Source organism: Bombus fervidus, chromosome 17 (assembly GCF_041682495.2).
Source record: "Bombus fervidus isolate BK054 chromosome 17, iyBomFerv1, whole genome shotgun sequence".
Taxonomy (NCBI): Eukaryota; Metazoa; Arthropoda; class Insecta; order Hymenoptera; family Apidae; genus Bombus; species Bombus fervidus.
Genome location: NC_091533.1, coordinates 5,671,266 through 6,631,994, shown reverse-complemented (window position 1 = coordinate 6,631,994; position 960,729 = coordinate 5,671,266). Strand labels below are relative to the sequence as shown.

Sequence of the window (960,729 nt, the reverse complement as noted above, 5' to 3'; positions counted from 1 at the left end):
AGATTCTCCGCAAAAATCGTACGCACACGTGTTTCTTCGATAACGATAATTTATGGATAAATATTTTCCGGGACCATGAGCACGCTTATCCGACCAATAAAAGCGGTGATGTTGCTCATTACCAGGAATGACGATTGTCGAACGCGCTCACGCGTTTCTACTTTGGACGAGCAGGTGAAGCAGCAGATAGATAATGGGTGAAACAAATACAGGATGATTATAACATACGGGCTGATTATCTCTTCTTCGGACTTTCCACATCGGCTTTTACCGCTCGCGTTTCCTGTGACTTGCACGACCTATCGACGCCACTCCACCGTCGAATTCTGCCATTGAACAATAATGGCGGAGCGGCGCGCGCGCTTGATACGTGATTGCAATTTTAGCCTGACGTTTAACCCATTAAACCGCCGTGTCTCTACTCGAGGACACGCGAATGAAGGTTTCTGTCATTTCGAAGACAAAACATTCTAAAACCCGTGCTTTGGGGAGGATTAACACTTTACCAATGTAACAATAATGACGAAGAATGTAGAGCGGACGACTTGGAAAAAATTGCGTTATGTGGAAAATTCGTAGCAAAATTGAGATGAAACTAAAGGTGGATGGACCTTTATTGTTAATAAAAATAAACTTAATAAATCGTTTGAAAAGCGACTAAAAGAGTCGAGACCGATCGCAAGACCGAACAAAGTGATTCCTCGAGCGAAGGGGTTGCAAGCAAATATGAGTGGAATTCATAGCCGCTTTCCGCGGCGATTTTTCGAGAACGGAAGAGAAGTAAGGTACACCGTGAAAGCTATGAATCGCGTATTTGCCTATGAAAAGGATCGAAGACGCCGAGGTGCCACACACGGCGACGGTAACCCAAAACCCCCAACCCCGGACTCGCAGCATCGCGACAGACATGTCTTGGCACAAAGGATCTCTCGAAGAGAGGAGGCCCTTTTCAGGCCGCGGCCTGAGATCATCTTTCTATTGATGCGCTGTTCCGTGCCGCGCGTAAAATTGCGACGATAATGAAGTGCGTCACGCGAAAATCTCCTCCGTAATTCCGATCGCGCATTATTCCTAAGCGCGGGCCATGTTACCTCGAATAGAAATAACCCTTAACATCGGCGATGCATTGATAAATAGTCATTATAATGATCATTAAATCATATGTATTGGCTCTTTAGGCTTGCCTTATGTTATTAATATTCCGATACCCTATAGTTTCCATTTTGTTCTTGTACCTTGTATCTATTAATATAGTTTTAAGCGCATGTAATTTGCTTGCACGGAGCAGCATCTCCATATTACACAAAATTATTTGACGTATTTTGTACAAAATACTAATGGATTAAGACATTGTAACATGAAAATTTAGGTTAAATGCCTTCCCAGACGTTTGTAGCAAATTCTAAAACTAAAGTGGCGTACAAATGTGTTAACAAATCTTCAGGGAGATGGATGCTCGTGAAAACCGGTTAGCGTACATCGAACCGTGACCAACGACGTGAAAAACAGGGATATTGTCGAAAATGGTTGGATGAATCAGGAATTTCCATACGTAATTGCAGCGATTATAGCGTTGCGCAACTGGTGTCGTCGCAGCCTGGGCCGATGGTGGTTCTACCCTTAACGCGGCGCGATCAGAAAACTACCGGCTACACATGCTAAAATTTTTTTCCTACACCGATCAAGCGATCAGGGTGTCGAGCGTTTAAAACAGCATAAATTATAGAGGTATTTTGCGACAGATGCGGGGGTGGCACGTGTCAGAGCAATATGGTCGTCAAATTTCGCCCTCGTGTCAGATCTGATCGCGAAACTCTGTCGAACTATGTCTTTATCGGTGCAATGCAACTCTTTCAACATAATTCTAACATTTTTTAAACATATTTTTTACTTAAGTATTCGATAGTAAATACGAGTTTATTATTTATTTATTAGTAACACGATACTGAAATAGTAAAAACGCATTAGATAAAATAAAATAGTTAGTACAAAATGCAATAGATATATAGGATATGTAATAAATGTCTTTAGTTTCCGAAACACTAAAGATACCAGTGTTTCACTTGGTTATATTAAGCAGATATATCTCTTTTATACTTGAAAAAAACATCACTAGTAGAATTGAAGATAATTTATTATAATTTTAAAAAGCATGCTTATATTTCTTTGAAGTGCAAACGTTGCAAATAATTCTATTTATTCATATTATTTACTGATTTTTGTCAATGTTTTTTAAATAGATCACAATATTAACATCTAACTTGATTGTGTGCTAAATTACATCTCTAATAACAATTGCATCATGAAAGCAAACCTCGAGATAACCCGTGGCTTCTTCTTCGTAGCAATCCCGACCACTTTGTCGAGCGTCATCCGCGAGACGCATTAGCGACGGCAGCGTAATTGAATTCCCGAAAACGAGGCGCGGGAAGCGATTCCCGTGGCGGTGGCGTGAAAACGTTTCACGCGAGGTAAAAAAAGGCTGCAATTATACAGTCATTACTTCCACAAATTACGTCGCGAGGCGAACCTATCGCACGGAATCTACCCTTCCTGGTACTCCCCGCCACCCTCGGCGCCCATTGATCGTCAGTGCAATTATTGCAGGACTTAGGAGAGGGAGGTGAGCGAGGGAGAGGACTGAGAGAACGTGGTCCCCGTTCCTGTTAACCTATGATTCACCTCTTAATGCGGCTCCTCTTGCTCGATTATTACGACCACGAATTAAATGAATATGTACACGAAACTCCGGCTAACTCGATTTATACTCGTTTACGATGCTGTTTCGAGTATTTTTGTCTACCGACGGCTCGCAGACGCTCTACAGACGTGTAACGTTTGTAAGTAAAAAGGTAACTCGATGTAGAGACGAACGTGTCCTATCGATGATTCACGAGAACCTTTTTTGTTACAAAATGATTTAATCTTTTAATCCTATTGATATTGATAGAAGGAAACGATCCAAGGTAATTTAAGAAAAGACATTGGGTTGCTGTAATTGTTTCTGTCGACATTGAGATCTATTAAGACTTGATTCCATTGAAGATGAAATTACCGACAAAAATCCGACGTACATCTTATAGAAAGACGATTTTAGTTTCAGTGATACACATGCGAAGCAAGAATAAAACATTTTTAGTTTTCATAGCATAAAATATTTTGTCGGCATTGGTCGTATATTCCATTTTGAAAATTACGATTTTTATTCAACGGGCGATGATTCCAAATTTTTTGCCTTCTTTTTTTTTAAAGTGGTACAAATACAGAGAAAGAAGAAACTTTGAAAAATTCGTAGTAGAACATTGTAATACTGAAGAGGTATACGTTCGGAAGTTACAAATTGCGTTCATCTAAAAGAGTATGCTTCGCTAGAATAGCTTAATTAAGACCGGCTGCATCGTGGCCGAGAGAAAGAGAGGCGAGCGTTCTTCGAAATTTTCGAGTGCACTCGAGACGACACCGTTAGAAAAGGGCAAGACAAAGGCTTGGTGCCAAGCATTCACCAACATTGTTTGCGGTACTCGTGCAATCCTGAAGACGGGGCAGGAAGTGGTCTTCGCGTGGCGTGAAATAATGGGCAAGACGAAGGAGAAGATTTCGATAGACCGTACCTTAAAATGGCACACGAAAGAGCGCCCGGTCATAGTGGTTAGGCAAATTAGCAAGCAGAGAACATAAATTCTTCACGGTGGTCGAGGACCGTGCCGCTTCACAGGGGGTAGATTCATCGACATATGGCGGCCGAAATTCCAAAGCTGTCGTTCTCCTTTTTTTTGCGCTGGTGCAAACCGTATTTGCGTAAATATTTATCAAACGTGTGTGTAGTAACGAATAAAATATGAGGGGTTAAGAACCATAATAGCGTGAGTCAGTTCATTATTAGTTTTCAAAAGATAAAGAACTGCGAACTTTTATAATAAACTCTTTCGTTTATTAATATAGAATTAAAGAGATGGAACCTAATTAGTGATTTACGACACTCATAAACAATAACGTAACATACAAACGTATCTAACGAACAAAAAAGTGAAATTCCAAAGGTAGAGTAACGTAATTGATATTCAAAAAACTAGGATTAGAACTTCCAACACGATTTATTGGATTCGCTATTCTGTCTTATGAGTTCTTTATCCAGGAAACTTCTCAACGATATCACAGAGAATAAGTAGCAACGAATTCACGTATGGAGGGAAGACCAAGTGAAATCAAACGTTCATAAAGCATAAAACCAACGACACAATCGACATAACATCGAGTGAGCCAGGAAGAATTCCGATTCCCGCGCGTCGGCGCTTCTAACAAGAGTAATAAACGAATTAAAGGAGGGTGTCCGCCACGCCACTTTACGGGCCTTGCTCCTGTTATACGGTAGTCCTTTTTAACTGGTTCAATTAGACGCCGTCCATCGCTAGGTGGGGATCTTAGGTGGATTCATGAGCGCGTATCAAATGCCACGAGAATGTTCACGAGCGTGTAGAGAAATGCTCGCTTTGTCCTGCAAGCCGCAAGATAAACATCTTGAGGCTTCCTGCGTTGCTCTCTCCCTCGAGCAACTAGCGACTTCGTGCAATTTCTGGCTGCAATCGTGTCAGTGATCCAAATGCATGCAAGCTCGTACACCAACACCAAGCCTGGACACGCTTTGTGGCTTTACGTCGGACCACCGAAGACAATGGAAGGAACAACGATTCTACCTAGTCGACGAAGGCGTGTTGATGACACTCGCCAGATAAGCGGACAACCCCTCGATTATTTTGTCCTGAATGAATCCTTGATGATACGTTCGAGAATGAAAGTTGCTTGGAATTTTGGATGAATTCATTTTAAAAAGACATTTGAGAAATTAAAATGACAAATGCTACATATTACAACTAAGTATGATACCTACTCATCAACTATCATCAACGTTACAATTAAATACACGATTCAGCAAAATGTTAACCAATTTGAAATACTATTGCTAAGATCAATCATGAGAACGTTCATTTGCGAAAACTTTCTCTACCTTATTCATATTCATCTGTTTACCACATCAACTTCTCGTTTACAGATAAGAACTTAACTTTCGCTGAAATTAGGGTCGTTTCACAAAATAGTATGTTTGTTCAGGATTAAATTTTAAATATTAGGACTTGTTAACATCCGAATTAGACGAAGTGTATAGATGAAAATGCTCAGTGAAATTCGTGTATATCAGTAAGGTATCTTTTTCCTAGAATCGATAAGTAGGTGTTACGTCAAGAAATTCCCTAGCAGAAGCAGTCACAAACAGAGCTTAACTGCTGGTGAATCTTCCCACACCAATCAAAGAGCACCCCTCGAACGCTTCCTCTTTCGCTGTTTCTCCTCTCACCCCCTCGTAATTCTCTCGGGAGTTATCTACCCCTGATGTGTGCTGGTCGCCTCTGCCTGTGTATATACGCTTCTAAAAGCCCCTTAATTCCGTTCATTTGTACCACTGGCATCCGTATCGAAGAGCAGAGGGTTTGAACTGTCGTCGTTGTACCAGTCGATGTGTTTCCTCGTGTACGTACAAACCAATCGATCACTATACTCCTTCCACATTCTTATACTTCCATTTGAATGTTACTGACAACGTTTCACTCGAGACATCTCATTCTTTCGAACATATTTTTCTAAACTAAACTCTCCTTTCAAGGCTTCTAAGAAAACAATGTTACAAAGTTTCAACGTTCATTATTGGTAAGCTTTTGCTTAGGATATCTGATTCTTTGAAAATGAAAGCCTTTCTTGCCAGAGTGCAATTGAAATGTTTACTTCCGAAGCTTTCAAAGGAACAATGCTACAAAATTTCAACTTTTCGTTGATGATAAACCAATTTTATTTGGAAGTGCAACAAAAGAGGAAAAGATATTTCCTTCTGAAGCTTTCAAAGAAACAATGCTGTAAAGTTTCAACTTCTCGAAATGTTGGAAATTGGCTAATGAGATTGTCGTTTCTCAATCGATATCAGAAAAAAGAAACTTCTGTATAGCTGGAGGCTGGTTCAACGTCCGAAAAATTAAAATTTCAATAAGGCAGGCTTTCAACGCAGGAACGCGCTGACTGTTAACAGTCTGTTAAAGCAGTAACGATTCGATTCGCGAGATACTCGAGAATCGTATTCACACGAGCGCACTCAAAGTCCGAGTAACGCGAACACGGGATGTTTATGGGGCCGTATTCGGACTGGTAGCGTATTGCTGCGCTCAGCATGGGGCATGTACGAGGAGCACCCGTACCCCCATGCTGTCAGTGAAGTGCTCCCTCGTCCAACGAATCGCTTATGTATATCCATGGGAAAAATATTGGTTTATTTGGACGCTACAAGACGCATTCGGTTAGAATATTAGACGTTTTGCGGTAAGTCAACTCTACGATCCCAATTACGTAGAAAATTTCAGAGGGAACGCCAATTAAAGTTATTTCGCACCGAATTATATTCTTCGTACTTGTCAGAAAATGTTTTTAATTTCGAAGGGAATCAGAAAGAATTGTTATTTACCCATTTAAATTTTAAGCTAATGATTTGTTTAATATAGTGAAAGTCCTTTTGGCAATTGAAACGAAATCAAAATAGAAATGTAAAGAACTCGAGGATTACAGTGAAAATTATTATCAATTATTGTCTGATAACATCCTATGGGTAATGATAATAGTTACGGAAAAAGAGGGACGAGTGATACTATGAGTGATACTTGGACGTAAATATGCGAAAGTCACGAGTACCGTTTTCCGAGGGAATGTGCCATGGTGGACACGTGACCACCACGTTCGACACGTGGTTTCAAACGCCAGGTGGTCCTCCTAGCGTCACGCATAGCGTCGTTAAACGGCGATACCGTGATAAGAGGACACGTGGGGCTTAATGCACCCCGCGAAGAGTCGTTTTTCCGCAACCGTCTTATCACGCTCATCTATAGACCCTTCTGACCTGCTCGAACTTTTTTGACAAATGGAAAGTGTGTGATGGAAAATATGGAAGCCGGTCCATTTCTCTTCTGACTGAAATGAAACCGCATGATGCAACTGATTTTTAGAAAATTCGATAAACTTTTAAATTTATTATTGACAGGTTCAATAAGTTGATAATATTTTGTAAATAGCTCTTAAAATATTTCAAGTGGCTACGTACTAAATACAGCCATATTGCAGCAAGAGTATACATGTTGTATTGAAAATATATCTACTTTTCCAAACACAGTTTTATAAACAACCTTAAACTCGATACAAACTTATCAAACGATCCAAAGATAAGTAGACCCTTCGGTTAAGTATATTCTTAAGTATACAATTCCGCGAGATTTTTATTGAGAAATGTATCGAAAAGAATTGCATAATTCAGCGTGGAGCCGGACATTCAAGCGAAATCGTGGGAGGCACGAAAGAGTCAATCGCACACGGAAATGAATACCTTAATTGTATACTCGATGTGGGCGATCTGACTTGACAGTAAGCCGTGACATTACCGATCAGTTTACTTCTCTTTCTCTCTTCAAGAGCATTATTTCCCGGTGTCGAGATTTTCGCTATCTTCCTATCTTTCCCGACGAGTTCACACGAGTCATGGCTACGTAACAAGAAGGGGGATGACGTTACATAATGGAGGATGATTGCCGTTTGACAAGCATTCATTTTCTCCTTAATTCTCCTCCACAAACGATAGGGTTTTCTCGTTTCCTCATTTCTTCGTATTAACGATCAACACTAAGCTTTGCATTATAAACGAATTTCCTTTTGAATAAATTATTCATAAAGTACGCTCTAATACAGATGTTGTCTTCTTACTCTAACATATTTTCATTAGTCCTATCTTGTATTTAAAAAAATTATTTATAGCCTTTTTACAAAATCCAAAATGAAAAATATGATTTTTAGTATCTTAAGAACTTAACAACGAATCTCTTAACAAACTTCTCTGATATTTTACATACAGTTTATACTCCCGACTATTGATCAGAAGAATGCATCAAGAAGAATTTATCCAGATTCCTTTTAAATCATCCAGGATCACTCGGACGAGCAATAGAGAATCAGGATCGAATCTCAACGTCTGAGTCCTATTATGAACTTATTAGGATGTCTAGGTAACCACCCCATATGTTGTCCCAGAACCCGTACAGGCTCCCATATAGAATTACCAGAGAGCATCGTCTCCCTCTTCACTGTCGAATTCTCAGTCTGTCAGTGCGCCGGATAATCATTTTACTTTAATAGACTCTGATCGGTCATTGAACAGCAGAGGCGCTCTGTTTGCGTGTAGGGGCGCGTGCCAAGCAACAATCGAAAGAAAGCTCCCCCGAGAGTAGTTTCCCGTGACTTCGCGAAAATCCTCGGACCATTCGCCGCGTTTTTCATCCTCGATGATGTACGAGTCGCCTCTCTAAACATTCGATTCTCCGTGACTATGGTTTCATACAAAGTGACCGCTTTCGCGCGATAGAGAATTCGAGATGGTTGACGCGTGGGTGAAACGCGTCGCTTCCGGATCGATCTTGACCGATGTCAAGAGGATTTCAAGCGTTTCGCAGAATCTTTGTGATGCCTTTTGTGGAATACAGACACGCGTGCGGATAACAGAAAGAAGAATCGCTGATCCATCATAGGAAAGCTTGTTAGGGGCTATTGTCGTCAATGCGGAAGCTGTGCTTCATTTTTTTCCGACGTTTCCGTATCTTCCTCTTCTTTTTGCGGTGAATATTTAAATTCCATGGAAAATCTTATTAAATTATAAATTGTTATTAAATCAGAATAACCAAACTGTTCCTTCGTATTTGATACTAATTAAAATCTGCGATATTTTACATGTTTTAATCAAGGTAGAAAGTGTGTGCGAACTCAACGATTTCAGAAATTTCCAAAGATGTTAAAAAGTTGTACGAATTTCCTGATTGATCGTCAGTAAATTGGCAATTTTAAAGCGTAACGCGTAAAGCGATTTTAAAGTTTATTATACTTGAAAACATCATGCACCTAGTGATTAGTAGAGAATAATTCGGTCATTTAAAGAGAATTTGCTATTTACGACCATTTTTCAGAAGTGGAATCTTATACTGTGAATTAAGAAGTCATTTCCGTAGCCATTGTCAACGGTCATATACGCATCAAAAGGATCCCTTGTGCCGAAAGGATTACAGGGTTGATTATTGATACAAAGGGTAAGTCTGGTCTTAGGCTGGGCCCCTTTCTACGTCTGGTGACACCCTATATGTTTGAACACATTTGTTGATAACCCCTTCACAATATCTGGCGTATTGAGTTACAGGGATTTATGGAGTACAAATAAAAGATGCGACGAAACATTTAGGACCCGACATTGATTCCCATACCGCAAGATCTCATTGGAAACCTTTATTCGCTTTAATTCGAGGAAAATTTCGGGAAATCATCATTTCACATTAAGATAAAGCGCTATCTCTAAACGCTAGCATTTCTAAACGATGGTCGATGACTAATTAAAATTCGTATTTGCATGTGTTTAGATTGATCCAGTCTCCAGCGTCCGAGGGTCAACGTACGTCGAAAATAAACGAATATATTAGTGGAGAGGGTCAGTTTTTAAAAACTGCAAAATTTATATCGTGCACGCGTGCCAACCATCGAAGTCAGAGGATCTTCACGACGGGATGTCGAGCGGTCTAAATGGCCAGCAAATTTAATTTATGCAGACGCCGGCGGATCATATCCTAAACGGCTACGAGCCCCTACTCGCTGCCGGTCAAAAAAGCGGTCGCGTGTGTTCGAACAAAACAACGGAAGCAACGAAACTTTAATGAGAGAGAATAAATGAACGAATGTCCTTTTGTCCTGCGATGACAATATTTCTAACCGATGGCCCCCGATGGTAAAGTTTCAAAAAAATATGAGTATTGCGTACAGAGAAAGGGTTAATTAATTACATGATCCTTCGGTAAATTCTATGGATATGTAATAACATATAATAATCGATATGTAATAAATAATAATCGAAATTGTACTTCCGTCGTAAATTTCTTCCGATAAATTCAATTTTTAATTGTCGAGTTGATAGAAAAGATATCAAACATTTTCTCGAGTCCAAAGAGTTAAGGAATCTCTAAAGTCTCTTGAAATAATCTTAACAAGTATACAACGCCCTACGTAAACCGTTAAATTGAGACAAATTCATGCTAACCTAAACTATACCGTGTATAGAAAACGATTAAGTGGAAACCTCAAAAACTGTTATTTCCAAGAATTCAACAGGAGAATACAAATTCTTTCTACATGGTCGAATCCCCGACGATTGGACACTTCCTCCATAGAAACTAATAAGCCAACAAGAAATCGTTCGATCACGTTGTCCGTAAGGTGACATCCAGAAACGTCCCGATCTACAGACAGGACAAACGAACCGAAAACGGGGATAAAAGGCACAACATATAAAAAGTATGGTGGATAGATGAAAAAGAGAAAAAAAAAGGATTCAGCTGAAAATGTCGATCTCGGACCGCGATAAGTCATAAATGGACGTATAGGTGCAACAACTTGTACACGCCTATCTGGTGAATTCGCAGCTGAGAGCATACGGGTGCCCTAATGGGACGCCACGAAATTCATCGAAAAAATTTATAATAGTGACACGCGGAGGAGAGAAGCGAAGTCAGGTAAGAAGAGTATAAATGCTCCCGTATCGTGGAAAGATTCCACACAGCGATAGAAAGAACATATTTTTCCCCTCTCTCTTTTCGTCCATCTACTGCGGCCAAGCCAATTTAAATCAATTTAGCTGCCACCCCCCGCTTAAACGAGCTTCAATTGGCGCACAATGAAAGTTTCGGGGGTCCTTCGAGGAGGGAGGCACCCAAAGAAAGACGTGAACCACTTAAATCTTCGTGGTTGGAGCAAGGATGTTTGGTCTTAAGGGACACTCGAATCGAAAACTAGGATATAATCAGGAGTTTAATACACTGAATTGTCCCTATGTTGATTATTGTCGCATGTATGATTAATCTTATACTATAATATTATGGTGAAATACTGCGTGGTCTAATCACATTGCTTTATTTATTTCTAGAGGCAAGCATTCACTGACGAATAAATGTGTTTCACATAAATGTGTTTCACATAAATGTGTTTCAAAATCTTAAAAGATATTGTGTGAGATGAATGGATTTTAGAAGTTCATGGATTTATAGGAAATTTAAAGATTATACGTAGTGTTGAAAAATATATAAAATATTGAAAACATAATAAGTGAATGAAACGTATTTTCGTTCAGATTCTGTTTGTTATATATCCTTTATGTAAATTATTATAAAATTTCTTTCGCAATTTCGCTTTTCTTTTCGTCTCAGATTCAAATCAGTCACACGCATATTCTAAAAATACATGTCATACGTAATGAACGTGTTAAGATTTGTGATAGGTGAAACATAAAGAATACAAATATTCTCGAGTTAAGGGTGTGATGGGGATGAGAAGGAAAAATTGAAGCATTTAATTCGACAGACATAGTAGATGGGTGGAAACCCCACGAAAATGATTCGACACGTGATCAGGCAGACGATATTAATCAACTACCATCGATTGTTCCCCCCGTTTTCCTACCTCGTTACAAAGTTGCCTGAACGCTCTTGATGGGATGCGAGAGTCGAGTTGCTGTCGATAACAGATAAGATGCAGACTGGCAGTTTAATGAATGTGAGAGAATCGGAAAGAGCAACGCAGGTACAAACCGTGTGAACCGAAGAAAATTATCCGATTTTATTACGTGGCGATCGTAATTACGCGATTAAACCAAACTATCGCTACTGAAAATATCTTTGATAACATAAATGAAGATCCTCATTCAGCGATTAATGTGAGAATCGCCAATGCATTCTTTTTATATTACGTTCTGAGGTGTCTTAACTTATTGTTGGTGAAATTTTACAAGTTGAAAATTACCATTTTACTTGGATATAATAGTTTCTCTATTTATATTTATATCTAACTCTGTTTAGTTTAGAAATTACTGGTTAATGGATAATCCTGGATTGATTGATTATACAGTATAAATAAATGATATCTGTTAGAATTTAATCTAGAAGTTAAGGCTAATAACCTTTGGAAGACACCATGTTTATGTTGAAATAATATTCAGTGATGTTTATTAAACAGAACTACAGAACCTGATGTACACAAGAATTGTTGATTGTTGGCTAAATACTTTCAGACTAGACTTAAGTAGTAATCCATAATCCCTTAAATACTTTTGAACCCTACTCTCTATACAGTAATGAGTATGACCTGTGTGTCCTGTTCAAATACCTGTATGGGCTGTGTAAGGGTACTTATGCGTGAAATATCGTTGTATTCCAACATTATCATTTTTCTCTAACTTCCTATTTGATTCTTTTTTTTCGATAGGCTATTGCACTCCACGCAGAAAATCCCATCGTCATAAGTTGCCTGGAAGCATATGTCACAACACCCCAGGGATATATCTCGAAGGGTGGTTTTTTCTGCGAGCGAACCCTTCATTTAGAGGGCGTGTTTTCTGGGGTAAATTCGGTTAAACGCGAAGCACAATGGCTTCCACTCGCAAGAAAACAACCTGATCGATATGATCGTCAAAGGATTGACAAATGATTAACAAATTAATATTAAATAAAAATATCTAATTTCAAAGAAGCGATGTTACTTTCAAAATAAATAAAGATTGATAAAAGAATTTTCAAGAATTAGCATACAAAGCATACGACAAAGATTCCAGCAGAATACAATACTCAAATGCGATGCAGTTTTTTTTTTTTTTTTTTTAAAGATTGCGGTTAATGATCGTATTTCGGGAAACATCGGTGGATTATTCGAGATGTTACGATACGGGAACAAAGCGAATCTTTTGTACGTGTTTTCGTCCCTCGATAATCTGTAAGGATGACGCGACTCGCGCTGAGTGAATTACAAAGTTCACATCAGATCGAATCTCCGTTCCAGAAGGCAGAACCGCTTTGAAAAACCGGAAGCAGCCGGCACGAGCCTAGAGATGCGAGTGGGTTACCAATGTTCCAACACGCTCTTGCCTCATCTGCCTTCTATCCAGGTAAGGGTTTTCCCGATACGAAAGCTGTGTTACCGTAGATAGATATCGTATTTGCCGTTTTCATCCCGCGAAATTAAAGAACAGTTTATTCGTTTGTTGGAATTCGTTGAAAATTCGTTAAAATGAATGCATATTATGGTAAAACTTCGTTTATTTAAACTCAGTCTTTTTCGAAGACAAATAGCTTATACAATCAATCGCAAAAGTCTTCGTACTTTCATTCGTTTTATTTATTTATTCGTTATATTCATCTATTGACATGTCCGGATAAATCGAATTCCTATAATAAGAATTCACTGAAATACAATACAATTCAAGGAAGTATAATTCTTTAGTCGCGTAATAGTAATTCACGTTCGGATAATCGAATTCGGTCAGTGGACGATTCGCTTAATCAGACGCTAACTAAAATTTCTAATAAACGCAGTCCGAGCGATAACGCCTTCCTAATTCATAACAAGCTCTAAAAGCGTCTTGCCATATTCATGAACACAGAAAGTTAACTGCAGCATGAATGAACACCTAAGAGCAGTTCCATCGTATTCGAGGCTGCGCACGTGGGTGACAGGTGATGGAATATTTAAGCATGATGAGCCACCACAAGCATGCTACTGTTAAAGCCACGCGACGTGCATTCTATGCAAATGTCCCTGGCAGATGCGCAGATAATACAGAAAATTTCTACTCGAATGGTACAATTCCGCGTCTTGTGAACATGGCTAGCGAAACAAATGAATTACTTCATACGTATACGTTGAAACGTAGCCTGAAAACGATCGTTCTCGCAGATTAATCCCGTACGCGGTGTTTTATCAAGTACGGATATCAGGAACAGGGTGTAAAAAATATAATCGCGAGGCAAACGGGGGATCTGGCCATAAAAATCGCGACAAAACTCGCTCATCGGGAAGTCATAAAAATACGGAACACCTCGGCCGAGACAATAGGGAACGATGAAGGGAGAAAGACTCAGAAAAAATGGGAAAAAATCGGGAGAATGAGGGTAGGCGTAATTTTTTCGCGATATTTCCACAATAATTGTCGCTTAACGCGCGGTATCGAAGTTCGCCAGTTTGGAAACGGAATGGCGACCAGCAAAGAGATAGTGTCACAGACAGAAGCGTACTTCCAACCGTGCCCTGCTACCTGTGTGCAAGTACCGAGCCTGTACCGACATGGGAACAAGTACAATAGGCCAGTGTCGAGGACAATAGCCGTGGCCAACAATCAAATCAGAGCGCTATCAGCCAACCACCCATCCCATTCGCGTTTATCCTTTGATCCGCTCGCTTGCTCGCTTACTCGCTCGCTCGTGTCCCGGCAAACACTCCTGATTGCACACCCTCTGTGTTTAAACAGACCCGAACTCTGTCTTCACTACCCCACCCCAACTATTCGTCCTTTTCTGCTGCGCTCTGTCTTTCTTCAACTGACTGTTTCTCTTTCAGTTTCTCTCTTTTTCCGATTCTTCCTTTTATCTCCCTTGATACGAATTCTTTTCCGCTGGTCATAAGCAACTGCCATTTCTCAACTGCGATAATCCCGAGGAAATCGTTGTTTTGTGAATCGTGATATATACTACGTTTTATCGAATTTCTTCGAGACACGTTCAGAAATATAATATCTGCGTTAGTAGTATTACATACTTGGAATTAGAATCAGAAGTAAGATAAAGGGAATAGACGAAGAGTATAGGTCAGCTAATGTGTTAAACATAATCGGTTATGAGATGTTACTTTTCATGTTTTTCCTTTTACAGCAGTCTATCTACAGTTGTATGTTTTTATGTTCGATCTGTTTCTGTTCGACCCTTTGACACCATCTATCCCTCTCTATAGCGGTATTTAAAGTTCTTCTGAAGAAGGGAAGGGGTGAGAGAGCCATCAGCCGGTACAGCGAAGTCTCTACCCTTTGACCGACTGTTTCTTTGCCTTCTTTCGGAACTCTATTTCTCAGAAGCGTATTGATTCGACCGAGGAAGTTACCGTAGATGGAAGCGTCTCCGTGTCTAATTAAAGACCGTGTTAGGTACACCTGTGAACACGTGGTAGGAAGTGAAGTTATCGCGTACACACGTGCCGACGAATCGCACGTGCGGTTACGCTGCTGATACGCGTCGTTACACAGAGGCGACAAGAATGTTCTTTGAATTAAAGAACGGACACTTTTGTAGATACTATTAAAATTAACGGACTAATGATCGGACTAATAGTAACTGACACCAGTTACAATAATATTTGCAATTTCGAAGATTATAAATCATATGTTCATATTATTCTACTCCATGAAAAGAATCCTATGTCGAGTTAAACATACAAAAACAATTACGAGCCATATACTTCTTTATATTTTACAATGGATTCTAATACCGAGCCATAAATCAACAAGTCCGTACATTGAAATTACTTCATTCCTTTAACGATCCACTGACAATTTCATCAGTTTACTAGAAGCTACAAATATTGAACCAAACCTCATTTTCTTTCCAAATGAGTTGCAACGATACCTAATTGCAATTGGGTCGCGAAACGAGCTAAGAATTATTAAGCGATCCAACAGCGTCCTTCTGTACTTAAGTGGGAATCGCGGTAACTCTTCAATTCCGAGGACGCGCTCACCTCGGCAGATATGTTTGCGTCGTGGGTTCAGGTTCGATCGAAGCGTAACGGGCCGTTGTCTTGGATGCGGGTACCTGGGGTTGGAGGCAAAGGGATGGAGAAGGTAGGAAGTAGGAGGATTCTACGAGGGACACCCCCTTAAAGCGCCGCGGAACCAGCTGATTGCGAGCTCGTTGCGACCTATGATCCCGTGCAATCACATTGTAAGCCCAGTGTCTCATCTTCTCTAGCTTGATAATTCTAGTTGTCGCATTTTACTCACAGACACTTTGTCTACATTCGTTTGCAATTGGACTCCGTTTATCTGAACATATTCAGAGAATCATACTTATATAATATATATATGTTACACTTATGTAATAAATAAGTTCACCGACGCTTGTCGTTATCTATTATTTCTCGTTGATATAACAGAACTCTACGTTTAAACAAGTGGATTTAATCAACACGAATTTGTTTAATGGAATAGTAAATAAAATTTCGTTGCAGTAAATAACACCTGGGTAAACAAAATTACAATAATGTCTACAATTGCGAAGATTATAAATCATATGTTCATATAATTTTACTGCACGAAAAGAATCCTATGTCGAGTAAAAAATATAAAAGGAATTTCCAAGTCATATACCTCTTTATATTTTACAATGCATTCTAAGACCGGGTCATAAATCAACAAGTCCGTACATTGAAATTACTTAGTTCCATTAACCATCCACTGACAATTTCTTCAGTTTACCAAAAGTTAGAAATATTGACTGTAACAATAATATTTGGATAAATGATAGAACAGACTACAGAATACAGAACAGAAAAGTATGTAAAACAGTACATAACAGTATGTAAAAATGAGCTATCTTTAGACTGTCCCTATCGAAGATTAAAATATCAAATATTTTCAAATTTATTTTACTATCATTATATCATTATCAAATACTTTTCTTCTCCACTCTTTCGCGAGCCACTCGGAAGTCGAACGGATCAATTCCATTCTTTGAAAATTCCTTAATATTAATACTAAAAAATATCAAAGAATTATTATAGATTTTATCAGTTTGCGATTAGCGTGTCAGGCAACCAAATCTGAGAAAAATTCCTTAAATGGAGCAGAAAATCGCAAGGGACTTCGTCTCAAGCCGCGCTCAGCAATTCGTTCCGATAAAATCCCGATGAAGCGGTCGACGACAAACGCGGTGGCAACCTCAAATAAAACGGCTATCAAACGATCTGTGGCCGCTTGTTCTATCGGCATCGGATACCAGAAAAGCTTCACAGTCCGCGTCGCGTCGAAACCATCGAGTAAAACATCAATAGCCCGAAATTGAGGGGTCCCAATTCCGAAGCACGAGCAATAAAGCCTATGTTAGGGGCGAGAGAGTGGTGGTTGCAGTGGTCGATCCTTCGGCAGGTAGAGAGGGGTTGCTGTCTATAAAGGTACCCTGGCGCACGGTTAAACCAGCAGAGCTGATTGGTCGAGAATGGCCACTCCTCTAGGCGTTTCCTGATGCCGATCAGAACTAACCACGATGTGCACACCATCCACCAGTGGCAACGTGCTGACTGCAGCTAGTACGCACCCGAGTAGGGGCGCCTCAGTTCACGTAGTGACACCGAGTCGTACGCATCGACACGTACAATCTTACGCGTATCAACAAAAATCGCCTACGCCTACTCCAAATTCGTGTGTAATCGTTCGACTGTTATTTATATATGATTTCTCTCGCTGGAAAAATTCGCGGCTAAGGGTTGCTATTGTTGAAGTATCAGTGAATCTGTTCCGGTGCTCTGTGTATTTATCTGGATTTAGACGATGACGAAGGGACAAAGTTAGTTTCCAGTGATAAGTTGATTAAGTTGAAGAAACCTTGGTTAAAAAAAGTGAAGTGTCCTACATAAACGAAGATTGGGGATTGTTGTGAATATAGAAGTTCTGCCACCGGTGCGACGCCATATAAGAAGCAATTACGACTATGGTGGTACAGTAGGTATTTCAAGTTCTTTCTTTTTCTTTTAGTGTAAAGGGTAGTACTAATGATAGTACTAGGTAAATAGAGGGACAGGTTATTGAATTTTGATGCCAGGCTTTCGATAGTAATGATAGAGAAAAATAGGGATGATAGAGGGTTCGTGTTATCGATATTGTATTCCGAAGGATCTATCATTTTCATCGCTCAACAACAGCCTGATATTCGATATTCCTGAAGCATAGAAGGTCTCTAAAATTGTTTCCCGTTGCAAATTGAAAGAATCTAGCGTCTAGCCGAAATTTAGGACTAGCGAAAGTCAGGCTAAGCTTGTAGGGATAATTCAAAAGCGCGGAGCAGGTGGCGACCATTTCAGCATCGATTTCTCTTCCTGGACGAGCAGTGAGATTTCCCTAGTATCTAATCAATGGGCGTTCTGCGGGTTTCTCATTGGTGTGTGGGCGTTATCACGAGTTCCGATTGGCCGATGGGTATATATATCTAGAGTTCTCTGGCGCATTACATGCGCACTTCGTAATGCCGTAAATCGAGTCCTGAAATCATGCAAACCTAATAACGGTTACCATTTGCCAATAGCTATTTTGCAGTTTCATAAATATACCGTTTTAAATTTGCAACTTTCAATTTTTCACCATTCTACGGACTTATTCTTTCGACGTTTCTATCGCTTAAAATAATATTCAATCGGAAAATACGCTCCAATATTTTGTACTATAATATTTAATATCCAACAGTTACGTTAAGCTAAGCACGTTCTTCATACAAAATTATTTAAGTAAAACGATTACGCGATCAAATATAAAGTTATTCAATCTTTGAAAGGGATGATCGAATATTCGGACGTGTATCTTCTATTTGTGAAAGCCCGATTACAGATGCAGCTGTGGCTCGCTATTGATCACGGCCCAACACCTCGAAGACAGATTAAACGAATGTCCGCGAGTAAAACGATCTGCCTTTATCTCGAATCTGAAGAACGTCCTCTCCCTGTCCGCCGCGGTGAAGAACTCTTTGAACCCACTCCCTGTCTCCACTCTCTTCTCTCATCCACGCTCAGCCAGCATCCTTTTATTCGGTGGCGACCGAATGGAAGCTGACAGTTTACCAGGTATTAATTATGCTCGCCTGTCGAGGGTAACACTCTCTCTCGGGACCCCTTTCCACTTAACTCGAATTTTAAATCTAAATCACTTTTTGACTATTTTCCGCTCGGTAGCCTCGATAAGAGACTTAATTTCGATGACAAAACTTAGAAACTAGCTTTAAAAATTCAACTTTAAAATTTATAGTCATTTATATATACATATAGCTTTTGTAAACAAACATTTTCAAAACAAAGAGCGTCGATATAATGTAGTACGAGCAAGAAACGTGAGTTAGTAACTCAACAAGAATTACACACACGTAGGTCGAGGCTTTCGATTTTATTATATCGGAAGTATTATAGAAAGGCAAACTACGCTGTCATAATGACGAATACAAATTGCTTAGTGATTCGTGACAACTGCATCATCGTGATTTATTTTTTGTTCCATTTTTCTTTTTCTTTTTTCACTTTTATTTCTTTCGCGGACAACCGCGAAGCGTCTGTCACGACGACGGGGCGCGAGAAATCGGGAAGAATGAAATAGCGGCCGGGGGGAGGGGGGGAGGACGAAGAAAAGGAAGGTGGCTCGATAAAACTCGATGAACCTCAATGAAACGCGATAGAACCAAACAAAACCGGTCCAGCTGGATTTTTGTAAGTCAGGTTTTTTGCCGATTCCCCCGTGCTCTCTTCCAGAGTAAATCGAGAGGAAGAAGATACGAAATAAAAGAAGGAAAAGGTAGAGACGAAACGACGCGAGGGAATTCGAGCGTTTAGATGCTCCTAAAGAGAAACGCGTGGGGGGCTGGCATTGTGCTCCTGAAAAACTATTCCATGCCAATTACCTGACGCGTGATTAATCTTCCTTTATTTATCAATCAGTTTGCCGCCGCTTCGAATTCGGTATTCTTTTGAGAATCTTATAAAACCTTTGTTTCACGCTTTAACCGCGCTACGATGAGTCAATTAGGATAAATGAAATGTCCAGAAGAAAAGTAATAGCGTAATCAGAAGCGAGATGCTACACATTTTGAAAACTTTACACTCCGCTTGAGCTTCGTAAGAAAATATCTTTTCAGATAGATACGATTAGTAGAACACCTTGCGCGATTGTTTCTATCGAAAAGAATTAAAATTTCAATATATAGGTACCATCCTTTAAAGATTAGAATTACAAGCGTATTTTTCAAGGAGAACACCGAAGGTGTACCATTATTTATCTCGTTGTTGGAAAAAATACGCTTGTGCCACTTCTCCATTGAGATCCTCCATTTCATCTACATTTTAACTTCATTCGTTGATTCTCTATTTACTCGAACTGAAACGTAGGCAAATTCTGACATAGAAGATGTAAAGAAAGGAAATTTATGAGCATACGAATTTCAAGCGTGCGGTGCAGGAGTTAAACTTTTCCCGTTAGTAACGGAATACGCGCGTGGTATGTACTTCTCTACTATGTAATAATCTGAGTAAATATTCTACGCTCTACCTACGCGATGTCTTCGCAAATGTAACTGCGCGAACTGAAGGAAAGATCGAAGCTTCTTAGGTCGTTGCCTATCGTATCGTCTATTTTCAAACTTACAAGCAATCAGAGTTCAAAGTCCTCATAAGCTATACACATAGCGCAACGATTCGTTCGAATGAATATATCTATAACATACCTAATACGCATTTGATATCTTTAAATAAATGCATACCTAACGTCAGGAAACTTTTTTAAGAAATTCGCACTCTATAATCTATCCACTTTTCTCGTAAACCACCCTACGCGTCTCGTAAACCTAAAACCACAACGAAGAAAGAAACTTCACAGTTCGCTACACGGGTTTGCGGCAAGGCCGGAATCGAAGTCGGCGAAGAAGCCGCGAGAGAATTAACTCGTTTAGACGTAATCTCGGGGGACGATCCCCAGCGAGGCGCGAGACTAGTCTCGCGGTCCATCGAGGGAAAGAGAAATCTCGGCTTTCGTCGCGGCGAGACTCGCGTGATATTTTAGTGGACTCGCGGTATCAGTCTTAATATCTGAAATTCTGAAGGCGCCCATACCGACCGGAACGAGGATATAGTCTCTTCTCTTTCTCTTCTTTCTTTTTTTTTCTTTTCTTTTCTTTTATTTTCTTGTCTCCTGTGGGAGAAAGAAAGAAAGGGTGAGGAGAGAAGGACCCGCGGCGGCCGCGAGTGTGTGCGTCGCTGACACCAGCTCGAGGCCTCTTCGAACCGCGGGACAATCTCCTCGCAGCATCGTCCGCCGATGTATCATCTTACGCCGGTGCTAAAGGCGATGACTTTATCACCGATCCGGGCAATCATTCACCTAAGCCGGCTCACTCTTCGTTTCTCCCTCGAGCGTTCTCCTTCTCCTCTGCCTCTTGTCTCGTGTCCCTTCTCGCTTTTCTCACAGGACACGAGGCGCGTCCACGTAACGTACTGGCGAACGCTTTGCGTGCCGGGCCTGCCTTCCTCGACTTCTCTTTGCCCAAGCATGGATAACGGATCGGCCGGTCAGGCGAAATACTCGCGTGAAATTATCGCCTCGAATTCGCGCCCGTTCGAATCCGACGGTGCAACGAGGTAGCCGTTTGCTCCGCGAATTAAACTCTCCATTGCCGTACACATTCTTCGCTGTTGCCTTCGATCTTTCTTGTTTTGGCGAGGAGGATCTCGCGATCGGTCGCGGTTTTACGCTTCGATGTTGTGGTCTGCCTGGTGCCTCCGTGACCACTGCGGGGTGGTTTTTGTCAGGACAAAGCAGCATTATTTGGCGAACATATCGAGGATAGAGAGACTTTGTTGCTAGCGATGGAGTGGAATTATTATGTCTGTGGTAGACCTTTGATTCGAGAAGACGATATTGGTTCTTTTACGCCAATAGTGCGGACGTGCGAGTCGGTACATTGCAGAAATTGAACGTAAAGCAAGTACATGATTGCAGAAGTATCGTGTCAAGATTTTAGTATAGCCACTATACAGCGGATCTTTGTGAATTATTGAGGAATTTAAACGTGTAAAAATATCCAGAATGTATATAATATGCGAAACTCATACAAATTACATTATAGGTAACATAATGCTTGGAACAATTAGCTTTTTAAATTTCAATTTTTATTTTTCTAAAGCTTTCTAATGGTAAGGTGAAGGATTGAAAATACTACGAAATTGTCGACGAGATGATTTTACAGCAGAATGATTACTAAAATCGATCAGAGAATATGTGCATCCTAACGACGCGTTTGCTGCAGTCTAAAATTGAAATTTGATCGAGATCCGTCGTAGAGCTTTCACGATGTTTTGAAGCGTAGACCCACGTGAGGCGCGAGCAAACTTCGTCGAGAGTAGGTGTTCGAAGATCGTAAACGTCCGCGTACGAACTCGACTCGATAAAACCCACGGAAACTGTATGCACGCAGCTAACGCGTAACCTGTACGCTGTACAAATATCGTAGGAGGCGTGCGAGGACCTTCTCGAGTGGCCCCTTGAACTCGATCATACGAGATCGAGAGTCGAGGAATATAGATTTTCATTACTCCATATACCTTCGAGAACTCTATAATTCAGCGAGCTTTCCAGATTCCAATTGATAATTATAAGATTTACAATTACAAGCCGCGACATATACATATATATGTAGTATGCGTATAATGTCCATGTGAACGATTCAGATTTTTCACATTTATCGTAGCAGCAAGTATATCATTTGGCTGCAACATATAATTTCTATGAAAGGGTAAAGATTCTTCGTTGGATATTTTTCAGTATTCTTCGACCAAAGAGCTGAAATCGAGCGTGAAAATTTGATACACGTATTGTCTTCATCGACTTATAACTTTCACAAGCTTGTAAATTTAATGAATTTTCCTAACTTTCGCTGAACTGGCTCTTAGTCAATGTGAGAGACACGTTGAAGTCACATCTCAATAAAGCGAGGCGCACCGGCTTGTTCACAGTTCCGTTTGTAACTTTAGATAGCAGGTTATCCTGGTAGAACGTAGGCGAGCAAAGCGTCTTCTATGGTTGTCTTCATGGTCAATGACACCTGACCGCCGATATTTATAACATTGTTGTACGAGCGACGCCTATTTCGCGTCAAATCGAAACCTTCTGCTTTCCCTCGAAACGCGCGATAATTTACGCTCGAGCATCCCCGAACCAACCTGCGCGGATATACCGCGCGATAAACCGATCGGGTCCAATAAGCGTTACCTGCGACATTCTTCGTCTTGGCACAAGTACGAAGACGAAGGGACACGAACGAATACTGAAAAGAAATTCCTGAATTCCTTCGTAAATTGAATAAAAATCATCCAAAAGACGTGTAAAGTATTTAATTGGTATCGTTTAATCGTAGAAAAGCAAATCTGCTCAAATTACGTGATTTCTAATTTCATAAATATTGTGAATATTATAAGTGATACAAGTTTCCAGACACTGTGGAAATGTTAGAAATCGCTCGAGCGTAGAGAAACGTTTGAAGTATCCTTCGTAAAGAATTGATACTTTATATAACTAACTCGAAGCCAGAAAAGAGAACACGAGGAACATAAGCTTATCGCGTGACCTATCGTGACAAGTGACGGCTTGCAGATCGTTTTCGTGCAGCTTAATGTCGACGCAGATCATAACCGTGCACTTTAATGTCAACGAGAGAAAGGCAGAAGCTGTTGTTGCGTGACGCGACACCAGCTAATACTTATGCGAAAATTTATGCAGAAACGTTAATCGCTTTCTTCGCTAGTTAGGTTTCTACGCTAACGATTACGGAGAACGTTCCGATAGCTCTTTAATTTCGTAACAGTACGTCGTATCGCGAATCTAGAGGAACAATCGTTATTCGCTGGGAAAAGTATAAAAAATGTGAAACATTATCAATTTACAGAAGATCCTTAACCTGTCTCCTATTCGACGTAAATCACTTTTCAATTTCATTCACGATCGATCGTGATTATTCGACACAACTAATGGCTAAACATCTTAGCACTCAGCGATTTATCACAATTTATATAATTTTCAAAAATATGAACAAAGTATGTAAAAAAGACGGACACGATCGTGAACGTCTGTTTAAGCGAGATTCATTGATCATAAAGATGAGAGGGTCGAAGAAAATGGCTAGTTAAAGGAACGCAGAATTCGTACGTACGCGCAATGCGACGAGGATCGATCTTTTTCTTCGCGATCGAGAATCGCTCGCGACGAATATAAGGATTCCGGAAAGCCAGTGAACGTGCTCCTTGTCAGGCCACCCACGGGCTCCCATAAGTATGGCGCGAGCTACGGCCAGCTACGTGCCATAAATCGGGATTTTATCTCGAAGCTGCCGGTCTCTTGCTACGCCGGCGATTGCGTAATCCTAAATTGGACCTCGAATTCGATGCAACAAAATTCGGGTTCCAAAGGACCTCAAGGTCGACCTCGTTTCTACGAAGGAAGATCATTTTCTTGTGCTCGAGACATCGATTCTTCCAATAGTACTATGCCAGTATCATAACTACGATACTCTATACTAATCTATACAATATAGAATTGCATTTTTTGCGTAGGAGTCGCGTTGGATCGCCGACGATGTCAGCGACTGTTGCCGGTAACCAGCAGCAACAACATCCTCATCAAGAGTGGGACATCAATGATTCAAATGTACCAAAGGTAATTATTTTGTATTTTTAATCAACAAAACTCTTTATCCTGTTAAGGATATTTAAACGTTTTACCGCGTGCAATACATTATTCATTCGGGTAATTCCCATGCAGTATCTTGGGAATGTCCAAAGACTTGGGAATTTCGATGATCATATCTCTCAATTTCCTCAATTTCGTAAGAAATACCGCCACTAAACGTTAGATGATATATCTGGTATATAGTACGATATGGCATACAGTAGGATTCAGTCTTCCCGAAAATCGATGCAAAACAAATGAATAATTAAAACTATAAGAATTTCAAATTATGGAACGAATGAATTATACGTATTTATATTAGGTTGTCCGAAAAGTATCTTTCGTTTTATAAGAAAATAATAGACGCACAATGTTTTTTGTTTTATATTAATTTATTGAATTATGCACGAACGTAATAATAGAAATATAACGAAATGGATCATACCTAATCCAATAAAATATTATCTATTATCACTTTATGAAACGAAAGAAATTTTTCGGACGACCTAATATCTTTAGCCCGTTGAAATAATATTTCGATATGTTTCGAATTAATTGTAGGTAGTAGAATACGATTCCTGGTGCGAATGGGCTGATGGTCACGTAAGAAGGGTGTACGGACCTGACTGTGAAGAAGCGAGAAGACACGCATCAGGATGGGCTATGCGCAATACGAACAATCACAATGTGAGCATCTTGAAAAAATCCTGTCTTGGTGTTTTGATCTGCTCGCAAGAATGCATACTACCTGGTGGTGGAAGGGTTCACCTTCGACCGGCGATTTGTGACAAGGTAAGGAAACCGAAATCATTGGAAGGCAATCTTTGGAAGAGAAATGTTCTTCTTCTAATGATTCACGATGTATATTTCTTTCTCTTTTATTAATCGCCTAACCTGCCTAATTACTAAACCGTTAAGGAATAATTAAAAAATATTTAATATATATTAATTAATAAAATATTCAGTATGAAATTCAAGATAATTTATGCTCTTTTTCCACATATATTCTAGGATACACAATTACAAAGTATTTAATATTATCAAGTTTTGGTTAATTTATATTCATACAATATTTGATAATAAATGACTAAAATGGCAAAGATCAGTGAGAATATTTACATATTACAAAATCCTAAAGTAACCAAGATATTTAATATCTTTGTCCAATTTTAAACTAATTTAGATTCATTTGATATTAGGGGGTGAATGTTTTCCTATATGCAAAAAGAAAAATACATTTTTAGGCGAGAAAAAAGCAACAAGGAAAGCCATGCCCGAACAGACAATGCACGGGTCGGTTAGAGATACTTTCGTGTCGTGGCCATTGCGGTTATCCAGTGACGCATTTCTGGCGGCATACCGAGCACGCGATATTTTTTCAAGCCAAAGGACAACACGACCATCCACGACCGGAAGCGAAATCCACGTCCGAAGCGAGGCGAAGCGTAGGTGCTGGCAGAAGGGTGCGCGGATTGGCGGTTCTTCTGGCGAACGAGGCTGCGTTAGGAACTAAAGTATGTTTACGAATAATTTATTTACCGATTTTATTTACGAATATTACTTTATCGAAAGAAATTACGATTTACAAATACCATTTTATTATGAATACATTTTATTTATCAAAATTTCTTGATATTTCAAATACCGAGGCTAATCGTGACACAAATGAAATATTAAGTGGTACAAATAAATAGTAGAATCATTATATGTTTGAAGAAGTATAATGCTCCAATTCATGGAAACGATACTTGTCATTCCAAAAAACTTGAATTGCAAATTTGATTCGGGTCAGGGAAAACCTTTCCTTCGAATGCGCATCGACCATTGCGCAAATTTTATCGGAACAATTCACGTTGTGCAATGTACGACATAATAATAGAAAATATTCTGTGAGAATTTCTAGTAATCGAAACTCGGAAGACTTCTTGATGTTTCTAACGGATATGTAGAAAATATATAAAAGCGGTATAATGTTTCTTAAGAGTATCTCTAATCCACGTCTTAAGTTTTCCCAGTCGTAATTTCTCTAATTTCCGGGACCATTGATCTTTCAATTACAATATCGGATAATACCCAGACTTTGACCGGAAGGAGTTAATATTTCACAATATTCCGATCTCTATCGCATTCAAATCGACGCCATTTTTATCAACGAACGACAATCTGTACGTTAGTATACACATATACGTACATATATATATATATATATATATATCATTGCACTAATGCAATACATTAAAATCGATGTTTCCCGCGATTCCTTACTGAATTTCATATTTTCACATAAATAAGTAACACTTCTCTCAAATATCGTGACCATAGTAAACTCTACTCGGAACATGGAATATAGAGATACCAATATATATCGATAAAAATACGTTCGGAATATTCGAACGAATGAATGGTTAGTTATATATAACAGACTTACCGAGACAGATAACTGGGACGAATAACAGATTAGAATAATGTAAAGACAGGCTGATCCTCTCCTTCTTTGACTTCTTTGATGCGAATAACGTATAAATTCTTGTGTTTCTTCAGCTAATGTCACTACGGGGTACGAAAAGACCACACTCGGAAACTATGGAACAAAAGCTGGCACAGCCTCCGCCACTGATACCGGATAAAGGTTAGCAACCGTATTATTTCAAAATACTATTATCACATTCGTTCCGCGTTACGTTAGACACTTCGTTAATGGATTTGCGTAACTGTTTCGAGGAGATCCGATGAAAAAATTCACCTTTGAAACCAATTTAGTGAAGTAGCGTGGAACGTTTGCCTCGATCGCTTTCGCGCCAATAGTAGCTGCTTTTTCCGCTAGGCGGCGCCACGTCCCATAATATTGCGCTCGTAAATTTAAATTGCAAATTCGGAGGCTATTCTTTAAACATCAGGATACGCTTGTTCTTTTTAGAACAAGAGAAACATTTTGGATACTTTTCATTTATGAGCAGATACAATTATAATATCAATATTATTGTCCGAGGAGAGAAAGATTCATAAGACGAGCATTCTGTGTATAAATATGCTAATTATATATTTATGAAACCAGAATTAATTATTTTTCCACTGTTTCTCTTTTTCTCAATGAGAACAATGTATCTCTTTCTAGAAAAAACATTGTTTTTCGATACGATTTCAAATATGTTGTACTTAACAAATAAGAATTAAAAAGTTTTGGATAATTTTATAGTTATAAATCGCAGCGTAAATTTACCATAGACCTATAAACCCTTTTTTTTAATTTTAACATCTACATTTTTATTCCTGCGAAATAATAATATTCTCTTCTCTTTTAGGATATTCCTGTTCTTGTCCTCCATTTGAATGCATGTGTGGTCTACAAACCAACGCCTCGGCTTATCAACAGTCTCATCATCATCAGACAACTATGTATCCTCAACAAACAGCCTCGAACGATACCCCCTACTGGCTCCAAAACACTGTGCCAACCCAAGAGAACGCTCTCGGGTACAATCTTCCCAATCAGATACCCCAAGAAGCCAGTTACTCTGACTTCACCCCGTTTGGCGGAGAACTGCTTCAACCGGAAGAGATCTTCCATTTGGATCGGCCCCTAAGACCAGAATTCAACATGAATTCTCAAGAAGTAGCCAGATCACCACCCACTTTACTAGATCTTGGAAGTGGTATCATTAAATACGAGTTGAAACAGCATCAGGATCAACCTTATTGGAATCAGTTTCTCAGCGAAGATTCCAGCAGTAGTCATTTGAGCATGCCTCAAGACGACAGACTTCAATTTCCTGGTTTTGAGACGGATAAAGACTCCAATGGTTTCTGCGCCAAGAGACCCGTAAACCATTTCATCTCTAACAAGGAAATGAATCAGAATCATCATGTGAATAATCCACCAAACTTCCAAGAATATCAACGACTACATAATCACAAGAATTTCGTGGATGGGACGGTGAAGAACGATCAAGAGAGCAATTATTGGACTCAAAATCAACAGGAAAACCGCCTCGATTATCCTGGCTTCGATCCTCAAAAAGAAGAGGATTTGTTACCTTCTAGAAGAAACCTCAACTGTTTCCCCAAAGAAAATTGTCAACCAGTACTAATGGACAGGGGGAATTATAACGTTTACCCAAAAAAGGAAAATGGGATGGTTGATCCCGTTCGTCCTGATCACAGCCCCATGCAAAATAAGTATTATAATATTTATAATCATATGTTCGAGCAATCAGATGCAAAAACTTTATTAACAAATCAAAGTATAAGTCGAATAAATCAAAACGCGAATAGAATGGTACTCGATGAAAGATTGCAAGACAACTACGTTCGTGAGACGAATCCAGATTCGACTGAAAGATTGTTCCCGGATTCCAATGGTATTGAGGCAACTATGCCAACGCAAAACAGTCCAGAACCGTTTTTTTATGCCAGTAATGATCGATGCCCTTACACTTGCGAAATAGTTGACACGCGGCTACCTCAAATGACCATGAATCCCACAGTTACGCAATCGAGTATAAATAACTATGGTGATGTTAGTGAATTAGATTTGCCTCCCTTCGTCGATTACACGCTCGTAGGAATGTTGTGCCCTACGGAGGAAGACACGTCGAACTTACTACCTGGCTGCCCCCAGAACTCACAGAGCTACGTTCCCCATCATTAGATTCTTCCGACCACCATCTTCATTTGTATTATAAATATGAAGTATATGATAGTTGCCGCTTGAAGATGCGAGTGTCGTTTAGTTGTGTTTTCTATACCTCGTCGAGTTCTTCATCCTGTCGATGTTATAAAGTTTATTTCGCGATTCTGAGAGATCAGACTCGACAAAAAACATTCTAATTTTAATGAGACGAAGATCTTCTTACGTTGAACTAAAATTTCGAATTGTTATTTAACTGAAGGAAATAAAAAAATTTTTGTTAACAGCAGACTCTTGGTTTAGAAAAGGACACACCTTGCCGTCCCCTTTTCGATTCATTTTCTCACGTAAAGTTGTCCCATTCCCGATTCTACCGTGTCTGTTGGGACACCATGTATAATTACTAATTCTACTGTCGTTTTAATTGATTTTGAAAGGTTGTAGGGTTCAAAGCACTCGAGTCGAAGTAGCTTGGAAAAAAGTCACGTGATTTATTCGTAATTTATTTTATTCGTAACAGTTACTCTCACGATCACAATTGTATGTATATTATATAATATTATCATATACCTATTTTGCGTTACACTTTCTCGATTACATGCGCGATATTCGTTTTTCTTTTTGCTATCCACCTTTATTTTTTTTTTTTTTCATCCCTTTTGAAACAAATGCTGATACCATCTCCTCGATGTTCGAATCGTCTAATGTGTTTATTTCCTATTTCGCATTGTTTTTCCACAAGCGGCGAGCACAAGGGAGACGAGAAACGAAACGGGTGCGAATCCGGTCACGTGTATCGTCGAACGATCAACGTCTGTCTTTCGTCTATTTCCCATTTCTTGTTCGTTTCACTCTCGTCGAACTTAACTATCGAAGAAAAGAGTGTTGCAGCGATTAATCTAAACGGATCGCTCACGTTCATGTTTGCAAAGCGTACTATCGTGGCTCAGCATTGACGAAAATTTGAGAAGAAAACGCAGATAACAAACAGGAAGGCTCGTTTGATCGTTCGATCGCGAAATTCACGCTCGCGGATCTCGTTGATTGGTTTATCTGATATAGTGGTTCGGTGATCGCGCGAATTATGCCACAACTCAGATCTAAGTGGTTAAACGCTACGGATGATGTGCTATTATCTCCCGGAAAAATCGCTAAATCTCGCAGGAAAGTATATTGAATCGACAAGATGTAATTTACTTTTACAAAGAACATCGACCAATGGTTTACGTATCGTTCTCGCGCAAATGAAACATTTCTTTGTATACTCTAAAAAAAAAAAAAAAAAAAAAGAAAAGAAAAGAAAAAAGACAGAAGAAAGGATATCGACGCTGCCGTCGAAAGAAGCAAAACCTACAACAAATCACGTCACACGACATAGTCTAAAGCTCGTCCTTCTTCGTCGTCTCTACGTGTTTCGTAATTTTATTTTTTATTTTTTTGTCCTTTCTCTTTTTTCGTATTTTTTTTTCATCTTTTTTTTCTCGTAATCATTCCTTTTTGTACGTGAATTACGATTATCTCTCACACAAAGTGTAAAAACGTTTCTAAGCGTATAAATTTTGGTCAGTAAAAAAAAGAATATTCTATAATATCGAATTACATTTTTTCCTATACACATCACACGTAAAACAAACTCTATCGATACTACGTTTACATAATTTTTCTTATTAATTTTTTTTTTTTTGTCGTTCTTTTTTTACTTTTTTCTCTCGCTCACACAGACACGCTCACTCACTCTTCTTTTTTAGGCGTCTAGGTAAAAAAAGGGAGAGGGGAGGAGGGTTTTTGTCGTCAAACAACGTTCGTTTCGCACGTCAGAGAATCGCTAGAAAAATAAAAACGCGACTCTATCCTTCATGAGTAATCCTTTCTCTCTCCTCTCCAAATATCTGTCGACATTTTTTTCTGCTTCCGATCTATCCTCTCTCCACCCCAGTTCGACCTCGTTCTCATCGATTTAATTTTAAATCTCGCATCATTACAAAATTCTTCTGAGATGTGGCTCCAACAAGTTCTTCGCACCCATCGTGGAACGCGGTTTTGCACGCACGGGGTTCTTTAGAAAATACTTTCACGCGTTCGTTTCATCTCTTCTCGCGTCTGGATCCTCGTGCGTCCGCTCGCGAGAGACCAGATCCAGTTCCTCAGGTTTTCTCCGCCGATCTCGTCAAAATGGACAATAAAAAAAGAAAGCAAAGAGCTCCCTCAAACACGAAAAACGTGAAAATTCTTGCTCTGTTCGATACTGTGTTCGTTCGTATAATATACATTCGTAAATTTTCGATTTTTCCGCTATCGTAGAAAAACCATTTAACGAACAACACAGGTAGAACGTTGCAGGCACGTCGATTTGGTATTCGTGTAAGTGTACGTCATCCTGGATGAACGATCATTTTGGAAAATTCGATTTATATACGAAGCTTCGATCGTGATTAGTTTTCTTCGGTTGACGAGATCTTTGAAAACCACGCGTCGAAACAACAATTAATGATCTCTTTAACTACTAAAAGCTGTCGCTTACGAGGTAATTACGTTCTCGAATCGTAGAGAAGCATCTGAAATTGTTCCTTGTCGTTTAATGAAAACGAAAACGAAAACTAACCGTGTCATTCGTATTTAGAATGTTCGGTTTTGATTTTTATTTGCATCTAATCGCGCAGACCAACTCTCAACGCACAAGCTGCCCGATCACCACGTGGATTCAAGCGTTTCCAAAGCAAGGAAGGGAAAGAAACACCGCTTGCCGGAATTCCAAAGTAAATCAGGGTAAAGGTTTATCCGAGCAGAATGGGATTTACGTTGTTTGATAATGTGATCCCGCAAAGAGTCTCTTATCACGATTGCTTCGTAATTTTTTAGCGTGCTTTCAGATATATGTACTAAACGACTCGAGACAAAATTCTATTCTTTTGTCTCTCGGTGATATAGAAGAAAACTTTGCGATCGTCGAATAGATAAAAAAATTAAAAATAGAAACTGAACGATTGCAAAGTTTTCTATAATCGTTAGAGACGCCATTAATTAAGAATTTTATAAAAAATGCAATTCTTTCTTACTTCCTTAAGTATATAAATCGAAGCGTTCTTCGTTTCACATCTTTTTTTTTGGTCAATAAACCAAACATCGACATCTTAAAATTAACCTTCGAGATCTGTATAAGCGCTTCATAAATACCAGTCAATTTCTAAATTCTTAATCCTCTTCCATTGTAAGTCGAGTCGCTTAATAATGCAAAATGTAGAAGCAAATCGTGAATACAATCGTCGCGTTATTCTACGATAAAAACTAGCTCAAAGTATTATGTCGGAGCATAAGCTGGCGCGTCGCGTGACCGTCTCACAACGTTACAGCTAAATGCTCGCGTCTAACACCGCTCGAGCTTTCAGAGTGCAGCGTGCAAGCAAACGTTACGTTTAAAGTCGATCGATTATGTGTGCTCTTTACGAGACGGTGCTTTCTCGTCGTCTTAACGTGAGTTTACCTTCGCGGAGGTGTAACGGAAACAGGGACTGTGCGGAGAGCGTGCTGTACGTGTGCTTTTTGACTTCTCTTCGAGGCTCTTCGATCGAGAAGAGAACCGGACGAATAGAAACCGTGGACACGTAAACTTTCGTGCTGCACGAGGAAAAAGAATTTCATGGTTCTTACGAATATTTTTAGAAGTCTCGAATATCGTTCACTTCACAACGTATCAACTCCAATAATCTACCGTTCGCTAAAATTATTGGATCTAATTAGATAAAATTATTGAATTATTCTATCGAAGCGTTTCTCTACTACGATCTAAGCATTTACACAGAACCTCCGTTTAATCTATATATCTAGTGATCTACATTTTGATTCGAAGATTCGAAGAAATCTTGGTAACAAATTAGGAACACACGTCCCAGAATAGAAGAACGACAAGGAGACTTAATATCGTTTCTAGGCACAGAGCGCTGGTTATGAGAACTAGAAACCCGAGATCGCGCCAGAAATTCAAATTTTCTCGTGCACGATGTGTCTGCTCGCGAATTGATACGACAATGGAATGTCGATCGCCATGGAAGCAGGACGATCGCGCGGTTTCCGCAGAGAAAGTGTACCTACGGATAACAAAGGGAATGAAAAGAACCGGCGAGGCCAAGTTCCGTGTTGAATTCGTGCTAAATCTGTGCATGCGTGCGCGCGCGCATGTGTATGTGAATTCCTCTTCCCGTGTTTCTTTTATTCTTCTCTTTTCATTTTTGTTCTACGTTTTCCTTGATTTTCGATAGACGAGAAGAAAGAGGAATCGTTCGAAACGAGCTACATCAGCTACGCGTCAGAAGCGGGGTGCGTGGTTCTCTCGACAAGCTCGAGCTACACAACTTAACGAACGAATTTTTGTTCTACCTCGTCTTCGTTTATCTTACTTATCAGCATCGTGTGTGTTGGCGGGCCACCTCGTACGCCGGTGGCTTCGCTCGAACACGAAAAAATTAAGGCCGACGAGCGAACAAGCACGTCGTTGAATTCCGCCTGACGAATCAGGTACGCTGTGTGCATGTGTGCCTACGTATACGGTTTCTCAGTTCGTGATTTCGGCAGAGGAAAAATATACAGAAAGAGAGAGAGAGGAAGAGAGAAATGAAAATAAAAATAGATACGGAGAAACAAAACAGAGGCGTAAAAAAGTGTACTTATATGGACCGTCTCTTTTTGTTTTTTTGGAAGTGGACGACGTCGTTCGAATTTATCGTTACCGTCCGCCCCGAGGGATTTTAGGATTTCATTATCGACTATAAGTAGAAGTGTAAACGTCGAGCTTAACGATCACAGCTATTGTACGATACTATGAGTGTCTAGAAATTGTCGCGGAGGAAAAAACGATAGTATTAATAATAATAATCAATAATGATAATAATAGTAGAAGTTAGATAAACGATACACAATAGATAATTAAAGGATCCTACGAGCAATTTGTCACAAGGAAGCTAAATGTCGGTTTCTCTCGTAGTACGCCGTTTTTCTCTCCATCGTAATTCGATTGAACCTCGAACTTTTGCACATTGAACAATAGAAAAAAATATATATATATACTATATATGTTTCGTGTATGTATATGTGTAACGTGTATGTACGTGTTTATGCGATTCACGTATGCATATATATGCACATATATATACACATATATATGTATATATATATGCGTTTAGATATATATATATATTTATATAATCTATAAAATTCATCCTACGAAGAGTTTTGCCTCGCACCGGTTTCATCGACGGAGCTAGAAAAAATCTAATCCTCTTTCATCGGTAAACTTCCGTCGTTACCTTCAAAGTAAAGATACATATATATCTGTGAGTATCATATGGTTTCCACTCCTATGCTTCACACAGCGAATTTTCTGCCGCCGGTGGGAGCATTTAAACTGGTGATTCGAAGAAAGATAAATCGACCACGAGGCACCTAAAACGAAATTCATTTCAGAAAGAAACGCTGTGGTCGACGAGAGGGGAGAGCCTCGCCTACAGCGTCTGCTCCACCTCTCTCTATAATATACTTTGTTCTAAATTAAACAGACTTTCTAATATGTTAAAGACGTGTCTCGATAATTGAGCGACACACGGTTATTTCACTTTACAAAATGTTAGACTTCAGCTTAGGACCAACGCGCGCGCGCGCGTGTGTGTATGTGTATGTGTATGTGTATGTGTGTATGTGTATTTTATGCGAGTGCGTTATACTTTTCATAGACGAATATTGCACGCTTCGGTACACGATAAACCGTGTACACGCGTTTATGTATATTATATATTATATATCATATATATAATATATAGTAGTTTGCATATACAAAGCATTCGTAATTTTTCGTTACTTCCTTTTCTCTTGCCTTTATCTTAATTATATATTTTTTTTTTTCTTTGTTTTCGCTTGTTTCTTTGCAAAACTTATTCTACTACGACTTTTTTTTGTTCACCTCCTCGTCATTTTGCTGTCACTCAGTGCAAAGATAAGAATAGTAGTAGTAGTAGCAGTAGTAGTAATAGTAGTAAGTAGTAGTAATAGTAATAGTAGTAGTGATAGTAATAATAGTTTAAATTGTTTGAATCGCAAAACGAAGAAATTTCGCTTCTACATCGAAAATTAAGAAGAAAAAAATACAAGAAATTCTCTCTTCTGCACTTGCGCACATGTAACTTTTAACAGTCACACTTATCGAATTACAAGTAAAAGATCATTTGATAGTGTTTAGTTATTCGTAATAATAATTATATATCTGCGTTTGCTCGTGATTTTCTCTTACGTTCTCTCTCTCTCTCTCTCTCTCTCATACACACATACACTCTCTTCTCTCACTTCATTCTCACGCCAGGTCTCATGTGAAAAAAAAAAAAGAAACGAGAGAGGAATACAATCATTACATTTCACAGCTAACCACAGCATTCGACAATTTTTTTCACTCGTTTAAAAATTACTTGTATCACAATGAAACGCCAGCGCATCCTTTTGTCTCTGATCCCTATTTGTAAGTGATACCCAATTCTAGGTATCCATACCCCTCTTTCGATCATCCAAACCTTTCTCCCAGCTAGTGAACTTTCAAGGATGAGTGTCGTAAAGTTCTGGCAGGTTTTGGCCTTGATCCGAGGATTTCCGGATGGTTGCGAACGTGTATACTAAGGATCCGCGTGTCGGATGAACTGCACGTGCAAGGCCACAAGTGTTCATCCCCGCGACACGGATCCGCGGTCACAGGGCTTATCAAATTGGCGGAGAATCGATGGATTCCTCTCAACTCGTCGCTAGATTACTCTTCTTGAACGCTCGCTAACATAGCTGCAATATCACCCACAGGCTTCACAGCTCTTACTCGATAGAATTTGGTGCCACGTGGAACGCGATACCGGTTATCGATCTGAAACATCGACAGCATTAATCCTGGGTACACATCACCAATTACGAAATATCTTATATTTAAACGACGAACAAGAAAAATAATCTCACCTTTATAGCATGACAGTACTCCTTGGAGGCAACTTCGACGATGCTCTGAGTATTTTTCAACGACTCGTCAGGATTCCAGACTAAATCCAAGGCAGCGGTGGATTTCGGGTCGAGGAAATGAAGCGTCGTCGATTCCTGGTAAAACGTATACGTTCTGTGCGTCTCGTCCCAGAACACCAATACGTTATCCCCTGGATCGCAGCTGGTCACGGTGATATGGCCTAGTTCTGCCAGCTTCGCGGCGGTTGTGTCTATTTTCTTTTTAATGTGCGTGAAGCACGTGATGCAGCCACACGAACGTTGTGGTTTCGGACTGGTTGTCGCGTCCTGAGACGAACTCGAATCGGAAACGACCGCTACAGAATCGTTCATGTCTTTCTCGCGACTTCCTGACGAAGGCAACGTATCTGGGGCAGTGAAGCTTCTAGATCGTTCCTTTACCAACTCGATCTCCAGCCGAACCTTATCCGCTTCCAAGGTCTCGACTTTCGTCTCGGCCGTCTCTTTGCTCTCGCGAAGCGTTTGCAGCTCTGCGTTCATTCTCTTGTTCTCGTTTTCGAGGATCTCGAGTCTTCTGGATAAACAACTTGGATCGTCGCTCGCTTCCAATCGTACCTTCTTCGATTCTGATACTTCCACCTCGTCTTTCTCCGTTTCCAAGCTCTTGGTTTCCTCCTCTAGACTACTCTGGCTCATTTCCAGTTGTTCCTCGCTATGTTCTTTATGTAAGCCAGCCTCGACGAGAACGTTCTTGAAGCTCTCCGAATCTTTCAAACGCCTAATTGTGCTCTTGTAACGCTTGCACTCCTCCGTTAATGCAATTTCTCGTCTCCTATACATCTCCATTGTTCTATCTTTCTCCTCTATCGCTTGCGTGGCCAATCGTAGATCGTGAACCAGCTTCACCATCCGCTCATCCTCGATACTTCGTATCGACGCAGAATTCTCTGGCTTCATGTCTTTCGTCGATTGAGCTAACGCGTGACTAGTGAGCTCGATGAAATCTGGTCTCTGAAAAGAAAGTAACAAAATATTGCAGACTTTTTGGAATTTATGGAAAAATTTGAAATTGAATTTAAAAGTACAAAAATGCACATAACGCGTATAATCCACAATCATACCTCGATCTTCTCGAGGCTGCTATCACTTGGACTGCTTTCCATGGTTGACGTAGTCATCAGCTTGAAGCGGCTTCTGATGGATTGTAGTTCGTTCTTGTATTCCATTTGCAGCTTTTCGGTTGTTTCTTTTACCATCCTTTGCTGTTCGCTGCGCGCGTGTTTCAAACTTTCCTCCAGCTCTTGGATTCGTTTCTGGCTTTGCGTCACCGAATTCGTCAAGGACGCTATTTCTATAAACCTTTCATCGTTCGCCTTCTTAACGGCCGCCTCTTTGTCGGCGCGAGCCTGCTCCAGGGTTTCTTCGAGCTGTTGATGCAGATGCGTTTGCAGATTTCTCATTTCCGTTTGTTCGTTCTCCAGTTTCTGACGCATAGTTGATATTAGACGCTCGTGTTCAGCCAACTCGGTTTCTTTTTCCACGAGATTTCGTTTTAACGTGCATATCTCTTCCTCCCGATTCTGCATTAGCTTCTTCACGTCCGCCATCTCGAGCTCGTGGTCTACGGTGAGCTCTTGCTCGCGTTCTCGAAGACGACGATCACACTCGCGCGAGTACAACGATAAAGCCTCGCGAACTTGCTCGGTCATCTTCGAGAAACCAGCTTGCTCCTCGTTGGTTCGATCCCTGAGAACAGCCAGCTCCTGGCGGACAGCCCTCAATGCCTCGTACACCACCGCCTTCATCGTCTTCAAGATCGAACTAAGCCTTTCCACTTCCTCGCGCGTGTTGCCAAGATTCTCCTGAAATGTCGATCGTCAGACACATATCGGTAAGTATCAGCGAAGGATCGTTTCCTTCCGTGCTAAACTCGACTAAAGACGTCGAAAACAACTATTCATGACCAAATCGTAAAATCGCAGGCGTGATAATAGAATTAATGTTGTTAGCAGAGGAAAAAACAGAAGGAAAAAAGTAGTTTGACAAATAATAAATCCCAAAGGTGTCGAGTATGTAACGATGATGAGAGCAACAGTAGCATGGGTATAGTCGGTCCGGTCGAAACGATCTCGAACGAAGTCGTCGGGGTGTATTCTGAAAAGCGAACTCATGACTTGAGTAATATCTCAAGGAACGTACTTCGAGGGTCATAGGATCGGGAGAATCGAGTGCGACGGCAGCTAATCCTGTAAAAAAATTAAAACACACGCACTCACACGATAACGACACGCGGCTTGCTAATAAGTACGGAAAAAGTAACACGAACACGCAAGCACTTTGAAAAGAGCAGATCGTACGACTTGTCAGAAAATGACGACAAGCAAAAAAACACATACCTACACGATTTCGAAAATTACTTTGCATTATAGTCAGCGCTAATAGCTTACTGGGCAGCGAATATAAAGACAATGACAACGAAAGTACCTAGAAATCACAGAAAGGGAAAGTAAGTGGATATAAAAATTTAGATAAGCGACCAACGTCGAGTAGAGGGTTCTCAAATGTACGAAAAGAGGTGTTGCAGATACGAGGAGATGGCGTAGAAAATGATACACATAGACACAGAGAACCAATAAAACAAGAAACACACGAACCAGAATAGAGATACTAAATGTCGTGTATGTATATAAGCAAACAAGTATACCATATATATATATATATTCATAAACTGTGGAAGAGGAAGAGGATTTGGAACGGGAAAGATACGTATTAGCGGTAATGGAACGTTTACGGCTACGACTACAAGGTCCGTTAGCGAGCTGTAAGTCGTCCAGTACCTGGAGAAGGGAAACGATAGCCTGATGCTGGCCGTCGATGGGATGCTCGCTGAGACTGCTCGGCAGAGATTCGTCCATGTAAAATTCAGTACCCATGAAGTCAGTAGCGCATACTCCAATGGAGGGGCTGCTACCACCACTACCGGATAGCTGCTGGCATTGCTGCTGCTGACCGTCGCACATCACGGACCGTGACAAGGAAGAAGGAGGATTTGGACTGAGGGAGTTCGGCTCCTCGGCCATCGTCGTCGATGGCGTTTCGTGATATTTAGGAAGACCGTTCGCAGTAGCGCAATGAAGCAGACAGCTGCTCGATTCGCCGTTCTCGGCACACTCGGTTAACGGACTCAGCTGAGCTGGACGCTCGCTGACGGACAGACTGGGAAAATGGAAGGATCCAGGCTCGCTCGAGGAGGATGACCGGTTCGTCAGGTCCGCGACTTTCGAATTAAGCGGGGATACGTTAGTTGAGGTCGAGGAAGCGGGGGACACGCTTCGCGAGGCACCAACCTCCAATTGCTTCTGACGCATTTGTTTCGCGCCATCGTACGACTCCGGCTTAGAGTCCGTGGCACCCTGCCCGATCTTCTCGAACTCCTCCGTGTCCGTCTCCGATTCGAAACCACCCCTAAAATCGTATGAATACACGGTTACTCTAACTGATGTTTTAAAAATTATCTACTTTTGATAGGAACGATGATTACCTGTCGAACAACATCGGTGCTCTCGTTCGTTCCTGTTCCTTGGTAGCTACATCGACACGCATGGAGCTGCTATCTTTTTCTTTGTTCCCATCGGTGCTTGCTTCGGTGAGACTCTTCGACAGGAAGAACTGCGTGATGCTATTCAGATCTGGCGACGAGATAGTGAGTGCCAGTTCGGGTAGCTGCGATCTAAGAGATTCCATATCCTCTGCTGTCAACTGCAACGCGTACAATCGTGTTAGAACTGTTTGCCTTTGCTCAATATTAAACACGAGGATTAGATATCCTAAATAAATACCTTGGGCAGTCCGTTATCAAAAACAGACGGAGCTTGCGTGGCGAAAGGTGGCGGCGTATCCTCAAGGCCAGGGAATAGGGTATTCAAGAAGTGACCATCGAATTTGCTTTGGAATTCTCTTCTACGAGCCAGTTCCTCGCTATGAACAGTCAACAACTGGCACGCCAGGTTACTAGCCCAAACAAGGAAAGCTTGCGAGAAGGTTCGTCTTCGAACTACTTCGGCCACAGCGTTCATGTACATGTGTGGCGCTAGATGGATTTGCTGAAGCACCTCCAGATGCCTTCTCAAACGTTTCAGGCTTTCGTGGTACATTACTAACTTGCCATCCACCTCCATCATCTTATTCTCCACGTACATGATCCACTTGAGCCGATGATAGATGTTCACCGACAGTTCTTCCTTCGCTTTGGTGCACCTACGCCTAATGTCGCGCAATTTGTTGTGATTTTGCAGCATCACAAGCAGTTGGCGCCTGTGCGAAGTGCAGAGATCAGGAAGTACACTGGCATCGCCCAAGTTGTTCGCTCGGCTCTGATTTTGAAGAAAACCCTGAGCAAGTTCTCCCTGCTCGTGGACCAGTTTCTTGGTTTGCGCCATCAGCTGTTCCAACGCAAACAGTCTTTCGCCAAGACCCTTGATCTCCTTCATATCCTGCTTGTTCGCGCTGTCAATAGCCGCATTTACTTCAGCCTTCAACGCCTCCATTACTCTCTCGTCGAACTGTTCCAAACCCCTCGAACACTGTTCCGCCACCTGCTCCAAACTACTTTGATTGTCTTTCGCCGAGATCCATCTAAGCAAGCTGAGAACCTCATCCCTGCCATCAGAGTCCTTCTCCGATTGATTTGGTTGATCGTCCGGACTCAACAGACCTTCGGCCTGAGCTCTTAACGCTGGTAGGATCGGAATCTGCGCCAGTGTGCCCAGGTCAGCGTTGAAGCTGCAAGAAAGAGATTTAAGTTTACCGAGATGAATTTATGAAGTTTAGAGAATGGAAACGTTCAATGACAGCAAATAACTAGAATTATCGATATAAGGTATTAAAAAATATTATGCCGCGAAATTCACTTTCCTCCCTATCTGTAACAACGCGATGTTACGAGCCTAAAATCATGTATCAGTCACTGCTTTTCTTAGCTCTATTCGCCTTCTTTTACACGCAAGTTAAGTCTCTTTAAAGACTGAACGACTTTCGAATATGTAATAAATATAATAATGGCCCCTTGGTCGTTTAAAGACAGTTCCAACGTGTAACGAAATAAAAGAGGTCTTTAAACTTCTAACAAATTTATGTTTTTAGCCACTTTTGTGATAATTTCTTCGAAATATGATCTTCTCATGATCAAGATATACGACACTGATGTTCTGATTTCGTACTAGTCCAATAATCAGATTGTTATATTTGTCTTATAACTCGATATAACATGGTATATAATACGTGATTTGCAACAAGTTTCTCCATCTTTAATATGATTTGATAGTTGACGATGGGACAACTTTAATGGCTAGTAATTATCTATTAAATTCGAAGTTCGATATGTACCCATCTAATACATAGTATGCAGACAGCAAATACGAATGACCGATTTAACAATTACTTAATTGCTAGTGTTTATAGTATTGCTAGGACTGTTACGTTTCGTTGATCACGTTCACTGTTATTTTACTACCAGTATCCCAATTACGTTCGTTTCCTTGAAACTCGCGTCTTCCTTAATGTCACGCGACACTACACGCTCTCCACATACGATTCCTTGGAACGTAACAATGTATCAAGCGTGTGATTAACGTCATTATAAAAAAAAAAAAAAGAAAACTAACCAACTATCACGTTTGCGATTCGAACGTGAACCATAAATATACACGTATGTGTGTATGTATATATATACATATTTTACGGGAAGCGAAGCGAACCCGGGACCTCGACAACTTATGTCACGACGTGATTACAGTCACGACGTGATTATGCAAATTGGATGATATCGTTAACTCTAATTGAACGTTGCGCTTGATCTTAATTATTTATTGTCCCCAAAACTTAAATGCTATGCACACGAAACTTCAACTTATCCATCTTTTAATAAAAAAAATACTTAAATATGTATCACTTCCAAATCTTGTTGTAAATTAAATTCTAATACCGTATAATCAGACACCTGCGTACTTCTTACAAGATGTAATTTAATTACACAATTACAGATAAAAGAAATTGCAATAATTTTATTCTCATATTGTATAGAAATATATATATATAATTTATATATATTTATATTCATATATTATATATTTATTATATATATATACACACAATATACAATATGTATATTGTATATTATATTGTACAATATATTATACTATATATTATATTATATTATATTATATTGTATTATATTATATTATATTATATTATATTATATTATATATATTATGTATATATTATTATATTATATACATATATTATGTTATATTATATGTACAATATATTTCTATACAATATGAGAATAAAATTATTGCAGTTCCTTTTGTCTGTAATTATGTATATAAAAGTCTACGAAGTATAAAAAGCATTTATGGCCGGTAATATTCATATAACCAAAACCCTCATAAAAAGAAGACTAAGGAGAAAACACCCCACTGACCACACTGAAGAAATAAAATAGACCAACTCGAAGATGGTATCCCGCTGGGGGTAGCCATCCACATGTTAATTAGTAATAAAGTTAGACAAATTTCCGAGTGACCAGCTGGACAAACTATGAAATACAAATTAAATAAAAAAAAATATATATATACATATATGGATGGGAATGTTCGTTTTCTGTATTACTCACTTTTGAAGTAGTTCCATGTGTTGTTGCCTCTCCGACAGATAGACGGCGAAACTCTGTTGTAGAACATCGGCCCGTGACTGGAACATTTGCGTGATGTCCTCGAGATTCGCGACCACGGCAGCCCAGCCCTGTTGCTGAAGGTGTTGATCGTGGACCAGCCTCTCGCAGATCCTGGTTTGCTCCCGCGCCAATCCACAGCATTGCTGAGCCAATTGGGCACGGGCAATGAGGGTCTGATAAGTGGCAGGCATCGCCAACGACGCATCGATTTGGTTCTGAAGATCGACATCTGTAATGCAAAGGGCGATAGATCGTATCGAGCTCTTAATCACGGAATATTCGTCCGAATGAACTGTCCCGCTTTTATTGATCGAAATACCGATCGTCGAACTCTAAACGATTAAACGGAAAAGGCGAGTTAATCCTTTCGAAAAAACTATTTTTTTTTTCTTTTATCAATGGGAGAAATAGCTATTAAAGAAACAATCGGTAAATTAAGAAACATACTGTAATAATTAATAAAACATATGTATTTTGCTTGAAGTATATTCTAGCCGTGCTTTTATATTTACGTATGAAGTCAGAATTCTGAATATCACTGCACTAATCTATGCTGCTACTTGATGCTTTTGTTTAGAACTTAGCTATATATATCGTGAAGGCTATTATACCTTCAATGGCGAGGGATTGAACGAGCGACCAACCGACACAGTGTCCACAAGTCGCTTGTATAATTGATCAAGCTTCACCGATGTAATCTTGGTGCTTTGGCACGCGACGAAAGCTCAAGGTCGCGTAACGGCTCGGATCATCTCAATACCTTGCGTCATACCCTGGATTCGTAGTGATACTTTGTACCTAGTTCTCGAGGTTTCGTTCGAACCGATGGTTCGAAACAATTCTGCTAAGGAATTACGTTTTTCTACTTCCATTCTGATTTGATGATAGATACGATAGAGATTCGGTGCTTAACTAATTAACGAACTAATTAACTAATTATCCCTTCCGTGTCATCGTTTAAAATCGTTTAAAATTCAGATCCAAGATGTATTTATGAAAAATACAATTTTTTTTTTACACCGATTTATTTTTCATGAAAATTACCGTAAGGAAACGCGGAGCTTCGAACACTCGGAGCGGCTGCCTGGGTTTCGTCATTCCTGATTCGAGGGAGAGATAACAAAGTCACTCGGGAGTGCAGTAAGTTGTAAATTATGTCCTCTCCCTTGCTGTGTCACGGGGCTAGCGGTCCTCAACGGTCTGGCGACTGCGTGTCGAATAATCTTCGTAGGATGATCATCACGGACGAACGAAACGAACTATCCACACGCGTATTCTGCGATCCCGAGCAAACGTGGGGTTTCGAACAAATAGGGACGCGTTTATATTAATAACGGATTATCCCTTTGTATTTTGCTTGACATCCATTCGAGGTCCAACCGATATTAAACGAATAAAATTCTCTTCTGAACCTACCCAACCCTTTTCTAACTTAAAAATTCTTCTAGATGTGTAACAAAATCGCGACTTATCTATTTTTACATCACAAAAAAAATATCATGTTCTAGCAAACTACGTCCCCTCGCGATGATACGAGACGACGAGTATCTCCTTACGAGTCTTGTTCAACGTTACGTGGTCAGTTTCGAGGCGAGTGTCCAATGTAGTGGTTCGAAGTTGATGGAAGGGAACTGCGTACATACTGCGATGCGTTCTGACAGCAGGGAAAATCGCTGGCCGGAGTTAATTTTATTTAAAGTTTAGAGACTGCTTCCACCGATTACCTCGCGAATAAACAGCACGTTAGGCTCTCTCGTAAATGCTCAGTAAGATTACGTCAAGCACACTTTGAAACTCGAGGAATTTTGTCACGATGATCGTACACTTTATTACTAGCAATGTGTGTTCATAGGTTTGAGCGAGAGAGTAGAAACTGATTGATGAACGTTGCCTAATATCATTCAACGTGCTATTTTTCCTCGGCAAATATTGACCGTAACGTAGATGGTAGTCATCGAGGAAGAAATCTATCAAGACCTTTCGATCGATGAAATAACCATCCTACGAACTTCATTCTTCCGTAAGTTTCATCTGTATAAATCGATTCGTTCTTCCGTACAATAAATAATACTTCTCGTAAATGAAAGTTTCGTCAGTCGAACAAATTACGAAAATTTGAAAATTAAAAGTCGATAGGAAATAATTTCCATAGGTTCGAGTATACCTTTGTCTTCTGTTAGCTTTTCCGACGAATAGAAAAATAAGACGCGATACGATTAAGCGAATCTGTGGTTCTTCGAATTGCAAATAATTGTTAGCCGATTGATCGAAATTCACATGGCAAAAAGAGCTGCCGCATTGAAAAAGAAAGCGAAGTCCGGTAAAGATGAACCAGAAGAGTAAATCGAAGCTAAATATGTATATGTTGCACAACTGTTGGATATTGGATCGATTTTATAGCGCGCTGCTACATGGGACGCTGTCTTTTTTCTCGCTGCCCCGTGTTCCGGTGTTTCGTTTTAGAAAAAAGAAAGGACGATCAGAGGGAAAATTCGTTAAAGCGTAAAAATGTCAGAAGGTGGAAATCGAACGATGAATTCATGAGGTCATAAAAATCGAAGAGCGAGGACAAAAGAACCGTGGAACGTGACTTTTCCCTTTCTCACTCTTAATTTCAATCATTAATTCAGTTATGACCGATTTCCATTCGCAACAATAGACTGCGTTGTAGACGAAGAAGAATACGAAATAAATCAGAGATCGAGACCGAGTGACCCCGACGATTTGCAAATCCAAAACCGATTTGATCGTCGTCATCCGCGGATTGAACGTAGAATGCCGTCTAAGGGGAAAATAACTGCGATGATTCGCGATGCGTGATCTCACCTGGAACTGCGACGCAGAACATGGACAATCGGTAATTAGCATTTGCGATAAAACTTCCAGCGCGAATGCTTATGGTCAACTTGCGTTTTGATTCGTGTTTCGAATAACTCGATCGTTGTTTAGAGTTTAAAGTGTGGATAGAAAAAACGCACACGTTGTTACCGACGCGCGCGTTACGTCGCCTTAATTTACTTAAAACGTATAATTAGTTGCTAGAGCTTTTCCGATAACTAGTAGCCTGCGAATTTCTAGGCATTTATGAGAATTGTAAAAAAGGACAAATGCACAAAAATACATAATGCGCAAAGATAAACAAAATATCCAAAAGGGAATTATTGAATAGATAAGTTTTTATCTATTTAATAGGTCAATTCGCCACTAAATAGGTGAAAGTAATTTCTACTTTGAGGTTCTACTTCTTGTATAGTGAAATTCTAGGAAAAACATAGTTATGCACCTATATACAGTAAAACATCTATCGTCTATCGAACCATTCAGGTTACACAACGATAACGTAGAGGCAAAGCGGGCAAAAACGTTGAAGATTTGCTCGCGTTTCGTCTACCGCATATAACGACGGTAACCTCATTTTAATCATGTAATTGCGTAAGCTTCCGACGCAGGTTGAACCTGGCAAACAGGGGCCAAGAATTTCACGGCACGACACTGAATTCCCAGAATATCTTAACTTGGACTAATGCTCTCCTTTTCTAATTATACATACTACGCACCGCAAACACACGCCTACGCGTTCGAGAATGCACCCCTCGTTGCCAGAACAATCGCAGTACGTACGTTTATTAACCAAAAAAGAAAAAAAAAAAAACGTATTTTCTTCAATTTCCATATTCAACCAAATCTACAAAAAATTACTCAAATCGGCATCGATCAGACTCGACAGTTAATCCCCGTCTTCTGTATTTCTACCAATCACGCTATCAACCAACTATCCGGATAATTGGATATTGGGTTATTCGTCGGAAGCGGTTAAGCAAGCCGCCACGATGAATGTCGTGCAATCTATCGTAACTTATTAAAGGGTTAATAGGTCGCGGGCCACGCTTCGCGGAGCGCCGTGCCAGACATTTGCGAACGCTGTTTCATTCGGATCAGTACTCGTACGGTTGATAGTCCAGCGGCCTGCATTAAAGCCGCTGCCAAGCATCCCGATGGGACTGCGTGGACGCATGAATGAAGAACCATAGCGGCTCGATGGGCCGCGATCTTATCTGCGGTGAAAACTCGGTCAGCCGTAGGCTATCTGGGGAAAAAGGGGGAAAGAAATCGCTGGTTTAGCGGTCGATTTATTGGTCGATCGCCAGAAACCGATTGCTGAACGAAAACGCATTCCTCGTTGGTAAATATCACTCGATTTCTCTCTCCTTTGTTCGAATTTGATTCTTTCCTCTCTGTTTTTTTTTTCTTTCTTTCTTTTCTTTTCATTTTCACTTGTACATCGTTCGCGTTAGTCCATCGATGGCCGCGTAAACGTGGGACGTGACTATCGAGACTCTTCTTTTCCCCTTTTATCTGGACACGATTCACTTCGCACGAACACCAGATAACATCTTCGCGTCGCGAATTAAGAATTCACGGAAAAGTCTGATTACTGATTTTTCAAAGAGAAAGGAGAGTCAGGTTTAAGGTCTGTGTTTTTACGTCGTTTAACGCTGCAGCGAATCGCATCGATTTACTTTCATTGCCATGAAAGTCACGCGACTTTCGGTGGAAATATGAAGTAACAACGAACGTACTTATGCATTCAGGAGTGAAAAGAGTCGATTTGAGACTGTAAGCCGGGAATTAACGAATAGGCAACGTAGCTTTGCCTCGTTCCTCTCGTTTTTCTTTTGATATAACGGCGAGACTCAGGTACGCAGATCGTTAAAGCGGTACAAATTAACCATTTTCTCTGGTTACCAGTGAAACTCGGTACTTTTACCACAAATGCGAAACATGTGTTTTCTCAATTAGAACAAATTTCTTGCAGACATGGCTCGTAATCGTTGAAATCCTGCCGTTTTGCTTCAAACAAACTGCAAAACATTCCCACGCCAGCATAAATCTGTTTTTCTTTTTTTTTTTTTTTTTTTTTGCTATGTAAAACGATGTTACATTACCATTTTTCTAACAGTAATAGAAAAGAAAGGATAAAACAATTTGATATTAGCAAACTTGTATACTGTAATTAGTTTCTTTCATTAATTACGGAGTATGATTTTCTATCTACTGCTCTAGTAATTATATCAAAGTGGGAGAAACGTTTAGATAGAGAAACAGTTGGAAATAGCAATTTCGAGCAGACAACGAATCAAGTTTCCACGCAATCCTCAAAAGTGCACAACCCACCGCGGTTCTCGCCACCTGACACGCACTTCTTCGACGTATCCTATAGCTTTCTCTCGCTATGTACAAAGCCTCTACTATCGACAACGAAGCGCAAAACCAATAAAATACAAGATTTCGATATGAGGTAACCTGCGTGCGCTCGGATATATTTGCACGTTCGTTCATAAATATTAAGTCATATGCTAGTCTCGTGCAAAATCTGATAATTAATCTAGAATTTTTTTTTTTTTTTTTTTATTTGGAAGAATTTTACAATCAATTCTCATTGAGAATTATAAGTAATATATTCTAGCGTGGTACTATAACTTGAATAATAAGTGTTTATCGTATGTTTGATTCTAGTTGAATTTAATGCTTAAATCTAATTAATCTAAATTTGTAAAGGAATAGAAAATTGGTTAGAGTTTTGTATTCTTACAAGATCAAGATTCAAGATACTTCAGAGAAAAGAGTCAATTATATTTTTCTGTATAATTATACAGTTGTACTATTATTGATTATACAATTTAATTCTTCTACGTAATTATCTCAGGTTGTCCAAAGGTTTCTTTTGTTTATATCAGGAAGTAAATTTTTTGTTTTTTATTATTTTATCGAATTACGTATAATGACGTTCCATTGGAGCAAAATTGATCATACATAATTCAATAAAGTAATATAAAACAAAAAATGTTGCGCACCTATTATTTCCTTGTATGATGATGACAATGATGATGTTCTATTGGAACTGTAGACGCACTCGACAGCAAACCTTTTTTTTTTATTTCGAAGGATTTTACAATCAATTCTCATTGAGAATTATAAATAAATTATTCTGGCGTGGTACTTTAACTTGAATAATATGTTTTAATAATTTAATAAAACTTGAATTATAATATCGTACGTTTGATTCTAGGCGCAGCATTATCGTGACGGAAAGTCAGTTGGTAGTTGACTAGAGTTCCTTGACGCATCTTGAACAATCATCGTCCGAACTCAATAAAATAATATAAAACAAACAATGTCGTGCATCTATTATTCCCTTATAAAACGAAAGAAACTTTCGGGACAACTCAATACAATTGTGCTATTCTATTCTTTATCCAATTTATCTTGTCTCTTTAAAAATATCCTAACGCTTATGAACGAAAGTGGAGGTGAAATTCCTGACGAAAGATAAGGGTCGGAACGAAGACGACGTGAAAAGATCAGCCACGCGGAATGAAGGGATCGGATAAGCAGAACGTAGACGTGTGTATACGCGAATGACAAGCTTCATAAATCTATCTCCGCCCTTTGGGAGCCTCCACATCGTTCTAGCATTATGCAAGACAAATGCAGTGATTGCAACGCGCGAGATCTGAAAAGGAAAGCCTCGCGTTACTAGAATAAACCCTCAAGGCTGGGATCTGGTCCAAGTATCTGATATATCGCGCCTATACATCACGCACTGTGTATACAATGTATCCACGGACCGCTGTCAATAAATGATCATCGTAATTTACGATGCAGCTCCTGGTTCACGCGCACGAAAATCCCTCCAGCGCTTTCCACCGTCTATTTTTCACAAATTTCAAATTAGGTGGGTGTCGAACGAACAAAGATTTGTGTTCGTGGCACAATTCTCGTGGTTACAAATTGAAAAACCGAGAAACATTGTACATTAATCTTCGCCGTAACTTATTATCTGCAGGAAATTTGTAAACGTTATAATAAATCTGTATCGTATTATGCTATACGTAGCGTATACGTATATTATGTAGCTGTGTGCACATATGGGACATTATCTCGAGCGTTATAAAATAAGTGCAAAGAAAAGTGTATCGACAGCGATAAATTCGCGTGCAGTTAATTGGCTCGATAAAAGCTTGCCCCCAGTCAAATCTTAACCCGATCGAAGATAACCCTAAGCGCCCCTTGTTCTTCTCCAACTTCCGCTCAATGTTCTATTTCTCTGATCGTTGTTTTTCCTTTCTATTTTTCTTCCTTGTTTGTTCTCGTTAATTTACTTGATAGATAAATCCCGAAGAAATTAGAAAGCATATTTTCCTTCGCGATATATTTCTTATATTCCAATGTTGGAGGAAATTATAAATAAACTGCCAACACTTACGTAAGTTCGTATTTTTGTAAATATATTTTTAACAAATTTAACCTAGGTAGAAAATTATTTTGCCTAAATATTGTAACGAGCACTGTACTTGGAATATTTCATATATTTTCCGATATTAACTCGGTATAATTTCTAACTGGAGAATCTTAGTATTTATTTTGAGCTAAAAATCATGTGTTTCTGCGTAGCGAAAATGTGACGTGGTGTAATTTATTTTCATTTACTTGAAACTGTAGTAGTAACTAATGCGTGGGTATTCAGTACCCATGAGCTTGATCCAATCGTAATCATCCAAAATCAGATACGTGTCTGACCAATGTAAGTATGAGCATGCAAGATGTTCGGGAGTAAAAATACGAAATTGTAGAAACAAACATACTGGACATTCTATGGACGTTTCAGTTTTTAAGTTTGCTATATGCGATCGCACCGTTTCGCGAAAGCGTCATGTGCTGTCAGCTTTAGGGTGGAAAACGAAAAGAGAACGACAGCGCGATAATCGCCACAGGACAGATTACTCCTTCGTAACAATGAGCATCGTTGTGTGAGGAAAAGCGAGGAGAAATGGTATCGGGGTCTAAATAAAACCCAGCCGATTGGTTATCGACAGCTAAATAAAGAATATCGGCCCGGCTCGATGCCGAGTGCCAACGTGGAGGCTTTTGTTACGTGTTCCTCATTGGCTTCCCTCGCTCTTTCACACCTACCCGATCGACACCCTCTGATTTCCTTTCGTTTTCGACTCGACTTGTTCATTCAACGAACTCGCTTTCGTCGATGCGTTTACTCCGCCACCGATTTGTCTCGCCGGTGTTCATTGATACTCGTTCGTCAAAGACGAAAACGAAGCGAGATTTCAATTTCGTCAAAGGTGCAGAATAAGGTAACCAGTCTCTTGCTATGGAAATAGGAGCATTCAAATTTTCTTTTTTTTTTTTTTCTATTATCTAATTTTCACTTTGCAATGTGTCCAGCTGGACATTTGGTAAATTTGTCTAACTTACTTGCCAAATAACACGTGGATGGCTATCCCCAGCGGGATACCATCTTTGAGTTTGGCTATTTTATTTCTTTAGTGAGGTCAGTGGGATGTTTTCTTTTTAGTCTTCTTTCTATGAGAGTTTTGCTCGCTTCAGCAGCCAGCTGGTTTAAATGTGTTGCCATTCTTTTCTTGTATTTTTCTGCGTACCTGCAGATTTCTTCTTTGACCGTTGGTATTTTTAAGTCTCTGCGTATATCCCTATTACTGACATACCATGGGGCGTTGACTATTGTTCTCAGTGTCTTCAATTGTAGCGACTCTAGCTTATTTATGGGGCTCGTTGCTACTGTTCCCCATAATTGTATTCTGTACCTTCAACTTGGTTTTCTTATCGTTTTGTACATTTTTAGTTCATTTTCTATGGCGAGTTTAGTTTTTCAACCAGTTAACCAGTAAAATGTCTTCTCTTTATCTGTGTTTTGTTTACAATTGATTTAGTACGCTGTTTCCATGTAAATTGTGTCTAAGTGCAGTCCTAGGTATTTAACTTGCCTTGTTTGTGTTATGCGCATGCCATTCAATTGGATATTAGATAGTTTCCCTTTTCTTATTGTAATATGGTTGGATTTACTGGGGTTTACTTTTATTTGTTTATCTTGTAACCATTTTTCTATGACATTCAAATTCACGCCTTCTTTTATTTTTTTCTTTGTAAAGTTAAATTTGTAAAATTTGCGAAAATGTAAAAATTAAATTAAATTTGTAAAGAGATAATTAATCATATAATATGCTATATTATAATATATATATATACATAATAGAACTGTGTATTTTATAACGATCCTAAATACATGATGAGAAATGATAAAAACTACGAGTAAGATTTTTAGAGGATATTAATAAATTAATAATTATACATTGGAGCGTATAAAATTCTCTACGCTATTAAATAACGATATATAAAATACGACAAAATGGGTATCTAATATAAATATGAAAAATCATAAATATTTTTTTCTTTTTTTTTTATTTGGAAGAATTTCGCAATCAATTATCATTGAGAATTATAAGTAAATTATTCTGACGTGGTATTATATCATGTATAATAGGTGATTATCGTATGTTTGGTTCTAACTGAATCTAATGTTTAAAGAGGGTAATGTCTAGAGGGTAATTTCTTTTTCAGTCTATGGGTCTGACCAAGTCGTGTCAGGTAATCGAGTAACCGGTGGTTGTTAATTCTTATGTTATATTTATTACTGAATTTGAATATTTCTTCTTTAACTGTAGGTATCTTAAGGTCGCAATTTATTGTTTCGTTGGTAACATACCAAGATACGTCTATTAAGGATCTTAGAGTTTTTGATTGGAATCGTTGAAGAATTTATATGTTGGAATTACTCGCTGTTCCCCATAGTTGGATCCCATAGGTCCAAACAGGTTTTAATATGGCTTTATATAGCATTATTTTACTCTGCATGCTTAAGTTGGAACGTCTGCCAATGAGCCAGTAGAATTTTTTAAATTTTGACCCATAAATATGAAAATTGACTAAAATACTGGTCGAAAAGCATAATAAACAAAAACCAGCGCTGTTTGAAGTTAAAGAAAAGTACCGATTTCGAGTCTTCGGACTGAGGGTCTAAGAGGCCTATATTTATCCTTCATTCGACGAAGAGAGAAGATACTGTTAATGTGAGTGAGAAGCGTAGTTTCGGTACGTTTGATGAAAAGAACGGACACATCGGTAGACCTCCCTCTTTTCTTTCGAGAAAACGAATGGTAGGTAGGAAGGTTTTTTTCTTGGAAAACTAATCCCGAGCAGGTTCGTTAAATCGACGTTGAGGAAAAAGGGATGGTTCAGGTATTCTTGTCCTGCGAGAAACCAGTCCCTTTTGTGAAACGAGTCAACGAAGACAGGCATAGAAAAAAAAAAACCGGAAGGTCAAATTCATGGGTCTCGGGAAATGTGGAAAATGTCCAGAAATATGAAGATGCAGGCCAATGGTACAAACGTTCTCAGTCGTCCATAACAAAACAGAAAAGCAAAAAGCGACCTTTAATGTTGACTTCAAAGCTTTGAGATTCATTTACATTTTTCAAGGATTTCAATCACGCAATAGAGAAAGAACGATTGAAATGAAAAGTATAGGGTTTGAAAATTAGATTAGCAGTTATTTTTTATTGTCATTCTTGAATAAACTGGCGTTGATCGAAAGATTCGACGAAACAAATAGTAAAAGTAGTAAAAAATTGATTTCAAATTTTAGTTATTTATCAATTGTCCAGCTGGACAAATTGTAAGGTACAAATTAAATAATAATAAAAAAAAAATTTTTAGTTGATTTCAAACTTTACCAAGATTTCGGTCATCCAATCGGAAAACGACAGGCACAAAAGAAACGACCTAAAAGTCGGGTAGCAGATGTTTTCCATTTTCTAAATGACCCGAGTCACTCTCGATCTCCCGGATCCAGTGAAACGCTCCCTAGCTCGAAATTAATATTCTTTCTTCGCAGCAGCGCGGACACACCTTTTCTCTTTCTCTTTTTCTCGCGGAGCATGCTTTTTTGCCGAGCATATCAGTGCCGTGAAAGTTCGCGTTTAAAGTGGATCGCGGACTCGAGATTCAGAGGTCGTGGAAAATGGCTGGCGGCCGTTCTGAACGCTGAACATCTCCCGCGGGTGTGAACGTCATCGGTGATTCGTTTTCGACCTCGTTTGCCAATGGGAAAAGGAATCGTGATTCGCCATCAAGAAATAAAAAACGAGAACAAAACGATATGTCCATTGACAGAAACTACATTGACAGAAAAGGTTCATATACATTGGATTATTTAGCGAACCGCACGTTATCACGTCGAAACTTTGGCCAGCGTTCGAACGTCCTTTGCTGGCTCCTGCAACTCCGAATTCTGTCGAAGCGCCAGGTTACTTTTTCATCAAGCATTTTCGATCAAATTTTTTGACCAACGAATAGGAAGATTTAGGTTAATGTTCGAGTTTTTACGTTATGCTTGCTATTCAGTAGCGACATTTGAATACACAAATAGGGAAAGTAAAGATAAAGTAATCTTGCTACGTTCTTTGAAAGTCATCTTTGGTCCAGTCATGTTCTTGTAATGTCAAGAAATCGCGAACAACATGTTATGTTCTTCATATTCCGCAGGTAAACGACAGTCGCGGTTTTCCTTGTCTTCTCTAATCTCGATTCTCACTCGATCGCGCGATGAGGTTAAGCAATAAACGGTAACGGCGCCGCACATTCCCACGTACATACACACTGCACTTTCCTTTCTGTTTTCCCAAGCAACGTCCTGCTAGTTGTTACATAAAAGGACTTAACAGGCTGATGGATTGAATACAGCCGTCTATCGATATCCATTTGGATCTGGTCGAGATGTTGTGAAAGAAGTACGCTTTCAACGAAATACTCAGTGTGTTTTTCGTTTCAATTTTCACGCGTTCCAGCTCCCGACGAAGATGCGGGAAAAAATACCGCGGATCAGTCGAATCGCTGACATTTCATATTGCAATTGCGATTCAATGATTTCAAAGATTCTAAGTGGAATTAGTAAGAGCTTTCATCTTAAATTTTGGAAAAACGTTGAAAATTGAGCAAAGTTTGGAAAGGATATTCCTATGAAACCTATTTACTACTAGCTTGCGGATATTTATGCAAATTCATATGTTTATAAATATAGTACAAAAATGGAATCTAGATTTCAGATGGTTTTATCCATTAAACATTATAATAGCAGCCAGTAGTACACTTTGTATATTTTATGCGGGGTGCTTCAAGCTTTTCCCACCGTATATTTTTCCATATTATGCGCATTCTGCGTATTGTTTGTGTCTTTAAATTTTCCATAAATGCATAACAATCAACCGTTCGTTTATTATAGGATTATTATAGGAGAAAAGTATAGAACGATAAGTGTAAATCGATAAAATTTAAGAAATGTTTTCGAATGAAAGTTTGAAGAATTAGACGTTAGCTGTAAGCGTTACAATGGAGCGATATAGTTTTCTAGAATTCCTGTAGAATGGATTCTAGAAATTGGTCGCAACTTGCGAATACAGAACGTTCCCTCGCACATTATCGACACTTAACGCTGCCTGGAACGCAAATAATTATTCAGAATTGTTCGAAGATGCTTTAGGAACGCTATTTAAGCGCGTTACTGCTCGTACGTAGCTCCGACAATATGTATTCGTCGATTAGACCCGTTCGCTTATTTTATTCGCGTATATATTTTTGCATTGCATAATACAACTAACAATATTATATAGCAACTCGTGTGTCAGAGTTTATTTATGCGCTGTTCAAGTTCATTCTGGCATATCCAGATGCTGTGTAACATTGTGTCGTAAAGTGCAATCATACAATCCGTGACGAATTTCCTGCTCTCAAAACGTGTTTATATTTAATCTCTTGAGAGATGATAATATATACGTATAGCATATATTAATTTAGATTTATATTATATTATTATGACAACTTAGACACGTATATAAATCCTTTATGAATGTATTATGTCTGTTATGCAAAACATTTTGTACTATTTTTCAGAAAAATAAAAACTAATAATTAAAAACTAATAATTTCTCTGGTCTTAATAAATTATGATGAGCTGATAAGAGGATTTATCCAAACCAAAAGTCCTATTAGTATGAGTATAATAAACCGTCGATTACGCTAACACCAAACTACACTACACTAATTTCCTGCCTGTCCAGTCAACGAAGTAAAGAAGCATCGTGTCTGCAGGTGACACGGAACTCTTTGGCGTTCACAAACGCTGAAACAAAACTGCAGACATGATTCGACCTCGTTCACACGACAAGTATAACGCACGAAATAATTGCGCGGTGGGAGTGATACATGGAAAATCGCCGCCTCGCGTCGCGTTTCGAGCTGAATAAAAAAGCCAGCTCCGTGGAGAACAATATCGCTGGCGTGTGCTCGCACTTACATCACCTTCACCAAGGCAATTACCATCCTGTACGTGCTGCTCTACATGTATGCGTTCGTGGCTAAATACGGTATCGTTACTGCGTTTGTTGTAACGTGTCATTCATGATCTGGAACGTTGCTTCCGCGAAATATTGCTTATTACCATTATTACAGTAGACATTGTAACGGAATTCGAATAAAATGTGCATATATATTGTAATAATTTCAACTTGCATTAACATCATTGTTAATTTATCTACAAAAAGGTAGTTTCATAAATATGTATTTACCGAGGAAAATTTATGGGCGACACTACTTTCTTTGCTTATGAATGAAGATACTGTTAGCTTGTAGCTCGCAGCTTGTAACTTCCTGCTGACGCTGAAACTAGAGCATCCTGTCACTCCGTGACAATACTCCGCTCTTACTAAATTATTGTATTGATTACACTCTTGACGTTTGTCCTCTATACCATTTTCCATATTACCAGAGCGATTTTTCCCCCCGAGAAAAATTGCTTTCTCCATAGAAAATATCTCTTCGACGTTGCGACCAACGAAATACGTAGGTCGATTCGTCTCGTTTCGAGCGACCAACGAAATGGTTCTTTTGAAAAAAAAAAAAAAGAAAACATTTCTTTTGCCCGTCGATCAAACGAAACAAACGTTTCGTATGTCGCAATTAAATACATACGATGTAATCGTAGCAATTTCCATCGTGTAAAATCGTTTAATGAGCGTGGCTCGCCTTTGATTTCGATTAATGTAATTCGCATCAATTACGAGCCATTACCACGTCAACTTTCTAATCGGCACATGTAATTCGTTTCATCCTTTCTACGAGTTCTCGATCGTTCAAAGACAGGAGAAATAATATATGAACCACTGTGTTTGCGAGTTCGGACCAATTTTCTTTATTGACGCGTATATCCAAGATGGTGAAGGAGAAAAAAAACGCGTGCAAAAAAGAAAATGAATATGATTTAGCTAGAAGGTAAGTAGCTACGTTTATTAAAGCGTTGCACATCGACCACCTTTGTACATGTGTACGCAGGTGTATATATATACGGAGGAAAGATCATGAAACGAGCCTCGACGATGCTAAGAAAATCGCATGACCGCGTTGCCATGTTCTGTTGCAACAGTCAGAAAATAAAAGCCGCCGGGGGAACGGAAGAATATGGACACGTGTACGTGCCGTTCCCACACATCGAAACCGCGCAAATAACACGATGAATAACGAAGCATATTGCTTATTCATTGCGGTAATGCGGAATTTTCACCGTGCCGGCAATTTCTTTTCATCATCAAAACGGTGTACTGTAGTATTTAACCTAAAAAGCTGGCCAAAAATGAAATAAAAGTTCACTTAAAAATAAAAAGTACTTTTTAATTTTAACTGCCTTCTTCAACCAAGTTACTTCATTGTGCGTTCTACGTATTTCGAATGTAAAATATTTTTCTTCCTCTTTCCTATATATCCGTTTGACGTCTCGTCGCAACATTTAACGACGTCTTTTGCCAAGCGACATGATTTTAACACGGATGGATGCGGAAACAGCTACTTCCACGATAAAATCGCTCTTCGAAAGTGGAAATTCGAAGAAAATTGCTTCGCGAGTAGCACGGCTTTTTTCGAGATTGAAAGCTGCAAACGAGTTTCGAACTTGGATTGAAACTACCTACTTTTGGAATTGTCGATAGAAAGTCGTAGAGGAAATATCGTGTTTGAAAACGTGTTAACCGTTGAATAAAAATGTATGTAACGTTGTATACAGCATTGTTTATCCATTATCTAACAGTCTTGAATGATGCGGTTAAGTATTAGTAGCGTGCGAATCGGAGAAAAACAGTAGAAGTCATTCAGGTCCAAGGATATCCAACGCATCTGTAGATGAACGAGAAAATCGAGTAAAAAATCACGAAGATCATAAAGCAATAAATCGAATGAGCTCACCAAGAAAGTGGTCTCGGTGGATTTCCTAAATACGAAATAAATATTTACAGCATGATACGAAATTACGTAAATGATACGCAAAATCTATATTTATTTAGACCGTTGTAAATACACGCAATAATGTATATTGTTAATTTTTGTCATTTATCTTCAAAAAAATTTGTGAAATTGAAAAATATATATAAATATATTTACGAAATAAGGAGACAAAAATTATATAGTCCTTTATATATATAAAAGAAAAAAAAAAAAAACAAAATTTATCATATTAGAACGCTTTCTGAAGTTTTAGAATGTCATTTTACCTCAAGTTTTTTTAGGCGGAAAAGTTCATCACTTAATACCATTTTCCATTAAGTTGCTCGATTATAAATGCGTCTCAATTTCTATTCTATCAGCTGATCTGGTTGTTATCGAACGATAACGTAATTGATGTAGTTATTATTTCCGCGAACTATACGGAGCAGGAAAATCTCAGCACGACAATTCGTATTTAACGACGCGGACGTCTCTCGTTCTAATGATGTCGTTAGATATTAAAAACCATTAATATCTCTGGAATTCGTTAGAAGATTCAGCAGCGCGGTACTCCTTGACACAGTCTGGCTATGTCTTAAATTATTAATCGCGAACTACAACGTCGAAAGAGGAGCGCGAGACAGATCGAAATGTACCGGGTGGCCTGTTTCGATCAAGCAATGAAAACGTCATGACTCACTACCAGGAATAGAACGAATAAGGAATTAGAGGTGGATTTATGAGACTCAACGTAGAGCGATCGATAGATGTCAAGGTCACTTTGAGGTTGTTGTATTTCTCTCTCTTGCTTTCTCCCTCGTTCTCTTTCTCTCTCTCTCTCTCTCTCTAAATACTACTCATTTAGTTAGCGTCTTATCATTATAGAACCAGCTAAAAGATTTTTATATGTCTAGTTTATTTTTCTAGAAAAACAATGTTTGTCGGTATAATTTTAGACACAACGTACTTCGTTCCTTATCATATTAATTACGACGTATAAAAATTAACGTTTTTTTAAGCTGGTTCTACGACGATAAGACGTTAGCCAAGCAAATAGTATTGAGATTATATTAACTGCAAGAAAAAGAAGCGATAAAAAATAGTTTATTCTTGGTTCGTTTCAGCTAAGATATACAATCTGATTAGATAAAAATAACGCAAATTCAGAAAAACAAATTAAGTCTGTCTGAGACAAAGTTGAAGAATACACGATATACTAGATAAATAAAATGAAGCAGGTGAAGTAAATCTCCAAGTCAAATTCCTTTAGTCTTATTTATAAAAATCAGAGTCTGCATAAATATCCGCGGTCCACCGACGACAAAGTTCTAATGAAAAAAAAGGAATAATTTTAGCGTTTTCTCCATCGATATCTCGCCTACCTCTACTATTGCTAATTCAATATACACCTGCGGGAACATATCCGTTCATTGATTGACGAGATATACCCATCGCACCATTTACGTCATTTCTGCTCAACGAAGTTTCGCGTCACGCAGAACGCACGTTATACCATCGAGGAAACTTATAATCCGGTGAAAGGGCACGACAGATAAGGTGAAATCGCGGACTTTCCTACTGTCTTTTGATTTTTCCAGGCCAAACGGAATAATAGCGTACGTGCACGTGTAACCTGCAAAAGTGTCCGTGCGACACGTGCACTACCGGATAGTGAACGGTTACGCGGCCGACTCACGCGCGGTGCCAGCTTGTCTGCTTTAAATTAAAGTCGCGTCATTCGTCGTCACACGTCGAACCACGCGTATACGTATTCCGGTCGCGCGTGCAAACGTGGTAAACATCGACGGGAGAAAGAGGATAGCTTGTGGAAAATGGCCGCGACGAAATCCACGCGTACGTGATTATCGATCGGTTGTTATTCGTCTGAGAAAGTGATTTTGGGGTGAAAGTTAAGTATCTGAAAATGTTTCTCAAATATTTTCATATTTCTCATATTTTCAGCATCTCTGGTATTTTTAATATGCGTTTCTGATAGTTTCCGAGTAAAATTTATAGCATCTCTGACGTTTTTTCGAATAAAGCTTCGTCGTGTTCTTTTACTTTGAACTTGAATCGAGAGAAAAAATTCATCTTCAAACAAAATTTTAATACATCTATATATATTTGCTACTTTTTTAAAATAAACTCTTCGTCTCGTCACGGATATCATAAAAATTTCCTAATTTGACTTTTAAATGACAAGGATAAGGATTAATTTTTAAATAAAACTTCGTGCAGTCAATCGAGGAAATTTGCATACTATACGAATGGAATATCAGGTAGAAACAGCGTGGGTCAATTGTGAAGAAAACCATATCAGAAGATTGCTGCGCTTCGCGTTGCTACAATAACGCGAACAGATTTACAGAATGGAACGATCTCGACGAGTTCAAGGGTTGAAAGTCTCAAAGGTCTACGAAGAATCGTGTTAACACGGTGAAAATAATACTCGAACGTATGCGTGCGAATTGTAAATTGCATCGAATACTTTCCGAAGTAATATTCCTCGTAGCTATTACATTTTATTGCAACTAAGCCATTATTTCAAGTAATCGTTCTAATTATTCGCTCGACTTTCGTCATTCTTGACGTATCGTCAAAATATACAATTTACATAATTATTTTGATAATTATGATAATGATTGGCGTAAAAAATTGAATTTATCAGTCAGTTTATCACGAATATTTAAAATTGCTGAAAATAGTAAAACTTGAAACTTTTATCGACAAAAAAAAAAGGAGGAAATTAGTCTACTGACAAAAATTACGACCAAACAAAGTTGACTGTTATGTTTGTTTTCAACCTGCTTTTTTCAAAAAAATTTCGTTATAAATGTTATTTTTATCTAGGATATAACACGAATTCTGAAAATGCTGCAGGTTTTCATTACAGGGTTCGGAACAAACACAATTCCAAGCTAAAAATCAACAGTTTATGTACTTATAAACGATACGCAAACTTTTACTCAAAAAATTCGTCAACTTTTAATTACAAAAAAGGATTTATATAACATTCTGTGAAATATTTAGTTACATAACGAGCAAATACATACTTGTCGATAAAAAGTAAAACTTCAAATATCTTCAAACAGAGAACATAATCATTTAGACCAATTTCATAATCACCGTTATAGCAATCTATATTTATAGTAGCGAGTATAAATTCATCTCGATCGTTAATCGGATTTGACGTGATAGAAAATCACGTGAAACGATCCTAAAACGATATTCCGTATCGCATGGGATACTTCATAGCCGAAAATAGCGTACGCAGCGAACCGCGTGCTAAAAGGAAACATGGTTTGCTTACAGCTGGTTTGCGTACGAAGAATTTACGAAGCACGATAAGTAGACTGTGCAAATAGTCACGGCAGCGTGGACGTAATATGTAATTGCAATTGACTTTGCTTCAGCCCAAGGACTGTAAAACAAAAACTAACACACAAGCCTGAACACGGAAACGATTTTTCGTTACGTGAATGTAACACAACAGTTGCAACAGAAAAAAAGACAACGAATAAAAGAATCTAACGAACCGATGTTCTTTTTCAAACGAATTCTCCTTGTGCTAAATTTGCAAATGAGATTTTTTCGCTTTCTGACGGACAAAATTTTTAACTTCAAATCGAGATGCCCTTTGTACGTGCATCGACAACCGATCGTTTCTCCAAGGAAGCTCTAACTACATGGCTCGACGAGTAATGATTTTTTATTTTTTTTATTCCAACAATCGAAGAGAGAAGACGTTCATATAAAAGGGTTGAACCTGCTTCACATACGACATATAAAAGGTGTTTCCAATACTTTGTCCAACATCTGTGTACGAACAACAGACATCTTCTCGCTTCGATTGTTAAAATAAAGTAAACCGAAAGCTACCATTTATTAGGACATGTAGTCGTAGTTTCCTTGAAAGGACGATTAGTTACCATATACATATATGATATATAAAAACTGTTTTCATAATTTTGTACATACAATTTTCCAATTCCTGTACATACGCCATTGTATGTTAAATAAATACAAGGAAGATTGAAAAATATTTATCAACAATATTTTACAAAAGGTATTAATTAATTAAATCACAGAATTAAATATACGATGTATAGATATACAGGAGATAAATAAAAATAGTAGAATCACTATCGTATTTTTATTACGTAAATCTACAGAACTTCTATACCTTTAAATAATACTTTATCTATATGCTTCCTTCGTATTACAACTTTCATATCGAATCAAAAGAATATTTAAGTACACGCTTATCGCTGTCATATATGTAGATATATGTATGTTCGGTTGATTTGCCACTGGGATCAATTCCGAGTAATACATGATTTCATTTAACACAGGAAAACATTTCTACGAATACATTCGTATGTAAGTAAGGACCTACTTCGAATCGTAATACGTTCTCTCTTTCTCTCTTCTCATCGTACTTACGCAAGCTTCAACGAAAAGAACATAAATTCCGACGATAAAACACCGGAGTCGTTGAACGAAGAGATTTATTAAAACACCACACGAACAATCTTTTTTTATCCAAGCTTTTACGAGCAGATATCAGCTTCCTATCGTGAAGCTCGTTCCGCGAAACACGCAGATACGAAAGAAATAACACGTCGAATAATATCTGTTTCGTGCGAATGTCCACGTACCGCTGTTTACGAACATGTATTCACGGATTACCATATTTACACGAAGACGAGATCCATCTGTACCCTTAGATTACTGTGCGTATACAGGCACGTAAGATCCATCGAAACTTCGAGTTGCATTTAAGAAAAACGATCGAATCGATCAAACGACCAACGGAGGATATACACTGCCAGCCATAAATCCAATCTCTGGCAATTAGGACCACCTACTTACAAAAATTTCACTTTTCTATTAGGTCGATACATGCGAAATATCGTGTCTTCAAGGTTTTAATTTGGTGGCTCGATATTACCCACTCAATTTTATCGCATCGTTAACCAACCATATTAAATTGTATTGCGTCTGTGCTTAATTTATTCGTAGATTATACTCGTCAACGTGGAATATTGCCGCGCAACGACGCATTGTTTTCGATGAAAATAGAAAGAAATTAAAATAAAATTGTATCGATATTTTCATTCGGTTCGCACAATCGTTCACGGTCAAGAGGAAAATAGCTGAATAGTAGCACCGATATGCAAATCAAGTCGGATTAAGGCGTCGTCGTCGGCGCTCTCGAGGAATTTCGCGATTGCCACGCGATCGAAGAGACGGGAAAGGAGTCATGGGATAATGGATTCGCATCAGTTTGAATAATGCGATCCGCGTGGACCAAACTGGGGAGAAAGAATGCACGAGTTCGTTTAGAAAAGCGAACGGTATCGAGGAAATATCGCGTGTACTTGACCGGAGTAACTGGAATACCGCAATTTCTATGGCCTTACCATACAATGTTCCATCTCTTCTTTGTTTCAAACGAATTGCGGACACAAAGGTAGCTTCAAGGGTGCAGTTTAGGAATTAAAGTGCCATTAGAAGTAATCCTTCAAAGTAAATCAAATAACTTGACATCTTTTTTCGTCGAGTGAAGTGTACGGTCGCGTTTATCGATTATTATTTCTTCGACTTCACAGCTATGTATACCGAATAATAGTATTCCTTTGTGTGTTGCGGACGATAGAAGTTATTTGAAGAGATTGTAGAAGTTTCTTTGCTAACGTTCGAGAATAGTTAATAGTGCGTTTGTTATCTGTTTGTATACTGCCCGTGCACGTGTCCGTGAAACATACACTATATGATTCATTTAAATGCTAAATTGACCAATTTCACATTTGAAGACTACAGGAGAAGAAAGAATGTAATATACGACTTTAAATCTACAAATTTGTAGACTTTGTCTACAAGGCGAAGACACAATCAATAACCCCCCTCCCCACTCCGAGATTTCTAATTTACGAAACTACTGTATCTTTGGCTATATACTACATCATAAAAATAGAAACACTGAAATGACGCAAAAAATCTTACTTCCAACAATATCTGCTCTTTCGTTTTATTCCACTCAAAAACCCTTCGCATCAAATATTCGTCTGAAACCTATCTGACTTCTCCAAAAATTTTTTCTTCTTAATCATCTCTACCTCCTCGAAGGACTCCGAAAATGTCAAGTTCCACATAGTATTTACGCGGAACGTTCAGGTCAATGACTCAGTCACGGACCTGTCCGAACAAGTATTGTTGGTATAAATTAATTCAAGGCCAGCCAGAAGAAAAAGACCAGGGGGCCGTAAATAAGGAGCGAAAACGGCCTGACTGGCTGGCTAGCTGGTTATATTCTCCCGAGCGTTATCGAGATCGAGCTAAAAACAGAGGTCAAAGGTGGCCGGTCGTCATTTCAGCCGAGACGAAATCCAATTTCGCACGCACCTCGAGGCGAACGAGAATCAGCTGACGGACACCGGTCAAGCCAATTGAATTCAGTGGTTGGGAAAAGATATCGGCCATGGTGGACACAAAATCTGTCGACTGGTTGCCAGAGGAAAATCCTTGTAATGCTTTCTGCTCCACAGGAAAACGAACCTTTTTCCTTTGATTCGTTCGCTTCGTGAAAAATAGCCAGCGGACGAAGCGAATTGAGCCTTCGGCATCGACGTTTATTTATATATCCCATGATGGGTCTTCAGGTTGAAAATTCATGGAATAAATTATGACACTGTAGAAATTTCCGTCGCTTTTTGCAAAAGGATCGATGTTCGATAGTTGGATAATTTTTATAAATATCGCGTAACGATAGTTAGTCGTTAGGAATGTGCATTGAATCGTATTCCGAAGAAATTATATATGGTTTGATTTCTATTTGAAAGAACATTTCATATGCAACCTAACACCCATGTATATTTTACAAGATGTATACTTGTTGAATCATCGTCGAATCTTTAAACGAAGAGGATTTGTTCCTATTTGTACAGTCGACGTCGAGAGGAGGCCAATGACTCTTTCCACTATCCTCAAACAGTTGCTACCATTAAAATTTGTATTTACATAGGAATCTCTGGGGCGCGGAGCGGCTGTTGGAAACTTAGGTATCGAATTCGAGCATCTGTTAAAATAGTAACAGGAATGATAAGGCAGGATTATAATATGTAAACTGGTAACTTTAATCTCCAATACGATATTTTGTATTTGCATTGAGATCCGGTTAGGTTTATTAAAAGACCCGATTGTCAAATATAGATACGAATACAGGATCTCCTAGATACGCTAATTCCTCGTTTTTCGATTATTAAAAATCCAGTCGATAAACAGTCTTCGACTTATATTAACGTATACCATATGTTATACAGCGTTCGCAGAAACAGGATTCCTATTGTTAAATTCCATATTCTGCTTCAATTCGCACGTCCTCGCAACTCGATTCAATCATCGCAGTTGTTCCATCTGCCGCCTACGGTCTACGAAACCGTGTTTCCGCGAACGCAATCGTAATTTTTGCCAGTCCAGTAGAAAAGATTCGAATGGCTTGTGGTATTGATACAGCGTGAGACAAGTCGTTCGTACATTTAAACACATGTAGATTATACATACACGTACTGTGTGTTATACAGACACATAACGTAGCTGTTTCTTTTCTTAGACTTCGTTCAAGACGAATTTCCTGCGTGATCTAACGCACGATGTCGATTGTCCACTGACAACGTGTATCTTTATAAATCGTAAAATTGCTTCCCGATAGAAAATTCGACTTATCGTGTTCTCCCCCTTCACTTGCGTGTGCGACGCATTTAAGCGCACTAGTTGCGTGACATGTTACGTTATTTTCCGATTACAAGAGAAATAATCACTGAAAATAATTCTGAGTAATCGAGTGGAACAAATTCATTATACATGTATGTATATATACATATATATTCGACGTAATTAACTTTTTATTCGTTCGTCATTCTTCATGCTATTAAGTTTTAATTGGCAGAATGATTGCTAAACTCGCGTCATACATAGTTGAACCAAGTATTCCACCTGTTCGTTTGTTCCGAGTATAGATTGATCTTCATGGGTTATGTAATGCACGTGCCGCGGCCTCTCCATTGAGAGTCAAACGTGAAACATTAAAAAGCACTTGTTTCAACAATTCTAGGAAGCTCTTCCGGCTAATAAGACTAAATTGCTACATAATAATGATCGCGAAAAACATTAATACGCTATTATATTATTACATTGTCACACTGTCGTCTATAAATATTTCAACTTCCAGAGCAATTTGATCCGAAGATTTATATTTTTATTATATTTCAGTTGATTGTGGTATGGTTGCTTAGAAGACAAGATCGTTAAAATTAATAGAGAGCATTGTTCGAGAATTTTACAAGTACCTTTTATATATTTGTAATAATGTGGAAATGTGCAAATACTTGTTAACAATAGCGAATAAAGATACGCAGGTAGAAATCGCGAGTAACAAAATGAGAAATTCGGCCCCGACTATTTGTTATCAGCTGTGTTACTCTTCTCATAACTGTTATGTCATTGCCGCTGATATTGTTATCATTCTGTTTATAATAAGCCGAGAACAATAAAAAATTCGAAGCAAAAGCACGTATCTTTCCGCGATTTATCACGTTCATCCGACATAGTATTATTTTGTAAATAATCGCTCGTTCGAATTCATCATGGCAACGGAGCGGATACCAACGTTGCACAGCACCACCGAAATCGTTCGCGTGACTCTAGTGCATTTCATTTGACTCTCGTGTTTATCCTCCGTATGCTTATCGTTCTCCAACATTCTGCAATTGCCATACTTTCTCGCGAACTTCACGCGAAAAATTCGCTTAAGCTTATAATATACGTTAAACGTATTATAATACATATGTTGAATTATTTAAAATATGAAAAATATCGAATGAAAGATTATGTTCAAGGACAACTACGGCTATCTTTCGAAATATCCGCTTTAGGTTCGGAACAGTGACGTTGGAACAAAGAAAAGAAATATGGCACGCGGTCATGTCTGGTTATAGCGAACAACGAAAAACCCACGAGTTCGGGGATATCGAAGGCGAGTCGACTTTTTCCCCTGCTGACTCATCGACCATATTGCGATTGACCCCTTAATGGCACCATTCCTAGGCCATCGAAACGGCGAATGCGTATTAAAGTTTTTTCCCTGATCCGAATGAAAGGTAAATTTGTTCCGCGTTAACGAACACAACCGCGAATAAAAACAAGGTAACAAAGAGAGAAAATTAAGTTCTTATCTCGTACTATTCTAAGATACGAAAGCGGGGATGATGTTTTTGACAGTTTGAAAAAGTAATGCAATGTTAACTCGTTTTCTCTTATACGTACTTTTAATGCCGTTGTTAAAGCTTCTAGAACAATACCAACTTTTATCTATTCTCGAGTATGACACATTAAGAATGGATTCTTATTGTGATTCAATGGATCGATTTTGTCTAGGAATCGGCTGTCACCGTTTCGAGGAAGACATTTAAAAACCATTAGCGAGCTAACTCTGTTCTTCGTTGATACCTTTAATTCCCACCCTTTTCGAAAAATTCGTGCAGCTGTTAACGGATAGCCACAACCGCAACTAACGAACAGTTCTATGCATTAAACCGTCCCAATTGTATCTTATCTTTATCCCAAATCTTGCGAGTGATGGTAGATTGAGAATCTATGCTTTTATAAAATACAAAAAGATTCTTTTAAAATTCTAAACTAAATTATCCTTTCAAATTGATTTAACATCATCTTCCAGCTAGCAACGTTGAAATTTAATTAATTGGCCAACTGGTACTGTAGTTTTGTAACCATTGGAGTTTAGACTTCAAACTAATAGCATCGGTACGTGCAATTGAAAAAACTACCGACACATTTCGATATTTACTTCATGTCATATTAATCAACGTAATCGTTATTCACATATTGTACATATATGAAAGCAGCTCTACACAGAAGATACCATACCAAGCCGACCCACTTCCTTCGACTAAAAATCGACACTTTACTATCGACTTGTAAGTATCCTAATGATTAGCTATTTCGAAACTTCCTATTGCAACCGACAAAATACATATTACGTAACGCCGTAATACTCGATCGCGTTTGTTCAACGGGATGTTAAAAACTGGTCCTCTATCCGCTTACTTTCACTTCAATCCGACAATGATAAGATGAAATGCGGTAAAATATTAAATAAGGAAGAAATTCACCAATCTTGACTTACACCGTTATGATTTTCAATCCGCCGCTTATGCGTCAGTGATATGTATTTACATTTGCGGTTACAGAGTAGAGAGACAAAATACGATTACAAGAAATCATTTAAATATTTACGTTGCAACAAAAAGTGAGTAAATACCGAAAAACCTAATTATCGGGAAACGTTCTTAATTTGCAACCGGTATAACACGGATTTATATAACACAAAACCGCGTGTTATATAGAATATGTAAAACGAGGGTCTACCGAACACGAAAGCAGAATCTCAGTTTGCCATTTGCTCGCTTTCTCTACTCTAGCTGTTGCTCTTTCGGCCGTGTTTCTGCCAGTAGCCTCCAGCTTCACGACGATTAACTAATTTTCCTCAGAAAACGATGCTCGAACGCCGACCCAGTTTCGGTTTCGATTCGTCAACACCAAGACACCAATTCCGTGCTCGGTGCACGTTTGCAATGAGAGCCAACGGCGGATCGTTATCCGTTGCATAAAAGAATCAGGTCAAAGTTGCTCGCGAGGCTCATTGACACGGGTCAAAGTCTTGTTGCGTCTACAAACGAGCCATATATATATTCGTTGTAAGCTAGCCAAGCCTCCCTTCTTCAGAAACAGGAAGCAAAAGGGAAGACTCGATGAGAAAAACGGGACATTACAGGATTAGCTGTAGCCTCTTTCTGGCGATCCGCTAAATTGCCGCTGGAAAAAGGGGTCTGTCTCCTCGCGGTTCATGACGCTTTACGGCCCTGTTAACACAACCACGGATACGATAAAACGATCTCCAAGACTACCGGCAAGAAAGGCTATAAGCTTGTTCACGACTGCTGTTTAATCGCCCATCGTTGGTATAAATATTCGTACAGACGTAGATTAATTTCATCGCGTCGATAAGCGATTCTCCCAGTTTTCTTTGAGATGCTTCAAGAAGTTACTTGGAAATTGGCTATTTAGAAATTAATGGAAGAATAAATCTTATGGCAGTTTTGACTAAAGTTACTGGAGGTTTATAATCGCAGAAATCTTTCTTCTGCTGTATTGAGATTTTAGAAGTTTGCTATGAAATACTCATCGAGTTTTTTTTTTTTTTTGTAGAAAATAATGTAAATTCCGTACGACGAGTAAATTTATAGTCGTAGTTCCCATATAATTTAATCTATTCTAGCTTGTGCCGCTATATTGTAATAAAATAATTTATAGCTATACTAAACATGTAATATACACGAATAAACGAATTGAAATAATTTAAAAATAATTAAACTTAACCAAGTATGTGCTATTTATTCCAGTTTTAAGTTTGCACAGATGCTAAACGTTAAAAATCCGTTAAGTCAAACACATTTTTTGCCTCTAGTGAATGTGTTTCATTTATATACGTTATTTTACATATAAACCTATAAATTAGTTATATTCTCATTAAATAACGACCCGAGACATTCAAGAACTACTGAATAAATGTCAAAGCATCCCACGGAGGGAAGGAAAAAACCGACGAATCGAATGGCGCTGGGAGGCGCATTACCGATGCGTTTCGTTGCGAAAATCGAAAGTGCGACCGATAAGAGTGAACTTGATCGTTACTTCATCAGCGACTAGTGGAAATGGTCAATGCGAGGTGCATCGGAAACGGGTACGAGTGGTTTGCGGTCGCATTACCGGTACGCGCCTCGAGGAACGTGAATTACCGCATGAAACCCGAGGCTAGCTGTATAAGACGGACAAATAGGAAAGAAGCTCTGCTGCGAAGGAATCGATTTCACAGCGCCTGAAAGAGGCCGAGATGTTAATGGACGAAATATAACCTTCCTAACCAGCTATTCTTTAACTTACGCCTACGCAATATCATTTTCTTCATTCAATATTCTTCATCTTCAATTGTTGGCTAATCTTAAAATGTCTAAAAGTTTGCTCACATCAAATTATCTTCTCTTTCAATGAATTACGGTCATTGTTTCATTAAGCAGAAAAATTCTTACTTTATAATCACGATTATGAAGACTTAGGAATATTTGAGGATCAAAAATTTGAGGTCAACGCAATTCGAGCTTCGCATACAGTGACTATCGTCTCTACATTTTTGTTTAATATATTTCGTGTCATAAATTTTGCGTGATTTATTGTGTGCATTGGACTTGTATAATGTGGTTTATTACGTTTGTAGAAACTTAAAGATTCCTTTTCTTTTTTTTTTTAAAGATGTAGTTCGTCGATTCTTCGATGCACATCGTTGATGTTCCCCTGGATCGTGCGCGTCGATATTCTCACTAGTCGACCGTCTAGACGCGCGACGTTCTCGGAATCGGACCACCGTTGTTTTTCTCCAGCTGGATCTCGCGTCTGGACGCCTGTGTTCCGCGTTTTCAACGCGTCGCGTCGCATTGACGCGCGTTTCAACGTCCGTTCGTTCACCAGCTAAGCGACGTGTAAGCGCTAACCGTGCAATCTCCGTACCGTTACGTCGTTAAACTCGTATCGTGCATTCGCTTCATTATTACGCCTCTGGATCGTATGTTTCGTCAATCACGAGGTCAAACTATGATTCTATTATATCCGAGTTCCCATCAAACGGATATAGCGCAAAATACATTTTCTCAAAACCGACGTTCGAACGTCACGCAATCCTCTGTCTGCTTTTGCTACAACTCTTGGAATTGTTCCACTCTCTGATAGTGTCTTTCTCCGCTAACTTTTCATGGAAAGACTTTCAGCGTTCGACCTTTCCGATTTGAGTATCGACTATAAAGTGTATCCTATCGGAACAGTGTTCTTCCAAAGATACCTTAAGATAGTCGAAAGTTTGTTAAGAAAGTTATTTTCTCTTTCAACTAATCTCATTGAGTTCTTTTAACCCATTAAGAATCAACATCGTATCGACCGCAACATTTCATTTTCAAATTTTTGAATCCTCGTTTCACTTATTTCAATCGTTATTCGTTATTATAACGATATGGTAAAGCTTCACACCATCGGATCCCGGTTAAACATTACCGTTCATCAGATGAGGTAGCCCTGATCAACATCCACGTTTCAATCACGCTCCGCTGCATTCGGTAAACGCTCACCATCAACGGACCGTAGTCATATCGTGGTCGTGATTAGACCGGGACTACAAGTCGAATGCATTGCTGCTGCGATGTATCAAAATACGTCCATAAAGTACAACTGTACTTACATGTAAGTACAGTTGATAGAAAAGATATAGCGAGACCAAGAATCGAAGCACTTAAATGATACCGAGTGATCTAGCGACATCTAATTGAAAGATCATATGCGACCTGGATCTTAGATCGCACGAAGATATTCGAACGCGCAACGAAGGTGATGAAAAATAGTCAAACGAGTTACTGACGTTCTCCATTGTGTTTCTATACGGTACTACAAGGCTGGCTCGTACAAAGAATCGAGGTTGCCTGGGTGTCGCGCGAGTATCGCTATCTTCACGCTGATATCATCTGACTCATTTTTTCTCTCTATACTCGCGAACGCTCGCCGATAAGGATCATTTATTAGCCGCGTCCTTCCGGCACGATTCTCGTTTAACGAAGCCAGCCCACTCTCTTTTTTGCCACGTCTTCTTCGTGAGACATTTCTCTTCGGTCACGCGAGTAACATTAACTTTTAGCTACGTATCAAATATTCTTAGAAGTTGAATTTTTCTCGAATTAAACGCGACAATAGTTTGTTGAAAAGTCTCTGATCATTTTGTGATGGTAATAAAATTATGAAGGTAAAGGCAAGAAAAATCTTTATCTTGCAACGGGTTTGTAAAGTAAGTTTTTTATCAAACGGACGGACAATGTTAGACAGGAAATGAAAAAAGCTGAGCGGAGAGCGGTAAGTTAAGGAAATTCACAGGTGAAGAAGCTCGTCACTCACCGGAACCGTAGTCTATGCTTGGCGTGGGTGGATGGTGGCTCTCAATAGCGGCCTTGCTGAACAAATAGATCGGATTCGTGTCGGTTCCGGCCGAGTAGGAACACACACGCGCGTTTGGTTCCAGGCTTTCGCCTCCACTCATCAGGAGCACCTGGTGCGCAGAGACCACGCCGCATTCTCTCTCGATCGCTTCCTTCAGCTGGGCGACACTGCGCAAAAAACAGCAGAAAAGTCATATTAAATAATTATGGTGATTATAGGCCTAGAAATTATAGTCTCATTCGGGAAAGTGTAGAAAAAGAATAAATAGAGTTGCTGAATTCATAGCAAAATGAGATCCGGCAATTCTAGCAGAGCAAATATTCAAAAAATTTTAATGGCGGAAACTTCTTACTTTAAAAATGCGAAAATTAAATAATTCAACGATTTCAATCAAAAAATTTTGAAATATCTAAGTTTTGAATATTTTCATTTTTCCAAGTTTGAAATATACAATTTTTGAAATCTTAAAAGCTTGTGAAATTTCAATTTTAAAAAAATTGAAGTCTCAAACCTCTGGAAATGTTTAAAGTTTGAAAACATTTAATTTTCCTGACAGTTGAAATTTTTAAAAAGTCAATATTCGGAGGAACCTAAAAATTCTTAATAAAAATCATCGAACCCCAGAAATATCGAAAGCTGAGAAGTTCGATAGCACAGAAATCCAAACGTTTTAATATTTAAACGATGCGTTTATAACGATATGATCAAGCATAATTCTGAGAATGCTTAAACATTTAACATCTAAAAGGCGATCTCGGTACACGATAAGTTTTATGATAAACCGGAGCAGTTGTACAGCTTCAGCGTCGTCGATGCCGTGATTAAGGTCAAGATTATCTTGTACCCGTATCAGGGAGGCGAGCTACTCTTGGGAGAGCTAACAAAAGTCAGTGTAATTGGGGAAACTTGGAAGACTTCTGCGTAACCGAACTGATATCTAGCACGAGATCACGCCTTCGGTCTAGGAAACGTTGAAAGACACTATTAGCCTCCTGTCGGCTCTTGCTCGACCTGGTTCTCGCAATGCGTTCACACAGTGTGGTAGTAATTGCCGGATGATGCGTTTCTGTAATTCACGTGGAAACCGACTAAAGTAAGGAGCTTGATGGAAGAAGAAACAGAAACGAGCTCTTATGGACAGTTAATCGAGCCCCTACTTTCGATCTCAAAGATAACCGCTCTCTTTGCTATCAGTTTTTATTCGAACGCGAACAACGACGAACAAACGATTAACTTGCGATGTTCAAGACGAAAGGCTCGTGCGTAATCCGATTGGCCTAAAGAGGATAAAAGTGCAAGCTACGACCGTGGCAATTATGTCAAGGCAATATTCATCGAGACAACCGATAAAATATCCAGTAGATTTTCAAACATAGAAGAAAAGGAACCAGGATCGAAATTAGAGCCACTTTATCATTTTTCACGCGTGGTCATTAATTGTAAATAGCGGAGGATGAGTTCAAAAATAAAAATTTCGCGAGTCTTTCGATGCAAATTCTGTATCATTTAAATACTACACGAGACCGGCTAAGTTTTCTTTTATAATTAATATGACGCGATGCGCCTCACGTCGTCCTCGCCTTGGACAAAGAGTTCTCCTTATCCGTTATTTAACCTTGCCAAGGGTGTTAATGACGACTCGCCTGTGCTCACGACCACCGTTCCAATTCCTTTTACGCGCAATTTATGGCCACCGCGTGTTGTTCGAGACGAGTCAGTCGCTCGAGAATCTTTCAAGAATAGTCTGATAAAATACGCGCCGTCTACCACGACAACGTGCCTCTACCGCGACAACGATGCAATTTCAAACCAGATAAAACGGACCTTGAACCGCGCAAACAACACAAACACGCGGGCATTACAAAGGTTACATCGAATTTCGTAATCGTCGAATTATCGAATGCTACGTATTCCACAACCTGTCACGATCCGGAGATTCTGGATTGAACAAATGCAGCGAAGATGTAAAAATCCTTGTCAAAAATAATGTCTTTATAATGTTTTGTAGAAAATTTATAAAGATTCAGACTTGTCAACAACGTCTCGGTTCACCCATCGGGGATGAAATTAACTATAAATGAAGTTGGTCGCGACACGAAAATTGACCGATAAACGTCTGGGCGACCGCGAATAAAACTAATTAAAAAGACTCGATTATCCGTCGACGAGACACAGTTGATAAATTTGTTTGCACATTCCCGGCAATCGCGGTGGCCCTAGACGCGCGATATTTATCATGGTTTCGGAGGACGGATTTTTGCCGAACCGTTTAACGATCCATCGTCTAAACCGGGAATAAATCGCAATTACGTCGCACCGTATTTACTCTTTGGCGCTTTAGCGGTATACTTTGTAATTACGCGCGGGCGAGAATAAAAGTTGCAGAGCAAAGGCGCCACGCTGAATCGACACACAACGTTAATTGCCTCGACGAATGAGGTCGCTGACCGCCGCAACCACGTTATCTTATGCACAAATATTAGAGGTACTTATTTGCGAGGCGGGCACCTTTTCGCGCGTTCACTCGTTAAAGCTATTCCATTCTGTATAACGCTAGAAGAGAGCTAAGCTGACAGTGAGTTGGTCGTACGAAAGCATATTACATATACACACATAGAACGCTATAAATGTTTCAACTTCTATTTTAAAGCGATTCGAAGGTATTTTAATTCCAATTATTTCGAACGTGATTCGACGATTTTCGTATTTACATCCTACTTACTGTGCTTACTATCGTACTAGGTACAATAAATAATATTTCATAAAAGAAAGGAATTCATTCGATTCTTGCGCATTTTGCTATCAGATGTATCGCTATGTTACTATCTACTTTCAGAAGTAACTGTATATTCGAAACGATTAAAATGTTTCATAACGCATCACTACACATACGGCACATGTATGTATCTAGACGTATATTTGTGTGCGTCGATCTGTGCGTGCACTAATTGCGAAGGGAGATCTGAAAAAGTGGTTCGAGAGCTTCGGGGAACGCACGAGTTGCGGAAGTGGGCGAGAAAGGGTTGATGGGACCGCGTATAAGCGCTGACAGAGGGTCACGATTCTGCCTGGCTCACGATGTACTTAATTCCACGATATGTATTTACTATTTACTCTGATTGAAAACCAAATAATTGCAAGCAAAATATATACAGAAGTTTAAATGAATTCAACGATTTGCTCGATTTCTAAAAATCGATTGCTAGCGTTAAGCAATAGGTAAATAAAGAATCGCGTGCAAGCTTGGAAGAGATCGGACTGAATAGTCATCTTAAGACCTGAATTCGTCGGACTTTCTTTTTACCATGGATGGATAAAATACGCTTAGCTTACTCATCCGAGGGTACGTGAAGCGTAACGCGGTTTAATCGGAATAATGGATGTTGTACAGGCCGTGTGTAGCATTGCAAAACTGCATGTTCCTCATCGATGATAGGCCTGAGCGCACGCTTACCAGTTTTATTTTCCTAATTCACGTTAACCTCGTTCCGCCACCAACTTTTCCTCGATGTTCGTGCTGTTAACACTGTTTCCGTTCTAGGGAACAAACCTCGCGTTAAATCAAGTCGAAACGAAAGTTCTGCTCATTTGCTTGTTAATGTTCAGCGGGACGGATTTGCGTAAAGGAAAAGCAAGCGATCAACGGTTGTAACCTCCCTGTTTACGCTTCATCTCTTTCCACTCTCCCATTTCGAACTACCTCTCTGTTTATATTGTTCTCTGGTTCGTATTTTTAACTCTTTGGAACTGGATTTTTCTTCATATATACAAAGAAGCAGATGTTATTGGTTGGTGTTTTTCACTTGGATAAAAAGAGTAAGGAGTAGTAACTGGAATGTGATTTCAAAATTTATAAAATAGTTCTTGTAACATATACACTACAGACATATAGGTTATATAACTTCCGAATCACATGATAGTATAGAGAGTTAATTGATACCAAGATCTAGCAGATTTCTACAAAAAATAGCGATTAATTAAGCGAACAAGGAACAATTAAATACTTAGATAATACATTAGATTACATTTCATACGCATTCCGCTCACAACAACAGTCTTGAATCAGTATCGCTCTTGATAAAATTACGAGTAACGCTACTCTAACAGTTCAGAACGGCCAATGATAGTATCCTACTTTTTTATCAAAAAAGGCGAGGTTCGACTCGAAACGCTTTACGGCCTAACCCAACTGTATAACGCTCGTCGATAATCCTTTGCACCGTTCGGCAAATGTTTACGAGACGTTCTCGGGGAAACTCGTAATAAAATACAGATACGACGTTGCAACCGAACATTGCAATTCACGTTGAAACGCGCATTACATTCACCGTTCTGCCGATCGAACGGCCAATCGAATCAATGGGATTAACTCCCTTTGCACTTTGTGACTGCCATATTTCAACTAGCTCTAACTTCCTGTAACCCTTATTTTCCATATTAAAGGAATAAAAAAACAAATAACTTCGATATAACAAAAAAAGAAAGGAGATAATAGGTTTGCGTTCTCGATCTTGTTACAGCCTTCTAATTTGTATATTTCAATTCTTTCTCGTGTCAAAATAAAAGACCAACTTGCTTCTCAAACAAAATATCAAATAACAGAGAAAAGCAAACTTTATTCTCGACACAGTGATTTATAACTGTCGAAAATTCATAAAAGAAGCTCTCGTAACTGCTCAATAGAGATTCAGAAAAGCTAGTAGCCGACACGAAGCGCAAACAACGACTGGCAAATGTTCCAAACTAAGTTTCGCAAGACTCACAGTCGTAGCGTGGACCGCAAAAGTAGACCGAGCCTCGAGAAGCGTTTGAAGCTGATTCGTTCCAAGAGATGCACCAAGCGTTCGCATTAAAGACTTGGCCGAGTTTACCCGTGGGTCAGACTCGTGTGTGACACGAGCCAATGGTCGCCCACGTTCGACACGCCGATTTCATTACTATTTTCGTAGCCACCTGCACTTGTCCGCGCATCGCAGATCTCACACGTTCCTGCTCGCTCAAGTCAGAGAAAAGCCTTTCGAGCACGGCCTCTATGTGCCCACGTTTGTCCGCGATAGACGAACGGTTTTGCAATTTGTTCACCTTCGAGAGATCCTTGACACTTCTCCATAGCGTGGCGTGGCGTGTTGTTCGCGATACTCGCGCTTGCTACGAGTTGCTAAACGACAAACGACGAGCAATCGCGTGGACGACCATCGATAAACAAAAGGCTTGTGTTGAAACCTTTTGTTGCTGACTCTTCACGTTATTCGCTTTTTCTCTTTTTATTCGGCTCTTTTTTCAGGCGTAGACATTATTTAGATAAATGTCGCGGTATATTAATGAAGCAAAGATATCGATCTATAACTGGCTTCGAAAAAAAGAGTAGATGCATTAAATAAATAATAATAATTATTATAAACTGATACGAAAGTCTGATTGATTCATTCGGATAAAATAAAATCACAATGAACCTGAATAATGAATTTAATCTATAAAAAGATATGAGTCTATCTCCTGAGTCCATAGATCTATTATCGGAAATGCTAAACATCTTGAAATATAGTATTAACATATTGATTGTTCAGCTATTCTTGTTTTATGACGTAACAACCACTTTAAATCCATTATTATTGCGTTAATATCTCGCATTTTTGTTAGAAATTCTTAAAATATGATCTGTAGTAATTTAATAAAATATTCCGACGAAGTTTAACTGGAAACGTCCTTGAACACTTTATATAATTTGCGTGTAGCGGCTTTCGATAGGCAACTAAAGTTGAAGTGGAAATTAAACTTTGTTAAAAATACGATACGACGTTTGTGATGGAAGGAAATACATAGAAGGAAAGAGGCTCAAAGTGAAGAAGACGAAGAGGCGAAAACGGAACGCTTCAACGCGTCAATGTGTATTTATTTGATATAGGAGGTAGTCGAGGAGGCAGATCCGTTTAGAAGGCAACCGTTTATTGCAAAAACCGAATCATGCGAACCGGCCACGAAAGGATGTGGATATACAAAAGACTTTTGCGCGCGAAGAAATGAGTTTCCGCAGCATTCAAGTCAAGTCGGACCAGGCTCAATCCGATAACCATCGCCGAGAGTTTAACAACAGAGTTAAACTGAGAATAATATCGAACGTTCCTTTATGATACCATAAGTGATACGAATAGACACCATTCGAGAAGTGAAAGGGAAATTGAGAAACGTGAATTTGATTATTTATGGAAGCAAGGAAAAAAAAAAACAAGGAAGGCTAAAACTTTTTTTGCTCGAAAAATTCGATCAGATAAAACTTTCGAAACTCACAGATGTATATCTTCCCCTTGAGATTCGATTGTATAAACATGAAAACGTGTTTCAGCTCACGGTGATTTCCTTCCGTGAAAAATAACGACAATATCTTGACCGAGTCTTTAATTTAAATAACGCACGCACGTAACGCACAGTGTGGCCACGTTACTTGGCCTATATTCGATGAAACTTGAAAAATAAACTCGTTAATGATTTATCGGAGCAAGTTTTAATGGTTCATCGTTTTTGTTCGGCAGGAACAACCGGCTAGCAAGAACTGCTGCTATTCTTTTATACGAAAAACGAATCTACCGAACAATTATCCGCTTTGCGTTCGATTAAGTGAAAACAATACGAGTGGATGAAGCACTATGAAAGTACAATAGAGAAATAAATGATGGAACGGTGGAATGTTTATCTCAATCTATCTTACGAAATAAATATGATATTAAAAGATAATAGATGACTAAAATTTAAGAATCAAAGAGATAGTTACACACAAAATTGTAATAGGAAAATCAAGCATAAGCACAAAGGAATATGTCTTTTTAATGGGTCTCTTATTGTTGAATTAATTTTTAATATGTTATTTCTTCATAATAACGTTGACATTGAAGAAATTACAATTAACAATCTTATTTCCAATTGCTATTTAACAAAATTTCTAGTTAATCCCATAGATGATATATTTCTAATAGCTATTTATACGTAGGAAAGAAAATATACATCGTGATTCTTGAACGATATTACCTTGATACATTACGGGCTAAAAATCTTTAAAATTGAATTTCTAGAGATCAATGACCGTATTCCTCAAATAGAACCTCTTATACTCTACCGCGTTCCAGTGTCACGCGCTACACGCATGAATAACACGTACATATAAATTGATCGATAAATTAGCACGTTTATCTAAGTACTACAGAACGTAGTAAATCGCATACCGAAATCGATTAAAACTCTTCCAAATTAAATTTCTTTTACAAATTTATCGATGAACTAGCACATATAACCATGTATGTAACCAAGTACTTTAAGTACGCGTGACGTGACTGGTAAACAAATAAGGTAGGAATCTATCGGATCCACGAAAGGCGCATGACGCAAGATTCTAACCTATTGCAAAAGTAAATAGCAACAGGGACTAAACAAACGGAAACTTTAAGGGGACAAATGAATACTTACGTCTGCAACGCCAACTTGATATCGAAGGTGATAGTAGTGCCGGTGTCCACATGGAATATGTAGAGCATTTTCGGGCCGGTCAAGCTTCTTCCAGTCGGACGATAAGAGGGAAACGGCCACTAGCCCGCCTGAAAAACTCCACTGGCATTCGGTGGTGCTTGGCGTCCGATAATCGCGACGCCCGACCGACAGAAGATATGTCACCTCAGGCTGACTCCTGCAGTCAGCTCGATCGGGGCCGTACCCCTCGTTTCACAGCGCTCGCGAGTACGGCCCCCTCGGGTTTATGCCGCATCGATCACCAATCCGTTCGTCATCGTCGATTCACGCAAACTCGGAGTAGGGTTCGACCAGCTCACCGTATTTCGTTCTCGATTATTTCGCGCGTATATTGTTTCTTTGTTATTATTCTCCGTCGTGATCGGTAGGTATCGGTATCGAAGTTGAGTCGCGTTGAATGGCGCGCAAACCGACGAAAATACGAGCAACACCGAAAAAGCTCGAGAAACTCGACGATATATACCTTGCTATAGGTATATGACGCGTATGTATGTATAAATATAACGTGTGTGTATATACGTAGATTGGTTCGAAGGAAAGCAGCGATGCTGTATACCTAGGTCTGACTGCTTTCGAGTACTCCTTCGCGAGATTCGTTGAAACACTTGGAATATAATAAAAGCAAGAGTAAAGAGAAATATATCACGAGATAATCGGTAACTAAGAAAAAAAGTCCCGCACAGCCTTTAGAAGGGAAGCTATTGTTACAGTCTGTTAAATGGTCCAGATGCAGCAAGTAAACGGCAGGCGGACCGAATTAGGTACTATTCGGTTTGTAATCCACGATCGTTATTTACAGAACGGTTCTGAATGAATTTCGTTTCGACCGAGGTTCGGCGACAAAAACAAACGAAAACGTAGAGTTCCTTGGAAACCGGGAGCTTAACCAACACACGTAAAAGGTCTTAAATAGTCGACCACTTTTCAACCGTAGAATAATCACATAATAACAATTCTTGATCTTATCGTTCGTCCGCCTGTCATCGATGAAAACTGTGTCTCGTATAGGTTGTGTAGGTACTGTTGCTCCTCGAAGTATCGGTCGATCGCGTCCTCCGGTTTTTGTGATGTAACGGAGCACTGTTAGTACGAGCCGACGATCCCTTTAAACACAAGTTCACGACCCGTACGATAATTTCGTATACGTAGATGGAAAACAAGTTAAAAATCGGTGAAAAAGAATCACCGTTGCAGCGATGGAGGACTAATCGACGCGATTAACGAGTAGCCCCGGATCAGCTGCTCGTCAAAACAAAGCACTCGCGCGTACACGAAGGGCCAGCGATTCTTACTTTGATTTGCTGTAACGCTGTCCAAGCTCAAGACTCGGCACAATACGAGCAAATGCGTATTCTATGGTTGTACGTGGATGAAAAGACTCGAAGCGAGATCAAGCAGGACGCTAGGACCTCGTCTTATATCGTGATAGGCCCGTGTACACGCCGAGAGTGACGTACCGACCACACAAACAATGCTGCGCCACTCGCACGGGAACGTATGCGCAGAGATCGAAGCACGAAACAAAGAAACTCCACTTTCGCCACGGATTTTCTCGTTTATGCTTTTATTCCCCGTATTCTCTGTTCAGGTACTGATTAGTGACACTTGTGTGCTTCACGTCGCTGTCGAATTTTCACCGCGAATGCGCCGAACGCTTGCCCGAGAACGACCAGTTTTATGAAGCTCTTGCACCGTGCCAGAGAGAGAGATGGTAGGGGGGCAACTAGCTTGGCGCAGTCCCGTTCGACATTTTGCTCTGACGCATCGCGTCGCCAGCTGTTTACTGCCGAGTCCAGGTCTGGTCGAGCACGGAGGACAGAACGTCTGATTGCTGTGTGCTCAGCTTACGCAGATATTCCACTCGCCACTCAGCTGTTTGTTCGCGATTAACGCGCCATCTTCGCTTTGCCAAGATGGCGTGATTGACGCGTGCGGTAGTTTGAACGATCTGATATTGAAACTTTAAAAATTACAAATTAAACGTTTCCTTCTAATCGTTCTGTATCTTCGATAATATTATTGAGGCGTGTGCGAGTACCTCTTGATAAATTCGATAAAGTACCCTGCGGTTTGTGTGTATCGTGCGTGAATGTTGATGCCTTGCTCTTGAGTGTCCATATCGTTTGAATCACGTCATGCGCAGCAATTCATCATCGACGAGATGGAAACCACTGTTATTTTTTCTTGGTTGATATATACAGCACTTGAAGCAAACTAGTTTTTCAGGAGGCTGATACGTGAGTGACGAATAACTTTCTTTCAATATAATTTAGAAAATGAGAAAACAAACTTGGACTTCATACCGCATGAAGTTACAGACATATGTATCATAAACATCAGCTAATATAGATATTAAAGTGATAGAAATTTGTTTCTCTGAACATCAATAATTTTTTAAATGATCGAATATACTTGTATCGTATTAATTCCGTGGAAACGTAAGTCATAAAAGTATATTTGTGTAAATAGTGGTTTTAAAAGAAGTTGCAAAAGTAGTAGCGCTGTCATCGACCGAGAGCATGAACGCGCATGCGCAGAGCTATAAATGACCCACCGCCATTATCGCTTCCGTGTGGAGACTCTTTATGCTAAATCGACTGTGAAAGGGGAAAACGATGCAGATTTCGTACTGGCAGAGCGTAGGGTTGTAACTGCACGTGTCGTATTGTTTATATACCGTAGCCAGGGAACTGTTAGAAATTCAGGCTAAAGTTTCGTTGTTTTGTAAACGCTTCATGAATACGTGCCTTAATTTTCGAAAAAAGTAATAAACTCACAGAAATAACACAGTTGACCAAATATAACTATTGCCATTTGCAAAGCTATAAAAATTATTGCGCAGTTTACAGATAGCTGCGCATTTCCGCTTAATGCGTAGTTAGTTTATGAAATGAATATTGAATATTCTCTAGACATTAGTCTTATTATATATGCATGATCTACAATGTCGCAGAATAATATAATAAATAATCATGTAATTGCGTCACCGAGTGGAAACTCAAACTCGGATCGATTCTCCGCGAAAACGTGGTAATAATAATATTTACTTCGACAGAGAATCGTTCACCTTTCGCTCGAGGCCATGAGAGCCATAAATGCGAATCGTTCCCGCCTATATTGTAGGCATTGTCTCACGCGTAATTCCAAATCGATACACGACGAAATCGCAACACAGTTAGGATAGCAACATGCTACGCGGCTTCTCGGTGAATTTTAATTCAGTCGCGGTTCGTCCAACAGCGGCACGGTGTCAACGAATGGCCAGAAACTTAACTACGTCGTGACTTCTGCATTACCTCACTCGAGACCGATGTAGTAGAAACAATCTTGGTATGTGTGCGGCTATATAGGTGCGTCGGCACGTGGCATACGATAAAGTCATAGACACACGCTGTGCGTTCAGTATCGCGAATTAAAGGACTTGTGAAGGAGAGAAGGAAACAGATACGATGACAAAAATGTAGCTTCGAGGGGGACGAAATATCGTTGTATCGTTGTGATAAATGAGTTTTAGCTTAGCTTTTTCACAATACTATCGCGCGTGAACACGTGCTGTAGTATTATCTTACACGTTTTCTGTGTTTTGCGCAAGGGAGGAAATTTCATTTTCACGCGCGTGTATTCTTATTGAATACAATCGCTATTCTATGGCAACCGGTGATAATAATTTCCTCGATTAGTCATATGCCGTGCATTTGCCGCAACGCATGCCCTGATGCAATAAAAGATCTATTGCATTTACTAGAAATACGTCGGTTTCTTTTATTTATACGGCTAATCTACGTGTGTTGTTATTTCAGTAAACGTCATCATATTTATGAAAGATACATTGATAAACAAACTTGTAGATTATAAGATATGTGAAAATGATTAATATACACATAATACCATTTCGTGTGCACATGCGGGATGATATCATCTCCCCTTCTGAAAGAAACCAATTGCTTTACGTAGATCGAAGTTTATTTGAAAGCAACAGAAATATGATAAATACTTTCACTTGTCAAAATATTGATAAAGGAACTAATATTGATAAGGATATCTAGAGAGATTAGATGAAGAAATTGCTACTCCCCAGGGAGGTACCGTTTTAACCAATTCATAACCGGTAGTTCTACGCGGTTAGGGACCATTAACGATCATTTTCCCCTCGTGAAAACGCGAACCTTGACGTTGTCTCGTGGTAAGTAGCTAGTCGATGCCTGATTTCTCGATTTTGCCATTGCGAAATGTTGCGCGAGTATAATGTAATCGCTGTTCGTTGGAAAGTCGAAGGCGAAACGCAATAGAACGCGCACGACTCCCTTCTCTAACTCCTTTTCTTTTCTTTTCTTTTTTTGTCACAATTCGCTTAACTTGGACGGGGTCGATCAATTATCTTTCCAACGTCGCATTAATATACAGCTACTTGCGTAAATCAAGTTTTTGTTCCACATGTTTCCACATGTAAGTCAGCTGAAATGTAACAAACCGTCAATAATCATACAAATGCTTCATAGCAATGGTTGTAATTTGGTAGGTGCGTTGATAACACGTTAGAGAGAAGGTGAAACGTAAACGTTACTTCAATGATAACAAACTATAATTCCTTCCGTTCAAAGACGAAAAAAGAAGCTGCTGGCAAACACCGGCAAGAATAAATTTCTCAATTGTACAGGTTTACAGATCTACTTTCCCCAATACACGCTCCGGCTTTTCAGTGAGTACGTTCTTAGTTTTCAATTACTGGTACTGCAAATGCAAGGTTCTAGCTTGCTTCAAATTATATATGATACGAGGAAGTAAAGTTAGGTATGTAATCTCAGTTTTTGAAAAATTATCGGAGCTTTGGTTACCTTCTCAACACTTTTGTAGTTCGATCTCGCTACGTTTTTTTGGGCTATTTCCTACACAATTATGTTTTATTATTTCATAAAAGTTTCTCAAATGTGAAGGAAATACGAAGGAATCGTTGTTGATATGCAAGATTTCTCGCTTCAATCGTATGCTAAAGTTCCTCTCTAAATGTTCGAAGTTTCGAAAGTTAAAAGTATAAAAGTTAATGTTTATAATTTTAATTATAACTCGTGTAGCATTTCTGAAATTTAATAAAAATCCTGTAATATTTTTCTCTTCACTTCGAAAGATATCGTATAACATTCAAAAATTCTCTGTTCCATCGCAAAAAGTAAACAAACAAACGGAACCTCGCATGGACGAATAAACATCCGGTCCAGTAATCTGATCAACCTATATTCCATTCCCTAGAAACCTAGAAGAGAGATGTAGTATTTCATGCGCATGATCGTGCAACAGTTTCCCGTCATAACGAATAATAATGCAATTACTGAAAGACGAGGAGTAGGAGGAGGGTGGGCTGGAGAGAGGGGATGAAAAGTGGGAAAGGAACTATTTTATAAACACGAAAAAGACGCTTAGCCGTAACACGTGAATCACTCGAAGGCGTCGAACGGACGAGCGGATCGACGGGAGAAAGGATCGAGAGTATTACTTGCGATGACCGATGGAACGAAGGAGAAGTAGAAGTAGAAGTAGAAGGGGAAAGATGATTTTCTACATCAGCTAAAGAGAAGAGGAACGAGGCGCGCGACGAACTCGCAGATCTTTATACGTGTACGCGACACACGCGCGGTTTTCACGTCTCTCTCGTACGAAGGTCTCTCGTTAGACTCCGTAGCACGCGAATCGCTGGAGAGCCATGCGGGAGGTGCGTGGCCAGAGCGAGGTCAGCTCACGCACGTGCACGTCGTGCGTACTTCGTATTATATGTTACATGCTACGGACGTCCCGTTCCACTAGCAAAGGCGTAACCGGTGAAGAGGGCGCAGCCCCAACCTCGTTATTAGGCTGTTGCATAATGAATATCGAATTTTTTTTATCGTTCACATCTTTGTTCAACCCTTGGCAACAGTCAACGGACTAGGAAACGTTGAACTTTCTAGATTGTCTCAGAGTAATTTTTTAACAAAAGCCATACTAATCAATGGAAATGATAAGATGTAGTACAAGTGGTACGGTTTTTAAAAACATCGGTTTTAAATTATGTTTTTTTTTTTTAATTTATGGTGGTATTTATGATTGCCCACATTATGCGATAGATAAACGTGTGAAAGTAATATTCGTTTTCTTCAAAAGTTCAATATACAAGCACTTGAGTAACAGAGTTGAGAAAATAGAAAGTTGATCAATTCGTCTTTCGGGATATTCGTAGGTGTAATATTTTATATGTATGATGTCCGAGGTAACGTGTCGAGGACGAAAACATTGTAGAAAAGATACGACCAGGAAGTCTATAGAACAACATAAAATGAAGTCAGCGAATCAATTGAATTGCTGAATCAGGATCCTCGTTCGACTGATTAGTTCGTTGTGAGATTGGTTTCGTCAATCGAGTCGCCCTAATCGAAATTTTCTCTCTTGACCTAAAATTCGAATATGATTTCTGTTTTTACGATCTTTACATTCTACGCGTTACTTTTTATTACGTTCATTAGCATTCGTAACCTAGAATCATGGAAAAGTTGAGATCACGCGAACGTTATTAAAGTTACCCAATATTTCTGATAGTTATAACAAATTGAATAGAGACGTACGTGAATTTTTTGACCTATTTGCAATTGATTTGCACATTATCAATAGAGAAGGATTATATGAATATGTTAGTTCGTCAGGTTTGACAAATGTCTGTAATCAAAGACCAGCATGCGGTAGGTTCATGTTATCGCTCGTAGATGATTATATAAGTTCATATTACGCGAACAAGAAATTAATATTCGCAGTCATGAGACGTATACTTTGCTAAAGAGGAGCTACGATCGAAGGATACGGTAGACGAAACAAAAATATTTAACTCAGCGTTTATCTTTAGATCTCTGATGCAACGTAACGAATGTATCGTTTTGAAATTTAAATATAAATAAATTCAAATATAAATATAAATTTTTACCAACTTCCTTGATATTCTCAAGAAAGTAGACTTTGTTAAAGTAAATGATACGAATTAGCATTTCAAGGATCTGAGGAACGTTTCCCGGATATTCATGCTGGTTTCTACGCCGCTGAGTGACGGTAGTAAGAACCGACGTTCTATTCCTCTGCTCTGGGTTATCGGCCGTTTCTTTTATCGTTTTTCGCTTCAGTGTCGACGACATCGACGCGGACATTTCCACGGTAGCAAACATAACGAGGAAAGCGAAGATAAGAGATAAGAAGCGTGTCAAAACCGATACTGTCACGAAAAAAAAAATAAAAGAAACCAGCTGGTAACTAGTTATCCGTATGCTCGTACATTTGCAACGAGTAACTTCTTTTCTACCGATCGATGTAGCGAACAGCAGAAAAGAATCCAATAGTAAACGAAAAAAAATTAAATACATATATAAAATTATATATAATAATAATAATAATAATAAAGAAAGGTATACTTATACCAATACAAGAAGGTAAAAAAATATATTCGTTAAGAAAACGAAGCATAAGGTAGATCGTGATTCTGATAAGAATGAAAATATTTACTTTCTCAAATATCCCGCCACTGTAACCGATAAAATAAAACGATGATTAAGACGCCGATAACGAACGTGCCGTATTCGTACTCTCGTATAATAATGCGCAATAGACTTTATCTAACGCCGTCATGAGCTACGGAGAACAAGGATATACATATAGCATTCTATATTTGGGCATTCAAAATATTTTAGGCGACTTGCGCGCATGTGCATGCGACAGCGCGTGCTTGATACTTCGAGGTACACGGAACCGAGGAACCTTCGTGACAAGAAAGAACATCAGGAAGGAAAGCTTATCGATGGTGGACAATCGGTCGATATGTCACAATCACGTCAATGACGAATTAACCACCTGTCCGTTGAACGCGGGATTATTCATCGTTTAAAATTAGTACTTTTTTTCCTCGATCGGCCGTGATTGTCTTATCGAGCGTGTAATTCAACGTGAATCGGTCATCGAGATAAAGTATGGATGGCCAGTCTCCTTACACACGTGCTCCTATCTGAATGCACAGACAAATCGACGCAATCCATACATCGCTGATCTGTCGCGTATTCAATCGGAGTAATGTTTGTTATTTCCGTGTACGAGACCGAGAGACCTTCGGGACGAAACACAAAAATATTTCGAATTCATTTCCGAAGGTTAATCGTTTGTTCATTACGTAGAAAGAATTGCTTCTTTAGAAGGATCTGGATTGCCGAAACCTATGTGATCGTCGCTATGAAACAACGAGGTTCCGCCAGTATCATATTCGGTCACGTTTTGTCTAACACTTGCATGCTCGTCAGCTAGAATGACATCGATAGCGGACGATACATCATGGTGTGAGGTCAGGCGAAACACGTGACTAGACTGACGTGATGCACGCAAAAGGTTGCCCGAGAGATCGCTCATTACTGTTATCTTTTTATCTCGGCGAGATGCTAGACACGATAAACGAGGCAAAAATTTCATACGGAAGCGGCTCGTTTGCGTTCTCTCGGTATCTCGCGATCGTAATCTTTGAGTTTTTGAAGTAAATCGAGCAGAGAATGCATTCTGACAGAGTATCGAGAAAAGAAAAGGAACAATAACCACGTATATCTCGAGAGAACCATAAATCTACTCGAGGAACGTTAGGCTGTTTGAACTTTACCGAAACGTGTTTCTGTAGTCCCGACACACGTTCGGTACCTATCTAACGTGCGACGTGTTCAAAGGTTTTTCCAATGTGTGCCGCGTTTTAATTGCGACTTAATTATTCACGAGTCTCGCGTTACTTTGTAGCCGGAAAGCGACCACGAATGCAAGGCTAAGGAGAGGGGAGCTATGTGATTACAAGCGAGGCAGGGAACCGTAAAACATGTTTCTTATTCGCGGTTTCGATGCCGCGTTCTAATTAATGCTCTATCGAGTTTTGTCATTGAACGTATAGTATACGAAAATATTAGTCTGTTGGTACGTTATGATACAAGTTTATTGAATCACTGCTTTCTCGCAAATGGACAATGACAGTGGGCCCTTGAGTTGCTTTTTTCATTTTTTTTTTTTTCTCCTTTTGAATCGCGTATGTGGTAAGGTACCAAAATTCCTTTCACGCCCGTGGCTCGTCTTCACATTTTCAATGTAGCCATTGACAAAATGGTAATCATGATGACAATAATAGTAATAATAATTAATGACAATAATTAATAATAGCGATAATAATAATAATGATAGTAATAATAATAATATACAATAATAACGAGATATGCTAACTGTCGATATATCAAGAGATAACAAGTAAAATATACATATGGTCGTTTCTTCGTAGATTTCTTCTCGATATAGCAATCAAATGACGAAAACAATTTTCATATTTTCTCGCGTTTCGTCTCGAACGATATACATCTAATTCTTAAGAAATTTTGCATTTGATTTGCGATATGGCTGCTGTGATGCAAATGATTAATGATTAACGCGCATAGGTTAGGTTCTTCTCCTACAAATATCCATTTCTTTCTCTGACAAATTTTCTCGATCATTTTCCGCTTTCGCTCTCTTTTTCTTTTACATATTCTCTTTCATACTCGTACATACATTCTCTCTTTCTCTCTCACTCTCTCACTCTCTCGCTCCCAGATTCGTTTATCAAATTTTAGAGCTGCTCTCTGCGGTACTAATTATCGAGTCATATATATGTATATAGTCGCAATATATATATATACAATACATGTTTCGTGACAGCGAACAGGCCGTCGCAACACAATAGTTTAAATTACTTATACGAACGATCTTCATAACAAAAAACATCTTCGATCTGTTCATAGTTCATAAAAATTGTATTATTTCGTTTCTAAGATGCCCGTCGACCTAGCTTCCTTTAATCGTTTCGACCTCGTTTCGAATCGATGTCTCTCCATAGATTTGGTCGAGAGGAGAAACAAGGTGGCACGGGCATCGTGTACCTTACGATTTGCACAAAATTCATCACGCGCATGAGCGTTTTTTCTATTTTCATACTAACATTTGCCGTCGATTTAAGTATTCGAGATGGTACGTAAAAGTGCTAGCGTGTAGGTACAAAGAGGAAAATATATATGTATATTAATTAGCGTAGGATGAAAATAGCGAGTCTTTTCTTTTTTGGAAAAATAGCTTCGAAATGGTTTGTTAGTCGCCCGTCTAGCTTCGAACGTACAACGCGTCGAAGGGGCGCGAGCCAAGAGGATCTTAGACGATTAACTGTGACGATCGCAATCTATAATGCTCTTCTCTTTTATTTACAAATTCATCTAGATATACAAGCTATGCCTGAGGCTAGAAAAAATGCGATCACTCGAGCGCAGGGAGATTGATTCTCGACATGAATTCGAGATTTTTAACTCGATCTCCGTGCCACCGCGTGAAAAAAGTCGACGTACGTTTACATTGCACAAAGACAATTTTTTCGTCGTATCGTTTATTCATTTATTTTGTTCTATTAAAGAGGATTCCAGAGGGAAACGGCTCAAAAACGTATACAAGTAATTTTCCTTGTAAAAACTCCGTTAATCTATCGAACGTTGCGAATCACCAAAACGACGTCACGTTCGTTTTATCGATGAATTTATGCATATATCAATTGCATTATATTCATTGCAAAATTGTGCACGCTCTTAAATATTCATCGGACAAATACAGATGATGCCCGGGTTGACTTTTGAACCGTACGCACCTAAGAAAAAATTGATTATCGAAATGTTTCTCGATCATAAATAACTTTTATCTGATTCTCAACCGACTGGTGATAACAAGAGTAACGTTTATTAATCTTTCTAAATAGATTTTTCTATCCATCTAACACATCACATTATCGAATTACTTCTTTTTCCTTTTTTTTTTTTTTTGTCTTGTAAACACAATTATACCGCATCCAAGGATAAACAACATATCATCGTGACTTCTGTTGCCATGATTCGAAGTCCATATTTTTATTCCTTTCCTTGTACAATTTTCGATCGAGAAAAGAGATTCCGACCATGTATAGACAACACGTGACTCGATTCTAACGCGTATATAAAAATCGGACAAAAGTGTTTTATATACAATTTCCACGTGAAAGGCAAGACTACACGTAAAGACTCCGCAAACGAAGTGATCTCCCGTAGGATTTTGCACGATTACAATTATATCGATATCCACATAACACTCATATAATTACATGGACACATCGATAACACATGAATACATCGTAACGTTAACCGTACAACAACGTACAACTCCGTTCGTCTATCAAATTCGTAGAAATTGTAACAATTGTATAGAAATTCTAACTCCTTCATTGCTTTTTAGTCCTCTCGCGCTCTTTTCCCTACCACCGCGAATCTACATTGTGAAACTTCCAAAGTGTCCCCACGATCGATTGGCATAACGTTTTGAAAAATATGTTCGATCGCCTGCGGTCGAGTTTCTCTTTTTCGAGAATCTCTACAGGACAAAATTGTTTCACGCTACTCTAGCTGCTCTATAGCTTCTTTGTATAAAAGTCGTTCCGGTGTCCGCGCTCGAGTCGATCGTCGAGAAAGAACAGGAAAAGTGTAGAGAGATTCGTGTGTGCGCATCGTGTTTAGAGCGTGGTCGGTTGCACCATCGGGACACGACCAGCTCGTACAAATATTAATATTATTATTATTAAAATATTCGGTGTAAAAATATGTATGATACAGACGCCAGGGTACCTCGGCGACTTTGGTACCCTGTCTAAGAAACAACGAGCGGCTCTTCTCTCTTTCATCATCCGTCGATAATCCTAGTTTCCCATGAATCCTCGCCGGAAATCCTTCCGCAAAATTGAATCGAGTCGAGAGTGATTCTGACACTACCCCAAATGCTATAGTTTCGACAGCGATTCGTCAATTTCTCTCTTCAGTCTCCTCGCAAGAACGCGTTGAGATACTTGAAAAAATTCTCATCTTGCAAGTTCCTTCTTCTCGTTACTGTTCCACGCGAATCCTCGAGGTCCAACGTTCCCTTTGTCCGACCTTACCACCGTGGGACCGAGTTGGATCGCTCGAAAGCCGTTTTCAGCGGTTTTTTTCGTGATTTTGTCTCGAGAGCACTGGATCGCGCCCTCTTCTTCATCGTTTTAATCCTGGTAATCGGTGACGACTCGGGGCGTCGTGACACGCCCGGGTCTCAGGTCACGTCCACCACGAGCCCGTGAACCCAATCATCGGCTGGCTGCTACGTCAGCAGCTTGAAGAACATCAGGGCTAAGGATATGTTGATGAACAGCACCAGCATCACCAGCTGTTGCCGGGAGAACCAGTCCTGTAAATTTTTATTCGAATAAAAGACCAGTTTCGTTTACGGATCTCTGAATTATTTACTAGTGATTTGTTCTTTTACAGAATTACCGTTAATAGGGTTCCTAATATAAATTAAGGAATGGAATTAATGAAGCTTTATATGTTCATTCGACAGAGATAATAGGAACCACTAGTAAATAAAAATTGATGTCGAATAAGTTACAGGACATGCAGCACAATTCTAGTCTTTCGCAAGAAAATCTTCAGGAAAGAATTGATAGAAAATTCGTAATAAACAGCAACGTTGCATTCGAATGTAAATGATGCAAAAAGTGAATCCGAAATTTATGACTGAAACATGCAAATGTATGTAAGCAAGAGCAGTTTCGTTTCGTAAGCTGTTAGAATATATTATAAGTTGCGTGACGCTTGTGATTAACAGATACAAACAAACATTTTATGAGCGAAAAGAGAATGATTTATCAAAGCAGATTGCTTTCATTATAACCGATCAAAGTATATTCATTTCAATTTATTTGGTATAAAATAGATCTAGTCGAGAAATGAATTTATCGTAAAAAGATTAATATATAAGATTAAAGGGTGATTGATTGATCGTTCGTCGCACGTATGAAACTTCGTGAGACAATTACAATTCAAAGGATGTTGTAGAGAGAGCGGATATTCAAAATGATTTGATTAAACATTCATATTTGCGCATTAATACTCGTGCGACCTACTCTTGGAAATACCCGATAAGAAGCGAACGTTTTTGCGTCGTCAATTCGAGCGTGAGGTTGTCTCCCCTCTTTAATTTTTTTTCAAGGTCGTGTCACCCGTTGTATTACGAGTACATAATTTTACATTCTACGCGGTTCTATGCATCGTCTACGCAATCTTGTAATCGCGAGTTATCGAGAGTGTCATTTATTTCGTCGCACTTAAATATTTTAATAAGTTCGCTTTCGTTGAAGAAGACGAGAAATGTTACGTATCATGTTCCCCACCTGCAATCTTCATTTTTATCTATAACAAAAGTTTGATTGCCGATCCGATCGATTCATTCATGAAATTTTAAAAAGCCGCGAAGGTGTAGATAAATTTGGCACAAGCGGATGAAGACAGCACGACAATGGGTTAATTAAGGCTTCGACGTTCATATTAAATTTATTATAATGTTAATCAGTTAAGACAATATTATCAAACGATGCTTCGACGTAATGCGTTTACATAAGTAATTGGTTTCCCATGTAATTATATATTACAATGTAAAACTGCGCGTGAGATTATTATTGAATTGTATTTTTATGTCTCCTATGGAAAAAAAAGTATTGCCGTTTTATATGCTGCAGTTTACCAGAAACTTGAAAATTTATAGCCTTCATTTGAATTTGAAATTGAAAATTAAAAATTAAAAATAGAAGACTAAAATTACGCTTTAAAAGTAACAAAATTGAAAATTACAAATAAGAATTAAAAATTCAAATTTGCATTCAAATGTGGTAACATTTGAATTGTCGGAAAGAACAATAGGGATACTCACTTTAACCTGAGGACTGACCAAGTATAGTAAGGGATTGGCCCTGAGTCTTTCACTCTCGTCGATCTGCCTGCGGATCTCCTCTCTCCTCATGCTGCTCAGAACACTGACTTCCTCCCTGGATAGCGGTGCCGTTGCTGTCAACTGAATAGGTTGAGCCACATCCGGCAGTGATTTCTTTCGTTGAAGGGATACTGCCGCCGCCGCCGCGGGCATCGCCTGCACGAAGAAAGGAAACGAGAAACAAAGAGAGAGAGGTGGCTCTTGAACACGATCGATCATGTAAAGATGTAATGTAAACTTTCATTTCTATGGATATACGTATAGCGTGAACACGCATCACACTGATAAAAGGGCTATTAAATAAACTACCTTAAAAATTTGTCTGATCAGGAATTCGGCAATTGAAATCTCTGTGGAAATTCAACTATTGTTCACGATCAGGTTTGTCGATACTACGCGAAAATTATATGAGAAATTATATTTTTGTTGTTAAAGATATCATAAATCTGTGATCTACAATCGCAAATCATCGCGATTATCGTTATACTCGAAGTTCTTATCTAATGTTGAGAAACGACGAAGGAATAATCTATTCTCGCGTCTGAACTGATAATAATGGTTAAGGTTAAGGTTCGTTGGTTATAACGGTTGTAAGGTCGTAGCGACCCGTTTCAGGAATGGCTTCAATTTGTTTGGCGCGTCGTCGAGCATCGGGGACATTTACGTGTTCATTAGTTACACATTTTGAAGAAGCAGAGGATACAGGACGGCAAAGGGAGAAAGACAAAGAATTCTTGGACCAGTTCCAAAACGTGCAATGTTGCTCGTAATCGTACGTAATAACGGTGTAAAGGCCAGGAATTCTAATCCCAGTGAACGTGATGCGTTGACCTTCGGCACCGAATTTTATCTCATTTACATAAGAAAAAAAAAAGAAAGACTGATAACAATATAATCTATTTAGTCAAAATTATCTATTTAATTATGCTACATAGCCTTATTTTTTTATCAATATGTTACATAAATATTTACTTCTAAGTAATTACTGTGATATTCATATCCATTTAACGTAACCCACCATAAAGAAGTGAAAAAACTGAGTTACTATTTAAATTAAAAATCCAAATCCCTTTTTTTTCTCAAGTTGAATTTGGAATTTAAATTAATGACCAAACGTTGTTTTATAACGGTCGTAATGTTACGATAATCGCACTCTTGTATCTCGCGAGTCCAAGTTTTCCGCGTTTTAGCAAGCGTAAAATTAGACCGGCGCCCCTGCTTCCTTCGGCGATAATTTTCTTCGATATCGTTAATTAGCCTCAATCAGAATAATTCGTCTTATTTCGTAGTCGTATCTGTCGCTACGGTTCATCGAGATTCTGTTCCGAGGGTTTGAAACTGTTTCTCGAGCGTACTATAAATTGCAACGATAGTGTCGCGTGATATCTGAGAAGAAAAGCCCGGCTTTCATTCTCGATGCACTCTCGGTTGCGACTCGTCTTTGCTATCTTTCATCCCCCAGTCCCACTATTCGCGATATCAAGTCCGGCTTATCGAACGATTTGCACCGTAACAATCTCTATGGACAATCATTTCTTATCTATTAACACGATTCGTGCTGAATTTAAAGTGTTTGATATCTTTCAAACACGAAAGACCGTATTAATCGTAAATTCTGCATCGAATTCAAATTTAAATGCAAATAGTTGTAATTAAGATTATCAATGTGTAAAGCTATTTATTCATAAGTACTTTTTCTAATATCGTACTACCTTGAAAGAATATTATTCATTTTTATGTATCGATAGTTTTACGTATTAACGATTAATTACATAATTAGATAGATTAAAACAGCGCACATTTTCATTGAAAAAGATGGCATTCTTTGATTGTTGTTATGATGATTTTTGTTAATGTTTTAATTTTAATGTCACTTAACCGCAATTAGTAAATATCTGAAGAACCAAAGGTGTAAGCTTTCTAAGAATAATTGAGCGAAATTTTGTAAACAACCACAAAATATATATAATGTTATGACAATCGATAGAATTAGCCGTTAAATCGTTTATCATGTTTTTCGCTTTTGGTCTTCGATCGTAATTGCAACAATTTGAATTGAAGTTGGCCGTCGATGAATTCAATTGAAAGAGGTCAAGTTCAACTTCGATTTTGTCCTCCTAAGATAACACTAGCTTATGAGAGGGGTTCATCGTCACTGAAGATAAATTGACAGAATTTGGGACGCTTTTTTTTTTGCCTCTGTTCATACCTCCACTGGAGGCGCGACGATCCATGACTCGGAGGCCCTCCTGGCCATCAGAGCGGGGCTGCATAATAGCGCCTCTTCCTCCTCGTCGGGCTCCGACCACAACATCTTTGCCTCGAACTTCCTTTCTTTCCAAAGTCTCTAAAGTTCACGGTCGAGAGCAGACAGCTCGAACTTGTACGAAGCACCGGTCAATACCGTTGTTCTACCTTCCACCGGCTCTATCTGAACATTTCCATCTAGTTTCTCACAGCAAGGGATCTCGAACAAGCTTCTTTTACAGCGATCTACCCGGACCTCGTGGCGCTTTTCTCTTTCCAGATGTTCTTGATAAGCGTTTCTTTTAGCTCACAACGATGAAAATGGAAAATTCAGACCTGCAGCCTCCTGGTGAGGAAGCCAGGCCGCAGACTGAACGGCCCTGGCTTGTTCGACCGAAATAGAGAGACGCCCCACTATTTTCACGTCGAAATAGCATCGACGAACAGTACGTCGCGACGCTCACGGCTGTGAATCGACAACGGATGCCAGAGCCTTGTCGATCCGCTGCTCGTTGATTTATGACAGCCTGTCGTCGAACGGTCCTCCCCGTTAACTTTATTTTGGAGTCACACTCGGAATCGTCGCTTTTTCGCATCGTACATCGTATCGAGCGATAGTTATTGATCGGTATTTTTAGTCGAGCTCCGTTCTGGGCCGGATGTTGATCTATTCGACGACGAAGCCAGAGGGCCGCTTCTTCGCTCCTGACTATGCAAGGAACTGTTTGCTTTTGTTTCAACATTGAACTTGGATTCTTACAATTCACAGAATATATCATTTATTTTCGTCGAATCGATTTTTATTTGTTTTGAAAAAACTTGCGGGTGACATTGTGAAGGTTATGTTCACCTAGATGTACTTATTACTCTCGCAGAGAAATAATCGTAGTTTCGTTTTGTTATTTCTGATAGTACATTCACGTTTAGTTTCGTTCTTTTCAGACCCTGAACGATTGCATATTCATTTTTGTAGAAAACGAGGAATCGATAATAGGAAAGTTTTTCAATTTAGATTTTAAATAGAGAGAAACTGAAATTTGTTGGAAGACGTCGTTTGCGAAGCTTTCGCGAGTCAACTAATCACTAAATTTTTTGAGAATTTTGGAGGAAATATAGCTTTGAGCAATAAATACGGCATTTAAAAAATATATCATTGGTCAGGTCAGGAATAAACGCTTATCATGAAACAAGAAAAATGAGAAAAAGGAGGAGGTGTAACGCAGGGACGAAGAAAATTGCGTAGGGTTGTTCACGGGCAAAACACGACCGGAAATATTGTTACGCAAATAAAGTCGAACTCGCAATTCGCTGTCTGATTCACGTAGCTGGCATGCGAATAAATTCGTTGAAGGCGAAATTTTCGAGAATTCTACGCTTCTCACGCCAAGATGGGGCTCGGCCCACTTTATTTGCTTTCTTGTTTCCTTATTGCGTCTCGTTGTAGTCGTTTATATCATTTTATGAAACATCGAAATATGTATATTTTCTATTTGTCAAGCAAACAGAATAACAGCAATGCTGTCTAGTACACATTATTTGTCAACAATAGTTTACATAAATTAATATATTATTCTTTTTTCCTTGGAATAGTTATCATGTTTTTCTTCCAAACAGGATGTTATCTTTTTATTTCGTTCAGAAAAATATACAATATTTTCTGAATTCAATATCATCAAGTGTTAGACCACTTGTTTTTTTTCAGTTAATTTATTATTGAATTTTAATCCTGGTTGCCATGGTGCAACAATAATTAGCTTTGTTAATTGAGACGATATCGCGTATTGCAAATGCATTTCATTGCCGTGGTCTTCTGATCAATGACGTATCAGCGTACAAGGTAATCATTGTAGCAATTCTATATTTTTCTTATTTTAAAACAGTTTCTCCTTATGGCAAACATAGTACGCAGAATTTTTTGCTTCTCCGCTTTTTTCTAGCATGCGAAAATACAACGTTTGACGAGCAACGAATACCCTGTGGCTCGTATTCGTGTCCTGATAAACAGTACGTAGATACTCTATGTAATTAACAAACAATTAATCTATCGGGATCATTGACTCGACGATTCGATAACATAGACACAATTCAATTGAGAGGAAACTGATCGCAAAAGTGCAAACACCTAGTTTTCTAGAGGCTTTGCGGCCACGAGTTTCTGCATTGCAAATTTCTCGTTCGCGTCGTGTAATTCAGGTCGAAACACATGTTGATACCTTATAAATATTTCAGGAAGCTCGTTTTACAGTTATTCTGCAACGATTTAATCCTGTATTAATCGCGTTCGATGGCAAATTTAATCGATCTTTCGAGTTAATTAAGAAAATCTTTATTTCCAGTTTTGCAAACCAGTTTCGTCTTATAGAATGATGACTCATATAGAACAGAATACAGCCTACACGGTAGATATAACGAGGCTCTGAAGATAACTTTCAGAAATCGGTTATTTGTCTACTGCTCCTCCGAACATAGTTACGAAAATATCATCCGTTGTTTCCACGCCAATACATATTGTCTCGACGAGTGCGGACATCTTGTTGCGTGTATTCGATGTACGCGTTTCTTGGCACGACTCTAAAGTCCAATTAAACCAGCATATTTCGTTACGCAAAATACACGAGATTTTTCTTTCGCCGAATTCCTGAACAATTTGGACTAGCGGTACCGTGAAGCAAGATATTTCAAGGCTTTGTCATTTCGATTTAATTTCAAGGTTACTGTTTACCACGATGACGAAACGATATCGAATTTTTCCGCTCATTCTACTCGTAAATATAACGAAATTGGTATAGAGAAATCAGTACTTTTTGCAAAACAATAAGAAACGACGATGTGCATCCGAGTTCATCGGGATATCTGTAATTCACGCAGGCAAAAGGTCAAGGAACGTTGGAGGTTTTTCAAAATTTTAAATACTAGATATCCTCCTAATCGACATGTTTTAATCTGTCGGCCAATAACAGCTTTTACATCATATACATAAATACATTCAATACATCGAACCAACATTTGTAATATCGTTGTGTAATTAGCAAGGTTTCGTCCCAATATATCTCTATATCGGTAAACTCGTTCCTCGAAATGTAACCTGGAAGTACATCGTTGCGTGTGTGCATTGGCTATTCTCGCTTATCGATCTGCTTTCCTCTAAGGACTCTCCTACTACGTTGTTCTCCTCTAATACAACACTATGAATTGTCTTTATATTAAAATATGTGAAATCCCGGTTATATGCCACGGTCAGTGTCTTTCGAAATCGTATCTACCGTTTTGCAGAGTAAATCACAAACGCAATTTGAACATCTTAGAATTCTTCGTGCAAATATATCAAAAAATATTTTTTAAATACTTCGTATTGTTTCTTTCTGTTAAGAAATATTTACATAAATCAATTATTTATTAAAGAAGAATATTATTATTTACCAAAGAAATAGATAATTCTTAAATAGTTGAACGTGTAACACGTCGTAATACTTTGTTACGCGTACGAGAGCTTACTAAGTACGAGATAACGATCAAATTTCAACGTTTGTGCTGTACCCAATAGGATTACGTTGCATCTCAGATTCTCGTGAAAAGACACTTTCGAATAACTTGGCACTTGAACAACCCCGACGTTAGCTTCACGATACACCCACGATGGTGCTCGATATTTCGCATAAAAAATAGTGTTTGAAAGGTCAAGGAACTTGGGGAGGTTCAATTCCAACCGAGCTTCGTCGTCTAGATTATTCTCGTTTCGCGCTAAGGTTCCAGGTTTCATTCGATTGTATCTCAGGTCATAATCATCTTTTCCTCTTTTTCCCTTTTCTCTTTTACGTTGGTTTATTTAGTTCTCGTTTCTTTAGGCACGACCATTGTTGAGGTACAATTGCAACCACGTTGAATGGAGAAATTCTCGTAAAAAAGTTCCGTTCGAAATAAGCCTTTAACGAGTTTCCATCTTTTTCCATGTAAAAAACTTGCCGTTGATCTCGTTCGCGTATAGAAAGGGTTAGAAATTTTCGTAGAAATTCTTAATTACTTCGAGTGTGTACAACCTTGAGCAACGTGACGCATTTAAAATTCAATGTTTGTTATCGGTGGTTATATTTTATCGAAATAAGTAAGCTTTAAACGTCATCAAAAAGTATCGTTTTATTTTTTCGTTCGTCGTAGGCTGGCGTCGTACTTTTAAGGAATTCAACGTGGCGCACAAAAAGCGTTTCGTAATTGTACTGTGAAAAACCGTGAATAAAATAGAGAATCCTGATATATTTATTACGCGTGTGTTTGTGTTCGTGTGCGTGTATACATATACGCGTTAATGTTTTTAGGGTCGTACCTAATGCACAAAATTATACTTCCTTGCGTCGTTCTACTTCGACGAGAGGAATAGTATGTGTGTTCAGAGGTACGTCGAGAATTAAATTTACGTATTCATAATGCACATTTGGTACCGACATTTGTGCCTGTTGAGTAACAAAGATCAACCCGTTCGAGATATTTTAGAATAGTAACTTAGAAAGTTACTTATTAGTAGTAACTTAGAAAGTAACTTAAAAGGAACAAATATATGATCAATGTAAATATTAATCCTTTTACAATTTAACAGGAGAAAGACTTTGGTATCAAATATAGCAAGTGATATAAATTTCATTCATTAAGTAATTATCGATATTGATTAATAGTTATTTATATTTAGTTAATTATCAATATTTATTTCCGAGGAAAAGTTGAAGTTACGTTTTTGTTTGTATTTAATACCAAGAATGCAAGAAATCTTCACGATAAAGAAATAATTTTTTTCTAAACCGTTCATTCTGAATTCTTTGTCATTTTATAATATTATACTGTCAAAGAGTTAAATCTTCAAAATATCTATCTTTCTCAGAGTCTCCCATTATATCACCAAACTTGATTTTCTTTAGATACATGTTCCATTTTACGTCTTAAAGAGGAAATTTAAGAACAGCTATTACACAATTTCCACTAAAATATCTCTCCTTTCGTCCGTTGGTAATCCTACGATCTCGAAAGGGTTATCATCGTCTTCCATTCGTACAGTATTTATTACCTAAATAATTATCTCACACTACATATTTTCTCTTACTTATATCTACGAAATATATATGTATATATAACATGTGTGTATATGTGTATGTATATATATATATATGTGTATATATATCCCATCTTGTAGAACTAGTACAATATATCATAAACTTTACAGAGTGACGCTACGTCATAGAAGCATGCGTTAGAAAAATAATGTTTCTGATCAAAAAATAGGAGAAAACAAGCGGCGTGGAGGTGGAGGGTAAAACAAGATTTTTTTCTGGTAATCGTCGCCAAGTAAACGTGAAACGTGGAACAAGGGGGACTGTAACTTTCGTCGGTCGTAAGGGTCGGGGAATGCATTCGAGACAGTACAATTAACATCCGACAATGACGGATGAGAGACAGATCGTAGAATTCGAGGTAGGAAGTACATAGGGTCTTGTTGAGACAGAGAGGAATCGAGAAAGAGGTACGAAGCTTGTTAAAAGGAAAAGAAACGCACGGTCAAGTAGAATGAAAGAATTGTAAAAAAACCGGTCCCCGCCTCCACACCGCGCGAACCTTACCTTTCGAATTCCTTGAATTGCTTAATTAATGGACGTAACATCATACACGTTACTTTGCTTATTTAATGGACGTAACACCATGTTGAATGAGTTGAAATCATTTGCGTGCGTGTGTAAGTGCATGCTCGGTTTTCGATCGTTCGACATTCAATCGCGATCAATCGATCATTCAGTGGAAAAGTATTCGATGTTTGGATTTAATGAGAAAAAACAAAAAGCAAAGACGATTGAAATAGATTGAAAGAAAAAAAAAAAAAAGGAAGAGAATTAATTAAACGGTTGTGTTTTGAATTATCGGTCGAGTAGTTTGACTTTCGTTCGATCACTCGAACGAAAGTGTGTAGAATTAAAACGAATCTTTTTCCTGTTTTCCTTTTTGGAAACGTTAACGGCGTAAATATCTTTGCTTCCGGGTCTGTACTTCTGTACCATTGTTCGATATTGCGTTTTTCTTTTCTCTTTTTTTTTTCTTTCGCCAGAATTTCCACGTCGGAACGAACAATCTACTAAGCACCTCGATTTTCGACAAATTTTCGTCATCTTGTTGCTCTCCCGTACAAGCTATGTAGTCGAACGAATCGCAATATCGACAAATCGAGCACAGGTCGTCTGCATCAGCTGACAGAACTCTCGCAAATATTCGTTCATCCATTCTACTACATCTATTGTGCTTCTCATAGAAAAATAACTCTGTCTCTGACGAGAAGGCGGAAAGAACGTTGTCCGCATCGTTCAATGCCCAAATTCGATTTAACCCTTTCAGCCTCGATAATACTATTTTACACCGAATCCAAGAAGGAACCTTTTTATCTGTGCGTTCAGCTTTTGAGCTTCTTTTCACCTCTCACAAATCTTACATCCTTTAACCGAAACCATAAAAAAACGAAAGTAAAGGAATTGTTATGTACCAGAGGTTGAAAGGGTTAAGTGGCTGTCAATCACGGATGCGAATTACCTACATAATAGCTAGTAACAATCTACGACCAGGTACGAGTTCTTTGCTAATTCACACCTTGAGAATTTCAAGATTTGCCAGTGTTAGGGTAAGGCTACGAAGAGCGACCATATAGCACGGTGATGACTAATGCTCGAAAGAAGTCATACAAATAGAATTTTTCTACAGTAAACACCTTTCAATTCGCACCAAGGTCTTTTATGACAAAGAAATACGTTCAACCCATGGCGTAGTCACCAGTGACTTACGACAACTTTGTTTTCATGATAGATTGTTTACTTCGAGTTATTCGGTAGAACAAATCGACGGTGGATTATTTTTATGTTTGTAATTTCTTACATCAACGTTTTTCTGTGTCGACCTTTTTTATGTTTCATAACGATCCTCGTTGCATAAGGATACTTCCCGATTATATGTTATCCCCTAACAGTATTTTATCGTTCAAAGGAGAACATCCAGAATCGTTCTTGCTATAACCTTACCCTAATGCCCCTGTCTGGCACACACGCGATCGTTGAGACTAAATGGTCGGTCTGAAAATATTTTCTTTTTCGACGCATACCAAACAACGGTTCCGGTCTCTGTTCCCGTTAACACGTCGCTCAGGATGCCCGTGTAAACTGTAAGATACCCGTTCGCTAAACCATGTACAATACCACGTGCACCAAACGAGTCGAGTCCGTTCAAACATCCAGCGAATGTGTTTGATCGATCAAAACGTTGGCGATACGACTGAGCGAAAGCCTTAGAGTTTAGAGAAGCGGCTAGGCCATTCTCCTCTAGACCGCGTTAACAAAATTCAACGATTATTCGTCCAACAACGAGCAATCGCGTGAAATACGCATTTTGGAACGTATGATACTTTGGAATGTACTTGGGTAGTAATAATTATTGGTCGATGGAGGTTGGAATGTATTTAAACCTTGTTGCATTGTTGAAGCTCGAGAAACTGTTGGTTGCGCGCGGTTCTTGTCGTGAATAGACCCTAGATTCTTAAGCAAAGATTCTGCAAAGTTCTTTGCCCTTGATATTAGCTTCGTTTTTCCGCGAAGAAGCATGCATTTTAGTCACACTAGCTGTTGTTATGTGGCCATATGATAAGTTAGAACATAACGTGTTATACGCCCTACGGATAACATTACATTCTATAACGAACACTAAACACAGTATCACACTGAACAACATACAGGCTACGAATTATTCGTGGACCGTGTAAGGGTAATCGTAAAAACGATCCATCGGTATGTCTTGATCTTAACCCTTAAATTAATTCTTCGTTACATAATCAGTTGTCGCAGGCCACACTTTCTCTCCGATAGAATCGGAGGAGGTAGACCCACCTCCCTTTTCTGCCCTCGAGCAGCCCCTTCTCGCTCGTTCTCGTCAGGAATTCAGGGTCTAGTCACGAACGCCGCCCCTCTTTAAACTGGTCTCGACTCATTCGTTATAAAACGCGACGCGGCTCGCGCTTGGTTCTATCGCAGTGTGTGTGTGTATGTGTGTGTGTGTGTGTACATATTTTATTTATAATACTTATACTCATAGGGTTGCGCGGCCCTTCGACGTTGCGGCGAAGGCGGGGACCGTCCGGCCTGCGTCCTGGGATGGCATGCACAGAACACAGCACAAAATGCCACACAGTTACACAGACAAACAAATCGACAGAGAAGAAAAGGTACAGATAAAGAGACCCGTCACCTGGGCGAGGATGGACAAATCCATGGGTGTGTTATTCGGGGTTAAGGTCGTGATTAATAATCGTGAATTAATGTACTCTGGCTCGAGGGAGGAGATAATCTTTAGGTGAATTATACAAAGGTGAATTATACAAAGGCGAATTAAAAAGCGTTAAGGTCGAAGAGTAAAAGCTATCGATGAACGTTAATGCTTGACGTTCGTATAAAAATGGTGACCGTTGCTTCGAACCATTTTCTCCAACTATATGTATAAAAATCGTTGTTCGGTTGGTGGTAGAGAAAGTTAATTAACGAGACGAACGAGTAGTTTGATCGTGGAGAGAAGTAAAAAAATTCGGAGTGTTTACTTCAATTACGTTCGCTAACTAATGGCTATATGTAAACTATAGAGCGGGAATTGAGATGCGAGAAAAGAAAGAAGGATACGATCATTACGGTCTCTAGAGATTGAGCAGAGAAAGATCGTACGATGCGGCTAATGAGCAGGCAAAGTGAATATATTATAATGGTATATATAAAATTGAAAAGTAAGAATCGAAAGTGCAATGGCGTTATAGAAGAGAAGTAATAAACTTTAATAAATCGGAGAACTCGGTATGAAATCGTGCTACGAGGCTAGCGAAATTCTACTCTGGTTCCTTTTACTTGTTCTCGTTCTAGAGGCTCATCTAAACGATTACGTCGTCCCGAAGGTATTTCCTTTCATGAGAAAACTCTCTCTCTCTCTCTCTCTCTTTCTCTCTCGTTGCGAGATAGTTAGCTATAAATTCTTAATGTTCTCGCGGGAAGCGTGAATGAACGAGTAACAGCGAACGATTGTTATCTTGTTTAACATCCGGTGGTATTTTTGAACGACACTCTTGGAAAAGCGTCTCGTTGCGTTTCGTCGAAAAATCATTGCGGTCGAACGTACTTTTAAAACGAAATCGATTTTAATAAGTTGAAACTATTTCCCGATCTTTTTACAAATTTTCCTTTTTTTCCGCGTCGCGGCTTTCCCGAAAGGAACTTCCTCGAACGTTTGTCGAAGAAACATAATCCCCGGGGAATTTCGGTGGATAGACTCGTGACAAAGGCCTAAATAATACACTAAAGGGAAAGCCTATGAAAAAAGGAGTAGCGAATCTATATGGATCTTCCTTGATTTAACATTCATGATACTCGGAAGGATGCGGGCAACACGTGAAACGTATTCCGGATCATTGAATTATATATAACGAGACACCACATCCGAGAAGATATGTAAAAGGATTACTTCATATATCTTAATTTGAACAACCACAAACGAAGAAGATAGTGTAATTCATATATTTAGATCAAAAATGATACAATAAAGCTAAATTAATTTAAATTCTTTTTTTATCACGTATTCCAAATTTCAATTCGAATAACGGATTAAACAGGATATGTTACACAGATGTAAAGAAACAAAGGACTAAATTAGCGTGTGAAGTTCAGATCCAAAAAGCTCGCAGCTCCTTTTCGAGGTCTCGTGACGCAAGTGCAAGGACATCGATGTCGCGTGACAAGTAAAGAGACATAAGAATATGCGAATGTAATATCTATGTGGTGGATAGTAAGTACGAAAGAAGGAAGACTCACCTTCGACATGCCGCCTCCGCCACCGCCTCCGCCACCGGATGCGGTCGAACCGCGTCCGGGAGCGACGTAAAGGCTTTCTGTACGCTTAGGCTGTCCTGGACTCGGCAGAATATCTTGTCCAAGGTTACGATTCTTCAGAAGGGCGCCCTCGAATTGACCGGAAGTCGAAGCAGCGTACGTCGGCGTTGCGGCACCGCTTCCCACCACGGATCCGTTTAATGGTGTACCCGATCGAATCGCGCTCGGTGCTCTCATAGATCTAAATTTGCAGATCGAAGCGTTAAAATTTCTTCGTTGATACTTTTATTATTACTAGTCCACTTTTGATTGTGAATGAATAATCTACGATTTAATTCATAATTACAATGGTACATTAAAATTTGTTACATTTTTTAATTAATATCGTAAAAATTGAAATATCGAATAAGCAGATGAGCGACGTGAAAGATTGACGAATGAAAATGGGATTTAATATTTCGGGAATGTTAGTTTCCATTATTATTGATCAGTGTTTAATTGTAAACGTAATGGATAACAAATTGTTAAATTGTTTACTTCATTTTACTTCATTTGACGTAGAATGAAGGTAATAAATATATATATAAATAAATGAAGGGAATAAGATTTGAGAATATTGTAACTAAGAAACAGACAAATTGCAAGGCACCTGTCGAGCATGTCTAGGGATGGATTCGTGACGGATTTATCGACGGACGGCTGTCTCGATCCAGTCAATCGGGAATGCGCTCTAGCGTATCGATCTACGGAACTATCACGACTGGGCGGCCTCTTATAATGATCTAGCCTGTAAAATGATAGATCAGAACCGATATAATTAAGAAAATATCCTTTGAAATAAGAAGAATATACAACAGATCCTTAACGCTAGAATTACCAATAATGTGTACTATCTAATTATTATTGAAGTGGCATGATTATAGTAAATAGTTATATACAGGGTGGTTCTAACAATCGTACTATTCGTGTATTTAAAAAATATTAACTCCGTCAATGTGACGAGTTTGATACTTCTAGCGTTAATCGAATTTGTTGTATTAATTTATTCGTGTAAACAATGAGCCAAGAGACCTGTCGTTCAGCGTTTGCCCGATGGTATTGGGTCGATCCTGGGGAGATAAAACCCTGCTGTTTCTTCGTATACTCGATGAACTCGGTGGTCGTTTTGCGTCGCCATCAGGCTCGTATTGTTGTGGAATTTGGGTTTGTGATTGGGGTGGTAATTGTTGCTGTTGCGATTCCCCATATATTTGCTGGGAGTTGTATTGATTCATTTGACTTAGCCCATATTGATTCGGTAACGTCTAAAAAGAAATTGAACAGGATTGATATATATGCACAAAATTATATAACCTACACAGTTTAATCGAAAAGAAGATCTAGTAATCTACTTAATGTGTTATTACCTGCTGACTAGGATAACCTTGCATATTCTGATACCCGTGTGGTCCAACTTGCTGCTGTTGTTGTTGGTACAAATACTGATCGCCCTGAGGTGGATTCATAGGTTGATATTGAGGCTGATTATAGGGACTACCTTGAACAGGGTACTGATTCTGCGGAGCGTATTGCCCTCCTTGAAACTGACTCACTGGCTGATACTGATTCGGTATACTGTTAGGATACTGTTGAATAGGATTCTGAGCCATCGACTGAGGGTACTGCGTTTGATAAAGATTTTGACCGCTCAAGGTAGTCTGGTTCAATTGATTCAGAGGTAGCTGGTTCACCAGTTGAGCTGGGGTCACCTGATTCGCTAGCTCGCTCTGCGATAGCTGATTCTGCGGTAACTGATTCTGCGGTAGCTGATTTTGTGGCAATTGATTGCTCAACAGTTGATTTTGCGACAATTGGCTCTGCGGCTTCATGCTGGCTCTCCTGATCGACTGCATCACGTTACTTGCCGTGGTTGTCGCTGACGTAGTTGTTCCCGACGTTGTTTCCGAAGTCGGGTTCTTCATAGGCGTAGAACTAGGTTGATCCACGCTGCCCCCCTTGTGAAGAATACTCTTCGCTGGAATACTGTCCTGAGGTGGTGGCACGTACTTCGGTATCTCCCTGTTACGTAATCTCTCGAGTCCAGGTTGTCGGAAGTCCGGCGCAAATTGCTTCGCCGTCTGCTGAGCCAGTTCCGAATCTTCTCTCGCTTGCTCGGCAGCTGTATCCGCCAACTCGGCTCTTCCTCGCGCAGTGGCTGTTCTCGAGATCGCTATATCCGCCTTCTGAAGAGCGATCTTGCTCGCCCTTTGAGCCGCATTCACCGCAGCCTCTATCCTCTCACGGAACTTGGCCGATCTGATAAGGAACAGATGCTTCTTCTTCTGGCTGGTGATCAACACGTTGTTCTTGTACTTGCCCTCTTCCTTGGTGCCATCGCGGAACGTTGTCACACCGTATCCGTACTTTCGATTATTGAACCATTCTCCCTCGTATCGCAGGCCATCGCTACGCTCCGATATACCGAAGCCTGTCCTCTTGTCGTTCTTCCACTCGCCGAGGTACGTCTCGGTTACCGAGGCGTCCATTTGTTCGTCCTGAAAATGAAATATTGTTCTTATTCAAGGAAAATTGTATCAGGAAAACTATTCAGCCGTTTTAACCTCTTTCGTACTACTGTTCGCCAAAATATCACAACGAATCTCACCTCGATGACGAAGGACGCATTGCTGTCAGTATGAACGGATGCCGAAGCCTGACTCTGCGAGCTTTCTGTCGACATCCACGATGCCGAGCTAGCATTACTCCTAATACTGCCTCCAGTACCATGTTTCTCTAGATCACCTGTACTTCTTTGCTTTCGAATCTTCAGTCCCTGAAATTGCAATTATCTTCTAAACCAACCTGTCTCAAACCTCACTATCTTCCTCGAATTTTGAAAGGATTAAAATTACACTTTACCGAAAGAATGCCCTTCTTCAGGGATTTCTCCGTGAGACTCTTTCTCCTTGCCGGTGGATTGTCGCTCCTAGCTTTTAACACGAAACCACCCCTACTGTCACCAACACGACGATCCCTTCTGTCGGTCGGTTCTGGTGTCGGTGCCACTGCCCCGCCATCGTCCGCGCTCCTCAGAGACGTCAAGGAAGCCCTGACGTGCTTTGACGGTTTGTAATGACTCGCCAAACCAAACGGAGCACTCGCTCTCACGCCATAGCCGTGCCTCATGCCGTGGTACCACTGACCTTGATACGTGCCTATGAAAAATTAGCCTATCGTTAATCACTTGGTTTTCTTGATCGCTGTCTATTGAAAGTTCCATTTATATCGCGTTCTCTTATCGATTACATTATACAACAAATCATTCGATTAAGCTTGCGATAAGCTCTCGTTTTTAATTTAATTTGTAACCACATATAGCGGAGTGAATAATAAAATTGCTTACGCTAGATTATTTATTATTTGATTTGACCTATAAACGAGCTACTCGTATTCGCTTCTGTTTCTTACGTTTGGTTGATAAAAAGTCTCAGTAGACTATTATAAGGGTTTCACTTACATTTTAAATATCAACGCGAGCGTAAAACCATAGGAAGGACTGAAATCTTTTCTCGCGAGCAAATTTTTCTGTTTACCATCCTTTGATAAATATACATATGCTTACATTTGCAAATTCGTTTAAAACGTATCCCGTTTCCTTTTCCTGGAATATACCAAGTCCAATCAACTACCGACAGCCGCTTTTGCCGCGGAATTTACATATTCCCACCGTAAAGACGAAACTTTGTGGTTCACCGGTTCATGTTAGAAACAGGGTCCTGGAAATCACGTTCCAGGAACGATGCTACATACGGGCGGATGTGACGAATTCCCGGGAACGCTTGCACTTGGTAATAAGGTGCATTGTTTTTGCCAAAACGTGACCGCGTTTCAAAATGTCTCGCATGAGTCACGTAGTGGCGCGCGACTGGCGAGAACAAACGTGTTACGTGTTCGACTCAGGGATGGAATTATTCCGGATAACGTGTGGGTGCATTCCTCATTCGAAGAAAATCTAAATTCCACGCCGATGAGATACCGTAGACCGTCTGCAGACCGCTGATCTAGCACCGGCTGAATGATCATCGCACGAAGGCTATCATTAACGACCACGCGATCTTTCGTCGAAGAATTTTCAATCTTTGTCGAATTTTCCTATTCGACGCCTCTTATACGCTTTCTTTTTCTTCTTTGTGTGGCGTTATAAGCGTTACGCGGATTTAACTTATTATTATAAGCGTATAACGATTTAACTTTTTCACGAATTTACATTACGGTCTATTTTATCTTTCGTGGCCACAGTGTTAGCACGCGAATTCCGCGCGATTCACTGAAAAAGTATTTCGCTAGGAAAGGAAACAAAGAACGACGACAATGAACACTTTTCAGTAGGCCGCAATGATCAACAAAGTAGCAGCGAGCTACTCGAAAGCGTTTCCATTCTGCACCGTTCCTCGCACAGTCCTGCATTATTCGACCAACAATAATCATCAAAGTCTTCCGTCCGTATTCGTCGGGCATTAACAAAGTACCGCGATTGCAACGGGAACGATGCATGTCGTTTGTCGTTCCACGATGCACGCTAGTGATGCTTCTCTCCCTTTATGCCAGTCGTGATTACAAAGCAACCTCCCGCGGATTCGATTCGTACAGTCAGCAACAATGCGTTTCTCCGATAGTACGTATGTGTTTTTAGATTCTCAGTTATTGGACATCGACTTTTGGAAACTATTTTTTCAAGCACAGACATCTTCAATTAAATTTCCTGTCCTTTGAGTTTGTTTCGATCGAATTGTCTTTGTAGATCGTATAGTTACAGAGTTCAATATTTTTCATCTGCGAGAAAAATTCTTTTTTATCGATTATTAATAGCGGAAATATTTTTCGGCTGCCTTTACAAAGAACAATGGTCGAAAACATTAGAAGGTTTTTCTAATGATCAAATTAAGGATTCAGATTGAAACATAGAAATTCATGGACGAAGGGTTTAATGGTGAATAAACCAAGGATAGAACTAGCTAGTCAATGATCATCATTCAAATGGTATTTCTTACCGTTAGTTCTCAAGTTTACCGAGGGTATGAAAGAATCGTTATTTATACGCGTCATTTTTTATCGTAATTTTATCTCAATAATTCCTTGGCGTTCTTTGACTTATTTTTCTCTCTTTCACTTTAATTTTCATCAAGTCGTATTTTTTCTTTTTGGACGTTTAAGAATTTTTTAAGAAATATAGCGTGGATTTTTATTTCAATGGTATTTTAATAATCTTTTTAGAACACGGAAAGTAAGAGATTCTAGATTAGAACGAAAGCGAAATTGACACAAAAAAAAAACTCGCTTGAATGTATGAATCTACTGAGAGGTTCTACCGTAGAATCTGATCATTAAGGCACTAGATGTCACTAGTCTCATAGGAAAGTTTCTCCTGTAATTATCTCGTTTTTTAAAAAAAATCTGCATTTGCCTATACGGAGATCTTCGGTTAATTATAACACGAAAAAATGTAATTTTTTATAAATTCTTTGTAAATTAATTTACCTAGAGGAAACATTTTGTTCTAATATAGGGCAGCCCTCTAATTGCAACAATCAACCAGAATAGTCCTAAATACAAGAAAATAATAATCAACGTTAATAATTAAACACCTCGGCTCATTTTCAGTAGTAAGGCCGCAAATTCGTTGATCGTGCGGTGTAATCATCGTCCGTGACGATCCTCGCGATCGCCAGCAGGCTAAAGACTATTAAAAAATTAACGGCGCAATTTATCGCGCGATCTATCTATTTACTAAGGTCATTAAGAGGAGAGGAGCTGCTCGTCTGCTGATCGATTGCAGAGCGGCAGCCAGCCTCGTTTCAGAAAAGTACCAGGGTCAGGAGAGAGGACTCGGAAAATGGAGTCTGCGGACGGCATTATTGCAGCCGACTGTACATATGGAAACGACTCTCCCTTCCCAAGCGGAATATTATTTCGCCAGCGTTTAAGCAAGTGGGTCATGCCGTGCTTCTCGACACGCTTCGGCTGCCGATGCGAGCCCGGTCCACGAAATTGCACCACCGTAAATCGCGGCTAACCGTGCCTCCTTCTTTTCTCCTTTAATTAATTTCGCCCACGATTCGACCACTTGCCGTTTCTTTCTGTTCCGTCAGTGAACGAAATCCCACCTCTCCACGGTTCAAATTCTTCTCGTGCCTCTTCGAGCCTCGTTTTTCCGTTTCTTTCTTCGTTCCATGAAACAGCGAATTTTTCAGTGAGCATCTTGAAAAATAATTAGGAGCGGAAGAATTCCTTCAAATAATCAGAGACGCGCGAATGTTTGGCTATAGGTTTGATGAAAACGTGATACGGCTACGTAAAGTATATTTTTGAGAAATCGATTTAAAATGGACAGTTCGATGAAGTTTATGAATATGGAGATTATACATTTCTATGAATTATACGATTAAGGAAATGTAATCTATATAAAGGTTTGCATGTATTTGAACATTCGTATTTGTATTTCTATTTGTGAGGATAGACAGTCTGAAATAGGAACCTATTAATAGATGTTGTGGACGTTTATACAAATTTATATTTCTATTAATATCCTTGAAATGCACAAAGATGCTGAATCTGCTTATTAACAATTTGATTATTTAACGATGGGAAAATCTCTGACGTTTTAAAATTTAGGCAGTAATTCTTAAGTTTTGATAGTTTCTAATAAATTATTGTTTATGTACATATATATTTCTTAGTATTAAAAGAAGGTTGGAACAATTTTCGGCGTATGCGATTCTTTTCGTTAAATATTACTAGCATTAATAATATTCCCATTTTAGAAAGTAGTTTATTTTTAGAATTAATCTGCGCGTTCTAAGTCGTTCTGTTGATGCGTAAGATGACTTAGAGTTCTAGAGATTTAGAGTACTTCCTATCGTAACGAAGAATAGCAAAAATATATCCTGTACAGAGTACAAATGTATAGATAAGGTTATCTATAACTGATTACTTCGTTTACACGTTTATAATTATTTTAGATACAGTGGGTAAAAATATTTGAAGTTCCATTTGTACATATAATGAGTTTCAAGTTTTTCTTTAACTTTCATATCTAATTCGTTTAACATTTTTTCAATAAGGCCAGGGAATTGTGAAGGTTAAACATGTGATTGTTAGTCCATTATTGTGCCTTTTATAGTATCAATCTCTGTAGCATTATCAGTTACAAAGGATTTTCGAAAAGTTGTAAATCATTATCTCATATAAACACAAGATTCTCACTTATTATTGATCATTCCCTTGAGCCAATTTCTTATCTTATATAAAATCAAAGAAGCGTTCTAATATTTGTATATAAATATTTTAACACTGGTAGGAGCATATCTGCGACAATTTGTCATAAATCAATCTCGAAACTGCATGCAACAATTCATGTAATCTTATCGGAATACCGTCGCAACTGCGCTATTCGAATTGCAACTCCGCAGACTTTCAGAGACCGTTAAGCAACCCTAATCAAATTTCATTTATACTTCTCCGGTAAACGTACTTCGTCTCCAGCTAGTTACCCTTTATCCTAGTTGGAAATCCAAAGAAGGTTTACTTTATCCCGAGGAACATCGTGACCATTCGTCATTTCGAATTCTAACACAATTATGGAAATTAGCTTGCCTTCTTCCGTGATGTTCCTATCCTAAGTACAGGTCCTACGAAATCCCAACGGGACCGAGATTAAAATCGCTCGTAGCAACGAGAGACGTTTCGTGGACCGTTTCAGCTATTCGGGTCAACTCTTGTTCGTCTGTTGGAAACGCCTCGGGACAAAAAGTCCCGTCAACGTGCTCTTCTGACGATTTTTACGCGAATATTGCAATATTCACGATGCAGAAGAATTCGTCGTGGAAAAGTGATATTTTTACGGCTGAACGAGTGGAAAAAATATTATTTATCGTAGTAGTAAGGTAAATATCACGAATTTCTTTTAATTGAATTTCATTGAGCTAGTGGATCACCTACGATCTTAGAAATGTTTGAACATACAAAACTTTCATGTACATATATATTCTGTGCGCTGTATAAAACATTTTGAAATTTCACCGACGCTGTTAAGAGACACGACTTTCATGATTTACATGGTGAGAAGCTTTGATCGTTAAACTAAAATATTATACAAATACACAAGTAAGCAGTAAAAATACGAAATTGTAAAGAAAAATACGAAGTACTAATTATTGAAGATTCTATTTAATCGATTGGTGATTTTTAAACGACGACGTATATTAATTATTGTCGAGGTTTTAATTTCACAATGTTTCATCTACTAGCCGTCTGTATCTTTCGCAGGTGAGACAGAAAGAGAAAAAAAGATTGTTCGTTCGTTCTCTCCGTTACGGAAACTTTTACTGGTTATTGAATTTCCGTCGAGTCTGCTTTTCCCTTGCCTCTCTACGCGACACGCTTGCTCCACTTCGTGGAACTCGAGCAGCGTCGAATTTCGTGCTTTTCCGTTATTCCACTTTGTCGTTTCGACTCGAGCTTCTCTCGTTTAAGGCATTATCCGTGTCGTTTTCTTCGATTAGGCTAAGTTTGTTTCGCTCTCGCGTGGTCTTCAAGGATAAGGTCGTTTCTTCGTCCATAGTTCGACCTTGGTACAAGGTTTACGAATAAATATAATGTAAAAATTACAATGTTAAAAAACAGCTTTATTTATATTCTTCGTAAAAGAATCATTCAAATTACCAAAAGCATGGCATTGTAAATCTACAAAATTTTTATCAAAAATCACGAATTCAGAAGCTTTATGAAAAAAAGAGTCTCTAGGATATATAGGCAAATAAATACTTGAATTATTATTAAATCTTTCTTTATTTTATTAATGTAAGAAGATCGAAATTTCGTAAGAACCATTATAATTATCAATTCAAACGTAGCTAATATTACAAAACTAGAACTAAAACTTTCCACGCAATTTATTCAATTTACCATTCTACCTTATGTGTCCATTGCCCAAGAAGATGGTCAATTGGTCTGGTAGTTCTAACACGAAGAAACTTCAACGTTTATATTTTACAAAATTCGTTCGCGATAAATACAACTTCATACACGCGATTAAAGAACTTCTGATTTTATCCTTTTGGCGGTGGAATGTTATTTCTGTTACGCAAACATTACCCCATATTTCGCGATATCTATGGAAGGCAAACTTCCTGCGATTTAATTGGCGCTGAAAAGCACGTGACCGCGTAGGCGCGTGTAACGTTAAAACACGCGTCGGTGTTCGCCGGTTGATTGTCCCTAAAAACGTTTACTACGGGGTCGTTCCTCTATTTATCAAACGACTTCCAACAGTTCCAACTACGAGCGTGTTCTCTATTTACTCGGTTTCCTCATGCGAACAGGAGAGTTCCAACCTGTTCCGTATAGATTACGAGGGTGAAGACCCTTTCTGGCTTATATCCGTCGTGCATGAAGTATCGCGGCCATCGAGCCACGCAAACTTTCATTCGACACAGGCATGATAGGGAACGGCCGGGTATCTCGCGCTAAAATAATCATCGGTGAATTTCGCCGCTGAAAAATTGATCGCCAGTGGTCTGCCTTTTTTCCATTCTCGAACCTCGCTCTCTTTATTTTCAACCTCAAAATTGTTAAAAATTAATGCCAGTTCGTCCAAAAGGCGAACATTATATTCGATCATGTTTCTATAGCGATTTACACGATCGTGATGGATATTACGATAAAAATGAGATTCTTCGAAGAGATTTCGTTGTCGACGGGTAAACAAAAGTCGGTGTACGATCCTGTTTCGCTACATGGCACTGCCTCGCCCGCCTGAAATAGCGCGGCCACCATCTAAGATGGTGGTTGGTTGCACGTGCAATGAAAATCGCGTCTGTGCTAGTAAGAATTGGCCATGCGAGTGTATTTCGGTCCGCAGCCTCCACCAGATCGTCACTAACCACCCCACAAGCCTGTCGTTCTCATCTGTTTGTTTCTTTCGAACGATACCTGAACGTACAACGCTATAGCGTACCTAGCTCCGATTGTCAGATCGGATTTTGTACCTGACCTCGCTTCTTCATACGTACGTACGTTCTCGCGGTCGTGTTTCAAGCTTTCATGGAATTCTAACGAGTCTTGACTTTCGTATCTTCGATTGCTCTTTTAGTTTTACTTGCTATCAGAAATATCAAATTGTACAATTACTCTGACCTGATGTGATTGAATGATATTTTCTATAAATAAGGTGGAAATAGCTCGTTATTAATTGTTTCTTATATCTCAATTATTTGATATTTTCGTAACGTTTATGGTTGATTCATTTTTCCTCAAATAGCTGCCATTTCTATATAATCGTTAAAATTTTTCAAAAATCCTACGCTACGTTTCGCACGATGTATTAGTGGAAATAGTCCCATATGGTCTGCTTACTCGATCGGCGCTAAATCATTCATTCGACTCGCGTACGGCCGTATTTATTCGAAACTATTCACCGTTGGCGGTTCGTGGCCGTTAGACGATCGAGAAGCGGCCAAATAAAAGCAAAATTAGACCATCGAATCTCGGTTATTTCCATCTACCGACGTTATCGCGGTTAATCGTGTATCGGAAGGAAGGTCAGTCTATTTGAAACCTATTAATTAAGTACGACGACAGAGCGCGTGTGTAGTCGTGTGAGCTATTATGCGAGGGAGGCGGAGGCGTAAAGCGGCGGAGGAAAAAAAAAAAAAAATAGAAGATTGTTCGCATAAAAAGGAGCCGTGTCTAAAACTGTAACGGACATACTCTCCTCGGGTGGACGATTACTTTCGCACGGGCACGCAACAAACCGTGACGCATGGCGTTCGAAAAACGGAAATGACGACAGTTTACAAAGTAGGTGACGCCTGTTTTATCAGCGACAGGCAATCCGCCGTTATGATGTTAAACGGGAGAGGCTTTGCACGCCGTGCGAGCATCGAAGGGTTGCGGCACGCTCACTAGAGAAAAACTACACAGAACAAAGGAAGAAAAAGCGGATACGAGCTTTCGTTATCCACGCGTGAATCGTTCCCTTCTTTGTGAACCGGGACGAGGCAGCCGAACTGTCCTCGATGAATGGCTCGACTTCGTCGCGCAAACGAGCTCCTCCTGCGACGATGGCTAATTGCATCGTGAGTCGACTAAGTCCTCCGGGGGGTTATAACTGACGGGCGGATCCGTTGTTCTTCTGTCATCGTTTCCTCTTCGATGGATCTCGAGGGTCGTTTGGCGAGCATTGAGCTTTGCCTAACAAGGGACTATTTCTAGGTATACATTGTCGTTAGAAAGTATCGGTATACTCGTTTTTTACAGAATATAGTTTAATTACAATATTACCCGAGTCCACTTTTGATTGCTAAAACTATCAATCCCTAATGTATTGCGGTAAATCTACTCCATATTGATGGTGATTTATTTAACGGATAATTTAAATGTATACTGTGTTAATTCCAGTGGTACGTTACAATGGAAAATAGAATGACTTGTAAAAACTAGAATTTACCTAGACAAATTGAACCATCGCTGTTACAAAATCCCGCTGAAAACTCGAATATCGCAGAACGAAACTCGAATTTCAAGAGTCAAATTCGTTATGCGAACGCGATTAACGAGCGCGACACGGAACAATCGATTCGCAACAAGTGTTTACACCGATCGGTCGTTCGCCATTTGTCGCTGCAACATTAACGCTTCCACGAGTATAATCGACTCTGACCGACAAATTAGCCAATTTCCTATTTAAAATGTTAAAGATTTCTTTTGTCAAATATAGAACCATTTTCATATATAATCCCTAAACACCGTGCGGGGACCCCTCGTAATTTCTCCGCGCTGTTCCTCGACGACGCTCGAGCACGGGACGTTCATGACATTCTACGAATATTCGACCTGCCTTAAAGTTTTCTTGGGAGTACGTTTGAAGTTGCGACAGAAGGTCAAAGCTTGGTGAAAGTCGCGCGTGATATATTGACGGGGCGTGGTAGGTTCAAGAACTCTATTAGCAACGTGAGCGTTCGTGAATTGATAGCGAGTCAACCCGGTCTTCTTCTTCTTATACGACAAAGATCGAGCATCTTGAGCTTACGCATAATCTTCACGCACACACACAAATACACACGTTGTTCTAGTCCAGTTATACAAACGCGTACAATCACGGACAGCTGTGTGCGGTAGCATTGGTATTTATAAATAAATGCGTCGGCCACGTGCCACGAGAGAAATGGAATGGCGTTTGGAGAGTGCCTTAACTCGATCAAGAAGCTTAAAACGGTCAGGTCTGGGGGTAGAAGTGACCGCTGGTGGGGAGATCAAGGTAGAAGGAATATGCCAAACGCACGATCTAGCTGCTTCGCGCCGAGTCGGCTAATCGTATTTTGTTTGATTTTCTTTGAAACAGCCGGAATTTTGATGGATCTCCCAGAGTTCGAAGTCTTAAACTTCGTCAGCGTTTCTTTGACCGCGAAGAACGGACGATGGGAAACGAGAATGGTGTAAAGGAAGATATAAAAGACAAGGGAAGCTTCTGTTTAGAATTCTGTTGGCAAGCGTTGAACGACGTTTGCTGGTTATTGCTTGAGAGAATTGTTATTTCGAGCTCTCGTTTCTTCGTGAGATAGGGAATTTTGTAATAAGAGGTTACCACGGAAGCTCGGTTCGCTGGCAAACATGAGAGAGACTTGTATATAACGTTAAACTATACCGTACGTTATATGCGTAGAGGAGAGTCTATAAAATCAGCCACGCGTACATGGCCATGTATTCTGTCACTGTAAACGTTCTATAAACGTTAGAAAATAAAACGAACGAAAATATCTCTGGTTGGCTACCATTAAGGCTTCTTCGAAACGATAAGATTTTTAAATACTTTGCGCCCGACGGCCGATCGACAGCCATGAAATACATTGTTTCTAATTTTAGCGATGGCTCCGGCGCGCGTTCATTGACGAAAGTTTGTGTTGAAAATAAAAATGAACGCTGGCTGGCAGCTTCCGATCGTTTCTCGCCGTTTCTAGTCATGATTTGCAACCGGTATGGGATTCTTTAATGGGGGAATCCAGGTAAACCGTTATTAGAACGTATCGATATTATTATTAGACCGTTATACACGTCCCAATAGTCTAAGGAACGCGTAAATATTTATGTAATCCTCGTGACGTAAATTTATAACATTGTTGTACGAGTACCGCGGTATCACTCGTGTTGCCAAATGACGTGCGCGTTGCGATCAGAATAACGTAGCCGGTAACTAATGCTCAACGAGGAATCCGACAGAGCCGTAGTGGATTTTTCATTCTCGTTTAAAATCTGCCTTGCTACACGAATAAAAAAGTGTATTATTAACGCTCACAAAAAATGAACGATGTATTAATTTACGACACGGTGTCCTGATCTTCTCACAGCTATTTATTATCCATTTTACTTTTTCTAGCCTTAATCACCGTGCTACTTTACAAATTATTGCGAATGCGAATATAAATACCGTTGCAGTACCGTTAATGAATCTTTTACGAGCCGCGAATCATACGCTGAAATGTCGCAACGTGTAAAACGTATATTTCTTTTAATATAATTGTATTTGCTATACAATTTGGAACGAACACTATCGAATTGTTTCAAGCCCAATGACATTAATGATACGAAGAGAAGGAAAAAATCTACAAAAAGGATAATTAGAAACGTTTTCAAAACGATGAAGAATGATAAAATAAATTTCACTCGGGCGACCGGGTGTCCCATAGTGTCGTTTCATCTTCCGTGAATTCCTCGCGTTAATTAAGGATGGTAATTAAACACCAGCAGGCCACTGATACATTCTGGCGACGATAAATCTCCGCGACGCAATTCCTCGTGTTTCAAGGCGTCCTGATGACGCTTATCGGCCCCACAGTGGGTACGTTTATCCCGCACGACAAGCATTTTTCACGTCGACTTTTGGATCCGCCCAATTGACATAGCTATGCTAATTTGAGACTAAATACGCCACGAACGAAGTCGGTCGCAAAGGGAACGCAAACACGATGTGCGAACACTATCGTAAATGATTTTATGTTTGCTATATATGTTTTTGCCAACATAATCACGATAATTATGTTTCGTTACGGTACTAATGAAATTTCTCTCAAAAAGTTTTCTATAATACACACAATATACCTATGAAAGTATTTAAATACTTTTTGTGAGTTAGTCTATATCGTTCGAGATTCGATATGAAAATAGAAAACACTCGATAAATATTCCACGGCGGGCGCTGTTACTCGTCCAGACATCGAATAAATTAAACTTAAAAGTATCTTACTCTCGTCCGATATATATCCAGTTGTTGCTCCTCGTACTTTCCTCTTTCCTGTTCTGTTTATATCCAACAATACGAAACCGGTTTCAAAACGATCCTTCAGATCACATTTATTCGTAAAGATTTCGCTGAGCGCCAGTGGAACAAGACGTCAATGATCAGACACGATTGAACGCGTAGCTTAAAGGTATCGAAAGCCTGGAAGTTAATTGTCCGAAAGAAGCATCCAGATCAATCTTTATTTTACAAAATAATTAATGAAATATCGTAATTGTAACTGTGATTATTATATATAACTTATATATAATTATACTGTAATTATTGTAATTATATATATAAACTATTATCTCTATTAAATATCAACATTAATGAATTAACAAGTTACAAGTTATAGGTTTCTTTAATCTATATAATATAATCTTACAATTTTTCGTCAAATAAGCTCGCTTGAAAAATATTACTAACAATATTATTTCAATCGTATAACAGTTCTGAAAATATTAAAAGATACTTTTGATCGAGGGACGATAAGTAAGCAGAAAAAGAATCCCAGGTCGAACGACCCGAAATAATTTCTCGATAGGTAGATCGATTAGAACCAGACGCCGGCCTTAATTCGTTAGACGCAGGAATTCGCATTCATCACGCGAACATCACGGAAACCGAACTCTCTTACAAGAGAGACACTCGTTTCTTCGTATCTTTGACTTTCCCTCTTTCGTAACGTCGGGCAAGCATCCATTATTTAAACGAACGACGTTCTTGTTCGAGGGTGTGCAGCAGCAGTCGTTCAATATTTATGAACTACGGGAAACGAGGGAATGCTTACGAGATATTCGGCCAGGCTGTGATCGTGATCCTCGCGTAATGAATCGTGTCCCTGAAGTACACGAACTTTAATTAATCGAACCTTTCCCCCCCCCTTATTCTTAACTAAAAGATTGTGTTTCGCGTTGTTTCGTGTGTTGGAAATCTTACTATACAGGGTGTGCAAATAATGAAGGTACGATCAAGACGAGGATGGTTCTAGAGAATGAAAGTAAAAAAATAAACGGAAAATAAAGAATAAAATATTCTTGCACGAGGATTTATTTTCGAAAAGGTCGAATGTTAAGAATATTCTTTAAATGTACCTGTACTTAATTACGTCGTAGACGAATACAGATTTCGATACAGGCCACACCCTGTCTACAAGTAACGTTAATATCATACCTAATATTGATTTCTTATCAGTTTCTGTACTATCTAAGTACATATCAGCGGTAGATATTAATTTTATGCCTCTTTAGATAAAATTTCCGTTTATTTACTGGTTTTGCTTACATTTCAATTTGTGAAACGAGTTCCTGGTATGACAGAATTTCACGATTACCGAAGCATCCTGTATACTGGACCTATTTCCTCTTTAATATTTAACGTCGTAACTCTGCTCTCAGATAAATTTCCGAATAGATTATTATCAATCTGGAGAAGCTAGAATTCCGTCCCGCACGAAGATTGTGTCTCCCTTATACTAATCCTCGCCCGTTAGATATTACGAGCGTAATGAAAGGGAGGAAAGTTTTAAACGCCATCGTAAAATTCCTTTGTTCTGGGCTCGTTTCAGGGATACAAGCTCGATATTTTAACATCGGTACATGCCGGTTAACCAAGTTATATCGCTGCTCAAAGATAGAAGCTCGGATGTTTATCGAATCACCGATATGTATCGTTTCGCATTCCCGGTTCTGGCCGTGGAAACGTCTTGTGTTTCTCTGTGCCCGACTAAGATCCTATTCTACTTCCTTCGTTTCTGCTCAACTTGCTACTTTACCGGAGAAACTCCGATGGATCTCGTTTGACCAAAGAAAGAATCACCAGCGAAAAAACTCTATTTAGTTTCCTTTAATCTTGAAAAGACAAGACGTTTCTTGTTCGCTGTGAATCGTCTGTTCCTGAAAATAAGAAACAACGAGCGCACACGAATGGCCGCGGTAGTTCATTCAAAATCGCTTTTCCAGCAGCGTGAAATCAAGCCGTGCTCGCATCACCGTGTTTTCTTTACTGAAAGACTCGTAGGATCGTTCCTCTCGCCATTCTCCACTTCTAACTTTGCTGATTGCGGGATAATCTCTGTGAGAGCTCTCACGATTTCAACGAGAGGCGATAAGAATCGTATATAAAAAACAGGAAAGGTATCTCGGTAATCGGTGCGTGAAAAAATGCTCTTCTACAGTGCGCTAAAAAAAGCAGGTAACATTTATGTGTTGTGATTTTAGACATCGAGACAATTCTAGATATCCATTATCGTTCTATACGGCTGTATCGATGTATTTCTAGCGTAAAATTATTAGATTGGTGGATATTAAATGTCATTTATTTCTACATAAATTTTCTTCGTTGCTTTGATATTCAAATTCACACCACATGAATATCGCTTATCTTTTTTAACACTCTGTATATGTCTGATTTTTCTGCTCTTTCTTTCTTTCGTTTCCATTACATATGCTTTTTTCTCCTTTTCGCTTATGAAATCCTGGTTATATCGTAATCGCTTGTAAACGTTGCTCTTTGATTAATTTCCACCGTTATCGCACAGATGGGAGAGAGAGAAAGAGTGAGGCAGGGAGAGAGAGAGAGAGAGAGAGAGAGAGGGTAAAACAAATCACTGGCGTTTTATCTCGGCGAGAAATCACCTTTTAACGCGAACCGCGCTTCTTCCGTTCGTACGGTTTCCACGACTGCTGGTCCCACGTGTAAAGAGACAACAGAACCTCCTCGAATTAATTCCCTGCGCAAATTGTTATGTAAATTGAACACCCTCTAGACTTCTCCGTCTATTGAATTTTTATTCAGTGATCTTCCTTTAGTTTCGTTTTCCTTTTCTTCCATTAGAAAAGAAGAAAGAAATATTGTTGGGATCCGGTCGAGAAACGTGAAAGACCTCGTTCATTTGCTCGATCTTTTTCCCCTTCACGTTCTCTTTTAACGTCGTAATATCGTGCAATTATTCAATACTCGAGAAAATGATCGATAGCATTGACCAACGATCAAAAGGTTCAAACAGGAGGGTGAATCAACGCGATCTGCATGGATTGTTTTAAAGGTGGAGCGCGTCTAACTGATGCTATGGTAAGTATAATCATGATATTTGCACGATCTTGTCCTTCTCCACGCGGTTTGCGCACACATGCGCTTCCACATTTCACACTCGATGCACGCGCCTTTACACAGCTGGTGCCTGGATACACTTCGACGTGGAATTATTTTCTTCATTCTACTTATTCTGCTTCGTAGCTTTGTAATCAACGACCTTGAAAGCATGAATTTCAAGAAATACTAATATTTAAATCGAGGATTTTTACGCATTTCCGACAAATTTGAAGGTATGCGCAGAATATTAAAAAGTATATGAAACATTCTGAGTATAGTATTTTCCTTATAATATTAAATACATAGATGAAACAAAACTCTATTCATATTCTTTACTTTTTTAGTTGTTTTCACATAATTATAAATTTCTATCAACGACAAACATTCACGGTAATTCGTACTAATAATTATTTTAATAATTCTTTATTTATTTATAATAAAATTATTTCCTACTTCGTCAGAATATTTGCGATCTTCCGTAAACCTGCTGTATCTCGTTTAATCGGATGAAGCTACGTATAAACTTCGAAAAGGTTTGATCCGGTGCATTGTGGAAGAAAGATCCAAAAGTAGAAACAACTGCTTCTATTGTTATCGGCCGTATCAGCACGCAGAATAGAAACTTTCTGCGTATCTTCCTCTGGTAATTCAGCACCTTTCCCGAGGCCAAACTTGGCTGAGATTTTTGTGTTACACGCGCACGTGTATTTGGAATATAACGTGACGTATTTTCTCGGTGTTTGCGCGTGTTTTTGTGGAACATTGCACAGCTGCATCGCAGATTTCCATCGATCTTTTAATGATCTTTTAAGTCAGCAATCCTCGGGCGTGTAATCAATCATTCGAACGGTTCGCGGATCTAAACGTTCGAATGGTTACGAAAAGAGATGGATAGAGAAAGAGACACAGTTATTCAACCGTTAATTTGGTTATGCGCACGAACGAGGACCAAAGCGTAGGAAAATAGCAAGCTTGTAACAGGTATGGACCTATGGGATGGATGGCCGGTTAATTGTCTTTGGTTCGGTCGAGTAAAATTTACTCTAAATTTTCCTTGTCCAATTTTAACCTGCCTTTCTTCAATTTTCTATATTTTTCAAACGGTTCAATCGTCAGAAGCTGTAGATATGTCAATCAGCTGAATCGTCTAAAAAATTCTAGACAGAATCATTCATATTCAAATTTGATATAAATCTCGAAGATTCGCTAAAAATTGTTCCGCTGTTCTCGATTTGAAAATAACATTTCAATGCACTGAAACTAATAATAAATTTTATAATTGTAATTATATTATATATAATTAAAATTAATAATAAAATGTAATAAATTTTCCCATACGCAAGAATAATCGTTGACTCAGTCGATTGTCAAAAACTATGGGCCAACCATAATGGAATTACCTAAAAATTCTAAAATTAAAGAATTATTCACACCAGATTCCTCTATTTAAAAGGGAAGCTGTGTACCACTGTAACGAAGGGAAGTCGTCACAAAGCTCCACCTACGTATCCACGATTCCTAATTGCCAAAAGCGGCACGCCGATAGTCAATTTCGAGAATTTCGCCTACAAACCATCGTATTCGCGACGCGACTCGAATAAGAAGCGGCCTGGCACAGTCACGTCATCTCGGACGTGCGTACAGTACACGCGAAAATAGCACGATCATTCGGCCGGAATTGGTCGCACGATGAGTTTTCTCGGCTCGTTGATTCCGTGAGACGTCACGAGACATTGGTGCACGTGCTAATTAAACGTGTTCCGATGGAATTTAAAAGGTTCACCGGGCATTTCGTATTCCGTGCAACGATGCAGCAGTTCAGTTTCCTTGGTTTACGAGCTACGTTAGCTTCAATGGCATCGTAAACGAGACAACAAAGTGAACACGTCCTTTTAAATCTTCCAGCTACGTTTACGTTCTTATCGTAACGACAATCGGTAATGATCTCTAGATTATTGGTTCTACCTGCATTATCCTTGGCTCATTCTCTGTTACTGTGAATTTTTCTGTCTCCTTCTTGCTCTTATTTCAATAAACGAAAAGACTTGCAATGTTTCAAGAAAACTTTTGTGGATTGTGAAACTGGTCTTCTTTTAGCGCACTATATCCTCTTCGTAAAACCATAAAAAGATATGTTTCGTTATTATTAATTAATGAAAAGTCATTTTTTCACAGACTAAACGATATTCGGTGCCGTAAGGTATAAACGAAGAAAGATTAAAATAGTTTCTACTGATCTTTACAATGTTAGGAACATTAGCTTCCTGCTTTAAAATCTTACGGTTACAAAAGCATTTTTCCCGACGTTTAGACGTGTTCGCCAGTCATGCTGGAAAGATAAGTCATCAAAACTGATGGTCTTAAACTTGTTACTAGTAACTTTGCTCCAGAAGCTGTTCCACGAAAGTCCCTTTAATCACTCGAAATACCGCGTGGCGTGTAACCGTAATGAAAATAAACAGGACAAGAAAAAAGAAAATCCAAAAGATTCGAACGGCGCGTACAACATCGTTTAATGTTTCTTTGACGAGCCCGGAAAACGCAGAAACGTTTTTTTTAGATCAGGCTGCTTGCGTAATATAATTTTCAAAAACGTGTCACCCTTTGCACGCCCCTTGTCGTGCATGGCTAAGAAACTTTCTCGAATGTACGACAGGCAGAAGAAACATCCACGAGAAGAGAAACGTCCAGAACATGAAACGCAATCACCACGTTTCTCGCGTGAACTCTCATAAGAATTAGGACATTGGTTGCTCGGGTAATTCTTAATTCATTAAGCAGACGAAACAGCGTCCTTTTTTGCCTAATTTTAACAGGAATATAGTGGCAATTTTCAACATTTATAGAACATTCTAGTGTATTATTCACAAATATTATTCATAGAAAATTTGCATGAATGTATTATGTGTGTGTTTTTATGTTTATTAATGTTAAATTTTCATTAATACTAGAATGATACACGACTATCATCGATACAACGATAGAATTTGAAACCAATCTGAAAATGTAATAATAGTTACAAGCCGTTTATTGCAAACGTACACTTAGCAAAAAGTAAAGATACATTATGAGTAAGTTAAAGGCTTAAATATGTATAGGTATTCCTTACTGAGATTGCATTTACACAACTTACGCGCGTTATTTCACTGTTCGGCGGCTAATGGGTTAAGTAATGATTTTACAGGGTGAGCATACATCATCGTCCGCGTTTCTTCCTTGACAGGAGGGCGCCGTGAGATCAGAAAACGCGGGCAGCTGGCTCGTTTGGCTCTAAATAAAGCGCTCAAGTGCGGCAGGCGAAATGAAACGCAATAAAACTTATCCGCACCACTGGCGCGTTCCTTTCTCTCCCTCCAACTTCAGTCTCAGTTCTCTCGCCTCTTTTCTAAATCCTCATATTTTCTCGTTTCCCTTCTTTTCACATTTTCACCCTTTCACGACTCTCGTCGTGCCTTCTTCTCTACTTTTCCTTCACGCTCCGATATTTCATCTTTTCCTCCCAAATTGCTTCTTTCCATCGTTCCTTCCTCTAGTTCTTGTTTTTCTTTCGAACTCGGTCTTATTGTTCTTTCCTTGCCTCGATTGTTTCCATTCTTCCGTTCTTCCGCTCATGTTCGAAGTGAAATTAATATCGAGGCGAAGTACAGGGTGATTAAAAAGTGGAGCAACCGACTATTCTTTTTTACGATTTTCTTTACTGATAGCTACAGAAAAGTCGCGCAAGTATCGCCGATTATTCTTGTCGTTGACTTTAAACGACCAGAAAGATGACAGATCTGGCGAATTCTTAATATTTCAAGATATCTTGAAAATTGTCAAATGTTAAACAGAGCATTTCAACTAAAAAGAGCAACTGTTCTAGCTCGATCGTGTAATAAGGTTCAACAGTCTGAGTAAGCAGAAGATATGTTTTATGGTTGAAGGTTTTTGTTATCTAAGGACTTCTGTAATTTGTCTGTCATATATTTCGTTATGTGTTTCTTAACGAATACGATTCTTCCTTCGAGATTGCAATTATATCTGGCAAAAGTTGATCCAAGATCTCACGATCGTTTTCCCGTGTAATTTTGTAGTTCGTTATCTACGAGTATCATTATTTTCAGGAGTAATCCTGAACAGTATGTCGATGCTTTGTATCAGTATCGATCGATTCCGGAATATTAAGCCCAACAATGTAATACTCTCTAAGTAGCACAACAATTTCCTTCCAACATTCGGTTATCCGTTTTAGCAACGTTTCATCAAATCCTATCGAACAATATGAAATTAATATTTTGTCACTGAGCGAGCAATATTCACAAATAAAAGGAAAAACATCGTAGAATCTGTTAAATATTCATTTCTAATTAACTTGGTCTTGGCTTTCAAACAATACGCAAAAACTATGCGTTTACCAAAGTTCTCTTGTACAATTGAATTAATATTGTTAGTAAAACCTTTTTCTTTTTTTTTTTTTTTTGAAACTAGTTTTTCTCAGTGTCTCGATGCTTTAAATGAAAATATCCCATAAAATATTTTCGAATTTTTTGTACCACGCCCTATATAATATTTTCTATGTTTCTTTCCTCTTTCTTGATATAGACGAATATTTTGTTCTCCATCACCGTGAAAATAGTTTCTATAGATGGATAGGGGTTGATCGAAGGATGGGACGAAAAAACAGATGTGCCGACATATTGGAACAGAAGATTCGATCAATCGCAATTTACTCGTTTATTTCCCGCTGGCGATCCTTCTCTTGCGACGAGGGCCGAAGGTCAGACAGTGGTACAAGAGGGTGATGGATTTTGTTGATCGAATAAAATAAAAATAACGAAGCTATCTCCGTGGAGCGATTAAAAGGAAGAGAATGATCATCGAACATTGTTTTCGTCGTTTCCAAGTCTGGAGATTCTGAAACGATGGAATCATTGGCACGGAGAGTTGCTTGGTGGTATCGATTTGTCCAAATCCTTTCTATAGTAGCTTTCATTCGTTCCGAACACAAGGTCGACCAAAATAATACTTAACATGGTTCTATTCTATTTCGATTGAAGTATGGATATATTATGCGTGGTTCCTATCGATTATTTAGAACAAGTATTAAATACTTTTCTACGAAGTGTTATTTTATCGAGTAAAAGTTTAATATTAAAAACAGTTTTATATAAAATTGACAAAAGTATTTCATACGTGTCTATTTAATGTCTTCAAAGTGTATAAAAATAAGTTAGAGTGTCGAATTCAACGTTTTTCAAGGATAAATTTTCATCGATGTTGGGTGAATATGATTCACCGTGACTTATAATTAGACTACGGATGTTTATGTATTTATTGGAAATTTTTGGCCGCAAGAATGTACAGAAAGTACATGATACACAAAAATACACAAAATATCGATTTACAGGGTGAAACTTTTTTTTTTTTTTTTATCGAAGTTACTCATAAAGCTACGAACTTGCATAAACATCTAGAGTCTATTTGTCGTTTCATTTTTTAAATTTTCTACTTCCTTCAGTTACTTTATAATTTCCTTTGAACCTCTATTTTCTATTAACACAGGCAACCTAACCCGAAACTTTGTAACAACACTTCCTTATACGATACGTTATACGACCAAACGACGACTTGACATTTTATCGATACAAGGTAAAAAAACGCACTATCGGCTCTCCTAGCGAGCCATATATTATACTCGAGAGGTGAACGTCCAAATTTCACGTTTCACTAACATAGGTTACATAAAATCGATGACACGCTATCCCTCTGACACTTTTTCCTTCCCATTCGCTAGCTCATATCCGTAGTTGTCGACGACGCTCGTCTTTCCTACAGCTATAGATCGCCTGGATTTATTTCTTTTTCTTTTCTAAAGTCACGACAGTGTTTCCCGTACGTGTGCGTATGCGAATCGGGGTCGATCCGTGGACTCGGTCGAAATGCTACAACGGCCAGGGAAAATAGTTGGAGCGTGAGTCAGAGGATTTTATCGCGGCCAATCTAAAAGTTGCTTTACGAGCCGTTGTGGACCACCGACCGTCACTTTGCATTTCCATGGATCGCAGAAATGCTACACGATGGATATTAAATAAACCCGTCGGAAACGCGGAATAGGAACTCTGATTTTTATTTCAACTGTGACTTCCCACCGTTTTCACGTTGCTTTCGTGTCTTTTCTCACGCATCATCCCGTGCTGTTTGCTGTTTTCTCACCCTGGTCTAGGAATAAGGTTAAAATTGCCTCGGGGACACCGGAGAAATTTCGATTGACAAGTCGGGCGAATGGAAATCCCGATTTCCCCTCGAGGGATCAGAGTCGCATTGAAATTACGATTCTTTTGCGAGAAGATACTCGTATCACGGGATTAATCGGCGCAATGACGTATGAAAGAAAGCATAGAGATGCGATATAAGGCTTAATCTGTTCGAAGTCAGTGACGCATTACCGATGAAAACCAGCCAATAACATAGGTCTATAAAAAAAGAAATTTTTATTATCAGCTAGCATTAAAAAAATATTTTAAAAAAGCTATCTGGGGAAATACGTTACTGAAACGAAGTAATAAACGCTGTTACGTAAAGATTAAAGCAAAGTTTTATGCGTATGATGCATATAGTGTGCCATCATAGATTAGTTTAGGAATCAATGACTAATGAATATTCTTTCATTCTGCGGGTACGACGGAAATCATTTAAAATCTAAAACATGTATTTTTCACCTCTGAAACCTTCTCACTTATTTCGTTTCTCTACATAAACGGAACAAATTCGACTTCGAATAAGTTAAGTCCTGAGAATGGGGTAGTTCGGATTAATTGTAGGTCAGGTGTTTGTTGAATTAGTGGAGGTTTATGTCCGATTTCGTTAGCACGTGACCTTAAAACATCGACTCACTACACGACGCCCACGAAGGGAAATACCTTCAAACGTTAGAATTATAGAATTCCAGATATATAGCTGGTAACGCGACACGCACTGTCATCGCACGCAACTTGTCGACACGCGACGTTAATTAGTGCGAACGTTTACTTATTTATTTCTATCCCATGGAATTACTGTCTTTCTTCAAGCATGCACAACTTCATTAAGAACTTGAATCGTTATAATAATCTTAATATCGTTGTGATTTATTTCGCATTATCATCTTTTGATAAAAGAGTGACGTAATTAAGGAAAACTCCTTATTAATTAAGAAATATATAAGATTCTTGTGTAGTGTGAGTTACATATATATAATAAATGCTATAATATTTTATTATATAATTATAACATTGCTATCCTAATACACAGTTAGATTTTTCGATATATAGAAACAACTTCTGTAAATAACTTCAAAGCTGACAATTTTTTAGATAAATCACTCATCTAGCAAAAGAACGGTATAAAATATCCATAGGAAATTTGTCTTCGATCTCAAAGATTTTCTTCGCCTAATTTAGATTAATAAATGAAATATTAAATTATTTGATACGAAATCGAACGCATATCTATGTTTATTGATTATTAAAGCAATGGAAAAGCTAGTCATAAAGATGGTCGTGTTGGCCATACCGCCAAATTGGCAGTGTTCCAAATTTCGTGCGAAAAAGAGACTACGTCTCTAGCAGACAGATTAGTAATTAAAGCACTTATTAATAACTACAGGATTAAACGCAAAAAATTCGAATGGCGGTTCGCATCGGTTAAGTGGGATCAAAGTTCGTCGAGGAATCGACAGCTTCGAGCCGATTAATCCGCGTCGAGATCAGTCCCGGACACGTGGCCTGTCACTCGGAGTTGACACAGATTTCCACGAGTTGCTTCGACACCCAGGATACGCCGTATCCTTTGATCTGTTTCTGACAGCTTTATTTCGTTCGTATTACGCGTCAATCTTCCCTACCGCGTTCTCAAATGGTTCGTATTATTTTGCATTTCGCCTAAACTTCGTTCAAGCGGCAGGAGATTCTGTTCGTATCGAGTCAGACAACGAATAATTCGCTGCCTCCTTCTCGCTCGAAAAATGTACAACTTCGTATAGAAATTGTAATTAATTTTCTAGACTTCCATTTTTTAAAAATTATAATTTTCAAATTTTCCACTAGCGATGTAATGCTACTTCATTCGTTCTTCGTTCCATTATTAATAATCCCATTAAAATAACGAGTCCCTCTTACATTAATCGTTTATCTCTCATTAATATTTATCAAGCCTTCTCTAAATTGTTTTTAAAATGGCATGCTTCACGGCATAAAGCATCACAGAAAAATTACTATAAGGAACGATCTATATAAACAACGCATCCCATTCAACCGTTTTACCACACTCGATATCTCCGCCCACGTACGTTGCACAAAATGTACGTAAAAGGAGCGAGAAACCAGCGTTCTTTCAATATAAAAGCACGATTAAAGTAGAACTCACCGCTGTCCGCGTAGGTCTCTGAACCGTATCCATCCTGAAGTCCACTCGCCCACGTGCCTTCGTACCTCGCCGTGGACGTGGTCGATTGTCTGACACCGTATCGACCCTTGAATCCTTGAGACCATTCGCCGCGATAAATCCACCGTCCACGGGTCTCCATGCCCAGACCGTGGCGTTTCCCATTCTGCCACTGGCCTTCGTAAACCGATCCACTGAAATTCGATATTGTTGACGAGTGATAATATGATATAAGATGTTCTCAGGAAATCATTCGCTTGCGTTTCGCCCCTTAGCCTCGATGCACCAGAGTAATCAAAGACACTTTCCGGACTTGTTGCTCTTCGTGATTCAAACTGTTTTGCTAATTGGGTTTGTCTCGTGTTTCTTACTGCTTTCTATTGAAAGGGAAGTTTCCTTCGGAGAGATAAGGCTCGTCGAAGGGTGAACAAGATCTCTTTAATAGAATTTTGTGTCATGGAGGTCGCTATTTAGAGAATTTAAAATATATGAAAATTGTTAATTTTATTGACACTAAAATTATGAGAGCGATGAGAATGAAAAATTCCTAATATTTTATCGAAGTTTTATAGGTTTAGAACGAATGATTTCTCAAGATTTAAAAATTGCTAACTTTTTTTAAATTATACACGTTTGCTAATATATATGCTTTTTTAACGATTTGAACGTATGGATAAAACTTTCTTTGTTTACATGGCATATTTTTCTGATAGCTTTTATCTCGATTACTTTGACGCGTGTTCTATCCTCCTTTTTTAATGATTGATACAAAATCACTTATTTGAAATATGTGAATGCATGAACTGTTGTGTTTTTTTATAGATTATAGACTGTTAGTTTGCGCATCTTTTATAAATCTGATCAATAAAAGTAACAGGAATTATATGAAACAAATCAGATTTTGCTAGTCAGCTTCCAGCATACAATCGATACGAAAGGAACTCGTTATCGAAATGCTCTTTGGTCTTTTCAGCAGCTTTTATCGCGTTCAAATTCGAATACCCGTGCGCTTTTCCACACAACAAATACTCGGTGCTCAAAGACGAATATGTTTCGCTCGAGTGAATCCTCCTCGACGTCCGAAGGGAAAAAGAAACGGATCCTTCGAGCGATTTTCTTTTTCGCGTTTCATTCGAAGTTGCAATGAAGAATCTTTCTCTTCCTCGATATTGCGCCACGCGAAGAAAGACCAAATTCCTTGTTGGTTTTGTCGCAAACACATATACATTTTTGTATGTACAAAAAATACGTTGCAACAAATGTACTTTGTTCTTTTCACGGAAAAGATATACGTTTTTTCATAAATATTTATATGACACAGATAGCTTTTCATATAAAAAGAATGAAGAAGAAAGAAGTTTCTGTTATCTTTGGTTCCTTCTCCTTGATACTACGGTTGTTTATGTAAATTCATATTCTTATAAATAAAAGTCGAATAAAACCTAAACTAAGATTTATTTTATTATCTTATTATTCTAATATATTTGTTAGGTAACTTATATATGTTTGTAATTTATATATCTTCTTGTTTAGGTTTATTAACCGTTCTTTTCTTTCTTCTACAATGTGGTTTTTGGCGACATTGCTTGCCAGAGATTATTCGATATTCACGCACCAGTGTCGCTTGCACACAGCTGCAGAGCTCATTTTAATTAACAAGGGACGAAGATTGAAAATCGCGTTGATATCGAACATCGAAGACATACGAACGAAGTTGCAACATTTTCCTGCGAATAATTTGAATTTTTTATTTCCAAACAACTAGAACTAAAACCTCCGACGTTATTTACTCGACCTATCATTTTATCTTATGGGACCCTTTTTCAGAAATTTTGTTGAATATAGAAATATCGCGCGAGTCTAACATAAACTTAATACAGTCATCCTCCTTATCAACGAAACGATATTTCTTCTTAATTTCAAGAGTTATCCGATGACTCACAAGGATGCTATCTATTTCCACCAAAAATATAAACGAATAAAGTTTCCCACTTTATTATGACCAATGACAGAGATAATTGCCGAAAAATGGTTCCACGTCATTCGTGGTCGCGAGTTCGTCATCAACGAAAGGCAGCATCGTAATTTATCGGGCATCCCTAGGAAAACGTGACTTGACGAAGACCTTGCTCCAGTTTAGACGGAAACGAAACGACGGAATCTCTCGGCCCAGATACGTAGTCGCGAGAAACATAAGTTCCCCATCTTTGTCCCTTCTCCTTTTTTCCTCTTTCTATTTTCTTTCCACAGTATTTCCACCCTTTCAGCGTCGCCAGCGACGCGTTTTCATCGAGCGAAACCAACACCGAAACGTGGCGAGAGTATTGAAAGAAGAAACGACTACAGTCGCAATGGAAGATACCCTCTAATTGCTCATTACGATTATAGAATGAGCTTGTTTGAACTGTTAAGCACATACACGATAGTCATCCGATAAGGTTTAGTCAGTGTAATCAACGATTAAAGTGGAACGATCATTTTCTATTTTAATTATTCTATGACCCTCGTTATTGCAAATTGAATCTTGGAATTGATACTCTATGTATACATCCGTCACGATATTAATTTATGTAATTGGAAATTTTGAAGCGACTCTCCTTTCTGTTTTATATTGTTTCAATGATCTTGCGAGATAATTTGATAATTTCAAATAAACGGAAAAACGAAGACAAAATCGATCAAGGGACGAAAACGTGTTGTTATTTCTCAATTCGAAACTTGTTCGATGTGCGTGACTTTGATTCGCGATACGATCAAACCCAGACCTTTCGAATGACATTTTTCTGTTACGTGAGGTCACGGAATCCACAACGTGTTCTCGTAATTGTAACATGACTGGTTAACGTGGTTGATTAATCGATACGCATAAAACGCACGAAAACGTCGTGCTTATCTACCACCTTTAAGGAGGTCACGAATTCTTCGATGGGTACTCCAACTTCGTTAATATCGGAGCCAAAATTCAAAGAATGATAAGTTATCGCTGTCAAAAGTGTAGATAGAAAATTTTCATTATCAGTAAACTGCGAATATGTAACTAAAGTAAATGGAACTGACCTAATTTAAAACCGCTAGTAGGAAACCTTCGTTTCTCTCGAGGCGAAGGAAAATTTGCAACAGAATCTGTAACATGGAATTTGAATACACAGAGACGATCAGACAGTTTTGGTATCTGGATGTTTGGGATGGTTCGGATGTCCCAATAACTGACATTCGATAATATTGGTATATTCTTGGACAATCCGAAGTTTCGATGCATCAACGTGACCTATTATCCGAATAGTCGAACTCTGGCTACCGAATGCTTCAAGGATCTACGAATTATTTATGATTTTTGACAAGGCTGACGAATTCAGGATTGTTCCAAGTCCCGCGAAACACTCTAAATATAGTAATTTCGAATTGACGGTGATTCTTTTCGTTTCGGCCTAATCCCGAGCGTTCCCATTGATGAACACCGTCGTACTAAAAATACATAAAAATGTGGGTCAATTCCCCTATACGTTGAAACGTACGTGTGTCAGCCGATGTTAATAACACTTATATTTACGAGCTCTCGTTGCACTGGACTATTTAAAGCTGCGTGACAAAATTTCTTCCGGAACGATCGACGGCTCAAATATAGTCGCGCAACTTACAACGTTACGCGGTCCCGTGGAAAAGAATCACCGAGAGAAATGTTTCCACAACTTTTATCACAGAAGCTTATTACACCGTCTTTTATTTATTTATGAACGAGGCAAAAAGGAAAAATGGCTTTGATATACAAACAGGAGAAATGTATTCAGTGATTATATTTCATTTCATCAAATTTTTGCCTTGTCAAAAATCAGATCTTCTCTGGAAGAATATTAGACTGTGAAAGTGGTACATATGGTAGCATAGTTTGTTATTTGAACAAACTATAGATAAAGTTAACCGCTTTACTGACCGCAAAGATAATTATTTTTTATTTTTCTTCTCTAGACCAAACTAGACAGAGATTTATTTTATCTTCGAAATACCAGGACGAATATATTATAGTTTTACATATCACGCGCGGCTTATATATTTTGGCATTTTTATTACCACAGATGTAATCTTGATATTGCTATACGTCGTCGCAAAAATCCTTTCGATAAATACGAACGTTATATATTGTTATATTCTATATACGTTGATCTCATTTGAAGAAGAAATGCACTTGTGCCATTGAACACAATCGAAAAATCTCTCAAGAGACGATTGAACAGGAATACCGTTGAAAAACGAAAGAAAATAAGTTTCTATGATGAACCGAGGATTATTTCCCCCCTGTCAGAGCCGTTGGCTGAAAGTCCTGGAAATTTGGCGAAACGATTGTTTGCCGCGTCCGTGAACTAGGTCCTAACCGCTTGGATCCCACTGACCCGGACTCGTTGTCCTTGCACTCGATGACCTACTTTCAGGATCGGGAGATTCCCGCCCGGCCCCAGGTATATACCGAGATACGTGTCAAGGTCTCCCGTTTATCTCGAATTCACGCCGTTAGAGACGGTTCCCAAAGATAGAGTAAAATCAACTAAATTCCGTACGGCCAGGCTAAATGCACAAATTTATCATCTCTCTATTCGATGACGTCTGCCAGTCGAAATCGGTTCACGCTTTCTTTCCACAAAAATGCATCGATAGTGCGACTGATAAATGGAAACATCGTTATTGTGACATTTATGGTTACTATTAGGTGATTATTGTATTGTGAATACGTCATAATATTCAGAGTTGCTTTCCCACATAACGACACCAAATCATCATCACTCGTATATCAACTCTGGTCATTTCAACTATAAAGTTTCAGCGTGCTCGTTAAAGAGCTCCACGTTTCCTCTTTGAGCGAAAACCTTCATCCGTTTCGTGGTCGTTTATCTGGATCTGTGTCGTCTTTAGGATTCGGAAGATGAGGTTTACGGGTTCTTTCTGCTTCTAGCGATGTATGTAACCCGTGAAAGCTCTGCTTTTGCTTTTGACAGAGAAGCTTCCACTACCTGATCCTATATTACGGGCTGTCTATATTTAAGAAAACGATAGTTATATCATTCACGTACGACGAAATGGTAGATGAGTTGGAAGAAGTTTGATCGAATAGAATCGATCGTTTCAAGTTTGGACCGTGTTTGTTCTATCGAGAGTAATTATTTTAGTGCTCTTGCGAATCGAGGAGATTTAGCTTTCGAGACAAGAGAGCCGAGTTTGAAAGCATTCGACCGCGATCGAGATATCGATGCTGTGCCGGTGTATCCCCGAAATACTCGGGCATGCACGCTCCAGCAAGAACTAACGAGCCTGAACCAGTTTCATTTACACGGATGCCTGTTTCAAGTGTTTATTATTCACCGAGAATCTTCAAAATAGAAAGACGAGTGACAGCAAGCAAATCTAATGTCTGTTTTTGTAGTTAATGGAAAGACAATTAGAACACGAGGTAAAGATTGTTCTAGATAAATTGAAAATGAATAGAAGTCAATAACGTTCTTATTAATTAAATTCACGATTCCTTTGATTTGACATCGTTCCGCTAATTGAGGACGGTTTACGATCTGGATAGTAACAATGTACACGGAGATTGGCTTAACCAAGAAGATCAATTTTAATCCCTAACGAACAGAGAGGGCATTTGTGGTTTTAAATCGTTCAAGGCTAGAATTCCAAGAGTTGCGATGTCTTTGTAGTATCTTAGACGAAGTTTGCAAAAGACTCGTTTTATCGGAATTTTAATTTAATCCACATTATTAATGTTTAACTATAAACCACTAAGAAATGATTTTCATATATAAGTTGCATTTAATGATCGTCCTTACGTTTATTTTATATCGACGCATTTTGATAAAAAAAGAAAAAAAAAAAGAAAAAGTACAGAAAGAGCCTGTATGTCAACATCCTAATGGAATAATTCAGGATTCTCGTCAAAAAGTAAGAAACCCGATCAAAATTTGCCGGAGAGAGTCGAGAAAAGCGGCGCTAGTAAGCGAGGCAAGGAGCGAACAGAGCAAATTGAAATCATGCCAAAAATTAATAAGAATCCGAAGGTCTGGTCTCACCTAGGCCAGGTGTAGACACCGGAGACCTCGAAACCAAAGTGCCAGCTACCAGAGTATGCACCTTGGCCCTTGGGTCCTGTACATACGCCGTGTCCATGAGCTTTTCCATCTTCCCAACCACCGCAGTAGGTGCCGCCATCGTCGAAATCGAATCTGCCACCGTTAACCTGGGCACGATTAGACGCCGCCGTGGCGGTACCTGTCGCTCCAGGTTGGGCAGTGCTTATGCCACCTGTTTGAGGCAATTCGGCACCACCTGCCACCCCGTTCGGCGCTGGCTGTTGCTGCATCTCTTAACACCACTTTCTAGTCTTCCACCACCTCCTCCTCCTCCTCCTCCTCCACCACCAACTTGTTTCCCCACCACCCACGTCGTAATCTTTGCCTTTTTCTTTTTCTTCCTCGTCGTGATTGTGGTCGTAGTCGTAGTCGTTGTGGTTGTCGTGTTCCTTATCGTCGTCTTCGTCTTCGTCGTCTTCGTTAGTGTCGTCGCGCTGACCCGTTACCAAAAATCGCACGCGCCTCGTCTCCCTGCTGAACGTTGCTCCGTCATCCTTCCTTCCTTCCACCTCCACGATTCTTCTCGTTTTACGCGTACCACCAACGGACCTCTGCAAGATCACACGAACAACCCTTTGTTGATCACTCCAAGTCGTCGACGAGGAACACTGATCGCGTCAACTATTTTACTTAGCCACGTGAAAACTCGCGTACGCGATTATGTCCGATGTCTTCGCACGGGAGCGCGGGGTCGTCTTAAAGAACGATTCGAAGAATCGACGAGACTCGAGCGCTATTATGCTCTAACGAAGAGATTAGGGTAAATTTCACTGAACCAGCATGGTCACGCGTTATCGATCAATGATCGACCGGTCGGTTATTTGGATGTCAAGGATACGGTTTTTCTCTTCTTTGTGTACGATCTATAAATACGAAATTCAGCCCGAAGCGAGGCTAGACGAGAACGCGCTAGGATTCGACACGGGTTAATTTTAGTTGCCGTTGGTCGGACAGCAACGGACCTGAAAGGAACATCATCGCCGGAAAATCTCGAGTCTCGGCAATACGAACTACGATCACAGTTCACTAAGACGATCTCGTGACTCCCCTGCGAAACGGCTTCGACCGGCTTTCCGTGGCCTTGAAACACTCGAGGACACAAGGATAATCGATACACCCGTACGATCTCCTCTGTAGCACCGTACGTCGTTTTACACGTTCGATACTTTCGTCGATTTCTTATTCTTTGCACTTTCTTCTTCTCCTCATCCCTACGTTTCTCACCACTATCGATCGACAGGGTTCTGGCGGTTCTGCTAATCGATCGCCGATTATCCTTCGAGCCTAACACGCGCTCGACTCGCACGCACACGCAGCCATTCGCACGCACTCGCCACCGTAAGCAGCCAGTTTAAACGCGGCTCAGATTCCCTATCGATTCAGCTGATTCATTGGTAACGAATCAGCAGCTGATTTCGCGCCACGCGACACGAATCCGCGATAATCGATAAAAGGAGAGAGAGGGAGAGAGCGTTTTCTCTTCTGCTAATTCGCCCCAAAATCGCCGATTCCGATCAACGTTCCATCTAGATCCGATCACCTGTGGTCAGTCGGCACTACGCGAACGGCACAATCGACGATACACTTTCGAGTTTTCCCGAATATCAACGTAGTAGTATCCGTCTCCAGGCATTCGTTGGACAGTCTTAATACCAGGAGAGGATGCAGCAGGTTTTTCGTCGAACTTGTCGAAACTCGACGGCTGAACAGCAGCCGCGGTTTCGCCGTCCGTCTGACGCCGTTACGCAACGCTTCTATAAGCATCCGTGATCCGCTCGGAATGTGACCCTCTCTCACTCGCTCTCCCTCTGCTACACAGTCTATCTCCGTTCCACTCTTTCTCTCGTTGCTCTCCTTCCCTCTGTCTCTATCTCTCTTGTTCCACCTCAGCTTTAGCTCGCTTCTATCCTATGTTCTGTGTTCGTATGTCGCTCGGTCAGTTGTTAAAACGAAGGCGCGAAAGCTCGTCCGATTAGAGGAACAGTCGGAGCTTGGTTCCTCTCTAGATTAGTTGCTGGTCGCGTTAGTCTACGTGCACGTAGTAGATGAAGAGAAGAAGAAGAAGAAGAAGAACAGCGGCATTCTGTACCGCCTGGTCTCCCTGGTCCTCCTACGTGCGAACACGATGGCCAGTGAATCAGCCCGCGCCGCCTCTTCCTACATGCGGCCTCTTGTCGGTCTTAAAATATTCACTAGACTTCACGACGAGCAGAGTTTCGCGAGGAGCAGTGCCGTTCGGCCAGGGAATATAGAGCGATTCCTCGTTGGGCTCGACGGCCGATTCACCTCTATCCTTTCGTTTTGTGGACCCACCGAACGAAACTACGTACGCGGTACACTATAGCGAAAAACGATAGAACGCAGAGGAACGAGCGATTAGCCGGTAGAAGCACGCACTCGCACCTTCTTCTCTCTCTCTCTCTCTCTCTCTCTCTCTCTATCTCTTCTCTATTTCTCTTTCTCTTTTTTTACGACGTACAGGACAAGCTTCGAAGGATCGAAGTGATCATCGGTAACGTCACCGTGTTTTCGCGTCCGATCGCGATTTACTTCGTGTTGTTAAGTCTTGGTAGGAGCGATAGTCGTTTGTGCGATGGTAATCGCGATGGTACGCGTCAGCATGATCAACGGGGGCCCGGAAACCCGGTGTCGTCGCGACGTCGACGTTTAACCGTTCGCGACCGCTGGCTAGACACGATTCACCGCACCCGCCCAACGTCCGTCCGCTCTAGCAACACGCTAGAGCGGTGCTCGTGCTCGAGCTCTAGCCTCGAGCTTCTCGGCTAGCTGGCTAGGAGCTTCTATTTTTATCATGGGGTGGCGAATTGTTCCCCACACCGGCGGCGGTCCACGAGGCGGCAGCTCGAGCGGACCAGAGGTTCGCCAATGCGACCGGGTTCAAACCATTTATAAATAGTAGGAGTTTCTCGCGCCGCTCGCGGAAAATCGGCGACGATTTGCCGGAATACGGATTCGGGTCTGACTCGATGCTTTCGAGGACGTACAGTACTGATTCCTGGATTAACCTGTTAACCGGGTCATCCCTTAACCCTTTCACGGTCCAATACCTTTTTAGCCTCCAAGGAAAATTATTTTTTTAGCGATTGTTAATAATAAAAACAAATTTTCTCGAATGACCTAAGAGATGTCAAATAAGGACATTCTATTGATCGAGAACGTACTAAAGTACCGATAACGTTAAGTACACGTAATATATATCGAGAATGAAAGGGTTAACCCTAGTTCGTGAATATCAAAGAATAGCTACAGAATCTGTTAATTGAATTCGCAAGAGGAATTTACGATAGGTTTGGTTCAAGATGAATTTATATCTTTGATGTCTGGGTGGTTTAATTCGTCGATGAGTGCGAGGCAGTCGAGTTGTTCGTATTTCCGATTAACCAGCCGTCTTGTCGAACACGTGTACCGGAGCGTGGTGTAGATAAAAATTAATGATATTTAGAAATAGCATTGGCAAACGCAATTGATACGGTACGGACTGTGAATCCCAGCGAGATTCACGCGCACCAAACGAATACGCTATATTGCTAATTAACATTTGTTGATGTATCGTGTATACTTGTATACGTAGGAGCTTGAACGAGTGATTCGAAAGAAAATTTTGGTGAGCCAGTCAATAGAGGCTGTAAACGGCGGTAAATTATCATGGCATGAGTGTTCATTCAGATTTGTATGATTACTAATTCATGGGAGAATTTACGTGTTTGATATATTTAGATGATCCAACTTTGAATGAACGCGTAACGAGAAATATCAACAATTATATCTAGCACACGTGTTTCCTATTCGTAGAACATCCTTGCATAGAATGAAATTCGAGGAAATTTACGAGAAACTTGGAATGTTTCGTTCACTCGCCTTCTCAATGAAATTCGGAGAATGTAACTTAACGAAAAACTTAGAAAACTCGGTGATAGATTTGTTGATTCTACCAAAAGTAGAAACATTAACGGTCACATTCGGCGCGCAATCATGTTCTCTCTTAAATGGAATGTTCTTCTTCAGAATGAATTCAAAGAAACTTACGAGCAACTACACTCAACGACCTGTCTTTCGTTTCGATACCAGAAGAATCTTGACAACAAGTAAACGTAATAACTTGCACGACGTCGAGTTGAAGTCGTGGTAAAAGTTACGAAATGGAGGGTACTTTGCTTGCTACGGAAACGTGCAATAAGATCTAAACGACTGGGTGAACAAAGATTTCGATCGATCGATGAAACAGCATGGACGCGTCTATAGCCGGTGCATAGGACTGCATTTTTGATGCTGCACTCATCGATGTCGGTCAGTCGCTTTCCTTCCCCTCTTACAGAAACTAGGCTTCCTTGAATTTATTAGAATACATTCCCCCGTGTCAACGATCCTACGAGACTTCGACTGCAACGTTGTCTATTTTTTTATTTTCTTCTTTGTGCGTCGAAGAATGAACGAAGAGAGCTGATCGAATGCTACGGAGTCTATGTAGAACGCGGACCGTCCAATCCTCGCTCGTGTCCTCCCGCTTTTTTATATAACAGAAATCAATTAATCGATCCCCCTTCGGTGTGCCTATTGTTGCACGCAACAACGAGAAATAATTACGCGTTCCCCGATGATGCTCTCACGCTCGCCGGCGCGGTCACGAGAAAAAGAAAAGAGAGGCCACAAAGCGCCGGTATACCCTCATTATTAAAATAACTCCTCCTAGAGGATCGTTTTTCCCTCGAAACGCTCGTTCGAGTGCCAACTTTGAGACGATCGACCGCCTTCTTCGCCCAAAAATCCATCGACTTCCAGCCAGTTAATTCTTCCATTTCGGTTCGATGCGACCGCCTCGATTGGCGTTTAGTCGGCGAAAAATATTACAGGCCAAATCTAAGCGAACGTGCGACGCCCTCGTTTCACGCATGCCTCTTGCACCTGCGGACGCGTCCGACCGCACCGTGGCTGCAAATCGCATCGTCGTCGTCGTGCGTATCCGTGATCTTTGTCTCGTGTCATTCGCTGATGATTATACCGATGTTCTATGTATGTATATAGTGTCATAGCTATCACGCGGTCGTTACGCGGGAACAGAGGCACCTGAGGAATCGTCGGTAACGTCCACGAGGCTCGAGGATTCCTTAGAATCTTGCGAACTTACGTTACGCGCTCTGACATTGCAAGTTTTGTTGCAGTAGTAAATAATACACGAGCAATAAATGTCCGTGGAAAGGAATAATTTGCAGGTAATCGCGCGCATCCAGAATGTTCTTCGGTAAAAACACAAAATCATCGAAAGGAGAAGCACGCTAAAATTAATCACCGAACATTTTATAATACGCTTAATGAACGATGGATAACGAGAAATCGATAAACTCGATCTATATCGAGGTAAGAAGAGATATAGATATTTCGAAGTTGAGATTATCACGCAGCGGAATTGGTAGTCCTCGAAATATCGCGTCACCGGTGACCAAATCGAGGAAGATCCTTACATCTAGCGATATCCTGCGAACGGACGAGTCGGGATCGATCCGTGAAAGAAGAAAACCGACGCACTCGCGACCCAAAAATACTTGGGAAAAATCATATTCGAAGCGCAGCTGCAAGCATCACTAAAGAAAACACACGGAAATAGAGCGGGCACGGCTAGAGCACACGGCTCGCGCGCGCGAGAACGAGGCGCTCGTGTCACCGTGACCCATCGGGAGAAGAAAGAAGCTAAACTAGAGTCCTTTCAACGTATTCTTCTCACTAACTATCCTCATATTTTTTCGCTATAATTCACGTTGCACACGCTCCACCCAGAACACACCACCAATTTTAAAGCTCTCTCGGGTTCGCACTTCCGATCGATCGATCCGCGCGAGCGGCACGTGCAGTTTTCCGCGGACGATTCCGGCCGTGTCGTCTATCGCGCACTACGCACTGCTCCGTGGAAAAACACGTTGTGCGTTTTTCCGCACACGTGCGCCCCGGCCCGCACACAGCACTTGTCAAGCGCACTTTCGCAGCTGCGCCACACCGCATTCACGCATGCAACCCTCTGCAGCAGCACAGGCACACGCATTCAACCAGACGCACGTTTCATCGATACTATATCGCGGTATACTTGTGCACGATACTCATAGTTTAACCGTTAATACGATGCGACCGAATTAGAGAAGATCGGAAACGACGATATACCGTGCCGTGATGTGGCGTCTCGACGCTCCGGCATCGATGGGCCACCGTGGACGCGTCGATCGTTGCTTCCTCTGTTACTCTCCACCGTTGCGCACCGGTCTCTGGCTCTACTCGACCCTGGTCCTTCTTCCTTTTCGATCGTTCACTGCCTATCCTCGTCGTGGTCGTTGTACGCTGGTCGTCGCTATAAAGTTGTCTCTTCTCTTGGTCTCGACTCTCCTACGCTTCTTGTCACTTCCGGTTCTCGCGTGTCGTTCCGCAATAAAACAGGTATACTATGCCCCGCGAGATTCGTTTTATTGCGGAGGCTCCGGCTTGGTTTTCCACCTCTGCGTCGTCGACGTACACGCACCGTGGATACGGGAACGTGCGTCAGGGTGGTGGCATGATTGCGACTATCCACTTCAACCGTACATCGCCGTCGGCGCTGCCCTCGACGCCGTGCGACGCCGGCGTCGTGGCGCCTCGAGTCGGCCGCTCGAGTAGCACACATGCGCTGCTCGATACCGATGGCCGCGATTCGTCGTTCGCGCCGTCTGTCTTCAGCGGGATATCCTACGGTGAACGAGTTCTTTCGATGAATTTTCATTGTATCAATCGAATCTTGTTTTTGGTTATTTTTCCTAGATGAAGCTGCCACTTAGCGTTTCTGTGGTTTGATTAATTGACCTGTGATATCAATGAATTGTTTTTAAAAGAAGTGAAAGATTTCGTTGGATTATTTGGAAGCAGATAGAACGCGGTTTCGTTTCGTTGCGTTTAAATTTGAAATTAAAATAGTTCCAGAAGTTTACATGTAGTTAAATATGAGCTTCAGGCAATCCGACAGTCTTCCAATCTAAATTTCTAATCTAAACTCCTGCCATTTGTTTCGGCTTATCTTACGAAATAGCACAACGTGGAGAGTGTCGTTCTATTTAAGCTCAAATATCATTCCCGAAATCGAGAAAATATTCTTGCCCGAATGGTCGTGGCAAACTTTTGCAATCGAACTTTCAACGAAGTTTCACGCGACAGAGCTTCGGAGTTACGGAAAGCAAATTATTTCGAAGCATTTTAAATTAGAAAGAAACGCGAACAGCACCTTCGAACATTGCAGGTTTCCACGAGCTACGGAGAGGGATGTTACGATAATTCGAACGTGATCGAACTAAATTTCAGGCTCGAGCGAACTCACTTCTATCAGGTCCTGCACTCGAAAGTACGTATAAACAAGAAGATGGAATAAGAAGGGATGGTAGAACATGTCGAACATGTCGAGCCAACTATGCGGTACATATTTCGAATGTAAGATAGAATATGTGACCACTGGATGGAAAATCGAAGCGTGGCAGCGTTTACTGGAAAATCGAAGGCAATTACTTCTGTAATACGCTTCGTAAAATTCAATAGATTCGACTATCGACGAGAGAAATGGTTCATTCGTCACATTGTCGTATCTTTCGTATAAATGTACGAATATATCTTCTTCGTGATCGAGCAATTTAAATATTAGACAAATTCTTGGTCACGTGAGCTCGTTGCCCGTAGCTTATCGTTTTATTTTACGATAAAATTACATTCTCTACGAAAAGTACGAAACACTCTTGTTTCTTAAATTATAAATTTGAATTTATCAATGACAATGGATTTTTTATCCTTAAGCGAGTACTACGATTCTGTTTTCTTATTTATAGCGTACAGGATTCTTCAGGTACAATATCGTTTATTAATCGTTGTTAAACAAATTTTGCCGTCTGCTGGCAAGATGTCAGCACAGGGCGACTGGTAACATCGTCTGTATCGACGGACAGTTAAATATCGACATTAAATCCAAGCTCGAATAGATGTCCACCGTTGTGTTGGTATGCACTGCATGTCGTCTGTGATAGACGATCATGTTCTTGGGAATATCGAATTTTACCATTGGAAAGTTACCCTTAGTTAAATGCACACATCAGATACATAATAAATATTATCATACTATAAATTTTCTTACGCGAACTGAAATACCGACTGTATTCCTCTCTTACTCTGTCCTTACTTATTATCATGTTTCTTCTCGTTTCTCGTCTCTTTTACACCCTCTGACCGTTTGTTCTTCTAAGATGCATAGATAACATTGCAAACTACATTAATACGATACAGAAATATATTTAATATTTTAAACATTGGTTGGTCTTTATTGTTGAAAAACGCTTTCATCGCGTTTGTTACGATAATTAAGTAATTCGATCGTTGCCCAATTAATATATATATATATATTTAGTACGAATCGGTGTAAATTTTTATTTCGAATATTATTCCTTACGGAAACAGCTAAAAATTTGGAGTTTATCTCGTCGTTGCTATATATGCTAAATTACAACAGAAAATATCGTTCGAAATAACTAAAACCCACGACATTGATTATGTTTGACATTATCATAAATCGTACTGTCGCTATCGATTTGTTTTATTACGAAGTGAATCGTTCTTCTTTTAGAAGGGATAACCTTTTACACCTATTTATCACTATTATTGTTTATTTATCACAGTGCTATATTCTTATAATAATCATGCTGATGAAACATGAGAATTAGCATTTTGTCGTCTCATGAGCGAATAAAAATCAGATTACAGAAAATTAATGGAGCTGAGAAGCTAATCACATATGTGTTTATAATATAGTTAATTAGTTGCTAATAAGCATAAGAATAAAACGTTCAATTCTTAAACTATTATTCATCGATATATCTACTCTTTAACAAACTGTATCGTAATTTATGATGTTTCTATTTCTGCCATAACCGCTAACTTGTCAAATTACACGCTATCATTGACGTAGCTAAATGTGAATCAGATTTATTTCACGAGCAATAAGTCAGTAGCAACATATGATCATTTTAGTAAGAAATTTTTGCATTCGATAAAAACGTATAAAAAAAAAAATATAATACATTTCCTGAGAATTGCATAATTTCACGTGTTTCTCTAAGAAATGTGAGAAATCTTGCTGTTAAAGATACTTTGATGTACTTTCTCCTGCAAAGTTGAATGAAACGGTTGGCACCAACAGGAAGCAAGAATTCAAGAATAAATTTACGTTTACGTTATAAAATGTTACTTAAAAATATTACTAAAAAATTACTTTTCCAATTGTATCCATATCGAGATTTGTTTTAATTTTATTACCAATTAAAATTCTTATCGAATAATATTACAATTATCGATAGTAATTTCCTTTATTTCGATTAATTTCAAACGAAATAGTTCTTTAAGAAGAAAAGAAAAACCTAGACCGATTATTTTTTAAAATAACAAAGTAAGCGCTATCGAGCACTTTATCTTCTTTCGATAAATTTCTAACGAAATAATTTTCTAAAGTAGCAGAACTCGAGGCAGATGTTTCTTTGAAACGCTACATCTATCAATAGTCATCTCCTTTCTTTTCGTAAATCTTTCCTGAAGCTATTTCTTAATATTACTACATTTTTAGGTGACTTTTTTTTAAAATTCTTAATTTCTACGGAACTTTTGACCGATAATCCATGTTTCAAAATATTCGTAAAAATACGAGAATGGATCAAAAATGATCTTAATTAGATCAGATGGTTTGATTAAATAATTATATTCATAATTTATCACGAACACAGAATCGCTACGCCATTGGATAGCCAAGGCAAAGTCTAGTCAGGGAACAACTAACTTGTATGCATCGGATTTCAACCGGTAATAGAATTATTTTCCCTTGCCCCCGAGAATTGATTTCTAGGCAGTGTCCAGTACCGCGTGCAGTGTCTCATAGGTGAGAACTCGTGTAAATAGTCAAAGGGAATGGAGGAAAATCGGGAGTATGAACGAAAGTAATCGCCATTGTTGATTTTTCGATTAATAAAATTTAATTTATTTTATTTTTATTAAGTAAATTTAATAAAAATCGATTTTCGACAATAAATCTGATAACAGTTAAATAGCAAGTCTAAGTGTATTCATTTTGTAGTCATAGCCATAAAAAAATAAATTTGAAAAATGATATTCTTCACTGCATGTACGATATGAAATATCAAATGAAAATTTCATCAAGTGAGAAAGTATCGAACGTTGAATTTACTATTTTTTAAGTGGCAAGATTTATCTTCGTTTTAAAACAATTAAACAAATTCACGAGATTATCGAGAAACGTTCTATCAGACACAATGAGTCTTCCATTTACTTCTTTCATTTTCTTCGTCATAACTTTATTTTATCGATCGTAGATAGAATCTCTTCTTCTTTAGGGGATTTAATTTTTCCAAGTTGCATCGAATTCGCATAATTTCAAGTTAATAATTATTTCAAATTATATATTTCAATAGCGGAAAAATATTTGTGAATCTGTTGCGAGATTTTGCTGAATTCATCAAAAAGCAAGCTCGATAACCTCTAACCCTACCGAAATTTATTAATGTTTATCAGTTATATACAATTAGTGTCTAGTCTACCTCTGGATTCTGCCAAGGGAACACGTACGATTAATCGCGTGTAAGATTAAACGCGGTGTATTTTTTTCAAAACCGAGCCGCGTTTCAACAGAAATCTGTATTTCTTCTTATTCAAACTCTAATTTATTATTTATTCGACTAAGAAATAGATGGTGATTAGAGACAAATTAATTAAACAATCCGGAATTTACTCTTTGAATTCTTTGTCGTCATCGCGAGTTCGATTGCAATTCCAGTGTAATTAATCTGTATCCTTACGAGACCGCTTATTTTGTGTCTTATTTGCCACCATGTAAACTTTCCTGTTATTGTTATTTCACAAAACTTCGCATCTGAAATACATCAAATCTCTTCAGCTATCTAACCTTCATTTCTATTGCGACGTTGCATCAGCCAATGATCGCGAGTTAACATTCTTTTCTCTCATATAACGAAGTGGTGCGAGCCATCGATCGTGTTTCTTTTCAGACGTAGGAACGCAGCGACCAAAAGCATGGATCTGCTCGGTTTAACCTTCCAGTCCCTGGATTTCAGGGACAGTAAATCTCAAGAAGATGATTTCCATGACTTGGAGAACCAAGAATGCGAGGAGTCTTCCAAACAGTCTAAGAAGAAACCATGGGAAAAATCTGAGGAAGACTCGACATCGTGTACCAAGACCGAAAACCAACATCTAAACAAACAACTGAGGATAATTAGCTTGAACGAAGTGGCGTGGCATGACACTGCTAACAATTGCTGGGTCGTGATTCACGATTTTGTTTACGACTGCACGGAGTTGTTGAAGAACCATCCTGGTGGATCGGACGTGATTCTTGAATACGCTGGCAGAGACGCGACTTTGCCGTTCATTGGCACTGGACACTCTTCTATGGCGAGGCAGAGCTTAGAGAGATACCTCATTGGTGAACTTCCGCTCGAAGAAAGAATCTTTCGTGTATCCAACGGGGTCAAAGTCGCTGGATTTTAATGTATAATTACGTTTGATATTCTATTTGTTGGATAATTTTTGTTCAAAGACACGTTATAAGTATATATCGTGTTTTGTGTGTGTGTGTGTGAAGATTTCGAAATTGTGAAATTTGACCTAACATTAATCTTATAGAATATGAAGGTTCTGGAATTAAAAACCGCGATAATTATGCGATTAGACGTAAAGATCAAAGACCAAGGCTAATTTCAGTTTCCTTGATGTTTTTAGTCTTACGACGAATCTTTTGCGTACGCTGCCGTCCTTTTATGCATCACGATTAAATATCTGTATTAAGTGTATCAAGTTCCTACGTTCTTTTTACAGTGATAGAATAAAGATATTTTATGAGGTCGTTCCTTGAATCGAAAGAAACGTATCTTTAATGTTAATGCTTTATCATCTTTTACTTAACTTGCGAATATAAGCACAAGCACATCGCTATATTTGTGAAATGTTATAAATTCTACGAATTTCTATTCTTTCTGTTTATAATGTAAGATTTGAAAATACATTTATTATAGTTGGAAGCACTTTAAATGTAGAATGACTTTCAACTTGTTATTTCAGGCATTAAACTGAATGCAGTTGAATTTAGTATAAAATCCCTATATTTATATGACGATAATATAAAAATATTACCTACGTTCGATCAAAAGGAAATTCAAATATAAGTTGTAAAATATAACTTATAAATAGAATATAAATTATAAAATATTGAATAAACTATAGAATATAACGTATGAAAATATAAATATCCTTTGCTTAGCAATAAATCAACAATCTCATTACTATTCTATGTTGAAAGCAATACTACGAATCACTCATTAATACCTGAAAACCAAGCACACGAGATTCTAATTCATGCACTGTTTCACACGTTTGTTCTCGTTCGAAGTGGAATTCAAATAACGATGACGAATTAACTATCAGCGTGTATTATAATTTCACCGCGGCATCGCGCATCGGTTCACCGCGTTGCTAATACAGGACGATCGTGCCAAGTACAATTAATCGATGCAATAAGCAGCGAGTCATGTGAAAACGCGCAATTCATGCTTAATTATCCCCGGTGACGATCTTTATTTGTAATGTCGATATGCAGAGACGATAACGAGGCTTTAATTGTTTCTTCTCATCGGGCTGTTGCATCGGTTCGCATCATTTGACACGCGATCTCTCGTTCGTTTGATCGACAACCGGCATATTAACGACGTGGAATAATCCGATCTCGTGTCGGAAAGTAACGTTAAATGTATTAATAAAGCTCGTGTAACATCGGTTTCGGAGCGGTTAACAGAGAAAAAACGCGTGTCTACAGCTCGTCCAAACTGATACAGAAAATTCTACACGCATGTAAAAGTTTGTAGTTCGGTGGAAATTTGTATCGTGTTGTGCGATAATTAGTAGACGGCGGATATTTATCAATTTGAAATATGTCGACGTATACAGATACATACAAAATATACGAATAACATACTAATGAAATTTCGACACATTTTGTAACCGTGTGTATATGTATCTCGCGCAATATTTTTATTTTTTCAAAAATTAAATACGCATCTATTAATATACGTATAGACTACATAGACTGTAAAGCTTAGCTTTCATCGGGCACGATGTATTTCTCGTGTCTTCGAATCTACTATCGAATTATTCCGTGAGCCTGTGTATGTGTATCTCGCGCAATATTTTTATTTTTTCAAAAATTATATAGAGACTACATAGACTGTAAAGCTTAGCTTTCATCGGGCACGATGTATTTCTCGTGTCTTCGAATCTACTATCGAATAATTTCGTGAGCCTGTGTATGTGTATCTCGCGCAATATTTTTATTTTTTCAAAAATTATATAGAGACTACATAGACTGTAAAGCTTAGCTTTCATCGGGCACGATGTATTTCTCGTGTCTTCGAATCTACTATCGAATTATTCCGTGAGCCTGTGTATGTGTATCTCGCGCAATATTTTTATTTTTTCAAAAATTATATAGAGACTACATAGACTGTAAAGCTTAGCTTTCATCGGGCACGATGTATTTCTCGTGTCTTCGAATCTACTATCGAATAATTTCGTGAGCCTGTGTATGTGTATCTCGCGCAATATTTTTATTTTTTCAAAAATTATATATGCATCCATTAATATACGTATAGACCACATAGACTGTAAAGCTTAGCTTTCATCGGGCGCGATGTATTTCTCGAGTTAAAAGCAAAGGAAGCGCGTGCAAGGTCGATAAATCAGCTTTTCGGAGCATCGTCCCAATTGAGTCGGCGTATACTCACGGGAACCGTCTGGGTTATTGCAAGAGGTGTTTCATTCTTTAATTAGACACCGTGAAATTAGATACGTTCGGTGTGTCTGCGGTCGCGGGTTAAGGTATTTAAGTCACGCCTTCCTGATCATCTTACATCGTTCCATCTAGTACTCGTTTCTTCGTGTCCATTTCGCGACTACACCTTTTGCTTTCTCCTATATGTACAAGTCAAAAACACGTTACGCTTACCACGACGATATCGCTCAACGTTATACTGCAAACGTATATCTCAGTATTAGGAATTTACACTTGTGCGAACAATGAAAAATTTCAAAAATTTCATTCAGATTTTCTTAAAAACTCGCGAATTATTATATTTCGTTTGAATTCTTTGGGATATAAAGAGGAATAAAAGGGGAATAAATGGTACGCTTTACATCGGTACATTATATTTCTTGGTCCTCTAAACATTCATAATATACACAACATACAATATGACATAGCGGTTCAGCTTTGTTTAGTTTCTCGTTCGAACGCGGTACCGATAGAACGTTGTTATTAAGTTTCTCGTTACTTGCGAACGTTGCTTTTTCCTCCGCCACTATTTCCTTCTCCAAGTATCTATCGTGTGCGATTGTACACAAGGGCAGGAGATAGATCAACATTCACGGAAATTAGTTGGAGATATACACAATGATGAGAAAAATATTTCTATATCGGAGTAATGCGTCTACTAAATACCATCGTAGAATTTGCTCTCTTTTTTTTCATTTTGTCTTCTTCTTATTCAGTTTACAACGCTACGTCTCTTATCTCGTACTCTGTATGGAAACACTTGACCATTTTTCACTTTCGCTCATATTCTCGTCGAACGATTTCTCTCGTTTCGTCTTCGCTTGCGGTTTCGCATTAAAGTAGAGAATTTCGTCCAGTCAAATTCATATTTCGGAGAAACGATACGTCACGCACATCAATCCAATGATCAGAATCGTCTGGTTGTTTGCATCGTGCATGCTTTATTCGCAAGACAATATTCGGACGATGCGATTTCCGCGCTATTTTACGAGAATCGTAAACAATGCAATCGAGAAAGAAGGAAACTTTTAATTTCGCAACTCGTTTGACGCATGATTCACGTTCAAGTTGAATAAACAAGATAATTAAAGATAAACGATTACTTATAAGCGTAAGGTGTTTATAAATGCCGACAAGCGAAGAGTTTCACAATTCAAACACCGAAAAATATTCAATTTCGTAGGCTCGACGAAACGATTCCATACACACGATACAATGCGAGCTTTCTCGTTTAAACGACGGTTGAAACACGCAAATTGACACGAATTAATCTCGTGCGGGAGAACCTATGCATTTTAGAAGTTTCGCGCTCTTTGGCAGTCCTGGGTTCCATTCCCCCTGCGGTTAATTACGCTGGAAGTCAAGATGCTCCGAGAAATAAATCCCCTTCGACGCATCATTGTTACACCTTCTTTTACATTTATTATCTCTTTATCGCGTGAACGATAAACTGTGTGCGCTTAGACGTACATGTATCATCCGAAGAGACGATTTTCCTGTCGCTGTCGTTATTATAAACGCGAAGAATAACTTTAGCCCTGCTACGATCTTTCAATTTTTACTTTATAATTTCACGTTTCAATTATAAAGATCTTAAGAAACAAATGTATATATATATATATATAATCAAACAAAGTAGTAGTACCAGATTAATTTTTATGCGACTCGGTTACCATAATTTTTATAATAGAAATAATGCAAGCGATTCAATTAATTAATCTACAAGATTATTATATATAATACATGTAATAATAATAAATAATATTATTATATAAGTATTTATGGCAAGAATAAAGGAGGCTCTTAAAGACGAAGAAACACGATTCACTCGAGAGTGATGGAAAGAACGTAGCAGGATTAATTATATATTAATTATATACCACCGAAAGCAATTCTTCTCGTTCACCTCGTAACGAGTGCTTCGTCAGTTCCGCGTTTCTGTTTAATCTTGGAAGTCAAGACTCTTGCACAGTTCGAGCTCTCAAGCCTCGTGGAAGCAACTCGAAAGGAGATTAAACTGTTTTCATGGTCGAAGAATGCTCGACAGCGCATAGGAGAATCACACGCTTGAAACTCGACGAGGTTAATGTTAGCTAACGTTAGATCGTTTGAACAGGAGAAGCACCACGAAGTACTAAATCTACGCGACTGCATTATTTTATTTTCCCCGCTTTTTTATTCTTTGTAACGCTACACACCGTCTCGAGTTCGTTCGAACACGAATTCGTTCGATTTTCTAGTAAACCGAACTCCATTCGTCGACTCTATGCGTTGAACGTTTATTTTTTACGTCCGTCAACACGGCGGAGAATCGACGACACGCTGGTTTCGTTATCCTTTCGCCGTATTAATTTTACAGCGCAATTATTTGCAATTTTCGGGATTTCATATTAAGTTATTAATCCCTCGAGTGCCGATGATGTTTCATTTGCGTATGCTGCGTTGCTCGAGATTACAGCGATCGATCGGATAAACACTGTGGATCACTGAGGGATTCGTGGATTATTCGTAGCGGTATCCACATCGATCCGTGCGAAAAGTCAGAGTTCACCGTGCGCCCGTAACGTGTTGTAACACCGACTATACGTATCGTGAATTATTTATCAACTGAAATATTGATTTTCTAACGAGATGATATAACGATTGGCGAAGAAGCTGTAAAATATTCTTTGGAAGCAATTCGTCGTTCGAGTAGAAAAAGGATTGACAGGTATTCGTAGCAAATGGTGATTCACAGACATTATTTTAATTCCTTATCGCGTAATTCTTTCTTTTCTTTTAGTTTATCAACGATAAGATTGTTTAGTAATAAAAACAACTATCGAAAATGATACATTAAGTGATGAGTGATTATTTCATTATAACAAGACAGAAATGACACATACAAATCACAAAAAGAAACGTGATCGGAGACATTTCCGAACTCGAATCATCGTCTACGACGCTAACTTTCAAGTACCTTTTGATCATTCGCTTTTTTTTTTTTCAACGTAAAATACGGATTCCGAATCGTCGAATCGCTTCGTTACTCGAGTGTACGTTAGATGCTCACGAGAGTATGGCAATAATACACTAACGAGTCACGTTTTACGTGTTCTTAGCGACTATCGTACATCCACCTCGTCCCACTAGACCTACTTACGATCCGCGGAACGTCATCGTTAAATTCTTAATAACATCTGCTTTATAATCCTCTCGTAATATTTTTGCATCTTCTTTTCCCACGAATGCATAAAAATCCACGGTCGATTATAATAATATTAGTCCAATTATGCAAGAAGATACCGATAGTTACCTATATACATAGTAAACTTCCAAATGAAAATATGGCGAGTTATTATTCCAAAGAGACGACGTAAAAAACAACTTTTCTAAATCTAAAAAGAGCGTGCCAATGGATGCACGACCTTCGTCAAATATTTACAATTATTCTTAGATTCCCAAGGCGGGACGCTTCGTTAAGGATAGCAGAATGCACGCATTCTGTGGCAATGGGAACTCCTAAACTCTATAAATCAACAGACAAGACTATTCGCTCTTCTAAATTACATCGAATATGTCGGAACGTTGTTCTAAATACGATAAACGTGCCGACGTGAAACAACGTTAATACGTTGCAACATCGGCACGTCTCCTCTCTCGTTTTTTTTTTTTTTTTTTTTCTTCCTTTTTACAACACACCGACTTTAATTTACACGCTACTTTCTGCTTTGTATGTCGTTAGAACAGCCTAGGTTCGTAGGTTCGAGCGCCTAGAGCGCCGTAGTTTACTTAATTACAGAGTCTTCCTATGATCTAACGTGGTACGTCGAGTGGCTCGATAACTTTACACGATTAATTATTGTAATTATCCACGGGAATTGCGATTACGGCTAACGAAGACGATTAGTCGCGCCCAGAGCAGTACGACGATTTTTCATTTCTCGTCCAATTAAGTTACCTCTTCTCTTTGCTGATATAGAGATCGAGGGTGGGAGGCTGGAAGCGATTCGCGTAGAAAAATCCATGTCTTGGGTCTTTAACTGAATCGTTTAATCGATACTGCGATATTATGTATTTTCAATACAATTGATCGATGGATCTTACGAGCGCAGAGGAACGCCATTTATCTGGATATTGTCGATAGCTATCCAGAAAAGTTAGAATATGTGAGATTATGTATAAGCGCGTGTATGGGAACAGTCTAGATTTATGATAGGTCAAGATAGGTGAACAGGAAATTCAAGAAGCATCGAATATGTCGAAGTGCGTGTCAAGATATTATTGTATATAGCCTCTTTTTCGAATAATAAGCAATGAACGTGCAGTGACAGAGTTATTAATACGCGTAACATATGTATTAATTACGAATAAAGTTTCGTTTGGTAATACAATGTCTGGATAATTGATGTTCCGTGAACATTCGTTAAAATTTCGTCAACGCATACTTCTGAACCTTACAGTGTATTTGCTGTGACGAAACACTTGAGTATGTTACAGAATCATGTGAAACGAAATGTTTCCGATAAATTCGTATCGTTCACGCATTTAGCCTACAACGGGATTGCGTCCCCAAACGAAATTCAAGGACATTATGTTTTATAATAATATATTAACTCTTTACGTTTTACGATTAGATATACGGATATATACAACATGACAGTAAAGATCGACACGTTTTTCTATTTCCTATAGAAATTTCTAATGTCCTTTGGTTTCTTTCGCTCGTTAAACACCCATAGTGCCTTTAAATCGATACGATAATTGTAACGAACTAGGATAATTCGCGGATATTGAACGTTCCATTCAGAAAAAGAAGGAAAACTTTGAATGAAAATCTATCAGATTGTGTAATAAGTGGACTGTGGATATTTATACATTTGCTGAAAACTGAAATGTATAGACATATACAGAATATAAATTGATATAATTTGTATGTATAAAAATGTATGAAATATCTGAGGTCGAATATTTGTTATAATATTCAGAGAGTGAAACAAACTTGCAATGATATTTCCATAGACGTCAATAGTTTTCAGAAATATTTCTAACTATATTTCATATGTGATCGATAATGAATGGACATAAAGCCGAGAAGCAACAGGGACATATTGTTTAGTTTGTATAATTTGATGATAAGATCAGAACGAAAATCAGGACTGTCTTTATTAAACAAACTATTTATAATTGAAATCACCGCAGCTTCGTTAATTCTCGTAATACATGAAATATGTGTTAAGTTTCAATGTACAGAGATTTTGTTGAACGAGTAATGGTTAAAATTAAAAAATAAAATATTTTAGACAATTTTTTAAAGATATACAACAGTTCAAACTTATTACACAACCTAATATAATACCCGTCCCATTTTCGATCGTTGGAAACAAATCACCTGGTTGTTTCCTCGATAATTTTGACGAATGGAAGGAAGGACGTTTACCAAGAAACATGAAAAATGAACTTAATGCGCCGATGGTCGATGTATTTGTAGTGAACACAGTGTTTGCTTGGATAAATTCGTTTATCGATGAAACAGGATCAACAGTGAACACGAATTTGAATTTCATTTTGAAACGACCATCGAGGACCTGTTAAATTCTTTTTCCAGGTTTCATTCATCGAATCAACCGACGATTGAATCAACTTCCTCGCGATCGAGGCTCGAGTCCATTGAATGCAGACTTTGTAAAATATGCTGCTTCCGTTGGTCTTCAACGTAAAATGGGTAAAATTATCGAGACTATAAATGATACAATTCCCACACTGAATGCAGCGTTGATCTTTTCGTTCGTCAAAAAATCCATAGCATCCATATACAGCGACGTCTAAATGCCTAATGCAAAATTATAAGTCCATTTACATAAACGATTGGATGTAACCATGCATTACCCTATTCGCTCATCGATGATGTGGTGACACGTTGCACTTGTAATACAAATATTAGATAATCCAACAGCAGAATGACTAGTACCGTTCAAATTACGTGCAACGTTTGTATAAATCTATGTGTACGTACTCGTAATCGCGATAGGAATCAGAACATGCACGCGTAAAAGCCGTAGAAAAAATAGAACTCTCTAACGAGATCAGCGTATTAAAACAAAGAACAAACGATCTATAACGCCTGTAAAATTAGGCCTACGCGAACATTGTGCTTCCTCGATTCATTCCGAAGTCGTTGCATCTCCCTTCGTTTGATTTCTAATTAAAAATCTACGCTTTCGTTTCTAGTAACGAGTTCTACGTATTTATGAAAATTATAGAAAAATGAAAGTCAGTATGGCCAAGGCTCTCTTACATGATAATCTAGCAATTAATATTATTAGTAAATTAATAAGTTACAAATTGTAGATAGGTTCTCTTTTGCAATTTAAAGTTTTACGTCTCGAACGAGTTCTAATTTGGAAAATTTATTCTCGGAACTTCGCTCGTTTAATTCGATTAAACTTTTTATCGTTATACGAGAGAATTTATACGATATATTCGCGCTAAACGTAAGAAGCTTGCATCGAAGAAATAAAAATGAAAGCTACGTGGAAGAATGCATACTTGTAATGCAAAGAGGAAAGCGAACTTTTATATTTTATAAAAAGATATTAATATCCCAAAATGGTTGTAAATCCTTAAAATTTGAAAAATTATGACCCCGTCGTTCTCATCACTTTCGTAGCACCAGCGTTAATAATATGACATTGCTAATTGTTCAAATTAGATATTAATTTAGTACTTGGAATTTGCAATTTGTGACTTGTAAAATTTCACTAACAATACTAGTTCGATTGTGTAAGAGTACCCAGGTTTTAATTGCTATAAGAAGACACGGAACGAAAGGTATTCTTCCTTTTCTCCCGTTTCGTTAGGCGCGCATAAGGCCTGGACTAGCCAGAAAGGACAAAGGCAATGGCGAAATATTTCGTTTTCGGTTCACAGAACGATCGATCGATTACCGAAGATGAGACGTCAAGTACTGCGAGTAAGAGCTTCGTTCTAAATTATTCGTCGATTGCTTGCTCGTAGCTGAATTATCTACAAACGTTCCGTCGCACTTGTGATCCGTGAATAGCGAATGCAATTGTCATTCGTACGTACTGTGAGCTCTGGAATTTTCGATTCGTACCATCCTTTGGAATAGAATCAAGTAATACGATGTATATCGATTTGGTCGTTTCATAAGTTCAGCTCTCTGTTTATTATCAATTGTCAATGCAGTATTCTTTTCTACTTATCAAATTATATATTTTGTTAGATAATTATTTTTGATTTTCCTAATTAGTATCCATTCTTTAACACGTACGTTGCTACTGCCGTATAAATTGTATCGATTCAATTATTTAGAAATAGTAACAGGAAGATCACATCGAGTAATCGAATTAAAAAGATGATTTTCTAGGTTTCAGAGGGGAAATTTTTATCAAAAGTTTCTACATACTATTTTTATCAAACAGGTGTGGTAGCTTAGGTACAGAAAAATTAAAAGTTTTCGGCTAACGAAAGACGATGAAAGACAGCGGCGGTACTTCATATCAAATTTCTAATAAATAGAACAGCACAACTTATGAACCAACCTGTTACATACACTACGTTATTTGCTGGGAGAAAGATTAGTGCGAAGAACACAGAATCTCATCACTTAGGATGACTACAGACGAGTCGACCGAATAAGTCGAATGGCAAGTAAGGAGTCGCTTTGCGTAAGTGAAAATTTAGGCTAGCTCAGTCGAAAGTCGATTAAGGATCGAGTGATGGGTAAAGTTTTCGTATACAAACACAAAAATTTAGATACGCAGGTGAATAAAACCTACTTTTTTAGATCTCGACTATGGTTTTCTACCTGGCACTCGTTGCCATCGATCGAGCCACTAAATTTGCATTTACACAAAGCGACTTACTAAAATTTCTCACTGATCGACCACCTAGTCGAGCCGGCTGAAGCCATCCTTAGCGAAGAGTCTTCCCCGTTAAAGACACCAACGGGAGTTCTATGAACGTCCAGAATTTCGACGGAGAAGCGTTAGACGATGTCGTGGAGAGCAAACTCGAAAGTTTCGAGCATTCTCGGGATTTTTTGCGTGGATAACGTTGACAGTTTCCTCGAGATCCTCGCGGTTTCTCGGAAGTTTCTCCATTGCCGTTCCTCTAACAGATTAAGTCCAGCATGGTTGGAAAAACTTGAAGGATCTCCGGCGACTTCCGGCCGTCTGGGAAGTTTCCAACTAGCCTTAAAAAATTCCGAGCGCTCGCCGAACTTTCGAAATCCCCTTCGTGCTCGTGGACGTCCATCGATTTCGTTTCTCCTCTGGATAAAGTCGAGCGAAAAAGTTACACTTAATTATCGGTCATTTCACGGTAGTCGTGCTAGTTCGAAACTTTTCACGTTTCTAATTCTACCCGGACACGATGAAAGGAATAGCAAGTTAAAAGGAGGAAAAAAGAAAAAGGGATCGAGGGGCGTGATCGATTATACCAAAGTCGATCGAGGGATTTGTCGCCGGAACCTTGACGGGCTTCGTTGCATCCACGATGAAATTCTTCTCTTCTAACGGTCGCGAATAGAGACGCCTCGATTTTTCGAATCGGTGCGATTCTCTGGCTATGTTCCGTCCCGGATCGCTACGCGGATCTTCGCTGTGGCTTACATCAAGCTGCACAGGGCTATCCCGTTCTCGAATGCTGATTGCAACGCGGTCGTTTCCATGCAGAACGCGCCATCCTCGTACATCGTCGCGATTCTTTGCTGCTGCACACGGCTCTCGCTTTGGGATCTGAAATCGTGCGTGAGATTAATCTTCTTGGGAATGTCGTGTCGCTCGAAAAATTGTACAATCGTGTAATCGTCTTCGAGGGGAGGAATTTTCAGACTTCTTAACCCGTCCAATAGCAACGTGAAAAATAGTTCATGGAAGAAAATAATATGGAATATCGCAGAGAATTGTGACGAATTAAAAAGAGATGTTGATTCTTGGAGGAAAAAATGAGGAGGAATGAATAGTTCAGAAGCAGAATCATCGGAATTTCAAATTGATTTCGAATACAAAAGTATTTGCTCCTTAGACACGAAGGTATCAACGAAACTTAAAAAATCACGTGTTAAACGTAAATCTCCTCGCGTGAACAATTCGATTCGTGTTAAATCAGAAAAGCAATTCGTACTCGTATCACATCCACCCATTACGATACCCCAGGGAGTTGTAAGGCACGTTGCCGTTCGGTACGAGCGTCTGAATTATTTCGTGACTTCCTTCCTCACCAATGAAACGTATGCCCTTTTCGCGCGTCTTTGAAAACTCACCTGGGAGGCATAGCTCGTGGACGTTGTTGCGTTCTCACTTGCTCCCTCGAGACTTGCTGGTTCGAGAGGTAGCTGCTATCTCGCAGAACGGTTCCCTGATGGTGGTGGTGATGGCCAATGGATCTCTCGTTGTTCTGAGAAAGCGACAACTGCGCCAAATATTCTCTGAGTTCGGGCTGACTGGCCAACAGTTCGCGACGCGTCTGAACGTTCGGTGCCGTAGGTGTCGTCGTCGCTGTCGTAGAATCTGACCATGGAGGAGGTGGTGTATGGGATCGCGATATCATGGCGTATTTGTGACACAGGTATTCCTCGTAGGTGGGTGGCAATCCGGTCTGAAAAATCCAAGATTTTTTTACATGTTCCTTTTACCGACATTCTTCGTGGTTTTCGTCTTTTCGAACATTTTGGACATTCTACACATTATGACGCAAATAAAAATATTTTCTATCGTTCAGGGTTTGTATAGTAGAAATACTGAGTTGTAAAAAAATGATACGTAGATAGATAAGGTAATGATATATCGTTTAAATTATTATTTTTCAATATTGGCCAAGCTTGTTAATTTAAAAATTCTAGATTTATCTTCACGTTGAACGAATTATAAAAATATCAGAATTATCAAGCTTTATGGAGTTTTTCTAGGTTTCAAGCATTACCCTCGGACTTTAGAAGTTTTTCAAATATTAGAATATCATGGAGTTTTGAGCACTGCTGTACGTGGAATATTTAATTCGAGAATTTCGAATTTTATAACAAACTACCATTGCTATTGTTGTTAAATATATATCCAGTAATTGGAATTAAATTTTTAACTTATAAATAACTGGCTTCGCGAACAGAACTGTAGCAGCTTCAACATACTGCAAATTTATCGTGATTTCGATTTCAGAGTCTGTTTTGTTGTAATTTTGGGCTGATTGTCGAAGAAGAATTATATTCGTTAATGACGCAGTCCAGAGAGTTTGGCATTTAATTACTTGTATTGTTCGTGTGTAATCGACTAAATATCTATCGTAAAGAGTTAAAGCCGAGATGATGGAATTGCATTAAAATACAGTTGAAATGTAATACAACCACCAACAATGGTAACACATAAATTTTGTAATTTGAAGAATAAGCGGGCGATGCGTTTCTGTGAAAGGACTGTTGCAGCAAGTTCGACGGAGAATTATTATTTTGTTTCACTCCTCGCTTTACAGAAATGCTCTTCTGGTTTCTACTTCGTTAACTTTGGAGAACTTCAAAGAGCTACCAGGAAACTCGTAGCGAGTTGTATCTGGATTTCTACACCCGAAATTAGGGAATTAAGTCACAACTTATTTGTAAATGTTAATTCCTACGTCAATTTGTCGTTTTGAAGAATACATTAACTCTTGAAATTTATTTGAAGAAAGAAAATCGAAGAAAGATTTCCTGAGATGATCGGGAATCGAACAAAGTGCAGTTACTTGAAAAGCAGAAATGCTGCTCGCATCTATTCAACCAATCTACCGTCAACTTCTTTCTTCGAATAAACTCTTTAAGTTATTTCCATGAAATATTTTCCTATGACACGATACTTTGTAATTTTGTACATATGCTGCTTTCTTTTCTACTTCTTCAATTCGGTAAACAAACAGCAACAGTCATAATTAAAGTCAAACAAAGACAAATTACAAGTTAATTACAGTTTGTAGCGTTAAAATTATAAAATCCACATGCAACACGTACAATTATTATAATAATCTTTCTGTACTCGGAATATCTACTTCGATGTAAACTCTTTATTGTAAACCGCTCGTAAGAATTTTCGTTCCAATTTCCATATCGGATTAATTCGCAAGTTATGAAACAGAAAAAGAGGAACGAACTGTAATCGAACGAATCGAATCGAAGGCGAGCCGCGACGGTCGATAAATCGGTAGCAAGAATGAAGCAGTACAAACTCGGCAGAACTCGAGGTGTTCTGGCATCGTTACTGGCAGTTTCAAGTGGGTCGCCATCGGGGGTGGCAGTGTTTTTCGCAAAGGGTAACCGCGACGTGGCACGAAAATTTATGTGTCGCCCGGCGCCGAGAAACTACGCGGTCGAAATGGCTGGCCACAACCTGAATGGTTCTTCAGTTAAGGAGCAACTCGAAGAATTTGCCTCTTGTTCTCCTGTTTCAACCCCTACCCATCCATTTCCTTCTTTTTCTCTCTCTCTTTCTCTCTCTCCGATACTGTGCAAAACGTAACCGTGAGCGATCCACGATCGTTACAAGAATTTCTTTGCTCTTTTTCGACCAACTACCTCGCCCATGAAACTACGTTAGGTCTGGCCTCGTTCGGATCTGGATAGAAGGGAGCTGCAGAGAGTTGATTATTCGAATAATCGAATATTCAGCAAACAAGACTCGAGTTAGCAGAGTGGATCGAGCGTTTTGAATATTCAAGCATTAATTTTACTGTCATCGGATTACACGCACACCGACGTATACCTTATCACGAGATTAAAATTCGAGCTTTTTTAATTCATTCGTCAAGCTCATTCTCAACAGCCTCGTTCTATCGCGAATCGAAAACGTTCAAATGGTAAACTCACCTCTCGCTCCACCTTCGAATTTTTTTCCTATACGTAGATGAATGGTCACGAAGGGCAAACGAATCGCGAGATTATTTAGAAATATATATATATATATATTCTACTGCAATCATCGAGGAATTAGGGCGGCTTCGAGATAGCCAGAGCATCGATTTTATGGATTGCACCGGTTCTGCGGTCGTTTTAATTTCGTACACCGAACTCAGTCCATCAAAAACGATGGCCTGGTTTCCTTGAATTTGGTTAATCGTCGATTAAACGGGAAAGAATTCGTTTTGTTCCATGGCAAAATGAAATTTCCTTTATCTAGTTTCCTTGTGCTTAATTAGTAGCTTGAACATGTAATTAGTGAAACGTCAATTCGTTTACACGAGGTCTACGAATTCACTGGTCGATTACGATCAGCTATCTAACAAGTCTGGCCACGAGTGTGCTCTGTTACTGCGGTCGTCCAAGAGAGAGTGCGATTCTATCTAGCGTCTGACTAGGACAGGTCATTACTATTCAATAGTTAAATCCTCATCGTCACGTTTGAGAACGGTGAATGGCTTCTAATTTCATCGTATGCCGTCGATACATCCATTCGCTTGGCAATTTCGTGACACACGTAACTAGCAACAAATCGTATTCGTTCTGTTCTTTTACGGCATCTACGAACACGTGTTTGTGGAGATAGAAATATTTGTCGCTGCAATGTTAACGAATGTCTAACTTTTGATCAAAGAGATTTTTATACGAGGAAAATACCTAGATGTGTCTTTCGTAAAGCATTGGAAAGTTATATGTGATAGTTCGCAAACCCGAATTTTGCCAAAATGAGTACGCGAATAAATAAATCAAATATTACTTTATGTTTGTCGTTTGATTATCAACGAAGGCTTTTACTTATGCGCCCATTATATAAGATATACAAGAAAATTAAAAGAATCGCATGGAAAGTGTCGAAGAGTTGCAAGCCATGCGACAAAGTTTGAGAAAATTGAGTCGTATTGACTGAGAGTCTATCCAAGTGGAGTATGGAAATTCTATCATTTCTACTATTTTATGACACAAATTAATTATACAAATTTCAATGACGATATATGCGAATAACTGGGAATAACAGGAGAAGGGGGAGTTTCGTTTAATTAACGCGTTTATATAAAAGAGAAGCAAGTGTTAATTATAAGGAACTTCGTTAGAAAGACTAATTACGTCGACCGTGTTCTCCATTTGAAAATCTATTTCTAACTGGGGGTTAATGATAATCACTTACCTGCCACGTTTTCGAGATCGCCACGTCATAGGTGGGCGGCGGCGATACCATAGAAGGAATGGCGTAAACGGGTTGCGATCTACTTTGCGCATTTAATTGACTATTTCCGGTTTCGTTGGCGCTCGCGTTCGGCGTGTCTGGAATGGTGGCATACAGCGCCTCCGCTATAGCGTTTTCCCGAATCCCGCCGCCGAGTATGCTCGAGCCAGAATCTACAACGAAACGTCAAATAATCTGAAAAATGTTCGACATGAGCTTGGAAAGAAATTTCAGGTTTAAAAAGTATCGTGTTGCTCCTAAATTGCTGGCTTTTGTGACGTGGAAAACATTTTTTTTTTCTTTTTTTTTTTTTAAGAAATGAATCTTCATGAATTTATCTGAGAAAATCGTAATTAGAAACGAATAAAATCGATTAAGTATAGAATCTGTTTTTTTAAAAATGCATATATCGAATCTTAAAATTTCGTAATTATTATATATATATATATTCGGAATTCTTACGAGCTATCTATCAAAATTTACGTACAATGCTCTGAAAGTTGAATAAATTATCAAGATATTACGGTAAACGTTAGATATTCTACGATTTATACTCAAGTAAGTAGTTGGAAAACTTGGCAATTAATATTAGATCGTCCGAAAAGTTTCTTTCGTTTTATAAGGAAATAATGGATGCACATGTATTTTCCGTTTTATATTATTTTATCGAATTACGCATGATTCATTTTGTTCTATCAAAATAAAGATCACAACGTTCGACAGATTAGGTTTCATGTTTGTATAAAGATGCGTTGTTGTAAAATACGTGTCTGTAAAAGAAAGACACTTTTCGGACAATCTAATACGATAAATTATTCAAACGCAAGATCTGAAGTCGATATTGGTTTCCATAAATCGAACAATTAAAATTCTCCATGACACCGACCTATATAAGTATAGTGCGACTCCGCTCTGTCTGCGCTTCGGGTTCTCCTCGAGTGATTCAACCGCTTCTCGTGTTTGCTACTTTTCGTAACTGGTCTAGCCTGTTCTGTCACCGAGCTGCAGCTTCCTGTTTCAGAACTTCTGCTCTTCCCACGAGCGTCGTCTTGTTGTTTCTTGGCAGCCCGCCCGTCCGACTTGCTACCCTTCGACTTCGATATTCTGATCGTAAGCTTCCTCGAGGACAGGGCGCCACTTCGTGATTTTGGCAGATCGACCACAACTCCGCACCCGCACACTGGCGCGTTTTCATTAGGCATTCTGCAAGAACAGGATCTTCTTAGAATACAAGTCATGAATATTCTCGATTATTATTCTCAAGAATTATAACTAAACTACAAGTGTTAATGGAAATTCATCGCTGTTGAAGTGGTCGCCACTTCTAAGAAAACTCTACATCTGGTCTTTAGTTTTCTCAGGCACTGAAGCCGTCGACAGCGCATAGACAAAAGACTGCGTCAAAGGCAAACCATAAACGGTACACATGCAACGTTAGCTTCAGGGTTTTTCAGTCAGAGCAGTCACACTGCTAGCGTGCGGATCTGGATCAGCTCGATTATCTTCCGAACTTTGTACTTACACTTTAATATTCAAAATATAAATATATATATATTTTCTATCTTACAATTTATCCACGCGTTCCTTTGTATTCACATACGTGCAATAACCTTAACAATAGCTTTACGAGCGTAAAGTGTCTCACGACTGTTCTTTATTTCTGATTGCTATATCAGCTGGTTTGAGGACAAAAATTGGAAATATTTATCAAAGCAATGAGAATACTAGAGTATACTGAAGAGAGCATGAGCTGTAACGAAGGCAAAGTAGTTAACGTCACTCTGTATAAGATATTAGTAATTAATAAACTTTGCTATTAAAATTTTATCGCGTCTCTCAATTTTACTAAAAAGTCGAAAATCATCGAATTAGCCTAGAAACTGTAGAAGCTTAAATCGGTTGGCCAGTAACGTCATAAATCTCTGAACATAGGTCCAGCTACGAACGCCCTACAATTCCCTTAAAAGCTTAACAGATACCTGCGTACGCTCACTCGCAGAGCTTCGATCCATTTATCGGAAAAATTTGCTAGTGTTAATCATGGAAAATAGCACGACCAACCCGCCTAAGCGTCCAAAATCCCCTTTTAAAGAGATTACCACCGGAATTAATCGAAACCACGAGTGGCAGTGAGTCGGATCTCGAATTGGCCGAACTAAACGCCATTTCTCTGGAAACGATATCATTCAACGAATACTCTGACATTGATAATCCAGGTTGGTTAATGCCGTTCGATAATAATCAGCCGGAACAACACTACGTGTTTCGCGAGATCGCGTTATCCAGCACACGGGCGCATTGCCATTAATAACAAGCACATAATGGTCCCTGATAGAAGTCATTGCGCAACGTTTGGCCCTTCACGCTGGGTATACAATGTTCGATCGTCCGTGAACCCGATTAGGTGAACTCGTAGGTGGAAGGACGATTCCTTTGTGAAAAACTGCGGTTATTCCCTGAACCAGCCAAGACTCGACTATTTTGAATTATGTAGTATGTAGAAGAAGAGAGGAGTCTGTACAAAGAAAAGCGGGGGTGGAATTTATGGTAAATGATTTTGGAGTGACTTCTTTAGAATACTTCTCAAATGGCAATCAATAATGTTTTTAACGATATTGTGGGAATCACTGGAGACACTCGATGAAATTATCGAAAGAAAAATATTTTCTAACTATTCCATTTGTAGAAATACTTTCTCTCTTGGAAATCTTGTATAGTTCACAAGCAGACTGCGAACGAAGCGTATCTTCGATTTTAGTTTATCCTACATTATCAAGGGACGGAAAACCGAATATAAAATCATATAACGAAATTTCAAGTTTTGCGACGATTGGAACGTTCATATACAACCACAAAATAGAATCTTAACCTCGGTTAAAACTTCGTCGAATTGCATAACGTCAGACTATCCTTTACTCGAGGAAAGCAGCCTCTTGCCATAAATTCGACGTTATTCGACGTTCTCGACGATAATCGTCTTCGAAGCCGTCCAAGTTCTCGACGAGGCAGCGTCGCAGACGATATAACGAATCGATAATCGTCCCTGTGGAGAAGTTTGTGAACGTCTGTCCTGTTCGGTTAATTATTCGATTCCCGTGAAAACTCTGCTTCTCCCTTTCTCGGCCGTGAAGGAGAAACATCGATGTTCGCCGAAGAGTCGCTGCTTTGATTCAGAGAGATTTAAAAGCGTGATTTACTGGAATCCGGAAAGGAGTCGCTTTCTTTCTTTCTTCTCGCCTTTGTCCGTGCTCCCTCGCCGGAACAATGGATTCGATCCTTTTACAATGCTCCGGGCCTCCTCCCTTTTTCGTTAATTTGTCTTTGAACGGAGGATTCGTCGCCGCGTCGAAGCGTTATCGCGCGTTTTCCAGGCCTCTGTGCAACGATTCTCATCGAAAATATTCTCGCGTTCAACAGCGACGGCGGGACGAGCCAGCCAGAAATTTCGCGTCGACTACCTTCTGCCGTTTCTACAGTTTTAACGAGTTCATTTTTATGTGTGTCATACGTAACACGCGTGATACTTTCTGCATTATATTTATTCCTTCTTTCCACGAAACAAAACAAAATTCTATTTCCATCGTCGCTTGTGAAAATTGTAACAGAAAGTTGCGACCATATGATTCAGCGCTTTGTTGAAAATTGTGAATCTTAATCACCGAAATAAATGTATAGGAATACTTAGATTGCGCTTAGAATTGATATTAAAATAGTTCCAGATTTATTTGATATGTGATTTACAAGATATTCGCCGATACACATTTGCACGCGTCTCAGCACTCTCACCACCTTCTTTACCACACTACCGATGGTACAGTTGCGTTTTTCTGTTTTACGAGACGCTGTGTACGCATATACTCCCACACATTCATACTCATATGTGTGTGTGTTACTACTACGCGGCTAATCTAGTGTAGCACACGAAATTACACGTATCTCAATACACTTAAAGAGTTATATTTAACAGTGTCTTAATCGAAGACCCTAACTTACTTCTATGATATATTAAATAAATGCTTATAAACGTAATATAAAAGTTAACGTAGGAAACCACGTTATCATTTAATGCCTACAGCACGTATAATCGTAATCGTCGGGAACATCGTTAGATATCCTTTAAAAGTTAGGCAAGTTCGCTCCTTTCTCTTTTTCTCGCGTAAATTTCATTTCTCTCTCGCCTCTGGTTTACACGAGTTTCTAGCAGGCTTTCTTGTCGGTGAGAGAAACGAGCACGTTCTTCGCTAGTGACACAATCCAATTTTCGTATCGCCGTCGATTCGAAAGGATACACCTTTCTCCTGCCCCTTGTATCACATACCTTTTTTCAGCCTTGTCTCCAGAGATTAGAAGAGAGTTACACAGGCTACTCGCCCCTTGGCGTCTCCAGCCCTCGTTTCTTAGCCCATTTCCGCACAAAACTGGATTTCAAACTCATCCAACGAACACTTTTGGCTTTGAACGTGTTATACATCTTTTGAAATATTCGACGTGTTTTGTTCTTGCCTATGTATCCCCTTCTTTTTGTCTCTCGGAGAATTTTCGTAATTTCTACCGAGACACAAACGCAATAATAAATTGAACTTCCAATTCGGTTCTATTTACGATAATTAAAAAATTTTCCCTATATTTAATTACTGTCCTTTTTAATCTTTCTATAATTAATAGCCTATATTTCATTTAATTCATTAGATGAATTATTTTTGTATTTTGTTAAACTAGTTGATAATTTTTAAAAGCATCTAATTAACAAAGTTTAAGCGTGTCACAATTCAGCATTATGCACGCGAGTTCGGAAATGAACTGTAATTACTTTGTGTTGTCAATCAATCGCTTTATGTTTCGTGGCTCCTAAATACTGAGAAATTAGAATTATAATCGACGTTACACTCTATGTTACAAGAATTATCCGAAACAATAGCCATTAGCTAACTGTATTTAGGCCAAATGTTCCTGGCTATAAAGCACGAACGACTGAAATAAACTCGAGTGCGCAACATTCAAACCTAAAACTCGAATCGATCACCAAATTAAAAACTAGAAGGAGACAGCTTTGATATGGAACTGCTTAAAAACACATCGAATTTTAAAACTGCTTCTCTATAAAAGATAGGAACTGTGTTCTTCGTGCGTACGTGGATCCAAATATATCGACTACGGATTGCGAACGTACAATCCAGAAGAATTCTAAAACGTTCATACCATCAAACGGAGGCAGCTTTCATAGGGAATCGACGAAATTAATTTCTTAGTTCGTATAAAGGAACGACGATATAATATCAGCGATTGAAGTTGCCTACTCCGTTTCATGAACACTCGTACTGTCACGAGATGCATCCAGAGGGCGAGAAGAAATCGTTGCGCGAAAATTAAATTTAAATCTTAACCAGCTTCCGATCGCACGGATTCCTTCCGTCGTCTCGCAATCCTACAGCGAGTTCTCTCGAATTTACGTATATATTTCTGGTTTTCGAGCAAACATATATGTATATGCATATAGAAGACATCGTTGAAGTGCCGAAGAGAATAAGTTAAATTGCTGCGCTACTTTGTTCGAGAGAATTTTCAGACTGAAGAAATTCTTCAGAGAAGAAATTTCTTAGAGCAGGTTTTAACGTTTAATAGTTGCAGGTTTCTTCTTTAGCCGGATCCTTTGTTTTTGCGCAGATTAAGAATTCAAACGGCACGAGACGTGGATGCTCGTTCCTACTCGAAGCTAAATCCGCTTCTTTCGTGTTGCTGAAAACGAGCTGCTATATATCTAAATTTTTTCGACCGACATTAACGATCTACAATTTTCTACGGTTAATCCAAAGCATGTATCACCTTTGCAGCATTTTGTTTCATAAAACGTAGCTTGTAAAATCCAGCCATGTAACTTAAGTTTCTTCTCTCAAGTAGCTTCTAATTGTATCATGTTATTATACGCGAAGATGCTAATTAGGATCAGGTAATTAGTTTTGATGCATTTAATAGATTTTAGTATGTTTCCTAGCAACTTATTGAATATTATACACAAAATGAATACTAAATTCCAATCTCTCGCTGCAATTAATAGTTGTTCGTTAAAACTGACTCGAGAGCTTACTATTTTAGAACAAACAGCAATATTTCCTGTTGATTACAGTATCCGCTTTAACTAAAGTTTTCAACAGTCATTTAATTACCATGTGTGGTTGTAACTTTACTAAGGAACGTTCCCTATTAAACCAAAGAGGAGCAAAAGTTATAAACAACAGATTATCGTGCCGCGATTCGAGTAGCTCCGGAAATTGTTACGTGCGAAGGATTAACTAGTCATATCGAAGTTAATGATAGAATTCTGTTGTCGATGTTTCCACGAAATAATCGTTCGAAGGAATGGTAAACAACGCCGCTGACAAGATCACGAGGAGCAATTTATTAATGGGATAAATTGTATTTCCGTCGATCCTTTCGACATCGAAGAAACATGAAAACGCTTCCGGTGGATCGACGCGCTCCAAGCATCGAAACTCCGGGTAATTACGCGGCTAATTAACAGTCGAATTTAATTAGGAAGCGCTCGAGGCGCGTTCGTTATCATCTCGATGAATCAACGCGCTGGTTCTAAGCTTGAAGCTGTTCTTTTTTCATCCCCGCCCCTCCCTATCTCGCTCGCTCGCTCTGTGTAATTCATGAAGCACAGCGGAGCTTTATTAAACGCGAAATACCATGATTGCTCGATCCGAAAATCGACAGAGTCGTTATTCGGCCGGCTGAGATTTTGCATAAGTTAATTGCCAACGGGATTATACCTACCGCGATATCGAATATACGAAAGGAAAGTGGAGAAGTTCACTAGAGTATTAACTATGACGATAGGGCTTTTTAAACATGAAAGTAAATGTAGATTTAAACGAAGAATCGTTTACGAGAGGTGCGATTTGGATTTGGAAATCGTTTACGAATTATGTGATTTTGCAAATAAATTGCAATCATCGTAAAAGCGGACAAAGTTTACATTGAAATATTTCAGGTTTGAAAGAACAGTACGTCGCACGATTAGAAAAATGCAAATTGCGTAATTTATAGGAACGTAGCTAATCTTCTTTGAAATTTCATAATATTTTAGTTTCAATGTTACAGAAATAATTTATTATATTAATAAAATTTAGCAGTATCCCTTTGTGAGATGGTATAATGTAAAGCTAATTCAAATGTAATAATCGCCTCGTTCCTAACACAATCAAACAGTTTTCTCATTACTTAATTACAAGTGCGACTAAATGAAATTGCTTTTCTCTGTCTCTTGAAAAATAACCGTTTCACCATTGTGTCGCTGTTCTTTCGTACGATATTTTGAGGAAAAATTCGTAATAATAACAGTACTCCATTTCTCGGTGTGTCTTCCTCTGAAATTAAATAAAACTTCTTCCTCAAGTTCCTTTCTCTCTAAGGGCGTTCCCATTTGTAGCAGCTACGGCAGATAGATAAATTAGTTAGGAAAGTTAGATAGCCGCCGCGAAATCACTACAGTAGAATTGTTCAGTACGGGACTCGGTAGAATTCAGTAAAGGATGATTAGGCAAGTCAAATAGACAATCATGCTGCTAGGAAGTAACCGTGCATGGTCAGACAAATAGTTACGGGTCAACGTAGAACTCGGAAAGCTAACTAGTACTATTGGAATTTTCAGCTGTACGCTTATACATACATATATATATAGGGAAAATCTTAAATCACTTAAATTTTCTAGGTCAGTCTTTCTTTCTCTTCTGGGTCATCTACTCTTCCCTTTTTATACCTCGAAATTAAACCCCTTCATTTTTTCCCATCGATCAAGACAAATACCTCCTATTAATCAAACGCTATGTATTAACCGAATTGGGGACGCTTTATGTTTATATAAAAACAATTAATTTCCTATAGCACGTGCGGTACGTAAGTAAATAAGATCGGAGATTAAATTTAGATTAAGAAGTTTCGCTTGAGAAATATATTTTATATAATGTGCAATAATTTTTAAATATTCAAATACCTATGGAAGGTAATATGGTGAATAAGGATCTTAATTTTAATTTCTCTCGACAAAGAAAAAAAGAAAGAAACGAACGATATGGACGGGTAGAGAAAATATTTTTTATTGCTAACTTAAATGCAACTACCGTTCCGCGATATAGTTCCCTTCGGCAAGCAGAAGGGGTCTTAGAGCGTGCAGCTGATGTTCCTCGTTTCCCTAAACCTCTCCTTCGAAAAATCATCCAACCACGAACGTGGCTGCGTTATGCATGCTTCGGCAGTCTTGTTATTAGTATATGGAAATCCGCGTATAAAAGTGGGGCATCGGTCTTGTCGATGTATTCGCGTTTCCCACGCTTTGTTACCTGCTTTTCATTATGGATCTGGCTTCCGACCTGAGGAATAATGCGCGGCCTTTCTGCATCGCGATACGCCGCCGTCGCCACTGGCTGGATCACGTGTAATTGGTAAACCGCGATCGGCGTTCGAAAAATTGGGTCAACTAGTTTAGCATAGACAAACAGGGGATACCACTATTTAAATTTTCAAATATTTTAATATCCAAGTATTCAGATTTTCAAGCATTCAAATATTCAAATTTTTTAATGTTTACATTTTCAAATATACGTATGTAGCTATATAACATCCCAAATGTTAGATACGAGGATAACGAAAGAGTTCATGTACAAACATGTTGGTTTGGTCTTATTTTTCGAGTTATAAATAATTTAATTGCGCGCTGAAACTGCCTGAACGCAGGCAACCCACCTTGCTCCGCTGTATGCATTTTATTACGAAAAATAGAATACACGTAGCGTGGGATGTAGCATGTAAATTTATAGTCTGACACATTTCGACATAAATATGGCTAAAGTTATTTTAATTTTATATCGCATAAATGTCATTTATAGCCGATGATTAATAAATATGTAACGATATTCAAATAAAATCGCGGAAGAAGCGGTTAAACGTAATCGAGGTGCCTTCAATCTTGTGTTTCACGGATAGGAAGCAATATCGGTGTTCGTGCCGGCAAAATAAAAAGTTATTACAGCTCGCCGTGGTATTACACTTTACGAGCAGAGCGATATGCATCTCGATTACGTTGCCGTCCTTGCGATAAAACTCGAATTAAGTAGATTCTAAAGGAAAGCCGAGACCTCTCTCTTCTATAATCAGCGACAATTTCTTTTTTCATCGCTTTAATTCGCAGCTCCTTTGAAAATTTCGTTCAATTTCAATTTCAGAAATATTTCTCATCCGAAATCCGTTTACATTTCCAGCCACGGCTGATATTAGATAAGATTAATAAAAATATATCTCTTGAAATTAATTTAGTTCGCGACGTCAACAACGCGGAACATTTACTGTGCTCGCGAGCAATGTGCAGCGAAGGATTAAAGAAGCAAATCATGTTACACGGACCAACCAATTGGAATCGAGGAAGAGGAAGAATACCTACGACTTTACCGGAAGATCAAGATTTATTTCTCGAAAATCCAAGACGTGCTCCGAGGATTTTCTTTGGCAAATCCAGCGGCGCATGACTGGATTAATTATAGCGAGCTGAGATGCGCCGTAATGTTGGAGCTGTGGATGTCGACTATTGATTAAGTCGTCGATAATGTTGCTGACACGCTGACAATTCGAATTAATCGAGAGAAATAAGATTAGTAAAGGACCATTTGTTCCTCTTCTGCAATCCTGATCACGCGATACTTCGTTAAGAGAAAGATATTAAAGACGCGAAAGAAGCAGAAAATATTCGTTTGTGTTCGTTTATTTAGTTGCTTTTTAACATATCCTATTCGTTGTAATGAAAAAAAGTAATTATCTCGAACGATAATTTTTGATTTCTACGAAGCTAAAATTCCCGTGATTCCTGTGAATTCTCTCGTTATTCCTGTAATATTTGTCGAATTCCCGCTTTTGTAAACCATTCGGTATAATTCGAATCGAATTACTTTAACGCGAGAAAGAAAAGAACTTCAAAATGAATTACACGAATTTCGTGAAAAAACGCGCATATTAGATTTCATCTTCGTCAAGATTCCAGTCACTTTAGTTATAATTCACATTTCCTAACGAACAGATGTTCGCTGAAATCACAACGCCAGACTTCGCGGAAACTTCGCTCGATTATAGATTCCATCAGGTCGCTATCAATTAATTAATCTCTTCTCCGGTATCTAGCAATTAAGCTTCACCGTTTGATGTTTCATTTTTAGTCAGTTTTTTTACTGATACGTGCATACCCACGTAATGCCGCTACGTTAAACTATCAGAACAAAACAATTCATTGATGATTTCTCCATTTTTTCCTACTAATTCTCTAGTCCTTTAGAATAATTAGAAAAGTTCCTTCTTGTTGGCTTTCTGATTTACTTGGAAACTCGGCGAAGCTATTGTAATCCTATGTGCATCACTGACGATGTCACTTTATCGATTGTTATTTGTTTTTGTTTTTTTTACCTTATGGAAAATAAGAAAAGTACCGTGTAATAAGAATAACAAGAAACACATTTTTCTTTCTTTTTTTTTTTTTTTTCTTTGACAGGATATTAAACTTTAAAATTATTCCCCTGTGAAAGACAAAGACACAACTTCTTCATGTCGAAATGGTAACTTGTTTATATTTTTCTTAGACAAGAAATTAATCGCGACTAGTTTCACTTCGCGCGACATCGATTTACCTGTGCTTACAAATTTCTCGCAGAAGCAGACCACTGAAAGCCCGCAACGCTACATCGCGTCCTACATCGATTGAGCTTCCTCTTACGTTCTCATATTTTCGAGCCCGACTTTGGTCATTTATTCATAGGAGTTCCAAACTCCGTTTGTCCGCTATACGTGGTTAATGCGATTAAATCGTACGAGCTAACAAAACTTTGGTCTCTTTCCTTAACTATCGCCTAACGATTGTGATAACTCAACCATAATATCAGTCGTTAATACCGATTATCGATTGCGAATAAATCACGATTGGTTCTTCAACGTAGTAAAATCACGAACCACTTTAAAGAGCTTCCATTGTTTCGCACAAATCGATGAGATCTCGCCTTGTTTTATTACTGTATTCATAACGAAGAAGATTTATCCATGAGAATCGACATTGTGTCTCGGTATAATTAATCCTTCAGGAAAATTCCAGAGGCTGTTCTAGAATTATTGCGCGGTGATATAACGAGTAACTTGAAGTACGAGTAATTTATTGTTCACCGATTCACCTTTGAATCTTAAACGACTGTTATCATTGAATAGTAATTCTTAAACTTCCATGCTGTGATAGAATCCACCTCCGAAAAGGATTTCTCGTATTTGAAAGTAACAGCTAGACAATAAGAAAATGTATTTACCTAATGACTTGTTTTTAGTCCGCAAAATTAAAACTCATCAATCATCAATCTCACGCCATTGGGAACTCGAAGACAATCGCTTTGATTCTTAAAAATGTAATCTAGGGAAGCTTTTATGGACAGAATCTCGTTACTTCTGAAACAGACCACGTAGCTCGCAATGCCTTTAAAGAAAATTCTGCAAAAACAAAATAAATGGACTAAAGAAAAAATTGCGGTAACTCGATTATCTCCGTGCTGCAATAATTTTCGATGAAAAAGCTCGCTCGCAATTACCAACCATTCGTGAACGTGACACCTGACGAAACGAGACCCGACGTACGTATTCTTTCACCGGTCAAGCTCAGGTCAAGGTAGAACAGCGTGTACCTACCCAACGTTTATTCTTCCAGTTAATGGGAAACTGTGTGGCCGCGAGCTTGTCCCCACCGATCGTAATAACAGCAAACAGCCGTAAGAAATTCAATTGCAAAAGCACGAGGTACCCTCGTGTCGCCTACGGCTGTATATTTGTCGACTGTTTGCCCAGGAAACGTAGCGGTGTTGACCGAGCAATTACCACGAGAACTCCAGATCGTCGACCGGAGAATTCTCCCAGTTGCGATACACTCCAGGCAATTTCGATTCCCGATCCCTTTACCTTCAACTCTTGGCGAAACTAGCGCGAAATCTTTGGAATTTTGCAGATTCATGTCGAAATTTTCCTCTATCCTCGAGATCGCGTTGGAACGTTTTATTGGTTTAATGGGAAAGTAATATCAAATATTGACCGTGCCATGGTGCATAGCGAGTCACATGACCCGCACGTTGCTATTTATGATAAACTTAGATTACCATCTTGTTTCGGTTTTTACAAAATTATTCGAGCGAGAAGGATACAGACATGTTAGAGCGAAAGTAGGTTAACCCTTTAATATATCTCGGAAGCAATCCAATTTTTAAAAATACAGAAAATCTACGACGGAACGAATGAAAGAATAAAAATTCTAGAAAGCCTAGAATCCCAAGAAATCGAACAGACCTTTGAAGTAACCCATAAATCGCATGAAACTTAATGCTTGTCAGACCCTTCTCCGACAAACCTTACATTCGTCTATTTTCTTTCCTTTAACCTCAAGTAACGTCGTGAGAATCTCTAAAACGCGAAACACGCAGCAACGATATCCTTTCGCCGCGATACGCTGTATTACCGTGGTTATTAGGTTATCAGATCCATCTCGTACGTGGATACATAACTCGATGATCAGGGAAGGAAGGAAGCAAGGGAAAAGCGATAGAAGGAGAAAGAGGAAGGACGAGGGGAGAAAGGGGTTGTTAAAGGACGAGAAAAGGGAGAGAAACGCAAGGTAGGAGAGGGTGCAGAGCAGGTAAATCCGGGTCATGCCGGGCCAGGAAGCAGTGACACCAAACTCAACCCGGCCACCCTTCTCGAACTGGGTCACCTTTCACCCTTATTCTCTTCCTTTGGCCGCGATTCCCCCGTTTCCGATCGTCTCCACACAGAGGAGCACAGGGTTTCTCGCGTTGCTCCTTCTATCCGGAAAAGATCGTAGCGATTCGCTGAGAAAACGATCAAATCGTCAAGATACCCGAGATATGGTACTGCGATGAAAATTCTATTAAAAGGGCGGATCCTGTTCCGAACAAGATCTTCTGTTTAATTACAATTGACCCGAACCTCGTATTTATTCGCGTGGTATAATTCAACCTCGCCCATACCTACAAATTTTTTAATCTACTCTGTATTTATTATTGATTGGGAAAATTATTGATGTAATAGAAATATATGAAGAGAACGAATGTTTGCTCTGTACTCATAATCGGTGGTGAACGTGATTTTTGGTAGGACTATTGTTTTTACGTTATAACTTTTTCATTTTATTTCGGCTTTATTTGTTTCTGGTTGAGAAACTCGATCGTGAACGCAATTCGTGCGAAGAAATTATTTATTGTATAAACGTATTATTATAGAGGAGAGGGGATTGGAGAAAGAGGTGGTTTTGTAAGCATCGGCAGATCGAATAAATGCATCGAAACACGCACGTGCATTTTCTACCACGCAAAGTATTTTATTATTTCATGGTGAAATTACGCAAGCGTCGGTTTCCATCAGTTTGAATGGAAATCTACCGCGGCCGTATTTTCCATGCAAATGAAATTTATGGTAGGAACCAAGTATTACTGTAATTAAACGTTCTACTACGTTGCAATCGTTATTCGAACGTTTGTTTGCTTTTTCTCTTTCTTGAAATTCAAGGAGATACTTGTACTGGACACTTTATTTATTTTTTACCACGTGTATTTTTTATCACGAACCGAAATCACAGATATCGCTGTTGAAAGTTAATAATAAATTAAACATTTGTTACGGACAAATGAGAGCCTGAAATTGATATTTCTATATATCAACGATAATAACTTTTGTAGTAAACATTTTTGCTATGTTGCTTGTTATATATTCCAAAGTATATGTATATTATGTCTATTCCTTGCTTTCATAAATTATAATTTCGTTTTATAAAATTACCTGGCTTTTTAGTACCGCTGACCTTTTAAACTTTCCTCTGTCCGCCACTGTAATTTCATCAAACATCTTATCTCTGGGCCTACAGGGTGGTAAAAGAAGGGTTCGGAACTTTAAAAGTAGATAGAACTCGTGGAGGAAAAAAAAAAAAACAACGAAAGAGCAAAGTTCTACTTTTTTTTTTTTCTCTAAATTTCTCCGATAAGATACACGATCATAATTATTGAACGATTAATATAATCCTCTATGAAAATAACAGGAAGAATTCAAAGTAAACATTGATTTTGTTACTGCGGAGAGAACAAAAATTGGCCTACAAATACAACATTTAATCAAAACAATTCGCCGCAAATAAACTGTTGAAAAAGTTTAACGAGACACCCTGTAGGTAGCCGCGGAAACCAACACGACCCGGTTGGTAACAATACCGAAGCGATTGATCGAACTGGAGTTTGCTTTGCAATATCACGAAATGGGACCACTTTGAATCTAATAAGAACCACTAGGTAAGCAATTCCACCTCTTCGACGAACCTTCGATACTCAAACTAATCGAAAATTTGAAATCTAGACTGCCGTACTCGTAGTTCACGTTCAACAGAAGCTACCAGATGGCAAAAATTTCATTGTCATGCGTCAGTAATGAACATAAAAATATAACAGACCATCCTTAGCGTAATTGCGTGACTTCGTGCGAATAGCTTTGTTCTTTTCGCTTAACCGTTTGTCCATTTTCACTGAGATCTTTTCGACGTTATTTAAAAATCAAATGCGAACGTAACATGTTAACGTAACTCTTCGAATAGTTTATGCGATGAAACAACACTTTGGAATCCAGACACAATAGAGTATCAACAAGCCTCTGCATACCTAACAACCACTAGATCTCTCGAGTTCATTCACGAGTATGAGCATCAGACAAGCCAGCTTACGAGTCAATTGACAAACACTATACACATTCCTATACAAACGTCAGACGTGCGGCGAACATGACCATGATGTAGGAATATTGGATTACAGACATGTTTATGCTCGTTGGTATATCCACTGCAATTTATACATACGTTACGATAATTATTTAATATCTTAGCATTTCTTGCTCGGAAACTTCCACAATTATCGGATTAAAAAATGATAAAGGAAAATTAATTTCATTTGGCTGCAGTTTTACGAAACATACACAATACGATCTACCTTTAACAGAAGTGATACGACGTAGTATAATATATAATGTAATGTAATAATATAGTAATAAATTGTTATATTTAGTAAATAATGCGCAGCTTCGTGACTGGAGCATCATAGTTTTTGTGTATCTCGATAGAAGGACTTAGAAACATCACGGTCTTCTCTGTAAGTTTAAACTGTGTCTCTATTAGCTAAAATAAATGTTATGATAGTATATAAAAGAACAATCCATGCACTAACGATGATATAAAAAAGATATATATATATATATAAGAATATAATCCCTGAAGAATATAATATATAAGACTAATAATCCCTGAAACACTGGCAGATTATATTATTATTGTTAACAAGAATCACTACACATTTCCGAAAACTATTTACCGCTGGAAGAGTTACAGATTTCACACGACGCATATTCCTGTCACGCACGTTAAAATTCCATGTGGCACCATGCATCCAATTCGCGAATAAACACCAGCTCGATTATCGATCACTCGTTAATTCGCACAAATCCTTACGCTCTTACGTAACAGTAGAAAAACGTCATATAAAGGGGCGTGAGTACGTTAATTGCTGGAGCCAGCCGCGAATCCGAATTTCTTTGTGCATTATCCCAATGGAGTTTGACCGAAACAGGCCGCAAAGCGCCAACATACGACTGAAAAAGCTCCCCAGAGGGTATGGGAGACCGAGGTTGGGACGTCATTAAAACTTACCGGCGAGTCGTTCACCGAGTACGCGCGGAATTCCAGCTGGTCGCGTCTCGGCCAGCTAGCTGACTGCATGTTACTCGAAAATGCCAATCCACGGTCGTTTCCCGCGAAACTTTTTACCACTAGCGGAGCTAGTTTATCTCGCAGCCGGAATTTCAAGCGCACGAAATGTTTGAGATGAACTAATTTCGTACAGCAGGCAAGGATATCTCTTCTTCGATACTTTTTTCTTCGACGTCCCCCAGGTTGTTGCCGTAACATTTGCTCTTTACTCTTTCGCATCTGTGGACGAGATATCTAGCGAAGCGGAGACGTAGAAACGAGAGGAAAACGAGGGAAGAGTAATTTGTTATGGAAAACGTAACATGGTCTATTTTCAGCATCGTTAACCCCTTTACAACGTCATTCACGCGATGTTATAAAAAGAAAGATAAAAAGTATGTGTCTTTAAAAATGTAACGTGCTATACGTTCTAACATTATTATCATTTTTGCATACGTCTAAATATTTTCTGCGAAATATATACTTAAATTTCATATTTTATTGCTTCTACGTACGTACATTTTCAGATTTCCTTCAAATTTTACCAACATAATCACGATAATCTGTTTTCATTACAATGCCAGTGAAATTTCAAATTGCTTCGTATAATACGTACATTCGTAGAAACTTTCTACTAGCGTTCCAATACTTTCACCAGCCCGTCTATGTATGAACTTTTTAACTACGTTGAAAAAATTGGAAAAAATGAGAAAACTTTGGCGAAAATATAAATATATATGAAAGTTAAGAGAGTATGATCGGGGCTTTTCTGTGCTATACACGTCTTTACATCCATCACTCGCGAATCTCCCCTTACTCGTTCATACTCGAGAATTTATTCGTCCGACGTTACTGTTCAACTCAGTCGTATGCTTCTCAGTCTCTAACTTCGCAAACCTCGCAGCCACCCTTATCGCGAGAGCCCTCTTACATGCACGATACTTACGGACAACCTTTTCTCCCTGGAACGTTCCAACTTTTCAAGTTCCACTCTTTCGTGTCCAAGCGAACAGCATATAAATAACATCGTATTTGCAAGCAATGCAAGCAACGAAGAAGACACAGTTCACCCATCTTCGAAACATCTTTCAAGCTAATCACGATCCACGAATAGAACGTATGTTTGCAATAAACATCTTATAACCTTTCTATACATTTTCGGCTTAAAATTTTCTTTCAAATTTACCAATGCGATCATGATAATCGTATCACGTCATACGTCACGTAAAACATATATGCAACACATATAGTATATTTAAAATAAGTTGGTACAAGCGTTGAAATACTTTGGTGGGCCAATTTTATCGAGTAGCAAGTGCACTTAACACTCGATCTATCAGATCAATCGTAGTATTAAAGCTTGGTTGGGTAGACTGTCTCGCTTGATCTCGCGCAATCGCTCCGAGAAATCTCACGGTACAGAGGGGATTTCGACCGCACAAGCTTTCATCGGCCATCTACGACGCGAAAAGGATAAAGATCGGGAGGAGGCCTCGCGCGAGAGTTCGTGGGAACTGGAGTGCAATCGACAAAGGAAAGGAGAGTGCACCGGATGAAACCTGTATCCGAGGAAAAAGCAGCCAATGATATAGCAAACTGATGGTGACCACCACTTTAATATATTGACGAGATTTACTTGTGGAAGCGACGCGCCACGAGTAAAGAGTTTCAGATACTCGAATATTTATTGGGAATAGAACACGAAGTTTAAGGGGAATTAAAAGATCAGTAAATTTACGTTAAATTAAAATAGAATTTAAATAACACGCAGAACTGTAAACTGATTACAATTAAATTCCGGGTGTCTAAGCAAATTCAAATTTTAGCATGAAACCCAAGTACTGTGCAAAACAGTGGAGAGATTAAGGACAGGGAAGCAAACCTGTCAGCGGTTGGAACAATGGTTTTTTGTAATTTACATCGCGTCACGCGACGGATAGGGTTTAATAACGCACCCGGAGGAATTTGTAATTTCTGCGCTTACTTAATGCGGAACAGAAGCGTCGGCGAATCCTATCAAAGTTAAATACACGTCAAAGTTACCTCATGCTTGAGGAAAGTTAATCCAGCGCTAGCTGGTGAGTTCCTCTTTTCGCGTCTTTGGTCTCACGCTCGCTTTATTCTCTCTCTCTCTCTTTCGCCGGCCGTCGGGCTTGCACTTTTGTTCTTGTTCCGTTCAGCGCGTCGTTTTTCGCGACCCGTGAATTCTTTATGCTCCGCGGCGAGACGTGACGCGAGGACATGCACGTTTCCAAGAGAAAACACAGCGTGATGAATTCAAAGCTGGCAACTCCACACGAGGAACGAATTGTTCGCGCTAGAATATTTAAGAACCCGGAAATTGTTTTCCTGCGATTCACTGTCATAATATATCCGCGTGCCAGTGGCGACATGTTTATGAGGGTCGTCGAAAGCAATCGGGTCGACGCCATTTCGCTATACCATATACGATGATTCACCGGTTCAGCAATGATTATAGCTGCGAGGGTCAGAATTTATACGCGAGTGGTCGAAATTTAGTTTCCATTCCTTGATCCTTCATTTCCATCGTCATGCGACGCTACATAAAATCCGATCTTTATACGTCCGTACGTATTTTATACATATAAATGAATGTATGTGACGATTTTAACGAAACTTCGTATGCTCTGTTTTTATGATCGTCTAAAAGAATGTAAAGCTACCAATCCAAACAATATATCTGAGATTCGTACTCTGTCTTGTAACGAAGAATGCATTGCAATATATTGCGGAATAGTCTTTCAGTCGTAGAAGCCTGTTGGTTCAATCGAGTAGGAAAACAGACTTCATCCTCCTGACCGCAAAAGGAGAAATTTTGCTCTCCAGCTACTTTTATTTATTATCGATGTTGGCACATTTCCAGCATTGGTCAACTAGATTATCTTCCAGAGGAAACGATCAATCAGGCTTGTTTGTTAAAAATCAGGTAAACAGGATGACTGATGTTAGGGAACTTCTACGCGTCCCTACCGATGAAAATAATCCAAAAGTATGAATATTGTCGTCGGTGTCGCTCGAATTCAATTTCATTCGCTTATTTCAAAATCTCGAAATTCGATGTACGTTGACGTATCTGAGTGATCTCGTTATTTCTTATCAAGAAAAGATTTTTCTCCTCTTCTATAATTTCTAACGTAGACGACATTTTATGGAAGATATTAACTAAGGCGTACAGAATGAGAGAAGCTCAGATACTACTAGAAGCTTCTTGTCTGATTCCACATGGTCACGTTTCACTTGTTAGATAAGCTATTGTCCCATTCCGTCGACCTAATCACCTATCATTTGGGACTGTTTGTTTGCCTTCCTAGCGACCTATTCTACTGTTGCTCCTTCCTAAATTGTGAGGAACAGATTCCCCTTCCGCTTGTCTGTACGTTCCTCTTATTGTTAGTCTCTTAATCTGACCACGTGCGGTTTTATTCTACTTAGTCGGTTACAGCGATGCCTGGCTACACACGGTCCTATTCTACTTAGGTCGAGCTGCCATCAATTCAGTTCGTTGCTCGAACGTCCGACTCAATGTCGTTTTCGTACAGGATAAAGAAGGGATCTTGACGCGAAATAAATTGCCAATTTATCGAGCCATTAAGGAGAAGATTTGTGTGTCTTTCAATTATTAAAATCCAATTGCTTTCAACCAAGCAAAAATTGTGCCAACGTCGTTTTCAGAGAAAAATTCGCTCATGAATCCTCTTAGATAAAGAATTTATAATTTCGTTGCAAATATTTCTTCAGCTTTGAAATTGAATACTTAAGCTACCTGGTATTGTTCGGATATACGAATATAAGAAACAGCTTGAAATAGGTATACGTGGCTAATTACTCGTGACATTTCAATTCTAATTAATTTTGTCGGCACGATAATTCGTCGGAACGCGTATTCACTGTAACCGTAGCCTTAGACATTTCGAGGGCACGAAACAGTCGACCGTGGAGTGGAATTCAGAGAGGAAAAGCGACTAATCGAAGGGGATTGGCTTGGATTAAGAATATCCCGTCGACGAAGAGGGGAAAAAGGGAGAAGAGCAACCACGAAAAGATGCAGACGCTCCACATCGACGGATCGGGGTCACGTTCTTTCACCTGAAAGAACGAATTACAAGAGAGTAGTGTACAATGAAACTCGATGCGAAAAATGAAATTTTACTAGGGGGTGTGTGCGTGTAAGGGAGGTATAGGAAGAAGAAGAGAACAGAGAACAGGAGAATGTGCTCGTTATTCAGTGACAATCGCAGGAAATTTCAAACGATAACTGAGATTGAATGACAAATCACAACCCATCGTCGAATAAAAAAGTGTTCATGATTAATGCAAATGAGCGATCCTGCAAGAGAAGCTTTCGTAAAAATATCAGAAATGGACCACGTCCCTTTTCATTCGATCATTCGACACTCTGGTATTAGCTATAAAAAAAACCTTGTAAACTCGTTCTCGGAAAACTCATCGCTCTGAGAATTTACCTCTCTACGTGTCACGAAAGTCCGACAAAATTGAGAAGAAAAAATTTAGCAATATATTTAATGGACATTTTCATTTCTTTGACGAAGAATTCAACACCGTAGATTAGTATCTTAAGTCGTAAACGAAATCTAGATTAAGGCAAAGAAAATTAAGCGGGAATCGTCGCCGCGATAGAAATTGCCAAACGTATCGACAGATACCGGGCGTGCTGCGCTCCGCGCATTTTCCGCTCGGCCAGTCCGACCGAATAAAGCAAACAGTCTTGAATTTCATTCACGGTTACGCCGTTGCTGTGTCGTCGAATTCAATACCAGACTTATTGTACGATTGTACAATGCGTCGAGGTTTCGTGCACTCCGTCTGCAGCGTAACGAACGCTCGAAGCTCTAGACAGAGAAAAAAAAATGGAGAAACGACGCAAGAAACGAGCAGACGAGAGGAAAAGGAAAAAGAAGATGGAAAAAGAAAAGAGAAAAGAGAGAACTTGGGACGAAAATAGCCGAAATAGCTGGTTTAGCGACCAATTGACAAATCGGTTAACTTGTCGAGTCACCACGTCGATCGAGAATTATTTAACTGGCACGCGTTGCCTCGTTACAGTGGAATTGCGGCGAAACGAAATTGCGGTTCTCCGTTGTTCCGGGGAATACGCTCGATACGCTCGCGTTCCGTGGCGTGCATCGCTCCATAGGGCGAACTTTCAGTGGAAAACAGCGATAATGGTCGGACGAGTGATTTATCGCGCTCCCGGAATATTCGTGCCTACCGGAAGCTTTCTTCGCGGTAGGAAAATCATCCACGTTGTGACTCCGATGTTTTTCCGATACATTTTAACGATATACATTTACATGTAGGAATAAACGACAAATACATATGTATTATCATTTACAATCGTGTTAGAAGAAGGATGAAAGATCGATCATATCGTATTTTAACTTTTAAATATGTAGTATTGCTCTTTGATATCACGTCTATTTTTTCCAACGTAGCAGTCGTATAACATACACCATTCATTGTATTATCAGGGATCCTTTGTGTAATTTAGCGACCAATTATATTAGTTTAACTGTTCAAGATACGTACGTTTTCATATTTGTTGTAAAGTTTGTCAATATAATGAAATTTCAAAATATTTCTTTCGTAACATAAATAATACATAATGATATATTCATAAGAAGATTGTACAAGTGTTCGATTATTTTTGCGTTTTCTTGTATGTCGAAAGATATCAAAATTATGGCTGTAAGTAGAAATTTATCGCTTTGATATTTTCCTCTGATTTCTGGAAAATGAAGGATATTGTCTCTCAATAATCCTTCGTTCCTTCGTCTAGAGATTTGTCAAATTTCTTTGTAAATTCCATTCCAGATCTACTAGAGACCTTCGGAAGCTTCTCCAGATGTTATCCATTAGTCGTACTGAATGTTTCACGCGTAACTCATAATTTTCACTGGACCCGATGATGAAATCTTTGGATACGTTCCGTGTTTTCACGAAACACGCGTCGCGAAATTTGAAACACACGTGCAATTATCGTGTTCTCCCACTTCCACGAAAAGTATTTTTCTGGTTTATATTACGCCGCGGGATCTCAGCCTTTCCCGCGACGAAAAACGTTTCACACCTCTAGGGTCATTAGTTTTAAACGGCCGCCCCGCGTTGTAAAAATTTTCCTCGTAAACGCTTTCATCGCGATCCAGACGGGCGTGAAATGCGCGAGAAGCACGATGTAATTAGCAACCGCTCGAACACGTCAACGAGTAATAGCTTAATGTAAAAAGCACGGGAGAAAATTCACTGACAACCGTCACACCCTACCTTTTGGATAAAAATAATTAATTCGTTAAACGTTGTCGCCACGAATCTTCAGAAACATTCCTCCAAAGCGACAAGATCCAATTTCACAAACGTTTCGGGGCTCGAGGCTTCCACTTGCCATATCATCGTTCAAATTGTGTCGCGTAAGCTCGCGACACTTAAACGTGTCCTACCCACCCACTCGTAAAAATACAAGCATTATCAATTCGTTAAAAACCATTCCTATGAATCTTGGAAAACGTTTGAAAGCGACGAGATCCAATTTCAGAGAGATTTCGAGGCTCAAAGCTGTAACCGAGCCACTCCATGCAAGTTTGTGAGGTTTACAGCGAAAACCATAACTAAACTTTTGAGATTACGCGTGTTTTCGTATACCTGAATATTAATGGGAACAAAATATAATTTACACAAAATCTGGAATTCTAGATTCAGTTATGCTCTTCGCTGGAAATGCATCCTATTCACTCGCGTTAAAAATACAACCGCTCTCTTCATTCCTTAATTTCGGGCATTTCATAACGAGCGAACGGAAACTCGCTTCTTTACCTTTCATTTGGAGCCGCTCGGGGCGTTCGCTGGCACAAGGGAATAAGCCTGGGGAAAAAAAAGGCGGAAAGAACGAAAAGATATATCCATGAAAGTATGTACACACACTTATGGGCACGTACAGCAGCAACAAAATCAACAGAACGTTAGCAGACACCCACGCGCTGGTTTCGTTTCACGAAGAACGACAGAATTAACTCCCGCTGGATTAGCAGCTTCGATATCACGCGATCATTAAGGATTACGATCGCCTACGCTTTAATACCGGACACCGATATCCGCCTAGTCGAACTTCCTCGGAGGAGAAGTCGAGGAAATGAAGCTCGCGCCCTCATCTCGCAGGGAAATCGATTTACAATTTTTCGACGCGCAGGAAACGCGAAACAGTATCGTAAATTGAGCCGAGTGGGTGTCCAATGTATCGACGAATACGAAAACGGATTTTATATAGCGTAGGAATGGGAATTTTTGGCGATTATTTGTTGTTTATGATTGGGGTTTGAATATTGCAGGTACGTGGATGGACTAAGGATGCGTAAAGTTTGGGTAAATGAGGAGATCGAGCGTGTCAAGGTTCAGAATGAAGATAATGTGAATAAAGTTAATGAATAGATTGCGCACTTTTATGCTTTTGTGTCAAATTTGTAAGACAGATGTAAGAATGGATAAAACGCGTACAATGTACAAAAATATATAACGTATCCAAAGTAAAGTATCATTATAATCTTTGATAAGTAAAACGAATCTTCGTTTAAGTTATATTTCTTTAGTCGTGCTCGCAAAAATATAAATTTGTAATAAGTAAAAATTTTATAAAAATTTGCAGTCTAACAAGGAAGAATATCTGAAGAGTTTGAACGTAAATGTTTAAATATATTGTGTGAAAAGAACGTATCAGAGTTCTTTAATATTAAAGAAATATAAAAAGTGCGTAGTTTCTATTGTCTGGAAAATTACACAGTTATATTGGCTCAATAGATATATTACAAAAGAAAAGAATATTAAATGTTTAAATATATCGTGTGGAAGAAACGTAACAGAGTTCTTCGATATTAAGGAAATATAAAAAGTGCATAATTTCTATTGTCTGGAAAATTACACAGTTATATTGGCTCAATAGATATATTACAAAAGAAAAGAATATTAAATGTTTAAATATATCGTGTGGAAGAAACGTAACAGAGTTCTTCGATATTAAGGAAATATAAAAAGTGCATAGTTTCTATTGTCTGGAAAATTACACAGTTGTATTGGCTCAATAGATATATTACAAAAGAAAAGAATATTAAATGTTTAAATATATCGTGTGGAAGAAACGTAACAGAGTTCTTCGATATTAAGGAAATATAAAAAGTGCATAGTTTCTATTGTCTGGAAAATTACACAGTTATATTGGCCCAATAGATATATTACAAAAGAAAAGGATATTAAATGTTTAAATATATCGTGTGGAAGAAACGTAACAGAGTTCTTCGATATTAAGGAAATATAAAAAGTGCATAGTTTCTATTGTCTGGAAAATTACACAGTTATATTGGCTCAATAGATATATTACAAAAGAAAAGAATATTAAATGTTTAAATATATCGTGTGGAAGAAACGTAACAGAGTTCTTCGATATTAAGGAAATATAAAAAGTGCATAATTTCTATTATCTGGAAAATTACACAGTTATATTGGCTCAATAGATATATTACAAAAGAAAAGAATATTAAATGTTTAAATATATTGTGTGGAAGAAACGTAACAGAGTTCTTTAATATTAAAGAAATATAAAAAGTGCGTAGTTTCTATTGTCTGGAAAATTACACAGTTATATTGGCTCAATAGATATATTACAAAAGAAAAGAATATTAAATGTTTAAATATATCGTGTGGAAGAAACGTAACAGAATTCTTCGATATTAAGGAAATATAAAAAGTGCATAATTTCTATTATCTGGAAAATTACACAGTTATATTGGCTCAATAGATATATTACAAAAGAAAAGAATATTAAATGTTTAAATATATCGTGTGGAAGAAACGTAACAGAATTCTTCGATATTAAGGAAATATAAAAAGTGCATAGTTTCTATTATCTGGAAAATTACACAGTTATATTGGCTCAATAGATATATTACAAAAGAAAAGAATATTAAATATTTAAATATATCGTGTGGAAGAAACGTAACAGAATTCTTCGATATTAAGGAAATATAAAAAGTGCATAGTTTCTATTGTCTGGAAAATTACACAGTTATATTGGCTCAATAGATATATTACAAAAGAAAAGAATATTAAATGTTTAAATATATCGTGTGGAAGAAACGTAACAGAGTTCTTCGATATTAAGGAAATATAAAAAGTGCATAGTTTCTATTATCTGGAAAATTACACAGTTATATTGGCTCAATAGATATATTACAAAAGAAAAGAATATTAAATATTTAAATATATCGTGTGGAAGAAACGTAACAGAATTCTTCGATATTAAGGAAATATAAAAAGTGCATAGTTTCTATTGTCTGGAAAATTACACAGTTATATTGGCTCAATAGATATATTACAAAAGAAAAGAATATTAAAAGTAGAATTTCGCTTACCTAGTGCAAGAGGGCTTTGATAATTTATTGGACAGGAAAAACGATCATGTAGATAATCGTGGAAAGGATAAATGAATTAGCATTGGGTTGTACGAAGGAACAAGTTGTCGGTGGAAATAAATGAAGTAAAAGTGTAGTGAAACGTGTATATTGGCAAACGTTCCATGAATTTGCATGAGTTGGCAAATTTCTGTATCCGAAAACTCTTTTTTCAGAGAGTACGTACGGCAGGGAAACTTTGGAAGGATGAAGTGGAGTGTTTTGATTGAGTTTGAAAATCGAGTTGATCTGGGGAGAAATGGAGGGTCTTTCTTATTTTGTCGTCATGAAATACCTTTCTGGTGAAGATCACTTAGAACTCGGAGCTTTGGAACAGCCCCTAAAAATTTTCCATGCGAAACATTTCTATTTATCTGTATCAAAACTGCACAAAATCATGCCATATTTATTTTGGTAGGCAATAAAAAAAAGTCCGGCGGCAATTTTTTAATTACTTTTATTTATCAAATTCCATTCTATTTTATTTTCGTTATGAAAATATTCAGTAAATTTCATTTTTACGTAATATGTTTCATAAATTAAAAAATTATGTCTTTTTATCTAAAAGCTTAAGTATACAATTTTATATGTATTTCTCCTACTTTCACAGTATGGTTGAGAATTATTGTGACTTTAGGTAGACATTCTCTGTTTTCTATGATCGGAATATCACATTTTTAAACGCATCGAGTATCGACAAGCCTTTGAAAACGATTGTCTCGGGCAACACAAAGGGACCGGTTCAATAGCAGTTGCGTCGATCAAGCCTTATCGATGAAAATATGCCTTTTAATTGTAAAATCAAAGAATCGGCGGATTCCATCGTGGAAGAAGATCTTCAAGGACAATTGGTTATGCAAGCACCAGTCAATTACATCGAGCGTGGAAGCTCAAAGTATACAAGATTTGTGGATTCCAGCTTTCTTTAGCCTATTCGATTACAAGATCAATACCTAAAGGATATTTAATATTCATTCTCAAGTTTTCAAGGAGGAATCGTTTGAAAACGTCGTCGAAACAGGACGTGGATCAATTACGTCGAAAGAACGCGAAAGAATCTATCGATTGGTTATACGAGTCGATTACAAAAGAATAAGAAATAAAGTTGAATTTCCCTGAAGGTTAACAAAATTTATTACAGAATTAACCAACGTACATCTATTCTTTCAACGACAAAGGCAGTGAAACATCGTCTCCAATACTCTTTCCTTATCTCTCCGTTTTTTACCCGACACGTGAAGAGATGTACATTTTCTTTCGTAAATATTAGATGGTGTGAATGTACGAAGCGTAATAATTAATCCAGGTTAATAAATGTTAAGGTTTTATAGAGAGAGGAAATGCGTGGATAATGGAAAATATATTTAAGCAAATTTAAGTATAAGTACAATGTGTATGCTGGTCCAGATCCACACGCTGACAACGTTACTTTACGAAAGAGCTTCGAAACCATGGATCTATGGGTATTTACACAATTACGGAAAACTGGCCTGTCTGTACCCCGCTGCATCATCTGTGCAAGGCATGTTCCTAGAAAACTATGAGGCTGAGAGGTCCTTCAAATTGATTTAGTGCTAAACAATAATCAATGGCTTCGAGGACTAAGAAAACGAAACATTAGAAAAGATGTAGAGTTTTCCTTGAAATGGGATCCACTTCAACGATAAATCTGAAGTAACGATTGGGCAGGATTAATATAATAATTCTTAAAGATCTTGATAATGTTGCAATCACTCTTGATAAGTGTCTTTGTATTTATGAACGGTTGTATACGTAACGGAATAAAGTCGAAAAAGTCGGAAGAAACTTCAGTGGCAATGACATCCTTCTTATTAACTTCTTAATACAGAGAGGAGGGACAGAGGGACGCGCGAATCGACCTGGAATGGCACGTATATCCCTTCCCTTTTACCGGACGAAGCTCCAAGAGAATCAGATTCTTGTATTTTCTCTGCCGTTGTCAGAAGAAAACTGCCAGCCATTTATCGTTTCTCCCGAAGATTACACCCACACTCGTGGCCGTCTCAGAACCGCGTGCAAGACGTCACGGAAAATTTAATCTTGAGCCAGAGATTACTTTTCCGCTGTGATGCGGATTATCAATCAGAAAATTATATCTGCCGGAAAAGGATCTTCCGCGAAATCGTGCGCGAAATCGGCTCGACGATGGATATTTTCGAGTTCGGCGAATTAGCTTCTGCGTCGTTTTTATTTTGAGAAAATTGTTATTAATTATACGCATAACAACAAACCATATCATTATTATTGAAGACTAAATCAAACCAATCTCTAATGTATATTTAAACATTGTATGTATATTATACAAATAATCATAATTAAACTGGTAGAATGAAAATGAAATTCATTAATTTTCAACCGCACCAAGTTAAACCTAAAACTTTCTATCATTTTCGAGCGCTGTGCCCAACAGCTGTCACTGATAAAGCGGCCGATTCTGTCGCCATTGTTTCACAGCCATTTTCTCTCGGCGTAAAAAAAAAATCTGGCGGCCGCACTTTTCACGTTTCAATCGCGGGTTTCGATAGCAGGCTGTCGATATGTCGCGTCGGCTAGTCGAGCCGACAACGAAACATACTTTTCGGTCGGTGCGGATAAACCATGGGGAGTAAAATCACAGGGGAAAGAGGGAATAGCTGGCCTAAATTCGCCGTGACCTTAACGAAAGCGTAACGAGGAAAGGAGAAAAATGAAGGCGCAAAGTCGGAAGCACGCTCGCGATTTGACGTGTCTCGATTTCGAGATTGTTTTCCTTTTAGCTTCGAATAAACCGGAAAATATCGACAAACGGCTTTGCCTCCTGGCCACTACGCTGGCTGTCGTTATCTCGCTTCGATCCATGGAATGGAGAGTTTATATCGGGGATATCAGGTGTGACCGTGTACAATTATACAGCAATACGTACCAGTGTGTACTATCGGACTGCAATATTCGGTAAGATTAATACGAAACGTTCGCTTCGTCTAGCATAAACTCCCGCGATGTTCGTAGTAATAGTCACGATGTGGAAAATTGTTGAGGTTTCTATCAAGCTGGTTGTAGATGAAGCTTTCGCGCGATCGAAGATTAGAAAAAAGTGGGAAGGGGGTCGGAAAGTCGAATGCTTTTTGCTCGTTCCATCGACAAATGGCCAGGCTCGAGATAACGCTCGAGGTTTTATCTTCTCTATCTTTTGTCGGTCACCGTGAGAAAGAAGTCGCCGGGTTGAAGGTTTTATCGCGAGCTGTTACAGGTCGGCGAAAAAACGTTAACGAATGACCAAAAAAGAAAAAAAAAAAAAAAACAGTACACGTGGCTATGAAACGTTTGTCGTCGTTACGTAATTTATTTCAAGCTTGCGTTTTCGAGAAAGAAAACACGGTATTATTATTGGTAATGGCGACGCTTAATTCCATTTCTACCGACGTAATTCGCCGATAGTCTGGAGAATTCCAACTCGTGGACGACACTCGACCGATCAACTCCATAGTTTCGTACGCGAATTTGCTATTTAAACGACGTTCATCGTTACAGAAACGTTGGCGAATTCCACTTCGAGTGGCCATTGTGCAGCAATACGAACAAAAATATCGGTGTCTGTTTCGAGGTACGATCGATCGTCTGAAACTATTTTAATTAAATCATCGCGAAGCAGCTCTCGGATCTGGCAGACGCCAGCTCGCAAATCACACAATAATATCTTTGGCTCCAGACCTAACCAACTTTCGCGTTCGAGCTTTCAAATCGCCAAAGAAACTAGCTATTATATTAAGTCGGTAGCTTGAGAGTCGAACGGGTAATCTCGATAACGGAAAACACTCGTAAAAATACTCTTGACTCCGTTTCTCTGTCTAAGAAATTGCGAGATCGAAGTGTACGGTTCACTCGTGAATAGTCTTATCGCACTCTGATTATATACGAGCAGATTCTGTTTGTCAGATTGTCACAGATTTGTTCCAATATTCAACGCTTACAGATACACTCTATTTAGCGTTTCATATATTATGCTACCGTTCCACTACTTCAGAAATATATCATCCCATTCGATTCAGTCGACTGACGTGTAATTCTATTCTATCTGCTTGGTCACGTACGATCCCGTTTTGCTCGTTTACAAATATGAATTTCTGGCGTATCCACTGGCGTACACTGGGGATTCCTGCGCTATCTAATGGACACGCAGTTACTTTGCCTGGCTTATTCTCTACGGCATTACTTCGACTGACTGATGACACGCGGATATATTCTACTTGCGTAGCCATTGTCATCTACAATTCTAAATATTGTTCGAAACACGATCTTAATGTCCAATATCATACTACCTTAAGAGCTTTAAATACTGGAAGAATTTATTTAGAACGAATCATGGAATTCTCTACATTCTTTGTCTTCTTATTTCTTTCTCTAACACGCATGAGCTAGCATATCCGAAGCATTTCGTTCCCACAAATTCCTCCATTGCTTGATATACCTTCAAAATTTTCGTCTCCGATAGATAACGTAGCTTTAACGATTCTCAAAGAATTCGTTTATCGACGATATCTAAAAAAAAAAAAAAAAATTCGAGGAATTCAAAAACCACAGAGAACTATAATAAGAAAACCGCAACTACCGTGGAAATAGCGTGCACGGTTAGGAAGGAGAACGCAGAACGGTACCGATATCGACGCCAATAACAATACATAATAATAGCGTAAAGCCAATAACCCTCGTTCTTTCCGAATGACCTATATCCCGCTCAATTTCTCGACGTCGATACAACGTAAAATTTGAACGAGCTCCTTGGCCAAGGAGCCGAACGGTTCGCTGCGTTTTTCGAATGCTTTTCAGCGTACTACGTTATCCAACTTCCTCGTCGAGCAGCAACTTTCCGTCGAAACGAGCCCTCCATCCCGCTTTTCAGTCGTTTACAATGTGACATAGCCGTGGCTGGTTTCATTCACCATCGAATCGAATGTTCCGCTCGCTTTTGTTTCGGAGGACTGTGTCGAATTTCGTTTTCGTCCGATGCACGTCCACATGATAGCACAAAACGTCGCGCAAATACCATTTTCGTCGCTTAATCGCACCATTCTGCCTAGCTTTTTGCTACAAATTATCGTTGGCCCATTAAACAGTGGCTTTTATTTTCCATGCTTCTCTCAGTCAAATAGCACGTACCTTTATGGAGGAAAAATGAGAAAAGGGACGAAAAGTAAATAAGGAATTCCTTCTTTGCTGGAACGATTATCGGACGTCTACTTCTTGGAGAGTAAATTTTGTCGTGTAAACGCGAGAATACGAGCGGTGTTCAATGTCGATCGCTTCTTTGCAGAAGAGAAGAGAGAAAGAATTGACCGATTGGATTATCGTGGAATTGGAATTCGTATCCGGATCTTCCGCTTTGCGGATCGATTTCTTCGCTAATTAAGCCTTCTGTAGATTAAAGGAACTTTCTCTTTTTGATTTTTGTTCTTTGTGCCTTCGCAAGTAATACCGTAGATTTCCTGGAGTTAATAGCCGAAAAAATCATCCCAATTAGTCTTTAATGTGTTTTAGAGGGTAACAAAGGAAAGGAAAATCTCGTGTAAAATATCTCATGTGTAGTTATTAATAAATTATTTCACTGGCAGGACTTATACTTCCATGCCGATCCTTTCGCAAGCCGCCATCCTCGCGCTCGTTAAATACTTTTTATGCTGGAAGGAGAATGAGAAAAGTTCGATGATATTCTCCGGTCCTTTCACGGACATCTTTTTTTCCTCTTTTAGAGTATAACACGCCTCTACTTTGCGCATAATACTTATACATAATACGCAAATCACGTACAGCGCTCTCCCCGGTCTTTTCAGCTCTCAATTCCACCAGGATTTCATAGAAACTTCTTTGAAGATGCGCGAATTATACCGACACCGACTTAGACAAAACATTTTTCTTCCTAGTCCTCGGTAAAATATCTAAATGTACTAAATCGTATCTTTATGTAATATAATAATATAGTATTAACATAATAATAATGTGTACATATGTACGTTTGTCGATTCATTAATATTTATCGAGTCTCCATTAATCTATAATTCTTCAGTAAGAATTGCTAGCTACTGATGCGTACAGTAAGTTACATCAGCTATCATCTGATATTAAAAATCAAAAATGCAGAGCAACTTATGGAACGACCTGATATTACAGACGTCTGGTATCCGCAATTTGATCGTCGCAAGAATCAAGATACGTTACCGAGGACGAACATGTAAGACTCTTATACACTCGTCTTAATTACGAGCCGAATGTCGAGGAATCTTTGCCGAAGCATCTCCAATTAAAAACCACACCTACTTCCCTCTAACGACCTTCATCAGAAAAGCACTACTTATACTCTCGAACACTCGTTAACGACAACTTATCGTCTCGCAATCCCGCCTCTCCACCTTCTATCGAAAAGCAAGGAAACCTTTTACGAGTCGTCTCTCCTTACACCTACAAACTCCTAATGATCTCATCTACTCCACTCCATCTTCTCCACTTTAATCTGGAAAAAAAGAAAGAAAGATCTTCGCTATGTAACCCTTATGTCAGTACTAAATCTACGTAAATCCGTAGATATACGATATAGAAATGGATACGAATCGCTTCAGAGTTTCGCAATAGAAGGAACGAACAGAAAAAGTACAGAAGGAATCGAACGTCTGAAGCAACAATAACAGGCGATGTCGCATCAGTAGCTAGCAAAGAGGCCGACGAGGCGATATACTTAGCGAAGGAAATGACGAGAGGCGGAAACCAGAAATTCGGTTCGCTGGCAGCGAACTGGGTGCAGGTGGGTGGCGGAAGGTCGATCCGGGGGTTCGAAAACCAGGTCACAGCCAGGTCACTGAGCCACCCTTCCAGTGCGCCGCCTCGACGACAAATAAAACGAACAGTCCTCGGTCCGATCGCTCACAAATTAATTAGAAATATCGCCGGTCCGCTGATAGAAAGCGCAACCAACATTCTGGCTACGATTCAGGTCGAAGAAGAGAGAAATTTTGCAAAACAAAAAAAGGTATAAGTTCTTATACGTATAGTAACGCATGAAAATATTCCACAGCTTGTCGTTAAAAATGTTACCTATATGTGTATTTTATACTAAACATTTTGAAATTTCATGTCGTGAGCACGATCGGTAAAATCTGAAATTAGTTTGAAATTCTGTTCAGATTAAATCACGAGAAACAGAATACTTAAATATGTAACAGTTACGTTATTTCGTGGAGCATAAATAATAGCGAGAGGAATAGTTTCTCAATTTCAAGATCAACAGCATTTTTTTTATATAATGCAATAATATATTCGTGAAAAGTGTGTAAAAGTGCTAGGGAATATTTTTATGAGCTGTTGCAAGAGAAATTTATCAGAAGAATATTTCGGGTGTTATTTGGCTTGAGATGTCGATAACGCGCGTAGTTGGCTGGTTTTTTGAGAACAAGAGAGGAAAATGGGAAAATATCGAGCTTAAAAGGGCTGATAAGAGGTACGACATATCGCGATGTTGGACGGAAGGGGAAGATTGAAATTTTGCAAACTGTACACGTACACAGTGCGTGTTTTCTATAAATTGATTTCTCTGATTGCCAGTTGCGTGTTTCGTTGGTGCGGACAGGCCAATCTTTTAGCTGCATTTATGGGGATTTCCGCTACGCCATCGAGTTTGATAAAATATTAAATCTCAGCATGGGACGTTCGGAAAGAGCCTATTTGCATAAAATTTCGGAACATAGGGTACGCTCATTTCTCATTCTAACCTTTGTCACCTCGTTGTGTTTGTTCAGGACAATAAAAACGGCGTTACTACGTGGATTGAAACGGCGAAAGAAAAGGTTGAAACGAAAATATCGAGACTAAATTATGATTAACTAGAACGTCATTCTCATGGACATAACGAAATTAATTATTTGTCAAATGTTAAGAATGATTAAAAAAAAGAAAAAAAAGAGGAAAATATGTATAAAATAAAATGGCATGATCGTAAATCCTTTGTCCGTCGCTGTTACCTGTCACATCGTGCGTGTTGACATTTTATCGCGATTTTTTATACTACGTATTCGATCCCTTTCTTATATGATGCCTCGTTTCATTGTAAGCTATAACCCCGTCTATATATAACACCGTTATATAAAAAATAACAACGCCAGTATTTGCACGAGGATTCTTCAGAAGGATCTCGTCCTTTTTCTCACCTCGAGCGACGTTCAACCGCGGTTAATTAGCCGTTTAAGCACAATCAAGTGCACGTTGAGATGAAATTTTCCAGCAGCCAATGTAGACGATTTTAATCGTGTAGAACAACAGCTGAACCCCTGCTCCGGTCAGCGTTTGTCAACGCCCCGTCGCTCACGCCGGCCCGTTTCCCATAAAATTTTCACCACTTCTCGCCAACATACATCATTTTTCTTATCGCGTTTACTCAGAGGACTTTATAAACTGTATGTAACCGTGTGGATCAAGTTGGCTAACCCGTAGGACGTTGGTTATAATAAAACGATAAAAGTGAAAAGAGCAAAAGTAAACTTTGCTTAACTTGGAAAAAAAGAAGTGCGTCCTGTAGAACAAAAAATATTGACTTGGATAACTGAGAAATTTGAACTTATATAAAAAGTATTAGAAACTGAAAACAAATATTTTTAGATAAATAATTCACAGATAAAAAGGAAGTTGTTAGATTTAATTTCTTAGATGTCCATGCTGTTTCTCTCAAGTACCTATTATACATTACGATCTCAATCCTTTACTGTTCTCTCATGTCGAGTGGGATTCGATTAGGTTAGTACCAAAGGAATACCGTATACTCTATACGTACAAGCATCTTTAATTCATTTTTAATTTAAGCATAATTTCACAAAAAGATACAACGAACATTATTGTGAGAGAATGTTCCTTCGAAGTATAATTGATAGACAATGGCTACATATGTATGCGTAATTACGTCTTTCGGAAAAATTTTAGGGAATAATGTTTTTCCAACTTTCATAAATTCGTTTCTGAGGAGATTAAGATATAAAACGTATTCTTTTACGTTATACATCAGTATAGTTTCTCCTTCCAAATAACAAAATTTTAGAATCACTTTTCTATCATCCTCCTGACCCATAAGTTACCAATTTCAAAATCTCTTAATATATTTGAAAAAATCATATATTTAGGGGTTAAATTTTATTATCAATTTTCCTTAGCCTAGTCCAACACTACTGGACAAGTAATTTTACGTCGTACGACAATTCCATAGTTACTCCATCCATGGAGCATCCACATGACCTTGTTAAAACGATTTCGCTACAAGTTCGCTGGATGCAGGCTCCGGAGCGATGGTCGACGAATTAGGAAGCGAGCTGGCCGCTGACCTGGCTTCCCCGCTGGCCCGTTTTTGAATAATTCGCGTGACCCGGCCAGCGTGGGTGCGATTGCACCCGTCAAAAACTAGTTCCGCCGAATTCGCCGAGTCTTCGTCGCAAGTAGTCACATTCTGTCACGCACAGACGACGAAAAGTGGCCTCATACGCTCGTCTACGCCACGAATTAATTATAAATCGCACACGAATGTACTCGCCGGATATACTAGGGGATAAACGATTTTCCTGGCGCAAGCACATCTTCGAGTTTCGAAATTAATTTTGCTTCCCAGATCGACTTCTGGTATTGGTACTGAACGACATGTTTCGAAGAGAAGGGAATTCATCGAAATAATTTCGTAGATTAATTTTCTTCCCATTCAACTCTGGAATTACCAAATCAATGAAACTCACTGGTATCAGATTTTTTCTTATTAAAAACGCGCAAATGTCTCTGGTAATGATAAAATTATTAATTGTAATGATAACGATATTGTTTTTCGTTTTCGCTATATTGCAATAATTTTAATTAATTACGAGTAACATATATCGCTTAACGAAAGACATCAAATGATTAATATCAATGGTTGTTACGTTTTTATTTATTTGCTCGAACGCTTCTCCTAATAACGAGAATCACGACAATGGGTTCGTGAAAGAAATGACGGCAAATGGTGATAATACAAATGAGCGGATGTATCGAAACGAACAGCCGGATGTTATAACGTCAATAACAGTTTTACGTTTCTTTCACTGAATAAAACGGCAATGGAAAGTGGCCGAGAGCTGCGAGTAAAATGTAGGAAAAAGCAACGCGATTTTATTAAAATATAACACGGGCCGGGGAGGAGGATAATTAAAAAGGCTTTCAGGAACTTACCGAGCAGCAGTTCGCGTTGTTTTCTACCGCGAGTTTATGGATCGACCAGATCGAAGATTCGAATCTGTCGAAACGTAAATATCGACGACAACGAATTACCGAATAAAAGCCGAATAATTAATTGTATCTTTCTTTTTTTTTTTTTTCATGTCCAGTGAGACGTAAAATAATTAAAAAAGGGTGACAAGATATAGGAGCAATTACAAGTAAAGTGCAGAACGCGAGAGTAAATAACTTCGTTGGAGCGAAACACGGCCTCAAATCATAATTGAAACGCTTTCAACGAAACTGCCTCAACGAAATAACATTTACTTAGTAAATTTTGTTAAAAAAGATTTCATTTAAAAAAGAAAGCGATTATAGTTGCTAGTAGACGCGGTGCGCGGGTATCGAAAATTTGTTCACAAGCAAGGAAAATTTGTTTAGTTCCAGCTAAGAGCTGTTTCCTGGTTGTAGTTAAATCCATTATCGTTCTTCTTTTCCACGATCCTCTCTAATTTCGTTTAAACACGAGCACGGAAGCATATGTTCCGTGCTCGTTTGGCCTTTTTTCGAACGTTCCGTAAACACATTGACTGTTCGCGATAAAGAGAAATTGTAAAAGTTGTCCGGTGTCGATGATTATCGTTGATCTTTATTGTCGTTTTATAGACATCTGTCGCGAAGCTTTGAAATTTTATCGTCGCTCTTTTATTTGTCGATGCTTGAAAAGTTCAGTATTGGAATATCGGTTATCATCTGTGTGGAATTTGTCTCGTGAAACTGTTACCCTACACTAACACGTACAATACACTGCAGCTCACGAATCGACGCTTTGTTCGATTTACATTAACAATACATAGTATCAACTAATGACAAAATGATGATTAAAAGTATAGTTTGCAAAGAATTCATTTACCTTTTTACGATTCTCTTTCTTCTCAATTTAAATCGTTTGTATGTGCTTTCTATAACATTTAACTTTAAAACATTTATGAAGTAGGAAAAATTACGAACGAGACACCATTAACGAAATATCGTTATTTATCATTAACGAGGTTCGCTATTGCCGATAGCACAAGACTTTTACGCGCTACAACACAGCGCAAACATCTGTACGATAACCACGCGCGAGTTCTACGCCAAACAAACTTACAAACTGTCGTGTAACAAAGGAATGACAAAGTTTGCAATAAAGGAACTCCCGATTCAATCACTGCACACCAAACATTAATCCCGACATCTAAGACCCGAGTTCGCCGTCTGCGAAAAAAAAGCAATCAACGGAACCTCGTTATTTTTCTCGTCGGAAGTACCATTCTCAGCATTTTCGCGGTCTCGTAGCAATTAAAAGTGCCGTAGAAACAGAAAAACAAGCGAGCCAAGGAAAAGGGGAATGTTGGCCGTTTGTGATTTAATCGAGACGAGATAACAAGCGTGCTTCGAGAATTGCAAATCGGCCAAGGGTGGTCGATTAGGAGCAGTATTAACGGCGATTATGGGGGCTGGAGGTCCTCAGGAGGACTCTATTATCATTTCGTTCCTCTGATTTCTTGGCTCGAGAACGTTTTCTCTACTTCTCTCGCGATAACTTATTTCCAAGCTCGTGACTGTTCAGAGTTTTCTCGAGGAGCTGTACCTCTAACGAGCTCGAGAACTTTGGCCCAGCGAGTTTTTGGCCAAGCGAAAGAACAAAATCCGCGAGGACGTGATTAGCCAGGGCAACTCGTTCGAACCCACTCGAAGAGACTTCTCCAGCTCGTTCCTCGCATTAATCTCCTTCCTGCCAGTCGTCGTGATAATCAGCTGCTTCTCCTCTTTTGTCATCGTTCCTTCTTCCGTTCGCGTCTTCGTCTCGATCTTGTCACTCGCGTAAGAAGAAGTTCCCGGTAAATTTTACGCAAATATCTTTTCCGATAGCCCGCGCGACGATACCAATCATCCAGAAGATGATAGTTTTCGTAGAATATAATTGTAATTCGGATAACGTGAATATTAGACGAATAAAATGGATTTTGATACGGAAAGTGAAAATAATATTGACGGTGTCAGAGGATGTCTCGTTGTCTCCATGGAAGAATGGATCGAAAACGATATTTCATAAAAATTAAAAAGTGCCAGACATAGGCGTTAGTTATTGCATAAACTCCAACAATCTGTTAATTTTCAATGAAGTTAGAAAACAGAAAACGACGATTTTGAAAATGCCTTGAAATACCACGGTGTAACGTAGTTTCGCCGAGCCTGATACGTGCGAAATGAATGTGTTGTGTTTGCTGCTAACACGTTCCTGATGTTACTCCTTTTGAACGTGTCTTGCAAGCATATCCTCGCTAATGCACGTTCCTGTTTGCAGATACGCGTTTAGAAAGCGCGGTTCAGGGATAAAAGGCAGAAAATTATCACACGTACCAAGGCTGAAATTAGTCGAGTAATTTGAATTCAGGATTACGTTCATACAAGCCGAATATTTTGTGGTATTTGGTCCAATTCTCAACTTCAATTAGTTTCAATGAATTTATATTACTTGGTCTTGAAATAAGTGAAATTTTCTAAATCCCCGATTTCTATAATTGCATTAGCAAAAAAAGAAAAAAACATTTAATTTACCCAAACATCCACAGTATATTAATAACCTTGCTGCTAGCGCGACGTCAATCTCCAAGTAAAGAGAAAAATCTCTATTTCATAGAATCTTGCAGAGGTATAACGATGAGTGGTAACATCAAGATCTTTACCTTCTAACGATCTCCGACAGAAAATTGGCAGAAGAAACAGTTTCCTTTCGGAAGTTTTTCTGCGCCGTTTCCATATTTAACGGGTCGTAAAATCACAACGTTTTACAACCTTAACCGTGGCAAACGCGCACCCGTTTTATGCACACGTAACCGCGTTCTTCAACGGATATCTGACACACTTCGAGTCCCCTGGATGTTAGCAACCCACCCAGACGTCGCGTCCGCGTATTGTCTTTATTGTGCGCGGACAATAGTCGTGATTTCCCATGTGCCGTTATCTTCGTAACCGAACTGGATACGCGCACAGTTTCTCTATTTTCTGGTTGTTCTCTGTTCTCGGGGAAAAAGAAATTTGCGAATGGATGGAAGGGATGAAGAGCGATAGGAACTGCAACGCTTTCTGCAACATTTCATCCGAGCACCGTCTCTTTGTTTGGTGAATTTGATGGAACGTCCGTTAAGCGACGATACCTTACGCTAGTAAATGCGAGTCTCGGGTTTCCAATATTTCCTCGATATACAACTTTCGTAAAACGAGATCTTCATAGCTTGGGACGCTAGACGTTGCAACGTTTTAGCCTTCAGTCAGCCACCTCAAAGCATAAAGCTTTTAAGAAACATTTCTTTCAGCATCTTGAAACTATTTCGACGAAATTTTTTATATTTCCCCCGGCTTTCGAAGTTAGTCATTTCTTAATCTAAAAACACAGATCTTGCGACTTGAGTTTTGAGTCTTCAATTTTCGAAACGTCGAATTTATTTTTTCGTGGAAAAGGAAGTTTCGGGTTTAGATCGAGCTTTCAACTTGTCACGTAGTTTTACTACACGAAACGAAAAAGGTACCTTCGCGGTTTAATCTTCGGCTTCCCCGGAAACAAATCTTGTTAACCTGTCCGGAGAAAAGACCTTTGATTCGATCCTGAATCTCCGATGTTAAATATTTTAAACTTGTCGCGGGAACAGTGCTTTCAATTTGATCTTTCAAGGTTACATATTTATCTAAGCTTCTTACGAACACCGAGCTTTCGGTTTGAATTTAAGCTTTCAGGATCAAATACTTTTTCAGTCTGTCTACGAAAACGAAGCTTTCAGTTCAATTTTGAGCTCTCAAAGTTACATTTACACCCAAGCTGTTAATTTATTCTTGAATTTGCAAGAACTTATAAATTTTAATCTTGCAAGGAACCAAACCCGAGACTAACCACTTATTTTCATAAAGACTTGGTATATTCACTCTCAATTACGTATTCTTGATACAATTGAGATATAAAAATTCGAGGGTCATAGAAATTTATAGATAAACAGAAGATAGAAAATAGACTCAAATTAATTTCCTCAAAGCGGAGTTAAGTGCTTAAGCCGAGTATTCCGTGAATTATCGTTTGAGTCTCAATATCGATCGTACGAAAAGAAATTTCAATCGTGTACAGCTGAAAATCGGCGAAGCAATACAAATGCTACTCGCAACTTTCGTAGCAGCGAACTCAATCCTCGAATTTTGAGCACACGCTTCCGTTTCTCACGGTCGTTCTCTTTTCCCTTCACATTTTTGGCCGATATTTCAAAGTGCATTTCGCGGCACCAAGTGAATTCAACCTCGCGCAAATAACTCGACGACGAGAGATAGCCACGGCCTTGGTAGCGAACCGGTGCACAGTTTTGGACAAAAGGACCTAAAGAGAAAGAGAGAGGGAGAGAGAGAGAGAGAGAGCTACGAGTTGCGAGCGTTTCTTTTATGGCCGAAGAATGGTTAGGTAGATGGCCGCGTAGAAAGAACCGATATCTCCGAACGTTCCCACCAAGTTTTTAATTATAAGATAGTCCCAACTGTATGAAATTATTATCAGAGTTGTTGGCGCGAGTAGACGGTTTATAAATTGCGGCTATTAAAACTTTATGAACGTGGATAGCGTATCGTTTCACTTTATTAATCGCCTCGTGTTACCTTTCTCCGTATTTCTCGGCCTTTCTCTCGCGTTTCGTCTTCTTAATTCGTTCTAAGCTGAGACATAACTACGCTTAAATGAGGCAGGTTTACTACCACTATATGTAAAATATGCGCTAGGTATAATTCAATTCTATAGTACGTAGTATAAAACGATTCACGAAGGATAAATTTCCTCGGAGCAACAAATTCTTCTAAATCTCCAAACATTTTCATCATTGACGATCCAGAATCGAACAGAATCGACCGAAAACGATCGTCGATTCGTTCTAGCCATTACTTATCAAGAATAATTGCCGATCAAGCAAGAAATTCACCGTATCCCATCTTTCAGAAAATACGAAACCTGAAAAGTTAAATGGAACGTGGAATCCGGCTTTAAAACAGATAAACATAGAGAGACGGTTTCTGGTAGACAGAAACGATCGAACGGTTCGTTTGGTTTAATCAGCCACCTGTCCTGCGGATTTTCATGCTGCGTCTTTCGCGCTATATTCCTGGGATTTATTCAGAAGCACGACGCTCTCTCTCCCTTATTTCCCTCGCATTCCAGCTTCCTCTCTCGGTCTCCGTGAATACACGAAGCGTGGGGTAATTAGTAGCTACCACCGAGCCACTTCCACGACCTACTTTATACTCCCCGAAAAGATAAATAAATAAGAGCTTCCTGTCTTCTTTATTTTCGTGCTTCTTTCTCTTTTAATAACTGGGACGGTAATTAACGTATCAACGGGACAGAATGCTGAATTGAGCGGTATCAATTCAAGGTGCAATGATTTTTGCATCTTGAATACAGGAGATGTGGAAGATAAACTGATCGTCGAATTTTCGGCTGTGAACGTTCCTGTCGATTAAACGGTGGAACATTCGTTTCAAGGATGAAAGCTTCCTTTGTCTCGTTCGAAAACTTTCAGCACAAAGATTTATCATTCACGTAGGGATTTTTATTGTATCATCTCCAAAATGGGAGAAAACGATCAGTGTCGAATAAATCTATATTTGAATGTGTTGTAAAATATAAACTTTTAGATAGATTGTCATCAAAACAGAGATGAAATATGATAAATAGCGAGCGAAAGATACGTACAATCGTTGCGTATAAGAATTTTTCACTCTCGATCAATACGAAAATTCATTGTCCTTTATTAATGTCGTGCTATACCCGACATACAGTATACGATACCTTTCATTCGTTTCAATCTATCAATTACAATCGACGCTTCTCCATCCATTTCCACCATTCATCGACGCGTCCAAACATTCTTGAACATTACCATATACAACCCTCAAAATGGACAAAAGCGAACGTTATTCAAATCTTAAATTTCAACTTGACAAAAGGGGAAATTTTAACAACAAGCGAACAAAACGAACGACATAAACAGAAGTATCGGTTTTATTCAAGCGCGGCGAAAGATTCAGTAGAAAAGTAAAGGAACTTTGCAAAAAAGAGAGACAGAAGCGGCAAAGGTTTGAATAAATAATTAAGCGAGCCAGAGTTCCCTTAATACCTCGAATAGAATGGTAGAGACGCGGAAGCAAGGGCGAAGGCTTCCCTAAGATATCATTCGCGTAGATGCATTAATTAAAATTCCACCCCGACACCTACGAGCCACCCCCCTACGTCGGGCGAACGATACAGAGTTCGAGCCGCTCCAGCAGATCGAATCCAATTCGCTTAAAAGGACCACCCTCTGCTTTATGAGCCTTCATTCTGTCTTTTTTATACGTCCGTCCATGCCCTTTTATCTTACGTACGCGTCGCTCTGTTTGCTTCGAAAATATTTATGCATATTATTCGTTCCAAGTCGAACGTGTTTTCTTGTTCCACTTTAATCTGATACGTGTTGTTTAGCTAATTTATCGGACTTTTGACAATTTCCCAATGGGATTATGTTCGAGAATAACTTTTACAATAGATATTTTATTGTATCAGATCATCCTGAAAGTTCTGACAATGATAAGCTTTCTATCTTGGAACAACGTATAACCATATTGAAGGTATTGAAAATAAGCGATTGAGAAAATGATTATTTCTTTGTTAGCAAGTTTTTTTTATCAGACACAGGAAATATATGCTTTCAAGTTTTTATAGAAAATTTCATTTAAAATGATGACATTTAAAATTATCAGGCAAAAGGCAAAGATCGTGGAAATTTCAAGGTAAATAATCCTGTTTTATAAAAATTAATTATCCAACGAGCTTTGATCCATATGAAACGCAAACTAGATTCCATAGGATTTTCCGCGATATCAAAGATATTCTCTATTGTGATATTCGCTGGATATAGAGTTATTTAATCACAAACTAGCCGAAGATCATTCCACATTCGAGGTATAAAAGCGTCCAAAATTTCCAAAAGCACAGTTTATTCCATCCCGCGTTGCTTTTTATCTAATTCCACTGTTCCCCTCCCTCCTCTTTTGTTCTGCGCGCTGTTCCTAATTTCCTTTCACGCACGCCCGGCAATTTGCTACTTAATCAAACGCCTGGCTAAAAAGGCCGCCTAATTAGACAGGCAGTCGAAAGGGCCGCGTTTACTTTGACACGTGTATCGAACTAGGCCAGCCAGAAGGTAGACGACGTCGGTGAAAACTTTCGAATGTAACTTTACTGCCCGCTCGGCTTTCTGATAATTAAATTCCGAACGACTTACGTGACTACGACGTGCGATGAAATTTTCAAGAATCCAACAGTCTCCCGCAGCTCGACCAATCCGGTTTCCCTCAATTTCCAATGATTTCGTCTCCTCCCAATCATCGTTTTGTTCTAACGTTTCGATTTATTACGCCCTATTTATGTGCATCGTCATTTTATAAGTCAAAATCTTGGAAATTTTATTAGCCTTTCGATATTTCGTTTTAATATCAGAATCAACGATCATCGAAATATGAAACTTGTGGCCGAAGAAACGAAAGTAAAATGTATAGGAAAAAGTATATAATGCAAGGGAAAATAACAAAGCTTTTATGTGTATAGTTTGCGAGTGCTGCGATATGAATACGATAATGATTGAATCTCTGAAAACGTCGCGTCGACGCGAGGAATCATTGAATAGTGAATTGAATGCGTTTTCCTGCTTTATTTATATGTGATAACATAATACTAACACAACGTGCACATACATTACCGTTCAATTGTTACTATCCGAACAATTGCTTATTTTTAGCAAATATATTTATCTATGCATATCTTTAATCAGACAATTACGGTTAAATCAAATTTCAATGACTTTATTCTTCAGAACTTAGAAGCAAAATATCGGCTTTTTTCAAATAAATTGAAGTTCTTGAATAAATGTTGCTAAGGATAAAGAGAGCGTAAATCCGGAGAAATCAAACCAAAATTCGACGGATCGATCGTTGTCCAAACGTTCCTTGTAAGCTGTCCCTTTGCTTTACACAACGGCAAACACGTGGCATCGACGTGACGTAAACACGGAGATGTGAATGCAACGTGACTATTAAGCTTCATTTCCACTGACAGAATCGTGTCGAGCCCGTGCATCATACGTTGTCACAGAACAAGAGTGTATTAATTTCTATTTAGACATCGTTTACACGTCAATTTTAATATCCCCGATATCGCTAACAGTTTCATAGTCTCAAAACTTCCTTTAGCTTGAATCATGTGAAAATTGAGATCAAAGCAAATCCGATATCAAAGGCGAATCGAGTAAGCAAATCGAAACTATATTTGATTTTCCAAAGAAACACCGACAAAGACAAATCGACATAACAATGGCAACAATATGTGCATTTTATTTTCTTCATTTACCTTTAAGAAAAAATGTAAAATGCTTGCAAAAATGTAAAGATCGACAGAGTTCAATTATACTTGTAAGATGACTATATCTACAAAGAACTTCGTAAGGCGTCTGTCCGATAGGAATCAAAGAAGAAGAAGAAAAAGTAAGAGCTTTTCTTTGGATAAACTTCAGTGTTGTGAGAGACATCTTATGTTCGTCTCGAGTGTTGTTAAAGATGTCTGGAAATTGTTGTCCTTCTTCTTGGCAGTTTTCTTCATCGCGAATTGCTTCTACGTTGGGCTAAATTATTACAAATATTCATATCCTACTCTGTTAAATCGTAACATACGTATGAAATACCTGCTTTTTAACCATTCATACCTCGGTGAATCTTAAAAAAATATCTGCTTATATACGTCGAGATTAAAAAACCTAAAACGAATATAGGAAGAATTTTCAATTATTCATTTGGTTTCAGAACTCTCAATTCAAGAATAAAAAAGAAACGGAGAGCGAGATTTCAATCGAATCTGATCACAGCTCGTGATAACTCGACCAACGCTATTCAATCGCGATTCAGAATTCCGTGCCAATGTCAATTTTCCAGAAGAAACGAAACATCTTACGTTTGATGCGCACGAACGTGAAGCATAGAACGATAAGTGAATTTCGTTCAAGATTCTTCGCGATATACTTAAAATTTTCCCGTTGCATTCCGCGAATATCGTCGTTTAAGCTACTTCCTTCTTCGTCGCTCGTTTGTTTACGCTTTAAAGATATTTCAAACGGAACGAAATTGATTTTTTTTTATGTTGAAAATAAAGTGGATTGGGAATATTTGCAATTTTCCAAATCGATTCTATTTCCTACGAGAGTATTAATTTTCCATTTTTCAAACTACGATTGCTTTAAATTTAATAAATTTCTCTTCAACAGCCACCTCGTTTTATAATAGTCAAATAACTTTGCGATCTCCTTTTCCTTCGTATAAAGAAAAATCTTTGATAAGGTGAAGAAAATACTTGAAAAATATGTATTACAGAATAAAGAAAAATAAAGGCAACAAGCCTTAAAAAAATACTTAACGACCCTCATAGAGGTCGCGATTCCACAGATTATAAACCAGAGCTTCAGACTGATTAAATTCATATCTACGCGAATGCCACTTAATTAAACATCTTAATTAAACATCTTAATTGTTATATTTTCATAAAATTACTTTAAACGAAGTGCAATTTATCCACCACGTCCAAGATAACTAAGTTCATATTTATACGAACACTACTTAATCGAAATTAAACATGAAAATTTTTATACTTTCACAAAGCCACTCTAGATCATATCTAGTTTAGCTATGTACGTGCTACAAAGCTTAGCATCTACTTTAAATTATACCGGTAAATATCATTATATTAAATCTCGTTTCATTCTTTTTATTTTCAATTTAAAGTAGGTGAAATCCGAGTTAGACTACGTTAGACCCAAAATAGAGTAAATCGCGCGCACGAAAGCAGATATTCCTTTTCATTACGCGTCTCTCCAGCATCAGCCTATCCAGTTCCCATCGTATTTCATTGGACAAGCCGCGCTTAATGCATTCGAAAGTTTACCTCGCGGAAAAATATAACCGGCACGAAAGAATCCCCAAGAGAGTAAAATTAAGCCGAGGAAAACACACTATGCCGTGAAAATATTTCATATATTTCACGATCCATGGAAATTCCGATGCGTGAATTTCCAGGTCACTGGTTGCGGAAAATCGAAGATCCAGGGCAACCCGGAGATCGTCGATCGATATTGACCAATTTACGTATTCCGGGAAAGTGCCGTACAATTCAAAGAACTCCAATGCATCGGTGTACTTTATTCCATCTGGAATTTATTAGGTGTAAAAATGAGTTTAGCCTTTTGAAAGCTAAACTAATCGACACCGCCTTCTGTTGATTTTTTATTTCTGTACCAAATTTTCTTACCATTGGATTTCTACGCCCTCTCCATAATTTTAAAACTATCATTTATCGTAACTTTGAAAAAGATATCAAAAGGTTGCTTGCTCTAGCAAAGTACATTATTGCCATTTCTTTAGAGTAGTAAATAATTTAGATTAATAGTCTGGTGATTCTAGTCATTAATTCACCATTAATGGTGTATAGTGTTGTTATAAATCGACCGAAGCATCCGTATACTTATAAATGGTAATATAAATGTCAATATGTAGATGAAATTACAATTTTATATTTTTGTCTCGATGTATCGAAAGTGAATAATTTTTTGACGAAACACAGACAATAAGGCAACTTCGATAAAACGTATCAATACACGTACATCCCTTTCAGATTATAACTGGGTGTCATCCGTGAAGCACTTTATGATAAAAGCCATTAAAAATACGTAGTAATGTAAATAATAATGATATAGAAGAAATCACAATTTTTTCTTCTTTTCGCTCGTCTCTTGAAACTCTTGATTTTATCGCTGTACAGCGATTAACCCCGTTCGATTTCATTTCTTTTCCCTTTCGACCATTCGTTGAAATCTGCCATTTTTTCGGCGTATTATGAACGCATAATGCGTCCGATTTCAATCAAATGTAAATCCCTTTCGTGACGAATCTCGACACCGCTCGCGAAATAACAATTAAAAGTATAAAAAATTTCACTGGCAAACAATTTCTGCAATTCGCAACATATCCCCGACAATACACGTCGCTAGTTTTTAACCGACGCAACAAAAGAAGAAACAAACGAGTTTCTGTAAACTTCACCCGCCCCGGGGACCCGTCGATGCTCGCTCGTCAATCTGTCCACGTAAACCCCGCAACAAAGGTAGAAACTAATAACCAGAAATCGGTTTCCAAAACAGAACGAAGGGAAATAAATCCATCACCAGCGCGACGTAGAACAAGGCTTTCTATCGTTTAAAAGAAGCGCCGAGTGCGGTTCAGCGTTCTCGTCGACTGAAACAGCTACCACGAAAAAGTTATGGGATACTGTTCAAGTATTAACATCGTCTGGCGCTTAACCATTCCAGTTATTATATTTACTTTTTCACGTAGAATCCCTTTCTTACGAGACATTGCGCATAGTTCATAGATATGGTATAATAAAGTCACTGGAACAGTTAAATAACAAATGATACTAATGCGCAGAGTACCCACTTCGAGATTAAACTACAAAGAAGGTTACTTTTTATAGAAACCGGAAGCATAAATCTTAAAATCATCGTTAAAACGGCAAATTAAACGCGTTAAAAATTGACCATTCCTGAGTGCACGTACCCGAAACTGTCGTCAAATTTTTTAAATCCTCTCAATGCAAAATTCAAATATGCGCCTTCCTCTACAAAATCTGCAAGACGTATACTGATATCCTAATTACGGATCTTTGGAAATTTCGAGATTTAAAAAAGAGAATTCGATAATAGAACACGACCAAAATTACAGTTTTTCCCCGAACAGACAGCCGCTTTCGAACACTGCGCGATGCAGTTGGTGATCGTCGCGGGCTTCCGGACGAAATTGAAATTGTTGCCGATGAAGCCCGGGGGAGCGGGATCGGGGCGGACTAGAATCGAGCCTAACTAACTTGTGCAACGAAAACGCGGAACAGACGACGCGCGAGTGCACGAAGAAACGAAATGAAACAGCTGAGAGGGTGAACGCACGCTAGAAATTGCTCTCTTCCACTGATCATCCCCCAGAGGCAACACGCGCATCCTGTTCCACCCTGTTTTTCCAACCTATCCAGCATGTCTCGAGCCGGCTCCAAGCGACGTGATTAATTACGATATCGCTTTTTAGCCGCAGTTCCGTGGCCCCGTCCGTTCGATTGCCACTTCGCTTTTTTCTATCCGTTTCAAAATCCGCGGCCCGCGTTCGACACACGTTCTCGGCTACAATTTTTCTTTTTTTTTTTATTATTTCTTCTTTTTTCATTAATCAGTCCCGACGAATTAATCCGACTCGTATCCGCGTGGCTGAACCACGCCCCGCGTTTGCGACCCTCGACAAGGTGCTTCGGATGTCTCGTGTTGTGTTAGACGCGAATTGAATTCGCTGCGGTGACTCTTTATCAGTGCGTAGACGCGGATAATTTTCGGTTTTAGCAGGGCGAATTAGTTTAGAATTTTCGTGTAAGCGTGGACTCTTAAATGTTTCAGTTTTGATGTGAATAGAATATGAAACGCTTGTCATAAAAGTATAAAACGGTTTAAGTTTGAAAGTAAAAATATAGCGAACTAGTATAAATCATAAGATAATAAATCGCGAAGTAGTTAGAAAGTAATGAGTTAGTTCAATAAATCATTCAACCATCTTTGGCGAATTTTTATTATTCTTTGGAATCTTCTTTACGAACGTAATTCCAGTATGTAAGCTGTAAAACAATCTGTCATAAACCATATATTTAAAATTTCTAAAAGTTTAGTAAACTAATTATTATTAGCGTATTTTCATCGCCGTATGCTTCTTCGCGCACTTCACTTGTTTATTCTATAAATTTCACACACAATTCAATCTTCTATCGCTATTTTTATCCTCTTTTCTCTATTTCCCCTTCGTTCGGCCAATCGGTAGAAGATAAAATACACGAAGGCTTGCCGAAAGAGATTCGGGAGTCTCAAAAGTTAAAAGCCCAAGACTCCTGAACTTTCCCAAGAATTTTTGCATCTCGTGATATCGTAAAGCTTCCCGATCTGCCCAAAACTATTCGTATACGAATTCCTCGATCTTCTTGTCATCTGGTTCACGGAAAACCAATAATTAAATAATCTAAAGGCAAGGCGTAGTCGAAGAATGAGTCGAAGCACTTGAAAACATTGTCGAACAGTTATGGTTTTCAGTAGAAACGGCGGCTGACTGGTTTCAAATGACGCGGAGCGCAAATTAAGGAAGCCTCAAAAGCGAGAAGTTATGTCGTCTGGTCTGGCGGGGAAAGTTTCTTCCACTTGGACGGCAGCTTGTCGTTCGCGAAATTTGCTCTCTCTCTCTCTCTCTCTCTCTCTTCCTCCCTCTCTCTCTCTCTCTCCCTCTCTTTCGTCTTGTGGTCGTGCATCGAGTCGCACGATATTAATTCAAGTTTCCCCGTATCCTCTCAAGGATTAATTAGACTTATACAAAATGGCGGGAATCGTGGTAACACGTACCCTCTGGCACTCAGCTTGCGAAACGAGGCCAAGAGGAAATTCAACATTCTAAATTATGAATATTTAAATCTATTTCCGCGAGATACAAAGCACTCGTGTGGAAAAACACAATTTGCGCTTATGAAAGATACAAAAAAGAACGCTCGTCGGACGTGGGGGGATTTGAAAGAAAAATTGCCTGAAGCGTGGATGAAATATTAACAAGATTCGAGCGATCTATGATAATTATACACTAAAAGTTAATTAAAATACCTCAAACGTTTCAAATAAAATAAATGAAATATTTGAAAATACGGAAAATCAAGTAGAAGCTCCCCTTTCATTTCCGGCGAATTATCGGACTGACAACCTTCAATGGGAATTTTGCAAATCTAATATCGTTCCAGATATCGGCAAACGGCTTTTCGATCGATTTGTTCCCAATAGAAAAATTCCTCATGGATCGCGACATCAGCTGGCAAAACGTCGATTCAAATCGACGTGGAATCAACAAAATTTACGGGTCAATTAGCAACCGTGCCGGCCGCCTCGTATAAATGATTTTTAATTGATTCCACGAAAGGAGGTAGGGAGAGAGGAAAGAACGGTCGTCGGTGATTCGAAACGCGATTCATTCGCGCGGGTCGGAAATCAATTTCCCTCCAAAACTACGACAGATCGCAATCTACGCTCTTTCATCGAGCCCGTATGAATCTAATTAAATTGGTCCCTAGCAAACGGGTCCCTCGTCGACTCACTGGTAACACAAATTTAAAAAGCAGACTAATTAAAATCAATCCAATTGCTCGATAACCGAATTTCTATTACAAAAGCACCAAGAACCGGTCGCGTGTCAAACAGGAACCGAACGTGATCATAAAATAAAAAAAAGTTTTTATGAAAACGGATCAGACACATCGCACTAGTACGAGCACGCGGAACCTGCCGTCAAAACAAACCATCTAACGAGCTTACGATCTAAGGATCTACCTTGCGATCGTGGCAGGCCTCTCCGAGCGGGAACATCGAACGCGTGCGATCCACTTGCCTCACTTCCTTTCTTTCTCGTTCTCCGTTTCCCTTCCCTCTTTTGGTATGTTTTTCCGCTCTTATGGACGACGAAACGACAGACGTATTGCAAGCTTGCGATGGCACGTGAACACCACGGCCGAATGGCGCGACTGAACTCGCCTGAACCGTGCCGGAGCTTGACTCAACCGAGGCTTTCGGGCCGGCGCTCTCGTTCATTTGGTGGGGGTGGCGGCGTACAGGGGTTGAGGATGTACAGCGAGGAAGGGTTAGAAGAAGGGAGAAGGGAATGTGGGAAGCGTTGGATAGACGGCGGAGGATGGAAGGGCGAGAATGAAACCGCGATCGACGGGTAGAGGGGTTAGGAATAGTGGATTGTGCGATAAAGCAAAGAAGTCCCGCTAGAGAAAGATGGTATAAGGTGGTACAAGGTGTTGCGCAGGATTGATGTACGTGTGTATGCGTGTAGGCGAAGAAATGAATGAAATGGAAGAATGTGGAGGAGGATTTGAGGGAGAAGAGGAAGAAAGTGAAACGAGCAACTGGAAGGACGGGATATTGTTTTGCGAATACGATTCGGTGGAGGAAGATAGATAGAACGGCAAAGACAGGTCGAAGGACTAGAAAGGATAAATTTGAAGCGAAATAAGGAAAAATGTTGCGATAAAAGTTGAGAAGGAGGAAAATAATGTAAAAGAATGGACACTGAAGGGGGATGTTTTTTCAAGTGGTTGCAGGGAATGCAAAATGACAGAGTACAGGGAACGTAGAAAGGAAGGTAGCAAAGTGGATAGCGAAATGTAAAGGAAACAAAAAGAAAATTGGGAAAAAACGGCACGATCGGTGGATTAGAGAAGAGAAAAGAGATGGATGAGCGAAGAATAAACAGAGACGCGAGCTGCGTGTGTACATCGATTTACCAACTATGGCACACACTGCGATTCTATCGCAACGAAGCTTGCAACGTCGGCTTATGAAGTTCGCCGATATGTCACGATGTATTCTGTGAACACGATCGTAATTACGGGAACACCTGTGCCAGTTACGAATCCATATGCTACTGTGTCGCAGCCTAGTTTTTTAACGCAGCTTTTATAAATAACGCGCGACTTCTAATTTTTCCAGCTTATATTTGTCATTTCAAATTAACGATAAAAATTACGAAAAAGAATGTCGTTATTTCCGTTTCATAGGATAAAGTAAAAGTAATTTTATGCAACTGCGATATAACATTTATACGGAGCTTCCAGCGTTAGAACTCAGTTGCATTAGAATCGCGGCATTAGAAACCCCTTTCAGTCCTAACAAAGAACATTTGTATTACAATTGAGTGATTATTTTTTCTGTACATACGTTCTATAGATAGATACTACGTGTAATAAGACAGGAAGCACCTATTCTTTACACCTATCGGAAAAATTAGCTGAAACTTGCGGTTTTCGCAATTCACGCGAATAAACTGATAACAACGAATCTCGGACCATCTAATTCATTCTGAAGTTTCATCTTAATAAACCAGCCAATATTTTGATACTAATTGAGTTAAACATAGATAAGTCCCGTCGTTCCACTAACGTCAAATTTCAAAAATAGAACCTAAAAGTTTCCATGCATAATGTTTGACGAGTACCTTATGTACACATTACACGTTCGTCACTCCGAGCTACTAAAATAACATACGAAAGAGACTGTACGAAAATGTAATAAATAATCAAGGTTGAACGAGACCCTTCAATTACCTAATTTCATTAGGTAAATTAAAGAGGAATATCCTGATTGATCAGGAACTCGTAAAAGTTTCGTTAGCCTCTAATAAAGAAGCCAGATTTTAACTGCCAAACATCGTGATATCAATCACGAGACATGATATTTTTCGTCTAATCAAAAAGCACGCGCCTTCAATTCGTTATATTACTCTCTACATATATTTTTCGTTCACTTGGTTGTATTAAAATGTTAAAATGTTAGAAAATGTTAGAGCACGTGATACCAGTTGCACGATGAAAGTCAAATAAAACGATTATTCTGATGTCGTAAGATTAATTAACGATATGACTGAACTAAACTTTTAAACTGTTACAACCTAATACAAACTTTAAATTAGAATCCTTAACGTCAAACTTCAGACACGGTGCAACAGTTAGAATACCGCAAGAGAAGTGTGCTAAAATCACCATCGGATCTAAATAAGCGCAGTATCCGATGGAAGCATCATCGCAGTTTCATCCTGGTCGAAAATCCCAAAAACCGATTCCACTGCGATAAAAGCTGCAGAGAAGCTTAAGAATGACAGACTCCGGCTTCTCTGAGACTAAGAAGAAAGGGATCGCAACGCTTAAGCGGCCGATTGATTAAAGCCCCGCGAACACTCCGCCCGTGTGAATTTTTAATGAGAGAAGCGGAGTCTGAACGAGCTCTGGTCGACTTGCGAGTAGCGCGATCGGCTTTCAAGATGATACTTTCAACCCTCTACACGGGGCTAGAGGCCCGGAAGAAGTGAGAGAAGAACGCGAAGGGTGCTCAAGTGCCTTTGTTCGCGATGAATGCTCGCCCCTCGAACAGGTAGCTCGCGACCCCGTGAATCTTCCTTCGATTAGGGAGCTTCGCCATACGAACCTACTCCTCTAAAACTTGCTCTCGTCGCGTGCGTTCTTGACCCGCGAATGGGAATTTTTGAACTTAGCAATGGCTGACACGGTTAAGAGCTCTGACAAATGGTCGTAGCTCGTTATTAAAGGAAAGGGTACAGGCGTTGTTCGCTGCGTTTAGAGTCGCATAGTTCGTTGAAGGGTAGACGCAAGACGGTGATTTTATTAGACTTGATAGGGCGAATTTACGAGCAGGAAAATTCATGGCTGAGAGGAATTTATATAGAAACCATAAATCTCTGACGAAATCGATGAGCGAGAGGTGATTTTCGAAGTTGTATGACTGACAAATTGTAACGAGTATCGAGTATCCATTTTTTACTTTCTTTACGGAGAGAGAAAAAATTGTAGCCTGTCGTCAAAGAGAGCGTACGTTACAGATTCGATTTTTTAGCGAGAGCTAATGTTATTGCCAATCATGTCGTCGACGAGCACAAAAGGCAATCGACAAACGCGAAGATTAAACAATCGCGTGGCCGATGCAGCACCTGTCCATTATGACAGCACTGCACGGCGGAAAAAACATTTTCACGTAGACAACGATTATTCGAATGATTCATCGGCCCTAGAACTCATGCACGCGGTAGACAACGTGTTTAGAAATGAATAAGCTGCTACTGAGAGAGAGAGAGAGGGGGGGAGAAAGAGAGACGCGCGAACTAACGTCGATAATTTAGCACAATCGTGATAATTCAGCGAAATGCAATTCTCCGCCGACAATCCAGCTCTCGTCACGATATAAATTTCCGTTTTCTGCCGATATTACCGGCCTCCGTTAAAAATCCACAGCTAATATACGATGCCCTGTCAAAAGTCCGATCCAAACTTCTTCACGCCCCCCGATAAATTCAGGAAAATTCCCAACCTGTCGAAAACAAGCAACCGTTAATCACGAAACATCGTAGAATTTTTCAAAATTGCCTTGCACCGATCACCCTTCCGTTTGTCGAACAAACAAAACAGAGTTTATGCATTCTTTACAATTTTTTATTACTTGCTGAAATATACTTTGTTTTTGTCATGTAAGGTATAACGCACGATGCGTGATTTCAATTGTATTTTTCAATAAATATGTAATGAGTTTGTTTGTATCAACCAAGTACAGTTCATCGTGCAACATTAATCAAAACCTAATAATCGATGACTTCCTGGAATATATGACTCGGGAAACTTTCCGTTCATATAATCGGAGTTTACGTTCGGATAAGTGAAATCAATAGCCAAAGGCTCGTTTAATCGTGCACTAACGAGAATTTCGTTCCTCTAAATAAAGTACGGATAAATGGAGTTTTACTGTATCTCCATTTATCAACTCACTCAAGCTTTAACAAGCTCGCGCGTTAACACGAGACAAGTAGTCGGAAAAAGGAAACAAAAAGTAGCAGGGAAGAACCGAACGTAACTGTCGAAACTCGACCCTGTACATTTCGCATCGTGCGTACATTCTTCTACTTTTACGCCGTCAAATTTTCCATAAGTCCATAAAAATCCGCGATCCATTAACCATTATCTGATCCATTAACCAATATCCTCGAACATCGATCTATCATTATCTCCATCTATCAACATCCTCCAACTCCAACGAACTCGCATTAACACGAAACAAGTAGACAGAGAGAAGAAACAAAAAACAAAAGGAAGAACCGAACACAGTTTCGATCGCTCTCGAAACTCCACTCGCCGCGTTTCGCGAGCCACCTGCTCGATTACCCTCGGAATTAATGTATGAATTGGGTACACACGGGATTGTTCCATGTCCGCGCCTCACCCCTTTCCGCGTTGCCCTATATTCCCAGCCTCTCGAACATCGGCCCATTGACCTTTTCGCGGCAGGCTAGGCAACGTAGAGGGGATTGCATCGAGGTAAATTCGCGGACCTCGCGAAACGACGAAAGAAAGTGGCTGCAGCGCGACACGATAAAGCTTGCGAGTCCGAAATCGATGAGATCGTATTAATTATAACAGGCCTGAAGAACACTCGGGACCTTCCGACCACTTCACCGTATATCATCTCTTTCTTTTTCTCTTTCCGTGTGTACGCCGCGAAATGAAATTCGCCACGACGGCAGAAAAAATCTTGCACAGGGTGGAAGTACTCGTCGTTCGAGCACACACGTCCAAGTGTCTTTCACCAGGCACACACTCTTTCGCGTGTTCATGCGTTTGCGTGTATAGGTTGAAAAAGAGTTGACAAGCTTTCACTGTCTGTGGTCGTAGACGACGCGATTCGATCAACGACGTAATTATAAGCGAAATCGAGTCACACGATCTTTATTTTCGCGTGGGAACTTCCGGTGTGTTGCAATTCCGAGCTTAGGGACTGTGGAGTTTGTCTTTATTATGTGACGTTGACTGATTGTTTGTTAGACACGTGAGCCGGAAAATCGGTTCGTTCGTTCCTCCTTTCAGGTAGAATTGAATAGGCCTTTCAGAATTTTCACAATTTCGTATAAGGTCGCCAGCTGTTCTAATATTTATGAGCAGGGGTGTACGTATTTTATTCTAAGAATGCTGTGTTAATTTACCATTCAAAAGATACGCAGAAGAAGGTAACTAAACGAATTTTATTTTATTCTTCCAGGTTTGTTTATTCCGTTACATGGTTTATAATAAAATTTCAAATTGATTCGAATAAACTACGTAACAGCGAAATTAGAAGAGTATTCGGTACTTCGACTTTCAATAAGATTATTTTATACAATCTCGTGGAAGGCAGTGAAATTTTCCAATAAAGTTACCATCGATCGAATTTAAGATTGCTCGCATCGAAGTAAAAGGTTGGCGAAAGTTGTATCGCGCTCGAGGTCATTCATGAATACTGAAAGACGTCGTGGCACGGAACAGGCTCGTGTCCGGCTATTAATTCACTGTCTGAATAAGCAACGGGGAGATTTTTTTAATTAAAACGTGCGGTCTTTCTAATTAAAAAGCGGGCATTCATCGATTCGCGGCGCCTCGTCTTAAGATTTCACTCGCAGCCAAAGGAATATTCTGAATGGGGAAAAAATGAAGGTAGGAGAACAGAAAAGAGACAAGAAAGTAGACGCGCTCCCTTTCAAAATACATAATTCAAACGTTTCTGAATATTCCGAAAATTTCAGCGCGAGCCGCGGTCACGAGTCAAACACGCGATGCAAATTCACGTTTAAGTTTTAGCTTAAGTCAGTCAACTCGAAAAAGTCTTTAACGATCTAATTCCCTTGTATAATGCACGTTACGAAGTATTATCTAAGCTTCTTTAACACCGAGACACGATATAACACTATCGCCTAAAGACACATTGAAGAAAATAATAGTTCCAATAGAAACCAATCTTATAAAAATAACTTTAATCGTTTGCAAGTAACCTAAATCAATATATCGTCAGCCCTGTAACGATAGTTGCATGATATATGAAATTTGAGATCGTATTAAAGGAAAGAAACAACAGAAAAATCTCAATCTCCAACCGATAACAACGATCATCAACGATCAGCAGTAAATTGAATCAAGAATGTTACGAATACAATTTTTTACGGAAGAATTAAAAAGAAAATAGAGAGACAAGCTAGCTATAGAATTATAGAGCACGGTATAATTAAATTTAATATGCTAGCTGCGCGTGAAAATGAAACCTTCAACACAGTCCTCTAATATATCTCCCGTCTACTTTAAATTACCAGCACAAATCATTTAAATTAGCAAGACAGAAGATCCACGTGCCATCTTAGCACTTTTTATCCTAAACAAAAAGGCAACTTGCTAGTGAACTTGGTCGTACTCTTAAGCGCGCGAGAACGGAACGCAAAAGGCACAAAAAAGGGTGGAATTGAGGGGGTGAGTTTCCTCCACGAGGGAAGGGATCGTGACTTCGTCGAGCGTCGGCTAGAGGGCGGTGAATTTCCAACAACATGGCCGTCTAACACCGACACCCCGTGCAAGTCTCCACGAAGTTGACCAGTTTCAAGAAACCAGTGAATTTCATCGTTGCGCCTGAGGACAGTCCAAGCTTGTAAGTAACGACGCATTGTTCGTAATTATTTTTTTTTATCGGTATTTCGGTTAATTTTTCCAAAACAACGCAAACAGTCTCGACTCGAACTGCGTGCTTTGTCCGGCAAAGAAAACGCACCCCTCTCGCGTGTATCTCGCCACCCCGTGCAATGGTGTGCGTTGACATTGGCGATCAATAGAGCCAATGGTTAACGATAGACTCGATCGTCTAGAATTGTCGATCGATCGAGCGCTCGTCTTTTGACATTTCTTGATATTTAATATAGTAAGGAATTCTATAAAAGAAGAAATTGATTTCATCGAATTCTTTTATTATTGCGCTTTGGTGATGTTTGTGTTGGATAAAATCTCTCCAGGAAGTTGTAATTTATATTTAAAATGATAAAGTATAGTAAAGTAGAAATTATTGGAAAATAATTTGAATGAAAGATAGTTCATCCTTTCTTTTTTTTTTCCTTTTCTCTCTTCTTCCTTTCATTCTGTTATTTGTTTTCGAATGCATACTTCGAGTTGTACGACTGCGTTTCATGAATGAATAGCAAGAAGGAAAGAGAAGCAAAGCAAACACCGCATGTTCGCATACTATTTATACGCGTTCATATCGTTTTATCCGGACTTTTAATCCATTCCATATTTGTAACTTAAACTAACTTTTCCCGCGTATTGAAACCAAAAGCCGCCCCTGTAAATTTTCTCTCGTATCACTGCAAACGTTGATCTTTTAACCCCACTCTTTAAACCAACTCTTCCGTAACCTATGCCGCCAAACCAGCAGAGAGATCAAGTTTATTGGCAATTAACAATTTCCCTCGTTTTTTCATCCACAGTCGATGAGCAAAGGAAAATGTACGTTCGATAACAATTTATCGATTCATCACCGTTAATACCAGACCTTCTGTCTGCACGACACGTGTGAGTGTTTCTGTCTGTCAACGAGACCCTCGTTTCGGTCGAACAACGCCCTGTTCGGCCGTCCGCCCCCTCCGGATTCCAGTAAATGCCATTTCTACGCTGTTCACTTTTCTTTTCTCGCTGACTCAAGAAGACAGAAGAATTGTTCGTTGATAATTTCTGCGTCATTCACGACGTCTTCGTATTTTTTTTTTTTTTTGTCACGTTTTGTTAACGTCGCGATCCTCCATCGAAACCTGTAAGAACCTTTCGTTCTAAATCCCTGTCTTTCTTTCCAACGATATATTTTTCACGGTCTCCATAAAATAACACACAGATGCTGTAATTATTCGAACGATACCATTTTTTATACTTTATTTTGCATTTTATACAAAAGCTAAGCAAGGATTGTCCCCTGCTATTGTCAACGCAGACGATTCTTTATTACATTTAACAAACGTCATTCAACAGACCATCCAGTCCCCGCGCAATTACACACGCGATTTGTATTGCAAATATTTTTAACCCCATTATATAAAATCGAACCTGTATCGATGATGCATTCACATAGTATTAATCTTGTTGTTAATTAGATGGTACTGTTCGTTCAATTAGCAGCGTTAACCAAATTCCTCCTAATGATCCGTTTCGTTGCTCCGCCATGGGACAAAGGTTATTTTCGCGAATTAAATAGTAATTGTAGCTGCTCGCACCGCGTTGAATTTTATCAGCCAGAAATTTTCACCGAAGCGACGCGGTATCGTCGATGCCATCGATCGACAACAACCTTGCCTCTGTCGATGATCCTTGCTTACTACGTATATCGACGTACATCACGAACGTACATCACGAACGTGCATCACGAACGTACATCACGAACACTCGTCGAGCAATTTATTTACGATATGAGCGTAAAACGCGTACCGGTCGTTTCGAAATAAGAATTCGAATGAAAATTCAACGACGACAAACGCTGTCGATTCGCGCAAGTAGTCGAGTCAACGTTGCACCAGACACGGCGGCTGACTGCAAGATATTCGTTTCACGTGCTCGTGTTTGACATTTCATGAGATCGTTCGAAAAGCGAAACGCTCTTTGACAAGAAACGGATCGCTTTAATTCACCGCCTCTTGCATATATCAACAGGTGCATAAAATTGCACACGGCTCAATAAACGCCTACTCAAAGTTACAACTATAATCTTTTGACACCTGGACGCATATCATTTCGACGATTCGACTGATTATTCAATTGATTTTGTAACGCTCTTAGAAAATTGGCTATCTAAATAACTAATGAAATTTAATAATAAATTTACGTATTATTAAACTCTTTTATTTAATCGAGAAATGAAAAGATAAGAAAAGGAGAAGGATTCTAGTAATCTTTAAAAACTTAAGAAGTATCGATTACAGGTCAAGATCTCACAAATTTATTATTAAGATTATTAGACCGTTCTTAGGAAAAATACCAATATTAGTAATATAACTGAGTAAGCTGAACACGCCAACAAAAAAGGGAGTGGCTAACATTCGATGCCAGTTGGAAGTTTGTTTGGTGGTTTAGGATTACTCATCGACGCGAATTCGAGCCGAATAAAAGGAGAGAGTGAGATTGATGTCGAAGGCTTTCGAAAGCTGTTCCTTCGAAAAGGACCGATCTTACGTCCCAGAGTCTTCACTGGCTGTGAAATTCGGCTGTCTGGGCTTCTCCGTCCCATTTTCACCCTCATCGAAATATCGAATATCAACGATAAACGTATCTTGGTTGGGACGTAATACCGATAGCAAGCAAGCACAAATTTTCCCTGGCAACGTTAGGCTACGCCTCACACGTGAAACAAGACCGCATGACCTAAATCGCTTCTCGAGTAATTTGTTCCCGGAACACTCTGTTCCGCTGCTTAGAGATTGCTTTTCCAATGATAGCGCAATTTATTTTAGGATAAAAGAATACTATAAAACGAGTCAAAGGGGCGTTCAATTAACGTATCGTGGACAATAAAAAAAAGAACATTAGAAACGTTGAATGTAACAAGCACAAATTTAATGAAAGAAAATTATTTCTAGCGAGAAGAGAATTTCTTTCACACTCTTTGTCGTTAGTTGATAATATCTTGAAAACCGATAAAAATGACAGCGCTCGTTTTCTTCGGTCAGACAGATATTCCCTAGGTGAAGATTTGATACCTACTGCCGTACATAAAAGTCTGCTTTACGGTTTCTTCGAAACACTCGATCGCCTTTATCGCTCGTTCACCGTCGCTCGTATTTATTACGACTTCCTATATCTTCGGCTTCGTGTTTCTCGCGCGAAAATCGTGGCCATTTCTCAGCAATTTCTCATCTATTACGAGTCGTTTTTTGTGCCCAGCCTGCAGCGTTTGCGCATTGGCCATCCTCGGTAGAAGGTAAAACACCTTTACTTGGAACGATTACATTCTTCCGAGCTCGTAATGATACGTTAAAAGAAGACGTTAAATAAGAAAGGAGCAGTAATTGAAAAATAAATAAAAATAGTAAGTGTTCGAATACTCTCTTGTACCTGTGTACATCCTCTGCCAGGGATATCATTTATTCACTCCCACAGATCGGTTTCACACGGAGATACATGTATCGCGATACATATGTGTATCACGAGCTGCGTAGCGTATGAATGTCGCCATTTGTTTTAATGTTTCATCCGCTGCCTTCGTAGAAAAAATATCGTTGCCGAGATAGACGAAATGAGTATCACATCTCACGAGAATCGTGATGTTAAGGTTTCTATTGGTGTACATGTATATTCAGTACCTATCATATGCATATCACGGTACGCGTAGCTTCGTACGAAACCGGTCATACTATTTAACGAACTTCATCGAACAAAGGATTTTTAAATCGGGTACGAAATTTGAAAAGCAAATAAAAAGTAGAAAAATGCATGCAACCAATATTGATACGAAACAAACGACCGGCGTGTATATTTAAAACGGGGAAAAACAATGCTCCGTCAATGTTCCAGAAAATGTTCCGGGGTGGGACGAAACGGGATGGAAATCGCTTTAAAAATTCTACTCCCTCGAACGAATACGATGTAAACTCGACGAGTCTCATTGTTCACCGTCTGAATACGAGTTGGCGCATCGGATGCAACGCGGCCCTATTTCGCAAAAAAAAAAAAGCTTAAAATGGATTGCTTAAAAATTTCAGCTGTCTCTGTTATAATATTTAATACAGCCGAGTAAAATATCCTGTGAATAGGGAAAAATATCATCGTACACACGATAGCAACGTGTAATTTCGCAAACACGTCACACGAACTGAAACAATAAGAACTGCTCGTTAATTTTGTTATGATCAATCTGCTGAAGGATAAATTATTATGTCGATAGAATTATATATTAAAATTGTATATTAAAAGAAATCGAAATTCGAAACCGACGTAACAATTGTATATGTTCTACACGTACATTATGACGAGTTAATAACAACGGTACGATATCATTCTTCCAAACAAATAATGGTAGATATGAATAATTGAACGGAAAATGAAAACCGCCAACCCACCTGCGGTTTTGATGTGATTTTAACGTGCTTGTTAATCGCTTTTTCCCGGATAATTCGTTGATTTTCGTTTGTTCGAATTATTTTGCATTTCGCAACGACCCGTTGGAATTAGGCTTTATGCCGTACTTCTATTCAAAGCTTCGCATTTATAAAATTCCGCGTGAAAGGAATAAACAATTGGTCTCCTTAGATATGGAAATAGAGAATGGACGATAAACTTCAGGTAAAACGTTTCCAATTATTTCACGGATTTTGTCGCCGTAAGACGTTAAGAGTGAAAGAAAACGGGGAGATTTAACAATAATCACAGGGGCAACAGTTCGCGAATAAAATGAAATAATAAAAGGCAGTGGATCGTTGGAACCTCCAACGGAATCGTCTGTGAAATTGTCTCCCTCCATCGTGCTCAACGGAGATCTCTGGTTGATGTTTGGACGGGGTAAACTTTTGCCGCGAAGACACCGAGATTACCACGTCACCCTGGGGGTTTAGCATCATCGCAGACGCGACCACCTTGTTCTCCAAACTTCCACGAAAAGGCACCACAATAGCGGTCGAAGTTCTTGCACGAAAGGACACGAAGCCGAGGGTGTTTGTTGTCTCCGAGACAATGCGCCTTCTTGGTCTGACTATGAAACTTCTCGAAGGGGAGAATACTCAGAAACGAAAGAAAAACGACAAGTGTCAAAGATGGATGAGGAAAATAAGAAGATAAAACGAGAAAGAAAATACATAGCTCGTGGTATTCTCGTGATACAAAGTGAATTGTTTCCTTAAAAGGAATGACTCAGGTATTATTCATAGGAGAGATACGTGGGTACGTTAACGAGGCTGAAAGTGTTCGCTCGAGAACTATAAAAACTATTGGCATTTAGTCTACTAATTAAGGTTTCTCGAGCTAATTAGCTGGAAAATGAAACAGCCTGTGAAGACGCTTTTCTTCGCCCGAGCGTTTCCGAGGAAACTCGTAAAAAATCTATATCATAAAACTTTCAGAGAAAGCATTAAACGCGATTTATTTCCACGTCGAAGAACATTTGAGCGTCCACAACCTCTCTCAAGACGAGAACACATCCAAATTTCCATTTTTCATGTTGCACCTATCAACGAGCATCCGTCTACCTATCCCCGTGAAAAGATATGTTCAACGCTAGAACGAAAAATCGCTCGCTTCAGCTTCGTTCGCCGTTCTGCAACTCTAAACTTCAGACAGCTGCGAGTAGAGACAGTCGTGCGTGGTCGGACACGGGCCAGATCGAAGGGAGACGAGGTGAAACGAGGATATCTGGATGCATAGACGATGGAAGAAAAGAAGTATGAGAGTGAGACGCGAAGATCTATCAGGGTAGTCGCTGAGAAAGAGAAAGACGAAAGAAGAGTTAGGCAGGGAGCGTAGGGGAAGGGATGAAGCGGAACGAAAGGATGGCAGAAACGGGGGTAAGAACGGAGAAACTAGGACGAAAGGTGCGAGCCCAGGATGACGGTGCACTAGCTGGGGCCACTGACATGAGACCGTCCACTTCTATCGAGGGGTGTACGGCCATTGAATCCACTGGATTTTCACCCCTCCCCGGTGCAACCTACTTTACCAGCTACTTCGTTCGTTTGCCTCGCGCGAACCCGTCGAGTAGTCGTCTTATTTCGACGACCTGTATCCGATGCGAGTGCCGGCATTCCGGCAAGCGAGCAGTGATTTCAAATCGTAGCGAATCCTCGCTGCTCCCTCGGCACTTTTCTCCAGAGCGAGCTCCCAACGCGAGGAAACGAGCAAACGAGCGGTCCGGATTTGCACCAGACCGCGAACATTGCCCGTATTAGGCAAATTGCCTCGAGTGTCTTATTATCAAAGTTCGTTCGACGCTGCACGAGTTCCATCGAAACGATAGAATTAATTAGATCGACGTATATTAACGAATCTATGAAGATAATTTTTTAATTGATAGTTTTGTACGGTGGAATTTACTCTAGAATGATCTCAGAGGAAGGAGAAGATCGATATTTAGGAATGTGAGCCTGTATTATGCATGTTTGGGATGAAAATATAGAAACACAAGGATTTCTAGTAATCCAGCTCCGTAATTGTAACCTCTTCTATTTTTGTTCAGTAGATCCTGAACAAAAGGCAAATGCCAAAGGCAACGATATCAGTAGTACAAGGAAACTGAAATTTTGGTTCAGGAACAGGAAGCAAAATACAACCGTGGCGGTCGTATCGTACACGAAGTGTGAGTGACACAATATCCGTGGTGCAATCGCTGCCAGTTCCTCTCTTTTATCTTTCTCTCTTTCTCCCTCGTTTTCTTTCTACCTCTCTTTTTTCGCTTCTGCCTGCTTCTCTGAAGACATTCAGATGTTCGTGCGGCCGTCCTTGCTCTAATTCAAGAGCGATGAAACTTCCTCAGATTGTAAACTTTCCGACTATTCTGTCGCGGGATTAACGTGTACGATTGCTCGCTGCTGTTACGATTGTTTGTTTCTTGAATTTCTGAACGAGCTCATAGTTGCAAGAAATTTTAATAAGAATTAAAACTCGTAAATTCTTGAATAGAAATACTAACAACACTTACGCGGTCCTATTTGCGAAAATTCTTCGACGTTTTGGGATTATTGATATCTCGAAATACAAATTGTTAATACTTTTCCCAACGCCTGAATCTCGGGCTATGCTGTTCTACTCAGTTTACGTAGATGATCCTCTTGCTATGTCGTGAGATTAGTCAGACACTATTCTACTTGAAGCTACAGACATTAACGTACCAATATCACTCTTGGTAGAATGTACAATTCTGCATGTCTGCACACGACGATCACGTTCTATTTACTCGACGACGCGTGACTTCCTTCTTACTCATTTGCCCACTGCCGACAACCTTCCACTCGTCTGAACACGAGTAGTCGAATCTACTTGTTGTTACACAGTATTTACCCGACTGTGAATCAATGTCATTCTATTTCTCCGATTATAACCAATAGGAAATACCACTACTTAATTTATCCACAAATCAAGCTAATTTTACGATCCAAATTTCGCTACATACAGTATCGTTCTACCTATTGTTTCCACATCTACTTATCACATCGAATAATTACCGAATTTAGTAAACGCTACGCTAACGAACCTGAATATTCCAGAATATTTCCAAATACACATTTCAAGTGAAAGCAGATGAATGTCTGGTTAATGGTATCTACATAAGACCGTAACCGCAAGGAAAGAAATTCTCACGAGAAGGAGAAATAGATACTCGTTGCTTCTAGCAAAGGCTGCCGTGTAGATCAGTACACGAACAATCTCGTCTTCCCACGCAATTCGTGCACCGAGCCAAAACGTTCCACCTACGCCAAGTAATTCTATCTAATTGCACATGTCCGTCGATCGCGCGAACTAAGCGCGTCCCACGTTTCAGCTCTCTTTTTCGACGATTCGAGTTAAAAGCATGACAGGCACCGCATTGTCACGGACTCGCTTCCAAGGTGATACATTTTTAACGTTCCAGCCGAGCATTTCGAACGACACGTCGAATTAAAGCTGCCACGCTCGCAGCAACCGTTTGACTGACGGCTTCCGGTATAAACGTTTCTACTGTCACCTAACCGAACACCTACGAGAGGATAGACCGAAAGAATTTCCCATTTGGCAAGGCGATAGTGCACTTTAAGGAACAGGGTTCGCGCTTTATGCGGAATGATCCTTCGTGCGTTTAAAGGAAAGCAGGAAATTGGATCTTTCCGCGCACCTTTCGCATAATAATATTGATCTCCCAACTCAGAAGCTTTAGGAGCTAAGTACGTTCTTAATTACGTTCTATATAATACTATTACGTAGTTATTACAGAATTCATATTCTTATGATTGTAATTTAAATTGTCCGATAAAATTATACTAGTATTTAACAAGAAGAATATCGCAACTTCGTTAAAGTATTTGGGACACGAAGAATATTATTTAAATTATAAAAATGGAAAACTCTACCATCTGAATTCTTAAATATTACAGATTCGAAACGTTCAAACTCTACTATGTCCCTCTCACAAACTTTAATACCATCGGTTATGTATTTAAACGATGTAATACTCTGCCACCTACTCAAAGTTCCGTACAATTTTGTAAGGGAGACCTGACTAATTGATCACCCCAATGTTTCCAAAACCCACACACTCGACCAAGTCTGATACTCCGCAATCTACACAGCCTCGATTTTACATTCCATATGTCCAGAAGGTATCGAACCAATAAAGCCAGAGTTTGTTCGTACCGGAAACAATCAAGACGTCGGACGAATCGCGAGATAGGTCACGTAGCGGCTGGATCGTTCCGATATCGATCACCAGTCAGCGAATTATCCCCGTTACGTTAATTCCCGCTGGAAATCGTCGAATTCGGCAAGAATCGCGCGTGGCACAGATCGTTGCTTCGTCCGCGGAAGCTTAACTGTGCTGGTCCCTTTTTAATAGCATGTTATCGGGCAAACAATATTAAATTGCGATACGATATCACAGTAACATTGGCATGGTATTAGCATATGTGTGTCGTAAATTTCGAAATAGATGCGAGCTACATTATTAGACAAATGTTTGGCATTTTAATAGTGTTCCATAAAATTTCATTTCGAGGTGATAGAAATTAAATTCAATTCAAATTATTTATAATACTCGCCATTCTATATGGAATATAGATAAAATAAATAAAACAATATAATAATGAATATCAACGAACCAGTTCCCTCATCTTTCATCGTGCATCACATAGAAAATAGCTAGAGGATATTTTATCAGTAAATGTAGTAACTACTTTATTGCACCATTGCAAGCAGCTCACGATCAATATACATATGGTCGTTGTCTGATCGACAAAACATTCGTTCGTGATGTTACCGACATGACATAGAGATGTTTCGATGCTGTATTGTTATGGATAAGTGGATTCGTTTATATACTAAACTCCATATAATACCGTGAACACGTCTGATGATGTTTATACGCTGTATAGTTAGGTGGGCGACGGCCTTAAATATCCGAAGGAGTCGACGGCTTTAAAGTCAGTCGCAACTGCGCCAGGTCGACCGATAAACGGGAAACTCGGCCACTGGGTCAACGACAGATGCAGCTGGTGCACTCGCACCGAGACACACCCCAACCCCACGCCCCTTCATCCCCCGCTCTCTCCAGCACGCTTGTTTTTCCTATGTTTTTCTTACTTTCTTTTGGGTTCTCTGTCTGTCTCTCTCTCTCTTTCTCGGTTTTACTTTTTCCGTTGCTCTCCTTTTTTTCGTCATTCTCTATCGCTATTTTTCAAGTTGGTTTTCTCTCTGCTACTGTGCCTACTGGCTCGTGCTCGATGAATCCGTGTCGCGTAGCATGAACGAGAATCACTCGAGGATTCTGCGAGCTGTGGAGATAAGGAAGTGTGGGTAAGTGGCGATGATGGAAACAGAGTGAGGAGCTATAGTTGCCAAGAAGCTTTTTTAAGTGCGGTTTGAAAGCAGAAGAGAAAAATTACACTGCACCTATGCTGAAGTCAATAGTTCTTGCATTGCGTACGACACGATTGTGAATGTAGGAATAGAGGAATATCGATCAGAAGTTCGCACGCGTTTCGGCATTGAAATCTGCGTTGCTATTGAGAGGGAAAAAGTTCACCGACAACTTTTCTATCTTACACGTAAAAGCTTGAATCCATTAAGGCCGACAACGCAATATTTCGTTTGCAATTTTGTTTCAATCAATCTACGTTATCGAATTCCTTGAAATTACGAATACAACATTTTCGTTTATTTCTTCTACCGCACTGATTCTATGATTTTACGAAGTTTGAAGAAATTAAAGATTTATAGCGCAATAATAAATTGTTTTCCTGCAAACTAAAAGGCAGTGTACTTTTAAAAAATAGATTTTTCTCAACAACATCTACAGTTCCACAGGCATCTACGTAATTCCACAATATTTTGCTATTCATTTCTTAATGAATTAATATAGTTCCTCGGATATTTCGATTAATTCCTCTTCTCCCAGTAGCCGATTGTTCGCCGCTAACGAGCAGATTTTTCATTGCAGGCGACCAGAGGAAGAAGAAATAGTCAAACTGGCACCGTTCAAGTTTCCCTTCTCAAAAATGTCCAAGTCGCGCAGCAGCGACGAAAAGGACCGTGAGAAGGACAAGGACAAAGAATTGGAATGCAAAGTGGAGAAAGACAAACATTACGAGAAAGAAGCGGACAAAGGCAGCGACACGGAACACGAGGACGAAGAAAACGCGCAAGAGGACGAGGAGGATAACGCAAATGGACGAAACGTTCAACTTCCAATGAGTCAACTGCAATTGACCACCGAAACTGAATCCAATTTAAACTCGGCGATATTCGATTCCAATAGCCTGATGGTGAGGAACGAACAAGCCATACCGAGCTCCCCTCCTCCTTCTTACGAGCACGTTATCGAACAGGTGAAGATCTGAGTTGACCTAATCGAATAAAAGAGCTAACTCGCTCCGTTCCATTCGAGCACCAAAACCTTTAAGATGGAAATACTTGATTCTCAATTTTTCTACGCGTACAGTAAGATCAAAGTTTCTTTTGAGAATATTCCATTGAATATTTCGTCGTTGAATGTTGGAAGTTTTTTAATTTAACTTCTTTTTTCTTTTTCTTTTTTTTTTAAGTAATTTTCGGAAGATGAGAGACTTCTCATTTATTATTTTAGGTGTTAGGCGAGAGCTTAAGCTTCGTGGTATGATACAGATTTTTATTGAAATTTTCTACTATACTCTGATGTAATTTTAGACGCGGTTGGAGCACGCAGCCGAGGTTCAGAAGTACGAGGGTGGAAAGAACCTCGGGAACGACGCGTCTGGCGAAGATAATAGAACAAAAGCACCCAAGATCCTTCACAAGTCGAGTAAAGAGTTATACAGAGCAGTGGCGAAACAGTGGGGCATCACTTGCAAGATGAGCGACCACTGCAGATGCTTGGACTGTCAGGTAACTTGCCCTTGTACAGCACGAATATCGAATAATCCACATTTTCAAATATTCTACGAATACTTTGTAACTTTTTCAAGACGATATATGCGTAGTAAAATCGAGAGTACATACACAGTAGAATTATTAAAATATTTTCATTTGCTTTGCATTGAACATGAAAACTCATAAATTTCCTTCGCAGAGCTGTTATTTCGACTGCGAGTACGACAAGAATGAGAACCAGAAGACTGACGGTGGACTAGGCGCCGGCACGCCGATGTTCATTTCCGAAGTGATGCAAGGTTCCGGTTGCGTGCTGTTCTAAGACAGCGGAAACGAACCTCCATGGCGACGACACGGTCTTCACCGTGTGCTTCCATAAGGAGCAAAAGTTCACGTGATTGCGCACAAATCAGGTTGACTGTTTCCTAATGGACCGACGAACCACGAATCAGTTAGTTATTGACCGTCATCCTATGACGATTTGGGATGAAATTGCTAATAACATAAACAGCCAGCCAATATTTAAAACTTTATAATCAAAAGAATATATGTAAATGGATCTTCGTGAATTTTCATTTGGAAGCCCTTGGTTCAGGAAAATTGATCGGCATTACAACTAAAATCTTTATGTGGGAAATATCGAACACTATGCAATGCCCTACAATTTCGAAGGTTTTTAAGAAATAATGATCATCGAGCGATATTGTTAAAAATAAAAAATTCGAATTTGAAGGAAAGATGTTGAGATAAAAAGATCGCAAGTCGCGTGTATATGTCCCAAATTTAATTCACGAAGAAGTTCATTCAAAGGAAAACAAATTTTCGTTTTTGAGCATCACAGATGTTGATGAAATTTTTCGAGATGGTATCTCACGAGAATTACCCTTTTCATTGAAAAGTATTTTCGATAATGTCAAGAAAACTGCAGTGTGCTTTAACAAAGAAGTTACTAGAGGAAGTATCGAAGTCAAAGAGAAAGATTTCAACTTGTCAATTGTATACATATTACTCGTTGCATTTTCACTCGGTGGTAGACGATTGGTAAACGCTCGACCAATTTGTACAATAGGCGTAGAGTTAACGTTTAAACGACGTCGCTGTTGAGATTGTTTAAAAATTCATTGTCCATGTCCGATCGAAATGATACCTACTCGATTCTCAAGAATGTTAATATCGATATCTGAACCGTGTTGCTCATAGATGATGTACACTTAATCTCCCCGGGTCCTATGGATTGAACTTGATTAGCTTGATTAAAACTGGACCAATTTGCGATCGTGAATTTCAATTCGAATTCTTCTATTACAAGAGAATGTGAAATTTTATCGATAGAAGGATTTCATCTGGGGAAATTACAGGAAAAATAAACATTAGCGTAAATGTTAGGCCATGTTATAAACGCGGTATATAAATAATCGGCGTATTGTCTCGAAAACTCAATACTATTGTAAATGATCACTTTTATGCTTTGTTACATCGATTTGCTGCGTATTTTCTCTAGCTCGAGGAATGAGACGAATCAATTACAATTCGAAAAAAGTTACGTACATCGTTAATAAGTACATAGATCGCGGATTTTTATACGTTTATGAAAAAATTTAAAGATGCAAAAATGTATAAAACGCAAATTGTATGTAAAAATATGTAAAACATCTAAAATACTCATAAAAATGAGTTTCATAAATATCCGCAGTCTGTTAATAAGGAATTCTATAAAATTCAGATAAAACGAAAGTTTCTCTGTCTTTCATAGGCTAAACACGTCTTTTTACCAACTACTTTTACTATTATACACACAATTTACATTTTTCGACAACGATAAACAGGCCTATCGTTTAACCATTTCGTGTGTTGCCATCCATATACACAAAATAGCATTTTTAACGAACAAACACCATTCAAAGTTTTTCTATCGTCTTCTCGACTCGATGAGTCTACTCCAATGGAACATTAAAGAACATACAAATAATAAAACATATAAAACTAATTTAGGAAAACACTATCTATATAATTTACTATTATTATTACAACTACCATCGATCAATAACTTTTAAGCAAATCTTCGAACAACTAGAAAAATGTTTATTGGATTAACATTGATTTTTCACACAACACGAAAAACCACTTACTCTGTTGAAAGCAAATATTGAATGAAATAGTACCGGCCACTTCCGGTACCGCTTTCTTTCTCAATCTCCGCGGAACGAACGGCGTTAAGCTAGCTTTTACACTAGAAAATTAGAAAGCATTCCCAAAGGAGCAACGGCCGCGATCTCATTCCTCGAGAAAGAAATCGAAAGCTGTCGATTCAATGGCCCCTGTCGATTCTTCCTTGCGGCAAAACGCGCGTAGCTAGATGTGTAATTAACGATTGTAATTTACACTGATTTCCCGCAATACGCGTCCGAGGAAATCGAAACTCGAAACACATGAAAGTATTATAGATCGAGCGTCGAATACGTGTATTCAATGGTGTCTCGTTTGCATCTTTGTTCGCCGTACGAACGATTCTGATTCTTTTATATTTTTAACACGTTAAGTGTCACGTTGGTCATCGATGACCGATAGGAAACTTTTCGTGCAGGCTTGAAATTCTCTTCAAATAATTACAATATGTAAGATATTATTTGAAAAATAATATTGCCTAAAAATAATATGCACAGCATATCAATTTATACGTTGAATTTGTATTTTATTAGAACTTAATTAGTATACACTTCTTTATACAATCTGGTAATTGTATCGAAGATCTTTTTGAAAAAAAGAGTCTATAGATTTACGATAAATGGAAATTTTTTAAGTCATCGCGGCACTCAACGCGTTAAACCTCTCTCTCGCAGATTATATCGCCTACGACTTTCTTGGATAAACGATAGTCAAATTATCGGAAAAATATAGTATGAAGACATTCTTACGACTCGGTAGATTTCGTTCATTTACTTAAACCTGGTTCGACTTTTCATTTTTTACTTCCATTGTTTTAATTCGATTAATTCCGACCTATTGCGCTAACGTAGTTTACCTAGGGATACAACGATATCGATTCTTTGCTGCAACGCGAAAATTCGATTTTACTGCTGTAAAGGCAAGCCTCGGGTCTTCGAGATGAACGCGAGCATCGCAGCTATATATCGTTTTTCCGAGGACTCTATTATAAATGTTGTACTCGTTGCAACTCATCGAGCGATTCAGCAGCGAGAAGATAAATAAAACTGAGGTAAAAATCTCAAACGACACGATCGTCCAATGGTGTACGTCGATCGGGTCAATCTGAAACATAATACAGTACCTGCCTATACACTTATCTTTTCAAGATACTGTTGTTCAAGATACGAGAGTTCTTTTGTATTTCGCGCCGAAGAAAACACGAACAATATTTCACGTGCGTGAACAGTCGATCCCTCCCGCCATTGTTAAACCTGCTTTTCTATCGGTGAGAAGCATCTTTTTGTACGAATAACGCGCGATCCTTTTACCTACGTGCGCTAAAGTGGTAATTTACGTATCGAAAAAACCTTTGCTCCATTTGGAGAAAATTTAAATTTTATTTGACAAGTATAGTAGAACTATTGCTGCCTTTTATAACAATAAAAGTGATCAAAGGATATAACTTTTTTTTTCCTCAAAAGGTATAGGAAGAAGGAAAGATATCTAATTCTTGTTTGAAGAAGATAAAAAATTTATATCGTGTTAAAGGGTTCAAAAAATGATAGAAATATTTTTATATACGTTGAACGAAATTAATCGTTTTCTGACAGATAACCGAATCCATAATTTTCAATTTAACCTTTAATATTAAAGTTACGTAACGAAAAGGAGCAGGGTATCTCGACGTGAACGACCAGTCGCACAAATTACATAATTTCACTATAGTCACTGGATCATTTTCACCTGAACACCTGACATACTCTGCACACATTTCATTTACAATTAATCGATTCCTTGCGGAGCTTGTGTATGTGTGTGCGTGGAAAGGGGCGAGATAGAAATCGAAAAAAAAGAAAAAGAGAAAAGTGAGATACGTATGTATAGTATTTTTCTGGGCCGCGAATGTTTCATTAAAATGTCATTGCATTGAATGACAAAACTTGTAACGATTATTATAATCTCTACTATATAATATATTCATGATATGAGACGGTATAATTATGATAACGATTACAACATTTAACAAAGTACTATTGTAAAACGGCCGCGAGACATGATTATCATATATTTAAGACAAAAATGGAATGTATATTACTGTTGGAAATTTTTAAGATATTAATCGAAACAAATGGAACTATCTGACGATGAAATTCTACAGGAATCCAGCCGTATTTTAAGACTTCTCAAAAAAAAAAAAAAAAAAAAAAAAACAACTAGTAAACTGTAACATTTAAAATATTATAATTAGACTGTAGATTTGTATGCATTTGTGGAGATTTTAAATGTGTAAAATATATGAAACGATATAACATATACAAAATGTAAAGATAATACTCAAAAGTATAAAAGATATCCAAAGTAAAGTACTCGTCCTAATATCTAAAATCTAGAGAATGAAACTAATCTCTATCTCTATCTAGTATCTAGATACTATTTCTTTAGTTACGTACATAAAAATTTGAATCTACATGAAAATCCGCAGTCTAATTATGATGAGACAGGTAAAGAGTTTTTTTAAACACAAAGCTGTTGTAAAATGTCAATTCCCTCGCATCAAAATCTACTATCGTATAATCCAAATACATATTCTACAATTAGTGTATAAGTCGCAGGTTCGAAGAACAGAATTTTTATATCTCAAAATAATCTATGCATTTGTCAAGTGTCGAGTTTTGTTTCAACACGAAGAGGAAGAAACTATAATTTTGTTCCTTTGTGAGGGGCGAATTTGAACAAGCATGAAACTGTACCATCTCGTAGCCTAACAAGCACACACGCTAACCGTATATGTGTGTGCTCGCGCGTGTATACATGTCGTTTATTCTGTGTATGTACGTTACATAGAGAGTAAAGTGAACGATTGCCTGGTGAATCGTCGTTCCATAGAGAATATTGACTGTAAAACTCGATGTATTCTGGTAAGTTCGCACCAATAAAAAGTGGCCTAAAGTAGTAAAGTTCTCCGTTCTGTCTCACCATTTCGTCTCGTCATTTTGTCTGATGACCTATTTTTTCAGAGAGCTGATCACAACCACTGATCGCTGGGCTTTCATCTATCATTGTTTATTAGGGTATTTTTGGCATTAATTATATAAAAAAAGTGTTTCACGCGTTTCACGTAATCACGTTTCATCAAAGATCTTTTATTCGAACATGTAGAGATACAACTTGTCGCAATGGAGAACATGTTTGGCATTAGCTGCCTATATACAGGCGTTGTAGAAGTGACTTTGTATAGATATTAATTTAAATATATACATATTAAACTTGATTTAAAAGAACATCTTTTAAATAAATCTGCTCTCATAATTCAAACATAATTACCAATTAAATATCATTTAAGATATGTAGTGATTAATGTCACAGTATCTTACGTAAAGACAATGATTTAAAACGCAACACGGTGCAATTTGTTCATTAAAAAAGCAGTCAAAAAATTACATTCTGTCCAAGAAATACAATCATTGGTCATTAATTTTCAAGGATAAATTACAATCGTCGATCCCAGTCGCTTACTTGTTAATTGAAATACAGTTTGAAAGGTCTCGAAGTTCATACGTTTCGAGCAGCTGTATCAAATTTCTGACGACCAAAAATAAGTTTATTAAGTATATTCTTGTTTTACAACACGCGTAAAAACGCTCGGTCAGTGGGAACGCTGAATGATCGCGCAATTATAGCAGCAACCTTGCTTCTTTCCAGCAATTTGTACCGTTGTGTCTGACGTAAGCTCCCAGCAATAATTCTCGGAGCGCTCTTTATACTACGCGCTCGAATCGATTCTCTGATAGAAACCTCGACCTCCTCGGAAAATCTATGAAAAGAGTGAACTGTATAAAAACCTACGTCTGCATCTCATACTCTATACTTGCATGATGTATAGTATTTTTTACGAGCTAACAGCTTCTTATGTTTCTCTTTGTATAAATGTTTTTTCATTGGAATAATATTAATATCGACCAACATTAAAACTCGTACAAATGAAATAAATTGTAGAAAACTCTGCGTTTATTTCCTACACTTTACATTTTCACGGTCTAATCTATTTCTGATGAATTCGCTTTACTCGACGACACATAGTAAAACACGAATGTCAGCTTTCTCATTTTTTTAAAGGTCATCCGGATTCGATCGCTCGTTTCTCTTATTTTTCGTATTGTTCAAACGTATAAACAAGTCTCATAAAAATCGTTAACGAAGTTCCTTTCCTAGAAATTCGTCACAAATAATAAAAAGTTCCTTCCATTAGATTTATTGTAAAAATTAACGATATAATATGTAATGGCAAATATTTACGACATCGCTGATGATAACGATGGAACCAAAGTCCTGAAGGGAGAGCAGAGTCTAACAGTCTTAGTCGTAACGATTTCACGCAGCTAATTCATAATTTTCGCGCGTGTCCTTGCTGTAACTTGCGCTGGACACGATGCATTCCGGTTTTTTCCCGATCGTAAATAACCAAGTAACGTCCGTCGGCTGGAACGAGTCCGGGATCTCGATGACGACACGGTTGTTTAACCGCGTGTGCGGAACACTTGTCGGTTGCGCGTGTTTTTCCTACTATTTTTTCCATAAACTACTCTTTCAAAACCATGTTCTCTTCTTTTATACGATCGTTTCTTTTTTACTATTTCTTACGAATCAATCTAACATCAACTATATAACACGGAAATAATAATTCTCTATATCAAGTTACGTTGTACTTTTCCAAACAATTTCCTGTGATTTTAAATTTAATTGCAATTTATTCCTAAAAGAAACGTTCTATTCAAAACGAAATTATTCCGTAAAATGAGAAAATCGTGTCAATTACGTTTTCAGTTTATAGTCGCTACGACTATACGAAACGAGAGTGGATTTTTTTCGCGTAAATGCGATAAAAGAACAAACGTACATTTCATCGTGGTACATATTTTTTAAATGTACAGAACAGTATATCGCTCACGGTAACGAATTCCTTTCTCTGTTTACACTTTTATCGATATCGCTTATTAAACAGCCGGCAGTGTCGCTGCATAATCTGTGCGTTCCTCTTTGTCCTGCTTCCTTCTCAATTTTGTCTCCGTCTCTATTGCCAACCGTGCCATTGGCGTGCCATATGTATACAATTGCAGGCTTGTTTCTCTCCTACTCTCTCTCTTTCTCTCTCTCTCTCCGTCCCTCTCTCTCTCTCTTCCAACATTACATTCCTCTCTGTTTTCCTCGCAGACTATTCTTTCACGTGTGATAAACTGCCATATATTTTTTTGAACACGTAAATGGATATATGCACTCGAATATCTGGGATTTTGTAACTACAGTTTTATTTACAAAGGTTTAGTTTCTGTATAAAGCAGTTGCTCATATTTCAACAGAATCGTTGTACAGCTTTTTGCTATCTTCGTTGATCACTCAATTCAATCTCGTTTGTCTCTCCAGTCATAGTTAATTATTTCGCGTTAAAACGATTCGTAGTATTCAGTTTATTAAGTTCCCTAGAGTTACAACTTCTTATTCCACGGAAAAAATATGTAGTTCAAGATTTTATTTTCTATTTTTACGTGTGATTTCATTTTTATTGCAAAACAGATTATATTATATATTTATACATATATACACATACCTTCAAGGACTGGAATCTAACTAAAATTCATTTGTCTCTATTATTGATATTTAATTTCATAACTATAGAAGTTTCTATTTAAAGAAACTATCCAGTTAACAGGTTAATATAAGCCTTGTCTAATTATAGTGAACTACATTGTTCAGAAAATAGGCCAACAGAAAAGGAAACTCCTACACTTGCCGATCATCTAACACTTCCTTGATCATTTCTACTCTAATTTCCTTCTCCACTCCATTTCCAATCTAATTACCATTCAACCCGCATAACTCAACCCCTTCAAAGTCTCTCGAAACGCCTGTTCCCCGTTTCCGCTCATCAAAAATCCTCATCTTTGCTTTTCAAGTCTCCATCAAACAAACCAAAGTAAAATAGCTATACTGGCTACTGGGAAGATAATTCAAACTGAACACGAGAAACAAATTGTTCGTGTACAAAATCATCCTAAAACCCATATAGACATATGGCATATAATCACAACTAACTGGGTCTATTCTAACATAAAAATATTACGAAGATTTCAAGATTCGGAAGCTTGACAAAATATATGCAACGCGCCATAGTATAACGCTAATATATAACATAATACTTATAGTTAAGCTATGCCTACAGTTAAATTAGGTAGAAAGTCTCTTAAAAGAACTGATCGTAAATATACAGATCTCCCTGAGAAGATAAACTGCTTCGCCTTCCATCCAAGCCCTTCCATCGATTACCCAATCTGTCTACGATAGTCTAGTCGCGTTTATTAATCAGTCAGAATAAAACCGACTCGTGTGCTCATCCTATCTCATTAAACGACTCTGCTCCCCTCTCTTCCTCTACGTTCTCTTGTTACTCTGTCTCGTTTTGTCAAACGTTTGCTCGTTCAAACGAACGAGGAACTCCATCCTCTTCCAGGCTAGGCCTGCGCTCCCTCTCTCCACGAGCTGACATTCTCTTGGCGGCGGCGCTCGTTGGCTGTGTGTCGACCGACGACGATCGGAGCCAACTTCTGTGACCATCGAGGTTTCGTCCCCTCGTGTTCCGTTTCGTGGCCGGTCAGTCAGTCAGCTCGGTATCGCATTATGCTACGGTCGCAACAACGGTCGCATCCTAACCGTGGCCGAAGCCTCTACACGACGATACCAGGAATCGGTGCAACGTGAGATCCGATGGTATGCGTCCACCCGGAAAATGGGGAAAACCGCCAGCAAACTAAAGTCCCGCAGAAGCCAGAGTCAGTGTCACATTCTACATTTTCTAATCTTTTTCCTTCTGTTCCGTTGATTTCATTTTTGCAGCAATTTTTGTATTCGAAGCAGTGCTTTGTTCTTCGGCATTGAAATTTCTTTCTTCAAATCACGTGCACGTTAGTCGTGCTATACGATGTGTAAAGTCATTCGTGTTTAGTCAATTTACCGTCCTGTTTGTTTCATTTCTGAAACGATTTCCCTCGTTTCTCTGCGTCGATGAGTTTTTGAAATCAAAATGTGGACATTGTTTATACAATACAAAGTTCATGCAGGTAAAGGTACCATTTGCAAGTTATAGTGGAAGATTTTCAACGTGTTTTGAACGTGGATGAACAAATTTTTGAGTTATTAAGCAACTGTATTAGTTGTTATTCAAGTGTGTGCTTTTTTCTCTTTTTTTTTTTTTTTTTTTTGAAGGATTTGAAGGAGATTGATGATAGTGTTTTATGCGTATGCGGGAGTGGTTTGTTCGATCGAACAGTGAAAGGAGAGTGATGAGTCGCCGCGATTCAGGGAGCACGTGCTCAATGATGGACGGTCGAGGTTGATATCGGTGAGAGATCTCGTGGTCAAGCGTAAAACGACCACGTGAAGTTACGTTTGTACATATTTAACAACGTTTGTACCACTGAATTTTTAATTCTTCTTTTAACTTATAATTTAGTCGAACTTATTAATTTTATTAAAAAATCAAGGACCTAAGGTTTGAATAATAGTCTAATTAACGTAATGATTAAAAGATCCTCTGATCTATAGAATACAATAAGCAATTAGTTAACTTTCTCCACAGAATATTATCCTCAGAATATGTGTACAGACTAATTCCTTTTCAATTTCTCACAAGAGTCTTCGTACACCCTGTAAAAACGCTATTTGTAGCGCAAAAATGTGTAAAAATAATATATATCTAACTTTTCTACATTATAGAAAGTAGGTATAATTCTTATACGAATATGTAGACAGAATAGGGAGACAAAAATATTTGTACATCTTAGTATTTTGAACTACAGGTTATGCTAATACTTTGTCAGAAGTGTTTTTGTCCTTAATACGAGTCTCAATCTTTTTAACATAAATATGCTAACTTTGACAGCAAATTTTGATGTCATTTTATCGACATAAAAATCTCCTTTTTGCGTATACAGAAACTTACATGAAAGACTATGTGTATTAAAAAATATCCTTTAATCCTGTCTAGAAGAAATGAGCACCGTGTTGCGTGATTACACCAACATTATTAGTAAAATTTTCCAAGTCGTAAGTTAACGGTATTGATCAAATTTCTTGCAAATGTCAGTTCATTAATATAACTGTGATTAATAAATTATCGTACAAGGGAATCCAGGACGCTTTTGCTTCGAACATTAATTCAGTTATGCAACAGCTGGGACGAAAAATCGTTGGCCAAACAAACGAAACGAAACATCGCGATAAGTCACCTGGCATATCAGCGGTTTATCGCGGAGCTTCGCCTACGCAACGATCGCTTCGCGGGCTGTCGCGTTGTAAGTAAATACACGTGTAGAGAATCACGTTGGAGTTTTATTTGAAAATCGAAACTGGTACGAAGTATGCTAAACGTGGGATGTAGGTCGCACGGTAGTTCCTTCTTGCGCGGGCTGCGGCTGATAAACGCAACTTGCACCGACCAAACGTCGAGATAAACGCGTGTCTTTAAGGACATTTAAGCGCGCGAAACGTGTAAACGGAGCACACGGGGGCAATCAGACGTTAAATAGTGGACTTGCTCGACATTTTTCGAGAACTCGACCAATCAGATCGACTCGACCAACGCACTAAATTTTAAATTATATACTTTCGGAAACTTTCTTCTACATTTTTTGGAGTATGTTGCATCGAAGTTGTGGATTGGAATGTAATTTAAAATTTTGAAACCTCGCGATTTTTCTACGCGACGATCGAAACTCTCGGCGACTCATTCGTCCCTGTCAGCTGTGTATAAACTGAGTCCGATTGTAATTCCCGTCGCGAGGTAAACGCGCATATAATTACGTAGCTACGAAGGAAACGGGGGAATCTCCACGCACGTTTTACGCACGTGAATAAAACTTGTTTTTTACAGTACGCGCAAAGAATCAGCCGTATCGAACACTCGGTTTTCGATGACAAAGAAAAGCGCGCGTGTTCTTTCAACCGAGCTGATATAACTAGCGTATAACGGAATTTCTTTTAACAAAGTTCTCCAAAATTTGTCTGTATTTAAATTCAAAGACCCGTTTAAATGCACAGACGAAAAATCGAAATATTCATGAAAGTATGAGCGACAAGCTTTAAACGATTTCGCGAGTAACTGGCTGTAAAAATGTATCACGTATGAAAAGAGAAATATTCTTGTTGATATCGTATACGGTACATTTGACAGTACGCAGATTTTGCAAATTTCGAACTCTCGTCGCCAATGAAACATTTATGAAGCTGCAGCAACAGGTGAATCAGTGTCATTCAGTCAATTTACTGATCAAGTTAAATATGATATATGTATATTAAACTTCCATGAAACACTTAATATTATTCATTTCTATAATATTCTCTCTTTTCACAGGTGTAAATCCAATAAGAATAAAAAGTGACAAGTTTATCGAAATTTATTCAATCAATTGAATTGTAATTATCCGATTAATTATTGTAAATATCACTCAAATGTAGAAACAAAGAGTAATGAGTTTATTCAAATTAAATCAAATCTGAAATATCCAGAAAAAGATTACCTCGATGTTCGACACATCGGCAAAAATCCAAGCAAAAAATAAATCTATTTAAATCAAGCATCAAGCATAAAATCGGCAAAAATATTCCCGTAGTTTGTTCATTTCGTTCGTGCTCGGTAAGGCTACCTAAACGCGGCTTTTTCGGTCGATAATGGTTCTCCAAACGTTGCATAGTTATCTCGATAAGCGGTTGGCTTATCAGTGTCGCCAGGTATGATGTCGGCGAGCAAACGAGCGAGCGAATAAGCGGGCGGCGCAAAACACACCTGCATTCCAGCGGCTGTGTTTTTCGAACACGGTCAACCTCGATCTTCTCTTTTTTCCTCGACTGTCCAGGCTCTTTTTTTTCCTCGAATGTCCTAGGCTCTCCTGGCGGCTCGAGAACTCCCATCACGGTTACCCTCCGTTTTTCTTCCTCAAGTACACCGTGAAATTTTCAGGGAGACTTAAAACTTCACTGGTGGCCAGAGAAAATGTGTAGAATAGGGTAGAGAGTTTGTGCCAGTCGAGAGAATAGTGAAAGCGTAAATGTAATGTTTAGAATAGCTTTTATGGTCTTCCACGAAAGTCTTCGTTCTGTAAAATCCTATGGAAAGGCTATTTTCATGCTAAGTCGTATGCTCGTGTAATATTACGCGTCGTATCTTCGTGTTCGTTTATTAACACATGAAGCAACAATAATTGTTTTATAGCAAAACGCACTACTTTATGAGAATATTCGAAAGAAGAAAAAGATTATGTTTGTGCAGTCTTGTTATTTCTTAGAGAGATATATAGCTCGTGACAATATTTTATGAGAATTTATACCTTTAAAGCGAAGCTGTTAATTGGCATAAAACACGCAAACTTTGCTGCGAAAGATGTGCAATTTTATTTAATAAAGATAATCTTATAAAGGGTACGAATACTTTTGCAGTTTTCTTTACGATATTTAAGTTAGGAAATATAGTTAAAAGAAAAGGATCGAAGAGAAAAAAAGATGAAGTTTGATCTCTTTTATAGCTGAAAAAGACACGAATAGTTTGTCAATAAGAGTAAAAAAAATGGCGCGTTGAAAGATTCTCCTCTTCTTTTGTGATTGATTTTTTTACGAATTATGGATAAGAGTACATTAAGGTTGATTATGCAGATCTACCGATTGAAAGGAAACGATAAACGTGCATATTCTTGCAATGAATGGACCATTGTCCCCGTCGGCGTTGATCTATCGCTGACATTTCGAGCCCGAAGAATTTTTAGTCACGTCTCCTCTTATCACGATCGAATGATGCATGTCTGTTACTATGAAATTTAACGATTCGTCAATTTATTTTATTACGCGAAATCCTACTATTTCGTATACAAACATTGGAATTTTTATATTAAACGTCGGATAGTCGTTTCAACAGCTCATGCATACATAAATGAATGAATATTTACGATGAAATCATCTGTGTTGCAAATCAGCAAAAAATGACAGAGATAAAAATATTTAAAAATGCTTAGGAAATGTATTTCTTCATCCTCGTTTCAAAACTCTTCGCAATAGTTTCGAATGTGTATACGGTTAAACGTTTTAACGCAAAACTTCCATCTCATCAAAATTAAAGATAACATTCGTAGTCGATGGTAGGCAGTAAAAATATTTTTCAAATATGTCAAGTTGATGCGTATGAAAATATTGTTTCTGTGACCTTTGAATTTGATGAACCAATATTACTCATCAAAATTTTATTCTGCTTCAACAAATATGCACCAGTTTAATAACGAAAGAAGAAACTGGTCGCAAAATCTTCTATATGTATCTCAGTCTACTGGTCCTTCCCACGAGCGAAGGAAACTTTGTTACGTGCAGCTGGTGCTCGAACCGTGTTCCTGAAAATAGAGCGGAACGGTTGTTTGGAAATGCTCTGAAACAGGTACACTTTCGTGGCGAAGAACGCATTCCGAGTCACGCAAATGCCGTACAATTCGCTACTCAGCACTCTTTCTCTTTTTCTTTTAAATCGTCCAATGTAACGGAAAACGAAAAAACGAAGACGGGGAGAAGCATCTTTGCTTGTCTAGAAATACCCGGCGAAAAATCGCGAAGTTTAACGGGGGAACATGGTCTCGTATCCGCGACTGGAAAGGCTCGAGAACAGGTTTATATCCGCGCGTGTGAAGGCGAGCGAAGATAAACGAATCGAAGCGAAAGTGAGCCGAACACTTCAGTTTCTGACCAACTGTTCTAAGGATCCACGTATGATCCGCTTGTCAGATGTGGGTATCAGTGAATAAAAACGTAATATCTCGCGTGTATCGTGTATAAAACGATTTGCAAATCCGAATCATTAAATCGATGATGAACAATCGAGGAAGATTCCACGACTTCGATAACGAGCGCGGTTGTTCCGTGGCTGCACCTGCGATCGTGTTCTCCGTGAACACGATGCAGTGATCCGGTCAGAATTCCAGAGAAGGACGAGCCCAGTTGTGCTGAGCAACATTTTTCGAAAGTGATACTGATCCTAACATACGTTTCATTTATGATTGAAACGAAACGAGACATTTTTTGACTTTTGGGGTTAATGAACGACAGGTGGATCGATCATAGTGTAAAATGTAAAGTGAATGGTTTGATTTGAAGTGGGATTGAGATTAGAGGAGGGGTAGTATAGTGAAAAGTGCATATGCAGTGGAGGATGTAGTCTATGCAAGGGAGAGATGAGACTTTGATTTCAATCATATAAAGATAGAAGGAATGGTAATACCAATCGCGAGAGCAGGTGCAAGAAGCTCCTATCTCGACAAATAAAACCGAGATCAGAGTCAGGAAACTCATTAAAACATCTCAAAAGCATCTTTCGCAACAGGACTCGTTAAAGTGCTCATATTCATACATACTTTCCTATATCTTTTTTTCTGTATCAATTACAATAAAAAATTCAATTCCACGAAGATTTAAGAAAATAGCAGTTACCTAATAAAGAAATGCCTAGATAACATTCCGTGATAGGACGACTGCGGTCATAGCCTGCCTTGTTGAGAGGCGAAAGAGAAGCCCCGATAAAGACATTAACTGCACCGATCGTTTGTATACGAAACCCGATGAAACCATTTGACGTAATCGCGATGGAGGGGCGTTGGCATCTCTGTTCGCGATAGCAAATCGCGAGCGAGTGGTTTTAAACGCTTTCATTCGCCCAAGTGATTTGCACACTGACCACACGGCCAATGTTATTGATTACAAATAAATAACAAACAAAAGTGAGTGACATAAACGTGAGCTGAAAAGATTCGTCCACGAGTAAGTGGCACGGACAGCGATGATCGTAAGCGACAAGGATCGCGCGCGGAAAAGTACCGGCATGCGTGAGTATTAGAGACGAAGGATTTGAACTTCGGATTAACAAGTTTTTCTTATGATTACCTATGTATCGGCAAATGCATGAGCAATTTGTCGTTCGTACGATCGATGAGTTAGAAATTTCTTTGCATAGAGATCTTTACGAGTTCTCGATGAAAAACAAAGCGATTCGATTTGCTCTCTATAAGGAACGAGCTAATTTGTATTCTTGATGGAATGATAGATTATAATGAGACTAGGTACAGCGAGCAAATGAGAACGTTATGAAATATGAATCACTAAGGAATGTGTAATAAATGTTAGCGCGAGTTGAAAGTGATGTTTCTTTCGTCGAGGTTGATTGTTCTTTTTTTCGAGTCACTAAGCTTTGTAAGGGAAAGTATAGCAAATGACTTGGCTCGATAATTTGACAGAATTGGTTTTCTAATAGTAATAGGTTTACTGAAATGCAAGACAAGATTCGGCGAAATAGCTTGTTCTTCATATCGAAGCTATAAAGTTCTTCTATAAAGATGTATAGTTCTATAATCTTCTTTCTTCTTGATATTGATATGTGATATATGATAATTTAATTAAAACGTGTATACATTAATAACATTTTATCCAGAATCACTTTGAAATGAATTTAAAGATTCCAATTTTTTCGGATGATTCTCGATGAAAGTTAAGAGTTTGTTTATTTCTGAAAACTCAATTGCATGTAATAACACACTTTTCGATAACCTTCAGGCATAGCATGGAGCTTCCGGTTTCCATCTATGGGCACCTTACAAAACCTAGGCGCCAGTGGCCGTCGTCGAAAGAGAAACGGCATATCATCTTCAACCTCTTGTAAGGAACTCCATCAGAAGCGACACACGATCCACCTACAGCCGGAAGCAATTATTCATAAGGAGCCATCATTCATTGTGACACCACCGTCGCCGGAAGATCCGACCGAGGAGAACAGAAGGTAACTCGAGTGGTGTGTTAACTAACCATAAACTAAACACTGTTCGATAAAACGACTACTTGAAATCAATGTTATGTACATACACGCTCATGTATGGCTTAATTTAAATTAAAATTCCAGGTTATTTCGTAAATTGTTCAATTTAGTTGAATTTTATGGATACGTTTATATTAATTACCCAATTCTAAATCTTTAATAATCCATAATTTCGAAGAGTAATATCTTCAAGTTTATCAATCTACGTCTCATAGATCTTTAGATTCCTTCTAATTCATAACATTATACCGATTTATGCGTGTTTAACACGTTAAATGCCACGCCAGTTTTACAATGTTTGGCCATGGCGCCACGATGAATTTTTTTATTATGCGATACATATAATGTTGAAATATTACCTACAAGAGATACGTTACGGTGTGTAATCATCATTAATGAATTTATCTCACTGAGGTCACCGGTGACCCCCATGGCGCTGTAGTGCAATTTCGCTCGATTTACTTGTCTTTCACGATTATCAATTATCTCATATTGTTTCTTCGGATTGCTAAATAATTGTTCTATGTTGTTACGTCCCGGGTCATACTTATTCGGACCTGCGATAATCCTAAGGAACCGTCACAAGATTTAGCATTTTTTACTTTACCGTCAAGGCCCTTAAATGACATCAAACATCTTTCAAGTCGAAACATTCCTTAGGCTTATTATTCATCAAGGTAAAACATGGAAAAAGCGGGCTTTTCCCATGTTCAACAGCCATTGATGGGGGGGCACACATAATAGATCTATATTTCATGTACAAATAAAACTATTTTTATATGTTTTATATTGCATTAATTTCGTCACATTATTGTAGTAACGATGGTAATAATAACAAATTTATGACGATTGACATTTGTTCAAATTATATATTTCTAATAATCTTGGTGCGCCGGTCACCGGTGACCCCCATGGTATTCAACGTGTTAACGATAACCAACATTGAAAATGTGTACTTTCAACGCAACTAATCTCCTAAGTTTCAAGTTTCACATATATTCATAGGTTAAAATAACATGGGTTCGAAGAACCCTAGAAAGACCCTCGAAGGACTTTTCAAAGGGATTCGAGTCGAAATTCTCGTGTTATAAGTTATGAATTAGCCTGTTGGAGGTACACCGAGGATACCGGTACGGGAGCATAATAGAGCCGGCAGGTCCTGAACCGGTTTTCCTCGATCTTTGCCTCTCAAAGTGATGTCCTCCCTCGGCCGGTTGGACACGGGAATCCCATAGCGGAAAGACAGCACAATGGGGGAAACTATAAACGTTCCAGCGATACTTGTAGCTGTTTCGTAATCCCTTCGGACATCTGTGCGACAGCACATCGACCGATTCTTGTCCCGTTCATGTCGAGATTTATCTGAATATTGCATCGTTGAAAACTATAAGAACTGGCATTTCGATCGTTAATGACTTCATAGCTTGACCGATATGAATTTCAATAAGTTAAACGCAGCGTTAAATCGAGCGTGGTTAACGGAGTGTAAAGTGACGTTGGAAATTGATTCATTTTACGCTATGTTGAGCAGGGATTGAGTATGATGATGCTAATGATCGGTATAATTAAGGTACGGTAGCGCCTTCATGTTGCAGGGAAGTCGTAAAATCGGTCAAGCGACGAAGTTATGATAGAGCATGCCGATGAACGAATTGACCGAAACTTGAGTAAATTGCAAAATCTCGTCATAAATCATTATTTCGTCGCGTTAAATTTAGTTCAAATAAACGTACGTAAGTTCATAGGTATCATCCTGTGCTCTTTACACTGACCTTTTTTCATTACTGAAAACCTCTTTTGCGGTAACTTTGCGTTACTTGCTACTTCTTTTTTAATCCTTTTTCTTCCCTACTTTGCTTTTCTTATTTCTTTCTTTTTTAAATTCTTTACGCCGCTTTGTTTATTACCACGATAGAACGTTCAGACGTCAGAGCTTATACATTTTCACATAATCATTCTTCCATAAGACACAAAGATTTTTATCCGAATAATTCCTACAGATTCACAGAAAATAATTCGCTCGAACTAAGAAGTTCATCTAGTCGACTAACTTACGAAAATTACTGGTGGTTTCAATGAACGAGTACTTTCATAGATCTTCTGCAAGTTTCTATGAGCATGATGGGGAGGATTACGGATAAAACTAGGAGCAATGTTATACAAAACGATGCGCATGCGTGCACTTTCGCGCGAATCGCTGATAACACGGGTAAAATTCTGTCGCGTTGACATTACAGCTAGGGACGATAAGAAACGCTGCATACTTCTGCGAAACGTATCCCTCTCGTCTACGTATAATTCCAGTTGAAAATTGTTTTCGTCACGCAATCAGTTGCAGTTCGAAACGGTAGACTGTTAGACTCAAAATGTAACAACTAACGCGTACGAAACAGTAGAAAAGAAATAAAATTCTATAAGTTACCCGAGATAAATTTTTATATATGATTCTTAATCTTCGTATTTTGACTATAATTTTTGATAAAAAATTAGATATAATATCGATAAGCTGTTATCTTAAAATTTAATGCCCGATAATAGTAAAATTCTATAAAGAATTTAGAAAGATAAGAAAAAAAAACTGGCAAAAATCATCCTTGAGTGATCGATTGATCGATTGACCTTGATGTTATGTATTTATGATAAAAAAGACAAGATTTTTAAATAAACGCGTGTGTGCTATGTTTCGCGCATGCTACGTTTATAAGTTTATACAGATGCTTCAGTCCTTATCGCGAAAAGAATAAGAAGAAAAAAGAATACTATCAAGCAGTACGCTATACGCAATTTTTTCAATCGCACAATACAATCACGCGTCGGATGATATCAAACGCGTATAAAGCAAATCGCGATAATTTAATTCGAGAAAAAAAAGATGTTAAAAAAACCATAGCTCGATATCTATGTAGAATATTCAATAGAAATAGATCTAACAGATATAATATTTGTATCCATACAAAAGGCGGTGTCCACATGTTGCACCGCGTGTAACCAAATAATCTCGTATATTTAGAAGATATTGGGGCGCTGGGTTAAATTTGTTTTTTTATTCGTAAGCAGGGTGACGTAGAAAAATATGCATCGCTGTCGCTACAAGTGGAATCATCGTTTGTTACTGTTTACCAAGAAATATTCTCCTACTCTTAAATCAGACAGATCTATAACCCCATAAATATTACTGGCGTAATCATTTTAATTTACTAACAATTCTTATTCTTAATTTCATTAATTAATAGTCACACTGACTATTATCAAACGGATCTGATACTGTCGTAGACCTGAGACAGTACTCTCGCGGCCTTACATCGATCACCGAACGATGCACCGCCTTTCCAAGCTCGGTACGAACGAAACAAATGCACAGATGCGTTTTATTACACTTATCGAGCGCCCCTATTTCACGCAGGCGCGCCAGACCCCCATATGCAACACCCTCTTCCTGAACAGATCAATAACTTTCGCGTGTATCAACCAGGCCTAACGTGGTATCTCGATAACATTGAATTTCTCAATTGAAATCAACGAAACCCTGGAAAATCGGGCGAATATCTCGCGCTCGAGTTCATCGATCGAACGACCGGTGTCAACTCGAATGTTGAAAGGCACTCGAGAACGGAGAAAACGCAGGCGTGGGTGAGAATGCGATGAGACACCATGGGTACGCAGTAACGTACTTAGCATATTAAAAATGCAATAAAACGCATCATCTTAATAAATCATTCGATCGTCGTATACCATAATCGAATACCATTTTTGCTTTGGCTATTTCTAAGAGATAACTGTCCATTATTTAGAACCGTTGACAGTTTTCTAATCTGAAGAAGTCAAGATTAATTTACAGTAAATTTGAATAGATATATCTAAGTAGATCCGAGTTTATTTGAAGTGATTGTTAAGTTAATTATAAAATTTTATTGCTCGGCCATGTAAATGCTGTCTTTACTCATTTTCATAGCTGAAATATAACGTATGTAACGTGCAATTAACGAAATTCTATGTATACAGGAAAATAATGAATTCTAATTTGAATAAAACAAGTTTCCAACGAATTTAATTAACGAATAATAAAAGCACAATAATAGTACGTTAATCCACAAGGTTTCAAAGATCGCAGAAGAAAACAAGAAAAGGATGAATTTTAATGGGTTTCCAGTCAAACGAGATCGCAGCATCTATAGAGAAGGAAGAGAAATATTTTCCTTGGCTAGAACGACGGCCGAGTCGAATTCGTCTCCACGTCGTTCTAATAATATCTCACGGGGCGCCCCTCTGATCCTCCAAAAATACGGCCCTGCTCCCGTCGTGGCTTTCCACGCACATAGTTCAGTGGGGTGCGCGCGCTCGGCCCGAGAGCCGTGTGGCCAAACCCTATCTGTCTTTACGATTTCTCGCGGCTTCAAAAGAAAATTCTTTGCGCGCGATCACATTCGTAGAACGCACCGTGTGTTCTTTCACCTTCGACGAGCGGGAAGGTTAAAAGAAACAAGTTGAAAGGAAAAAGGGTTGGCGAGATGCACCCAGGCGAAATGTGAACGATCCACGGTGTAAAGTTGCTTTTTCGACGCAGGTCGTCGGAGGTAAAGGTCGAGGAGGCGGAGGAGGAGGTGGCGAACAGAAGGGAGGACTGCGACGCGTGCGAATCCACTGCGAAAAGGGTTGACAACAGTAACGACTATTCCAATCTACCAATGGTAAGTGTGTCATTTCTTATAGGAAACGTTTCAGATTCGAAGAATTCGGTGGGAAAAGCGTGGAATCTGTGATAATGGGCGTTAATAGACGGAAAAGTTGTTGATACGCGAGACTGTTCGTTCGTTCAGTGACACCACTCCCCAGCGAGATATAGATTTGTGAAAATTTTTAATAATTCTTCGATACCGATGACGAGTTTTATGCCTAATTTATATTTTTATACGCCAGTCGTGTTTACATAAAAGTAGTAAGTTTGTAGTATTGAACAAAATAATCACGTAGTGGATATGTTATGTTGAACAGAGATTTGTTTAGAATATTTTTAGAAATGATCAAATTGACGAAGCTCGATCTTGTTCGAGGTATGATAATGGAAAGCGATAGACTCATCGAAGAAATTTGATGATCGATTCGTTGACGCTTCTGACTAGATGATTCAACTTTCACGCGTGACACTCTACTCCAAACCGTTGATAAGTTGTACGCATGAACGCTAACTTCGTTGATCCCTTTATGGAGCGCGTACTCAAGGCTATTCTTGTTAAGCCAATCTTACGGGCTCGTACTGTCCAGACATTTCTTCGTTGATCGTGGCTATATGTAGCTTATCTTATGCGAAAAGTCGTTTGATACAATGGTAAAAATGCTCGTATGCCCACGCTGTACCAAATTAAAATACTAGTATAAGGTAAAGAAATTACTCGTTTAAAAATTATGAAAAAAGTAAGAAGCAAATGCTTAGGATCATTTATACAAACGTTAAACTATATAAAAAATAAAATCTTCAGGTCGTTAATATTGAAAAATGCTAATTCCACGGGTCTTCTTGAATTTCTAATGCTTCAAAAATGCTGTAGTGTCCCAAACTATGTTCGAGAACTTCTCATTTAAAATTCACATTCTCGCTTATCCGATTTAGGATCCACCCGAGGAGTCGACTCGAAAACTTCTGGAGCGAGAACTTCGACTTCTGGATCCCAGAGATTTAAGATCGCACGCTTGGTATCATGGTAGTACTCTTCGAGGTGGTCGAAAGGGCGCTGAAGCGGAAGTACCGAACGACGGTGACTTCCTGGTCCGGGATTGTGCCTCCCAGCCCGGAAACTACGTCCTTACGGTCCGATGGAAAGGCCAACCCCTTCATTTCGTCATCAACAGGGTGAGTTTTTCTTAAGACTATCGCATTCTTTATGTAATCTTTCCTTCCAAACAGTAAAAGCAAAAACTTTTGGATAAAAATGTAACAAATCCTTTAAATTTCAATTTTTGTTTTGCAAACTTCTTCAAGCAAGCCTTCTGTAATTTCTTATTAATTAACGTTCCGACATAATCGGCCGTTTCTTTAATCAATATTCTGATAATCAAGTTTCTACTGTATTTAAAACCAAAGATTTCTAAATTCGAAAAGGGAAGCCCATAGATGTTTATAGACTTACAGATTTATTTATTTACACATTAGCTTTATTCACTTTTCCGTCCTTTATCTGTGAATATAATAAGAGAACTTCACGTTTTGATAATAGAATTTTTACTGTACTTTTCTCATCACTATCAATAGACTAATCGTATCAAGAAATTAAATGATCACTATCGATAAACTAAACGCCTCTATACTAACAGGTAGTAATTCAGCCAGAGACAGTCTACGAAAGGGCCCAATACCAGTTCGAGGACGAAGCGTTTGACACGGTAGCCGATCTGATAACTTTCTACGTGGGCAGCGGCCGTCCGATAAGTCAAGCGAGTGGCGCTCGCATAATCACCCCAAAACCAAGATGCGTTCCTCTAACCTGCGTAGCAGGACCAACGAACAGCCAACACTGTTCTAGCCCTTCCTCCTCGTCCCTATCGACCGGATCTCCGCCTCGCCTACCTCGAAAACAACAACGAAGTCACTCTCTAACCGCTCAACATCATCCATCTGATCAACACGATAATCGTCAAACGTCGAATCAACAAGCAGCACCCCATGGACCGGTCCAATCGAGCACTCTACCGCGAGTTCCACCTATTCAGAACCAACCACCATCGTGTTCCTTATCTCTGGGTCGTCAAAAGATCACCAGGGTGATTTCCGACCCGGCTCTCCAACAACAGCAACAGCCAACTCTTCAACCATCAAGTTTGAATCATCAAAATTCACACGGTACCGCTCCGCCAAAGCCACCAAGGCTGCCATACGCCCCTAATCACCAGCATCACGCTCATCACCATCATCATCATCACCATCACCATCATCAAGGCTACCAAGCGTCAGGAAGCGACAGCGGAAACGGATCTGGAGACAGTGAGTTCGAAACGAACAATTCAGGCGGCGCTAGTAATCCGTCTTCCTCCGCTCCTATCAAAGGAGTCGTGATTAGAAGTCATTATAATACCAGTAACGATGGTACCAATGGGAATAATGGCAACGAGTATGAATTATCCGCAGAAGAGCAGCTAGTTGTGGCTGCACCATCTTTAGAAATCACGACAGCTTTGGATATAGAAGGATTTACGACTCTGTTATTGCCAGCTGGCGAGCATAGACCTCTAGATCCTACAGCTTTAAGAGGAGTGTCTGGAATGTTGCACGACTCGGCACCAAGAGTCTTGGCGTCTCATCTAACGAAGATCGACCTTGAATTGGCTCTTCAACCTGGCTCTGGGAATAGAAATGGGCTGAGTGGTATCGAATTAGCCACTCTGCCGCATGGTCGACAAGCCAGGATGGATTTGATCGAAAGATCCGAGTGTCTGAAGCTTGTGGTGGCAGTGACCGTGCTGGCTGGAGCCACCGCCATCGAAAGAGCAGCTACGATCAGCAAGTGGATCAAAGTCGCCATAGATACGAAGACAGCTCTGGGGAATTTGTATGGATTCTGTGGCGTGATGCTTGGTCTGTGTTTGCCTCAGATACAGAGGTTGGCGAACACGTGGCATTTGTTGAGACAGAAACATACCGACGAAGCTTTTAGTTTTGAAGCGAAGCTCAGGCCTACGCTTCGTGCTATGAACGAGTGCACGAACCCACAGGCACCGAATACTACGCTTCCACATCTGTTGCCCATCGCTTTACTCGGTGAACGAGGTCCTGAAGATATTCTTGGTGCGTTGAGTAAAGTTTCTCTTGCTTTAGTGATAGATCTTCGATTCAAATTTAACTTGACACTGAATCCTCGAAAATTTCGTTTATAAAAATTAATTTTTATTAGTTTGAATTTTATTATAGGAAGAATATATTTTTGCTAGTATTGGTCATCTAAACTAAAATTTAACATCGGATGCGTAATAAAATTTGAATCGTATCCTTTTTTTAGGGACCGTAGCTCCATCAGGTTTAGCAGCGGCAATTCTATCGCCTTGGGAGAATTCAGCCCCAGACTGTGGCCTTTCCATCGTTTGGTCTCACTTGGAATCAGCTCGAAAAATGGCAGAGAATCTCCCATTATTCCGTAGAAACGCGGAGATCGTTCTCGAGGGCTCGAGAAGCGACGAATTACTATCCGACGCGTTTCGAACGGAATTTCATATAAAATTCCTGTGGGGAAGCCGAGGAGCCACCGTAGCACCGGAAGAGAGGCATTTAAAATTCACGCAAGTGTTGGACGCGATGTTCGACAAGTGTTCATCGACGGAAGTGGCGGCCTAAACGCGATCAAAGAAGAATATTATAAATAGAAGTTCGATTTATCTTGACGTTACTCGACGTTTTTAAATGAACTTTTTTCTCGCGAGAACGAGACAAGCATAAGAAACAAGGGACCCGAACATATTTGCGTTCGACTTGCGTTCTAGGTGTAAATTATGATTCTGTAATTATGTAATTAAGTGATTGTAATTAATTGTACTTTCGTAGGGTTTAGTATTTTATTTGAAAAGATCCACGATTGTGTGGTCGAATGTGCTGTTAGTCGACTATGCCTTAGAACTTTTTGAAACGTATGATAAGGTAGGATTATTTGAATCGGTAGAATATTTCGATGAAATTAAACGATTCATCTTATAACTTATTAAATTCAGTTGTGAACAATTTTTCCGCGATCGACATTTTAAGATAGACCGCTTGATTCGTTGTTAGTAGCCTAATGAACAACGAAATTATATGATATACATTGACGCTTGATCATAGTCTTCGAGAAGGAATAAGTTTTACTCATCAAAAGGTGAGAAGTTTGTTTAATTAACGTAAATATTACTTAATTGTAATCGTCATAGTAATTCAGTAGCGCATATATAATACTTTATTTTTGTAAATAATTTTATTATTCGTTTTATTAGTTCTTGTATAATATCTTCTCGCTGATTCAAATAATCATAGCTTATCCTGCCATATCCGTTATCGAGCCGTTTCCTCGCGATTCTCGCAATTTTTTTCAATTGTTTCTTCAAACGAGAAGCGCAAATCGTAATTGTAACTCGTGGAACATGATTTTTCCATCGCGGCGAATGACATTTTTTTGTAAGAGAAGAAATAAGAAACAACGAAATAATAAGTGTTTTGCGATAATAATTCGCCGCGATGGTGGAATTGTATCTCTAAGGAACAAAAAAATCAAAAGCACATAGCATTAACGTGACTTGGACGTATAGTATATCGCAGATGTAATGATAAAACGTGTCGTATTTAGCGCAATAACGATTCCCGAGAATGTTTAACGATCCTTTTATTATTAACAGGAAAACCGTATTTAACGTCGAAAGAAATATGAGCGACGAGAGATATGATAATCAAATCGAGTTGAACTTGTGTACTTAACGCTCTAACCGATCCTATTATTACTCGACCGATTATACGTTGTAAATGTTGTTCACGTTTGTTCACATTTAATAATATATACGGAGAATGAAAATCAATTTCGCCTTTCAATTCACCCCCTTTCCCCTCCCGTCGACTTTTGATATATCTTCTACTAAGATATTATAATATTCATATGTGAAGTGTGAAACTGAAATTAAAACTTTCTCTTTATTTTGCACAAAATACGAGAAGAAGATTATTTTTACCTAAGCATAGAGATTCAAATACACATCACGCTTCATAAATATTCAAAAATGTTTGTAAAATATAAAAAATCTGTAAGTAAATATGTCCGAGGAACAGTATTTTAACATGGCACTTCGTAAAAGCCGTCTAGTGTCATCTAGCCTTGAACTGAGATACGTCTGAACGTATCTGCTAGTGTAACTCCAGCGCGAAAAGATAAAACAATTTGTTGACTAAAATTCAATGACGATTTACTACAAAAAGTTCACGATTAAAATGTAATGAAATGTAAAGTTTTATTCCAGTTTTATGTTTAAATATAATAAAATTTGGTACGTCTGCGTTAAATTCAACGGTTTACTAAGAATTTATTAAAGATAAATTAATCAAGATTTTATTCTTTAATATGGATTAAAACAAAAAAAATGTTTAACATGGCCAAATTAAGAAGTGGTTTCTTTAACTTTTTTAATTTTATCTTACAATTACTATTATTTAAAAATCAAATACATACCAAATCTGCATACAAAATCTTCGAATTGACGACTAGTTACCATGACGTCCATAAATTCCTATTCCTTGAAAGTGATTTGTATAATCAACAAATGATTTGCATAAAAAGATTTAAAATAATTGTATAAAACTAGAGGTAATTGCATTAAAGAAAGCAATAATCAAACTCAAATTCTGTCTCGAAAGTTTGTAATATAAACCACGATCATATAGACAGATTTCGACACTCATATTGAAAATATAGAAAAAACCGTCCGGAATTTTGAATCACGAAAAATCAACATAGAAGACACAAAGCTTCATATTCTACGCATGTGACATGCTATGAATATTTCAAATAAAGGCAGAGACACTCTACTCCTTCCTCTCTATCTGGTAAGAACGACAACTTTGTTGTTTTCCATATTGATTTTTCACGACTCAATTTTCGGACGATTTCCCTAACGAATGTCGAGACTTATTTATATGATCGCGATATAAATTACCAGAATCTTTAACAGTTACTTGACCAACAAAAAAAAGAAAAACTACTAAGGCTAGTTCAAAACTACTTAATTCCGATACAATAAGACATTATTCCATAACTATACATTAGTTAAATGAAGCTAATAGTAACCTGTAAATAAAGTAGAAATACGACGCAGTTGAAATTACACACGTCAAACAGGGTGGTACGTCCCGACACCACGATTTTCGACACTAGAATGACGTTATACGCAGCAGATTCCCTCGCAAATTCCTGATTGGCTGAAGCGTAGCATTTCGCCGTCCAATCAATGCCGCGCACAAAATTAAGATATTATATGACAAAATCTTCTCGTAAAGTCATTATTTTTTCATTTTTGCTCTTATAATATTAATCATATTCAATCAATAATTAAATGCAGTGAATATAATGTTTCTTTCTTATTAAGTGAAGGAAAACAAATTTTAGTTAGAAAAAAAGAAACAGAATTAATATTGGGTAGCAATCGTGTCTATAAAGTGTAACAAATACTGAATATGATTCAATGAATAGTACTACAACAATATTGAATAATTAATACACATAAATTGATGTTATGAATATATTATTTAGTTTTATTTTTAATATTTACATAGGTAATTCACAGTTTAATGCTTGGTTGAGTTTGTTGAAATGAGGATGTTACTAAATAGATATTTGATATGTATTATATTATCTTTATATCATATTATAGAATTGCTATATATTTCAATTTATTGAAATTACAGAAAAATGTTATTTAGGTATTATCCTAGACAAGTTTTCTATTCTGCTCAATACATGTTATGAAACTATCAATCACTTATGTTATGATTTTTATACCTTTTATTCGATAAATATATGAATAATATGATATATTGTTAAATAAAGCTAGTATCTAATGGTCTGGTACTTTTATTTATCTTGTGGATTCTCTTTTAATACACGTTTTAAAATACCCGCTCCATGAGAACACCTTTTAGAGAAGTTCCTAAGAATAACATTTCTTTCCATAAAAATTCCATAGGAACAATGAATAACAGCTTATTTCGACTCCTATTAAATATATATATGTTTACATATAATGTAACACAGAAGTTTCTAGCACATTACAGATAATCATCAAATGCTAATAATCCTAATTCTTATTCTGTCGCAATATTTCTGAAGGTAACAGTTATCAAAAAATAGTTGAAATGCAATACGAATATATAAATATTTGACTGGGTATAGAATCTATTCCAAGGTAAAGGTATCGAAATAATTCTAAGAAGTAGATATGAAGTATATATATAATTCAATGTAAATATCTTAATTTGTATTATTTTATTTTTTAACTAAATTTTCAATTGAACATACTTATATTGATTTAAAATAAAATATTTTCCTCTACTTTTTATATGATGTGATGAAAAAAAAGATAATATACTGAGCATTGTGGTAAATTAATTAAAAGTTATGTTTTCCGAGTGAAATATAAAATTTACACTGCGTTTTAATCAATGCTCTTCATCTAATATTTTTTTGCAAAATGTTGTATGTAACTATGTACTCTAAGTACTACAGAATCTATGACACTTATAAAGCAATAAAATAAAATAAGCGACAAAATTCATGCCTAATACTTTGCGCTATCTACTGTACTAAAGAAAATATTCCTCCCTTCTAGTTGTACAAAGTAATGAGTATGACATGACAATATATTTTCAAAGTAAACACGTAAGTACTTTGACAAGTCATGAGATGGCTGATAATAATATATAAATTTATCTTTATCTGGCAACAGTCATCGTTTGAGAAGTACAGAAAACGAACCAATGTACGTATAGCTTAAACACGATTTAATTTATTTTTAACAATATTCGAGTTAGTTTCATTTCCTCTCTGGTTTTACTGACAAAATATGAAACTTTTAACTGATTTACCATTAGTATCAAGATTATCTTCGAGAGTCATACGAATTTTGGGATGTAACAAAGGAATTATGACATTACAAGGTACAAACACATATCTTGTTGGTACAGGTACTAGGTAATAAATGTCAAATTTATTGGTTAAAGAGGTTGGTGGTATATGATATCTAATACAAATTAATATTTATCTTTTACAGACGCATATTAATAGATGCAGGTGAAGAAAAATCTTCCAATGAGTATACAAAATTATTACGTGAAGTCTTAGAAAAGGAGAAAGCAACTATTCAACATTTATTAATTACACATTATCACCCTGACCATTTAGGGGGAGTAAATAATGTTTTAAATATATTAAAAGCAATTGATACCACAGGATGTAACAGTATAGTATGGAAATTACCAAGAGCTTCTAATGACAAAAAATTCACTAAACTTGAAATGCAAGTTCAATGGGAAAATTTAAAAGATAAGCAGGTAGTGGAAGTAGAAGGAGCTAAACTTCGTGTTGAATATACTCCAGGACATACATCCGATCATGCTTGCTTTATGCTCGAAGACGAAAAAATACTGTTTAGTGGAGATTGTGTTCTTGGTGAAAGTACTGCCATTTTTGAGGATTTAGAAGCTTACCTGGCTTCTCTGAGAAAAATGTTGGGAATGCAGGCAAAAGTGATATATCCAGGTCATGGACCTGTAATAGAAGATCCAGAAACTGCAATTAATTATTATATTGAGCATAGGTTAAAACGAGAGAATGACATTTTAAGTTTCCTGCGGCAAAATGCAAAAGATAATGCATTATCTGAAGTAGATATTGCAAAACATTTAAACATGGTAATAATCATTATTTGATTATTGACACATATCTAAACATGTGATACATAATATAAAAGTTAATATTTCTAGAATGTTTCAAAACATTTCGTGGAAGTAGTAACCTACAGCATAGAGCGTCATCTTGATAAATTACTAAAAGAAGGTAAAGTGAAAGGCGAGAAAGGAAAGTGGCAAAGTATGTAACTAAAATGATTTTAGCAGATTATTTAATTTAAAATTGTAAATTGTTAAATTATCTATAGTATTTATAAAATGTTTTGTAAATATTGTACAAAAGGAAAAAATACAATGTTCTATTATTTCATGATTTATTTATAATCTAATACTATGTCTATACCCATGTCAGTTGAGAAAATCATCGAGAAGGCGATGCTGTGAAACATTTATTCGACTTACAGGAACAAAACGATAATACATTATTTACGAATTTCGTTTTTCAATATTTAGGCTGACAATGCTAAAAATGTGCGTACAGTGTACAATAATTGTTACAAAGATTTTCACGAAGTATATGCCACATAGTATAATAATCTGCTTAGTTGATTAATGCATTCATAGTCTTCTTATTTATTTTACGGGCTCATTAAAACACGTGACACGTGAATAGATGCTCGATATAAAATATATACTTTGCTACAAAGACATATCACGACAATAAACGTTTCAATATCTTCATTATAAAATCTGTTTTCTATTAGATAATATTGGCGAGTATTCATACACGCGGTATATAGCACCCCTTATTTTGAACAAAGGGGAAAACCCCGACGTAACATGATGTTACAATATAAATCTATATATACACATATATATAGATTTCGTTTATATCTTTAATAAGCTCACTTCATCTGATCATCTGTTTCTCTCTTTGGGTAAACGTAAAAAATATATATATATATATTTATATGCACTCTATATATATATAAATCTCAATGATATATATTTCTATGGTATTAATTATTCTTCATATGGACATATAATATAATCTCTCTGTTGTTTTGTATTTGTCTAGTAATTATCGATAACATCATCAACGCAATCACATAATATTCTATTAATTGATATTAATCGTTAACAAAAAATTGTATTTATTAAACAACATACGAAATATATTATACTTAAAAACATATAATATAATAGAAATGACATCAAACAACAAGATGATTCATTTGTTAGAATGAAATCAAGTCAAAGAAGAAAAGATGCTTTAATGTATTAATGAACTCTTGTAGGATTCTAATTCAAGGTACTGTGAAAAAACATAACTTTTGCTACATTCAATTCCGATGGCTCCACTTAAAGTTGAGTGGGGTCAGTACATTGTTGATTATTACAACACATATACACACGTATCGTACTTACAATGTTCCTTTTCCGCAATGAGAAAGACCAATCGCAGATACTTTACAATAGAGAAAAGGCACCTGGATGCGCAAGAGATATTTGATGGAGATAAATAAAATGAATTATCACATTCGACAACTCGTAGAAAAAGGAAGATAAAGAAAACTCTAATTGTCGCGCTCTTGTGCGCCCGTCTTACTTAAAACATTAAAAGTTTTCAATTGTTACAAAGGTGGTGCTAACTTCGTCCATTTTCATCGTATAAAAACGGATTTCATATCTATCACATACAAAGTCTGAAACGACAATGTGGCACAAATATATAACTCGTACCGAGCCAAGGCTATATCTCTCATACTCAACTGATTGGAATTAATTACTTTCATTCGTTCATTCGTTCTCTCTCTCTCTCTCTCTCTCTCTCTCTCTCTCTCTCGCTCGCTCGCTCGCTCGCTCACACACTTTCTTCCCCTCGCGCCTTCTCTCTGTATCCTAAGATACATCGAATACACAATTATATTTTAATGACAAGAATACGGCAGTACTACATAAGAAAACCGTTTTGAGGATCGAAGCAGCTCGGATTTATGTAGCTTAACAGATCATGCTCTGACATCGAGGTAAGCTCTTGAGGCAACATACCATCTTCCTGCTTTCTAACAGTTGTACTGTTTGCACTATTGGCCGCATTTGCTATAGGTGGGTTTACGTTTTGACTATTGGGTGTTTTATTCGCCACTTGTTCAACGATATTATTCTGGCCGGAAGGTGATTTAGGCAAAATACCCTCCATAGCACTGTTCATTAATTGCGCGCTTTGAGTGGCCACACTGTTTAATATGTTCTTCGTTGCGATAATGGCGTGCGCGGTTGTCGTAGTAATGGGTCGATTGTTAATAATATCTTGAGTAGCGTTAGTAATTACATTATTAATCGCTTGCTCGGCATAATTAGTTAGCCTTTGTTGAGATGGTTCCTGGGCCGCTCCACTCGCTAGAGCAGAACTAGCTTCAGCAACGAAACCTGCCGGCTGGTTCAACATGGAACCGATATCTTGTTGCACCGCCTGTTGCATCGCTTGAGCCGCTTGCGCTTGCTGAACCGCTTGCTGAACAGCTTGAACTTGTTGTACAACTTCCTGCGTAGCTTGCTGCACCGCTTGTTGAACTACTTCCTGTGTTGCTTGCTGGACAGCTTGCTGAACAGCCGGTACTTGAACTTGTTGTACCGCTTGCACCTGTTGTACAGCTTGCTGGACAACTTGCGCATGCTGCACCACATGTTGAACAACTTGCTGCTGCGCCTGTTGCACAGCTTGGACCGCTTGCTGCTGTGCCTGGGCGACAACCTGCTCGACTTGTTGTTGCGCTTGTGCGACAACCTGTTCCACTTGATGCGCTTGTTGAATCGCTACAACATCTTGTTGTATAAGACCCGGAATCTGCGGAATGTGCTCCGCCGCTGTCGACATACTCTCGTTCGTAACTTGTAACGGATTATGAGATGGTACACTAACGTTAGAATTCGACGTACCGGTCGCAGCCACAGACGGCTCCTGCATCGACGGTAATAGAGCAGCGTTGATAGTAGTGAGCAAACTATCGCCATTAGTCTGCTCCGAGACCACTGATGCGGGCGATGGAACGGACGTTGCAGCATTCCCTGGCAAAGGTGTCACGGTTTGACCCGGCAGAAAAGCTTCGAGAATCGTCTTGACGTTATTTGGTGGACTACTTCTATTTTGTTGGGGGCTCGAGATCGTTTCGTGATCAGTAACTGCGGAAACATGACTCATTATGGTATTACTATTGGGATTCACGGTACGCAGAGGGGACACCAATTGATGAGATTCAGCGCCAGAGTTAACGAGAGTATCTAACTTGACGCCTTGAGGGGAAGAAGCTAAAATATTGGAAGCTTGTCCTTGCTGAGGCTGGCGTCCTGTAGTAATAATGGAAGCTCGTTGTTGTATGGTACCTACGAATCCATTTTCTTGACCCTCAGCCTCTTTGACGTTCGATTCGATATGGTTGAGATATTTTTCTACGCTATGGGCACTCTGTGCAGCTAGCTGTCCGTTTGATGTAGCAGTAAAATTTGGTAGTGTACCGAACTCCGACTGATGATGCTTCATGCGAAGATCAACAACACCGCCGCCCTGAAGACTTCCATTAGGACTGCCTTCTGCCGGCAACATCGGATTAGTTTCTTTGTTGATATGATGAGGACTTAGAACTTTGACTTGAGACGTTTCGTGCATACCTCCGAAGGTGTTCTGGTGTGTCGACACCAACGACAATGGATGTGGATTTCGCATTAGATCTACCACGCCAAGGAGATTGACCGCCTCTTGCACAGGTGAACCGTTCGCCGCTACAGGAACCGACCTAATCATATTAGCCTGAGGTGCTTCTCTCGAGTTCTCGCTGACGAGCTGTTGCAACGGGCTGGTACCATTCGAACTGTTCGCAGTCGGCGTCGGTATGCTCTGCATACTGTTCTCGCTAATCATACTGTTTTCGCTATTCTCGTCTAGTACCTCGGTCTTCAAATTATCTGGCAGAATTAATTGAAGATTCGAAGATGATCTGCGATTTAAAAGCGGATTCGCTACCAAAGCTGGTGGCGGCATCATCACGTCAGGCGGTGAATTTTGACAATTTGAACTTTGTGCAGCCCACATCATAACGGGTGTTACCTGAGAGGATGCCGTCACCGGTGGTGGACTCGGATCGCTCTTAAGAGCTTCCGGTGTTTGAGATGTTGGCTGTTGTGGCTGTATAGTCGTTAAGAAATTCGCTGTTCCTGCGGCTGCTTGTGTAATCAGAGCTGAAACATCATCACTTTGTATATATACGTCTAACATCTACAAATCATTTATAACGATACTTCATTTGATTACTTCCCTTTTTGTTTGTTTAATTGTCATAATCATCTAATTCTTTTAAGAGAGGACAAGAGAATTTTATTACATACAAAGATGAAAGATTCACTTACTGTTCGATGTTACACCTGTAGTTAGAGACACTGCTGCAGGAGATGTTGCTAGAGTAGTATCACCGTTAGTAGTGGATAGAGGCGAAGTTATAGACTCGACTTTGCCCACAGATGGTTCGGGTGGCGTAGATGCAGCGGTATAAAGGAAAGTATGAGGTTCGCTCGTCTTTCCAGACGATACCGCGTACAATTTTACGCTAACCGTTTCCGAGGGTGCCAGATCTTGCCGCCTGTATGCAGGTACCACACAAACCAGGTGCGTTTGTTGCAAAAACTCCTTGTCAGGTAGAACCGCGCACTCCCAATGAGGCTCCAAACTACTCGATAGATCATCGTTGTCTAGTTGAAATACTACGCGAGTATCTTTCAGAAAATTCTTTCCAAGTATAAATAATTCTAATCCTCCGGTACATGGACACGATGTGAGTGATTTCTTACAGATCTCCGGTATTCCCGGTGGTTGAGCTAAAACGATCAATTATATCAATGGAATATAATTATCACGCTTTTCTTTTAGCAAAAAGATTTCTTATGTTTTAAGGAACACTTAAACAAAAATATTTTTATCAAAAATAACTTTTCCCACCTTTTTCAATCTTAAAAAAATTTGCTATGGATAAAGAAATCTATCGAATTAAAAGAACCGCGGCCAAGTTAAATTGAAATATAATTTGATAATTCTTATTGCGATACGTACTGCAGACTATAGGTTGAGAACAAACTTGCAAAGTTTCCGAACTACCATCGGGATGAGTGATTCTAGTGCGAAAAACCATGCGGCAACGAGTCGATTTCTTCTTGCTACGTCCTTGAAACACTCCGGCTTCCTGAGGGAATCTGTGCTCCACGTCGACGTTCCGTTCTTTCAAAATACCGACGCAGTCGCACGTCACCATCATGTCTTTCGCTGGATCCATGTCCACCTCGATCACGATGGTACCGTCGATTTTCCGTTCGATGCACGGCGTTGAATTTTTACCGCTTACACGGCAAGCTTGGTAAAACATATGGGGAGCGACACGACCAAGATCCGTGCCGATGAAAACTTGAAGGGTAGTTGGTTTATCGTAACCAACGAGACGAACAATTGGGAATCCATTTCCGGTTCGATCCTTCACTGCTCCTCTCGAACCTTCTGTCTGATAACGAGCTCTGTGCTGCTGCTCGGGTTGACAGATAATTTGCAATTGCACTTTTCCATCCGTAGAAGCAGTACCTGCAAGTTGTACCAAAATATCATATTAAAATATGTTCGGTCGAACCGAAGATTCGAAAATTCTTGTCTTCGAAGCTTAAGCTTCGTACGTTAAAAAACTTTTCGTTATCCTCCTCTGATTTAATTATCAGGATATAGAAACGATACCGAGAAAAATATGTATCGATAAATAGAATTGCCGGTCGTAAAAATATGCTGATTTCTCTGGCTCTAACTTGAGAAATAGAATTGTGTAACAGGCTTCGTTCGCAGATATCGTTCTTATAATTCTATCCTTTCCGAACGAAGAGACGAGGAGTCGACGAGGGAAAAGAGTTTTAAGTTCTCATTTTAATACGAGGAGAGGAAACAACGTGCGAAAGTTATATAATTTCGTTTGACCTATATTCGATAATGCGTTTTCATATCGATGAAACAATATCGACGATTTATTTTAACTGGATATTGAACGGTTCCTAAACAACGAAGATAACTTATCGTTACGGTAAAAAGTCTGACGGGAGGTGAAATATTTCGCCAGATGTGAACGTATCGAACTAACGACTGGCCGAAAACCAGCGACAATATGGTCGAAAAAGAAAAGAAAAAAAAAATCATGGTAGCCGAAGGTTATCGGTTCGTATTATTCTCTAAGACAAGTCACAAAAGTTTGTCGTCTGTGATCTTTTTCGTTCTCCCTTTCCTTTTTTCTTTCGCCCTCCTTTCTGTTCATCATCATCCAGATACAAACAAGAGTCTTCACGCGTAAAGTTTATTTAACATATTTATCTAACGAACTCGTGCCTTCACTAAAAATGAACAATTAACACGCGCCCGACAATATAAACAGTACGCGGCGCGTACTGATCGCTTTGACAACGGCGCTGTCCTCTCAAAATTCCCATTGTAAATTATCCTCTCGAGAAATTCAAGAACATCTCTATAAGACGACGCGGCGACAGGAGTAGCATCGTTATCTCTGCCTCGTGACCTCGCGCAGACCTCGCGACTGGTATCTCCACCAAAAAACCGCAATATCAACGGCAATAAATTTTCAAAGCCGTCTGTCGAGAGAGCAGTTTGCTCTCTTAACAAGATCGATAAACTCAACGGCATCGTTTCGCATGTTCGATAAAATGAAAAGGGTTAGCGACAGATCCGAACACGACACTCGTCGAACCTCCAATGACAGAAGAGAAAGGATAAAGATGAAAAAGAAAAAGAACGAGCGCGAGTAACCACTGTAGTCGATGCTGAAATATGCGAAGAACATGCGAGAAAAACATGACAAGCCCAACTGTATCGATTTTTTTCATTTTCCATATATTTGCATAAACGTTCGCAAACTAATTGCGAAAGGACAATTTTCATAATTTGATATAATATCGATCATCGGATTTTTGGATTCCTTATCATGTTCTTTTCTTATGGTCATCCCACATTAAAAAAAAAAAAGAAGAAAAGAAAAAGAAAGAAAGAAGATAAACGAGAACAAACGTGTGTCCTGCACGTACACAGTTGAGAGGTGAGGGTGACAGGACCCTGCTGAGTCCTCTTAGCAAGGACACCCAAGCCTGGACGAGATCTCGAGACTTCGACCACTCTCCCCGTGGCTCCGTTTCCTGTCCTATTTCCTGAGATCGTAGCTAATCCACCTATTCCATTGGACGAGCCTCTGTTGGCCGTCTTGCTGTCAGGATTGGTCGTGTGTGTAACCTCCGGGAAGGAGAAGTTCGCGTCCTCGGACTCCAGCTTAATGTCCATCTTTCTCCTCTTTGAATCCTCCTCGCCGGCGCCGTTCCAAGCCTGTTAAGACCAACAGAATGGATTGATATAGAGAGGCGTGAGTATGCGTGCGTGCGATGTAGCTGCTTTGGTCAATTTAACGAATCAAACCGCTGATCGACCGGGTTCAACTACCGTTAGAGACCGGTCAGTGTCGCCGTCGAATCAACGAGGATCCCATGGCGGCTACGAGTGATCGCATTAGATTTCGCTTACGTACGCGATAGAGAGTGGCGTAACTTTCGAAGGAGAAGCTTCACGGGCTTTGACTAAACATATCAAGCGGAGATGCTCTCTTGGGGAACGTTCTCGGGGTTGGTAGGAATAGGATGTTACAAAGAACGAGGATCAAATCTTCTATTCAAATTGAAATTTTCTATTGTTAGCTTTGGAACGAGAAAGATATCTCGTTGATTTGGAAAGTATGATTTTGGAACTATGTGAGAAAGGCAGTCTAACGTACGCTATAGTAGATAAGGCCTAGATGACAGATAATGAAATAAGTAGATAAGGAAATAATGAAAGACCTTTTGTTATAGAACGACGCGTTAATGGTGAAAGTATCTTTCTTACTCTGCTTCTTTTATCTGATGAGATTTTGCTTCGCAAGTCTTTAACGATCGAAAGTGGCTACCGTAAGCGTTTCACTATGGTATCTGAAATCGGCCGCGATACTTTGGGCAATATCAAGCGTTTAACCAGCCTGTAATATTTACTCAATTATCACGGACTGTATCGCGGTCGCGTTGTAAGCAACGCATTATTAGAACGTATGATCTGCGTGAGCCTCGTCCGCGTATAACACGAACGTGGCCGAGCTTCGCGGCATTATCCATATATCGCGTTGTTACGCAACACGCAGACCGGGAATAAGTTTATCACTGCATGTATCGATATCAATCAAAGCTCGGCGTTGGTCGCGGGATACGCATGTTTGTGCAACACGATAAAAGTCAGGAGGAGTGAAAAGAAAAAGCGAAGAATAAAGAAAGAAAGAAAAAAAAAAAAAAGAAACTGGCGATTTCTTTCGAGTATCTTCGCAGATACCGCTGCACGTTTCTGATAGTTTCACAATATTTCTTTTAACAGGACGTTGACTGGATCGCTGTGTGTTGCATACGTACGGGATAAAAATAATTTCGAGACAACAGACTCGCCGGTTCGAGATCTTTCACTTCCGCCACTTCCTTTGCGTGTTACGACACCGGATGAAACACGAAGATATATTTTTTTCTTCTTCTCTCGATTTTCTTACGAAGCCCGTAACAGTTAGAAAAATTCATCGGATAATGCAACAATATATTATTCGATAACAGTGCAAATGTAACGCTATTTTCATGACGATAATAGTCGATAATTCCGTGCTTGTTGCTTCTGCCAGTCGCTTTTGTCACGTTCACGATAACCCGCCGCGATATACGTATAAACAAAATGCTAGTAACATCGAAGTTAACATGCGATAAGTGAACATGTTTCTAACGTTTGAACTGTTTTAAATGACTAACGAGATCCGCTTTGACGTAGATATATACGTAATTATCCGATTCGTACAGTATCGATGAGTTTGAACAATTTGAAATAATTCCCAACACTCGAACGATGATCCTCTATCGATGATTCCGAATTATTTCGATTGAACAACTTTCTAATATTAAGTAACTATTATATAAACTCTGTGTTATCGATCGTAAGCTCGAGACCATCCCTTTGTAAAATTTCGTTACGATTTTTAACCAGATTGAAAATCAAAGAAATAATCGTAACACGAATCTTCCATTTTTCGATATTATCCACGTATTCTTTGATTTTGAAAATACACGTTTACAATATTGATTTCGAGATCAATTTAACAGAAAATCGTGAACGATACAATCGCTACGCTATTTACGATAATTCTACTCTCGCTTCGCACTTCGAAGCTCAACAACATACGAGAAATCTTATATACAAAATGACAAGTGAAAGGATGTTAATTCGTCTTAAATCCCCTCCCGTATCAATCAATGATTAAATCTTATTCGAATCGACAATACTATCGATCTCATTTCTGTTCTTTTATCGATAAAAATTTCACTAATTTATATAAGATCGGAGTTCGATATCGGCATTAAACGTTTATCAGAGTATCTTCTTACAACATCGACAATGAATACTTTTTAATAAATTACATAACGCAATGGAACTTCGTTTATACGAACAAGCGAATATTAATGCTCAGTTTCAGATATGTGAATTCATAATTAAGCCTCTACTTTCCAAAATATCGAAAGTAATGTTAATTATACGAACATGTACTCTTATAGTGAACAGAATGCAATCGTTCGAAGGATTCATAACAAAAAGCATCTTTAATATCTGTTCGATATATTTCAAATTTTATAAGCCAGATATTCATTACACAATTCCTACGAGTCTGTCTACGAGTTAAGAAGAGCCGAAGAGGATAGCCAGTGAACTTCTATCATCGAAACTATTCAAACTATTCGAATTACTTTAACAATGATTTTCGTATAAACGAGAGTTTACTGTACAGCGAAGTGGTTGGTCTCGAATTAATCGAACGATAGTGTACACGTGCAGTTGACTAACGTTTGCGTTCGTAAGGTGTTGTTGACGGTCCTCGAAGCCGAGGCCGGAATCGTTGGAGCTATCGCAACTGTCCTGTGCCGAGCCGGTTCTCGATCCGTGCTCATCCGAATTTCGTAAAGATCCTAAGGATATCTTAGGTTGTTGCTGTTGCTGCGATTGTGATTGCTGTTGCTGGCGTTGCTGGTGGCTGATCCTTCTTGAAGCGGAATGCGCGCGGCTACTCGACGTGACGGTGCTTCTATGAACCGATCCTGTCACCGCTGATGATCGACCAACTGCATTGTTACCTGAAATCACAGAATGCATGTTAATAAATAGTCAAAATTTGGATACAACGATCTTATAATTTAATCCTCTAAGAAGAATTCAGAATGAATATTTTTCAAGGTATCACCGAGAAAGATAACGATAGTGGTGAAGTATGCGAAGTACGTGTGAAAGTTCGGAACGAAAGTTCGCGATAGAAGCATAAAGCACATAGGAAAGTTTAACTTTGTTCTTCGAAACGTTTCAATTATAATCGTACGAGAATTAAATCAACGAAACACAGGTACCTACCTCTAAAGAACTTTACTATAAAACGATCGTGACTGGACAATTTTTAACAAGCCGAAACCTTGGAACATCGAGTAATTTCCCGTTACCTCACCCTACGTAACGTACAAACGACGAGAAGGAGCTTAATAAAACAGCTCGGGTCAATCGACGATCAAAAACTCGCCTTCCCATCAGTTAAACTCGACGAACTCGTCCGCGACAGAAATGAAATCGAGTCGTTCGACAATAAACCGACACCTCGCCGCGCGACAGCGAATCGGAGGGAAGCAAATAATTCAATTCGGACAATGACACGTTCCAAGTCGGAGTTCAAGACTGTCAGACAGGAGTGCAACGATACACGCGTCACCGACCAGGCACGACATTACGATTCTTCGACCATGTCGATCTTCCTTGTAGGCGACGAAGAGTGTTACGTAATTTTTGATCCGAAGTATATTTTTGAAAAAAGGACGAGCGAGTAACTATGAGAATCGACAATGAGCTGTGTCGAGAGCATAGAAAGATTCTCGAGTCGAGTATTAGTTTTCGTCGAAGACGAGCAACGTAGTGTCGCAATCGTTGCAGCGCAGATACTGTACGATTTGACTTTTATCGAGAGATAAGATTTATATTTATGAGATTCGCGCTTATGAGATTTGAATTTCTGACGATACAGAAGGCTCCTGACGCTTCTATTAGTCATCACAGAAAAATCGCAACGAAGTCGCGTCGTTCCTCTGAGAGGCGTTATCGCGCGATTTTTAACGCGAACGCGACTCTGTTCGACGGCGGGAAAAGAAAATCCGTGGTTATATTTAAATAACCGCGTTCTGTCTGACGAACAGGCGAGAAGCGACGGTTCGACGAGCAGCTTTTAGCCTCGATGCAGCCGCGGCCGGTCGTGATTTTCATTTTTCCACTATGGCCGATACAAGCGGCACAGACATCGAGCCGTACAAAGTCCGACGGAGATCGATGATTGTGTGTTGGCGCACTCGTCTCTTCGTAGTCAGAGTAAAAAGACGGGTTTATCTCACGACGATTAACCAGCCGGCGATCGACAAATGGAACGGACAATACGCCGCGTATCACGGATTGATTTTGATATTTTTTGTACGTCTCTCTCTTCCTTAACCTTTTTTAATTATTTGCTTTTATATTTCCTTTTTTCTCTTATCCTTCTTTAATTTCTTCTTTTAATTTCTCTGTATTCATAGAGATTCTGAACGACGTGAATATGTTGTAGGTAGCCACTTGTTGCAACTATCCAACGATTTATTTGCAATCATAGAGGAAGAAATGCGATAGTTTTTATATAAAAGACAAAGAGTACGGTTGGTAGGTTTTAAACAGAAGTTAAGGAATTAAGAATCGAAGATTATGTTATTTTAGAATTTTATTTAAAAATTTATAGGAGGAAGTATAGGAAGATTTGCTAGGAATGTACGGTAAATTGGTTATATTTAGAGATGAAGTTGCAGACTTAAAAATTATTTTAGGACAGATTGTTTAAATTGTAATTCTTATTAAAGATTCTACTTTTACTATTATTAGAGAATGATAAAACTGCTCCACATACAATAATGTGGCGTAGTTAACTTATCATAATATAACTACATATTCTGTATTTCGTCACAGGCCCCACTGAATCTATTTTCGCTGATAACGTCCCACGATAAAATTCTGCGCGTTTCTCCGGTCTTTGCGAGTTTCAGATCTCGTAATAATTCGACCATAAATCCGCCGTTCGACGTTTACGCCCTTGTAAACCGTCATCCCCAAATTCCTTCCACCCATTCTCAATTGCATCTCAAATATCGGACCTCGTCGTTGCTGCGAAACTTTGAATTACGATGTGCATTGCGCGATGCTTCGCATATTCGATCCTTCCCCTTTGCAATAACAATTTCTGTAATTGTTTAATCATTATGGAATATAATTCGTCACGACTTGACTGACACATCATCAAACCGCGAATGTTCATACCAATTGATACTTTTACGAAGAGAACTAAAGGACGAGGGGTGCTCGGAGATTTGTTTCAACCGCTAAAGCTCAGTACCACGTGTGCAATATTTTTCCGTATTATGTTCATCCCGCGTATCTTTGCACCCTTTAAATTGCCAACAAATGCGATCTACGAACCATACAAATGTAACATTTTGACACGTATTAACAAATACAGTAACACAGAACCTTCACGATAAGCAAATTCCAAGGAGCAATTCCAAGTAAACGCGCGAGCGCAACAATTATCCTCGCAAATAAAACGTAAGTACAGCCGCGATACGTGTGCAAAAGAGTCAACCTCGAGCTCGCAGATAAACAGGGAAAAATGCGTCCGAACGGATTGAAGAGAGAAGCGTCGAGCGAAGAAATGAGAAAAGAAACGAGGAATATCAAGAAACTGGCAGAAGGAGAACGAAAAACACGATGTGAAAAGAGAGAGAGAGAGAGAGAGAGAGAAAGTAATATCGGTCTATCTATAGAAGCTCGACTACTGGATGGGATAATTGCGTGGGGGTGAAGTTGCAATCGCACATGCAACTGGTGGTGAGGGGATCACCCCTCTCTGCCTTGCCGCCAACAGGGGGTAGACAGGCCGACGTAATGGGCACGTGCACACACGTGTAAGGTGCATCTATGTGATCGTCGAGGAAAATCACGGGACGATGTCAACGACCTACGTTCGCGACGATCTTCGTCGTTTTCAACCTCGATGCTCGGCGTCGTGCGTCGTCGTTTCGTGGCGACACTCGCTACACACCTCGTTATTTCGCTTTTACCTCGCCGGATAAATCGCGACCTGTACGCGGAATTTAATTACGACTGCGAGTAATTACGCCCGCGACGTAGACGCGAACGTCTGACGGGATAAGGGTACGCGTTTGTTCCTATCGGCGACGTTTATTTTCCAACCAATTTTCTACTTATTTCGAGTGAAATTCGATTAACTGATATACGAAACACGTAGATTTGTTTACACATAGTCTGGTTATATTTAATGGTTATATTTAATGGTTATACTTAAGAGTGATGCAATCAAAGAATTAAAGCTATTAGATATGTATCATCCGGTAACGAGGTACTACACTAACGTGGTTCTAAATTTGTCGAATTCTGCATAAGGTTGACGCGGTGACTCCACTTCGTTTGTTACGTTCCTCGCTTCCTTTTCGAAAACCGAACGTGCCACTTAGGATAATTGAAAGAGCAGCCATTCCGCCGGCCTTGCAATACATTAAAAGCTTGCCAGAGTTGCGTAAATCATACATACAGGTGGATATATTTCCCGTTTACCGCGCAACGCGTTCCTGTGCGCCGAAAAACACGAACTCTAACCCTGCTTGAAAATCCTACGTAATTCGAGTCAACAAACAAGGACTTTAGATCTCAAGAGGAAGCTTAAAACCGCTTAACGATCGCGAAATATCTTATCGCAACCCTTCAACGATACCAGGCTGATATCAGCAAAGTTGTTGATCGTTGTTTTTTTTTTTTTGTCCACGATAGGGGCTTGTTACGGTTGTAAAAAACAACCCCGAGGAGATCAGCATGGGCGACGTACCAAAACCACGAAAGAAAATCCAATGATCATCACCGATTACGAAGCTAACGAAGAGAATAATGATCGCGTTGGAAGAAGACGAACAGCAATTATACAACCTGTGTCAAATAAATTTCGTAGAATTCGTAGTAGAAGGTGCGCAAACTCGTTTAGCTACCGAACGAGCATCGTTATCCTAGTGTTCGGACTATTCTCTAAAGTAGACTACCAATTTTTCCTGTTCTTACGATATTTTTTCTTCTTTCTCTTCTGTCTCGCTTTCCTATCGCCTTTCGACCGTTTCTTTTCCTTATTAGGCCTCCCTCTGTCTCTCTTACGTCGTGTACTTACGTCTTCGCCGATTGTCCTCGAACTCGTGGAACATCCGTGCATTTGCGAGTGTACTCCCGATAACAGGATCGATAAACATCGTTACTATTACACGGCAAACAGCGCGTCGGACCGCGCGCTAACTATGACGCCTCTCGAGTCTCAAGGATATTGTTACCTGCGCCGATCGATTCTCTCTCTTTCTCACTCTCGCGATCCTTATCGTGTACGATCCGTGGCGTTCACCATCGTGCGCGCGGAAGTAACTCGTATGCAAAAGCACCGCCTTCTTCTACTGGTTTCCCTTTTTTTTCTTTCGACCACTGTTTGTCAAAGTTTCTGTAGCAAGACTACGATAATTTGAAGCGAATATCAAATAGTCGGTATCAAATAATTGGCGGCGAAAAAATTCGTCTACCGGTATAACGATTCTTCTACCGGTTTCCTTCTTTTCCTCTTCTCCTTCTCTTTTTTAATCGATATATGTATTTGTTAAAATTTCTATAGGCAGACTATGATAATTCTAAATAGATGTGAAACTGTTGTGACATAGTTGACGCAGAAATACCGTTCTTCTTCTACCGGCTTCCCTTACTTTTCTCTATTTTTTCGATCGTTCTCTACCAACACCTCTGTCGCAAGACTATACTAATTGTATTCTAAGTGGATACCATCAAGAACAATATAAAATTATAATCGCTATATGTCAAAGAAATAATTAGTGGTTTTGATAATCAGCGGTTTTGAGGTCAGATTAGGCTGTGCTTTATCTTCGATGATAATATTATAACCAAGTTTTGTACGGTCATGCTTTTAAGAAATTTAGTTTAGAAAATGTTGATATCTCTCGATAAGTTGGCTGATTCGTCATGCAAAATGTCATTCGATATCTTAAGGAAAACTTCAATATGGAATTAGAATGAAATATTTTATTCGCGTCAACAGCATTGTTCGTTCATTTTTTTCCTCAAACTCGAGAAATATTTTTACCTAAGGAAACTTGACACAGCTAAGATTAGAAAGAACGTTGTAAAGATTGAAGATTCGCGCGGCAACTGGTAGAATCATACGAATCGTACAAGTTCGTAGTACTGTTGTTTTAATTACACTTTGCTAGTTTAATCGCAACTTAAACAAAGTTACTGCTAGATCATTGCTCTAGGTGTAAGCGAAGATAGAGAGATAAGGTGGTGTACTATCCGTCGATTTTTCTCAAACGTTCACTAGATAAAGCATATTCTTCGTTGCTAGTATATCGACTAACATGCCGATGACACCACTAACATACCAATGATGCGTACCAAAACTAAGGAAGTGTTTATTCGTAAATTAAATTGCATCGTCTCTCTTAATTTTGTATATTTGCTTCTGTGCATATTCTCCCTCTTATCTCCATTTTAGAAAAATATTTCTCCGTTCAATCTGTCGCGTATTCTCGATTTCATTTTATAGAAGTTTCAAAGTCGTATTTATCAACAAAAAAAAATATATATATATATAAATATCCATGCTTCAAGTTTTTATTTTATAATTTTTATTTAATGAGGTCTTTGCCTATCTCTATGTTATACAGCTCGTTACTGTATAATTTCGATCGTGTTATTTCCTTTTCTAGATGACGATACTCGATAATACGTTAACGGTTTCCACGATTTCTATATTTTATCTCGTAAATTCCAGCACTTTCGCTGGAATTTCGGAAACCTGCGTGTAAACGATTAACCAGATGCCTCGAACGTTTTATTATCCGTCCGAAAATCGAATGTATAGTTAGGGAACTGACGGGAAACTTTCCAAAGTTTTCCTGTGCCGTCCAGGGGAACCGCGTTCCACGGATTCTTGCGACAGAACTCGCGTGACACGTTGACAATCCACTACACGGTTAACGACGATACCGATAGCCTACTTAAGAAGCGGCGATAAGCTGCGTAAAATCCGCGAGGTCACGACACAGCGTGCTAAATAAACGCCACATCGCACGGATATAGCTGAAGAGGAAAGAAGGAAAAGAGTAGAAAGGGAGAAGAGATAAGACTGTGAACGGACGCCGCTTCAAGATCGATAACGAATTCTCGTATTCGCATCGAACCAATGAGTTTTTAATATCGTGGTTTCTTTTGTCCCTGAGAACGATCAGTATCGCAAACTGATGAAATTCGACAGATCGGGAAACGTCATCGACGGATGCAGCTGTGTCAATAAAAAATACTACGAAAAATGCTACGAGGATCGCGAAGAGAGGAGCAAAGTTTCTCACAGTTCGAGGAAACTTGCTTTGATAAATTTATTATTTAAACCTCAGGCTGTGTAATTAATTTGTACAATTACCATTTAATTACCATTAATTTTAGACGCGAACGAATTCTATTCTATTTTCAATTTTATTATATCTGGCGCCGATTACGCGACGTCCGTAAGAAATTGACGGCGCACAGACGATAACGAGGGACGACAAGAGTTTTCGAAAATAATAACCTCTGACTTTTGTACAGTTCGAGCAACATACATATATTGAAAACCAAACTCTTCATCGTCCTCGTCGTCGTTCTTCATCGTCGCGATTCCTTTAATCGTCGTTCTGTTTCATTGACACTGAAAAAAAAAAACACTTGATCCCTGTAACCTCGAGTTCAATCTATAGGCAAGAACAATCACAACAGAAGAATTAACATTTTAGTAAATAAATATTAACTCTTTATCGTGACTCGTTTGTTATCAAAGTTTGTTGTCTGCGACTCCATACAGACCGCGTTTAAAAAGGGAAGAGAGAGAGATACGAGTTTCGCGTATTTTATCAGTAGGTATTCTCCGTGTACAATCGAATGAGTCAACGTACCTTTTAATCAGATCTCTCTTTCTTTCTCTCTCTCTCTCTTCGTCTCTCGACCACCCACTCTGCACGTACATCACTGCACATACAGTTTTAGAGTCGACAGGTCACGTACAGTAATTCATAAAAGTACATGAACACCTGCAGAAGCTTTTTTTGGATACCGTGTGTGTTATACAAAATATTTTGTATGGTAAGCGATATGACGCGATTTTGGTCATGTTGATAAAGTTCGAGATAAATTCGAAAATGTATATAAAACGTTGCAAGATATTTATTGCAAACAGACACTTCGTAAGGACCACAAAATTATTTAGACAGTCGATTATTCGTTATAATGATAAGCTTAAATATTTAATAATGTCATGCTTAACGCTAGTAAACAATTACACGTTCTAGGTAGCCATCGTTCATATCGCACATGTATTATAATTTTTTTACTGCGTTCTAATATATCTCCAAACTAGTTTCAAAGTTTGTCATCATAATCATGACAAACATGTTCGTGCAATTATAGCGTTAGCGACGTTTCATAAATACTTTCTATAATACACACATAATATATTCATACACATTTTCTGTGATAAGCGTTCGAATAATTTCGCGAGTGATTGTACCTCGAGTATGTACGTCGAGTCGATGTTATTTACGTAACAATGAAAAGAAATAATCAAGCCGGCCTCTCTCGCTTATCGATAATTCCGCGAGATGATTAGTCGGTTGACGGGCCACGCGTTCTCCACCTCGGACAAGCGAAAAACAGAGGCCTGATAAAGCGCAAGTATATACTTTTGCGAGAAGATCTTTCGTATTCCGGTTACTTCTTCAGATTATATCTCGTGTACGTTTTTCCTGTTCTTCCGACTGTGATACGACGCTTTGATAATCGTGTTGATAGTAAAATAAGCACAGTTTTCTAATATTTTTGGACATCATGAAATTAAGCTACGCATATAGATAGTAATAGGATTGAGACAAGCGCGCAATTACTTTGATAAAATCGTCGATTGCCCGAAGATTCAGAAATGAAAAATTTCGCCAAATCTTCTTCGTTTTTGATTAAAATTATAATCCGACTATGGTAATTCGTTATAATCGTAATTTAACAAATGTAGTATATTCGTCGATGAAATTTAGTTTCATCCTTTCAAATTATGAGCAATCGTCGCTCACCAGGCCAGCTCTCTCTCTCTCTTTCTCTCTCTATGGCTTAATCGGATTCTGGGCGCGTCGCCAGTTGTATCAAGTATACTGTTAAACGAGCGTACGAGCGGTTCGTATATATTGCCCAAGAACGTGTACATGCGCATTATTAATGAGCGTCGCTTTGCGCGTAGACTTCGCACTCGCGCGGTCGAGCACATGTTCGAAACACGTGGATTATGTCGGCGGGACGCCTGTGGCGCGAGATTTCATCTAAATGGATGTGCCACGTTATGAAAGAGCCCGAATACCCAACACGTGGGACGACTTCAGGCCGATCGGGTCTCGCAAGGTATTCTTACGGGTTTCGTTCGTTCGAGAATCTAGTCGAGATCCAGGCGTGATCGCGTTGAAAAAAGATTAGGGAATCCGTATAACCTTGACGAGTTTTTACGTGAGAAATGACCAGAATATAAAGTAGAGTAATATCATCGATTCGATGCAACGAAATGAATAAATATTGCGATTTGAATATTTGAACGACGAGCGAATCTCTAAATTAATAATATCGAGTTTTTAATCATTATCGATAATTAAACGAAAAAAGTTCAAGGGAAAAATCATGTAAAGAGCGGATATTGAATTTCGAGCATCTCACCAACGATTGCAGGAAAAGATCTATCTGGAAATCACGCGGCAAACGGATATTGTATTTTGGATGATTAAAAGAAAAAACCTATAAAGAAGTATATTTAAAACCCAGTGAAGATGGAGAAAATTGTGTCACGTTTCCCTAGGGAAAATCTGTCTATTACTAACTATCCAACGATACGAAACGTGACACGAAATAACCTCACGAATTATGATTTAACAAGAAGGTTATCAAACTAATTTCTCACTGTTGCGAGTCGAGCGTGGCCAATTGAATACGTTGAAGAATTTGTACACGTTTGTAATCGTCAACGAGATTCTTCTAGGAATGAAAAATACATAGTTGAATTCTATGCATGTTGGATAATTTCGCGAAGAATGCAATCTATGCGAGCGAGGCCCATCTACTACGATTCATCGTGTTCTCCTACGTTCCCGGAAGCACTCGAGTTGCCGAGAAACGCTTCGAAATCGTATCTCGGATTAATCCCTCGAGAGTGTAATAAAATGGTAAAGAATTTGAACAAGTAATCTAGAAAATAATTGTTTCAGTATCATCGAGATCTCCTGCATTTTTTTACATCAGAACTAGAAATATAAGAGAACCCGCACATGTTGGGAATCCGATACTCGGGACGGGTCGAGTCCTGAAAGTATCTCGTAATTCGAGATTGTCGGAATTTTTGAGAATTATAAAATTATATTATATCTATCACGCATTTTGTTATACATTTATTACGTATATTTAAAATTCTGGAGTAGCGTTAAAGTCTCTGGGATACTATCTCAAATTACGAGATACTTTGAGGAACCCGATCCGATCCCGAGAAAAATTCACAACCAACAATTAGGTCCCGACCCAAAGTATTTGGGTTCTCGCATACCTCTAGATATAACATAAGTTATAATAGCACTTCGCTTTAGTTCGGAGCAAGGTAGACTTTGGTCGTATAATGAAAATTATGTGCAAAAATTTCGCTATTATAACTACGAATTAAGATAACTAACGTTATAACGTGAATAATAAATCATCTTCAATTCCTAGAAATTAACTTTTTTCAGCGTAATAATATGACGAAGAATAGGAAATTTTCAATTGATTTTATACATACATTGTTATGAGACACGGTGCTATTTAATTGCTTCTCTCGTATGACAATACTAACGATCACTTAAAAGAATTAATAATTATTCGATACCTTTGAATCTCTGAAAATTAAAGACGAATTACAATCAGAGCTTCATCGTAACAAAAGATTCTGGAAAATGAGGCTATTTTCCAGCGTTTCTTGGAAGCATTTCACGATTGTATAATCGCATGCTTGATTAATATCGTTCAATCTATTAAGTATTTGCCCGTTTAAGCTCGTTCATGATTGTAACAAAAAAGAAAAAAAAAAAAAAAAGAGAAAAATGCTGGAAATACGAAGAAACTTTTAATTCGTAGCCGATTAAATATTAAAATCGAATCGAATACACAGGGCGATGTTTACCATTTTCCATTTACGGTGGAATTTTTCTAATCACAAGATACCGAGCTGACAAAATATTTGTCGACGTTGCAATGTCCGACCTACCTAACGATCCATGAAATGTCTCATCAAGGCTCGGCCACGATCGGATATAGCGAGCTTCGACATTCGACTCTGCGTTCTACGCTAATTTGTGATAATTTTAACGTCGAGTCAGCTTCATCGGCTGCGTTCAGGTAACTTGAAATTGGATAATCTCACGCGAGGACACAGATATTTACAAAGTATCTGAGAGATATAGATGTACAAAAAATTACGCCTATTTGGCTAGCTGGATCATCTATTCTCCGTGTACGTTAAACGAACGTCAACGAGAGAAAAAAGATCGTCAGGTCGCTGGTAAAATATTTCGCGTTTTAATTTGTGGCAAAATCAAAAACGACAGATAGCGAGCGCGCTCGCGAGTATTTCACATCCATACGTTTCGCGCTTGTCTAAAGATCGCGGAACAATTTACCTCTATTTTTTTTCTTTCCTATATGTGTAGACCGACCACAAGCAATTTCATGGCCGACAATGACAAAAGAATCTGCGATACGTTTTACCAAGATCGAACAACGAGAAACAAAGGAGAAACTGTTTAGCGTTGTTCAATGGCGTCGAACTATTTTTTCTCCCATATCGCTGGCAAAGAAAAGTAACGATAGGTATATAACAATAATACGTTCGTTTAATCGAACTTTTAATTCGTTTAATTCGAAATTCGAATCATCGAGCGAAAGCAGATACGTGGAAGAAAATTGCAGAAACTTTCTCCGACTATTTAGATTCTTTTTCTCCTACTGGTATTAAATAATAATCAACGATTAGATAGAATTGCGCAATCGTGTAACCTTTATTATCGTAATAGCAGCGTGAACATGCGGACAGTTTTACTCCCGATACTTGTATCTACAGACACGAGATCCTCAGAGAAATAAATAATCCGCGCAAGCTTCATCTTACGCAATCCAGAAGGATTACTTTACAACCACGCACATTACTCATTCCTATGCTAAATTTTACTTCTCGTAACTTCATCGCTCATCGGCGAAACTCTCCCGCCAAGTGGCGCGTTTCTTTCGTTCCTTTTCAAATCTACACGACTTCTTTAATTCTTCCGTACACGCGACTTTTTCATATAGCACGATCCATATAATTTTGTTAATTCTACGACTTTTTCAACTTATTAATTTTCTCAATTCTACGACTTTTTCGACTTATTAATTTGTTCAATCCTATGATCGACGCCAACTTACAATGTTTCTCAATTCTTCGATGTATCGATGCTCCGATAGAAACGATCTTTCCAATTTAATACGCTCCTTTTCAATCTTACGACGATCCACACCGTAATCGACATAATATTTTCAATGGTGTATTGTAAGAATTTCAAATGGCACGATCTTTTCGATTGCCCGATCGATACAATACTGTTAATTCTGCGATCGATAGGATCTTGTCGCGTGTTGTCGAACTTTGTCAATCGAACGACGAAAACGGTTCTCACGACTCACCGAAGAGCGTATCGCCGAACGCAGGAAACACCTCGTTCTCGAACGGATCGACGAGACGTAACATGGAACAATAGAGATCGCAACAACTCGTGACACTGTGTGGAACGATTCTGAAAATTCTTACCACGAGCCAGAAGATCGGTAAGAAGAAGAGAAGGAGGACGACTGAGGAGCTGATCGTTCGCCACGATCGGCCGCGAACGCTCCAACGACAGAAAATCGGAGAGGAACGAACGACGAAGAAAAGCGCGGGAGACGCAAAGCGCGATTGGTCGGCGGTGGTTTCGAGGCGGATTGCCGCGGACCCGAAGCGGATTGGCTCTCCCTTCTTCCGTTTCGCCTGGCAACGACCGCGCAAAAGCGCTTTTCAGACGGACCGCGATAACCGGAGTATCGCGATTCGCGACCGTCTCTCATCAGCCGTAGTCTTCCTTCTCCTCCTGTGTTCTGGGACCGAACGAGTGAATCATAAGAAAGCATAACACAGATAGAGAAGGTTCGCCAACGACGACGATAGGGATAAGAGGCGAGAGAAGCGCGTATCAAGGGCGAAGGAGAGGAAGGAGCGCGCGAGGGCAGTGATTTATCGTGAGCGTTCGAGACGCAGGAAAAGAGGAAAGGAAAGGAGATGGAGGAACGGGGTGGTACGCGGTTCGGTTCGAAGGATTCCTCGCAGAGGTTATCTCAGAACCGATACAATAGAGACGACGTCGATTTCCCGGGTGTTAGACAGACGAAACAACACGCAGAGATGCTTCTAACAATAATATCGAGACGGCAGATAAGCAGAGAAAAATAGCGTGGAAATGCGATCGACCTCATCCCGAGTTCCGAATGGAAATACAGAACATAGCGGGAGACTGGAGGATTTAGAAAGAAGAGGAGTGACGAAGTATGTGTCGTATGGAATAATTGTTATTTATGGGAATTTAAGAGATGGATAGATTTGCATAGTATCTGTATGAATTCGAGGTGGAAACGCATAAAATAAAGAAGGCGTGTCCCCTTGAAGTATGAGATACTTATATATAGAATTTTAAGGGATGGAAAGATTCGTGTCACTTACGAAAATCTTCGTAGACCGTAGAGAGAATGAAGTAAGCAAAGCTACTGCGTAGTTACTACGACAAAACGATCAAGAACTGTTTTATCAATACCTGATATGTTAAAGAATAAACGTGCTAATACACGACGTGTGTACATGGTTTTTTACTTAAGTGAAAATTAAGCTTTTTGTAAAATGTATGAAGACCTGCAGCGCGACTAATTTTTAACAAATTGTATTTCTCTTTATCAAAGGTCAAACGAAAACTATATATTCCACTGAACGAAAATAATGTACCGTTTCGGAGTAGAGGTCGACTCGTAAAACACGAGGAAACGGCTTGTTGTTCGTACGATGTAGACGTATTTAAGTTATATGTTAACTGAAATAAAGCGTGAAACTCGTTTAAAAAAGAGGCAAATAAATTTGTGGAATTTGGAGCAGAATAATCGTACGTTTGAAAAAGAGGTAAGAAGAGGAGAGAAAAAGAGGAAAGGAAAGGAGGTTCCGTGGCGTTCTCATCGAAGACGGTATAAACAAGTAGAAGACTCGCCTAAGGATACCTATTTAATAAAGAGAGAAACCGGTAGGATGAACATGCGAAACTCTTATCGCCTTCTAGCGCTAACGGTGGCGTTATCTCGATTAAGTTGCAGAGATCTTCGCAATTTCTCTAATTCCTCCAATCAATCATTTCCGTATATCTACAAACCGAGTTGGGAAGAAGAAACGTGGCTAAAACATTAGTAATCCGGACTTGTAAAAAAATGTTTGATAAAGATATCCACGTGGAACTTATCCCCTCTTATGTGGATGATGTAACGTACGAAACGTTGTCTCTTAAACCCAAAGAAAACCGCGGCATTTAATAGCGAGAAAAGTGAGCTCGTTCGAGTTTCTTGAACTTTATGATAGCAAGAGAAAAAAAAGAGAAAGGAAAAAAATTCGTTGCTTTGTTGTTGAAATTAAAAGCACCAATGACGTATAAAGCTTGGATGAAAGAAATGAAAATAAAAAGAACACATCTTTATTCGTATATTTTACAAAACAGTGATTAACATCTTAAAAAATATAAGTACCTAAATTTATAAAATATCTGTGCAAGATTACGAGTTGATTATTTTTTTACTGCTTTTACAGTCTTAGAATTTAATAACGATTTCGACTAATGAAAAAAAAAAACGAAGAATTCTCTACGTCCAAATAAAATTTATATACCTATATAAATATCGCGTTAAACGCGCGGTATAAATCGCTCAAAGTCTCGACGCAAGTCGTAAGTGAGAGATGAAAGACAATAAAAAAAAAAAAAGAAAAGAAAAGAAAAAATTGAAAATACCACACACAGAAACAACTGGTTCCGACTGGAGATATCAATTACCAAGCCTATCTAGGCATGATCCAATCGTTGAATATTAAACAGTAATAATGAAGCATGCACATATGGAGATGGATCAAGTTTACCGTGTCGATAAGGCTCGATCAATGCATTTCCGGTGCATCGAAGTTGCAGGAGCATTTGAAGGTGCTCGTTTCCCTGTTCCAAGGTACAACTGTTGGTCCTCCGAAGTTCTTGCCGCCTTTTCTCAAGATCGGGTGCCATGAGGTCTCTGAGGACCAGGAGGCCCGAAGCGATCTTCTTCGTAGTTCTCAAGCGTATATTTCACGCGTCGATCGACGATCTCCGAAGATTGAAACGATCGATCTTCGCGCTTTCACTTCGCACTGTCCCTCCACACGATTGAGCCTCGTCGTACGAGCAACTTGTTCCATATCACTCTCGAGGTGCACGTGTTCTAAGTTACCTCCGTTCGCGAATCGATCGATCGATCGATCTAGCGAATCGTTTGGTAAAAATTGGTCTTGGATCGTTTCCAATAGAATTGCCAGTCTCGACGTGCGTATGTAGTCACTGTGGTACGATGATCGAATCGAATGGAAATTCGAGAAATTTCTTTTCTCTCTTCCTCTTTCTTTCTTTCTTTCTGTTTACAATGGAGACTCGAGAAAAATGAAATGGATTACGAAGAAAATGTCTATCTTTCTCCGAAATAGCAGCACTTTCTCAACCAACACAGCACCAGTTCGATGTTGTTCCCGCGGTAATACGAACGATCAAGCAAACACAAACGAATCGATATACCGTTCAAGGTACATCGACTGATCGCAACGAGTGTCAGACGCGAACTGGCGTTTCTTGTCTCGTCGCCGATCGGCCAACCCGGCATGGTTTGAATAGCGAGTAAATAAGCCCCCACCATGAACGCTCACGCAACACGTTTATACGTTCCTGCATCCCCGACCAGCTTCGGATATATCGAGAAGGAAGGTGACCAATCAGCAGCCGCTAATTACCCCACTGTCTATCTATCGCATCTCGAAGCTACTGGCTGAAGCCCGACACATCGCACACAGTTCTTCCCGGCGAGCAGTTTTTATCCCTATAATTTCATCCCCAGTTCGTTTATTTTCGGGGGAAAACGATGTTGACGATGATCCAACACACGTTAAGGTGGACCTATAATTGCTCCGCCTGATCGACCGTTGGAAAATGTAAAAATTGCACGCTTATTGCGGGGACGTTCGGTTTACGTGTCTAATTTAAACCTTGGGGCTATCAAGGGTGAAATTTCAGCTCTTGCGAATTTTATTTTAATATTATCGTCCAATAATAACACAATCAACTTTCTATTTTTTATCTGCTATCGAAGAATAAATAAACCGTGGACTGTATTTCGTAGAATCATAACTTTTTGAACACGGCTGAAAAGCTTGTATCTATTAAAAGAAAATGTGCAAAAAGGAAAAATATACGAAACGATTTGTTGCAACCACTAAATATTCAATTTCGGTCGTATACCGTGCATTTTTACATCCAGAAATTTTCTATAAATGCGGATAACACGTGTCTACGTGTTTAAAAGGTTCAAAAGTTTCTATATGGCAAGAGAAAAAATTTGTTTCTAGTTTTACGATGAAGCACAAGCGGTAATGAATGGGTCGGTGGGCAGGAGAAAATTAAATCTGAATATTTTAACGCGTTTCACGTTGGAACAAAGCAACAGGTAGCCTCCAAAATGCCCGCGCGCTCTAATTGGCAAGCTTCGAGTCGGTTTCGAATTGGTTTCGCCCCGAAACGACGAAATATAGACGGCGACTTATCTTTCGGGGATATTGTTTGCATAACGAGTAACTGTACGGCTGGAGTTAAGTTAGAACTCATTATCGTTCGAATAATTACGAACGGTACCATATTAACCCTTCGTACGAAGAATTCACCGAGTAACGAACCACTTTGTTCCCTCGCGGTTCTAATTGGTTATAGTGCTTGAACTTTTTATAGCAATTTTTGCAGTTTACCGTTGTATAACGAGTTAATATGGCGATGAACATCATGGAGAAGTCAAGGACACGTGCTGACGACCTCGCGTGTACTCGATGGATTGATTTTTCATGAACGTTTTTTACTTTAATATTTGCATTTTGATGGATGGATCTGTTACAAAATGAAAGCTTCCTAAAGGAAAGTTCTCCAGTTAAATTTCTACACGATCAAACAGTTGTTAGATTGGTTGTTATTCGTCGTTATTTTCTGGGATGAAATTTTCTATCATTTAATAATCTTCTTCTTCTTTTTGTACTATTATTTTCTCGAATTTAAAGTTACGACTTTCGAAGGATACGTGAAAGATCGAATATCTGAAAGAACTAGATCTTCTGGATGCTTAAACTGTTGACGAGGCTATAAAATGCGACGCCGTCCCCATAAAATCAGCTCGTTTGATTGCAACCTAACTCTATTCTTCCCTTCTCCTTTTACTTTTCCAACTTCTCTATGGATTCTTCCCCTTGACAACTTTTATTCCGAATTAAATGAAACAATTCTCAGCGATGTTCGAATCCGTGATCGGTCGATGAAATACGAACAAGTTTCTTTTCCGTTTTCATCGCCGTATTCTTATCGTTGAAATAAAATGTTTTAATTATTTACAAAGCGGATAATCTCAACATTCTGACTAACTTTCTTCTATACGTATAATCGCCACTCGGTTTTAGTCTCCGAGATATTCTCAAAAACATATTCGATACTATATATGATAATTTGCTATTTACAACACGTGTGTTATTGATCTGAGGTATTCTACAGTATAAACTATATACAGCTGTAGTAATGCACATACACAAACTGTAGAACGCGTCTGGCGGGAAACCAGAGCAAACACTACACGGTATGGAACTCGCAAGGGACGTTATATTGGCTATTTAGCCAAGTTTCTATTTCGACGGCGGTATGATTTGGATAGTCGAATAGTTGCGTTTCTTAAAATAATGGCTGAAATATTTTTCAATTTCGAATAACGATAATATAATATAATATACAATTTTATATAAATTCTAAATTATTCAATAGCTAAATTTATTTCATGCTACTGTTACCAAGGCACTCGATAATCACGATCACTTGTCGCAACTATTTGTTTGTTTCTGGCATAGACGCAATTAGTTTATAATATAATACCTTTATAAATACCATACTAATAACCAATATCAGTTGAGTAGAAAACGATCTAGGATATAAGATGAAAAACCCTCTGTTTCGCCTTTGCGTGAATTAATTTTGGTTGGGCTAGACAAAAATGCAACCCTCTACGTCACAAACAATTCAACAAATTTAATAATTTGTTGTAATATATATACGATAACGCGTAAACAATACCAGGACTGTGTGTGTGCGTAATGTGAACACTTCCTGTCAGAAGCAGAATATGATATAGGATAGGATATATTTTTGCTGATATTTAGGAAATTGAAACCGAGCGGCGTATATATGTACAAGGAAAAGTTGTTCAGAATGTCAACCTTGATAACATCTCTTAAGGTCATTGAAATCGTCGAGATCGTTCACTTGGTAAATAATTACCCAAAATTTTCTTATGGATAAGCAAATACATGTATTTGATAAAAGTCTGTTAACGACAAGGGCAACGAAAGAAAAACACTTTCTCGAGACGCACGAATAACAGAAGAATTTCGTTTTGCATCTCATGAAAGTCAGGGAAGGTGAACTTTAATCAAAGGCAAAGGTCGCACGGATCGCCTCGTACTTAGAACGTTGATGATACTGTAGCTCTCATTACCAGGTTGACGTTAGCGAGACTGAAGAAAATCTCGTGATTATAGTTATATTTATTTTCAGTAGTATTAACCGTTTAACGATCCAGTTACTAATAATCTTCGATTGGGTACTCCTAATGATATCTACGACACCTGAAACATCGGAGGAGGCTCCTGAAGGTACGTAAAATCAGGACGATGAACTGGATGAATGGGCTTCGTTATATATTCAGTTAAGTGCAAACACGATTAAGAACGGTTAAGAAAAGGATATATAACAGGAAAAAATGGTGGAACTGCGTTACGTAAACTGGCCAGCAAAAAAAAAAAAACTGATCGAAGGTATTCAACGATAGTTAACGACGAAAGCAGGAATATGAATATATTTTTATTCATAAAGCAAGTTAATGCAGTTAAGATAGTCATAAATAGGAGTCATAATTAAAAAATTGAGTTGAAATTTATTAACCGCGTGATTACAAAATTTATAAGAAAAACTAAATTGTACGTTTGAAGATTTGCTTTGAAGGTTTTATTATAAGCTTGATCTTATATCATTTAATATCTTATTTTATGAGGCACGTAAATTGCGAATGGAATAATTGATTTCGAATAAAGTAACCAGAAAATAAATCCTGTTGAAATTATTTAGTATATAATAAATAAAATAGTGGACATTTCAGAAGATAATACTTATGGTTGCCAGTGTACGGATACGTCGAAACGCAATTAGCTCGAGGCTTAACAGATTTATTTGTCGATTTAAACAATAGCGAAGATTTGTCTATCGATCGCAATACCGATAATTCGATAGCGCGAGGCAAATTTAAAGACTATGTGTCTACCAATTCGATTAATTAGCATCGAAGGTTAACACTCGTTCGGTCTCCACTTGTCGGAGCTGTTTGCGGTGTACTTAACGCTCTTACATAAATTAACCATCGATAATTATTATACATACATGCTGTTTGGGTCTCAGATACGTTCGTTTTACAATGGTCAAAATGTATCGAATTCTGCGGATCGTAATTTGATTAACAGTATTGCCAAGAAAACTATAAACGTTGAAGTGTTGGTTAAGAGATCAGCCATTTCATTTGCAATTTACTATATTTGTTCATTATTGTCATTAGTAGAATACATTATTAAATTCTATTACTATTCTTATTAATAAACGATAAATAGATAAATTTTCGTAAGAATAGAAGAGAGAAAAGTATGAGAAAAGATCGAGGCTAATGAAGTAATAACGAATAGAAATGAACGTTTAATAATTGAGTGGCATAACGGCAAAGTAATTTGCGGCAAACTGAATACGAACGATTAAACGACGATACATCGACCAATAAAGTACCTTTTTACGTTGGCGCTCAATCTCCATACACGAATGAATTTAACGTTTTAATGAGCTGAATCTATAAAAAGCATTCGACGTTTATGTAGATTGAAATAGAGACTTTAAATTGCAACGAGCTATGACTGTTAACGATCAAATGTTTCCAAACAAACAGTCTCGCGGAAAACTCATATGTAATTAAAGAATCTGAAAAAATCTGATCCATTATACGAAATTTGTAATATTTCGTCGATATTTCGTCAGAAATCACACTAATTCCTGCTTAAATTTTGAAATATATACGATATATATATATATATTAATTTCGAAATATTCCTCCTTATCCAATGTCACATTTCTATTCGAAAGAAGACAATTGATCAACAGGGCCTTCTTACGTAACCAAAGCGATATTTTAGTGAAACTTTGCAAGTCAAAAATTTCAAGTTATCGACACTAATAAATTCCTTTGCATAATAACGAGAAGCTTGATAGGAAAACAAATGGAACCGTATATGAATATTTTACAAATAACAAGTCAACTGATTATCCTATCTGTTAAATGTAAGATTGTAGAAAAGACAATGTATAATCTGTAAATTAAATAGATCATCAATACGTATAAAGATACATAAAGAAAAAATTAAAAAAAAAAAAAAATGAAAGTATCACGATTTGAATCGAAGAAACGATAGGACCAGAAGCAGAACTCGATCTTTCGTAGCAACGCGATTGTTAACAGAACGGTGTAGTAAACAAATCTGAAACGATGTATATGTGAAAGCAATGATCAGGACTCGTGACTCGTGACCCTCGACATTAAGGTCTCGCTTTAATCGAGTCAGCACACTCCGCTCGCGTTAACCAGCCGCGTATCTCCCCGTCTGTACTTATGTACAATTTTTTTCTTTCAACACCCACCAATCGTCACGAGTGCTTCCGAACCCGCCGTAGCCGGTTCTTTATCAGCGTATTCAGGCTAATCTAAAGGCGGATACATACAGTCGACGTATATACGTCGAACGCGTTGTAATACGGACGATCGGTGGACCGCGTACGCGTCTCGTCGATTAAAGACTCGTTAGAGTGTGTAATGAGCAACAGCGTGTATATTGTCGAAATAGTTGAACCGTCCGAGTCACCTCGCGTGCGCACAGAAAAATGTGTCACAAGCCCGTGATGATCGTTTCGCTGTCACGAGTTACGAATCACGATATGATATGTAAACTTTCTCCGAAACAATCATATAAAATTTTCAAAAAGATCGTCGAAGGAACTGGCCGATTTACATAATTTCTAATATTGCATATGATTCGGGAAAGGAAATGTGTAATTTTGGATTCGTCTAATTTTGAAATATGCTCTAATTATACGGTTATAATCGCTCTAATTTTGGAATTTGAAATTATTTGTTTCTAAAACGGTACACCGATTACAAGATTATTACGTTGACAATTGCGATAAAATTTTATCGTCTTTTTTTTCATCCGCTTGATTATGCTATTGAGAGAGCATCCTTGTGGTTGTATTTTCTTCTTCGAAAAAAATGCGATTATTAATATCGCAATATTGATATACGATTGTCGATACACGATCGCTGATACACGATAGCCACGATGACAAAATGAATTTACATTCATTTATGAAAATTTGCGTCAGGTGATATTTCAGAATGAATCTTCTGTTCGATCGTGAAAAAATTGTACAAAAATGGAAAGGCTTTAGCTTGTATCGTATCGTCTATCGGTGTCGCGTCATGATCACTCGATCGTTATAGATCTTCCGATAGATCTGTCTTCTGTTTGAACAACAACGAGAGAAAATTAATTCGAAAAAGATAAAAAGCTGGACACGTGTGATAAATAGATTCGATGCGAAGCTCGAGTGTCCATGCGAAGGCTAAAGACTCAAATTATTAACATCGGTCAACAAGATCATCGTTCCACGAATGAAAAAATGTTATCGACACCGCATATATCGTTATATTTATCGATAAGGATAAAAATGAGAAATTGTATCGAATGAAAGGGTATTAGTTTCAAGTACGCTCTAATAATATTACTAGATATATTTTTATATATTACAACATCATCGTTTTTTACCTCTTCTTTACACATTTCTATGTTACATAATATGAACAGAAATCTGATTTTTATTTGCATATAAGTGTGTACTATATGTATATTACAAATTCAATTATGTATTTATGTAAACTTGGTTCTTTATTATTAGTCGATATATTATCGGAAACAATTTCTGTTTCATTAAAAATTCAAATATTTTCTTGTCTTATGAATTTTGAAAAGAACATTATTTGTATTCGCGTAACTTTGCATGAATTTGTTGAATAAAAAAAGAAAAAATTAATTTACGCGAGTCATAAATAAACTTCATAATTTTATTTAATAAGTCACTGAATTAATTTGTATGTCTAATATTGTAATTACTATACGATTCATGATAATATTTAATAATCCCGTACATGCCATATCACTAGCTTCGATATAGGCTACTTTTCCTAATCGCTGATATTCCGTTTATTGCTCTATGTAATAAATCTTTAATAGAAAGGAGAAATAATTCTTCGCACAACGGGTATCAGCAATAATACGCCAGCGACCAACGGCCGATTAATAGGATTTTCATTGTCAGAGATCACCGACCGCGTGTTCATTAATTGGATCTTCTGGCTCAAATGTTGGAAGATACACCCTTCCTACCAAGTAAGCCAATATACCATTAACTAGCTCTATACAGTGATTCTAAACCGTAAAACATGAAACAGCGTGAGCGAATCATACGATGAGATTTAGAATTACGTGTACTATATTCGCAGATTTTTACTCGACGATGTTTGCTTACTTTCGCGATTTTTGCCTCGTTATAATTACGTTTGTTCCGTATGTTTCTTGATCTTTGCTCGACGGAGGCTCGATCGTTGTTGTCAGGAGTATCGAATTAGAAGAAAAATCGGACGATAAACTGATATGAGAATACGACACAATATACGCGAAGCGTTATGCGTCTGGTATAACATATACAGATACGAGAAACAATATGAATGAAAAGCAACGGCAGGATGTATGCAAATTAAAATGTGAAGGAACACGTGGCGGCATGCTCCATTTCCAGACCGTCATCGGCATAATCTACGACGAGATCAGCTCGTGAGGACATTCTAATTTTACGTAACGACATCGTACCAATATCTTTTTTCCATTTCGCAACAACAATCCTCATTTACAGACCGCGATCCATTACAAAATCCGTCGCGACGGATCTGGCTATAAACATGGCCGCTTCAACGAGCAAGGAAACGAGATTGAAACAAGAAATACTGGTTGCCGTTTAAATTGCATCGCGAATTGATAACACTTAACGAATAACGCCGCTTGTTGTACAATAGCGACTGCCGGTGTCCTTGTTCGAATAAATCGAATCCCAGTCATTTTTCAATGTCTTTCTACTTCGTTATTATTATTGTTATTATTATTATTCGTAGCGTCATTATTATTCGTAGAAATGAAATTAATCGACAATCGCAAAGATTCCAGGGTCCCGAAAAATTCAGAACAAATAATCCTTCGTAAAAAAGATAACCCAGATCCAAATTAATTAAATCATCACGGGAATTTAATTTCCCTTTTGCATCAACGTTTAGTGTTCTACTTTGTAAATCTACTATAACGTGATGCGTTTAAAATGAAAAAAAAAGACTATAACATAGAATAAAGAAATAATGTCGACTAATTTGCAATTGTAATTTGTTTGACAATGTATGATATACGATGCACTACAAAATATTCTCTGGATGGTGATTCCAGTTGCTTCGATAAAAAAAGAATTGCGAAGAATCGGTAGCCTTCAACAGGTGTTGTTTAGAGCGGAATGGATTCGCGTTCACTCGAACGAGTCATCGAAGAGTAGTGTGTATGTGCGATTGTTCAGAGGCTCGGCAAATGACAGCGCGAAGATCGCCGTCTTGCTCGAGGAAGCACGGCTGAACATGATTAGATAATCGGCAGGCTGACGCGATCAATTAGTGTGCAGACATAAACGCGGCACAATTTCTGGCATCGATCGTGACGTCAAGGAACTCGACACCCGCTGTAATACCCACGACAAAGACAAAACACGTAAGAACTAACAGCTGGTTACCTGTACAGGTGTAAACGATACGAAGGACGATGATAATAAAGTTAATATTTCTGATTAAATGATCAAATGAGTAATTTTCTAATTATATCTCACAACTTATATAAATTTATCGAGGGACAACAGATTCATTGATTGTTCCTATTTTTTTATAATTTCTCGATCAAGCAATAGGTTATCACGTGTAAATAAGCGAATTTAATCGGTCGTTTAACCTTCACGCTATGTAATTAATTTTCTCAACTGCTGTTGAAAAATATCGATTAATAAAAAAATTCTTCTCTCTTTACTTGTCCTTTCTTAAAAGGTATACCGATCAACTGTGTAAATCGAAAGAGAGGAAAAAAAGCGACGATGTTATACATATTATATTTAAAAATGAGAGCCTTCCATATCAATTTTTTATCTTCGTTTATCAAGCTTTATAGCGAAGGAGAATTTTAAATGGTATAGATTAAGGTCAAAGTCTGCAGCGAACAAGTTTACAATGGCATTCAACTACGTTGTCTAACAATAGATAAAGGTAATAAAACAGGCAGTAGCTGCAAAAAAGTGTAAAACAATGTTCTTCGTGCCATTAAATATTTATGAACGTTCTACGACTTCACACAGAGCAAAACAGCAATAAATTACAGTAGTCTGCTAGGAAAAACTAGTATTACATATCACAACACAAAACGTAGTAAACATACGAAGTCTGCAAAAGTTTAAGTCAATTTGCACTAAATTGATCGTTCAAGTACATACCATTTTTCTCCATAATCGTACATTGTAGTCGAATACAAATCACTAACAAATATCATGCATAGTGATGAAACTGAGAACAGGGAAATACTCGTAAATTCAATTATGTTTATTATGAAAATTTGCATTTTCTTTTTATAACATAGGATCTAAGAATATCCTTGTATTTTAAAACGTTATAGCACAACAGATTTCAGATTCGTTTTTAAGTAATAATTACAAACTAAATTGAATCAAATTTAGTATATTTGCGCGCTCGCTACTATGAATGGAGCTCGGATAAATGTAACTCTGCTATACTACTGCATTGTTATTCCTTGGTTAGGCTGTTACTTGAAAAATCTTTAGAGCGTTGTTCTTCGAACAAAACTCAACGAGTATTACGTGGCAGTTCCCGCAGCCATTATCCTGAATACGACGATTAATCTCATAATCCGATCGTTACGAGCGATTAGAGCGATTATACCGGTGCGTAATATACATGAGACGAGACGCGTATGCTGTGTTTACTCGCAACGATACGATTTTCAGAGTAGCCCTATATTTTTACCCACCCAAATTGCATAACACCCGTGTTGTTGTTACTCGAATATCAAACGTTTATATTAATTGAAGTCTCTTCTGTTTGTCTGTTCAGCGTTTCGCACCCGCGATTCGCGATATAAATATCGTATTTATAGCGTGAGTGGTGCATGGACACTTGGAATAGACAAACTCTATTAATAACGAGCCACAAGATAAAATATTTCCGAGTAATATTATTCGAGCGATGCTTCGTACAAAATGCTTAATCGGTGATTACTAATAAGTTGTTGTGACAAATCCGTGAAAAAAAACCGCGTCAAACGGTCAAACGATTGCATAATAAGTGGCTTGAACGATACTATACAATAAAATTTTTTACATTAATTTTGGTACTCTTCTGTTACGATATGCCATAAACGAAAACCATCATGAGAATGATACAAGTCCATTTTTACTGAATTTATTGATTTTGTTGATAGAAAGATATTTGAGTAAATCACATATTTAATTCCAAAATCAAACAAAAAGGCAGGTTCGATGTGCGATTGTTTCGCTATTTATTAAATTTTAAAATTATTTTTCTAAAGGGCGTGAAATGTAATTTATTAGATTTTCATTGGTTGTTTCTTCGTAAATTTGAAAATAAAATATTAGATCGTCGAAAAGTTTCTTTCGCTTTATAAAGAAATAATGGATGCACAACATTTTTCGTTTTATATTATTTTGTCGAATTACGTATGATCCATTTTGTTCTATCGGTATAAATATATATATATAAATAAGATAAAGATTACAACGTTCGACAGATCAGGTTTCATGTTTGTATAAAGATGCGTTGTTGTAAAAGACGTGTCTGTAAAAGAAAGACAACTTTTCGGACAACCTAATACTTATCGCCATTTGAATTTTCGAAAGAAAATCTCTATTTGTTATTCGCTGCACTTTACGATCGTATAACAAGACGCAAAGTCGAATCACGATCGGATATCCTCGTATGCAAATGAAAAAATATTAATACAATGCGCAACAGTTCAACTATTGAAACAGATACTGACTATGTAGATACAATGAAGTCCAACGTACACTGGACGCAGAAACGTGTTTGTCTGTTTCTGTCGACATGTTCGAGACTTTGTCGATAATCGTAAATAATTGTTTTCAGATAGGACGTTATTTGCGGCATAACTTTAACTTGGTGAAACCGCAGTTGTTTCTATTACTGCTACCATTCCTTTCAGGCGAAAAACGTGTATAGAAGAGCTACGTAAAAAATAAGCCATTTGTCGTTTCCGTAGGTTGTAAAAAGAATTTACAAGAATCTTTTCAAGTTCTCTAGAAAGGCAAGATCTATTATAACGATCATTTAGAGAGATAAAAACACAATTTTTGCATTTTTTTTCTTTCATTTTTACGCTCTCTTATACTCTGTAAGTAAACTAAATCCTTCGTGTGCAACTTTTATTTTATTTATCTACTGTATTAGATTTAAGAAATTACAAAAACGATCTGGATTGTTCATTAATGCATCTACTACAATATACAATTACGATAAAAGTAGAAATTCGAAGAGGAAAGAAATTCAAGCGCAATATAAAATTGGTAATCGGAATACGAAATGGTAGAGTTGTATGAAAAATAAAGGATGTCAGACTAACGCAACATAAGATTTCCGGATTTCCATCCGAAACCGACTCGATCTCGTGACAATGAAACGTGTGCACACGCGCCCACGACCTCGCATGCAAATGCTGTGTAAAAGTCGCGTGCACTCGTGTAAAAGCGTGACGCAAGCGTAAAGCACACGTGAACGTAATGATGTCGAATAAAATTGTCGAATATACACACACTGTCTTGTAACGAAAGCGACGGATTTGAATATAAAAGACTTTGCACTTTTAATGATTTCTTGCGACACATGCGGATTACGCGTTCTCCTTTTGGAATAGAGATTAGCCGTAAATCATTAACAAAAGCCGGTAAATAGCTTATTTCACGTAGGATTATTTGTATACGAATGTGTCAGAAGATTTTAACTAATGGTATTTGTAAAGTAATAGTTTTTCTAATACATTAGTCGGTTAAGGTATTTGTTCAATAAGATCAGATAGTGACTCAGTTCGTTTAGGAAAATAAGATGATTCACGTTTCTATTTCAAACTGTTTTATCTAAATCGATGGTAATTAAAGATAGAGCGTAATAGTTAGTTAGCGATGTTCTACAACGAACTTTATAATTTTCGAAGCAAATACGATAAAACGTTTCTGGTCAGATAGAATGTACACTTAGAGCGTAAGCTTTTTGGCCGGGATAAGATCGACCCCACCCTGCTGTTCGAAGGTCGGGTAAATATTGGAGAAAAGAAAGAAACCTTCAGGACCCTTCGATCGTGCGAAGGAAACAGAAAACTGATCGATATAACCTCGACATCGAGTATCAACTTCAACATACAACAATGATAGTTGAAAATTCAATCCGATAAAGGAGAGAAGCCGATTATAACGTTATAAGCTCCGCTTTATTAAAGTAGAGCTGAATACATGTGCGATAACGATCGTAATAATAACCGCCGATCCAAAAATTCAATTCGATAAAATTTTTGCTTTGAAATTTCTATCGTATTTTCTTAAAAATCAACGTATCCTCGACAACTATTAATTTTCCAATCCAATTCGCCAATCCTATATTCAATCTAAATAAAAGAAACCAATTATAAGCTCGATTCTCCGCAACTTCCATTCTACGAAACCAGGGAGCCCAAATTAACCAACACCATCCTATTAATCAAGAATCCTCAGAGGAATGGTCAAACGCAGAAACGAAACCCGAAAGAAACCATCGCGGAAGCGTCGAATCTAAAACGGAAGGGGTGGTGGATGCACGCGGGGTAGGAAAAGCACGTTCCCGATCCGTAACGAAGCCATAGATCCAAAAGGGGTTGCGATGACGCCAGCACGATCACAGGGACGCGCGAGATTTCGCGCGTGAGTGTGCTCGAAGAGGAACGATCGGCAGTCTCGTTCGGCTCGTTGAACATAAATCTCGTCTCCCAGTGGACGATGACCCGTCGCGCTTATTTATCATCGCTCTTCTCTCTGTTACGGCTTAACACTAATGACAACCCGATATAGTTTCCAACGCAACTTTCACTAATGGCCGGCTGTTTCCATCGAGAATTAACAAAATATCATTTTTTCTATATTCCTAAAGAAACTCCATGATCTTGGATATATAAAAAGTAAGTGGATAGAAATATGTAATAAGCGATATTACAAGCTAAAAAATCTTCGGGGCAGAGAGGATTCGAATTTTTTAACGCCAGTATGACATCACCACTCGTCATAGTATTAACTATGCTTCAACGTTCACCAAAAATGGGACTCGATGACTGTGCACGTATGACACCATCGTCGTCGTTACGCGAGATTAACAACGGAGCAATAGTACTCCGAGCCTTTTACCGAGACAGTATACCACGAACAGTATCAAAAGCGGGATCATCGACTATTAGAATAAACAACTTTTGCATTAAGATCATGCCCAGAATTTGTCATCGACGCATCTGCGTTATTATAATCGTTCGTAGTGTATCTACATGCCTTGTGAACTGCACGAGGTGATAGGATAGCCCATAAATCCGCCAAACGAGTCTGTTTAGCCTGTCAATAATCGTTATCGACACAGTGCTGCCAATAAACGTTTTCAAACGATAAACCGTACGTATTCTTTCGAAATTTTGCTCGCCGATTCAATCGAGCTAATCGAAAACGAGCGATCAGGGCAGATCATGAACGCTTCGACCGAAAGCAGTTGATTTGAAAGCGAATTATTTTGCTATTGATATCTTGCAACTGAATTAAACACGGAACGAAAGAGATTTCTCGTTATAATAAATTCCTTTCTTTCCTTTCTGTTCTCTGACTCTGTATGGTACGATGAAAATTAATCGATTAATTAATTTATTTTGTTAGATCGCAGAAGGCTAGTATATTTCCCTTCCTTTTTCTTAAATTTAACGCAATGGTATATGGCACTGATTAAGCTGATGTAACGCGAATTTTATTGCTTAATTAATTTCAGTACCTACGTTACGTGGTTGAGAATTTCTGTTATATTAAAAAGGAGCTAGTACATTTTTCGTTCGTTTCGTTTCTTTAAATTTAGCACAGTTGGATGTGGCAGTTATGAAAAGCGGCTCGGATTCTCGACGAATCACTGTCGAAAATCTGTCACAAGCCCCCAGGCAGAGAAAACTGATATGCCACTCATTGTTCACCGAATATCAGTCTGAAAAGAGTTCTCGCCGCGGTTGTATAACGCCACGGCAGATAATCCCGCCACTGCTATCTTTTCGCAAATAGCAATAGCGATTACCTGAATTACAGTTCGTGTGTCGCGGTGATGACATTTATTGGGCTCTTGTATATTAGCTATAAAATATATTCAAGAAAGTAGTACAGCTTCAAACAACTTCAGGAAAGTACTCCAATTTCAAACAACTTTATGACAAAATACGCAATAACTTCAATTATTTGAACTACTTCGTTCTAATTTGCATTTTAATGAATATCTAACTATACCAATTATTTCTTAGAAAATACATTATTGATCAAGCTGTCAATAAATAACGTGAACACTCGATATGTCATCTGTATACTTGACAAAAAAGTCTCTTAATCGATCAACCTTAGCAAGTAAATTAAAACTGCCTTGTCACCTTTCCTATTTGGTAAAACGTGTTCCTCGACGATTCCTGAAAAACTTTCGTACATTATAATATCGTTTAAAATAAATTAAACGGATAGAAAAGCCAACAAATACAGAGTGCAAAGATCGCAAGTGTTCCATGTTACGCAATAGCGAGCATTTAATTATAAAATCCTTTCAAAATAATTTTTCGATATCCCTAAGCTTGGTAATTCTTTTTTATGACTAAAAAATTTTTTTAATACGAATTAAAGAAAATAAAGAAGCAATGATTTCCATATTGTTCGAAGGCGAGCGTACGTCGGCCTCTCTGTTTCGTCGACGCATCAGCCGCGGAAACAATAAATAATCGAGGCAAAATTATTACGGGTCATTCGCTCAGGCTTCTTGATCCGTACGAGCGTTAAATAGTCGCGCTTTTCTCGAACTGGACTCCAGAGGATTTATCGTTAGGTGGAACGGCCTGCTATCGCTCCGCGGTTCTCACACTGTCGCGCGTTCATCGAAGCTCGCGAGCTTCGCTGATAACGAAAACAATAGTCCGCGGAACAGATAGTGATATTCTCTTTCTCAGTCTTTCAGACCGCATATTGGATTCTTGGCAAGCGCTAAAATTACTTCGTGTTGAATCGAAATGACCCAAAAGGTCGATCAATCGCTCGACTTCGACGCGGACTTTACTTTTCCCCTTTTTCGCGATCTTCTACTTGGCGAAGTTCTTTCTCCCTAACTTTTCTATGCTATCTTTTTAAATTAATTTTCATGTGAAACCACACAGATCGATATTAAGATTGAAAAGTAACAAAAACTCAGAAATTTAAGTTACAAAATAATTAACATAGTGAACTTCTAGAAATAAAAATTACAGGTCTGCGACTGATTAACTACGAAAGTTTTGAGGATCAGCAATCGTTTGCAAATACTTTGAATCTTAGATTTCCGAAGTATATTTTCTTCGTGAACTGAGTTTGAACAAATCAAGGGACGTGCATTTATTACATTGTGACGTTGATAAATTCACAAGTTCATCATGATCTATCGTTTTTCTAGAAAATAATTAATAAAGTGACAAAGCAACAAGTTCTGCAATCAATTAATCTTCGTGTTTTCGCGAAACTCTGCAGGGATCTCACCTTTCACCTGTGATACTCGAACACCGAGCTAACAGAGAATCCTATCGACTTTTTTCCTGTCATTTGATCGAAGAATGCGCGTTGCCTTTTAGCAAGTCAAAGTACTCTGACTAATTACCAGAATCATATTTTACTTATTTCTACAATATCGTATAAGTTATACGAACGATACGAGCTATGTACATGATTTACACGCCATTAGTTGCCAGCGTTTTTCTCGTTAACGATACGAGAAAAAATGAAAAAGGAAAAACACGAATATGAATTACATATTCACTATAATATCTTTCTCGCAAGTGCAAAAATGCGTGTACGTTTTGCAGCTGCGTTACGTTTTTTTTTAATGGAAATCCCCTTTTTTTTTCATACATCGAATCCTTTCGCTATTCTACGAAGAACGTATTAGGGTAACATGGTCGAAGAACGATTAGTTTAAAAGACTTTTAACTACAATTTTGTAAGAATATCATATGGAAAATGAGAAAAGACGTAACACAGTACTCTTGTATTTATATTTCCTTTGTGTTACATATGATAAATTCTATAAAATTTAAATTAAAATATCTTTTAAACTAGCCAGTTTTCCAACAAGTTACCTTAATAACTTCTCTTTTTGTAGAATGACAAAAGTCATTAAAAAAAAAAAAAAAAAAAGAAAAATAGCGCAGCTACAAAAGACACGTGCATTTTTGCACTTGCAAAAAAGATATCATAGTGAATATGCAGTTCACTTTGAGCCATTTGTATATTTGCACCTTCATGTATTTTTTATGCTTATCGCTTATGAGAAAAACGCTGGGAACTTACATCGCGACCATCTAATTAATCCCAACATACAAGAAGAATTTTTTGTTACATTTTCCACAAATATATTCTTTTTCCTTTACCTGGGATTTATTATGCAATAAATGAAATATACGAATATTAGCTGGTAAACGTATGTTGGATAATGTGATGGCACAGAAATTATAAAATAAAATTAGGTTCTTTTCCGAGGGACGACAAGTATTAGGTTGTCGTGAGAGTGTTTTTCTTTCGCAAACGTATCTTTACAACAGTGTACCTTCGTACAAACGTGAAACCAAGTGTTTGAAATATCGCGGTGTTTATCTCGACAGAAGAAAATGGATCGTACGTAATTCGACAAAATGATATAAAACAAACAATGTTGTGCATCTATTATTACCTCATAAAACGGAAGAAACTTATCGGACAACCTAATAACGTGGAATAAATTAGAATTATTCTCTTTAAATAAGAAAGCGAAATTTATCCTACGATTCGAGTTATAATATTCAAGTAAATTACAAGCATCTAATTAAATTAAAAGCAGAAAAATAAAGAAGAACAAGACACGTAGATAACTCTCTTCGCTCGTTTCTGGCGCGTATTATTTCGTAAGCATCGGATTGTTTTCTGGTAGCGCCGGAGAAAAATTCGCAATTAAACGTGTAATCATGCCACGTTAAGTTATTTCCGCCTTGAACGCAACTTAATTGCCCGCGATAATGGATTCGACGATCGTTGTTGCAATCGTTCCAAGAAACATCATTCTGTTGCAAGATTTTCGACGCGCGCCGATGCGATTCAACCGGAAAACGACTTATCGATCGTTTTTCACTGTTTTCATTTCGAAATATTCGATTCATCGTTGAGTGTTCCGCGCCCAACATCTTTACGTTTGCATAAGTTATCGGCGAAACGAGACGGTGCAAATAGAGATTAACGGTCGCGAACAGAAGTCACGTGTGAGACTAGAAAAGCAGCAGTGTCGGCGTCGTTAGTATTAGTTATTATCTGCCGACCTTCTTTCGCAGAGAACGCTGTCATCCAACCACACTTCCGATCCCACTAACTGCAAACTCAAAGAACATTTCGATGATTCTTCTTCATTTTACCAAGCTGATATCTATGCAGGAAATACATTCGATGAGAAACGAGAACTCGTTTAATTAATTGCGGACTCAAAGTACATTTTGATGATTCTTCGATGATGCGACGAAGCAATAATATTCGAGCTGAGACAAGTGGAAAAATAATAGATCGAAATATATGTGTATGTAAGTAGCTGCATGATTTTATTTGATATTTAAAGAAAGCAACAATTTTTCTATGTTTAATCCACGTCCATTTCTCATTCTTCCAGTTTAGTATATTAACTCTGTAACATAATACGATATTCCATGGCCAGAATAAAGCCAGACAGACTAATTATCATGGATACTAATTTAATAACTGTACAATAATAGGTAGACTGTAAATGTTTATGGAAAACACGAAGGTGCAAAACTGTACGCAACATGCAAGGATATAGAAACTATGTAAAGTAAAATAAGCTTAAAATAAAATGAAGTATGTAAAATAAACTTGTTACAATATGTGTAATGTATATACTTGTCCTTGTTTTAATTCCAAGATCTCGTAACCTTCTGATTTGTCTTTCTTAATTCTTTTTATCAACTCATCTGATCTTTATTGATTTTTAACACGCTGATTATAAAACGGTCCAATTAACGAGTTAATTTGATTTTCGTTACATATATAAAATCACCGATTCATCAAGACACTTTTGAACCGTAATTCGCTGTAGTTCCATTTAACTTGGAAAACATCGATCCTTCCACTGCTGTTATTCTATACGCACGATATACGGGTACATACCTGATCTATCGTCATCTAAAGGTAACATCTCGCCAGTGCTACGTCTATACGTACCTGAACTATCACACGACAACGATTCGCTATATGAAGTTATAAGACGGAGTGCCCACCTGCCAATCAAACGAAACACACGACACGTGATTCAAGGACCGTGTAAAAATAACAAAAAAAGCGATTTTTGGATAAGCACGATGCAGAGCAGATTAACCCTAGTGTTCGGAGCAAGTGAAGCGAAATGAGATTACTTTTTCGTACGTTCAAACTCATCGAAGCAAAATTAATTAAGCAATGCGATAACATCCATTAATTCCCGGCAACCTGTCGTCTGAATTCGCAAATACATTCAGGAATCTACGTAAAGTAGATGGGACCGAAATGAAACTACCAATAAGCGTTCGTAGTTCGCTAGGAACGATTTATGACAGTCTGCCAAAAGACATTTTGGCCACCATCCATAGCAAGTAACCAGCCAAGGGGTTGTTTGATAGTACGGCAACTTCGAGAATTGAGACAGTCGTACGATAGTTAATTAGATTTTGTATAAAAAATGTTGGTGCCACACCAACAGCGTGAATGCGATGTATTTATTTATTAAAATGTAATTAGTTAATTTTGTAATTGTAATTTATTAGCGTATATTTATGAATCGTACGTACCTATTTAATAATTAGTATAATAATATTACCCATTTAATAATAATAATAATAATGGATCTGTCAATTTTTGATAAAAATGTGTAGAAAGAATCTCGAAGCCGAGGTTTTGTCACATCGATAATGAAAACACCATCGAAAGCTGATCAATGTCGAAACATCCCCTGATCGTAAATTAACAGCCAGCAATACATTTAAACGTGTTTCGTAATCATTCCCAGGCCAGAAGCTCATCGCGTCGATTTATTACGACACGTTAACGGACTTTATGTTATGTAAAATGTTAATTAATACACGACCGGTGCACGATACACTCGTTGCTTCTTTTAACAGGCCAAGACTAAAAAAAGCCACGTGTTTCTCGATGGATCAATGTTCGAGAACAAAGCTTCTCTATATTCAGAATCTATGTTTGAACGTTTGAATAATATCTCGTAGTATTTGAATACTTGACCGAAGAAATTAGACCCTTTTGATCGAAAGGGAAGGCACCTCTACCTTCTTCGTGCAAATATTTGCCAAGCAAATTTGAGAATTTTTTATCCGATTATCGAAAGTCTACAAAGTATACTTCTTCGACAATTTTAGAATCCAGATGTTCGATATGGATCAGAAACAGATCTATGTTTGCCTCTAAAAATCTTTAATTTCAGAATTGGCAATGTAGTAGAGCCTCGCTTATCTCAACACCCGTTATAAACGTCTATTATTACGCGAATGTAATATATGCCAGTAACGAATGTCTTTATTCAAATGTATACCGTTTCTTTATCAGATATACTCTTTTTCTTTCGTTCGATTGAGTAAATTCTGATTACATGAATTTCTTTCCAACTATCGAAACAAAATACGACGTAATTAAAAAAAAAACCCGGAAGTGACATAAGCGCGACAAAATTAGTAAAAACACAGAATGTTGAAAAAGCCATAATCGCAAATATTAGAAAACAAGAACACGATATCAAAAATTATCTAAAGCACGTAGATTCTCGGCAGATGCTGGCAACGGTAGGAAAACCTTAAATATACCGATGTAACGAAATGGTTTCATTGCGATAAAGACGATAATAATGACGATTTTATACAAGTGCAAACAGCAAACGAAAATGCTGATGGAGAAGCGCCTTGTTACGTCGAGGCACTCGTGGCATTTGAAAAACAGCTTGGATGGTTCGAAGTATGACAAGAATGTAACTCCGTGCACTTGCCTATGTTGACAAAATTATGTAACTTAGCAATCAAAAAGATATTGGATATGTAAATATTTAAGGAATCTATCGATTAATCTTAATCTGTATTCGAATAAATGGAATTTCGATTCAGAAAAATGATTGTTCTATTATTCGAAAATTTCATTGTCCCAATAGTATTGTCTGTCTACTAGTTTACATAAGGTGGACTCTATTATAATTAACGATAGAGCTGATAACGCGATGTACCTTGAATTTTCGAAAAGAGTTTCTTTTGCATCGAACTTTTGCTCGACTCGAAATAAATTTTTCTACCTGGCACAGGTAGCGTTTCGAAACGATATTGAAAACGACCTTGAGATTGCTATACTTTTGTCGTTTAATGCTTCCTTCGACGTCAATCGTATATAGGAGAGTCGGTGACCCAGGTCTATCACAGTCAATGGTAAGCACCGTCTCGTCAGACGTCTTATCGCACTTGGTAGACAATTATTCTTAAGACTGGGATATGTTAACGACCTTGACGATCGATTAGGAACGAATTTCTATTAACTACCACGCAGTTTATTCCCGTTATCGTCGTTTTCCTATTCAGAATCGTTACAATGTTGCGACGTCTGTCGAATTATCAGCACGAATGTTGTTATGTTTCAGGTATTCTTAATGGATCTAGTCACGCGGCTATCGAGTTGATGTCTGTTTTTTGACGAATCTAATTCCTCTTATTACTAGTAAGCCATGCTAATTTCTGCAGTCTTTATTGTATCTGATTTGAAGGCCATGTATATATCTCTATATAGAGTGAACCACGTAACTGGACCCGGCTGTAGCTCTGATTTCGTCGAGGACGGAGGAAAAATATACATAGAAAAATTGAATAGCACGATAAGATCCATGTTCGCGGGTTTTACTCGCTTTTTTTAGTATGCTTCGATATACCGGAAAAGTATAATTCCACTCCTTTTTCTAAATGCAACTCTATAATTTTCTATTAACCGTTGGGTCGAAAAATATTTACATTAAAAGGTATTTTAATTGCAGTTTTGTAGAACTTAGCGTGTGATAAACAAGGACAAACGTAAAGTGTTTATATTTTTCTTGTATTTTATATAATAAATTTGCTGAAACGAAAATCAAATGTATTTTAAACTAGGCATTATTCGATCCAAGTAGCTTAATACTTTTTCCTAGAGAATTGAAAGATGCATCGAATGGTTAATAACAAGTTATAGAGTTCCATTTAAAAAGAACTTTCCCCGTGCGTGCTAAATCGTTGCATAATAAAAAACAAGAGTAGCTACGAACATAAATCTTAGCATGCCATTCAATTTTTCTCTCTGCAAATTCTTTTTATTTTCAACGAAATCCTAGCTACAACCCGGTCCAATGGTTCGCCCTGTATATTTCAGATATTATACAAATATACTTGGACATATATATTACATACCATGATGTTTGTATAAATCACACGTCTTTTGTTAAAAATAGCAGCTAATGGATTTTCTTCTGTTCTGTAGACTTCAAAAGATCGAACGTGAAAATACAAATGCGTCGCAGACACAGTGATGCAAAAATTGTATCAACTGTTCCTTCGTATTCTCCTAATTTACAATCAAGAAAAAGATCCTTGAACGAGTTAACATTTATTAATGTTGTTAAATAGCAATACCTGTGAATCACTCTGCTTATCCTACCTTTTATCCTTTGCCTCTCGCTGTTCCCATATCCAATTATCTTCATACATATGTATAACTGTTACTACGATGACATCGCAAAATATCTCTAAGATCGAAACGACAGACACGTGTCGAAATTAACGTGGACGTTAAATCACGGAAGTATAAGAAGCAACAAAAATCGACTTTCGACGATTCCAAACGACGAGCTTTCCAAACCAAACGCGTTAACATCGAATGCCGAGGCACTCGAAAATCTTGAAAATCTACTCGGCCACTTAACCTTACAGGAATTCAGCCAGCCCATTAATTTCAGGGAACCAATGTCTCGGTGCGAGTGCTTTATAGCATACTTAAATCATCGTCTCGCATTAAAAGTTAGCTTTACTAGGATTTTCGATAAATACTAAATAATATATATTAGATAATTATAATTTTCATTTACCTGTATTATTGAATATTCTATGACGTTTCTATATGTACGAATAACTGCTTTTGTGCATGTTGGAATTGATTTTATAAGATTTTTGCATTCCATTTCTGATAATTTTATTGCTTCTCGGATCTCCTCGTTTTTTGGTTGCTTTCTAAGTTTCTCCGCGTCGTTCGTAAAATTTTTAGCACCAAAAAATTCGTGTACAAAGAAATATAAAAAATTGTTCAACGTACGAGAGAGACAGATATCGACTTGTTACAAGAGAAAGGGTTCTAAACGCGATGACAATGACGATACAAGCATCGAAATTAAAACACGATGTAGTCGCTCGACAGAAGTACGAATCGGCTTCATTTATAGCAAATTAAATCGAACGAGCACTTCAATAATTCACTTCGCATTTATCAAGCAAAATCGTCGCTCTATTAATTAATGTCTAAGGAGAATCGAAAAAGATACGCTCTAAGCGTTGCCTGCTGCCGAAGCGCCAGAAAAACTCGAGTCTTTTTAACGACTGCAATTGGCCTTATTAATCCGAGTCAAGCACATACTTTGACCACGACCCATCTTCATCTCTGTCTCGACGATCCGTTGTTGCCTTACGACGAAAATGCGTCGCGGCGAAACGTTTTGCTTCTGGCTAATCTTGTGTAACAAGTTACATGACACGGCGTAAATTTTTTATCAGTCAGCCGAACGATGGTTATGCGAAGAGCTGACAACCATAATAGTGTAGGTTGGTAGACTGTTATTTTTTTAATAAAATAGCATTCCCTCTCCGAATCCCGTTACGTAGAAATTAAATGAATGGCAAAAAAAAATAAAAAATAAAAAAAAGAAGGAATACGCAAATTATCTGGCGTATTAATATCTTTCGAACGTCTGATTGCATAACCGCGAAAGAAGAGTGTATACTGGTTAAGTCTTGATAGAAAGGTCGGTGCATCGAAGTCTAAGTTTTGGAGCAACATTTAACAGTATTATTCAGTTTGATATAATAAGAACGTAGCCATTAAGCAATGTCGTATTTCATTCGCGTTGTTCATTCTCCTTCGTTCAGAAGCGTAACCCCTAATTGCTTCAAATATGCTGTTACAAAGTGTTATATACGTTACGTATGTATGTGCATATATAATATAATACAACATAATCAAATAAAATATATATTTAAAAGACTTGACTATGCAACACCGAATCTGTGCATTTTGATTATTTTCGCCTTTGCATTATTTCGATATACTCGTTATTAGGTCTTCGATACTTAAAAACTGATAACTACATCTAGCATTATGACACACAGAATTAAATTCTCTAAATTCTAGCGCGTGTTAATTACATTCGATTCCTTTCCATAAATTAGAAATTCCAGTGTCGGTATAATATCTAATATTTGCGATGGAAATTAAGAACAGTGAAAATTATGTAGAATTATCGATACCCGCAAAAGATTCGGCGATTTAATTAAAATAATTTTGGTTAACACTCGAACGGAACGAAAGCGGAAAGCGATCTTTCGAGGTAGTCCGAGCGAAGTCGCCGTTCGAATAACACCGGTGCCCGAGGACATTATGATATTTCATATTTTCTCTTTGCTCGAAGCATGAATTTCAAGAAGGTAGCGACAAGGTCGATCGAAACGCGCTGTGCGAATACGAAAGAGGAACACGAAGGGTGAGTTGATCGTTCATGAACAACGCGAAACTGGTTTTCCCCAGTAACTACCGATTCCTCTCGGATTAAAGGGGCCACTAACGTCTTGTATCGCACGAAAGAAGTCTATTATTATCAGACTTTCCTGATTGAAGTAGAAAAAACAAGCTGGAAACCGCAAATGAGCTTAACTTCCGCTTTGTACTCGATGGATATCGTAGAAACTGATTTAGCTACATAAATATGAAGCTGAATATTCATATGACATATATACGAATCAAAAGGCAAATGCATTCCTGCTGCTTCACGACGTGCGAAATTTTGGCGAGTCCGTGAAACGCGCTTAGTATTTTCGCCGAAGACTTTGAGATCCGGCCAGATGTAAAAAAGCTGAGCAAAATCCGTTTGAATTCGAGGGTTGCTATATATACGTGCTATGTGTTTAGTTTATCGCGAATCGCGTTATTAATCTCACAATAAAAGTTCAAATAGATCGCGGATCCCCTTTAGCCCACGGATCGATGCGTTATCAATGGAATTTAACCCTGTGGGAATCGCAGTTGATCTGACAGATATATAGGTAGATACATGTAAAATCTTTTTATACCCACTTGTATTTTTAGAGAGACACGTTTTAAAATTTACTGACAGAGGATAGCTCGTGATATGAGTAGACTGCAAATGTTTATGTAAATTTATATTTTTACGAGTGTACATAGACACAGAGAGTAATAGAGCATAACCATAGAATACAAATGAATGATAGAACAATCTAAATAAAGATTCGTGATTAGCGAGAAATATCACATAGACAGATGGAGAAATCCTATTATATCAACTATTCATCCGTATGTTTACGTAATCAGTATATATGTAATATACGTATTTTGCACATATAGTTATCATACAACTATATTATATGGCTAGCTAAAAGCGTCCAATGCATACAAGAAATTCCACCTTGAAATTCCCCTTGCATCGCGTACTTCGCCAGGAACCTCTCGTTTGATGGGAACGAGTATAATTTAATCGTCGCGTCGATTCGTTATTATTCGTAAATCTCGCATGAATAACGTCGGCGTAACATCGATTTCTTATAAAAACTCACGATAACATCGATCGACGGTCGATTGAGCCGAGGAAAAATATATGCATCTCGAGCAGCATTACGCGTGTCTAATTGCAAAAACAGGAAGAAGAAGGAAATTGATTGGTCTTGGGTATATGTAAATAAACACAAAAACCAAATCATCTCACGATCCAACGGAGCTCGCTTGTGACGCAAATCTACCCCCCTGGTGGCATTCTCGCGATGATTTCATGCACATTCGCGATTTATTCGATATATTCTATGAGCTTAGGCGAGTGGCGGCGAGACGACGTATCGCGAGAACCGGTCTCCTCGTTCGACCGCGATTACTGACACATTCTTCGTTCGTGCAATATTTTATGAACGAACGTGCTTTCCGTCGCGACAACGGTAGCCAGGCTCGTGCGAAAAGGCGAGGGAAAGAATCGCACCGGTTTCCTGATAATCGGTTCAATGCGCTGAAAACCGAGAAAAATTCGAAACGTTACATAAGCGATCACGCTCCGTTCGCAAACATGCCCACAAAGTCGATCGATCTCATTGGACTGCGACATATGGAATGTCTGTTTTTTAGGTCACGTTGAATGATAACTTTATCGGTTTTAGCGATCGTACGCTGGAATCGAAACATTTTCGTCAATGAGTCGCAAAATTACGGACTGTCTCGAGGAACTTATCGAATTTTTATATTTTATACGCTTCTGGATGTACAGTGAGTCACGAAAGTACTCGAGTACTTGTAGAATCCTTTTATGAATATACTGCGTGCATTATGAACGTGTTGCGAGTTATGTGCAACTTTTTGAAACTACGTTAGCACTATAATAATATCACGAATATGTTAGTCCAGTTTGAAAGAGATCTAGTAGAATGTATAGAAGTTATGAAACGTTAACCAGAGGAAATTACAATAATATTATAGAAATCATAGATATATTTTATAAATATTCATTTTAAACTTCTAATTAGTACATTAGTAAGGTGGTTTCGTTGGAAAATAATATAGAAATATTTGAATAATCTCTGTCAAATTGGTATATATTTGTACTAATGTAACTGCTATCTACATTGTTCCATTTATTTCAGATTTTACCGATATAATCGAGACAATCTATCGTTACAACGATAATGAAGTTTGAAAATGTTTTATTTAACACGCATAATATATCCGTCATAGATCCCTATCGCAAATAATAACAAATATCGATATAATTATATCACTCGCTATATCATTCCTCTCTCTCTATTTTTTAACGCGTTGATCTTGAATTTTTGAGAAATGAACGTTTACACGTTTAGCATATCTTGCAGAACTAACGTAGATAACGTTCACGTGTTATCACACCATGCACAAAGCGTGGTAAAGCAACTAATTGATGCGAATACTATAAAACCGCGTGAGAATCGCCTTGCGATTATTCGAGGAAAAAGTAAGTTTCTTCTGTTTGAAGTTAGAATGCCAATTGTTCTCGAAAGGACTCGAATCGATAGTTAGCGTTATATAACATTCTCTTGATAAATGCGTATACCAGAATCCGATGATGTTCGAAAATTGACTGGCAAATAGATAGTATATTGAGAAGCAACAGACTATTTAGATTAAGTTGGAAAAATAGATGAGAAATAAGAAGAGACGAAAAGTTCGGATTGAAAGTCGCGCGATGCATCAGTATAATTCAAACGTTGATAATACAACGATGATATCAACACTGGTTACGTAACTGGTTTCGCGATACTTGCGATTTAACGAGGGGAAAATCGCATTTTAAATGGACTCGATATGTTTGAATATTATTAAACAAATGATAGTATTTTTTACATTAACCGACGAATATATTAAACGTAAGTGGACAAAGAAAAAAAGGATTTTATCGAAATTCGAACGCGTTTCTCATGACGAATGTGCATACAGATATGCCGCAGTCTATGCGTCAATTAATTCGATAGCACGATTTTCCTGCTAAATGTAACCCCTGGGATAAACCATGACGAGGGCGATAGTATCTAAAGAGGTGGCGTCGGGCGCCACGGCGCCAGTCGTCCCTCTGTGGTCAGGCAGAAATTGTAGGCCAAATGAAATGCAGTGGACAACCAAGAGAAAAAAAATAGAGGAGTCCGATCGTACTGGTCTCTCGAGTGAATTTCCAATTGGAAACTCCAATTGGAATCTAACTCTTTTATTGTTACGTAATGAATTTTTATGTGCCTATGGGAAATTTGAAGATACAAAAATGCAGAGAATACGCGTGATATGTAAAAATATATAAAAATGTCCAAAGTATAGTACTCTCTATAATATTCAGTAAATAAATAAGTCTCACTTATTTTACAGAAGATTACAAAAGTGAATATTTTTTCAACTGTATGATGTCACCTATATAAATATTTTATTATCGTTATTATTAGATACGAATGTTTTAAGAGCATACCGACATGTAGAACTAAAATAGAATGTTTCTACCAAAGAAAATTGATAATACTGCAAACCTATCAATATGTATAGAGGACATAAATAGTTGGTATATCTAAAGTAGCATATCTAGTAAGAAAGTACGAAGGAAGCGGCTTGACCGAGAATTGAGAATGGGAAAGGCTGCATCGGGCGAGAAGGTGGCACCGCCATAAATTGTTAAGATCAGTGTAGATTGACGGTGATTGAGACTAGATTACAAAGACCTTGAGTCGCTTAACACCCGACGCTGGATTCATTGACCGTTATTCCTCCGAGAAATTTTGCCGAGGCTCGGCTAAAAACACAAAACGATCCTGGCCAGGTCCTTGACAACTTTTAGGCATATGATAATTTGCCGGCGTGTGCATTCGCATCCAAATATCCGAATTAAGTCTCTCCAACTCCTCGAACAAAAATATTGAGATACCAGACTGATAAAGTAATTCGACAAAAAAGGACATAAGTAGTAAGAAAAAAAGATGGATAAAAAGGGAAAGAAGAAAATAAGGAAAAAGGGGATGATAATTTTGCTGATCTTTAACCGTATTAGAGCGTTTCAAAGTCTTTTCGAAAGTCTTCGCTTTGCATTTCTGCGCGAATTTTATTTCTAAAAGAAGACGCAAAGACTTTTGGAACGTTCTAATAGAAATCTTTCATAGAATAGAAAGTAATAGGATGATCGTTGCAGCAAGAAAAGTATGCAACACAAGTAAGCCGTTGCATCAGTACACATCGATAAAACGATTATTATTATTCAAATGGGTCTGCATCAATATTAAAACGCTCGTTTAGATTCACTGTGCTAGCCGCGGTTCGTTCGTTGCCATCAATTAAACGAGTACACCGAAGCCAATGCGTTCGTAGAACTTTGGACAATTTTGATAAGGACCCAATTGATTTATTTCCCTTACGTTCAATGTTCTTTGATTAATCTTGTTGCACGGTGTATTAACAACAACATATAGCAGCGCATATGTAGTGTTAACCGAGGTAAACACTCGACGATGAAGCAATCAATGTTTAGCATTGCTTATATTCAACGATATAAGCAGAATCGACCTTTTTTCGTCCGTTTCAACCAGCGTAGTATAGTATTTATTGTAATCGACATTCATTCATTATTACCGCATATTTTATACTGTTTATCGTGTTATAAATTAACATACTAATAGTATTACTGCAACGTAATACCGCAATTGGTACACTATATCTTTGAAATTAAATCGCCAAGGATACGTGTTTACTGGGTTCGCGAATAATTATTCTATTCTTTATCTTGTAATATTATGATGTTCACGATATTAAGCAATAATGCTTAATCTCGTTGCAATACTCGGATACTGTTTATTTTCCAATCTTACTTTCGTTCTAACAGAATAAAAGATGGAAATGAAGTGATACACTAAAAATTAGGGAATCTATGAGTAAAAAAAAGACTATATGCAAGAAATTAGAAATCCAAGTGAATTTAAAAATTTTCTGCCGATAAGGAAATACGATTCGAAGATTAAAATAGATACACTAGAACAGTATCGAGTATCTTTTGAAATCAAGTCCGTGAAAATGAGTTTTTTATCGGTAAATATACCTTAAAACTCATAGACAGAGAAAACTAGTTTCACTTCATTTGACCACATGGATACCGTTATCCGATTCGAAAAATACCTGTCGATGATACGTGGACAACTACAGTGGCGTATATTTGACTACTGCGAGGTACAAATTTTACGATGGACGAAGTTTATATAACTACATAAAGCTGATATCGCTATCATATCGGAATAAAAAGAAAAAGAAGATGAATAAATGCTACAACTAGACCATGAAGTTGGTCAATGACCAAGAGATTTCAACGAATAAACCATCATCATTAACTGGTATTATTAAGAAATTAAGTCTTTCAAGGACATGATATCTGGTTAAATATACTTCTAGATATTTCAGACAATCATTGAAATTGTTATCTTGTTCACGAAGATCTGAAATTTTCGAAGTAAACCGAACTAGATAATAACCTACATTCAGAAGAATAAACAGACGATTGTAATTACTGAAAAGAAAGACATATGTATTTTAAAAAGCGTCAGGTCATGTGGCCCATCGAACGTCGTTAACGAATGCGAATAACAATTAGAAGTCTTATCACGGGTCGAGCTCTATATGAACGGTCTTTTATTCTCGCTAAATTTAAAGACGTTCTTTCGTTTTTTTTGCATTTCCTTGGTATTGTACAATAACTGTTAAAAAGAAGAAATTATATAAATCATAAAAAAGAGAAATAACAAATTCATTATTTCTTCTGGTATTATGCTGGTTATTTATATCGAGGATAGGAATAAATTTATATGGGATTTGAATCATAAAATGTTCAGTACATAAAGAGTTAACGTAATTAATAAGAAAAATCAATTTCAATATGAAATAGAAATTAAATGGTCGTTCCAAAACGAACGACAATTTGATGTTCGTGGTATCGACAAACTTGGAAGGATCTCGCAAACTTTCCAATTCACACGTTGTAAAAACCGCATGCCTTAAACTCGATCGATCAAGTTGTAGGTATACGATACGGTATGGAACGGAAAAGCGCAATACGAAGACAGAAATATCGCAAGGTATCGGACGCGAAATCAACTTGATGCGTTCCGCCGGGTTAAAAACATCGATCCGCGTCTTTATCGTCATGGTAACACGTGCACTTATACAATTATCCTTGTGTGAGGCTATTGGATGTATGTTTCCATATGGCATAGTGACGGTATGCATGCACACACTTGTTCATATAAGTGCGCCGATTACGTACAAACGTGTACGTACCTCTCCTCTATTTGTTATCTTACTCTATCTTCCTTGCTCTATTCTTATCACAGCATGCTAAGAATGCATTTTCACGGTTTCACTAACACGCACTTTCCGTGTGACATGCGCGAAACGAACTGGGATCTCGTTCGGAATAGTATTGAAATAATTTTATGATCGAGAATTCCGCTCAATTAAATCTATAAATATCTCGTAAAATTATCCATGTAGTTAAAAGTGTTGAGTCGTAGTACACAAACTACATACATACTATTTTTAGAATACTATTACCGGTATATGTAGTGGCGAACACAAAAATATGATATATTTTCAAGGAGAGTGAAAGCAACTTTTGGTCGAACGCATAATAATATTGTATGAGATTAAAGCAAAACGAGACTATGTCATTAATACGTACATATTAGCAATGCATATTGTACGAGACAGGTTATACATACATATGTACTGGCGTGAATAATATCTAACGATTAATATTGTGAATCTACATATATATACATATCATATATAATAATAGTTATATGGTGCACTCTTTCTAGTAAATCCACGCAATTAAATATTAATTAACGAATACTGTTGTATAAGTGACTAACATTCTTGGAAGCTTGTTTACCTAGAAATAAGAACGTAACATATACAATTCGTTTTCTACAGGAAAAATGTAATTACTTGTAAAATTAATAGCTACGCAGTTAATGTGTAAAAAGGCCAATGTCTGACAAACTCTAACGTGATAATATTCTACGAAGATATGGTGTTTCATTCGAGCGAAGAAAACAACTATTGTTAAATGATAACGACGATATTTCATCGTTAATAACAATGCATGTCAATGCAAGAGACGAAGTTCAGATCCATTGATAATAATCGTATACACATTCGATGTATAGTCAACATTCGCTCCTCATTCTCAAATTCACTTGAATTTGAAACCAAATGATATTACTATCCCATCCCATTATTTAATTCATACCAAGGCCGAGTATTAGGGAAATAACTTAAGTAACAGAAGCAACAGTGAATCATGTTTACTAACACACACCAAAACGAAATGCATTTATACATGCAAGCGTGTGAGGCATCCATATTGAAAACAGTATAACCTCACTAGCTGTTTTGTAGCATGTATTATCCTTGGAAATAATGTATAAAACCACAACATTCTATCTTAATCACGATTACTATTTAACTTAATGATTATTACTTCAACAAATTAGCCGCCATCTTAGTGGAGTAAACTACAAATACACGATTCTCAAAGTGTGTACGCTTTTGTGCATAACTTTGAAACTGACACACTCCAATCACATATTCTATGATTAAATTTCATAACATAATACGAAAGATATTTCTTTACTCCAAAAGATACATATTTTTTAAATACATATTTATCTTGATATTTTATGCTTCAAACGTTTATGCTGCTATGAATTTTTGACACGCAAATAGAAGTATCGTTTACATTGAAGACACTTTTGTTGGAAATTTCTCTTATATTTATTCACTAGGTGTAAGTTAAAATCACGTAATTAATCTTCACATGTTCGGCCATGTTGTGTTGATACCATGGAAAACGATTAGAGGGACCGAGAACGCAGCAGGGCTATCTCGTCGACTGGCAGGCGAACCATTTCGCAAATTTCCTGGTATACCAATCTATCCACTTACCGGCTGTGGCTTTGGTGTTTTTCCCATGATGCCCCCGGTTCTTCTTCTCCGATAATCGGCCCTTCAGTAACATCGTACACGCACTTTATCACGATTTTTATCACTTGTCTTACACTGGCTACGCATTATTATTCACCCACACGGCAGCCATTTGCCCTCTACCTACTCAGCTATAAAGCCTGCCTCGACGTTTCGTTTAGCCTTTGGCTTTCGGCCATTCGACAGCCTATGACGTCATGTAGATCTTGGTGACGTACCTATGCTTTCCTTATATTTGGAACGTTCGATTCTAAAATTATAAAGCTATGACAAAATTGTAAGCAATTTGTTACGTGTAATATCTTATACTAGACTAGCTAACGCTTAATATCAATATAAGAAGCAACGTTATTATTATAAGAATGTCATATATTTTTTTCACAATAAACGGGGCCTTGTGATTCATTACAAATTAAGCGGTACTGGTAAGATTTTGAAATAATCTGTTTTACCGATAGTCGGTTATATCTAAATCATGAACTATAAAGTCGTGGCGCCAAAATCTATCTAATCTAACATTTTGTGAAATGAAAACATTCTAATTTATGCTATATATCAAAGAGGAGCACTCAAAGGGAACTTGTAATAAAAACAAACAAACGTAAGTGCGTGTAGGTATGTCCGTTTACTTCACACAATCAGGTTCTCTTTCACGAACACATTTATCCGAATTAAAAATTGAACAACGAATATCGAAGGCAATCAATATATCGTTAAGAAATTGGTTTCTCGCGATATATTTTTTGATCCAATAAAAATTTATTTTGCAATAATGGTTTTTGCAAGAATTGATTTGCTTCTTCGCACCACTATAAGACAATTACCAAAGCTCACAAGAAACCATACGTACATATCGTAACCGTATAATATATATATATACCATATATATATATATACCATCGCGTAGAAATCTATAATATTTATATATCATAACGCAGATCGAAAAAGACAATCATAACATACATACGTCGGGCATCTATATAATAATTATACGAAATACATTTTGCAAAAGATCACAACAATTATGCAAAAATAGACGTTATTCGACACGTGTCATAACCACAAGAAAAATCAAAACTTTTCGTCTTTTTCTTGACATTGCAACACGTGACGAATTAACCGCAACACTCAGCGATGTAGGTTACAGTTATATATTCGTCGACGTAAAAGTTCTAATGCTTCTTTTTTTCCTTTCAATCTCTATTTTTTAATTAATTTATTTTTTCTCGCGTTAACATTTCTGCAATAGCCCTTTGTAAAAATTTTTTGTGTAGTATCAATATCTAAGACCGTAGGATATCGGTTGCAATATCACTGCGACATATTTTCTTTTTACTCCTTTTATTTTGTGACGATACCGTGACCAAAGCTAAAAGTTTCCTTCCGTTTGTGGTATCCCCATTATATATATACGAGTATCTAAGAAGATCGAGGAACCATCGGTTGACTACTTCATTACGCGAAGGAAAATTTCTGTGAAAACTTTGCCCTGATACGGATTTTGTTATATTTTCAAATAGTTCCAGCGATGATATATAATGCGAACGAAATTAAGGCCCCTAAGCCACGGTATCCATACGAGCATAGAGGAATCAAATGTCTTTCGCTCCTCCTTTCTCTCTCTCACACTCTCACTTAAAGACTACATATTTTGACAAATAATTAAGTCATCACAGAAGCATCATATTACCATATTCAATTAAACTACATATTTCATGAATGTTGTTGTTCTGTTAGCGCAGTAATATTACAATGATTGAGTACAAAATGGTTTTAAAGTTTTCAAGCCTAGTATAAAGCACTATTATATGTATTATAAGTGTACTTACATGTCGGCGCAAACCATACACATATACTTATCATATATGTACTGTACTGTACACACATATGGTCGCAATTACCACTTACGATCTAATTGTAGCGGTAGTATTCTATGGTTAATCTACGAATAAAAGCAAACTTTTTAACGAACAAAAGCAGAAACCAAGAACTATGTAAGAAAATAATGAAGGATAAAAAGAGTCTTTATCAGGAGAAAAAATTTTTTAACGTTTGACTCCGATATTCACTATGACCTTTTTTGATTTCAAATTTAAACAGAACAGTTTTTAACGGGGTAATTAATGAAATAACAACATTGTAGGTATCAAAAGAAGAAAATGTACTGAAACAAGCATTATAAAAGTTGTAAAATATCAGATTCCAACATACACAATTGATCATAAACATATAAGATATTTTTAATGCCACCTTCTAGAAGATCCACAATCGTGTAAGTGGTAGGCACATTATAACTGAAAATATTTTACATATCCTATCTTTCAACCGAGGTTAGGATTAGGTTAGGGTTAGGGCTTACGTCTATGTATTCGTGTACATTTAAAAAAAAAGGAAATGAGTGTAGTTAGATAAAGACAGTGATATTCTTTGCACGAGTAGTAAGTGGGAGAAAAATAACCAGTTAATTCTCCATAATATATAAACGTTTCTTTGAATCATTTTGAATGCTTTATCTAACTGTAATAAAATAAAGCCGTTAAAATTGCAAATCTCTCCAACTACGATTAAATCGCTTGCATTAAGTTCCTTAATTTTCTTCCAGCGAACGAAAATGGCACGAAGCGTAATGGAGTCTCGTAAAGCACAGCGAGTGCAACTCCTTAGTTTTAGTTTATTTCAAAATTCAAACACGTAACTCCGACGATCTATTCAGCGAGTGACTCTGCAAGCGGTAGTCAAATCCCGCTCTCCTCTTTCCCAATTTTATAACGATGAAAAGGTATTTTAACGAGGATAGCGATCAAGAATGACGTTATGTTTACCCAGAACTGGCAGTTTCCTTTTCAGCGGGCAGGACAGATTGCTCGGACAGAGCTGCCTTATTCTGTCTTACCATCTCGGCGCGCCTCTCCTTTAGAACAAGAAAAATAGGAATGATATTTTAAACGTAAATTTACGAGATTCAACTATTCTAAAATAATAATGTCTAAATGTTTCATGCTAGAGGTGATATTAAGCTAACATCCATCAGGTATAGTAGCTCATAAATGCAGGATCATGCTGAAAAGAAAATGATAAAAAATTAGATATATAATTATACATAATATAACTGAATTCCTATGAGGAATATTTTCTGCAACATAATATGACAAAGCACGATTAAAATTCATTAAACGTTCTCTAATGATAACCGTATGCTACTGAAGTTCATAAAATTTCTACTGAAACTCAATCAACGAAACGGGTATAATATAAGCCAATATCTCATGGTGGTAGGAGGTGAGAGACAATAAGAATATTGAATCAACAAAAAGAGGGCGAAATTACATGCTGGCGAATAGCCTGCACACGACGTTGAATCTCTCGCTGTCGGTTCTGCTCCGCAGTAGAAACCCTCTTGTCAAATTCGAACTTTTTCACCAGAAGTTCTCTCGTGGCGCACTCATCCGCCATCTGACGCACTTTTGCTATCTTCACAGTGTTCTAAACGACCATTTCAAATTCCCTTATTGGGTAACATTGTCGACAGTGTGTAAGAAAGGATTTCCACTAAGAAAACAACCAAGTTTGGAAAACTACATTCCCGTGTACTCGTGTTTTCAAAACTTGACCAAAACAGGTGTTACTTCTACAGAAGCGAGAAATCCTTCCTGGTAGTTGCCAAAACAATCTAATAGAAAACCCATAAAACTAATACCAAAGTCTAAGTTAATGAATAATGCATACGACTTACATGAATGCGCAGCTTCTCTTTCTGTTCGCGTTCGATATTCTGACGGCGTTCGTGAGCTTGATCTAACTTGCCTTGAATCTGAGATTCAAGTTGTTGCACACGCTCGGTTAGTCCTTGGCGTACGCGGGCAACTTGCTCCTCCTAATAATAAAAAAAAAGGAGATTAAATATTATATAAAAGGATATTTTATCTTACTAATGAAAAATATCGAAGACTGACATGTTCTTTTAGACGATCCAGCATCCTCTTAATATTCTCGTCCCGTTGAGCGGCGGCAGTTTTCAGCTTTTCTTCGACGGCACAACGAACCTCCTGAGTCTGCTGTTCAAGACTCAAGCGAGTTTTCTCTACACTTTCTAACTATAATCAAAAATAGAAAAACCATGATAACATTTATTTATTTGATGAATATATGCAAATAAATGAAGATCTCAACTAACGTGCTCTTTCAACTTGTTTTTCAGTTCCGCAATGTGTGCCTCTCGCTTCTCTTCTGTATTATTCATCTTAGCATCTAAAGATTCACGCGTCGCAGCAATGAAAGCAGCGCTAAGTTCATCTTTTTTGCGAGCTGCCTCTTCAATTTTGCTAAGCTTAGCAGCAAGCGCAGCAAGTTTATGAGCTTCCAAAGAAAGTCTTCTTTCCTCCGCTGCTCGAAGCTTGTCTTCAATAGCGACTTGTTGAGTCGGACTTGTCTGTGGGGGTGACGGTGCTCTCTTCTGTACCGTTGGCTCTGCTAAGATTACCTCATAGCACAATCCACCTTTGGACTTCTCTTGGCATCGAATCTCAGTTGCTATAAATGCGTTAATAAGGAAAATGTATCGGTAAATATATTGTTAATTTCAAATCCTTGGAATTATTCAGAATTATTAATAATATTTGCTTCAATATATTAAACATACTAACTTGAGTAGAATTTTACAAATTAAAAACAATTATTCAAATGTTAACATAATCGAAGAATTAATTTTCATTAAATCAACTAATTGCGTAAGTGCAAAACAAATTAATTATCGCTACTCGTAACGTAGCAAAAATCTACATACGCATAACGACGGGGTAGTAAACCTTCATGATTCATTAATTATTTTACGCGTCCCCCATCGAGCAAGATGCAATTAAAAACATCCAGTCCCCCAGGCCGGCGAGACACAATCCACTTTGGCGGAAGATTTCTCGATCCCATTCATCTCGGGTTCGCTTCGAAGTACACGAGTTACGGAAGTATGACTCAGACCACAAGAAGGAAGGATCGATCAGCCCACGAGACGATTGTCTCTAGGCGCCGCGACGTCTAGCGTCGGCACACGCACCTTTCAGCGGCCACCCTACCGTACACCGCAGCGCGGAGCGTTCTCCGACATTCGCCGCCTTCGATTTATAATTCACCGGCGACATATTGGCGACTGTTCGAGTCGAGTTCGTTGCACTTTGCAGCGAGCGTAATTTGCACGGAAAATCGATCAAAAGGTTGTCCAATTCTCAATCGATAAAATACCGTCTAGCAAGCAATAACATATAAAATAACAACGATATATCGTTAAACGATAAAGCTTTCTACTTTGGTCTATGATTCTTCTTTCCACATCATCGACTTTATGCGGTTCTTGAGTAAAAGTCAAGCGCTGTTAATTAAACTTAATTCAAACGCGATTAAGCGTTCGATTACGTAGGTGCTGGTGCAATTCGAAAGTTAATGGATCGACGGCAAGACTCGTTGATTAAAAAACGACGTATACTCACTGATGAACTTTACTTTCTTCGGTTGCTTGGTTCGCGGTTTTCCTTTGCCGCTGGGCTTCTTGAAGGGCGCATTGCCCCTTCTGCCTCCCGCTTCGAAAATTGAGAATCAATGAGTGTCGTATTACCGTAGGGACCAGGGAAATAGGAATCGTGTTTTAATTAACGGGAAATCGATGCAACCGTCTCCTATCGGTTAACAAAGGTCAACAAAGCCAAGGGTGGCCATCTTGGGCCGCACCCCGATCGTAGCGAATTTTGTGGAAGCTTTCCTCATGGAGCACATTTGTACCGAGACTATTTCTTAAATCTGTATAGGTATCTGCACAAGCTCAACAAAAGTCAAGATTTAAGATGGGAAATATCGATTCGATCAAATTACCGTGCTTACTGTGTTAAAGTATATGCCAAGCTTTGAAAATAATAAAACAGAAATAATATTAATACATCAAATTATGTAGTATTGAGTTATATAAAAAATAAATGGAGAATAATGATGTTACCGGTGTAATAAACTTTTGGTGTGATAGTAATATCCATGATACACTACGAGTACCAATTGCTAGAGGGTAGAGAAATTGATCGAACTGCAGGTACCTAAGATAATATGATACCAACGTGATATCGACCACCGTAGACTGCGGTAAAAATACACCGACCATCAAGTTCAAAAAACATGTATTTAAAAGGAGAAGGTTTCAGGGAGGTTCGAGGAGGAAATTGTCACGTTTCTCTGTACCTCAAAGTTATTTAAACATAACATATTCAAACCTTGTCAAGAGCAAAAAGAGTTGTTGATAATTTATATTTTTTGAATTGAAAAAAAAAAAAACAGAGCAGGTAAGACGAATAAAATAAACAAGGAGTTGTTACAGAATTGATTTAACGATCGCGATATCAAAGGTAGTAAGTAGCGACAATGAATAGAGGTGAAAAAATTCCACGTAAAACTGCATGCAACGATACCATATAAAATTAGATTAAAAGAAACGTCTGGTCACGAATTTAGCGGATCACTTCGATCGTAGGAGTCATTCACCGCGATATCGACTCCTCCTCCTCCCCTACTAGTCCTCTGCATAGCCCGCAAATGAATTACCATAGAAACAAAAAGATAAAAAATAAAAGAAGAAAATACGAAGATCGGTTGCACATCTTCCTTTCTAACAAAGATGAAAATTTTTATCAAATACAGAACTCACCTACGATGCCCAAAGGTGCTTTGCAGCTATGACAGAAGCACTGCAGCACTGAATCGCGCACAAGACCGATCAGCATATTTCTAGCGTTTGTTTACTCGCTGCTGTCCGCGAATCGTGGTCCGTATTTAGCGAAATTAAAGAGCTTGGCGAAAACGGCTACGAGAATGAAAAAAGGGAGCGCAGAAGAGTCGGCGGCGAGAGGACACGTCCAACGAGCAAGGAGAAAGGCCGGAAGTGGCTGAACTCGTATCTGGGGCGGTGGCTGGAGGGCGACTGATCCGCACGGTGCGCCACGACGCCGGGCGTCGCTCAATATCCACCGACTGGCGCCTCTTGCGCCCCTAGTCGCGGCAGACCACTCCCCACTGCAGCGAGTAGCCTACCCGACGACAAGCCACCCTTCCACCTCTGCTAACCTCCAACCTCCAACCTCCACCTCGAGCAACCTTAACATGCCTATATCGTGGACCCGGCTGCCGGTCGCTAGGCACGTGTGGAAGCTACGTGGAGGCGTAAAATACCATCTGTCTAACTCCAACCACCGTCAAGCTTCTTATACTTCGACTCAAACTCGTACCACCAGCCTGCTGATCAATGGACGATATCTTCTTATCACGATCTTCGCCACATTCCGCAGTTTGCCTAATCATAGTCCCGCGTCCTTTAATTTTTGCTATGTTAGAATTAGTAAGAATTAAAGTTAGAATTAGATCATTATCGAAAATATTGAAATTGAATTTTGTTTAATTGTAGCTGAAATATCTAGCATCGAAGATATGGTAGTTCTTACACGTATAACCGATAGCTTTCTTTCGAACATTTTCTTTCGTATATTTGATAGAATTGTCAGAAAATTTAGTCGAATAATATTGTAATATCGTACAGAGATGAGATTACAATATTTAAAGATTTTTGAGTTAATCATTTTTCCGCAGCATATCGATTTGAAAGTTTGCGAATATTTTATATAACCGGCGCCCTATTTCGCAACTATAAATCAAGCCCTACCGCTCGCTAGATCCTGCCCTTGCTTGGTTGCGACACCGAGGATGCGATCTTCGAACTGACGACTTTGCAGTATGCGCCTTGAAGAGTATTTGTAGAGTGCTGAGAAACCTTGTTTCGATTGTTCCGGTATCCGTGTTAAGCACCTCTACTTGAATTTACTCGAACCCTCAAAAGAACACACAAAAGCCTCTTAATTTCCTGACATTTGAGAAAACTTCAACTTCGATTTTATTGTTATATTTCTTCGATCGACGTAGAACGTGGTTTCGTTACGCGAGGAATAATTCAGTCGTTCACCCATCCTCGTTTCTAAACGATCCATCAATATTTTTTCCCCTTCTCGATAGCTCTACATTGACATTCGAAATAGATTGCTCTTTTTACGAAACTGTATCTTCTGTTTTGTCTATGGACACACCCTTCGTATCTTCGGATCCGACTGACCGTACATCGTATTCATCTTTTTCTATTCTCTGTGGTTATTTTTCGCAGTATTTTAATAATCCCGAGGATTGGCAAAATCGGTCGAAACAAATGTAGAAAACAATACTAAAACAAATAGAAGCCAGAAAATGTAGGACGCAAACGATAATCGTTGTTCCGTAAACTTTTCCATTTGACAGAAACGATCGAACAATTGCAATGTCGGAACTCCGTGACGCATTACAATCGAAGGATATGCCGTAAAATGAATGAATCTCCTACACGTGGATCGATATCGTGGAATATTTTCAGAACTCGGAACGAGGGAACAGGCGATGTTAATAATGCAGTCGCCCCTTTTTCTACTGGTCACGAACCGTGGTAAATTGCGCAGAAATCGGAGTGACGTATTCTAATGGAAGTACCTCGAAACCGAATCTCGCCGTTTGCCAAGGATTCTTTTTAAATTTCAACCTTTCCGATATCTTCATTTAAATCTCACTGTACAGCTAACAGCAGATGATACTAATACTATTACATTTTCCTTGTACACCAAAGAAAATCATTTTATTCTCGAGCAAATAAATAATAAGTAACAACTGCCCGATAGCAATTCGTTAAAAAATCTATTCACCCGAATAGGAAAAGAAGATCCATGGAATGTCTCGATCTCGTACGATGTTTAATGAGTTTCACTCGCTCGTTACATTTAATTGGATGATTTAAAGAAGCGTTAATGAAAAGAAAGACAAGAAATAGAAGTAAAAGTTGTAGTTGACCAGTCAAGAAAGGTGCATCGTTTCAAAATATGGTTTATCGTCGCATACCCTTTAAGGCAGGAAGAAATTCAACGGTGAGTTTCACCGAGGGAAATCACTTATGGACATTTCATCCGATATATATCTTGCACCAGACAATCAGATTAACCTACGCACTTCGATGTTACCATGTGTACGCTGTTTAAATTCTACCGAGAGTTAACCGAACTGCTCTCTTTCACGCGTGCAAGAGAAACTTGAATCTCATCCTTCGACACGACGAGAGAAGCCGGTCTGAAAAGAGCGAGGAACGAGGCTTCAAATCGCATGCTAGCAGCTGACGCAGCGTTCAATTGTGAAACAGCATTATTTATCGATACACAACACTTATGCGGGTCCCGTTACACCATGTACAGTCCGATAATGAAAGATCAATACAATCACTTTCCATATAATTATTCGCATTGCGAAATTACAGATAGCCATAGAATTGTCGCATTCAATTGATACATAAAAAAATCTATACTCAACCCATGGTACACGTATGTTCCGTTATACGTATCTTACATTATATTCCATTCTGTAAAAAATTTGGAACCAAACTGAAGATAAGTTGCAATGCAATGATTATTTTTTAAATTTTTTTTCATATAATCTTTTAATAATTTTTTAAATTGTGTTTAACTCGTCATTGTATCATTTTTGTATATTTTATTTAATCGGTATTGACTATCAGAGCCTTCAAGAGAAAAAATATTTTCAGCTCCAATATGACAATCGTAAAAAGTCACGCTCATAAATATTGACTCTACAGTTACAAGGAAACTTTAAATTACGTTTGAATTAATGTATCAAGCAGTCTTAGGAGCTGAAGTATATAATATAACTATAAAAAGAACAAAATGTGAAAATACAACAATTTATCATGTTTAGATAGAATAAATACTCTATTTGCACAAATATAAAAATATCGCAACAGCGATTTATTGAAGAAACACATTTTTATATATTAAAATTACTGGTAGTTGAGAACCACTGAAAAGCGTTCAAGCACTGCAGTTGAGACAAGCTGCAGTTGCCACGGTGAAGTGCAGGCTGCACTTCTCCGAGGACGCCAATGGAGGGCTCTGACCTCTTCTCAGCAACTATCTACTTTTCGCTGCCTTAGGGTGTGTTCCTACTGCCATCTAAATTGCCTTCCTAATTAACGATCCTTTGTCGTACTGACTTTGTCATCCAAAAGTGTAAAAATCGTGTTACATACAATTCACGACTACCTTTTTATTCGACACGGAATTTTGGTTCATTACTCGTGGCGTTTTACGAAACTCGACAGAACAATGACTGGAAGAAAGTCGTCGTTACAAATATAATATGTATATAGGTGTACCGAACTATCGTATCGTAAATAACATCGTTGACGTGTAGTACATACTGATTGTATAAGATCAAACAATGTATACATGAATATACTTAACGTGTATGGAATGTATATTTTATAAAATATATTCATTACTTTCTTAAAATAAGCTATCAATTTGGATAAATAACAAAAAAAAAAAAAAAACGTAAACATTTTATGTATTATATGTAAAATGTATAATGTACATGTCACGTATATATTGTATATCTTATCGCAATTCTTTGTTAATACTCAAGATAGTATCATATAGATCACAAATATCGCTAATTGTAGAAATTGTTATAGGAAATAATCGATTAATATCTTTGTTCAAAGATTTCATCACTTACATTCGTTGTTAACAGGCGATTCAGTAGCCGTAGCCATTGCTGCCGTATCTGTATATCACTGTAAAAGAATATCTTTCATTTTATAAACTGAGTTTGAAAAAAGCTAAATAGTATTTTTTCCGAATATTTATTTCTTGTTTCGTGTAAACTACATTAACTTTCGTACATGTTTTTCAATTTTCAATGTAATAATCCCATCTAGAAAGTTCATTTCAAACAAAGGAGGTATATAAGGAAACTATATGCTATTTATATTGTGGCTAAATTCCTCAAGGATCGAAAAGATTTTATTCCTGGAAGAAGTGTCTTATAATACACCTGTATACGATGAAAGGGTAATAACTTTCTAGGAAAAGACAAGGCATTATTGCGTGTTATTCTTACATAAACGAAGTAAACGGTATTTGAAATTATTCGAAGCTGTCTGTACAATGTACAGTATATAGAGTGCAATGAACCAGCCTCACGAATATATGTCAAATTTTCTTTGACTTGACGTTCAGTGATTTCACGAAAAATCATTTTCAGTATTCTCTTCCATATTTTACGAAAAATATTATAATAAATTTATTTAAATGCAATCACAGAAAGTCGAAGTTACGATTACTTCTACGCATGATCGCGTTCAAAAAAACGTACTGCAGTCACGCTGTAAATCGAATGCGGAAGATGTCGATTAGGGTTTTTGTAAAAAAACAACAACACTCTCTTTGTTTGGTATCGAATATTGATTAAGCATAAACGAGAATAAGCGATGTCTCTTTGTTCGTACTTGGTGGCGTCCCTTTATCACCTCGTGAACTTACCGTCGTAAATTGGAAATAAACAAATTAACTTACCTGTTTTCCCTTTAAAAGAATAAATAAGTAATTATTGAAGAGTAAAAGTAGATCCTGCGACAGGAACAATCACACACGCACTTGACAATGCTAGGACTGCTAGGAGATCTGAACGGTCGGTGGACTTGCTGGCTTGCTGGCTGCTTTTATTGCGACATGCAAGTATCTCTGTGTATTTCAGCGATTCACACTGGTGAACGTTTGGCTACACATACGACATATACGTACATTTTGTCAAAGTGCTCGAACATTCGTGAGTTCTCATTGGTCAAGCTAAGTGATCGGTTCATCAAGATTGGTTCGTTTGAATTTGAAGCGTTGGCTGAATTGTACCAGGACGTGTCACGCGGGTCTTTTACTACGCATTCGCAGTACCGTTTTCATTGTTTAAAAGATAACCATTGTAAATACAACGTACTTAAGCAAGGTAATCACAGTTTCCTTAATGTATTCTATTCATATTTACGTTATATCGTATTATGTCTTATTAAGATATGTTTGTCATTATTTATTATATATACATAATTCGATAATATCTAATTATATACTTATGAACTTAAAAGACCTAATGATTTTTTATGCATTTTATTGAATTGCTAATTATCGCGAGTCATTTTATGCAATTTCTATGATTAAAATATAATTTATAATAAACAATCTATAATAGTACAGTAGAAGCATTGTGAAAATACATGCATTTATATTTTTGACTGAAACACAGTCACGCAGTTCAAAAAAGATTCATTTTGGATGAATCATATGTCTGCATCTCCAGCAACGTGCGTACCAATGTGTGGGAAGTTATGACCGACGACCGTTGTGCGACCATCAGAACGTAAAAATCCGTTCCAAATATGGTCGAGTCGTTATAACTGGTTTCGATGATTTTACGAGAAGACGCCATATATTCGTTAAGATTTTAACTAATCATTATTACTTTTATTTCTATTTATTACTGAAAAATGTGAAAATTTTGTTTTATTTTTCTTTATAGTAAGTAACCAGTTTACATTATTAAAATCATGTCAGTCAATTATGCAAACCATTATGCAAAATATTTAATAAAATGCATGTATATGTTTCATATATATTTTGTTTTATAACTATAAAATAATCTTTAAAACAAAGGAACATGCTTCTTTTGTGTACTAAGTATGATTGTTTCTACATTATCAGGTTTTTTAATATATATTGAACGTATTTCTTAAATATATATTATTATGTTATATATAATAAACAATTATTAAAAAGCAATCAAAATCAAAATAATGACATTTGTAATTATAATCATTAGCTTATGAAGGGTTGGGAAGAAAAAAAGAAGACCATTTTATTTAACACATATTTAATGTCCTTAATCCTTTATAATAAAATATATATCAAAATTACATGTGCTTAGATTACTACATCGGTATTAAGTCAATTACTATACAAATAAAACTTATACATATATTTTTGAATTAAGGCAGTATCTGTGTTTGAATAATTTATGGAACTAAATGGTAATATAATATATTTGAGCAAATATAAATAGGTATATTGTATAAAATTGATAGTTCGAAGATGTAATATCATTGAGGTAGAACATTTTAAACATTATGTACATATAAAGAGAGAATACAACATTTGCGTGATAAGATATGTTTTGCTAAACTGAAATATACAATTAGCATTAAATCAATTCTCTTAATTTCCTCCGCTTTTACTTATATACATATTAGATACTTCTCGATTAAAATTGTACATTTGTAACAAAAATCTCGAAAAAGATTCTATAAAAAATGTATAAATTGTACTAGTAATAAATATTTGATAGAGAAAATGCTTTGTGCCAATTGGCGGAAAATAAATACACTCTATATATACTCTATTCGGTAGAGTATTGTTTCAAATAACCAATTGTTCTAGCTACATATACGTAAAATACTACATATATGTAAAACGTATGATTACCAACTTTCATCATATAGGGGAGTACCATCTCCACTTAGAGACATACTCCGGGGACTAGAATTTGTAAATGGAGTTTCTCTAGGAGATTTATAAGACGGAGTACGAGCAGATGGGGTTCTATTGCGCGGAGTTGCTCCTCTCCCATTTTGAGCTTCTTGATTTCGTGGCGTTTTTCTAGATTCATCGTATCTTGGAGTAGTATTACTAAAATTAGAAAATGAATATTTCATTATTAGTATTACTAAAATTAGAAAATGAATATTTCATTATTATTTTGATATAGGCGACTAAAAATAAATCAACTTACAATTCTTTCGAAGATTGCTTTGATCGAGCCCATGCTTCCGCCGCTTTTGTCCAATTCGTTGCATCAGAAGTACTAGAGACAGATCTATGTAATCTTGCAGTTCTATGTGAATTTGAATTCATTGCTGGAGGAATTGGTTGTAAGAATGGTCCTTGAGAATGACTGGGTGTTTGTGGATTATGAGGCGTATGATGTGGTGTATGGTAGGGGGTCATAAACGGAGTTTGGCCGGAAGGTGTATAAGGCGTACTTCCATACATTCCATAGTTATTAACACTAGCAGCTCCTGGAGTGTATGGTGGATAATGATGTGAAGTTTGATTTGCTACTTTCGAGAGTGAATGTAACATGTGGTGTGGCATATTCTGGGCTACCCTCTGTATTGTATCTGGATTCACTCCTGAAAAAAAAAAACATACAAAAAGGAAGTTAATTTCAGTAGAATAAAAATTATTATAGGATACAAATTCTTAGTATTATAAGAGTCTATTCACTCCTGAAGTACCATTGTATGGTGTTCTGTAAGTCATAGTTCCATGTGGAGTACCAGGTGTAACTTGTCCTGGTATAGGATCTCTAAAGTGTTCTTTGAACCAGCGGAACAAGTCATTTATTCTATTAAACATTTGACTTCTAAATCGAAATCCATCAGGTACTACAGTAACATATTCATGACGGCAACGAGTTCGTGGTAAATACGAAAGTAAAAATTTTCCAGGATAATTCTAAAATGTATAACAAAAAATATTAATTTAATTGAAAAATAAAAATTTTGAAGTAGGAATATAAGCAAATATTAAATATTTTCGAACATACTTTAGCTGCAGACACAATATATGGTATCCCTCCAGGATTTTGCTTCTTCTGTTCCTTCAAAATTTCTTCTGCTTTATCTCTAATGCCTTCTACACTTGTTTTATAATATTTAAAATCTAAAAGTTCCAAAGCATAAGCAGCCATCGGATTAATATGTCTAGCGATAATTTCATCCAAATCTTCGAATTCTTCATTGCCAATCCATAAACTGCGACCCAAAGAGAATGCATTTTCTTTGCCTTCTTCCCTTACATCAATATGTTGATAAATATTCTCTGTGACTTTCCATGTTACGGTCAAATGATCAAATCCCTTACTGCTAGGTCGTATTATTGCTTCCCCTTGCTTCATAGTTAGCATTAACTTTTCAGCTTCTGCAAAACTTATATTATGGAAACTAGGATGAATTATAACACGTTTTACATAAGTTTGGCGTTGTTGCGATTTCTTAGCATCCTCCTCTGTTTTTGTATCTTTTTCTTCTGCCTCTACTTCATAATAAACGTCTCGCTGAGGTCTAAAATGAATACACGTAAAATATTAATTGAGGAACTTGTTGAAATGATTATAAATAAAGTTATTATAATTATTTGTTGATACTTTACCTCCATTCGTGATTTTTATCAATAAGATCACTCGTCTTGCTAGTACATTCGACACTAAATCGTTCTACTTCGATCTTAATTATACGACAATGAATTACTTGTCCGACACGTACTCTTTCCTCTGGATTAGCGACATGTTTATCAGACAGATTTTTTACGTGAATATATCCAGATATCCCATTATCCAACCTTAAACGAATTCCATTTGCTTTCCCCGGACATGCACCAGCATCAAAATGATTCCATACCTCGGACAATTCTGGAAAATCGTTTGTCAAGCAGAATGGACATTGCCACAATCCGGTTTCATCATTTCGAACAGGATTCGCTTGATCTAATTGATCTCCTTGAGGTCTTCTATGACTTATACCAACAACTGTTGCCAAAACTAATTTACCGACATAGAAAGTTTCCGGAGTTTCTTTAGTCAAAACATCAAATAATTTTTCACTATTTAAAGATTGGTAAGGTATACGAAGGTCTTTGTATCTACAGTTTAGTTCAGCTCTTATATCGTAAAGAGTAATGCACTTGTTTCCAAAACCCTGTCTTTCAAGCTCCTCTGCAAATGCATCTAAATCTAAATCTTTTAATCTTTCTGGTGATTCAAGAATTTCTTCTAGGGCACCAGCAGGATTCGCACCTTCATCATCATATTCTAAAGCATCTACTGCCATTTTTCTTGCCCATTCATATGTCTCTGGATGTACACGCGAGCCATCTAGTACTTCTACATATGCCTCTGTGCTATCTCCTAAACTATTTGTATCAATTTTAATAAAACCAGCACAATTGACAAACACTTTAGGTCCCATATGACATGCTGTTATAAGCTGTGTTCTATTTTCTAATCTTTGATTAGTTTGTTTCAAAATCTTAACCAGAGCCTGTCCTTTTCTAGGTCCTAAGCCACACACAAATTGAACTAGGTTTGCTGTATAAGGCTGCTGAACTGCTCTATTTAAATCTACTCCTACTTCATTTATACGATTTATAAATTCCAAATATAAATTTTCTATAAGATCGTCTTTAGGAAGTTGATCTTGCAAAGGATGATATTTAAGGCACAGAATTTCTTCATCTATGGTACACAACTGAGAGAATTCTAATAGAGGATCTTGTATTTTTCTTGCTAAAGATATAGCTTGTCTTAATAATTCTGGATAATCTCTGAACTCAGATATACTTCTATTACTATTTGCATAAACTTTAGTAAGTTCATTATCACATATTTCCACTTGGATTGTAGGAAATTGTTCTTCTTTTACAAGATTAGCTATGCATTCTTTTATATCAGACACTATCATTAATGCTTCTCTAGATTCACCACTTACTACCACAACATGTGGTTTCTTTGTGGCAATAAAATTTTTAATTCCTAGTAAGTCTGCCTCTTTTAATATTTTTTCACTTTCCCTAAAACTATTTTTACGTTTCAATAAATGCGGTAATCTTAGGTAATCAGTACATTCTCCTTCTGGAGAAATTATGCAAGTAAAGGCAGCTTGAAACGGATCAGGCACATATGCTAAACCCATCACACGAATTCCTTTGCTAGTATTCCAATCTTCATCATCTTCATCAGGAAATTCACAAGTATATGGAGCAATTTTTATCCAATTGTACATTTTGCGGCAACACGCTTTCATAACGCATTCTTTTGCTTCTAATAAAAGATTGGATCTCAATTCTTTTTTCAATTGAGGTATAACAATCTGATTTAAAGCTACTTCAACACTACCAGTTCTTAATGCATTCCAATCTTGGACACTTTTACTAAATTCATCTCTATAATAAAGTTGCTTTATTTCATCGATATAATTATTGCTAGTATTTCCTTCTATCATGTCACTAAAGGAAAGTGTAATTAATTTATCTTCTTCTGCTACAATTAGTTTTAAGAATTGATCACCAACAAGATCCCGTACAGGCTTATTTTTAATATATTTTAATCCATAAATGGCATGTCCTTCATCTATCTCCTTTATTCCTTTTTTAGTTGGTTTTACAGACACTTTTGCTCTCTCCATATACATTTCTCTAACGCATTTACGAACTAATGGTTCGTGCGCTAACTGAATTGCAACCATTAATTGTGCAGCTTTAAGTACTTCGTCACTTGTCGTAAATATTGCAGAACAAAAATCATTTGCTACTATTGCAGGTTCTATTGGATCTTGATCTACTTCATGACGTTGATAATTATCTCGAAGATTTTCAGCAAAATGTTCGGGTGAGAGACCAAATTTTTTAGTAAATCCGTCTAAGCCAGCTTTTCTGCAAATATAGTAAGGACCTTTTCTAACCGGCTGCTTTAATGAATCGTCTATTTCTTCTTCATCCTCTGCATCAGGAATTTCTTCAGGTAGATCTTCTCCATTTTCTTCAGCTTCTAGAAGTCGTTGCTTTCTTTTCTCCAATTTAGCTTTCCTTTGTGCTTGTTTTTCCTTCTTACGTGCAATTTCTTGCATGGATGACACATCCTGATTATAATACAACATAAAATGTCGATGAATATCATTTAATTCTTCAAAAGTCTGAGCACTTTTAAGTCGTTCAATATCATCGTCTTTAACAACTCGTATGTTGTCGGGTAATGGAGCATCAGGATTTTTCATAATCTCATCTAATTGAAAATTCCTCATCTTTTCAAAGAGTTTCAATAAATTTTCTTTTCTTTGTTTAAATTGGCACCATTTTACATCAAACTTATAAATTTTCCACAAATCGTTGATGTTTAACTCTGGCAACACGTATTCTTTTCTATAAAATGCAATAAACGGAACTTCGAAGTTCTGATTACGCATAAAATCTAAGGCTTTCTTAATTTTGCCGATTGTTTGCGGACCCTTTTTAGCTCTTTCTTTGGCTTCTTCATTTAAATGAGAATCTTGTATTGAAATTGTTGGTTGACAGAATGCCCATTTATATATCCATTCGGCTTCAAGATCTAATTCATCCGAACCTTCCGCTGTAGGTATAATGGGAACAGTACGAAGTTGCATACGTTCAGGAATGTCTGTAGTACGAATCTAAAATGGGCAAAAGTTATAATAGTATATATATGTACTATCATATTATATATATAAAATATTATATAGATATAATATTAAATTTAAGCCTTATTTATAATCACTGATGATAAATTAAAATTAATTCGAAATATTACCTCATTGTCCACATCAGTGAAGTGTCCGCGTATAAGTTCACTAGGTTCATATACTTCAAAAATACTTTTCCTTGTGCTCTTTCTTTTAAGATATTTTTTTGATGGCCTTGGGCGGTCTTCTATCTGGTCATGAATATATTCATCCTCCTCTTCCTCTTCAAACTCATCCTCTCCATATTTTCCAAATTCATCATAATCAAAATCAATGCCAAAAATATCTTGGGCTTCTTGCAATGCACTATAACAAAAATATAATACAAAAATAAATAACTATATCATAATGAAATTTTATAGTTTATTTTAAGAATAGAAACAGTACTTACGCATCTGAAAATATAGGTCTTTTCCTTTTCCTCTTTCCAGTTATAGGTATTCCATCACCATCCACAATAAAATCATCTTCGTCATCACTTTCTTCCTCATCACACCCTTCCTCTTCACCTCTATGACTAACATCACTTCTTTCTTCATCCTCCTATATAGCAAAATGAGAGTAGTTAATTTTTTTAACTTAGTAAATTACTAAACAAGTCAAATATACATTTTACTTAAAAACTTACTTCTCCAGAACCTTGAAACAATTCGTTGGCAATAGCATCTCTTCCATCATCTGTCTCTCTTTCTTCTTCCCCTTCTGACTCTTCATCTTGTATTCTACGTAAACGCTTAAAACGACGTTTCTAAAAAATGATATTATATTGAAAAAATTGTATGAAATATAAATTTGAAATATTTTATATAACTTTTTTTTCAACTATGAATACCCTTTCAACTTTAACTCCCAAATTTTCTTCAAGTAGGTCATAATCTTCATCTTCTAAACGATCATCAAAATCTTCATCATCACTTATTTTACGTTTTTTAGAATCATCAGATCCATCACTATCTTCATCGTCATTATCATCATCGATAGGACTATCATCAATAAGTCCTGGAACTTCTCCTTCATCTTCTAAATATTAAACATACATATAATTTAAAGGAAGATGTTTTTAAGTATTAGTAAATATAAATTTACATATTATTAATGATATATAAATCTTTACTCTAATATTTAATGTATTCTAAAGTAATAATGTATTTCCTAGAACCTTCAGAAACTTTGAAGGAAGCAGTAACTAAATACTTTTTTGTATTAAACATTTTCACATACCTTCATCATCATCTTCATCCTCACTGACCTCCATCACTTTTAATTTCTTAAGTTTTTTCTTTTCTTTAACATCAAGTTGCTCCTCCTCCTACGAAACCACGAAACATTAGATTATATGTTTACAAATGTCCGTATTGTATCACTTTATTATTTACCTCACTTTCTTCTGCTTCAACGTCCAAATAATCCGACATCTTCTATTAGAAATATAAGAATTTTTCGAAAAAATATATAACACAAAGTGCAATAACAGACGAAAGAATTCTACTTTGGCGCAAGGACTAACGATGACACGAGCACAGCTGTTTAACACTGCACGGCTATGGATATTGTGAACGTAAAATCTACCTCCGTGGTGGGGGTAGACCCTTTTCTATAGCACAGTTCCTTAATCCGCCGCTGCAACACTGTAAATAGTGGCTCTGCGATCGAGTTATAAGTAGTTTTATATAAACAATTATAAAGAAAATATAAAATTTTATATTTTTTAAATTTTATTTATATTTTTTAAATATAAATAATATAATATAAAAATATAAAAAATATAAAATTTTATATTTTCTTTATAATTGTTTATATAAAACTACTTATAACTCGATCGCAGAGCCACTATTTATAGTGTTGCAGCGGCGGATTATTTTATATTTATATATTATAATTATATATTTAATTATTATTTATATTATAATTATATACTTTTTAAATTTTATTTATATCTTTTAAATATAACAATTATAAAGAAAAGATAAAATTTTATATTTTCTTTATAATTGTTTATATAAAACTACTTATAACTCGATCGCACAGCCATTATTTACAGTGTTGCAGCGACGGATTATATTATATTTATATATTATAATTATATATTTAATTATTATTTATATTATAATTATATACTTTTTAAATTTTATTTATATCTTTTAAATATAACAATTATAAAGAAAAGATAAAATTTTATATTTTCTTTATAATTGTTTATATAAAACTACTTATAACTCGATCGCAGAGCCACTATTTACAGTGTTGCAACGACGAATTATATTATATTTATATACTATAATTATATATTTAATTGTTATTTATATTATAATTATATACTTTTTAAATTTTATTTATATCTTTTAAATATAACAATTATAAAGAAAAGATAAAATTTTATATTTTCTTTATAATTGTTTATATAAAACTACTTATAACTCGATCGCACAGCCATTATTTACAGTGTTGCAGCGACGGATTTTATTATATTTATATATTATAATTATATATTTAATTATTATTTATATTATAATTATATACTTTTTAAATTTTATTTATATCTTTTAAATATAACAATTATAAGGAAAAGATAAAATTTTATATTTTCTTTATAATTGTTTATATAAAACTACTTATAACTCGATCGCAGAGCCACTATTTACAGTGTTGCAGCGACGGATTATATTATATTTATATATTATAATTATATATTTAATTATTATTTATATTATAATTATATACTTTTTAAATTTTATTTATATCTTTTAAATATAACAATTGTAAAGAAAAGATAAAATTTTATATTTTCTTTATAATTGTTTATATAAAACTACTTATAACTCGATCGCACAGCCATTATTTACAGTGTTGCAGCGACGGATTATATTATATTTATATATTATAATTATATATTTAATTATTATTTATATTATAATTATATACTTCTTAAATTTTATTTATATCTTTTAAATATAACAATTATAAAGAAAAGATAAAATTTTATATTTTCTTTACAATCGTTTATATAAAACTACTTATAACTCGATCGCAGAGCCACTATTTACAGTGCTGCAGCGACGGATTATATTATATTTATATATTATAATTATATATTTTTTAAATTTTATTTATATCTTTTAAATATAACAATTATAAAGAAAATATAAAATTTTATATTATATTATTTATATTTAAAAAATATAGAATTATAAACACAATTATAATTGACCTTTGTATTTCGAACATTTTTTGGTTTATCCACCAGAAACTCTGGTGTATTTTTATATTGAGCTTATTGAAAAAAGAAGTTTTGCTTTGAAAGAAGAAAATTACAAGTTCATATGAATCCACTCATAACTCGACTGCAGCGACTTAATTTTGGTGGACGATACAAGAAACTTCCCGTCCTCATAAAAGGGGTCTATCCCAGCATGAGAGTTTCTGAACTTATATAATGTTAACTATATAATGGCCCGTTCGCAAAGAAATACATTCGTGTCCGATGTCCAATCAGCTGATTTGCAAACAAGATAATTCGTCAAATCTCTTTCTTTTTCTTTAACTGTATTCACACAAGTGGAAGTAAACTGATCACCGTAATACTTTCTTGATTCATAATTCGTGCCTGCTGTGATTTGTAAATTCCTCAATAGCGGTAGTGCACATTGAAACCAAAAAAGGTGAGAACATGGCGAAGCAACGTATGAAATGATCAGGATACGATTTTAAGACAAATAATTACTTGATCGGGATGACAACTAATGAAGAATCCATGAATGACAGTCTCTTAGAGAGACTCGTCAAAAATGATGAAAATAAGGTCGTAAATTGCCGGAGTAGTGCAGATAACATAGAAGGGCACAAATTACGACACGGTACGGACAGTTTCCCTAATATCAATGAAAGACCGGTTGATGATATTTCGATCGAATTTTTTTATAAACCGCACAGCATTACATTGCTTCTCATCTCAATCGGTGCTGTAATATATTCCGCATTCACTAGGTAATTAAATATTCAAATTATCTTATTATACATGTGTTAATTCTTGTAAATATCGGTATTAATTTAATACAGGAATACTACCAGTGTCGAGGATAACATTTGGGCTGGAATACTTTGTATTATATTTTTTTTTCTGATTATATCAATACTTACATTTCCAAATGGACCATTTACGAGACCTCATCCTGTCGTGTGGAGACTCGTATTTGGCTGTAGTGTATTGTATCTAATGGGCCTATTATTTATGCTGTTTCAAGATTATGAAACAGTCAGAAAAATCTTTGTGTGGATAGATCCTCGCTTGGCATCGTTTCACATTGACATGGACAAAGAATACGGTGTTAATTGTTCAGAAATCACAGTTGAAAAGATATGGAATCATTTAGATATTTTTGCAGTAGCCCATTTTTTAGGATGGGCCTTTAAAGCAATCCTTATTCGTCATCTTGGTATTCTTTGGGCCATTAGTGTTATGTGGGAAGTAACAGAAATAGCATTTGCTCATTTACTACCAAATTTCGTGGAATGCTGGTGGGATGCTTTTATACTTGATGTTGTTGTCTGTAATGGTTTGGGTATTTGGGTTGGATTAAAAATTTGCTCTCTATTAGAAATGAGAGAATATAAATGGGTAAGCATCCTTGACATTGAGAGCACTACTGGAAAATTGAAAAGGGCAATGCTACAATTTACACCTGGTAGTTGGACTGCTATTAGATGGTTGGATCCAACTTGCACATATATGAGATTTGTTGCTCTATGTCAGTTGGTAATATTCTGGCAGGTTTCAGAACTAAATACATTTTTCTTGAAACATGTATACGAATTTCCGCCCTCTCATCCATTTGTTGTGGCAAGATTGGTATTAGTTGGAGTTATAGTTGCACCTTCTGTTAGGTAGGGAAGAATTATAATAGAATAAGCTAGATCTATATTAAACATATAAATTTTTATTATAATAGCTATAACAATTTATTACATAAGAATCATAATATTTTAACATAATTATAGGCAATACTACATGTATGTAACAGATCCAACATGTAGTAGAGTAGGGACTCAGTGTTGGGTCTATGGTGCAATTATGGTTACAGAAGCATTGTTGTGCATAAGGCATGGTGCTGCATTATTTGAACGTACTCAAGCACTAAACATTCTTTTGTGGTTACTTTGCCAGTCCCTAGTCTCAGTTCTTTGTGTTTATGGCTGTGTTCTGTGGCACCGGTACTTTGAGGTATTTAGTTCAAAAATTAAATTTGAAAATTTGTAACTAACTGTATAGTTATTTGTGTCCTTTTTTCTATGCCCTTTGCATGATTCTTGTCTTTTCAGACAGAAAAGAAAGCTACTTCAAAACAGTGTATCACTCAATTAGACAACAGTCATCTGGATGTAACCCCTAGCAGTGGTATGTGTGATGTCTACTACATTCCTCTAAATAATGTTTAAGCCGATAGTGTACTGGGCTATTGACATATAATTAACTGGCTGTTAAATGTAAAGCAGGAGTGTCATATAAATCATTTGCAATCTGTTATTTGACTAAATGTTATAAAAATCAAATAAATTTTATTATGGTTGCTTTTGTTTTTTGTCCTTGATATTGAAAAATATGAATTTTTATACCTGTTTACATAAGAATATATGGGTATATACAATAATAATAAGTGTAAAAATAATTTAAGGATAATTATACATATGAATGCATGAAAATATTTTTAAATTAATATATATTTTATATGTATTATATAAATATACATTTTTCGTCACAGCTCAGTCCATCATTGGTAGATAGAATATTGGACTAATGAATGTTTGTAACAATTTATGTGTGTTCTAGGGGACATGGTTCATTCTACAAAATCTATGGGTTTGCTGGAAAAGAAGCAGTTGTAAACAAATCCACAACAAGGAACGTTCGACTTAAGGGTGAATTATTTACACTGTCAAATTTTCTAGTCGCATAATAAGATCATACAAAGCCGCAGTTTCGAATGTAATAGGCTGTTGAATACCTGAGTTCGTCTGATTTTTGCATACTGCGCCTGTTTGCGTGTGAATGTTATGAAAAATATGTTCCTGAGAATAAATGAAGAGCGTCGTTACCAATTAATAACGCTTCCTTATAAAAAAATTGATCGTCGTATCATTTACGAATCGTAGTTTATATAATTATTGCGTCACGTTACGTTATCGTAGCTTCTTCGTTACATTGAATATACGGAAATGCACTGCATACATAACTTGGCATTATCCGTGAACCTTCTGGACAGTTCCAAGTTTCACCGAGAAGCCTATTGTTGGATGCAGAAACAAAAATATGAATTCGATTTGGTAACTGTTCGTTCTCGTACAATGATATATACGATGACGTAAGTGGAGTCTTTGTACAGTACATCTATAAAAATCATGATAAAAAGGTAATGGTAATAGTTATAACGATTGTTATTTTATTCAAAATGTCAATGCCATAAATCTTACTATAACAAGAGTACCTGAGCATAGATGAGGTAAAATAACTTATTGAAATCCAGTTCAAGCCATGGAAGATAAAGCCACGATTCTTTAGACATCAATTGAGTCAAAGTATCGTAGGCTAATCTGAGTCCCATCGCCTCGGACAGACGTTCATTTAGAGTCAATTGGGAAATCTAAAACGCGTTGAAACAAAAAGAGAGTGATTGCGTTTAAAAAGACGTAATACTAATTAGACGTATTACTTTAAAATAATATTTTTGCATCGTAACGATTTTATAGAAAGAAAACAAATATATGAATTCACCTTATAAAGTACGTTCTGTCCTGTAAATGGTAATGTCATAGCCATAGAATTTTTATAGAGAACATTTCGCTGATAATCAATGTAATCTTTGAAATTCATGTTTGTAGAATCACCATCGTTTAATAGAGAACTGGCATTGCGATTTCCATTCCAATAATAGATACCTAGTGATATATATTTAAAAAGTATATGTAGACGATAAGATTTTTCCGAATTTTCTTGAAAGTATACTAATAAGTTACAGATCTATAACGTTCAGATAACGTTCAGATTCTATAACGATGACAGATCGCTAGTATATTATAAAATTGTATATTGCTAATATACCATTTGCGTCAAAATGATGAGCAATTTGGTGTGCTATTATGTTACCAAGTGTTGCCAGTTTTATGTAATTAAATGAAGATTCATTGTATTTCATGGACCAATCAATTACACCATAAGGTATTACAACGAGGTTTAATCCGTAAATCGCGAGCCCTTTAGATTGGTACGGTGTTGCGTAATGTGTCCATCTATATATATATATATATATATATTAATATATATAGTTCAACAACTTTAAACTATTTCATATATATAATTTCAATTATAAACTTACATTTGTGCAGGATGCCCCGGGTTTGTAAATAATTCTGCATATATTAATTTTCGGTATCTTTGCATCAAAATCACTGAATTTTCGAAATAGTTATTTGTCAGATTTATCTAAAATTAGACTGTCGTTAATATGTCATTCAATAACTTTTAGTTATTATAGTATTCTTTAATCTTTTATTTGATATTATATAAACAATTATGCACATGTGCTTATTATCTCATTAGAAACCGAAATAGTTTTTCGTACCTGGTTTGCTAGAATTTTTCTATAAGTTGATTTACTATCAGTATAGTATGAAATATCAGGTACGACAACATTAAGATTATTTATTTTTGCAATCGATGCGTTACGTTCCGCTTCTGTAATCCATGTTACATCCATGAGTTTTAATTTTAGGGTCTCCTTAAGTGTCTCAAATAAACTATGTATCTATTAAGTTATATGATACTGATTAGTCACCTAGTAAACAATGTTTTCGAATAATCAGAGTATATGAACTTACAGTTTTATTCATATACGTAAGTTGATCATTTGTGAACGAAGAGATGTATAAATTCGAAGCTTCTGGGATTAAAACGTTGGCAGCGATGCGAAGGCAGTGTTTTTTAACATCTGGATGTTTTGATATAATTAACTAGAAACAAACAAAGACAAAAAAAAAGAAATAAAGGAAGAAAAATACAATTAAAAAAGACATAAAAGAGGACGTTAATCAGGGAATATAACTATACCTTGTGATACAGATTGCGTACATATAATCCTAATAATGCATTATGCAATATCATCGGGTCTTCTTCTTCCAACTGTTCCAGATTTTTCAATCCTTTAGATAGGGCATCGTAAAAATAAACCTGCACTTTTACTTCCGGTTTAACCTTTTCGTTCGTTAACAAGTAAATTAGATGCGACCAATTTATCTACAAGTATGTTATATAATATATCTATTAAATAGAACGAATCAGTTTAACTTAAACAGGTATAAACTCTTTCCCTTACGATTTTAAACTCGCTATCCAATTGTTTGACAGTGACGAGAGTGTAATTTTTCATAAGTTCCGCCTCGCGGATCTTGTTCTTAGACGGAAAATTCTGAAACATAAGAAACAATCAAGGGAACGCGTTCGATCGCGAAAAGAACTCGATAAACTTACTGCGAAAAATTGTTGCAATATATACAGATCGATGTTAATGATTGTTAAATTTATGTATTGAGAAATATTGTACGTATTGTTCAGCTCGTTGAATATCCCAAGCATCGTCAAGGATTCAGAAATGGATTTTATTAACTTTTTCGTATCAACCTAATAAAACAAAATAAGAAAGACACGTTTGTTATAAGTTTTCATTAACAGAGCATGTTTTTTTCTTATCTTGATTCATATACATATATATATATATATGTACTTTGCATGTTTCATATTCCGTATACAATTCTTCTAGATTCACCGTCTCATTCTCTCTTTTCAATTTATTTGCGTAACAGAGTTCGTTATTTTCGTCTATCTCAAAAAGATTATCGTATGTCGTTGGGCTTATTTTAAGGGTGAATGTCGAAGAATATTCGTTAAGATCCGGAACTATGTCGAACAGTAAAGTGCTAGAGAATTAGAAAAGCAAACGATAAATATATTAAGTGAAAGTAATATGCTATATTTTTGTACAGTCGTTGTCTTCAATTTCTTACCTGTTTTTTAATAATAGTGTAGCGAGTAGTTCGGTAAGGCTTGTATGGTTCTCAGGCCATGTTGTTTTAGTATAAAACTTGCCTACCTTGTCTAACGCCTCTCTCGCTATAAGAAAAATATTATATTATTTCTTATACATTAAACTTGTATTCAAAGTTAGAAACTAAATAATTAGATGTGTATTTTCTGCGTACCCAGCTTGATTCTTTCTGTCCGATTGATACTCTCGTATTGTATGCAACTGTTGTAATAGGTGGTGAAAATAGAAGATATATTTTTCTCATTTTCTTCCAGCATTTGTCCTGATTCAAATTAAAACAATGTGTTGCATGTGAGAATTGTCACTTCTTATATTCTTACTTATTTTGTATACTTTTCTAAATAATGCTTCATAGCAACACAGAATTATTTAGAAAAAGGATTAGAAAAAAAAAAAAACATAACTTAGAAACAAAGTTAAATATTTAGTACTTGATATTACACAATATTTATTAATTAAGAATTGAAAAATATTTAAAGAATAGTTTATTGATAAAATAATTCTTTTTTATATAGCAAAAAGCAGAACTATACTCACCTAAAATACGTTGATAAGCTGCATCCTCCAAATTCCATTCTACGATTTGAGGATTGTTCTCGAAATTACCGCAAGCGTATTCATAAAAGTCTTCACACGGGTCAATCGTATGATTCATGTAAAATAATATCTTGCTGGCCAAATTTTTGCATTCACCCTCGTGACACACTGGCTTATCAATTGGTGAACTAAAAGTCGTACTTGTAGTCTCATTGTTTAATATTGAAGAATATCGTTCATTTTGTTGATCCTTAGTGGTAGATTTAATCGTGACATTTTCTTCTTTCATTGTCGATTTAATAACATCTTCTGTCGACTCTTCGACCTCGAGGAGAGTTTCTTGATTAATATTGTCCGAATCAGTAGTAGTAAAAGTTTCTGTAGTATATTGTTCTGTAGTATCTGTTTCTTGATGTTTTTTCGTCAAAATTGATGTACTATTTTCTGTAATATTAATATTAGCCGTCGAAGAATTATCGAATTCTTCAGCTGCAGCTTCCTTGTAAGTTTCCGTCTGTGATAAATCTTCCGTATTAGTCTCGATATTAGATTTAGATGAATCAACAATATCTGAATTTGTATCATTTATTACACGAGAGTTTTCAGTGAATACTTCAAAGTTTAATGTTGTTTCTGTTTCTATTTCTATTGAATTCATTTCATCTATAGAAGTTGTAGTAATTAATAATTTAGTTGTATCCGTAGTAGTGGTTGTTCTTTCAGTTTCATGTTCTGTATGATGTTCTTGATAATGATGCTGTGTCGATATAATTATTTTTATCTAATTGTTTTCTTCCACAATTTTCATAATATCAAAAATAAGCTTACCTGTATTGTTCCTGCATATTCACCTTTTTCTTCAGAATTATAGGAGCGGTATAATTTCCACGGTAAACTGGCTAGGATAAGAATCATACAGAGAAAAAAGAATATTATCAGTGATAAAACACAGCTTCTATAAGACTGGTCCCGTCTCGCTGCTTCCATATTAGCAATTTGGTAAGAACCTCGAGAAATCATCTGTTAAAATATAATCTACTACTTATTTAAATATACATTAGTTTTAAGGTATAATACTTTTAGTAGTGCCTAAAAGCGCTGTATTTTTTCTACTGAACCAAAGCCGAACCGTTAATAAAAGAAAGGAAGTGGTAATTACAATTTTATCGACCACTTCCTTTTAAACATTATCTTAAACTGCACTCCAGCATCCGTAACGCACGGTATAATATCCTTTTGCTAATTTGTAAGAGCAAGGAATGGAATTCTATTAGTACACTAAATGGGAATCGAGTAAAATGAAATACACTCACTGACACAAACATCTTTTTCTTTAATACATCCATAAATTCCAAATGGCCTAAGGAAGGCGACATTAAAAATATTTGAGATAGATAGATATAAGTTATTTATATTAATATATTTTATAATACAATTATCACAGATATGTAAACTACAAAATATTATATATACTATTATAAAATGCAATTTGCAGTTTGCCAATGATCCCATTGCACGTAGTATGTCAACTTATCTACAGTCTAGACTATATTATAATATTTAAATACAATTAAAAAATATATTTAAAAACTCTATTCGGCTGTCTGTTGTACCAAATATGTGTCAGTGTTGCGTTTGATTTCATTGTCCGTTGCATCAGATTTAATAAGAGCTTCGATTGTTGAACCGATCTCTTTTGATACAGAAATGTTCTCTATCTTTTTGGTACAGACGTCATCTTTGTAATCATTAGACTTTAACATTTCAGAGGTGATCTGAAATAGGAATAAATATATAATAGTATAAGATATTGTATAATAATAAGTAATAAATAAGAATAAATGTTAGTTTTTCAAATTGTATAGTTATGTAATTACTTTTCTTTGTATTTCGTCAGCCTTAAATTTCTCTACTTTTTCCTTATCAGCAAGTCCAATTCCAGTCTTTGATGATGTTTGTCTCTTTGGAGTAGGTTTCCTTGGTTTAAATGAACCAGAAGCTTTCTTAGGTAACTGTGAACTCATGTGCTTCTTAATCTCGTTCGACTGATCGCAATTATGAGTTAGCAATTGTTCTTTAGTTTTGAATGCCTATAAAAGAATTTTTAAACATAAGTATTCTACATGTATTATGAATTTCCCACTTATCTAATCGAATATAACACTTACGTGTGAACAAATTTCACATTTTAAACTATGTTTATTCATTTCGTGATGTTTAAGAGCTTGTGCCCGATGGAAATTACGATTACAATGACTACAACTAAATCTTTTGATATTGCTGTGCGTCAGTAAGTGACGCTTTAATTTATCAGGTCGTGAAAATTCACTCATACAACCTAAGTAAGTTCTGAAGGGACACTTTAATCTCTTTGTTAGATCATGAATCAGCATATGACGACCCAAACGATCTTTTCTCTTAAATCTAGCTGGGCAATGCTATAATAAACGGATATGTATATATGAAATTTAAAACAATTTACAAATTTCTTAATCGACTATAGAATCACTCACTGGACATAGAAACGGTGTTTCCTCGCTATGTATTAACTTATGATTGGCTAAGTATTGCTCAGTTTTAAAGGCCTTTCCGCAATCCTCGCATGCAAATCGAGCAGATGAGGCGTGTGTTTTCAAATGACGCCGCAAAAATCGTTCGATCAAGAAACTCTTTCCACAATGTAGACAAGCATAGTCGTGCGTTGTGGTTTCTGTATGATGTTGCAAAGCCTCCAAATTAGAGAAGGAGGATTTACAAACAGAGCAACAGTAATATTTCTCTGTTGTTTTTTGTTTTTGGACGGAGTGAGCGTATTGATGAAGCCCAAGATCAGACAGAGTATTAAACACTTCACCGCACACATGACAACGATATTCTGATCTTTTATGACTGCGAGTATGTTCTAAGAAATCTTCGAGTTCAGCAAACATCATACTACAACTACTTTGCACACATTTGTACACTTTCAGTGCTAAGTGAGAGACTATAAGATGGCCCTTTAGAGCTTTGTACGAATCAAATATTTCTTTGCAAAACTGACAATGATAGGTGCGATCTATGCTTCCATCTGGTGGTGCCTAGCAATGATCATGAACTATTAAAAAACGAAAAAAAAAAAATTATAAGTCTGTGCAAAAATGTTTAAAATACCTCTGGGGGTAAGGAGTGTATAGCGGTTCCCGGCCATACTTTATGTGACGACATATGTTTTTTAACGTTTGATTTCTGTGCGAATGCACGCCCGCATACAACACACTGATATGGTTTTTCCCCTGTATGAGAACGTTCGTGTTGTTGCCAATAAAATTTTTTTGAAAATTGTTTGCTGCAATAACCACACTTATACTGTAATAGAAAATTTTTATTAATAAATAAGCAACTTTAAATAAAGACATTATTGATAATCACAATTTATCATCTCATTAAAGTACATACTTTTAAGTTTTGTGTTTGAGTAGCAGTAGTTTCAGATTCTGTTATTGCATTTTCAGTTATTGGTACGTCGACTTTATGTGTATTGTTAATGTTTTGTTCTTGAGAAATATCACTTTGGAGAACTTGAGGTACTTCGTTTGAATCATCTTTTATGGGATCGTTATCCCCTGGAATAGTGGAGTTTGCAAAAGTATCCAAACCTTCTGAACTTAATATAATTGGAACACTAAATGTGGAATCTGTTGTAAAGTAATTAGCACCTTCTTGATCCATACTATAGTAAATAAATGATATATCGTTCATTAAGAAATTTACATATACATTAAACACATTTAATCATATGTACGTATATATGTATATATTTACCTAAATAGCATATCAGATTCTTCAAGTATAATTGGTTCACTAAGTTGATCATTTTGAACAAATGTTTCTTGTGGATGAAATTGTGATACATCTTCGCTATTGTCTTCCGTGTGAACAGTCTGGGTTTCATCATTCACCAAAAACTGACTCAAATCTACTGTTTGCTCTTGTGTTTTTTGATGTGTCCTTTTGTGCAGCACAAACATGTGCAATGATGTAAATTGGCTTTTGCATTTTCCACATTGAAATATATCTTCCTCATCTTGATCGATTGCTAAATACAAAGCATAAAAATATCCATTATAAATTTATCTCATAAAAGCTTCTATGATATAACAATTTCAATTAATAGGTTATCAGGGTTACTTCATCAAAAACCCACCTGATTCTTCAACTTCAGTTATTAGAGTCTGAGACTCCAATAACGATTGCACAGAAGGACTGTCCAATGATACACCTATAAAGCAGACAAAATAATTATCATAAATTTCTAGAACACTATTTAAATTTTTTTTTAAAGAGAAAGATAAATAAGATACTTGTTGGTTAACCCCACCTATTTCTATGATAGAAAAGTTTTACCTGTTAAAGCGTCGAAAATAGATTGCGCCATGTTTTGCAATAATATTAACGCTTCATTTTAAGCGAAATCAACGATCAGACTTTCATGAATCGTTTAATATGAAGAAAATGAACAATTTCCAAGTTGAAAACATACCGAGAATTTCTACGCCCTGCCAGCGTTGTTGCTGACCAGGCCAGCGAATGATAATCGATATGTCGACTACTGAAAACGATTCTAACCTCAAAATAGGGCAAGTTGCTTGTAGCGTGCTTATAGCGTGAATGTAACGATTGGTCAAATAGATTAGAATAGGACGCATAACGAAGGTGCGTGTGTGAATATTTTCTTAGAGCAGTTTTTTTGTAAAAAGGACATATAAAAATGGCAGCGATATTACGTGTGAAACGTAGTTATTATGATGAACCATCAAATGCTTTGGTAATTTCGTGTAAACGGCAAAAAATTGCGGAAGATGAAGATACCGAAGATGTATCATCAGTTTCTATAACCACACTTGCTAAATTTGCCGGAACTGTAAAAGAACAGGTTTGTGTTAAAAAGTGAAATATTTCTAGTTAACTGAACGTTATACTAAGATTAAGTCAATATTTATTTTATTATGACAGGATGAGAACGTGGAACATCTAATTCAAGGTTATGGGAAAGATGAATTACAAGCTAATTTCAAACAACATCATATAGATTCGAAACAGATTCTAAGTAAAATAAGAGAAGCAACAAAACAGGCTTCAGCAATAAATCGTTACAAAGTAGTTAATTGTTTCCGATCATTGGATAATTCTAATGTTGAAAATTCCGAAAAAAAGGTTAAGACAGTAGTAATAGATGTGGAGGACTCGAAATCCATAGCAAAAAGGGATTCTATAGGAAAAGTAAACAATATTTTTTAAATATTTTTTTGTTATTTCAATGCATAATTACTTACATAATATAAATAATGTTTTACAGGATGATAATTATGTATATGATTTATATTATGTTCAATCCGAGAACGATATCTTCCTAGATGATGAAGTATCTATACATCCGTTTGAACAAGAACTCGTTTATGATAGTTATAGAGATCATGGTTATCCCGAAGCTGAATGCGAATCAGAGGATTCTAATTCAGAGTCGAATTGGAGAAACGATTATCCTGACTCTAGTTATTCCGAAGGATCGATTGATGAAGATGACATCAGAGAGGCTGTTACAAACATGAGATTAGAGGATGAATCTGATTTATCCGAAGAAGATGATTTTATTTACGCTCTTGACGAGGCTATTGTAGAAAATTATGGTTACAAGTATGCAAAATATAAAGCAAGGATGAAGAAAGAGTTAGAGGAAGACAACAACGATGATGATGATTCTAGTATATATGTGTCTGAAGACTCGGATGAGCATAATAATAATGAAGTAGATTCCGAATAGGTATTTAATTACATATAGATCTTTTTATACCAAAAGAAGATAATAACTGGTGATCAGTGATGTTATCATAATACATTTCATTATTTAAAATAAATTCTCTTAATGAAATCGATATGTCTTTTTGTTTCTTAATTAAAATTATTTTTCGAATATAAGTCACGTGTTTTTCCCACTACATAGAAGTAAGGGTTATAAGGATCTTAGTATTTTATTTATGTCTATATATTTATTACATATTTATATAGATATATTTTATGTGTAAAATTTATCTATCAAAATAAAAACAATAAAAAGTAAACCTAGACGTCGAAGTGACAAAGGAAGGTGTGTGTATAGGTGTTTAGAAAAAGAACCGTTTTCGACGATATGGCATATAATAATATACCAAATTTATAATGTATAACAAATTGTTGTGTGGAAGTACCAGATAGTGATTTACAAATGTTCAGCAATAAAGTAGGTTCTCCGTTATGTGTTATTAAATCTTTCGTATTTATTTCGTAATGGAATATTGTGAATCTTGCTTTTCTTTAGACAGTAATTAGCAGGAGGCCTGTAAATAACATAACAATTACTTTTATAAAAGTATTTGCGAACATTCGCGTTTTATCTGACTATACTATTCGCCGAAATATGAAAACAATTTTTGTATAACTGAGATTTTTCGGATACGTTGCTCCAACGTTCAATGTTGGACAACGTTCGGATTACAACATTCGCGTATTTATTTTTTCTTTTCGCTCTCTCTTTCTCTCATTCTTTCTCTCATCATCGAACGTTCACACGCGAAGAAACTCATGCCTTTAACGAACTCGTTATGTGATATGAATAGTACGCTGCGTATACGTGTAACACTGGCCTTAATTCTAATTTTTACATTTACGCGCTCGCAACGAATCCGTTACTTGTATACAAGTACAGGCGATGCTTTATTTCTTTTTTTGATTGCAATGTAATGAAGCAAATGCGTTGGTAAGGATCCAATTACACCGTATCCGAAATTCGAAGAGAAATACTAGGGGCCATTAATTTATTTTTACTCTCTCGTTTGTTATACGTTCGGGACTGTTGGCAAAATGATAGGAAACGACTCCGATCTTTCATTCTTATGGCAGTCTGGATACAGTTATCAACGTATTTACTCGCCGAGAATATGAGCGCGATTTATGGACAATGAAATCATCTTTCATATATATAATATATTAAATGTCATATTGCAACTTAGCGTTTTCACAAGCTGGAAATTGGTATCATTTAGGATTATTACTATATCGTACCGTAATACTCTACTTGGCTACTGTACAACATTTTACACTCATCGTTTACTTTTCCGTAATTCCTTAGGTATGTTTCGATTATCAGTTACAACTACGAGATTATTGAAGAGTCATGAGATTGCACACCTTTCGTATCGGTCGATCGTGACGTACGAAATCAGCTGCACCGTGAACCTAATTGCAACCACGATCCCTTTTATACGTGGACACACACATCCGTTTCACAGTTTCACTTTGGTATATCCTATTTAATATCCAATCTTATCTTTGCCTAATTGATCCAAAGCGAACCAGCAAACGCCGTCACGATCGCCTAACTTTCCTCTTACTTCTACTAACATTCTAGCTTACGTTTAACGTAGCTTCTCCTTCACGATCGTTCACGCACCGCGTATATGTACACGTCAGATAACTGAATTTATAAGTACAAACAATTCCCTGGATTAACAGAAATCACACAACTAAATCGGATAGTCGGCAATTATATTATATATATATATATATATAAACTGGCAACAATTAACAGTCCCATCGGTTATCGAGAGTCTTTTTAAAGTACCGACGCCTCGGTCCTGTTGCTGGGAGGCGTCGTCGCGTGACTGCTCGAATTATTATTATTATTGTTGTTATTATTGTTGCTCGCCTCGCCGGCATGACTCGAGCAGTAGAACTTCTTGTGAGCAATGAACGTGCTCAAGTAATTGAAGCTGATGTCGCACGACCTGCAGTAACGCGGACCGCTTTTGTTGGGATCCAAACTTTCTTCGGGAGGTGGAGTGTCCTCGCGTTCTTGCTTCACCTTGTTGGTTACCGTCGGTGGTGGCGGCGGTGGCGGTGGAGGTGGTTGAGGACTCTTCCGAACTTCGGTTTTCCCATTTACTTGCACCTCGCCAGGGATTTCTTCAGGAGTCGTAGCTGGAGCCGGTTCTGGAGTCGGCAGAACCGTTTCGTCGTCGAGTACGCACGTTATGTAATTTTCTTCCTATAAATGACGAATAAACAACATAAGCTTATCAAAGGATTTACCAGATGAAGATTGTTTTTGTACAATATGGAGAGATCGTTCGAGTCACAAGGACATCGATAAATCAAGGTATAGATTATATTTTCATAAGGTCGATTATCTGAAAAGTGACAAAATTTGACAACAGTAAGTAGCTTTTATTATGAGCTCCACAATTGTAAAATTTTGTACCTGTAGATCGGTTCCACGTTTCTCAAAGTGCATTTTGATGTGCGTTCTCATTCCCCGTAACGTGTTTCCTTTGTAACGACAGATCGTACACCTGAAAGCCTTGACACCCTGATGAGCATCCATGTGACGCTGAGCTGCCCCGGCTGTTGGACTAACCGCACCACAAACGGGACATCTCCAACCTCCAGTCGGTCCGCTGCTACAGGTATGGGTACCTCCAGGTTCAATTATAGTCTGAAAAAAGGATATTAAATTTTTAGTTTTTGGAGAAGTATATGATATTATTAAAGATATAGTATTAATGGATATACTTTAAATTGAAATCTAATAAAAAATTAGTAGTATAATTTTGATAAAATGAATATATATAGAGGGACCGATACTAACTTTGCACTTGGAGCATCGCGAATGATGTTCCTGAGGTTCTGGCCTTTTGGGACAGTAAAACGCTTGATGAGCTACCAGATTATCCATAGATGCGAACTTGATACCACACGCGGCACAGATTAATTGCACTAAAGGAGGCGAGGGTGTTCCAGGTGGTGGAGGACTATTGCTGACCGTTGTCTCTCTTGCCTGACAATAATGCTTTTTATGTGCGACGAAGTTCTCATGCCGACAGAACACGATATTACATTCTTTGCATCTGAAAATCGAACAATTTTCTATAATTTCCGGATCATCTGGATCCTTTTACGTATCAGTTATATACAATAAGCCGAATTACTTATCAGTTTTTTGACCGATCAATTTAAGATTAAAATACTGAAACTACATGAAAGGAATCGTCACACTGTGTTATGAAAACGTCAGAGTATCTTACCTCGAGACACCTTGCTTCACAAGAACCCCAGGAACAGGGGGTGGTGGAAGTTCAGCCAGTCTGAGAGCGAGTTCCGTCGGCGGAGGAGGTGCAACGGTTCCAGTAGCCGTAGGAGCAGAACCAATGGACCTTGCTCTAGGACTTCCGCTTCCTCTTGACCTAGGACTACCAGGTGGTGGAGGTAGAGAAGAGGGCGCCGGCGATACCCTGTTCTCTTTTTCATCTTGATGAGCTGGTGACTTTCTAACGCTCAAATCGAGTGGCGCTGAACCCGATGGCGACGTCGACGATGCCACGACGGACGCTGGTGTCGTTGGTTTGTTCGCTGCTCGGAGAACCGGTGAAGGTTCGACCACGGTGTTCTGCGCTGTGGTAGCCAGACCTCTTGTCATCGGTTGAAGATGACCTACAAAAGAATGCCACTTGTCAGTTTAATTCCTTTTTGGATTTTCGTGGTTATGAGATTCATAATTTTAACTCGTACACGTATTCATAAGATGCGAATTTAACTTCATTTAAGATTCCCAATAAATGGAGTTCTTCTACCACGATACGATTCAAACTTCTCTACTCATTTTAACGAATACAACAGCTTCTTAAATTTTAATCGCAAGCATACAAGTAACTTGGAAGATCCAAATAAACTGTTATTAAAAGTACGTACCATTTGGAAGAAGAAAGCACGCAGTATCAGGCGCGGGCAAAGTGGGTGCTGCCAAGACACTAGCACCTCGGAACAAAGAGTACGGTACAATCAAAATAGGATTTGTAGGTAGCGCCAGACAAGGTTGCGGAGGCGGCGATTCACCGGGACTAGCGCTCGTCGGTGGCGAAGCTTTTACCGACGAGGAAGCTACCGTAGCTGTTGGTGGCGTATCTTTGACCACGTGCCTAGTACTACAATAATGCGTCTTGTGCGCTCTATAAGTCTTCAGGGAGCTGAATCGAATATCGCAGTTTCTGCAATATCTCTCCGCCTCTTCGTTCAACGAGCCGTTCGAGGCATTTGCCGCGCCACTTCCTGGAGTAGTAGCTGTAGTCGGAGCGGTTGGTATCGTGGGTGGTGCAGGAGATGCAGCATGCATTCTCATGTGTCTGTTCAACGAGACCTTCTTGTCCGCGCTGTACGAGCAGTGAGGGCAGGCATATGCTTTTCTCACTTCGAATTTATTGGACTTTTCCTCGTCCTCTTCGTTGGCGGTGTCCTCCTCGAGTCGGGGACGATGAGCGCAGTAGAAAGTGCGATGCGCTTCGAGGGTGCTCGCTGAGCTAAAACGGATGCCGCATGGAGGACAGAAGAGAGGTGCTGGCCTGGCTGGCTCCACAGTGATCGTCTCCTTGCCATCGGTTGGAAGTACGAACAAACGACCTGAGGCGATTGCTGCAATGTTAGTTTCTTCGAGTGAGTTGCATATTCTGTCTGTAGTTCTGTGTATTTCAAAAATAGCTGATACATTAACGGTGTTTCGTAAAGAACTAGAGGTATAGCTATCGAGAAGCAATATTTTAATATCTTTGGTATTTTAACATTACGACAGGCAATAGTTTAAAACTTACGAAGACAGCGGAAAAACATACGTTTAATCTCAAGATTAAATAGGAAGACACTCGTGGTATCATGGAATTAATTCTGAAGCGATTCTTTCGTTATTTTGAACAGTTCGGTTGAGAAATACGAGCAGGTTCGATATAATAGAAATAATACGCAGACCAGTGTTACAGCAGATTGTTTTATTAATTAATATTACCATTTTGAAGTCCAGCCGGAAGAGGTGGCACAGGATTCGGTGGCGAGGTATTTTCCGGTTTGACGGTGAGCGCGACTACGGCGGCGGGCCGAAGAGCTGGATCCGTCGCCAGACTAGGATTGAGTCTCAGTCTTGGTGCAGCTTCATCGTCGAGTTTCAACTTTTTCTCGGTCGGTGGATCGTCCGTATTCGATCGTCTCGACGAGTCCTCCGAGTCTCGCCTGCACATGGATTCCCGTCTTCTTGTCGAGGACGACGAAGAGGACGACGATCTCGGTTGACAGTCCTCTTCTTTGACCATGACCAGATTGGACTCTTCGTCCGTGTCTTTCGGACTCGATTCTCGCGTCTGATTGGATCTCGGGGTGACATGTCGATCTCTTAAGCTTCTTGCAACCTGTGCGACAAATATTTACAAATTTTGTAAGCCAAGTTACCGAGTGATTAATTCTACAAGACGAACAGGGTAATTTTTACTAAGCAAGTAAAATTGTAGCCTTCTATTCGTTTTAGATATTTCTCGGGAAACGTATGAGATCTAAGTTTTACGAAGTAAGATGCTATTTACCCCAAAATAACTCACAAGTTTAATCATCATAGTTGCGAACCGATCGAGAATAAGATCGTTTGTTAATTATTACGCGAGATTGATCAAATGTTAAATATTAGGTCGTCCGAAAAGTTTCTTTCGTTTTATAAGGAAACAATGGATGCACAACATTTTCCGTTTCGTATTATTTTATCGAATTACGTACGATCCATTTTGTTCTATCAAAATAAAGATCATAACGTTCGACAGATTAGGTTTCATGTTTGTATAAGGATGCATCGTTGTAAAGGACAGGTCTGTAAAAGAAAGATACTTTTCGGACAACCTAATATTTACCTCGATATCTTCGGTAAGACTAGCCAGTCGTTTCCGAGCGTCTTCGGGGAGCACGCTGAGCCTCAATCTGATATCCTCAGCGGCCGAATTCGCGATCGCAACGGACGAGGAAGGGGGATTCAGTCTCGGTGGTGGCGGTAAACTCGATTCCTCCTCGACGACCGGCGCGATCGGGCTGGAAACCGCCGATCCACCGCCTTCCACTCCGCTGCTCACCGATGGTGTCTTCTCCGAGTCGCTCCATTCCTCATCCTCCCCTGTAACCATAAAGAAACGTTACTTTAATTTCTATCAATCTTCTCAAACAGAAATACCATTCCAACTAACAATTCAATGTCTTCCTTTACTTCGGCCAAACCAAAACTCACTAACAAATTTGTCGATATTAATAAAAAGGAAAAATAAAATAAAATAATAGAACGATAGAAGCAAGTATAACGTATCTTCCATAAATATTCTCGCGTATTTCAATATTAGAATCGTACGTTTTTTCAGGCAATTCCAACGACAGTTTATAAATTCCTCGGAAACGACCATGGCCCGTGAAGACGGATCCACGTGGAAGGAACGTCGTCTCGGCGGAGCCGGAAGTGGTGGGCGATGGAAAAAAGCGAGAAGAAAAAAAAAAAATGCCCGGCACGCACGTTAAACGACGCGTCTCTATGGCCGTTCGACTCCCTAATGGTCGTTCGCCACGCCAGCCTTTGCGTACCCTCTGTTCCCTTCTCCCTGCTATTCCTTTCACCTATCTTTCTTTATTCGATTATCTATCCTTCTGCCAGCTACCCCACTCGCTGCACCCTTCGCACGCCTCTGCAGGTCCCCACCATTCGACGAGGCGCTTCCTCGACGAAAGGGGCTACTCTCGCGTCGAAATCTCGGATAAGTTCGACACCATGGGGTTGTTCGGCTTATTGCCTAGCCACGGCGTCCTGTGAAACGACGCGCACGCTTTCGTAGGATCTGAAAACGCTTTTTGTACAATATAATTTGGAAAGTTTCAGGTTCGTCAGACTCGTGACGCTGAAGCGTGGAAACCGACTAAATAAAACATTTCGATTTCGATGTATATCTTGGATTTGACTCGCGGATCGAGGAAGTTGTACCGTGAGAATATTTCCACTGGGCGGCTTGTGAGACCGAGGAATTCATAGTTTGTTTTATTAATGTGTTAATGTTGTGGGAAATGGAACGGTTACGTAAGTTCCTCGTCGTTTAACTACTTTATCTTTCAAGCTCTCTCGCTCCGCCTTCTTGCATCCTTTTTCAACGACAGTCTATCTTAAAGCGAAATTAACGGACGTAAAAGTTTTTCTACCTGAAACATATTTAGTCCTAAAATACCTGAATTTTCCATTCGTTTCTTTTTTTTTTTTTCACTTGTTTCTGACAAGAGCAGCTTCAGCTTCGATCCTCAGGATCAAGTTCACCTTAACACGAAACAATCGAAGAAAGAGATAATCTGATAGATTCCACTTATGGCGTTTTTCATCCGTGCTCTTCAAATATGAAAAAACAAACGTTTGGCGGACGTTAAGCTGCAAAAGGCAGGATCCTCGACATCCGAAAATTCAACCCTATACACATCGAATCCGCAGAAATGGCTGTACTTCGGTAAAATCCTGTTGCCAAGCAGTAAAACGAGTCTGGACAAAGCATCGACACCTCCGATCACCGTATCTCTGTCCGTGGTTTCTCTCTTGCCCGGTGATCCTTCGCGCGGATATATGCCAGGAAGGCGGGACAAAACGGACTACACCATCCAGGTGGGTTGTCCTCGAAATCGAGACGACACGCGTATCGTCCGTCGAATTACCCGGATGCTTTAATTGCCTGCTTGGGCGAGGCTCGTCGGGACTTTCTCGTTGTACACGAGCGAGAGAAGCGAGACGAGAAGAAACGAGGTAAGAGGAGGCGAGATGCCGAGGTAGATTGGGCAAAGGGTTGCAGCGCACTTCTAGCCTATCCACGGCTCGCATCTACAGCTCGGTCGTGTTCCTTCTGCCTCTCTGTAAATAAGCGGTCATCGATGGATCGGACCGACTCTCGCCAGCACCATCGCGTTCCTCCTTCGTCCTTCTTCCTTCTCGTGGCATCTTCTCCTTTTCCTAATGCTATCTTCTGCCTTCAAGGCCCTATTTCTTCCAGTTCAGCTTGTCGTCGTTGCTCGTTGCACGAGGAGGCGAGGAAGAGAGCATTCTTAATTGCACGCGCGTACAAGCTACCTGGGTCCGCGGAACACGCTCGTCTCGCGTTTACGCGCGAGCTTCGTTGCGGTGAAGTTGATCGAAATTGTGCAAGTATTGTATCAGTTGCTCGAATTTTCCTGTCATACAATTACTTTCGACCAGGGCGATTTTTGAGTTTCAGTTTTGAAGATCAGGGGGAAAGAAGCTTTTCTTACGAATCTTTCGAAATCGTCAGAGAACGTAGTACTTTGTTTCTACAATAGTATCTTTGTTACTGAAAATATGACATAATTTTTACGATATAATCGATACAACGAAAGAAGCAGTTTATTATTCCAATCGATTTCAATTTACTCAATACATATTATTATTCCTGCACGTATTCCTGGTATCGTACGTATAGATGGTAATTTTTCTTGAATTTTTCTCGTAACTTTTCACTCATATCGACGTACAAACAGCCACCATTAACGATTCTCTTAACTTTTCAAAAAGCAAATAAATTCGTGTTCAATAAACCGAATCATTTTAGTATCGGGACAATTGGAATCACCGATCGGTTACGGAACACGCGATTGAATCTTCGTCGAGGACATTCTCTCTCGAAATGACTCTATCAAGCACGAACGATGTCCCACGAAGTGAACTATTAAACCCGCAAACGGTCGTCCAGTCGCCTCTATCTGCCTTTCATTCTCGTTACCGGCTTCGACCATTCTTAATTGCACGTGCATGCAAACGTTCAACGGCCGATCGAGAGGGCTGCACCTTGCTCGCCTACAACCACCTACTACAATCGCCACCAACCACCTCCGGGTTCGTTGAGGGTGTAATATATCTCGAAAAGAAGACGGTGGTGGTGGTGGCCGATGGTGGAGGGCAGATGGGGGCACGAGGGGGGCAAACACGGCCGCCATTAACATATCCGCGGGCTGATAAGCCATTCTCAGAACCGATACCGCGCCCGTGTACACCTTCGGCCCCGCTTTATGCGAGAAACGAACAGCCGCGTGAGAAACGGAGTTCGGAAGCTCTCCTGCTCTTTGCCACTTACGCCATTGTTCCCTTTGTTGAGTGGTTTTAATTGAATTTAGAAACAACCGCACCTGTTACCTGTTAGTCAATGTTTAGATGGTCTTTCTTCGCAAGTCTTTTCTTCGAGCTTGATTTCTTTCGTTTGTTCCAGAAAGATTCGTTTGGAAATTGTTCTTGTTTTTGAAAAGGATTGTAACTTGATGATTGGTTATAGATCTTAAAGCCGATGGTAGAGAAGTAATAGCAGAGATTTATTTTTTAAAAGTCAAATTATCGACCAAATCTCTTTGATATACGGCAAATATTTTTGATGGTTTTCAAAGATTCTGTTTAAGCTCGTTCCTTGGTCGTTAAAAAATATATTGCGAATAAGGAGCAGAGACACGTGCTCGTCGTGTAAAAATTACATATCGTATAGCGTGTCGTAGTCGCGGCACGTGGCCCATTTTCAGCCAGGTATTACATTATAATTTATCGCATCGTATGCATGTTGGAACGCTATACGGTACAACTCCATTTATTAGCATAAAATTTTAGTTAATGCCTAATTAACTGAACTGCTGTCGACCGAAGCCATTATTAAAGTAAAAAAGAAAAAAAAAAAGAAAAGAAAAGACTGGATAATGGGCAGAGTTGGAAAACACCTATTGCGTAAACTGTTTATTCCTCGTTATCATCAAATAAATTAAGTTCTACTATACTTTCAGCCCATAAATCCTTCTTCCCCTTTTATTCTCTTAAGCCTCACAACGTCTTTCCAACTTCGCTATACAACGAATTTCTACCATTAAAATCTCACTGAAACAATTTACAAAAAACCTAGAATTCCATTCTGTCTCACAATTCGTACAATCAGCCCTCAGTTTCCATCGACTACGACCTCTTCCTGATTACCGTGAGCCAGCAGCGAACACGTTGAGTCTACTTCCTTCCAATTGGGTACTCGTCATCCGCTGTTGGCTGGACGCGTAGCTGGCACCCGAAGGAAGAAGGATACGACGGCAGTACACCGGTGCGGTGGCAGGAAAACGAGCGCAACGGTAGCAGCTTCATCGGCGCTATGCAAATAGGATCCTGATCGTGACGCGGGTAGGCAAACACGCGACGTACAGGTAACAGGCAGGGCTAGTGAGGCCTGAGTGAGTCCTCTTTGCTTCTTCTTCTTCTTCTTCTTCGTCTTGTTTCTTCTTCTTGTTCCTTCTTTCCAAGCTGTATTATGGTAGTGTGTGCCCTCTTTTCACGGGGCCACGACCCATGCCAGAGGTGCATGCCACTCGTACCGATGCATCCATGAACACTTTGCTTTTCTCTTTCTGCCTTTTCTCCTCCCTCCACCATCCCCTCTTCGCTGTTATTCTTTCTTCCTCTTTCCATCGGTAGTCACCGTCTTTTCCTCTCTCTACTCTACCACGCTGCATCGTGGAGATATGCTAATGTAGCCGTCCCGATCGTGACACTGCGGCTGCTAAGTGAGAGCTCAAGTCGCAACCTTCTCATCGGCTCCTACGCCGCGCGTCGAGCCTCTTCCTTGTGGCTACTCGATCTCGCTTCTGTGTTCGCTTCATCCTGTTCCTCTTCCTCTGGCTGAACGCTTCGGTTGTCGTCCGAACGCTATGGTTGACAGTCGCGTTCCGTTTCGGACGACGTTTCTATGGTAAGCTTTATAGGACACCTCGAGGACAGTTTAGACGTAGCGTAAGAGAATTAGAGTCGACGTTGATGGAGTTTGATCGAGAGAGTTGGATATCGATTGGATCGTTTTATAGTCGCGCGTAGGCAGGAAGATGAGAGACAAGCGGAATTCTTTTTGTATAATAATTTATCGATGTATCAATAATATTATCGTTCTCCTTAAAACATACCTGCGAGACTTTTAATACTTTCTTGCGTCGTTGCTGTTAGTATATAAAATATAATTTCACCTTAAAATGGTACGAAACGACGAAAACGTTTTAAACGTTTTAAAAATATTTCAACGTAACTTAAAAATGAAAAAGTTGCTAGACGAGTGACTTTATAAAATTGTACAGAAGACACTAAGGAATTCTGGCTTTCATCCCTAGGTTAAAGGACGATTTGATCTTAATTTCTTTCGAGTGGCATGTAACGAAGAAGCAACCGTTTCGCTGGTTAAAGCATCGATTCCTTTAGAAACGATGGTCGCTGGAAAACATTCGATCGGATGGTACTCGAGCAATCGTAGCTGGTGGACAAGGATCGCGCCGTCCCTTGTACTACAACATTATGCACAATTTACCGGACGACGTCTCTAGAAACGAAACTGTCCATGTTCCGATTCAATTAAACACCGATGCAATCGATCAATTCAATTCGTCCCGTTACACTTAGCTCTTCAAGATTCACCAAGCATCGGTGCAAGCACACCTCATTAAAACGCAAATCTACCCGATCGATCCGATATCTTCGATCTGCCTTTATTCCGGCTTGCTCCTCGCCTCCGTCGTTTTCTTCGTCGTCTCGACGAGGGGGTGCCGGCCGGAGGGGAACGAGAGAGAGGATCTTATACGAGACCGTCCACCGTTCAGTCCATCCCTTCCAAGAAGTTCAGATCACGTCGCGGAGAACATTATTCATGCAAAGCTCTTACTACGTCCACCTCGTCTTCTATCTGCGTATCAACACGCATGGCTATACGTGGCCGTCATACGTGTAGTGACACGGCGACCAGGCGATTCGAATTGCCTGCGATCACCGTGTCTTGAGAATTTCGACGGATAATTAATCAACTATACGAAAAGAGGAAACGGAAATCTTAGGCAAATCGAAGATTCCCGTTTTGCGTATTTGCATCTTCGATCAGATCGTAAAAGACGATATAAGATCTTTACATACGATACGGGAACGCAAGTTTTCAAATTTAACATTTAGTTTCGTCGCTAAGAAAATTACTTTCGTACCTTTGGCTAGCTTACAGAGCTCTATATTATAAGTTAACGAAGTTCTAATAACAAGCTGTGTTAATTACTCCTTGTCTTGGTATCGCTGATTTCCTCTTCCAATATCTCCAGGCAATTATACTCGTTCGTCTCGTATCACGTGTTGTCGGTCAATTAGAAATCATAAATAACACTGTGACGCATCATGTAATGACACAGGTCAGATTGCGAACGTGTCACACAAATTGCATCATTCCTTTCAAGAAAAACTATTTATCCGTTTAATCGACATCTAATCGAGTCGATGCATGTTGTTAAACGCCACTACAAAAATCGAACAAACTAATCTACCTATCGAACATCATTTTCTACTTTTACGAAAGAAAACTAACGCGAAAACTACAGCTTCTTCGAATGGCTGCAGGATATAATAAATCTTCGGTTGAACGACGTTAAACAAGGATTGCTCGATCGACCAGGCGTATCTCGCGGATCGATCCGAAAATTTAATTACACCGTAGATCGATCGAGGATCGTCCATGAAGATCGCGTATCGATGTTTTTGAACGTAACACGAGGGATCGGAGAAACGTAACACCTCGCGTGCTCACCTGTCCATGCGAGAGTATTTCACGTGACGAGCTCTCGCGTGTGCACATACGTAGGACAATAATGATAGTAATTATGCTAAAGGGCAACGATAAATCCCGGGCGTCGATATCGTGACGAGATAGCGTAACATTTCGACTTTCAGCCATTTACCACTTAATTACTCGATCAGAGCCGGACGGTCGATCGGAACGAAAATACGCGCCGATTACTAGCTGGGAATATTATTAGTTCATTGAGCCGAGTGAATAAAGCTAATGGTGTTCGTTATTAGTGCAATTATGCCGCTATATTATGTCCTAATGGCGATATTTAACGATGGATATAGCGTATGTATGAGACTAGTAATGGTTGCTCTCTCGTTGCTAGTTATACCTGTTGAAAGTTTATTACGTTGCTGGCACGTTTGTTGTTCCCAGCTATGATGCATTTTGATTTTATGCACGTTGATTTTATCGATCTCAGATTATCTTAGCTCGCCTGCGTTCAGCTTCCCGACCTCCAAAATTGTTATTATCAGACACAAATTCACGTACGATATTCCTGAAGACAACTTAGAGAGCAAAAACCTAGGTATCCTTAACGCTGGAACTTTAACACGAAGCTATTCTACCAAAACCAGTGAAAATGACTGGTCTTTAAAAAATACGTAATAGTAGAATATTTTTATATTGATTTATTACTTTCTTACAGAAGCAATTCCATGTTATGTAGTACATTTTTGGTATTATTAATCCATCCGGGACCATGATCCCTAATCGAGGGTTGATAGATTTATAAAATTGTAGAACCAGTCGTTTCGATTGGTGTGGTATTTCTAGCGTTAGCATTTGGCGATCTAGCGATCGATCCGGAATTTTCCTGATATCTGATATCGTCATATTGAAAGATACGCGGTAAGAATTTTCAAAACGTGTGGGAAGTTGCACAAAACGAGGAAACTGGTTAATCGGGGTTCGATAAACAGATCGCAGGACCCTTGTACACTTTGACGAGTACCAATCGTTTTGACTGGTATTGGTATGAGTAGCCTTGATACAAAATTATTTTGTGTTTGAATACATAAAAAACAAAATAAAGTTCATTATATTATTCTTTTAATTATCGTTGCGAAAGTCATTATGGAAGAAATATAACACGAAGTAGGAATTTTAAAATAAAATTGTAAAACCAACCAATTTGACTTGTGTGATAGTTCTAGTGTTAAACTAAAGAATTTAAGAAAACTTACCTTTCTTATATCTTATATATTGTTGTATATTGTCTGCGTTATATGTATTCTTGTATTTTTAAATAAAAAAGAAAGAAAGAAACAATTTTTTAGAAAGTAAAGAGGAAGATGCGAAAAGAAGGAATAAATTCCTTAACTGCTCATCATCAGTTTGTGTTTTCCATCGACCGATTAACGCGTTCCTCGTCTCGGTTACAACGCGGACCCGTGTCCCGCTCATTGTCTATTTCGCCCGTAGAATAAATAGATAAACAAATGATCGCCATAAATTCCCATACGATTGTCCTACGTCGAAAGCATTCTCGTACGGGAGAACGATCTCCGATCAGCGCCGGGACGCAGCTGTTTCTTCTTTTATCTCGCGACAGGAACAGGATCCGTGCAGGTCGTTTCGCTTGCTAGCAGGACCTTCGAGGGACGTTATCAGTACTCGCCATCTGTCACCGAGCTTGGTTTTCACTGCTTTTGCTGGTGATTTTTTCTGGTGCCGGTGAAAACCAGAAATCGAGCCCGCCCAGCCGTGCTGCGAGGAGCAACGTACCGCGTCTCGCTCTCTTTGTCCTTTAAATCAAACTACGAATATCCTGAATAACACGGGTATCGTTCAAGATTTTCCCATAGAAACCCGAAATTGATATATTCGATTTAATTAAAAGCGAACTAGAACAAATTTGACAAAAAGTTTGTTGGAAAAGTCCAAACGCCTAGACCTTAATCGTTATCCTTGAGTCGTATAGGTGACCAGGATAATTTACGTTACTTAATATCAAGATATACATGTATTTTGAATGTCGTTATTTTCAATGCCTCGGATATATATACAATGTTTGATAAAATAAAATATTTGGAAAATAAGTACCGCACTACAACGATACCAGTCGTGGGTTAAACACATTTATTCTTACAATGAATGGATCGAGGGGCAGAACATTGAAGTTTACGAATTACCATAAACCACCGCACAATCCAGAAAATGCATTTAAAGGAAACCAGATGTAACATAGACGAGCAAAAAGAATGCATCGAACTGCAGGGAGCACGCTGTCGAGGTGCGAGTACCGAGGGAAAAAAGGAAAAGGTTTATCTGTTCGAGTGTCTCCGCTGGTGTCAACGGCTGGTATCTCTTAATGACTGCCCCATCTTTCAAGGCTTAATCGTCGACACGTATAAAGCATATCCCTGGCTCTCTGCATATTCAATGCGCATGGTCTCAACGGGCTCGTGCTGCGTACACGCGTTGAAAATTATCTGCCGCCTCCTCCTTCGATTAAAATTCCGGATTCCCGTTTTCTGGAGGCAACAAAACGTCCTGCCCACGATACCAACTTATTCACGAATCACGCCATCTCCCTTTTCTTTCTTTCGCCTCTTTTTCTCTTCCTCTCGAGCTCCTGTAACGACGTTTCTAAACCAAAGAGGCTGTTACAATAAGGAGACGCTTCTCGATAATTTTAAACGACCAACTTAAAATCGAGCAAAATCAAATCACTCTTCAAACGCCGCTACAAGCTCGATAGACTTTTGCATCGTTTTAGAAAATAGAAGACGGTTGTTTACGATCTACGCTTGTCACTCGTCGATTTATCGTCGATTAGTAAATCGACGAGCTACAAATCATATGGTATAAATATTTTAAGAAGAAGAGCGACGGCGCGACAACCGGTGACCAATTTCCTCTCTTCGTTCTCATCGACAAAGAAGATAAAAGTACCATTGAATGCGCACGACAATGGCCGCCAACCGGAGGCTTCCACAGATTGCTTCCAAATAAAACAAATCCACGGCAATTATATTCACAAAATATTCCGGCGAGCCCGGTAGCGATACCATCGAACTGCCTTTCTTCGTTCTTTCGATACAATCAACGAAAATGGATCTGGATCGAGTCTCATTGTGGCAGACGATACTACGAAGCAGCCGAAAGATCTTCGAAGGACCAGTATATAGCAGAACTCGAGCAAGTTAGAGAGACGAGAGAAGAAAAAAAGATGATGGAAAGGGGACGGGAAAGAAAGAATGGTCGTATAAGAGGGATAGGAAAGCAGAGGAATAGCGCGAGGAAGAGAGAGAAACAAGAGGAGAGGAGGGAAGATGGCCAGAACTCGCTTCTCGTCTAGCTACAGATCTAATCTCTCGTTCCCGCGCTGCGTGCCTAATTAAAGATCGATATCTCTCGATATTATTGCACCCCCTCCTTGTACCACCTTCCAGCCACCCTGCCATCCTCCCCCTCCGCCACGTAGCAGGTTATTAAATTCTCCTATCGCGAGAATCTGGACTGGCCGGTCCTACCCGCTCGTATCTGATCCGGTCAATCTTTAGTCTCGTTACCTTTCGGCCCTCTGTTCGGCCACGATCGAGTCGATTCGACTCTTTACAAATTTCCAAAGAAGACCACAGCCTGAATCAACCATGAGAAACGGCCGACAGTATGGAGAGTAGACTCTCTTTCAGAATCGAGATTTCCTGGATCAACACGAATCCATGGACAGGTTGCAGCTGTCAGAGAGATGATTCTGCGCGGGTTGTTGTGTCGTCTTGTCGTTGGATGGTGAAAGTAGAGCAGAATGTAGGATTTGGAATAGAAATTTGAAACGTAATTTATATCTTTCATAGTAGAAGATTCCTTCACGTTGAATGCGGATAATCGAGGACGCAGAGGATAGATGTTTCAAAGTTTGCGAATGAAATTCGTGTTATATCTCTGGCTAGCGGGAATCTCTTACGTTGAACGTAGATAATTAGACGTACGAGAAGCAGGAATTATTCAAAATCTTTAGAGTATCTACGATAAATGGTTAATACGATAAAATTTCAAGTCCTTCGATGAGGCAAAGTGCCTCACTTTTTTTAAAATGGAAACTTTGAGATGACATTAATTCAGTGTGAATTTCCAGAATCTAACAAATTGTATTTTCATAATAAAAAAAAGAAAAAAGACGAATGATATTATCTAAAACAGAATTCTGTCTGTCAAAAGCACGAGAATAATTCCAACTCGATCCTCGTTGATGAAGAAATTTCGCGGAGCGATCGTTTCGATCATGAAGCGGTGAATCAATCGGAGGACACTGTGAACGCGGCTTAAAACATTGAGACGTGACCAATGCTCGTTGCCACGAAGGCAATGCCACATCGGGCAATTATCGCTCGGCAGGACCTCGACGTGCATACATTAAGGCCGACGAGCTTCCTCTCTTTCTATTCCCTTTGCAACTTGCTCTCTGTTCTCTGCTCGCGACAGAGGTTGCCTGCGAATGACCACGAAGACGAAGACGACAACGACAACGACGACGACGACGACGACGACGACGACGGTGAACCGACACAACGAGATTTCGTATCTGACCAGGACACTTCTCGCCTACCTTCTGGACGACGTTTTAAGATCGATATCGAACCGCTCTGGAAGTCGACCGAATGAATAATTATCAAAGGGCGGGCTCGGTATATCTCGCCACCTTGCCCCCCTCGATCCTCCTCCTGTCTAGTTCTATTTCTTTGATTTTCCTCGTCGGACCACGAAAGTTTTGACTCATGACGCGTTCATCTAGCTGGAGTAGAAACCAGCAACCTGGCGGTGTACTTTTGCTGGATGCTTTCGAAATACCAGATACGGAGATTGGTTTAGTTGCTTTCTAAAGCGGTTGCGATATTTGTTAATAAAGCGTTGTGAATTTTGATATGGAAATTACGTGGTTTTATGACAAATTTTAAGAAAAGCGTTCTGGGAGACGAAGTTGAATAAAAGTGGGATTTATTTTCATTTCTTAACTTTCGGTCTTCGAAAAATACAGTCCACGAGATGATCAATATATGTTATTTGATTTTCAAAATTTAACGAGTTCGTACTTTATGGAAACGATAAAGTTCTCGAAGCCGTTTCCTCAAATGTAGATTATTAAATAAATCTGTCAATCGTCCATTGTCATAAGTTTGCGAATAATCCACAGAGAGCGTCGAAGACAGCAAGCGTGAACGATGCGTGTTAAGCCGGAGTTGGTGGAATCGATGAGCAATTTTCGCAAACCAGATCGTCGTAAAGTCGCCGTTGAGGTATCGAAAACTCGAAGGGGGTCATATTTACGATCGTGTCCACGAACAATCCCCCGCGTAGCGAACTCTCACGTACCTATACGTGCCCAGAGTTAAGCGTGCCGTTATATCTCGGTATAACCAGACTGCGCATTTAGTAGCCGCTAAAATGTTCTAAGAACGTTGTATACAGACCATAAATGTAGTTTTAAAGAAATGAAAAAGGAACAGCGAGTAGCAGAATCTTAGATGATCGTAAAAATATAATCATATAGAAACATAGATCGAGACGGTTGTTAAAATAATTTGATATTACGAAATTCCTAGATTAATTAATTTTATCTCATCGATTTCCATCGAATGGTCTTAGACGAGAGTAAATATACGATAAGAAAGGGTTCTCCTAAAATAGTTGCTCTCGTTCTTCCTCAATATCGTCTTTCTCACGTTCCTCTATCGTATCTGCCGGTGTCAAAACACAACGCATAAATTCACTTGTTCAAGCGTCGATTTACTATATTTTACGAGGAATGACATGTTGCATGCAAACGAGCGTTCATAAAAATTACACCCGCGTGGCAAGTAGCATTATGCACACGGATACACTCGTTGGCGAAACAGCACGTACGTTCGTTTGCCATCGGGGTAGTAAAGTAGCAGCGTACGAACGAGAAACGCGGAGGAACTCCTCGACTTCCAACCGAAGTTGCCAGTTTGCTTCGTACGGGAGGAACGCTTGGAATCGCTCAATTTCGATGATATTGGGCCGTCGTTCGATGTTGCCTGCGTTCGAGAAAAGAGGAACGGGGGTGAAAGAGTCGTAAATCGACGGGAGGGAGACGGAGATACGTGGAAATGGATTTTTATCGAGTGTCTGAGGAAGTCGGCGCGAGGGAACGGCGAGAGTGGAAGTTAATTTTGTGTCGTTTATCGGTATTCCCGTGAGTTACCGGCGTAAATCGCGCCTCGTGCCTCGAATTTCGCTGCCACGATTGATACTCGTATGAAATAAAATCCAGAGTACCGTTGCATTGTTTCATCTTTAACAACGAGGCTGAATTTAATTGGTAAGCAACTATTTCATCACCACGACTTGGTACAAAATTTTAACAGCTTCGACATTTAAGTACTTTCGGTCGTAAAATATTTATAAACAAACAGACGCGTGTATATGAAAAGAATAATTACATCAGATGGATCTTTGCAATGCGACAATCTAACGAATAAAATGATCAAGCGATCAATGGCGATTTTAACAAATTTAACTCGATCGTTTACCCCTCTCGAGTTAGATACTAGGCAGATGTAATTTTATTATTCCAACGTAAATGCAACGTAAACGTTCGTCTTATTTTGTATCGTACAGTCTCGCTGACTATAATCGCATGACGAATGGAGGACCTGGTGTATCAATCTCCAAACCGGTCTAATTCTATAATATCTGAAGCATCCACGATCTCCTTCCTTTCGTCAATCATCCAACCCTCGAGGTGTTCGTGGCGCACAATAAGAGCCTCCGCTTCTCTTTCCGCGGCTCTCTTCTTCCTCACGATCTCCGTCTCTGCGAGTCGATCCAAAGTTTCGCGATAAAATCCACGATAGCGCGTCAGGGGGCGATAGACGAGAGTAAAAGCGGCAGATAGCCTTCGGTGCAACGACGATGAGTTAGAACGAGACGGAACGCAGGGTGAGCGTGTGGGATAGGGTGGCAGAGAGATAAGCTCGATTATGATCCCCGGTGGTTAAAGCCGAAGTTTTTACGGTAGATAAGGTCGCAGGAATGGGTTGCGCGAAGATAATGCCGCGTCCACCCCTTCAACCCTCTCTTTCCATCCCACCTCCTCACGGTTAGCCGTGTTGCTTTTTCTCTGATGCCGCGCCATCTTTCTTAATAAGGCGCTGCTTCCACCCTTTCACGCGGCGAAACCCAACGCTTGACCCGATTTTTCGCATCACGGCGACGATAAGCTTCATACGCCTACGAGATTACGGCGGACGTGGTTTGCTGTCTTCCCAGTGATGTGGAAGATGAATCGCAGAGTGCGTATCGAGATATTTATTCCTTTTTCCGATAGGAATCGAGAAACGTAGTTGATGTTTTATTAATGCCGGAGGGACGAAGAGCGTTGGATAAATGAAAAATAGGGCGAGGGCGGACTCGGAGATATTGAAATAACTAAATCGGAAGCGCGTGAAGCTGCGAAATGTGACATAAGTCACATCGAAGCCAAACTGATCAACTCTATCGCGATTAGTTCTTTGGGTTTTGAGAAATCAAATAATAATCCTATACTGTTGTGTTAAAGGTAAGACAGTTTCACAAAATGGGTTTATCGTATTTGATTTCCGTGTAGTTCAAAGAAGCAAGAAGGTAGAAACGGAAATATGGAATTAACCAGACAATAGAAATACTGAGATAAGATTTGGAAAATATTCGTCGGACTTCATTGCAATAGACATACTCGCAATGTTATAAATTACCTGACAATTTTATTTATGAATACACGATTTGAGTAATTCACAAGTGGCTAGATTTCACGTAGCAATCATCTTCATTAAAACCATCCATAAATTGAAACCGTTCGTTTGATCCACGATCCTTGTCAAGTGCAGCAAATATAATACCATTTAGACCATAATTTTTACTCAAACCGATAATTAAGATATTTTTCGAAAAAGAAGGGGCGAGAAAAATCGGGCGACGAGGAGACGGTGGAGATCCGATTGAAAATTTGTCGAGCACGCGACGGATCCATCCCCCTTTCACGGTGGTGGTTCGTGGGAAAAGGCAGACGGAGGGTGAGCGAGTCGACAGACGGAGAGGGAAGTCGTAAACGTAATCGTGCTTTTTCAGGCGCCTCCACTAAACCACCCCCGACCCATGGCTGCACCGTGCCTTCGGGAGCCGCTTAAAATATTTTTACAGCGTACAGCCACTACGATGTCGCGATATTTCGTGCTTACGTACCGATGATAGCACCTCACCACCCCTAGCGAGCCCTTCACCCGTTCCAATCCGTCTTTTTCCCTCTGCCATTCTCGTTCACCTCTCGGAAGAGATACCGGCGATTTTTAGAATTATTTATCTCGCACTACGGCCACGTAAAAATTAGTGTCTTTCCTTTGGAGGATTAGAGATTCGCCGGAGACAATTTTATTTGCAAAGACGTAGAAACGAGTACTTTTCAAAATCGTAGAATAATTTGTAGGGGCGAATGATTAGGATCGTAGCTACGAACGATGGCACAATTATTTGAAATTTATTCCACTTATTAATTATTATAATAATATTCCAATTATTATTTATAAGTTAGCGTTATTTTCATTTCTAGCCAACTTCCACCCTCCTCGAACGACAATTATCATTTCGCGTCGAAAGATACCACGATAGCTCTATTAAGAACGCTTTAAATTAAAAGAAGAAGAAACCCGAAAGAAATCGAAGAAAGTAGAAAAAGACAAGGGGGTTGGAAGCGATAGAAGAGAAGGTTCTGCGCGACCAGCGATCTTTCGTGCGTGCGAGCAGCGGCGAGGCAAAAATCGTCGAAGCCTTTTAGACGGTTTACGAGCCCGCGGACGAAGTATATCTCGAAGGCTGCCGAAGAGAAAGGCGGACGTTCCGAAAAGAGCAGGAGGAGGAGAACACGAAGACGAAGACGAAGAGAGAAGGAGAAAGAGAGACGAGAGCGAGGTCGGTCGGCAGATACGAAACCGTCATCATATTGAAAACCATAATTCGTGGGACTGGGGGCTCCAGGTACGCCAGGGGCGTACCGTGACCGCTATCTGTATCGCGTCACAATAAATACTAATTCCTGGAAGGTGGCCCTTGGCATTATCTTAGGACCGTGTGGCAAAGTCACTTATACTTACTTATACTCCCCTCTTTCTGCTCCCTTTCGCTCGTATCCACCCCCTTCTCTCTCTTCTTCCATCTCTTTCTCCCTCTTCTCTCCGAGTCGCCTCGATAGAAAGAGAATAATTATTTTCGATAGGTCGATGATAGTCTGCGCCTCGTTATTGCTTATGCTTTATGTCTTAACCCCTCCCCCCTCCTGCCCCTTCGTTTTCCACCTTCCAGGAGAAAGAGTAATCTTCTTCGACTCCTCTTGTCTCCTTCCTCGTCCTCTGTCTCCTTCGTTTCTTTTCTTTTCTCGCATCTTAATCTTTTTCTTTTCTGCTCTTTATTCGTTCCTTTTGCTTGCCATCTCGTTGTCTCGTTTTCGCCGCGCTTCCTTGCTTTTCCTTTTTCGGCACGACGCCTTTTCTTCGCCACGAGACACTGCCCCGTTGGTTATCCAGGGAAGCCTAATCGAGGCCCATCCGTCAGTCTAATGGAGAATCGAACCGAACCAAGTCCTCGCTTCACTCCTCCGCATCGTTAATTGTTCCTTCTTGTTCCTGGTTTATGGCATCCAGAAACATGACACACGTCCTTGGCGTGCGTGTGGGTCGTGGACGAAAGTTCGCGTAATTGTGATTTCAGGGTAATCACAGAGCAAATATTCCTGTTGTTACGTCTTTCGAAATATATATATGTAAATGTGTATATAGTAAAATAAATATATGTTGTATGTGTAACATAGTAACGATTTCATTCTTCTGAAACGTCTTCTTTAACGTAGACATTGTAAGAAGCGGCGATCCGACAATTCAATATACAATGGAAATGAAGATTTTCTTTTTTGAAAAGTGGATCTGTATTTTATGTTAGAAGTTCGCGAGCAAGTGATACTTTCGATGTCTGCCATCTTCTCGAAAAGAAAACAAACCACAGATTGAAAAAGTTTCAGACTCATTCATCCCGATAACCGCACTAACATTCCCAAGTGGAGCACAAAATTCTACTTGTCATTCTACCATCGATAAAACTCTCGAACATCCAAGAAACTTCCTCGAAGTTGACCCAAAAATACCAAGTCGAAAAATCAATCGTAGACCGAGACTGTGCTTTTTAACGAGCGTCTACGCGGTCTCCAGGCGACGATGCAGTAGTCCGCGACTATCGATGTTCGCGAAACGACCCGATCCGAGATAAATCGTGTCCGTGAGTGCAATACGGAACCGTACAAATGATCCAAGGTCACGGCGCAAAAATGGAGCGATAAATCGCGCGATATCTCGCGGTTGCGTCCGTGCCAGGGAATACCGAGAAAGGATTCTAATCGTTTTCGCGCCAAGATCTCTCAGAAGACTTATATCGCGTATATATCTGGCATGGAAGCGAGAAACAGTCTGTCGTCGATGAATCATCGTCGAAGAGTTGCCTACGATAATGTCTTCCATCGAGGAATAAAGTTTTTATTTTCCCTTTTTCCACAGATATCGTAATCGCCGGCAATTGCTACCTCTTCGTCGAATCGCGGATATTTCCAGATGCACCGTGAAAATTCCACGAAGCCGAGCGATTTTCTTTGTTGGGCCAGGACGGTCACGAAGTTTCGTATCGCAGTCTCCTCGTTTTCTATCGAATCGATAAGTTTTATCGCGGACGTGTCGTGAACCGTGAGCAGATTCTGACTTCTATCATGCTCTTTTTCACCGATTTCTTGTCTTCCGTTTCTTTTTTCTTTTTTCCATCGTCGAGGAAGAACGATGGCGATAAGTTAGAGTTATACGCGACCTGACGAAGATGAATCAGTGACAAGGATAAGTAGAATTTTTGTAGCTGTGAGGTTCGTCGCGGTATACTACGGAAAATTTCGAATTTTTGCGATCTGTCTCGACTATTATTATTATTATTCGCGTGTATCGAACACGCTGTAGAATAATTTACGCTTCACGACTTTCTGCAGCAGTCTAATCACTTTGAAATTAAACCATGTTTTCGAAACAAGCTACGAAAATAATTTTCTTCGAGAGGAAGCAGAGAGGAGGAGAAGCATCTCGTGTTCCGTTTGCTCGAAATCTCAGACGCGAAGTGGATGCACGTGGAGACGCGCAGGGACGTATTGTGCCAAGGCTCAGATATCGGCGCGTCGCGTCACCTTATCGTTGTCGACGTCGGAGAGCAGCTCGCAGACGCGATTGCCCGCGTCTCTGCGATTCTCTCTTTTCCCCTCTACGCTTTTCCATTGCCCTTTTCCTTCTCACGGTTGCGTGTTTGACCGAAGAAGCAACTGCCGGTCCATTCCTCGCGGAAGATAAAGTCGACGATCAGACGCAACCGCGCGGCTGAAAAAGTTTCCTAATCGACAGATAAGAATTCCGCGTGACTCGCCGACTTTCTCGCGGATTATTTCAACCTGAGCAGTCTCGTACTTTAGTGGATCTTTAGAATTAGACGATATCTCATTGAAGTCGCAGTATTCGAACTTTTTGTCTAGCAATAAACGCGAAGACATTTAATGTTCGATGTAAATCCTCGGTATAAAACTGAAATTGAAAAAATTACGCATATCAATGAACTCAGTATGATTATCATCACTTTTCTTAATTCCATTCCTATGCATACTGTACTCGAATTAAAAAAGAAAAAGATTATCCAAATTTGAACAATTTTAAGAAAATACCTCTAGCGATTCTCATCGTGTTAATTCACTTTGCCACTACCACTCTCTTTCTTCTCAAACGTCGTTTGAAAATCTCGTGTCATTGAACGTTTGCCTGGCGACGGAAGGGCACAGAGGAGGAATTTTCAGGGCAGCAAGTTGCAACGGCTGGTCGTGGTGTCGGACGAAGAAGAAGCCGTGAGAGGCTCGCAGGGAATTCGCGACGTCGTAGAAACACACGGAGTCAAGGAGGGAGCCTTGAGGGGCTAGGAGTGTACGTAGGACGAGAGCCTGGCCGGCTCGTTATCAGTTCAGGAGGTGTTATCAGCTGGATGCAGCTCCCTTCCAGGCGTCCCAACCCCTTTGGCAACTCGGCGAGAGAAGGAGAGACGAAGTGGCGACGAGAGGCGAGGGGAAAACGCCACAGGGTTGTGGGGGAGGGAGAGGGACGATGTTCGAAGGTGCACGCTATCTTCCACCCCTGGAGAGATGGCTATAGAGTGCATCTAGCGATAACGAGGCAAGTTAAACAATATCGAGCTATATGAGGGCCAGGACTCCAGACCGAAGATTAACCGCGTCTCTGGCAAGTAGATACTTTGGTATCTACGAAGAATCGGCTCTCCCCCAGGTCTTGGACGTATTTCGGGGAAGATGCTGGTTGGTTGGCCGTCGTTGAACCCAACGCGGAGAGAGGAAACGCGAGAGCGTGATTAAGGAGTATCGGCACTTGGGGAGAAACTTGCTGAAACTTGCCCTCCGTTTTGCCTTCCCGACCACCTTCTTTTCTTTTCTTTCGTCTTTAGTCTCTTTCGTAGCGAAATAGCGTTACGCTTGTCACGTATCCTTGCGATTTTGAATTTCGTATTACGTATCTCGTTTCTTTCCAGCAGGAATATTTTAATAACAGGGCACAAGGGCTATACTTCTTTTTCATAGGTTTTATATATTTCAGTGATAATTGTATTCCGAAGATGTGGAACATCGCGCACATAGTTTCAGATAAAAATCATAAAAATCTACAAGGCGTCTTATCCACATGTACGAAGGGGTTAAGAACAATTTACATTTCTGCAAGACAAACAGCCACGAAAGAAACCAACGACCGAGAGTAGCGGTTACAAGAGAAACTCAAGTCCCTGCGCGAAACACGAGAAACAAATCGCAATTGGCCGTAATCGTATCGGAGAGCCGATCGAACGAGAACGAAGACGAATTTCGTAGCCCCGCGGAGGCGAAACCGTGAGCTACCGAGTGAGAGAGCGGCGGCCGGTCCTCCACTCGCCGCGATATCTCGATCGATCTGACGTTGGGGAAAGGATGCAAGACGCTGGAGTGGTCCGTCGATCGAATCTTCTGCCTGGAGAAGGGACAGGTCCCGCGATCCATGGTCCAAATATTGGGACACCGTATCTCTTTTCGAAGCCGAGCCAATCCGGCCAGCCTCCACGTAGACGAGAAGGATGAAATCGAAGGATCGAACGTGCAACGGAATAAGAAGACAATGAAACGTATAAAGAAAAGGCACGCCATAAGCGTGTACCAAAGAGTCGTGGCAAATCGAAGGAGAGAACGAAAGATTGGTGGAAAGAATTAAAGAAACACAGAGAAGCAACAAAATAAAAAAGAAAGAAAACGACGAACGATATAATAAAAAAAAAAAAAAAAGATACAATCATTCGTTATGAAGAAAAAAGCGTAAGATTAAGAAATAGGACAAGATCGAAGGAATACAGAGAGAAAGAGGAACGAAACAGGAGATGGATGAAGTTTCAACGATACACTTTGGTGTACGGTTAGCCGACGTACGAAAGTACTTATGTACGTATGTAGTATGTACGTACGAAACAGACATCCCCTCTCTCTGCTCGTTTGGTCGCGGTGAGAGATAGCTCTCGAACCAGGGTACCCAGGTTGCGCCGATATGGGGGCCGAGACTTTACGAGACGGTGGTCGTGGACGAGTGATTGATGAGCGGCCGAGCTAATGAGGAGCTGAGCTGCAGGACGGGGATCACGATAAAGAGGTCCCACCACCGTGTAGCCCTTCTCGCGAGAGGCATACGGAGTTGCAACACCTCCTTCTTTCTCCTCTTCCTCTTCTTCTTCTTCGTATTACCTTCCTCTTCTATCGAGCCTTGTCCTTCTTCTTGTCTTCCGCGATTGGGAGGGTTTTCAGTCTTCTTGTGTTTTCTCTTACTTCCTTTTTTCCACTGGTACTGTATCTTGTTAAGTCTTTTCGTGAATCTATGCTGTTCCTACCTTTTTTGGTCTCTTTGCACGGTAGTGCACAGTTAAGTGGTCAATTCTAGTTTCGGTGATAGCTGTACAGATTAACATAACATGTTCGCTACCACAGAGGGTTCGAACAAAGTATATATCTTAGATTGCGTTTTATTTCTTGTACCTTCGTACGTTTGTTTTTACAAGCGATTCAACAGGAATACTATGAAATCAGATTGGAATAATTATCAAAAATACCGCGGATCTTTCAAACGTGATTTTAGTATTCCTACCTGATGTTAAATTCACTTGAAGAAGGTCAGTGTTAATGATTGGATGATGAACAGTGAGAGACATTTAACAAAAATAAAATCTTAGCGAGTTGGCGCAGCATTACCATAGATAAGTTTCTTCGAGGAAAATTTACGATCTCAGAAATCCAAGAAACATTGTTCGCTTAATAGTATTGACTACAACAAAGACGAAAAATTAAATTTTCCTGGAGAATTTATCCAGAGCGATGAGAATTCGCTGGGTGTCGTGGAAGAGGGCTAAAATTCACTGACATCATCATCGTTTCCGTCGGCGTGGCTGATTTAAGCGCTCGTTGAAAGCATTTGCCTACCTTATCTTGTTTTCTATATTTACAGGATTATACTCGTAATTCGAGGAGGAAGCGGTTCAAGCAAGAGAAAGAGAGAGAGAGAGAGAGAGAGAGAGAAAGAGAGATGAAGTCAAGGGAGCTTTGGCCGAAGAAGAAGGAAGAAGGGGGTGGCGAAGCTGGTGAAGGAGGAGGTTTATAATAAAGCCTGCAGGGTCCAAGATACGTGGTGGCTGGCAGCCGTTATCAAACGGGTCCAGCGTTCGAGTCTCTCTCCGCAAAACCCTCCCGCTGGAAACTCGCGGTAACCTGGTTAGTGTTCCCGTGTCCGTTGAAACGAGTCACGAATCCGTGTGCAACGAGAATCCACCCATCTCCGTTTCGCGGGATTTCCCCCTTCATAGAATCGAACGTTCGTATCTCAAAATTCTTCGCTCCTACCTTCTTCTATGTTTTCAGGAGATCAGAATATTTGACGCTTATCGAGACTAATGCTACGATACGACCAGAAGTAAATTTTCCAGAGACTCTTGTACACATTGTTATAATTAGACCGCGAATTTTTGCGCAAATTTATATTTTCGTTACTATAATTAAAGAAGCGAACGGAAACTGAGATTCGTTAAATTTCATTCATTAAATATTACAGCAAGTAGCACGCTTTTTCGTATTGAAGATTGCAATTCAAGGGAACGTTTCGTATACTGATTGTTCTCTGTTTTATATTATGAGATTGTGAAATATGATGGAGATAAGAAAAACGATCCGTGCATGTCAATCGATAAATTTTGTATCGAAGATCGAGATTTAGGGATGTGAGTTTAAAAATCAAAAATAATGAAATATTTCGCAAGAGAGACAGAATCGTTTTCTGATACTTTTTAATCACCCAGTACAAGCCTCTTCATTTATCCCTACCGAGAAAGCCATCAGCAGGAGCAGCAGCGGAGCACCAACAGCAGCAGCACAGCAGCAGCAACAACAGCAACAACAACAGAGACCTGGCAGCCCGTGCTGTGTATTATAATGTAGAGTGTGAGTTATCAGACATCGGCCCGTTATCAGGGTCTGGGATCGCCTGGTCCGCTGCTAAGCTCCCACCACCCCCTATTCAACCCCTGATAACGAAAGGGTTATCACGCCACGCTCCCCAACTGCCATTCCTCGCCTCTAGGAAACCCAGCCGGCCGCCTTTCCACCGAGAGATTATTATTCTTTTTACTTGCAGCCGCTTTTTCGCGCCGCCCGATTACGATCCCTTTGACTCGGCCACTTTACTGCTCGCCCGCTACCTTCGACGACCACCTCAGACCTCTACTTCCACCCCCAACTGCCGCTTTCCGCGCAAAATACTTGTTTTTATCCCATTTTTCTAATTCTGTTTTATTTATTTTTTTCTCTATTTTCTTCACATTTTCGAATCCCTCTTTTCACTTCAGTTTTATCAACGCGCACAAACGCACATACACACATATAAAGGGATTTTTTATTGCTTTTAACACGTAGTACAAAGTTTGTATTTTTTTACTGTTCGATTCTTTCTTTATTTTTCTTCCACGTCTTCCGTCTTTTCGTTTATTTATCTTCATTTTTCTCTTTCTATTTTTTTTTCTTATCACACCTTTATTTCTTTTTACGAACTATTCAAATTGCTAATTATTCCTAATACTGTAATCTAAATTACTTAGCCAAACCATATCTACGCGGTATTAACTCTATTTTCATCGTCCTTAGCTTTAAACGCTAAGATCACCCTCGGTGTATCCATAAATTTCATTCAAATCCCTTCAGAATGTTCCATTATCCTTATTTCAATCCTAACTAAATACTTCAACGTAGCAGATTTCCACACAATGTCATCGTTGCACAGTGTATATGTACCATGCGACACGCAGAGAGCCAAGAAACCGATAAGTCCCGGTGTACACGTGAAACCGTAGCCCGAAGCCTAACCCAATCGCGAGCGGATAAAAAACGCAGATAACCGGAGTCGGTTAGAAACAAAATGTCAAGAGACTTTCCGTCTCGTTCTCGTCTTCGCGGCCAGTGACGTGGCCACGTCAAAGGGGATACCCTTTGAAGGGAATGCGTGGATGCCGATCGCGGGATCGGTGTCGACCAGGCAACGATTAGCGCGAGAAACGGGTCCGCGACGTGCGAATCGCCGGTTCCGCCGTGCTCTTCGACCGATGTCTCGGCGAACTCGACGATAAATCCAGCGCAGGGAAAACGTCTCGTTAGTCGCTGAACCACGGGGAGGAGAGAAACAGAGAGAGAAAGAAAGAGATCTTTCGGAGATCGAGCTCGATCCTCTGCTCGAGGTCATCTAGGACCTCGTAGCCAGTCAAGCGCCTTGTTCCTTTACCTTTCTTCCTTTCTTTTATTTCGTTTTTTTTCTTTTCTTCTTCTCTTTTTCTTTTTCTTCAATCGTGTCCCGATTGGTCTTGTCCGGCTTTGGCCTAGGACTTCTTTGTTGCTCTTTCTACCAAGAGAGCGAAACTAAGAGAGGGATCGTTAAACGTTACTACGTTTAGTTTCTACGACGAACGATCGGCCCAAAGTGACGCATGGACGCGATTGATCTACGAGTTTCTCCGCTGGGTTATTTCTATGGTATTGCCCTCAGGGTAGTTCGAACTCGTAATTGACATTTTTTAAGTTTGGCGAATGCTAGGATTAAAAGAGCTTGGGTATATTTTTGTAGGAAGACTGAGTACGATGTACCAATCGTTTATAATTTCTTAAGAATCTTTTGCAACATGTAAAATATTATTTTCGTCGAAGTGGTCACCACTTCTAAGGAAACTCTACAGCTGGTCTTTTTAATTTTCTCAAGCACCGAAGCCATCGACAGCGTATAGACAAAAAATTGTGACGAAGGCAGACCATAAACGGTAGACAGGCGACAATGGCTTCAGGGCTTTCAGTCATAGGGTACCACTGCTAGCGTGCGGATCTGGACCAGCTCAAATTATATTCCTATTTGTATTTACACTTCTGTATTAAAATATATTTTCTACCTTACAATTTATCCATGCGTTCCTTTGTTCACACATCTAATAACCTCAACAATTTTTAATCCTGTAACCATGTAATTCCGCGAATACTTGAAAAAGAATTTCAACCGAGGATGGACGAATTATTTCATTTTAATCTGAATGTTAAGCATTCGTTGCATCACAAGCAAAATCATCTATGTCATACTACGACGAATGAACTTATGAAGGTAAGTCATTTGTGTTTTAACCACTAAATATTAACCGTATATTTACGCAATTAATTTATCAAATTAATAAAAAGCAGAGTTGATCAGTTCGATTTCTGAGAGGGTCACACATGTAAGTCTTAAAAGAAATGAAGAAAAAAAAAGAATTCTGAAGAAATTATTAAACAGTTCTACGAAATCCAACAAGCGAGCGAAGGTTCGAATATTCCCACCAGGCTTGCATCGGCTCCGAAGTACGAATCGAAGCGACAAATGTGTGATCTAGCGACGCGGCCGAACGATAGCCATGCGAGCAAATTGCACGGTCTCGAACGAGGAGTAAACAGACACTCGGGACTCATTTTCGAGAGGCACTGCCCCGAGAAGACACGCGAACCGACGAGCCGCTAATTTAATATCTCCCTCGTCCTTTATTTTCGCGCGGCTAATGGCAGCAAATTTACTCTCGCAGTCTCGTTATCGTCGTGCCTCGTCTTCACCAACACAAACGAAGGAAGAACGAAGAAAAGGGCCTCTCTGTTCTTTCGAGACCAGGCTACATTTAGGAGATACGTACAAGAGATATTCGTCTTTGTTTAATGTGACGTGGGGGAGGAGAATCCGCGACACCGCGGAACTCGAAGCATCTGCCACTCTTCCCAGCATTCGAGTAATAAACTTTCGATATTTTGGTGTTTCGTTAACGTAAAAAGTTTCGTGTTAAATGGTACTTTCAAGATTTTTGTGCAGCATGTACATCAGATAATTCCGGGTCACGAGAAAAGTCCATAAAACATTGGCACACGCACACTTAAAGTAAGCGATATGTGAGAATGATCTTTCCTGTGATTAAAGATACTCATCTATGTGTCAAAAAACAAACAGAGATTCTTAATATCTTCTAAAACATTGGCGTTTGCTCGCCAATAAAACTACCGTCTCGAAACTTTCAACATTATGTTACACGAGACACTTAGAGACTATAAAGTATTCGGAATATTCTTTCGCAATAAAGAAACCTAGAAGCTTTATGCTTCCCTGTAAGAAAGATTGGCGCAATATCTACGTACTGGATACAAAATATCCACCTAGTTTATCAACTAAACTTAAGAATTCGAGATCCACAAAATCCGTGTACTTCAGTCCTGCACCTCCGAAACGCATGGATGAAGCACCGGAGGAAGAAATTGCTCGGCGTGGAGTATTTGTGTTACGCCAAGCGATGGCATCGCGATTCTCTCCGCGACCAAAGAGAAGAGACGACAAAAAGAGAAGAGGAGGGGGTGAAAAAAGAATGTTTTCAAGGAGGGGAAAAAAACGCGGAGAGAGAAGAGAAATCCACAGCGCGGTGGAACGCCGCGTTCCACCGTCGAAGAGAACAAATTGCGTACAAGACGAGGCGTGTGCACGCGTTACGGATACGATCCGGCCGGAGATCGAGGCACGCAAACGAAAAAGGGAGGACGAACGAGCAAAAATCAAGCAGCCTCGCCGGGAGGGAGAGGGTGAGACGGCTCCGTATATCGGCGCTGATCAGCCGCGTATTTCCAAACAATGCTCACGCGAAGTCGAACGATTCGCATCATCCACTTCGTGAAGACAAGTACAGCGTACAAAGAGAGAAGTCGAGAGGGAGAAAGAAAATTCAGAGGTGGAGGGTGAGAAAGAGTACGATAAATTCATTATAGCAGGAAGAACCACGAAACAAGCGCGAAATTTAACGGTGAGAGCGGTGGATGGTTCTACGATATCCAATTATGCGTTATGATTGATTCTGGTACGGGTATTTGATGGAGATCGAACTTTTTGATTGCGGAAATTTTTCATTGACCTATTAACTGATCTAGCGAAGCATTATATCGAAGTGTAGATTGTTTAACAGCTTTGTTACCAGTGTTAGATATACATGTAAAAGATGAATTTAGATTTAATTTCAGGCTGCAAAACATAGGAATATATCGTCGACGTGTAAAGTTATTGATTATATGAAAAATTCAATGGATTATTCAATATATCGATCGAAAGTAGAAGGAACGAAATATAATTTGGAATAAACGTTTTGGTCCAATTCGCTACGATAGTTAATATGTATCTACAGAAAAATTCACAGAGTGAATGGATGTTTAACAAACGTGAATATGATACGAAAAATATTCCACATCGTCCAGAGTTACAAATTAAAAAATTGTTTGATTAAAACATCCAATGTTTCTCCATTGAAAGTACCAAGCTTGATCGAATAAATTAAATAAATTCAACAAAAAATCAACATTCACTTTGACAAATTTCTACGTAAAATTGACCGCTCTTCGAAGATCTTGCGAGCCAATTTCAAACGTAGCGGATCAACGTTCTCACACTCGAAATGGAGTTCACCGATTCAATTCGCGGCGAAACATACTCTCGCCACGCTTCCACCCCTAATCGTTTCATCGGCGATCATCAGAGCGCGGAAGAGGGTACACGAGGGGAACAGTACGAAGCAACGAAGCAACGAGGAACATCGAGTTGAAAGATAAAAACGGAGGAAGAACAGGCGAGGAAAGAAAAGGGGGGAAAGGGGCAAAAGAAGAAAAAGGAGACGGAAGAGGAGGTGGCCCGGCTGTATCTTGATACGAAGGCGACCCAGAGAGAGGAGAGAGACCAACGAACGATTGGTCGATGTGGTACCAGAGTGGTACCAGCCTCGACCAATCGGCACCGACGACCTCCTCCGGTGCCTGGTCCCATTCATAGATCAGGCCTGGCCAAGAGGAGGCCTTCGAACCGTCGCCAGGATCGCAAGATCCTTGTCGATCCCGTTCTCTCTTCTTCTTCCTCTTCGAGCCGCGCTTCTCGCCTTCTTCTTCTCCTTCCTCTTCCTTGGCGCAACAGCCTGCATGGCGGACAACCAACCTCTTGCCAATTATCCATGCACCACCTGGACGAACCTAACTCGTGTTCCACACGGCCCGTGAAACCCCTTCGTCACTTTTGTTTCCGATGACTTCGATGTTTCCTCAGAAGTGAATAGAGTCTGTGGTACTAAACTAGACTTGGTTTGTCATTAGATGTTTGTAAATCGAAGGTAAACATTTTTTAAGGTTCCATCTATCGATCCTCACGGTGTATATTCTATATAAATCTCGATAAGAGTCGATATTAATTTTACCAAAATGATACGCAGGGTGTTTCGTTTAAATGAAAACTGCGGTATATTTTACGAAGGATGGAAGTTATCAAAAATATGTCTTTTGTGAAAGAAACGTTGCTTGGCAAGCGTGGTAATGGTAAGGATTCACAAACAAACGTAACTTGAACGACGATTCATCGAAAGAATTCATCCAGGTTCATTTTCCCCGTCTCTGTAAATAATTCCACGCGCTAAAAAGTGGTCGACCGCGATCAGCGTGATCGAGGGAGGTGCAAAATCAACTATTTATGAGCATCTTGGCCCAGCTGATATATGCTGCATCCACGTTACAGAGAGATACACCTGAAATGTGCACCCCTCTGGATGTACGCGCGCGTATATCAGAGTTCCCGCATCTGTCGCGCTTCCCGCGGAGAAAGGAAGACCGGACAAGAGTTCAGGACAGTTTCGCCTCGGCGACGGAGATCAGGATGGAACAACTTACCATGTTTGGCCGAGGAGAAGTTTGCGTTTTCCCTTCTACTATCGCCGTGCTCCTTGTGCGCGTGTATTTTTTCGCATTCCCGGCCCATTAGTTATCGACGAGTTATTACTCGACGCGAGCACGCGCCTTGCATCCTCCCGGAGGTCTCCCTGACCGGTATCGAAATAGAGAAACTAGCTAGTGGAGAATCCTGAGATTTTCTATCGTACACGATAAGCATAAGTTCTGTTGCTTTTTCTATTGCATTATAGTTTATAGATGGTTTATCGATTGAACACGTCGTAAGAAATGCTCGAAGTAAGTATGGAATTTTGCAGTATACCGTGTAGACTGTTACTTAATTTTTTTTACATAAGAAACGCTTACACAAGAAACGTCCGCTTGAATTTTGCAAAATTTTTACACAAGTTCCAATGCTAAATATGTCATTTGCCTGCAATGTTATTTGTATAAAATTGTAGAGTAATGCTCTTTTGTTTTATCTTTTATTTGAGATGAAATACACATTCGAAGCGTTAGGAACTCTTCGATACTTCTGTCCCTTTTCTCCCTTTATGTGCATAAAAAGGCTATCTTCTACCTTTACCAATTTGGTCATCCGATTTTCTAAACGATGTTCTCTTTCGAACCCGAATACTGTTAACTGGGTTTTCTCGATGGTCCTGGTTTCTTTTCCTTATCGAGTTGACTTTCTCTTACACAAGCTTCACTTACAATTACAATACCGCAATATAACGTGCACTTTCTCCGATGTAAATGCAAAGATACTCGAACTTTGGATCAAAATTATCGCATCTGTAAATCGAATTTTCTTAAATGACGTCCATCGGCAAGCTAAAACCACTAGAACAACGTCTATTAAATAATCCTTCTACAAAGAATATTTTACCCGAACAGCTGGAAACAATTTAAATCAAATCGAACACTGTCTCGCCACTTCCAACCATCGATCTACTAAATTTCTCACGTTATCGCGAGTTCCACGCTCGGCTAGCTGCTTGCCAAGCCACCTACGAAGCTTAATAAGAAAATCTACTTTCACTGTCGCTATGATCGAGGAGGAATACGATGTAGTAACAGCGAGACGGGCAAGCAACCAAGCAGCCAGCCAAGCGAAGAGGAAGGTGTAACGACGAGGCATGGACGTTTAGCAACGCGAGGCTTAACGAGCAGGTGCGGTTAGAAGACGGTCCACCATAAATCTCAATGAGCCTTACTACCCGTATTACTCGGTCTGCCTTGGCTGGCCGTCGCCCGGATGCTCTTCTAATAACACACCGGGGCCGCGAGCTCTCCAGCTCTTCGCTCCAGGGGGTGGCCACAGTCGAGAGACCAAGGGCCGGCGCGAGCCGCTTGATTACAGGATATGCCATAGATGACGTGATATTAACGTAATGAATACCGATCGGTGGTAGCTGGTCGCATGTGGAGCCGCGAGCGTGCACGCGAGGAACGCGTCGCCTCTTTTTCGCCGCGTCTGTCCTCTTTCTCTCTCTCCCTCTCTCTCTCTTTCTTTTAACTCACCGTTAAAAGGGCCCCACGAATTTATTAACGGCGGATTGTCACGGCGGAACGGTGATCACGCAATCGTTCCCTTAATCGTAACGACGCGAAAGCAGAGGGTACCGAACCAAGAGATCTTGCCTCAGAGGCGCGAATAATGGATAATAATTGGACGGTGTAAGAGACACTCCGCTATGTCTTCGGAATATTTTCGCGTTAATTATAGTTGTCGTATTTGGGAAAGTCTTCGAGTGATTCGCGGTAAACGTTTATTTATGAGTTAGCCCGAGGTACTGGTCTTCCGCGAAATTCGGAGATTCCCTGGAATTGACGCTTGGCTCTAGGAATCCGCGGATCACAGCACGGAAAAATTAAGTCTTGTGTTGTATCACATTTTATATCCTTTTATTTCTAATACGATAACATGGTACGCTTTCGCGAGCCACCTACGTATGTAACGTTATATCTATATAAACGCTCATTCTTTGAAGTTAATTTCGAGCAACATTAGAGATTCACTTGGTGAAATTTATTTGAGAATTGGTTGTTACATTAGTGGCCAGCTAACTTTAGTACTTAACGCGACTAACTGGAAAATTCGAATATACTGTTCAAGAAAATGGTAAGCTGTTTGTATTGTTTCCCCTTTTAATTGATGATAATTAAATAATTTTAAATTGAAATAATTTTAACGACTCATAGGCGTGCAGCGTCGTAATTTTGTATACCGACAGCGGCAGATCGAGATTCTAAAGAGGGGTTAAGAGGGGCAGCGGTGAACCGGTGATTGCAGCCGCAATCAGGCTCCGGTGCGTATTTCAAAAGCGGACTTAAACGAGCCAATTCCGTGCTGAGGGAACTAAGAAAGCCTCATTTGTATCCTTCCATACTCCCACGATTCCTTTGATATCCCTTTTTCATCCTGTTTCTACCAGTTAACAATATAACCTAACCATTTCCGCCATTTAATCCATTCTTATGGAAACTCTAAGAAAATGTCCAATTCTAGCCTTCCATTCTAATACATATCGCTAATGATTGAATTTTTTATCTGTGTTACATCGTAAATACGTATCGTCCACTTGATAGATATAATTTACGCAACCTTTCTTCACAATCCACAGGAAGCAAGGATATTTTTGAACCAGTCTCCTCAATTTTGATCAGTTAAGAGATTGAAACTAAAAACTTGAAAAACTAAAAGAACGAAAAGATTAAGTGACCAAGAGCAGGACAAGAAGAAGAAGAAGAAGAAGAAGAAGAAGAAGAAGAAGAAGTATTATAGAAGCAAAAGGAGCAATTGAGGGTCCATGTAATGGACACGTTCGGCAAAATGACGCGAAATTTAAAGCGGTTGCATCCGGCGCGGTTAGCGAAAAGTGGCGTTTAACTTACGCGACCCGCCCCGTTCTTCGATATTCAATTACAGATTTGCATACGCGCATGCATCTCCATTAAACGGGGCCCATGGCCGCGGTAAAACGCGCCTCCGTCGCCGCCCAACACCGAAATTTGCCTCTGTAAATTTGCTCGGTCAATAAACTACCGTGTGGTTCGTCGCGTACGGGGACAAAATATTTAAAAGAGGAACACGGGGCAAGCTCGCACGAAAACGATTAAACCGGGATCGAGTCGCGTCCGAATAAATTATCCCTTGGCTCGGCGAATAAATTAATAATTAAGACGGGAACCGCGTATTTCTTGGAAGATCGAAAGAAACCATGGAAATGGTTACGTACACGGAACTCTCTTACGGTAATTGCATGCATGTGGATAATGTTAAATTCGGTATATTTTGAGGAGTGAACGAGAGAAGAAAAGAGATAGTGCAGTAGGTTGTCATCGACACGTTCGACTGGTGGTAGCCGGGCATTAATTGCACGCTGCGGCGCGGTCGTGCACGGAATTCGCGTGAAAACGTGATGGATCGTCGTCCTGGTGGAAGTCGTCGCGACGTCGTGACCGAGCCACGGAGTCATCCGTGGAATATAATGAGCCGACCGGCGCGGCGTCGCTGATCCCTATCGGCTTGATCCTGCCTCCTTCCTTTGTCGATGGACATCCCAAAATCGCGGACTGTTTTGCTGGATCCTTAATCCCTCGATCTTACGATCTGGTAGGACCTACTTGAGCCAGTTTAATGTATTCTCCTCTGAAATTCATCGGATGCAAAATGTCGAGATATCGCATATTGTTCGAGACAATTAAAACATCGTATTTGAACACATTGTATTTTATAAACGTATTATACGAAATATTTTGCAGTTGTGTTGGCAATGTAAGAAGAGCCGATTATCGCGATGATATTTATCAAGTCTTTCGTATATTCTAAAATGAAATCTCATAAAATATTCTAAAAGAATCTCATAACGTCAAACGAAAGAAGGCAAAAAGATTTGGTATGCGTCTCGCGGGAGGGCAAATAGAAAAGGGCAGAAACAAAGAAAGAAGAAAGATTGGCAAGAAAACGTGGGACATGGATGGAAGCGAGGAACCGTCGCTGGTACCCTTCAAAACGACTGGTCTGACGGCGTACAAAGTGGTCATTCGGCTGAAGCTAAGTAGCCGACCCGATCCCGGGGGAATCCACCCTCTCGAGGACTCGACAAATTGCCGCCAATTAAAATTCTCTTCTTCCGAGGCGCATGCCCGGATCCTTCCTTCCTGCCTTGCCGGAGCTGTTTCGCCCCCTCGAAGGGACCAGTTTCTGCGTCCAATTAAGTTGTAGCTCGGGTCCACCGCGCAACCGGACAGGTCCTCTCCGTTTCCAGTCCCAAATTAATTTAAACCGAACATAGCCTGATTCTCTCTCCTGCCTTCTCATCGAACGAGACCCTTTGTTACGAGATTACGATGATGAACCGATACCGATAACGATTGTTCCTCTTTCTTCTTCCACTTTTATCGTTCGTTCCGTTATTTGTCCATTTTCTTTGCGTGTTTTTGTTTCTGGGTTAGACCGATATATAACTTTCGATAGCTGTGGACCATTTTGTAGAATTTTAGAAATAGGTTATCAACTTTCTTTTCAATAGTTTAATTCCTTTCGTCGTTGTAATCCGATACGTCCAGTCACCGTATCGATAAAACGAAGAATTATCTTACTGTTACTTAGCAACTTACTGTAGTTTCTAGTTTCTAGTTACAGAATTTTCATTCTTATTAAAAATTTCGCTATTACAAACGTATCACGAAAATAAATTTAATAACTCGGACTATTTTCTTCGTAAACTAAATCAATTTCCAACTTTTCTATCCGCACTCCAACCCCTTCATCCCTGTCACGTGTAATCCACTTACATCGGGCCACTCCATTGATAAAAATTCCACGAAGAACATCCAATAGCAACGCGATGATCGCGAAGGGTATCTGCAAATGGACCCAAAGGGGTAAGACGGAAATCCTTCGAGTGACGCTCCAATCCGCTTCCCTCCTCCCTCCGCCACCCTATATTCGATTCCGGGATCTATTTCCGCAGTCAGCTGGTCCAAGGATTCCAGCCGAAGGAATCCCCGAACGAGGGCAAATCCGGCGAATGAAAGCCATTTTCAGCTAGTGAATCCTATGCTCGGCCTAACGCGGCCTTCCCTCCCTCACTTCTCTTCCGAATATGGAAACAAATAATCCACGAGGAGGATTCGAATGCCGGCTCGTTGGCGCGGAAAGCGGTCCTCGAAGATCCACGAGCTGCTAGGCGACAATGAGATAGAGCAACAAAGACAGAAGGAGATAGTCGACGGGGGAAAGGGGGGGTTGGAACGAAGAGAGACAGACAGAGGGAGGCTAGGAAGAGAGATGGTATCGGTGCCATATTAGAGGAAGTTATAAATCGCTGCGAATCTAAAATTGATCTTTTCTGCAGCGGTTCGAGGCCAGGGGACGAGCCAGAGGGCTCTGTGTCTGCTTCTCCACGCACACATATACATTCGTACGTACATATATCGATGCATAGACGTACACATTGCCGAGTAAAAGATGTTCTCGCTCGCACTAGCGCGAGCAAAGAGCGAGAAAGCCCCGCGTTGGCGTTCTACGCGCGGATGTCGCCAGGGTAGTCACCTATCGAGAGGAGCCTCCGCGAGATATATCGATTGCGACGCGTCTGCGAGTTCGAGATAAGCCAGATCCGCATAGCTTCGGCTGTCGCGCCACCCCTACGCTTACCACCCTGCCACCCTCTCGCACGCGCCCCTTAGCCAACCTCTCTACCCTTGCTCCTCCGTCCTGGAGACTTTGCTGTGACCAATTTTACTCTCTCTCTCTCTCTCTGGGAATCATCGTCGGGAAAATGACGATTGTAAGACGCATAAGGTCAGGATATGGGTTAATATTTTATTTTTAGCAGTTTATCCGATGCTGGTCACTGAGTAATCTTTCTCTGCGATCGACAGAATTGATATTTGAGAGATCTTCCTCTTGTACGTTAGATAAGTTGATTAAGATGCAGGCAAACAGTGTTTCCTTATGACAACGAAATATAACACAAGCTGATGGTAACAGGACGAAAGAGAATATTAATCCATTGATTAAAAATTTCTCTATTAGACTTGGATATCGTCGAAAGATCTTGTAAGTTTGGTAAGTTAGTTTAAAACATAGGCAAGAGAAGATGTTACACGAATACGAATATTTTATGTGGAATATAAAATACACTTGAAAACTTTCCGCGGTGTTTGCTGGCGATATCTCACGCCCGCGACTCGTAACTCCCGAAGTTGCGTATCGCGGCCTAATTGGAGATCGGTTTATACGCGGACATGCACAATCTCCCTCTTGGATTCGCGGCTCGACTCGCGGGCGCTCACTTCACCGGCCAAGCCAGCCGAAAGCAGAGTCTGGGAGGACAGAGACATTAGCATAAGGGTGGCTGATTTATAATTATAGTCGACGAAGTTCGGGATGCCGGGCACGCAACTATCGTCCAAGCCTTCGAGGATCGCTTTGCACCAGCGTGGCTGATTAACATATCTACGGCCGGACACCGAGCCAGGGATAACGTTCAACACGTTCCAGCCACGACTTTATTCCGTGTGCTTTGAGACCGTGTGTGCACGCTGCTCGTTCCATGCCGCACGTGGGTGTGCACGGAGGCTTAATCCACAGACTCCTTTGTCGACCAAACAGATCCTGCGCGTCCGGTTTGCCAGTTTCTCCTCTCGTGACTTGGCCAACTCTCTCGCTGCTATGTATATATAAGTACAGACAACTGCGGTAACTGGATCGCGGGTGGACGATCGTCCATTGGTAATCGGAGAAGCTCTGTTTCGCGAGTTCTTTTCCCTGGCCACGGCTCGATACCGTGGATTTCTTCGTGGCGAATCGAAAGAGATAAGCAATGAAACCGCTGGAAAAGTCGAACGTTACACGCCGGATAAAACCCAGCGTCACTTTACGATCGCTATCATCGCGGGATAGCTTGCTTATCGCCCTCTGCAGTCGAGCATCACTTGCCAGATTCCTATCTCAGATTGCCGCGGACACGACCGACCGAGTTATTGAATTTTAGAGCGTCGTAATGGCGGATGCTTCAGACCGTAAGGTGAAGGTTGGAAAATTGCTGGTGCAATTGGTGAGTCTGATGGTATTTTTCTGCTGCTCATCCGGTTTCGAACATGCTATTTGAACGATGTTTAGCGTTTGAGAATTTAGTCGAGTGCTTTGTAATTTTTCGTAAACCCTATCTATCGTACAGATACTTTTAATAATGGTAACTTTCTTTTCCTATGTCTTTAATATTTGAAATATGTATAAGATTAGGCTATCCGTTGGTTCGAATAATTGAACCAGTCTCTTAAGGAAATAACTGACCAATTAGAATCTCGTATTTGTATAATATAACGATTTAAAATACACAATAAAAAAATTATAGAAACTTGTCGCAAGAATTTTAGAAGAAAATAATGGACTAACAATTATGTGAAATTAAAACCTGTTCTACAACCGGTATCACACATTGAAGTACCTCATACATAATAACCATCAACCTGTCAAGACATAGTCTTCAATTCCCTATTAAACCTTGCTGCGCGAACGGTAAATTTCTCGAGGAAACGACGCTACGAGTTTTTCGGTGCTCGTCCCAAGCGTCGTTCGCCATAATCATTTCATTAATATTCGCTGCACCAATAATCGCGGCCGCGGTTATATGCACGTGTGCACGCACACTGTCTCGCCCGTAGATATACCTTAACGTGCATGTAACGTCGTATACGTAAACAACGAGCGAAGCTCCGCGTTATCAGCGACGCGCAGCGCCGCGTCCTCGACGGGAGCGTCGTCTTTATCTCGCGCGCCGTGGCGTCTTGATATCAGGCGGCCATTAGAATATCTAAATACCACCCCCAAAGCGTCCGAATCTTTCAGCTCTCCTTGTTTCCGCCGCTATCGCGAATGGGGAGCTTCACGGATTTTAGTTGGTATCGAGAGGGTTTTCGATAATTCACCGTGTTCTACTTTCGAACTGTGTCTGTTAGGAAATGTATTTCTTTCGGCTAAGGTAGAATTGAGGAAGCTTATGGAAGGATCTTTCCACCCCATTTTCATATTTATACTCGTCACTGCCCTCTTATCCGCCAGCTTATCAGCCGTTGGCAGCTTCTTGTCATCGAAACTTCTTTTCAATCACACGTCCCTCTTTCTATCTGCGACAGAATGCACGAGAAATATATTCCTTCGATCAGCTTCGAATCGATCGTACGATTCGTTTCGATATCTGTCGCTTATACCTTTGTTCAATACGGAGGAATCAAATTAATAAACAATGAGAAAAACTCTAAATCACATAGCCTAAAAGATAGGATTATTTTAATTGATGTTTCCATTAGTGTCATCTATGTACCATCGCAATACTGCAATAGATGCAAAATTCATTATTTATTTAACTCGGTCACTTACTGTAACACTGTAAAATAATCTTCACCTGCTAATCCCGATATCTCAATCATCGTTACAGTAATCAGAACGAGACGAGTATCTGGTGTGTAAAACGTGCGATAGAATTCCTTAAATTCATAAATTGCCTGATTCGCGAGTGACGAAGGGTGGAACGACATCCGCGTCAAAAGATTCGGAATGAGACAGGACTCGGGATAGCGAGGGCAGACAGGAAAGGAAGCGAGAAAGCGGGACGAGCTCGCAAAGGTAATCTCCGCGCCGTGTTGCCTTGGAAGGGTTAAGTTGTAGAACCACGGCTGGTCGCCGAAGATAAGGACAGCTCGAATCGCGCTCGCAGAGCCGCAGAATCCGCAGTACTCCTCGGGCTGCCGCCACCGATTACCCTCGAGGATTGTTGCGACGTCGACGTCTCGCGTCGGTCAGTCGTCGAAAAATCGACGAGATAAAATCCGATTGAATCGCACTCCGATGCAACGCGATCGTTTGCGTTATTTGATTTATCGCAATCTCTTTTCACGAAGTTTATTTTTTAACGTTTGTTCTCTCTACCTCGTTTATGACGCGTTGATTTGGATAAAAATCTGAATATTAATCAGGATATTAATCTCTGACTTACAGTTAGAGCGTTAGAAGTTATATCGTTACCATTACGAGACGGTGAACTGGACTTACCTATAACAGAAAAAGAAACGCACATTAGAAATACGATTTATTATATTTAAAGATTATATTCTTCAAGAATGATAGAAAACTTGAAACATTGAAAATCCTTTTAGATCGACGAAGGAAAGCGTATTATTTTATCAACATCACATCGACGAATGAAACAAAATTACAAAAGTCCACAGATCTGAGTATAAACGTCCACTAAATATCCCGTCATCGTAAATCTCAAGGAGGATCAAGAAGCCATCAAAATCCGGCTCGTAAACAACCTCTTCCCTTCGTTCTAACCCCTTTGCAATTCTAAACACATTGAAACCCATTGGGGAACCGGAGCAAACAGGGGTAAACGTAGCTAAATTGAATCGCCAAGACGCTTGGACCGCGACCTCGCCTCGGCCGATAATCGACACCCCCGAGTCGATATTAGATTTGCTTTGAATCGCGTTGAAAACCCACCCCTTCGTCGTCAGTCGCCTCCTATCGGCCAGGCATAAATCAGGCTGGCGATCTTAATAAATGCACGAGAGGCGAACGGAGGTGGGCTCTCTGGTCTGAGCATTGGGAAGAGGGTGGAAGGTGTGTCGCGGGGGTTGAAACGCGACACGAACGAGAGAGGGGATGGGGAGGACGGATCGTATGAAACGTCGGGGCGGTTGGTAGGCAGCTAATATCCTCCTGGCCGCTATCCCTAGGCTCATCTCAATAAATTCAATATACTTGTGTAAATCGGAACCCTCGAACATCCCCGTCGAACAGCAGGTTCTCTGGCTGCCTGGATGGTTGGCACGGAGATGAGTTGCTAGCCCCCCTCGTGGCTGCTACCTTCCCTCTGCCACCTCCTACGAGAATGCGCCGATAATGTATCGATTATTGATTACCCATAATGAGTCGGCCGCTTTGATTTTTTTTAGTTACATTCCAGTGACGCGACGGTTCTTGATGGTTTCATTTAGTAGTTTAGCGCTTGAGCTTCGTCCTCCAGTTACGAATACAGGATTCTAAGTTGAGATCCTTCTTCAAGATTTTTGTTTTTCCATTGCAAGCGTTCGATTATAAAATCTTCAAGATTACTTCGTGTTTTTATCTTCGTTTAATGGATTACCGCATCTTGATGTCTCATCTAATATTTTAGCGGTTCAAGCGCTATTTTTTTCATACGATAAACGTCCAAGCTCGGATTCATTTCTAAAATTGTTATCGTCGAAAACATTAAATCACAGGTTCTCCGCCGTTTACTCGCCGTAAAATGAAGAATAATATATAAGAACAGAGAAAGGAATCAGTCAGAGTTCGTACGTTTCTTGGTAATTTCTTAGCAATCAAGGGACAAATTTAACCACGATTGCCAATATCTATCGAAAGGCCTATCCCGCGCGAGAAGATCCAAGTTCGGTGGAACGAGCTTTTCATCGAGTCGTTAGTTAACGGTTCCACGACTGCTTCTGCCGTAGTTATCGACGACTTATCGGCCAGTAATGCCGCGGGGATCGTATTTAACCGGCGATATTAATCGATTATTGATACCAGTCGGTGTCCCATAATTTCACGGATCTTACCACCAGCCTGACTTCGATTTCCTCACGAACGAAAATCGTTACCCCCCTTTTGTAATTCACGTCCTTCGCCACGATTTTAATGAGCGTACCTACCATAAAGGGTTATATTTCGCGCGTTATCGAGGCGTTTCTTTTCCCCCTCGTTTCCTTTCACGGACGATAGAGAAATACGTCCCGGATTCGCGACGAGCTTTTCATCGAGCAGTTAGTTAGAGCGGCCGATTGCAAGGCACGTCTGAAAGATAACCGTACGAGCCACCCCCTGCCGAATCGACGACCGTAGACGACTTATCGGCCACTTTTGCACGCCACCGTACTTTTCCCTAGCCCCGTCACCCGACGCTAATGCGAGGCGATCGCGTTTAAACGCTCGCTACCAAACGATTCCACGCGATTACAGCTTCCGCGAATCGCGCCGTATTTCCTGCCCAACTCCTTCTTTTTTTCTTCCGTTTCTTGGCTTTTCCGTTTTCGGGAATTTGGCGATGAAACGTGGAGATCGAGAAAACGGTCGTTTCCTATGTAAGATTTGTAGAATCGGTAATTTGCCATACATATAAATGCATATTGGGCATAGTTAATTTTTGTTTAACCCCCTATCTTCTATATTTTTTAACGTATATTTTAAAATGTTACTATAGATCGTACAAATTAAAATACTATCAGGAATTATCAACAAGAAGCTAGAGTTTTTTAGAGATGCATATAATAAATGGATAGTAAATGGATATAAATATGTCCTTTAGAGGAAAAGCAGTGATCGCATATTCGTGTGAATGTAAATCGTGAAAATGACTAATACCCCGACAAGATATCTGCATCCATATCGTTGTTAAATGCAACAAATGTTCAACAGATATTCTTTGTGTATTCCTAACTTGGTAAACGTCTGAAGAATACGTATATAAAATTACGAATGAAATTTGTATTTGGCAAAATGATGATAGATCTTGTGGGCAGCTTCGAATTTCATCGGGCGAAATGATTCTCCCTCGATGAGGACATCTTTCTTCGTCGTCTGCTTGCTGGTTACCCAGGCGAGGAACCACGGTGAGATAAAAATAATAAATCATCCTGTGTACGAGAGGCGAGACGCACATGCATTGCCGAATTCTCCGGTATCGCGAGTCGATACGGAAATGGTTGTACGAGAAGAGGGGTGTGCAACCCTGGATAGAGGGTAGAAATTTCTTACTTTTGTTAACGCGTTTCACGATGCCTTTATTATTTCTGATTGTTTCCGAAAAATTTCACGAAACGGTACACACACGTGTACCGTGCGGATCGTCGTCGTCGTTAGGTCGTCCGGAAAGTTTCTTTCGTTTTATAAGAAAATAACGAATGCATAACATTTTACGTTTTATATTATTTTTCGAATTACGTATGATCCATTTTGTTCTATCAAAATAAACAGATCGATAGATTAGGCTTCATATTTGTATAAAAATTAAACACTTAATACGATACAATACCTAACCTACAAACCTAATACATAACCTCCAAAACTAATACATAACCTACAAAACTAATACATAACCTACAAACTAATACAATATATCTTACCATAGAAGTCGGTAACTACAAGTTAGCCCTTCAGATTCCTCCACCTAACAAAATTCCACTCTTTTATTTTTATTGTCGGAATCGGTCCACAAGTTCGTACAATTTTATTTAATGCGAAAGGTTTTGTTTCATTTTCCAGATATTTAGTAAAAATTTATCTATGAAGTGTTTTTCACCATTATTTTCCTAATGTATAAGACGTGCAGGATGATAGACATTTGTTATGAGAAAAAATACGATATAAGATGAAAACCGCGAGAACTTACGGATCAACCTATTACTTAGGAGAATCTATTTCTTTGTAAAATTGTTATTTATTATATTAATAACTCGTTTAACCTTGTTCTATGGTCTTGCATTGGTATGCTCTACGTAAAAAAATTGTTTAATTCTTTACTACTAAATAGATCCAATAAAACATCAATCATGCATTATCTGACCGATTTTGACTGGGATCAACCCCCCAGAGAAATATTCCATAATACGTACTCTACGTTTCCTTGTGTTATTATACGCGTTGCAACAGCACGTATCGGTAACACACATAAGCACGAACGCATACTCAGCAGGCTGACGAAGGTGCGCGATCCGAAGGGGCCACGGTGCGAGACACTAAGGGTGCACGGGGGTGGAGGTTGGGTTCGGTATCTCGAACAGCGCGCGCCGATTAATAACGAGCAGTCGTTACGGGAGATAAGGAAGTGCTGCGTCTCTCCCTCTCTTATTTCTCTCGTTTAGCACGGGGCCGAGAAAGAACCGGGTCGCGGCAAGACACATGTAGGTGTACCGATTCTGTATAGTTAAACGCTGCTACGAAAGTGTGTGCAGCTGGAGATGTACAGCGACGTGCGATCGACGATAAAGCGGCGTAAATTTTAAGGATCGTTCAGTAGGAAAGCATCGAGGCTTTCGCAGCCATCGAGGGTTTTCCTTTAGGTAGATGCAATTTTGCTTCTACGATACACGCTTGTTACGGATATATGTCCCAGACAACGCACGACGTCTTTAAAACGTCCGTTTTAAATCTGCTGTACCCTTTGGCCCATTTTAAATGTAATCGTATTTTTGTAAGAATAAGAGAGAATTTCACGAAGTGAAGGAATCCGTACGACTGACTTGTTAGTTGTGCAATTTACTTAATAAAAACTGAAAAATCCACCGTTTTACTAAAACACACATCGATAGTAGAACTATGTACTTTTTCAATCTATGTTTGAATATATCGCAAATAGAAGATCATAAATATATGATCGTGCTTCTATGTCAATGTGTCTCAGTCCTAATTTTATCAAAAATTTCGATATACTTTCGATAATTTTTAAATACAAAAGATAAAACTAATCGGTATAACTACTCTTCTCTAATAATTTTATAATACACAGTGTCTCAATTTACGTATCATTTTCCTCGTTGACTATCAAGCCCAATAAAAGGAACAATAACATGTCCAATCGTCAAGCGGGAATTTGGCTTTCATCTATACGTTTGAAGAAACAAATCCGGTCAATAATCACAGAAATCGGATTCCTTTTCGAAGAATGATACGGAACACAAAGGTATACGTAACAGGGAGTGTACAATAGCGAGATAGGGTTGCCGCGCCATTACCTCGAGGACGACGACGACGAACACGACACGTAGACAACCGACGTCGCGCACTTTGTCAACTTTGTATATCAATCAACCGGGGCGGTAATGTTCCCGGGACATGCCGAACAGCCGATAAAGGACATCGATGCATGAAGCAGAGGAGCCGATGAGCCGAGTTCCGAGATAAACTCGGCGGAGTCCCCGTGTGCATCGCTTCCATTCTCTTCGATTTTGTTTTTTCAAATTGATACAGCAACGATTCCCATTCCCGTGTAATGGGGAATCGATACACGAAATTATCGGAGCAACGTTCACGATGGATTGCATCGAGATCGGTAGATACAAATTGCAACTATATAATTAAAAAATAGCAGATGTCTATGCATTTATGCCACGTGTAAATTGTAAATATGTAAACATGGAAGAAGGTGTGAAAATGGCAAAAATGCAAGCTGGACATCGATACAATTAATTCTCGTGATTAGTTCCGCTTATCCTCCGAATACGAACCATCGAGGAATCTAATCGAACAACTCCATCTTTTGAAAGATCCATTTCACTCTGTTTCCCTTAACGCTCGTCTCCAATCGATTACAAAACTAAAATCAAATCTAGTTACAGCTACTTGATCCCTGCACAACGGAAGACAAATCTTGATGAGACTAAAATACATTGGAATCCTCAACTTGCCCCGGGAACTCGTTCCCAAAACTAATTTCGAACAGGCTGGAAAATCATCGCCTGACGCTGGCCAATCCGGCAAAAACCGGGCAATCATCGAACGAGGATAAAACTCGTGCCCTGTTCCACGTGCTCGCGAAACACCCGTAAAACATACTACCTAGTCCTTTCTCTCTCTTTGTACCACGAAGCACGAAATGCCATCGACCTGCTCCAACGTTTGCCCGCGTGTTCGCCCGCAAAAACCGAGCAATTATCGGGCACCGCCGATAAGACAGCCATCTCTAGGCACCCTCGTTGCCGCGACCATAAATAAACGGCCAGCAAACGAAATCCTGCGGTTCGGGGATCGTTTTAAAATTACGGCAGTTACCCCCAACCATTCTATCTGTGTAGACACCATAGACAGAAAGGAGAACTCTCGTCCAATCAGATATATCGCGAGGCCTAGCGCGCCTCGGATAAAGATAACGAATCCGCGATGAGCGGAGGAGATCGATCGACTCCGGTCGTTCGAGCTGCACCCCCGAAACTTTCTCCTCTCCAGGATGACGGGCTAACACCAGCCATGGTTCTAGGTTCGTGCTCGCTGAGGAGGGGTGGTTTGGTGCCGGTCGGAGGAGAAGCTTATCGCGAAGCGCACGCGGTCGCCACCGCCAGTCACCACAGCCGCGGAATTCCGAGGAATTCGAGGGGTTGGAGGAACCCTGCAGACAAGGCAAGGCCACGGAAAACCGCCGACAGTGTGTTATATCGTCGTTTGGCAGACGAGGCTTTTCTGATTGCCATGAATTTCTTTCGTCTGTGGGAACTCGAGCACCGTTGTTGTTTCCTGAATAGGCGGAAGAGGCGGGGGCGGGAGGTGAACGCATCGAAGGGTTGATAACCAGTGGTCGGTTTTATTTAGGTGAATTTTTCCTAGGATGGCTGAGATGGATGGTTAGAGAGGTTTGGGGCGATGATCGATCGTGGTGGTTCGTTTATGTCATGATTTTTGATTACATAGTTAATACGATTAGTATGAAAATATAATAAAACTAATATTATAAATCTTATAAAACGTCTTCATGTTATAATTCTATAATTATAAAACTTTCCAATTAAGATTATATCTTGGCTAATAATTTTATATAATACCATTTTCTATTATAGCTCTTTTCTTATAATTCGATTCACAATCCATTATTCAATTCCATAGGAATCCCACTTCTTCAAAGATAACCTACTTCCTTTCGGTAATAAACGAACAATCCTTACAAAATTACCACATCGATCGAAATAAACCAGATAACACGACCGTCTTTGCGATGAGTAATTCAATTTCTCCGGACACGGCATAGAGACTATGAAACAGGGAAGTTCACGATGACAGGTACGTCCACATAGAAGGGAGGATGTTTCAGCTAACGACGTGTCGTAACATCGAAAGGCTCGCGCCAGCGGGTGTACAAGCTTACGAAGGGTTTTCATAATGCACCAGGACTCCGTGGCGGTGCGGCATGCAGTCCGCTTATCGGTCGTGGATCGACCGCGGATCGATCCTCGAATGGTTCACAGTGGATTTTCAGGGCGTTTCGTGGTTGTTTCACGAGGGTGGCGGTATGCACAGCGTCGATGCCGAAGATCACCGAGAGAAAGCAGAGAAGACAGGGGAGGAGCGAGAAAGCCCCGGGCAGCATCGAGATCGAGACGATGAGCACCAGGTGCATCGAGACCTGACCACGAAGCCCCGTGCACGATACAATGTAGATACCGACCGCTGCATCCCTGGCTGCGATCCTTCCTCTCTCGTTCTTTCTCTTCGACAGGAAGACCCGTCACATTCTTCTACGGTTTCCTTACCGATGGATCCTTTAATTTTCCCGATTGTTTTCCCTTTCTCTTTTCCTCTTCTTTTTTTCCTTTTTGAAACGAGTGAATTGATTTAAGTTTGACTGCTGGGATCGTTTTAGGGTTAAGTAATCGAATTGTCAGTTTTGACTTCTTGGCTTATAAGATACAATTACACGCCTGGATAGAACAGAGATCGAGTCACCTACTTTTGGTTAGCTGTTCGATGCTGAGAATTTTTATCTGACTAGTTCCTTCAATCTTTTACGCGGAGATTAAAGAGAGCGACAGCATCCGAGAAATAAAAATTTCTAAATGGAGAACGTTTCGACGAGAACATTGCAAGATACGATGTTCCATGTTTCTTAAACAAGTTTCGAATCAGCGAAACAATATTACTGCGCTCGTTATTAAAAGGAAACTCGCTACAAAAAGTAAGAAGGTTCAGAGACCTACAAGACGAATCGATTCGTAACGCTCTTTCATACACGAACGTAACAAATTCTCCAAAACTCTGCTCACATCCCAGCGGCCCATCATCTCGATGTTACTTCGTTCCTGCTACAAGAGGCTGGAAAAAAGAAATCACCAGGAATAACGCAAAGAACAGTTGGAATCGTTGTTCGAACGGTCAAAATCTGTGGGTGAAGGGGACCGGGATCGGTGTGTATTCCAATTTACCGTCGCTACATACACCGAGCCTCTTGCAAGGAAGAAGAAGAAGAAGAAAGAGAAGAAGAAGAAGAAATGCACGCGGAACGATCGATAAATCGGTTTCCACGGCGCGTAGCCCGATAGCCTGTGCTCGCGATGCATGGGGGGATCCAGCTCGTACGCGGCGCAGAGCCAGGGCGCGGGCCCGATTAACACGTTGTTTGTATAGGGGAATGTATAATAACAGGTTGCGCCGTTGGCATAGGTACCCATTTGTATCTGTAGGAGGGCATCTCGGGTTCTCATCCCGCGGAAGGATAAGAGCTGGACCGAGAAACATGGAGGAAGAAGGAGAAGGAAGATCGGTACGAGACGGAACTGTTTGGCGAGGATAGACGGTACGCGCGTTCGAAGAAGTTTTGAGGGAACGTGTATGGTGGACACTGAGGGAAAGGATCGATGGAAAATTTTATTGGAATATGTCAAGATCGAAAGAAAGAGTGGAGAATGATTTTTTTAAAATCTTGATTTGTATTTTAATATTAACGAATATTTCATTCTGCTAAATTATTTAGAATCTTTTCGACTCCAGTGTATTCGTATTCTTCTTTCATTAAAAAATTCGCTAAAGTTTCGGTGATATTTTTTGCGATCCAAAAGGAATGAACGTAGGCTATACAAAAATAGAAATATTTGCAATGAGATTCGAATGAAAATAAGGGTTTATTCTATTGAAATAAAAACAAATAGAAGATCGAAAGACATTGTTTCTAGAATAAAACTACCAAGGCAGAACTTAAGGAAGTTTAGCCCTGGTTACATTGAGAAAAAAAGAGAAACTCGCGTATGTAGTAGTAGCGCATCTAGATTACGCGTTACTTTTCAGACTGCTCCAAACTTTTTCGTCGAAGAGTTCTCGTACAACGTTTCTTGTGAAAGCTGGATCACGCACGCAGAATGTCCGAGATCAGATTAACAGACAGGTTCACCGAGAGAAGATCGTTCGCAAGGAGGCCTTCCACGTCGGGCTTTATGATTTGTTTACTCGGATCGCCCTCGATGCGATGCAAACCCGCCCATCGTGGCAGGCCAGCACCAAGCTCCGAACTCTGACCCCCGGCTAATTGTTGTTGGCTCTAGATCCTTGATAGTCGTTCACGAGATTCTGGTACCACCAACGACAACGATTCAATACCATTTTTCAACAGCTACGATCGGAATGCTTTCTCTTAGATCTAGTTCAACAACCATTATACTGTTCTTCTTATTTCCGCTACGATAATTATATATTATACATAATGCTATTCCAATGATATATAATCATATATCATTTAGATATACCATAATTATATATTAGTCGGTTACAAAATGTTACAGCTTCTATTTAGTTCTTTAACTGTACGATCCTAAGGATCAAACTGAAGCTGTATTTCTTCGTTGTACAACTATAAAGTAAACCATTACTCGTATGTATAAACTACATTCGTAGCAATCAAATTCGTTCTGTATATTTCCTCTTACGTAATTACGTTACCTATCGCCAGTGACAAAATTAGAAAATTCTCAGTCTTCTAACTATATAACCGCTAATGTCACATTTTAGGACTGTAATTATCTTCGCGAAGTAAAGCGATTTTTCTATCAACAAATATCTTCAAACCTCCGAACATCCCATCGTTCCATTTTTCCAAATCTTGTGTTCCTAAAATGCCCGTGAAGCGTCTACCCAGTGATCCACATCGCTTTGATCGAGCTACGATCCAGGTTTCCTTGCGCTAGATCACGATCGCGAGAGAAAAAACGGGTGTTATTCCGTGTATACCCACCAGGACGAAAGTAGGAGGAGAAAAGCTTTGGAATGCGGTCGTCGAGAGGAAGATAGCGAAAGAAGGGAAAAATGGATAGAAAAGAGATAGACAGTCACACACGGGCAATGGATCCACGCTATCGGCGACTTTGCCGGCCGAGAGTAGAAGAGAGAAAGAGAGAGAGAGAGAGAGAGAGAGAGAGAGTTATCTAGCTAGCCTCTCCTCCACCGCCACCCCATCTGGCCGTTTCCGATATTAAAAATATCAGCCGGTAGATAGGCGGTCGGCTATCGACGCTCGAGCACTCGAAGGAACTTCCATTAAAAATAGCTATCTCTATCTGAAGCCGGTACTACAACAACACCATGGGCCCATGCCAGACGCTCTGCCTGTCCTCGTCGCACCTTGGCGATTCACCGTGCCAGTGTCTCTCTCGCGCTCGCGTCCGCTATCGTTTCAATGCGGTGGTGGCTGCTTTTGCGGAGGAACGGACACGGAGAACGTGCACGAGCATAAAAACCGGGCTTTCTCAGGAGATACGGGATCTTATCGCGGGCAAATGTTTGGAGGCGCGCTATCAGCCCGGTTTATCAGGACACCGCTCCTCTACGTCTTTCCACCTCTTCTTCCGACCACCGCTACCCTTTTCGCCGTGGGCTCGTTTCTTGGTCCTAGTTTTAATTGCCGTTACACCGGAAAGGCTGTCATCAAGAAGGTTGCCGAGTGCGATTTCGCTCAAAGGAATCTCTTTCGCTGGGACTGAATAGCTGCAGGTATGGAGAGATTTTTAGGGATGGAATGTCAATATACGTACTAGAAATTCGAAATAAATTCATCGACCAATGGAATAAAATATCGTAAAGTGTTAAAAGGAAATCGGGAATAACAAATAAGAAGAAAAACAGCATTGGAAACCGCAGGCGCGTTCGATAACGCACGAAAAGGATCAAGCAACAACGAGATCAACTCGATCACCGCTGTTCAAGCTGCAGAGTTTACGCACACAGCTATCGACCGGTCGCGATTGATCGCTCATTATCCTTCCGGTACGAGCTACGTTGCACCCTATCCTCTATCCTTCTTCTTCTTTCCGTCGGCATAATTAATTTCGTGGTACAGTTGAAGAGGGAAGAACGCGCGCGATCGACCGAAGAAGGAAGGCTGACCCCTCCGCCAGGATTTCATAAATAAAGATACAAACAGCCGGATCGCAAATAAACTTACAAAGTATTGGAAGAAGCCTGTGGCTGTCGGTGCTCACCTATAATCTCGATGGCGACGAGGTACGAAGGACGAGAGAAGCGGGTAAAGAGCCGAAGAGAGGGTTGGGGCGAGGGGTAGGCCGAAGCATACCGTGGGGATCGATAGATCGATCCATCGATGGGTCCCATCCATCGGTAACACGCCTCTCCCGATCGCCTCGTGGCTCGTGAAGCTCATGCGAAACAGATGAACGAAGAGAGAGAGAGAGACAGTTGGATGAATCGACGTTGAAACGATACAGCCGGACTCAACTGGGACAGACAGAGCGAAGAAGAAGCAGAGGAAAGAGAGAGAGAGAGAGAGAGAGGAGTGGGGGAGAGAGAGACAGAAAGAGCCCCGAGGGGCCCCTCGTTGCACAATTATCTCATTTGCCGATCGGACCCTCCCACGTGTTAATTTGCTTGTTGGTTAACCCGGCGTCCCTCTTATCGTTTATTTCGTTCTTGCCTTTCGTGGAACCCTCCGCGCCACCTCCTTCGCCTCGTTCATCTCCGTTCAACACGGTCCATCGGCCTTCTTTTTTCCTCCTCGGCCTTCCCTTGTCCTCGAAATCGCGGCACCGATCGCCTCGACTCGCGTCTGCTCTCGCTGAAAATCGACCACCGCTCCGTTTCGCGCACCAGACGATCCGCCACGAAACCCACCTTCGACCGAGCGGAAATTTGCCCGGTGAACAGGCTAAAAAGTGGCTTCGCTGGATCCAACAATGTTTGGTGAATTTAAACTTGGTGATTCGATGAGGTGAGAGCGAGTTTTCGGTTAAAATTGATTGATATTTTCAAGATTGGAGTTTAACGAGAATTTAGGGTGCGGTGATAGGATGAGAATCTTTCGATTAATCCCATAAACTAAAATAATAAGTTAAATCTAACTTCGAACATTAAACATATAATGTTTGTAAATCCTAATGAACAAATGATTGATATCCGTTAATCATAAAGATATTGGAATATTATGTATGTTTTATCCTTCCCGTGCGATAATTAATCTATCAACAAGATTAGTAATTCGATTAAGTTTGAGTAGAATTTGATTCGTTTCGATCGAGCGATAGAAAACGAGTAATCATTCTAACTACACGTATCTTTAAAATAATAGCTTCGTACGAAGCATAAGTTCGCTGCAATATTACGTCGAAGCAGCTGTAAAAATTGTGCTATCGTTCGGTAAATTTTGTTTCCCTTACTTCTGTCTTAAAAGTCTATAATTTATAAAGTCGATTCTTTTTCAATTCTTCCAACTTACAAATTACTTTATGATTCTCTAAAATCGCACAGAGTTAAGAATTACTGTACGTCGGAAGATCGCTTTACGATCGCTTTAAAATCCCATCAATTTAAAAATTACCTTAGTAAACAAAATTTTAATAAAGCTACAGTTACTTTCTATCAGAAATTCTACGTAGATACTTCAAAAAGGCATCGATTACGTGCGTAAAAACTTAGGCACGATCAACAAGATTGACCTACCTCATTTATTGTCGAAGAACCAGTATCGGTTTATCGTTCAAGAAACCGAAGATTAAACGTTATCGGTAATCATCTGCGATATCGATCGCAATAATTGTATCATAAGAACATTCGTGACTATACGAACTGAAGTTTATAAGATAAAGAGAAATCAACAAACAGAAGATGGGACAAAGTCCAAGCGGAGATAACCGAATGCGTGGTCGCGATATCGATCAATGACCAGATCGATCGGATCCATCCCGCACTTACCGCTAATCATTGTCTAGACAATTTATCAGGCTTATCGTAATTCCGTTATAAGATCGTTATTTCATGATCGTACGACGATTAACAAAGCCAATGATCGTACAAATGACGAGAGATTACCATCTGGATCACGCAATCTGTATCTACTTTCAACACTCGAAAACAATCCTTCCCAATTTTTGTTCTTCAGAATCAATTGGAATTTATTTGATTTGAAGTGCTGTACGAAGAAACATAATACTTTAATAGAAGTTTACGGGCGAAGAATTCTACGTATAACAAGATAGTATTATCTGGAATTAATATTTTTGTGTAAGTAGATTTGCGAAAGGGACTTTTGAAACTTTTACAGAAACTTAACCTAAGACTAAGCTTTTGAATATTCAGATCTACCGGGGGCAAACTTTCTGCCTTGCCTTGCTAATTAATTAACATAATGTTATAAGCAACGATCTTTAATAAATGTTATATTATCTTGAAATTGAAAAGTGTTTTTTCTTCGAGCTTAAACGAGAAACCTTCGAGAACCAGTTTCCAATTTGATCACCGAAACCATAATCGTTGCCAATTCATCTTCGCTTAATTTGAAGGTTTTGTAACAACGAACGATTACCTAAAACCCTCAGAATCACTCTTTTAATCGTATTAAAGCTTCAAGCAATAAATGGACCATATAAAAGTTAAACCGATCGACTCCATCAATATAAATCGCTTGGTTTCCAAGAGGTTAATCGCTAATCACATATTCTGCAACTAACTGTTCCATTTCAATTATATAATTACACCTACAATATTATATTATATTTTTTATATTACAATATTATATTTATATTATTACATTACAATATTATATAATCCTATTGACATCCACAAATATAATGTAACAAAAAGTATCAAATTTTATTGTTTATTCGCGTGTTGAACGCTATGTACTTTGGATTTCTTGCGAAAAGCAAGCAAAAAGAAGCATCAAAGGGGAAACGATGCTCTAGTCGTGGAGTAACCAGAAGGAAACGGTGTGTAAGCTCGAATTCGGGGAACAAAAGAGGCGGGCAGAAAGCTGGAAGCACGGACGGAAAGAGAGGCAACGGACAACGATGCCGGCGACACAGGGAGGAAGTGACGTCACGGTAAAGTAACGAGCCTCGCTTAGCCGCGATAAGCCGCTAATCGCGCGATCTTAATGAACTCCTCCCATTAACGCTCCGAGGCCGCGACCGGCAACGTTCGACGAAACTCCTTCTTTTTCTCTCCCGTTCTGCCTGTGCTTTCGATCACCCCCGTCGAATCGAATGAGAAATCGCAAGACGATCGATCGTCGAAACGGTACTAGCAACTGGATCCACATTTTTTTCTTTTGCTTTCCATTCTTTTTGGTTTTTTAACAAGAGAGAGGTATTTTCCGAAGTTGTTTAATCTTCTCTCGTTATAATATTCTTGGAAGTAGACGAGGCTGTACAGTAACATCTTTGGTTGTAGCTTTCCGAATTTAAATATCGTCGTATATCTTTATTTTTACTTTGGGTTATTCCATTATATACTTTACGATATTGGAAGTTTGACAACGATGAATACGAACATAATTGAGTGGGAAATTTCGAAGTGTACACGAGATAACGTTGTTAGGAAGATAGAGTGATAGTCAGATAGAACAACGTACGAGTCGGAACTCTGCGTTTTATGGATGTGCATTTCGCATATAGAGTGTCCTAGAAATATCCAACTATATTTCTTTAACCGAATCGTAAACAATTTCTTAAATTTATGCTACTAACATACATGAATTCTCGTTTCATATCGCAATTTTACTCTCGTAAATTCGAGGATCGCATGAAAATTAAAAAAAACTTTCATACTCAAAGTATCTTAATATTAACTTGCTTTACGTTCCATACTTCGTCGAGTATTACCAACCACCGCCTCAAAACTTTCGATCTTTTATGTATTTTTGTAAATTACTTACTTGTCAGTGAAAGCGTGGTTTCCGCCCTGAGGTGACTGCCTCTGCGTTGTCTCCATAGCAGTATACTCATCTCGATCGAAATTTTACTCGACCACAAGCTCACTTTTCATCCTCAGATCCACCTTTTATTCTCATCGACGTAGCGCGTCGGTGTAACACAGTCCGATAGCACGTTGTTGCACGAATTCACCGTCCACCACGCGGAACATTCTGTGTTTGTCGACTGTCGGTCACGCAGCGCATCCCATTCAATTTTTCCAGCTTGTTCGAGTACGATGATTCCTGTTGACTCAACTTGACGCAATCGTCGACAAGCACTCTGCGGTTTTTCAAGACGGTCCCGATCGAACGTCGATCAGATCCGATCGGTAGATCCCGTGAGATATCGCGTCACGTTATTGGCACGATGCTCGTCAGACGATTATCGCGATCGCGATCGTCATGTCCGATTGCGACTCGTTCTATCGCTATCCATCGACTACATCGCAAACATCGATCGTGTACGATCGTTGCCTCTTTCTATGTGTGTTTCGAATGTTTATTCATACACACGCGATTTTCCAGTATTCGATGTTTGATTAGGGATCGACCGAGTCCTGGCGTAGATAACAGTTTTGTCGGTAAATCGTGAAACTTTTCACGTAAATCGAGTCGAGCATCTTCCATCGAGCGTTATTGGTATCGTCATCGATCATCGCATCGATCTGTGGATTTTAATCATCCTTATACAGCTGTTCGATCTACTTTATTATCTGCACACGGCGTTCTTAACACGCGGTGTTTTATCTTCTAGACTGAAGTTCGAGTTATATTTGGACGTAAGATCGATCGTCTTACTTTGATTTTTTAAAAATCATCCTTTAGAAATATGCAAATAATAAGACGAGAAGACAAAGTAAACAAGAAGTTGTTTTTATCGCAATCTTTTAATCCAACAAATGTATTTAATCCACGTCTTTGATATATCATTATCGATCAAAGATGATAATTGAGATTACTTATCCATCCAGCTTACTATGCAACATGCGCATCAAACACTTCAAATCTCCTTTCAAAATAAAAATACACTTTACACAGGACTTGACGATATCCAACGTTATTCACCAAACTCCTCGACCGATTACCCAAAGACCGAATCAATCCCTTCGCAAACAATTAATCCTGCTCTCTATACATCCTGGTGTTGAACTTCGATGTAACGACAATCCGAGCAACAACGACTGTATTTCCAGACAGATAGAACGTGAGGGATAAAGAGAGAGAGAGAGAGGGAGAGAGAGACAAGAGAAGGTCGGTAGGCCGATTGTCGTCGTTGTAGCAGCGAGCACGGGAATAAACGAGCCACGCGGATAATCCGCGTATCGCGGCCTGGCCGCGCTCGCTCCGACAGCTACGGGGACCGACTCTTATCGGCCGCCCGTTGCCCGATAAGCCGGCACGATCGGCATCTTATCGATCGCGCACACGCAGAACGCGTGGCCACTGCCGTCGACACCACCGTCGACGCCGACGCCGATTCGCCCGGAAAACCGACGGCTAATTGCGCGCGCGACCCACGACAATTAGGAGGCACGATCGACCGGTGAAATTTTCGTCACGGCTGGTCACTAGCCCCACGCCTGATAACGTCTGACACTTGGACCACGATAAGGGTAATTGAATGCGGACAACCGGCCAGCAGGTTCGTCGCTTTGACGCTCGAACGTGGCTCGTTTCACGCAAACCGTTTCGTGCGAGAGTTTGGAGAGGTTGCAAGATGCGGAACGGACTTTGACGCGGTCGTAGGATCGAGACTGATGGGCATTGGTGATAAAGTAGGTTGTGGTATTGCGGTATTCGAGGGAAATGGTTAATTTAAAATGTAGATATTTTGGCAATCGAAGTATTATTTATGTTAGCTTGTTGAATGTAATTGTCGTGCGTGCATCTATGCGTGCCTCGATGAATGAAAATTTGGCTCTGTAAGATTATCGAGCGATTGAAAGACGCGGAGCTCTTTTCGATGCAGTTGTAGCGTTAAGTGTGACGGAACTGAGTAGGTTGTGGTGTTATAGAATTGGTGAGGGGTGGTTAATTTAAGTGCGTGGTTATTTTGGTAATCGGAGTATTATGTTGCATATGATCGGTCTTTTTCCTGTAAAATATCTTTGTTTTCTGATGGGTTACATTTTTGGAGCAATAAGTTTAGCGTCCCAAAAGGTTCCTTTTACATCAGCTGCCACTAAATATCTGTGCGTTTTGATCATTCACTTTCATATACTTTTTGTATTTTCTTACAAGTTTAATATCGCAAACTCGTCTGCTATTTTCTTTGATAACTCACGTTTCACGAATGGCAGCTGCGAATTCCACCTTCAACTTATCTTTATCACGTCAGGAAACTATATCGTCCAGCGTGCAATAGTCCTCCCGTACCTGTACCTCTCACGCTTCTCTCAAAGGGTACACCAACCCAACAAGCAATCCCTCGACGCAGCAACCCCCAAAATCCAAAATTGTTCGATCCCTAAACGACGTCACCGAACCACTTCACAATTCTCTCCAAGAGTACCGAAACTACCCCAAGAAAAGCCGCGTTACTCTTTAACCATTACGTCCTTTCTCGAACTCTCTTCAGCGTATTACGAAATTATTCCTGCGAAAGCTCAACGTTTCAACGAACGGGACAGTCGACGGTTCTCCTAAATCCGCAGCTTCTAGCGTGGACTTAGGCGAGGCTATTGAACGTTGATTTCGCGGACAAGGTCGCTCGCGGTTTAACGCGCACGGCAGACTCTCGTCGGCGACGCGGAAAGCTTCTTCCGACAGACTGTTTAAAAGCCGAGGGTAAGACGAAACCGCAGAGGAGCGAGATGCTCGCCGTTGCGGGGAAGCGCTATCACTGGTTTCCAAGCGGCACCGAGACCCATGGCAATGGCTACCTGTTATCACTCTCTTCTCTCTCTTTCTCTCGCTCCCTCTTGGCTGCTTCTGTCCCCAGCACCGGTTGCCTTCCTCTTTCTCTCTTTCGCTCTCTTTCCCCGGCTCTCTCGTGTTCTGCCGCCTCACGATAATGCCGGGCAAACATACCGCTTTTCCCTCTCGCGTCTACGGCAAAAGGCTGATTTCGACCGGAACACACCGCCGCCTTCTGGGAAGGGGTGTGAATCGACGATTGTTTCCAGGACTCTGCCGGATTACGTCCCTGTCTGCCTCTATCGGCCAGCTTCTACGAAACGCTCGGCAGTTTGCGAATTTTATGGCTCGTTTTATGCCATGTTTTTTATTTTTTCTTTTGATACGGTTACGGGGCTGTGTGCGCTGAGTTTTTCCCCGATTGTTAAGAGGCGGTTACTGGGAGTCTTGTGAGAAAATTAGTAGATCTCAAGGTTTGATTTTAGTAAAGCGATAGAGGGAAATGATGGTACAACGAATATTATTTTTCTAATTAACTTTGCAACGGACTATTATTTATGTTACCTCTTTGTAACGAACGAGTTTATAGAATAAATTCAGTTAAAAAAAAGGGATATTTTTTTCCATAATACTGTAGTTAGATATGTAGTAGTCTGTGTTCGCTTAAACGATGCATCTTTGTTTACACCTGATGAATCATGTGGTTGGTGTGCACATCCGCTAGCAAAATTGTTAATTTGAATGTTTGTGCATATCTTTATTAAACGAAGACTAAACTTGTGCTATTTAGTCAACATTTAAATTTCACTGCTTGTGGATACATTCATTTACCTATCGAATTAGTATGCGCATACATTGACTAGTAAGTACCTATTTACCAAATTAATGCAGTATACGTTGCTGTATCTAATCACAGGTAGTAATTCCTTCGAAAACTCCTTCGAGCTGCATCTCTTCGCTTTTCTATCCTAACCCTTCCTTTCCTTCCAAAACCATTATTATCTCTCTATTCTACCCTAAACGAGGGCAAAATCTCTAAACCGGAAAAAAACATGCTTCGATATCGCGAAGACTATGCGATTAATTTCTACTTTGAATATGCACGAAAACAACGTTCACGTATACATCGTTACGTTTACTATAAATTTTCAGCGAATAAACAACAAGGATAGATAAAAATGAATCATTTCTAAAATTAGTATAAATTATCTGCTTGTACACAATCACGAAATAAAACTATAAAAAACCCTGAATAATCGTAAAAATAACAGCCAATATCCCATCGATATTTCTCCGATATCCTTCTCGACATTCCAAAGACCGTACGATCATCCCCCACGATCGAAATCATACTTTTACGTTGACGAACAACGATTCCATTGTAATGATCGTTCGTATCAATACACCGGTAAATACTTTAGACTGGATCTGGCGAGTAAATAAGCAAAGAAATAAGCGTACGAGTTTTATATATCGTGTCATTGGCAGACTTCAGGGCACCAGAATTACCTCTTGTCGTTGGCGTCACGAGGCTTGAACTTCGCCGATAGCGCGGCCTGATAACGGATAACGATAACACCAGGCCGATACTGGTAACACGGTGCGCAATGGGCTCCGTGACTAATGGCGATAACGATAAGGAGGATCGTAAGACACGTAGGGTACTGTTGTATCTAATAACCGTACTCTTTGTCTCCGTAGATCGTGCACACCGTTCTCCTGAACGTTGCCGACGGCTCGTTTCGGCACTCGCGATTAGATTTTATTACGTCGGGATACGCGCCGTTTCGAGCGTCGTTTTACGAACCTTCCTCGACATCGTAAAACGTGTTTCTCTGTCATTTTTTTTTTTTTTTTCTATCCTGATGTAGATTGGTTTCGATTGTCGGAAAACGTGGGTGGGGCTAGTTGGATCGTTCGATGGTTTGATTCTGGAGGGTGACTCGTGTTTTTAGATCGATCATCGGATGTGTCGGATAGTGGTGTATTTCCTTTCGTAACGGTTAATCCATAGAACTTGTATTTTCGTTTCTGGTGTAGGTAATTGATTGTGTTCAAATTTTCTACGTGAATAATTACGTTGGAATATTTTTTAATCGATTTATAATAGGTTTTTAATAAATAGATAGATTACTGATGACGAGGAGCAAGCGGCAAGATACCATAAGAATAGATTGTCATTTTCTTATCGAATATTATACGTTTCAAAAAATAGGAGCTTATTTTCTGTCTTTTATTTATTTACTTTTGAAATATATTTACTTTCTCGTTGAGATTGGAATTTGTTTAATATAGGGAATAGAAGACACGAAAGACAGTGAATTGATTTGTAATCGGATCATTGGAATGATAAATCAAATATAACGAACGATGGATTATTATTGCTCGTGTTAGTGAATTTTAAATTGGTAGGATTCTCGTTTGCTATCTGGATACGAAAGGGGAGTTATTACGTGTGTCGGAATAAATCATAACATCTCGATTTTATTGATAAAGACTATTATCGGATATAGCGTTATTCGAAACTGATCGAAAATAAATTCGACAAACGTTTTGATTGACAGGTGCGTTTAATTATGCAACGATTTTTCCTTTTCAGCGGCGCTAACGATCGTGTCTTTCCCGTTCTCTTTTTCCTTCTCTATCGGCCTTTTCCGCATCGCGGCGGGCATTTATCAGTTTGGATTTTCGCTGGATCGACGAGTTACGCAACCACAGGGGCTACCACGATATTATTGCAGGCACCAGTTCACGGGGATTGCGAAATTGCGGACAATTATCGTTCGCACGATCGCTAATTACCTGCCAATAAATTATCGTCGGCCCAGGCCTTGCTTGAGTTCGACTCCGCGTTGGTGGCGGGAACCAGTCGAACTTCTACTCCAGTCTTTCTCGCGGCTTTCTTTTTAATTAGCCCCGCTGTGAATGATTTATGGCAACGTCGACCATTCTGGTCACTTTTGACTACCAGTTAATTGGCTTTTTTTAATGTTTTGCTAATAATATACGTGCGAGTCTACTCGACTAAGCTACGAGTTAGAAGAACATTTATGAACATATTGAAATTTTAAACGGACGAATCGATGCAACGATGAGTAACATTAACGATATATTAACTGGATAATTTGTAAATTAACGACTTCCTTAAATGCACACTATTTTTACTATGTAAAAGTAGTCTTTCATAGACAAACGTATGTTCTCACAAAATATAAACAGGTGGACAGTTTATATCCAAAACTGACGTTTCTTCTAATCTAGATTCTTCCAATTTCCTCGGAAAATCTGAAAGAATTCTGGAATATACTTGTCGGTAAACTGCGGATATTTAAGGTACATGGATTCATATCTTTCCTCGTATAAAAGCGACGCTTAGATAAAATAATGTGTCGTTTTCTACATATATAATTGTAGCAGTACACGAGCTAGAGAACAATTCGAATCATATTGTTGTTTTGCCTCGGAGTATCAACATCATTAGGACATACATAATGTAATAATAAATAAACTTCGGACAAAACAATGTCGCCAAACAAAGACGAATTAAAATTTTCCGATACTCCCCCGACCAGTATAAATAAACGGACGCGATCGTAAGAGGACCAGTTTTTCAGTCTCAGTCTCGAGCGATTCTATTAGCGTTCAATACACAGTCTTTAGCGAATCAGTTAGTACCGAGCGTCTTAGCGAACGTTCTCTGTATTTATTAATTATTTTTAAATACATTTGACGGTTTCATTATCGAGTAATCTCGTTATTTAAACCTCACGACCAACCATCCTCTACGTGATAACATGTACTTTACTCTCGATATTTTTTTTTTATACATTTTTGTATACGTGCACATCCCTCGAATCAAACCAACGAATCAAATCATCGTATAATACTCTCTCACACACTCAACCTAACACATACTGCAAACAAATGAGTATTGTAATATGCACCCTGTATAAATCTGACCAGGCCGTACCAGTTCATCAATGGCACTTAACACGTCTTAAAGATCGGCCCGGCGCCGATAATGTTCTCGATTCAGTGAAGCCACCGAAGAGGCTACGTCGAATTACCAGGACTAAACAGGATCGTTGAGCGCGAAAGCGTGAAAAAGCAAAGAGGGGACAAGAGATTCCGCGTAATCGGGGCTGTGAGATGTCTGAACAGGCAAGGATGGATCATCGACGTGGTGTCGGTGACCGTTGGCCTGTCCAAGTGGAGAGATGCGCACAGAGAGAAGGAGAGAGAGAGAGAGAGAGAGAGAGAGGAGAGGAGAACTCCCTGGCGCCGTGTTATCTTATTCGTTAAGATCCTCGAGGGCGACGAGGAGGGGAGAAACAGATTCAACAGTGGTCTCACTGTCTCGAAAGATTCTCTCTTGTTCCTCCCCTCTCCCCTAGGATGGAATATACCAAGGGTCCCGGGGGAGAAAATCCAGGAACGGCTTCTCGAGTCTAGACGACGCGAGAGATAGCTTCCTCTCTCTTCGACTTTCTCGTTTCATCTCTCGTTGCTTCTCGTTCGTGTCTTCCTCGGATCCAAGGAGTTTCTCTCGCTCTCTCTCCTCCATCTCTCGTATCCTTTTATCTCTTCAGCTTCTACTCTCGTCTGTCCGAAGAGATGGACAGGGATAGCGGAGATGACCGTCGCTCGTGTCACAGTCACGACCACCGATTCGGGTAAGCGTGAATAATTTGGGACGGGGTGAGCTATTGGGGGAGCTAGGTTGACTCTCCGTAGAGAAACTGGGTCATTAAGGGCGCATACGGAAAATCGCCGTTGGATTTCTTCCCTTCGATTTTTTTATTTTGATCGGCAGAAGCTGAAATTCGATAAAATGTAAAACACGACGGTTAAAAAGGTATCGTACAAGAGTGCTGGAATGTGAACTCGGTACCGTGTAATTGCAACGTCTGTGATTACAAATTTGCATAGAACTGCCTAATCGTTTAATCTTATGTTCGTTCTTTACAGCACAACGATACCATTCCTTCTACATTTTCGGAGCACCAATCGATGCGATTGAATATATTTATCACATATCACGTTTGGTACAACCTATATTCAAACACGAAAGCATAACTCAAACGTCGTAATTCACCAAATCTCGAGATCCATTGAAAATTCACAGAAAACCTATAACTTTCATCCTTTCGTACCTCAGCCACGAGATATCTCTTAACGGAGAACTAATTCGCAACAAGATTGCCAATTGTCGAACGAACGATAGAAGGATGCTTCTCTATCGGTATCGCGACATCGCGTGGTAACAGCGTTTCGGGGTCAATTACGCGGACGCATCAGTCCACTTGCACTGGGGCGAGATATATCCGGGGCGGGTTGCAACGAGCCGCTTCGTCATCGTCCGGCCGTGCCCTGCGGTGCGCGCCTCGGACGGTGAAAAAGAGCCGGACACTTTTTATCGTGGCGCGCAATTATGATTAGCTCCCGGTGGAGGCGTCGCGTTTACGGCCGCAGCGATTAGGGCAGGGAGTTCGCCTCGTCAAAACCGCCCCGCGGAACAAATGGTTCGCACGAGCCACCCCCTCGAGAGAGCTCTCGCGGAAGAGCCACCACCCTTCCTCCTCCTCTCTTTCCATGCGAAACGGGGACGAGCTGAACGAGGAGAGGCAACGAGGATGGGAGAAACGGAGGAGGGCAGCGTGAGATTACGCAAATGAGAAATGACCATCAGGCTATCGGAGAACTTCGGTGTCGGCTGCTCTCCGGGCGTTTTGCGACATCTGCGGCCGAGGATATACACGTCAGAACCACTATCGCGGAGGCTGCCGCGTTTTTAATGCGGAAACCACGCTCCTGGTACACCTGAATGCACGCAGTTTCTAGGGACTTTTCGCTGATGCTTAATGCAGACTTTGAGGTTCCTAGAGAAGATCGAAGATGGTGCTAACTTTTTTCATTCTCAATTGTTTTTCTCAAGCGAGAAATTTTTCTTATATATATATATATATAAGGTGTCTGAAAGTTTAACAGCTAGACCTCGTAGGTAAGTGTTGTTCAAACACAACGCGTTACACAGATATAGGTCGTTTAAAGCCACGTTTAAAGATTAGAATGAAAATATGAAATAATGAAAAATTTGACGAACTAATAAAATATGGGATATGAAAGTTGCCTGACATTTTTCATTTCGTTATACGCTCGAGGTATGTATATTCGCAAAGTCTAAGTTTATAAGAGAGACTAAACGGATGAAACTCATTTTCAAAGAATAAAAATAATTTTTCTTATATATCAACGCATATATGAGACGTTATTTAAAAGTAAAGAAGAAACAAACAGTCAGATTTTTTGTTATTCGGGACCACGTCGGAGTCTAAGGTCCATCGATGCTTTTTTGCGATGCAACATTAAATATAGGACCAGACGGTATTGTCACGGTCGTCGTCTTCCTACCGTTTCGTGGAAAGACTTTGACAAATCGTCGATCAACCCTCGGCAATCACGCCGCTATCTCCAGGACTCTTTGGAGTCCCGCTCAACTGGTCAGCGATCAGGATCTAGCAATCCATCCTTTCAGGACTTCTGCTTCCGCTCGTGGTCGCCTGTTTCTACCATTAATTTCGACCACGATAGGGCCATCTGATAATTCCCGACGTATAAATGCTTTTTCGCGAATAATTTTTTGTATTACGTCCATTTGTTTCTGAGGAGTAAAATTTTAACAAAGAAAGATTACAACCTAAGTACATACACTTGGAGGAAACAAAATTTTGTTCTCTCGCTTAATATTCTGTCTAGTAGCATAATATTGATATTTTGTAGATCGCGTGCACTTTTGAATAAATGCATCAAAATTCGTAGTTTAATAGTCAACGACCCTAACTTAGCAACAGAGGATGAATAATAACGTGCAAAAATCTAGAAACTCGAAAACTTTCGACGACTTATGTCGACTAAGTAAGAATCGTCAAGCGAAAACAATTTCTCTGAATCATTTTTCCGTGTCGACGCTCGTCCGGTGATCCAGATATTCTTCGGACCTCCGCGACCTCCGGCCAGACCTCCGATCGTCGATCTTTCCCTCGGCCTTGGCATTTGCGAATAAATGGACCCACTGTCTGTCAGAGGTGGAAGGACCCCGACGAACGGCAGCAATATGGCCTCTAGAAAGAAGACGAAGAAGTCGACGCAACATCCGAAGGAAAAGAAGAAGAAGAGACGAAGAAGTCGGCGCGACGGTGAAACGAGGGTTTCCACGTGATAAGATAAAGCCGGCTGTTATCAGCGGCGTTTCGCGATATCGGTGGCTTTAACACGGAAAGGGGTACAGAAGGAGCTTGAAAAGAGGCGTGTAATTGTCCTACGGGTATTGGTCACGCAGCATGAAATGTTGGCCTTTTCCATCGGACATCGACTCGCCATTAAGCCATTAACACGGAGCGGAACCCCTCGAAAAGCACCGATGCCTTTTACGGACAGACAGCTCGAGAAGTCGATTTGCGACCGAAACGGAAGTTGCAAAACGCGGCGACTCCGTGTGAAACGGAAGGAACATGCTTGAAATATTTAGAACATTCTTCGATTCGTTACCTTCGTATTTGAAATTCCATTATTTCCTATTATTTATTGTATTTTAAAGTTTTGTGAATTTTGCAATTCTGACATAGTCCATCGGTCACCGTCCATCCACTTTGCCTGTGAAAGGTAAATACGAAATAAGAAAATGATTCATTAACGCGAAAACGAAGAAGCGAACGATTTGACACTGTTTTGGAATTTTAAGAATTTGAAAGATTATTGTTCTTTCATTTTTTCCACTTGTTTTGTAATTGACATTTTCCTGCGCCAGACAATTCACAACGTTGGAAAAACAACCGGAAATCCCGTCAAGAGTGATCTAGCATCGATGCTCGTTCGTGTCAGGAGGCCGACGGGGCACGGTTCATCCCTCACGTGTGTTTGTACGTGGTTTTTCACCCGATGAACACGTGTCTATCCTTTGTGACGACAGGTGAGAAGCGACCCTTTCCAAAGCCTCTCGAATTCGATGGATGGATGATTTTGAATGGTCATGCAAACGGATCGTTCCAACTTTATCGTACATGCTTCATTAGCACGGCTATTTTCATTTCTTTTTAATTATCATTTTGTTAATCCCTTTAATTCGTTAATTATCTCTACAACGTCATTTAACGTGTATGTTATATCTGTGTTTATCCTGTTTTTAACTTTATTCTATTTGCTTATCCAATAAATGTTATTCTATTTTATCAATCGTTGTATTCGTGCATTTTGTTAAAATTTTATTTTGCGATTTTTCATCACTGTTCATATTGTCCAAAGTCCTTTTGGAAGCTTGGCTATCTTTTGAAAAATCAGCTAACAGTGATAAAAAATTTAATCAAGATCTGCATTTGATTTAGAACACAAGTAAAGGAAATTTGATAGAATTTAAAAAAAAAATACACAAAAATTCGGACGTGCCTAAATTAACGTGTCACTCTACTACCACAAAATCATTTAAAAGTTACTTGTAATGATTATTGTTCCCAAAATTTTGGACGAGGCAAAAAGATTGTAAGAAATTTACATTTAAAAAACCTTTTTCTCTCGTAAGGATCTTAATCCGCAAACGAAATTTTAATAAAAAAAGAAGATTTCTTCGAGGGATCACTTGCTTCAATAGTTCCGCGACGAAAGTACTAGCGCTAGAATTTCGTTCCCATCCCTAAGACACGTAACCACCCTACATAACGACAGGTGTGGATCGTTTCTCTTACAACCGGTTAAGTGGCATACGCGAAGAATCCATTAAGTCCACACGTGCTGCTTCCGGTTCTCGATCAAGTGCCAAGCCGTTTCTATTTCCTTGAACAGCGTCGAAAGGATATACGACGTCTTCTTGAACACGTGGCAGGACATCTTCGCTATTCAACTCGAAAGCTTCCTCACGCTTATGTTATAACATAAGATATCTCGTGTATAAGATCATTCTCAAGACAAATGGAGAGAATGACGCCTAATATGTTTCGAAAAGTATAGAGTAAGAATTTTCTTTTATTACGTTAAAGACAGTGCTCAATTTCCAAGCAAACAAAAATATATTACCAGACTGAATTTCCCTTGATATCCAAGGTTCAGCGATTTGAGGCAAGAAATCCAATAACGATTAAAACTTGCCACTAAAGAACCTTAAGAAATCATCTTAGAATCCCCAACCTGACAGACATAATAATTTCAAATGTCATTCGGAAGAGAAACCCGTTCATCCATCCACTTACCCCTGTCTATCATCCCTTAAGAAGTTTCATGTTTTAGTCGATCTGTCTCTCCTCAACTACGGATGAAAAAAAAAAAAAAGGGGGTGGAAAGAAAGAAAGGAAGGGAAACGAGATGCCTCTCCTTTAAACGAACTGTCGAACTCGTGTCGAGCCGGTGGCGCGAGGAAGAGTAACAAGGGTGGGTTTAATCGCAAATTGACTCGTCGTCGCCAATAAAAATTCAATAACGGCCTGCTCGCCGCCGGTTATTGTCGAAAAGTTCGGTCCAAGCCTTTTAGCGTCCTCCACCCACGCTGATCGTTCTCTCGCCATCTCTTTCTACCCGCCCCTATTTCTCCCTTTGCACTATTTTTACTTCTCTCTCTGTCTGCCTTCCTCTCTTTCTCTCTATGAAATTCACTCGTTCCATCCCGTTTTCTTTTTTTTTTTTTTTTTTTTTTTGGACGTTTGCTAACATTCACTCGAAAAATATTCGATGTTATCTGGCACCGTGAATTGGCTGCTGACGCTCGTACCGAGACTCTGCTTCGTTTTCCCCTCCCCCTTGCATCCCTTTCAATGCTACACCATTTTTCTCTTCTTGTTGTACTTCGGGCTTCATTCTGCTTGTTGGTCAAATGGATGCAAAGTGTAAGCTCGTGCGCCTGAATCGACGACACGATTTCTCTTTGCATCAGCTCACATTAGAGTATGAAGTGTGGATGTAACGACGAGGGTGGCTCTGTCCATTGATTTGGATATTCTGATCGTTGGTCGTGTGATTGGATGGTGGGCTAATTCGCGTTTGATGATTAGGGATGGATATGGCACAGTAGCCGCTATAGCGAGCGGTTAATGGGAAATGGGATTGTAGCTAACAATACAATTTTATTTCAATAGGTAGAAGGAGATTGGAGATGATTATTTTCGTTAAAATAAAAAATAAGGGTAGTTATGGGGTGGTTTATTGTTATGACGAATCGATACTGGCAGATTAAACTTCGTTGGTGAGAGAATTTTGCGTCGACGAACGTAAAGAGTTTAAGAAATACATATTTATATTAAAATAGATACCGAGCAACTCGTTACTCTTGTGAAATACAATTGTATATAATTGAAAAATTATGGTGTCTTTCAAACTGTCTTTCTCACCATTGCGTACCACGATATCTAAATTTTTAAACGAACAAACAAGATTAAATTTATGAATATAGTTCGATTGAAAATGATTGAGACAGTGAATTTGATAGTGAAGGAAACAAAAGGCGGATTAAATAACAACGAAAAGAATTGTTTACCGAAATTCGTCGATTTAGTCGTGGCGCAAACTGATTGAGAAATACAAAGTACAAAGATATCGAACGTTTCGCGATAATGCATGGCCGAAGTTTATAATGCTATAAAACATAGTGCGGACAGTCGGAGCGGATAACGATTCGCTGAAAGCGTCGTTAATTTGCGAACGCGTTACAAGAGACGATTTACAAGCTCTATGGTGAACGCGACATCTTGCTGGCGATGATATTTCCAACGTTTCCAACAGAATCGTAAATAGCGCGTCCTCCGCGTTTCGATACAGAATTAAAGCGGCGGTTTTAAAGAGATCAATTAAAAGTTTATCTTTGAAACCGCTTTTTAGATCCCTTTCTCATAAAGCATTTTACCGAGACACCACAGTTTCTGTGATTGAAATTCCAACCTTATTTCAACCATGGAAAAATAAATATTTTAATCAACTTACCGGACAAAAATTTCATCCTGAAATCTTAAACCTCTTAAGAAGGTTTTCACTCCGAAATCTTGGAACTTTTATGTCTCGATCGGGATCTTGTCTTAACAAACAAAACGGTTTTTGATATTTTTGATATATTTGAGAAAAGCTTCGAGATGATAAAATTCAACGATTATAACACGTAACGATTCCCTTGTACTTTCTTCGGTATTTGTAACATTTTTTAACGTTAGAAAACTACGATTCGTTGGAGAATGATTCAAAGGACGTAGAAGGATCAGGCTTATATAATAAAATTGTCCGATTTATAAGGCCGTTTATCCTTTTCATGAAATTATTCTGAATATCAGAGAGTTAACCTATCGAAAGTTTCTCGACAAGGAGCGTTCGCCTGGTAATTTTTGCTCAGGATAATTTTCCCAACGATCCGGCGATGTGTGGGCCAGGATCCTTGTAAATCACTTCGCGCCAGTTGCACGGAATACCGTGTGCTCGCGCTCACCGATATTTATCTCGCAGAAACCGAGAGAAGCTTATTAGACTCAGATCCATGTACCCTTAACAGACGTTCCTTATCTCAGGTGTCGACGCCTCACGTGGAAAAGGTTAACGTCGAGACAAACGTTAACCTCCGATTTACGTTCCTGCTCTTTTCAATAGCCGCGCGCGCTGCTATTTATCGGAATAGCGAAGTCGTTTGCGATCGAACGCCTAACCGCGCTTGCAATTAGGCGAAAAGTGCACGCTTCCTTGCGAAACGAAATTCCATTTTCGATCGAAACGTCGAACTTACGGTTTTCTTTCGTACATCTAGAGCAATCGACGATAATTTAAGCACATCGTAAATTGTGCCAGCGATCGTTACGATTTTATTATATTTAAATAAGAATTTTTTTCTCTGTATTCTACATAATTCGTAGGCAATCTCAACCCACGTCATCTTACGTAAGTACAAACTTCCTCAAACTTCGTCCAACTTTACACAACTTCGAGAAAGCCTCGATATCCCTCTCAAACGTACGATAAACTTGGATATTCATTACTGAAAACCCATCCACCGAAAGAAACTACATATTCACCGCCCACTAACGATCCCATCGAATTCAGGGATCACGCTGAGAACATCGCCCAACCTTTGTCATCTCGCAGTAACGATCTTCAACAGACGCGATATCCCTGCCAATTGCACGATACATTTCAATATCCGTTGCCGTCCACCGATTCCTTGGAGCATTCGGCTCACGCGGAGAACAGGAAGGCTCGCTGTGGATGGTTCGCGGAGTCGGAAGACGGGAGCGGAGCGAAAAGAAAAAGAGACCGTCTAAAAATACACGGTCGACTCTAGGTGGGAATGATTCGGTATCTCGGACGACGTCACGGGGGTCTGAAATATGAGAGATACGATGGACCTCGCCCCCATACCATCCCATTCCCTCGATGGTGCATTAGCGCTAATCTCCGCTCTTTAGTCCTCTCTTTATCTTTTCTGCTCTCGTCCTCCGCCACTTCCTCCCTTCCACCGTCACCGCCGTCGTACCTCTAGCCCCCAACCCGCCCCCGCCTCGCGCTCTCTCTTACTGTCTTCTGTCTTTTACGTTCTCTCGGGGAACGTATAAGTCAGTTAGAAGAAGAAGACGAAGACGAAAAAGAGTGACAAGGAGAAAGAAGGCAGAGAAGAACGCGACTCGTCGTATACCTGTTCCCTCGGAGCCCACCTCAGGACACCTTTATCGGTACCATCTAATCGCTACGATCCGTTATTTGGTGGCCACGTCGTATACGTGTGCGAGTCTCGGGGGCCTGTGTGTTCCAGACACGGCCCAGGCCCGGAGTTTTGACACTCGGAATCTCATTAGCGATCGTGAAATCCCCGACCCTGAAGGGGATTACGGAGAGGGGACTTCTCGATCCGGGGTTTGGGCACGAACGTTCGAGGGGAATGGCGGAGGGTTTAGGAAAGCGTCGGAAGGGATCTCTCTCTCTCTCTCTCTCTCTCTTTCTCTTTCGGCGTGTCGTCCAACGAATTCCAAAGGATTTTACCGCGGCTCGCTCCTGTGCCTCGTCGCGGTTAATTATATTATACAACTGACTGGAATGGGGCGGGCTAACTGCTTGTTCCTTGGCTGCTTGGTCGGGTTTAATGAATTGTTCCGCAGCTTTTATGCACTCCTTCTTGGGAGACCAATTTGCTTCCTTGGGAAGCGTAGGTTGCTTCATTCAGTTTGCTGGAATCTCAGCTTTTGGATAATAATCGCGTAGTTTAGTTAACTATTTCGTGCTCAGTGTCGCGTATATTGTATACTTTAACAAGCTGTCATCTGATTAAACGGTATGTATATAGTTGAGTAATTAATAATTTCTATTTCAAACTTCCCACCTTAAACCGATTTCTTTGGAAGCTTCTTTAGTTGTATCGTTTCTCTAACTGTTAGAGCTCTGGGATATCGGCGAAACGTATTAGACTGTCCAAGTTGCTAGTTCTTAATTCTTCGTGACTCTGTTACGTCGAGTTCTCGTTATTCGTTAGAGTAGTTTACGTGTTAAATTTTCTTTTTTCAAAATCTGGTCTCGCCCTATTTGTCGTCGAAATTGACTAGAGATTTAGATCAATCTTCCTAAGCCATCGTACTAGTTTAAAATTCACAAGATGATAATTCTACCGCAACGTAACAAGCTTTCTGAAATTCGTTTTGGCATTAAATTCAAGATCCTGCTTTAGCTATGCTTCGATCCGAAAACAACAAACGTTATCATGCTCGAATCTTCGGTATCTGGAGCCGCGAATTACCGGCGAAGAAGGTAACGGTAACTAGCTGAAAGTAGAGTGCCGATATCACACGTCGTAGGACATCGCAATTTCATTCAAATGCTCAGATAACAGCCGCTGTAATGGCAGCAAGTTCACTGTCTCGGTCCTCCTTCCCGACGTTCCTTCTGGAATCAATGAATCCGAACGCGATAATGCCAACTTCTCCCAACAGCTTCTGCTCAAGTCGTCGCCTAATCTGCCGCCTGATATATCCAAACGATACTTCGAACGTGGTGCGGCGTCTTGGATTCGCTGAAGAACGCAGCCTTATACAAATTTGCGATCTATACGAGAAAATATTTCTCTCGTTTGCAACGTTTAATTCTTAGAATTTAATCTTAAAGTTAAGATTAATAATCTGTGGAAGACACAATGTTTATGTTAAAATAATATTCAGTGATATTTATTAAACAGAACTACAGAACCAAATGTATAGCAGCGAGCGATATAATTAACAAAGTGTGCAAGAATTGTTGACTGTTGGCCAGTTACTCTCAGACTAGACTTAGGTAGTGACCCATGACCCCTTAAATATTTTGAACCCCACTCTCTATACAGTAATGAGTATGACCTGTGCAAGTGTCCAGTTCAAACACCCTGTGTGGGTGTCTGTGTAGGAGTATTTGTGCCTATGCGTGAAATATCGTTGTATTCCAATATTAATCTATTTGTAATGATATATTGATACGTCAAGAGCTCACTTTTGCTAATTTCTCTATGCCATATCGCGACACTCTTATCCTTTTTAGTAGTGCGATTCGAGAAAGATATAGGTAAACTGTGAAAATAGTTGGACTGTGAATATTTATGAGTTTATGAGAGATTTAAAGACGCCTGGATGTATAAAATGCATATAGTGTAGATTATATGAAATATTCAGAGTGATAAGTTGTATCTAAGATTTAGAGGGAGAAATTTTAATAGATAATCTGATTACTAGTATTTAATATCATTAGCATTATTCTTTTTTACTTATGTTTGTAAAGTGAAATTTTTACGAAACGTTGCCGAAGAATCCACAATCGAAATATAGTACAGGTAATTCTCGTGTGACACGATGCTTACGCAATGCTGTTTCGACGTAACGATTTATTACACGAGAGTGTAGTTCGCATGGTGAAAGTCAAATTACAGATAATTATATTTTCCTCCACGCGTTTTTCATTTTTCTTATCAACGTGTTGCACTTCATACTTGATAACCTTATACTGCAACACTCGGCAGATTAATTCATAACGCTTTTCTAATTAATTTATTTATCGCTTATTTATCAATCAACTAAACCGTACTGCACCAATTGAGGATTCACATTTTCACTACTACTGATACATACGTTGCGTTACATAAATTATATTACAGTAATCCTGCTGACACAAGTATTGCGTGGTTGTTTTTGCGTGTATCAACAAAATCACTTCAAAAATCAGGAAAGAACAGGAGTACGTTACCGATAACAGGTTATCATCGTGAAAGGGTTAAACAGAGAATTTCTCCACCGAAAAATGAAAAGCCTCACAGAAGCGGGACTACTGACGAAAAGAGTCCTTTGTTCGATGGATATGACAACGCCATTTGGTTCTCTCAGGATATCATTGAATACTTAGGACGTTAGGGACTGAATGATCCAAACCCTCGCGGTTTTAGTGTTCACCGACGATTCTGAGTAAAGATCGTGTGATTTTCGAAGAAGATCGTTCGAACCATACAACTGCAATCGAGACAGCCAAACGAGAGTTTGGTTTCGATCCGCGTATGTATTCGCATGGTCCAACTCGGTACACCAAATTGCAAAGAAGCTTCTCTGTGATAACTCAGCTTCTTCTCTCGCAAAGGTAGAAATCCAACGTTCCCAATTACTCGGTCCTTATCTCGATCTCTTATCCTAGGCACCAGATACACGCGTCAACTAATTCACTCTACCAAAATGCGAAGAAACTTTTTCAAGATAACTCCTTTGCTTAAAAACAAAATATACCCAGTATGGAAATAGCGTGGACGAACGTACGTGTAATTGGAAATTACTCGTTCTGTCTGCCGATCTTCCACCCTCGTTCGATCCAGCGGATCCACCCTGGCCCAAAGAAAGCTTACAAAACGGCAAAAAAATCTCAGTAACCTGTCCGAGACCCGTTAGCCGAGACAGCGAGAGACCGCGGCCAGCCAAATAAACCAGAGAAAAAGTTCACGGAAGATAAGTGAAAGGAGCGCGGCAGGCAGAGGGGAGGCCAGAGAAACGGCGTTTGGCTTCGACGTGCGCTAGATACGCGATACGTCATTACACCTAGGTCCGCAACACCCGCGGGAGAGAGCAGCCGAGGGAACGAGGAGCGAAGCCTGGCAAGGGAAAGGAGAGAGATAGAAGGAGAAGAGGCGAGAAGCAAGGGGGTGGTGGCGCGGTTGAGCGACGAAGAGAGAGAGTTTGACAGATCTTCATAAAGGCACACACAACTGTGCCGCGGCGATAAGGGAATCGGGAGCAGGCATCTCGTCTCCCTCTCTCGCGCCACCAACCCCCGCGTTTCTCCACCCACGTGGCGGGAGCCAACCCCCGCAGTCCACCCTCAGCCACCCCCGTAGGGGTTTCAAAGGGGACTGGAGGGAGAGGCAGAAGCACGGGCACTCAGTCAGTACGCTGCTATCATTTTTCCACACGAGTGGGCGGCGGCGTCGGTGGTTCCTGGGTGGTACTACGCTTCTACTCCCGTCGTGCTCTCACTCCTCTTTCGCTCTGCTTCCACTCTCGAGTTTCCCTCTGTCTCCCTTTCTTTCGTCTTGCTTCTCTTCAACCTGGACGTTTCTCGCTGCACCACCTTCCTCTCGCGCTTCGGACGTGACACTCTGTCTCTCCATGGTTTCGTACGGTTAAAGCCGGAAGAAGGACGAAGGGGTTACTTGGAGAATTCGCCGTGCGAAGTAGAGAAGTTTACGAGGTGCGTACGAACGACGGAGTCTTCGAGATAGCAGCTTGAGAAACCGAGTATTGCTGAATCGTGCGAATGGACGATGCCGATCGTCGCTGGTGCGCTAATCCCTTGAAAATTTGGAGCGTACCTTTTGATTCGTATCTCTTCTTTGTTTATGACGTTTTATGCAGTTAATATTTCTATTCCTCTCAAGTCATTTTAGGTACAATCGTGTTTTTCTCATAATCTGTTTGAGAGGAATATGAATCGATTTCTCATTTCAATTTCATGCTGTAATCTTTTTCAGCGCGTTGAAAGTAGTTTTGTTTGAAATTGGTAGGTAAAAATTCGATAAACCTTCTTCCTTTACGAAATCCATCCCAACCAACATCTTCATACCTTATAAACGATATTAAAATCAGTTCGAATTTACTTATCTTTTTTCTCTTCCATTATCGAAATGATCTTAAATACCCATAACGAGTCGTCCGAAGTATATCGAATATTATAGATTCAGTCGATTACTTTAAATAGAAATGTTCACTTCTAGCGAAATTATATTCTTCCAAAGTCGAACGAATCCTTGAAACCGCGCGAACTTTCAAGTTAGTTTAACGTTAGTAACTCTTAACGCCAAACCAACTACGATCTCGCGGTACAAACAAGAGACGCAGGTTCGCATAGCGAAAGAAAACCATAGATGGTGCCGGCGAATCAATTCCGCGCGCGTTCATTTTTCTATTTTCCGCCAGTTATATTTCGCTATTATTTTCATCGCGAGAAAGCCGCTGATAAATCGAACATCGTCGCCGGCGAAGTTACCCTTCCCATCGGCCATCGCACACGCTCCTCTATGGCGTTACAAATCGCTCCGACTGTCTGGCCGGTGTTCTCTCTGCCGATGATCGAGCGCGCCTGCACCAGAAGGATTCCTGCTCTATGGTGATAAGAGACCGAGCGATTTCTTAAGGCGGATTCCCTTGAAACCCGGTGAAGAACGAGCCGCTGTCCTGTCCGGGGCTTTTTCCAGCCTCGGGCCACTTCTCATTTCCACCGTGGCTGCCACCCCCATTGTTTTTTTTCGACAGCGACCTGAATCGTGACTTATCGGTCGCGATCGTTGAACCATTGAACGTGAAATCCAATTTTTGTTAATTGACGAGTTCGAATGACACAGGTTGTACGTGTCAAAAATTTGAAAAATGATTCTTTTCCTAAAAATAGCATAGATTTCCTCTTTTTATGAAATATGCAACAGAAGGTTATTTGTTATAGGTATTAGAAAAATATACAACGATGAACAAAAAAGATTTAGAACTAGCATGTACTAGCGCAAGATAGAAATTACTTTGTGGCTTTTATACCCTAAGCCTAACTCCGATCACATATATATTCTTTATCATTAACGATCATTTGTCTTGGGATCTATTGTTTTTATAAAATTATTATTAGTAATGCCTTTATGCAATATATTCGTTATTCCTATAACGCTTAATATGGTCTTCCATTTCGATTGGCCAATTATTACGTTATAGAAATAAGGTACTCACTTATTTCCTCGCGAGCAAAAGCTACCCACTATGAGGATAAACGCGACGTGGTATTGACTTACCTGAAACAGAAAAGAAAAAGATTCGGTTAGTATTGTTGGAGTAAATGATGAGAAAGATTGTGGACTTTTTCGATAACAATATATAATAGGATTCGTTCTGCGTGAAAAATGCTAAAACCAATTAAGTGCAATGGATGCAAAATATGTTAATGTATCTTGCCCGGCCCTTAATCATGTACCTTAACTATTATATTTAAAATGAAATAAACACAATTTTTTAATTTCCATCGACGACATTGTACATTAAACCATGACATCTAAATTGTCCATTTATCAAAAAAGGATCCTCAACAACGATCGTCTTGAAGCATCTCAATAATGGTACTGTAATCTCAGCAACGAAATTGCTGTAAACGGCTCTAATTATCCGATTCCCGTGGACCACCCAACGGATGTATGGGGTATCTTTGATAAATCATGGCGTCATCCGTGTCCGGGGCTGGATAAGGAGGTTCGAATAAGAAGAAAGAGGAGGTGTGCTCAAAGTTCGTAGCGCGCACGTGTCCCGCATCGTGGATTCGAGTCACGCGTCCTATCGGAAATTAGAGCCGCGTCAAGTCGAGCGAGCCGACCACCCGCCACCCCGTTCGCAATCCCCGACCGGACTCTAAAGTTACGGGCTGTTGTAGAACGACCGCCTTCATTGACGTCGAAAAGGGCGAACTTCCTTTCCAGCGAACGGTTATACGATCCAGATCGCTTTTCTCCCGCGGTCTGCATACTCTTTACAGAATTACCCCGGTGTTAACTTACGAACAAAGGTTACTTCCTTGATAGTATGTAATGTTCGTAAAAGCATTGTTCGTAAATTACACGAAAGCGCATACTATTTTTCTGACTTTCGAACAGATCGACTGATTAAATAGTTAAAGGAAAACGAACGATAGTAAGAAAATTATTGTTGCGATAGATTCATAAATATTACCGGAAGATTTTTCTACGTTTCTTACGCACCTTTAGCAACTCGCAGCTTCTTCCATATCAACGACGCTTCTACACGCAATTCTTTAACTAACATCTCGCCAACTCGAAACAATGAAAAACCCCTATCAGCAAAAGAAACAGCACAATCGAGCGTCTCCGTTCCACCCTCTTCTCAACCCCTTCAATCGTAGCTAGTTTTTTCTGAAGCGACTAATTTTCGCTTAGTCTTCGATACACCGGCAGATAAATCTGTCGAGTATCCACCCCCTCGGATCCAATTCCAATTATACCCCTTCGTTCTTTTATTCCCCGCCGAAAGCAAGAGTCGTAGTTACGGCAGGTTCGAGAGGGATGCTCGACGCAAAGTAGTCAGGCCGATAATTCTAAAAACGGCAACGAGCACGGCCGAGGGGATAAAGAGACAGACGTGTGTTAGCGGACGAAAGAAAAGAACGACGGCCGAGGGGGTGGGCTTGTACATAGTCGGCGAGATCCGAGTCGTCGTCTCGCGACAGAAAAAGCTGCTGGCGTCGGCTGGATGGATTTCCAGCCGCGAATCGACAATAATTGTCTGAATCAGGCACGGTCGTCGAGCCGCCCCTTTCGTCGCGTGTTCGCGCTCGCGCCGCACACCGCTCCGCGCGTTACGAAGCCGGGCTAAAAAGAGACGAGCGAGAAGAGAGGATTGGTTTCGAGCAGAACGAAAGACAAAGGAGCATCCCGTTCGTCGAATCGCACGCTCGGGCGTCGTCGGGCATGGCGTATCTACATCCCCTGGCACTGCCTATTCAGAAACTCCCTTGCACGTTTCCCTCTGGCGTGCCACTCGAGTCACAGGCCTGACCACGATTATTGCCGATACATCCACTCTCCGGCATGTTTCTCTTCGTCGTTCTCTCTTTCTCGCCGAGCTTTTCATCCCTTAACGTTCGCATTCTACCTCTCGCCAGAGAGATTAACTTTTCTCGCCAGTCGTGTGCTGCCGCTTCCACCAATGATCCCTTTTCTCGCGCGATCCGTAGGTCGTCTCTCTGTTTCCCTTAGCCGGAGCCGTTTCGATGAAATGCGGCTGAAGAAGAGAACCGCGGAGGTGAAAAACATCGCAAATGATCGATCGACTCGAACGGACGAGAATTGTTTTCAGACCGGGAAGATGAATCCACGCCACTCAGCGTGGATATTCGGAGGATCAGAAATCCTGCGGAGGGATGATGAGGAACGGAAGGTTAAGAGGAATGATGGATTCAATGCGGAATAATGGGAAATATAGATTTGTCTGAGTTCTTGCAAACTAATTTTTACAATTAAATGGTAGATTTAGGAGAATATGGAAAGTTTGCCAGCTAAACTGATCGATTATATCGAAATTCTCACTATTTTCGAAATCTCTACAATAGCTTTCTTATCGCTGATGAAAGTTAAAACATAAATTAGAACATGTAGCCTTCTAGGATCCTAAATTGATAAACTTCACCTTCGCGTGTATTTTTCCATTCCATGATTCACATATGTACGTAATTTGCGTTGAATATTTTAAGAAACCAAGGACTCGTTATAATAATCGCAAATTTCAAAATGTAACGTTCGTAATCGTCACTATCCTATGCATTTTAATTTATGGAGTTAGCCAGCGTGATTTCTGAACGACCCACGTATAAACGCATTTTGATTTTCAATCTGGCAGTGGTATATAAATTATAAATAAAACGTAATATCTCCTTAAAAGATTAAGATGATCGATGAAAATAGAAAGGCCAGAGAACAACGAAAGGAGAAATAGCTTGCCTGAGAAGACTAGGAAGAGTATCCATTACGGTAGCCACCACGAGAAGCAGATTTACGATTTCACCGGGAAGGCTTTCCCTATGGTGCACACGCCACCTATCCGTTTTTGGTGGCACGCTCGATGCCCTTAAATGGTCTCACCCTGTGTGCCTATCTGTATCGTGATACGCGAGACGCACACCCACGCACGCGGCCAACAGCCTGTACGGGATCGCGCGCTCGCGGATGTTGCACTCGGCCCGGCCTTAATGTCCCACGATTGTATTCAGATCCCGCAGTTTTTTCCACGCGTCCGCTCTGTTGCAGCGCGTTGTGCCCGCTGGAGAACACCGCCGCGCGTTTCCTTGTCCCGTTTTTTGTCGGCAATGGAAATGACGGCTCGAACGGGACACTCCGAGGGAACAACCGATCGTGAGCTTCGAGTTTCTTTGCCGTGCACGAGATCGAGTCTCTCCTTTGGATTCGTCGTACGTTGTATAGGTTACACGATGGATAGTTGGGAAACTTTTTCCGGTTTACTGCTACAAAAATCACAAAAATTGTGTCGTGTGCTGTATGGATAGCTTAGGACGTAAAACTAAAGAAGAAATTTATATCATCAAAAGGTTACTTTATTTATTACACATGTGCGTCTTGTATTTATAGATAGAGTATGCAGCGGTTAACGAAGATAGAGATCTAGAAGAGCGCCTAACAGATCTAATACAGTATAATGTAACTAATGATAGATACAGATATTTCAGCATTACAGAAGAGAATGAAAATCTATTAGAAAGTTTTATATTCATTATATTCGCTAGATATTTTAAACGATTTCTTAAACGTACACGTAACTACGCATGGAAACTGTACCGAGATTAATTAAAATTTTCCATTAGCGACTGTACAGTTAGCCAGGATTTAGATGCAACGCGATAAAAGCAAAGTTTCTAATCGCGATTCGGCTTAATCCGAGCGGCATCTCCGCATAATAAAACGCGACATAACAATCTATTCTTCCAGCAATTCCAATAGTGCCAGACGAAGGAACGATGGTCGATTAGAAACTCGCCTTTTTGCAAGACACGCGCCGTTGTAACTACGAGAGATCGATAATGTATTCCCAAAACAATTACAGCCGCGATCTTCCATAGAACGAACGGCTGCTATATCCTCGACTTTCGATTATTAAATTTTCCCCCGGGGCATCATCCCGGTAAATCATTGCCTCGCATTAATATCGTCGCTGTTTCGATAGGAATCTGCAGAAAAGCGCGCAGCAGGAACGGGCACACGCCTGGAAACATCCTAGATCGCGGATCTAGGCGGTGCCAGCCTTCTATCGGCCATGGATTTCTCCGTGGCTCGGTGAACGAAATGCTCGTCGATCGCAGCTCTCCTCTCAGCGATCGTTCGCTTCGTCGAGCCATCGATTCATCTCGATATGCAGCAAAAGCGATGGAGGGGCGGCAGACAAGAGCGCGAGAAACAGAGATCTCATCTGGCAGTCGTGAAAGACGGAAACGGGGAAGTGTCGGGATTGAAAGAAAGACCAACGATCTGGTACTGGGTGTTTCATTTTAATCGATCTATGAGAATATCGAAGGAACTGTTCGAGATCGTGAATTGTTTCGGTGGAGGATTTATATCTTTAGATTAAAAGTTTTATAAGTACGTAGATATTTTATAGGGTCTTGATAAAGAGAATATTTATCATTTATTTTGCTTGTGCGTTATTTCGTTTACTTGAAAGTTTACAAAGTGAGAATGATCAATCTGGACGTAAAACGGTATTTCTCTTTAACGTAACAACGTAGCTATTTCTATTTGAACTTCTCAACCACACCGTTCTTCTCGCTGTACGCACACTGTCCACCCTGGAAACCTAAACTCACCCCCCCGAACGACACGCCATCACATAATCGTACTCTCGGTTTATTCTCATATATTGGAATTCATATATTTCGACTTGAAGAATTGAATTAATTTTTCGACAGTGTAATCAAATGTCGGAGACAAGAAATATGACTTATGCTTTTCATCCGCGTGGTCTTCGTACATCGACGCTTAAGACGTGAAATTTATAGTATGTACCATGTTTAATAGCTTACCCGAGCCTTTCTCTTTACTCTGTTAAGATATTAATGATATTCTAAGCATGACACCCCGTATAGTATCGAGCAACTCGGCGAGATTAGCGCGAGATCGCGAGATAAATCTCGCGTAGGAGTCGAGTAGAAAGAAGCCTGCTCCAACAGCGAAAGTTTTTCGCCTGTAATAACTTGGTTTAAATTATAATTTACAGTTAACCGGGAACCAGTCGATAACACGGAACGGTTCGTATTCATCCAGGTTCCCTTCGTGGCTTCACGAATACGAAGACGACGACAAAGAGAGACGATCAGGCGGTGAATGGAGAAAGCTAAACGAGGAACTGGCGATCGCCAGATGGATCGGTCGATTTCGCGGATCACGATTTCTCGAACGGTCGACGGGGCAACGATTTCGCGCGGCGTTGGCCCGTGAACGACTAAAGTCCACCCTCTAAAAACGAGACGGCCACGCTCGATTGCTAAATGGAAATCGTCGTTGTGTTCTACGAGGTATCGATGTTTCTATATGTATATATGTATATGGTGCTATAGCATAGTGTAGAGTGTGGGAGGCTGGTTTTTGTTTTCGTGGAAGATACGCTTGTTTGCAGCAAACGAAAGGTCAGATCTGTGAGAGTTAATCCCTCGAACACAGAACCCGGCTGCCACCGACGAACCTGCGTGATTGTTTCGTTTCGCCGAGCTCGATCGCTGCCTATTGATTCATGAGCGATTAGTCGCGAATAATGGATCTGCCGTTTTGCATAGCGTGTTGGAGCAACGACGGGTCGCGACACTCTCTGCCTGTTATTGGTTCCTCCGACTTTATGGACTTGGTAATTTGTTGCGCCAGTTCGACGAGGGGATGGAAAATACCATTTCTATGCGTAATATTTCTTACGACTTATTTCCGACTGAATTTAACGTATAACCGTTTTCTGTTATACTTTGAATATTTAATAACATTCAGAATCTGGAATATACAACTGAGAGCGTGTTTCAGCGTTAAACTCAGTAGCTCGGTAACACTGCCTACAGCGTGATTTATAATGCGTGCGTTGATACTATCGCGATCAACTGTAAACGGCTATCGAAACGTGGCAAAGCTGGCATACGACATGCTATTCTATTAGAAGAGACAAAAACAAAAAAAGTAGATTATTTTATCAACTTATGATAAATTGTTCTTAAATTATTCAAGAAAAAGATATAAATCGCGGAATCGGAATGGAAAAATATATATTTTACACAAAAATATTCTGTTATAAATTCATAAAGTTTCTACGATAAATTGGATCGGATACGAATCGGTCACTTTAATCGCAAGGGTAGTTTTAGCGTCGACTAATTCTCGATTAATTGAGCAATTTCTTTTTAAATATATCTTTGTCGAAAGAAACTGTGCAATTCGAAATGTTCAATAAAGCAACAACAATGAATGTATCAACAACACGAGATTAGAAGAAAAAGTACCTAGTATCCTTAACTTTAAATAAGTCTTTTCGCGTTACTTAACCACAGCTCAAAAATTTGACAGAAGAAGAAATTAAACGTCTTATCGTTTCCCGCGACCTAAATTGCCTTCTTCGTCCCATGACAAAATGAAGGAGACCAGTGAGCATAGGAAGGGTGGTTAAAGCAGTCAAGAGAGGAGACACGAAATTAATCGGTCGCCGGAGAAAGAAGACTCGCGATACCTCCATAACCTCCGCCGAGGTTCGTCCAATTTGTCATCCTTAGGAAGTTCGAAAGTATTTAAAAAGTTCAGCAGCGCCTTGGGCCATGTCCTGCCGTTTAATCGAGTCTTTCTTCGTCCCTTTCGACCTCGCCCCTCCTTTTATCCACCGCTTCAGCCGTCACCCATCGCGTCACGCTTCTTAACGTTCCCTTAACTCCTCGGGGTTCCCTCATTTTTGCCCGTGTCGTAGCTTCCATGCAAAAAGTCGCGGAACCATTATTTCCAAAGAAGTTGTAGTTTGGGGGATGATGGAGGAGACTCGAGATTCTGCCGGGGGAAGCGAGCGATATCTTTTTGATTTTACGATACAGTACAGGTAAGATTTATCTCTTCTTCTTATAGAATTTTTGCAGCTGCCATTTGATTTCTAAGATATTAATCGGTAATTATATATTCTGGCATTGAGACGAAGAATTTTTCAAAATTCAATTTCGTCGAAAGTATCGGGATGATTTTAATAATTGCAAAACTTCAAAAAAACCATAAGATAGTGGTTTTAGTGAGCATTCGAAGATCGTAATACGATATAAAAGACGATTAGGTTTGTAAAAGGAAAGTTTGAAAGACAGAAACGTTGCTGCTGATCACGACGAACAAAGTTCAAGAGAACCTTCATCGCTACCCTGTAGCAGCGTAACACACATAATCTCACGAGTCTGTTCGACCTCACCATTCAAGCTAACCTCCCTCCCAATCATCGCAATCATCAATTTTCCCATAACATTTCCGTCGAAACAGCCATTTAACTCTTGCTTATCCAACGCTGTTATCAAACGAAAAACCAGAAACACAAAGACCGCTGGAACTTCGTCAACGAACCGTAGATCGAAGATATCCGAGGCGTGGAACCAACTTCCCTGTCGCTTCGTTTCGCGGATCACACAGATTCGAAAGTATACAAAGACGAGGCAAGTCGCGTATCGCGGAATAACGTTTCCAGAAGACGAGGAACCTGCATGACTAGGAGGGACGAGATTCGAACTTGGCGCAGAAATTCATTACGAAAAGGGGGATGGTGAGGGAGAATGAGATTCATTAGGGGTGATAATAATTAAATGAACGTCTGGCTGGCTTCGGTTGCAGCTCGTCGAGAATCGACCAAGCTTTTCGTCGCTGGCCGCACCGAATTTTCTTTTCCCTCTTCTTCCTGCCACACAGAACGTGTAAGAGCTTTCGTGGCCGGTCGACCGTGACGCACGTCGAACGGAAATTGAAGCACGAAATAAAGCTGCGAGCGTCGCGTGCGTCAAAGCCTGAGAATGCGCGAGCGATATAGTCGAAGTGCAGAAAACTCGTCCTTTTTATTTTTGAGAAAAAGTGGAATTTTTCCGATAAAAGCATAGGATTTATTTGGGGGATGATCGATCCTTTAAACGTTGGTGAAAATAACGGTAAAGTAACATATAGTTTGTTATTTTGAATTTGTTATTAATAATTGATCCACGAAAGATTTGTCCCGCGGTTGAAAAGAAAAATTCCATTATAAAAATATTAACAGTCTTTAGCTTTCGATGCGTCTAACGACTCAAGAATGAAAGGAATGACAAACTAAAATACCACGATCCACTAGGATCTACAACAATGTTTCTGGCTTTCCACAAGAAACGTTCTTAGTTTAAGTAAAAATATGTACACAACACCAACGTTAAACAGATAATCCGATGAACGTAACATATGTACGTCTCAGCGTGATTTGAAGTACATCTGTCGAAGTAGTAAATTGTAAGTGAATAAGTTAAACACGTTACGTAAATTGTATGACATACGTTACCGTGGCTAATTCGCTAATTGAATACTGGCAAAGAATTATCGAAAAATAGATTACGTTCCAATTATCCGCAAATTATGTTAACGAAGGAAGTAAAAATTGTTTTCAGGCAATTCGAATTTGACACTCCGCTATCCTTAGTTACACTCTGTATAATAACCGACGATTTTTCAACAATAAAAAACCAGTTGTTCGTCCGCTAATTTCAGCAATAAATAAATATTTATTATACTTCAGAAAACGCTTCGATAATAAAATAACATACAAATAATCTAAAGGAATAGACGAACACAATAAAGAAATTCTCATTTCTAAACAAATCTTCCTTTCTTTCTTCTCTACTATCCCTAAAAGAGTCACCCTGCGTGTTTCAATAACCCAAATTCCAACAGCCATAGAAAAGTTTGCAGCGTAACGAAGCCAAACATGCCGAATTGGTGCCGGCGTTTAGCAGTTGGGAACAAGAGAACAAAACGACCCTCACCCTTCTGTCCGAAACTAGCGTTCTACGGAGATTAATCGAAGGTGTCGAACTGGAAAAAGGAATCCTTTGCTTAGCCGGTTACCAGCCAGGCGACAAGAGAGGACGGGCCACTTTTTTTCAACCCCTAGACGACCGGCAGACAATATAAATGTCGAGAGGGTGGAAGCGGCGGAGCAGTGGGATGGTGGCGAGGCGAGTGGCTTCGAGGGTGGATATCTGCTAGCGAGTTAATTCCGCCCCCAGGGTGTACGTGTGTATGTGTCGGAGAGACACAGAGCCCGAAAGGAGGAGGGTAAAAAAAAGAGGTAAAAAGGCAAAGAGAGGGGAGGAGTGGGAGGGACGCGGAGACGAGCCGCACGGGCAAGATAACACATTTTGACGGTATAAAAATGAGTGTTTTTCCCTCGCCTATCTCCATGGAGATAGCGCACCTCTGGAGAGCGAAAGAGAGAAAAGGGACGAGAGGAAGAGAAAGAAAGAAAGAGAGGGAGAGAGAGAGAGAGAGAGAGAGAGGGAGCCCACGGATTTTTGTCTATCCTACACTCTGTGTGGCGGCTTGTCAGAACGATGGTGTGTAGCCAGTTGAATCGGTCAAAGAGTCTGCCAGATATCGGGGAATTCGCTTTTTGGATTTGGTCCAAGGAACGTGGTCTCTCCTCTTCTTCTTATTTTCGCTCGCCGTCTTGCGTGGTTACGATAAAAACGCGTTCGAGGTCGGGATAAATTTTGGAAAGTGAAAAGAAAAGGGAACGTTGAGATACACGAATGGTCGTCGTGGAGGTGAACCTTTTCGTTGATCTAATGTAGATATTCTTTGTGAGAATTCCTTTGTAAATCATTAATCTTTCACTGTGAAATTAATCCTCGGACGATACTCGTCGTAAACGGGCTGCAAAATTCAAAATGTTTAATTCGCGACGATATTTTAATGTGGGCGCTACTACAAAATACTGTCGCGATATAAAAAATTCAGTGAACTTTTTTATCACGTATGGACAAAAAGCTGTTTCGTTCAACTTTATCGCTATGAAATAAACATTCGATGCTCGTGACAAAAATTACACAGTCTTCGCTGAATCAAATCGGTAAAAGATATTTTTGGAAATAGCAATGTCGATTTCATTCCAAGGTATCGTTGCTCGTGAAATCAGCCAAGTCTTCTTCGAATCACGCGGAAATCACGTTGAAATCGGAGAAAATAAAACCGTCCTCTCCCAAGGAGGCAATGGCAGATGATATCGTCGGCAAGAGATACCGATGCAGCCACCCTTCAACCCTTTCGCCCTCTCAGCACTTGCATTGTTCCTGCTATCGCAATAATAATACGTGGTGCCGGCCGCTCTGCAGCTTCTACGCCGACAATGGACACCGGGGACTGCGTGTAGTCGTACACGGCGGTTGACGATGGCAATAGAAAAAAAAGAGAACAGAACGGTAGAGGGAACACGGAAAAGTCGCAAAATAAGAAAACATGGTTCGCGCAAATGGAAGAAGAAATTATTATTATTATCGATAAGGTGTAACCCAAACTCTGATCAACTCTACTTTTTAACTTCTTTGTTTCATTGCACAAATACGCGATTAATATTCAACACTCGAGAAACAAAAATCTTCTTTATGAGTCGGTTAATCGCAAGAAGGTGTCACAAATAAAGGTGTGACAAATTCTAAAAAGAAAAGAGATATTTTCTTCTTATTAGCTTCGCCATATTTCTGTACTTTTCAATGTGATTTCTTGACGGCTCGATTAATGGACAGTATGTACTAGCTTTCGAGAAGTTACGTTATTAATTAACATGGTATGAAAAAGCATTAAAAGTATGAAAATGTATCGATAACAAGGTAGATGATAAAATGAAGAAAACAAAAAGAAGAAGATCGAGATAAGAAAAACGCAAGCAAGAAAGAGGAAAGGAAAGATCGTACTCTTAAAATCACATAAAAATGCTGTATCAACGAAAACAACCGTCTTGGATGGGTTTCGAAGTTTCCAACGAACTTGGACTTTCCACGTGGACTATCGAACGTCGATCGTAAACATCAGGTGCGATTTGCATGGATGATCGCCGCGAGTTAACATTTCAAATACGAAATTATCTGCAATTCAACGCGGCGTGAAGCCAATGGTCGAGCAGTGCGAACACGAGGCGAGGAATTGTAACACCGGCCGACGTAAAAGCGTATGGAAATGTTGGTGGATCGAACGTTCTTAGAGAACGGCCGGTGGCTTTCCAGCGGCACGGCCCAGGATACGTATTGACAGCCGTATGCAACGAGCGATGGAAACAAACGTAACAGGCTGTCTCTTCTTCTGACGAATCGATGCAAGCTCGATATAGATGTCTGGATATCGATTGCCACTGTACGGCAACAGGGGATATCTAGATCCTGCAATACCTTCCTTCATCCGGCTCTATCCACCATGTAGTTTCTCTGTTACGCGTTTGCGTGAACAAAACCTGTCCGTTTTTCATTCTCTTTCCATGGGGTTCATTTTCACGTTCGATTTAAAAAACGAAATTCCTGTCCACTTTGCCTTTTATTCGCAATAATGGAAAGAATTTTTCATGCTTTTATGAGACAAGAACTTTACATATATGCGAAGACAAATATCAACGTTACAGCTTGTAAGATGAGCAGACAATTAAAACACACTTTCTTTTCTATTACGAATATGGAACAATATCTGAAATGCTTCGATATTAAATTGATAAGCGTAGGAAAGAAGAAGATGAATGATTTATTGTAGGAAAAACATTTAAACGTTCTTCTATTCACTAGCGTATGATTAGAATCGAAGATAATAGTTTTATGTTAATAAATGAGAAATCGTATTTAGATGTGCGGAATCAGTTATAATTGGGAAAGACAGGAGTAGATGTAGATTCTTCGAACGGCTTCGTAGAAGATGCATGTCGGTGGCAGCCACTGAACCGTCAAGGATTATCGGTCAGATATGTTAATTTGCATGGCGCCCAGGCCAATGTTTTTCTTTCCTCTTTTTCACCGTTACGCACATACGTGTGTCACGGATTACATTTACCACCAATGGCGCGTTTATCATTCCGATAATATTTTTGTCAACCGTTTGACCCTATTTCTAACATTCTTATTCTGTACGAATAAAAACCAAAAAAGAAAAAATGTAAGAAAGATAAGCAAAAAACAACAAAAAAGAAACCACGAGATATCTCGAAAAAAATGTTTCAGGAAACGATAACGATCTACGGAAGAGCGATTCAGGTTCCCCTTTCTCGTGAAAGGATGCATGGTAAAAAGACGATGAAAGATCACGAGGAAGCGTTAAAACGAAGTAAAGATAGGTCTGCAGTAAAATTATCCTTGAAACATCAATTTTCAATGAAATTACTTATAACATAACGAACGAACGATGGCGTTTATCTTATAAAACGTTTTAAAGAAGATCATCGACGGATATATCAAGTAATTCAAACGTAAAAACGCGAACGACAGGTGATCGTGGAAGAAAGAGCAAACAGAATAATAATTATTGGCGTTAACCATCAATTATCCGTATCGATTTTGTCCGTTCCCGCACGAAATCCGCCATTTATGAAAATAAACGCGATTAAAGCGCGTCGTGGAACTCGAGTTAAGGCACATCGTGATCTTTAATTAAACAGTGAAGGAATAAAACGGGGGAAGGAGAGGAGAAACGACGAACAAACGAAAACGACGAAACAAAAATGATCGTTTGAACTCAACGGCGGGGGCAACTTAACATTCGCTTGAAATCGTTACAACTTCCTTCGGTTCCAAGAAGCGACCGCGTGTAACTCTCGCCGCTCGGAGAGATTAGCTCTCCGTGTTAACCATAAAGGCTTCATTTTACTATCAGAACATTCCCAGAATTCTCGGTAGAGAGATCTACGACGTGATACGGGGCCCTGGGGATTAATGCTCGCCATCGAACACGAGGAAACTGTGAAAAAGCTGCCATCCAACAGCTTCCGGTCGAAGAACACAAAACGAAGATGATACCGACGGTTTACGCTGAACTTGTTTGCACGTTTCGCGTATATGCCAGTAACTATGTAACTTTTCGATTGTAAGTTCAATGAAATATAGAATTTAAGAAATTTCAAACTATCGAAGAACATTAATATTGATATCGAAGGATATTAATTCGTTCGCGGTGTAATAGAAATGACGAAGAAATTCGAAAGGAATGACGTAAAGGACAAGTATCGTTTTGGAGTAGATTATAGCAGTCACACAGATTCTTGGCGCACTAGTTTTCATAGCCAACAAATTTTAATAACAGCGTTACGCGTAATAAATGAAATTTCAGCAGGAACGATTTAGCAAGTAATTATCTTTTGAAATTGATACTTTCGAGTAACACGGTTAACGATATAGAATATAGCAACGTAGACAATCCATCAAAATTCATACTTGAGCCTCTCTCTTACAACCGAAGTTCCACTTCTTCGTCTAAAAGCTAATTATACTTGTCTTGCATTCTTCTACCTGCATACGCGAGGAACACAGGAGGAGATTGATATTAGACGTGTTACACATCCTGTTGGAAGGAACTGAATTGCAGAAACGCGTTTCGCGGTATCCGTTCGTTATCGCGCGGTGTGCTAATAAAAGAAATGACATTATAACATCAACCACGCCGCATGCCACGCAGCTGTAAAAGCTTCGTAGCGCTATCAGAGACCCTCGTAACATTCAAACCGACTCTCTCGATCTTCTACGCTACACCTTCCTTTTTTTCTCTTACTTTCTCTCTCATTCCCTCTCCCTCTCTCTCTCTTACAGTTTGCATCCACAACTATTAGAGGATGAAGACGTCGCCGCGTGCACCAGGTGTTCCTCCGCCAGCTTTATAGTCGTACCTGACTCTTAACTAGATGCACCGTAAAATCTTGCGCCGCGGTTGTGTTTCTCCTGTATCTCGACCCGATCGACTCGTTTCCTTTTTGTTCCGGGCTGATATCGATCTGGTTCGGGAACGAGTTATGGGAATTCGCGGTCGAATCGGTGTTCCTCTATCAACCGAGTCGGCCAAACCAACGGAAGAAAAGATCGGACTCGAAGACAACGAGGGAAGGAGGGGCTAGAATTCACCAAGTGACGGACTTTTAATCGTTTACCAATTTATGGACCGATAGAACGTGCACGAGTTGTGTTTTGTAGCGTTCTGTTCATTTGACGATCGAGATTCGTATCTGGAAAAGACAGGCGCACCGACGCAGCTCGATTTTATAATCGAGCCAACGCAGCGTGGCGTTCCGGTGATCGTTAACCTGACGCGTCCTCCCGCTGTGAGAACTCGTTACGATTTTCAATGCAAATCCTTGCGAACAATTTAATAAACGTTGCCTACGAAGGAAGAGAAAAATCTGAATTGTTAATTTGGTTAAAGGCATAATCGAGTACGCGGATTGATTTATACGACGTTCTAATTGTAAAAAGTTCTCAATTTTTACGTCGCAACAGATCGTTAATGCTAATCTTCGCAGAAAACAAGTTTTTTATTTCCAGATTTTAATCAGTTTAGTTTCTCCTTTGATCTTTCTGATATCTACGATTTCCACTGAATCTACTTCTACATCATCTACTTCGCGTATAAATAATAGTTGCATAAATCTGCATCTAGAATTTCATAGATTCTACTATAAATATATAGAAATCAGAAAATTTCGCCGCTCCGTGAAATCATCGCGCAAAACTAGCCTCAGATAAACCGAGATTTAATTCCAGATAATCAAAATCAAGATAAATCGATTTTCCCTGAAGAAACGATTGTTCGAACGAAACGAAACTGCGATAGAGACGTAGGATCGGGCGCGAGATTTTCATGCGACGTTCCTGGTCTTGGTTGGCGGCCCTGCTGGGTGGGTACGTGAGATAGAATCAGTAGCTGGAGCTAGTTAGATGATAACATCGCCGAGCCGCGAACCGAGGCTACGCGAGGGTAGCGGGGATGTGAGCGAGATAGATAGAGAGACAGAGAGAGGCCGGGGAGAGGGGGAGGCGAACGGAGAGCGCGATCGCTGATAAGAGCCACCGCGCAGCCGATAACGCTCCCTTATCTCCATCCAGTGGCGCCGCAACTCTCAAGGCTTTCCAGCCTCGACACCACTCGTATATATTCCTCTCTCCTGCCTCTCTTTCTTTCTCTTTCTTTCTCTTTCCAGTCTCGTTTTCGCCAAATGTTCCACGATCTTTTTACCCCTTCCCATCAATTCACCCTTTCGCCCTTTTACCTCTTTGCACCATTCTATTTCCGTTTCGAGGCCTCCTGTTTTCGGAACCAACTTTGTTTCACTCTGCCCCTCTCGATGCTTTCAATTGTATCGAGGTGGTAATGATTAATTTTTGCGATTATACGCGATTACAGAGGTTCGAAGTTTCTTGATAAAAAAAAAAAAAAAAAAAAGTAAGATGATCGATGACAAAGCGGTATATATACGACTCCGTTTACTTGAAATTTCCTATCCTCCATTGTCAGGCTTCGTATTTTCTTTCTCACATTTTCCTCTTTATTCGTTCGATTCCAAATATTTAGTCGTTAGTTTGTAATATCCTGTGCGATACACTTTTACCGAACGAATAATTCACGGAGAATTTCTATTACAGGCAACGATATGAGTCATTCGGAGTAATTTTAACTTAGGAAAAATTTTAGTAGCGGAACGTTAAATTAAGAAAAGATTAATATCAAAATTTGATGTCGATCAAAATCTTAGTACCGGAATACGTGTACGACTGGTGTTTAATTTTCCAGAAGGTGATTGATCGTTCTTATTGTCGATAGAGTTGACTCATTTATCTATACGTACGAGTTATGATTCTCCAATGTTCTACGAATACGTATAATCGTAATAATATATCGCAATATATGTACATAGAAGCATACACATTTCTTCGTTAGAATTCAATATTATTCACAACCTTGTCCAAATTATAGATTTTACCACTGTCCACTTTCCCGGTGAACGCCTCTAATTGAAACGCGAGCGATACAGTTTCGATCGTATAGATTTCGGTGCGACACGGATGAAAGAGTTTAATGGTCTAATATTTTCTTGATTGATCGAATCGAACGGCTCGACGAGGAAATGTATCCGGAGTATCCAGTTAGCTGAACGCTTTATGACCTGGCCCGATTACAATAAAGATAAACACGCTTTAATCAGCAGCGTGGAACGCGCTAGCAAGTGCGCGCGTCCCGCTGGAAAATATGTTTGGATCGACGTATCGAGCGAAGATCATCGATAGTTCCTATGCCCGTTATCTGTGTCGAAAGATCACGAACGTTTTCTTATCTGCACGCGCGCAGCGGCGCTGTGTGTGAATATTCAAGCCGATGCGGCGAACGCGGTTATTTCAAGCAGGCTTGTTTGTTCAACGTGGTACCGCCGCCTTTATTTGCCCTCCATTTTCCTTCTGCCCGCCGGCCACTCTCTAAATTACACTTCATTCGCGCGTTGTAAATTGTTACCGGGCGTGAAAAAAAGCCGAGCCTTAACAGCGATCGATCGCCACGGGAAACGATCGGTTACGTAAAATCTCCTCCGTGGAAGAATTTCGAAAAATAAAAAGGGCGAAGGAGGTCAAAGGAGAGAAGATGTGAAAAGACAAGCTCGCGTCGGGGAATCTTCGCTTGCACACAGATTCCTGGCTCGCTTTATCGCGTTAGAGAGCGTGCATTTCGCGTATGGAAGTTCGAATGGAAACTGCGTGTCTCGGATGGAGCGTAATAGAGAAACGCAGCGATTAATTGCGGCCGACTGGACAGACCAGTTAAAGATAGAGTCGATAAGTAAATCAGCTCGAACAAGAAAAGACACGGCAACGGTTCACCGACTTTGTCCGTTTCACGTAGAGACATAATAAAAGACATAATATCCCTTCAAATCCTCACCTTTTCTCGCATAATAAATCGACACGTTTCAATTAACAAGCTCGAAGCCAAAAAAATTAAACTCAAAAAAAAAAAAAAAGAAAGGAACAGACAACGGCAAAAGTGATTTGTTAACCGACCACGAAACAGTTTTATTCGCGCCAGTTATCGAGAGATGTACGTTGCTGTAGAGCCCAGGAAATAAAACTACAATTTGGTAGGTTGTCCAATGGCTACCCAATTGACGCGACTCAACCGTATACCACCCCAACGTAACAACGAGTCAACCACCGTAACCTCAAAACCCTAAAAAATTCTTCGATTAAAAAGATCACCATCAAACTGCATCAACCGGAACCATCGATCGCTGCACCCTGATTTTCTCTCATCTCTTTGGTTTTTTGCCAGCGGAACGGTTCGTCGCGATACGCCAGCGATGGCGCAGGGTCCAATCTCCGATCGAACAGAGAATTCGCCGTGTATCGGGACATCTTCGATTATATCCCGGGTATCGGTATCCTAGGATCTCCAGTCGAGACGATCGATAACCACGTTCCAAACATTTTTATCTGTCAACGGTATCGGGGGAGGCCAGGGCTCGATAGATAGCGGTAGAAAAAGGGGTTGGAAGAGAAGAACAGAGGAAGGGAGGAGGAAAAAAGAGAGAAAGAGAGAGAGAGAGAGAGAGAGAGAGAGGGCCATTCGAGAAATTGCGAGCGTCTCTGTGAAGGCAACGTTAGCACCGGCAACGCGCGCGACGCTGGACTGTCAGAGAAGGGGGGAGAGGATGGCGGAGGGGGTGGTTGGAAGCGTTATCACAAGGATATCGAAGTGTGTATAAACTAGGACATAGTCAGCGCTCAGATAGGAGGGGTGGGCGAGGTAAAGGGAGGAAGAAGTGGGAGGTTGGAGGTGGAGAAGAGATTCCCTGAACGATACCGGTATAGGATGCCAGATTCCCGAGGGAGATTAGATCTCAGCTGTGGATAGAGGCTACCTCGACTGCGTACAACTCACCCATCTCTCTTTCTCTCTCTCTCTCTCTCTTTCTCTATAAGGTTAGTTCACTCGCGCTAACTCGCTAGCTACTTCTCTTTCAGTTTTCTCTCCCTCTTTCTGTCCCTTTTATCATTCACTCCTTTCTCTGTTTACCCCTCTGTCCTGCTCTCACTCTCTCTCTCTCTCTATTTCTCTCTTTCTCTCGCTCTCCGCAACAAATTGCCGAACGTCTCGCGAGCTGCGTCATTGTTCCCTCTTCTTTTGAAGGCTGAAGAAGATAAATAGATAGATAGAATTATTGTGCGCTCGGGCTTAGCTTCTCTGGCTGGCAGCGCAGTGACGTAAATGAGAGAAGCGGGGAAACAAACCAGAGATACGAGAAGCATTCGCGTTCTATTCGTTTAACGCGTTTAGGCGCTTATTGAGAACTTTCCACCGAACCATCCCCTGTCCCGGTATTTTCTCGTCTATATATGTTGGTTCGGATGAAGTATCGACGGATATCGAGACGAACACAATGGACGAACGTGTATCGTTCGTTCCCCTCGTGGTTTTTCCTCCTTCATTTTCGTTTACTAGAAGAGAGGAGAAAATGACTCGTGTTGCGACAGAGACTGGGAGGAGACGAGGAAGAGATCTCGAGATCGGAAAGGAACGAGTTTAGACAATGACTCGACGCTATCTGTTGATCGACTGCTTCTTCTTTGGTAAATAGTGAAAGATAACGGCGGACAATACCGTCTAGGCGAACGTAAAGATAAACGGTGAGTCACTGGGCCGCGAGATAAAAGTCGGTGCCTGGTACGCGAATCTCTGAATGTATTTTTTGGCAAAAATTATTAAGTTGTTGGTAAATTTCGTAACCTCATCGAGGATTCATATTCATATTCTATTAGGTCGTCCGAAAAGTTCCTTTCGTTTTATAAGGAAATAACGGATGACGCAACATTTTCCGTTTCATATTATTTTATCGAATTTATGCATTTTGTTCTATCAAACTAAAGATCGCAATATTCGACAGATTAGGTTTCATGTTTGTACAAAGATACGTTGTTGTAAAAGACGTGTCTGTAAAAGAAAGACACTTCCCGGACAACCTAATGTTACACAGTGAACCAAGAAAGTATTTAAACACTTATAAGAAACTTTTATTAACGAGTTATGCGTCTTATTCCAAACATCTTGAAATGTAATTATCAGTGTTACGAGATGTCATTGTTACGTTATTAAAATTTGAAACGAATTTCAAAGTGTATATAAAAGTGACGAGGAATTTGCTCCAACCATACACTTCGCGAAGAACGCCAAATTATTATCACCGAACTCCTCTACGAACTTCCCAAGCAACCGAATGGAATTCTTCGAGAGATAAGGATAGAAACAATTCGAAAAAACAGACGGTATCGGGAAGAAGAATATTACAAGAAGTTCTAGCGGATAGTACTTAAAGTACTTCGTCATCGAACTGTATCAATGAATGTAGCAATTGAAAAAGATGTACGAGAACGAGTCCCGTTATCTAGCCTCGATATCACGGACTTACCCCCCGCCTGGTTCTAACACAGCGTTACAACTGGCAAAAACGAGAGAAAAGAACGGAACAGGCAGGCCGCGGTGAGAGCGTGTTGTTAACGAGACGAAATGAAATAGATTAAGGTCTAGCGACGATCGTGATGGTGGATAAGGTTCGTGAAAAAACGCGGCTGGCCACGAGAACGCCGAAGAACGAACGAAAAAGGAACGAATGCACGGCGTGTTCCACGTTCGTGCACGCCGTAACCACGATGACAAAAGCGTTCATCGACGTTCTTCTATACGGCGAGTCGTAGAAATTAATTCTGTTAGTTTATCATTTTTTTTCAATCAATTGGACTAGAGATGGGAAATTATTACAATTATCGAGTTAGTAATTAAATAAATTATCAAGATACGTTGCAAAGAATAGGGTTCTTCGCGTATATTAAGCGAACGTAAATGACTATTTGTTGGTAATTGATGCCTGATTAGCGTAATGAGAAGGAAATGTGCAATTTCTCAAATGCATATGTTATCTATTTCTGTCTCTTTCTACGAGTTATGCATTTCGACACGTGTGAAACTTTTCAAAGATTTGCATTGATTTTGTTCGGTCAGGACCGGTGAGGAATAGTTTTTTACGAGTCACAGAGTATGCACGTACGGTTTGCGTAGAAACGCGCGAGCGTAATACACGCGAGAGCAGGAAGAGGAAAAAAGAGGAGCGGGCGGGTGAACACACGCGCGTCCCTCGTGAACCGACGCACACGCACACGAGACACCGTGTACATGATCGAAACGGCGAGATAATCGCGGCACGTACTTTGCCTATCGCGTATGTATATACGATTTTACGGATAACGCGCTCGCGTTCTGCCGATCGCCAGCCGAAAGATGCCGATACCTAACAAAGAACCTTTTAGCAAATTCATAGAAATCGAGAATATCGGAAAAATGTAAGGTGAAATAAATTTCTCCGAACTTACAATACAAATCTGATAATAAGAATTCAAGAATATGGTCAGTTTTGAAAAATCTCCTATTTATCGCTTAAAAGATCGATTCCCACTCGAAGAGTTATGCTCGCTATCAATAAACCTCGATCAAAGATTACCTTACCGAAGTACATGATCATAACGCGGTGTAACATCATCCCATCGTCATTCTACAGTGTGGATACTCGCAACGAAATTTGAAACGACGCAGGAATCTTTGCCACTTTGCAGTTTATATTCCTCATTGGATGTTAGGATCGTGTGTATAATAGGTATCTGATGTTTGACGTATAAAATAATGTCGCCCGTATCTACAATCTAATCGGTGATATTGAAAAACGTACTTCAAATCAAAATCTAACTTAAACCTACCTTAAACGCGACTCGAAAATAACTCAAGCATAAGCCAAATTTAAAATCTTAATGAGACAGGTAAAACAAGAGAAGTATCAGTTATTTTCTTTGAACGTAATAATCAATTGATGTCCACTATACGTTCCACCAAAAGGCAAGTTTTACAATGTATTCCAATCCGAGAATGTAAATTAATGCAAACCCAACCCAAACCTGAACAAAAGGTATATGCACTGCGATATAATTCATGCTCGTATAATACATAATATAATCAATCAATGGGAATAAAATTCAAGGGCAGTCCGAAGGCTTAACCAATCCCTGACACAGCCTCTAACTTCAACCTCCCAAATCATACCGCAGCCCAAAACCTCAACAGACGACGTAAAACAAAATCCTTAACACTACAACTACCGCACCAGCCAAATTCACTTGTTTTACAATTTTATTTTAAAGTTCCTATTTCATGTTATATTTTTTTATGTTTATTTTGTTTTTTATGTACTGAAACTCAAAATAATTTTGTATCAAGGCTACTTATACCAATACCAATCAAAATGATTGCTACTTGTCGAAGTGTAAAAGGATCCTGCAATCTGTTTATCGAACCCCGATTAACCAGTTTCCACGTTTCGTACAACTTCCCACGCGTTTTTTTAATTTTTACTTATCATTCGATATGACGATATCAGTTATCAGGAAAATTCCGGATCGATCGCTAGATCGCCAGATGCTAACGCTAGAAATACCACGCCAATCGAAACGATTGGTTCTACAATTTTATAAATGTGTCAACTCTCGTTTAGGGATCATGGTCCCAGCTTGATTAATAATACCAAAAATGTACTACATAACGTGGAATTCCTTCTGTAAGAAAATAATAAATCGAAAAATATAAAAATATTCTATTATTACGTATTTTTTGAAGACCAGTTATTTCGACTGGTTTTGTACAAACAGCTTCGTGTTAACTATCGGTAGTTCTAGTGTTAATAATAAAAAAAAGTGAACATTGTCCTGAAACGGGATACTCGATCGACGACCCATGTATATCCCAGTGGGAATGAAGCTCTATAATCCTTTCAACGAGCAGAAACCAAAGAGAAAACAGAGCATCGAGCGAAAAGCTGGGCGCGCGTAGATCGGCGAACGATAGACGTGAACGGGAGGTGTAACGTGCGAGCAAGCAAATCGAGCGGTCGATTTTGGGGATCTGGCCAGCGCGCAGGAAGGTTGCACGGAGACGGGAGGGAAAGAATCGAGCACCGATGTAGGACATACACCGAACGTGTCACCGCGCGAGCTCTGACACAATGAGAATGACGAGGATACGGTGACTTTATCTGACGCACTGACGCATCGTGACGAGCCATCCGCCGTGCTCGATAGTGAGTCACGTAGATCAGAGCGAGATGAACGTATAGTGACCGACGAAGATGGAGATCGTTATAAGAGAGACTGTAGAAAGGGGAGAGAGATAGAAGGAGAGAGAGAGAGGGAGAGTGAGAGTGAGAAAGAGCGAGAGGAGGGGGAAAGAGCGAGGGAGAGATCGTTATCGACGCTTTCCTGTGTCCTGCCACGTTCTCAGAAGAGCATTCGAGCTGTATGAGGAAACGCCGTCCATGAATTATTCATAGCCGTCGTCAAACGACTGCTAGCGCATCGCTTTATACCTGCTCACTGTGGCTTCTTTGCCCGCCGAGACTGCCCCACGCGAACTTCAAAAAATCCTGAACAACGCCGATGGAAAGGCCACTGGTAGATCGGAAAGGAGAGGGATTCGTTGGGCGACGATGGACGTCCAGTTCCGTGGCAAATTGTATCCCGAGGATTGTACATCGAGAGATGATTGGCTTCATCCGGATTGTAATCGGTAAGGTAGCAAATAGCAGGCACGTAGGTTCCTTGAAACGTTTGTTCTCAATGGCGAACAGGAGAATGATCTATTGCTTATGGGGAAATAGATCTTTGGTAATCTTTCTTCGTTCTTACCAATCGCGGTGTCAAACATGGGACTGGATTTTCTTCCTGAATCAATGTAGAAATCTAATTAAACATTCAACTTATGTATCGTCCACAGCAGAGGTGCGAGGTTGCAATTTTCGTAACCATCGAACACGATCAACGATAACGAAGAATCGGAGCGGATGTTTGGACGATGTCTGTCGTTTAGTTTGGCCGTCATAACGTTAACACGATTAACGCGCAGTCAAACTGCGATCGTCGCAACGTCCGCCCAAGATACAAATGTCGCAGCTCTTTAAACGATCGGATCTAAAGAACAACAAAATTTATTTTGCCCTATGTCCAGCTACAAAATTTATGAAATCGTATTTCCAAATGGTCGAAGCAATGTCCGAACGAAACAAGCTAGATGCACGTCGCTGCAGAAGAAGAAAGGAAGAAAGTCATACTCGTCATATCACGAATATCCCTGTGACCGGAGTTTGAAACAGCGATTCCGTTTGCGAGATACACGGAGGCCGCTGCGCTTTCGACCATGTCAGAGGGCGAAGAAGAACAGAAGGAAGAAGAGGAACGGTTAGAAGGAGAGAAAGAGAAAGAGAGAGAGAGGGGGAGGACGAGGACGTTAGTTATCTGGCGCACGTCAAAACGGGGCAAAGTTGTGCCGGTCGAGAGAGGCATATCTCGGTCGCAGCAGGTTATACGCTGAGACTTGGTGGCACAGATACCGGCGCCTCAATGTCAGAAGATAGCAGTCTGAGACTCCGCGAGACCCGTCACGACGTGCCACAGGAATGACTACCGTGCGCCTACCTTACAGTGTGTACAACGTCGTTGCATCTCCGCCGTGCCTGCTGCTCGTATGGACATTTGTTGGGTCATCTTGGTAACCTCGATCCCGCCTCATTGACGACACCTTCATGCTTCCTCCGCTTGCTACTGTTTCGCCGTTGCTTTATTTTTGCTCTGATTCTTTGTTTAATTGAATCGATATAGACTCATTTTTATACAAATTCTTTTTACGGAGGCTTCTTTTTATATATTTATTGTTATTATTATTATTATTTCTTACATTTATTCTATTATTAATTAGATAAATATAGATTCGTTTCTATACAGATGTCAAAAAGCACAGCGTAGTACAGTTCAGAAGCTTGTAAACTGTAAATTTTTCTTTCTTAAGCCTCCTTATTACGAACTACATTTTTCAATGAAAACTGCGATCGCGATTGAATATCGATACGAAATGGAACACTGGATGAACTGTTCCAGCCTCGTTAGAGTACGGTATACAGATTTTTTAAGGGGCACAAAAATTCAAGGCGAAGACAAAACGCATCTTTGTACTTTCGAACGGGAGATAATGATTAAACAGAGGCGAGACAGTTTTAATCAGCCGCCTGCTTGATCGTCCGGAGATTAAACTATTTACGAGACGACCTTTGTACGTTCGCGTGCGTCACCGCAATCGCAGAACATCCTCCGGCAGTCGTATCGCTTTTGGTGTAGGAAGATTCTCTTCTAGATTATCCTTTTAAACTCTAGAACGATCCCTTTGACTGTTCATATCGCTCTAACGTCGTCGTGTCAATCTGTGATAACCATCGATCCTCCTATTCTATCGTGAAGTACATCAAGGCTAAAACGTGGAATAAAACATTGACGTATACTTGATCAAATTAATTTTTACACGATCCATCGCGTTTCTCCGACGACCGATTGGCTTCGTTATTCCAAGTTCATAAGACTGTCGATCCTGGAATCCAAAAATCTGTAGAGGTTCGTTAGTCGTGTTCGATCACGTCGGGTTCACCGATGTAGAGGACAGTATCTATCAGTTATCACCGAGTTATCATCGATCTATTCGACGATCTACGCTGTCTTTAGCGAATCTGTTGGTACGAGCGCTTACAGTCTGTACTTATTTATTTAATCATTTAAAAATATACTTGACAGTTTATGACAACGAGTTATCTCGTTATTCGAATAAATCAACCATCCTCTACAGCAACCTCTACAGTAACTGTCCACTACAAATATACATACGGCGTTATTAGATTCTTCGTTCGCAGTTTCTTTCAAAATAATCTATGCAAACGAAAACTTATCTAGAATCTAGATGAGATAAAAGAACGTTTGTAATATTCTTCCGTTATGTCAATTCATGTTTTCAGCAAGTCTCGTAATCGTAACAAACAGTGTAACAATGTCCAGGTGAAAAGACAACGTCGAGCCACGGACAGATGTTCGGTAGGTAGCGGTGGATATATAGCAGAGAAAGAGTAGAAGACGATTAAGCGAAAAGTGGTCCGGACGAGTCCATAGATATTCTGATATAACCCAGCATGGAATTCGGAGGTCGGAGAAGAAGAAAGACCGACGAAGAGCAGCCAAGCTCCGAGACGAACGAGTGTCAAAACAGTTGGACTCGAAGCTCGTGTTCAGTCCCTCGGTGAGCCACGATGACTCAGTCGATCTGTCGACAGACCAGCTCCATCGTAAACAAGTTTCTTTGTCTACGTCGTGATTGAATAAAGATTCTTCGTGCTACCTAAAACGTTGATCGCGTTCCTTTCTTCTACTATTAAAGTCTTTTAGTGGAAGCACGGTAGAATGCTGTTTGGTGATCATTTTTTATCACGATCGTCCAGGAGTAGACTATTTGTTCGAACGAAATCCAACGCCAGGTGGATGCTACATATCTTGTCGGAAGTAAAAAATTTAACTTCGGTCCATTCTATCCGTTACTGAATTTCGTAGAAATAAATTCGAGTCGAAACCGATGACACCGCCGGCAGATCCGATATCAAAAGTCGAACTGCAAACGGTGGAATAATATGATGCTCGCGAATTATTGCTGAGCAATCGAAAAAAAAAAAAAAATACCGCGATACGCATATGATGCGCTTTATCGCGTCCACGATAAAGAGTTTGTACATTCGTAAAACCAACCACGTAAATATAAATCTTGTAAAAGTTCCGTCAATTTTTCCAATAAAATGCCATAGCGAAACTCGAAACGTTCCGTCGAAAAATCGTTGTCTTAATACTCACGAACGAAAGTGTTTGTAATCGATAAACTTTGCTGTTAGAATTTTCTCGCATCGTTCAGTTTTACTAAAAAGGTAAAAAATATTCGAAATTACGACCGATCGTAATTCGATGACCAGGATTCGTTGTACGACTCTCTAAATTCCTATCGTTTTATAGCTTATAATCTAAAAATCACGTAGAATGTCTAATTCGATGAACTTTCCATTATCGAGAATCCCAATAAAATCTACAAGAATCTCAAGAACTTCATAAAATCCATTTCCAGCTACCTTTATGAAGTCATAGCGGGTTCGATCTCCCACTCGTTCCGAGAATCGCCTATTTCTCGATTCGATGAACTCCGTGGAAGATCCAAAATGCTCTAACCGAGTCGATTCCGAGGCTACTCCAACAGGATTCGACGATACAAGTTTCGCAATATCCATCGAATCGTCGATGAGGGAACATCGAACTTTTTTCGAGGCGATCTAAATCGATCTGCCACTTAATCGACGGTAGTTTAGCCGTTGAATGGCGTCTGAATTTGCATATGGCGGTATAGAAATGATCTCGCGCGGACATCATTATGCAAATAGCGGCGTGAAGCTTTCTCGCAGAGAAACGCGGCAAATATCGAAAAATTCGATGATAAACCCGAGTTCTGCTCGATGATCGAGCCTTCCTCCGCCAGCGGGCTCAGCGTTTCGCGCGTGTAATCGATACCCACGCGCGTAGCGAGCGGAAAATCGCCTACCGACGTTGCGCAAGTTTCGGACGCACCGATGTAACGATGCATCGGCAGAAGTTGTGCAATAATTTCGGGCGTAAATTAAGGCGATACGCGTTTTACAATTCGCTGCAGGTATCAAGGTTGCTCTCTCTAGGTTGCTTTCGATCTAATCTATCTATCATCATTTAAAATCATTTTCTTATTTAAAAAAGAAACACGGAATATAAATTAAGAAATTAAATCGTTGATTTATTAAGAAATATCCTAAGCGAAATGGCGAAATTATTTAAATGGCGCGATCACGGATGATCCTCGATCGTTCCTCGTCAATCGTTTCGCATCGATTAACAACGTATCGATAGTTTCCTTTTCTGTAGATCGATGATCGCACGGTGAATCATTCTCTCGCGTTCTCTCTGGCCCTTCTCCGTACTATTGCCAGAGTCGATCGTTAATTAAATCGTTCCGGATCGAGCTGGAGCGAGACCGTGAAATTTCGCGTGTCTGGACACGATGCGTCACACGAGGCAAATTCTGTCGCGGCCGTAGTAATCCTGCCTTAATGTAATATTAAAAACGTTTCACCGCCGGCTCGCCACCGGCCTTTATCAGCCATTTCCATTTCTTGATAACTGTTACTGCTTATCCGAGCTTCGTGCGAGTACCGAATACTTCCCTTCCCCTCTACCTTCTCCTATTTCCACATCCGCGTTCGTCGTCTCCATCGGTCTCTTTTTCTCGAACTCGCTCTTCCTCTCTCTTCTTCCTTTGTTCTTTAATACGTTTTCCTCTTTTTATTCTTCCACGCAACGCCTCTATTGTAATCTCTCTTTCGAGTTTCGCGTCTTCGCGTCTCTTTCCATTCTTTTAGTCTCTCTCTCTCTCTCTCTCTCTCCTCTTTCCTCTTTCCTTCAATCGTAAGGGTCTGAGACTAACGTTTCTGTTTCTCTTTTTCGTCCGTTTCCGTCTTTGTCCCGGCCGCTTCCTCTATCCGGTAATAACTTCAACTATCGCCTTCATCGATCTCCCTATCACTGTTTTATCTGCGAATGCAATAGCGTCGTCGTTCGTGGACTATCTGCCGGTTCGTTTCCTGTCGGCTTAGCGGCTCGTCGGGAGAAAAAAAGCGGAAGAATCGAGCACACACCCTTCCCACCCCGAGGAAATTATTCGAATCGAGAGACAGTGGAAAGGAGAGAAGAGGAGAAAAGGGAGAGAGAGGGAAAGACGCACGGCTGTCAGTGTGCGCGCCTTTTTTTATCAGGCTCAGCTATCTGCGACCGTTGGAGGAATTTATGATAGCGCACTGGTCGATCCTGCGATATCGCTTATTATGGCAATGCTAATTCTGCCGCATTTTGCGACGCGTTGAAAAATTTACAGGCGTGCCCCTCGACGCTTTCGGCACGATTCTCAAATCGTCCGATCTACAGACATTCTTTTTTTATCATTTGCACAAGATTTCCTTGTTTAATGAGAAATTGTTTGCGTTTCTTTATACGGAAGTAGATTGTGTCTTTTAAAATTTATAGAAAGTTCAACTCTGCCGTGTTCATGTATTTACGATACTCGTACATGACGATCTTTCGTGGCCAATATGTTTTTTGGAATAATAAAAAAATCGGAAAAAGCTCGTGTATTACATTATAATTTTACACTTAAGGAACTTTAGGTTCAGAGTTTATTATAAAAAGATCGTTGTATTCGTATTTCTAGTTTCTTATACCGTATTAGACTCTCGTATCGAGCGTACAGCAAATAATCTAAATTAAGATTATCGTGAAAGTTTTTAGATTTTAAACCTTCGCGATAGCGAGATGTGATATTTTTAACAAATAGTTTGTTTACATATATTGTGCAGTACATAGCATAAAGAAAAACGTATGAAATGTAGTAGATAGTGTTACTTTCAAATTAACTCAGACGCGAAAAACACATGTTTACGCAGCAGAGATTAAAGATGGTTATTATCGATATTCTTTTATTTTCTTCTTCCCTCTGATTTATTTTTATTTATTTAGTTTTCCTCTCATTCCGCTGACACGCAAGATCGTTAAATCCTATGCAGTTGTTATGGAAAAGATTACCGCCATTCTTCAAACAGCGCGGACAGTCGAGCCGCGATCCCCTCGGCCCGGAGAAAACAACGACTCGTTCATTACTTTGCAAACGATATGCAACATCGGTGGTTTCAAAGCAACACGCAACTATGTTCCATATACAATCATGAAATATAAACAGATTACGCGCTTAATCCATACGAACGATTCCCTCGCTCCCTTATATCGTCGCTCAAACAACCCTTCTACCCCTAAATCGTGTCAGGCCTGCAAAAAATATTATCCAAACATCTTCGCGTATAATTACAGGAATTTGCATTAAACAAACAACAAACTGCAAGTAAAGTGTGAAAGAATTCTGTCTTTACCGATTCACAACCTAACATGGAATACTAATTACGTAATTGACATATACGTCAAATTCGCAAAACAAATTATCCAATTTCCTGATGTGCGATTATTACAAATTACACTAACCAAACGATAAAAGTTATACGTATTATAAATACACCAAGGAATTCAATCTCTGTTAGAGAAGTTAGAAATTTTCATCGATCCGTTCCATAAGACAGAGTGTTCCTATGAGAAAGATTTTCAGCATACACGTTAAATCTATGAAATATGTTTATGTGCGCGCAAACATTTAAATACGCTAATCGAATAAAAAATAGATCGATAGAAAAATAGATAGAAAAGTAGATGAAAGATACCGAAGAATTCGATCTTCTTAAAAGAAACTTTAAATTACGTTTAAAGGAAGCTTAATTCACTTTCTAAGTTACGATATAAATGAAAGACCCTATGTTCGCGAACAAACGGAATAAATTATTAAGACGTTTCAGCGGATGATCGCGACAAAACGTACTAACCAGATAACAAAAGTTATTAAAGATATCAAGGAATGGATGTTTATTGGAGAAACTACCGCCGAGAGAGATCCAGTTCTCAAGTCGAGCAACTAAAGCAAGATGAACTGAAATCCGCGTTAAATTTATAAATCATCCAGACAACTGGATGTACAATTACGCTGACACAACGACGAAAAATAACAAAGATACGAAAGAGACTTGCATCTTTACGAGAAAAACTACCCCCGATCTATTTCCTAAATCGTAGTGTATCGATAGAAGATTCTAGCGTCCGCTAGATAAATAGCCGACTATCTTTAGCCCGATGAACGAATCGAACACAGACGAGGGAAAGAGAGAATCTGCGGCGAACCGAACGGCGATCCGATAAGTCGAACGGGGACGAGGATATGGCTAATCTTTCGGCGATCTTTCGCGAATCAGCCAAGTATCTGCGAGAACGCGAGTGCGCTCCGACTGCCTCTCGTTCGAGGTTATGCTGATAAAGCTCGGCTACATTATTCAGCAGAGACAAGAGAAAGAAGGAGAGAAGGCGCGCGTGTACGCAACGAAGCTTCTCCAGCAGCTGGGAAGTCACGCGAAAGTCACCGCGTGAATCCGATTTCCCCGTGCTTTTGTGCATTTTTTTGCCCTTCGTCTCTTCACGGTGCATTTTGAGTGGATCTTTTAGCGAGATCGGAAGAATTGGAGATGAATTTTGTGTAATATTAATACCTTTACCGTGGACAATGACTGACCAAAACTAAAGTTAAATTAACGTTGAAGCGTCACAGCCGTCGGCGACGCCGATAGTCGATGTGGAATTACGAGCTCACGCATCTCGTGTCCGGTCAAAAATTTCTAAACGTGGAGAAACTACTCGAGAAAGTCCGTTTATTCTGGATTAAAAAAAAAGTCGTACAGGAAATTCCGTGTCGCGAACCTAACTCGCGGCTTGTGCACGTTGCACGATCATCCGAGACGAAACGATACATTAATTGAATAGTAACTCGACAACCGGCCCTCGGGGGAAAAAACGAGGTTCCATCGATAACCGAGTCATCGAGCCAACCACTCGCAGCCAATTACCAGCTAAATCGCCTTCCCCTCGATATCAATTTATTAACCTGCTATTTCTTTACCAATCAACGTTGCTCAAATCAACGACCGTGCAACCTGGATTGCTTCTCCGTGTATAATTATCAACACCATGTTTTTCATCGTGAATCTAAACAACTAAAGTAAAGTAGGCTTATTCGAGACACCGTTAATATTTAATATAACAGCGAGAGAATGAGAAAATGCACTTCGCGTACTTGAGGTACAGCGAGAGGAAATATCAGAAACGAGAAAGTGCTGTCATTAATCTTATGCTAGGGTTATTCGAGTCAACGAGGAGGTATTGTATAAGATCTGATAGAATGAAATAACTTGCAGAAATTCATAATCTAATTGTCCATAATCGAATTTGACGAAATACAAGGCGAATTTCTTCGTTTAATTCGAACATCGTAGTGGCTTAAATAACTTTACCTTAGATTATATAGGCCCATCAATTTAAAACCAGTTCGCTCTAACATCCTCTTAAGAAACATTATGAAGCCTTTCAAGCTTTGAATATTCAAAATATTCATTGAATATATACGTAAGGTAAAAAAAAGGAACCGAGTTGTTAATCAATTACTTATAATGTTCCACCACGTCCAATTAATCCAGGCTCCTCTACATTGTATTTAAATAACCACATAAAGCATGCTTGTAGGCACGAAGAAGAAGCGTCATCTTTATAGTCGATCTCTCGAAACCAGGGGCCGCTGCTCCTGGAAGAGTCGCAACACGCGTGCGCCGTCGATCATCGTATTCAACACGCGCAGTTTCTTTTTTTTTTCTTTTTTTTTTTTTTTTTTATTTTTTTGCCCGTGTATTCAATTATGGCACGCAACAGAGCCGCGGTACCGAATGACGAACCCTCTAATTTTCCGACATTTATCTCAACGCCAGGTCGTTCCGGATTGATTTACGATTCATTTCGATTAAATCGACCCGCTGCCAAAAATCGATCGCGACGCCACGTTACGCTGCCACGTTACGCGCGATTTGCGTGCATAAGCGTTTGTAAATTTACATAACAATATTATTAGTGACAGTGGGTCTTTGCGGTATAAACGAACACGATACGACGTCTCATATACTGTATAGACATGCATATATATATATACGTATAGGTACACGTACACTATGTTTCATGACTATAACATCACGTAAAAGATGTCAATCTTTGTACGCTGTGATTAGTAAGAAGGGACGAAGTGTACTATCTTTGCAATCTTATTGAAATAGAAGGATCGATTATATTCAGTGAAGAAAAAAAAAAAAAAAGAGAAACGATAAAAAACTAATTTATTTTTGTTTCACAGATATTATCGTACGAGATATTGAGCGGGCATAATTATGCATGGAATATTTTATTACATAAAAAATGAGCTCAGGATGCGATAAAATTTCGAAAGCAGTTGGCGCTGGATCAATGACTGACCCGGCTTAATCTTTTAACCGAATCATCCCGTAAGCAGAAACGTCTATAATATGAAATATTAAAATAAATAAAAAATTATTATGTCTAAGGGATTGGCAACACGAGCGACGAGTTAACTCGTCTTACCCGATTAACGAGTTAACGCTTCGTTTTACAACCTCGTTATATCGTCGCCGTTTATTATACGACGACGATCGACGTCTTTCCCCGATCTCCTACACGTTCGCTCTCGATCGAAGAAACGACGGCGCGCACCGATGTCTAGATGCGATTTGGCCGCGTAAATGGCCGCGTTGCGCCATACCCAGGGCCCCGTTTCCTCGTCATTATTAATATTTCACAATTATCGCGAGGTGCCGTTTCGCGATCGGCCGAGCTGATAAAAGCGTCCCGACTCGAAACGCTGCCGGGCGTCGAGGGATCGAGAATTCGAGCGACGAAGAGGGATGACAAAAGGTGGGCTAAAGAGGGATGGTGAAAAGAGAGATGGAATCGGTTTGAGAACAGAGGTGGTAAACGTTAAGGAGAGACAGATACGAATGGAAAGAGAAGAATAAAAAATGGTAAGAGGAGGTAGGACGCGGTGGTTGTTGGAGGGTAATGAAACACTGCGAGGATGGAGGGACGGAGGCATTAAGAGAGATACTCGTTAACGATAGCCGCGATATCGCATGAAAAATCGTGCAATCGTTACGAGCGATCCCGCGATCTAAGACGTAGCCATGTCAGAACATATTCGTCAGACTGGGGAATTCTAACATGTCGAAATGATGTTGACTGTACGCGCGCATGTAATTTTATCAGACGTAATTGACTAGTCAGCGAATGTTGGAATATCAGTGTTGAATTCTGCATTACATAGAAACACAGACGTTACGTAATACTACAATCTTGTCCTGAATATAGAAAGATTTGGAAAAATAAAGATGGAAATAGAAAACACCCCGTTAACCTTTTTATCGATTGATCTTATGTATAAATGTTATTAATTAGGTTGAATGATTCTATTTAACCTATAGCTTGATTAAAAGATTCTATTTGCTTCCCTATCTTGCTTGTATATTTACAACTTTATTTAATTACATCTTTCTTATGGAAATATCGGAGAACGTGTATTTTGATCATTAATAATTGATAGAACCGACGTTTTTTTTTTTTGCGGTTTAAAAAAGCATTCGATTCCGAAAGGATTAACCGATACCTGTGGGAATCAGATCGCCAACTGGATAAACGAATGACCGGTTAATACGAAAATCGTATATGCAAAATTTCAATTACGAATTGAAATTAAAATAACATGCGTATAATTTGTTTATTATTGTTTTTATACGTAAGATATAAATACGGTACAGCATATCAAATAATGTGATAATCCATAAAAACAAATAACTTTATTGAAAATTTACTCAGATAAGAGATCTTCTTTCAAAGTAATTCTTATTTGCTTATTTTAGAAAATGACAAAAATATAAGATCACGATATTTCGTTATAGAACTCAACGTTTTCGAATTACATTCTATTTCGACTTTTAATATTTTCCTTTCGTATTATTCTAAAATTGCACTTTTTAACGAACAGAAGGGATAAGAGAGAGAGAGAGTGTTGCAGGTACTCGACAAACAGCGGTGTCTGGGTCGTATAAATGAAAAAAATCGAACAAGTTCGATGTCGCGCGCCGGCTGACACCAAAGAGTAATTAACGACAAATGAAAAGCATTGGGAAGAAAACGCATCGAACGATAGACAGAGAGAGAGAGAGAGGAATCGATTACACGTTCTCTGTTCTTATTTATGGAAAATCAACCTGTCGAAGAGTTTGTCAGGAATCGATAGAAAACGCTAGTATAGAATTCGATAATTACCAGTCACGGTACGATAACGATCGTTTGATTCGAGATCGCGCGTTACTACGAGATTTTCAACTCCGATCGGAAGAAAATCGAACGATTGTGTTGCACAACGTGTCCACGTGTCGCAATGTTTTCCTCTAGATTTTTCCGCGAATTTGATCTTCGACTAGATAAACATCTTCGTTAATAGAAATGTCCTATAAGAAATTAAAAACAAGCTAAGATAAAAACAATCGACGTACAAGCGATTATTTCGTAGTTTTCCTTCTCTATTTTCCTTGTTGTTTATGCAGTTGGATCGAATTGATATCGATATAAGAACAACGTGACGCCATTTAGTTATTACGATATCCTCGATATGGCCCGATATAGCGGAAGATACAGAAATGGCGCGTCAGTTTGCGTTCATACATCACTGGCACGAGATTTCATTTATTTTCAAAACCGAAGATTCGTCCACGCGTGTAAGAAATATTACGCGTTTCCTTTCGTACTTGTTTATCCTCTTCTTTTTCCGATTAACTTACGATTTAATGGAATAGCAATTAGAGAAGAAGAAGTTGTACGTAGCGAAAGATGAGCGACCATTATCAAAGCTACAACGTAATTACCAGGCCGATTGAATGGGATATTGAAACGACTGACACGATCGATTAATTATCCGGAGGAACGATTGCTTTGATCGCGCCACGAAAAGTATTTACGGTCGTATTTTGTTTCCGGTCGTCGAACGATAGAGCGCAGCGGCCGGAGCTGCGCGATACCATCGATAGAAGATATATCGGGGACGCGGCTGCCACGTCAATCGAGATGCGAAAGATAGCGGTTGTTCGATATCTCGCCAAACGGCCGGTATTAACCGGCATAAAATTAACCGGTACAATTAAAAACACAACGCAGCCGGAACGCCACGCGTATTCGTGCATACGAAACGGTTAGAAAACGACAAGTTACTGGTTACAAAAATTATGACAGAGAGAAGGGTATTTTTTAGGTCTTTTTAAAAATTAATAATTACACCGGCAGTTGCATATAGTAGAAGGAAGCATTGCGATAAAGAATCGAGAATGGGAAAAGTTTCTAACTTTTACATATCGATGTCTTTAATTTCCCACAAATATTCCCATTATTGTGCTAAAGAAGAGACATCTCACAACACTATGGAACGCGATTGTTGGATATAAATGATAACTATAAACGAACGGATGAACTATGAAGTAAATCGATCGATAAAAGACCAATTTTACGTAAGTCAAGTGCCAAAATTTCCTGCAAATCTCTCGATCATTTTATCAATAAGATACGACAATTTTCATTCTCCGCATCACGCTAAAGCCTACTGTACGTTCCAGTATTCTACCACTCCATCAATATGTAAGGAACCCGATTTACCACCTAAATTCCTTCCAATTCAATCTTTCAACATCTCAGACAGAACATCGGCAGAGGGAAAGAAGCTTATTCCAGCGAGAAAAGGAAGATACGAACAAGGAGAGAAAGCCGATGAAGGAAAAGACGGAGCAAAGGCAGCTTGCCCTGGGAACAACAAAAATCGTTGGTGGATCGATTCGATCCGCTATCGAAGGAAGAGACGGAGCGTGCGCCAACAGATAATAATAACAATCATATTCCAAAAATCCGGCCAGCAAACAATCGGACCGGTTATCGGGAACGGACGCGTCTCGATCTCACCGGTCTCTCGGCCATCCTCTCTCTCTCTCTCTCTGTCTCTCTCTCGTACGTTTCCCGCATCATCGTCGTGGATCGAAGGCTCGGGACGGGGCCTACGATCGGGTAGCCCAGGCCAGCCAACACAACGCGCAGAGAGGGCCCTGGAACAGTAACGCTTCAGGCTGTGTGCGTTGCGATCCCGTATCTCTTGTTACACTTATGCAACCCGAGATTTATTGCCGATGATTATGCGCGGATGGAAGTACGCGGCGGAGGAGGTGGGGTCTCGCCCTCGGGTGCTCGCCCGGTTCGAGATATCGAACGGTCGCTATCGATTGACGTGACCACGCCGTCCTCGATATATCCTCTATCGATGGTAATACGGCTCTCCTGTTATCTCTTTCTCTCTGCATAGTCTGTCTCTCTTTAACTCGCGGGCTCCGAGCCCCTGACTATCTCATCGGGCGCGGGAGACAGCAATGGAATATGATTTCATATCCATTTCTCTGGCCCCGACGCGTTAATCAGATCTATTGGTCACGAGGACGTTCGGTTTCTCGCCAGCTTCTACGGAGTTTTATTTAATTTTCCGCGGACGATCGTGACCGCTCTCGAGATCGGTCCCCCTCGGTGTGATCTCGTTTAATCGCAGCTCCGTTTCTTGTTGTATAATCACTCGTTGCTCGGCTCGTCGGACGTTGACGCAGAGTTGGGAAAGGATCCCAGGAATGTCGGAGTAGGAGCCGGAATATGGCGAGGTTCGTAAATATGTAACATCATGTAATGTCTATGTCTACACACACGTATACACAACTGAAGTTGAATTTCAACTTGAGTTACGTTTTAGATAGATCAGTTCTTGGTTGGCTGGTCGAGTCGTGGTTTCATGAATTGGTTCGAGAAACAAACTTGAGTTAGATCTTGTTCCTTATAATTCGAGTTCGAGTTAGATCTGACAAATTTTGCAAACGTACAAGCTACGCTTTTGACGAATCCCACTCGCCGAACATCGCGCGATGTATATAGGAATCGATGAAATATCCTTGATACTCAAAAATGAAATTGGCGAAACGTCTCTTAGACAAAGTTAGTCCAGCGAATAATTCGCACTTTCTCTGAAAAAGTATCGCACTCGCGATCGATCTGTCGAAGGTCGTCGAATGGAAAATCGCGACGATTACAGCGTGCGACCGCGGTGCAATTAGGAAAACGCGGCGCGTCGTACAGCGAGTCAGGATACGCACTGTTAACGGGAACGTGAATAGAAACAATCGAGCCGGCGTACAATGGGAGCGACAACGGACCCGCCACTTAGAGACGAGCGAACTGCGCTTGCATTTCAACCCGGCCACCGCTGCTCCTATCTATGAGATCGGACATATTGTGAAGCGCACAACCGACGGAGATACGCGGAAACCGCCGATATCTCTAAGTATGTTATTATTACGTAATGCTGAATAACAATGCAAAACGCGGCGGTATCTTTCGCGTAGTGCAGCGATAAGATAGCTGCTAGAGAGTTTTCCGTACGGTTTTGTGAGAAAACAAATATATATCTTCCAACGGGCCATGATGTTTCTCCTGGTTGTGGTCTAAACCTCGAACGTTGCTTTTGATAATTAAAGCTACGCGCGGACTGTTTGCGATACGATATTATCGTATTAGATTCTATGACATTTCGTTATTAATATATCGTGGTTTTATATATCATCGAATGAAATGAAATCGAGCGCAGAACTTTTCAGGACAACGATTTCAGTTCTATAACTGCTAACAAATATCTTTTTCTTTTACGATATGGATAACAATATTTACAGGATCTTGTCGAGAGCCAATAATTCTCTTTAACAAAGTGTTACATTTTTCTTTCTAAAAATCTTTGTCCCATTATGTAAGAATTCTCAAAAGCTAGAAAACAAAAAAAAAACAATCCTCGGACACTTGAAAAATCTGGTAGAAACGTTGTTGCGATTGACCACGATGTGTATCAGTGATCGACGTTGTGGCACGGATGGTTTATGCGTATCGAATCGACCGATATCAGCAGCCACATAAAGTTTATCGCGAGGCTAACGACAAATCGTAATCTGCATGCTGACTTGGCTCGCGACAAAAGAGAAAACATCTCGTCGAAGAAAATCTCTCTTTCTCTTTCTTCGAGCAGCAAGTACCTTGTGAGCGAGCACCCGATGCACGTAAACGTACGTAGGTCGAGACGATAAGTAATGTACGCAATGTGCATATACATTATACACGTATATACGAAGCGTGCACGCCTCGATGTAACGCTACGTTAGATAGCACGTCGAAAATGCGGTCGAAGAATCAGTTGAAAAATCGCTGAGAGCTCGATAAAGTTCAATGATAAAAGAACGGATAAATATGACGAAATATTTCCACGAAACCAACGCTACATAAGTATAGCATACGTACATCGATAACAGGTTCGCCGATTTCTCAAATTAATGAGACACTAATTACCCGGCCGGAAGATAATCGATAAGAACTGCAACCGACTCGTCTTGCGTTTTATCGGCCGCGAATATTTCACGATCGACGAAACGCGACGTTGAATTATCTGGCCGCGGCCGAGGGAAAGTTGCGGTTCTTTTAATCCGTCTTTATTAACCGGATTAGATAAACCTGCCGAGGCAGACACTTTCATGGCGATTGATACACAGCCGCACACATAGAGAGGAAGTCGCGCAACGATACGAATCTCGAAATTATTAATCTGCATCGCTGTTCGTTGATTTACTCGTCTTGAATGCAGACACGAAGTAGCATCGTTTCGGTTTCTCGATCGAATTCCTTAATTTCGTGCATGGCAATTTTCTATCCGCTGGTCCTTACAGGACTCGGTGATCGACGGTGTCGATCGTTCCATATTTTCGACGAATTGAATCATGCTTCTTTCTTTCATTAAGAAATTTCTTAGAAGCACAAGACATAGCAGAATCAACATAAGCGGAAACAAAGAACGGAAGAGGCTCAAATTTGATTCGTCTCAGTCCGCGAACGCATCCAAGATCCAAGCAAAAGATTCATCGCGCGTTTCACGCGCGAGTATCAAGGTAGTCCCGTACTATAAATTCTCTACACGATATTCCGAAGAATATCAGATCCACGCACGCTAATAAATTTGCCAACCCAATGGCCAACAATATTTTTTCCCCGTCAATCGTCAGAACCGAAGCTGAATTTTTTGCCCAGTCGTTAAATTCGATTTTAAGCAAAATGATTGGAAGTAACCGGAACTATAAAAAAAGAAAGAAAAAAAAAGAACGGAAAGAAAAAAAATGACAGAGAAAGATTGGGAAAGAGACGGAGGTTGGGTTAGAGTCAGTCGTTGCCGCGATTAATAAATCCCGCGAGCGGCCCGTAACTCTCTCGCCGAGCTATAACTCGAAATAGTTGCTGCGGCTTATCCGGCGTCGATCGGCCGCCGTCACACGATGCGTCGTGACGCCGGCCCACGAACAGCGTCACCGATTACACCGTTCGTCGGATAGACCGGTGTTCTTTTTTTTCTTCTCATCCCCTTCTCGTATTTGCATCCGCTTCGCTCGCGAGATAAAGCCGCACGAATTGAATCGACGCGCGGCGCTGATGGATCCGAAAGTGTTCCTCGTTTTGGGAAGTCTGTCCAATTTATAGGCGGCCTGCTGTGAATCGGATAAACGAACGACGGTGTTAAGACAAGACCTACGCGTTTATTACGATGTCTGAGGCTGAAATGGAAAAGTTAGAAATCACTGCGTTAGTATGAGTAATAGCTTCGTTCGAGTTTTCTTAAGAAAGTACATCAAATATTATTATCTTTAGATAAAATCTGATTAGGAAAGTTACTTGCTTATCCCATTGCTTTATGAATATGTATCTCAGATCGAAAAATTCAAACACCTGTATCTTTACTTTCGTTAAATAATTTTTACACGATTCTTCGAAATGTATTCGCTGGTGAAAGGTAAACGAACTTATTACTTAACCCAATAAAGTTACTAAGGCATTTATACTTCACGCTACCTGTTAACACTAGAACGGCTAACTTGTAGTATGTATCTAGATATGTTATACATACGTAATTAGAATTAAAACAACACGAAAAAAATAAATGAGTGAAGCAGAATTATTTTATATATATATATAATTATATTTTCTGAATTGAAATGTTTACAGATTATTCATCTCGTCTTCTTTGTGGAAACGGAAGTTACGTTACTACTCCATTACATAAACTTCTACCAATTAAATCAACTTCAAAAGTTATTATTACACTCATTACATTCTATTTTCTCTTTTTTAACATTTTCCTATCCTATCCTCTTTGCTATATACCCTAAATACCTATGTGCATTGTTCTTAATATTAATTCCATTTGTTCTAAATATTAATATTTTTCCAAAATATTCTTTTTGAAAAAATAAACTGTCCTCCTTAAAATGTTTCTATTCCTTCTCGAAAAAGAGCGCCTACTCGTACCTGAAATATTCGTATCGTCCTTCAAATTTTCCTACCATATTCACTTTAAACTGCTCTCTCTATTCTCTACCAATTCTGACCCACTTCCATCGTTTTTAAAATTTTACCATCTTTTCTAAAAGTTTCCAACGCCAAACTACAAATGCAACAACTATACCACGAATATACCTTGTTGGGGGTTGAAATCTCGTAGGCGTCCCGACGCGAAAGGACCAACGGTGGCCGCGTCGTGTAACAGCGGCTGTTCAACACCTGTTGCCGCACGCCAACGCCGCAGCAAAGCGGCACGGAGTTTGGTACGCGGCAATCGATTATTTAGCAACAAGCCGCAGAAATTGGAAGGTTAATTTCGCCCGCTTGTTTACGCTCGTCCGCAATTTGATTACCCTACTCCAACCCTCTCGAACCTTTCCGCCCATCGCTCTCTCTTTGTCCATTCTTCCTGTTACCTTTCCTCCACAGTCTATCCTTGTCCAACGCGCTATACAAGCAAACAGCCAAGCAACAGAGGCGATCAAACGACGACGTAGGTTCACAGGTAGCTGGTCGCGTCCTTTTGCTCGTAGATCAGCCGCGTCCGGTCGGCTGATCGATCGATTAAGCCGATTAATCGATGCCGGATCGATCAAACGACCTTAGCGTGCCAAATATTTGCATCCGTACTAAATATCCAATCGTTTCTCGTTTACGAGTCTGTGATGAAATAACACTCGAAAATACGTATAGAAATTATCTGAGATAAAGTAGTGGCCATAACATTTAGTTTCATAAAATTTCATAAACCTAAACGTCACGGTATATGTAAAGTAATATGCAATTTCTCTCTTCCACGCTCTTCGTCCATCTTTCTGTTCTTTTATTTTTTATTTCAATTTTCGTTGTTTATTTATTCATTGCGGTGTTTGATTTTGGTTTTCCGTTGGTTCTGGCTGAGTCGAAACGATGCTGTCGGAAGATACCGTTCTATCGATGTTCACAATATATAATCGTAGTCGTAATTTAATTGAATAACGAGCCGCGGTGCCAGGAGATACGAGCGTACGAAACGTTAATGAAGTTCGACACTTCGATTTAGATTATCGGCCGACAACCGATTGATCGATTACACGGCCGATGAAAACGAACGGGTCGACGAACGCACCAACAGTTTCGTGTTACCTTTGATCGTGGAATGTGCGTCTGCCGCTCTATTTTCCAACGCACCATTCCATTGCTTAACGACACAAACTTAACGATCGCGATGATCTAATCGATAGCAACTAACGTTTGCTTACTTGCAATAACCGGCAAGAAAAAAAACGAAAACGCTATTATACAGTCGCTTCGATCATAAGTTCCGTCATAAACGTATCTCTCCTTCTTTCTTTATAATTTTATAATTTCTTTTCCCATTTAGAACTCGATCTTTCCGTCCCTAATTTTTCATAAAATCGACAGCGAATCGGCCTAATACTTCGAAACTGATTTATTCAACTCGCCGTTCAAATATCTTCGAGATAACTCTACACCGTGAAAACCTGTGCGAGCCGCGAGAAACTTTCCGATCAACGCGGATCTACACGGAACCAGCGATCGAGCAACTTTTCCCGCGGCTTGGTCGGCTATCGGGATCGTTAAAAAGCAAGAAAAACGGGTCGAGCTGGCTTGAAACGGCGGGAAGAAAACTCGGCGCGATCGCGAGAGCGGTCACGATCGATATCTGCGAGTTCTCGCGGAAGCGACCAGCCGGAAGATCGAAAGCTAATCGACACCTCCGCCGCGATTAGCCGTATCGTTCACCACGATCCTTAACCACGTTTCTTTATTTTTTATTCTTTCATCTCTGTATCTTTCTTTTCTTCCTTTCCGTTTCTTTGTTTTTTCTTTTTTTTTTTTCTTTTTTCTTTCAATTAAGCACGTTCGACTTTCGAGCCGAGGGGAACGTGCACGATTCGCTTTCTCCACTCTCGATCGATCGCCGGTATCGATCCACGGCAGTATTTCTCTTGTCTGAAAGGGTTGGGGAGAGAGGCGGGCGAGACGCGGCGAGGATTCGAAGCGGATAAAAGGCGGACACAGCGAGAACGAGGGAGCGGGCGAAGAGGATGGTTCCTACGGGTTGGAAGATCCTCGCGGATCCTTCGCCCCGTACCGAAAACTGGTTCGTGCGGCATCAGATTGCGAAGATAGCCGAGTTTTATGCGAGGCCCGCGATATCGGACGGTCCCATCGCGTCGGATGACTTTCCTGCGGATTCTTTCTTTCCCATGGCTTTCCGATAGGAGGCCCTCTCCGCAGCCGCGGGGAATGTCAGGGCCGTAGCACGGTCTTTTTCTTCTTAGTCTCTTGCCCGCGCCGCTTCCTCTCGCGGAAAAACGGAAGGACACTGCGTGACATTGTTGTTTCTTTCAGATGCGGTTGAATCCTGCTTGGTAAGTTTTGTTCGCTCGGTGAGATCGAGCATCCAGTGGAAGGAATGTGTGCGCAATTTTTGAAGCGATTACGCGGTTGGATTCGAGTTTTATGGTAAGATGCATTGAGTTTAACTACAAATCTGTAATATTTATGAGAGGAGTGTGAATTTTTCTTTTATTACCACTATCTAGCGGAAACGATCGCAAGTCTGGACATGTTTCCCTGAATTGTAAAAAACAGTTTTGAAGAAGCGTATATTATATAGGTGTTGTATGTGAATAAATTTAATACACCTCGCGTTATGGTATAGAAAAAATTATGAATGGAATATTATACTTCTTTCGTTAAGAAAAGGTAAAACGTGAAAATATTGAAACTCCTTCTTGCAAGTAAAATTATATTGTTTAGCGGAAACGTTTATAAGTCTGAACATATTTCCCTAAATTGTAAAAACAGATCTTGAAGAAGAGACGTGTATTATACAGTATACGCCTCGTGTTGTCGCATAGAAAAAATTATTGGTGGAATATTATACTTCTTTCGTTAATAAAAGATGAAACGTGAAAATATCGAAACTCCTTCTTGCTGGTAAAATTATATTGTTTAGCGGAAACGTTCGCAAGCCTGGACATGTTTCCCTGAATTGTAAAAAGAGATCTTGACGAAGAAGCATACATTATACAGTATACGCCTCGTGTTATCGTATAGAAAAAATTATTGCTGGAATATTGTACTTCTTTCGTTAATAAAAGAAACGTGAAAATATCGAAGTTCCTTCTTGCAGGTAAAATTATAATGTTTAGCGGAAACGTTCGCAAGCCTGGACATGTTTCCCTGAATTGTAAAAAGAGATCTTGACGAAGAAGTATACATTATACAGTATACGCCTCGTGTTATCGTATAGAAAAAATTATTGCTGGAATATTGTACTTCTTTCGTTAATAAAAGATGAAACATGAAAATATTGAAACTCCTTCTTGCAAGTAAAATTATATTGTTTAACGGAAACGTTTATAAGTCTGAACATATTTCCCTAAATTGTAAAAACAGATCTTGAAGAAGAGACGTGTATTATACAGTATACGCCTCGTGTTATCGTATAGAAAAAATTATTGCTGGAATATTGTACTTCTTTCGTTAATAAAAGAAACGTGAAAATATTGAAACTCCTTGTTTCGAAAGAATCCCTTTAAATAGTTAAATTATAATATATACAAACAGACAGAAACAAAATTTTCGCGCAAGATCAATAACTTGAAGAATGAGAAGCGCGAAAGCTTCGAGATAGAAGAGTCTCGTGCTTGAAAGAAGACGAATCAGGGGAATACGTATCTACGCAAGTGGAAACGGATTGCCATTGTCAGACAGACCTAACGTGAGATTTCACGTGATAAGTACTTTCGGAGTATATACGAATTTAGTAACAATTTCACGAAATACACCACCGATTATACTTCTTTTAAATATACCAGCGTTCGCTTAATCGAAAGAAGGAAGGACGATGAGAAAAGAATTGGACAGAAACATTCTGTGCAACGTTACAGACACGAAGAACAAAACGATTCGATAAATAATTCATCCTTTAATCTATTTTCGTTTTCTGCTTACATTCGTTATATTCACTTACATGGTTACGCTTTACGACATGAAAATGAAATAAATCTATGAAACGTGGAATCTCACTCATCGTACCATGACGTCCGATATCGTTGCTTGCAATTACGGTGCAATAAAAATGGTCTTCTTCGCGTGAGATCACTGGAATGTAACAGAAACAATTCTAAAGTTTTCAAGCGACAAAGAGAATTAGTATCGATTAATCCTAATATCGCCGATTATCCACGATTCTTCCAATGTTCTTCCAACTATAATTCTATAATTAACCCGATGCTCTCTGGAAAATCGTTTACAACAACGTTGCACACGTTGATAGCATAATTTCCATTTTCTCCGAACAGTTGCTATTGAAAACGAAATTCTCTCAATGACAGAAAATACGAACGTATAGAACGAAGAAAAATAACGTGACGGTCGTCAGGCCAACCCTCCGTTCAGCAACGATCTTTCCCCGATCCTCTCGCGAAACAGTTTCGGTAATTTACGGCCGCTGTTAATTGCAACGGGCGTTTATCTCGCAGAACAGAAAGCTCTGGTAATCGTCAGCAGTTGCAGAGAGCGGCTACTTTAGAAAGATAAATCCCGTGGAGTGCACGCGCGAATGCACGCGCGCATATTGTCCACGTGTAGCAGCCTCGTAAACATCCATGCTGCGACTTTCTCGATTTATTATCGGAAATATCGGAATGGAACTATTTATACCACAATGACACTGAAGCTACCGATAAGAGACCTCGTCGGTATCGCGATCGTGTGGCTCTCGTGTAAACGATTTCGACCAACAGATAGAATCGAGAATGATGCAAATGAGGCAGAGAGCAAAACACAGAGAAAACATGACGAAACCGGCCACGATACCGTGATTTTATTCGAGTACGGGACACAGGACCTGGTCTTTTTCCATCAGGCTAGCAAACAGCGATGACCGATGGACGAGGCCGATGTCGATAACATGGTTATCGAGTGATCTGGGGGCGTTCAAGTGTTATCAGGGAAGCACGATAAGCTTCGACTGAAACGATACACACGCGGCACAATCTCATCTGACCCGGGCACTCTTCCACGTCTCGCTCGTTTATCTGTATCCAAGCTCTTCTAACCACCAACAGAAACGTGTCTTCCACTTCGTGCATACCGTCTGTCCACTAACTAAAGTCGAAAAGATCAGAGTCGATGTAAGCAATTTACCACCTATCTAGTTAGCGATGTTTATATAGCGATGGAAATCGGTTCGTGGTTTCCTTTCGAAGAAAAATGCAGTCGCAAAGTCGTAACGTTAGGACGTACGAATTTGCGTTATCGGCGAACGAGATACAGCATCGATGAATATCGATGGTTGATATGAGAAATGTATAAATATCGAAATCTTTGTACGTAGAATCGCTATTAAAGACTACGCGATTAAATAACAGCGTACTATTCAAGCAACGATTCTTCCAATCGTCTTCTTCGCTATTACAAGAAGATGTTTCATGCAAATTTATATTTCTGTAAACATAATCAAAAAGACGGAGCCTAAACGGAATTTGTTTCGATCGTTAAATATATTTTTGTATATCATCTATGCGTGTCTTACGCATTCTGGTATCTTTAACATTTCTATAAATGTAGAAAAATTCAATCGAATTTTGCGAATAAAGTAAAATACGAGGAAATAGACACGTCGACATAGACAAGCGATCGAGATGAAATTCTCACGGCTCGTGTATCAGCACTGACAATTCCGATTACAGTAGCGCACGACTTGTAAGGAATAATAGCAGACCAGGTGTAGAATGCAATTAAAAGTAGAGGGAACCGTAAAGGATGGGAGAGAACTGTTGTAGCTGTTCGGTTCGCGGGTAATTGATTGGACTGCAATGTGGGAGGTAGCGTAAGGAATCATGCGATCATTATGACGGTAGGAAGGAAACAGGTGTTCGCTGGGAAAGCTTAGACAGCTGGTACCGTAGAAGTTAATAAAGGAAGATGTTCGAAAGAAATTATTATATCTTACGGTTTTCTATTATCCAATCCTTTGGCACCTGATACCTTTTATTTTTAACGCAAACATTTCTTTTTATCATTTACTTTATACTTGTATGGTCCGTGTTCTTGTAACGTTAATCGTAAATCATCTTTCTCTTTAAGAATAAAAAAGATAAATATCAGACAAACGAAGTGACAAAGAGCAAAGAATTTACGGAACGCGAAGTTCTCATTGCGATTTATCGTTTCTAGAAAGTTAAGCATCGAGTAATCGGCAAGTCTGGCCGAGGCTCGTTGTTCGAGGCGATCGTGTCAGAGGAAAAGCGATAGAGGCGAACGTAGCTGAAACGGAGGCGGCTAGAAGAGAGAAGGAGGCGCTGTCTCGTAAAGCTTATCGGCAGCGTCGTCGCGAACGACGCATGGAAACGAGCGATTTTTTCCACGACGCCTTCCTACATCGTGTCACCCAGGAAGGAATCGTTTGCCCGCGATACACTAACGACGTTTCCGCGATCTACGATGTTTCACCGATACACCACCGTAGCAAACCCCATAAATATTTCGTCACATCGCTACATTCCCGTATTTTACTACAGCTCGTTGTATCTTCCAATACGTATCTGCGATTCAATAAAAAATTTATATTAATAGATATCGAACTCGAAAGATGTATAGGTGTTGCACCTTGAAAAGAAAAAATCAAGCGTTTCGATCGAAGCGTCTATTAATTAATGTCTTCGATGCAGCGTACACTGTTACTTACGATTGTCCCTTATTTAGTCTGACGATTCATTTATTTCATTCTTGTCAACCGTATCACTTCTGTTATTAAAATATCTGTTCGCAGTGTTCCCTCTTACTTTCTTCTTGCTGTGATAAATTGAAGTGGAAAGATACGTATTAATCATATGATCTCCGATTACACAATTTCTCGGATAAGTAGGTTTAAAAAAAAAATTCAATTGCGTTCCGCTGATGCATCATCGTTACAGAGTGAATTACGCAATAGAGTTGAAGAGAAAAGACTGTGGTGGTGCGACAAGTTCTATCTCCTCGCGATCTTGCTTTTTTTTTTTATTTGCATCTTTTTCTCTCTCTCTGTCTCTCTTTTTCTCTCTCTTTCTTCCTCGAGCACTCGGAGTGGCATCGATCCGTTTCAGATAGAAACGTGCAATTTCATTCGATCGATGCGAATTCACTTCGTAAGCACATCGAAATAGGCTCCAAGAGAAGTTAGAAGAAGATAAACCATGTCGTAACGTGTACATCTTCAACCAAATAGGAGATACGTGCTGATACAGCCGTAGTTACGTGATTCGTCCTGTGTATAGATGATTCTTGCCCATGGATCTTCGCGAAGCAATCTTGACCTTTGCTATTCGAAGTAAAACTACTTCTCGCCATTTGCATTACTAATAGAATCTCTTAAAATTCATCCTGCGAGTCGAGATCCAGGCGGTAGCCAAAATTCGTACGAAAGCGCTGAAACGATAAAATGAAGATTTCTTTGGAGAAGCAAAATCGCGAAGAGAAATTTCTACGGTTCCGAACACGGATACTCTTGTCGCGGCCGAAGCGCGGTTTGATATATTTACAAGGATCGATACACGCGTGTTATATAAGGATTTCGAGGGGCAACAAAAATCCTGCAGCGGGGAGATTAAATCGAGATTTAAGCGGGACCGTGCCGCGAAACTCGATAGGAATTGCAAAAAGGCCCCGCGATCGGAATCGAATTTCTCATCGGGCCAAAAGATTCTTTTTTATTGGGGCCCGTTGCCCGGAATCTGGCCGTGCTCCGTTTCAATGAGCGCTCTCTTCTTCTCTCTTTCCCTAAGGATCGCCATGAACTTCTCCTTTTCTTTTTCCTTTTATATTTTCCTTTCTTCTTTTTCTTTTTCTTTTCGATCGGTGCCGAGGTCCAAGCGATCCCTGCCGGCATAGCAGCGCTTTAGCGTGCATTCATGCGTGCTCGTTGCACACGTCCAAGTAACTTTTCGTTTCGCTTCGACACCGCTATCTCTCTCACTTTCACCCTTTCCTTTCCTCTGCAGCTATTTTCAACGTGGGACGAGAGTTTGACAATGTGTCGTGTCGGAATGCAATTTCGTAAGTGTGAACACGCCCAGAGGATCGAATACTTATTTTCGTTCGGAGATAAACAGGTATCGACCAATGAGAAAATACGCGGCACGCAGATGCCAGATAAGATCCGACGAATTCGTGACCGACAAATTATTCCATTCGTTCGCGGCTATTGCTGCTTAATCGTGTCGCGAACGAGATCCTCGAATTTTTCGAACAGTTCTGTTAAACGTTCAGAAAGATCGTATTAAGGTAGCTCGTTGTTTGTAATAATAATTTGCCATGTGCAACAGCTGTTGCATAGAGTACGAGGAAGGTTGAAATGTTCAAATTGAGACATTCCACGAAGGTAAAGGACGAGGAGTTGGTTAAAGTATACCGACACGCATGGACATTCATAGTATTCTTCAAATTTTTACTAATTCACATGTAAAACTGCACAAATGTACAAGCTTTGAATTCAATTCGACTTTTCTACGATTATTAAAGCGATTAAAGACAGAAAGCAACACGACCAGGTCAAGAAAGATGACGCAGTGGACACAGAAAGAGTAACGTAAAATCGTTAAAAATGAAACAAACGACAATAAATAGAAAAGTTGTAGGATTAGAAAGAAGTAGCAGAAGAATACCATTTAATTGTACCAATAAGAAAAACATTTCAGCAAGAAAAATGATAATTAAACAAGAATTCCAGTAATGCAAAGGATGGTTTAAGAACATTACATACACAGAGTTTTCCAGCAACAATAAAAAATAATGAGGAAGAACGACGAAAGGATAGTGAAAAATAAAGCATAATAAGAAACGAAACAACATACCATAAAAAGAACAAAAACCTGCAAATCATCGAAATATAATAGAAAATTAAAAATTTCTACAAATATTCCAAGATCCTTGGCAGAATATACTAGAAATTTACGCAGATCGTTAACATACAGTGAAACTATAGCTATTATTATAAATATACGTACGATAATATGATGCTAATACGTCTGAACGGTGTCAAACTAGAAATTATCAAGCTGAAATCGTTACATCGGAAACTCGGCCGTCATCGCGGACGACGGAAGAATTCTCGAGCAACATCAACCCCTTATCGGCATTCTTCTTCGATTCACGCGGCGTGTCTTGAAATCGAAATGAATCGACCGTGGTGCGTCGTCGAGGATCGACGATTAATTCGCACGTGTGCAAAACCGTGGACTACGATTAGGTTCTCGAATGTATTTGCACGCGAGCCAGACGCTGTAACGTCCACTCTCTTCCTCTTGGCCTTTTTCTTTTTCTCGTTTTCGTCGCGGCATATATTCCACGGTATTGCGGTAAACACGGTCGAGCTGGTTTTTAGACGTCAGAGCGTGGCGATCGGGCGAGCCAGTTCCCAATTAATCGATTTGCTTCGACGGCCAGCGCTGTCGAGATCCTATCTCCATACACAACCTACTACGTATACTACCAACTGCCTACACTGCACGCAGAAGCGGCACGACCTGATCGAGGATGGAGCGAGAAAGAGGAATGGAGGGATAAAGCCACGATTTTCGCGTGAAATTTCCCTCTGAATCGATGGGAGAGCCGTTTTTGTTTAATTTTTATCGAACCAAGAAACAGAGACAAGATAGCGATAATAAGATGCTTTAAATTAGATGGAAGTTGTTTCTTGTTCTAATTTATTGAAGAGATTGACCTTTCCGTATATCGTTTCTATTTTGGAACTTTCACGTATACGTGTCTGTTTTATGATTCGGTGAAATATAATTCATAATTAAAAATCGGTTGATAAACTTTCACGTTAAATTTAAATATTTCCAAATTTATCCACGATCGATGAGTTTTTCATTATATTATTAATACGAGGGTGACTTAAAATATCTACAACGCACCTGTCGATCGCTGTCAACGTTACAACCTTGACCGATTCGATTAAAATGAAGCCGTGAAACGACTTGATCGTAGACCTGAACGCAAGTGGATATCTGCAAACAATTCTGAGAACGAAGACACGCGTTTCCCCGGAGGAAAATTCTCGTCGACTGTCGCCGATGTAGGAAAAGGCAATTTCGTTACCTCATCATGCGTGATTAATGCGTGCAGCGCAGAAATGGGTCGAATGAAATGAATATTATCGCATCGCACTTTTACACGCGCCGCTATAGCGTGAATTATATTAATATGTTAATGGGGCCGTGATTATCATAATGTAATTCACGGGCATGCAAAGGGGGAGACGGTAGCGCTTATCGTCCACTTGTACCCTCAGATAATCGACCGTGTTTTCTCGTTATCTCGCCCAGGTGTTAATCGATCAAAGATCGGTATCGTTTATCTCGCTTCGATCTCTGCCAACCATCGCTGTTCATCCGTGGATCCGCATTGATATCTCATCGTCCAACGACAAAAATTTCCCCTGGAAATGTTAATCTCTGTACGATCACCGGTAATTTCGTGTTCGTTCGTTTCAATCGTTATTTTTAAGACGTGCAATAGAATAGAATTAGTACTTCATGAAAATGCGCATAATAATACGATTACCCGGTATTATAAAAGAGGTATTTTAATGTCGTTTTCATTGTTCACGAGCAGAAGAAGCCAGCTTATTCCCAGATGTTTTATATTTATTTATTTATCTTAGCAGAGGTTTAACACGTTTGATACACGAGGTGAGATATACTATAGAATCCATTAACAATTTATCATAGGCATCGGTATATCTTAGCATTTCCTTTAGGATCCATCTATTCTTCAGCGGTCTAATCTTGATCGTAGAGAGAATATTTAATTACGTTACAATTTCCTCGCAACAATAGTACATGCACCGTCTCATTGAGTCGAGGACCCCGGGAAAAATCGCTACGAATCCCGTACAAAACGTTTGGGAACGTCTAAAAATAGCGACTACCAAATAAAATGTAACAGGTTTAATCGAATGAATAAACAATTATCGGAATAAGAATAGCGCGCAAGTCCAAAGGGGAAGAACAATCGCGCCCCGTGGAAAATTTCTCGCGCATGCAACGATCGTAATCGATGCCACAGGCGATTTATCTTGCCGAGATATTCCAGAACTAAATAACATGCAAAATGATCGTATAAATCACTAGAAATTATTTCCAATTATTCGCAGATCGATCAGTTTGAATTTAAAAAAATCAAACATTAGATCGAGAAAACAAACTAGATCGAGAAAAGTCATAAATAAAATAAAGTATCATACAATTTCACTTCCTCGATGTCCAACGCGATTTCGAATCGGTCAATGAATCAACCAGCAAAACAATAATCCATAAAAATGTAACTTTTCACGACAAAACATCCCTTCGATCTTTGTCCTGAAAAGGAAAAGCCACTAACCTAACTCAATCACTCTTTTAACAATCTGCCATACTAAAGCACGTATACCAAACTACTTAAATACGCTGCAGCTATTTATACAATTTCATATTCTTACGAACGTAATTAAAGAAAATGGAACGATTTGTCTGAGCTTTAAAAGTGTCACAACGAATATCACATAGCTCGGACATTTTATATATACTTGGACCGTATGTACGTTCTGTACGTTTATACATCCTTAAATTTTCCATAAACGCATAAAAATGTGCATTTTATGTACAATATCGACGTTTGCCCAAAAAATGAAAAAAGAAGAAAAGAAAAAAGATAAACCGAACACGGAACATAAACTGCGACGAATCTCGCTTCGCAAGGCACAACACGAACCATAAGGAGGATTTACAGGCGGCGGATTACGCGCCAAAAGGTAAGCAGGAAAGCATAAAAGGGATTCGGCGTCTGTTCAGTGGCGAGCAGCCAACGAACGAACGACGAAAGGGTGGTTGGTTCCGGGCCGAAAAACTGGGCGGCGGAGGGTGAAAAGCTAACGCGGTGCAATGAGGCGGCAGTCGCGTGCCTCGCATCCCCTAAACCGTCGTTCGACGTAGGACAGGGCGGCGAGGGGTGAGAGTCGAGTTTATGCTCGTGGCAGTCCACCCTCCTTCGCCGACACCTCGATCTTACTTAGCCGAGCTATCGCGATCTGCGATCCCGCCAAATCACCACCGCGAATGCCGCCACGAAACCAACAAGCACACACATAACGCGGTTCCCTGTGTCAACCCTAGTCCCTATAATTTTCCCATTTTGCCTCTTCTTTTATTTGTCGAAGATTAGCCAGGTTTCAACCTTTAAAGATTTTTTCAGCTTTTTTTTTACGATTTTTGCGCTGCTCTTTTTTTTTATGATAATTCGTAGCGCCGAGGTGAGACTTTGGTGGTATATTTTAGTTGACTGCTGGTGTTAGGAGATGTTTATCGAGGATGTCCTATTTCTTAAAACATTTCGACATAAATTATTTTTCTTGCACGGTTTCCTTGTCGACCAGGGAAACAAACACTCCTACCGACTGGTACACCATCCAAATAATCTAGCAAAACGATCGTTCGAAGGATCCATGCACGATCGTACAACTAGAACGATCGTAACAGATTCCAATTCCATCGGCTGTTCCATAAAGAAATGAGGAATAAGGAAACATAATGAGCCGATGAGTACAAGGTCTACGACAGTCGCTGTATATATCCATTTAATTAAAAAGACTCGCTTATTTATTACTTATAGATTAACAGATGGCAAATAAACGTGGATCTAGAAAAATCATAGTTTTCTCAAATCGTAGAAAATAAGAAAGTTAAAGATTCGTTGAAGAAGTATATATCTGGAATCAGGAAGCTTCAAATGATTTGATACGATGCCATGTGGAATCTTCAGAATCGTAACGTGAGTGATTTAAATAGAATTTCAAAAATGAAAACATAGATTTTCTCGTGATTTTTCTATCGAACCAACAAACCAGCAAGCACAACCAGTCGTCGATAAAATTTCGCTTGGATTCTCGTTCATCCTAGCGGAGAATTTCGCATACGTGGAGTCGCTGGTTGGCGAAGGCTGCCACGCGGTAACGACGAGTCACCTCTCGCCCTCGCGACGGTCACATAATATACACGTACGGTACGTGCACGCTTATTCGTGTGAGCGGGCGTCGAGAGGGAGCACGAGAATAGGAGAGGGAAAGAGACGGCGAGAGTTTGTTATCGTTATCGCGCGACGTGGCCGCGCGGCGATCGTGATAACGGCTCGCCACCGCTCTTATCGCCGCGTCGGTTTGCTTCGCCCCGTACGTATATTCCGTCGCATCCATTGCCGCTCGCTCCACTTCGCCCGGCCGACTCGTATTTTCGCGCCACTTCACGAACTTCCCGCCAAGGACCGCATTTCCATCGCGTCATAGACCTTTGGCCTCCCTTCGGCCCGATCATATCGGTAACTCGCGTCTTTAATTGGAAATCGTATGAAAATTCACGAAAACGAGAATAACGCGATTTTAAAGGAACTTTTAAACCTGTGGTGCTTCGTTCGTAGACCGTGTCCTTAATTGGAAATTCTAGAAAAGTGTGAGAATTTTTTAGAGATTTGTAGCTTTAGTAACAAAGAATTTATAGCGGTCTAATGGAAATTTGAGAATCGTTTCGCCTCGTTTTAATCGCATCGTATCGATAATTTCGTGCTCTTAATTGCAAATTCTATTATAGAAAAATGTGACACGAATGTTTGGAGTTTGATTGATAAAGAGTTTATAGCGCCATTCGAAGGAAATTTGCGTATGATTGTGAGAAATCAGTGATTCATTGAATTTAATCGCGAAATGGCGCCCACGGAATTTCCGCTTCCATTTAACAACGTATCTTACATATCCATATCTCTTAACACATATCTAATTTCGACAGTTCCACTTTTAAATTTAGCTTAGGTACTGTGTCGCACGATGCAACGAATATAATTGATTCTAAAGTCTCGTTTGTTACAATACGTGTTCGTTCTAGCGTACATTACATAACATACACGGAGGTATGTGTTTAGAAATAAATAATTTCTTTCACGTCGAAAGAATTATCAAAATTATCATCTAATATACTGTACACTGTACATGTTAAACGCAGCGTAAACAATTTAATACACTGGAAAGGAATAAGCTACAATTGTTTTGTGGCATCTGTTTTATCGATAGAAACTATTCCTTACAGTATATTTTACCGTATTATTAACCTTTCCAGTAGCGAAAACAGATACGTACGAAGATCAATTGTATCAAATTCCAACAAAGATTACGTATTACTAGCGAATCAAATGTATCATGCTTAACGGTTCAATCTGAACATTTATGTTTAATTATCCACACCGTCAGTTGCTTCTTAGATATCAAGAGACGATACATTTATTTCACAAAAGAAGATAAGCGATACATATACATATGTACCTGCTTTAAATTTATAATTTAATTGTAATGTGTGTATAAATAGCCCATAAAAGATATTATGGAATAGCAGAATCGTTTAACATCTTATCTTGTTAACCAGGTTATCCTTTAACGAGAGACTTCTACATCTAATCATGTATTTCATAGTTAACGAAGTTACGTGAATTTTAGATAAGTTAATCTTTGTCCTTATAAAATATAAATATGGTGGACGAAATTATTATATCCAAAAGATTAGCAATCTCAGTGACAAGTTATATCATCTTTCTCAATTAACACATTCGCTGTTACTAAAATGTGTTTACTATTCTTCCCTACGAGCTGTATATCGTTAGTTTTTATTTTAATCTCGATATATTTATCGTTCCGTTTATCTTTCTAACCTTTCATGAAAATACATAAAAATAAAGTCGAATAATCGCATCGATAAATATGTTATTACCAAAGATCTGCGTAGTAGCAGTAAAAACATCGATCGTCGACCAACGAACTTTTATGCAAAAATTCTTCCCCCGTTTGGAACATCGAGAGAAATTTTTTCTTCTTAAAGTCGTTTCATCGACCAGGATCTCGTTCCGCGCAAAGCCTCTGCAACTCCTCCCCCTTCGACGTTCCTTCCTGTCGCAACTCTATTCTAATTACGAAGTCCTGGAACAGCGTAACGTTTCATCGAACTGGATAACGTCTGAGATACGTATCGCGCGTATTACAGATAGTTCTCGCGCTGGAAATAAGGATAAGCGATAACAACCTGGCTGACTTTCCTTATCGTCGCGTCCATTTCCAGCTCGCTCCACTTCGCCTGACCGACTCGTATTTTCGCGCCACTTCACGACCGATCAAACGACTGCACGACAAACGTAACCGAAGAGAGAGGAGGTGAAATGTAGAGACGTAGACGGTGCGACGATAAAGCTTTCGGACTACGGTGAGACGGAAACATAAACACATCGATATCTATAGAGAAGCAACATTGCGTACTAACGTTGTTAATCACGCTCATACTTCGCGTTTCTCGTTTTAACGATATGAACCAAAACGTATGGCATAGAATATGTAGAATTTCGACTCGAGACTGAGAAACATGAAATGCGAGTGACAGAAAAAAGTTTGTCAACTGATACAGCGATAGTATATTCCTAGAAAAGAAGATTATTTGTAACATAAAAAAATAAGTTTCAAATGAAACTTTGCTGTTGACAGAATCTCTCCTATAAACACTCGCCATATATCTTACGATCGTCTGTACAACTTCCACTCGATATGAACAAATTTACTTGAATACCATTAGAACGCGGAATCCTAATATCAGTTGGAGAACATTATTGTCGTACCGCGTATAGTGTGGGTCCGCGTGGATCACGCTTCTCGATAGTAGGTTCGATGAAGTAAATTATGCGAACATATTTTCACGTACGAGCCTCCCTGTTTTGCATAGCGATTAAGACGACGGTTTCTTTATCGGTCGTCCCTACTGGAAACGGAGCACGTTAACGGGGGAGTTCGAGGGCAGCCGGCGGGGCCGAGCGCTTGTAAAACCTATCGAGATAAATAATCGCGAGCGATTAGAAATTTGTGAGATAATTATAATGACCGGCGCGGCGTGCGCAACGCCGGTATCTGAGCGAGGGAACGTTCTATTTTCAGTAATCGCGACCAAGCCGATAAAACACCGGTCAAGTCGTAAAACGACAATCGTCGGTCCCAACGTACGAGTCTATCTTCCACAATTTTCACCGAAACGAAATTTCTGCGCAATTGCCTAAATTTTTGCAAAATTCGAGTCATCCGTCGATAGAAAGAGGGAAGAACATTCGATTCTGATCAAAGCGTTAAACATCGTTTCTCGCCGATCGTTAATCTTGCTCGCAGGAATCATCGTTTCTTGTAATTTACGAGACTCGGGAGAGAAAGCATCCATCCTCGTCGTAGTAACATGTTCGTAGATTTTGACTACATTAACAGAATCTAAATAGGTACATTAATATATGGATAAATCGGCAGAATTCGAATATAGTAAAATAACGTTCGATACGCGCCGTAATACAAGGCGCTGTATCTCCTTAATCGCTAACATTAATCATAGAAATCGTTCGTTAGAACGGATCCATGTCCACGGCGTTTCTAATAGCTGTTCTTTGATAAAACGAAGAAGATGTTCAACTCTCGTTACGATATGAAATTTCGTAACCTTTGGATCGTCAGCCTTAATCGTAGAAATCATCGATCGATCGCCGGTTATCCGATAAAACGAAAGAAACGATATTCAATGCCCGTTACGACATAAACTTTCTTCTCCTCCGATGATCATCCATAGAAATCGACGTTCAGCGTAGCGTAGATCGCGGGCATCCAGGGCCATTCTAATCCATCGGATGTCGGAGAAAGCAGCCATCCTCGACGCCGTTCCACCGGCGTCGTGGCAATCTCCGTGTTGTACCTATTGAAATTTCCAGCGGATTCTGGAAGAGGGCGAGGAGAGCGTGTAGTCTCCGGAGACCGGTCGCACCGTCGCAACCCCGACCTATATGCGTTTCTCTGATACAGGCACATACTCTTGTACATACCAAGCACCAACACCTGTTCTGCCGGTACATAGGTGGCTGTGCAAGGGTCCAACGAGGGGTGGAAAGAGGAGGGCGGTCGGTTGGTCCGTGGTCGGCGGCGGTGTTATCGCGTCGGCCCAGATTGAATATATTTCATATGTTTTCATAACTACCGCAGCCGGGCCGCTACGTCCCGCTATCAGCTCCACCTCCAGCTACACCTCTTGCCTGGAGTCGCCTCTACGACGCCTGGCTACAGAGGGATGGCGTCAGGAGGGGGTGAAAGCGGAAGAACGGCAGAGAGAGAGAGAGAGAGAGAGAAAGAAAGAGTGAACGCGAAAGAGTAACGCCGTGAAGCGAAAGAAGAGAGGACGAAGGGTGAAAAAGGGGAAAGGGTGTTGTAGAGGAAAAGAGACAGAGACCTAGACATAGTAGGATACCAAAGGATGAAGAAGAAGAGAGTAACCGAAGAGTAAATGAGAGAGAAAGAGGGGTTGAGAGACGAAGAGAGGTAGGTTGGTTCCGCCGCGGCCACGGGAAATCAACCGTGAGGAGATACCGGTTGACTGATGTGCGCCTTTCTGTTGTAAAACGATAAAGGCGGCGTGGCATTGGTCGGGCCGAGGGTTTCCGATAGCCAACCACCCCATCTCTTTCTCTCTCCTTCGCTCTATCCTCCTATACCACCCTCCCCGACAGACCTTCGCCAAGGGGAAAGAACGCCGCCGTCACCGTCCACTAGGTGTATTTTACATTGTACACCGTGGAAATAGAGGCGAGAGACCGAAGACGAAGAGGAGAGGGATAGCTTCTCTGAAACGAAGGATGCTGATCCAACGCCACCGGCTGAATATTCATCTCGCGTCGCTCGACCGCTGCATACGCCACGATAACGGCCTCGCGCCTCCTATCTACGGCTTTTTCTCCGCGACTGGGGATTGTCATCGAATCCGGTTGCACTCTATTGTTCTCTGTATTCGTTCTTCCCAGTGTGGAAGAACTATTCTGGCTTTATTTAAGATAGGTGGGTTTAGATTCGAAGGAGCTTCGATCTCATCGATCATGGCAATCCGTCGTTCAAAGGGGATGAATGTGTTTCCATCTTACGGAAGAATGCGCCAAATGATAGATATTAAACGCAAGAGATGGAAGGAACTCGCGAAGTTCCATCGTTTTGCGGTAAATTAGCGCGAAGCTTTGAAAAAGTTCTTAATTTACGAGCGAATTATGGAACGAAGATGTTTCAGTGAGAGAAATGGCAGGTAGTTCTACGATAAACTTCAGCTTTACGCGACGATCTCGTTTCACTTGGTGGCCATGGTAGAAGAGATTACGGCAGAAGTGGGGACGTTGAAAGGAGAAGTCGACCTCAAGCATCGAATACACCATATCGACGAAGATATTCAGGGACACGGCAGGCGAATTTTAATGGGGCAACTTACTTTGCTTCGATTTTTCACACCCTTGATACACCGCGGCAAAAGTGTACCACAACCGGAACGTTAATAATACGAGTTGATTGCAAGTTACGAGTCTACGTTTCTCCTCGTTCCACCTCCACCCTCGCGCGTTTCCCTCTTATCGAAATATCTCGCATCGAGAGCACCGTTGTATCGAGAGGAACGTTCCATCTGGTAAATAAATGCAAATATCAGAAAGAAACGGAGGAAAGCGTTATCTCCGCTTTGGATTTTTTTTTTTTTTTTTTTTTTTCGTTAGTCTTTTATCGTATACATCGAACGATACCACGATACTCGCGGGCGAGAAAACGTATCGTATCAATTCCATTTTACCCATCGTGACAGACAAATTTTTACCGAGGACGAAATTAAATTTTCTCCGTCTCGGGATATCTATGGTCTTATCGAATTTATAAACGTTGGAAGGCGTGGAAGGATTGAATGTACATAGAAAGTGGCGTAGTAAGGTAACACTGGAACATCAACGTCTTAAAATTCAGTCTTAGATTTTGCACAGAATAATCAAGTCTGCTGTATATTATCCGACAGTATTAGCTTCTGGTATACCTAATAACGAAAGAATAAGAAAATACGGTGTATTTTAAATCGAGCGAGAGAATATCTCAAAAGTGAAAAATTATTCGGATAACCCTATGGTAGGATTATTTAAAATTTAATACAGTGACTATTATGCAAAAGTCAATGAAATAAATAACAAAATAACTTCCAAATCAAGCAATATACACACGCCATCGAACTGTGATAATCGCAACAAAGAATATTAACACCGAACAAACTTCTTCCCTTTTGACGAATAGAATTTATATTCTCGTAAAAAACAATGACTGTTGAGTTGTCAATAAGCGATATATATATTTCATTATTTACCATGTCACTCGTAAAGAGTCAGTCTATTTGTGAACATAGATCGTTTAAAGGTTGTTTTACAATAAATAGCAAATAATAAATGACAAAAGGTAAATTACTTAGCTTGACTCAAATATTCCTAACTTTCCTTATTTAGAAGAAAAAAAAGGAAACGTTGGCAATCTGGTCGCATAATCAGTATACCTATGTGCGAGACACGTTATACGTGGTCGATGTATCGGATGCGAGATCGAGCCATAAAGCTGGCCATTCATTCGATATCAGAGCAATACCTCCGTGAGATGATAACAAGAATGGGCGAGCATAGGTGGCCCATTCTTGCCACGGCTTTTGTCCAGCGACAAACCTGGTTACGAGAGATGGACCGGTGATTTTCTATAAGGGAGCCAGGATGGCCAGCGTACATATTCACCAGGCAGATAACATCGAGCGAAAAAAAAAAGGAAGAGAGAGAAATTTACGCGAGAACAGAACTGCCACGCTTTTATATCCTGCGCGCGTACACGTGGAGAAGTAACGTTCCGAGTCCTATCGAAAAGATATCGTTGATTCTTTCGTTTTATCGTTGAAAGCAAAGAGATAGAATGTCCTTCGTTGTTTAACCCTTAAGATTATCGTACAATTTTTAACGAACGATTTGTCTCAGCGCGTTATACATAAATGCATACATATAAAAATACACTCAAGTTTCAAACAACTTTTGAAAATGTCTTATTAATTGTGAGCCATTGTGATTAAACATGAAACGACTAAACATTACAACTCCGTTATAGTGTTACAAGCAATATAAAAACAAGTTTGCTATAATATCAGATCTTTGAATCATAAAGTATACTGCATATGTGATCTGTAGCTAAAGTAATAAATTTAGCAAGAAAGAAACTCGAGAGGCTGAACTTTGTAATATTATTTCGAAGATTTTATCGTATTCCAGAATTCTCCGATTTAGTCTAGAAGGATTGTACTCGTAACGGAGCACACGATTAATTCTAACACGCGAGATATCCAGGTCCGGATAATAAAATCAACCGGAGACACGTTCTCCGATCATCTGCGTTATTTTTACTCCGGTCAGCGATAAATGAGAGTTAAGTCATCAGATTGATTGCTCTTTATGGAAGACAGGAGGAACGAGAGGAGGGCAGGGAACAATGCGGGCAACCTTATCGAATCTCGACCTCTGACCTCTTATCGCCTGTTTTTCGATAGTCATTTCTATCGCGATTCGAACTGCTGTCTTTTAAAGATTCTTCGGACTTCGTTTCTGTGGCTGATAGAGCAGATTAAAAATATATTCGTTTCACGTGAAAATGGATCTCTTCCATCTCCTCGATACGAACGTCGTCTCTATTAGTCAACAGGCATCAAACGCGTGTTTACGTCCATCTTCTTCGATATCGTCATTGATTCGCAATGCTTGAACATCGAATTAATAACGCTTTAAAGTATTATACACAGTAATAAATTTTCATCGCAATTAAACTCTCAGACGTCGAGTAAAATTACCAGGAACTCACCTTTAATGGGCTACCTTTATGTTAGGTACTTTCACGGCGAATAAAGTAGACACAGTGACAGCTGACGATACAAGACGAATAAATGCAACGACACTAATAACCGCATTCGAGACGGACGATCTTTGTGAGTTAGCGTAACGACCATACAACGAAAGAGAGAGAGAGAGAGAGAGAGAGCAACTTAACAAAACTTCCTCGAAGTTTCGCGTGTTTCCGTGAGAAGTACATAATGGTTGGTCGCCGTCTTTGGTGCAATTAATTAGCGTCATTAGTGCCATTGGCTGAGCGCCTGCCTCGTTAAACCCTCTCTCGCCTCTTCACCTGCTTCCCTCTTTTCTCCTTTTTTTCTTCCCCGTTCCCCCGGGTGAACGACCGTTTTTGCACACCGGTTTTGCAATACGTTCCACAAACCCCCTTTACCGCGCCTCCTCTTCCAGTTAAAAGTGAAAATGACAATGCAACCGAGTCTCGAACGTATTCGTCGTTTCGAACAGATGTCGTTCGAAGAATCTTCGATTCGATCGTTCTTACTTTCTCCGTTTCTCGTGGACGCACGACACGCTGATAGACCGTGATTTAGAAAGGATAAACGATATTTCATTCTGCTAGAGCGATAACATGTTTTGCGATTTCAGCCACGCGCTGCGCTTTTATTTAAAAATTGCAAAGACTCGCGTGTTTCAGGAAAATAGACGAATCGAACTAATATATGCGATAGATAAGAAGGTATTTAAAAAACAGGGCAATTTCAAGAATTCTAGAAACTAGATGATCGAGGATTATACCGCAGAACAATGCGCCTCGGTTTCAAGATTTCTCAGAGTCAGTCGACCAAAGAGGTACCTGCAACGCGTTATTTTCAACACGCGAAATATTTCCAACTTATTCGAGAGATCCACTTCCCAGATCCCTTTTCGACGAATCTCCGGGACGACGCGAGATTAAGAAATCTAAGATTTACAGGGCAGATAATTGTTTTAAGCGCGGAGTGGCCCGTGAAATATAAAATCCGTCCGGTTTAGGCTCGATATCACCGTTAAATACGGTTGAAACGCATCTCGACAGAAGTTTATTTGGAGTAATCCTTTCGGATCGTCCTTTTTGCCCTACGTGGCCGCGGAGATAAAGCACCTGCATTCTCGGCCAAGAAGACGGCACTCCGAAACCCACGCTTCGTCGATAAACCAACGGTTGCATTCCTCCCCTATCGTCCTCGAACCACCTCCACCAGAACCGAGATAACTAATGCAACTCTTACACGACGGACACGCGGATGCCTCGATGGTGTGCACGCATTCTCACGCGAACGGTGTGTATCGACGTTTTCACGAGCCCGCATTTCACATGGAAAAGAAACGCTATAAAATGCGACGTACATCGGTGCGTACTCGATGTTTTTCCAGTGCCGGCCGGTACGCCAGGTGGAATTAATTATCCGACATTTCCGCGATAGATAACCGGACGATAATTTCGTTGGAATCTGCGAGACAGACTCTATTCTTAACGTTTAGATTTCTGTCTCGTGATTTTTCTAGCAGATACCCAGCTGATCGTTAACACGGTGTCTGATGTAAGATGCTGAAAAACAGTGTATAATTTGTAATCGGAGACGGTTAGTTCGAAGAGCTGAAAACAAAGTTGGAATTCGTAAAACGCAGCAGACTTTGGTTAGTCTTCTGTCTCATTTTTCTGACGATTAATCGATGACTAACAACTATTCGCAACTACATCCAACATGTTTCTAACATCATCGTTATCTATCTTTCAATTCATTTTCAAGTTCACCGATGATCATTTCCTATGCCATTGCATAAATTGATAAACGCATAAAAATCAGATTACTCGGAAACCTTCGACCTACGACATCCGATAGATCAAAATACAAGAAACGCAACACAAGCGACAAACGAACGATGACGCTACTACGTGTTTCCCTCGAATCTCTAACTGGGCTCGATAAAAAATGACCCGCCGTCGACGTTAATTTCGAAAAAAAAGCACCCTTTTCATATTTCACCGACCCGGCCGGAAATAATCGGGGAAAAATTTACAGACGAGCCCGGCGAATGCACTATTAAATTTATAATCACGCTCGTTCTATCTGTTGGTTTGCAAAGGGTGGGTGGAAGGGAGGAAGGGAACGGTCAACGTTATCAGATGGACGTAAAATTTATTCACTAACGGCCGATAAACCGTCGCGCCGCATCAAGGAATTAACAAATTCCAAACGACTGGCTACCTAACTTTTTTTCGCGGGTGGAATTCTGCCCAGGGTTTCGATCGATACCCGTGGCACCGTCAATTAACGACAGCCAGTCGATTTACATAATCGTACACATAAAAAATCCCTAATTAAAATCGCGTCTGTTAATTACACACGTGGCCACAGATAGAGGCAGTGGCACCTAATAGTTGGTCACGAGAGATCGTGAACGAGAGCGTTACAGATTCGTCAGATCGGTTTAGCGATAGATACGTTGGGGGATCGAGAGACAAAGGGAAAGAGTGGAAGGGTCAGGGTTCGATCAAACTTTCTCGAAGGTCACCACGGAGGGGGCAGGTCGATTCCAAGTTGACCGAGGTAAGGCCAGCTACCTAACAGGTAGATATATATATACACACACACACACATATCGTAGAATCACGAGGAACACTCGTTAATTCCGAGCAAACGCGAGGGATCCAGGGTGGAAGAGAAATAAAGAGAAAGAGGAAAGAGTGGACAGAATTCGAGACGAGATGATCACCGATGTAATCTAACTTGTGGTACACGCGAGTACTTCACTGGTATCACGGCAATGGTATGATAACGACGAGGGAGGCAATTCTGGCCGCGTTTGGTACGCGGTTTGTTGGACTTTATGGTAAGTGGTTAAATAATCTTTAGGTCAACCGTTTCTATCTATCGTTAAGGTAAAATCCATATTTTATCAGGTTGAAAGTTTCGTAGTTTTAAGCTTTTGGAAGGAAAGTCAATTATCGTAAACGAAGTTTCTGTCGATCAGTTGTTTGTATAATATTCGTCGTTACTTATCGTCGTTTATTCATTTACTCTGTCGTTATTAAATTTTTCATTTTTGCTATTAAAAGTATGCTTTCGATGTTTCCACAGAATGATTCCCGATATCGAATATTCATGCCATCAATGGTAAAACAGAAATGATAAAAATATGGAGAAGAGTTGCAGAACTCTAATGCTATCGCATGCGTGCCTTCGATTCGTTTTCTACGAGAGAACTCACATTTTCATAACGTTTCTTGCGTTTTAAAAAGTCCTACGTTATCGAAAAATCAGACAGTCATTGCTGTTAATCAAGACGTACATAGGAATACGACTGGCTGCATTTAACATTAATAAATACGAGGCTCAAAATGCGGACGCGCCTCAACACAGTCAAGTGTAACCGGCCTCGACGATCCAACTTGCAAGTTGGAATTCTGTGTGCGATGTAATATCGCGATAGCGATTCAGTTAGAGGGGATACTAACCCAAAAGGGTAGCAAAAGAGATTCAATAATGAGAAGCGATATCTTTTAGGTGCCCATCCCTCTCCTTAAAGTTTTATCTTGCCGAGCAACATTGTGGTTTACGCGGTAATTTTATCTTCTCGTTTCGTTACATTGACCTCGGAGAAACAGAAAAATAAACGATTATTGTACGTCGATAAAAGAAAGATTCTACTTCGTCATTTTAATTTATCGCGGTATAGATCTCGATCGGGATTATTTTATTCGGTGCAAATGATAAATCAAGTCGATCAGAGGCGGTTAGATCGGCAAAGACTCGTTCAGCCCCGTCATCCAGGTGGAAATTAATCATTTTATAGAGAAGGGTATCTCGATGTCTCGTAACACATACTATTGGTTATTAATCGTTTAATATTCTTTTCTTTTCCTTAAGTTAGAAGTCCGAGCTATGTTAAACAAATTTAAGCTAATTTTTAAACGTACAAATTCATGACATGTCGACAACATGATAAACATAAGACGCGTAAAAACGACTACACAGTCATTCGCTGCTCTTTTTACGATAACCATTGATATTCGAGCATCTCGGAAATTAAATCAACTCCTTTTTTCTTTTTTTTAATAAGTTTTTTAATCTCAATGTTCGAACGCACGATCTGCAACCAATTTCTCAAAAAGACAAACGATACGATTTTACGAATATACTTGACAAAAGAATTCTTTGAAAAGAAATAGTAAATTCCAAAAAAAAAGTTCAAAAAATGAAAAAAGGAAAAAGTAAGATATATTACAAAATATTATTAAGAATAACGATCCTATACAATTTTCCTCATCGCCAAGAGAACTCGGTCATTAGTATACGTTATTACTAAATCCAAGTTGACTCTGCTAGAATACGTCACGAAATTTTCCCAGATCCAATCCTCCCACGAACTCGTCACAGACAGAATCACGAGACGAAGAGTCCACGCCCGAGCATCAAGTTTATTTGCGCAGCACTCCGATCATCATCCCGTGTCGCATACATAGCTGAACGCGTGTTTGCGGTCGCGCGAGTCGAAGAACACACAGGAGGATCTCTGTGCGAAACGCACACAAGCACGATCGAAGCCCATGCACGAGGAGTGGGACGCTGCAATCGGTGGGAGCGCCGTGGTCGAATCTAATTAAATATAATTAGCTGCGATTTGCATAGATAGCCGATAGAGACCGGACGCGGTGATAACCGCGATAACGGGCGTGCACGGCCGATACGAGGGACGATTATTGTTGCCGGCCCGGAGTCTCGCTGCCGGAGCAGACATCGCCACGATCATCGCCAATTCCCTCTCTCTCCCTCTCTCTCTCTCTTCCTTCTCTCCGTCTCTATCTGCTTTTTTTCTCCGATCTGCCTCCTCATCCTTGCGAAATATCGAGATATTTTTACCTAGAATCGCCCACGAGTGTCATCCTGATGTTACGTTAGGTAAATTCCAGGTATGTTACGTTAGATAAATAAGATGAAGCAGATTGTCTTTTGGAAAGTGTACTTATGGAGGCTGTGTTCGAGAACAAACTATTTTAAATCGAAGGGAAAAAAATAAAAATACCGTAAGAAAATGATGAAATTCCAGTGTTATTCAGTTTCAGGTTGTGCAACAAAATGCCATCTATATAATTCAATAAATGTGTATCGAATCGAAACGTAAATCGGAATGAACTTTCCCAACGATCTTTCGAACCTTCTCAATCGCTCCAAAAATACGCGAGAATTCGGGCTATATGCGTGTCAGAGCATACGGTCCTGAAAGTGATAAGTAGTGGAAGCTATGACTATAACGGTATGAATAAGTTACTTTAATAACGGCGACTGCTTAACGATATGCATCATGTGAGTGATAAAGCTTTGAATTCGAATGAATCGCTACCACAAAACTATCATTCTTTTCTTTATCTATTACTGACTCACGGCTTATCTATTCATGACAAAGAATAATTCTTCCACGTTCGATGATTCAATTTATACAAATTGTAACTTCTTTTACCAAAAATTGTAATATCTGTGTTTACGTTCTTTATCACCTGACCTCGGATAACAAATAATTCGTGAGAAGATTACGATCTCTTTATCTACCACCGAATCACAGCGTGTCGGTTTTAATAACTAAATAAAAACCAATTCCCTTGTATTCGGTGTTCCAATTTAGGCAAATTTTCGCTTCTTTCGCTAAAAATTCACAGATCTGAATTTATACTCTAGAATTTATACTCTAGAATTTTTATACTTTAGAATTTTTCATATTCTTGTAACAATTCCAAGAGACAGTATAAAAATTTGCTACTGCCAAAACGAAATGTATAGAATGTGACAAAAGAAAACGCACTTCATTGGAAAACAAGGGTATCCGCACATACTTTTCACAGCCATCGTACGTGCTCGTTTCACTTTCTTCGTCGTCCGCGAATACGCTTCGTATATGGTTCGACTGGTTCCGTTTTCCTCGTGGAGGAACGCGCCATAGGTTATTATTAACATCGTCACTATCCAGTGAACGCGTGACAGCTAGGCATCCCCGGGTTTTTGCAGCGTGTGTCGACCGCGTGGATCGCTAGCGTGTGCGTGCGTGCGCGTGAAATCATGCGTGCAAAGCCTGTTAAAGCAGGAATCGGAAGGAGGCGGAGGCGGAGGCGGAGGTGTAGACGGAGGTTGGTGGAGGGCCGAGGACACGATAGCGAGAGCAAGGGATCGGATATCTGTTCGCACGTCATTACCCCAGACTGCAGCAGCAGCAGGATCCAACGTAGGATCGTTCACGAAGAGAGAGAGAGAGAGAGAGGCACCTTCGTAGCCGCTCGATCTCCCGTGATCTATGGATCATAGCCCGTTTAATTCCGGCTCGTCGCGAAAATCTATCGCCTAACCGATGGAGGGAAGACGCGACGCGTATTAGATCAATGACGTGGCGTATCTCTACCGATCTCGGGTTATTGAAAATCGGGAATCACAGAATATGGAGAAAAATGATACATAGACCGACCAATGGAACTGAGATTTTAAAATTTTTACTGAAAGGACCAGGAATTTCATTGGATCGATCAAATGTAGAGGAATCGCGGTACGCCATATAAATAATAGAACGAATATTCAAGGGAGAAATAGTAGCGAATGGAGCAACGCTGTAAAGAGATTTCAAGTGGCGAGTTTAGAGTTTGAAGTATATGAAAGTTTCTTACTAGATTGATCGAATTGACTGCGTTCAAACGATTTAACAGTGGCAATGTCGTGGTGGGAATCTCGTTACTTATGATTTCAAATATCCTTCCCTATTTCCACAGTCATCCTGCTTAGTCAAACTGTTAAAACTTCTTAAAATTCCAAACGAGTTCGAGATTCTTCCAACCAGCGTTATACAACGCTCGTCCCATTCGCAAATAACAGCAACCAAAACCAGGAAACCTTCCTCCGTGCTGTCAGGTCGGAACGACATCGTGTTCACCAGGCATAGCTAGGTTTCCTGTAACGCAACGAGAACCGGCAGGACGGTAGCGGTTGATTCTCTGTCGCGCGGGACGATTATACCTCTACCGGCTGCTCCCATGGATGTCTCGATCGCGTCTGGTACTTGTACCACTCCCTGTAGGTACGTTGTAGTAGGCCTAGTAGGTAGTACCTACTTTAGTTGTAGGTCGTACAGTCGGTATACTCGTAGCCCGGCAAACGCCGTCGCTTCGTATCTGTTACATATCTAGCAACGTGTGCCATGCCTTATCTCCGCTGCCGTTCGTGGCCGTATTCGCGCACGTGCGTGTGTGCATGTATGCACGCCGCCGTGTATTTACGATACGAATCGTACGTGTGTGTACACGCGACGACGAACGAAGTTCTGGTTAGTCGAGGAAGCGAGGATCGACGACGAGGCCGGCTGACTTCGCCATTCGAGTTTGTATTTGGCGGGCTTCGCATTGTATGGATATCAAACGATTGTGCATAGCCCGTGCGAGCGTACGACGTTTGCCGGCGTACACAAGAGATTTGCCTGGCTAAGTGACTTACCGTCGTTTCACAATTCGTTGCCTCGCGCCCTTTTTCCTTCCAACGGCTACCGCGCTCAGGCCATCGTTTTGAGAATCGTGGCTTTATCGCGCGACTTGCGTATCCTTGCCTACGTGTAATCGTATTGTAAATTGTGCTAAGTGTAAGTTAGGGATAATTATCGCTTTCGTGGTTTTTCTTTTCACGTTTTTTTTACAGAGAGACAGAGAAAGAGGACGAATGTCTTTGACATTACGAGTCAGAGTTATCGCGAATACTAACTAGAAAGTTATTGAGAAATATATAATTGTATTGACGAAATGTACAATTATCTTTGTTAGATATGCTGACGTTGTGTTTATTACGCTAAAGTACATACGTAAGAAAATTTAAGTAGAAATATTGCTGATGTATATTCATAACGTTGAAATATATACGTAGAAAATTTAAGCAAGCAGATAAATTAAGAGAAATGTATTTTTTATTTCCAGTGGACGTTCTTCCTTCTGGCATTTATATTTATTCAACTTTTCTATTACCATGGGTATTACATTTTTTGATCGTTTAATGCGTGTTTTATGTGGTTAACTATGGGAAGAATGAAATAGAAGGTTTCCTTCATCAGTTTCTCCGTCAGATATTCCCATCGTAGCTGTGTTTACAGGTACATTGGAATGTGTTTAATTAGTAGACGGCGACTACGTATACTCATTATCGAAAAACGATTATTTTCGAATATTTTGAATTCATATCGCCATGGGAAATATATCGTGAAAGCGGATAAGTTTCCTCGTTACAATTTTTCTCGCTGTACTTCTTTACTTTACTCGAACTTGGTTAAAGTAAAAAGCGAGGAAGCCGTTTCAAAGAGACGGTTAGGTGTAAGAATATTAATTAGGGCTCTAACGTAGGTCATAATTGCTTAGGACCGACACGACGTATCGAATTAAGATTTTTGCGTAAAAAGCCCGCATTGTTATGGCCGACGTACAGCCACCGTTAGATTATCGTCGACAAAATCGGCTTAATATCCATACAGTGTCACGCACTTCCATACACGGCTTGGTATTAACATCGTTTCACTCCGAAATATATCGTCGATACGATAAAAAGCTAGAATTCTAATCTGTAGAATTGTCACCTTCACCTACTTTTATTCTTTCTTTTCCTTCTACATAGCTTTTTATTTTGTTAATTTCAAGATCGACCAACAGTAACACACATCGTATTTAATACTTGTAAAATATCGGCACTATCTGCGTTTCAAAGGGCTAACAAAGCATATTAGGTTGATTACGGAAACAATTTTTAATGCCAACACATATTGCGTTATCACGGAAACCGAATAAAGTACGATACATACGTTAATTCTGTTACTATGTTTATTTGCGTTTGATCATTTACATTTAATAATCGTTTACCAGCTCCAGCACAGTGGAACTAAGCAACTAATTGCTTGCTATAAACTCCTGTAACGCTCATGTTAACAACACAAACTCGCGTTTAATTTCAAAGGCAATTATCTCCGCTTTTCACTGTACAAACGCAGCACGGGCGTACCCTAGACGCTGTCAAGTTTATTAAGCTTTATTTTGATAAACGTATTAATCGTTGCGCCATGAAATGCCACCCAAGAGAGTTGTATCTACAAGATACGGATCTGAGAAGTCCGATTAAGTGCAAAGCGCGTAACGACAATAGCATTTTTCAAATCCCTATGCTCCGGTATAAGCTCAAGTATTTCTCATTTACTCAACTTGTTAGTTTATTACCGAACAGTTTCATCAAAATTTTCTACAAATATCAATAATAAGTTTCTTTACTTTAACACGCGTCTAACGAATGGCGCTTCTAAGCGAACGAAATTCCAAGCCGTATGATTTCATTTTAAATTCTATTTCCACGATTTGAACGAAAGAATACGATCATATGAGGATACGTCGGTTCCTACGAAGCTACAGATATCAATAATAATAATTTTCTTTGATTCGTAATACGATAAAAAAAAAAAAGATGGGAAACAACAGACACGAGTACAAACATAACACGTGTGAAAGAACAAACGCGAAAATCGCGAGCGTAGGTATAGAAAAGGCCACGGTGTCAACGTGGCGGACAAAAGGGGTGGCGTTGGCGATGGTGGTAGTGGTATTCGAGGGGTATAGATGGGGTCGAGGCTTAGGAAGGACCGTAGGTGGACGACACAGGGGGAAAGGGGACGCATGTGCTAATGAACGCCATTAAAAGCAGCGTTAATTAGATTGCGCTAATCAGATTGTCCCGTCCGTATCTGCTACCCTTTTTTTCGTACGAGACCGCAACATTCGTAGCCGATGGTAGGAATGTGGGTAGGCTCGCACGAAAACCTTCGTCGCGATTATTCGCTTTTTTCCGATTCTCGACCACCCCTTCGCTCTTCCACCCCCTTTTCATCGCGTCGCCGCTCTTTTCTTTTCTTCCGTGAAATACTACGTGTTCCCTGGCTCGTCTCTAATCTGCCCCGACCGATCTAATAATATTTCTCCCTCTCCTTGTCGAGGAATCTAATTAAATTTTCAACGATCGAGTTTTGAGCCGGTATTCATAATGAAACTAACACGTGTACCGATATCGACGTATTGTATTAATTAGCATCCAAATGAATTTTAACCGAAACGACTGAACGTCCGGTTATCGTTCGAAACGACAGAGATGCCGGGTAATTGCGGCGAACAAGACTTTATTGCTGTAAAGCGTGCTGTAATACGGTCCATAAAATTGATAAAGCTCTGATAGAGGATTGTAAGATATTCTGAAATTGAAGCGGCATATATGAATGAAGGAGAAACGTAATCGGTAATGTGCTCTAAAATACTTTGGATTCTTTCGAATACGTGGTGGAAAATTCTAAACTCTTCGAACGTGGTTACAATTTTTTGAAATTTCGAATCTTGACTGTTCTTGAATCCTCAAAGTCTCGATAAAGTGTCGTTCGAAATTTTAAAACATTAAAAATCTTCGAATCGCTTCGAAATAAAAATTCAAACATTCATCGCTACGCGTATCTTACGATATCCCATCCAGTCATAGAGATGGAAGATTCTACGCTTCAACGAACAATACCGTCATCGTCGATGAAGGAACGGTGCGTATTTCTAAGCTTGAGTCGCGTGACTACCGATACGCGGGCTCTCGTGTACATTTTTCTTCGATTCCACGCCTATTCGGTAAATAGTACTTTAGCGAGTGGCCGCATAAATCGACGACCCAGTGGCGCGCTGCTTGCGAATCCATATTCATCGGCCCGAAGTGCATAAAATTACGATATAGACAGCCGGTGGCTTGTATGAACATATTCTGTATGCGTTTCGTCTGTGTATTCGCGAACGTTGGTATGTGTGTTACGCGGCGTGTTGCGGCCAGCTTACGTTCACGTGTCAACGTGGACGGGCTGAATTATGGGTTCCTCGATAAATCTGATAGCGATTAATACCTATGAGAAGCGACCGAAGGAAAAGATATACATATATATATTGTATATATACGTAGCCTCGCGTATATCTTAATTCACTCCAATTTAAAACTCGCGACCTCTTTCGAAAGAGGACTACAATCCCTCTGGGGAACTATCGAGCAATTTGAAGATAATTCGAAGTCGTAAACGATCTACCAATTCTCGTTTTGACATTCGTCTTTTCTTCGCCTCGTATAATATACATAAATGTATTTATGTGCGCGTCCTTTGTTGTAGTTCAGATAACTTCGGCTATAACGTTAAGGAAGCATCGTTTCCTTTATCGCGGCTGATTAAATATTTATTAAAATAAAAAAAAATTCTTATACTTTTATGTTGTATCAAGAAGGATTGGTGGTAAAATATCTAGGTATATGCCAAGAATTTCATCGCGTTTCCGTACGTTGTAAATAAATTCATGTTTATGAGAGTAATCGTAAGGAGACAGAGGAGTGGAATCTAAATAAAGATTTATTTCAAATGTTATAACGAGTATGAATATTCTTGCGTATTATGGGAAACATGCTAGTTATACGAGACAATAATGGAGAATAACAGATATAAGCTTCGAGAAAGAGTAGGCATTTATTTATGAAATATGCGATGCGATTAAATGAAAGTTTAAGCGAACGAGATAAAAGGTACGTCAGGATCGGACAAAAGCCGAAACGCGAAAAAAATTCCGCGAAAAAGTTTTACGTCCGATCGCGCATCTATGGAATGCCGAGTCGATAAAGGCAGCGATTGCAACATTATCGTCGCGTACATTACAAAATTATTTACGATCAATAATTTCTTATCTTGTACAGCGCTGGCCATTAACGGGGACCACTTACGACTTTACTGGCCGCAACGTATTACTGACTCTGGGTATAATAAGTGTTTCCCTACGTACAAACACGTGTATGTATATTTAGATCTGGAAATACACGAAATGACAATTGCCCGCGATACAAAAAATCTCTCGAGAGAGTCAACTCCGGCCATTAAACGGAATTGCCGAAGATAAGATATTCGTACACGACGATTAATCTTAACCAGCCGAAGCTAAAATAATTGGCTACCCTTTTTGGCTCGATAAAATAAGCTTAATAAAATAACATAAACTTTCTCTTCGAACAATCTTTGGTTTTTTTCCCAGAGAAAATCAATTAACAATTTCCTTTAAACTGACTTGTTACATCATAGGAAAAAGATACTCGTACGGAAGATTAATTTTAATTAGTAGCAAACGCCAATGTTAATCGTAATAAAATTTAACCGGAAACGAAGATAATTGTAATAATATAAAATAAAAATCATCTTTGCATTATTCGAGAAACTAAGATCGTCTCTACATTTATCTGTTACTTCATAGGAAATGACTAAAGTAGAATTTCGTTATAAAACAGTATCCAGCGCTTTCTTCTATTGACGCTTAAATGGCAAATTACGCGGAACATCGTTTGTCCATCATCAATGACGAAACGAGTCTCGTACGAATGACTGTACACACGCGCAACGAAAAATGACAAGCTCGCATAAGAAAAATCCAACCACACCTTCGTCGTTGTTCGTAGATCGACGGTCTTTAGCTTGAAATTCCTTACGATCTCTTAGATCGTTCAGATTCATCGTCGAGGAAACGATCATGATACTCTCGAAACGACACTAGCACGGAGAGGCCAGAAAATGGAGGCACGGTGTGCGCGAGTCGTGTGCCACGTAGAATGGCGCGTTATTGGCAAGAAGCATGCGATACCCGCAAAACATGCATAAATGCATAGCCGTCTCCCAGATGCACGGGGATACCGACTGAGATCCCCCGGTTCGACAAGACCAGCCACCCCTTTTTGCTCCCTTTGCGCAATCCCTACCCCCTCGACGCCACCAACCCCTGTATTCCTACGTCGACTTGTTCGACCACCCCCGCCTTCGCGCTGCAAAACCGATCAGTTCTCCCTCACGGGAGGAAAAAAAAGCGGTAGTCTTTTTTTCAACAACCCCCTTGATGTTGCTCCGACTGATGCAACCACGAGGAATTTGCCACGAGTTGCTCGATATTTGTGAAATGAGTGGCGATTTTCAGTATGCGTTTAAAAGGGTGGAGAGAAGTGTTTGCAAGAGGATCGAATTTTTGAATTTCTAAATTTGAACGTGTTTTGGAAGTGAACGAGATGGAAAATAAATTCTACGTTAATCGATCGAAAGTCGATGTTATGTTAACGAACTATTTAATACTTTACTTAGGTTTTCAATATTTCATGCATTATTATTTATTATTGCATCGTTATTTATTATCGCAGTTATTGCATCGCTTGGTCGATAATGAATTAAAATGATATTCAAAGAGGTGTGATTTATTTTTAAGCTTGAAACCAACGCCTATGTGACTCACATCCTTATTTATCCTTCTTGTTACATTTCTTGCTTCTGCATTTCTACTAAGAGTAATCGGCTGTATCTTAAGATCATGATCTTTCCCTTTCGTTATTTTACCGATAAACAATTAAGTTATCGGACGCTCGTCTGCCGTTTGAGTGTTATTGAACCGCTGGAAACAATCAGGCGCATCAAACAATTCTTTTACCTGGCTAGACTTTTTCGAATGCCTTATTTGTACCGCGACAGCATACTTAAGACAACTACGATGCTCTAAATGCACTACACGTAGAGGTTTCGCCGCAAACGCGATCAGAAACGCGTACCTACCGTCGCAATTCTAATCGCAGATTCCTTCAACGTATCCACTAAGCAATTCGCGCAACAATTATCCTTGCAAGCAAGGACCAATGAAATCCGTGGAGAATTTACTTATTGGGAATATCATTAACCCTAGGCTGGTAGGATAAAGTTATACGTTACGTAATTGTATGAGAAACAATTTAACCTCGATAGAAAAAAAGAAGCGGGTCGACGATGTAATATACCGATTGCTGCGATTTCTTTGGAAAACTACAATATGTTATCGAGAAATCTTAATTAAAATTTGAACTTTTACTTTAGCGTATTCAAAGCCAGGTCCGTTCGCTCTCTGATTACTATGTTATTAAATATAATAGAAATTAAAATTGAACCGATGAAAGAAAATATTCGTTGCGTAAGTACAAATTGAAGATCATTGAAAATTACATAAAAATGTAAGCAAAATACTATAGATAAAACTCTAAAATCTAAAACGTGGAAAGATTCTAAAGCTTCGATATGGTATACTTTACGTCCAATTGTACGAATTAAAACGTATCAAAAAAAAGAAAAGATTATTTTCACGTTACGCTATGTAAAGACCAGAAAAACATAAAACTTCGAAAAAGTACTAAATTTTCTTTTACCAGTATCTGAATTATCGCAGAAATATCAAACGCATCTTTCTATTGCCGACGATAAACCGTTAAGTTGGTAGAGCGAGGAATCACAGCACGGACATCGAGTAATGGTAGGAGCCGGCGAAGAATCCAAAAGAAACGAAAGGAAGGCGAGAGGGAAGAAGGTGAAGGCAATTAGCACACGCTTGTTATGCCAGCCGCAAGGTAGAACATTCACGATCGCGAAATTCCTGACGCTTAGGCGCCTCCCTTGATTGGCACTTGATCCTCCGTCCAGCGGACTTTTCTCAAGGCGGTTCTCATCAAACGATCGTCGTCCCCTCTGACGGACTTGCCCGCCACGTGAAGACACTTCTTAAGATCGAGAGCTTTCAGTTCCTTGTCCTTTCTCGCGCACGCGAATTGCATTAAATTGCTCGCCGTTTCTAACTGCCGCTACTGCCTCGTAGATCGACGTCATGAATCTCGATGAGGCCAATTCGATTCTAATTGTCGCTTCTAATTTAGATACTGCAAATCGGAAAACCGATCTTACGTATTCCAATCGTTCAACCAACCTATGAGATGCTGCAGAATTTACCGAGGGAATAGGATATTTAAGAATTTATCGCTTAAAACAACCTATTCGAGAATTTACTGACAAAATAATCTACGTATTTGAGAGTTTTAACGGAGCTCTCCATAGGCAAAGTAATCCTACATGGATAAAGCAAGAGGCAAAAGAATTTTTATTTTTATCGATAATATTTCTAGGTTATTATTGAATGATTACTATAATATAATATAGTCGTTGATAAATATCCTTGGATATTTTCCTGATTAGATTAGAAGCTCAAGTGAGATTTACCTACATCGTGTTTGTCTATAAAAGATGCAAAATTAAAAAATTCAAAACCTATTAATTTCTGTACTTTCAACCATACTGACTTTAGATCCTATGATAAAATCTAATAAAAACCGCCAAAAGATCGAGTTAACTTAATCCTTGGTTAAAGCACCGACTACTTCTCAATTTCCAGGAAACGAAAGGTTCGAGCAAAGGAAATTGTATAAGAATCTTAATCTAACGATAGATACCGGTTTTTCATGAAACATCCGACAGCTTCGCGACGATGAGTCAACTGGCGAAGCATACGTGTTCAGTGTTGGTTCGTGAACCCACCTTCGCTCTCTCCCATCGATCCAAGACTTTCTTTAAGTGGTAATGGACGAGCCATGTCTGTACTCCCTCGTTCGTCGCGTTGGTTATCGTGCTTCGATATCGATACATGATTCCTTCTACGTCTATCTGTCCGTGGACAGAGTCCACGCATTCTGTCACTAATAATATCGATAAATAATCGTCTGGTCGCTGTTTCGTTTCTCCCCTTTTTTTTTCTATTTATTTTTTTCTTTTTTTTTTTTTTTTTTCAAAGACGAGAGCTAAAGACCGCTTTTGTAAACGGAACTTTTACGTCGATAATGACGAGACAACGAATAAATTGGACGTGGCAGCTTGTTTAAAATAAATTGCGTTCTCACGAACGAGGGAGTAACGCGCAACAGAAACCTTTCAATAATCCTGCAGGACGAAAGATAAGCTCGAAAAACGAGCAAGTATCAAGCGAACCGGCGGAATCCTTTTTCCTGTCCGACCGCATTGCGCTGGCCTTACTCACGCGACTCGAACGATATAAGTACGTGTATATCGAAAGAGTCGCATCGATTATCCCTTACAGGCCTTTCCTTTTCTCTTCTGACGTTTTCATGGAAAACAATTGAATTTTTGTATCGTTCAAAGTATCTTTATGGCTAATACCCTCTGTGCAGAAGATAGACAATGTTTCAGATGTCTTTGTTAACTGGCTGTTGATTAGTGCTCGTTAATATCTATGACGAATACGGCCAAAAATAGTAAACGTTGTATAAATGTATTTAATTCGAACAATAGGACAATAACTGAAATAAAAGAACTATTATAGAATTATTTTTCCAAATAGAAGACAATGAAAAAAATATTGAAAATAGAGCGATTAATCGTTGAATGCACGAATGCTGTTTGTTTCATATCTCTGAGTGGGCTGTGAAAATACGTCATCGATAAACAATTCGCACAGCAGGCGTTATCTTGAAACGGGTTGGCAAACGGGGCGCAAAAAGCACAATTACCGAGGATTAATTTCTCAATTAATGAGTCCTGACGGGTCGGAGTCAGGAACGTCGCGGGTGTTCGCCACCCCATTCGTGGAGCGTATACGCACTACTCGCAAACGTTCCGCGCAACAGCACCAGGTATAGTCTCGATCGGAGATAACAGGTAAATTTAATTAAGCCGCGCCGGGAACCGCTCAATCGATTTGTGACAAGATAAACATTTCTACCGTGCGCGATTCTTGTTCCCTGTAGTCTTCGCGCGAATCTTCGTGACAACTGTAACGACGTTCCGTTGCCTAGCCTCTCCACTCGTTTTACCTAATTGCATGTTAACGCGGAGCGTCATAATTACGATGCCTCGGAAGGACTTTCTTTCCTAAGCCAAACTAACATCTTAACTCGTAATTTAGAAATGTAAACTTAGACGTTTTCAGATAATTTTGCAATTTCGAATCTCAAAGTCATCCAATAATTTATGGCTTAAATAAATGACAGATCTTTTTTTGGAAACATAAACGACACATAAGAAACGAACTTTTTTCCACATCTTTCGTTGAAAATCGTGAATCGTGTATTTAATAAAATACACCAGAGACGGTCGATGAAGAGATTCGAATACTTTTTTTTATAAATCTTGTCAACAATCCATATACGTGACGTATATAGCAAGTTTCTTCGTCTTTAACGCGGTATTGATCCATCAAATTTAATCTTCGTATAAACGACGTTTCATACGCACCAGCCTAATAATGATTTCTATAAAAACTCATATTAAATATCCACGCTTGATAATACCAGAAAATTGAATCCAACTTGCTTTCACTGCCAAATAAAGCTGATTAAAAGGATACGTAACAATGTCTCGTTCTTGCAATATCATTTTATCGCGATTGCAGTTTATTGGCGTTCGCGGTTTCGCCTAGCGAACGACGTGCATTGTGCGTTCTCACAGCTCACCAGGATAAAAACGAAGACGAAAGGAGCCGTATACCTTTAGCAGGGACGTATCTCGCGCTGCGGGGTACCCCGATCGGTCGATTCAATTATCGTGATCTGTATCTTGTCGGTCGCGCATACACGCCAACCAGATGTACGAGACGCCACTCCTTAGCCTGAAACACCTTATAAGAACTGTCCGCCCTCTGCTCGATGACGCCGACGATCATAATGATTAATGACGTCACTCGACTGACTAAAGTAACAACCATTAACTACAAATGACGGTACAAATGTTTGGACTAGCGCTACAGCGTGTGAAACGGGTGCTCGTAAACACGACTGCTCCTTTTTATTTACACTCCATCATCTTCCAGCTTATTCAAGTTTTGGCTACTTTAATTCGATGCCAAGATTTCTTCGTGTTTGTAAACATGCTGGTTTAACTCTTAACGTATCGATGTGATCGACGTTCTTTACCAAACATTGTCAGAAACCAAAATAATGCTTTTATATTTATATGCTCGTAGAAAACTATAGCCATCAAGCTGTCGATGTAAGTATCATAAATACAAGATATATTATATTTCGCTGTTTATCGTGTGTCATTAATAACGAATCGAATAGTCTGTTTTCAAATGCAGATCGTTAACGAATTATTTGCTATCTAATTCGATGAAACTTAAATGCAAGGAAAATTATTTGGCTTGACTGAAACAACCCCGCTACTTTACCTTATCTTGTTCTCTGGTGATATAAAGGAATAAATATAAGAGAATTCGCGGTGTAACACGTTGAGGCCACGTATTGGCCACGGAAAACAGAAACTAGAAAAGATTTGCGATATGTACCAGCATCTTGACTCGTGGTCTAAACAGCATCCAAGCTCGTGCTACGGGCTAAACGAAGGACACGGCGGCGCACCGTAAAACAATTGGCGCGACTCTGATTCCGCGACTTCCGATACCGGCGATAAACTACGTGGTGGCGAAGAGAGGGTAGAGGGTAGCAGGGGTTGCTTGCCCCGTCTCGATATTTACGGGCTACAGCCACCCGTTTTCGTTGGCCTTATCGCTCTCCACTAGAATAGCTGCAGCTAGGTGCATCGTACACAACCCCTGCAACCCTGCGAAACGGCCGTCCGACTCGCCGCCACCCTTTCCTCCGGGAATCCCCTTCAACGACACCCACAACCTCAGCCTGTTTCTCCGATCTGTCGCCTGTTATTTTTACACGGCTATCGAAAGTCCTATTACGATATATATTTCTTACTTAATCATTCAACGTACTTGTGCGTGTTGCGTACGAATATAAATCGCACTTAGTCTAATTTCAACAGCCTACGTAATAAAACTCAAAGAGATTGGTTGGTGTACGTTAATACCGATCGATTATCTGCAAGTTCTGGATTTTAGAAGCGAGAATCACGAAGAGTCGGGATGCATAAGACGTATCAATTTATATCTATGCGATGCTTAGCGGTAATTAAAATTTAAACAAAACTACGACCTCTATCTCGTACGTCGTGTAGCTTTCCCTTCGTAAAATTAAGCTAAAATCCACCGTGTCTCATCCAACCTTAACGCTACACGAACGTATAAAAATCAGTTTTAAATGGTCCAAAAATGCATTGCTATTTCCCCGAAACGAATATCGCTAGCTTTGTCAATTGATATCTGAATAATAAGACGATCACTAGAATAGATAACAAGTACTGCAACGAATTCAAAATAAAAATCCTCGATCGAGAAGGCGATGCGTTACCATCCCGAAGGAAAGCAGGAGGGGATGAAGGAATTTTATCGGGGGCGTATATTCGCGAGCGCGCACGGTTAGGAAGCTTAATAGGGGAAGCGAGAAAAAGCGTCGCGGGAACGTTAACGTTGCTCGTTTAATTGGAGAAAGGCGACGCTCCCCTATCCAACGTTATCGCGTTATCAGTCCGGCCGGAAAAAAGCCTTCAATGTCTACCTCCCGAACAATTCTTCTTCATATCGGAACGTGTGACCAGACGCGGGCCCGTGTACGTACACGGTTGCATACAAATGTCTGTGTGCACGCGGCCCGCCTCGGCCATCGTCAATCCGATAAATTCGCCCTTTCTCCGAACCGCCCTCGCACTCGTTATCGTAGCGGCAATGCTTTTCCAGACACCGGAGAAATAGTTCTCCAGATAGTAGAGGAAAGTGCGCTTTTTTCCCGTGGCCCTGCTTCCCTGATATCGTCCAACGATTTCGTATCGACCGAATGATTTCTGGCTCGAAACAAACGATGCTTACGGGTGTAAATGAACGTACGATAAGTTTCACGATTTATCAAGCTCTGAGCCGATAGCGAAATCGTACGTTTGCTTAAGAAATCCTTTGCTTCGTCTGAAATGTCTACGATAATCTTTTCCATATCGGACAATTTGTAGAAAAAGAAATTTTGCCTGATCGTTCGTTGCTAGTGATTCTAACTTTTCCGTAACTTAACCATCGAAAAACTTAAACGAATAAATAACACGAGTAGATCAACAAACAGTCGCCTATCTACCGACGATATTCCGCCTCCGACGATTTCTCTGGCAAACTAGCAAGGTCAGTCCGCGACTGACACTCCTCGATTACCCTTTCGCCTTTTCCTCCCTCTACGTGTTCACCGATCCGTGTCCATTTCCATTTCGATGCCACATTGCAAGCACCTGAGCGAACCGAACGCCGGTCTCTAATGGATCCGCCAATCGATCAAGCAATTCGAGTCATACTTGGTCGTCCCTTTCAGCTCGGTTGCGTTTTGCTTGCTCTATTAAGCATCTCATCGAATTGCACAACGCTCACCACCTGGAGCTACCGTCTTGCTTCTCTACGTCTACGTCCACGCTGACCACGCTGATCCCTCGTACTAACGGAAGAAATACGGATCTAATTCGTTTGTTATATATTAGAAGCACTGTTTGTAACAGAATTTTAAAAATATGATACACGTATTTTGAGATTTCCACGAATTCTGATCGACTGGCGAAAAATAAAAATTTCACGGAATTCTGATCGGTTAACAATTACCTTACAATTAGATTAATTCACACTTTGAAACCAGCGAGTTTCCTAATACTTATGGACAGCCGTGTAAGTAAAATGATCACGAACTCCGTGATACCGACGACATAATCAAAGCTGCTCGTTGCTATCAGTCATTCGTTGTAGCAAACGGTCACGTTGTTGATTACCTATGAGGCCTATTCATTCTCAATCACCTCAAGCGTCTGTATAAGGGAAGACGTGGATGACGGGAACACGTCGAGGAAGTAGCGACTGTTTCCATGGAACAATAGAGCGAACAGGGAAGCGAAGCTTTCTAGTTTTGCGCCTACAGCGCGGATAAAAGCGACGAAGCTTCCGTGAAGCCAATTGAAAAACGCAACGGCATCGGAAGCCGCGTCTCCTTTTCTCTCTTCCAACTCTCTATCTGGCTGGATCCAAACGCGTTGTCTCTCACCCTCCGTTGCTTTCTCTTTTTCTCGCGCCTTTGCGGACTACCTTGATATTCATTTACGAATCAAACGGCTGCCCCTCCCCCTTCTACACCCTCTTTCATTCTCTCCCCCCTTGTTCCCCCTGGCTCTCGCCTGGTTAGCTTCCTGGCTCGCTGTTGTTCCACCGGTCATTTTTTGCCGTTTTGTTAAATGTTACGGTAGAGCGCGAGCGAGGCTCTCTTATCGCAGGACGCAACGATGCGGCTACATTGAGGCAAGCCGCGACAAGGAAAAGCCAGCCAGACATTAACGGGGAAATTATGTTAATCGAGTCCCAGGTGAATTAAAATTTCAAGCTTCTCGCGCGGGGACGCGTATCGTGAGGTTCACCATGAAGAATTACTTCGCGGGTTTTAGTGGCAATCGTTTGGAGGCGATCGTTTTCAGCTGTCGACAGAGCTCTTTGTATATTCAGAGGAGAATGAAACGAATAAATTATGCGAAACGAATTAATTAGATTCGAGCGTAGTCGATTACAACTGCTATATGTATTCGTTTACTCACGAATTCGATCTTAATTTACATATTGTTAATATATTTCACGCTGTCCATATAGAAATGCGTCTTTTTGATATTATCGTTCTTAAACGCTGGTTAAATAAAAGTACCTTTTTCCATCGGTGTTGCGTACATTTTTAATCAAAATCATTTTTTTTTTCAGGAATAATTTTATATAAAACACGCGTATCTATTTTTATGTAATTGGCGATTATGTTAATTGCGAGAATCGACGCATTAAATCTAGAAAATTCTGCATATACGACGATGCATTAAAAAGATTGTAAATAAAAAAAGGGAAGGCACAAAAAGATATGCAAAATATTTTATCGGGTATCGTTAAATCAGGCGATCTCTCCGATATGTAATTGGATAAAACTGACGCGAGAACAAATTTTATCTCGTTTACGTAGGTACGTGGTGTTTGGTGCGATAGAAGGGTTGCACTTTCGTATGCGATGTCGTGCATGTGCACGCGTACACGTAAACAGCGCGTCCAAACGATGCGGGGGAGGAAGAAAGTTGGAATATGCAGGGGCTGGACAAAAACTACAGCAGCAGAGTGGCGTGATAAGGTGCGCGCCGTGCACCTCCGGATCCACCCCTATCAAACTCTATCCCACATACCTACCCCCTAGGCCGTGTAACCGCGTCCAGGGTCGGTCATTGCGAATTCAAGCCGGAAATTTTCGCCGATGTACCGTGAACCTTCTCTTTTGAAATTCATTTTATATCTTATTACCATACGATTACGTGTTACCATGGGTAATAGCAATTTGAAAAAATCCAAAATACGCTGAACATCGAACCATGCTGATTGTATATGCACGCTAGTTGCCAAAAGTTTAAAATTATTTCGTGTTTTATAGAATTTATGAATTTAAAAAATGCCACTTTAAAACTGCGTTATCTCAGGCAACTTTTGCTCTAAAATTTCGCAAAAGAATTTAAGAGAAAATCGGCTTAGAATTTTATTGCCGTAGAAACCTCGATCGTCGAAGATTTACCGAAATGAAACAACTGATTTTATATATCCAGTATCGACTTCGAATTAATAAAAAAATCAACTAGAAAATACGGTATACTTTGGTTGATGTCCAGACAAACATCTTGTCGCTTTGTTTTGAAATAAGAAAATTTCTCAAGCGATTAAACGCAATTTAACTTGATACTATCCACCATAGAGATTCTTTTAAGGATTAACGATCAGAGCCGAGTGGAAAGTCGATAATGGACAAAGAGAAATTCGATAGAGGCTGGAGAGAATGTAAGCTGCGTCCCTGACTTCGTTACCGTATAATCACGCGCGGATAGCGCAAGTTTTTTCAAACTGGGACGGTACTACTTTTGAGGCTTTTATCTGATCACCCAACTCTCCGTCGTATCGCAGCGAATATAGGAAAGCACCCTCTCGTGATAACGTTCCTCTGCCCCCTTTTCGGGCCTGTCTCCCTTTCACCTTACCCTACCACGATCCGCTTTTGGCATCGAACCAGTTAACGTTCGCAATTAGATGCTGTAATTACGGAGTAAAATTATCGTGCCGATTGCCAGTGGAATCACGACGATGACTGAAATACGGTCACGAGTAACGTCACGTACATGTAACTGTTATTATCGTGTGCCAAACTAGCTCGATATTTTATTTTATTCGTTTTCTCCAGTTTCGATATATAAAACATCCACCTTTTTCTTTAAATGCCAATCAGTCAAGACAAAATTACAAATGAGATCAGAGAGATTCTATGGATTCAAAATGCGTCGTTACAAAATACGTTGTTGGAAATGCGAAAGTTGCATCGACATTCGATCAACAGCAACTTATTTCATACGCGCAAACAAGCAAAAAGTGTAGAATAACATTTCTTCATACGAAGTACTCGAGAAAAGATATAGAAACACATGTAGATCAAAGTACAGATCTTGGTGCTTTAAACAATCGTGTCACCTGATCTCGTCTCTTAGCTGTAATTTATGGATCTATCACCTTTGATTTACAATTTATCCAAATCACACCGCGATAACGATCTAACCATCCCATTGGCAACATAAAAAATCGCTTAAAAACTCGAAATAATCTAAACGCGTGACAGTACATCATGGTTAACGATGAGTCATCGGAACACACCGATGACGTGTATACATTATCACTATAAAACCACTAAGTCAGTCAGCTCTCGGATACCAACTAATTCCGAAGTTAAACATCGGAACATGTGAAACAGATGCCCAAAGTGTGACGCGTTTCCATTACCGAGCCGAGTTGTCCTTCGCCGGTCAACGAATACTCATCAATCGTGCCATTACGTCGATTCGCCACGCACGAAATTCACGAACGTTGAGGAGCTTTCGCTGATCGTTTATCTAGCATGAGAATGGCGGAGGAGAAGCGAGGGCGGTATTATCATCGACACGATACATCATCCGCGAGGCGACTTTTACCAATCTCCTTCCTCGAGGACACCGAGAGCACAGGGCGAAGCGAGAAGTCATCCTGCATGAAAGCGGCTCCGAGTACGTGCCCTGTGTCTCTGATTTCATAATTTCCGTAGGCGGGACGTGCGCCAGTCGAAGAGCACACGGACACCGAGAGAGAGGAGCTGAATTTAATGCGGAGCATCGACGAGCTTGGAAGACGACCGGACTTGTATAAACGGGAATGAACGTTCCAGGAGATGGATGAACTTTGAATGAGATCGAAGAATATCTCGGAGAACGACGTTTGTCACTGGTGAATCGAATGAATTTTGAATCGTCAGATTTCTCAGAATAATGAAAATAATGGGGAATGAGTCGAGGAATTGACGAGGAATAAAGGGGATTGAAAGGTATTTCGGAGCGCAAGATAAATGTAACAGAATGGAAGAGTTTCGCAGCAGACATTGGTTCGCTTCAATTATATTTGGCGCAACTGTTGCATCTTTGGTTTTACTTTGAAAGACCAGGGAATTGAGCGGAATATTGAAACAGAAGTTAGCTACATCTGGCCGCATTTTTCAGCAAGGAATGTCTGAAAGAATGTTTACAGAATTACGAGATAAACGTAAGCGACTGGTAGCATTGGATATATGAAATATAAAACATATAAAGAAGGTAATAAATAAGGGTTTATAAAATTACAAGATAACTGTAATTAATTGATAGAATTTGATATACGATGCGTAAAGTACATAAGAGAGATGATAAGTAGGGACAGCGGAAATTAAATTTCAGGACATAGGTGGTGAAAGGTGTTGGTAACTTTCTTCTTCGACTCCGTTTCGTAAAATCGTACCGATCGCGCTTTTAATCTCGAGAAATTAATTTCGCGAGTCCCTCGCGACCCACTTTCGACCAGGCTTTCGTACTTGCGGCCGGATACGATCAGTCCCCTATCTCCCTGTTCACGGTGCGACGTCAGCAACAAGAACAAACTATCAGCGAATTAATCAAGAAGCATAATGACGTTTATGGGACAACTGGATACGCCGCGATGATCATTTAACGACTGCCGTTGAAACACAGTCGCGCCATCAATCACCCCAAACAGCCGACGCTTCTCTTAACTATCATCAAGGTATTAAGAAAGGAAAACATAAACAGAGAAGTTATTTAAGAAAGAAAGAAAAGACGAACCTCTTTCCCTAGAGATCGCTGAAGTTATTTCTAATTTAAAATGTTTAGCACCTATTTTAATACAACTGCAACGGGATTCAAAAGTTTTCAACTAAATATATAGATGTTCGGCCTTCGCGTTCTCCCGATGATGATGCAATTGATCTTTGACAAATGAATGAATATACGAAGGATAAGAAGATCATAAATTATTTAGCTATTACAGAAAAAGAAAAAGGGTGACGATTCAAAAGATACTCGAGCAACATGGCGTTAAAAGATTCACGTATAAACTGGATTTCAACCACATCTAGCTGAAAAACCAAGTTAAACGAAATTAATAAGAACATTCATAAGCAGCGCAATTCCATTGCGGATATAAGTTCCCCCCTCCTAGGTACGAAGGTTCTCGTTCGAGGTGGAAACACGTCGGCAGAGGTCTGGCGCCATAGAACGCCACCGACACACCATCCACGCCGGGGCAAAACCGGTGGTAACGGATAAGGACAGGAGGGTGAGACGGCTGGATGCTTTTAGAGCCGCTTAAGTAATATAAATGCGAGTTAAGAGACGGTGCTCGACGAGCATAGGTAACGGATGACCGCTGTATCTCATTGTTTTCATTTCCTTCGGCATACCGGCTAGCTGTAAGACGCGGAAATGAAGTGCGCCGGCTTGCCATCTGGAAGGGAACACAGGCAAGGGAAGGGGATGGTTGACTGAGGGGGCGGACACCGTTCATCCCCCTTTTGCATCCTGCATGACAACGAACCTGGTATCCTGCCCCTTCGTCTCTCTTCCCTCCTCGCCACTCCTTTCCGCATCGTCTCCCTTTCTCTCTTTTCACGTTTCGTTTGTGATGTCAATGTGTGTGAAACGTTTTCGCCTGTATGCTCGTTCGCACGCGCCTCCAAGTATCTATCCGGGTGTTTATAATGTGGATATAAGTATGCACACGTGTCCCGTTCCACTGGAATAAATGGTTTCCAGCTTCTGCGCCATATCTTGGTCTCTCTTCATTTTTTTTTTTTTTTCTTGTTTTTGAACGAAAAGATGTGGAAGGCGAAGTAAGGTAAATTTTCCTCCGGCTTCTCGATAGCGGTAGAAAGAATACGATAACCGAGAGGGGAAATGGCCCAGTGGTTTGTCTTTTTAGAATTCTCAAGCTCGCGTAACTACTTCCTTAATCCGGCCACCTCGACGCTAACAGCTCTCGCGGCTATTCGCGAGCCTTGAGGAATTACGGACTCTAATTCCATTTGCAGTTTTCCGGCCGATCTTTGTTTTCTCCTGGTAAACACGAACATTGAAACGAATATCTCGGAATTTATGAAAATATAAGCATGTAAGGCTTCCATAATTGACAAACTGTGCTGTCGTGCATAGGATTCGTTCGCGTTTCTCATTTTTTCTTAGAAAGTAAACGAATATTAAATATCTAGGGGAATCAATGGCCAAAGAGCGTAAATAGCGATTCGAAGCGAAGAAAGAAACCTCGAACTGGCTACGTGTAACAATGAGATAACCTGTGAAACTGGTCATTGGCCCTTCGGCTTTTCCAACTGACACGTTTCGTCTTATCCTAACTGTCGATCAGCTACGGGTATATAGCAGACAGTGAGATCCCTCGGCACGTGACAACGATGCAAACGACTTATTATAGCTCGCTTCGAGGTGATAATATTATAATATTGAGGTCGACGGGCGCGGGTGTGGCACTCCGATGTCCTCGTGCCTCGCGTTTTCTGCTATGTCGATTCTTGCGTTACGGTCGTGTTTCACCTGAGTTCACGTTCTCACTAACGTATTCAACGTTCTTCATCGTTTGTCAAAGACAGACAAATAGATTGGAGAACGTATGTATAAGTACATTACCTCCCATAAGTATCCCAACACTTTGATTTGCACTTTAATTCGCGGTAAGCGTAGTACAGATTCTATCGAATTTTATCGAATTAGCGACATATTAATAAGAGTTTCTTCTCTCCAAATCTTTTTTTCCGTAAACCTGTGATTAAAATAAAGCCCATTGTATTCGAACAAGCGTCAGAATACTCTTGAACGTTAGTGTACGTTGTTCTTTAACTTTCAAGTAGAGATTGGAAAGAATAGGATCGAAGTAGAGATAAGATGAAAATGTAAGAGCAATAGCTTTCCAGTTCCCATCGTGGGCGAAAGTTTCCCCGTAAAAATGTCCCAGAACAATTTTCTAGACGGCATAACATTTCCCTGCGATTAACCTGTTGAGTACCACCAACGTAAACCTCGAATCGTGGCACAGGAATCGGTCTTGGTAATCTGTCCGATCAACAGGTTACGTTTTCCGCCACCTGCGCGGATGATGCCCCGCCTCTTCTTATAATTAACCGTTTCCTGTCAATTAACATCGTACTTCGATTACTTTCATCGAGCGTTATAAAATTTTCCTCGAAAGGGAATGTATAAGGGAACTGGATCTAAAGAATTTTTATAATCGCAAAGGACGAACGTTTCCTTAACCAATAATTGCTGGATTCTGAGTCAATTCTGATCCTCACAGATATCTTATGTAAGTATTATACATATATTACTTTACGCATAGATATTTTACGTCTGTTGCTTTCTACGTTAGATTTATGTTTTATTATCTCATTGATTTTAATCGATCGTAAGGATTCTGTTCGTTCGGTTGTTCGCTATATTTTTATCAAATAAAATGACATTTCGACACTTGTGACAACGATGATCAGGTTCCTAAGGACGAGGATTAAATGAAAATCGACTGGGTCGAATGGATTACGGTGAGTAATCAAGTCGTCAGACTATGCTCCGTGACAAATATTAGATCGCCAGGGATGAAATCATTCCGTCCTCGGAACGGAAAGAGACCCTTCCTGCTCTTTCGAAGATTAGACCCGGCGCTTCACTCCGGATGCATTGATATGATCAGCCTTCTCCTAACGAAGTCACCCGGTATACCTGCACGTGGAACGGGGGTGGGCAATCAGCAACGATCTCGTATGTCTGTCCAGTGTACCAACTTAACGACCATATCAGATAATTTCTCATAGCTATATAGCAACACACGTACACATCCACCTTCTTCTTCTTTGTCACGGCGCTCATTGGTTACAAATACTTTTGCTTGCTTGTACGTTTCTTAATCGGTGTGTTTGTAATTTAATCCTAGCGTAGGCGACCAAATTTCATTCTTCATTGAAACATTTTTTTCTATAGAGTAATCTGCTGAAACCTCCCTTTTAATTCACTTACACTGTTTTGTTTCTCGAATTTTTCTGAAAACCTTGTTTGAGAATCGATCTTTTCCTTTTCAAAAGAAATACGATAGAATAAATTTTCATTTATCGAGATCATGAATAATCATCATTTTTATAATTACCTATGATTATACAGAGAATGCGGATAAGTCACCTAAACAACGTGGCAGAGGCGATTTATCAAATACATCAGAGGCATATATATAACATATAACAAAATATAATCTGTCGTAGAATTATATTTTATGCAGAATCATGATATACATATTATGTAATGATGAAATTCTTCCAACAATTAGAGACGGGTTCTTAACGTCCACGCTGCAATTGCGCTCGATTTCTCTCCATGTACGAGTAACGCCTGTTCTCGCGATAATTGTAGGAATCACGAGTGAATGCCTGGAAACCCAGCTTCGTGTAATAAATTTCCACGGCGCGCTCCTACGCCAAATACGACGAGCCAAAATAATTTATTGCGCCAGATATAAGCGTCGGGAGTATTTCATACGCGTTTAATTATCACGCCTTATAAGAACACATCCACGGAATTCCACGGAGTTGTGTTTGTAATTGAATAAATTCGTGCAACCTTCGTTACCAAACGAGCCTTACTCTTTTACTTGACTACGCGATTAATTATTTCAACAATTTACATAAGACCATGCTTGTAATCGCAATCACGGCTAATTATCTCTCACTATCGTTCGATATTATTTCCTTCTTTCCCTTGCAACGTCTACATCCCACTGACCAATTTGTATCATAAAATTCCGTGAACCGATCGCACGATAAACGTACAATGTACCCTATTTCATTTATAAATCGTAAATTCAGCTGTATCTAAAATTCAACATAAAAATGCCGTCACGCGAAATTTCACACTTGCACGGACATCAGCCTAGTTTCCATTAATCGAGAGAATTTAAAGATAATTTCGGAAAGTAAAGAATTCGACGGAACAGATAACTACAAAGATTAAGATACGAATTCCAATTTTAACGTTCAAGCAACCACCAGCGGTGGAACCAATAATAACCTCGAAGAGTAAATAATTCAAGAGAATGATAGGCAACCACAAGAACCTTTTATGTTCCACTACCCAAATAATCAACCACCAGTGATAACGCCAGTAACAGCCGTAAAGAAAAAGTCAGCCGAACAATGAATAGATAACCTCAAAGATCGATATAACAATGCCAGCTTCGCGGTATTCCAGTGTCCAAAAAATCAAGCACCTGATAGTCGTTCGCAACAAAAAAAAAAAAGAAAAAACAAAAGAGAGAAAGAAGAAAAAATCAAGAGATCCCACAACTCTGGCAACCCTGCTCGATAGCCGAAACGTGAGACCGAGAACTCAATTACTCCCTTTCACGCCCATCTTAAGTGCTGCTCTCTCCGCGCGCGTGCACAGTACACGTATACGCACGCCTTGGCACACTCGCGAAAGGCGAAGCTTGCCATCGTGGCAGCTCACGTGCGTGTGCGTGTACACGCGAGCCAAGAAGTGGGATGCTTGTACGGGACGCGGCGGTGGGGGAGGCGCGCGGAAGAATAGAGGGGATGCACGAGTCGAATAAGTAAGGTAGGGGCGCGTAGAAGGGAATGGAGAGAGACGCGACGAATAAGGATGGGTGGGGAGAGGGAGACGAGTATTGCAGAATGGAGGGGGTGGAGGTGAACGATGAGAAGGCGGTGGAGAGGGGGTGTCGGCGGGAAGGGAGAGGCAGCGTGAATTAACACCTCTACCGCGGCATCAGATAGCGTCGGGTGACTCCCCTCACCCTCGGAGAAGCGTCAGCGGTGGCGGCAGCGGCAGCCCTCTTTCTCCGCTTCTCCGCTCTCGTACAGAGGAAACGTGTCGAGGGTGGAAGGTGGGGGCGGATTGCAGAACGCGGGGAAAGGGAGTTTATAATTGGCGGCGTGCGTATGCAAGCCGGAGGCCCTGTTCGAAGAGAAGAACTAAAGCAGAGAGGAGAGACGATGGCAAAAAGACGAGGCAACCAGGGGAGAGGCGACGAAGAGATTTGTTATCCCAAGATTCTCCTTACACGCGCGCCTCGGAGTCGTACGCGCGCATACCTAAAGGATTCTCCCTGCAGTATCCCTTTTCGCGCTATTTTCACTTTTTGCCTTTTTAGGTTAGCGCCCCCTTCCGCGCGCATGCTCGTCCCCGCTTGTTAAGTCGTTAAGTGGCCGTTACCATTACCACTAGCGTGGAGTACGACGAACGTGAATGAACACCAAGCAACTTTGCGTTCTTTGATTCTCTTTCTTCTTTTCGTTTGCGCGAACACGCACCGCATTTGGGATGTTCGCTATTTTGTAGGAATTTCGAACGGCAGAGATCATTGACGGGATCAAACGAATCGGGGTGCTAATGATGTTAGGTACGCAGCAAGGTACGTGTTTAGGGATGAGTTATCTTCCTCTACAGTCTGAATAGCGGTGTTTTAACGATGATCGTCGATAAGCACTGGCAGAATCCCCGTTTGGGGAGCTTCGACTTCCCTATGATCTAAAAATAAGCCAAAGAATTCTAATCGAAGCAGCGACCGACTCGGAAGCGTCTTTCTACAACCTGATTTTGTGGTCAACAAGATCAGGACCAATTAGAGGCGCAAGACGAATGCGGACTCCGGATTCGTATCGCGTTGATGCGAAATTTGCCCAATAGCGACATCGAGAAGCGCAACACCTCGATCGAATTCCTTATCGAACCATGTTCAAGAAACTTCCAATTCCGATTTGCCGAATACAAGATAAGCGACTGATAAATCGGCAACAACTCTCGATAAGGCGAGAGTCCGGTACAACGTGCAAGTATCTTCGCGATGAACTTAATCTTCGATACACGCAGGCTCAAATAGCTGGGTTGGTCGCACAGCAGAAAAAGAAAGAAAACGGAGAAGTAAATTCGAAAGGAAGAAAAGAAGGGTAAAAGGAGACGAAGACGCGATGGTAATTACAGGCACACATTCGCCGAGAGAGGAGAGGAAAAAGGAAGGCGGGCCCGTTTGCAGGTGCAGCCCGGTTTTAACGCAACCACGTTATCGGGCGGCGGTATCAGGAAGCGCGGAAACAGAAACGAGAAACTAGAAAGTCTTTGTCCCACGACGGTGATAGCAAGCAGCAGTGACGTTAGAGGTGGGTATAGGTAAGTGGTGCTGGTAGCTGGAAATCCAATGGTGCCAGCGTACGTGTGGGACAGGGGGCAGGGGGGAGGGCCCAGGGAATAGGTAGGTACCTTTGATAAGGAGACATTAGCGACCCGTATGTGATACCACGGTGTCTGATAAGCGACACACGACTAGACGCAGTTCCGTCTCTTGTTCGTGCGTTCGCTCGTTTTTGACGACAGCATCAGGAAAGTCTCTGGACTCTCTCTCCCTATTCTGACGTGGCGCCAGAGTCACTTCTCGACATCGGAAGGAGCTTCCAAGCTTCCAGCGAAGATGTAATGACACAAAGCGAATTTACAATAGAAGTTCTTTTCGATCTTGTCGATGTATTTCTACATTGGACGTTCGTACTTTTGGACTTTACAAAATCTAAAATGTCTACCCTGTACGTCGTGATCGCAAAACATTCGATCCTCCTAGCTTACGACGGAGAACCGAGAATACACCAAGCTGTCTGTCTGTGTTCGCTAAAGTTATCAAAAATCTGGAATAATAAACATTAATAATTAATACTAAAAAAAGAAGAGGCATAAATTCGAACGAAGCGTTATCCTGTCTCTAACTTTATTCGTACAACGCATGAACTAAGTATTTAAACTTTGCCACATTTAACATTTGCCTGATAGTTTCTCTTTCGACATTGAAGAACCGAAAGGTCGTTCCTAAATGCTTGGAAAGCTTCAGGTTCTCTTACACATGACGCAGCAAGTTCACCTGTGAATTATCGTCTATCTTCGAAATTTGCATGGTGTATACGATAGGGAATAAAGAGAGGAAAGACACGCGAGTTAAACGAACGAAATTGAAATCTAAACGCGTCATCAGAGAGATACGTTGTCGAGGGCGACATTCGTAATTCAAATTCAATAAACGCCCGCACGGCGACACAACCCCTTTCGTTACGTCAAGAAGAAAAAGTGTGGCACTGTAATCGGTTCCCGGTAAGCAGGTGCGAGAGCACCGAGAATATATATCGTTAACCGTAGACGCTATCGTATCGCTGACCACAACGGTAACGTTTCTCCTATCGCACCCTTATGTTAACTGCGAGTTCTCACCCAGGGTGGTTGACGTCCGTCTTTCGCAGGCTAGAACACGGTCCGATAATTTCTCTAATCTAGTGGAAAGGAGACAATTAAGGCTATACAGGCGAGACTGTTGGAACAATCGACTCAACGTAGGAGGACTAAGGATACGACGAAGAGGTGGATAAAAATGAATGTATCAGTGAATATGATAATAAGCGAATAAACTATGCAATTCAATTAGATAAAAGTTTGTCGCTAGAAATGTGAAGCTGCCACTTATTCTCCTAACTTCCTAATATATTCTATGAGCTTAATCTGTCCTAATAGTCTCGTTTATGTCAGTCGAGCGAAGTACCTTAAATCCAATCCAATCGAATCCAAGTAACACCATCGTCTCAAATTAGAACCCAAACCCATCTCCTTAATTCTGCAAATAGAAAACTTTCGATCTCTCAATTTTCTCAAACGAAGTCACGAGTTAGCTAGTAACATTCGTCAAAAGAATCTCAAGTTGGCTAGAAACCGGAAAAAGCAGTTCGAGTTTCTCAAATAACGAGTTTATGCCCAAAGTGTTCCCGAGCGTCTTAAATCCGATCGAACCGATTTCCGGAAACTCGACTAATTCGACTTTGATCAAACCTTCCTGCTCGTTCCACGACTAAAAATCTTTTATCCGAGTCACGACCAAAATCATCCAACCTTACGCCTCTGCGATCGTAATCCACGTATTCCCTCGCAGCCGATTTCCCGATAACGCAAGCAAGCGAGACCGTAGGAAGGCCAGGACCGGTATATCCGTTGATCACCCGAAGGAGGTGCGTTTTATGCCCGCCATAAACCATATACGCCTCCGTTCCCATGATACGGACGCGAGAGGCAGCGCGTTCTTCTGCTTCTCTGGTATGCGCGCCACTTCTACCACACGTGACAACGTGTCGTCGTCGGGTAGATGTGCAGTTAGCCACCCAGAAACACGTGCGAACGCCAGCCACCAACACCCACGCGATCGTGACGTCCCTGTACGTAGTGGTCCGCGTTGGTAACGACGCGTACAGGTATCTGCCAGCCAATCGAGGCGTTCTCTCGCCTATAATGGCTAGGTGTCCATTACATCTAGTCAGCCGCGGCGAAATAATAAAACGCGTCGAATGCCGGCGCCGTTGATCGGCCTTAAGAGATGCAGACCGAGGAAGAGAGAAAGAAGGAGAGACAAAGATAAACAAAGAGAGAGAAAGAGAGAGAGAGAGAGAGAGAACGAGTGCGAACCCTCCGGGATATGTATCGTGTGCACGCGGAGTAGCCACGCGGCGGCGCGTAATTGAATCAATCGACGATTTACTACCGACGCGCGCTGCCCGGAGTGACGATTAATCTCGCCGCGGCTTGCGCGAGTACGCCGCGCGCACGCCCCGCAAAATATACTGTTATTTTCGTCGGCTCGTGGGTATTTATGAAGATACCGATCGGCCATCGTAATTGCGCCTGCCACGGGTTTCCGGAGTTCATTCATGGACGATGCGTTGGTTCACAGGTGATTTTATTATGCCCTTTCAAGGGCTGTTTAACCCCTCAGGGCATTGTGATTTAATTTGGTTGCACAGTAAGTTACGTTCTTTGAGGCGTGTAATTTAGTAATTATTGAGGTTTTCAGAGGAAGAACGAAGACGATTGTTTCAAGAGTTATTCGTTTATGATTTTTACATAGGCGGATATATGTTTTGTACCAATTTGACTCGTAGGATCGACGGAGACTATATAAAATTCAAAGAAGGGAGAACCGTCAAAGAATATTCCATCTAGCCGTCTCCAATTTTAGTAAATTCCCTGCGAGCGATCCAACGGCGCATGGTGATTGCTCGTAGCGCGACGAAAGACAGGTAGTTCCATAACCGAAATCACAGAACCGAGGGACGATCGCCATCAACCGAGCAATTTACATAAGAAAGAAACGCTGTATGACGTAACGCGGCAACCTTCGGGAAATCTATTTCCGCGACGTTGACGTGATCATATTACGTTACATTACTACATCACGTCCTAGCCGCCGTACGTAAAAAAAGAAAAAAAAACGTACCAGGAGAGATCTACAAGGGTGTAAGGAAAGAAAAATCATAGGAGAATACAGAGAGGGAGAGAGAGACGAGGCAAAGGACAGAGAGAGAGAGAGAGAGAGGGGGGGAGAGAAAACGAAAGATTCCCTCGGAAGCTTCGATGAGCGACGTGTTATCAGACAGCTCGATAACGTTTCATCCTTTGAACAGACGTCGAGAGGCTGTAGTCGAGAGATCGGCAGTTTGGAACGACGTTTCGTCATCTCGTTTCCTCCGCTTCCCCGTGCCTGATGTCTCGTGACCGTTTATTTCACGTCCTTCTACGTTCAACCACTCTCGCCAATGCGCGATGGATCTCGACAAAATGGCGATAACAAGAGATCGTCAACAAATTTACTCGTCCAAGAGGGGAAACAAACTTTTAATCGTTCGCTTTTTCGTGTTCCCGATGGGCGTTCGCTCTCTTATCGCATGGAGACACGTCGCATCGAAGATAAACCGCGGTTTGGACATGTATCAAGAAAGAAAATAACTTATTTATTTTTCTGGGATTCTTTATTTGCTTGTTTTTTTCGTTCCTTCTTTTTATAGTTATTGCGGCAAACGTCGCATCACGAAAATTGCACGATACTCGAAAGAATATCGTTCCTATCGGCCATTATCACTTTCGCGGTGATGTGCGAGCATTTGCAAGCAGCCTGACGCGCAGAGATCACGACTTATCGGCATGCACACGTTTCTCGACAAGCAATCTGTATAGATAAGCCGATATCTTTTTCGGTAGCTCGCACTTACGCCGTCTTTTATCCCGGAAGGTGGCCTTCGGACGCATAATTGCCGCCATTATTCCGCTTAAAAGCGAAGTTTTTCTCTCGTTTGTTTTTATTTTTCTACCGAGAACAATTACACCAAGTGCATCGGGTAAATGCATACGAAAGATATACGAAAAAAAGGCGAGCACGTGCGATAAAAGTTATTTACTCAATTTCTTGCCGATCTTCAATCCTATCTTTCTCTAAGTATTTCTTTATTTCGTATTATCAACAAACGTAACAACCATCGTTTCACCGAATATATTTTATTTTAATCCTCCGCTACTAATTTCCTGCCTTTAAATTAAAACGAAAATTCATAGAACGAAAAATCGGCTAGTGGCGAAAATAAACGGCGGAGACGGCGAAAGACGAGGAAAGAAACGAGCATCGGCGCCAATATCGGCGCGCGAGCAAGAATCTGCTTTTTGTAATGGCGGGATGTGGCTCTTTTTGGCCTTTCAGCCGGTGGCTTTCAGAGCCTTCCAACGTGGCAGATAATGAACGAGCACCCTCGCACACCACCGCTGCAAACTCTGTCTTTCTATCCCTCTCTCGCGAGTCGACTCTCCGCTACTACAACCGTAACTATCCCTCTTTGCCTCCCTGGTTCCCTACGGCCACCCTCGCTCGATTCACCTTCTCGGCCAACGATGTCAACAGGTGGGCAACGCGGATGCGACTTAACCAACGGGCCTGTGTTGGCCTCCTGTCGATTCGATCGACCGCGGCCTCCTCTCCATCGGGGCTGTTGACATTCGTCGTCGACGACGACGAGTCGTGTCGTCGCTGCGTTCCACGCAACCGATAGGGAAAAAGTATGCGACAGGAAATGGCACTCGCGTGACACACAAAAGACGATGGCGGACGACGATACCACGACCGAAAGAGAAACTTCACGCACTGACTGGCACACAACAGTCTCGAACGACCATCCAGGTAGGCTAAGCTTGCGTCTCTGATAGTAGTTTTCCCTACCGAATTTTCCACAGTCCCGTGATTTCCATGCATACGATGGTTCTGCAATGGCGACATTTGCTTAATACAAGTTTTCTCTTTCCGCAGATTTTCCACTAGTACCTGGCTGTTATTACTCTTATTAACTCGTAGAACCGATTCGACGAAATCAGCCTCTGATATTGCGTATGTATAGTAAACAAATGCATATACATTTCTCGTTAACTAACCAATTAACGAATCACCGCTATATCTAGTTGCCGACGATATTAGACTGATCGTTGCAACTCTGATTTATGGAAGGTTGCGATCTAATCGTTCGTCGTATTTATTGAAGTATCTTGAACAAAAGCAACAAGTTGAATTTACCACCGATTGGCTTGGAATATCAATTCAGATTGCGAAGTGTTCCGCGATTTCTCGCACTAAGAATAGATTTTGAGCCACAAAGTTCATCGGTCCGTGGAACTCTGAGGTACGAAGCATGCCGATAATCTTTCGCCGTCTATACACGCGTGTGGTTTTCTTGCATCGGCCACAATAAGTCCATGTCAATAAACTTTTCAACGCTTCTTTCAACCAGATTAGATTTCGCGGCGGTGCCGCCCTCGACATTCACCAATGGTAATCCAATAAACACACTTAAGAAGCGATATCGATCGAAGATCGAGGCATTATCGCGTGATCGGATCGCGGCAGCAAGGCACGAAGGTCTTATCGGAACAAGATGGCAGAGACGGTGCAGAGACTGGTCTACCAACGCCATCGACAGGGATAACGATAAGGTGTTTTTCAGAGCGAATCAGCGTTAATGGATGTTTTCACGCGAGCTCGCGCGCGAAGCTGCATCGCGTTGTAGATAAGTTGCACATCGCGGAATATTGACAGACATCGCATCTCTCCACTTTTAATTCGCTTCATCCGCGACTATACCCGTGCCCCGCAACTCGGCTCACCCCCTATCTTTCTCTTGCTCTTGTCGATAGTCGCTTGGCTGCTCTGCTTTCTCTCTTACACGCTGGAAAGCTTTCACTGATGCGCTCCTTCGTCTTCCTCGCTTTCTGCAACGATATCAGGCAGTAGACCGATACCCTCGCGGTGATCTCTGGGACAAGACAACAATGCAATCTGCACTGTCCGGGCGTTCGATCGTTGGAAAACACATTCCTTATCAAATTGCGTTGCTACGAGGCCGATCGAAAACCACCGTTAATCCACGAAAAATTTCTCCGTCTCGCGAGATCTCTCGAATCGACCATGAGGGGTCCCGGTGGACCTGATCGAATGGCGCTTTACAGCCTTTGAACCAAGAAACCGATCTTAAGAAAGGCTTCAAGGTTAAGAAACACGTATATCACTTCGTTCACGGAACAACGGAACTGTGTGGTTTGGTACTGCACGAAAAACTCTTTTTCGAATCGACTGGCAACCTGTTATTTTCCGTTCACCTTCGACGAAAATAGAAGAAAGTCGGAGAAGGAGAGAAAATTTTTAAGTGCATGGACGAACGGCGCGGCGATTTTGTTCAAAATGGCCTACGAGCTGTTGGCCGTCGATAGGATATCAGTTGATGGTCAGCCGGACGGAGATAGCGGTAATGAGCGACGAGAGGAAAGTTCCCATCGGGCGAATAACCAGTAAAAGGAGTCGCGGGATAGAGAGAGGGGGGGAGAGAGAGAGAGAGAGAAAGAAGGAAAGCAAGGGAGACCGGATGATGGACTGATTACGCTCCACGGCCGAGATAGCAGCTCGATAGAAGAGAACTTCTACGAATTCCAAATTCACTTCCCGAAGCGTTCATTTCCGGCGCTCGCCAATGCTGTTTCGCGGCTTGATACCACGCTAAGGAATTCGGAGCGAAAAATTCGACTTGATGGAATAATTTATGAAAAACGTGTATAAGCTTCTCTGATTGCGTTACTTTACACCGATCTATCACGATACAATCTAATACGGTAAGGAGCGGCATTAAGGCCTCTTTCTAAATCCTTGGCTAGAAATGAAAAAGTCAACGACCACGCGATTTCAAAAACTGTAAAAAATAAAATCATTAACGATCGATATCTACGGTTATCTATCGATATCTAATTTGAAAATTAGAACAGAATCGAGCGCTAAAGTTTCAACAGAATCACTGACAAGAAAATATTCAAAGGATAAGGGAAAGGAGCATCGAAAACAAAGGTTCGCGCGGCGGTGGCAAGAAGAAGAACTCGAGAGGCTGCGAATTTAAGGAAAAATAAAGATATCTAAATTAATAATCAATATCGATCATCAGACACAAACGCAAGATTTAGACAGCGAAGAAAGGCGAACAACCCGGAATGAAAGCACGAGAAGCTCGTGCATTATTGCGAGATGATGTGACGCGATGCTCCGATCGCGCACCCGTCCGACAAAGAAGCCTCAAACCGTATCAAACGAGTCGGCGGCGGTGCGGCATTGAAGTGGGCGCGCGGAAGGGTTGGGATAGGCGCGTGGACAAACGAAGGATACAACAAAGGATCCGGACGCAGAGAGGCAGAACGATAAAGAGAGACAGAACGATCCTGCCGAAAGTTAAAAGGGAATCCATCCATAAATAAGCGCGGCTCTCTACGGGGTTTGCCTTGGCGAGCCGTGGAACGGCCACGGATCAGCGCGCGATCTCCAACGGAATAATAATGCGGGTAAAATAAAACCGGCCTCCCCCTCGAACACTCAGACAGGCTTACGCACCGAGTCTGAACACACGCATCAACGTTGGATAGCGTACGTGTAAGCTGTGTGCACACCGAGAACCCATATAATACCCCCATAGAGAGATGGGAAGATCAAACACTGAAATTACAGCATTGTGAGCATTCTTCTTGCGGCCACTCTTCTTCTTCTTCTTCTCCTTCTTCTCCTCCTTCTTCTTCTTCTTTTTCTTCTACTCCTCCTCTGCTTCTTCTTCTTCTCCTTCTACTACTTCGAGTTTGTGCTTACCGATAACGGTCTTCCTCTCTTTCTTTCTATCTTTCTGTCTCAGTCACACACACACGGTGAACAACGTTTTACTTTCTTCTCGCTCCTCTTCGTTCTTTGCCTATCGCCCCTCGCCCTTGTTCGCATAAACACACACTTGCCGTGCCTGCATAAGGCTCCCTTTATTATCAAAACCCGGATCGCGTGCATATTGCATCGGTGCACCGAGAGAAGACCGCGCTGCTCTCGACCAAACCGACCGGCCGCTCTCTCTGTTGCATCTATCCGTGTACATCGAAGTCGTAGCTGTAGCAACGCTCGTTTACTCCTCCTCCTTCTTGTTCCTCCTCTTTTCATGGGGCGAGTCCTCCTTCTAAAGGACCTGCCTTGTCCTGGACGATCACCGCGAGATCACCAGCTATAGAACACATTTGGCAACGATAGCTCGATGAGGCGACCGTGACGCCATGGAAATTACCGTCTCCACCTATCCAACCCAGCAACATAGGAATAAATATATCATAGCTATACGAGCGCAGATTTTCTACTTCGAATCAGATATGGGTAACAGGTGCAACAACAGGAGGGACAAAGTATCGATTTCTCGAACGTGGATGGGATTTAAAATAAATATGTAGTGCGTTTGTCTTTGAAGCTAAGAACGTACAAAAGGACGAGAAACGTGTATCATCGGCTACATAAGCAAAGCGAGATCAACGTATCTATCTTAAGTAGCTACAAAAGAAAGACGAGAACGATTCAGAGCGAATCGAATTTAATTCATTCCGATTTAAATCAGAATACAACGTCGCGTTAAATGGAACATTTCGATATTTTTTCGATCGATTTACGTTATCGAAATCAAGTCTTCCGACATATCCGACTTATAATCCATTTCAAACCAGAAGAGAGCAAATAGGACAGACTGTTTTACGTTTTTGAAACATCGAAGACGCGAGCAATTTGTGGCGGATGAAACGTAATTCGTTGGAAGCCAGAAGGCAGCAAACGAACAACGCCGGTTAATTTCCAAACATAGAGAGAGAATAAAACTCGGGGCCAGGCCGGATATCTCGAGGCATTCCTTCCCTTATCCGTGACGCTGTTGGATCCTGACGCGAGCGACCGTTTCTTTTCAGGCTCCGGTCACTTATGGCGATTTAACGGATTTAACGACCACACCTGTACCGCTGTGCTTCTCCTCCTGGTCCCTTTTCCGTGTAGCGACGCCGTCCGATAAGAATCGGGCCGAACTGTGAGAATCGACGACGACGACCAAGAGCCAGCTACAACCATTCGAGAGATCGATCGCTTCTCGTCGTACCCGACGACGACCAAGACGACGACGACGGCGAAGGCACACGGAGGCGCGTTTCCATCTCGCGGAATGCATTAAGCCGGACGTCGTCCTCGCGAATGGAACCAAGTGAGCGGCACGCAGACGATTTTTAACCAGATAGGATTCTGCCTCCACCTCCTCCTCATCTTCCCCACCCATTCGACCTGCTGTCCCGTCTCTTTCCTACAACCGTCGAAGAACTCCCGCACATACGAGGAGGCGCATAAAGTGAATGCATACACGGCTGTACCAAGAGAAAGAATAAACGCGGCCCGACAGGGTCGGATCGGAAAGGAAAGAAGGTAGTCTATATTCTGAGATATCTTTTCTTCTTTGAGCCTGATTCGTTCGTTTGAATTTGCACGGTTCGAGATTTTTGGAAAAGAGAAATCGAATTTAAGACGATAGATAAATGGAGGATCTTCGCACATTTTGTTGGATTTGAAGTATCGTTAATTAAAAGGTACTGTACGAATTGAGAGTTAGATAGCAAATTTATAAAATTTGTTGTACTTTTACTTTCACTTTTATCATTTGTAGAACACTCGGAATCTTGACTATACACGCGTGGAGGAATGTCATAAAACTAGACAAAATATTATATGCTACGAGTTTAAAAATATTCGCGATACGATCAACTGTTGGACGCTATAGCCGAGCCACGTTCGATTAATCCACTCCTGGTCGACAAACGACGACAGACCTACGGATATCCGTCCGTTGAACATGTGGACTATGTCTGGCCCGAGGGGGTTGAAGCATCGCCACTGAGGGGGTTGTCCCGTCGAAGAGAAAGAAAGAAAGAAAGAGAGAGCAACCCCAGACGATGCGGAGACTGATAAAACTACGAATGATAACGCTGTCCCCGACTCGGTTGCCCTCTGCCCGCGCCCACAGTCCGTCTGTTTCTGACTATCCGCGATAATCTGGTGCTTCCGCATGCGGCGAAACAGTTTCGACCGTAAAGCTGATCCTTTCGCGCGGAAAACACTTCTGACTTTCAATCGAACCAACTTGCTACGATAAGCTGCCTCCAATTCCGAATATTCGCCTTTGTTTCTATATATTATGCAAAATTATGAGAAAACGTTATTTACGAAGTAATGTTTACGAAAATATCGTTACAAACGGAAGACGGAGCTTTTATATGACTTTTCAAAACGAATGTGTAAAATAGATTCGGTTACTAAAGAAATTTTTAAAGTTTCCAATAACGATGCTATAGAGCTGGGAAGATAATTTATATCATTACCAAACTCGCTACTATCATACAAGAAAATTAATAGCACAGGAAACTTATAAAAATTACAATGCTTATCTTCCTCATTTATAAATAACCAAGATCATACAAAGATCTCAGTGATCGTTTTATCTGCTTGTTTACTCTTAGGGAATTCTAACTATGACTACACAATTATCTAACGATGACATATATAGAAGCCTAAACTTCCTCGAATCCCTAACCACTCGATCGCGTTGATCCTTGAACCAGGGAACCCAGCACGACCGATAAGCTAAAGTATCATCACCAGTCCCACGATATTCAGTCTCGATACGCGTTTACGCGTCAACACCAATAAACGTAGCGTAACGTCAACGAGAGAGGGGCAACAGCCAGTCCATCGATACGCGACCGATTGCCACAGCAAAAGACTTTCCCCTAGACCACGGGGCACAGGGTAGATCGTTATCGATTCCTGTGACCAAGATCGCAGCCCCGAATCAAAGCGGTTAGCAGCGGGTTACAAGCATACCGTACGCCACGAACGAAGAGAGCAACGTGTAAAGGTGCGCGATGCTCGCAGCTCCGGGGACGTGCATCTTCTTATGGCCGACGAGAAGACAGTAGTCCTTTCTCGTGAGAGATTCGCGGCCGATAACGAGCGTCCCGTTCGCTTCGTATATCGCTAGAGCTCTCTCGCTTCAAAACCCTTCGACTACCTGGTATTCGCGTTAGCGCAAACCGAACATACTCGCTGCCCTACAGAGGCAGAAAACTTTTTAAACGCGTTCGCGTGTTCGTTCGAATCAACTCCTTGAAGACACGAGGCATAATATAACGCGTCTTTTATCGGGACAATTAAATTATATAGAATCTTACGAGAGTAGGTACATTGCATGCATATTTGTATATACGTATATATGTATTAGATTTTCCGAAAAGTGTCTTTCTTCTTTACAATAACAAACGTGTTTTTTACAATAGTGCACCTTCGTACAAACGTGAAATCAAGTCTGTGAAATGTCGCGGTGTTTATCTCAACAGAACAAAATGGATCGTACGTAATTCGATCGTATCAAAATAATATAAAATAAAAAATGTGCGTCTATTATTTCCTCATAAAACGAAAGAAACTTTTCGGACAACTTAATATATGGTAGTTCGTTAAATATTTCGTTCGTGAAAACGATTAAATAGTACGTAGAGGTGAAAAGTATAAGTCGTATTAAAGTTGAAAAATCGCAGCGAGATTATTGAAACCCTAAAAAATTATTATCTCGTGTAAAACGTTACACAATAAGGAATTACGAGGAGAATTCGATTCATCTTTAATTTTCCAGTAGAATTTAGCGCATTATCGTTAATTTATTATGTTTCTATAATTGCGTATGAAAATAGAAAATTCTGATTGATCGTTCCTTCGATAATCCAGTAATAATTCAATATTTATGCACAGTACTATATACAGATAATATACGTACGTATATCATACGTATATATATATATATATATATATATATATACTTTATCTTACATTTTATTTACACTTTATTTAAGAACCAAAAACCTCGAAATACACGATGTTTCGTTCCATCGGAGCAGCGATACGAGAATACCAAGAGAGAGCGCAGCCGCAACATCGCAACGGCTGCTTGCCGTTGATTCTCGCGCTCTTTCTGTTAGCGTTAGGCTACGCTCTCGACACGCTTGCCGATATCAACCGATAAGATCGAGCCTGCATGTCGATGCCGGCTGGAGAAGCGACGAGAGGCGCGGATATGCTCGCAGCAACGGATCGCGGAACACGGGGTCTGCGAGAGAGGTGAGGCGGCCAGCTAAGAAAGCCCAGGTAACACGGTCGCGCGATCGACGAACGCGACGTGGGACGCGCAGCTGACACCTCTATACAAGCGCCAACGTTCCACCTAATTAACGCCGCGACCGCGTGCAACGCCGTTGTCAAAATAACACGGCGATCGGTCTTGCCGATCGACACTGACTCGTACCATTAACTCTGTTATCGGGTTAGATCAATTAGAGGGCTGGGAGCGTTCCATGCTTTCCTTCTCTTCGGGGAGGCGAACGAAAAGAAAAACGCGCCACTTGCGAAACCGATCGATGGAACGAAGAAGGAGTGCATCGAACGCCTCTCTATGTAAATAAGCCGTTTCTTTTTGCTGCTAGGATCAACGAGGTGTTGGCTGACACCTTCAGCTGCGAGTTTGCTGACGACGCTTTATTTATTTGGGTCAACACGTTTCTCGCGCTGTATTCTAAAACTTTTGCTCCTTTTTTCAAGAGGTCGTACGAGTTAAACTTCTGAGCTTAGACGCTATTAATATTGAGTCGAAGCTGAAGGTTCGCGCTGGTAAATCTTATGAGACGTGGCGGGAAGAGTAGTCATCTCTTACGCGAACAGAAAAACGCGTCATATTAGGTATACTTTCGACGCAACAAAAATCGCACAGTCCAAGCTCTTGCTTGTGCTGTAATTATATGATCTACTTATTAATTCTTTCGTCGGTACGGGCGACTTCTCAACTATGCAGAAAATCACTATCAGTTAAGGAACCTGTTTCTGGAAATTGACATGGATCACTTGCGGCTAGAGATATTAACATTTTAAACGATAACGCTTTATAACAACGTGTTCCTCGTTTGTATTTACTACGTCCAACAAACTGTCGAAGATATTGCGTGAAATTAAAATGTCCGGAGACCGAACAAATTGCTTTCTTCCTTCGTCGAATAGAACAAGAGAATAGTCCTGACATCTCGTCTATCAAATCTCAACTCGTCTATCGAAACAGCAAGCTGATAAATCCTCGAATCCTTTCGCGTCATATACGCGTTAAATACGCGCGAAAGTCATTCAGAGTCGTCAGAACCAGGAATCATCCCATTCTCCTGGCTCGTTGGTAGCGAGCTCGCTCGACAGGCGCGGTAATTTGTCTTTTCCTCCTTCGAGAGAACCTAATATCAATTTCTCAGCAAAGACTGATTACGTTGAACCCACGCAATCGGTCTGTTCCTCGTTTCTCGACGCGACACGTCATTCGAAGCTCGTCGAACAGCGCTGTTTAAAGTGCGAACACGTGGGTGGCTACGGCGGCCGGAGTAACGAGGAAGGGAATCAGGAGAGGAGGTAAGAGAAACGAGAAAGAGGACGAGAAGGAGGAGCCTGGCGCGAGAAAGACGAACGAAGAAGGAGGACATTTAAGAAAGATCGAGGAGCGGCATCACCTCGTTCCACCTTCTTATCTATGCATCTCAAAGAGAGAATTCGTGTGCGTACACATGTACAGTCACCTACGGAAGTCTTTATATGCTTTATAAAAGATGCATTTTTATTTAAATAACACGTATACTATTATCCAGAAGCGTTTGACACCTGTTAATTCCTTCAATCGTCCTTACTTCAAAAGTTATTCTTAAGGTTTCAAAGCTGGATTTACATTTCGTAATAGAAAATACCCTCTGCGATCAAATAATCCAACTTTCATTCTATCAAAAGTGAAAATAAAATTGTTGTTTACAATAAAGAAAAAAGAAGAAACACCGAAATCATCGAAAAAGAGGTGGTTTTAGATTTTATACCAGAAAACATTCTCCACCATCAAATAATTGAACTGCCGTTCCATCAAAAGCGGAGATAAAATCTCCTCGTACATCCAAGACTCCAGATTCCCGTTTCACCAAGAACAATCTACGGAACAATTTCGCCAACGACTCTATCGGAACAACACATCGACCTTAACAAGCGAATCTCGACCACACGACACGCCGGGAACACAGGAAGACGGAGAGATTCGACGCGAGATCAGAAGGGGGTTGAATTATGAGGACAAACGAAGAACAGAATCGCGTGACGACAATTATCGCGAGGCTAGCTTAGCCGTAAGATGGAGGAGCGACAATCTCTGTGGTACAACGGTGACTGACAACGAACCAGAGACTCGACTTATGTCGAGGACCTAGGTTGGAACGTGGCAAAACGAGAAGGGGACAGGGAAAGGAGTTTGTACTGTGCTTAAGGTGTTTGCCGAGCAAATACGAGGCGGGCAATTAGGTCTCTTCAGACACGGCGGCGCGCGTGCCGTTGTTTGTCCGGCTAAACAAGATATTATTACGGGCGGCGTGCACTCGAGACGAGACACGAGCTCGGGTCTTGTTCCCGCCAACTTTCTGGTATCGCTTCTGGAAACAAATAAGAGGCCTGACCGTGTTACGATGCTCACGAGTCTCTTAAACTTTACATAGAACTTGTCGTGTCAGTGGAACGACGTGATTTCATCATGGACTATTTCTGTATGTACAAGCAGGCGTGTGTGAAACGTGCGATCTGATAGCTGTAATTATTTGGTAACTTAGTTTTTCGTTCTACAATCCCTTCAGACTCGTAGCATAACTCGATAAATTAGCGTTTTAAATATATATATATATATATAGGATTAGAATAAAACACGACGTCATCTTCTTGCTAGAAATTCCATTATTTTCTCTTCCATTTTAACTGCTCGTTCCGCGCGGTAACGATTGTAAAAACCTGATACTTGACTTACAGTCAGAGTTGCACATTAACATTACAATGTTGTTCGCGATACAGCCTTGTTAATGACAACCATTCCTAATAACTCGTTCGAAAAGCCTTTGCAAAGACTTTCAGTATAAAACGAGAACACGTTACTCGATTATACCTAAGAAGAATCAGCCTTGCGATTTATCGATGTTCCGTCAAAATTTCAACGATAGTTGGACGAATCTTGAAGTCTTTTTCACTTTCACAAACGTGGGCGAACGAAATCAGCGTGGAAAAGGGAGAAAAGTAAATTGTTCGCGTGTATTGTATCCAGAGAACGGAAAGAAAAAGATGGTACGGACGTCGTTCGTTCGTGGTTTAATTGCCATCGAAAGGTCGTCCTTAATTTTACGTTATCTCGATCGAGAGAATTTCGAGGCCGGTACTGCCACGAAATGACCGAGGCGCCACTCTTATCTGAAGAGGCACGGATAAGCCCGATGATTGAGGAGAAAAGGAGCACTCGAGATACCTACGGCGTCGGGAACCAAAGAGAGGAGGCAAAAATTGTTGAGAAATGACACACACACGCACCGATACACGCGCAATACAACGCACCCACGTCTAACCCTCTTTCGTTAACGCGAACGACGCGTTAACGAATCGGATACGCCTCCCTTATCGCTAGATTCTCATCTGCAGGTAATCAGCCATCGGTGCATACGAGTTTTCGTGCATACTGTACATTTGATTCCGACCGATTTCACTTTGAAGCTCGACTCGAAACGAGAAACCTTTTGACACGATCCACCTAGTTATACCTGCCGCGATATTTCTCTAGATACGTACATTTCATTCGTCTACGTGGATCGGCTTAAGTGGAAGTAAAAAAAAAAAAAAATGAAAAGAATGGAAAAAAGGCGGACGTTGTCGAAGAGAAGCTATCGCGTGGAAATCGTTCGCGGAATACTCCAGTTGCGAAACCGAGACAATTATCTGATTCGGCCGTAGCGAACAACGAAACAACAACGGCCAAATCGTTCTGACCGAGATCAGATGCGATCTTCTCCGCGGTCTCTCCTCCCCCGCTTCTATATCTCGCTCTTACTATCTATCTCCTTCCGTCTGTTAAACGTAAGAGCGAGAGAGAGAGAGAGAGAGAGAGGGAGAGAGAAACTGGGAGAAGAAGAAACTCTCGTTGTTCCGATCAGTTAACGCTAATGAGCGATATATTTGGAAGACTGGCAAAACTGGCCAGAGCGAACGTTTCATACATGCCTCTCTCGCATGCCACCAAAAACAGTATACTTTAATGCTTCTACTCGGAGCCTCTTTTGTTCGTTTAAATAGCGAACAATAATTTTAATTAAGAATACCACTCGACGTACGTACGTACGATCGATGCAGAGGATGGTCAAGAGTACCGATGACCTAAAAATCGTTAATTGTCGGACGAGTTATTATCTTTGGCAGACTAATTACCATCTTAAGCTTTCACCTTGAGACAAGAAAATGGACCATCGCCCGTCTTTCGACTAATTTGTCATTCGAGAGAAAAAAAATTGACGAACTGACTGTGGCAGATGGTTAGAGTCTTTGGTTAAAGACGATCCTCCGGGTTTATACTTGGCTCTGAAATGGAGGCGACGAGGAGACAGTTTTTGCAGCGGACAATTACTACGCAAATACAAGTTTCAACGAGACAAGTGTTACCCGTATTAGGTCTCGTACGTCAATGTGGACACAGACACAGAAGCGAGTGGACGAGCGTGTATCGTGATCAGAGGCGAGAGACGAGCCGGGCACCAGCTACCCTTGCTCCTGACTGTCCGCTTTATCTCGAGACTTGAGAAAACGCAGACGCTTCGTAGCGAGGCTAATCTGCCTGGTATCGGGGCCCTAAAACCGCCGCCAGGAGGCCAGAGACAACGGTAATAGGACAGGGAACCGCGTCTACTGGAATGCTACGCGAACTTTGCTATATACACGCGACGTGGAATAAAACGAAGCTCCATCTATCTCCCTTGTCCACTGACAATAAGAAACGAAGAATTTGTGAGAGAGACGCGAGGATATTGAGAAATAGATTTGTGGCTTTCCGATAACGACATACATCGATAGAATTATATCGTACGATATACGCGTATAATAGACACGCGATATATCTGAAATAGAATTATGTCTTTCTGAAAATGATACAAATTACTGGAATTATATCATTCGTATATTTTATAAGTGGGTGATTTGATCTTCGAAAGTCTCGTTTCGAATTTACTGTTACTCGATTCCAGCGAATCTTTTCTATCCTCCACTTTCACCCGTTACATTACACGCGAACAACGAAAAAACGCCACAGTATGAAGATGACGAATCTTGCAATAAAATATGATAACGAGCCATTGTTTGTTACGAGTAGCATCTTAAAGAGTAAAGAGACCTTGCGATCACGCAGCCAAATAAATTAGAAATAAAAAATCGCTATTAGCGAAATCATCGATACTTAAACGATCGCCCGATCTTCGCGATAAAAAGAACGTACACGAACCAGTGAGCCAGTACGCGATTAAAGGCCGAACAATGCCGGTCCCGAAAGATCCCGTAGATCGCAGAGCAACGATTCGCGTAATTAGAACGGGACCGTGGTAGATGATCAGATTTTTCAACGAGGCTACCACGATCGCGACAAAAGAACTCGAGCGATATGGTTCGCTCGCGAACGCAAAACGACAGAGATACCACACGGTGGGGGTTTCGTTGTATTGTTTGAAGCCGCGACCGAGATTATTCATATCCACGCGCGTACGTCGACGGCACACTGTCGATTAGTCGTCGCGATGCTTTTGATCGGCGGATCGTACGAACGTGACGATCGCCAGGTTGAAATCTCCTATCACTGGCTATCAGCTCATTACGCTAATATTCACTCGGAATGCCAGACCGATACGATATCTCGATCGTGCCTCTCGCGATTCGCAAAGGCCTTTTTGCGGCTCTCTCTCTCTCTCTCTCTCTCTCTTTCTCTCTGTGTACGTGTAACCGTTGCATACGAACACACGTTGTGCCATTTTTGGAGCTGGTTGTGTTTCACCCATTCCCAATACCGAGCACTTTCGCGAAATCATATCCGCATTTGCGATCACGTCACGGCTTATCGACTCGATTTCGTTTCGAACACGATACACGACCTCCTGCTCCGAGTAGTTTAAACGCTTTTCAAACAGATGTTCCTGCTCGTGATTCTGCCCGCTGTTTTCGTATCCCGTGTTGAGTGCGAGTTACGCCAGCCAAATTCAATTATATTGGCCGTAGTGTTGCAACCTGAATTCGTGAGATACGAGCGTATAAAGAAGAAGAAATTAAGAATCGTAAATTCTCTCGGGGATTGTTAAATGGTTGCACGTTCCGCGTTACATTCCTAATTTAACGGCTAACCCCCGAAAACAGTAGAGGAGAGAAGAAAGACGGAGAGAGGCTCGACGCGAGCTCTTCACTTAACACGAAACACATGTCGGCCGCATCAAGCATGTTCCCACCACGAATCTATTAAACCTTATCGAGGGTAGACTATCAAAAAATTCTCGGAACAAACGCGCCCGGTCACGAGGCTTGAATACAACGATGAAAAGAAGAGGGCGGGAGGGAGAGAGAAGAGGAAAGAGCGAAAAGAGGAGAAAGGTGGGACAGGAAAAACGAAAGAGAGGAAGAGATAAAGGAGAAATCAAGGCAAAAGGAAAAAGAGGCCAGTTGTGTGTGTCCAGCATCGGAAGGTACATCGCGGTTATCGGCGTAAAGCCGCGTTTACACGCGTGTAAAGCTGGTACGAAGGCTGGTTGACACCGTAGCGGAGAGGGCCAGCGGAAGGAAGGCTCGGGAAGGAGGCCTAACACACGCGGACGGGATAAGGGAGAGAAGAGGAGAACTCGCAGACACCATTCCAACGATGCCAGGGCCGTGTCGTAACAGGCTGGAGTGACACCACAATGCGGTGTAGCAATTTGTAGGCTCGCCCTTCGTCCTTCCTCCCCTGGTGTCTCTCTGGTGCCGCACAGCCTCCAGCAGCCGCCTCTTCCTCCGCTGTATTTATGAGCTGAGTCGAGAGAACGCCTGTATCGGTTCCTCTCGCGCCGCGGTTAAGGCAGGAAGGACGATGCAGGGCGCACGAAACGAGTACACACACGGCCTTCTTCCTCTTCTTCTTCTATCCTTGCGAGCAACCGAACCCGCGCCGCGCGCCGATCGACGACGAACGTATATACCAACGGAGCAAGAAGACGAGGAGGAAGAAGGGGAGAAGAGAAGGAAGAAGAAACGCGAGTGAAAGAGGAACAGACGTGACTATGGTAAAAGGAAGATAAAACGAGGGGGAGGGAGAACGAGATAGAGAAAAGGAAAAGGGTGATGAACAGAGAAGGTGGGTTGAACGGAGGAGGATCGAGAGAAGAGAAGGGCTAACTAGACGAGATCAACGCCGCGATAGTTGTCTCTCGTGCGTTTCTTCGCGAAGAAGAAGACACGAGGGGAGGGAGAAGGAAAAAGAAGGTGGACCGATGGCGAGGAGAGACTCGACGAGGTGGAACAAGTTGGCGAACAGGGGAAAACAAGAGGGATAGAGAACACAAGGGGAGAGACATTTGCGGCGGTTGTGGATTCATGCGTTTGCGCGGAATAAGGGACCCAGGCGAGGAAGATAAGGGACGCTGATGGACCTTCCTCTTCTCTTTGCTTCTTCTTGTCTCTTTCTTCTTCCTTCTTGCTTCTTCGTTCGCCTTTTCTCGTCTTCTTCTTCTTCTTCTTCTTTCCCTTGCTTTCCTGCCATCCACGTATCCACACGTACGTACGGACAAACGTATACGTACGTGTACAACGTTCTTCTTGCTTCTCCGTCTTTCGTCTTCGCCGTTTGCTTCCTCTAGTTCTTCTTCCTCTTCCCTTTCACGTCACCCGCTCATTGCACACACCAGCGGCCGATCGACACTGATAGCCGCAACGACTGTTCGCGGGTAACCGGCCACGACGGAATTTGCGACTTCGCTTTTGTGCCTTCCTTCAGGATCCGGTCAGGGAGGGAAGCGTGCCCCTTTGTAACCGATAGATTCGAGCACGAGATTTCGGGAATCTTCACCCGGCCAATTGAATTCCTTTCCTGCCCTGGCTATAACCGATTCCGAGAAACGTAATTAACCGTTCCGCGTTCGACCGCTCTCTCTCTCTCTCTCTCTCCTTTTTTCTTTCTCCTCCGCACAAGCTGTCTTTATATAAATCGTACGGAACACGGTGGCAGGTGGTATCCGATCGTTACGCTCGTATCTTTCGCTTATTTCTATCTTCTCTTCGGATATTTTCAAATACTCCCACCATTTAACATTTAAGCGATACATTAGGATCTTGAATCGCCTCGGATCTTACAAACTTTCTTGTGATTTCGTTCTTAACGTTTCTCGTACGTAGCCTCCCTTTTCTCATTATCACTGCGCATAACTCTGTTTGTTTTAACAGTTTTTTATTTGCCAGTGAAAATTGTACAAAATAGATACAGTTGAATTTTGTATACAAACTACTACCTTGCATCTAACATAGCATATTTTATTTTAACGTATAACGATCTTTGACAAAGCTTGGACGAAATCTGCAAAAATACGAAACACAGTAGCAAGGCAAACCGATAAGCGGATTCAACAAATCCCAATAGCACGAAGATACACAGACGGAAAGGCCGTGTACTCGGTAAAGAAAACGAGGCGAAGGAAACGTTGAAAGATGAATATCACCATCGAGAAGAGACAACAGCACGATCTGCTGAAAAGGATTAATAAGTGAAGGATTCGATATTTAACGCTTCGACGACGATTACAGCAGGAACTTGGAGAACGCGACAATCGAACCGTACGAAACGATCCTCCCCAGAATGGTTTTAACCCCCGTGTCCAGACGAAACGAGCCGATGCTGCGCGCAGATATTACTTACGGGCAACACGATTCAATAAAACATCGTATAAAATCATTGGTTATTAATTTGACGGCTACGCTCGACGGGGGGTGATTGCTGCTTCTCCGCGGGGTGCCTTTTATCCCTGGCATCGTCGATTACCGCCGCGATACAAGCGGAGATCCAGCCTTCTCCTGTACCTTGCCACGAAGAGGATTCGATATCTCGCGACGTTGCTTTTTCAACGAAAAATAATCGAGATATTAAGGAAGGCAGGTGATAGCGTTTCGACCTGTTCACGCCTCGCGGTGTAAAGCAGATTCAACGGAAGCGAAGGCTGAGAGTGAGAAATAATTTTCACGCTAACATTTATTACCTTCGCACGATTCGATTCAGAATTCGATATATTTCTCGTACGACTGTCCCTTGTACTATCAACGTCTGTTTCGTTCTTCGTAGAAAAAGTATAAAATCGCGTATTTGAAAAATCCCGTAATTGGTATGGTGATTATTCTAGTCAGGTAGACAATCTGTTCAGAAACTTGCGGATAAGTGGAAATATAAAAGATGTATCGTTACAGTATCTTATACTACAATTAGTTTATTTACAATAAGTGAATTAAACTGATGTTGCTTACACAGGAAACGATGGTTGTTTAATGTGAACTAATCACAATAACGTATTATAATTAAGGCGACTAGATAGTTGATTTGCAACTCTCGTCGCCACGAATCCAACGCTCTCTCGACAACGCTAGTGTCACGTAGGAGGCACAAGAAATCACGAAACCGATAGATCGCCGGTGATCTCCTCGCGTCGCAGTTCGAACGTTTCGCGAATAAGGCGAAGAAATTGAACTTTGTACACGATAATAGAATTTATTATGCAAATCCAACAGAGTGACGGTTCAAAGCGTTACAAGAGACTGGGGCGAGCGCTTACTTTGGAGTTTTTATACTGAGGTTTTAGTCCCTCTGGAGGGATTGTCGTCTGGTGTATCTCAGAGACGCCTATTCCGTTACTATTTGGTTATTGTTTCGATGCCTATGGTATGCAGGATGTCTAGCTTATCCTGTTACAGTTTCCGAGCGGATGGCCTTCTTGAGCGTGTGACGCTACTCTCTCGACAACGCAATTCGCACTCTCCGACTTCTCAACTCGCAATAACTGTTAATTTATTTTTGTCCCTTAGCACGCCCTTGTCTTTTGTCTTAGCCCCACCACGCACATGTTCCGTTTGTTTATCTCTTAGGCCTTTCGTCCGCGATACTACATTATCGTATGTTGCATCTACTCGTTTTATTCGAAGCTTACCAATGTACATCATCGAGTAGCTCCTAGTACACGCGATAGCTCGCGACAAATATTTCTCCAATTAACTTTCCATCGACGAATTCCTAATTCCTACTACAATTTACCGTGTAATCGGTTCGCGTTACCGATAGAAAATTCAATAACCGTTGTTCTCAATTAAAATTCCGTTAAATCTTAGTTTAATCGTATATTCCATACAGCAAATGCAAGAGAAGCAAGAAACCAACGATTCGCCGATCCCTCGGCGATCGAGGCGAATTCTTAGTTCGCAGACGGAAAGAGTCGCTGCAACCAGGAACCGGTAATAACGAGTCGGCGATGACGCACCGATATCCAAAAAGGTAAAACAATTTTCTCTATGCTGCTTGCGAGATATCCCGATGATAAAACTGACTCTTGCAACGACAAATTTTTCACGTGTATTCAAGGTAAAGAGGGAATTATGCGGACGAAGAAACCGAAAAGAAAAACGTTCGTACGCGTTTGCTGGATACGAAGAGATAAGAAAAATCGGCTGGTGACGTCAATTATTTTTAATCTATCGCGTTGGTTATCGAGCACGAGGACCGTGCCTCTTCCGCGAAGGACGTATCTCGCCGTATAAGCGTTTAATCGCGCGCGTCCTTTCCGAAATCGGCGAACTTTAGTTGCGCAACCGGCCGACGCGCGTATTTTAAAGTCCTCCGCGACGATAAGCGGCAGATAGGTTAATCTTTAAAGCGATCGCGTTGCACCGTCGCGAATTTCAGGCACGTACGAACGCGGCCGACGAAAAGCCAGGAAATTTGAACAATTTCGCGAAGAATCGTTCTGTAAATACGAAACTATTCAAACGCTAGTATAAAAAATTATTTATTGGAAACAGCGTTCGCTCTTTTTCGTAGAAATAGCAGCCGACTGACTATGCATCTAGATCGCCTGTCTTGGATCTCGTGCCGCTAATTAAGACGGTAATAAGATACTAATCTTAAGCTCGTAAAATTTTCTAAATACTCTTATAAACGTTATAAAAGTACGAAGTTGCTTTAGAAGTACGAAACGTCGGTCGAAACGGTTAAATTAAAAATACAAAAAGCGTAGAAACTTCCCACGCAAAAATTTCGAACATCTATTGTTCCACTCCTATTCTTCGAATTACCGATCTCCCGTCGCGTATCCATCTTTCCTCGCGTATCACTTTGACCACCACGTTGGTCACATATCACCGGCCACACGGTTTCTCCTGTGACGCCATGGTGGTCATTGGTGACCGAAGCGCTTCGACTTCTTACAATTGTAAAAATTGAATGAAAATTGGCAGTTAGGGCATTTTGAATATAACCGATAAATAGAAGATACTTTGAAATAAAAAGTGCTCCACTGAACGATTAAACATTTTTATTAGAACATCGATAAAAAAAAAATGAGAAGAAATATCGCATCCAACGGTGCACTGTGTTAAAACACTTCAAACATAAATATGGCTCATCGATATAATCTGGACAATAGGTGGTCACCTTTTTCGTCCGATTCTTAGCAATTTTTCATCCGAACTGTTCAACCAAAGCATTCGAAGCCGAAGTTACCCCGAAGAACCCGCGCAGAAGCAGCGAGTGAACCAAGAAAGGCCTGCTCGTTTCACGATCGCTCGTTATTAACTCAATTACCGTTGTTCCCAATTAGCAGTCACGCGCGTGGCTCAACGTGCCACGCAATAATTACAGGGACATTAACGTCCAGGTGACAAAAAAGCGGTCGAACATCTTTTAGAAACTTCCACGAAAATTACAAAAGGGGAAGAGAAAGAAAAGGAGAAGGATGCGAACGATCGGAGACGAGAGACGACGTTTTAACACGTTGACTGCTGCGTCACCCATGTTCGGATGACAGCAAAGTTTCTCCTAGGGCCAAAGTTTCTCCTATTTGACAATTTGCGAAAGATCGTCGTAGGTATTTGAAAAAATTTTTCATAGGAAGTAATAAAACTATTGAATTGCTTTATAAAAGTAATACGAAAATGGTTTATTAAGAAAATTATTTAGAATGTAAAACTTTAAAGCATTCTATACAAAGCTGAGGTTGGTCGGGATAATTTGGACAATAAGTTGTTGCTTTCTTTAAATTCTCTCGTATCTTTGATCAGTCCGTTCTTTTATCCGCATAACATAGTTTGTATGCTCGTCTAATGCTTCTTCCGGAATTATTTTTCCGAACGACGATATTATGCTGACTCCGTCGAAGACAAGGATTTTTTGTATTTTCAGACGACCCTAATAATTTTGCAGCTAATAATTCTCGAAATATTCTAATATTTACATCCTTACTTGTTGCAATTTTGTAAACCGTCGAAGCGTTTGCAACAGAAATTCCCAGAAGGAGTTGAATGCCAAGTTTTCGGTACCATTTGATTCCTTTTCTAATTGTGGTGGCATAAGAAAGCATTTGATCGGAATAATGTATACCACACTCGTGACCTGAAGGAGATCTCGTTGAAAACATTGCGCGACAGTCAACAGACAGCGTTAAGAATAACAAACGCGATCTCGTCGTGTAACCGCGTGTTAAAACGGTTGTCCAACTACGAAACAATCATTGAGAATACTCTGCAGACTAGGAACCCTTTGGTAATTAACTGCTCGAGTTACAGTGACTCTTATCAATATCCAGCATTATTCCTGTCTATTATTACTAGCAACGATAAACCTGCGATCGAATCACATCCTGTTCTCTTCCCGTAGAAGAGAATAGTTTTCCTGTGTAATCTTCGATTAAAAGTCCTCGAGAACTTAGAAACTTTGAAAAAGGCAAAAGAGTAAGATAATAGGAAACGACAAGAATTGTGAACTTGCCCGCTGTGACAACCGTTTAAACGCACCAATTTACATAAAATATTGTCTTTTACAAAGGAAAAAAACATGGATCGCTAAATGATACTTTTACAGCTGATCCTTAAGTATTTAGAAACTTAGAAGGAGCAAAAATATTAAAGGATAGAAAGTAATAAGAATTATGAGTCTTCCCGGCGAGACAACCGTTTTAACACACTGTGTGCGGCGTGGCGATGAACAGGATGGAAAGAGGAGCGGAGAGGAGAAACACCCGGTTCGACGAGTCGCGGCCACGTGAAAGTGGCCGGCGACTTTCGTGATCGCGGGGGCCACGTGATCCAGCCGCGACACAAGGGCGGCGAGGGACGAAGGATCCCGTCGGAATCGGCACCCGCGATCTCGTCTGGCCTCGATCGGTTTTACGCCGAGATCCAGAAACGTATACGTATACGCCGAGATACGAATTCGTGCGGCCCAACCGATCCCCGTTTTGCCAACTCGATACCATCGACAAAGGTCCTGCGGAGTCGTGGAAGCTTTAATTGGTGGCTGTAGGTACACGAGTGTCGCGAATCCGCCTGATTGCGTAAGAGTTCGCCAAAAAGAGACATTGGGAAGCACATTGGGGATGGCGAGCGAAGAAATAGAAAATTAGCTTTACGAAAAAATAACGAAGAGACTTTTCATTTTTTCGAATACTTTGGACGCGAATTCCTTTTCTTTTTTATAGAAAAGCAATTTGTTACGATTGTCGTTGTATTTCGTGTATTGTTTAAGATATTAATTGGATCGTTACGTGTGTATTTAATCCTTAATTATAGAATTTTTGTTTTATTACTATGATCTAATGGAAGATTTTTAAAACTGCAATGTATTTGAATGAAAAACCTTTGATAAACAAATATTAGCGAATAGTTTGAATATAGATGTACGTGTAAGAAAGTTAATGCTGTCTGTTAGTGAAATGAAAAAACCATCTCATACGCTTATTTGTTTTTACCATTTCACTTGAATGGAAATGCGTCTGCATATGCATACAGTGAATTTCGCTATACGCGTCAGCGATCAATTTTAACATCAAACAATTATATCGCACTTTTACTGTGTAGACTACACGAAGTGTGCTTTTTCTTCTATTGGTATACACGTGTCTGTGATAAAAGAACTATTAGTGTTGAATATATAAAGAAAAATGTTGTCTTCCAAAATTAAGAATTATAGTTTATAAGAATTTTGCTTCTTACGAAGAATATACGGTTTGTTTCGCAATAGACGATAGTAATGTCTAGGTTTCAATGTGTTGCTGTAAGAACGTAAACAGTAATCGTGCCGTAGAATTCCAGAAAAGCGATACAAAACCATTTCGAAGTAAAGACGCAATAAGTAGAATACGTTAATACGACCGAAAACAAATTTACCAACGATGAACTCATATATAATAGTATACATCAAAGATAATATTTGAATATCTACTTGTAATAAAATGGCGACAAAATTAATATATAATGGCTTGTGACAGATACGTATCTACTACGTATATATGTAGATATAAGAAATTTATCGAAACATATTTCCTAACTTTAATACATTCCGATACACGTTGACACTTCAACGTATCACAGCGTTATATAATAAAATATTAATTCCAATGATTTGTAACGGTATTATACCATTTTCTCTGATTAACGTACAAATGTGAAATGCAATGATTTCTATGACATTGGCGTACGCACGCGGTTCGAACGCTGCATGTGTGGTCAACCACGTGATCCGCGAGAGCTCGAAAGGTCAGCTGACAACAACCGACCTGTCGAATGACAACTGTTCTCTCCCAATACCAGCTAACCTAACATTCCAATCGATCGAACGAAACAGATACAAAAAAATTACAGAAAAGATCGTGCACATGATCGATTCTCTGCGAAAGAAAGATAATTCAATATCCCTGTAACGTTAAATCTCGATCGAATAGCTTCGAAGTTATCTACGTATGTTCCCGCCAATAAGATATCACGATACAAAACGCTGATTGGCTAGACACGTTACGCGGTATCGAGCTCGTTCGAAAAGATATAACCGATAAAAAATGGCGGAAAGAACTGTTGTCTCCGAGAAAGAATTCTAACCGACGCGAATCAACCGAGACAGTTTGCATGGCACGTAAGCGCCGACTGGAAACGTGGTCTGACAAGCAAAGACGCCCAATCACCTGTCAAGCAACGTGGTGGCCGGCTTAAAAGCACGCCGTCGAGAAACCCGTTTTTCCGGGTTGCAAACACGATTTAACATGCGTTACGTGAGAAATACGAACACGCGGAACGTAGACGAAAGAAAGCGACAGAGTCACGGGAGAAATGAAGGAATCACATATCGGTTACGACTCACGTTTCAGTGGTTTTGGATTGCTCTGCTTGCGGCGTGACATCCTCTGCGTTCTGCCATCACCAAATCAGCGTCGACATGCTTGACATCGTTGCAGGTACGCGCGAGAAGACGAAGGTCGGTCGTCCCAGATCGTCGTAACGTTGTTGACATATAACAAGTGACACAGCACACGAAACGAAAATTTATGGGTAGACGAAACAGGTTGATTTGTAAGACGACAAAGCCAGGGAGACAAAGAGATAAAAAAGCAACGAACAACGAACACTTCGACAGGCACAAAAATACGATTTTTCCGATCACCGGACAATATACGTCTCTGATAAATGATACTTCCTCGTCGATTCCGGATTGTTCTTTTAACCCGCTCTTGTGGTTCCTTCTTACCCCGTGTTCGCAATCGGTTCTCGCGTTTTTCACGCACAAACGCCGATGAAAAACGTATACACGCACCACGACGTACTCGTACCGCGGCCGCTGTCAGCGAGCAACTAAACAAACGCGATACCAAACAACCCCCACTCCTGAAAATGCAGCGTGACTACGTGCTACTAAGTAGGGGAATCGGCGAGGGGAGAAGCTCCGCCCATTACTCGAGTTCAGCTTTTGAAAGCGGGAAATTTTAAAGATGCGTTTACCGGCAGAGAATGTTTGTCGAGTGTATCAGATGGCGGTAGTGCGTCGATGTACGTGATATCGATTATCTGAAATTCAAATTAAAGGAATCCGAAAGATCTCCGAAAAATACTGATAAAATAAGTGATAAAAATTAAGATAAGCTATATCATTTTTTCAATTATAGAAGGAATTCAATGATTGATGCAAAATATTATATAAATATAAACAAAATACAATCTCAAACGTGATGATCGATTATTGACGTTAATATTGATGATAACTATCTTGGTTTTTATTTTAAAAAGCCTGCTTTATGAATAGCAAATAATTTTTGATGAAAAATAGTTATAACTATTGGTTGGTAACTTGGTAGAAGTTCTCTAGTGACATCTACGGCCAAATAGTGTAGTTTTAACATATAATGTAGTTATTCTCATCTGGTAATCAAACTGAAATTTTTTAAATTGGCAACGGTAGACATCAGAGGCATCATGTGTACCGACAAAAATATATTTTGCACTATCTGCTTATACGTTTACACGAATCTTAATGTTAGTTAGAATTAAATATAGATTGCATAAATAAAATTTGAATTTCATAGTTATGATTTAAAATTATAATATCATCTTTTCGTATCAAGCTACAAATACATGTTGTTGAAAATTATTTTGTTTTAATTAATTTCTTTAATTTGTCATGCTTTCCTATATAATTCTATCCTAATCCTATATAAATATATTAATTCAATTTTTATTTCACAGGTAAAATATTTACAGTTTTATTTTACAGGTAAGATATCATCGTCGATGCTTATTTCCCAAGGTTGAAACTTCCACTCAAGGCATTTTTATCCTCCATATTTATTTGCTTCTTCGGCCGTGGATGAGAAGTATGTATCCTCAATCCGATCCAATTTTTACGTGGCACCGTTTCTTCGAATGTAAACAAGTCAAAGACCAATTATTCCCACTTCTATTACTGAGAAAGAAAGATACGTGCTATTTTCGGTCGTACAACGAGACTGAACTCAGACGATGTACCAAATGCATTCGCAATCGAACTTCGCGATATATCGAACACATCTCCGCCAACAATACGAACACTGTCCTCTATCGAACATACTTTTGGCCACGAGTCGCTGTGAATACGCGTTACTTTCCATGAAGGGCTATGACCTGTTTAACAGACACGCCCCATGCTTTCAAACCCGTGGATAACATAAAGCAAAAAGCAAACCGAACGCAGTAATAGACACTGTACGCTATACTTACATAAATCGCAGGTTTTTATGCATTTATGGAAAATTTAGAGGTGTAAACATTTATTGCTCAAACGTATCTATAATATTTCCTTGCTTATATTTATAAAAGTATGAAATTGCATTAGTATTCGCAATCTAAACATAATACGGAATTCTATACTTCAACTGTAACGAATACGGAAGATTTCGAAGAACAGAGAAGAAAGAATTTGAAGGTTAAGTCGGAGGCATCGCCAAAAATAAGACGACAAAATTGTCAACAATTGCATTTGTACAACAACAAACTACAAATGTAACGTATAAACGATGAGATATGTAGTTGTAATTCTGTCGAAGTGCTGTCTGAAGGTCGGACAAAGGAAAAGACGCCGCAAGGCTAATGGCGAACGCAGGAAATTTAAAAAACAAAAATAGTTACAGAAAGGAACCATCGCAGTAAGACAGTCGCAAAAGTAAATACGTATTTCCAATCAATGCGTAATTCTAATTATATAAGCATAATATAGTTTTGTAATCGTATCGAGTAATAATTATTGAATAATTTAGCATACAGTACTGCTGCAACAAAAACACTGATGAAATAGCACGCCCTTAAGTGAACTCAATCGACGGATGCGCGCGTCCGCAGGCGAGCCTTCGTGTTTACGCAAACCGAAGAAAAGCGTTACCTCCATATTTTCAAGCAAAGAATCTCGAACCTTGATAACTCGTATATAGATAAACATCGAGATTCTATGGAAACATTCTCGAGTTTACCAACTTTTCCTTACTACGTATTACAAAACAATTAAGTCTGATAGTTCAATTTTATTGTTTGATAAAAATTTTAATTTTGTATACTCATAGATAGATTTCATACATGTCAAATAAATTGTATACCAGTATTATTGCGCCGCTACTATAATCCTTGATATAATCCGTGTCACAATAATCTGTGATATTACAGTAGCGATATAAAAATTTAATTTCTATTTGATATTTAAGATTAAGATTTCGAATTAAAAAAATTTCTAAAATTTAATATTTAAAACACGAACCTTGTATCTTTAACCAGTTTCCTACTTAAGCTTTATTTCTTTTTGGCGTCTTTCTTGACACATACTAAACACCGTGGTTATTTTTGTACGTGCTTTCCTCCTTTGTTCGGTGCACGTTTAAAATGCGCGTAACGTGCAACGTTCAATCACTTTAGTCATGTTATTAATTAAAATTGCGAAACAATACGACACGCTATATAATACGAAGATCGGGGAAGGTCGTGCGGTCGGCCTTGAAGCCCTCTACGGGGAAAGTAAGATAGAGGAGATACAGGTCGAATGTTTTGAACGAAATTCGTTCGATACAAGATACACTTTATGCTTGGGGGCCCGATTTTTACGAACTTTCGGTTAATCATACCGGATGCTTCTCTGTCACGTTCTCTTACTGACTTAGATATTTATTTTAAAAACAATGTCAGCGATACTTTTGCAGAGTTAACACGAAGCTAGCGATAAAGCATGAACAGAAAACGCACACACGATCATCGATCACGAGTTCGTCGAATGATTCCGTTGTTGTCTATCGTAAACATTGGTAGCCATTCGTCAAATCGACGGGACGCGTGGCTGCTCACGAGAATCGATATAAGTTAATTAAAGATTGTAAAATTATTAAGAGCGACGAATAACACTTATAGTTCGGTTCACTATACGTATACTTGATAAGGGAATGATGAAATACTAACTAAATTTTTTGATAAGGGCTTTCGTTATGAAAGAAACAACTGAAGTGATTTACACTTCGTTATTCTTCTAATCTTACCGCGTATTTTCCGATCGTTCATGGGAACCGTTGTCGATTATTCACGGCGACGTAAATAAGCATGGAGCGAGACTATCGAGTGTTCTAATCGTTTTACCAATACAGAGCGCAGTCGAGAACGATAATGCACAGAGAACAGTGAAGATATCAAACGATAAAATCAAATTTACTAAAGACACAAGAACACTAAGGGAAAAGAATTTACATAGTAATATTCCATGCGATTGCTCGCTGCGTGATAAGAAGCTTGTTCAAAAAATAGCGATAAGGAACCAATGGATATACGTAGAAAGTCACATAGAACGTGGTCACATGGAACTGATTCACGATTCTACGCCTTCACCTGTTTCGAACCGACAAAAATCTAAGAATTCGTTCAACGATATTGTACGTTTCGACGTCTAGTCGATGCAGCAGGTCATTCTCTTCTTAACGAATCATTGCAATATGCATTGAATATGCATTAATAAAAATACGCAATTATGTGTGCCCTACACCCAATACGATTAAATAATAAGCTGCTACGGCAGCTCTATTTTCAAAGCCGATTATGACGTACATAGATTGTTTCTTTCAACGGCTTCGACTTCGAATACAGAATAATTTGAATGTCACGAATTCCACTAAGACGAAGTTAAATAAAAAGCCTCTTAAAGAATTGCGTCAAGGGACTCGTAATCCGAGCTCGTTCATTTGTTAAAAGAAGAAAAAAATACTCACGCGTTAAGTTTTAAAAGGAGATTCGTAATTTCGAAATCTTTCGAATTCTTTTTATTTCATTTCGTCAATTTCATTTCGTAAACATGATAGATGATCAGGATTCGACACCATTACTTTGCCAAAGTGAAATATGGTCACATTATAATTGAAATAAATTAATAATCTACGTATTTAAACCTCCTTAGCGTCTCAGTAGGTCATGTTATGTGAATTATATTAAAGATGATGATAGATAGATATTTTGTATGTTCATAATCTAACTAGCCCATATTACGATTTTCTATGAGACGAAATTTGAAGGTATATATTTAAAGACAGAATATAATGATTCTCGTAACACGTAGATTTCAAAAGTAGAAAGGAGCCAAATACAATATAATAGATTAATGACGCGCAATAAACATCAGTTGTCAAGTTGTTGTTTGTAAGTTAACTATTTGTTATCTTCTTACGGCCCCATTTTATTTTAGTGCGCAACCGCGATATATGGGCCACAATATGAACATCGTCTCGGTTTACGGAGATTTCCGCATTTCCAAGAGAGACGTCGTGGAAAATCACTACGCGTTCATAGTAACAGATTTATCAAAGGACAGAAGTTTTTTCGACGCAACCGTTCCATGTAAAAAGCTAAAAATACAAATACTTGTATCTATGAATGGCACCGATTATACAGCATAGTGCTATATACGGTCTTCAAGGCGAATTCTACTACGTTTGTATTCGAAACATCATGAAAAAGAGGAACAAAAGAATATTCGCTAAATATAACATTCAGCGAACGATAAAATTATTCCATTTTCCCTATATGAGCTGTCTTTAAACGATCTGGCTTTAAATAAATACGGCTGCGAATTTCTGCCGATGCAGACATTCGATCAATCAACCAGCCGACCAATTTGTTCGGCAGAGAAGTCGCTGCAGAAAAATACAACGGGATAAAGAGAATGATGGAAGAGGAGAAGGGAAAGAAGAGTCAAAGACCAGCACCCGTTCGAGCTGAATTCGAATTAACCAGTCGCAAAGTAGGCGACCGATATATTTAACGGCAGACTGCATCAGAATGCTTCCTCGTTAAAATCCGACCTCTCGACAACTTCGCTTTCCTAGATTTTTCAGTTACCTGTTCTGTTCAACCCTCTCCATATACCACGCGTGTATATACATACGTATATTGTTCCTTCAAAATACAAAAAATACTCGAAGAATGAGTTGAGAGAAATCCAGATGCAATAAACCAATAAATATCAGAGCGGCTGCAGATGCATCGTTGCAGACTTTAGATACGTTGAGGGAGAGTGACATGACAAGGATGCTGAACGGTGAAAACGACATTCCTAGAATCGTAATACATTTTTCCTTGTTTATCTGTTAACAACAAAACATCTTCGAGAAGGTCAAAAATGGTAACCGGATACGGAAAAGCTATTAAAAATGAAATCATCGAAGCGTCATACGCGGTTGTTTATAAGAAGGAAATATTTATGCAGCGAGCTTAGAAACTCTCACGTTACAACGGGGCAAAGAGGGGGGGGGGGGGAGAGTAAGTGTGGCAAAAAGGCAATTCGGAGGCTCGCCGTGGCTTGCGAACGTTCGGTCGCGGCCAGACTACATCGACGAAGAGTCGCAGGAAGAGAAAAAGCGGAGAGATAGAAAGAGCGAGTTAGATAACTTCGAAAGGAGGTGTAGGAGGGTTGAAGTTGCATGACGCTTGGTGAGCGCAGCGATACCATGACGTATCGACCGAGCGCGCCACGCAGACTGACGTCATGATCACGGCCTCAGTCAGACCGCGAGCACGTGAACAGCACGCTGGTGATCACGCGGTCGTCGGCTGATAGTACTCCGCTGATTGGTCAACTACGGCGAGCCCCTCCACGCCATTGGTTCGAGCGAAGCGCGCCGCATGATCACACACACAACTAGCACGGCGTGTCGAGCCAACCGACCTGAGAAAGCTTCATTGCATTACCAGACGTTCAACGGTTACGTCCCTTAACCTTTTTTCGCTCGAAATACGGTATACGTGAGACCGCGTTTTCCCATCAACGGGCGAGCCTCTTTAACGTAGAACATACTCACGCCACATTTTCTCTAAAAAATGGATGCTAATCAAACACCTCTTTCACCACCGGCCTCACCCCAATTCAAACACGTAAGTGAACGTTGAATTAAAAGTACCGCCACTGTAGACAGACTAGCTGCCCGCGAAATATGAACGCAGCTGGAAACGGCAACCTAGCCCTGTTTCACGTAATTCATTTTACATCACAATATGTCTTCATTTCTATTCTTATTTCATATCATTTCTACTAATTTTTTCCTTTCTCTCGTATTTTTCTTTGCTTCGTACATTTTTTAAAGATTTTGTAGATTTTCTGTTTATAGTTCTTCTAGTTTATATTTCTCTGATGTAGTTCTTATAATTGAATTCATTACTTATTGCTTAATTAAAAAATTATCTTTTCTTTCCAGATTGAACCAACGATTCAGTCTTCGTTCAGCGTTGCAGCACTTTTGGGAGATAAACTTCTACAGAAAACGAAGGCTGCTGATATAAACGTGAAGAGAAACGATGACGGAAATGCACGGCCTGGTTTACCTCCAACTCCACAACCTTCTGATTCGGAAGAAGATGAACCTTTCCGAAAAAGGCGATGCGTGGAACAATGTGAATTGGCAAAAGTGAGTATTATGTTATCGATACTAATAGCCTTCTCAGTATGCATCTTCATTGCAAAACTACCTTTTTTTGATTTTTTCTACCCGATCGGCAGACCACTCCAATGTACATAGACGCATGCGCGCATGCTTTATAGAGTTGTTTTGCAAGATGACCCCATTTATTGCGTGCACATTGCGTGCGTTCACTCGTACACCATTTCTGATGCTTATCCTTCGAGCAAATGGTTTATACCTTCTGATGGTAGTCTTTGCAAAGTAACATTTGAATCTGTATTTTCCAAAATATATAGATGTCTCTTAAATGAATGATGAAAAGAGCTTGCTATATTTTCACTTCTTTTTAATTTTTTTCTACATAATAATATAAATACAATATTTTTTTCGATCTATCTAACAAATTTTTGTTAATCTGAATATCTAAAGAAAAGAATGAATTGTTACAAATTTGTATTTTTTTAAATAGTTACTCTTAGACGGTACGCCACCACCAAGTCCAGAACCAGCCCGTGTTTCGGTGATAATGCGTGCCAATCGAGATGGTACCTACAGTCCTGCCAACTTGATACCAAAGATTACCACGACATGCTCACAATCAGTTCCACATGATCCACAGCATATCTCCAGTTCACAGTCCGAATCGACTACGCGGCAAAGTACAACGGAGCCGGAGAACATACTGAAGAGTCTCAAATTTAAAATGAGTTTGCGGAAAGAAGAGATTATTGTAAATAATAAAAATACGGACCGCGAGACTGTACAACCAAAATTACATCCTCTAGCACCAAAACCTGCGCCGATTATGGTAACCGGACTTTTAGGATCACCTTTGGTTCTTCCACGAGCTCCTCTTTTATTAGTAACTGCGCCTACAACTACAACAGCATCAAGTGTAACTACACCAGAGTCAACTGCACGACGTCGTGTTTACGAATGTGAACATCCAGGTTGTGGCAAAAATTATTTTAAGTCATCTCATTTGAAAGCCCATACACGAACCCATACAGGAGAACGACCATTCTCATGTCCCTACGAAGACTGTAGCAGACGATTTTCAAGAAGCGACGAACTTTCACGGCATAAGCGAACGCATACTGGAGAAAAGAAATTTGTTTGTACTGTTTGTCAGAGAAGATTTATGAGAAGCGACCATCTGGCGAAACACGTTAAACGGCATACCAGAGATAGGTCTTCATCCGCGAGTGTCTCCGGCGCTCAACCTTCTGTTACGCAAATGACATCCACACCTTTAAGAGTAAGCCTACTTCCGGTTATAGCACCACGTATAACACAATCGACTCAACAAATAATTGCACCGCAATTAACAGTTTGAAAAATACGAGAACAGTGACCTGGTATCACTTAATATTTAAACCTGTATTTAAAGCAGTGAATCGAGCTTTAATTATCGCAGAATTAAAGACCATTCCAGCATCATGAGAATATTAAGATTGTCTTTTGATGGATAATCGAAGGCAATATTTTACGATAACAATAGATATTCTCTGTGAAAAAATTTATCCCAGGAAGATTTTCGTAAGTCCACGATCAAACAATAAAATTGGCGGGGAACATATCGACTTTGAAATCTGAAAATTGCAAGAATACGAGTACGCCCCTATATATCTTTTCCGATGTGTGCCACAGTGTGATCGTGTAAATTGAATTAATAAAAGCGTACTTAAAAGGAAAGAACTTGAAGGCACAAGGAGTGGTGATAAGTCATAAAATGAGGCTTTCTTTGCCGTCCGTGAACCAAGTACCTAAGTGTGACTGTGATCTGTGATGCATAAGCGCGTTGACCGAGAAAGAATATTTATTTAAAAATGTAAAGACAGTTTTTATCAATTATATACATAACGGCTATGCAAAAATGTTAAGGATTATGCTATTTTCATTATCTTCAACTAGTTATACATATATATATATTAATTAAGGTCATATCTATCTATGTGTATATATGTATATACATATAACTCGTCCAGTTAAGTGATATACTAGACGAAGTAAGACTTTAATATTATGTATAAAAATAAGTTTTAAAATTTTTTCTACAGAAGCAGAAATTAATTAAACAACTTATATACTTTCATATAAAAGTATCGTTAATATACACGAGACTTAGTACACCTTACACTGTCCTTCCTGTATCCTCAGACATCTAACTATATATACATTATCGATTTACAAAAGTATCTTAATCAATTTTATGTAATTCTTATAATTAGAGATTCTCGCTTGATCAACTTTAGTAAGTGAAGTGTTTTATAAATTACTTAATTAAATATAATTACTAATTTTGACAAAAATGATCCTTGTTATATTTTTTATAGATTAACATAATGCAATACAATATTAATAAGCGAAAACTTGATAGTAAATCTTTAATTTCTCAACTTCATAAGAAAGTAAGACCAATATACATAAATAAAAGATCATAGATCAAGATGACTAATGAAAGAGAAAAAATTGCTAGTGCAGTATCTGTTGTGTTTGCACTACATGCCGTAATAGAACATGACTAATAATCATTAATTATTATACACTATTTCGAGCCCTTAGTTATTTTTAAATTTCGAACATATCATAAAACTTAATCGTTAACAACTGTGTTCACATTGAATTTTAAATAAATGAAGTAATAGAATGTGATATCATTAGTTGTTTAAATATTCGACCATTATTTATAGGTATTATGTGAATTCGTTCATTCAACTTTTAATCTGAAAAATATAAATACATTTCAATTATATTTTGATTAAGAATACCTCTTAAGTATGAAATATAAATTACATAGAATGTTAGAACATTAGAATATACATACAGCAACGCATTCAGCAAATCATATCAAAGTGAAAAGTTTCCATCACGCATCATACAGAAAGCTAGGTTGTGTTCAGATACGTGTGTAGGATATTATCCTCGTTGGTTAAAATTCACTAAGATTGCATTCAAATTTAAATTAGACGATACTTTTTCAAATACCAAGATCACATGAAAAAATTGCTTTTCTAAGAGTACATAAATTTTATACAGTTTTTAATGTACAAATTAAACTCACAAATATTTCTGTTTTTCAATAATATAATATACGAATGTGCCTTGTATATGTATTTACTGTATGAGAATATACATACTTTATTATGTGTATTATACATACTATTTTTATTATACTCATATTATTTTTTATGTATATTGTTAATAAAAAAAAGTAATCCACGCAGAGAAAGTAGAAAAGTTCCATTGTAAGCATTATCACATTCTTTATACGCGTAAAAAAATCATGTTAGCGTCAAACATAATTCGCAAGGTCATCGATTGAGATAAGATTTTTTATCAATTGTATGTATTTGTGGAAAAACTGTATTGCCCAAAATACGTGTTTTGTAGCAAATATGAATACACTTTCGAATATTTCTGCGCTTAATGATTTCTGTATTATAAAACTAAATTTTTCCAATACTATTGAATAGGCTCTGAACGAAATTACTGCAATATATGTAATAGCTTCAATTCAGTATTATTTGACCAAAAATTTATGCAGATACATATGTATGTGTGGGTTAATTTTCTTTCTTTGCGTATTGTTAGTAATGGTATATATATTTTATTAGCGCTTTCTTTTATCATTAAAATGTTATCATTAAAATAATCCTTAAAAATGTAAGGGACTAAAGAAATATTCAAGAAAAGAATCGTAACAAGTTTTTTAAGCTTTTGTTTATATTCTTGGCAAACTAGCGCGAACTAAGTTATACAGGTCAATTTAAAGACATGATCCTCATTAATGGCTTCTCACGAAACGTTGTGGTTTCTTGCATCAGCCAAGGACTTGAGTTCTTTTAATATTGTAAATGTCACAAACAGGTGTGGGACCGGTAGATGACGTAAAATGTCCTCTGGATTACCCTTGCTCGTTTTTATTAAAATTTCTTTTTGTTATTAAAACCGTAACACGTGTTTCTATTTTTTTATTTCTTCTTTTGTTAACTTTACCGAAATAGTAATCTAATAATAATAAAGAATTATTTGCATATCAAAATGTATAGACTTATTATTTTAATAATTTTATTACAAAAGGGACAATGTTGTTACATAATAAATTGTATTCTTGTGTTCTTGAAGTTCCTTTTTTCAATCAGGGAAATGTATGATGTATGTAAATAGCAAAAGATAATTACTTTCATTAGATTTATTTTTTTTTTTTTTTTTTTTTGTATAGGATCTCAAATCTAAATGCATTCCTATATTTGTTGTGCCTTCGTGAAATTATAATCATATAAAATATTTATATGTAGATTTTTATTTTATTTCTAGTACATTAGAAATTTGTTTAGTTTGCTGAGGTTAAATTTATCTTAAATGTTTATGTCATGAATGGAGATTCAATTTTATTACTCATAAATAAGAATGTATCTGAAAGTGCAATATCTTCCAAACATTGCATCAAGAACAAGAATTCCGCTTCTACATCTTTCATAATTGGAAGGAAATAAAAAATGGTAATTAGGCGATAAATTTATTCGTAAGTACACATTTATCAGTCATTCATTATTAAACTGTTTAACATATAATGCACACTCACAACCTTTACTGGCGCTACCTTCGTAAAGGAAAAAGAGTAGAAAACTTTTATATTCAAAACTTATTATTAAAATTTCCTTTAATAAATTATATTGCACAATTTTATAAACAGTAAAAAGAGTATATTTGTGTTTCAAAATAGAGCGCATTTGTACATTTTGTTCGTATTACATACTACAAAAATAAACATTATTGTTATATATTATGAAAATATTCCTGCTATAAAGTATAAAAATCTTATACTAGATACATAAGTAGTTTAGATTGATAGTTTAAGGAAGTTTAATATTAATCACTAAAACCATCTCAACACATATATTTATCAAAAAATATAGTACTCCTAAATATTATAGTAGTTTTTAGGCAAATATAAAATTTTTTAAATTTCAAGTATAGTTTTAAAACTTTAGCATTATATAAACACCTTTCTTACAAATATATTAAATTTCCTATTTATAAAACTTTTTGCTTCGATCAGATGCCATATCACGTAGCATTTGGCATGGCTTAAATGCGTCACCATAGTGGCTTTGAAATTCTTCCATTTTTTGTACTAATTTATCAGCACTGTAAAAATCTATCCAACGGAAAGGCCCACCAGTGAATGGAGGGAACCCTAGTCCAAAAACAGCACCTATATCACCCTCCAACTGTAAAAATATTTATGTTCAATAAACGCAATATAATTTAATGATTTACTAATGTGTTCGAAATTTTGTATTACCGGATTAGCCAAAATATTTTCTTCTAAACAAAGTACTGCTTCGTTAACAAATCGAGACACCATTCTTAACTGACGATCTTCGACGGATGTACTTCCTTTTGGTTCAAGTTTGTATTTCTTCAAAATGTCTAATGCTGCAAGGTTCATATTTCTATTCTTAACATTAGATTCATATATATATATTCCCTTGCCGGACTTTCTCCCTAAAAATGACATATATTTCACTAAATAGATCTATAAAAAGAATAAAATATATAAAACAAATGAAAGACTGAGTACCTAGAAAACCAGCTTGAACCATGTCACTGAGTATATTTACATCTCCACCTCTAAAACGTTCACCTAGTGCTTTTACAAGATGCGCACTTATATGAGCGCCAACATCGATGCCGACTTCATCTGATAAAGTAGCGGCTCCAACAGGAAAGCCAAACTTTTTACACATACTATCTAGATCTATAGGATCCACACCTTCCTGTTTTTACATTGAGCATTACATTTTTCAGTTTTCTTATACTATACAATATAAACTATGAAAAAAAAAAATAAAAGTATTACCTGCATTAATCTAATAGCTTCAGATAACATAGCAGACAGAATTCTTGTTGTATAAAATCCAGGACCATCCCCAACAGTAATAACTGTTTTTCCTTGTTTTAAACCTACATCAACTGCAGTTTTAATAGTTTCAGCGGACGTACCTTTATGTGTTATTATTTCTAACAATTGCATTTTATCTACTGGAGAAAAGTAATGCATTCCAATCACCTATAAATACATTTCTGCATTACATCAGATTAGAGAAATAATATATAATACATACCTTATCTGGACGGCTACTACCAGCAGCTATTTCAGTGATAGGAATTGCTGATGTATTTGTTGCAAGTACACAATAATCTGGAGTATTTGCCTCAATTTCTTTTATAACTTTATGTTTAATCGCAATATCTTCAAATACAGCTTCAATTACAATATCTGCATTTTTAAATGAATTATAGGCTAATGTGGAATTAAGTTGAGAAAGATATTTATCTTTTTGAACGCTAAAAATTAATTTTTAAAATTAGAACAGAATTCGCAAATCAGCGGCTCTTTAAACACGTACGAGTGTGTTACATTTTTAATGAAAAGCTAAATACTAACTTGGAATACTTCTTTCGTTTCACTGCAGTATCCAATCCTTTTTGTATTTGATTAAGACCACGGTATAAACCCGCCTCATTTGTATCTTTTATAATTACATCAAAACCTTTATCTATGCTTACTTGAACAATACCTGCTCCCATAAGACCAGCACCAACAACGGCAATTTTTCTGAAATACATATATGAGATTAGTGTTCTATAAAAGAATTAGTTATTTTTATATAAATATCAATGTAATGCATATCAAAATATCCATACTTAACAGCACTTTTGGGTACTCCAAAACGATTTTTTTTACATGCTGTTTGTCCAAAGAATAAACTTGTAAGACCCCTACATTGAGGTGTAACTGCTAGTTCACCAAAGGCTTTAGCCTCTGCTTCATAACCAGCTTTTGGTCCCTTATCCATACCAGTACGTATTACATCTAAGATTTTAAGAGGTGCAGGATACAATCCCCCAGTTTTTTTCATTACTTCATTTTTTGCTCTGGTAAATACTTGATTTTTTACAAACTCATAAGATAGAGCAAAATTCATAACTTTATCCATCAATGTTTTAGGGCTTCGATCGATTTTTAATGTTCCATTTGCAAGATCTTTTGCAGCTCTAATAGCAGTTTCTTCTAAATATCTTATAGTACTGCAAATATTTCAATTTTTTTTTTTTTTTATATATAATGGTAATGGAGATACAAATTTTGTTTATTTCATACAAATGCATATGAAATTAATAATTCTTACTTTTCTTCTGGTGTTCCAATACCAGGACCAAGACGGTTTACTAAAACATCTACAAGTCCAACTTGCTTAGCTTTAATTGCTTTAAGATTTTTGCCAGTAAGAGTCATATCTAAAGTATTAGAAAATGAAGTTAATTGAAGTAACCTTTGTGTACCACCTGCACCAGGCAAAAGACCTAACAGTACTTCTGGTAAACCTAAACTAGTTTTTTGATCATTTACAGCAAGTCGATAATGACATGCCATAGCTACCTATGTAAATTAAATAAAAGTGTGTATGATTAAAACCATAGATATTGTAATATAGTAGTATATAAACATATTAAATCATATACCTCAAGACCTCCTCCTAAACAACTGCCTTGGATTGCAGCTACAACTGGCTTTTGACTTTTCTCTATTGTCTCTAAAACTTTTTGACCATCAGAAGATATTTTATAGCCATCTTCTGAAGTCTTAAAACGTTGTATCATAGTAATATCAGCACCAGCAATAAAACATCCTGGTTTTCCACTTATAAGAACTACTGAATTTACAGCAGAATCATGTTGTACAGTTTTTAGAACATCCACAATTTCATCCATTATTTCTCGATTTACGGTGTTTACCTATATTATATAAAATGCTTATTATTTTTATTAATCTTCTCTACTATTATTTTCAAACTATTAATCAAACAATATAGCAATATATTAATGACAGATAATATAATTATATGTTAGATATGTGTATTTATTATATACCTTAACTCCTGGAGAATCTAAAGTAAGAACTGCTACATTATCTACAATTTTGTATCTCAAATGTTTTGCATTTACTTGGGTACTCATTGCTCTTATTGATTTATATAATGCTAAAAATAAAATTATCAAATATAAATTCTAAAGCTTTCATTTGTAGCAGTCACTTTTAAGTCAATATTTGCCATTTTATAAATATTCATTTTAAAGTTTTATCTATTTTTCAACCTTTAACTTAATCATAAATAAATGTTTCCTTTGTATTTATTATGAATGTGAATATTTCAAGTATTTTGAACCTTATGTGACATGTAGATTACGATAAATTTACTTGAGAGCAAAGGTTCATAAATACGATTATATAAAAATATAATTCTTGTTTTCTTATTTATAATTACCTGTTCGTACTACAACATTTTTGTTAATATGCGAAAAACTCGCAATAGCACCTAATAATCTATATTGTGACATGTTTTTACAAAATTACAAGCACACGCCCCAAAAGATAGTTTTAAGTCTACACATGGAATCACTGTGCGAAAGTAGAGACGCCGGTAACTACGCATGCGTGTAAATGTGGATGTTAATCTTACTGTATTTACTATACTCTGCAAGGACTTTGACCTCAACTTACTGTATCCTGATATATATAAAAATTATTAATAAGACAAAAATTTTGAATTTTGAATATTCTTATGTAACTATTTCATATATCATTAAAACTTGAACATGTTACTTGATACTAATAAGAAAATTGATTATCAAAACAACGTATCTGTATATGTATACATTTATTATTTTTATCATTTAATATCAATGAATATTGTTCCTATGAACTTAATTCCTATACTTGCCTGTATTTCAATATTTATTAATTAGCAAGTACATAGTTTTATTATATCGTGCTATTCAACAGTTGGCTATTTTATTACACCACTACAATCAAGATCTTGTTTGTAGCACCGCAAACAATTACATCCTCGAAGTATTATTACAAATAAATACTATCACAGTTACGAACTGCGATATACAAATGTTTTTCTACTTTAGTTGATTTGATTTGAATTAGTTGATTACCTGTAAAAAATAAAGTATTGCTGTGATAGTCATACGTAATTTTAATTCCAAACAGGATTAGTATTGTAATTTTATCTATCTGTTAAATTGATAATTTTGTATGTCAGGTAAAAATGGTAAGGGGATTTGTGAATTTGTATATCGTATGACATAAAAAGACATTACTTCTTAAGAACATTTCAACATTTGAAACAGAATATATTTGTTATGCTAAATATATGATGTAAACAGTGAAAAGAATGTTCAATGTTCATTTGAAATGAAAAAACTATTTGATGCATAATATTTATCTATTCACAACTGCATTTACAGCAATTTGTAAATCATATCTTTAAAGTATTTCCAATTCTACAAAATGCTAGATACCAGAACATTTTCATATAAGAAATATTTAACTGAAGCTGTCATAGCTTTAGCATGTGTGTTTATTTTTTGTGAATATTTACTATATTACCTTGTGCTTATTCAGGTAAGTTGTACAAATAACAAAATGATTATAAAGATTAAAAATTTCATATGTTGTATTTAACACAACAGTGTGCATGGCCAGTTTTGAAACCACATAAAATTGATACAACAATTACTGAATCCACATCAGAAGAAACTCCGGTACATGCAATGTTTATAGCAGATACTCATTTATTGGGCTCAAAAAATGGACATTGGTTTGATAAATTAAAAAGGTTTGACTTTATTATATGATAATAAACAAGTAGTAAATTCTTTATACATTTTTGAAAGTAATTTCTCCCTATTGAAATCAATATTTTCTTTATGTAGAGAATGGCAAATGTATAGAGCATTCCAAACTATGGTTACTCTTCATAAACCAGACATAATTTTTATATTAGGTATACAATAAAATTATATTAATGATATAATATATTGAAGATAAATTGAAATAATAAATATATTCTAATTACAACAGGTGATTTATTTGATGAAGGACAGTGGAGTAGTTCAGCAGAATTTGACCAATATATACAAAGATTTCATTCATTGTTTTCAGTACCTAAACACACTCATCTTTATGTTGTTGCTGGAAATCATGATATTGGATTTCATTACGGTATTGTAAAATATTTTTTTTTATAACTATGAATAGTTTTTATAACTATAAAGTGAATATGATATTTTTGGCAAAAAATTTCTTTAGGTATTACAGCATACTTAAATCAACGATTCGTAAATGGTTTGAAGTCACCAAGTGTAAAAAGAGTTAGTATTAGAGGGAATCACTTTGTCCTAGTTAATAGTATGGCACTGGAAGGAGATGGGTGCTTTTTATGTCGTCCTACAGAAATTGCATTAAATAAAATTGCCAGTAAGATTACTTTTTGTTAGAGCAGTGAATAATTATGAAAATTAAAGCTTATGTATAAATAAAAATATTTTTCAGCACATTTAAAATGTGCTAAAGATATGGGAAGTAGTTGTAACAAAGATAATGCAATTTCAAGATACAGCAGACCAATTATTTTACAGGTCAGTAAATGTTTCTTAAAATAAAAACGATAACGTAATATTTGAACTATAATTATAGCACTATCCAATGTATCGTGAGTCTGATGAAATTTGCAATGAACCTGATCAAGCACCAGATGAAATAAAAGATATCAAATTTAGGGAACGATGGGAATGTTTATCAAAGGAAGCATCTGAGCAAGTACATGAAATATTTTGCAAGGATTATCACAATAAAATTGAATTTATAGATTTTTAGTTTTATAGAATTTATAGAATTTATAGATAGATTATAGAAAATCAACTTACAGCTTTTAGATATATTGAATCCAAGACTGATCATTAACGGTCACACTCATCATGGTTGTAGAAGAATACATAGAAAAGATATATTAGAATTTACAATACCATCTTTCAGTTGGCGTAATAAGGATAATCCTTCACTTTTACTAGTAAGTTCTACACATTTGAAAAAACTATTTAATATAACTTCATAATTTTATTACCATATACATACTTAAAGTAATATTCATATTTTAGGGTGTATTTACCCCCAATAATTATTCTGTATCAAAATGTTACATGCCTGTGGAATCTACAGAGATCAAAATTTATATTATCAGTGTAGTGTGTATATTTATATATTTTATCATAAAATGTAGATTGAAACAAAATCGATATTATCTCTTAAAGTTTCATTAAAGACACGTTTCTATTTATTAGTATTAATTTAAAAAAGTGCAGTAAGTAGATTATAAATAATAATTATAAACAAACTAAAACATAAAAATATAAGGCTCAAATTATTCATATTTTTACGTGTATCTTCATATATATAAAATAAAAATATTAGTTACATATTATTTACACTATTCAAAGTATAAAATATTTATATTATTTATTCTCATTATTATATTAATCAGATCAATAGCACATCTCAACTCCATTAAATTATTGAATACTATTTCGCTTTACATACTCCAATCTTCTTTTCATTATTTTATCAAACTACTCTATTGGAAAGGAAAATGTGTATAAATACATATAACACACTATACGAATATTAAAAATCGCAAATATAATCATTGTAACATGTACAAAACTTATATCTGTCTTATATATTTAATCAGCCAATATCAAAGATCTCATATATAAAACACTGTAGCATTACTGATTTACTAAACATACTTAATACTTGAATAATTAAAAATATAGATCTTTATAATTAGTCCAAAAGTGAATTGTTACGTATAATTAATAAACATTTTATATGACATGACATTACGGAGAAATATACACCTCAACTTATCCAAATGTAAGTGACATAATTTTACATCCTTAATGTTACATTATATGCATTCGATGCATACATGTCTAGTAACAAATGTCTACAGATATAACTTGCAAACTTGTTATTTTATTGCAATAAAAAATATAATAATTGTAAACTAATATTATTTTTGTATTTAGCATTGACTATAATTAATATTACATTTATTAATATTTTTATATATTTTTTAATTTTATGTTAAAAGGAAGTAATATTAATATAGTCTATGCATTTTCTTTATATGAATGTGTGTATTCTTCGCTGAATGTGAGCAGTACTCTGTTTTATAAATTATAAGTACTTTAATAATAACGAAATATTTATTTAAGATATGTAATAAACAATAAAAAGAGAAAATCATGTATTAATAATGCAATGAACTAAGTTATACATCACGTCCTTTAATCAGAACTTTTTTCTTCATTTGTAAGTTTTACATATTTTTCATTATAAACAAAATAATTTTATAATATTTAAGAATATTATTTGGTAAATGTACTACTCATCTTTTTAATCAAATTAGATTAATCTAACGAAAATGAAACTATTGTACTATTTTGGTTTCATACATTTAATTTAAAGTAATTAAATATTTTTTGTAACATTGGAAACGTGTTACCTTCTTTAATCATTGATTTTATCAATGATTAATTTGACTAGTCTATTTTTACAGCAGCATATATTTTACGAATAAATGCATAAGCAGCAAAGAAACCTATTGTACCTGTTAATAACCAAAATGTTAATACCATTAATGCAGTGTAACCAAAATATAGAAGTGTTGGAATTAGTTCTGTTATTTCTAATTTTGTCATAAAATAAAAAATTGAGTAGGCTAGGACATATACAGCTGATCCTCCACTAACAATAAAGCTTCTCCACCACCATCGGTAATCCTAATAACGAATAAAATAACATAAGTATATATGCTATAAACGCAATTAAAAATAATTGTTTATTACTCACTTCTCCACATAACTGGAAATAGACCATAACTATGGATATTTGAGAACAAGAAATGACAAGTATACAAAAAACGAGGAAGAGGAATCCGAAAAGATAATAAAATTGATTTTCCCATAACGCTGTTAGGATGAAAAATAATTCTATAAAAACAGCGCCAAACGGAAGAATTCCAGCCATTAGCGTACTGTAATAATTATAATAAACATTTTGTTTGCAATATAATGAAATTGATATACATATATATGTATATACATATTTCTTAACATATTAATACATAATTCTTTAAACTTACCACAGTATTGGGTTCATGTACCATAACTGATCAGGAACTTGTCTGGGAATTTGATTTGTTCTAACGGGATGTGTGAAAGGTTGTTTTCGATATCCAAAGAAATATCCAAGGTATACAAGAGGAAGTGATATACCAAACCATAAACATAATAATGCTAACATTGTTGTAAATGGTACTGCACCAGAACTATGCTTTCCCCATATAAAGAAATTTAAAAAGAAACAAGTAGTAAACACTATTCCAGGATATAGTGTTGCCGTCTATAATAAATTATATAGTAATATAGTAAATTTTATATTATCTTTATATCTTACATTAATCCATTCTGTCCTTACTAGTAATGCTGTCCTTCTCCATTTTCGACCACGCATTGTTTTATAAAGGCGCGCAGAAAAATATCCAGCAATTACACCAGAAGACACATAAAGAAATATTGCACAGGTTCCAAGTGCACCTCTACTGGCAGGAGAAAGCATTCCCAACATAGCAAAAACTAAAGGTATATAAGAGAAGTAGTATAAAAATAATTAGTAATGTATGGTATTCTTTCATACAACGATATAGAATCTTACATATTGTGATTAAAGCCATAAAAAATATTTGAATTCCACTGCCTATCACAGCGGCAAATAATCGAGGATTTGGTGGTGGTCGAAATACATCTCCATGAACAAGTTTCCATCCAGTTTCTTCAATTGCTTCATCTAAACCTGCTAAACTGTCACTTTCACCAGCATTATAACGCGCAATATCTCTCCTTAGTGTTCGAACCATGATCATAGTTAAGATCCCTATATAATTTTATTCAAAACTTTGTATATAAACTTCAAAGTGATCAAAAGACTTAGAAGTATAGGGTATGATGTATATTTACCAGAAAGGAAAATGACTACAATCAGTGAATTGATGATTGAAAACCAATGAATTTCAACATCGCTCATTCCCAAATATATATCCCATCTACTTGCCCAACTCACATCAGATTGTCTCCACTCCACAGAATATAAGAATAGAAGCTTGGTTCCTTTAGGATTAACAAATTGAGGATTTGCTTGAGGATGTGTGGGTACTATACAAGTATTTCTATCAAACTTCAGTTGGCTTACATCAACTGAGCGAGCTTCTACTTCAAATCCAACTACTCTAAATTCATTTCTATGAAAAGTAAAAATATAATTATAGTTTGAAACATCATTTACATATCAAGTGATGCTTTTTATACTAACTCTCCATATTTATGGTAACTTAATTTTAGTTTAAGATAATTATTAATGTAATATTGGTCATTCATGATACCACCCAAACGATATCCATGATATACAATTACGTTATTTGTATCTTTATGAACCTTTTTTGTTGCTGCTGGTAAATTATCAATTAACCTAAGAACAGATAAAAATTACTGTAACTATATATTGATATAAATTATAATGCAAATATATGCTTACAAATGCACAGTATAATCATGTTGAATGCGTTCTATAACACGTTGCGATTCTTCTTCATTCCATGTCATAAGATTAGATGGTCCATGACATAATAATCTACAGCTTATATCGTCTGCCATTAATACCTCATATGGTGTATTTACAATTCTATATAAGAATAAATCAAATTACTTTTTCAGAATATGATGATAAATAGAAAATCTTACCTGTCACCACGTAATACTTCTCCTAAATTCTCTGATTTGTAAATAAAAGTTCCATTTTTTGGTATACAAAATGGAACAGAATAATATTCATATGGTAATTGTGTATGAGTGCTGGTCATTTTCACTGCTTTAACATCAATTTTTTGCCACTTTTTAAATTCCACAGGGGCAACACCAGGCACATAGAAGCCATTTGTTTCAATTAATAATGATATTATTACAAATATTGCACTGCCTTGTTTTAATCTTCCCTGTTAACAGAAACATAATATATGTGGTACATGTTTTACTATATCTTAATTAAATAATTGATATTTTTAAAAACGACTATATGTCCAATAGAATAAATTGAAACATGATTTATTTATAAATACAAATGTGGATATGCTCACATTATCTTCTACCAAAGATACGTCTTACCAATTTCAATCAATTATGAAACTTAATGACACTAATCCTTAAAACGTTTTTTGAGTAATTGTGATAAAGCGTAATTAAGTTTCTGACAGGACTAATGGCATTGTACTTTACGAATACTATAAAGACAGAAAATACTATACTGAAAAAGAACCGCCACATCAATTCAATAAATACTTTTATTTTGTGGTATTCAATCTTAATAACTTTTAAACACACGAAAATAATAAACGAAAAATACTTACCATTCTTTAATATTGTTTTCGTTAAAGGCGCGCCACGCCGTACCCCTTACGTTATTCTTAATCTCTACTCGTAGAGTTTCTACTGCGTTCACGTCAAAAATGAAATTTACTTCAACATGAAGTTTGTTTCGAAACATTTGTTGGTAAAGTAATACAAGAATGATTCTTTATAAAATTCCCTAGCAGGTTTATTTCCACTTTACACGTACACGCACGGTCATATACATATGTTATTTTTTATACTACGGTATTTATCAATACATAGTAAATAGTAACAGTAACATTTACCAATAGAATTGGTAAAACGAGAGGAACTTCATAATATTCATAAGCGGCTGCTTATATTTGATAAAATTTAAAAAAAATACAAGAGAGGAATAAAAATAAAATGATTTTCCTGTACAACAATTTTATTTTTCTCTATCTAGCTCTTACTGCTCGTATTGAAAACGATAATATTTATTTTAGATATTCTTTTATTTAAATCATTTTATGTTATGCTATTCTGATTTATGACTAATTTAGTTGTGAGAAATAATATACCTAATGTTCAGTACGATATCTAGCATGTTAATTATTATATAGAAAGTGTTAATTAGTGTGTTTATTCTTAAAATTCCCGCAATTTTTTATCCTTGCAAATGAAAAGGAAGTGAATCTTTTATAAATGTAAAATATTACTTAATAAACAATTTAATCTATTTCGTTTCTATATCATAAATTCGTAATATGTAAAAATGATTATTTATAAGTTGATAAAAGTTTAATTTTGATAGAAAATGGAAACATTTTTACTACATAATAGAAGGTGTTTTGATCAAGCTTTTCCGAGCGAAAAAATATACCCCCGAAAAGGAAAATATCGTCCCACGTGGGGACTCGTTTAATTACAAGTTACGTTATTTAGATATGCATCTGTTCGGTTAATTTTTATTTCAGAACAATGGTACAGGTGAGTAGAAACTTTTAAGTATATTACATTGATAAATTTCCATGCAGTTTGTCTAAATCAATGCATTTTTCTATCAGGTCTATTGGAAATTTTTGATTGTTTTTTTTTCCGTTGTCATCCATTAGTAAATAGGAAAGATGGCAGCAGATTATTGCGCTTTTTTCCCGTGCATTCACGGGTCCGACATTTTTCTTAAAATTAAGCCTTTCTACAAAATTTCGGGTGAAACTTATATAAAAACATTGGTTACGCTTCAGTTTTACGAACAGAATTTAGCGCGTATTTCATTTTTTAAATAAAATGTGATTAATATTGAAATAAATAGAATACATAACGATTTTTGTATATTGAACTTGTGTCAAATACGGTGAAAGACTATATAGAAATTTTAAGTGATGTCCTTAAAGGATATTTGAATTCATGTGAAATAAAAATTTAATATTTTATGAATGAATATCCCATTGTGAATTGTTTATTTATAAACACTTTTTCCTTTTTAAACAAAATATGACAATAATGAGGGTACATAAGTTTTTTTTATTTATATAATGTGTATATCTAAATTGTATATGTTATTTTAATAATGAAATATTATGTTTGCAGGCAATTGATGAAATGGAACAAAGAGATCTCCCACAGGCTTTTCGCTTGCTTGGGGAGATGAATGCTAATGTTCTACAAGTTAATCAACTTGTAGACAATATGTTAGTCCGTGTCAAAAATGGGGAAATTTCTACGGACAAGGGTCTTAGTTTCCTAGAAATGAAATATCATATGTTACTTTCTTATCTGATTAATTTGACTTACGTAGTTTTGAGAAAATGTTCAGGAGAACGTATAGAAGGAGATCCATCAATCGATCGCTTAATTGAAATAAGAACTGTCCTAGAAAAAATCCGACCAATAGATCACAAACTAAAATATCAAATAGATAAACTTGTTAAGACTGCAGTAACCGGTACTATTAACAGTGATGATCCAACTAATTTTAAAGCGAATCCAGATGCATTTGATAGTAATGATGAAGAATCTGATAGTGATCAAGATGGTAAAGTAGATGGTTTTAAACCAACACAGGCAAGAAAATCTAATATTTATGTACCACCAAAACTTGCTGCGGTACATTATGGTCAGTATTTATAAATGTATATTATGCACAGTGTAACAGCTGTAATATAATATTTTAAAGTAGAAAATTATAATACATTAAATATTTCGTATTTTTCATTTGCAGATGGAGATGAAACAGTTGCTGAAAAAATTCGCAAATCAGGAGAAAGAGCTCGTAGGCGTGCAGTATCAGGTGCTGTTTTAAGAGAGTTAAAAGAAGAATATTTAGATGCGCCTATTGAAGATAAACACGGTTTAGGGGAAAAACAAGCTAGTCTAGGTCGAGAAAATAAACGGAAGATAGAATATGAAGAAAATTATATGACGCGCTTACCTGTTACTAAACAAGAAAAACACAGACGTCGCCAAATAACAACTCTTGGTACACTTGGAGAAGAAATTACAACTTTCGGGGAATCATCTTCTGTATCTGCTAAAAAGAGAAAAGCTCAGAAAAAAAGCAAAGCTAAAAAGAGTAAATATTTAAATTTAGTTATTTAAATTTAAAATTTAAATTTAAATTTAGTAAATATGCTTATGTCGTACTGAAGTATTTTATTTACAATACAATTTGTATTTTCTTATAGGTTTCAAGAAAAAACGGCATCATTAAATCGAGTTTATAAAAATTTGAAAAAGCTGAATTTCGTACAGCATTAATAATTAAGGTAAAATGCAAATTTACTTCAATTCTTCTTGACAAACGCAGATGCCATTAATACTCGTTAATAAGTTAAGCTAAATAACTCATAAACAACTAGTAATAAAAACAACAATCGTCAACAGTGAAATAAAATAGCACGATGGTAATTTATTACTACATAAGACATACTAATGGTCGTGTAATTGATAATTATAGTTAATAATGATTTTAATCTTTAATTGTTGTCTAAAATCAATTTTTATCTGTGGAGTTGAAATGTTCCATAAGTCACAAGAAACGATATTCTGACGATATTAAGTACATGAAGAATAATGTCAAGGTACATACGAGCTTAACTTATAAAAGAAAATTACGTGTAATCGTGACACAATTAATCAAATAATGGATTTCGGCTCCAAGATCTAAAATTGCAAGTTAAACGTACAAGTTGAAAGCAGAAAAATTTTCTGCTTTATTTTGAGATATTCTCCAGCTATAGATGAGGAAACCAGTAACATAGCAGGAGGGATGATATTGAATTAATTGTTACAGAAGCGTAAAAATCACAAGACATTCAATGCAAAAATTAGAAAATTCAAGTTTAATAAGGAAAATGACTTTAGAAATTGCAAATATTCTGCAACTTCTAAATATTGTTCATCGTGCGATATCGCGTGTCTTAGGATTTTCTCGCTATTTTAGAGTAGTGTAGTAGTTAATAGTTTTACTATTATATGTATGTTTCGTTTGTGTTTTCCCCTGGTAAACTGTTGAGGCTATTATATCTTGATGTGAGTCATATTTTATGTTAAGTTTAATTTTTTACAATGTGTTTATGCATTGTATTTATTGTTTTAACTTTAGATTGATTTGGTTAAGTTGTTAAACTTATATTAAAAGTAATATAAGGATAACACGAATGTGTCAAAATTCAAAATTAATATTGTCAATTTCTCGATTTCTACTTAAGTTTACTGTATTTAGTTTCTTAGAGAGGGGGTATGTGTGATATTGAAAGAAAAACTAATATACGAAGACTAGAGCGAAAATCACTTCTGTAATAGAATAAAGAGTTTGTACAATCAAATTGTAAAGAGCATCCATATCTTATGCTTAAATAGGTTCCATTTTTTAAATATTAGATATAACTTTGGGTATCTTTTTAAACCCAAATGTTTCCTTTTAAGATAAAGGGAGAATGATGGTAAATACATTTAATGCAGATCATAACATGGATATTTGTATCCAGTAGTCGTTCCTGCAGAAGTGATCCGCATTACCTTCAAAAGTACTAATTCGCTATATGCTAACCAAGGGCTCAACCATCCATAGATGTTATATTTTTTACAAAAGTGTTCATAGATTGAGCCAACTTGGTAATGCATGATGTTACATATGCCCTCTCTTTTTCAATCTGTGAAGACGATTAAAATGTGATAAATTATTCATCAAATAATAGTTAAAGAAACTAACAGAATAGCACAATTGCTGGGCATTATTTACAAGTGCTAGCAAGCCTAATGTCAGCAGCCTTGTCGTATTTGGTAATGAAGTTGGAATACTGAATAGCGGGAAGATTTTGATTAATGATGTCAAGGTATACTTACAAAATCTCATGCCTGTTTAATATATGGCATGCACAAAATAATTAATGAAAAATTACAATCGGTTTCAAAATTTGCCCGACATTTAGTTTTCTCATACTTTATACATAGATGATAATTTTTGAAGCACACTTACAACTGAAATAACTGTAAGTCCAAAATACTAAATACTATACTCGTGTGTGTGCGTGTGTGTGTGTGTATATTTATATATATACATATATACATAGTGTATATTCTTCATTTCTACATTCTGAACTGTTTATAAATGCTCATTGAAAAATATCATGCTGTTTGCAATAAGTAGAGAAGAAATTTCAGTTAAATTACATCTGTTTATTAAAGATAAATTTTCCTAATATGTTTTACATATTTTGGACTTATAGTAAAAGTGTATGGGTGTAAAAAATATTCATATGAGACACATATCCACACACAACATATAGCAGCAAAGTAATAGGGTTACATTGAATACACTACCTCAAATCAATAGAAATATGGATTTACAATAATAGAACTGCGTCAGTTGCGTTTACATTGTTGTGTTATTGTTCATTTACACATTTACTGATATGGTAATTTTGTTGTGAAATATAATGGAACATATTATGCCTTATGAAGAGAAGTATTTAGAGTTTGTTATCTTTGACCTGCATAGCAGGTATGAATTTTTTAGCAATGTACAAAGGAAGCACAAAGTATGTAAACGTTACTGCGGGCAGGGAGTTTAAAGTAGTCCTTCAAATCCAACAACGCTGCCGAATAACAAACTAAAAAAAGGAGAAACAAAATATCTTTGCAGCAAAAACGAGTATAAAATGATTTATTGACTAATTCATAGTCTGAAGAATGTAATGTTTCATTTATTGATGAATTTTCTATAATTTATGTACTAAGACAATTCAGTGTATGTGAGAGAGCGAAAGTGAATGCGTACGAGAGAGAGAGAAAGAGAGAGAGAGATTTACCTGTATATTACAAATGGTTATTATGAATGAATTATTATTATAAATTAATATTATTATAATTATTATGATTATTCTGATTATTATTATATTATCATTATCATCATCATCATCATCATCACCATCATGTAGAATGCTTCTTACTGACTGAATAAAATGTTTTCAATGTCAATAATTTATTTACATAAAGGATGTAGCAAGATAAGGGGCACGAAAGTGTGCGTGAACCGGTTTTACTGTACCGTACCAAAAGGTAAGCTTACCAAAAGAAAACATCGTAAGGCAATTTTCAACCCTTTACCTCGACCAAAATGGTAATAGTTACAGAATGAATTTGAATTATCCGTTTTTATCTTATTTTCCTATTTAATAACATACAAAAATTCTACATCATTATAGACATTAAAAGTATTATCTCCTACCTGGCCCATTCTTATACCTACTCAAAGTGTTGCTCCGTGAATGAAGCGTATCTATCCACTTAGCCTTTTCAATAGAAAAACAATATTTTACCAGTGTCCCCTGCATTTCATTATCTTTAAATTACAAAACAAGTTAAACCATATTATTTAATTCAACTTAAGACCTTATTATTTTATTACTTTATTGTCCTGCTCCGATGTATCTCTTCAGATAAAAGATTAGCGATTACCTACTAAGTATGTACGGTTCACGAAAAACCATCGGTCTTGGGTTGAGTCTTAAGGTTGAGAATAATAAGGTTGAGAAGGTTGAGAATGAGTCATGCTAACATGTCACTACTATAATAATAAAACAGTGATCGCTCTAAACTGCTATGCGAAATCTACATTTTTCAGTATTTTTTTGCACATTCGGCACTAATGTGTCTACAATAACCCAGAATTTTTGCATGACATTAAATTGGGAAAATAGGATAAAAAGAGATAATTCAAATTCACTCTGTAACTACCCTTCTGGTCAAGATAGAGCGCTGAAAATTGATTTACTATGTTTTCTTTTGGTGATTTATCGAATGGTGCATTACAATGATGCATGATAAAAATCGGTTCAAGGACACTTTTTGTCCCTTGTGTCCTGGCTATCTTTTTCTATTATATGAAGTTGTACATAAAAGTTTAAAAAACGCAGAAACCTCCATCTGAGATCATATAAACAGGTCTCGATACTCATACTGAAAGTGGCCGAAAGCATGGCAGAAATCGCTCGAAGATTGAGTCGAGAAAAATCAATATGGAAGGCAAAATGGTTTCCGTCCTGTGCGTGCATGACATGCTATGCATGTCCCAGACAGAAACAGAGGCACTCTATGCATCTTTGTTTGTTTTGTAATAACAAGAACTTTGTTGTCTTCCATGTTGACTTTTTACGACTCAAATTTTGAGCGCTTTTCTCTAGCGAGTGTCGAGACCTGTTTATATAATCGTGCTTTCATAGAGCTAAGTTCCTTCTGCTAGTGAATTTTAAATAACATGTTAGTATCACTGTTGTAAATTTAAGACACTTGAGTATACCTTCGTAACGTATGTCAACGACAGTCGACATATCTTACCGATTTCTTTCAGACGATCTGCCTGTCGTTGATCTGTGGCACGGTCGACGTGGTGGTAAGTGACTTTTTAATTATAAAAATTAAATTGTAGATACTACTCTTTAAATATAACAATTTGATTAATGTTAAATGTTAAGTGTTTTTTCGACGTGATGTGCCTTAGCTTTCATAATTTTGGATTTTGCAGTGTTAGTTCATGTTAATGTCCTACCTTAATAGAATTCAGTATTTCGATGTATACATAAAGAATTTTCTTTATGTTATTTGTCTTGTACTTTGCAAAATTTAAATAATTCATTATATTTTTTCTCCTTTTTCCCCCCCTTTATTTCTTGCTCTTCCCTTCCACTTTTCCTCCCCCACTCTTGTTTTCTCCTTTCTTTTGCTTACTATCTCTCTTTGTTCTTTACACATTTCCCTCTTCTTCTAACGTGCCTTACAAGATGTCGAAAGTACCAAAGGCGCTCGCATGGAGACCGCATAAATTATTTTTATCGCTACGTAGGCTACGGTAAAATAACCTACTATTGTAAAGACTCTACTTTCGCACCAACTCCAACAACTGTAGCAAATATTGTTAAAATTCACGTTAGTACATTAAATATTCAATTTTTTTTCCTTTGCTATTGACTTAGTATTTTCTACATAAACCACACTCTGTTCCGTAGTTATTTTTAAATCACCCGCGGCGCAGAACTACATATCGAAACTTTTGAAGAATACGTTCTACAAAACGATTAAACTTAAGATAATAAAATATCCTTCTCTTCTTTAATCTCAAAATGATACTAAGTTACCAAAAAAATGCAACATCTGTATAAATATTGATCATTTGCTTTTATTACATTATGAAGTAGCGTCGCGTTAGGAAGACTTTCAACAGTGTGTGAAAAGAAATCGGCTAGAAACTTCTATACTTATTTTTGCTTTCTTAAAGATAGTGTTTGAAACTTATGCTTTCTAATTATGTAAAAGAAATAAAGGCTATATTGGTTAATTTCATTAAATTGTGTTTAATCCTTATCTACTTAGTAACTCTGTTTAATATCCTTTTTTATTCTTTGTGTTTGTTTGTTTAAGATTATAGAGAATGGCCGCAACACAACTGAATCGAGCTCGAACCATCAAGAAAATTGAAAAGCCTCGGCCGCTTAAACTTGCTCAACGCCACGCGACCGTCGATGGGCGGATTACGACTGGTAATATATTGCTAATTAATATACTTATATAATATATCATTTATTGTATTACATACCTAAAACATGTATATTAAATTTTATCCTCTTATTCACTTCCTTTATAATGTTTTAATTATTGATTTTGGTTATTATAATTTATCAAATTAAAACATTATATTTTACAGTGGAGGACATAGTGTCCTTAATCGACAATGTTGCTATGCAACTAACTAATGGCTTCCATGATCGAACGCTGCAAATAAGTGTGATTACAATGTGTAATCATTTAAAACTTTGTGCTCCTCAATTAGAAGCTATTTATAAAGGTATAGCTTAAAATAATATTTTTAATATAAAAAATAGAGTGAGGTCAAGATACTAATAATTTCAATTTTTTTTTCTTTTAATTTATAGATCAGCTGGACAGAGCTTTTGTGGCGATCAGAAATGGAAGTCAAGACGAAAAGTTAGATTTGACGACTAGGGTTCACCTGCTGGAACTTATAGAATTAAGAGCCAAGCAATGGCGTCACACAGATTCTATGGATGTATATTATACACAGAAATTATCGCATTTAGATAATGTATATCATCCTTATATTTTATTATATTATGTCTTATTATAAATGGAATGGTTTGTAAAGAAGTCTAAATGACATTAATAGGCAGAAGCAATTCCTGACACACCTACAAATGTATTGTCATCTCCTATGGCAACAATGACTTCCCCTACTGTGGCACCTATTTTAGGACCTGGTGAAGTTATAAAAAATAGTGGCAAATTTGTTAAACCTACGCGTATCCCTGGAAAAAACTACTGTAAAGATGAAGTTGTTATACGTAACAGTGATTCTGGTAAAGGTAAGAGAAGTTTAAAATTTTTTTAAATTATATTAATCACATGTATATTGTAGATGAAATATACATACATGTAAAACATCATAATATAATGTAGAATACGGCTTACTTGTTTTAATTTCTGAATGGTTTATTTTAATTTTAAGTTACCGTTGCACTATATTTTTGGATCTGTTTATTGATATATCTTATATTTTGTATACTGTTTTTCACATCTATTGTAAGTAGTAAGTATTATGTTTCTACTTCTAAATCATTTGCACAAAAATACAGTGATGGGAATAAAAGGGCGGCGGGTTCACATGATCGAAGAGCTCAGCCAGACAATCATCTCCTTCCAGCGAGGTAAACAAATAATTTGCAGATGGCTTAATAGCATCATGTTCACGCATTAAAAAATAACTAATTATATATTTTTTAATATCTTTACATACCTAATATTTCCATTACATCAATCCACTTTATAAAGTAATATAAATTGTAGTTTTTTGTTCTTATGATTAAATATTTTGTTAAATATTTACTATACATTCACATATAAAACATTAGTAAAATATATTGAAAAACTTTTCAATAAAACGTATAAATAAATGGGTTTTGTTCTTACAACATTGTAAAATAAATTTATGATAGCAAGTGATATTTTTACATTCACGAATATAATTTATGTTGTAACTTACATTTACCTTTATTTGCATGAAATATTTTTTCTTTATATGTTATTATGTTAATCACTTAATGATATTGTGAAAATTCGATTGTGTGATTACTCAAAATCTTTTTTTACTGTATGACTGTCTTGATTGTTATCACATTTTATTATCATTAGTATGCATATTGTTTGCAGCTTATTAAATCACATTTAAGTAAGTATAAAATGTTGAATAACATTTGATGTTATTATTACAATGTTATTCAGTGTTTTATGCATTTCATACTATTTTGTTTACTGCTTATAAATGCTTACAGTTTTAAACATATCTAAAAATTTATCTTATCTCTTTTTACAGGAAATGTTTACATAATTAATGTTAAACTTTTTAATGTTTTAATGCATAAATAATTTGTTTTGGAGTGTTTGGACATTATTTATATTTAATAGATATCTTTTGATATATAATTTTGCATTGACAAATTGCACATTAACCACAATGCAAATGAGACTTACATAATAAATTTTAATTGATAACAAACATTCGACATTTTATTAATATTACAAAATATGTTTGACATACTGTTTTTTTTTTTGTAGTAAACCCTGGAGCCAAAGAACGACTTGTCCAAATCACGGGTACTTCCGAGGACAAGATACAGTGAGCTCAATTTTAATTTTAATTATTTACTATTCTATATTAAACTTGGAATGTCTAAGTTACTTTTTATCCATTATTACGTCAGTTACGCGAAGGATTTGATAAAAGATACGATTCAACGAAATGCATCGCCGGTGAGATTGGAGCAAGGTGGAGGAGAAAAAGGAGCCATGGGTGGTTCTAGCTCCTCATTAAATAGTAGTGCGTCAGACGAAAGTAATCGATTGCAACATCAGCAACAAAACTCTCGTTTACGAAGTTCGCTCCTCCACAGCTTCTCCACCAACGACGCCAGTATAGGCGAATATAAATATACAGTTACAGTTGGTAACCAGTCCTTAAAGATCACAGGATGCAATCTCGATCTTGTTAGGGTAATAATCTTTGTTTTTTAAAGGTATAAATTAAGTATCTTATTTAATGTATTTCTAACACAATTACTTTGTATGCTAGACTGCAAAACTAGTTTTAGACGAGTATTTCTTGGGAGATTCTGAAAATTTCACAAGTGGTATAGAATATTTCAATTTCGAAGAAGAGTCTCCATTTTCGATCTCGTCTTCCAGTACACAGAAAACATTGTTAACTCCAAATAATACAAACGAAGTAGGCCGAGAATTAAATATGGATAGTACTGCGACGTCAGAAAGTGAAGAAACTTATAAACCCTTTATTATACCTGAATCAAGTTCATCAACTCAGGGAGGTAATTATTTTAAGTGATTATTGAAAGCTTTCAACTACAAAAGATAATATTTTGATAATACTTTGTTTAGTTCCAGAAATTAGAGAACTCACATACGAGTTTTTGTTGCTGTGTTCAACAGGCCCTTATGCTAAACGACCGCCTGCAGATTGGGCTCGTATTCAAAAGGAATGTCCAAACATTGTTCGCAAGGTACATCAATGTGATACCAATGCTAATCACCTGATGTACGACAGTGTTATTTACTAATTTTTCTTGCAAGATGATACAAGATTAACGCCTTGAAATTAATTTGACTATTTTGGAGTTAAGTTTATTCTCCGTATTGAAATGTGCTGATGCTAAAATAACTGTTATATTTTTACTTATTTCACTTTTGGAATATTCATCTTTAGATATTAAATCTCACTACATTATTAGAATCAGTAATAGCATAGAAGAACAAATATTTTCCATTAGTGGAAGGCAATTTTCACAAAAATATCATAATTCCTAAAGTCTAATAATTTCTAACTTTGATCAGTTAGAATTGATTTCTAAGCTCTTTTTTCCTTAGCTTATATTTTTTTTCGTTGGAAATATTAAATTACAAGGCTGATATTTTAATTCATATACAATATATATATTCATATTTATTTATTTATTTATATTTAAACCAAAAGTTTGGAATAAATATGATTTTTGTGATATTTAATAGCTTCAACCAAAAAAATTGTTTTGACAGTATTATGTAGATGTGATTATATGTAAAACTTGTTATATGTTACCTATAATGGTTTTTTTTTATATTGAAAGCAATATAATTTGCCCTTGTGTTATAGTAATATATTGATGTTTATTACTGAATATTATTGCAGTAGTATATGGTTATTTCATTAAATAAATTAGACTCATAATATGTACTATCGTTAAATAATTACGAAAAGTTTTTTTCAATTATATTCTTCTATTTTATTACTAAAATATTTATTTTTTTAATGAATTAGGGATTTGATTACTAATGTAAATCAAAAACGAAAATATGTCATGTTATGTGTTTGTTATACATTGTATGTAAATTTTATATTTTCTCGTTTCCCATGTATGTCATTATTTAAATATTATGATTTGTTTAATAATTGCATAGTATGCTATGCATATTAAATTTAAGCAATTAATATTAAATGAATTTAAGAAAACGTTATTGCAATTTTTATTATTTTAGATATTATGTGAAAAGAGTATTAAATTTTACATTATATAAAAAGACTTATATACTGAATGTTATTGTATAACACATATGGGATTTTTAAGATAATAAACATTTTTACTTTGTATTTTTTAAAATCATGTAGTACGTACATTATAACAAATGTGTGATAAATTCTTGTTTAACTTCAAAATTATATTAGAAAACGTTTGTGTAACTACTCCAAAATGGCATGCATTTACATAAACCATTTAACACTTGCTTTACAATTTCAAAGCATGCCGCTTATAACATCATATCCAGGTAATGTAGAAACTACAATGGTTACTTACAATATAATTTGTTATTAGCAATTATGCAACTAAATTTTATTTTTATTTAACAGGAACCGATTCGCTGGTTCGAACCGGAGACATATAAAGCTAAGGTGGCAGCTGCTGGTCTTGTTACAGTATTGACGATCGGAGAAGGAGAAACTGATCCAGAATGAGAGAGATTGCAAAATTGTTTAATCACCATGAAATTGTATGTATTAATTTACATCGATTTTTATCTCGATGTATTGTGATAAATTTTTAAACTGGTATAATGTTCTGACATGAAAGAATAGGTATTATATGAGTAACATAATATGTATTGCCGAACTTAATTGTAGCAATACAGAATGACTAGTATGAATATCGAGATATCCGCTAATATTTCAAAATGTTATGCGTGTTTAAATTTAAATTGTTTTCAAAATAATTTAATATTGTAATATTTTAATAAGCATTTATGCTTTTTTATATTACACTTATATGCAGCAAATTTGTGAAATTCATTTAAAAAAAGCGTTGTCTAGTTCTAATTAATCGAACGTGTCTTGCAGCAATATTTTTAGTTTATTTTACAATGGTACAGTCATGTATTGTTTTATATCTTGTAGTAGATGGAAGAAATTTCAATATCTTTATTATCATTACTACTGCTGCTGCTACTACTCCTATTATTATTACTATTACTACTACCACTATTACTACTAGAATTGAAATACTTCATATAAACACTTATGAAAGACAATAAACGATTTTTATATTTTTAGTATGATATATAGATCAAATTACGGTACTCATAAAACATAGCTTATACAATTCATAATTATTGAATATTGGCAAGTTAAAAAATAGCATTTCCATTAATAGTTTTGAATTTAAATTAAAGAAGGAAAATTGTTAATTGAAAAAAAGAGTATAATATTACTAACAAATGATTGTTGATTGGAACTGTAAATAAAATTAAATTTAACATTTAGAATGCAATTTATGTAAGCATTCAAAAATGCTTCAATTTTTGATGCATAATATATATTTTGTTACATATAACAACTGTAACAAAATAGTGATTTAACATAGTCTAGTCTACCTTTTTAAAGTAGGAACTACTATTTTGGTAATTACTCTGCTGTGACATAATAGCCAAAAAAAAAAAGAAAAAAAAAATGATTTCATTTAATCTTAAATCAAGATTTTATATTTTCTATACTAAAACCATGATACTGTGTAATATATATTATCAATTATATGGAGAGATAAAAACAAGTTTTTTGCTTCTATATCGATTTCCGTATAATTAATAATAGGATTAATATTCAATGCTGCATAACAAATTTTGTATTATAATTAATTCAAGATTATTTTTTATTAGATATAAAATTGTATTTCAATAAGTTATATTTTTTTTTGTTATGGTATTACTTGTCTCCTTTCAGTTATAGATTATATTATGTATTGTAAATGTTTCATTAGCCAGAATATAAATTACAAATATATTGTTAAGTTTCTTTGATTATTTTTGAAATTATGTATTACGTATCTTTTGACATATGAATTATTTGAATATGTAAAATATGTTATTTCTGTATTTTATTTTCTGGCTTGAAATATTAGGAGAATATTTAATATTTATTTGATCTGGGACTAAATTATGTTGCACGCACACGGAACGTTATGTTTGTATGTTTTTACATCTTTTAATATTTATTACAAATTTACACAATTATTTGATTTAAATTATTAATAATTTATTACTATAAACACTAACTGCAGTAATATAATAGTATATTATTGTACCTTGCTCTTTAATAATAAACCAATAAAAATAAAGTATCGTCGGGTTATACTTTTTTTTACTTTAAAATAAAGCACACCTATAACTAGATGCGATGTATTTTGAATCATTGGATTCTATTAATAGTAAGTATGTGAACATTTAGTTATTATGTAAATAAATCAATTTATCTTTTTGCACTATAAGTTTTATTATTCCAGTATCGTATAGAAATGATAATGTCCGAAATATACATACACCTTCAATTTGTGTACACTTCATTGTACTAGATATCGATTGTATTTTTACTTCTCACTTGTAAAAGTTAAAAATGTTATATCTGATGTTATGTGCATAAAACATTTGATATTAGAGGCCTATGTACTGATTGTATTTCATTATGTCATGTTAATTAGTTACTAATTTCTATATCGCAAATGACTTTAATAAAGTAAATTAAGAGTAATGCGACATATACGCACATATATATCTTAAATTCAGTCTACTTGATCATCGTATAAGTTAATGTAGTCTGATATACTGTACTAGTTTCATCTTCAGAAATGTTTATAATCATCAATATTTGAAAAAAGACAATAATATAAAAAGATAAATATTATAAGAGTTTGCTACTTTAAACAGTAAAATGTTTGAAATGAATGAAACATTCATTTTAAATTATTAATGAGAACATGACCAAACTTACTTATATATCAAAAACTAGTTTGTAGCATAACAGACGATTAAATTATGCGACTCTTCATACAATAATTGGCAGTTTTATGAGAATAGTGGCCTTTAATAACTTTGCAACATTTCTTAAAACATATTAGTATACATTCTATAGTTTTAAATAAAATGAACTAACTTGTGATTGTGGTTATGATTAACGTAATGTTTTAATACAAATGTTATAAAGAACCACCATTCTAATTACATATTTGTATAATTTTATAATTGCAGCTTCCTTAAATATATATATTTATATATGAGTGTAAAAAATTGTATGTGTTCATATGCATACAACATAATGATATGGGAATATTCTGTCAGTGACGAGTAATTAATATTCAATTTAGTAAGATGAATGAATATTTTTATGATGGAAATAATATATTTATTATAAAGTCTACAATCTAACTAACGTGAATATATCCTAAGCTACTGAAAAAATTACTCGTCTCTGATCCATATTCCAAGATAAATAAGCGAATAATCTATTCTAAACATGATTTACTTATAACAGATTAAAATAAGGTGTTTCACGCACACATACTCTCAAATATTAATATATAATTTGAGTCCCATGAGTCACATAAACAAAGACATTCTTCAAATTTAGAATATCTTGTACAAATGATTTACAGGTATATATTAGGAAAGGATTTTGAAAAATATTGCAATAAATTTGAGTATCTTGCTATTAAACAGTAAACAAAATTCAACTATGGCTATAAATATGATAACTAATTTGTAACATATTGAAGTATTTTTTTTACAATATTCTATATCATGGTGATCACAAGGTTTTTATGTGTACGAATATTAAAAAAATGTTAAAGATACACTGTGTCCACATTTATTATAGACTAAACATTTGTTTTATAAAGCATAAATCGCTAAAAGCAATAATCTATTTTTTAAATACATTAATATGTTATAATTATCTTTCGAGACACTATATTTCAATCAAATTGGCTAACCATAATTTCGATTTGATAAATTTTATACTAAAAATTTCATGTAGAGCGCGCGACTCTAACTTTAATTAACTTTCCATTCATGACATTATACACTTATGAGAAAAGACAAATTAAAGGAATATAAAAATTAGCTGCACATTCGGCAGTCACATTTTTTTAGATCTAATACACATACCTCTTTCTTACTTGGCTGGCAAAGTTTTCATAATTCTATGTACAATGCAGCAACCAATGTTTGTTGTGCACTTCTAAATTTAGAGACTGTAAAATTTTTATTCTAATGAAGTAACTGAGCTATATTCTCTAAATTTAGATCACTTGCACAAATTTTGCTTTCTTAATTCACAAATATTATAAATTTCTACCTAACACGAATTTAAATTTTCGTCAAACTATTCAATTTTAGTTTCTAATATTTATAAGATCAATTAAACGTCTATATGCAAATGCGACCGCTAAAATTTTTACGCGATGATTGCTAAGCGATCAATTCTAAATTACAAGTATGTGTTTATTACATACTGAATATAAAGTCTTTACCGAAATTTAACGTAGTGTTCTATACAAAATATGTCTTCGCATTTTCACATTTATTTTTTGTAAATATAGAAAATTATACCATTACTTTTTCCCTCAATAATTTTAACGAAAATTTCACTAAATACAATCAGTGGGAGTTATTTTTCGTAATAATCAATCTTCTATGGGGTTAAAATACATAATCTGGTCCTGCCATGTCTATGGCCCATCTGAACTTATCCCTCTGAGTCTTATTATAAATCTTCTCAATAGGGACATTATGTTTCTTACACCTAAATAATATAAAAATAAAAATGTAAATACTGTGCATACTTATGATTGTAATATTTAATATAAAATAAAAGAAGAATCAAAGTTACCATGCAACTGTAATTCTAGGATCCAAATAATTCAATTTGGAGGTGCCTAGAGCAATTTCTTTATTTTCCTCTTTGTCTGTTGCTTGAACTTCCAATTTCGTCAGCTGCTCTTTTAATCTATCAAGGGCTTTCTTCTTCTTTTCATATACGCTATAATAATAAATACACAATAAAGTACTTAATACTACTTACTTTTTAATAATTAACCAATACGTACACTTTTTCTTTAACAGATCCATGCTTTGCATCACGTTTAGCTTCCTTTACAGCATGTTCTGCTTCACTTATAGCTTGCTTCTTAGCTTCTATTTTTGCCTTAAGATTTTCCATAGATTTTGCGTGTGTTTTAGGCACTGAACGTTGATGATTACACAATATTGCAACAGCTCGATTTGCTCTATTATATGATAAAATCTTTTCTGCTTCTGTATCATCAGGATTTGTCAATTTATCTAATTGCTGTTGTAATGTCCATGAAGCATTATATGTCCTGAAGACCTTAGCAGTGAGACCTTCCATCAATTCATTTAAATGTTTATTCATAACGGTTGTATTAAGACGATCAAATAAATCATCACTTGGTGATTTATTTTCCATAAAAAGTTGTAAATTTTTAAATACTCTTTTTTCTACTGGCACTTCATTGTAATACCTTATAGAATCTTTACCTATAAATACAATAAAAACATATATGCAAATATTATACTAAAAAATTTCATCTTTATCTAATTTATAAGTAAAAAATTAAGCATACCTAAGAAGTCAAATACAACTACATACTCCTTTCCATCCTTTTGCTCATGTAATGTAATGTGTTCTACTCGTAAAGAACAACAACCTACAGTATCTGCTTGATCTTCATCTTTCTCATTACCAGCTCTGAGAGCTAATTTATCTATAAAATATAATGCAACAGCTCTTTGTCTTATACGCATCTCCTTACTTTTCCAATCTTCCCTATATTCAGCACGAATTTTGTCTATTAATTGTGCTAATTTTCTAGCAGTCTCATATTTCTGCCAATCTTTTTCTCCTTTAAGTTTGCTTGATGGATTAAGCATAACGTATTTCACTTGTCCCTGAATATTCTCTGTCCAAGATGCAAGCCAGGTAACATTAGGATCATGCCGAACTTCCTTCCATTTATGGCCTGGTGGTGGCTTTGGTATATTAGAATCTTTGGAACAATTAATAAGAATATCTTCTGGCATAACTCTTCTTTTCAATTTGCCCATTTTAGGGTGTTCACCACGACCTCTGAATAAACCAGGCGGTTCAATCTTGAAATTACCTATTTTTTCTTTATGTCCATCAATAATACAAAAACCATATTCTTTTTGAATTTGTTCATTCATTTCTTTTATTTTCTGCTTTTCTTCTTTAGTCATTGCTTTCCGCTCTTCGCTTTTTTGAACAAAATACGAATGCATTTCTTTAAAATTGCACTTACTCAAGTCATTTATTTTAGCCCTCTCTGATTCAGTCATCACTTCTCTCCAATCATGGAAGAAGTTATTATTAAATGCAGACTTTGTAGTATAATCGTGATCTAACATGCGTGCATAGAAAGTCGCAACTTCTTCTGCATCTTGACTTAATTTCATTTCTTTTCCAGAGTAATAAAATTTTACATCAGGGGGGAGTGGCTCATATGGAGGTGCAAATACTGGTCCTTTATGTTCCAAGAATGTCCATTTTGTCCCATCATTTTTTTTTTCTTCTTCCCACCTATAACAATTTTTTCATTTAGATTTATTTCGTATTTCTTTCATTGTATATTCCATTAATCTGAAGGTATTACAATATATCTAACAACTTCAAAAACTTAATGCTTCAAAAACTTAACCTTAAAATAGAATATTTATGCACTTTCAATTTTGTAGAACATTTCCATCTATAAATAAAATGTAAATTTATCAAAGATATTCTGATGTTTGCAATAGCCTTAAACATATTTTGCTTTAAAAAGTATGCATATAAGTTTTACACTTCATCTGAAAAATGTACACACGCATACACACAAAATAAGGTTAGAACGATATAACCTTATTTAGTTACACGATGTATTTCTTCAAATCATAAGAAACTTTACCATTTCCAAACTTCTTGTTCTTCTTCTTGCTTCTTTTTCCTTGGGCTAGAATTTTCTCCCTTTGATGCTCTTCCACCTTTCTTCTTTGGTTTCTGTAAATTTTTTTTATAGTTAATCCTTTCTATAGATCTATAGTTAATCCATATCTAAAATATCCGGCATTTATATTAACCCGCGGAGACGAATGCCAAATATATCAGACATGCACGATGTGACCCACAGCGACGTGTACAGCAAAATGGTACAAACAATATATATATTCCATATGATTGATACGTGCTTATGAAATTTATATTGTCTATACAAATTGAAAACCAACAAAACAATATCAATTGCAAAATTTCAACTGAAATTAACAGATCAAATTTTAAAGAAATATCAGAAAAAAACAATCTGTCATCCTATTACACCCGGAAATAATCATCCATCAAGACTCAATGGAAGACATTTTCCTTCACTTTATGAAGCTACAGGAAAAAAAAGATCACAAAGATGTGTTGTGTGTGCGAAAAACTCTAAGAAACGAGAATCTCGTTATTAATACCAAGAATGTGATGTTGTGTATGTTTCCATGTTTCAAAACATATATTGAATTAAATTATTAATCACTGTATATTATTCTTTCACTATTTTCAATTGTTAATCAGACTCTTTATACCTATTAAATAAGTTTATATCTTTTATGTAGAAATTATGAATATATTATTTTAAAGAAAAGTCCCTTTTCTTCCAAGATAAACTGTCCACCCACAATGTGCACACTTTCAGCGCGAGGTCTAGTTCAGTGACGGCGCTATAGTGGATCGAACTGCCATAGCGAAATTGTTAAGTAAGATTATAACATCATTAATGCATATAAAGAATATATGTAAAGAAACACAGTACTTGTTCAATTTCGTCTTCATCTTCATCATCTTCATGTTTTCGCTTTTTTTTCTTTGCTTTTGTATCATTCTTCTTTGACTTTTTACGCGCTGAAAGTGGAACATCATCTTCTTCCTCTGAATCTAAACTTCTTTTAACACTTGTAGGAGCCATGGACCTTGCACTCTGTATAATTTTTATATTACAGTATATATATCTAATTTTTAAATAATAAAAATTTAATATAGATTTGACTTACCAATGGCATATCTTCATCCGATTCTTCCTCAGTTTTAATTGTTGTATTATGGAGATCTGAAAGTCTTGTGTCATTTCCATCAGTTGAATCCATACTACCTTCTTCTTCATTCATAGCTTCTTCGTCATCCTCATCTTCTTTAATATATAATGGTTGTTCTCCACCACTGTCATCATCATCTTCAGGTTCAATTTGTGATATAGGTTCCTGTAATTTATTATTTTAAATTTATTTAATTATTCGAATTCATTTGTTTCAAGAATAAGAATAAATATATTAGAAAAAGTATATATGTACTTCTTTCACTTCATGTTTCAAGGTTTGGCCAACATCAAACTGAAATACTTCATTTCCTATGTGATTAGGTTTTACATCCATTACTTCTTCTTTTACTTTAATTTCTTCCTTCTCCTTCTCTTTTTTATCTTTATCTTCTCTATGTTTCGCTATAAATTAGATAAAGTAAAAATTAACAAGTTCATTCTTCGTTCATAACTTTGTTGTATACCTTATGTTATAACTTACATTTTTCTTTCTCATGACGATGTCGATCTTTTTCTTTATCATGACGATGTTTATCTTTACTGGACAAATTATGTTTATCTTTGTCTTTTTCAGAAGACCGATGCTTTTCTTTGTCATTTGCATGAGATGTGGAATGTCTTTCCTTGTCCTTCTCTAATGAATGTTTTCTCTCCTTTTCTTTATCCTTAGAGACATTTTTATCCTTATCTTTGTCACGAGAACTTGAGCTTATACTGTGTTTGTATTTATCCTTATCCTTACTTTTTTCTTTCTCTTTCTCTTTGCTTTCTTTGTCCTTGGAACTACTGTGATGTCTAGAACATAATTTGTTATATATGAATATAAAACTCTGTGTGATTAAGTACAAGATTATATTAGATATACCTGTCTTTATCCTTGGAACTTGAACTAGAACTAGATCTGTGATAATGTTCTTTATCTTTGCTTTTATCCTTTTCTCTATCTTTGCTTGAAGAACTACTACTTTTGTGTTCTTTATCCTTGCTAGATGATGAGCTACTCTTTCTATCCTTATCTTTATCTTTGTTACTACTGCTACTATCATGTTTATCTTTTTCTTTAATAGAACTAGAACTATGTTTATGTCTATCTTTTTCCTTTTCCCTATGATCACTTTTATGATTTCTATCCTTCTCCTTGCTTCTCTCTTTGTCTTTATGATCTGATTTATGAGATCGTTCTTTGTCCTTATCCCTATGTTCGGATTTGTGTTCTCTTTTTTTGTCAAATCCATTTGACATGCCATTTATATGAGCATCTAGAAATATACATATAATATATATATATACACACACAAATATATATAATATCAATTGTATTTCAAAATCTTTTTATTGAAAAAATAAATTATTTTGCAAGTAATTATTTAAATAAAATTGCATAATTACTAAAACATAAAAAAAATTATTTGTATTCCTCAATTAAATTTATTACGGCTATATTTCGAAATATTTAACTAAATGTGAAATGCAAAAATAATTTAAAATGTATTGTATTCATTTAGTTAAAAGAGGCAAATTAAGAAACATTCCATAATTTTTACTTTAAAAAATTGAAATTCTAAATTCTCGTAATACAGAACGTGAACAAGTGCCAATTCAAAAAATAAAACTAAGTTTGAATTGCAGGAAGTCGTAAGTAGTTCGGACGCTTCGTCAGAGTTGAAACACGTGTCAGACCGGTCGGGTCGTTGGCAGTCTTAACTCTTTGGTCGTCGCGTTGAACTTAACATTTGCTGCTATAAAGTTCTGATTTTAGCTATGTCAGATTACATGCGTTAAAACTGTACGAATAAACTACTTACCACTATGATTTCCAGTCACATTGCTGTTCTCCTTGATCTTTTTTTCCTGAAACAATAAAATTCACATATAAATATCATCTTAATAAGATCGTAGCATGATATATAACTATCTACTCTTCCGTTGGACTTAACGTCTGGCAGTGTGAAGCGAGCCAGGTAGGACTTAGTCGCAGACGCCATTTTGGGACTTAGAAAAATTTTGCGTTCACGACTATGCCGTACGTACAAGAGAAAAGCCGTAATATAAGACAAAATACTAAAAAAATGTACACGTAGGTAAACGCAGTGAAGCAAATAGATATTAAATAGTCACTTACTGAGTCGGAATTCGACGGCGTTGTTGGTTGCTCGAGCTCCATTTTTCGTACAAACGCAACTGATAGACTTTAGCGACGCAAGGGCTAACAGAAGCGAGAGAAGTAAAGAAGACTGGGGGCACACACACCACTATTCGACTATACACTTCGCGTTAGACTGCAGCAGAGCCTACGCTTAGGTAGGAGACCCAGTCTAAGTATCAAAAATATCTAACTGCGCATGCGCTTCTTTGCTCCGCCTCTTCGATCCCCAATACAATCCCTTCCACCGCAGTTCGTACCTGCCTATTCAGTCGTTCTCTTCCAATAATGTTTGGTTATGAACATAACGCTAACAATTTTATAAATAAATCACATGAGAGTAGTTGTTAATGTATCAATTGCGTTTTCCTATCGATGAAAATCGTTTTAATTTTGAAAAGAAATATTTAATTTTTATTCAACCGTTGCTACAAACTTCAATTTTAAGTGGAGATGTTCGTGACATATAATCGAATACATATCGAAATTCATAATATCGGAAATAAATCACATTAAAAAATTATTTATTGTTAATTTCTTAAAACTTCATCAGTAATTCAAAGGAATATACAAAGATCTAGGCTATTGTATAATATGATTTCTATAATATTAACCGTTTATAGTTCTGTTAATTCGCTTTTTATATCTATGGCTTATCTAAGGAAAATAGCATGCACTTGTAATTAATGGCATAATATTATATAGAGGTTAACAAGGCTTATTTTATGTCCAAATTTAACGAGTTTGTTTTTATAAAATATAGCTCAATGGGTAACAATGTTTACACCACCTTCTTAAATCATAATACTATTCATATTAAATTTTTTAATTTTATGTTTATATAAAAAACAATCAAATCCATAATCCATAATCAAATACATAAAAGTATATTGTATACATTTAGCTTGGAGTGATATATTGTTGAACACATTGGAGCAAGTTATTTAGAATATCAGTTAACTGCATATATATATACTGTATTAACATATGTGTATATTTCTATAGCAACAGACTAGCTCGTACAATATACAGTCAGTGCTTAATTTTATATTAAAAATTTAACATCTTATGGTTCCTAATTTTTATAATTTTACATATTCTAATGTTGCTTCCAGCCAGGTTTCATTTTCTCAAAAGAAAATACTGCATATAATGCTAAAACAAAATTAATGTTATTACAATAAAATTAACAAACGTAATTAATTATAAAATTATATTAATTTTCTACTAACAAGTAACTTCCCATTCTGTTCGAGATAAAGTCCCAATCTCACGGCGAGTCGAAGTTTTTTGCGAGCAATATTCTTTAGCATGTTGATAATCTTTATCAGGGTTACCAGTAAGCTGTACCTCGCGTCGAGGTGGATAAGTTTCTAAACTTTGTATTTTACTAAGTAACATTTTACCTTTATCCCCATCTTTCATACGTTCATAAAAGCTGTCAAATCTGTAATTAAGCAAAATTTTCATTATTTATAAATATGGTAGATATACAGTAAATACTGTTACTAAATTCTTTTTACCTTTCAAATAGTACTAAATTTAAATCAAACTTTGAAGCTAGTTTACGAAATACAGGTAAGTAGACAAGAAATTCTGGACAATTAACAACACCTTCTAATTGAAAATGATATTTAGCACCAAAAAGAGGTGGTTTTTTTTTGTCACAAAAAAATTCTACATTATAAATGTCATTTCCAAAACCATCACCATCGCACTTCTGCCACCTGGAACTGATTAAAACGAGCATTTAATTTTTGTATAACTTTAGCTAAGAGTTTTATAAGTTTAGCTAAAAGTTTTCAACATATTAAAAGATGAACTTACACTAGATCATATGCATTTGGGATAGTTCCAATAAAATAACCTCCTGGTTTTAAACATTCACTTGCATTTCTAAACATACATTCTGCTTGTTGTAGTGACTCAAAACAATAATGGAATGCAAATTGACAACTAACCAAGTCAAGTGATATACTAGGATCTTTAAATTTTGTTCTCAATCGAACCTGAAATCATTTTTTATTACTGATTTTTCCATTGTTAACATAAATAGTAATGATACAAATTTCAGACCAATTACATTTTGTCAATTATTTGTTCAGTATTCCTCTACAAACTCATGGAAAAGTAAAAACAAATACCTTTGTACAATCAGCTGTTATGAATTCTGCAGAGAACATAGGAAAATATCTTTTTTCTTGAGAATATCTTTTTGACATCTGTTTATATCGATCTTGACATTGTTGCATAGTTACATCAGCCAAATCGGTACAGATTAAATGTGCTGCATTCATTTTTTCCCATTTAAATAAATCTCCCCCTTTACCACAGCACATATCTAACACTTTTAAACGGGCATTAGTTGGAGTTTTATTAATAAATTCCACTGTAAATGATTTTTAATTAAAAATTGTTGCACACAAAAGCACTACTTTATATATAAATTAGTATCTTACGTATAAGCATGCTTTTAATCCAATTGTTAAAATTTCTCATATACAAAATTCTGCTTTTATTTCTATCTTTATTTAGTACTGAATTATAATGTTGTACTACTAATAATGAGTTTTCAATGTGTTCTTCCTTGCTTGATGATTCTTTTGTTTCCTCACTGTTACTAGTAGTTAAATCTGCTGAACTATTATTAACCTATGATATACAGATAAAAGAAAATGATTTAACAAATAAATAAAATGTTTCAAAAATATGTAATATAATAATTATATATACATTTTGTTCGGCATCATATTTTACTCGCTTAGATGAATTTGCATCTGAATGTTCCTTAGTTCGAGAGTATTTAATTTGTGTATGACTTTTATCATTTACTTCTATCTTCCTTTTGTTTTCCTTAGAGAACATCTGTGATTTTATTGTAGGTATTGTTTTTTCATTGTCTTTTTCTGATAATATCTCATCTTGCTTTTCTTTAGCTTTACTCATTACTTCAGGTGCAGACATATCCAAGTAAATGAAATCTCGTCCAGTTATTAAATCTTATTCTACTGTTTTCTCAATAGATACTTCCGTTTCTTAATAAATATTATATTATGTATACATGTAAATAAATCATTAGTATCAAATATGTTTAAGTAAAAACAAACCATTTGTAAAAAAACCTATATACGCACAGCATTTATAGTGCTAACAATTCTTTCACATCTATCCTACATTTATGTTCAGTAAAATCAGAATCAGAGTTATCAATGCTGACAACGTTATTCGTATTTCACAAAAATACCCTACAAGTTATAAAGGTTAGCCTTTATGCAGTGTTTCCTTTCTATTTCTAAATAGCTTTTTTAGCCATTCTTCAATTCGCTCACGCATTCTATCTTTATATCCCTATGGCTTTAGTGCTCCACGGTCAACAATCCAAGCCTAAATTCCCCAAACAAATACGCAACATAGTAACTAAAGTAACAATGTATATTTAGTAATTTAAAATACAGAATTTATTAACAAATAAACATACACAGAATAATATGTACATATAAACAGATAAGCTTCGTTTATTTTAAAAAAGAAATTATATTTTTATTCTTAAGTAATAACTTGAAAGATTTCTTTATTTTAAATTAAGCATTGAGTTATACAAAGTATCTTTTTCAATTAAATAATATTAAACAATCTGTATTATTTATATCTTACATATTAGATTTTGTTTTCTTATAAATGTATGCACCTTATAAATATGTAATGTTCCTTCTTTTGTTTTGAATTATATTATGTAAAAGAATAGTAGTCAAGTAAAGAACATGTATTTATTATTCACGTATATAAATTTATATAAATTTTAATGAAATTTTATTGATAACTTTATTTACCACAGTGCTGCCAAGTATGCACCTGCTTTCACATATGCATGTCTTGCTATAGCTTCAAAGATAGCACACTTTATTTAACTCAAACAGCTATATATTTATAATACTTCAAGAAATGCGACGAATATTTCATTGTTACGACGATATTTTGTAGTACATAACAAGGAATTTACATATTATATCAATATAGCCACATTTTTTAAGGTTGGTGGTAGGTAGACATTGAAATTTCATTAGAGATTGTATGTATTACATTCTCTCATCTATTATCTGATCTAGATTTGTTATGTATATAACATTCTTATCTAACAGCTTATCTGAAATTCAATAAGAAAGCAAGATAAATAATAGTATTTTGCTTCACTGTTAGTAAAAATCATGTTCCTTTATTTCTTTTTCAGATATTTAAAGAGTTATTCATGTACAACTTATATAAATTGTTGAGCTTTTTATTTAACATACTCTTCTATTAGAATAAATTTTGCATGCATTGTAAGATCATGGATACATTTCCTACGCAAAGGTATGAAACAAAGATTGAAAGTTTTGACACATGTATGATCGATCCTGCAAATCAACAGCAAGAAATATCTGAAACAGTCAATGACCAGACATCTTCTCATACAATTGAAATAGAGAATCAAGAAAATCATGAAAATTCAAATTTACATCAGCAACAACATGATTCAGAAGTGCAACATCAACAAGATCAACCTAATCAAATTTCACATATACAATCCAATATTCAGCAAAGCATGACTCTTACTCCAATTAGAATACCAGCTATACTTGATGGAGAATATTTTACAGTAATTAGAGTAGAAGACAGTAATATAACAGTTCAATGTGTACAATGTCAAAGACATTTAAATGGAAATTTGAGATCTACTGGAAATTTTTTAAGTCATATTAAAGTAAGATTTATTTATTTTCAGAATTCTTGCACTTTAATATAATTGTTTTGTATTCATTAATTTAAGTGTTCTACAGAGATTACATCCTTTTATGGTTGATAAAATTAAATCTAAAGCTAATCAAAGAAAACCTGCAATGATATATATTGATTTATCAGCAGCTAAATGTCAAGAAATAATAAGAACAAGAGGAGGATATAGGAAATGTTACAAAACAGTAAGCATATTATTCATGAGCTTAATCTTATATGGCAAAAAATTAAAATTAAAATTTTGCAGAAATTTAAAAAGTTATATTTATTTAGGATGTATGGCAACCAGGAAGTGAGGAAGCTTATGATCAGTCTAATGAGTGGTCTGAAAGTCCAGTAATTCGTAGACGTAAAATAGATGAAGCTGAATGTTCTGATCTTTTAAAAATATCACATAATAATTCATTTGTAATGGAAGATGAGTTTGATGCAATTGGACGAAATATTGCAGCAAAACTTAGAAGTATGAAATTAGACCAAAGAATTATAGCTGAAAAATTATTAAATGATATTTTATTTGAAGCACAATTAGGAAATCTTCATAAAGACTCTAATATACATGTATAGGAAAAACATGTTATAGACTAAGGAATGTGTGCAAGTAGATAATATAATTATAAATGAATGGATGTATAAGGGAGCATATATTTTTTATCAAATTAAACTTATTAGTATTTCTTTATTAATGTTATCTTAATATGTACCACTTTAATATTAATAATCTCAAAGTGGTTTTCTGCTAAGATTTGGCAGTCAATATGAAATAATGTGTAAAAAATATTTTACACAAATATTTTTTAGTTAAAATCGCGAAAATAAAGAGATAGTAATGAAATGATAAGTATTTAAATTTAATATACGTCTTTAAAGATGAGAGAAACACAGAGTAAGAGATATACATATTTTAACACATAAGTATCTCTATATATAAATGTGCAATGTAAATATTACTATACAGATATAAAATTCGTACATAAGGAAAAATGCTGCTGTATCTAGTAACTATATGTAAATGTTTTTAGACGGATTTTCCTATGAATATTTCATAAACATAGCTACCTAATTTATAACAATGTATGATAAATACATCTTTCACATTATGTAACTATCAATATCAGTCCTCAGTTTCTCAGTTTAGATTTAAACATTGTAACTACAAATTTTAATTGCATCAGCTACTCCATTGTCCTATTCGTTAATAATAGTTTTCTAGTATATCTATTTTGTAAATGATTTGTATAAATATAAAACAACCTCATGTTCAAGTAATATATAAAAATTAAAGCATTTGTGAAATCACGTTTCAATGAATATTTTACCATGAGACAATTTTCTGCATTTGTCAGCTGGTATATATCCTACGTTTCTTTGGTTTAAGCAAAGCACAATAAATTATAGTTGATAAAACGCATAGTGTCATACTTCCAAGAATGACGAAAAATATATAAGAATACCAAAACCCATCCCAATCTGCATAAAAATACCAAGATAATGTTAAAAACGTATTTTGCACTAATACAAAAATATAATATGGCAATACCCACTTATCTGCATACTTAAATTTAATTCTATATTCAATTAAACTAACTATGTACACTAATCCTAGCCATAAATTAAGAAAAAATGTAATAATGTCATAATATTGCGTATAATAAAAAAGATATATTAACATAATACCATAATGTATACCAAGCACAATGGATAAGTAGAGTGGGTAAAATTCATAGAATATGGCAATAGTAAGTATACGTGCTAGAATGAAGAAGAACCACCATAAAAAACTCAAAAATTTTCCTACAGGATCATCTTCTTCTAAACCTTTTGTTGAATATCTTCGTTGTGGAACTTTTAAATCTTGTATGGTATTGTTCTTTCTTTCTGCAATAGATACTACCTTAGTAAATAATTGCTCAGATTCTGCATTTTTTGGAACTATACATATTGAATCTGGTCTTGGTGGAGCTGGTACATCTGGTATAGGTAAAGGTGTAACTGTAGTAATTCCACGTAAAGGAGTTGGAGGTGGTGTAATATATACATTTTTAGGTGGTAAAGGAGGTGTCACAGACACTTGACGATCTAAAGAAATGTGAGAATCACATTGCTCCTTATCTTCGTGTTGAACTTTTACAGATTCTGGTTGTTCTAAGGAATTATCTATAGGGTTATTTTCTTTTTTATCGCATAATTTTAAAGGTGTGCCTTCTTCAAAATCACAAAGTTCCTATAATTATATAAATTAAATAAATACTTGGAGAAATTGTTTTCCAATGTTGTAGGTAACCACGTAATTTTTAATATTAAGATACCTGAATGCAATATTTCTTTAACCACATTGCCCATGGTAGTTTTCTACCATTAATACGTTGACTTTCAAATCTTTGAAATGAGGTAGTCTGAATGGCAAGTATTACAATGGATATAGTAATAGAAAGCACCTTTACAACTGCTACAAAAATAATCTTAATTTGGTATTTATAATTTTATTTAAATTATACTGCAAATTGTAGAATAAAATACCAGATTGATGAGTCTGATGAAATGATGGTTCACGAAAGAGTAAATGTGTTTGAAAGAGAGCTTGAGGAACTGCTTGAAACCATGCTTGTAAAAAGAAATATAATTCTATAGCTGCAGGAGCAGCTGCTATGTTTAAAGTCTCAGTTCTCTCTTTTCCACTTAAAATAATAGCTTCAATAGATAGTACTATAAGACCTGCATACCTAAAAAATAATTAGATATTATATTAATATAAATGAATGAGACTATTAGTTATTTTGAGTAGAAAATATTAATACCTATAAAGAGAAAAAAAAACAAAGCCTATCAGTTGACAAAGTTGGAGACAGAACCAACAAAACATTCCCTTTGTTAATTTATCATCATTTGACATCCACCAATCTGGTCTTGAAACAGTTAACATAAAGTATGCAATTGCTGGTGCATACATAAAACAAATAGTACAACAACCCCATACTAAGTTATTTTCTTTGAAATGTTGTATAGCAACTACTAAATCAGCAGAAAAATGAATTATATATACAAAACAGCTGATTAATGTTGGAATTAAGAAAATTAAATAAATCTGTTCAGTTGACTTTAAAGGAATTTGCAAGAAACGGGTGGACCTTTTTTCACAAACTGAATCTAAATTGTTTGTCATTTTTTGTGATTAGATAAATTTTTCTATCTTTTCATATTTTTCTTCCTTTAAAATAATCATATGATTATCTGAAATAAAGAATTGTATGATAAAATAAGCCATAAAATTAAAGATACCTTAAACTATTTTTAATTTATCACATAAGAATATATATAATATATGAGTTGAAATTCATGATAATTAACAATGTGCAAATAATGGTACATTTTTTTAATTAAATTTTGTTTAATTAATTTACAATAATTGAAAATGTATATACATTACCTATATAAGTACTGTTGAAAATTAATTGCACTTTCATATGGGAGAAAGAATATTCTCTGCCATGGATTTAGTTACATAAATTTTTTACTAAAGAACCAGATGTAATGTTTTCTGTTATTATAAAAATTATTTTTTATGTTATGTGTTATAAATAGTATACAAATGCCGATGATACCCGTTAGGTAGGACAGACTATTATTCTAATTGCGTTCTGTTGATACACGCGGTTTAATATTACATGTACCAACACAAAATTTATTCGCGCAAATGCGTCTATATTGTAATTATTAGTCAGCGTATGAAATAGAGCTGATAATTCGATAAGATTTCATTTTGTTGATCTGCGATAAAGCGCCTTCAGATATGGACGCTTATTGCAAATGGAGAATTGCTTCAGAAAGCATAAATAGAGCACGAAGAGCGGAATGAAAGAGGGGGGAGGGAAGGGAAGGTGATCGGTAGCTTATACACATACTTTTCAAAAACTATTGCATGAGAATTATGTTTTAGCATTATTATTATTTTATTTTACTTTTTGTATAGAATTTATTTAATAAGGATCATATCTTAGTGCATAAAAAATAACATATATCATTTACATAACTTTTATATTTATTGTCTATACATTTCATTCTTTTTATCATCATCATTATTCTCAATTGGTTCTAAATCAGATAAAAATGTATTATATTGTTCCATAATGTCTTTGTCAGTAGAACTTCTACTTTTATCGTCATAATCAGGTCCAACTGACCACAATGTTTCTAAATCATATAATGATCTAGCAGAACTTGAAAAAATATGCAATACGATATTTCCTAAGAACAAGAAGAATATATAGTAATTCGATTATTATAAAGATATAGTAAATCTGTCCCAATATAATAAGAAAATTACCTAAATCTAAAGCAAGCCAATCTTTTGAATCTTCTCCTTCAATTTTTGGCAAGAAATCTGTTTTGTCCTTCTTTAATTTATACACTTTCCGGACAAAATTAGCAAGTGACTGCATATGCTTCTTTGATTTACCTGTTACTATAACTACGTAATCAACATATTGTAATTCAGAGGGTACAGAAGTAACAAAGATATTTTTGGCATTACTTTTTTGTAATAATGATATAAGATCTTCTATTTCAAACACACAGTTTACGCCACCTGAAAAATGATTGTATTGATATCTTGTATTAAAAAACATTATTAATAACTGTCCTTATATAGCAAAAAGTTTGCATAACAGTATATAGATAAGTTTCATTACTACTCACGTTTTAAATTTATTCCTTCATAAGGATCGTGAGGTTCTTCCTCAATTCTTAAATCTTCTAAATTAATCATTTCTTGTTTTTCACTGACATCAAAAATAATTTCTGCATTTTCATCTTCAAAAACTTTATGAGTGGTACTAAGCGAACCGACTAGGTTATGTGATTCGTTTTCAATATTTTCATCGTTATTAAGTTGTTTTTGATTGTTATTTGGAAACATTGTAATTTGTCTTAATTGAGAATATGTTACTACATTATTTGTACGGGGTTTTAAATATTTATAAAATTGTATTTTTGTTCGTAAAAGACTTGTTAATACAGTTCGCATGTTGTTCTGCACATATAAAGCAAGGTTAAGTTTATTCGAATAACGTAAACGCCAGTTATTCCATTTGATCGCTATCACTATTAACTCATATTATAATTGTTTAACATATTTTCTAATTTTATATTAACTCATATTATAATTTTCTAACTTATTTTTTAATTTTATATTAACTCATTATAATTGTATATTTTCTAATTTTATATTATGGAGGATAAGGTTAAGTAAACAAGGTTCCAAATAATTTAAACGAACAATTTATTAAATTGTACAAGTCACGTGCATGGTAATAAAATGAACTCTCTGCATAAAAAAAGTTAATTGTGAAAGTTGAAATCGATACAATTTTTTCAAGTTGATCTGGTTGATGTTACTCTTACAGCTGAAACAAAAATTTTATAAAGCTAATAAGTGTCTTTTTTTTTAAAGGCTTGTGTTAAGATTTGTACATATAAAATACAATAAAATTTATAAATAGAACTTATATATTACAAACATGACCAAATGTTTGGAAAATTGCTTCTTAAATTTCTTTTTAAATAAATCTTTTATATACATATTTATCAATATATATTACTGTTTTAATATCTTTTTGTAATAAAAAAAAATGTTAAATATATATTATAATACGCTTATGGTATATGTAACTATATACTTACAGAGGTTATAGATATAAAATTTATTTAGACCTCGCACGCATTTTCCTCCTTTTACGTTTTAGCCTACGCATCCTCTTTTTTCGCCACTGAAAATTGAAAATTTCCTATTTACTTTTCTTGTATTTTTATGTTTTTTGATAACTTAACCTATTGCTTTTGTGATTCGAATGTTAGGAAACATGTCAAATATCCATGCAGTGCAACAACAATTGAAGAAATATATATTTTAGAATTCAAAAAATATGTAATAGCAAACTTATTATCAAAAATATTGAAATTAACAAGAAACATTAATATCATATTACCTTAGCTCTCATTTTCTGAATACGAGATTTCTAGATTAGTCTAGAATATCTCGATTGCGTTAGTCGCACCTTCAACTTCTTGCACGTTCTAATGCCAATATGGAAGAGAATAGCTCGCTTCTTCTGATGTTCTGATCCTGGAAATTTTGGTCTCTATAGTTCTTATGTTTACCCCTAGAGGGCTAATTAATTTTATGTGCCCGTATTTTATACACATTATATTAAAATGACTCGTTTATATCAATTTGTATAATATAAGTAATATTATATTTATTAGTGTTGATTGGTATCTGTATATTTTCTATTGTGTACTGTCTTAAATTAATATCTTATATTTTTCGGATGTTTGTTTTTACGCGGGAATTGAATTCTTCCATTTCCTTTTTATATGCCTTCAGTTTCCCGCGTTTAAAGCTTTTTCCCGCGGAAAATCTCGGAGTACGGCACTTATAGCGGAATACATAGATACTTGGAACGTGTTTTATTAAGGAAGTATATGTAATTAATTAGAACATTTAATTTGTAAATTGAAATAACATCAATGAATGTGTAATTTTATTCAAACTTTGGGAAAATTGTTGAGTGACTTTTTGGCTTTTCCAAAAAATTGTAGGTTAAAAAGCAGTAGGAAACAGTTATCAAACAGTTTATATTAGACACATTATTTCTACGAAAAAAATAAAATTTTTGTGTGCGAAAATTGTGTATGTTAATTTATTAATTGTGTAATTTACTTCATAAAAAAATGACAGGTGTTCAAATGACAATTCCATTCAAAGTAACAAAAAAATGTTCATTTTATGGAACTAAAAATAATGTAATGAAAGAAGATTTTAGTAATGCAACTGCGAGAGATTCTTCTCATAAATATACACCGTCTGTGAAGAAGATTATTACTTTAAGTAGTAGTGAATCAGACTCAGACTCAGATGTAGAAAATACCAAAGTCAGTGATAATGCTATAAGTGTAAAAACTCCTCAACGTACGCAGAATTCAACTGAATCTGATGGTATGTATAATAAATGAATTTATACATTTTTAATGTATGTATATTTTTTATAGAGAATGATACAAATGGTTTTATATATCTTTTTTAGAAGATCATGGTTCTACACCTCCAAAACAGAAAAGGATAGATAAATCATTTCCATTAACATCTCCAACCACACCTTCTACGTTTTTTGATAAATTAAATTTGGAACCTTCTCCAACTAAGGAGGAAAAACTGGCTCCTAAAAGATTATTTGGAACAGAAAGATATCGCAATGCTCGTAAAGCTTTGCACAGCTCAGTACCTGATACCTTACCTGGTAGAGAAAATGAATTACAAAAGTTACAAGAATTTATGGAAGAGCATTTAAAAAATGAAACATCAGGATCCTTATATGTATCAGGACCACCTGGAACTGGAAAAACTGCATGTCTTTCAAAGCTTATATTAAAGACTGAGTTCAAATCAAAGTTTAAAATAATTTATGTTAATTGCACAACTATGAAATCTGCTGCTACAATTTATGCAAAAATTATACAGAAGTTAGGATTACCACCCATTTTAGCTGAACGAAAATCTGGAAAATACAGTAAAGGAGTTATTGAAAAATATTTAAGCTCTAATCATAAAATGTTGCTATTAATTTTAGATGAAATAGATCAATTAGAAAGTAAAAAGCAATCTGTTTTATATTCTGTCTTTGAATGGCCATCAATACACAATTCTAAATTGATTTTAGTTGGAATTGCTAATGCTTTAGATTTAACAGATAGGATATTGCCTAGATTACAAGCTAGATGTGAATTGAAACCAGAGTTGATGCATTTTTCACCATACACAAAACAAGAAATATGTAATATAATATCTGAAAGATTAAGTGAAGCAAATGTGTCTGACGTGTTTACTAAAACTGCAATACAAATGTTATCTGGAAAAGTTGCTGCTATTTCTGGTGATATTAGAAGAGCATTGGATATCAGTAGAAGAGTAATAGAACTTGCTGAATCTCATAAATTAGCACAAGTTTTACAACCTACCAATAATAATGGTATGTGTTATATGGAATGAGAGCAAAATAAAACTAAGAAAAAACATTGCTATTTTCTAAACAAAATAAATTCATTATTTTTTACAGAAATAAATATACCTAAAAAGCAACAATCTGCAGTAGACCAGCCAGTGGATTTAAAAGAAGTCATCACTGTATTAAACGATATTTATGGTGGATCTCAAAATATTGAAAAGGAGGAAAGTACATTTCCATTACAACAAAAATTACTATTATGTTCTTTATTACTTATCCTAAACAAAGGACGAAATAAAGATGTGACAGTGGGGAAAGTAAGTATACAATAAAAAAATCAACTATCTGATAAAAAATTTCAATGTATATAAATATAATTCTGTTTTAGTTGCATGAAGTGTACAAAAAAGTTTGCAAGAAACGAAATATTCATGCTGTTGATGGTTCTGAATTTTATAGTCTATGTTCATTGATAGAAACTAGAGGTATTTTAAAGTTAACAAGAAAAAAAGCAGCCCGTTTGACAAAAATAAATTTGGAATGGGATCAAGAAGAGTTAGATGCAGCTTTACAAGACAGGAATATGATGGCAGAAATTATTAACGATATAACTTGTTTATAGATGTTATTTAAAGAAATTTTCATAATTTATTAAATTTCATATCATTTTGTAAATATTAAAAAGTATATAGCACCGTTTTAATAATTTGAGAGAACCACTTTAGAATAAGCTGTATAAATTATTTTATGTCTTATATTATTTTTTTATATCACAATGAACGCATTTAATGTTTCATATATTGCATACAAGTTGATGTAAAAGGAGAAATTTATGTGACTTTTAGTGTGTACCGTAGCGGTCTTTTTAAATTTTTGAAACCAAGCAATACATATTTTTGTTTCAAATTTTATTTCTTGAGCGTTTTGTTATATTTGACTTTTAATAAATATAACATATTTTTAATTGTATTTATTATTATTTTGGTCCATTTGCATATAAGAAAAAGGTAAGTTAAGTTGGTTCATACATTAATTAAGATAAAAATAAGTTAAAAATTAACTATTTTCGTGGTTATTCCACACAAAGCTGCCATCTACTGGTAAATGGTGACATTTGTGAAATGCTTTTCGTTCATTACTGCGGCTCTTTTCACAAAGTTAGAAGTCAGAACTTTTGAATCATGTCTTCGGTACTTGTGCCTGAAATTCCTGCTCCTGGATTTTCTTTTGATCTTTGTCAAAGGTAAAAAGATAATTATTTCAAAATTAAAAACATCTTTATATGTATATCAGTACAAACAATCATAAAAGTGAAAAGTAATGTATCATGCTGCATAACCTATTACAAGTTAATATTGCTGTGTCATTTTGTAATACTACCGATTTTTGCTAATAAACTTTTCTTATGAATTTATAAAATACGTAAAGGACTGTAGAATTTATCGGAGTGTATATTCTTTTCAGAAACAATTTTTTGGTAAAGAAAGGATTCCAAGCACCTAAAGCTGTTAAAACAGGAACAACAATTGCTGGTGTTGTTTATAAAGATGGAGTGGTTCTTGGTGGTGATACAAGATCAACAGAAAATACCATAGTTGCTGATAAAAATTGTAGTAAGATTCATTATCTTACTGAAAATATATAGTGAGTATTTAAAAAAAAAAAATTAATTTCATTAGTAATTATTCAGAGCAATGTAATATTAACTAATATTTTAATTTAAGAATAATTGATAGAATAATTTAATAATTATTTTTAAGTTGTTGCGGTGCTGGAACTGCTGCCGATACTGAAATGACAACTCAAATGATATCCAGTCAGTTGGAGTTACATCGTTTAAATACTAACCGCATAGTGCCAGTTTGTACGGCAAATGCTATGATTAAACAATTATTGTTCCGTTATCAAGGAAATATTGGAGCAGCTTTAATATTAGGAGGTGTTGATTTGGATGGACCACACTTATATTGTATTCATCCCCATGGATCTTCAGATCGTCACATTTATACTAGTATGGGTACAGGATCATTAGCTGCAATGGCTGTATTTGAAAGTAGATGGAAACCTGATATGACAGTAAGAATTTAAATATTTTTACATATTTTATTATATTTTGTACAATCACATATTTCATTTTTAAATGTTTGTAGGAAGAGCAGGCTAAAGAATTGGTTGCAGATGCCATTCGCGCTGGTATATTTAATGATCTAGCTTCTGGTTCTAACGTAGATTTATGTGTCATACGTAAAGGTTCTGTTGATTATTTACGTCCTTATGATGTTGCTAATGTTAAAGGACAGCGCAATATATCGTACCGATATAAACGTGGTACTACCGCCGTGCTTAACAAAACGGTTCATCCTATAATCATTGAAGAGGAAACTGTGCATAGGCTTAATACAGAGCCAATGGATACTTCATCATAAAATGTATCGAACAGTTTTACTTTACATTTGGATATACATGTGAATTTGTAATAAATAAAGCCCTAATCTGTCTCTTATAAACGCTTAAATTTATAAAATTCAATATTTTTTCCAATTAATAAATTTAATTCCAAACATTAAAATATAAATATATAACATGATTTTATTTTATTTTAGTACTGTAATCACTATGGTACAAAATAGTATTATTAAAGCATAATGTTTTAAAAAAGTCCCGCCGATTGTTTTAGTCTTTGTCTTTTCCAAGCAGGAAGTTTTACAAATTCGTCTGGTTCCATTTTAAAAATCGCAATGAAATTATCGAAAGTAAGATGCATTTCTTTGCGGACGACGTCAACACCAGATGGTAAATTTTCCGGATCACCTTTTAAGACAGAAAGAGGATATTTTACATAATTATCGAAGTCACTCAATGATTTCGATAACGTTTGTATTTTCGGTGGAAATTCTTTATCTTGCAGAAGTGTGCAAAATGTTTCAAACGATTTGTATTCTCTCAGTAAATTGTAATTCCAGTTATCGAATAATCCAATGAACGTTGAAGGTTCCATTCCTAAAAAGAGGATAAAATTATTTTACTTCAAGATCTTTTGGTATCTTTGTTTTTCGAAAATAAATGATTTGTGATACCCTGTTTAATTATAGAAATCGTTGTGTTTCGATCTCGACCAGCTGGGTGAGTGAATAAAAATATCATTGCATCATGTACACACTCCTTTAACGATTTAGGAATAGAAGATTTTCCAATCCAGATCCATATCACATTTCCTGCATCTAATAACCATATAGCTTCTGGAAGAAGACTGTTTTGACCAAATCCAAGAACTTCTTCGCCAACGAACATTTCATTGTCCGTCAAGCATTGGTATAGATGTTTTTCAAGTTCTTCTCCGTCGTCAATAACTTCTGTGCCGTAAGTACCTTTACCTTAAAGATTAAATTTAAAGTTCACCGTTATAATCCAATGTTAAGTTCATATTATAATTCTTATTATATTTTGTCAACCTCCGAGTTCTCTCCAAAAATCGTCATCTTCGTTATTTTCAGTTATCAAAGGTGCATTTCTGGGCGCAAGTCGTCTAGATGCTTGTCTAGCGTCACCAGTACTTCTTCCACCACACCATACTACAGGTGAATTAGAAAATAGAATAAAAACTCCACTAGAATCGAGGCTGCTGGATGATCTCAAAGGTCGTTCAACTGCTTTCGACGTGTATGGAGTAGATCCGAAAACTCTAACGAGATACTTTTCCGGAGCTAAGAAACAAACGTCTCATTAAGAATTTAAATAAATAAACATAATAAATAATTTATTCTACCGCTTACGAGAATCGCGATGCCTTCCAGCTAGTATTTTCAATTTTCCATCGTAAATCTGCAACAAATGAGGTGGTTCTCTGCCTTGAGATGCTTTTACTAACTGGCCAGAGGTATCTTCTGACAAATGACAAGCTGCTTCTAAAGCGGCTTCTCGATCCGCGTTTATAGAATGGACTCCTTCCCAACAATAAATCTGTGTTGTCACGTCATTTCAAATTTAATAATAATTAGTAATAGTTATTGTTAATTTAACAATCGAAATTACATTTTCAACGTACGATTGTTCTACTCCTACGTCCTTGTCCATATTTGTAACACATTACGTAACAAGCTTCTGCGTAGTATATTCCTTTGTCATCCACTTGAATCATTCCTTCTTTATGGGTTACTCTCCAAAGAGTTCTTTGACCGGATCCATCGTCAACTAGTTGGCACCCAGTAGCCATTTTAGGTCTTTCATTCATATAGTCGGGATCAAAATTTGGTGGTAGAGTAAGCGGTCTTGTCTTCGCCGGTTCCCATCCTCTAATAAGAGCCTTCATCTCCGTTGGTTCGCAAGCTTCTAGCGCTCTTTCCACTAATACACCATTACTATAATTTTTCTTTTTTACAAATCCTCGTGCGTTACGAATCGCTTCCAATTTTTCACGGGCGTTCACATTACGTCCGACCCAAGCCCAAACACCAGCCTCACCACGGTCGATTAAGTAAACGGCTTCGGATGTGAGATCAGCTCGGAGAATCGGTCCAGATTTCAGTTCAGCGACCTTATATTTACCGGATTGTTCGTTACATCTATACAATTTGACCGGGCTTGGCGTATTGACTCGGTAAAGGCGATCCGGCTTCACCACTCTCGTCGAAGGATTTAAAATACTGGCGAACAGTTGTCTATCTCCCTCCGGTAGTGTCTGTTCGTAACCATCATCGATGATGATGATACGACCATTGTTATTTTCTTTTCTCACTTCCAAGATACTGGCAGCGTGTCGTTTGTGCAATGGATCCGCTGACGATCCCAACCAAAGGAATACGATAGCCCTATGTACCATTATATTATTATTAATATATTATAACAGAATGATTAATGATTATTCGATTCAATTTTCTACGCACTGCGATAGAACGTCCACAAGAATAACGTCCCGTGAACTGAAATGATCCCAATGAACTTTTTCAAGTTCCGTCAAGACAGGGATCGCTACGCCAGTTACTCTGTGCAATTTGCACGATGGTGTTTCAAAGTGGAAATTTTCAATAACGAGATGTTGGCGGAAATAGGCTAAAAATCTAGGACTTTCTCGTCCTTGGGCCTCCCTCGATAGAATCGTGGCAGATATTTGCGAATCTAATTCGGCCGCTCGAAGGGCTGCTGCCCCAGAGATCGTTGAATCGCACGCAGATCCAATCCAAAAATGAATTACACGAACTATCGCAGTCGATTTTATCTCCTTAACCTGTTTAAACGATATAAAGAATATAGTTTACGCATATAATTAAACCGTGGATGTTTATATAAATTCAAATTTTTATAAACATAACTAAAAAAGCATATCTTTTAATTTTCCATAAATGCATTCAAAAGTCTACATATGGTTGACCAAAAATCATAGTGGTATAAGTGAACACTTATTTTAACATTCAAAAGTACATAATATTTCTTTAATTCCATAGTTAATTAAGTTACAACTTTATTCTTTAAAGGAGAAAGAATTACCGGCATTCCAGGGTAAGGTAGTGGACCGTCTTTCGGTGACACCGCGTAGATAATGTATGCCAACTCCGAGAGGAAATGTCCCATATTACTTCCTGTAACGGCTGTAACTCGTAAACCCTGTTGCACGAACATTAAAGGAAAATTTAGTACTTCACACTTTCACTCTTTGTATTTCTTAAACTCTCGAAAAGCAACGTAGCTAACTAAAACTATACGATACATCTAAAATACGTGCATATATCGTAATATAACGGGCAGTATAAATTATGTTGCATTTTTATTTTATTACGGTACCTCGATTTTCCAAATGCGAAACGTACTGCTGTTCCTCGGAACATTCTTAAAGATTTCACCGTTAGAATCATCGGAACGGCAGGTTCTGTCGTCCTGAGACACATAATTGAAATTTTACTTTTAGAAAATTGTACTCTTTTTTAAGCAGGTAAATTTTGTATAAATAACTTTTATCATATGACAAAGTAGTCTTTTGTTATTTGAATAAATTTTGCAAACGAATCTTGTTTTATACGTGCAAAATAGTCCGGTAATAACGTTATCGCGAACTTTAATTTCAAGGATTTTATAATCGATCATGATATCGAATTGATGTGGTCATTGGTCATGTACGTGTTATCGAGCAAAAATAAGAAACAAGCGATATGGAAAATGAATCCGCGAAATTACAATTTCAGTCATTTTCGCGGTAAAATTATATCGACCTTCGTTTCTCCTGGTAGTCTGGGATATACAATAGCTCATGAAAGTATTTGAATACTTGTAGAAATTCTTTTTGGATATATTATGTGCGTTATACGAAACATTATGGGATTTCATTAGCACTGTAACGAGACACAACTATCGTGATTATATTAATAAAATTTGAAACGAATCTGAAGATGTATATACAAGTTGCAAAATATTTATAATACGTATAATATATTCATTAAAAATTCTCATGAATGTTCAAATACTTTCGCGAGACATTGTATTCTGTTTTCTTTCATAGTCCAAGTTAGTGTAATAATAACACCGGTCCGTATATTCTCCTCACGCTTTCCTTCGCTCAATCGAAATCGTTATTTCTACTGTATCTTTAATTACACACCGGATCTTCGATCTTTCCCAATAGTTCTGACATTTGCCACTGTTTCTTGGTTTTCAAACACGATTTTACTTTTCGCGCCCTTATCGATCACCGACCGTCCGATCCTTTATGAATTACTTGTCTATTTGAAATTGATCGAGCACCTGCTTGATCGTTTCTGATCTGGAACTCGGAATCACGACACGAGTGTGCGCGCCTGTATTTCGCAACGGAGAAACGCGATCAGTGCTCGCACTGAACGGTTGCTGGCAGAAAACTGGGGTATGAGAACTCACGGGAGTCAGGTCCTCGGAAGGACTTAATCGCAGGTGATCCGTAATCGTGCGTATGTATGTTTGTGCACGCAACTATTATATGTAAGCCTGTTTCTCTCTATGTTTATGTTTGTGGCCATAATTGAACGGCCTAAAGAAATATAGCTGGCGAAATAATGATTATTTTTATCAAAAATTAATTGCCGTGTACTTTTCACGGCGGATGGTGTTTCTACTGGAGCAGAATGTAAGCAAGAATAAGTGTTACAGAGAAGCGGATGTATATTGTTTCTGTATCCGCAGAAATAACTTCCAATTAGACGCGGTGGCACGGTTTGAATGGGGAATATTCATATTTGATACTTAATTGGTAATAAGAAGAATAGATAATTATGGAACTTCCTGAAAAAAGGATCGTGTTATTTCGATAATCTTTTAAATTACAAAGTTACTGTCACTGGACTAAGCTAAATCCATAGACATTCCTTTCGACACGAATAACTTCTTATGACTGATTTGTTAATTATTTCTATGCTTTCCATAGATATCTATCGTGCGTTGTCCTGGTTTTGCTACAATATATGTATTTCAATAGCGATGAGGTAACACGCTGCTACCTCCGGGTGTGCGCCGATTGCCGTTAATGCTCTAACTTGCACATAGGTGTAGGTGATGCAAAGTGCAACGTTCGCACGTATACAGCCACGCTATTGTCTTTGCAGATAATGCAGATGCATCTCCACGTTCATTCATGTCCACGCCCGCACACACGTACGTTACGAACGGTACGTGTGTACACTGTACACGTGTTATTCGAGCGTCGTCCGCGACGATCATTTGCGGCAGGAAGTGGTGACTGCACTTGCCGCACGCCCACCAACCTGTACATAGCCGAATCTCCCGCGAACGATCGTTTCGCGAGGAAGCAAAAATTGTTGTACAAGTTGACGCTGTTTTACCAGATTTATAGTACGGGAAAAACTCTTTCCCTTTAGCAGTACGGTATGTAATGATATTTTTGCTACTACTTTCTAAAATTATAAAATATTACTTCGTGTAAAAGAATTGGCAAAAATGCAAAATCAAAAAACAGATAATAAGATACAACACGATTTGTTGCTGTTCAAATTGACGCTGTTTTGCTAAATTTATCGCGCAGAAGAAATTCCTTCCTTCGTTCCTTTTCTTTTCGTTTAGCAGTAATACGGTATGTAATAACATTCTGCTGCTAATTTATGGAATTATAAAACATTATTTCACATGAAAGAATTGAAAAAAACGCAAGACTAAAAAATATAATAAAACACGATAAAATTAAAAACGTATGTATCTATTTATGAATGTTTAACTTTGTTCTTTTCATTATCCCGGTTAGTTTTGCGTCTTTGGTTTCACATAGTTACGATCCTCTGCAGACTCACCCGTCTAGAGAAATCCATCGTTCTTCCTTTTCCGTTTTTCCGTCACGTCATTTAAAGGAATGTATACGAACGAATCCGCGGCGATATGCACGAAGAAGCAGAAGAAGAGGCGTTTGCTGCGAGGTAACACCGTCTAACTGTACGTGAACACAACTGATACCATGCGTTCCTGGCTAAAAAGAAACCGTAGCGGTGCAGACTCGTCCGGAAGTCAGCCCGGAACCCCGACCGGCCAGCCGTGACCAACGGGTACTTGTTGGATATACGTTTCAACCATGCGGGCATCGCCTCTACGCCATACACATCTCGCTTCAGCGCACCTGTTCTGTACCTTTCTAACGTCATTCTGACATGTTGAAGGTCCTCTATCGTGCTCTTCTTTTTCCTCTTGGTTGTCTTCGTTCGAATAACGGAGACAACGTAACGATCGTGATTATCTTGTATCGTTTCATGGAAGATGAAGAGGGTAATTGTTATACTCTTTTATTTATTACAGAGAATTAAGTTTTAAAAAAGACGAATATTTCTTTTAACAATGAATGAAATAATATAATAGTACAGACTATAATACAGGCAAATTTGAAAAAGCATAGATTAATTATAGATTTAAAAAATGTAATATACGTACAGTATCCACTTATAATGCGATCCTGTTTCAGAAAAATTATTGCAACTCAATGGTCTTCCTAAAAATTACTTGGATACACTAAGTGTATTCAATACTATCGTAATATAATATCATTGTAATACGTAATATACATATTGAAGTCGTGTGAATTTGAAAGCTGCTCATTTATTATGTTACTGAAGGGTGTTGTTTTTCCATGCGCGTCCAGAGATGGAATCGGCACCTGTCAGTCGACGGATTTTAACGGATACGAGAAATTTTTGAAGTCTTTTTATATGATAATTATAATATAACAATTTTATATGACGCGGTAAGAAGCCGATGGATTGGAGAAATGACGAATCTGACCACTCAAGCGGTTTGTGACTGTTTTGTCGCAGGTTGTGAACCCTTCGGTTTCATCAATATTAAATCGCGTCTTTTCTTTTATGAGTAGTTGAAAATTTTGCGTGGGACGAGAGAAATCTTTTGTCCAAGACTATGAGCGATATATGCTTGTCAGTGGCATTAGGATGTAATGTCTGTTCTCAAGGAGTACAGGTTTACACAATTTGTTCAATGTTGAAAAATTTCTTTATTTTCGACGTGGTATAAATTATTACTTTTTTATGGAAATATAAAATTTCCCAATAGGCGAATTTTGGCAATTGTAAAGAGTCAAGGAGCTTTACATCGGCTCTTGAACGTTTGGAACTAGAGGCGGAAATTGAATCCAGAAATGATACGATACCGCTTCGTCGAACAAGCGATGTGCAAACTGAACCACCCGATGATATTGACCAAGAATTGTTCGGTTTAAATACTAAAGATATGTTGCCCTATAAGAAATCTGTTCAACATTCTGACATTTTGAATTTTCAAGTATGCTTTATAAATTTTGATATATAACATCATAAAATATATTATTTATAAAATTGTGCATTTTAGGGTGTCATGCATTCACCAGAAGATATTGCTCCTTATTGGAAAAAAGACTCGCGAATGTGGCTTTGGAAATCTGTAAAGCTCATGCGAAGAAGGAACAAATTAAAATCATCTAACATATGTTCGGTAAATAAAGAAGATGAAGAAGAGCAATAATCTGAATATCATCTACAATTTTAGATGTAAAGCGCTTTGCATTTATAATGCTGTTTTATCGTTGATGCCGCTGTTTTAAATCGATTATACTTTTTGATAAGTGTATGTATCATTGAAGAATAACTTTGTAAATAAAATACTTTAGTTTTCATACTATATTTTCAGTCTGTTATAACAATTTATATGTAATAAAAAAAAATAGCAATTTAAGTATTTTACTCGTACCATAATAATAGATAAGCATAATGTTTATGTTATCTTTTAAATGTTTTGAAATATGTACAAAATGTATGATAAATACATAGATCTATTAAATGGATTCCAATCGTTTTAACCGCAAGTTTCTACAGAATCCAATTCTTGTTTGTTTTCGAGTGTCTCACCCATTTCAAAGCGTATAAAGTCCACGACTTCAGCCTGCTCACTTTGCAATAACTGCTGTATAGATAAAGTAGGATCAAATAAAAATTCTTGATACAGCATAACAGATTCGTCATCTACATTATCACAGGGCTGGTCTAATCTTGCATCGCCAATTTTGGTTGGGTTCATGCCTAATATTGAAACAAGTATTACTACAAACCTATACTTATATATAAAGAAATAATATAGTAGATTAACTGAAAGATAAATATAGTACCAATAACATGCTGACAAAGTTGTCTTCCCAAAGCTTCTTTCCGTTTATCAGATTTTAAAACTACGAATGCACCATATCGTCCAAACGACGAAGATGCTGGGTTTGCAGAAGCAGGATGTGTGCAACCATATAGATATAGACCTGGTTGTACACTCATACATAATGCACGTTTTATATTAATGTTTTCTCCTAAAAGTCCAATAGTTAAAGCAGAATGATCGTTTAAATTTTTACCATCATCGGCACATAATTTACTTATCGATTCTGTACATAACATAGTTTTCTTGACTAATGAATTCTGTTCAATTGTCATTCCATGTTTTAATACAGTAGCAAGTATGATCTCTGTTAGGTCATAGAACTTTTTATTTCTTGCAACGAAATCTGTTTCACAATTAATTTCTACAAGAGCTCCATGATTATTATTAGTAATCATTGCTATTAATCCTTGAGGAGTCGTTCTGGATTTTAATTTCATTGCTTGAGACCAGCCTTGAGCCTGCGCCTGTTCTCTTAACCATTGTTCAGCCTACAATATTTTAAAAATTAATGATGTTCTTACATAGCTTAATGCTCGACTTACTTTTACTATGTCATTGTCACTTAGCTCTAAGGCTTTTTTACAATTTACAAACGTATATCCAGTTTTCTTGCGCAGTTTGCTTAACAATGTTTTCTTTGATGCGTAGCAAAGTACATAATTTGTATGTATTGAACGAAAAAATTGACGTGAAATCATCTGAAACATGCCACTTACGTTATTTCACATAAAAGAAGATTGAAAAAATATTACATTAATGAGACCTAACCTAAAAATATCTCAACTTTATTTTGAATCATATTCTTCTTAAATATAATGACAATTATAATCAAATGACCTTAAAATAATATTTTCATTCGAAATTTTTTATAAATCCTATACAAATCGATCAATTTCGTTGCCTAGAAACTACAGTCAATTGCAGTCATAAGAGTTGTTCTATTCGTAACTTAATGACATTAAATATATAGAAAGAGATTTTTAACGCATTATATCGTAAAGTATTATACAGTGGTATTATTCTTTCAACTTCTAATTTCGAGAAAATATTATGTTAAAATATAATTACCGTGGACACAGTTTAAAGATGGAAATGTAGTCCAGCTACTAAAACTGAATCCGAAAGTGGCGCCGTCTGTGCTGGTGCAAAATTCGATCGCAAGGTAGCAATAAACATCAATTCTCTGAATTACATTTCATTATGGAACTTCTAATTTCGTTTTATTAAAATTTCAAAATATATATTCACTATACAGATATATCTGGAATTGTATTTTAAGTATAGGATATCTTCGATATTTCGGTCTCTAATAACAAGTAGTTTCAACATGGAATGTGACTGTGAGGAAATGACATCATGCGAGGGTATTACGCGTCCGACGGTTCAAAAAATACGCGCCAAAGATGTTCCAAAGATATTAAAAGTAGTTGAAACGAAAATTGAGCCATTATTTTCGTTGCCACCAGAATTAATGAAATGTATCAAATGTACAAGAAGAGAAGAGAGACGAAAGAAACGTAAATTCGGTGTCACGTATACAGGGAAACGATTAAAAGTAGAAAATTTCCGCAGGTCAGCAAAACATTTGAATTTTTACTAAATTTTTTAGAATTGTAAAAAAAACTTTTTATAGCAAGGAAATCGAACTAGAGTTTAAAATAACGTTTACTTATAGATACATGGTTAGTTTAATTACCAAACCTGAATTACCGAATGTAGATATAGATTTAAATAATGACGAAGACGTAAACCGATATTACAATTACATTTGTAATGGGGTTGATACTGTTCACACAGTACAAATTCAGGATGTCGTTATAAAGAAGATATTACTTTTAGTCCCGTACCATTTGAGAGATCGATTTGCTTATTACACAGAAAGCTTGCTAATCGAGATCAAAGATACTTATACGAGAAATATTAAGAAAGCAATACTGCAGTACGCGCTTCAAGTTCCTGTACAAGATTATTTTTTGAAGGTTCAATTGGAATTTCAATTCTGTTTGTTATACTATATTTTATATATGTATTGTAATTTTCCATTTTCTAAAAATATGCATTTCTTTGGCAGAAAGAAAATGATAAAAAATCGCTTTACATGAGATATTTCGTACCTGGATCGACAATTAAGATTCGAGAATATCGCGACAATTTACAGAACAATTTATTTCTAATAAATCCATGCATGAGGATGTCCTTAGACCATTGGGTTGGCGAATTTCGGTAAAAAATCGGTCATTTACTATAATTTCGTTTTGAAACACTAATTGATTATTTTCCAGCGACTTTCGATTGATCGACGTAAAGAAAATTGCACAATGTAAAGAAAGTTGGGACTTGATGAGATTTAACAAGATGATTAATAAACAAATGATTAAAGCGAGAAATATGTTGAAGAATTTTTGGTACGATGGAATACAGGATATCTTTCTTGAGGTAAATTACACGAATTCTTACTGTAGATTCTATTCTATTCTATGTTAACGAAATTGGCGTTCATTCGTTTATCCGTAGAATAATAGAAAATCATTAGTTCCGAGTATGCTGCAACGAATACGATTCAAAAGATTCTACGAATGCGCTGCCAAGATAATGGAATCGCAGCTTTTGTCAATGTGTAAATACAGTTTGAAAGATTTTATGGACTTGATCATTCGTGGCAAGGTGGATTATTTAATTCTTATCGTTAGATTATAGATGTTTATGCAAATCTATATCTTATAAACATAGCTAAAGAAATGGAATTAAAATACAAAATTGAATACTGCATCCGTGCTCTACTTGTAATAAAACGAATCACGTAATAATTATTCGTTATTTGCAGCCAATTAATTGCATGTTTAACGTGGACATAATTATCACCTCTAAGCAGTTGGCTTTCGATCCATCCTTCGAAAAATTTAAAGAAATCCTTTGCAGTATCCTGGATGAGCTGTGTGAGGCAGTTAGAAATTTCGAAAAATTAGAAACTCAGCTTTATTTAGATTGGTCTGGCGAACAGGGTTTTTTAAAAGTATAAATTTCCCTTTATTATATTTTTATGATATATCTAATGTACGTGAATACGTACATATAAATTTAAAAATGCTTTCTAGCCACATATAGAGGAATCCAGAGTGCAAAAACTGAAGCAGGAAATCATTGACTTAATCGATCGAGAAAAGCTTATTCCAGAACAGATATTAATGGAATTACAAATGTAATTATAAATCACTGATACTCATTAAAAATTTTAATTTTCATCTTTATTATATATTAACTTATAATTTCTGTTTATATAATATCTGATTATCCTGACCAATCGCTACGATTAATCATGTGTTGTTTGCTTTACTGCCTGTACCATTTATTTACTGTTTTCTATACTGGTGTAAACAATGGTCACTGTCCGTTAATTTGTATTACTGTTAATAATATTTATTATCATATATTCGTATCCTTATTACAGATACGAATATTTATACAATGATGACGAGTATTATAGAGTGGAACGATTTATAAGAGACGAGAGCAAAAAATTAGAGGATTACAACGAACCAATAAAACATTACCATAATCTTATGATGAACTTTCCTGTCGAAATTGAAAGGACAGCTTTCACTGGATTGTTCAAGGTATCTCGAAAAATATTCATCGAGACAATCGTTGATAACACTTGTCGAATAAAATGTCTTCTCATCGATACGCTCGTCGAGAGGTATCAAGATATGGTCAGGAAGTGAGTCTCAAATTACTTTAACCAACAACGATGAATCTATTCGCACTTCCACGATAAAACAATGGCAAACCCGGTTTAGTGTTACAGAACGATATCAAAGCATATCTGAACGTGCCTTAAGCACGCCCGCCAACACAGTCGAACTTGTGGAGCTTAAAAACTTCATTAAGGTAAACAGAGAAGTAACTTTTAAGATTTTGGAGCAGAATCTCTACAAAATAATCGAACATATTTTGTTGCTGGCCGACTATCGTCTTCTAACTGACATCGAGATAATCACAAATAACGAAGCTTTTCAATGGTACCACAAGATACCACAAATTTTGGAAGAGAACGAAAGCATCGTTGCGATTAAGACGCTGGAGTTTCAGCACGCATTAAAAGGTGCTAATATCTTCTTCAAATTAGTCAAGTAACTTGACTAATAAGAAGAGGAAAAACGTGTTCGAGGAAATTAACGATTATTGAAATTGTTTCTTGTTTCGATAGTTAGGTATCTTAGGTTCGAGGAGGAATTGGAGTCTTACGCGAAACAGGTGGACGAGATTCAATATTGGGGAGATATAGGAGAAGTGTACAAATATCAGAGAAGGGCACAGACTTTAGAGAACCGACTGATCGCCGCCATGGAGAAGATCGATAAGTTTAACGAAGAAGAAGCATCGTTTGGCTGGGACATAACGCAATATCCACGTCGTAAACAGATCGCTGATCAACTGAAGCCCTTCAAACTACTCTTTGACGCAATTTGTGACTTTTTGACCAAGCAGGATAAGTGGTTAAACTCGATGATCGGTTCTTATAATCCGGAGGACATCGATAACGACGTAGGATACGCATTCAGGTCGATATATTTACTATGCGATATTCATGTTTGCGAAAGTTCGAATAACTTATTATAATTAGAATTCAAGTTATTCTCCTATATTCCTCAAGAATTATTTAGCAATAAAGATAGAAGGTATATTTTTCCGACAAGTAACGGTTAATGAAAACTGTTTGCACGAACAGAACGATTTATAAGCTGGAGAGAAGTTTTCAAGAGCCAGCTTTGAAGCAGCTAGCAGCCAGTGTCCGGGAAAAAATCGAGGACTTCAGGGAATACATGCCGATCGTTTTTACGCTTGGTAATCCAGGATTAAAGGATCGTCATTGGGAGCAAATTTCGGAGATCATAAACATTCCGATAAAAGTCGATCCCGATTTAACATTGGCGAAGATTCTGGACATGAATTTAGGCATATACGTCAGCCAGTTCGAGAGCATCTCGGACAACGCGTCGAAGGAAGCAACCTTGGAAAGAGCCATGGATAAGATGGAGAAGGATTGGGCCGATTTATACTTTACGGTGAACCCTTTCAAGGATACTGGCACCTACGTCATCGCTGGCGTCGACGATATACAACTTCTTTTAGACGATCACATCATTAGGACAGTTACTATCAAGAATTCGCCGAACATAAAACCCTTTGAAGCAAGGATACTGTAAGAAAATTAATGAAAATCGACGCTAGAACTATTATAGTATAGTAGTATTCATGATATACAAAATATTAGATAGATCCAAGGGGGTTCTGTTGGTTTTACAAAAAGAAAAATAATGTAACAAGTGTTTTTAACATTTTCATTCACTTTTTGTGTGTCTACCTATTTCTCAACTGACTAATACCCGTTGTAAAAAGTTTTTGGCTCTTACAGCCTATGAAACATAGATCGTCAACAATTTTTAACATCTTGTTACGGATAATTGGAGTGTAAAATATTTTTACGAGCTATTACTTTTCCAAGCGATACTAGATATTGCGAGTATGATCGGAATTTAACGACCTAACGCTACAAAACAGGAGATGGGAGTACAAACTTCATTTGCTGCAAGATATTCTGGACCAATGGCTACGCGTGCAGGCGATCTGGATGTACCTGGAGCCGATCTTTACATCGCCGGATATACAGCAACAGATGCCAGAGGAAGGAAGAAAATTTTCCGCGGTGGATAAAACTTGGCGTGACATTATGAAGACCGTCCACGCGGATCCTCGCGTTTTCGTGGTCGTCGAAATCGATAAAATGTTAGAACGGCTAAAGAAGAGCTACGGATTACTAGAAGACATTCAAAAGGGTCTGAATGATTACCTCGAAAGAAAACGACTCTTCTTCCCGAGATTCTTTTTCCTGTCTAACGACGAGTTGCTGGAAATTCTCTCTGAAACTAAGGATCCGACTCGGTAATAAAAACTGCTATTAACTCGATTCGGAAAAATTAATCAACTATACACGATTGTGTTATTATTGAAATAAAATATTTTGAAATATTTATAACCATTTGTTTCAGGGTTCAGCCACATCTAAAGAAATGTTTCGAGGGAATACATAAATTACATTTTAGCGAGGACCTCGAGGTGGTCGCTATGATATCGACAGAGGACGAAGAGGTTCGACTGATAGAGACGATATCCACAGCTGCTGCCAGAGGACAAGTAGAGAAATGGTTGATCGAATTGGAAACGATTATGCGAAAAAGTATACGAAATGAGGTGCTGCTAGCGATCCAGGCGTATCCTACCAAATCGAGGAAGGTCTGGGTGCTGGAATGGCCAGGACAAACGATTCTTTGCGTTGGTAAAACATACTGGACTTTACGTATAGAGGAATCGATGCCGTACGGTGTTCAAGGGATGAAGAGATACTTGGATCAATGTCAGGCAGAATTGAACGACATTATATCGTTGATCAGAGGCAAACTCTCGAAACAAAATCGTATCACTCTTGGTAATTATTCATAAGTTATACTTCTCAGTATAATTTTCCTAGTATATAATATAATACATAGATTTACAATTGTAGAAGCTTTAGTTACGCTGGATGTCCATGGGAAAGACGTGCTTGCGTCGCTTTACCGGGAGAAAGTGATCAAGAACACCGATTTCAAATGGTTGTGTCACTTGCGTTACTATTGGCTGGTCAGGCTAACTTCCTACAAAATAGAGAAAAATCTTTTAATAGCAAGATTATTATTAAAAATATTTATTTCAGGAAGAGAACATGTGGGCTTACATGATAAATTCACAGCAACGTTATGGTTACGAGTACCTTGGCAATTCTTCAAGATTAGTAATCACTCCCTTAACGGATAGATGTTATCGAACTCTATTCGGCGCTTTGAGCCTTCATCTAGGCGGTGCACCGGAGGGACCCGCCGGAACTGGTAAAACAGAGACAACGAAAGATCTGGCTAAAGCAGTAGCAAAACAGTGCGTCGTCTTTAATTGTTCCGAAGGCCTCGATTACCTCGCATTAGGAAAATTCTTCAAAGGATTAGCTTCTTGCGGCGCCTGGTCTTGTTTCGACGAATTCAATCGAATCGATCTCGAAGTGTTATCAGTAGTAGCGCAACAAATTCTAACGATTCAACGAGCGATAAACAGCGGCGCTGAGAAGATCTTATTCGAGGGCACGGAGATCTTTTTAGATCCAACGTGCGCCATTTTTATCACGATGAATCCGGGTTACGCGGGGAGATCAGAGTTGCCGGACAATCTAAAGGCATTGTTCCGTCCCGTGGCCATGATGGTGCCGGATTACGCGCTGATCGCCGAGAACACGCTATACTCCTATGGCTTTTATAACGGTAGACCTCTAGCTGTAAAAATCGTCACAGCTTACAGACTTTGCTCCGAGCAATTGAGCAGTCAGCATCATTACGATTATGGTATGAGGGCAGTGAAATCTGTCCTCGTTGCAGCTGGCAATTTAAAGCTCAGGTACGAGAAACGAACGTGACGATTACTTTTAAAACTTTTGCGAAAAATTTCACTAAGAAAAATTTCGCCATATTTGATTTCCCGTAATCAGAAAATTTCGATTATTTATAATGGTTATTCGTGCCCCAAAATCATTTAATACAAGATACTAATTCCTACACTATAACTTTTCTAATTCGGATTATAATTATTATGATTCTTGATCAGGTATCCTAACGAGTCTGAAGACATCCTCATGCTAAGAAGCATATTGGATGTTAACCTGCCAAAATTTTTGGTTCACGATCTGCCTCTCTTCGAGGGCATCGCTTCAGATTTGTTTCCCGGAGTCGTTCTTCCACCGCCAGATTATACTCACCTAAACGCGTGTACGATGGATGCGTGTGCCGCTGCTAATATTCAATGTACTGATTTCTTTTTGGAGAAGATACAGCAGATCTATGAGATGATGATCGTCAGACACGGTTTCATGATCGTTGGTCTACCATTTGGAGGGAAAACCTCGGCTTATAGAATATTGGCCGATTGTCTTGGTTTGTTAGAGGAACGGAAGCTGATGGACGAACACCGGGTGGAGATAACCGTTATCAATCCAAAGGCGATCACCATGGGTCAATTATACGGTCAGTTCGATCCGGCCTCGCACGAATGGAGCGACGGCGTGCTCGCTGTCAGTTACAGAGCTTTCGCGACTTCCACCAACCTGAATAGGAAATGGTTGGTCTTCGATGGGCCGGTCGACGCCCTGTGGATCGAGAACATGAACACCGTCCTGGATGACAATAAAAAGCTCTGCCTGACCTCCGGGGAAATTATCCAGCTAGCGCCCACCACGAACTTAATTTTCGAGCCTATGGACTTGGAGGTAGCCTAATGAAATTTATCCTGTCTTAAAGTGTTTTGTCTATTTCTTTTGTAAGCCATGATATTTATGAGCGGCAGTATATGATATTTATAGAGCGAAACAAATTTCTATCGAGACTCTACTTCTCTAGCTTCGTTTATAAAAATTTAGATTGGAACGAAAGCTCGTAGTCTAATTATTACGATCGATATAGGTCGCGTCACCTGCCACAGTGTCAAGATGCGGCATGATTTACATGGAACCAATTAGTTTAGGTTGGAAACCAATTTTGCTCTCGTGGTTGAACACTTTACCGTCGTCTTTCACGGAGCATCTTAAAAACCATTTGCACGAGATGTACATGAGGTTTTGTCCTCCACTCTTGCATCTGCTTCGTTGGGGAGTCAAGGTTCGAAAGATGTCACTTATAAATCAATTAAAACAAACTTGCCAATTTGCTAATATTATCAATTAACAAATTATCGTGTAAGGAAGCCCTGGTATTATTCTTATTTTCACGTGTTTTTAATTTTACCTTCAGGAATTAATAACAATGCAAGACGCTAATATGGTTAGGTCTGTGACATACTTATTCGATTGTTTCCTCGACGAGTATCACGACGAGAAGTATCTCCAAACTCTAACAGATCTAGATTTAAGGGCACAAGTGGAGGTACATAAATATTTACATTGTCAAGCCTTTTCTATCGAAGAAAGAGAAACTAACGAGTGTCAAGGGTGTTTCAGGGTTGCTTCTTCTTTTCTTGTATCTGGGCGTTGGGCGGCACGTTGATGGTGGACTCCCGTGAATGCTTCAGCGATCTCTTTAGAGCATTAACAGAGAGAGAATTCCCTGCCGATGTCAGAGAACGTTTCAATGTTTCCGAAGAAACCACCGATCCATCGAAACCATACGTAGTAAATTTACCAATGACAGGTTTGGTGTTCGATTATAAATACATCAAAGAAGGTAGAGGCAAATGGAGACCTTGGATGGATGATCTAAAAGACGTCCCAGTAATACCAAAAGACATACCAATGAATCAGATAATCGTCCCCACGATAGAAACTGTTCGTTACTTTCATCTGTTTAAACTGTTAATTTGTCATCAAAAACCTATCCTTTTGGTCGGTCCGACGGGTACCGGGAAATCCGTGTACATCATGGAGTTTTTATTGAAGAAGAACGACCCAGAAATTTTTAAACCTCTTTTCGTAATATTCTCCGCGCAAACTACTGCCAATCAGACCCAAGAGATCATCATGAACAAATTGGACAGACGAAAGAAGGGACTATATGGAGCTCCTCCAGGAAAGTACTGGGTTGTATTCGTGGACGATATCTCCATGCCACAGAAGGAAGAGTACGGAGCACAGCCACCTATAGAGTTGTTGAGGCAATGGCTGGATCATTGGACGTGGTACGATTTGAAGGAAGTGACGCCTATACATCTGGTGGACGTTCAGCTGGTTTGCGCGATGGGTCCTCCATCCAGCGGATTGGACGTCACGCTACGGTTCAAGAGACACTTCTTTACCCTAGGAATTTCCGAATTTTCCGATGACGTTCTCAACACAATCTTCTCCACTATCGTGACATGGCACTTTACGAGCAAGGAATTTCCTGACTATTACTTTCCTAGTGTCGACTACATCGTCAACGGAACCTTGGATGTTTATAAAGAAACTAGAGTGTATCTTCTACCGACGCCGGCCAAATGCCATTACTTGTTCAACTTACGAGATTTTTCCAGAGTGATTCAAGGAGTGCTACTGTCTACGCCTGAAAGTGTCGCTAAACCTGTAAGTATTTATTTGCGGATAAATTTCTGTTTTGTTCTATGATATGTTGTAGGGTTACGAAGGACGATCTTAAGCTTTTAAATTCTAATGATACGACCTGTATGACTATTCCTAGTCTTACGTGTCTTCTACTGACGTTGGAAGCTCGATATTCTAATGATATTAGCATGGTTACACGTTTGCATTAACGTTAAGGCGACCCTAAAGGTCCCTATTTTTATAACGTAAATCAAACTCAATTTTTCAGCATCTTACAATCTTAAATGGAATTAGATTTCTTTGTGTTTTGTTATCAACGTAATGATAACATAATGCTCCAAATAAATATATCCAATTTTGACGGTTACGATTCATAAATATGTATGAGAACTACATAATATTTCCTGACCGACATAATGTTTTAAGGCGAGTTTAAAGCGTCTCTGGGTACACGAAGTGTTGCGCGTTTATGGTGATCGGTTGGTAGACGACCATGATATTAAGTGGCTCGTCGAGCAGATACGAAGGACCATGTTAGAATATATGGATGACAATCTGGACCACCTGTTTCAAGATTTACTTACTGCTAAATCTAACACAGTACGTTTTCTTCTAATACGCAAGGGTTTTAAATATCACTGTCTCCATAATCTTCTTTAATCGTAATTAGGTGACAGAAGTAGAGCTTCGAAATCTGATTTATTGTGACTTCTACGATACATTGGCGGATAAAAAGCTATATTCCGAAGTGGAGGATTTAGACCACTTGGCAATCATAGCTGAAGAATATCTCGCTGAATATAATTCCATTTCGAGGACACCGATGAATCTCGTTCTTTTCAGGTTTTACTCGGTTGCGTATATTTTAAATAAAAAATGATGAAAATTGAGGAGCTTTCTGAAAAAAAGGGTTTATAGGTCTAGTAATATTTATCATAGAAATATTACTCGCACTATTCGATTATCACTTATCTCGTTCACTGTTATATTTTTTTAAAACTAAATAGCGTTAAATCATAATTCCCTTAGTTCATCATTTTCTCTTATAGATCCCTTTTCCAGATATCTTCGCAATTTTTCTATTTTATTTTGCCTTCTAGATTCGCCGTAGAACATCTATCAAAGATCTGTCGCATAATGATGCAGCCTCGAAGTCACGCGTTATTAATCGGAGTGGGCGGTTCGGGGCGCCAATCGTTAACGAAATTAGCAGCTCACATCTCAGATTACGAATTGTTTCAAGTGGAAATGTCTCAACAGTATGGTCTATACGAATGGCACGAAGACGTAAAAGACATCCTAAAAAAGAGCGCAGCCAGCGATCTGCATACAGCTTTCCTGTTTTTGGATACACAAATTAAAGAAGAGACCTTTCTGGAAGACATTAGCAATCTTTTAAATTCCGGAGAGGTTCCTAACATATTTGCACCTGATGAGGTATCTGATATTTGCGAGAAGATGCGAGTGATCGATCGTCAGAGAGACAGATCCTTGCAGACAGACGGCAGCCCCGTGGCTTTGTTCAATTTCTTCGTACAAACTGTTCGCGAACACTTGCATATCGTGGTTACCATGTCGCCTATTGGTGACAATTTTCGTATCAGAATTCGAAAATTTCCGGCATTGGTGAATTGTTGCACGATAGATTGGCTGCAACCTTGGCCCGAGGACGCATTGCTCGCTGTGGCGACTAAATTCTTGGACGAAATCGATCTAACGGAGAAGGAACGTGACGCCTGCATCGAGATGTGCCAATTCTTTCATATGTCCACGCAGGAGTTGACAAAGGAGTTCCTGAGGAAGTCAAAGAGGTACAATTACGTTACGCCTACCTCGTACCTGGAGCTCATCAACACTTTCAAGGACCTGCTCGCAAAAAAGAGGAAGGAAGCGCTCGATGGGAAAAAAAGGTACGAAGCTGGCTTGGAAAAGTTGGACAGTACTCACAGGCAAGTGGAGAAGATGCAAGAGATTTTAGTCGCGCTGCAACCGAAGCTCCTTGTCGCCGCTAAGGACGTGGAGGCCATGTTTCTCGACGTTCAAAGGGAAAGCGAGGAGGTAGCTGCCATGGAGCAAGTTGTCAAGAGGGACGAAGAGGCTGCCATGGTAAGGTGTTGCCGGCTTAAAGATCACAGTCACTCGATTTTATTTAGGAAGCTTCCGCCCTGTAAAAGCCACTTCACCTTTGTTCACGGTTTCTAATTACTCCCTCTCGAATTCCTTCCGTTATGCATCTTCGCGTTATGCTGATATTAGTGAGACCTTGAGGTATGAAAATACTAGAGAATAAAGTAAATGTGCGTGCTTACTGATAATTGCGAATAATTTGAGGTACGTTTGTCATTTATTCGTAGTTCCAGAAATCTACAGATCTTTTAAACTTGAAATATCAGGACACAAATGTTAATTCCAGCGATGTTATTTAAGTAGTTTTCGCTCGGTAAAAAGTATTTCATGTTTTCTACGGTTTCTAATAACTTCTGCTGAAATTGCTTCCACAACGTATACTTGCGCTCTGTTAATATTAATGAGATTTTGAAATACGAAAATCGTAGAGCTCGTAACAAAAATGACTTTTGCCTGGTATGTTTGATGCATGGAACTCGGTACGTGTACGTAAATTCCATTGTAGTATTTTTTAAAAGCAGAATGTTCGAATTTCTAGGTCGTCGCGAACGAAGCGAACGCCATTCGCGCAGAATGCGACGCCGATCTGCAAGAAGTGATGCCGATATTAAACGCGGCGAACGATGCCTTGAACACTCTGACTCCTCAGGATATTCAAATCGTGCGATCCATGAAACGACCGCCAGCCGGTGTTCGATTGGTGATGGAAGCAGTTTGCATTTTAAAGGTTCGATCTTCAACTTCAAACTAAACTCAATCTCCACAAAGATGTACTTATTCAAACCCTGCTTATCAAAAGAATAAAAACATGATCCATACAAATTCTATCCTATTAGGACGTGAAACCGGAGAAGGTTAAGACTCCAGATGGAGTTATAGATGATTATTGGAAGCCATCTCTTCGCATATTGAGCGACATGAAATTCCTCGAATCCTTATTAATGTTCGATAAAGACAACATTCCAGAAAGGATCATGACGAAGATCCGCACCACTATCTTAACAAATCCGAACTTCGATCCAGAACGGATCAGACAGGTTTCTACCGCCTGCGAAGGTCTCTGTAGATGGGTCTTCGCTCTGTCAGAGTACGACAAAGTGGCGAAGATCGTGGCTCCGAAGAAGCAAGCGCTGGCCTTGGCGGAGGCCGACTACAACGAGGCCATGAGGCAATTGAACTTGAAGAGAAGTCAGCTTCAAGAAGTGCGTGACAGGTTGGCGAAGCTGGAGGAGCTGTTAGCTAAACGAAGAGCGGAGTACCAGGCGATGACGGACGAAGTGAACGAGTGCGAGGCAAGATTAAGGAGAGCCAGGGAGCTGATTGGCGGCTTAGGGGGAGAGTACACCAGATGGTCCGATACTGCGAAGGAACTGGGCGAACGTTATTACAAGCTGACGGGAGACATTCTCATCGGCTCTGGGATCGTGGCCTATTTAGGAGTGTTCACCACTCAGTATAGACAGCAACAAATCGACAACTGGGTGCAGATTTGCACCGATTTGGAAGTAATTTGTACGAAGGACTATCAGCTTACTCAGATTCTAGGTGATCCTGTGTTGATACGGTCCTGGAATATTTTTGGTTTGCCGAGTGATTTGTTCTCGATAGATAACGCGATAATTGTTACGAATTCTCGACGATGGCCTCTGATGATCGATCCTCAGGGCCAGGCTAACAAATGGGTGAAGAATATGGAGAAGGAAAATAATATTCATGTTATTAGATTGTCGCAGACTGATTATATGAGAGTGTTAGAAAATGCTATACAGTTTGGGCAGCCAGTTTTGTTAGAGAACGTGGGCGAAGAGCTTGACGCTGCCTTGGAACCGCTCTTGATGAAACAAACATTTAAGTCTGGTGGCGCGGAATGTATCAAGGTTGGGGATTCTGTCATCGAGTACTCTGCCAATTTCCGGTAGATCTTATTCTAAATAAATAACATTTATTTACTCAAAAACAATTGCGACACTGTCTGATATATTAATTCGTATACCGTTGAGTGGAATAACTTTACTTACCTTTTTTTTTTACAGATTTTACATTACAACCAAATTACGCAATCCCCACTATTTACCGGAGGTAGCAGTTAAGGTAACGCTACTGAATTTCATGATCACACCGATAGGCCTGGAAGATCAGCTCCTCGGTATCGTGGTAGCCAAAGAAAGGCCAGACTTGGAGTCTGAGAAGAATCAGCTAATCGTCCAAGGAGCCGCCAACAAGAAGTACATTAACGTTTTATTACATTTCTTCAATCTTCGCCAACGACTTTATTTCGTAGGAAACTGAAGGAGATCGAAGACGAAATTCTGGAAGTTCTGTCGACAGCAGAAGGAAATATTCTCGAGGATGAAACAGCGATTAGCGTACTTAGTTCATCCAAGACTCTTTCTGATGAGATAGTCACGAAACAAACGGCAGCTGAGATTACGGAAAAGTCTATCGACGCTGCAAGATTGGAGTACACGCCCATAGCTGCTTACAGCACCGTTCTTTTCTTCACGATTGGTGACACACACTACGCGTTTTACTCTATAAGCGCAATAAGGCAGATTCTATGGTTCAAAACAAGACGCAAATCGGGAATAATAAAATTGCGTTGGAAGCTCCATTTTTGAAAAACTCGAGATTGAACACTTGTGAAGTACAAATTTTATCACGTTGTTGACTATCAATCGTATTAAAGCGAATCGACTCGTATGATATTTTGAAGAAACTAGGTCTACTTAAAGTTTTATTTGAAAAAATATTTTACATATAGCGATGTAATATTTTGAGTCGTAGAATCTCCCTGACTTCGTTTGTACGATGAATTTAAGTCTGGGCACTGGAGTGTCTTCGCAGATTCAAAAGAAAATTGAATTAATCTTAATTGAATAAAATTTTCTCTAGCTGTCCTGGCGAACATCGATCCGATGTATCAATACTCTCTGGCCTGGTTCGTGAATCTGTTCAATAGTACGATCGACAACACGGAACGGGTCGAAGACATTCAGCAACGACTGAAGGACCTCACGAAGCACTTCACCTACTCGCTTTACGTGAACATATGTCGGTCGTTGTTCGAGAAGGACAAGCTTTTATTCTCGCTGCTGCTTTCGGTGAACCTGCTGAATAAGCAGGGACGACTCTCGATGCCCCAATGGATGTTTCTGTTGACCGGCGGCGTTGGCCTTGAGAATCCTTTCGCAAATCCCACGAAATGGCTACCCTCGAAATCCTGGGACGAGTTGTGCCGTTTGAATAATATTCCAGGGTTTATGGTACGATGAAACGTGGTACAGCAAGACACCTATGTTCGAGATCTTAGTATTCCCGATTGGTCACAGTTCTAAAAAATAAATTCTTATTGTCCGAGTTATATCGAACATTTTATCATGATCGATTCGTGCTTCGTAGTTCGAATTCAAAGACTGTTCGTTATACCATTACCATTGAGTATAGTTATACATTTTCGTAACTAATTCGTTCCTCTTTCGTTTAGGGATTTCAAAACGCATTCGAGACAACGCTGAATGATTGGAAAGCCATCTTTGATCATATGGAGCCTCACACTTTAACATTCCCGGCGCCTTACGACAAGCTCAACCCTTTCGAGAGAATGATCGTGCTGCGATGTATGCGTCCTGACAAAGTTGTGCCAGCCGTCCAGCAATTTGTAGAAGGTGAAAAATCTTCATGTAAAAATACGTCGCATCGTTGCTTACGTATTTGTCGAGAAGAATTCATGCACGCGATATTTTGAATATTTCGAAAACTATAATTCACGACTATTTATAACAATCGTATTTCATTACGGCGCGTACCAAAATTCAAAAAGTATTACATAGCGTACAACATATCCCTAAATATATAATAAATAATTCAAATATTTTCGTGACTCGCTATATATAGAAAAATAGTAATATAAACGTTGATATATTAAAATAAAGATGAAGACAGAAATAAAGAAATGATTTGGTATTACGCTATATCGAAGCTTCGTATTAAGGCGAACGATTTTCGATTAATTCGTGGTAGAACAACTGGGACAACAGTACATCGAGCCGCCGCCCTTCGACCTGGTATCGTCGTTCGCGGATTCATATTCCTGCAGTCCCCTCATATTCGTGTTAACGCCTGGCGCCGATCCTATGGCGGTTCTACTGAAATTCGCCGACGATCAAGGTTTCGGTACAAACCGATTGTTCTCCCTCTCTTTGGGTCAAGGGCAAGGAGTTATCGCCGCCCAGCTAATCGACGAGGGAGTGAAAAATGGTACCTGGGTGGTTCTGCAGAACTGTCACCTTGCCAAGAGTTTTATGCCACACTTGGAAAAGGTATTATCGAATTGTCGACTAGCCATTAAGCGGCAGAATGGTATGATGGAGCAAGAAATTTGAAAGGCGAGAGAGAAAAATCTTTTTCTAGATTTGTGAAAGCTTCACACCTGGAACTGTGCATCCAGATTTCCGACTATGGCTGACAAGTTATCCAGTGGAGCATTTTCCAGTTAGCGTCCTTCAGAATGGTGTGAAAATGACCAACGAGCCACCGAAAGGACTAAGAGCAAATATAATCAGATCTTTCTTGCAGGTAATGTGAATGAGATACGACCCATGGTGTTTCTAATACTGTTTTCGAAAAAAAATTGTTCCGAATTTTATAAAATCTTCGGAAGAGTACACCATTTATAAAATCATACGTCAATACTTGATATTTCCTTCGTTCGTAAGGACCCAATATGCGATGAGGAATTCTTCGAGACTTGCAAGCAAAACGAGGCTTTCAAGAAGCTACTTTTTTCCTTGTGCTTTTTCCACGCGATCGTTCAAGAACGCAGGAAATTTGGGCCGATCGGTTGGAATAATCAATATGAGTTCAACGAGACCGACCTACGGATCAGTGCGCTGCAATTGCGAATCTTCTTGGATCAGTACGATGACGTTCAGTTTACGGCCTTGAAATACTTAACAGGTATCGCATTAATTGTTAGACTCTGTTAAACTTGTTAGTTGAATGGTTAAACTATATTTCTTTTTTTCTTTTTAAAAGAAACCATTTAGGGCCAACATTGCACCAACGTAAAATACTACTTGAAATATTTCCTAGTCAATTTTCATCAAGGAATTGTATTCTTGAATATCGTGTACTGTTTTAGAAAATTCAATTCTCACTCAAAATTAATTTGTCTCGTAGGCGAATGTAATTATGGCGGTCGCGTGACAGACGAATGGGATAGGAGAACTTTAAATACGATTCTTGTGAAGTTTTATTGTATGGAAGTCATTGCACAGAAGAAACACTTATTCGATCCTAGTGGTATATATTATGTACCTGAAGTCAGTGATCATGACGAATTTCTTGAATATATTAGATCTTTTCCAATGGCCACTGCTCCTAGTGTCTTTGGGATGAACGACAATGCGGATATCATTAAGGATCAGCAGGAGACTACATCGATGTTGTCTTCCTTATTGGCAACGCAGGTGAGGTCACTATTATGAAACTTGATTTTCATATGGAAATTTGATGTCTTAATATTATATCGTGTTTCATCCTGCAGTCTATTCAGGATATCAAAGTAAGTGATATTGAAACCAAATTCATTCAATCTGTAAATAATAAATATACACATAAATATATTCTATTATTCGTATATCTCATGCTTGCTTAGCTGAAAAAGTCGAAGAGAAAGGTAATACCACTTTGTTATGCGCACTTCGATTATTCTATGAATTTTCAAAACGAAAAGTTATTAAATCTTATTAAACGTATTGATTATTAAAGCATCATTTTCTAGTATCTATCGTAAGTCTGAAGATTCGTAGTCTGGTTTATGGTGGACACGATCTGTATCAAAAATATTCGCCACTTTCGTTGCGGAAAATCTCGGTTGTTGGTATCACGGGTCGGTCGTTATCATTATCTTCGTTCATTAATTTCGAGACAATTAAGGCGTGTACGCGGTCGCCTCGGCTCGCCTCGTGTTTCACAAAATATAATAGGGTTCCTTAAATGTATTCTGCGTGACGAATCGTGCGGACGACTAACGAGACCCTGTGTTGCTCCGTCCTCCAATTAGGACACGGGAGAAACGGAAACAGACGTAGGAAAATCACCCGACGAGATCGTCTACGGTGTAGCGTCTGATATTCTGTCAAAGTTGCCCGACGACTTCGATCTGGTGGATGCACTCGAGAAATATCCAACGTTATATAATCAAAGCATGAACACGGTGCTAGTTCAGGAAATGGGAAGATTCAACAAGCTTCTGCAAACGATCAGGAATAGCCTCATAAATGTTCAGAAGGCGATCAAAGGTAAACGGCTAAGCTTGTGACGGCCAGCCGGTGTCTATCGATTTTTCACGGCTTCGTGAACTTAATCTAAGGTCTGGTGATCATGAACCCGGACCTCGAGGAGGTCTACGTATCGATAATTACTGGAAAGATATCGAAGATGTGGATGAGGAACTCTTATCCGTCGTTGAAGCCGCTAGGCAGTTATATACAGGATTTCTTGAAGAGGCTCGCTTTTCTTCAGGTATCTGCACGTATATACCGCGCGAAAGATCTTTGACTATCTATCACAGCGATCTCGTAATGGGAAATGTAATTACGTACATATTTTTAGGAAACATTTTCACGCGATGTTCGAAATTTTATGAATCTTTGAATATTCTTTCCAAGGCATTATTTGTCTGTGCTATTTTGCTTTATAAATTGTTCCATTTGATAGATAGTCTGAGATTCTAGCAAAGTACTATAGAATGACTCGAGAAGATATTTGGTCGCTCGCTATAATAAATTTCTTTGACTATATTACATGCGTTATATTAAACTTCGTGTAACTTTATCAGCGATACAACGAGACATCACTGTCACCATTACGTTGTTAGAGTTTGAAACAAATCCGAAAATATAGTAAGTGCTCAAATACTTCTATAATTCTTTATGAAACTTTAGATTGAAGATATTTTAGCAAGAAGAAGTTTTCGTTTTATGATATCAATAGCGATTCGATGGAAATAATACTTTCTTTTCGAGATATTCTATATTATTTGTTTTTCGCTGCAGTTATGGTACGACGAAGGACCACCGACAACCTTCTGGATCTCTGGTTTCTACTTCACACAGGCGTTTCTTACCGGCGCACAACAGAACTACGCGAGGAAATATTCGATACCGATAGATTTGCTCGTCTACGACTTTGTCCCTTTGAAGGAAACTGTTTTCCCTGAACCACCAGTCGATGGTGTTTATATTTACGGTCTATTCCTCGATGGAGCTCGTTTTAACACGAGCACGATGAAACTCGATGAATCATTACCGAAAATTTTGTACGACGTTGTTCCCTATGTAAGTACGTTTTCATACTTTTGACTTATTCATACTCGGATATCTCTAAAACCAAATTAAAAACAATTTTACTTCTTCTTTGATATCTTATCGATATGCTGGTTACTATCTATCTCATACGCTGAAAAAGTCTGCGAAAGCAAATAAAAGAAACGATTCTTGTACTTTCAGATTTTTCTATCTGTTTGTTTTTCTTCAAAATCTCATTCTCTTGTTTCCTGTATTTTCTTCGCCAAGCAAGCGTACAATCGAATTCGTCCTACAATCTGTCGCGTTCGTTCCGGCAGATTTGGCTGATACCGATGAAAAAGGAAGATGTGGAGGAAAGATACACATATACCTGTCCGGTGTACAAGACCACGGAGAGAAAAGGTGTTCTGTCGACAACTGGCCACTCTACGAACTTCGTAATCGCCATATGGCTCCCGACGGACCATCCACCGGAGCATTGGATTCTGCGTGGCGTAGCCATGATCTGCCAATTGTCCGATTAAACCTATCGTCCCATTGGAACAACGATTATACTATTTTCCGTTTATGTATCATGCAGCCGTATATCTCGTCGACCATCGGCATACTTATCCTTATCGATGATATAATTGAATTTGGTGTTCAATTCCGACGAAACGATCGGAAGCATCGTAGGTTAATTCGATTCTCGAAGAGAGCCCGTCGATCGAGCCATTTTCTCGCTTATCGTCCTCCTTATCGCGATAAAAATAGTCGGATCGAAGGCAGAAACTTTATTCAACGTTGTTCATTTTATCGCTTTATCGATCACTGTCAGAAACAATCGGCCCAGCTTTCGAAATTTCGTCCTCCGGCACGTTGTTCATGACGGAAACTAGCGGACTTTCTTAAAATCCGCAATCAAAGTCCGAGCTGTTTTTCCCAGTGGAGCGTCGTTTTGGGAACGTTTCGCACGTAAGCGAGGCACTACAACAGGTGGCGATACATCCGGGTCACAGGCTCTCCTCTTCGCCTCTTGCCTGCCGATCAATCGACCGTCCAACGTCTTTGTAAAAATCTTCAAACGAGCTTTAAAAAGTCAATCGCTTGACGCAGACCAGACGAGGGGACCTACGGTAACGTAACATAAAAAAAGCGCAGGAAAGGAGTGCAAAAAAGGGAAGAGAAAAAATCAAGCGAAGAAAGAAATCGGTCTGGACACAGGTGAGACAAGGTAGAGATATAACAAGGCTGATTTTCGATATACAGTTCGACAAACCGGCGAGAGCGTATCCGCCGCAAAATCGAAATTCCTATGCAAACGGCTATCGTAAATATTGCAAGCGGTATCAAGAGCCTCGCAGAGGCAGGTGCAGGAGAGATTTCGAAGGCAGCGTACGTCCGCAGGAGATAGCAGGGTTGGTGACGACGAGGAAAAGCAGTAGAGCCGGCTACAGGGCGGAGAAACATATAGAGAGAAACATAAAGAGACAGATAGAGAGAAAGGGAAAGAGAGAGGATGAAAAACAGTAGGATGAGGAGTAACCAGAAGGGTGGGAAGAGAGAGGCGAGCACACGGGGTATATTCAGAGAGCAACGGGAGGCAGGTCGGTTCGGGGGGTGGCTAGTGGGTGGCTTCAGGGGTTGGTGGCGGCACCCTGTCTACCCGGACTGAGATCGCCGGAGGCTCGTTGCCTAGCGACCTCGTATTGATCTCTCCCCGTATCTCGGCTTTTCCCCTTTCCCACGTGATTCTCTCCTCCCCCTTTCGCTTCTCTCTCCTATACTTCCCCTCGCCGTTTGCCTAACCCTCTCTTCGCGCGGATCCCTTCATCGCGTTCCTGTCTTCGTTTCTTTTCCTCTCTCCTTCCCTCGGCTCCTTTTTTGTCCTCTCTGTATCCCTCCGGTCTCCTTTTCCTTCCTGCTCGGGCTCAACTTTTTTTTCCTTTTTCTCCTTTCTTTCCTTCTTTCTTTTCCCTCCACCAGTTTCTTCTTCGTTTCGCCTTCGTTATATAGGTTCCTTCTGTTTGCGTGTTTCGAGTGCTCTCAGCTTCTCCCTGGACCACAGAGAGAGAGAGAAAGAAAAAGAAAGAGAAAAAGAGAGAGAGAAAGAGAAACGATGTCGGTAGCATTGGTCGACGGTCGAGGTGACGACATTAGGATCGAATGATTATTCGATGAAAATCCACGGAATGGGCCGTGTTACAGCCGGTGAATCGCGAAACGATAGGGGAAGTATTTGAAAACTTTTTCCCGAGGCCTGGTTTATATCTCCGTTAAAATTCCAACTTGCTCCCCCCACTTTTTTCACTGAACGAAACGCTTGTTTCATTTATTCATTCTTCTTTTTTCTCCTAGCGGTAAAGCGCTGACTGGTAGAATCAACTTCACGCTGGAGTAATCCGGTGAATTATAGACGAGCATATTCGGCTTATGATTTCGCGTGCTGATTTTACGGTGCACGCGTCCCTCGCGTCAGCCGGAAACGACGTCGAAATAGTCGGCCATGGAGGCGGAACGAGCACCGGGGAAACGCGGATACCGCCGATAATTTGCGTAATTTGCGGCAACGTGAAAGGACTCGGTCGAAGAAAGTTGAAGGACCCTCGAGGAGTTGGTAAACACTCCTACATAGTTGCGTTAACCATTCCCCACATTTTAGACGAAGGATTAGATTTCGAATGTGCCCAACGAAGATGAGGGAAGAGGTTGATAAATATTCATTTATCTGGATGCAACGTCGAACGAGGGCCTGGAAAGGATGTAATTAAAGCTTGCACAGCTATCGCGATGCTTCGATACCGTCCCTCGATATCGACGTCTTTCTCAACCGATGCTGATGAACCTACATTGAAATATTTAAAGCGCGTTTCATAAAAGAACCGACGTTAACTCGAAGCCGGAGTTTCGAAATATAGTAATACTTCCTTTGTACGTTTCGCTCTCTTGAAATTGTCCGTATAAGATTACTTAAAAAGGATAGTGGAAGAGGCGTCCGTATCTCTTCCGCTACGTTGCCTCGATCGAACATTTTTACACCCGGTGTAACTTTTCTCGGTGTCTAACTATCTTTGTGGGCGAATTATTTTCTCCCATCACCCTCGCCCCTCGGTCTATATAGCCGTGGAACCATTTACCTCCTCTTCGTAGAATAATCAATTTCGCTTTCTCTCTTTACCAATCTAACTCCAGTTTTCTACTTCAAAGTACTCGAAAAAAGTAGCATCCCGTGTAAATTGATTCAGCAGCTAGTCCACTCGAAAGGGATGGCCGTTAATCGTGCTCCATGGTCGCATAAAATCAACTAATTTGCAATCAACGCGTATCAGAGCTTGGCCTTCTCTCACCGAGGAACATATCGCCCGAATGAAATTTATTCGTTGATCGAATTGCAAAGGGTGAGAGCATCGCTGTTTCTGTAGTGGCCGCGTCTTGTTTCGTTTCACGTCCACCCCCTTTCATCCCTCGTTTCCAGCTTCTTTTTATTGGCAAAGTGACCTTCATCCGAATCTCTTTGTCGCGCCTACGCCGGAGGAGATGGAGCGAGAGAATTTCGGGAGCTGGTCAGGGGTGGCGTGGCGAAAATGGCATACCTTTTACTTTTACCTTCGACCGGCCTTCACCGTGCCATGAAAACGCTTTTCGTTGATGCATGGTTTACCAGGAGGTTGCTTTCGCGCTTCACTACCCACCACCACGGAGCTCGTGGCTTCTTACGAGATAACGACCGTGCTTTTACCTTGAGAAGAGATTTGATTGATGATCAGGACACCGATGAGGGAGACTCGTCAAGGACTTTCGGCAAGCTTCCGATAGGAATCTTCTCTCTGACGGTATTTATCATCTCTTACGAAACTCAAGAATAGTGTGATGTTTTATGAGTCTTTATATCACATTATACGAGATACGAATGATTGATCGAATTTTACGACCGTTCTTTGTCTCAATCGAAATATCGAGAAATCTGTGTCCTTTGTGCTGATGAGGTTTCTTAGTTTCTTTTTTTTTTTTTATCTCCGTAACACGCAGGATGGAGATAATGGGAAAAAAGTAAAAGGGAGGAGAGGAACGAGAGTTAACAAGCGTTCGTTCGGGTTACATTTTATTGCGCGATGGTTCCAGCGACCATTCAATTCGATCGGCTGTCTGCTCGACGAGGAGAGGAACGCGGAAGGGAACGATTGTAAAACTCTATGCTGGTGAAAGTCACGACAATTGTAGATAATCAGAAGCGACAGGTCAGACAATTTGGTAATTATAGGAGCGGGTTTATCATTTTGATGCGTTTTATGGATCGCTGGAAAGAATGTGCGATGCATTGGTTACGTATGCTCGTTTATTCCAACCACATTACATCATGCAATTAAACATGTTTCTTCGTACGAATGTATTATTAGTAAATCGGTCACACACCTTGCTTTCACAAATACGTTATATATACACTCTCAAACTTTAATTACAGTTCTTGATCAATCGAAAACATTCGTTCTAATAAAATATAAGGTAAAGTAGTTTGGTCGTTCTAATATCTACGTAATCTACGTAAATCTACGTATCTAAGATGTTATTGGTTCTTGCAACGATGCCGAGACTCGCGTCATTAATAATCGCTACTCTCGGCGAGCAGCAAAGATAGATCCGTCGATATCGGACGATGGAGGTTACTCTTGAATATCGCACGATATTTATAAAATTATATTCTTGAAAACGCGAAACCTCGCGATATCTAAATTTAGGTTTAAAATTCTGCTGTTAATCTATATACTTGCAGGAAAAAAATACTTTGTTACGATCAAGCTTTATACGACATCCGAAATTTATGATCCTTTAAAGCTCAGTTACGTCCTCCTATATTGCTATCCTCGTTGCACACATTTGCAAGAAAAAAGTTTATTCCACTAAAATATGTTCTCCAAATTCAAAGTATTTTATGGTTCGAAATTAAGGCACGTTTCCCTACGTTCGTGTCTTTATTATTCCCATTTGCAAAGAAAGAATTTTCTATGATAATAATAATAATAATCAAATAATCTAGATTTCTCAAACCTAAAACTCGATCATTTCTACACTATTTCTACACTATATTTACAAATTTAAGAATAAACTAATTCCGATAATCTATAATAACAATCGAATAATCTAAATTGCTATTGTTCCTTTTAAAAAAGCTTCTCTATAATAATCGAGTATACAAAATATTCTCTCCACCGATCGACTAATCTACGTTATTACGAACTCGTCTCGAATCCCGAGTATAACGGCGTATCCTCCCCAACCCCCGTTGCAATCGAACCGCTTTTCCGATAACGAAAGCCTGCGTACGCTTGGTTTCGCGATCGTCGTTTCTAATTCGCGTGCACAGACGTCCATTACCCGCGGCGGAGATTCTCCGCGGTGCCCCGTGGAAAGCTGGAAATAAAGAAAAAGAGAGAGGATGCTACGTCTGGTAGGTGGAGGGATGAAACCGACGAAAAGGGACAGTGGTTGAGCATCGGGTCTGAATAATGGAGGAAACTGCTGGAGTGTTGGACGGGTCTGTAGAGTGAGAACGCGTTTCCTTTAACAGGGTATACGTATAACCGGGGTAGAGGAAAATCGAGCTCTCGGTAGCCGCGTTGGTAGAAGGTGGAAGCACGGAGCATCGGCGGTTGGTATTGGTAACGTGGCATCGTTGCTGGAGCCGCGGCGGTCCAGGGGGATGCTGGCGAGAAGGGATGGGTTGCCAGGCAACGTACGTCCACCCTTAAACCTCCGTTCACCCCTTGCCACCCCCTATGCTAGCAGTCACCCCCTCTTGCCACCGGCAGCTCGTATTTGCCCGTTCCGCGGATGAGGACTCGGTCGATACAAGCAGCCGTTTTCGTCGTACGTTCGGGAATTCCCCAATTTCCATTACGGGGGTGCTGACTTTAAGCCCTCTCTCCCACCCCTATCGCCGCTCGTGCCACGCTGGGACACTTAAAACGATTGCTAACCCTGCTCTCTATGTCTCTGCTGCTCGTTGATGCCGCTCTACGATCATCGCTGGGTTCGATCACGAGTTTGTCCTTGAGAAAGTCGAGGAATTGGGAACAACGCGTAGGAAGGGCTCCCTTCGTTGTTCCGTAGAATTGCGTGGATCGTTTTTGGTATCTTTCGAGGGTTGAAAATACGTCCAAGGAAACGTAAACGTGGTGGGAAAATAAGTCGTGATAAATTGGGAATGAATCGAGTATATGGGAGTGTAGATTATGGTAAAATGGGAGAAGTTGACGAAGCATTGTAATTCATACTACTGTGATCGTACGTGGTCACGTAATGAGGATTAGAGGATCTTCGCCGGTTCGTAGATTGTGAAAAATTAATCGACGTGTTGAGTAAGGTTCTTCACAGGGTGAAATTACGGAGACCGAGGCAGAGAGAGAGAGAGAGAGAGAAAGTTCAAGGTTCCTTACCTGATATGGTTAGGCACTCGATGGGAGTAGAAAAAGAAAGAGAAAGAAGTAGAGAGAATCGTGATGGAGAAATGATTGAGAGACGCAGGTATAATAGACGGGGATAAACGATATTTCTTTTTATTGTTAAAAAGAATGCATATGTACACAGTCGAAGAGGAGCTGTTACTGTACATGATCTCACTTTACAACAAACTTAAAGTCTCACTCTGTTATCAAACTGAAGATCTATACAAGGCAGATTGGCGAAGTGCTACAAATTCTAGCAGGAGGAATAAAAAAAAAAAAAAAAAAAAAATGGTAAACAAAAGGATTTTCTTGAACTACTGAACTCTCGTCTACTCGAAATCATTCAAAACTATTACTACGATCCACTTTTACGGTCTACTATTATTAAGGTATAAAACTAAAAAAAAAAAAAAAAAAAAAAAAAAAAAATAGGAAAAGATGGAAAATTAAAAATAAATGAATCATCGAACGTAATGAAAATCAAAGTCGCAGACATGGAAATTTCAACTCATTACTGACCTGTCGTAGCAAAAGTAACGAGCACAGTTAAATCGTCGAAATCCGTGAACTGCCAACTACCGGTGGACGTGTATCGCGATAGAGAACGTTGAATTTGGTCCGCTCTTGGCATTCACCGCGTGCCTTATGAATTTTGAAAAGTTGGCACATGGAAGCCCGCAGTGAACGCAAGGAGCACAGACTCACGCATCTTCGTATTTTCCACCATCTCACTTCTTCTTTCCATCTTCCTCCGCGTAAAATTCACCAACAGTCTGAAATATTCACTAGTCTCTTCGGTATCTTCCTCCTCTATCCGTCTTTACTCCGTCAACTCATCGACGACGAGTTACTGTCACATTGAAGTCAACATCTCGATGTAAAAGGATAAAACTAATCGTGATATAAGAAAGATGAAAAAGAAAATAAAAGGGATAAGAACAAAGGAATAAAACGATGTAACGTCGTAACACCATGATCGATCAACAAATTCTCAATCACCGTTGCAACTCGAACAATGTTCGAACGTATCGCGTTCAACGGATGCGTTTCGTATTCGATGCACGTATGTATACGTTCGATAATATCGAGAGCACGCGCGGGGGTTGGAAAAAAAGCGTAGGCGAGCACACGGCGCGATGCACGTCGCAATGCGAACTGAGCTTGATGAGCGTCGAAACTATACTATGGAACGATACCACTCGTCCTATGGACCCACGATCAGGGGTGGTTAGAGGGTGTTGGTACGCGGAGTAGGGGGGTCTACGGGGGGCTCGTCAGTCCCACCATAACTTATTGCTTATTTCGCTGAGGGTGTACGACCCCGTGATATCCAGGGCCGGGGAGCAGCTGACGTTGGGGTTCCATTGTCTGTAGATATTCGCATAATCAAGAAAGCCACCCCATTCCATACATTTTTCCTCGCGTGGAAAGGGACATATGGGATGCTCTGACTAATATTGACGCGGATCTTGATGGATGTTCGTCACGGAGTTACCTACGTAAAAGAACATGACCGTGTCTTACGACTTACGTTACGCCCCGTTTCGACGTGGTTTTACGAATTCTCTGTGGGAAACTGAAAATTTCACGGTTTATAGATCGCTTTTCCTTTCTCAGGTATTTACGTTGTACGATATATTTTGACGTGGAAAGATTAGTAGTTACAGAAAGAATAAGGTGGAAATTTTGTATACGATCGTTTGATTTTACCATTTCGAATACGAATATTGCGTTATTTAATTTTGACATATTTATCGAGGAATGTGAAGAATCAAAAATTCATGGGTTTTTAAAGAATACTCGTTCTCATTCATAAAATATTCCATTGAGACACTAACACAACTTCGACAAACAAGTACGATCGTCTACAACCTCCAAACGAGAGAACGAACAAACTTTTATACCTTTTACCGAAACTTTTCCAATAAAAAAAAAAAGTTCCTCGTTTAACAAAGTATCTCTAACGAACTCGTATATCCCATAAAACAACGAGACACGACTACACGCTAGCTCGAGCGAATTTTTTCGAAAGACGAGTGTACCCCTTTTGAGACACAATAGCGGATCGTGCTGTTCGATCCGAAAACCCATAATTTTCGTGATGTAAGAGGTGATTGGCCGAGCGTATCTCTTTGGCCGAGTGTCCTAGTAAAGGGCGAAGGGGTCCGTAGACCGAAACTCGTCCGAAAACCTTGGTGAGAAGGGTGTTGCTCGTTTTAAAGGGCGCGTGTCTCGATATGGGGGGCCGTAACAGTGTTCATATGTGTGTGTGCGTGTGTTTGTGTGAGCGCGCAACGGGGTCCAGCGCGTGCTTGAAAGCTACAATCGCCCTAAAGGCCAATTCACATCCGTCAAGCGAGGAAGAAACGGGGGTTTCCGTGGCACAATGGGGCATTCCCTCGAAGGGCTGGGACCTCGTCTGCCAGAACTGTGGGTCAGGGTTACCAGGAGGGGGGTTTCATCCATCGATTTAAACCCTCCTCGCGCTACACCCACCCCTCTCGCCTAACCTCGACAACCCCCACCCTCTCTCCCGATCTCAGCCTATTAACCCTCGCAGGAGACACCCTTGGAGACGAGGAATTTAATACGAAGTTATTTAAATGCTAGCCAACGTTGACATTTGCAATGGGATGTCGAAAGTGTCGTTAATTTCTCGGGAAAAAGCGTCGTGCCTCGTGAAAGGGGCTGAATGATAAAGAAGAGCAGGGGAAGCGAATTTGGGACGATCGATCTGGATTAGATCTCGCGAAGATCTAACGGTACTTTACGGAGATAGAAACGCGGGACGCAAGAAAGAAAACGATCGTTACCTGGTTTTGGTAACTATACCGCGAGAGAAGAGCTGTTTTCGAGAGTGTAGAACAGGGGTGGGTAATCGGGCGTGGCGAGTACGACACTAATTATACGAGCGATAAAATCCCAAGGACGCGAATTCCCGTCTATGGAGACTTTGACGCTCGTCTCGAGAATGTCGAAACTTGGGAATTTTGATCTGCTACTTGGATACTTGGATTTCTGCACGTTACGAATTTTTTCGAGTTGCAAGGCGAGATTCTTTTATAGTGCAATTGTACAACGCAAAAGAAATAATTTAAAGGGACTATAGAACTTTAACTATGAGAATCTTATACGGTCTTGCATGTTACGAAGCTGAGAAATATATAAAAACGAACTAAGAAAGTTTCAAAGTAAATATATTACGAAAAGAAGGGTGAATAGATCAACAGAAAGTATTATTATTAAAACTTGAACTACTAAAAATTCAACAAGAGGATCAAGGATGAGAAAGAAACGAAACTAATGGATCTTACCGTAAAGTTGACATTAATTTACAGTTACGGTGAGAACCGGAAGTGGAGTCTTATGACCGTGGAACGAGCAGCGATACAGGATCACTGAATGACTTTACTCTCGCTCCAGTCCCGGCTATCCTTATGACGTAATCGAGCACGTGCACTCCGTTTGCGGCCTTCTCAGGTGGGGTTGAAAACGTCACGGATACCAATCCTCCCCTGAAGGCACGCCCTCTTCATCGATCCTGGCGAACCCTCCTCCATTCATGAGAACCCTGGTACCGGGCCGACGAACCGCATGGTTCTACCTGGTATCTAGAACAAATGAACAGTTTTCATGAGCGAAACAGAGAGGCAACGATAGTGGGAGAGTTGGAAGATGAGGCAGCATTTGCGACAAGAGGGTGAGGAGACGTGTCTCGGCCCTGCGAGGCAGCTAAGTGGTCGTAGGTCAGCAACAGCTTTTCATTGCATCTTCTATTCAATTCTTTTTCATAATGCTTTATCTATAGAATTAAAGAATCGACTGTCATTGACTTACATATAGAATCAAAGAATCGATAAGTGTACGTTATTGGCAAGATAGAATTTTGTCGTCTGTATTGGATATTTGAAAATTTGTCACGTAAAGAGAATCACATAGTGGATAATGGTTTTAAAAGATTGGTAGAATGTGGAGGATTGATTTTGTGCAATCGGATGGGAAGATCGTTGAAAGTTTAAATACCCTGAAGCGTTGGTAATCGAATCTTTCTAGCGTAATCGAGGCGTCGAACGTCGAACGGCGGACGACCGATCGGTTGGTTATAAATAGGAATCCGTCCTGAAACCCTCAGCCGAGTTCGTCAGCTGATCATATATTGACAGTTCGATAAGTTGTCTCGCCGGGATCGTCCAATCCTCGAGACGGTCTCTCACGCAATTAGAACGGTCGTTCGAGGACCATTAACGATAATTAAGGATCATAAATGATATAAAACTTTAGATACATTTGTAATAATCTAATAATTTTTTCTAATAATCTCTAACAACTCTAATCAAAGGAAATTGCATAATTTTTACTCTAAATTTTATTTAATATTTAGCAGAACAGGTAATGAATTTGAAAATATGTGTATTTAAAGAATATTGCACGTTTTGTTCCGAATTTTACTTACTTGATATTTAAGATCATGGGATAGATGATACATTTTTTAATGAATAGATAATAAATTTTGAAAGTGTAGTATAGATAAGTGTTGGTATCAGAACGATCGATAGATCTCTCCCAGAGGATTATCGAATTGCGGAAGTAGTCGGAATCGTGGTGGTCGATAGGTGGCGAGAGATTTTTCTCGTCACAGTTTCGGAGACTTCCGGGCCGATCGTGGGCTGATTTTAAGGATGGCGACTGAAAGTCAGTTTCGTGACAGAAAATTACGAAAATGGTAATTAGACAGCTAGCGGCGACGTGCCGGCAACGGCTTATTCATACTTCGTAGCCATGGCGATCCTGCACTACTGATAAAACAACAGTACACACCATAATGTACTTACGCGGAATAGGGGAACACCTCGTCTACCGGGTGTTATAGAAGTCAGGATGTTACGTTGTCCTTACGACATCGAAGAACGTTCGTGGGATTTAAGAGGAACGTCTCGTCAGTTATCATCTGCGTGTACGGAAACAATTGCGTAATCTTGTTGGAAGAAGAGAGATAACATCGACGATAGCGATTAAGTAACTCGGTTGTAATGTTCGAAGTATTTGAATAATAATATCGTAGATATACCGTAGAACTGTAACGAGTGTATCGTACTGTACGATGAATTTGTATCGTCATTTGAGATGTTTATCTTGGACGGATGCTTTTTTTAAAAATGATGCGTCGAGGCCAAAGAAAACGTTACCGGCATCGCAACATATGGTGATTCTCCGTAACACGGATGCTTTTCTCCTATCGACATTCGTAGCTGACCATATGTCATTAGATCGACTGTGTCGAATGATGTAACTTGACGTAACCAAAGGTCATCGCGGTACAGTCCTCACGGACTATAATTTTTCAAGTCTGTACATTTTCTAATCAAGAGTTTTATTCGATCAATACAACGTGATATTAATACGATGGAAAAAATTCTACGTTTTATATTAACGAATGTAAAAAATGGACGCAATAATAATCGTCGTCAAATAATTATGTCATTAATTAATAATTTTATGGAATATAAATTACTTCAAAACAACAATTACGAAAAAGAAGAAAAAAACGGACCGTATCATCGATGACCCTGAAAGCCTTGTGAACGTCACTTCCTGATTTATACGTAACCTTGAACTACCTCAGCCCAGGACATAAAAAAGGAAATTACGTACCGATAAAGATCGTCACGGATCATCAAAATGTCGCGAAAGAGCCGCCGAAAGAAGGTCAAAAGCTTTACGATCGAAGGCACCTTAACCGGCAAGACACGATCAGGGAAAATCGGAAGGAAACCTATCGGACCAAAGATTGACCTTGAGATCGTCACAGGAGAAATCCTCGTATACTTTACCTGCCAATGAATTCCGTGTTCCGTGGATCCAACGGTAGATGATCGAACGTCTCCTAGATCCTCTTCCAGCCACGGTCACCGTATTGGAGAACCATACTCCATCGTCCATCGACAGCAGGTCCAGGAGATGAATCTCTCGGACACCTCCATGGAATCCATCGTGAAGGATCGTGTTCGACGTCTTGCGTGGATGAAAGCGGCAAGAAAGCCAGGATGCGTGAGCCGACTTCGGTCGACGCCGCCGTGGCCGACTACGATGGAACAGGACGTGTCGACGAAGAAGAAGAAGCAGAAGCGGCAGAAGCGACAGAAGAAGAAGAAGGGGGCGCAGCAGGATGCGCCGTTTTGTGTCGGGACGGTGTTGTTGGTTTGATGGTCGCGGGATCACTGCGCCCTCTCCGTCTTCGCCCACCTAGCCCTGCCCCTCGATATCAACCCCCAATCCCCCTGGTAGTGCCCCAGGGATCGACTGTTCTCCCTCCCACCAAGCCACCTCTCGTTTTAGCCCTCTCTGAATTCCCCACCAACCCTCGTTGTCGGTGGCAGTGGTTTCCACCCTAGAACCGAGGATGCCGACTCTGGAGCCTCCCCCCTCCCTCCCCTTCCGAGTCAGCCCCCTCCAGGAGCATTCTGGGGCTCGTCACGAACAGGCTGCTGATGCTGCTGCTGCTGCTGCTGCTGCTGCTGTGTCGTCTCTTGCCGAAAACCGGCGGGCAGCCAGCCAGGCACAGGCTGCGTGGTACGTTCACGTCGGCCCTTTTCCACCCCTGCCGCGCATTTTCCGCGACCAAACCAGGCTTCGCGATGCTCGTGATCGCACTGATGGTGGTGCCGCTTCTCTGCCGGGTGCTCGCGTTTACCCGCCTGCCGTCGCTCTGCCCAGAACCACGTCGCTCAGGGAGAGGTGGTTCGTCGTCGTTACTGGTGGTGGTTGGCTGATGGCGCGAGCGCGCTTTAACGCGAGTCGCGCAAGCGTCACCCAGAAAATCGAGCTTCATACACCGCGCGCGCCTTTCTTCTCTTCTCTTCTCTACTACATATTCTTCTTCTCTCTTCTCTCTGTCTCTTTCCTTCGCGTTTTCGCGTTTCTCGTTTCTCCGAGTCCCGGCGCACGGGACTCTAGCATTCTCCTCGTTCCCGAGGCATTCGTCTCTGTCCAAAGGGATGCACGTCGTACGCTCCTGTTGCCCGTCTTCGTTCAAGGGCGTACAACCTCCTCTTCCACGAGCAACCTTCAGGGGAGAGTCGGATCACAGAGAGACTATATCTTTCTCGCGCGGTCTCGTTCGTTCGTTACTTCCTTCCTTCCTTCCTTGCTTCCTAATTCTTTTTCCCTCTTTGACTGGCAACCTAGCAAGCCCCTACCTCCACCTACTATGGACCTGTAATGTGTTTCAATTCCTCTGTTCCCGCGCGCGTCGCTCTCGTTTTGCCTCGCGATCTCACCCGTCGTCCCTCTTTCATCCACGAGTCACCCAGAAACGAGGGAGATTCGCCTCGCTTCGGTGTTTTCGTTAGATCCCCCGCGGTCTTTGGATTCTGGCCGCGTAAAGGGGGTGGGAATTTCGGGTGCAAGGTCTCACGACGGTTCTTTGCTCACGTTCCCGCATCGTATCATCCAAGACTCGTCTCTTGGGAGAGTACCTGTGCACCGGCGTTCGAGAAACGGACGAGACAAACGAGAATGTTTTTTTCATTGAAATGAGGTATACCGAACGTGCCTGGCGATGGACGCAAAAATCTAATTACGTTTCGTACGTGTTTGCGTTTTATTCGCTACAGAGCTTATCGCGGTATAAACGTTAGCAGAATCTGACCGTTTTGTACTTTAAACGTCGTTATTTCGTCTCGCGTTTGGTTTCGCAATCGTAACAAAGAAAGTCTAAGTTAATCTACCAGTCGTAGTCTGGGAATACACAAAAAGAAAAGCCCGTTTCTCGCGTGATAGGAAGCCTCCTATGCGTACTATGTTCGAGTTTTTGTTTAATGCGACCAGACTCGCGTCTCGTATCAAAGTATCGAGGAAAAAAGCTCTTTTACCAGATTATTTCTCGTTGCAGGTGAAACAAAAGAGAAAAGAGGAAAAGAGAAAGGACTTGACTTTGATCTCACCTCCACTGTTACTTTATCCGCGGAAGAGCGGAACGACTCGTTTACGTCGCGCCATTTCCGTTTCTTGCTCTCAGCGACGGTACTCTCGGCAGCTTCGCTAATAATACGCTCGCGTCGAGTCTTTTTCCGTCTGAAATTCAACCGGGCCGCGCGAAGAAAGCAGGAAACGAAGGAAAATTAAAATCCGTTTCCTTAGTTCCCATTGCAAGAAAACACAGTCGCGCAACGATCGCAACGTTCGCTGGGGGAAGACTCGGTTATTCTTCGAAGAAGAATCTTCCGTGAGCTTGCTCGAGGGTAGGGAAGCAATTAAAAACGCGGGCCGATTTTCATCGAGAGCAAACGCGAGAGAACCGCCTCGAAGTTTACCGTCCACTACATTTTTAACGACTTGTTCCGCCCTACTTCCTTCTTTTCTCAACTTCCTAATATCAATTAAAGCTCGCACACCGGCGAGCCGCGTTTCTCGACCAGAATAAAACGAAAGGAAGGTTGATCGGCGAAGAAAATCCAAGTTTCATCCCCGTCTAGGCGGTCCGTTTTCTCGCGCGGATGGTATCGTCGATTACCCAGTCCTTCGTTCTTCTAATAATCACCTTCAATCCCTCCACGCCGTAGTTCCGCCATCTTTCGAGTTCGAAAGTTCTTTTCCTGTTCGAGATGATGTTGTCGAGAAGGAAAAAAAGCGGACCTTGTTTTCCTCTTCTTTTTTCCCTTCTCTTTTTTTTTTTTCACCGGATCGTTCTTGTCGCTTGGATACGAGGAGGAAATAACACAGCCTCGAAACATTCTACGCGGCTATTCCTCCCCGTAAATACGTTTGGTACGGTTGGATTCGTTCGACGAGCTTCTTTTTTCCTTCTGCAAGCCGCAACAACGCCGCGGAAATTGGAAAATTGATCGGCAATTAGCGGAGACGAAACGACTGACAACTCGGTAATTCCAATCGAACGTTTTAATGAAATTAACGTTGTGCTCGATGTTATGGGATACGGGTGGTAGTTTCGAGAAAGTTGGATCAAGGGTTATCAGAGGTGGAAGGCTTTTTTAACGATATCAAATATTTACGTTATCTATCATCGAAAGCTTCGACGTTCGAGGAGGATGTTTATCGAAAAATTTATTAGAACATTATTATAGATGGAATATATATAATATCTTTGTCCGTTTTACTATATCGAGGCGATATTAATCAGTGGTACGCGGAAAATTACACTGCATGGCGGCACATGGATGGAAATACACTGCACTGTTACCTGTATTGACGAGCCGCGTCACGAATTTGCGGGCATATTAGTCCAGCACTACAGCGTACGACTAACACGTAATTAACATGGTCGATGTGTAAACCGAAGACGCGTATCTCTGTCGATACGCGTGTAAAGGGGTTAGCCACTGCTTTAATTTTCAGACGGAATATATTTCAAGTAAAAGCGTTTAATTATATACAAAGAACGATATTACGTTGATCAGGGTTTTTAAACTTCTTTGCAGCCATATCAGTTTTCAGGATGAAAAATAGAATGGATTTGTTAAGATCTTATAAAATTCTAAACAGTATTTTTTTTTAAATTAGTATCACGAACGTCGTATTTCGTTAGCAATAATACTTGCGTTAATCCTTTTAAAGATAATAATACAATGCATCTCAAGATAACTTTTACTATGGAAGAACGTAACAGAATTAAAAGAAAAATTCGCCTCGGAAGGGTTAGTAAACTAATTCGTCTAAAAATCAAAAGCACGTTTGTCTCGATTAAAGAAAAACGAACGTTTCATGCCTTCATACTCGCATCCTTTTACGAGCACGTCGGAAAGTTGTTGTAACGTTTCGTCGATTTGCTTCTGCGTTTTATAATTGATAATTATGCTTAATCTGAGAAATCAGTTTTGCGAGAATATTGCGCGAACTTGATGGCGATTAATTATTTTTAATAGCACGATTTAACCGGCGTACCAATTGAACCGAATCGTTGCGCTGATATCGAAAGTGAGTATTAATTTCTTTTGTACTCGTTCTTGTTAAAGGTATAATGAGAGTCATTAATCCTGCAACGTTGCGTAAAATGCTGCGCATAATATCCCTTTTTTTTTTCCTTCGTCTACGTGCATTGGCTGAGAGGGTTTTGATTAAAGACCGTGCGCCTTGTTTGAGAACGTAAGTAGTATTAGACACTTGTTGGTCAGACACTGGTTTGGCTTTTGCCATCAGAACTATTTCTAGTGTTCAGACATTTTTAAGTGTCTTCCATGTTCACTAGTAGATTCATATTAGTAAAACAGTCATCGATCAACAATTAGATAAATGTAGATGCAAGAAAAATGAAGCTTGAGAGTGAAAAAATATACGAAAGACATAAATTAAGAATATCGTTGAATTTACCTGATCTAGAAATATATAGTTATTTATTATAAATCAAGATACGTGATTCACATGTACAAATATTTGGAGAGCAGTGGAGTTGCATTTAATATTCCATTTTTTAATATCTTTTATGTGTATTACGAAGTTAATGTTAACGTAACAAATATCAATTAAAAATTGATAGTAAATGTAAATGTAAGCACTCTGGTAGGGTTAAGAGATAAATAATCTCCGAGTATATAAATCAGGGAAATTTTTGAATTCTCTAAAAACGCATAGTCATTTGTTTTATCAATCGAGATATACGATTTCGCATATATAAACGTCAAAAACACATGACAGCACTACGTACCCTATTAAAAATGGGGTAACAAAAAAAAAAAAAAAAAGGGTGGGTTTGACGTAGTAAAATAGCTCTCTAATAAACGAACGACTATCAATTCGAAAAAATATACTAGCTACTGGAAGTGTATAAACGACACGGCCGGCGGGACATGGAGCGAACGTAAAAGTGTTACCAGTGGCGCGGCGCAATAAACAACTCACTTTACCTTTCTCGGGACGAAGTGAATCACGATCACCGGGATTATCTCGATCTTGCATGGTTGTCGGTGTCGATTGGAGAAAATCGAATCGCGGGTGGAAGGACTACGGAGACCGTAAAACTGGAGGCCACCGGTGTCCGTGTCCGTCTAATAGCCACCTGCTGTTAGAAGAGCGGAATCCTTGTGACTCCTGCGGAGAGCCAACGAGATTTGTGTGCTGCGAGAGTAAGGGACGCGTCCCTGTCAACAAACATGTAAATGTAAATATAGCCTTCGTCTACGAAAAGATCGATTGTCACCAATAGAATATCAAACTAATCGAATGGGAATTAATAAAAGTTAGGAGACGGAGTGCAATTTGTAATTCAAGGTAGTGGATATTATATCTCTGGGAAAATTAATTTTTTTGTGTGAAAAATGTTTGCAATAGCTACGGAAAGCATTGGCATCCCACTGTATTTGTTATAGCATTTATATACTAATTAATTGGTTCCGAGTATATTAGATCTCGTATCATTCCATACTTTTATATAACTTTGTTTATTTAGTACTTTAATTATTAATTATGTATATAATATTAAGTATTTAGTCTAAATATTTAATACTATGATAATGACATACGAATAAATGGTTGCTACAGTGGAAAATAAGGAGATGCGCCAATACTTCTTCTGGCCATTGTATGTATACACAATACTGGACAAAAGAACGTTTGAAATCGAAGACTACGAAAGAAGAATATGATAAGTCACGTTTCTTATTTTTACAGGAAAGTAGTCTTAAGATTCGCTATGTTGTCGTCGATCGAACTCATAGCTAATCTAACCGCGAATATATTGAAATTTCAATTGTGATCGAAGTTTAATGACGAATCTTCTTAAAGAAGATTGAATATAATACCAAATAATATTATATTAACGTTTTACATCTACCTTCGATCTTATCGTGTCGTACGGTCTTTTATAAGAAATATTTGCAAGTTTACATTCAATTTTGCAGACTTTGGTGCATCATTTTATATTACAAACTACGATGTTGAAGATCGACGATCGTTCTCTCTTGATACGCGTGTTTTCCACGATGAACATAGGGAAATGCCAAAACGAAATGTGGGAAGAGAAAACAAATTTTTGTCGAAGATCTCGCGGAGAATGGAGATTGGCCATGGAGCTAGCTTCTCCGTGACCGCTGGCTCCGTTCCAGCCGACCTCCACCTATCATCAAAGGGATTATTTTTTATGTTTGAATTAAATTGCCCGAGGCAACGAGCGTTATCGACGTTGGTAGAGGTGATGATTGCAATTCTAAAAAGGGAATTGGCTGACGTTTCGACCAATTTCGAACTTCGATGGCTTTTACAGTCGTGTTTTGTTTCTACTCTACGATATTCTTTATTTTTTGTTTCGTTATTTCCTATTGCTTTCCTTGTTCACATTCTATTTTTTATACTTCCCTTTCAGACTTACCATTTCAATTACCGCCCGGTACAATATCGAATACTCTCCGGGTATGGTACAACGTTAAAATTACCGTTTGACAAAACAGCCATTACGGACTAACATCGAGTGCCGCGATTTATTATTAAAAGGGATGGCGTATTTCATGCATGCGTGAACGAATAAAATTTCATTCGCGTCCCAATGAAATATGAATTGAATCCGCTTTATCCGGGTCCCTGGTTTCTGTAATTTTCACAGAATTGGAAAATACTGGCTTGTTCATGGTAGTCAATCGCCTAGTACAATGTCTAGCGAATCAGCAGTAACCTGTAGCGTAATTTAAGAAATCCTCGTTATACAGTGGTTACAAAATATAATTCCACGCCAATGTATTAATTATATAATTTACATGTTAATGAATTCAATCCAAGTATATTAAAATTATAATGTTGTGAATAATACGGCTACAAAAAAAAAAAAAAGACTCGATACTACGAAAATGAAACGTAGAATCTGACAGAAAAAAAATTTGATCGAGAAACGAGACTATAAATATTTGAATATTTTTTGTATCCACCGCATCTTTCCATTTTTCCCAAAAAAAGTTTGCGTACAAATAAATAAAAGAACTTTGACCAATAGGATTCATCTCATTGAGCCACCCTGCATCGCCATCGTTTCCAATCGACTCGATTCCGACAATTCGTCGCTCGCAGTTCGCCGCGCCGCGTCGGATCGTAAAAAAAATCGACGACTACCGGGTGTTCCTCGGGTGCAACCCTGGCGGAAGCCGGCCAACGTCGCAAAAACAAAAACACGTGCCGGTCTTCTGTGTGCGTACGCAATCTCTTAACCGGATCTTTTGGGCGGGTGAATGAAGCTGAAGGCTGTTGATAGTAGGTACACACCGTGGGTCGATAGAATTCGGGCCACGGCCTCCTTGCGAGAGCAGCAGGGCTAGTTTCTCGCGCGGCAGCAAGGGGAATCCCTCGAGTAGAGGAGAAGGAAGGGAATCTACGTGGAGAAACGGGGAACGAGCGACAAGGACGAAAGAAAGGGGGTTGAAGTAGGACGAAACTGTAGGGCAAGTGGATGAAAGAGGAAAGAGTATCTATTCCGGGTTCTGGCGTAGGTTGAAAAGACACGGAAAACCAACGAGGAAGCTGGCACTCGTCGGAAGGAAGGAGAACGAGTGAGAAAAAAGGAGAAGATGGAAAAATGGTCCCAGGACCGTGGAGCGAGAGCAGGGAAGAGGTGGACGATGGTCCAGGGAGGGGAAAGGGAAACACAGAGAAACGAAGAGAGTAACAGAGAGACGGGGATGAGCAGAAGGGTGGGAATGAGCCTACGGAAGAGTACTACGGAGCGTCGAATGGAAAAGAGATCAGGGAGAAAAAGAAACAACGGAGGAAAAAAAGGGGGTGTACGCGGTAACGGCGCTGGTGGTGGTGGAAAACAGCGTAACGGAGAGTGGAAGAAAGAGGAAGAGCGTATTGGTATTTCCAGAGACGGACAGAAACGAACGGGAAGAAACTAGAGGGCGGAGAAAGACGGACGAAGGTTCGGAGAGAGCTGGTATTCTACGGTTGGGGCCGACCCAAGCTGAGAGAGACGGCAAGGGGATGAAAGAGCGGAGGGGACAGGGGAGAGAGGCAGCACGAGCCAGTAAATAGGAGGATAGGTAGGGAAAGAGAGGCACACGGGCTACCAAACGGAAGAAAGAGAGCTTGGATGCTGGGGTCGCTAGGCAACCCCCATGAGCCGAGGTGCACCCTCGGTACACCCTTATTGCCTTTCCAATTTTGGTGGTTCCCATGCACCTATCCCTACCCCTCTCTCACGTTACACGGACAGCCGATACCGACTGTCAAGGCTGCATTTCGTATCGGTCGTTTTTTGGGAATCGATAAAACTCTGCCTAGGAAAATCTTCCTTTCCTTTCAAATGGAAACTTGTTCGCTCTAATTTACGATGAGAACGCTGGATAATACTTTTGCACGTACAGACTCGTATACCTTTATGAAACTATATTTGAGAAAACATCAAAGATCCTACGTTGACAAATTACTAATCGCTTGACATAATTGTTAACGATGTAAGAAAGGAAACAGGAGGAAAAAATTAGGAGAGCAAATGGAAATATCGAGATAGCGTGTTTCCGACTGATCGTTTCCTCGGACGTGGTGAGGTTCTCGGTCACGGTGCGTCGTCGTTAACAGCGATCCCGCAGCGAAGAGAGCAGAGAGAGCGAAGAGAGAAGAGGAACGCAGCGGAGAGAAGAGGGTTCCGCGCAGTCGGGTTCGTTCCGAGGGTGAAAATCCGTCGGGACTACTGGCGTCACACCGTCTAGCTCGATCGTGTGCGGGACACCGACCTCCTGATTGGTCACGGGGGGAGATAAAATTTGGGATCAGCTGTAGCTTGCCGGAGGCCAGCAACCCCCATAGACGGGAAAGGCAGAAATGGCCTGCGTATCGTTGTGGTCTGTGTGGCAAAGAAAAACACTCGAGGAAATGACGTTTCGCGGTGTTTCCTTTCCTCCCTAGCCGCGCGTAAACGGCGCAACCCGATGTCCGTCAGGCCCTTTCGATTGGCTTGCCTCCTCTGTTCGGTAAACTGCTCCCGTTTCGATTTTTCTTTTTTTTTTTTTTGTTTTTTCCGGAACAGATTATATCTGTGGTAATTAAAGTATTAAGATTGGCGAAGAATTTGAATAAATAATAAATAAATAGTTTTGGAAATATAATATTTGTAATAAAATTCGAAACTGGTTCTCTGTCGTTCGTTAAATTATTTCCATTTTAATTCTCATTTTTAAATTGACGAAAAATTTGGGTATATGTCCGTAATAAAACTTTAGATTGACCCGCTTGAGGTTCTGCTCGTTAAACTGCTTTCGTTCCGATTTTATTTCGGGAACAGACTTTACCTATTACGATTAAAATTTCGAAATTGGTGGAAAATCTTAATTCACATAAAATATAAAGCTTTGTCCAGGATACAATATTTGCATCGAAACGTTAGATAAATGTTTTACGGTACCGCGATAATCGCGATCAAAGCTATTTCTGAACATACCGCAGCGAGTTTCAGATCCTTTATCTGACCTACCAAGAACAATGTGGAGATGAACGATAAAAGAATGATGTAAATAGTATTTTCTTGCAAGGTAAAAAAGTAACACGGCAAAGAAAGGAGAAGGCGGAGCTATTTATTGCGTGTTTCGTCGTTGAATCCCGCGGGATCGAGGCATAAGAGACGGCGAAAAAATAGAAGCGAGAGAAAGAAGGCGGTCCGTGCTCCATATAAATTGCGCTCTTAACCGTGGATTCGATTAACGGGCTATAAGCGGTGCTGAAATGACGGAGAAAGATGCAACGCGAGTTTTAATGAAATTAAAGAGGAAGAGGAACGCGCCGCGCGTCGGTTTACAATTAGAAGAATCAACCGCATGCAGAGAGGCAGAGGTCCCGGATAATTTATTAGATTCCCAGGTCTAGAGTAGATCCTCCTCTTAATGAGGAAGCAGAACAATTAACGAGAAGATAGATCAAAGAGAGGACGATCGAGGAAAGAAGAGAAATTCGTCTAACTATTTTATTGCCAATATCGTTGCCATCAATTTTCATTTTTCATCGTGTTTAGCATAGAGAATCTAATTCGTCGTTCGGGAACATCTTCCGTGTGTTTCGTGCATCCTTTTTTCACGCGAGCACAACGAAGCTCGTATCGTCATCAACGTGTAAAAGCGCGAGCGCACTAATACGGATCAGTGGCAGCTTCTTCTCACCGTGACTCGAATTTAATTATACTACTAGGATCATGGAAAGGAGGAAATAACGGGATACCTTACATAAGAATACACAAGGCAAAAAAGAAAGTACATAGAAGTTGTGGGAAAAAGAAGGGAAAGAAGAAGAGTCATCGATGATGTATTAAAGTAAAGGAAAAGTGTAAGAGAACAGGAGGGGTCCACAGAGGGGGACGTCGTTCGCCGTTGCCCCGTTCGCACCCATCCATCGATCGATAATGCGATCCGGCGAAGGGTGCACCGGACGAATCGCAGAAATAAGGGCTGCCTTCTCTTTCTCATTCTCTCTGTCGGTTCTTCCTCTCTCCGTCTCGCTCGTTGCTGCTCTCTGTACTCGCGTTCATCTTTGCGACTCCACCCTCACCTGCTAGCTCGGAACGAAGGTAGACTCGAAAGGTGTACACCAGCCAGCCAGGCAACCGGCAAGGTTACTCACTTTCCCTATGCGTACTACCGTGCCACGGCTGCGTGAGTATCCGGCTGCTGCACGGGCTGCTCCTACGTCTACGTGCACGAACGTATACATGGCCAACGTCTCTGTATGTGCACCCTCATCCACGTATCATTACGCGGTCCAGGGGATTGTGGACGTACGACGAGGAGAGTGTAAAGAGGCGTACACGGATGCAAACGTACAGAGAAGATCGGCCGATGTCGTCGGTGTTGGTGATGGTATCGGAGGTGGTGGTGGTGGTGGTGGTGGTGGTGGGTAAAGCGACTATAGTGGTGGCGATATCCATAGAGGGGTTGCAGATCGATGGAGCAGTGACGTCGCGGGGTGCGGGAAGCTGCGTCTCCATGGTGACCGCCAACGGACCCGGCAGCTCTCTGTGTACGGTCCGACCAGCGCGCTTGAAATTTTATTAAATTTCATTTGTGCCTTTCTTCCTGTTCCTTTGCTTCTCTTGCACTCAACTGCCTGTCCTTCTCCGATCATCGCTTTTGTCCTTATTCTACTCGAACGTCCACCTCCTCTTCCCCTTCGCCCTTCCATCCTTTCACGTAGCTTTTCTTTTTATTTTCGACACTTCTCGCCCGCTTTTACGCGACCAACGAAGAAAACGACGGATTTCGTCCTCCCTTGTAAAAAGACCCGGAAGAAGTGACACATCGTTGGCCGTTGAAAGGACGAGAAATTGGTTTTCACCCGTGAAGGGCTCCGACAATTTTTTAGAGCAACTCTGGGCAGCGGAATAGATAGGGGAAAAGTCGATGCTTTCGCGTAGTTCGCCAGATTTCATCGAGAATCGTTATAATATCAAACGGTCGCGATACCGGGACCCGGGGATTAAAGTCGACGGCGATTCGTCTGGTTTTCGTTCTCCGATCGTTCGCCGCCGCTCCACGGCGTACGTTTCATCCCTCCGCCTTCTCTTTCTCTCTACATTTCTACTTTGCTCGTTTGAAACACCTTTTCACCGACGAGTCACGGGACGATACAAGGGATTCCGATTAGCCTTTGATCCCGCGACGGTGGCCATTATTTTTCCCGATGACACGTTGCTCGGGGCGAGAGACAGTCGTGCCTCTGTGCACGTAAGTAAAGGACGAGAAGTACGCTCTGGAGGAAGCGTCAGTTAATCTTCCTCCTCTTCGTTAATCTTCGAGCCGAGCGAGAGAAGTTCTTTTTTGGCATCCAGACACGGAGTCCTCTTTCACCCCTCTTATCCCGTTGAATTTACGAGCAAAATGATGGAGAGGGTGTCTCCTTGTGTTTTCCATGGCAAACTCGCGGAGAACTTCTGCCCGATTACCGGCTTTCTCCAAGTTTATCATTTTTCCACCCTTTGCCCCGTGTGCCGCTGGGTTCGAAGTCGTTGATCATAATCAACCACCAGTTTCTACGAGCATTCCTTTTTTTAATCGACCATTGAATCTCATATATCGTTTCCGATCGTCCTCTTATCTCTCTGAACGAACTATCTACGAAACTTGCTCGTCTCGATCACGTAGTTATCGTCTAAATTACCTCTTCGAGTTATCGCGTATACGAGACGAGATACGATGTTCATTGACTATATATTGGTAAAAACGCGAATTAATTTAAGTTCTCTCGTGTACTCTACTACGAGATGCAGGCTTCGATTTCACGCGTTTATGATCTTGGCTAAGTTCGCGTGGGAAACCAGGGCTGCACATCGTGTACAACATTGCTGTAGTTCCGACGAGAAATCGTCAATTAAGCTGCTCGACACCCGCCATGATTTTTCCGTTCTCCTCTGATGGCGAACTTTTCCATCTTTGTCGTTGCACAAATTGATCTCACGTATTATATTTGTTTCTATATTACGAACAAGTTATTTTCCTTTTAGTAATACAAGATATAATTACTTTCGAAATAAAACGAACAAACGTAAAGTTATACAACGGTAGTGGAGAAATCATGTAAAAAAGAAAGTGAACCTATATCTTCGTGCAGCCGTCGCTCGGAGCCCATCTCGTTCCAATACTCTGCTCTTATATTTTTTCAGCGTGTCGACGATTTAATTTAGTTCAAAATTCCGCGATTCCAATTCCGCTCGACGGAAAAAGAACGTCCGAAGAAGTTCGCGAATCGATGAGCGCGCTCGTCGTCGAAACTACCTACGTTCTCTTTTACCATTTCCCTCTTCCTTTATTTCTTTAATTCTCCGTGACAAGGTAGAGAAGTTCATCGATGACTCAGAGAGATAAAACGCGAGAAAATGGAGCGGTGAACGGCTGCTACGAGTGATTTACATCCCCTACGAGTTTTGCTTCGGTATAAAACCGAAACGATCAGAGTCCGATTGAATTTGTTGATCCATCCGTGTCCTCGACCCTCGAACGTCACGCCATCAGCCAAGAAGCGCATTACGAAGAACGAAACGATCCATCCGAATCGGTGCGCTGCAATTTATATGATTCGACGTTTACGAGAATGCACCTAGCAGCGTGTGAAGAGAGAGAGAGAGAGAGAGAGAAAGAGAGACATGGAAAGAGAAGGAGAGAGAGAGAGAGAGAGCGATTCCGTGGGTTGTTGAAACAAATTTGAGTAGACGACGAGTGCTTTCCGGGCTAGTTGTAATTATTCCTCGTCTCTGAACGAACGTTTTTCGGATAATAATGAAACTCGACGAGCAACGCCGACTCGACGATGACTGGGGAGTGCATTGATCGTCGAATTGCGGATGACGCTTTACATCGATCGTTTAAATTTGGGTGTGTGTGTCCGGAGTTGCTTCCATCTCGAACGCTGGCATTCGAAAATCGTGGTCAGGAATTTCGTTTCGATTACTAGGTGAGCGATTTAGGTGCATCCACTTGTACATTGATGCCACGAGAAAAGACATTCTCTGAGATGGCTAGGATTGGGAAGTTGTTAGATGTCGATGTTATTCGTTGAAATTCGGGCTGAGTTTTCAGATGAAACCACATTGGCCGTGCCAACTGCGAGAAAAGAATAATCTACGTGCTCGTTGTAGAGGGATCTCTTCGGAAATTCTATAACTGTCGAAAGAAATGCTACTTAGAGTCACGAGGGAAACTAAACGAAGAAACAGTTGGAACGTGATACGAGCATCGTCCTGTTCTAATATAAAAATATGCATGAAATGAATTGGAGTATTAACATTCGCTCAAGGAAAGATCAATGTGACGGGGGCAGTGAATGAAGCTAGCTAAGGTCAGGTATTTATAACCCTCGCCACTGGAGTATCGAGAAAAATGATAAAAAAGAAACAAAAATCTATATCGTTCCCGTAGGAAGATCCCATAGAAAAATAATACGACGGTAGAAAAAGTTCATCCAAGACCGCAACTTGTTCCTTCTGTCGGTAAATCTCTAATTAACCGCGTCTCGTCGTTCGCATGGCTCTCGATTGTTTTCGTGGATGACCTACCGAAAACGGCGCGATAATTTTTGCGATCACTGCACCGAGAGCCCACGGCCGGACACAGGCAGCTTGGCTGGTGGACGAGAGAGACGACTAAATAGATACGGGTAGAATGAAACAAGGAGAGAACGAGAGTCACGAGCCCCGGAAGGGAGAGGCGCGTACATTCAGCAAATAAAAGAGAAGGAAAGAGGAAAAGGAGCGGAGCCGGGGATAAGTTGAACGAGGAACGAGCAGACGGTGAAACAGAGATGAAAAGAGCCAGAGGGTAATCGAGAAACGAAGCGAGAAAGAAGGAGAAAAATTGTTGGTGAAAGAGAGAAGATCGAGGGAGCAGCGTGGTATGAGACGGAGATGGAAGAAGGGGGGGGAGTAGGTAGTGGGAGGGGCGGGTGTCGAGGGGGTGTGTTTGGTCCGGGAACTCACGGTGATGCTGTATTGATCCGAGTGCACGAGCAGAGCTAAAGTAAGCCGAGGCTGGCAGAGCGTTGCCTTGGCAACCTCCTCCCTCATCCCTCAGGACTTTCCATCGGTCGGACCAGCCCCTCGTACACCGAAAACCACCCCCGAACAGAGAACCGTTGCTGCGCCTCTCTCTTGCTCTCTCACCTCCGTCGTCCCTCTGCTTTCCAACTTCTCCGTCTCATCCCTCGCCCTCTCTCTCTCTCTGTCCTCACCAAGTCGATCTATAGGTGTTAAACGAACGCCCGCTTTCTCGTCGTGTCCTCGTATACGCTGGATCCCGCTAGATGTGGATGGAGGTTTGTACCGTTCTACATGGGCGTACGCGAAAGATCCTTTTTCCAGTCGCGCGCACGTAGAATCGCTCCTTCCGGGGTCTTCGACACGTATCTTTTCTTTTGCCATCGCGGAAATAATCTCGTCTATTTGCCGATACTAGCCATTTCTGGTCGCTTCGTTCGCTGGAGGCTTGTTCGTGTTGTTTCTTACTGTTGTTGTTTCCGCGAGAACTCGGTAATGACAATATTAGCATATTCCTGTCGCTTGTTTATCGTAGGTTTCTACGTATCACGTAGTATCGATATTATAGTGCGATTGAAACAGTTTATGATGCGGAATAATGAATTTCTATTTTATTGATATCGAAGAGAGTATTAAGTTGTTTAAAATCTCACGGTAAGATAAATGTCGTCGGTCACATTCCAACTGGCTCGAAATTCGAGAGGCTGTTCCATCGAACAAGCCGTTTACGACGGAGGGTGCTCGACCTAGAAAGATTCTGTATTTATTTTCCCACAAATAGGAAATTTACCGCGTTCAATTTATCGGATGCAATCGCCTAGAAGTAAATTCGATTTCGTTCTACGTAATTTAGCAATTTAATCTATTTCATACAAACGAGAAGGAAAAAAAGAAAAAAGAAAAAGAAAAGAATCTTCGTTTTCCAATATGTATCCATTCGCATTGAGATGCGAAGTACGATGGTATAATTTGGTGAATTTGAAGTACAATACAACCCTCTTGAACAGAGAAGTTCGACGAGGGAGCGACACTCGCTAACTCCTTAAACAATTCCAGCCTGCTATAGATATGTATTACAGCCCTCATTTCTGTGCCAAAGATTTGACCACCTCGAGAACTCGGCAGGGGTTGAGAGACTGCAACATTATGCCGAATTGCGTATAGTAAACATTTCGAATAGAAGTGAAACTAACCCATACACCCAACCACTATTTCGGTCAGGAGGGATGGATATATCGTGTGATTCAGACTCGAGGGTATTATCGATGTTCGAAATTCTAGGAGTGGAAGACGCTTCCAAGAAAGTTGGTGTAAATCAAGCTTTTTGTTCCGAAGCTATAGAGCATATACTTCTGTTCGAAAGTTTCTGGATAATTTCTGAATAAATATTTTGCCTATAATTGGAGAAAATTATGGATAAATTATGTTGTAATCGTTCATTTAACTTGATATTTTGTTATAAAGAAAGTACATTAACAATTTTACTTATTTCTATAAATATAAATATAAATATAAATATTTACAGTTTAATTATCATTAATTGATAGATAAATACCTTTTTACATAACCGAGGAATCTTCTGCTGTGAAAGAGTTAAGAGAGAAAGTTTGAGGTAATAGCATTTATAATAAATTCATAAACTAAGATAGTTGAAGTTGCACGGCTCAAGATATTTGTGACAAGTCGAAAGCTTCAAACATGATGAATGTACGGTTCGAAAACGTCTTGGAAATTGTATAAATCTCATCCACGCAAAATGTTTCCGGGTTTCATGGATCTATTTTACATGTGGTCCCGAGCCAAGTATGACGTAGTTGGATTCTCTCGACACTTTGAAATTCTGGTTGCATTCGCGTAAAACAAATTTCCTTTTCTCCTGGTACGGACAAACGTGGAGCTAGATGGTATTTTTATTAGGTACGTCTTCGCAATATTCTACCGTGCATAAATCTATTTTAATCTTTCCCCAAGACGACAGCTTCACCGGAAGACATCTTTTTCAATGAAAATCGCAATTTGTCAGTTTCCCTTTTTTCCTTTACTCCAACGTTCGCAATTCGCAACGAGGATTATAACGAAAAATAGAACATTGCAAAATTGAAACTCTATTTTTCAATAGTTTCCACGATTACAAAAAGGATAAAAAAAAAAGGATGCTTCAAAAAGACAATAGAAAACAACTCTGTCGATTTTCAGTATAATTTCAAACGTGAATGTTCATCGCAAGTTATACATAAAAACTGACGAAAATCCTTTCTGTGCCCATTTCTGTGCGGCTTGCCTTGTTTCCCGGAGTATTAATTAAAACGGGAAACAAATGAAAAAAAGAGAGAGAGAGAGAGAGAGAGGGGGGGAAAGGACCGACAAAGAAGAAAAAACGAAGAGGAGACAAAAACATTTACGCCACGGTGAAAAATTCCCATTGTACCTGGGCAAAGGCGAGTCGAACGCCGGCGATACAGAGTTTTCGTCGAACGTGTTCGTTGCGAATGACAACCCCCTGTGTCGTGCACACGACAGATGCAGCGAACAATATGGCTCGACGTGTGTGCGAGTAGTCGGTTTTGATTTCGGCGTTATTATGCCCACGGTCAGGTATAACGCACGGTAGAGAACGTGTCAGCCGTCGATCCGTCGTTATTTCGTACTCCACAGAGAGAAGGAGAGAGAAGGAAAGAGACCCTATTCGTTGTTCGCAAAATTGATCTGCAACGTTACATGCAAGACCGTACGAATCGTGATACACTCTACGTTGCATTTCCGCTGCTCACCCCTACCATTTATGAAATTTTCAGCGCCCTTTTTTCTCCCGTCCTTCTTCGTTTTCATTTTTTCATTGATTTCCATGTTTCTGAATTTCTCTTTGTACGGCAATGAATAACAGATCAAATGAGTTTCAACGGTATGTGCGATTAGAAAAATGCACGGTGGATTTCATATTTCGAGAAGTTTATCCGTTTCAATGTTAATTCTCGTTGTCATTCGCGAGAAGAAATATATCGCGAGAAGGCGAGATGAGAAGAGTATATTAAAGAGGAAGGATTAGAATAGCAGAAAGTTGGAGAGTAAATTTATCCATTCAGGAGAAATTAGGTTTCAAAGTTACGATCGTTTCTGTAATGCGCCTTGTATTATTCCATAATTAGCCTTTCCAAAATATAAGAATAAAAAACAAGACGAGACAGAAGGGTAGACCGAAAAAGAAGGATTAAAATAATATTATCTATTAATATAAAAATGATATTATCTATAAAAATTATCAAAAGAACTTGAGTTTCAAAGTTACGACTACTTTTTTTTTTTTAATATACCCTTCATTATCCTATGCTTTGTAGTTATGGAAATTCTAAATAAGAAACAAAGATTGTTTTGCTGTGGCTGATACTGAAAGTAAGTCACCCCTCGAAGTAGGGAAAGCATCCAAGTCACGAAAGAGCAAAAAACGATGTTGCACCCCCCCCGAACGATGGGTCTTTCCATCTGGGCATCGACCTATCCAGATGGTAAGAAGCGGGTGTATCATCATCTCGTGAAACTTGTTCGGATATTCACCAGGGTTCGCCAGGCGTTGGTCCAGGCCAGCATCCACCAGTCGACGGTCACTCGTCCTGTCGGAGGAGGCTCGAACTACATTTAGGGTTACAGGCTGTTCACCCTCTGCGCAGGGCGTCTACAAACAATAGACGCGTGCGTGGTCCGTGTGTGTGAACGAGTTCTCGTCTGTGGGCGATAATTTCATTAAGTACAAATGTATCGACTCGAGTGATGGAAAAAAAGAAACGTCGATAGACGATAGGAAAACACTTGTGCGACGATTAAATAATAAAGACAGAGCAGTGAATGGTCAAACGTTACCTCGTGAGAGGTAGGCAAACAGCTTGCGCTGCAAAAGTTTCGCGTAACATGGCTGAGATTAGCGTCGCCTTGAGTCGTAAACAGTGACTTATTTTTATCATATTAAATTTATCATAAACGGTAGAAAGAAAGGATAAACGATATATTGCAATTAAATCGCGTGGATCGCGGTTTCGGATTGTACCACGATCAAAGAAGGATTTATATCGGAGAGATGGCCGGTTACGCGGTCGTGCGCAAAAAATTTTGCTGATCCTCGCTGCATTCGGAGGATCCTGCGCTGTGCATGACCATCAGCGGAAAGAAATTTGTCGGTAAGTGTTGCGGTTACTATTGATTATATTATGCTTGTCGATGATACCGTTCGCTCGATACTTCGCGTCACTCACGCGTGAACAATGATAACCGATCAACCGACGTTTTCATGTTCGCGAAGAAGCCGCCTCTGGTGATCCGCGGAAACACTGGACGGAAGTGAGAGAAGAAATACGTTTGAAACGAATACCATAGTCGTTTGAGAAATGAGATCGTACGACGGCGAGAGCAGTTCCACGGAGGACGACGATAGAAGAGAGGGTCTTCCTGAGGCGCATTTGCAGCAAGGTTCCTGGCAACGTTCGGCCTCGCATCCTACATGGGCTTGGGAACATCGTACCGCTGTGTGTATCAATCGTTACGGTTATACATTTTTCCAAATTTGGTCTTTATTAAGCGATTAAAATATCTGGATAGTTACCATACAGAAATTAGAAGGCTGTTTGTTCTTAAGAATTCCTACATTAGCAAAGAAATTAAATTACATTGCTCAAGACAAATACCATGACAAATGATCTTGATATATCGAGAGCCTGTGGAATTTAAAAATTATTTCTCATGTTATTTCTATGCTTTTCATATGACACTGTAATAAAAATGGATCAAAGTGAAACAAAAAAAAAAAAGCTTTAAGCGATACTTTACCTTCGATTAGCGTATACTATTCACTATTTTCTGCTATTACAGCATCCATTACCACCGCAATCAACGGCATCGCTCGAGTCTATGTATTCGGTACCGGGAGCATCTCACGCTAGTGTTTCCGCTCCTCCAGCTAGTTACTCGTCCGAACACCCTCAGAGTGCACCTGGTAGAAGGACTCCCTTGGGTGCCGTCGGCCTCGGTGGTTTCTATTTTCAGCAACAGCCCCAACCGCATGCTTCATCGAGTGCTCTTTCCGATGAAAATAGACCAGATCAAGAAAGGTATCAGAAAGCCTATAATAAAAATCAATGTAACCCATTTAAACAATATATTTATTAATTCTAATGTTTATAGACCCGGGGCATCGAGATTGAACTGCCCGCCAAAATCAAAAACTACTCGTCAAGGGAAAAGCATGCGATTGAACATTAACGCCAGAGAACGTAGAAGAATGCACGATTTGAACGATGCACTTGACGAACTTCGATCCGTGATTCCTTACGCCCATAGTCCGTCCGTAAGAAAATTGTCCAAGATCGCAACCCTCCTCTTGGCGAAAAACTATATTCTCATGCAAGGTACATTATACAAAAATACAAAAAATAAAACATGATCTCAGCATGTTATCGATGAACGTGTTAAGTTCAATCGTGTTTATAAAATTATTCCTTGCCAAATGATACAGGGAACGCTTTGGAGGAACTGAGAAGAGTAATAGCGGTTTTACAGTCGCCACACGCTCACACCACTGCATTACCACCCACACCTGTTTCCTACGATTTGTTGCATGGGTTCCCAGGCAAATTGTTCCAAGGTGTGCAGGATATGCAAGGACTTCCTACGACAGACCCCCAAAGCGTCACAGCAGGTGGACCTCCGACAGATGGTACTGTAGCCAGTGGAGAATCGAATTAAAGATTCGAGCCTTTGTTTCTTCGACTAGATGTAGAATCGAATCAAACGTTAAAAAATGTGACGAGCGTTGGCAGAAGCGTCAGAAGTATTAAAGGATTTCTTACTATACGATTTACAAAATAAAGGAAGAATAGGTAGACGGTATTACTTTTAGTGTGGATACCGATTTTTATGAATATATTGCGGGAATATTTAATGACACGCAACACGATTAATCTTCCAGAGGACAGAATCTGATAGATTCGATTTTAACATTAAGTCTATAGTACATTCCTAGTCTGTAAGTTTCGAACGCGAGACTATTTGTTGATATACAATGAAAGTATTAGAAGGAGAAGTATTAAGGGGGCGACGTACACTGTTACGAGTTCGATAAACACTGAAGTCAATACTAGTACTTACGGTTGATGCTCCTAAGATGAAAGTTTATGAAAGTACTAGCAATTAATAATTAAAAGTAATTACTTTACGGGCTACGATTATACTAACATGAGCAATAAATGACAGCATATTTCTGTCTCTGGTGAAACGGAAATCGATTTATAACGAGAAAAAGAAATAACAATCTTTGATGATTTTCTCTTGTATACTTTCTTTTTCATTTTTGAGATATCAGATATTAACTGCCAGAGAGAGAAATGATGTAAGGATGAGGAATACAATTTCCAAATCCCGTCCGGTAACGCGATAGTCAATATAGCATGTGATACATGTCGAGATATTATAAATATATATATTATATTCTAGTCATACACGCGTACAGATCTTAAATATTCATATACATATTATATATATATAGATATATATATATATTTAATAATTCGAATTGAGCCATCGATTGTATAACTTATTTATATACATAATGCGTTTATTAAGAGTTTACTACGATGTGCCAAGAATATATCCATCTTTTTGCGGGAATAATCGAACGCGAGGTTCTATACGAAGAACGGAAGTATTCCTAATTAATAGCAATGATCCCTTAAATTATCGAACCTTATCTCTGGAAGCTTCCGTCCTTCGATAGGTTCGGATAGAATGTTGTAAAAAAATTTAACAATGCCGTTAAATGGCAAGCAATAACGACTATTATTATATTATTCCTGATATGATATATGGAATTCTTGATGACATTAAATCGGTCGTTAAATTAACAATAAAAGTGTGCAAACGCAACGCTAACGACGAAAACAGACAAAGATGTTTGTTGTAGAGTGTAGATATAACTGTTTAGTGCTCGAATAAAATCTATTTAAGAAAGTTATGGATCCGACAGATGCTCTGAGAGAAATTCGTCAGATATCAATAGAAAAAAAGATTATAAATATTATCTTTGTAGATTGTTATCATGCATGAGATAAGAAATTCAAATGGATAACGATTGACGTTCTTTCAGGGCAACTGTACTATACAATATTGATTGCAAAATACATCGAAACAAATTAATACATCGATAAAGTGGTTATGTACACCACAGGGTGTAACCAATTATTTTTCAAATATGCATTTGGAGCCTATTTTTAAACGAGAATCGAGTTTTTCAGTAAATCAGTGTTACTCGATCTAATTTTTTGCAAAGATATTAGAAATATGTGAGTCGTTTAATGAAAATCGATCAACCCTCGCAATGTTAAAAATATACCGTATTTTCGCACTATTGCTATAATTAACGAAATGAACGATAAAAACTATTGATAGATCAAGATAAAATTCTGAATATCTACTTCGAAATGATAAATCATAGTTTCAATTATAAAACAATTACTTACTTATTCTTAATCTTTAGAGACAATTACATACTAGGAAAAATAGATAACTTTTATCAGTCATCGCACACGCGCTCGGTTAGTGGCGCCATCACGATGACTGCATGACGAACTACTAATTTGACTTAATTCGAACATTTTTTCGAAATCAAACGCAGTATCGCCATGAAACATAATTTCTACTTCCTAAAATTGTAGAAAAAGCAAGTCACGTATTACGGCGTGTATTATATTCAACAAGACGAATTAATTTTCAAATTGTAGGATGAATTTCGTTGAAGCTTAAAAGGTTCGACAAGTGGCGCCGTCATGGCCGCCACATTATGGAGCATTCACTCGATCGTCTTCCGTCCTTCTGGGAGGACCTTACACCGTATGTGCCTGATTCCACTGGGCTTATTGTGTGCGTGTCTCATCGGTGGCTTCAAGATGGTCTGCAGCCTGCTGCTGCGCGCCATGGTGTGATCATTTGATTTACGGTGCTTCTGTTTCCGTAAATGATTCGTGAATAAGTTCGTTAGTGTCAGAACCACGACGTGACTCGACCGGCTGGTAACTTGGGGCGACATAAAAATGTGACGATCGACTGTAAATTGGTAAGTCACAACGAACATGATATTCTTTTCTACTTTGTAATAACTAAATCGTTGGTATCATTCTTACTACAAACTTAATGACGTAGTCATTTCTACGGAAAAAACTAAAGCGATTAAAAGAACAAACAGGAAGGAGTTTAAAGGGATGAACCAAATAAACAGATATATCAGACGGTAATAAACTTTCTTTCCTCTGTATTCCGAAAGAGTATGGAGCAGAGTAGCACGATAAAACGATGATTTCAAGACACAATTGTTTTTAAGATGAGACGGTTGATAGGTTATGATGTCATAATCGCGGCTAGTTCGTGAGATCTCTTTGTCTTCGTTGCTCGATTGCTATCACGTATTTTTACGTTCATTAACCTTGTCTTTCTTGTGTTTCTCGATGAATTAAAACGAAACAATCTACGGTCAACATTGCTTCGTAGTGATATATCAAAAAGATTGATACATTGTAACTTACAATATTCCGTTGTACATTTATACGTACGTAAAGCAATATTTTCCATCGCGAGTGAAAGAACTAACCTTACCTTTCGATTGGGCGACAGACGCAGGACAGAGTCGCTATTGGTAGTCTTTTTTACGTATCTGGCACGCAAAACTTATTTTCTTAGTCAGGTTAAACTTGGAGACTTTTGCCAAGGTTTACCATCTCTTTTTTTTTTATTGAATTCTTAAAAAATGTGGCTCGTTATTGTTCAGTATTTTTTTTTTTGTGAAAGATGTACAAAAACATAGTTATCAAATCATTAATGTTACAAATTGTATACCAATTTAATTCATCGCTTTGAAACAAACTTAAACATACTTAAAGTTGTAATCGTAGGATTTAACTACATTGTACTCTGTTTATTGAATGATATCTGGTTGAGGTCTCAACAGAGGAACACAGAAATATCTGTTTTCATGAACGACTAACACCACATTTCGCAGTTACTTGTGAACAAAGCATTGACCAGCCTGTGCTTATTTGCCGTTGACGTCAATTAAGGTTGAAATACCTTGAAACAGTTGATTCATTGCCTCATGATGCTCTTCGACGAAGGATTAACGCGTTCACGAACGATCATATAGGACTGGACCAATACATACCATAGGATATCACATGACATAGGATACCAGTATTCTGGTTCTTGCTAATGTAAGGTAAATAACAGCAAAATATTTAAATTGTTCGTCATCCTCGAGCCTGACATCGTACTGTCTCCTGTACCTACTTCCGGTCTACTACGTTTATGTCTTATTTTCCAAATTTATAGTAGAATAACTGTACTTTCTTTCAATGAATCATATTCTCGTCGACTATGTACACTTATTTACACGACTTTAATTAATGAGGTACAGAGAAATTATTAATAATTTTATTAAAAAAATGGTACTTGTCTTAATTTTTTTTTAGAGCGAAGTTTGAGAGAGAGAGAATATTTTTATTCTATGACTTTTATCTATTTCTATAATTTAGACGAAATTTTTAGAGGTTCTAGCATTTGAGTATTCCCAATTCTAAAAATCCTAAAAAAGCAGATATATATTAATAAATAAAGGAATTATATTAGATTACTTTTTGTAACACAATGATAAAATAATATGAGAAGTGACGTTTGCGATAATGAGAAAAATATACATAGTTCGTAGTTGAGGTTCAAAAAAGATCTATTCCAAATTCAAAAAGGTGTATTCCTAGATTTTCTTTTTAATATGATAACGATGGTATGTAACGTATGGCAAAAAATTGGTAAAACTTGTTTGATAGAAAAGAATTCAGGTTCGATCGCCGAACACGGAAAGAAATTTCCATCCGTATCTGTGGAGCTAAACAAAAGAAGTTACTCGTGACGCACTTCCGGCGAAACTTATCTCAGGTGTATAAAAGTACGTTGACAATTGGTACGCGTGACGTGTGGTATTAACGATAAAAGCCAATCTCACCAACGACGTTACAGCGACGTGAATTTTCGGATAAGCATCGCGAATGCGTTTTATAATACGAGCAACAAGTTTGTGGCATACATTAATTTTTACGATTGCGCATATCTCCGATTGTCGAGGTATACGCGCATCATGGCGACATTACGCAAACATACTGCGTGATCAGGAAATCGTTTCATATAATCAAGTTCGCTCGATACAGTGAAGTACGATGAAAGTAATGTTAGGTTGGTTTATATGAAATTCCATTTTTTCAAAGGATACTGTAACCATATGTAATATCTTTATGTAATCACGTATCTCTGTACTTTATTATGATGCGCGAAAATTAGTTTTTGAAATATTTTATGAACTTTATGAAACTTTATAGAAGTTTATTTATATTTATATTTGAGTCAGATACCAAATTATTTAAAATTGAATTTCTTGTCTCAATTTTGATTATTCGAAGTACTATTCCAAGCATTTATATGATATCAATATCGAGTCCTTCGCTGAACGATAACATTATTCACATGGGTAGTTTTCTAATTATTTTTATCAATGTATCAATAAGTGATTATCCTCAATTTGTTTGATAGGAAACGAACAAAGAATAGAATTATTGTGTCAGGCATTACAAACTTGCCTATAATGTATTACTCGATATAAATTCGAAATGTAAAGAAATCCTCGATTTTGCACTTTCTAGAAAAATAATAAGTTATATCACGTTTTCTGCGGCTTTTAAAAATATCACACAGTCATCAAGTCACAGCATACAAGTACGTAACTGACTGAAGTATAGCGTCTGTTTCATGACGAATACTTGATGAACCAAAATTGTCGTTGGGTCAAGGATTAGCGTCTGATTGAATTATCTTAGCCTACTTTTGTTTTTATACGACGGACAATAATAATTGAAACATACGAATGCAAAGCTGCGATTCGAAAGTTTTCTGATTTTTTGCTTATTTTAATGATATTGTAATAAATTCTAGTCGTAATATTGTTTATCAACCACGAAACCGAAAGTGATGTCTGACGAACCGTTCCGTTATCGGTATCGCAGCAACAGTTCTCTCTGTTTATACATAAGACTTGTCAACCTTCATTTTTACGATTTACTCAGAAATATCCCGTACTTGACGTCAATAGAAATCTATAAAAGATATCAAAAAGTTATTCATTAAATATATTATTAACAATTTTAAAAATAACCTGACATATGATATGAAAAAAATTGAACTGTATTCACAGATAAATTAAATTGAAGAAAACATAATATATTCTAATTAGTTGCAATGTTACAATTTCATCGTGATATTCTTATTCGTAGAGTTTGTTGTACTTGGTTGATTAATGTTTGACCTTTGGTGTTATTAAAATTCTTATCCAATCAATGTATATCATTTTATGCTAAAGTTTATTTTATAAGAATCTATTAGCTTTTGTAGTATGTACCGTAACATTTATATTTTTTATTGGAAATGCAGAAAGAGTTACAATTGCAAGAGGCTAACGCATTCTTTTTTATATCATGCGATATTTTCAATTTAATTAAATAAAGTACTCGTTTCCACGAAATATAAATATCGCTAAATCAAAACGAAATGACTTAAATTTGGAGCTTTTAATCCTTTTTCTTAATTACACAAGCAGTACACTAGTCGGTCGAGTGCACGTGAGAGGATAGAATTGAAAATATCAGTAAACTATGCTAGAAAGTTCTTTGCGAATGTGTAGTCATGTTAGCTGTCTAACCATGAAGGAATGTGTGTTACGATATCTCCCGTGATAACGATATATCTACCATCCATTGCTGCATATCAGACACCCTTTTTCTGCTTTCTTATCCCATAGCTTGTTTCGTAACGGAATTCACGTAAATTCTGTATTTATTCCCATAGCTTTGCAAATTTACGTGCTCTCGCAATCGTCTCATCCAATATTACACTTTGGTCGACTTTTATTACTCGTTCAAGTATGATTCTTTCACTTAATTTTTATTTAAAAAATCAATCAACTAATAGTTTTATCCATAAGATTTGCAACATGAAGTAGTAAATTCAAGGACGCGCTGCATGCGTGCTGATGATTACGAAAGCAGTCTACGTCAAACTTCTAAAAAAAAAAAAAACTGAACTTTCAATTAAATTTCTTCTTTATATTTACAACCAAACAACATTTATCGAAAGAACCAATCGTATATATTTCACTAAAAAAAAAAAAAAAGATTTATGTGAGAATGTAAACGTAAGGTGAACTGGAATTCATTGCTATAGCAACGTCGCTCCGTGTCGTTCTCTTTTCTTCTTTTTTCTCCCAATAGTTTTGGATTTATTATTTTTCATTAACGAACAACCAGAGGACCAGGGGTGGGTGGGTGGTTGAGAGCGTCGAGAGAAAAATGATGAAATGAGAGAGCAGACAAGAGAGGGAGGATAGCGGTAGTAGAGGGAGAGAAACCGGAACGAGAGAGAGATGAAAACAAAGCGGACACAGCCGCCAGGGCAACAATGGCGCATCGACCCGCCAAAACTCGCGCTGATGCGCAGAAACGCGCGCGTTGCATCTGCTCTGACCGAACAGCGTTGTAACTAAACCTTTATATCTCTCGTAGCACGATTATTTTGTCAGCTAGAACGATTTTCCGATAGGACAGATAAATCGAGATAAATTATCTTCGCGAACGAACGGAATACTACGCCGGACGAACGCAGTTGAAAAAAAGAAGCAAACGTCTATTCACCCGATGCGCAAAAGCATGCGCAGTGGGGCTCATGGAAACGACCGACTCTTGACTAACGTTGTAGCTTCTCTGCAGCTGAATTCCTTTCAAACTGATCATTTTTTTACCTTTTTTTTTCTTCTTTAATTAAGTTCTTTTTTAAGGTAGAGATTAGTTAGTTTTGTTAATTAGTGAAAGATAGGAATCTATGGTAGATATACGTTTTAATAAGGACGGATATATTAGTCCGGCTTTGGATGTTATGTTGCAATGGTTGTTGGTAGGAATAGGAGAAAGTTATTGCAGTACTGCTGTTTTCGGAATAACACATTAACTGTACTGCTTGGTCTGCAGAACCTAATACGCAGTCTTAAGCGATTCTACAGGAAACGTGCTAGCTTCTTTGCTATCTTACGTTCTCCTTTATTGCTGACTATTCATATACCGAACTTCTCAGTTGTAGGATAAAACATTAGAATAATCATCAGTGGAAGATGCATGTTGGAGTCAGATCAAACGAAAAATATGAATATTGTATAAGAACCAGACATTATTGAATCTACATAAAAATATAAATAGATTCAAGACATATCTACAACATTTATGTGACTTTTTAAAATAAGCTTTTGTAAGTTTGTAAGATACTATGTTACTCCCGTAACTTGGTTTCCATTGTTAACGTTCAAAACAGAATGTACATAAGGTCTAAATTGGAAAGTTCAATTGGATGAGGTTGACGTCCTATGTTCCCCCGTTTAGGTTTCAATCTGGACACGATATAACCTTTGGAAATCAGTCCAGGTATCCTAGAGGACACTTCGTCCCAGTTCGTTCTCGTGAACGGGGCAGGACTGAGAAGTATGGTCCAGGATGGATGAAGATCAGGTGCCGTGGTTGCCCTGGCAACCGGCATTGATCCCTCCCCTCTTGTTCTACCGTCCTTTTCGTCTCTCCTCCGCCACACATTATTGCTCTCTCTCTCCCTCTACTATCTCCCTCTCCCCTTCCCCTACCTGTCTCTATCTCTTTACCATTTCTCTCTTTTTAGTGTCGAACACAGAGATACAGATGCATACATAGATTTGAGAAACACAGAAGAGAAAAATCTCTTTTCTTACTCGGTTCTGGCTTGCTACACTGCTTTCGCTTCTCCTTTCTTTTCTGTCCTCTCCCCCCCCCCTCTCTCTCTCACTTCATCCCTATTCAACGAATCTCTTCTCTCTGTTTTTTGATTCTTGTTATCTTTGAATCCAGCGTCGATCATTCGTCGTCTTGTTCGAAGCTACGAAAAAGACTAAGAGAGGCTTTAGGGGTTGAAATAAAGGGGTGGGCTCAAAGAAAGAGGGAAAAAGCGTGTGTGGTTTGTCAGAGAGCTATTTAATACGTGATAGTTACAGAATATATAGTAAGATCGAAGAAATGGTAGGCGATACAGATGTGGTAAAGTAGAAAATCCCGATCTCTTATATAGAGCGTTGCCAAGCAACCGATATTATTTCCATTGTTGTAGCTACGACATAAATGCTTAAAGTGGTGGCCACGGAACCTCTCCTTCTTTTTCTTATTTTTTTTCTGATTTACCTGTTTGCGGAGGTGCCAAAAATTATCCCAATAAATCCTGTTCATAGGTTTTATCGAATTGTAGATAAAATCTTATTATTACATTTCCTTACGATACACATAGCTAAGAAGTATTAGTTTCATTTTTTAATCATGGTATCCATTTCCTACTTTAAGTGTGCTAAATGTCCCGTGACTTATGCATGATGATATATCGAGGTCTTTCCCTCTTCCTTAACCCATTAAGGACCAGAAAGTAAAATAATTTTAATGCGAACCTAACCCCAACCTATCGATCATCCTAAAATGGCGAATGTTATATCAAACATCTCTAAAATCGTTTAGACGTGTCTAGTGTCGCAACTTATTCGGACGATCCAGACATTCCACGAGTGTTTCTTCCACGTTGCAGATTCTTCGGTGAAATATCTTCTTCCATTCTAGTTGAAAGCTATTCATTTCACTTGTCCGCTGCTCCATTCTTCCAATGGAGCTTTCTGGTTTTCTCGTTAACACCAAGTGGCGTCCGGAAGAGGACCACGAGTTTGTTTACCGTCATTTGTCCGTTCGGTCCCTTTGGGGTGTAAACGGATGCTGGCCAGTGCTGATCCGGGGGTCAGGAGTTAACTTCCCCGCGGTAAAGACAGATTAGGATAGGTTAGGTTTATGAACCATTGGTTAGCCATCAGACGTGAAAGGCTCTTGATAACATGACTCCCCTTGATCCGACTTTTTCGATTCCAAGATGGTGTTTATTCAACCAGTCGCGGAGAGACGCGCTCGCGAGGAAGCGCGTCAACGGGAGCCGTAAATTCCCGTTACGATTAGAATAATCGACGCCTCGAACAGGTCGATCCTCTATTTCGATTAGGATAATAGGGGTGGTTCAATGAGTATAACACTGAGTTTAACAGGTTATAATATTATATATTTCCAACTTTGTAGAGAAGATAGTTACGCTGGTGCGTAGATTTAAGTGAGTAGGTGAATGATCGAAGGGTGTAAACTCGGTAAAGAGATGTTGACTGTTCTAAAGTCGGTAAATCAGTCTAGAGATGTCGATTGATCTGTAGTCGTAGATCCCGTGAAGACCGGTGAAGATGCTGTTGCAAAGGAAAACTCTTGTTCGGTGGTGATCGCTCCACCACTCGTCACTTGCAGGTGGAATCCCGGAAAACATGGAAAAACCCAGGTTTCTCCAATTTTTTCTTGATGGAGCAATAACCATAAGGAACCTCTTAATTTGAGGATATTTTATGATACTTAACGGCCTTAATGGTAAATCAAAGAGCCCCGTTTTATGACAGTTCCTTAGGATTATTGCGATCGGACTAATTGTGTTGACGCGGTGAGTGGCCGCTTCGATCGAGGGATAAATTCCGGGCTACGCAAAGGTTCACCCGACGAAACGGATGTATTGACTGAGATTGAGCCGTGGATTTGTGAACCGTCGCTTTTATCACGCGATGACCTTCAAGCCTTGATGACCTTCAGGTACTTGTTACTAGACGGTTCAATGTTACCTCATAAAACGGTACTTTTATTCCTGAATGTTCCTCTCGATAAACGCTTCCCTCCGATTTAATCCTTTGTTGCTGTATTAAAAATGTCGAATGTACCTCAAATATTATGTAAATTTGGTAGTAGTTAGAATGAATTTCCATTGAACAAATTCTAATAATATAATCAAACGAAATACTCGAAGAATCAAAATGAAATATTATGTAAAGTGTATTAACTAATTGTAAGTACGACGTACAATCAGAAACGCTTCGTTTTAGTAGCTGAGATCAGAGGGTTAACACTCATTTTTTATGAATTTTTATTGACATTTAGTCGAGCTCTATAAATTTCCAATAAATTCAGCATCTATATTAATATATAACTTTTATTTCTATAATACGATATTACTTTAATTAGTTGAGCTAATAGGACTTTTAGCGAAAACTCGAAAAGTTGAACTTGTCGAATTAACCAACGCTCCTCTAGCGCTTGAGCAAACAAGCGGAACAAGCGATGGTCATTAGCGAATTCCACAAATGCAGTTTAATCGTTTATTCTTCAAATCGATCGGATCGAACGGTGGCTTTCGTCCCTTTTTGCGCTCCGTGGAAACCGAAAATGGGGAAAGTGAAGTCTAGCGGAGATTAACCGCGATCCACGGTAAAACTGTGGAATTAGGAATGGTCAGTTCCAAGGGAAATCGAGAGGCCACCTATTACGTTGATTCGTCGTTCAACGCGTTATCACGAACACCAATGCTATTGATGCGCGGCGTCCGGACGCCTCGTGAATCCTCAGTTTCTACTCCATCCAGTCGTTTCTGGCGCTCTTCCATTCAACACGAATTATAGGTTTCCGTACACCTCGAGGTAAACATTGAGAGAAAGGGATAATACTGTGACAGTGGCCGATTCAGAAGTTTTTATTTCCAAGAACATAGTGTATTTTTTATTTATTAAGCTTTATTTATTAAGCTCTCCTTAAAAACAAAGACTGACCCGAAGGGTCCAGAGAGGTACGGAGAGGAGTATATGAGGGCAATTTCACTTGTACCGAGGGTCCCATAAGTTCTACTTGTACCGGGGACAAGTACGTTGAGTCACATCAGAATCGTGTATCACATCGTATTCGTCATCCCGTTGACCGTGGATTCGTTATCGAACCTAAATTCCTTGTCATCGACATCTCGATTATTCGATCGCCGCTATTACTTGTTAAACTCTGTATTAATCACGTTTGTATCGATAATAACTATCATCGATAATACACAACAACTATGGCCAATTCCCGTGAAGATTCACTATACGCTCCTAACTCAAACGATAACCCGACATACTTATATGGTTGAGAAACTTGTTAAATCTTAAGATACAAGCCTATTACAGACGATTGAGAAATCTATGATATTACGCAACAAATCAATGACATAATATTATGACAACCAATTGACTTAAATTGTACTCGTTATTAAAAATTGCGTATCTTAACGTACGACACGTTCCTCGATTCTGAAATGGTAAAATGCAGTAGGAAGAACATGATTGGTAAGGTGGAGCCGATTTGACTTGATCGAGAGTAGGTGGAGACGGAGTTTACATAATAGCATGCATGGCTATATTTATCGTAAAGACTGACTTGTTGTAGAAATGCAAAATATAATCTAAATAACAAGAAATTGTAACGTAATAAAACCTTCGAATTTATCTCGTAACTATACCAACTGACTTCAGCAATTTTTAATCTGTATAAATTCTATAAAGGAAACGCTCGTGCAATATCTACGAAACAATTTACAAAGTCCCAAGTGGATTGAAGTTGTAGGGTCAAAGACTTAACGTACAATCAAAATATCCGGAACGAATGCTATCGAAAAGATTGCATAAAGTCGTCCACCGGTTCTTTTGATCCAGCTTACACTGGTAAGTGCACGGACACGAAGAACGGCAGCAAAGTTTTCGTAAGTTCTTAGGCGAAGTTTCTATCGGCGTCCCATTCCAATGGAACGTATAGATCCGTTTTTAGTTTCCACCCTCCGCTTTGTCCTTCGTGCGACACAATGCTCGTACGCGTCGCCAGTCTATATGGAAATCCGTTATCGTGTTTCACTTCATGAATTCGAATGTTATGAGAGGCAATGAATTTAACGCTGGAGGACACTTACCACAGAGGGTGGACTTGTCTTCTGTTTTATGTTATCCTGCCACGATATCGTCTGTTTTGATACTCGTCTCAATTTACAAGTGACTAAATTATACTTTGTAGTTTTGTCTGAGTATACGCTGGACCATACTACTTGTGGCTTAGTGACTTTGGGCTTTTTCTCGTACCACTTCAAATTAATAAATGGTCGTTATGTTTTAGTAAATGTTACTTCCAATTATTAATAGACTGCGGATGTTTATGTATTCGTTAGACACTTAAATATATTAAAACGTATATTATGTACGTAATATATAAGAATATATAAAATATTTACATTAGAGTGCTCATACTACGATATTTACAGACGACACTGTAAGACTTAGGATCTAGTCTTTTACGAACATAATAACGAACAAGCGAAGAACGTTAAAAAATGGCAACAAATATCGAGCCATCGTTTCGTTAACTCTGAAGATATTTACAAATTTTATCAAGGCCGTTTCGAAGGTCAATACAGCGAGACGCAGGTGAGGTTATCTCGGAACTGCTGTCTTCCATTTCGTCCCCGTTTCCTCTAAAATTGATGCGGTTTCGACATCGTTCTATCTAACAATGGCCGTTGTGAAACTCTTGCAGTGCTCGGCCAGCCAGTCGGACCTAGCAATCTCGGGATGATTTTGCAACAGGCCGCGCTCGTGCGTTCGTTCTACTTGCATTCTACCTTACCGGTCGTCTAGGATACTTTCACGTCCGGCAAAAACCTATCGTTCATCGTTTAATTAGCTATTAATAATTCAATTTCCACCTAGAAAAATCGACGTAATTAAATCCTCGAATTAACGTTGGAATTTAACCATTATCGAGTTTCCGCCGTTGAAATATCACACTTATAGTGCTATCTGCACGTTATAGATCATCTATTTATTGATCTCAGAATGACAACTAATCGTATTTTCAAGGAATATCTCCGTGTAAAGACCACCAGGACGTTCGCATTTTCTTTTATTTTATGATAGAGTAATTTCAAAGTTCCATACAATGCTACTTACAAAAAATCTTTAATTTATCATCAACGGTTAAAGACTAATGTCTTCTAAATGAAAAAAGTGCCTTTCCATCCTAAGATTCCAGCACGGTCGCTAATTGTATTGTCATTAATTCTCCTCATGCCGCGTCTATTTTTGATCAAGCACACGATTCCATACACTTGGTTGCACGTTTTTATCGTTGGTGCACGTGGTACGCGTAAGAAGGTGATCGCAAAGAGGGAAGAAAAGAAGGGACATGGGAAAGTCAGTGGATTTAAGATTGCAGGAGACGGCAGAAGGACGAGTTATTGCAAGTTCCTTCATACGGAGGTAACCGCAATCGCGAAAACTGGGTCAGGCCTGTTTTCTCCTTTGATCACCAAAGTGGTTCGATCACTTTTTTTTTTAGTGCATTTTTTTCTCGCTCATCTAGATCAAATTGCATTTTCGTCGATTGACAACGACATCGGAGATGACCGGTATTATCGGTATCGGGGACGAAGTTTAATTAGATTTCCCCTTTTATCGCGAATTATCCAACGATCGGAACCCACCCAGGTGGTGGCCTTCCATGGCGGCGGAAAAGTTACGGCCGGATCCACTTGTAGCGTTTTATTGCGTAGAAATTACTTTCCCAACTCTATCTGCAGTAAATTCGGGGCCGGTGCGGATATTCTACGAAAGTTTTCTAAGAGAAATACACTTTCCAATGACTGTACCGAACAAAGTATGCCCTACATTGTCCCGGCTTATTTTCGATCTGTACGACGCTCATAGTGATTTATGTACATAGTTGATATAAACAGCGAACCGTAATTGTTGGTATATAATACTTAATATAAACGCGATCGGTTGTCACCTAATGTATATTAAGTTGATCAGAACGTAATCTTTGAAACCTGTATCTCGGTTAATGCGTGATCCTCGTTCTGCATAAAAAAAGAGTATATTAAGCAACGCGGCAAACAATGGGGGAGCTGGCAAACCGCGAAGGTTCATCTGGTTTGTTTTGGCGGCGAATCCGCGGGGTTTTTGCTCGGAGAATGTGCATCCAGTGCGCGTGCCCCGCGAGAGTGACGTCATTCTCGTGAAACATTACGAATACCTCACGCTCGCACGTCGCGACGCTAACGAGTTGCAACGACACGTACCTACTGGGTGCTCGGCAAGATATTACCTGATGTTAATCGCTATAAATTTCAATCTAAAATCACGTAGAAGACGAATCACGACGAATCAAACTATATTGTAATATTCAGTACAATTAAGAACTTTTTTTCTTGAAGTAACAGGATTAAACGAGAGTTGGAATAGAAACTTGAAAGAATCTTTCCAATCAAGAGACCAGCAGGTCCTTTGCCGGAGGAGTTTCATATTATTTGAATCGATGTAAACGAGGCTTAAGAATGTTGGACACAATGAATCATGTTTCTTGTATAGATATCAAAATGAAGTAATCTCTTCTTATCTTAAAATTATTACGTTTTATTATTAATCAGTATCCTGCTAACCACCCTATACATGTACATGTATGCGCGTGCGTTGCACGAATTGTGAATGCGCGCGCGTCGACATATGCATGTGCATGTAGCGTGTGTAACGCGAGCTTGACGAACAGCCACGATATTTTCATTCTTCGTCATCCAGGCCGTGTGTCGTTGGTCCTACTACGTCTACATTCTACATGACGTCAGACCCGACGCTATTCTGGTCCACGAAGAGATGGTCCTACGCCCATCTTGCGATCGCTCGATGAAACGTAGGTCGATCGATCGTGGATGCGTTTCAGAGGCAGCGTTTTCGCTTGGAAAATAGCAGAGTTTTGAAGTATACCGGACGATTCCAGAATCTGGGACGATCTGTATAGGATGCCGCAATTCCGAAGTGAGATACAGGGAAAGCAGTTCTAGATGTCTAACGATATCTTTACCGTAAGTAAGATGCTTGTGTTTTTGCTATATCGTGGGGTCGATTGTGGCAAATTGGCAGCGCGAATTGGGCAGAGAAGAAAGTTTAAAATAAGACGGTATAAATGTTACCTCGAGTTAGATGTTTGGAACACGTTGTATTTTGTGATCGTTGATTCTCTGTCGTCTCTATTCTGTCTACGAACCAATTTAACGCTTCAACTATCACATCTATCGATACGACGAAACTTACATCTTTTGTTTCTGCAATTGTTAAAAGCACGTAACTACTTTTAACACTATCATTAATTTTTATCGAGACCGAAAGGCGATTATCGTATATTTATCTCTTTTGCACCTGCTACAAAATTAGAAATTAATCACACATAAAATTAAGAAACATTCAGAAAATGAAGTTAATGGATCGAGTCTCTGAATGATTTAATCCTCCTTTTAATCGCAGTTCTCTTGTTAAACTTTCTCAAGCTCCTGAACAACTTTCTCGAAATAGAAACTTTCGTGAACAAGTTTCTTGTATCAAGAAAAATGCAAATTTTACATTTTTCCAAAGGAAAGATCATTTTTGGCAAACAGAATCGAGCAAACTATATTGAATACATGTAGCAATCGAATCACGGGATTAGAACGGGGCAGTGTTGCTAAATTTGCAAGTAGGAGATTTACTTAGCGATCGATCCGCTACACTTGACGCTTATCGATCCAGCGAATCACGACAGTCGAAAATTTTCTTCGTGTAACTGTGTATATACAACAGGGGAACAACTTTCATTAGGGGTTGGCCTACGGGTTGAGAGTGTTCTCTTAAGTACTGATATAAATCAGGGGTGGACTTAACGAACTTCTCTCTGATATCGACCAATGTATTTACGTTCCATGCTTCAAACGCAGCCTCCTATTGAAGATGAAAATTGCAGTTCCTTGGAAAATTCTTCGACAAAATGGTACGAGACATGGCTCGAGGAGAATATTCTAGAACATTTATCTTATTCCACAGAAAGCTCCTCGCATATTTTCTATCATCGTATCGTTGTTTACCCGAGAATGAAAATATTGAATATTAAAAGAAAAATTGAAATAATTGTTTCAAGCGACGGAAGAACGAATTCTTTTTTTCTGTACACTGTAAACATTCATGAGAACTCACAAAATGACCATATTATTTAGAAGAAACCAAGTATTAGGTCCAATAATTTCGTGCCGTTCATCTTTGTGTTAGACGTTATTAGTTTCATTGCAATATCCTCGTGAGCTACTGTAATACATTTTCTCACAGTGTTGTTAATAATCTTATATTTGATGCAAGATCAAACTCCAATAGGCAAACCTAAGATAAATAAATTAAGGAGATCAACGCTAGTACAGTCGGTGATCTATTCACTAATACTATTGTCTAGCGAGTGTATTGTACTTAATATAAATAAAATAGAGACAAGCTAGTGGCGATGATCCAGTTCGAATGGCAATCTAATTAAGCAAGAAGAAGGCGGTCGCATATTTCAGACGAAGATGAAGTTTTTATCGAATAACGGAAGCTTGACGTCTTTCCCCGGCTGTTTTGTTCGATTTTACGTAAGCCTGACGGATATCGGAAATCTTGCAAGCGGCTTCAACCCTGAAGAAGACCCTCGAGGGGCGATCGACACGGGTAAAGCAGTGACGAACAAGTGGATATGGAAAATAGTTATTCCTCTGTACGAGAAATACGACTATACTACGCGCGTTTTCCCACAGAAAAGAAATAGAGATTTGCTAGGAAGAGCCACTTTTAATTAACAAAACTAACTAGAGAGATATAACTTTAAATAATAACTATATAGTGTAGTCCTTAGTTAAAATGATTCTAAGAAGCAAATTATTTCTAACTTAAATTTTCTAATTCGAGCATCTGGAACTCAATTTGCCAAACGATCGATGCCAAGATACTCGTAATCATTGGAAGTCTGAAAAGGCACAGAGACAACGGCAAATTGCGACGGATAAGTAGAAAGAACAGAGTCTATTTAAGAAGGGAAGGAGGAAAACGAGGGACGTCTGCGATCGAGGAGGTAAAGACACTGAGCTGGCCTCGCCAGTATGATCCCGTTAACCAGGAGTTCATTTCATGGACTGACTCTTTCGTCGGGGGATGTTGCTTCTTCTTTTTCTTCCTCTTCTTCTTTCACCCTGAGTCTGATGATAAAGGAATAAAAAGATTATACGAACGAATTTTATTATTCCTTAAACATCCTGGTTGGTTTCATAACAAGCGATATTCAGATCATCGCGATCGATGGTCGATGTTATTTTTAACGTTCAATGCTGCTAATACGTATTTCCCTTGCTCGCTTTTCTTGGACGATACATTTCTCGCGGAGCGATTAAAGTTAACCAATTACAATGAACCACTTTCTCGAACTAAACGATCTTCGTTAAGTTAGGATTTTGTTTCATGCCGCTACCGAAGAGCTCGAAACAAAAATTGTCGTGAAATTTTTCGACACTTCGAATGATGGCGTTTTCAAAATTTATTTCCGTATCATGATTCTCTTTTAGGTAGCTGATCTTCTGCACTTGAATACAGGAATATGTTGCGTGAATACGATCTTAAAACAACTACAAGCCGTCCCTCAAAGCTTTTTATATCCTTAGAATAGACCTTAGGCCTGTACTTCCTATAAAAAGTCGTAACTTTTTTAAATAACTTCAGTTAGTCCCTTTGCTTGCTTTGCACAGCTGGTTCGAACTTCTGGTGACAGTGGTGACGCGAAATTTCGCTCGAACCGTGCCACATCTTGCGAGATAAACGCTGACACTTAACTCTTTAGAAACAATACGAAGATTCTTTACACTGTGTGGTTTCCGTTAGAAACGATAAAAATTCTACTTTGTGTGCAACAAATGAGTACTAATTACGCAATAATTAGAGGAAGCCGTTGCAACAGTCGCTTCAAAACGGTTGTCTGCCGACAAGTGCGGCAAAACAATCGGTCGTAACAGGTTGAATGAATCTCTCCTCCGTGAACAGGTTAACGAATAAAGTAAGTTTTTTCCTGCCCATGTCTTCCGGTCACTGTGGCCATCTCTCTTGGGTCTGTCTCAGTCTGTCGAGCATTTGCATGCCCACGTCAATCGACGATGCATGTGTCCGCCGCCCACGATCCACGCTCACATACACGCGCATATGGTGATGCATCCAGAGTGCATCGGTCGATGGATGATTCGATCACCTTGCAATATCTGTCTGTGATACATGGTTCAGTGGTTTCTGCTTTAGCCCTTTTTCCTCCCCCCTTTTTTTTTGTGAATTGGCCACGATAGGTCTTTCTGTGAGTTATTGTTTTTGGCATCGAAGTTTAGAGTTGTTAAGCGGTTGAAAGGGACTTGTCACGAGAAAAGTTGTAATAGTATAATTTTTTCTCAAACCCTTTCGATCGATATCAAAATGTACATTGATTAAATTGATATTTAATTTCTCATATAATAATAAATTTCTCTGTGCCTCCGTCTGTAAAACTTTGCAAGAAATTTTGAGTGAATTGTTAGTAAAATTATTAGTTTCAAAATGTTATCTTAAACAACGATATCTGTTAGGTTTCCATTAAAATATAGTAAATTGCAAATTGCATCGCAGTTAAATGTGACTGAAGGGTCCCATATAAGCCCTAATGCTCTGATACGTGAACACGCACGCCGGTATGTATATACACACGCATGTGTAGTAACGCATACATCGGTGGTACGAGAAACCTATAGTCTCGTCTATTGAACCGAGTACAATGAGCGACGGGTATGGCCGCTATACCGGCTAACATAGTGCCAGCTTCGTGTTTAGCTCGTGTTAACGTTCCGTATAATCCGTACCGAGAGCATGGCTTTACAGGAAAATATGAACGTGAGAATGTAATTAGGGAACACTTGTGCGTGAACTTGAATCATAACTGGCCATTAACTCCTTATTTATACAAGACACCGGGACCTTATCGCATGAAGCGTTCTAAGCGTTCATTAAGTGTTCGTAAACCTTGATTTACTTCTTTGTCGTCTCATTATCAAAAACGTGTCGTCAACGTGACACACTCCTCCTTTTAAAAACTTCGTCTTTTCGCATTGAAACAAGGCTCTCCTTGCTTTTTTTCGTTAACGAGAAACAAGGACAGTCTCTGTGTGTGTTTTTTTATGCCGTGGAATCGTTCTGTGGGAAAGAAACGTGGTTGTTGTTGACCGTCGAAATCCGGCTACTTTCTCTCTTGGTTCCTTTCAAATTTTCACGATTCCGTACCCTCGACAAATCGTTGGGTACAACCCGTGCAGCCTGCGCTCTACATAGCAGAATGTGTATGTCGATTGTGTACCACGACACACGTAATAATACTCCATGCCCGTTATCTTCCCACACCTCCTCTCCTCCCTTTCCTCCATCCTCATCCCTCCTCCACCTACGCGTTCGATTTGCAGCACCCATATACGCGCATTCTATGACTGCAGTCATCGGCTGAGCGCGAGTAGTACGTACTACGAATTGAATGAACGTGTCAGTAATCCTCGTACAGGATGTCCAATCAGCGCACGAGGATATACCATAGCGTTGCGTTTATCGATTTATAATAACACCCTCTGCCTGTATTTCTTGGTTTTCGCGTTAACCGATAGTCCCACTTATCGTGTAGCTGAAACTGCTCGAAACGTAAAAATTGATACATAAATTTAACAGGACCGTTCTGAATATTGTTCTACTGTTTGCTTTTGAATAGCATAGAACACTATAGATGTATCACTAACGAATTTTATTTAGTCTTTTACATTATAAGACACGTACGATGCGAAGGAAATAATAAATTTATAACAACATAACTATCGTGGATTTATTATTAATGGATAATATTATTTCGATTGTACGGAATGTGTTAATACTTATGATCGGTAGTGTAAGTTAAGATGCTGACATAAATTTCGAACATTTCAATGAGTTGATAATAATGTGAGATATGGTGGTGTATACAAAATTTTGGAATACGGAGGCGATCAGGCGGAATTCACGATGGTCCCGGAACGGAATCATCTTTGCCGGGAGCAGATAATAGAGATTTAGTATCCTTTGATGCTGATTGGCGAATCCATCAACGTCCACAAGGCTATGTTTCATCCGCTTGAACGGTGCTTGGTCCAGAACCTGGCGTTGTACGTCTCACATCGCGGAACGTCACCCACACGGAACCGGTAAAAGTTCACGACCACCGCCGCATCGTGTCTGTTGAAACAGTGTCAACGTATTAATCACGATCATTAAAAAAAAGTTTCATTCAGCATCCAGAATTCCTGTTCCGGTTGCACTCGGTCGAACGCGTACTGGCGCAGCTGCGTCAGTTTGTTACGGTGTAGTGCAACGAGTGTGGAGAGTATACGAGAGAAAATACGAGGGTGAAGGGACGAACGGGGTAGAGAACGAGGGAAGAAGGAGAACTAAATAGCGAAAGAGAAAGAGAGAGAGAGAGAAGTCCATGGTATGTATGCACGTGGACTGCTATAGTGCTACACTGCGGTGGGATCGATTCGGCCGGAGGTGGAACCTCCCACCCCCATTTACAAGTCCCAATATACACCCCCGCAGCTCACCCTCCATCTCTTTCGCACCCTCGCGAAATATCCATAGGTTCGTTCGTCTCTTCGCTACCACCACCCGCCCTCCCTTTTTCCACTCTTGTCTTTTAACATCGTCGTGGTCGTGTTGCTTCTTGTCAGATTTTTTCCTCCCCTTCTTCCTTCTCTTCCTCTGCCTTGTTTCTTCTTTTTTCTCGGAAAACGAAGAAAGAAATACATATACACACATTTGCCGATGGTAACAGATATGGATGATACGCATGAATGTTTGTTGCGATGTAACGATTATTCGCCGTTATTAATCGTGCATACTTTTAAGAGTATTTTTTGCGGTTTTTTCATTAAGAATATTAGACGAAGAATGATGATCTTAACGAGCATCGTGGTTCGTCATTCGTTGTTCACCGAATATATTCTTTAGTGCGGTCGCGTTACTGCTCCTCGGATAAAGCCGATCGACACGTTCTACCGATGAAAATTATGGCACTAAAGTTTAGATGCTGAAAAGACTATCGACAAAGATGCGAAGCAATCCGCGAAACAATGTATCCGGAGCACGCAACAATGGCCGATACGTTACAGTTTATATGGGCACGCGCCCGCACGAGTGGCGCATATTGTCGTGTGCGACGAATCAGAGTTCCACTTATCAACAAGACGCGAAATGAATGACCGCGCGTGCAACTCACAGTTATTGTGAAGTTCTCGATGCCGTTGGCGAATAGCTCGCTCGAGTAATTGACGGAATTGAGCTTGGACGAAGCGTGGAAGAATCATGATTGATTAGCGTGCCACGATTGGTAAAATTAATTTTTGTCCCTTGATATCGGCCGTAACACCTTTTTTTTTAAATGTACATCCGACTAAAAATAGAAAAGAAGAAAATTCGCATAATTAGAAGATTAGAGAGAACGAATCGGGGGACGAAAATAGCCTATTAAAAATAATTTTAACCCCCGTGTAACGACCTATAAAACTCCAGTTAGTTTCACGGAGTAACGTCTCGTACCGATTCGAGATTTTTAGTATTAATAGTCCGACGAAGTGTTTACAACGACCAACGCCGCACGACTCTTCTCTCGGTTGTGTAGAATAGGAGGGCAGGGTGGGTGGTACATTCCACAGCTTCCAGGGAGGCCACTGAGCGCAGGAGGTTGCATTATATTCCGCTCCCTCGCTCTTATTATGCCAAAGCAACCTACACTACCGAGCGTTTACGTTGTGTAAGAGGCACGCACATATCGACACATAGCGTGTGTCTCCGTAGCACGACGTGTTCTTCAATCGTGTAGGATGCTAACCCTCTTCGCGCACACATCGATTCCGCGATGGTACAATGGGTATATATTTCCGTGAGCACCCGTTTATGCCGGTGCACGTAGAAAGAAGCGGTATACGTTACTTCGCTATGTTTCTGAAATATGCGAACGAATATGTATATACGCCTCGATTTGTGATTCTGTTTTGCAAGAGGGGGCTATGAGCAAAACGAATTAGCAACTGGTATACTCGAGTGGGTGGTTTGGTTGCTACGTTTCCCGCGAGTGTTGCGCGTCAGTAGTGCAACACGACACATAGATCGGCGAAGGGAGACGAGAAAAAGAAATACATTTTCGACCCTTGAAAAATTCGTTCGATGTGTGTCACGTTCCGGATCAAGGTTCACTTACTTGATCAACGAATACCCACGATATTGTTTACTCTGTCGAGCTATCATAATGATGGTACGGAGACCATTGGCGTCGGTCGTGTGAAACTGTCTTCGTATCCTCAGTTCGCCGCGAGTGGTACGGCCTTGTCTTCCGTTGCCGCGTTGCGCCGTACTACTATACGTTGTATAGTTGCGTGCAGTGTAGTCGGGCTCGCACTATATCTTCCTATAGTGATGCGCCATAGTGACGCGCGCAGAGAGAATATGAGAAAGCGGTACCAGCGAAGCTGGGTAGAAATGGAGATAGAGCAGGAGATGCGATTGAAGAGAGAGAACGAAACATGGATAGAGATAGATACTACCAGCCTTCGCTATAGAAAGAGACAGATGGTAAAGACTGGCGTGGGTGTAAGCGAGTGAGGGTTAGATGGGGGTAACTGAAAGATCGAGCGAGACACGGATATAAAAGCGTGGAATTTGTGTGAGTATCTTGCGAGGGAGAAGGATAGGTGGTGTTGATAGATCAGGGGAATAGGGGGGAGAAAGAGGGAGAAATACTACTGATGAGAATGGGGTAGTGAGGAAGAGAGGAAGAGAGGAAGAAAGGAAAGAGAGATAGAGGTATGGATACGAGAGTGTGTACGAAGTACTGGTAGAAAGAGGTAGTGTTCGTGTAGGTCGTGTTCAAAGTTGTGCAAACGTGTAGGTGAAAGAGCGACGGGGTGTAGCGAGGAGAGAATAGAGGGTAGGGGAAAGAGAAAATGAGAGAGTGGGGAGAGAGAGAGAGAGAGAGAGAGAGCTTCGGACCTTTCCCAGAAAGCAGAAAGCACGACGGAGCAATATCGCAGCGTCTGCCGGTGTTGTAAAACTGCTTTGGTCTCGCGTTTCGCTCGTCCCCACGCCGTTTTAATATGCCTCGTCTCGGTCCCTCGTTCTGTCCCCACCTTGGTTCTTTGCCGCTGTAGAGTTTAGAAAAGCCGGTGGTACCCGGGGCCAAGCCACGTTTTCGGTTCTTTTTCATGAAAATTCGTATCAAGGCCCGATCAAACTGTCCCTTTTGAATGTCTTCGCTTGCTGAAAATCTGCATCGTCTCCGACGCGGGGACAAGGGCCACCGACGTTAGGCAATTTTCTACGTGTTGGCTTCCAGCGAAGAGAGTTAATCGAACTCCTGACAGACGACTTCAAAGAAACTGATGTTTTGTTTAAAACAGCCAAAGGGTCGCGATTCTAAGTACTTAAGAAAAACAATTCAAATATAAGGAAGAGGCGTTGGGTATTTCGTATGGTAGTTTACAGTTTTTCTACTTGATGACTAAACGGCAGATTGGAGAACGTTCCTTCTTTGTCACATTGCGCTTACGTACCTGCGCTCAGCGTAAAACTGAGATTTCGCAAATTGGGTTCTGACACTACATTCTGTGTTGTGTACCAGATAAGAGAATACGAGATCGGATATAGCGTATTTATTCCTCGATTACACGAAGTACGACTAAATAGAAAATAGCTTAGCAAGTTGTACGGGAGAAACTCAAATTGTGGATCAGCGGACTGTCTCCAGAAATTCAAAATCTAGTCCGATCTCCAGTGCAAATTCTGCTAGATATATGTATATATGATACCGTAGGAAAGGGAACGGGTACTGATAATCAACTTGGACGAACTCTGCCTTCTGCACAGATGTTGCTTATAGTCAGATGTTGCTTATAGAAAGCGTCAGAAAACCTTACGGAAACAAATGGACTCGGCGTATACATAGAGTTGGATAGGTAAAGCGTAGTTTGATAAACTGTTTGGTCATCCAACAAAACTGTCTTCCCAGATCTCATTAACAATGCAGTTTACGCACCTCCGTGCATAGGCTATGGGTACCAAGCGAATTATTTAGTCATCGGAGGAAACTTCAACGATGAAACGGGAATAAAAATAACGAAGATTAGATGTTCGATGAGGAAAGCGCTACGATTACAGCGTCGATCTTTATAACTCGTATACGTATGTTCATGGTTTGCCACGCACCTGTTCGTCGCGCGTACGCTTACGAGTCGCGACGTATGTACACTCTAGTGTGTACGAGGATGGGTAAACATCGTTCAGGAGACGTGCAGAATTTCGCGATGTGGCTCAAGAACGCGACCTTGATATTCAATCCAAACGACAACAGAGCACACGGGTGGAAAAGAAATCGAACACGGGCTAACTTCAGCGCTGCTCAATTATGCGCTTACGTAACAAATCGTTCGGTCGTTTGTCGCGATACGTTGAAACGTTTAGCGTCGCGCACCGTGACGTAAAATTTCAATGAAGCTTAATTGAAAGCACACCGGGTCGTGTTTCATCTTTTTGGAATAGCGCCGTTCGCGATCGCGTGTAATTAAAGGATTATCCGAGTGACCTTTTCAGTAAATCAGGGTTGTCCTCGTATAGTTAGCTCACCCTTCAACGCTCGATTCATTTCCATTCTATCTCATTCAATATCAACGACGTCGCAGTCTGTGCGTCCTATAATTTAGGAAGGAGATAAATATAGACGCGTTTCATCTTAAACGTTACGAGTACCTGGTTTTGGATATTTTGTATATTTGCACACTGAAATTTTTCACAAATGCATAAACATTCGCAATCTAGTTATAGCAAAAGCATTAAGAAAATGTTTCGTGGTAACCGGTTGAGTCTCCGAGTTCCTTTTCTGTAGGTTAATGCAGAGGTGAAAAATTCGTGTGGAAGCCATCGAGAGGAAGAACATATAACGCGAGTGTTAGGCCGCGTAGGGCTGGGAGATCTTTTTCGGTCGTTTTTTGATATTTTGTCGCGGCATGAATGTACCATTACTTTCTTGCTGGAAAAAGTAAAAACGAAGAAGAAGGAATAAGAAAAAAAGGAGAGATCGGGGGAGGAAAAAACAGAGAGAAAGACTGAAAGGAGACGAGCACAGGGTTGTCGCTGTACGCCTTCTACTTTCGCAGCGTAGCGACAATTACGGCAGTCGTGCAGCCCCGCGCAAGCGCCACGCTCTCTCGTTCGTTGAACCTCGTCCGTGAGAGAAACTCGTCTCTCTGTGTGCGTGTGACAAAGAGAAAGAAAAATATAAATGTGAGAAACGAAGAAAGGCAAGTGAAGCGGAGAAAGAGGGAGAGAGGGCGAGGGAGAGAGCACGAAGAGAGGAAAAAGGAGAAAGACATCGCGAAAGAGAGAGCTGGAGTACTCGTAGACAATACCGCGCCAATTCTGCGACCAGCGCCACCTATGCAGGACTTTCCACTTTTAAAATGCATTACGTCGAAGCAAGAACCGGAGGATCGTGTTACGCGTATGAATTTTCAAACATCCGGATGGTTGTGCGAATATTTAGGTGACGATAAACCGGGTCCTGTTTAACCTTTGTAAAATTAGGTTTGAATTGTAGATTTTTAGTATACGAACCGGTTCGTTCCGCTATTAGAATCGACGCCAGGTCGATGATAAGTAAGCACTTAACCTCGTGCATGACTTTGTTTTCTGGATCGTCGAGTGCACTTTGGCGAATCTGATGGAAAAAGTCGTATGCAAGGGTAATGATAAGAATGATATAGTCACTTGGTGTACATTCGCTTATGTAACGATGGAAACCTGTTTGGTATACCGTGAATATATCTTCTATATCAGTGGTTTTCATGATTGTCGTTTTTGTAAATCGATCTCGACTATTTCGCGATTTAAAAACGATCAGTTGTTGTGGTTCTAAACGCCATTAGAGACATTATATCACGAGCTATATCGTAGTCCTTCGGACAAACACGGCCATTACCTTGGATGTTTCACGGAGGCTGGTCAATCGTTCGGATCGATTCTTCGCAGTTACACGCGACCAGATCTTTCTATTTCCTGTTTATAAGCAAGGACTTTTGTATCGGAGGTTTAGAAGAGATATACAGTGGGCTAGAGTTCTGTGTCGCTAGGCTCGGAAATGTCGCCGCGTACAATGTTACACATGCGAAGGAACTGTAGCCAAGCTTTACACCGATGATACTCGATAATCGACGACTGTCCGCCAGCAAGTGTAACGAGGTTAATTTAAATAACTGCATGGTCTAACAGTTGAATCGGAACGTGTCTACGACGCACGTTCTCGTGAATTATTTTTCTAATTTTTACTCGTGCGTTTCATATTGAATGTAACATATATACTTCGTACTTCGTTGAAAAACTCGATCGACTACTTCGATCGTATTCGAAAGCCTACTCGGTAGCTGTACTACTCCACTTTTTATCCTGAACTATCGTTGATGTCCACTTCTTTACCCGTTTAGATTAAAAAAAGAAAAAAGAAGAAGGCTAAAGGCAGTATGTATTTAATCTAGGAAAGTTAATAATACCGATCGTTAATTTTACACGCGTGTGTACGCGTAGGCGTAACCTATGGCTGTGTGTCTCGGCCAGTGGCGTGTAAGAGTGCGCAGAAAATAGAATTACTCTAGAAAGGCCACGGAATTTCACCGATGTAATCAATGAGCGGTCTCGTACGAAAAACTCTGTATCACTCTCCACTTGAATCCATTGTTCCGTCGACACGTAGGTTTCCCTCTAACTACCGTTAGGGATAAATATCGTCCTGCGTGTTTCGAACATTTACAACCACCACGGGAGAATTTTGGGAAAAAGACCGAAAATAGAGGCGAAGATTGATCGCTTGGAGAGTTGAATTGCGTTCGATCGGCCCGTTGAGAACCACGGCGTTTCGTAGCACCATACACTGTATTACACATTCACAAACACGCATACTCCTACGTATAAAGTACGCGTGTACCCTTCACCAGTGCGGAGGAGAGAACCGAGGCGTCCCGAAGGTGACCGAGTAGCGGCGCCGAACGGAATCGTCATCGACGCAGCGTCGAGCCAGCTCCGCTCACTCTGCTCCGAGCTGTCGAACGCGACGCACGCGCCTCCGCTTCGCTTCTTCCTTCTCTGCGAGTATACTCTCCGCACTTAGAGGCATATTTCCCTCGCTTTCTCGCCACCGAGTACTATCATCATCATCATCATCATCGAATGAGAGAGGAGGCCGGCTCCCTCTCTCTCTCTCTCTTTCTCTCTCTCTCTATCGAATTCGTTCCTGGGAATATTCAGTCAGTCTGTTCGTGAACGTCCACCTAGTTTTCGCAACACCAGAGAACATATTATTCCTGTTTGTTTTGCTCTCGCGCGTTTGCTTTGAATCTCTCATCGAGAAAGCCGCCTTTCCGCTCAACTCTTCTTTCGTCTCGCACAGCCGCTTTTGCTCTTCGGATCCGTGCTGTTGCGCTACACCGAGTTACGATGTCTTCCTGCTAAAACGTTCCATGTTTAATCTCGTTCGTACCAGCCTCGATCATCGTCATATATCTTTTAGTGCTCGTACTCGAAGAACACGTATCCAGTTCCACGATCTCCTACTCGTATTTTTTGCAACTATCGCTCCTGCAAAAATTATTGTCTCGAATCATCGAACACCATTCGACGCAACGATATCGAATCTTCGGCATCCATCCGCGTGATTTGCCGTGGCACGTTCTTCCAGTAAACGTTTCTCGAATTCGAAAATTTTCCAAGAATTGTCGTAGGATCATCGATTAGATCGAAACCGTTTCTCTGAAAAAGGCCATTTGCGTGCAGGCCTCGTGGGCAGTCAGACATTGTTGAATGCTCTGCTCCTGCTCAAGGACTATACGGTTGTCCTCCATGGAGGACGCCGATCGCTCGGATCTCAGGGACGGCAGACGAGTTCGCGGGCAGAATGAAGGCAGTTGGAGTTGCGAAACGACTTAAAGGCTTTGTCGTGATAACGGATTGTCGAGGTCGAGCCTCGTGTTTGGAGGTTCGGTTTTCGCGAAAGGACAGAGTGGTGCGGAAGGTTGGTGGAGGGGGCAGAAGATCGTGCGGCTCGAAGGTAAAAATAGAATACAAGAAACGAAAGTAAATCAAACCGAACAGGAAAAAAATACAGATATAAATAGATAAAAAAAAAAAAAAAAAAAGACTAAAGAGGGAGAGATAACAGAAGAAAAGAACCCTTCTACACCTAGTTTAGTCGCGGAGTTTTCTGGTATATAAGGGGTACAAGGTGCGCATGGTAACCGAAGGCAGACAGAAACCTCCCCCTCCTTCCCCATTCCACCCCTCTTTTCCTGCCAGCTTTGAATCAATAATCTCCGGCCAGGATTATATGCAGAGTCCCTTTTATATTTGGTGCCGTGATAAGAAAGATATCGACAGATTAAAGAGCACGCGGATTTGGGGATAACCGCGTAGCATTCGCAAACGTTTCTGGATACGCGATGCGACAAAATCACGGAGAACATTTATGATTGATTTATTTCCTCTTTCTCGCTGGCGTCACGTCGTGTCTTTCTCCGTTTACCGGTGCGCGGTATCGGCGCGCGGATTATTGATCCCTCCATCCTCCTCTTCGTCCTTTTGCTTATGATATTTTGAGAAAAAGAGCCAACGCGGAAAATATGATTACCTTGAAATGACTAGAATAGTTCGCTTCACGGAATGATATAGAAATGAATTGATCCCGGTGGTGTGACGTCCATCGTTAAAGGATCTTCTCTGCTTCTGTGAAATTTCGTTTCTCGATCCAGTCGAATCCACTTTCTCGTATCCATCAGCAACGAATACGAAGTTCAGAGAACAAGATACGTTTCTTAATTTGTGGTCTTTCGTCGAACATTTGCAAATATTGTTTACTATTAATGATCGCACGTGATATAAGTTTAACGAATTTCTGTGTTTCTTGTTTACCGCAGATTGAACGCTCCAGATGGAATTACCTTCGGCTCCGGATCGTCTGTTAGAAGCTCAAGAAGGTTCTACCTCGGCTGATTTAGCGGAAACGGTTAGTGGTGGTGCATTGACTGTAGAATCAGCGCCAACGATTGGTGCGTCGACGACAGTGTCGTCGTCAATTACATCGGAAAACGGACCAACGAAGCGCGACAATGATGCCGATTCTTTGATGGCTACGACCGAAGAAATACACGATGATGCTACTCGTCGATCCGCCGATAACCAAGTGTTCATCAATCTAGAATTATGTGAGACTTCGGTCGAGACCTCGAACGACTTTTCACATGGCGAAGGTCAGTTAGACATCTCCGATATGGGTCTGAAACTTGGGAAAGATAAGACGCAACCTGAAGACGCGGGTAACGATGTAGAAATGAAATCGAGCGAATCCGTGGATGAACAAGATTGTTTGACGTCGACGCCGACGCCGACGCTGACGCTGACGTCGACGCTAACGCCGACGCTGACGCCGACGCCGACGCTGACGTCGATGTCGATGTCGTTGTCGGTTCAGTGTACCGAGAAACAGACAGACGATTCTATAGTGGATGATAGTTGCGGTACAGGATTCACCACCTCATCGCCGCTGTGTAGAAAAAGGCCGGCCAGCGATTTTCTGCCGATCAATGCGGAGATCAAGCGGATCGGCGTTGAAATTTCGGAGAATGAATCGAATCAAGTAAGAAGCGACGTGAGGAGGATCTCACCGGTGTTGGTGAGCCTCCGAGAGCGTACCCTGGGTGAGATATCCCTGTCGTCGAACTCGTGCCTGTTCGACGACGATGTCAACAGTCGATGTATCTCAAGGAACAATAGGATTATCGATGATTTATTAACGAGTGGTTGTAGGTTATCAACGAATGTAAGCGTGGACGGTTCTTCTCAAACGAATCACAGTTCCGAGGAGATAAGCTGTACCGAACCGGAGCGTAGGGTCTGCGGAGTAGCGACGTCGCCGGAAGGTGAATGTACCAACGGCAGCGTCGAGGAGGCGCTGGTAGAGCCCTGTAAAAAGCTCGAATACTCGGACTCGTTTATCGACGAGGATTCTTGTTGTTCGCTGTCGCGCGACAGCCCCGAGAGGAATCTCAGCAAGTGCCAGGAACCGAAACAGTGCGAGGAGCCCGTCGAGGAGTGCTCGTGTAACGATACCACGCCTACGAATAGTACTTGCACAACACCGGTTATAAACAAGCAGACGATGAAAAGTTCGTTATCCCAATTAATGGTTAAGATAGATCCCATTAATGTGTCGCAGTACTTCTCACCAGAACAGAAAGATGCGAAATATATGACCGTCACCTCGAAGAAGAAGCAGAAGAAGAACATCACGTGCAAGGCTGACGATAACAACGTAGATGTAAGGATTGATTCCAAAGATACGTCGAAGAAAGTATGTTCCGTCGAAAGGCGAGATTGCGAGATCAGCGTCCAAAAGACTGAGTCACAGGACCATAAGGAGAAGAAGGACGATTCTCCTGTAGTATCCGATCTGCAACAGACCAAATTGATAAAATCAACCCCCACTATCTCTATGAAGAAATGCAAGGTGATCTTGCAAAGGATAACATTGCCGAAGACGGTAAAAGCGACGACGGAAGAGGAGCCGGAAAAAGAAGAAACGCCAGCCACATCGGTAATAGAGAAATTAGCAGAGGACGAGGAAGTCGTGTTTTCCTTGCCTTTACCCTCCACGGAGGATTTACAGCCGTTGAACAATTTGGATTCGTCTGAAACGACACCAAGTTCCCCGGAGATATTGGAACCTACCACGGATGTCCCAGAAGCTATTGACACAGAGACGGAAACCGAAACCGGCTCCGATAGCTCCGAAATGTCAACCACGACGAATGTACGTGGATGCGAGGACGACACCGTTTCTGATCAAATATCGTGTCAGGAGAACGAGTCCATGTGCTGCGTTGATATTAATCCGGAGATCATATCGAGGTTGGAGCCAGAGAGGCCGGAAGCTTTTACAGAAGATTCAGCGGAAAGCCTAGCGCTTGCCACTGGTGCGCGGGACGAAGTTAGATCGGATGGAAGCGATTCTGGTTTAGGAAGCGAGATACCCGGTGATCCTGGGCCTGCACCGGTTCCCGAAAGCGATTCCGAAACTTCTTTCTTGGATAGGATACCCGATGATATTCTCTCCGATAAAGAAAAAGGTAATTAAACGCATCGTTCTTCGGCGTAACTTCTTCTTTTTTCCATTCGAAAATAAACAAAATATATTTTATAAATACTTACGTGAAAGAATTTTTTTGACAAATTAATTTTAATAATTGTGACATTGGGTTATAAAAGATATGTCGGTGTATTTCTATAATAATATTTCTATAATATGCGAGAATATGATAGGAAAATACAAAGTACGATATTCTTTTTCAGTTGTGAATCAATTGGACAGTTTCGTACCGAATGTGGGTACACCGGGTACACCACAACCGCCATTGACGAATTTTCGGAGCCCTCCAAAGAGTAATTTAAAACGAAGGTTGATAGATTGCATGGACGAGGCTCCTAGTCCAAAGAGAAGCAATACGGAAGAATCCATGAAAAAGAAACGCAATATTCAATTCGACGCTGTCACCGTGTATTATTTTCCCAGGGCACAGGGTTTCACTTGTGTGCCTTCTCAGGTACATATTTTATACGATACAGATTTTATTTCGTCATAAATATTACAAAGAATATATTAGTGTTGTAGTATCAATGATATATAGTATGTATGAATATAACGTGGTAAATCGATTTATTTTTCTTAGGGTGGCAGCACCCTTGGCATGAGTGCGACGCATACTCATGCAGAACGGTTCTCGTTATCGGAGCATGCTGCTGAACAGAGGCGAATTCATCGTGCTAGACTAGCTCAATTGCGCTCCGAGCGTGCTGCAAATTGCGTATCGGAAGCAGCCTCCAGCTCCGAGGATCCCAGCGATGATACGGACGAGGAACAAAGTGATAACGAAGAACTGGATATCGATAGTTATTATTTCCTGCAGCCGGTACCTACGTGGCAGAGACGAGCTTTACTTAGGGCGGCTGGAGTACGTAGAATAGATGCCGTCGAAAAGGACGAGTGCCGTGACATTAGAGCTAGCAGAGAACATTGCGGTTGCGGGTGTAAAGGATATTGTGATCCAGAGAGTTGTCCTTGTAGTCGAGCTAATGTAAAGTGCCAGGTTAGTAGATCTATACTAAATACTATACGATAGAGTCAGATAGATTTTTCGAAGAAACAACTAAATGATACGACTGTGATATATGTTAATAGGTTGATAGAGCGGGTTTTCCTTGTGGATGTACCCGAGATGGTTGTGCGAATAGTTCAGGCAGGATTGAGTTCAATCCAGTACGAGTGCGAACGCATTTCATTCATACTCTCATGCGGCTGGAGTTAGAAAAAAAGCAACGAGAAGAAGAGGGTACGGATCACGACGCGTCCGACAATCAAAACGGCAGAAGTCCGTTAAGAGAAATCAATTTGGGATCCGTGATGGAGAATAGGACCACGGAATCGTGTTTGAACGGTGGTGGATTTACGACGCTTCATTACGAAAATCACGACGCTAGGGACGGCGGGACGAATTGTCAGCCAGAAGTACCTGGTACGAGAGAGGATAGTCTGGATCTTTACGCAATTAGAGACGATTGCTATCCTAACGAAGACACTGTTGATGGTACGCAGGGACCTCAAAGGAAACTTCATCCTGAATTTAGTCAAGCTTTTCAAACGTTCTCAGGCCAAACAAGTGCCGGAGTAAACTTTCAACAACCTACTTATCAGGACTATCAACCTTACGCTAACCTTCCTTCTACATCTAGGGTGCAATTTCAGCCGCAATTCCAAACGGTGCCAGGAAATCCAGGGTTCTCACACTATGCGCCTTATGGGCAAGACGCCGGATCAATTCAGGGAAACTGCCAGGTCCATTCCGGACAACACTCATCCAGTTACGAAACTAGCTTTGCCCAAGACGAAACAACCGGATCACAATACACGAATTTAAATTCGGTGCAGCCGATGAATACAGTGGTTCAACAAATAGGTAAACTAGAACCATTTTCAGAACTTTTGTCTGGTAGATATTCGTACTATGGTGAAATGGAGCCGGCGGCTCATGGTACTTATCACGGGAACGGAACCAAGGTCGAGGTAGAAAAGAACCAAGGTAACGAACAACAATCGGAAAGTACGGAAGAGTGTGACGAAAACTTTGGGGAAATTATTAAAAAGTCAATGGTTGAGACTGTATCCGCCTAGGTTAAACTGTAGATACGAAGAATTGTCTATGTGCGAATCCGTCAAATCGTTTTTGACCCATAGTGATTTATAACGAAAAATAGAATCTAACTTTCGTCATTGGAAACCTTTGCGAATGAAAAGATAAGAAAAGAACAAAAAAAAAAAAAAAAGGGATAACGAAGAAGTATCTCGATAAGAAGGTACTGGCAATTTGACGAGATAGACTTCCATGCGTTAGATAAATCCGAGTAAATTGTTTATGTGGTTTTCGAATAGAACAAAGGTTCTTCTCGAGAATCACTCGCGTTTAACTACGATGAGTCCCGTGGATGTCGTTAGAAAAATTATGCGGATACGTGTGCGTCCGCCCGGGATGGAAGCTTGAGACATTGTCCTTGTTCCTTTATTATAAGGTTGTCGATTGTGTAATTAATCGAACGGATAAGACGATGTTCTCAATAAACGTGAAGAGAATCCGGGGCCGTCAAGTTCGGCGAAGGATTTTCGGGGGAAGGTCTTCGTCGAAAATCTCCATGAACAGTCTCCTTGAAACGAAGTTGCAGAAGATATTCAACGAGGTTGTGACCAAAAAACAACATATGGGATCAGTTTAGATTGCAGTTTATAATACTTAACTTTAATATTAGGATCGCGGGCCTTGTGTCTTTGTAAAAAAAGAACAGAAAAAAAGAAGGTTTTTTCGGATCCGTGTGACAGCTGCGATGGCGAACAACTTAGTATTTATAGCGAATTCGAAAGATGTTCGCGTTGCTGATTAGAAAGAAAAACAGGCGCATGATTGTACACACAAAACACATATATATGTGACCACGAAATATGAACGATTGTGATACTCGTGCATATGAAAATGCAGTTTGCCAGGATCGTAGGTTAAGAAAATAAATTATGGGACTTTTTTATGCCAGTTAGTAAGAGATCGAGTTTGAATGGTTTTTCAATCAACAGACGATGATAAATGACGATAGAGAATAGATTTTCCGTCGTGTTGTAATAAATTCAGAAACATCGCGGTTACTTACATGTTTCCAATGTTAGAGGAACCATGATTGGTTGGCATACCAAGCGCACGCTGTCTACAGAACATATAACGTTTAAGGTCTCATATATTTTTTTCATTCTTTCATATGGCGCCTTGAAATTGCAGGTCCTTTTTTGATATCACGCACATTGTGCGAAGAATAGCAAAATGTGAAAACTTTTGAACGAAAATGTATAAGTTATCGATTATTGAGGATTCTCGGACCCAAATGATCAACGGCTCAATTTTGTTGTCTATCTATATTCGCAATTTCAAGGTAAGAGTTAACACGAACAAAGTAAAGAAAAGATACCCGCGCGAGGTTTTCTCATTTTTTGAAAAACTATTGCGGTAAACAAAGTCTGATGGCAAATATTATCTCGTTCGGATGTTGTTTTGCACACCCATTGTTATTCACCTTGTAGATTTTCAGACATAGACCTCTTTAGCATCCCGGGACGTTGATCGCTATACCCACGATTGATTAAAATATAATACATAAGAAAACAATGATAAGACGATAGTATTAAATTTATACATACTTATTGGATGTGTCAGCTCCCAAGCACTTTTGACGATCTTCTATTTCCGTATTTTACACTGTGTTCATCGTCGCTGATTGGTGCCTAAAATCGTTACGTTTGTTGTCAGTGTACAGTGATAACGAAATCTCACTATCGAAAATAGAAGAAACAAAAGGAACATAGATTTAACGTGTTGAGGGATGTGACACCTCCGTATGACATAAATATACATATAAACTACACGTATGTAAGTAACTTTTAGAGTATTTGAGTAAAAAAAGGCATACCTAGTTGATAGTGTTTTATTAAATGTTGTGAAAAAGTCTCTTGTCTACCGTGTAATGTGTTGTCTTATTATGTGTGCGTCGTTTCGTTCTTTGTTATTTCGTCTTTCTACATTCACGATACCATTCCCCAAGATCCTTCGTTTATTATATCGTTATGTTGAAAGCAGTTCATGAAAAATCATATTTTTTATGTGATTCTTTTCAATATATTGTTCATGATCCTGTCTTATTAATTACTTTAGTTACATAGGTATATCCGGCTGTGCAAGTAACGTAGTGTAAAAATACTCTTTCTACCTTTATTATATCCTATTTGTCCTTATTTAATGTTGCGATAACATGCAATTACAGGGCACTAACATACATTTATTACCATTCGCATGAACGAACTCGGAAATCTTACAAAACATCGTAAATTAGTATTAGCAATTTGTCCTCGTAAACTAAAATTAACACCTCTCTACAATGACAATTTAAACATACCGCTAAATTATTCTTCAAATTTCCTGCCTTCGAGCGTAGCTGCGCGCGCACCACCAACATGGCGTTCGTAGCGGGAATACCGTGCTTATAGCGGTGACGTTTATTCGCGATATTATTCAAATTACACATTACTTCCGAAATAACGACTGATACGGGCGACTAGTTTTCAAAAAGATAACACAAACGACTTGTTCTGTATGACGATATAGTCCAATTCCAAACCAATCGTTTCTACCTGCCGTTTGTATGTGATTCGGGGTGGGAGGCGACGCGATGGAAGGGAAAGCATTAGCAAGTTGTTGAGTTGAGTGCCGCTGGAAGTTAGCGCCTGCCCGTGAGCCTGTACGGAGGTTAGTTTGGTTGGTGCGGTAAAATTTCATATTCGGGCTCTCTTCTCTCTTGCTCGGTCAATGAAACGCGAAAATCGCAGATTAAATCGAATGGAAGTGGCGTGTGGTGCGGGACGCGTGTCGATGGCGTAATTAAAAAAAAAATTTGCTTTCGTTTCGAACGGTGAATACAACGGCGTGCTAGTGTCGTTGACGTTTCATGTGTCAGTGTCCTCTCTCTCTCTCTCTCTCTCTTTCTCTCCCTGTTTTCCTCTCTTACGTCTGCCCTTTCCCGTCTCCGATCCTTTTCTATCTCATCCCTTTCTATATACGTTATAACCATCGCACCAACAAGCCGCATTCGTTGTTGCAATGCCAGATGACAGGTGCGAGGCGCTACCATTGGTGTCTATTAACGAGTCCTTCGAGTGTCCTGCGAATTTAGGATACGCCACAGAATGACGAGCGTAAGGTTGTTCTACCGGAAGGGCGGAGAAGAGGACCGAAGACGACGACCACGACGACGATCTCGAATTCCCTCGCGCTAGCGGTGGGCTATGAGCGCTGACAATGGGGACGACTCCTTGGTAATTATCATACCTTTCTCTTTTTTATTGCTCCCTCTTGTTCCGTTTCTCTGTCGCGTCTGGTTCCGTGTCCGTGTCCGTGTATCGTGGCCAGCGAAATACACAGGTTGACAGAGAGCAACGCGCGACTTCGCCGTGCGGAAATAATCGTGGATTTGAAAGCTCTTTCTGTCTCTTTCTATCTTTCGTTCTTTCATCTCTGTCTAACGTAAACGCGGTCACCGAAGGAAATGTTCCTGCTGGCGGGAATATTCGTAGGAAACATATGTACGTATGTATGCATTTCGGTTTAGCGTATTATAAAACGGTCGGTCGCGAGTTGAAAATATTATGAAACGACTGACACAAGGAACGTTGCCTTATCGTAATTTTTTTACGTAATCAACGAAACAGGAAGCATACGATACAATGTTTAGACAGGAGAATCGTAAAATTGCAGGGTTATCGTCGTCAATGTCGTCAGCGTGTGTCGATTTCGATTTACCTTGTAACGAGCTTCGACCTTTCGACAATTACTAACTACGCTGACTAATCAACTCGTACGGGATTCTAGCCGGGAACTGACATATTCATGTCGCTAAAATTCGGTAGTTACGAAGAACGAAATTTAACGAGTTTTAGGAACGTTTGTTGTCACCTGATTTTATATAAAGAGTGCTGTTACTACCAATAATTTTCATACATAATAAAATAGTATGTTTAGATGTGGAAAAGAAGAAAGGTGATAGATCGTATTTCTGCCCCATCGTGTACAGTGTTAATTGCTAATAACTCGGATGTTGTCACGTGTTTTTCATCCACGTGATCCGAGTGGACAGATGAGTCTGTACCGAGTAAAAGTAATTTCTTGCGGCTAGTGATATTTCTTGCTCGATAGCTGGAGTTGTGAAACTCGCTTTACGTTTCGTAAGTTCGCCACCGGTTAGCCACAAGACAAAATGGAACGAGAGTAGAATACGATTTTCGACTAAGACGTGGTCTTAACCTTAATGCGTTCTTTCGGCCATTTTAGATCATATCGTATTCTTCCAAAATTACAAAAATATTTCAACCTCTTAACCATTATCCAGAAGGTTGGTTCATTGTTGTTACGAGCGTTGAATATTTTATTTCATAACGATCGAAGAGGTCTCTATGGTCCTATATGATAATTTTTACGTTAGAGATATCGAAGAAGATCGAGACATATAATTTCGAGGGTCGCAGCAGAGTCAAATAAGTTTGCTACATTCACTTAGGGATTACTTAAAGATCACATGTCCTTGTTTGTCTTCTTTATGATAATTTTATTCTAATTTTATTCGCGATATAAGATGTTCCTTGTTCAAGTATGTTTCGTTGACCTTTCCTCTCTTGCCTCGTGGACAAAATCGTAATGCAACGGACAGCTTGTAGTTCGATGGAACACGTTCAATAACTCGAGAGTCAATGAAACTTGCGCACGCCTCGCGCACGCGAAGGTATGCTTACTATCGAGGGATGCCGTTCTGTTTATGTTAGAAATTAATCGGTCGACCATATCATTCTCGTGTCTTACATACCCTCGTTGCTTCACGGCTTGTAATTGGAACGTTGGAATATTATTCTTATTCCCGTTGTTTACAACTGGAACTGTATTTGACCGATATTGGACGACAAATATTTCACGTAATAGATGTTTATCGATTCTCTGCATCACCAACGTTCAAACGATAAGAATTTACGTTTATATAATTAGGTCCTATTGGCAAGATCAAAAGAAATTATTAATATTTCTATGTACCATATTGTAGATTATATATAGAAAAAGATATAAATTCATTTAGCTTTGCTTATTCTCAGACTCGAGTATTTTCTCAAGTATTTTAATAAAAAATTCCGCTATACCGAGCGAAATTAATGAATAATTCAAAATTTAATTGCTCTCATGTTCTTAGAAAATTGTATAGTTTCAAAGTGCAGAAGTCGTTAATCTCCTCGTTTTAGTAGCCTCTAGTACCTTCGTTCGTCGGTAGTCGACAAACGTTGTCCGGAAAGTTTCCTTCTCGATCGCGTTGACCGTCTATGAGCACTCGTAGCTGCCGATTCCTTGGCGATCTCGCGCCATCGTACGCTCTGCCTGGCGCTATGAGAAAGGCAGGGCGGCATAACGCTTATGAGAATGCAAAGTAATACGTGTCAAGTCTAACGAGGCGCGTCGCGGAATGCAGGAGGCGAGAAAGAAGCGCGGGCATCGCGAACGCGTACGTGAAGAACGGCTAGAACTCTTCAATACAGGATGTTCCAAAAAATATTGCAAATTTAATTGCACGAAAACTAATTCCCCGTTTAGTTAAGTTCCTGCTATTCTTTAATAAACTATCAACCTATAGAAATACATTGACCATGAAAGGGGTTAAACGACAAAATCTTAGCGAAAAGCTTATTCATCGATAGTACGATAACTAGATTAATTATACGGAAAAATATTTCAGTTTGTTAAATAATTCATAAACGAGAAGGTTAATATATAATAACGTAGTAAAAATTCAATCGGCAATGGACGTGTTTTAACTATAGATATGCCAATTATAATACACATATTATTCAACTGCACAACGTTTGACTCTTCTTTCAAGCGTTCAGCATAGAAAAAAAAACATGGAAGAGAAAGTTACGCTCGTTTTTTATACGCAATATGTAGCATAGTACAGTTTGCCCGCGTTCTCGCCAAACGAAGATACTTTCGATTCACTTTTTGGAACACCCTATATCTGTATACTTTGATTTCCGCGTTGGGTCACGCTTTCATCGAAAAGGAAAGGGAGCACGTTCGTGGCTCGAGCAAACTGCGACGATTCAATGGTGATATGTAAATCCGAATATTTGCCTGACGTATCGCACGTCCCGCGATTCAAGATGCAGTTACACAAAGAGGTCTATTTCGTAGTTGGAAGTTGCTCCATTGTTGGTTCGAAGACCCGAGAGATAGGCTCCGGGACACTCCTTCGGGAAATACGTCTTCGGTCAGATGCTCCTCGATAGAACAAACAAGGAATTTGTGCAAGAAACTCGAACGATAAACTAGTCGATTTGGCGCGTTCGATAGATGCTGGACGTGCCAATACCACGGGTACTGTTACTTCTAGTTATTCGACTCAAGGTGAAGAGAAAATCTACCTTCGTGGAAAAAAGTCGACCAGATGAGTTCTTCCAATTTCTTGCGATCTTTTCTAGATTTTTGTCTTACATTGAATCGTATCGTCGTGTAGACACAGAGTAATCTCTCGTTTTAGTTATTTTGATATCTTAGAAGCACAGTAAAATTTCATTTATTCGAACTATCGAGGGACAAACGTTTCGATAAAATCGGAGTTCAACGCTTCTCTTCGCTAGCTATGATTTTTCATTCATATATTTTCGTAAGCTATTGTATGTACACATTCGTTTTTATACAATACGATATAGAAATACTTCTTGAAAAATTGATTCTAGTGGCAATTACGAGATATGGCTTGAGACTTTTGCACGCTTTTCTTATAGTACGATGGAAAAGACGCGAGATGCTCCAATTCTCCGGTACGCGCTTCGCACGAATCAATCTTCTCACGAGCGTGGTTCGATCGTGAGAAAGGCGGATATTCATTCAGAATTCAGTACGAAACGAGAGGAATCCTTTCTTTCTCTCTCTCTCTTTCTTTCTTCGCATCTGTCGCTTTCCTCCCCTCCTTCTTTGTCTACGTTTCCCGCGGTGATCTCCGTTCCTCGTCGACGTCGACTGAACGGAAACGTGAAAGTAACCTGGACCACTGGATACGTTGCACGCGGCCACGCATTTCTCCAACCTGAAATCGATACGACTGGACTATGCGAGAGTCCATCTCACGAGTAAAACACCTATGTGAGAAAAGGATAGGAAATCGACCTACTGAATTGATACGGATCCTCGAACGCGTGAATCCTGTGGCGACTGGATCGCGAATGGGACGAATTTTAATACGTTTACCGCTACCGACGCGTATGGTGCGTCGTGTTAATCATCTACAAGTTGTAATTTATTGCTAGACTCTCAGTAACAGGTATTCATGCAAGATTTTCAATGTTTGTATGAGCTTATAGAAAGATAAATAAAATTTTAAGCAGGTAGGGACAAATAGTATATATTTGTTACGTCCGATAATTCCAGAATCGTAAACCAGAATCCATTCCTTGATCGAGGCGATCACTAGCTGTGCAAATATAATTAGTCGGACCGCAATAATTCTAAGGATTTGTTATAAAACTAAACGTTTATATGTTACCATTAGGGCCCTTGATTGTTATAAAATATATTCAAGTCGACATGTTCTTTATGGTTATTGCTTCATGGAGTAAAAAATGCGAAGGTTTTTCCCGGTTCAACGGTCATTTTGGTGGGGCGACCAACCCCCAGCAATAATTTTCCTCTGCGACAGTATCGTCTTCTGAACTTCTGGTTTGTCGTCCTTAGATCGGTCAACGTCTTTTGACCGATTTTACATCTTTAGAACAGTCATCTGTTTAACTTGTATCTGTACGCACCGAGCGTAACGGTCTGTGTCTACAAAATTGTTGGAATAAAGCGTATATTGTAACCTGTTACTCGAGTGTTGTAATCACTTTAACCACCTTTATTATCCTAAACGAAATAGGGAATCGATCATTTCGTGGCGTCGATTATCCGATCGTAACGGGAATTTACGACTCCCGTTGACGCGCTTCCTCGAGATCGCGTCTCTCCGCGAACGATCGAACAATATTATTGAAATATTTGTATATCGAGGCATTAGGACTGATACGTCATACTGGAATTGGCCTCAAATGCAATTGGAAGGATATTTATTCTGTTATAAAATTAGAGAGTCGCGCGATAAAAATAGAATAAACTTCAGTATCCGAGGAAGATTCACCGAGGAAATTAATAAGCATCGTATGTATGGGAATACAAGCCTTGCCAATTGTTTTGTAATCGCGTGTTTCACGGAGAATTTAGCTCGTGCCTTGTTTAAGATATTAGATCTACTTAAAGCCTTTAACGTGATTTTCTGCCTCGACGAAGGACAACGTCTCCCTTAACGAGACGAAGGTGATAATATTCAAGGCATGATCCTAAACGAAAATCACAGACACAAAACAGAATACATAAATATTAGAAGTGTTATTTAAAAATGTTCTTATCTATTTTTTGTAGCGTTCAAATGGCGTTCGAATCATACAACGATTCTCGGTGATAAAATTACATTATACGTTTTCTTCTCTGTTACTCGCAGATTTAGACGATTAGATCGAACAGAATTACAAAGTCACGAACGAACGTCGATCGAATTCCTTTCTGCTACTTTTATCGCTGTTTTAAGATAATACGTAACGCAAGAAATATAAAACCGAAGGAAAAGTGATTCGTCACGATGTTAAAAAGAGAAATATAAAAATATCGACGTCTTGGTTTACATTTAAGAGGTTTAAAACCGCAAGGAGGCCAGACCTGCGGACGTCAATCATGGAAGTGTATCGTGGTTCGAGCAGTTTCTTATTGGCGTTGTGAAACTCCTATCGGCCACGAAAGTCGTACGTTTGTACAAATGGCTGGATTACGATTAGAGATTAAAACATCCGCTTTTACTTTTGCGGAACTCTATACACCGTCTCGGTGGACGAATATTGGTTGTTACTTAATAAAGTATGTAACTTGCTGTTGCAATTTGAAGGGAAAATTGCTGTGTAACGATTCCAGATACGAATGACTTTCTTTTTTCTATCCAGTTGCAATATTGCCTATGGTATCAGTATCTTTCGTTACATATTCGACCAACAGTCTTAGCTCCAAAGATACTTTCTCGTTCGATAGTTGCATATTTTTTGTGAATTGTATTCTTCTTTTCATATAATCAAACAGTCCGTGACTTCTGTCTCTCGTATTTGCATGAAAAATCTTTGTACAAAAGAACTTCCATTACTTTTATATTCAACGTTCTTCTTTTTTCTTTTCTTATTCTAAATTTTCTTTTGTAGTAAACGACTATTGAATTAAAAACAGACACGTTTGTCACCATTGAGTTACTACAATGCGTTAAGATCGAAATTTACCGTCAGCGACTTGACCGACTTGAACCGTCCAACTCTTTCGACAGATTCGACCTTGATCGGAATATCATTTCCGCGAACATCGGTATCATTGTGACTGCAAGTCGCAACACACTGTCGCACAATCGAAACAAAAATACATCGCTCTTTATCGATGCTTATCGATATCAAAAATATCGTTTGAACACCTGGCAGGTTAAAGAGACCACCATCGTAGCGATTGGTTTTCGTGCAAACGTAACAACGTGATTCGTGGGTCGCGCGTGGGACACGCACGCGTCTCCGTGACTCACAACACCTACATACGTGAGTCTGAAATCGCTCAAGGTTTCGGCGTGGTGCAATTCGGCCAAGCGATTTCGCGCGTTCCACGATCGACAGAGACGATAATTGTAAAATAAAAGGAGATTGTATATTTGAATGGCTTTGACCGGACGAATCAAATCGATCACAGGCGAAAAATGTGACAAGTCACATCAGTCATCTTTTAAAAAAGGAGTAATTTCAAAATTCATTACATCGTCAATCGATCATCAACGCTATTTTTTCGTTTCATTTTTTAGGATTAGATATCATGTTTTGTCAACCTCTGGAACATTTACAAAATACTAATAACATTATTTATTGTATGCGTGGACCAATATTGATTAAGTCAAGCTATGCCACTAACTTGACGGGGTGTCCTGAATTAGAATGTTCTAAAACAGCGTCTTTTTGTGATTTTTGTTAGAAGGGAAAGAATGAAACGAAGTTATTGAATTTTGAGGTATGGTTTTATATATATTTTACGAATACAAAAAAATTTTTTTAAAGCAAAAAAAATAATAATAACAGATTTCTAAGCCTATTTCATGGGCTGCAGTTTTCAATCGGCGTGAAAGATCCACCTCGTAATTCTTGACCGAAACAAAAAATCAAAAAAGGATTAAATTATTATATATTTTTCTTCTCGATGAACTACGAACTATGAACTTTTAGAACATTCTACTTCAGGACAGCCCCTTAAGTCACTAACAACTAAACTAATATTATTCGTTTCTTAGGAAACGCAACAAGGAAAGAAAAAATAAGTGAAAAATCGATTAAACGAGAGGGAAATGAATTTATAGCGTGGTAACAGCCACTTTGTTGCACATATGATGATTTAAATCACTAGGGCACTGCTGCTAATTGGATTCTCGATAGCTGTGTGCACAAAGAAACGGGTTTTGTTTGCTCTAATGGCTGGGAACCCAGACAGTTGACTACCACTGCTGGCAAACACGTGTTTTATATCGTTCGTGCTCGTGTGAAAGTGGAGAAAAGCTTTCGCGACCAAAGAACGTCCGATAACGATCGTATCGTCCTTAGCTCTTGGCTATTTTACTCAAAGACCTTGATTTTCCTTGAAATTTTGATTTATTCCGATCAAGTTTAACAAATTATTTAGCATAAATTATTTTGATAAATTGCATTTGCCTGAGTGTGTTCCGTGAATTTCCTATTGAGCGAAGCTCGCTCCGTCTACGATTAGAAATTTATTCACATACGCGCTTCTTGTTTACGTATTTTGTAACTAGTACGTTCGATTCTTTCGCATCGAAAATTCCGTTTTATCGGCATTCACGGTTTAGTTAGCGTAATTACTTCACATAATTGTGAATTCTGGCGCAATTTCCTCACTGAAATTCTCGTTTGTTAGTCTCTTACAATGCTTTATTATTTAAGAATTATACACACACATATATGTATGATTTTTAAATTTTATCTCATTCGCTTATATAACTCTTTCTTTTTTTCTCGTAAGTCCGCAAAATTCTGCTCGTACGTTAGGGTTAGCACCTAATTTTCCCCTCGATCAAACGTCTGTGATTCCGTACCATACTGATTATAACTGTTTCGTTCAATCGTAAATCTCATCAGCGATATTTCCACTTCCCATCAGCAATATTTCCTCAACCAGTAATCCTATCATCTTCCATCTATCAAGCATCTAACGATTACGACCTCAGTCGCTTTTTTTTCAAAATAATCGTAGCCAGCGATCCCATCGTTCGGTTTATCGGCTTGCTCCAGCATCGATACATCGTTTTATGTTTAAACGTGTTCCGTTAGTTAGTTTCTTCCGTATCAAGGCACACGTCGAACTCGCAGGATGTCCAGGAGATTCATCAGGCAGAGTTCTACCGAAGAAGAAACCGGCGTGCACGGATGATTTCACGAGAGAGTAACGGGGTTAATGAACATCGTCTCGCCTAGGGCGAACGTTTTATCGACTCTGTTTGGCTTTCTAGGAGTTATTTCGCTTGTACACGCGAACAGACGCTCGACAGCCTAGTCGCTACGAAAGTAAACGACCTTAAGACTGACACAGCACAGGCTGGATCGTAATTACTACCGGTAGTCTGCTGGTCCAAAAGCGAGAGGCTATGAATAACGAGGCTCCAATAGGCGCGAATCTCTTCGCCGTTCAATTTTTCATTATACATTTTCATGGTTTTTCGGGAATGGAGGAAGCCTTTGTAAGCACTTTCTGCGAAGAATTTCTACTTTTTAGTGCACCGGTTTGTTGGAAGTGATGGTGATTGGAGGTTCAATTTGTCGACTTTGGAACGTTGCTTTATTGGAAAGATTAGTTTTTAGGACGAGAACTGGATCTCGGTAAATTTTTAAGCGTATTTCCGACCATTTATACTTGTTCGTACGTACTGATTTATCGAAAGCCGAATTGCTAGGAATAAAATGTGATAATTAAATTAAATTTAGGATGCCGAGTTATTAGATTCATTTCTTGCGATCTAATATTTAGATACATTTAGTTAGATTTGTATTTTTTTCGATGACATGCATATTTTTAGATACAGAGACAAGTCAACGAGCTTTTTGCCTTCGTTGGAAAATTATTCTCTGTAACATTTACTCATGCGCCATGTCGCGCACACTTTTCGCTACGACTGGATCCGCTTTTTGTTCGTTTAATCAACGAACAATCAGGGCAAACGGTGTCCAAACGGAGAAAAATGGAACGAGGATATCTCCAGATTGGTCCCTAGCGTGTAACACAAGGGGGTTCGTTTCCCGCCAATTCTAGGGGCGAGAGAAACTCGGTATCGATTTTACGTCCTGAACCATACTCTTGTGCAGACTGACACGAGTGGTCCGTTGGAGTACGCGTTCGAGCTAACAAGATTTACTGTTCGGTGAATTACAGGCAGAGTAAGAACAGAGCGAGATGAGGTGAAACAAAACGAATCGAAACGTGCCAGCGAGCGAAATGCACCAAGTCACGTATATGATCTCGCACGCTGCGGGTATAAACGTACCGCGAAATCCGCGAAAACGTAAATTTCACGTCTTGATGTCAACTTCCCAGAAGTTGAAATATAGACAGGCATTCGTTGGAAGTGATTTCGTGGAAAGAGGAAAAGAGCAATTAATTCTAAACAGGACGTAATGCAAATTTCTTTTTCTAAAAAATTTCATAATCTTTTAGTCGTTTCAACGAATATTTCGTTATTAATTCTCTAAAATTATTCGAACTATATGCTGTAATATTTCATACACGATAAAATAATTCCAGCGAATTAGGACAACGTGTAATAACAAATTTTATGCTATCTCATACTTTTTACGACAATTGATACCAAAAATACCAAATCACAGAGTATAATTTGCTACATAATTATTAACTTGTATGTGTGCTGCTGTTGATAAATTTCGACTCTGTATAAAATTCCGATACATCTTACAATTTTACTAAAAAAATAAGGACATTAAAAACGTCGAGTAATTTTAATTCAATGACCAAATGCTGTGATTCGTTGACCTACACGCCTTCAAATTTCCTTTCAAACTAGATGTTAAATTTCAGCTGTTATATTTAGTCTATTGTTCACATTTTTCCGCGCCATAAATCATTTTGAAATACGGCCTACGGCCGCGTTTAATCAGTTTGCAACACGATGACGTAGTAGATGGTGGGTTACGTCACACTGGCGACGTCACGGTTGCATTTATCACGCGAAGGTTGGCGATTCCGGTAGCGCGTAGATGATAACGAATGAAATATAGTTGGTCACCAGTGACTGCAATTGTTTATCGATCCACGTGTCCGTTCCAGATCGTACCACCTCACCACCCCCGCAGGACTCGACATTGTTTAGAGTGGCTTTCAAACGGCTTTGTGCTTCGCAAAGATCTCTTTCAATTTAAAGAAGCGGTCGATTCTTTAAGAATTTTGCACTTTAGTCTGGAACGTGAAAAAGTAGCTTGCTAAATAGCGAGAACAATCTTCGCAAAGAAATATTTAAAAGAAAAAATCAGCAACACAGAAATATTACTAATTCTGCGGATGTTTATGTAGCTATTTTTGGCAAATGTAAAGTTGCAAGAAAATGTACATCAAAAATTATGTAAGATCATTAATCAGTTAAAATTGTGTAAAACTAAGTGTAACACTTGCTATGATATTTTATCGAAGAAACGAACTTGCGCTTAGGTTCTGCTCTTTTGGTTATATTCGAAATATTCATAGTTTAAGTATTACATAACAGAAAATATATAAAAGAAGACGAACAAAATATACGTAATATACTTAAATAATCAGCAATCTGATTCGTTTCACTTTTCATCCATTTTTAAAAAGATCGCGAGTAAATGGTTTTCTGGCGACACGATTGAAGCGAAAGGTACTCTTTCAACGGGACAAAAGTGGCGTCGTAAATGAAAGTGGCGCTATCTACTCGCATGATCGTTCTTGTAATAATATAATCCGTTAAAAAATCGGCACAACCGGAGATAGTTTCACGGTCTCGTAGCATAAAGACCGGAATGTCGTACTCAGCCACCCTTGCTCGGCTCTCTGTCACCCTCGAGCACGGTGTAGGGTGAATTTGATGACTCATGTCGCTTTATACGGGGAATGAAATTACGCTCCGTCTCTCTACGCTCTACCACCATTGTGTCAGAGAGGAGACGGGCAAACATCTTGATGTTGAAGTAGCTGCTTTGCTTCAGAGAGTTTTTGCAAAGTGGAATCGTCTCCGCTGCAATTTCAACAGTATTTCAAAAGTTACAGGTTCATTTTACATTTTAAAAGTTATGATTTTATCGTATGTTGTAACGCGCTTTAAATCGTATCGACAAATTGGAAGAAATTTAGGATAATTCGATGAAGTTTAGTGAGTAACTTGGATCATAGAAGATTAGGTACCTTCGATTATATTATATTATATATATATATCTTTCCATGAGATTCTATTAAAATACACACACTTTATTCTCGAGAGATCTTATTCCAAATTTTTAATAATATATCATAATTTGTATAAAATTAAGCCTAAACAAAATTTATCCACTCGTCTTATCATACGACACTTGCTAATTCCGATTTGCCAAAGGAAATTTTCGCTTCATACACGCGGTTAGCCGATACCTAGGTAACGCAGCGATTACGCGTAATCGTTGGAGACAATGTCGAGTTTCCAGGATTCACGTAGAAAGCGTGACCGAAACAAAATTCAGCGATACGAAGGGGAACGTGCGTACGTGCTCGTGTGGAGACGCGGAGACACGCATAAATTCCTCTATGCTCACGGTAACAGTCTGTTTGATTATGGTATTATTGGCACGCGATGCGCATCACGGAAAAATGTATGTACGTCTGACTACTCTACGCTCCAAATAATTGGCCTAATGTCTGCTACTATTTTCACTTTATACGTGTACATTCGTTGGAGAAGTACCGTGTTCGACGTGCGAGCTACAGCAATATTTCTTTTTCTATAGAAATTTAGTCGTCGTTTCTGTCGATGTAATTTGCGACGCATCAGACGTGAAATTCGTGTCGATTCTCAAGGCCTGGGAAAGGAATTATGCTAGTTGGTCATTGTGGGATAAATTTAATGCTTCGAATGCTGTAATATTCTTGGCGTATTATTTCATACCTATTCTTTATCGAATCTCAACTCGCAATCTTTCTTCTCCTTCGTCATATAACATACGGTTTGAAAGTTTAAAAACGATATTTAATAAAATTGACGCACGATCTTGTTACGTGGCATGAATCAAAGTACGTCGTTCAATCATATTGCAACTGTCACATGTTTGAATATATTTTTTCGATAACGTAAGCTTGTTTGTTAATCGTTTTACGCAATGCGTTCATAGTATTTTCCAAATGTTCGTGTTCCTATTATTTCTCCAGATAACTGTATTGTAAAATGATATATGGGAATGACTGTTCGTCACGAGTTCCTATGGATGATAAAATCTAGCGGAATCGAATCGAGGAATTTATCGATCGAGAGTTGCCGAGTCCTCCGATGGTAATGTCATGCATCGACTTTATCCGTGGCATGTGACAGATAGCAGTACTGTATCATAGGTGATTAGCGATCGTATATGGTTAAACGAAAACATTTACAAGAGCCGTAAGTGGACATCCTAAGACGAATAAAAGTCATTTCAATCTTTTTTATTCAAGTAACACAAATATTTTCATTTTTGTTATCTAGGTAACAATTTGAAACTATATTTTCATTTCGTTCTTCAAATCTCTTTTAAAGATTTTGAAACTCAAAGATTCATCAGAAACGATCGTTTCTCGTATCGTACGACGATCTTGTCGATCGCACACCAAAACACGAATTAACTTCAAAATAACTTTGCTGCATCCTGTACCCCGTGCCTCTTACGATCTTATTGAAATTAATTGTACTTATTGAAACGTACAAACTTTTAATCTAGAAATTTCTTCAATCATATCCCTTGGTTAATCGATATTAATCGCTTTATCATCCTAGTACACCCTACTGTATCAAAACAACGAATGAAAAATGAATTCCATACCATTTATTTGCATGAATGTACATCCTGCGTGTCTCGCAAATATCCTGGCGCTTGAAACCTAACCATCGTCGTCGCTAGTGTCTTCCAACTACGGGCGACGAAGATTTACGTCAATGCACGACCCACGGTGATAATGGAGACGAGTGGCCGACGTAAGAGCGTGGTCAGTCCGATTGCATTGAGCCGGTTCGGCCGAATTACGTGTTCGCGGCGTTCGGAGTCAGTCGTTGTCGGGACGGCGAGCCGCGCGGTTCGGGTACGTACTTTGTTGTTGCCGGTGTGAAACGGTCGCGTGACTGTTTCTCCTTTCTCTCCCTTGGTCGTGTTCCATCGACGACCACCTGTGCTTCGTTCACGACGTGCCAGCGTTCAACAATTTTCGGCTACGATAGGCGCCTACGTTGCTTGTGCATGCGCGTGTGCGTGTGTATACCTGAAACAGAAGTTAGGCCAACGGGAGAGAAAGGTACGAGGGCAGGTGTCGAGGTATACGAAGTTTACCGGAGTTTGAGTCGTGTTTCTTGGGGATTTCGGGTCCAGTTCTTCGCTTCTTTGTTCGAACGCACGATTTTCTTCTCCTGGAAGAGGCTGTGGTAAGTGATCGTTGGAATTTTGAGCCGAATTTAGGGGCGTTAGCGTGCTACAGAGAATTAACGCACGTTTGTAAAATTATTTTAGGCATTTTATTTTTCCAAAGATTCAAACGAAATTTAAATATCGAGGTATAATTAATACACGCAATGAAAGTCAAATATTAAGATCTCACGTAAATTTTGTCTCGCAAATGTGTGTTAATTCGGCAAATGTGTAGTGCCATTTACTAGGCAATGTACATGCGTTTCGTAAGACAATATATTCACGAGTAACGCAATTTAACCCTGCAACGTCCTTTCGATTATTTCATTCGATCAAATTATACTTCTCTATCGTTAGAAAATTTCTTAACCGTGAGAAAAATATGAAAGAATACGCAATTTCTCGTGTCAATTGTATACTAACGACTCTCTTAAAACATCGAAAGCCTCGGTTAAAAGAAAAAGAAGGTTGAAACGTAAAATATTCGTTCGCTCGCAACAAGATTCGACGTCTACTAGAACAAGCGTGCGTACAGCATTGTCCAGTAAATGAATACACTTATTAGAAATAATAAACCTTTTCATCCTGATCGATACTTTTGTCGTATAAACGAGTACATTGGATACGTTCGTTAAATTTTACATCTTCATTGCGACAAAAGTGCAGAATAAATTGTACAGAGATTATATGAATTTTATTTCTAATTAAAAGAGAAGAAAACAGCAAGGTTAAGTAATATTTGAAAATCGAAAGTTTAAAACTGTGTTCGTAGAGATCGAGCTGCTCCGTTTACAAGCTATCGTACATTCCCGTTTTTAAGGGTAAACAACGATCGAACGATGAGAATAATAGGTTTGCAAGGTTGCGGTCGTGAGTACTGTTTGTGGCCATGAGATCTCGTAAAGATATCGAGCCGCTCTGTTTTTCGTTTCATTAGAAATTCTACGATGTACTAACGGAACATTGTTTCCACTGATTGATCGATATTTTTCTAGACTCTAAGTACATTAATGTCAGTACCTATAGATTTGTACGTGTACCGCATTTCAAACCAACTATAGAACAACGTATAATAAAACATACGCGCTAGCTATGACAAGATAGAAAACTTTCTGTTACGTGATACTCGAATATTTTTAATAAAAGGTTCAATAAAATAAAATAATCGCTCGTTCGACTATATTATTTCATTGAACGTACGTGTAAGCTTCGTCATGGAAATGTTTGTCACGAATGCAAAGAGCGATGCCAATTCGTTCGTTTGAAAGATTCAATTTGTTCTCACGCCTATTGACACGACGCCTTGTAATTGTGTCTTTATCGCCTCTATTTGATACCTATCAGAGCGTATGGTATTATCGTCGTGTTGTCAAACTCAACAATAAGGATGTCAGATAAAATCGTCGATAAAACGTCTTAAAAACTTTAACAATTTTCTCAATTAATCGTTCGAACTTTTAAGTTTGACGATGAAATAAACGAATAAGAAACATCGTTATATGAGCGAATATTTTATAATGTTTTATTATATTTTCAAATTTGTTCGTTTCGATGAAAAGATTTAAGAAGCGAACCAAGATAACGAACAATATGTTAAAACGAATACTGTTATATGAAATATGTAATAACATTATTATGTGACAATATCAAGTATAAAAATATCTCTGAGCGAAAGATATAAGAGATAGCTACACAATGAAGGCGTTATAAGTTATAAAGGAACGCTTCAAAAGGGGTTGCAAAGTATATCAGGCGATTGGTATTTTTCTATTAGTTCTTTCTATCAATTAGTCCACATTTCTCGTATTTACGATATTTCGTCAAAATACGCAGTTCTACGCACACAGCTTGGTCAAATCTTATCGGAGCAAGCAGACTCGCCTCTTAAGAGTATACGAACATAGAAAGGAGGTTTATGGGTTCTAGCAACACTTTGGAAAATCGAACGCCTTGTCACAAGTTACACATGTTGTACACGCCTAGTGTTGAACGTAAACGATCGCGTACCTATGTATTAACGGCGTATGACTAAGCTATCTGTTATGCGCCACGTTCCTATAATCAGCTTATTCTCCGTTGTCTTAATTGTAATTATTAGCGTGATCGTCTCGTGAAAAATTGAACAGTGTATCGCAACGTGTAAAAATAGACGATTACGCGGTTGGAATTTTTTGCCAGCTGGTTTTCCGATTTCCAATTACATTCTTAAAATGTTTCAAATTTTTTAACTGTCCCGCCAGTATTTCCTTCGATGTTAAAGGTCCAAAAAATTGATCATAATATCGATCAGTTTTATCGCGAATTCTTATATTTTATTCGTACACCACTGTACTAGCGTTACTTCATTCTCTGTTATAATTATTCGGTAATTAAAGAACGTGTTCATTACCGAATACAAAATATCCCTTGCGGCGATTAAACTCTGCATTGAAACACCAACGCCCTATTCTCCGCGCTAAATTAATTTCATTATTGTAATTGCTATTTGCTAAATCTCGCATGAAGGAAAAAAAGTGGCAGTTTTAGTTACAGAAGATTAATATTTACCGCATCTCTTGACACACGCTTTTTCTATATCTCTTCGTTCCAGAAACAAAAGAAAAAAGAATACCTCGATGAAAATACCTTCGCTCTGTTGGCTTTGTAGATTGGGTTAAATCCAACCTGTTCCTCCCGGTTTATTTTAACAAAGTCCATTCCGATCGAATAGCCAAAAATTCTACGTTGAAGCCGCTAGCTCTAGAGTGCACGCGAGATATCAACCAGAATATAGCAAATAGATGGCAAACAACTAGGATTTCGAGGACGCGGTTGAATGAATCGCGCGTATCGTTGTGAACACGCGGTTCATAGCACGTGCATCATCGTAGCTTGTCGAGTAACGTAGGAACGAAGTAATTTGGTCGAACGTTTGGCACGAATTTCGAAACGAACGTTTACGAGTCGGCATTAAAAACACGGCTGTTATCACACGGGCTACGTTCGAAATTTCGCCGTGGATAATCGCGAAAGAACAGTTGCTTGAGCGAATCTCTCTTTTTTTTTTTTTTCTTATCCTCTTCATTTTGCTTTCTTTTTTATTTTTTTGATTGGCGAGAAGGGAACAGCGAAGAGTCAAGGTTGACTCGCGTTTTCGAAACCGGATCGAGTATGCTAATGTAACAGTGACATCCGCGTCAGATTCGACCTCTTCCCTTTCTTTCCTTTTTATCACTGGCGAGTCTTATCTCTCGTCGCGGTCATATTTAATTATAGCAAAGTTTACTTCATTTGTGGGTGCTACAGTGGGTGGAAGGGCAGATGTCTTTAATTCATTTCTGTCTCGTGGATAATGGATTGAGAAACTTTCGATTTTTTTGAAGATTAAAATTCTTCTCTTACGTAAAGCGCGTTTACGGTTGAAGTAACAGCGGTCCTTTATATCTCAATGACGCTCCTTAAGACAGTGAATAAAATACTAAAAGAAATTGTCCTCCTTACAAGATTTAATTTTTCTCCATTCTCTGATTATTACTTCATTTGATATTCAAATATTAGGTATTTTAAGGATTGAAAAATACGTATTAAATATATAAAGTTTCGAAAAGTTCAACGATTAATGCTATGACAATCTACGTTTCAAGAATATTCAAAGGAATAGCAAAAATACGTATTTAATTCTAAAACTAAATAAAAACGCGGATTTTGTGTAGTATAGAATCGTTTGTCGGCATTCGTTGGATTTTTAAATTACCTATATAAAATCTGTAAATATTTATTTTCGTATACTTTCACGGCCTTTATTCTTGAAATGACTCAGGGCCTCCTCTCAATCGGCCATATGAATAATTCGCGGTTATATATCATTGCCATACACGTTCGTTTCTTTGTCGGTGGCATTCGTCGAAAAGACGCCTGACTTTACGACATTCGACGTGATTCGCAGAATGATAATTGATAGTTTCCTTCTCGCGGCCCGAGCAAGCTCAATTTCCCTCTTGCTCGAGATTACGAACGCTAGAAAATTGTTCTCGGGTGCTCGAGTTTCTCGAGTTCCCTGAAAACGATTCGTTACGTCCCGTTATCTGATACGGGCCGAATTCCGTCCCTCGGTCGGGACGGCCACTAGGTTTGCAAACATCGTATGTCAAACCGCAATAATCTTAAGGCACGGTCATCATTATCAGGGAGGATAACGTGCTCTCGATGCAGCGATCTTTAGGCCGAGTCATCAAGGTTCATCCAGGTGTCGACGACATCATCCGGATGGCCATGGTTAAGACGGCAACTAGCATCTTGGATCGAGATGTCAAACATCTCGTTCCTGAACCAACCTGATCCAATAGAATGAATCGAGAGGAAGTTCGATAGAAGATCTAATTAACTCTATATTCATAATATCTCGATCGGTATTATTTGGTACGGGCTGAATTCCGTTCCTCGGTCGGGACGGCCACTAGCGATGCAAACGTTATAAGTCAGACCGCGATAATCTTAATTCATACGGTCATAAACTAAATATCTTTTTTACTTTAACTTCAGGGCCCTGAACTGCCGCAACATAGAAGTCAAATCGAGAAATTCTTTAGGGCTATTGTTGTCCGATCTATGATGTTTGCACAGCTAGTGGCTGTCCCGACCGAGGGACGGAATTCAGCCCCTACCAGATAACAGAACGTAACACGATTTTACCTGGTAGTTTCGTAGAGGGTTGTGGTCGTTCGAAATTAGCCGATGGAATTGCTCTCGTGCTACCTGGCCAAATTCAGAATGTGATTATAGCTAAAGTGCACTGTGGTTGAAAGAGTATCTATGGTAGAATATATTTTAGACGAAATACGAATTCATTCCGTGTTTGTAGCAAATATATTAGGAAGTTGGTATTACTAGTTAAAAATCGTATGTCAAATATATTTGCATATATCGTTATTATTCAGAGGAATTAGGAAATCTTGTCTTTTTTTAACAATTTCACGTCCAGTGACATCGACGTGTTGTTAACTGCAGGCCAAGTGTTTAGTGTCGGGTGACACGACGTTGATGTTAAGTGCAGGTCGACCCTTCGCGTAAAACTTACGAACTTGAAATATTTTACGAAAAAACGTCGGTTACTGGTTAGAGCTTCTGGTAAATTTATGCGGATGAGAAAATGTTGAACAACTCAGGATATTTGGATGGTGTCAAAAGATAACGATTTATAGTTGTTTAATTTTCGATAAGAAATCATACAAGGCTATTTTTCTTAATAATGAACCAAGTAGATGAAACAATATATAAAATTCGTATTTATCTAGAAGATTTTTCTTTATTTCCAAGTTCTTGTGATATAATAGTGTAGTAATATATAATAACGTGTTTTAATGTTCATGAATAACAATTCTCTCAAGCGGTTTGTTATTTGTAACAATAAGCTTTCTTCCAAAACTCTTAATTGTAGAATAAATTATTTTCCTCTAAGCGAGAATATTCTATTTTATTCACGAGCATAGAAAACTCTTTCTAACCTTCTGCCTTCGTTAAACTCCTGACTGACGAACTTGTGTACAAACAATTCTGTTAATGCTTACATCTTGCGGTGAGTAACACGACGTATTAACATCCATGACCTTATATTACGTATTTATCGAGCGAGATTGGCTACGAGTCTTCGTAGGGAGTCTCCGTTAGAACGAATCCAATCTGCGGATTTAATTTGCTTATTCTAGACGCGCAATCGATTCTTCGTAGTTATCTATCAAAGGAATCGTTTCATTGGGCGAATCTTTTTCATAAGTGGTACGTAAAAAGAAATATCGCAAAAGAAGTTGCTTTAAAAATTAGAATATTCTGACTCACAGACGGATTTACGTTTGTTGTTTATTTATAATCTGTAATAATAAATTATGACGTGTAAAGTATCTGATCGTTTTTCAGGAAGTTAAAAATAACTATTGCAAATATATTTTTATTATCAGAGCGGAATAAAGTTATTTTATAAATTATTTCGATGAATTGGTACATACGTTTAAGAACGCAGTATTCGGCTCAAAGTTTTCGAACGATTCGTAAGGCATTCGTTGTCCCACGCGTTAAATAAGAAAATAACGTAACAGCCGAGTCATTTGAGCCGCCAAATGATTCATGCTCGCACGAAACGCACTGCAACTTAAAACACACTTCCTGCTACGGAGCGGTCCACCAGCTCCCTTTATGGACTATAGCCACATTGCATAATGCAATCTGAGTGCCTGATCTTTGAGCAGCCATTGCTCGATATTCCAGATAAAATACATACATAACGCGTACAGGCGTATATGTATAATTTCTAATCGACGGAACGATCTGCCATAATAATTTATATCAAATTTTCCATTTCCATAAATCTGTCAAGAATCGATAAATCTTCCTGACCAGTTTCTTTCTATCTTGAAGATAGACGATCAATTTATCACGTTGACATTACAAATAATCCGAAGTATATATTTTTTAGGCGTTTCAAATATTTTTCCAATTATAAAAGTTCGAATGTGAAGGTATAAATCGTAAATATTAATGCCAACATGTACTGTACTTATAACAATGGAAGTTAATTAAGAATTTGCGTAGAACAAAGCTTCAGCTTCGCCTTAATACAGAATCGATAATCGCAAAGCCAAACATAACGACGTGTTCTCATATTTTCTCCTACTTCAGAAATAAAGTCGTAACTTACGGATCTAGGGATATATATTTTATCACAGAGACAAAAATATTATTTACGTGAAAGTTAATGAGCACATATTTAATGAAATTATTGAATTACAGTAGGAAAATGTCAGAAATATTTATAAGTAATATATATAAAGTATTATATTCTTTCTGTGACAAAATAGATACATATTAAATTATTGAATTGTAATAAAAAAAATTCCATAGTCACGTCGACTTACAAAAAAGACAAGTTAATGTAACAGACACGCGACATTCATCAAGCAGAATCCTCGCAGCTCTTTGTTAATTCCTCCCAATTGAGTGCAGAATGCTCGTAAAACTGCTGTTTCCGCGGAGTCCATGTTTTTCAACTTATGAATCACACAGATATCGTTGTACAAGTTTCTTTAGTCACGTTTCGATTCGAAGTCTGGTTCAAAGTTCGGACGGGCACGAAGCTTTTTCCATCCGCACGGAGTACTTTTTTTTCGAATCGCGGCTGGTCGTGGACAAGTGGTTAATTCAATTTGCAAGCACGGTGCGCGAAAAATAACGAGGAGCAAGGGGTTTAAGATCGTGACAGACAACCATACGTTTTTCGTGGCAAGCGGCGACGGGGCGTTTGTTTTATCGAAAACGAGGCGTCGCCGCGACGGTTGACGGGCATCGACACTTTTATCGAGCCACGAGGATTTCGCTCAATCGTTTCCACGTTTTAGGGACGTCCCATTGAATCACCTTTCTAGGTTCTATTCTTTTTATCGTCCCCCGATCTATGTGCCTCTCTCGTGTTCGACAATTGTAGATAACGACGATGTCCTCGTTTTTCCTTCGATTCTTTTTTCCAAGGGAACCTTTTCGTTCTTTATTACCGACCTTGTTTTTCTTTTTTCTTTTTTTTTTTTTTTTGCTAGAAATCGTCCTTCTTTCCGTGAGTCGTACGAAGAAAATCCTTCGGTGTCTTTTGCACGATTTCTAGGAGACTTCTTTTCCTTTGTTAATGTTCGCAATTTTTATTGTGCTTGTATGTATTGTTTTATCGTTCGCGTTACGATATTGTGTTACTGCTGCGTAACGAATCGGCACGTGGGAAGTTCTAGACACATAGAATGGACTTTGGCGGTCATACATCGTAGATTAGTTTGATAAAATGGGAAAAAATATCGTTCTCAGGTTGTTTTTACGCACGAGAAAAATACGTCTTCTGTCGGCCCTGAACACCAACTTCATCGAGATATTTTAAAATCTCCTCTGTGTTCCAATACCTGATTTATTCCTGCGTTACATATATTCACTTTTATGTTACATTAATCTTCTGTAAACAAAATGCTTTCTAATTCTGACAGAATCGATTACAATATATCGATTGCAACTTTTTCATCCCTAATATCAATACTAATTCAAGTCCAAGGGAACGAATAATCGTTATAAATAGATTGGATGATATCGGAAGGACAAAATACTAATAAGATGTAATGTCAAGTGGATAAAATAAAATGGTACGAGATATTATAGAAGGTTGAATAATAATAACGTTGCAAATGGCAATTCGTATTAATGCAACGGCATAAAAACAGTTGTATAAACAATCGGAGGATGTGCAACGAATTTTATTCTTTTTTTTTCCTCGTTCGTTGGTTAATACGGTATTTAAAATGTAAAAAGTCACGAAGTTGGCGAGTGTTTAGAAAATACGTGCGATTTTCAGCAGCAGGAAGCGTAATTTCGCCCACACGGCAGCAACATCCTCTTTAACGAAAATGTTTTCCATCGTTTACTCCTTCGACCTTTAAACATCCAGTAGCCAGCTATCATAGGATCGATCATGTTCATGAAAGCTTCTGTTTGATCATTTCCTTCGAAAGCCAATCGATGTGCGTAGGCAAAATGATTGTTGACGTAGTTCAAGAAAGATTTTTAATAAACAAGTACTGCATACGTTTCGCTGATTAAAATAAGCGAAAATGGAATTTCTGTTTTAAAATAGACTGCGTTTCGAACAAATTCTTCAAAATATACGTAATATTTGTATTAACACTAATGTTGCCAGACCTGGCCACCAAATGATCGGTTTCAAAATTTAATTTGTTGTTATTTCTTTTGTTCATCTAACTTTATTGTATATCATCTTTATATTTTCTGATTAATCAGTTTCTCAATTTTTGTTGATATAAGAATTTACATAAAGTTAAATGAACGAAGGAAGTAACAATGAACGTAGAATCCTAAATTAAGTTTTGAAAGCGGTCATTTGAACGGGGCTGGTAAGGTCGGTGTTAATAACTTTTTTATCTAAATTTCATTCTGATGTTTCAACAATTTTCGATAGATCTCTCTATATTTTCTAATAGCAATAGTTTCTCGACGAGATAAAAAAATAATAGAAGTTTAAAATATAAGTTTTAAGATTAGGAAATTTGTAAATCGAAGCTCATCGGATTTATTGTTGAAGTATATTCATAAAAAGTAGGTGGAAACGTCGAGTTTGTAATTTGGAGGTTCGAGTCTGTGTTATAGTTTTGTGTCAGATTATTCTAAATTTCGATTGGCCATCAAATTTGTTGATAAGATACATCTGAAGTAGAAATCGAGAAATGTTATGACATCGATTTGATTTCTCGAAACATTTATGATCTTCCATTCTAAAGAAATATTTTCAAAAATATCTGAAATAAATATCTTTGTAAGAAATCAAAATCTTCTGTTGCAGTAAATATTTTTATAGCGATTCTCATATCGCTTCTGTATTATTTATTTTCAAAAAAATTATTTACAAAACGTTCTAGCGTCGATCATTACGTGCATTTTACAATACCCAGTCGAAACTTTACAACTGTTTAATGATAATGAATTACGATATATTTAAACTTTGAGCTCGAAAGTTATTCCGCAAGAATATCGAACAAGGAAATGTTTACAGAGTTACACCGGATTTTAGGAAAAAATCTTGACCGTGTCAATATTTTTATTCATTATCTTATGCATTGCCATTATACAATAGCCAATCGTCTTTCGCATCGTCGACTAAGAATCAAAGAACCATTTGAATTTTCTTGTATTACTTTTAATACATTGCTTTATTGCTCGATAACGAGAATCTCGAGAACGGAGCAGCTCGATCGAACTAGACGCAATTTCATATGGAAAATTCACGAACTGTGGAAGTAGATAAAGAGGCCTTCTGTAGTCTTCTATCGATGATCGCAAGTTGCACTTTTAACATTACAATTTGATTTCGATAATAGAGCGTCAAGCGACGCACGTTCTTGTTGTGGCGTCATTCGCGTCGTTGGTGGGAATCGAAGCGGTTGCTCATCGGCAGTTGTTGCGTCGTGACTCGCGACCAAGTTCGAACCCGCGTATCGCGATTGACTATCGATCAGTTTTCAAGCGACAACGAACCAGGAAAGACTTGTGAATTGTGTTCGAACGTGAATTCTCAGGAGACACGGTATATATATCTCCTTGTGCTTGTTTCTTCAATTTATCGTTCTTCGAATGAAATTTTGTCGCTTCAAAGAAGATTCGGTAGAGAAACAAAAGCGAGGAAATTCGAGACAAGCTGTACTTTAAAGATCGATTTCTTCAAGTTCGAAAATTTGCTGTTGAATTGGAATAAATGATACGATCTTAAATGATCAAGGAACGTGCTCCAGTCACGTATAATATATGGAATACGTAAAGTCTATAATATTTCTTGAGCATTCAAAATTCAAAAAACGCTTGAAACAACAAAGAAAAGTGCTACTTGCGTCTCATCCGTGGCAATATTTTTAAAAACGCAAATCGTGAGAGCGATACAGATAAGAAGAAAGACAAATCTTCGAGGTTCTCGTGTAATTCGATCGGAAGAATCGAGAAAAGCTCGGTGGACGTTAGAGTAGTCGGATGAATCACGAGACGAATTGCACAGGCAGAATCGAAGTGACGGAAGAAGGGGAAGTTCTGCTGACATTCACACGTGGATGCTGTGGCCCGTGTTGGGGGATGACGGGCTAAGCCCAACGTCGCCCCCGGCGTCGGCCAGCGTCAAGGGGGTGAACAAACTGGCGCCCTTGCTGCTCTGCGCGCCCTGCAAGCCCAGCAGTCACAGGAAGAACCAGAATTCCACGCAGTGGTACGTGCAGCAGGTAAACACAGACTGGCAACAAATTCATCATTCGTTTGTTTCCTCGTTCAAGCTTCTTTTCTTTCTTCGTATTCTCTTTTATATCATTTTTCCCTTCTATAATAGTATTTTTGTTTTGTTCTTCTTCTCTTTAGTTCGTTGTTCGTTGTTGTTCGTTACGTTTCTTTGCGTTGCTGTCTGGTTACGATGATTCTCTTGTTTCATTCTATTTCACGTGTAAACATTTCAGATGTTTAAAAGTAATCGAGTAGCGTTAATTTTCAACCGGGGTTCGACCATGCTACGTGACTTCCCGCGTATACACAAGAAAATCCCTTGGTTATAAGTGTTATACGAGCGTCGTAGAGATCTAGTTTCAGCGAGGAATTTCGCGTGGTGTGCTCGAACGTGTTTTCAGCTCGCGCTTGATATCGTAGAAGAGTTGCTTGCAACAAGTTAGAGAGCGAATGTTAAGATTATCAGCTTCGGAATAGAAATCAAGATTAATTTTTTCGAAAGCGCTTGCACGTTTTTACTTTTAGAAATAACAAAAAAAGAAAAAAAGAAATGGTACTCGTCATTGTGACAAGTTAAAATAAGATCGATAAAATCAATTATTTATATTCGTGCTTCCATTTCGACGAAGATCGATATTGATTTTGTTAAAATTACTTACGTGCATTTATTACTAATTGCAAAAGCAACAAATTCTGAAATCTGTCGTTCTGACGTATTTTGATAGCGTTAAAATCGTCTCTATGCAAAGCTATACGTTTGATGCGCTTTGAATAATTCGATGAAACTCCGCGTCGTTCAATCACCAGAAATATCGAGTGTTTACACGTCGAACTTACGGCTGAAAATCTGATTCTATTTCGTTAGAAAATGTCGAAACTTCACAGCCTGTTTGTTTACCTTGGTAATGCGATTCCGTTGTTCCGTTGTTAAATGACTTAGATAATTCTCGTTCGTGTCCGATAAATTATGCGAAAGTTTGTTCGGACGGATTCCTCGAGTTTCGATTACGAATCGTTTCCTCGATAAATTCGGAAAATTTTAGTATTCCGATCGATCATTCGATTTCAGTTATTCGTGTTATCGCGGTTATTGCTATTAAGTCAGAATGTATTACATTATACGTGTGTTTAATGCATAATATAATATAGAATATAATAAATAATACAGAATATTCGCGAGTATAGTAAATTTTAAAAAAAGGAAATCATTCACGATAAGGATTTCTATTTTTGGAAGTATATTTGATGCTTTCAGCAGTCTTTTTTAAATACCGCATAATCTGAAATGTCATTGCAACACGATTACGATATAATGATAAGCTATCGGAAGAAATTGCTTTCGCACGTAGAATTTGTTTGGCATTTCTGTGATTCGTAAGTGTGTCACCTACGTTTATTGTGCATGCCTAAACGTTTGTTGTATATATAGTACTGACCTCCTCGTGCATGAGAACGAGAAAAAAGCATCGTGTATCGTTGCTGTTTCACCATAACGAATCGTCAAATGAATTTAACGAATCCGATGTTTCATCATAAATGTTTCAATTAGATTGGTATACGACACAAGGAAATTCCCATGTTTTTATATCGATTTTCCTCGGATAAGTATATCGCGTTTATCGATATATTTTAATGCGAGTTAATCATGGGATCGCCCCAATGAGACTACTTTTTTTTATTCGTACTAATATATCTTTGATATATAATACAAATGATGACAAAGCCTGGTGAGGCTTTGAAACTCAGAAAAACGTCACAGTTCGATCAATTCTTTATTTGGAAATATTTGAAAGGAACAGCTAACATTCCAAGAATTCACTTTTCAAAGCGAGAAACTTACACAGCTACAGCTATTGTGCGTAGAAAAAGGTTATTGAAGAAAAAAGGGCAAGACGGAGAAAGTGTGGTTCACAAAAGGCAAACTTACAATGTTAGAATTAACCCGAAGACGAGAACCATTGTGCTGCGTATTCAGCCAGGGATACGAAACACTAAATTACTTCGTTTACATTCCCTGTAAATTCTTCAAGAAGAAGAAGAAGAATTTTTCCATTGTTTGCCTTTATCCAATGACAATAACTTTTCCATTACTTTATAACGCTCTTGTTATCAAACTTTTTTCTTTCACATATCAATCGAATATTATTTTTACGTCGTTCAGTACATTTACCACGCACTCTATATATTCTAGACTGAAACGATTCCAAGTAAAATGTTTTCCCTGTATGGGAGTCGAAGAAACGAACGAGGTCGTACAAGTACAACTAACACCAGAAAAATGTCGTAATTAATCATAATTTTTTTCCTGAGATATATACAGAGGAACATTTTTTTTAGTACGCGGCTTTTTCCCATGCATTAATGGTTTAGTTTCGCGGGAATTTTATTTAAATACTCGCATGCTTGTCGATAAATGTGCACACGTGGAAGTGGTTAAATCGGGTAATCAGGGTCAGAGTGCCATCGGAACTGTATCGTTGTCGTTAATGACCAGGATGTACGGCATGCAAATAAAGACGATAACGTATGGTTACATTGACCTAATCAACGATGAATAAACCGACGAGGATCTCTTTTCATCCACGCACATATCGCTCAGGGGAGGATAATTGGACGATAATTAAAAGCAAATAATGAGTTGTCCATCAGAGAAATTGGTTTTCGTTCGTGCAACCAGTTGTAGAAATTATTAAAATGGTCATTTCATTTGGCACGTGATGCGGCACGTTTCGTAGATACGGTAAATTTTTCTCTTCCTAATATTACCTAGTTTTTTTACGTCGATCGATCGACTTTAAACCGGTTTAATGAACGGTAGTTTCCTATTTTACGTCAATTCTTTGTTATTTTAGAGTTCACAGGTGCCGTGCGTTGAATTATATATGCGAGGAACAACAAATGTTTCGTTTGCATGATTTAGTAGTTTTCGTTTCGTCTTACACCGGATAAGATTCGATTAGTATTCTGTATGCTTTTACGGTTATGGAATAGGAAAATATCGATACGTTGAGTTGACATTTTTTTTATCTGCGGTTGACTCATAGATAGAGCCGACGATTTGAGTAGTTAGCGATAGAATTATGTCACGATCAGACAGACGATACGAGACCTTAATATCAACGTTTACATATATATATGTTAGAATAAACTAATGTTACAGCAAATATATAATGTACACACATCGAATATTTAGGAATAATCGGAATTATCGCATAGTCATTGGATTTAAATAGGGAACTTTAGTGAGAAATGGCAACGTAAAGTCATTCGTTGTACTACTTTAACTGTAGTTTTGCTATCTGTTTTCTTTAAACGTAGTGATCTTCGTCTGTCGTAGAAATTGGGTTACGTAAGTAAGTATATGTATGTACGAAGAGAACGGGAACGCGAAGTGATTAAAGGTACTTTGACACCTTATTTACCGGTACATGAGTCATCTTCGCCGCTGCCAGCAGTTCGTTTAATTGCTTATCTGGGATCGTACCTTACGTACCGACCTACGGAGCCGTGTAATTATGCGTTGCCTGACCGGAAACCGGCAGCAGTTTGTACTTAATCGAATTCCAGCATGAGAAGCAAAAAATTTTCTTTGTTTATGAAACCTTCTGAGCAACGTGTTCGCCAGACACGCGTTACACTTTCGATCTGTTCGCAGTTGTGGCTCATTACGTAGCTTATTCGTGATCTTTGTCGTGTCTGACACAAGAACTTATCGTAAAATTATCTTTTATAATGAAATAACCATGATCCGCAATTTCGCAATGTTTATCTATTTCTGAGTCTATCGTTTCGAAGAATCTAAACTGTCTTTGGTAAATTCTCTGATCGTGGTCCACGCGAAACTATAATAAAATTCTGCGATCGACGCTGCTATTGCACTTTGTACGAAGAATATTTTTATTTTTTTATAGTAAAGTTTTATATAATACGAACGTCCTATAATTTCTCGTTAATGTTCTAATATTTCCAATACAAAAGGATATACGTTCGGCTTTAAAAGTAGTCGATTTTAACAAACGTTAATATCACGTGACTAGTCAATTTTCTCATTTAATCTTAACAAATTACAATTCATATAGATACAATCGTAATTCGTTACCATCGAGCAGCTAACTGTCCTAACTCTCGATCAAAGAAATCCAGCGAGTTATCAACAGTTAACATGTCTGTGTATGTGTCCTTCGAATTTAACGAAGAAAGAATAGGCTCGGAGACCGGAATCGTCGGCCCTGATCTCCCTTTGGAGAAGTTTCGGCACTGTTAACACGTTTGAGTGCATTGTGTTCTTTATTGAGGTGTTTCAGAGTACACACACTGAGCGTACGTGAGTGGCTTTTGTGGCGGGCATCGACGAAGCTCCGCTTTATCAACGCTCGTTCTTTGAACTTCCGGCACGTCTTGGTACCCACGCGACATTTTTCTCACTCGACGCAACCCCTTCTTCTTTCTCTTCGATCACTCGTATTGTCTCTTGGTCGAAAGTCTCCTCGACGGTGAATCATTCATTTTAAAATAGCGCGTTGAAAACGTGGAAGACACTTGGTTAAGTTATTGTTACCAAACGGAAATCCGTGAATTATAGAGGATTTCTGATTAGTCGGTAGCTACACTCGGTAGAGAAACCAATGGAGGAAATCGAATGTTTACATCGGATCGAAAATAAAATTAGGTCAGTCAGGTTATTTTAATCGTATGGTGCAAGTACGATACGACGTAAAAGTGTTAGGATTAATATAAAACTATTCGCGACTTGCAGACTTAGAATTTATTGAAATAAAGGTATCTGAGATCTTTTGCAGAATAAATTACCGATTAATAATTACACCGCGAGTTTTTATGCAAATTTATACTCCTGCTATAAGCGCGATTAAAGAAGCGGAATCTAGGTAGATATTAATTCCACTTTCTGAATATTACAGTGAGTAAAATATTATAGCAAGCGAATTGTCAAGATGATTTATCGTCACACATGCGATACAGACACAAGAGTTTTCTATACCGAGTGTTAAAAAATATTCCTGAATCAGATCTGGACTTTAAATAGCGTTAAATTGTGTTCCACCGCAGTACCACAAGGAAATATTTCCTAAAACGTATGATTATTCGTCATTATGGAACCGCTATCGTAGGTTTTTGTCGGAAGACTTTTGCGGAGTAGAGTACCGTATACGAAGTCAAAAATAAAGTAACCGCGGGCGCGAAAGTAAAAATGCACGGAATGTTCAGCCCACGGGATGATTCGCGACGATAGTGCAGGGTGTAACGTGTACGCAGAAACTCCGGAGGATTAGATCATCGCGTGAATTTATCTAACAGGCTTTGGAAAATCGTTGCTCGAAGCGTTGCGAAACCGTTTAGCAGAATGACTGTTATCTGCTCCGTGGCGGCCACGGCTCTCTCTCTCTTTCTCTCGATCCGTTCCTTTTATTGCCTCGCAGGTTTCTAATACTCGTACCCAATAATTATAGATCTTATTTATAGCGTTAGAACGTTCCTTCGTGATTCTTTCAGATCGCAGATTACGTTTATTGCCTGCCTGCCTCCAAACTAAATCGAATCCTGCCCCTTTATGTACAGATATCCTCTGTTCTCTCATTCTTCGTTATTTCTTATGGTTTTTCGAGCGTTAAATTTTACATTCACTCATGACGATTATAAGGAACGAGATAAGAATTATATCCTCATTTCGATGATTATTGCCTAGGATTAACACAGATTTGTAATATACAAAATGTTTCTAGTTTCTGTTTCATATTTTCGTAAACGTTTACGATTTATCGAATAAAAATATAACGAAGGAATGTAATACGATATACGAGGTTTACAATAAATCAAAAACTCTAAGGTCCTTAATAGATGCACCTTGGTACGTTATCAACGAAATAATACATCGCGACCTTAAGATACCTACAGTCAAAGAAGAAATATGCAAATTCAGTAATAGATATAACATAAGAATTAACCACCAAAACCCACTAGTTACTCAATTACTTGACACGATGGATCACATCCGCAGACTAAAAAGACATTACCTTCTAGATTTAAACATTAGATTCAGCTAGAATCAAACGTACGATAATCATTTATTGTTATTCACGTTATAGTACCACGCCAGAATAATTTACGTATAATTATCAATCAGAATCGATTGCAAACTACTTCCAAATAAAAAAAAAAAAAAAAAAAAATGGTCTGTAATAGATAATTTCTTCGTTATTTCTTATATCTTCGTAAAATTGTACAGTTTACTGGCTAGAGCTAATATAGATTGAAAATACACCAATCTTTTTGTTTTTCCTTTTAAGTCTTCATAAATTTTCTTCTAAAAATCCATAATTAAATATCGTTCCACTAATCGGTATTCTAATAATCCAAATTTTATTGTAGGTAGAAGTCTGAACAAATTCATGTCTGACATCTAGACCTTCGCGTATGTTCAAATTTGCACGAGCATTCGCAATCAGTTAATAACGATGAAGCAATTCGTACGAGAAATCCTTGCTTCAAATAGAGTGACGTGCCATTTCACAGAATCTAATTTGACAGATCGATGGCAAAACCGTCACTGCTGTGCACGGTGACCCTGTCTGATTCACGGTTGGAATATTCCAACGGGTTTCTCGAATCGTGACTTTAACATCGATGTTTGCGCAGGTTGAAAGGTGGAGGCGGAGGTTAGCATCGCGATAGTCGGGGTGGATTTCCATGTATCGATCGCAACACAAACCATTCCTCTTCTCGTGGTAATCCGATGTTAAGCTTTTTATAGGCCGACGCTGGAATAATAGAGGAGGTAGTGGTAGTTTGTACACACGTCGCTTTTGGTACCGTCTTAGCACCGATGGTTCACTTTGCCACGTACACGGCTCCAACAACGTCATTCGCGATGGAAGCTTCTGCGAAATCAAAGGGGAGGAGTTGAACGAACGAAGAAGGCGATCGAATTATTTGGGACGTTAACGAGGAGGATGTTCCAGGCTTAATAGGGTTCGTTCGATTGACACGTTCGTCTCACAGAGGTTGCTTGTGCGAGTAACTATTTTGTAGATATAAAAACACGCGCAACTTTTCTTTTTCTCTTTCTTCGATATCTCTCACTGTTCTCTGTACAATATCTGCTTTCGAGATGATACACGAGAAAGAAAAGTCTGCAGTTGTTCATCGGGAAAGCCAAGGTTCGATAACTTCAAACTACAAGAAAGCAAAAATCAGGCGCAATCTCCTACGGTTGTTTAGCGGCGGTTACACCAAAATTGCAGAAATCTTCGGAGTCGACGCAGACAGATTTCTATTCGACAGAATTTTCTGACGAACAATGGACAGTTGACGTGCTCGAAGGAGGCGTCTCCAAGGACGAAGAGAGGGAAGGGGGCTGTATAAGGACCTTAAGTCACGCTCGGGTTCTCCCTGTAGGCTTCTAATTGCCGGTTCGTTCCGCAACGTAAGCCACATTTTTTCAACAGAGTTTTACTCGTATCTAGACTCCGCTGTTACAGAACTCGTCAGAATCGAGAAACGCGGCAAGTTTTCTTCGGGACCGTAGCCAGTTTCAGGTTATCTTTTTTCTCATCATCCTTGCCGATATCTTGCCGTTTGCCGTTTATTATCTAACTGGATTCTCGTGCCTTGGAAAACATCTTTGTCCAAATTTTTTGACCGACACTAGCAGAACAATGTACTCTCTAATTCATAGAAGATCTAAATTTAGATCGTTCAATTGAGAGAAAATTAATTTATTTTCTTTGAAATATAGGAAATGCAAGGATATAGAAATAGAAGAGTAAGAAATACAAAAGAAAAGAACCACTGAACCGTTGACTAAGCTATACTTAAATCTTCTTCTTGAAACCCTCTGCTCTTTCGATCGTCCATCGAATCGTCAACAATAAAAGCTTCCGCGTACGATTAGCAATCAATAGATAGGAGTAGCGCAGCACTACTTCCATTCTTCATGTAGAAACGCTTTCCTTTTGTAGTTCCATCGATCCAATGGCTGTACATTGTATGCATATGTCGGTCTCTATCGGTGCAGTTAGTAAACGTTGCATATTAGAGGCATAAATGGCAATGACACGGTTTGTTTCTTTCTGTGGCGATTCTATACGCGACTTCAAGAGGGAAGAGAGACATAGAAGACACGCAGAAGATATAAAGAGAAAGGGAAGCGAGATCTTATACGGGTTCTCCGTATATTCCTGCACGAGGGGATATTACGATTTTCTTGTTGGTTTGCAGGTAAGTTATCCGACGGAGGGACCGGATAACTTTGGTGACGTTTTTAGCGTTGCAAATAAAACAGCAAACGTGTGTGCAGCGTGTTCAAACGAGAATCCTATTTTTAGTGGTCCCTGTTCCTTTGAAGGCCCCTTAACTTATTCCCTTGCAGCAGTTTCCGAGGATGTAATTGGCTGTGAATTCCAAGATCTTAGTTCCTTTGCTAAGAAATTAGTCTGTTGTTGAGTTTGTCGAGTCTCTTGTCCTCCCTGTCTAGGTGTCTACGTGATTCGAAGAGAAAATTACGTATATTGTAATAAATGTCATGGTTAGCATAGTTATCAGTATCAGATATATAATATCAGTTATCGATAAATAGCATGCAATTAAATACCACGTCTATTTTGGGGGAATTTTACATTCCCTGAGATTAGAATATTTTAGAATTTGAAGAAACATCGTCTGATCGTTGTATAAGTACTTCTTGCCTTTCTTATCGATACGACGTTGTAAAATATACTTTGGTACCAGAGTTTGGAAAGTGCTCGTGTTTTAAGTTTTGCTCTGTTGGCAAGCTTTTAATTCATTGAGTTATTGGTCTTTTTTTATAAAACGAATAATATCGATAAATTCCATAAGATATATTTCTAAAATATACGTTTGTTTATCGAGTCGTTATGATTCGAATAGAAACAAACCTAAGATATATAAGAGGAATACGAAATAAGGAATAAGGAATAAGTATAATGCGACAGTTTATCAGTGATACATTTATTATTCAGGACAAAGATACTAGCTTAGACATGTCTTTCGTGGTTAGTTCTTCGAACGTTCGAAATTCTCGCGGACCCATAAGACTTGGGACATTTCCAAGTTCGTAAAATCTCTGAATTCTAGGAATGCGATGGAAAACTTAGGGCATGGAGGATCGTAAAGCTCGAATGCTTCGAAGTCCTAGTGTTCTCGATGATCAAGCGGTGCTATCGAGTATAGAGTTCTGGAAATTCCGACTCTCGAAGACTCTCGTGACTTCTTCAAAAATCGCGATTACAGATAAAAATATGGGGAGAGAAGTACGCCAATGGCAATCGTATTTCCAGTACGATATTTCAAATCGTTTCATACAGATATAAGTTTTACGGTGCAGCACGGGGATATTACTATGATTTTTACATTTTAAGTACTCTTACTTCGTGAACGTTCATGCAATTCCTTCGCGTTACTTTGCAAATTTTCTATATTCTTCCATCGTTTCGCTGTATTTAAATTTCTCGAGATGTATAAACACTCTCGATCTAAATACAATCTTCAGTAGCAACAAGCAATCACAAACAACTCGTACGAAAAAGCAAACTCTGTAACAAGTTCATGAAATATTAAAGTTCTCCTTCGTCGTAAATAAATTTCTTGACTTATGAAAATTACTTAACTCGCAGGCAGACACGCGCCATAATTAAAGCTTAAATACCAATTAAAAATCTAAAATCGGCTGTTATTCCCCTGCAGTTTACGGTACTGAATCACAAAGAAAACACTTGGATAAAGATCTCACCCTGACTTCCTATCGTTCCGTGTTTATCGTACCGCGATGATATTACGAATTACGATGGTGTCCGGAAGTGACTCGCGCAGGCTGAACATGGCATGTTTATTTCTCGATTCGTGTTTGCACGAGGCTGCTGCTTGTAGTCGTGTTTCTGTTGGTCTCCTTTTGTTCGTTCGGGTCTCCACGCGTTGGGGGAGAGGAAACGAGGGTTCCGGCTGGTTTTCCAGCTTGCACGATTGTTAAAAACCAGACTCAGCGGAGCCGCTCGTTTATAATCTCCTGTAATTGCCATCCACGGCTTGCGTTTTGGAATACCGGGCTGAAAATAGGTGAAGGATCGTGCGATGAAATAAATTTGCGTCTGGGCTGGTTATTTAATGGTACAAATACCAGAGTTTCTTTTCTCCGCTATTTCTCTTAAGTATATTTTTGGTATTGGAAAGAAATCGCGCGATGAAATCGATGTGTACTTAAGCACAATATTTATTTCTAGAGATACAAGAGTATCGTTTTTCTGATATTTCGCTCAAGTATGCTTTTGTTCCAGACGACTAAATATCGTGATTCAAGTTGTACTATTATTACTATTATTTATTTTATTTCAAGTCGCATCGATTACTATGACCATTAGCGACTATTTTTATATTTGGTGGCTTATTAGATTTTATTCGATGCTTTAGCTTCTTTACAAAAGTTGATAATCTTTCGTTGGAACGGAATCGATCTCAGGATATCGTCAAGTCTATCGTCGACGTAATGTAATTCACGTCGTAGCTAAATCGGTTTCGTAAATTCTTGTTAAAAATGAGAAACAGTTAGAATTCTTGTAACTTGAAACAATGAGGTTGTAAGAGAGAAAGAAAGAGAGAGGAGAGACGGTAGATCGCGAGGATAAAGCGTTTCATCCGGTTAATCACGATTCAAGTTGCAAAATGGACGAGCGAGGTCAATTCGAAGCTGGAAGTCAATTATTTCAATAAATCTGCCGAGTGCACGACGTTCATTGATTAGCTTGTCCCCGTTAGAAAGATGGTTGTGCATGACAGGGGGTAGCCGGTGAAATTAATGGCGTAAATCATCCCCTGGTGGCGTGCTTTTGCCCGTGTAGCTCGTTGTATACGTCGCCGTCACCGCCTACCTATACCCTCAACGGATGTCTGCCTTTTTCTTGTCGTAACTTTCGCCATTTGCTTCTACTTTGCAGCCCACGTGGCGTTTATGGGGCGAGGAAAGGGGCGATGGCGTCATATACACGGTGTACCTGAAGAAGGTTCGATATCACAGGCCTACCAGGAGTCTCTCTGCATCGGTGAGTATTCATTTATATCGAATCTCTTCCAAACCTTCGAATACCCGAATTTCTTAGTTTCCAAATTTCCAAACTTCTGCATTTCTGATTATGAAACTCTTTAATTTTACAATTTCCGTACCTTTGCGTACCTTCTCAGTCTCTGAATTTTCCATTTATGAATCTTCCAATTTCCGAAACTCTCAATTCTTGCATCTCAATTTCCGCAAGGTTAAAGTTTTTTCGTTAAAAATCTTTCCAGTATATAAATATTCGAAATCTGAGAGATCCGCAAATTTGAAAAATGTCCAACCTCTGTAATTTTTAGACTTACCGACTTAACGATTTTGAAATATCCTTTCCACAGGATTCGGACGATGAGATTTCGCATTTAGAATGGGAGACGGTGAGAGTGCGTTTCCTGAAAGCCGGAACGGTGCAGCGGCTGGTAGAGAGTCTGGCGAACGACGACGGGGAACTCGAGTCGACATACATCAATGTCTTCTTGGCGACATATCGTGCATTCACCACGCCGCGAGAAGTGCTGGAGCTATTGTTGGCGAGGTACGACGCCCTCGACGAAGGATCCGGTGCCCTGACAGGTGAACAGCATCGAAAGACCCTAGTTCAGGCTCTTCACGTTTGGCTAGACGCCTATCCTGGTGACTGGAAATCGCCGCCGAATCATCCATTGCTCAGTAGACTCCTGGACTTCACGCATCGACGACTTCCTGGCTCGGAACTCGAGCTCAAGGCAAGGCATCGCTTGCACAGGTTTCAGCGTGAAGATCAGTTAGGTAAGGAAACTTTTATAACGCTGTATCCTGCGTGATTAATTGATTAATCGTATACTGTACGTAGTGGACTCTGTAGAACAACGGAAATCAAACATATAAATATTTATTTCTAGAGTTAAAAATATTGTAAGTAAAATATTGTTTTATAAATATTCATTGTTTAATTCTTTGGTCTTGAATGACAATTTAGTCGTGATGATTTAATACAGCAAGAAATTCCAGTCTTTACATATTATATTAACACGCGTCAATCGATTATCATATTATCATCGCACATCTCATTTCTTTCGTCGATTCTGTAACGCTACACGTCAACCGGAAGTTTATCATACCGCATATGACGTATTTAGTGTTACTTTAGATAAATACAGAAACTTACTACGTACAACTCATCCGTTTGATTCACCGATTCAAAGAATACATATTTTCTATCTACGCAGAAAAATATTATCGTCCTAAATCATCTTTTTTCTTTCAGATTCTTGTATGGTGTACGATAATGGTCGACTACCACGTGGTTCCCCAGATCCGATCGTGGATCACTGGACGAACTACAGTTTCCCCGAAGTTCCACATCGACATTTCGCCGAACAGTTAACCCGAATGGACGCCGAAGTGTTCAAAAAGCTCGTAGCCCATCAGTGCCTAGGTGCTGTCTGGTCCAGAAGAGATCGTTCGAGAAGTCACGACGCGGCCACGGTGTTGGCGACCGTGAATCAATTCAACGCTGTGTCGCTTCGAGTCATATCCACGATACTGATGGACCCAACGACGAAGCCTCAGGAACGAGCGAGGATCCTCGAGACGTGGATTGACATTGCTCAAGAACTACGCGTGTTGAAGAATTTTAGTAGCCTGAAGGCTATCGTGTCCGGTTTACAGAGTAACCCCGTGTATAGGTTGGAGAAATGTTGGCAGTCTATGCCCAGAGAGAAGCACGAGCTGTTTAGAGAACTGGAGAGAATTTTTTCAGAAGAGAATAACGCGTGGACGCAGCGAGAGCTTTTAATCAAGGAAGGTACGGCAAAGTTTGCTGACACCGCAGGCAGAAGCGATAGGCATTTGCAAAAGTTATTTCAGAAGCAGAATACTCACGCAGGAGTAAGTATAATTTCTAATTTACACATGTACGTAAGTATTTTGGACACTTGGTACAGTTTCATCAAAATTCGATTCAATTCCTCTGTTATTCCATCATTGAACAACGCGTAAAGTCACTTAATTCAGGCGTCTCTTGCTGTTTCGTTCGTATTAATTAATATCGAGTATTGTTCTTATCTATATCCACCGATTGTACTTACACGATCGTCCGAGATAAACTCAGATGCCACGATTAGATTAAAGAGCTTCATTTGAACTATTTTATATAATTTGTAAGTGTACCAAATACTTATGTATCCCTTGATTAATTGATTGCAATGTTGGATATAACCACTAACGAACTTTCTCTGTTTAGAATATCAGCTATGGTACGATACCGTACCTAGGAACTTTCCTAACGGATCTCACTATGATAGACACCGCGATACCAGATACGATAGCGGAAGGATTAATCAACTTTGATAAAAGACGGAAAGAGTTCGAGGTCCTCGCTAGGATAAGATTGCTGCAAGGCGCAGCGAACGCGTACAATTTCAGCACGGATCCGTTGTTCGATCGTTGGTTTCATTCCGTGGTGGTGCTGGATGATCGGGAAGCATACAAACTGAGCTGTCAGATCGAGCCGCCGCCCCCTGGAAACACTTTGAATAATCGTGGCAAGAAGAAGCAGGTCAGCATGCTCTCCCTGATCTCGTTAATACGAACCCGTTCCCGATCACCTGTTCCTCGCGAGAAGCCTGAGCCCAGACTTATCTTGCAGAGTCATCAGGGTCATCGCAAAAACGACTCGATAGCCTCTACGTCGAGTTCGAGTAGTTCCCAGTTTTATTGCGACCTAGATTCTCTGCCGAGCTCGCCGCACAACTCTCTCGATCGGCGCACCTCGCCGTCCCAGATGTCTAGTTCTTCCTCCAGCTCGTCTTTGCCATCGTTGGACGTGTCTCTAAGCTCCGGCGGAGGAAGCGGAGCGACAAATCAGCACAACCGACTAGCACCGCCAACTGCCATCACCGCCAATGGAAACAGCACCAATGTCATTGGCCTGTCCAGTCCAAGTCATTCGCACAAGAGCTCACCAGATTTTTACATAATTAAAGTCACCATGGAGAGCGATAACGTCGAGACTGAGGGCGTGGTGCTCTACAAGTCTATCATGCTCTCGAACAACGAAAGGACCCCGCAAGTGATACGAAACGCGATGCTTAAGCTAGGAATAGAGGGCAGCTCCGACCAGTATACGCTAGCCCAGGTTCTTCCCGATCGTGAGATGGTTCTGCCAAACTCGGCGAACGTTTATTACGCCGTAAATACCGCGCACAATCTGAACTTCATTCTACGACCTAGAAGAGAGCCTAACGATAGCGTCACAGAAAGTCCTAAGAGCAAGACGAGTAACAAGCGGTAGTGTCGAATGTCGAGAGAATAGGCTACTTCGTAATTAATATTTTGCTATATTGCGTCGGATGGAATATTCAGAGCGATAATCGTGTCAATCGAAATATTTAGAGGAGATTTATTTATTCTTTGTGCGCCCTTTCATAGGAGGGCATTGCGAAGAACGTTCTGGTTGAGAATCCGAAAGAATCTCATTAGGTTTGCGATGGTGCGTTCGCATCATCTTTTCTTTCACATTTTACCCATGACAGTACCAATGTTCGATATGTCGCGAAATTTTTTTAAAGTGATAATCGTGAACGACGCGTTGACAGTGACATATTACGTTTGGACATCATACGACGTTCAGTGTCTTTAGTATCAATTTTTCTTTCTTTCATTGTCTCTCGCTCATCGCATAATTGTGTTAACACGACATTACCCGCCTACACGGTACTCGAATATAACATTAGCGTCATTTGTGCGGATCGCGGACTAATGTAGTTTTAGATTATATTTAGTGTAAGTCATTTAGGTCTCTTATCGACGCACACGCGAAACGAACAAAGACAAACGATGTAATAGGTAGCTTGCGAGGTGCGCGAATGTAGCACTTGTGTGTAGTCATGTGTAATTTATACAAGAAATCCTTGTGGATTCTAAGAGATTACGGCGATGAAGATTGTAACGGGCAAGTAATGAGTATCCGCGAGAGAAACATTGTGATTTTGTACATAACTTTAGTGTCGTAGTGTGGCTTCGAGCGTAGTCGATCGGCCGCGAGAATCAAGTGGACCCAATGAAACAATTGTCAATTACTTTTTTCCGCATTGCAATTGAGAGAAAAAAAAGGAGAGGAAAAAAAAAAGAAATAGGTCTAAAGTTGTTCAAACAGCCATTCGTCCATTCCGTGATTCATTTTTCTTGTCCCGCATCTATGACAGCGATGCGCGGAACAGAGAGATTCGATTCTGTGATATTGGAATTTCTCATTTCGGCTTTGAATTTAATCGCGAAACGAAAAGAAAGAAAAACCGAAATTGAGTATATGCATACGTTTGATGCGAATGAATATCGAATACTCGTTCCGATATCGAAGCTAAAAAACACATTAGAACGTGTATGAACGTACGTTGATATATTTTTACAAAGACCTGCATGCATTTCGTATTAGGGCAAGTGAGAAGCATAGAAAAAAAAAAAAAAAAAAAATAATAAACAACCGTAGATCCATGCACGTCGGATTCGTGAAATACTACGCCGACGTGTCTGGATCCTTGATGTATCGTTTAGCTTAGGCAATTTTGTACTTACTTCTTATCGACCTTAATTTTCCAAGAAACGTCTCTAACTAGCTGTATCTGTTCGTGTACGCGTCAATTCTTTACTGAAATTCGCAGAAGTTATGTGTAATACGAGTCGATAAAAGCGAGAATAGATGGACCTACAATTTTACTAAGCTTTTTCATCCTAGGTATAGTATTTTTTATCCAATTCTCTTCCTTATTATTTATTTTTCATCATTCTAATTTCTTATTTTATTATCCCACAGAAACGAGAATAGATGGATCTACAGTTTTTCTCCCTTTCACCCTAGGTATAATAATCTTTATCCTAATTTTATTTCACATTATTTATCTTCGATCCTTACCTTCTGCGAACCATTTCATTCAAATTTCTTCTTTCATTATCCTATAGAAGTTCCTAGAAAATCCATATCTGTTCCTCGTGTCATCGATGCTTATCCAGACTGCGTTTATCCAGTCGAGAACTAACTTTTACGACCGCTTATTTCGAACATAAAGAGAGGATGGTCAGATCGTTACCGTACGAGACCGTGGAAAACCACGTCGTGTGGCCTCGTTGATGACTTCCGGTATGCCAGCACATCCGGCACGCGAACCTGTTGATCACCTACCGCGAGGGTGCAAGTACCCCGATACTGCGGTAAAACGTGCAGGTAGGTGTTCCCTGGTCGTATTTAGCAAAGGAAACAAACGGCAGGGGGTGGAATCGATGCTAATGGTTTCGACAAACGGCATACGATCATTTAACGAAACAGGAAGGGTGATCTATATCCCTCGTTTCTGTCCTCTCCGGTACGATCGATGCGATAAGCGCGAGCTTCCTCCAGCTGTTAGACACGCGTACCCAATATCGCGCTTCGAGTCTGCCAAAGTGGTTCAAGGTCACTGGTTTACGTCAGAAACGCCGAACCAGAGGAATTCGAAAGTGCATGCCGATAAAGTCCTTAATCGATCCTTAGTATCGGTTTCTTGCCACGTGTGCTGTGTTGTGGTTAATACGATTACGAGCGAACCACTTGGAACATCATGGGCAAAGGGATGGGGGTTCACGCGTAGCCTCTGTAAATCACAAATTTGTGGTTGAAAGGTTTGTACTTAGAGATTTTGTGACATTGAGAGCTCTCTTTGTCGGAGATTCTTTTTCTTCGGCTGATGATTGTTGGAAATAATAGAAATGCTAGTTTAATTAATAACTAGATATTTTGGAAACAATCGAATCGTTGATAGGTATAATTAAAAAAATTTTTTTGGGATTAATGTACCATATAGTAATATTATGTTGTCTTTCAAAGTTGTAGGTACGACTCTGTTTCAGCAATTTTGAATTTATGGAAGTTACAGTATTATTATGAGTCACGCGTGACTTTATGCATTTGATATGCAAGAAAGTGCATCTTTTTGAAGTATCAAGAATGGTATTTCGATCACGAAAGTATTGTTTATTCGTGTGCTTTCTTGTTTTCCGTATCGCGTCATAGCTTCAATTTAGAGAGTTAATGCTGGCATCGCGTGTCTAGTCGTGATCGACAGCTGCTACTGCGTCGCTGAATTAACAGTGACTGTGTACAAATGGGCATTCCGGTTGGGAATCCATAAACAAAGATATATTTCTGCTCGTAGATACAAAGATGCATTTCTGCTTCGTTTTCTCCTTTGTTTTCCTTTCAAGCCTTTGAAATCACGAATAGACATTTTGTTTCCTATTTATGTGGAAAAAATATAAAAGAACTCTTGCTGTCCTATGACGATATCCGTATGACGCTGTTTTAAAAAAGGCTAATTAATTAATCCCTTTTGTTTTTATTATTTCGAGTCTATGCTAAAATCAAACATATAAACATTATTATAGTTAGTCAATTATATGTACATATATGCTATGGTAGCTCTAAAAAGTTCCTAGCCAAAAGTCATACTTCTATTTCGATTTAATTCATATATGAACAAAATTCTCCTTATAAGAAGTTTAACAACATAGTATGTACCATAATTTTATTTACTTTAACGAATACATATTACGTTAACGTAATAGTCGTCTTCTTCCGGGAATATTCTAAGACTATACTACAGCCAGAAACTTTCCAACAGCCATTACATCACGCGTATAAAATTCCTAAAGTGCACGTGCACCCATACTCTCCCTAGACGACCCCTTGAAGAGAACCAAACTGCCGCCGTATAACATCCAGTATATACGTATTTGCACGAAGCCAAGGAGAAAATTTTGCAACGGAAAGTGCTCTTGTAATATGCGAAATGCTCCCGGTACGAATCCACTTTACACATCCATGTCGCTTGAAACGTTCGTGACACCCTGTCGGCTGCGCTGGTGGCGAACGGCGGAGCTTGCGCCCTGGCGAATCTTTACGTTCCCTTGGTAGCCCCTAGACGGCAGTGGTGTGTCGGGTTAACGTTGTACCCCTGGCCCCTCCGAGGCCACCCCCAGCCACCGATTGAACCGGTGAACCGGAGTCGAAGCAACCCCCAGCTAAGCCCTCGAGAGGCAGTCGTGAGCTTGGTGCCGAGCTGGGGCGATGCTCGTCGCTCGCGTGTGCTTCGCGATTGCACCGAGTGCTCGCCATTCCGTGTCGTTACGCGCGTCGTTCGTCCCGTATCGACATCGTCGCGGTCGATCGTCATCGTCGCCGCCCTCGACCTCATCTTCGCATCCATCCTCCTCGTCGTCGTTGTCACGGTTCGCGTCGTTGTTCCCGAGGCTGCTGCCGCAACGAGGCCCGACGGTGCAACGACCGTGCGACCATCGGACAGCCGCACGTGAGCACGGCCCTGGATTCAACGCGAGATGAGAAGAAACGTGAGTCTCGAGAATCGACCCCGTGAGCACGTTCCCTTGGAACCCACAAATTCAAGGACAGGAAGCTGCTTCTCGCGAAGCGCGCTCCGCCGTGGCGCGAGATGGCAGAGGTCCCCGCGAGATTCCCATTCGAACGTCTACGTCTCTTCTACGAAGAGGATGTATCTAGATTCATGTCAGGATAGTGGTTGAAGTTCGATTTCCGTCGGTGGATCGTAAAGATTCTCGTCGAAACTACAAAGACTCTGTCATACGTTCCGTTTAAGGTCCTTTGGTCTGTAACCATATACTGGTTCTCGAGTCTGAGTCCTCTAAGTGTTTCATGCATAAATTGGTCTCGTATAAGTACACGTATAATCCTGTTATGTTTGATCCGGAGGACGAGTATTTTGAAGTAAGTTACGTTTTGGAAATTTCTTTGTTGATATAGTTTGAGTTTACCCGAATTAAAGATTCTCGAAGGATCCTGTATAATTACGTACATGTAACTTCCCGTTACGTTAGACTCGAAGGATGCGCGTTCCGGAGTAAGTTGGTAGGTTCTGAAGATTCTTTCGTTAGTCGGTATCGAATATCCAGTTTGTTAGATTCGATAGTTACTAGATACATAGTTTTGTAGGAGTTTGTAGAAATGTTTCTTTAGTCTTTGAAAATCTTCAAATAATTTTTCCATCGGTTGTTCTATTCTTCGCACCAGCTTTCAAACTTTTCATTCATTGGAACGTTCCAACTATATTTTTGTACACCTGTATCCCTTATGTACACGTCTTTTCTTTAAGAGTGCTAATTTTAAGCACCCTGATCAATCGACGAGCCCTAACCATTATCGTCGAAGTTCAATCGCAAGCTTAAAAATTCCATTTTGCAAGCAACGTTTGCCTGAAAGCACACGCTATGCAAAAACTTGCATCACGCTGCAGCGTGAGATCGATAAGCTGACTGCCGCTTTGAAAATATTTAATATATAATACAGTCACGGTGTTTTTGTTCACGTTTCACATATAAATCTACGAATGTTCGGCAAAAACTATGGTTACAACCAACCCGTGTAATTCTAGAAGGGAAAAAATGGGGTGGAAGGAAGCCGCGTTTATCGGTGCGATTCCTTTTCTAGCGAAAAAAGAAAGATTCCACTTGTAACGATCACGTGCGTTCCATCGAGCACAGATTCCACTTGGCTGCACGCTTGATTCCGTAAAATCGGCACGAGACCAGTTTCAACCCTTAAAAAACCACTCTGATGGTTCTCGCGACACGTAACATCGCTATCTCCAGCGAAATCTTCGCATCTTGCTATCCTTATCTCGCGTTTCTTTGAGGCCGCAGTTTATCTTCGTTTAGGCTGCTTCCGTCTGGCCACGAGAAACTCTAAAGTCAAGTGGTAGATATTCCCTCGTTCTCAGCCATTTCTCGTTTTCACCGGATTTTCCACATTTTACGTGTTCGTCACGTACTATCTCCATAACTTCCACTTGTTTCCCGCTTACACTTTTATATCTCTCTTCTCGCTCGTCGCTCGCCTCTGTGTCCTTTATATTTTGTACCTTTCTACGGACACGCTTCAGGTCCGGTTTTGGCCCCGTTTTTGGTTTTATCTTCGGGGATGTTTCGCTTTTGACCGTGGTTGATGACATGTCCGGCGGTTATATGGCTTGCTTCGTATAATTTGTAATATGCGAGAGGAATTTTAAAACGACGTGTCCTGTATTTGGAAATCTTTATTTCTATTAGATTGCTGGAAAAGTTTTCGATAACCGATAGTAAGTTCTGCTTCGTATTTGACTGCAATGAAACAAATATCGTTTTAATATATACATATATATATATGAGATATATAAACATAAAATAATTTCATTTGAATCGTCAGAAGTGTTTCTATCGGTTTACATGCTCGTTTCGATAGATCCGAAGAAAACAACAGGGTTATTATTATTATTTCACTTAAAGTTCTCCTATATTCTGTAACTTATGAACAAGAATATATCTTGGAAACTGCCTCCGTCAGCCTTTGTTTCCATCAATTTTCCATCTGTATCGCTGTCCCGGTTTTATCACTGTCTCCTATCGTTCTTCTCTACCCCTGTTCTGCTGACGCGTTTCCAACGCGTACAGCAAACATTCCTTTGCTTTTATTATTAGCCATCAACGCCTCCACCTCCACTAGCAACCGCTTTGCACGCCCCCGTTTCTCTGGTCTCCTACCCACGGACTCGCATCCCGTATCGCATTCCTCTCGATGTGGTATAGCGCGATCGATCTATCGCGTTCGAACGACCTCGCGTTACACTCGTGCAGGACGACTCGTCGAATTTCAATTTTGACCCTTCAGGTGCAACGCACGTTTCGATCTTCCCTTTCCATATGGCGGTGCACACTGCTTAGAGAGAAGGACATAGTTATAAAAGAGATTTCTTTGCAGTCTTGGATGTAGATATTTTACGAAAGCTGACATTTTATATATATATATATACATATACAAAAAGTTTTCTGAAAGATAACAAAACTTTGAGAAGATGAGGTAAAGAATGGATAATGCAATAGAAAGTTGACTTTTTCTTTCAAATTTTAGAATCTCTGGGACATAAAATATTCCGGCTCATTACACTAATCACAAACGCTAAGTGACTTAACGATTCTGAATGGAATTCCACGGTTGTGGAGTACTAATAGAGAAAGATAAGTATCACACGACGTTTCTACGATGTACCAGCTTCTACCGTTATCAACAAAAGTACAATCCATACAGAATCGCCAAACAGGCTACCGTTCATTGCAAAACGAACTTAGACTGAATTTTCCAAAGCGTGGATTTTGAAGAAGACTTCGAACACACGCCGCTGTGTTAATTAAGGCCAGTTGTCGAGTTTCTGCTCGTTTGACAGATCTGTCAATGAAGGTTTTTCGTTTGGCCGTTGTATATTTGCTCGCGATTATCCGCCTGTCCCTGGGACATATCGGCTATGCTGTCGATTCGATGGTAGTTGCAGCTGCGAGATATTACTCGAACGTCTGCGTCTGATGGGAAATGGGCGAGTTAATCGAACTTTTTGTTCGATGGCTAGCAATAAGGTTGGGGTAGGTTTTTGTACATAGATTCGGTGGAAAACTGTTTCTTCTTTTTCTTCCTGGTAATCCGTCGAAGTGGATCGTAGGATGGAATGTTGAAAGAATAACGAAAAAGCTTAGGCGAAAGAAGTACTGGTTTATGGAAAATTCCAGACAGTTACCCTTTCCTTTCTTCGAGCTTCGAAACAGACATTTCTTACGTAACGAGAATTTTCTTTTTTTTTTAAGTATTCTCATTTTTTACTCGTTCTTTCTTAGAATCTCGTCCAAAGGTCGATCCTTTATATTTTACTTTATCCAAGCGAAGAGAGATGCTTTTTATATGAGAAGTGATTTTCAACACCTGCCATTGTGTCGCTCATCTATTTTTGACTAGTAGTTCACTGCATAAGATTCCACGATAAAGCTGAATGCAAAGGACTAGGAAAGTTCGACCAATTTGGAATCGAATTAGAAATAATTTATCAACTCGTTTCGATTCTTCTAGTTACTCTTTCTTAATTAGAATCTGATTCTAAAAGACAACAAGTAATTTGGTATTTTCACACAAAGTCGAATTTTTTATAAACTGTATCAACGGCGAGGACGACAATGGCAAACAGGAAATTTAGCGCGAGAAAGCAGGGCCGCGAAGAAAGCTTGCATAACGAAGCAACTTCTAATTGCTGGAAACTCGATTGATAAGTTCGTCGAGCAGCAGCAACTCTGGCGAAACATCGACTGTCACGGTGAATTAATTTTCTGCCAACTTGAGCCATCGAGTTACAACAACCTCTACAACGATCTTATCATCGTTCTATTAACAATCGTCTGTGACTTTTTCATCAACTTTTCGGCAAACTAATTTTATCTTAATCGTATATATAACACTTTTAGCTATACACTTTTTATATACATATATTAAAAGCCGATAATTTTAACGTTAATAAATAGTTCATTTCTAGAATCAATCTCTTTGTAAATTCAAGATGTGTCATTCTTCTAAGAAATCAACGATATAGGAATCTAACCGATACCCGTAATTCCGATGATTCTTTAATATCCTAACGCTATTTAAAGCAATAAACTCGTAGTTTTTGAGTACACAGCGGGTGTTCCCAAGCAGTTTCTTCATTTATCAAACGGGGATCAATTTCGAATTATTCATTCGTGGACGGGGGTACATGTAAATAGGACGATTCACGGCTGATTTCCATTGCAAATCAGGCTCTCAGCCGGAAAACAGGATTTTCGGAGTTCGTTTTGAGCCTTCGATGAGAATTCCCAATACCGTCGATGCTCGTCCCGCGATTTTCTTCTTTCTCTTTCCCCTTCCTCTTCGTCGTTCGCCTCGATCCTTTCGCGGCTGACCGATAAAAATTACTCGAAATTACTTTGGACGTTGATCGCGTCGCGATTACGTATTCATGACAGCCACCGCACCACCAGTTATCTTTCCAGACGTTTTACGACATCGCGTAACCTCTCAAGCTCGATATATCTATATATACAACGTCGTGTTCATAAATTCTTCACGCCGGCGATGTACTAATAACAATTTCGAAGATAATGAGAAAGGTAAAACTATTTACGTGGAAGATTAGTCTACGTCTTTGTGGTTCTTCGATGATACCGTACGAAGACCGCAGGCGAAGAATATAAGTCACATTTTTCGCCTTTTACAGAACGATTTTATGACTCGACTATGTTGCCGATCATTTCTATATCAAAATTGTCTTTCTATTTGATTTTGGAATTAAATACCTATATGTTCTCGGAATATTCGTATATTGGAATTTTTCGATGAAAGAACAAACATTTTGAATCGTTTAATTCATTAGGAAAGAACAGTAAAACGTTACATCCATCGTTCGTTAAACAGATCTTACGCAGAAACAATGTTTTTCGATGCTTTTTTAAAGAAATTACGAAAGAATTTACTATAAAACCTAATATAATATTGACGATAGATTACGGTGATAGATTGCGATAGTGATTCATGAACGATATCTAAATTTTCATTTGGACTTTCTGAATGACAGAAGTCCGAATGATATACCGTGGGAATGATAAAATGGCTTGCGACGATGCTGACGCCGAGGAATTTATGGTTGACTAACTTTTTAGTACGATAAATGAAAGTTAAACTATATACGGTGTATCATGTTTCGTTCAACTCTTCTGTATTCTGTGCATCATTTTCGACGTAATTCTATTTTTCTATTGTTATGGGATAAGTTTGAGGAAACATGAAATTAAAAAATATTTATCGGCGTTCCTCTTAACTCATAAATCAATATGGTTTCATGCAATAAAAATGATAAATCTCTTAAGAAAAAAAAGAACATATGTTCAAACGTATCTAGTGAAACATAGAAAATATCCCAAAACAGCTAATTTACATATTCTCGACGCGAAGCAATAGGTATTTTCATGCTTTTCCTGTTCGTAGAATTGAGTTACATTGGAGTTCATTCTTCGTTACCAAGTCAGTCTTTTTCAAATCGATCGTAATACGTCGTCATAACTGCTCGACGAACAAAGTCGATTTTCTCGTTCTTCCATTACGATCACGTTCGAGGATCGTTTCGTTTGAAACTTTTCTCTTCTCGGCGAATCAAGGCTATTCAATTTGATAAAAATCCTTACCAAAAACCCTGGAACGTTGTAACGACGTTGCACAATGCGAGGGAAAGCTTTGCATTTTAAAAAGTACGCGTAGAAGAATCGATTAATCGAACGTGCTTGTCGAAAGCACTTAGCGTTCGACGTTTTGCTGATTTATCTCCGTATCGTGCAATCGATCACGTTGAAAAAAAGGACGAAACGAATGGCCAGAGTGCGTATTAATTTTGAAGTTGCGATTGAAACTTTTCGCGCTTCAAAATCGCGTTAATCTTTTTACGACATCGTGTAACTTGAAAATGAGAGATTGCGATTAATTATAATTTTTAGTCTCGTAAATAAAGAAAACTTCGATCGTGCAGGGTTAAAGCGATCTTCCGATTCTCTACGCTTATTCGAAGAAAGTTCCAATGTTAACTCGTACAAGATTGCTGCTATCTTTTTTTCTTTCTCCGTCTTTTCTCAAACGGCGCGAGTTAATTCGAACAAGTTGCTTGGATCAAGGATTCGTTCTTCTTCAGGGCACCTTTTCAGACTCTTGAAGCTCCTTCGAGCTTTGCGTTCGCTTAAATCGTGGAAGTTGGTTTGTTTTTTTTTCAGGACTAATTAATCGCGATGTTAGCTCTTAACGGCTCGTTTTATATCGATAATTTCGAAGAAGGTTGAGCAACCTTCTTCGACAGTATCGCACAACCGGATTAAATTGCAGAATTTTTCATTGATAGTCGTGAAAAACGTAATTTCCATCGATAGATACCGATTACTATAGATTGGTATAGATCGATAAATTAATTATACATTTAAAGATCGAATAATGAAGAATGAAATGGAATTTTATAAAGTTGTCGGTGTTAAAAATTTGACACGAAGATATACGCGACCGGTGATGTGTATATTCGAATCAAGAGGCTCCTCGATTCGAAACGTTATCGCTTACGAAATCTTTCTCCCGAAGTAAATTAGGTTAGAGGTGTTTGCATGCTCGTGTAACCGCGTGTTCGCGATATTTTAGGGCTTAATTGGTGTCACCGTAGGCAAGTAGCCTACCGACGCTGAATCGTTCTGTTTTTCTTTCGCCGAGGACGAGGGTTCTTCCAGCGTGCTCTGTTCTTTTCTTCTACACACGTGTAGTCAACGAACTTGTGCCCCCGTGCTAATTCGAACGCGTCTTCTCAACGTGTTCGATCGTGTTCCTCGTTAATTTGTCGGATGATCGAATGCCAGCGAAGATGTTTTGTTGTTTTATTTCGTAAATGAATCCATTACATTACTGCGATACTAGGAAAGGATAGTTTCGAGTTTCGATGATTAATACCAGAGCCATCGACGATCGAAGTATAAAACTTATAGAGTATAGGAATTAGAAATAACAGAAAGTAACAAGTTTTCGGTAAGCTTCTAACGTACTGAATTTTTGTCCATTTAAAAAAATATTGCAAGGACTGAAACAAGTGACACTCGAAGTGTTACGTTTGGTAATAATAGACCTGTTAAGGTCTAATAATTCTTGTTTGATCCACGCCGATACTTCTGCACAAACCGCTTAGAATTACGCGCTTTGAAAGTTACGCACCGGTTCATGCGAATTCTTTATATAGTCACTTTACTGCTGTTTTCTCTTAAATATTTTATCACTGACACCATTTCTTTCTTCCTAGTACTTAGTTACGACGTTTTATATCGTGTAAGTTTCGATACCAAACCGGGCAATTCACACATTTTTCGTTCTTCGCAAAACGATATCGAGTACGCCAATTGTCACTGAAATAAAGATCGAGCAATTTCAATTTCACGCGGATTTAAGGTATCATTTTTGGGTCACCAAGTACCGAAACTGGGTGTCACTGATTTTTTGGATGACGTGGCGTTCAGCGCGTGAAGGATGGTCGATCGGTGTCACGGTACACGGGTTTCTAGTTCGCTAGCTAAGATAAATTCTATTTCTCCTTTCTCCCACAGCAAATATTATTCAGACTATCATCCGATTATTCTTCATTTCGAAAATTATAGGAAACAGCATCAGGATCAATCTTCAACGAGGGAGGATGCATCTCAAGAAAACAATTTCTGGTTTGAATTATCGAGAAAAATTTGGACGATGTCCTTTGGAAATTCAGAGAGAGAAAAAGGATAATTATTTGGATTATTTTACTCGATGGCATTAGTTTTTTCCTCGACGACTCGAAATAGTTAAAAGACGGTGGCATCAGGCGATGACCGAGCCTTTCAACGTCGATTCGCTGTGAAGTGGACTAATTGCTAGCTTCGTAGACTCGGTTCTTCGCTTTCCAACGAAAGATTTGCAATCGAGGCAAATCGAGTCTGTTTTCTTTTCTTAATTGGAAACCGGCGACGTCGCCTGTTTGATTAGAACCCGTAATCGGTTAAATCTCTCGCCAGACGCTTGTAAAGTCTTCAAAGAACGTTCGTGTAAATTTATTACAGGCTTCTCAGTTGCTAACTTATAAGAAGATGAACTTTTCCTTGCCATTTATGTATATTTAATACTGGAATAACCAATTCCTCGCGTGTATATAAATGCAGCGTACATGAATATTTATAATTAAAGTATGATAAAAATCTTGTTTCCATTTCAATGAAAGTCTCTTCGTTTAAATTTTGTCAAAAGCTTCCACGTGTTTTTGCTAATTGTTAAAAGAAACTGAAATCCATCATTTGCATAGTTCTAGTATTAACGCAGGAAGGTAATGTAATTCTTCAAAAAGTAATAGAAAGGGAAAGTACAATTATTTATTTCATGTGCAAAGCAATATTATATCGTTATTATTATAACATCACAATAATCATTTAACGATAACTATAGATGTTGTCATTATGACGTTTTCGTAACATATAACGTTTGCTCCATTTTCTACGAATATTTTACACTCCGAATGTTCTACACCTTTGACATTTTTCATAATAGAGTAAAAAAAAATATATTACTTCTCAAGTACTCATCCTTGAAAAAAATTTCATCGCCACAAAAGGAACCAGCCCTCTAAAACCCGGTACTTTTTCCCCACTCTACCGAACAAGAACAAGACCCTAGTTCTCTGTGACATTCATTTTAATTTTCACTTCCGCGAGCCCCTTTCAAACTCTCCTTCGACAATAGAGCCTACATCCTCTTGCATTCTCCAACGTTCCAATGTTTCCGTTCCACGTCCAGTTCCTAATCTTCCTCAACGTTTACTCGATTGTTCCCGATACAGAGATCCCACCTTCGTCTCTGACATTAGTAGAACTCTCTCTCTTTTTGTCTTTCTCTTTTTTTTCTCTTTCTAATCATCCTGCACCAGTATGGTTGCTGGAAATGATACAGCAAGGTTGTTAAACGAAGCATCAAGCGGCCATATCGATTAATCTGACCACACTTTAGCGCCAAAATCATTTTCCCTGAATATTTCGAAAGCAGAGTTTGAACGTGGTTAATCAAGAATTAGCTTGAAAAATTCCTAAATTCGATTTTCCCCAAAACGATGGCCTGAACGAAGAATCTTCGCTCTACGTTTCCAACTTATCTTCGTACGTGGAATAATCTATTGATCATACTCGTGTCAAACTGCCATTAGACAAATTTCTGTATATTTAGAAAATTTGTAAATTCGATTTTCTCGAATATAAAGTGTCCATCTTATTCTTAGATTCGTATCGTCTTATTTCGAACTATAGAATCTCTCTGACCTCGATTGTACGATGAATTAAATTCATGGTTCTAAACCATAGTGCATGAAGCAATAATCTGTGGAACATGGTAGTGTCTGAACGTTATTAATAAGAATCGCTGTATTTACTAGAGTAGGCGGGAACAGTTTCCACGTTCGGTTCTCCATTTCCGTGGCCTCGTAACCTTTCACCATCCCCACGTTGGACATGCACGAAGGGTAGAATTTTTCTAAGAACCAGGAGCCTTTGGTGGCTAATAAGCGACGCGAGTAGCCCGAGCCTCTGGCGTTGAATCAGCTCGTTTCCTCTGGCTGGCGGAAGACCGGGCCGCCTCTCTCTCCTTTCTCCTCTCGTAACACTTTCCAGCCCTCGACCTCGTGGCCGAGGATCGATGCCTGTGACGTGGTGCGTGAGCACGCCTTCCGTGGAAAAAAGGGAAGTGGGGGCGAACACGTTAATAACTAATAGCAATGCTCGTCCGCATTTTACTGTCCAATGATATACGCTTCAATCGTTGTACGGACCGAGGTGAGTCGGTCGGTTGCAACATTAATCCATTTGTGAGATCTGCTTCTGACGATGATTCGATCCAAGGAATGATCATAGGGATTTAACGCGATGATTAGCCCGTGAAATTATTCAAAGATGCGCGAGATAATAGTGTTCGTGAAATGATTAGGGGCGATTTATTCTGAGAGCTAGCTTTCAAGCGAAAAACATGGTATTTGATTGAGCTCGATCTGTTTTCAGCGGCGATGGAGAGAACTATTTCACGATGGAGATTACGTCTTAAACGCACAAGATATCGAGATAAGAGTCATCCTTTTTAACGCATTCGTTGTTCGAACGGACAATGGCAAAATATCTGATATATTTCGTGTTTTATTTCTTTTATTCTTGTACAATATATTCGATACAATTTTTTGTAAATCTAGCACGTAGCTTAGGTATATTAATTTATTTCGTATCTGAAAATTAAATCTAAATTCGTTTTAAAGTATTTATTATAACGTTTATATACGCATGACACTAGTGGACAACGCGTCGAAAACATCATCGCCAATTTTTACTTAATTTCCGTTCCTAAATCAAGCATATTAATACACGCATAATCGTTAAGGTGACATATATCGTATGCATGATAAACATCCAACGCAAGCCACAATTTCCTCTTTCGAGTCATCCAATAAGGGTGCGTTCACCCGCGAAATATTGGACACGCTCGCAAAGACCCACACGCTCGGTCATTCGTTACTGTTCGTTACACTTTCAGTCGCAACATGAAAAACCATTGATACAATTTTATCTCACACGTTTCACGTGTGAATAGCAAACTGATACATCGAGTTAGCGGACCAGCTACGACGAAAGTATTGTTCCTCTCGTATAGTTTTCACGCTATGTTCATTCCCTCTGTTTCCCTGAACGTGACCCTCTTTGCAAACTACGTCTCTTTTGTTCTCTCTTGCAGCTATTAGTATTATTTTTTCCTTGCATTCGGTGTCGATAGACCGATCAGTTCTCGTATAATGAAACCTGTTTGCATAGAAAAGGTACAAGCCTCGTTTCAATGCCTTTTTCCAGCGGGTTCGCTTTCGTCCGCTGTACCAGACACTTTCGCGAGCAACCGGTGTGTCTATCGTGGATCTAGGGAACAACCTGAATATTTATTCGCGATCTTTTAACATAAATCTCGGTTTACCGCCTATACTATAACGCCTTGTCACACTCGTGGTACGAATTATGTGTTATGATTCAATAAGAGTAGATTTTATTTGTAACGAAGTTTAATTTCAGCCACTGTTCTATGGACATGTTCTGTGGAACATTTTTGTATAGAAATTTTACATAGAATGAGGTGTAAATGGTAGTATAATCGGAGAAGAGATGACTTTATCGATTTCCAAATAGTCAAAGACAGTAATCTTTAAATACTATGCTAAATCGAATCAATATTAACACATAAAATGTTTAATATCAAAAATAAATCACACGATAAAGGAAATATTATTTTCTCAAATTCTTGCGTTCTTCCAATCAAAAATCGTCAAAAAGAGAAATAATACAATTAATTATCGATTATCAATAAAGATTGATATTTGAGCTAAATACGTCAATCTCGGACTACCCTGAGAAATCGCCAGCTGAAGGAAAACCAGGTTCAAAGTAGTAAGGTGCGATGCATATTTTTACATTGCTCCTTTCGGCTCGCGTACTTTTATTAGAGGCAAAACCAGCTTGTGATTAAAGGAGGTTGGTTTTTTACGCTCCAAGCCAACCCCTGCTCGTTACGTTACGAGTTTATCGCTGCATGGTGTTCTCGAGCTCGTGAGTTACGCGTAATCGGTCACAAAGTCGATACACTCGAGGTTCTAATGGTAATTACCTTGGTAAGTCGTGTTGCGGCTTATGCAGGGATTCCCTTTCCTTGCCTCTGGTCTTTTTTTCTTCTGTCGCGTGGAAGGATAACATCTACCGCGGTCTAATCGCGTTTTTAATTTCATAAATGTTCAACTATATAACCAAAGTGGCCGACTAGGTGGTGTATACGAAGCTATAAGCAAGCTCGACTTAAAGTTTTCAATGATATAATGCACCAGTTTTTCAAATATATAATAATTGTAAATGAATGGAACAAAAATTTCAATGTTATTTTCATTATTCTTCTCTTCTATCAATTTCTCTACGCGCAGTCTGAAAACCTCTCGGATTTTTATTCTTCCTCATTTATTCGAATTTTTAAGTCCTCTTTTTTTGTTTTCTGCCTTTTAATAGTTTTTTTTTTTATATTCTTTCGATTTACAGATCTTTCATAACTTAAAAACTTCCTTCTGCAAATTTCGGTTGTTTAATCGTTTATTAAAATTTTCAAGTCTTCTTTTCTGTTTTCTCCGTTTTCAGATAAACCTTATTAAGCGGAAATTGCATATTACATATCAGAGATCGAAAATACAATATTTGTTTTGTAATCTCGAAACATCAATATTCATTACATCGCGTCATACTTGCTAAAATACAATAATTTAATATTTGTATAATATATCCATTCGATTTACATCACATTATCCTCACTAATAAAGCGCTATTAGCCTTCAAATGATATCGTTGAATTATATCTGAATATAGCTTGAACATAAATTAACGTTGTTGTAGGATATTTAACCCTTCGTTAGCACGCGAAATTTTATCCATGAATTTCTTTCCTCAGAAGAATTTTCATTTTTTATTAAAAAATGTTTGAAACGTTTCGCTTAACGAATAATCGTATAATATATCCAGATGACGTTGATAAGCGTTTAAAAATCTTTCTAGGTTTTTTGAAAGCCTAGAATGATAAAAAACATCAAGTTTATATATCAATGTCGCAATTTGTTCGCATAATATGAAAGAATTTGTTAGCTTATGGATAATTTTCATTTTTGTATTTATTCTATCATTTACATGTTAAAACAAAGGCTCTAAAATTAAATAATTTAGTCCGAACACTTCTACGTTGTTTACAATCCAATGATATCACTGATGGTTAAATTATTACCAATGTATCGAAAATTCACGAGGCCATGCAATATACAGAGATAAGACGCCGGCAACCTGCTTGATCGATAGATGCAACGAATTTTCAAAAACGAAGATCGAATAACTCTCCGCAATGTTTTATTATTTCAAGTAGAAATCCTATGGTGACAATAGCTACATCTCATTGTCGTGTCAGAATGATTCTAATACACATTAGGGGAATTAGACGAAGAGAAACGGCGCATTACTAGACGCGCGTTAATTACGATGAAACTCGGCAACGTCCTATTGTAACCCTAACCCAGATTCGATACCGAACTTGGCCATTTGCATGTTTCTATACCGACATCACGTTTTAAAGCATCCATGGAGATTCGTCTAAACTTCTCCGTAAAATCTAGAGCGTCGGATAACAAAAAAAAAGCACACTCAGGATGAAAAACAAAATACACGCGAATGCTTAAAAAGCACGGTTTGGAACGAAACTGGCCGAGAGAAAGTAGGATAAAAAAACGCGGAGAGGGAGAGAGGAATATCACACAACGAGAATAGGGAGAGATAATCGAAAAGAGGGCAAAGCTGGAGCGCAAAATTAACCCTATCTGGCATCAAGGTTCGTGCAACAGGCTGCCCCCACGGTTTCGAATTGTTTACTTGGAAAAGGACTCGTGTGTGAACCTGCGTGCAACGAGAGAAAAAAGGGGAAAAATAGAGGCGAAACGTTGTCAGGGCACTTTTCGGAATGTCGTTCGCAGTAATTTACGATAACGTCGGATAATTTCCTTTTAGATAACTATCGTTGTTCGATCTTGCGTCAACTGGTCCGACGTATGCTCCCTCGATCCCTAGAGATCACGCGTTCTAGTTCCTCTCTAACATTTTTGTCTCGTCATTCGCTTTGTTTCTCTTTTTCCTGGCTTTTCTTTTCTTTTAGCTTTCAGTCGTTTTATGCTTTAGTTGGTGATAGAAAAAAGTTTAGTTTTCACGATGAAATACCAGTGGGTAAATGCTACCAGGACAGTTCGGAACTGTCCCATTGATCCGCGCACATGCTAACCTCCTGCCTACACGCGAAGCCGTCACGCTAACCGTCACGAGAAAATCGTCATCGAAAAAATCGATCTTTCTATTTCGTTAAAAGATCGGCCGTTCCCGGGCAACGCGACTGAATACTTGCATCGTCACACATTATCTTTTTTGTTATCGCGATGCATGTTCTCGATGGTACGATTGTTACGTAGCCGTGGTCAATGAAAAGTCAAAGCAGGTTTGCTTGTTTATAACACAGTTCACCAATGGGATTCTATAAGGTTTGGATCCTTATTTATAATTTATTAGCGAATGATACGAGGCAATTATATCATAGTTTTATAATTAATTACATAAGTCACAGGATATCTAATATACTTAGAACAGCCAGAAATAAATATCGCAGCAAGGAAAACTAGATTATGCTAATGGTAAGTTTACAAAATTTTACTACAGGCCTATAAAACAAAGTTTTATAATTAAAGTTTACGTTTAAAATCAATAAGTGGCCGATGCTTATGCATAGGAGTATATGTACCTATTTCGTGTATACTTTACTCGTCATTATTCTCTCTCTCATTCATTCTTACGCTGTCTAGACAAATAAAACGAATACGAACGACGAGTAAAGCTATTTCGAGAAGCAGGATAATCGTTTCCTTCGAAACCACTCGGCCATCGTGAACGACGTTTGTTACCATAAATTTCTGCTCTGGTACATTAAAATTCCGCTATTAGAGGAAACACTTCTGGCGGTACTCGAGACTGCTGAGGCTAGTCCGACGCGGCGGCGCGTTCTCCGCATTGCACGCGTCGACGCGTTCATTCTCGCGAGCTCGAGGGCTCATTTTTCCCCGTTGCGCATTCGGCGCACGTGGCGTGTGCAGCTTTCCGCATATGCAACATTAGCGAGTGCGACACGAGTGTCGCCACGCAATGCAGTGGCAACCCTGTTGTAGTCACGTAAACGTGGCTTCTTAATGTGACTGCGCACGAATCCAGACAAGCTGCACAAAATATGAAAAGAAGAAAGTAGAAAAAAATATAGCAGGGTAGTAAAAAGAAGGGAGGAGAACGGAGGAAATGGAACGAAAAGAATAAAGTAGGAAAATAAGGAAAAATCCCAAGGAAAGTACCGCGTTGAATTTTCAACTCGAATATCCTCCCGCTTCAACCACCTTGAACGTTCTCCGTTTCCCTTCCGTGGAGTTTCTCTCGGTTTATTTTAGAATTTTTGCGAATTACCACGGGGATATTAATTCCAATCCGACCATCACCGTAACGCGCAACTGTTTCTTAACGCGAAACATCGCACGGGAAACTCACGAACATCGAAACATTTTTCCATATATCAGGTGATCATGCAATTTTGTCTCTTATTCTGCCCGTTGTACGTTGGAACTAAAATCAGTCAATAACTGGGAACATTTATTACGAGCAATTAAACGGCTTACAGATTAATCAGTCGAGAAAAATTCTCTCTTTTCCTTTTACTCTAACAAGCAATCACACACATGGAAAGATAATCCTACATAAAATAGAGTTTCGGGAGCATATTGACACACTCACAGGATTCGATCCGTAAAAGATGCGAACGATCTAACATTTTCTATCATAACTCGCATCTTACTCGTTTCGTCGCCAACGCGCTTAATTTTTTTCATAGATTCAATTGTCGTTCCACGAGCGCTCGTCTGGAAACGTCACGATAAGCTAATCGATGCGACTTCGACGTCCATTATGATTTTCCGCTTCGTTATCCCGGTTAACGATTTCGATTTGAAAAATTGGACCAGCCACAAAATATCATGGACGTATCTGCTGATTTATCATTTTCTAGTGGCTTGCTATAATCGACGGTTTAGAGCCTTGTGGTAATTAAGATGGTTGAAGGTTGTTAGCCGTTCCGCCGAGGTAGTTAGCCAGTGGCGAAAGATTAATCTTGGTTAAGTGTTAAATTGGCGAATTGTGCTCGTCGGTTCTAACGACAGCGCGATTTGTGTAACGAGGCTGGTAACGTAATCGCGGTGCCGCGTTGCGCAATATTTCTTCGATGTTATCGCGAAGTCGGTTTCCTTTTTAAAACGTTCACGGGAAACGTCTACTTTTATTAATTAATTGTTGCGTTAAATCGTAATAATTCACCATTAGCGGTAGTGTGATCCGCGTTTCCGTCATTATCGCCTCGAGAATTTCGAACGCGCCACTGATTCCTTGTCCCCCGCGGAATTAATTCTCCTCGTAATCTTCGATCAATCCTTTTCATGCCTTTGTTACCTTCTAGGGAAAGGATCATATAAGAAACAATACAATTGAAAAGAATCTCCATTGAATTTTATTCTCGTACTCGGTTCACTGTTACGTTACGCGCTGTTTTAATCGCTTCTCAAATGTAGATTTACTTTTTAGAATATCTTACTTATTTTACTGGAACGTATAAAACTGTCACGAGAGAAGAATTGAAAGATCGGAATGATAAATGTTGTACGTATTAAGTGGTTTGGGACGAAGGTGTTTAGTATGCACAAAAATGTCCGTAGATTCAGAGGGAAAATATATAGCGAAGCGTGTGACGAGCTATTTAAATTAAGTCTACAGATATTATTATTTTCTTTAGTCGCAATAATTAATACACTTTCTACAATCGTTACTAATAACGAACAATCGTTACTAATAGTTATTTTTTTACTATTCGTTATTTATAAGAATTCGTATCAATTATCATTTATAAGAAATTAATTTCGAGTAAACGATAAGATATCGTGGAAAATAAGAAGGTTCATTCCGTGTTCGTGGAGTCGTGGCAGCGATCAGGTTCGATAGAACGTCCCTCGGTGTATTTATAGTGGGCCGTGTGGAATGGCTGCACGAGTCGAGCAATGTGCACACTGTCCGTAGGAATCGCGGCGCGGAGGAGGGCATGCGATCGCATGCTTTGACAGAGACACGGCAGGTGAGCCGTGAAAATGGAGCTTTCAATCACATTACCAATACCGAGGTTTCACCCGTTCAGTTCTGTTGGCTTGTCACGTTAATTAGCATCGAACATTGCGATAACATGATGTTACAGAGCCCTAAATCAATCGAACACGTCATACTTCCCAAGAAATTTTCAACTTTTAACATCAACTTATAATAAGCTGTCGATGTATGTTTCCTTTGTGTTTATTGATGGTTGGTGGTAATATTATTAGTTTTAAAATTATAATAAAATCGTGTAATATATCTAAAAATATAATTTATATTCTAAATTTATTATTGTTATATTCAAAATTCAACGAAGAACGAGATTGTTCAATCACTCGGCTCTTTGTATTCTCAAAATTAAATCTTTTATACGATTCTTCTCCGATTTCCCCAAAGATTTCACATCCAGTTCTAAGGGAAATATTTCCCTTGGAAATTTCTTGGTCACGTGACTCCCCTTATCCATGAAATTTGAAATTCCATCGAGAGAAGGAAAACGACGCATTGTAACGCGGGACGCGTACGAAGTTACAGCACGTTCGAGTCGAAAGTGCACCGCTGGGTACGTGGGATTTATGTTGGACAAAGCTGTGCACGTTTCGATCCGCGAAAGCGTTTCCCATCGTTTTTAAACGTCGCACGGTATGTGAAAATGTCTATTTAATCGTACAAATGTTATGAATCGCTGTACAGACTAGTATCGCCTAAAGTTACTATATTTATTTTATCACGTAGACTCGTTCTCGTACGAGGATCTTTAAGGATTTAAACTCTTTAAAAAAGACACAAAATTAGGTCATGCATGATGATGAAAATCGTGATTTTTTCTCGATCAAACAGTCGTTCTCAAACATTAAGTGCAAGGAAAACGCTGTAAGGGGAAGTTTTAACATAATCCGCGATAGAAGAGCGCGGCTGATCGAGTCAGCGTCTTCAGACAGTGGCACCGGAAGCGTGGTAGGACGAGCGTGCACTGGCCGGAGGCGAAGTCGGCCTAGATGCATCGGTTCCGAGTGAAACGGCACGTGAAACGGGAAGTGCGTCTCGATGTGGTGGCGGGGGCAGCTTGCATCGATAAAACGGAACTGAGGGTCCCTCGGTGCGGCCTCGGTGCACGTGCTCGCGAGACGCACCGGAAACGCCACCAGGAATTCTTTTCAGCTCGACGGAGGTGTTTGATTTGGGAATTCGACGGAACGTGCTTGATCAATCGACGAATTTATTATCCACCGTGTGTTGTTCGCCATCAAACGAAACCTTGTTTCGGGTAATCGCTGCGTTTGACATTTGAAATCAGCTTTGGGTTTGGAGAGAGTTTAGAGAAACGATTTGTTCACTTGTTTATCCTCTCTTGTGTGATTAACACTTGGCAATTAATTAGGTGGTCTTTGAAGGAGAAACTTCTTTGGAGTACAAATTTTGGTAATGGCAAATTGATTTATTTTTTACAATCTCTCTTCGGATATTACCGTCGGTGACATTTCTTAACCTTCCTTTGACTTTATCGTCCTGAATTCTACAAGCTAACATTTACGTGTCGGAACATTTATATAAATTTTCTTTAAGTGCCACCTATACAGAAATTCCGCGAATATCCCAATAGCTAATTCATGACATCAAATATCAAACTTCTACCAATTTTCTTATACCGCTTCTTAACACTCATTACACGTATAACGTTGTTTCCCTTTCATGCAATTTCTTAACAACTAAACTTCGAACTAAATTCAACACCTGGATTCTCGCTTACAATTATATTTCTTGCTCAACTTGTCTGCACAAAAATCTGAATTTCCATAGACATGCGCGATATGTTAATCCTACATCCCCTCTATATATATCTCTAATTTGTCTTCCATTCCTGTCACCATCGCCAGCACATCCCTTATACGTTCATACTCTGCCCATAATCAGCATACAAAGTGTTTCTTTGCAGAAGCGCATCTCCGTAGCAGTCGCAGCATCCATTTTAATCCTGCGAAGCGAGTAGAGCCCAACATCGGCCTCGGTGTAGTTAGGTCTCGTTCAATATTTACAAACGGCAGCTTTATTCGTCTCCGGCGTGGGCGCGCGGGTGCTCACGGGACACCTGAGCCGTGTCGTTTCCACCTACGGTGCACAGACCGTGCATGTCGTGTACGTTGGCACACCTGAGTACACCAAGAGGTCAGGCATGCCCCTTTCCGCGGACTCGCCCGGTGAAATATCGCCACTGCAGTCGCCGCAGCGACTGTGTTGTTCTTCGTTCTCGAAGGGCCGCGTGTCCTGTTGCCAGTAGCCAAGGAAAGCTCGCGTATATCGCGCCAGAGGGATGCTTGACCATCGACCGGATGCTACCCAACGCTTTACGACCCTCTTTGCGCGCTTTACTGCGTGCCCTTTCGCCTGACCCTTTTTCTTTTTTCTTCTCGCTCGCTCATACGCTTCTTTCTTCGTGGCTTCGTTGTTGTGTATAGGACGTTAGAAAAATTGCCGATGTTTGTGAATTGTGATCCTAGATTTGTCATTAAAAAAAAATGAAGAAGTTTATCGAATATATGAAAGGTAAAATGGATGGTAAATTTTTTAATGAGAAATAAAACGAACAGGTATAAAACCAACGGAATAATCAATAATTAAAAAAACTTAATATTAGATAGCAGAAGCGTATGTCGATCTCTAGATTAAATAATAAACGAGTATCAGGAGAGCAAAGAGTAAGTGAAAATCGATTATAAGAGAAAACAATTTTCGAATGATTTTCTTTATAAAAGACAAAAAGCTGTGACTTGTCGCGTTCTTTTTCCGTAATTTCGTTCTCGTATCTGTAATCTCTATAATCTGTCTCGGCATGAGATATACGAAGAATGAGCAAGTAACAGAGAACGTGAGCTGATTCGTTAACTTTTTAGTTCACTTTCAACGTAAAATTAGATCGTTCGTAACACGAAAAAGAGGCCTGAAACGACATTTTGTTGTCACAGAAACTTCTTTCGTTATTTTAATGTCTAGTATCACAATTTATAAATATTGCCTAACTTTATCATACACCTTGTACTTTTTCTACCTTTTCCTTTTAAGGAATGTTACATGTTCTCGACGATCGTTTGTTTCCCCTGGGAAGAAGAATACGTTTTTCAAAACGGCCTGACTTTTATCGCGTCTAGCGCTATCCTAATTTAGCCAACTGCATGCGTCCTGCTTTTTATTATTTCGTCATGCCGCAGCTCGTTTCGAACAAGGAAGACTGTGTTTAATTATAAATCGATTTTGGAAAATCTGCTGGATCACGCTACGTCTGATTACTTCTGGCAATGAGTCGAGGGTGGTCCTGGGTTTAATGGACGCTGCTGTAAAGTGATCGTAGACGAGTCAGGTTTAGATAGGTCGATATAAAAGTTTTACGATGTTCTTATTTATGGAAGGTTATAAAAACGAAGCTAGGAATGGTTGCTGCAATTTCATTTAAAAGTCGCGAAGGAATTTTACTTGTTCAGCATTCTCAGTATTTCTGACTTTTATGGAAAACAATGGCATTGTACGTGTAAGATAGATATGTACGAATTGAAAGTAACATATCAGCATGATTTTGCCAAAGGAAGTTTTGCAGCTTGACATTTTTTGCAAATGCATAAATGTGTAATAATAGTATAATAACGTAGTAATTGCAACGATACGTCAACAGAAATGAAGAAATGACTAACGCGTAGCGATGCAGTAGAATACACGCGTCCTAGTCAGCCACCCTTCGTGAGAACTCCACATAATATACACTTTACGGCATCGCGATACATTCGACTAACAATTTCAGAACTTTCAGTGCAAACAAGTCAGGAAATTTCTTCGAAAGAAACAAAGTTACGAATATTTGTAAGTTTATGTATACACCAGGTTTCTTGTGTTTTCCATATTTTATCGTTGAAAACAGTAGAAGAAGTAACTTGCACGTTAACAATATCGCTTTAATAGCGTCAATAAAACACAGATGGTTAAAATTATTTATCGAGCAACGACGAAAGAAATATTGCAAGGAATTCATTCATCAACGAGGCTCGTTAATAAAGAGGCCCATGATCGATGATGACGTATTTGTTGCGAAAGGATGACCGTAAAGGCCCTGGCTGCGTCGCGCGGCTGTGAACGAAGAATTATATTTAAAACGTTCGATAGAATCACCATGCCGGCAGGGTAATCGTTAATTGATGCGCGAAAATTCAACGACGCTTCGTCCCGATCGTCGTCGACGTGAGCCGATCGTTCTCGTCGACTGGGTTTCATAATACTAGACGCGATTCGTGGCGTGCCGCGTAATCCTCTAAGATAATTTGCATCGTGCTCGCCTCAAAAGATTTCACTTTCTTCCGTGGCTCGTTGAAAACGACACGCTCTCATTAGCGCGCCTGATAGAAAAATATTCATCAGAGAATTTCACTCGTGGTATTCGATCGTTTTCTGCTCCATTTTCTCATTTTAATCATTCTATTAAGCGTTCAAAGGAGCACGGATTACTCCATGCGAAATTGAGTTTCCTTTATACCATTGCTACATATCGTAATTCTTTTAGCTTTCAATTGTTTCACGCGGAGATCGATATCAAAGATTATTATCAGTTGCATAGAAGCTTTTTATGATAAACGTTCATATACTGTTACGAACCACCGTACTTGATCAAAAATATGTTTTCTTCGATAATAAGTCAAGATATAAGTATCCATTTCATCGTGCTATGTCTGATTACTGTAATGCATGGTTATTTAAAAAGCCAAAAAATTCGACAACAGTCGCTTTTGTTACGAGCCACTTGCTTCGTTTGTCGATTCGTAAATAAAATATGAGTTTAATTCTTGGCAATCAGTCTTGCTTTCCTATTCTCGTTCCATGTGTATCCAAGTGACAAATCGTTTCCTTCATTGGATGATTCAATTTGTTCCTGACGTGATTGATCGAAGACGGCTTTGAAAAATGAGCCAGGCCTAGTGCCACTCTAAACATCATACGAAAACAAGTGCTTCGACCGATCGATACAAGATCCATTCATTCACTGGTAGCTTAACCTATAATCAGCTTAACAAAAAAAAAAAAAAAAAAAAAAAAAAAGGAAAAACAAACCAGGAAAGAACGAAGAAAAAACTTAAAAATATTCTTCGTACACAATATTTGCTATTAATCTTCATCAAAGCTTACTTTAAAAAGTCTAAACAGGAGAATGATGAATGGCAAAAATTCTTAAGTGGTATGGAAATCGATAAAAATCAAAGCGTGTCGTTTTCCCGCGAATTTCTTTCATCCTTTTAACGCGATTAAATGGAAAAGGAGCGATTATCTCGAAACAATCGTGCCGTTTGCCCCTTGCGCTCTTAGAGCAGCAGTATAGTCGGCTATAGTAGCGACGTTAGAGCGGCTCGAAGTCACGAGAATCGGTGGAAAGAGAGCTGCTGAATGAAGCCGGCTTCAGGGGGTGTTCCTGCAGTATTGATCGCCCCACCCTCGCACCACGGGGTACATGGTATCCCTCCTTTCGTTTTCCTCAGCCCCCGCTACTGTCACCCACTCCATCGCCCACTATGACTTTATCTTTCTCTCTTTCGCTCTTAATCTACTCTTCTTCGTTCTTCCTGTATCGTTTACTCTTTCTCCTTTCAACATACTGTGCCCTACGTAGTTTTCTTCTCTGTCGCGTTTTCAGTGTCTTCTCTCTTCTTCTCTAACTCTTCCCGCGCTACCATTTCCTCCACCTGGCTGTTTCATCGTTTCGTCGCTCCCTCCTTCGTTTCTCCCCTCTTCAGCCTTCTTCCACCGTTTCACAGATACCTTCCGTACTCTCAGCCCCCTCTATCCCTCCGCTTACAACCCCTAGGAACGTCCAGGGGTAACTCGCATCGCGGCCAACCCCCGCCGGCAAACAAGCTACCCCTTCAGCTCAGTGTCAAGGTTGGGTCAAGCTTGACTCGCTGACGAGGGTAGAAACTGGTTTGATTGCTGTCTCGGCATGAATAACCGAGCGTCGACGAGCTTATTTGGGAAATTGCTCGGTTTCCTGGGTATTATGGTGGCCGGTATGCGAAGGGGGTGGAGCGACTGGGTGGTTGTGGCCTGTTAGGTAGAACACAGGTGTAGGTTGTGTGAGCTGTTGGAATTGTAACACTGCCGGCTGAACAATGTTGCGGTCGGTTGGCCGGTATTCGGTAATTGCCGGTTTTCATTGAAATCGACCTACCCTGCGGGATTATTCGTGGAGTCGGGTGTACAGGTCAGAGGTTAAAATTTGCTCTGGGAAAGGGGAGAACGTCGATATTTCCGTTCCTCTTGCAGAGAAGAGATAACGTCGAGTTACGATGATGGATCGCGTGAAATCGAGTCGAGTGTTGCGAGTTCTTATGAGATACGAAAAGAGGCAAATATTATTTGGCATTGGAACGATGTAACTTTTGGTTACACATGTGTTCGACTTCACTTCGATCATTAGTTATATATTTTATGAAAAATTATTGCTTCAATTTGATAGATGCTTAAATTCGTTGTTTTTAAAAATGAAACATTGAACGAAAAAATGTAATTCTACGCGTTTTCTTTATTTTTGCATGTAGAAATGATCGCACGTAGAATAATCTTCTGTAGATCTTCGCTCGTGTTCAGTTCATTCGCTTCAAACTTGAGTGTGTTTATAGTCTATACCATCGTATTATCGTCTTCGTTCTTGGAAGAAAAATCCATTTTGGAAACCGTTTAAAATCGACTATGAAATATCGAGGCAATAAAATGCTATTGTAACTGTGAGTGTCAAGATGGTAGGCTATTTCTTTCGAGTTTTATTCACAAATTTACATCAGAGAAGTTACTCCCGGCGAGCCAAAGCAAATTCTCCGAATGGAACGATCTTTCAAACTGAAAAAAACATTTGGCCCATAATATTTCTTTCATCCTCCCTCGAGACCAACTTTAATAACAGAGGTAATCAAATAACCATAGCTCCGATTTATCAAGCGCCACACAGTAGATTTAAACAGCCAAGTTTCCACCGTTCCATTTTCCAGCTGGTAAGAATTCGTGTAATTCGCTCGAGCGAGTAGTAGAAGGGGCGGTAGCGGAGAATCGTCGTCTCTTGAGGATGATTTCTTCCGGAGGACATCGTGGTCCTCCTGTAACAACGAGAAAACGTACATTTAACAATGGAAGTATCTACTAAACGCGACAAAATGATAAACTTCGGACTTTTTATTTTCGTAAATGTTAGTTTATTACCTTATTTTGCTAATATATTATTTTCTTGATAAACGAATTATTATTCGTGATAGTATTAAGTTGTCCGAAAAGTTTCTTTCGTTAAAATGATAATAGATGAACAACAATTTCTGTTCTATATTATTTTATTGAATTAGGTATGATCCATTTCGTTCTATTCCTATTATTATGTTCGTGCGTGATTCAATAAAATAATATAAAACGAAAAACATTGTGCGTCTATTATTTCCTTATAAAACGAAAGGAACATTTGGATATATATTCACATATTGTGTTCATATATGTATTCGTAATAATATATATCCATTGGTTATTATATATAGCAGTAATATGTCTCTATTTAGTCATTAGCTATTAGATTTTCGAATTTACTAATACTTTACTAATTACATATCTAATAATTTGTAACTCGTGTATTGGAAAATTTCACTGACAATTTTAGCTCAATAATTGTGTAAGGAAGTCTTCATAGCATAAACGCTAAATGTCTTCGACTTAATGGAACGGTAAGGGAATCGTTCCGTGTCCGAGCGGTTAATATAAACCAACCTTAATGCGAATCGATCGTTGCCGGTCGGTGGTATGAATTAAACACCGCGGCCAGTCGATTCTCTCGCTCGTTGGCCAACGATCGATCCGCGACGAAGCACCGGCTTTGCATAGGTATGCATTTACCGCGAACCGGATGACTCCGAAATTTCTTCCGCCGGTAACAGGAGGCTTCCTAACGCTATTAGAACGTTAGCCGCGCGCTGGTAATGCCGCGGTTGTTCTAGAAAATCGACTTGTCACGGGGTGTCGAAGCTCTCCACCGCCTCCTTCCTCCCTAGATTAATATTCTACGTGGAACGCTTCGAATTTCTGTTCAATTTCGTTGATCCCTCTATCTAATCTGTCATTTATGCCAGAAACCCAGGCAAGTTTCCTCGATATTTTTATCTTTCCTCTGCGACTCTCGTCTTTCATCTTGTTCTAGATATTAGAAGGTTGTGCTCTTACATTAAGTATAATTTCTTATAAATTATATTTTTTTATAATTGGAATTAAACATTTATACTATATCAATACGCGTATGGATAATTATTAAAGATAAAAATGAAAAAGAATGCTTTCGTTTAGATTATATATTGTTTAAAGCATATAATCGAATTATTATCACAATTATAAATTATGTTACTGTTGAGAATTTTGGATCTTTTTAAGATATTCATCGATACACAGTTGCACGCGTCTCAGCACTTTCTTCCGTACCCGACTGTTAACCGACTGAACAGTTTACAGACGCTGCGCAAACAGATGCTTCTACACATTGATATTCACATACAAGTAGCACTCCTACGCATCTAATCTAATCTAGCACATAAAATTATACATATTTCAATAGTTACAATTCATGATGATATAATTCACGAGAGTTGATCTTGCGTGTGTCTGTATAGTACGAGCATTTTTGCACATAAAAATGGAAACGAATGGTAAACGAACAATAATCTTGCAAATATTTCGAAAAATTGTATATCCTTTAAAATTAACTTATCATTTTGTAACCATTACAAACTAGGAAAGATATCGTAAAGTTTGCCGCATTAGTCTTCCTTTGATTCTAAGAAACGTTTGAAATGGTGGATAGAAAATGCGATGTGCGATAAGACGACGCGAAGAACAAGGTACTCGTACATGAGAAAAATAGAACGAGAAATACGAGCACGTGAACAGTAAAAACCACTACGTCGAAGGAATACGTGAAAAATTGGAACAGTTTTGTCGCGGAAAAATAATTTCGAGTCCGAGTCGTGAGATAAAATTGTAACGTCGTTCGATTATGATTTAATACAAGCGTAATTTAATTACGTTTTCGATTCTAGTATGTCGCTATTAAATATCGCGTTTAATTTTTTCTCGATTTTCATCTACAAAGTTTCAATTTGTCTATGAGTTTCCTTACAATTTTGAAGAATCTACTTTGAACATTGATTTTCTAAGAATCGATCGAGTAAATAATTCTTTGATATTTCAAGTTCAATCCAGTGGACATCGATGTATAGCAAATATTGGCGATTAGTTAGTTATATATAGATGTACATGTCTGCACGAGGCATGCAAGTTCTTAACATCGTGAACTTCTTATTTGATTTGACCCTTTAAGCAGCCGAAGGCGGAATTACCTCGTACTCTTTTTCCACTTATCTTCATTGGCAAGCACCAGGTGAAGTTGAAGATTTCGTCCGTTTCGTAATAAAGACCAGTTATTACAGACAGGTCATGGACACAATCGCTCTTTCGTACGATTTTATTTTTAATTCCGCTATAGAGATAAAGAGGGCATTATTTAGGTCAAGTTATCTTTTATTATTTTTTTACAATATAGAAAAACACTTATTTATATATAAGAAGGAAAGACGATGTTAGAATTTAATCTTAAAGTTAAGATAAATAATCTGTGGAAGACACAATGTTTATGTTAAAATAATATTAGATGATGTATATTAAACAGAACTACAGAACCAAATGTATTTAAAATATAAATGAGTGATATGATATAATTAACAAAATATGCAGGTAAAGAAAGTAATTGTATAAGAATGTAATGACCTGTGTAAGTGTCCTGTTCAAATGCCTGTGCAGGTGTCTGTATGAGAGTATTTGTGTCTATGTGTATAATATCGTTGTATTCCAACGGACGAAATCTAGGAAAGAGAAAAATAGAGGAGAAAATGATGAGAAAGAAGAGAAGCAGAAGAGGAAGATTTAGAAACATGAGAACGAAGGAAGAGTGGAAGGGAAGGGAGAAATTGATACTGCAGCACAGATTAAAGTCACTGTAACCTCATACTTAAAGTAGTTCGTGCCATTAAGTCGTCCTTTCTTGACGTTTAGCATAAATTTATCCTATTAGTCTTCTAGGAATAAAAGAAGAGTATATAGTTCAACTTCGAATAATATAGATTTTGGGGTGTTCAAAATAAAATCAATATACCTAAATGCAACAAATTTACTAATACTTCAGGCTATCCCGAAAGTTATATTTAGCTTAACTTTCTTATGTTCTAATCTTGTATTATCGTATATTCTAAACAGCGATGAACATATAATTAAACAACGTTAAAGGATTATAAAATTATTCGAGAATTAAACGAGGTGTTCACCATAGTTTCGTTATATCGTTTGCAAATATCTCGATTGTCCTCTCGGAATTATTTAATATCAATTTTATGTTTTCGCGAAATAACCGCGAAGAGTTATTCGATGCAGAAAAACATTAATTCAATATTCGGTCGAGCGTCATACGTCAAGAGTTTTCATGTTCTCCGTAATGTATGCCGTTATAAAATATGAAACCTAATGGAAATACGACGATATCTTATAAAGCATAAAACGACATAACTCGGCATAAAATATTCAAATAGGAACGTTTAATAGATCATTATAAAATATTGTTCCATATTAGAGACACCGTTCTACTGTATTCGAAACCATCGATACTACGATTCAATCAATATGGTTCGATACTTGCCCCGAAACGTTCTTTCGAAATTCGATATCCGTCATTACGTATTCCGCCATAAAACGCGAAACGTAATAGAAATAAGGCAATACGTCATAAAAGATAAAACGTTAGATAAAACGAAAACGTGACTCTCGTCGGGAAAATTTTTATATTATATTCTTTCTCTACCCTATCATGAACTACGTATTTTGTACGAACGTATAAAGCATTGTTTTACATGTTCCACGATATCGATTAATATGATTTTTAAATATATGGTACTGCTGCAATGCCGAGGCACTTGAATAACAAAATCTTTTAATAGAAAATTACAAAATATTGGATTTTACATTAAACGAAAATACGGATTTCATACAACGTTGCTTGTTAATGACATTTGATATTCCGTGCGCAATAAAAAGAACGTATTTCGTTTTAGTTTCTCTTTTTCATGGAAAGAAACGAAAGAAAGAGAATATTGGGAAAAATCAGATTTGCGTGGAAAATATTGCCCCAAATAGATTGAACGAAGAACCGCGTCCTTTACAAATTTACAAAGAACTTTACAAATTTACGAGAAAGACTCAGGAATTTTTGACTAGGATAGATTTACGTTAGTAACATTCTTCGTCGTTGTAACATATTTAGCTGCGAAATACAAAATACGAACAATAAGAGAAAACGGCAATATTTTACGAAAGTTGAAACGGTGTCGCGGAAGTTGTTCTCCGATTGTGGAAACGCCGCCAAGAAAGACGATCGGTCACGAGGGAGAAATTTCAACAGGGGCGTGCAAATCGCTAGCGACGAGTGGGCGGTTTTGCATGAGGCGTAACGCCACGAACAAGGGGGAACTTTCAAATTTCTTCCGGCGATAATGGCTGGTTTCCTGTCGGGATTATGACATCGCCACGCTATGGAAAATCCGACCCCCCGTTGCCCTCACATCACGTGCAGATTTTATCGGTTTAATCGACAGCGATAAGGGTATTTCTCCTGCCATGAATTCCGTTGTTTCATTAGTCACGCATTAATAACAATCGTCGATGTAAGGTCGCTCGATAGTAACTCGTTCTACGTCGAAGCAGACATCGATGATTTTCTCAAATTAATTTTCTAAAAACGGTTCTTCTCCTACACGGTCGAACCTAGGTAACTCGAATCTCGAGCGAAGGGAAGAATTAGAATTTTTCGAATTATAGATGTTACGCGTTATCGAATTTTCGGAGAGAAGTTTAACAAATGGAAACGACTTAAAGAGGATAAAGAGGAAAATGACTTTGCGCAAGGGTTGACATTTTCTGAATTAAGGAGACTCAAAGAAGAATAGATCGTTTGGTTTTCTGGAGCGTCACGTTTGGTACGAAGCACTTTGTAAAATTGGAATTTGGAAATTGTGAATTGGGATTTGTGAAGCCACTATAGTACGTATAAGGTTTGGAGAGAAGGTAATTTGGAAATTGAATACCAAATGATATTTCTTCTGTATAGAAATTTCAAAATTGTATACAATTCTTTACCGTGATAAATTACTTTAATGAATTTCATACAAATAATCATTTTCAGAATTTATTTTCACTTATTCTCCTTTTTACAATTATTCCAAAAGCTTTCGGTTTAGTTATACACTACGATACTTTATCTCAGAAAGTTTTAGATCAAAGGGCAAGATCGATTTAGTTTGATATTTGAATGGTACACGGGGTGAATATTAGACCGAGAACTTCTTCACGATCTCCTGAGAGGCTCGATTCTCGATTAATTTACGACATTCTAGATCGATGCAGTGCTATCTGGGAAATTCAGGTCGCGGCCCTCTTTATCTTCCATCGAGTCGCTTTGGTTATTAGCAATCTTTCCCTAACGAGACACTTGCTAATTGTATTTTCATAATCTTAAAAGTTACTGCTTTGACACCAAGGGATTTTAACGAATCGAGTGGTTCGTTTGGGTCTTTGCTCGATCTTTGCGCTTTGTAATTAATTTATCCACTCGTTCTTTAAAGAATCCAAATTTAAGAGGAAACTTTTAATTCTTTATGCCATAGCATATCTTTATCTTACCAATCCGCATAGTGGAGGAAACTAGATTTTAGCGACACGTGGACTAACGTTAAATTTAGCAGTGGATGTGTTCGTATATAGTGACTTTCGAGTTATAGTCAAATGCCACAACCTAAAGGTTAAAATGTATAATCGAATAGAATACGAGTACATGTTAGGAAATTTAAATCAGCATTACCTATCGGTCAATATATTCTGCTCGTACGTTAGATCTTAAAACAGGAAATACATAGCTGTCCACAAAGCTACAAAAGATACAGATCATTGTATTTATTATATTAGGTCGTCCGAAAAGTTTCTTTCGTTTTATAAGGAAATAATGGATACACAACATTTTCCGTTTTATATTATTTTATCGAATTACGTATGATTCATTTTGTTCTATCCAGATAAAGATCACAACGTTTGATAGATTAGGTTTCACGTTTGTACAAAGATGCATCGTTGTAAAAGACGTGTCTGTAAAGGAAAGACGCTTTCTGGACAACCTAATAGTATTTACGTACCAATTAATTAGATCCAAATACATTAAACTTCGTATTATTTAGTAATAATTTACAACAAGTACGAAGATGAAATGTAAAACCTGATAAGAGAAGATCTTCATTGGAGGATAAGTGTATATGCTAATGCCTTTTGTAGTTACTATCACCGTAACATCTGTCAGTTTTAACAATTTCTGTTTTTCCATGTGTCTATTTCGGGTTGAAAAGTCAGAGAGCTCGAGTACTCGAAAACTATTCTCTTTATGTTTCAAACTCGACCATCGTTTGCCTTGTTTCGTGTCCAGGTCTGACAAAACGGATCGCAAAGGCATGGCCAGCAGTACGGAGGATTACGGGTCGGAATTACAGGAGCTGCAGTGGGGCGGTGGTAGCGGGTCGCACTTCCTGCGCAGCGGTACTCACTTCCTCAGAAGCGGCACCGGTGGTTGCTACGAAGCTGAGGATTTAGAGTCCACCAGCAGGCATCATGGTGGTCAACACAGGGGATATTATAGCCCTCCGGGTACGAGTTACACGATCGTCGAGAGACCACCGAGTGCTCCTCATCACCATTCCTCGCACACCACACCGTATAGGCACAGGGGACACACCACTGGAGGCTCTGGTGCTATTTCGCCGGAACAGGTGCTTCGGTAGGTTCTCCGATGCTCGTTGTTAGACTTCTTATAACTGATTTGTCTGTTAACCTGTTAACCAAGTCTCTTATGCAGAAAGTTCGGAATCAAGCTAACAGAATGATAATTTGATAGAAATATATTCATTTCGACTACGTTGGTATCAGTTTTTGCAAATGTAAGTGTAGTAAGGCGTTATAGGAATTTCGTTCTGTTATCCAGGATCCAGAACATAAAAATTTGGGATTAATGAATTTTACATTGTTTTTAAACAACAAAAGGGTCATTTAACGACGGAAAGATTGGCTTTTAGAATGATTTATGTTGATTTGAACAAATGGGATTATTATTAGGAAGTTAGAATGTGGCTATTTTTATTCACTAGATTAGAGGATAGGGTATCGATAGAATATTCTATTACGCGATTAGGAAAGACAACAAAGTTTCTGAATTAATCAGGTAGTCTGCAGACCTTCAGTCCTAGATCACGTTTAATTTAAAATGATGTAATGAACGCTATAGATCGAGTCTTCTTTTATCTAGTCCACTCACCAGGTAGAAAACTATATCGTTAAAGTTAGTGGTTACCAATAAAATTGCGATTGTATTATGACAGAACGCTGGTATTAAAACAGAATTAACGATATATTATTAAATTAAATTAAAAAAATTCAGGTGAAATTTCGCTCAAGATAACCTTTAAAGATCCCAATTAATTATAAAAAAATAATATTGAAATTTCATCACAGACTTTTTGGAAATGGTGTGTCCGAGCGTCGACAGGGCGATAGGAGAACGCCGGCGTCTTCGCCAGCGAGTGTCGCCGCTGTTCGAAGCACGCCATCGTCAACGTCTCAGCAACAACAGCAATCGCAGCAGTCGCAACAATCGCAGCCGAATCCCGCGAATCCTCCGACATCACCGAGCTCTCAGCCATTGAGTTTACAGGAGCTCACCGTAAGGACAATCACCATGACGAGAGATCCACCGGACTCTCACCATGGCTTTGGGATCTGCGTGAAGGGTGGCAAGGACGCAGGTGAGATCCGAAGTACCTTCAGGCTACCTCCATCGCCGTACTTCGCGCCTCAAGATCGAGGTATCTTCCGACAACTGTGACTTTCATTGCCGCTCGTTTCTTGCTATACGCGCGTCGTGGTGCTCGATGATTTTGAATTGCGATTCACAGCGAAATCGAATTTTGTTTTAAATGAAATTCATAAGAAAGTTGTGCCATAGATATTTCTTTTGTGATGCTTCCTTAGCAATATTTTATTTATAAAATGTTGAAAGTAATATTGAATTTCATATTGAATTAAGTTCATAATGAAATAGCGAAATATTTTTTGTTTCTTTGCACTGTTTCATTTGCTTCTTTGTACTGTTTAATATGTTTCTTTGAAATTTTTTTGCTTATATTTCGATCATAATATGTGACAGATACATCTCTAGATAAAAGTTTTAGAAATAACTGAGAAATGTTAAACAATTGTTGGAGGAATATCATTGGAATTGGCACTTTATGCGACAACAGAAGTAGCCAATGCATAAGTTCTATGTATATATCGTAATGTATATGTAGTAAGTATGTATGTTAATACATTAGTAAGTTTGCTATAAAGTGTATAAAGTTTCACGATAAGATTATTTAGAAACAATTGGTCGATACAAAATCGCAATTTATGTCTTCGCACCACGACGGTCATTGCCGATTTTCTCTATCGTATTTCTAAGCAGACTTAGCCCTGTTTCGTTGGTAATCGACGTATCATCGACACTCTGTGCTTCCTGTGCTTCAGCACAGCTGTCACGTGTCTTTCATTTTCACCGTTGTCGTTCTCGTGACGAACCTTCCGTTAAGCGAATGAAACAATTTCGTCCATAGCAGCGATGAAAGCAATAAAGTAACTCGCTTCTTTTACGATGTCCTTAAACTCAGTTTTCATTGCACAACTTGAAGTTTGCACTTCAAACTATATTCCTATCTCAACAAACGTATAAAATGAATGTTCTTCGGGAACAGTAACTTGTCCTATTATTTTTATTAATAAAGTTCTTTTATACACGTAATGGACACATTTCCAGTCAGATATATATTTATTAAATTTATATAATAATAATACGCATGTATTTATATAATAAATATGCGTATTATATATGTATATTTTACGTATAATTTACGTACTTTTAATACGTACTAATTATTATTATTATATACATTTATTTATTATATGCACGGACATATATTTATTATATAAATCTCCTGTATTTTAATTCCAAATTACTTTTTTACAAAAATTCCTATAACTGAAAAAAAGGCATATTTTTGTATTATGCGACCGTCGTGAAATGTGTTACGAAGAAGAAAAGGAATTTAAAAATTAATTTTCTATTCTGTTAACTTCCACAATGGAAAGTATTAAGTAAATGTAAATGTGGACAAAACTGTCGTTTGAGAATTATTAAATAAAGCGGCTGTTGACGATAATGTTCGATTTCAATTCGATTGAAAGGCGATCGTCACGGGAACGAGAATCGGAAAACAGGGAATGGCGAGGGAGAGAAAACATGTTTTCGATCATTAAGCGTCATTTCCATTCCAGCTACGGTCTCCGGGGGAAACGAAAGAATGTATTACATTCGGATCGCGTTTCGCCTCGATTTTCTCCCCTCTTCGTGTTGTCGTTATTTTCTTCTTTTTTTTTTATTGCGCGGAAAGAAAGTCACCATTCGTTTTCGCCGACCGATGGACAGTACGATGTTGAAAAGGAAAAGAAAAAATAATTGAAACCGACATGGTTCTCTTATTTTCGTCAACGTTGATTGGCCTATGCCGAAGTTCTCTGGAAAACATGGACATATCGATTTAAGAAGCAAAATCAGATAATTATTAATTATATCTATTCGAGAGTCGAGTTGGATTCGAAATACGTTTAATTAAATAGCAAAAAATTAATAAAATTTTCTTCACGACATATAACTTCACTACTTCGTTAATTTTCATTGTTAAAATATATAAAGTTAGCAATGGCTGTTCTTTCGAATTAAATGAATATACCAGCAATTATTACTACAATATTTATACTAATGCTACAGTGATTACCACCTGTATAATAACTATAAAATATAGAAGATATTACAACCAATTAAATAAAAGTTGTATTTCAAGGGTGACGATCAAATAGCCTGAGAATTCTTTCGCTGATTAGCAAAAAGTATAATTAGTATACGATAGCAGGCGACCTTAGGGGATCTTAAGGCGCGAATGCGCCTTCCCCGTTTCAAAGTATTTACAACGGGACGACCGTTCGACGGGGTAATTAGCGATACCAGCTAATTGACCGACGATACTGCGAGCGTTTAATGACGCGGCTCTAATTGCCGGCGGTCATCGCGTATTTTTCTTCCGCGTTCGCCAGTGAAACGGATTAACCGGATGTATAATTGCACGTAGTGTATCCGGCGGTGTAATCAGTTCAGGGAATCGTATCGTTCGTTTCTGTCGAGGAGCACGCGAGGATTGTAAAAGAACGAGAGGAAATCCAAGTCTCACCTTGGCCTTCTCGACTTTATTTAAGCCGACGCATTGAATAATATGCGAGCGTACGCGCGTTTTAAATAGTTGTCGAGAGGAGGTAAGCTACACGGTATCGATACTCGTTAAATATTAATTACAACACGGAATGTTTAGTAATTTAGAGCAAAGGGGATGGGAGACGGGCAAACAGAGATGGAATTTGGTTGATTTACTTATCGTCTTTTATATCGGACGCTTGTTTATCGAGCCTGGCAAACAACCGTCTGGTAAATTTCCCGAGAAATTTGGTGCACGGACGAAGAGGGTGGTTTATTTCGTCGGCTCGATATCGGAGGGTCAGTAGGGGAGCGCAAAATAAGCGTAACATACTGGTTTTTATAGCAAATGAAAAAGCAACAGAGACTTTCTGAATAGGTAATACGAACCTTTTTCGACCCGAGTTATTTCCGTCGAGAGAAAAATATTTCTTTGCGTTATTCTCGTTGTTATTCCTCGGGACTTCAAAAATAAGAGGATTTCAATGTTATTGAGAAAAGATAATTCAGAAATAGATATTTCTAATGTTTCCATTCACGATCATTGAGATTTATATGAGATCTGAACTCTTTCCGATCTCGATCGTTTCTTTCATGAAAAATGAAAAAGAAATATTTCTCTAAAATCTCAATATGGAAGAATCTTTTCACTAAAAATTCTATATGCTGTCAATCAATTCCACGGTGAAACGATTTTTACGTTTGATCTTGATTAAATATATTCTATCTGTAATCTAAGAAAATCAAATTCTCTTGGGCGTAGAATAGAAAAGAGAGAAAGAACAGTCATTACGAAAGATAATAAACGATAAAACAGGATCAGCGAACGAACTGGAATTTGAAGTTCGATAGGGATAAAGGAGAATGGAAAAGGTTGGTATGGTTCTCCAGAGAAGTTCCTCGCGTACGCCAAAGATAAATAGAAATGTCCCCGTCCGGGATCCACGTTCCGCGGATGCCAGGAGCATCCCCGACATCGCGCTCTACGCTTTACGTCGTCGGGGTCCGGTTTCACGGTTTCGAGTCTCGTAAACTTCACGCTTGATCACGGCGTATCGCACATGCACCGTAAACGATCGCTTCATGCTTGGTCCTCGTCGAGATCTCGGGCGTGAAACCCTTTCTTCTTTTTTTTCTATTCTTTTTACATTTCTTCTTTTGGTTTGAAACGCGAAAACGCGTCGTGTGAGCCTGTGAATCGTCGTGGATCCCACGGGGGCTAGAAACGACATCTGGGTGTATCGTCAGCTTCTTCGAAAATTTCGTTCAGTTAATTAGAAAGTCGAGAAATGTTCTCACAAAAAAAAAAAAAAAAGAACCAGTTAACTGTGATTCAACATTTTAATCGCGAAATTTATGGCTGAAGTCGTAAAATTTCTCACAATTTGTTTGTTCACGCGTAGAATATTACGCGAAGGAAATTAATTTGGAAAATTATTTTGATTAAGAAATTAATAAATTTGGAAGTAGATTTACTTCGGTGGGTTTACATTTTTAGATATAAAATCTATAATGGAATCTATAATTTGACAAATTGTATTAATTAAAAAACTACCGAATATGAAAGACATTTAAATTCAAAATTTTGATTAGGAAATTTATAGTTAAAATCGTCGAATTTCGCTTGATTTGTTTATCCATAAGAATTCTCTTCGCATGATTTATTTGAAATATTTTTGTAATAATATCGAGTTGGAAATTTCGCGCGAATCAGTATTCGTGGAATTATTTATAGGACTATTACCTGTTCAATGGAATCGAAGAATGCATTAAATTAAAATACCAGAGGCAGACAGATCGAAAGGTTTTTCAGCGCTGTCCGCGAGTAGGCTCGCTAGAACGTGGACGAGCGATAAAAAAGTAGGACGCGTCGAATGATCGATTAGTGGTAATTTTTCGAAGAAACAATTGCGAAACCTTGGCGTCGTTTCGCTCCGGTCGAAATCGAAATAAGCCAACTGGCGGTGTGTCTTTCTTGTTTTCTGTTTCGCTGTACCAGAAGCGCAGTCAGGTAACTCATCAACCATACGAACCAAAAGGCAGAGAGAATGTAAGGAAAAAAGAACCAAAACGAACGAGATACTGTGTGAAAGAGATTGAAAGGAAGAGAGAAAGAGAGAGAAAAAGGAACATTAGCATTATACAAAGCAAAAAGCAACAAGATCACTGGGAGATTGAGACGAATGGCTCGAAATTTCAAACGGACAATAACCTTCGTGTTTTAATCTTTAATTTCCATTGCAATATTCGATATTAATAAATTCATAAAATAATCTCAACGAGATCGACCAAATTTCTTGCACGATTAACGACCGCAGGGAAGATAAGTTCCATTTTTTACAGAGAAAGAGTTCGGTATGTTGCTGATTAAAGGGCTAGTAGCAAAACTGATTCTTATCAAATTTTTCAAATTTTTCCACCTGTACGATAACGCGTTTCAGTAATCAGAAGCAGGACTTGAGAAAAGATAAAATTGATCTATGATACGATTAAAGTCAGAAAATCAAAATAGATATACTTATTCTCTTGTGATCTTCAATTTAATACCGGGAAAAGCGTAAATTTTGCTATATTAAACTTGTACAGCGATAACGCAGATGGCCGGTGCCGGTGAATATTGCAGAGAGGCTTTATCGTTTCCAGGGACGTCGTTAACGCGAGAAAAAGACGATACGTAGGCAGTGGGAAAAAATTCTGAAACACCGATATAAATTACGTTAAGCGTGATTAAAGGCACGAACTTGTGCCTTTATCCAATGATCCGTAATTTTTTACAGACTGCACGCGAACGATTTATATCCTCATCGGCCGACGATCGTTAATCGATATGATTTATATCCTTGTGGTAGTCCCGCTCGATTAGTAATACACGAGAGCTCCATTGGACGACCGTGATTCGTTGCGATTTGCGGTCGCTATTCGAGACAGGTTCGCTTAATCGAACCTCGTACTTCCAACGGTTTATCGTTTATCCGGATCGAACGATTTGTTAAGCTTCCTCTGATCGTTTTTAGGCGTCTTCAACCTTTTGCCTTATCAATCAAACGAACGGGTACTTAAGTCTTGAATTATTGTTTTTAATGGCTTGATTGGCCAAGAGCGAAAGGTTAAACGCGAATAGAAATATCGTTTTCTTATTTCTTTTTCGCTCGTGTATTGTGTGGATGAAATATGACGCGTTGCTTGTAGGCATTCTTTTAAATAAAAGAATAGATGCGATTTACTGGCTACCATGATATAAAACGACGTGTAATCTCGTGATAAAGTATATCATCCTATTCCTTGCACCCTTCTCCGCGGTCTGTATATTTCAAAATGGTAGAGACGTTGTGGAAATATCATTAGAAAATAGAACGTTCGAGGATATTCGTACAAAGGTTCCTGTTTCAATTCTCTTTTTTAAAACATTACCACCTTCGTTATAATGCTCAGGATGATACCGTTTCGATTCATGAACTGTTTTTTACGTAGAATCTGTATTTTTTTAACTTTGGTAGAAAAGTTTCTCGTGCAAGGGATATATAACATTTTCTTCGCCTTGCCTCTTTATCGTGCTTGTTACCCCGTTTCGAAAAGGCAAGAGGCTGATAGGTGACGAGAGGTTAATAATGTCAACTGTCCGCGTTTATCGATTTAATCGAAGTTTCACATCCTTTGTTGTAAAAAAGGCGTGACGAATTTTTCGCGAAAGGAAAACATTTCATACATAAATTCGGAATTCCTGTTCTAACCAAAAACAATTTTCTCATTTTAGTATTTTGTTTTTTTTAACATGTTATTCGCGATAGAAACCACGCGACTCCACGAAATGAAATTATTTCGTTTTCGAGCGTTATGCAATTAAACGTCGAATTTCTGTCGTTAACAGAAATACTTTTTCAAATTAATTTACAATTTTATTTTAATGCGTCGCATTTTACATTATAATACTTTAATATTTTTTATAAGTCTTCGTTGTAGAAACGGAGTCGTAATTTTTTCAGCAACAAGAATACTTCGTTATCAAACGTTACGTAACTAAATTTCGAACCTCTATCGTCAGGTGGAGGTGTTTCAAATTAAAGAAATTTAATTTCCTTATCAACTCAAACGACGAATCGGTAGATTAAATTTTTAATTTACTTTATGCAATCATATATACGTATATGAGCGAACGACCATAAACGTCTGAATGATTCAGTCGATAGAATCGATCCATCATCGTGCTGCACAGGTCGTTTCAAAGACACTCGACAGGTTACGAAGGCCATTACAAGCGTAGTTTCCTGTATCGTCGCGAATTTCGTGGCCGTTCCAATCTCCCCGTGGTTTTCGAGTATTCATACTCGCGTATTCACGTCCATGTACACATAGATACATGCATACACACATTGAATAACGATCGATGTCGCATGAAAGTGTAATGCGCAGATCGGCCGGGCTTGGGACTAGAGGGCGACCAGTGGCACAAGAGAAAGGAAGCTAATGATAAAACAGAAAGACAGAGCAGAATTTTTGTTCGACGAACGATACTCTTTCTATAGAGACTTCGTTCTCCGTCGATCTTAGATTGTACAAAAGTAACGACCCACATTACGGTGCTTGTATATAGAGACGGAAATTTTCCAGTGATTAGGAACGTGGTTGCACGGTATGCGGGTAAAGGCTGGAGAAGGTAATTTCGCTTCCAACAATTTTTTCCCCGTTTGAGAAATTTGTAGGAAGTTGGTTTAACGAGGTTGATTCAGTTCCCTTAAAATAGGTATCTTCGTCGTTTTTTCTGTGTAATTAGAGGAATTGAATATTTGGACGATGATAATAAAACGAGAAACTTAGAATATATAAAACCAGTCCTAATTTCTCGAGTTTTCGAATAATTTACGTAAAATAGAGAGTGAGCATCGAATGATGAATCGAAGATTATAAACGTTTAAGACAAGGTTTCCAGAAGTCCAATCTATTCGTTATTAATCAAGTTATAGCTCTATGTTCTCTGCTACGACATGTTTTTATAACTCGAAACGCTATATTGAATATTTCATAGTAATAAATGTAGTACGTAATTTTATGAAAGCTAGCAGTGCATTGAGTTACACCGCTATGATCCTCGACCCTCTAAATTAAATTATCGAATATTTATGTAAAGTGCTCGTGACAATAAATCGAGTCACCGGCTTGATCGAGTCGAAGAGTCGTTAAAAGTAGGAACAGGTGGCTGAGTTGACCTCGCGACCAATTCCCACCGGAGAAGATCAGAATGCAGGTTCGATTGTCGTCCTCGTTTTCGATGCGTTTCAATCGGCGATTTCTCCGTGGTTGGCGCGCGAGTTCGCTCGTTTTGGTACTATCGAGAGTTCTTTCGCCGAGCGAGCACGCGTGATAAGGACAGATTAGCCTGGAAACGTCGTCTGAATTCCTTTCGACTAAGCTAAGTCGAGGAGACTCGATCTCGAGAGATGATAAAAGATCGAAGTAAGGAAGACGAGTAGCTTCAGCCTTTAAACACGCGCTACGTATGTACTTACTTCTTTTATTCCTCTTTTCGCTGTTGGCACAGTCGAGAATTCGTCACGTGGTTTAGTTTTTTACACATCGAATTTGTTTTTCTGTTAACACGTCAGCTGTCGATGACGCGTATGTCGATATCACGTGTGTAACATATGTGGACATTATTTTGTAATACGTAGTATATATGTATACGTAGCAATTAGTCAAGAAATATATCATTTTGAGCGATACAATTACTCAAAAATTATATCAATTATTATCATTTAGAGCGATATAATTTTCGAGTAATTGTATCGCTCAAAATGATATATCTTTTGAAAATTTCTTAATTCTCTCTATTTTAGCTTGTTTATTATTTTCTATCAAGTTTCTTAATATAATAAACGCTCTCTTCCATTATAATAACAAACATGTTAATGTTTGGATTTACAAGAGAGTGAACAATCGGAGGCAAGTGTAGGAGTTAAGAAACGTCGAGCGGTAACGTGGAGGACATAGCAAGTTTCCGGCCGATGTTTATTAGCTTAAGTTGCGTACGATGAGTTATGTAACTAGGGCGAGTGGTACGTTTTGTTTAGTCGGAAGCAAGGGGAAAAAGGTGGCGGTGTAAAAAGTCGAATATTATAACAGAGTTTATCTTCTTATGACCTCGTTTTTGTCACTGGAACTACGGTACGTTACCGCGAAATTTTCTCGTCGTTTTCTTCTTTTCCCGTGTAAGGGATTTTAGATACAGTCTCTTCAAAGAGCATCAAGAAAAAAACTGCAGAAACAACGAAAAAGAATTAAGCATGAAATACTAAATACTCGTTGTAGCAGTTTATAAATTACTTGCTTATTATTTTCTAAAAACAAATTATATATACATTTTTTATGCTGTATTAGGTCAAAAACTTCGTTTAAAATAAGGAAAAACGAAATTGTTCGTTTAACCGGACTATTTCTCCATGATAAAATTCGCAAAAGTTTGCGTGGAATGTTCATAAAGACAGAATCCTTTCTCTGGTCTGCTCCGTTCTTCCGACGATTTATCGTCGGGACTTCGCAATTATAATAACCAAGAATACCTCTAGGCTTAGCACGCCGGCGTTTCGTTGCATGACAGTGTATGATGCATATGCGCATAGTTTATGAATTCATAGAAGAAAACGTGCACACACAAACGCACATGATACCTACACACACGCGCATCTCTCTTATATATTTATCCAAGTAATTTCCATTACATTCTTGCGGACAGGCACGAATACGAAATTTTTTAGGATTATACGAAGCCCATTTAAGGTAACGCGTTGAGTTATAAACGAAGAAAACTAATTGAAAAGCGAAGAAAGAAACTATAGAGATATCGAATCGATAAATACTCGGATTCAAGGTAAATTGAGAAATTAAAATGACACGTGATACATTTAATTATAAGTGTCAGAAGTGACAATTGTTTATACAACGAAACAATGGTTTACAATTGGCAATTACGAATTTATAATGATCATTTCGAAGTATTCAGAGCGTCTCTATTCATCTCGTTCAAAAAGAAAACAAATTAAAGAAAAGAACAAGAAAAAAAAAAAAGAAAAAGACTCAGAGAAGAATGAAATCGGAACGACACTGTTGAAACAAAGCTAGAAAATTACAAAGCTGAAACAAAGGTACAAAAAGAAGGAAAATTAATATGTCGGTATTTATACAGGCAGAGCACCGGCATACTTCGCGTCGATATTTCATCATCGACGTCTTTGAAGGAAAATAGAAAGAGGGCGTTCTCAAGGCGGAAATCAAGTTCTTAAATGGGCTTGAGACACGCGGCGAAGTTTTATTAAGCCGTGGCGACGACGACACAAGTTCGGCAGGGGCAACACGAGCCTCGCGTAACGAGCTCATTGTTCCTTCTTATCTCTTTTATCAACCGGATTAATCTTTGCTTCCTCGGCTTACTGGCATGGAAAGAGATTAATTACCAGCGGAACAAGATTCCCATGGCTTCGAACAGGCCAAGTTTATTCGACGTCCATCTGGTTCGAACGCCAGATTTCGTTCCTTTTTCTTTATTTCTTTTTTATACGTATAGAATATAACAATTTCGTCCTTGTTCGCGCGAATAACTGGTCATCGACGGTATCTAGTTTTGTTGAATAATACGACCGAGTTTTATTCTCTGTCCAGGACAAATATCTGGGGAATTAAGTATTCATGATGCTTCGTGTTTTGCAAGTATAATCCCGTGTCCTTTGCCGAGCTATATTTTTAATATTTTATTCTTTCTCTTGACGATATGATGCACTAGATACCTAGATTCTAGATCGAATTTACATTGGTTTTTATAATTCCAGCAATCGAGGATTATACTCGTGTCTCGAAAGTTTCGTGATTAACGTTTCAACGATGGGCCTTTTGTGAAGAGCGATTTAAAAAATTACTTAAGATATCGATACGAAAGCTTAAGAATATATTAAAATGACTTTGGTCATTATTATATCTACGTACGTTATTTATTTAATATTTATATTTAATATTAACTTAATATATTTAATATCTAGTATACGTTATTTACGTTGTTTCATCTAATGGAAATTACAACGAGTAGTATACTTTGAATATTTTATATATTTTTAAATAGATATATAATATATAAACGTTTACAATCCAGTAATTATTTAACATAGAACATATGTTGGCGCGATACGTCGTTAAAGTGTAAATCTATTTAATTTCCCTTTTTATTTGTTTTTATTTCAGTAAATGACCGAGGAAAGTTTTGTGCGCGTTGCTTCATATAACAGAGAATGGAGTCAGATTTATGACGCGCTTCGCAATTTTAGATACCGGTTAATGAGCTAATTAACACGGTCTTGCGCGGCATTCAATTAAAATGATACAAAAGATAGCGTAAACGCCTGGCTCAGTTTGATCGCTATTAAGTTACAGCTAATTTGTGTAATGTATAATGCATCGAAACATACGTGGCGTAGAATCTCATCAACCACGGTACCGTTACTTGGAACTTTTGCCTAATTAGTTCGGGCTAACGAGAATCTATAGTATTCTTCTATGTACATGTTCTTCCTTGGAAAAGGGAAACTCTATTTTGAATTAATTATCCCTATCATCTCTGATCATTACAATTTTATCATAAACGTATTCTTTATTTAATACTCTTCCAACGTTTTTCAAGAAATACATTCACTTCGATACAGCGATCAAACGAGGTTCGAACAAACAAACGTTTTCGCTTCTTTATCGTAACCAGTACGTACTTCGTTTAAAAAGAACTGAAAACGCTACAAGAAGAAAAGGCTCATCGAACAATTTGTGCGAGCAAGGAACCGTTCGAACGAATTGGACGTTCAAAGATTTTGTTTGCCATAAATTTGCCAGCGATAAAAGTATACAACAATTGTCAATACTCTATCAGGGAAAAAGTTATTTTTAAAAGACATTTGATCGTATAAAAACATACATCTAACTAATACGCCATTGAATTCTCGTTGCACGAGCTCGAAAAGTATCATACCAGAAATATATTCAATGTATTCGCCAGCCCAACCATAAATATAGCGCGTCGTAATATTCCCTTCTTTCTGCGGAAATAACAAAGACGATCAATTTAACCATGATATTCTGGGATTTCCATACATCACTACAAAAGCACACAACCAGGAAATGGAATATTTCCCAGCAAGTAGGTAAATAATGAAAAAGAGAGAAAAGTCTGGAAGAAGGAATACGTAATCTCTTTTCTCATTTCCTTATTTCCTTGTGGTTAGAGTTCTAGATCAGAGGCAATCCTTATCGCAACGTATTTCCGCAGAAAAATCGTTTTGCATGGCCCTTCTATTACGTTGCTCGCGAGACACAAGAGAACACGCACAGGCACAAAATCGTAATCTCTGTTTTACAAGCAGTTTCACTGTTCTGCATCCGCACTCTACTGCTCCTTCTCGTGCTCCCACTCGTTTTCTTCTCACCTATTTTTCTTTCATTCCCCTTGTTAAGTTTCTCTGTGACATCCCTTATTTCTATCTTCGATTTTACTTTGTCCTCCTTAGGTAAAATACGCTATCCGTTATTTCGAAATTGAAGAAAACCAAAGTTTTATCATTCTTTTTTTATGCAGTCTTCGCCTTTCTTCGTTCAAATAAAAACATTTAGCGAAGATAAGTCGAGACCTAATTTTCATCTTTCGGAATATATTGAAATATCTGAAGTTTAGAATATAAAAGTGCTAGATAAAATATTTTAACTAAGGAGAACAGCAACCAAACTTCCCTTTGCGTTATTTATCTTATTTCACTTATCGACACAAGAAGCTAACCCGATTTTCTGCCCACGGCGCGTTTTCATCAGAGACTCGCAGGAGGTGTAACACGTTGGCGGTGGCTGCGATCAAAAATGGGAGTTTTACCTCGTCGTGTTACACGAACGGCCCACCCTCCTGTATTCTAATGGATCAATTTCCCTAGCCGCGATTTATGGAGCCTCAAAAGCGGCTCATGATACGGTCTGCGCTCGAGATTCAAATGCTTCGGGGACTATACTATCTTTACTTCTTTCTTTCTCTTTTTTTATTTTCTCTCGATTTTCATCGAGTCGTTTCTGCGGCGTTTCGTTTGCTATTTACGGGAATTTTTGTGCCTTTACTCGCAATTTGAAGATCGAAGAATTCGAAGCTTTCCTCGTACGATTATAAAACGATTTTATAAAAACAATGCATTAACCTTCTAACAGTGTAATTAAATAGCGAAGCATTTGGAATTAATGATTTATAAATAATTGTTTCTTTATCGTTAGAGCTTCTCGTACTTTTGGTATCAGATATGAAAAATATGAATTTTCAATTATTTTTTTTTTTTTTGTTAGAAAATAAGCATTAATAATTGCATTATGCATGTGATGGCTTTTGTTTTGTCATTTAATAATGATATGAAAATTGTAGTACAATTGGCAGTTCGCGCGAATTTTTCTTGGTTTATAGTGAGTTGAAAGGGTCGATCGAGAAGCATAAGAGAAAGAAAGTACAAGCGAGGAAATCTCTAGCAAAGTTAAACATTGCGCGTTAAAGCACATTAAAATAGAAAACACTTGTACCACTTTTCAATTGAATTCCTCAACCGTATTATGGGAAAAGTTTCCACGTTCGACGTTAAACTGTTTAATAGATTGCGACCCAGTTGGAGATAATTTATTTTGTTGCGAATTTCCTAGAGACTCGTTCCATGTGGTTGATTATGTGCAAGGATTAGCGCGATTAATTAGTAATTGTGTTAAATATTCAATTTAAACTCATGCAAATGGTTCGCTATTATTACAAACGTTAGGTCTGACCAAAGTATAATTCATTCAAAATATTCGATCTGCCATAGTAGCTATTACGTTCAACATTTCTATCCTATATAAAAAAAGACGAATAAAAATCGAAAAAGAAGGGAAAAGAGACTGGACAGATCAATAATTTCCATGCCACTCTTCTTTCCATTCAATCTTCGAGCGATATCGAAGAATAATTTATTTAAGTGCTCCCGTTTTTAAATGCCGCCACGTGTCTATCAAATTTCTCTCAATCGCGAGTGCATTTTCAGTACGATCGTACGGAAAAAAGTTGGAAAGAACGCGCCCTGGGTGGAAGGTTATAGCGTGCACTGGTCGTGGACCAGTCGCCAGACAGCTTCCGGTCTGATGGAAAGTCTGTGAATTGTTCTCAGGGGTGGGTGTCTACATTTCGAGGGTGGAGGAGGGTTCGGTGGCCGAACGTGCTGGACTCAGGCCAGGAGACACCATCTTGGAGGTGAACGGCACACCCTTCCGGGCGGTGACCCACGAGGAGGCCCTCAAAGTGAGTTTCTACTTTCATTTTCCAAACCAGAAACATAATATCACCCGGCTTACGTAACGATAAATCACACACACATACACGCGCTGGCGTGTGTTTCCAGCTCATTCTATCGCATGCGCCGATCGTATCACTGTAGATTTTAACGATCGTTGTTTTCATTGTAATGTTGTATTTTATCATTGTGTCATCTCATGTTTTATATCGTATGACAAACACAAGGAAATTTTTGTCGCGCAGAGATTTCGATTTTTATAGTTAGGCATCGGTCTTTATAAAAGCGACGAGGGTTGGATCAATGATCGATGATATCGATATTCTTGAAGTTTAAATTCCAGATTGAGTTATCGTGGTACGCTTTGATAAAAATTTGCTTATGTCGATATGTGTGCGATGGAAATTCTATTTCTTTAGATCGTAGGCATTGATATGACAATCGTTACAGACTTTGTGTAGAGCGACTACCACATACGAACCGATATCGTACCGAAGTCTTCGAATTTTGGAACGTTTCCCTAAACACGATTCGTTGGCTACGCGCCTGATCACGAGCAAAAATCAGTGTTAAATCATTCTAACCATTGGTGCGCAATCGATCGTGGGTGTTTTGTATTTATGAGTGACCTTAAGAGCCATCCCATCGATCGCAAATACCAGCCTGGCTCTCAGCTAAATTATATGGGCTGGGGCAGACGATTTCCTTCGATAAGTGTTATCTGACGAACGGAACGGTTCGAGTGCTTTTCTAGAATATAAATATCCTTCGTCTCATTTTCATCTTCCAATAAATTTCAATCACAATTCATAAAAAAAAAAGGCTAGAAAAAGATATTCCGACCTTGAAATAGATCAAAATTTGAAGATTATACGCTTTAAAACGCATAAACATAACGAGACAGTAGAAATATCCAGAAAGTAACAGACAAAATAGGAAACGCTTTCTTCTTTAAAAGTTCGTTTCGTCTGAATCGGTTTCGATTGATGCCGAAGAGTGCTTCCGGCGGTGTAGTACGGCAGATATCTTTGATCTTTGTTCTCAATTATTCCAAGTGTTCTTCGTCACTTATCATCTATAAGCTCCGCGCTTCTATACCATCTCTTTCCAGCCTGACTTGCATAATTTCAAATTTCGTATCAAGAATACGTACAGTACTTCCAACTTTGCGAATCGTTGCTTTTAATCGAACTCCAACTTCCAACTTCCAACTTCGACGTTCAATTCTACCCAATCCCAAAATAAACGCTTGTCAGTTCGGACTTTATCGAAGGAGCAAAAATTGCGCAAGATACCCAGCGCGTTATTTAATTTAACTTGGAAGCTCGTCCGAGATCACGAAGGATTATAGTGAAACTTTCAACTATATTACCGTGTTTTATAAACGAGGTTAGCCCGCCTCCAACGTTAGCTCGAAATATCGCTTAAACATTTTACATCGTAATTTTCGACGAACTCTTCTTATAAGAAGCGCCGACACAGGAGCCTCCGAAACGGTGGTAAACATTTCTTGGAGCTCGATCGTTGTTTCATCTATGAAATTATTAGATCGAGCTTGGCAATACTCTATAGGTTTTCTTTTAAGACGAAAGAAGTAGATCGCTTCGCCTGCAACTTCTATTAACTAATTTATCTGAAAATTCGTTACTGCTGCATTTTTCGTTTTGTTTATTAACACGAGCGAGTAGGTTTCTCCTAAATTTTCCTACATAATATCCATCTCGATTAAGCAGAAACAAAATTCGTGGTCTTTTGTACGAAACGAAAGAATAGAGTAAGAAAGATAAAAAGAAATGACACTGCTACTAAACCTAAAAGATCACAATGTAAATCCTGTGTAAGAGAAGCGTCTAAAATCTTGAATACCTTGAAAATAAATTACTCATTGATATATAAAAAGATGACGATAGCACCGAAAAAAAAATAGAGAGTAAAAGGGGACAATTTTATTGAACGACTCGATAGAAGCGCCTGTGCAGGGTTCGAGCGCTTGCTTGATGATCGAAGTTCCCTGACGATCCTCTGAAAAAAATGTATCCAAAAGGAGAGACGGGTTCGATCGATGACTTCGTTCGATGGACCGCCAGATCTCTCTTTCTCTCTCTCTTTCTTTGTCCATCGTCGAAGTCTGAAATTCCGCGGTGTCGAGCATGAAAAAATGAGAGAAAAGGGCGAAAGGGAGGGTGAGTACTATCGACTGGCCGGATGGAAAAGAAGCGTTGCTCGGAGCCACGCCACGAGTAATCTCTGGTGTAAACGCTTCTGATGGGTATCTCTGGATCCGGTAGCTCATCATACTCTCGTAGTAGCTCCAGAGTTTCTAGACAAAAGCTCGTCGACAATGGCCCATCAGGGTATCAGACTGGTTCGGTGAAGAGGCACATACCTCGGTGAAAACCGCCTCGGAATTTCGAATACATGGCCCAAGTTCTCCTATCCTCTATCGATGCTGTGTGCCTACTTTAGGCACGGGCTATCTCGCTGTTTGGGGACAATAAAAATAATATATTCGACCCTGTTTCAGGGTTACAGATATCTTCATCCTCGAGAGTGACTTGGCTAGAAGCGGAGAATTATGTATTCAGATTACTCTGTAGCCTCGCTTCGTCGATATTTCTTTGATATAGCTTTCACGAGTATAGAATATTGTTTGGCTCAAAGAAAATTTTGGTGATTTAATGGTTCAGAGCAGCGGATGGTTAATTATTTTGTTGTTGTACGGTGGAAAGTTGTTAGGGAGGAAACATATTGGTAGCATACGGTGATGGGCAAAGGATAGTTTAGATTTTTTAGATAAAATTATGTTTGATAAGAGTAGTGTATGGATACGCGTGTGAAAAATACGAACGTGTACATGCGTACGAATAATTTTTCTACGTTTGTTACATAGCAGTTAAAAACTGGTTCAATTTGTACAAAAAGCTATTGTTAATACCGTAGTAAACACTATTCGTTGTATAAAAGCTCAACAGAAAGTAAGACAAAGACGTAAATGTTCAGTTGCCGAAAAGCTACCCGTTTAAGTCGTCAAATGAACGCAGCTCGAAACAAGAGAACTATCGCCTGTTACTTCTCTGCTTCTCACAGATACTTATTCCATCGCCTGTGCGCAAATTCACTCTGGCTTCCAGAGAAGATATCGGTGTCCTTCTTTCCTCCCTCTGTTAAGAAGTTATTGTATTTCTGAAAAGTTTGTGAAATCCAATCTCGAGAGAGATACGGATCGGTGATTCTACTAGTTCGCGGCCTTGAAACTTACGCTCCTCGTTCTATCGAAACGCGTAAGGAAAGAAATCTAGTAGAATAAACAAGATCCCAGTTACAGAAAAGTATCCATAGAAATAAAGTGCACTGCCTGAGGGTGCTCTTTGCAATTTAACATCTCCAAAATCACAAACAAGCACGATCTCTCTCTCTCTCTCTCTCTTCAATCAATTTTTCTCGGTTTGTTCAAAAAATCCGTAGAGTTTTCGACAGTTTATTTATTCTATCTTCTTCTATATATTACATATTTGATGAGATTTGGAGTAATTATTTATTACGTGTTTTTAGAAATTTCTGTCTAATTAGTGAAAAGATGGCGCAACCTTGACCCAGATGACTTCAGGAAATTGGAAGAGCCACGATTCCTGAATCATCACGATAGGTCAAATGGTTGACCCAGTTCGACAATCCACGGATTAAGTTTCCGGTGTGTTCGCACTGCTCGTACTGGATAACAGTGTCGCATATTCGTTCTCGTAATCAAAACGAAGTTTCGTTGATTCAAGGTCCACCTATCGAGCTCCAATTTCCGCCCCGGACTCTGTACTGTCCTATTGCTCAAACTCCAGTGTCGGCTTGCATACAAACGTTCTATCTAAAATTGGAATACGTTTGTGGTTTTTCCTCGCGTTCGTTTGCGATTGTTACTGCGAATGTTTATATTTATTAAGGGACTTAATCCTATTCTCATAGATGTCAAGTACTTTAAGAGAATATCAAAATAATTGTGCATTACGTACGTACGTTAACAAATGATTAGTCAATATTTAAAAAGTGAAAAGGATATTCAGATGCTGGAAATACGAAATGTCCAAAGTACAACACTTGTAATATTTAGTAAGTAAAATAAATCTCTATTTAGAATCTATTTTTATTCTTCTTTTTTTTATTTAGAATCTAAATTCAAAAAAAAAAAAAAAAAAGAAAAAAAAGGAAAGAAAAGACCTAACGAGTGTTGTTGTAAAATAAATCGATCAAACAAATATTCTAAGGAGATCATCCTGAAAAGGATTTCTCGATAAAACTCGTCGTGATATGAACGGGGTTCCGGAATTGTTTGCTATTTCGAAAGGCTGTCTCCCGGAGACCGACATCCGGCTCCGGTCTGCTTCTTGTCTGACATCGATCGAACATAAACGCTCGAACGAGCTACGGATTAAATTGCAGTGGCTCGTCGTAAACCGTAACGGTGGCCGTGGCTTGTTATTTCGCAATGGTCGATAGGCGCGGAAAGAGCAAGAAGCGTGGACAGCGCGCGAAAAGTTGGCCAGATTTATGGCGCGTTTTTCCACAGAGTTCATTAGGGTGACGAGGAATTTCGAACCGCGAGATGGAACTTCTGAACTGTACTACGGATGTAATAGACTTTTTGGGGAATTACCGTGCCATTAAACGAAGCCGCTCTAATGCTGTTCAGACACGGTTGCTTGAAATTTCGTCGACGGACAGAGCTCGTGACGTGATAGCGCAGTTATAAATAGCTGATGTTGATTGGAAAGTTTCTCAGAGGAAATATTAAACATTTCATTTTTACATAAACACTACATAAATTGTACATAGATGACTATAATTACAGTACTCCAATGAATTATGCATAGATAATTATAATCAAAATGACGCAATGGAAATAAACGGGTATCTATTGTAATCATATTTTTATTTCTATAAAAGCACGTGTGTACACTTTCTAGTAGTTTAAAATAAATATAATGTGAGTAAGAATACCGGAAAAGTATTAGAATCGTAATATTTGATATTGCGTTCAAAGATCCTGACATTTGGTAAAAACATGTTATGAATTTGGATAGTATTAGCTTGAAATGTCACGCTTAATCCCGCTTTATTGTCTCGCGGCTTTTTCTCGCTTACAAGACTACGGCGCCAGTAGAAAAGTCTGTCAAAGGTCAGACAGTAGCTGTGCCACCACGCAATCCAGGCTCTTAAGGGATAAAGTCTATTTGATTTTACCATCACTTAGCGAAATCTGCTATGAAGGAAAACTGACGATTATTTTAATAAAAGTAATTTGAAGTACGCTTCCTACACAGATATATCAATTATATTAAATCTTAACGACTATACAATAATTTTTAAAGCTAACAAAATAACGCTACGGTAGTGTTCGATTTTTTAAAAAAACGAGTGATTTATTTCGGTAAATTGATTTACTACGATAAGCACAAATAATCATAAATTCCAATGTAAATTTAAGATGTTTGTATCGTCTGAATAGAGTTGTTCAGTTCACCGAAACAATCTTATCGACGTATTACGATTTACAACTTCTTTAGCTTTTTCCAAAGAGTGTCTCAATCATTCAAGAATTGAGCCACAAAAGTCGAAGAAAAATGGTCGAATAGAAAAAAATGACAACGAATTCACGCTTTCCACTCACGAACGTCTGAAATCACCATTACCCTTCAGCCCGCGCGCCGTTCCATTTTTTTCTCCTAACGTCTCTGTCTCGACTCCTCGGTCGTCGTCTCGGCGCCAGGCGTCCCGGCGCCCTCCAGCAAGAATCCCCGTCATTTATTTTCTCCCTACATAATTCACGAGGCTACCGCGGAAGCTGCTTCAGAATCCCGTCGTTGCCGGAATTCTGGTAAGAAAAGGCGTACTCGTTTCATCGAGTGCACGTTTATGGGGATACTCGCACACGAATAACGATAGATCGATGTGAAATTGCTTCCCGTTCCATGTCTCTTCGGATTCTTGTTATCATCGCCACTGCGTATCAAACCCGTCCTTTTCTATTTCCGGAAAAAGCCGACTCCTTTTTGACTCCGCCGTATCCACGTCGGATCGATAATTATTTTCAGATCCTGCTCCAGACGATTGGGTTTATGCTTTAACGGAATTTTTTTATAGCCTACTTTTTTTCACCGTTTGATAAGTTTATTGTTATTTTTATTTTTTCTTGGTGTCTCTTTCTCGGTGCTTGATATTTCCTCTAACTCGAAGAAGGATTTACTTTGGGGAATCTTTCAATATTTAAGCGCTTTCATATTCGTTGCATATTCACAATACGTTTGGAATTGTTACGTAAACGTATATTGCGAGCAACAATAAACGTAAAATTGTCTGAACCACTCGTGTTTTTTTTTTTTCTTTTCTGGAATATACACGTAAAGACACAGAGTATGCAGAAGTGTTAATACTAATTTATTTATTAAAGCCCGTGTCTCTTCCTTATCCAGCAGATGTTGTAAAGAATATCACAAGTGACAAATAACAATTTAAAATTGCGTAGTACAAAATAACGGGATATGCTGAAAAGTTTTGAGATTAAAGGAAAGATAAATGGGTGTTCTAAAAAGATTAGAATTATTATATACGTTAGTTTTTAGAATTCCTTTAGCGTAATTTTATTTCCGAATCCTTATTGCTTTTTTTCGTTTTCCTGTATTCTTATCTCGAACTTACATTTTTGTGAACACTATCGCACTTGATAATCATGGGTTTTCTACGACAGTAAAAGTAGCGATGGAAGTAAAAAGCAGCCTAAGTAGTTGGAGTTTTAATGCGCGACATTTAGATTATCTATAAGGCAAGTATAAATAACCGAGAACTACTTTTATCTGAAATTACCGGAAAAAGGTTGAACAAACATGAATTTTCATCGCCAGAAGGAACTGTGAATAGGCAACCATAAATTCGTCTCCCTTTATACCTATTGCAGGAAATACTTGACCCAGAAAGATCGTTCGAGAATTCGCGAAAGTGATCGAATCTTTTATCCGTGCCTAGCTAAATGCCGATTGTCATGGAAATGTGCGTTACGAGCCGATTTTGTTGCGGAGGATCGGCGTCATTTCCGCCGCGAGCTTCCACCAACCCGTTATTCCACACGTACATCACTGTTCTTCCATATTTTTACGTTGATTGCGAGTCGTAAAAAGTATCTTGTCATCGGCGAAGAATAATACAGCTAGCTGTTTAAGGAACTCTTAACCCAGAAAGCGGAAGTTAAATAGCTTGGAGCAACGCCGACAAGAATGAGCTTTCATAAATATCGAGAATACGTACTTATCGATCCTTCCGAGTAAAATAAAGTTACCATACGAGCATCGTGAGTTCTGTGTAAATTTTTATAGCGTATATCGACAAAATTTTTTGAATAACGGTTCAAAATTCACGGACAGAACTTCGTTACATGGTGTGTTGCGTTTTCTGTTCGCGCGTGAATGTACGTGATAGTACTGCAATACTTTCAAAGAATTCCCTTGATCCACGTGCCTCGAAGCCGCGATAAAGTAACACTTTCCGGCTCCAATGGCGCGGTAACTCAATTCCTTCGTAACGACTTAACTTACGAGCGTTCGAGCGAAGATCGTCGAAATGTGAAAAATTCGACTCCAGCGTGGCTATTAAACTTCGTGTACGAAAGAACGTTTAGCCGAAAAGTATTCGAGTAACGCGGTGACATCGATCCTCTCTACTATTGAATCAACTTTGTCCTAATACAATTTCTTGCAGTAACAAGAGTAATTGAGATATTAACCCAGATAAACAAAACACTCTGTATAATGAAAAGACATTCATTGATTAGATTGATTAGACAATGAGCAGTGTAGATGTTAAATCGAAACGAGGGAAGCAGAAATCAATCGTCGATAGTGTCCACCCAATAGACGTCGCCAAACTTGTTTACTCGTCTGTAGTCCATCCCCTACGTCGACCGAGGTCGCTTATCTCGAGCGAAATTGATCGAGAAGTATCGCCGGGAATCACGAAAGTGACCAGACCGATAGTCGGTCCCACGACTATCGGAACAACTTCCCGATTTGTCGACGGAACTCTAGTGGCGTCCTCGCGAGGATGAAATATACGTAAATTTTAATATTAATTTCGTTCATTACTATTAATACATCTACCAGTCTCGTACGAAGCAATTAACCTAAAGTACCAAGAAAACGATTGATCGATGAGAATTTTATATGTATACGAGATTACGATCGAAGATTGTTAAACATACTTGATAGAATCGTAATAATACATCAAATTCTAGTAATTATGTTTTGCTCTTTATAGAATTCTAATCTAAATATTAATGGAAGAATTGAAAGTAAATTAGATAAGCAGTTATATATGATAACGTAGCAATATAATTAGAAAGTCGAACGTGTATCGATTCAGTAGAATATACACGTCCTAGTCAGCCATTACAAAGTCCATTCAAAATCTAAATTTGTATCGTAAAATTATCTACAACACGCATGGAGCTAAATAACAAGCAACAATATGAATATAAAAATAATCAAAATAGCGATGGAAAGACACATACGTGGACAAGAAGAGAATTAATTTTGTTATATCGAACTGGTGAGATTGTTATTATAATGTTCAATATACTTCGAATGAAATAACTTATTTAGAAGTTTTAGTAATTTCCTACTGATCTTTCGGATTTACTTAAGCCTTCATAAGTTTCTTAATATTTGTGAACAGGGATGTGCACGTGATACTTGGTCGAAAAGGATTATATGACGTATATGATGTCGTCGAAAGGAAATAGTCGTGGCCAGGACACGATAAAGACTTTCAGCCGACTTGGTTGGACGATTTCCCGCTTGCTCTTCGACCTCATGAATTATTTATTTAATTGGCTCTCGTCCCAGAAGACGGACGACGACCATGAAATTTGCTTGGCAATACGCGGGCTGTAAACCTTCGCGGAAGCTTCTGAATGGCCTCGTAATTTACGCGTAGCTATGTGGTCTCGTTTTCCGACGAGTCTTGGCGTGTTTAACGCCAATGAAAGTGAAATAATTAGTGTTGCATAGCTGGCTACTTGTACGTCTGATTTATTGAGCTGCGAGAAATTGTGAATTGTTGATAGCCTGGAGGAAATTTTAAATAAAAAAAATTAAAAAAGATGGTCTTTGTTTAAAAATGTAGAAAGAAGAAAAATAATATTCTTTATCAGGTATAATTAAGAAATTCAATGTAGTAATAATGTATAGGAGAACCTGTATATGTTAAACACACGCGATAATCATACAATAAGGTACCGCTCAATTGTTGAACTCATATTATTAAAAATAAAAACCTGGTGGACTCATTGCATTAGCATTGCGATGTATCAAAGACACTAGTCTTTGGAAATGTTAAAATTCTGATGACTTTGAAACTAAACTAATATTAGCCCTAATAATATAATAACATTCAATTCGTTAATGATGCTTCATTAAAAAACTTATTTTTCCTCTGTGTATCACACGTACATGTATATGACAAATTCTAAGCCGCTTGGATTTTTCACCAATCATTTTTTGTTATTATATATGCAAAAATATATGTCGTATTATATGACACGTTGAAAATCTAAAACTTGGCCCGTGAACAGCGACTTTTTTCTAAAGTGGTGCTGATGCAAGAATTAAAATTTCAGCTTTTTAGCTGTTCGGGAAGTGAGTGAAATTTCGTTTACAAAAATCCACCTAGACAGAGAGAAAAGTAAGCTAAGTAAAAAACATTATGCAAAAGCACGGGTGCGGATAGTTATGTGTATATTGTGTAATGTTTTTATGAAGGAGGGCTGACCAGGACGCGTGTATTCTACTGAATCGTTGCATGCTCTGCTTTCTGATTATACATTGCTGTATTATTTATGTTAGACTTCGAATATTTATGCAAATTCGTATTTCTATAAAATTAATTAAGCAAATGGAATTTAAACAGAAATTTATTTCTTCCATGGAATATTACAATAAGTACTGTATAATAAATACGATATGCAATAATCGCTATGTTACAGATAGTAATTACATTAGTTTCAGATACGGTCTATTTAATATCCATTTTGTTATGCATCGATTATTGCAACGGATGAATCAGCGGTTCCTCGTTTCCCATATAACAATTATATAACTATGTTTATCATGCATTTTGTAAAAACACAAACTGTAGTTGTGTACTTTCAGCCAATATCACGTACGAAAGTTCCACCAGGATTATCAAGGATAAGAATCTGTGAAGCTTTTTAATCGTTCATGCACACGCGAAACACGATTTCCGTTCTGCGTTTATCGCAACAGAGTCATGGACCGTTGCACGATTTTACGAGGAAATAGCTAGAATAATTCCATTGTTTTGGAAGTTAAAAAAATTCTCTCTTTTGTAGGCTCTGCCTCCTTTGTAGTCAAACCACATTTCATCTGTAGCTTTCTAGTGAAAATCTCTCACAATCACTTCGATTAATACTCGTACGAAATACCACGATCTGAATATCCGACAACGAACTGGTCATCGATTTACAGTTTTCGAATGAATTATTGGATTGCTCGATCGATTCTGTCGCCAGATTTCACATAGGTATTTATAAAACTCGAAGACTTCTATAAATTCTCTTTATTTGTAGATTTTCATAAAATTTAAATCTATGTATATTTTACATAAATACTATTGTTTGTTAGGTAAATTATTACGGAACAGTCCAAGAAGCTTAAATGGAAGCTTTTGTCCAAAGTCCATCGATATTGTTACTCTTCTTCAACGACAAACGTTTCACTTTCTCAACCAAATGTTTCGCTTCGCAAAAAACGTGCCATTAGCTTAATTTTCGTGGCGCGATGAATCGCGTTGTGATTCCAGCAACTTGGACAGAGTAATTTATGCGGCCTCATCGGAAAAGTTCCACGCGTTCTCGATGGGTTCTCCGTGATGAAGGAGGCGGAAGAACATTGACGCAAGTACATGCCTTGCATAGATACGACAAAATTGCATCTCCGTGGGCCAGAAGCATGGAATCCTAAGGACGTGATTCGGGCTGGGTCAAGGATAGGCAGGATGTGACGTCACAGAGTGCCAGGAGATCGATATCCTAGCTACCAAGTGGCGTCACCGTCGAACGCACCGTCTACTTCTTCATGACCTTACACGTGTCAATTTTCTTCGGACGCGTGTTACCCTCGACAAATACTCGTCGAATTGTTCCTTCTATCCTTTTCTGACGTGAGAATAGGCATACGATCTATAGCCTAAGCCCAGAGCAAAGAAACGTATAGCGAGGTCGTAAACCGAATTGTAGGCAAGCGATAACGATCGATGTTTTGAGCTCCATACGCACTTACAAGAAGTACTATCCGATCGATGGTGGAATCGCACAGATTTTTCCATATAATTCGGAGTGGTACATTACGAAATTCACAGAAATATTTTTAAAGATTTCACTGACAATTAATTTGAAGTGGCTCTACTTTTTTAAGGAATAATCGGCAAGCTTCAAATAGAAATCTTCGTGACTTTACGCATTAAAGTATTTAAATCGATACAAAAAGGTGCTCTCTCCATCAAAAAATAAATTTAACGTGGATTATATGAACCGCACAGAAACCACGTTGACTAAAATGTGTTGTCCACATTATATTATAATATACTTATCCTTTTTCATTGTACCACTTCAACTAGAATCGTATATTTAGATACAATTATAGGTTTCTATTTTTACTGTTAATCAAACGACTCGAGCACTATTTCGTATTCGGAAAAAATCCTCGTTGAAGATCGACTGGATTTGGTTAATACGCGAAGCGTATATCTTTCTGCGAGGAATTCTCTCTCTTCAGTTTGATTTAATTCGCGCCAAGGTTGTACACTCCGCTGAAGATCTGAATTTGCTCCAACCTTATTCCTTTTACATGTTCTTCTTCGACTTTAATTCTATCATCCGTTTCGAAACTCTTGTTTGATCCCTCGTAAATTCGTTCTCTCTACAAATTCTCCTCTTTTCAAATTTTTTTACTCCTTTCTATCTCTTCGCTACGTAGGATAGTAATGTTACTTTCCCTTTTACTATTTTTCTTTCTATTCTCCATAGTATGAGAGATTTTAACCCGAATATATCCTTTAGATCATTTCCGACCCAATGTTATTTTTCTCTTCTGAATCAATTATTGTAGTTTGAGAAAAATATGAAAGTTTTTAGTATAAAAATAAAACGAACAATCGCGCATATTAATAACAGATTTTACATACCTTTCTTCTCTTTTTTTTCAAACCTAAAAAATGTTCTGCAAAATTTTTCGCAGGAAAATAAATTCTGATTGAAAACGAACAAAAAAAAAAAAGCAAAAAGATGAAAATATAAAAATTTTAAGATCACAAGAAGATTAAACATAGCAAAATCAGTTCTTTTTTGGAAGCTTCGGTTCCGATAGTCAAACGGCTGACAAAAACGCGATCGAGAACACTCGATCTCTTTGTTACACGTATGCGTAGCTGACGCGATCTTTCGGAAATTCTACAAAGGATCGTATGTCAACGATAGTGTCGTAGCTCTTATCCTCGCTGGAAAACGGGATAGAAATCGTTTGTTGCTCGTTGACGCGGCACACACGCCGATTGTTGGCTGTTTCACTTGCCAAGGTAGCCTCGGAAGAAACTCTTGACGAACAATGATTTCTTTCGGTTCGTTGAGGCACAACACGTATAAGCGATCTATTCTGAGATCGTCAGCGAGGAATCTTCTTCTGCTTGATGCGTGTCCGTGGGCTCTTTTGCATAAGAGTGCCGTCATGAAGCTTGAATAATGGCCAAAGGACGGTCTAAGTTCTCCGATGTTTCTATTTATTCGATCAAGTGCAATAACCTCGTTTAAATAATACGTCTCTTAGGCATGGAACTTCATTTTGCATGTTAAGCGTGCGAACGTGCCGCGTATGTTAATATATGCATTTGAACGATATACAGTGGTGCGCAAAACTATTTCAAAATTGATTTTTTTTACTATATCTATATTACTATATTACAAAGGAAAAAGTAGTTCTCAGTTGATATCGTATGTCCCTGAACGAGGCTTCGAAATTTTTATGGTCCTCAGTACGTGTCGAGTTAGTTGTTACGGTCATCGAAAATTGCAAATTTAAATCAGTGACCGATTTTACTATATCGCTTTCTTCAGCTATACGTTTATACTTATACAACGTGAGAGAGTCTTTGTCAGCTGTAAGATAAATACAGCTCGGTAGCCGGGGGTCAATAAGAACTCAATAGAGTGACCAATAATAGAGGTTAATTATCCTTGATGGCATTACGTTTTATGGAGGAATTAATAACCTGCCTCAATTTTCCATTTAATTCGAAGCTACTGTACAGCAGACTCGTAAACGATGCTTTCGTACAGCAGTTTAAATAAAGTTTCTCAGATAGAAGGAACAAATTCACATCTGGATGTGGTTAAATAAATTCATTGGAACTGAGATATAAATTATTTTACCATTGGTGTTAATTTTAAGCATTGAGAGATTCTTTTGATTTTATTTTTTTACCTTACTTTTTCTGATACGTGTTTATTTAATTTTTGTATTCCTTTTTAGATCCGTCGCTCTCTTTTCCGTTTTGGGATTTTTATATTTCTGTTCTTAGTTTTTTTAAAAGCTCACATCTTTCATCTGTGGAATTTTTCCTCCTTTTTTAACCCCGAAGAGTTTCCTTCGTGGGCATTTTCGACTTTTTTTACTGTTACGATTATACCTTTTCACCTTTCTGTACCTCTTCTACATTGCAGGAACTGCATATTTTATCTTTCATGTTTCTCGTCCCTTATGCTCTATATACATATTTTATAATTTTTCCTCTCTTCGTTTTCAATTTTGGGGCTTTCTCCTATTTCGATTTTTTCAACTTTCAAATTCCACGAAAATATTAATTTCCGAAAATTTCAAGTTCGATCTTCTTGTCATTTGCAAGCTCGCCATTTCTTCCAGCACCACTTTAAGCCCATCTGCACCACACGTTAACCCAATCTCCACTTCAGCTCATCCGCACCCTACGTTAACCCATTTTCCACCGATTTTCAAAACTTTCCCACACTCTTTGTGAATACTCTTCCATGGAATCTGTCGCATCCAGATAATCTGATAGTCATCTTCGTTCACGATAATTTTTACATTTAGCTGCACGTTTTGTGCACTAAAATTTACAATGAAATTTGTTTAAATATACGGAAATTAAAATGAAATTAATATAATAGAAATATGATTAAAGTACACGATTAAAGTAACAGGAAAATCGGAAAATTTATATAGTGTTCTATCAAAATTGAACAAATTCGCAATTTTAATTGCAGATGCTGAAATCATGCAGGACCTTGAGTATGACAGTGCGGGGGCCAGCGTTGGATCCCCGATGTAGAGGTGGGCATCCGGTGTGGTCTTCTTCCGGTCGCCAGCAGTCCTGCAGCTGGATCGACCGTCAAGGTCGTCCAACATCACCACCTCCGCTTTATCCACCTCGAGACTCGAGGTACGGTCCAAGGACGAGGAAGGTCGAGCTCTGCATCGAACCCGGTCAGTCCCTTGGTTTGATGATCAGGGGTGGCCTTGAGTACGGCCTTGGGATTTATGTGACCGGGGTCGACAAGGACAGCGTAGCTGACCGAGCTGGACTCTTGGTAAGAGCATCTCAGATTTTATTTCTTCCTTCGATGCAATGGATTCGCTGTATTTTTATTAGACTTGGTTCTTCGATGTGTCAGCAGACCATTTTCTCGGTGATAAAATTGAAAAGTTTTTCCTTTTTCCATTCCCTTCCGTGCTGATACTGCGAATGAAGTAACAAAGTTGGAATTTTTCAAAGTAGGTAGTTTAAAAGATTGTTAAGGTGTTTGGAAGTGAGACAGGGCAAAGTTACTTAAAAGTTATACGTTTCTAAAGTAGAAAGAAAGATTTTTATAATAATTAAGACAATGGAAACAGGATAAAATAAGTTAAAAATTTAATACTTAGTATTTGTTGAATTATAGGTTTAGCAAGGATCCTTTAAAATCGTTACGATAATTATAATTGGCGCGACATGTGAAAAATCGAGAGAAGGTTCGATGAAATAACTCGAAACTTGCAAGTCATTTTTTCGCTGTCGATATTGAGACAATCAGTCCGTAGAAAAGCGGTTACGATTAAATACGATAGACGTAACAGGACGTTCGCGAATAACGAGCGGTATCAATTAGTTCGTTACGTAATTCAATGTCAGGAAGAATTAATTAGTTCGTTGAGTTAGAATGGCGCGGCGCCGGCAAGCACTTCGATGACGAAAGTGGATCGAAATGATGCTTCATCGAGCGAACGCTAACGATCGCGAAGATTCGATGGCGTTCGAAAAGGCAAGCACTTAAGGGCGTTTCCGATTTTCGTTCGCAGGCCATCGTGATTCGATGAATTTCGACAGAAAAATCAATTATCCATCGTGTTTCTATATAGGAAAAAAATATAATATAAGAAAACTGTTAATTAATAATTAAAATTCAGGAAAAGTCACAAATTGTAACTTATAGATTTCTCTTTTGCAAAATTTTATAATGTTGCGGCAAATTAACCATTTTAGTCTCTAAAATTTATTTACAAAATTCTACTGATGTGATTAAAAAATTTGTTACTGTTACGGAAGAGAATTTATTAGTACTAATAGCTTGTAATTTGTCAAATTTACCTTACTTTAATAGTATGAAATATGTGTTAATTCATTAATTTATTATATTTCTATTTTCTGAAGTACATGATACAATGATATAAAAATAGGAATAAGGAATAGGATATAACGTTGTATTTTCGTGCTTTCCAGGTAGGTGACCAAATTATCGAGGTAAATGGACAGAATTTCGAGGAAGCAACACACGACGAGGCAGTGGAAATTCTGAAGACGAACAAAAGAATGACTCTGTTGATTCGCGATGTCGGAAAAGTGCCACATTCTTGCACCACGAGTCAACCCATCGTCATGCCAACCTCTAGGTATCCCGAACACGATCCTCTGCTCTTAGAAAGTCCAGGAAATCATCGACCACCGAGTCCTACGTAAGAAATGCCTATTCTACTTAAACCAAACTATAGAGCGTAAACTTCCTTTATATATATGTCGGAGATGAAAGGACACCGGGCATCCCTTTGGAATTTTTTCGAAAATTCTCAATACTGTAGCCTTTACAAATTAACCCAAACATAATTGTTCGAGACTTGAGATAATGAGCTTAGGCTCCAGGCGACAACTAGTCGCCGAACGTAGCCGCGGTCGCGGGATGAACGTTTCACCTAACAGAGGTATAGAATTGCATAGCTCTCCCTAAAAAAAAAAATAGTTGTACCGACGCCTAACAGTAAACGTTCCAACGGTCTCTGCCCCGTGGCTCGCCACGCACAGATCCTATTCTTCGGGCAAGATGATTGCCAGATGTCGATGCACCATTCACGGTATATGTTCAGCTAGCCAGAGGACTCATTCCCTTATTTTAAAGTTATTTCCATAAATATTTAAATTGACACGGAAATTTCCAATTTAAATATCCCCGTCTATCGTCCTTTGAAAGTAAACCGATCGAAACTTCGTAGTAAATGCTATTTTGAAGCGAAAGATGGAGATTGAGCGATATTGTTAACATTTTCTTTAGCATTGCGAGTGATTGGAGGCACAGAGGCGGTATGCACACGGTTTCTGCGGCGACAGCAGCGATGGTGGAAGAAAAGGCGAGGGTGGTTCTCGCGAGAAGCGAGAGGGCTGCACTTTCTCAGCTGCTGGCTGATTATAGGACGCGTCGAATGACGATCGAAGAGCTGGTTGTCAGTTTAGGTGACCTGCTGAACACCCACGAGAAACTAACTCTTCTAACCGAGCTGAGGGAACTCGTCGACAGCAAAGACAGAGCTGCTTTCGACGATTTGGTTTACAGGCCTCGAGTAGCCATGGCAAGGGTATGCTTCGAGTTACGATAGTATCGATCTGGTCAGATCGAAATGAACTCTTCCATCATCGAACGATTATGTTTTTTCAGCTGTGTAAAACAAATTTTACCAATCGCCGATAATAAAAGTATATTTTTTCTATCTTGTTGTAAGAAAGACATAATGCATTAAAAATAGTACCAGTTTTATTAAAAGTGAACACATCTACATTGACGAATACATCATCGTTTAATTAGTTTCCAGCATTTTTAAATTATTCATACGCACCATCAAAATGACATGTTCACTTCCCATGGTTAATTGTTTGAAACTCGTATGAAATTGAGAAATTAGGATTAAATCGTTCTTCATCATTTTCAGAGAAAAGGTGACCGTGCCCACTCGGATTTAATAGTGACGCCGTCGCTACACGATCTTCCGGTAAGTGAAGAAAATAATTTTCGTTTCACCGTATACAATAACACGAATGAAGAGACAAACACACAGAACACAACGACCGATACTTTACACGATTATTCTCTCTCTATCTTTCTCTTTCTACTTGTCTTTTTTCTATCTCTATTCCGGGAAATGTATAGAAACTATCTGTCTCTGTCTTTTTCACTCTCTGTTTTGCGTTGTCCACTGTAACTGTTAGATTTTAACTGGTGATTGTTCTCTCCTCTCGTCTCTCTTTTTACCTATCTCTGTCGCCAAGTCTCGCAAGCGACCTAACCCTACGATATTCTCCTTTTCGAATACAAAATGTTTGTTCGAAAAGGATCTCGAGCCGGTTCTCTCGCGATGGAAGTATACGCTCGAACCCTTCGTTGAATGTGTTGAATTTTAATAGAATCGTAAAAGAGTCTAAATATCCCGAGAGAGCACGTAAAAAAACGAGAGAAAACATTTTAACACGTTCACTGTTAAATTTCTATCTGGAAGGCTTTCAAATTTATATTTCCAGTAATAATTGCATTAAATTAAATTGAATTTGCGGCATACAAATTTTCTACTTATACATATACTACTATACATTGAGTCAAAACAAACCATTCGATTTTTAGGAAATTAAGCAAAATTTCAATATTAAAATTTAAAAATTTCTAGAGAATAAAAATTGTATCGATTTGATTGCTGAACCTTTCACATAATTTAAAGACTATGTATCGGCATAAATCCATATCGAATACAGTGAACGTGTTAGAAGAGTTGAACTCAATTCAGACAAAAGTAAGTGAAAGAATATTAACGAACGAAGGAAACAAACGAAAGTAAGAAAGTAAAAAGGGACGAAGAAAGATGAAAGAGAAGAGATAGGAAAAGCTCATTGTCGATTGGAGAGGTGCGAGAAGATAACGGAGAGGAACTGTCTCGAAGAAAAGAAGACTAGAGAACAAAATGGCAGACGAAGAACCAACTGGAGAACGTCCAAAGGGAATCATCGAGTTACCAGACACGTCTCGCGACCACTTCGATGGAACGTCGATGGGAGAGATGAACTTTCTGTTTTTAGCTTAATTGCTCTCGGCTATCGCGATGACCGGTGAAGCATGACTCGAGAATTTTCCTGCAACCCCTTCTGCTTCTTCTTCGTCTATACGAAACTCTATACAGAATGGTTCAGCTAAATATCTGCCTTATTTATCGTATTATGAAGAAATATAACGACACGAAGAAAAAATTCTCTCTGTCGTTACACGTGTCTCTTGAAATAGCGTATAATAGAGCGTATAAAAAGGGTCTCTTGAAACATCGGCTTAAATATTTCGACCTATTTAAATTTTTCCTTATTTACAAACTCTTATTATAAAGAACACATAATACGAGTGAAAGAGATCTATAAAAAGAAAAACGTAACTGAGATATGAAGGTGGCAGAAAATGTTCAATTTGTATTAAACAATTGTCCGAATACGTATGATCAACGGTGTAACTTCGTCGTGAGAAGCTTTCTCGTAAAAGAATTAAACAAGGCACATATTTAGGTGATCCGATTTAGCTGGCCGATCTTGTACACTTTCTTTTTCCGTTTCTCGTAGAGGAGCGTCTCTTTCGTTTCAATCTTTTTCATACTTCTTCCGCTGTTCTTCTATTTCCACTCGAATACTGCATCATTCTCTCTTGTCTTGTTCCTACTTTCTTCTGTCTATCTGTGTTTTTATGAATTCCGCTTAGTGTTAGTGCGCTTCTCCTGGCAGGCAGTGTCGCCTCGTTTCCGGTTTGCGCTCGTCAACGTCCGCGTTCTCTTTAGGAGACTGCAGTCGAGATTGTTTGCGTAGTGCTTCAGCCGTGCCATTGCGTGAATATTCGAAGCCCGTGGATTGAATGTCGTTGCAATTAAGGTCTCGACAGTGTAAACGATTTCTCAACGAGAGCCGAGAGAGTATTCGGTTTCACCGTTTGAAATAACGAGGGGAAAAATCTTGGACGGAGGAAAAGATTCGCTCGATCGGAACGGTGGCTTCGAGTATTCTTCGTTCTGAATGCGAATCTAGATGCGATAGGTCTTAGATACGCTTGCAGAGTAGGTATCGCAGAGTGGAATGCAGCTGCTAGATGCGAATGAATCTATTTCACCTGACTTCGTTTTGTTTTCTTTCTTTTTTTATTTCTTTTCACGCTAACCACATCAGGGGAGACAGTACAGAAGTGCGAACGAGTTCGCCTGAGCTTTGCTGGATTTTCTGTTCAGTTCTATCTTGCTTGATCGAGTGCTCGATCAGATAGGTATTGGTAGGAAATACGTAATAATTAAAAGAGAAGCAAAATGTTGTATTTATTACCGAGCATAAGATATGAATTGACGTCGAAGTTTTTCAAGACCATTTCTCCCAGTGTTTTAGTTAGTATATATTAATATAATAATAGTTAGTATCTTCCATCATAGATATTCTTACTAGATAGTCTTTATTGATACAATATTTTAACAATATTGGCAAATTGATGAAAAATACAAATTTAAGTAATATACAATTTGGACTCTAAGTACAGGAAAAATGATATTACTTTGAGAAAATTTATTCATATTTGGTTTAAAAGAAATTATTCCTTTTCTACCAAGTAAAATTTTTCTCAAGGACCATCAAAGTTCGTCGAAGATCAGCCTAGTCGCATCTCGTGCGTTATAATTCACGAGCTGGAAGGTTTCCTGAAAGCTTTACCGAGCTCTCGTCGCTACGGTGCTTTTCCATTTCGTAACAATTCCTGCATACGAGATCACCCAATTATAAAAGGAAAACAGAAAGAGAAAAAAATAGGAAGATCCTGCCAGCTTTGTTCAAAGCTCGGGCTAGCTCGCTGATGGCCGGTTTCGTAGCCAACGAGTTGAAAACGAGCGACACGTTTAATCTCCTCCGCCGAATCGTTTGCGAACGAAACGATTTCTGTTTCGACGAAAGCATCCTCTTCGTTCTAAGCTTCCGTTCTAGCTTTGTTCTCTGACTTTCGTGTTCTTAGCGTTTTAGCTTTCCACACGGCTTTTTTTTTCTTTCTTTTACATCGATCCCTAAACCTTTGTGTTTCGCTTATCTAAGTTCTATGGAGTATTAGTGAAAACCGCTTACATGAAATTTTTGTTAATTTTATCAGAGAATCTCGAAACTGTCACGATGTTAGGGAAAGCTTTAATTGTTCTAATTGGAAGCCCTTTAGTCGCGAGTGACGATTGGCAGAAAACAGTGGAATGCCTAATAAGGCTGGGATAATTTCACGTTGATGCCTCGTTGATCAAAGAGAATGTTCAAGCGAAGTTCTAAATAGATCGAAACAAAAACAGCATTTACAGTCGAGAATTTTTTCTATTTAGTTGTAACAAATGAGATGTCCGTTTGAATATTTTAAATTCCCCAGCTAGAACGTGTCAAGGGAAATATTGTTCATCAGTACGAAGAGTATATTCAGTCTCTAGAGTACCACAGCGAAAGAATTTATAATAAATAAACCTTGATGAAAAGCAAAAACATATTTATTTTAGCAGAAAAAAACAGACATTTCATATATTACCATCTAGTACTTAATAAAATTCTTATGAATATTGTAACGTAGAGCAAGGTATTAATACCCGGAACTAGTTGCACTAATTGGCAAAAAGTTATTCATTGCGGGTTAATTGATTCGAAAAGAGTGCTTTCATCGTGGCTAATCGACAAATCGATAATCGACAAAACAGGATGATGTTTGATTAATGACAAACGGCTGGCATGTAGTTTCACGGTTCACGGAGCAGATTTCGTGATCTTTGAACGGAAGAGAGCCACCGGAAGTCATCGTAAATCAAGTGTCAACTGTACAGCGACAAACTTCAGCCACGACACGCGGTACAGATCGATAATAGATCGTTGCTAAATTGGCAGATGGATCGACGCTTTTGTGACTAATTAATTGGCGGCTCTCAGAGACGGTATTGGCACGAATAGAACAATCGATTCGCTGATTTACGTAGGGAACGAAATCCATTGATTTCCCAATGGATAAAGCTACCGCTTCCTCATATTTTTCATTTGCTTCTCTCTCAGATATTTATTATTTCTTTCTCTGAGTTCAACTACGCTTCATTCTTTACGGTAACTCGCTGAAGTATTCGAACACTTACAGAAACTTGTTACGAATATACGAGTCTGCTTGAAGTCAAACTAGTCAACTGCTGTTTTTATAAGTTTCTCAATTTCCGTATCTGGATACGGGATTAAATATCTTGTAACTTCCATATACATTTTCAGACTGATTTCGAATTTCACTAGTGTAATAGAATATTTTATGTAACACATACATGTACGTACAAGTTTCGCGTGACAATTGTTCAACTGCTTCGGTGAGTCACAGTAGGTACATTTACTTTTATTTTCTATCAAATTGTCCTGAAACCATCAAAATTCATTGGAAAATTCTCCATAATTCGTTAAATTTCCAAATGCAAAGTTAATCGAGTAAGATCAATTATCGAAAAAATATTCGATTAAGAGATGGACAAGTTATTTTTGAAAGAAAAAAAAAAAAATGTTGAAAATCGACGAAACGGATTGAATCGAGGGGAAAAGAAAGTGAAAAGTGCTCGTTGGCCATCGAAACCGGGTTGAAAGTGGCGATGGATTGGCGAACGGCATGACTGGATCTGATGATTTCTCGCAGAGGGGTGTACCCAGTGGTTGTTGCCGTCCAGGACGACTGGTGGACGTCGAGGGAGATCCTCTAGGAGTAACAGGACCTCTTCTGCCGCGGGATAACCAGGAATATAGATCGCCCAGCGAGGACAGCGGTCTCGGGGCCGACATGCCCAGGACCAGGTCAAGAAGATTCCAATAAAACGAGAATCTTTTGACGTTTTCCAACGATACCCTTGAATCTTTCTTGATTTTCTAGAAGATCCTCCACTCTAGATCTAAATATCTCTTGTTCTTCTCAATTTGTTCTTTTTCTCTTGGAAAATTCGAAGGAGATTTGTTAAAAACTTTGTAATTACTTCCTAATAACGCAAAGAATATTTACTTACCTAAAATGAAAATAAATTAGCGACGAGAAAAAGTTACATCGAAAATAAATTGGATAAAATCTATAGTGGATCGAAGTTGAAGAAAATTTAAATTTAGATTTCTCATCCGGAGTAATCGGCAAGTTCGCGGTTAAACTTGAAGTAACTCGGTATCGAATACCGCGGTGATAGGTTGGAATCGTTTCGTTGCGCGCATATTGCGAACCGATTTCTCGAATGTGGGACTGTAGTTACTCTGTTTCGAGTAATAATCCAAACCAATTTTTCAAACTGTTCGTGACCTAAGTATCGCTAAGCCTGAAATTACACCGACCCTCGAACATAATTAATTTTTCGAAAGAAAAACAGTATCAATGCCACGTAGTTCCAAGAATAATAGAAAACCTCGTACATTTCAAAAATAACTTCCCGCAAATTTCTATCCCAAAGAGTTCTCTGACATAGCCCCAAAAGCAAACGCATGTTACCCTATTAGCCCTTTCGCTAGGATTAGCAGAAGATCTCCAACCCTTTGTCTTCCCTATAAGTCACAGCCTTAATCGCTAACCAAGCACCCTAACCCAATTTCAAGCTCAACTTCCACCCAAAAAAAAAAGAACCTGCAATCGATAATCGATCGTTCTCTCACGGTTTGAAATCCAACTTCCAAACCAAGAAAAAAAAAAAAAAAAAAGAAGGAGAAGATAAAATAAAAGAAACGAAAAAGATACGAGAGGGAAGGTGCGATTCCCAGTAAACAGGGATAGCTGTAATGGCGTTTCTATGTCGGATGTACGAGATACATCGATATTTCATTTCCTACCAGGCTCGATCTGGCTTTAGTACGTATCCCGCATTCAGCCACCCCCTTCGACGCCACCTGACTGGTAGCAGGTATGTACAAGGATAAGCAGACACGAGGATCGAAGAAGGGGGAGGGTAAATAGCGGCCAATACAGTGATGTGCAAAAGTTTCTAACCAGATAGACCTTAAGGTAGGATTACTTAAGTCAGATGGATAATTGAATCAAGCTAAGTACTTTGCCTTGTAATTCTCCACATTTCGTTCTGAACAATTTTTAAGCGATCTACACTTGGAGTAATTGCATAACTTGTTATTAGTGGCGCGATAAACAATAAAGTATACGTGTATTTACATTGGCAGCTTAATGGTTATAGCTTTACTTCTGTAATCTTTATATGAAATTACACAAACGTCCAATGATCTACTAATTAGTTGCTAATTTACATGCTAATGTAAGTATATTCAATTTCGTAGAAGTATATTAAATTATGGGCAGTAGTACTTTCATGTAATTGGAAAAATTGATCAAAAGATCGATACTTTAAAAATGAAATGCTAGATAAAAGAAAGCGCTTAATTGGTAAATAATGATTGGTAAATAAGGGTATGTGCAAATACTTTTTGTAGCCACTGTACGTGTGTGTTGTTTCTGTATCTTCGCGTGGGCGCTGGTTGAACACGTGTGGATATGTACAGGGTGTATCGGTGGTCAGCTCTGTGAATCGTTCGATTAATTCGCCGGAGCCCTCGACGGGATTTTATGTACGGTCAAGGGAGCACGTCGTAAGTGGAGATCGATGGGACGGGGTGTTGCTTTTTCTAAAAAAAGATACTAGCTTTTTACGTCCTGCTCTTGGAGATAGAATGTTGGCTCGATTTGATTTCGATGAAAACATTTGCGAAGGTGATCGATCGACTTTTTGAAGGTAGAGTGGAATATTTTAATAGAGGAATGATGGGATTGAAATTGAATTTTAATAGAAAGTGAGACTGAAAATAGCACGTAAATGAAAATTTTCTTTCGTTTAGCTGGCAATATTAATTCAAGGTAATTTTTAAACATTTATATTTGTCGAGCACGAAGATAGAAAAAGGATCCTCCGTTTGAAATTCAATCCTCCTGCGTCTATTCAGTTTTCTTCGAATTTTTTTGTTATTAAAAAATTTCCTTAATTTTATGAGTCAAAGTTTGTCTTGGGATTTTTATATTCCAATGTTTCAACAAAAAATAGACTCATAGTAGTCCCAAGAAGATTTTATCATAAAATTGAAACGAGGGAGCATTCATATCAATGATATGATCTTTACATATTCTCTTTACGATTTTAACAATTTTTTAACAATTGAAGAAGAAAATTGAATTAAAACATAACATGATATGTTATGTGAAAATAGAGCCAGATTATGTAAAAATAAATTGACATAAAAGTACATAAATTGGTACATAAAGTATAAAGATTGATATTGACATGAAATTTAAAGACCGTGGCAAGTTTAAAAAAGAAATACTTCAGGGAGGAAATATACCACCTATAAAGGTTCCATCTTGTGGAAAATTTCTCTGGTCCCGTGCCAGTTTCTCTAACGTGTTCGAGGGAATGGTCAGGTCGATTAATTCGGTGCACACCCTGTACGTGAATCGTAGCACAAAGTGATGGATAGACTAGGGACGTTCCGTGTGTACATATACGTGTCTTTCTACGGAATTGGGCGTAAGTAAATTCCGTTGAATCGATATCTCTCCCCGGTATGGCACGAGGGAAATGTACATATAAAGCGTTCCATGACCGTGTGAATCGAAAACAGAGAGAAAAATAGGATTTGCATATCTCACCGAAGTGATATTGGTTTTCAGTGGTATCCGATTATTGCTCGTGGCATCAGGCGATGAATGTTCTCGCTTTTACCAGAATGTTTTAACGAGATTCCAATCTTACTGTTTGGTCGATTCTTTGTTCTTACAGTGTTCATTTCGTTTATATTTCATTACGAAGAACCTGTATTTACATTGACAGTGATTGAAAACGCGTGAATTATTTCGATCTTATATCCAATTTGTTCATAATCTGTTTCGGTAAATGTTGATCTTTGTTTAAGAAGCGCGTTTGTATCGATCCTCGTGCTGACTTTACTCGAATTTAATTTGGCATATGATAGTTTAATATTCCTTACTTATTTGATATGACTTTAATTAACCCTTTGTAAGTGGAAGACATTATAATATTTGTTCATCATCTTGTCAATTAAAAATATAATGGTATTTATAAAGTAGAATTTGCGATGACCTGTTTTCGATTCGTTTACATTTCGTTTCCAGTTCTCGTTTATATATCAAGAGATTTTAGAAACGTGTAAGTCGTTGAAGGAAAAGTCATCCCTCTAACGTTAAATATTACCGATCATTCCTCTAAATTAATTAATATATTATTTAATTAATAATTTATAATTGACGAAGCACAATCTGAGTTAATTAATACTTCATTTGGTTAGCAATCCATAATCAAGCACGTTATCCGCAAGGAATAAAGAATTTTTCCGTCGTAAAATTGATGATATTATTAATCGTTTGGTGATTTAGGGTTAACAGAGAAAATAACATAAATTACGGTATACCGCGGCGCATTACCGAAGCGATTCTCAAAATCCTCGTACCGCAGTCCAATAATGGAGCTGATGCGGCAGTAGCGTACACATGTACGTATTGATATGGCCCTTGAAAATTTCGTTCTATGGTCGGCCAAAGGTCTAACACTAGGTCGTATCCCGGGTAACAGAATGAAACAAATGAGCTTCGAGAGAGTTAGCAGTACCGTAATAGCTACGCGAACGAAACGTTCGTAGGGAAAAAGTGTCAGTGTCCATGCCAGGGGCAGAGTTCTGTCTTCATTTTCTTCGTTCTACTTTCTCAACGTCAAAAACAAATAAGTAGCGGAAGATTTAGTGAAAGAATTCTACATCAGAAATCTTTTTACGTGACCAGTGTCATGAATAATCTTCGGATAAATAATATCAATTTCAAGTGGTACATTTTAAAGTGAACTCTGCACCAATATTCTACAGATGATATTTATGAAAGTTTTTTAATCAAATACGTATCTATCTATCTATCTCAAATATTATCCGAATAGTTTGAAAAATTAATTCCTTCGAAGTATACAGACGCTTGGCGTAATTCGATCAAATTTACGTCTTTATTATATTAACTCTTTACTTCCTGCCATGGTTGGAACCAAGTGATCTGCTAAATTTAATCTGAAGCAAGAAATGTACCTGACTGCATCAGTCAAGTTCTACGTTTAATAATTAAATGACTTCATACAATCTATATAGATGTTTAGAACGTAGCTGGAAACTAACATTTAAAATGTTCTAAAATTCTATCATTGAGCACACTCGAAACCAGCTTAATTCCGATGTCTGTGGAAACAATTTTCATTCACCTTCGATTGTTTGCTCTTTTATCGCTGTCATTGTATTTGCGTAACGATTAGGTGGTATCTAAATATTTATAGACGATTGTATAATTCATAACAAATTCTAAAAATCGATCTTTAATGTTGAATGCCATCTTGATTAACGATTAGCGTGATATCGATCGATCGGTAGCACCTGGAGCTGTTGAAAGTTCGACGAAGGACGAGCCAGTAAACGGAAATAGATTTGGCATGCGATATCCACGGGAGGGTTCGTTGGTGGTCGACTACCGTGCGATACTCATTAAATAATCGATAGCATACATATAAATAAACCGCATTGCTGTCGTCCCTCATATGTGCTCCATTCTTCTGTCTAACTTCACTGGGTGAGAATAGAAAGTTCTATTTTCGTTGCGATCGAAACGGTCTCGTAGCACGATATCCAGAAATTTCGAGTCGTCTGTACGATTATAAATCGCAGAATTATCAGTCGTCACGAACGTAGACTTTGTCTTGCTAGAACGATAACCACGAATTTTAACCAAAGAATAAGTACAAGATCGTGTAAACTTAAATTCAGATTGTACTTGTCTTTACTACCTTCTCTCACATTCGATAAATCGATTTACTTTGGTAAAATAGCCAACGAATCGTTTCGTATATTCGATTGACACGTGGCTGATGGACGACCACTATAGACTAAAAAGAAAAACTTTCAAGAAAAAGTAAAAAGATCAAAATCAATGAGAAAAGAGAATTTCATGTAAGAAACAAGGTTAAAGGAAAGATAATATTTATATAAAGTACGATAAAGTAGATGCTTCAAGTAATGGAGGAAACAGAATGCAATTGCACGATCCGTAGATCTAGAAAGGGAAAATTGATCGAGAGACAGTGAAAGTCTCGACAGGGTGGGTGGTCTCAAATCGCAATTTTGGCCATTACAGAGTGGGCTGCAGAAGGACGCAGCAGCACCAAGTGACGACCTCCGATCTCGCCCTCTCCAACGACGACGAGTGCGACAACCAGGTACAGAAAATTGTTCGAGAAAAAGCAATATCGTCGGTGCTTGACCCTCTTAGACGAAGCGTTTGTCCATTCCAGAGAATGTTCCCGATCGCTGTCGATGAACGCGATAAAAGGGATGTTTGTCGGTTTCTTTTGCAGGACTACGAGGACGAGCTGGAGAACGGACGTGGACGAAGGCACAGTTCGCCTGGCGGATCACGAGGCAACCCTAGGGATTACGGCCATCATCATCTTCATCCGGATAATTTGGTGAGTCGATAGTTTACCTTAATCCCGCGGGACCATCTCTGTGACGGTTACACCCTTGTTTCTTCGCGAATTACTCGTTCACGCTCGTACTCATTTCCTGTTGGGATTAAACTTTGTCGAGGCTGTTTTCTCGCGAGAGAACGGCAATTACCTGGAAACGGTATAGCGTACAAAGAATCTTTTAATGTACTCGTACATAATATTCACGAGCGAGAAGTATTTACACGATACGATGCTTCCCTCGTTAAATCTTGATATCTAATGTTCGTTTATCCGATTAACGTACAAAATGATGGTAGACGAGCTGTACATGATAAGAACGTTTGGAAGTTGTTCGGTTATGCAACGCGAGTAGAAGACAGTAATTAATTAGTTTTAGTAATTGGAAGGAATATATGATAGAGGATGTAATAAACATTAAATGATGGTGTAAGGTGAATCGTAGAAACTCTTCCGGGTACGATACATTAAATAATAATTAATACGTTAAATAATATACGAGCGCAAAACGGATACTTGGGAAACGCAACAGATACCGATGGTTTAACACAGATACATTAATAAATTGTAAAGACTGATCGAGGAACATTCCAATTAACGTGAGTTTTCCTCTGGAAATTATTATATCAGAAAATACCAAGAAACGTCTGAATATGTATTACGAGTGTCTAGTACGAATGAAATTTCATCGCGCTCATTCCGATCTTTTGTTCTCTAAGATAAGAAATAATTCCCTTGAAATTAATATGTTTCTACGTTTAGTAATTTCGTTGGTAGAATATATACGTGTATGTCAAACGTATTAACAACGTTGGTACTATTCAGTAACCATACAGAATTCGTCCAAATAGCGAGAGTAGACTTGCAGGGTTATGAATTGCGTTGTGGCATTACGGCGGAATTGTCTTGCGCTAATGGCTGACAGTATTTTGCCTGTGATAATGTCAAGAAAAGGAGGGTACAGGATGCACATGCGATGCGCATGAGAGCAGAACAAATGGATAATTGAGACAGCGGTGAAATTTCTCGCGCGAGTATTCAAAGCTAATGATCGACGGTTTTAATAAAAACAATAGAGAAGTCCGAAACAGATGTAACTCGATGATATACATACACAAATATATCTCAGGCAATTCCAGAGCAACGTTCTGATTAGATATGTTTCATACTTTTTAAATTTTTCACTCGGTTTTCTCTAAATAAAATAGTAGATGTTTTTTAAAATAAGAAAAATCCACTTTACTTTTTAATCTTTTGACTCTTTATATTTATATTTTACATGAAATAATAAATGAAAATAAAAATTTGTTACTCGGATATTTAGCTTCAAATTAATCAAATTAATCGCGTAAATTATAAACTTAGTTCTTACGATAATTGTTCAATCGCGTCTCGACGCGAAGTTACAACTAAAATTTAATATTTTCAATTGACGCTGCGAATTCCTTCGTCGAACTAAATTTCATTACCGATCGTATGGCGTCGATTAACAGAAGTCAATGAACTATGGCATTTATATGAACAAGAAACCGTTAACTCGATTGTCGTCGTGCAAGAATCGACCAATTAAGGAACTGCTACGTGTAACGAGCCACCCTAATTAGTCACCAGGTCGCGGCTGCATCGAAACACAACCCGCGTACCTCGATTAGAAGCGTTTAGTTCTACTCTCGTCCTATATACCGTCTACCTTCACGTCGCTTAAAAGCGTCTATAATAAAGAAAATTGTTTCTCTACAAATGAGCAGCGATAGATAATTTACACCAACCTTAACATAAAATATGTCATCGATCTATCATAATCAATTAAATTATTAACGAACGATTGTTAAACGAACGTTGAAAATTAAAAATGAAATGCACAATGACTCGATGGTTTGCTCATCGGGTAACATAATAACGATTTGCATTACGATCCATTCGAAAGTTATATGATGTTTTTCGGCAACGTCATCTCACCGTTCTGGCTTTTTGCTCTCTGCCAATTTGACATTTCGCGAGACGAAACGATAAATCCGTGGAGTGGAAGAGTCGTCTCGCGTATCGACCGGTCTAGCAGGCTCGTAAACTGCCTCAGGTACTAGGTAAATTAAATCGAACTTACTATTTGCTTTCGACTAAGCGGAGGATCGACGCCTACCAATCTATCCATTCATCTTGGAATGCTCTTAACGACACAATTTTTATCTTCATACGAAAGCATAAAGATGCTAATCTTCTTAAACCTACCAACATGACTCGATATTCCTTATCTTTTTCTTACTTTTAATCATTTCACCACAATGCCATGATTATATTATATTACCTTATAATAGCTTGATCTCACGATTGCTTATTATATTACCTTTATAGTCCTTTCAATACGATATCGAGATTATATATGTACTAACTACTAGTTTATTACTCGTATATCTATTGGCTTAGCATTTTAATATCGTAACCATGATCGCTTACTACTTTAATACCTTAACCCATAACCGATATCTTAACCTACTTCATTTTTATAGTTATTTCGTATACCGAACAATTCCTCGCTACTTTAATACCCTAACTGTGATTGCTCACTATACTACTCTAATCGATAGAATAGCCTGACCAATTTACTTTTACAATCGTCTCTTCGGAATACCTTAATTACACATATACTAACCGTTTACCAACTGCAAATTGCTTAAAAGAAAAAATTTGAAGCAAACTGAAATCCATTAACATCGTCTTATTACTCTCTCGATCTTATCTCATTTTTCGCATGGTCGATACAAAATCATACGTTCATGGAGTCTGGTTACCATGCTGGACAAGTGATCCACCGCGATCGAGGGTATCTTCTCACGGGTCCATCTGGAAACAAGTTCGATTTATGGACGTTGATCACGCCAGGTCGATCGATGTTCACCATGGCCCGTATATCCGCTCGACGAGATCCCGTAGCCAGTCGAAGGAGGTGTTCCAGGTCTGAATTAATTATCCAGGCCCGATCGATCATGGTGTACAGATAGCATGGCCCGATCCAGCCGCGAAATGTCTCTATTTCGCGGCGGTTAACGTTGATGGACTTTTGCTGGCCTTGGGACGGGAGATCGTCGACCGAGCGCAAACGAGCTGCTTGATATCCTTGAAGAGGAGCCCGAGATCGAGAAAAGAATCTCTTTTTTACCTTTACGACGCAACGAAGTCGTAAATGTGTCATTTAAATACTTCTTTTAATACTTTATCGCCGATGTAGCTATTTTCTTTTTTCACGTTTTCTTCGTCTTTATCGTTTATTTACCAACGGTATTTATTGACAATTACAGTTTAATTAATATACTTTTTAATTTAGTTTTTATTCGATTCCTTAGTTTAATTAAATTCTAGTCTTTTTAAGGGGGAAATGGCGCAAAAGAATGAAATAATCGACACGCACTTTACGGTTTCAACAGGTTTTTATCTTTCAGTCTCTTTTTAACATTAAAAGAAGAAACAAACGTCGCGTGCATAAATTACAAAAGATTCGAAGGAAGCATGGTTTTGATATGGAAATCGTAACAGAAAGCGACTACTGGCAAACTGTACATAGCCTCGCCGAATGTAGTTTCACAGAGAACAAATATAATTCCTAATACTGACTCGTATTCACACACGTTTCAGACGATAGACTACACGTAATAGAACGCTAGTTATTCGAACATTATTACCTCCTAACAATGTGAACGAGTAGTTTCATTCAATGCTTCTATTCAAGTTTAAATTCTTTATGTCGGTCCTTCTAGCTGTTTGTAAAAACACGAATTTGCATGAGCGTTCGCTCTGAAAATTATTTCCAAGCTTACGAATATTTCTATTAAATTCGTTGAAAAATCCGACCAACCAGCGTTCTATTACAATGTCATTCACATTCACGCTTCAACAATATTCAGCATCCACCTTCACAGACGTACCAAACGCTCCGTTTCCCCCATTCGCGACTTTCCTCGAGCATAGTTCATCATCATTACTTGGCGAAATCCGGAAGTCCGGCAACATTCATCCTCGAGCGTCGAGTTCTATTGTCCTTTTCGCAAGAATGGCTTCGTCGCGAGTCTGGAACGGAACATGTCACGAAATAACACGAAACAACGATTCGTCCTCTGGTTATGGCGGAAGAAAGCGGACAGGCGACAAAGCGACGGCTTGGTACAGAATCTTATACAACGATGACTCTCGAACTCGAATGTGTTTTGCTCGATCAATTTTTGCTGGTCCCTTATCGATGATCGGCCAGTCAGAGCTTGTCCTGGAGAGCCTGTCGCAACTCTTCCGTGGCCTTAGCCACGTCCTGGGTCTGTCGCGAGAGCACTTCCGGTCGCACGTGCTGTACCGTGGAATTCGATCGTCTCACCGAGTTCCCGCTGCCGAATTTCGGCCGTGGAATTCGTACGCGCTGCACGTCGCTCAACCAGGATTCCATGATCTCTCTTTCTTCGTTCCTGTGGCTTTTTTAGATTCTCTGAAACAAATGCAGACAGCTTTTGGTGATTAAGTTGTAATTGCAAAGTTTACGTGGTGAACGAGGTAGGTCCTTGTTCGTTAGTTATTCGAGTATTAGGACACTTATGAAAAGTTAAGCCATTAAGGATCGGGTAATAGGTAAATTTGTTATAATCTTACAAATATTTGAATTTTTATTAATTTCATAAAATTGGAAAATCTAGGATAACGGCAAAAAGAATGTCGAGCGAATTCTTCGAATTTCATTCCTTAGATACGAATTTAAAAAGCAGAATTCGATAATGTAAATTGATCGATAGAAGATTGCAAATTAAACGTTGGTCCTTAATGGATTAAGCGAATCCAAAAATCATTAGGAAATTATCGAAACAACAACGATAAGTATTACGATTAATAGACACGTGCTCCCTTTTCATTCTTTGCTCGTCACACTTAATCATTTTCCATTTCAGTTCCTTAATCGTCATAGCATTTGGTATATCGTGAAAGTTTATTTACTCCTTTCGGTTGTTCTTTCTTATTTTGATTGGAGCGTAAAGGATGTGAATGCATTTAGAGAAATCTATAAATAGTTTATTAACATCACGCGTTTAATTTGGATACTTAGTCAGATTTTAGCGAGGAGAAAGTCTTGGAACATTTAACATCTGTGTCATGTGATTTTTATCTCAAACGAGGGAAATGTACGCTAGTGTATTAACACCGTGCTCCAAAAAAGATTATCCATTAATGATGGAATTTCTTTAGTGAAAGTACCAAGCTAATTGATGTTGCCAGTCATTAAAGTGTTGATATTTACCGAACAGAATTTTCAAAGACTTCGTGATGCTAATGAAAATATCGTGCTGCTAAATAACCCGATTCGTTTCGACGTCAAATTTGTACGCTGATTTCCTGACAATCGCGTGAAAATGACTCGTGACATTTTCTGCCGCGGTAGCATCACAGTTCAACGCGATAAAAAGCAAACGAGAACATCGTGGTCATTGCCAGTTGAGGGCAATGGGTCATGCAAGCTACGTGACAAAGAAAAGAAGAATGTCACTGGGCCACGCCGGCTGGACACTCCACCGGCATGATCTGAATCGTAATCAGACAGAGAAAACCAAGCTTCCTATACCATTCATTCGTTATTAACTTCGTCAATTTCTTCATAATGATCCATATACGTTCTTGAACCTTATGCCTCTAACCTTTACTGTGTTGATTAGAATTTTTCTATCTATCGAAGAATCTCAATTTCACAGTCAAATATATTTTTCTTGAAAGTATCGTGTTTTTAAGAACAGACAGATCGAAAAGAATATCAAAGAAAGCTACAGAATTTTTACAGAATAATTTAATCCAATTTTCTCTTCACAAAGAATAGTAGCAAATTAGTAAACAACCAATCGTATAATCATCGCAAGAAATTAAACAATTTCGCTAGAAATTTAATTTGGTGAAGCGACGAACCTGAAAAAGAGGGTCGCGCGCAATTAACTATTCCCCGAGATTAAAGCTTGGAAGAAGGAGCAGGTCGCATTCGTGTTCGTGGAACGAACCGATCCACGCGAGTTTTACGATCTTGTTTATCCCGGATCTCTCAAGGATCAGCGGTCGGAGCGAAGGAACGCGAATTATACGTCGATATTATCGTGACTTTGGGCCACGGGAAGCTCGGGATTTCTAGATCCTGTCGCGGAAATGACAATTCTAATGTAATATTCCCGCGGAATCGGCGCACGATCGTAAAAGTGGATCCTCGAGGGGTGAAACGACAAATGTCGTAACGTCGAGACCGCGATATAACGTTGCGGCATTATTCGGCTTTAAACGTCCGTATTTATATTGCTTAGTGATTTTGTGAGATATCAGTGAATCTTGCGGAATCATTTGTACGTTTTGTAAACGGTAAAAGAAGTTTAAAGTGCCGCCTCGTAAAATTGAAAAACGAATTCGACAAGACACACGATAAAACGAGGAGAATTTTAATTTCGTTTTTATATCTTTGAATGAGCTCGACTCGTACGATATTTAAAACTGTTTATGCGTGATAAAGTAGCGAAGAATTCAGGATGAAGAACTTAGAGAGTAATTATTCTTCTATTGGCAACAGTTCTTGCAATTCCGGGACTAGATGTTAATACTACGTTTTCCCTGCATCTTTTGCCCTATAAATTTTAATAATTATAATATAGTAGCATTAAAGATGTACAATTTATGATACTACTTTTGGCCATTTGCCTCAATTCTCGTTCATAGTACTCTGTAAATTAATGGTAATAAAACTATTGCGACTTGGGAACCAAAGAACGGAACACTATATGCATAGCAGTGCGCGCAATTCAACGACCCCGAATTTGGCACGCAACAAAATGGACCATAAAACTGGAAGAAGTCTTCCTCTTTAATTTTCCCTTTACATTTCTTAAACTTAATTATACCATCGATTTATTCAGTACTTCAAGTACGGCTGAATGGCAATGCAACGAGTTAATAAATATTCACGGTCAATTTTTCCTCCTTCGACTTCAAAATCAAGGGACGAAACGTCGAATGGTGCTTACGGTGCACGCAATTCGACCCTGGATTCGGCTCGAATTTCACGGTGGCAGTTTCGTTAAACGGTGAAAGGAACATTTCGAGGGACGATAGGAAACGATCAAACCGGTTAAAAATATGAATTCCCACACTGGCTGCTCGGATACCGTATAGAATAAACAGTTAGATGTTGTCGACGGGGCAACCTTGCTGAACCGGCCACAGACGTTACCGAGGTCTCCTGCGACTTTTCGATCATCGAATATCGCAATTTACGAATATTCCAGTTTCGCAGAATTTTTTAACGAAATTTCACTGGTAACCTATTTAACAAATTTTTTAAAGTCGAGACTCGAGAAATAGCGTTGGGAATTTATATGTTTTTTAATTTATTCGAGAATGTCGAATATACGGTGGTTATGGTGAAAAGAAAAAATTGTTTGAAATATCAGGAAAGACAAGAATGAGTTCCTTCATCGATATTTGACACGCGGAATTATTGTTTTAACTGGTACAACCACCGGTTATAAATCATTACAAACACTTTCTATACACACCACTTTTTGTATCCTCTATCATGCACATTGCGACGGTTGCACAATAATAAAACATCGACGCTGAAAGTAAAAGTTTCTCGAACAGATTTGCGCACTTTCTTGTCGCTTTCGAACTCGTGGATCTACGATCTAACCAACTTCGATGTCATTTCTTAATCATTAACGTACGACGAGATAGCATAACTAATTACATATTCAGCCTCGAATGAATCAATCCTAGAAATAAAGAACCGCAGAAAGAAACAGGCAATCGACTTAATACTAGATCTACCGACAATTTTAATTATTTTCGTTCTTTTAACAAAGATCTGATGAAAATGAACAGGGATAATCAGGCGTCTATCTTAATAGAAGTCAATTAATCTTGCTAAACAATACATATACATATTCTTACTAGTAGTAGCAAAAGCAATAAATCTGCGACTTGTCATTTTGATGAATCTCTTTCAGACTTTGTAATTTTGAAGTTAAAACACGTTAAATATTAGAAACTTTATAAAAATAAATAGGTACATGTCCAGATCTCACTAAAAATAACAAATAATAAAGTACTTAAATTACCTAAAGCATCAAAATTATCAATAATATCTATATACTTATAGGCATTATTCTCGTCAAAAGAATATTATCATACCTATAACAATTGCAAGAACGATAAACCTAAAAGCCCGTCGCTTAATTAAAATACGTCAAGTATTAGAAACTCCACTCTTGCGACAACCTTTTAAACGCGCAACTGTACAAAGTAATAGAAATCGTTGTGTATACTAAAGAAGAGTGTGAAAACGTGTTGAAAGTAACGAATACCGAGAATTCCAACGTTATTTGGAATATCTTTTTCTTCTCTGCTCGTCCATTTTCCAACATCAACCCACGGAGAAATATGCAGAAATCGCAGAGCGCGACCGGAAACTCGTTTTAATCGCGTTAAAGACGGCGACAGATACGATGTACGTTATCGCGGTCCCCGTTCGCCAACTTCTGCGTATTTCGTTATTGTTCTAGCAAGCAAGTGCAATCGCGACCTCGTCGATTTCGCAACGATCTGCACTCGAGAGCCGCTGGTTTTTGTTGTCCCGCGTTTCTCCCGCAGTTTTTTCGCGCTCGCGTTACCTTGAGCGACACCGAACGAAACTGTGGAAAAAGATCGAGAGACCAGATCGGTGTGATATTGGTAGATTCGTATTTCTCGATGATGCGTGCAATTAAATTGAAATTATCAATCCATTTCGTACAAATCTTGGACTATCCAGATATCTAACCCATGCACGCTATTGTTGCATTGTTGCAACGATTATTTCAAATTTTTCTCCCAGCTTTCCAATATATCGTGTAATCTACTAGTTGCAACGTCGATAAAATTTATCGCAAGTATGATAGTAATGTATGTTCTTACACGTGTAATGTTTTTTAAATTGGACTACGAGCTGGATTAAGAAGGTTCTTCTAAAATGATATTTAAATAATAAATGTATGTGAATAGTAGTAAAATATATTATCATATAATTTTATGAAGTAATTTAGTATTATATTTTGGCGATTCCATAAAAAGATAAAGTGTTATTTCCAACTAATGATTCATCATTAATTAGTATAATTGGTATACCTTGTTCAAAATAACCGCATACTTATGTACAGTATAGTATATATACGATACGTATAAATATATTATTATTATACATTGATAGAGCTACAACGCTCCATTGAGAATTTAAACCATTTTGATTTGGCCAGCAACTTCGACTGATAATCAAACATTTGCATTCGACGTTATGATAACGGACTAACGTTTAAATAAAAGAAATGGAAATAAAAGTAATAGACAAACCAGTCGTTGCACGTGCACCTGCACGCGCATAATGCACGCACCTGGAACGATTGCGAGCGGCTTAATGATTTCTCCATGGCTGCGTCGAGATTTCATCAGGCAGACCGTGGTTTCTTAATCGAAGCGCCGCAAACCCAGATCGCGTGTTTTTTTGACAGTAGAAAGAAGTCATCGATAGGCTTGGAAAAACCAACGAGAACGCTGCTGGCGCTCGTTTAGATAGAGAAAGAGTTTCAGATAAGATAATCGATGCATTTTTGCAGTGGATAATCATTCTACTTGATCTTCAGCAACTTTTATCTGATTATTTATTTAACGATAGTTTAGATAGAGAATGATTTGCAGATAAGATCAAAACAGCATTGAAGTATGTATATCTTTGGACCTAACAGTACTTTGCATTTCTTGTTTTCCTATTTTTAGTTAAAATGAAAAAATTACCAGAAGCGTACTTATTATATCTTTTATCCTGTGATCTTGATATTATAATTGTGCTTCTCTGTGGATAATTTGTACAACATATAATGTACATTGTATATTATATATATAATTATAGTATATTATATATATCGTATATTATCGTATATTATAGTATACTACATACGCTTTTATATATTCGAATGTCCCATAAGTACGTGAAGATCCATTCATCGACCATTATTTTTCTGGTTTAGAAACGGACAGTTTGCCCAGTTTCCACATCCTCGTTCGAGAAATCGAAGAAATCTTTTTCCACTCCGGTGTTCACCAATTAAAACCGTCAGAGCGGGAGGAAAAATCGCGTCGAAAGTAGCCGAGCGATTCTTGCTGCGCAAAAGCGAACATACAACCGGATAGCGTTTCTCGTATGAAAAGATTCGATTTACCATGATCGCTGCGAAAGATGTATTAGCCACGCTAATTAACCATCGTTCGAAATTCTCGATGGTCATCGACGCGTGCACGCGTTATGTAATCGATTGGTCGTCGATTCGCAAGAACCGGACCGATGATAACGATCGTACCTACACGTTATCTTGTCGATTACTAGGCTTAAACAGATTTTTGTAAACACATCACTTGCGTTTGGAGTAAAACTTCGTTTTATTGATTAGATATATTTCCGATTAAGATATTTTTTATTTCCGGGAAAGTTTCGTAGAAGAAGAAAAGGTTCAGAGAAGTATATGAAAGGTGTGAAGACAAGAAGTTGAACATTCTTATGTTAGAATGTTCGAATGTTAATAAATATTCGTATATTAGGAAACTATTCAACATTTACACAGATTTACTTTTATTCCTAAAGATTTTTAAATCGATTCAAACCATTTCAAACCATTTCAACAATTGTTGGGCTGAAATTAAAATGAAATCCTTGCTTTATAAGACCATGTCACGCACATGGTACAAATTATTGTTATGACTCGACAGAAACAGACTGTATTTTGTAACAAGCTTAGACTTCTAGACTGACTCAAGTTTAGTTTCCTTTAGACGTCTTTAAGATTTATGATCATACATAACTTGTAAATATCTTGTATCAGACATAATGTTCTAACCGTCGATAACTAACAATCACTCGAATAATCAACTGACTACTAGAGAGACTATTATCTATTACATTCTACGAATCAAAACTTCCAAAACTCTGAAGAAACTCACCTTAGAATCCCTCGGCCGATTTATCAAGCCCAGCAAAGCCGTACTTCCTATGTCACGAACCAAATCCCAAAGATCCCGTCGTCTTTAAACTGCCAAACTCGCTGGAAATCGTCACGAATCGAAACTACGTCGTACCTACTCGCGATCGGCGATCGATCGATCGAAGAAAGGTGGAAGCAGCACGCGTCTCGACGGCGTTGCCTCGACTGATTCAAGAACCGAGCGTGAAGTGACGGTACACCAGGCCTGGGTTTACGTTTACCTGATTGTCCGCGGGCAACGACGAACGAGGAGGAACAGATTTTCGTACACGTGAAACAGAGACAATCATAGGTGTTCGTATGGTGGGGACGTTGGACAGGTAACAGGTGAGAGAGAGGGGAAGGTGGAAGAATGGGTTTTACAACGTTGCCAGGTTGTCTGGCCAGGCTTCGAATACAGGTTACGTGTACGACGATGAGTGGAAGCGTCGATCCCGTCGGAGGAAGCACGAGGATGATGATAACACAGGAGCGGCGGCAAACAAAGGGGATGATGAGGTGGCTGACTGCCACAAGGCACGTTCATCGCGCATTTCGTTTCAAAACGGCCGCATGGTGGCAAGAAAATTATAATTTTCGTGGTTTTATGTTACGTGTTTAGTTTTCGGTTCCTTTAAGTCTCTGAATGTTTCTAAGGATTCTGAGGTTTCTTAATTAGCATGTGTTATATACATTGTATCTGTGAACATCGTTTAATACAATTGTCATGATCGACGTGAATGTTATTATATGTTCCTATGATAAATAATTAATAACCTACTGATGTTTATGCAAATCCAAATTTTTACGAGCAATGCTAGAGGAAAGGAAGCCCATCGAAGATTTGCTTCTTCCACTAAATGCATTATATGTATTACATATAACGATTAGTGTATTTCGGATTTTCTATATCCGTATATTATGTGCATTCCTATATCTTCTAATTTTCAGTAAATACATAAATATCTATAGTGTGATAATTAGCAAGAAATGCCAAAGAAAGATAGAGTCAGTCTTTTATCTAAAGAAGAGTTTCGATGATCGCGATAGTAAGGAATCAGACTAATCATATTATATCATGAAATACACTTGATCGGATCTCTGGCAAAACGGTTTCGTAGGTTCGAAAATTAGAATCGTTAATTAGAGTACAGGATACCGCGAATAAACACAAGTTTCAAATCGTCCTGTCTATTCTAACGATTCACCAAATTAGTCTTCTGTAGAAGGCTCCTTAATTGCCACTCAAAATCCGTAGAGAGCCATTAGAGCGGTTCTTCTCGCAATAAAAATTCGCTAATTAGGACAGGGCCAAGCGAAACGGTCTCTACCGCGAATCCTCTCCTCAATTAGCAAACAAACACTATGGAAAGAAATCCTAAGCCGTTTCTCCATCCTTCCGCGATAAACCTTTCCATGAATTCGGCCAAGCAAAACGACAACAATCCCAAAAATGAGTTTGTAGATAATTATAATAATACCGCTTTTTGCAGGAGGAAAAGTTCTTTACATTATTGCAATATCAGAGTTCTACTACATGCGTTCTTATCCTAGAAGAACCACTTCACGTATTATTCTATGAATCTTCGAGTCTCGGGGATTCCAATACTCCTTTCTCCAAATTTTTATCATAAAATATATAAGCTCCTTCTATTCGACCGTTCGCGGAGAGACGCTTTCGCGGTAGATCGCGTCAACGAGAGTCGTAAATTCTCGTTACGATAAGATTATCGACGCCACGAATTGGTCGATCCCCTATTTCGATTAGGATAATAGAAGTGGTTGACTGATTATAACACTGAAGAAACGGATTATAATATATACTTTATTCCAACAACTTTGTAGATATAAATAGTTACGCGTCGTGCGTATAGACGTATTCGCAAAGACGTGTAAATAGTAAGTTACAACTGATGACTGATCAGTGAACGAAGAACCAGTCAAGACATTGACCAGTCAACGGATAAAAAACCAGTCAAGAAATGTTGACTGATCCAAGGCCGATAAACCAGTGAAGTTCGGTAACGATGCTGTCGCAGGGGAAAATTATCGCTGGGGATTGATCGCCCTATCACCGGTCGCTTCCGGGTGGAAATGACCATTGAACATGAGAAAAATCCGACCTTCCCATTTTTTACCTGATCGAACAATAACCATAAGGAACTTCTCAACTTGAAGTTCTTTTATAACAATTTAAGACAGTTCCTTAGGGTTATCGAGGTCCGACTAATTATATTTATACAGCTAGTGGCCGTCTTGACCGAGGGATGGATTCTGATTTATGTAAAGAGTCACCGGACGTAACGCTTTCTTTCTCTGCTTTTTGTTTCTCTGAACTTTCTATTTATAAATTTTGTCATGTACCTAGAACGTATAGAGACAATTCGACACAGTTCTCCCGTAAAACTGTCATTTACATTACTCAGGCAAGTTTACATTTTTACGGAAGCGTCGTCGCCTCGAATGTTAATGAGCAGTCGAATATGTCAGACAAGAGAATTACGTAGAACGTAGAATCGGTCATCCTCTGTTAGAGAAACCGCCATTTTTTATTTACACCTTATTCCGTCAACTTGCAAATCTTCCAAGTGACTTTCCTCTGTGCAAATCATGTCGACCAGTCAATTAGGATTACTCAGAATTGACGGGCCAACCGAACGGTACTTCTTTTCGACGAAAGAAGAACCGACCTTCCTGGGAAACTTCACGACTGGATCTTAATCGGATATTCCGTTAATTGCTACTCTTGCTGTCTTTCTCTCTCGCTAGCTTCTCATTTAGAGCTGCTCGTTCAGGTAGAAATTTGCCTTGAAATTTCGTTGGAGAAAGGAAGGAAAAGTTTGAAAAAGATTTGTCGTCCAATAAATGTTTATTATCGCTAAATGTTTGTTGAATAATAAATAAATGTTTGTTTAGATTCCATTTCCTTGTCATTTCTTTGATCGTTTATTCAATTTTCATAAAAATATAAATTTGGAAAAACGCATCTATGTATATTATTATGCATTGGGTCGTCCGAAAAGTTTCTTTCGTTTTATAAGGAAATAATGGATCCACAACATTTTTCGTTTTATATTATTTTATCGAATTACGTATGATCCATTTTGTTCTATCAAAATAAAAATCACAACGTTCGACAGACTAGGTTTCATGTTTATATAAAAATGCATCGTTGCAAAAGACGCGTCTGTAAAAGAAAGACACTCTTTGGACAACCTAATACTACGTAGCTTGTACAGCAACATACACAATCCATCTTAAATTTCCTTCGAACAAATCCAAGCGAATCGTCGTCGTAATAGAATCGAAGAAATAAATCGAGCTCCATAGAGTTTTTCCAGAGGTATGAGAAAAGAATGATCCTCGGTGTCGCTTTTATGACTTAAGTGGCGAGGAATTTATTACCTCGGTTGGCTCGCAATTGTCAGTGATCGCGACTCGAAAGAAGAAACGAGAAAAAGCAACGGCAGAGTCCGAGCCCGTTTCCGTGGCCGCGATGAAAATTGGAACGGGCTCGTTTCTTGATCAATTTCTCGTGCGACGAGTCTCCTCTTGGTTATCTTCCTTATCTCCGAACCGGTTCGATCCACGGATCATCCTCCTATCGTGGTTACTTTTGTACGCGGCTCTGGCCCCTCTGATGACTCACTGTATATGCAGAATAGCGATTAATAACGAGCCACTACTCGCGTGGGTCAGCGGCCACGTGAAAAACGAACGATAGAAGCTTTGAGGCAAGGGATTTTACTCGAGATACTTACGTGCATTATTAGTCGAACAGAGTTTACGTATGTTCTATAAATTCTATTCCGTTTCTTTATCACAGAATAGGTTACTTTCGACGACAAATGTTCTGCAATACTTTTGAATATACATAAACGAAGTAAAATTTTAGTAGTAAAATTTTTGTCAATTTTATTGATTTTGGGTCGAACCCCGCAGGTGTTACACATCGTCCGACGAGAGACTACTTTAATCTCTGGTCAGGCAAGGTGCAGGACGAATCGATTTAATTGCGAAATCGGTATACTCTTTGTGGATTAATTATACTTTGCCCGATGCGTTTCGAGTTTAATCGAGTGGAGAAGTTTAATAGATTCGGTGGGGTGGAACGGTGGAAATACGAGTTTAAACGATTAGTTACTTGTGGTGAATCGAACTTTTCTATCGAATGCCAATGTTAATATAGAGAACTAATACAAAGTTGCAGAAATAAATCGATGAAATAAATATAACACCACCATATTGGTTAAATTGATAGAATGGTCTTCGGTGCAACAACTCCTTTTTAAGCTTCCAATTTATCCATTCTAATATATTTCTCGTACCTTGATTAAAAAAATAACTCATACTCTATACTTTCTTAACGATATTATTGCATTTTTTAGCGATTTAACGCTTAAGCGTGTATAAGTTAATACACTTACTTCAAAATAAGCCATAAGGAATCCTAACAGTAAAAATTTAATACATTAATTAAACTTCTGTAATGCATAACAGTCGTGTAAGTAACTGTATATTTTGCATATCTGCGTGACATATACACGGAATTGCGTGATAGTTGCGCAACTACCGTCATTTACATAATTGTCTCTGCAACGAAATGAGACACGCGTTTCTTGAGGGAAATATTCTTACGATAAAATTATTTGACTTTCTCGATCAAGAAACTCCTCGCAAGAATTTTATTTGCACTTCTCGATATCGGATTCTTACGGAATTATCTCCGACTTTAAATTCATCGAGTCGGAGCATTACGCAAAGACTTTCGAGAGCAGTTTTCAAATGACACCTACGTGCAAAATCCACTGTGATCTGGTGAAATCGTGGAATTGATACCTCGTTCTAGATGAGGTCGACATCCATACCAAATGACATTGCAACACGCGCGCGCACACACACATTGTTTCTTATCTATGGTAAATAATTAAATAATCAAATAAAATTTCTGTGAAAAATTATTATTCGGTTGGTTCATAAAATACTCATAAATTATGCACCATTTATAAGTTCTGATATTATGGTTGTAACACAGATATTATAAATGGTGTATAACCTGCGGTATTGAATATAAAAAAAAAAAAAAAGAATTCCTCATACCTATATCAAACATCGCAACATTTATACCGTTTTTAATGATACCTACATAAACACTGTTTAAGTGGTTCAAAATCTCACAAGAAATTAAAAGAGATCTGCGTGTAACTCAGTCTTAGCACGGCGATATTATCCGCAATAAGAAGATTTCCACGAAGATATCGTTCCAGTCTGAAAAACCTGAGTCTCGTTCGACGTGACACTCGGCTCGTAATTCAACAAACCGCGGTTACCCACTAACCTTAACCGAGTGCGCGAAACAACGACGATAATGGCAGGCCGATAATAGGTCAGCGTCGGAGAAAGTTTTCGGCGAGTCGTTCCGTTATATACCAGGAAGACGAAGCGGGCCGAAAAGCGGCCCCTCGGCAATCGGTGACGCCCATAACGATCTGGGTCAATTAACGACATGTATCTAGTCGAATTTCGGTGCACGATCACTCGCGAACGAACGCTTCAATTTTATTCTGTAATATCATGTGACTTGGAATAGTAGATATTACGAAGTATAGAATGTTCTCTTTCGGTCTTTTGTATTTAATTAAACTGGTTGAAGGTATCGTTGATTTTTAATGGTAATCGATAAATGATGGTTTATGAAGTGGGAGAAGGTAGATATAATATCTGTGAAATTCTATAATTTTTTAACGTAATAATTGAGAATAATCCATTATTCTCATTTAGGGGTTTTATTCATTAGTGTGAATCAAAAATTATATTTATACATAAATAACAACGTAAATAAATATTATACAAAAAACAGTTAAATAGGTCAATATACAATCAGTTGTTAGATAACTATATTATTTGCCAAAATATAAAACAATTCGCATCTTTAATATAACTTGAAATTCATCATCAATCGGTTGGTGTAAATATTTTATTCGTACGAAATTTCTATTTCCACGATCAACCCTTATTTTTCATCTCCTCTATACACGCAATTAATGTACTAAAATCACGCTTAATATCAACTTAACGAAACTCTCTTAATTTAACAGCCATAGCGAATATCTAGAATCAATTTTCGATTATTTAATTATACAGGAGAATAATGCTAAATATTATATATGTGAAAACGAAAGGACACATAAGATGAAAGGACATCGGGGCTTTTCTTTTGAAATATTTGGGAAGGTCCCCAATACTTTAGTCCAGACTTTTTATTATAGTCCTACTTAAACCATAAAACTGAGAAATAGCTGTTTATGAGTTAAGTCAATTATGTTTGCTCGAGATTTATGACAGTGGGCTTGGGCTCCAAGTGACATAATGGGTCACTGAACTTAGCCACGGTCACGGGAGGGACGTGTACCTAACAGAGGTATAAAGTAATTAAATAACTGTCCTTAAAAACAGGGATCGACCTAAGGAATACGGAGAGGAGTATATAAGGGCAGTTCCACTTGGACCGAGATGCAATCCGATAAGTTTGACTAGCCCAGGGAACACGTACATCGAGTTCCTAATCGCAATCGTCATCCCGTTGACCGTGTATTCGTTATCGAACCTAAATTCATCGTCATAGACATCTCGATCACTCGATCATCGATATCACTTGTTAACTTTTGTAATACATTCCCATAAACAAATATCATCTGGTATAAGACAACTATGAACAACTCGCGGCAAAACTCATCACACGCCCCGTTCTCCAAAGATGATCCGACATATATAATAACTACTACTAAGCGATCTTCCAGCATTCCACCACGCATCTATTTATTTCTCCATTCTCTATTACCGTCACTCCGTCTGTTAGCCATAGTAATTAAGGTTGTTCCATCGATCTACACAACGATAATATACTACGAATTACTTAACACGATTACCTCACGAGGACGAATTACTCTCGGAGTATCCCGTTATATTCGGTTAGATAGTCGATCGGTCGCGACGTTCCACATAATGATACGTGGAAACGGTCACCAGGGCGATCTTCGTCCCTTAATTACGATTAATTGGCGGTTGGTAATTGCACGTTTCCACGGTCGCTAAGGAGATATTCCGCGAAATACGACGCCGGTTTCGCGACCCTTTCGCGCTCCAAAGACTTCTCCACGCTGCTAATTGCGGACACCTGTTCTAATTGCTGCAAACAATCGAACGCTACTCCGGGAGAAGTGTTTCAGGAACAATCGGAATTCTACCGCGACGCGATGCTCCTTTCGTTGTTTGCACGCTTGTGGTTATATATTGGCACAGCCAGCCGATCCTATTATAGAATAATACATATCGTGTCCTGATGGATTGCGTGGGACGAGATAATATGAATCAAACGACGATTCCGTGGATGTGGTCTTAGAGAATGAAAGACAGATGATGCTTTGGAATTATCTTTAGTATTGGATAGAGTTCTTTAGAGGTGGATTGGATCAAGTGAAACGTTGTACGAGCAGCTAGCTGAAAATATGTTAAGAGTACATAGGGAACTGATATATAAAATTCTAATTAGATATTAAATTACAACGAAATAGATAAAAATTCCTATATTATATATTAGATATATATATATTTTATAACATACAGAATAAAATTGACTATCGTAAACCAAGAAATCAATCGTTATTAATCCGAATGAAAGGCCAAGTATCCCGTAATACAGAAAATTCTAGAGGAACTATTTTCAGCGAGAAACGAGGAAAGCTCACGAATCGGAAATGAACCGAAGAACGCCAGAAAATAACATAGATAAAATCGCAACTTTTTCGATTCCTCGAGAAGCTATGATCATCTTACCTGTCTGATTATAGCTGGAACATTCTACTGAATTTTAGAATAAAAACCTTCAAATTGAAAGTTTCCTTTAAACGATCCTCATAGCTTCTATCCATCGCTAAACATCGTACAAGCCATTTTTACTACGTAAGATAGTAAGAAAGAGGGATAAAAAAAGAAGAAGAAGAAAGAGGAAGCGCGATCCGTGCAATCAAAAGTTATCTACGGTCCCGACTGAGAAACCTTGAAATCACTTATGACTGTGATCGCGCCGATTTCCCTGTAATCTCAGGTTTATCGGAGGTATACACGGAACGAGAATTTTCCTTCGTTCTCGTTGTACGCATTCTATCTCGGTTGTATACGATGGGAAAGGCTCGGTTCGGATTACGCGATCCTGACGCGATAATGATGATTACCGCGCGCGTCACGCTCGTCCAGGGACCATGGGGCCATTTTTCTCGCCGCGCCGTGAAATCGTACACCAGCGCGAGCGATTACGATATAAATCGATCGCCTTCGTGCCGTGGATTAATAGCGGATAACGGAATCGCGGAATAGTTGCGTGCACGTTACCATTGCCCGGGATGGAACTTAACGAGACGATCGAACAGTCGCTGACTGCTTGCGAAAATTGAGAACGGAATCCCTCTTGGTGGTCCTAATGGCTGTACATTGTGCACGGATCACCGAAAGAATGTGTTCGTACGAAATCGATGAGTTTTATGGAAGATCTTTAGTGTACTTTTTGTACGCGTTTGAAAGTGTTCGATTTACGGGAAATTAAAAATGGATATTGCTCGCTTATAGCTATACTATAGCATTCTCTAGATTTTCATCCGATAGCTTTATTTACCTCTGCTGACTCGTTAAATAGAGCGTAGTTCGATACTAGAAAAATGATCCGCCTCGTGAAGATTTATGAGAAAATTCTTCTATGCTGCGGAAGATTCTAACTTACATGTAAAATAATAGTACCACCTATGTAATTCTAGATCGTTATTTCGTAAGCTATGTAATAAAATACGTAGCTAAGCCATGTACTAAAATAAAGTAGTAGTCACAAGGATAATTCCCTAAATCCCTACAGCTCGTATCTGAAAATCTTAACCACAACTTTAACTCAAACTCGCTATTAACATTATCCACCCTATATATTACATCAATAATACTACTAATCCCTATCTACATAACTCTATAATAAAACAACCAACAGCTACCGTCCTTCTCTCCCCCCACCCCCCCCCGGCAAAAAAACTCTCTGAAATTCCAAAACGCAAAATAAACACAGTGAAACGAAAGGAACGAAGGCTTGACTATGGAAAAAATAAACTCACGTTGACGAGACTGTAACCCTATAATGTAACGTTGTATCGGCTGACGGGGCTAACACGTGGCTTTCGATGTTTTTCTCCCGGCGTCGCGACGCAGGAGAGCGACGGTGGTTGCGATGGTAGCGACGCCGAGATGATCGGTAATGGGAGACGCGGAGGCGGAACGGAAAGGGATCGCGATATGGAGGAGGATGAGGACGAAGGAAGGGAGGAAAGGAGCTCAGAGGGTGGAGGTGGTGGAGGTTTCGGTGGTTGGAGGTCCCACTTGCTCGGTGGGCTAACGCAACGTGTCAAATCCTGGTACTGGGGCGCCAGGCCCCTCGTAAGTTTAAATTTAAACGAACCACCAACACACAAAAGTCTACCACGCACAGATACTTCTTTTTTTCTCTTTCGTTCCTCTCTCTGTCTATCGATTTTTCTCTTGATTTCCCTCTCTCCTTTTTTTCTTTTTTTATTTCACTTTTAAAGACTCTATTGTTTTACTGTACTTTAAAATTTCAATTTTTTTTTTTTTTTCTTTCTTTGTTCTCACATGTCATTCGCGAAACGTTTCGAGTCGCGACGTACGACAGGCCGACCGTGGAATTCTCGACGAGTTTTCTTGAAACTTAAACGGGCTGACTGTCTTAATCTGATCTCGAGTGTTTTAAAAGCTCCCTAGTGTTAAAATCGTCTGGTGTAATGTAAATTTGCAAATTTCCATCCGGGAATCTTGTACATCGCTAGGCTGAAATTTCCAGGCTTTTAACGCTCTTCGATTTTTTACGCGAGTCGGGATGGATGAACTCTTCGAGGTACTTTTCGAGATCTTCGCATCGGCTTTCTGGTTGCGACTCGAGGCTTCTTATCCTCGAACTGCTTGTAAATCGAAGAGGTAAATAATCGATCGCCAATCACAATTTTCTGATACCTATATAGAAGTAGGAAGAACGCGATAGATACTTTTCTTCTATTTATTTTTTGAATTTTATTTTATCTTATTAACTAATCGATTCATCCAAGAAGGTCTAATCAATCAAAGAATTCCTATCATTCTTTTGTTCCTCTTGAACTAAAGGCAATTGTGATTACTTATAAATAGACTGAAAAATAATTTTATATCGCGTGTAAAAATTTAGCCAAATTTTGGGATCGGGACTGTTCCAGAAAATAAACAAAAAGATTTATTCATCGGTAGTATCGTTTCATCGGATCCAACATTAGATCAATAGACAAAATAGTGACAAATTCTAACGTAATATTCGAAGTGTTGTCCATGAGATGTTTAGTAAAGTAACTAATAGATACGATCGTAAAACGTAGTGACAATAGTTAGACAATATATTACGAACTAGTCGGGAAACCTGTTTAACAAAAATTTAATTTTTTGACAGATAGTAGGATAATGTTCGATAGCATTATGGTCTCAGAACTTTCCTACTTGCTTGACTACAAGTTCACTTTGGTGAAACAAAACTTTTGCAATATTTTACACGAAGCTTGTATTATAAACCGAAGAAAATATGCAAACTTTAAACGCGCGGTTATTCCGATACGCATATATTAAGAAGAATGAAAATTTCTAGTTCTTAGAAAATCGACAATTTTTATAATTTCAAAGTATAAAATTTTTTTAATTTTTAATCGAAAAAATGAAAAAGAAAATATTTATCTTTAACCGGTTTACGCGATGGTTAAATAAAATAAAATCATGATCGATAATCATTGAAAATCAAAAGTTATCTTAATTTAATTGTCTAATATCAAGCCATCGGAAACGATCATCCCTTTTGGCATGAAATTCTCCCAATTAGATCTCTGTCTTTCTTTTACTATATGTTACATTACATATATATTTCTCTATCTGTCTGTCTCTTACTTCTTTCTCTATTCCTGTTTCTTTTTACCAAGATCAATTTTCCTTTTTCTGCTCTTAGAGTTAGCGAATTTAGTCGAAATAGCGTTAGGTGTGTACGTGTTTTTTCTTAGATGTCTTGCACATGCTACTTTCGATTTGTCCTTAACTATATATTCAACGCACGACTACTATAATATCTATGCAATGTATATATAATTATAAGAACGTTCGAACACGAGCATAAATATATAATTATATATACACCGTCTGAACATATGTCAAAGTGTATTTTTACATTATATTTAGATGTCTTGGCATGCACGATCACTTTACTCACATCGAAATACAGTGTAGCGGTATAGGTTGTATAGTCAGGTACAGTAGCGTATGCAAATGTTTTTGGTTGGATAAATTTTTTATTTTATATTCCAGAAGCGATATCTAAAAGAATTTTAACTGATATTGCCTATGAAGGAATAGCGAGCAAAAGAGAGCGATAAAACGAATACATACTAATTACATTGTCGTATAATATTAGTAGATTGCACACATTTATGCAAATTCACATTTTTATATATATATATATAAACACAAATAAAGAAACCAAATCTAAGAAAAAATTTGATACACTTACTAATTATTATAACAATCTACCCTACTTTAGGTATTTTATATATTCTTGCATCTTACCTGTATTCTATGCATTTTTGAGCCTTTAAATATTCCATAAATGCATAAAAATGTGCAGTCTAAATTATTTAAATTCTTTACTAAATTAGTTAACATTCCTTTAGATATCGCGTTTGGAATATAAAATGAAGAACCTTTCTGACTAGGAACTTTTCCACATCACTGTATATTCCCGACTTTAAAATCGGTAAACGGAGTGTAAAATCGAAACGTAGATATTAGTATAGTTCGTTTCATGTTATTCAATTGCTATAGAGACCGCCGTTAGAGATTAGAAACGTGCAATCGGATCCTAAACGAACGTAGACAATCGATAGAACGATGCTGTAGAGTTCGTAAGATAGGATCTTTGTAGGAAGAAAGTCTCGATCAGTAATGGGACGCCATCGATGACGATAAATCAGCAGAGAAAGCGTAGACAAAAGTTTTCACCGAACAAGGAGACTCGAAGGGAACCGGAAAATCCGCGAGGAAATGGCTCCCTGACGAGATTCAGTTCGACGACCATCGTTCACGCGTCATTTGGATTATTGTCGTTGTATCAGATCGATTTTCAACCTCTACAGCGTCATGTAATTTACAAGTTACGTACATTTTATGTAATAGTTTAAATCTTTCATTTCGTATATTGTTTTTTAATGAGAATTTTAATTAAAAACTACAGAAGAGAAATATAATAAAGCATAGCTTTAATTGTCTTGTAACAGAGAAATTTTCCAATCTATTTTAATCATTCGCTACAATTTTCAAAATTTCAATTGTTATAATATTGTTATTATAAAGTTCTACGTATTTATCGTTTATTTTTGGCAAACTTAAAAGATTGCTTTTTTTCAATATATCGATGATTTATAAACGACGACAACATTCTGAGTTGGATTTCAGTTATGTGACCTAATTTTGGACTGCTTAATTTTCAGTTCATTTCAAACAAGATCTTTAGATCTCAGTTTTTCTGCTAAACTTGTATTTTTTCCACTCTTGCTTCGCCGTAAAATATACAGAATTATTGAAGAATCGTTTCCATTTTCGTTACTTTTTTTTAATTATTTCGCAATTACGAGTTGACAAATGGGATCCACATAGGTACGCGTAGGAAGAGAAATTCACGAGGCGAATAAACGCGCGTGCGTTCGCGTGTTCTCGTCGCACAAACCGCGTTCGCTTGCGAAACACTTTCACCGCTCGCGATTCGCGTTTCTCTATGCAAGGAGGAGGCCGGCCGCGAAACTTGGTTCGCGAATTCGCTCGATTTCCATGCCCGTCGACCGTGACCTACGGATCCGGCTACCGAAACATCTGTGTCGGTGGAAATTTGACGCACGCGATAGAAGTCGAGCGAATTTCGAGACGATCCGGAATCTACGTTCTGGAATTTTATTTTTCGCACAACGAAACCGAGAATTCTGTATAAATCAAAACGTTTGACACTAGAACTGTCGACAACTACAATATTATACAGAATTTTTATCAAAAGAATCAAAATGACAGCGACATGCAAAAATATATAAAAATCTTGAGTCATATATTTTACAAAAAATTACTCGAATCTATATAAATTTATAGAATCTGTAAAAATTATAATATTTGACGATTCTAGAAAATGTAGAAAGTAGAGAAAATTTCGAAGATCCGCAAAATTTTAAAAATCTATAAAATTCGACAAAAATCCATAAATCCGTAAGTCTATAAGATTCTCATGGAAAATTACGAATCAATAATTTTGTCGTCTCTTCTAGTTCTAATGTTAACGAACGCGTCAGAATTCGCTCGGGGGACTCGCGAGTTGACTCAACAACTGAAGTTAAACACTAGTTAGGAATTCCTCGAGCGACGTAACAAAAAAGATGCCGAGTTTGCTTCGGAAATTGAACGAAGAGCAAGGAGTTTCGTGAGAATTTCGAAATTCGTGAAACTCGACCAGTTTGATGAGGAAAGATACGTGACTAGTCTAGGAAAGATACTCGTTTAAAAGGTTTGATCAAGGATTCACGTGCCACAATCATTTCTATCATCGTCTCATGATCTCTCGTCTTTTTCCGCACGTTACAAATTGAAATTGAAGAACCAATTTCGTTAAATGCCGTGCGTTAAGAAAGTTGATCGTGCAATCGCAATTTCGAAATGAAATATAATTCGATCGTAAAATAATTGCACGACAAAACACCACCACTACCACCACCACCACTCTGTCCGAGCACCACCAACACCCAACTGCTACCAGCCTATCAGCAAGCATGAAACTTAATTTTTTAATATACTCTTATGATACCTATATCGATATATATATATATTTATTTATTTATATGTACGTAGATATAAATATATTACACGATATATTTATATTTATTGCTATATATATTTATATATATATATTTTTTTTATTCATATTCACGTTTTTTCTACACGATGTTGCGTACGATGACTGTGATTGCATATAGGTAACAAGAAGAGATGTGCATCGTTGTGGAGAAGCGAAGCCCGGTAGACAATGCTAGTTGGCTGTGGAGTAACTACAAAGGCGAACATGGTGAAACCCATTGATCCACGATGTTTGGTTATTTTTTAAAAGATAATACCACCACTTAAAATACTACGATGAAGATAACATTTGAAATTAAATTTCTTGAAATTAAAAATTATAAAAATTTATATACAAGATATCTCTTTTATCTTAAACTTCTTAATCTTTTCACAGTGTAACTTGAGAGAAACTTGTACAAGCAGTCAAACGTGATATACTATGCATTTTATATCTTAAATGTCATCGCGAGTAACGTAATTAGTGATATTTATTTTTTGTAAAAGCTAAACGTCTGATACCAGTGATGCAAAAAATCTTGTCCATGAAGAAATAGCTATTTTCCGGGCAATAATTTATATATAATTTTATTCATATTCGTCTTAGCACTTTGCACAGGGTTCACAGAATGTTACGAAACGCGAAGTGTTGGAAATTCTTTCGTATCGTACCTTTCACGAACCTTTTCGCGTAACCAACTTTACAGACTACCAGGACTCCCTTCGACTACAGCGTGCACACGAACTTGTCAGCATCAGCCTCCTTAGCTCTTATGTGCTGTCATCATGCGTGTTCGAGGTGGCTTTTACGGACTGCGTGACAGTGACCGTGTCTGAAACTCATTTCGCCTTAAATCTTGTATTTTCAACTTGAAAAATGTTCAATCTGTTTTCAAGCGGTGAATATTTCAAACTTCTTTTCAAAAGAAAGCCAGATAACTAAAACTAGAAGCATATAATTTTCGTTCTATCGCAAAAGAACGAGAACTGTCGATGTAGAAAGTTCAAATCGGAATTTTCAAATGATAGAAAATTCAAACTGGTACTTTCGAAACAAAATATTCAAATAGCATCGAAAGAAACTAAGAAACTAAAAGGAAGCAACGATATCTCGAAAATACATCCAAAAAGGAATATAAATCAATCTTTCTACTAAGTGAACAAACGGTGGCTGTCACAAGGTCGACCGGAAGCCGGGTGGCTCGACTTCCACCGATGAAACGTAGCTGTGCCCGTTTCAGGAACTCGCGCACAAGCTCTCACGGAGCTTCGACATGCAAGAAGCTCAGCTCCTCGAAGAGGGTGGTTCTGGCGCAGCTACTGCCGGGGCTGGAGGCGCCGGTGGTCCACCACGAAGGCATCACAGTGCTCAAAGGTTGACTAGAAGCGAAATGTCGGAGAGAAGGGAAGAAGATGGCGCCCTTGTGGTTCCTGATCATCAGGGTAACCTGAGGATCACCGTTAAGAAAACCAAGTCGATTTTAGGTATTGCCATCGAGGGAGGTGCCAATACTAAACATCCATTGCCCAGAATCATCAATATACATGTAAGGAAATTTGTATTTGTATAAATATTATTTAGAAAATAATATTGGAATACGAAGATATTGGAAAATATCAAAATTTAGGAAATTTTCAAGTATTGCGTATATTTGACATCTCGAAAAAATTTGATAGTAAAATTTAGTATTCTGTGATTAATGAAATATCGATGACTAAATTTATTTCAAGTTTAATTACAATCGTCTATACATATAGCTATAGAACATACGTTATAGATTTGTAGTTGTATCGTTAGGTAAACAAAATACCGATATTCAGAACATTAATCAGTTTACGCTTTCACAGGATAATGGAGCAGCGTACGAGGCCGGTGGTCTCGAGGTCGGTCAGCTGATCCTAGAAGTGGACGGTCACAAGGTCGAAGGTAATTTCATCTTCCAAATCTTTCTTTTCTCGTTAATCCAGCTAGAAACATGAAATGACAGAAATGATAAAAGTCTAACATTCGTCTGTATTTTGTTTGAACAGGTCTCCATCATCAGGAGGTAGCAAGGCTGATCGCAGAGTCGTTCGCGAGACGAGACCGCAACGAGATCGAGTTCCTGGTTGTCGAGGCAAAGAAGAGCAACCTGGAGCCGAAACCGACGGCTCTGATATTCCTGGAGGCGTAGCAGGAATCTCCCACCTCCGAGCCGGAACCACCGTAGCCCAACGTGACCAGAGCTCGGCCCGCGACATACTTGGAGCGTCGTAGACGCTGAACCGTCTGTTGAAGCTGAAGAGACCGATGGAACGAGGAAATCGATCATGAAGCTCGTCGATCGATAAACGTAACGAAGACGAATCGACGAAGAGAGAAAAGAAAACGAGCTTGCCTCTTCATCTTCATCGAACGCTCTCGATTCGACGGTCGAGCTCTCAGTCAGGTGCTAACCGAACCTGGCCCTGGTGGTGGGAATTTTTCAAGAAGAAAATACAAAGAGTAAAAAGAAGGAAAGATAAAGAAGCGCCACGAACAGAGGAGGGGTTAGGCGGCGAGTGAAGCTCGATTAGCGAGTCAATGGGATGATAATTACACGATCGTCGACGCTATCGTGGCTGCCCTCGTTGCTGACGAGCCAAGCTATCGGAAGCTTCTGATCCTTCGGTTTTCCAACTTTTTCGATCCAAGAAGCCGTTTGATAAGAACAAATATTATCAAAGTTTGCAACGAGGAATTAAAGTACGGACGATCCGGTGACAAACCGCAGGAGTACAAAAGAGATATGGTTTGAAGAGACTATTTAAGAGAGACACTTTGAGTGCGAGGATGATGTTAAATGAGAGAAGGAAGGTCGACTGTGCCAAACTATTAGGGATTGTTTCGTGTATACTAATTATGATACTCTTAATCGTAACGAGATTCAATCAGAGACTCTGCCGAGACAAGAGATTCGCGGATACGTGAGTAGCAAAATCGTGCGATCCTGAGTGACGAACTTGTGCTTAACGGACACGATCACGAAAGCTGTTCACGTGCATGAATCGAACGTATCGAGAGTACGAGATTACGCGAGACACGCGATGATTCGGTAAAATGCGTTTTCCAGGATCCTGGCCGATGTCATCGATCAGGATTTTCGTCGATGCAGTTCCTCGAGGGCTTATTTAGTGGTACCGTGATGACAATCCGTTTAACTGTCTTTTAAACGTCTGAGAAAGATACTTCTTCCAGCTACCACGCAATTATTTCAAATTTTAAATGTCTAGTTTCAAAGTTGAAATTTTTTATTTCAAATTTTGAATAATTATGAAAATAATTGTCATATATTTCTAAATCTATCGAATCACAGCCTGTTAAAAACCTTCGACTACGGATCCACAAAACTCTATTTTTGCATAAAATCTAGATAATCGTATAAGCAAGTAATTCGTACTTAAGAATACCCAACAGGCGGCGAGGAAAAGATGACGAGGAACAAAATCGACGGAAATCCTAACCGAGTGGAGCCTGAGATTAACATAGACTTATTATGGGAATTGTTGAGGCTTAACAAGATATGTTATATATACATATATATTATATGATAATATTATTATCGACTATCGTAGTGGAATTGCAAACTTGTACCTACCCGATCACACCTCGAGCGCGCACGGACTTCCGGTTGCTGGTGCGCGCTGAGGCGGCACCGAGGAGCGCGCAGAAGGGAAAACCGAGAAGATTCTATAAGAATATGCGAAATATTTTCAACAAGTTTAAATAAATATAGACACCGCGTACTTAGCAATGGGCCTGATCGTTCGAATTTTTCGAGAGATCGCGGACGATCGCGCATAGAAAAAAAAAAAAAAACAAATTTCTTGAAAAATCTGAAAATTTTCGTGATCGAAGACGAACGAAGAAAAGGAGAAAGGAAGACAAATTCTGCGCTTTCTGGAAAATTTGGAGAAAGCGTGAAACGAACAACACGCGATCACGAGATCATAAACGTTTGTTTGCATAGTGGATCACGTGGAAATTATTTTAGAATCGCGTTCGCGTGAGCGACGATTCCTTCGATTCGTACGCGCGCCACGCTTGGAAAACTCGAGGCTGTATTTTTCATACAGAGATTTCATGCTTTTTCACCTCACCTTGTTCACGTGGATCACATCGTTTAGGCATTTTTTACGACCAATCATAGACACGATGACAAGAAGAATTTTCTAAATGATACATTTGTATCGCCTTATTGTAATCGATGTCTCGAACTTTTCGATCGTTGTGCACGATCACGTTGATTTTCGTCGCTGTGTAATTTGGAAAAAGAGACAAGCAACTTGTATCTACGCGATTTAGAACAGCGGTTCCTATTAATTTCGTTGAAAGATCTTTAAATCTTTCTTGGGCGAAATCTTTTTTAGGTAAATAACTTGTTCGTACAATTTAGAGAGTTTTGTTTAATTCATTTTGTTAAGTAAGGAGAAAGTAGAATTCGTACGTGTTTCAGTTCTTCCGGATCGTTTTACAAAGCACAGAGAATTAAATTTCAAATTAAGTAGAAAGTTCGATTTTCTTTCGTGAGTCGAAAGAATATTTGCTTTCTGGAACTGCTTCGTTAGTATTGACAAACCGTTTTTCGCTAACTATTTATAACGTAATTGTTACCGCAATAATTACATTTAAACGAGTAGTAGTTACTAATTATCAATTCGTGAGTATAAACGTAGCGACTGTTGTTGTAAAAGTAAATGGTTATCGATACGTCTTGTTTAATATCTCTACCTGTTACCAAGTTAAACGTAATTTTACGAATAGTAGTGTGTATACGTTGAATGTCGACGAGTCCACGAGTCGTTCTATCGAATGCCGTTGATCGTCCGCGATCTTGCTCGCTTTAACAAAAATGATAAAAAAAGATAAAAAGATGCAAAAAAAAAAAAAATAAAACGTGAAAAAAATATCGCGCAAGCTTAAGTAGTAAATTATCGCGTATATGTAACGAAACAGCCGAATCGGGACGCAGGCCAATGAGAGAAAGCGAGAAACGATTCGACGAAAGCCACTGACGATTCAAAGATTCGCGTTTAAACAAATTCCAATGGAGTTTTTCGATGATATCGTGTCACGAATATAAACGTATTGTCAGAGTTTATGTCATAGAATTACTGTTTCATAATAACATCTAGTCAAATAAGATAATATATCGTTTAAATAATAATTCTTGAAATATTTCATTCAAATAATACGTAAGCCCTTTTATCTAATTGAATTCTTTGCATTACTCAATTTAGAAGGCTACTTTTCGATAAAAATTCTCAATAAAGTAAGTATAAACACTTTTATATTTGCGTTAATTTTTAAACATTAAAAAAGGAGAGAACGAATCGAATTTTTTGATCGTCAGTGCGCTAACCAAGAAAGCACGTTTCGAAACAGTAATGTACCTGGACGCGTGTACGACGTATTCCGGTAAATGTGCCAAAGAGAAGAAAAAGCTACACGGAGAAGAAGAAAGAAAAGGAAGAGAAAAGCAAAAGAGAGAAGAACGTTAGCGTGGAATTCGAGCGCGGAAAGCGGGAAAGTTGTGCATACAATTACAAGCGCAAAATGCAAAACAAGACGGAAACTATTACGAGTGGACGATCGAGAGAAGAAAAGAAACCGCAAAGAAAAAACGAAGAGGAAGGTTTTTCGTAGCTGGTGTGCACTCGAGTTGTTTTCTTCGTTGTTGCTTTGTAACGCAAGGATGCAATTGCACCGCTTGTCGCGAACAAGCCACGGGATTAAGAAACACGAGAAATAGAAACAAAAAAAGAGAATACGATGGGAAATAAAAGAACGAAGATGGGAACGATAGGTAAAACGCGGCTAGTTGCTATTCGGCTAAGCAAACAGACAAAACTAAAAAATACCTCGTGTGTTAGTGTTTCTTCCTGTTTTCGAAGCGAATTTTTCTAACGAAGCATCCGAAATAAATTCGACGTCCCGGATAAAGAACAAGGAATAAAAGAAGAAGAACGAAAGATGAAAAAAAAAAAAAACACGGGAGGAAAAATCACTATGGAAAGTGGGACAAGAAATGAAAAGAAACGAAAGAAAGAAGGAGATGATGATATTTTTGTAAAAGCCTTCGATGTATAACGCAATCACCGGAGCGATTCGAAGATCTCAGCTGACATATCCGACAATGCCTTACCGCTTTGATGAAACGATGAAAGAAAGAAGAAAAAACGAACGGGTTCGTGAAAGCGACGCGAACCGATCACGATCGAGGAAAATGTTCGTTGGAACTTCCCATTGATCAGCGTCAGTGGATACAGTACGGTGCGAAGCAATTGGCACACACGGCATTGGCTTTTCGATCTTTCGATTTTGCTTAACGATCGGACACAGAGCGGAGCGACGCTGATAATCTTTCTGGTTGAAGAGTTATGTAAAGCAGAAAAGTGGGAAAAACTGGTTCTATCGGGCTCGGTTCGAAACGGAGAGCGTTGTTTATAAATGTACGCTAGAATCGGTATTCCTATTTTTTAAACTCGTGCAAGTAATCTTAAAAACGAATAAAACGTTTACTCGAAATTTGGAATATACGAAGGAAGAGATTTGTCAAAGTTTAAACGTATCTTTTGCTTCTCGCGAGAATAAAATAAATGATATTCGATTTGGAAATAAATTATCCAGGTTTCTTAATTAAATGTTCGGAGAGGAACCTGTAAATCTAGACGTAAGAAAATTTACAAGAGTCTTTTCTCTTTTCGTTTCGTTTAAATATATTCAACTAAAAAAGTTATCAGTAAGTTTCTTCATCATCCAATTGCAACAAAAATATATCAAAACTATGATACAATAGAAATGAAAGGAAATATCTATCGTTTAAAGACTGCCAAACTGTTGCAATTAACCACGTAATTACATTAACAGCTTCATTATCTTGCACGATGTATGCTTCACGGTCGCTGATCCTCCGATCCCATCGAGACAAGAAGAGAAAACAGATTCGTCGCTAGCTATTTTTCCACACACGAGTTCCCTTTATTCCACGGCAGACGAAGGTTTCGAACGTTTCAAGAAAAATACTGTCGCTCTCGGTCGATCGCTTTTCAATTTCTCGAAAAATATCAGCTACTGCAAATAGAGAGACAGAGAGAGAAAGAGAGAGAGAGAGAGAGGCAATCTATCGTATCGATGAGCCATCGTGATTCCCCTTCGATCGATGATAATCGCCGATATAATATATCGACTATACTTTTGATTATAAATTCGATTCTAAATTCATTTCCAGGGATGGAAGTTTCGTGCGTTGAAATAAATTTTAATGAACACGATTTCTATATGAAAATCAGATTAGTCGCCAGACGATTGACCACCTTTCTCCAATGAAAACTGTTTTCTCTGAGAAAATCGGTTTCCGATTTTCTTTACCACGAGCTCGAGCATTCGCGTTTAGTCTGGCGTTAAAGTCTCCGCGTTATTTACGTTTCTCTCGCCGCTTTCATCGTTTTTTTCTTTGATAAAAATATTCAATAATTTGTTACTTCTTATTAGTTAATATTGGTAATTAAAAACAGCATTATAATATTGATTTCTTCAAATTTGAGGAATTTAAGAAGTTGAAAATTATTCTATCGAAGTTAAGTGATCGGACAGATAGTAATTGAACCCAGAACTAGGTGCCTTAACGAAATAATTCTTTCCATTTTTTTCTTCTAATTTCGCAAAACAATTATATCTACTTAAGATTTATAAAGTTACGTATACGTTTAAAATCACCTCAAGCGAAAGAAAATGAATTCCAAAGATCCAAGCGATGTCCTACGATCGACAAACACACGACGAGACGATTAGTCTACGATCGATGTCAATTAATTAACCTTTTGTACTGCAATAGCGATGTTTCTTACATACCTTTCGTCGACACAAAACGAAAATGAGCAGAAAGCTACTGTACAAATAAATTTACCTTTGATTTCAACACATTTCGCTGTGAAAATGCGGCGAAGTTGTGTGTCGATCGAATTATAAAAATACTCGAAGTGCAAAGGGTTAAAGTTCGAAGGGGAAGCGACAAAACGAGCGAGCAATCGGTCGCGATAGATGGTAGGTGTTTCGGCTAGAAAAGGATAATTAGACGAGGACGAACAGGTTTCGTCCACTAAACCCGAGATTATCTTAAATAATAGCGTTAGCTTCCACAGGACGCAAAAAGCATGCTACGAAGTCAGAAAAGAAAGAGCGTAATCTAGCAGAGAGCGATTTATTTTTTCAACGACAAAAGAGAAAAGAGAATCAAAGCTGAGAGACAAACACGGACTCGTACCACGTTAAAACCTGTCCAGCTTTCGCACGTTCACCATCCGCAAACTTGCTTTTTCTCGATCGACCGTGGAACCGTGGGTGCGAGCGAGCATTGAAATCGATCCTCTGGTCGGTGATCGAGATCGATCGTACGATGAAAGGCGAACCAGGGATTTCGAACGTTTCGAAGAGGAAGCACGTGACTTCGCTCCAGGAAATACTACTTCCATTTCTTGCGATCGATGGTGATTGGAAGGAGGAAAAATCGATTGAGAAATTGGATTAGATATAAAAATTCAGGAATTGGATTCAGCTTTAATTCAATTAGAAAACGTATTTGAATCGAAGTTGAAGAGATAAGAATTTTCCACTCGAAACAAATATCAACTCGATTCTTACAATCGAACGATTTCTGGTATTCAAAATCAAAAAGACAGTGTATAGAAAATTTCTAATTGTCGAGTATTTGGAATGTTTTCTCTGTCGGATATTACAGCAAAATTCTTCGAGACAAAAATTTCGCATCCGCGATTAAATACGATCTTAAATACGATCGATTCTGAATGATAAGAAATTCTTAATGTCATAAACTTTATGAAACGTTACGAAAGTCTGTCTTGCAACGAAATACTTTAAGAGAAAAAGCTAGCATCCACGATACCACGTCGCCTCGGTCTCGAAAGTCGATCGACGAACGTAATTCGCGTGAAATCTTTAGCTTAAGCTTCGTACACATCCTCGTAATCGAACGTCAAGATAAACGAGCGAGAAGATCGAAAAAAGAAGAGGATCCAGAGGGGACGATTCGCTCGACGAACGAGGAATAAAATCGAAACATTACGCAAAAGCGAGTCGACTATAATCGTCGGCGGATAAAAGGGCTAATCGAATTGTAAAGCAGATGTAACTGTACTCGTAACGTTTCAAGGAACACTCTGTACATAAGCAAACCGCTCGTTCATACCGCGTTTCATAGATCATCCTTTTTGCAGCCGATTTCGTACACCTTTAGAGACACATATACACGTACGTTCTACACTTACAGAGACCAAACAAAAATTTACACGACTGTGTAACACGTAACAACAACACGAAGAATCGTTCCAAAGGATGAAAACGACGAGGCTCGTCGCGTTAATTAACGACCCGTCGATTAATACGTTCATCGTCGTGGAACGGAGATAGAAGAGATCGCACGTATGAAATTGTTACACCAGGAACATGTATACAATGATACGTTGCGCGTATACAGGGTGTAAAAGAAATATGTGCCACGATCTTATCGTATTCGACTGGTTGTGCAACCATATCGTGGAAAATAATTAGATTTCTAGGTCTGTTTTCTTTTTCCTATTTTTAGAACGAAGTATGGAAAATTTGTAACTTTGACAGTAGATGTGTTTCGCTTTAGAATCGATGGAATTTCTTATCTGTTATAAACTCGTGTCAAGTAATAAATTGCTACGTTTGAATAAATACTAGTTGCATGGCACGTACAATTAGTCGATAAAAAGTTAATAAATTGATCGAAAGATCGATAAGAATACTTTCGTTCTTTAATGAGACGATACTGGAGTTTTGTGTGTCGCTGAATAACACGCAGCAAATTTTTGAATCTTCCAGTTAGTTGGAATTTGCACATCTATTTGCCTTAGTAAAATTCTTCTTTAAATTTGTACTTTTTTTATTTGGTTGCAATAGTACGTCGAAGGAAGATGATCAAACGATTCTTTTACACCCTGCGTATACGAATACACGACTACACGATACATTCACGGACACGCGTAGAATAAATGTAAAGGGACAAAAGGAAATTCATCGTTTCTCCGAGTGTAACGCGCGCGACCATATTGTTTGATTATTGTTAAAAATCGCAGACGCTTTAATTGTTTGTTCGAATTGTTGTTGTTCATTATTGTTACCGTTGTCATTATTATCGTCGTTGGATGTCGCGTAACGTGATTACGATCACCATTCAGCCTGTCGATTTGTCCTTTTTTGCGTTATTATTATTATAGTCATTATATTATGATTACGACCGTGAATATTATTATTATTATTATTATTATTATTATTATTATTATTATTATTATTATTAACATCACCACCGCGACGATGACGATTATTATTGTAATTGAATAAAACGTTCACCACGAGAGGTATGAATATTTATCGAATCTTTCATTTCGTTTCCTACTATTTTTTATTTTACTCTTCCAATCTTTTAATTTCCCATTTCTTCGTATACTTGACTATTTTGATATAATTGTTTGTTAAAAAAGATTGCTGAATAATAAACTACGAATTAGTCGTATAACATATTCTTCGAAATCTTAATCGAAATAATTTTATATGTTTTGTTAGATTTTGTAATAATTTACTTCGCCTTTCGATATTACATTTTGAGGAATATTATAAACAGATTACATATATGCTACTGTAGTCTAATAATATAATAAATAACGCTTTATACGCTAAATAAGAATAGTTTTCGTCTGTGCTCTTCATTTGCAGAGGATAATGGAATAAAATGATATATGTATATATCGCTGATTAAATAGATCTTACATAAACCAACGTACTGCAGAACGTAGTATCTAATATTTGAGAATTACAAAAATTAATTCAGCTAAAAATTAAATAGGTGTATCAATGAGCGCCAGCGATCGAAATTTACCACGGATTCCTTGCTTATCACGGCACAGTAAAAGTGTAACCGGTAAAACAGACGCAACGAGAGAGTTGGCGGCCGCGGTCAATTCAGAAATCTATTTTCGAAGCTCGCTGTGTTTGCTCGTAATTACGTAATTACACATCGTTCTCGCCAATTAAGCTCGAATTATCGATTTCAAACTGATTACCAGCTAATTGCCTCCTGTTTCGAGGACCACTAGGATGACCACAGCTTATAAAACAATCGGTGATGTAATTTCGAATTAAACGATGATAATTACGTAACTTCGAGGCCGCGTGAGTTTTTATCGATAGTTGTCGAGTGCTGGTTACGAGCCTTCTGTTGTAAGTGAAATGAATTTATCTCCTTTATATGAAAAAAAAAAAAAAGAGAAAATATCGCTTTATATAAGTACAAGTATCCGACTAGCATTTCAACTAGATCTGCACAAAATTTACCTCAGGATCCAATAAGTTGCCATTTAATAAAATTAGCGAGTTGACAAAAGGTTAAGGGTTATATGTTAAACTTCTCTTTTATAACCTCACAATTGTTTATCAAATAGAATAATGTCAATACAATTTTAGCTTGTGATATTTACTTGTTTATTTCTTATAAATTTGTTTATTATTGTTTGCAATGATATAAAATGAAATTCCCAGGGGAACGGAATAGAACGACAAATTGTGTTGCACATAAACTGTCTGTTTAGCTTCCGCTGCTATCTAAATAAAGAAGAACGATACGATCGAAAACGAGTTTCGAGTTGAACAATTGCCTTGCTTAATTCTACGAAATAGCGGCGGTATCCTACAAATAAACGAAGCGTCTCGCTGGATTTAGAAATAATTGAATTCCCACGATAACGTTCGAGCCAAACGAAAACTAGAAGGAACAGAAAACACGTCGAGATCAGATATCGCACAACTAAAAAATACGAAGGAAACAAATAGACGAAAACACGATATATAATGCATTTTTTACAAACATTTTGTTTTGGCAAAAAGAAACGTAACGATAAAAAGAAAAAAAAAAGAAAGGGAATAAAATTCTCTTGGAACCAAAAATTTTTCCATTTTGCTTCGATCTTTACTTAAATTGGAATCAAAGCTACGTCAAAATTCGATTCGATTTCAATTGAAATTCAAATAGAAAGATCTGTCGCATATATTTTTATCTCAATTCGGATATAAATATAAAATATTCCAAAGTCGATTTCGATTTCGATTTAGAATCAAATTAAAGATTATTCCAAAGCTATTTCAATCTCAATGAAATTTTACTGAACGATATTTCAAACCTCCCTCGATTTAATTCAAATCTATCTATATAAAAAGAATATTTCAAACATAACGTTAACCCACTTAAATTCTTTGAAAAGAATGCTATAATTTAGAACTTATCCGCGCCGAGCCAAGAATAAGAATTCGTCTTTGCGAAACGGTAGGCATAAGATAAACAAGAGTTGGCGGAATGTCAAAATATTACGACGCCCACCGAGAGTTCTTTTTTTCGACATACATAGCCGTAATACGTATCAGTGGATGTAACAAGCTGGTCGATCGCGGGGTCGGCTTACGCAACACGGTACCTAGGGTAGACATAATGCATAATCTCGTTAGGAATCTCCAAGGGGGTTGTGCTGTCTAAGCTTTGTCGCAAAGCTTTGCTAAATCACTCGATCGCGTTGTGGCACAAGATATTCTCTGAAAATACGTTGTTTACCTAGAACCGGTATGTTACGTTAGTGGATAAAGTTAGGATCGATGACGATGTAGGGTGGCGGTTGTCGATACCGATGCAATCGGATGGCTGCTTGTTGTTGATTGGAAATAGCACGTAAGGGAATTATTCGAGCGGATATTACGTTATCACTGAGATATATTGCTCGAAGAAAGTATACTTATTAAAACCGATGACTACAGCGGAACACCGTTTATCTAAAGTCATCGGGAAACAAATAGTTGACATAACTGGAACTCGTACGTATCGCAGGGATGAAATTGTTCCACCAGCAACATATATATGTAATGACACGTAAGACGTATACAAGATGGAAGGAAACAATACGCGACGATTTTATCGGATCCGACTCGTTGTGTAACGATGTGGAAATAATCAGATTTCTAGGTCCCCTTTCTTTCCTTTATTTTCAGATAAAATATGTATCGATATTTCTGGAAGGTTTGTAGTGGTTTCGATAGTTAGCATTGCAATGGAAAAGAGTTTATCACGAACGTGGCTCGAAGTAAACGATTCTTTTCTCAAAGGGGTTCGTCAATCCTCGTAAAATTCCTTTAAATCGGTCAAGCGCCTATACTATGGACCATAAAGAATATTTTTATCTCAAAGAATATCGCGCTCAAAGCGGTGGATCAATGTTGAAAGCTGCTTTCAGGTTCGAGGCATCCTTAAGACATACAAAACGTAATTCCTTTCGTTTTGCTTGGAACTATCCTTTCTGCGGGTATTTTAGTGCATTTTATCCGACGGTACAAATTGCCCGAAGATCGTGACACACTTTACTATATTCATGGTTCTGCGTTTCGTAATGAACGTTTATAGCATATTGCGAGGTCGTAGGATTACAATGTACCGAGGGTCCTTGACGAGGTAGCAGAAAATGAAATCGGTTTGAAATACGCGGATTCTCAGCGAATGAAATTAAATCAGAGGAAATTTGAATAAGTTGATCAGGCATGCAAATCTTTCTTGTATCTCTTTACATCGGCAAGTTCACGGCGCGGTTCATTATCTATGATAATTCTTATCTTCTTTCATCAGTCAGGTGAAAAGATTTAGCGTTTTCCGATGGAACATTAATTTTATGTTGGTAGTAGTTGCTTTTTAAGTTAGGAATATGTTTAAATAGCTTAAAGCTTCGCTGATCTACTCTATAAATTGCAAAATAAAGAAAACTATAACTCGCGTTACTTTTAAAAATTTATGAAAAATTCGATTCAGCAGCTTGGTACCTGAAAGTCTCGTTTAACGTTTTATTGAAACCTATTAATCCTGTAAGCAATTAGCAACTGTTTTCTTTTTATGGTTCGATCCCCCATCGTTACGGAAACGATATAGGTTTCGCTTCGATTACTATACCAATGCCATACAGTGCATCGCGTTAAAAACTGAAGAAATAAAATAGGTGAATTAAAGATCCAATTTTACTAAACTTCTCCAGAATTTGCGTATCAAACGAGCCGTGACTAGTCGCACATGTCGCTATATTTTAACAGTGCGTGCCCTAAGGGCTCTATGCCCCATTCAAGGGGTGGATCGGGGTGGAAAAGACCGCAGGGTTGCACGTGACTGCACGGCAGACCGGATGCGATTTTTTTCGTTTCACTAGGAAATTGCCCAGGAGACCGTGCGTCTAATTCGCCACGTTAATGTAACGCGATGATTGTTGCGAACCGTATGTGGAAATCGAGGTGAACATACGGGTAATAATATAAAAAGATATATATATTACATAACATAAGGCGATATATACAAAGTATAAAGGTATAAAATAATTAAAAGGTAAAAAGAATCATATTCCGATACTTTGATATTTTGACTTAGACTTTTAACAAGTAAATCACACATTCCGAGACGATCGTTTAAAAGATTTAAATATTCCATCGAAAATTTCAATATTCGATTCAAAATTTAAATATTATTACCAGATATAAATATTCTCAGCCCAGAATTAAAATATTCATCTAAAATACTACAAGAAAGAAAGAAATCTCGCCAAATCTTCAACCCACTGAATCCTTCGTATCTCAATTCTTAACTCTATTTACCACTCAACATCGAACCACATAGTCAGCCTCTACGAAATCATTTAACCTAATAAAACAAGCAGACTTCGGCATTCACCATCGGTAAAACCTTCAACAAATAAATCACACGTTACGAGGCTATCGCTTCCAGTTTAACACATTCCTGTCAAATCTAACGTTGGCCGTCTTCACGTGGCGGCAGATGCTCGATATACTCGCTTCCTGGTTTTCGTAGACGTCTAGAACCTCCTCCAGCTTGATTTACGAACAACAGGGGGGATCGATGACAACCGGTGTACATCCGTGGAAAAGAAGCTTTCTGGCACGGTGCAGATGCACGCTACTAGAACGCACGTGCCACGGACAATAGACCAATCGCATGCAGAAGAGACGCTCGACGCTTATGCTCGCTTCTTCGACAATGGCAGCAAGGACACCCTACGTGTTACCTGTGAGGTAAGACAGTTCAAGAGGTTCGTCCGGACGATGTTCAGATAACGGATGTTCCTCGGACGAAATGGACATTAGAGGGGCTGAAGATTGTATAATTCGAATTCGATGTACGAGAATTTGAAACTTGGATTTATTCAGGTTTCAGTTTAATATTGTACCGTAAAATAGAGTGTACCATGCTTTGTCGTTAAACTAGAATCACATGCAGAAATTTCTTGTACTATGAAAATAATTTGAACGTTTAGAATGAATAATCTTTGGCGCTCATATTGTATGCATTGCATAAAACATTTTGAGATCTCGCGAGCGCTATAACGAGACTGTCATGATTATACGATATACACGCTTGCAACAAATATTTTGTAATCTCTATACATATTTCTAGATTTGACAAGCTTGTGAAAAGCTTGTTACGCTTTCTTCGTACCGTATCGTTTTACTGGGAAATATTTTTACTCTTCACCCTAGCGTTCTCTGTTTATTCCGGACTTTTGAGGAATTCGGATCTTCGCTTAATATAGCCATCGCTCGTCGATATTCTCGCGTCATTGGAAGAAAAAGAACTTTCCTTGACTCGTTAATTCTGGAACTACCAAATTCAGATTTCTTGTTTCTGTAATTCCTAGGACGATGCTAACGCTTTGGTGAAATTAACATTGCACTTTTATCGAAACAAGAGTAATTTTAATCTAAATTTAAGGAAGGACTGGTAAGAATTAGTAAGATAAAATCGAGATCGCAAGTGAATCTTTATTAACATCGATCAATTATATACGGTCGTCGATACATATGGACCAGTTTACGACAAATGTTGCCTGTGGATTCGATGGAAAAATGGTGTCGAAGGACAATGGGGACAGCTGGATCACAGATCGATCTATGCAATGGTTTAAGAATAGAAACGAGGGATTAAATGTGGGAATGGGATCGAGGAAAATGTGGAAATTGTGATTTTGGGATAAGCTCGATGCATTGTTGCTATTCTAACGCTGAATGCATCCCGCTCCAAGTATTGGGTGACGACCAGTGATTAGTCTGAACATGTGGTATAGTAGAACAAGCAGGACATTTGCGGATCAGCGTAATTTTCAGATTACGTACGATATGCATTATCAAACAAGTTGAAGAAAACACGAAGACTACGACGAAAATTTTGTAGATCTTTCTAAATAAATTTTATATTTCTCTACCACAGAAGAGTTAAAAAAAACATAGGATAAATAACAAAAACCTTTAATTAAATTAGGAAACGTAAATTAAATTACGTTCCTATATATTTCTCTATATCTAATACCATACGTTCTTCAACATGTAAAACACTCTCAACAATCTCCACTTTATAATTCTTTTTTGAAAATTCAATTTACATTCCCCGGTGTAATCCCAATCCAACAATTTCGCCCGCGAAAAGAGGAAGCAATCCAACACATGCCAAGAAACCCCTTACAGAGGAAAACAATGAAATTCTTTGACATCCGAGGATCCCCCATCCGTTTCAAGGAATCGAAACAAGAGGAATTGTCGCGACGCGAATCGAAAGGAGCAGCTGTCGAAATCACAAACCGATATTCCATGGAAGAAAGCAAGCTAGAGATTAAAGGGGAGAATCTGAAGAAGGGAAAGCCACCCCGGTACACGGGCGTGCCCCTCACGCGGCCGAAAAACGTGCACGTGCTGTTATAGGGTGGCCCCCTAGATCAGGGATCTCCAACCACTCGATGCTCGCGCAGAACTTTCCAATTAATTCACGTTTCGCTAATCGGGCAATTAAGACGAAGCAAACTCATCGATGAGCAAGTACAAAGTTTCTGTTCGCCTCCGTATTTACTTTCGTTGGAGGATGATTTATATAAGGAGTATGTTTAAGCAACAGTCTTTACTACGATAGGTTACATTAAGTTTTGAAAGTTGGAGATCGCTGTACAATCGAAGGGTAAACTGCTAAGGGTAGAAGTAGAGGGCGGGTTGTTCGTGTGATTCGCAGTTTGCATTATTAATTTCGAATACTTTAATTTACTCCTTTGGTGAGTATTTGTAGACGTTGTTGTTATTATTATATTGCAAAATTCTCATATAAATTCTAAGTAACACGTAATCTGCCCACTTTACTTAAAATAGTTTGTTTTTATCTTTTAGTCATCTTCGTCTTTCTTCGATCATCGTTATTTCATACTACTTTTATAAGATAACTTAGAACCGTATTTAAAAGATTAGAGAAAACACGGAAGATTTCAAATACTTCGATATATCTTAAAAATGAAAAATACTAGACAAAACGTCTTGTCCAAGGAGTAGAGTAACGATTCCAAACATTTGTTCTTAATATATAATATAATATATATAATACAATATATATGAGATATATTTATTTAAACAGCCTGATGATAAATTTGTATAAAATAATTCAACCTTCCACCAACGTTACATCGCTCGAAACTTTCTCAATTCTCGTTAAGTTCTCCACTTTTAATCATTTTCAACCCGACGGCACTTACTAACAGCTTCGAGTGGCAAACTGGCGGGGGACGCCGGCTTCCGGGGGTAGCATGGACGCCAGTGGCTCGTAGGATTCGCAGTTTAGGCTGTCAATGTTAGAGAACGGACTGACAGTACACGCTGCTTCGTAGCATACGACGACGAATGGTCGACAGGAGCAGGCCTCTTCGGTGCGTGTGTTTCTTCAGTGTCGGGCACGACGCCAAACACCGCGTTCGTTTTATTCGTTTACACGCGGCCACCAAAGTTTTTTCCCTCGATCGACGACAAATCGAAAGCACGGCGGACTTCGATTATCCATAGAAACACGAAAACATTTCGTTCATTACGACAAACACCATCAATTTACTTCAACTTTTTATTTCTTGCTTTTTTCATCTCGACCAACCGTGTGATTTATGTGTAAAATTAAACTTGGTCTTTTGCTGGATTTTTCTCATTGCAGAGGATAACTGAAGTATGAAAATAAAGAATGTGTGCAATGGAAAATACATGTGTAAAATGTAATATAGAAAATAAAATATTTCAAATAAACGTATAAAATGTGGAAAATACGAAATAAGCGGAAGTTGAAGAGTTCTAAGTGTCGTAGCGTTCGTTCGAACTTTTCACCCCTTTTTCGGATCCAGTTTTTACATTCGGTAAGACTAGTCGTTTATCATCTGTGATCTTTGAGTGGAAAAAACGAACTGTGAGAGTGTTCATGAATCAGATGCTGCTGCTTTATCTCTCGCGAATTTCGAGGATACGTAAGGTGATTTTTTGAATTTCTTTGGTGTGGCGGGAAGTTATCACGTGGACTGCGAGGCAGAGATAGCGAAAGAGCGTACTGGGATTTTGATGAATGGCTCCAGCAGCTTTTCGCACTGATTTATCGCGACAAAACGTGCCGACAAAGCTTTGGAAACTTCTTCTGTCTGTTGCAAAGCTAGGTAATATTGCGTAGTGAAAATTTATGCCATTCGAAGGAACTCCAATATCGGCGAGATGATTAGGATAAAAGGAAGGATGATTTAACATTATCAGAAACTATAATTCGCCATGTGGTTCAATGATATTAAAAGGGAAATTGTTGGCAATAGGTGAATGCAGAATGTATTTGTTTAAGATGGAAAGATTGCTGGTGATAGAGAAAAAGGAACAGCGAATGTTGGTCGACAGTGGCTGATAAATCGAAATTAGAAAAACGAGATCGATGCCAGTCTTTGATCGATCGATCTGCGCCTTTGGACGATTGTTTATTGAAAAATTGTATGTAGGAAATTTTTTTAATATTTAACAAGTTGGTTGTGGTTCTATAAAAATCAATTGGCAAAAATAATTCGTTCAAAAAGAACTAAGAAAAAAAAAGAAAGAAAGAAAAAAGAAATTGGAGAATTGGATATTGTATTTTTAAGAGGAATTTATAAAATATATGAAAGCAAATTACTAATATATTTTCTTACAAGAAATATACGAAACAAAGAAAATATTTAACGAATAAAATATCTGTCGGTGTATTTTTGTGAAGCAACTCCCAAAGGATTTGAATAAATATCGTAAGTAAGATTTCTTTCGTTGACGTCAGTATCTGACAGACTGATAACGCACATCGGAGTATAAAATCTAAGAATTTACCAAAGGAACTGCTGAATGTTTACGAACTACTTCGAAGAAGATTTAAGAGCTTAGAGTGATATCGAGTAATACCAATTCAAAAATAGTCGAGCATTCGGTTCGGTCTTCCAGAACCATTCTAACATCATCAACACGTTCCCAAAATAAAACAGAAACAACGTCATTCACTTCGAAACTGACCAACAGCATAAATATAACAATCTTCAATTATCCAGATCTTCGCTATTCAAAATATTTCGCTAAATCACACAAACAGCTTTTCAAATACACAGAGTGCCATTTGAAGAATAGTCAAACTCCTCGAAAATCTCTTAATTGAGCAAACTTTTCTATTTCATCCCTAAATGACTAATTTCCATATTAAAATTAAAAAGAACTTTTGCTCTAAACTAGAATTTTCTATCTCACCCCAAGGAGGAAATTTTCTATTTTACATTAATCAGACGAAAATTCTCCAAGAGGATTCTAAAATTTAAAGAAAAGAAGGAAAAAATAATCGTAGAAAAATAGAAATATACTAAATATTTAGCGATCGATCGATATCAAACAAAACGTACAAGAGCTTATGACGAAATCGAACGCGTTTTCCCGATGTCCTTGGACGATGAGCATACAGCGTTGTGTAGAAACCTAGTACTTGGCCATGGCCGATTAATCGTGCACCAGGGTGTCTTCGTTGTGGCAACAAACCTGGAGATACCAGGAGGCGAGCACGGGGGCCGAAAATAAAAGAGAGCTACGATCTTCATCGAGAAATAATCGTACCTCTTCAGTCTTCCCAGACTTATCCGACTTACTGGCCGCATTCCCACGAGAATCCTTTGAAAATTTATCGGCTTCGATGAACAGGAGGCAGAATAACAGTTCTAGACGTTACTAGTAAGTTCCATTTGTAAATCAATTTTACTTTTACGATAAGAGTAGTGAGGATTGTAGATAGAGCAATGTGTAGCTTATGAAGATTAACGTATAGCTTGTGGATAAAATTTAGATGATTAAAAAGAACTTCTTTTTATGTGATAGTGAATTGGACGTGTTTGTACAGATGGTAGATGCGAGTAGGTTAATTAATTTAACGTATCCAGGAACGAATTTATTAAAGTCAAATAAAGATCATTATCTCTCATTTTGTTGAAAAAAAGAAAAACAATGAGCAGAATATACACCACTCAAAAGTACATAGACATTAACTTGTTTATGACGGATAAAATTTGCTTTTAATAGTGAATTATGACTGATAAACGATCATTCTAGGTTTTTCTATTTGTAGTTTTGTAACTAATTTACATTCTGTCGCAAACGATTACGAGAAAAGATGTCGTTTAAATCTGAGACACCCTGTACAGTGTCAAAAGAGGTTCATAGAATTTGCAAAGCGGAATAAGAATTTCTCGGGGTAAAGAAAACTACTTGCTACTATTTATCACCGTACCACTTCTATGTAACATTCCCTGGAGCCTCGTTCCACCAGAATTCAGCCTACATTCCGCCCTTAAAGTTTCTTCCCACACCCTTTCACACTTTGTTCTATGTTTCTCACAGGCTCGACGGAAAGAAAACAGAAAAGAGTGTCGTTGACCCGAGCCATAAAGTGGTCCTCGAGTGTCCGAGCGCGGTTTCAAGGAGCAAAAGAGCCGCTGGCTGGTCATATCAGAGGCAGAAACAAGAAACAGAAGGAAATTGGTCCACGTTATCGACGCACTTGATTCCTTCGCCGTCTCGAGAAGGCTAATTTTAAGATCATCTCGAGAGTGAAGGAGGACTACTTCGACCTCTGTGATGATCAACGACCATGGCGCCAGGAGCAACGACCCTGACGAGTCTTCTGTTGCTGTTGATGACGGTGACGAGATGCTCGTTGACGAAAAGTTTACTTGTGAGCACACAACCGCCATTTGCAAAGACTCTGACAGGCGTCAGGTTAGCGGGTGGTTACATGGAAGTAGTCCAGGAAGATTATTGCTCGCATGGTGCTGTTCGACTGACCTGCAGGTCTCTCAAGGCGTTCATCTTCGTCCTGGAAGCGGAATATCTGTCGAATCTTACGCACGCTTGCGGATACGATGTGCAGAAGTTGATGGAGAAGAAAATGTACAGGACTCGAGGTAGCAGTATGTCGTTGAAGAAGAAAGAGTTGAAGGGAAATTATATCGATGATATTGAGGATGAACAATCGAGGGTGGTAGATATTAGGCAGTCGTTAAACAGGAGGTACGTCATGTAGTTCGTTATGTGTAAATTAACTTTTACTCTGTATATGCTTTTGCGATACCCTTATTTGCGTATTTACACATTTTTTTAATGGACGAAAGTATTCAAAAAGATCCGAAAGAATTCGTATTGTATCTTCGAACATTTTGATTTATGACTATTTTTTTAGCTGTATCCATAAGAATATAAATTTGTTTACACAACGTGGTTTAATTATGAAAAACTAAAGTAACGAGTGAAGATGGAGGAGAAATAAATTCCTGATTTCTCGGTATCAAAACTGATCGACGTAGCTCGAGATCGTGTATTCTGAAGTTTTGTGGGTTCATTACAAGCCACTGCTTTCGCTTTTCATCGCATTTCCATACAATATAACCGTCTCCGGTAATACGAGTCACCCACTAGGCATCCGCAAAGAAAGGAAGGCGCAAAGAATATTCGGTTTGGGTTAGGTTACTGGACTGTAAACCACAGAACTAGCAAGTCATTCCTGCCGCGTAAATACAGAGTAGCTATGGAAACAATTTTTCTTCAGGTAGAAGTATAAATTCAATTTATATGATTGAGAGAAGTAGGTATTTTCGTATGCATAGACCCGCCAGAAGTAACAACAGACTTAGACAGGTCTCCGCTCTACTTTTGCAAAAAACAGTTTTTTTTTCTTCCTCTGCCCCCTCTCTCTCTTTCTCTCTCCTTGAAATTTTCTTCTTTGTAATCGTATGTGTCACGGGGGAAGCGTGTTTTCAAGGGTGGAACGAAATCTCGGCACGCAAAATTGCCGTTTGATGTGCGCCAGTAAAGCGTACGTGAAGTTTTAATTGCCTTTTGAGCGACGTTCGATGCCCGACGAAGGAGAAATCGTTTCCAGGAGAGTACATCGCGCGTCAGGAGCACAGCTCGATGAACTTTGTAAATAAGGGGTTGCAGCCACGAACTAGAGGGAGCATACTACCCTATCTTTCTCTTTAGGTTCGAGTTTCCGGCGTCTTCTCATTCGCCAACTGATTTTCTCATGCTTTTGCTTATTTCATTGCAGAAGTGCCATTTTGAACGAATATGTAAACATTTCAAATAATTTAAAGAACGTTCTTTTACAATTAGAGAAGCTCCCACTATGGGATCATTCACCGGACATTTAAAAAACGCTTGAATACACAGTCACAAATTTCTCTGCTATTTTCATGAAAAATCTGTCAAGTATCGCATTACAAAACGTTTTACTTTAGAATGAAATATCATTCATTTCGAGTGAACGCGCTTCAAACTCATTTTGATGTCGAAAACGTGACGATGAAAGAGTCGTGAGCCGAAAAAGTTAGCAACACCGAAAAATTCAAAGGGATTCCCCGCGTGGGTGGCGCATGAAACGTTATTTCCCTTTTATTTCCGGCAAAGGGGAACGAAGCGATAAACCAAGGGTGAAAGGGGTGAGAATCGACCCTATGGTCATTGTTTCATGTAGCCAGGCCGCTTTCGATCCCCTGCGCAACAATCATCTCGATCTGAAAACAATCGCGATTTCTCCTTTGTCCGGTCAAACGCAGGCTGCTCGCGCTTTTGACACCCGGTACACCCCCCTAATGACCGACGTCGCTTATTTAATAGACGACACTGCACCGAGAAATCGATACAATCTGCGCTGCGCCGTTTGCAGTACGGATATTTATTGGCATGCGTGTTTGAAATTGCGAAATTGAACTTCCTGATCCGTTGATCCGCGATAGCATTTGATAAATTCGGTGCGTTTCTCCGGATATTATTACAGCAAGAAAATACCACAGGAAGAAAAGAGAAATTTTAATATAGAATTTGGGATTTGAATATTTCTGAAGCTGAAATAAGGAATAAGAATTTGAGAATTTGAAAAAATTTTAATTTGAAATTTCAGATCTTGAATTCGTTATTCGAAGAGTTTAGACATGAACGTATGTTTAAATTAAATATATCTTTTAACGAAAGATGATTTTTGTTTTCATATTTTAGATGTTCCGGACAAAAACATTGTCGTTACAACCTCACTACCGACCAACCAGGTGCTGTTTACTGGAATCCTGCCACTTTGCAGCTAAAGTACGCGTGCATTCCTGGTAAGTACTTCCAAAAATTAAATTAACACATACATATGCATGAACAAAGCAATAATCCTTTCAAAGTAATATATAATATCTCCACGCTCAGAATAGCTCTATAGAACTTATCGCACGAGAAGCAGGAAGCACCTGCATTCCGGTTTCTGTTTCTCACGTGTATATTACCTTCCTGCTCATAGAACATAGACAATCGATTGTCAGTCACGTTCAATCGATAATCTTCGATCTTGATAATCCAGAAAAATATACCATCTTTGGATCGAAGCTAAACAATGAATGCTATGTCACGTACGATAATGTAATTTCTCACCAAAAGTTACCTATATAAACAAATTTTCCTTTTCTTCGCATAAAATTTGTCAATAAATAAAATTCGTCCATTTGTGCTAAAATAAATTTCCCTTTTGTATCTTTTCAACGTCGCGTACCGTTTCCTATAATTTTCTAAAACATTTCAAGACTTATACAGAACACACGATGCATTCAATGCGATTCCAACCTTCGATTTCAAAAGATTAAAACTTTTACCCAAAAGTTTCATAATAACCAACAATCCGCTCGGAACATGACAACGTCTCATAATGAATGGCATGTAGCGCGCGACAAAAGGTAGAAATTCCCGAAGGACACGCTAATCTCTCGTTTCTATGCAACTGCGCGTACCCTGAGTTCGTAATATACGCGAAAAAGGACCATTGAGTACAGAACGAAGGTCCTTGTATCCCTCGCGAATTACAGTCGTTGAGCACCTTTTCAATCGTACCAGCTTTCTACTTCAACTTTATAACGATCCTTCCACGATTAGCTACAATAGTATTATATACGATAAAAGTATCAACAATTATTAAAAATGAAAAACTAGAATTTTTTATATCAGAATCAAATACGCAGTTTTGGAAACGTAGTGTTTAGTTCTGGCGTAAATCAAATATTCTTTGCATTACTTATGTACTGTTGCGTATATCGTAAAAGTTACTGTGAACCATTTTATCCTACACTGCAACATATTCTCCACTACTACTGTTTAATTTGTCTCTATAAAAACACAATACTATAAACAAGCTATAAACAAACTACTGTAAATAAACTATTTTCAACCGTCAACGAATTGCTAATAACCTATTATAGCAGCTGGTGCAGATGTGGACGATCACTTGTAAGAGAAAAAGTTGAAAGATAAATAAGCTGCACATTGACTGTGTCACAAAAGAATCTATGGTTTCATGATCGAAAGATAAAGTTACACGGTCGTGTTTCTGCGTCATAAATTATTCCTAACACACAAAGAATAATATACGCGCTTCGTCTCCATTACTACACTAACACTACTACAGTACAACAGTAAATAAATTACTGCTTATAAAATCACAATTCACGACAGAAACGCTCATTACAAAAATTAAACCCCGTGTCAAAAATACATGTCATATAATTCACATCTTCAACGGGAAGACGTGAAACTTCTATGGTAGTTCGATAAAACAGCAATTTTGCCCTTTCGAAAGAATAAAAGTTCGAAAAGAACGAAATTACGGGACAACGAGCACCTTCTTTACGATGGGAAAGGTGGGAAGGGCCAGGCCACCCCTTCGACGCCCTACAACCAGTATCAACCCCCTCCAGGTGTAGATATTCTCCGGTCGTTTCGCCCCTCCGTTGAAAAGTGGGGCAAGGACACCCTTGTTCAGACCAAACGTCGCATAATGGTGGCCAGAGTCACACTCAAAATCGACAAATGGACCGAAACGAATGCAGATGTTGATCCGCGTCCTTATGCCGATAAAAGTGTCGTCATTTCGTGTCTCTGTAACTAACAATGGTCCCAGAAGCTCGATGGTTGGTGGCTGGCAATTCAATTGAGTCGAACTGAACGGGAGAAAGTAGGGTTTCCTCGTGTTAAAACTTCCCTTCCTCGTTCATATATTAGGGAAGAAACTTAATTTTCTTTCCACCCTCGGTGAAATGACTAAGTCGTAAAAAAGGAGTATATATGGTTGTACATACATCGACAGTATGTTGTTCAGTTTCTCTTTTCTTCTTTAGATATTTCAGCTTAAATTTATACGATTTTTGGCGGTTGTTTCAGAGGCTGCGGTGAAGAAATATTGCAACGAGGAGCTGAAGGTGGTCCCTGGCGAGGGTGGTTTCATAAATTCACCGGGTTATCCGCTTTACTACCTCGGTGAAAATACGTGCGGCTGGACCTTCAGGTCGACTCCTGGGCACAGGATAGTCCTGACGCTCCACGACCTGAATATCCGGGGTGAGTATCGATCCCAATGAGCTTCCCTCGCTACTCTTCTGACCCTCCGATTAACTCATATGGATCTTGTATGGAATTGATTACGAAATCACGAGCCCTGACGATATATTTTGCCAAGGGAAATGAACGAGCTTCGAGAACGCATTAGTATTTAATCGGCATTTAAGAAGATGAAAATACGTGCTTGAGATATAAACTTTATATCTGTGAAATTTAATCTTTTAATCTTCTTTTCTGTTTTATTTGGGATTCGTGTGAAGAAACTAAATTTCAAATTTAGATTAGAAATTGAAACTGAAAGAAGAACTGTGAAAAAGTTATTTCCGTTAAATTATTACGTATTTTACTACACAATGCTACTGCAATATTTTTTATAATATAACAAAAGGAGATAATTAAAAAAAATATAAGATTGTATTTGGATAAAGGATGATGAAAAATATGAGCAATAAAATGTCTAACTGTTTCAGAGCCTGAATCGGATGGAAGTTGCGTAGACATTCTAAGGGTGCGAGAAAAAGGGAAAACGTTGTTCGAGAATTGCGGTACCGCGGCTGGCGTCAAGGTCGTCTCAAATTCGAACGTAGTCACCCTCGACCTTGTCGCCACGAAGAAGCTATACACGGCACGAGGATTCTTCTTGCAATATCAAGGTTGGTCTAACCTTATGAGCACAACGGTAATATGCTTCTTTTATCTATTTTCTTTTTGCTTGAAATCAAACCTCTCTGAGAAGGATGGAACGCGATACGCATAAACGTTCACAATTACGCAAGGAATCCCTCATCCGGAAATAACGTTGACGAGTCTACTTGTTGACACGTGTCTGGCTACTTTTGCGTCTTGCTTGACTGATATTTGTTTTTCATTAAGTACCATATTTTAGTATGGTTTATATTATCATACATATTATCGAGATTCTAAATACAAAGTCCTTCATTAAAATGTATTATTTACTGTCTGGAAATATTTACTTGCATCGTATAATTTTACGCTTATCCGTTGTCAATCACTATAGCAATCTTGTATAGAGTATAATCTCCATGTCTGCGTTCATCTACATAAATAATATAAATACAATAACAGTGCGTGGTTGAAATCATAAAACATAGTCGTCAAGATGTTAACGTACCAAGTACGTTATCATTATCATTTGACACGATGACTAGAGGCAGCAACTCTATAGATTGGTGATGATAAATGTTTTAGTGCTTACCTGTCCAGATGTCTCAGCACCCAACGGAAGTTACGTATTGAATGGTACTTTGACTACGAGAACCTTTTTGTGCAAATTCGGCACCGTATTCCCTGACAGCAAAGAAAGAACAAGGATACTGGAGTGCAAGAACGGCAAGTGGAATGAGAATATCATCAACATGCCGAGTTGCATAGGTAACCGCGATTCCCTTTTTATCAACATATCTTTGCTTGCATGTAGCATACTCTTGACATAGGAAATTAATGCGATACATCTAGCTAACTATATGCATATATTTTCTATATATTACATAATTTAAGAGTTTAATATTATATGTGGTTTATGGAAGTTGAATCATCCCCTAGTAGCACATCTTAATTAATATTAGAATTTTATCAGGACGTTGATTTAAAAAGCTACTAAAGAATTATTTACAAATTTCTCATAATTATATATATATGTCGTGATGTCCTTGGATTGTGGACCTTCCCAAATATTCCGAAAGAAAGGCTCCGGCGCCCCTTCATCTCCGACATATATATTACAACTAATTCCAGTAAATTATTAATTAAAAGAAAAAAGTATGTAGGATAAAATCGATAACAATTTTATTTGTAATTTTCATAACAGTTTAAACTATGTAAACTGTGAACCAATTCCAACATAACTTTTATCACTGAAAAAATATCGAATCACCTTCCATTTACCAATATCCACTATCGACAAAACAATAAGCCGATGTTAATGCCTTCGTAAAGAAAATATGAACAATTTATGGTGGTCATGGCGCTCGAATCGCTAGCTACGTCTCTTACGGGCCTCCCGGGAACCCATGGCTGCCCATTGCTTTCGAAAGGTGAAGCCTGTGGTGGGGGATATCGCGGTGAACGGCGGGGACACTGGAAGAGGGGTTGACGGTGCGCGGGAGACGGGGCGGGAAGAAAGAAAAAGACGGAGGGAAAGAATCTTAGGGCGGAGAAGTATTCGTGAAGGCACCATACATCGGTAGCGTCGCGCACGTAACGACGCCAGTCGTCTCGACGCCACGTGTCTCCTCGAAAAAATCGCTTTAAAACCAATTTCCTGTGCGAACAAACTCGATCGTATTTTTCGGCCGAATTATATTTTCGCTCAATTCATCGTCGCTCGATTGACCAGTGATATCGATCTGGAAACACTGATATTTGCGAAACGACAACGAAGAAGAGAGTAACACGTATTCAACCATTTCTACGTCATTTCAACACTAGCAGGTAATCTTTTAGTAAAATTCAATAGAACAGATACCTTTTTACCGTGTTTTTTTTTTTAACTTTGTTTAATGGCGTATTCTGTGGAAATTATTTATCGTCTGCCGGAAACCGCGAGTAACCAGCGAAAAACATAAACCCAATGATAAAGCACACTCCGATATAATAAATCAACGTCCAAAGACCTATCCGTATTTCTTTGCTATCGTTTTTATTTTCCTACTTTCGTTTCTCGCAATTGACAGCAAACCAAAATTTCGCGTTCGAGTGAATAAAAGATACTATATGTATACGCGGCTTCAGATCCATCTTCCGCTCGAACTTTCGTAGCCGTGCGAAAATGCGAATTAATTAACGGCACCCCAGGTCTTTCTTCGCGCTGCCAACCGGGTCTTTAAAACGTGATGCGTTCAGCGGATTATTAATTATTACCCTTATGTTCTCTCGCTGACAAGACACCTCCTTATTCTCGAGTAAACCTCTTCAAATTTACACTTCTGCTGACGTCGCCATAAATTCGAGAATCGTATTACACATGCTTGTAGAAATATAGAATTCTCTATTAAATAATTATATATGTTTATCCACTCTTCGGTCTTCGTTCTATAGATAAAATAACGAATTGAAAATCACAGTGATGTATTTATATCAATTTTTTCTAAATTTAGTTAAAAATAAAATTTGATTTTATACTAGTTTCCTAAATTTTCAGAATTTCAGATCTAAAATTCTAGATTTTCATTTTTACTAGACTAATTATCCAAATTATCTAAATCTCTAAATTTCTCGGATTTAAATATTTTATAACTGAGATAACTTTTTATAAAAACGGAGAAGGGCTTCAATCTGCTCTAGCCTCTTATTATCAACACTAACGGTTGTATAAACATGATATTTACCTTCTATCTGAAACTTTTCGTAATCGCGTGGTTGACTCACGCGTTATCGACCCGACACGACTTCCTCCCGAAAATCGACCGATCTCGGTGACGATACACTACCGTTAATTCGGCTGGTTGCCACTGAATGAGAACAAGTTCGCTATTGAACAGCTGCGAGCTAAAAGAAGAGTTCTGCGTGGAAAAAAAGATTGTCTGAACCTTTCGGTAGCTTTTCACGGCTCTCGAACAAAGGAGATTGGGAAGAATGTGTCTGTCCAATGTTCTTTTGTGCGGCCCTCCATTCACGTCGATAATAACTTCGTCGGGCCCGGAAGGAGTTTCCTCCTTTCGTGAGAATATCGAAAAATTTTCGCGCGCAGGCTTTTACTAACCGCAAGAAAATGCCCGCGAGATTATTACCTTTCTTATACGAGAAACTTGGAATTTAAAAGCAATAGAACGAGGCCAAGTGGCTTGTATACTGGAACGGTGATTGAATTTCCAAGGAGAAGATTGTTAGCAGTAGGATCGATCTTTTTTTTTTTTTGTTAGAACAGCAAAAGCATTCATGGAAGGCCATTAATGAGGTATTCTATAGATCGGAGAAAAAATGGGAGGATAATAGCTAAGTAGTTTAGTATCGCGTACGTTTGTATTTGAAACTCGCTCGAGGCAAGGATATTAACTGGGATAGAAATTAAAATGCCTACTGTTTTTGGTAGAATTTGAAGGGAAGCCTTGAGTCGAAGGACGAAAGAACCTTCTAGTCGAAAGACAATGAATGTATTGTCTACAGATTTGCTTCTCCAGGTCATATGCTGATGAGTACGTTCTCTTTCCACTTTGGCAGTGAATTCCAGAAATCTATATTCTAACTCAGAGGTAGAATGGAAAGACATATTGATATTAATATTTCATTTACGAAATAATCGAGTATTTTAATTAGGTTCTAAAAATCAATTCAAATTATCGGTATATTCCCGCGCAAACAGTCAGCGTGTCAATTTTCCGCCGCCTATATCGTTTCGACGAGAGAAGGAACTTTCGAAATTTCCTGCGATACAGCTATACGGACACACGTTCGCGTGTATCACATCTGCATATATTCCAAACGAATGCATAATTTAAGGTATATGCAGTTTTGGTTAGTAGTGTGGTTACACGAACGTGAAACGTGAGTGTGGAAAAGGTGGCAGTTTGTACTCGTCGTGCTGGTGGGGAAGAACGAAGAGTAGGGGAAGACAGCGATGAAAGTGGAAGGGGTGATCACCCCTATCGCCTCCCCACTACCTCTGTCTCCTTCCGCGCGGAGATAATTTTAGAGTCGACAAAATAAAACATTGGGTTGCACATGTTCACTCAGCAGCTGAGACTAAATTGAACTTCGAAAAGGCGAATAGGAAGATCTATTAATTCAGTTTATGCAACTAGATCCTTAATTGTAAACAATGGCTTGTTTGGATTCCAAAATATTTGATGATTTAGAAAATAAAGAGAAAGATTATGTAATGAAAAATATCTCAGTTATTTTGTAATCAATATGTAATTATAAATATTTTTTATTTATAACTATTAATAGTAGTAAAGAGCATTACGAAATTAATAACGAATGGAAATATGATATTATGTTTTCAGGCAATCTAGAATTCTGAACAGACATTAACGTAATTAATATGGATGAGGCGTCAACTAACGCTTGATACCACGCTAGTATAATACATACAAATTATTTTCTACAGTTCGCGTTCCAAAGTTTAACCAGCTGACTTAACGAGCGTGCAACAAATTATAAATAGAATCTCATTTATACTTTCCGATATATGCATTTTGCCAGAAGTGACCTAACAGCAAACTTACATAAATTCTAGGAAAGACTTACGAACAAATAACTTAATAATCCAAAACAAAATTTTCTGAAAATCCAATAGAAATCTCCGATATAGAAATACCAAAAAAATATATATGTACAAATAAAGGAATTATTGAACAGAAAAAAAACGCCAGGTTATACAGCTCAACCATAAAAAAGAAGTAATATCGAAGGAACGTCGTGCAATGGTCGTGATAGGAAAGGTGATCGAATTGAAAGAGGACAGCTTGTTTCATCCTGAACAGAATTCGCGTGGGTGGTGGTAGGAAAGGAATATCGTGGTGGGGATAACGGTTGCCCCTGTTTATTCCCCCACCAGGTTCACTAGTGTTTCTATCTCTGTCTCTCTACCCTCACCACGATGAGGTTTCTCTGAAGTAGGGAAGGTTCGTGTCCAGTCGTCGTCGGAGTTTCTGATAGTAGAACCACGCGACTCTTGCCGTCTTATCGTCTCTTGCTTTTTATCAATGGAGAGCTCGTGTCACCGTCTTTCACGTTTACGTACGCACGCCTCGCGATTACGCTCAACGACGCACGCGCGATATCGTGAGGAGAAAAGAAACAGACGCTCTGGACGCCCGATTCCAAGGGAGATCAGCACGGAATCCAGCCCGTCGCGTTTCTGGACGACGGAGAGTTTCTCGCGATTCGAAGGGAAGTCGATGGAATAAAACAAGCCGGTTCAAAGGCCCACGGTGTGTGTGTCACTCCGATTGGTTATATAGCTTCGTTCGAAGCCTGGCTTCGGTTTCTTCTATTCGATATATCGAATATATTGCATCTCGGATCGAACGCGCCAAGAAAAGAGAATTCACTTGGAGGGCTTGATGCACTATATAGGAAAAGAGGAGCGACGTGATCTTTGCTCTCTAATTTATCGGTGAAAGAGTATTCAAGCCCAGGTCAAGCGGAGGAAAGAAAAAGAACCGTTTGAGAAACTGAATCGCGGCTTGTACGGTCTACTCAGCTAGTTTCGGCTAGCTTTACTCTGATGGAGTTGGACAGCCTGCCTCGACCGAGAAGAATATCGTGTATGGCACGAATTTAATCCGCTTCGATCTCTATCGCTCTTTCGATGCTCTCCTTTCGTTACCGAAAAGAGAAAAGAAAAGAAACCAGTTGCGGGGAAAGTCAAGTAATATTTTGATTGATACTGAAACGTTCCACCAAGCTTGGTATCGTTTCAGGAAATTGCCTGTACTTTCAATCAGCCCGTTTAAGAATCTATAAAAAATATTCGTAAAAATATTGTATCGAAACTAAATGCAAGTTATATTTACTAGAAAAATAAATATAAAGAGGAATTTAATGATTAAAAGGAGTTTTCAAGAGATTCTTAAATTATAGAAACAAAACTAATTAAAGATAAATCAAATTCCAATCGGAACCACGAACAATAATAATTTGCTCGAATCTAGTAATATATTTCAAGGGAAGGTATTTTTGAGGGCGTATTTTTGAGAATGATCGTCAAGCAGAGCCAGAGAGTCTACCGTGAATAAATTAAGGCTAAACAGAGTTCAATCGGAAATCAGTCCTTGAATTTGATGCGTGGTACGAAAATAGTTTAAATAGGAGAAAGGCGTGCCTGCTAAAGAACGCGTTTACTTTTGAAGACGCCATAATTACGTGCTTTCAGTATCTGGAAAAACATTGGATATATTTACTTTGTTCGGTGCAAATTAAACATCGGAAATCTGATCCAGAATAACAACAGACAGGATTCGATCTAGATCTATACTTTATGGAAGAATCCGTGACCAAGAGAAATTTAAAGGGAAAGATCAATAAAATAGGACAACTTTAATCAGACGATCTGCCATAAAAACGACACACAAGTACACACATTAAAAGCAGGTATTGCAAATTTTCTTATGATGACACAGAATGCCTTCTGCTCGTGCACATTATATGCTATATATACGTTACAAGGTTACGAGGAAAAAGAAACACGCTGCACAGTAAACGTAAAAAGACAACGTAAAAACACCGTGTATTATACATAACAGAGAGGAGAAGTTCGTGCAACGGAATCGAAGGGAAACTTGCACCGTTGTGCACGACTCATCTCTCCTTTTTACTCCTCTTCTAATAACTGTCTCTCTCTTTTTCTCTGTAACCACGATCTTTCTCTTCCTTCGAATTTCCCGAGTAGACGAGCCAATTGACGCAACGTATTTATCGCGGAACAAGGTTGCTTTTTAACCACAGCAAACACATGTTCCGCGAAAATCGCACAAAATTTATCGTCGCGAGAAAAAAGTAATTGTGCGAATATTACGAGTTAATTCCACGATTAAAATAGAAACGTTTTCTAACATCATTATAGGTAATAGATAATTTTATAGAAGGAATTTAAAAGGAAAATTGTTTTAAGAAATTGATTTTGACAGGAATTATTAGATTTTTAGGGAACAACGTGTAAAAGAATTCCAAAGAAAACTGGAGTTTTCTTGACGAGAAAAGAATATGTATACGGTAGATGTATCCAAAAACGGTTCTCGTGTATACAAAGATTGACGAATGTGCATTCCAGGAAAGAGGGGATAAGGATAGGCCATGTGGCGTCGTAACTCAGGATCGTATATATCGTTCCTGATGCCCTGTACGAGTTACATATTTCTAATTTTTTAGCCAATTATGTTATGTTATTTTATGATTGATTAATTTAAACAACGTGCTTGGATAAACTTCTTTAAACATATTTTTGATTGGATCTTAATTGATATTCTTAAGGCTCTATAAAAACATAATCAAATGCCTTTAACATTATCAGTTTCACTTTTTCTTTTTTGCAGTTATTAAAAACATATAGATTCCATTAGCGTAACTGATATTAACTTGTTTGAAACTCTAACTAAATCTGAAATATGATTATATAAATCTGTTTTATTTTCATGATATACCTTTAATCACAAGTATTTATGTACAGTACATTTAAATACGTTAGAAACTGTTTGTTCTATCATTAAGACTATTACATAAATGTAATTCCCCGATCAAACCGTAGGATTGAAAAGCCTGAATTTTGTAGGAGGTCGCGCATTTCGTACGCTCTAAAATGGTTCCAAAATGGTGGGAGGTGTAGCGTCAGATGGTGGGGAGCTGAATACAAAGAAAAATGCATCGGTTCACGAAGACAAGTGATAGAAGATAACAAGTACAATTTTCTTCGTTTATTTTTTTCCAATGTATATCCGCTTCTTTTTCTACTCGCAGCTCGATTCGGGGTCAAAGAGCATCGTAGTCGTGAACGAATAAAGGCATCGCACCGCACCGTCCCGTCACGCCACGCGTTTTTCGCTGATGATAAAACCGATGGAATAGCGGCGATCTTGCTCAGTTTGTCCCTACTACTCCGTGCGTCTTCTACAAGCCGCTTATCGGGACTATGGCGAGAAACGATCGTGTCTTTCCTCCACGATTCACGTTGCTTTCCAACTTCTGGAAAACTAATCGTAAATAACAGCTAATCTCCGATACAAGCTTGGTATCTTAACTTAACTTCCATCAAAAATAATCGAGTAGTCGTGTTATAAAGAGAAGTGTTATAACCGGTGTTGTTGTTACTCATTCGTATATAAGGAAAAGAACAAACTCAAGTAAATACACCGCCTCCTCGAAGTATGTAATTCATTCAACGGAGAAGTTGCATCTCGAATTATTTATCTTATTCGAGAAGTCTCGAGTGTCGCCGTTCGTGGCGCGGGCGGAATGAAACTTGGCCTCCTGAACGACTAACTGTTCCGAAGGAATCGATCTTCGATATCGACTAGGTTCGTTGCTTACCTATGAATTTCCTGTTTACCCAGTCGACTTAAAATGACTTGATCGATTGGGAACACCGGAAGTCTTCCGTTTAGACTCCTCGAAACATTTGTAAACTCGTGATTTTACATAGAGTGAACAGTAAAATAATTTAATGATAAACGGTAATTTATTACCGATTGTGATCGTGTTCTGAGTGTGATAGAAATAAAAATAATTTAATAGACAGTCGTTTGACACGGCCCATCATTTTTTTAGAGCTATAGGAAACTGCGATATATATAAAATAGAAATAAATATATAGCGACAAGAAGGAAAAATAGGGGAAAAATATAGAAAAAGAGGGAGATCGTGAAATAAAAGACAGAGACAAGAGAGAGGAGAGGCTTTGGGGAAAGACTCCAAGCCACAGTGATTTAAACACGAGCCCACTGATACTATAGTAGTACAGTTCGAAGAGTGAGCAGGAGCTATCCGTTTAACCAAAGTGTCGTACAGGAACGCGTTATGGTGGTGTCTAGCAGCTGACAGCGCGCGGCCATACACGAATTCGGGTATAAGAGAGGACTGACGAACGAGCTTCTTGCCGATTGCTTCACCATGATACGAATATTCGCAGACACCTTCAGGAATTTAATAAGTGAGTGTCCTGGAGATACTGTGCGTTAAATCTCATTTATAACTGCGACCATTCGTCGAAAGTAACGACATTGCTAGCTTTTAGTCTGTTAACCGGGAAAAAACGAGTTATCTAATTATTAGGATTTTTAATTTTTTGGATATAATAATAATTACTTTATTCACAGAAACTTTTAAGGGTATTATTGCATTTCTGTATAAACTAAATTACGTCGTATGTATATTTAGAAGAAATCGATCTATCTGAAACTGATTTGTTTCTATTAACCTTAAATATCATAATTATAGGATTTTCTGGTTAAAGAATGACCCGGTTAATAGATTTATATCATATCTTCAAACGAACGATAACGAGATATCTAATTTTATTTTGTGATTTGTCAGTACCGTGTACAACGTTATTCATTAACAATTTAATTGAAAAATTTGTCTAACAACCGTATTGTTCGAAAAATCAACTGAGATTCTTATTCTTTATCTGTTAGTTACATAAAGGTTTGTTTTTCCATTGATTGGTAGTAGATTATTGTAGATATAATCAGAGATATATATAAATCATTCTTACACTCATTTAGAATAATCTCCTTTTTAAGTAACGCGGGAAAGACAAATTATTGGAACACCTTGAATCGAATAACTGGTTTTAACTTGGTGACATTGATATCAAAAAATTAAGCGTGGAAGATAGACGAAAAAATAGTTGGTAAAATCAAATAATCTGGCGAAGAACAGTCATTTCTTTCAGCGATCATCAAGTAACAAAAATAAGAAATGTTGTACCAGTTTGTTTCGCATCATTAAACCACTGAAAGCCGCTTCGAAGTTGACATGCTCGCACGTTAACAAAGTCCATGTAGCGGTCATATTAATCAAATTATTCATACCGTACACAAGATCTGCGATGAACATTGTCACACAGAATCACGTGAACGTGTTCGTATTCGGACAAAACATGATCGTATCTGAAATGATGTTGATTGCATCATTATCCTACTTATACTCAAACACTAGAGAAAGAAAGCTATCAATCTATTAATAGTCACTATTTATAAATTACTAAGAAGACGCTGTTAAGAAGACCTAACCATTTTGTCCGGAATAATTTTCCGTTTGACCGTCTCCAATAATTTTACTCGATTCAACAGAAAAATAGTCCGTCTCCGTGTTATATAATTTCACGATGTATCGCGAATGGCCAATTGTTAATTAAGATCATCAGTCTATTTCGACTTCGACTTCTATTCTTTACAATAGAGTCTACGCAACTTTATCTCGAATTGCATTCAGTTATTGACGAGCGAAAAAAGAAGAACGAAGCTAAGTTCACGAGTTCACCTTGTGCTCGTCTTATCGACCAGAAAGGAAGCTTTTCCTCCGACATTGTTTCTCGACACGCCTTTTATCGACGATTTCCATCAGTCTCTTACGCGTATACGATCAATTGCTGCCTTTTTCTTTCAGTATTCTCCAACCTTCTCCCACGGCACGTGGTATACGTGACTGATGCAACGTATCGAGACTCGTTCTAAATTCTCCGCCCTTCCGCTCTGTCTGAATTTGTACACATATCCTGCAGACAGCTTTCGATGGCCTTTGTATTCAGCTCTAAAATTAGGCGAATAATATGATGCAATATCAAGCTTCCGATCATAAATTCGTCTATTCTCGTATCGCTCAATTGACGCCCCCCCCCCCGCCTCCCTCTATTGCAACCAGGACGATTCTTCTTCGTTTTACGTCACAAGTGACGATCGATTCGGCTCGATTCTCGCTATCGGGGGTTGTAGAAAAAAGTGGAGAAAATTTTCAGCTGGCAAGAGGCTGAGGTGATTGCAATTTGAATCTTCATTCTCGAGAGAGGAACGGGATATAATTCTAGAAAATTATAGATAGAATTGAGGATGACGTAAGCTTTTTCTTCGAAGAGATGCAACTCGAATAATAACGAATTGAAAATCACAATGATATAGATCAAGGTACTAAGAATTTGGATTTCGCCTCGTATTTTACGTCAGTCGCGAAAAGTTCACTTTGGTCACGTTTTGTAATTAATCGAGTTAGACATTTATTCAGCGTGATAAATTTTCGTGATTTGGAAAAATGTAACGAATTCCTTATAATAGTAAACATGGAATATTTTACAAACATAACACTTGACTGCATCTTCCATTTGTTGTGGATGATATATTCGAGCAATTTGATCAAATTGTTTTCTCCATCGTGAAAGCGAAGTCGTTTAATTGAATAATCCACGCGCGTGTGCGGCGAAAATCGCCGAAAGTTGAGCTGTAAGACGTCAAAATGGCGAAGAACAGCATTCGTGTGACAGCATGAGAGCAATTAATTTTTCCTGGCAACTAGGAAGTATGCGAAACTAGGTTGCTAACTTTAGGTACAAGCGATTAAACTTTAAAGCCATCGAAACTTTTTAACTATTGCTGGAATCTCTACGAAATCTCTCATATCAATTGTTATCGTTCTTCTCCATTTTGTTCAACACTCGTCGATATTAATTTCATATTTCATTTGCTATCCTTCATACAGTTTCGCACAAGATAACTGTAAAACGAGGAGCCAAGTTTCAGAAACTTCATTTGTAAGTTGATAAATGTATAAGCGCGAAACCACAAGCGTTTCTTTTCCAACGTTCTGCCCGTTACAAAGTTTGGCAAGAATGTTTCACAAGAACAAAAAGATTTGATTCTTACTTTCAAAGGAAAGTATCCTGCCGTAACTTACTTTGTCGATAACTCTCGTGGGCTCGTTTTTCTCTATTAATCCTTGTGACATTCGAATTTTCATATTTCAATCTTACATATTTCTATCGTGAATAGTAGTCGAATTTTTAATACGATCTATACAAGCTATAATAATATAATAATACAATATAATAATTACATAAGTAGATAGTAAATTTTATTGAACTAATTCTATATTTATATCAGAGTCTTTTATGATTATTTCCATTATAACTTAATCTCTCAAGTTTATTTCTCTATCCAGTATGACGTGTAGCCTTCCTTTTAATTGATCCTTGAAGATTTTGTCCATAAGAGGAGCTGGTCACGATCGTGCTGTTCTCTGAAACGCTTTTGCGTCTCACTCGAGGAAACATTCGGGTCCATAAGTGCATCTCGTCCGGTCGGTCGCTCTCAAGGATTAACTAAGTTAGAGGGTTAGCGACAATTGTGGCTCATTGTACGACCACTGAAGAGACCCTTCATCGGAGTACTTGAAACGCACCCGTTTCAGTCCGTTCCAGTGCCTCGAAGAACCTAGTCAATGGATGAAAATTTACTGAAACTCGCGTTTCGAACTATCTCAGAATCGCTTTAATCGATCCTATTGAAAGTTTCGATCGGTAGTCAGTGACAAGAATCAATTTGCCTCTTCACGAAATGTACCCGCTGATTGGACAGGTATAGTTTGCAAGACGTATCGTGAAATTTTATTAAGCACGCTGATTTATCTTCCGATTGAAAGTACTGTAAGGAATTCTATTTTTCTGGACTCTGAAGGTTTATTTGATTCCTTCGTTAAGGATTAACGTTAACGCAACATTTCATTTGCAATTCTTTTTTTATATTTATATTATTAAACTCTGTTTCTTTTTAATATTGTGGCTATAAAAAGGAATTCCAACGACTCGGTTAATGTCCTTTCTATCAGTAGTGTTGTTCACTGTTTGAAAATTAGTCGATTTGACGAACTATGTATTTTGAAACAGAAAGTCAGTAGCACATCATATGGTCCGCTTGTGAGAGATTCAATTAATTTATCTCGTTTGTCAAACACTAAGGATTAATTGCACTTCCTATTCATTCCCTTGATCATATTTATTAATTTATCTAACAAAATTTAGCCAAATTTAATGTAATGAAATAAAAGGAGAGACGATAATAATTTCCTAGAACATCAGGAAGGACGTTCATCGATATTTTAAATAATATTATGTTTTTCTTACATTTTTAATTCAAGGTAATAAGTTAAATTTTCTAAGCAATTGTTGTGTACTATTATGTATTTCACTTTAACGCGAGAACAGGATATTGTTTTATAAAAATATTTGCACCTAATCTTACTTGTCATCATTCAATAATACGAAATCAAAACTTCGTTTCATCGTTCTTATTTTATATACCTTTCATACGCCATTACGCTATCAATCTTCGTAACATGGATATTATTCACGGTTGCCTTTCATCTCAGCCGCTCAAAAATAAAATCTGATATCACACGAAACATCAAAGGAATATATATTATATAATATTGTAATATATATATATAATATTGTTAATAATTACTACAATTATCTGTTTGTAATTACATAAATATAGAGTTCCATTGGAAGAAAAAAAATAAATGCTGAAGGGTTTACGACATTTCAGATTATCGGAATATTTACTGTAAATAATATTAATATTGGAATATTAATTATTTCGTTATTTGAAAATCCTTTTATGATTAATCGTTTACTGATTTAAAGAATATAACAATACAGACGTATGTATATATCGGCATTTTCTTATAAAAGTATCAGAATGAACTGAGATTTGATAAATAAGTTACTTAATCGATTTGCAGAGATAACATAACAAACTAATGCATACATCTTACTACGCAACTTAATAATTTTATAAATTTAGAATATGATGCACCGAAAGCCTCGCGACAAGCATTCCATTTAACGATTTTCCGCGATTTCTCGCTAAATACGAACGTGAACGACGCGTGGTTCCGTCGTGGATCGAAAAAATAAAACGATTACTGTGAAACGAAGCGCCGATAACCCATGTCAGATCGTCGTTTCATCAGAATCTTCGCGTATTGAACTGCGATAAACGGATCGTTCGATTCTCATGCAATCGCGTCCATTTCTTTTTTCGCGCGGTATCAGTAATCGAATTGTGCATTGGTGCATGACACGACAGAGGAGACAATGCAAAACAAGATGACAGAATTTGGTGATCCGATGACATGATTTTGTCAATAACTCGTCGATGATCGTGTGTTGACACAAATGTGCCCGATTGCTTGTTGACAAATGGTTCTGGTAGGCTTTCGATAAAATGTGATATAGAAATTTTCGAAATCGATAAAGTTAAGTACAGTATCAAAGAGTATACCATTTGAAAGACAACAATCGATAGTTGATTGTAAGATGGAAACGAGTTCGTTTCACCTTTACAATAATATATTTCATTTGATGATATATACAGATCATTTTAAATGATATAAATTTTAATCACACTACTGTTTTAATGTTGGTACGTATAATGTCTTAATTAACTGCGGATAAATACGATGACAATAACACGATCGATAGTAGCGGTAGCATAAAATCGATGTAATTGGGTCAGTCGATGTTCGAGCGGAGAAGTTCGATCATCGACAAATTACCCCGGATAAGGACGCACTCGTATCTTTTAATTAAGAATTGTTGCGATACCGTTCGAATTAAGTGTGATATCACGTTGAAGCTCTCCATTACTTAATTTCCATATCCCTTTCGATTTCAACGAGAAGAACATTAAATATTTTTAATGAAAATATTTTCTAGATCGCAAGGGAGAAACATCAGTGTACGAATAAAAAGGAAGATTTTGATTGAAAACGAAGAAATCTAGTAGGTTCAAAAGTAGCTGATAAATTGAGGAAATTTTATGAAAGCCAAATGTATAATTATTAATATTTTGATATTTTTAATATTTCAATATTACGACGAGTAATATTTTCAACATCTTGACAAGTAGAGAAAAAACACAGGTTTAATTCTAAGATTAAATAAAAAGGCAATGTTCGTGACATTGAAATTGTTGACAACATATTGAGTTGTAAAAATATTTCACTCACGACAAAAAAGATAATTATTTGTTTACTTATTTGTCACTTATTTCGATGTGTAAGGTTCCTATATTCAACGTAAGTGTTTATAGTTCTAATAGAAACTAATTATTTAAATGCGGATATTAAGTACGGATTTAATCATTCTCCTGCTGTTACTTCCTCGTTTTTTTTTTTTTTTTGCTGATCGTGACTATAAATCCAAGTGGACTTTGCAATCCACGGCTTTACACTCTCTTATTTCCTCGAACCATTAAATCATAAGACGTCGTGGAACTCAAACGAGTTCGCGATCACATAACAGTTCAATAAACCGAATTCCTTTGAACTACAAAAATATATTACTTTTTCTTTCCGAGAATCATGTAAAATATGAAAATTTATTTCCATTGTCACTTGGAATAGAAATGCGACTCGCGGAGCCTAATGTATTTAAAGAGAAAAAGCAGACAAAATATTCTAAAGATTACTTAATAGTCTAAACATTTCGTTAATTGAATTATTCGTTTGAAGGTAAAATATAAATAGTATTTCAGATGCACATTTTTTTAAATGTTACCTTAGACTATTCTTGTAAATTCCTATTTGATTTTCATATCTACGACGTGCTTTCATCGATAATTCGAAGAACATTACTCCTCAATCCGCACGTGTGTTCGTACGGATTCTGTATCTTGCAGTTTCATGACGCTAAATTTGTAAAAATTAGATCACACGATTCTATCAACCGATGTTAAATTTTTATTCGCAATTCTTCTCGCTTCTCTCCTTTGCTTGGAAAATATTCCATTTTAGACACGGTTACGCTATACTATACTACTATTGCAACTCCAGATTTCGTTAGAGCCATCGTTAAAAAATGACATTCGTTCTATAAATTCAGAATTTAATTAATACCTGAATCTAATATCGACAAAATCAGTTCACATCATTGTACGAAACAACATAACTGATAAACGTAAAAAAAATTGAAACCAAAAGAATGCCAAATTTTAATGTTACGTACATATACCTCTCGTATTTTTCCATGCCATCTGTTGCAGACATTATCCAAACAGTGAAGTTCGAAATTATCGACAGTTTCGTAGCAAATACAGAATTTTCCAAAAAGAGTAAGCTCGCTGTTGAACGAGGCTGAATCATTCATTGGTCGTTATCGGCATCAGTACCTCCCGAAATATTGTTCGCTTTATTTGGATAGAACAATATAATAATTGCTTATCGGCTTCTGTTCGTGCTCGTAAAGTCGTGTTTTCGTTACGGTTCGATAAAGACGAATGTCTTCGTGCAAACACATAAACGTTATTTATAGTGAACATTGAATCTACTCTCTGGAAGAACGAAGCGAGCGAAAGACGGGGAAAGTATTGCGTGAAACTGTGGCTGTTTCGCCAATCTGGTCAGCATTTCTCCAGAATACCATCGGATAATTCTCGATTGTTCGCGTTTCACTGTGTACATACACTTGAAAGTGTTTCTTGCGTGACCTTTAACAATTTCAAGGACTTCTTGCTATTCAGAGTTTGCCGATCAACTATGCTATATTAGGTGTTTGAAGTTCGGCGATCAACTATTCTAAATTAGGATTCTGTACTACTCCAAGGTGATCTATCATTTTCGATTAATTCGGTGGTGAACTATGTATATACGTAGCTATGTTTGCTATTTCGAAACTTTCTGTTTTGTGGAAAAATATCGAATTACGCGAAGTCTTCATAAAATGTTGGTTGCGAAGATATTAGCTTTAACCTGGTAGAAGAGATTTCTAGTTCTCGTTGATCGTGTTTCTTTCCTGCAACATATGGTAAAACGTGCAATTTGCGTTTCACCGGCGAAATATAAATCCCAGGCCGCGGATGCTAATTCTTCGTGGCCGAAAGCACCCATGAGCGTGTGTTTCTAGAGGAAAGAAACGGTGATCGACTGGATCGTAAACGTGTTTTACAAGGCTTGGCCATTCTAACGTAGCTTCGATATTATCGGGGGAGCGTCGAGGGCGCGGTTCTCTCCGCCTCTAAAAACAGAAGCCGTTTTCGAGAGCTGGCCGTTTGTCTTTCGCGGCGAACGTTCCAACGAATCGCCATCATAAAACGTACGCCCTTCAGGAGAAAAAGAATTTATTCGTACATAATTGCACCATCTCGGACGAACCGTGTTATTACTGTTCGCGATATACACGTAGAAACATTGGAAATTCTTCGGAGCATTCTTTTTTGTTGGAAACGAATATACGTTGCGTTTCTCTTTCCCTTTTTTTTTTTTTTTTTTTTTTTGCAAAAAACAACGGAAAGAGATCGGCGATTTATACTTTCTTTGTTTACGAAAAATCTTTATATATAAACCTGAAAGGAGATATCATACGTATGTCGCAACTGTAATGGTTCGTTAAAAAATAGAAAAATACAAAACAATTGAAGAAAAAATGATTCAAGGAACGTAATAGGATTAGAAAGGAATAAAAGATGTATGCAGATTTCCGCAGTACGAAATAGAACGAAGACGAACTATAGATAGAGCTGTAATTAAGTGATTTGTTGCTCTGGTACTAGTATATAAAAGTTTGATTGGTTTCGATCAGAAAGTTCGTTTGTTCTAATAATTTTCAGTGAGTTCTATATCGTGTGCAGCAAAAAAGTTGACCTTTTAGTTTTTACTTGATTCTCTTTCTCGAATAGAAGAGTCGATGATTGAGAAAGTTTCTGAAATAATTTGTTGCACCGAGTTTGACAAATAGGAAACTCTAAACTGTCAACGAAGTTCTGAGACCCTCGTAACATCCTCGTGTTTCAAGTTTCATTATCACTCGCTTGTTTATTAATCACTTTTTTATGCCCGTGTCAATATCTCTGCGATAATTCCGTATCATTTTTATCTTTATGTTTGCTTAAACTGTGTGTCGCGTACCCTTAAAAGATTTATATCTACGCCGTTTGAATAAGATATTTGCACATTTATTTTCGCTGGTCAAATGTTACGTACTGCGAAGGTTATTTGATAACGTATTGAGAACAAAAATAATGTTACATTCGGAAAGATCTTAACCCGTCGAATACATAGATAAGAAAATTTGTAGAATTTTAGCAACTTCTTAGTACCGGTATCTCTAACTTGATAAAGCTATAGTAAATATTTTAATATATATTCACGATTTCTCCATAAATTCTCTTTTCCAAAAAATGAAAAACGCGACTGTTCGTGTTCTTTCCCACTAATTTTCAATTCGTTTATAAACCATCTCCGAAATTCTCACACGTGAGTATGCGAAATAATAGTAAAAAGTAACGAGAAGCCATACCATGTAAGGTCATCAAACTTAGGTTCACTTCAGGTAGTCGACCATCGATTAGACCGTTTCTCGTTCAACGAAATCATTTCTTTTATTTCGTGTTTTTACAGCCACGTCGGCGGTGATCCTGAAGACAGAGCACGACCATAATCGTTTATCCAGTCTTTCGGGGGATAATATCCTTGGCACTGGAGTTAGGATTGGTCGGGGCGAGGACGCAGTCGCGGGTATCAACGGCAACATTATGGATTCGGCGCAATCAGCCATGATGAAGCAAACAGACTACGTCGTAGGTCAGTAAAAGAAGCTCTAACATTTTCTTTTCAACGCGTTAAACATACTCGTTAATTAAATTTTATCACCCCGTCGGATCGTTTCTGTGATTCGTAAAGTTACTCGAATTCGTTGAAATTTTCTTTCGTGTTTCGAAATTTTTCCGAGAAAAGTGATCGTTACAGGATAACAATTAACAGCGTAAGCTATTTAAAGAGGAAATATCAACCGTGTATTTATTCGGTGTTTTGTAACGAACGATAATTTTTCTTGCTGCTATCGCTACGGACGAGTTGTGACACTGTGATTGAATATGTAAGAATAAAGACAGAAACGAAGAATAGTGAAACAGAGGTCACGTTTCGTCGGTGATCCCGTCGTTTTTCCGATAACATGTCACGTGCAACCGGCGATTCTTCACCATCGGTATTGAAATGTTCGAAAATCATTTGTAACAGCGTAATTGCTATATAATCCGTGAACTGTGTTCAAAATTGTTATTTATATGCGTGTATTACATAACGATATGCGTAATTTCGATGAACATGCAAATCTTTAAAACTGTTGTTATTCTCTTCGTATTTTATTTTCCTTCTTTTATCGTCGATGATACGATCGTTTTATTTTTATAAGTATCTTTGATCCAATTATAACGTATAACTTCATTTTGTATAAAGAACAGTTATAATTATTATTTTTCCGAGCAATCGCCTGGATTCTTTTGATGTTCGTCATCAAGCAACGTAGTTTGCTCGATTCTCAGAATTACGGAATAATTGACGGGAATATTACAGCCCATTGATCTTGTCTCTCTTTGTTGAAATTAACGTTCAGAGCATCGTGACAACGGACAAGCATATTAGTACGATTGTGAAAATTTCGCAGTTCGTTATCACCGTTCATATTCGCCGCGTTTGCGTCTCTCGTTTCCTCTGGTAAATTTCATTCTATTAAAATCGTCCGATATCGGCCGCGAAACAAACTGTTTCCAGATCACAGTACGTCTTATTTAAATTGAAAATATATGAAGATTCTTAAAGGCTGAAATTGTATTTGATTGGAACTTGTAAATTTTGTATTTGACAATTAGATTAAAAAATGATATTTAGATTGAAATTAAAATTTAGAAAATTTTTTATATTTAATTATACAAGAGTCTTGAAGAAATTGTGACTATGACAAATTCTAAAGATTATCAGGATTTCACAGCAGACTATAAAAAAGAACTGATTTCTCTCCTTCTCTCTCTCTCTCTCTCTCTCTCTCTCTCTCTCTGTCTTGTAAGTCGTAATAAACTTCGTTTGTTGATTAATGATTATCGATTTTACATTAAGTGCTGACCTACAATGTTATGATTGCAAAATAGAGAACAAAACAATGTTATTGTATTAATGCCCGTTTAAATACTATCGGTAATCGAAATCAATAGAACCGACTTAAATGTTCAGTGTCATTCAAAGTCATTACATATATTTATTACGATCTTACTTTCCAACACATTCCTTTCATATCTTTTTTATGTATTCCATTAATCATAAACAATCCATAAGTAAAAGGTAATTTGTTTTATCCGCGTTTTTCTTCGTTGTTCTTGCGTCTCCATTTGAATATATCGTCTTTGGGAATACATTAAATTCTGAATATAGTACTTTCGTTATTGATCTTTTAAAAAGAAATAAGTTAACTAGCATCATACTTGTCACAATTAAAAGTCATCCTTTTCTATTGTTACAAACGAAGAGAACAATTATCCAGAAAGATATATCCTCAGAATTGTTAATAAAAAAGAAATTGATTTTCTAGAGATTTTCATATGTGTAATCTACGTTCGATAATAAATATTCAGTGAATCAATTCAGTGTAACAATTCTTACAAAAAACGCAATTTTCTCGTTAATTACCATTATAATCGATCGATTAAATAACAATCAGAGCACAAAAACGTTGACACTCGAATAACAAACTTCGACCGATTAGACAATCCGCGTAAGTACGAAGTTCACTGTGCCACACGCTTCTCAAGTGGGAGGGAAGAGTGAGCCGCGGAATGATGAATCGTAGAAGCGGAAGACGAAAAACCGCACGATGCACCTACTAATCTATGCTTTTTTAACCTTTGCAGATATTGTCTTGCCAACCGTTCTAATTGCTCTGCTGTTCGTTGGCAACGCCATCATCGTCTACATTATCTTTCAGTATAGAAAGAGGTGAGTAAAGGTCGTGGAATAACTGTGCAGCTGTACCATTCGTTCGCTCCAAAGTTCCTTTCCCTTTGATTTTAATTGTTTATACGTACAACGCAACCTGCTTGATTATACATGGCGAATTCATGATTTGAAAATATCGCAATGGCATGTTAAATGATCGTTGCTTGCCATCGTTCTGGTCAATCTTCAAGGAATCCCGAGTAATTTCACTCTCCTGAGTAAATCTCTTCATTGTGATATATATATATATATCTGACATATTAGTATATTTTCAATATGTAACGTCAGAAATTCAGTCTACGACGAATTCAGTTCCAAGAACTGGTAGGGATAGCGATGGTCAGTTAACAAGGCAAAATCTTGGTTACTTGTAGTTGTTCGTGTAGTATATTCACGATTATTTTGAACATTTTATTTTTTACTGACCAATTTTTATCATTCTAATATAAGCGATCATATCGTATATCAGTATAAAGAATTATTATTAAAAATATTCCTAAAACAATAATTAAGTAAATATAATAAAACTCACGTGTGAATATTCTGGCTTATTTTGATTCGTCTTTGGTGCCATTGAACAATCCAATATCCAACGATTGCAGTTCGCAACAAATATTCTTGCGATATAGAAAGTGAAGCTTAAATTTCGTTTGCAGGAAAGTTCCATCGATAGAGCAGGGCGAGGAAATGTCTCTACATAACGCAGCCGAGGTGCCACAGGTGTGATTCGTCGTGTTAGAATCAGCGATAAAATTTAAGGTGCCAGCCCAAAAAGCGTCAGCGAGAAGGCCTACGTTGCATTTTTCTACGAGGATGATCTCCAAACGAAAATGGATCTCTAAAAATAGGATCGTCGAGGAATATCGAACATCGTCTTTTTTCTTTCTTCTCCACTTTTAGAAAGAAGAATGATCGTCGAGTCTGCAAATGGATCCTCGAAACTCGTGTTCATTCGATTTTGATAGTTATATGTCCTTTGGTTGGGACACATGACTGGAAAATGTCTTTTTCACGCGCGCGAAATTCAGAGACGCTCTCGAAGAAAAGACTATAATAATGCGCTCGTCGCCACTCGTAATAAGAACCGCTGTCAATATCTAGGAAACCAGGCGCCTAGTTAGTGCTGCCATGGTCTTCTACCTACATGTTCACGCATACAGACACACATACGTACACGTAAACTTACGATAATGTATTATAATGTAAGGAAATAATATATTCTATATTTCGTCCAAATTGTGACTTAAGTTAAGAATAAACAGATGTTTTCATAATACACTTGCCTTCCCGAATATTTCATTAAATTCTATTTTCAGAAGGATAATATTTTAATAATTATATATATATATATATAATTTTTATGAAATTTAATTGGAAATTTATTTAAAAAATTAAATTGAAAATTAGAAATATTTTTGTAAGGGCTCGCCTAAAATCTCCTCCAAAGTGCGTACTGCATTTTGAGCATACTTCTCCGTAGTTTCGTCTTCGTCTTCCAACATTTCTGCCAAGAAGGGTATAGTTTCTGGCAAGAGTGGCATGAAATCTTCACCAAGCTTCCTTACAATTTCAACCTATATTCGTGTGAAATAAAATATTAAATTAATAGCATTTTATAACTTAATCGAATTGTACTTCTGATGCGATTAACTAAATCTATTTCGTTTTAATATAATCGTCCAGTAACGATATCGTTACAATATTATTTGTAACCAATTATGAATTAATATTAATTACCTAATAATAATTAATACAATTAACTTGACAAAATATAAGCTTTCACTCACCAACGCATTCAGTGCAGCGGTTCTAACATATGGTTTCGTATGTCTTGTCTTCAGCAACGTCTGGTACACTAATTGCTTGTGCAAAGAGTCGTCAGGAATGGCACTAGCGAAGGCAGCAATACAAGGCACCACTAATTCGCTCGCTCTTTTTTCGTAATCCTTTGTGGAGCCCAAAGTATTCTCCAACTGATCCACAATTGGTTTAGCCAGTATTTCGAATCTCTCTTGACTCACGAAATTATGAGCGTCGTAACTGAAGACTCGATATAGAGTCAATAAAACGGCTTCTACCAACTCGATTTTGCTAGACTCTTCAGGCAGAGTCATCTCCTGCGATTCCTCTATGATCGCTGGATTATTACTACTTAACAATATCGCTGCATGCTTGATGAAGTGACCAGCAAACAGAACGAAAAGTGATTTTAGACATTCTGCTATGTTTGCTGAAAGTCTGCAACAGATGATTTATATATTTTTATCCGTGATTAGGTAACTATATGTAAGCTTTAACGCACAAAAATTACAAAAAAAATTACAAAATAAAATAAAACTCGGATAAAATAATTTAATCAACCTGTAGAAAGTGATATTTCGTTCCTTGTACTGTGGATTTCTAGCAGCCCAGTCGTAAAGTTTATAATAAAGCGGTCTAAAGGTAGTCTCGCTTAGTTTCAGTACTAAAGCAACCAATGCTTTACTGGCGCTTTCCTCTACAACCACCACATCCTTCGCTGTTAATTCCGATTCGTCTACTTCCATGTCATCCGGCGAGTTTGAAATATCTTCGCGAAACTGTAAAACCTTCAAGAAGAATGTGCCTAAATCCGGTATAACTGCGTTTATGTCGTTAGGTTGAGCGCTATTGAATGATTCTACTAGCACGTTCATCAGCGCTGGGATACGTTGGTACAATTTCTTTGCAAGCAACGTCATATATGTCCTGTTGACTGCTGGTAACAGCACTCGCGAAGGAATGCACGTGGAGAGTTTCTGGGTTGTTGCATTTAATCGTGATATTACGATGCCAATCTATGAAAATGGTAAAAGGAAAATCTTCAAAAATATTGATTATCGTCTAATTGTATAACGTAGTCTCAAATATTGATAAAATCATATCAGATAGTTAAAAACTATACGTAAAAAATCTTCAAAAATATAGTAAACAATAGAGAATGAATAGAAAAGGTGAAAACACTTTGAGAAACCTACGAAATGTGGCCAAAAGATAGTGAATGACAAAAGTATTTAATAAAGTAGTAAATCATACCTTTTGATGTTCCGTATCAGTGTACAGAGAGTTCAATCTAGCCAGTTCAAACAGTAACTGATCCAAATACAAAGATAAGAAGTTCCCTACAGATTCGACGATCTTTTGCAACGCGCTTACTATACTGACGACTATTACATCCGGCACACCTTGATGGCAGTGATCTTCTAACAATTGCAGGATCGCCGGTACAAATTTGTTCAATGAATGTATCGCGTGAATACGCATAGAACTGCATAATTCCGCGACACAAAGAGCAGCGCTGGCTAGTACAGGTCCTTCTTTCGATCCTAACAGCTCGGTGGTCATCTCAAGAATCTATAACAAAAAAAATTTATTAATTTAATTAATTTATTTAATTATCCGTCGGTAATGGATTTTTTTCGCAAAAATATATAAGATATTCAAAATATGGTCTTCGTTATAATATTGTAGTTGCTGAATAGAACGACTCTCCATTTAAGATTTATTTTTTCGCTTATGTTTACAAAAATATGAAATTGCATAAACACCCGCAATCTATTAATGACCAACTGGTCAACCAATGATTTTCTATTTCTGTTAAATAATATATCGACTTACCGGTTTGAACAGTATAGGATGATCTCTAGCCAACAATTTCGCCAGCAATTTTATAGTAATCAAGACAGTTTGCTGTACAATCTCCTGTTCCTGCGTTTCAGACTTTACTTTCACTGATACTGTCTTCGACAAAGATTCAATCAACTGTAACAAATCTTCATGATCCTCTTCGTTAAACTTTCTTTGTTGAAGACGCGTATTAAGAAGCTCCAAGGCTTTCCTCTTCACTGTCAGTAAATTATGTTCTATGAGACGCTTGATACTGAGCAAGAATACTCCATTTGGCAATAAATTATTCACCAAATCTAACACGTCGTATAAATGATGCAAAAGAACCTTCCAATATTTCGCAATTGGCTTTCCTTGATCTTTATCGGCATTCTTCGAAGTACATTGAATTAGTATGATTAATTCAACGATCAGTTGATCGTAATACGGTCTCACGTTATTCACTTCGGTAGAATCGAACTCGGCAACTTTATTAATAAAATGTGGTGACGATAACAGATTACTTAAAAACTGGACCAGAGTATATTTATAATGTCTCAAGTGTTTAGGGCTACTAGTACTAACATCAAAGATGTGTTTATATTTAAACGAAATCGCAGCTCTCCTGCCTTCTTCGTCTTCTACATCTACGGGCAATTCTTTCAGAAACTGAGCCAATTTCACGCAAACCTGAATAAGTCTGGCGGGTGGAAATTCTTGAGATACCTGCAGAGCAAATTCTAATCTCTGTCCAGGTGTCTTTTGATTCGTAATACGCATAGTTCTCGACATAATGTGGCTTTCGAAACTCAACAAGTAATACAAATGAAAATGATTATCCAATAATTGTAATAACTTCACGAATAATGGAGTTCGTCTGTGTTCTGGAATATCGGGTAACGAAACGATAAATGTTCTCAGAACCTCGCAAGCATGAGTTTCATTCTCAACCGCGTTTATTATAGGAACCACGGTCTCGATGGTCTTGGATATTATTTGAATGGAATAAGCATCGTCCTGACGTACCACGGAACTTCCCATGAAAGTGAAAATAGGCATTATAGTGTATAGAGCGCATCTCACGTCGACGATTTTTAATAACTCTACTAGAACTAATAGAGCGTGATGATGTGTTTGGGGATTCCTTGAAGTTCTAATACATTGTGTGATTAAGTCTATTTGTAAATGAGCATCACGAATAGGCAATTTCTTCACTGTTAATCGATGAATAGTGGATAGTAATAATTGGTTCGTATATTCTATAGGACTTTGTTCTTCGAAACTGAGGCACGTCTTCAGCAAATTAAACAGGATCGGGTAGAGTAATTCCTCGTGTTCGATATTGTCAGCTTGTTGAACGAACTCTAAAAGAGTCACACCGCGTTTCCATTCTCTTCTGTTGATGATGGTTGGATCAGGAGCGCGAATGAGACTGATCCGTCTTTTATTTTTCATTTTACTGTCGTTTGGTTCGGCATTCTTGAGATCCTTCATGATCTGTAGTTCGTCGACTATAAGCTGTGCGTTCACTTGAATTTTTCTCATCGCTCTATTGGTCGAGGAAATAATGTTTCCTATTTCACAATCAGTGGCCACGTCTACTAATTTAGCTACAATTTTCTTCTGAAGAACATTGGACGCTTCTTCGGCTTTTTGGAAGAAGGTACTACCTATTTGTTTTAGAAGAATCACACTCGGTGGGTGTTGATTTCCGGATTCTGTTATCAGTTGAATCTTGTGCTCCTCTATGCTAGCTTCGAATAACTTCCACACTTGTTCAACGGTGAGTGCCTTTACCGTTGAGCTGTTGAATCTCTGAAGTATGTTTTTCAACAAATTTCCTGCAGATTTATTTTTAGAATCGGTCTGAAGCATTTCTAGAAGGTGTAATCCAAGAGGAACTAATCGTTCAAGTATCGTGGGCCCATTCACGTGAACTAGAATATCAAGCAGCTGTGATTTAATATGTAAAGGAGTTTGCCGGTCCATGACTATCTCGAATAACATTTGTTGCGCTTGTTGTAGCCTCCTTCGAAGATCCATCTTCAATTGTTTGCATACATCTGGATCAGGTGATAATAGAATGTAAAGAGATAAAGATAATTGATCAGGATCTAAAGATATTTCCGGGCTTCTGATGGCAAGTTCTTGCAGTAAGGATGGAAAAGGATCCACCATTGTGCAACGATTAAGCACTTCAGCACTTGAGTACTTGCTTATGAGCTTCTCGAGTACTTTTAACGACGCTATTCGACATTCGTTGTTCTCTCTGGCTAACGAAAGTAACAAATTCGTGACAAAGACTTTATCCTCGAACGCCCATTCGGAAGATTTGCATTGATTCAGCAGGACTTGAGTTATCTTCAAGCAATGAAAGGACGTTTGCACTTTCACAGGCTTTATGTACAGTTGAGAGAGAAAGCGGATAAGATCCTGAATCGTGGAAAAATGTCTTTGGAAAAATATTTGTAGACAACGAGAATAATGCTTGCACCAATATACATTGTCTATTCCCTCGAAGAACATCTCAAGAAGTCTCAAAATCAAATTACTACGATGTTGATTGTTCTCGAAATCGATCGCCGGATTCGACTTCAAATCGAGACGTCGGTGAACCATTTCCAGAACGTAGGTACCCACTTGCAATGGGAGAACACCTTGAGAAGTTAGTTCTATGGCCATTTGTATATTATCTCCTGTAATGTTATTGCAATTTTGTAATAATTTCACTTGCGGGTATTTTTTAATCATCTCCGTGGCCATTTCGATTACCTCTCGAGCTATTTGCGGTTCCAGAGATCCAACAGGGACTCTACATACGGATCCGAGTAAAATTAGATTGAAAAACATGGAAGCTGCATCACCATGAGCGATCTGTTGCTTCATTGCGCTTAATATGCTATCCGTTGGCGGCAGCAATTCCCAGTTTAATATATTATGAAAAGATGCCGATGAAACTGCCTCTGCGTTCGGTGATTTTCCTAGATCCTTCTGCACGTGTTGCATGTAAATATTGTTCCTAGCAAAGTTCGATTCTAATACTTCCATCGCGATATCCACGTCTGCGTCGTCATTTGGGAATAAATATGGCAATGATGTAATGAATACGCTAGTATCATCTCCGATTTTACAGAGTTCTAATAAGATTTTCAACGCTGGTTTCGCTAGTATTTTCCTACGGCTGGTGTGACAAGTCGATAGTAATATCTTCAACTCATCGATCAATATATCTGCAGATAGAAGACTTGTTAGGCGTTTCGTAGAAATAGTGAGCAAAGCTTTGATTACATCTACTTCTGTGTCACTGAATCTGGATTGTATCGTGGTTGTCATCATCTCCTGGAAACTTTCAGGAATATTCACGTCGGAATCCGCCAACATTTCCAACGCTACAATTCTCTGTACCGGATTGATATGAATCAACTTGTCGAGTATACCAACAACTTCTTGCGTGTCCTTGGCTCCAAAATGCCAGGATGTAACAAATTCCAATGCCAGTTTGGAATCTTTGTCTGTTTCACTGCGTTTCATCAATCCTTTCAAGTAATCATCGAATCTTTCAGGATACGTTCTTTCAAGAGTATGATACAATCTTATCAGGAATTCTCTAGCTTCGTTTTTCATGTCAGTTGAAAGAAACTCCTTCTGTAATACATTCCACAAAATCGTGTCCACTCCAATATCGTCCAGCTTTATTCGTGACAATATCTCATTCACCATATTCTGTATTCGAACTGTTTCCGATGGACTGTCCAAAATCATGCGACAACTTGTTTGTAGTAACGATACAATGAATTTTAATATGTTCACAGAGGATTGAAGCTTGATTGCGAGCTCGATGAACCAGGACAATTCCGATAGTCGAGTAGCAAGACTTTTTGGAACTGTAGTAAGTCGATGAATCGGTACATTGTACAAGAAGAATAACAGGTGCAAAGCTTCCTCTTTTAGATGCGTTTTCTTGAATATCTTCAGAAGTAATTTTTCCATAGTTGTGTCATTCAGTTTCTCTTTGAACGTCAGTTTTGCTAAGATCATGTAACTACTGGCTACGAAATCGGAGATGGAACTTTCTAAACTTTTTAAAATAGTTGGTAACATATGGCCCATTTGTACTTCGGAAATTCCAGATGATTGATCAATAATTCCTAATATTGAAGTTGTGTAAAATGCGTACAAAGTACTTAAAGAAGACGCTCGCTCTGAATATGTGTTAGTAGCGGTAATTACGTGATTGCAAATTAGTTTTAGTAAAGCATTATCACAACTAAGACGATTGACTAACGTTATTGTAGCTAAGGGAACACCTGGCTTTTGAAGGGGTTCTAACCAGTGCCAGTTATCAGCATTATCAGATAGATTTAATACTTGTAACGCTCTTGCAAACATCCGAGTTTCGTGATAAGGTAATATTAAAAGCAAAAATTGATCTCTATTAAATTCTTCTATGTGAAACCTACATATTAACCATTCAAGAGTTTTATGAGCGTTATTAAGCAAGAAGTAAGGAGATAGAAGGATAAGAAACTTTTCAATCTGTCTATCTAACTTCTTGTTAACTTTAACATCTTGCACAGCACGTTCAAGATTCAGCGAACTTTGTGCAAAAAGAGTATGTTCAAATTCTAAAAATACGTCCGATAGTTTAATCAACTCTTGCAATCCATTTTGACCTAGGGAAGAAATAAACAGTATCAATTATCGCTTCAATAAAAAATATGTAGAGATAGAAACATAAAATAAAGTGTGTTACCTATGCTTAGGACTGTCTCTCTGTCTAAATTAGCAGCTTCCGTGGGATCAAATAACAAGCTTTTACGTTTTTTATCTTGATGCAGTATTGTTGTTTGAGGGGTTCTTAATTGTTTTAATTGTCTCGCAAGAGATGTAGCCATCTTGAAACTATAATTTATAATTCAAAACATAAAAAAAGATATAGATATATAAAACATGCACATAACCTTATGCTGTACATAACCTTACCTTTTTTTTTATTCGTTAGAAATAGATGGAGTCAAATCTTCCTTAATATAGTAAAAAGGTTTTTACAAATATTACAAAATATTTTCAGTATTTATGATATATTAAATTACCGAAACAAAGATATACATATGTGAGTATGTACATTTGGTACATGTGATAATATTGTAAGTCGTAACCTCTAACTAACCACATGCGCATGTACAGGCAGATCTTTGATGAATGTGGTCGCTACAAACTGTACGGTGTTATGATTTTTTTCCTCATTTCATCAACGGTAGTACTACACGTGAAAGAAAACCTATCACAACATTGGATTGTATACGATCCATAGAATTCTATTATTTATCTGAATTAAAGGAATCCTTAAGTATTGTATTAACCTTGATATAAATTTTACGTTACTTTCTGTACTCGGATTAAAAAAAAAAATATATATATACATACTTACATACTTCTGAATAAAACGGAAAAATAATTTTATAAGGTTTACATAACGGTGTAAAATTCTCATTTTTTTAACGAAGAAAATGGAGGATTCGTTTGAAAATATTAATCCCAAATTATATAAAAAAATAGATGAAAGAGAAATTACTGCAGAAGATGAAGATGAAGATATTGTAGATGAATTTGATGCACGTGAAATTTTTGGTATGTATTTATTAATATCATAATGTTTTCTGAATTTTAATGTCGTATACAATTATTTTTTCTAACATATGATTTACAGATTTGATTAGAAACATCAATGATCCTGAACATCCTTTGACATTGGAAGAATTGAATGTGGTAGAACAAAGTCTCATTGAAGTAACGTACAAACATGATATAAAAAGATTATGGTATACATTATCAACCTTATTATCAAAGAAAGTAATATGTTTTCTTCCAGATTAATAACAAAGCAAGTACAGTTCACGTAAAATTTACTCCAACGATACCACATTGCAGTATGGCAACATTAATTGGTTTATCAATTAGAGTACAATTACTGCGAGTTCTACCTTCAAGATTTAAAGTTAGCGTTGAAATTACACCAGGTACTCATATGTCAGAGGCAGCAGTAAATAAACAATTAGCTGATAAAGAAAGAATAGCAGCAGCTCTTGAAAACAATCATCTACTTGAAGTAATTAATCAATGTATCGGTATAAAATGTTAATATTATCTAAAAGGTATGAAATTCAACATATATAATTTATTAGAGATATCTTATCATTATTTTCTAGTTTATTGACATAAATTTCAAATTATTATAATTAAATCTTTATAACTAATTAAATATATAAAGAAATTTCATATACATAAAATCTCATTTTTTCATTGTTGCTGATGTTGCTTTCGATAAATCTTTTACTGGGTTGTATTTATATGTCCTTTGGACTGGACCTTTAGCCGCTTTATTAAATTGTTTTACATCTGCGTGTGCATAAGATGCTAATCTATTAGATATTTTCATGTTAGTCCAAGCTAGAAAAAGAATTGTTTATGTAATAAATCTAAAACTGTATTATACTGCGAACATTTATTTGAAAGTACCATCGGAAAATGATTGCTTGAAGCCTTTGTCTTTCTTTACTGTATTTTTGGTCGTCATACGCTGCACAGGAGGGATATTAAAATATGCTTTTACTTTCTCTAAACGCATTACTTGATTTTCTGCCACGGTTAGAATATTTGAAACAGTCCAGTGACACAAAATGGCCTGAAACAAATTTTTTTAAATATTTATGATACCAACTAAAGATAAATAAGAGCTATGCAACTTACTCCTGGAAACTTTATTGCAAATATAAATGAAATAACTGGTAGTATTTTAAACATATTTCGTATTATTGGAGTCAAAGATTCCGAATTTTTCAATGTATGTGAAATAACAGCATACAATGTTATAGTAGTACCCAGTGGCAACAGATAATATGGATCAGTACTAGTTAAATCCATAAACCACCACAATCCACCTTCCTTTAAACTTTCTACGGGTTTAGCAGTCATTTGTCGTAGAGCAAAAAATATTGGTAGATGTGCTGCGATCTATTTGGTATATAGGAATAAATTTTAATATTTAAATTATCACAGACGTGCCTAAGTACATAATATACCAATTTAATCGCGTACCTTCAAATAATTCGAAACAGGAAACATCTTAACATTATTTTTCTTCAACAGCTCTTGTAATTCAAAAGCATATACACTAGCTAAAAGACAAGAATAAAATTTATTTATTTAGATAAATATATAATAGTACATACCTTATAATATGCTGGATAAATACGTTAGTACACACCTTCTTGATAATTTCCACACGTTCTTGCTTCGGTCATATTTTCCTGTAATCTTACCATTTGTGGTAGAATAGTGCTCATATTGGTAGCATTTTTCTGTGCCAATATCGTACATGGAAATGTTGCAAATTTGATAAGTGTCGAAGTTAGTACAATTGTTGCCCACCATGGTAGATTACAATTAATATGAAGTAATTCGTAAAATGTTTGAATAATTCCCATAGGGCCATATCCGCCTAATCCTAAACTTTCAAAGGTAGGTTCCCCGTTTGTATGTAGTTTAATAATTTCTGTGATTTCTGTAGGCGATGGTATTTGCGGTAGAGGTGGATCTGTAAAAAATACAAAAAATTATACGTCTTCTAATTTAAAAATAAAAAATATTATATTACCTGGTATTTCATTTAATAGATCTTTCTCTGTTACTGAATTATTTAGATCTGTTATTTGTGTTGGTGACACAGGTGATTCTAAAAAACATGGTAGACTACATTTTTTATTATTATATTTTTGAGAACATATATGAAATTAGAGATTTTTTCACACCTGGTGGCGTATTTGACGCATTTTCCTTTATTGTTGTATTAACTGTGCTTTCATACCGAGCGAAATAAATCTTATGAATTTTCGGAAGTTTATGAACGTTTAATACACAATCCCGTTTCAAAGGACCGTTCGTTATATTATATGCGAGACCGCTAAAGTGACATTCTGTTGTTTTCTGAATATATACATATTTTCATCATTAAAATATTTATATATATATATATGTATATGTATATATAAGTGTAACATAACCTAACGAGAAACAAGAGTTTAACTTACGTAAAGTCCTGTATTTGTATTTAACAGTTTTTGACTAACACGTACACATAATCGTGTTAACATGATTTTGTTTATATACTAGTAATATTTAATCCTATATTATGACAAAGTATAGTGAATTAAAGGGATTTTCTCTTTTTTCTATCACGTGTAGAACTAAAATCCAGTATTAAGTTACAAGTTGTCACACTATACTTCAGATGGCATCCTGAGTTCAATTTGAGAATATGTTCAGAGTTAATTTAAGTTATACTTGAGGTACTAATGAAATTTTTAAGTATATTCATAAGAATTTCCTATCGAGCTGCTGTATATAAATATTTGCGAAATTTGAATTCTTAGTTTCCAAACAGGAATATGCTTTTCGATATCGAAAATTTTCTAAGACGCAAAATGTTCTAATTAATGAAACGAAGGAAAATATACAAATTCGAACAAACTTCCTCTTTGACGTATATTCGCAATTCTTCATAGTACCGATCCTGATTCGAATCGATTATAAAGTTGCATACAGTGGCGCTGTGTGGCGTTTTGATATCGGAGGATTCCCCCGGTTCTTTCACGAATTCGAAAGGCCAAGCTGCGCCATTGACACGACACTAGAATTAAGCTGTCAGTGCCGACTCACGTGATCGAATCTACTGCAATGACATTCAGTTTGCTTCTCGGGACCAAGGTTATTAAGACAGACCTACTATTTAAGTTTCTCTCGTGCCTTCTTTCGTTTTCGGGACCTGCTTTCCCCCTTTTACCTACCTTAATTCACGTAGCTGCTTTTGAACCAGGTTCTGCTACTCGTCACAGGGTCTGTTGGTTTAAGACGATAATACATAGCTGTGTGAGATTTCACGTGAACAAAAACAGATTAAAGAAAGAAGAAGAAAAAGATCGTGAAACGGAGAGGAATGGCAGAAGACGGCACGGTTCTAATTACAGATCCACATTGTCAGCGAAGGTCTCTAACCACCATGCTTTGGCACCGACTGTCAATTTCTCCACAAAATAATTCGGTAACAACTCCGCTTTTTCGATGGCGCAACTACCGCTTCGTTGTTATCTTTTCTTCCTTTTATGAATGTGTGCCGTAACGTTCAATTAGATTCGAGTCAAAGTATTTATCCGGTCAGATTTCAGCCCTGGAGCGATTCACCAAACTATTTTTAACATCGTTGTTATACAAAATTGAAATTATATTCACCACCTGACGCTAGGATTTCTCCTTTTTTGTTATTGTAGATTAACGTTGTTGAACACATTTGCGAGTACATAGGACGAATTAAATAAAGTTTGTATTTTTTGACATTTTATAGTTATCCGAAGAACTAAAATTCATACCTACAAGAAAGTCATCGCGTAACACCTTCGAAACCTCCCAAGAACCTGGTATTCATCCGCGTAGAGCGTAGAAGATGGAAGATCGTTTCTTCGACAGGATTACCCACTTTACGCCCGGCTAGCAGGTCAACCAGGGCGAAAGATAATGGGATTGAGCGTTCTTCGAAAAGAACAAGATAGCGAAGCTGTCACAGGAGAGGAACGACACCAAGTTCAGCCTTGCGTCAACGTCGTATCGCGATCCCTTTGATCGTGCCGATAAAACCCAGTTCGTACAGAATTTTCGTGAAGACCAACACCTAGCTAGATGAAGTCATTTTTGCTGAGCAAGCTGACCGTCCATTACGTATCAGTGTCCCATTAATTACAAATCGTAATAATAATTTTGGTTAGGATCTATAAATTTGTAGACTTCGTGTCTACGTAAGTTTACATTTCTGAATGAGTTCTGTTCGTTTTCTGAAATGACTACGCACTTTATATAGTGGACAAAGGAAAGTGTAAAATTGGTAATTAGACATATGAAAATTAACAAGTTTTGTATTAAACGTTTTTTAAGATATTATCCATTCTTTCATCTATATATTGTATCTATTCGTTGCTCTTGTCAATTATATTATATTATAATTTCGTTTCATAAAATTATAGTGCCTTTTACGCTATTCATCTTTTAATTTGCCAACGACTAAAGTATAGAATTAGTATTAAAGGAATTAAAGTGAAAAGCACATGGAAAAATACGTAATTCAAGCGAAAAAATAAATTTTCATTCGTATGCTTTGCAAAAAATCATTCAGATCCTTAAAAGTGTCATTGCATATAAATCTATAAAATTTTTATGACGAATTATGAGTTGGCATTTTATATTATGTAATACGCGAAACAAATCGCAAATTTCCTTCAAGACAAACAAGCCTAATGGACTTTCCTTACACACAGTATCAATTTTGCACGAACACGTTCCTAACCGATCTCAGCCTATAAGAAATAACCAAAGATCATGTGTAACCGATTAAACGGATCGAACGTGAACTCGAAGATCGAAATTATAGGTAATTAGACTATAAACATGACAGCCGATTTCGTAGAGGCGCGTCTCGATCACGCATCTTCGAGGAGATTCTTGTCTATGACAAATTGCGCTCTGGGCGATCCATCGAGGCCTGATCGATTCGCTCGTTGCGATTCCATCGTGATATTAGCGGCGTGCGAGCGACACGTTCGCCAATTATCGCGAAATTTGCACGCTGCCACCGGCCGTTTTTCCTCTCACGCGCGTGCGCATGAGCGTTGTTAATGACGAACCGACGCGGCGGCTGTTGTAAATCAATTTTTAATTGCGATTCCGGTTCGATCAGCCACGTTGCGAAAGTGTTGTTAATATCGTGAATGAAATTTGGTGGGTAATGCATACTTGTGACGGGTAACGGTCCTTCGTTCGCTTTTAATAGTCATCTGTCGAGCTGCGTCTCGCACAGGGACCAGTTTAATGGTATAACGAAACGTTTAAGCTTGAAAATATCGTTGCAAATGAGAGGAATGCTTTTACGTTTACGTCTCTTCTTTTAGGAAATTATAACGTACAGGGTGTTTTATTTTAACATTTTAAAGACTAACGTTTCGTTAACCTCGCGATTTATTTGCTAACATTGATGATTTTCTGTAAAAAAATTTCCATTTGTATGTGTTTAACAAAATTTACGAAACACGGAATCGATCATCGATTAGATATAATCTTGTAAATTTGAACAGAACAAACTTCATTTTTTAATCATACGTTGAACAACTCGATTAGATGAAAGTTTGACTTTAATTGATACGTTGAACGAATTTATGCCAGCAACCTTTTACTCGCTCGTGAAAGCACGATGTTTTGTAATTCGATAAAATGAAGTTTCGACAGAATTATTCATCGCGTATAATCGAACAAAACAAAGAAAATATAATATCGAACTTCGTAAAACCGGTCGAGTCATAAGAAATCACCCTGTACGCGTAATCAAACGAATTTCCATGAACGGTCTATTCATCGTCGTCAGTTTTTGAATGGTCGGCGTCTGGCGACGTCGAAGAATCGACGAAAATGTGTTTCGGTGGTAAAGGAGACGGTCGTGTCCCGTCTCTCTTCTTCAGGCCACTTTTAAACGTCTTTATGAGTTTCGGCTGTTAACACGACTGTGGAAACAGGTACGGCCTTTTTTTTCTTTCGATGCCTACTCTCCTAGTATCTGTGGGATCTCAGGTGGCTAGCGCCTGGTACGCATTCGTCAGCGAGAGATAAAGTCGTGATTGGACAGGAAGTACGGCACCGTGTCGGCGAAAGAGCCGACCACTGTGTTTCTTTTCTTCTTTCAAAGATTATACCGGGACTGGTTCCCAGTTTGAATCGCTCGATAAAGGTCGTATTTACTGGTTTAGCTAGCCCCGAAAGCCAAAGTAAGATATCGTTTACCTTCTGTGACATCATTGAGCGACGGATCGATTCATTCTCTTTTTAATCCTTTATTTATTATACGCGACATTGCACTTGACGCAAGTTACGAACCAACTAAAAGATAAACGTATTTGTTTTGTTCGATAAAATTCGTCATGAACTTTAGCGCGCTATGTTTTCGTCATAGAAATATCAGAAGATATATATATCTCCATTATTAATAATCAATATCTATAAAAGAATAGATATAGCCTGGTGTATGTTCCAAACGAATTCGCTGAATGTACACGCTTCGATATTTGAAGCTCGAATCTTCGTATGGCGAAGTCTAAGTTAAACGGAAACGAAGTTTGCTTAACGAGACGTTATTTGGGCGCAGATGCGTCTAACGACTTCCTCGAAAGTCGAGAAGCCATCAGAATCGTTAGAATCAAAGATCGAGCGATTAAAGTTACACAAAAGAGGAACAATGGTCCGCTTTTATCAAATCATATTAAAAGAAAAGAAGCAGAAAAAGAATAAGAAAATGGAAAGATAATGCTACGTTGTTCGGTAATAGGAGCAATCTGTTTGTTTCGTTCATGTATATCGGCGTCATCAGCCGCAATTTTTCCTGATCGTTGCCTGTTCTCTCGTTGCTTTCTTGTTCATGGGGCTCGCGTGTCGAGGTAATGGTATGTACAGAAGGATAATCTACTAGATAGTCGTCGTAGGTGCAGCATTGTGTGGGATCATAACGTGCAAAAGGAAATCGCCTCGCTTTAAGGTAAATGGTCGAGGAGGCAGAGCGACGTGCGTGCCCGGACGCGTGTGAACCACCACCGGTTTCCTTTCATTCACTAAGTTTCTTCATCGCGAATGTCGCACGATTGCTACGCCCGATTATCGTTGTGCGAGCATCATCTCCGTGGAAAAAAGGAATTCTTTCGCGGAACCGATCCATTCGTGGTTAACGGGACCGTGTCTGCAAATTTCTGCGCGAAACAAAAATTCGATATCTTTTATTCCACGTTTCTCGTTGAGAGCATACACTCCGGCTGCAGTTTTGATTAGGAAATTTGTTTATTTTTTGTAAGATCTTCTTGCGGAAATATTTTGCGATCTACCAACTTTTAAGCAGAAAGAGTTTTGATGCATTCTATCTTTTATTTTCATTGAGAGAATATACCTTCTCTGGATAACTATGATTGGTTAAAATATTAGTTTATAGATTTTTGGTTAAAAATTTAGTTTATGTCTCGGAAGGACTTTTTATTATTGTTTACGTATTACAATTATTGTTTAAAAAATAAATGTAGAAGTAGTATTTCTAACATCAAATGGCGCTCGATGGAGATTACAAATCGACTATTTTTATACGACATGAAATTCGAAACGCGACTAACGTGCGAAAGACCGGACGACTTGAAGCGGATTCCGCGATTAATCACAGAATCGGCATTGTCGGTGTGGGAGAAATTATTTTCGATTAGCTTTATGAGCGCGCCCCCGTTGTTGCGTTTTATTGTTTGCAAAGCGCGAAATGTAGTTCAGGAGATCGACCGTGTGCCCGATTGAAACACGAACAATCACAAGTCTCGGAAATTCGTTGCGATTCGCTGCTTGTCTTTCACTCGTTCGTCGAATTTATCTTACGGTGTAACGATGTTTCGAGTCTGTGCAACATTGCGTCATATGAAAAAAGAAAAAAAAAAGGAGAACAAAATCTCAAACGAACTTTCTCATCGCTTATTTGTTACGATCGAAGCGAAAACGACAAAACGCAAATAATCGAATAAAACGTGATCACGCAATTGGAAAGACGATGGAAAACAATGGGTTTAGCCAACGTTTAAAATATCACGCGTGATATGTAACGAATTGTATTAAAAATGTAGCATGTTCGTTTTGGTGAACGAAATTCGATGAAACGTGTTCCGAAGACTCTTTGGTAAAAATTTAAATATCGGATGAATAGCAGATGAAAAGCAGTTATATTAATCTCGAAATTATATCCAGCGATGCATTCAACGGTCAACATTCAGATTCGATAACCGTAAAAAATCGCATTGACGATTTCATATCACTCGTCCGCTCTGTTTCAGGATTATTATCAACTCGACCACGATAATCTCATTGATGGGAAAATATCTACTAAAAATATTTTCCATATTTAAAAAAATACATTGTACATGTACTTCTATCTGTCGTGAAATAGAATCTTTTTCAAGCTGATTCAAATCTTCTTCGAACTGATGCAAACGATGACAGAACGATATTCTCCTAGGAAAATCCCTAGAATCTAACAGTGGTGGAGTACGTAACTAGTGGTTCGCGTGACGAGTCCATTGAAATTCGCGCGCGTGAGACAACGGAGGTCGCGAATTGGCTCGCGAACACGCCACTTATCATAATGCTTACTTAATGCTCGTCGCGAGGACGTACTCTCGCGTGTAACCACCGCGTAGAGAAGCGCCCGTGGGACCAACCAGGCTTCCCTCTCGCGATTCGTCGACGAGGATGTGCGAGCGTATCGTGAACATTCCCACAAATTCGCAGTCTGGTCTGTTCGAATCGAGAGGGGAACGAAAAAATGTGAAAAAGAGGAAAAGAAAAATAAAATACAGAAAATAACGACGATAATACGAAGAGAGTCAGGATACGTTTGTTAGCTTTGCTGTTCGGCCGGAAAACGCCGTGGGATTCGGGGATCCGCCAAGGGGTGGTGACAGAGCGACTATCGTTATTTCCGCTTACGCGATGCTTCCTCTTTGATCAAATTAGTCGATGCTTCCTCATTTTTTTTTTTTTTTTTCGCTTCTTTGGTTGTTCGTTTTTACCGTACCTTGTTTCTTGCTTGTTAAATCTCGTCCGGATTAATCGAGTTACATACCTACTTGAATTTAAGCGATCTTGTTAAGGACAAAAGTTGCGTTATCATTAAAGAACTCTAACAAATTATACTTTATTGAATATTTTACATTATAATACGTTTGGCGCGGATGAAATAACAGATTTATAACAAAATAACTAGAAAATACAAGCAGTGAGAAGCATTCGATTTATACAAAATATTTGTAGGTATCATAATATCGGGCATATAATATAAACAATTTGACTCTATGATGATCGCTCAAATTCCACGATAAAACAAATCCTCGACTTTTGCCAATTCCTGTTCGTTTCATCGATCGTTCTTCTATCACGCAATCGTGTATTCCGGTTGTCCAAGATGCCAGCTACCGAATTTATCGGCGAACTTGGCATTTTGCGAGGATATTAAGTTTTCAAAGAGAAGCTAGTAGTCCTTTTGACGTGGCTAATTAGTTTATCGATGGCCAATAAATCGGATTGACTTATTAATTGGCGACCTGACATTGAGTTTGTCTGGTCGAAATGAAGTAATCTCATTTAAGAGGCAATTATCATCTAGTATGTGAAATGAGAGAGAGAGAGAGATAGAGAGATTTTATCCTTAAATTGAAAATGGCTTTTTTAATGATCTTACTGTTGAGAGAACGATTTTGATATTGGATTTCAGTTTGTTCGGAACAATGTTGAATGCTAAAGGATGTGGACGATATTTGCGGCGGAATATTAACAGAACGACCGCAGTTCTTCATCTTAAACGCGCACATAGGTGGGCGATCGGTTACACGGCAAATCGAGTATGACGATTACGTGTGGCAAAATTGATATTTTGCCAGTGCGATTAGATGCCGCGGCATCGTGTATAAATAGCGTCTCGTTATATTTCCGTGGCCCTTGCGAGTCGTACTTTCATTTTCACGGAGTATGAACATCGATATGATCCAAAATAAACTTCAAAAGATTCTTATTCTAAAAAATTCTTACTCCAGTATTTAGAAAATACTCATTCTCGTGTAATCAAGCAACATTTTGGTTACGCAGAGTCAAAAAGATATTGGAAATTCTCCAAAATATACCAATTCTAAAATCTCAACTTTCATTCTGTTCTGAATAGAATATCACGATTTTCGTTGTAACCAAAAATTCTCACACTACTGTAGAGAAGAAAGGAAGGAAGAAAGAGAAGAAAAGAGAAAAATCTTGTTCCCAAGAGTACGCTGTAACTGCGAAGAATTTTGCATAAAAAGGAAGGAGATTCCCTAAGTTAATCGTTGAAGGAACGTTGATCCGCTCGAGACTGAACGCAATCGCGACGCTTTCGTCTTCGAGGAGGCGCATACTCGTTATACAGGATAGCCAGGAGCATATAACTACTTATATACAACGGGTGAGCACACGTTATCGCTCACGTGCCTCGAGAGATGTCTGTTATGAATGCTCGTTCGCGACGATGCGGATGAGCATTATTATTATTATTATTATCATCGCGCAAGGCATCATGCAGCAGGTGAGGCGAGGAGGCGTGGCGCCGGATGTGTATATATCATAGAAACGTATGCATTTCCGGTGGACAGATCTAGATCGATCAGCGAGCCGGTTTTTCGGTTTCCTCTCTGTCCGACCGAAATTATGGCCACGACTTTTATACACATAGTCGGATTTCGAGTTAGAATCGTAGAAGTTTTTTGTCTTTTAACGTTCTCGACGTACGAATTTTATCAGAGACTTAGTTTATCGAAGAGAGGTTAGTATCCCTCTGTGTTTGTTCTGTCTAGGAAAAAGTTAACTTAAAAATTAAGAAAGAGAGCCTTTAAGGGTAGGTTTCATGAAAAAAAAAGGAAATTATTAGATTAAAAAACTAGTAGAACAATTAACCGGAACAACCGAGAGAAAAGATCTCGTAAATCTGTTAAGAAAGTATTTTGTTAAAGAGTTCTGAGATTCAACGGTTATATAACAGAGAGATTTAACGAATAAATATTACACAAAATCCGGACACGACATAGAATTAATTAACAAATAATCGGTCGGGAATGACGAGGAATAATTAATCAGGGAGGGGTGTGTGTTACAGACACGTGTTAAACGGTCAGTTTGAAAGGACAGTTAAAGTCAAGGATGCTCATTTTCACCAACGGACGATTTTATCAACCCTCTGCGAGCTGTAAATTAATGACGAACTACCTGACCTTGCCTCCGACGATCCTTGCGCACGGCGTTTTATCATCGTCCGCCGATCGATCCATCGTGTCACGCATAAATTATCTTATGTTATGCTATTAATTAATTTGCAGATACGCCGCCATGGGTACGCATTGTATCGTAATACGTATTATAATATAATCAATAGGATGCTAAACTGAACAAAAGGAAATTCATTAACCGTTATCAATGGTTAATCGAATCGAAATCGGCGCACGAATTCGTTTCACGTCGAAAGAGCTTCCGGATCTCGAACGTTTTGGTAATTGATACGGATGAATAATTTTTCATGCTCGCTACGATAAATATATTACTTGTTACATAAATTAAAATCGTTATGAAAAATTAATCGAACTGTGCAAACGTGTCGGTGGAATAAATCGTTTCGTTGAAACGAATAAAGCGCGAAGTGTTAAATTTTTCGACGGTAAATAACGACCGATGACACTGAAGCTAGCAATTAAGATCTTTATTTCTGTTCGAAATATCGAAATAATTAATTTAAACCGTGCCGTTCCATTTCGTTTCAAAGAGTTTATTAATTACATATCCTTTCGGATAATTATTACGAAAACGGTGTTCTTCGATCGAAATTGAAATACGATATTCTACATCATACTTACATCCAGTTAAATGCTTCAATTATTTTAATCGATTTCTATTAACGGTCAATTAGCTTCAATTTTATCTCGACACCTTGTATACAAATTACACAATCTTACAAAGACACTGTTAATTCTTATTCCGTTTAAAGCGTACGTGTAACCAGAAATATCGAAATATAAAGTTAGCAGGACAACGTGAAGGGCCAAATAGAAACTAGCGCCTTCCGCGATGTCCGCCCCTTTCGCCGTGCAATCCCATCGCATTTCGCCACATCGATCCCCCGTGAGATAAACAGCAGTTTGCCCAGCCACCGAGACGATCGACGTTAATCGAAGCCGGGTAACCGCACGTTTACAGCTAAGCGACATGCAACTAGTGTCCGCTGCGGTCGCGACCCCGAAACGACGAAAAAGAAGAAGAAGAAGAAGGAGCAGAAGGAATAGGCAGAAGAAGAGTTCGATTATGCCTGGACGAGCCACGCCAAGATCCGATCAGTAACTGGAGAGATTCATGCCTACGCGTCTCTGGGAAATAATTCTTGTACGTAGACATAGTAATAAGAGTAGAATACATTTGTGTGCATATTTCCAGTAGTTCTGCTCAGGGCAGTTTTCATCGTCGGAATTAAAATGAACGCGAAAGAGAGAGAGAGAGAGTTTGATATTGATCGAGAGATTGTTGGGGATGAAGTGGAGATGCATTCAGGGGATGAGATTAGCGCGATATCTTTGTGTTCCTCGTCGAATCTTCCATCTACTAAGAATATTCTAATTATTCTTGTCTATCTCTCGTTATACAGATTCTCTATGATATATGAAACGTTTCTAATCAAACCTATCGAGTAAAAAGGTATACATCTTAGTACTGATAATTTCTACTAGTTATTAATATTTTCCTTTATCAAAGTTTTATTTAACTTAAACAAGTACTCCAGAATACATGAAATATTCCAAACGAAATGCATCAGGTGCAAACGAGCATCTCGTACATGTAACAGTCTGGTCCCAGAACTGGAAGAAACGAAGAGTCGTAAGAAAAGTGGCGTGGCGCACGGTACAAAGGTGAGCAAAGTCGGACGCGCTGTCTCGTAAATTTCGCATGCACTCGTGTCGTTGGATGCGGTAAGCCGTGTAATGCTTGGTCGCTGGCTACAAGGGGACGTATCGCGCGCATAAAAATGAGTGAACTCGGTGCATTAAGCCGAGTAATAGGCGCCTTTGGGAGGAAGCACCACCATAGGCGCCGCAGCTTAGGTGTAATACGCCATGACAAAGTGGCGCGTCTGGCCAGTCGCGACGAGAGGATATAGCTCGACTCGGGGTCTTGGGTATCCTTGACCATCGTGACCGGCTGGGTTCTACGGCGTGGCAGCACGCGTTGTAAGAAAGCATATCGTCGCGCGTCTCGTGTTGGCTGAACTTGGCGGAATAATTAATTCGATCGATTCGAGCTGCTTCGGCAATTAAGACGGTGTCAGTGTGCACAGATAAGTAAACACCTTTACCTTATAGATAATTTATATGGTTATAGACAGCATGGCTCGATGAAACACGGTAATTTACGTGTAATGGCCAGTCGAATTTAACTACGATTGGATTGTCAAGTACAGCACTGTACTGGTAAATGTAACATGACATAGATAAGTTTACGACTACAAACTTGACAATCCACGTTGCAACGATGACTTCTCTACATGGTGACGAGCAACAAATTTTAATCCTCGTCTAACGAAGATCAAATTATTGTTGTCAAAAGTGTCGCATATTATATTTTACAACGATAAAAGAAAGAGTCGGATGAAAAAGTTTTTCACCTTTCTGATAACTAAATTTATTTCAAAAATATAATCGTTCATATAATTCGGGAAAATAATTATACGTAAATATAACTTGAAATAAATGTGAAATATTTTCATAAATCAGGATGGAGCTTCACTAGGTTTCGTCGCTTAAGGGTTAAATAAAGAGAGGTAAAACATTAAAAATTTCTGATCACGTATTTTCTGTGACGACAAATCATGTTTTGCCACGAGGGACGGGAGTCATGAATCTTTGCTGGTCCACAATCTTTAACTCGTTGCAATTTATATTACATTTACGATATATCAGAACAAACTACTTATACATGGAAGAATCATGTCTGTCTGCATCTTGAAGCTTGTAACCTTCGTTATGATACACCGTGACTACACGATAATCTCGCGATTTTTCTGAGGCAGGCTCACGATCGAATCAACGATTATGTAGCTCGTTAATAAAGACACGACGAGGTCGGGGCAACGTTTTGATGGTGTGAACGATGCTGGTGTTATTACTGGTTTACGGCGCCCCTATTCAACTAGGGCGGAAGGCATTTTGTTGGATCGTCGCAATAAGCATCCGCGCGTACACGGTGTACGGCTCGACAAAAAGCGCGCCTTGCCTAAGCGCATCTCCCTTGTACGGTTAGAAACCACTGTGCCCCACCACTGCGCACGCGACTGCGCCTGCGTCGTTGCCGTGCATCGCGTTCATTGGCGCCAATCGACGGGGTTCCACTTTGGGCGCGCTTTTTTTATGCGGTTGTTTGCGGAAGAACGGCGTACACTATCGCTCAAAAGTATCGTGAAACTTGCTCCTTTCTAAAAAATGTATCTTGATCATAAAGTTAAATAAGAATACGGATAAATCAAACTGCAAGAATTAAGGAATAAAGTGGAACTTGGACAACGATATTCGTTATCATCTAAACGTCACAAAATGTATAAACGTTTACATTTGTGCTCATCCTTGTGCATTTTTCATATATAACATGTGACATAAGCGCATAAACATTTGCAGTCTAGGAACAATTGTCTTAAGATTTTTGGGGCGGAGATTCTTCTTCTCTTTTTAATTTTTATCATCAATCTTTTATTCTGACTGTTTATTTTTTGAATATGGCCTTAAATAAATTCAGAGGCCCGATGATGTTTATAAACAGATACTGCTTTTTTGAAATTGCATTTATAATTTTATTAAAAATTTGTCCCAGTTTTGAGCCAGCTATCCTAGGGCTTCTGTACGGGCATGTATGACCCATAGTGTAGGAACCCGTGAGTTCTTACGGAAGTTTTTACCACTACGATGAAAGCGGCGTACGATCGTTTTTACATGGGATCCTTTCCTCTTCCGATAGTATTCCTGCGAAAAGCTGCTCGTGTGAATCGAGTTTTGTCCGCTTTTCGCCGAGGGAGCACCCGCGGTTGCAGTGGTTCAACAGGCAGCACGCGGATAGAGTGGAATTAATTGTTTTCTTTGTAGCTCGAAGGAAGCACCATAGGCGCCACAACTCCACATTTGGAACGAATTAATTAACAATAAGTCTGTTACCGTAAGTGGACTCGACGGGTTTAATTAGCCCCTCGAGGGTTCTTGTCGGAGTCGATCCTGCTGACGGGAAAATCAACATGGCGGAAGTTATTCGCCACTACGTTTATGAAGAATTGTACGAGAATCCCAGCCAGTTTCGATGTAAACGGTACTTTTTGTTTAAGACAATGTACGTTCTGCCCATAAAACGGAACGCCTCTGGACTTTTAGATTTTTGCTTTCAAGAAACATCATCTAGGTACTTTGTTTATTTCGTTATTTAGAAATCTCTGCTTTTATTTGTTTTTATATGATTTTATTCTTTTACTTGTTTACCGAACAAGTACCCTTTATAGCCGCTGTATAATACTTCCAGTATTAAGCGTATCAATCTTAATACTGGCAACACAAACATGTTTTCCATAAAATTTTCATCTCCATAAAGCGTTTACCTTCGTCTTATGAGCGGTAACATTTTTTCGATTATCCACGAAGCATCGAAACTCGTCGAAAGGTGATTATTATTTTCCTTTATACCTTTGTTACATCGTTCAGGTTGAATCTACTTAGAAAAGAGCGCAATATGCACTTTGTCCAAGTTGACTGCACGCGCGCGCGCGCCTGTCCAGCGGTGCTGCAATGTTATTGAATTCAGCGACGATTACCGGTTTTATCGGCGATAAATAACCGCGACACCGAGTTGTAATCTTTTGAAATATAAACGGGGCCCCGAGTGAAATAGTAATTATAAATTTTTCCGGCGTTGTAAACGTTGACGCCGGTCAACGGAGATGCCGCTTTTGTGTCATTATATATTACACGGGGCCATTTGCACTTCTCGGCTGGACCGTAATCTCCGCGACACGGGCATGGAAAGCGTCTGCACGTATAGTAACGGCCAATCCCGTTGCGCGCTTCTTACATAAATTAGAATATACTCCCGCGGCTGAACGCGTCTAAGAAATCGCATTTTCTCGGCGAGATATTGAAAGCCTTGTAAAAAAAAAAAATCTTCACGCGCGCGGGCGCACGATTGCTCATGAATATTTATTCGCGGCAATAACTTTTCTGTCGGCGTGTCTCTACGACTGCCATGAAATTGCGACGCGATCTTCGTCTCTTTGTGAAATACTATTTATAATGTTGTTGTTGCTGTTACAGGTGTTGATATTTTGTGGTTCGATGTTGTAGAATGTTCGTTGCAATTTCCGAGTGAAAATTCTTGTCCGTGTTTCTTAAACCATGTTTTATCGGTTTTCCCTACGCTGGAACATTTTATCGATACTAAATAGTTTATTCGTAATAGTTATTAGTTTTTAGATTTGAAATTAACCTTTTCTCAACTGAACATTTTGGGACTATGGAAAAGTTTGTCCTAGAAAAATTAATCTGAAATATTAAAATTACAAAATAAATTCGATATATTTCCTTCTGAGGTCCCTCTTCATCTGTGGATAATATTCACGAAGAAGCATTTGAAAGAAGGTCGGTGCACGATGCGCGATATTCCCTCTCGTCCCCTTGGTGCACTTTAAAATGTAGTACCATTGACAGAGGACTCCCTCGCATCTACTCATCTCTTTCCTTTTCTCGACTCGCGAATCCTTCCCTCACGACACCGCCAGACGACGGAGCGCGTGTGCACGAGCGTTCGAGCGGATAGTCGAAAAGTAAAAGGAAAAAAGTAAAGATTGCGCTCGTTATTCAGCGTATCCTGGAGGGCCGTGTAGATGATTTCACGCCGTGACACGGCTGCTCGACGAAAGGTGCGTTAAGTGTTGCATTCGACGCAGTCGCAGCCGCGGCTCGCTCTTTCGAGCTCCCTTCCTCGTGACGGTGCACGGTTCGAAAGGAAGTTCCTTAACCGCGAGTGTTGGGGTGCTACGCTCATCGTCGAAGAAAAGGGTGAAAATGTTTTCACGGAACGATGAAACCTCTCCTATCGCCTCGCCAGCATTATTTATTACGCGAGAAAGGAAAATAACGCGAAAGAAAAAATGCTCGTTACTCATGACTCGCGAGTACGAGATTTTTAGATAGCTATATTTGCTTTTAAAGGATAATTATTGTAAAAAAGACAAAGAAGTCTTGGATATAGTACAGTTATAATACTTAAGTAGAACGGGAGGTTCCTGTATCTATAGAAAGCAGATTTCAAGATGAATCGTAACATCGATCACGAATTTACAGTTTTCAGATATCGATGTGATCCTTTTCAAGCGAACGAACGAAGAAACGATCAAATGATACAATATTTAAATCGCAAAACACTTCTGTGTCAGACAGATTATCGAATAAACCATGAAAACGATAAATCTGAGCTTTATCTCCCGCTTTATGTCCCCAAGATCATCTACACTTACATCTCATCGAACAATTTCTTTGGATTTAAAAAATTCCTGCTGATCACTTGAAAAAGCATCAGAAATATCAAATCGTGCGTACCAAAAGCCAACTCGAACTTACCTTCACGAGCGTGCACCACGTCGTAAGCTAAATCGCGGTACCCGCGGGTCTTTGGTCCAGGAATAGCCGGTGTCACGGGCAAATTTAACTAGCCACATATCAATAGGCGGCGAGAGCGGAATCGCCGCGAGAGCGTGATCGAGAGAGCCGGTGTTCGAAAAAAGGAAAACGTTAGGTCTGTGGCGTTGCAGTCTCTGCCACCGTGGTCGCCCGCGGTGCGGTTGGGGTGCGCCGACGAACGAAAGGGGGAAGTGCGACGGTAGCCAAGTCCTCATTAGCGCATTCCGCTGCGACGCCCGCGACTCAAAGCGTCGTAAAAACGGCTGAGATGTAGCGAGACAGAGGGACGAAGAGGAAAGATCGGTAGACGAAGAGGAGAGGAAGAAGAGAGAGATAGAGAGAGGATCGTAGGTACGGAATCGAGCAGCTCAAACGCATCTGCCCCGCACCTCCTGATAGAAAGGGGAGGATGGCGCAAGTTTCTCCTTTGCTCGAACTCGTTACTCCGTTTCTCTGCCGTTTCGTCGCGTCTATTCCGAGATGACGCTTCTCTGTCTCTGGTCGCAGTTTGCACGTTCGTCGATTCTCGGAGAACGCGCGATTATTCCGCGGGTGGTTTATCGAGATGGTTTTGCTTTCAGTCTGTCGGGAAGTTTGGAAGCGATGAGCCTTGAATCGATGTATTTTGTCGTGGTTTGGCATATCTAGGTGCGCTACAGAGAAGGCGAGGATTAATCTCATGGAGGATCTTGTAGGTTTTCGTGATTGAATATTATATCGCTGCATCGGGAATATACACATATACGACATATAAGTTATAAATTACACTCGTGTAATACGTCAATAGAATCGTTAATACATTGCCAGTGTATCATTTCTTTATCGCGTAAATGCTACTTCTCGATGTTTTTATCACGTATCTTGTTTCTTCCAATTTTTAAGTTAAAAATCAGCTTATTATATACTTATTCGTATGATTAAGGAGGAACGAATGAAAAAGGAAAAGGCGAAAATCGCGAGGAATAGAGAAAGAATTAATTAACCGTGGATCAGGCCGCGAATATACGGTGTTCTCACGGATAAAAAGTTTCACGGCGTCTGAGACTTCCTGGATCGTGGCAGCGAAGGATCCAAGTTGGACGATCTCGTAACCAAGACGAGCCGAAGAGAAATCTGGGTGATTTATGGGGGGAGAGAAAGGGAGACGACGCGTCGCGTCGCGGCTGGTAGAAAAGAGCTCTCTCGCGCCCCGACGCGAAACAGAGAGACTACCGCGCTTCGTCAGCCTGTGTTCTTTCGCGGTGGCTTAAATTCATGTAGCGTGAGAGTGTTTATAAATACGGGAAGCCGGGCGGATTTGTCAAGTCGCGCGCTCGTTTCACTCGCCGGACCGAGGAACGGAGACGAGGGACACGTGTTACAAGCGACGAAGGAGAAAGTATCGCAATTCCCGTTGCTTTCGATCGTATCAGACTTACGACCCTCTTTGATCTTACCTTTCCTTCCTCCTTTTTCTTATCCTTTTTGTCGTTGGTTATTCAATTTCATTCAATGTAATATAAACACCTATTTTCTATATTAAAATATAGTTGTTATTTATTTTAGTTGTTTTAGAATCATAGGATGGGAATTATGAGAACAATAGAATGTATGGAATTATTATTTGAGCCAGAAGAATTTGAATCGAACTAAATAATTTAGTTTGTTCGGCAAGTTTAGTTATGAACAAGTTTTAAGCGTTATTAGTCGCGTGATAAATAGCGAAGTATATCGCGTGCATTGGCAGCTCGAGAGCAATAGTACAAGAATATAACTTACCAGAAGGAAAAAAGTTTGTTCACTTAATGTTAATATCCTCGGTTACAAGGGTAGTTGAGAGATTAGCTCGTAGCGATTACGATTTAACGATGGTAATAATTTCCTAATAATTTTACAGGTTTACTTCGTCTTCCATATGATCTGATAGTACGCAAGAAAATATTATTATGTCAATGATTTGACCTGTTAGACCAGTTGAGATTAGTGAGGTTTTATATAGAGCATTAATCGAGTAAAAAGTGAGCAAGTTAATAAAAAAGCGTGTTTTATTTACATTGCACGTGATATTTTACCCAGTTTGCCGTAAATGAGTACAAAATATCAAGCATCTAGGCGCACGGTAACCGTGAATAACGTTAGACGCGCTAATTATATTTTTTATTGCTTTCTTGCCGAGATATTTTTATTGCTGATTTACCTGGTCGATAAGCGGTGACAAGTCGTGTTAAAGGCACAGAAAGGCGGAACATTTCTGCGACAAGACGCGTCATCGTTGGTATCCGCCCAGCGTGAATCAATCTTGGTAGATCATCAACTCGACTCTTTGCGTCGTCACAACAACGTATTTCCGACTAACACATATTATTTCTCGCACTAAAATAATTTACCTGTCTTTGTTCGCTTAACATACAAATTCAGAAGAAATTTTCAGAAGAATTTGAAAATTATATTATAATATATTATAGTAGAACAATATAATTTTATGTCCATTTCGAGTTTAAATATCTTGAGACGTAATCGTGGATGTTTTCAAAGCATCAAGGTATAAGGCTTTGGCTTCGTTATGAGTTTTCACTTAACTCTATCGTAATCTTCGCTGTACTCTCGTTTTGACAAACAATTAATACTTTTAACGTTTTAAGAAAACGTTCAATGTTAAATCGAACCGAGACTAACTTTTAACGTTAGAGAAAAACGATTGGTAATATAATTATTATCAGTTACATAACTAAAATACAATCACTCTCTGCATCGAAACAGAGTATTTAGTTCAAAAAGCTTCTTCTAACGTAAATCTTTCCGGTTCTTGGATCTTCGAGTAATTTTAATTGTTATTCCGTTATCAGTAATATGAAAAATCTGTCGTCCTGGTAAATTAGCGACGAATCATCGTTACTCCGTGTCCTCTATTTAACGTTATCCAAACCCTAGTGTAATCTAAAAAAAGACGCGTTTAATCCACCCTAGAAGCGTTTCAACGCCTGCGTGGAAGCAGAAGGCCGAGTACACAAAAATCAAACGTAACGAGCACCTTTAGCGAAGATTATCGCTACCCCGCTCGACCAGAGAGAATTATCCGGGCCTCCCTCGTCCACGGGGTCGGCCGTATAATCATGCCGTATTATTCAGTTACCCCTGTACCTAGCATACCGGTATCCAGCGGGATCGAAGCAACCGAGCATCAAACTGGCTTACGTTTCCAACCGGAGGCTACGAGCAAACACGACCGCAAAACGTTTGTGTGCGCAGCGCTAACTTCGTCCCTAAAATAAACGATGTTAGGGCGCAGAGAAGGGTAAAGAGGGAGAAATATAGAGAAATCGAGACAAAGGGTGGTGGAAGGATTGCCTCGAGAGGGCGGTCATGAATGTAACACCACGTCACGCACCGGTGAGATTGAAATTTGTAATCTTCGGTACACACCACTGGTCGCAGGGTAAACCGAGGAAAGTGAACGGCAAGGACAAGTGGAGAACGTGCGGATGAAAAGGGGGAATCGAATTAATCGGTTACGGGGCTGATATGGGTTAGCTGTTGGTCCTGGTTTGTTCGTTTATTTGTTTATTCGCGATTTCTCGGAGCTTCTGTTTGACAAAATTAAGGGATGGATCTTTCTCCGGTTCGTAATGGTATTATCGTAAGATCAACGGTAATTCGTTCTCTCCTATTTGATATAATTTCCAAATTCTCGAATTTCTGAATTTTCAAATCCTCGAATGTCGATACTTTTTGAAGCTTTCGTACTTTTCGAGTTTTTAAAACTTACGAACGTCTAAACGTCATTAAGTACAGATGTAGAAAATTTTAGCGCTTACCCTACAAGTACTCGCTCTTCGAACCATATATGCCCATATGCTACTTCTCCTTAAGAAAATGTCCATTATACGAGAAACCTAACCACAGCGTTAGATTCCTCTTACTCGTTATCACGTCAAAACCCCTACGTACATATAAGTACATACATGTAATTACGCGACACTTAGCCGCAAGACGGTCACGTTCCAGAACGGCGTGCGTAATGATATTAGTTACGCAAACGCGTTAATACGCTTTTCTTTGGAGTATCATCGCGCTCGTCTCATACCAAGGATATCGTCGGTTTCGAGGAGCCATTATTTCAACAAGAATGCCATAACGACCGAAGAAAAGTCGGTCCGGGCTCGTAAATTAATTTAGGTAGCATCTAACAACCGTTGGTTGTTCCGTTTCGTGAGCCGCGTCGCACCGACGGACGTGTTAAGCCTGCAATAACTTATAAATTCCGCTTCCTTGTTTTACGCGGTCGTGTCTGAGTCACTTTGTTAGGCGAGCATTGTCACCAGGTTCGAAAAGAACCAAATCATTGCTGCATCTGCTCGAACAATATGTCCAGAGTTTTACCGCTTTATTCGTTTATTGCACCCCACCCGATCGAATCGAAGAAGGCTCGTTTTACTTCTTTCGATAGAGACGGATCTTTGGCCGTTCGTTCAAAGTATTCGTTGTAAAGTTTGGTTATATGGCTTGGATTTTTGGGTGAAATTGGACGTAAACGTAGAAAAGAATTTACGAGCTGTTTCTATGGTCGTAACTTCGGTACTTTATTTGCGGTTCGAGGTTTTTATGAGATTTCTTGGATTTCTGTTAACGGGGATGATTAGTTTCTAGCAGTTTGCTTGGCAATCGTAAGTGATTAAGTCGTTGAATAATTGTATAATAATAGCCGATTATATTTAATACTAATTATTATTTTAATAATTAATTGTTTTCCGAATACGAGTTTCTCAGACACGCAACTGATTAACTACGTTTTTATTAATTTCTTAATTTCATGATTTAGGTACCTTGTTAATATTTGATTTGTCAGAGAAGAAATGATTTACCTCTGCAAATTTGCTTATCACAGGGAGATGATATAAATATTTATAAATTCTAATATAAATTTTAAAAACTACAAGTTTCATCTCATCCGTTTCCTTTACTTTTTAATTTACGAAGTTGTAGTATCAACATACTTACACGTAGTGTTGAATTTCTTGAAATCAAAGTAACATTAATGCAGTTTACCCATTCGTCATCTTGCTCCACTTTACAGTTTGCAGAATGCTAGAATACTAGAATTCATACGTTTTAAATATTTCGTACACGTTACTGCGACGGTACGTATTTCATTTCTCAGACGCAAAATGGGATCTCGTTCGAAAGTACGATGGCAACAAACCGCGGCGTTATAAACAGGGAGCAGGTCAGTGAAAGGGAAAAAAGGAAAAAAATAAACCGCGAGACTTTGAACAAACAAACGAATCAAAAAAAAAAAAAAAAAAAAAAAAAAAAAAAAAAAAAAAAAACGAAAAAGGAAGGAAAGAGATGAGAAAAAGGAACCGATTCTGATCTTCGAGTCCGCTCGAATACTAATTACCGCATTAGCGGCACGGCCATTCCCAATTTGTCTTTCGCGAAACGAACATTTTCCTTTGCGCGTTCCACTCCGTTTAAATAGTTATAAATAAGCCCTACTAAATGGTGGACGATTGCGGCTCGCTTACACACGTTTGCCGGGCTTTATACAGGGAGAGCTTTTACCTGCGCGAGCCTAACCGTAAACCTCGTCTGCTGATATACGATTTCGCGCGATATTAATTGCGCTGCTAACAGCATCCGCCTTTTTACCACGAACAACAACAGCCTACAGGCACACCGACAAGGAGAGTTGCGATGCATGCCCGGTGCCCGTGTAAAAGCGGAGAATTATTGCCACAGGAAATTCAATCAGACTTGCCCGACGGCTTGTGATATTCGCCTTGATTTTCCAGCTTGTAAGCAGCACCGTACACTCGCCCCCTTCTTACCGCCCCTTCACGTTCAAACCATGTGATCAACCGATATCTTCCTCAAAGCTAACGCTGTATTACGTATTTTGTCGCCCTATTTCATTTTGCAACAGTTCTGTTTAATTTAGCGGAATAAAAATCTTGAAATTTTGAATTTCAGACAGTAGGCATTGAAACGTAAGGCAAGAGCTTCTCGAATCTAAAAAGATTCGATAAGAGCAGAATATTCGTCGTTTGAATCTAGGTCTTAGTATTTCCTAGATTCTAGCGTAATGGATTTTTATAAAGTCAAAGTAATTTAATATTGTTGACGCTTGTATGTTTATTTGTTTCTGCTGTTTGATTATCGGGGATAGTCTGTATAAGCCCATTCTCACCGCCCCGTCATATTCAATCCACGTGATCCACCGATATCTTCGTTAAGGCCAAAGCTGTACTACGCGTTCTCTTCCTCTCCCTTTAGCATCGTGTGCATCGGTTGGGTTGTACAATGGCACTCGCGGGCCCTCTGTATGCCCAACACGCGTAATTACGCGCGAAACTGATAAGATCGATCCGGTGCCTATCATCCCGATCACCCTTCGATTTCATGCCGTATCGATTCATCGGGAAGCGAGCATACGCTGGTATATACGGTATGCACTTTCGTTCCATTCAATCGGGGTGAGAATATCGGGCTTGTGAAAGGATTGGCCGGTTCGTTAGCGGACGGAGAATTTTCGAGGTGGGACGAGGCCAATCGGAACGGAGGATCTTGTGGAAAAGTCTCGATCGTGATTGTCGCGCCAAGTACCACGAGGACACTCCAAACCTCCACTCGATGTTGGCCTTTCTGTGGGAATGTCTTCGGTCGGTTTGGATGAGGCTTGAGCTGGTAAATCATTAACTACGCCAGTTGGATGAATAATTAAGGATTTCCGGATTTGGAGTTGGATATTAGATGTTTTGATTGTAAAACAAATTGTGAAACAAAGTAGCAAAAATTGAGCGGAATATGTATAAAACATACGATGTAAGTATTCCCTTCCCAAGCGTTTTCAAGCGTTTCTTTCCCAACGCATCCAAACACCACGCCATCGTTAACCCGCTACCTGTGCAAATTATGTAATTAGTTACAGGTTAATAGAGCAATTGTAGTAAAAACTGAACAGAATGACTTGTATAATACATTCGAATTAAACGTTCTCTATCTTCTTTCCAGAACATTCAAATATTTCGCCGTCGTCGATATAGCACCACTACGAATGAAATAAATGTTAATAGATAAATTATGATAGAAATTATGGTTAACCACGGATACGTTCAAACGTATCATCGTCAAGGTAGCACCGATATAAATTACATTTATGCGAGAACTCGCGATGTCGCGAGGAATCTGTCGTAGAGGGGGAAAAAAAAAAAAAAAAAAAAAGAAAAACGCACGACTCCCGTAACGTGGCCGGCTTTTCCCACAGTTAATAAAGCTATTAACTTTATCTCGGGGACCGAAACTCATCCGGATAGGTACCCGACCGCACCGGCTGAATATAATTCACATTGTCGTCTTATCCGACGGACATCTACGGGCCAGTGCGAACTATGGGCTTTTAGGTCGACAGGGACTTTGGCCCCGTGGTCGCGTGGCATTTTACCTATGGCCACGCACACAGACCTCGTTTTAACATTGTCAGGCCCGCCGCTAGATCCCTGTACTACGACGAGTGCTACGGTTTAAATGCTATCTGATGAGCCGTCCACCCCAATAAGCCTCTGCCATTGTGGAACGTAGCTGGATATACCGAGCAAGTACTTCTCGTCAGGTAGACGAAACGCCAGCAACATGACTCGCCTTGCTAGGAGAAACTGGACCTACGAAATAGATTGTCGAGTCGTCGAGACTCGTTCTTCGAGATTCGTGATTTCTTTTCTGGTTTATCAAGCGCTGCAACGCATTCTTGACGCTTCTTTTCCTTTTGACAACACTTGAAATTCAACTGCAAAATGTTTGTTGGACAAGTAGAATTTTTGACAATTTAAATTTCGTTACTTAAAACTAAAGCGTTTAAAAATTGACATTTCGAAGATCGAGTTATTGCGAAACCTTAAGTTTGCTTATTTGAAATTTCGATTCTTATAAATTCAAATTTTAATTCTTTAACATTTAAATTCGTTGATCTATAATTTCACATCCCTAAAATTTAAGTTGATTTCTCCAATATTGTAAATCTCTTTACGTTTCTCCAACTTTCACTACGCCCAAACCTCTTTCACTCGCTCGGACATTTGCTTCCAATTTGTACGTTACTACCTAATTGGCGAGTATCGATGGAAAATGTCGCAGCTCATGTACAAAAGGTTTCTCCTTGTGGCAGTGGGATGAGGCTCAGGGTTTCCCTCGCAACTCAATAAACCTTACACCAGCGTGTACAAACTAAAGGCTGAACAATCCATGTTCGATCCTCGCTACCTGGTAGCTTTGTTATTTGACCAAAGACTTTCCACGAAAGGGTATAGAACGGATAACGCGTGCTTCTGCTCTTCAACCACTTCTCTATCGAAGTTTATCCATGGCACAATGGCGGCTGAGTGAAAAAGGCTGTACTCGCAGCCGGATAGCGGTAATAACATTTAAGAAGGAAACATTTTCACGTCCGAACCTGTAAATGACCGGATTACCGGATCCAAAACGAGTGCCGTTTCCTACTTTTCGCCACTGCTCCAACGGAACTCGAAATCATCAAAGGCGACCGCTTCCGATGCCTTTAAGCAGCTTGGAAATACCCGATTTTCGAAGAGATTCAAAGAAGGATCCTCGAAGTGTGAGACAAGATCCCTTATAAAGTAAGTCGTTGAAAGATATTTTGAATTTGAAGGCTTAATAACTGTGTTCAGCTTGTTTAATTTGGTGGAATTTAATTTTAATATTTTTGCATAAATGTAATATCGAAACGTTAGCGCGACAAAATTCCTAAAGATCACGAACGTTCGTCCTTTATTCGGTTATCGTAAGTTAATAAATAGGTCGACTTAAGAAGAGGTAAGACATCGGATCACTGAAGCGCGTCTACGAGTTTCGATACTTAGCACGGCCGCTTCTCGCCGTTGTTCCAAATATTACACCGTAAGCCGGTCGTTATCGTTCGAGCATTAAAGCAGTATCACATTGTTGCCACCTAGTAAATATATGCAGCGATCATAACACGATATCATTACCGAAAACGTGTCATAGCGCGAGAAAGGGTACGTCAAGAAGCTTCACGACTGTTGACAACCATCCTCTCTTCTTCTCTCTCTTTTAAACTCTTTCCTTTTTTACACAACACAGCTCTTCCTTTATACAACGACGGAAGCAAGCCGCATAATACGTCTTTACGCTTTCCTGGCGTGGCGAGCGCTGCTCTTTCCGACGTATCCGGTGCACAAACTATTTCCCCATCGCTCCTCCCGTTGCCGAATATAATTATATCAGAGCCGCTGACTAAGCTTGTCTAGATAAAAGAGATTCGTCGGTTACAGCGTTAAAGAAAAGGGACGCTCTTATACGATTCGAAAGCGGTGCGACGCTAGCGCGAAAGTGGTCGATGGGTTTGCGTTCCTCTCTCCTCTCCATTCCTCTTTTCCCCTTTTCTGGAGTCGCTTCTCCCGGCGAACCGGCCGGCGAAAAATTTCTTCTTTTACGAATTAATGGAATAGTTTGTTTGGCTTTAACCAGACGATCTTATCGGGACCGGTAGACCATTTTTTTTCTGCTTGAGATCACACGTGAAGCGCGGCTGGTTGGTCGGCAGGCAGCGGCGCGGTTGCGCGATCTGCGCCGTGGTATATTCCGGCGCGCTGGCGACTGCGCATGCGCGCTAGATCCACGCCGATCTTCACGCAGGAGAAGAGCGCGCGGGGACGACCGGTCGATCGAGACCGGGAGGAAGTGAAGAACCGTTAAAATGTAAACGGAAGGAGCAAGAGAGCGGCCAACAGATAGGCCGCTCGCCATGAAATAATTAAGCCGACGGTTTGACATTATTAAGTAATAAATTCGCGGATCGTATTCCCACTCCGAGAATCTCGACGACCGCCTGTAATTTGATTTGAAACGAGACTGTTTGCGAAATAATTTCGAATTGAGAGTTCATTATAATTGGGGGTGAGTTTAACCCTTTCGTGCACGATTCAGCTACAATGTGTCGTGCTAAAATGTCAAACTACAATATTTCATGCTAATACGTATAATCTTGCAGTAGATGTATCACACCTATTCTCATTGTGTGTTTAACTACGTTTTATTATGAAGAAATTTATTCGTTTTCGACGAATAAACCGAAGAATTTATGCTTTAACGAGTGAATGGAGGTCGTTCGTTGATAGTTTGTCTCATATGAATACGAAGTGTTTCCAAGTCACTAGCGGATTTCCTTAGATCTTATCGTTTGGTAAGCATCTTTCTCTCTTCGATGATGACTTCATTTACAATGCAACGCTTCACGACCTTTTAACACGTTTTTACCACGTTTTAGCACCTTCGTAGCGCCTGCAGGCAATCGAATAACTTTAGTGACTTAAATACAGCGTGAACGGAGACGTATCAACTCGACAAGTATAACATTAGCTGGTTAGTTTAACGAACGAGGGTTCAAAGAATAAACGGTACAAACGAGGAGATCTTACATCTTTAAGAGTTAAACAAAGTCAAACTTTAAAATTTGTACCATTGGTAAAACATGTAGTTACATAAATAATATTAAAGAATACAATAGATCCTCTTTACCCCGAACTACCAGCTTGGTATAACGATTAAACAGACATGAAAAAAACATTTGATCGTTCTAAGCAACTAATTTTATATAACTTCCTTGCAATTAACCGATAAAGCGTATTTACCCCATCTGAATCGTTTCCCTGCGCATGTCATTCATTCCGCAACGTAATAACAACAACGACTATTCACAATGGCGATGAGAGGAAAAATTCCTGAAAGGCGAGCGCGTAAATCATCGCCTTGATTCACGGCGGATCCCATCGTGCCCGCTTGGGGGGCTGGCTAATCCGACCCTGATGAATCCATAACGCGCAAAAGGTTCGCGATTTAGAAGCCGCGTACGCTCATCAACCGGCGATCGTCTGAACTTGATGACGATCATCGATTCGCCGCGAAGATACCGGCGCATACATAATCGCGGCATTATTTCGTCGTTCTCAGGACGGAACGCCGCGAGTCCCGAGTTCCTCGTTCCCAGCTACCGATGTGCCAACTGTATTAATTAAAAAATCTGGGATCTCGTTAAGTTCCCGTGGCACCGATCCGGTAAACCATGTCGAACCTGCGTTTCCTCGAATCCTAATAATTGAAGCGCACACGGGCATATCGTTACGCGAGCCTGTTGCATTAAAAAATCGTTCATCTCGCTGTCGCGAGCGAACGTTTCTGTTTCCTGTTTCAACTGCTTTTGAATTAAACGAGAACCATTATTTCCAGCGAGAAAACGTTAGACGAATTCCTACACTCGGCGTAATGTAATTGCGATTTCTTTTGTTCTTCGAAGCTTGGGCAATTTATTCCCGCGGCGATTAATCTGCCATTATCCGAAGAATTCGTAAAGAGGCTACTTTATGTTCGACGTCGTTACACGAGATGATCGTTCGTGGCGATTAATTTTCTTCTACTTTGAAATGATAGTATTTATTATTAATATCAAAATTATGAAAATGCTCGATATTAATAATTTCTAGCCTCTCGTAGATAATTCATAAGCTTGTGGCAATGCATTTTTGGAAATTCGATTTATTTTTTGTAAAACATATGGACGAAAGTTGATATTTCTTCTTACATTGTAATATATTTTTTCCTATACTTTATTTTCCTGACGATGTCTTAACTAAATTATCGTTGCTTTTAATCTTTCTTTCGAAGAACGGGAAGAAAGTATATATAAAGCACTCCGAATTTTGATTTCGAAACGCTTGATAGACTTAGCGTTCGATACGGTTTTCGTACGTTGAAGTTCATAATTATTCATCTATGGCACAGGTTCCGGTCACTGAGCGGAGATGTTTATCCTATATGACTGGCAACCACCTGCCAAAACCGATATGCAATTAATGCTAAATGTTCAAGCAGCATGCGATCTTTACATACGGCCCATCCCTCTCGGAGAGAACAGGCGCCGCGTCACCTTCTACAGCTTGTCCGTTTGTCCTGCTTTTGCGGCAACGTTTTGTTATAATAATGTTGCACATGTAAGATCGTGAATAGATACAAACGAATAAAACAGCGAAAAAGGTAAAAACTAAATGTATCGTTATATACGATGTCCCTTTCGCCATACTGATTATCATTAGCTAAGTGAACATGAAAGTACCGCAACGAGATGGAAGATTCTTAAAATAATTAAAAAATATGATAATGCATTTTTTTCTCAAACAACAAACGCCCCCAGCTCGATTCCCATAAACCTCCCTAAATATGCGGCATAGTTTATACTTCTCTTAAAATCGAGTAATACATTCTCGCCATTGGAATACTTCGAGAACGATAAGTTTCGTTGAACGTGTATTTCTCACACGAGTTAACGGTAGCGCTTTCTCTCTTGGGGTCACGCGATCTTGTCATCGATCTATGTTTAATAAACAAGGGAGGAAAAGGCGAGCGTATCGCCTCAGGCGTATATCGATAAGCTCGGTACACGTTACACGACACAGATACCCGTTAAGAACATAATTCTCCCTCCTCGGATAAAAATTAAAAAGGGTAAAAGCGGAAGAAAAAGTAGCGAAAGGAAGAGACAAGGAATAACAGGAATCGAAGAGCGCGGAATATCGTAAGCTGCCGTATTTTACATATATTTTTGACGCATGGGACGCTTCGATCAAACGAAGCATACCCATTAAAGTGAAATTGCCCATACAAAGTGGTCATCAAGCCAGAGCCTCCTATTAAGGAGACTTCGTCGATGGCTCGTTGACCGAGCTCCGAGCACGATGTTGCTTAGCGTAGCGCATCGCGAAGCACCTGCCGCGCCGTGACGCGCCACGCCTGCCTTGTACATGCTACGTACACGCGTATTACGTAGCCATGCAATTTCCTAAAGTCACGGGATTCTACATCGGGGAGCAGATGCGAACACTTCGTAACCGGCCGCCGATGTCCCTGTGATCATTGGCGATCGATTTAGGAGCAGACCGTTGCGCACCTTGGCGAACGACAGCCACTTCTTGAATCTGATTTCGGCCCCTACTTTTGTGTAAATGAAACGCTATTTCACGATGAGAACACGATACGTTCGATCCGCTGCTTAACTCGTGTAGGATTATATGAGCTATTCGGAAGACGCATCGATCGGTCCCAATCCAATGATTCAAAATCACAGTAAAATGACGATGTTAGAATACGATTGATTTTACTTGAAATTTACTTAAGAATTTACCTTCGGCCGTTACATCTTTTTACGACGAATAAACTTATGAAAGTAAAAATTTTATTCCAGTCTATTTACGAAATGAAATTAAGAAATTAATAAAAAGTAGAGTTGATCAGTTTGATGGGTGGCTCGTGTTAAATTTATGGATGTGGATAGGGTAGAATGGTAACAACAAAGGTAACAACAAATATCAAAGGTTTTAGAGTATTCCTTCGTCTTCCTGGAAATAAAACACGACAAGGATATTGTAAGTAATTCTGAATTAGCTCAATCGAAGAAATTAATTCAGTGACGATGATGGAAGTTGGTATTTTCCGTCGAAAAGACAGTCGCGACGGTGGCTGGGTCTCGTACCGTACGAGGTGAGCTCACGCATACGACAATGGGGCATATCATTCGGATCTCGCATTGATCACACAGCTGTGACCTCTGTAAATGTTCAACTCGGTAGAGAAAGTAACGCGTAAGAGTCGTGTTTACGCGTGTACGTTTATCAGATTAATTGTACCGGGGCTAGGTCTGCTAGTGGAGAAAACGGTCAGCCAAAGGAATGGTTCGTTCTCCGGTTTAGACGATGCGCGCATACGATGTATTAATTAAGATGTGATTAGGCCAGTCCATGTCCTTGCCGTTGTACCGTCTAAACTCCAGAAAAGGAATAGTAATTGCGCGGAAAACAAGTCTACATAATGATCATGAACAGGTCTTGGACTTTTTCTCCTCTCGTTTTCTCCCCTTTTCTTTATACTGTTGTCCGTTTAGCTCAACGCGATGCAAAACAATTGAAATTCAAAATGCGTGACCGTGACGCGTAAACACATCGTTTGTAATTATAGTCAATTTACTTCCTTGTCAACGGTCAATAACAGGGAAGTATATAAATGCACGACTTATGTACGAACCCATCCTATGTCACAATTCAAATCACACTTTTTATGTTATATTCCTCAGCAATTTCCATAAGCTGTCTTATTTTTTCTTCGAAGGTTCGGAATTTATAGTTGCGATTGATTTCACGCAGAAAACAACGATGTTTGTAATTGTTCGTTACGAAACATCATAGCAGCTGATGTTCCTGAATGGTCGAACCGATGCTCTGCACACTCGCGAGCATAGAATCGTATCGCGTACCATACGGAAAGATACGTCGAAGAAATGGCAAGGAATAGGAAATAGAGAAATAAGATAAAAGGAAATATAGTCGGCATGGGATCAACGAGAGCGTTGCGAATGCTGACGAGGATCGGTAGCTCTGAAAACGGATATCGGGGCTGAAATAGTTGGAAGCCGCGCGTCGCCGTGAAATTTATGTGCCTAAAGTTGGTAGCGTGTTGCTGGGGCATAGTTTTCGAGAGATTACTTCCAAACGTGCATCAACCTTTTGCTGGAGCGTGTAATTAAACTATCTGCAATGCGCGATGTTGCTTCATGGACTAAACAGACGTAACGTTTCCACGTCCGGAAGATGGATTTTCTTATCGAAATGCGATTATCGCACCACGACCTCGTTCTTAGTTTAAGTCGTTCTTAGTATAATTTTCTTCTTTTTTTTTTTTTCTTTTTTTTTTGTCCAATATATTTTGTTCTTTCTTCCGCCGTTCTTATCTGTTTCAGTCGTTTCGCTTTTCGCGAGATTTCTCGTTCGAACGAAACAAGACGCGCTTACGTTTGCATAAAACAACCGGGCGTACACTTCTGTCCGCGGCGTTGTATTATCTAGGCGCGAATCGGAAGCGGAGGTGACGGCGAAAGAGATGTACAAAACGACGCTTGAATCGGTCCCGGGGAGGAAGAAATGCTATCCCGAATTTTACGCTCGAGTCATTTTACTGTACTTGACACCGGGTGGGGATTGTTTTGCAGGTGTGTAACACGCGATAAAGGTTCGTCTCGGATAGACGATCGTGCAACCGAGAACAATATCTCTTCTTCGTCTTACATTCATATACATCGTCATATACCGTATGTAATATTACATTCGTTATCATAATTAGATATAGTCAGTAGCATAATTTATTTTTATACTTCAAGAAACTCTATGATATTTGAATCTATATCGCGTCCATTCATTGAATATCGCGTATGTTCATAAAGCGGATACGTAAAACGAATGACAGACTGTATCAGGATATGCGTATATTACACTGCCAACGTGTGTAACTTGTCAAAGATTTCAGATCAGTTGTCTTGCACTACAAATTACTGTAATAATAAATTATTGTAATAATAAATTTGGTGAATCGACAGTTACAAGCTGTGGATTATAAATTTCTTCTTATGCAAACATTATGTCGATTGAGACAATTCTTGTTACATTAATTAATGTTTTTTATAATCATTAAAGAGTCATATTTTCTCACAAACGAAAGAGTTAATAAATATTCTAAATATAGACTAACAAGGCTTCCCTAGAAACGGTTAATTTTGCTATCAAACTACCGTAACGACTCAAGAATCCCCGTTACCAATTTCCCTTTCAACAGGCCAGGAACCAAATGGCCGCCGACCGATCGTCGATGTTTGCAACGCGTATCGTTAACGCGTTATGCACCCGTCTCGCCGTAGCGAGTTCCACGCAAGCTCGCCGAAGCCGTTTATTATCGGCACGGATCGCGAATCGTCGGTCTCGTCGACCGGAGAGCAGAACGCAGGAACCGCTAATGGAATCATTGGAGCGGAGACTGGAGATCGGTGGAATTAGGAGCAAAATGCATCGAGAACGCACGATTCGCAGCCCTAGGATTCGAATTCTTCCTCGCGCCGCTCATAATCTCGCGTATTTATATTGATCGCCACGAATAAAATTCTTACATTATGCCCTGGCATTCCCACGTGTGCACGCGCGATCACTTGTTCCGAGAGGAGACGGAGGAAAAGAGAGAAAGAGAGAAAGAGAAGGCGAGAGGTGATTTTTGTCATTGCTCGCTCGCAACGAGTTTCTTCCTTCCTTTTTCTTACGGAGAAATGGGGACAGGGAGTTTTTTGTTGATTCTTACGGTGCTTCGTATTTGTGAACAACGATTATGGATCGAAAGAAATGATTCTACTTCTTTCAGTTATATAGGTCTTTTTATTATTTATTATTATGTATTATACGATATAGAAAGTATCTACTAATATAGGTATATGATATAACAATTTCATTAGAATATGTAATTTAAAATTCATACGCTATAACAAAGCTTTATACCTTATAGGCGTTTCAAGATTTTTTAGCGGAAGTAAATTTTGAGGAACATTCCAAAAAATTCTTCTTAAATAAAGAACTAGAAAGTCAAGTTAAATTATCAAATTAAATCATCGATAAATTATTCCATTTATTACTGAATATCACAAAACTGACTCCCCGTTCAATTCTACTGGAAGAAACCGGAGTAAAATCGTCTCGATGCGATGCGAGGGAATTCCCACAAGAGGGCAAAGCCATCGAAAGGCAAGGGTTAAAAGCGGAGTCGTGGAGTCGCGGAGTTCTCACCCCGTGAAGAAGGCGCGTCCTTGCGTTTACCACGGTCAGCCGGAGGACTGGTGCGTGTCCCAGGGCAATTCACTGGCGAGATTCGCGATTCGCTCGGGGATTTAATGTGGAAGGAAGCGGGCATAGTAGTATCCGCGGTCTGTGATACACCGACGCGCCTCCCGACTATGGTTTCCCCTCTCGATAGAAAATCATATGCGTTTGTATATGTGTGTACCCTCTCTCGGTCTCGTTCATGTTTCTGGGAGCGAGCGTACGTGTTCAAGTGTACGTTCTGCTTTCTGCCTACCCGCGCTACGTATCGGGTGATCTGTATGCGTATAATAATTCACAGCGATATGCACATGGTTGCGCGTGGGAAAACGTTATACGCATGTGTCGAATCGTGGATTGCTCCTCTTCACCCGCGCGGACTCGCGATCCTTCATGTTGGACTATGTACGTTTATCGACTGTGGCATGTTTTGTTCGAGGAAGTATCGTCGTGGAAATCGAGTTTTTTTAGGTAGAAAAATTCGTATATATTTCCGAAGGTGTATCTTTTTCTTTGTATAGGTTTAATTTGGTTAAATCGATGGACTTGTTGACTTCGTTTCCCGAAGCAATTTGAAGAAATTTGGCCGTTGTTACAGTTTAACGCGATCGTTAGGTTCGTAAAGTAAATTGCAGTTTGTTTGGAGATTTTTAAGTGGAAGAATTCTCATACTTCAAGGAGCAATTCTTCTTCTTCCGTGTAAATCGAAGAGATTGAGATGTCTGTAGTTTGTTGAACTAGTTGGACATGTTTCGAAGCAGTTTGATGTCGTTGCGAGACGTAGTATAAAGATATAAAGACGTGTAGCAGTAAAAGATGATTTTCAACGTGTAAATATTAAAATTGGATAGACTTTTACTTCGACTAGATAAATCGAGCCCAAAAGCGACAACAGTAAGGAATATTTTCAGCGGTAAGAAATATCTATAGCGGTAAGCCAGAGGCCGAAAACGTAGAAAAGGAAGCACGACGAAGTTGGCGATGGCTAATTGTGAACAGGGGAAAACAAGAGAAGGCAAGCGCGCATGAAACTCGCTCGTTTCGCCGACAAATAAACGTACATTAGCCGTTATCGCAGCGACGTCCAGCACATAAGCAATAACAATTAGGAGGTATCGCTAATTTTATGCGCGAGCCATCGCTCATGTCCGCGATGAGTAATAAATACGCGCGGGTAGTTGAGTCGCCGTTACAAGAACTAGTCCGTGCTTTCTCATTAAACCACAGCCGCGAAACTGTGTCCCTTATGGCTATCTTGCATGTTCCGGGACGCGCAGAAACCCTAACGAGGACTTTGTTCTTCCTGAAATGTGTTGTTCAACACCGTTCACCGTCACGGGGGTTACACTGCGAACGACATCGTATCTTTCGCGGTCAGACCACTGTCGGAAACATCCAACCTGTGTATATGTGTCTAGCATTAATTTCTTTTCCTCTTTTCTTTTATCTTTCAACTAGAAAATGCAACTAGATCGAACACAGGTGGAAGTTTCATTTCATTTCATCGCGATAGATTCCGATAAATGTGTTTTTCAACGAGTTAAAGAAATATTCAAATATTCCCTGTAGAACGTTGGTTAGGACGGATTATTTATCGAATTTGCGTTTCGTTTTTATTTGCCGAGTTTCTACAGACGTATAGAATTGAATTAAAATTTGTCCGTAAAAGATAAGAGACGCGATAGTTTAATCTATCGATTGGTAAATGGTAATTAACTGTTGGCGATCAGGGACAAAGTTGTATTATTATACAAAATGAGTTGGGTCGTTACAAACTTTAACCTTGTTCGTTTTTAGTTAGTATATCTATGTATAATGTGCGATATTCTTATTCGCGTAACACTGGGATAAATAATTTTTAATTTGTATTCAAGTCAGGCGGATAATACTTAACTCTTTATGCGTTCGTTAAAACGATCAGAAGCTGAATCTTAAAATCGACGTTTCCCTTATGACAACATTAAACGACGTTGGTTTCACCGACAACTTTGGTAAGTTTCAATTCAACGAATAACTCCACGCAATGACTTCTTTTCCTTGCGTCGTTTAATTAGATGCAACGGTTCATAGCTCACGCGTGAAATTTAACGATACCGAAAATTACCGCATCGAATGCGAAAGACGGACGGAATCCAAGTAACTAAGCCCTGCCGACAAAGGTTTGCAAATGCAGTTCCATGGAATTTTTCCGCTCGTATTCCACGTTGCATTAACCACGCTTTCGATCGTATCGATGAACGTAGGTTTGCCGCGTTTGCTGGAAAAACTCGAATGTTAGAAACGGTGATTATCATTTTCGCGGAACCGCCGGAAATCGTTTTAGGAAGAGAAAAGGGAACGACAATGTTTCTCGATTCGATTCGTTCGACGAGACCGTCGATCGTCGTCGTGCAACGTCTCCACGATCCTCGTAATCGTTTCCGACGTGTTCCGCCATTTATCTCCAATGGTGGCACCATTTGCAAAACGAAAGTTAATCGCTTGTTTCCAGCGAAAGAAGAAAAAAGGAGAAGACGAATTAACCACGCTCTGCCATGGGTAAGTTAGCATGAACAGATACACGATATAACTCAGTCCAGAAAGCAATTACCTTGCATAAGCAGGCAAATCGTGTTATTTCATCGCACTCGTTCCCGTCTTTTGTTGTTTTACGCGAAAATCGAGCTGGCGATCTTCCTCTGTTTAATTCATCCATTTTTCCGCGATTTTTCCTCTATCCTGTTAGGTGTTAATAGCATGATTAAGGCTTCCAACGTTCTTGACACGTAGCTAGATAAAACTCGCTCACGAGATAGGATAATACTCTATGTATTATCATTTTGAAAGAAAGATAAGGGGAAAAATTTGCTATAACGTTTCCTAGATATTATACACAGAACACGATGGACGATCGATCGAAATGTATCGTTTGAAGGGAACGATTTATTCGAACGTAGCTGTATTAAAAGGTTAACGGACGTATGTCCACGATTCATACAACTGGGATTCGATCGTGGCAACACGGAGGAACAAAGGTGGAAGACGGTAATTTCATTCCTCGAAGGAGAACGGGAAGCAGGTCCGCGGCGATTACCACTGGGGATACCGTGTTCCTGTCATCGACGGATCGAGATCTGTTATCTGATGTTGATTACGCTTGCGCGCGCACCTGTGTACACAAACACGGGCTCGCATCACGCCACACGTTAGTGCACAATGCATAATAACAAGGAGGCATCGTATCTCAGCTCGACTGTAACAAATATACTTTAACGCGTACATAGGTATACGTGTTACGATGCATTCGACCGGCTATATTACGCATAAATACCGCCGTACCAAGTTCCGGCCTAAGGGAAGTTCTCTGGTAAGGAATCAACCACGCGATCCCTGGCATCTCTGATTGATAATTAAACGCATGATATCCGACCGCCGTTTTATCGAGTTTACTATTCGCGTCTTCCTCGAGAATTCATCGTTCGGGATAATTAGTTGTTAAAATAGCATTTCGAGCACAGAGTTCGAAGCTGAAATTCCGATTCAAACTGTAAAAGCGTTGGAACTCTCCAAGTTCTAATTTAATTGGTTAAATCGTTATTTGCACTCGTGTACGTAAAGAAGATTTAAATAAAGAAGAATATCAGAGCTTTGAAGATTCAAGTTTTATGCGCGCGCGCTATCATACTTACATGACCTGGGTGATTATCGTAACATGGTTTATCGAGATTTCAATGGGAACAGAGGGATGCATGGAGGGGATAGAGCGAATGAAACATCGATGCAATTGAGTGGGAAGGGAAAATTCTGGTGTTCGGTGATCGGAGAACGCATGAACGAAAGTCGGTAATAGGAACGTCGATGGGAGATCTCGTAGGTGTGAAATAGAGTAGAGTAATGTTTTAAGCAGAAAAAGAAGAACGAGGATTTGGGTTAAAGTTCAAGTAACTTGACTTGTACGAAGATAAACTCGAAATCGTTTCGCTCGATACGAAGTTTCTACATATTCGTAGTAGCCAATGAAATCATTTATATCCGACCAATATGAGACTAAATAACGTTATATCGTATTGTGTACGGACTTACGTTCAAAGAACTCGGTTACTCTGAACGAGGCTTTAGATTTCAGTCGGAAATTTCGTGAAGACCACACCGTAGGATTAGAACGGAGGAAGAGTGACGCAATCCGTTAGAATTCACGAGCGCAGCCTAGCCTAATTAATATTTGCAGTTAAATCTGCGATCTAGATCTGAACGAACCGCTAGCTATCCAGCCAGCCAGCCAGGGTGTACCGGCTCCCTGATTCCGTTGTCCGACGTCGGGCTCTTTTCCTCGTCGGAGCATCCGAAGAGATAGCGTTCGTGCGAGTGTTCACTGACCTGACGAGAACCGGGCTGCTCACGATTACGAAACAATGTGCCGCGTAAATCTTCCGGAAGAGCATGCCAGCCAGCCGGAAGCGGCTGGGAAAGGTCTTAAATAATCTGGATCTGATTTCAACTCGACTCCCTTGACCCCGTCCTTTTTCACGGATCGAGGGACAATTTCGTCGTTGATCGATCCATTTCCAGACTAGCGTGATTATCTCGTTCGCTGCGATATCAATGGCCCTCGTCTTTCGTCGCGTTAAGATAGTTTATGTATGTAGGTCTCTCTCAAGTCTTTAGATCTACTTGTAATAGAATGTTGAAAACGAATGATGTTAAGTACCATTAACGTTAGCGTTTTTATAGGCCTGCTTATCAAAGCTTTTCTGCGTGCATAATAAACTTATCGATGTATCGTGCTGTGATGTTACGCGCGTCCGTGGTTGTTTGTACGGATTTACAACGTCGTAAAAAGATCCAAAATGAGTTACTTAAGACCTGTCGTTCTAACGAATCGTGGCAAATGGTGCCAAAACTACTTTATGCCTCTCATGCCGGCTACCTGAAAACCATATCCTCTTTTATAAAATACGTTTCTATGACACTTTTAAACGCACTAAATTTCTAATGACAGTTATAGAATTCGTTTCTCGATGCTATGCTCGGACGACATCCGCCATACTCGAGCGACTCATTGTCAAAAGGCCATCCGACTAAATAAATCGGCGAGAATCATAAATGGATTCGAGTACGTTCGTTTCGGTAGCAGTAAACAAATTATTCCGATGTTCGCGTAGTAAAACGCGTTGTAACGATGATGCCGGAACATCAACCCTTATCAGAGGGCCTCGTTACAGGAGGCGATGGCGTGGCGGCATACAAGGACATCGTCCTCGGAACGACGGGGCTCTCGTAGCCGGCATCCAGGTCGATTTGTTGAAAATAGTCGTGTGCGCACGATACGCGCCGCGTTATATATTGCCGGTGGTATGTCGCATAGCCAGGATTGGAGCTCGCCGGTTACAAGCGGCATCGCGCTGTACCCGCTGCGCTAGCAGCACGTCAGTGTGCCGCCACGAAATACGGCACACTCATGCAGCGCTTCTCAAACTTTCGTTTTTGCCATGATATTTGTATCTAATTCGATATCGACGACTCGATCATTGTAGATGTTTATGGAAATTCATATTTTTCATAGATACGTTCAGAGAAATAAAATCTCAATGGAGACTCTTCTTCTAATTATCGTAACAGAGAATATACTTTGTATATTCTTGCATATTATGCATCTATTCTATCTATGTTTGTATTTTTTAACTTGCTATAAATTCATAAATATTTGCACTCCACTAACGACTAACAGAAACATCGAGTTCAATACGATCCTTGTTGCAAGATTAGAACTACAATTATAAAATGGTAACGATCGCAATTTCAATCTTCATCCCTTAGAAACAGAAACCAATCGTAACGTCAAATTCGATAAGACTTTTCAACGAGGAATAAGCAAAGTTCGTGTTTGATTCGCTTACCAAAATCTCATACTCGTTGCTTAAATTTGAGCGATACCCGCTACCATCGTTTTCATCGTAATCCTAATCATTGTGACAGTTCGAAGAATACGTTCCCTGTCCATCTAAACGGATCGGTAAGCAATGGAAGGGCCAGGTTTGAGTATCACTGGACGATCGGGACCGCATTCCCGGCTGGAAACCGCAGCAACGTTTGAAGACTGCATTTGGAGCGGCCACGTAATGCAAAGAGATAACCTATATGAAGAGCTGTCGGCCCGGCTGGCGGCAGTTATGCCGAATAAAATCGCTGATTTGTTGAACTGCCACCGATTCCGATTCTCTTGCGCGGCACGATGACCAACATTCCGTGGCGCGTTTATAGGCCTTCCACCGTCGATCACCGATCGCTCGAGCACCGGCCAAGCCGATTCCCGACGGTCCTTAAAGGACGGCGAAAGTTTCGCACCGGCGACGGGAAAACGTGCGGCTGCACTTTATAGGATACTTAATAAGGGGCCTTATCGGCCGGCGGTGAAGTTAGATACACAGGGAACGAGGTATCCACGTCGATATTGGTCGAGATATATCGTGTATTAGCCTGGCTGTTTAACCTCTCTCGAGTGCTGTCTTCGACTGTTACGCGACGAACGTTCGCGGAATACCGATCCGAATAGAAAGTGCCGAAGCAACCATGGCTTCTCTTTATTTCTTCGGGAGTTTTTTTATTTTTCTTTCGTCATCGACCAAAGAGTCCTCACTGTCGGCGTTTGATCGCCGTGTCATTGATCGTCGATCGTCGTGTCAGCTTCTTCGTACGCGCGCACTTGTGGCGATAAAGAGCAAGGCAGTGTATAGCAACGTGACCTAACGCGATCCTTCTTACTTATCCGCGTGTTTTGTATCTTTTTCTTTCCTTTTCTTCCTTATGGTTGTTAATTTTGCCGTTCGATCGTTTTAAACTTCCACGCGTACTTGGCGGTGACAGGTAACAAGGAATCATCGCATTGTGACTCGATCTAAGAGGGGAGATCCATTTAGGGGCAAACGAACGGTGTCGGTCGCTACGGATCGTAAAACTATCGTGTCGTAAAAAGACATTTTAGGATGGAATTTTGATGGAGAGATCAACGTGGCACCGGATGGAACGACACATGCCACGCACTTACTATTTTTCGACATTCGATACTAAGAATACTATCTCTGTTCGGACAATTCAGGTATAACGAAACATACTTTACTAATTAAATCGAGAATGTTATTTCCTTCAATTTCTATCCTTATCTTAATTGCAATCTATCTTATCAGGGATCTTCTTCAAAGTTCTCGTTAATCAACGCTTCGATAACTGATCGTTTCGTTAATCGATATTCCGATAATCGAGATGCTACCATACGTGTAATCACTTTACTGGCTATTATCAAATCACCCAGTCGCATACGTCTTATTCTAATAGAAAATAGAAAACAGAAAACGCGAAATTGATAGAAGCAGAGGGCGATTCGAGGACTTTATAACGGTTCGACTGACGCACAGTCGTTCCTCATCGCGATAGTTGCGTGGAACTAGCCGGAGCTGCGACGCGAGTGAAAAAGCTGGGTCGCGTGTGCTTTCATAGAAATAAGAAGAACGGGAAGGCAACAGATTCCCGGAGGATCGTAGATGAACGATGACGATAAAGGGGGGAAACGAACCGCGCGACGCGTTACGACCATAAATTATCGTAATCGAGAAACGTTACGCTACGTTGTGCAACAAACAACCGAGGAGAGAAGGTGTTTCTCGGTGAAACTACGAAACAACGTTTATTCGTCGGGATCGCTGGCTTCGTTCGCGCGTGATACAGTCAGAATCAGATATACGATCCCATAAAATGACGCAAATGAACGTATAACGTAGCAGCGGGTAATTTATGCGGTAAAATCCGTCGCGTTGGATTTTGCTCTGCTCGTAGCATTCGGAAATGAAACTTTATGTCGACGCTTGGAATATACGCATCGAAAGCCTGTTGACGTTAAGTTGAAACTGTTTCGTGCATACTTCGCCTCTATAAAATCTACTCTTGTTGGACCGTTCCCCGTTGATATCAAATACTTTGGGAATATTAAATATTACTAAAAGAAGCTGAAACAAATATAAACGAGGAGTTGCAAGATCTCAGTATGGCATTCTATATATCAAAGTATAAATACTCTATTTATCTTCTACTTTACTTATCCGATAATTTTGATATCCCCAAAAATCGATCGATATAAAATAATAAACGCTGATAAAGTAGAAAAATAATCAAAGTCGGGCGAAAAATAAGCGGAAAACGCGTGTAACGATATGTATATCTTAGACTCTTTAATTACAATGTTCCAGGGTTAAGACTTTCTCCCATCGTTATCGATTAAATTAATACATTCGTGAAACCCAATTAGTCACTAAAATTCCACTGTCTCACGGAACACCTTCCTCACGCCCATTGCTAAAAAGAAACACCTTTCACACATTATAGAAGCGAAACAACTCCTCGTAAAACCTCAGACACAAGCGAGCGTTATACGATTCTCGGTCCACGCGATTTATTCGCGGCGATGATCACCAAGCTCCCATCGTTACATCTAGAACGATTTTTTACCGCCCTAACAAGAATCGCTATTCGAAAAGAATCGAGAAAATATTCGTAAGTATGTCAACGATCTTTACGAGGTGGATCAATTGATCTTACATTTACTTCGAGGAAATGCATACACTTTCTTTTGGAAGATACGAATCCACAAGTTCTTCAGGTTGAAGGGGAATGAAAAATGCTTGAGGACACGTAGCGCGGCATTGTGTCGCCAGTAACGTGAAACCTTACGAAGCTTATGCTCGCGAGCATAACACGAAGAGTCCTTCGCGTGTAACGCATGGCACGAGTCTCGGGAACGAGCGTGATAAACATGTCAGCGTGACTGGACCCCCTGTAGAGGGCCAGAGAAGAGAACCAAGCGAGTTTGATGCCCCGTTTTACCTGTTCCCTCGAGCTACCCCGCGGACCAGGCGATATCAGACTTACTTTCCAGAGAATTTTCGCTCTCTTCTTAACCGGACTGTTTGCCGAATCCTTTTTTACACCTGTCCGCTCGCTCGTTCGCACAGGCTTCGTTCTCACGGTAGATACGTGTGTAGTTATTTCGAATGGTCGTTAGGCAATTCTTGTTTTTTTTTTTTTTTTTTTTTTTTTTTTTTTTTGCTTTTACCGAGACACACTGCGTCTTTGGACTTTTTGATAATTTTCTCCAGACTCTTATCGTAAAAGTGTGAATTTTGGATGAATATTAACTGACAAGAATCGATCACGCTCAAGTGTCGTTGGCGATTGAACAGAGTGTATAGGTTGTGATATTTAGAATTTTGAAAAACTTTCTAGAGATTTTTATCGAGGAGTGAGAATTCACATGGTAGAACCCCTTCTTTACTATCCCTTTCTTTATGAATATTTGATGATATATTCTTGAGATAATCGTGTGCGTCATAGTGTTTTGACTTCGGTATTTGTCATGGAAGAGTTAATTGTTGCGAAGAGGAGGGTTGACTGGTCGAAGGACGACAGATGGTAACCGTGTCAGTTGTTGCGCCATATTCGCCAAAAATCACCGAATCATTTCCGGCGTCGAGGCGGCTAAAATATCCGACACTCGTCTTGCCTATCATTCTTTCCCAAGTTAACGACTTTAATCGGTCGTTGAAGAGCAGTCAGGCGCCTGGACCTCTCGTAAATTGCAGCTCAGCCGCATTGCGACGGTAACATTTGATCAAGAGCAATTTCAATTGCGCTGGATGAAGTAGTTCCGTCGGCTGAATGCATTTGGTATCAGTCATCAATAATGTAACTGATTTGGAAATACTGTGAATGTTAATAATAATTCATACATAATACAATTATTTACAAAAATCACGTACGATATTTATACAAATTTTCTATACTTCATCCAAGTATTTTTGTCTGCCACTGTATCTTCTTTACGAGGCATCGAAAAATAATAAAAATAGTAAAATTATACAATAATAATATATAGAGGCTACCATGATTTAAATAGTAGAATTTCGTAACACGGTGACTCTCGATCCATTCTAACTACCATTTTCTCTCCTTCTCTCTGGTTTTAAGCGCCACGTCGCAAGATAGATGCTTCCGGGAAACGGAGTAGAGTCAGAATTCAGTCAAAGCACGACTATCTGTATGGTCCAGATGTTCGAGAGTCTTTCAGTCAATGGCCCGTAAACCGGGAGACGACGGAGATAAGCCTTAACAGTGATTCGCTTCCGAGATAACCGCTGCTCGCTTCTAATCCCTCGTGAATACCGACTTAATATTGCTATCTTCGTGGATCCATCGTAAATTCTGCAATGAAAGGGCTCGAATTATTGTTGCGTCTTAGCAACGTTCTAATTGTTCCATTCAAACATTCCAATATTTGCAAAAATCTTTTATATTCCAATGCATCGTTTTAACGAATATATTACGTGTGTTATAGGAGATATTTAAAAATTTCATTAGCTTTATCGATCCATTATAGTTTTTCGATGCAAAAGTTTAAATAATAATTATCGCGATTCAACATGACTGCGCTTGCAAATTCCTTTCTAATATCACGAATCTCAAAATATATATGGAATTTTGTTCGATTATCTCTCCTTTCTGCTCTGTTTCGCGAGTCTTAACATTTGTTGAATATTAATCGTTACGTTGAAACGTCCGGACGAACGTAGAATTGCTAATCAAAAATGATATTTGCATCGTATGAAAAAGCGTAACGACTGATCTCATTAAATATTGTTTTTGTTATTACAAAGTTGTTTCTCAGCCCCTGGACGCACCTCGGCTGCGGATCGGCCATTTTTCAACGGGAGAACTCATTTCGTGCTTATGCACGTGAAATGGAATTAAAACCGTAACAGATCGTAGAATATTAATTGTAAAATATCGCGTATACGTATATGTTGTCGGTTTATGCGTGATATCGTGGTAGAATTTTAAGTAAATTTAATTAAATTCTAGTTGCCGTGGTAATAGCACGTTTTCAACGAAAATGTCATCGATCGACTAGCCTTTCACGCCGCAAGGGAAAATCGTTTTTTACCTGGAAGACCGAATCGTTATATTGGCACATTTTACGGTTTGTAGAAGCTGGCAAGTCGAAAGGCAAAGGATAATTTGATATTTACTCGGTCATTGTCTCCATTACCGTGATTCGAGTAGGGCTTGTCGAACAAGGCGTCATGACCTAAGAAAATATTTAGACGGCGCCTGACCTGACCACGATTCGGCCTACTAATTTCTACGGTGAAGAAGAAAGGTGCCAAGTGGATGACGTTGCAATCCCGATTCACGGAGAAAATTCTCCGTTTCCCATCTGTTTTTCTAAGATGTCAAGATAAATTGCGACAAGGCATCGTCTTTGTTGATCTTCAAAAGCTCATTTTGGAGTTTCCATTTGCTTTGTCGCCTCAGTGTAGTGGTACTTCGGTTGTCTGGATTCGTCACGGAATCACAGGAATTAGAGGGAAACCAATTTTTAAAGAAATTTCATTTATAAAATTTGTCAAGAACGTATTTAGAACGACAAAGAGAGAAACTGGTAGCTCTGGAATCGTTGTACGAGGATAACGTTGATTAAGAATCGGAATAAGAATATTGACTCCATTTCCTAAAAAGAAATTTCGTTTACGAAATTTGTCATAAATGTGTCCGGAATAAAATGAGAAAAATCACGGTACCAGTGTTGGTAAAACGCGTAGTCCTCGAACACGATGTCGCCGCGATAACCTCGGATTTTTTACCACTTTTCAAGGATCCGAATCCACGCCGGTCCATCGTGCTTTCTCCACGCTTAATTTACTGGATCGTAAACTTCGCGGAGCGAAGAAACGCGGTGTACGTACACGAGGAGCATGGCTTCCTTCGTTCGGAGATTTTTCGAAAGGCAAAAAAGTAACCCAATGCCTATCACACTGACACAATTTTCTCATCGTTCAGAGGCACACCGGCACCACGCACACGACATCGCGACGCGTGAGTTATTTACTGCGCGTAAATGAAGATATATCGTAGGGAAATCCTTTTTAACGACCGTCCTTCTTCTGGCTGTTTTGACTCCCCTGGAAACCATTAAACACCGTACGCGCGCGATGGTTCCACGAGGATGCGGTACACGAGGTCCACGTGGATGAAATTATCAGTGGCGATTTAAATCCGATAGTTGTACGACTCAATTTTACAATCGAGACTCGATTAGTGACCGAGCTTGCACGAGGCGCCATCTACTTGATCGATGGTGGATGTCACCATTGCGATTGTCACCATCTCGCGACTTTAATAATTAAGTAAAAAAGAAAGGAATCTGAAAACAAAGTTGTTTATTGACAAATAAAAAGTTTAAACGTGAGCAATGTTTAAGCTATATTTTTTTTACAAAGAGATAAAAGGAAAGTTAAAATAGAGCAGAGTTATAATTTATCATTTAATTTTTTATGATTTGCATTATTCCATTCACATCTTCTATTGGTACAGTTTAATTCTAGATACTTGGAGACTGTTTAAATAATTTGTACACTAAGAGTAAACATTTTTTACAATTGTTAGGGCAAAATTCATATATAAAAGTTCAGGAACTGTATAATAATTAATATCAGGTGCCAATCGTATTTGTTTCATGACGACATTTTTATGAAGTACATAGTACCATTAAACTATCCTCGATATACAAAGGATTAACATCGTGAAACTTCGTTCATTGTTGAAAGAAAGCGAACAAGAAAGAGAAGAAAATGAGAAGTGTAAAACATTCAATTATCCTGTTACAAATCAACGAGCACTTGTCACACGGGACGCGTTCCCCGATGTAATAAAAGCAACGGCGCGAAACAACACGGTCTAAAACGACCGCGAGGAATCACGGCCACCACTCTGGTCAGAAGCGTTCCAAGATCGAGTTCCAATCGTCCCCGTATCAATGATACAAAACCACGTTGAGAGGGAGAGACGTGACTCCCGCTTCCCTCTCGATCGATCATATCGAGTCGGTCGACAACGAAGAATTTCCGTGGTATCACCGGCTGGTCGACTGTTAGCGAAGATCTCCAAGGGGCCGCCGAAAGGAGAGATGATCAGGACAAGCCGTCGTCGCAGCTGTGCTCGCGATGCAGTCGCATAATTTATAGCATCGGCTGGCCCGTGATGCCACAGAGAAACGCGCGTATACACGAAAAACACACAGCCATGATCACGTATATAAACGACGTATACAGAGCGTTTTAAAAAGTTGGGGTCTTTGGAGGAACAACGCCGATCAAAATAAATAAAAGAGTCTTAACAAGCATGGATACAAATATCATTAGCCTTTTATAGGACGTTATAGGACGTTTCCACAAGTGAAGCATTATTAGATCGTTCCATACGACAGAACATTAATTGCACGTAATAATTTTCAAAATATTGTAGTAATTCTTCCTTGAAGTAATTTTCAAATCCTTCGGTATACTTTTTCAATGATTATTATAGTTTCTTCATTTACAGATCTCATTAAAATAATTATGCATTGAGTAATTGCTTCGTTGGTATAGGAAATATCCTGTCCCCTCCTCAAATTCTATATTTATGTTTCCAAAACTCTTCGTTGCTATGTTTTATTTAACGATTTACTCGATAAGGATATAGGTAGCGAACCTAGTGACATTTGTATCCACGTTTATTAAGACTTTTTTGCTGATTTGTACGAACTAAATGCTACCAGTTGATGCCACCGAATGCTCCCTCCAGTTTGAGTCCAACTTTTTGAAATAACCTGTATGAACACGCACGTGTTTCACAGAGGAAGAGAGAAGAGAGAACGTGGTGTTCCTCTGTGTGTGCCGATGAGACACGAAGAAACAGAGAGACGAGAAAGAGAATGGACGAGAAAACGAAGAGGGGGAGGGAAAGGGGAGAGAGAGAGGAACATTAAGATACCGACACTAGCTGGCAGCAGTGATGGGGGAAAGGCGCGGCCTTTCGAAGAGAGGGACACGAGGGACAAGCATTCTTTATGTGTCTTATCGGCCTTATCAAACGGCCGGTAGTGATGTGACTCTGGCCTACTCCCTCCCTCGCCGTGCTTCCAGGCATATTCCTTTCCCCTTTCGCCCCGTTGCTCGTTCCGTCGACCGTTTTATTTACGAGCATCACCGACGAGAAGGGCACGGGGGATCTGGACCAGCCGGGAAACCATCGTTTTCTTTTTTCTTCTTCTCAGGTCTAGCTAGATCGGTTCGAACAACTTGATCATCTTTCCGAGTCTTTTGATTAATCTATCGACTTCGATTTTTATATACGATATATCGTGGATATTAAAATTGCCGTAAAGTTTAGGGGGTTGATAAGAATCGTTTCACATCACGTAATAGGAATTTAGTACTTGCTAAAATTCTATAAGCGCTTGTCTCGGATCGATATTGACAGAAGGGAGAGGTTTTCACTGCTACAACACTAGAAACCAACAATTTACCAAACAATGGCTACTTTATTGAAATTCAATCTCCTTTAGACGCTCGTTTCGCGGTTCATGGGCCATCAAGACGAGCACGGGTCTCGTTGTTCGTCGTCCGAAAAAGGCACCTCCGCTTCATTCCTCCCGTAGAAACACGATCCATAAATCAACGGGGAGAGAGTGCGTATCGGTGTCCGGACAACGCGGTTTATTCGCCGCGGGTCTAGATTATTTATCACTTTTGCATCGATGCAGCCCTCTCTGGCACGTCACCGTTAATGCAACCGTCCATACGTTTACATTGTCGAGAGCGTGGCAAAAGCGTCGTCACTCCTACGTGACGTTGTATGCATGTACCTATACTATCAGGAGAAGAGAAGAAGAAAAGACGAGAAGAGTCGCGACCTAACCCTCTTCACTCTCGAGGGGCTGTAGCCGAAGCTGGCATCTGATTGATATACGGACTGTTAAGTGTTTGCAATAACCGACGTTTATATCCACCTCTAATACATCCAGCCATAAATAACCGGCCACTTCGAAGCCTGCACGCGGCACGAACCCGCGACCATCTCCGTCCAGGAGGCTGAAAAGGGAACGAGCTGATTCGCGAGCTGCCTCGAGGTGAGACGTTGACCAGAAGTCCGCTTTTTGGAGGTATGACGGTGTTTGGGATGTCGATAACCTGTCCTGAATTTCGACTGCTAACTGCGATACACTTTCGATACACGGTGTTTGATTTTTCCTTAGAAATTCGCCATTATCGCCAAAAGGAAGAATTCTCTTTAGTAAGATTACCAATATCGCGAGTATTATCAAAATCATGGTCATAAATCTTCTACGAGATAAGAACATATCCGATACATCAGTTTTCCATTTCAATATCCACGAACTTTTATTAAGCCAAGAAGAACTCTGTCGAGGAAGATACCGATCAAAATCATCGCCATAAATCTTCCACCAAACAAGAAGAAACTTCAAATAACTAATTTTCGTTTCAATATCAGCAAACTACTATTGTATCCAAATACCAAAAAGATAAAATAATTTAGAACAAGGAAATGGTAAACTAGCTGACACATCAGGAGCAATACAGTGAGCACATTTTGGTTACTTTGTGCGAAACCAGCCGCTTATCCATTACACGCTCGGTATGCCGTCACGCCCTTTTGTGCCCTTCGTGCCATTTAATCCGTCTCTAAGAGATCCTCTGCGGAGGGAACACCTGCAATTTTACGATCCAGGTGTCGTCCACGGCTTAAACTCTTCGAAATTTGCTAAATCCTGTCCCTTAAGCGCCCTCATCGACGCGTCCAATACATCGTTTTGTCGCCGAAACAGCATACCACCTCCGACATGGTTCGACACAATGCCGCGTCATTAGCAACTAATAGACGGCGTTAAATAGGATTTAAGGAAAACGAACGACCATCCAGATATTCTTTCCTTACAATTCTTTCCTCATCTGTGACTCGTATCATTTATTCGTGATTCTACAGTTGCCCTTAAACGTTCCGAGAATGGAGGCAAATTGGCAATTTGCCCTTTAAATTCTCAGTATTATTCGATGGAAAATTGTCAACTATATTCTAGATAAACCAAATATATAAATTCTCTGTGCCTTTAAAGTTTGCAGAGCGTAATTTATTTAATTTTCTTTTAATATTTATAACAACATTAAGGTTTTACAAATAGATGGAAAATAGGGGAATGTTTAGAAAATATGGGCAAATTTTAGGTATATTCTAAACAAAGTATAAGCACCGTGTTCCTTGCACTTTCAAAAATCCCAAGTACCAGTCCGAAATCGTCATCGGATTTTCCTAGAGCATTTTGACGTTTTATCAATCACGAGCTGCCAGAGCTGTCGCTTTCATTAGGCCGCAAGTTGCACGGCTTTTTCTGGCTTGATGGATGAATTCTGGAAGTCTGTAACACGAGACCGTGGCTCGGGGGTGGGAATACCGCGCGTCACTCCGCGCATAGGGGCTGATCGCGTTGTTTATGAGATTTTTATGGAGACGACACGCTCTACACGCACATACGTATGGAAAAACGTGCACCCTCCCGCGATAAACCGGATAATAAAATGTCCAGCAATCAGCAAGCCCCGATTTTTTCCATCCTCCCTTTCTTTCTCTTTTCCTCTCGAGTATTCATAATTAGAGAACCGTGAATTTTCTTTCTCTACCCCTCGAGAAAGATCCTCGATGATCGATCATTTTTTCTACAAACCTGTTGAATTCGTTCCAATCATATACGCGTTTTAGTACACCACAGTTAGATAGTTAGGTTGTTAATCGTTAGCCTTATCAGAGGTTTAGCTCGTTTTCTTAATTTATAGCTGCATGAAATTAAGAGGGCGATAAAATAATTCCCAAGGATTAATTGTATAATAGCTTTTCGCGAATTGATCAATCGTATTAGATACACGCGATAGCATTTCATGTTTTAATTGAGAATTCTCGTACGTTTATGAACCGCTTTGATAGCATCGTGTCTAATACTCTTGGAGACCATTTGCAATTAGGAGCAATATTTACGACGTCTATTAAGAAACGTGACTAGTCGAACATTTAAGATAGTATCTTATATTAAACAATTCAAGATTTATTAATATAGCTATTTTCTAGTGGAAGACAATTGTTTCTTTATAAGGTACATCGAACGGTTATTCCAAGAAGTATCGATTCAAAAATAATGTATTGCTCCTGACGATGCTACTTCATTTTATATCAAACGTTGCCATTTTTATTATTTTCACATGATAATGATCCCCCGTATTTCTATTCTCTCGTATGGCAAATTGCTATTCATTCTTCTCTCTCTGTCTTTTTTTTTTTTTTTTTTTTTTTTTTGGGAAGAAGTAAGAGAAATGGCGTAATCAGGGTAATGGTGACTAGTATGCTTTGGAAGCGGTTCCCACAATAAAAGGCACACGTGAGCTCGTTGTGGGGTATGGGACGTAGCTTTTTTTTTTACGGGGTATCCCTTACACGTCGGATCGACTCTCGTCAACGTCTCGTATTGCTTAGCACGGAGGATTAAACCGTCAAGCTGTTGAACGCGCGACTTCGAACAGACATGCTTCGTCAAATTTTCGACGTTACGTCCCCTTCATTTCGTAAAAAGAGTTCGGGATTAGTATGATTAAACTCTCATACGAAGGATAATACAGGGATATACCGTCAATTAGCAGGATTAAATATTTTGTTTTGATAGTTTATCCAATGTTTCCACCAGAATATTACAATTATTTAAAAAATCTATTTATCTAAACAAGTTACGATACAGGAAGTCCGTACTTGAGCAAGAAAATCGTAGAATGACTTTACAGTTACAAACTCCACTCCTAATATATATATCGATCCAACAAGAATTCACAGGAATCAACAAAACACGATTAAGACCAACAAAAAATTCTAAAACAATTTTAGAGAATCAAATTCAAAACTCGTGATCGATGAATAAAAAGCGATCGATCCCAAATGACTATTTTTCGGAGTGTCGGCATCTATAAGGACTGACAGGAGTCAGTCAAATACAATGAAAAATCAACAAAAAAATACAACAACAGTTCTAAAGATTAAAATGCGCATTTCTCCACCAAATCCAAAGATCGAAGAAGGGAAATCTTTATAGCTCTCGAAAGCATGATTAATAAGGTAAAAAAGAAATCAATTCCAAATCACTATTCTCCAAAGTCCACTTCAACAAGGACTCGCAGGAGGCAGTCAAATAATCCCCCGTGCCGAATTTCAAAGCCTATAGGTACTCTCTCTCTCTCTCTCTCTCTCTATCTGACTATATAACATCGCGCAAGTGGAGACTCGAAAAATCTGACGTGTCCCGAATCTCGCTTAATTAATAGCCTTATAGGAGCGTGAGGGGCGCCGTGTTGCCCGAAGGACCCTCTGCGCGTTGCTCGCAGGACTGGTCTGCAAATGGGGGCACGTGCAGGCCACGTGTCGGTAAGAGGATATCCGTCCGTGCTACCCTAAGCGACCGCCTTCGAGGGAAAAAGACGGAACGAGGGGGCACTGGCTTCGTTCGTTCGCTGGTCTCAGGTGCTTTCTGCCTCCTTCTTCGTCTTCGGTTTGCGGCGTTCCTCTTCTTCAACGTGCGCGCACCGTGTAATCCCGGACAGGGGGAGAATGGGCCGAAAATAAAAGAAGGGAGCCACTCGTGTTGCCGCCGCTTCGATGCTCTCGCGCATGTACGCGGGACCGACGATCCTCCGTCGAGTCCGATTTTTAGAGCTTGATTGATTTTTTGAGATGACCTGGCGATGCTTGGTTGACGATAGCTACGATGATTATAACAGAATATTCGAGAGATTATAGCCGCGAATGGATCGTTAGAACGAATTGTATCGCGGCCGATGTCCTGTTTGCTGCTTTCCAGTGATCGCAATTAAAGGTAGTTGGTAATTTGGAAAAATTCGAGTGTTATTAATTAAATTTGTTCATAGCGTATTATAAGAGAAACACCGACAAATACAGAGTGTCGCAGGGTTTAGCAGCTAAACTTTGTCGATATATTCTACAGGCATAATCCAGGAAAAAATGCAATTGAAAGTTAATAGAAAGTTTTATTCAAAAGTTACGATAAAAATATAACATAAGAGAACAATAAATGGTTCGGAAACTTCAAATCGATGATCATCGATGTTTATAACGCTAAACTCCAACATCGTAAATTTACCAACGATTCCTCTGTTTGTTTATCTACACAGATTGAGCCTAACTCGCAAACTTGAACACGCCGCGCACGCCTACAACTATTCAAATTTCATGACCAACGATTCGATATACCCAACCGACAACTGGAAAACCTCCAGCGAACAAAGGATACTTTCTACTTTTCAAAGACGGACTGACCACTTTGAAGAATCGACGAGAAATCCTGTAATCCCTGCGGTGTTCATTGATCAGCACGCGTTTCCCATCTACCTCTATGCTCGTACAACGACGTGGATTTCCGCCAACACACAATGACGGCGAAACATTTTTCAGCAGGCCCAGGAGAGACCGACGAACGAAGAAATAGGCCCTTCTTTCATTGTAACGTGGTTGTCGAACGTGCTCGTGTAACCAGTCCGGTTTTGGTCATTCATCGTTCTCCGGTGACTCTGTGCTAGGCTTGGACGCGTGCTTGTGGGCGAGACACGATCCACGACAATGCGCACAATGAGCACGGGGTGGACCGTTTAGGGCTGCATCCCCTCGAGCTTTGTGAAAAACGGCCGCCCCCGATCGAAATTGCCGCATTTCTCGGGCCTTGCTCTCCTTTATGATCTCTCTATCCTGGTGCACCCCGGGTTACCCTCTCTCGTGTTGTTTCCTTGTCGCCGGCTGAGTCTCGTGCTGAGATCGGACGGTCTCGTTAGCGCTGTTTAACTCTCGTTCTCTGACCATTCGATCTTTGTTTGGCTTTCGTCCACAAACTGAAGTAAATAAATAGATCTTCTATAGGGTTATTAGGTAGTTTTAAGTTGTATTTGTAGAAATTGTAATTTGAAAGTTGGAAATGTTGTCAGTTTGTCGTCAAACACAGAGGCCTGGTGTGTCTAATTCTTTGTAGGAAAGTCTTCTTTCACTTCGTAGGTCTTTTTGGTGTTACGTATAATGCGTAAGTGAAGGGATTTTCCATACTACTCTTCGTCGATTCGTGTATTAAACATTTATTTCAATAAAAGCCATACTAACGACATACAACAATATGTACAACGTTCGGTGTACGCAAAGTTGAACATTCGAAATATTCTTCGGTAGAAATAAAAATTTGGTGGAAAGAAATTCAAGGATGAAATCTTAGTTGTCCACGAACAACTGAAAATTTGTGAATCTTCTATTCAGACAGCAATTATTAATTTTTTTGAACCAGCGATACCTATTTCCTATTTCGTCTCTGCCGTCATTTCCTCTTAGAATTCGAAACAAGAATGCGAAAAGCGCGTCAGCGAACGACACAATGCTATTCGCTCTTGCGAGCACGCTTAGAATTGGAAAAAAGGCCGAGGGGTTGAAGGGGCTTGGTTTCAGCTCAGCCGCGGTCTTTGACTCTACCTGGTATATGCATATATCCAGAAGAAAATGTCGACGCGGCAGAAGAGGAAGCGGAAGGGTTGCGCGGCGTCGTCCGCCAGCTGGAAACGCGGATTCCGGGTCAAAGAGTGGAAAGCTTTCCTATTTCGTTCGCGTGCCAACGTTGCACGTTGTTTTCACTGAAAAATCCACTTTCACGAACGCGAGCTGAAGGAAACGCTTGGGCTGTTCGTTTCGAGCACCGCTTTTTCTTTCTCTTTTTTCATTTCTTTCTTGATCCCTCTTGCTTGCTTTTATTCTACGCGGGTTGTTCGCCTTTTCTTCAACGACGGCCTCCCCGAGCACACGAACCTCTGTCCATGGAAACAGAAGTCGCGAAACGGATTTTCACGACGAGAGATCGCGTTGCGCCTCGCTCGTTTCCCACCGATTATGCTACTCACGAGCTTTCGTGCTCGTTGAATATTTCGACGTGAATCACCGTCGAAACCGTTTCCTCCGACTCACAGAACGAAAACAGACGTCGTCACAAGCAAAAGTTGGTCAAGGTTCGCCGTTCGTCTTTGATTCTCTTCTGTTTCTACCTGCCGTTGCAACGAACAATGAAACGCGTGTATAATGCTGCACTGTTTTCGCGACTTTGCCTTTGAGACGTTTTTCTGTGATTATGCGACA

At 38.8% G+C, this 960,729-nt stretch overlaps 41 protein-coding genes and 4 long non-coding RNA genes across 102 annotated transcripts; 22 read left to right on the top strand and 23 right to left on the bottom strand.

Moving 5' to 3' along the window:
* Positions 1 to 12,244: 12,244 nt before the first annotated feature.
* LOC139996269 (uncharacterized) lies at positions 12,245 to 29,271 on the top strand. The gene is made up of 8 exons (XM_072020523.1): positions 12,245 to 12,289; positions 12,370 to 12,504; positions 12,767 to 12,873; positions 24,274 to 24,376; positions 24,950 to 25,180; positions 25,633 to 25,902; positions 26,930 to 27,017; positions 27,691 to 29,271. Exons 1-8 carry the CDS (start codon positions 12,245 to 12,247, stop codon positions 29,034 to 29,036), a joined length of 2,325 nt encoding a protein of 774 aa, XP_071876624.1. The 3' UTR covers positions 29,037 to 29,271.
* A 211-nt stretch (positions 29,272 to 29,482) lies between these two features.
* Atg17 (autophagy-related 17) lies at positions 29,483 to 81,303 on the bottom strand. Of its 2 annotated transcripts, none has more exons than XM_072020112.1 (9): positions 79,474 to 81,303; positions 71,974 to 72,182; positions 42,667 to 42,955; positions 39,833 to 40,775; positions 39,535 to 39,752; positions 38,831 to 39,458; positions 37,115 to 37,855; positions 35,994 to 37,004; positions 29,483 to 35,904 (listed from the first exon to the last, which is right to left on the bottom strand). In XM_072020112.1, exons 1-9 carry the CDS (start codon positions 79,539 to 79,541, stop codon positions 35,797 to 35,799), a joined length of 4,215 nt encoding a protein of 1,404 aa, XP_071876213.1. In that variant the 5' UTR covers positions 79,542 to 81,303; the 3' UTR covers positions 29,483 to 35,796. The 2 variants fall into 2 exon arrangements, with proteins under 2 accessions (XP_071876213.1, XP_071876214.1); XM_072020113.1 differs by having other exon boundaries at positions 39,341 to 39,458.
* Positions 81,304 to 81,340: 37 nt separating this feature from the next.
* On the top strand, positions 81,341 to 237,686 carry LOC139996067 (uncharacterized). Of its 2 annotated transcripts, none has more exons than XM_072020122.1 (4): positions 81,341 to 81,774; positions 231,682 to 232,061; positions 232,399 to 232,596; positions 232,781 to 237,686. In XM_072020122.1, exons 2-4 carry the CDS (start codon positions 231,732 to 231,734, stop codon positions 232,901 to 232,903), a joined length of 651 nt encoding a protein of 216 aa, XP_071876223.1. In that variant the 5' UTR covers positions 81,341 to 81,774; positions 231,682 to 231,731; the 3' UTR covers positions 232,904 to 237,686. The 2 variants fall into 2 exon arrangements, with proteins under 2 accessions (XP_071876223.1, XP_071876222.1); XM_072020121.1 differs by lacking the exon at positions 81,341 to 81,774 and adding an exon at positions 220,777 to 221,179 and having other exon boundaries at positions 231,674 to 232,061.
* On the bottom strand, positions 88,484 to 96,414 carry LOC139996069 (uncharacterized). The gene is made up of 3 exons (XM_072020128.1): positions 95,606 to 96,414; positions 93,337 to 93,552; positions 88,484 to 91,815 (listed from the first exon to the last, which is right to left on the bottom strand). The coding sequence occupies exons 1-3, from the start codon at positions 95,708 to 95,710 to the stop codon at positions 91,729 to 91,731; spliced, it is 408 nt and encodes a 135-aa protein (XP_071876229.1). The 5' UTR covers positions 95,711 to 96,414; the 3' UTR covers positions 88,484 to 91,728.
* On the bottom strand, positions 98,563 to 144,033 carry LOC139996064 (uncharacterized). The gene is given in 9 exon segments (XM_072020114.1): positions 98,563 to 103,800; positions 105,501 to 105,759; positions 106,168 to 106,305; positions 106,590 to 108,052; positions 108,163 to 108,330; positions 108,417 to 108,712; positions 131,308 to 131,519; positions 137,382 to 137,992; positions 143,613 to 144,033. Coding segments are annotated over 8 exon segments (2,886 nt in total). The 5' UTR covers positions 137,672 to 137,992; positions 143,613 to 144,033; the 3' UTR covers positions 98,563 to 103,740.
* Positions 103,791 to 172,770, top strand: LOC139996068 (uncharacterized). Of its 5 annotated transcripts, XR_011802123.1 has the most exons (3): positions 148,003 to 148,094; positions 148,523 to 149,168; positions 172,754 to 172,770. XR_011802123.1 is itself a non-coding variant. In XM_072020125.1 (2 exons), exons 1-2 carry the CDS (start codon positions 103,806 to 103,808, stop codon positions 149,022 to 149,024), a joined length of 573 nt encoding a protein of 190 aa, XP_071876226.1. In that variant the 5' UTR covers positions 103,791 to 103,805; the 3' UTR covers positions 149,025 to 149,363. The 5 variants fall into 5 exon arrangements, 4 of the variants coding, with proteins under 4 accessions (XP_071876226.1, XP_071876228.1, XP_071876227.1 ...); XM_072020125.1 differs by lacking the exons at positions 148,003 to 148,094; positions 172,754 to 172,770 and adding an exon at positions 103,791 to 103,876 and having other exon boundaries at positions 148,523 to 149,363; XM_072020127.1 differs by lacking the exons at positions 148,003 to 148,094; positions 172,754 to 172,770 and adding an exon at positions 147,393 to 147,424 and having other exon boundaries at positions 148,523 to 149,362.
* Positions 151,709 to 260,094, bottom strand: LOC139996066 (uncharacterized). Of its 3 annotated transcripts, XM_072020120.1 has the most exons (6): positions 259,399 to 260,094; positions 258,784 to 258,847; positions 165,370 to 165,686; positions 164,445 to 164,656; positions 160,625 to 160,959; positions 151,709 to 160,097 (listed from the first exon to the last, which is right to left on the bottom strand). In XM_072020120.1, the coding sequence occupies exons 3-6, from the start codon at positions 165,683 to 165,685 to the stop codon at positions 159,968 to 159,970; spliced, it is 993 nt and encodes a 330-aa protein (XP_071876221.1). In that variant the 5' UTR covers position 165,686; positions 258,784 to 258,847; positions 259,399 to 260,094; the 3' UTR covers positions 151,709 to 159,967. The 3 variants fall into 3 exon arrangements, with proteins under 3 accessions (XP_071876221.1, XP_071876220.1, XP_071876219.1); XM_072020119.1 differs by lacking the exon at positions 259,399 to 260,094 and having other exon boundaries at positions 258,784 to 258,910; XM_072020118.1 differs by lacking the exons at positions 258,784 to 258,847; positions 259,399 to 260,094 and adding an exon at positions 214,502 to 214,706.
* Positions 241,272 to 258,139, top strand: LOC139996065 (breast cancer anti-estrogen resistance protein 3 homolog). Of its 2 annotated transcripts, none has more exons than XM_072020117.1 (6): positions 241,272 to 241,553; positions 248,356 to 248,578; positions 253,179 to 253,302; positions 254,223 to 254,462; positions 254,924 to 256,391; positions 256,603 to 258,139. In XM_072020117.1, the coding sequence occupies exons 1-6, from the start codon at positions 241,511 to 241,513 to the stop codon at positions 256,932 to 256,934; spliced, it is 2,430 nt and encodes an 809-aa protein (XP_071876218.1). In that variant the 5' UTR covers positions 241,272 to 241,510; the 3' UTR covers positions 256,935 to 258,139. The 2 variants fall into 2 exon arrangements, with proteins under 2 accessions (XP_071876218.1, XP_071876217.1); XM_072020116.1 differs by lacking the exon at positions 241,272 to 241,553 and adding an exon at positions 246,474 to 247,631.
* An 837-nt stretch (positions 260,095 to 260,931) lies between the features above and the next one.
* LOC139996082 (endoribonuclease LACTB2) lies at positions 260,932 to 262,326 on the top strand. Its single transcript, XM_072020152.1, has 3 exons — positions 260,932 to 261,297; positions 261,377 to 262,016; positions 262,089 to 262,326. The coding sequence occupies exons 1-3, from the start codon at positions 261,170 to 261,172 to the stop codon at positions 262,200 to 262,202; spliced, it is 882 nt and encodes a 293-aa protein (XP_071876253.1). The 5' UTR covers positions 260,932 to 261,169; the 3' UTR covers positions 262,203 to 262,326.
* A 61-nt stretch (positions 262,327 to 262,387) lies between these two features.
* Nfat (nuclear factor of activated T cells 3) lies at positions 262,388 to 319,372 on the bottom strand. Of its 8 annotated transcripts, none has more exons than XM_072020132.1 (7): positions 286,508 to 287,252; positions 271,930 to 272,216; positions 269,070 to 269,361; positions 267,058 to 267,576; positions 266,361 to 266,825; positions 264,897 to 266,192; positions 262,388 to 264,824 (listed from the first exon to the last, which is right to left on the bottom strand). In XM_072020132.1, the coding sequence occupies exons 1-7, from the start codon at positions 286,644 to 286,646 to the stop codon at positions 263,908 to 263,910; spliced, it is 3,915 nt and encodes a 1,304-aa protein (XP_071876233.1). In that variant the 5' UTR covers positions 286,647 to 287,252; the 3' UTR covers positions 262,388 to 263,907. The 8 variants fall into 8 exon arrangements, with proteins under 8 accessions (XP_071876233.1, XP_071876237.1, XP_071876235.1 ...); XM_072020136.1 differs by having other exon boundaries at positions 262,388 to 265,139; positions 265,341 to 266,192; XM_072020134.1 differs by having other exon boundaries at positions 262,388 to 265,547; positions 265,626 to 266,192; positions 286,508 to 287,251.
* On the top strand, positions 296,023 to 305,122 carry LOC139996083 (uncharacterized). 3 transcript variants are annotated; one of them, XR_011802128.1, is made up of 3 exons: positions 296,023 to 296,172; positions 304,574 to 304,816; positions 304,903 to 305,122. It is a non-coding gene; the product is annotated as an uncharacterized lncRNA (long non-coding RNA). The 3 variants fall into 3 exon arrangements; XR_011802127.1 differs by lacking the exon at positions 296,023 to 296,172 and adding an exon at positions 299,932 to 300,154; XR_011802126.1 differs by lacking the exon at positions 296,023 to 296,172 and having other exon boundaries at positions 304,167 to 304,816.
* A 318-nt stretch (positions 319,373 to 319,690) lies between the features above and the next one.
* Stai (stathmin) lies at positions 319,691 to 330,752 on the bottom strand. Of its 3 annotated transcripts, none has more exons than XM_072020149.1 (7): positions 330,548 to 330,752; positions 329,709 to 329,766; positions 323,263 to 323,618; positions 323,042 to 323,182; positions 322,822 to 322,962; positions 322,416 to 322,571; positions 319,691 to 321,999 (listed from the first exon to the last, which is right to left on the bottom strand). In XM_072020149.1, exons 2-7 carry the CDS (start codon positions 329,743 to 329,745, stop codon positions 321,907 to 321,909), a joined length of 924 nt encoding a protein of 307 aa, XP_071876250.1. In that variant the 5' UTR covers positions 329,746 to 329,766; positions 330,548 to 330,752; the 3' UTR covers positions 319,691 to 321,906. The 3 variants fall into 3 exon arrangements, with proteins under 3 accessions (XP_071876250.1, XP_071876249.1, XP_071876251.1); XM_072020148.1 differs by lacking the exons at positions 329,709 to 329,766; positions 330,548 to 330,752 and adding exons at positions 324,569 to 324,658; positions 325,768 to 326,058; XM_072020150.1 differs by lacking the exons at positions 322,416 to 322,571; positions 329,709 to 329,766; positions 330,548 to 330,752 and adding exons at positions 324,569 to 324,658; positions 325,768 to 326,049.
* A 1,131-nt stretch (positions 330,753 to 331,883) lies between these two features.
* LOC139996003 (transcription elongation factor SPT6) lies at positions 331,884 to 338,871 on the bottom strand. Of its 2 annotated transcripts, none has more exons than XM_072019967.1 (11): positions 338,694 to 338,871; positions 338,551 to 338,629; positions 338,162 to 338,349; positions 337,958 to 338,077; positions 337,721 to 337,872; positions 337,398 to 337,635; positions 334,229 to 337,260; positions 333,624 to 334,140; positions 333,313 to 333,532; positions 332,808 to 333,207; positions 331,884 to 332,704 (listed from the first exon to the last, which is right to left on the bottom strand). In XM_072019967.1, the coding sequence occupies exons 1-11, from the start codon at positions 338,742 to 338,744 to the stop codon at positions 332,497 to 332,499; spliced, it is 5,205 nt and encodes a 1,734-aa protein (XP_071876068.1). In that variant the 5' UTR covers positions 338,745 to 338,871; the 3' UTR covers positions 331,884 to 332,496. The 2 variants fall into 2 exon arrangements, with proteins under 2 accessions (XP_071876068.1, XP_071876070.1); XM_072019969.1 differs by having other exon boundaries at positions 338,551 to 338,638; positions 338,706 to 338,871.
* A 1,874-nt stretch (positions 338,872 to 340,745) lies between these two features.
* Positions 340,746 to 345,914, top strand: L(3)77cdf (phosphatidylserine synthase 1 homolog l(3)77CDf). The gene is made up of 5 exons (XM_072020146.1): positions 340,746 to 341,313; positions 341,386 to 342,210; positions 342,325 to 342,547; positions 342,646 to 342,721; positions 343,154 to 345,914. The coding sequence occupies exons 1-5, from the start codon at positions 341,060 to 341,062 to the stop codon at positions 343,207 to 343,209; spliced, it is 1,434 nt and encodes a 477-aa protein (XP_071876247.1). The 5' UTR covers positions 340,746 to 341,059; the 3' UTR covers positions 343,210 to 345,914.
* Positions 342,244 to 348,132, bottom strand: LOC139996074 (neprilysin-1). The gene is made up of 15 exons (XM_072020138.1): positions 347,787 to 348,132; positions 346,959 to 347,715; positions 346,576 to 346,683; positions 346,381 to 346,486; positions 346,101 to 346,293; positions 345,848 to 345,997; positions 345,693 to 345,785; positions 345,428 to 345,613; positions 345,199 to 345,330; positions 344,943 to 345,125; positions 344,697 to 344,803; positions 344,423 to 344,610; positions 344,096 to 344,259; positions 343,809 to 343,964; positions 342,244 to 343,711 (listed from the first exon to the last, which is right to left on the bottom strand). Exons 1-15 carry the CDS (start codon positions 347,976 to 347,978, stop codon positions 343,499 to 343,501), a joined length of 2,928 nt encoding a protein of 975 aa, XP_071876239.1. The 5' UTR covers positions 347,979 to 348,132; the 3' UTR covers positions 342,244 to 343,498.
* Positions 348,133 to 348,271: 139 nt separating this feature from the next.
* On the bottom strand, positions 348,272 to 351,643 carry LOC139996076 (uncharacterized). Of its 2 annotated transcripts, none has more exons than XM_072020144.1 (9): positions 351,478 to 351,643; positions 351,142 to 351,216; positions 350,760 to 351,033; positions 350,394 to 350,667; positions 350,109 to 350,303; positions 349,472 to 350,035; positions 349,127 to 349,396; positions 348,836 to 349,048; positions 348,272 to 348,733 (listed from the first exon to the last, which is right to left on the bottom strand). In XM_072020144.1, the coding sequence occupies exons 1-9, from the start codon at positions 351,641 to 351,643 to the stop codon at positions 348,551 to 348,553; spliced, it is 2,214 nt and encodes a 737-aa protein (XP_071876245.1). In that variant the 3' UTR covers positions 348,272 to 348,550. The 2 variants fall into 2 exon arrangements, with proteins under 2 accessions (XP_071876245.1, XP_071876246.1); XM_072020145.1 differs by having other exon boundaries at positions 351,342 to 351,528.
* A 62-nt stretch (positions 351,644 to 351,705) lies between these two features.
* Positions 351,706 to 353,241, top strand: Fs(2)ltopp43 (female sterile (2) ltoPP43). The gene is made up of 3 exons (XM_072020151.1): positions 351,706 to 351,870; positions 351,951 to 352,217; positions 352,294 to 353,241. Exons 1-3 carry the CDS (start codon positions 351,706 to 351,708, stop codon positions 352,756 to 352,758), a joined length of 897 nt encoding a protein of 298 aa, XP_071876252.1. The 3' UTR covers positions 352,759 to 353,241.
* On the bottom strand, positions 353,114 to 551,352 carry Ush (Zinc finger protein ush). Of its 4 annotated transcripts, none has more exons than XM_072020143.1 (8): positions 550,855 to 551,352; positions 358,688 to 358,944; positions 357,802 to 358,198; positions 356,718 to 357,449; positions 356,054 to 356,459; positions 355,618 to 355,876; positions 355,231 to 355,464; positions 353,114 to 355,017 (listed from the first exon to the last, which is right to left on the bottom strand). In XM_072020143.1, the coding sequence occupies exons 1-8, from the start codon at positions 550,892 to 550,894 to the stop codon at positions 354,586 to 354,588; spliced, it is 2,757 nt and encodes a 918-aa protein (XP_071876244.1). In that variant the 5' UTR covers positions 550,895 to 551,352; the 3' UTR covers positions 353,114 to 354,585. The 4 variants fall into 4 exon arrangements, with proteins under 4 accessions (XP_071876244.1, XP_071876240.1, XP_071876243.1 ...); XM_072020139.1 differs by lacking the exon at positions 550,855 to 551,352 and adding an exon at positions 410,510 to 411,326; XM_072020142.1 differs by lacking the exon at positions 550,855 to 551,352 and adding an exon at positions 410,510 to 411,325 and having other exon boundaries at positions 356,718 to 357,422.
* Positions 551,353 to 557,192: 5,840 nt separating this feature from the next.
* On the top strand, positions 557,193 to 560,034 carry LOC139996078 (uncharacterized). Its single transcript, XM_072020147.1, has 3 exons — positions 557,193 to 557,408; positions 557,729 to 557,938; positions 558,402 to 560,034. The coding sequence occupies exons 1-3, from the start codon at positions 557,355 to 557,357 to the stop codon at positions 559,266 to 559,268; spliced, it is 1,131 nt and encodes a 376-aa protein (XP_071876248.1). The 5' UTR covers positions 557,193 to 557,354; the 3' UTR covers positions 559,269 to 560,034.
* A 198-nt stretch (positions 560,035 to 560,232) lies between these two features.
* LOC139996085 (uncharacterized) lies at positions 560,233 to 561,031 on the bottom strand. Its single transcript, XR_011802129.1, has 2 exons — positions 560,760 to 561,031; positions 560,233 to 560,658 (listed from the first exon to the last, which is right to left on the bottom strand). It is a non-coding gene; the product is annotated as an uncharacterized lncRNA (long non-coding RNA).
* A 1,534-nt stretch (positions 561,032 to 562,565) lies between these two features.
* Mtpalpha (monolysocardiolipin acyltransferase Mtpalpha) lies at positions 562,566 to 566,450 on the bottom strand. Its single transcript, XM_072020502.1, has 11 exons — positions 566,272 to 566,450; positions 565,877 to 565,986; positions 565,469 to 565,741; positions 565,135 to 565,385; positions 564,650 to 565,033; positions 564,390 to 564,560; positions 564,067 to 564,289; positions 563,802 to 564,011; positions 563,523 to 563,718; positions 563,244 to 563,446; positions 562,566 to 563,169 (listed from the first exon to the last, which is right to left on the bottom strand). Exons 1-11 carry the CDS (start codon positions 566,342 to 566,344, stop codon positions 562,969 to 562,971), a joined length of 2,295 nt encoding a protein of 764 aa, XP_071876603.1. The 5' UTR covers positions 566,345 to 566,450; the 3' UTR covers positions 562,566 to 562,968.
* A 217-nt stretch (positions 566,451 to 566,667) lies between these two features.
* On the top strand, positions 566,668 to 569,226 carry Pgap5 (Per1-like protein PGAP5). The gene is made up of 9 exons (XM_072020505.1): positions 566,668 to 567,419; positions 567,488 to 567,633; positions 567,731 to 567,801; positions 567,879 to 568,019; positions 568,107 to 568,274; positions 568,350 to 568,435; positions 568,494 to 568,616; positions 568,726 to 568,866; positions 568,955 to 569,226. The coding sequence occupies exons 1-9, from the start codon at positions 567,306 to 567,308 to the stop codon at positions 569,114 to 569,116; spliced, it is 1,152 nt and encodes a 383-aa protein (XP_071876606.1). The 5' UTR covers positions 566,668 to 567,305; the 3' UTR covers positions 569,117 to 569,226.
* A 247-nt stretch (positions 569,227 to 569,473) lies between these two features.
* Tm9sf4 (transmembrane 9 superfamily protein member 4) lies at positions 569,474 to 573,470 on the bottom strand. Its single transcript, XM_072020504.1, has 10 exons — positions 573,319 to 573,470; positions 572,657 to 572,907; positions 572,451 to 572,597; positions 572,229 to 572,384; positions 571,877 to 572,157; positions 571,575 to 571,793; positions 571,338 to 571,495; positions 571,003 to 571,262; positions 570,711 to 570,894; positions 569,474 to 570,640 (listed from the first exon to the last, which is right to left on the bottom strand). The coding sequence occupies exons 1-10, from the start codon at positions 573,319 to 573,321 to the stop codon at positions 570,401 to 570,403; spliced, it is 1,899 nt and encodes a 632-aa protein (XP_071876605.1). The 5' UTR covers positions 573,322 to 573,470; the 3' UTR covers positions 569,474 to 570,400.
* Positions 573,471 to 574,116: 646 nt separating this feature from the next.
* On the top strand, positions 574,117 to 578,771 carry LOC139996258 (neuroguidin). 2 transcript variants are annotated; one of them, XM_072020507.1, is made up of 4 exons: positions 574,117 to 574,270; positions 574,874 to 575,399; positions 575,505 to 575,855; positions 575,968 to 578,771. In XM_072020507.1, the coding sequence occupies exons 1-4, from the start codon at positions 574,262 to 574,264 to the stop codon at positions 575,991 to 575,993; spliced, it is 912 nt and encodes a 303-aa protein (XP_071876608.1). In that variant the 5' UTR covers positions 574,117 to 574,261; the 3' UTR covers positions 575,994 to 578,771. The 2 variants fall into 2 exon arrangements, with proteins under 2 accessions (XP_071876608.1, XP_071876607.1); XM_072020506.1 differs by lacking the exon at positions 574,117 to 574,270 and adding an exon at positions 574,356 to 574,792.
* A 1,248-nt stretch (positions 578,772 to 580,019) lies between these two features.
* On the top strand, positions 580,020 to 587,508 carry Mxt (Eukaryotic translation initiation factor mextil). 6 transcript variants are annotated; one of them, XR_011802166.1, is made up of 11 exons: positions 580,020 to 580,178; positions 581,204 to 581,322; positions 581,487 to 581,627; positions 581,716 to 581,885; positions 581,967 to 582,162; positions 582,433 to 582,504; positions 583,412 to 583,472; positions 583,558 to 583,846; positions 583,926 to 584,178; positions 584,249 to 585,670; positions 585,753 to 587,508. XR_011802166.1 is itself a non-coding variant. In XM_072020361.1 (11 exons), the coding sequence occupies exons 2-11, from the start codon at positions 581,214 to 581,216 to the stop codon at positions 585,855 to 585,857; spliced, it is 1,518 nt and encodes a 505-aa protein (XP_071876462.1). In that variant the 5' UTR covers positions 580,020 to 580,178; positions 581,204 to 581,213; the 3' UTR covers positions 585,858 to 587,508. The 6 variants fall into 6 exon arrangements, 5 of the variants coding, with proteins under 5 accessions (XP_071876462.1, XP_071876466.1, XP_071876464.1 ...); XM_072020361.1 differs by having other exon boundaries at positions 584,249 to 584,370; XM_072020363.1 differs by lacking the exon at positions 580,020 to 580,178 and adding an exon at positions 580,547 to 580,634 and having other exon boundaries at positions 584,249 to 584,370.
* A 1,500-nt stretch (positions 587,509 to 589,008) lies between these two features.
* Top1 (DNA topoisomerase 1) lies at positions 589,009 to 595,576 on the bottom strand. The gene is made up of 12 exons (XM_072020357.1): positions 595,436 to 595,576; positions 595,119 to 595,164; positions 594,179 to 594,572; positions 593,795 to 594,108; positions 593,567 to 593,715; positions 593,270 to 593,476; positions 593,032 to 593,196; positions 592,147 to 592,238; positions 590,809 to 591,782; positions 590,272 to 590,722; positions 590,055 to 590,204; positions 589,009 to 589,967 (listed from the first exon to the last, which is right to left on the bottom strand). The coding sequence occupies exons 1-12, from the start codon at positions 595,475 to 595,477 to the stop codon at positions 589,865 to 589,867; spliced, it is 3,087 nt and encodes a 1,028-aa protein (XP_071876458.1). The 5' UTR covers positions 595,478 to 595,576; the 3' UTR covers positions 589,009 to 589,864.
* LOC139996192 (uncharacterized) lies at positions 595,482 to 601,528 on the top strand. 5 transcript variants are annotated; one of them, XM_072020368.1, is made up of 5 exons: positions 598,931 to 598,946; positions 599,292 to 599,494; positions 599,685 to 600,197; positions 600,274 to 600,414; positions 600,503 to 601,528. In XM_072020368.1, exons 3-5 carry the CDS (start codon positions 599,769 to 599,771, stop codon positions 600,794 to 600,796), a joined length of 864 nt encoding a protein of 287 aa, XP_071876469.1. In that variant the 5' UTR covers positions 598,931 to 598,946; positions 599,292 to 599,494; positions 599,685 to 599,768; the 3' UTR covers positions 600,797 to 601,528. The 5 variants fall into 5 exon arrangements, with proteins under 5 accessions (XP_071876472.1, XP_071876469.1, XP_071876473.1 ...); XM_072020371.1 differs by lacking the exons at positions 598,931 to 598,946; positions 599,292 to 599,494 and adding an exon at positions 595,482 to 595,614; XM_072020372.1 differs by lacking the exon at positions 598,931 to 598,946 and having other exon boundaries at positions 599,027 to 599,487; positions 599,757 to 600,197.
* Positions 596,437 to 598,645, bottom strand: Rnmt (RNA guanine-7 methyltransferase). The gene is made up of 7 exons (XM_072020366.1): positions 598,190 to 598,645; positions 597,916 to 598,108; positions 597,601 to 597,845; positions 597,284 to 597,465; positions 596,980 to 597,189; positions 596,689 to 596,903; positions 596,437 to 596,611 (listed from the first exon to the last, which is right to left on the bottom strand). The coding sequence occupies exons 1-7, from the start codon at positions 598,418 to 598,420 to the stop codon at positions 596,556 to 596,558; spliced, it is 1,332 nt and encodes a 443-aa protein (XP_071876467.1). The 5' UTR covers positions 598,421 to 598,645; the 3' UTR covers positions 596,437 to 596,555.
* On the bottom strand, positions 601,350 to 604,064 carry LOC139996189 (uncharacterized). Of its 2 annotated transcripts, XM_072020360.1 has the most exons (6): positions 603,832 to 604,064; positions 603,657 to 603,743; positions 603,028 to 603,460; positions 602,750 to 602,952; positions 602,539 to 602,678; positions 601,350 to 602,453 (listed from the first exon to the last, which is right to left on the bottom strand). In XM_072020360.1, exons 3-6 carry the CDS (start codon positions 603,390 to 603,392, stop codon positions 601,572 to 601,574), a joined length of 1,590 nt encoding a protein of 529 aa, XP_071876461.1. In that variant the 5' UTR covers positions 603,393 to 603,460; positions 603,657 to 603,743; positions 603,832 to 604,064; the 3' UTR covers positions 601,350 to 601,571. The 2 variants fall into 2 exon arrangements, with proteins under 2 accessions (XP_071876461.1, XP_071876460.1); XM_072020359.1 differs by having other exon boundaries at positions 603,657 to 604,064.
* Positions 604,065 to 604,247: 183 nt separating this feature from the next.
* Positions 604,248 to 605,303, bottom strand: Rsfs312 (ribosomal silencing factor RsfS-like protein, 312). Its single transcript, XM_072020373.1, has 3 exons — positions 604,925 to 605,303; positions 604,554 to 604,814; positions 604,248 to 604,474 (listed from the first exon to the last, which is right to left on the bottom strand). The coding sequence occupies exons 1-3, from the start codon at positions 605,250 to 605,252 to the stop codon at positions 604,269 to 604,271; spliced, it is 795 nt and encodes a 264-aa protein (XP_071876474.1). The 5' UTR covers positions 605,253 to 605,303; the 3' UTR covers positions 604,248 to 604,268.
* Positions 605,304 to 605,490: 187 nt separating this feature from the next.
* Positions 605,491 to 806,777, bottom strand: LOC139996109 (uncharacterized). The gene is made up of 4 exons (XR_011802134.1): positions 806,767 to 806,777; positions 606,214 to 606,291; positions 605,909 to 605,994; positions 605,491 to 605,631 (listed from the first exon to the last, which is right to left on the bottom strand). It is a non-coding gene; the product is annotated as an uncharacterized lncRNA (long non-coding RNA).
* Positions 606,349 to 609,472, top strand: Cdc6 (Cell division cycle 6). 2 transcript variants are annotated; one of them, XM_072020205.1, is made up of 4 exons: positions 606,349 to 607,223; positions 607,312 to 608,253; positions 608,341 to 608,546; positions 608,618 to 609,472. In XM_072020205.1, exons 1-4 carry the CDS (start codon positions 606,959 to 606,961, stop codon positions 608,849 to 608,851), a joined length of 1,647 nt encoding a protein of 548 aa, XP_071876306.1. In that variant the 5' UTR covers positions 606,349 to 606,958; the 3' UTR covers positions 608,852 to 609,472. The 2 variants fall into 2 exon arrangements, with proteins under 2 accessions (XP_071876306.1, XP_071876307.1); XM_072020206.1 differs by having other exon boundaries at positions 606,643 to 607,223; positions 607,315 to 608,253.
* Positions 609,336 to 610,736, top strand: Prosbeta2 (Proteasome beta2 subunit). The gene is made up of 4 exons (XM_072020209.1): positions 609,336 to 609,472; positions 609,694 to 609,873; positions 609,990 to 610,305; positions 610,380 to 610,736. Exons 1-4 carry the CDS (start codon positions 609,411 to 609,413, stop codon positions 610,653 to 610,655), a joined length of 834 nt encoding a protein of 277 aa, XP_071876310.1. The 5' UTR covers positions 609,336 to 609,410; the 3' UTR covers positions 610,656 to 610,736.
* On the bottom strand, positions 610,490 to 616,892 carry Qua (villin like protein quail). Of its 2 annotated transcripts, none has more exons than XM_072020204.1 (9): positions 616,494 to 616,892; positions 614,008 to 614,100; positions 613,714 to 613,830; positions 613,113 to 613,453; positions 612,275 to 613,037; positions 612,003 to 612,189; positions 611,682 to 611,933; positions 611,307 to 611,603; positions 610,490 to 611,229 (listed from the first exon to the last, which is right to left on the bottom strand). In XM_072020204.1, exons 1-9 carry the CDS (start codon positions 616,509 to 616,511, stop codon positions 610,880 to 610,882), a joined length of 2,418 nt encoding a protein of 805 aa, XP_071876305.1. In that variant the 5' UTR covers positions 616,512 to 616,892; the 3' UTR covers positions 610,490 to 610,879. The 2 variants fall into 2 exon arrangements, with proteins under 2 accessions (XP_071876305.1, XP_071876304.1); XM_072020203.1 differs by lacking the exon at positions 616,494 to 616,892 and adding an exon at positions 614,819 to 615,073.
* Positions 617,671 to 620,127, bottom strand: Mefts (elongation factor Ts, mitochondrial). 2 transcript variants are annotated; one of them, XM_072020207.1, is made up of 4 exons: positions 619,951 to 620,127; positions 619,425 to 619,580; positions 618,842 to 619,370; positions 617,671 to 618,755 (listed from the first exon to the last, which is right to left on the bottom strand). In XM_072020207.1, exons 2-4 carry the CDS (start codon positions 619,578 to 619,580, stop codon positions 618,532 to 618,534), a joined length of 909 nt encoding a protein of 302 aa, XP_071876308.1. In that variant the 5' UTR covers positions 619,951 to 620,127; the 3' UTR covers positions 617,671 to 618,531. The 2 variants fall into 2 exon arrangements, with proteins under 2 accessions (XP_071876308.1, XP_071876309.1); XM_072020208.1 differs by lacking the exon at positions 619,951 to 620,127 and adding an exon at positions 619,720 to 619,916.
* Positions 623,640 to 645,135, top strand: Dhc36c (Dynein heavy chain at 36C). The gene is given in 26 exon segments (XM_074112127.1): positions 623,640 to 624,085; positions 624,445 to 624,825; positions 624,933 to 625,369; positions 625,445 to 625,560; positions 625,634 to 626,361; positions 626,569 to 627,226; positions 627,420 to 627,614; positions 627,747 to 627,878; positions 627,953 to 629,008; positions 629,414 to 629,587; positions 629,658 to 629,830; positions 630,088 to 631,093; positions 631,653 to 631,841; positions 631,951 to 633,029; positions 633,148 to 633,339; positions 633,396 to 633,622; positions 634,007 to 634,377; positions 634,599 to 634,779; positions 635,135 to 635,433; positions 635,525 to 635,689; positions 635,830 to 636,070; positions 636,293 to 636,627; positions 637,179 to 637,416; positions 637,488 to 637,639; positions 638,173 to 638,454; positions 638,742 to 645,135. Coding segments are annotated over 26 exon segments (9,594 nt in total). The 5' UTR covers positions 623,640 to 623,705; the 3' UTR covers positions 638,949 to 645,135.
* Positions 669,663 to 672,462, top strand: Oli (basic helix-loop-helix family member olig). The gene is made up of 4 exons (XM_072020211.1): positions 669,663 to 669,800; positions 670,144 to 670,382; positions 670,456 to 670,679; positions 670,787 to 672,462. Exons 1-4 carry the CDS (start codon positions 669,663 to 669,665, stop codon positions 671,014 to 671,016), a joined length of 831 nt encoding a protein of 276 aa, XP_071876312.1. The 3' UTR covers positions 671,017 to 672,462.
* Axud1 (AXIN1 up-regulated 1) lies at positions 673,110 to 706,356 on the top strand. 6 transcript variants are annotated; one of them, XM_072020190.1, is made up of 6 exons: positions 673,110 to 673,378; positions 700,180 to 702,387; positions 702,611 to 702,861; positions 702,988 to 703,404; positions 703,497 to 703,902; positions 704,048 to 704,423. In XM_072020190.1, the coding sequence occupies exons 2-6, from the start codon at positions 700,194 to 700,196 to the stop codon at positions 704,230 to 704,232; spliced, it is 3,453 nt and encodes a 1,150-aa protein (XP_071876291.1). In that variant the 5' UTR covers positions 673,110 to 673,378; positions 700,180 to 700,193; the 3' UTR covers positions 704,233 to 704,423. The 6 variants fall into 6 exon arrangements, with proteins under 6 accessions (XP_071876291.1, XP_071876287.1, XP_071876286.1 ...); XM_072020186.1 differs by adding an exon at positions 674,318 to 674,530 and having other exon boundaries at positions 673,111 to 673,378; positions 703,497 to 706,356; XM_072020185.1 differs by having other exon boundaries at positions 673,111 to 673,378; positions 703,497 to 706,356.
* On the bottom strand, positions 690,925 to 693,633 carry LOC139996070 (uncharacterized). The gene is made up of 2 exons (XR_011802124.1): positions 693,432 to 693,633; positions 690,925 to 691,411 (listed from the first exon to the last, which is right to left on the bottom strand). It is a non-coding gene; the product is annotated as an uncharacterized lncRNA (long non-coding RNA).
* Rgl (Ral guanine nucleotide dissociation stimulator-like) lies at positions 707,116 to 747,729 on the top strand. Of its 5 annotated transcripts, none has more exons than XM_072020198.1 (7): positions 707,116 to 707,717; positions 731,747 to 731,959; positions 742,919 to 743,023; positions 743,370 to 743,799; positions 744,278 to 744,900; positions 745,256 to 745,570; positions 745,661 to 747,729. In XM_072020198.1, the coding sequence occupies exons 1-7, from the start codon at positions 707,688 to 707,690 to the stop codon at positions 746,303 to 746,305; spliced, it is 2,361 nt and encodes a 786-aa protein (XP_071876299.1). In that variant the 5' UTR covers positions 707,116 to 707,687; the 3' UTR covers positions 746,306 to 747,729. The 5 variants fall into 5 exon arrangements, with proteins under 5 accessions (XP_071876299.1, XP_071876300.1, XP_071876303.1 ...); XM_072020199.1 differs by having other exon boundaries at positions 731,743 to 731,959; XM_072020197.1 differs by lacking the exon at positions 707,116 to 707,717 and adding an exon at positions 720,806 to 721,198 and having other exon boundaries at positions 731,743 to 731,959.
* Dysc (whirlin protein dyschronic) lies at positions 749,429 to 853,861 on the top strand. 6 transcript variants are annotated; one of them, XM_072020192.1, is made up of 16 exons: positions 749,429 to 750,393; positions 780,806 to 781,153; positions 781,885 to 782,174; positions 786,708 to 786,719; positions 795,895 to 796,025; positions 810,350 to 810,673; positions 811,843 to 812,075; positions 812,666 to 812,966; positions 813,318 to 813,377; positions 818,066 to 818,220; positions 823,574 to 823,655; positions 823,794 to 823,904; positions 844,190 to 844,414; positions 850,165 to 850,470; positions 850,772 to 850,850; positions 850,955 to 853,861. In XM_072020192.1, exons 2-16 carry the CDS (start codon positions 780,831 to 780,833, stop codon positions 851,095 to 851,097), a joined length of 2,775 nt encoding a protein of 924 aa, XP_071876293.1. In that variant the 5' UTR covers positions 749,429 to 750,393; positions 780,806 to 780,830; the 3' UTR covers positions 851,098 to 853,861. The 6 variants fall into 6 exon arrangements, with proteins under 6 accessions (XP_071876293.1, XP_071876294.1, XP_071876292.1 ...); XM_072020193.1 differs by lacking the exon at positions 786,708 to 786,719; XM_072020191.1 differs by lacking the exon at positions 786,708 to 786,719 and having other exon boundaries at positions 781,885 to 782,234.
* A 12,726-nt stretch (positions 853,862 to 866,587) lies between these two features.
* On the top strand, positions 866,588 to 897,252 carry LOC139996183 (uncharacterized). 2 transcript variants are annotated; one of them, XM_072020352.1, is made up of 9 exons: positions 866,703 to 869,075; positions 869,739 to 870,407; positions 872,391 to 872,494; positions 874,584 to 874,760; positions 875,231 to 875,413; positions 875,970 to 876,152; positions 893,607 to 893,789; positions 895,892 to 895,976; positions 896,633 to 897,252. In XM_072020352.1, exons 2-9 carry the CDS (start codon positions 869,989 to 869,991, stop codon positions 896,700 to 896,702), a joined length of 1,404 nt encoding a protein of 467 aa, XP_071876453.1. In that variant the 5' UTR covers positions 866,703 to 869,075; positions 869,739 to 869,988; the 3' UTR covers positions 896,703 to 897,252. The 2 variants fall into 2 exon arrangements, 1 of the variants encoding a protein (XP_071876453.1); XR_011802162.1 differs by lacking the exons at positions 895,892 to 895,976; positions 896,633 to 897,252 and adding an exon at positions 876,761 to 877,211 and having other exon boundaries at positions 866,588 to 869,075; positions 893,607 to 893,738.
* Positions 896,993 to 904,747, bottom strand: L(2)k09022 (HEAT repeat containing 1 homolog l(2)k09022). 2 transcript variants are annotated; one of them, XM_072020350.1, is made up of 7 exons: positions 904,584 to 904,747; positions 904,354 to 904,502; positions 899,613 to 904,273; positions 899,031 to 899,348; positions 898,338 to 898,792; positions 897,764 to 898,214; positions 896,993 to 897,550 (listed from the first exon to the last, which is right to left on the bottom strand). In XM_072020350.1, exons 2-7 carry the CDS (start codon positions 904,493 to 904,495, stop codon positions 897,380 to 897,382), a joined length of 6,198 nt encoding a protein of 2,065 aa, XP_071876451.1. In that variant the 5' UTR covers positions 904,496 to 904,502; positions 904,584 to 904,747; the 3' UTR covers positions 896,993 to 897,379. The 2 variants fall into 2 exon arrangements, with proteins under 2 accessions (XP_071876451.1, XP_071876450.1); XM_072020349.1 differs by having other exon boundaries at positions 904,354 to 904,504; positions 904,587 to 904,747.
* A 43-nt stretch (positions 904,748 to 904,790) lies between these two features.
* On the top strand, positions 904,791 to 909,052 carry Galla-2 (MIP18 family protein galla-2). 3 transcript variants are annotated; one of them, XR_011802163.1, is made up of 5 exons: positions 904,791 to 905,231; positions 905,311 to 905,390; positions 905,473 to 905,755; positions 908,495 to 908,700; positions 909,001 to 909,052. XR_011802163.1 is itself a non-coding variant. In XM_072020356.1 (4 exons), exons 1-3 carry the CDS (start codon positions 905,111 to 905,113, stop codon positions 905,740 to 905,742), a joined length of 471 nt encoding a protein of 156 aa, XP_071876457.1. In that variant the 5' UTR covers positions 904,791 to 905,110; the 3' UTR covers positions 905,743 to 905,755; positions 908,495 to 908,898. The 3 variants fall into 3 exon arrangements, 2 of the variants coding, with proteins under 2 accessions (XP_071876457.1, XP_071876456.1); XM_072020356.1 differs by lacking the exon at positions 909,001 to 909,052 and having other exon boundaries at positions 908,495 to 908,898; XM_072020355.1 differs by lacking the exons at positions 908,495 to 908,700; positions 909,001 to 909,052 and having other exon boundaries at positions 905,473 to 906,609.
* Positions 905,310 to 907,820, bottom strand: Oxa1l (OXA1L mitochondrial inner membrane protein). Its single transcript, XM_072020353.1, has 8 exons — positions 907,691 to 907,820; positions 907,412 to 907,586; positions 907,258 to 907,335; positions 906,868 to 907,197; positions 906,699 to 906,778; positions 906,351 to 906,614; positions 906,120 to 906,285; positions 905,310 to 906,050 (listed from the first exon to the last, which is right to left on the bottom strand). Exons 1-8 carry the CDS (start codon positions 907,751 to 907,753, stop codon positions 905,893 to 905,895), a joined length of 1,314 nt encoding a protein of 437 aa, XP_071876454.1. The 5' UTR covers positions 907,754 to 907,820; the 3' UTR covers positions 905,310 to 905,892.
* Positions 909,053 to 960,729: the final 51,677 nt, after the last annotated feature.

Coding starts and splice junctions, on each gene's coding strand:
- Rsfs312 (XM_072020373.1), bottom strand. CDS start 605,252: ATGCGAACTGTATTAACAAGTCTTTTACGAACAAAAATACAATTTTAT. Junction 604,815..604,924: donor TGAAGGAATAAATTTAAAAC/GTGAGTAGTAAT, acceptor ATCATTTTTCAG/GTGGCGTAAACTGTGTGTTT. Junction 604,475..604,553: donor TTGGCTTGCTTTAGATTTAG/GTAATTTTCTTA, acceptor TCTTGTTCTTAG/GAAATATCGTATTGCATATT.
- Qua (XM_072020203.1), bottom strand. CDS start 614,851: ATGTCAGAACTATTGGGAAAGATCGAAGATCCG. Junction 613,038..613,112: donor CTTGTGGACGTTCTATCGCA/GTGCGTAGAAAA, acceptor AATGGTACATAG/GGCTATCGTATTCCTTTGGT. Junction 612,190..612,274: donor GACGTAGGAGTAGAACAATC/GTACGTTGAAAA, acceptor GTGACAACACAG/ATTTATTGTTGGGAAGGAGT.
- Rgl (XM_072020197.1), top strand. CDS start 721,017: ATGCGCGTGTGCGTGTGTATACCTGAAACAGAAGTTAGGCCAACGGGA. Junction 743,800..744,277: donor TCAGCGTGAAGATCAGTTAG/GTAAGGAAACTT, acceptor TTTTTCTTTCAG/ATTCTTGTATGGTGTACGAT. Junction 744,901..745,255: donor AGCAGAATACTCACGCAGGA/GTAAGTATAATT, acceptor TTCTCTGTTTAG/AATATCAGCTATGGTACGAT.
- LOC139996258 (XM_072020506.1), top strand. Junction 575,400..575,504: donor ACTTGCTGCGGTACATTATG/GTCAGTATTTAT, acceptor TTTCATTTGCAG/ATGGAGATGAAACAGTTGCT. Junction 575,856..575,967: donor AAAAAGCAAAGCTAAAAAGA/GTAAATATTTAA, acceptor ATTTTCTTATAG/GTTTCAAGAAAAAACGGCAT.
- LOC139996003 (XM_072019967.1), bottom strand. CDS start 338,744: ATGTCGGATTATTTGGACGTTGAAGCAGAAGAAAGTGAGGTAAATAAT. Junction 333,533..333,623: donor ATATTGTGTCTGCAGCTAAA/GTATGTTCGAAA, acceptor TATACATTTTAG/AATTATCCTGGAAAATTTTT. Junction 333,208..333,312: donor TTACAGAACACCATACAATG/GTACTTCAGGAG, acceptor TTTTTTTTTCAG/GAGTGAATCCAGATACAATA.
- LOC139996067 (XM_072020122.1), top strand. CDS start 231,732: ATGTCCAAGTCGCGCAGCAGCGACGAAAAGGACCGTGAGAAGGACAAG. Junction 232,062..232,398: donor ACGAGCACGTTATCGAACAG/GTGAAGATCTGA, acceptor ATGTAATTTTAG/ACGCGGTTGGAGCACGCAGC. Junction 232,597..232,780: donor GCAGATGCTTGGACTGTCAG/GTAACTTGCCCT, acceptor TTTCCTTCGCAG/AGCTGTTATTTCGACTGCGA.
- Atg17 (XM_072020112.1), bottom strand. CDS start 79,541: ATGCTCTACATATTCCATGTGGACACCGGCACTACTATCACCTTCGAT. Junction 42,956..71,973: donor AAGCATAGACTACGGTTCCG/GTGAGTGACGAG, acceptor TTTGCATTACAG/ATGTCGATCTTCAGAACCAA. Junction 37,856..38,830: donor CTATCGTTTCCCTTCTCCAG/GTACTGGACGAC, acceptor TCGACATTTCAG/GAGAATCTTGGCAACACGCG.
- Galla-2 (XM_072020356.1), top strand. CDS start 905,111: ATGGAGGATTCGTTTGAAAATATTAATCCCAAATTATATAAAAAAATA. Junction 905,232..905,310: donor TGATGCACGTGAAATTTTTG/GTATGTATTTAT, acceptor TATGATTTACAG/ATTTGATTAGAAACATCAAT. Junction 905,391..905,472: donor TAGAACAAAGTCTCATTGAA/GTAACGTACAAA, acceptor GTTTTCTTCCAG/ATTAATAACAAAGCAAGTAC.
- Prosbeta2 (XM_072020209.1), top strand. CDS start 609,411: ATGTCTTCGGTACTTGTGCCTGAAATTCCTGCTCCTGGATTTTCTTTT. Junction 609,473..609,693: donor TCTTTTGATCTTTGTCAAAG/GTAAAAAGATAA, acceptor TATTCTTTTCAG/AAACAATTTTTTGGTAAAGA. Junction 609,874..609,989: donor TATCTTACTGAAAATATATA/GTGAGTATTTAA, acceptor ATTATTTTTAAG/TTGTTGCGGTGCTGGAACTG.
- LOC139996074 (XM_072020138.1), bottom strand. CDS start 347,978: ATGATTTCTCGAGGTTCTTACCAAATTGCTAATATGGAAGCAGCGAGA. Junction 347,716..347,786: donor AATATGCAGGAACAATACAG/GTAAGCTTATTT, acceptor ATATCGACACAG/CATCATTATCAAGAACATCA. Junction 346,487..346,575: donor GACAGAAAGAATCAAGCTGG/GTACGCAGAAAA, acceptor TTTTTCTTATAG/CGAGAGAGGCGTTAGACAAG.
- Nfat (XM_072020129.1), bottom strand. CDS start 286,646: ATGGCACCCGATCTTGAGAAAAGGCGGCAAGAACTTCGGAGGACCAAC. Junction 272,217..286,507: donor GATCGAGCCTTATCGACACG/GTAAACTTGATC, acceptor CTGTGATTTCAG/GTAACAATGCAGTTGGTCGA. Junction 269,362..271,929: donor AACACCTTACGAACGCAAAC/GTTAGTCAACTG, acceptor TGGTCTTAACAG/GCTTGGAACGGCGCCGGCGA.
- Mefts (XM_072020207.1), bottom strand. CDS start 619,580: ATGATTTCACGTCAATTTTTTCGTTCAATACATACAAATTATGTACTT. Junction 619,371..619,424: donor GTGACAATGACATAGTAAAA/GTAAGTCGAGCA, acceptor AAAATATTGTAG/GCTGAACAATGGTTAAGAGA. Junction 618,756..618,841: donor ACTTTGTCAGCATGTTATTG/GTACTATATTTA, acceptor TTTCAATATTAG/GCATGAACCCAACCAAAATT.
- LOC139996068 (XM_072020123.1), top strand. CDS start 148,018: ATGTTTATCAGTTATATACAATTAGTGTCTAGTCTACCTCTGGATTCT. Junction 148,095..148,522: donor ACACGTACGATTAATCGCGT/GTAAGATTAAAC, acceptor GTTTCTTTTCAG/ACGTAGGAACGCAGCGACCA.
- Mtpalpha (XM_072020502.1), bottom strand. CDS start 566,344: ATGTCACAATATAGATTATTAGGTGCTATTGCGAGTTTTTCGCATATT. Junction 565,987..566,271: donor AAATGTTGTAGTACGAACAG/GTAATTATAAAT, acceptor TTTTATTTTTAG/CATTATATAAATCAATAAGA. Junction 565,034..565,134: donor ATTGGAACACCAGAAGAAAA/GTAAGAATTATT, acceptor AAATATTTGCAG/TACTATAAGATATTTAGAAG.
- LOC139996192 (XM_072020371.1), top strand. CDS start 599,769: ATGCATTGTAAGATCATGGATACATTTCCTACGCAAAGGTATGAAACA. Junction 600,198..600,273: donor ATTTTTTAAGTCATATTAAA/GTAAGATTTATT, acceptor AGTGTTCTACAG/AGATTACATCCTTTTATGGT. Junction 600,415..600,502: donor ATAGGAAATGTTACAAAACA/GTAAGCATATTA, acceptor ATATTTATTTAG/GATGTATGGCAACCAGGAAG.
- Top1 (XM_072020357.1), bottom strand. CDS start 595,477: ATGGAGCTCGAGCAACCAACAACGCCGTCGAATTCCGACTCA. Junction 590,723..590,808: donor AGTTGTATTTGACTTCTTAG/GTATGCTTAATT, acceptor TTGTATTTATAG/GTAAAGATTCTATAAGGTAT. Junction 590,205..590,271: donor GGATCTGTTAAAGAAAAAGT/GTACGTATTGGT, acceptor TTATTATTATAG/CGTATATGAAAAGAAGAAGA.
- Pgap5 (XM_072020505.1), top strand. CDS start 567,306: ATGCTAGATACCAGAACATTTTCATATAAGAAATATTTAACTGAAGCT. Junction 567,802..567,878: donor AGACATAATTTTTATATTAG/GTATACAATAAA, acceptor TAATTACAACAG/GTGATTTATTTGATGAAGGA. Junction 568,617..568,725: donor CAAAGGAAGCATCTGAGCAA/GTACATGAAATA, acceptor ATCAACTTACAG/CTTTTAGATATATTGAATCC.
- LOC139996082 (XM_072020152.1), top strand. CDS start 261,170: ATGAAACTTTTAACTGATTTACCATTAGTATCAAGATTATCTTCGAGA. Junction 261,298..261,376: donor CTTGTTGGTACAGGTACTAG/GTAATAAATGTC, acceptor TATCTTTTACAG/ACGCATATTAATAGATGCAG. Junction 262,017..262,088: donor TTGCAAAACATTTAAACATG/GTAATAATCATT, acceptor TAATATTTCTAG/AATGTTTCAAAACATTTCGT.
- LOC139996066 (XM_072020120.1), bottom strand. CDS start 165,685: ATGCCTAATGAAAACGCGCCAGTGTGCGGGTGCGGAGTTGTGGTCGAT. Junction 164,657..165,369: donor GTCGCACTATACTTATATAG/GTCGGTGTCATG, acceptor GTTTCGTTGTAG/ATTCTGGCTCGAGCATACTC. Junction 160,098..160,624: donor CCACGAGCTATGCCTCCCAG/GTGAGTTTTCAA, acceptor GCACGATTTCAG/ATCCCAAAGCGAGAGCCGTG.
- Mxt (XM_072020361.1), top strand. CDS start 581,214: ATGGCCGCAACACAACTGAATCGAGCTCGAACCATCAAGAAAATTGAA. Junction 582,505..583,411: donor AATCATCTCCTTCCAGCGAG/GTAAACAAATAA, acceptor TTTTTTTTGTAG/TAAACCCTGGAGCCAAAGAA. Junction 583,847..583,925: donor GCAATCTCGATCTTGTTAGG/GTAATAATCTTT, acceptor TTTGTATGCTAG/ACTGCAAAACTAGTTTTAGA.
- Rnmt (XM_072020366.1), bottom strand. CDS start 598,420: ATGTCTGCACCTGAAGTAATGAGTAAAGCTAAAGAAAAGCAAGATGAG. Junction 597,846..597,915: donor GATTAAAAGCATGCTTATAC/GTAAGATACTAA, acceptor AATCATTTACAG/TGGAATTTATTAATAAAACT. Junction 596,612..596,688: donor AACAGAATGGGAAGTTACTT/GTTAGTAGAAAA, acceptor ATTTTGTTTTAG/CATTATATGCAGTATTTTCT.
- LOC139996076 (XM_072020144.1), bottom strand. CDS start 351,643: ATGCGTCCTATTCTAATCTATTTGACCAATCGTTACATTCACGCTATA. Junction 350,036..350,108: donor TACACTCCTTACCCCCAGAG/GTATTTTAAACA, acceptor GATCATTGCTAG/GCACCACCAGATGGAAGCAT. Junction 348,734..348,835: donor CTGACGAAATACAAAGAAAA/GTAATTACATAA, acceptor TTCCTATTTCAG/ATCACCTCTGAAATGTTAAA.
- Cdc6 (XM_072020205.1), top strand. CDS start 606,959: ATGACAGGTGTTCAAATGACAATTCCATTCAAAGTAACAAAAAAATGT. Junction 607,224..607,311: donor GAATTCAACTGAATCTGATG/GTATGTATAATA, acceptor TATCTTTTTTAG/AAGATCATGGTTCTACACCT. Junction 608,547..608,617: donor AAGATGTGACAGTGGGGAAA/GTAAGTATACAA, acceptor ATTCTGTTTTAG/TTGCATGAAGTGTACAAAAA.
- Dysc (XM_072020191.1), top strand. CDS start 780,831: ATGGCCAGCAGTACGGAGGATTACGGGTCGGAATTACAGGAGCTGCAG. Junction 812,076..812,665: donor CATCGACCACCGAGTCCTAC/GTAAGAAATGCC, acceptor CATTTTCTTTAG/CATTGCGAGTGATTGGAGGC. Junction 823,656..823,793: donor ACGACGAGTGCGACAACCAG/GTACAGAAAATT, acceptor TTTCTTTTGCAG/GACTACGAGGACGAGCTGGA.
- LOC139996065 (XM_072020116.1), top strand. CDS start 247,586: ATGATCGTAAGCGACAAGGATCGCGCGCGGAAAAGTACCGGCATGC. Junction 248,579..253,178: donor CCGACCGAGGAGAACAGAAG/GTAACTCGAGTG, acceptor TTTTCGACGCAG/GTCGTCGGAGGTAAAGGTCG. Junction 254,463..254,923: donor TTCATTTCGTCATCAACAGG/GTGAGTTTTTCT, acceptor CTATACTAACAG/GTAGTAATTCAGCCAGAGAC.
- LOC139996069 (XM_072020128.1), bottom strand. CDS start 95,710: ATGTTGTGGTCGGAGCCCGACGAGGAGGAAGAGGCGCTATTATGCAGC. Junction 93,553..95,605: donor TCGTCGCGCCTCCAGTGGAG/GTATGAACAGAG, acceptor TTCTTCGTGCAG/GCGATGCCCGCGGCGGCGGC. Junction 91,816..93,336: donor TGGTCAGTCCTCAGGTTAAA/GTGAGTATCCCT, acceptor AAAAATTTACAG/GACTGGTTCTCCCGGCAACA.
- LOC139996269 (XM_072020523.1), top strand. CDS start 12,245: ATGACCTGTGTGTCCTGTTCAAATACCTGTATGGGCTGTGTAAGG. Junction 12,874..24,273: donor TTTTCGTCCCTCGATAATCT/GTAAGGATGACG, acceptor TTTTTTGCGTAG/GAGTCGCGTTGGATCGCCGA. Junction 24,377..24,949: donor ATGATTCAAATGTACCAAAG/GTAATTATTTTG, acceptor AATTAATTGTAG/GTAGTAGAATACGATTCCTG.
- Tm9sf4 (XM_072020504.1), bottom strand. Junction 572,158..572,228: donor AGTTACCATAAATATGGAGA/GTTAGTATAAAA, acceptor TACTTTTCATAG/AAATGAATTTAGAGTAGTTG. Junction 571,263..571,337: donor GGAGAAGGACAGCATTACTA/GTAAGGACAGAA, acceptor AATTTATTATAG/ACGGCAACACTATATCCTGG.
- Stai (XM_072020148.1), bottom strand. CDS start 325,843: ATGCTGATCGGTCTTGTGCGCGATTCAGTGCTGCAGTGCTTCTGTCAT. Junction 324,659..325,767: donor AGCACCTTTGGGCATCGTAG/GTGAGTTCTGTA, acceptor CAATTTTCGAAG/CGGGAGGCAGAAGGGGCAAT. Junction 322,572..322,821: donor AAGAGAAGCTGCGCATTCAT/GTAAGTCGTATG, acceptor ATGGTCGTTTAG/AACACTGTGAAGATAGCAAA.
- Oxa1l (XM_072020353.1), bottom strand. CDS start 907,753: ATGTTAACACGATTATGTGTACGTGTTAGTCAAAAACTGTTAAATACA. Junction 907,336..907,411: donor TGCGTCAAATACGCCACCAG/GTGTGAAAAAAT, acceptor CATGTTTTTTAG/AATCACCTGTGTCACCAACA. Junction 906,051..906,119: donor CAAGCAATCATTTTCCGATG/GTACTTTCAAAT, acceptor TTCTTTTTCTAG/CTTGGACTAACATGAAAATA.
- LOC139996078 (XM_072020147.1), top strand. CDS start 557,355: ATGGATGCTAATCAAACACCTCTTTCACCACCGGCCTCACCCCAATTC. Junction 557,409..557,728: donor CCTCACCCCAATTCAAACAC/GTAAGTGAACGT, acceptor TTTTCTTTCCAG/ATTGAACCAACGATTCAGTC. Junction 557,939..558,401: donor AACAATGTGAATTGGCAAAA/GTGAGTATTATG, acceptor TTTTTTAAATAG/TTACTCTTAGACGGTACGCC.
- Axud1 (XM_072020185.1), top strand. CDS start 700,194: ATGGAATTACCTTCGGCTCCGGATCGTCTGTTAGAAGCTCAAGAAGGT. Junction 702,862..702,987: donor TCACTTGTGTGCCTTCTCAG/GTACATATTTTA, acceptor TATTTTTCTTAG/GGTGGCAGCACCCTTGGCAT. Junction 703,405..703,496: donor GAGCTAATGTAAAGTGCCAG/GTTAGTAGATCT, acceptor ATATGTTAATAG/GTTGATAGAGCGGGTTTTCC.
- LOC139996189 (XM_072020359.1), bottom strand. CDS start 603,392: ATGACAAACAATTTAGATTCAGTTTGTGAAAAAAGGTCCACCCGTTTC. Junction 602,679..602,749: donor TCATCAGACTCATCAATCTG/GTATTTTATTCT, acceptor TTATTTTTGTAG/CAGTTGTAAAGGTGCTTTCT. Junction 602,454..602,538: donor TAAAGAAATATTGCATTCAG/GTATCTTAATAT, acceptor ATATAATTATAG/GAACTTTGTGATTTTGAAGA.
- Oli (XM_072020211.1), top strand. CDS start 669,663: ATGAGATCGTACGACGGCGAGAGCAGTTCCACGGAGGACGACGATAGA. Junction 670,383..670,455: donor AATAGACCAGATCAAGAAAG/GTATCAGAAAGC, acceptor TAATGTTTATAG/ACCCGGGGCATCGAGATTGA. Junction 670,680..670,786: donor AAACTATATTCTCATGCAAG/GTACATTATACA, acceptor CAAATGATACAG/GGAACGCTTTGGAGGAACTG.
- LOC139996183 (XM_072020352.1), top strand. CDS start 869,989: ATGGCGCCAGGAGCAACGACCCTGACGAGTCTTCTGTTGCTGTTGATG. Junction 875,414..875,969: donor ATTCTTCTTGCAATATCAAG/GTTGGTCTAACC, acceptor TAAATGTTTTAG/TGCTTACCTGTCCAGATGTC. Junction 895,977..896,632: donor ATCTTTCAGTATAGAAAGAG/GTGAGTAAAGGT, acceptor TTTCGTTTGCAG/GAAAGTTCCATCGATAGAGC.
- Ush (XM_072020139.1), bottom strand. CDS start 410,579: ATGAGTATACTGCTATGGAGACAACGCAGAGGCAGTCACCTCAGGGCG. Junction 358,945..410,509: donor AACCACGCTTTCACTGACAA/GTAAGTAATTTA, acceptor TTATGGTTACAG/GGGAGGATGAGGAATGGAGC. Junction 356,460..356,717: donor GTGCTTTCTTCTTCCAAATG/GTACGTACTTTT, acceptor ATTCTTTTGTAG/GTCATCTTCAACCGATGACA.